Source organism: Manis pentadactyla, chromosome 1, assembly GCF_030020395.1.
Source record: "Manis pentadactyla isolate mManPen7 chromosome 1, mManPen7.hap1, whole genome shotgun sequence".
NCBI lineage: Eukaryota > Metazoa > Chordata > Mammalia > Pholidota > Manidae > Manis > Manis pentadactyla.
This window is the reverse complement of record NC_080019.1, coordinates 231,923,209-232,817,182: the sequence shown is the minus strand read 5'-3', so window position 1 is coordinate 232,817,182 and position 893,974 is coordinate 231,923,209. Positions and strand designations below refer to the sequence as shown.

The 893,974-nt window shown below is 46.8% G+C and overlaps 4 protein-coding genes and 1 long non-coding RNA gene across 5 annotated transcripts; 2 read left to right on the top strand and 3 right to left on the bottom strand.

The window, feature by feature from the left end:
- Nucleotides 1-1,175: 1,175 nt before the first annotated feature.
- Nucleotides 1,176-12,082, bottom strand: ACTR8 (actin related protein 8). Its single transcript, XM_036877952.2, has 13 exons — nucleotides 11,860-12,082; nucleotides 10,406-10,576; nucleotides 9,112-9,222; nucleotides 8,373-8,477; nucleotides 7,964-8,137; nucleotides 7,385-7,478; nucleotides 7,036-7,168; nucleotides 5,652-5,805; nucleotides 4,806-4,901; nucleotides 4,178-4,318; nucleotides 3,041-3,305; nucleotides 2,240-2,403; nucleotides 1,176-1,466 (listed from the first exon to the last, which is right to left on the bottom strand). Exons 1-13 carry the CDS (start codon nucleotides 11,980-11,982, stop codon nucleotides 1,323-1,325), a joined length of 1,875 nt encoding a protein of 624 aa, XP_036733847.1. The 5' UTR covers nucleotides 11,983-12,082; the 3' UTR covers nucleotides 1,176-1,322.
- A 2,499-nt stretch (nucleotides 12,083-14,581) lies between these two features.
- On the bottom strand, nucleotides 14,582-19,713 carry SELENOK (selenoprotein K). The gene is made up of 4 exons (XM_036878220.2): nucleotides 19,560-19,713; nucleotides 16,774-16,864; nucleotides 15,244-15,327; nucleotides 14,582-14,672 (listed from the first exon to the last, which is right to left on the bottom strand). Exons 1-4 carry the CDS (start codon nucleotides 19,576-19,578, stop codon nucleotides 14,582-14,584), a joined length of 285 nt encoding a protein of 94 aa, XP_036734115.1. The 5' UTR covers nucleotides 19,579-19,713.
- Nucleotides 19,714-19,855: 142 nt separating this feature from the next.
- On the top strand, nucleotides 19,856-22,801 carry LOC130678949 (uncharacterized). Its single transcript, XR_008991925.1, has 3 exons — nucleotides 19,856-20,045; nucleotides 20,485-20,589; nucleotides 22,485-22,801. It is a non-coding gene; the product is annotated as an uncharacterized LOC130678949 (long non-coding RNA).
- A 123,644-nt stretch (nucleotides 22,802-146,445) lies between these two features.
- On the top strand, nucleotides 146,446-863,797 carry CACNA2D3 (calcium voltage-gated channel auxiliary subunit alpha2delta 3). The gene is made up of 38 exons (XM_036878109.2): nucleotides 146,446-146,644; nucleotides 147,321-147,402; nucleotides 306,060-306,176; nucleotides 372,619-372,678; nucleotides 440,615-440,777; nucleotides 484,152-484,283; nucleotides 488,956-489,016; nucleotides 489,110-489,260; nucleotides 497,770-497,844; nucleotides 528,046-528,135; nucleotides 535,461-535,574; nucleotides 618,399-618,477; nucleotides 628,612-628,745; nucleotides 664,625-664,642; nucleotides 682,735-682,806; nucleotides 684,133-684,213; nucleotides 691,031-691,105; nucleotides 713,315-713,398; nucleotides 719,622-719,693; nucleotides 719,954-720,015; nucleotides 721,348-721,415; nucleotides 725,214-725,259; nucleotides 725,408-725,505; nucleotides 727,117-727,210; nucleotides 730,029-730,124; nucleotides 734,804-734,925; nucleotides 737,482-737,562; nucleotides 793,319-793,380; nucleotides 794,380-794,424; nucleotides 798,140-798,202; nucleotides 801,024-801,094; nucleotides 813,691-813,766; nucleotides 816,215-816,267; nucleotides 817,711-817,766; nucleotides 825,754-825,865; nucleotides 861,225-861,337; nucleotides 861,488-861,570; nucleotides 863,382-863,797. The coding sequence occupies exons 1-38, from the start codon at nucleotides 146,523-146,525 to the stop codon at nucleotides 863,472-863,474; spliced, it is 3,276 nt and encodes a 1,091-aa protein (XP_036734004.2). The 5' UTR covers nucleotides 146,446-146,522; the 3' UTR covers nucleotides 863,475-863,797.
- On the bottom strand, nucleotides 750,400-761,898 carry LRTM1 (leucine rich repeats and transmembrane domains 1). Its single transcript, XM_036878112.2, has 3 exons — nucleotides 761,036-761,898; nucleotides 758,703-759,299; nucleotides 750,400-755,288 (listed from the first exon to the last, which is right to left on the bottom strand). The coding sequence occupies exons 1-3, from the start codon at nucleotides 761,040-761,042 to the stop codon at nucleotides 754,855-754,857; spliced, it is 1,038 nt and encodes a 345-aa protein (XP_036734007.2). The 5' UTR covers nucleotides 761,043-761,898; the 3' UTR covers nucleotides 750,400-754,854.
- Nucleotides 863,798-893,974: the final 30,177 nt, after the last annotated feature.

The following is an 893,974-nucleotide window of genomic DNA, read 5'->3' as shown; positions in this document are numbered from 1 at the left end:
TGAATACTATGTATTTTGTTAAATTTAAAAACTAAAGAATTCTTTTCAAATTGAAGGCACACATCCCAAATAGTACTAGCCGGGTAAGATTTTGTTACACTGGTGGATCTTTTTTGTTCCTCACCTACTTAGCAAATGTGTAGGGTGGTCCTGTTTATGCAGAATGTTCCAGTACCAGCATTTCACGTCTGAAGGCTTCTGATCTTCCTTATTCTGTCTGTCTTCCACTCGGACCGCCATCTCTTATCCCTGCTTCTCCCTCTTCCCCAACCCCACTCCCATCTCCAGCCGCGCAGGTACCTGGCAGGGAATGGTGGGGCTCGGGCACTCTCCCAGTCCGCCCTGGGCCCTGGGCCCTGGGCCCCCAGGCCGGGCTCCCTGACTGGTTCTTGATTCCCGTCTGCAGACAATGCCTTCCCTTCAGGCCAGGGGCTCAGAAGGCTTCCCTGAGGCCTGGACCTCTGGTAGAATAGCTGTATTTAACTTTGCTTCAGAGCCCACAGACTAAGGCCGGATGATCTTACTGAACACGAAGAGCTCCAAAAGCTTCCGCCTGCTTCTTCGGGCGAGGGAACACTTGGGGGGGCTTGGTGCTTAAGTCAGTGGTGGTCACAGCAGTCACCGTGTTTATCTGTGCAACCCAAGTCAACTCTAAATCATGCCTAAACCATTTGTTTGACCTCAGGAAGAAAGTACGTTTTTTCATTTTGCTCTGTTTTTGACAAAAAAAAAAACAAACCCTCTTTCCCCAAGCCTACCCAAGAGCATATTGGATAACAAATGCCAGTCAGGCCTTAAATCTGCCTCTGGAAATCTAGGCCTGAATAGGCCCCCAATCTTTATTTTGCAATCCAACAGAAAATGAGTGCCCCCACCCCGCCCCTCATTTGGCTAAGAGCACGCACGGACCAGACGTGTGCTTGCAGTACCGGACGAGAGGGACAACGGCACGACCAAACGGTTCCCGCGGTTCAGGAACACAAGCCACGCGCACCCCTCGTGGCTGCGTGGAGAGTGCCTGACGACACTCAGAGGTCACCTTATGTGAAGGATTCGCCGCTGGAGAACCGCCTGGTAGCAGCATCTACCACTGGGGAGTGAACCACCGAGGGGGAAGTTCATATTCCTTCTCGAACATCCTGACTACAAAAACAGCTTATAATTTCGCGTCAGTCTCATGTCCTTAACATAAGTTAAAATTCATTTATTTGCCATGAAACTTGAGCATCTACATCAACAAGTTAAGATACATATATTCTGTAAGAGTCTTTTATACCAAGAGGCTTGTTCCGGGTCTTCGGCAGTGCCGCTCTCGGCCCCCGTCACCACACAAAAGCGGCCCGCTCCCGCAACATGCGGACACCGAAGCGCTGCCACTCTCTCTGGTAGACCCACAGCTCCTGGGTCGTGTCCAGACAAGCCAGCACCGCCCCGCCTTTCCACGCAATCAGCCGAGGATCCATGTCCTAGGGGAGTGGTAAAGGCATTCTGGCTAAAGCAGACAAGACATACAATCCTTCATTTGAATCTGGGGGTACGAAAAGCCTGGCTGAGTCAGTACCTAAGAAGCCAGATTTCCAACCTTCATTTAAGACCCATCCTGCCCGACCATGAACTACAGCCATCTTTGTGCTCCAGCTGACAAGAAAACTTTAGTTTCTGTGGCTGAAAATGCCACTATTCACTATTATTCTACAAATAGGCCCTACAGGCAGGAACATAAGGGAGTAACTTATTTTGAAGATAGGGTGCAAAAAATATATCCCATAATGCCTCCCTCAGGATTAAATTTAAATAAACACATTCCCAGGAACTGTAACATGAAATAGACATTCTGTTTCTGAATTCCAGGGCTGATGCTTCAAGCTAGTAGTTCAAACCCAAAACACCCTTACACATCATCTGGTCCAGGGACCAGCAGCAGATTCTTAACGAGGCAAAAATGGAGCTGTTCTGGCTCCTTGCCCACCCTCTGCCCCCACAGACAGAGGTCAGGGTGCTAGTTCGGTGAGCACAGCAGGGAATACAAGGCAGAATTCCACACCCCTGGTCCACAGCTTCTTTAGCCACATCCGAGACCTGCTGAAAAGTAAGTTCTCCACCTGCCCCAAGTCCTCAAGAACCCCCCAGACAAAAGCCCGTGCCTCCCAGTATTTTATCTGTCCAAATAATTACAATTAGAAATAATCATTGCTGATTTCATTTACATACAGTCCAGCCAGCACCACGAGCAACCCACCTTGGGCCTTGTGATCACATCTACGTTTTCAATAATTCGCCTGAACGAAGGTGGCATTTTGTTGAGAATTCTGTGCTGCAGAAATTCTTGAGCTTTATGAAACATCAGACCGCCTCCCACCACCAGAATGGAGCTGTACATCTTCTTTTTGGTATCATCAGATGCTGAAAAGACAAGGCTATCCCTTCCACACGCTTTCCCCTGACCACCACCTGGGGCCAAGCCCCTCGAGCTCCCCCCAGCCCATCCCTAACAACACAGCCTGAGGAACCCTGCAAGGCTCAAGTGTGGGCGTGCTGCCGTCCTGGCCCCTGAGCCTGCTGCTCCCAGAACTAGGCCCGCCATTCACACCCCGCCTCCCAGCCGCACCGGCCTTCACACAGGCTCCATCCTCTGCTTGGAATGTCACTCCATCTGTGACAGGCTGATCCCCACTCACCCCCCAGATCCTTCTCAAGTGGCTCGTCCTCAAGAAAGCCTTCTCTGCCCCTGCCCTCCATACCTCTTCCTCTTTAGTAAACACCCCTAGGCAAATCCCTCAATGACAAGCGCTGTCAGCAGCACTCTACAGCATCTGCCACAGTCGTGGTGTCACGTTTGTGTGATGATTTAACCTACTGTGGTCTCCTCCACTGGGCTGTGTGCCCAACCAGGCCGGGAACCCACTCTCAGCTCCTGACAATGCCGGCACAACACAGGTGCCTGACAGTTTCTGACTGAATATGCCACGCTGCACAACTGCACCCTAAACCTGACCCAACGCATTTACTTGCTAACCCCCAGCTGCCCTAATGTGCTTACAACAGCAGTCTATGCTGTGCAGGATGGCTTTATCCAGGCCCAGAGCTTTCCCTTCAAACAGTGAGATGGCCGTCTTCCTGGACATCAGGGCAGTGAGGGCCTCCTCAGAATCATTGCCAGCCATCAGACAGTCGCCCTGGGAGGATCCCAAATCCACTTCCTGGGCATGGAGTCTTTCTGGAAGGTCAGAGGACTGGCCACGAAGATCCCCTTCAAATCCAGTGGGTTTAGATGCAGACTTCCGGTCAGCAGTAGCTTTTGCGGACTGTCAGTCAATCAAAAGAACGATCAGGTGGGTGGGTGGCTACAACGGGATCCGCCGACGGTCTCCAGCTAGATCTCACCCCTCCCCACCCCACCCTACAACCAAGCCCTGGCACCCACTCGCGGATAACCTGGGACGGAAAGCTAGGAGACAGGTGAGGGCGCGCTGGCGACTCCCACGCAGACGCTGGCAGGCAGCCGGCCTCAGAGCCTTAGTATTACTGCCCGGAGTTTAGAAACGGTATCACGGCAGTACGGACGGCCGCTCCCTGCTGAACTGTTTTTAAAGTGGAGCATTTCAGCGGGATTCTTGAGTCAGTGGCTGCTATGGAATCCTCATTTTCAGACCTTATCTAACTACTTCATGCTCACCTTTGGGACAGGAGCAAAGACTAGAAAAGGTTTGCAACCCTCTGTTTCTCTCCTGCATGAATTCCTGCTGTTTCATTACCAGGTTAAGAGCTTTATTTTGTGCCATCAGACATACTGGGATGAGCTTTGGACAAAGGAATTCAGCTCTTTGCTTATGCCATACTTTTCACATTATAATTAAAAAACAAGTGAGATTTTACTACAAATACTTACTATGGGGTAAATATTCAAAAGCAGGTAATATCAGTAAACAACATATACCAAAAGGGAAGTATCTTTACTGAATTAAGTTTAAAATACTCTGAAAACTGGATTAATGCCTACTGAATAAATTTATGTCTGTCCAGATTTTAAATTTAGGCTTCATTTCATCTCCAATTCTAAAAACAGTATCAGCTCTAGCATGGTATCAGATTGCAGTGATTGCAATGCTCCATTAATTATGGGCAAACTTCTCTTACAGGGACAAAACCATCTCCTCTCACACCGATTACTGCAGACCTGTTCCTGCTTGCTCTGCGTGGCCAGCAGGTAATGTTCATCGTGAGGATCTTCAGGGTCACCCTGAGATCTGTGCTGCAAAGTTGTCATTTTCTGTCCAACGATTCCAAATGTTGCAGGGTAAAACAAAGCCATTGGAGCCTGTGCATGGAAGAAGAATCAACAGCCCAAGTTACTGCCTCCTGAAAAAAACCTGATCCATTACGTTCTGTTCTTTCAAAAATAAAACTGCAAGCTAGACTGTGCAAGCAGTGTCTTTTGGGAGTAGCACTATTTCTTCAGTGCACAAGAGGCCAGAAAGCTCACTTGTCAGCCAACTGAACAGGTGAGATGATACCAGAGAAAAGATCTCAAAGCAAATGTACAGTCAGTGCCTATTAACCTACTTTATTACTCCTAAAAAAATGGTGCCTCTCTCCTTAAGTAACAGCCACAGAGTGGCTAATCAAAAAGACGGTTCTCCAATTTGTTTTAATTTGTACTCAGAGGCTTATATGTTGGGACAGTGCGTATCTATGACCGGCTGACTTTCTGACCCCACGAGGCTTCCAGAAAGTACATATTCTCTCAGTCTGACTGCACCTGGCTGGCTTTCTTTCTACCCAGGAAATATACACCCATTTGTTACCTGCAGTTTTTCATCTCCTAATCGAAACTGGTAAAGTAGGGCCGGGGAATCTGGATGTCGAATCTGAAACTCATGGTCCTGAAGCCCAGAGATGTCCTGATTCCAGGAAAAGACGCTGTCAGTGAATCAGTAAAAGTACATGTAAACTCTTCAAATTACAGTTAAGCCTCTCAACCACCTACATCTCACCTATTGAAAGGCTGTCCTATAGCTTCTACCAGTCTCCCTGGAACTTCGTAAAACAAGAGTTCAACCATACCTTGCTTCCCTTTTAACAATTCTGAAATTTCCTGCATTTTGTATTTTCTTCATTATTGATAAACACAAATGCAAGGACCCAAATCAATCAACAAATTCCCTCAATACAAATGGGAAATGTTATCCAGTCTTGTTTCTCAAACTTTTTATTTAGAATTTTACTACTCGAAAAAGGTACAAAAACAAAAAGCATAAAGTAGCAGTAAGCCATGTACAATAATTAAATGTTCACAATACTGAGAAAGTGTTTCAAAAGATGCCATGTCATTAAATGTCTGTACCTATATATTTGCCTGCTGCTATTCATCACAGCTGAACATTTACCTTCATCCTTTATCAGAACGATCACAGATCCTAAAGAGAGAGATTTGCTGAAAACACTAACCATGTCTTCTAGAGCCTAAGACACATCCTCACAGCTCTGACCTTCCTAAAAACTCGCACTCCTTAAGAGCTTCGGCTTCCAGGCCCTATCAGCATGGGTTGAAAGGGTACCATACCATGATGTAGTTAATTCAATTGCCTTTTAAATACCTTAAATTTTTCCTGAAAACAAAAATAACCAGCAATTTTGGTTTTGCTCCCCACCTGATCTAAATGACAAAAAGTCTCTTTAAGGTGCTGCAGAAGAAGGCAGTCCATTTTATTTGTTAACTGGCATTCTCTGTAAGGGAACCCAGCGCGCTGCATCAGCCAGTAAAAGCACCGTGACACGTCAGAGCCTCCATACGCCAGACAAAGCCTAGAGGAGAAGAGGGCAGATGGGCATAATCTGTTGGTGAAGAAGGTGCAGAGGTCTTTCAAAAACGCAGTTAGGCAAAGTGAAACACGGCAAGTTTCCAGAAATGTCTGTTGCAGGAGTCAATTAAAGAGTGAAAGAATGGAATGGATGGATGGGAGGGAGAAAGGGAACTAACTCTAGCAAATCCAGTGGCATGTACTAGAAGCAATCACGCCATTTGCATAGTCTCCAAGAGACAGGATGCACAGTAATAAATCCAGCTCATTTCTGGGTCAGTGTGTTTCCCACATGGTAGCTATTTGACTACGTTCACCAGTGTACAGAGATGGCAGGCAGTGATGCAGGACACAAACTTATGGGTGAAAAATCTTAGAGAATACTATCCACTAAATGAATAGCTCTGGTTCGGGAAAACCACTGCTGTTATTTGAGTGGCGGGAGACCTGGCTCCGGTGTTGTCTCCCCGCTTTGGTAATAATGGCAGTAGAACACACAGATAATGGATGAGCCCGAATACCCGATCGCGGGCTCAGCGTGCACTGTAACTTGTGGCGGGAGGCTAGGGATCTCCCTTTCCAACGGACTGCTTGGGCTCTCTTTTATATTTGTTTCCACACCTTGAGACTGAAACTACCTACTGAGGGACAGGAAGAGTTAAAACGTCCTGAAAAAGCCACCCTGGGAGCAGAGAATGTGCACTACCTGAGCGCGCTTACCCGTGCTGGGCCTGTCTCGGGAAGTACAGGCAGCAGACCGCCTCCTGACAGTCACCGTACTAACTCTTGTAGTGAAGGGACGCGGCCACCATGAACTGGCTTATCACTCACTGTGACGGGAAATTATGACGAGACAAGCAAATACCCCAAAGGCTAGCTAGCTGGAGAATTCGGGCCTGAAAACCTATTTGCTCCAACATGACCTGTCTACACAAAGCTTGGTACTCTACTGCAGGAGGCCGCAGAAGACACAGAGCTAATGAGCGTGGGAAGCACACGGCACAGCCCAGGGCCACCTGCTGCTGGGAACGCACACCAGAGTCCCAGCAGCAAGAGTCAAATCAGCTGTTTCACAGCCCTGCTAAACTGGCACTTGCACGATCTTCCTGGTTCCTTACACAAACTCTGACTATATAATTCCTTACCAAAAAAAAGGCCTTCTACCTGGTACACTTTAGAGCTGAATAGACTGAGGGAAGGACAGGCAGGGAATGCCTCCTCCCAAGTCCCATACCGCGTGTTCCGATGAGAGACCCCATCCTCCACACAGCACACGCTGGTCTTCTGGTCTCCAACGTCCACCACACACGTGCTGCTTAAACCGCTCCCAAAGGTGGCGCACACAGACTCCTGATGGACCACAATCCCTGAGATACAAAAGGCAGAGGCGCGCTCAGCTGGGGAACAGTAAGGATCCTAAGACAAATAATCAGTTAAAGCCCAAGAGCCTCTGGGCAAGCGTCCAAGCATCACTGGTCCTCTCAGAATAAGCATTTCACTGAAGTACTGAATTAGATTGACTTTGTCAGTGAAAAAGAAAACTATCTCAATTCAAGTGGATTTCACTGGAATATCAGACATACCTGAAAAGCCCATCTTCATTAGGATCATATTCACTAGTTCCTTCACATGCTGCTTATTATAGATATCAGGAATTAACAAGATGCATCTATAATACTAAAAAGAACAAAAAAAAAGGTAAGACAGTGAGCAGTGAAGCCAGGACAAAATAAACTTCACACTTGTGTTCAGAGGATTTTCTCAAAAAGAGGTCAGCAATCGTTAGATGCTCAGAATAAAAAGCTCAAACCTCTCTATCTTTTGAGTTTTACAAAAAAAACACAACACAATGTTGAAATTCTGTGGGCTTTTTTCTCCCTGAATTATTTAAAAGTGTGAAGTGAAAAATAAGACAACTGATGTGTGTGAAAAAGGTCCAGAGAGAAGACATAAACATGTGCAAACCTGCTGATGGCCAAGCAGTAAAGAGGCACCGAAGAGACAAACAAAATGAGGAAAAGAGAAATCATGAGAGGGGAATTCAGTGCAGAAAAGATACTGGGAACATCCTAGGGCCAAGAACACGAGGGACACTCTACTAGAAACAACTCAGTAATGTGTACATTTACTGACTAAGAATCTTAAAGACAATCCAAGCTCACCTTTAAATCTTTCAGTGGGATTTCTAAGTATTTTTGTATTGCATGAGACCATATGACTTCAATATCTGCCAGAACAGCTGTGAGGGAACCCCCAGGTCCTGGGTGAATATTTAACTGACCTCTTCTGATAGGCCAGTGAATACTATAACAGTCCAGTGGATTAACATACAAGGCCTAGAAAAGATGGAGAGATGAATACATTATTAAAACTCTTCTCTCAGGGTTTTCTGGGTTCACATTTGAAAATCTACGGCCCGACATTACCTTTAACATTTGCTAACTGTATTAAATGTTGAGAGGAGAATATCTAACGTCTCAGGGGCCAGTGTGACTATCTGGTCCTGTAAGTAGGATTGTGGCTGCTAGGAAACAACCAGAAGCAGAATGGTGCTGTGAAGAAGTCCCCTACCTCTTCTCCCACCAGAAACTCAGGGTGATGAGACGTGCTTGTCCACTTATTTCCAGAACAATGATCCAAAATTGCAGGTCGCATCTGCTTATTGTAGGAGCGTGCCTGAAACCAGAGAGTATGAGAGGATTCTCTATTTATTTAAGGAAAAAAGGAGGTGGGAGGATGTAGTATGAGTCCTCCTTTTTCCTCTCTCAGAGACCAGATCCAGTTTAAACTTTAAACACAAATCCAAGGTATTTTGCAAGACACTGCCTAGCCACAAAAGGATTCTCTTGTCCTTTTCCAATCTTGATTTCTCCCATGATTTTAACACCTAGGCTGTGATTCAGTTAATCCAAAATTAATAATGCCCTCTGCTTAAAGCCGATTACACATTTAGGTCATACCAACTCATGTCCACTCCTAATAGTGTTGGTTTATGTTATCGAAATGACAAATGTAGTTAAAAATACGGCTCCCCTCAGAGATTCTGGAATTGACACTTAAGACCCTCAGGTAAACTGTAAATTTTCATAAGCTTGCCACAATAAACACCACCTTTTCAATTATTTGGCTTGCCTAATCATTTGTGACGCTGATTTGTATATTCCGCAGGTGGTTATGAATGGTGTTTCTTCTTTTTTTAAGGAAATCCCGTCTTTAATTTGCATAATGAAATCGAGAGAGCACATGAATGGCATCATGATATAAGAGTTGTGGTAAGTCACTAAATCTAAAGAAAGAGTTGGGACTGAACCTGTTCAGGGGATACGGGAATCCGTCTTGTACCATTAGACATCTTTTTAGACCATATTGCTTGATCCACCATTTTAAGGCCATTTTGTCTTTGCTCGTTACTTTCAGGTTTCTGGGAAAAAAGGAATGAAAGATGAGCAGTACAAATGATTTAGTGAAAAAAGAATGCAATTTGGTAAACTACTAACTTAATCCATCAAGAGGAAATGCTCCCTTATCAACAAGTCGCAGCATTTCCTTACTCTGTCATTATGTATTAACCTTGAGAATTCAAAGTAATCTTTTTATTACTTATAAACAAAAAATTCATAAAGGAACCCTCACCATAAACCAACTATTTGCAAAAATCTGTAATCTAAAGTGACTTTTGATTGATAAAATTTTTCATAAAACTAATCAGCACATAGCTATTTCATAATTACACAGTACTTTAGAAACTTCTAATCATCCAGGTATTTCTCAGTATTTACAATTTTGTAACAATATCAAATTCTTTCAGGTGTTATTTTGCTTAATCAGCAATTATTCAAGTTATTATTACTTGTAAAGACCATATCCATAAATATCTTTGCAGAAATGTTTTTTTCTTGGTTTCCTATCAGTTTTTATTCCTGAGATTTATACCCTAAAGTAGAGCTATAAGATCCAAAGATATAAATGGATTTTAGAGTGTTATAAAGTTTTATTTAAGATTAGAAACAGATGTAAGCAGTCTGCTAGTAATGCTGAAAAATGGAACCCTAATGCTTACTATCAAAATTACAGAGATGGATTTAAAACTTAAGTAGAGTATGATGTAATATACATATTTTAACACCTCTCATGAAAAATTTTCCTGATAATCACCATCTGCAAAATCGGATAAAGTAAATGCTAACTGAAGGGAAATACACTTTTTTGCCTTTAAATTATGATGTGATCTATAACGGCAGTAAGTGCTTATTATAGCAATTCAATTTGCTTATGAAGATATGAGCTCATTTTAAACTGCAAATAGGGAAGAAAAAATATGGCAGTTAATAGAGACCTTAATGCATCATTTTAAGTGAGTTAACAATTGTGTATCTTCCACGAAAGATCACCATCGATATTTAATGCATACTGATGAATTAGAAAAGAATTTGATTTACTTGTCGTATTTCTTTATAATCTAAAATCACTCATTGTTACCCTGAATAATATGTTTAGACACTAAATCTATGCAGGTATTTATTAAAGATTCCTGTGTATACTTGATGTCTAAGCCCTCCCAAGGAAACGATGTTGGGCTCCCAGGTCCTCCGCTTCTGACTTACATTCAGCCCCTCCCTCAGGAGCCAGTTATCCTTGTACAGGGGCTGCCCTTGTTGCTTGTGTCTTCGTGCGATGACATGAGGAATGCTGGCAGGGAGTGTGTCTGTGGCGCGACCAATCCTTAAGGTTGTTGAACCTGGATGTATGACAACGATGAAGTTGCTCTGGATTTGCTGCAAATATAAAACATGGGAGAGTGACCTTAATAAATAATATGCAGGTCACAAGTTAAATAACATATAGGTAATAGGCTAGACTAAGAAGTTAGTTTCCCATAATGATTATTAGACTCAAAGGTTATCAAAATAATTCACTAAAAGGAGTTCTTTGAGAAGCATTCCATCACTGTTGCCTAATTGCAAACTCATTTTGTGTATCTGCATTCCCAGGATCTGTCTCCTAGTACGCAGCTCAACCCATGTTGGTTTAAATGAATGAAACCATGTAATTAACTTTTAATTATCGGGCATTTTTGTGTCAGGGGCACTGAGTACATGGTGACAAGGACAAAGTCCCAGCCAGAAGAGAACTTTCTGTCCACTAAAAAAACAGAAATGTCTGTCTTTATGTGGTTTGTCCAGAACCTCCAAGATCAAGACCCTGCCTACTTGTGTCTTAACTCTAGAACCACTTCCTTGTCAGTCTCTTTATTCCTAACCAATCTAGATGTCTCTTGACTTAACTCACCATGCTGACCTCCAGGCCTTCTCACAGGCAATGAATGCCCTTTGCCTGCCACATTCTTTCTCCATTAAATCTTACTCCTTCCTTCAGGTCTGAGGTTACATGTCATCAGACTAGGTTAGCCTGTCCCCCTGCAATATAATCTTCTATCACCCTTCCTATACATGCTATTTGTAACCCCTGTAATTATTTACTGTCTGCCCTTCCAACCAACACCTTCATGTAAGAAGGAACCACTTCTGTCATATTCACTACTCTATGCCCAGCGCATGGCACACTGGATAGTAGTTACCTGCCGAATGCACCACTCTCACATGGCACAGCGTTAAACAGTACTTCTCCAAGCCTTTCGGTGTTACGGCAGACATTCGTCCAGCAGACTGGGGTGAAGGGACAGGCTGCTTCCCATCAGGGATACCTGTACCTCACTGAAGGCACACAGGCCGCACACTGACCTGGAAGCTCTGGGGGTAGTCAATGCAGGTTTCCAAAATGTGGACGAATATTTTTTAACAATTACATATTGAATAAAATCTAGCCAGTCTATCCCACACATCATTTCTTGGATATTATTAAGATAAGCTTGACTACAGGTGCTAGAGTGGACAGGGAACGACCAAAGGATGTCTCCTTGCCTTTACATTCAAAACGACCTCCATCTCCTTAAAGAAGGAAAAGGCCCGACCCTCCCGGCGGAAAGGGGGGGCCCGGCAGGCCGTGGGCCCTGCGTCCCCGGGCACCGGCGGCGACCCACCCCGGCCGGGGCCCGCACCTCCTGCAGCGACTCCGGCACCAGCGCCGGCACGATGGGCCGCTTCACGCCGCGCTGCTCCTTCTCCTTCTCGCCGCCCTTCTCCTTCCCGTTCTCCGCGTCTCCTTTCTCCGCCTGGGTCATCGCGGCGCCGGGCACACGGCAGCCTCCCGCCTCCGGGCCCCGCAGCGCGCCCAGCCGGGGGTCCCGCGCAGGCGCAGTCCCCACCCACCCGCGCAGGCCGGGACGGCGGCGGCGGCCGCCGCGGGGCCTGCCGGGAGGACGGGAGGGCGGCGCCCAAGTGGGGCGCGGCGGGAGGGGACGGTTTCCGCGGGGGTCGCTGACGCTGGGCCCGCCGGCGGCTGGAGCCTCTTTGCGGCCTCGCCTGGGCCCCGGACACCAGCCTACTCCCGCTGTCATGCTGCACGGCCGTGCGCAGTCGAGCCCCAGCGTCAGGGTTTTCTGGAGTCGGGCTCCTCTCTACATCTGTGCGGTGGCTTTATCCAGCTTCATGGCTGTAAATGTGAACGTTAACTCCCAGATACATATTCCCAGTCCGGAGCTCTTCCGGAGCTGCCTACTCGGAATGTCCACCTGGATGTCCTCCAAGCATCGTAAATTTGTGAATATGTTCAAAACCCAACCCTTGATCTCCACTCCACCCCACTCCACAAAACCTACTCCCACTTCCTTCTTGGTGAACATCACTGCTCAGTCCTTCTGCATCAGCCAATCCTGCAGTCTCTGAAATTTAGCCTGAATGCATCCACTTCTTCATTCCGACTGCCACCGCCTAGTCCAAGCTATCATCTCAGGGGGAAGACAGCAGCCTCTTCGCCCAGTGCCCTCCTTCCAGTCTTGTCCTCCTGCAATGTCCTGCATACATGCCCAAGTGTCGAGGTTTAAAATATGAAGTAGTTAAGACAGTCCCACACTAGAAAGTTTCCCACACTAGATAGTAAGCTCCATGAGAAGAGGGTCTTTGTCTTATTTGCCGCTGGTTTCTTCTGCATATGGTAGGTGCCCAGAAAGCACTTGTTGATTAAATACTGTCGAGTGACACGTCCCTTAGGTAGGAAATTAATCCCCATTACAGATGACTAAACTGGGGTAGAATGACATGATTCACTCAAAAGCTACTGAGCAGCAAAAACGAGATTCAAACACAAGCTAGTGGAGGGGCTACCTCTGCACTACAGTGGCCTACGTCACGAGCAGAGCAGGACACCTCCATGTCCAGTGTGGCAAGGGCTCTAGAACAAGCCCTAAGGAAGAGTCTGTAACAGACGTCCTGAATCACATGCACACAGAAGCCAGCTCTACTGCGACTCTGCCCCAGCAACCCCACTACAGCCCGAGGAGGTTTGACAGGAGCCTGCCATTCACCAGCCATATGTACAATCATACATTACTTCACCGAGCCCTTGCATGTATCTGATAATGCAATTATCTACCTTCCTCAGCTTGTCAGAATTAATATGTAAAAGATAAAACGTCAAACACAGACTCGAGTGCTCAAAAAATCTATTTTCCTTATCCCTTATCCTTAAAATTTTGAGTTAGGATTGCCTCTTATCTTTGAAGACAGTATCTTACGCCACTACATACCCATTTTCCTGGCCAATAGGGTTGAATACATACTTATTAAATGGATATAAAAATGCTTAAATACTTTGGCTACTAAACATCAAGTAGAATTACCTGTATTTTTCCTTTTTCTAACAAGTATTTCAATGCCAATTACATGTAGTCACTGTCCAAAGCACGACGACAGAAGTCCGTGGCCTCAGGGTGCTTCCATCCTGGTGAAAGAGTGTGAGCGCGTTCAGATGGGTGTTGAAGCCAATAGGCAGGATCGTCAGCGACGGTTTAGAATTCACATTTGTCAAGACAGCATGGAGGTCTAAGATTTTAAAACTACCTAGCGGATCTTCATTTTGTAGCTCAGGTTTGTTGGTTACAGCTTTATAAAAATCCCGATAATTCTATTTGGTAAGCAAATCAGTCACTTTGTATTAAAAATTCACAGGACAATTTGTTTCAAGGTGGAAATTCAAGAGCAGAGATATTGTATGTGAACTACTGAAATAAGTATGATTTATTTATAAATAAGAACAAATTAACAGTGAACCTGTATTTCATGTTTAAAAAGGGGACAGTAATAGTGCTGAGTACGTAAGCTTTTATTTTTCTTTGTATTTGGAGTTTTTGTGTTTTAATTATATAAAGATGGGAAGTCCAGTTTTGTAACCTAAAAATATTTACTTATTAAAACTATATGAACACTTTCATCAACTATACAAAAAGGATAATGAAGACAAGCGTGCATTTATAGAACTGCATGTCAGTCCTGCCAGATCCCTGTGGGGGGAATTCCCAGCACGACCTCATTCATCTGTGAGGACACAGAGCAATCCGTTTGACACACACATTCATCGACTTGTCTGGCACGGTCAGCCCTCCATTTCTTGATGGTTCCCTTCTACCGTGAATGTGTATGTCCAGTTGTCTGCTTCTTAGAGCAGACATTTACCTGGAAGAAATCATTACAATAATTAGTTAGCAGCCATTAATTTGTATCAATATGAAAAATCCAACAATCATGACATGTTATAAAACCCTTTCTCAAAAAACATTTTGATAATAAACGCAATGACTTTTTTTTAAAGGCAAAAATTCTAAAGAAAACCCTCCTCAGGAAGTATTACAAAATTAAATTCACAGAGTAATTTCAGATTTTAAATTACCTTCCTCATCCACCAGCCATAGGAGGAGGACTAGGGCCTCTCAGATGATTAATTCGACCCATTCTTCTCGGGGGGTTTCCTGGTGGCCTAATAAATGAAAAAATTGATTTCTACAGCTTAGTAGACATTACTTCAACTGTTTTTTTTTTTAACCACTCAAATAGATCCTTTTATTTAAAATAGGAACTACCATTTAGGCCAGGAATCAAAAATTCAAATTTTTACATGCATCAGACACACAGTGTACCTGAACAAAGTAAATCGAGCAAGGATTGTGATGAAGTGAACAGTAGCACCTGTAAATGCCCAACTGAAACCCGGCTCCCCTGATTTGTGCTGCAGGGAGACACAAGCCAGTGATGCTTGATTTTTGAGAGTTTCACTATCAGCTGGAAATATTGAGATTTAACATTGGCCACCAGCTTTCATCTTCTCATTTACTTTTCCCATAGGGTACTTGGTGTACATTTTAGCTTTGCCAGATTAACTCTGATTATTAAATCAGAGGCAACTTGATTAATTTATAGTAATGCACTAATTTTGTGAAATAGAATTTAAACGTTTAATTTTCATGAGCCTAACTATGTCTGTCTGTCTATCGTATCTAATTAAAATACACAGGGGTAAAATAATCTACTATCAATTTAAAATGCTATACCCTCTTCCATCATCATATCTGGAATCAGAGGAGCTTCCGTAGCCTCTTCTCTTTTTCACATCTTGCTGAAGCAGAGTTTTGAAACTGAAACGAGCAGAGAACAACAGAAGTACCGCTTTCAACATCATACAAAGTGTCCGTGGTTTGATCTATCATCTCTGTGAGAGGACAACCAAAACCGCATGTCCTGAAGGCAGCTGGCCACCACCATCCGATGCAAGCACACGTCTAAACAGAGTGTGCTATGTTCCATGCCAAAGCCACCACTCCTTGTCTTTCACATTTGCTAATAACTCTCCTAAACTAGGAATGACTCTGAAACCAGAGCCACCCCCAACTTCCATCCTCCACTCTACATCAATTGTCAGGTCCCACGGTCTGTGTTCCCAGTATCCCACATCCACTGCCCCCCCATTTCCCCTGCCAACAGAATACGTAATGTTCCCTTGGCAGGGAGGGGCTGAGGTATGCTAGAGGCACAGGACTTTTAGTAGTCTATTTAAATGGAATTTTCTTCATTTGTGGAGGGATAAATATTTGCAGAGGATTTAACTAAGTTAAAACAATACTCAATAAATAATATGGAGTAGATACATTTTCTGAGACTTTAAAGAACTTTTGCACTGGATAACTTATGGTGTGTCCCATTGTACTTTTTAATGGTACTGCCTCTTCCATTTTACCCTAATATATGCTACATGTGGCCATCAGCTTAATATTTGTAAACCACAGGTACAATAAAATTAACATAAAGATCACAGCCTGATACTCAAACTTCTCTGCTGTCTTCTCTGTTTCTGCACCTGGAATAACTTCCTCTCATGTCTTTCCACAATCATGCACAGCCCCTCTTGTGACAGGAAGACATTTACTGATATTAAAGTCAGTGGAGGAGGGCCTGTTTCCCACATCTTTGCATCCCTGGAGTCCTCTGCCTGGGAGGCACTCAAATATATATTCAAACTTAAGATGAGTTAAGACTTAGTAGTTGATGAACAGTTTCATAAAACAAACAACAGTGAAAGACCAAAGACACATTTACAAATAACTGTTTGAAATTATGGTCAAGTTTAAATTTTGGTCACTGTGTCAATTCTAACCCTTCATTTAAAAAAATGTTGACTACTTTTTAAAAATCAAGACCTAATTCTCCTTGTTTACTTGTATCATATGGAATAAAAGCCGCACATACACACCAAATTCAGGAATAGTACAGGGAAAGTGAGGCACTGCCATTTGGCATCAGAACGGGCAGGCCTGGCCCCATGGCTGCAGGTTGAAATGATCACTACCAAGGCGAAGGCACGGTGAAGCTTACTACCTCAACTGACATATCCACTCAAACGAGGTGTTTGGGGCAGTTTTACCGCTATGAGTCTCATTTCTCCTAGTCAGGCTATTAAAAAAAACATTTTCAAATTAAGAATTGCTTCCGAAAAGCTCACCTTGTTTAAGACACTCAACATAATGAACCTAACGTACTTCTGCTAACTTAAGGATCAGGGCTGTTACGGGCACTATTATACTTACAACAGAACCAGGAACTCAGCTATTCCCCAAAAGAAATCTGTTATTAAAGATAATCTCCATGGGGATTGACTCCGGCTGTCCAACACTTGTCCTACAGGCAGAATAAGGGAACTTTGGTTAGTACTACAAATCCCTCACGCAAGATGCTTGACATTTAATCAGGTAACAATCATACTCAGTTTTCAACTTCTCTTGTTGCAAACGGTCCACACCAGGCAAGGTCTGCTGTGCCCACATCACCCCTGGGAAGGGCCCAGGGAAGTACAGCAGTATGATCTGAAGGCCATTCCCATTACATGTCAAACGCCTTTGTTTGTAATTTGGGTGGGGACACTTCATGTGAGAATTTTTTCCTTTTTTTAATTGTGGTGAAATATACATAAAAAATTAGCTATTTAACCATTTTTAACTATACACTTCTATGGCATTACGTACATTGTTGAGCAACAATCACCACCATCCTTCTCCAGAACTTCATCTTCCCCAACTGAAACTCTGCACCCTTTAAATATTAACTCCTCACCTCTCCCCTCCCCCAGCTTCTGGCAACTACCTCGACTTTCTCTCTCTATGAATTTGACTTTTCTAAGTACCTCATACAGTATTTGTACTTTGGTGACTGGCTTATTTCACTTAGCATGTCTTTAAGGTTCATCCGTGTTGTAGTATGTGTCAAAATTTCCTTTTGTTTACAGCAGATCAATATTCCACTGTATGCATATTCTACATTTTGTTAATGTATCTGTGTATCTGTTTTTGTATCTGTTAGTGGACACCTGGGTCGCTTCCACCTTTCGGCTATGTGAAAATGCTGCTATGAACATGGGTGTACGCTGACTTTATTTAAACTTTTTATTCAAGTATTTTGAGAAAATAAATGGAATAGGTGAATATAATAGAATGCTCTCACCACTTCCATTTTCCTAAGTGTGTTCAGAGTAATTCTTCTCACTTGCAAAATTTCTTTCCTATATAAAATGAATGTTTATACACACTCTTACAAATCTTTAGAATCAGTTGTTACATTAAAATTTTTATAAATCAAAGAATCTGTGTGCTCTAAGTACTGAAGAGAACTTGGTTTTTACATTAAAATGACCACTATTTTTCTATAATGGGATGTTGTTTCTATGACTGCAGCTTTACCTTACACAAAAATAGAACTATTTCTCAAACCATTTTAAGTAACAGAAGCAGGACATGAAAAATTAGTGCTCTAGTTTCAGCCTTGCAAATCAAGAGGTGAGAATATTTTGGGAGAAGAGGAGCCATCAACTACCTTCCCTCTGTTTTTCTCAAGGTTTACTTCTCTTTCCTTGATCAACTTACTTTCAGGTATCCACTTGGACCAGAGTTCTCTCAGAACTATTGAGAAAAATGGGCTCCACTGAGTGTGGGTAATGGGCTTGGTCCTGTCTCTTAACTGTCTCTGCTTCACTGGCTGACATGACATTTTTCTTCTCTGAGCAAAGTATTCCAAGACCAGTCATCAAATAGGATTGTAGGGAAAAAGCAGAGTCACGAAGTAGGAGAAATGTTTTGTCAAGTATGAAGTGGTGATAAATACAATCCTTCTAAGAAAATAGATGTAACTGGAGTCCGTCAATTCCTCCTTTGTGATTGTGAAGAACCTATTGCATGTACTTACATCATTCTATCTTGCTTTTTGCACTTATTTCCCCCAAGTTTCTAAAGGTAGGCAGCACCTCCCCCACCCCCCCCAATATCCTCAAGAGAGAAATAAGTTAGTGGAACGCCAACTGACATTTCTCAAATATGAAAGTGAGATTAAAGGTCCTAATAGGAACTTTACGTTATTTATGCAGATCAAATACGATAATGCATAAGCAGTCAGACACACTACAAAGAATCACTCCATGATGCATAAATAGAAGCTGCCAGCCTTAACCACAAAGGACCTAAAACAAAGGCTACAAATGCCCAAAACAAAGATGAAACTTCATGTTTTCCTTTAGTGTCCATCAACCTACTTGATTCGAAGGATTTTGTGGGAGAAGAGAGTGAGACTTTAAAGAGCAAATAGACGCAAAGTGCACTCCGTCGCCGGACTTTCGCTGACTGCACCTTAATCAGCTCTGAAGATAAACACATGATTCACACAGAACCAGGCCCTCGTTCCAGTGACCGTGCACCAAGGCATTTATGTCACCTGCGTCAAACAGGTGGGCACACAGTCCTGGCATTGCTCTGACCCAGTAGAATGTGTCCTTCCTTCCCAGCCACTCCGTGGAGTGCTGGAATTAAGTTTCTCTCAGATTCTCTATTCCGGGAATAATTAACTTCTTACAAGGAGTATTGTTTCTTTCCGTGCCCCTTGAAATCTGGGACAAAAATCACCGGCGCGACTCACGCCCCCTCTCCCGGGGGCTGACGTCACCCGCCTCCGAGGACGCCGAGCGGGCACTGCCTACCTCTGCGACGCTGAAATTAAATTAAAGCGATTTAACTTCCTGCGCCTCAGTCTTCATCCGCGCACCTGCCGGCACGGGGATGTTGCGGAGACTGCGAACAGCGCCAGAATGGAGCCCGAGACATCGAGCATCACGCCGACGTGGTCGCAGCGTTGCCTTAACTAGTTACGGACGCGGACGGCCGAGCGCAGGCACCACAAGCAGGGGCTCTACGAGGGCGAGGACGCCGGGCGCGGTCCTCACCGAGGGACCCCGTCCATAGCAAAGACGCTTCGCCAAGCCCAGGGCCGCCAGAGGCGCGGGGCCGGCGGGTGAGGATGGGAGAAGCCCGCCCCCGTGGCCCCGCCAACTCACCGTTCGAGATGTAAACCATCCTGCCGCCCCTCCAGTTCCCCGCCTGCGGAGCGAATGAGGGGCCGGGCCCCTCTCGGTTTCCGTATCGCCCTCCGCGCCCCGCCCCTTGGGCGTCACAGGCCGCGATTAGACTCCGCGGAGACTGGAGAGGTGGTCAGAGTCCATTGGTTGCTAGGAGGGACCTGCCCCCAACGGGCGTTTTTGCTTCGTCACGTCCGGCAACTTCCGTTAAACGTAGTCGGAAGGGCAGGTGACCGGAAATGACGTTTGAGATTTAGCCTGTAAGCGCGCGCTCTCCTGTTGTCTTTTCGAAATTCAGCCTGGGAGGTTAGTTTTCGTCACCCAGAGAAGAGAAGCTATTTTCTAGTGGTTTCATAGGCCCAGAGTCGGGCGAGCCGCGGGCGAGTCAAGTGTGCAGTGGCTTGAAGGGTCTTTTTTCCCAAGTGAATGTGTTATTAAATGCATACTAATATCTTCCTATAGTGTGTGAGTATACGTAATAAATTGAGGTATATATTTATTAAATGTAGATAAAATACACAAACATTTCATATGAGAAATCAAAGTAAACCCGTTTTAAGAATCTTTTTGGTCCTTATGAATTGATACGGCTCATTAAAAAATACACGAGTTTTTTTGGAAAAAATACTGCAGCAATGTAGTTGAGGGACATGTTTTAGTTCATAGCTTTCTGTCAGCGAAATTATATTATACAAAATGAGTTCAATGATACTCATGGAAGGTAGTTCCTCAGAATTTTCTAGAAGCACAGATACTTGAGGGCGCGGAGGGAGGTGCCTTCTGGGCTGATGCGGTGACCAAACCCTGAAGAGCCTGATTGTCACTGCGCCGTAGGGGGCACACAGGCACCCTCTCGATGTCTTCATTCTGTTTAAAACCAGTGTTTCTATTCTTGGTTCCCCAGAAGTGAATGGAGTTTTATCAGCTCTTGCCTGGCAGCTGAGAAAAATAAATAGCCCTTTCCCTGCTTGCTCCTTATTGATGGTTACTGCGTGCCATCGTTGTGGAGGTAAGAAGATAACTCACGGTCATTGATTATGGGACACCTACTATATGCTGATGGGTGTCCACTCTGCTGGCTGTGGGCTCCTTTCTGTTCCTGGGACGTGGCAGTCTCATTCCTGTCTCAAGGCCTTTGTACTTGGCTGTCAGTTCTGTGTGGAGTCCTAAGGGCTGCTTTCTCCTCCCCCACACCCCATGGGTCGTCTCCTAATCACCCTTCCTAAAAGTAAACTGAAAACTTCATTTTGGAAATAATTACATTTTGCATTTAACAGTGATGGTTAAGATTGCAAGTATATTCTAATATCTAGAATAAACAAATATTTAATTTCATGTTGACTTTTTGGGAAGCATCTCCCCCCCCCCTCCACTCCCCACAAAAAAATTGCCTGGTAGGACAAGACGGCAACATCCTTCACTTTTGGGATTCTTGCAACACGATCATAGATGATCATTTTTGCAAAAATATCAGAGGGGTGTCAATTTTTCCAAGGACCTTTCATAACCTGGACCAAGCCACCCTCACCCCTTACCTGATCTGCTCTAGTTGCCTTGGAACTGAAATCCCAGCCCCCAGCTTTTACCAGCCTTAGGCAGTTTTCACACTGCAGCAAGAGTAATCTCAAAATGGAAGTCATCTCTTTCCCTTGCCTACAACCTGTAGGCACTAAAATTTAGTGATTTCCTATTGCTCTTGAGGTAAAATCCAGTTACTTGTCATGGTCTACAGGCCCATCATGACCTGTCCACTAGCTGGTCCCTTCCTTTACACCTCCTGCTGCAATCCCCAACCAAATTGCACTCCAGCAATATTGTTCTTTTAGTTTCTTGAACACTACAAGTTCTTTCCTGCCTCCAGGACTCTACTCTCATCCCTTCAGCTGAACTGATGGTTGTATGACTCTACAAGTCACTTTATTAAACTACTTGAACTCGTTTTCTGCATCAAAATGGGAAAATGTTCACAGAAATTGAAAATGCTATCTTCCTTGGAGAATCTGGTTGATTTAAAAGGCTGGGAGTTCATTGGTGGTCTCTAAATTATGTGATCAGTTTAGTTATGAGCCTGTGTGGTTCTGTTTAAACAGTCTGTCTTTAAATACACAAGGCATGCCTTGATTTAATGTTGTGGTTCCATTACAGGAAGATAAATACTATTCCAATTATAATTTTCAACCTTTTAAACTTGTGATCTGGTTTTAGCAACTTTGATAACTGTAATGGAAACTGTTAGTGTGGTGAATGGGCAGGAATACTGGTCCAGATTTGTATCAGTAAACCTATCAGAGATTTAGGTATTGGTTGCCTTCTATTCTTGGAGCACTGACTGATCATTAAAAGCAGATTTTTAATATTTTTAGAATTGTATTCTCTAGTACAAAAAAGGTATTGCATTCTAAGCCTTACCCTAAAGTTGGAGTAAAGAAATATAACAGAAATGTACCTTCTGTGAATGTGTTTATAAGTCTCACGATAACATTGAATTTTATATTTTGAAAAATTAGAGTATAGCTGTATGCTCATTGATTTTAAAGAGCGTATGATTTATTATTCTTAGTCACTAAATGATTGGAGCAGAGCGTTTAATAGTCCTTAGACCTGTTTTTGTTTTAATGTGATACCAGTACGTGATACCAAAATCAAAAGATACAAATGGATATTCCATGAAGAACAATCCTCCTTTCCCTCTCTGTAATCCACGATGCTACATTTTGATCCTCTAGCTTAGTCTTATACATTTGCTTGGTGAGTTCCTCTTGGGCAATAGAACCTTAATGACGGACTCATCTCAAGTTCCACCTTCACTTAGATCTTGGACAAGCAATTCTTCACTCACTGATTAGTTTTTTAATGTTTTTAAAATGCTTTTTCCCATTATTTTGCCTGGATTTTTTTTTTCAGTTGTCTTCAGAAGGAGACTTACTACAAATTACCTAATCCTGTGTAACAGAAGTGGAAGTTGATGCGTTTACATAACCGAGTCCACGTGAAACTTCAGTTAGGTCTTAGATTAAGCACTACTTTGCCTTTTAGAATTCTGTAATGTATATATAAGTATATTTTCCAGAACAACGGTTTTCCTTATACAGTCAAAATACATTATTTCTTATGAACAGAAAGATTCATTGTAAGTAGTACATTAAAATGTGTGGGTGATTTAAAAATATTTATTTTGCCTGTAAACATTTCGCTTTTAATCTTTCTACAACTGAAGAGGTGAATGAAACCTTATTTTGGTTTGGCACTTTTGGTCCTTTTCATGATAGGTTCAATGAAAATAGGTTTATTTTATAGTCTTAGAGAAAAGTTCCCTAAGGCTCAGTGATGAGTGTTCCTTGGAAAGATTGCCAGCTAGGCTGGAAAGGGAACTTATGTTAGGGAGGCTGCTGTTGCCTCAACTAGGTGGTTATTAGATAAGCTGCTGCTGGTAACTCAACTTCACTGTATTTTTTCTTACTAATTGAGTAAGAAACAACTTGGTTAATATCACCCAAGGTCAAATAGGTTCTCAACTTCGAAGAAATCATCTTTCACAATGACCACTAATACACCTCTTTTGCCGTGTAATTCTGACTTGTTTTTGATGTGACGTATGAAACAGAGACTCTGAAAATGGAGTCTGGCAGCTGAAGAGGTGTTGCTTGATGTTATTTTCTCGTTCATTTTGAATGCATTTGGCTTCTCCTTAATGGTACCCAGTCTTTCACGTTCAGACTGAGACATTTCGCAAGTGTGTCAGAGACCATCTGGAAAGAAAAGTGGAAAAGCAAGTGGAAATGCATACAGTCGCCTTGGGTTGCTGACCAGCCTGGTCTCTCTGGACTTGGTGCCACAGCCAGCCCTGGCATGGGAGAGGAGCAGGTGCAGAGGCTTGGCAACAGGGCTGGCATGCCAGACAGAGAGCTGTCACTCAGGCTTGCTGTTTCAGCGGTACCGTGGGAGAATAAATAGTTCACACTGACATTTAATAGGCTAACCAGTACTGGGAGCTCAGTCTTGGGACTGTTCCAGCATGAGGAGGCAACCCAGAATATGACCTAGCCATTTCATTGGAGTCACCATTTTTAGAAATGTAAAATTCCAAAGAAAACCCACTAAATTACACTTTTCCATCATAAGACTTGAAAATGTTTATATCCTATACCCATCATTTCCGTTTCTAGAATTTATTTTAAATAAAGAATGAGACGTGTTGAAACATTTATGTGCAAGGATATTTACCCCAGTGTTATTTGGAATAAAAAAATGGAAGCCATATACCTCTGCAACAGTAGGAGATTGGCTAAATTTTGGATTACAGTAGTACACTGTGCATTAAAATAGTGGGAAATCATTCATGATATATTAAACGAAAAAAGCAGATGACAAAACAGCATGTACATTATATCAATGCAAAAACAGAGAAGAAATGTATGCATATGAAAATATACTAGAATTGGGGTATGAGAGCTGTAATTTTCCTCTCTGTGCATTTCTATAGTTCCCAAACATGTATTCCTTTTATACTTAGAAATATCAGTAGTACCAAATATCAATCAAAATACCAGTAATTTTTTTAAGTTACATTTGTTAGAAACTGAGGGTTCATCTCTAGTTTCATTTTAATCGTTTGGACAAATCTTAAAAATATTTCTTTCTAGCCCACCTAGTTGAGGTGACAGCAGCCTCCCTGACAGTAAGTTTCCTTTCCAGCCTAGCTATCTTTCCAAGGAACACTCATTACTGAGCCTTAGAGAACTTTTCTCTAAGACTATAAAATAAACCTATTTTTATTGAACCTACCGTTAAAAGGACTAAGAGTGCCAAACCGCTATCTAGCAGAAGTGATAGAAAATTAATAGCCAAAGGATTTTCTCAGGTAGTTAACTTTTTGGAGTACATTTGAAAGGTCATTGTGTTCAATAAGGTTGTGTTGCTTTGTCTGATTGCCCTGGTACACACAAGTATACAAATGGGCAACCAACCCAGGTGAGTTAGTTGATGTTTTTTGGCTTTGCCTACAAGTGAATAGAGTCTAGTAAGACTCAAGTAAGCATATTTCAAACTCCTGGCTAGTGAGCTCAGAACAATCCTGACTGCTGATCAAGATAACACATATGTTCAAATTCTGTGAATGATCTATTGGCAAGGTTACTGATTTAAAGCATTCATTTCAAACGTGCATTTTCTGAGAGTCCTATCATAGTGCTAAATGAAAAAAATTTAAAGGACCTTTATAAACCTTTAGTTCTCTTCTGGGCAGCTGGCTGATTGTTAATAGACAGTAGAGTCATCTTACCATTATTTGGACAATGCTGGAAAAATGGCCCGTGAGTCAAGGAAATTATGGAATTTGATGTGATGGAAAATAACTTGAAACAAGCAAATCCTCAAAATAAACGAGTGAAACAAACCCAAAAGGTTGCTGTGTGACCCTTTGATCTTCCTTTAATGGAATTTAAAGATTATAATAAATACATTGTGGCAACTGAGTCTTATTTTCAGAATAGAAAATTTCCAACTCAGTGATTTTGCTTCCTAGTTGGAAGTCACTCTGGAAGTAGCATGCAGGGAATCAATGCTGAAAAATAAGTAATTTCATTTAAGTATGTATACAGCAAAATACAAGACTTGAGCTGCTTTCTGAAATAGAGTGAAGAAGGGCTGCAGAGACCCTGGGTCATGACTGGGTTCCCAATGGCCAAGGAAATTAGAGGCAATCTGTCCACGTAGTGCCCACCAAGTGTGCTCTGGAATGTCCTCGATGGGCAATTTGTTTTCTTTGGTCCTTACTCCCAAATATTGAAAAAAAAAGGCAGTATTTCAGCTTTAAGTCTAACACCAGCGAAGGGATTGGTCTCCTTTAATCCTCTGGATGATGTGATGTCTACTTAAGAGCTTGTCTGGATTTTATGATATGAGCCAGAAAAAAAAAAGACTTATAGATGCTGTAGGTTTTCTGCTTCCCATCCTTTTTACTGCAGATTTCAGGAGAGAGCTTCAGCAAAGTCCTGGGCACTTTACTTTTTGCCCTAGATCTTAAAGGTCCATTAAAGTATTCAGTCACCGCCACTGTGAATTCAGTTTAATGTGACCAACATTTATTAGGCTTTTACTGTGTACAAGCTGTCATGCTAGGCAATGGCAGAGATAATAATAATAATAGCTAATACTTGTTTAGCACTTACTGTGCGTCAGGTGCTGTTCTAAGCACTTTCCATATATAGGCATTATATCAAACAAACAAGACTTACAGGTTGGGATTAATTATCTTATTTTTGTCTCCCACCACTCCTTTACATTTTGTTCAGCGTGGCTAGTTCTTCTGTGCCCTAAATGAAAACTTGGGCAAGTCCTACAACTTCTCTAGTGTTTCAGGTCACACACTCTTATCTAAATTTAACTGTAAGAACGTCCAGTCCTAAGTAATAGTAAAACTCCTGATCTTGATTGAAAAGTAAGGCTCTTCCCTTTCCGGGGTGAGGCTTGCTGTAGACAGGAAGTGCCTAGGAGCGGATGGTTTCCACTTCTCACCCCGACCCGGGGTTTTTACTCCACTCCTGGAGCTGGCTTACTATGGTTGCTGACCTCTCCAGGGATGGACGGGGGAGCTGAGGGGCTAGAACACTTCTTACCTATAGTTCTTCATTATATGGGTTGGTGCTTTCTGGACCCAGTTTTTGTGGGTCCTTTGGAAATTCTCTCAATTGCTGGGGATTTATCCCAAGTAATGTACCCCTGATACAGCCCAAAGCATCTCTTCCTGCTCTCGGCTTGCTTGCGGCTCATCTCTCTGTTCCTGGTAATCCGTGGTTCACACCGGGCTTTTCTGCTGTTGCCTCTCCACCCTGCCCAACCGTCTAGACAGGACCAGGTCAGCCAACGCCAGATCCCTCCCACATCCTTTGCCTGGCAAATTCTGGGAATGCCAGCCAGGTCCGACATAGCAGCATCTTCACTTCTGCCTCTAAGGCAGCCATCTAAACTACCCCCTCGCCTTCTAGATTTTCCAGGCAGGAACCAGAAACCAGCTTACTATGTCTCTGTCATGTGGGAAGTTCCCTTCATGCAGAGGTAGCTTCTAGTACACTGTCAAGCGAGGCATCCCAGGGGCCGCAAAAGAGTCACCCAGACCAAATAGGACGCTCAAATGACACGATTTAGCCCATTGATTTAAAACACAACAAAAAGCAAAGGAAAAGAGATGTGTAGGTTCTCACACCTTTGCATAGGCCTCAAGCAGGGTGGAAGGACCACACTACCTGAGTCCTTTCATACTGTTCATGTGTCTTCTCCGCCCCTGGCCCCCCACCACATCAGTCTCCACATTCATGGTATGGTTATGGGAACCAGATTGAACAGCAGTGGATTTTCTTTTTTACTTTTTAAAAAATTTTGTTATCATTAATCTACAATTACATGAAGAACATTATGTTTACTAGGGTCCACTCCTTCACCAAGTCCCCCCCCATAAACCCCATTACAGTCACACAGCGGTGGATTTTATGTGCATCTCTTGGGATGAGCACAGTGGGTTCATAATTGGACCATAATGGTTCTCAGAGGTGGATGGACAATTTAGGGATAACATAGTTGTCCTTCTGGAGGTGGCATGGTCAGTTACCTACCTTACAACATGGTCTTTCCATCCTTTTCTATCCTAAGACACTGTTATTTGTTCCATGAAAAAATAACCATACAATTCACTTATTCCCTCTACGTAAACATGACTAAGATGTTACTAATATACTAAATTTTCAACATCCATTGTATTTGTTTTTCTTGTCTTATAAAACAGAATTTCCAAGTCCTTCCAAAACTTAGGGGAGTACATTTTCATCTCTCTAGGCAGTTCCTGAAATCTCTCTCATGACTGAGATGAAAGCAGTGAAGCTCTCTGCCCATTCTGGGAATTGTAGCATGACTATCTCCAAAGAAATCCTCTTTTAACAATCCTTAATTTCTATTGAACCATTTTGCATCCACCTGTGGAGAAGGGCTTCAGAGTTAAGGAACTGTTTTCAAATGGCTACTTTTTAATTAATTAATTAATTTTTATTTTGGTATCATTAATCTACAATTACATGAATGACATTATGGTTACTGGACTCCCCCCATCATCAAGTCCCCCCCCACATACCCCATTACAGTCACTGTCCATCAGCGTAGTTAGTAAGATGCTGTAGAATCGCTACTTGTCTTCTCTGTGTTGCACAGCCCTCCCCATGCCCCCCACCCTCTACATTATATCTGCTAATCGTAGTGCCCCTTTCACCACCTTGTCCCCACCTTCCCACGCATCCTCCCCAGTCCCTTTCCCTTTGGTAACCATTAGTCCATTCTTGGGTTCTGTGAGTCTGCTGCTGTTTTGTTCCTTTAGTTTTTTTCTTTGTTCTTATACTCCGCAGATGAGTGAAATCATTTGATACTTGTCTTTTTCCGCCTGGCTTATTTCACTGAGCATAATACCCTCTAGCTCCATCCATGTTGTTGCAAATGGTAGGATTTGTTTTCTTCTTATGGCTGAGTAATATTCCATTGTGTATATGTACCACATCTTCTTTATCCATTCATCTACTCAAATGGCTACTTTTAAAAGATACGGTTTGCTCAATTTCCTCTTACAAAATGTTGTATCTCTTTTGTGTGGGTGCCTCAGCCAAAACTTCCATCTTAACATCTTGTTACATCTGTACTCATTGAATCCTCAGAACCATGCTATGAAGTTGGTGTGATTATCATCTGCATTTTATAGATGAAGAAACTGAGGCTTAGAGAGATTAAGTAACTTGATCACAGCCAGCAGTGGTAGAGCTGGGATTGAAAAACAGGTGGCTGGCTTCAGGGTCCCTGCGGTGAAGGAACTTTGGTTCACCACTGGAAAGAGGGGATTGATGAAAGGACAGATGACTAATGCAAGACTGAAGAAGGTCAAGTGCCAAAAAAGAATTACACAGGTGCCCATGGCTTGTAGGGGAGTGAGAGCTCATGTCACCAGAGGGAGTCAGAAGGGCTCCTGAGAGGTGGTGGTTGAAGTGAATCTTGTAAGGTAGAGTATATTGGCAGGAACAGTAAGAAGCTAAAAGTGAAAAAATGAAGGATATATAATGAGACGGCATCATTCATCAATGCTTTCACTTCAGCCAAATCTCCAAGTGACCCATAACTGAAACCTAAGAAGACTTACGATGACATTAACTTGAATTAACTGATTTTTAAAGCATCCTATTTCCAGAGTTTATCTTGTTTTGTCATTGACTTAGATTTTTTCCCTGCCTACCTGAGGAAATTTCCAGTTGGCATAAAGTCTCATGTAGGATATTTTCCTTTCTCTTTCGAATACTCTCTGTAGAGGAGTGAAATGTTATATCTTAAATCACTTTCGTTCTTCAGAAAATGTGCAGCTGCACTATACATTGTCTAAACTCAAGTAAATTACTGACAGTTGTCATTGTCATTTGTTGTCAATAAGCCTTTGAAGCACGGTAAGGCAGGAGTGACACAGTTGGGTGCCTGCAGAGGACAGGAAAGCAGGGACTGAGGCGAATGGAGGGTGCCTTTCCTCTCCAGCTGGGACAAGTTTTTCTGCTTCAGCTGCTTGTCACCATGTAGGATGGTGGTCCATCTTAGCCAGAGCTTCTAATAGTTCTAAGAGAAGCTTGAAATCTGGATGGTCATATGAAATTTCTGTGTTTTAAATGTTAAAATGTTGGTAACTAATTCATATTTTTAAAAACATAGTGCTGGCCAAACAAAACATGCCTATGGAACAAATACAGGCCAGGGACCACACGTTTGCAACCTCTGCTTTAAGATATACCCACTAGAAATGTCTAAATTCCTCACAGGCCTAGGCTTGAAGAAACATACCATTTTTAAAAAAGCAAAAAAAAAAAAAAAACCAGACAAAAATCCACCAAACCTTTTATTATGGGAAATTTTAAGCATTGAGAAGCAGAAAATATAATGAACTCTTGGTACCCATTCTCCTGGCTAGCTAGTTATCAACATATAACCAGTCTCATTTCACCCATACTTTTACCCACTTTTCCCTGTTTCCTCAGATTTTTTTGAAGCAAATCCTAAACACCATATAGTTTCACCTGTAAATATTTCCGCATATATCCTAGAACACAGGGATTCTTTAAAAATATATAACTGCAATGTCATTTTTCTACAAACAAAAAATTAATAATGCCTTGCTATCACTAATATCCAGTGTTCCAAAATCCACTCCTAATTGTCACTTTTCTATTAGTTTTCATTTTTCAAATCAGGTTTGAAATATATTTACTGTTGGTTGATATGTCTTGATTCATATCTTTTAATGTGTAGATGAATGTAACATTTTAATAAAAATAAAAAATTTTTACAAAGAGAAAACCAGCAAAATGTGTATCCATGGGAGAAGAATTCCATTGTTTTGGTGATTTGATGAGTGAAAATATGATAAGTTTTCTGGGAACTAGGAAAGTACCACAAACCATATTGATACACTCACCATTATCTTATTATCACAGTGCTTTTTAGGAAATAACATTTTTTAAGTAAAAAAAAAAAATCGTAAAAATAATATATTGGGAAGACATTAGCAAAAATGATGAACTAAGGATCTACCAAAATTCTTTCCTCCATAAAAGCGATGATGAAACTGGCAAAAATGGTTAGAATCAACTTTTTCAGAACTGTGGCAATTAACCAGACTTGCAGCAATCTGGAGAGCATTTATGGAAGAAAAATGATTGAAGCTCAGTAAGAATAGTGATCTTTCTAGCATGTGAACTTGCCCTATTCCCATTCCCTCCTCCCAGCTCTGCAGTCCTCTTGAGAACCAACATACCTATGTATTTATGGTCAATCGATTTTGACAAGAGTGCCAAAACAATTCAGTGAAGGGGAAAGAACAGGCTTTTCAATGATGCTTGTTATTCACATGTAAAACAATGAAGTTGGACTGCTAACTTATGCCATATACAAAATAAACTCAAAATGACTCAAAAAATCTAACAATCTAGGAACTAAACCATAAAACTGTTAGGAGAAAACAGGTGTAAATCTTTGTGATGTTGGCTTTGGCAGTGGTTTCTTCAGCTATGACACTTAAAACACAGGCAACAAAAAAACAGGTAAATCAGACTTCAACAAAATTACAAACTTTTGTGCCTCAAAGGGCACTATCAAGAAAATGGGAAGACAACTCATGGAATGGGAGAAAATTTTTGTAAGTCATTCATCTGATAAAAGTATGCAGGATGTATAAAGAATTTAACAATAAAAAGACAAAACCACAATTAAAAAGTGGGCAAATGATCTGAATAGACATTTCTTCAAAGACTAAATATAAATGGGCAATAAGCACATGAAAAGATACACTTGCGTCACTTCTTCCCATTATTTAAAGAGTCCTTTGACATGGTGCTGTCAGCTAAGTTTTCACTTCCCTGTATCTTGCTCAAAGGGAAGTTCACTTCTGATGTTGTTCTCTTAGGATTCATCAGAGGCTTCAGAACATCTGTACTTTGTGGTTCTCAGCAGAAGCGCCGGCATCATAGCTGAGGTTTGAAAGCCGTCTCCTCACAGGGCCTGGCACACTGGTTCGTAGGATGCTGAAGGTGTAGCTAAATTGAAAACTGCCCTATTTGAAAGGAAATGGATGTCATCAATCCTTCCAGAATATGAAAAGCTACAGAACAGATTGCTCACAAAATATAACGACTGCCTAGAAAGCCACCTGTGGAATGGCAGCAACTGTAACCTGCTGAATTTTTATCATCTACTTGCCATATTTGTTACGGAATCATTTAATTTTGAGAGCCTCTTTCTACATTTCATGGCCTGCCGGCCTTCTGGAATTCTCTCTGTGATACTTCTATTAAATTGTGGCCCATGTGTATTATATTCCTCAGACCAAAGTAGACGGACAGCAGGCCTGGAAGAAATAAGCCAGCTCCAACTGACAACATGGCTCGCCCAGGCGCTGTGGTAGGGAGCTTTTGGGTCTCCTGTTTCCAGGCTCTTTGATGGAAGCGGGCCCCCGAAATCTTGTGGTATACCCGAGTCTTCTGAATTCCTGAATTAAACCAGAGATTTGTGTATTTGTGAGGATGGGAGTGGGTGGGCTTGTTAGATCCTTTCAAATGTATCAAGATTATTATCAAAGCTGCAGAGGGAACTTTACTTGTGGGAGGACTTGAAATTTTTGATGCAGTGACTAAGAGAATATAATCTTAAATTGAAATGCCCAGGAGGGGGCCATGGAGTGTGAATTCTGTTGCATATTATAGCTCCTGGCTGAAGGGGGTTTCAGCTCCAGGCAGGTTCACTCTGGATTCGGTGAGACTGGAAAATGACAACGGAACGTTGTGGGTGTAAAGGGGCTTACACCAAGCTTTATTCTCACAGTGGCAGGTCAAGCGCTAGAATCCTGTCAACCTCTGGGGCAGTCTGCAAATAGCAAGTCCGTCTCAGGTTCTGCTTCTGCTCCTGTCTCTGCTCCCCTCTGCCCTTAGCATGCAGAGCTGTTTTTATAGGAACATGGACAATAAGGGCTAATCACCACCAGGTATGCAAGCATGCACCTGTGCGGTAGGCTGAGTATTACCCATGGCACATACACAGTGAGTAGATTAGGGTCAGGTGAGGATCCTGGCTGGGGTCATGGAACTTCCATATTCCCTGGACATATGTAGGTGAAAGACTGGAGAGACACAGATACAGGCTGACATCTCTTGGGGGTACACGGAGCAGGACTGGGAGGCTGATGGGGAGCTTTCACATTTTATCTTACATGATCCACTTTGATATGAGAATATTTGTATTATGTCATTTAATATTACTAAAGAAACATATATAAATCTTGAGCTAAAATGAAAACAAAACCCCAAATACTTGGGTAATTAACACCAAATGTTTTGAATGCTTTTTTGGAAAAGAATAATTGGGAGTGGACTGATTAACAGAAACACAATTTCCTTGTTTTCTCCTTCCTGACTCTCATGTTACACTCTTAAAAATGGCGTCCCACAGTCCATAAAAAAATAACAGCCCATACTTGCTGTACATTTGCCTACTGTGTTGGGCGCTGTGGTAAGTCACAAATGCTTTCACGTGTGGTCCTCCTGGAATCCTAGAGAGGGGATAAAGGTGACTGTTAGAGAATTGACTATGTAGGTCTCATCTACAGCTACTGCATCAGATGCATTACACTTAGGAATATGTTGGAAATGACAAACTCCGCAGAACCCCATTTGGAGATACTGAATTTTCATTGGATTAACTATCAGTTTGATGGACTGTTCAAACAGAAATAAACATGATTGTCCTCTTCTAAAACCTTTGGAACCTCAGGAGTGGTAAGTGTGCCTTTTGTGTGCTAATGAGATGACTGGTGGCTGGGGGCTTCTAATAGCTTCAGAATAAGGGAAGGTCACCACACCCAAAATATCACAGCATTGTTAGAGGGTTGGGGAGGTCTCTCTGCCTGACCTCTGGGGAAGAGAGGGGCTGGAAATTGAGTTCCATCAGATAACCAATATTGAATCAATCCCATCTACCTAATGGAACCGACACAAAATTACCTAATAATGGGGTTCAGAGAGCCTCTGGATTGGTGAACGCGTCCATGTGCTGGGAGGGTGGCATGCTCTAAGTAGACGAGACAGAAGGTCCTGTGCTCCAGACCTTTCCAGACTTGGCCCTATGTACATGGCTGTTCATTTATATCCTTTATACTATCCGTTATAATAAACTGGTCATAGTAAGTGTCCCCCTGAGTTCGGTACCTTGCTCTGGTGAATCACTGCACCTGAGGAGGGGCCATGGGAGCCCCTGGCTGTACAGCTGGCTGGTCAGAAGTTGCACCCTAGGACTTGTGACTAGCATCTGACGTAGGGGGTGGGCTGAGCCCTTACGCTGTGGGACCTGATGCTAACCCCAGGTGGGTAGTGTTAGAATTGAATTGAGTGATAGGACACTTAGCTGGCTTTGGAGAGCTGGAGAAGAGGTGTTGGTATTAGAAAAGAAAAACCAAGCCCCCTATAGAGTCATTTGCCCCATGACAGCAAACCAAGATTCATGGACTGTTTCGATCGTCCCAGGAATAAAACCTTTTAACAGCCAATCGGAAACGTCCAGCTCTAGTGAGGTCATCTACATGATGAGACCCCAGCCGTTTCTGGGGAAAGTGACCTGCCCTGACACAGCCCTTTTTCTCTTACTAATGACTTCCTTGCCCACCGTCCTTCCTGTGAAAACCCTCCATTTTGTACCACTCCCCAGAGCACCTCTCTACTTGCCAGGTGGTACCAGCCTCATAAATTGCTTAATAAAAACAATTAGATCTTCAAATTTACCTGGTTGAATTTTGTATTTCAACATTAAAAAAGAGACCATTTGGTGTCAGAAGTGTTGTGAAACACTTGGTTTGGAGGGTGACAAAAGGGTCTTGGTTGCGCCCACTTTCCTTCTCATTGCACCTCCCGCCTCTCCCCCTGGGCTCTGTGCTTCACCCACGGCTGTGCTCACTGCATTCCCATCAAGCTCCAGATCTCACTGGTTGCTGTACCCATACAAGGAACTTTCAAAGTCATCTAGTTTGATCCAATGTATAATTACTCTTCTAGCATCTTTAATAAATAGGCAGTTGGTCTCAGCCTTATATCTTCCTGCCTCAGGAGGTTATCAAGGTTTAAACTGTACGGGTTATGTGCACTTAGTGTGTATCACTAAGGACCACAGAAACTTTTCCAGTCCAAAGAATGAGCTACAGAGTGGTGGAAATCCAGGCAGTGATACAGGCGAGGAAGGAAACATTTGGTAGGCGGAAAAGTCCCTTCAGCTCCCCTAGGAGGACAGTAAATAGACTGTTTTCTGGTCCGCCCTGTCTTAAACTATCCTGGCCAGCAATGGGCTGCTTGCTTTAAGTGGCATGGTCATTCCAGTCTTTGAAAAGCCATCTTGAGGCTTCTCTCAGGCCTATAGCAAGTGTCACTGCTGTGGGAGAAGCATTTGACAGAACAGCATTTACTAAATTCTTAGCCCTCTGTCTTATTCTGGTCACAAGGGTTTTAAAAGGTGGTAAGACTACACTTGTTATCAGCAACAGGGGAAACACACAAGACCTTCTAAATTGGAACCGGGGGCCTTGCCCACCCTGAAGTGCAGTTTCTATAGCCTTCATGGAAATAGTCATCAAAAATAAAAAATTTTAAGGCTCCTGTGTGGGTGCCCCCTTCTTTCTCCCACTAGGTGTCACCACACTACACAGTAATGAGGGAAAATGACCTATAAGCAGACTGGGACAGGCTTCTAGACTTGAGAGAAATGGGTGCATTTAGGTTAGCAGCAAATTGGGCATAATTCTTTTATTTAATAAACTCTCTTTAAGATATGAAAATCACATATAATCAGGCTGGAAAGTAAGTTACCTCATTCATTCGCTGTCTTAAAATGCTATCAGTCCTGGAAACCCAAGAAGAGAGGAGCTGATCGTCACTCTAGCTATAAAAAACCTGGCTGGCTTAAATCAGCTGATCTCACCCCTCAGGGTATGAAATCTCTTCGTTGAGAGGTTGGATTACTGCTGGATCCCTTTATCACCAGAGCTGAGCTCCTGCTGCTGCTGGGGATTAGCCTTGATCCCTCTCCATCCTCAGGGCTGTGACACCCTTCCTCCTCCTGGCCTCCTTTATGGTCAGTCCTCTGTGAAAGTGGAGATAAGATGCCAGAGATAAGGGGGGAGTGAACATGGCAGCCCGTGCAGCATTTCATTTCCGACACCCCGGTTGCCAAGCTGTCCTGCTGGTAGTAAAAGGCTCCTCCCCAGTCCCTGTGCACCCAGCCTCTGCAGGCCAGGCCCGTGACTGTCAGCTTGATCTCATGTCTAACTTAGGACCTCAGGATGCTTGGCGGGAAGCAGAACCCAGCTAATTCTTTGTATCTCACAGGATGAGTGATGAACCCTTGTGAATGTACTAAATCTAATGAAGCTTAGCTCCTCTGGGTGAGCCCTTCCGTCTCTAAGACAGATCTCTCTGCATACCACCATCCAACTTCCCATGGATGATCATTTAACATCCAGGAGTCAGATAGCTGGCGGGTCAGTGACTACTCCATGTTCTGTTCTTTGACAAGGACAGAATGCCACTGACATCTGGTCTTCCTTTTGGTGCAACGTTTGAAGTTTCATTTCAGTTAGGTCATCTGAGATTGCTGTAAAAATATCCCAGGAGTTTGCAAGCTCTCAGGAGGAGAACTGAGATTCAGCCACCATCTTTAGCATCAAAACCACATTTGTAAAATAACTATCTATGCCTAATTGGTGAGGGGTGGTGTCTCAACTGTGTTTTACCCTAAATAGAACACCTCCCCTTACACACTTCCAGATGAAATCTTAGATTTCACATACATATACATTTGTGCACAACTCTGGAGGCGCTTTTTGCAGTGTTGTCTACATAACCAGTGGTGGTACCTGGACAGCACCCCAACGTATAAAGCAGATAAAAACTGTATTTTATTGATAGAAACATTGTACATCCAATTTTGAACCTTCATTTATTGTTCAATTAGTGGGAAATACCCTTTTGATGAAAATAAAAATCTGAAACTGTGATTTATGGTTGAAAGTTCCCATTTTATCAACATCATCTCACATCATACAGATAAACAGTTGAAATCCTAGGAACACTTTAAACATATCCAGACACTCATACATAAGGGTGGCAGGGATCGCACATTTTAATGTTTGGATAATCTTGGTCGAGGGGAAGAAGGAAATATCTACCATATGCACAAATTGTTTAACCCAGCAATTTCACTTCTAGGATGTTATCAGATGTATTCCCCAAATATGAAAAATGATCTATAGGCAGAGTTATTCATTGCTACATTGTTGGTAACAGCAAGACTGGAAACAATCTAAATGTCCAGTAGAGGACAAATCGTACAATGGGATATTCGGCAGCCCTCACAAGGCATGAGGAACTCTCTGTGTAAGGAAGGGTCTCTGGTGCCGGGTCTCAGGAAAGGAGTGAGGTGCAGAAACGTGTGAAGAGTATGTCACCTTGAAAGAGAGAGAGAGAGTGTATGTATTTGTCAGCTAGTATATATATGCAAGAAATTCTTGGGTAGGAAACTGATAGCACTGTTTGCCTCCAGGGCAAGATAATGACTGTGTGAGCTGCGTCAGAGGACACTTACTGGATGTATTTTGTGCTTTCTGAATTTTGAACTACACTGATGTATTTACCTAAACAAATAATAATAGTAAGATTAGTAATAGCCAGATTTCCCTACTCCCTTTCCAAAAAATATTCCACCCCAAATGTATGATAATCACTGTAGCAGTCCTAAGATAGAATATTGTCACGGTAGAGTCAACCCATTGCTAATTCACACAGAATCAGCTCACTGCTAACACACCAGTGTAATTTAGGGCTGGGGTTTAAATTCTGCCTTTATTTCTTATTAGCTGTGTGACCTAGGGCAGATCTACTTAACTTCTCTGTGCCTCAGCGCCCTTTTTAATAAATGATGATTAAGCCAACTTTGAAGGGTTACTGAGTTAGCATCTGTTAAGTGTTCAATGAACTGTTTAGAAAGAACAGTGAAGAACACAGGGCCACGCTGTGCATGTTGCAGTGATATGTCTAAGTGAGACATGTAGGTGTGACCTCTGACACATGGTAGTCGTTACTTTACAAACATTATTCCCCCCTCACCCACCCTTAATTGGGCTGCCAGGAGCTTTATAGACTCCCTTTCTGAGCATACTGAGTAGTAATTTCCTACTGGGCGTATTTGTGACCTTTCCATTTCGGTCTGCAGATGGACCCTGTGAGCTGCCTTAGGCTGGGTCAGGAGAAATTGTTAGCTCTAGTTCTGTATTTCCATGTCAGTTTCTTACATTTATCAAAGTAAATATTTCCATATTTTATTTGTCCAAGTTTTACATGGGGATTAAATTGTTGCAGTGGAAATGCACAGTGTTGTGAAAGGCAAAATCTTGGCTATGACTTCAGGCATAAATTGAAGGAAAGGTACAAGGCAATTACATGAACAAATCTTAGAAGAATAGCAATAAAACCCCAAATAAATAGCCAGCATTGTTGGACTGTTAGGGGTCGTGCCACGTGTTTTACAAGCTTTATCCTTAACCCCTTCGGTTTAGTTACTGTGATCACTTCCAGTGTACACTTGAAGAAATCGAGGCAGTCTGTTCCAGGTTATAAAGGTAGTGAATGGCAGAGACAGGATTTAAACAGAAGTCTGAATAAGTTCAGGTTCCAAGTTTTGTGTATATTCCTTTTCCTCTGAGGCAAATTTCCATGAAACTCAATTTATAAGCCTTAAACAGAAATTGCTAATTGACTTGAGAATGTAGTTTTCTAAGGAAGGAAGAGACTATCATATATGCATTGTCTTTCATAATTCTTACATTTACCCTGTGAGTTAGGTTTCAGGAAATCAAGACTCAAAGATGTTCAGTAACTCGTCGAAGGTTAAATGGCAGGTGGAGAAGAAGGCATTTAAAGCAAAGTCTGTCTGCTTCCATATCACTTAGACTTACTGCTCTTAAACACTGCTGGTCACCTTCAGTCTAGTTTTCTCTCAAATGCCTTGCTGGGCACAAGTTCAAAGGGAGTTCTATGCAAGGTCCCTGAAATTGGTCTCATGGAGTTCTTTGTCTGTTGGTCAGATACCCACGTGACTCAGATATTGAGCAGACTTCCACACCGAAGTAAGTCTCTGTATCCAGATTCCACATACCTTCTCTGTATCTGATATAGTATTTCTCCTTCCAATATACATTTGTGACATCTTTTGTGTAGCAGTGCAGTAGTTTCTGCAGTTCTTTATAGTCAGATTATCAGCATCTTAAATTAGGTGGGACACAGAATTTCTTTCAGAATTGGAGAATCTGACAGGGTTTGTTTGGAATGTCCCGGCACAGCTGTGTACAGCCAGATTGTCCCTGTCTGCGTGCACAGAACCTGAGGGGACTGACCAGGTATAAGGGAGACCCTCTGAGGGGCCCTCACGCAGAGGGCGCTCTGGGGAGGAGTCCCTAAAGGGGTGGAGAGAGATGGCATGGTGGTGGAGCCCTGGGCTCTATACTGAGCTGTACCATTGCTGCTGTGGCATCCCATTTCTGCAGGAGGTAAAGCCAGGTGGTCTGCAAACAGGTGTGTAACTAGGACTCTGGATTATGGCCTCTGGCAGAAAGTGGAGGAATTCTTCCCGTATGATAACTGAGTGCTTGCCCTGTGCCAAACGATCTGCTGAGCCCAGCTCAGGGACAATTGGATTGAATCTTCACAATGGCTCTGCAGTCTGCTCCGACCCTTGCTTCACAGATGAAAAATCTGAGAGGGGGAGGTTCAGTGTCTTCATGCAAGGTCCTTCAGCCAGTAAGAGCCAGTGGGGATCAGACCCAGGCCACCTCATGAACTTGCACCGTAACCGCTGAGCCCCATGGCCCTGAAGCTACCAGAATTACCTGCCACTGTGTGGCCCAGACAAAGTGTGTGCAGTGCATTCACATGCATGTAGTAGACAAAACTGGGTCCTGCATGCACGATTTGGTATTTCTTTCTCTTAAGAATGTACTCAAAAGTTATCTTCCTCTTAAGGTATACCCCTCGCTTCCTGCTTGCTCGGTTCTCCCTGTACAGCTAGGCAGACCTAGGGGTGGGGTGGTGAGGAGGACAGGGCGGTGCAGGACACCGACGATGTTCCAGGGCCTTTAACTGACCCCACAAACAGCCAGATCCTATTCAGCAAAGGGAGAAAAAAAGGATTTTCTTGGCTGCGTTTTGCAGCTTCCATTAGCTTAACTGCCATAGAGAACAATGCTGAGTCAGGGCCTGAATTGTCTGTTTCTCTGCTTGGGTTCTTGCTGTTGGCTTGCTGCCATTCTCTGCGTGCAACAAGGCATGAAGATGGGTCTCCATCTCGTCCGTCTGTCAGGAAGGGTGAGAGATATCATATATAAGTTAATGGGGAGCAATATAGCGTGAGTTAGAAGGATGCATTCAAGTCCTGGCTCTAACACTGTGGGTCTGTGTGTCCTTGAGCATGTTATTAATCCAGAACCTGGTTTCTTCACCTATAAAGTACAGCTCCTGAGACTGCCTCCCCGCTGTGGCTGTCTGTGGGATGGGGGTGGGGGGATAAGATTGGCGTAGAAGATGCTCAGCACAGTCAGACTGGGGACATTCATTTCTGTGCACTTCAGGGCCAGCCGGGATCATGTTGCTGTTCTCAGGCCACTTGGTGAGACTACCTGGGACTGCTCTGCCACCACCTAGGGCCTGGGGATGCCTGCATCTTGCTGACTCCTGGGCTTCCTGGGGACAGGGGCATTGCTCTCCCTTTCTCAAATGTCCACAATTTTCTGGGGGGCGATCTGTCTTCCTCTTCACCAGGAATTTGGCCCAGAGAGACAGTGTGCAGTGCCCTTCTCATCAGCAGCTGTGATTGTGCTTTTTTTCTCTCTTGCCCTTTTTCCCACACTGAGCCAGGGGAATTTTGTCTAGCCTTGGGTTGGGGAGGGGAGCTGTTGGACTAGATGAGCAATCTCCTACCACGCATCCTTGCAAATCTTTAAGCTAATTTAAGGAGAGGCTTTTGAAACTCAAAAGCCAAGCAGTGAACCCTGTGTTTTGTTATGTTCTACTCTTTCAAAATAGTATCCTGACATAGTAGCATGACTTTATTTTATGTAGGATACTAAGCAACTTAATACCTTTGGTTGCATGGCTAACACCTGTACAGGTTGACTGTTTTAGCATCTTCATGAGGAGCCCGTGAGTTCCTGAGTCTTTGGCACATAGAGTCTGGGATACAGTGGGTACTTCATGCTTCTTGGATGACAGCCTATCTTTCCCAAGAGATAGTCTGCTCCAACTTACTAACTGTGATTTTTAAGGTTCTCAATGGTAGTTTTTTTGCACAAAAGAGATTATTCATAAGTAACATTGACTTTTAAATTACTCTTTATTAAAGTTAGACTAAAAAAACACAAATCTTGTATTTCTTAAGCTTTTAAATTTAGATTACAAATATTATTATTTTGTTTATAAGCCCAGCAAATTCTAACACTCACTTTTAAAAGGTCCTTTGATTAATATTTGGTTCCATTTACAAACTTGGTTAAACTCCTTTCAAGCTGCTTTTATAAATTTAACATATTCAATTTCCTTTCAAGTATATTATAACTGAATGACTTAACAAACCTTCCTGAATATTTAAATAACTCTTATAAATCTAACACATTCAATTTATAAATATGTTAAGCCTTCAGTTCTATTAAATTATTCAGTTCTGTAATAAACCTATTACGATTTGAACTTACAATCACAAGTTTCAACCAAGTATGCATTTAAAATTAGAATCACAAGATAGACTTCTTCCTCTATTAGGCCAAATTCTTTTAAACATAAGTACATAAAAGGCCAATACACAGATTCCTACCTGGAAATATTAATACTATGCATTTGAGATGCTAAAATATTTCTATGCTTATTTTTAAGTTATGCCAGAGTTAAAAGATGCTGACACCAATAAAAGACCCATGCCGCCCTGAAGGATCTTTCTTCTCTTTTATTTTTCTCCTCTGTGCATTCACTCCCTAACCAACCTGACTATATCTCAATGAAAGCTTTGCCATCAATTGCTTCAGTGACTTTGGCAAAAGCTATACTGTCCTCTTAGAGTTGCTGTTTTCTTTACTTATAAGAAAATGGATAGGGTTACGTTAGATGATCTCTAAGGTTTTAACCATAAGATTCTTTAGCCAAAGGAAATTCATATTTTTCTGTTTATTTACAAGTATGGTTTTCCATATAGGCTAATAGGAACAGACGAAATTATTAGAGCACCTACTGCTCATGAAAACATCACAGAGAATGCTCACTGTTATGCAGTCTGCTCCTCCTCAATGTCACCCATTTCAAAACAATTTTGAAGAAGACAAATGAAATTGAAGGATTTCACTTCCCACTTTCCAAACTTACTATTAAGATACACTTATCAATACAGTGTGATATTGGTGCTAGATATAGGTATGAATCGAAGAAACAGAATTGAGAGGGGAGAAAGAAATCCTTATATCTATAGTCAATTGATCTTTTACAAGATGCCAAGGTGATTTACTGGGGAATGGATAGTCTGTTTAATAAATATTGTAGAATAATCAGGTATCCATATGCAAAAAGATAAACTTAGACTGCCACTCATACCATACACAAAAATTAACTTAAATGCAAGACTTAAACGTAAGAGTTAAAACAATAAAACTCTTAGAAAAAAACATACAAGAGAATCTTTAAGACCATGAGTTACACAATGATTTCTTAGGTACAGTACATAAAAAGCATACTGAGTGAAGAGAAAAATTGATAATATAGATCTCATTAAAATTCAAAACTCTTGTACTTCAAAAGACACCACTAAGAAAAGGACAAGACAAAAAACAGTTTGGGAGAGAAAATTTGTAAAACACATATCCTTGTTTGTAAAATGCAATCAAGGACTTGTATTAAGAATTTACAAGCATATAAGTACAATCGAATTATAAGGTAAATGACCCAATCAAAAAATTGGCAAAAGATGTAAAAATATATCATACCAAAAAAAAATTAAAATAAAAAGAATGGCTAAGAAGTACATGAAAAGATGTTCAGCATCCTTAGTCATTAGAGAAATGCAAATTAAAACCACAATGAGATACCATTTCACACTTACTAGAATGGCTATGTGAAATAAGACTGACAATAACAAACGTTGGTGAGGAGGCAGAGAAAAGAGAACTCTCATACACTGCTGATGGGAATGCAAAATGATACAGCCACTTAGGAAACATTTTGTTTTTCAAAAAAATAAACATAAAACTACCATATAATATGCAAATCTACTCCTAGGTAGAAAGAAATGAAAGAAAAGTGAAAACGTAAGTCCAGATAAAGACTTTCTCACAAATGTTCATTACAGTGTTATTCATAATAACTCCAAACTAGGACAACATAGATGTCTCCCAAACAGTGAATGGGGAGGCAAATTATGGTCTATTCATATGGAATAGTATTCAGCACTAAAAATGAACTACTGACACATGCTAATCTTGGGGGAACCTCAAAAACATTATGCTAGTGAAAAAAGCCAGACACAAGAGATCATGTGTGATATGATTTCATTTATATGAAATGCCCAGAAATACAGAGACACAAAGTAGATTAGTGGTTGTGTGGGTATATGCAAGGGTTTACTATAAATAGACAAGAGGGATCTTATTGGTGGGATGAAAATATTCTGAAACTGATTTATGGTGATTGTTGTACCACTTGATATAATTACCAAAAATTATTGAATTGTATACTTGAGAGAATTTTATGATATGTGAAATATACCTTAATACAGTTACTAAAGAGAAAGCATGTGACTCTGGGCTGGTGACCTACCGTGCTCTAGTTTTCATCTGTCAGATGGGGCTAATGAGAGTGTTTACCTCATAGGTCATTGGACAGGTCAAGTGAGAAAATATATAGATAGTGTTTAAAGTTTGAGTGCCTCACATAAATACTCAGTTAAATATTAGTTTATGATTATTTTGAAACAGCAGAACAGAGGTCTGCAGGAATAAGAAAACTTGGGTCTTTCATGGAAGAATCTGATACATTAAAAATCACTTGAAAAGACATGAAGGAACCTTGGATGCATATTACTAAGTCACAGAAGCCACGTTTTGTATGATTCCAACCATATGACATTCTGGAAAAGGCAAAACAATGGGGTCAGTAGAAAGGTCAGTGGCTTCCAGGAGTGGGTGGGGAGGGGGTGTGGGGAGGGATGAATCAGGGGAGCACAGAGATCCTCAGGGGAGCAGTGAGAATACTCTGTATGATTCTAGAATGATGGATACATGCTATTCTATGTTTGTCCAAACCTGTTGCACATGCAACACCGAGAGTGAAATGTAGTGTAAACTGTGGACTTCAGGAAGTGATGGCATTGACATAGGTTCATCAAATGCCCCTCTCTGGTGGAGGATGTTGATTTCTGGGGGAGGCTGTGCATGTTTGGGGCTGGGAGTATGTGTAGCTTTCTCTCAATTTTGCTGTGAACCCCAAACTATTCTAATAGAGTAAAGTCTTAATAATAATAAAAAAACAATCCCCCCGAACCCACATCTCTTTCTAACCCTAAGCTCTCTCTATCTGTAGCATGCAAAAACTGGTAGGTTAGGCAAGGAAAAAAACTTATATGAAACAGAATTTGGCTTAACAGGTCAAATGGGCCAAAAATTCAGTTTAAGGAATAAAGAAACTGGAAAGATTTATCATTTCCGCTGGTGAAGCCCCAACTTAGTTGAGGTGACAGATTTTGCTAGCTTAAGTAAACTTCAATCAAAACAGTAAATGTTTTTCTCTTTTATTTAAAATGTTTATGTAAAACACGTGTAAGGTTGCTAGGTCAAAGCTCCACCGTAAAGCACATCAAGAAGTCTAGCTTTCCAGCCCCATTCCCTCTACAACTTGCACCCGCCTTCCCTCAATAGGTAGTCACTTTTTTAGTTTTTGGCTTATCCTTCCATTTCTCTATTTTTGAAAATGTAAGCAAGCACATATATTTTATTGTCTTTCTCCCTTCCCTCTTGCTTGTCAGAAGACACCATACCACCGACATTGTTCCCCGGCTCCTGTCTTTCACTCAGCAATGTGTCCTGGTGCTCGGGCCGTGGGGGTGGAGCGGGTGTCCCCCCTTTGTTTCACTGGCTCGGGGCTCCCTGGCGTAGGTGTAGCACATGGTTTATTCCTCTATTCCTTGGTGGTGATCAATTGGATCGTTCCCAGTCTTTTGCTCTCGTGCATAATGCTGCAATGCGTACCCTTGACGTGGCAGTAAATTTAAGGTGCAAGCTCTGAATATTCCTTGGCATCTGAGTGAGTCTGTCCTTTGGCAAGCCAAGCTAGCTATGGCTTACATAACCGATCCCGTACTGTTTGTGAAGAAATTCCATTTGGAGGACCTGTTGGTTTGAATCACTTTGATGTTAGTCATTTTTCTAAGCTCCTAAAATGTTTTGGTAACAAGTCCTTGACAGTAAATGCCCCTTCTTATTAACCATCTTATGTAAATATTGAGTTAATAGTGACAACCAAATTGACAATCTTTAATTAGTATTTTTGGGACTTTCTGTTTCACTCTATTAGGTATCAACTCTGTGAACAATCTTTCACTTGTAAAAGTGTGGGCATTTGGGGTGTAACAAAATTAATAAACTCCGGCATCAGGTATTTGGAGTTTGAGAGAGCCTTAGATATATTTTGCAAAAGCTTTTTAAAAGTCTTGAGTCTTTTACAAACATTTGTATCTTTCACTTACATTGATTTTTTTTTAAGACACAAGTTATGGGAATTCACTGGAGAAAAATTGGGAAGTTCAGACAAGCAGAATGAAAGAAACCGCCTGTAATCACAATGACCAGTACTCGTGTTTGGATGTATCTCCTTCTAGATTTCTCAGTGAACGTAATCAGCCTCCCTCCCACTACACATGCATATGTAATTTCTCCATCTTATATCCCATATACAAGGAAATGCCATCTTTTCTGTTTATTAGTTTTTATCCTTTAGCTTTGCTGTTTGCTTTGCACACCACATAGCTTTTTTTCTCCCCATCATTAGTTCTTTGTATTTCTCTATATAGTATTTACCTTAGAAATAGAAAATCAAGTTTTTATTTTTTTTCTGCATAAACAAATTGAAAGTCCCCGAGATTGGTTTTCCATCGTCCTCTAAGTCCTTGAACTGCCCTCTGTATCTGCCTAGAGGCAGCTGACTGACTCCTGATGGGAGATAAGTATGTGAGGCCAGGTGGAGGCCTGTCCCTGGAAAGATTGGTTCTGCAGAAATGAAAGTCAAGCAGATCATTATTCTGCTATTCAAAATATTTGTTGGAAAAAAAAATAATTCTTGCAAGTACTTTCTGTGATCATAATTGCCTGTATCTTATTCTAGTCAAACTACTAACACTGAATAATTAATGAACAAGCTTAAATATCTGTATGTTTCAGCATCATGTACCAAAAATAATTTCCTGATGACTGAATTTTTAATTTTCAATGTGAATGGATTTTGACATTTTTGTGCACTAGAGTTGTGTATCTGGGGTGGAGGTGGGGCATTTTTCCCTGCCAGGGGTCGTTGGATTCAGGGGTCACATGAAAGTAAACTTAATTATGTGCTCGATTACATTTTTTTTTTTTTTAGAGAAAGAGACATATGAAAGATAAAACTATATGATTATTTAACAAGTGGAAACAGAAAACTTTGTTCATAAGAAGTTAAAATTTCAAATATGCCGTGTCATATTTGGCATAGTGTAGTCACGTTACAGTCAGTGAAGCAGGGTGGTAAAATGATGGCGGGTTATAAGCAGACAGAAGTGGGGAGCAGGAAGGAGGGAAGGAGACACCTGGGAAGAAGAGGGCGAAGTGAGAAGACAGACAGGATGAGACGGTGGGGAGACAGTCTGAGCACCATTCCCCCAAAGCAGGACAGGAGCTTTTGAAGAGAAAAGAAGCTGGTTACGAAAGTCAGTCAGAGAGCAATCTGACACTATCTGTCAAACATTTAACGTTCCTAACTCTTCAACCCAGCAGTCATGCTTCTGGGTACCCGTACTGCAGAAGGACTTAGGTACGCATTCAAGGATTTTTACTGCAGCATGTTTATAATAGCAGAAAAATACAGACCAATGTTAAGACAGTAGCAATATGGCTAACTAGATCACATACATTCATCCAGTGAATTTTAGGAAGGCATTGCAAAGAATAAGGTAGAGTTATGTATACTTACATGGAAAGACATACACATATGATAAAGTGGAAAAAGCAGGTTGCAGAACATTATGTGTAGTGTGATTGCAATTTTGTAAAAGCAAGAAGTGTGTGCATATGTGTATATATCAAAAAACAGTCCGGATGGATATGCACTAAACTGTTGATAGTTTTGGGCAGAGAATTTTAATGTTTACAGTATTTATTAGTCTTTGAAAAGATGAAAGTGAGAGGATAACCCCTGTGCCTGAATATATTGGGAAGAGATTTTACAACTGGGACCGAGTTGTTTTCTGAGTTCCAGTAGGAGCCCAGGCAATTCAGTTTAGGGTTGAGCCAAACCTGTGGCTTTTTGTTTTCCATTTCTACTGGGCCCCATAGGGCCCCATGGCCATGACAGTCCAGACCTGTGTAATTCTGTTTTTGGATATTAATAGACAATTTTTGTTATATTTGTGAGATTTGGGGGTGAGTCTCTGAAGGAAAGGAGATAGATATCCTCATCTATAATTTGGGGATAATAATAATCCTTCCTTAAAGGATTATTTTGAGTGTTAATCAGTGCCTGGCACACGATCAGGGTTCAAAAATGGAAGCCACTATTGCTATTACTATTTTATTTTATTTTATTTTATTTTTTCCTATTACTATTTTAGATTCAAGATCAAATGCCATTTTTTAGAACTTCATGTTTTTAATTTATATTTCCAACTCTTGTAGCATTGAAAGCAATTTGACATACGGAATTGGAAGCAGACAAAATTACCTAAGATTTCATGCAAGGGCATCACAGCTTATGTTCTATGTCTGTATGCAGAAGAATCTTTTGTTCATTGTGACTTCTGTCTCATCACAGCTCAATTACTTACCTAACAATTTGTATTATTCATTAAGGCAGTCCCCCAGCAGTATCTGTTCATTTCCTGAGCATAGCCTTTTAATTTTAAATGCCTCGTATAATTTTTGGGCATGTTTATTATTTTTAAATGAAGCAACTTTGGACACATTAAAATTTATTCCAAGAGATGACATTAGGCCAAGTTCTTATGTCTGCTCTCTTGAGTGGATTTAATGTACTTCCACATTCTTAAAATGTTTTTATAATAGCTTCATAATTACAAGTGATGCTTTTTAAATGTGTTGTCTTATCAAAAACACAGTGACTCTGACTTGCCGATTTTATGAATTTTGGTAGTTCCTTAGAGCCTTCAGCTTCACCAGCTTGTGGGAAGGAAAAGATCAAGTTATACAAACAGCCAGTTCGGCTGTGGAAGTCACCAAAGCCAGGCAGCATTTACACGCGGTTGTCATGCATGGTGGGAATGAGGTGTGGCACTCCTAGACATGTTTAGTTACTAACGTAATGCTTGAGAAAACTATGCACTGAAAAAAAAATATTGCTCTTCAGTGGAGAAATGTAAATCGTACATTTGTATTTTTGAGACAAATTTCCTTCCAGTGTAATGATACCGTGTCCTTTCTTCAATGTTACGACCCTCAGATGCACTGCTGTTGGTTTGATGCCTGTAATGGGGCAACGTGACATTGTATATGACCCAAGGGCTGCTCCTCACCCCTCAAATCCTGGTCCTCCCACTCCCTCCTCCATCTCCCCTCCACCCCGCCACTCCTCTGCCTCACTTCCACCATGGGCATCACTGATCACCTAGAGAATGTTTTCCCCCTGAGCCAGAGCATGATCCCCACACCCCCGTACATGCCGAGCTCCCCGGGCCACTTCCAGTCTTCTGCTGCTGAGGAGGAAACCCGCTGAACTTCTAAGATTATCAACTACTGGCAACATTTAGCCCGTTTAGGCAATTCAGTTCCAAAAGCAGTTAGTTCATTTTTTAAAAGCCAGCCCAATTATTCTGGGGAATAATGTAAATAAAATAGTTAAATTTTGGCAAAGATTTTTGTTTTTCAAGCCACTATTTCAGGACAACATTGGCAAAGTTTGAACTAACTTTATAATTAAATACAATGTAAAGTATCTTTACATGAGGGAAAGTTAATTGTGAAACAGCTGACACTTAGGGTCTTAATCAGCTAAGTGTGAACATGTCCAAAACTCCTCTTGTTTTGAAAACAGATTTCTCACTGACCCTTCGTCCTTTGCTGTCCTTCCGGCATATAGCAGAGCTGTTGTTTTCTGTCCCATGAAAATTCATCACCACATCCTAGCACTGTGGCAGATGGAGAGATCTATGGCCCGGCATCTTTTTTGGAGACCTTCCCTGCCTATTCAGTACTGCTGAGTAGTTTTATAACTTGGGTTCATTTAGCATGGAAGAGGAAATAAGTCTGGCCCTCATGTCATATACCAATCACAGGCATAAAAACACCTTGGCTCCATCTCCAGTGCGTGGGCAAGGCGAATGGCACTTGGGAACTATGGAATGTTTTATCTCCTTTTCTCTCAACACCACTGAGATTGTACTAGAATTTCCAGCAACTGGCTATCCCCTAGATTGGACAGGGATACCGGAGCCCAGCTGTCTCCCCTCGCTGTGCCCTTCTCCGTCTCCTTTGAAAGGTACAGGACCTGAGCTGTGGAGCCCAGGGGGATCCTCTTCCCCCAGCACAGTCTCTCAAGACTTTAGACCCTGGGGAAAAGGCCTGAAAGAAAGAGTATGAAATCAACACATGAGCAGGAGAAATGTTCAAAAAGATCCATTTTTAGACACTTGCTTCTCTACCAAGGAGAGCCCTGTCCTCTTTCTTGTCCCTGGGGCCCTGCCCCAGGTGGAGTCACCTTGGTCGTAGCCCCCTCGCTAGGCCTCCAAGTGGTTTCTGGGGGAATGTGCTTGCCCTGCCTATTCATGAACTTGAGACTGAGGCAGGAGTAGACAGTGGCCCAGGAATTCGGGTATGGGTGCCCTCAGCATGCTGCCTTGGCCCCTCTGCACGAGCTGCCGGCTCCTTCTCTCTTGTACCTTGCCCTCTGAGGTGCCCTGGCAATCTGAGGCTTGAAGCAGGCACCCCAGTTTGCAGTTGCCAGGACAGCTGAATTCCTCAGGCAACTAAGGTCATGTAATGACTGATTAATTCATTTCATTTATTTTGAAAATTAGAGACAGTTTTATTAAAGTAAATTCCTTACAATAGAATGTTTGATCTAAACTGTCTCTTAATGTTGTGTTTGATAAATAAATAATGGCTCAATGATCACACTAGTCAGTGATTATTAATGCCTCATTTGCACATGAGATGAATATTCCATATGGTTGGTCTGATCATTTAAGCCCAGGCCAACAGGAAGAGGCATGTTGATTTCAGCACAAGTTTGAGTAGCAATGAAGTAAACTCTTGGGTCAGTATCAGTATTTTGATGCTTTCATGGCTGATGCTGGAGACATGCAATAAAGGCAAATTTGTCATTTGTGTGTGTGTGTGTGTGTGGTGCCTTTGCAGTAACAGACTTGTTCTGAATATCAGGTGCCATCAAGATGATCCTATCATTCAACAAATATTTATTAGATTCCTACCGTGTGTATACCACTGTACCTGAGCACCTGTGCACACAGCACCAAGCATTCTAATTGTTAGGAATGCAACAGAGAAAACAAAAATTTAACTCCACTTTTCTATGGAATTGACTTCTAGATCCCAAGTCCAGACCACTGTCAATGCTTTGAAACTCCTGGTTGCTTGACATTTGTCAGTGAGCCGCCTAACCCAAAGGGCTTTCCCCTGAAACTCTGGTTCATCATCAATTACAATTAAATTCATTATCAATATTCTTTTAACAAGCAAAGATTATTTTGTTATATAATGGACGTTCTAAAGCTCATTTTGATTAAGAATATAAAGATGAATATTCTATTCCTTACCATATTGCAATGGACTTTCATAAATATTTTAAGAGTAATGTCAGACAGCTAGGGGGTATGTCAGATGAACTCCAGGTTGAGTGTTATGCCAGCAATGTCCTTAAATGATAGTTAACATTTCCCTTCTTTTCATGGTGGTATTGAGGAGCACACTTGTAGTTCATAGATGGGCCATATGCCAGTCAAGTCAGGCAATATTACATTATGATAACTGTAGGAATAATTTTCCATCTAGCCTTCCAAGTTCTTGGCTGAGGCCTCTATAATGACAGAAAAATTAACAAGAGAAAAACACATTTATTAACATGTTTGCCTTATATATACATGGGAGATACCCAGGGAAAATGACTAACTCTCTGAGGTGGCTTAGAATTTAAGATTAAATACCATCTTAATAGGAAAAGAGGAAGGGGGAAATAATTGTTAGGGAAGACGAGGGGGCCCTTAGAAGAGGAGGAGGTGACTATGATTGTGACAAAGCACGTCTGTGTGTGGTGTTGACTCCGAGGCCCCTGTCCTGCGGTGAGAGTCGGTCCTCCCTGGGTGATGGGACTCCCAGGGAGGGGATCCATGACAGTTGGGTTCCTTTTGGAGGATCTGTGTGCTTAGGTAAGGGGAGATCAGAGGAAGTGGCTTCCTGCATATGCTCTTTTCACATGCTGACAGATCAAAATAACCAATATGCCCAAGTGGCATATTTTGGGGTGGCATATCCTAAACTCCTACAGTCATGTATTGGGGTGACATATTCTGCTACCCTCCTACCAAATAACCCCACATATCACTATCTGAGCACAATGGAAGTTTATTTCTCACTCATGCAAAGTCTACTGTGGATGAGAGCAGCTCTTCAAAGCAGCCACCCTCCTTGTGTTGACTTATCATTCCAGGGCGTGCCAGTCTCACGCCACATCCATGCTAACATGCTCTTCTGTGACCACTGGGTCAGGAAGGGAGGTCTGGAGAGTGGAGCAATGACAATTAGCACTTGCAGCAGTGAAACGTAGCAGAGGAGATGTATGCCAGTTGCAGGCTCAAGGAAGGATTGCAAGTTACTTGGCCGTGAACAACTTGAAGGGAGTTAAAATACCACTCTTCCATGAGCCTCAAAGTAGAGGGTATCTAGGCATTGATTTTCCATTTCACTCCTTTGGAAAGATTCCCCCAAAATGTAAAATACAACAAAGTTGTTATTTGAATAACCAGCAGCTGGAAGACATACAGAGACACAAGAATTTGGCTCAGAATAAAAAAACCATTGAAGATGGTTCATTGAGCAACCCCTAAGATCACCAATCGCAGTCACCCAAGTGGGCTGGTTTAGCAATCATTTATCTTTTACCAAAGCCCAGTAGACAAGCATCCTTTTCTGTTCTGTTTGCTCAAAGTCTGTACGAAGCAAAATTGGAGATATGCCTAAGCTCCTTTCTGTCTACGCTAACCAAGCCATTTATCATCCTTCTGCCTGCTTCCAGTCTTAATTACCAGGAGCTACGTTCTTCTTGGGAGTGTGATATTTTGGTCATTAGCAGCTGCTTTACAATAACAATGGCAAAATATAACTAATAGTTCTATTTCTTTTTTTCACTCGCACCTTGCTCCAAAAAGGATTTAAGGTGGGTTGCAAATACACATGCAATACAATAAGATGAAACAAAGATAAGCAAAGTGAAGAAATTAGGGCAATATAAGAAGATGAAGGGAGAAAATAAGAAACCAGTAGCACAAAACATGCTCCAGGAGGCTGTGAGCCCTCACCAGGGGTGGACCCCAGTGGGGCCCTGGCTCACTCGCAACCAGCTGGGAAGGGGGGAAACGATCAGTCCCAGTAGTCCCAGGTCAGTTGGTCAGAAGCAGCCTAGTAATTCTTGCAACTTGGACCAGAGGGAAGTTTCTCCCATGGGGCTTCACCGAGAGGACCCCTGTGGAATTCAGTGGGCAGCGTCCTCCGCAAGAAACCATAGAAACAACAAATTCCTTAAGGGCTCTGGCTTGTTAGAGCCGTCAGTGTCGGCCTGGGACATCATAGCCCAGCAGAATTCAGTAAAAACTCCCTGGAGGGGATCAAAGGCAGGTATTCCAGGTTCTCTGTGGGTTGCCGGCTTAACTGAGGTGAAGGATAAGAGCGTCTAGAGGAAGCGATGGGCGAGCAATCCTCCATAAATACTGTTTCCTGTCAGCGGAGCCCTGCAGAAGTTAACTGTGTGTGCTTGTGTTCTTCCCTGTGCCTTTGTGAAAGGGTGTGCAGCCAAAGGCATTTGCGGAGAGCTTCAGGCGGTGTGGCTCTGCATGCTGCTGCCTTCAAGGGTGCCTGGGTCTGTGGTTCAGTGGGTAGAACAAGGGCCCCTCTGCGTGCTGAGGAACCTGATGAGTGCTGCGTGAGCCTGTGGGCCATGACCCCTCTGCTGTCAGTGAGGACCCCACATCCTCACTGCAGGCTCCTTCCCACTGCAGGCCTCTTCTGATGCCCCGGGTGCTCCTCTGGTACCCTGACAGGCACTGTAAACAAATATCCCTGGTACTTGCCCCCAGCAGCCCAGCACCTGCCTCTCAAAAATTCCTGAGGCCTCAGTGGCGTTTGGGAACCCCTCCAGGTGCCACTCACGTTTTCCCAGCAACAGTGTCCTTGTACATTTTTGGCAGGAAGAGGAAGTAATGAACATGTGTTCTTCCAAGAATACTCCAGTTCATTCTGCGCGCTAGGGTCATCACGATCTTCCTAAAACATAGATCTCATCATGTCCCTTCCAGGGTAAAACGCGTCCATAGCTTCCCATGCTCCTCAGGATAAAGCTGCAGCTCTGAGCATGGTCCCCTGGCCCCTCGGCAGATTGCTCCGGCCTTGACCCTCCCGTTTGTCCCCCTGCTCTCCCCTCCCATGGGCTGCGATATAGTTGCCCACACTTTACAGTTCCTTGAGCCTCCCACGCTCTCTCTCTCTTCCTCCAGACGCAGGCACATGCTATTCCTCCCTCTTGGAAAGCTGTTTTTACCCTTTCATCCATTAGGCTGGCCTGTGCCCACTTCTATTTCTGGTTATAGCCCAGAAATTAACCCCTCTGCTGGGTGCTCTGTAGCATCCTTTACTTTCTCCACTGCAGCAGCATGTTAGGGAATGCCAGATATGCACACAAAACCCAGTGGCTTAGCACAACCTCCTCTAACCCCAGTGCAGGGGCTCCTGGCTGTCGGGCATTCTCCCCAGAGTGACTCCAGGACCCCAGCTCTTTCCCTGTTGCAGCTCAGCCATCTTCTAGGGTCTCCAAGTCCTCAGCATACGGCTGGGGCAGGAGGGGGTCTGCAAGGCACATCGGCCCCTTACTGCCTTGACAGGGAAGTGTCCTGCATCCCTTCCACTCCCAGTCCTTTGGCAGGAACATGGTTTTGCCTGGTTGCCAGGGCCAGCTGCTGGCCAGTGACAGTGTTATGATACAGAAGGAAGGGCATAGATTTTGGTGGGCACACAAGCTTCTGAAGAACCTTCTTCCAATTGCCTGTGACTTGACTAGGCTCCGAGCTCAGTGAGAGAAGGAAGGTGATGGTATTGCTCAGTTACGTCCCTTTGCCAGCACCGTGCCTGGCAGTATGGTACAGGGATTGCGCAGTGAGTACAGGCGGTCACTGCTTGGCAGGGAGAGGGAGCGGGCCAATAGACAAGCCGTCCTCTTGACGCTCTTCTCCCTTGGTGAGTGCTGGAGAGAAGCAGCAGGCGGACAGGCATTATTGCAGCTGCTGCCCAGCAACCCCCCCCGCCAGGCGCTGGTTCCCTTCGCAGACCTCACTGCGAGCAGAGGGCCTCGGTAATCGCAGGTGCCCACAGAGGTGTGCGCCTCCTCTCAGAGGCCGAGGCCTTCTGCTTACAGACTTGCTGCTGGTGCTTCACAGGGCAGAGAAGCCACCAGGCAGCTCCAGGGCACGTCGGCACCTGCCTCTGAGTCCAAGGGTACCCGTGGTGGAGGCTTTTTTCCATCTTTATACGCCAGCTACGTCCTTCAAGTGTCTCTCCGTAAGTCATTTTTTGTGTGTATGTTGGTGCAAGTGTGTAATACCAAGAAGGCAATCACCTGTCAGATTGTCTGGGTTAAAAAGAAAGAACGAATACACATGATGTCTAACTGACTTGTGAAATTGGAGAAATGTAACTCAGGATCTCAAGTGTGGTGGCTGAAAATCCTTAGAGAGGGCTCCAGCATCTTGACCTGTGAAACTGGGGCTTTCTGCCTCACAGTTTGAGGCCCCAAAAGTAACCCGAGGTAAGGACATAAAGGGAAGCGTTCAGAGCCCATCCCCACTGGGGAGAAATCTTGTATTTGGTTCCCCCCTCCCCAAGGTCCTCCTTTTCTAATAACTCCAAGAACCTGAGGGGTTCTTGGCTGACCCCGAAAGGGTCAGTATTGATTGCCTTTCATGCCACTGCAGAAAACAGAAAGTCCAGCGGTCCTGTTGGTAGAGTTCAGGACACGCCACCCCCAAAAATGGCACATTGGCATGTTGAATATTTAGAGCAAGAAGGTCCCTCTGACCTCCTCCCCTCTTTCCTTCTTCCCTGAAGCAGATCATAGAACCTTTGTGTGAGAGGTACCCTCCCTCCCCCATACCCAAGGAGAGGGGGATCCTTGTCTCTGAAGACAGAGGAGTGTCGAGAAGAATCGGTTTTACTATGTGCAGGCATTGTTTTAAGTCTTTTATACAGATCAGCTCATTTAATCTTCACACGTACTCCATAAAGTAGGGCTTAACTTCACCCTCATTTTATGTAGGAGGAAATGAAGGCAGAGAAAGTAATTGCCCCAAACAGTACAGTGTCCAGTAAGTGAACTCACATTCCACACCCTCCTTTCTTAGCCTGCTCCATTCTGCCTCGTTTACACAACAAAAGTTGATTCTTCTCAGAACACAGATGAGCTTCAAGGCCACTGGACTCTACTGCTGTCATTATTGAAAATGTAAGCAATGAAGTTTAAAAAGTATGGAGTTAATGCCCGCAGCCTAATCACCCCTCACCAGAGGGGACCCCTAATGACATCTTGGTATTAGGTTAGTAAGCCTTTCTCCAGCCTTACTAACATACGCCCATGTTTCTACAACATCGGAATTATTTCTGCAAATCAAAAAGTGGAATAGGTGGCGGTGTCTTTTGTCGCACCACCAAGTGATGGTCCTGGAGGTGGGGGCCTCTGGGCGGTGATCAGGTCATGAGTGTGGGGCCCTTATGAATGGGGTTAGTGCCCTGATGAAAGATGCCCCAGAGAGCTCCTTTGTTCCCGCTGCCATGTGAGGGCACAGGGAGGAGAGGGCCGTCTGTGGACCGGGAATCTGGCCTGCGGCAGACCTGAATTGGCTGGCACCTTGATCCTGGACTTGCCAGCTTCCAGAACTGTGAGGACTCGGGTGTTGTTTGAGCCACCCAGGCTGTGGTATTTTGTTACAGCCGCCTTCAGGAATTCCGACACACCTCCTCCACCTTTCCCCTCTCTCAGGACCCTCTGTGGTTTCCTCTGTTATATTGGGTTGGTCAGTGTTTGGCTTTGAAATGAATGGATCAGCAAATTAATTCCATTCAACACCCTGGGGGTGGCTAATTAGCATATGAAGAGTCCTCATCTGAACCAACTCTTTAGACCTGGATAATAAGCACAGGAATATTAGAAGTAATTTTTGACTGTGAAATGAATAGTGGTTAAGGTTTGCAAGGAGGGCTACATGATTTGCTGGTGTGGGTAAAATTGCTATATTTCCAGAATCTCTCGCCTGGTCTTAGTTCATCTCCATATCAATAGGGTTTCCAAGGGGTGGAGAGAAGTAGTCCATCTCCATATCAATAGGTGATTACAAGTGTGGGGGGAGTGAATGTATATATCTGGACTGGAGAGGTTTGGTGGGGTTGCTTTTTGCATCCCAGTCCCAAGACACACAGGCAAGCTAAAGTGGACAACTGCTTGTAAGCAATAAATGAGTTTCTACCACTTTATTTCTCCCTTTGATTGATTTTGGCTTCAAAGGTAATTTGACCCAGGCTGGGAACTTATTTTCCCCCTGGAGTTACAGCTGGGTTCAATGCAAAATGAAAATATTGGGTCCCTGGTTCAAAGGGCAGGAAAAAGTGCCATTAAAGATACTAAGACATAATGCTTTTTCCATTGTTCAGTGGTCTTTTTCTTGACCTATCATGGAGTTTTAAGAATTTCTATTTAATTCCATGCTCCCTCAAGCATAGGTATAGCATGTGAAGTGCAAACCTTCCCAAGCAACTGGGGCAGGGAGTGAGGGGTCCTCGTCTGTGACTTAGTTTGCTCAAGGACCTACCAACTTCCAGGTTCCCTTCTTGCCAACCTCTGGCCCAGTGCACTGGGCCCAGCTTGGAGCCAGGCATCTCCTCTTGCCAGGGGCCCATCTCCTGCCCATGGTGGGTGGGTGACCCCCTGGGAGTATTGCAGCCTCTGGCCAGCACATGCTAGGTACCTGACAGGGGCACTGTCACCTGGAGGGAGGGATGGCCACTGCTGTGTCCCACCTAGAAACACCGCAGGGTTCCTGTGCCAACTCTGAAGGTTCCCACACTCATGCCCTGGTCTCCAGTGGGGACAAAGGGTAGTGGCAGCTATGGGGTGGGGACATGGTGAGGAGGAGGCGATCAGGGGATGCCCGGGATTCCAGGGCTGAGAACCTGTCCTGGGGAGGCAGTGGGAGGTCCAGACCATGGCTTCAGGGCTCCAAGCCTCCAACAGGTGCTCCATGGTCCCTCCACACTGCACTTCTAAAACACAAATTCAAAGATAACATTATTAGGATCTTCAGTAGGAAGGCTGAGACTCAGAGCATTTGCTTTTCCGTCACTGGACCTTAAGGCCCTAGGAAGGTGTGTTGCTGCCTTTAGAGACAGCTGTCCAGATTTTAATTCTCCCTGGAAGTGTGAAGGGAGAACTCCCTTGTGCTCTTGGAGCACTTCGTGGTTGACAGAGCCCTCTCCTGGAGGGGCCCAGGGGTTCAAGGCAGCCCCAGGAGGAAGGGAGTCAGTATCGGGAGTGGCGTGTGCTTTGCTCAAGGTGACTGAGGCAAGTGAGGGCCAGAGCTGGCAGGAAAAGGGCAGGCACTGACCTTGAGACTGGGATCCATCTCTCTGCACATACATGCACCTCACACACATACACCCACAGTCTCTTCTCATGGGGGAGGTTTTAAATGCAGCAAAGGAAGCTCCCAAGGAAAATTTCCCTCTTGGAAGTTTACTCTGTTCCCACACGTGGTCCTCCTGGCGCTTTAGGGTGTGATCCAATTGTGATCTGCTTTGCAGGGAAAAAAGGATTATTCTATTTAAGTGTCAAATTTGCAGAAGAATTAAATTAGGAATTGAGAGAATCCAGACCTGAGTACCACCTTTAGAATAAGCCCACCCACCATCACAGAGAGACCTGGGTGTCATCTTCCCTAGGCTACAAGCATCCTCCCCAGGACACGTCAGCAGGCCACAAGCCCGCCTTTCCCCTGACCCCTCCCCTCAAAGAGCCCGCCAAAAACCCTGGCCATAAAAAGCCTCTTGACCTGTTAGAGACCCTCTTCCCTTTGTTCTGCTGCCCAGGACAGAGGGTCCCTCTCAGGTTTAGCAGTAAACCTGCTTGGCTTATTGAGTTTGTATCTCTTTCAGGAATAGATTTAAAAAAGACTCACCTCAAGCTTTCTTTAAACAGAAAGGTACCTTGGAGACGTTTCAAGTGATCTGATTTACAAACACTTGATTTGCACACAACCTTTCAGGAAAATATAGTATGTAGAAAGGAAGGTAGACAAGTATGATTTGCGTGGACATGACATATGTGCTGCTTCTAAACCTTGTACCTATTTTTATAATTCAGTCTTTAAGTCTGTACGTGGGATCACTTGTTTTCATGTATGTTATTGCCATGATAGCACGAGTCCCTTGCTGGCAGAGAGCATCTGAATCATCTGTGCATCTCCGCTACCGAGCAGGGCCGTTGGCAGCAGGATTCATATCCTATTTTCTTTCTCTCCTTGGCACCTGGTTTAGTGACTGGCATTTGGGGGCCGCTCAGAAAATGTTTGTTGAGTTGAAATAGCTACCTGTAAGTGTCCCTCTTTGGAAATAGTGTATATTTTTGGACTTATAAAAATCCTCCCATCAGGAAGCCCACTAAAACCATTATTTCATGTTCCCTGTCAGAGGCCATCTGTAGGAACCCTGGCTTACCACTGATGGGTTCATTTTCGAATGCCTGTCATGTGCCATGCACTGAGCACATAGCTGGGGATACAGCGAGCAAGGTTTCTGCCCCTGTGAACTTCTGCAGTCAAGTCGAGGCAGAGGAGTGAGGAATACCAGCAGTGCGGTAAGTGCCGGGCAGGAGCGGCACTGAGGTTTGAGCTAAGACCCAAAGGTCAGGGAGTTGGTAGTCAGGCAACGTGGATGGGAAAGGGGTTCTGGAAACTGTAATGTGGTAGAGCCAGAGCCTAGGAGGGAAGGCATTTCTTACAAATAAAATAAAACAAAATAGTAAGTGTCAACCTCCCCAGGAAGTCAAGTTAAGAGGCTGTCATGGCCAGAGGCAGAGGTGGTGGTAGCCTGCGTGAGGGGGATGGAGACAATTTCAGAGGTACCTAGGACCGAGGACAGGTAAGATTTTGGGACTGATTAGATGCTGGGGAAGAGGGTGCTAGGGGAGAGAAAGCAGTCAGAGATGCTGCCCAGATTTCCCGCTTGGACAACCGGGTAGGAATATGCTTTCCATAAAAAACACTGACTATTTATTGAAGATTAACTGCTTACGTATGACTGCTCTAGTCAGCTAAACAGGTGGTAATTTATAACAGGGGGATGCAGCGTGCCAAGGGCAACAGGATGGGGCAAAGAGACCCAGAACGGGCCGTCAGAAAACCAGGTTCTTTTCCCAACTCATCCCCGACTTCCTAGCTGCCTGCTGGACAGATCCCATGTTTCCCCCAGGCCTTTCTTCTTCTCTTTTAAGTAAAAAAAGTACTCTAAAAGTCTGAGTCCTGTTCGCTCTAAAATGCACAAATCTGCCAAATGAGAGAGTTGGATTATGGAAAGGTCCGTAAGCTTCAACAGTGTGATGAGTAACAAGGACCCTCCCGCAGGGATGGTGCAGGGAGCATTCCCATACCCTTTATGGGATTCACCTCTTCTTCCCCCACCTCAGCATCGGTGGCTTAGACGGTTTCTGCGGCTCTTTCATGCTTTCCTGTTCCTTGATTTTATGATTCTACGAACAAAGACATGCCCTCTTCAGCATTTTAAATCACCTTATCTTTTCCAGAGAAACAAGGATAAAAATGGTGCTGCCTTTCTTAGCTGCTGTGTTTTTCTTTTCCCTTTGAATTACCCTCGCCATCTATTTACAGCGGAGTGTCTGCGGCCAAGGCTGTCTGTGCCTTTGTATTTGTTTGTGGCTAGAATGTAGATGGGTGTGTAACAATGCCTAATTATAATAATATAGATTATGGTATAATGTCATTCTGTAAACCATGATAAATTTAGGACAGATTCAAAGTGTTCAAAAACCTGTACAAATTAATTAGACAGCATTTGAGGGAATATACAAGCAAACTAAATGTTTCCATCTTATAATACAGGGTTAATTAAATATCTCCATGAGTTCACCTCTAAGAACCTGTGTCTCACAGAATATCAGAATATATGTATATATATGTGTGTGTGTATGTGTGTATATATATATTCAAGAATTATATGTTATATGATATATATAATAACTGTTATATATATATATTACAGAATTAAGAATTATTTGAAGTTGTCAAGATTGATTGCTATATCCTTTAAAACCCTTTGTTCAAAATTGCAGCCTGATATTCAGGATTAGCTCTCTCTCTCTCTCTATATATATATAATTTATATATATTAGTATATATACTACCTGGAACCTTGGAAAGATGGCAAGATTTGGTTTAGATAGTGATGTTTTCTAGTTACCTGAGGATTTACACCTTGAAGTACTAAATCTTTTCTTTTTCTTTAACCATTTTGGAGAGATATCTTTCTGAAATGTGCTTATACTTAACTTCCTGCTTAAACAAATTCTCTGGAACATTCCTTATTTTAAGAAAAATATAGTGCCTGTCTGGCTTGCTTCATTCCCCTTCCCCACAGGGAACCACTTTTACATATTTTACCTGACGTAAAGGATTTCCTTCCAGATCTGTAAATAACATGACTGTGTTGCTACTTGTTTTTCTTTATTCGGCTTTATCTGTGGACTTCCCACTACAGAAGATGAGAATTTAACTCTTGCCTTTTCCTGTCCCTACCACACATACTCACTTACCATCCTTCAAGATAATTTATCATAATTTTAGTCAAATCAATATTCACTGTTTACATTAAGGTGACTGTATGTGCTATTCAGAGCTCAACCATGTGGAGAATGGAAATCACTTTTCCTTTCCTATAATTTTGTTTTCTCTCAAGTTAATTGTTTCTTAAAAAAATTTGCTTCACTTTTCTGTGTATTTATTCCTGATTCAACCCACAGATAGTTTCTTCTTAAACTGTGATGAAGGACCAGATTAAAAAAATTTTTTTAAATCTCTTATAGATAGTACTTTTATAAAATACAATAAAATGTGTTTCTAGGACTGTTCATGGATAGCAGTCCCCTCACCATCCTGAGTGAGGCACTGTCAAATCTCCTGTGAATACATCTGAACGCTTTGAATGTCCTGCCAGTCTTGCTCCTTGAAGAAGGCTCTCCGGAGCCGTATGATATGCCACCCTGGATCGGGTGCCTTTTGTGTACCAGGTACAAAGCTGTTTCACGGGCCTGGGCTCTCCTCAAGTCTCAGGCTGCTCTTTACCTCCCTGTCACTCTGGTTCCCATGCCTTCCTCATTTTTTATTTACTCCCTTGTTTTTATGGAGCATATCCTTCATCAGCTTCCTGGAAAAGGGTGTGTAGAAATAAATTTTTTGATCCCCCTCTCCCCCGACTTCAAATGTCAAAAAATGAAAACTTTTTTTCAATTTACTCTTTTGACTGTTTATTTGGCTGAGTACAGAATTCTTCAGAAAATTTCCTTGTCTTCTAGTTTCCAGGGTTGTTGTTGAGAAGTCTAAAACTGTTCTGGTTCCAGAAACTTTTTATACAATCTGTTTTTATTTCTTGTAGCTTGTAAGATATTTCACATGAGATGGATTTGTTTTTATTTATTTTCATTCATTATGTTGGGTACTAGGTGAGCCCTTTTAGTTCTAGGCAATGTTCTTGAATGATTTCTTTCATTCCCCACTTTTGTTTTCTCTTCCTGGAAATACTATTATTTGGATGTTGGACCTGCTCGACAAGTCTCATGTAAGGAGGCTCCCTGTAAATGGACTTGGTTCTCTGCTTTCTCCTCTGCTGGCTTAGGAATCAGCATTCCCCAGGCTGCTAAATCACCTGCCCTTCTAGCTTCCAAAACTATGTGCATTGCTTCCTCTCTCATTTGTTCTCCAAATGCTGGCTGTAATTCTTTATAGTAATATTTACTGGGGTCTCAGGATGGAGCAGAATCACATAGGTGTGTCCATCTGCCTTCTCTGCCCAGTACAGCACCTGACGTCTGCATCCCGTGTGCTCTGCTTGCCAGCTGCCCCGTCCCTACAGCTCAGTGACTCATTAGTTGAGGATGTAGTTGTTGGTTTCCAGGGGCCTTGGTGCCAGCGCCATTGACGTTGGACAAATCACGTCACCTCTCAGAAATTCAGTTTCTTCATCTGTCTAAAGGGAAGAGTATCATCTCCACCCCCTGTGCTTGTGGTGAGAAAGGGGGGGGCACTCAGTTCAAGGTTGCTGTTCCTGCCAAGGCTTGACCTTTCCCCTTTCCTCCTCTCCATCACAAATAGTCTGTAAAAAATGGATTTCTACGTACCTTAGGCTGAAGTAAAACTGCAGGGGGGCTCTCCCAAGGTGTAAGGGAAAATGTTATTTCATAGACTTAGTGGCACCTAGTTTGGCCGCCCAGACACTCAGATACTCATTTTGGCTGTTCTCCCCAGGCCAGCCAGGGTCCTCTCCCCAGGGCAGATCTCGTCATCGAACTTCCTGAGCCTCTCCTTGCAGGCCGAGTCTTTGCAGGCTATACAGGCATCTTCTTGTAACTCCGGCCTCATGCCCCCCTCTGCCTGTGGCTCCTGGCCCCTCTTGCTTACATCCATCCCCCTCAAATTCTGTGCTGCCATCCTTGCAGACCCCAGAGCCAGTCCTGTTCTTCCTGCAGTGATCAGTTCAGCTTCTCTCCTTTTCTGGAAGTTTTCCTGACTTCCCACTCCCTGAGCACTGTCTCTCAGACCCCACTCTGAGTCAGTGAGTCTTATGTGCCTTGGTACAGCCTGTGGATGCCCACCTTTTTCACAGCGCGTGTGACTCCACTGTAGTGGGTTACGTATCTTTCTCATCCATAAAGTTGTAAGTGCTCTGTGGATAGAGGACATGAACTTCTTTCTTGTTATTCTTAGCACCCAACATGTTGCCTGGTGCATCTTAAGTGTATACAGTTTTTGAAGTAAAATGATATTTGTTGAGTGAATGAATGAAAAGATCTCAAATAATAGTTTGGTTTGCACATACTTAAAGAATTCAGTCCTCAAATCAAGGAACTTAAAAATGTAATTCTCTGTGCAAATCTTGAGAGTTCAAAACCTCTCCTCAAATAACAATGTTTACTTGGCATTGCCCATGAAAGGCTGTTTGGGTGGGGAAGTTATGATTGAGGTGTTTTTCAATGCTCTGAGCCTCTTTTTCATGTGTACTAGCTGCCCAGTGCACGAGAGCCATCGCCATAATGTGACTGTCCAAATCAGACGCAGGCTGCTTTGTGCCTTCTCTGATCAGCCCAGAAGCAATATTTCAGTCACATTCCTGGGTGCTCATTGCTCTTGCTAAAGTACAGACTATCTGCGTGCTGTTTCCAGCCAAATTAAGATGGGACAAGCTTTACATGTCTAATGAAGGAACAGCTCAAAAGATTAGGAACAAAGCATTTCGGTCACACCTACATGCGCTGCAGACACGTGCGGGCAGGGACTCCTGTTCATCCACCGGTGGGTGCTGTCAGCCCTGGCTTTTGTCCTGGTCACTGCTCAAGGAATCTGGATTAACATAATAAGGGTGCTCATGAAGCAGCTCATCATTTTAGAGAACTTCAGGGCTGAATAAAACACCAGACTTTATGTTCAAGCTGTGCTACTGACAGACATTTATTTAATGGACTATTTTCTGCTTACAGATGGAGGTTGAGGTTGTATTCATATGCTCTAAATGTCAGCCTGCATCTTTAGACTTAGAGGAAGGCAGAAAAGACAAAACGCAACGCCCTGAGTCTTGTTGTGTCACCCCAGACGTGGGCATCCGGCTCCTGGTCGCTCACCTCCACTCCTCTCTTGGCCACAGTGATGGAGGAGTAGCCAAGAGAGAGATTCTGCAAACAGAGGAAGTCGCTGAAGCAGTTGGCCAATCAGAGCATCTGATTAGTGCTGTAATTTAAAATGTTAACAGTAACAGACAACTGGACCCTTTGAAGATGGTTTCTATCTGTGGCTATAATTAGTGAATTGGACAGTCCTGAACCAGTTTTATATCCTAACTATATATATGCATTCATGTTTCACTGAAAGCAAGCAAAGGCCCGTCCATAGCAGTCTTTTAGGGAGGTCAGAGGAAACTGACATAGATCAAAACTGCACAATTGATATTGAGGGAACAAGTGCTGGTGTTAAGCACCTTCGTCATTATTTAAGATTGGAATAAAAGTCGTTAAATGCATATGAACCCAAAGCAAAATTGATCAGAAGGGTTAATCACCCTCATCAAGTCACATTTCGGAAGGGCCCTCTGGGTGCAAGTTATCACTGCGCTTGGACTCTGGCTGTTCATCTCTTCAAGGGCAACAGACTTGCAGCTGGGAGCAGCCCCGGTCTTTAATTGGGGCGGAGGGGGGGAGGGGAGAGTAGAGGATCCTTGGCCATATGGATTCCACTTACGGTGCTCAAGACATCAGTGGTTCCACTGACTCCAACCAGTTTGGACCCACAGATATGTTAAAAACTAATCTCTGTATTTAAAGGCTTCTATTCTCATCTGTGGGGATGTAACATGTCTTTGTATTCCAGGTATATTGGATTTAGTTGTTTAGTGCTTTGAGCCACATGCAGTCAGGGAGCTTTATTGAATAACTGTGTTGATTGATTCACAAACCCTTGCTGAAGGAAAAGCATAAGAGAGGGCTAATAATGCCCAGCCAGGTGCATCCATCTGGCTTTGCTTTTGCTCCTGTAAATGGGACCTAAAGAGGCATTATGTTTTACACATCACAAATACAGGCTTCATGTTCTGTTTCATAAAACTGAGAAAATAGTTACTATTTATCCATTGTTCATTCTGTCCAGGCACATGCTAGTTATTTTGTCCCATTGAAATCAAATCTTCACATCCTCAAGATAGATTTTATTATTCCCATTTTACAGACAAGAAAACTAAAGCTCAGAGAGATGAAGTGACTTTCCCAGGATCTTGTGAGGGGTGCAGCCAGGACTTAAACCCAGGTCTGTCAGATTCAAAGGGCATTCTCTTCCACTCTGAGTCAACAAAAGATTGTGTGTGAGTGTGTTGTGTGTGTGTGCATGTGATGTGCCTATGTTTAGATCTACATGAAATTGGAACCATACTTTATATATGGAGAAAGTCTGGATTCCTCAAAAAGTTAAACACAGTATTACAATATGATCCAGCAATTCTGCTCCTCGTTATATACCCAGGGAACTAGAAACAGGAACTGAGATACTTGCATATCAATGTCTTTTGCAGCATTATTCACAGGGGCCAAAAGGTGGAAACAACCCAAATGTCCATCAGTGGACGAAGGGATAAACAAATGTGGTATATACATGCAAAGAAATATCATTCAGGCATGAAAAGGAGGTTCTGACATGTGTTCCTATATGCAAGAACCTTGCTGACATACTCAGCGAAAGAAGCCAGACACAAGAAGTACTCCTTGTACGATTCCTCTCTTATGAGGTACCCAGAATGGAAAAATTCATAGAGATAGGGAGTAAAGTAGATGTTACCAGGGGCTAGGGTATGAGGAAGAGGGCATTACTGGGTTACCGAGTGTCTGTTTTGAGTAACGCAGAAGTTTGGAACTAGATGGTGGTAGTGGTTATACAACTTTGTGACTATATACAATGACACTGAATTGTACACTTAAAAATGGCTAAAATGGTAAACTTCATGTTATGTATATTTTACCACAGTTTAAAAAAGAAATCTGGCACAATGAAAAGAGTCAGGCAGACACAGGTGTGAATCCCAGGGCTGCCTCTACCTGTTTGCATCGGGCAAGTGCCTTGTCGCCTGGGAATCCCGGTTTCCTCACTCTGAAAATGGAGATGATGATGCCTGACTCCTTAGGTAGCTAGCATGTAAATGATCTAGGCAGTACTTAGCACAAAGCACAAGAACCCATTCTGGGTGGGGGTGACAGCCACGTAGTGCGCAATCATTGCTGTCAGCTCTGAAGCTCTACCCCAGGGCCTCACCAAGTGCACGGACAGGAATTCTCACCCCACACACTGATGAACGGTTAGCCGTAACTGAGATTTTCTTATTTTGGAAGAACTTCTTTCAACAGAATGCTGAAGAAGAACCAGGTGTTTGAAAAATGTGGCTGTGTTAAGTGAAATGAGCCTTTTTTGGATGCCAGATGGGAACCGAAAGATGTTTGAAACCCCAACGGTCTTTTCTTGTTGATTTTCACATGACTGAGGCAAGATGTGACCACAGCACAGAGATGCTGCCATAGTGTCCTTGCTCCGCTGCTGTTATTGAGGAACAGAAGAGTTGTCAGAGCAAAAGCTCACGACCCTTGGAAACAGGAGGCTTGCAGCAGAAGCCTCCAAGGAGGCCTTTATTATGGCATTGCTGAAGTGACGTGCTGATTGCGGGGCTCTCGGACAAATCTTTGCTGCCGAGGGAGAGTCACCTGTTGCCTCACGTATCGGGAAATAGAGTTCCATGGTGAGAGAAGTGGAAGGTACCTACCAAGTTGGAAAAGCCCCACAGAAAGCATTTAATTATATCCATTAGGTGGTTTGATTTTTATTTTCTACAAAGGGCATGGTCAGTCCCTCCCCGTACATATTAAATCTTCTTTCCCTGCATGTTAACATTTTCCTGAGTAAGTTTGTGCCAAATTCTTATGAATATTGACTGTAGCAGCCTAATAAAGCGCAGCTTCAGACCTGGAAACTTGTCCTTTGAACATTTGAAGGCAACTTCGCAGGCTCCTTCCCTTGCTGAGACACATAAGGTCACCAAAATACAATGCGTCTTTGTGCTTAACCCTTCAGGTCTTTAAAGGAATGATTTACTGGATTGAGCTTTAATTTATTTGGTGGCTCGCTAACAATCTGCAGGAGTGAAAACACTTCTAAAAATGACCCTTAGCCCCCCATGTGCCATGTGGCCATACTGTCTTGAGTAATGGCTAAATATTCCTTTTTTTTCTTTCTGTCCATTGGGAGGTGAATAGGTTTGCAGGTGGTACTTAGTGTCTCACACAGATCAGATGCTTAATACTTGTTCATGATATGAAATTAATTAGTTATTTTATAAAAACACAAACTAATCACTATAGTACAATACTCGTAGATAAATATTGTTACATCTTGGTGTATAACTCTCCAGACTTTTTTCAGTACACGAGTATCAATTTTCATCTTCTACAAAAATGAGATGATACTGTACATACTGTTTTTAAACCTGTCTTTATCAAATACCAATATACTGTGAACATCTATCCATATAGTATCATTATAAATGGCCACTTAGGTTTTATCATGTGAATCCACATATTTTATTTAACTAGTTCTTACTGTTGTATTTTTAGATTGCTAATCTCAAATATAAGCTAGAATTAGGCTCAGTGTTATTTACAGAAAACTCCAAAGAATAATGGCTTGAACAAAATGGACAATTATTTCTCCTTAATGTAATGTAGTCCAGAGGTGGGCTGGTATGGCAGTCAGTCAGAGACTTAGGCTTCTTATATCCACTTTTGGGTCACTTCTTGACCCAAAGTGACTGCGGGAGCTCTAATATCACACTCAACCTCTAGGTAGTGCAGAGGAGAAAAGGAGGAAGGGTCCAAAGGGCTTTTCCCCAGCCAAGTCAGCTGCCTTTAAATAGCCACTGTGGAAGCCCCATGAACACTTCTGCGTTCCTGTAGTTGGGCATACTCAGCTGCAAGGAGGCTGGGAAGAGGAGGCAAAGGGTTCTGTTGCTAAGGAAGAAAGGGAACAATGACTATTTGTGTAGCAACTAGTGATTTCTGCCACACCAATTTTTGCCCTTATAATCAATGCTGTCATGAATCTCTCCTAGATAAATGTTTTCACACAACTATGATTATTTCCTTAGAATTTGTGCTGAGGAAATAATTGTGCCCAGGTCAAGAGTGAGCACATTTTAAAACATCTGGGTTTTATTGTTGTTGTTGTTATTGCAAAAGCAATGTATGCTTGTTTAAAAAAAACCCAAACATGGTAGAAACATAAACTGTTTAAATATGTATTACTACTCTGAAATGTTGTGCCAGTCCATGTTAATTAGCAGTATGCAAAGGGATCAGTTTCCCTATATTCTTATCAATTCTTACTTGTCCTGTTGTCTTATCAATCAATCTGATTTTTACTTTACAAAACTAAAAAATACACTTATTTGTATTTCTCCAGCTACTCAACAATTGTCTATCAGTGAGCTCCTTTGTCCATTTTTCTATTGTGGTGCTCATTTAAAAAATAATTTAGAAGGGTTCTTTATATGTTCAATATTTACTTAATGATTATCATATGTTCTAATATTTTTTCAAGCCGTCACTTTTCTCTAGCTTTGTTTACAGTGTTTTTGTCATGTAAAGAATTTAAACTTCATACACTCAAATCTATTTTTCTTTTTCTTTAAGGCTTCCCCTTTGGTGCAAGTGCTACCACTTAAAAGAAAACAAATACTGTTTATTTTCTCAGGGAAAATTAAGAAGTTCTGTGTTGGATTTGGAATTAAAGTCTAAGTGCTGAGAGCCAGGCATGGTAAAATAGAGGTCAGTGAAAGAGAAATTCCCTCCTTTTCTCCTAGCTCAGAGCCTTGTGCCCATTACCTGAGAGAACAAAACCCAGCTATGTTTCAACAATAAAGCAGTACACGTTGGGCTTCTATAGTGGGCAGGTTTCTGATGACTGAAAGGTAAATGATGTATTTCTTATCATTTAATAAAATGTAAATGATCCCGTTTTTCCCTTAGTTTACGTTATGCCTCATTTTAGGGAAGTGTTTCCCAAACTAGTCACCTAAATATTTATTAATTCAAATAGAGCCTCCCTATGCCTAAAAAGCAGAATGGGATCATGGGAAGGAGAATCAGCCTTGAAGTCAAACAACCTGAACTGGAATCCTACCAGCATTTTATTACCTGTGGAACTTTAGGCAGGTCATGTGACCTGGATGGGCCTCAGTTTATTGGGTGGTAAAAGAATTAGAGGGATTTCTTGGAGGTGTAAGAGCACCTACCCCTGTAATTCGTTCCCAGTGATGTTCCCCATTCTGCCCAGAAACTGCCGGAAGAGTGTAAATATATTGGTGCTTGATATTCCCTTTGGTATTACGAATTCCTTTACAGTGCAAATAATCATCTTTTACTTTTTCTGTTTGTGGTTCGTATTTCCAAATAATAGGGTAGCCAAAATATAATGGGACGTCCCTGGCCCTTCCCTGTGGCTATCCTTCTGCCATGAGGCCAGTCTTCTACATCCTGGAATACCCCTCTCTCCTCTCTCTGCCCCAAAATCAACCCCAGGTAATGGGAGGTGAGGGTGGGGTGGGGTAGATGGGTGGATAGGTGCTACCCAAGGCCACACAGCTAGCAAACCATTGAGCTATCACTCAGCCCCACATCTGAATCCTTCTCATCTTTTAAGAATTCAAATTGTTCAAATCTCTTAAACCAAATAGGATCTTAATAACCTCAGGGAGGGGAGGGCCAGGAATTTTTGTTTATGCTCTGGTTGGACCTGGAGAAGCTGAGGTCCAGAGGAAGAGAGGGCTTGTGAGAAATGCACAGCTCCCAGCACAGCTGAAACCAGGGCTGCAGCCCTCCAGGTCCGCCTGCGCTGATGACCTTGCGGTGGGTCGCTCGCAAGTTTGAGCATTAGAGGTCAAGACGTCCATTAGTTGCAGCCTGAAGTAGAGCCATTTCGTTTCCAAGGGGAATAATGTGCCAGATGAGCAGGAACATTAGTAATTTTCATTTGCTATGCACTAATTTCTCTTGAGAAAGGTGAGTGGACTTTTTAAAGCCACAAGCTGGCAGATTTCATTCTGTGCTATTTCTGAGGTCTTGGCAGCAGAACTAACTCTCCATCCCAGATCTCTGAGAACTCCAAAGAATCTGGTGCAGGGTGTTCCTGTGAAGTTAGATTTTGAGAAGCATCAACAGAATCTGGGTGATACGGAGTGGAAAGGAATGTGTGGTGAGCGGCTCAGGCCCCAGGGTCCACCCTGGCTTCCAGCAGGTGGGCTGATCAACAACCAGACGGCCCCGGGAAAACCGTTCAGAGGGCTCCTAAGCGGGGCTGGGCCGGGTGCAGAGGGGGTGTGGAAGCGAGGCCTAGGATGGGAGCCAGTGACCCATCACGGGCCAGCCAGGTTGCCTCGGCTGTGAAGAGGATTGTTCATAAATACCAATTACCAATTATTCATCGGGGCCTGGCAGGTTCCAGGAGTTTGCAAGCAAAATAGCTTTAATAATTTCATCTCTGAATTCACAGATCTGGAGTTTTTGTTTATTCTCTAGGAAGTTGGTATAATACACATTTGTGTGATGAGTGGGTGGGTTTTGGTGTGGTGCATGCTGGGAAACTGGTTTGACCCAAAAATTTGTTGGTAAATGTAGAATTGAAAATAATTACTCTGGTACTAGCAAATTTGCTCTGGCTCTTTCTCCTTCTTGGAATGTCTAAGCAGTTTGGTCAGCTCCATCTGCACCCACTCTGAGCCTCCCTCATCTCTCGCCCTTGCTGCCTGGGGGGGCATACAGGGTAAAAATCTCTTGGGAGCAATTCAGAGTTCTTGTTCACTTTCTGTGTTTCAGAGAAGGGCCTTCTAAACCACGCTCCCCTTTTGCCCCTGCCTCCCACCCCCATATTTTATCGAAATGCCTGGCTTCACAATGATGGTTGTTAACTGAGGAGCAGAAGTGTCAGACTAGTCCTGTGTGCGGGATCCTGACATTCAGGGTGTCTGATGGATTAGTGGGGCTGCCCTGTGTCCCTCTGCAGGCATGGGTTCACCTGGGCTCAGGCAGGACAGGACAGCGTGTCGTATGTGTCCAGCTGGAGTCCTCCCACCAGGCCACGGGCCCCATGCGGGCCCTCTGGAAAGGGTGCAGGAGCGAGCAGTTTTCATTTGGATGGTGGCTTGTGGCAGCACCAGGACGCCACCTCAGAGCCCAGGAGACCCAGGACAGCGCAGAGTGACACAGAGAGGGCCTCTGAGAGCTGCCCTGATGTAGTGAAAACCCCAGGGAGCCTGGGTCCGCCTTGGCACCCGGAGAGCCTCACGCTGGCACTGTCTTCAGCGAGCATGTGGGGCCTGGGCCTCAGCATTCCCATGGAGGGGCGTCAGCAGCAGCAGGAGGGACGAGTCTTTGTCGAGAGCTGGCATCAGCTAGGGGCTCAAGCAGAACACCTGAGGGCTGTTTGTGACTCAGGCAGGACACCTCAGGGTCCATCCGAATCAACTGACGAGGACTTTGTCTGGGACAAAGGCCAGCGAATTCGGGCCCCTGCTGATAAGACTTGCGGAGTGCTTGGGGAAGCTCAGGCTATTTTGAAGTCTCTCCCTTCCTCAAGAAGAGCAGCCGAGGGGTGTGGGGTACAGAAGCAATGACAGCCTCCGGCTTCGAGGCCCATCCACTGTCCTCTCTGAACCCAGCATCCTCCGGCCCTATCCTTCCTTCCTCTCTCAGGCTTCTGGAATTCCCGAGTTGTCCTTGCAGTTTTCCACCTGCCCTTTCATGGCTACTCCCTCCCTCTCACTGCTCGGCACCGGCTGCTGGGTGCTGCCGTGGAGGTTTCACTGAGTGCTGTCGCCCATCACGCTGACTTCCCTTCTGCTCATCCGTGTGGGTGTTTCTGCCACTGTAGGCCCCGAAGCCACGCCCATCCCTGCCAAGGTGGGAAACTTTCTGTCATCAGCGTTACGCTTTTATTTGGCTCCTCAAAATAGTATCTTTCACCACCTAATCTTGCAGCCTCCCCATTCAGTGAACTCAAGGACAAGTTCCTGCCAAGCGTGGTTGCACGACATGTGAACGGTTTTACAGTCTCACGCAAAAATGAATTCTCTGCCTGCTCACAGTCAGAGGGTCTTCTCAAACGCCCTCCGCTATAGAAGAATCCTCCACCCCAACCCCTTTGCTTGTTGTTCACTTTTTACATTCATTTTAAAATTTCACATCCCCGACTCTTTGGCATTTGTCCTCCCAGACTGGGATTCCATGAAGCAAATACTCTCTTACAGAAGATTTTCCTTATGAAATATCTGGCACTTGTTTCTGTTTGTTTAAACTTAGAAAAATCAATGATTTCAAATTGCAAATTTAGTTAAAATTTACTTTGCGATAATGTTGTAGGATAATATTGCCAGAGTTTGGAAGCAGGAGGCAAATGAGGCAGGAACACAAGATAATCGAGAAGATGATGGCACAATGTCTCTGATTAGTGAAGCACAATTACACAGAATAACTACAATATCGATTTTTGTGTAAAAAATCACCCACAGAAGGGGAAGAAAAAGAGGGTGCTTTGTCATCTTTTTCTTCTTTATTTATATTTTTCAGGTTCTCTGAACTGTATTTTTTTTAATGCAATTCTGATTTAGAATGCGTTTGGTATTTCCTCTTTGGAAATGTGTTTCGTCCCAGTCCCCACAGCTCTGTGCCAGGCCCATTAGCCATTGCTCACTTTCGACCTGGTGTTATAGGTATTTGTGTCCACGTCTTCATTCCCTTGCTAGATTGTGAATTTATTGTGAGTAGACACATACTTGTATGCTTTATCAACAGCGAATTCCCTAGCAGCATGAGTAGGTGGAGTTCTTATTTTAAGAATATAAGCTTAAAAATTGAGTTATAAAATAATTTTATAATGAGAATTTTTCACATGGAATGAATATTTTGGTGACTCTCAGATGGAGAATACATACTGCATTTATATCGTTAATAATTGGTGGGAGGAAAAGGTGGATATTTCAGCTATAAGCCAAATTTTTTTAGTTTCTTGTATTTGTTTAGGATTCCCAGGGAATATGTAAAATTTAAAGACACACACACACACACACACACACACACACACATACACACGTCCTTGAAAGGAGTGGGGATCCCGCTGGGCTCTGTGGGAGGGGAACAGATGTGTCCCCAGTTCCAGTACTGAGTAGGTTTGCTGTTCCCAGAGGGCTGGTGATCACAGCTCTCAAGGGATGAGTTTGGTGACAGGACTGCTGGTGCTTAGAGGCAGGAATCACCTGGGAAAAGAGAGGTCTGACTGAGGCCCTGGTTGACCAGCAAGCCCTCCCAGCTGCACTTCTCCAAGGGAGACCACAAGGGCATGCAGAGCTGGTTCTTATTTCTTTTCTCTTTTTTTTGTGTGTTTGATGAATTTTCATCTGTCTGAGGACTCTTCACTTGGTTTCTAGTTTAGCCCTTTTGACCTCAAGGATTCTGTGGAAATTTTATTGTGTGTGTGCCTTTACAGAAAGAATCCTGGATATTCCTTTGGCACCACGTGGAAGATGGTTGCTAGAGGAAGATGCCTAACTTATTTGGAGTTGTGTGGTTTGCTTTAATTTCTTGGCTTGGGCAGTATGTAGAGTAGTGGTCAGGTGCTCAGGGCCCGGAGCCAGATGAGTCTTGGAGTAGGGCTCCCCAGCACAGCAGGTGCGCAGAGGCCAGTTCACCGTGAGGCTGGTGGCAGTTCAGTTCCAGGACGCCTCCCTTCCCAGCGGGGCTCTAGTCACGTGGCAGCATAGTCAGCCAGACACAGCTACGGTCTCTGTCCACTCCAACTTCCTCTCGGTCTCCCTTTACCTTATAGGATGGCACTGGAGAGGCCAGAGGCATACTGGGGATCTAGCTGAGGGGAAGATGAGTGGAGAATATGCTGTTTTCACTGCAGTTTGGAAAGTGGTTTTGGAATATGTTAATAGAACAAGTGAGAAATTTCATCTCTTGAGTTTGAACATAGGGGAATGGTACTTTCTTTCAGTGGCCATTGTTAAAACTTACTAAAGAATTGTAAGAAAATTCATATAAAGATAAAAATGTGAAATAGGAATTACCAAGATGAGCAGCAAAATGAATAGACACTGAGAAGCAAACTATAAAAAAAGAAAAAATCTCAGATCATATCAAACTCACTCATTTGTTAAGAGAAAGAGAAATGTTATTCATTCAGCAAGAAAGAAATATTGACTGGAAATAATGAAGAAGCACTTGGAGTTTTGATAATCCAACTAATGAAGAGGAATAATCATAGAAGTCTATTGGGGAAAGATTTAAACTACTTGCTGATCTGACACAGAACTAAGATAATATGATATTTATAAGTCACTGTAGTGAGGATGTCTGTTGACAGCAAACAGGTTAAGGAGTGTTGTCAGCACAGTGCTGTTAATTCCAGATGAGTCATTGGCAAGAAAACTTCAGATGGCTTGAAATCTTATAACTCAGATATGTAAGAAACTTGATGAAATGTGTACCTAAATTTAACAACAACCCTAAAGACTTGCCTGCTATCATCCATAACGAGCTATGAACTGGAAAGATTATTTCCTCAATTATCAATAATAAAAGCAAATTTTGATCAACCACAGATACAGACTTTTCTGTATTATCTTTCTGATCTTTTTTTTTTCTGTCATTTAGTTGCTTTATTTCTTTTTTTGGGGGGGGAGGGCATCTCTCATATTTATTGATCAAATGGTTGTTAACAACAATTAAATTTTGTATAGGGGACTCAATGCACAATCATTCATCAACCCCAAGCCCAATTCTCAACAGTCTCCAATCTTCTGAAGCATAACGAACAAGTTCTTACATGGTGAACAAGTTCTTACATAGTGATAAGTTCTTACATGGTGAACAGTGCAAGGGCAGTCATATCACAGAAACTTTCAGTTTTGATCACGCATCATGAACTATAAACAATCAAGTCAGATATGATTATTCGTTTGATTTTTATACTTGATTTATATGTGGATCTCACATTTCTCCCTTATTTTATTTTATTTTTAATAAAATGCTGAAGTGGTAGGTAGATGCAAGATAAAGGTAGAAAACATAATTTAGTGCTGTAAGAGGGCAAATGTAGATGATCAGGTCATCTTTCTGATCTTTTTATAGAAAAAGTATATAGCCAACATATATGAGAAATAAATATGATAGAGACTTGTCAGGTAGACGATAAAAATTACTGTTCTTTTTCCAAATTTTATGATATTTTTAATATTTTTACATTGTAATTTATTGTAATTTCTTTCCTCATTCAAAGTGAATACTCATTTACACACCTCCATTTATATTTGGAGTTTTGTATTCTTTTCCTTAAAGCAGGCCTCCTCAACTGGCTTAAGTTTCAGGCTCTGCTCCACAGCTAGATGACCCTGAAGAAATGAGGTGCATGTTCTGAATCTCAGTTACCTCGTGACAGACTGGGGATTGTATAGGGTGCTGGTCTCTAGATCAAGAGGTTTAAGTGAGCTAATGCAGATGAACCGTTCAGCACAGAATCTGGGGCACGGTCATACTCCTTATTAGTACTCTCCATCCGTTCACTCAGTGGGCGCATATTAAGCACCTAAATGTTCATCCACCTGTGGACTCAGCAGGGAACAGATGGAAAAAGTCTCTGCTCTTAAGAAGCCTGTGTTCTAGTTTATTCTAATGATTCTTGTTTACTACTCTCACCCCTGGGTCTCTCTGTGATCCTGCTCCTCCTAAAAGGGTTTCTGGCTCCTTACCTTTTTCAAATTAAATAAATTAAAGTTAATGTGTTTTGAAAATTATGTGCTACCCTTTAAATATGTGGTTCCCCCAGTGATGTTGCAAATGACAACTCGCCATGCATTCTAACCCTGCAGTAGAGGGAGGCTGGCGTTCGGTTTGTGGTATTCGGAGTGGTCGATGATGGAGCTGGAGCAGCTCAGTAGGGAGTTCATCCTAGTATCTTCAATGAGACCTGTCTGGTGGCTCTCAGTCCCGACTTCCCTTGGAACCTCAGGGTAGAAGAGATCTCTCGAAACGAGGACACAGAGCTCACTCACATCCCTAAGGGGCTGCCTCTTTTCCTAGGGTTTCTGGGTAGCCCATCACTTTGGAAATACTGTTTTCTGCACTAAAGCTTCTCAAAGCACAGCTTCCTAAACCTGAAGAGGGCTCAGGAAAGGAGGCAGCACACATGGTTCTGATGATCAGGGGGTTGGTTTTCCACTTGCACTTTTTGAGTCCAAGCATCTGTTGAAGTTTATTTATAGGTTTACAGAAAGGGTCTTGGTTACTCTACAGTAAAAGCCCAGTGTACTGGCTTTGACCCAGTTCTGAAATGTTTGACTCGTTTGTTTTATTTTGGGAGTATACTGGTGGAGTCAAATGATGAAGCAGTGAGTTGTGAGCATGAGGGCTGTTTTTTTTTTTTCTTGCACCTGGATGACTTGGTCAGAGGTCTGATAATCATTTGGTCATTTTGTGACAGCTACATACAGTTATTAAGATCCCAGACTGAGTGAATCTACTTATTTATTCTTGTGCTGTGAATCTGTTTTTGACACTCAAAGCCCACTTACAGTCTGAGTTCTGGGTGCCTTACCTTGAACAGCCCAGGTACAGACTGTGGACCCCTTCAGGGCAGGAACCTTATCTGCTCAGTCCTAGGAATCAGTAGGGTGCCTGGTACTTAGTAGGTGCTCCGTAAGTATTCCCTGAGTGAGTGAATGAATGAATGAATGAATGAAAGCCATTTCCAAGATGGAGAAGAGGTTTCCTCTACCAAAAAGAGTTCATATGGTATTCATTTAAGGCAAGTTAAGGGAGGTTCTTTTAATACAAAGTTTACTTCAAAATAAATGTAGTGTTTTGAGAACAAACCGCTTTCCATGTTGGTACAGGATAAAGTGATTTCTAGCTCTAAGGCAATTCTCCAAGTGGGGAACATTTACACATGTGTCAAGGTAATATGAGCTGTTTGTTAGGAGTCACTATCGGCCTTTGACTGAGCCCAGGGGATTTAAATCAGGGAGCCTGGGCCCCAGACCTCACTCTGACAAACACCAGTTCAGTGGTCTTGCCTAAGTTACCTAAGCTCTCTGTTTTCTCATCTATGTAATGGGAATAATCATAATGGCTTCGTAGGGTTGTCAGGAAGATGGAATGAGATAATGTTTAGCACACAGTAAGTGCTCAATAAAAACCCCCCTTCTCCCTGACTCCTTGCCTTCCTCTTCCCCCTCCTCCCCTCCTGCTAACTAACCTGGGCATTAGCAGTTTCTGTTGCTTACTTCCTCAGCAGATCTGCCCCAGAAGCAAGTTAAGAGTCTGGGGAAACTTTCTGGAGGCTGCTGTTCAGCCTCGCACCCCCGCAGTAACATTTTTGCATAGGATGTCCAAAGAGGAAACACATAAACGTTCCTTATCCCTAGATTTGACAAGATTCCAGGACTTAACATTTTTGCTCATTTAATGAGTACAACCCCCGCCTACACCCACCCTCCCCCTCAGTTGGGTTTCACCAGCATTCCCAGGCCTCTGGGATTGCCTTGTGCTCCTTTTTCTTCTTGGAATGCAAGCCTGCTTTTCTTTGCCTTTTCAGAGATTTTACTGGGTGAGAAACTGATACTGAGAACAGGTTCCTAAGGTTTGGGCCTTGAAGGTGACTGACTCTTAGCGATACGGAGAAGCCAAGCAAAACTCACCCTTCTGGAGAAAGCCCTCCACTCTCTAAAGCAGCCCTGACTCCAGGCTCCACCATGACAGTCCAAGGTCAGGCTCTTCCATGGCAGTGGCTCGATTTTGCTCATTTTGTACATTATTTATATAACATGCGAGTTGTGAGGGAGTGTGGATGTAGATGATTCATAGGCACAAGCAGTTGGAAACAGATTGCGGAAGCCCAGTGCCTTCACTTGGGGGTCCCCCCTTCCCTGTCCCCAAGCTGCTTCATATGCTGCTTCCTGCATGCCCTGCAGTGGCCACTCAGGCTGAAGGCAGGCCTGGGCCCCCAAGCCCTGTGGCACAAGGGGCGCACTGGCCTTTTTGACACCCTAAACCTGCAACAGATTCTGGGGACATACCTACCTCTCAAAATGTAATTCTCATTAAAAAAGCCTGAGCCATAACACAGCATAAGGAATTCTGAAAAAGTTATGATGACTACTTCAATGCCTATTTTTTGAAATATCAACTTGTGCAAAAAAAAGTTTCTCATTTTTGTGTTGCTGCCCCTGCTTTTCTAGGCCATGCCTGGCACCTGTATTTAGCCTGCCTCACATGGCTAAACTGCAAGGGAACCTCTTCTCAGTTTTTTAAAAAGTTTTTTCCTGCCTGGGAGACCTGCCTTCAGGTTAACACCCAACACTGTCTGGTGCGTTGGGAGGAGCCCAGACGGTGGAGTTAAACAGTCTTGGTCAGGCAGCTCTGATGATCAGTTATCTGTTGTGCAGATAATGCCATGGAACAAAACCCAGCAGAGCCCTATGGCATACAAAGCATTCAGTGCTCACTCCTCAGGCATGGTCAGCTGGGCAGCTCTGTTGATCTTACAAGCTTATTCACACATCTCTAGGAGTGAGCACACAGCTGGTTTAGGAGGGCCTAACCTGGGGTCATGGGGTGTCTTGACTCTGTGCAATGTACCTGCCAGTCTCCAGCAGGCTAGCCATGCTCTCCTGGCAATGGCCGACCAAGAGAGGGATTAGGCTCAGTCATTGCATCAAGCCTCTCATTGCATCACATTTGCTAACATCCCATTGGCCAAAGCAAGTCACATGGCTGAACCCAGAGTTGGAGCAGATGGACACTACGAAGTTACACGGCAGAGGTTTGGAAACAGGGAGAGGTGAAGAATTTGTGTTGTTTTTTGCAATCTACTACACTCTGTGACCTTGGGAAAGTTAACTGACCTCTCTGAGCTCAACTTTCTCCTCCTTTTGAAATAGAACTCATAATCCTTATTCATCAAGCCTGTGTGAGGCTCAAATGAAACAATTGTGTTCAATGGGTGTGATTCATATGGCTACTTAAGCTCACAAAAGTGCTGTAAAACTGGTATTAAACGGGTTTCTAGTCTAAAGAGGGTAAATACATACCCCTGTGGCTGGCGTCTCCATTAGCAGATTAGGTGCTGTATTAGTCAGGGTTCTCCACAGAAATAGGACCAATAGGAAGGATCTGTACAGAGTGAGATTTTTTCCCAAAGGAATTAGCTCACATGTTTGTGGAGGCCTGGCAGGTCCAAAATCTGCAGGGTAGGCCAGCTGAAGACTCGGGCAAGAATTGCGTTTCAAGTCCAGAGGCAGTTTGCTGGAAGGTTCCTTCTTGCTCTGTGGAGACAGTCCTGGTTCTACCTGCTGATTGGACAAAGCCCACCCACGTTATTATGTAGGGTAATCTGCTTTCTCAGAGTCTACAGATTTCATTGTTTGACCAAATTTCAATGAGCCGGGCCAGTGGACACACAGAATTAACCATGACAGGTAAACAATGGGCATGGGTCTAAATTACCTCTGAATTTAACAAATATTTAATGAATGCCTACTGTGGGCCTGGAACTGTGTTTTTCCATTGGAATACAGCAGTTAATAAGCTGTTAGTCCTGCCTTCAAAGAACTGATGATATAGGAAGTGGCAATTAATCAGGCGAGACGCCAGGGCACGCCAAATGCTCTAAGAGCTCCCGTTTGTGGAGTGCGCCTACGTACCGAAGGAAGCTCTTGCGTTCATTGGCTCATTCAGTCCCCGCGACAAACCCGGCAGGCACGTGTTGTCATCCCTGTTGTACGATGAGAAAAATGGGGTTTGGAGGGGTCAGGGAGGTGAGCTGTGTGGAGGTCACATAGCTAGTAAGTGCAGAGCCCGGACTGAGTTCATCTCTGCCTGACGCCCAAGCCCAGGCTTTCCACAACTTCACCTTCTCACTCATGACCTTATACAGGGGCTTCTCCCAGATGGGGGTGCAGAGCAGGAACAGGATGGCCTGAATCTGCTGTCAGCCTGGAGGTCAGACATCAGGAGTTGGGGCCAGCCCTGCAGCCCTCTGTGGGCCACGGAGCCCTTCGGCCCTGCTGGCCGCTTTGTGTGGCCGCTTCCTGAGCCTCTGCGATGTGGGCGGCAAACAGGCCACCAGCATTTATCCTGGAGGCTGCAAGTCCATCTTGGGAAACAACTCTCTCAGTAGCTTCATATTTTAAAGACACATGAGCGTGTGTCTGTGTGTAGGTAGAGAGAGGGAAGATTTGAACTCTTTCCAGGAAAGCCACCTCTTCATCCATTCTGTTCAGGGACATGCTCTGGGTGAGTGTGTGTACAGACATACATATGTAATATTTTCAGACTTTATCTACTTCCAAACTGCTTGCAGCAGGGGTACAGATGGAACTATATGCTAACGGATATGGGGGAAACACTCTCCCCACGTAAGGATTGCTCCTATGTGTGTTTAGGGTGAGCCATCTGCTAAGGGGCTTTGGTCCCTATGTAACTGTGCATTCATTAGCCTTTGGCACGGTGCATACTGGCCGATAGCCTAACCTGGTCCCACAGATGAAGAACCTGTGGAGGCGAGGGAGAAGGGGCGCTTTATGTAAGTGGCTTTTAGACAGATGGAGGATTCATTTTAATTGCATAAGAAGCAATCTTTCTTGAGTAGCGATATGGGTCCCTTTGAAACCTGAAAGCTAGCCACTGCTGCTTTTCTAAATGCCTCTATTTCCATGATAATTGTTCATCAGTGTGTGTTGAGTAGTAACTGGGCCATTTGCTGCTTACACAGAGGCTCAGCAATTCTCAGCATACCCCCTGCCAGGGCAAGTGCACCCCAGTCCTGGCAAGGCCCTTTGAATAGTCTTGAGCCAGGCTGGAACTGAAACAGTGGTTTTGAGAATGGACAGGTGGATGTGGACAGTGGGCAGACTGAAAAAGCAAGTTCAGAGCAGCAGTTTTCAGGTTGTGGCCCATGGGTGGTCCAGCTCCAGGGAACCCACTGAGCTCTGAATCTTTGCCTCGTTGGAATGCACCACTTGCGAGAACCTCCTAGTTCTCCCTGACTGAGCACCCGTGCGAAGGGTGGGTTCCAGTGTGTGAAGAAATGGGTTCCAAGTGTTTCTGTCTTTTGGGCTTACACAGGAACCACCTTGTGTGCCCTCAGCTCAGGGACCTGGAGGGAGGAGAGACTGGCTTCTTGGATAAGCTTTGGGCTGAAGAATTCTGAATGTAATAAGAAAAACACCGTCTTGGATCATTGGGTCCCTGTGCAGCTATAATGAAGGTGAAATTGCTTATCCTGGCTGCTTATTTTATAAGTAAAACCTGATCTTCTTCAGCAGGAAGCAGCTTATGCAAGCTCACTGCTCTGTAGGATGAGATTTTCCGGAGAAAGAACAAAGAGGTTTGAGGTAACGCGGGGAGACAATTTGCCCAAGTTAGTGATGCGCTAGGCAGACGGAAGCTCACCTCAGGTGTGGGTTTCTGCTGGCACTGGGCCCGTTTTGTTCATCTGTGCATAACCAGTGCTCTTCGTTGAGAGGCACACAACATTTGATAGGTGGATGAATGACTGCACTGAGATCAGCAGAATGGAGGCAGCCTCAAGCAAAATAATCTTTAGGAACTACGAACAATACAATGTGGGAAACCAAGTTCCTGTGAGGGCTGCTGGGGCTGGCTCTCCCGGTGGCAAGGGGGGCACAGAGCTTCTTCGCCTTTGTGACTGGCCGCTCAGTGCTGCCCGTCACAGAGATGTGAAGAGTGGGGCTGTCCTTCTCGGGCCTGTCCGTCTTCCCTGGATCTCTTGCTGTCTCCCAGAAGTTCCACGTTGGTTTTCATCTCTGGGCCATTGCATGCGCCGTCACCTCTGCCTGGAATGCCTCCCCTGCCCAGCTGGTGGCCTCTCGCCTGGCCTCCATCACATGTCATGCTCCTGTGCAGGCAGTTTGGGCTGGAGGGGGCCTCAGGCTCCGGAGCCAGCCAGCTTGGATTCCCCATACTGGGGCTGCCACCGCCACTTACTACCTGTGACCCTGACAAAGTTGCCCAAGTCACCTAACAATTCTGGGCCTCCATTTTTCATCTGGAAAAGAGGACTTATAATAATAGTACCCAAATCAGAGGGCTGTTGCAAGACTGAAGTAGAGAGTACACACGCGAGTCCCCGGACCAGAGCCTGGAACACAGCGCTGAACCCTGTCAGCCCCCGTCTCTTGTGATTCCCTGTCTTCTGTTGCTGGCAGGTTGTCTCCTCTGTTCTCTTCTCTTTGCAACTCAGCACCTGGGCTGGTCTCTTCCTTACTCCACTGCTCTCAGGGGCTCCCCAGTACCCACCTAATTACATTCCAAAGCTCCTTAGCAGAATTCAAGGCTTTCCATTTTCCAGGACAACCAGTTCTGACAACATATTTTCCCCACATTGTCTGACCCATACATGATATTCCTGCCTTAATGTGCGTCATCTTTGTTCCCGAGCAAGCCTGCGCTCTCTCAGCATCCTGCTCTGGCTGGGCCTGCCCTTCCCGACCTGCGCCTCCCCAGACAGCTGCACTGGGTGAGGGAGGAGCCGCAGCCGTCAGACCAGGGCTGGCCTCCCTTGCTCGGCAGCCCTCACATACTCTTAGCTTGGTTCTGGAGGTCAGATTCTGCACTCACATTCAGAAAGGCAGTACATCCTCGATCATGTCCTGAGGTTCATTTGTCGCTTGTAGCACAGGGCAACCCATCAGCTTTAAAGCTTATAAAAAGTTAGTGCTCCCTCATCGAGTGCCCTGATTTGCTTGCCTCCTTGTGACATTGGTTTTATTATACTGGATTTGGTTACTTCAAGGGCCAGCATCGGTCATCTTGAGGGATTTTAATTTAGAAAATATGAAGGAGACTGTTTATGCTATAGGGAGGGTCACTGCATCTTATTGTCCCCGAATATGTATGGCTTTTAAAATCACCATTTAATGACTCACATGTAGCAGAAAATACTTGCATAATGTTAGCTGAAAAAAAAATCAGACTGCAAAATTGTATTTACGACATGATTATAACTATGTGGGAATCACTTGAGTCAGGACTAGAAGAGGCTGTGGACAAATGACAACAGCTTGATTTGTTTGGGAAATGGGATTACAGACAACTCCTTCATCTTTTTAGCATTGTTGTGTTAATGTTTTGCTATTATACAAAATAAAAATATCAGTTAATGTTAAAAGCTACCGTTTGTGATATTATGTTAATAATATAACGATAAGCACGTGCTCAGTCTGAGCCACTGCACTCTGCGTCACCTTGCTTACTCCCCCCCACGTCTGTGAGGTGGGGATGTTTATCTCTGGGCTTGGGGGGGAGAGTAGCCCCAGAGCAGCCCAGATGCTGAGGGCACAGGTCAGCGGCCTCCCGCACCCTGGCCCCTTTCACGTTCAACCTGTTCTCCCAGTCGCTGCTGCTTTCTTACTAAAACAAAAACGAACAGCTTTCTGTGAGTCGATAGTACAAGCTTATTATAAGACAGAGAACACTGAAAGGGGAAAATCTTTAAAATAAAAAGTAGTCTGTAATGTCAGCACCCAGGAAACCCGCCACTGACCTTTTGGACCTACCCTCCAGGGCATTTCCTCTCGCGGCCACCACTGTGATCCTGTTTTCCTTAGGATACGGATAGTATGTTTTCCTTATCTGGGAAGTGGAAAAGGAGGAAAATACTCGTACTTCCGCCTTAGTCTTAAAGATAGAGCCTAGAAAAATCTTGACACTACTATTGGGTGGCAGAATTTCCTTTCCTGAAACCTCAAATAAAGATGACTCTGAGGAATTAGAGTTCTGAATGGCATGAGTCGACTCTGCAGCAGAATCGGGCAGGGTAATGGCAACATTGTGCCCACGTGGCCATTCCAACTCTCAGACTTCCCGTAATGTGGTCCAGGAAGTAGACACCTTCCAGGAACTCTTGAAAATCTTTAGAAATTGAGCTTTAAACCACTCGAGCATATCTGGAATAAAGAATGGAGACCATTTCATCCTAAAAGCTCTATGAAACTACAAAGCAATTAGATAACACTCAAATACTCATGTTTTCCTGCATTGTTAGTGCTTTTAGGAGATAATCTAGACTTGTCTAATATTTTCATTTGATTAAAATAGTTAATATCTTCCATATAATTTAGGCTTATTTCAAAAGAACATATTAATTTAACAATGGTGCAGTCTTCATGGGGCATATGGTTCTGTTGTGCTGAGAAATTCACGACAGGATTGGGTGATGAGAATGCGACTGAGCGGACACTCATCTTCTCATCCATTCATCCATTTCCTTATTGATTCATCTAGTAAGTATTTATTGAAAGACAGCTATATGAAAATCCTGCCTCGTACATTTGTTACAAACTTATAGACAAGGGGATGCCTGTTATGTATATTAATTTTCTGTGTATGAAATACGTGTGAAAAGTTTCTTTTAGAATTAAGTTCCAGAGGAATACTTTAGTTCACTCGAGCTATACCAAGCTTTCTGCTTTATGATAATAGCATTTATCATTGTGTTTCACATGTCAAGAAGTTCAGGGGTTCCTGCAATGCCCAGTCACAAACATCATACTGATCTCCTGGTCCTTTTTATGGCCCCAACTTTCTGCTTTATTAACTTTAGTATATATCTGCACCTTGGGCAGCCCACCTCAATTCTTTTTGGAAAATGGTGGGGTTTGGGGTATAAATTCAAAGCACAGTGCTAGACATCCTCCTCCACCAGTGCCTGTGAGTTGGAACTAGATAGAGATGATGGTCGCACAACATTGTGAATGTACTAGGTGCCCCTGAATGGTACACTTTAAAATGGTTATTTTTTTGTTAGGTGAATTTTGCCGCAATTAAAAAAAATTTAAAAAAGAAAAGCATATCAGCGACCAGCTAACTTCGGTGATGATGATGATGGTGATGAGTAGGCTCTAGCTGAAGACAGTGTTTTCCATGGTGGCCACTGGCAACTGTGGAAAGTCATCCAGGGAATCTGCCTCATTGCTTCAAAAGAGCAACAGCTGACATTGGCCTGCGTACCAGACAGTCGCACAGCTGGCTTGAGAATGATAACTCTCCTTCCCATCTCCAGCCCTTCTCCAGCCATTCTAAAAAATTAAACAATCACAAAGCAGCTTTGTTACTTTAAATTTACATAAACAGAAATGTTCATTTTGGAAAAATCACAAGATAATACTAACAACACATTCCATAAAAGTCACCCATGTTTTTAATAGCCAGATCACTATACCGTCTAGCCTTCTGTATTGGTTCATTGGTTCATGCATTCAATCATGCATCTACCCACCTTTTTCAAAGTGTGGTCCCCAGGACACCAGTGTCATGATTAAATACGCTTAGAAAATGGGTCACCCTAGTACCTCCTCTTAGAGATTTGTGATGCACATGAGCATACTCAAAGATCTGAGACATTTAGTAGCAAAGAAGTTCATTTCGGTGTGTTCAACCTAGAGTTTTGTCAAAGCACTTGAGCATGGAAGCCTTATTTTCCACAACATAAGAAATGAATGCAATATTTTATGGAAATCAAGGAAGCTGGGAAGCACTTGATCTTTAGTCCTAGATCATATTTAGTTTATAGCAGTGCTAGGGAGATTGCCTGAATTGATTCTATGGTATAAGTATATCCTCATGCTGGTTACATACTTCTAAAATGTAATTTTTAATGGCTGCATAGAATTCTATTGTATGGGTGTCCCATGGCTCGCAATACCCTATTGTTGGGAATTTTGATTTTTCCCATTTTTGTCTCTTATAATGACCATTATAATTGCTAACTAAGGCCTATCCCCCTAACACCCCATCATATTAAGTTTGGCTTTCTTGGGGAGTAGTATCTGCACAGATTATCCATGAGTGGTTTTTTTTTTTTTTTAACTTCTAGTTTAAGGGAACTGTTAGGAATAGTCTGGAAAGAAAGAAAGGATAAACATGTGAAGAATAGGAGAGAATGAAGGGATGGTTTTACTGCTGATTTGGGTTTTTTTTAATTAAAAATTTTTTTTAATCTTGTGTGTCTGTGGCTAGAATTCTGGCGCCATTCCTGGGCGCTCCAGGAGAAACCTGACATTCTGGGATGGCTGAGCTTAGATATTCTAGGGCCTGTATTTCTAGAGCCCCAAGCAAGGGCGGGGAAACTCTGGGGATGTGGGAGTGATTACTGAGTAGGGTGGGACCAACCCCCCTACCCCCCCTGGGGGCACTTACTTCTTCCTGAAAGTGTGGGGCAGGCCCCACTGGGACACAGAGGGACTCCAGGGGGTGCAGATGATTTCTGCTGGTGTTCTTTTGGCGTGGATCACATGATGAGAAAGTTCTTCCCTTCTAAGTCCTTGCTCTGTCCTCTGGTCTATTGTAAGGAGCCAGTCTCAGCGTGGCACTGCGATGTCCTCAACATCTAATATTTTCTAACGTCCCTTTTCGACTGTGAGAGAGCAGATGTCAGGGTTGGAGTCCCAGAAGGCTAAAACTTTGTATCAAGTTTTTAAAAGTTTTCAAACTTTTAAAAAAGTTATCTAGTTACCTTCTGGTTGTGGAAAGAGATCCTGATAAGATTTCTCTAAGTAAAGAAAGTAGAGAAAGGAAGTAGATCTTAAGAAAAATTTTAAGTGAATAAGAGTGTCAGTGATACTCAGATATGGCAAAAAATCACGACATGATATACAAGTAACTGAAACTTGGGGTTAAAAGTGAGTTACCCTGGGGCTTATGGTCACCAGCCAGTATGAACTCCTTATAACTGTATCTTTGTATAATTGTCATTCATACATCCATTTTGGATCCTCAGTCTTTCTTCTTTCTCATCTGCTTTCAACCATCTGTGGGAACCAAGGCAGACTTCACACAGTAGGACGTTTAGTTGGGTCTTAAGAGGTGAAGGAGCATTTGCCGTGTAACAGAGAGTGTGCGGAGACCCCTCGCGGTGGCTGACTCCATCTCAGGTCGTAGTCAGCCTTTCTTTCAAGACAAGGGAAAGTGCTTATAGTGGGAAGAAATAACACTTGGAGTCAATAATACAGAAGTCATTGAAAAACAGTTTGGCCAGTGAAACTATCTGGGAATTGGGGAAATATTTCTCCTTTCCCCTCTGGTAGCTGGGACAGCAAATAGCCGTAACAGACCAGCAAATAACGGCAATAAAACTAAAGCCCGTGCACAAGATGGAGGGGAGATGTCAGTTTCGAGAAGGGAAAGAGAAAGGACTGGAGGTGGAACAGAGCCAAGCAATGCAGGTTTAGGCCCACAAGGTACAGGTGGGATTTTTATATTAAGCAAGGCAAAGACTTCAGGGGGAAAGCAGGCTGCCTTTATTTTTTTTTTTATGACAGAATCAATAGGACCTAATCAAGTTTTGAATGCAATCAGAGTAAGATGAAAATACCAAATAGGTCCGTGTAGGCAGTAACCAGAATTTAATCGTGTCTGGAAGGGATTACTGGAGTGATGGCCCACATTTCTCTCCGAGCCGCGCTGGGGAGGGTGGCGTGGTTTCAGGTTCATGTCCCCAGACTTCTGATGTCCTGTTTCGTGTTGATTTTTTTCTACTCTGTAGAGCTCCCCTAGGACCAGGCTTTCAGCTAAGAAAGGAACTGAAAGAGAGGTGTCTGTTTGGAGGAAGTAGTGAGGACTGTCACAGGTCACTGTGGGATGTACAGACCGAGATAATAGACACCTGGCTGGAAGGGGATGAGATCTGGGGTCTCCAAAAGTGGCTGGAGGCCAAGCTCCTTCATAACCTCCATTTGCACCCTGCCCAGGTCACCCCACATGCAAATAATTCTGGCAAAAACAGCCTGTGTATATGTTAATGGGGTCGTGCCAGTGCAGTCTGCCTAACCAAGTGCTGTGGGCACACGTTGCGCTAACTTCCAACCAGGTGCCCCTCTGAAGCACCTCCATATAAGAATTCTGAAGTCACCCCTGGAAGGTGATTATGATTTGAATCCGTTGATTATTTGAGGAATATGAGAAAAAGTGCCGACTGCTTCCTGACCCTGGCTCTCACCATGCCTTTAATTGTACAGGATCTGGCCTATGACTTGGTGCCAGGTCCTGGGGAGAGAGGCCCCCCGAAGCTGACCCCCACCCTTTATGAGCCCTCTCAGATTCTTTGTGGGGAGCACACATGCAGTCAACAGTGGAACCCCATCAAATTGGGCTGTGATGGGGGCCCTGGCCTGGTGTTATGGGAGTCACAGGAGGCTGTTACCAACTTTGGTTGGGGTTTGGGTTGGGGAAGGGAGTGGTCATGATTTCTACAATGATTTCAGCCCCTTATGGGGTTCAGGCCTGACGAGATCCCAAGGGAGGTGTTATTACTCCAGGCAGATAGTAACGCTCAAGCAACATTTGTGAACACGAATGAATAAGCGATGTTTGCAGCGAAGAAACTGGGCCTCCGAGAAGAAATAACTTGCCTGAGATCCCACAGCTTAAAAACAGAAAAGCTGGAATTCAGACCTAAGAACCTCATTCTCTTTCTGGCACACACAGCGTTTGCTGGGCGGAGGAGAGGAAAGAGCTGGAGAGCCCAGGGAGCAGGAACTTGGTAGGAACCAAGACCGGGCTCTCCGGAAGAGAGAGGACCGGTTCCGGCTCGGAGGTGTCTGGCCCGTTCTCACACGGGCAAGGTCACTTGTAATGCTGTTTGTCTTTAAAACAACAAAAACAGAAAACGATGATACTTTATCCTTACCGTCCAGTCTCTCAGCAGACAGCTCTGATGCCACAGCCTGAATCAGCCCTTGAGAAATACTCTCTTTGCAGCCCACCTTGTTGGGCTATTTCATTTAGCAACAACTAATGAAGTCCGTGTGCCATACGGGTGAATGAACTTTTTAAAAGTAGCTGCTTTGTATCCCCGCAGCTCCAGGAACTGTTGTCATAGTAACATTTCCCCCTAGACTGGCAGGAAGCACATCCACGGGACTAGTGGCAACGTAGGTCATGAGTGAAGAGGGGTTTGGCGGCTGTGCCTCCGTGGCCAGTTGGCAGAGCCCGGGGTTTCTCATGTTCCTTAGAATGTTCTGCACTAGGACTGAAGGGGGCACAGGAGGCGGGAAGACACGAGGGGAGGCTGCTGGGAGCTGTGCCCCTGCCTGGAGATCCAGAACATCTGGAGCGCGGGACAACCTGGGAAGGGTCTCAGTGGAGGGAGGTGCCAGGGCTCACGGTCACTGCTGCCTGGCGGGAATTGGTGCCCCCTGCGGTCCAGAAGCCACTCAGACTTGGTTCATGAGGGCCTATGTCTATTACAAATGTTCTAACTGTAGGGGCTGTTAGCTGCCTATACAGGTTGGAAGTGTGTTCAAGGAGCTTGTATTTATTCATCCACTTGTGTAGCAAACATTTACTGGGCCCTTCTGCTGTTGCAGGCCCTGTGCTCTTGAACACGGCCTATGCCTAGAAGGACCTTCTACTTCGTTTCATGCTCTACTGTTGGAGTCTTCAAATCCTTAATATTATTACACATTTTCATTTTGTACTGGGCCTCCCACTGAGCGTACAGTGATCGGCAAATCCAGACACAATCCCTACCTTTCTGAAGCTTGCGGTGTAGTGGGAGAGACAGATACGACCCCAGCCATGACACAGATCAGTATAGAATTACAACTGTGAGCTGTGCCATCGGAGATGGGTGTGTAATGCCAGGAGAGAAGAGCATTTTCCAGCTCTATGGCTTTACCTGATTATATTCAGAACAGTGGAGAATAGAGTAAAGAGGACTTAAGTTAGTGTTATGGAAAATGAGTGCCTTGGGGGGCCACAGGCCTCTGAGAGAAGAGGGCGTTTCCCTCTCAAGGGTATAAAGATTAGGAGGATATCCAGGTGTTTGCACCACAAACCTTTCTCTTTTACTTTTTAAACATTTTTCTTTTAACTTTTAACTTTGCCAGAATTTCAGACTAAAGAAAAGTTGAAACAGCACAAAGTACTTCCATATGTGCTTCATCCAGATTCCTTAGATGTTATATTTGGCCATGTTATTTGTCCATCCTTCCATCCACCCATCCATTGTCAAAAGGAAATCCAGAGAGCTTTACTAGGTATGAATATTTTATTGAATGAGAAACAAGATGTGCATGAACAGGGAGATGTCAAACCCAAAGTGGTGCGAAGCTCGGAGACATGACATCACAGGATGGCTTATCGAGTGAAAAAGAGGAAGCGGTGAACCTTTGCGATGATGGGTTATTTCAGTGGGGTCTTCCAGACGGCAGGGGATGGGTTAGCGGCGACTACTTCGTCACATTTTAGGAAGATGACTTAAATTTTGTTAATGATTAACAGAGGCATTTCTAAGAAATAACTTGTTACATTTTGCTTACACTCATGAAATAAGCTAGAATAAGCTTTGTTATGTGGCTTGACTGGTTTTTGTCTGCAAGGGGCATCTGCAAGGCTGGTCTACAATGTGTTTTGTTTTAACACCATCTGTCCGTCTGTGTGTGCGTCTGCCTCTCCATCCATCCATCCATCCATCCATCCTCCATCATCCATCCATCCACCATCCATCCATCATCCATCACCCATCCATCCATCCATCCATCCATCCATCCATCCATCCATCATCCATCCATCATCCATCCATCCATCCATCCATCCATCCATCCATCCATCCACCATCCATCCATCATCCATCACCCATCCATCCATCCATCCATCCATCCATCATCCATCCATCCATGCATCATCCATCCATTCATCCATCCATCCATCCATCCAATCAGTCTATCTACTGTTTGATCTGAAGTTGTAGACATGATATAATGCCCCTTTGCTGCTGAATACTCAAGAGTCTTATCTCCTAAACACAAGACCATTCTGTTAAACAAGCATAGTGCAGTTATCAGAATTGGAAATTAACATCTATATAATATTATTGTCTACATACAAATCTGACTTCTGTTGCACTCATTATCCCAGCGGTGCTCTTTAAAACGGAAGACCGCCACGTGCTGCACAACCATTCACTTGTCTTGTCCAGTCTGACCCCTGTCATCGGGAGTGGTCCCGTGTCTGTTTTCCCTGCCCTTAGTCTTTTGGAGGGCCAGGACCCTTCAGCACACGTGGGCTTTTGTCCTGTGTGTGCCCAGTTCAACCCCATTTCTGTTCTCTGAGTGCCTGGCTCCCACCCCAACGCAAAACCTCTTAGGAAATAGAGCAAAGAACTGCTTCTGTGCCTTTGTCTTTGACATATGTTTTGAACCATTTGCCCTTCTTTAGTAGGTGGGTTTTTGGTGTTTTGTCTACTCTCTACTTCCTGTCATGAAAGTCTTCAAAAATTCATTTCAGGGCCGCAAAGACAAAGTCAGTTTGGCAGAGAATCCTCAGCCCCGCTGTGCACCTTCCCCACCAGAAAACCTCAACCGCAGAAAGCCTCCCTCCCCAAATCTGAAAACCCAGCCCCTGCCCTCTCCCAGGCTCTGGGAGGAAGAACTGAAGAATTACTCTAGGCTCTGCAGGACTTCAGATCCTTTTTGTTTTCTTCTTTGCCAGTCAAAGCTTAATAATTCTTGAGATCCAAATTTAGAAGCTTGGTGGAGAGCCCTGAGAAATCAGGAATAAGACAGAAGACAGCCAGCCTTTCTAACTTTCTCCCCAAGCAATCTAATAAAATGATTGCACAGTGATTTCCCAAGGCCAACTTTTAGCTTTCCATAGTTTTAATGAGCTGTTTAAGAGGCCCCTCAACCTGTGCTCATCCAAGCTGCTCGTGTTTGGCTGTAGGGAGGAGAGGACAGGAAAAAGCAGTGGGACGAGGAGGGTCCAGGCCCTCTGACTTGGGCGCAGGAAGGGGCCAAGCTCCTGGTCAGCACCTCTCCAGGACGCCCCAGGGATGCTCATGGCATGCTGCTTCGCCCTTGTCATCAGAGCTAAATGACTCAAGGACTGAGAGTCATCACCACTCCCACCTGCAGGCAGGGCCCCTGACTGCCCCCCAGACCCTGGACACGGGCAGGAGATGGAGGAGAAACGGGGCTAGAGGGTGATGGTGAAGGCGGGAGAGGAGCAGGCTGAATGGGCACCTGAATGGGCTGGGGAGGAGGGAGACAGAGGAGAGGGCAGCGGCTGGGGAGGGATGCTCCAGACACACCTGGGGCCCGTGTCAGGGGAAGCCCACCAGCACCGGCGCGGCTCACCCCCCGGCCCCGTGCGCCAGGCCCACGCAGCCCGTGCCCACGCCCTCTCTTCTCGCCCATCCGTGTCTTGTGCTCTGACCTGCAAGGCCCAGGAATCCCACTTCTCTCACTGGGGGCCTTCCATCAGTGCTATGCTAATTAGGGCCTGCTGTTTCTGTTTTATGGGTTAGGACACTGAGGTTCTGAGAGAATCTGTGTTTCCTGGGCCCTACACCCGGTCAAGGATCCACCTGTGGCCAAGGGCGGACTGTAAGCACCAGAACTTACATTCAACTCCTTTGATTCCCAAACTAGAACCTTTTACAAAACATTTAAATTTCTTCTTACATTTTCAAAAGTAATTTTTGTTCTTTGTACATACTATCTCAACACAGCCGTCAGAATAAGCCTTTTAAAACATGACTCATATAAAAGACAAACAACCTAATTTTTAAAACTGGTACGGATTTGAATAGACATTTCTTCAAAGAAGATACACAAATGGCTAATGAGCACATGAGAAGAATGCTTAACATCATTAGTCTTTAGAGAAATGCAAATCAAAGCCACAATGAATTACCACTTCATACGCAAGAAGACAGGCGATAAGCTTTGGTGGGGATGTGGAGAGTCCGGACCCCTCACCCACTGCTGGTGCATGAGGAAAACGGGGCAGCCACCCTGGAAACCAGTTTGGCAGTTCCTCAGAAGGAAATGAAGACACGTGACTCACAAAATCTTGTACAAGGATGTTCATAGCAGCATTTCTCCTAATAGCCAAAAAATGGAAACACCCAAATATCCATCAAGTGGTGAATAGGTAAACAAAATGTGGTATATCTATTTTAACGAAATATTATTTAATAATAGAAAGAAATGAAGTACTAATAGATACTACAATATGGATGAATCTTGAAAATATTGTGGTCAGTGAAAGAAACCAGCCCCCAAGGCCGCATATCCTATGATGCCAACTGTATGAAGTGCCCAGAATGTGCGAATCCACAGAGACAGAAAGGAGATCCGCGCTGGGAGCCGGAGGCAGGCAACGGGGAGTGACTGCCAACGGTACAAGCTTTTTGAAGCGGTGCATAGAGATGTTCTGAAATTAGATAATGGTGGTGGATTAACAACCTTGTTAATCTACTAAAAATCATCAGATTGCACACCTTAAGTGGGTGGATTATATCATATATGAGTTATATCTCAATAAAGCTGTTTGAAAAGGCGTAAGTTAAATCCTGTCACTCCTTTGCTCTGGTCCACCGGAGGCTCCCCGCTTTCCTCAGTGTGAGACCCACACCCCATGACCCCTGCCACCTCTACCAGGCCCAGGGCGCTGGGCCTCCAGGTTCCCCTCTGACTGCCTCCTCCCTTTTCTCTGCCACAGTGCCTCACAGAACCGCTCCGCACAGGCACCTGTTCCTCTGCACCCCGGGCACCCTCCTGGCGAGCTCCCGTGTGCCTGGCATGTCACCTTGTTCTGGAGGCTTCCTGGCCACTCTGTTTAGAATCATGGTCCCACCCTTCCTGGCACTCCTGACCAACCATGTTTTCTTGTTTCTCTTTTATCTCACGTGCTGTATGATTTATTATTACGGTATACTTGTCTGGCGCTCTCTGCTAGATTGTAAGCCCCATGAGACCCAGGAGGTTGTGTCTCGATCATCGCCGTAGCCTGTCAGCCTGCACCATGCCTGGCACCCAGCAGGTACTCAGGGAATATTTGTTGAAGGCATGACTGGGAATGTGGTCAAACCATGTTGGTTATTCCCTTCGCCCTTCTTCCTTGCCCCAGTGTCCTCTGTGCTTCCTTTGACCTGAGGCCCAGGGACCCAGGCCCTGGCTTCCCAGGGTGCCTCCGGCTGTGGGGCACACAGGGCCAGCTCTGGAGAAGGCTGCCAGGATGTGTCTTCTGAAATGTTTCCTCCCCAATAAAAGGAAAGAGGCTTGTTAGGAGAGTGAACCTCTCCGGGTTTTGTCTGCATCTACCCTCTGCTTCTCACCTTTGAATGTTGATGTCCAGAATTTTTTCTTTTCATCACACACCTTTTTATAAAACTAAAAATGGGTTGCCCTCTCTCCACAGCCTTGGAAAATCTGCTTTTTCCACATAACGTGTCACCTGTGCACTTCGCCTGGGCTCCTTCGCACGCCCTGCTGCCCTGCGGTGTGTACCTGCCGCAGGGATGGCAGGTGGCCCAGACCCGGGACAGTCGCGTGTTCTGGGCCCAGACGGGCTGGGGAGGAACTGCAGGGCCTGGCATCAGGGAGGCTTGGAATCTGAGGGGGCAGCTTGGCAGGATGGGGTTTCAGGGACCGGCCCCAGGAAGCTGCAGAGGCCACAGGGGCCCTTTCTGATCAAACTCTGGCTGTTCTGGGTGCAGGCGCCACTTGGGGGCTGGCCTCCTCTGGGCAGCAGTACAGAGGAACAAGCCGTGGTGCTTTCTTGTGCCTTGTGCATAATGTAAATGTAATTAATCATGTCTATGGAGGCTTATAATTTAGGATTTTTTCTTTCATTTTTAGCAGTCTAATTAAATTCATTTGAGCTTTATAAGTAGTTATTTTAGAGTTCTTCTTTGTACTCCCACTGGTGGAGTGCTGAAAACATAGATCCATAGATGTGTCTCAAGGTGGTTACTGCTGTTTGCTAAATGAATCTGAAAGGCTATTTAAGTGAAAAATATTATTGTGTTACTACAGCTTAAATTTACCATAAAACACAATGGAGAACTGTTTCTTGTTTCTTAAAAACTTTACTGTCTTTTACCAAATTAGGACGGGAACTCCTGTGAGCTAGGGAAGAGCTAGGCGAGGTCTTTCCCTGGGGTGGGTGGGGTCGTGGAGGTGGAAAGTGCTTCTAGGCTCCTGCTCTGCCTGGGCTTCGGCGTCTGATCTGGAAAAGAAACCACACACGCTCTTCTCTGTTCCCCAGATAAAAGCCCGTTTCTGGATCTGTTGTGCAAAGCTCATTGTAATGAAGTGGTAATTAAGTTAGACATATGTGGCGCTTATCCTTTATGAATGGTCTACTCACCAAGTTTACAATTTCTCTCCTAAAATCCGAGGAAAATTAAAGTAAGGATTAAAAAAACTATTAATAATTAAATAAATGCAAAGGACAGAAACAACATGCTGCCAATTTTCTCCCACTGAACTGTCAGATGTGTATCAGTGATTGATGCTCTGATGTTGACAGTGGTGCTGGCAGAAGTCTGCATAGGTACAATATTTGTGGGAATAATTTAACAGTTAGTAACAAGAAATCTGTGTTTTGGATAACTATTTTTAGGGCTATTTTTGTATGACTTTTGAATCAGAAATCCCACCCATCAGACTGCATCTTAAGGAAGCACAAAATTTAAGCAAATATGTAGGTAAGATTCTCATTCATTCAGTTGTTGTATATTTTAAAAAGCAAACCTTTTTATAGGTTCTTCTTTTCTACATTGTCTTGTATGTAATGGTTTACTTTAGCTCCCCCAAAGCAGTCATGTTGGAGAGGCCAGGTCAGGTCTCTTTGAGCAGAACGTTCTGGGTGCCCAGATGTTGGCCCTGGGAGTCGGGCAGCCGGGGTCCAGGCCCAGCCGCATCACTTAACCAGCTTTGTGTGACCTTGGGCAAGACGGACTGGTCTCCGTTTGTATTCTTCACCAACGTTAGCTGTTCTTGAATGTATCTTATTGGTGTTCTTGCTCATTTTCCGACTCCACACTCTGGAAATGCCGGTTTCTCCGGGTAGGGACCACTGGGGGCTGGTGGCCAGTGTGCTTGTGTTGCTGACCCCTGATCCTGACTCCCTGACCTCACCAGGCCTCAGGCTTCTCAACCACAGACAGGAATCATAATACCTAAAAACCTATCCTGCATTATACAAATAATACGCGGAAGGTGCTCGAAGCAGTGTCTGTAAACGCTCCGTGAACAGTGAGTAAGGATGGGATTTTGCTGTCTCCCAAATCACTGAGAATCACTGCTAGGGAATCGGGTTAGGGAAGACAAGACAAAGGGATGAACCACCTCTAGGGAGGCTGTCATTTCTGCACACTTGGACATAAAGTCCTAGTTGTTGTCTGGCTCCCTGACGGGATAGTCTCGTTTTGGTGGGAGTCAGTGAGGCGGGTGGCTTCCTCCCCCAGCAGCCCATGGGTGACTCAGGTCTTCTAGGAACCTGGCCCACCAACATTTTGACTTCATGTAGAATTAATACCTTAGGTAAAGGCTGTGTAAGGTCACTGTGTCCAATGTGGGAGCACTGCAGCCTTCACCAGACTAGCTTAGAAGGAGTTTTTCCACTGTAAATCTGTTTTGGTGCGTGAATAAGGAAAGTCAGTGCACAAAGCAAACTGGCTTTTTGACCTGGCTTCCTTGATTCAAGTGGTAAAGTGCCTCCTGACGAAACCCACCGAGTTAGACCTTGGCATCGATGCCCAGTGGAGGAAGGAGAGGAAGGCACTTGGCGGCTCATTCGGACGCACAGGATGTCGGTGCTGGACAGGAGCTTAGAGGTCTCGTGAGCCCTGCATTAGCAGAGCAAGACATCAGGCTACAAAGTGGTGGCTGTCAAGAAGGGCGCCCAGTTGGTTTGGGACTGAATAGGGTGGCAGCCCCAAGTCCTCAGACCCAGGCTAGCCCTCTTCCCACCCAGTCCAGCTGCCCCGTTTTTCCAATGAGAGAATGAAAGCAGGTGAAGCAGTGGCCAGAGAGGAAGAGCTGGATTTGGGAGTGTTCACTGGGCAAATACCTCGGCGGCTGGCTTCACACCCCTGGGTCCCTGAGGAAGGGAAAGTGCTCGGTACCGGCACTCAGTTACCCAAACACCTGCTTGTCATGCTCAGGCTGCACTCACTTTTATCCCTTTACAACTTAAATTTCTAGTTGTGTCTAAGAATAATAAAAATCATTTTGATTTTAGGCTCAAATGGTGTCAAAAGTTAACACCAGAATTCAGTATTGCACATGATGTTAAAGTTGATTCATATTTACTATGATTCCATTTTCTTTTGTGAGGAAAAAAAATCGTGCCTGTATGAATTCATTCATTCATTCCTTCAACAAATACTTTTCAAACTTAAAAATGTTCCCTTTTCCACTCCCAGATTTTCTGTTCTCTGCTCTCAACCATTCTCATTGATACATCTATTTGTTCATTTTTTTCATTCAGTAAAATCGAGAGACTCCTGTATGCCAGGAACTGTGTGAGGTCCTGGTGGTGCCAGAGTGCAGAAAACACTCCTCAATAGGCCTTGCCTACAAGGAGCCTCGTTTTAAGGGGGGATGACAGACATCAACCAAGAACAACAACACAAAAGACTCCGAAATAACAAGATTCCGTGTAGGAAATGAGTACATTTGACTATCTTTGAGACAAGTTCTCCTAGATGACCCTCTGCAACCTCACATCCGTCAGTCAAAAATAAAACTCATGGCTTTCTCCCAGTCTGATATTCCTCCCCAACTTTTAGGTCTCTATTCACAATGTTAGCATGTAAGAGTGTTCTTAAAGTCTTTCGAACAGGGACCACTTTGAGAACATACTGAAGGCTGCGATGCTCTCGGTCGGGACACACCCTTTTCTGCTTACAGTTTCCGGATGCTTCCTGCTTCCTGGTTAGGAATAAAGAGACCTGGGGAAATGGGGGCCAGCACAGGAGGACCCTCTGTTCCATGGGGGTGAATTTTTATGGGAGACAAAACTTACTCACTTGCTTCTCTAACACAAGATTTCTTGAACTTCTAATATTTAAAGAGTTTTTTTTATACATCCCATAGATTTCTTCATTTTTAAAATCTATTTCACATACTCAAAGGATTATTAACTGGATGCAAAGAGAAAAAAGTAACTTTATGATGGAGAAATCTGGCAAATAGCACTTATACCATATAATCAAACCTGCCATAGCCGAAAGTGGGACAAAATGATAGGTGCCTTCTGATGTCATGCACTGAGAAGAACACGCCAGTCATGCCATATTCCTACCAAAATGTTTACCCTAAATCTAACCTAATACGGAATAACTCAGTTTAATGCAAATGGAAGGATATTATGTAAAACAACTAGCTTGGGCTCTTTTAAAATACTGATGTCATGTAAAGCAATGCAAAGCAAAGATGGGAGCCTATTTCAGACTAGAGAGGCAGATAAGTAACCACCAAATGTGATTAGATCCTGGATCAAAACAAGAACAGCAGCCAAAGTCCACCCCAACATACAGGACACTGAGGGGAATAATGCCTCGTAGTCTCTTTCTGAGTAGTACTTAATGATACCATGTGCATAAATTCACTTTGCAAACCTTAAGCACTAGAAAATACGAACTATTAGCATAACTTGTGTTGTAAGACACAAAATAGGTCCCAGTAATATGAATTATTTCTTTTCTTCACTCAACATTTGTTTATTGATCTGAGGTGCATAGAAGGAAGGTGACTTGCCCAGGGTCCCCAGTAGAGCCGCAGCTATAACCGAGGTTTCCCTGTCCTCTGGAGAACCTGGGTAAAGTATCAGGGGAGATCATAGATTTTGTCCATGGGGACAGTGGTAAGTGAAGTGCTGGTGCTGATGGTGGCGGGGCAGTCCTGGTGGTGCTGGAGGTGATGGATGTAGAGTGATGGTGGGTGGGGGGCTCCCTGGAAACAGTGGCTGCTGGCGATGAGCCTGAATGTGATAGATGAGAGCAGACATCAGAGTTTAGGAGATGCAAAAGCAGTTTATTTTGGTGCTTTTCCAGAATTTATTTGTCTTTTCCTTGTTTTTCTTTTTTCCCCTTTCTTTATCCCCCCGATTCTGGGTGTCCTGGATACCTGCTTTCATCTAGAAGTTCTCTTTACTTTGGATCTGCTTATTATGAATAGAATAAAACTATATGCTACTATATGGCAGCCCATATTTCTTTGCTTTGCTTTATAAATCATGACCATGTTCCATTGTTACGGAACAAATGCGTGTGCTCTATAAAATGCAGTCTTTTCAGAGCAAACCTCTTAAATCTCCAGGACTTCTTTTCAACCAGTGCCTTGTTGTTCATGACCTAACAAGCTGCAATTGTAGGAAGCCCAGAATGAAGCGTCTGGTAACCACCATAATAATGACGCAGGGGGTACGTTGGCCTCCCTTCACCATTCCATCCTCAGAACTTTTAGCTCCTGTGCCATGAGTCTGCCTTCTTCTCCTGCAGGCATTAATACCAGAAAAGGTTCAGTTTGAATGGGTATCAAGTTGGTGTATTTTTGGAGATGCTGGTAGGTCTGTCATCATTGTTGACCAACTGCTAGTATTGTATTTGCGTTTTGTCTCTGGTTGCTGGTTTATTCAGTGGGTTTTTTTGTTTGTTTGGTGTTTTTTTTTTTTTCTTTCTTAGAGCTGTGTGGGTGAGTACATCGGTGGCATGCTGGTCACATTTCCAGGCTGCCATGTGGCTGTGAGTAGAGGCGATAGACTGGATGAGAGAATAATGAGCCAGAGCAATGCTGGCAGTCTGGGACCCCAGCAGGTGCCCGTGCAAGTCCAGCACTTGGGTCCAAAGGACAACATGCAGCAGGATGGTGGGTCAGGAGCTCAGCGGAGCATGTGGGAAAGAGCCATGCGTTGTAGTAAACGGCAACCTCAAGGTGTGAGTTGGCTGCCCAGAAAGTGAAATTCGGGTTGTTAGAATGGAGAAGAGACTTTTCTGTTCTGGGCAGCTGTCCTTGGGGGCTTGTGTTGACTTTTCTTTACTCCCTACAGTCAGAGAGTGTTTTGAGGAGACAGGTTAGGGTGCGGGGTCTGGGTCGAGACTTGAGATGTCATCTGGATCTCGGAGCCTAGAGTTCTGAAGCTCTGGGGAGCGGTTGCTGGTTAAAACATGTTCCATGAGCACTTACAGAAAGCTCAGCTAGAAGAGGTTAGGTGACAAAAACACCATTATCTCCTAGAAGGAGGCATCTGGGGGTAGACCACGCCAGGTGGCAATCAGTGGCTTCCTGATTGGTTGAGTCACGACTTCCTGATGACGGCAGTTATCCAGAAATGGAAGGTGCTTCTCCCACGGGGACATGAAGAGGAATTAGCACCTACCTGGTGGGGACATGGTGCAGGGGATTCCTGGGGAGGCTGGGGAAGACTGGGGGAGAGGGTGGACATTTCTATTGGCCTGAGAGTCTCCAGGCCAGAAAGCCTACATTCTAGTAATTAGTTTTTCCCCCTTGAATGTTTGTCAGATAACCATGCTAATTGGAGATAATGTTTCTGCTAAGTGAGGTATAATTTCAAGTTGAATGGTATTTTTTACCTTCAGCATCATCGTATGAGATACAGAGTTGGCTTTGGACTTGGGCCTGTATTTTGTCTGTAACTGTTACTTCTGCAAGGACAAAGCAAGGAGGGGTGCGTCTCTGAGTTAGGCTAGCATACCGCGCAGCCTGGCCCACTGACTGGCGTCCTGAGCACCAGTTCACACGGCCCTGTGAATCTGGTGAGACCTGCCACACTGAGGCAGAGTTTATCAACTAAACAGCTGCCCTCTTACATCTCTGATGCTTTGTGCCCAGTAGGACAGCAGCATCCCTGTACAGGTCAGGTCGTCAGAGAGAAAAGGGTGAATCCAGCCAACTAAGGGCTTGAGAGATTTGTAGTGGCCACTAGGCTTCTAGGGTTCTTGGCAAACATGATCGCTTGTCTAAAGCCTCTGAAAGCTTCTTGGACATTATTCTCATTTTCCCTGCTGTCCTTTAGTGGAAAGAGAGATGGATTTGGAATAGATAGCCTTTGGGCATCCCTTGTCCCCCTTCTTTGCAACCTGTCCTGCCGCTCTGTGGTATAGCCCTAACTGTCCAGTTTATATTACTGGACTCTGTTCGCCAACTCAATGCTGTCATCGCTAGATGACAAAACCACCTCATAGGTCTGTCTGGGGTGAAGCTTCAAGGAGCTTTCTTCTACAAAGCATTTAGCACAGGGCCTGGTGCACACTAATACCCAGTAAATAATGACTATTATTTCCTAACAATCCTTTTTTGGTGGCTGCTTAATCTTCCATTGTGTAGGTGGACTGATGCAATGGGACCTCCAGGTTTTTGGAGGAGCATGATTTCTGGAGGGCCCTGGGTGGGCTGCTTGTAAGGTATGATCATGGAGGTGTGTGCAGTAAATATAAGCCTCTTCAAAATAGCCTTTCTAAGTTTGGTGCATGCACATGCCCCAAGGACTCCTGCAGCCAGGTGAGGCCCCTGAGGCCTTGCATTAGCAAGGATGGCTCCCTGAGTGTCTCTGTGGAGGTCCTGGGGCCACTGAAAGGACACCAGCCCAGCCTCATCATGACATTGTTTTGCATTGAAAAGGCAGTTGTGGGGAACCCTGGTTGACATGTATCAGCTCAACTTCCACCAAAGGCAAGGGGCTGTTACTTCCTTTCAGGCAGCTCCCCTCGCCCCCCTCCCCACTTTCTTCTCTTGTTATGTTCAGCCTGCTCCTTCACTGTGAACAGTACAGTTAGTCATGGCTGTTTCATGAGTGCCACTCCAATAAGAAGGTGTGCATGTTCTATCTTTCCCCCTTTGCTTTATTCAGAGTTGTAATAAATAACTTTTCCCTCACCTACCTTTTCCCCCTGTATACCCAAAATCATATAATGTGACTTCTCTGTGCAGCTCGGTTCCCTCTTGCGGCTCTCCTGTTTATTTCAAGTGGCTATGGTTTTAGCTTAATTATTAGGAATAGTAGTCGTTATTTACTGGGGTATGAGTGTGCACCAGGCCCTGTGCTATATACTTTGTAGGAAAGAGCTCCTTGAAGCTTCACACCAGACAGCCCTGTGAGATGTTTTTGTCATCCCCATTTTACAGAGGGAGAAACCATGGCTAAGGGGGCTTCCGAGGTCACCTAGCTAGGAAGTGGCTGGACCAGAGACTACACCTGCCGAGAACACCCAGACTCCTAAGGCATCTGCCATGTTAAATCATTGCCTGAACAGCTCCATAAGTTCACAGTGGGTCCTGCTAAGAACAAGGTTATTCAGCTTCTCAGGAGTACAAGGAGAAATTGGAGAGCCTCCGGGGAAGGTCCTGGAAAGTGATTAAGAGGATGAGCATAAGAGTGGTGAGGAGGCTCAGAGGGATAAGAGTGATTTAATCTGGAGAAATAAATTCTAGGGGCTAAATAAATTAATGACATTCCACTGATGTCTTCATGAGAGTCAATTCAGATATTTTAGAAACAGGAGCCCGTCTGCTAGTTTTATTATACAATATCAGAGCAATGGTTTAACTATTATTTTTTTTTAGTGGATACAATAAATATATGCTAAGCAGCCACCATGGCTGAGATTCAGAGTGGACAGACAGGCAAGGACCCCTGTAAGCAAGGGCTCACGCTTTGGTTGTGGGATGGCGGCTGCGATGGGAGGGTCATTCTTGTCACTGAAAAACTCTGGGAAGACACCACATCAGGAGGACAGGGGAGCAAGTGTTGCACGTGGGCTTCTCTGGGAAGGGGACATTTGAGCTGGGATTATAAAGCTGGTGAAGATCCTAGGACAGAGCAGTCCAGGCAGAGGGCACCGTGAGGTGGGGACGAGTTTGGCGGATACAAGGAACATAAAGCAGGGGTTAAGGCTAGTGGTTGGAGTGGCCCGCCACCTGCTGGGACAGCCGCATCCCTCAGGGACATGTGGCAGAGCAGTCACGTGCCTAAGGAGTCCTCCCCGGTGCTGGAAGGCCTGGCCCGCAGGAGCTCATTGAAGCGGGGTCGTGAGATGCTGCGGCAAAGGGACTTGGAGCGGGGGAGGCGGGGTGAAGTGGGCCTTTGGGATCTGGAGGGTGTCATTATGACAGGAAGTGACATGGAGGAGATGACAGGGGTGGGACGGGGAGAGGAGGAGCTTCAAGCACAACCATCAGATGTTTGGGAAGAAGAATCAACTCTTTCTTTTGTTGTCATTTTACTAAGGGAAGGACATTTTGAGGGCACCTTGCTTAGAAGTTTTAGGCCCATAGTCGGGACATCAATCCTAGGTGACACTTCGGATCTGTGTGTTTTCTAGGGAGTCAGTCCATGCCTCTCACCTGTTTCTTGGAAGGGAAAGCCCCCCACCTTCCCACCTCCTAGCAATGCAAAGGTGGAGTCTGCTATAGGCCAAGCTCTTCCTGCCCCGACTCGTTCTACAAGCAGGGAAACTGAGGTTAGGGAACAGTCCGCAGGAGATCACACCTCATTGGGTTCTTAGCTGAGTCTGGGGTCTCCTAGTGGCTCAGCCACGGCTCTCTCCACCGTCCAAGCCACCTCACAGCACAGAGAGGCAGAGGTCTGGACAAACAATGATTCCACCCCTCCTTCCTGGACAAAAAAGGAGGGTCCTTGCTACTGAGAGATCAGGTCTCACAACGGGCGGCCTCAGCTCCGGCCACACGGGGCCTCCTCTGGCCAGCCTGACAGGCTGTTCTCAATATTCAAGTGCCTACGAAATGCGAACAGGATCCAGGTGTGACTGGAACTGAAATTAGGTGGCAGTGAGGTATGTGTGCTGATCTATTTTGGGGTACAGATCACCAAGGTATGGGGCCCGTGGGAAGGTGGTAAGCTCCTCTGGAAGATGTTCCCTAAACATTTTTTCAGTAAGCCCTGAATTATGCTCTATCAGACCAATCTGAACAGAAATCTCTGTTTTGGTAATTCCTCCATGTCCGTTTTAAAGCAGGCATCGGAGTATGAGAGTGACCCAGAGTGAAACAAATATGTCTTTTCTGTTCTGGCTCTCTGCACTTCAGGCACACTTTGATGGGTCAGCCTCTGAAGGTTAGCTAGAGGAGACAAGAGAAAAAGGAAGTCCCTAAAAAAAGCTTGTTAGGAAGACAGAACCTTGATGTTTCTAAAAGTGTGGATTGATAAAACGGAGACTTCCTTTCAGACATTTTCAAACGAAATAAAAAAACTTTATAATGACCTTTTATGCAGCCTGGTGAGCAGATGCAGAAAATGGTGAGACGCTGCAATGATGATGCCCCCACCCAGGAGCTCAATGCCTTGTGGCGGGAGCTTCGACAGCATTTGCAGCCATGGTCCTGGGGGAATCTTTACTTGTGTGCTATGCTGTACTTTCAGCCAAACCTGAACTGGTAGAACTGGGATGGAGAAATGTCTTCTCAACTGAACTTATGCCACCAGAGTTTTTAGATGTACTTTTTTGTGTTGAGGCAGTAGTTTGTCTCAAAGAGGCCTCTGCTTAAAGAAATACATGTTATTTGGGAAATGTGATTATAGGCCACCAAGAATCACACTATCAAGTTGGTTGGCTGATTGTTTGGCAAAGATATGAGGGAATGGGCCATATGACAAATAAGTTTTGATAAGTTAAGGAAGGGAAGGAAAATCCAGAGGTTGGGCAGCTCCCTGGGATAGGTGCTTCTGCAGTGAGGAGCCCAGAGGGTGGCCACCGGGGTGTTGGACACCAAGCTGGTCTCCTGGTCTAGCCCTCCTGGGATGGGTCAAGGTGCTGTCTCTGCACACAGCTTAGTTCCCTGTGAAAGGACATGGGAGCTTGGAGGTAGACAGGGTGATTAAAGCTTCCGGAATGTTGTCTGAGCCCTAAGGAGTGTGGCTTTAGGTCTTACATGTTCAGGTGGCAGAGTTCAGGTCTCCTGCTATGTGGCTCTCCATCAGGCATGGGCTTGCAAAACACTGAGAATTCAGTCACCTTCAAAATGGAACCCCTTCCTCCCCGGAAGAGACTGTGATCCTCAAGTGAGTCTTGGAGAGGAGCTATCCCAGCTTCTCCATTCTTAGCCTTGCCACACAAGCCGTAGAACTGGGACGATTGAATGAGCAAAGCACATTCTGGGAGTCAATGTTTACAACTTGAGGGTGAATTCACCTCTTGGAAGGGATAGTTTCTCTCACTGTCAGAGCTTATGTGGTTTTCACTGGTTGCATATTTAGTTTTAGTGCCCTGGCCACAAAGTGTGGGGAAAATATATTAGTCTTGCGAATCAGTCACTCCTGGAAAACTCCAGGTGTCACTGGTGTTGTAATAAGAATAATGAGAAGACAATAGAAACCAGATTCTTGTTGAGTGTTTACTGTAGCCTGAACAGGTGAGTAAACTGTTGCTCAGAGCTTTACTGTTTGCCCAATATAGAGACAGACAGAACTGAGGCTTGAACTCAGGTCCATCTGGCAATAAAACCAAACCACAGTGCTGCTACCCCACGCCTGATAGGAGCAGACTTCAGCGAGTTGGTAGCTATGGTGGGGGTGAAACATACAGTGCTTGGTTTAGAAACGGGCATCTGAGCTTTTGGGGAAGGCTCTTTCTTGCTAGATTTGAAGCTGCGATCAGAGTACAAGATGCTGAGGGCTGCCACACGTGGCGAGAGTGGCCCTCGAGGGGGCGGAGCCCAGAGACAGGGAGAGTGAGGTGGCCCAGGCGCTGTGCCTAGGGCCCTGGGCTCAGTCACACCTGATTGTCCCAGGATATTCAGTTGCCTAAGCCAGTACATTCTCTCCCTCTTTTGATTACATTATTTTGGGTTGGGTTTTCTGTCACTTGTCATCCAAAGGATATTGACTTATATGGGCAGTAAAGGTGAGGAAGGATTGGATGACAATAGCTTGATAGCATATGTTCCTTTTGCAGTCAATTTTCTACATTTTCTAAGTCATCAATCCTTATCGACGCAACTTCAGAATGAGTGACGGAATGAATGGCCATGGAGGCAGAGTACTGGGGAGAGTGAAGTACGATTCAGCCGGAACATAAGAGCAGCCGGTGAAAGGCCCCATAGGTGCACCACCACCCGGGCCAGAGCTGTGTTTTCTATCTCAATGTTTGGAAATGCGACGGAGTAGAACAAATCATTATAACTTTAACTCACATGATGAGGATGCACTACAATACAGGATGAGCAAATAAGTGCAATGCCTGTAAGTTATTTGATGGGTTCCTTTGATAATCAGCAGTGGTCTAGCTTGAATTCTTTCTGAATGTTTAGGCTCAATTATCATTGCGGGAGTGATTTTACCATTATAATTGGACTTGGTTTGGTTTGGAAGCTTTAGTAATTGTGAGAGAACAAAAAAACTGGTCTTCAGAAGGCAGAAAACAATATGCACATTTCAATAAGTATTTTCAGTATATGAGTTTTCCTTGGTCCATTTTCAAATTCAAATGAATTGTTATACTTCCTTGCTCAGCCAAATTTGGAATGAATGAATGAGTGACTGAATGAATGAATAGCAAAGTTACAAAATTAGGACGGAAAACTCAACTCAAATTGGTTAAACTACGGGAGTAGTAGCCCTTGTAAAACAGAAATCCAGAAGCCCGGATGTGAGGTTAGTATTGTTCCAGAGGGTAGAAGAGTCCCCCAAGACCGTTGCTCCCACAGCTCCGCAGGTTTTCTTCCCAGAGCAGCACCTTCATCTGCAGCCTTCACACGGCAGTCCCAGAAGGCCAGCTGCTCTTGGGCAGCGGAGAATCTACAGTCACCTCACCAAGGCAGATACAGAGATGTCCGCCAAGCAGACAGACAGAGGCTCCACATCCGGTGACATCAGGGAAATGCAAATCAGTGCACGGGACACCTCTGCACACCTGCTGGAGTGGCCAACATCCAGAACACTGATGGCACCAAATCCTGGTGAGGATGTGGAGCAACAGGAACGTTCACTCACTGCTGGTGGGAACACAAAATGACGCAGCCACTCTGACAGGTGGTTTGATGTTTTCTTATAAAACTAAACATACTTTTACCATGGGATTCAGCAGTCAGGCTCCTTGGTATTTATCCCAAAGAGTTGAATACTTACGTCCACACAATAACCTGCACTCAGATGTTGATAGCTGCTTTATTCATAACTGCCAAAATTTGGAAGCAACCGAGATGCCCTTCAGTGGTGAATGGAGAACAAACTGTGGTACATCCGACAATGGAATATTTTTCTGCACTAAAAAGAAGAGCTGTCAAGCCATATGAAAAGACAGTGGAGGAAGTTTGAATGCATATTACTAAGTGAAAGAAGCCAATCGGAAAAGGCCACATACTCTAAGATTCCAACAAATGACCTAGAAAAGGTGAAACTATGGAGACAATGAAAAGAACATTGATTGCCAGGGGTTAGCTCGGAGGAGAGATAATGCGAGGGGTACAAGGAATTTTTAGGGCAGTGAAACTCCTTGGTAAGGTAATAGTGGATCCATGCTGTTATACATTTGTCCAAACCCATTGAGTGTACAACACCCAGGGTGACCCTTAGTGTGAGCTGCGGACTTTGTGTGATAATGATCTGTCAGTGTGGGTTCATTGATTGTAATACAGGTACCCTGGTGGAGGAGGTGGGGCACGTATAGGGGCAAAAGGTATACGGCAAATAAATATATGTTATCTTCCTTTCAAATTTGGTGTGACCCTAGAGCTGTTCTAAAACATAGTCTTTAAAAAAAAGATAGCTGCAAAGTGCCAGGCTTTACCATCATTGCAGGGCGCTTTCCAGGCTGAGAGAGGGTCTCTGGCACTAGCTTTTGCAGATCTTGGGTTTTGGTGTCAAACAGATCTGGAGTTGAGTTCTGGCTGTGCCACTTTCAGTCCACATTGATGGTGGAGATTCTGAGCCTCAGTTTTCTGTTCTGCAAAATGGGACTAAAAACATCACCCACTTCATAGGGTTAATGTAAAGATTGGAAAAGGTAAAGCACTTAATATAATGACTGGTACCTAGTAAGCACTCAATTCGTATTGGCTGCTTTATTCTTTTTGTTCCCTAGAGAAATACCCAATCTTGGAGAATCTTTGGTTTTATTCAGTGTACACCACTGAACAGCTTCTAAAGATTCATACTCAACTTCTGCATCTTTTTTTTATTCACCATCCCTTTACTTTTTATAGGATATTTTGAATTCCCTGTGGAAGCAAGGGCCATAGTAACGAGCTTTCAGCTTCATTTTGCTTCTGAGATGATCATTAATGGAGTTATTTTGATACTTTTTCTTTTACAAGACTGCCTTAAGCTGTAACTGCAAATGCTTTTTCAGAATTCCCTGATTTATTTTTCTGTTCAGTTGAACTCTTGTCTCTTTGTCTTCATATGTTTTTGATGAAGGGATGATGTTGCCTTTAGATGTTCTCAGCCATCCTGGGCACATTAAAATCCACCCGATGGCTCTCATCAAGTGGAACACAAGAAGGGAAAATCCAAGCAAAAGACAGCCAGGCTCTGCTTGCTGAGACACATGTGCACCTGCTAAGGGACTGGCATTAGGAAACTTACAAAGTCAGCCTCTGATTATAAAGAGTCTTCCTTTAGGAGAAAAGAAAAAAGTGCAAAAGAAAAAAACCACATTTACTTCAAAGAACTCCTGTTTTGATTGAGTGGAGAAAAAGTAGCCTCATTGCTTTGATCCTTTCACTGCGAGAAACAATATGAAGAGAAAAGAGAAAACAAGGCTCACAATGTGGGCTTTCATTGAGAGCACCATCAGGAGTGTTTCCTGGCCGAGGCTGACCCCCATCACAGCTCTGGAGGTTTGGGGGGCCCTGCCAGCTGAAGGCCAGGCAGCTGACTCTGGGCCACACTCCTTTTCAAGTGAAGGCTCAGGGACCCTAAGTCTCAAATGCCCTTAACCTTTGATGAATTCAGGCTCTAGAAATAAACTTGGATTTTTTTTTTAAGGCTTTGGTTTGTTTACCTTTGGTAAACACTGTCTGATTACTTTTTCCCCTTGAAGAGAAAAGCTCTTAAAAAGGCTGATGAAAAGGCTTTCTGCACATTAGCTTCTTCAAAGCAACATTGTGATGAGTTAAGTGCAAACAAATCAGGATCAGATGAATTACATTTTCCCTTTAAAATTCAGAATCGTGTAAAGATTTAAGGTGGTGGGAAAAGTGTTTTGCAAAGAGCTCTTCAAATCTAGGATAATGAGTGGCAGTCTGTAAACTCAGAGTATGGACAGAACTTACCTTCCTGTATTTCTGGAACAATACATCTCAACTGGGGTGCACGGCCTCAGTCCTTTACAGGTAGACAGTCACATTTCAACGGGTGCATGAAGTCAAGCTGTTCTACCTGAGGAAATCCCCAGCACAACAACACTGACCAGATGGAATATGAAACTGTGTGGACAGCGACTGCTCACTACAAAGAGGTAGAAGGTACACTTTAACAGTAAACTGGCACCAAAGAAAGACTGTAATATGGTGAATGAGTGCGGTATTTGCTTCATATTGAAGTGTGTGCTAAGGGCAGGAAACAGTTCTATACAAACAGCTGTGCTATAGGTTCCAAGGTTTCATGGCTAGCTGGGTGCCCCTTGCCTAGTCCTAGATCAGCACAGGAACAAATTATTAACCATCACATGGAAGGAAGGAAGGAACGAGCAAAGGCATGACAGACCTGTCCCACGGGTGCAAAGGGTGATTATATATTAGGATCCTCCAGAGAAACAACCTATAGGACGTATATATATTATTTTGTATTTATATAATTATAAAATGAGGTTTATTATAGTAATTGGCTCATGCAATTATGGAAGCTGAGAAATCTCCCAGTCTGCCTTTCATAAGCTGAAGACCCAGGGAAGCTGGCGGTGTGATGCCGTCTGGGACCGAAGGCCTGGGAACCAGGGTAGCTGACCGTGTGGGTCCTAGCGCGAGGGGAGGATAAGGCCAGATGAGGGGCCTCAGCTCAAGCCGCGAGGCAGAATAAGAGGACCAATTCCTCCTTCCTCCGCCGCTGGTTCTACTCAGGGCCTCGACAGCTCGGAGGAGGAGGCCCACTCCATGGGGTGGGGGGGGATCTTCTGTGTCCTCCAGTAGGAATAGATGCTCATCTCACCTGGAAACACCCTCACAGACACACTTGGAAATAACGCTTTATCTGGACACTCCATGGCCAACTGGTTGACACATAAAATGAACCATCACAGTGACCAAGACTTGAGGCCCTGTTATCAGGCCTAGTCTCAAAATGAGGCCAGAAAACGGAACGGCTCAGAACGCTTACTTGGAGCAGGAGTAATCCTGTCTTTTCTAGTCTTTTCCTGTGATCCAGGCATTTCCTTGTTTTGCCCCTCCTCCTGGCCTGGAAGCTCACCGAGGGGTAGAGTGCATGTCTGCTTGGCTTTTCCACCTGGAGTGACAGGTACATGCTGTGTGACGCTAAATGATTCTGAACGCATGAGGGAGTGCAGGCTACCATTTACCTTCATCATCATTTTGCTCTGTCTTCACTGATTTGATTTCACGTCAGGGTAGTGTTGTGCCGATCGTCAGCTCCTTTCCTGGGCACGGTCCTGCTGATGGTGCGTATTCGTGCTCTCTGATGCGGTTAGGATTCACCGAGTGCTCTGAATTGGCCCCTTTTGTAGCACCACCACTGGTACTGTTGGCTTTCCAGGTACATGTAGGCATGGCCAGTGCTAGGTGTAGAGCGGAAATGTGTCAGAAAACAAAAGCTAATGTTTATTAGTTAAATTGTTTAGCAAAAATAAATATTTCAAACAGTATCTAATGAAAAAAAGGGGCTGAAGTTAGATTGGATCTGCTTTGACACTATTGTGGCCAGTTCTCCTATTTTTAAATATCCCATTAATTTCCTATTGCTCCTAATAAGATAACAAAGACCTGTCCATATAAAGACGGTGAGAGCAGCCTTCCCGGCCCACTGATGTCGGTGCAAAGAAAGGTGTCTTTTGCTGCAACAGATCCTGTCTTTGAAAAGAGCTACAACAGATGCCTTTATCTCATCATTTCTGATTCTTTCTCAGTTTTCAGAACCATGTCTCTCTATTCTCTCTGGTTTCTTCTGTCAGAAGCATAAAGTGGAGATTCATGGGCCCTGGGGTTAGCTCTTTATTTTCAGATAACTCTTATGGGTAAACTTTGGGTTAATAAATTCAAATATTTCAACGGCTCACTCAGAGAAGGAGCTGTTGTAAGCTTGGCCTGAAATGAGCAATGTTTTGGACCTTTTTAAAATTTGTTTTTAATTTAACCTTTTCATTTTCATTTTAAATCTGTGGTACTTTTTGAAGGAAAAATTGCCCTGGAACTACGCCCTCATCACCACAGAAGTGTGGACTTCTTCTATTTGTATTATTACTTAAACATGTATTGTAGAAAGGAGGTACAAACCTCGTATTCTTCCTGTTCTTACAAAATGATAAAAGAAGAAACAAATTTATGGGTTACATTAAAATCAAGCAAGGAAACCAATAAAATTCAAATCAGCATGAATGTGAAAGACAATGTGCTTTTTCAGATAAGATGTTGTCCGCCTTGACTTCTGGGAGCTCCTTTGGCACAAAGGCAGCACTTTGGTGTCTTGTGCATCTTGGTTCTTGACTCCCTAGCCCTCAGCAAAGTAGTGCCGCTGACTGCCAAGGGAAATATCAACACTCAAGCAGGCTTGGGCTTTGGCACCGCCTTGTGGAGTCTGGCCAACCAGGTGATACAGAAGTTGCTCATATTAACATTCTTTCATTGTCAACATGAAAACCCTGAATTTAAAGACTTCCCATTAGAAAGTTCATGGTATCCATAAATTCATCCCAGTAACCGCCAGTAGATATGGATTTAGTGTGAAACTACTTAACTCAAGCTTACACTGAAAAGATTTTGATTTTAACACAGTCAACTTAAGCATTTTTAGAATGATTTTTTACTTGTATAAGGAGATCATTGCGTTTACTTGTAGTTTACCAAATGGGGAATGAGTCAATAGGAACATAAAGACCCTCCGAAGGAATTCAAGGTCTCCTTTCCTAATTTTCCCCTTCTAAATAATCAGTATAGGGGTGGTTATGGTGCAGTCACAAGCAGCCCCCAAATTACAGTGGCTTCACTTAACAAAGTGCATTTCTCCAGTGCTGGTTGGGAGTGGGCCTGTGCTCATTGTGGTCACTTAAGGATTCAGGCTGATGGAGGTTGGACCTTGACACATGCTCTCACCATCTCCCTGGCTAGGGAAGAGGGTACTAATGCATGCTTGGCTCTCTAAATGTCAACTTAGAAGTGACATATGTTGACAGACTTTTGATCACAGAAAGTTCTGTGGCCGTCGTGATTTCAAAGAAGAGCAGTCCAACCGTGTGCTCACAGAGGGGAGGAGAGCTGGAATGTTTGTGACCAGCCCTAGTACCCACTACCTCTCCCTTTGCCATCCCTCATCCTTACAGACGCAGGGCCTGCAGGGAGAGGTACTGCCTCTGATGGATCGGCTTGGTTGTCTGGCTTTGTTAGCTGAAGGTGCCCCTGCCATCTTAGAGAGCAAATGAGTAATGCAGAATGAGAAGGGGTTGATTTGTTTGTTCTGTCCCTAAATCAAGCAACCCCGAAGCCTGAATTACCTTGGACTTCTTGTAATGGGCGATAATGAATCTCCTTGCTGTTCAAACCAATTTCAGCCAGGTTTTCTGACACTTGCTTCCACAAACATCCCACTGGATACATCCTTGTGTTTAAGGACTGTCGCCTTTATCCCAAGCAGGGCAACATTTTGGAATTTGGGTGCAGAGGGCGTAATTCTGAGAAAAAGATTAGGAATGAGAACTGCTACACTCCTCACCAACACCATCCAAAATATCCTAAAGTTGCTATTTTTAGAAAATGTATAAAATAAAATTCTTTATACATGATCCCAACGGAGTTAACACACAGAGAAGAAAAAACTGCTGAAGGATCCTGTGTTAAATTCTTGCTCTTAGGTAGAGAGATTATTGCCAGGATTTAACTGTTTGGTTTGGTTTGCTTTTTTGTTCTTCAGTACTGCCTGAATTTTCAGTAATGAATATACCTTACTTCTATAATTAGACATCGAAGGCATTAACTCTGTTTCACACCTAAATTTATACTACTTATTGCAAAAGAATCTACTTTTATTTTTAAAAATATAATGGTTGAAAGAAAACTGAAATGTAAGGAGTATATCTAACATGTCTATTAGAAAAGAGAAACATTTCTAGTCTTTATGCCCTGCATCCAGACAGTCAAGGATTTGTCATTGGTCATATAATAGAATAAAATATCTTGAGAGCATGAGTATGCCCCATTTTCATTCTAAATCCTCAATTCATATAATAGTTACTCTTGCTCATTTTGAAGTCCCATTATGTAAAATAGAGACACATGGAAACTTTGAGGCCCTCAGGAGATATCATTTAGCATCTTTGGAAAGCATAATATTTAATTATCATAGCATGAGGTACTTTTAATGGCACATTCCAGCATCGCGATTGAAAACTGATTTCTGAGAGGAAAATTAAGTGGTATTTCCACTCGCATGCCTGATTTAAATACAAACTACATGCATAATTGTCTTTGATCCTCACTGCCACTTAAAAATAAAATATAAAAGTTAAAATACTAAATACTCAAGAGGTTTTTTTTCTTCCATAACTAGAGTCACCCAAAAAGTAATGATTACCAAGTACCCCTAAAGGGCTCATGTACCCCGAAGGGGTTTGGCAACCCTGTTTTCTGACGAGTATCTACTTCAGGATACAAATTCCAAATCTAATCTTCCTGCTATCGGAGTGGTTTGCAATAAGCTTTATGCCAGGATGGAAGATGGTATCGTTTTTATTAGTTACCTTTAAACATAAAATTTGCATTTTTCAATCTTTGCTCAACTATGTACTATTTCCTTTTTCTTCTAAAAAGTAATACATTGACCTTATTCCTCTCCTTTCTAGCACTTGTTAGTGTCCAGTCTCCAGTGACTGGTGTTTTGATTTGACCAACATGAGTTTATTCCCACTAACTCGAGGCTCCCTTAGGGCAGAGATCACCTCATCGTTGGTTTCTGGGCCTAACACAGTGCCTGACATGTGTAAGGTGCTCAATAAATGATTTCAAAATAAGAAATGAGTGAGTGAAGCAAATTTTTAGACAGAGGTTAGATACCAGTACATCAGGGTGAAATTTAATGTTCAAAATATAAAGTCAGTGTTTACTCATGTTTATTCCAAGTATTTTCTTACAGAGAGTAGAGGTGGTATTTCACAGCTGACACCACTAGAGGAGGCACCCAGAATGGGGAGGGGTGCAGGTGGGGGGCAGGGAGAAGAGAACGCGGTAGCTGTTTGCAGTGCCGTGTGGTTAAATGAGAACTTACCGCACTATTGTGGCAGATTTCATGGGATTGTTTGTGTGGAAAATTGATAACACCAAACCCCGTTTTCCTTTCTTACTTTGTCACCTGATGAAGGCAAGTCTTTTTTCTGTGAGAAAAGAGATAACCATGGACATAGATTACAATGAGAAATGAGAATATAGTCAAGATATGGGGTGTCTTGTGGTAGTATTTTTGTTTCATTTAATGAAACAATACAGGCATTGGGTCAGGAAATTGAAAAGTCTGTGTGTTTTGAACCTTTAATATATGCAAAAAGTATTGTTATCTAAAATGCTAATCCATTTGTTTCAAAGAATATCACATTTGTATCAACAAAAATATGAATACAAATGGTCATATATAGAAGACATCCATTTTGTACAGAAAAAACATTGGTTAATATTTTCCTACATACTCACCTACTCTTTGTTTATATTATTTTAATGTCTGCCTACTGTCTCATGCCTGGACATACCATATCCAACCTTAAATTGTTATGACATTTCACTTTTTCCTTCTCTTGCTGTGAGAAGTAATGCTCAGATGACCGTCTCTCACATAAACCTCAGCATAAAGCCATCATGTTCCAGGGTATGTCCTCCAGACAGATTCCCAGAAATAGCATTACAGGGACCTCCACTTCCAACGTCCAGCTTTGCAGGCCTTCTGTGAACTCGATATTCTGCAAGGGTGTTGGCTTAGCACGGTTCTGAGACCGGAGAACAAGCAGAAGACATGAGGTGTCCAGCTCATGGCCCTGCCCTGAATCACTGGCGGGACTCAGCAAGGGTGACTGCAGATGTGTCCGAGGCCAGGGACATCGGCATCTGCCCAGACGTGCGGGTTGTCAGGGAGACGGCTGTGTTTGCAAAGACAGGGAGGGATTTCTTGCCCAGACCCCAGTGTGGGAGAACCCTGAGGGGAACCCAGGTGAAGCCCGCGTCAGCAGCTCACCTTTGAATATTGGACTTGGAAGGCAGTCAGTCTGCAAGCCACAAGGGAGGAAGTATAAATAAAACATGTCCCTTGCAAAGAGGGCAGAGCTGCCATTCGCCAAGTGCACTGTAATTGCTTCTGGTTAATTATTTCAGTGGCGAGCTGGGAGCACCGTAAGGCACACATTTACATCCACAGCGTGAATAAAAATAATGCCACTCCTTGGACGATCCTGATCTTGCTGTGGAGGTGTGGGCAGGGCATACCCAGTTTGCTTGGATGATAAGAGATGGGCGACTTCATGTAGCTCCAATTTTTGGGTTGTCAATTTTTTTATCATCATTGTAATTAGTTGTAATAATTATAGTAATTATTAACAATAAGTATTAATGATTACAGTAATACTAAGTGCAGTTGTTGGGTTAAGACTTCACATGCATTAGCTCACTGAAGGCTCACAACAACCCTAACAGGGAGGATCATTTTCCTAATTTTCAGATTTGGCAATTGAAGCTTAGAGAGGGTAAGTGACTTGCTCAAGGTCACCCAGCTGACTGAGAATCCCATTTGTTATGCTGAGGTCCAGAGAACTTTTTCCTAAAGCTGTAGGAGACCATTTAACAGCCCACCCTTGCCCTTCGGTCCCGGGAAGGCGGGCTTCCAGAGGCACATTATTGCAGAGCACGGAAGCCGTGCTCGGTTCCGCCAGCAAGTCAGTGCAGACCGCAGGCTGGATGCTGTTACATACTCAGCCCCCATTTGTTAATATGATTCCCCCACTGGCCTGTTTCTAAGAGGCAGAACCCTTGATTCATCCCAGGACTGTTATCATTGCTGCATTCCTGTTTGACTCTTTATAATTCAATTAATGCAGAGCAGCCAGGATCCTCCTCTCTGCCCCCACGCTGGCCTGAGGCCCTGTCTACGCAGAAACTAGAGAAGTCCTCAGTGCTTGGGCCCCTTGCTGCTAAGTGCAGATGGCATGCCGGTCAAACCGGGCTTTGTGGGAAATGATTCCACACTCCCTCTCCTCCCCTACCAAGATGATGGCGCCAAGACCCCTTCTCTGCCCTGCCAGCCGTGAACCGGAGGGATGCCAAGCCTTCCACCTGCTGGGGCCCTCTCCCCAGACGGATAGGATGGAATTACTTGCAATGTCATGGAGAATATTAATTAACTAGCCTATTTCAATTTCCGAAATCCACACCTGGGCTGTCAGAGTGGGTGGAGATAGCGAAGTACTGGGAGGCCTTAAAGACAGACCCTGGTCACCCCTGCAGAACAGTATCTTCCTCCCCCCATGCAATGAACGGGGGAGCTCGGGAATGCTGCTGTGGCCCGTCACCCCTGAGTGGGCTCATGTGGCCTGAGGAAGGCGCAGCCGTGGCTTGGGGCAAAGAGCGGGGAATGACAGGAGATGCACAGGGAACTTTGGTGCAATTTGCTTTTATTTCTGAAATAAACCCACAGGAGCTAAGTGACCTTGAGGCTTGGGAGTAGCGTTTGCAAAGAAAATCTGCAGTTGAAAAGTCCTGGCCCAAGTGGGAGGGGCCTCAGTGTGCAGACAAGGTGGAGGGGATGGGTTTCGGAGGCTAGAGGTTAGGGTTGGTGCGCCAGCGGCGTGCTCACCATCTTAGCCTAAAAATCACTGTAAATGGGGTGAGAATGCTATTTGCCCCATGGAGTTGTTTTGAAGATTAAATGCAGAATGTAAAAAAGCTTAGCAGAAGGCCTGGCCCCTTGCAGTATTCAATAAACATTGGGCTGAGGGCAGGGATGGGAGAGTAACATTTCACGCTAAATTCTTCTGTGCTGCTTGAATATTTAAGCTTATGTGTTCAGTTTTTTAAGGTGAAAAAAAATGTTACAAAAGCAGAGTTTTAATGGATTGGGAAAGGATGAGAAAGGCGCACGAATCTCCCTCCTCCCTAAGTATCGGTTTACCTCGTCTGTAAAATGGGATAGCAATAGCACCAACATCATGTGTGTTTGCAAGGTGAGGACGCAGCCCGGTCAGTGCCTGGCACACGGTCGTTGTTGCGTCATCGTGCCTGCTTTCATCAGTGGAAAGCTCAGGGCCTGAGAACCTGCCTCCAGCCTGTCGTCCAGCCTGGGGTCTGCCTTCCTCATGGCTAGTACTCAGAGGCATCTGTAAGGAAGGGGTCAGTCCTCAGCAGGGGCACCCCTGCAGCTGGTCCCAGCAGGAACCCTGGGGCTCAGCCCCGAGTCTGAGCCTCTCTGTCTTGGTGGATAAATACCATACCAGCAGTTCCCGGGAGCTGGCGGGTTCCAGAGGGGCAGACGGCTTGTCCTGACCCTGGTTACTCGCCTGCAAAGATGGAGAATTTAGGAAGACAGAGGGAGCTCTTGGACCTCTTAGGTCTGGAGGGATGAGAGGGCTGGCAGGAAAGTTAGGAGGCACAGGCTGAATGGGGGAGGGAAGGCTGAGACATTTGGAAGCTTTTCGTTCCAAGTTACAGCAAACCCACTGCAACCTGCCTGAGGTCCCTGAGGTTCCTGCAAAGTCCAGGGGTGTGTGGGGTTCAGACTCAGGTGGACCCCGGGCTTCAAACTATGTCAGCATTTCTCAGTTCTGTTCTCCGTGTTGGCTTCCTTCTCAGACAAGATGATGCCTGTGGGCCACGTCTGCACCCTCAAGACAGGAGGGCCCACTTCTCTTTCAGCCGCCGCAGAAGTCCCCCTGCATCTCTTTGGCTTGGGCAGGTGCTAAGCCCATTCCTGAGCCAGTTATTCTGCCAAGGGGTTGACTGAACTCCACACAAAACACTGGGCTGCATGGGAGGGGAGAGTTCACCCATGGGATACTGAGGCCCCATTAGCAGGAGGAGGGTGAGGAGGTGGACACACAGCAGCGTCCGCTGTATTGAGTCCTAGAGCCTCTGGGCCCCCCGCCTACGAGCGCTCTGATCAGCAGCTTCCGTCCGCTTCTCTACCGTCCCCCGGCCCTGGGGCAGCTGGAACCCGCTCCGGCTGCGTGGTGCTCCTGGAAGGCTGGGCCCTGCTCCAGCTGAGATCCCTGTGCCCAGACTGGACAGAGGGGCACAAGGGCCTCTGCCTTCCCTGGAGCACGCTGGCTCGGCCCTGAGCAGCAGCAGTGACCGGTGGTGACCGAAGGTCAGAAGTGTCCCCGATGCGGTCCAGAATGTTAGGATATGACCCGAACCTTCAAACGGCCCCGGTGGAGAGAGCGCAGTGCTGGGAGGAAGCCTCAGGCAGGACTGAGAGGGAATTTACTGGGTTTCACACTGGCGATAAGAAACTGGGAGTTAGATTTAATTTGATTGAGAAAAATAAAGTAATGTGATTCACCTTTCAGAGTGTTTGAGTGGAATGGTTCAGCCCCACCTGGCCAGCATTCACTGAGCACTTGCATTGTGCCCAGCCTGGGGTCAGGTGCTTTTACATAAAGGATCCTATTGAAGGGTCTTTAGAGATGGTGAGGCTGTCTCGTCTGTTGATGTCTTTCCTTGTTTCTCAGCCCTTCTAGAAAGGGAGCGTCCCGCACTGCTTGCTAACTGGAATCTTTCCCTTTTCCCTGAGTGTATTTCGGTGGGGATGGAGAACAATTCTTCACTCTCACTCACCCTGTTTCTATTCTGCACTTACCTTCCAGGCTATAGAAGCAGGATTCTATTACGGGTTGAACTGTGTTCCCCCCCTAAAAAAGGATATGCAGCAGTCCTAGGCCCTGTGTCAGTCTGGGTTCTCCACGAAGTCGATGGCAGGTGCGATTAAGCATTAGAACATTTGGGAGAGAAAACGGGGGTGGAGATGGGGAGGCTGGAGGTCCCCCAGCCCCCAGATCTTGAGCCCTTCAGACCTGGCGAGGAGGGAGGGAGGGAAGGCTGCCACCTGGAAGCCTTCCAGGCCTCATGGTAGCGGAGTCCTCCAGCCACAGCAGGCCAGCAGAGGCGCCCAGCGTTTCCCTGGCAGGGGAGGAAGCAGCCTGCGCTGGTGGGGGCGCCGATTCAGTGTAAACACCAGGATGGATTTCAGGGGCAGCAGCCTGGACCCTCTGCCTTTATTCCCTATGGCTGGAGATCTGTGCGGCTTATGCGCACAGCCCCATGGACCCCTGTGGATGGCCTGCCTCTTGCCCTGCTGTAACCCCAGGCTTCCGGTGTCTGCGGGTGAGCCAGGGATTCAGTCTGTAACCCGGATGGGGTGGCCAACAGCATTTAAGCTGGTTTCCTCCAAGGGGAGAGTGCCCCAAAGCATTCTTCTCAGGGCCCTTTCTTTCTAGAAATTAAGGAAATGACAACAGGGGCGCTCAGCCTGCTGGTCTGCATTTCCTCCTTTCCAGTGTAAACTGTCACAGGTCCCTTCCCAAGGTTGTTCCCCACCGACGACATCAGAGACTGTCCGCCCACACTCTCTTGCCAATATTGCCACCAAAACTATAACTGAAAATCAAAGACCGTGTTTAATGGAAAAGGCCTTTTGTATCCCTTTTCCTGCAAATCCCCTGCAATAATTTTGAGGCCGTTAGTGACATTTAAACCCTTCTAGATATTCCTCTGTTAGAGGAAGGTTTTCTTGCAACACAGTCTCAAATAGTAAAATCTCTTTACATTCCACCTGTGACCTTTCCTTTCACGTAATGTCAACACTATATAAAACAAATGTTTGAAGTTTCCTGGACAGATTTTGGTGCCTGAGTAACCACTGTTCTGGCCATTGCTCACAGTTATTATTCAGAGAGTGTCTTTGGAGCACCTTCTTTATAAGGTTAATTTGCATATGCATGTCTCTTCTGTACTTCATGCTATCTGAGCATAGCACACACTCACTTTTATTTTTTTAATTAAGGTATCATTGATATACAATCGAATGAACGTGAGCAGCATAGTGGTTTTAACATTCATCCATATTACCCTGTCCCCCAACCCCATTGCAGTCACTGTCCATCGGCGTAGTAAGATGCTATGAGAGTCACTATAGCACACACTCACTTAAAAAAAAATCCTTTAACGTTATGATTCTAATAAGAGGGATTTCTTAAATTATGCATCATTACAAACTACTCTTCTTTGGTGCAGCATGAAGGAGTGGCTGGCGTTTGAAAAACCAGTGTGGGGAACGAAGCCAGGTTTGCTCTGCATGGCTGAGTAATAGGTGCCCCTTGGCAGTCTTGTTGGGAACCTACATCTAAGCATATTAAGCACCTTCAAGTGCCAAAATTTTGTGTGCCTTATCTTATGTAATCCTCACAGCATCCCTGCAAACTAGGGGTTATCCTTCCCATTTTTCCCATTTTACAGATGAGATAAAATGAGGCCCAGAGAGATGGATTAACTTGAACAGTGTCTTTGGGTTAGTAAGTGGCAAGGCAGGACCTGCTTTGGTCCTGAGTGTGAAACCAGGGCTGTCTCTTGTTTGCTGCTCTACACTTCTCAGCAAAGGCAGTGACTCAGTGACATGAAAAGCCCAGCCCAGCCCCCCTGAATCAGAATGGGGGAGGGCTCACCCAGACATCTGCTTTCAAAGCCCTCCTCATCCCAGGGAATCCCCATGTACATCTGGGGGCTGGTAGGGAATGACCACCGAGAGGTGCAGACTCAAATCCACTTTGCTAGGGTGGTGGTGGGGAGGGTTCAGTCTGAGATTCTTAGGTCCTCCCCGCTTGGACTTGGTGTGGTTTTGTTCCTTAGGCAGGAAGAGAAAAAAGCTGTTTATGCTTAAAAGGGAATGGATTGGGTTTGGGCTCAAGAGGCAGGCGAGAAGTGCTTCCTGCCGGAAAGGAAGGCAAATAGACATTGTTCGTCTTGTTCTCCAAGTGCACCCTCCCTTCTTCTGGTAACGGCACATGGACTGTGTCTGGGGAGCTGGGCACCCTCCCTCGCGTGGTGCATGGACTGCTGTGGACACAGGCACCGGACCTGTGGCTGGCCACTCAGGACATGGCAGCCCTGGCCCAGTTGTTGGTTCGTGTGGGCACATGACCCAAGCCAGCTGATCAGATCTGGTCATTGGGCAACAGCTTCTCAACGAGGAAAACATAGTTCTTGGCCATGGTCAGTGCTCGGGAGGACTCCAGGTTCAGCTACTTCCGGGACCAGAAGAAGTTGAGCCTTCAGCTCCTGGACGCTGAGGTCCACAAACGCCTCTGCTCGCCTGTGTGGGGTCCGTGGGGAGCGCTCGGCTGCAGCGAGTGTCTGCAGCACCAGGACGGCAGCGAGGGCCCAGCCGAGGGCCAGCGTCTCTTGCCCCATGGCTCTGGAATGCAATAGAAGAGATGCACTTAGTTGTTTTATGGTGGAAGAGAATGGGTTTCCCCCAGGCCGGGGCCTTGGACTGCGGGGACCCTCAGGCCCTGCCGTTCTCCTACAGACTCAGCTTGGGGGAGAGAGAATGAGCAGGCGGAGCACAGAGGACTTTTAGGATGGTGACAATACTCGGGTGACGCTATAACCATGGACACATGACACTGTGCATGTGTCCAAACCTACAGAATGTTCAACAGCAAGCGGGAGCCCTCATGTGGACTGTGGACTGGGGTGATGACAGTGCAGCCAATCTGGGGACTTCTGCTTGGATTTCAAAAGAGAGACTCTTTCTTCCTGGTAGATTGGATCTGCTGGGGGCCGCCTTCCTTTCCTGGGGACGAGCCTCTCTGAGAATGGGATCGGTGTGGGTGAGCCGGGGCTGAGCAGTAGGAGCCCGAGTCCCGGGCCGCTGGAGCTCTGAGCTCAGCCGAAGCTGTGCTTCTGAACCTCGCAGTGATGGGAGACAACAGGTCCCCTCTCTGCTTACGGCAGTTGGGGCTGCATTCTTTTTTGTCACATATCTGAAAAGAGTTCCAGCTGACCCAGGATATCAGATATCAGACTCCCATAAATCTAAATAAAGGAGTAATATGCTTTTCTGGTAGTAATTACCTCTAGTCATTTGTTCCATAAATATTTATTGAGCTTTTTGCTATGTGCAATTCCTTCCCCTACTGCTGCAGGAGAGTCAAAAGCAGCCCTCAAGGGACAGGTGGCCTGATTCAAGGAGGATTTGAATCAGAAGACAAGGGTAAAACAAGGTGGGGAGAGAAGGGGTCCCCAGAGATGTAGCTCATGAGCCAGAGGGACCCTTGGGGACGCTCACACTGAGGGAGGGCTTCTCTTCTAATCACGAGACCAGGGCTTCCCGTCCTCTGAATCCCAGCTGCTCAGCTCAGCACCTGGCACAGGATGAGGGCTCAGTGAATCCTCAAAGGATGAATGGCTTCGTGGAGGACGTAACACTGAGAAACAGGAGAGCTGAACCTGGGAGCCAGGCCTGCAGGCAGAGAGGTGGGGAATCCCAGACCCCTGGCCATGATTCATGCTGACTGGACAGTCTGGTGGAAGAGGGGGTGCTTTACTGGTTCAGAGCAGAGGAACCAACTCATTTCCACCTGCGTGTCCAGCACACAACTGATTTCTATGCTTTAGGTTGTATGGGAACCTCTTAGGATTAGTCTTTGTCCTTGGGATTCTTGATAAATAGTCCTTTTTAAAGAAATGTAAATACCATTATTGATTCTTCTCCTGATTACAATTTTTCTATGCTTCCAAAATTTTCATGGAATACATAAAAGTATAAAGATGAAACAAACTCATAATCCCAGCACTAAAGCATAACCACTGCTGGTGCGAGCGTGTGTGCGTGCACACACCCACACACCCACACACCCACACATACAAATGGTACCATGCTGATTTAATCCACTTTAACATTATGTCATCTCTTGCCTTCTCAGCACGCAGAGCTGTACATTATTGTTTTAATGGCTGCTGAATATCCCATTGTAGGGATGAACCAAAAATTAATTGAACTAATTTTCTGTTGTTGGACATTTAGGTTGGTTCCAGTTTTATGCTATTATAAAAACACCGAATGAACATCCTTATAGCTAAAATATTGCACATTCTAAATAATTTCCTTTGGATAAATTCCTAGAAAAGGAATTGCCAGGTCGAATGAAATGCATGCTTTTAAAGCTCTGTGACTCACACTGCCAGTCTGACATCTGGTATTTACTCCCCAAAGGGCCCAGTCCTCCACATGCTCTCCACTACTGGGTGTTACTGTTTTTTCTTCTCTTGCCCATTTGAAGGGCAGGGAGGTGTAGCCTCACCAACAGTGTTGGGCAAGGGGCTGTGCCAGTCCCTCCTGTCCTTTCCCATAAAGCTCCCTGATGAGGAGACCTTTCTCCTGGACATGGGTCTGGCCAGAAGGGCATGTGCCCCGTCTAGGAACCCAGCGCTGAGGTTTAGAGAGGAAGAGACCTTTTTCCAGTTTCAGGAAGATTATCTCCTCCTGTTAGTACCAGCCCAGAGCTCCTGGCAGTGCGGGCACAGGAAGGGCAAAATGCAGGTCCTGTTAGCTGGCTGGGGATTCCCACTGCTCAGTGGCAGCAGGTGTCTCATCATGCCACAGTCCAGCCCACCTTAAAGGGGTCCGAGAAAAGGAGGTCTGGTTACAGCACAAGGAAGCTTTCCCCTTCTTAAAACAATTTTGCTTTGCACCATTTAAAAATTCTGTTTTTTCAGGGTTGCCAAATGATAACCAAGAAAAGACCCAGTGTGAGGAGTGAGCCCCCTTAAGCCCCCTTAAGCAGGACACGTGTTCTTGGGAGTCTCTGCAGACCTAACCCGGAACCGGCATCGCCTGGCTGTCCGGCAGTCACTGAAGGCCCGTGCGGGAGCTCAGAGCTGGGGCAGGAAGATCATTGCTCATGGGCTCCTCAAGAAAACTCAGGCTCACCGAAGCCCTGAGGCACAATGAAAAATAACGTGTCGCTGCACCTTGGCCTGCGGTCCTGTGCAGATGCCGCTAATGCCCATCGTTTCTCCAGTCTGAGCCTTGGTTTCCTCATCTGTGAAATGGGGATAGTAATCATCTCCCCTTTGTAGTTGTGAGGATTCCAGCAAGGCGATCCATGCAAAGTGCTTATCAACATGGAGCTTGATGCATAGTAGGCACTCTGCAAATCTCAGCCCTATTATGACTGTCATCTATAAAATGGAGAGAATGATGACAATCATATCAAGCCATTAAAAAGATGAAATACAACTTGTTAGCACCCAGTACCAAAAAGTTCTCATAAAACGGCAGCTCCAAGGCTGTTTCTCTCTGTTAAAAATATCATTCCCAAGGGGTGGGAGATCGGAGGGGCGGACAGGCACAGGTCCAAGTGAGCTGTTGAGATCTTGAAACAGAAGCTGTGGGTTTTGACTTTGAAAGGCAGGATCCTCTCCTTGAAGGCTCTCCAGTAAACATTGCAACAGGGTGGAAAGAACTGATGTTAGAGGACATGAAATGCCTCTAGTTGCTTTTCGAATGAAAGCTTAATAGTGGAGTTCATCTGGAGAAAAAGAGAGAGAGAAAAGCTCTTGGGAGATCAGAGAAAAAAGGCCAGTGACCCGAGGGCCCAAAATGACTTCCACCAGTAAGAGTCCTGGCCCGGGGAGGGTCCGCGGGTTTCCAGGGTTCAGGCTGAAGGTCCTGCCTGGGCTGTGATTACTTGCTGTTGACTCCAGACTTTAAACAGGTCTGTCGTATGCAGAGCCTTGGTGGGTTTCACGTGGGAAACCAACCTGGGAAATGAAAAGGAAGTGGCTTTGCTCAAGCTTGAGAAGAGGCTGGAGACGTGAGCTCTGAGCAGGAACTCAGAGCAAGGTGGGACAGGAGCAGGTGTCCTTGACCTCCTGGGGCAGTCTTTGGACCTGTGACCGACAGGGAGATGACCTATGAGCTGTCTTAGTGGGCTGTTAAAGCGAAGGGTGACTTTCCCAGAAGGCTAAGGAACTCAAGTAAACAAATTCACATAAACCTTCAGGATGAATTGCTTATTAAATAGGTTTCAGGAGAGTCTCCTGAACTCCAAAGTGCTTCAAAACAAAACAAACAGAATGCGGCAGATGCATCAGCGTCTGGAGAATGGGAGGTGCCAATTTTTTGAGAAGCCAAGATTATTGGCGATTTTTGCCACAGGAGGGAGATGAGCTTTGATGGCTCAAAATTGTGTGCATATCAGCCTTGAACATGGTTTCCAAATGTTTTTCCTGTTCCAGAGGGACCGATTTGGTACTTGGGGCACACAACACTTTCTGTGTGCCTCTGAAGTTTTGGCATCGTAATCAATGAAAAGCAGCTTAATGATGAATTAGAATGCTCTCTTTGGGTATAAATTACCTGTCACTTAAAGCAGAATTCCATGCTTGCCAGTTGGTTGTGTGATATCCACCAGTCCCACCCAGATCTGAGCCACCCTGGAGTGGATGGATATCTGTTTCAGAGGCAAGAGGGTCCTGGACTTTTTCCCCTTGGTAATATCACTGACTGATGTCCCCCTTCTGTTTGGTGGTGCATTGCATCATTGAGTACATGATACAGCAAAATGGGAAGAAGAAAGAGGGAAGAACAGAGAATAGAGAGCAGCTGCATGAATCCATGACCTTCAAATCAGGAAGGAGCAAATGGGAGAAACAGGAGCCACCTTTAGTTTGAAGGGGTAAGGAGATAGAAAGGGGGATGATCATGTGTGGGGCTTGTATACTAACGTAGGAACAGCTGAGTTATTCATGAGAACCTCCTATGTGCTGGGCTAGCAAGTGTGCCCAGGACAGGCAGGCTTGTCCCTGTTCGTGGAGCCCACCCTCTGTGGTCTGCAGTGTGGTGGAAGGTGCCTGTGGCAAGGTCATGTCCACCGAAAGGCTGGTACGTCTCCAGCCTCACCTGGCACCCCTTCCCTCCTTCCCCTTCAGTCATTCTGGGATCCTCTCGGTTCTGCAGCCCCAGCAGGCTCTCCCCTTCCTGCGTCTGGTGCTCACACGTCCTCTCCCGGCCGGGAGTTCTCTTCGCCTGGCCGTCTCCTTTCCGACTCCTCTGAGAGTCTCCCTTCCCTGGGGACACCTCCCTGACCCCAGACTGGGTTTGATCTTCCTGCCGTGTGTTCCCATCTTTCCCTGTGTGGTTTAATTAATAGCTAGTAACTATTGGTTCCACAACTCTGTAGGCCAATGGAGGCTGGGTCCGGCACATGATAGGTGCTCAGTTAACACAGGGAGGCCAAAGGTTTGTCCCTTACAGCCTAGAAGTTGTCAGTCTTAACTTAATTTTTAACCTGAGATTGTCGGTCCTTTCTTTCCTGCTTCTCTGACATCTTGGTATTTCTTTATTAGTACGTTTAGTTCTTACCCACATCATTAAGGCAAAACAAAGGAGAAATGCCACTAAAGAAAGAGGCGAATTTTGTCCTGATATCATAAATGGGTCTCAAGAAATGGAAAATTTTCTTCAAGGAGAAAAACAGAAGAATGGCTAAGGATGTTGCTCTAAATCTCAGACGCGGACAGACACACTCCATTTTAAACTCTATAGTATTAATCTATGATGATGGCGTTTCTCATTTCTCCCATTTGAAACACTGAAAAGGAAATACACATTGTCATTGTGACTTTAAATGACAGTGCTTTATGAAGGCTTTAAGCCCAGGGACTTTGAAAAAGAAAATCTGCACCAGAAAATGGAAGCAAGGAAAGACCCTTCATGATACTAAACTTTCTGTGGTGCTGGTATCAGTGTGGGCAGAGGCATTTCTGTCTCAAGTGCACACACTTGAGCACCAGATGACACCGAGATTTACTAGCCTGCAGGAGGACTGACCGGTGCCACAGCCTGTACCACCGAAAGCAAACGAAATGAAATACAGTCTTCATTCATGTGGCTTTCTGGAAACTGCACCTGCCTGCAAGTGGCCTACAAAGGGTGAATGTTAACACAGCCATCACCGAAAGTGAGAATCCCTCTCTGGTTGATTTCACTAAATTGCATGGTGGCTAAAATCACCGACAGCCCAGTGAAAATATTGTGGGGTTTGAGGAGAAGTTCCAGAGCATTTGAAGGCCCACAGACCAGGATTCCAGACCTGCCTCCCCAGCTTGCAAGGCAAGGCAGTTGTTGCTGAGCTGCACTTCCCTCCGTGTGAAGTGGGTTTAACAGCAGCTCTTAGGCAGAGGATGGCTCTCCACAGCACCCAGCCTGACCTGGCCCTGTAAGTCCATGGGAGGAAAGTGGGATGGCCCTCTGTCCCCTCAGTAGGAGTTGCTGGGGGCCACAGGTCCCAGGCCTGGAGGCACAGCTGTGAGCCAGAAGGCAGAAGCCCCTCTAGTTGAGTCTCAATTTTTCTCGCACTTTCAAGATCTGGTTTATTAGAGGCAGGGCCCTGAGGGGAGTTCCGAGGGCCATTGGGAAATTCAAATACTGTCTTGTGTACAATGCAAAGAGACTTCTGTGGGTCAGGTTTTCCTCCAAATAATGCACCTCAGAGAGCTTTCGGGTCAGGATTAAGGGTCACTGTGACGAGAAAACATTGAAAAGAAAAAGGTGTGTGGCTGGCTGACCAGCTATCACTAAAAAAAGAAAAGAAAAGCCTCATCCGCATTCTCTTTGCCTGCTGATGCCTGGCAGCTCAGAGGCAAGGTAAGGGTGTCTCTGCAGCCCAGAGTCAGGGCGGCCATAACCGCAGCTGCAAGTGCACAGGGGCACCCTGGCCGCGGGACCTGCACGCGTGGCCCCAGACCCGCAGTCGGGCCCCTTGAGGCTGGGCGTGTGGCTAACTGAACTGCTGTTTTTTTTTAATTCCCTGCTTAATGGCATTTCTTCCCCGTGACATCTGGGGCCCTGTGAGGGCGGACCTTCCCTTCCTGCCTGCCGGGGCACTGCCTGCCTCTCCGCCACTTCTTTATCTGAGACATGGTTTCTGAAACTTGACCTTCCGCCCTGAGAAACGCCAAAGCTTTCCAACAGGTGGCATCCCTGCCCCAGCCCCGTGGTTCTCGGAGGGTTGGAAGTGCCATCCTGCTTTCACTAAGTGAAGGAGGCAGAGCTGGGACCATTCCATGGAATGCAGAGGCGGGACGGCAAGGTGACTTCAGCCAGCCTTGGGCCATTCCTGCATTCTCAGGTGGACAGAATGTCCTTCCACGCCTACTGTGCGCCAGGCTCTGAGCAGCTCCGCAGCCCAGAGCTCTATGCTCCTGTGGTAGGAGTGTGACTGGCAAGCATCATGCAGTCCTCCTCACACATCCCCAGGGGTGCATCACCCCTGCAGCTGGAGCAGGAGGCCCAGGCTCAGGGAGGTCGGCAGTAACTCCTGGCTCCCCAAGAGGCCATTCAAAGGTTCTCCTGGGGAATTTTCTTCCCTTCCTCCCAGCAGGTGTCCTTGGGGTGACCTCATTCCGATGAAGTGGACAGGGGACTCGATTGGCCGAAGCCAACACATCCCAGCCCTGGCCCTGGGGACTGTGTCAGGGAAGGAGTGTGTCCTGGCATCGGCTGGTCAGCGCCAGACGCAGGGCAGTGGCCCCTCTGCTGGTGGAGAGAAGCTTTCTTTGACCCAACTAGGAGAGGTGATGGGAGATTGAGGCTGGGGACTGAGGGGGGTGAGGAGAAAGCCAGCCCAGGGTGACAGACCCAAGGCTTCATCATTTATTTAAAGCTACCCACCTTTTTAAATGGAAGGAAAGTTTACGTCCTTATCATAACGGACAAAACAGTATTGCTTGCCAGAAATGAGTATATATTGAAAAGAAAACCATATCTTTAAGTTCTGGTTTGATTCTGCAGCTAAGTACAGTCACCTAGACTAAGGCTTATTCTCTCATAAGGTAGGATTCTAGCAAGTTATTAGAGAAACGTCAAAGACTATTGTGTGGGCTGGACGGAGCTCATCGCACCTGCCTTGCAGCAAAGGAGCATTGGAGGGTTTGCACTGTTCTCTCCATGAGATGGCAGAGCACAGCCCTGGTTGGTGCATCTTTTGGCAGAAGACTCATTGCTGGCTGCCCAGCCAGACCCAGCCCTCTGGGGAGCTTGACTGGTCATTTCCTACCCCTAGTTGGGCCCTAGACATAGCTCGGGAGTCCAGCCTGGCTTCCACCCTGCCATCCCCCAGCATTTCAGGCTCATAGGATAAAGGGCTGGCCCTAGAGCCCAGAGCAGACGCCTTTGGCCTTCTGGGAAGCGGGCCATGCGGGTGGGGAGTGAGGGTGTGCTCAGTGAGGGTGTGCCCCTTGCTGTGGGTGGGTTATGACTTCCAGGTATGTAATCGTTTAGCATATGGGCTTCCATGTACACTCTGGGTCCATACCCATGAATAACGGCAGGCTGATCTACCACTACCCTCTTACATTCCCCACCTCCCCCCAATAATACCTAGTAGGCCTATTGGCCTGGCAGCAGATGGGTACAGTCTTAAGGCAGAAGGGGTAAAGAGGTGGCACTTCCTTTGTGTATCCTGAAAGTCCAGAGGCTCCATCCCCACCAGCCCCATACAGGCTGATGACTGTCTGGACAGTTGACTGGGTCAGCAGGTATTTTAGCATGGAGACCAGGTCATCCGGAATAACTGAGTTAGCTGCATTAGCCCAGGCATTTCAGTATGAATGTGTCTGTGGGAGAGATGCCCTGGATGAATTTATTGTTAGTGTAATAGTTATCTATTGCTGTGTAACAAATTACCCCAAAAATAAACCACTTATCATCTCATAGTTTCTGTGGGTCAGGAATCTGGGTGCAGCTTAGGTCTCTCATAGGCTGCAGGCAAGGTGTTGGTGGGACAGCAGTCATCTCAAGGCTGGGCTTCGGGAGGACCCACTTCCTAAGCTCACTCACACCGGGGACAGGAGGAGTCAGTGTCTTTATTAGAGCAAGTAAGAGAGAAGACGAGGAGTGTGAGTGAGTTGGAAGTTACTGGTTTGTGTAAACTAGTTTTGAAAGCGACATGCCCTTGCTCTGCCACATTCTGTGACTTAGAAGCCAGTCTCTGGGTCCAGCCCGTATCCACGGGGAGGTGAGCCACACACGAGGATGCACCCCGGCAGGCAGAGCTCACTGGAAGCAGTGTAAGAAGGCTGCCTGTCACAGTATTTGTTCATTCATTTAGTCATTCAACCTACAGCTTTCCAGGCACAGGCCTTCTGGCAATCATAACACTAAACTAGTTGATATAAGTTACTCACATCAAAATTTCATGTTACATGGGGAATTGTAGTATTATTGCTACTTCCCTAATTTATAAATTCCTGCTCTCTTTGAGGGAAATCACATTCATTTTCATTTTCATGTATATAAAAAATCCTCTTCCTGATTGAAAACAAAAATGTTTCTCTGATCCACTCATTGAAGCCAAGACATTCACGGAAGGATTAAAAGACAAAACTACATACATGACAGCCAGATAAGGAGAGAAATCTGTTTAAATAAATAAGCTGATACAGGTTGATTCACCTAACCAAATTATGCTGATTTCATTAAGTCTTCAATCGAATTCCGAATCCTCATTCTATTTGCTGAGGTAAATTTGTTTAACATGAAACCTTGACATCCTTTAAAATAATTGTGCTTCTAAATGAAAGTTTAATTTTTAATCATTTGCTTTGCTGAAATAGAAGCAAATGAGGGGATAATATGACAATTTAAAGGATTTGCAGTAGATCCCCTAGAGCTGGAGGAGACATGCCTTGTTCCTGACTGCTGCTGACTAGTGGAGGGATTTTAAATATGGTGATAGAACTGCTTCCTCTCAATATTTGCTTCTTTGCTGTTAAGAAAACCAGAGGGAATTAGAAGCCAACAGAGGTGAGGCGGATCAGTGCTCCCTGGTCAACCGCTGACCTTAATGGGAACTGGAATCTTCTCGCCACCAAGTCCTCTACCCTTGTGGGTTTCCAGACCTGAGATTCAGGGCACCACAGTGCCAGTCCCACTGGGAGAAGGGGCCAGTTTCCAGCAAAACAGAAAGACAGCAAACTTCTCCTTAGAATGAAAGAGGTCGACATTACTGTGTATTCACAAACAATGAAATCTCTCCAGGTTACTTGGGTTCAACTTTCGGCTAAATAGCATGACTTTTTTGGTTCGTTTGTTTTTAAATCACTTTCTGGCACTTTAATATATACCATCTGCCCAGTTTAGGTTAGGAATGTGGATCCCTTGAAGAGATGTTTTTAAGCAGAGTTACTAAATAATGAGTGAAAAAGCCTTCAGATTAATAACTCTTTAGATGATGGGTCTCACTGAGGAGGCGTTACTCTCTCTTCATTGTGAGGCAGGCTTGCAAATAACCAATTTTTTCCTCTCTCTCCAGGAATTGTGAATTGTATTGATTGTCTTTATCTCCTCACATTCCTCATTATTTCACATGAAAGAAGATGAAATTTTCAATGCCTCATGTGCTTATTTCCTTGAAATAAGATGAAAAAGACATAGAAGGGAATACACTTGTGATTACATTTTGTTGGGTTGTTTTGAGGCATTGAGTACAGAGGTGAGGGCTCATTTTGCAATGGTCCTGACTTGAAATCTGTAGTTTTGTTTGATTAACTGTCTCTTGTCCTTTTCAAACCAGTAAGGATGCAGTGACATTCACAGTAGTCAGGCTTTCAGGTCTCACATGAGCAGCATTATGGTTACTAGAATCCCCCCTATTATCAAGTCCCCACCACATACCCCGTAACAGTCACTGTCCATCAGCGTAGTAAGATGCTGTAGAGTCACCACCTGTCTTCTCTGTGCTGTACCCCCTTCCCCGGGCCACCCCCCCCCACCATATTATGTGTGTTAATCATAATGCCCCTTAATCCCCTTATTTTTTATCCTTTTTTAGCATAGTGCAAAGTTGTCTCCTTAATGAACTGTATTCATTTATACTGCAGTTTTTTACCATATGAGTTTTACTAGTTTGCGCTGGGAATTTTCATTTAAATTCTTTTCATCTTGAATGGCTGGGAAGTGGTTACATTTTGATATCCTTGTATCATTCCTTGTCAATAGACAGACAGACCCTGTCCCCAAGTCTTTGGGCTTGCTCTTGGAGATAGAACGTGATGACACTTCCTTAGGTTCTTGACACATCATTTCTTGAACTAATAATTAGGAAGCAACTCAAGGAAATGATACTTAGACATTTTAGCATAATTTAATTTCTCATGTTCCCTCACTTTTTTGTCTGTTTTTAGATGGGACATGAGAAAAAGAAGAGATTATAGCTGGGACTGAAGGGGTCACAGAGTTGCTATTCCCCAAGTGGTTCACTGGATGCCCTGTCATTCTCCTGTGGCTTTGCTTATGCTCTTCATGTAGCCTGGAACGTTCTTTCCTTCTTTCCCTCCACGTTTTTAGGCAGAATGCTGCAAAGGGCTCTGAGATTCCATTGCTCTGATTCCCAGACCCCATGGTGCTTTCTCACAGGGCACAGGTAAGTTTGATAGGGGTACCGGGCGGGCCTCACCCCATCACCGAGCCCTTTTAGAAGCAGAGGTTCTGTTCTGGTAGCAGCAGGGGAAGTAATGGAGTTGAAGCCCAGGAGGAATTTGATACACCGTTGCTGGCTTGGAGATGGAGCAGGCCACATGCTAAGGAATGTAGGAGCTGAGAGTAGTACCCAGGTGACACCGGGCAAGGAAATGGGGACCTTCGACCTACAGCCACAAAGAACTGCATCTGTCCAACAACCCAGATGAGCACGGAAGCAGATTCTTCTCTAGAGCTTCTGGCTCTGAGCCCAGCTGGCCAACACCTTGACTTTGACCTTGCGAGATCATAAGGAGAGAATGCAATTGAGCCCACCTAGACTTCTGACCTACCGAACTGTCAGGTAAATGTGGGTGGTGATTCAAGCTGCTGAGTTGTGGCAATCTGTTATAACAACAATAGAAAATGAATACAATGACATAGACAGAGGGTTGTCAGACGTAGCAGAAATCATTTTTAACCAACTTGCTGGGCTTGATAGAGTCCATGTGTAAGATCTGTTTACTGAAGCCCATGGCCACCCGAATGCTTTCGCTGCTCGTGACTTGAAGGCACTCCTGTCCTCCTCTGGCAAGTCGTTTGCTCCCAACCTGATGACAGCTAATTGTATTGGTGACTGTAATTACATATTCATATGTGTTTACGTATTATGTCAACTTGGCATGTAAGGGAGTGAACATGAAGAGGATCTGTCTTTCTGCAAAGATCAAGTTGAATGCTTTGAATTGACCAGGTAAATGGTTGCCACTAAAAATGCTGTGGAATTAGGTGGATGAGGCCACAGGAAGGCCAGAAAAGAACCGTAAGGATCTAGAAGGTCTTTGCACTCAGATTGCTCTGCAAGTACCTCTAAATTCTCCCCCCATAGTAAAGAATTTGAAAACAAAAATTGTACGTATTAGGAAGACAGAGCTTAGATAAGAATGCTGATGGGGTACTCCTCAGCAGTGTCACCCCCAAAGCAAAAGCCTTGCCCTGGACCAGAATGAAGGCGCATTGCTTTAAGTTAAAATAAGGTGGCATTGGTTTTTTACTTTATATGATGATTTGTCCAACTGGTTGTTTTTTTTATGGACCGACTATCTAGTACTTCTGATTAAGTCAGCAAGGACAGCTTCTGTTGTAATACTAGGTGTGTACATGCACACGCACATACACATGTGGGATTAAGCAGGTTGTAAGTCAAATTATGAAGTATGATCACATTTTTGTGAAACACATACTCCTAGAAAAAAGCCTGAGAATACCAATTACAGTTCAATTTGAGTGGTGGAATTATGGGGCTTTTGCTTATGTACATTTTCCACAATACAAACATATTACTTTTGGAATAAGGTAATAAAGGAGCATAATAATAATAAAATAACTCCTAGCTATCCTTTGAAGTCCGAGTCCAAAAATTCACCTCTCTGAAGTTTTTCTGGATTCACATAAATCATTTATTTCTTTATGATTCCACAGATCTTTATACTTCTGGTTTTGCACTTAATTAGTCCTGATATTTAAGCTTGGCCAATTGTGCCTTTCCTTGTCATTTAAGAGCAGGGACTGTGACTTACGAATATCCACATTCCATGACATCAAGCGTATAGGTCCCACCATTCCAGAGGTACTCATCAGATGAACAAATGAAAGAACTGTGTTCGTGTGGTCACAAATACATGAGAAATTTAAAGAAAAAAACCCCTCTCCCTGTGTCCTTTGGTAAGCAGTTCTAAAGTCCTACTCTGGCCTCTGTGATCCAGATCATATGTTTTAGCATTTTATATAATCTGAAAGCAAAGCTCATGCATCCAGGCGTTGAGTGGAGTCTTTCTGGGCAAAATAAGAACAGCTTCATGGAAAAGAAAGGCAAAACTCGGCACTGGTGTGCGGGCACCACACAGATGTTTGCCAGGCTCTGGAAGCTTTTATGTATCGGCTGTCCCCTTGAGATTCCCCTCCTGCTCTGCATCTAGCCTACCGGTGAGCAAGCCCCCCGTGTGTGGAGGAGAGGATTTGCGAAGTGTTTTTGCATATGCATCTCCTGCCAACAGACTGGGTGATGTCCTGATTTTGTTAGTGTGATTGCTGAAAACGGACCGGTCTATTAAAAAGCAATGGTTGCCGCTGCCTGACGGATATACTTCTTGCAACGTTAGTGTCATGGTAATGGATTAGCAGAGTCTCCAAAGTGGAAAGGCATGTTTCCACAAATATTTTGTGTAAACATAAATTCACTTACAAACGTTACTCATTTTCCTTTTATGCTTTTACTTCTTATCCTTTAATATCTGCCTTGTATCTTTCAGCATACATGTGGCCCTCACAGGAAGGCTCTGATAAGTGACTGCTGGGGCCAGAGAGACCTTGGAGTTGTCATATGCCCCTATTTAAAGAGGTTTTCCTCTGCATCTGAGTTGCTTATAGGAGGCGAAGAGAAGGGAAAACCCCAGTGCAGGACCAAGCAACCTTGTTGGGCTAAGAAATGACTGAGAGGGGTCTCCTTGTACTGGAAAGACAAGTCTGTTTAGTAATTTGAAGGCTCCCTGCCATGGATGGTTGGGGAAGGGTGATGGGGAGATGAATAGGCAGAGCACAGGGAATTTTTAGGGCAGTGAAAATACTCCGCGTGATATTATAATAATGGATGTGTGTCCCTACACTTCTGTGCAAATACGTAGGATGCACACCACCAAGAGTGAGCCCTCAGGTAAACTATGTACTTGGGGTGACTATGATGTGTCACTCTAGGTTCATTCTTGGTTAAAAATGAAAGTCCCACTCTGGTGAGGGATGTTGATCATGGGAGGGGCTGTGCAGGTGTGGGGGCAGGAGGTGTCCGGGAACTTCCCGTAACTTCCTCTCAATTTGTTGTAAGCCTAAAACTGCTCTTAAAAAATGAAGTCTTTAAGAAACACCTCCCTGCCTTTGTTTCATCTTTCATGGAAAAATTAAACAACTGCTTCTTATATTGCCTCCCAACACCTAGAAGAACTAAATCCAGAGATGAATGATTTCCCCCACTAAGGCTGGAGTCCACAGCCTAGACAGCTGAACTGTGATGTGTTCCCAGGGATTGGAACCAAAGCATTCTTTCCATTAAGGCCATTCCATTAAGGACTATTGAATGTATTAGCTGGAGACGGTTTATCTGCCTGGGAGAGGAGATACATTAGGATGCTTGCCTGAGAGGCCGACAAACCTGATGCGCCCAGAGTCCTAAGAGGGCAGAATGCCGGTGGGAGAAGGGCCCAGGCTGGTTAAGAAATATCAGAGACTGCAGCGTCTGAGTGGGGATGGGGGCACACACCAGTGACAACCCCTTCTCTGTGTCTGGAGCGCTCAGTTTTCATTGAGTCCGGGGCTGTGGACATCCATCTGTTGGTTTTGCCTGCTCAAGATCCACTCCCCCTTCTGCTGGTAGATGGCCTCTGATTTTCCTTAGGATAGGCTCTGTTCACCACTCCTGGATTGAGGTTTAGATGAAGCTGACTTCACCTCTGACCCTCAGGGGTGGGCACGTGACCCAGGTCTGGCAGGGAAAGCCACACCCTCTTCCAGGCCAGTGGAGAGATGGGCGCCTGAGCCCATAGCAGGTGTTCCCCACCTGTGTGTTGGTAGATTTGAGAATCCTTCCTTCTATACAGGGAGCACTTCTTGGCTGCATTATATAAAAATCTCCCTAGCAACATTCCTTTCATTATGCTTAATATTTGTCTCTTTTGTTGTTGCTTTTCAATATTAGAGAATTTGTAATGCAGTTGAATTAACACATGCAATACTGTAGCAGCTTGGGGGGTTAAAGAGAGTTAACCAGCTGGGAGAAGAATTCATTGTCTAGCTTAATATTCAGAGGCATGTGAAGGCAGGGTAGTTTTGCTGGTCGAGCACTCAAAGATAAATGAACCTTACAAGAAATGAGACTTGCAAACTGGAGGCTAATGGATTGTTTCAGCCAGATCTGGTTAGCTGCAAACATCATTAGCTTGAAATTTTTTCCCTTACCCCTGTTGTCTGTGGTAAGATGGGCCTCCTAACTTTTAACTCCTGTGGGTGTTAAACTTAGCTGAAATCAGGCTTCCTGCAAGCTACATTAAGCCTGTGTGCCTCTAAGCCAGACGAGAAATTGTGATATCTCTTCCAAGTTCAGAGTTTCCAAAGGCAGGGTAGCTTTCTTCCTAAAATCAGGGCTTTAATAACAAAAAATAAGGATGTCTATCTCAGTCTACATGGAGGCTGGTCTTAAGGCATTTTTCTAGTATTACATTCTTAATGTCCAAGATCAAGATTTGCAAGATGTAAATGCTTAAAAATGAATCTGATGATGCTTTTTACAGTGAATTCTTTGGTGGTTTTCTCAAATCATTCTTTAAATTGCCAAAAAAACAGCTGACCAAGTTTGTTTAAGTCAATAATATAAAAAAATAAAATAAAAAGAAGAAAGTGGTGGTGATGCTGGAAACTGCTCTAGATTTTAAAAAGACTTGATTTTATAAATTAATTGGTCAGTTGGACCTTATGTAGATTCTAGTTCAAACAGATAACTGCAGAAATAGATTTTCAGGATAAATAGGGGAAATCTGAATATGGCCTAAGTAGTAGATGGTATTAAGAAATTATAATTTTGGTAGGGGTGAAAATGGTTTGTGGTAATGTAAAAAGATGTCCCTATTTTTTAGAAATGCATGCTAAAGTATTTAGGGATGAAATGTCATAATGTCTAAGTTATTTTTAAAAAGATGAAACAAATATGGGAAAATATTTGTTAAATCTAGGTTATGGTTATACAAGGTTCACTAAACAATTCTCTATTTTTATGTGTGTTTGAAATATAATACAAAGACTTTTTTCTTTAAAGGACAAGTAAGTTGTCAGTGGATTCATTTTTTATATCTATTTTAAGAAACCAATACAGGCACCATCTCTGACGGACACTAGAGAAGAAAACTCCAAATATAAATCAGGTAGTTTTTAAATGACTTCAAAAAATATTCTCTGCTGGTGGAATATAAAATTGTGCAGCATTTATAAGTAAAAGTTCATGAAGCTCTCTTAATTCACCCATGTTCTGTGGGTGGGTGGGGATAAATGAATAATAAAAGCACTGCCTGTTGAAGGAATAAAATTTCAACTCAAAAATTGAACTCTCCTTGCAAATTTGAAGTACTTGTCAGTATAATAGGTTCACCAAAAATAGTTCTCATTTGCATGACAGCATTTCCTGTAATTGAGCAGAAAACAATATATGGTCATTGTAAAAAACACAGATAATCCATAAGAAGAAATCTCCTGTAATTTCCCTCCCTATTATTAATGTTAATATATCTTTATCCAGTACTTTTCCTGAGCATAGGTGCGCATCTGTCTTCTTTTTTTCCTGGTCTTTCTCCCCCGGACCATCGCTGAGTTCTTCCTCCCGCCCTCTTCCCAGACCCCCTTCAGTCAAGACATGGAAATGAAACCAGTAATGGGGACAGTGGCTACACTCAGGACTGAAGTTCACTGTGACAAACACACTTCACTCCTCAAATACCTTGACGACTTACAGTATTTTAAAGATAAGTCTTTAAGAATTCTTATATAAAAGGATGATGAGCCCTTTGAGAGATGAGTTGCAAATATTTCTCCAAGTCGGCTTTTTGTCATTTTTAAATGTCTCACCACTTTGTTGCTGTAACTGATCACATTTATGAAGGTTTTATAAAGTTACTAATAGTTGTAATTCAAAAAGACAGTGATCACAGTGCAAGGTGGTCCAACAGCATCCCTTGAAAACAGTATAATTACTGGGTAACACTACAGAGAAATCTAACACACAAGTTTTTTTAAATTAAGACATAGTTTACACACAATTAAATGTACAGATCTTAAGTGCTCACTTTTATGAGTTTTGGCAATAGTATTCACCTGTACAGATAAAATGTGGAATATCTTCGTCACCTCAGAAAGTGTCTTTGTGCTCTTTAGTCTAGACCATTACCCAGTACCTCCCAACTAGGGAAGCATTTTGTTTTGTCACCATACATTAGTTTTTGTGTGTTTTTGGACCTGACATCTTTTGGAATCATTATAGTATACACTCGTTTGTACTCAGCTTCTTTCACTCAAGCATAACATTGCTGATGCTCTTTCCTTTGTGTAATGCATGTATTAGTAGTTCATTTTTAGTGCTGAGTAGTATTCCATTATATGGACATTCTGTTTGTTTATCCAGTGACCTGTTAATGGGTACTTGGGTTGTTTAAGTTGGGGCTAGGAGCATTTGTGTATACTTTGTATTTAATTTCTTTTTTCTTGAGTCAATACCTAGGAGTTTCTGGGATATAGGGAAGGTCTATGTGTGTGATACATTGCCTGTGTGTTTTCCACAATGATTGCACTCCTACACGCCCATCAGTAACGCAGGAGAGTTGCAGCTGCCCCACACCCTTACCAACGCTTAGCGTTGTCTGACTTCTTTTAAATTTTAACTATTATAGTGGGGATGTAGTGGTATCTCATTTTGGTTCTACATTTGTATTTCCCTTTTGATAATGATGATGAACATCATTTCATGTGTTGTTGTTGTTTTTTGCCATCCATAAATCTTCATTTGTGAAGTGCCTGTTCAAATCTTTTGTCCCTTTATAAATTGTGTATCTTCTCCATATTGGGTTGTAGGAGTTCTTTACACATTCTAGATATAAGTCCTTTGTTAGATAGACTTTTCATTTTCTTACTCTTTATATCCAGTTTGTTTCCATACTTACTATTCTCTATGTCTCTTTGTTTTCTGCAGTGTTTATTCTTCCTCATGTCCGTCCCAATTCTATCTTTATTTCTTTGGTGGTTTTATCTTTTCCATCTCATTTTCTGCTGAATTTCTGCAAGCTAATTTCCACCCCCTCCTGTTGTTTTCATCATCTCTTCTCCCAGTTTTGTGTTTCTTGTTGTGACACTTTTGGTTACAACTTTTATCTGCTCTGTGGCAACATTTTTCTGGCGGGCATTCTTTCTTCCTTGATATATTTTGCTACTCTTTTTACATTTTGAAGAATGGACATTCTTTCTTCTTTTCACTTGTCATTGAGTCAGTTGACTTTCTAGATGAACAGCAGCTATTTGCAGGAGATTCACGTATGTGCGCACGGGTAGGAGGGCACGGGCACGAGCTGAGTCAGGCTTCCATCACAGTCCAGGGATTCTTCTCCTTTTCTGCTGCCCGTTCAGTTTCACAGGGCTGTGTGATTCCTGGTGCAGTGCCGTCTGCTTTGCTTCAAGGAGCGGGCTTGGGTCCTGCAGAGCTTCTGCCCCCGGTTCTGTGCAGCCCAAGTCCTTTACCATCGTTGCCACAGGGACAGAGCACCCACCTTAGAGGCGCTAGCCCGGGTCTGCCGGTGCTGGAAGCCCCCAACACGTCCTTCCCCTCTGCGCTCCGGTCCTCCCGTGCACCCCCTCTTGCTCTGGGCAAACTTTACTTGTACTTCCTGGTCAGCAGACTTTATCTGCCTTCAGGTTTTGATAGAAAAAGAGCTTGTGGATTAAAAAAAAAAAATCTTTGTTGCTCTCTAAATGATTTATCTGAGCAAGAAAAAGGCTGAATTGATAGTGAGAGCCACGTTCCTACCAGAAGTCTGTGTTTTCTCTGTGGGTCCAGACACCCTGCATGGTTCAGAGATTGATCATAATAAAGTCCAAAACCATCTGTTATTGTAAATGTGACTTTTGGGTTTCAGTTTTTATAGTTAATCTGTAAATAAAGCCTGGAAGAATGAATAAAATAAAATGTAGACATTATAAACCTTGATAAAGTAAAAAGTGATATATATTTACCAAATATTCATATTTGAAGAGGAGAGAGTGTAACAGGGAGGCTCGGGGCGGGAATTTGGGAGTCCTCCGTTGTGGTGTCCAGGGATGCTGGGCAGCGCAGCCTTGCACTGGAGAGCGAGCTCATGGACCCCCTGGCCGGTAAACGGCACGAGGGCACGGACCGCCTCACGCACCATCTCAGCCCTGAGAACCACACCTGCACGCGGCAGGGTTCTGTGACCATGGCTGGGCCCATGACGAAACCAATAAAAAAGTAGAAGTATGAATATCTCAAGTTACAATGATAATTACAAAATAACTAAAACCAGAAGTTGTTACCTTTTTTTCCCACCCTTTGGAGAGAAGGGAGACTTCACATCTCATTTCTTATTTTTTTGTACCGGTTGAAGTCTTTTAAGAATTATTTTCACTATTGGTTCTATAATTCAAAAGAAATGACTAAAATGTAGACAAAAAAACAATGCAATCTCACTGATAATAAATATGTTTGAGATCTTTTGTTGTTCACATTGTTTTCATTGGCAATAGCTGTTTTAAAGCATAGTTACATGAATGTGTATTAAGATTTTTTTAATCGTGTTTTTTTTTGTAGTTATCAGCATCATTTTTAATAGGAGTGTAATATCACAGGAATCAACCATGATTTATTTAATCAATACCCAAGTTTTAGGCATTTAAATGGTTTTTATTTTTTCTATTATATAATTCTAAGATAAATATAACTAAATGTTTTTGTGTTCATGATGATTCCTCCAAGATAGTCTTAATATTAACATTTGCAAAACACTTATGAAATTTTGATTAAATGATATTCTCACTTCAATTTACATCCTGAAGAACAACTTTCTTAAACAAATTTTGATTATTCAGGTTAGTTTGAGATTAAGCTCTATGTTCCTTAACTTCAAATCTTTCTCCTTAAATATATGATTAGTAAAGATCTACTATAGGAAAAATGAACTACTTTATCTGACCAAATATTGTATCAAATATTTGAATAATTAGGCTATTATCACATGTTGAGGTATCAACTCCTCACCAACCCATGTAATAGGAAATGTTAGAGGCAAAATCATGATTGAATAAAATAGGGGACCTTTTACTCCTTAAAGCTGAGGATTTAGAGTTCCGGCATTCACAAGAGGAAGTTATGTTCATTTCTTACTGATTTTTTATGCTCATTTCTAACTCCTCCATGTGAGAGACGGACAGAGAACTACTGACCAGGAACACTTAAAAACAGTGGCTGACTTCACGATGTTTCTGTTTGCCTTTGGAAAGTCAGTGTGTGTATGTGTGTGTTTAAATCATTTATCAACCCAACTGAACTTTATTTAACCTATTTAAAAATTAGTTAATTTTTAAAAATGTAGCCTTATTAAATAGTGGGAGGGGTTGCTGGCTGGCACTGGGGAAGCTGACCTAGATGGAGAAGTCGAGGGTGGGTCACCCAAAAATTGGCTTCAAACAGAGGGTCTCTACCATATATATTTGAAACTTCATTATTTCATGCAAGATGTTACATATTATATTTATCTTCATTATAAAAGTAATATGGAAGGAAACAATGTACTTTTTTGATTATTGATATTACTGTGATTTAAATATCTTATGCCCCCCAAACACAGTCATTAACACCAGGCTGTAACATGTCATAGATACTTGCATCATTGCAATTCAGCATTTCACAGACAGTTACAAACAACTTAATGAGGGGAAAGCCACACATGCACGTACTGATGGGAGTTGGGGACACCGCCCTGGCCACACTGCCATCTGGGCCTGCTGACGTGGCTATGTTTCACAGCGGTGGACACATGCATCACTTTCCCCTGGCAGGACTCTGCTCTGCAGAGCCATCTCTTCTCTCTATGTTCATTCATTAGCATTGATGGCCCTTCCATTCGTACCTTCTTATGACTTTAGAAACAGGGGATTACAACACATCTTTGGGAACATCTGTGCTGTTCTGATGCTTCCTGTGTTAATATCTCTAGACCTACTATTTTCTACCCTCTGTGCTTTTTGTAAAGATTCAAACAATATCAAAATGTCGAAAGTCAAAAGTGAAAGGTTTCTCTTCATAAAGGTTTCACAATTTCTCAACCTTGTTTTTTAGAGGTAACCAGCGCTAGGTTTAGCGTGTGCCTTTCCAGTTAGTTCCATACACACTCAGATGATCTATCGTGTATCTGTACCAATACTTAACACACCTATATCTGTGTTTTTAAAAGACAGAAATGCATTTATTCTACACATACTGTTCTACAACCTGTTTTTTCCATTGAACACTTCACTTATGGGCAGCTTGTCATGTGGGCACATTAGTTCACAGAAGTTACCTTGTCCTTTTTAACTTAACTGCCTTATGAAATTCCACTATGTGATAAACCGTGACCAATTTAACCTGTTCCCATTTTATGGACACTTAGAAACCTTGTATTTTCTTAACTTTCCCAAAGAAATGGATCTAATACCGGAAAGACACTTTCCTACATCTTTATCCTCCAGAAGGCAGTCTGCCCTCTGTGAATGCAGGCAACTTAAAGATTCAGATAATTAGAAGGTGTGTTATGCATGAACAGTTTTTCCTTCTTTTTCCACTTGGCTTGATGTTTCAAATGTAAAGCAAACCAGAATAGTAGCCACAGCATATGCTGCAACTGTTCATTTAAGGATTCCTCATTTCTCAAGAGCATTCTCTTGCCTGAAAAATAGTTGCTAAGACTCTATCGTTGTGCATGTGAGTGTGAGGCCATGGTTTTCCAGAGACAAATGTAGTTGGCTGAAAGGAATCCCCTCAATGGAATGTTAGGCCTGCTTCACCCTAGGTCAAATAGCCTTTTGCAGACAACTGTAAAGTCACGGTTATTGCACTCATACACACACTAATGCATATAGTCACATACATGCACAAAACATCACACTGATATAGTCACATATACTCACACAATCACATGCACATACAGGCACTCACACACTCATACTGAGACATTTTCTGTACATACAAACTTACATACATACATTATAAATTTATAAATATATATGATCTTTTAACCAACCATGTACTGATAGCCAGTTGGGCTGTTTCTAGTCTTCTGCTCTTAGAGATAATTTGTTAATGAATAACCGTCTATGTACATCACTTAGTGACTGTAAGATAAATTCCCAGAAGAGGAATTGCTGGGTCAAAGATGAAAGCATTTGTCATTTCACTCCTTGGAGGCGAATCGTTTTGTATCCTTACCAACAGCATCACAGCCTTCTAGCTGGTTACTCTGAATCATCTGGAGCAGTAGATCTTCACTGAGTTAGCCCAACACCCATTTACCATCTTGATGTGGAATTCTGAGTCAATATAACCTACTCAAAGTCAGAATTAAAAAAAAATCAATATGATGCCTTATCTAGTCATATAAAAGAGAAATAAAAACAAGTAATTTATAATACAATAAGAGGTACTTCACTATGTGAAGTGCTCATTACACTGCAAGATGCAACGAAGTCATCAGGGGCTTGCGCCTGAATGCAGCCTGTGAATGCCGCACCCCAAACGGACGCTGATACAGATGTGCTCTGTCGGCAACTCATGACCTGTGAGCGCAGGTGCCTTGGAGAAGTGATATTCCAAAACAGTAAAACAGCCATCCAAAAACCTCTTGGTAAGGTTTAAGACAAAACAGATGACATCCTTTCCTGTATTTATACAGTAGTTGCATTCCTGGAAAATTCAGTGCTGATTAAAACCATGCAAAAACGCCTTTATATAAAATAGTTTTAAGTTCTAGATTCAGGTTATTATAGGTTATAGGTTCAGAGTTTTCTCCTACCTGAATGTCCAGTGGTCATTTCAAAGTCCTGTGGGACAGAGGACAATTCTTCCTTGTGTGGGACTTCCCAGTCCTCATCCACAAAATGCCAGTAGGATTCCAAGTCATTGCGACAAACAGTAAAGTCCCAAATGTTCAATATGTCTCTGGGGGCAATGTCCTCTCCTGCCCTGAGAACTGCCATTTTGGGGTCTCTTCTGGAATCTATTCCATAGCCCAGAACCAGGTGAACCTTTCTAGAACATTCACTTCTGTTCAGACTGCTGTAGCACTGCTTCATTGCTGCAGGACAAAAGCAGTGTCCTTGGTTGATGGGACAGAACATGCAGGTCTGCCAGGGAAAGGTTCATTTGCTTGGATTCAGTGGGTGTTGAAATATGGGCCTTTGGGTGAAAATGGCAAGTAGAACCCAGTGCCTAAGGCTGCACTTGGTATATGGGAAGGTGCTCCTGGTCCCTTGTCCTGATGGGGCTGCACATATCCCAGATTTTTGTGACTCCTTGGGCTCTGAATTAATATCAGTTTAAATATTTTTATTTTTGAAAGAGCAGATATTTGGTAGGACCCATCTTAAATGGATCGTCTGTCATGCTCTGTTTAAGTTACACATTCTCAAGATACCAGTGTCAGGGCTCCTCTCTAACTGCCCGGAAATGCCTATGAAGTTTACCTATTTCAGGCCGGCAGAGCATTGATGACTTCACAGAACGTGGTCAGGACCTTGGTGCCCAGGTGGTCTCAGTACAGTCCCGTCATTGAGTGGTTGTTTATATATGACTAAGCTGCATTATTTTGCTGTGCCTCAACTTCCCCACCAGTTAACAGGGATCACAGTAGTATGGATGCTACAGGTTATTTTTCTTCATACAGATTATAGTTGACCTCTTGTCCAAGTTCATAATTATGTATTTATCATTATGGCTTTTAGAGTCAATCCTGTCTCGCTGGTGTATACACTCCGTGAGGGCAGATGTCTGACTGCTCACCGCTGGGTCTCCAGCGCATCTTTCCATCCCATGACACATGCGTGACAATTATTCACTGGAGGAATGAGGGAATGCATGAGGGCTATTACATAGATACCATACAGGAACGGATTGGAGCTTACTAATTAGGGCTGGCAAGCTATCACTCCCTCACTCGCTCATGTAGAAAGAAGGATGCTGGTGTCTGACAGGAAAATTAATTTTCTCCCAGTGCCCAATTTGAGCGGCAAAGCCGTCCCGATTACTTGCCCCAGGGTCAGGGTGTGCTCGGCCCCGTGTGGAACTGCTAGCACACTTCCACTGGCGGGAGGCGTGCACAGAGCCGGCGAATTCATTATAACCGGTTAGTCATCCGTGGAGATGGTAGACGCTGCCCGTGGGCGGGACGCACCTGGCGTTTCCCGATGGGTCTGTTCCCCGCGCTGCGCCCCGGGGGTGGGAGTGCCACCGGCCCACGGGGCCCGGGGGGTCTCCCCGCACTTGGAGAAAGCACCGATGGTCCCCAGGTTAAATGGTCTCTTGAAATAAAAACCACTTAAATTCCCTTCTCCCTGTGTGGCCAACTCGGAGGTTAAGCCCAGCACCTACTGGGGTAACTTTCCCAGGGGCTGCTGGGCCGAGACCCGGCCCTGCCCCTGCCCGAGCCCACCCTCGGACCGTGCGGGGCTGCAGGCGGGTGACACGCAAGGACGCAGAGCCCCGGTGCAGAGGCTGCACTTAAGGCGACCCCAGGCGGCGAGCGCCAGGGGAGACCCCGCGGCGTCAGGACGGGCGGCTTGCCGGGGCCCCCAGGTCGCGCCCCGCCGGGGGAGGATGACTCAGCCTCCCTCGGGCCGGTGTTTCACCGCCGGCCGGCGCGAGGGCTCCGCAAAGTTCCCAGTCACGCCCCAGACCTCGCCCGGGGCTCGGCGGAGTGGCGGCGGGAGAGGCCGCGAGGGAGCCCGGTTCTGCGGGCCGAAGGCGCCCCGACTTCCCTCCGCGCCGGCCCTGCTCCAGCCCGCAGCCCGGACGCGCCGCCGCCGCGCTCGGTAGCTTTCTGCAGTGGGTGCGGGTCGGGGCGGGCAGCGGGGCACCTCCCGAGCCCAGAGGAACCTTCCATACCCGAAACCCACGGAGTCCGCCCGGCAGGGTGGGCGCGGCGCCGCCGTCGCCTCCCCTCCCGCCCTGGCCCCGCGGCCGCCGCCACTCCTGCAGTCGCGCGGAGCCGGCTGGGGCCCCGCCGGGGCGGCAGCAGCTCCGCAGCCGGCCCGGGAGCCCCGCGCTCGTGCGTCCGCGCCGCCGCGGCAGCCGTGGCCCGGGGAGCGGTGCAGGCAGCCGCGCAGCGGAGCCCTCGCCGGACCCACCCGCCGCCCCCAGCCCGGCTCCGTCCCCAGACTTCTGCCCCCTCCCCGGACACCCCTCCCTGGAAAGCCGCGCGGCGGGTGCGGGGCGCGTCGCCCCTCGGCGCCGCAGCGCTGGTCGCGGCCCCCCGACCTAGCCTGGCCCGGGGCAGAGCGGGGGCGCGGCGGCGGCCTGCGGAGTTGCGGGGAAGTCGGCGGCCGCAGTGGGCCGGGCCGTGCAGGGCGCGCCCCGCCGCGGCCAAGGACGCCGGAGTCCCCGAGCCCCGCCCGCGCGGCGCCCCCGCCGGGCTCCTCGGGCCGCCGCCGCGAGAGGCGCGCCTCCCCCCGCCCGCGCGGCGCCCCCGCCCCCTCCCGCCCTCCTCCCCGCCTCTGCCCCCGCCCCGCTCCTTTTCTGCTCCCCAAGTGAGCCCGGCGCGCGAGAGCAAGCGGGCGGGCGCAGCAGCAGAGCCCCGCGCGCTCGCCCGCCGCCCGCCCCGCGCAGCCCTCCGCCGCCTCTCCGTCGCCGCCGCCCGCGCGCCGGAGGGAGCCCAGCATGGCCGGGCCGGGCTCGCCGCGCCGCGCGCCCCGGGGGGCCCCGGCGCTCCTGGCCGCCGCGCTCCTCTACGCAGCGCTGGGGGCCGCGGTGCGCTCCGAGCAGCAGATCCCGCTCTCCGTGTAAGTGCCGGGTCCCGCGCGCCCGGGGAGGGGACCTGCCGCCCGCCACCCGCCACCCGCGGGGCCAAGTTTGGGCGCCCGCAGGTGCGGCTCGTCGGGACCTGCCGCGGACCTTGGCCTCGCCCCTCGCCCCTGCCTGCTCGGAGCGGCGTGCGGCGGCGAGGCAGGGGTGGGACCCTCTGCCCCCTCCCTCGGGCTGGCGGTGAGACCTGGAGAGGCTCCCCTCAAGTGGCAGCACCAACTTTGACGCCTGTTTACCGAATCCAACTTCCGTGGGCCGTTTATTTATCCCCCTCTTTGCTATCTTGCCATCTGACTTCTTTTTTGGGGGAGGGGGAGGGGTGGGCTTTTTCTGACCAGTGCTTGCCAGGTGATGCCCACTTGGGGTGGTCAAGTCTTCAGGCAGTTATTCAAATAAAACCCAGTGGTCTTTTTGGAGAGCCCGGGAGACTTTGCGCATTCTGAACTATGTGAGCCCCCCCTCGGGCCCCCTCCCGCGCTGAGCTCTGCAGTTCGGTGCTGGCACTTTCTGCTAAGGCGCGTTTTCTATCTCTTTCTTTCTCTCTCGGATGCTCCATCGCTCAGCTCCTTCAGCCACAGCCCCGTGTGTGCGTGTGCATGCGTGCTGACCGTGGCACGGGCGTTATATTTGTTCCTGTGCCCTTTCTCTCTGTAGGGTGAAGCTCTGGGCCTCGGCTTTTGGTGGGGAGATAAAATCCATTGCTGCTAAGTACTCCGGCTCCCAGCTTCTGCAAAAGGTAAGGTTTCTGTGGTAGCAGGAAGCGATGATTTTTTTTCCGGCACAGAAAATGGAGGCAGATTTAGTTTTCCAAACAAACGTGAACCCTGAGCAGCATCAGTTATCAGAGGTGTCTCTGATCCTCCCGTTTCTCGGCGATGTACTGTGCAGTGACTTCTCTCTACCAACCGGTTATTTTTAGATGACACTTGATTCTAAACACAAAGAAAAGCAGGATACTCACTGGCACTGTCCTGGCTGGAGCTTGGAAACAGTGTATTTGCACGGCTCTCCTCTTAGGGTCGGTGTTGCTGTTCCGTGTGAGAGCAGATGCTCTTCTGGCCAAAAGACGCTAACTCCTTCCAAGGGGTAGAATCTGTGCCTATTTTATGATGCCTTTCGCCTTGCCTGCGTTACAGGCTGGGTTCAGTGTACGAGAGGAAGAGAGAGAGAGAGACGCTGCACCATTGTTTGTCATCCCTGCAGTTGTACAATCCCATTATTCCCCAATCATCTAGACCCAGGGCCGGGATGCATTACATCATTACAGATAAGGAGAATGAATGTGGTTATCTTTCCGCTCAGCTGCACGGCTCGGTAATAACCTATGAGACTAGTGCACAAACTTAAGAAACTGGTCTGTGTCCATATAATTCTGGAAAGTAATGAGAATGGAGAATTGATTATTAGGCTTTTATCAGAAGCTGCATCAATTTTAATTCAAACAGGCAGCCCTGTGCTTAAAATTACACTGTGAGATGTGTGGTCTTTCCCCCTCCTCTCCAAGATAAAAAATAGTCTAGGGAGGAGAGATGAGAGGGTTTGTTAAAAGCCCTTCAAATTGACAGATCAACAGGATTAATCCAAGTATTCTCTCAAGGATAGAAAATAAAATTGGCCTTTAGTGGATGATACTTTGAAAATGGGTACAAACAGCTTAAATTGTTAAGTTAACTTTTAAGCATTTTAAAATGTGCTTTTTGGGCCAATGTAACATATGTGTCAGGCATGCTGCCTGGTAACCGAGTACGTATTTTATTTATGGCATTCTGCTTCAGAGAGCAGCATTTTTGGGGACATTATATGAAACAGTTTGTCACATAAAATCCAAATATCATAATGAGGCATCAGACCACAATGGAATGAAGTTATTCTGCCTTGAAATTTGCCATTAGCCATATTCTTTCAAACTGTGGAAAGACTGTTTGCTCAACTCCGTTATTTGGGGAAGGAGTTCATTGCATAATAGGCACTTGTTAAAAACTTGAGGTTACGACGTGATGTGCCTTTATGGAAGATGATAATTTACATACCTGTGATCCCCCTCTCAGTTTATAGGAATTGCCTCTCCTGCTAGTGTTCTTTTAATCTGGTCCAGTCTGTACCCTGCTTTGGCGTTTTGCCTGTATGTCAGATGTTCTCTGTGAAGAGTTCTGGACTACTGCGTTGCCTGTGTGTTCTCTTTATGCTGTTCAAGAAGAGAACATTTTGTATAACTTTAAAGAAATATTTTTCATCTGCATGTTGTAGTTTCGTTGTAGCAACTTTGAAAGGATCCCTTCAGAGCCTATGAATGTTTCTTTGGTTGTGCTTACATATCTTCTATCTCACATTTTCCTTTTCTCTGAAGTTACACACACTGCACAAAACCCCATCAGCCGTATTATTGGCTACTCTATAGTAGCAAATTGGAAATAGCTACAAGGCTTCTCTTACCTTCTCATCAACATCCTTTATGAAACTGAATTCACAAGCCTCGCTTGCTTTTGTCATGTTTGCAGCTTGACAATTGAATAATGATTTCCAGCTGTTTATGGCTTTGTTGTCATTTCTTGCTGTCGCCTGGCATTTAGTAATCTGATGCGAGGGGAAGGTGAGGTGTTGCCTGGTGCTGGGCTCCGAGGTGGGTTTCTGTTCTGGCATTCGGATGGCAGTCCTCTGCCGTGGAGTCCTGACATACCCCTGGCTTTGGCTTACTAGGCAAGGACTTCTACGCAGGGCATGCTAGAGGACTTGGGGGGCATTTTGCACTTAGCTTTTGGCCATCTTGGACCCTTGCCCCACGATATGACTGTATTTTAAAAATTAGCAGAGAACATGGATTTAGAGAGTCCAGACTGTGAATAAGAAAAGATGTGATGTGCTTGGAGTGTGGGAGGCATAACATCATTTGGAAAAGCAGAGAAACAGTGGCCTTTCTCATGCTTATTTTCAAGTTTCTGGCCATTTGCGTGAGAAATTACTCCTTTAAGTCAGAACTCTGCATCCTTCCCTCACAGCACTGCATCCTTAACAATTACCATACTCTCAAAATGAACTGGAAAATTTGGTTGAAAAATGCATTAACACTGCATTAAGGGGACTCAAAGGTGACAATGACAATCCTATGTTGTATAATAGACTGCAATTACACTTCTCAGGCATGGACATTTAAACCTGATTTTCAGTTAAGTAAGGTGTACTGAATACCACTGTAGCTTCTCTAATGGACCCTTCATGTTGTGAATTAATGTAGCATGTTCATTTTTAGAATGGGAATTTAGTAATTTTTTGCACTAAGGCGAAAACTTTACACAGGAATTATTGTGAACTGAAGTTAAATAATAATTGACTGCCTATTTTCAGGTGTTTGGAGGCTGGAAAAACTGCCGTTTTGGTAGCAGGGTTTTTATTAGGTAATAGGATTTGAAGTAGCGATATAACCACTGACTTCATCAACGTCAGTAAAAACATTTAACCACGTACCTTGTCAAAAAGGAGATATATTTCATCAGTTGTTTCTATGTAATACTATGGCTTTTACTACTTTAGCTTAAGATAATGTATTAGGTATTCACTGCCTTTTTTTTTTCTTTTTGTCTTTACTGAGCACAGAAATAGCAGTTTATTAGTTCCTTATAAAGAGGATATTTTTGATACTATAACATGCAGTAATCTGTGTTCTAGCCAAGCTGTGTTCTCAGTGCAGAATGGAAGAACGTGGGGCTTGTACGCTGGAGTGGTTAATCTCGAGAGCTTTTACAGTTGCTCTAGGATGGCGGGCGATACTGCGTGCCTGTGCACTGCCTTCCCTAGCTGGCAGATACTGCAGGGGTTTCGATTCACTTCAACTTTTAATTAGCTTTCCTTTCCAACATAGTCATGCCTGTATTCAGCTGCCTGTCTCTTTTCCCCAGGCATGTGCTTTGTTTGGTTTCTTTTGGGGAGGCATAGTTTCCTTACCCCTCTATATTCAGTGAGAAGCATTCTGGTAGGTCTGGTAACCTAAGCTATTAGGCTCATGGGCTGCACACCCCAAACATTCACAAGAAAAGGTCTGATTCTCATTCCTTCCTCCCTAGAGAGAATTTGGTAGGAGCTGGGTTTTTCATTCTCTTTAGTTCTGCATTCAGGGAATGCATGTCCGTGGGAACGAAGGGTTCCAATGATGTTTCCCAGAATTGTGATGATAAATGCACAGCAGATATACAGGTCCTGTGCTGTGTATCTCTGCCATCCACGCCAGAAGAGGATTGACATTTACCTTGAATGCCTCGTGTAGCACTTACTAAACATGTACCTCTTGAAATGCAGAACCAGGTTTCTGTACTACCAACTATTTATCGGGAGGGTGCCTTTAGTACAGAAACGTGATGTCTCTTTCCACAGGACAGAGTCAGCAATGTGAAAGGATGCTTCTTTAAGGCATTTTGATAATTATGACTTTTCATCAATGTGGAAATTGATGGACTTTTGAATGATTTAAAGTTTTCAGTTATCAGGAATTGGGTAGCCGTGCTCTGCTGCCTTTAGGAAGCTGGACTCTACAGATGGCTTCTGCAAGGGAGGTGCTAGCTAATGCGCTCAACATTTTTGTTGAATAAACACACTTATTTGTCATCTTGCAAGATTAATGCATTCATTCAGCCTATTCTGCCAATGCTTTAATTCATGGTATCACTTCAGTACTGGAGTTTTCCCCAGAAGATTATTTTTAAAAGTCTTGGAATCTCATAAATGACAGTTTTCAGTCTTTCAGGGCAGTTTATTGATCTCATTAGCCCAATCACCAGGACATTAGCAGAGCAGGGTAAACCAGTTGGAATTCAGTTCATGCATCTTACCCACACATATATTTCATTGCATTTGCAAACTTGTACACGGTCACTTGCTGACTAGATAAGTTCCTTTTGTGTGGCTTTGCTAAGTTTTTGTCTGAGCTTCTTTTGTTCATTTCTTTTTTCTTCTTTCTCCTTTTGCTCAAAATTTATTTTCTGGCAGATACACTTGTTCTTTGCTTTCTGTCTCATTAGAAACTGCTGCAGCCTGTGTTCAGATTTACAGATGCTAGTCAAAACGAAGGGAAATGCAATTAAAGTCATAGTTTTCTTTTTGGAGGAAAACTTCAGATTTTTATTCCAATGTGGTTATTAGTTTTGAGCAATTACTATAGTGATCATATATTGGTTTTGTCTTCTATTTGATTTTATCTTATTTACTCTAGTACCTGTGTATGTTTAGGCAAACACATGAGTACCAAACCACCTAATAACCATGAAATCTGATGGGCACTGGCAAGCACAATTAATGTTTCCATTTTGTAATGAAGACATAGCCATGTGTCAGGATGAACAAAAGTAAAAGAAATGTGAAACCATTACCCTAAGCACGTGTAGCCCTGCCAGGCATGCAATCATCCTGCAGTTTGAAGCGCATATACACAGAAGTGCAGATTTAGGATTTTAGCCCTTTCAGTCTTTGATTGATCCCCACTTGGTGCTTAGTGCCCCCACTTACACTGATCAATCAGTGACTTGGTGTGCTCGCCTTACTTAAAGAAGCATTTATTCTCATAGGGGGACTTTGTTTCAGGCCTGCCATCAATGCAGATTTATCATCATAAATGCCAACAAATGGGCTTTTTCTTTATCCATGATACATCCTCTGTCACCAGTGAGTGGCGTGTATTTCAGGGGGCCCCCCGTTTTTTGCAGTCACAGTGCTTGTTGAGATAGCCTCCTGAGTTGAGACCCACAATGTCTTCCCGAGAGAGAGACGCTTAGAAGATTGTGTGTTTCCTGGGTTTGGTTTGACTTAGAGATTTGCCGTGGATGAGACTGGACAAAAATGAAATAGATGTTGTAAATGCCAGTCTATGAATTACCTTATGAGGTCCTCCCCCCTATTAATGTAATTTTCATAATAGAGACATAATGGCTTACGTTTCATCTTGAGGGGCTACAGTGACTCTTCTGTGTGTTGTTTAGTGGGAGGGAAAGTTCCTCATGTCAGGCTGCTGGCAACACTGACAGGATCTTTATCAGTCCTCTTTGGTCCACTAAACAAAAGTGATCTCCTTCAAGGAGAAAAACCATGCAGAGGAAGAGGAGGGTGATCGCTATCCTTTGATTCTCCTGAGCACTGGGGACCAGCAGACTGAGGTGGTTGTTCCTGAAATGTAAAGGGGGCCTCAGTGACCCCTCTGCGACACAGTTCTCTGCCTGGGCCACAGCCCACCCTGGGTGGATTAGGCATCTGCATAGCTGGTGTTTTGTAGGGGATTTCTACGTGTGTAGCCAGCACATCTGCTTTTCACAGGAAAGTTATTTGACAAACACAACTTTGAAAAGGGTCCAGTATGTTTTCAAAAAATGGTAAACATTTCAATTACCACTAGCTTTGAACAACACTCCTTGGGTGCTGATTTCAAAGCTGTTTAAATTAGACATTAAATTTGGAAGGTGTATCAAATTTCTATGTTACATAGCTTCTCCATCACCCCAAATTAAGATTAAGAAAATAAACATCTCGGAAGTCTGACTATTCATGAGCATTTCAAGGCCATCTTAGAGAGTATTATCTCTTGACAAGAAATGGATGGCTATTTCTTTATTTTGTGCACTCCAGAGTATTTATCTTGCAGATGTTGTGAATACCAGTATCCTCCCTAAGTTCAAGGAGCCATTGCCCACGTATGTGATCTGGAGAGGCAAGGTGGGAAGGACCGTGAATGACTGTAGGTCCCCAGGACAGACTTTGGGTCACCCCTTTTGGGTACAGCACCTGCCACTCACCATTTGGGGTATGCACATGTTATTACCATTATACTTATTAAGTCTGTGCAGGCATGCGTGGTGTGCCAATAAAAATGGTCGCTGCTCATCACAGAATGTGCCAGATGCTGCCTGCTGACTGGGAGACTGTTCTCGCCCTTTTTGGCTGCTAGACAGACCGGCTTGAGGGAGCAAACCAGGGTGCGAGGACTGGACCAAGTAACCCAGTCCACAAACACGGATTTGTGTGGCATCTGAGACTTTGTAGGCATAGGAAAGCTGAGGATCTGCTGAAAACAGGAACAGCTATATAATTTGCAGGACCAGCTATATAACCTGCATTTAGCAGGGTGCAGCATGTAAGGAAAATAGGGGACCCTTTGTTAAAAATTATGAAGAATTTCAAGATGATGACCATAGAGCATTATGCAAGCCGAGGGCCCGCTGGGCCTGGGTCAGGTCCCTTCCAGACAGCCCGTCATCACTTTGGCCGCCTCTTTGCCCTGCTGGGTCACTTGTCCTCTCAGCCTCGTTTAACATTCTGGCCACGGTCAGTCTGGGAGACCTCCTTTGCTCATTATCATAATAGGTGGAGTGCTTGGCTCATTTCCAGAGCCACTCATCTCTGGAGATGTGATGGGGTTTAAGGAAAGGTCCCGGGCCTAGGGGCTGGCCTCTGCCTCCTCATCTTTGCTGTGGCATTCCTGGCGGCCTTGGGCACATTGCTCAACCTAATGGTGCAATCAGGCAGCGTTCACAGACTAGTTACTATGATACGTACTTTACATATCATCCCATTAAATTCTCCCAACATCTAATACTCAGGGGCAGCCATTTGCCCATTCACAGATTTGGAAGTTGAGGATCGCGGACATTAAACCGCCTCCCAAGGTGACTGAACTAGGTTTCCAGAGTCTGCTCACCTGGCCGCAGTGCTGTATTTCCTTGTTTTTGTATGACCTTTCCTGCCCTCAGTTCCTGTCTGAGAACCGTGTGAATCATACCTGCATTTCCCCAACTCAGTGTTTGGGAGGATTAGGTGAGATAACATCTGGGAAATTGCTTCAGCAACAATTAAAGCCTGGGGGTAACAGCTGGAAGGACACAGTGTGGAGTCAGACAGGCTTGGATTTGGGTCCCAGGTCTGCCGTTTCCTGGCTGGGTCACCTTGTAGTTTAACATTTCTGAACCTGTGCCCTCAGATGTGAGGGAGACCCATGCCTCCCACTTCATAGGCTGTGATGGGGATTACGTGAGGTAAGATATGCAGGCACTGAGCATTGTGCCCGGCGCAGAACAGCTGCTCGGCGGGAGTTTCTGAGGTCATTCCTGGTTGCAGGAGACACGTGCGAGCTCCTCAGATGCCCTCAGTGAGCACCCGTGGGGCCTGGCTCCGGCATGCACGTGGGCCCAGTCAGTGAGCAAGTGCGTGGATGGGCACTGGCACCGGGAAGGCCATTCCACCTGGCGCCTGGCCAGGCTCTTGTCCTTCAGGCAGGAGGAGGCTGAGAGCCGGCACATCCCCTTCTCCCCAAGGATTGCGAGATGCCCCGAGGAACCCCCGCACGAGGCACCAGGACTTGCAGAAGCGCCTCAGGGTCTTCCCGTCCCCGATCCCCGGCTCCCCTGCTCTGTCGGCACTAGGTCGGCCTGGGGCCCGGCCATAACCGCCCTACTGCTCGGCGTGAGATCCTAAGTCGCAGGAGAACGCGGTGCTCCCAGCAGTGTCCGCTGCCGTGGGAGCGCATCCAGCAGGCGGCTGCAGACACTCATTAATCCAGACGCCCTCAGGACAGCACTGCAGCGTCTCATGTGAGATTCTCCCTGCCAGGCCTTGGCGACGCTAGGCTTCTCCCCACGGCTTCCTGGGGGTGCGGTAGCTCACTAGGCAGGTGGTCTGTCTGCCAGTCGGGGGGCAGGGAGGGGCAGCCATTCGTGGGGACTGCCTGCCGTGAGCCACCAGCTGCAGGAGGCACTGAGGGGCCCCCTACCCCAGGCGCTGCTCATCTCCTTTTCAGCTTCCTTGGTAAGTCTGTCCTTGTGTTTTGGCCTTTGGGCGTCTGTAGTCCTCTGCTCATCTCCTTAAAGATGTTGAGTGCATGACACATGGCACTCCTCTTTGTCTTTGTGTAAACGTAGGTACCGACCCTGGAAGTGCAGGGGGGATGCTGTTGGAGATGCATAACTTTTAAACGTCGTCGGGTATGTAGAAAGCCATTACAATTACCCGTGAATGCCTATTAACAAGTGAGCAACAAGAGTAAACGTGCAGAAGCTTCGGTGGTTTCCCTTGGGTCAGAAGGTTCAGGAAAGCGCCCAAGAGCCATTTGTGTCCTGGAGTGTCACAGAACCCCAGAGTCTGTGCTGGTGGCTTCTGGAGCCCCCAGGATTGTCACCAGCTCAGGCAAGCAAGTCGCTGATTGGGGCTGGAGAGGAAGGAAGTGAACGTGGCTTTCATGAGTGTGGAGTGTGAACCCAGCTCCCCTCCTACTAAAGGACACAACTCCGTATCCAGCGAGGCCCGTGGCTCCGTGTGGAGGGGACTCTTGTCACCTGCCCACCTCTCCCAGGCAGGGCTTGCAGCTTGGGAGGTGGGGCCCCATACCACATGCTGGGGCTGGGCCTCCAGCTGGGGTTTGTTTTGATCTCCCAGCCTTTGTTTTTTCTCTGCAGCCATGCCACCTGTGTGGGCCGATCGCCCAGCGCATGGGCCTCAGCCAGGTCTGTGGGGCACAGCAGAGGGAGAAGGGAGAAGGGCTGGCAGGGTGGGTAGGGGATGCCCCCACATTGCCATCCTCAGGTGGGCTTGAAGACATGGGCTCTGCTGGCAGTGGGGGCTGACTGTGGGGCCCTCAGGCCCCCACGAGGGTAGCAAGGACTCCCCCACCTCCAGCGTGGGCCGTGCCCACCTCGGGACAAGAATGGTTCCTAAGGGGGAGTGACCAGAGCTGACGGGTGGTCCTGGTGGCAGGGGAGCAGAGGGGACGCTGGGACCTCTTTTCAGCCTGGAAGGCAGAGCTGCCGAGCAGGGGAGCAACCCTGCGGAATTCCTGAGCAGCCAGGACGCAAGGCCTTGGCTGTTCTGCCAAGACCAGGAGCATTTCCGCTTGTGTTTTCCTTGAAAAGCTGAACCCGCTCCTCGTCGGTTTGCTCAGATCCCTAAGTATGGCAGGTGCCCCGTCATTCACTTGGTGCTTGATGCATTTTCCTAAGACTTCGATGTTTTGCATTAAATGGAATGAAAGGCATCGTTGGCTTATGGAACTCCCCTGAGTCTAGACCCTCCAGTGCTGTAAACCCGACCCTGCCTTTCCTTCTCAACTTTTTGACAGCTGCTAACTCTTGACTCCCTCCCAGGAGGGAGCCACGTGTCTGGTTTAGAAGGATCCAGGCTTCTAGTAGAGTGAGCCATGCACAGCTGAAAAGGGATCTTTAGAAAGCACATGGGTTTGGAGTTGTCAATCACTAGTTTTACCTCCGTGGGCCTTGATTTGCTTATTGACAATATAGAACTAATAAGGGCACCTGTGTCGTAGGGCTGTGGGGAGGATTAGATGGTATAACACATACAAAGTAGTTTAGGACAACACGTGGCCCATGGAAGCCCTCTGTGGATAAAATGAGAGTTTCTGTGGCCAGGATCTCACCTGGCCCTGGCTGACTAGCTCCCTGCACACCTGTGGGCTGTACATGGCTGTTGACTCTATATAAAGAGCTCCACCCAGTGCTCTGGGCGCAACATGGTGGCAGGGCTGCAAGGCTGCAGGAGAGCAGAGGACAGAGGCCCAGAGGACGGCTGTGTGGGACGACTGTGCAGAGAGGCCCAGAGGCAGAGACTGGCTTGCTGCCTGCAGACTCGCTCTGAGTGAATGGGATTTAAGTGACTGACCTGCCACCTGGAAATAAAGTTGGGTATAACCCTTTAACCCCAAGAACGTTTTGCTGTCAATTTCTTTGGTCACATTGAATCCATAGTGAACTAGCCCGGGGTTGAAACCCATTGGCAAGACACCCTTCTTCTCTGGCTACCCTCTCATTTATAGTTTCCCACTTCATTACTGATGAAGAGCAAGACAGACTCATGGAATTTCACCTGCTTTGACCCCATGGTCAGGCTCATAAGACCCAGGCAGTGTCATCACACACATTTCATGCAGACCAAAGCATTTATTATATCCCCAGGGAGGTTTTTTTTGTTTTTTTGTTTTACTTTCTTTCCCAAATTCTAATGGTGCCCCTTGTGCAGGAAAGGCAGGCAGGTGTGGGGTTCAGGTTTGCTGCTCTAACGTGCTGTGATTTGCAAAGCAAAGGGAGAAAGACGCCGAGCAGGCCTTCAGCTCTTTGTACCTGCACTGTCCACAGTACCTTTTCTGTTGTGCTTTGTTGAGGCAGAGGAGGAAAATACTGTGAGAAGAACAGCCGCTGTGGGAGGCAGCCCTCCACTGGAAGAGGGGGTCTTTGGCCGCAAGTTGCGACGTTCATCCTTACTCTTAACCTCCCACCAGGTCCCCTTAGCAGTGCAATTGCTGTTCACACAGTATGACCGTGTTGCGTACAGACAGCTCGATGGGCATAGGTTTTTGCCCCACTGACATGAATGCTCGTTGTTTAGCTTCTGGGATGGTCGCGCTGAAGCTTGAAATCTTCTTTCTTCTCGGTTTTGGCCCGGGGCCCTGTCAGAACACTATGCCTTTGAACAGCAGCACAGAGAATACACTTCAAGGGACTCACTGTCAGTTCACGGAGCGTGTGTAAATATACATAAGCTGTTTCCCTTTGTCAATATAAACTGGTAAGTACTTCAAAATGCTGGGGTGTGTGGCCAAGTCTGAGCATGCCCGAACATCAGGAGTCATCTGGGCTTCCTGAAACGAGATGTAATCCTCTCAAGAAAGGGCTACAGCTCACTAATCTTTTGAAAAAAGCCAAGGATACATGTTTTTGAGAACAGGAATTTCAAAATCAGCAGAGCCACGGGTGAAATTCCTACTTAGACAGCAAGATTTTCAGTTTTTTTTTTTTGCATAGATCAAATTCCCTGTGAATGATAGGAAAAATGTATAGACTTAGAAAGAAATCAGAGGATTATTGACTTTTTTGAACTTTTAAGAGAGGCGGTTGGTCTCGGGAAGGAAGAACTGTGCAGAGGTGTGAGTGTGAATCCGAGTCAGGCTCATGCAGGTTTGAGTCCGGCGCTGCCCCCGACTAGTCCTATGGCCCCGACCAGGCAGCCTCGGACCGGCAGTGTCAGCTGTCACGTGGTCACAGGGCGTCAGGGTGCAGCCGGGAGGCTGAAATGAAATGCCTAGGAATCGGCGGCCCCTTGGACGTGCTCCGGAGGGGGGCTGCTCTTCTGTTACTATCCCCCAGTACCGGCTCCATGCACCAGGGTGCAGGGCTGCTGAGGACGGCGATCTGTCCCCTGGGGAGAGTCACTGTCAGGCCACCCGGAGGCCTTATCTGGAGCCCTGCACTAAAGCTGACCACTGGACCCCCAGAGGCTCCTTGCACTTTATTTCTATGTTGTGCTATGTGCTTTGTGTGGTGTTTCGTTTAATGTCCCACGGCCACTCCTGGGGTCAGTTCTGTCCTCATCTCCGCCTTAGGCAGAACCAAGACTGAAATTGTCACCTGGCCCAGGAATCCTCAGCTGCAAGTGGCAAAGGCAGGCCGGGGCCTGGGTCTCTGGAACCTGCTCAGGGCCCTGGGCCGGGCATCCGGGTATTTCCCAGGCGAGCACGTCCCTGGGCTGTCGTCGTCATCCGGGGGGCTCATCGGGATGGTTGGTGGAAGCATCTTCCTCGCCCTTAGTCCCTCCCAGTGCGACTCTTAGTCCTGTGTGGGTGTCTTGTCACCTGCTTTCATAATACAGAATTTTAATTTCATACGAAGGGGCAAAAACTGGAATTTGGAGAAGCCCTCAGCTTCCTGTATTTTTCCCTTTTATTACAATAAAATGATGGTGCTTGTCTTTGATTTCCTTTGAGGGTCAGCCAGCCTCTTTCCTCAAAGGTCTGACTTTTAAGGAGCCTTTCTGAGAATCCCATTGAATTTGGTTGAATTTCCCTTTGAGTGTTTCCCATTACGGTGAAGGATGATCGCTTGCAAGAGTCCGCGTGGACCCTGGGGCCCTGGTGCAGGACAGATCTGGCTTCAAAGTCCAGCCTGCCTTTTTAGTTTCACTTCCGGGCCTCAGGTGCCTCATCTGTAAAGTGGGGTCGTGGTGGGGATTAGCACTGCCTGTATGTTAACAGCCTTTGCTCTGAACTGGGTGCCTGGGAAGTGCCCAGGGAATTTCAGCTGCTCGATTTTTTGACATCCCTATTCTTTGTCTTTCCTGGATGTTCATTGGTGCTTGTTTGTTACCCCTTGGGGCGGCCACTGGATTTGTTTTGCCTGACTGACAGCTAGCTGGTAGGCCACAGCTCTGGGACCCACTAGGGTCAGTTTTATTTTGTGTGGAATGAGTGTGGCAGATCTGTCTGTGCCCCTGGCACTTCTGGGGATCTGCAGTGCCAGGAGTGCCCCCTAGCTCTGTTGCCTAGGGCGTCAAGGAGGAAGCGGACCTTCAGTTCCCCGGGAGCGTGCTTGCTCTTCCTGATGGGAGAGGGTCCCTTTGCCACTAAGTGCCGAGCTGTCTTTGGGGTGGTCTCCAGGAGTTGTTTGTGGGATGCCTGAGCACACGAGAAACAAAGGAGGTAGTGAGAAGAGGCTCTTCCGGGCGCTCACACGTCGGGGACAGGGATAAGGACGGCTGAGCACAGGTCAAGGACTAGGGCCTTCACATCCTTTTCCCACTTACTCTGCAATGCAGGGGATTAGGAGCCCCCAGTGGCGGGCGTGGGTGCCAAAAAAAGTGGGGGACTGCCTCCCGGCTACAGTAAGCCGTCTCTGAAGCCCCGCAGGTGGGTCCCCGGCGCACCACCCTTTCGGTGCCGGCAGAGGCTGCCAGACCTCCAAGCCTGCTGGTCCTCAGTTCTCCCAGCCTTCGGCCCTGGGGAGTATCCCAGCAGCATCCTGAAAAGATGAGCTGGACGAGCTGCGCTGAGGGGTCCTGGCACCTCCACAGTGCCAAGCAAAGCAGCCGCCGTGGGAGCCCCGCAGTGCCGGGCGGGTGCACGCGGAGCACCAAGCGAGACTGATGGGGCCGCCGCCGCCACCATCAACCTGGGGGAGGCAACTCGGCAACGGCAATTAGGAAGCTGCTGCGGCTAATTCCACGAAGTGCTTGAGCGCCACATTCCCGGTGACATCAGGGAGAAGTGCGAATTTTAATTTCTGTCCCTTTCACCTTCTCTGAGGCCATGCCTGCCTCAAGATGCTGCACGGTGTCTGCTGAGCAGGATTTCACCTCAGTGCAGCTTCCTTTCATTTCACACTTGTTTGTCTATTGTTTCCCTTTCTGGGGTTGGGTTTCTGAGCCTGTGCATTGCAGGCAGGGGCGAGCTGCTGCTGCATGTGCTGCATGTACCTGCCGCAACCACAGAGCAGCGCTACCCGGTCCTGGGTAACCCCGTGGCCGCACCTTCCACTGGCTGTTTCCAGCACCTTTGCATAGGAGGAAACCTTTCAGGGGTTATTTGCATTTGCATTATTGTCCCGCAGGTGCAATTGTCTGCTCCCTTCTCCAGGCCTGGCCCACAGATATGCTGAGTGCCTGCACCAAACATAGCCCCTGAGATGAGGGGGAGCAGCTGGCTGGGAAGTAGGGATTAAATTATATGGATTTAGTTGGGGGTACTTCTGCCAAAAGGCATTGAGCTCCAGCCCCCATTTCCCCAGAATCAGGTCCAGCAGAGTACTGTATTTTGAGGTTTCAGAGGAGTCTCAAGCCCAGCTTTCCCCCGGGGACATTACTCTATGGAGGATGCGAGGCTTTCTGGGTGATTTTTGCTCTATGCAGCACTCCATGTCACAGCACACCTGGCATTTGCTGCGTGGCCCCGCAGTGCCCAGAGTCTTATGCCCACTCTGCCTTCTTGCTGAGCCTGACTACTCCGAAGGTAATGAGAGCCCCTCCGGGCTGCAGCAGGTCTCAGGAACCACCCCTTGCAGCTGTGGGTGCTCAGGGTCCGTTGCAAGCCCCAGCTGTTACTGTGAACCAGGAACGGGCCAGGCCTGGAGCTCTGGCATTTTCTCTCCCAGCCCCAGGCCCATGTGTGATCAGGGCACTGAGGCCACGAAAGGAAGGAGACTCCCTGTCCCACAGCTGGCTTCCTGGAGGACTGAGAGAGGCAGCCTCAAGTCCCATGTCCCTCTGCCCCCTGTCCCATGCCTTTCAAAGCTGCCCTGCTGGACTCACCATGCAAAAACACTTTTGCAGACTTTCCTCAGATTAATCTGAACTTAAGCCTGAATTACACCTAGAGAAAATGTTACCCTGATGTTTCTCTTTTTGAGCCAAAATATTTTGTCCCAGTATGTTATCGGGGAGTATTCTCCTTTGGCACATGGTCTCCGTAAGTGAAGCCAACAGGAGACCAGAATTCGTCAAGTGTTTATTCAGAGCTGATAAACCCATCTGGAAACCTGAGGCTCAGCCTTCTCCTTTTCTACAGTGGAGGTTCAAATGAAATGCTTCATTTGTGGTATAATATCATTGTTTGGGAAAATCTTTCGCTGTTTAAGCAGACTTCCAAGACATATTGGTTTTGACCAAATGCTGGAATTGTTTTCTTCCCTCACGCCCACCCTTCCTACTTGAGCAAACTCTCAGAGAATACTCAGTGAGGTGTAGGGCTGTGTTGGTTACCCAGGTCCCTTTGCTGCTGTGGCCGCCTTTCACATGCTCACCCCGAAAGCCTCAGTGACAGCACACTGCTCACATTCCCCCGCACATCGGGCTGTGTCACGCCTCCGTGCCTCAGCTGATGCCACTGTGGCCGTCTATACCACTGACCCCATTGTCCTTGTCTGGCTGCTAAGGGCTCCAGGGGGTGTCAGACTTTAGCATGCAGAAATATCACTGGGGGAGCTGTTAAAATGCATTCTTCCAGGGTTCTGCCCCAAGAGATTTGGACTCAGTTTAGCCCTGGGGATTTGCATGTTAACAAATGTCTGAAGTAACTCTGATGTTGGTGGTCCAGATAGCATGCTCGGAGAAGTGCTCTATGTATCCCACCTCTGGGAAGACTTCTGGTTTCCCCAAAAAAAAGACCCAGTCATTTGCTCTCTTTCCTGCTGAGAGGAAACATGCATAACTTCCCTCTGTGCTCTGCGTAAGTATCTGTGTGCAGGAAGTCTGCGCTGACCTGGGCCACAGGCTCTGGCTGTTCAGCCCCTGAACCCGGCCTGAAGGTGGCACTGGGTGCAGCCTCACGGTGCAGTAGGCAGGGTGTGGGTGCGGACTTTCTCTGCAGTAGGCATGGGGGCTTTGGAACAAGTCAGGCATTTTATCTTTTAAGTCAGGAGCTACCCAGGAGCACATCTGACTGTGGAAGCTGTTCATTTAGAAATCCCTCAGTGGAGTTGAAGCGGCCATTTTTCAATTTGTAAGATGGAGAAAAATTTGTTGACCTGTCACCGATGGCTTTCTTCTTACCAAATAGGTTACTGGGACCTGTGGTTACCAGCGCTTTAACAGAAAGTTGTTTGGTGAACATCAATATGAAAGACACCATCTGCTTCCCATAAAAGGCTGCTCCTAATCTCCCCGGTACAAGAGTTGCTCCCCAGGGGCCTGTTGGGCACAAAACTGCATTTTTTCCCAAGTCAGTGGCTTTCAAACTTTTTTTTGACTCTGGCCCACAGTAAGAACACATGGTTCAGTGCATCCCAGTGCACACGACTTCACATGTCAAACACTGGTTTCATGAAACATTACTTAGCCTTATTCTCTGCAGTGCAATCTGGAAAATTCTATTCAACTGGATTCTGTTCTACTCTCTTTTGCTCATTTTAGAAGGCTGACTGTGACAATTAAGTTGATTTCACAACCTAATAAATGTGTTAAGGATAAAACAGTGTTCTAAATGTTATGGGGTAAAGCACAGGCTAGTGTAGCTTTATTCTGGGAGGTACAACACTGACCTTCGAGACTGAGGCTGTGTTTTCCCCAATCACCCTGATAGATGGTGAGCCTTGACGCTTCTCAGCCAGACTCAATGATAAGCTCCCTGTATAAATTTCATTCCCCCTTCTCAGCATCCCATGAGATTGGTACTCTGACGGCCCCATTTTCCAGATTAGGACACTTACATTCAGGGAGGTGATGTGACTTATCCAAGGTCACATAGCTTGTAGGTGGTGGCTTTGGTTCTGAACTCAGGACCATCCGACCATCATGCCTGTAGTCTTAGCTATGTTCGCATTTGCCTCTTCCTTTTGCTAACAGCCACTTTAGATGGTTCCACGTTTACCTCTGGGCTGCTCTGTGGGAAGCCCAGCTAGAGGCAATGAGAGGATGGCATGACGGAGGCATGGGGGAAATGTGAGGGGAAGTGGGGGAGTGGAAGGGAGAAGTTTGGCAAGCCCAGGGTGGGCAATGGCCTTCCAAACACCTGCGATTTTCCTTAGAGCTTACAGGATTTGCCGCGAGCTTTTGTATCTGTTACACTGACCTCCTCCTCTTAGAGCACCCACTGACCTGCTGTTCATTACTGGTACCTGCGGGGCTGTTCCTTGCTTTCTCATCTCCTCTGGCCAGGGCCATCTTCCCGCGGCCAGGAACGATGGCTTGTCCTTGTCGGCTTGTGCGTGTTTGTTGAATAAGCGACTGCATGACGAGGTTCTTAATTCAGTCCTCACGGGGGGTCCATGGCTAGTGTTCGGTCCTCAGATTGCATTTGCAGAACTGGGCCCGCGATTCGGAAGCTAGCAGTGGAAGAACTAGGTGGAAGACCCCACCCCAACCCAGTGACTGTTCATGTTTGTTCAATATTGTATATTTTTTGAAGATTGATTTGGATATCCCACCTCCTCCCAAGAATTTGTCTTCTATCATCTGGATCTAGGTTTTCTGAGTTTGGTTTCCCTTTTTCTTTTTCGGTGGTTTGGGCATGATGTGGCTGGACTGGAAGGCCGCAGGGCTAGAGAGGGCGGGTCCTGCCTGGGAGTCTGACGTCCAGGTTCTAACTCCGGCTGGCACATTGCTAAGCTTATGGACCTGGGGCAGCTTGCTGCTTTCCCTGGGCCTGCGCTCGACAGAGCTTGAGGGTCCCTTAGGGCTGGGACACAGCTCGGTCCTGGGGAGGGCAGATCCCACCTCATTTCCCATGTGCTCCACCGTGACATGGCTGGCATTCTGCCTTTTGTGTCCGTATCCAGCCCTCCTACCAGCGTCTGCTGCCCCGCCTGCGTGTGCATCAGGGACCTGCTGGCGTACGGGCAGATCTGGAGAGGAGCCTGGCCCTACCTCAGGGTGCTTGGAGTCTAGCTGGGCAGCGACTCACAGTGCAGACCGCGCAGACGGTCAGCTAAGCAGGCCTAGCTGAAGGGCCAGGAGGACAGCATAGTGTTAGTGTTGGAGAAAGAAGCAGACATGACATCCCATCTTGGTAAATGCTCCTCTACATCTTTGCTCATGTTATTTCCCAGGAGTCTTTGTACCACGGAGTTGTTCTTAGGGTTGTGTCAGGGAATAGAATCATCTTTGAATATAAAAGGCAAAAATAAAAGGGACTAAAATATTTGACATATGATGAAGTTCTGTGATATTTTAGATAGTGAGTAAATTGGTATTTATATAACCTGGTATATTCATTTCCCCTGATTCCCCCTCCCTTGAATGTTGACTTAATAACATGCCTGACTAAATGACGTTAATTGCTTTAAGCTGCCAAATTGGAAAAAAAAAAAAAAGCCAGCATTCATTCGAAAAGTGTGCTGGGTTCTTCTCCGGCTGGAGCTGGAAATGAAGAGCTGCCGTCTCCTGGGGGAGGAGAGGCTAAGGTGTAACCTCAGCAGCTCAGGCAAGGGGACCAGTACATCCCTGAACACCAGCAGCCTGGGCCAGACATAAGCGGTGAGGCAGAGGGTTAAACTCACAGTTCTGGGTTCACCTCCTGGCTCCCCTTGAGTAGTATATGGTCTTGAGCAGCTACCCAGCCTCTTCATTTAACACTTTTACTTCTTTAAGTGATCCCCATCTCACCGGACTGTTGTGAAGATGAGATTAAATCACGAATGTGACTTCAGCTCAGTGTCTGGCAATGAGTGGCAGCAACCACTGTTTTAATGCCTGCCGTCTTTGAGTCATTCCCCCTCCCTCTGAGGTCAGTGGCTCTGCCTCACCCGGAGGACACCAGCTCCCCAGAGCAAGCCCTTGGGCTCGTCCATTGCTCTATTTCTGGGTCCTACAATGGTCTCCCATCAGTCAACATTTGTGGAATAAATGAATGCATGCAGAGAATGAATGAACTTTGCAGGTTCAGAGAGGTGAGCCAGGTCATAAAGGACAGAACAGGCTTCATACCAGTAGACAGAGAACCTCAGCCAGTGGAGGCCGACTGCTGCTTCTCTTTAGTGTCCCCTAAATTCCTGAGAGAAACACCACTTGTGCCCGTGATCTGAAAGTGAAATGTGTGTGTGTGTGTGTGTGTGTGTGTGTACTTCCCCATGGTGGCCTTCTGAGAAGATGGTCATGTCAGATGTAACCTCCTGGTTGTTTAGAAACTGATAATTTGGTCAGTTTCATTCTGGGGTGTAATAACAGACCAGAACCGTTCTCTTTTGGAAAAAAGCTCCCTAAAAGCTCTTGCATTCAGAGTTTACTGCAAAGTCCCACCAGGATGTTGAAATAGCCCACATCCATTCATGCCCCATTGAGGTACTTTTCCTGGGTCCCGGTAAGGAGATAAGGAGACACTTCTCCCACTGAGCTACACGTGTGCGTGCCCTCTTCCTCGTGGGTACTGCCTTGGTGCTTAGCTGCCAGCTCGCTCAGCCCCTCGGTCTCGCCTTGCGATGGGCTGTGAAGCTTTGGTGTTTCTTGCTCTCTCAGAGCTGCTTTGTGGGCCAGACTGCTGGGTTAAGGGAGGAAGAGAAGAGGAGCAAAAGGGCCGGAAGGTGAAGAGGAGCACTTTTTGTTCTTGAAAAAGTCCTTGAGTTCAGCCCTTGAATAGTATGGTATAAACTTGAGAGATGATGGCTATTAATATAGCAGCTTTTAGTCCAAGATGTCAAAATACATCAATAACACATTCTTTCTCCCTTTCCCCATTCCTCAGGCAGGGAGGAGGTGGACAGCATCTCCAGAGAGCACGCTGCTGTCTCGGACCATGGCTGGTCCCTGGCAGGATTGCAAGGAAACCGTCTGGATTTGACAGTTCCATTCATTCATTCATTCACTCATTCATTCATTCACTCACCATTCAACAAACATTTTGACATCTCGCTACACTCTGTCCAGGTATTGTGCTGGCTTTGGGGTACAGGGCAAGGAAAGTAAGACAGTCTGCTCCCTCATGAGATTCCGACCTAGGGTGGGAATCAGGCGCTTCTCAAAGAAGTAGACTAATGTGTGCAAATCTCCCCACCTGCCTCGTAGGCACACCAACCAAAGGGCACAGGCCCCGAGGCCCTGCTCTGGTCTGGGGTCAGGGGAGACTTTGCTGGGGGATGAGCTTCAGCCGAAGCCCAAGGGCTGGCAGGGGCTGTGTGACGCGTAGGTGGGGGACAGCCTGGGGTCCTCTGTGGCACTTGCTCACTGCTCCTACCCGGCCTCACCCTCACCTCCCCAGCTGGGCCTGGGCTTCAGCTCCTGGCATGAGTTCTGGGTCTTCTCCTTTCTTCTCAGCCCTTGATTCTCTTGTTCCCAGTGCCCTGAACCCCCGCCCTTGTCCCCAGAGCTGGCTGTTGGGTTCTTAGCCTTCCAGGCCTAGTTCTTAGGTCAGCAGGCACCTTTGAGCTCCGACTGGGCCAGGGCCACAGTGCTGGGCCTCAGTTGCCGCCTGTGGGAAGTCTTTTCCAGTCTCTGCTCTCTTCTGCCTTTGGTACCTAACTTGTGGTCATCGTGGGTGACCTTGGGTTCTAATCACTGTTGTACCATCACCGGGCTCTTCCCCTGAGGTCCACAAACTTTCCATCTTTGTTTTCCTTGTGGCCTCTTGGGGCAAAGCTTTGTGATGGTGACGGTGATGTTGACCACACACTGACGCTTGTGGGACGTCCACCACGACCAGACAGCATTCAGAATACCTCCTGCATATTAACCCCTTTAATCCCCACAGCGACCCTGCAAGCTAGCCACTCGGTTATTATCCATACTTAACCCATGAAGAAACTGAGGCATACAGACTGTTAATTAACTTTCTTGAACCTACTTGACTGGGAAGCGATCAAGCCAGGTTTCGACTCTAGTATCTGTATCCGTAACCATGGTGCCCACTTCCTCCCTATCACGGCCTGCGTTTGTCAAACGACACACGTGAATTGGTGGCGCTAGTAGGTGACAGGTACACCGTTCCTCTCCGGGTGTGCTTTTCTCCCCAGGACTGCAGAAGTCCCTAGACCTGTCCCAGTTGTCTTGTAGGTAACTTCTCCCCAACAGGAATGCCGAGCTCATTATTACAGGTGCCGATTCTTAGTGTGACCACACAGGCTTCAAAAGGTGCATAGGCAAGAATTTCCTTTCACTGCAGTGTTCACACATAGATGCCGACCACCTGGGAAGCCATAATGACTATGGTAAATTTTAACATTTAAAATTACCAACTATTCTCTATTTATTGTAGAAATTTTTGGAACTAAAGATAAATGAAGGGAGAATGAGGATGACTGCTATTCTAGCCTGATCACGGTTAATATTTTGGTGGGTTTCTTCCAGTCTTTCTTCCTTTGAATATGTGCATGTATATATACACATATGTGTACCTACATCTATGCGTTCAGGTTGTGTCAACTGTTTTATAACAGCAAGACATTTTAGAGTGGATTCAGGCAGAGTAAGGCCGCTTAAGATAATTTGTTTTCCTATGAAAAATAAAGTTCCTCCTCTAGTACCAAATGATACAGTAAGAAAAAAAATTGTGGTCTTATTATGCAAGAATAATCATATTAAATTGTTTATAACATTTCTTCAGGGCTGCTTAAAATTGGAATTAGATCATAGATGCAAAGTTATTTTGTTTCTTTCCCCTAACTTTATGGCATGCACATGTTTCCTTATCATTTAGTTTTCACAGTGATTCATTTTCTGGCTGCCAAACATTTCACCATGTGGATGTGGGGTAATGTATGTCGCCTTCCCCAAAGTCGGGTGTGAAGGCCGATGCCCAGCTTTCCCCCCAGTGTAAACAGGGCTCTGATGAACATCCCCGTCTATCTGTGGTGGTTCCACTCCTGATGGTGCCCCTCAGAGCCGAGCTTACAAGGGGAGTCACTGCCACGGACCGCGACCTGTGCCGGCCTTCTCCATTCTTGCTGCGGTGCCTGTGTCTGAGCTCAGTTGCCTCTGTTTCTTCTGTAGCACCTGGCTTTGTGCCATGGCTCAGGCTTGCCTGGGGCGTCAGACATTGTTGGCTGGACCGCATGACCTTTGCTTGTCCTTACACAGACAAGACAGTCAGCACAGGGCTGAAAGAAAGGCTCTGGGGTCAGGCATCCCTGGGCTCCAATATGGCTCTGCCACTCACCGGATGGGTGGATTTGAGCAAGTTATTCAACCTCCCTGAGTTTGAGTTTATTAAGAGAAGAATAATATCTACTTACTGGAGTTATTGTGAGGATTAAATGAAATATCTGTCAAGAGCTTTGCATAGAATCAAACACATAGTAAGGGCTCAATAATGGCAAATGTTATTTTTATTATTCTTACTATTTATCCTGACCTTCAGGCTTTCAGACTACAGGAATTTGTTTCATGTGTAAAACCACTACTGTTCATACAAACAGAGCTTTCAAATATCCCAGACATTGGTTGTGTGTTTGTTTTAGCTACTGTCTGTGTGGTTTTGAGAGAGGTCTTAGGGTGTCACTTTAAATATCTATTTATAGGATCTCCAAAATAATGAGATTTTGGATTGGCTTCTACCCTAAAAGACACACCAGGACTGAAGCGTTGGCTGGGGGGGTGCAAGCTACCCCCTTAACCTCCCAAATGCAGTTGTTTTTGCCATCAAGTAAATTAAGGGTAACAATAATAATAGGAATTAATGCTGACTAATTATAAAGCGAGGTACATTGCCAAGTATGTAGCAGTATATAAACCCCAGAGTAAATGGAGATATTTGCAGACGTGCACTCTCACAGTGTCAGGAGGCCTGGGGGTTGCCTTTTGATAACAAAAGCCCCCGGATGCCTGCACGTGGTCTTCTGGGACCCGTATGCCAAGCTGGAAGCTGTTTACCACTAGCTTGAAAAACTAGGTTTCCAGATGCTGTAAGGAATTGGGATATTCCTTTCAGGGAAGGGCCCCCTTATCCACATAATGCCACTAAAATACGTGAGAGAGAAGAGGAACAATTTTAGGTACTTGGTGAGTGCGGGTGGTCGTGAGCGGCAGAGCCTAGTGCTGCCACCAAATGCCCCCGTATCCCAGGGGCTCCCCAGGGAGCAGACTGACACGGGGGGGCAGCAGAATGGCAGGGCACGAAGGGCGAGGCCAGAGGGCACCGTGACTGGTGCGTGTTCCGGATCTGCGGGCAGACGCAGCTGTAGCACGGGGAGGGTGGCCCCGTGTGCTCAGCCGAAGACAGCGTTCCTCCAGATGGCCCCTCTCCGTGAGTGAGCCCCACCGCTGGGTATCTCCGAGCCTTGCTGTCCTTAGCTCAAGAAATAAGGTGCTGGTTGTCCCTGTCTGGAAGGGACACTCTGTGAGGACGAGACCCGGTGGCACTTTGTAAGCTGCCCCGGGGGCTGAGGCCTCAGCGGTGGGCATCCGGATGTGCAGCCCTGTTGTCTCTTTGAGACTTGTGTGGTCACTTTGTCCTGTGGGGAGGCTTGGGGGTGGTTCCAGGACACCCCATAACATGCTCAGAGCCTGTGCCTTTCCTGCAGGCTGGACCCGGCAAGGCCTGTCATTCACAGTGCCTGGCTGCTTTTCAAGCCGGTGCCAAGGACCAAGCAGCAGAAATCAGGCGAGCAGGAGACGGGCTGTGCAAAGCCAGACTGAGCCCTTTCTTCTGGTTCCTGCCCCTGGGTCCCCTCCAGGTGACGGGTGCCCTTTGCTGCTTGGATCAGCATTTGACTAAGTCTCTCTTCCCACTGAGGTTCCGCTGATCTGTTACGTAAATCCCTCCCCTCCTTGAAGGAGAAATCAGGCTGAGACAGGTCACAGCTTGGCCTGGACGCTGTTGTCCATTCTCCCGCTGAGGACGCGTCCGGACTCCATCATCAGCTCCGTCCCTTTGGGGCCTTGCGTTCTGCTCACGTGGAGGGTTTGAGGAGGCCTGGCCGAGACTCTCCCCCCACTGTTGGCGGGGGCTGTGGCTGCATCCCTGGGCCCCTCTCCAGGGCTCTGCATGTCTTCTGGGGGGCAGCATTCTCCTTCAGAGTGGACATTTATTGCTAAAGTTTTCTCTGGGCAGGGCAGTGCGCTGGACCCTGACCTTACATTGTTTGATCTACTCCTCACTCCCTCCCTTGAAGTTAGCTGTGCTCCTATTTTACCTGTCTTACAGATAGGGAAACCGAGGCATAAGCAGCCAGGTCACTCCCTCAAGGTCCCTCGGGCAGTGGCTCTGGAGAGGTGGAAACAGGAGGGCAGTGTGCTTAGCTCAAACCTCGAGCGTGAGGAGGTTGCGGGAGGCGGCGGGCACGGTGGCAGCAGCTGAGGCGGAAGCCTGTGGCCGCTCACCCCGGGCCTCCTGTGGAGAAGGGCACGCACGCTTCTCCTGCACCCCCCACCCAGGGGCCCTGGGGAGCAGGCGCCGCGATCCCTGTCACACAGACCAAGAGCCGTGCTCAGGGGGAGCAGTGGCTGGCTCGGGCCACACAGGGACTGATCCAGGGGGCGACCTGTACCCGGATCTGTCCAGCCCCTGCTGTTTTGTGCGGGGTCCACACCTGAGGTGTTTCCTTGAGGGCTCTGGGCTCCCCCATGGCTCCAAAATAAAGTCTGATTGATCTCCCTGGGAGAAACACATCCAGGTCACAGAGTACGTTTAGGCGAGAGAGTGTGGCCGGAGAACGGAGCTTCCAAAAGGCACGGGCCCACCCAGAGGTGCATCCTCGGAGCCCCCACCTCCCCTGCCAGGGCATGCGAGCTGCTCAGTCCGCCGTGGGATCGGGGCAGGGGGGTCACGGGTCTCCAAGGTCTTGGTGATGGCGGCTGGCTGCACCTGGAGCTAGGATGCCACTCGTCAGAGGCCACGGGAGGCGGGTGCTCCACCGAAGGTGGTGAGGGCTCCCGTGGGGTCTGCCACCCTCTCGCCTTCCTCAGTCCACACACCTGGCTGGCCACACGGCTTTCCCACCGGTGCCTGGGAACCGCAGGGGGAGCTGCCGAGGGATTCTCTGGGTGAGCCGGTGTCCCGGCCCACGGTCCCCTGCTCCCCGCCTGCGATGACCGCTGTTGGTCACAGGGTGGCAGCAAGAGGCAGGTGCCGAGCCCGCAGCCGGAGCGTTGCCAGGGCAGGGCTGCCCTCCCTGGGCTCCTCGTGGGGGGACCTGTCCGGCCTCCGGGGGGGCCAAAGCTCGGTGCCGCTCAGGACCTTTTCCTGCTGCCCTGCAGGTTCAGGGAAGAATGAAAATTCCCCTTTTTAGGATATATTGCTAATAATAGCCTTTAATTTCTAATTAGTCCTTTCTACATCCCAAGCCCATATTTTCCCCAGAGAACCAGTGCACGGCTACCAGAAAAGATGAAAAGAAATGTCAGGGTGAGAGCCGGTGATGAGGCACCCAGACTTGGCAGCTGGAACGGGCTTGCCAAGTGGAGGCTGGTGGCAGGCTGGGCACTGCCACGGTGGAGGTGGGGGGACAGGGGGTCTGCTGAGGTCCGAGCCCTGTGTATAGGTGCAGAGATAAAGGGGACGGAGCTGATGAGGGGGGCAGGAGCCAGGCTAAGTAGGAGGCTCTGACTGTGGGTTGACCAGAGGGTGAGGGCGGGACCTGGTCAATTTTATGCTTTTAGCCAGCTTAAGCACCAACCAGTACAGGTCACAGGGAGACAGCAGGGGCCTGGGGGGAGCCGAGGAGTCCGCTATGAAGGCTTTATGCTAGGGCTGCGAGAAATGGGAGGGTGGGCGCCTGACAGATGCGTCAGAGGCAGAGTTTCAGGTCTGTCCCTAACATTTTTGGGCTCAGGGAGAAACAAAAGTCAAGACCAGCCCCTTCCCCAGCCTATGGCCTGACTCCTTCCTCTCCCACCCACTCCTGGCCCTAGTTAGCAATCCCAACTGTGTGGACACCCCAACACCCCAGCCTGAATGACTGTGCTACCTCTCGACCTCCTTTCTGCCACCAGCCACCTCTTGGCTATGCAGAGCCTAGGCTGCATGCGCCTGCCCTCCGGAGGACCACCTGGGGACAGGGCCCATGAAGGCCCAGGAGGCAGGCTCAGGGCAGGGAACCTGAGCAGCCCAGGGACCCGGAGCCGAGGGTAGAGGGTGAAGAGAGTTGGTTCTGGGTGGGCACGTGCCCCTGGGCCTGTAGACTCTTCTCCCCTTTGTGTGGGACGTGGCTAGAGCAGGGCTGGACGGGAAGCCCCTGATGCTCGGGGCCCAGGCCAGGGCCTTCAGCGACTGGGGGAGCCTCCTGAGCCGACCACGGAACACGGGAGGAGGGGCCGTCTGGAGGGAGAGGTTTGGGCGTGCTGAATTTCAGGTGCCCACGGACACTTGCTGCTCTGGGGCTTCCTGGAAGTCTGATTAAGGGGAAAGTAGATTTGGCATCTGCCTCTTGGATGCACGCTGCACTTTGCATTTTAATAACAGAGGGGCTTTCCTGGAAGAACCTCTCTCTCTCCCTCTGTCTCATGGAGAGCCGTACAAACATACGTAAGGAACAGAAACAGGTCTGACCTTCTCTGAGGAAGTTCAGTTTTGAGGATCTGCTTCTCTCTGTAGGAATGGAAAAGACCTCTGGGGGTCCCTGGGGAGAAAAAACAAAAACAACATAAAAAAAACACCCTTACAACTCCAGTGACTCAAGATGCAGTTTTCCTGCTGGGAACTGTGTTTGTCATTTTCTTGTTTTTCCCCTTTCAGTTTTTACTTTAGGTGTTAAACATCTAAGATTTCGGGAAGGCTTTGAGGATTTGAAAGGAAAAACATAATGACAATGAAAGGCAGATGGGATAGTCCGACTGCAGGGGCAGGAGGAGGATGGGTGTGAATGAAGCCTGGGCATCCCTCCCCAGCCCCCTTCCCTCTCCTGAGAACGTGGGCAAGGTCTGGGCGGGCCCAAGCCTACCACTGGGGCCCATGGGGCCTAAGCTGTGATGATTCTAGCGCTTCAGGGAGCCATTTTGGGGGTTCACACGATAAATTGTCAGTCAATGGTAACATCACTATTGCTTCTATTATAATTACTGTAACAATTCCCTTATATTGTAGAGTCACGGTCACATTACTCTGTAAGAGTCATGAATCATATGTTAAAATTAAAGTATAACAGAGTTGAATAAGTAAATTGGTAATTATAATTCAGCCAGGATTGGGGAGTGTTCTAAGAGGAGATAGTTCTTGAAGCTGTACAGAATTGGTACCTGATACATGACGCGTGGATGGATAAGTGATGGAAGGAAGGTGGGAGAGAGAGAGGGATTAATGGATGATGGAAGAATGAATGGATTGGGTGGATGGATGGGTGAATGGATGGAAAGAGGCAGGAAGGGGGGCATTTGGGTGAAAGACTGGGAGGATGGGGCGTAAATGATGACTGGGTAGGTAGGCAGGAGGGAAGAATGGTGAATGGATGGGTGGATGGATGATTGGAAGGAGGGGTGGATAGATGGATGGTTGAGTATATAAGTGGACTGACGGATGAGTGAGTAGACGGGTGAAAGGAGGGAGGGAGGGGGGAGGGAGAGAGATGGATGGAGGATAGATGAATGGGTAGATGACTGGATGAATGGATGGATGAGTTGATGGATGATTGGAAGGATGGGTGGACAGATGGATGGGTGAGTGTATTAAGTGGGCTGATGGATGAGTGAGTGGACAGGTGAAAAGGAGGGAGAGGGAGGGAGAGAGATGGATGGAGGATAGGTGAATGGGTAGATGACTGGATGAATGGATGGATGAGTTGATGGACAAGTGGATGGGTGGATGGAGGGGAGAGAGTGATAGGTGAATGAACTTTTGATCACAAGTAGCTCCTTCGAACAACTTTGTGTTCTCTTCTTTTCGGGACCTAGGAATTCTTGGCCCTTCTCCTGGGCAATTATTCTGTCCTCTTACCTGCACTGATGTATCCACTTAGTTTGTCAGTGCCGACCAAGGTCACCAGCGGCAGTGTGGCCCCCATTAAGGGGCATGTTTGTTGAGGTCATGCTGAGAGGACAGCCTGTCATTGGGCCAGGAACATGCTTGGCCTCAGCCTTGCATATGTGTTCCGTTCCTCTGTGACATGCTTCCTGCTCCTTCACCATCTGGTGTGCTCAGGGTGTCATATGCAAAGCTATCTTTCTAGGCTCTATTCCATGCTTCTGCCTTGACCTCCTGTCCCCACCCTCCATCCAGGAAGGAACCCTGTTCCCCCAAAAGGTCATATGCTCTCCATTCTCATCGTCACTGGTCCTGTTCCCTGCAAACTCGCAGAGCGGTTACTGTTTCTGGCATCTTTGCAGGTCCTGCCCAAGCGTCTCCTCTTCTATGAAACCCTCACTAAACTTGAAGGGGTTGGCGTTAGAAATGTGTTTTTATTACTGTGCTTCCACAGGCTTGTTTTCCGTGCTCTCCCAGGGTCTGTAGACCTTGACTTGTGTGTGGTTATTTATGCCCTTGGCATTTCTCTCCGGACACTCTACCTCCTGGATGGCAGGAACCCTCTGCTTCACCACTGCTCACACAGCTTGGCACCAAGATGTGGTGGTGGAGACACAGCCTCACTCAGGGGAGGGGACCTTGTTCTGAGGCCGAGCTTTGCTGAATGCCACACCCAGGATGTTTTGGCCATTGAACTTGGTCCTGTTTTGTTAAAAGCTTTATTTCTGTCAACAGCGCCTCTTATTTGGTAGGACTTTAAAATGGTGCACTTAAAAGTATCCATTAGACACTTCTTCCCCAAACCTCCTCTGATTAAATGCACATGAACCATGTCTCACACAGTCCAGCACCCAGTAGGTGCCTTGAATATCTTTAAGGAATAAATAAGTTTTTCTTATAAGTTAGTCGTTTGTCCCCACTGCAGCCCGGGCAGCCACTGGCTCGGAGATGGGCCGGCTGGGGAGGAGGTGGGTCACTGGGGGTGCAGAGGCAGAGGGGAGGCAAAATGGGACCTCAGGATGTAACTGCCTTCCCTTCTTAATTTTTAATAATGTTTATAGAACAAAGCACATGGGAAAATATTTTAAAGAGACATTTATAGATATTTTTAAGGGTAAGTTATGATTGATCATTTTAACACTATAAGACTTTTTATCTAAGTGTCAGAAAAAGATGTGTAGTTGTCTGACTGGGTGCTTATCTATTATGGGCATGTTGTTGAGGGAGTCTCTCCAGTTTCACACACTGCTGGACAAGAAGTGAGGTCCCACGTGAAAGAGCGTTAAGTTGAACCCATATAGGTGACACTAGTGATGGAGCCAGGAATCCAGGGTCTTGGGAGGGCTTCAGCTTGGTCAGTGTGCTCTTGAGCTCATTGCAGGGTGGGTGGACCATAGGTCCACTGAGACCCCAGTCTCCTTTTGGAGGAGAATGCAGGCAGGTTTCTCTGTGTTGAACACCCATAGACCATGCAGGGCATAGGGTATTGGGTTATAGAACACGGGGGAGCTCTGGGACCTTGAGCAGGTTAAGTGACTACTCTGAGCCTCAGTGTCCACATCTGGAAAGAGAGGACACTTTCTCTCGGGGAAGGTTATGGATATTGGAGTCAAAATAAGTGTGCTAACTGAGTAATGGATGGACTCAAGGTTTGTAGGCCTTCTGGGATAATGTAAATCTCACTCACTTAGCAACTGAGCATCTGCTCTGGGTCAGGCACTGTGCTCGCGCTATTGTTTATGAATGATGAACAGGACACACGTGGCTTCAAGGAATTGAGTTGGGAGGGGTGCAGGCTGGCTGGATGCAAAATAAAGGAGTAAGTATATAATGACTAATGAAGAGAAACCTTAAGGGGCTATACAGTCTATCTTACGAGCTTTTTAACATGAGTCACAGTAAGCAATATATTTACATGACAAACTGGTTGTGTGTGTGTGTGTAGTGATTGTTTTTCCTTATATGTGCATTGTATTGATATTTTTATTCTATTTAAAAAATGGTAGTTCCAACCCACTAAATTAATTTTATTACCTATTATTGGGTTGCCACTTGTAGTCTGAAAACTTCTGTACAATAATGCTTAACCTTTTCTGCTGGGATTCAGCCGGTGCACAGCTCACAGTAAACTGAAATGCAATCTCGGACCCTTTCAGAGCCCCTGCGACGTGTGGGGGGGCATTCAGCCAATAAGAACTTGAGGCTCAATAATGTGATAGATGCCAATCAACTACTGAAATCTAGACCTAGTTCCGGCTTTTTAGCTGCAAAATTTGTGGATTTGTATTGGTATATGATTGCTAGTGTGTGTGTGTGTGTGTGTGTGTGTGTGTGTGTGTGTGTGTGTGTGTGTGTGTGTGTATATATATATATGGCTTTTTAAATCCACATTGCTATTTTGAATGCTATTTCCTATCCAAATCATTATTTTCTTTCAGTCAAATTAAAATTTTACTAAGGTCCTGCTATGTACCAGGTTTAAAAAAAAAAAAATTCGGCTAATACTTTTCTAGCATTTGTTATGAGCAAGGCACGAGTCTAAGCACTTCCCTGTTGTGACTCCTCTGACGCTCCTGATAAACCTGATCAGCGGCGGCTCTTATGATCCCCACTGTACAGACGAGGCCCAAGCTCAGGGAGGTGAATCACGTGCCCATGAGCAAGCGGTGCAGTCAGCTTGGAATCTAGAGTTTCTGCACTCAGCAACCTGTATTTTTAACTTTGTGTTATTTGCTAACACATTTGTTAAAGCAGCACATTCTATGTATGTTTTGAATGCCCCATATTATACATACAGTTTCAGTATATGTCTTTAATTTTTCCTTTTTGAGATGCCTGTCCCAAGGGCAGGCGTCACCCTTCAAGCCCTCTGCTCTGACGCCCACTCTGGGCGTATCACCCATTCTGTCCAGAAATGCCCGGCCAGGTGAGATTCTGTCCAACCTGGTTCTGAGATGCTGTGGGCTTATGTCATGCAGCTATATTAGAAAAGTCCACGATCTTTTCGCAGATGTACAAGTCAGTCCTACCAACCAGACAACATGCACTGGGATTCCTTCTCTGTGCGGTCGATGCGTTGTTCCCTACATTTCAGCCGTTCAGTTTTATCTTCATGATGTTACTTGATATTTACTGTTTTTCGATAAATTGACTTGTTTTTCCCTTCAGTAAAATTATTTAAATAGACACCTTGTCCCAGTACTATAAATAAATAGCAAACCATGATCACCTGCCATATTGGAAGTAACTGCTATGAAAACAAAACGATGATACTAAAATTCGAGCGGAATATTTTTTTGCCTGCTTAAGGCTCTCTGCTTGAGGCCTGTTCTTCCTCTTAGAACGGGACTTTGGAGAGGTGGTTTTACTGGGCAGGCTAGCTGAGGCTATGCTGCAGCAACAAATACAGCTTGGACCCTCCTGGCTTATGCCAACAAAGCTTTATGTGTGATGCACACACAGGCTGCTGAGGGCAGATGACCCCGCGGGGCAGCGTCCATCCTGAGTCCCCACTCAGGGCTGCAGGCCCTTCCGTCCTGACTCTGCCATCACACCGCATGGCCTGTGTGATTGCGGCGGGGGGGAAGGGAGGGTGGGGATGCGCTCCGGCTTTACCTGCTGTGGCTTGGAAGGGAGCATATAACTTCTGCTCCATTGGCCAGAGCCAGTCACAGTGGCCTTAGCCCAGTGGTAAAGGATGTTGGGACATAAATAGGAATGCACGGGTGTTTTGTTTTGTTAAAGATAACCTTGAGCACAACATTGAGGTTCCTTTTTTTTTAAACAAAAGCAAAAGAATTAAAAGCAAGCTATAAAGCGGAATAGTGTGGATGGCTGTTATTTAATGGGAGGTTACCGCTCACGCCCAGTCTGCAGGTATACCTGTGTCTGCAGGTCCCAGAACCAGAGGCAGGGGACTGTGGGGCAGTTGAGGAAGGTCAACCTCTCAGTAGGGCTGCTTTATGGGGCAAATATTCAACCTGAACAAATTTTGTTTGTTTTGGAAATAGATACCTTTCCAGAACTTTATTTCCTGTGGCTAAAAAATACCTAGAATGTCACTTTTATTGTTACCCCAGAAATCCTCTGTTTTTCATGTTATCTTGCCAACTGAGGTTTTGCCAAATGTAGTATTCTCTTTAGCAACATAATTGCTAATATTAGCTTGCAGCTTGTTTTTTTTTTTTGAGGTTATGCAGCCTGATTTATGTGCATATGTCACCGCCTCCACAGTTAAAAGAAGGCTCCACGAATGCAGGAAACTTTTAGACCTCTCACCACCTTGCACTGGGTCCCAGCGGCAGATCCTGAGTTGGTGAGCTGAGTTCAGATAGTTTTTCAGCTGAACCTGGGAACCAGTCGGGGAGTCGGGAAGTGGGAAAGGGGTAGGAAGGCAGACGGCACAGGGAGCTTTATCCAGCCAGTCAGTGTTGTGGGCAACTGGAGGGTCATTTGCTGGGGGATTCTGGGGGCCGGGGAAGCACACTCACTGTGGGATTGCCCCGCTCAAGGGGTGAGGGAACTGGGGCATTCATACACCGATGCCTGTCTGCCGTGGCATGAGAGCTGCTGTGGGAGGAGGCCGGCCCTCGGAACTGTGCCCGGTTGGTAGGCGGGGGATGCGGTAGGGCTTCGGTCGCATTTCCTGCATGTGGGACCCTGAGGCTCAGTCTCTGTGACTTCCTGGTCCACCCTCCACGGGGGCCTCCGTTGCCTCTGGGTCTTCGTGCCCTCACGTGGTCCTTCCCCGCACTGAATCAGCCCTGGCCCTTCCGAGCACACACTTTGAAGTGTGGGACTTCCAAGACATGGTCTCTACCTTGGTCTCTCGGCTCTCTTGCTCTCCGGCAGCCGGGTGCCGTGCACGGGGGGCCCACGTAGAGGGCGGCTGGGGCCCCGGCCAGCAGCTAGTTCTGACTTGCTGGCCTGTGGGCCACTTTGAAAGTAGATCCTCTAACGCCATGTAGCCTACAAGTGATGGCACCGCTAGTGGAGCTCTAACGGCACCTGCTGGAGGGCCCCACGGGAGAGCTGCTCAGCAGAGCCTTCCTCCGGTTCCTGACCCACAGAAACAGAGATAAGTTATCATCACTGTTTTAATATGCTAGGTTTGGGGGTGACTCATTATACGGCCATAGATAACTGACACTCTCACTGAAGTCTCTGGGCGCTGTGCAGGCCAGCAGGGGCCCCAGCGCCTGTGCTGGATGGAGTACCTTCTTCACCAAGTCAGGGGTGATGGGCGTGCTGAACAGAGATGGTGGCTCCAGTGGGAACAGAAAGAAGAAAGAGGTTTCTGTGCAGAGGCTCTTTTACCTAGCCACTTCCTTCCGATCTTTACACTCGGAAGTTCTGTGGGAAATAGGGAGACGCCAGATACAATTTTAAAAGGAGCTGCACTATTTCAGAAGGAAATTGCCAACCAGGGTGGGAGGCCCAGCAGCTCAGGGGCGTGGGAAGCACCAGACCTGGTCCCCTTTGCTGTGCTGTCTCTATAATCTCTGGATGCTGCAGCCTGGCTACTTGGAGCTTTGTGATTCTTTGGCAGTGGCTGGAATGCTATTAGGAGCCCCTGGCTTGCTCTTTCTGTGGCCTTTTTTCCCACCTCTCTAGGGGGTGCATTCTGCAGCGGTGGCCATGAGGCCACCCCAGGGGCAGCCACAGAGATCCCGCACCTGTTCATTCAGCTCCCATTGTGGGCTATGTTATTTCAGACGCCTTCTGTGGAAATTTTGTTCCAGACTAGCTTAGAGATGTTTTCAGCATCGATCCTGTCTTTGAACAATGTACCAGAGCTCCCCACTTGCCAGGAGAAAAGGAGCTCAGCCCAAGCTTCCAGAACGGTGTGCGGTGGGCTTCTGCATCCAGGCCTGCCCGGGCCCAGCCACGCCGTGTGTCTTCTCTCCAGCATAAACCGACGTGCCCTTCTTGCATAAATCTAATCTCTCTTAAACAACAAGCTGCACATGTCGACCGGGCTTCTCGGAATCAGACAGCCGTGTGCGGTTTTCCACGGGAGGTGGTGGTTTCTCCCATGGTTTCGAGGGTTTGCCCAAGGTCTCCCGCGGTATCCCCTGCTGTGCCCACTTCCGTGTTGTCTGAGGCAGTGGTGAGGGGCACTTCCTCTTGGGGAAATGATTTTCCTGTGTTCACCCAGCAGGAACTTGAGGAACTTGTGCCAGGAGCTCCGGCTCAGACTTGCTCAGGTGCATAAGGACAAAAGAACATGCTGTCTGGGTCCTGCCTTAGCGACGTCCACAGAGGCTCCATTTGCCCATCCTGTGGGAGGGCGTTAAATGGCACTTCCCACCCCGCCGAAGTTAAGTGTGGCCGTCTCACTTGCTTTTGGCCAGTGGGATGTGAGTGGGGGTAATGCGTGTCACTTCTAGGACGGAGCCTCTGAGAATCGCGTGGCTGACCCCCCTTCGCAGCGGCCGCAGCGTTTCCCATGCTAGAAGCACTGTCAGCCCCTCCCATTTCTCATCATCCCTCTTCACACCATCCCGGCCTGCCTGTGTCATTTATTTATTGATAGGATCCCAGCTGATTCAGTCATTTTAAACTCGTCCACGGTCATTCATGAAAATTTGGAAGATGGGGAACACAGAAAGCAGGGAGAGAATAAGCCACAATTCCATTCTCCACTAGACACTACTAACTGTCATTTTTGTTTCCCGACTTTTTTCTTGCTCAGTGCAGATTCTTTTTTAACTGGGCGGCAGTCATTTGGTGCGGAAAGCTCTGTGTCCTCTCTCGTGGACTCACGTCCTTCCTGGTGCTTCCACACGTTCTTCCTCAGAGTCCCTCAATGACTGTAGTAAGGGATGCAGTTTAAATGAAAAACTTCTAAACTTCAAGTTCATAGAAATGATATTTGGCATAGTTGTGATGTGTCCAGTAGTGGAGGAGAGGGTAAGTTAAAAAAAAAAAAGCAAGAACCATCAGATTTAAGAAATTTCTCACTCTTGCCTTCTAAGCACCAGGCTTGTGCTGGCGACGGAGGCAAATGAGACCGCATCGCACAGTTCTCACAGGGGTGGTGCTGGCGACTGTTGATTCTATATTTAATCCTCTGGGGCTAGTTTGGATTTTTTACCCACTAAGTTCTTTGGTCTTACTTGGCTAATGGAATCTACCTGTTTTGAAAAACGACACACACACACATTTTTCTTTTCCCAGGGGGGAGGACTCAAGCTTATTGCCATTTGGGGAGTACACTTTATGAAAAAGAACACAAAATAATGAACAGAAAAGAAGTGATAACACGGTATTCGGTTGAAAGGTTAACAGTGTCATTTATGTAACAGACATACTGCTGTCGGGCAATCCAGTCCGGGGAGATCTCTCTGCACGCTTGGTGAGAACTCAGCCCGGGAAAGGGTTCTTGACTCTGATTCAGAAAGAATTCACAAGCAAGTCAAGCAGGTACAAGCAAAGAGTAGTTTAATAAGACAGACGTGCTCAAGGAGTGGGTAGGGGCGTGCTCCCAAGGTGAGCAGCCCCGTGGTTTAGTGGACAGGTCCCCGCTGGAGCAGGGGGTGTGGCGTGCTCCTAGGTGAGCAGCATGGTGGGGCTCGGGGTGGGTGGTCTTGCAGCTGGAGTTGAAGCAGGGGGTGGAATATTCATCGGGATAGGTGGGTTTTGTTGGAATAGGGAGGGGGCTTCTGGGAAATAGGGTGACACCCTCCTTCTGTCCTTAGATGGTCTGCCTCGGAACTGTCATGGCTCCCAGGAGTGTGATATTTAGTACGCTAGCTAGCGTGTGATGTATTTGGAGCTGAAGTCAGGGTCAGCTTCCCCATGTTGGAACCAGACCGGCTTGACTGTTTTCTATATGCTGCCTCCTCACATCCCGCCAGGGTATCTTTAGAATATAAATAAGCATCTGAATGTAAACACTGGCCAAAGACCCCAGTCCCCTCTTTGCTCATGTCCGGCTATCTACCTACTATAACACATACCACAAATATTAAAAACCCAGAAAACCAAAAATATTATTTTTGTATTTTAATTGTCTGCCTGACATGCTCCATAATCTCTCTTTTCCTGCAGTTTTTGACTGAGTGCTTGTTGACCTGCTCTTCATGTGATGGTGGTTTTGTAATATCGTGTTCTGTGGCACGAGTAGATAGGTGACTCAGTCTCTTTTGGCAGCGTTTCTCTGCCACGGGGATGCCCGACAGAGTTATTTGGGAACTGCTGAGAACCCTAAGGCCCAGAATACTCCCTAGGCCAATTAAATCAGATTCGCTGGGACCCAGGCATAAATGCGCTGGGTAAGAACCACAGCTCAGGAATGGACGGTGGAAATCTGGCTTTTATCGATGGGTTAGAAAACTTTCAGCCTCACTCCTGGCTCCTGGAATTTCTATCTATATTTTCGGGCTTGTCAAATTTGGGAAAACCTCGAATTTCTTCCATGCGTGAGCTGTGAGACTTTAGGGCATTTTACATTTTTTGTGCAGTGACTAATCGCAAACGTCCTTTGAATTGAAGACACTCATTAACTAGTTTGTCATTGTTGGCTTCATTTCCCAGGCATTTTACGAGGCTTATGCTGTGTTTCGTTGAGATCAGTATTTTGTGTCAAAGAAGTAAGAAATTAAATGGCCTGAAGAAATGTGACTGGGGGACACTATTTCAGCCAGAAGAAGAATGTGAGCAAAGGCGGGTCCAGGGTGGACAGAAGGCCGTGGGCAGGTGGGGAGCTGTGGGTCCCGTGAATAGGAAGCCCGAGTGCAGGTGGGAACCCCCCGCCCCCGCACCATTCCCCTGCTGGCAGGTGCCGGACGGTGGACACTCCGAGAATAAGTTAAGAGATCAGTAGGCGTATGAAAGGCTCCGCGCTGCAGTGTTAGGATCATTCCATCCAGGGGCGTGCAGAACTTTGTGTGAATCCCACACTATTACTCATGACGTGCCAGCAATGACTGTCCATGGAAATAAGACATACATTTGGCTGTCTACACCCCACCTGAATGGATCTCTTAACTCCGCTTCCTTGCCACCACACCCCTACAAGCCCCAGGCCACACGAGGGCCACACCAGGGAGAGAAGTGTACCAGAGGGCAAGTTGGAGCAAGGAAACAGTAGCATTACCCAATTGAGGTTGAATCATCTCACTCTTGTTAATTTGGCAAAAACATAGGCACTGTGCGCACAGTGTTAGGTCCCCTGGGGGAGGTTCCTTGCTAGTGGAGGGGTCCCTAATTTTGAGTCTCTAACTCCAAAGCCCCTCCCCTGTATGAATCAGTTACTGACTCTGCAGGTCAAATTGAAGCTTACGAGGGAAGAGAAGAGCTACGGTGGACAGAGTTTCAGCCCTAGGACCTTAGAAACCAGTTCAGACCAATTCAGATGTCCATTATATAAGAGATGATCGTTGCTTTTGAGGCAACAGCCTCCTCACCTGCAGAATATCATGATATGAAAACCATCATTCTTAGGCTGCCATCCTGTCTCCGTTGAGTGCCTTGACAAGGGACTCCTTTAGGAAATCCAGCAAAGGCTGAACCAGAGGGGGCCTGGTTAGGATTTCTGAGACTTGTTGTTCCCCAACATTAGAGACGGCCATGATTGCTCCTGGGGGTGTAGCCAGGGCAAAGGTTCACTGGCTCATAATCTGGGTTCACATTCATGGTCATGGCCATTGCTGAGGTGAATGGAGCCCCAGGAACCCTGGAGGGGCTCAGGTCACAGACGGTGCTCTTCCGCAGGACTTACTGGAGACAGGCAGAAGGGGGAATCTAGCCTCAGTCTGAAAGCAAGGATGCTGGGCCGGAGCCAGTCTTTCACTCAGGGATATTTATTGAGTGCCTACTGTGTGCTGGGTTTGGGTCATGCCCTGGGCGTGGAGTTGTCTCAGTCACTATTGCTGAGTAACAACATCCCCCAAACTTCACGGTGAAGAGCAACCACTTTGTTGTACTTATGATGGATTCTGGCTCAGGAATTTGAACACAGCAGGTGGCTTGTTTCTGCTGGGACCTCACCTGGAAAGACTTGAAGACCTGGGATGATGTGGCAGCCAGGGGTTGGAACCGCCTGGAGGCTGCTTCACTTGTGCCTGTGTGTGTGTGTGCTGGGTGAGGAGCTGGCTTCTGGAAGGAGTCCTGCATGTGGTCGCCCGGATGGGGTACGTTGGTTTGGACTTCCTCCTAATGTGACAGTTGATTTCCAAGAGAACAAGGAAGAAGCAAATGGCACTTTGGGACCTAACCTGAAAAGTCTTGCCATCAGTTGGCTCCCCTTATGCCACACTGGCTGAATCAATAAAGGTCTGCTCACGTTCCAGATGAGGAGGCAAGATTTTAGAAAGAACACGTGGGATGGGAAATAACTGTGTGGCGTCTTTGGAAAATGCAGTCTGCCCTAGAGCACCCCAGGTGTCGTCCTCATGGTGCTTACAACCCAGGGGTGAGGCAGTCAGGCATTGACTTGTCTAACAAATATCTATCGAGCACCTGCAGTGTGCCAGGTTCCGTCCTAAGCTGCAGGGGTTGGGAGATAAATAAGATGATGTGCTCTCTGGCCGTGGAGCTTACCTGCTGGTGGTGACACTGACGAGAAATAGTTCGAATTAATATATCATGTAATATCATTTAATGAGGAGTGATACAAAGAGAACTAAACAGGGTAAAGGGATAGGGTGCAGTGGAGCTACTGTTTTAGACAAGGCTGCTGGAGGAGGCCTCACTGATGAGGTACCGTCTAGGCTGGGTGAAGAGCGAGGGTGAGGTCCAGAGGCAGAAATATGTTTGAGAAATGCCCAGAGGACCAGTGTGGGTGGAGCAGAACAAGAGAGGAGGGCAGCGACTGAATATGGGGTTGGAGAAGCAGTAAAGGGTCGGATGTTGCAGGCCAGGGCGTACTCACGACTTTGAGTTTGACACTGAGTGTAGCAGGAGCTTGTAATAGTCAGCTTTTGTTGGGTTGTGCTGCAGTAACAACCAAATCTCTCTGACCTGCAACAACTAATTGTGATGAGCGGTGTGAAGGAGAATCCTAGGGAAGCCTTAAGAATGGCCGCAGTCCACCCTTCAGACATTTTAGCAAGGCTCTGATGGTTGCTTGACCTCCGTGGGCTGACTGTTTCTCTGCTCTACATCCTCCCATCCCAGGCTCCAGGCTGAGGGAGTCACCCTTCTCAGGGAGAATGCTGTCCTGGTGGCAGACGGCGACCACGGAGTCCATGACAGCTTAGAAAGCTGCTGCTGGGAGCTGGGCGTGCCACCTCTCCCATTTCACTGGCCACAGTGTCATATGCACAGCCTGATGTCAGTGGGATGGCAGTGACCGTCCTCCTAGAGGGAGGGTAGAAAACAGTTGTGCACAAGCAACATACTCTGAGAGCCATTGCAGGTTTTTGAGTGAGTAATGACATTTAATTTGCTTTTTCAGAAGGTCTCCAGGAGAAATGAATGCAACACTGCCACTGAAATGAGGGTCAGGCAGGAGAGAGCCGTGCTGCTGCGTCCCCAGAGAGACCTGCAGGACACAGAAGTGTCAGTGCGTCTGTACACCCGGCCTGCTGGGCATGGTGCCAGGTGCCGTGGGAGGTGCTCAGCCCCTTCCCACACCGACTGCGTGGTCTGGTTGGAAAAGACTAGTGAACAGCCAGTTTCAGTACGGTGTGGTTGGTTCCTGGATAAAAATCAGCCCAAAGGGTTTTGTCAGCACCAGGTGGGGTGCTGAACCCAATCAGGAGGTCAGGGGAGGAGATGACCCTTGGGTGGAGACCCCACATTAGGCAGGAGGTAGCTGGGTGAGGGGGAGATGCTGGGAAGAGGGGAGCAGATACTCCTGGCAGAGGGGCCAGCGTCGGGCAAGGCTCCCAGGTGGGAAGGCTTTGTATTGGAGGAGGCTGCTGAGGCCCGGGGGTGCCCTGCCTCTTCCTTTGTCTGTGCAGGAGCTGTGTGTGTCTGTCCGTAGACATCCTGATTCCACATGCATTAAATCTGCAAGTCTCAACCTTAGGGTGCTCCGTCCACCGCTGACGTGTGGAGCAAACAGTTCCCTGTTGTCCCTCTGAGAGATTAAGGCACCGACCAGCAGACAGAGCTCATCCCGAGATGCGGCTTTCCACCTACATTCTCCTCCTGCGGATTCAGGTGGAATTCCCTGGGACATTTTCTTTCTCGAAGCTGCAGGTTTCTTTCAGATCCATCGCTGACTGTTCCAGACAGCTCCTCAGCCTCGGAAGGAACTTTTTCCTCCCCTGGGGTCAATTTTCAGGTCATTTGAAAGTCCTGGAAAGGGTAGGCATGGTGACCTTCCAGGCCTTGCTGCATTTCCCGGAGGACTTGGGAGGTGGGAGGAATGTTCATCTAATCCTCGCCCCTGTGTGCCCCTCCCTTGTGCGGTGTAGACGGCAGAGCCTGCTCCTGAGCGGGACAGGGCCCTCAGTGAGAGCCCCGGGCCTGCCGCCTCCAGGCTGCGTTTCCTCAGAACAGGTAGTTACCCTCCTTGCAGCTTAGACTCCTCTCAGGGTGCTCCTGCCGATTCGGGGAAGAAGGCATGCAGAGCCTGGGCCAAGGTCGGGGCCCCACAGACAGTGTGACGCACCCCGGGCTACTGCTGTTCGCACCCCGGCCCTGCCTCTTAGCTAGCCGGGTGAACCCGGGCATGCACTCGGCACCTCTGACGCTCATCTTTTCTGTCAGACAAGAGGAAGGAAATAGGAGAGTCTTTTTTGTTGTTGTTTTTTAACTGAAGTTTTCATGGCATTTGGGGAGGGCCGAGTCCGGGTTCTGCGGGACAGTTGCGAGTTGTGTGCGTCGTTCAAACCCAAACGGCACACTCCCCACCAAGTGTTCCTGACTGTCCCCGGGAGCTGGTGGTGGTGCTGCCCGCGCCTGACGTCCGCCGCTGACCCCGCTCATCCTGGGTTTCCATCCTGGCCGACGTCCGGCGGGGAGGCAGGGCGAGGGGCAAGTGGGGCCGTTAGACAGGGGCAGTACCCAGGCCCTCTGCCCCTGGGGATTCTGAGACTGCTTCATTTCCTCTGACTCAGAAGCTTCTTGGTCCCCAGGTAAGGAGGAAGGAAGGGGTTTCCAACAAATAAAACACAAACCTGAGTTTGTTCTAAGGATTCCTCCTCGTCTCCTAGACATAGTCTTGGCAATTGATGTTTGGTGGCCTTCTGGGGTGGTGGGGAGGTGACCATGTGATCACTGAAAGTACATTTGACCCCCCAGTAGTGTAACCTGAAGCATGCAATCCCGAAAAAGGACCCACAAAGAGAAGTGTCTTGAGCGTGCTGCTAAGAGAGGCCCCCAGGCGTGCAGTGACCACAGCTGAGCTCCTGAAATCCTTGTCGCCCTGTTTGCCCCCAACCCTGGAGATGGGCAGGGGCTTTGTTCAGACCCTTGAAGTTTGCAGTGCGGGTCCCTGTGGTGCCGGCTGCATTTTCTTTCAGATTGTCTCAACATTTCAAAGAGGAAGCCCTGGAGATCTGACCATGTTGGACTTGACTTTTCCAGCTGGTGCCTTGTGTCCCTGCAGACCGTTGGCAGCCCGAGTCCATCATGTCCCTTTGCTCATTTATTTCCCCGAGGTTGACAGCCCTAAATTATAATGCTCCTTCCTGAATACCATTAATCTTAAGCAAGCAACTTACTGCAAGTTATTAGCCACTCACCTTGAAATCCTGTGAATAGAGAAGAAAATTACCCTACTGTCCAGAGCCCCTTATTAATTGAGGCTGTGGCAGAAGAATACAGAAAGTGTCGTTAATTCCAAGAGATGGGACTTTGTTGCCCCTTTTTATTCTTATTTTATCCCTGGATATTCATCTAATTGAATTATTTAAATTTGGTAATTTGGGGGAAGGTTTTTCTTTTTTCCCTGGTACCTTTAATCACAAGCATCTTAGTTAAAAAGCTGTTAGTGATGCCTCCGGCTCTGCGGTGCTCAATTTATAGAAGATGGATTTTCAAGAGTTTGTTGGATTTATCCGATAATTTTATGAGCCTTTTGGAACATTTTTAATGAGTTTTTATGAGATTTTCTATGGCAATATTCTGCGCATCTCTTTAGTGTGAAGAAATGAAGATTGCTGACTTAATGGTTTGAAAAATTCTGACATCTTTATTTACTTTTGACTGATGACAGACTTTAGGTCATTTCTCCTATCAAAGATATCCTGATGGAAGCTAACGTTTTGGGCGAAGATTTTTATAAGTTATAATATCACCTGGATTGCAGTTTTCTTCAAAAAGTCTAGCAAGATTGTTTTGAGGGAAAAGATTGTGATTCAGTCTCTGGATCTAGCAGGAAGTTTCTCTCACTCACAATATGGAATGAGAATTTCTGCTCACATGGTGTGTGCAGGCCCCTGTCTGGATGCATTGATTCCCTCTGCCTTGTAAGCTCATTGAGTTATTCTGTTGGCCCTTTGAGTTTTTGAGAGTTATGTTCTCCACTGGGTCGTGAGCTCCCCAGCCGTGTTTAGATGTCCCCACACCAGGCACGTGGTTGGCCCACAATAGTCAAGTTGTGTCAAGTGGAGAGAGGTGTATGCAAGGCACCACTAGTCAGATGAGACCTGGTACCCTCCAGCTCTGCTTAGTCACCCCCAGCTTTCTGCCTGTCTCTCATTTAGGACACGATGTCTTCCAGTGGGTTCCCTATACCCTGGTACATCGTCATGCGTTGTCATGTAGCAGAGTGGGTGGGGATGCGCGGTGACGGCTCAGGCATGGGAGAAAGCGCACTCAGACTGCGGGGCTCCAACAGAGTCTTGGTGAGGTCAGACCACGCTCAGATCCGTGGGTTTTTGATCGAGTGCGGAGTCAGTTTTGAGAGTCGGGATGTGGGAAGCAGCGTACGGGACTTTGGGCAACCCTTGTTCCCCACTCTTGTTTGGTGGAGGGGAACGGAGGCCCAGCATGGCTGAGACGGACAGAGCTGCCTGCTGGCAGAGGGGGGTTTTCACCAGAGAGGCTCAGGCAGAAGCTGGGACGGAAGCCCACTTGGCTGTGTTTTGGATTCAAGTCCCGGGTCACCGCAGACGCCCTGAACGACTCCCTTTTAGATCCTGAGCAACCTGCTCCCGTGGCCTGATTAGGGGAGGGAGCCGGGTTAGTTCTTTGCCTGAATGTTCCCTACACAAACCAGAGCCTCTGCTTTGTCTTCCTCCCAGGACTCGCTTCTTTAGTCCATGTTCTTCTCTTTTTTGCCACAGGCCCGTTCTTTCCTTCCATCCTTCTCTGCTTTTTGTTACATTTCTCTTGCTTTTTCATATTTTGCATGTTAGCAAGCCTCCCAGGACCATTGTCTGACTGCTTAGATTGAAGGAATAGATCTTGAGAAGGGGGAGAGTTAGAGCCAGTGTTGAAAATGAGGTCAGCAGAGCCTCCAGCCCAGAATCTGGGCCACGTGGGCTCCCCATACATGCAGTGCGTCCCTTCACTGGTGCTGACATGACTTCACATTTGCGTAAAGGCAAGTAGGCTTTGTTAGTCATGCAAAAATGGCCCTCGAGTTTTCCTTCTCGTTGGGATGTTTATCTTTTAAAATGTGTAGATGAATGGACAATCTAGGGGTGGTGTTGAATGAGTGAGGCTGATTGTGGGCTAGGAGGGGTTTGCCGTTGGGGAGCCCAGATTTGGAATGCAGGGGCGCTCACCTCCCGAGATGCCGAGGGGCCGCTTATGAAGCCCTGCTTAATTCTGTTTACAACGAAATGAGATTCCAGGTATATTTGCCAAGGTCTCAGCCTTCTCAAACTCCTGCCAGTGTTACCGTGGCTGGCCCCGCAGTGCCTGGCCAAGGCCATGCTTTGGAGAATGAGTGTTGACACTCTGCAACTGCTTATGCAAATGAATTCATGTATTGATGCAAATCAGAGGCAAAAGAGGGGCCTCTTCTGGGGGCCTGGACCAGGACTCTGCAGAATCCAGAGGCTCAGCATAGCAGGCCTTGGGAACCTTACCTGCCTCAGTGTGTACTGCTGGGAAGTCTGATGTGAGTACTGCATCCCATGGGTTTAAGTCTGAACTCTCCGCTGTCCTGCCAGGAGGTCCTTCTGAGCACAGGCCTGAAATTCCCTCCACATTTTGGTATATGTTGCATCATGCCCAGGACTGTGAGACGGAAATAGACATTTGAGGATGATCAGGAATATGATCAGGAGCATGCTTCCAAACCATCAGAGGAGATGTTGCTTATCACAGGTGACTGTCCTGGAAAGACAGCCCCTGAGTGTTGCTAGACTTAAAAACACAAAACCGAAAAGCTAAAACACAAAATAAAAGCACAGTCCTTCAGCAAAAGTATCAAGGCTGAAAACTAGTGTCTGAGCCTGAGCTTGTGAAGACAGTAGTAGCCTGTGTGAGGAGAGGGGCAGTGCTCTGTGGAAGGCAAGGCTCAGACATGCCCGGCTCCCCTGGAGGGAGTTTATTTTTAGGATATAGTGCTTTTTCCTAGACCCCTAAGACTGAAACTAATGGTTTAGGCCCATGGAAGGGGCCTAGGGGCTGACTTACATTTTGCTTAGTGGGCATGTCTCTCATCTCTGATTCTCTCTTGGCATTTATTTTATAGTTTATAATTAATTACACATTTGCTATGTGCCAGACATTTGCCCTCAAAGAGCTTACAGTCTACTGGGAGAAACATAAAAAACAATTAAACAAATACAATTTAAAAATTAAATTGTGACAAATGCAATAAAGAGAACAAGGAACAGTAATGAAGAATAGGGAGAATAGTATATGTTTGTATGTGGCGGGGTTGTGGTGGTGATGGTGGTGGGGGGAGCGATCCTTCCATAAGGCAGAAAAGGAGGACTTTTCTCTGAGGAGGTGACATTCCAGCCAAGATCTGAATGACTGGAATGAACTATCCACATAGAACCAGGGGACAGGGGGCCTGGGAATAGGCCAGCCCAGCAGCACCCTTTGCTTGGAGACTCAGTGACAGGGGGACCAGGACAATTTGCCCTTCTGGTAGGGGTTCCACCTCAGACCTATTAGGAGCAGAAGTTTGCAGATCCCTAGTACAAAATGAACTATGAATAAAATTCAAGGCACAGTTAAACATTAATGTATGTGATAAAAAAATAGTTCTTATTCAGACAAGTCTTAATGGCCCAATTTGCGGGCTCTCTGAGGCACAGTTTGGCATTTCAAATATTGCCGTTGCATTGATAATTTTGCCCTAGGAGAGTCTTGGAAGGTCCAGCCCTTCCCTTCCTCTCCTCAGTCCACCAGATCATCGGAGGGCAGGAGAGTGAGTAAACCTTTCTTTTACTGGAATCAGTTTTGTACAGGAAAAGCTTTTTTAGGAAGTCTGGTAAGTGTACATTTTAAAGCACCTATTCTGTTTAAGAAACCAAATTTCTGTTAAACTTGAACTTAACTGGAAAGATGAGTAGATTTTATTATCTTTGCCATGTTGATAAATGTAAGTCTTTTGCTAGCTTTTGCCAGGTATTTTAAATTAAAAAAAAGTGTAGATGGAGTAATTTTTATAAAAACCTTAGACTCCATAATCGTAGCCTTACGTGTTGATGGAAGGACTTTGGACCAGTGGTCTGGCAGTGTGGTTGGGGGAGGGCCAGAAAGTTCCTAAAGGTCCTTACATTCTGGAACTTCAAGGATTTTAGGAGCATTTGTGTAACTGTTTGATGAGCTTTTTTGGTGTGCTTTTTAAAGATCATAACCATTTTGTAGGAATAGATAAGTTACTTTTCCAGAGTCCATTACTGGGTTGTAAGGTACATTTGACGTTTGTCATGAGCGATCAGTTTGACTGCTGTGCCGAAGGGATCTTGACCCGTTCCTGTGCGAGGAGTCCAAGAAGAGCTTGGCCCAGGGTTTGGCGATGCCCTGAGGCTCTAGGGCCTGCAGACTGGGGGGTGGCAACTTCTCTGGTGCAGAGCTGAACCCTGCCGGTGGGACGGTTCAGGCCAGGATGCTTTCCAAGCTGTTGCAGGTCATTCTGATCATGCACACAATGCTGTCAGGAAGGGCAGGTTGTTTATGATCCCCCACATTCCACATATGAAATGTTCTATGTCCAGTACTATGGAAGAAATGATCAACTATAATGAAGGGTAATTAAGGAAACTCAGACGTCCATTGATGCTTAAGAAGCACAAATGATCAGGGAAGGTGGGCTGCATAGACAGCTCGCAGGCTGAAAACGTGCACGCCGCCAGCCAGTGTTTGAGGAGCAGAGCTGTTTCTCTCCCGTTGAGAATGTGTAACGAACACGGCCAAGGCTGCTGGCTCTTGAGCAAATGGGCTGTTACTTGCAAGGGCTGTCTTTCCACTGAACTCTGAATGATTTCAGTCCCAAATCCTTGCTTGTGTCTCTCCCCAGGCCTCTGTCTGCTCCTCTTCTCTCTCTCTGTCCACCCCCCTCTCTCTTCCCTTTGTCTTGTCTGTTTGCCTAACATGCGTCTGTCTGTCCTTGGGGTGTCCTTCCTCCCTGAGCCAGGGTCCAGAGATGTGCTTCATCCTCCTCCACACCCTCTAAGTGGTCAATGAGAGAGCTCTCTCCCACCTGCACGAACGACTTTCTCTTTGCCAGAGTACCACCGGCCCATCAGACACACCTACGGCCCAGTGCCGAGGCGCAGCTGCGCAGCGCTCTCCTCGCCTCCCAGGGCCCTCCTCGGACATCTGCCGCCTCTGCTTGCACCTTCCGAAGCGGCGATGCTGTTAACTCTCCCTGCACTGCCAACATAAACCCACGTGGAAGGGTGTTCACTTGACTCGGCAGAACACATGCCATTCATTCCCAGGCCCTGGCCCTCGTTTTCTGCTGAGTCTCACGTGTGGCCTTTGGCGAGCCCTGGTCCTACACGGTGTCACTGTGTGCTGCTTGGATGGGGCAGAACTGTGGGGTTTTCCCTTGGGACTGTGGAGCTTCTCTCCACACTTTGTGCATTAGAGGGTGGTCTCCCCATCAGCATGGCCCTTTAAAGGCTGGTTGGGTGCTGTAAGCTGAGGGCTTGTGGCGCCTACTGTGGGCTTGGGGGGGTGGGTGGTGGCAGTTATGGCTGTGCAAAACAAAGTCTGCAACTAAAGAAATTTAGGACTGGAAATGAGGTCCACCCCTACATCTCGGGAGAGGCAAGTAGCACGCTGGCCAAATGAAGGCTTTGTGAAGGCTCTGTGGAGAAAGCTGTTTGATTTGTTTAACCAGGATTGCCCTAACTTATGTGACCTTGAAGCTCTTTTTACGCTTGACATCCTGTGAACATCTTTGCGTTCTCCCCTCTTTGTCCTTTGGCAAAAAATCGCATCTTTCTTTCTCCTAAAGTGCATTTTATTACCTTATATTGATAGTCTTATCCATGATTCTGGCAACAATTAGTGTTAAAATAGCCCATCACAAGAAAATTGAGTAATAATGTGATCTTGGGATTCAAAGGTTTTTCAGAAGGTTGCTAATGTGCTGCGGAGGGTCAGGAGTTACCGCAAGGTGATCTTCTCCCACTGACACTCACAGGACCGGGTGACTGCTCACGCTTTTCTCCCAGTGCACGCTTTTTTGCACCAAAGGCTGAACCGAGTTGTTATGGAAACGGAACCCGTTTCCCCTCCCCCGCTGGAGAGAAGCGCCTTGCTGCTAATTAGAGAGCATGGCTGAGCAAACTTTAGTGGAAATGATTAATTTTGTGCAGAACAGGTAAGCCTAAAAGATTGAACAGGTGTTTTTTTGGCCTTTGCACTTTCTAGCTCTAGAAAATTCTAATTTTGAGAAGAACTGAGCAAGCTCAGATTAGAGTCTTGCCAGGAAATCATCCTCTAATATTAAGGTAGTTGGCTTTTTATTTAAACTTAAATTTTTAAAGACCTCTCCCAAGTCTGCAGAGTTTCTCAAAATTTGTTTTGCCACCTTCGTGGAGCTCATTAAAATGCAGATTCTGGCCTCTGTCCAGACGCACCGAGTCGGACTACCTGGGGAGGCCTTGGACGTGATTCTCCGACAAGCTCTTCAGTTAGTTTGGACCTTCCTCTGGTGCTACCTTTGCTGGAGGGCAGGGCAAACTTTTCTATAAAGGGCCAGATAGTAAACAGTTGAGGCTTTGCGACTGTCTAGTCACAGTGCGAAAGCCACCATAAACGATACAAAAGTAATGGGCACGGTCGTGTTCTAATAACTCGATTTACAAAGACAGGCAGTGGCCGGGGTTTGGGCCTTGGACTGTAACTTGCTCCCTCTGACTCGAGGGTCTGCTGCCTGTTTAATGGGAGTCTGGCCTTCACATTTGTTTGTGCTGAAAGTCACTCATCAGCCAGATGCCCCTTCAGTCCACAGCCTGAAGCCCAGCAACAGGCAAAGTTGCTCATGCTAGTGGAGGGGGGGAGGGAGTTTGGAACGATTTGGTTCACATGTCTTCTCATGTTCATTTGTCAAATTGTCCTCCCCTAACCATGCTTGCCGAGGTGAGTTTTAAAGCGGGCTAGAATCTCTTTACCACCCACCTTGCTTGTGGACAAGGCCGGTTCCTGGTTTGGGGGCTGGGACAGAAGTGGATTGGGGAGCTTGAATCTGTTTTGAAGAAGAGCCTCAGTTTTTCTTACAGGAGGAGACGGAATTTTGGTGGTGGTGGAGAGCTGGTTTGAGAGGTACTTCTCCCTCTTTTTCTTGCCCTCTCTGTGCTTGGGCCTTTTTGCTGAGTCCCTGCTCTGCCCCTTGGGCCTGCACTTTGGAGCCAGAGGAACCCACCCCCACCTCAGAGCTGGATTTGGGTCTGTACTCTGACCTCCGGGGATGCTGAAATCTTTGGGAGTCCCAATAAATCCAGTGACTTGAGTTTTTCTTGCTGCTTTCAAATGCCACCATGGCACCTTCTGGGTTACAGTCATTGCAGCTACATTTTCATGCTTTTCAAAGGCTTTTGAAGTGTTAGTACTAAGCACCGGAGAATGTGCTCCTCCGGGCTTTGCTGTGTCTCACTAGGTGTGGGACTCGATGGTCCTAACTGCATACATCAGACCAGAGGATGAGCTTTTCGTTTTTTTTTTTCCTTTATCCCTATATTCTGTTTTTCCAAATGGTTTGCTTAGTTTCAAATTTTCTTCTTACGTGTTTAAGGAAGCAAGAGTTACCCTGGACCACAGCCACGGATGCATCGGCGCGGGCTGCTTTCAGAAAGTATTTCTGTTCATGTCCTTGAAGCTCTCCTTCTTTGTGTCACAGCGGCTCCTTGCTATTATTTTCTGATTTCTTCTGAAGGGATAATGATGGTGGCCAATTTGTGCCTTTTAGAATGTTTTAATTCGGTTACACTCATTCTGCTGCTTACCCTGGAAACATAATGGCAGCCACACCTGAGCTGTTCTCTCTGATTCAGCCTTGAAGTCTGTTTTCCACATGGTTCTGTATACTGTGGTATCATTAGCTTGTGTAGCTCTGTGACGCCAGTGTCATCTCGCTGTTATCAAATACAAGAACATTTTCTTTTGACATACTCATTTCTACTTCCCAAACTATTTTGCCTTCATTTATCACAAAGCAATTTAAAGCCTTCTCTTATTCATTGTTGTTTATGTTTTTATAAAACCTTGGCTTTTATATACTTCTTAAATATGAAAATTTATGTTTTGCTTTTCTCTTATGTGTCACTTCACTCTCTTGATTTTTTTAGATTTGTTCCTCCTCATATATTTTTTTACTTTTCATCTCGGAAACATTTAGCCACTGTTTTCTGTGGGCAACACATGCACCCCCCGCCACTCATTTACTCGGACTTCTGCCTAGTCTGCTGCCTAGATGCTGTGTTTTCTCCACTGGTGGAGGTGGCTGTTCAGGCAGCCGAGTGGGGGCTGGGAGGCATGGAGTCATGAGTCAGAAGGGCCCAGGTTTCTGGCAGAACCCTGACTCCCTGGCTGGGTGGGCCCTACTCTGCAACAGGCATGAAAATACCTCCCTGGGAGGGGCTGTATCACACGCATGTGCAGTGTCCAGTGTGTGCCTGTCAGAGAGCAGGTGCCCCCCAGCAGGAGCAATTACCATGATAACAAGCCCGTCTCTGCTCCACAGCATGAATACCCCCATCTACCCAAGAGGAAACACCACCCATCGGAATATGCCAATTCCTATGAGCCCTGTTTTTGACCTGAAACACTGTGGTTCGTTACACTTTTCAGCCTTCAAATTCAGGTTCTTTACGTGTGGCTTGCTCTTGTAGGTCCTGACCCACTGCTACTTTCCTAGAAGGCTTTGACAGGACGTCTGCATTCCCTGTTTCACTCCTCGTAACAGAAATGGTAGATGGGACAGTCGCATTTCACGCACAGGTTGCTGTCCGTCCAGGAGGTGTTGTTTTTTTAACATCTGGTTGAACAGTGGAGGCCCCGTGGGTTTTTTTTTATGGGATAGTTAGCTTCGGAGAACTGTTGGTTTCAGAAAATAATCACGTCCCCACGCTTGATCTTCTCCATGGTCAAGCTTCCATGAGAGTGTAGTTTTTAGGAAGCATCTGCCCTTTCTTTAGTGAGAGCCAGCACACCATGGGGGTGCTGGTGCTGTTACAGAAGTTGGTAACGGGCAGCCCCCGAGACAGGACTGCGTGGCGCGTGCGGCATGGCTTCGTCACTGCCGCCTGGAGCCTGCTGCCTGTTTCCCCGGTTTCCTCTGTGGTTGATTCTTGTTTCTTTGCCCCCAATGTTTATCTTTAACCTCAAGAGAATGTTGCATTGTTTGTTGCCCATGAGCCGCACAGACTCTCCAACTTCAGCTCTGCAGAATTGGTGGAAAATTAGGTAAGGAGAATTTTTTTGTTTGAAAGGATTACCTTATTTAAAAATATTACCTTCTTTCCACTGATCTGTCATCTGTTTCCATGGAAATAGAATTAGGAGACAGTTTCTGACGATCATTTTGAGAGCTGGCTCTTGATTCCCACTCTGGTTTCCATAGAGATGGAAGCAAACTGGTGAAGACAAGGGTGAAGAGGGATCCGTGCAGGAGTGAGCCGCCCCAGGGCTCTGGCCCAGAACCTTCCGTGGAGGTCGCTGTGTGGTCGCTGTGGTCAGGAGCCCTCTGGGATGCTCGAACCTGCTGGAAGCCCAGGAGTTAATACTCAGAAAATGGCCCTCACCCTAAGATGACAGGCTGTGCTGTTTTCCACGTGTCCCTTTGTCTTCCAGAACCAGCTTCAGAGGCTGCGTCGGCCCTCCTGGGTACTGCCCCTGCCTTCTCCTTAGAATTGTCTCTACAGGAGTTGAGACAGTCAGGTATCGATTGGCGATTTCAGGATCTCTGGTCCCCCAAGGGCTGTCTGGGTGGTTTGCCTGGAAATATGAAGTTGGCTTTATATGTTTACTTAAATCCAATCAGTCTGCAATTTTAACAGAGCAGTTGGTCAGGAGCCAACTGATGGACACCATTAACAGCTATAATCTGTCAAAACAAAAAATGTCCTCTGAAGGAAGTAGTTTTAAAATAAAAAAAGGATACAGTGGGATTTTTGAATGGGTTTCTCTTTTGGGCCCAGGGCTTTTGATTCTGGGCTACAAAAGGGAATCCTAAGGGTTGAGGCTGCCCAGTAAAGGGTTGGTTTCCAAAATCTTGAGATTCCTCTGCTTGGAAGGCACCCTGGGTGCCAGACTTGAAGCCTCATTGGCACAGCAAGCATGTTTCTCAGACCAGCACACATGCTGATCTGAGGTGGCGGCCGATGGCACATGCACTGTCCCTGTCTGCACTGTCAACCCTTTTTGGGAGAGGAGGGGAGAGGAGGGGCTTTCTCATGAGAGGCCGCACGTAACTCATCCACGTTGGAGGCCCAACACATTTTTGATTGTGGAAGAAGAAAGAGAGAATGAGAAAGAGCCATGAATCCACCGAGGTTTAAACTGACCCAGAGCAGCAGGGCCGCCACTCAGCTGTCTGCGCACCTCGGTAGTTGTGTGTGGATCCCCGATGTGTGGAAAGATCTGGAAACCCAGACCTTCAGGCAGGCTTGCTGTCTGTCATCTTGTTCCCCAAGGAAGCCCCTTCTGTGGGAATCCTTTGCTCTTGGGGCCCCTGTCCCCCGTTCTTCATCTCTGACCCAGGTTGACCTGGGCTCTCCGGAGTGCTTGGCCGACCCATCTGCCCCTCAACCCCTCCTGCCTGATGGCGGCGGAACCTCTCCTTGGTGGAACTTGGCTAGGATCCGCCAAAATTCTTTAGCTGGGTCTGCGGGCTGGACCCCTTCATGACCGGGGGATCTCTATCTGTGCCTTAGATTCTTCTTAGCTTTAGTTTCTGAGAGAGGTTTTCTCTTTTCTTTTTTCCCCCATTCTGTGTTTTAATAATCTTCCTTTCTGACCTTTTTTGTTAAACCTTATGGGGAAAGGAAAAGAAAAATCTTCCAGAAATGTGGGTGTAACACGAGGAGCAATCTGGCCTTGACATTGTGACTACCTTCCTGGGACCTTCGCCAGCGGTGCCAGGAGTGGGGCAGAGTGCCTGAGGCTCCGTCTACCAGGTGGCACCGTGCACAGGCCCCTTTGCTGTACACTTGCTTTGTGCCAGACGGGACGCCGAGTGTGTGCTGTGTGACCTTAGCACTCATGACCCTGAGCGGGTACATGAGCAGGATCTGTCTACGAGGGGGAAACCGAAGCTTGTGCCCGGCCACAGAGCTGGGATCACGGCCCAGGTGTCTGAGCACCAGCTGCCGCCCCTGCCCCTGGCGCCCCCTCCGTGACTGGTCGTAGCTCTCTGTGTCATTACTGTCTTGTCTTCCTTCGAGGCCCCGCTCGCGGTCGCTTTCTCTTGGGAGTCTTCATGAGCTGCTTCTGTCTTCTGTCTCAGCAGGCCTGGCCAGCCCCCTGTCATGTCCTGCGACGCGCCTGGTCAGAGCTGGGTGTCCTGCAGGCACTAAGCCTCTACGTGCCCATCCCACCCCCCCAGTCTGGGAGCCCTTGAGGCCAACGGCTGCATCTTCCACCCTAGAAGGAGCTCAGAAAATGTTGGTGGGAGGCAGGCCGCCCCTAGATGTTCACTCGGAGTAGATGCCGCGAGCTAGTAGGCTACGCGGCTGACTCTGTAGTGGTGAACGGCAGAAGTCCCTAGGGCCCCTGCTCCCAGCACGGGTAGCGGGAGTCGCCCCTCTTCTCTGGGACTAGCGGACGGGTCTAGCTTGAGTGAGGACAGCAGAGCAGCTGACACTCACCATAGTCCCCCTTCACTCACTATGTAAAAAGATTTGATTGTATGATCGTGATCAAACTGTCAGGTAGAACACGAAGGTCTTACTTATTAAATAAGGAGGCATTTTATAAAGAAATTGAGCTGTGGTGATGAATAGATACTGGACACCAATTATGTTGCTGCAATTAATCAAGGTAGTCATATTTAGCAGTAACAGCTACCGTGAGGGATTGTAAAAGTAAATAAACTTCCCAAGGATGAAGTACACCATTTGATGATTAACTTCCCATTAAGAACACTGGCTGTTTACAATTAGAGTTTTAAAAGAGTTAGTAATAACTCTGCATTTAAACAATAGTTATGGTTAGGGATACCAACAGAAGGAGACATTGCTAATTACTTTCAATTAATTCTGAATAAATTATTGGGTTTAAAATGTATGTGCCTATTAAAATCTGTCCTAATCTAGACCTCCATTAAATAAAGAATGCTTTAGGTCATGAGCTCAGGGAGTCATGTGACTTGTTCCAGTGTCACAGCTGATGGGGAGGATTAGGATTTCAGCTCACCGCCTATACTTCAAAGTGTTTTTCAAGTGCTTCGCAAAATGAACTGTCTCATCTACTTTTTAAACAGTTCTTATGAGCTGGCCCAAATGTCACACGCGTTTTATTGAAGAGGAGATGGTTTGTCTGTGACTACAGGCTTTGGAGTTGATGCTGTCCCAGGGTTCTTGTGCTGGGGGCACCTCATGGCATGATTGTGAACGTGGTGTCTGGGCACACAGTCTGGCACATACTAAGCTGTTAGATATGTGAGGCATTTTTTAAAAATGATATTTTTAGTAGTTTGAAGCAAAATACCTGAATCTGGAAACTGGTAATCCAGTGGGCTTAAAATGTCAACAAATACACCCTTCTGGAAATATATTTATAGCCAACGGTATTTATCAAAGTTAGTCTTTATTTTGCCCCAAAGCTGAGGTTATAAAATAATCTTAATGCAAATCTTGTATTTTGTATGCTAGGGCTGGTGATGAATGGGAGTGTTTTGGGTAAGCCACTTAGCGGGGTGCTTTTTCCCAGCACTCCCCAAGGACACCTCATCAGCGTTCAGGAGCCCCGGCAGAGCGGAAACATCTATTGGGTTTAGATGAGATTTTGCTTGATTGCTATTTTTATTTTGAAAATCCAATTTTAGCTTTTTGTCTCACATAATAATGAGTTTTTTGATAAGTATTGCCGTCCTTTATTGTAAGTGCAGAGGGGAGCTAACAAACAGCTTTCTGCAATGAGATAGTGTAATAAGTAAAATCAGATGCTAGGAGTTTGCCTGACATTGGCATAAATAAATGCATGCCTTCTTTTTGGACAGAGGGGAAGGGGATGTTGAAGGTAACTTTGGAGAAATTTTATGTCGCCTTTGAAAATCCGGTGACTGAAGTCTGAAGTGAGCGTCACTCCCTTATTTGATTTAGAGTGGCTGTAATTAGATGACTTTACCAGTTAATTCTGGTTGGGTTTTGCTTTGCTCTGGCTCAGTGCTGTACCCATGCCATGAATGATTCTTCAGAAAGTGGTCCCTTGGCCCTCACTTCCTCGCTGTGGGTTCCTTTGGGATGGCAGAAACTGCTGCTTGTGGTACAGGACAGAAAATCCTGGAAACGCCATTTAGCTCAAGTGACCACAGGAAAATGACAATCAGAGCAGTGAAGAGAAGCGGGGGCGCACATTCAGTTAACAAACAGAGTAACTCATCTGTCAGGCACTGGAGGGAAAGCCTATTTCTGAGTTTATTTCACAGCACATTATGGCACCATTTCTTTAAATCACAATTCTTTTCCATTTAAAAGATATCATCTACATGTTCCCCTGGGAAATAATCTGACACAAAGCTTGGTTATTTTTTTTTCTCCCTCCTGAAGTTGACCTTGTCCCTCCAAAAAACGTTTTTTCACGCTGTGCAATGCAATTTACTTGACCCCACCAAAACTGGAATAAAAACCACCACAGTTACCAGTGAGCAAAAAATGAAATTGGGTCTCAGAGAATCAGGGATACAAAATGAAATTTTTTTGGTAGTTATAAAGTGAATCTATGGAAGGAGATACAAGGACACCCCATAATTCTCTAGTAGTTTGCGCCCATTTCTGGCTCTGAGTGCAGAGTGTCCGTTGAGAGTGGGAGTTCTGGTGGCTTCTTCCTGGTCTGGCCGGGAGGGGCCCGGAGCCCAGGAAAGAGGCAGCCCGCCGAGTGCCACACAGCTGGTGGGGGGCAGGCTGGACCTGTGTCCTGGTCCGTCGGCTTGGGGCGGTACCTACCGAGGGACCCTTTTTCTCTTGAAACCTTTCCTCTCAGAAAGCCCATAGATTTTTTTTAAAATACCTCATTGTATTGTGTTCTCTCAGGGTCTAGCTTCACATTTGCCTGAGTTTAAGAGGACCCACAAAACCAGCCTTCAGCAGAGGCTTCAGTAGTGATTGATGGGGGAGCTCTCTTGTCTTGGGCTTTCTTCCTTTCAATTTAAGAAACATGGAATTGCCTCGACAGTGGGGTCACTTTTTCCAGAGCAGCGGTACCTGTGCATTTGTGATGGTCTTTTTAGATGAGACTCAGCCGTCAGAGGTCAAGTTCAAAGGTGGTGCAGTTGTGCCGAGCACAGGAACATGTAGATGTTGATCTCTTTGAGTGCAGGCAACAAGTGCTTTTGCAGAGCTGGAGAAGTAGTTGGTCAGAGATTAGGTTAGTTGGGGAAAGCGAGAGCCTTGCAAGGTTCTAGGTTGGCGTTTGTTGCCCACTTGGCAAGCCTGTGAGGCAGGCACTGCCTTGGGCTTTGCTCTCTGCCCAGGATGTGGTAGGCATTCATTGCCTGTTTGAGTGAATGCCGTCTGCTTCTGTGATTGTTCGCGTCTGCCAGGCTCCACTCTTACGACCTCACTCTCCAGTTTTAGAGGCGTAGAAATGAGGGTGAAGAGCTTGTGTCCCTTGCCCCGGCTCACTAGCCCCGAGTCCCTAAGTCTGGGTTCGGTTCCAGCCTGTGGTGTCCAGCGCTAGCAACGGGAGAACAGAGTATTGGCACCCCTAGTACAGCCCCCAGGCCTGCAGCCCGCCTCATCCTTCCCTTGCCCTCATGGCTGATTCCTGTGTGAAAGGAGCCAGTGTGTGTGGACGCCCTTTATAGTTAGCACAGGTCATTATTAACCCCGCTGGAAATGAGCCCATTTCAGGAGACGAGCTCTACTCGTAACCATGCTGCGTGTTCTCATCCCTGTTTGGCTCATGTTTCTATTTTTCCATTGATTCAGAGTAGTGAATGTGGGCAAAAACAGAGGGAGGTTGTCTCTGGAACTGGGGTCCTGGAGTTGGCCGGAGCTAATAGATGCCACGGCGTTTGTTTCTGTCAGCAGTGTTCTGTGGCGAGCATCTCAACCATTATCAGGTCTGGAGAGAATGACCTCTGAGGTGCCTGTGACTTAAGCAGAGAAGCCCCAGGTGGATAGGATTTGTCTGACAGTGTTGTTACCCCACGAGCCTGAGCCAGAGGTGTCCTTGCCTTGGAAGGAAGAGGGGTTTGCATGTTTCCTGTAGCTTCTACTCATAAATGTTGGGATTCTTCTTGACAGGGCAGTGATGAACCCATTGGTTTGGGAGGTGAAGTAATGGCAAAACCTAGTTCAGTACCACAAAGTTATGATTCTTATGCTTTTCGGGTTGTAATTCTAACTGACTGAGAGTCCAGAGGTGTCCAAGCTCTGCTTTGCCCTGATACACAGTCACTTTGGGGTTCAAAAATAAATAGTTAATTTAGAATTAAATGACTATTGCAGAAGAAAGGTTCTTCATGAGAAGAGCATTGTGGTCAAATAACTTTGGAAAATTCTACTCATTTCTTTTTCTCTTGGCAGTAGTGTATTTGCATATTAAAGGCTCTGAGAAGTCCTGACAAAGAAACCTGTTTAATTTTACTCTGGCATTTCCCAACCTTATTTAGCACCCCAAATTTGAACTTGCCTGAAGCATGCTTCCAGAGATGTGGTTTTAGATACTTAGACATCAGTCACATAACACCTCAGATTGTATTATTAATTCATATATTAATTTATGTATTAATATGTTCACTATTAAATATAATTAAATATTCGTGAATGTATTAGTCTGCAGATTTAAGGCCAAGTCCTTTAGGCCAGAGATCAACAAGCTGTTTTCTCTAAAAGGCCCAGGTAGTAAATATTTCAGGCTTTACAGGCCTCTGTTGCAACTCTGTTCCAACTACTAGATTCTTCTGTTGTAGTGTGAAAGCAGAGACAATACGTTAACTTATGGACGTGGTTGTATTCCAACAAAACTTTATTTACAAAAATAAAAAATAGCAGTATGTGGGTCACAGTTTGCTTATCCTGTGTAAGATCCCTGGTCCCCGGATTGCTCTGCTGTACATTCCATACTGTTCCTTCTGGCTGAAATGCATGTCTTGATTCAACACGTCCTGCTCAGCCTCCCCTAGAGGTCTTCCTGGATTCCCAGGACAGCTCGACCTCCTGCTCCTCTGTCCTCCCAGAGCTCTCCATGGCCTCCTCCATCACAGCCCCATGCAATGTGCTGTCATCGCAGTGTGCTGCCGTTGATCATTGCCTCCCTGGCCACTGCCCCGGCTGTGGGCTCTTGGGACAGAGACCTTATTGCTAGCGTGTGTCTCCAGGAGGCTCAGGCGGCGAAGGCAGCACACTGCAGGCACCCTCTGGGGGCTTGCTGGATGAACATGATGTTGTAGTGACTTGTTACAGTGTTTGGTTTAGTTTTGTTGGTCGAACTCTTAGAGTTAATAGTAAGTACAGCAGGAAGAAATGCTCTGTCCAAATAAAAATTTCAAGTATCCTTAAAAATGCAGATCATGTGGATGCATCTGGAGATGAATTCCAGATCCTCCTAGGATATATGCTTTCTCAGGCAAAGAAAGGAAGAAATGAGGCTGCTAAGCATTGTGGTAAATTATGCATGTAGGACAGAAAGCCAAGTGAAAATGATAATTTAGGGGGCAATGGAGAAGTGTTTGAAAGATCTGAAAGCATATTTTTCTCCTCCTTTCTCCATGTATTAGATATTAAATGATATAGATCCTTTTCTCTTCACCCAGGCCTTATAATATTTTTCTGGCAATTTCTCTTCATATTACATGACTGCTCTGATTATATCTCTAGTTTTAAGATAATAGAACTGCATTTTTAATGTGCTTGCTGAATCTGGATTTATGATATCTCTCCTTCCTTATGCCTTATGAAGATAATTTAACTGAGTTAATATTAAAATAAAGTAGGTGAATTAAAAGTGAATGAGCCTTTAAAATCTCAGATCCAACCCAAATGCTCATTCAGTAGCTGGCCTCTCCATCTCTGAGATAGCCCTGCTCTCATCAGCCTCCCTGTGGGAAGCCCTCCTGAGCTCTAGACATGACTGTGATCCTGAGCTGGCTTGGTTCGGAGGCAAAGGAAGCCTGGCCTGACGCCCTCTGGAGTCGGAACCACATTCATCTAGAAGGACTGTCCAAGCGTCCTGGGAGTCCGGTAACCTCTCTGCAGTTTGACCTCCTGCTGCTGCAGCAACTAGGAACACTGCAGAGTGTAGGGACTTTCACAGGCCTGCCAGGCAGTCAGGCCCTGTCTTGAGGCTGTTGCTGATGAATGGGGTGACCTTGGGAGAGTCACTTGACATCTTGGCCTTCAGCCTCCAGATGACTCCATCTGTGTTTGGAGTGATTGATCAGCCTCCCGGGTTGTCTTCAATGTTAGCAAATAAAACTCTGTGTACTCAGTTGAACATTAAGTACTGCCATGGCTGTCTCTCACTTTAGTCTTATAAGAACTGAGCAAAAGGAAAGTATAGTTTTTTTAAGCCTTGACAACTGAAATAATTGGATGCCACATTGGGGTTCTTACAGGCCCTTTCTTCAAGGAGCTCATATCTGAATAAAGGCAGTGGATGTGCAAGCCCCAAACTGTAGGACTAGGGGATAATGCATGTGTAAAGCACCATAGTGTGTAGAGGAAGGTGTCACTGGTGCCTCTGTCTGGAAGGAGGCTTGGCAGTCGGGAAGGGTTTCCCAGGTGAGGAGGTCATGATTGACTGAGGTGTTTAAGAATAAACTGGTATTCACCATGTAGAGGGGCAGGGTGCTAGGGATTCCACATAAAGAGAGTAGAACTTCCACATAACTCTCAGGTCCACAGCTACAACATCAGGGGGAGTAATGGGGGCCTGTGCTTCCCTAACCAGCCACTGAGAAGACCGCTTACAGCTGTGGAACAGGCCCCTGGCACTCGTTACATAGATCACTAAATGTAGGTCTTGAGTGCGCAAGTTCCACCTTTTCCATTGTTATACTCATTTTTGTCAAGTTTAAAAGATGAACTAAGAAAAACTGTGAGTAGCAAGAGAGGGAATTACCTTGCAGGGATGACAGTGCTGAAAACAGGGGCAGTTCAGCACCGCGGACAGCGACACACAGCCGTCCCTGGTAAATCGGCCGCTGTGACTCCTGGCTGACAGGGAGTGACATTCTTTGCAGAGCGTGTGTTCACCAAGCCCTCAGGATTACACCCATGCCAAGCATGACTGACCGTCAGGTTGCTGGAGGCCAAGTGCCTGGGGCCATGTTCCCCTGGTACAGACCGTTTGGAGTTGGGATCGGACCACAAGGGTTCTTCGGCTTACAGAACAAATGGGAGCCGCGCTTGCTGAGTCTGCTGCCAGACAGCTGGCTCAAGGCTATAGTTTTACTCTCAATTCCATTATATACAAGGAATTTTGTGCCTTTTCCAGGTCACGGATAATGAACACAGGGCCCCTTCTCTATTAGACCCACAGATTTCAAATTTCCAAAATGGCTAGTTTTTCTGTTAATTAGAGTGACATTAGTGGTGCCATTAGCTGCCAATTCTGTAGAATATAGTGTGTCACTCATTGAGTACTTGGCAGGCCACTCTGATATCGTTTGTGGTGCTTGTCCCTCTGCAACTCAGAAAATGGATTCTGCCTTTGACTGACTTTGACGAGTTGATAGAGTTTTCTCCACGCCTCCCCAAATTTGTTCAGCCTCAGCCAGAAGTAAAGCTGAGGTTTCTGAGGTGTCTGAAATATCCAGCCTAATTCTGTATATTTCACTGGAATCATTAGCTAAGGCAATCTCTTTACAGGTACTTTAGAAATGATGGCTCAAATCTGTTGAAGGAATTCTTGGATTTTGTGACTGTAAATCCTGGTTTTTCCATTACACTTGGCCAGGTTATTGACTGGGCAACATTAGTGTGTGGACCTGGTTTCCCAAAGAGACCCAGTCGAGAGTCATATTTGTTTGTGTAGCCATGGCTAGAAGGTTTAAGAAGAGGCTTTCCATGAAACCAGCCCATTGATCCTGTGTTTGTATCTCTGGTCTGGAAGTGCTTGTATCTTTAAAAAAAAAAATTCATCTGAATATTTCAAAACAAACTCACTTGAGTTAATTGTGCCCATGGACCTATGTGGTTTGTCATAATCAGAGCCAGCTTTGTGAGTGTGCAACCTGTGCAGGCACCCAGAGCCCCCTGTCCAGAAGGGCCTGCATCTGATTTAATGCTCTGCTGCCATCCTCTTGAAATTTTTTGATAATTTTCGAATAAGGGGCCCCACATTTTCATTTTGCATTCAGTTTTATAAATTACGTAGCTAGTCCTGAGCATAATCTAGTGTAGAAGAGAATAACAGCTAGAATATAGGACCTTGTAGAAACTCAAGGAGTTCTGAGCGCATAGAGGATAGGATGCAAGGGATTTCATAGATTCCTGTCCATTCATCAAGGTTGCACAACTGTGCTCCATGGTAGGTAGTTTAAGCATAAGGCCAGCGAGGAACAGAAACAAAATTAACTACAAAGAGAGTAAAATGGTCTGTGTTTCTCTAGGCAGTCTTGTCTCTTCCTCCCTAACCATCCTTTGAGATTGAGAGCCCAGGGCGACAACCAGGAGGGGTCATCGCCCTGCCAGGTGGTGCCCGATGAATGTCCTGCCGGAGGTGTGGCAGGCTGGCAGTCTGGGCGCAGGATTGGCGGGTTGCTGGGGTGAGGCTCGCTTCTGGCCCAGCCGCAGGAGGAATCGTCTGGAGCTGTGAGAGTTTGAAGAGGCCTGCTGGAAGCCCCTTCCACCCCAGGGGGGCCTGGAGGAGAGGCAGGGGTGGCCGAAGGTCTGGTCCCAGCAGCTGGAACCCAAGGGCAGGCCTGTCTTCCTTATCAGCTAAACTCAGGCCCTCTGCTCCTTTCCCTTAGGTGGTTTGTAAAGGGAAGTTTTTATTCTTTCGTCATTAAGGTTAACCAGCGCACATAATTTTGTATGTTTTCATCTCCCGTGTAAGAATCTGTCCTCCTAAATGCTGCTTCCCAGTGCCCCTCACTGCGGCTGGGGTCATCCCAAAGTGTTACTGGCAGGGAAGGCGAGGTACCCAGAAAGAAAGGGCAAACGCTTCGTAAAATCTCTTCCTTGTTGAGAGGGGCGGAAGATGGCGGCGTGAGTAGAGCAGTGGAAATCTCCTCCCAAAACCACATATATCTATGAAAATATAACAAAGACAACCCTTCCTAGAATAAAGACCAGAGGACACAGGACAATATTCAGACCACATCCGCACCTGAGAGAACCCAGCGCCTCGCGAAGGGGGTAAGATACAAGCCCCGGCCCCGCGGGAGCCGAGCGCCCCTCCCCCCAGCTCCCGGCGGGAGAAGAGCAGGCAGAGCGGGAGGGAGACGGAGCCCAGGACTGCCGAGCACCCAGCCCCCGCCATCCGGGCCAGAGTGCAGGGCGCTCGATACTAGGAAAACAGGGCAGCAAGAACAGTGAGCAGGCACTGGAGGCTGGGCGACAGAGGACATAAGAAAAGCGCGCGACCATTTTTTTTTGCTTTTTTGCTGTTTTGTTTTGGCGAGCACTTTTTGGAAGTCTTAAAGGGATAGGGACCCCAATACTAGGGAAACAGGGCAGCAAGACCGGTGAGCAGAGGCCTGAGGCTGGCACCGGAGAATAAAGAAAAACGAACGACCACCTTTTTTTTTAATTAAAAACTTTTTTTTTTTTTTAAATAAAAAAATTTTTTTTTCTTTTTTTTTGGTGGGCGTTGTTTTGTTTTGGCAGGTGCTTTTTGGAAGTCTTAAAGGGGCAGGGCGGGTCACTTAATCCAGAGGTAGGGAATCCGGGATCCCTAGGCACCCTAACCCCTGGGCTGCAGGGAGCAGGGAGGCCCCTTACGGAGATAAATAGCCTCCCAGCAGCTCCTGCTCCAACGCGACTCCACCATTTTGGAGCAGCTGCCCGAGCCAGGCCACGCCCACAGCAACAGCGGAGATTAACTCCATAGCAGCCGGGCAGGAAGCAGAAGCCCTGTCTGCGCGCAGCTGCGCAGCACAAGCCACTAGAGGCCGCTGTTCTCCCAGGAGAGGAGGGCCACAAACCAACAAGAAAGGAAGTCCTTCCAGCCGTCACTCGTCCCAGCTCTGCAGACTATTCCTATCACCATGAAAAGGCAAAGCTACAGGCGGACAAAGATCACAGAGACAACACCAGAGAAGGAGACAGACCTAACCAGTCTTCCTGACAAAGAATTCAAAATAAGAATCATAAACATGCTGACAGAGATGCAGAGAAATACGCAAGAGAAATGGGATGAAGTCCGGAGGGAGATCACAGATGCCAGAAAGGAAATCACAGAAATGAAACAAACTCTGGAAGGATTTTATAAGCAGAATGGATAGGATGCAAGAGGCCATTGATGGAATTGAAATCAGAGAACAGGAACGCATAGAAGCTGACACAGAGAGAGACAAAAGGATCTCCAGGAATGAAACAATATTAAGGGAACTGTGTGACCAATCCAAAAGGAACAATATCCGTATTATAGGGGTCCCAGAAGAAGAAGAGAGAGGCAAAGAGATGGAAAGTATCTTAGAAGAAATAATTGCTGAAAACTTCCCCACACTGGGGGAGGAAGTAATCAAACAGACCACGGAAATACACAGAACTCCCAACAGAAAGGACCCAAGGAGGACAACACCAAGACACATAATAATTAAAATGGCAAAGATCAAGGACAAGGAAAGAGTGTTAAAGGCAGCTAGAGAGAAAAAGGTCACCTATAAAGGGAAACCCATCAGGCTAACGTCAGATTTCTCAACAGAAACCCTACAGGCCAGAAGAGAATGGCATGATATATTTAATACAATGAAACAGAAGGGCCTTGAACCAAGGATACTGTATCCAGCACGACTATCATTCAAATATGACGGTGGGATTAAACAATTCCCAGACAAACAAAAGCTGAGGGAATTTGCTTTCCACAAACCACCTCTACAGAACATCTTACAGGGACTGCTCTAGATGGGAGCACTCCTAGAAAGAGCACAGCACAAAACACCCAACATATGAAGAATCGAGGAGGAGGAACAAGAAGGGAGAGAAGAAAAGAATCTCCAGATAGTGTATATAAAAGCTCAATAAGCGAGCTAAGTTAGGCAGTAAGATACTAAAGAGGCTAACCTTGAACCTTTGGTAACCACGAATTTAAAGCCTGCAATGGCAATAAGTACATATCTTTCAATAGTCACCCTAAATGTTAATGGGTTGAATGCACCAATCAAAAGACACAGAGTAACAGAATGGATAAAAAAGCAAGACCCATCTATATGCTGCTTACAAGAAACTCACCTCAAACCCAAAGACATGTACAGACTAAAAGTCAAGGGATGGAAAAACATATTTCAAGCAAACAACAGTGAGAAGAAAGCAGGGGTTGCAGTACTAATATCAGACAAAATAGACTTCAAAACAAAGAAAGTAACAAGAGATAAAGAAGGACACTACATAAGGATAAAGGGCTCAGTCAAACAAGAGGATATAACCATTCTAAATATATATGCACCCAACACAGGAGCACCAGCATATGTGAAACAAATACTAACAGAACTAAAGGGGGATATAGACTGCAATGCATTCATTCTAGGAGACTTCAACACACCACTCACCCCAAAGGACAGATCCACTGGGCAGAAAATAAGTAAAGACACGGAAGCACTGAACAACACAGTAGAGCAGATGGACCTAATAGACATCTATAGAACTCTACATCCAAAAGCAGCGGGATATACATTCTTCTCAAGTGCACATGGAACATTCTCCAGAATAGACCACATACTAGGCCACAAAAAGAGCCTCAGAAAATTCCAAAAGATTGAAATCCTACCAACCAACTTTTCAGACCACAAAGGCATAAAACTAGAAATAAACTGTACAAAGAAAGCAAAGAGGCTCACAAACACATGGAGGCTTAACAACACGCTCCTAAATAATCAATGGATCAATGACCAAATCAAAATGGAGATCCAGCAATATATGGAAACAAATGACAACAACAACACTAAGCCCCAACTTCTGTGGGACACAGCAAAAGCAGTCTTAAGAGGAAAGTATATAGCAATCCAAGCATATTTAAAAAAGGAAGAGCAATCCCAAATGAATGGTCTAATGTCACAATTATCGAAATTGGAAAAAGAAGAACAGATGAGGCCTAAGGTCAGCAGAAGGAGGGACATAATAAAGATCAGAGAAGAAATAAATAAAATTGAGAAGAATAAAACAATAGCAAAAATCAATGAAACCAAGAGCTGGTTCTTCGAGAAAATAAACCAAACAGATAAGCCTCTAGCCAGACTTATTAAGAAGAAAAGAGAGTCAACACAAATCAACAGTATCAGAAATGAGAAAGGAAAAATCACGACGGACCCCACGGAAATGCAAAGAATTATTGGAGAATACTATGAAAACCTATATGCTAACAAGCTGGGAAACCTAGGAGAAATGGACAACTTCCTAGAAAAATATAACCTTCCAAGATTGACCCAGGAAGAAACAGAAAATCTAAACAGACCAATTACCAGCAACGAAATTGGAGAGGTAATCAAAAAACTACCAAAGAACAAAACCCCCGGGCCAGATGGATTTACCTCGGAATTTTATCAGACATACAGGGAAGACATAATACCCATTCTCCTTAAAGTTTTCCAAAAAATAGAGGAGGAGGGGATACTCCCAAACTCATTCTATGAAGCTAACATCACCCTAATACCAAAACCAGGCAAAGACCCCACCAAAAAAGAAAACTACAGACCAATATCCCTGATGAACGTAGATGCAAAAATACTCAACAAAATATTAGCAAACCGAATTCAAAAATACATCAAAAGGATCATACACCATGACCAAGTGGGATTCATCCCAGGGATGCAAGGATGGTACAACATTCGAAAGTCCATCAACATCATCCACCACATCAACAAAAAGAAAGACAAAAACCACATGATCATCTCCATAGATGCTGAAAAAGCATTTGACAAAGTTCAACATCCATTCATGTTAAAAACTCTCAGCAAAATGGGAATAGAGGGCAAGTACCTCAACATAATAAAGGCCATCTATGATAAACCCACAGCCAACATTATATTGAACAGCGAGAAGCTGAAAGCATTTCCGCTGAGATCGGGAACTAGACAGGGATGCCCACTCTCCCCACTGTTATTTAACATAGTACTGGAGGTCCTAGCCATGGCAATCAGACAAAATAAAGAAATACAAGGAATCCAGATTGGTAAAGAAGAAGTTAAACTGTCACTATTTGCAGATGACATGATACTGTACATAAAAAACCCTAAAGACTCCACCCCAAAACTACTAGAACTGATATCGGAATACAGCAAAGTTGCAGGATACAAAATCAACACACAGAAATCTGTGGCTTTCCTATATACTAACAATGAACCAACAGAAAGAGAAATCAGGAAAACAACTCCATTCACAATTGCATCAAAAAAAATAAAATATCTAGGAATAAACCTAACCAAAGAAGTGAAAGACTTATACTCTGAAAACTACAAGTCACTCTTAAGAGAAATTAAAGGGGACACTAACAGATGGAAACTCATCCCATGCTGGTGGCTAGGAAGAATTAATATCGTGAAAATGGCCATCCTGCCCAAAGCAATATACAGATTTGATGCAATCCCTATGAAACTACCAGCAACATTCTTCAATGAACTGGAACAAATAATTCAAAAATTCATATGGAAACACCAAAGACCCCGAATAGCCAAAGCAATCCTGAGAAAGAAGAATAAAGTAGGGGGGATCTCACTCCCCAACTTCAAGCTCTACTATAAAGCCATAGTAATCAAGACAATTTGGTACTGGCACAAGAGAAGAGCCACAGACCAATGGAACAGACTAGAGAATCCAGACATTAACCCAGACATATATGGTCAATTAATATTTGATAAAGGAGCCATGGACATACAATGGCGAAATGACAGTCTCTTCAACAGGTGGTGCTGGCAAAACTGGACAGCTACATGTAGGAGAATGAAACTGGACCATTGTCTAACCCCATATACAAAAGTAAACTCAAAATGGATCAAAGACCTGAATGTAAGCCATGAAACCATTAAACTCTTGGAAGAAAACATAGGCACAAACCTCTTAGACATAAACATGAGTGACCTCTTCTTGAACATATCTCCCCGGGCAAGGAAAACAACAGCAAAAATGAGTAAGTGGGACTATATTAAGCTGAAAAGCTTCTGTACAGCAAAAGACACCATCAATAGAACAAGAAGGATCCCTACAGTATGGGAGAATATATTTGAAAATGACACATCCGATAAAGGCTTGACGTCCAGAATATATAAGGAGCTCTCACGCCTCAACAAACAAAAAACAAATAACCCAATTAAAAAATGGGCAGAGGAACTGAACAGACAGTTCTCCAAAAAAGAAATACAGATGGCCAACAGACACATGAAAAGATGCTCCACATCGCTAATTATCAGAGAAATGCAAATTAAAACTACAATGAGGTATCACCTCACACCAGTAAGGATGGCTGCCATCCAAAAGACAAACAACAACAAATGTTGGCGAGGCTGTGGAGAAAGGGGAACCCTCCTACACTGCTGGTGGGAATGTAAGTTAGTTCAACCATTGTGGAAAGCAGTATGGAGGTATATCAAAATGCTCAAAACAGACTTACCATTTGACCCAGGAATTCCACTCCTAGGAATTTACCCTAAGAACGCAGCAATCAAGTTTGAGAAAGACAGATACACCCCTATATTTATTGCAGCACTATTTACAATAGCCAAGAATTGGAAGCAACCTAAATGTCCATCAATAGATGAATGGATAAAGAAGATGTGGTACATATACACAATGGAATACTACTCAGCCATAAGAAAAGGGCAAATCCAATCATTTGCAGCAACATGGATGGAGCTGGAGGGTATTATGCTCAGTGAAACAAGCCAAGCGGAGAAAGAGAAATACCAAATGATTTCACTTATCTGTGGAATATAAGAACAAAGGAAAAACTGAAGGAACAAAACAGCACCAGAATCACAGAACTCAACAATGGACTAACAGGTACCAAAGGGAAAGGGACTGGGGAGGATGGGTGGGTAGGGAGGGATAAGGGGGGGAGAAGTAGGGGGGTATTAAGATTAACATGCATGGGGGGGTAGGAGAAAAGGGAGGGCTGTACAACACAGAGAAGGCAAGTAGTGATTCTACAACATTTTGCTATGCTGATGGACAGTGACTGTAAAGGGGTTTATAGGGGGGACCTGGTATAGGGGAGAGCCTAGTAAACATAATATTTGTCATGTAAGTGTAGATTAGTGATACCAAAAACAAAGCAAAAAAAAAAAAAAAGGGCAGTTACTGTGTGGTAACCTCCAACGAGTTCTACACAAGGGTGTAAAGGGCATATAAAAGTGTAGGCAAAGGGTCTGTTTGTGTTTATACAGAGGATCAAAGCCTAATTGGGCTACCCCGAAAATGAACTAAGATATGATATGAAAAAGAACTTCCAACATCTGCACTCTCTGGAAGACTCATGCCAGAAGATGATCATCAAAAAACCCCAACAAAGATCCACGCACTGCTACAGCTGTAGATGCACTCATCCCACCAGTTCCTGGACTTGCCATGGGAATGAGGAAGGAGATATCTAAGCTGGCCTGTGCATACAGTAAAACAACAAATTTGACTGGATCTATACTGTTGGAACTCAACCAAGAACTTGGAGAAGTGCAAATTGTAGCGCTCCAAACTCTTACAACTACAGACTATTTACTGTTAAAAGAACATATGGCATGTGAACAGTCCCCAGGAATGGGTTGTTTTAATTTGTCTGATTTCTCTCAGACTGTTCAAGTTCAGTTGGACAATATCCACCATATCATAGATAAGTTTTCACAAATGCCTAAGGTGCCTTAATGGTTTTCTTGGTTTCACTGGAGATGGCTGGTAATTACAGATATGCTTTGGTTTTGTAACTATACTCCTATTATGTTAATGTGTGTGCGCAATTGAAGTAGTAGCTTAAAACCTATACATGCTGAAGTTACTCTACAAGAAGATATGTCAAAGAAATAATCAATCTTCCCATGTTTTCTTCCGCCTGCTACTTCTATAGCTTTTCTTCTTCCTTCCTAATTACAACCCTTAAATAGAATTCGTGCCTCATATCAAATTTACCGAGTATCATAACTCCTCCAAGTGGTAAAGATACCTCAAGACAAATGCTGGGCATAGAAGCCACAGGGCATAAATATGCAAAGAAGTAAAAAGCTAACCTTTTCAAACAATAAGGCTTCCCTCTCACTTACCAACTTCACATTTCCCTGTATGGCCCCGGAAGATGACTGGTTAGCCAGAGACGGGTAAGATTCCTCAAGGGAGGAACAACCTAAGTCAGGCACAGTCGCAGGGGGGCCATCAGGTGAGAAATTGGGGATCAACAGAGGTGAGGCTTAGAACCTCACCCCCCCTGTTCTGAGAGAAATCTTCTGCATATGTGGATGTTTTATTGCCCTGGTCTAGCTTGGATTAACACATAGTCTACAGGCACACACCTGATCATCTACATTTGCTCTCTTACAACACTAAACTATGTTTTCTACCTTTATCTTGCATCTACCTACCACTTAAGCATTTTATTAAAAATAATAATAATAAAGAGAGAAATGTGGTATCCACATATAAATCAAGTATAAAAACCAAATGAGTATTCATATTTGAACTGACTGTTTAGAGTTCATAATGCATGAGCAAAACCGAAAGTTTCTGTGATGACTGCCCTTGTACTGTTCACCATGTAACTTATTCATTATGTAAGAATTTGTTCTCCATGTAAGAACTTGTTTGTTATGCCTCAGAAGATTGGAGACTGACGAAAATTAGGCTTGGGGTGGATTAATGATTGTGCATTGAGCACTGACTCCCCTATACAGAATTTTATTGTCGTTAACAACCATTTGATCAATAAATATGAGAGATGCCCTCACAAAAAAAAAAAAAAAAAAAAAAAAAAAAAGGACAGACTTCCAATGGTAAAATAAATAAGTAACCGGGATGTAATGTATAGCATAAGGAATATAGTCAAGATATTGTAACAGCTTGGTAGGGTGATAGCTGGAACCTAGAATTATGTATATAAATGTTCTACCACTGTGTTGTACACTTGAAACTCATGTAATGTAATACTGTGCGTCAACTACCCTTCAATAAAAAATAATTATTAAAAAAAAAAAAATCTCCTCCTTGTGCAGACGACAGGGAGGTGTTGGGAGAACACAAGGTTTAGGACTTGCTGCTGGTGGTTTAAAGGTTATGTTCTAGGGACGCCTCTCTCCTCCCTGCCTCCTGCACACACACCGCTTTCCTCCTTCCTGAAATTTTGGTGATCTAAAACCTCACATCCTTGTAACCTTTGATTTTTAGCTCTGGCTTAAATCTCTAAGCATGTCACTGTCAGAGTTCCTGTCTATAGAAACCTTTGAATGTGAACCTCAAAGCAGTCCACGTGGTGCGCTTGCCCATCTCCCCTTTCACAGTGGCTGCACTGGCAATAAGCCATTCTGCTTCCAAGGAAAGCAAATTTCTTTCTCCTGACTGTCCTTGTAAGATTATATAGGATTACAGGATCTAGAACTATTTTACCAGCAGCTGTTGCAACTGCAGAGGTGGTATGGTCAGTGGACAGAGTGCAGGCTCAGGATCTGTAGAGCTGGATTCGAATCCTGGCCCTGCCACTTGGTGGTTGTATCATCTTGTGCAAAACACTTAACCTCCCTGTGTCTCAGTTTTCTTATCTGTAAAATATATCTAAAATAAAAGGAGACCTCTGTCTAAAATAAAAGAAAACCCTCCGAGGACTGTCCCTGGGACCAAAGGGGATAATATCAGAACCTGGTGTGGTGTCTGGTGTGGATTTTTGCTTAATCAAAGTTGGTGGAAGTTGAAGAAAACATTCTCTTTATTGAGTTTGATTTGTCTTGATTGGTTACAGAGAAGTGACTCGAAGGCAGTTGTCAAGAACTCCCATGGAGTGAGACACCTCCTGTTCTGGTGAAATGGGGGTAACCCCAAAGCTCAGACCCAACCGCCAATTCCTCCACTGAAAGAGAAGCAGACAAGCAGGAGCGTGTTAGGGGACAGACATATCATCTCCAGTGTCTTTTTGCAATGAGAGATCACATCAGATGAATGATTTTTAAATGAGTATTTTTCTGCCTTCTGGCCATATCCAATGTTCTAATGCCCCCCCCCCCTTTTTTTTAGACATCATCAACAGCGACATCATCATAATAATAGTCAGTTGAGTAGTTTGGTTTTATAACTGTGCTGAGCCATCCAAACCATTAAGTGGACCTCCTAATCTAGTATCCAGGGAGCTCCTTGGAATATGAGTTGTTTTTTGTCTGTGTTTTCACATTGAGCTGACCAAGGGCATGAAACTTGGTGACACATCACCGCTCGTGTGGTGTGTAATGTGGGGGGTGGGGGCGGTGCCTTCAGCCCCTCTGTGGACAGTCCAGCTTTGAAGAGCTGGGTTTGGGTATCAGGGCCTTGCAATTGGGGCAAGTGAGGCAGTTTCTCTGGGCTTCTATTTTCTGATGTTTGGGGATACCGGTGGATAATGACACCTACTTCTGTCAGGATATGGTGAGGACTGAGAATGTGTGCATAGCGCACAGCCTCTGGCAATGAAGGGCTCCTTAAACTTCAGCTGCTGCTCCTCTGATACTATTATGCAGTAATACCTAACCTGCTGTTTCTAACCTAAATTTGAAAGTGGAGGGTCCTAGGATGCGTCAACATTGAGGGGGTTTGTTTGTAGGAGGTTTGGATCGTTTGGGACCTGCCAGCTGCCTTCTGGGGCATTCATGCTCTCCCTGCAAGTTCTCTTTAGAATGTCTTGTGCCATCGATAATGGCAAAACCTGGGATGCATGGATTTTTATTCCCCGTCAGTCAGCAAGCAGTTCTAAGTGATTCAAGAGTGGGTGGCCTTTCATCCTCCCACTTCCAGAAACTTCTTTTAAAGACTGCTTGGGGGTGGAGGGGAAGACTTTTCTTTTTAACACAAATGATGTATTTTGACAAAAATATATCCCTGTGGTGAATTTATGCTAAAGGAGACATGCTTGCTATTCCAAACCGGGCTCATTTTTCCTAATGCCAGCAGCCATTGGCTTGAGTTTCCCCAGTGCTGCACGTGGGCATGACTCCTGACCAAGGCAGGGTAGTGCCATGTGTACATTAGTTTTTGGTAAAAACAGAAACCCCAGCAATGCCAGGACATATTCCGGCATTTTAAAGGAGGATGCAGGGGTCCACAGAAAACGCATGCTTCTGAGTGTTGGAGCTTCAGGTCCCAGCACTGCCACCGCTGTGTGGCTTTGAGCAAATGACTCATCCCCGAGGGTTTCTTCCCCAGTGAAGTGGGAAATGAGCACAAGAGATGGGAGGCTGCCTCAGCTCCCCAGTTCTTGTCCCTACACCTAAGGGCTGTGCGTGTGTGTACAGGCGCACATGCAACGTGCTGGCTACGAGTTGTTCTCTGGGGACAATGGATGTTGGCCTCCAGGTGACTGGGGTGGGAGTAGATTGTGACAAAGGCCCTGCATGGCTCTGCAGCTGATGTGTGGGAAAGCGGCTTCTAATTGAGTAGCTGAGTTGCTAACCCCTTAGCTCCATTGAAGAGGAGCCCCGCCGCAGGGAGGCAGGGCCTGAGCACTGAGTGAGATGATGTGCGATGTGGCCTGTCGGGCTGTGCAGATTCTCCTTCAAATGTCCTTCCTCCTGTGATGACTATGGTGAGGAGGCAATTCATGGTTACAGTTAAGGTTTATTCAGCACAGAACTTTGGCAGGTTTGCACTAAATGGTTCGTGTGTATTTCCTACAACAACCCTCTGAGCAAGGAGCTACTACTGTTGAACCCATTTTTCAGGTAAGGGCATGAACTTGGAAAGGCGAAGTGGTGTTCCCTGGTGACATAGTAAGTTGGGGAGGCTGGTTTCAGACCTGCTGGTGGGACCATGTGTCCCTGTCCTTGGCCTCGATGGCTGTGCTATAGGATAGGCCGGGTTGCTCCTGACCCATCATGCCATGCCCCATTCATTGTACTTGGGAGAAAGCTGCAGAAGGGCTTTTTGCACATCTTGAAAATTGAGTATTGCAGCCAGTGCCTTTTCCAGGGCCTGGTTTTTCTCCAGTTAGTTAGGACTTCTCTGTCTCCAAGGGTGGCATCAGATAACATGATGATGAAAGACACTTGAACCCTAACTGCTATGCCTTGATAAGAATTTGCAAACATCATCTCAGGTGATCCTCCTAACAGTCCTGTTAGGTAGGTGTATTATTATTCCCACCTTCTGGCTGGGGAGACTCAGTCTCTTCCCTGAGCCTCAGGACCAGAGGTGACATCTAAGCGGGACGGCCTGTCTGTAGAGTTCCTCCCCCTCCCCCATGACTACCAGGCTCTGCGCTCTCAGGAGGGACCCCAACCTGGAGGAGCTCATTGCAGGAAGAATGTTCTCCTTCAGGGCTGATTCAGTGTGTTGCTGGGAGCATCAGCTCTATGGCCCAAGAGACGTGGGTTCAAATCTGGATTCCTCTACTTACAGACAAGGGCAAGTCATTGCTTTTCTGCGCCTTGATTTCCTCCACGTAAGACGGAAGATGAGTACCTGCCTCCCATCTGCATTGGTAGCTGTTGAATTTTCAGTGATTCTCTGTAGAGGTACAAGCATTTGACTGTTTATGTTTTTTAGTGTAGTTGTGCCTACGTGTTTACCTACCGATATACTTATTATTTTATGATAGACCACTCGCTTTTGATTCTCTTTGGTATGATAGGTCAGGCTACTACTTATTAAAAAAAATGTGAGTTTCATTTCAGGGTGGGAAAGGAGACATCACAAAATAATTGTTTAAGGAGGAGGTCTTTGGTCTTATCAGATTAAGAACAACTGCTCTACAAGATCAGACCTCTGTGGGTGTGGGAGGGCAGTGATTTCTCAACGGGGACACCTAATGAATGGCTCCTCTGCAGAAAGTTATTAACAAACTTGAGTCTGGAATGCCTTTGCTAGACCTCCGCTTGCAGCCTGCCCACACATCAGTCTTCTCAGCTCTCTTTTGAGATGTTAATTTGTTGCTATGAAAATTATCTTGTCACTGACAAACGGAATCTGGAAGAATCAGCTCTTCTTATAAAGTGGTTCCTATGGTATCTGCAGGGCTTTGTCGGTTTGCAAGTTATGAATATTAATGTCTCAGAAAAAAAAATTCCTCATTTAAATTGCATTTTCGTTAATTTCCTACTTAATTTCACATAGAAATAATGACACTTCCAGCCTTTGCCTAGGTGAATGTCTTCACATGGCAATTTTTGCACACGGGCTCAAGGGGCATCAGAATTTGCCAGATTCCAAACACAGATGCCATCCTGCTGCCCTGCAATTGCTTCAATATGAAATAATGCCTGTACCCGATACATTATCGATGGAAGATAAAATGCCAGACATGATTATGGTAAATTAGACCTTTTGCATTATTGATGGGATCCAATGTTAAACCCGTTTCACTCTTCCCCACTAATGTTTATATAAAGGCCAGTGGAGGACTTTTTAGTAAACTAGTTTAAATTTTATGGCACAAAGGACCAGGTCTCAAAGTCAGCTGTAGCCGAGGTTTCATCTCCATACATAAGCTGTTCAGGCGGAAATGAGGTCCTGTTAAATATGGCATCGCACCTGCGCCAGGTGGGCCCGAATGAGGTCCTGGAGGGGGCTGCCTTGGGGGCGGCAGGAAACGTCTTCCTGTTGGCCTGGCCGGCTGGCCCTGGCTGTGGTTATTTGAGCATCTGCGGGAAGATGTCGCCTTGTGCACAAAGTCACACAGTTCCCAGGAAAATCTGTAATGTCTGACCCGAGTGTGGGTCCACCTTGAGCATTTTTTCCCATATCAAAACTTATCAGAAGTGTTTTTTTTTTTTTTCCTGGTATCAGATTTCCCCCTGTGGTCTTACACAGATCTCTTGCGGAAAGCCGGAAGAATGAGCTCACAGATAAAGTTTCTTCTCGTGTGTCAAGTCATCGTGACAACATGTCAGTCTTGTTTAGTATCTTATCATTCTAGAGCTGCTTCTGGGTGGGCGTCTTGGGGCTGCAGGCTGCTGGGAAGAGCTGCCCTAGGAGCGGGTGCAGGCCATGGAGGGCACGGGGCTGAAGGGATGCAGGGTGCCGAGCCCATCCTTTCAAATTCATGTCTTTTTCTGCACATTCTTTGGTGGGTCTGAAATTCCTGCTTCCCCATTTCTCGCTATATCCGACCTGAAGTTACAAGTTTCTAGCCTTTGTGGGGGTTCAAGACACGCTTGGGAGCGGCTTTCTCCATGAGGGGAGTAATCTCGGGTTTGGGCTTTGATTAGTGAAGTGATGGTACGTGTGTTTGGACGCACTTCCGATCACAGTCAGAACAGCATGTTTGAAGTTCAGGGAGGGAGAGATGTCAGCAGCTAAACCGATGCCTCTTTCTTATCAGACTTGATTTTAACCTAAAGGATCTAAGAGGCTGCTTCTGTCTTTACCTGTGATAACCAGGAAGGGGTGAGCTGCTGTGCTCGGGTCTCACTGTGCATCTTGGTCTCTGTAGAACCTGAAAGGGTCCCCATCCTAACGGGCTCCTCGTGGCCCAGGTGGTGTGGCCACCAGAGGGCTGGTGCAGTGGGCTCAGCATGGCTGGAAAGGTCTGACTCCTCTTGCTGGCTTAGCTTGGCCTGGGCATTTTGATGTGCTTTGACCCTCTCTGGGTGAGCCAGCGAGGGCCAGCAGCCTGGTGTGAGGTCAGAGCCTCTGGCTCCCCGTGGCCCAGCGTACTTCTGTAAACCAGCTGGGGGCTGCTGGCCAGCCTCCCTCAACAGAGTATTGATGGGCCAGCCGCTCTGTGGGGCTCTGTTTGCTCATTTATACCATTTGCTCACTTTTTATGCCTCAGTTCCATTACATTTGGACAATGAAATTAAACTGGCCCATTTCTAGCACGTTCAGTGGCTTTGTTCTCCGGCTCTGGCACCGTGCCTCCCCGGGAATTGTTGGAAAGGAAGACTGTCAGCGTGGGAGCGGTGGAAGCCCAGGTGTTGCACCTGTCAGTTCACGGCCGTGGCTCTGCCCTTCAGGCCCAGTGGTGGTGGGGGGCCCTTCGGGCTGGCCTGGTGACGTCACCTGCACATCCCCCTGCAGCTCAGCCCTGAGTCCTGCGGTCCCAAGGCAGAGCCTTTGATTTTGCTCCACAGGCCGGTGGCCACCGTCATTAACAGGCAAAAGCCCAGCTCCCTACACGTGTTGTGGGATAGGAGGCCGTTGACTTTATGAAGTTCATACTATTTCTCTTACCTCCTCCTCCCCCACACCTTTTGCTTTCCCCTCTTCTTCCTTTTTAAGCCCTTATTCTAGTATTTTCTTCTTTTTCCGTTTTCACCTTCTCCTTGACTTTCTGCTCCTCAGGCCACTGATTATGTTCCCTGTTTGGGTGTACTCTAAAATTTTCCTTTCATTAGGGACATATTTAAATGTGCATAAAACACAGAATAATGAAGTCCTCCAAATGCACGGGTCGTCAACTCTTGGCCCAATCCGGTATCGTCTGGCTGCCTCTGTTCCCTCCCCGCCCCCCCGGACTGTTCAGACAGCTCCCTCCGTGGTAGCATCTTATCTCTCTGTAGTTCAATGTGCATCTCCTAGAGAAGGACTCTTTCTTGCTTTCTCTCTTTTTTTTTTGTTATTAGATGAAAGAGTCTTAAAGGAGAACATTACAGAAACTTAGTTCTTCAGAGGCTGCTAATGGTCATTCAAAGCAACATTTCCCAAAGTGCAGGGCACACGGTCATTGAGGTGGCATGCAGCAGTTGAAAAAATTTTTATGTATTTGTTTTCCTGAATGTGCTTTATTTTATGGTGGGTGATCCTACCATTCCATTTATGATACTAACATTAAGAAAGTAAATCATTTTTAAAGTAAAAATATTAAGGAAATAAGAGCATAGGTCAGGGGTCAAAGAACTATAACCTCGGGGCCAGATCCAGCTTATTGTTTGCTTTTTGTATATAAAGTTTTATTGGCCATAGTCTCTCTCATTTGTCTGCATACTGTTTATGGCTGCTGTCAGCAGCAGTGGCAGAACTGAGTAGTTGAGACAGGTTGTCTGGCCTGCAAAGTTGAAAGCATTTATTGTTTGCTGACGTGGCTTAGGAAGTATGTGGATGGAACATGTGTCATGACCGTGTCACAGAGATAACTGACATTTGGGAAATGCCAGTGAGAACCAACCTTTTGCTTTGTAGCTGAGATCCAGGGAGGGGAGGTTGGGTCTGGGTCACCGGTCTGGGGTAGGAAGTCCAGTCCGTCTACCCACTTCTCTCCACTCCCATTGCTGGGCTTTTCCCACCATAGCACGCTGCCCCAGGCTCCGCGCTAACATCCCGAAGCATTTCAGATTGGGTCTAGGCCTCATGTTGGGCAGTTGTTCATTCCAGGTAGAAATAATTTCTAGTTTTCAGTGATTTAGCACAAAATGCTTTGTATTACATTTATGTTGCTGCAGCCCCTCAAATTATTATAATGACTAGGAGCAAAGTAATTTCAAAGACGTAAGAAGGGTCCTTGTGAAGTCAAATAATTTACCACCAAATGAAATGCAGAGGGTCTCCTAGCAAGGAATGCTGAGCTGATTCTTCTCTGTGCTATCAATTCCATCTCCAGCTTCTGTGGCCGCCATCCAGCTGGGAGGGAGGCATCAGGTAAGATAAAACGTAAAAGCTTTCTAGCATATACTTGCGATTTTCTCATTTCAGTGCCCGCTCCTGCCGTAATTGTCAGAGTAGGAACAGGGCTGCAGACGGAACTGTTCGAGGGTGTTATGCTTCCTATCGTTCGGTTATGTAGGGTCAGGACCCATAAGACTGTATTAACCCCTAGGCTTTTCTGATGTTTCCCCATTTTGTCACATCTTAGGCAAGTGCTTTAAACAAAACAGGAAGAGTTTTTAGATTGAGATTTCAGGATTTTAATGGGAATATATTTTTCTTCATAGTTCATTTATTTATATTTTATTATAATATTTAGCGGAAGATACAGCTTGCAAAAATGATTCTGTGGTTTCCTTAGAACGGCGCTGTCCGATTTGACAGCCGTTGGGCCCCATATGGCTATTGAGTACTTGAAATATGGCTGGTGCCAACAGATGCTGTGTGAATGTGAAATAGACATTGGACTTTGAAAACATAGTATGACAGAAAGAATGCAAGATATCTCATGATTTAAAAATACCGATGACACTGAAATGATATTAGATTAAATATTTAATCTTGGACATATTGGATTAAACTAAATTTGACCTTTTTCTTTTTACTATTTAATGTGGTTATTACCAGAAAATTTTAAATTACTCACATGATTATTACATATTTATTTTGGAAAGCACTGAATATTAAAATGAGAATGATCAAGAAAATTCTGAACAATCAGAGCAATGATGAGAAGCTTAACTTATTTGATACTGAAGAATATTGCTATCATGTTTGAAGCTACAGTAATGAAAGGTATAGAATTGATGCTAGTTTGATGAAGTGAAACATTTAGCTTAGAAATAACTAGGAAAATGTAGGATTATTTAATAAATAAACAGTCTGCAACTGGTTAACTAGTTGGTAAAAGATTTGAGTTTGGGCCTCATGTTATAATATACCCCCAAATCAATTCTAGATAGATTAAGGAAATAAATGTAAGGAATGAAACTATTGAAAAGAACTAGAACATCATCTAGTCGAATGTATATTTGATCTCAGGATAAAAACAATAGAATAAATTTTGAAGGAAAAATTGAATTGATGATGGAGAAATCAGGCTTCATTCCTTAGAAAAAATCTGATAAAATTAAAAAGTCTAACAATTGAGGTATAAAAACAGGGAACTTGTCTCAGTTTCTCCTGACCCCCTGAAGACAGGAAGTTCAGAAGACCACATTTAATGGACATCAGAACTCTGAATTCAACTGGCTTTATGCTTGCCAGTCTTTTGTTTATTTTAGAGTTGTCAGATTGAACGAATAAAAATACAGCACTCCCAGTTCAATTTGAATTTGAGATAAACGACAAACAGTATTTAGGGTAAGCATGTCTCACAGTATTTGAGACGATGGTTTTACAAAAAAAATGTTGTTTATCTCAACTTCAAATTTAATCGGGCATACTGTGTTTTACTTGGCAACCCAAACCTGGGAGTCCAACCCCCAGAGTGCAGGAGAGGGGAGAGTAGGAGTTAAGCAGTCACATGGCTGGGCACGGTGGAGAAGGGGACTGGGCCCACCTGCCCTGCTAATAGGCTCTCCCCCAACTGCCCCTTGGAGCCCTGGACCTCATTTCTGGCTCCTGGAATACGGGCGCCTCTTGGTCCTTAGAATGTCCAGGATTCTGCAGGATCAGCTGGCCCCCTCCTGCTCCAGGCAGTTAGCAGAGTGGGGGAATCCTGCCTGAAGTCCCATTTGCCTTGCTGCCTTCTGACATGCATTGATCTTGTTTGCTATGTTCCCCTTCCCATCGCTTATCCTATGTGTTTATACACCCACTTTATTCGTTACTGTCTTTTGATGTGTTTTCAAGAAGAGGAGAAAAGTGCATGCGGTCTACGTAGTATGAATAGTAGAAAGGCAGCCTTACTTGGAACGCATATGTTAATTATCTAGCTAATACATGTGTTCATTTTTGTTGAAAGGAAAACAATATGTACAGAGTGAGAGTTCTGTTGGTGCCTCAGTTCCTAGTAGGCAACCAGGAAACTGGGGACAACAGGTGGAAGTAAGAAGACCATTTATCCCAGGATAGTCCCAGTAGTTATTAGTAGTTATTAATAATAGTTATTAATAGTGTCCCTCCTCTTCTCCCAGACTTTACTCTCTAAGGATAGGAAATACGGTCAAGCGAGGCCTTTGGGAGAGTAGATGTAAGTGCAGAGAGTTAGCTCACCAGTCAGGAGGTGGGAGGATTGTTCTCTGGAGGGAATGACTGTCCCTGAGAAAGCCCCGCAGCCAATACACACGTAGAGCTTCTGCTCGGCTTTGGTGCCCGCCCTGTGTGAACAGACATGCAAGGATAACCAGGCTGAAAAGTCACCAACATGAGCGAGAGAGGCCATGCAACCAGAGAAAGAGTCCCAGAGGCATGCAAAAATGGAAGACAAGAAAATTTTCAAAAAAGCCTATAGTCTCCTCAAAGATAAAAGAATATATTGAGGACAGAAAACAAGAGTAGGAAGCTATAAAAGAATATGGAGAAAAGGGGAAAAGTTCTTGAAATGAAAACTGATAGCCAAAATAAAAAAATGCAATAGAGAGTTTAGAAGATAAAATTAAGGATATTCCCCATAAATAGAATGAAATATAACAAAGATACAGAATCAGGTGAGGGAAGAATAGAAAGCCAAGAGATTGATCTACATGGTATAATATCTGACTAACCATAGCCCCATATGAGAAGATTCAAGGGGAGGAAATTGTCACAAATAAAACAGACAGTTTTCCAGAACTGAAGACAGGAATCTCAAGGCAGAAGAGTCGCACCAAGCACGGTGGGGAATGGCAATAGGCGGGGAGGCCATCCCTGGACACACTGGAGTGAGATTTCGAGCACCAGGGATAGAAGGACAATCCTAAAGCTTGTAGCGAAAGAATCAGGGATCTGATTGGCATCAAAGTTCACAACAGCAGCAGTGGCGGCTCGGGGGCAATTTAGCCAAGAATATGGCTTCCATTCTAGACTTCTGTGCCGCAGCAAAACTCACTGAAGAGCAAGGGTAGAGTAATGGTACCCAGAACCCCTGGAATGTGGGCTCCCCCTTATTCTTCATCAAGTGGAGTATGTCTGATCTAGGGCACAGGTAACCCAGTGTGGGCCCCAGGAAGCCCCCTCTTGACAGCTGAGAGGGGGACTGCCTTTTGGCTGGAGCAGGAGCAATGAGGGAACCAGCATGAGGTCTCTTGGAAGAAAGGAAATGGGGCTGGTAGATCATCTGATGTGACAAGAGCATAAACAATCAGCACATGAAAATAAAAGGCAGCTATGAACACTTGGAAAAGCTAAGTTCCACAGGAGAGGAAATGTGATGATGACCTATCCCTTGGCTTAGCAGCGAGCAGTATGGTCAGGGTTTACTTGTTGACTGTTTTAAAAATTGTAACTTTATCAGAAAGATGGAGGGAAAGCAGGGGATTGTGATGAGAGCTAAATTTTAATTTATCACAATACAATGCTAATTGATAATGTCTATAATTAATAATATGCTTATATTGCTACTTCATGATGTTTAGCAACATCGAGGCAAATGCCAGAGTAAAGGGCTGAGAGAGTTTAAAGTGGTTGCCTCTGGGGCTGGAATGGGGCAGAGAGTTGGCTGGGTGACAGAAATTGGGGGGAGGATGTCTTTTTGCTAAATGGTCAACATTATTATGTCAGGGTTCTCAGGTAAAATGCACGATATTCAATGGAACTTGAATTTCAGATCAACAGTGAGTATTTTTAAAGTATACGTATGCCCATATAATATTGGGATGAGCTTATTCCAAAAACTTATCCACTGTTTATCTGAAATTCAGATGTAACTAGACAACCTGTATTCTTTGTTGCTTAATCAGGCAGCCCTGTTATCCTGTTATGTTTATGTGTTGCCTTAAAAAAAAAAATCAGTAGAATCTATGGTTTTTTATAGATAACAAAGCTTTGAAGATGATACACCTACCTTAGTTGTGGGTCCCTCTGGGGTGTGTCATTAGGAAAGGGGAGTGGTCTCAATTTCTTCTTTTGCATTTCCGTATTTGAATTGTTTTTTTGCAAGTACATACTAATTTTGGGAGTTAAGAAAGAGTCATAGGAACAGGACAAGGACAGTGCTGAGCAGGGTATTGTGGCCGAGGCGCATTTTAATGGGCACCGAGAAGGGGCTGCTCTGCCTGTATACTGGGAGGTGAGGCCAAGCTGAGGGGGACATTTTGATCTGAGCTCAGGGTTACTAAGAGGTCACCCCAAGAAGAGGAAAACTACTGAGACTGTGTTTGGAAGGGTAGAGACAATGTCCTGGGAGGAAAATCTCATTGCTACTGACATTCCCCAATTGTGATGGTCCTCCTCTCCTCTTACCTACTCTTCTTTGGTCAGTTGGCTGTCCTCGATGAAACCCAACACTGAAGGAGCAGACCTAATGCTAAGCTACACAGCAACCACGTTGAGCTGAGCGGTGTCGGTTATGCATGGGTGTTTGGTTGTTTCTGATAAGGGATGATCCGTGTAATTGCTGCATCAGTCAGGGTGATTAACCCTGCTTGCTTGAAACAACCCCCAAATTCCAGAAGCTTAACATAATACACATGTATTTCTTACTCAAGACAGGTTTGCAGTTTGCTTCCAAGGAGTGACTTGGGACCTGGCCTCCTCTCATCTGGAGGCCGCACTGCTCGCTAAGGACTACTGGAACCCTCCTTGGCAGGGCACTCTGCCAGCCGGTCACGCACAACAGTGACTACACACAGGCTAGAGGAGCATGCCTTAGGGGCCAGGCCAGAATGTGATAAACATCATGTCTGCTCCCAAACGCTGGCCATTTCTGGTCACATGGCCCAAACTTCTCTGCAGGGGAGGCTGGGATATGTAGTCTTTTTGAATCCCCAGGAAGCACAGGCTTAGGTGAGCTCTAGGCAGTGTTTGCCACAGAGCGATTGTGTGCTGAGCTCTCTGTGCGTCATTAAGCCATTTACCCACCTGCACTGTCTCACTCATGCTGGGAGATGTGTTCTAAGGTCCCTGTCTTCCTCACCAGGAAAGTGAAGCACAGAGACACTGCCATTTGCTAAGGTTGCACAGCTAGCAAGTGGGACGGCTGGGCTTGCCTGTGACCTGGTACCATTGTGCCTGAATATCCCTCTGCTTGTGATTTAATCATTTATTTAAAAGAAAGAGCATCACGAGCAAATTTAAGACCATGTTTAAAATCTCTCTTGGATCCATTCTCATGCTCTTTTCCAGGCTTGAAACTATGCATTTCTTTCCCTGCATGAATCCGCTGCTAACTGTTCTGGATGAATGGAAGTTGGTGTAAGATTCCTGCCGGCAGCCTTCTAGGCCAGGAGAGAGGAGAAACCTGCATTTGTCTGAGTTACCTTGGGAGTGTCAGCAACCTGGCAGCGTGCATGTTGCATTATATGGGGAGTTGGCCCCTAGAGAGTGAGGAGAGGGCTGATGGCAGCAGGGGACAGTGACAATTCTCTTCCCACTGTAACTTGATTGTGGGAGCTGTGAGATGGAGCCTTTTGACAGCATTTCCACAGATTACTTAGGGTGAACTTGCCCAGGTGTATCTGTTCTCTGGACACTTATCCAAGACCCAGAGAGGTGTGGTCTACAGCCCCCGCCAGCTGAGGGGTCCTCCGTGGGAGTCCTGTCTGTGGAGTCCCGTGATTCACTGCTCCTTTTGGAGTCGGGGTAACTCAGTATCACTGACTTGTTTTGGTGATGCATTTCTTCTACGCTTTCCTGAAACGTCTGAGTAGGGAATGTGTTCTGGACTTCCTTCAGCTGTCGATCTTGCTCACTAACTGCCTCCCAAGATGTTGGCTGTGCGGACCACCCAGGGAGAGCGGGTTCCCCAGCCAGCCCACTGAATCCGTGTGGAGGAGGTGGTCCCCAGGGGGCCTCAGCCCTGGCCCTGGATTGCCTGCTGTTCTGGCCAGAGGCTTGGGTGCCACCTGTGCCTCCCCTCATCCCCACCTCACCCACTGCGGCCTTGCTGCTGCCAGGCCCCCTATTACTCACCGTGTCTCTGTTCGTGGTGGTGAGTGCCATTTGGGGCCTCTCCGGTGGGCTCCTCTCTGCTTCTTTCAGTTTGGACAGGCATATCCGGTTCTGGTCTTCAGATCATCACCATGTAGGTGGTAATTAAGATAATTTTGCATCCCAATTTTCTGGAATATTTGGTGTGGAGAATGAGGTGGGGAGGGACATTTCAGTATAGGTTAGGTTCACCGTCTGGAACCAAGGGCTCACCCAGTTTTTAGAGGATTTCAAGATACGCGTTGAAATGATTGGAGACTCTGAAGATGCAACAAAGTAAGACTGGAGATAATTTTGGTCACTTTAAAGGTAAGTTGTCCGTCCCGTCGTGCCCTCCCAGATCTCAGTCTGCACCTGGATCTTGCTGTGAACTAAAGCTTCCACAGGCCTTGCATCTCAAGGGGTGTGAGAGAACTTTTCATAGAACTACTTTTAACTAATGAAAATAGAGGTCAAAAGTAATTATTCCTGTATCCATTCTGTACTGAGTGAGGCTGAAAGGAGTTCACCCATTAAATTACATTTTCAGTGTTCTGTTCCAGTATGTGCTCCTTTACAACTTATTTAAAGAAAGCATAATGTGAAAGACTTTTAACTCTGATGGGAGAAAGACAGGAGCCTTAGTCAGTAATGGTAGAATCTCTCAGTTCATCATCTGCTCAAGAACAAAGATCTTTTTAAAACCTAGACTCAAGCAATCCTTGATTCTATTAATGGAACGTAACCTTCATAGACCCTTCTAGAGGATAATCTAAAGCATAGGTCAGCTCTCTCTACACATCTTTGATGTTGAAATTTTTATTTTTATTATTTTGCCGTGTAGATTGTCTGTGCTCTTTCTGCCTCTAACACTTCATCAACTACCTAAGCAGTTTGTTTAAAAAAATCCCGATCCCTTTAGAGATGAATCATGCCCATGTATCTCTTTTACTTAATGGGGATTTTTGATCATTGAAATTGAGCTGTGTTTAGCAAGTATTAAATGAGCATCTACCGTGCACCATGCACTGTGCTAGGCCCTTAGGATCCATTGGTGAACAGAAGGGAAGAATATCCATGGGCTGATGGGGCTCATATTCTAGTGAGGGAAGAAACGCAAAAACATAAGCATAATAAATAAGAAAGACACAAGGTCTGTTAGTAGGTGATAAATGATGGGGAGAAATGACAGAGAGGAAAGGGAGAATTACAGGTACCCCGGGAGTGTTGGGGATAGGAATTCCCTGACACCTGTGGCTCAGTTGTCAGCCTTTGACTTTCCATCCTGTAAAACCAAGATGTCGAGAAATGACCAAGTTTTTTGAACAACGAGGTTGTTACTTAGGGTGCAACCTCCAACCAGATGGCATTTCACACTGTGGGGTGCCTTTCCTTCAGAATAAATCCCTAGAAATGGGAATGTGGGGGAAAAGGCTGTGTATGTTGGTAATGGTTTGACTAAATGAACAATTTAAAAATTGTTCTGTAACCTTAACTAAATAGCTGTTGTTTCCCAGGTAATAAGACTTTCTAGTGTATTTTCTTTGTATGAAAAATTAACAAATATAGTTTAGTTTTTAAATTTTATATGTATATATGTATATATATTGCATGGTGTTAGATAGCTTATATTGGCCTAAGAAGAAAGATCCGTGTTTTTCATACGGGGTTTATATTAGTTTGGTGAGGATACTGGGCTTCTGCAGACCTGCTGTCAGATATGGATTGGGTGCTGGAAGAGTTAGTGAAGTCATGGGCATGAAAAGACTTTGTGAAATGCAGCTTATCAGTCATACCCTGGAGTGAGGCCACGTGGGAATCCCAGTGATTAACACAGCCTCCAGGGGAGGCTTCAGCAAACCCATCGGCTGCTGTCGCCAGGGCCTTCTGCTGCCCATTGTTCCATTATGTGCCCTCCTCCCAAGTCTGTCTGCCATCCAGGGTTACCCTCTGCCTTCCAACCTGTACTGAGGCTGTGAGTGAGGCAGAGGAGAGAGGTAACAAATTCTAGTTGTTCTTGATAGTGTGTAAATGACTAATAGGCTGCATCCTGAGCAATGGGACTGGGTACTGATGATTTAATGGAGGGATGTGTTAAGAGAACTAGACATACAATGATGGGGGGAATCATTGAATATTATTTAATGTCTGTTTATCCTTCTAGATATATGTTTATGCATATATGAGCCACTACGAATATATATTCTTGTTGCCCTCTTTTTTTTACATAAGTGATAACACATTAAATATTTTGCTGGAAGCCCTACTAATGTACTCAGTTAAGAGTACATTTTGGAAATCTTCCCATATTCGAGCACAAACACTTCCTTGATTCTTTTCACAGCCATACAGGAGGGCATTGTGTGAATGCGTCGTTATGATTTTAGCCCGGCCACTCTGAGACACCTATCTTTTGCTGTTATCCACACATGCCATCACTAATTCCTTGCACAGATGGCATTTCACACTGCGGGGTGCCTTTCCTTCAGAATAAATCCCTAGAAATGGAAATGTAGGGGAAAAGGCTGTGTATGTTGGTAATGATTTGGCTAAATGAACCCTTACAGGAGTCGTACTGGTTTACACCCACACCAGCCATGAATGATATGTGTCCCCACAGCCTTGCCAGGATGGTGTGTCAGTGAACTTTGGGACCTCTGCCCATCTGATAGGTAAAAAGGGATGCAGTTTTTGAGAAGGAGGGATTTCTTAGATCCCAATGTGCCCTCTGGACGGCCAGGTCCTCTCTGTTCCACATCCTCTCAGAAGAGCAGGTTACTAGCACCTCGGAACCTTGCCCCTGAACCCCATAACCTGCTCTGTATCGCAAGCATTCCTTACATTTGTATGCAAAACTCAGATGTGTTTATTTTTCACAAACTGAGTGCCTCCCTTCTGTCTAGCTGTTCCTAATTGCTGTCTTCATTGACAGTGGCTCTTTTCTTTAGTTTTAATTTTCTCTCTTTAGCTTCTTCATGACAGTAGATAGTCATCTATGAATTAATGCCTTAGTAATGAAAGAGAACCTGTTATTCAAAGAATCTTATGAATTATTTCATTAAAATATATTTATAAGATGTAAGTGATTTCATTCTTTTTCTATTCCTTTACATTTTAGGTTTTTAGGTATTAGACTTGTTAAAGGTGGGGGCCGGGGTGCATAACGGAGCCAGGCACTGTTGAAAGCAGATGCATGTATTTAGCTAGGACACCTGCAGGGAACACTGCAGGAATCTGAGGTCACTCACCTCTGTCTTGCCATGGCACCCCCCACACACCTGAGGGGCCCTGCTCTGTGAGGCTCCAGGAATGGGAAAAACCCTCAGGAATAGTCACAAGCGAGGCCAGCTCACAGCCGAAAAGTGGCTGCTCTGTAGACAGTAGGGGAGGAAGGCCTCAATCTTTGGCTCCGGGTTCTAGTCTCCTCATTGTGAATAGGGAATGAGGGTGAGTCCCCCCTCTGGGTTATTCTCAGGCTAGTGGGCTGGTGTGTGCTGTAGGTGTCTAGCCCTGGGGACAGGGGGCCTCCAGGGCTCCTGATGGCCCCTCCTTCCATGTTTATGCTTGTATTCTCAGTTTCCCACCAACAGCCTTTCATCTGTGCAGGTGCTGTGGGCTCCTGCGGATGATCCAAGGTCAGAACACCCACTGTCCCTTGTCCCTCGTGAAGCCTCCAGATGACCTGCTTTGTGGCTGGGAAGAGGGCCCAGAGTTAACAAATGCCTCCACAAATGGCTCTGGGTCTCTGAAACTGGGTCACATTTCCTTCCTTTAGGAAAATGCTCAGGTCATTTGCTTCCTGAAAAACCTTATTTTTCACACCTTTGAAAGGTTGTTAATGGATCGTTTAAATAGAAATAATGAAATCTCTTTTCTTCAGGACTTCTCTGGCTGTATTGATTGGTATATTTCTATAATGTTAAGGCAACTATTTACTGGCCTGGGTTTGGGCCATTCAAGCCCCCCATCCTGCCTTCTGATCCAGGGAACATCCATGTCACAGAAACAATTGCTCCTGGTCGTCTCCTGGGTTGCAGTCCACTGTTCCCTGACGGATGTCTCCATCAGACCAGAAGGTAACATCCCCTCTCTCTCAAGCGGCCCTCACCATGGTTGTTACCTGGCACTGCTCAGAGGATGTGGGCTGAACTAAGGAATTCTGTGACCCGCCGCTAAATCTAGGGGTAGGCCTGCTGCCTTCAGCTTGCTGGGTACAGGGACTGGGTGGGGAACTTCAGTCTGGTTTTATACCCACCGTGATAGAGCTAAATAGCATTGTCAGGTTTTTCTCTAATAACGGGGAAAGATAGACAGGGGGACATAAGATAATGGCAGCAGCCATCAGGATAAAGGAAGTGTGGAGTCCAGTGGTGCAGATTTATATATCTTGGTGCCCCCTGGATTGGTGGGGGATGAGGGGAGAGAAAGCTGAAGGCTTTGACTCCTCTGCCCTTGCGTCCTTCTCTAGCATCCACTGTTGACAGAGCCCATTCAGTAGGAGAAATGCCTGTAGAAGAGGGGACCCAAAAGTCAGGGGAGCAGTGGGTCTGCCGTTGGGCCGACCCTGGTCGTGCAGGGGACTCTGTGCGCCTTGGCGTTTCACATGGAAATACGGGCATGAAGCCATGTGCTGAAATCCCCTGGCCCCAGAGCTCAAGCCTCATTGGAATGAGGCCGTGGAGCATCTCGTGACAACCCAGAAAGGCTTGAGACACCTCCAGCAGGAATGAAACTGGCATTTCATAATTCCCATGGGGAAATTCTCATATTCCAGAACACTCTGGGGGAGTTAGTCAGTTCATTAGACCCATCGCTTGCAGTGCTCAAACATCAGTGTTAACATTTTGTCTCTTGAAAGTACTTCTAAGTGCCACCATATCAGTACTTTCCAGACCTTTCTTCAGGTGAGTAAGCAGGAGCTCTGAAATTCCTCTTTGTGTCACGGCTACCTGGAGCCACCGGCAGGGGCCCGCCTTCCCTGTGCTCAGAGGGGCACACCTGGACCCGCAGGGCTGGTCCTGGCGGTGCCCCACGCGCGGTCACTGCAGCTGAGCTGAGAAGTGAATGGCTTGCATTTGCTGTGGCTCTCATCGCCACGAGCCACGTTCCTGCCACAGATCCATGTGGAACTCCTCGAGGCGTTAGAGCAGGAGGTGAGTTGGTGCCCCTGTTATGAAAGAAAAACTCAGTTACGTGTTTGTGCAACATCCCAGGGCATGGAAAGGCCGCCGCAGTGCAGTCAGGGAGACGCAGCTCTCATGGATCCACATCCCGGCCACGGTCTCGAGGCGATGAGGCCAGACCAACACGGCACCTCTGCTGTTTTCTGTCTTATGACAGCTACTTACCAGTAGTAATGACGAGCGAGAAGTGGCCACCTCGGTTCTCGTCACTCGGTGCTCAGAGGCTGACACCAACAAGGGCCGGGGTGCAGGCCCCAGACCCTCTGAGCTAGGGCTGGAGTCTTGCCGACAAGCCTGATGGAAGCAGACGGTCCTGCGTGAAACACGGTGCCCTGGAGGAGAGACGGAGATGTGACCCCTGCTAGGCACCCATCAGCTGCGAAGTGGCTGCCAGCTCACGCATCCCTAGGCCCCCTCCCACGGGCCCTCCCTGGCCGCAGAGCAGCCGCAGAGGAGGAGCCCACCGCCTCCCTTTCCCGTATCCATATGTGCATGTGGCCTTGACCTTCTGATTTAGAAGCTGAAATTTATCTTGTCTTTGTTTGCTGGGGTTGCTGTACCCTCCCTCTTTTCCCGGAAGGCCAAGCTGGTGAAGATAGGAGAGGGGCCAGCACATTCTTTACTTTTTCATCCATCACTCAACCTTTCACATATAATTTCCAAACTTGGGTCCACATTCCAGGGCCTGTAGCTGTGCAGCTTAACTTCCTCTGGTCTCAGTTGACCAGAGAAATAAGAGTAATTCAGGGAGGCATTCATACGTGTATGTATGTCCCATTCAAAGGCTAAGCTTCTTAAATCTGAGCTTGTTTCTTCTGTTTTGGTTAAAAATGTCCTTTATGAAATGACTGTGATAACAGATGGGAGGGGTGTGTGTGTATGTGTGTGTTTGTGTTCCCTCTTTGATCTTCTTACTTTGTTAAATAACTCAGCAGTCCTGTGCTGGTCCCCCAAATTAGGTGGTCCTCACCTTTTTTGGGGGTGCTAAGAACCCCTTTGATTGCTGTGTACTCTCCTGTCCACCCATATTCGCTCCCTGCTTTTAGTTTTGGGGAGGTGCAGGTGGATGGTCTAAGACCCCCAACCCCACCCTTTGCAGAAGCCGTTTTATAATTGAGGAGGCAGAGGCCGTGAATGTGGGATGTGTGTGTCGTGAACCGAGAAGCTCTTAAATATCAACTTTGCCATAATACTTTCTTCACAGTCCGGTGATTTTTAAAAACATCATGTTTTTGGGATGTTTAAATATTCCAAATATATACAGACTTTATATAATAATAAACAAAAGCCAATATTTGTGCAATTGTTGAAATATCCTGCTTTCCTTTAAAATTTGCGCAGACAGGATGTTATGCACTCTCCTTGTGTGTGGGGGTGGGCCAGGCCTACAGTTCAACTTCTGGATTAATATCAGCATTTTAAAGTAATTAGGTAAGGAAAAAGCATTTCAAAGAGAACATAATGGCTTCTTGCACTCCAGCTGGAGGGCAGCATAGCATAATTGTCTGGTTAGAAAAGCCTTTCAGTGTCAGTGATTTCACTGAGCATGTTTGAAGGAAACCCAGGAATAATGCATTCACTATTTTGTTTTTGTCAAAAATATTCCTCAGGGGGAGGCAGCCGTACTCAGCTGGTGACTGAAGCCACCACGGTGGCGTGCAGTGGGGAGCCGTTCAGGTAGCGGGGATGCTCTGAGCACCTGCCCTCCCGGGCTCGGGGGCTGCTGTGGGGGCAGGCCCAGCAGGGTGGGCTGGTGTCCTGGAGCTTCTGTTTGGAGGACGGAGACCAACCAGGACAGAGCACGACAAGACGAGTCATTGCAGGTAGTGACGAGTGCCAGGAAGCAGGGAAGACGAGCAGGCAGTCAGGTGGGGGAGGGTTCCGTCCTGCTGGGGAGTGACAGGAGGCCCGAGGGTCTGACAGGGAGGCAGGTCTTATTTCCCTTTTTCCATGGAAAGTAGCATAGGCATGGGCCCTGGGGACTGGGCCAAGGACGTCTCTAGCGGCGTGGCAGTGCTTCCCACAGGGGTCGGCGACAAGTGTTTACCTGCGGTCTCCCCGCCGTGCACGTGGAGCACCCTGTGGCTGCCCTGTCTCCCTTTCGGCCCTTCCAGTTCATGCTGGGGCTGGTGGATACCAGCTCTCAAGAGCCCGCTGCAGTTATTGCTCCCAGTCTCAAGTTCAGTGACTCCTCGTTGGTAGCTTGAAATTGGCCGGGGTGGGTGTTAGGCTGGGAATCAGCAGTTGCTACAATTCGGGGCTTTTCCTGCCCGCTTCCCCTGTTCTTTGCCCTGGAGAGCTGGATGTTAGCCATCTGCCCGCACACCATCGCTTCTGGTTATTGCATTTGGGCTGGGACTCCTGGTTGCTGGGACGCCTCTCCGTTTTTCTGTGGATTTTCATCTCATGTACAGGGAGATGGATGTGTTTACTCCCGGAGCATTATGGAGGTCTTGGTATGGAGACCATTACTGACATCTGCTGGAACGCTATAGGTTTGGCTAATAAACCACATGCCCTTTGGGTTTTCCTGTCTTCAAAGGAATCTGGGGGATGTTTACTCATTGCTAGCAATCTTCTTTTTCTCACAAGCAAAACATTCAATATTTGTTGGCTTTAGACGAATGACCTCTCTCTATGAGCATTTTGGTCTTATTCCCTGTGTGCCCCATGTGAAGGGACCCTCAGTGGCCCTCCCGGTGTTGTGACTGGTAGACGTGTGAGTCCGGCTGAAAGCTTGGTGGACCTTCTCCGTAGTTACCCCAGAGCCTGACAGGACAGGGGACGCGTAGAGCTTGCTGACCAGGTGGGGGCACTTCAGGAGGGATTTTCTTTAATGCAACTATCTCCTTACTAACTTGCAGATTCTCGTAGAGCGAATATTCTGACAAAACCTCAAGCCTGTTCTTGCACTCGGCACTTTATCACGCTAACTGTGCCTTTGGACTCTCTAAAACTGCATTTGCTATTCTCTTTTCTAATGGGATTTCAGGCAACTTTTTGATCAAGAGCTTCCATGCAGTGGGGTATCTAACGTACTAAAAACTACAGTGTTCCTCTTTCATGTCAATATTTGGTTGTTTCTTGATCACTGATGAATGTTTCTTCCAACTCTGCGTCCGTTTGTCTGCTCTGATAGGACCAGTATTTTTGTGGCACAGATTACTAGCGTGTTTGACACCTAATTACTCTGATCAGATAGGTTTTCAGTAAAGCCTCATTAATTAGGTGTGTGATTATTATGTAATATTCCCTTTATAGAGCAAGTTTTTAAAGCATTTATGAAAACAGGCTTGACCAAAATATTGCTAAATTTACAAAAGCTCTGTACTCATGTAGCCTAAAAGAATGGGGAGATGATTAGCTTAGAAAATCAAGCCACCCTCAGATGTGACCACTGGGTCCAAAAGGTCTCTTTCACGGGAGGACAGGGCCCAGGGCCCAGGCATGAGGGTGCAGGTTCCCCCCAGAATTGCAGCCTCTTCCAGGCTGAGAGGCCTGGGGGCTCAGCAACTCCACGCGTGCCTGCCTTGGTGAGAGAGGCTTTGGGTGACAGTGAAGGAGGGCAGGGGGGAGGCGAGGAAAAGTCCGATTCGGAGCCAGCCCACCTTTATGCCATCTCTGTGCCGGGCACCTTGGCTGCATTTCTTCATTTCATTCCTACCCCCCACAGGAAGTGTTCTTTAGTTTGTCCTGTAATGGAAGTTGTTACCACGGAGCAAGCATTTTGCTGGGTGCAGGGGATATGGAGATCAAAATCAATGAATCCATGCCTTCATGAAGCAAACAGTCTGGAATATTAGAAGGTCAGACAGGAAAGGATAGCATCTTGATATGGTATACCTGTGATTAAAATTTCCATTAATCTGTTAGCTTCCATTTTTTATGACTGTACTTTATTCTCTTGTGTCTATTTAAAGTCAATGAATTTAACCTCTTTCACCATTTAGTATTTTCAGGAGGTACAGTTGTAATTTTGAGCTTCTCATTTGGTAGTTTAGTCAATGTGTTATTCAGGGTTGTTTGAAATGTGAAAAGTTAAACCTGTATTAGAGTTACTCTAAAGTGAAATCCACTGAAATACATTAATTGTTGAGTTAACTATTTATAGACTAGTTTCCTGTATTGGTGAGTTTTTGTCCTAGCAAGATTTTTGCAAAGTTATGCTATTGACATATTCGACACTTCTAGAAGGAAGTTTTTTCTTGCTGATTCATTTATTCACTTGTACATGCATTTTGTAATTCTGAGAGCAACCGCTTAACCTTTCACAGTTCACTTAGAGTGAATATTGTAGCATTTCATGTAAAATGTAGAAACCTTGCAATCATATCAATCCCTTTACTCTTAATCTTTATATTATTATTGTTTTATGCATTACATTTACATTCACCGAAAACCCAACAATGTTATCATTTTTGCTTTAAACAGTTACACATCTTTTAGAATATTTAAGTAGAAAAGGCAGCCTATTTCACCTAACCATCTTTTTACTATTTCTCTTGCTCCTCCGTCATGCCTGAAAATCTATTACCCTCTATTAATAGTTACCTTTGGCTTAAAGAACTTTCTAAACATTTCTTGTAGAGCACGTCTATTGGTTACAAATTTTTTTGTTTTCTTTATCTGTTTCGATTTTGTCTTCATCCTTGAAGGATATTTCACTAGGCACAGAATTTGGGGTGACAGTCTTTCAGCATTTAAAAGAAAAGATGTTCCATTGTCACTTGGTCTCCATAGTTTCTGCTGAGAAATTTTTCTTAACTCAGGTTGTTGTTTCTTTGTGTGTAATGTATTGTTTTTCTCTAGCTGCTTTTGAGATTTTTCTTTGTATTTTGTGTTCAGCCAAATAAATGATTATGTTTTGTCCAGGTGTGGTATTCTTTAAATTTATCTTGTGTCTGAATTGCTGAGCTTCTTGAACCTAAATTTATGTCTTTGAACAAATTTGGCAATTAAAAAAAAAAATTTTCCTGCACAAATCTGTTTCTCTAGCTTGTTGGTACTGTGGTGACCTTTTTATATTGTTCCAAAGGTTCCTGAAGCTCTGTTCATTTTTTCCTGATTTCTTCTCTTCTCTGTATTTCAGAAGAGGTAGTTTCTATTGATCGTCCTCAGAATTTCACTTAATCTTCCTTTGTCATCTCCAATCTGTTATTGAGCCAGTCTAGTGAGTTTTTATTTACGATTTTGTGTTTTTAAGTTTAAAATTTTTCATTTGAATCTTCATTGTAGTTTGTATTTCTCTGTGGAGTGTCCTTATTTTTTCATTTATATGTGTTTTCTTTTACTTTATAAACTGTAATTTAATAGCTCTTTTAATATCTATGATAGTTCCCACATCTGGAGCTTCTTGGGGTTGGCATCTGTTGATTCTATTTTTCCTCAAGTAATTTTGGATTGTATCCTAAACATTCTTAATGTTGTATTACATAAACTCTGGTCCTAGTTAGAATCCTCTGGAAAATGATGATGTTTTGTTTGGTTGTTTATCAGACAATCAATCTAGATTCAGGGTATAAATTCTGTCTCAGTTGCAGTGGTTGGTGATTCAGATCTCAGTCCAGCTCTATAAACTGTGGCATGCTGAGTTGGCTCTGGCCTTTACGCCTAGTTTAGGGATTATTCTGAAGCTTGTCTGGGTTGTTCAAATCTCAGTTAAGTTCTCTAAGCCTTTGCTCATAGGGTCTGGGTCTGTCTTATACGTGCATTATGTGGGATGGAGTTTCCAAGAGGATAAAGCAAAGCCGAGCAGTTTGGCTATTTCTCGTGACTCTTTCCGTCATCTCCTCTGCCCTCTGCTTGGGCCTGTCTGGAGAGAAGTTTTTCTGAGCCTGCAGAACTTGGATGAAGTGGAACTGACTTGTGTGGTCCTTGCCCACCTGTGTCCCAGGGGCTCTGTGTGGCTCCTTTTGTACTGCAATTTAAAATTTATGTGATTAGAGGATGTAATGTGACCTTTGCCAAGACCAAATTTCAACCTTGTAGCTCAAACACCAGGTATAGTAGAATGATGGACTTTCAGAGCTTCCGGGGTGCAGAGAGATTTGGTCCATTCTCCTGATCTTACAGATTAGAGAACAGAGACCTGCTGAAAGGTCTACATCTTGAGACTTAATAGGTCTCCAGTTTGGTTTCCTTAGCACGGGGGGAGCTGAAACCTGGGTTCAGAACTTATTTCTGTCACTTAGCTGGGTGTGATCTTATGGAGAGATCTGACCTCTTTGAATTTTGATTATAATCACCTGAACAATGGGAATAATACTTGCCCTGCACTGAGAATCAGATATAATGTTTATAAAAATCACCTAGCCCAGGACACCACTAAATGGTGTTAAAAAGATGGAGCAAATATTTATCGACTCTTGCCAGACTCCTTGGTGGAGATATCAGCCCTTCCTTTCAGGAGGTGGCTACCATCTAGCAGTGATCTCTTTAGCAAGTTCATAAGGATTCTAGTCTTTTATTTCAAGTGCTTTAATATCACACACGGAATTCAGACTTTGAAATCAGAACTCCAAGAGGAAGGACTCATGTCCTACTTTACCTGCAACTTTATCCTGTCCCTCATTACTGCTCTCAGCAGGTCCCTGCCAACCTTTGCAAAGGTGGTCACTGTGGCAACGAGATGATATCCTCAAGGTGTGAACTGAGAGATGACACACCACTGTTTTGCAGATAAGGTGCGGCGTGATTGCCTGGATTACCGTGAGTGCAGTTTGGGTTTTCACACGTGGGTTTCAGATGCACCCAAAGTTGCTGATACTGTGCCCTGGCGCTCTGCTGCTGTTCTGCCCACTAGGAGCTCATAATCATTTTTATGGAAGACCCTGAGATCGCTCCGGAAGTTCGCTGTGCCTGGAGTTGTGTGTCGGACTGCCAGGGCCCTGCCCTGCCCCAGTGCGTCCCAGCTGCCTGTGTGCTGTGGCGCGGCAGCGGGAATGAGCCCAACGTTTCCTAAACTAGCAATGCTGCTGGCGTCCAGTCTGGGGAGACTTGATTGTTTTTCCTGTTTGGCCCTTTTGTTCCATGACAAATGATTTTATTTCACCTGGTCTTTATAAGGCCTAGTGATTTCTAGGCAGGATTTAAAAGATATTGATAAGTTAAGGAAATGTGAAGCCTTTCTGGAATTTGCTAGATTTCATTTCTGCTTTTTTTCTTCTTAATTCTGTTTTGCTCACATGGCAGTTGCCCATTTATAAAAATGCCAGTTTTCCTCCCGAGGGTCAGTTGCCTTGGTAAGCTTTTCATATGCACTAAAATTACTGTTCTGGGATCCATTTTATTGGATGTTGTTCAGAGCACTCACTTCAGCAGAGAGGGACATTTTGATCACTGGGATGTCTGCAGATCACAGAGACTTCCCTTCTCATCTTGATGTGACATCTTGTCATCATGTCTTTGCCATTTCAAGACATGATGCTTCTCAGTAACCCAGGGTAGAAGCGCCACCAATCACGGCAAAGGGTCATGCAAGCTGGAAACTTTGCTGAACGTAAGTTTAATTTTAGGCAAAAATTTAAAAAAATGTAAAGTCTTCTCACAGTGCTGACTATACGATGACTGAATTGCTTCTTTTGCCCTTGGTTTAAAGTATTTTAAACCTGTTAGTGTTCCTCGCTTCTGGTCCTAAAAGCAACATGAGTTTAAACATTGGTATAGTTTTATTGTAAGGAAATTATGCCAGGTTTCATTTATTTCCTTCATTCTTGCCCGTGGAGTATTTCCTGGCTTCTTCTTTGGGCTCCCCAAAAAGGTAACATTAGAGAGTCTGTGAAATTCTCCTTCCTGACTCCTGTGGGCTGAAGTTCATGCCCGCAGCCCTGAATTCCCACCGAAGCCCCAGCCCCATGTGATGGCGTTTGGGGGTGGGGCCTTTGGGAGGCACTTGGGTTTAGATGAGCTCCTGAGGGTGCGTCCTGCTCATGGGATTAGCGCCCTTGTACAATGAGACTCAGGTCTCCCAGACTCCAGCACTGTGGGAAGTAAGTATCTGTTGCTTAAGCAGCCCAGCTCATGGTGGATTCTGTGACAGCAGCCCAGACTGACCCAGAAGCTGATTTACCTGAGCCATGTTCAGGAAGATGTTTCCCAGATCTCATAAGAATGATCTCAGCCAGTATATGTGTAAATTGGTAAATGGTGAGGGTCATTAATTTCCAAAAAGACATAATAATTTTTGTAGATAATTTTGAAGAGTATATTCTATGATCTGTGAATGAAAAGCTCATCTTAGCATGTAAATAGTTCCTGAGCCACAGTTAGACTTGGGAGCTTCTGAAGGCGAACTCAGCCGGACTCCATGGGAGACAGGCTGCAAATGTTGAGCTTCATTAAGCCTGTTATACTTACAGCTCAGGAAATGCAATGAATTCATATCAGAGATTATTCAGGCCACATGTCACCTCTACAGTCTCACAAAACTCTATCTTGCCAAAGAATCTGGATTTGACATTTCTATCTGAACATTATTTTATATAGATGGATGCAGATAAATAAATCCCTTTGCCAAAGGAAGACTAATAAATGCTAATTCATTCAATTGAGCTGTAAACATTTTCTCTGCCGCTTAATAGGACAAAATACATAAAGATTAATTTAATGATCTAAAATTTCCAAGCTTTTTTTTAATTGCGTAAATTGAATCTGCTGCCAAAAGATATCCTGCTCTGGTAAACATGGGAGATGGTGATGCGGACACATGGCGATTTGGATAGACTCCCACTTCTGGGTTCTGCCCGAGTGTGTTGGCCACAGGCTGTGGTTCACGATAAATGTCTGCTCTTCCAGCGGACGAGCCAGGGCTGATGGTCAGTGGTTTCATGTGATGTCTTTCGGGCGCCACACTGAGAAGACAAGAGGGGGATGTGCCCTGGTCAGGAGGTGGGTCTCTCGGAAATGGGTGGCTGAAATGCCATCGCTGCCAAATAAATATCTGGGTGTTTAGAAAGATTTCTGTTTGTTGAACTCCAATGCTGCACTCCGTTGTGCAGCAGATGTTGTGAAGTAGGAATTAGAAAGCCTACCTCCTGTTCCTTACCCTGAAAGCTGACCACCTGGACCCTGAGATCCACCACCTGTGAGAAAGGGCAGTGCCCCTACCCTGGCTTGCGGGGTAAATGTAAGGAGCCCCTTGAAACTTCTGACGCTATATATGCGCCAGTGTGGTGACTGATTCCGCAGACACTCTGAGCATCTGCTAGAGAGGCAGGGCCTGTGCAGGCCGGCCTGTGAGTGAGAGGGTCACACGTACATGGAACTAATGTGTAGTTGTGTTGTGACAATGCTTTTGCCTGCGGCTAGAATGCCATCTTAGAGCTGAAAGGGATTTTTGTCCAGTTTGCTCACCTGTGTATTTCCAGTATAGAACAAAGTACCTGGCATGTGCTAGTGGTTCCAGAAACCTTGTTGAATGAATGAATGATTGGCACAGGCATTTTAGTTAGTAGTACCTGGTTTGGTCAAGGCCGAGGTTACAGGTTTCATGGTTGTAGAGACATGTTTGTTATATTCCATTCTGTGGACACAGGCGGCTGCCTAATGTCAAGGATGAGTGGCAGGGGTGCCCCTGCATGGGGTGGGAGGCACAGTCACGAGAACTCGGGGCGCCGTGCCCAAACTGTCGTAGTGGATGTGACCCAGCCCTTGGCACGCCTGGAGTTGCTTGTTCCCGTGTGGCCCGTCTTGGCTCAGCCCCCAGCTCTTGGGCGTACTGCGTCATTATCCGAGGACAGACGTGTTTCACGGGAATGACCTCCTCTGTGCCGTGGTGGCGGTGGCTTCAGCTGGGTAAACACGCGTGCGTGTTTGTACGAGCCACATGTGTGTGTGTTGCACAGGTGTGCTCTGTGTGTCTGTCTGACATGAAGAGCTCAGCTACAGGGTCGGATAGCTGAGGGGTCCAACCCCGGGCCAGTCCTTTATGAGCTTCTGCTCTCAGGCAAGTCCTGAATCTCTCCGAGCTTGGATTTCAGCTACAGGGATGTGATGATGGCACCTGCTTCGTAGGGTTGACTGAGAGCGTTAGATGCATTAGTGCCCACGGGGCTTAGCGAATTGAGTGGCAGTATGTGTAAGAGTGTGTTCGTTGTCACCGTCTCCTGTCAATGCCACTTATTGTAGGATTACTGGGAGCCTGGTCCTGGGCTAAGAATCTTATGCACATAATCCCTCTTAATTTTCATAGCAATACCATGAAGTGAGTTTTTAGGCCCAGAAGGAAACATATCACACGTGGTAAGCTGCATGAGGATTTTTGTTCTTTATGTTGGCTCAAAGAGCTTCCTTTTTAGAAATATTATATTCAGACAGTCTCCAGCCCCACACAACGCTGAACGTACTGTCCGGCCCCACCACGCTTTCAAGGTCTGTTCCTTTCACATCAGTTATTTTGATTCTTCCCCTTGTGACTCTTCATAAGTTTTTTCCTAATACTGATTAGCTTACTCCTTGAAATGCAGCTCTAGAACACATGGACATTTTGATTTATGATAGCACAAGATGAAGACTTCAAATTATGTAATTAGGGTACAAAGCCATGTTGCGATCCGTGCCGCTATTGTTTGTGGAATCTCATGCCAGTCAGTCGCCTTGTCTGATGGGTCCTCCCTGGATGCTGGCTCTCTGCAAAGTACTGTGCTGATGAGATAACCCAGCCTGCTCCTGCTCCCAAAGAGTTGTCACGCCCCTGGGGAGGGGGACAGACGGACAGAGCAGTCGCACTCCACGTGGTGAATGCTCGGACAGTGCCAAGAAGACAGTATAGTGGGCCAAGGAGAGGGAGGATGCTGGGGGCTTATTCCAGAAGGTTCTCTGATGTGGAGGCATTTGAATAGAGATGGGGTGTCCCCCTCTTCATTCACTCTACTTTCATTCTTAGCACTCAGCACCACCTGGTGTGTTTTGCTTTCCCACAGCTCCTGGAGTATCAGCTCTGTGGGATCAGGGCCTTAGTCTGCTGGCACTCACTCTTCCACCCCAGGCCCCTTGCACGGTGCAGAACGAGTGAGTGATAGATGGGGAGTTACCTGGGAGCCGCAGAACCTTATCCACTGGCTGAGAGGTGATTGATGAGACAAGGGTAAGCCCCGCACAGGGGTGGGGAAGGGCAGCGCAGGCCACGGGCTCAGCTTCTCCAAAGGCACAGAGCCCGGAGGCCCCACAGACGGATGCATCCTGAGTACATATTTTTAAGGAGGCCGCCTTCCCTTTTTGGGTCTGTGGCCTTCTGTACCTTTGGAAACACATGTAATGACACAGTGCAGGTAAAGCAGGGTAGTGGCTTCTGGAAGAGTGTAGGAATGTTCATCCTTCGGGACAAAATTCCCAAAGCATTGGGAAAATGAGCCGTCTGGACATCATGGAATGGCGGACAGTCTGACCGAGGAGCTGTCTACCAGCAAGAGGTCGGACCCCTCCTTGGTGCAGAGGGGCCTGGGCGCCATTGGCATGGGGGACCTGAGTTCTCTGATTGCTGTACAGGTTGTGTTCTGCTGTCCTGCATGGCTTCATTAGGCAGAATCGACTCTGTTTAGAAGGCCAAGGATGGCTTGACCATCGGTGAAAATAAAACCAAGCAACTTTCCATGAACATTAAAAAGACACCGGTTTTTCCAGATCTTGGTTTCGATGCCATTTCCCAATAGGAAGCAGGGGCAGCTTCTAGCATATTGGGGCAGGGAATTTATAAGATGAGCCTGGGCATTTGTAGTATCAGAAAACAATGTGCAAGTGCTCAAAAAACCACGGAAACTCAACGGTGAGTGTGTGCCCAAGAGACACAGGAGTCCACGGACAGAGCTCCCAGGGGTCAGACTGGGATAATTCGAACAACCGAACGAGTGGCGTAGGAATGGATTATAATCCTAAGTATAAAATAACCGTCCACGGTGAGATTCAGTGGGGGAGAGAACACCGCTGCCGCATGCAGAAGAATTCAGAATGATGCTTGCAGTGGCTCTGCCCTCACGGCCCCCTGCTCCCACGTCGGCTGGCCCTGGCAACTTCCTTCCAGACAGTGCGGGACAGAAAGGGAGGCAGAAAGGAGAACATGACAGCAAAGAAAATTGACAGCCACCGCCTCCGGCAGGGGACCAAGGTTAGCATCGACGGTGGCGAGTCGTGTGATGTGCTAAGAGTGATACTCCTTCATCAAAACCGGTAAAAACCAGTCTAGTCCTAGGGAAAATATCAGAAAAATCCCATTTGAAGAACGTTCTTGAAAATACCCGACCACCACTCCAAACCTCCAAGATCATCGAAAAAGTCTAGCAGACGCCGTCACAGCCAAGAGGAACCCAGGGAGACATGCCTGCCTGTGATGGGATTTTCTGACTGATATCCTGGAACAGAAGGAGGACATTAGGTAAAAACAAGGACATCTGAATAAAGAACGGATTTTAGTTAATAATGATGTATCAGTTTTGGTTCATTAGTTTTGACAAATTGACCGTGCCAGTGTAGGAGAATAATAGGATAAACTGGGCAGGGGGTGTGTAGGAACTCTGCAATATCTTACCATCTGTTCTGTCAATCTAAAACTCTCCTAGGATAAAAAGACTTTAAAAATGCCTGTTGAGTAAGTTCTAGATTATTGTCGCTTCAGAGTGGACATCAGGATGCCAAGTCAGCATGCCAATATGTGTTCTGTGGATGAAGGTTGAGGGGTTGCTTAACATAGCCTAGCTCAGCAGATACAAACTGTGTGAAAGTTGTCAAGGATGCAGAGACTTCTTACCAGGGCCAGTTGAACAACTCTTAAGGCAAAGGCTTCTTTTCCAAGTGGGCCAAACCAAGTAGCCTGTGCAACACAGTGGCTTAGCCACCCTGTCCTGGGCGCAGCTCCAGCCTTGAGGCACACTAGCCAGCAGATGTTTGCACAAGTGGGTTGACACTAAGTCTTGGTCTCCTCCTCAGTGAGGGCAATAATGTCAGTGAAGCACTTAGCAGAGTACTTGGTACTCAGTAGCTGTTCCATAAATGACAGCTGTGGTTGTTTGCCTCTGACAATTTTTTTACTATACAAAAAATATTCCATTAATGCAGGTTTAGCGATCCTCTTCCTTAGTGGCCGTAGATGATTGCAGTGGCTACTTTCATCTGATTTCAAGGGTAAAACAAAGTAGTTCTGTAAACTATTTGTTATTAACACCTTTATTTCCCCCGGGAAGAATTAATTGTGTTAAATAATCTGTGTTAAACGTTACTATGCCTCTTTCAAGCCGCTCATGTCCCCAGGAGGAATAACACAGCTGGCGTGGAAGGGCTCACAGGGCTTGCTGTGCAGGAGAAGCAGTGCACTGGAGTTGGGAACACTTGGTGCAGAGCCTTAGATGGAGATGAGAAAAGGATTCAGAGAGCAGGGTGAAGTCACCCTATTGCTTCCCAAATCCAAGGCGTCTACCAAGGGTTGGCCCTGTTGCTGTCTATCTGAGAGGTCAGTATTTTATATTTCCTGCTAGCCTAAGTACCCACGCAGTTTGGAGTTGTCTACGTTGTACAAATGAAATGTAGGTCGCAAGCATTTTTACAGATTTTCATTGTAAAGATGAATCTTCACCCAAGCAGCTGGGTCTCTGGAACTAGACTTTTGTAAAGAGGAATGCTAGCTGACCCACCAGACTCCACTGAATGGGCTCAGCTTTTTAATTGGTTTTATTCTGTCCGTCAGGAATTTATTACATCAGCACCTGTTACCCCGACTGAAGACCCGAGCTTGTCTGTTGTGGACATGTCCTAAGAGCAAAGGATGTCAGCTTTGGCCTAATTCCCTGCTGGCTACATTTCCCAGTGGTTTTCCCCTTTCTGTTGCAAGATTTACCCAAAGCTTCATGAGTTCAGCAAGTTTTAGTAGATGCTAAGTAGGAACAAAAATGGTTTCGTGCATGAAGTTTAGGAAATAGAAGGGTAAGCCAAGGTAAGCAGGTTTCTTCCCTGCAGGACTTTTCAGAGCCTTGATTTTCCTCATGTGTGTTGTGAGTCTCTGTGAGTATGTGTGGTTTGGCTCATCTCCGGACTCCTTGCAGCTTCTCTCGAGGCTGATGCTGAGGGATCTGTGCTTGGAGGTGCACATTTGAAAAGCCCTGCTCCATACTATTTTTCAATTTCTTGACACTCATCAGACTTGTCTTTCTGACCACAAATCATCTGTAGCATAATTTACATGTTATTAAAATTTACCCCACATCCTCCTCCTCCAATATATATGTTTATAATTTTTAAAATAGCACAGTTGGACCTCTGTAGAACTTGGGGTTTTATTTTAGTCACATAATTGCCTGTGCTGGCATTAGTGGGCCGTCACTCACCTGTGCATATTGAGGAGACAGAAGCAAATTGCTGCTGAATCCAGAGGAAGAGCGAATCACCTCAAATGATTAAGCAAAAAAAATCCAATTTGGGTCTTATAATTGCTTTCTTCTGGCAGTCCCACTATGTGGACTTATTTTAACAGAGAAAAACCGGAAACGTTAATGCACTTGCTAAGATATTTTCTTTCTTTTGTCATAGAGCTTCTTATTGGGGAGGAAATGGTAAATCTCAAGTCATCTAGTTTTTATGGGGTCAGTTTTCATATGTGACAGACCCTGGTAGAGAAGGGGATGCAATTAAGCAAATACTTCCCTGTTTTTCCTCAGATGGGGAAGGACTAAAGATCATTCCCAATTAACGTCCAAACGAAAAGAGAAGTCTGCAGGGTGTTGCTGAGAAGACCCCGAAAGAAGAGGCAGTGAGCCTCTAATGCAGCCCAGCCTGCCCGCGGCGGCCCACACGGGGCCCGGGGCCGTGGCTCCAGGAGATGAACTTCTCTGTGCCCCCAAAGTATCGTTTACCAGAGATGTAAGCCAGTCACATCCCTAATAAGCTCAGCTGAGGTCTTTAGATCATTTTTAATATTTTATTTATGAGAAACATCTAAACCAACAGATGTGTTTATTTTTATAAACTGTAAACATACTGGGGACATGGTACTATAAATTCATTGCATTCTTCCTAGTGCTTGTCAAAATATTATTATATGATATGTAAAAAGAAGTGGGTGTCTGGCCCTGTGGCTAAAATATAGGACACAAGGCAGGAGTGGATGGTAATGATTGCGTCAGCTCAGTCCTAGCTCTGGGGTGAGGCTTGGCTGGGCGTGTGGTCAAGACCTTCTAAGGCTCTTGAAGAACAGGAAAAAGTAGGGATTGGATTTTTGAGAAGCTTTGCTTTCAACCTTATATGCAAGACTGCAGTTATGTATTAGTTACATGTTGAAATAAATCAGCAGGTATTTAGAGGGTCACCGCCATGCCACAGGAAGGGTGTAGAGTGCTAGACCAGACACTCTTAGCCTTTAGAGATTTTGTAACTCAGATGGAGAGATGAGACATAAGCTCACCGACAAAGGTCATGGCCAGTGTAAGAACCAAAGAGCGCCGAGGCAGCCCCAGGTTTTCAGCAACTGCATTTGAAATGCACTGTTACATCGGCTGTGATTCCAGTTGCTGAATGAGGAATCCAAACCACAAGGGCTGGGTCAGAAAATGAAGATCCCTGTACGTCGAAGAGGTCTGGGAAGGGCAGATGGGGTTCTTTCGGCTGCCACGGGTCAGTGTGCAGGAAGTCCTCTGAGAAGCAGAAAATCTGAGCCTTGCTCGGGATAGTGACATAGGAGGTAATAGAAACGGTGGGTACACATCAGGGCTTCAAGCCCAGCTCATGTGGAATTTGAGGCAGGTTATCTGCACCTCTAATCCTCACTCTATTCGTCATTAAAATAGGGTTAGTGAAAATGTAATACAACTAGAATAACTACCAACCTAGCTTCTATGAGAATAAAATCAGATAAGTCTTTTAAAGGAAAACCTCTTTACGCTGTGTTAGGCATTGGTAAAGTCACACTAAACATCAGTTACTGCAAGAATGAATCACTGTCCACAACATCTGTGGAATCTTATTTGGTGCCAGAGCTAAAGTTTACAGAATAGGGAAGAGAGTCGCAGAGTTAAGAATTTAATTTCTGATTTTTAAATATAAAATATCCTTTAGGCATTTATGCCAAGACTGTCTAAAGCGGTCCAAGATGCTGAAGGGGCTCTCCAAGAACAGAGATTTGGAATATTCAACCCATCAAGATGTAAGAATAGAACTGACCAAGGATGGTCATATTAGGTGAATCTTTTTTTTTTTTTCCTTTTGAGTGCAAACAAACCCCGTCACAGGCCCCAAAGGGGGTTGTTGCGTGTCAGAAGCCCAGCAGCTCAGGTTGAAAGATCAGCAACGATGAGCTGATGGGTTTTGTTCCCACCTACCCACGAGAACAGTAATTACCAGATGTAATAATGCTTGTCAGAGGCGGTTACTGAAAACCCTCTGCTGCTTCAGCATAATCAGAGTGACAGAAGTTGCAGGATGATTTTCCTTGTTGAGAGGCATCCACTCAGAATGCTAATTAGGGAAAGTAAAAGGAATACGGATCAGCAGCTGAGAGATGCCTTTCCCTCTAGCCGGTGAGGATGAGAAAGGGGCCAGGAGGAGGAAGAATTTGACCTGCCTGTTTTAGGGGTCATGATCGGATTCCCTACATTGATTGCAGGCTGTTAGTGCTTCTCATCTGCTGGGTTGGTAAAGAGATGCTTGGAGTAAGTGCAGCAGAGAGAACACTGCTTCTCCCTCGAAGGTGCTTTCATCCACGGAAATACCGTGGTGCAAAGTTGAAGGTCCCTTAGGACCCAGGGCCAGTTTTTATCATCCAACTTCCTGGGAAAAAAACCTATCTAAAAATGAAGTCTCGAGTCTAGTCTTTGGTCCACTTCTGCTTTTGTGGGGTGACCTCAAAATGGAACTTGAATCCAGTGGCAAATGGCCCTAATAGCAAAGAGCCAGTCCCCTGGGGTCACCCTGTATCTGCTTTTATTTGCTTCCAAACATTCAGTTTCTAAGGGAAACCTAAAGGTTTATCCAGAATATCTCAGTGTTGACTGGCACCCAGCTATTGTCTAGGGGACAGAGACTGAGGACTTCTTTTCTGTAGTTACTGTTGTGAGCGCTTCATGAGCACAACCTCCTAGAATCCTGCAGCACACTGAGAGGTGGGTCTGATGAACCAAGCATTTGCTTTGACGCTCTACACCTCCCGTTTGGTGTGGGGTTACCCTATAACCACCAGTAGTATGGATACTGTTAGAGAAGAGGAAGCACGGCTCAGTGAGGCTGTGCTGCCCGGGGCCACCCAGCAACTAAGTGGCGGGGCCAGGATTCAAACCCTGGCTGTCTGGCTCCAGAGTCCACAGTCTAAGAAAGCATATTGATCACAAATGGGCTTTTGGGCATCTTTGAGATGAAGGCATGGCCTGTAGCACTAGGCCTCAGGGAGACCAGGTTGGGCGTACCCTGCTCAGACTGCATGTGAGACACTGTAGGCTGGAGGCCGAGCTGCATGTCAGTCCAAGGCTGCTCGGGGGTAGGCGGTGGACGAGTGGGTGACTGCCTGGCGGATGCAGACGTTCCTATGGTGGGGCGCCCGTGCAGGGCAGTGGCTAAGAGCTTGGCCTCCGGGCACAGTGTATTGGTGGGTGTAGCCGATGAGGAGTTCTAACATTTGCCTCCCTGTGACCCACCTCCGGCGCCTCCATTTCTCCATCTATAAGATGATGACAAGAGCACTGTGAAGTGGGGTTGCCGCGAGGAGCAAATAAGAGAAAACATGCAAACACGTAAGGAAGTGAGCAGTGGGGGAGGGGTTGGCTTTGATCGGTTGCTGCTGGGACAGGAGGGCATTCTGAACATAGCTGACCAATTCATACCTTCCACCAATTGTCAAGATGCAGAAACGCTCTGTAGAAGACGCCCTTCCTAGCAACAGAGGTACCCGAGGAGTGAGGGTCCAGGTGGACGGCAGTCTGCTTCTGCAGTTAGCCTGAGTCCTGGTTCAGATCGTAAACGAAGGCAGCGTCTTGTTCCAGATCTGCTCCAGGGTTAGCGTCCAGCGCACAGAGCTTTCCCTTCACCCCGGGTTCTCGTGGGGTCCTGGAATCCCAAGGCTGCTGGGAGCTGGGGTTCACCCCCTGGAAGATGGGGTGGGGGTGGGAGCAGACCCCAGGCACAGGGAAACATCAAATGCTTGACAAACACCAGGTGATGCCAGGCGAATCTGGCCAGAGACAGAATGGCTGCCCTTGATTATATTCAGTGTGTTGTCTTCTATTATAAATTCACACAGTTCCAGCACCCCTTTTCCTTTTTTTGTCCTTAGTTCTTCATTGAGTTCCTGTTCTTAAAAGCTGAGTTGTTGACCCACCCCTACAGCTTGAAAACGTTGTATGGGTTAGAACAAAAACGTCAGGCTTGGTGATACTCATATTGTGCGAGGAACTGCATATCTTTTATGTTATAGCACAAATGACAGTGTTTTCTCCCCTAGCCTCATTCTCAAGGCCTGTGAAGCATTTAGTTCTGACTAAAAAAGATGATCAATTAGAATCAAAAGGGAAAAACACACAAAAAGAAAACATCCCCTCCTGCAGCAGAAGGGAGGCAGGCCCCCAGCCAGCCACCTGTGGCCTGGCTCCAGACTCAACACAGCCGAGCAGAAAGCTCCTGAGCTCTGACGCGGCTTTGTCACTTTTTAGCAGTGTGACCTTCGACAAGTCACAAAACCTTTGGGGCCTCGTTTTCCTTAGCTGTCCGGACAGGTAGCAATACCTGTGTTGCCTTCTGTACTGGATCTGTAGACACAGAAATGAGAATGTATCTGGAGGTCCTTTCTAAACTGTGACTACTAATTTTTTTTTATTAAGGTGTCATTGATATACAATCTTATGAAGGTTGCGCATGAGCAACACTGTGATTCCATCATTCACCCGTATTATCAAGTCCCCCCATTGCACTCACTGTCCATCAGCGTAGAAGATGCTGTAGAGTCACTACTTGTCTTCTCTGTGCTGTACAGCCCTCCCCGTGACCCCCTGTATTATGTGTGCTAATCATAATACTCCTCAATCCCCTTCTCCCTCCCTCCCCACCCACACTCCCCCACCCCTCCCCTTTGGTAACCTCTAGTCCCTTGGAGTCTGTGAGTCTGCTGCTGTTTTGTTCCTTCAGTTTTGCTTCGTTGTTATACTCCACAGATGAGGGAAATCATTTGGTACTTGTCTTTCTCCACCTGGCTTATTTCACTGAGCATAATACCCTCTAGCTCCATCCATGTTGTTGCAAATGGCAGGATTTGTTTTCTTCTTTTGGCTGAATAGTATTCCACTGTGTATATGCACCACATCTTCTTTATCCATTCATCTACTGATGGGCACTTAGGTTGCTTCCGTATCTTGACTATTGTAAATAGTGTGCAGTACTAATTTTGATCCATTCCATTTTCCCCCTTACTTTCTTCCTAAAGTCACAAAGATTGCACATGCATGATGTATACCCGTGTGGCACACGTAACATACGGTCAGCCAGCAAGAGTACGTGGGAAAGGCGCTTCTGATGCATAATGTGTGTGTCTTAGATACGCCACTTCCCTGAGTTGGGGATACAGATTCAGATGACGGTGCTCCCCCATCCTACCTGATTCATTACAGCTCCTTCGCCCGGTGTCCCTCCCCTCAACCAGGACACTGTTGGGAGGAACCGGAGAAACCATGGGGTCCACGCACCGCTGTAGTCAGTTCTCAGCTGCCGAGAGAAGTGGCCCCAGTGGCTACGCAGGAGCAAGACTGATTGGGGCGGGGGCTGGGAAAGCGCCCTGGGCCTGTGACCTGGCTGGGCAACTGCCGAGGGAGCTGGCATCAGAGGGGCTCTTGAAAACGAATTATTTCTTCAACTTTGAACTAATAGTTAATGAGATTGAGTATGTTCAACTGTCAACTAGGAAACACAGTATATGTTCATTGTTATTAAATCAAACTATCAAATGCCTCATTAGCTTTAAAAATAACATCATTTGTGCCAAAGACTCCCTGGCTGACAGTGTCTGAGCAGGGCCCAGAGTCGCCGCCGTGCCCTCAAGGTCTGGGTAATGCCCTGCTCTGAGCAAAGATTTGTTGATTGAATGGCTGGAGGGAAAAATGAAGCTTGTGTTGAGTATGCCCGTAATTTTCAAAAGTAGACACGTACATCTGACATCCGCAGTCCTGTGTGTGCAGTAGCTGATGTTGCTGGTGGAGGAGTTTACCAGCCATTTTTAATTTAAATCAGCAAGTATTTCAAAAGACTTCTGTTTCATTGTAAGCAACAGTCTATTTGGAATCATGTGTTTAAAGTGCTGTCTATACATTATTCAAGCCACATTTAAATATTAGGCTGGTAAGCAGCACATGGTTGTCCATGTACCTCCTAAAATGATTGCTCCTGCCCTTGGGGATCCATTGATAGTCTGGTGATTACATACTTTCACCTTCTGTGTGGAGACCAAAATGAAAATTCTGGATGGATTTAGGCGACATTTGAGCAGTCTACAATGTGCTGGGGGTGGGGGGTTATACCTAGGGCGATCTCTTGTCCTGATTTGCCTGGAATAGTGCCAGTTTATACCAGTTATCTGGCATAATTTTAATGACTTCATTCAGGCAGTAAATTATATGGAAATAGCCTATAAGTAACTGGATTGTCAAAGAATGCATAGGTTTTTGCTGGTTTTCTTGATGGTTGTGAATGAGTCTGTGTTTGTGAGAGAGAGAGAGAGAGAGAGAGAGAGAGAGAGAGAGAGAGAGAGAGAGAGAGGAAATGGTCATTCCCTTGGGGACTTCCAGGCTGAAACCATCAGAAGGTAGCTTGTGCTTCACAGAGAAAGCAGACCCCTGGCTCTGGGACCGGCTGTGTTTGAGGGCTCAGGCCAGGCGTGCCCCCCACCCTTCATGGAGAGCCTGGGATCGCGGAGTACCTCCTGCCCCACCGATGCGGCCGTTGCACCAGCATCTTGCCCTGGGGTGTGGTTTCCTTCAGCGACTTTTGATGCTGTGTGCAATGCAGTTGTTACTGTGTGTAACAGAGTTAAAGAAACAGCATCTATTTGGGAAGCCTGCCTTTGGGGTCTTCACACTGTTCCCTGCCAGACCCTCCCAGTGTCACTGTGAGTCAATGCTGATTACAGAAAATGGGCTCCTCTGAACATTAAAATGGTCCTGGGGCCCCCTCTCCCTTTGTTCTGCAAATGGAAATGCAACATGAGAACGGATACTTTGTAAAAGGAGTCTGTGGTCATGATTAGTTTGTTGTCATTGTCACCTGATAGCTCCTGACAGGGAATTTTTATAAATAAAGCTGATTGCTTTGTTGGGGGTGGGGGGGGGCTTGTGTGTTTTGAAATTTATTTTTACTTGCCTTCGTCTCCCTGCATCAGACCATAAGCTCTATAAGAGCAGAGAGAGCCTCTCCTTGGTTCTAATTGCCTCCTTGCATTTCTTAGCACCTTGTGCATTTGTGTGTATCCCAAACACTCAGGTTAGCCTCTCCTGTTTCCTTTTTATTTGATCTGTCTTATGCCTTTTTAAACCTGCAGATTCTTCCTCCAGTCCCTCTAATTCCGTTACAATTTGCCAGTTAAAAATATAAAAAGAAAAGAATTGATCTGTCGGGTTTCCCCACTATTTGCTCTCTGCCGATTGCTCAGTCGTGGCGGTGTTCACCTTGTCCTTCTGTCTTGGAATCTCCTGTAAGCGGATGGGCCGCTGGAAGCCACAGGTTGACCAGCCTCAGGTCTGCTTCCCTGGTGGGACCCTGGGCAGACGTAGAGTCCTCGCCCCTGGAGGCACGTGGCACCTGCTTTCCTCTGCGTGTCGTTGGCCTCTGTTGGTGCTCAGTGCCTAGATTCATTGATTCACTAGGATTGCAAAACAGGGATATTCTGAACGTATCATTTAGTTTTCGCTTTTTAGCTGGAATATTTCTATAAAGAAGTGTTTCTCTCATCTCCTTTCTCACTCAGTATGGTTCAGAAAAGACAGGCAGGCCACAGCCTTGATTGTACACCGTTGTTCACCAGGTTTAAGGTAGGGAATCTTCCCCTGTGATCCTTGGGAGGAAACCAGTGAGTTTTTCTTTCCCTGTGTCATTGTGAACTAATGGATTTAAACTTTTGTGGGTTTCAATGAATTGCAATTATCATCTTTATTGAAGCTCACATCTTTGCCCTGGGAGAGCGTCTTTGAGTTGGCTCCATTTGACATGGTCGTGAGAGTCTCTGACAGCTTCTCTGCTACATGGAACAGTATTTTCCAGGCTTATCTTGTACATTTCCTGCCCCAGATCTGGAATGAGCTGTTTCTCTAAGTTACACTCATTTCTTTAGTGAGAAATAGTGTATCAAGGACACAGTCTGGGGGCCAAAGTATTTCATATTTGTTGGTCAGTCATTGTTTCCACATCTTATTAGAAGACAAAGCTGGTTGCTGCTTAGGATATAGACATATAAATATATTTGTGTGTATGTGTGGAGGGGGTACATATGCTTTATGATTTCACAGTGATACTTCCAATTCAAATACAGAACCATAGAGTTATTGATCTTTTATATATTTATCTCTGTATCTCTTATCTTTCGCATCAAGAAACTTGGACACAGGGGTGAGAGAATTAGAGTATCTTCATAACTCATAAAAACTCATTGCTTGATCTCATATGTAAAACATCTCACAATAGTATTATCTCCATGAATGAGTTTACTCAAAATACTTAAAACATTTTTTTGGTGTTTGTTTCTCCCATTCTCCCAGTGTAAAAAATTAGTTGTAATATATCTCCATTTGGAAAGCAGATGGTCTTTGGCCTTGGTCTGCACCATCGGCTCTCCTGGGTCCCTGCCGGCTGGCCCTGGGACCGGAACCGCCTGCTGGTTTTCCTGGCTCTACGGGCCGCCAGGCCACACTGCAGATTTGGACTCGCCGGGCTCCATAATCGTGTGAGCCAACTCCTTATAACGAGTCTCTTTGTCTCTCTGTGCAGACGTGCTATTGGGTCTGTGCCTCTGGAGAACCCTGACTAACAACCAAGCATTCAACGTTTTGTACCTTTTGAGGGCTTTGTATGACCATTCTTGCTTTTGTCTTTTAGTAATATAAAAGTGGTCCACAGTAGCTACCAACAACTCTTTAAGTGACTTTCTGTTGTTTGAAAATATCATATTTGATGCTTTTGATACCATGGAGTCTGTGCCATACTCAGGACTTCTCTAAAAATGCAGTGGGAAATGCATCTGCTAGGGTTCTTCAGAGGAACCTGCTTTTCTCAACCATTCTGTGGTCTTGAAATGTGATATCTGTAAAGTCTAAAGTGTGATAGAAAGCAGCTATAATCAAAAGAGTCTTTCTAGCCCATGTGGTCTGTATCTCTTTTCTTACTTGGTTTTCATGACTAGTTATTTTGTCCTAATATACATATTGGGATCTGGCAGACTCCTGTTTTGTGGTCAGTGGTGACCATGTGGTCGATAAGCGACAAACAGAGAACTAACTGTAAATCTGTTTTGTTTACAAAGGTAATAAGGGTACTACTTCTATGAGGCTTACAGTCTCACAGGGGGAGGCAAGGAACAAACGGGCAAGACAATGTCAGACTCTGACAGGAACTGGATCGGAAACGGGCGACATGCCAGAGAGCAGCCGGGCAGTGACTTGGTCTGTGTGTGGGAAAGTATCATTTCATCTGCAGTGAAGGTGACGTTCAGTCTGAGACCTAGTGACAAGAGGGAGTGAAGATCCCAGAGGAGGGCCTTCCAGATAGAGAAACAGCTGGTGCAGAAGCCGCACGGCAGCACCAGCCCACAGACTGTGAGGCACCCATGCCTCTTAGCCATCGAATCTTGAGGGGACAGTGGTCAGACCTACCTGGTTCTGGTAGGTTAGGCAGGGCCAGATGAGGTAGAGAGAGGCAGGGACATGTGTGCCCAGAAAGGAGTCGAGCCAGGTGTGGTACCCACATGGCATCTATCCTGTGGCCCGGTTTTGAAGAGGGGAAGTGGGGCATGGATTTGGGGGCAGGAGGCAAGCAGTGAAAGCGGTGAGGAGGCGTCTGCATGGGATGGAAGTGAGGCAGGCTCAGGTCCCTCTGCAAGGGGCGGGGACGAGTCAGATCAGCCTCTGAAACACCGTCACAGGGCATATCAGTTCCTCTATGAAAGTCAGTGTGTTTGTATTTTGAAGACAAGTTTATCAAATAATAACTTCATTTGAAGCCAAAGATCATTGCGGATGGAATAAAGTGGCAAATCCAGGATTCTTTGTGGACATCATCACTACCACCTGCCACTGTTAGAACCCGTGGACCATGACGTGGTAGCGAGTAAGAATGCATCGACATCTCAAATGCCAACCTAGTTTGGGCAAAAAGGAGTCTTAGGGCCTTCCCCTCTGCACCGATCCCACCTCATCCAGCTCTGAATGGCGATTTCAGAAACGGAATAGCTTTATTGCCTCCCTAACCAATGTTCGCCTTGCGTCTGCTCTGGCCCTTGAAGTCCGTATCTCCTCTTGAATCTAATGAGCATCATTCCTTTCGAACATGAGCATGACCCTGATGTGGAGCAGACTCAGTATAAACTGCCCTGGTGCCAAGGGGCTAGTTAAATACATAGCAGAACGGCATTGCCATAAAAGGCTTCTGCTTACAAGGCAGAGCGATAGTGTGGAATGTGGGGCCCTGCCGTTTTATTCTTCTAGCCCTCCTGTTGAACTCTTCTTGGTTCCCATATTTATGCACCGTCTATTGGCAGCTTTTGAAATATTTTATTCATGCAGTAATCTCTCCAGAAATCCTCCTTAATTGGGATCCCAAAATACATCTACATAAAGTTCCCGGATGCTGGTGGTTCCGATCTCTGCTTTTGAAGAGCTGCCCTTTGAGTACAGTAATCTCATGTTTCAATGAATGTCCCTTATAAAGTTTCACTAAAGGACAAGCAGAACCTTGCAGGAAAAACCTCTGCTTTCTTTCAGGATGATTGGGTGATGAGATTGGCAGAAAGCTGGCCCTCGATTAGGCTGAGATGCTTGTCCTGCATTTCATGTCAAGAATTACTTGAGAATAACTTCATTTTACTGAGGCTGGACATAGACTTACTAGCAGAGAATGCCAACCCTTCCTATAAGACAGAAATGTGATAGGGTCATGGCATTGACATGGGCAGGGGGTTGTCTCATTTCTGTGGCCGGTGGCAGTGTGCTGGGGTCTTGACCTTCTCATCCCCATTAGGTTTTCTTTTTCTTTTTTCTTTTGTTTTAAAACTATGTTGGGGGCTTTGGTAAAGACTTAACTGGCTCTTGGCTATGTCACTAGGACTTGGCCAGAATTCTTTAACATTAGACTTTTATGCCCCCAGGAGTTTCTGAACACTTCACACCAGGAATTTGTTGTCTTTCTCTAGTTTCTCGGGTCTGCCCTGCGGGCTGCCCACCCTGGGACCCAGGGCCGATCACTCTGCTCTCTGCTCTGTTCTCACCTGGGACCAGGCACTTGCTCTTTGACCCCTGCCACTGGCCCCTGCTGCCTGTCTGTGCCCCCTGCTTGTTTGTGCTGGGGTATGAGGGACACTTCCCATGTCCCTCTGCTGGCATCCATGGACAGAGAGCTGTGGAGGTGGGGGAGTCCCGGCGGGCAGGGCGAGCAGAGCCAGTGGAGGGGTGATGCCCAGGGAAACAGTGGGTCTTGGCTGCCAGGCATCACGGTCCTTACCTACGTCATTTCCTGGCCTCAGCAACCTGTCCATATTCTCTGTGACTTTGCTGGACATCCTGGGGCCACACAACTTTTACCATTTCTATGACCCAGTGCTTTGGCTGGTCGTTTAAGATCAGCATCTGATTTAATATTCCCATGGAACCTTTCTGTGCCCGTGTTGTTTACATGTAACTCTTGAAACTGGACCTTTAGTATTAAAGATTCAAAACTGTCCTGAGTGAGACCAGCTCCCTTAGGCTGTTGCTCAGAGCATCTTCATGTCCGTATGACATTTAAAAATAACAACTCTGTGTGCATAAGGTATTTTCTTTGCTCAGCTCACTGAGCTTTGTGGTGTTAATTCTTCTGCAAATAAGAGGCTGTGAGTGGGTCTTTTGATTCCTGTCACACATGTTGTGTGCGTGTGTGTATGTATGCGTGTGTGCATGCATTCATGTGCACGCTCATGTGTTTGTGTACCTTTTGGAGGACCCTGTGGTAGCAGGATTGGGAAGACTGCGGTTTCCCAGGAATCGCCATGAAATCATGCAGGGAACTGGTTTAAAATGCAGTTCCTCATGTTTCTTCACTGTGAGGCACCAAGTGTAGGTGTGGGCTGGGCTCCGAAAAGCCGATTTTCCCATTTTCCTACGTGGCACTTGATGCTGGTGGTGACCGCATGAGAACTGCGTGTCTGGGGGGACGCACGCCATCCGAGGACAGGTCTGGGTCTGTCAGAGATGTGGCGAGTCTTCCAGGGCTCATTCTCTGCTTCCAGATAGGAAACTGGGGTTCCGTGGTGGCTCTTTCTCTCCACCTGCGGCTTCCCTCCTGTCCTTCCATCCCCCTTCTTGGGGCTGGCCTGCTGAGCACTGTCACAGAGCCTCTAATCAACTCTACTTGGTGTTTGGAACAACACAGTGTGTTTACTCTGTAGGACTGCAGTGATGCAGCCACAAAAGCAATCTTCCGGTAGCTTCTCTGTGGTTGCGTGACTGTGCCTGTGTGTGCTAATGGGAGAAGACACGGACTTGGGCAAGTTACTTATCCTTTCAGAGCTTCAGGTCCCTGTACGAAAATGTGGAGGATTATAGTGCCTACTGCACAGAGTTGTCAGAGCAGATGCTAAACAATAAGAATAGAGACTAGTGTGTAATACGTGTATGTAAGGGTTATTTGCTATTAGTGTTGTTACTACTGTTAGTGACTTATTTGAATTAAAGTATGGATCTTGTCAGAAATTCATAGGAATCAACTAGAAAGATATGGGAGAACCTATACCCAGTAGCTTGCTTGCTCTAATGATGTTGGTACCATTTCTGGGATGAACACAGTCCTTATCTGCGGTGTGGAGGCCTTATCAGCAAATCAGCTGTGCAGAGCATTAATAGGGCACTTTCCTGTCGTCCAGTCCCCGCTTAAAGGTGCTGCCAATCGCAGATAAAAGCCTCGGAGTAATCTAAGTTGACTATTGACGGCCTCCTTAATCTCCCATCAGTGAAATTAATATTTGGTTGCTGTGCGAAGACAAACATCTGTAACTCTTTCCCTGTGGGATGGCTGTTGGGCTTCTATTGCACACATTTGTCTCTCAGGTTAAAACTGTCTAAACCTCATTTCCCCCTTTTAAAAAGGAATCATGTTTGATTTAACGGTAATGTTTATAGTGCTAAGGAGAGTTAAGAGTCGTTCTAGTGTTAAAACCTCCGAAGCCTTTCAATAAATATATTGTTGTTATCTTGAAGCTTTCCAGATCGACCTCGGAATTCACTCAGGTGTCTTACAGAGCTCTGACGTGTGAGAGGAGGAGAACTAGTGATCCTGCAAATCGCTGGTAACGCCTCGGCCACTCTTGTAGCTTGCAAGTAACAAAACGGAATGCAGTGCGGGGACGTGTGCACTGGCAAATCTCCATGCGTGTATTAGCTTGCTGTTCGAAGTAATGTCCCAATTACAGAAGATTTATTCTAGAAGGATTTGGTGTCTCATCACCATCGCCCCTTCCTAACTGGGTCTGCAGGCTCCTTCTCCCTCGGTAACTCCAGCCCACCTTGCACAGCGACTCTGGGTGACCTTTTCTGAGTCAGTGCTCCCGTCCACTAGCGCCCTTGCCCACTGTAGCCCCCCAGTGCCTCTAGCAGAGTGTGGTCCTTGGAGCTCTGTCCGCCAGGCTCTTGTCTGTCTGCCTCCCAGCCTCCTTGGGCTGCCTCTATCCCACACTCCTGTGCTGGACACAAGCCGGGCTGACCCTGTGTTCACCCCTCCAGGCTTTGGGGATGTCGTCTTCTCTGCCTTAGGACCGCGCCCACCACCGCCAGGCACTCGGGTACTGTGGGAATCCCTTGAGTCATCCCCCAGTGTCTTTTAGTAAAGTCTTTTCTAAACACTCTCCCCTCAGAAGGAATCATTTCCTCCTCCTTTGCAGGTCTGGGGAGAGAATCAAGTCACTTACCCAAGGTCTCACATCTGAGCATCAGAGCTGGCTGGGCAACAAAATACTTAATGAAAAAAATGCAAATGCAAAAGCAGAGTTAGAAATTGGATGTCAGCATCAAATTTAGGAACAAAAAGTAGGCTCTGTGAGGACTCACCCTTGGACTGCGCCCCGAGAGAAGGCGTGTGGGCTGAGGCCTGTAGAGGGAATCTCCCAATCCCCGGGTGGGCAGCGGCTTCTCCATTGGATGCGGAAACTCAGCCCTCGGGAGGTGTGCATTCTCGGCTGCAGGAGGCAGGAGGTGCCATGCCAAGTGTTGCCAGGGCTGCAAAATAAGTCCTCAAGATTGAAAGGCTAGCCCTTCTCTGACTGCGCTGGTCAAGGAACCATCTGATGAGGAAGGTGTCGGCTCCTGGGGTCTTATTCCAGGAGCTGCCCTGATGCTGGCCGAGCCTGACTGCAAGTAGGCATTGGAGTGCGGGCAAAAGAAAGTGGGTCTCTTGGGCTTGCGTGCTGTTGTTGGTCTCCCTAAATGTATGGCTGCTTCCCAGAGACTGGGAAATGGCGAATGGCACATCCCCGAGAATTCCCGTTAATGACTTTGTGTGTGTGCTCTGTTTCTGATGCCATCAATATTGAACACAGAATTTTCTTCTCTTGTCAGGAACCCCTGTGAAGCTTTTGTACAGTAAGCTATTTTCTTCCCAGTGCACTTTCTCACCCAGAAAAGCAGAAAAAAATAACGAGCTTCTCTGATGAACAGGACACCGTCAACTTATTAAGGGTAGTTTAAAGCACATTATTTGTTCTCCTTTTTTGGTCCATGTTGGCACTTTATAAATCTGGGCTTGGCAGTTCCTTCATCCACTTGCACTGACTTTCAGGCAAGTTGATTACAGCTAGAGCAAGTTTCTTATCTGAAAAGCTTGTTTATAAAAAGAGGGGATTTTCTAGGCAACACAAAAGCAAGAAACCTCAGAGCAAGGTTTGGCTCTGACCACCGAAGCAGAAATGTAGCTTCAGTGAGTGATTATTAAGAACTTTCCAGAATATTAGCTGTTGGAGTTGCTGCAGTGACTAGTGATGGAATAGACCATTAGACATTTCTGTTCCCAGCAACTCCTGAGAATTGATTCCAGTCTGAAGCAGCCAACCGCTTTGATCAATACCATAATTACTCTTATTGATGGATTGTTTTACAGCGGTAGCCATCAAGGCAGTCCGTCAGCCCAGGAGGGACCAGAACCGTCCCCAGCAAGCTGTAACGTACCGCAAATATTTGATTCAAATCACCTTACTATTGAGGCCAGGATGACAAGCGTGAAATTAATCGTTCCACTCCATGTAAGACCTGTGTTCTTCCTTTGAAAGAGTAATTGGTCCCTGCATGTAGTGGGAGGGCTGGGGGAGCCGTGCTTCTCTGCTCTGCTTATGGACTTAGTTTTTTGCCCCACCAGCTATTTTTTTCCTCCTCTTTTAGATGTCAGCGTGTTATACAGCTGCTGTTCCTGGGTTGTTGTTTTTTTAGTGGGTTTTGTCACGTCGGAGACATTGGTTTCCTTCTAGAAAGGTTGATTACAGCTAGAGCAAGTTTCTTATCTGAAAACCTTGTTTATAAAAAGAGGGGCTTTTCTAGGCAACACAAAAGCAAGAAACCTCAGAGTGATTCCATGAAATTATATTAATCATCAGGCAAGTGGCAGTGGGTCCCATGTTCTTCCATAGTAGTGATAGGCACATCTAAGACATGTGGTCATTTTGCTCAGGATCTTTCGAATACAGTTGCCTTCAGAGGCTTGTAGGTGGAGAAATGACCAGGGCCCTCCAGGTAGGAAGCCAAGGACATGTGAGGAGGTTAGAAAATGGGGAGAGTCCCAACGGTGGCTGGTCATTCATCAACCAGCTGACTGTTATGTTGGATAAAATCGAGATCTCGGCTGAACAAAATTGCCAGTCCATTGAGTTAAAACAGAAGCCCATGAATGCATTTATGTAGCTGCTGAATAGGGACTTGTGCAAAGAGATGGAGTTTGCAGCTGCTTACGCAAAGCACTACCTTCCAGCCACGCAGCTTTTGCAACGCTCAGGGATTTTCAGTGGTGTTTACGGGCCAGCTGCTCTGCTAAGATTTGGTAACGTATGAGCAGAGGCATCTTGAATACACATGCTTCCTCCATCTCCTTCTTGGGGATCCAGGATCTTTAGCCTCAACTTCTTCCAAGAACTGAACCCACAGTGTTGGATGTTTGCAATGACGGCAGCAACTCACTGAGTTATTTGAGCCATTCCTTATGTGGAATGGGCACGCGACAAATCTGTCTGCTTTCTAATGGAAACTAGTGTATCCAGGCTGAGATGTCAGCCTCTGCAACCTCTCGTGTTGACCTCTTCTTGGCCTAGGGGAGCAGACCCCTAAATCTGAGTGCCTCAAGTACCGCCCTCGGTTTTCAAAGCCTCCCTGCCATTTCTCCTACTCACTCCACACAAGGTTCAGCCAGACACTGGCTCAGGACCTGGACCCTCGCACCTTCCCTAGACCTTGGACCCCTTTTTCCCCACTTCTCTTGGCACACGTGGCTCATCACTCAGGCGTCAGCTCACGTATCATCTCCGAGAAGAGCATTCATTGACCAGGCAGCCCAGTAACCAACTCCTGCCTCATTTTCCCCAAAATAGCTTAGTCTGAAACCTGAGCTCACTTCTTACCCGTGTTCCCTTTCTCCCTGCCAGAACAGAAGCATCATGGAAGTGAGGGCATAGTCTGTCTTGGTCACTGTTGCGGGTTTGGCACCCATGTCCTGGCACCTAGTACATGCTCGGTTATATTTCTAGAAAGATTAGCATCTCTGTCCAGCTTCCCTGATGTGGAGGGGGAGGCGTAATGCATACTCAAGGCTGAGACTCCATTTAAGTAAGGATCCCATTTGATCCTTACAAAAACCTTTGCAACTAGTGGTACTCAAGTCCTTCTCTCCATATTTGGAATCTGGATTCATTTGTTGGTACTTAGATTTCTTCCTGGCACTTGCTACTATGAGGAGTAACTGAATTTGTGACAATATGTATGCTAACCTCTTCCTTGCAGGGACCCTTAAGCAGGATCCTAGGACTGCTCTGTTCCCTGCTGAGCCCTCTGAACCTTGTGGAGGGCTTGGCACCTAGTGGGTGCTTAAGGTGTTGGGGTTAATGGTGAGGGCAGAGGGAGGTTCCTGGCTAGATTCCTTACTCTGCATGGTTACAGGACACAGGATCTTGTGACCCCTGAACAAATTTGTGTTTCCTTACGGCTAGAGGAACATTAAAAAAATTCCTTGCTCGTCTGTTCTTCTGCAGGGATTGAAAGAAATGCAAAGCCTTTCTCCCCAGGACAGGCAGCTTACGTTTGGGAAGACCCACAGTCTTGTGTGTGACTGAGTCTCAGATTCTACTCCATGCTATGGAGGGGGGCAGTCGGGGCAGGTCCAAAATGTACAAATGTGCATGAAGGTCCGCATGCTGGAACATTTGAAATGCCCTGCACGTCCGCATAGGAATTGCACAGATACACCCTGGTGCTTGAATATGACCTGCCCCAATGAGCCAGGTGAGGTGGGTGGCTCTTTGCAGCCCCCCATGGGTTTCCTTGGGGGCTATGACCTCAGTCCAGGAGGAAATGGAGGTGGGGTAAGAGAGCAGGAGTTGTGATTTTTTGCAACTACCTTCTAAGGAATTCTATATTTCACTTTCGTGGTCCCAGAACTCGTGACAGCCCGTGTAATTGCTGGACCGACATAAATCTATAGCCGCGATGGGTAGATTCTGCTGACGTGTTTGCTTCGGCCTGCAAGACTCGGCAGACCATGTCTGCAGATCATATCACAGTCTCGGGCTGCGGTGAGGGGGGGACGGGAGGCTATTTATCCTCTCTCCAAGGTCATGATGGTGCGGGGAGGGGGGGGCAGGGGGGCGGGGTGGAATAATAAAGGGGGCACTGTTTTAACAGGGAGAGTTCCCTAATATCCGATATAAACATACTGGCTCAAACCTCAACTGATCAGAAGTCTTTCCTCGTAGTTTGAGAGTTGAATAAATGTGTGTAGGCTTTCAAAAAAGATACTGAAAAATGAAAGACCTTATCAGATTGCTTAACGGTTTTGGGATTTTCTTTTTTCTTAAAGGCATCGATCTGATCTACAGATACATGCTGAGCTCTCACTGTGCACCCAGTGCTGTGGTCAGTGCTGGGGGCACACGAGTAATGGCCAGGCAGGTGGCTTCCTTGCCAGGCAGAGCCTGTGATCCAGCCAAGAAGAAGCTGTTATCCCAGTAATTACAGTTCCGTCCCCCAGCAACCACACAGAGAGCTCCCTCGGCACTGCCAGCACAGAAGGTTTTTCTTTTGTTTCACTTTTGTCTTTATTTTTTGTTTGTTTTAAAATGCTAAAGGTAATTGAAGAGAATAAGTCAGGGATCCACTTGCTTTATCATCAGAACATTACAGATAAAGCTCAGCTCCTTTAGCCTTTCTGCACCCCAGGTAACCACTCTGGGAGATTTGACTTTGCAGAGAACTATTGTTATTCCTCCGCACGTGTGTGCACATGTCCACTGAACGCTGCTGCTGTCGTTCTCACACGAATGCAACACGTGCTTGCATATTTCTTTGTGCAACTTGCTTCTTTTATTCTGCAGCACATGTTTCCATTAGTGTGTGTTGATACCTGCAAATATAGTCGGCTGATTTTAATTAATGAGGGAAGTTGTGCTTCCTCCTTGGAAGCTTGTGTGTTGGCAACTATGTACTGACGCAGAATAATGAAAGTAATAAAAATAGTTTGCATGTGTAGAGTGTTTAATGTTTGCCAGACTATTCTAAGTTTCTCACATGGATCATGTAACTTAATCATGAGAGCATCAGTGTGCTAAGTGCTGTTTTTATCATCACTTTAAAGGTGAGGGAATAGAGGCCAGGAGTGAAGGTAATTTGTCCAAGGTCACACTGCTAGGAAGTGATGCCAAGATTTGAAGCCAGGTAGTGCAACACCAGAGCCCAAGATTTCTTGGTTCTCTTAGGCGCCTGTGGCTTCTGAGACTTGAGATGTTAACTGCGCACAGTGGCGCAGTGTGTCATAGGGCGGTACACGACTCACTGAGGCGCCACTGAGGGGCTGTGTGGCTGGTGCCTGTCAGTCTGCTCATCGATTCAGCGGGCACTTGTTGAGCACCTTTGGCATGCTGGGTTCTGGCCAGCAACACAGCCGAGAGGTGACCCACAGCCCTGCCACACGAAGCTCAGTCATCTAGCAGAATGCTGAGTGGCCACCCCTGCAAGGCATGTGTGCTGTCTCTACCTAGTAGAGCAGAAATCTTGTCCCCTCTGGGGTCACATGGTCTGATCTGGTGTTGTGTTTTGTTTCATTTTCTTGTATGTTAGATGGCATTCATTGAACTACAGTATTACTGTGGGTCCATTACTATATTTAGGGACTAGCCTTTCTGTGGTGACCACGTTGCCTTCTGTGTTATGTTTGTACAGGCAGAAAAGAAAGGACCCAGCGGCATGTCTTGGACGCCAGTGTCCCCACCGGCTGCCCAGCCACAATATGACAGATTTGCTATTCATCCAGCTCAATCATAATTAGCATAATCGGCTCTGGTGCCCACCCAGATGTGGCGGTTGGTGTCCTCGGCTGATTACAAAGAATGCAGCCCAGGCGTTCCAGGAAACTGCTCTTACTTCCTGTCCTCGTATCACTTCTGGGAGTTGATTTTTTCTGCCCTTGTTTTGAAAAATGAAGTAAGTCAGAGGTTCTCTTACATTGAATGTGTCTTGTGTAATGATGAAAGATAATCACAAAGCCTGTGATTTTTGTCTTTGAAAATCAGAACAGTGAAGGACAGAGGAAGTGTAAGCCACTTGGCTTTGAACTCTAAGATGCATTAATTGTCCTGAGAGCTTAGATGAAGGGGACGTGCTCCTCTTTTCTCCTTTTTTGGGACCTAGAATAACCTTTCAGTATAGAACTGGAAAAGGTTTAATATCTCATCCGTTTCATTTTATTGGATTTTTTTCCCCCAGTGAAGTGGAAGGGGAACGTGCAGGTGATGTTGACCAGAGATTTTACCCAGGGCTTTAGTTTGTGATGGGCTTAATGTGCCAGTGGCCTCGTGCCAGGGGCTGTGAGAGGGGCTGGCAGGTACTTATTTGTTTGCTTGTTTAGCAACATTTGGGTAAATTAAATTAACCAAGGCTACCAAGCTTTCTTTCATTGCTCAAAGACCACACTCTTAAGAGTTACATCAACCCTCTTATAGCACCTTGCTCATTTTGGTACGCCTACAAAGGGGAAAGTGAAAAAAAAAATGCTTAAAAGAAGAAAGCTTAGTTTTCCTTCTGAGTTGGAACCCACTTGGACTTTGAGGAGGTTTAAATTCCAGACTGAGTTAAAGGATTTTAAGGTTCAGGTTTAGTTCAAAGAGGAGGAAACTTAAAGACTTATAAAATACTCAGAAGCCTTCTTGGATATCAAATAGCTCTCAGAGAAAACATTTCATGAATGAAGGACACAGGAATTAGAAAACTAGAGGCTGATTTTTCTTTATAATCATATTTAAAAGCAGTGGAGAAAGTGCTTATAAGGTCTAGAGAACCGGCACTTAAAAATCAGTGACTCTTGGAAAATTGTGGCTGTTGCCAAACCCAGAAAGCGGTCTGGTCTGGCCTGAGCCTCATAGACGTGAAAAGCCCTTTAGCCATCTCTTTGACGTGTGACATGAACGCGAGAGCTACGGGACCAAGAGGTCTGGGTAACACTTGGGATTGGAATTGATCAAGCTGCTGTCAATAACACATTTATGGATACTTTCCTGGCTGTCATTCCGGGTAACTGGAAGGGAGGACAAGGTTGAGAGAGAGGAGCTGAGACATGAGGGAGCCCCATAAACTTCCCCAGGGACTCCAATTTCCCAGGCTCACATGTTTTGGATTTTGGAGTTCAGTGAGGCCTGAAGTCCAACTACCCTCTTGGCTGACGGGGTTGAATGGCAGTTGTGGAGAACAGAGGGGGCTGTGTGGTTGTGCTGCCGGTTCAGAGCAGGCCATCTGTTCAGGAACACAAACACGGAGGCCCAATAAAACGTCTCACGCAAGCAGGTCACAGGGCGTCACGTCATGAGGGTCTCTGTTCTCACCCGCAGGCCTTTCATATTAATAGTAACTTTTGCTAAAGGAGTGAGTGGGTGTTGCCTAGTCCACGCGAGGAGAAGGAACGGAGACCCCTTCCCACCTTAGACTCCAATTTGGGAAGGGCCACTGCTGGCAAAGGCACGGTGATGACCTGGGATGATGTCCAGCCTGCTAGCTCACACTCACCGTGGGGCTGGGCCTGGCTTATGCCACTGCCCCTTCAGTGGCCCTCAGCCCCAGGTGACCCGGTCGGCAGAAACTTGGGTAGATTTCAGGGGCTTACGAGGGTGGTCAGAGCAGGCCTTGTCGGGAAAGCATGGAGAAAGTCCAGGGCCTTCTTTTTTAGCCATGCTGCTCGATCCTTTACACGTCATCTTAGCTTTGCCCAGAGTGTGGGCACAGAGGTTCCCAAGGAGAAAATATAACTTGTACAACTTTGATGTCACTGTCATTTGGGCTTATGGAGGAGGCTACAGTAGACTGTAAGAATACGTGAGTTTTCTCAAAAAACAAATATTGCACGTGATGCTCAGACATTCCAACTGTGCTTGTACAACCCAAATAACAGAAGTTTGGGAACCCTGCCTTTGCATATTCCACACTCAGTTGTGTATCTTTACCTTTTTTACCCCTTGCATTTTGCAATGACATTTTCAGAGCAGAATATGTGCTCAGCCTCCTTAAATAACCCTCCATAAATACACTTTAATGGCATTGACATGTCGGAGTTGCAGAACCTCCTGTTTTGGGCCACCTGGTCCCATGTGAGTAGACGGTTTAGAGGGTTCATGTCTCCATTGCAGGTGTGGGAAACCCTCTCGTCTAGTCACTGAGATGAGCGCTCATCACGTTTCCGAAACTTGGGCAGCATGTAGTACAAATGCAATATTTTCAAAAACAGAATTAAATGTATCCTTTCCAAACCAGGGAGAACTGAGTCACTGTTTCAGGAGCTCAAAGCTGGATGTGAGTATGAAGTCATTTGATGCTTTTTATACTGAAGACTGAGCTTTCAAACCCTGTTTCGAGCTTTTCTTTAACCTTAGAAAGTATATCCTAGTGGAGGGTAGAAGATGGGCACCCATAATGCTTTAGTGGCAATGGGGCAGAGTATTCTGTGTGATTATTCTAGAGCCCACTGCTCTGGGTTATTATTTCCACCCCACATGTGTATGATTTTCAGGTGTTTGCAATCCATTCGTATAATAATTTTGCATCTTAAGCTAATGGCACAAAAAGGTTTCAGCCTGGGAGCAAGGGATGTTTTGGGAGTATTTTTATAAGGTTGCTTCAAGTCAGAAATGATAGACTAAAAAGAAGGCAAAGGCAGGAAGTTAATGGTGTGCAAAGTATGGTTGGGATGGGCTTGTCTTCAGAATCAGAAGAGTGTGTGGACTTTGGCAGGCAGGAAATAGTCATATTCTGGGTTGTGGCATGGGGATTTGGAAAAGAGATTGAAAGGAAAAGCTCATGACAAATTTTTAATAGGAAAGAAGCTGTTGCTCATGTACAAGAAGTACTGCGTGTCTGTTCTGGGGGGACAGCCTTTCAGGGGGTCATTCCAGCTCTGCTGATGTCGTGGCCAGCAGCTGCCAGCCACTCAGCTGAGATGTGTGCCTGATCTCACTCTAACCTCACAGTGGCCCTGTGAATTCGCGACAGTCATTGTCCCCATTTTAGAGATGAGAAAACTGAGGTTTGGAGAAGAGGAAAAAGAATGCGTCTGAGGTCTGTCGGCTTGGCCAAGCTGGCCTTGAACTCAGGCCTCTCTGGGTAGTCTAACCATTGTGTAATAGGACAGACAAAGCTAAGCCCTTGGGAATGTAACCTGGAGGCAGGGCTCTGAAACCATTTACCTCTTGTTCCATGAATTTGATGCATATAAGACACTTAAAGCTTTGTCAGATACTTCGGAAAGTGCCTGGCGCACCAGGGGAAGACCTCGGTACATGGTATCCATTGCGTTGTCATTGTTTAGGAATAATAATGTTGGTATTGATCAGATTCTGTCCCTGGGAAATGCAAGCTCTCCTTGGCCCAGTGTACCAAAACTGGAAGCAGCCCGTGTGAGTCTGTGGGTACACAAAGTCAATGGTGGACACCATTTAATTCAGACCTTGGGAACTTGAGCTTGAACGTGCTTTTGAAATCACCTTATTCTGCCTGCGTTTGGCATTGTCCTCAGGGGTATTTTGGATTTAGTGGTTAAAGCAGCCTTTAGTGAACGTACCTAGGAGCTCAATTTGCAAGTAGGAAAGAGAAAAAGAGTTTCTTTTGTCTCTCTTGTTTGGCTTCCGCTGTGGAGAGGGCTTAGATTTTGTTGTTACCATACAAACCTTGCTTTATTTAAGTCTAAAATATAGAAATACTGTGCAGTGAGTGTCGCAGGAGCTGATTGACCTGGCCCAGCCATCCCCTTGACGCTTTTCTGGAGCTCACCACACAAGTTCCTTTCCTCCACGGCTGCCGCTGGGCACACTGTTGACAGTCCTCAGGGCGCCTGGGGAAGGCAGCACGAGACGGAACTGAGGACTGCCTCGGCCCTCAGACGTGGCTTTGCCGACCATCCGTAGGTGGCATGTTTCAGCTGCCAGCTACATTGGCGTTTTAGTCCTGCATGCCAGGTCACCAGAAGCCTGGTGGTTTGAGACAGCTCTCCCTCATTCTCTCACAGCTCCATAGGTCAGCAGTCCCGGTGGGCTCTGTGTGTCACAGGCCGAGGCATGGTGCCGTCTGTGAGGCCAAGGTTTGGATGCCCTGGGAAGCAATGCTCCCTCAGGTCGCTGGCTGGACTCAGTTCCTCAAGGTCGTGGGACTGAGGTCCCTGGGTCTTGGCCAGCTCTGAGTAGAGGCCATCTCTCAGCCCCCTGAGGCTGCTCTCAGTGCTTCTCATGTAGCCAGGACAGCCGTCATATGTCAGGACCCGCACAAGCTTCACATCTCTCTGGCTTCCCCTTCTGTCGCCGGTCAGAGAAAGTTCTCTGCTTTTAAGAGATCATTTAGTCTTCTGTATTATTTTAATATAAAATCAGGAACAGCGAGCTACCGAGAGACACCGCAGACGAGCAGGAGGGGCTGCGTCTCATTTGCATGTCAAGGAGTAATTATTTCTAAGCCACAGCTGGTGGGTACAGAACTGTAATAACTGGGAGTTGAGAGATGGGGTCAAGTCTTGGCGCTGGGACTGAGTGTGGAGCGCTTTGGGCATGTGCCCTGGGGCTTGATTTCACCACCTGCACGAGGAGATAGCTGCGCTCCTTCAGTCTGCTTGTTTTTCAGTCTGTTGCCTTTGCCGCCTTACTCTCTCTCCTCCATTCCGTCTCCCCCTGGCAGACCCTCTAGTCAACCACCCCACTCTCCCCCACTGAGCCTGGATGCCTTCCTAGATTCCTTTTGACGTGGCCCCCCGGGAAGTCACCAGCAGTCCGCTGGAGTTGGCCCTGGAGATGAAACCTGTGTGTCGTCCCAGCACTCGGAGGTCCCGTTCTCTGAAGTGAGAAATTACCGACTCCCTCGGCCAAATTGCAGACAGCCGGTGAAGAGCCAGTTGGCCCCCGCTTTGCTTGTCATGCAGACATCCTGGGACTGGGTTCAGTTTTCAGGCCGCAAATTGAGGTGTGCAGCAAAAGGCACTTTGTTTGCCTCTAACTGAACTTCATTTCTGCTTTGATCCCCTGTTCTGCCAAGTTCTTGAAATTGCATCCCAGTCGATCCACAGTCCTCCCCGTGGTTTTCCTCGGGGCTGTTCCAAGCTCCGAGGACTCGCGTGGAGGCCAGGCGTGGCGGTGGGGGGGCTTTGGGTGCCCAGCTGTCACCTGTCTGTGATGGCATCTGCGGAGATGCCCTTGCTTGCAGTTCGCTTTGACTTTCTTCAGCAGAGGCTAGGCTAACAAATCAACACCCCGCCCTCAGTAGCACATCCGTTGTTTTCTTGCTCAGGCAATGTCTGTCCTTCATGGCTTGGGCACCGATCCAAGGCATCTTTCATCCATAAGGGGATCAAGGAACTGGCTGTTTCTGTCTTGTTTCAGCATAAAGCCTCTAGTCCCTCAGGAGGAGAAGGCAGAGCTGAAAGGGCATTGGCTCTTAAATATGACCCATGCCTTCCCATAGCCACTGGCCAGGGCTGGACACACGGCCCGCCTGCCCCCAGGGAGGCTGGAGAACGCGTGTGTGGGCTGGTCCTCACATGTCAGGCGAGCATGCCCAGTAGCCACGACTGTCGTTGATTCATTTTGAGTCCCTCGTCCTGCCTGCGAGCCTTGAGCAGGTGGCCAGCTCCCCGTGCTCTGCTCAAGTCTCTTCCTCCTTTACCTCTCTGGGGCATGGGCAGGGGCTGGGATGTCTGTGCCCTTCATCCCACCTGTGCCACACATGTGTGCCTACTTTTTGACAGCAGGGGTGCTCAGTACTTTATGCCAAGCTAATTTTGAGGCCCACAACATTCTCTGGAAGTCTGGCTGTGCTGCACAAATCAGCCACTTGCTGGTGATTTTGACGCCATTATATTTTGATCAAGATGCACATCAGAAGCAGCCTTCATGCCAGAGACCTGTGGTTATTTGAGCCTTTATTGCTAGGAATATGACCAGTATACCTGTAGTACTTGACAAGGTAGTCCCTGTAGACATGATGCTAAGGATGGTCACTGAGATCAAGAGGATTTCTGGTTTATCTTGAATTATATGACTTTAGATAAAAGCTCCCAGAAATTACTGAGGCAGAGTAATAAACTTCCTGTTCTTTTGTTGTTGTTAAGGTGCTGGTTGTAAGAGCACTGTGGCACCTTGCTGGCTTCCTGCAGAGGGAGGTGCAGAATGTGATGTCAGGTTCCCTAAACCTGGCGGGAGCCTCTTTTGCTCTGTCTTCTGTCTCTGACTTGGACAACTTGGGGTAGTGAGGACTCGGGGCCACTTCCCACTCTTACTAGGGACACTCCTGGCTTCCCCAAGAGCCTTCCAGCATTTCCAGTTTGGGGAGCTGGCTCTCGCCAGGGGCGCTGGCATGCATGGTGAGTACGGGGCGGGACGGCAGAGGGCAGCGGGGGCCCTGCCTCTGACCCCATTCTGCCTGGGCTTAGTTTATCTGAGGTCTGCGCTTGAGCACGTTCAAAGCCGAGCCTCGGACGCCCTTGTTCGGAGGCCCCTGGTGTGGGCTTTGAGGAGAGCCAGCCTCTCCTGGTTAAGACATTAAAATCATTTTCTGCTTCATCATATTTTCCATTCCTGTCCTGTCTTGCTCATTGTAAACACTTGAGAAGGAAAAGCATATTTTTTGTGGCTCCAGCACAAGGACATTTTCTGGGGAGGAAACCTGTGGAATTTGGGGAGGTCTCGGGTTTGTTCTTTCCTCTTATCCAGCTGTGCTTATTGGCTTGAAAGGAGGGTTTCGATCCATGTCATTATGCTTGGTTGCTAGAGTCTTCTTCCGTTCACAACTGCTCAAAAATTGAAAAAGAGACTTCTCCCTCCCTCTCTCTCTTTCTCTCTCTCTCTCTCTCTTTGTTTTTTTAATCTCTGCCTGCCTCTCTGTCTCTTACCCACCTGCCCCTCCAACCCTCTGATCCCATTCTAGCTTCCCTGGTTTATTTCCCACTGCTTTTTTAACCTCCCAACCATCCAGATACATTCAACTGCTTCTGTGCCTTTATGGCCTTCTGACTTCGTATTATTTAGTCTACTAGAAACAACCTCCTCTTATGACATCTGAATCTAAGTCTTCCCCATTCTTTAAAAAACATCTTGTATAAAGCAATATGTATAAACTGTAGAAAATCTGCAAAACATACATGCATATTTTTATATTTACAGAATTATTTCTGTCTATATAGAAACATGTAGGATATATAGTTGACCCTTGAACAAGTGGAGGTTAGGGGTGCCAATTCCCTGCACATTCAGAAATCTGTATATAACTTTTGAGTCCCTAAAAACTTAACTATTAATAGCCTCCTATTGACCAGAAGCCTTACTGATAATATAAGTAGTAGATTAACACATATTTTTATGTTTCAAGTATTATACACTGTTTTCTTACAATAAAGCAAGCTAGACAAAATAAAATGTTTTTCAAATTGTTGCATGTCTCCAAATCTTTTTCTGATATGTTTATTGAAAAAAATCCATGTACAAGGGGACCCATGCAGTTCAAACCTGTGTTGTTTAAGGGTCAACTGTATAGAAAAGCATAAAAGGTAAAAAGCAACAATCTGTAACCTTATCACCTGCCTGTCACCATTTTGATTCATTTTGTCTTGACTTCTGTTTTGTTTTTTTGAAACTCTCTGATGACTTTGTGTTACAACCTTTTTTTTGGAGGCCCACCCTAAATGCAGGTGTGCTCAAAACCTTCCCATAGTCACTCCCAGCAAAAAAAAGGATGATGTCTCCCTCAGCATCCCTTCAGTGTTGGTGTTCCTGCTCAGCACAGTGTGCTCTGGGTCATTGTATAAGGTTAGCTCAAAACACAGTGGCCTAAAACAGCAAATGTTTGTTAACTCACAGTCTCTGTGGTCGGGAATCTGAACACAGCTAAAAGGTTCTCTTACAAGCTGCAATCAGAACATCATCTGGGCTGCTGTCTCATCTGAAGGCTCGACTGGAGGGTCTGTGCTCATGCTCATTGGCATGGCTGTCAGACTGAGGGCCTCCATTCCTGGCTGGCTGTTGTCTGGGGGCTTCCCTCAGGTCTTGGCTGGGTGAGCCTGTCTGTGGCAGCTCCTGACATGGTGGCTGGCTTCCGTCAGACTGAGCACGTGAGAGAGAGAGAGAGAGAGACAGAGAGAGAGACAGAAACAGGAGAGGAGCCAGGGGCTTTTTATAATCAAATTTTGGAAGTGGCATTACATTACTTTTGTCATAATCTGTTCATTAGAAGGAGGTCCACAGGTCCAGCCGCACTCACGGGAAGGGGATGGTGCAAAGGCACTCACACCAGATTCGGGCTGGGGCCACTGGTGCAGGCGGGCCTACTTAGGAGCCTGCTGCTCCCTGACAGCTGACTGTGGCATGGTGGGCAGAGCCCTGCTGACCTTATCACCACTGGCCACAGCTGGGTCAGATCACACATGTTGCACCTGAGGCAGGTGCTCAGAAGCCTTGCTGTGCCCCTTGGTATTTCCGCATGTGCCCTCTTAGTGACCTTTACCCTACCCCACCTCTGTGCCTGTGCCGGACAGCCCTTCTCAGTCCTCCAGGTCTGAGCTCCAGTGCCTGTCTCCCAGGAACCTCTTTTATGCCATCTGCCACTTTGACAGTCTAACTTTCTTTCAAATTCATCAAATAAAATGCATAGAATTAAAAGGAAGTCCAAAATGCAGTTATCAAAATATAAGCCCCTACGTGTACGATAGAGTGGTGTATGTGCTTATTTATAAACATCTTATGTAGCACGGTCCAGTGCCAGGTTTAATTTCAAAATAGCGATAAAAGTAAATGCTGTTTTGAGATACAGGCAACATGTAAAATGTGGCGGGAAAATGTCCGATTTCTATTGGTGATAACGTCTCAGGTTCTAATATGACTGTCATATGTTTCCATTCAGAATTTGAGGGAATGCTCATTTCCAGTGAGAGGTTGGTGAACATCAAGATATGACTCTTTTTGGGATGTTCAAGACCCCGATTAAGAACCATGCCCTGGGGAACGGGTCAGCAGCCCCCACGCACCCCTGACCCTCCTGCTCCGCTGCCCGCCGCCCACTGGTCAGGTGGGTGGGCCCAGCCTCTGGCTGTACAGTGCAATGGCCTCCAGGGTTCCCGCTGGAAACAGTGACCTGAGAGAAAAGGAAGAGCAGTTGGGTCAGAAGATGAGGGGGAAAACCAGGAAGGAGGGAGCCGGAGTTGGGTGTCTGAAGGCCGGGCAAGGGCGGGTTGGTGAGAGGGAGAGGCGAGGGCACAGGGCTTGTGTGAGAGAGCCCAGGACGTGGCGTGCAGGGGCAGGGGGGCATTTTCCTGTGGATTTCTGTCAGGCTGAGGCCAAGATGCAAATCGTGTTTCCTGGCTTCCTGTCTATAGGCTAGAGGTGGGCCTGGGCGGCTCTCCTGGGAGGGCTTGCTCACGCGTGGCCATGTACCGTGGTTAGTTATGTAGACCAGGGCTGTGTACTGTGGCCTGAAGGCCCGTGGCCCACTTCCTGTTCCTGTCTGGCCCCCGTTTCCCCATTTACGGCTCCATTCTTTCCCTGATGCCGTATGTCTGGGCTGCGCTCTATGGAGGTGCTTCCAGACGAAGGCCAGGAGTCTCCTTGGGAAACTTCCTGCACCCCCCTGCCCTTCAGGTCCTGCCCCTGCACATAGCCACCCTGCAAGGCTGTGTCACTGCCCTTTGCAGAAAACAAATGCTCTCTTCTTACTTCTTTAAAACACACTAGTATTGACAGCCCAGCTACAGAGCTGACAGAGTCAAATTAGCATTCTGTAATGTACACGGATCCCGGGAAGATATCTAATTCACTGTTCTAAACGGGTTCGTTTCCTCCCTCCCCACAGCCTCACCCTTCCCCCGTGAGGCTCCGGCGATGAAGAGATTGGTTGTGTCACTTTGATGACTTACTTAATTTCCAGTTACTTGAGTGGAATGCACAAGAAGAGGCCAGAAGGAGGCGCAGATTCCGACTAGGGAGCTGAAGCATCCCAGGTGATGGCAGGGCACCTCTCAGGCACGGCTGTGGGCAGATAGTTGTGACCTTCGCTGTGTGTGCATGAGTGTGGACCAAAGGACCCGCCTGTTACGCACACTCAAGTGGAGCTAAGTCATTTCCCCAGGGACAGTGAATTTATTAAATATTGGCATCCGACAAGCTCTCTGTCTCTCCGATAACGCATCCTGCCTGGAGATGACCTTGACTATACCAGGACCACACTTAGCTTGCACCTTGTAAGTGGGACTTTCACAAAGAGGCCTTGTATGCACGTGGCAAGAAGAGGTTTGATTTTCTAGAACTTTCCTTCTCCATTCTGCTGCCTTTGCCACTGTAGAGGGTGACCAATACCAGGTCAACAGACATGACCATCTGAGCAGAACTGTGGGTTGGTCCTAATAATTGAAACTCTTTTGAGTCACAGTGTCTTGTGCACAAAGCAATGTCTGCCCCGAAACCAAGGACTGAGGACCGTGATCTGGGGGCTTGTGCTCTGAATAGCTGCCTCAACTACTCAAGGTGGCCAGGAGGCTGTGGTCAGGGTATAACCCCAGTTGTTTGTTTAGTTTTTGGTTTTGGTGTGGCCTGAAGTGAAGGTTCCCCAAATTATATTTTTATCTTCTGGTTTTCAGTGGTAGAGATAATCCAGAGCTCCACTTGTAGAGGATTTCGACTGTGATTTATTTAAGAGAACTGGGCAAAAATGAAACCAACCAAGATGACTGGTTTGTTCATTTAACCCGTGTTTGCTGAGCAACTGTGCCCCTTGGTGCTGGTGCACAGTGGGGAGAAACACACAAAAACTTGTTGTGTTTGTGAAAGTGGAGGGGGTGCCAGACAGTGGGAAATAAGAAGTCCATGAACATTGTATCTACTAAGAGAGGGAAAAGAAGGGGTGGTCAGGGCAGGCCTCTGGGAGGGAGGGGCATGGAAGCTGAGACCTGAGTATGAGTCAAGGTCCAGGCCTTGCGTGCTTGCAGCCTGGTGCCCGGAGCCGGATGGTCACAGCCTGCCCAGATGCTTTGTTTCTGGCACCCTCCTGCCCATCAGCCTGGCACTGCTAACCCTTCTGCATCACGTCTCACTCCCTCTTGGTCTTTTCTTCCCTAGCCAACACCACTCATCCGTGGGTCTCAGTTTAGACACCCATCCTCCAGACAGCCCTTTGTGACCCTCAAGCCTGGAACGGCTGTCACTTCCAGAAGTTGTCTGCTCCTCCCGTATCTAGGGAGGGCACAGTGCTGGGCACATCGATTTCTTGTTTTCTTCCTTTAGGAGGCTGTGAACAGCAGAGGGCAGGGATTGTGGCTCTTGCTATTTCCTCTGTCTCCAAAACTCCCATAGTGGCTGCATCCGTGGACGGGTGCTGGATGAGACCGTGGCTCCTAGACAGCTTGGAGTCTAGAGGTGCCTACGGATGGTCCCCCAGTCTCACTTGGGTGTAGGGAAGGCAGTGTAGAACAGATCAGTGGCAATATCAGTGCCCCTCCCCTGGGCTCAAAGCTAGTAGGAATGTGTCATCAGTTCTGAAAAGAAAGTCAACACTATTTTTGTGTAGATTCTCACACACTTCGTGACTGCTTGTCTTTTCCACTGTGCATCCAGGTAGCCCCAAGCACACGGCCACCTAACCCTGTTAGACTAAGTGGGTGATGGGTTGGGAGGCCTGGTCAACCTACCTTTCTCCCTCCTGTACTGTGAGAGGCTGTGAGGGGAGGGGGTGCCCAGGCTCTTTGGAGGGAAGGCAGACCCCAGACCTCAGAGCTCCCCCAACCGCGACTGCTCTGTAATGAGGTGACTCTTTGTTCCTTGAGATGGGTGCCTGTGGCCGTCACGTGGAGTCCCACCTGCCTCCGAGAACCCACAGGCCATCCATTTCGTATGGTTATGCCTTATTGAGTCTCCCTTCCTCTGCAGGTTCTTGCTGGGAATAAGTGAATTATATTTTGTTGTATAGAATTTAAGCTCCAAATGAGGAGCTTAAGCTCTGTGTTTGTGCAGCATTAGGAGGTGAGGCGGATGTGAATCGGTAGAATTTCCAGGCCATTAGGAATGGAGGTGTGCTCCGGAGGACGTGCAGCCCAGCGGGTCGTCCGTGGCCGTTCGGCAGGGCATTCCTAGCAGGTTGCCCTGAGCCGCGTTCACACGGCGCGCCAGGGAGCAGGCGCAGGCTTGGCACCTCGTCCTTGCTGTCTCTCAGCACTTCCAGCGTTGAACAGAAAGGGTTTATTCAGCAAATCGAAGTACGACTCACAAAAGAAATGGTGACGAAAGCTTGACATAGAAAGCTTTTCATCACATGATATGTAAGAAAATAGTAAAATGGCATGTATGGCACAATTCCAATTTATTAAAATTTACATTCAATATAGAGAAGAAATGAAGGGCACACACCTATATATATATATATATTGGTGGAGGGTTGGAATCATCACCAGATTTTCTGTTTTGATTCCCTGTAGTTTTTTCAGCCCACATTTATTAGTTTTATGGTAACCTACCAAGGATATAGAGGATTATTAGACTTTGGAACTGAGTAAATAAAAGCTCTTTATGCCACCTTATAAGACTCGGTTGGCATGCTAATTGCCCTTCTGGATGGCAGCCATCGGTAAAGTGACAAACCTTCAGGGGTGAAGAAGAGATGTGCCCCTGTAGAGACACAGGGGTGCTGCATGGATCACTGGAGCTCTGACACCCTCCCTGTGAGTGTTCCTACATGCTGCAGAGCTCAGGCCTCCTGTAAATATCATGTACATGTCTAGACATCTAAAATGACCTAGGAAAAGAAGGGAACACGTCAAGGGTTGTACCATCCTGATCCTGAAGTCACCGGTCTGGGTGCTGGGTTCTGAGCATGCTCTGGGCACTTACCTTCACGAGCTTACACTGTAATGAGGTAAAACACACCAAACAAGTATTACACGCTGTGATAAGTGTGATGAGACAAAATAGGCTGCAAGGTGAGAGGGTGGAGACATCACTGTCTTTAGGAATTACCTTCTAAGATGAGCACAAACTTTCTGTTTTGGCTTTTTTGCAGTTGAATACAGTCATTATTAGCGGAGTCCCAGACCATATCATGGTACTGAGCATTGTCTGTCCTTATAGATTGAAGTCTATTAAATGGGAGCAGCGTACATGAGCAATAGCTCTTCAGTTCTGTGGCAAATTACCTTGTGATGAAGCTTGTTTGTGCTGAAGGATGTGGCTTTTCTTTTTTAACCTTAAAAAAAGAGATTGATTTAGGTTTTGAGCTAGCAGGACTAAGAAATGTGATTATAATTACAGGATACAAATTGCAAAATTTCAGTGAGGAGGAATATTGTCCAAACAGAATTAATAGGGAAGGTGGAGTCATATGGTGGAAAAGATGCCAGTCCGGCTGTCTCAAGTCCTGAGTTCCAATCCAGCCAGGAATACCAGCTGTTTACTGGTGTGGACCGAATCTCTCCCCTGTCTGGGTTGGGGACCTTCCTCTGAGCAGGAAAAGAGACACTTCATGGACATTCCATCCTCTGCAGCCCATGATGCTAGGCAGTGTTTACAATCACAAAAATATAATGTGCAGGTGGGGGCTTCTTGGTTATTTTATCTGAATATTAAATATGAGAATGAAACTCAGTGGATAAATGTCTTAAGAGCAGATTAAGTTTTTTAGGAAGTGTTCATAGCAAGGGAAGGAACGTGCTTTAGTGGTTCACCGTACTTACCTGGCTGTCACTGTGCAGAGTGGCGTTTAGGGGCGTGCGTTAATCATCTTATCAGCAAGTGTTATGTGTGAGTAGTTCCCTAGTGGGGATAAATTGCTGGTGAATCATGCTTCCTTTGTTCACTGTGAAAGCTGATGACAGTGTTCTTGAGCTCCTCACACCAGAGGGGCTTCTTTACATCCCCAGAGAAAGGGACTGCTGATTTCTTTGCTACTACTCTGAGGTATGTATGTACACAGATATCTGCTACATAAAAACTTTTCCTCTTTTTTTCCCTTTTAAATCCTTCAAAGGCTCTAATTGTAAGGATTTGAAAGAATTTTATCTATATATTTACATTGGTATCTGCTATATGAGCCATTTCCTCTTTTTTTCTTTTAAATCTAAAGATTTATTAAGTTTTATACCAACTTAATGTTTCAGTTTTGACAGACGTGCCACAATTAGGTATAAGGTGGGATACTGTTAGGTATGCCAACATTAGGGAAAGCTGGGGGAAGGGTATATGTGAACTCTGTCTCCTTTGCAACTTTTCTATAAATCCAGAATTACTTCAAAATAAATCTACTTAAGGAACACATTTTATTAAAATGACTTTCAGTTGTAAAGATGGTATCTAATATACTCTGAGCAGTAAACATGAACGACAACTTTAGTGTGGGAATAAAGTGTAAAAAATCAATTTGTTTGGAGAAAGTTCCTTAAATCCTAGAACTTCTTAATGGAAACAGTCAGATTGCCTGCCTCAGTAATTTTTCTGAAATCAGAACCAGGGGAGGATGTTCACTGCAGAATTGTTTACAGCAGCAGCAGATGTTCCCAAATAAGGGATTGGTTCAAGAGATAACAGCCCTTCAATATCCCGGAATGCTATACAACAATAACAATTATAGTATCAAGTAAATTTGACTTTAACGGTGTTCTTGATATTTGGAAACAGCAGGCCATAGAGGAGAATGTGAATCAAATATATACCCAAGTAGAGAGACAGATGGAGAGCAACCTGGCAGCCTGTGTAGCAAAACAAATTGTTGTTTATAACTAGCTATGGGTATGAGTGATGCTTCTTTATATTTTCTTATATCAATTTCTTACTTTACTTTCCAGTAACATGTATTACTTCTTCAATAAAGAAAAAAAAGCCATTGCCCCCACTATCAGCAGATTCTAAAGCGAATTTAAAAAGCAGTTATAGGAGTATTCTTTATATCAGACAGGCAGTAAAATTGAAATGTCCATATGTAAACAGTGCCTTAATTTTGTCCCTTAAAAATAACCCTTAAGGTTCCTTTTTCTTGAAACACGTCATGTGTTTTCACTTTGGCTTCTGTTCTTACTGCTGAAAGTTCAAACCACAGTTCACCTGAAACTCCTGTAATTTTAGTCATTAATGTTTTATGTCACTAAATGATTTGAATTTGTAATCTTTTCAAAGAAAGAGCGATCATTAATTTTCATGAACTAGAAAAAAGCGTGCTTCTCTCCATTGGCACAGAACAGAACCTTGGCAGGAGCCGTTGCTTCTCTATAACTTTTATTCACAGTGTACACTGTTCACCTGACATGAGGTTTCTGACATTTTCTGAAACCCGAATTATGATCTGTCCCTGGAACAGGGGATGCTTGGTGGATATAGTTAACACCAGGGATTGTGCTGGACAGATTCATAATGATGTCTGGGGAAGGAACATTGACATTCATTCACTTACTCAACTACTGAGTAGATTCATGCTTTGTGCAGCATTCTGTACTAGAAATGGCAGAACATACAATCTGGGAAAGGAGATAAACATGCAGATAATTAATGAAGGAGAGTGGGTATTAACAAAAAGAAAATGTTTTATAAAAGCACTAATTCAGTAGAGTGGCCATAATAAAACCCTTCACGTATATGGTCAATTGATTTTTAACAAGGGTGCCAAGATAATTCAATGAGTGAAAGAATAGTCTTTTCAACAAACAGGGCTGTGACAACAGGATAGCCACAGGCAGAAGAATAAAGGGGATCCTACCTCACACCAAATAAAAAAACTACCTCAAAACAGATCAGAGTTAAATATAAGAGCTCAAAGCACAAAACTCTTAGAAGAAAACAGGGATAAATCCTCATAATTTCAGATTTGGCAAGGGTTTCACTGAAAGGACAACAGAAGCATGAACAACAAAACAAAAAATACCTAAGTTGGACTTCATCAAAATTAAAACCTTTTGTGCTTCAAAGGGTATTTTCAAAACAGTGAAAAGACAAACCATAGAATAGGAGAAAATCTTTGCAAATCATGTATAAGAGATTCGTCTCTAGAATATATAGAGAACTCTGACAACTCAATAATATAAAATTAAAAAAAATTAAAAATGAGAATCTGAAGACATTTCTCCTGTAAATGTCTATAAACACAATAAAGTGTTATATGAAAACTTACTTGAGATCATTTATCATCAGGGAGACATAAATCAAAACCACAGTGAGATATCACTTCACACCCACTAAGATGACTATAACCAAAATGTCAGGTAATGAGAGTTGGTGAGGGCTGGAAAAATCAGAGCCCTTATACATTGCTGGTGGGAGAGTAAAATAGTGCAGCTGCTACAAGAAACAATTGGGCTGTTCCTTAAAAGTTAGACACAGAATTACTCTATGACCCAGTGATTCCACACTTAGATATAGACCCAAAAGAACAGTAGGAAGGGACTCAAACAGAAATGTGTACACCAGTGTTCATAGAAGGGTTATTCACAGTAGACAGAAGGTAGAAACCACTCAAATGTCTGTCAACATATTATTGGACAAACAAAATGTGGTCTATACACACTGTGAAATACTATTCAACCCCAAAAAGGAATGCAATTCTGATGTCTGCTACAATATGGATGAGCCTTGAAAACATTATGCTAAGTGAGCAAGCCAGATGCAGAAAGAAAGATTGCATGATTCCAGTTATATGAAGTACCTAGCCTAAGCACATTCACAGAGAAATTCTCAGGGGCTGGGGTGAGGTGGGAATGGGGCTTTGCTGTTGAATGGGCACAGAGTTCCAGTTTGAGATGATAAAAAAGTTCTGGAAATGGTGATGGTGATGGTTGCACAACATTGTGAATATACTTGATGTCACTGAATGGTGCACTTAAAAATGGCTAAAATAATACATTTTGTATGATTTATATTTTACCACACACACACACACACACACACACGATAATGTATAAGCTCCTCTCTCAAATAAGGGGACTGTGAGAGGAACCATGAGCTTTTCAAGACAAATTTTTGTCTCAAATTCTCTCCACTTTACATAATACATTGAATTTATTGGCAATTACAAGAATTTTTGTTATTTGTATCTTCTAACAAAAAATGAGCTGCTGATATTATTAATGTGTTAACAGTAAGTTTTTTAAAAAGCCATTCCTACCTCCTGCCAAAAAAAATGCATTAGTTTGTAACAGATGAGGCTTGGAACCATCAAATATCCATATGTAAAATGAATGAACCTCGACCTTCACATCTTTTACAAAAATTAAATTAAAATGGATCATAGACCTAAACATAAAATGTAAACCTATGAAACTTCTAAATGAAAACGTAGGAGAAAAATCTATGTGACGACGGATTAGGCACAAAAGTGTTTGACATGACAATAAAAACATGATCCATTAAAAAAGAATAGGCTAGAATTCATCAAAATGGAAAAGTTTTTCTCTGTGAGTGATACTTAAATGAGAAGATAAACCACAAACTGGGGGAAATATTTGTAGTTCACATCGATGACAGAAGACTTGAATGTCAAATATATGAAGAACTCTCAAAACTCAAGAATGAGAAAATAGCCCAATCAAACTGGGCAAGATTTGGACAGGCACTTCACCAAAAAAGTTATGTAGTTGGCAAATAAGCATAGGAAAAGGTACTGAACATCATGAGTCATTAGCGAAATGCAGGTTGTTAAGACAGTGCGATATGGCTACACATCCTTGAGAATAGCTCCTAACCCCCACCCGCAAAACCAGAACAGTGAACCCTGACAATACCGGATGCCGGTGAGGGTGCCGATCAAACAGGGGCTATCAGATGTTGCTGGTGGAACTGAAATGGTGCACACGCTTTGAAAACAGTTTGCCAGCTTCTTGTAGCTTAGTCACACACCTAGCACATGACCTAAACCTTTTCCTCCTAGAAATTGACCCAAGAGAAGTGAAAATTTAAGTTCATGAAAATACCTGTACTTGAGTAGCCATGGCAGTTTTATTCATTCATGGCCAAGAACACTGGAAGGGCCCCAAGGGCTGTGACGGGGAGAGTGGGGTCCCCAGGGGTGCATGGTCATGGTGCGCAGGTGCGTGGGGGCATCATCTGACGCAAGGAGGCCTCTGAAGGACGTGGTGCACAGGGTCATCCAACCTGTAGGAGACAGGCAGGCACAGGGACAGCATGTAACATGGAGACCATTGCAGATGAGGGGCATGTGGGGGCACCTCTCCAGGTTCAGGGGATTCCTGGGCTTTGACAGCAGAGGCAGGAGTTCAGTGGGGCTGGAGCGCAAGCACGGGACAGTGTGATGTGGGTGTGAGAGGTCAGCAGGGGTCAGGTGCAGGGTCCCGTGGCTGCGCTGGCCTTTGTGTCCCACAGACCCAGGTCTGCTGGGGTGCGGGGGAATCTCAGGAACAGAAGATGAATGGGTTTGGCCGCAGGGCGTTCTGCATTGCCCAGGAAAACATTTGTCTCTACTTTAAATCATCAAAACAGCAGTTATGCGAGAACAGGGATCTGTGCCTGCTTTCATTCACCCTGTTTTCCAGTTGCGGGCATTATCCTCTAATAACGGGATGTGTACAGGATGTGATACAGAGGCCGCTGGGCTGCAGAGCAGTCATTAGCTTTCCCTGAAAAATAAAGAGGCTGGCTTTGAATAATGATCCCTGGCTGTTTTCTTTGTACACGGGCCATTTCCTTAATTAGGTTTCAAGCTTCATCTCTCTTGTTTTTAACTAAAAAGCCAAGAGAGAGAGACAAATTGTATTGTGGGGGGAAAGGAGAGGAATGTGTTCCATGCAAAGTAAAGAGCAAACGAGTGAAACGGGAGAGCAGAGGACGCTCTGGTGATCAAGCCGGCTGGGGAGCGGGGGGTGGAGGAGGGGGGCGCTGTGTGTTGGGGCAGAATTCAGCATTTTTCAAGGTCAGGAGACCTTTGTGTGTACACCAGAGACTACCTCCCCTGCTTGCTGTCTAGAGGTTGGGACCCAGGTCTCCGAATTTGTCTCTAGGGTCACCTGTTCCTTTACTCTGCCTTGAAATGCTGTTGTCAGGGCATCTCTTGGACACACACACACCTGAGTCGGACAGCCTGCTGTGGGTTCGAATCTTGCCCTGCTGTGAACTAGCTCTGTGATCTTGGGCAAACCAGGGCCTTCTTTGGAGCCCCAGGTAAAATGGGGAGCTAACAGTGGCTCCTTCACAGGGCGGATGGGCATTAGACCACTTGGTTTTCACGTGAAGCCCTTAGAACAGCGCGTGGGCATGGGCGGGTGCCCGGTGGGGCTCAGGGTGCTAGGACTGCTGCGGTCACCGTTGTGACTGCTGGTCACCTCGGAAGGACAGTTCTGGGGGTGCAGGGCAGACGCAGTGTTGTCATTTCACAGCCCCGTCTGCAGTTCAGGGAAAGGCGTCGGCATGCTGCAGCCAGAAATTACAGGGAACGTTGACAACCTAGTTTAGTTTCCCCCCCAAGTGGTGTGTTTTCTCACCTGTCGTTTTTAACTTCTGAGATGCCAGAGGTGGTGTCATATTTTGAGTTCACTGAATGTGGTAGGAAATAACTTTGGTGTTATATGGGCTCCCTGGTTCATAAGTTGCGTCTTCTCAGTTCAGTTCTATCTTCTCATTAGTATTTGTGCATTAATGCCGACTGTCTCCAAAGCAGCCGGACAGTCGGCAGCACCCCGGCACAGCTTTCCTGGCTGACCTGGGGGGTGCTTAGTTGTTCCCTCAGCAAGCCTCTCTCTCCTCCCCTCCCTGCAGCTCCGTGGATGGTGGGTGTGCAGGTGAAACCCACGGTGCCTTTCTGTAGGCCTTGGACTGCTCTGCGGGCCCTGGCATCACGTCACCCAGGGGCCTGTTGGAAATGCAGAAGCCCAACCCACCCCAGAGCTGAACCAAACCTGCATTTTAACAAACCCCTCAGAGACTCATACGCACGTGAACATATGTCAAGGGTTGGACATCTCCCTCCCCCTGGGGAGGCTGGACCCTTAGTAAGCTAAAGCAGAGACCCCCGTGAGGTGAGCCACAACTTCCTCTGGGGCACGAGGGGACTTCCTGCAGGAGTGGACCCCTGGTCAGGGACAGCTGAGGAGCAGGACTTGGCTGGGGAGAGGGGTGAGGGAGGCGGGGGCTCTGTAATAACAGACATGTTCAAAGCCAAGGCCAGCAGGGTCGTCTCTCCTGGACTTGGGACTTACCATGTCCTGGATCCTTGTCGACGCTCACGCGGGGCCTGCGCGTGGATCATGCGTAAAAACTTTTGAACAATCCAGAGGTACCTGGCTTCCAAAACTCTGATATGTGAAATGTGGATTCACAGAACAGACAGATGGAGAGGTATTCCCACTTTGCAGTGAGTTGACCCCCACGTTCAGATTGATTTCTTGGGGAATAAGAAGGAAAGACTATGGGTGGGCTTTGAAGTCCAGTCTCGGCCTCTGTGGGAGGACGCCTGGCCCACTTACAGCCTCTGCGAGTCTCTCAGTCTTCACACGTTGGCTGCTTCACTGGCTTGTTGGGAAAACTTGGTTTGTAACGGGGGTCATGAAACGCATGCTTCGCGACCTTCAGATACGTGGTTTCTTATATGTTTCTACATCAGCGCTTTGCAGCCTCGCTGAACCTAAGGCGGGAGGGGTCTGGGGCTGTGGGATAGCTGCCTTCATGCGGTTTGCCCACATAAGCACCTTTTATCGGTGCTTCTTCATCAAATGTGTGCATCACATTTTTCAAGTTAACTTTCGCTTTCCGTTTTGGGTTGATGTTCTGATTTCTCCCCTTCGCTTTCCTTTCTCTGGTTAACCTTATGTAGCCCTGCGCCGTGTTGAATGAAGGATGAATGGATTAAAGGAAGCGTGATGATAACAAGGAAATAGGAACAGCTAAGAAAGTATTCAATTACTGGGAACTCCAGCACACAAAGTGAATGCAGGAAGAGGCAGATACATTCAGGGCTTGTTTACTAGGTACGATTCACCTTGAATTCAGAAGAAGGGAGCTTTTTCCGTAAAGGATAAGTGACAAGATTTGAAAGCAGTCCCCAGGGAAAGAGGATTAACAAAAGAAGACATTATAGAATGAAACAGAAGTGAATTAACATACCGATTTTCTGTAAGGGTTAGAAGACATGAGATTTATTTGGAAGATAAATGTTTGGTAATTGAAACCCGTACGTGTCTTGTCGCTGGTTTGCACCCAGTGAAGCCGTGCTCGCGGGGGACACCCTATGGCTGAGGACGTGGACGGCGTAGACCCTCTACAAAGGCCGCCAGGCCTCTGTCTTCCTCAGCGTTCATCTCTGTATATCGCAGATGCATTTCTTTCAGTTCTAGTAATTTGAAGGATTTCCCCTCTAATCAAAGGAGTTAGTTCAAAAACTTAGAATGATTTGGAACCAGAAGCTAAAAATCATTGTTTTTTTAAACAGACGAAGTTCTTCTCATAAGAACCTTGTATTAGATTTTTATGCATTTTCTCTCGCACTTCTCCTAAATTCCGTGAAAGGTCTTCTGTTGGTGGCAGAGGAGGGCCTGGGGCTCCGGAGTCTCGCCCGTTGACAACAGAACTTGGCAGTTTGCCTGCTGGAGGTGTTACGGGATGTGACGTCATGTCCCCAGGAGATGGACTTGATGTCGGAACCCCCATGGGCGGTCTTGCCAGTGGCCCTTGCCCATGTTCCCTATCCCACCCTTCCAGAGAATGTTCGCTTGGATTGTTTCCTCATTAATTCACAAAGGATTATCGATTTTTCTGATGATTGACCACTTCTTCACCTTCAGAGTACCTAGGCTGTGCTGCAGACAGAGAAGGGAGGTTGGTAGAAGAGATGAGTGCGCATCGACTCGGACCTAGTTCCAGTCTCCCAGTTATTGTGCCCTTCCCCCTCTTTCTTTCTATTAGTATAGGAAATGGATATCTGATTATATATTTGGCTTTTAACTGTGCTGTTTTCTGGGTACAAGTGTTACCAATAATGTCATTGTCATAACTTCTTATTTTTGATGCTCTTTTGGGTGAATGTTTTTCTTTATAGTATGTTGCAGTTAAGCTGACCCTTGAACAACACAGATTTGAACTGTATGTGTCCAGTTATATGCAGATTTTTTCAATAAGTACATAGGAAAATTTTTTGGAGATTTGAGACAATATGAAAAACATTTTCTTTTCTCTAGCTTACTTTATTGTAAGAATAACATGCATAATACATATAACATTAAAAATGTGTTCATGGACTCCTTATGTTGTCAGTGAGGCTTTCTGGTCAATAGTAGGCTATTAGTGGTTAAGTTTCTAGGGAGTCAAAAGTTTTATGTGGATTTTCGACTGCCTGGGAGTCAGTGCCTCTAACCCCTGCATTGCTCCAGGGTTAGCTGTGTTTATGTTCAAAGGTAGGAAAAAGGGCAAGGAAAACATTAAACAGATTATAATTGTAGCCATAATAACTGATACAAAGACTATGCAGATATAATAATTTTTATAGGAAATGATTTAATGATACAGTAGCTCCCCTAATCTGCGGTTTCACAGTCTGAGGTTTCAGTTACCTGTGTCAGCCATGGTCCATCAGCAGATGTTCTGAAGTATCATCAGAAGGCCAGTCACAGCCTAACCCTACGCACAACACCTGCTTCGTCCGCCCCACTTCATCTCATCACGTAGGCCTTTTATCATCTCACGTTCTCACGGGAAGGGTGAGTCGAGCACCATGAGGTGTTGAAAGGGACCACATTTACATAGTTTTTATTACAATATGTTGTTATGATCGGCCTATTTAATTACAGTTGTTAGTCTCTTACTGTGCCTGATTTGCAAATTAAACTTTATCATAAGTATGCATGTATAGGAAGAAACATAGTATCTAGAGGGTATGGTAGTGTCTGTGGTTTCAGGCATCAACTGAGGGTCTTAGAATGTATCCCCCAATTAAAATTGCAAAGATACTGCATTTATTAGTTAGGATTTTCCAAACGAGACCTGTCATTCTACCCATCAAAGTAGACCTTAATTTCCTGTACTTGTTCTGGTTGTCTTTGTTCTCTTGGCTTATCCCTCTACAACCCATGAAACAGCGTGCACATGTACACACATGGGCATGCACAGACACCTGCATTCCAGATTTGGGGGAGGAGGGGAGAGAGGGAAGATGCCCTTGGAACTATATTGCTTTGGGATCAGTCCATGTTTGGAAAAGACGAGTCATGACTCAAGCAGACATATGTCTCCCACCTGACCATTGTTCACGATTCCTTATGTAGATGTGATGTTCATTGTGGAATCCGCAATTTAAGGGAAGAAGAGAAAGTACTTTTCCTGAAATTGAACTGCAAAAGCCTGTGGAAGAAATATGCAGGCAACTGTAACCGTTCTGGTCTCACTTTGTTGCTTTTTTGATTCTCCATCTATGATGTACGAGCTAGCATCTGTGTCTCGCTCTAGCAAGCTTAGATTTGCCGAAAACCCTCGGTATTGTATTCAGTTTTACACCAAAGCCATGTTCTTGAACAGCACCCTCTCCTCTCATTGGTATAATCTTCATTCCAGTTTTCTAAATTTGTTATCAATGCTGCTTATCAAATGGGAAAAGTAATGTCTAGGATGGAAGAAAATAGAAAGTGGAGTGTGGGATTCCAGCCAAGCAGGTTGGCTCTGCAGCCGGTGTCCTGACTTCCCCTAAAACTCTCCTGAAATAGTGGAAGGTAAAACAAGACTCTTCCTTATTATAAAAGCAGTACGTTCTCCCTGTAGGAAGGTCAGTCAGAGTTCTGCCATGGTAACGCAGCCACGGTGAGAGTTTTGTTGAGTTCCCTCTCCCTGTTCTTTTCCTTTGTGCTTTTACGTGGCTGAATTATAAACTCAATGCACCTCACTCAGCATCACTTCAGGAGCTGGTTTCTGGGACAGTACAGTTGTGCATCCACTGGGTGAGCTATTTTTTGAGACCATGATCTTGTAGCTGTGGACAAAGGCCAGGCTTGTCTGGTGGGCCGTTTCCTGCACGTCCTGGGAGTAAACCGTCTGACTCAGTCACAGGGCTCTTTGCACCTTATGGGGCATTCATTATATTTTTATATCAATGACTACTAAATTTCTCTGAACTTGACACTTAATATATTTTTAATCACACAGATATACATGAACGTATGCTCTTTGTGAAGAAGTCTGGTAAATAACCCAGTGATATATAGGGAAAAGATTTATAGTTCCCACTAATTCTGTGCTAAGAGCATGGCCTGGATTAATTTTGTTTCCGGTTTAGTGTTTGCCCTTCCTTGGTGCATTTGCCAAATCCTCATTTATTGGCAGAGCATCCAGAGAAGCTCACAGGCTATATCTACACCTCCATAGACAGCAAAGCCATCTGGCAGAATTAATTGTTACAGGAAATCCCTACCTGTGTATGCTTAATATACAGAAATCTTAAATGGGATTGTAAATATATGCTAATGATCAGACAGTATCTGTGACACAGACCAGCAGTCATTAACAGTTGTCCATGCTGATACTGCCTGTAAACTGGGGGGCAGCTGGTGACCTTTCCCAGGACCTCTTGCTGTTCTTGGGTGGTGCAGAGAGTGGCTTAACCTGTGTCCATGCCTTGGAGAGAATTCTAGGGGCTGTGAACTTAGGTGGGAAAAAAGTGACGTTCTTATTTTCATTCACATCTAACCAAAATGTATTACTTTATCTTAGAAATGTGGGTGACAAACCAGAGCAGTGCCTGCGACTTTGTCACCCCTGGAAATGACAGGTGTTTTCCTATCATTTCACAGTTGGTGCAGGTATCTCCTTGCTGCGGCCACTCATCCTGGACATCAGGGACTGTGGCCGCTGTGCACGTGTTATTTAACGCCTGATGAAGAAACACCTACATTAGTGCAGCCCAGAGTTATGCTGTAAACATTTTGAAAGCTGAATTTCAATAGAATTGGTTTTCTCCCTATGTGTTTTCTTCTTTGCATTTAAAAATATTCTGAGAACGGTCCACGAGCTTCACCAGATGCCAGAGCAGCCATTCCCCCAAGCCCCCCAAACCCGCATCTTAAGGGCATAGCAGAGCATGGTAAGAATAAGGTGGATATATTGACTAATTTCCTTTTATTTTCCTAAAATCACTGTAGGAGAAAAAATATTGGTAGCATCATGATTGTGTGTGTGTTGGGGGTGGGGAGACACAGTCAGACATTAGTTAACATTTCCTAGGACTCTAGGATTCTTTGAACCACCATAGAAAAACCCCATGTTGAGAGTACCGTGCAGGCTTCTGCCAGCCTGCTGGGATCCCTCCGTTCCGTGGTCTTGTTTCCATGCCTAGGAACAAGCTCCTGAGGGGTCAAGTGCTTTTGGCTATACGTGGGGTCTCTGGGAAGGCAGTCTCAGGTGCTGCGTGCCTGCATGGCTGGGGAACCCAAGTGCTGAGGGGGACCCTGGCTCTGTCCCCATGTACCGCCTGGAAGCCTGGTAAGCCAGCTGCACTTCTGTCTCGTATTGGCCTAGGCAGGCCGCTGCCCTCTCCGTGCCTCGGACACTGCCTGGGTTGAGAGTTAGTGTGGCTACCAGGTAGTCTACAAACTGTGTGGTTCGTCTCTGCCTGTGGGAGGAGGAGCCCCTGGTGCCCCGTCTCAGGCTCTTCCTGTGAAGGGGGACAGGGAAGAAGGTGTCTAGAGGCAGTTTGGATCTAGGCCCCAGAGTACTCAAAAAATTGACTTACGTGGACCTGTAATCATCATTTTGGCTTTTAACGTTGTGAGGATGTATGTACAGCATAAATACTTGCATTTCAGAGCCTTAACTCCCCATGAGGTAATCCAGAAAATACCCAGGAATTGGATATTTTTATAAGCATTGAGACCGTTTGATTTTGTTCGCATGCAGATTTGACATAAAGACAGATTTTGGGCTTCTCTTAACAATGGAAGGAGACTGGGTGACCCTAGTATGCCCTGCATTTGACAGAGGTCAGCAGAAGTCCCAAACGTGGCCACCATTTCCGGATAGGACAGAAGCTTTGCAGAAAATCTTTGATTCTGACGTTGGTGACATCTAAATCCCAGATGACGTTTGGTATCTGAGCCAAGGGCGGCTCTGCCGGAACCCCGTCACATGTAGGTGCTGTCCGTGGAGGGCACAGCGGGAGGGGTCACCTGCCGTGAACTCCTGCAGGCAGATGTGAGGCGTACAGATGATATGTGAAGGCTGCTGCAGCTGTGGTTTATTTTTCTTAGCTTCCTACATCAGTAGGAGGAAACAGAATCTTCCCAACGTTTTTACAAAGGCAACTTTCCAACCCAAGAAAGGAGACTTCAGCTCTTCCTTTCAGTAGGAGGGCAGGCGGGTTCATAGCTACTGGCACCATCTCACCAAGGTTCTCGGCACTCCTCCAAAAAAGCCGGGGTCTGGCTGTGCTGTGCCAGGAATCGGTGTCTCTGTAGTTGGTAGACTCCATCCTGGAGTCGATGGAGTTAAAGGCTCATTCAGATGCAGGGTCCTAACACTCATTCCAGCTTTTGGCTGTGTAAGTACAGAAACCACTTGAGCAGCTGCAAATAGTATTAGCTCTAAGCTTGTTACGGATCTTGCAGACTCATTCATTGATTGCCTTCGATTTCCAGGACATCTTGGATATAGAATTTAAAAGACTTTAGTTAAGCCAATTAACTTTTGTGGCGCTTGGGCAACTAATATCGTATGCTAGAGAAGGTCATTGATGTTACTCAAATAGCAGTTTTATTTGAGCTGGGATTAAGGAAATCAGACAGAAGGTCTAAAAATTGTTTATAATGTGTTCCGGTATCTGGGCCTTTAACATCTGAGCCTGACCGTAATTACACACACAAGTGACTGGGTCATATTATCCTTTCCGTGGATTTTGACTTGATTGTACCAGCTCTAAAGTGTCCATGTTGCAGATGGTTCCCAGCCAAGTTTTAATCTGAGGTCTTATCTATCCATAGTTTAGCAAGCTTTTACACTAAAGTGTGGCCGCGAAGAGCAGACTGTGGGTGCTTGCTTCCTGGGTTCGAATCGTGGCTCTGGGATAGTGGTGCTGACAGCTAACAGACCCCTGATGGTTTAAGCATCCCTTTTCGTAGTGCCGCCGGTCCCATTCCCTGGGTTCTCTCCCCTTGCATTGGGCCTCGTGCCTGGATACTGCTAGTGGACTGGGAGCAGAGCTGATGCAGGTCACTTCCAGGCTCAGGAGTTCAAGAAGGAGAATGTGCCTTCCTCCCTTCATCCCCACCATCTGCTGGCTGAATGCAGAGGACTCCAGGGCCTGAGGGGAGAGCAGAGACACACAGCGGGAGAGCCCTGGGTCCCCGAGTCACTGTGTGGAAGGCTGTCTGATGACAGGGCTCTCCCTCGTGGGATGGTCACATGAGCAACAGATAAACCTCTGTTGTGTTAAGTCAGTGGGATTTTGGGTGTTTTGATTATAGTAGCTAGTGTCCCCCTAACTAATATAACCACTTACTAAAGCGGTGTAATCGTGGGTAAGTTACCTAATTCTCTCTGTGCCTCAGTTCCCTAAAATAGAAGTTTCCTGTAAAATGGGAAGAAATAATATCTATCTGACCCAAAGTAAGTGCTCAATAAATGCTAACAGGTATTATTAGTAATAAATTATTGTTGTTGCTGTTCTGGCTGCTCCTCGAGGAAGGGAAGGATGCATGAGTTTAAATGGGAACATCAGAAAAATGTATTTGCAAAAGGGGACTATTACAGAAAATAATCAATGTCAAGTAGTCCAGGCTCTGTAATATTTTATTATATGCAGTTTGGTATAGTTACAGTTGTTGGTATACATAAAAGAACCTCATAAATGCATACAATGAGATGTTTCTTCTGTGACGTACATGGACCTGTAATCATCCTTTTGGCTTTTCATGTTGTGAGGATATATATACAGCATAAATATTTGCATTTCAGAGCCGTAACTCCCCATGAGGTAATCCAGAAAATACCCAGGAATTGGATATTTTTCTAAGCATTGAGACCATTTGATTTTGTTCACAGGCAGATGAGTTTCCCCATTTTAAAGCAGTGTGTTCTCCCACGCTAGGACAAGGATGGTTGTATCAACAGCTAGCTTAGTACCTCGCATCTGACTTATTTCCCTCATATAAAACGGGAATCTAATGTGACATTCACACTCGGTTTTATCACCACAGATCTAAAATTTATCAGTGGCATTTGTCCAGTTGACTGTGTTGGGAAGTAAAAGCTTATGGGGACTTATCAAGATTCTTTTAAAAAAGAAGATAGACAGTAAACCAGGGAGAGGAGACATCTCCATCTTTAACTCAGGGCCCAACAACATGGAAGCCGGGGGACCTGTCAGAGGCTGCCTGCTGCAGAGCCAGATGCGTAGAAGGGCAGCCTCCCCTGAGTCCTGTGACTCACGGAGGCACTCTGAACAGCCAGCTGGGAGCAAGAGCTCCAGGGGACACTGAGGCCGGGGACCCTGCTACCTGTGATACTGTGACAGCCCTCTCTTTGGGGAGCACCCGGAGGCACCTTGAGACATAATTTGGGCTACACTCCCCTTTCCCCAAAGCTGTAAATTCTGAGTAACTCACTGAGGAAAATGCTGCCTTCCGTGGTCATCCGTGTCCACGCTTTCCCCCCCATAGAGCAAGAGCTCCTTCCCGTGGGTCTCCCAGATTCCCCCGGGGGTCCCCATTTGCCACAGTCCCACAGAGGGAGCCCAGCACCCCCTGCCTTCCCTCTGTTCTTTGGGTGGTAATTTACTGCCCCAGTTCCCCCTCTCTCCTGTCACCCCTGAAGATTCTTTTCTTATGCAGCAAAGTTGTGCTGATGGCTTAGACAGAGAAAAATGGTATTTTCAAGGATTTTCTTCAAACTTCATTAGTTTCTTCCAGAGCACTGCACTAATAATGGGTGTTTTTTGACCTTGAGGACACTTGATCAGAGTTCTGTGCTAAACAGAATTATTTGGACAAAAGCAGCACCTTCCGTTTTCAAACAGGAAAATATTCTTCTGTGACTGAGAATTCCATGAATTCAGTTAGGTTTGTCGCTGTTATGGTTAAAAAGAAGTGTTCCTAACACCAGCTTAAAGGGTTTGGAAATATGTTTACTTGTAAATATAATTGCTAAGGAGTGTTGTATTTTGAAGTGACACTTCTATGTCCTATAATTGAGTTGAGAGCAATGCAAAATCCATTTATGTCATGATAAGATGACACTGCCTGTAAGAAGACAATCCAAAAATGGTAGATGATTCGTTTTTATTACAACATCTTTAGTCACATATCTAAAAATTGTCTTCCCCTCCATGCAAACAGACTTCCAGCATCCAGTTCCTGCCAGAAGGGAGCCATCCCCCAGGAGGTATTACTGTGGCTCCCAGGGCCTTGTAAATGCATTTGAGAAATGCCATTGCCCAGACCAGCATTCAGAGCTAGTTCATGTGTTAGGTTGTGCAAGTTGGTTCACAGTTTCTTCCTATTGTGGAGACGATAGCATGGCGTTTTTCAGAAGGCAGGGGAAAGTGTCGGCATTTATTACCACCTCTGCGATCTCCATCACTGCTGTTTGAGTGCTTTACTCTCTGTCCAACGTTCTGCTTGGGTACTTGACACCCTGGACCTCTTTTGATCATCCCAGGACCAGAACAAAGTCTGGTGTCCTTCCCTCCACTGATGACGAAAAGCAGCTGCTGGGGCCTGAGCAACTTGTTGCGTGGTTAGTAAGTGGGGACATCAGTGCGTTGAACTTGGTAAATGTGGAGAGTCCCTGGCCTCAGCAACATGCCGGGCTGCCCGGCATGTGGCATGCATGTTGGTCTTCCTGGGACTTTAACCCTGGCCTGATTCTACGCCAGGCAGGATGCTGCTAGCAGGTCCCAAATCCATAGCGTTCTAGCCAAGTCCGTGTGGATTCTTTCCCACCCTTCCTGCTGTGGTCAGCCCTCTGCTAGAATGACAGAGGCAGAGCAGGACTGGGTCACTTTTGTCCCCCAGAGGGACATATGATGAGCTTACACGCAGTTTAAGGAAACCGTGCCCTGCCCCCTCCTTGTTCCCACTGCCCATCAGGCCTCTGTTTACCAGCCACCTTGTGATGGCTCCTGACTGCCTCGTGCATGAACAGGGTACTTCACAGGCTGTGTCTCCCTGAAGGCAGGAATCACACATGCTGCTCAGTCATCGCCTCTTCTGTGGCCATGGATGAGGTCATTGTTTGCACCTCTCCCTGGTGACTTGATGACCTGCCTGTTCGTGGCCAGGTTTTCTGTGCTCCAAGACTATTGGGCTGCCCACAGCTCCTGGTATTCACCTTTCCTGAGGGAGGAACGCGTCTGCTGCATTGCCTGCTGTGCACTCAGCGGAGGACCCACGCCACCCTCCCGGGTCTGGCAGGCCCGGTGCACCTGCGCTTCAGTCAGGCGTGGCCTTGAGAGGGGACGCACACGGCATGGCCGTGCGGGGCATCAGCGCTCAAGGCTCTATGGAAATGACCCATGCAGCTCAACTTAGTACTTGACAAAATGAACCCCAAACTAGCTTCCTTGAGCCCCAAGGGAACATATGTCTGTGCCAGTGGTCCCGCCACCCCCCTGCCAGCACGGGGCGGCCGTGGGTGAGTATTTGCCATGGGAATGAAAATGACAGCGGTGTCAGGATTTCACTTAGGCTCCGTTTTTGTGCTGGTGTGACCCTCGCTTCAATGGCTGGTCTAACGAGTCTGTCTCCTGTACTGCGCCTGTTTCAGAGCCTGGAGGAATGAGAGTAAGGCTGAACACTGAACCTTGAAGTAGGCACGTGAGGAGTCGTCTGCTCTTACGTTAACAAGCCACCTTTCCGGGTTCTGGGCTTACCTGTCTTTAGGGTATATCCAGGGACAGGTTTACCCGGGACCAGGTCAGGGCGCGGCAAGGGAAGTGCTGGGGGCTTTGGGGAGGGATGGAGAAGCACACCGCTTTCTCTCAAGTCATGGGCTTTGAGATGAGCTCCCCAGATTCTCACGCGGGGGTGGGCAGGTCCTGGCTTTGCGTCTCCTCCCCTGACCTTCTGTCTGCCCTCCCCTAGTGATTTAATTATGCTGACTCTAGAGATGTGCTTCTAGTTTTTGATGAGAAAATTGTGTCCAGAGACCAGGTGCAGATGCCCCAGCTTCTTGGCCAATAGTAACCGCCTGCAGGGGGCGCTGTGTGCTGGTGCCCAGCATGCCCAGAGCCCCGCCTCTTCCTTGTTTGGCTTCTGCCCCCGTTAATTGCCAACCGTCTGATGTCTCCTGACGGGAGCGCCCTCTCTGGGGGCTGTTCCAGGTGACTCACTTCTAGCTACGCAGTTACCGTGGAGGAAAAAAATGACCCCAATGTATGAACAACATTAAGTGTTCTGACAATGAAGTAGTGCTTTTCTCTTCCTGGTGTTTGTGTGAAATGATCTGGCAAAATAGATGCTGCAGAAATAATGCATTTCTGTGTCTCCCTTCTCAAATGATAAATGTTCTCGGCTCATCGTGAGATTTCTTGCCAAATGCTGATTCTGCCAACAGAAGGATTGGAAGCGTCAGATGTTCTCCTGTGACACAGGGCGTGAAAAGCTCTCAGGCTTGCCCCCCTCCTGTGTCTGAATGCTGAGAGGCACCCTTCTGAAGGGCTGTGTTCTGCTATGACCCTAGTCCTGGCTAAAGCTATGGGCACGGCCCCACGTCAAGGGCAGGCCCAGAGGATGGGCAGCAGAGCAAAGAGCATCAGAATCATCAACCACCACGGGGGAATTTGTCTCTTACATTAAGAGCTGCAGGTCAGGAAGGCATTCATATGAAAATACAACACTTATTAGAACCCCTAGCAGAACCACAGAGGGAAAGACAGGCGAGCCTGAGGGTTTGGGGTGGCCGGGTCTGAGCAGGCCCTGGGCTGCGACTTCCCAGACGTCTGCCTTTGTTTTGTGAGTTTACAGGGACCTGCTGATAACTTGCCGACTCCTTCTCCCCTTCGAAGGGCTGCTGCTTTCTCTGAAGCAAATGCGACAGCTAGTGCAGTCGCAGAAATAGTGTCATTGGCTGCACAGTGGGGCGGGGATGCAGACCGCGTAGGGAAGGGAGTGTGAGTGGACTGCCCCCAGGGCTCTGGTGGTGTGGAGCCAAAGCACAGCAGAGTAGTTTACAGCTGAGGCCCCGGGGCCACTCTCAGGGTGGTCTTCTCCCCTCCCTGAAGGTATAGCCAGAGCTATGGCTGCTGCTCTGGGGCCAGACCCCAAGCTCTCCCCCCCCACCCCCCTGTGGCCCTGTGGACTCCGGTGACAGCCAGTGTGCCCTGGCTGTGTGGCTTTCACTCATTCAGAGCAGCTGGGCCCCCATTTGACGATGTCTCTGGTTTTTCATATTTGACTTTCTTGGTGAATCCAAGCCACTGTTGGCTATGAAAGTGATGAAACAGGTTGTTATGGCAACGAAATGGGCCCTCTGAACATGTATACAAATATTCAGACTTACGGCCCTTTACGCCCTAGGGCAAAGGACCAGGCAGTTAGGAACTAGACCTCGCCAGGTCTAAAGCCCACTCTTCAGCCATTTGACTTCCCACGACTGACTGAACCTCTCTGTGCCTCGCTTCCCATCCACAACGTGGGGGGAATACCTGCCTCTCAGGGGGGTAGCCGTGAGGATCAGACAGATTCATATGCGAGAGCTTCCGGCCCGTGCTGGGCCCCAGATACGCAGAGGACTCCTTTTACTGACTTCCTTGGGCTCTGCTAATGAAGACATGTCGCTTAATCACACAGATTCTAATTGCCACCGCACTTCCTTAAAGAAATCTGTTTATTTCATGCCCATATGCTATTCTGCACATAACTACAACTTTCGTATTTTCTAATTTCCAAAATAGTTCATTCATTTTAAAAAGTAGAAAATACAGGTAAGCAAAAAAAGAAAGAAAAAGATAATTTGTAATTGCACAGCCAGCCGTGAACACTTGGCATTTGTCCTCCTAACAGTATGTTTGTGTGTGTGTCTGTGTGTGCAGATCAGTAGTTTAAAACAACGAAATGCTGATTACTGTCTGTAACTTATTGTAACATACTGCATGCATGTTTCTGACAGTCTTTTACACAATTTGGGATGGCTATATAGAATTCTGCCGCACTCCTGTAACTTTATCTAGTTGTTGGAGGTCAAATTGCTTGAATTTGTACTGGAGGAGCATTTTTAATGGTTTTGACATAGATCACCATTCTGAGCTGCTAAGAGCTTGTGATTGATGAATGACTATCACTGGGTTACCCTTTCTGTACTTCAAACTCCTTGGATTCCACCAAAGTATAACGTTTCCTGGTGAGAAAAAAGGCATTACGTTGTTCTGACCTGATTCCAACCTGCATTAACACATCTTGAATGGCAGAGTCTTTTTGCTTATGGGATAACTTCCCCAGGGTGGTGAGAAAGTAGTTCAGGCTCGGCTCATCGGCACAGAGGACTTGTTGTCATAGGTCCTGAGGGGAGGGGACAGGCTGGCAGGTAAATGGAACCAGTGAACTGCTACATTTGTTCCAAATCTGGAGCCCTTGGCTTGCAAAGCTTTATGTTGAGTGAGATTTGTCAGCTAGGTCACCAGGCACGAATTGTCTGGGAGCTTGACAACCCCTGTAAGTGGCTCCTTCTCATGGATGGGGCTCAGAAGAGAGGACGCAGGTAGATCTCCCTGGAAATGTGGGGGCTGGTAAGAGTTAATAAATTGATTCCCTTCTAGAAGTCTCTCCCAGTAGGGAAAGAAACATATCCAAGTAGCAGCTACGGCCAGAATAATGGGGCTCTATGTAAAACCCAAAAGATTCAGGTAAAGGCTAATTGTGAAATCCATTTTATTTTTCTTAATCTTAAGTGTCTAGATCACCTTTAGTTACAGAATTACTAAGACAGAGATTTGTTTTACTGACTGTGTAAATAGTAGACTGATATTCGTTTGGTTTGGTTTCACTCACTTCTGAACTTTGTATTTACACCCAGCAGCCTTGGGTATAAGCCGGCCTCAGCTGTTGGCTTTCGGAGCACATGTGACAGGCAGCAGAGGAACCTCGGATTTTTTTGCCCCAAAGACATTGACTTGCATTTGAACTTCAGGGAAAGTTTCTACTGGTTAGAGTTTTATGCATACACCGGAGGACTGTTAGCTTGAGCCAAGGTGGGGCTGGCTGGAGTCCCACACCCCAGGCCAATCTGGTCACCTCCCAAGGGATGAGGTGGTCGGCCAGCCTGCAGTACCACAGGACAGTGCAGCTGCGTGCTCGTCTGTGCCCCTTCAACTGTAACCCTGACCCTGCTCTCTAAGAAGCCTCATCTAAATGAGCCCTGTGAGCATCTGCTGCGGGCCGGGGGTGCCTGGGAAGGCCTGTCCTTACTTCCCAGGCCACATCAGTTATGGTGCCAGGAGACATAGGCACGGAGGGCTCTGGGGGCTCCCAGGGGGCGTACAGCCTCCCTGTCTTGGGGAACCTGGGCAGCTTGGTTGAGGAGGAGGGGAAGACAAGAAGCAGGAACTGGTTTTCCAGATGAGATATAAGAGGGAGACTCTCAAGATAGAAACCTACAATTTTTATGGGTATTTTCAGGGAATAGGGAGGAGCATGTCCCTTATAATTTATGGTCATGGTGGACCATGGAGAGCAGCTCAGAGCATCTTAGAAACACTGTCTTGGCCCAGACCCAGCTGATCCAGAAGAGGCACTTTGTTTATTTCCTGAGGATCACCTTAATTCCGAGAAATGCCAAGCCCTTGGGCTAACATGCAGGTCACAGGCCCCCATGTCCAGTCTGGGGGTCCCTTCCCGCCCTCCCCACCTCCTGCCCTGCTGGTGTCCCGTGGTGGGTACTGGGTTCTCTGTGTGACCAGATGCCCAAGGACTCCAGGGATTTCATTTTAGTTTTAGGGATCAGAGGAATTCTCTCTTACATTCGTTTCTGTAGAGTCAGTCCCTCTGTCCCCACACTGCAATCTTCTTCTTTTGGGACACCCAGTATTATTGCCACAAAGGATTCTGAAATCTAAGCTAGGAAGGGAAGTGTTTTGCGTCACACACACACACACACACACACACACACACACACACACACACACACACACACACCACACTCCTTTTCTTGGAGCAAGACAAGATGGAACTTCCTCCCAGTTTATATTTTTGAAGGTAAAAGCAGGGGAAAAGGGAGAAGATACAAATTTATCTCAAAAATTATCCTGCCATTAAAAAGTCATTAAATTTTCCACTTTCGAAATGACTCTCAAGGTGTTTTGAGCCCAGGTAAGATGTGGAACCCCTTTTTTTCCCTAAGTAGGAACCTAGGTTGAGGGGTAACTGATTGCAGTGTTCTCCACAAAGAAGGGTAAATAGAAATCCCTCAGTATTTTTAGTTACCCGACCTTCTGATAGCTACATAAATGTAAGGGATTCCTGTTGACATTATAAATCTTTCAGACTCCATTTTGGAGGTGTTTATTAAAAAACAGTATTTCTTTCCAGTGGGAACAAAATTAAATCCTGAGTTAAATGAAGCATTTTGGCCTTGGGACCCCTTTACGCTCTTACAAAATATTGAAGACCCCTAAGAATTTCTGCTTATGTGGGTTGTATCTGTGAATATTTGTCATATGTAAATTAAAACAAAGAAATTTAAAAATTAAAGGAAAAAATAAAAATTGAGGAATTCAAAACATAAAACCTCATTTTATAAAAACATAGTTCATAAAAAACAACTATTTCCTAAAATGAGAAAACAGAGGGGTGGCATTTTTTTCATTTTTGCGTATCTGTTTAATGTTTAGCTTAAGGGAAGACAGGTGGATTCTCAGGTCCGCTTTTGTGTAATGTCTGTTGGGATGTGTTGGACTCTGTGAAGAAGATCTGGCTTCCCTTAGAGATGCTGTTGGATAGAAGGACTTCATGGGCTCCTGAAAGGGGGTCAGGGACCCTGCAGGGATTCCTGGACCATTTTGAGAATTGCTGGTTTAACAGAAAAAGTTACCAGGGTGTGTGATGGGTTTGAATTTAAAAACTTTCTTTGATGATTTGAGTAAACTGGGGGTCACATCAATCCCTTGTCAGCAGACTGACAAATCACGGAATCTTATATAACGTTGTTTTCATGGATTTTTGTCCTTACTGTACTTTCTCCTTTCTGTGACCTGTGACCTCCTTAGGAAGTCCTCAATGAACATTTAGTGAATTGACGTGAAGTACTAGATTCCATGGCAAGGACTCTCCCATTATAAAATGGTTAAAAGACTTTCTGCCATGCTACTTTGCTTAGTTCCTGCTCCAGTTGGGTAAACTTCTTTAATAAAGGGTGAGAGAATAAATATTTTAGTCTTTGTGGGTCATCCAGTCTCTGTTGTGACTACTTAACTCTATTAAATATATAAACACAGTTTTTGTGTATGTTTTTGTCCCAATAAAACGTTATTTATAAAAATAGGTGATGAATTGGATTTGGTCCAAGGGTTACAGATGGCCAACTCCTGCTGTAGTTGTACATTAGAATCACAGCCTTGAAACTATTTTTCCTTAAGTCCTCAGTCTTTGGCCATGAGAAAATGAAATGAGTAATGTCCAAGGGGAAAAAAAACCCCACAAAAGTTGAATTTCATCATTTTTGCTTTATGACACATCTGGGATAGTGAGTTTCCAGTAGTGTTGGCTGTAGGATAAATAAGGAAGCCGGGCAGACTTCCCGAAGGAGGGCTGACTGTGGTCACATTGGAAGTACAGTGTTGGTTTCAAGAACTGAAGAGGACAGGGGATAAGGAGCTTGATCGCTGTAGGGCTTATTCCTTTCCTGGGTGCTAGTTAAGTTTCCAGAACAGCCAGAGCCAGTTTTCACATGTAACTTCACTCACATTCCTTGAGGGTGGACCTGCTCTGCCATCGCGTGCACGGCATTTGTGGTGTCCTGTGCCCTGACTGTCGCCCTCCCTCCTTACAGAAATACAAAGAGTACGAGAAAGACGTTGCCATAGAAGAAATTGATGGCCTCCAACTGGTGAAGAAGTTGGCTAAGAACATGGAGGAGATGTTCCACAAGAAGTCCGAGGCAGTGCGGGTAAGTGCCTTGGTCTCTGCTACCTGTGGACCGGAGGTGGGTTCAGCACGCTGGCATCTGGGAGCCCAGCTCTCAAAGATCGAAGTTAACTATTACTTAAAAACGTTCTGAAGTCCAGAAAGCCAGGAAAAGCAGTTACGAGGGGCCTGATACCTCTTTGCATGAAGGGTTCAGAGGCCAGTTTCTGTTGTGTTAATTTTGTGCCTTCAACAGAGGTGTCACTGATTGTACAGCCACAGAGAATGGCTTGTGATGGTGTCATACATTCATTAACGGCCAGAAATCATTCAAAGGTGCATTGAGGTTCAGTTCAGCCACTCTGAAACATGTATCCATCGCCCGCCAGAGTGTGGAGTTGAGCCTCCCATTGGAGTCAATGAGTAGATGAAGCCGGAGGGTCTCTTTACTGCTACTGGAATATTAGTGAAGTTACAATGTTTGGCTTGACCAGTAAGAGTGCCCTGGAATTTCACGTTGTCAGCAGGATGAACGGACAGCAGTGCACAGGGGTATTGTTTTGGATTTCCGAGACGGTTTCTGACTTGAATCCTTTTTGCCTGCTAAACAGGCCAACTTACGTCCTCACTTCCCACATTCTTGCTGTAGCACGTGTGAATGTTGCAGTGTATCCTGCGTTAATGTCCTATTGGCACAGGATTATGGGAAAGAACTGCAACCTGAAGAGTTCTTTATTTCTAATGTATAGTTTGCTTACCTTCTGTTTTAATGATCGTCTCCAGAATCACTTTGCTGTAAAAGACCACCTCCTACTTTAGCTTCTCTCACATTTAATTGACCAGTTGAAATTTCCGCAAGTATTTCTGCCTTAGACCTGATAATCCCATATATTTGCTAGTCTGTAAAAATTCTTGTACTATTTTGTTTTGGAGGAGGAGGGATTGTGGTTTATAGTAAGTACGAGCATGTGTCTGACCTGGGGTCAGTGCCCACCTTTGTCACTTATTAAGCTTTTGCCTTTGGTAAAACAGCCTCTGCAAATGGGAAAAACACACTGTGTGACGACTGAGACAGACCCTGGTGCATAAACAATGCTCAGGGGATGGAGGCTTCCTCTGCTACTATGATTATTAATTTCAAGAAGTTGAGACTTCTTGGTGGAAACTCTGAAATGCCCTGAAAGAAAAAACAAAAAAACAAAAAACAAAAAACTGTTGTCCTCCACAGAAATTCTGCTCTGCCTGCCTGCCCGGCTTGCTGCGTGGTGGCCTCTGGGGTGTTGCTTATTTCGCCACCTTGAAGCAGGCAGCATCTTTCCAGACACGCAGCATGTAGCCATTCAAATCTAACAGAACCTATAATAAAAAAAAAAAAGCCTCCACCCCAATTTACTGTTTTGTATTTATAAAATGAGTGCCCCATTGATGGAATTTGAAAAATATATGGAAAAGCATTAAACAGAAGGAAAAATCACCTACCAGACCCACCACGCGGTCTTTGTGAGTTTTCTTCCTTCCAGTCTTGTCTTTGCGTTTCTATGCAAGTTATTTTTTCTTTTTTTCAAGTTTGCAATTGTATTTGCCTGTTTGCTTTTGTTTCTAGCTTCTTCTCACTTCTTTATACCATTATAGTGTGGGCATTTTCTTGTGTCACTGTACTTTGTGGTTTTCTTAAATGGCTGCGTAACATTCCAGTCTGTGGGTGTATCGTGATCTATTTGATTGTCCCTCTAGATCTGGGTATTTAAGTTATTTGCAAGTTTTGCTCCAAGTAATGCTGCAGTGACTCTTCTTGTATATTAGACATAGTTCAACTGATTCAGCACCTGCTCCATGTTGGGGGTTCCTCTGCGGAGCTCATACGAACTCACTTATCCTTAGAACTTACCCTTCCTACAAGAGATGGGATTGTTGCTCTCCCTCTTTACGAAGGAGGAAACCGAGAGGCAGAGATTGAGTCTCTCCTCTGAGGTCTCACAGGGAGTGAGAGATGGGCTCCAGGCACACAGACCCCGAGTCCACATTCCTCACCCCTTCTGTGCCCTCAGCACCCCATAGTGCACTTTGATTTCCTTCAAATGAATTCCCGAACACTGAATAACTCAGAGCTTCCAAACCAATCCTCAGGGCACTTCTGCAAATGAAAGCATTGTGTCCGGATCAGGCTGTACCATCACCGTCCCTCCAGCAGGATGGTACACGAGTGCTCATTTTCCTAATTCCTCGCCAAAAAAAAAAGTTCTATTTTGTTTTAAATACGAGTAACAAGAACACCAATTTGAGAGAGGGAAATGCTATTACTGTGTCAACTTTGATTTCCTTGTGAATCACAGAGTTTTAGAGTAGAAAGGGACTGAATCTCCTTAGGTTCTGCCTGTGCAGTTGGCAGGCAAGGACGCTCGGAGGGCTTGCGCAGCAGGCTGTGTAATATGGGGCCAGCCAGCACCAGAACCTGGATCTGGTCGCCTGGAGGCAGGGGCTCCATGGGCGGGTGAGAAAAGCCGAGTCCCCAGGGCTCCTGTTCTCCTCACTCACCTTGCTGCAGATGTTAGGAGGAGGCCGTGACTTACTAATCTGTTCTTAGGTTTATTGGCTTCACTGTGTGCCAGGCCCCGCATTAAGCACTTTATGTATGTCATGTCATTTCATTCTGGCACCGACCCTGGCCGTGAGACCTTGTTACTGTATCTCTGGGGTACAGGTGCTCACACGGGCACGGCCGGGCAAAGGTCTCGCAGGCAGCTCGGGGGAGTTCCTTCTGACACAGGCGGTAGGACAACGGTGCCTCTGTGTGTGTCTGTGTACGGAGTCTAGCGCAGTGCCTGGCAAACACCACATTCAGTAAGTGTGTCTGCTGCTGGTTAAGGGACCCTCAGGATATAAGCATTTAATACTGGGAGTCTTGAAGCTTCCGGAGGCCCGTGGATGATGACAGGAGGGAAGCTAATTTTGAAACCTTTAGTGAAATTTGAAAAAAAGACAAATATGGCTGATGTGGTTCCATGGAGAAGTAAAAAAATCAGTTGCTTTATTCGAATTGAAACGTTCCCACACTAAAGATATCCATGATTCTCTGAACTGTGTATTTTTATGTATTTTTAAGTAGATGGGCAAAGCTCTTTGGAAGCATAATCTAGGTTAGATACGATGCTGTAAAATCTAGGTTGACTGGTTCAGTGATGTGTGACTCTGCCCCGCTCCCAGCCTTCCCACAGGAAACAGGGCTCATACGGCAAGTCGGGGTTTGGCCTGGCGTCGGTTTTGCCGTGGCAATGGGCCTGGCCAGGCTGTGAGCACGGCCGCTCACATGTAGCATTTGGAGTGAGAGGAGGTGGCTGCCAGGAGGCTCCTGGAGTTCACACTGAGGTTGGGCGAGCATCGCGCGTGACTGTTTTCATGTGAGGACCCCTCACTTCTCGAATAGGAAAGGCCGCTCTTTGCCCCTGGGCTTTGTGAGCATCCGATCAGCAGAGTCCACCAATCCAAATGCGCTGTGGCTCTGTGGTGGGGTTGTTCTTCACTATGTTGCCCCAGAACGCCCTCTGCATGGTGGGGCCCTCCCTGCCTGTCCGTGCCACCCACCAAGCAGCAACCCTTTCTCAAAGGGCCCAGGAAAAGAACAGCTCTTAGTGTGTGTGCCGTAGCTGCAGGTGCCAAGCCTAGGAACCTTGCATTTCCAAGTCCCCATCACCGCCTACCTTCGAGGCAGGTCAGAGGGCCTGACGCCTTCCTGCTCAGCAAAAGGTGGGCGGCCGGGAGGACATGAGAACAGATGCAAAACGGGCTCAGAAACAACACTGTGAAAATTTCCATGGATGTATATAAAATATTTATGAGACCGGCCATAACAATTTAGAAACACACACTGACACCGTTAGGGTGTGCGGTCGGGTAGGTAGTGCCAGGAAGAAACAGGACTGCTGGAGTCACCCAGTCTTTTAACATGCCTGTCATCGCCGGGCTGTTAAACAATGCTGATCTCTTTTTCTGTCTCTTCTGGCTTGATTCCATCATTTTCCCCCATCACTTTTCCCAGTGATTAGTTGAATCAGAGTGATTTTATCATACCAGTCCCCTATTTGAGTTACTCTCTGCTATGCAATTATCCTATCACAGAAAGTCCTATTTTCTCCCCGTCAGTTGTCTGAGTAAATGTGACACCTAAGGTGGCCTGCCCATCATATAACCTCTGTCAGCTGCTTGGTAATGGACTATATGTAAGCTTTTTTGTGCAGGTTAGCAAATTACAGCTAACCTCAGCTTCAATAATTGCCACTAACATAATGGTGCCGTCATTATGGTAGCATTTCTTAACTAATGTTTTCCAGCACTTTTTAATACCATTGGTGGTTTAAATAATTGTTCATGTCCACTCACAGGCGTGATGTAAATTATTTTAATTTAAAGCCAAATAGGGTTGATGCAGCCCTGTGGCTGCTGGCTTGTGGGTAATGACTGTGCCCAACATCACCTCCCAACTTCTTTGTTCAGCTATCTTGATGTCACCAACCCCTCAATCAGTGCTGCTGAGCAGTTTATCAAGTTGTAAGTCCCTATGAATGGACAAGAAATAGAACCAGTTTGCTTAGTTTATTAACATCTCAAGGGGGATCTGTCACGTGCCAGACGAGGAAGAAGTGGCAGGCCTCAATCCTTTGCCAACCGTAGACTCCTGTTGGGCCACTCCTAAGTGACATCTGGAATTGCTCGGCTGTGGCACAAGTCAGAGCTCCTCTGAAGTGTCGGTGGGGGGCACGTGTGACGTGGCTCCCCTCTCTCCCGAGTTTCTGGTGGTAACAGTCTTTTCCTTGATTTGAAAGGAGGGAGAAGGCAAAGGATGGCCCAGTGCATGGCTCTGGTTATGTGGACAGGCTGCCCCCGTCTTTCCTTTGTCTTTAAAATGTGACCCTCTACTCAGAGCAGCACAAACCATCGCAGCGGGAGGGAGCCACTGAGTCTTCGGGGACCTCCGAGCAACAGCTGACTTGCAGCTGGAGGAGGAGTAAAGGAGGTGACCCAGAGTCACTGCAGGCATCTCTGATTGCAGGGATATAGTTCCTGTTTTTAGGACAGGGTGCCGTACAGCCAGGGTAAGTAATGATCCTGTGACTTCAGAGTGGTCCACACAGTTGATATGCACAGCAGAGCCCGAACACAGTAGGTGAACCAGGGAACGACCAAAAGGAGGACTTTGGAGAATTTGTCCACTTGTCCTAGGATTCCCCAGCACGGCCACGGCCTTGGGTTGTGTGCTGCAGCTCCGGCGCAGGCGCTGCCTTCCCCCACTGATGTGGGCCGAGCTGTAACTCCCTTGTTCCTCGTGGGGCGCTGGGCGCGGGGCCAGGCGCCGACCCGCGTGGCCCTCTGCTGGGCTGTGCGGGGCAGGCCCCCATGGCCACGGACGTATTTCAGAGAGAGATGGAGAGGGAGCAAAACATGAAGCATTTAGTTTGCTGTTCAAATTCATTTTCTACCCAACACAATTGAAGTATCTAAAAGAACGAACTTGCTGGGAACTGTGAAGAGACATAAAAAGCAAGTTGTAACTAGGCTCACTGAGGGAAGAGCCTGTTGTTTCCAGACCTTGGGTCAGATATTTAATAAATTTTGAAAGCACTCTGAAGCCCACATCTGTAAATAAACTTAATCCTGTTTCACTTATTTTCTGATTTACGTTGATAAAATGATAAATCAGGCACTTGAAAAAGAGTGTTTGGCTTAAAAATAAACATCCTAGCTTCTTGGGAAAAGCTCAGAGAGACTAGATGATGTATTAATTTTTCCCCACTTCCTAGAGCTACCTGCTGTGCATCGTGGAACCGATTCCCATTATAGCTGTGCTGTGCAAGCCACTGCTGTTGTACAGTAATTCAATTTCAGCGCATTCACGCCTCAGTTCACTGATAGGGGCTTATCTGGAGAAACCTGGGACTTGAAAGCTTTTTATCAAGAAATTCCACAGGCAGCAAGACATTTTTCCTAGGTAACGAATATCAGTATTTGCATTTAATAAACATTTACCTTCTCAGGAAAATGGCTTTTTCCCCCCGAAGAAGAGATTTACACCAATCTTCCAAAAAGCTAGAGGGTACTGTTACAGTGACTTCCTCTAGCTGTTTTTTGACCGGTGTGTATCTATATATGTATGACTATAAAACACATCTATGTTTTTATGTTAATATATACACAGAGGCACATGGAGAGCAGGATGTACCCAAGGAGAGCATGATCTGCACCAAAAATATATGCTCTATAAGGGATTAGCACCTCTAGGGGTTATACAGACACTTCTGGTTTAAAAAGTCACCTGTGTCCGCAGGCATCGTGAAAATTGTCAGAAGTGATTTCAGAAGGATACCCATTAGGTTGCAAATAAAATCAACCATTTTGTTTCTAAATTAGGGGAAGGTTCCTAACCAGGAATCTTCCTGAATAAAATGACACTTAGATCATAAAGACTCTTCACACATTAAGGCCCAAATGAGCTGGGAGGTCCTAGGAGCTGCATGTAACTAACATTGCTAGGATGGCCTTGCATTCCGGGCCAGCACAGGTGGCTGCAAACATCTAAAGGACTGTTCTGCCCTGTGCTCATTCTTGACCTTATCTCAAAACTTCAAAACTTGTTCCTTGAAAGAGGAGTAAATTAATTCAGAAACAATTATCTGTCTTGAATCACAAAAGAAAGAGGAGGCGACTATTATTATTTCTTTTTTATTAAGGTATCACTGATATACACTCTTATGAAGGTTTCGCATGAAAAACATTGTGGTTACTACATTCATCCATATTATCAAGTCCCTCCCACATACCGCATTGCAGTCACTGTCCATCAGTGTAGTAAGATGCCGCAGAGTCACTACTTGTCTTCTCTGTGCTACGCTGTCTTCCTCATGACCCCAATCCACACCATGTGCACCAATCATAATGTCCCTCAATCGCCTTCTCCCTCCCTCCCCACCCACACTCCCCCACCCCTCCCCTTTAATAACCTCTAGTCCCTTCTTGGAATCTGTGAGTCTGCTGCTGTTTTGTTCCTTCAGTTTTGCTTCGTTGTTTTACTCCATAAATGAGGGAAATCATTTGGTACTTGTCTTTCTCTGCCTGGCTTATTTCACTGAGCATAATACCCTCTAGCTCCATTCATGTTGTTGCAAATGGTAGGATTTGTTTTCTTCTTATGGCTGATTAATATTCCATTGTGTATATGTACCACATCTTCTTTATCCATTCATCTACTGATGGGCACTTAGGTTGCTTCCATATCTTGGCTGCTGTAAATAGTGCTGCAATAAATATAGAGCTGCATGTGTCTTTTTGAATCTGGAATCTTGTTTTCTTTGAGTAAATTCCTAGGAGTGGAATTCCTGGGTCAAATGTATTTCTATTTTTAGTTTTTTGAGGAACTTCCGTATTGCTTTCCACAATGGTTAAACTAATTTACAATCCCACTAGCATTATAGGAGGGTTCCCCTTTCTCCCTATCCTTGCCAGCATTTGTTGTTCCTAGTCTTTTGGATGTTGGCCATCCTAACTGGTGTGAGGTGATATCTCATTGTGATTTTAATTTGCATTTCCCTGATGATTAGTGATGTGGAGCATCTTTTCATGTGCCTGTTGACCATCTCAACTTCTTCTTTGGAGAAGTGTCTGTTCAGATCCTCTGCCCATTTTTTAATCAGGTTATTTGTTTTTGGGTGTTGAAGTATGTGAGTTCTTTATATATTTTGGATGTTAACCCCTTGTCAGATATGTCATTTACGGATATGTTCTCCCATCCTGTAAGATGCCTTTTTGTTCTACTGATGGTGTCCTTTGCTGTACAGAAGCTTTTTAGTTTGATGTAGTCCCATTTCATTTTTGATTTTGTTTCCCTTGCCTGAGGAGATGTGTTCAGGAAAAAGTTGTTCAAGTTTATATTTAAGAGATTTTGCCTATGTTTTCTTCTAAGAGTTTTATGGTTTCATGACTTACATTCAGGTCTTTGATCCATTTTGAGTTTACTTTTGTGTATGGGGTTAGACAATAATCCAGTTTTATTCTCTCACATGTAGCTGTACAGTTTTGCCAACACCAGTTGTTGAAGAGGCTGTCATTTACTCATTGTATATCCAAGGCTCCTTTATCATATACATTAATTGATCATATATGCTTGGGTTTATATCTGGATTCTCATTCTGTTCCATTGATCTATGGGTCTGTTCTTGTGCCAGTACCAAATTGTCTTCATTACTGTGGCTTTGTAGTAGAACTTGAAGTCAGGGAGCTTGAACTCAAGGAGTAATCCCCCTGCTTTATTCTTCCTTTTCAGGATTGCTTTGGCTATTCAGGGTCTTTATTAGTTCCATATGAATTTTAGAACTATTTGCTCTAGTTCATTGAAGAATGCCATTGGTATTTTGATAGGGATTGCATTGAATCTGTAGATTGGTTTAGGCAGGATGGCCATTTTGACAATATTAATTCTTCCTAGCCAAGAGCATGGGGTCTATTTCCATTTATTGGTGTCTTCTTTACTTTCTCTCATGAGTGTCTTGTAGTTTTCAGGGTGTAGGTCTTTCATCTCCTTGGTTAGGTTTATTCCTAGGTATTTTATTCTTTTTGATGTAACTGTGAATGGAATTGTTTTCCTGATTTCTCTTTCTGCTAGTTCATCGTTAGTGTATAGGAATGCAACAGATTTCTGTGTATTAATTTAGTATCCTGCAACTTTGCTGAATTCAGATATTAGATCTAGTAGTTTTGGAGTGGAGTCTTTAGGGTTTTTTATGTACAATATGATGTCATCTGCAAACAGGGACAGTTTGACTTCTTCCTTGCCAATCTGGATGCCTTTTATTTCTTTGTGTTGTCTGATTGCCATGGCGAGGACCTCCAGTACTATGTTGAATAAAAGTGCGGAGAGTGGGCATCCCTGTCTTGTTCCCGATCTTAAAGGAAAAGCTTTCAGCTTCTCACTGTTAAGTATAATGTTGGCTGTGGATTTGTCATATATGGCCTTTATTATGTTGAGGTACTTGCCCTCTATGCCCATTTTGCTGAGAGTTTTTATCATGAATGGATGTTGAATTTTGTTGAATGCCTTTTCAGCATCTATGGAGATGATCATGTGGTTTTTGTTCTTTTTGTTGATGTGGTGGATGATGTTGGATTTTTGAATATTGTACTATCCTTGCATCCCTTGAATAAATCCTACTTGATCATAATGGATGATCTTTTTGATGTATTTTAAATTTAGTTTGCTAATATTTTATTGAGTATTTTTTCATCTATGTTCATCAAGGATATTGGTCTGTGATTTTCTTTTTTGTGTGGTGTCTTTGCCTAGTTTTGGTTAGAGTGATGCTGGCCTCAAAGAATAAGTTTAGAAGTATTTCCTCCCTTTCTACTTTTTGGAAAACTTTGAGGAGGATAGGTATTAGGTCTTCATTAACTGTTTGGTAAAATTCAGTGGTGAAGCCATTTGGTCGAGGGGTTTTGTTCTTAGGTAGTTTTTTGATACCAATTCAATTTCATTGCTGGTAATTGGTCTGTTCAGATTTTCTGTTTCTTCCTGGGTCGACTTTGGAAGGTTGCATTTTTCTAGAGAGTTGTCCATTTCCTCTAGGTTATCCAACTTGTTAGCATATAATTTTTCATAGTATTCTCTAATAATTCTTTGTATTTTTGTTTTGTCTCTCGTGATTTTTCCTTTCTCATTTTTGATTCTGTTTATGTGTGTGGACTCTTTTTTTCTTGACAAATCTGGCTAGGGGTTTATCTATTTTGTTTATTTTCTCAAAGAACCAGCTCCTGCTTTCATTGATATTTTTCTATTGTTTTATTCTTCTTGATTTTATTTATTTCTGCTCTGATCTTTATTATGTCCCTCCTTCTACTGACTTTAGGCCTCATTTGTTCTTCTTTTTCAAGTTTCATTTATTGTGAGTTTAGACTGTTCTTATGGGGTTGTTCTTTCCTGAGGTAGGCCTGTATTGCAGTATACGTCCTTCTTAGCATGACCTTTGCTGCGTCCCACAGATTTTTGTGGTGTTGAATTATTGTTTTCGTTTGTCTCCATATACTGCTTGATCTCTGTTTTTGTTTGGTCATTGATCCATTGATTATTTAGGAGCATGTTGTTAAGCCTCCATTGATTATTTAGGAGCATGTTGTTAAGCCTCCATGTGTTTGTTGCCTTTTCTTTTTCTTTGCATAATTTATTTCTAGTTTCATACCTTTGTGATCTGAGAAGCTGATTGGTACAATTTCATTCCTTCTGAATTTACTGAGGCTCTTTTTGTGGCCTAGTACATGATCTATTCTTGAAAATGTTCCATGTGCACTTGAGAAGAATGTGTATCCTGCTGCTTTTGGGTAGAGTGTTCTGTAGATGTCCATTAGGTCTGTCTGTTCTAATGTGTTGTTCAGTGCCTTTGTCTCCTTACTTATTTTCTGTCTGGTGGATCTGTCCTTTGGAGTGAGTGGTGTCTTGAAGTCTCCTAAAATGAATGCATTGCATTCTATTTCCTCCTTTAGTTCTGTTAGTATTTGTTTCACATATGCAGGTGCTCCTGCTTTGGGTGCATATATATTTATAATGGTTATATCCTCTTGTTGGACTGAGCCCTTTATCATTATGTAATGTCCTTCGTTGTCTCTTGTTGCTTTCTTTGTTTTGAGGTCTATTTTGTCTGATATAAGTACTGCTACTCCTGCTTTTTTCTCCCTATTTGTTGCAGGAAATATCTTTTTCCATCCCTTCACTTTTAGTCTGTGTATGTCTTTGGGTTTGAAGTGAGTCTCTTGTAGGCAGCATATAGATGGGTTTTGTTTTTTTATCCATTCAGTGACTCTGTATCTTTTGATTGGTGCATTCAGACCATTTACATTTAGGGTGTTATCGATAGATATGTACTTACTGCCATTGCAGGCTTTAGATTCATGGTTACCAAAGGTTCAAGGGTAGCTTCTTCACTATCTAACAGTCCAACTCAACTCACTTAGTATGCTATTATAAACACAATCTAAAGGTTCTTTTTTCCCCTATTTTCCTTCTGTTTCTTCCTCCTCCATTCTTTATATGCTAGGTATCACCTTCTGTACTCTTTATGTATCCCTTGAGTGACTTCGTGGGTAGTTGACTTAATTTTGCTTTTGCTTAGTAATTAATTGGTGTACTTCCTTTACTTTGCTTTTATTTTCTCTTGTGACAGCTATTTAGCCTTAGGAATACTTCCATCTATTGCAGTCCTTCCAAAATATACTGTAGAGATGGTTTGTGGGAGGTAAATTGTCTCAACTTTTGCTTATCTGGAAATTGTTTAATTGCTTCTTCAAATAGTATGTTTCATTTCAGATATTTTATTTTTCAAAGTTTCTATCTCTTTCTTGAATTCCTCCCTGAGGTCTTGAATATTATTCTGTAGCTCCATGAGCATGAATATGATTTTTATTTTGAAATCTTTTTCAAGAAGTTTGGTGAGTTCAGTTTCACTTGGCCTTTTTTTCTGGTGTTGTGGGATTTGGGTTTGTACCAGGTTCTTTTGACTTTTCATATTTGCAATAATAAGTTGGTGTAAGAGGCACTTTCTAGTGCCCAGTAGCACTACTCTCTGGAGCTGCTCAGCCTCTGGAGCAATGGCAGGGGTCACAGGTAGACAACACTGGTGCCTGCTGGGAGGAAAGAGCTCTTTCCTGCTTCCTCGCTCCAGTGCCTGCCTCCCAAGCCAGGACCAGTGGGCTGAGCACACAGGGAGGAGCCTCTGTGCTATGCCCTTGTAGCTGCCATAGGGGCCGCCCTCTGGCTGGCATGGCACAATGATTGGGGCAGCAGGTTTGTGAGCCAGTTCTGGCTGGGATGAAGGAGTGGCAGGCTGCTTATCATGGTGGTGGACCTCAGAGCTGTGCTGCCAGCCAGGGGGTGGAGTGCCTGAAGCCCCTGCTTCCCAACCTGCTGGGCTGAGTGTGCTGGGACAATTTTGTCCACTTGTCTTTTCTCCTGAGCAGCAAGCTCTGCAATCCTTGCCCCCTTAGCAGCTGTCTCCCTGCTGGGATATCTCTCAGAGTGCCTGCTTTTCTTTTGTCCCAGAGCAGCCAGTTGTGGATGTCTCTTCTCCACAAGCAGCTGGAATCTCGGTCTCTCCAAGTACTCTGCCTGTCTTAGCTTTCCAACCCCAGTGATCTCCAGAGCACCATGTAATGTAGGTTTGTGCTCCCAGAGCAGATCTCTTGGGCTGGGTGTTCAGCAGTTCTAGGCCTCCACCCCCTCCCCGCTCTGTTTCTCTTCCTCCTGCCAGTGAGCTGGGGTGGGGGAAGGGCTTGGGTCCCACCTGATCGTGGCTTTGGTACTTTACCCTTTTCCGTGAGGTCTGCTCTTTTCCCCAGATGTAGGCAGTCTGTTGCAGCCTTCTTTCCTGTTGCTCTTTCAGGATTAGTTGTATTTGCTGTATTTTCATATTATATGTGATTTTGGGAAGAGGTTTCTGTCTCACCTCTCACGCTTCCATCTTTAAGCCAATCTTGAGGAGATTATTATTTATGTTGCTGTACCTTCAAGTCTACTTTTTAGTTTTCTTTCTTCCCTTCTTTTTTCTTTCTTTTTTGGTGACAAACTGGGTTGCAAAATCCCACACATATGCATAAGAAAATTTAGAGCAGAAACCTCAAACCAGAAAAACTTCAAAAATAACAACAATCTGGATTCACCAGTTTTGATGAGGTCACTGAAGTGTCCTAGGTTAATGGTTGAGGGCAAAACTGCATGGAACCACGGGGTCCTCATGGCTTTCATGCCTAAGAGGGTTGGTGTTTCCTCTGGCATACCTCAGATTGTTAACAGCCTAAGCCTCACGGAGGGGCCCAGAAGGCAGTTCCCCCACCCACGGTGACAGTGAACCGCGTGCCTGCCTCCTACTGAGAGAAGTAAGGGCCATGTTCCCTTTTGTATGCGTCACTTCATCTCCTGTCTCCTCAGCTCTTGTTCCGTCAGCCCCATTTTGGAAGTTGGGTGGGGCTGGTAACGTGTATCCTCGCTGTCGTGCTTGTTCTGTGGATGTTATTAGCCTGTGGAATTCTTGCGGGTGTAACTGCTGCCCCAGCCCTCCCCAGCCTTGTGGGGGAAGTGCGCGTGTTTGGGAAGACCATCTGGTCGTCCGGACATGCGGCTGGGTAAGGTCCCGGGCATTTCCTGTGTGTCTGTGCCTCTGCCTTGACCTCTGCTCCCCACCAAATGAACCATTTCTCCTCTGTCTCACAGTGAAGTTTGGATTTGGTTTATATGGTGCAGTGATAAAGAAAAGAAAGAAAAATCCCTTTTCCATCCAATGTGAAATGTCTTTTAAAATCATATTTCCCACTTTCCTTGCCTGTTTTTGTTCCCCATTTGCAAAATCCAGTTTTGAAAGATTTCCTGTCACTTTGGTCCAACTGTGCGAACCAAACATCCTGGTGAAGAGAGGCTGGTGGCCATGGAGACCCCTGTGAAATTACAGTGCTGGTCCCTGCCTTTAGCACAAGTACCAATTATGTCCCCCCAGGGAGCCCAGGCAGAGCTGCCAACCTCACCCATGGGGCTCTGTGACTGCTTCGCCCTCTAGTCCTGGAAGAGCCAGGTGTCATCTGCAGGTGGAAGATAGGGCCTGGTCTGCCCCAGCATGGATGGGAGTGGGGCTCGACATAGCAGTGCCATACCAGATGCTGGGTCCTCTTCAATTTTTCCAAGCATTACCTTGTTTCAACACACCAGACCAGGTAGGAAATAATGCCACTTAATTTATACTCTGGTGAGGCAAAATAAATTTTAAAAGGTTTGTGGGTGGGAGGAAATTATGGTAGACCACTGAAGTGTTGCCATCAATAGATCAAAATGACAGAATAAAGCCATCATCATAATAACAACAACAATAATAAAAGACCACTGGCTATAATTGTATAAATTACTGGCAGCAAATGAAAGGTTTGGAGAACTATTTTGAGTGCATGTTTCTTAGGTTTAACGGAGGTATGGGTGGCCTGAGCCTTCTCTATGGTCTTTGCTCAGTTTCCCATATGGAGGTACGGAGCTGCTGGTCCCGCAAACACAGTGAGGTTATTTATGTTTCCTAAATTACATTATGAGGGGCAGACAAAGAAGTGGTTAGGAATTCATAGGCATTTCATTTTTGTTGCATTCAGTGGAGGGCTGACAGCCCTTTGGAGTAATCAGAGTCTTTGTTAGCAATCAGCTGGGTACCGTTGACTGTGTGCCTGAGCTGGGCTGGCTGTTTGCACAGACAACACAGAATGCTTTGTATGACTGGGGGCAAATGGGGACTTTTTCTTTCTCCTGTGTGCTTTTTAGCTGATTTTTTGTGTGTCAGCTGGGGTGGAAAATCCCATCCTTGGGAATATACTCCCTCGATGTATAGCTAGGGATTCCTGGCTGTTTGATGACTTCGCAGAGGGGAGCTTCTCCGGGGGCCCCCAGGAGGCCATGGTGGCCCTCACCCCTGTCCCAGGGGGACTAGCTTATCAGCATCTCAATGCCAGCCAGTGAGGAGTCTCCTGCCCTCAAGCAGGTGGCTCTGGAAGGACTTTGGGCCAGGCAAAGGTCCTGGCCCACAGAGCTCTTACTGAGTGGTGGGCCCATGGGCCCCAGCCATGCAGGACCCAGATGGGAGGCCACGAGGCCTGCAGCCAGCAGCGGTAGCCTCTATGAGGAGTCTTGTTGAGCCAGGTGGCCTGTCTCTAAGACGGCTTCCCCCAAAGGCTCTTGGGACCCCTCCCCTTGCTGGGCTGGGAGTCTCATTGTGTCCCCATGGCCGTATTCTGTGGACAGTGTGGGCCGTGCTGGGACTCACAGGCAGCCTCTGAGGCCAGATGGGGTGATGGTTTTACTCCAGGGAAGTGCGTGCTGTCATCTTCACTCAGCACAAAGTGGGGTCACTGGCTGTTCTTCTGAAGCTGTGTGTGTGTTTGTGTGTGCAGCACGGGTGTGCACACTTGAGTGCACAGGAGGGGGAGGGGCCTGACGCATGATCGCTCACTCTCATGGGAATGGCTTTAGGAGATGGGGAGGCCCCAAGAATCAATGGTGTCACGGTTGTCAACACTCGGTCCCCGGGCCAGTCCTGTCCATAGACTGGTTTTACTTGATCCACGTGGACTTTGAGAAAAGAAAGAAACGAATTTGCATATGAAAATATGATGCAATGTAAAAACATCTAGATTCAGAGCCTATGAAGTTGAGAGCTGTGGCCACCCTAGGCCCCCACTCCCCTACAGCAGCTATCAGCGTGAACTGCCCAGTCTGCGGGTCTCCATGCGGTCACCAGTGCTGCCAGCAAGGCCCCAAAGAGTGCGGAGTCTGCAGCCCCTGCATTGGTCAGATCAGGGCCGCAACCTCTGTTCGGGAACTTCGCAGAATGTTTGAAAGCTCGTAGGCAGGGACCCCACAGCTTTTATAATGCACTCTGTGCCGAGGAAGCCACTGTCCCTGTCCTTGTCTTCACCATAACCATCATCTTCACCACCACCACCGCCATGCTGTGGGAGCTCCTCATCGCCAGGCTGCTGTGCTATGCTTTACAAATACTGTTTACATGTTACAACCTGGGAAGTTGGGTTAAAAACATCTGTGGCTGGGGGTGGAGGGCAGACCGTTCATGGCATACAGGGTAAGAAAGCATTTTAAGGGAACATGGGATTTCTCTCTCTCTCTCTCCTTTAAGTTTGTGACCCTGTAATGCGATTGTTTCTGAGATTTTCTTCACCTTTAGCATTTTAGGATCTAGCCCTTGTTTTAGGCTCCTACCGATAAGAAGTCCTGTTAGTTTCCTTGTGTATGTTCTCCCATCTGATCTATGTAGATAATTGCCAGTCTGGTCTCATTCACAGAATCAGGAAAAACATCAGAGCGATACCTCTCAACCTCCCTGCCCCCAGCACACACTGCTTCCTAGAACGATGACCTCGGCAATCTCTCTCACAAGGAGAATGGGATGAAACACGCTCAAATTGGTTACATTGGAATATGTGGCACTTACCTCTCTGTGCAGGCACCTTACAGGAAAAATAATTCATCAAACTTCATTCAAGGAAAAAGAGCATTGCAACAGCATCAGGCACTCACCGTGGAAGGAGTAGTAGGACAGGAAAGGCGTTATTTTAGCGGGAAGGAATTAACCTCACGTACGTAGCCTTCCTTTTTATCACAGTATGGCGCATTTGCATATTTTGAAATTTTACATTTGCATAGTCAATGATTTTAAATTAGATTTTCACATCCCCTCTCTGATGTTTGTCATGTGTATAACACGTCTTAATAACTGCGTTGTTAGCATTTAAAAAACAGTTATGTAATCATTGGCCCAACCCCAAAAACACTGCACCCAGTTACCTTTGCAATTTTTTAACAGCTTTACCAAAGTTTGATTCACATACAGTAGTGTTCACTCATTTAAAGCGCATGATTCAATGTTTTTTAATATATCCACAGAATTGTATGATGATCACCCCAATCAACTGTAGAAGATTTTTATCACCTCCAAGAGAAAACCCTGCACCCACTAGCAGTCATGCGCCGTTTCCCCCAAAACCTCCTTCCTTCAAGGAGAGTGGTCAGATGCCTTTCTGCCTTCTGTTTCCATGAATTTACCTGGTCTGGACAGTTCATATAAATACAATCATACAGTGTGTGGTCTTTTGTGACTGATTTCTTTCACGGAGCATAATGTTTTTAAGGATTATCCATTTTATAATATGTATCAATGCTTCATTCTTGATTATGGCCAAATAATATTCCACTGTATGCATATACTGCATTTGGTTTATCCATTTTTTAGTTGATGATCACCGGGGTTGTTTGTAGTTTTGGGCTATGATGACTAATGGTGCTATGAACATTTGTGTGCAAGTTTCTATGTAGACATATGTTTTCATTTCTCTTGAATACATATGTGTATATTCCTATAGATATATAGGAAAGGGGTTCAGGGTCATCTGGTAACTCTGTCTTTAATCTTTTGAAGAACTGCCAGACCATTTTCTAAAGTGGTTGCGTGCACCATTTCACATTCCCACCAGCAGTGCATACTAATTCTGATTTCTCCGTATCCTTGCCGACCCTTGTTATCTTTTTGACTAATGTCATCCTAGTGAGTGTGCAGTGGTATCTCACTGTGGTTTTGACTTGCATTTCCTGATGACTAATAGCATCGATCATCTTTTCATTATTGGCCATTTGTATATCTTCCTAGGAGACATGCCTATTCAGATCCTTTGTCCATTTTTAAATGTCATTGTCTTTTTATTATCAGTTTGGAAGAGTTCTTTATCTATTCTAGAAACTAGCTGAAAGACAACTTTCTTAATGATGTCCTTTGTACCACCAACTATTTTTCCTTTTTTGTCGCCTGTACTTTTGGGGTCATATCTAAAGAAATCGTTGCCTGATCAAGGTCAGGAAGGTTTGCACCTATGTTCTTTTCTAAGAGTTTTATAGTTTTAGCTCTTACGTTTAGGCCTTTGGTCCATTCTGAGTTAATTTTCATCTATGGTGTGAGGTCTAAAACAGAGCTGTGGTTCCAGGCCAGTCCTGTCTGATTCCAAGTCCAGCCCCCACCTCTTGCGTGGTGCCCTGTGGTGGCCTCCTTCCTGGGGTGAGCAATGCCATGACCTAATGCCTGTTGGGAGTGGGGTGCGGTGCTCATTTCTTGGAGAATTCCTGCCCTTTCAAGGAGGTGAATATGAAAGCCTGCGAGTGGTGTGCCATTTATTTGTCTTCTCGTCCAGTCCGGAGCCACCTTCCTCCCTGTGAGGCCTGTGTGTGAGTGTGAATGTTCAGACAGACCCTGTCTGTCCTGGACTGCTTTTACCATTCTGTCCACTTTGGGGACTGTGTGACAGCCTGGAGACTTCGGGGTTGGCTGCTTTCAGAGCTAGGTTGACAGCTGCGAGGAAGACACACGGGCGCCGCCACCCATCTGTGCACGGAGTTTGTAGGCTCCTGGGGGAGACAGAGGCTGAGTCTGAAGCTGGAGCGATGGGGAAGGCGTGCAGGCAGGAGGCCCGGCTGCTCAGGTGGCGCCCCAGGGGCCTAAGCAGTGACGGGGATGTGCTCCCAGACCCAGAAGAAGAAGGGCCCTGGCAGGAGGAAGAGTGTGTTTGGAGCTGGGGAGGGAGCAGGAAGTGGGCCAGCAGGGAGGTGAAAGGAGGATGGAGTAGAGGGCTCGGGGCGGAGCGAGGCAGGCCAGGGCCTGTGAGGGCTGCAGGTGTGGGCGCTCTGTGCGGGGGGTACAGATGTCCATTCGTGTGGTGGTTTGAACGCTAGCAGATGGCGGTCAGGTCCGCGCTGTGCCTGCACACCTGGTGTGGCGGCAGTGGGTGCCCGGAGGAGTTTGGTGAAGGCTGAGGACACAGGGCGTGGGGTTCGCGTCTGTCTCGGCCACTGGCTGGCTGCCTCCCTTCGCCTCTGTGCCAAGGGCTGTGCTGCCATGTTCCCCACTTTGATCTGCCTGTTTGATGTGTAGTCGTCCGTCCCTCCCCGCAGAAAGTATATTGTCCTCTCAGTAATCAGAAGCTGGCTGCGAGGCCCCCTCCAAGTCAGCGGGAGGCTTGGCCCCTGTATCGCCCTCTCGTCCTCCGGCTGAGTGCAGATCCTCCGCACAGCCTGGGGGTGCGAATCCCCTCAGGGACATGCAGGAGGGGGGCTGCCCAGCCTCTGCAGCACTATTGTGCTGGAGATACCAGGAGGTCTGTTCTCAGAAGCGCAAGCCCTGCTTTTTCATTTTCAGCTATATTTAGCAGACGGATGGTTCTGCATTGTCCTATTTTGGGGAGTCTAACCCATAAGTGGGTGGGGATGCCTTCTAGGGACAGTCACCCCTAGTTCTCCAAGCTGACCTCCTGCTGGGTCTCCCCTCTCCGAAGGCAGTGCTATAGAGACAGTGTATGAGTTGCTTCCCTTCAGCAGCGGCTTCTGGAAGCGTGCTGCCTCGGTCTCCGTGGCCCTAGCAGCTGAGAAAGCCGGCTTTGGAATGACCTCGTGCAGGCGTGGGTGCACAAGCCCTTTGCCCACACCATTTGCTTTGCCCATAGGATTTCAATGCTCTGGATGTTCAGGTGGCTTTTGGGAGATGGATTCATGTCTCCTTTGGCAGGTGGGTTATCTGCCTGGGCTTTGGAGCCCTGGGACCTGGGCTAGCTGACATTTACTGGGTGTCATAGCTTTACTGCCCCAGCCCTGACTTCCTCATCGGTGATCAGACCTCCTAGGCGTGTCAGTACATGACTGCACGGTAGGGGCGGGGCTGGGTTTGAGGCTCCACAGCACCCTGGTTCTGAGCTCTGGCCTCCCCCTCCTTGAAATGGAGGCAATGATGACCATGACCTCAGAACCGCTGGGAGGGTCACGTGGGAAACAGGTGCAGCATCAGCCCAACATCAGGGACATGGCCGACACTTCATAAATAGTAACTTATTTCATTTGCATATGCACATATGTATCTGCTACAACCAGCATAGTGGGAACAGGCTTGTAAAGTTTCACATTTACATTTACATTTTACATAAGCATATGGCACCAACTCCCTCAGTGCAAATCCCGTCCCCATCATTTAATAGCAGACTAATCTTGCCTGATTTACTTAAACTCCCTAAACCTTAGTTTCTTTATCTGTAGAATATGGGTTATATTATCTACCTAATGCAGTTATTTTGAGGGTCAAATGAGAAAATTTACATGAAGCATTTTAGCCCCTTGACTGGCACATAGTTCTTCATGATCGGTTGCTGTTACTTTAGCTCTAATTATTAGTAAGTCAACTGGACAGAAGGATGGACGCGATGGAACACTTAATCATAACATTGGAGGAAGCTCTAAAAATTCAATTCTTGGCCAGCACTGATGTTTCAGGAGACTTCGTCAGAGTCCCAGGGGACCTGCCTGCGGGCCCATCACGGCAGCCTTGAGGGGGGGGTCCCGTCGCGCTGACTCTTGTGAAGCCTCCTGCCCCACCCGGCCAGCCTCCACAGGAGCCGTCAGCACGGGGCCCTGGGGTGCGGGACAGGCCCTCCACACCCGTGTGGGAGACAAGCCCGCGTGCATGCAGTGTTCTCCCCGGGCCCCAGGGCAGTGCTGCCAGGCTCCCCTGCCTCTCTTGCTGCCCGTGCTTGTCTGAGAGGCAGCAAAGCTGCAGATCAAACAGGACATTTGAACAAGAAAGACTGACACACTGAGCTCGTTAGCCCAGCATTTCAGCCAAGGGTAGGATGGGGTTCCGCATGGGCTGCGTCAGGCCAGCCTTTCATGGGCCATGCGCCTGGGGAAGCCCAGGGGTCACGCAGATGTGGCTGCCTGATGATTTTCATAGTTAGTTGTGCATTTTAGTCTATATCAGACCAAATGTTCCTACCCTTTAGAGAAGCATTGTGTTCTGTGAGTTGACTTAAAGAACTGTAATGAGGAGAAGTGAGATGCGGCCAGTTGCAGGGGGTGGTTTGAGACTCCCTGGGACCCCATCATGAGGGAGGGGGCAGCTCTCCTGTGCGGGATGTAGTAGTGAGAAATGATGAACTAGATGAATATAAAACAACCCATGTTGATCTTGAGTGAAACAATGCATAAGAAATGGAATCATATTTATGGCAAAATAGAACCTATGTAAGTTTAAAGTATATATAAAACAACATGTATTTTGCATAAGCATATGCACAATTAAGGATGTCTTTCAAATTCATCAGAGTGGGTGCCAAAGGTGGTGAGGAATAGTGTAGGTCAGGGCTGAAGGGGCAAATATAAACCAAGAGGGGCCCTGCATGGACCAGCAATGGTGATGTGCTGAGTGCAAATAACTCATCCTTCTGCTTGAGTGGTAGGCGTGCACACACATGCACGCACACCTTGTGGTGAGCTATAGACAGACGCATCTCTGTGCACCCGCACACAGGGTGGACGGGCTGAAACGACCACCGGCAATGGTGGGGTGCAAATGTGAAGTTGGAACAGAAGCACAAAGGTCAAGTGGCGACATTCGTGGTAGACTTTTCTTAGGTGAACTTCCTTGGCACCTGGCCCCCTACCTTGTGCTTGACGCACATTGCTGCATTCCATTTTCTCAACCGCCTGATGCAGTGCAGTAGTATCACCCCTTTTTCACAGCTAAGTGAGCTGGGGCGGGTCCGAGGCCATGGAAGGAAAGCAGGGCAGAGCAGGCGCAGACCCGGGCGCTGACGCCGCAGTGCAGGCCCTTCTTTTATGTTGTACCGAAGCCCCGTGCGCTTGAGGATTCCGTTCAGTGGGTGCACCCTGACGCCTGCTTAGCACTGGCAGCGCTTGAGTTCTGCTGGCCCCACGTTAGCTGGGCAGAGTGGTCCCAGCCTAGTAGGAGGCCCTGTTGGGAATGTCGGCCGGACCTGCTGCAGTGGAGGAAGGTGTGCTGCTGTGGCCCTTGTACCCCTCCTGCTGCTTGATTTTGCACCTCTGAGGTGCCTTGTCTTACCATCTTATCTCTCGCTTTCGTTCCCAGGGTCACACCCACCCCTTGCTCTTCCCTTCCCACACCCCCGTCCCTCCCCACCTTGGGCCAGCCAGGCAAGTGGCTTCATTCCAACAGCTACTTCATACTCGCTTCTTATAGCAGGCGCTTCTGTAGCACTGGGCTTCGTGTGTGTGTCTTCAGCGTGATTTACCAGGAAGATGCACGACTCTGCAGTGGGCACCTGAAACGCCGGAATGCTTTACAGCCTGTTTCACTGTGCACACGAGTGGATGGAGCCACGGAGCCCCTCCTGGTCATGACGATGTGGTCTGGCTCTGGAATCCAAAGCGTTTGGGTGCCTGAAGTGAGCACCTCATTTCCCCAATGGCTGTTGGCAGGCCTGTGCTAGTGTTCCCCGAGGGCAGACAACGCCAGTAAATCGTAATCACCATGGAGCACGATGGAAGAAGTAAACAGTTCTGAAACTCTGCTATAAATTGTCATCCAGGGATGATTCTGTTTTATTATGGAGGTTAAATTACAGCAATCACTGGCACACAAAGGCGCTGCAGTAAGAAAACATTTGGGAACAATGTTTTTCTCCTCCAGCGTGGGTGATGGGGGCGCCTGAATAAAACGCCGTAGCTTGTTTACCGTGTGCCAGAAAGGGAAATTGAACTGGAGTCCGTTGTGCGGAGTATGCTCTCTTTTTCCTTCGTGAACCAAGCTGGTTGTGAGTGGGTTGTGAGATGGCAAAGTTGGGTGGCAGACAACCGTCAGCTCTGTTTTCCTTCTTTCTGTATCTTTTCCCCACTGCTCTGGCCCTGCCATGTGGGTGCATGTGTGTGTGTGTCTGTCTGTCTGTGTCTACTAGGACTAGGAAGGGTGAGGATGACATGAGCCAGAGGACAGTGCCCGTCCCAGCCACCACCAGCTGACCAAGGCCTTTCTGAAGCTCTTCCTGCCTAGGAGGGCCCTCGGCTCGGGAGTGAAGGTGAGCTTTAGAGCGCCCTGCATCCGGGTTCAGATCCTGACTGCCTCTTGACAGCTGTGCGATGCAGGGAAGGTCCTTTCTCTCTCTCAGCCTCAGCTCATGAACTGAGAGCAAAGACTTATCTAACTCACGAGTCCCCATGAAACTGTGTGCCCCAATTCTAGAAACACAGGGCAACATTATTACAGTGTGGCTCCCACTGTTACTGTCCGTCAGCAGCAATGAGCAGCGCCACCCCAGGCACCCAGCATCCCGGTCGCCCTGTTATTTTCACTGGCTTTGGAATCCCTCTGCAGTCCACAGAATTTACACACAGAGCACCTGGGTCAACTCTGGAAGTCCATTTTATTATTGCAGAGAGCTTATCGCCCTCCATTATTTCTCAGTGCATTTACAATGGAATCAGAACTCACTGGCCAGCGGTCACCTGCTCCTGGCCCTGCGTCCTCTCCCAGCCGCCCTCCTGCTGAGTCCCCCCAGGGGCCCCACCTGTTCCGTGAACCAGCCGAGCCTGTCCTCTCTTCACTGCCCTTCCGTGTGTGTCTGCTCTCCGTGGCATCTTCTTTGCCAGAATTCCCCCTTGTTCAGGGTTCAGCCCAGATTCCCCTTCTTAAGACAGCTTTTCTTGGCTACCTGGCCTGGCACAGGCCCAGACATCCCCTCACCCCCACCCTTCTCCTGTCGCACTGTCATTTCCCCGCACCTGGCCTGGTTTCCGGGTCTTTTTCATGGAACTGTCTGAAATGACCTTTTTTGACATCTGACTTTGATTTCCTCTCCCACTGGAATTTAAGCCCCAGGAGGAGAAGGACAGAGTGTTCACCCCAGACAGTGCCTCCTGTAGTGCAGCTGCCCCAAAAGTGTTTGTTGAATGAAGGATTGAGGTGTTTTTCTGATGTGCAGGGAATAAGGTCAGCATATTTTGCCTGTGAAAATACTGGAAACTCAAGCCATCTGAATACATCGCCGTTAATTAATCGCCTCCTAAAGGATTAGGCAGCGCCACTGTTCTCTGGGAGTGAGTTGTAGGATGCTCTCTCCTGGGTGGGATTAAAGCCACCGACACCGCCAGTTCCTGGTAATTACAGGGTGGAGGGTAATAGCAGATTCAATCGTCAAATCTTGGTTTTCTCATGGCTTTAATTCGAGATGACCTGTAAATATTTATTGAGTAATTCAATATGAATTTTATATGCATTTATTTAATGATACTGTAGGATTGCTTCTTGGAGGAAAGAGTTCCCTTAAGTGATGAGTCCCAGTGGTTATCTTCCCCTTGAGCATGACAGAAGACAAAGAAAAGTGATAATATTGAGAGAAATGATTTTAGAACACTTAGGTTATAGGCAAGTCAATCCTACAGGTATTTAAAAAATACTGAAAAATCTCAACTTCCACCAATATTGTTCTTTAAGTTTGGGCTGATAATGTTCCCCTCCCCACCTCTGACACTTAATTGTGAAAATGTTCACTCATGTAGCAAAACTGAAGTCGTTTTACCAGGAGCACCCATAAACCATTCACCCATTTTCCAGCACTGATGTAATGTATACTTGTTCACCCCATCTCTGTCCCTCTCTCCATTCTTCTACCCATCCACTAATGCATGTTCTTTTTGATGCAAATTGCAGACTTTTTTATAGTATTTTTTTTTTAACACTTCATTTATCACTGAAAAAGAAACAGCTGTTTTGTAGAATTTGGGCTGATTTGCAGGTCTAATACATTTAATGTAAAACTTAGAGGTGGAGTTAGTGGAATATTTCAGCCTCATCAGACAGAACCCCGAAATCTCCCTGGGCTCGAGCCTTAGGCTTGGCATAACCTGTTATTATTGTGTGTCCTATTTTGGGCAAGTACATATTGATGAATTCTTTAAGTTTTCAGAGTGTGAGGGAAGACGCAGAAATTCCTCCAGGTATTTCGAACAGGAAGAGCTTTAACATCGAGAATTCAAGGCCTGCAAAGCAGTCAGAAAGGCTGAAGAAACAAACATCAGAGAAAGCCAACTCTAATTTTTAGGAAATCAGGAAGTGTGGGGATCCCAGGGGACATGCCATGCATGGTTTCAGCTGCCTGCCAGCACCGAAGTGGGCCATTTGCTGGAGTTGATGCTGGGAGCTGCTGGCAAAGTTCCCACTGCCCTCAGCTGTTGCCTACGCCTGCCCCCCCTGATGTAGGGGCAACACTGCTGCTCTTCTGGGTCTCCCTTGAGGGCCCCTCACTGGCTGAATCTCACCTGGACCCAGGATTCTGGGAAGTATACTTCCTGGGCTGCGAGCCTCGGGGGGACCAGGGCAAGCACACTAGCACAAGCAGAGGCAGAAACATGTTCACCAAATCTTGTATCAGAAACCATCAAGAAATCTTATACATAGAATTCTATACCAGGAATGTGAGAAAAGTAGGCAGTCACTTAAATAGTTTTTTTGTATTATATTTATGTGTTATGCTTTTAAATACAATTTTATGTATATGTGCAATTTCTGTGATGACAATGATTAATAGAATTTTGCTGCTGCAAATGTCCAGAATTAAAATTCATGACTTGTGTGCTGTCATGTTGGACTTTAATAAATCCACCCTGACCAAAACAAAAGTTTTTGGATGGTGGTGAATGGCTGGTGAGAAAGACCTTATTTAATGATGCCTCTCCAAAGTGCGCGTTTTCAAACGGTCTATTAAGGGGCCAGCATGGGGAGCCTGCCAAATGCAAAAGAATGAAGTGGAAATGATGACTGACAGCATGAGGTGTTTTTCCTGGGCTTGCCTGTCTGGCCTGGAGCCCTGTGAAGTCATTTATGTGCCTTTGACTTAAGTTCCCCCCGCCACAGTTTTCCACGACTCTGTGTTGTAGCTGCACAATCCGGTTAATGCATGCTTGTGAGCTCAGAGGGCACCTGACTGCTGGCATGGATGTGTGGCGTGTTCTGCTCCCAGGTATCCCTCCCCCCGATGCAGGCAGCTGCAGAGGGGCCTCGTGCAGGTGAGGGCCAGTGGGACCCCTGACTTTGTTTCCTTATTCTAGACTGTGGCTGGGAGTGGGGGTGGGGATTTGGGGCGACACATGACCCAGGCCTGGAGAGTCTGTCCCCTTTGTCTCTCTGGCTTAGTCTTTAGTCTCAGAATGGGTGCTTGACCTGGGCCAGCCCGAAGAAATCCCCTTCAGGGACTTGTTTGGAAAAATATGAACAGAGGCACTCTCTGACCCAGGGTGGAGAACTGCTAGAATAGAATGTGGATGTGCCACAGCTCTGTCCCTCAGCCCTGTAAGGGGAGTGCCCATCTGAGAACAAAGCCCACCACGGACACGGGCCATGTGTGCAGGAGCACACAGGCACACATGTAGGAACGTGGTAATACAGTTTGACACTGAATCTGGCTGCAGCTGAAACCAGCATTAGCCTGGACATTTTGCTTCTGTGAACCAATTATCCTCAGCCCCCTTCTTTAGTTGATTCAGTTTGCTGAATCTGTTATTTGCAACTAAATATGTCCTATAAACCACTCGTGAAAACACACACACACAAACCTGAGCCCATCCTATCATTTTCCCTTGGGACACCTCTTCTGGATGTGAATACGGTTTTTGCATTGAGACATTGCTCTCTCCCACTTTGCTATCAGCCTGGACTGTGGCCCCCCCCAGAGCAGGTTTGGTACTTTTGTCTTCAGTACCTTACAAAACTGTAAGCTCTATATGGCAGAAATTGAGTCTGCTTGAATGGGTGACTAACACCTTCCCCTCCACACCCCTCCGCTCAGGACTTACCAGTGAGCTGCAGCTCAGTGAAAAACAAGGGGCCCCACTGTCCCGGGTCTACATGGGGGGGCTCTGCACCGGCCACCCCGGCCTCAGGACTTGTCTGAGGTTCGTCCACCTCCTGGCTGTATCAGGAACACCAAGCTAACCATCCTCTTGACCAGCCTTTTTAATGCCCTTCACTCAGATCACACACACACACAGTCACTTTTTGTTTCCAGTATCTAGTGTAAAACCCCGCCATGTCATGTCATGCACTAACTTATGCCCAAATTGAAACAGACACAAATATGTGCTGCTTCCAGTCCCTTATAAGGGGTTGCAAAGTAATTACAAGCATGTGAGAACAAAGCCTGACAGAATCATCGTGTGCCCTTTCAATGTCTGCTTCACTAAGTCGTTTCTGTCAGGCTCTGTGTGTGTGTGCACGTGGGGTGTGTCCGTGTTTTCTGTCTTGGGCATTGGAGTTTGTTCAGATTTGCACACGCAGAGATCTGTGTTAGCCCTGTGATTCCAGACCCTCAAACTGTCACCGGCTGTGCCATTAATAAAATGTCACATGGTTAGAAAAATGGGGCTTGTTCCAGCCGAAGTTGGCTTTTGGATTTCTGGGTGTTTCTGTTCAAGGATGCTGTGGTTTCCCTAATCATTTTTTCTATACAACATCCATTACTTTACTTCCTGGTTTTCCATGGGAACCTGTCCCTTCCTGACCCACAGTCCGCAGATGTGGATGGGGCAGGTGTGGACGTGAGGGGAAGGTTTGTTCAATCAGTAGGTCGCCACAGTTCTTACTGAGGGACATGGGGTCCAGCAGCTCTGGCCTCGCCTCCTCCCTGACCTCACTTCTCGCTCCACCTGTCATCTCTGAGCCTCCGTGCTGGCTGGCTAACTGCTCTGCCTAGACTGCTCTTCCCGCAGAGAGCCACATGGCTTTCTGCACTTTATTCTGCTCTCTGTGCAAAGGTCAGTTCTCAGGGCCTTTCCCTGGTCGGCTGCACTGAGACAGCATCTCTGGCCCTCACGGTCGCATAAGCTGACGCAGTGCATGTGTTGTGTAAGCATCCCAGAGTGAGGGTTCTGTTCCTCACCATCAAGGGGGTCCCAGGAGGACGCTGCACTGGCTCATGCTCCCTCAGTATGTGCTCGAGCTGTCCTCTGAGGTCCCCAGCACCCTGAGGCCATTGGGGGTGGATCCCGCATCCCTTGGTACAGCACAGGCCAGATCCCTGACCTGGTGCCGGAGTCAGAGCTAGAGTCCTGTCTGCTCCCAGCCAGGTAACACTGTGGGGATTTAACAGAGGCTCTGCAGAGAGATGACGAGCCCTGGGTGAGTAACTAGGGCAGGATTCAGAGTGGTGACACCCGCCTGCCCTCTAACCTGAAGGCACCAGGAAGGCTGGTTCCCTGTCACCTAGCACGTACAGATGGGACGCATTACATGTGGGAAAGGGAGCCCAGTATTACTACTCCCAGCATCCCCTTCTCTAAGCTCCAAACCCTTATTGGCTGGCAGTGTCTAGGAGCAGCTCCTGGTTTAGCTCCTGGTGTGGCACTTGCATAGTGTATGTGATTATCTTCTGCTCTGTGTTGTTCAAGCTAGAGGGAGGTCATCTTCATTTTGTTTCTTATTTTTGCAGTCTAAGTGGATAGAACAGTGCCTTAGCCAATAATAGTCAATAATTGCCAGGTTAATTGAATAATAAATAACATTTATTTAGTGTTTACAATGTCCAGGCATGGTCTAATCCCATTACATGTATAAATTAATTTAATCTTCACAGCAGTTTGGAGGGGTTAGGTAGTGCTATTTCCTTGTCTTGGAGATGAAGAAACTGGCTCACCTAGCTGTTAAATTACTTGCCAAAGATCACACAACTGGTGAGTGGATAGACTTGGACTTAAGCCCCTCAATAGCTATATAATATTTATTTTAATGTGCAAAAATAATACAGGAGTCCTGTAATGTTATTCTGTCACCTAAGCACATATTGGAATGTTTATAACAGATTATCACAAGCCACTTATTCCCTGAACGTTTGTTGAACCATGCTTAGGTGTAAATGATAAGCATTAGAGGGATTTAAAGATGAATGAGGCAGGTTGGTGATCAGAGAAGTTTACAGTCTTGAGCCAGTGATGGAAGTCTACCTAGAAAGCTGTCCTGTCCTTTGGGGCAATGGAACTAAGTATTACAATAAAGACATAAAATTCTGTTGAAATGTGTAGGAGATGGGGATGGATGCTGGTCCGTGCGCCTGGGGAGGGCTCTGAGGCCAGGTGCCAGGCCTGCTGGCTGGGAACACTCCGGGACGGAGAGGTGGTGGCTGAGCAGGGGACCGTGTGCTCAGTGACTTAGAGCAAGATGTCTTCCCGCGGGAAGCTGACGCATCAGGACTTGGAGCTGTGGTCCCTCCAGACTGATGGATTAGACGACAAATCATTGCTAAGAGCAGCAGTGAATGAACTACAGACCAGTTTGGATTTCGAAAACACCCCCTGGGTCCCAGCAGATAAAACTGACATCAGTAAAGAGAGGGTTGGAGGCAGTGACCAGGACTCACTTGAAGTTGACAGGGTGGGTAACTGGCTACCGACTAAAGGAGAGAGGGACCTGAAGAAGCCTGGTCTTCCAGGCTGTGGCTCTCTGGTTGTCTGGGGCTTGGCAGGTGCCTTATCTCTGAGCAAGGGACCATGTAGCCCGGGCAGGCTCTCCTGCATAGCTGCGTGTGGACGGACAGCACCACACATCGGGACAGTTTGCCGTTCCTGCCCCTTGGGGTGATGGTTCTTGGATAGTGAGTGCTTGAAGCAGATTCATTGCATTAAAGAAATTTTCTTAAACTTTGTTGTTTTCCTGTGGGGAAAATGTATTTAATCCGGAGAGAAGTGCCTCCAGTCAGTGAATGGAACGCTCACCAGAGGAGCTTTTAAATGCAGATTCCTGGGCCCCACTCAGCCGGTTGATTCAGTAACGGGTTGGGGGGAGGGACTGCGGCCCTGGAGGTTCGAAACCACCCCCAGCCTAGCTCAGCCCCAGGCAGATTCCAGCCCTGGAGGTCTTGGGATCTCCTTTTGAGAAGCCTTGAGCCAGAGAGAAATTTCTAAAGGAGGGTGTATAAGATGCTCCTCTAGGTGCAGGAAGGAAATAATCAGGATGCTTCTTTTAAAATACCTATTTTTGGGTATCTTTTATGATGTACCTGGTAGAGTAATATTACATTACGTTACTGTGCACAACAGTGATATTTACATAATGTGTATATAAATGTACCTATTTGCAGGCATATGCTAGCTTTTTTTGCTGATAAGGATATGCATTTTAAAAACCTCAGACAGTTTAGAGCAAGTGTTTTGGATTTATCTTGCTGAAACAGGGCGGGCATGCCATGTCACCGGCAATTAGAGGATGTACTAGTAGGGTATTACGCTTCACTTATAATTAGTGAATAATAAGCATTGTTATTAAGGTGCACTGCTCAGCTAAGCTTGCATAGCCTCGCCCAGCTTCTCCACACCCCCACATTCCCCAACCCTGTCTCCAGGAGCAACCCGGGCCCTCCTCCCTGGACTCACAGCGGGGGGGTGGGGGGTAGTGCTTCGGGGCTCATATCTGGACCTCTGATTAGACTGGTGTCCCTCCGAGGCAGAGCCAGTGGGTCTTTATGTGCACCCACCACAGTGCCTGGCTCCCCAAATGTTTGGGGATGAGTGGGGAGCAGGGGAGAGAGGGTGTGATGGCAGGAGGCAAGAGAGAGGGAAGCATTCTGTTGCTTTCTGCCATTGTGCTTGGTATAGGGGAACTGTACACAAAAGCAAATTGTGTTTAGGCCGTGGTCAATCATTTGTACCTATACACCTCTTTTCTGCCCAACATGCCATCAGACCAGAAGGTTTCCATCCTCGGGGAATTTCTCCTTGGACGGAGACGGAGACTCACAGCACCTGGTTTGGGTTCGAGCTCAGCTGCTGGTTGGTTCTCTCTGTGACCTTCATATAAACTGCTGCTCCTCTGGGGGCTCAGTTTCCCCCACAGTGAAATAAAGGCCACGGAGTGACCCAGACTCTGTCCATTCCTGTCTTGCCTTCAGAACCTGTGCCTTCTCTGAGTAGCACATACAGAGCTGTTTAGTAGGACGTCTTTCTTTCCACTGGCTTCCTTTTGCCTTAGATTTATGTGAAAGAAGCTTTTAAATCACTGCTGTTGAAGGAAACCCAGCCGGCCTCAAGAAAGGATACTTAAGGAAGCTGCTTGGCCCCCAGCTGGGCTTGTTCAGTTCTAGCTCTTGTCCCTGGCCTGCAGGGCACCGAGCGGGAGGCCTGTGGAGAGAGGGGAGGGGGCCAGGCTGAGGGGCGCGGGCGGCCCGGGACGCCCTGCCCCTGGACACCCTCCTTGTTTCCGCCTGGGAGAGCGGCCCCTTCTCCCTGTGGTGTTGGTGCCACTGAATAGGGTGGCTAGTAACTACGTGCTGTCAGTCCCCAAAGCATCTTAAACCTCCTGCCATCCCCGTGGCCTGTGCCTCTGAACTGGAGGAGTGCGCGCCTTTCCTGCCTTATGTAGGTCATGGTTAGGCACTGGGTCTCTTTTGTTGCCATTAACTTTTTTTTTTTCAAAATTGCACATGCAGTATTTGAATCACAGCTTCCCAGGAAACCAGGTATCTCTTACAGCTGTTTTCATTTTAAACACATATAAACACATATGAAATGTGTGGGTCTGGAAGATGCCACATGGATCATGACATCCATTCCCCCATGCTGGGATTCATAGGACGCTGCCCCGCATCTATGGACTGAGCATCCTTCCTGCCTTGGACCCTTGCTGGGGGCTGGGGGTAAGGAGGAAGGCTTTAAAAAAGCTCCTGTCCTTGAGTTGGGGAAAGCCAAATCCTGGTTCAAGAGGTTTGACAATCTGCCTCAGAGGTGGGGTATTTTTGGTTCAGGTATGATTTACAGCAATCCACGTGTAAGTGTCATTTCTTGAGATGACCATAGAATACATGACAGTGGAGAGAGATGACACGGAAGGTGCCTGTGGAGCGACCTGCACGGGGTCTCATACAGTGTCTCTCGGGCTCAGCGCCAGGGAGGACCCTTCAGGCTGTCGGGACAGCCTGTGTCAAGGGCTCAGCTTAGGGGGATTTCTCTTCGAGAACCGCGGGTTCTGCTCCCCGTTCATAATGTTTACTGCACTTGGGACCTCTATGGATTGGCTCACATAGAATAATTGTTAACTCATGCATCTTCTAACATTAATAAACTTTATTTTTTAGAATAGTTTCAAGTTTACTGAAAAGCTGAGCAGAAAGGAAGGCTATACCTCTTCTGTCTCCCCATCCCACTCAGTTTCTCCTATGAGGGACATCTTGGCACGAGTGTGAGGCACTCATTACGATTGGTGAATGAGTATCCACACGTTATCACTAACTGAAGCCCATAGTTAGCCTCCAGGTTCAGTCTGTGCTGTGTAGCAGCGGTTGGGCTGCTATAGCAAAGGGCTGCAGGTTGGCGGTTTATAAGCAACACAAGTTAGTTTTTCTCCGTTCTGGAGGCTGAAGGGCAAGGTCAGGGCACCAGCGCGTCATTCCAGTGAGACAGCCCTTGTGGGTGGCAGGCGGCTGACCTCTCTGTGCATCCTCACATGGCGGACGGAGAGTGAGTTGCTCCGTGGCCTCTTCTCATGAGGGCGCTAATCCCATTCATGAAGGCCCCACCCTCATGACCCAGTCACTCCCCAAAGCCTTGCTTTCCCGACTTTGGGGATTGGATTTCAACATACGCATTTTGCAGAGACACAAACATCCAGTCTGTGGCATGTAGTTCGGTGGGTTTTAACCAATGTGAATATAATGTTGTGCCCTCACCATTTCCATCTCATGCAGAACAATTTCCTCACCCTGTGCTTGGCAACCAGTGACCTTTTTACTGTCTCTACAGATTTGCCTTTTCCTATCATTAAAAAAAAAATTGTGTTGAAGCATATATAACAAAATTTACTATTTTAACCATTTTTAAGCGTATAGTTTCTTCATAGGCATTTTTTATGAGCTTTCGATTTGGGCAGGTGGCTGACTTTGAAGGTCACACATGGGACAAGGGAAATGGCAGAGCCGCACTTCTGCCTGTGGTCACGTTGGATGTCGATGGAGCTTTGACGGTGCACAGAGCGCTGAGTCCCACACTTACCTGCAGGGCCACCGTGGCCCCTCATGCCAGCACTGGCAGCCAGGCGTTGTTACCACCTCCTGTCCCCTTATATATAAGGAAAGGAGGCCGGAAAGCTGGGAACTGAGCCCGAAAATGGCCACGCTGGGGTTAAATGCCCATGTGCCCAACTCCAGAGCCCTCTCTCTTCCCCAGTACGTGTTCCTGCTGGTGGGGGAGCCTGAGGAAGAAACCATGTAAATGCTCTTCTGAGGGTTGTGAGACCTCCAGCCTTTCGCTGGAGGCCAGCTGCGGTGGAGGCCCTTATTCTGCCTCGCCAGTGAGAGAGTCCAGTCCGTGATGACTCAGGAGGATGCCTCAGTCTTTCTGCCGCTTGTGTTACTGTTGGGTTTGGTAGATGCCTTTATACGAAGCACCCAGACCCAGAACCTGTGTATTTCCACATTAAGTATCAGAAGTTTGTGGGACACAGAGTAACCAATGTGATTAGGTTGTGTCGGGAACAAAAATAACTTGTTTGGGCTGAATTCTGAAATTCTCTGCTTTTTCTTAGCTCTCTTGGAGCCCGCTTGCCAGGGCACCTGGGTCTGGATGGAGGACTCAGGCCCGCCTTTGCCCTACCCCAGGTAGAACTGGCGCCTCCTCGCCCGGGCCCACTGGGCCTCAGGGCCCTTCATGCATGCGTGGTCTGTGGGCCCGCCTTCCTCCTCCAGGCTGTGGCCCTTAGAAAGCAGGAACCACGCATGCAGCCTGGCACCCTGCAGGCGCTTTGTACATGTTCATTTAATAAATGTATAGGGCTACATGCTCTTCAAAGTAGGCCCAGGTACAGAAAGCCACATCCTAAATTTATTTGACTCCCGCATATGAATGCAAAGAAGTTAATGTTTCTTGAAAGGAAATTCCTAGACTCTACTGCTGTTGGGCTCATTCGAGCCAGGAGTTGATGGCAGCATGTGGCTCCATCAAGAATGTCCAGCGGGCCAGCCAGGGATTAAACTTCCAAATCTTGACTGTCATCCAGTTCTGTAACCACACAACCTTTGCTGCCCAGTGAGTGTGTTCAAGATAGCCAGTTATTGTTCTTTTTGGAATTTGGTCCTCATTCTGAGCCTGAGTAAGTATAGATAGGTTTTCCTGGGCTGGCACTGTGGCTGAAATAACGGTGATCCATGATTCATCGAAGTATTTTAACTGCAAGATAAAATATTTTTTAATTGACAGAATCTTCATATTCAAGTCAAAATGGGTAATTTTCTGGTAATTTTATTGCTCATACGCTGGTGTCTACAATATTAGGTTTCAGTTAGAAAGCGTTTGATACTGTGAACTCACAGAAACATCTATTCCCTTTCAAATGGAAATTCAAAGCACATGATCAGGAGTCTCTTGTTCTCAGAAGAGATGCTGCTATTTCTTTACCCGTAACTCAGATTTTCCTCATTCTGTGGATTATTGCAAATGGCACTAAATTTAAATCATTTGCTCTTCTTTCTTTTCTTTTAAGAAGAGAGATTCTTATGTTAGAAACCCACCTACTTGTGACTGTGGCTTTTTCAATTAGCATCCTGCAGTTGGAAGTAAGAGGCTCATGGCTCTGTTCTGGGCAGGAAGAGAGGAAATGGGCCGGGTGGTGATGGGGATGGTGGGTGGGGGGCCCGAAGCAGAAAGGCATTTCGGGGAGTGGTCCGCTGCGCTTGTGAGCTCTCAACCACACAATTTCCCTGTGGGCCTCAATGAGAGGGACCCTAGGAGGGTGGCATGAAGCAAACCAGGGAGCTCCCACACAGCCGGCGCCCACCACTGGGCCTGTGGATTGAATCTGTCCTCGCCGGGCTTTCTGCAACTATTTGTTCTGAACGTTGCATTTTCTCATTAGGCGCCTCTCATTAGGAGGCATTCCTACGAGGCGGCTCCTTTGAGGAATCCAGAAGCAGAGGCTTCTTGGAGCCCATGAGCAGTGCCGGCCCATCTGTCACTCCTCTCGCCACGGTCCTTAATGGCTCCCCCCAGTCTGCGCCAAGCTGTTGGGTCCTTATCTTTTCAGAGCATTGCTGTGTGTATCTTTATTTCACTATGCTCCTTTAGTTTTTGTCTGTCTAACTTTTCATTATTTTGCTTCCTTATCTTCAAAATCACCAGTGCGCTGCTTTTCTCTTTTTAATTAGGTCTAAGCCTCTTTTGTCCACCAAGCCTGAAAAATAACACCACCCAGGGGCCCGCGGTGGCTGCCGGGAGCTCTGCGTTTCGGGGGATCGTCCGCCTGTCCTGGTGCCTCTGTGCTGGGACAGATGTCCTGCTCTGGTCGCTTCCTCCGTCCTGTTCGGTCGCGGGCCCTTTGCAGCTGGCGTTGTGAGGCACTAAGGAAAAGAGAGCTGGAAGGGAAGGGGGCCGCTCTCCTCTCCCCTTCCTCAGAGGTGTTCTGCCCTCTTGCTGGAAGCCCCAAAGGGGTTCCACTTGCAGTTTAACTTTAGCTATTTTATTTCTTTAAATGGATATTGCAGATGAGAGTAGTATTTTCCTATTTGACACTAATCATTTTTCTATTTATTTTTTATTAATCCAGCCCTTATTAAGCATCTTTTACACTTCAGGTGAACAAGATAGACTTTTTCCCTCGTGGGCCTAAGGTCTGGGTATCAGGAAAACCAGGTAATTGACCGCTTTAGGATTGCACGGAGGCTCTACTGAAAAGGTGTATTTTAGATTCTTCTAGGCCTACTGCAAAGTAATTCACACTTTCACATTTTGTGCATGCTTTACTGGAGCACAGAGAGAAACATCTAGACGTTTCAGGATGATTGGCTCAACACTGTTATCACCCAAGCCATACTGTAGCCTCTTGCTCACATCCCAGGTAAATGTTCTCCAGGAGAGAGCGTTCCAGGCACCCGAAGCATCAAACCTTATAAAATAGTGTGAATTTTGTGTTTTGAATATATTCTCTACCAGTCTGCCTAACTGAATGGTATTCTAATTTAATATTTCCTTTGTGGTGTCATTAATGACTTAACATCCTTTAATTGTGACACAGTCATTTAGTAAGGCAGGCAGAGGTCGTGTGCTTCTGGGGGCAGGTGTTTCCAGACCGCTATGGATTTTGAGTTCTGGAGTTTGATTTTACAGCATTTTCTGTCTCTCTTTTTCTTGGCCAGTAGCCATGGGGCAGCTTCTCGCTGCCATTTTCTATTTTGTTAGAGTGGTATTGAAACAGACAGTCGAAAGACCCTGACGTGTTTATGTCCCCCGCTTTCTATGACCCTTTAGTTCTTGGCTTCGTCTCCATGTTGCAGCGTTCTGGGTAACCAAGGATGGTTGGATGGCCGTAATAACCTTAGCGCGTGACTCATCTCTACAGTTTGTGTGCCTCTGCTTTGCATTACGAGGTGGACCTTCCACAGGCAGTTGGTAGCCTTCTTTTTAGACTCACTGTCACACTAAGTGCATGACTTTTTGGGGAGACAGCTCTTGGGATCTCAGCACTGACCCCCTGGCTGCTACTCCACATCCAAGGCTGGGCTCCGCTCCCAGACAGCTCTTCCAATGTGCTCCCAGTTGTACCATCCTGGGCACGGCTCAACTGAGAGCCGGTAGCTGTCTCCTTCCTCCCGGTCCTCGTGGCCCTTGGTGCTTCGCTCCTTATGCCCTGCGCTGCACGGATGCATGGATGCCTGTGCTGGTCACGCCCTTTGGGGCCGGGGCACTCTCCTCTGCTCTTGTGATCCCCTTGTGCTTGGCACAGAAGGCCATGCAACACAGGGGACAGCACACAGCAGGTGCACTGAGTTCTAGGTCTAGCTCTGACTCTTTGCCTCTCACCGTACAAGATACCTCACTCTTGAGCCATTTACAGGCACCTGCCTCACAGTGTCACTGGGAGGATGGAGTCCCAGGGGATGCGGTAGTGACGGTGTGCTCTCGTTACTACTCCGATCAGTAGTATTCCTGTTACTCCTCCAAGACAGTCAGTAACTACTTGTTAAAGTGATTTGGCCCTGAACGAATTGGTCCATGGCAATCATAGACACAAACCTGGGGAGAGTCCACTGTGACTTATGGGGTCACCAATGCATAAGCCAGTGTGTGAAAAGGTCACGAAGTGCTGAATACTCAGGTGTTTAAAGGCTCCTCCTAGTCAGATAAGGCATCTGGTCCCTGGGCAACAGTGCAGCCCATCCTGGCTGGCATACAGCTCCAGCAATTAAGGGTTATTCCAGAAACTGCCATACATTCCCTAAATCTATTGCTTTCAAATGTGAGTGGGTAGGAAGATGGTGGGTGGTGCTTTATTCTAAGGAATTGCCCATAGATGTTAGAAATACTCACTTCCGGAAGTTTAGAGATACAGCTCTGGTGGTAAATCCTGATAAGTCCTGGCCAATAAATCTGGTGGTTTTCTAGTCATCACATTTAAATCACGCAGTTAACTTACTGATATAACTGCTCCTCAGAGTCAGAAACAGCAGGACACTTAGGCAGCAGGATTCCCGGGTAGCTGGGAAAGAAACACCGAGACTGAAATTTACAGTTGCTGTGAAAGCTAGCTGTCTCCTCATGGCCCACGATCAGCAGCCAAGCACAGAGTCTGGGAGATGGACTGAGGTAGATCTGAACTCCAGCTCTGCCTGACACCAGGCACGGGGCCCTGGCCCAGAGGGTGTGGCGCTGTAGCCAGGAATGGTATTTTTATAAAGCCAGAGCCGGCCTCTGTGTCCCCGGTGGTTCTGATCAACCGCCAAGTTTGAGAACCGCAGCTCTAAACAAAGGTGGCACACATGGAAGGGCTTCATGGTGAATATTCTCACACCCCCTCCGCCCAGCAATGCAGGAGACCAGAGGAATGTGTGAGAATGCCAACCTCAAATGACTCCTGGGGAGCATTCCCCTGTTCCCTGGCAGCTTCGGGTGGGGTGGTAGAGTGGGGTGTGGGCTGCCGGGGCAATTGGCCAAGCCCCCTCTCTGCAGACCTGGGCGTCTTGCCATCCTGTCCTGCTCTGAGAGTCAGGCCGGCCTGCCTTGCTCCCAGCGCCGTGGGGGAGCCCTGACACCGGGTGCTGCTTGGTCCTGCACTGAGAGGAACTGTTCTTCCGTCTGGAAGGTCTTCCTGCCGGGATGCTTTTCATCAGGTTTCCCGTGATTCCCATGCCCCCCACGCGCCTCCTTGATCTTGCTTTGACTGTTATTTTCTTTCCCCTTTGGTGTTCACTCTGCCAGATATTTAGGGGCAGTTGTCATGTCTCCCTGGCCAAGGTACAGACATTCAGGGGCTTTTCATTTTAGCACGTAAATCTCAGCCTTCCATCCCCTCAACACCTGCCCAAATGTGCGTGTGGTGTTTGCTTTGGACTGCATCTCGGAAGTGGAGGGATTTTTCTCCTTAGAATTATTGGCATCGTGTGCACTTTATGTCTGTCACAAACACACCCACACAGGGAATTAAGGAGACCTGATCCTGTTTATTATTGTTTTAGGTATAGCACAGACCCTCTTAGCTCCCCTGACAGTATCTCTTTAAATTGAATTTGAAACATGGGCAAAAACCAACAATGACTAGTGTTTCCATTACTGTGGAGCTTATAAAGTATGAAGGATTCTTTTTTTAAGGCCTAAAACCAAAAAAAAGAGAAAAATATGCAAGCATAATAAAACGTGACAAACAGTGCTGTGGTGAGCTACAGGCAACTCTGTCCCAAAAAGACCATGCTCTGGAGTGTCTTTGAGTCTCTTTATTGTGCATTCAGGGTTTTCTGTCGATGCTTTTCCTTCTCAACAAAGCGAATTTAGCACATGCAAAATCAGTCAAAAGGAGGGCAGAGGGGAAAACTATTTAAATATTAAATTTAATTCCACTTGTCCTTCTAGTCATTGGTTGGAATGTGAGATCTAAGGCCCGTCTGCTGGACCCCTTAGGCGGCTCAGTTCTCACATGCCTCCCCCTGAGTTTGAGTGGGATTCCAGCATTTAATGATGCATCTCTTTTGTACCACATGGTCGGTCGGTGTAAGCCAATTACTTCATCTTCTACTCAACAGCAATAACAAAAACAAGAATCATTTGCAACAGCAGAGAGGAAAATGCCTGTGCTGGCTTCTCAGTTCACATCCCTTCTACAAAATGTTTGCTGAGGACCTTCTTTGTCCCATGAAGTTTTCTGGGGAGTGGAGACATTGTTATAAACAGACTTTGTAGTTGGCGAGTGTGTGTGTGTGTGTGTGTGTGTGTGTGTGTGTTTATCAAAAACGGTGATAAATATGCTTCAGAGAGTGAAAATGACAGGCTCAGAGAGTGATTGGGTGGTGGTCTCTTAGGGTGGGGCTCAGGGGCAGTCTGCAGATGTGACAATGTGATACAGGCATCTGAATGAAAGATGGGGTCGAGGAGATGGACGGGGTTGGGTTCCGTACAGATCTGGAGGCTAAGGCTGGGACTACGGATTTTACTTGAAGTACCACTGAGCCCATTGAAGGGTTTCAGGCTGTATGAGATGTGACTGATTTATGATTTCCGTGCTGATGGCCCCAGCTGCTGTGCGGACAGCCTGCAGGCGATGAGAGTGGAAACGTGGGCTAGTGGGACTCATCAGTTCTCAGGGAGTGAAGACTTTTGCCTGTATTCATCAGTGGAGAGAAGTGCGGATGTGGTTGTGTCAGGAGAGATGGACGGGGGCATGGGCAGGGTACATCTGAATTTAGAGCCATTGGGAATTGCTCATCCATTGGCCCAGGGGGCAGGTGGGCAGGAATTGGAGGGAAGGAGAGAAACAGGATAACTCGTGGACTTTGCTTTACAGCCTGAGTTCTGCTCCGGCTCCCTTTAGGTGTGAGGTGTCTGTCTGACATGGAAGAGGAGCCGCGAGGGTGCTGTTGGCTCCGTGAGGCGTAAGCCCAGGGCAGGCGTCCAGGCTGGGCTGCAGGCTCAGGGGGACTGGCATGTAGGCGGTATAGCCCTGTCTCCTTGGCAGCAACCTCCAGATGTGGGAGAGAGGAAGAGAGTGCTGCTGGGCTGCGTCCCCTTTCACCTGGTTTGCCCTGGCTAGACTGAAAACTGCATCGTGCGGGAACACGGCTGAAAACCACGCTCTCTGCCGCCCTGCTGTCACTGACTGCCCTGAGGCCGTGGCCCGGGACTGCGGAAAGGCCCGGTTCTCGGGCAGGAGGCCCACAGGGCTGGCCGGGCCATCCTGGCCTGACGTCCTGAGTAAGCGCGGAGGGCCCTCCCCATGCATCCTGTGAGGCCCGGCCCCGTGGTCCAGAGACCGCTTGGCAGCGGCCTGAGCTGAGCTGACATGATGGTGTTTCTTAAAATCACTTCAGCTTTCTGTTTGGTCATCTGTGTTTGTGTGGGCTGCTGTTCCCTATCTTTGTTGTGTTGTCTATAAATTAAACACTGTTTTTTAGTTTCACTTTTTCTCTTTGCCGAGAACTTGCAGAGCTCTGTGCCAACCCGAGTGCTCGGGTCACCACAAGACACTGCTGGTTCGGTTCTGTGAACCAGCGAATCTCCGTTGGCATTGAGGTCTGACCTCGACCCAGCTTGGCGAGCTGTGCCCTGGTGGCCGCTCAGGCCCTGCGCTCCGGTATCTGTGAAGCCCGCCGTGAATGGCGCGGGCTGGCTTGGAGATGTCGCCGGCTCAGGAAAGCCTATGAGCAGTCTTAAAGGTTAGGGGCAGATGCGATGGCAGCCCTAAAACACACGGCGTGTTCAGCATTAAATGTTGATGACTATCCCCCCAGGAATATTGAACAATTTCTGTGACTGCTCTTTGTTGAAAATGGACCATAGAAATCTAAGTCTGTAACAGTGGCATTCATTTTAAAAAATAATTCCTGTCGCTTTGGTGGTTGTCAAAGCACTTTCAAAGGGATCACCTGTACCCTTGATTCAGAAACCTCCGCCCGCGCTCTTCAGGTTAGCTTCTGTCACCTTTCTCCCTGGGTTTTCTGGCAGAGCAAATTCTTCCTGGCAACTTGGCAGAAACACAGTTGCAAGACAGGTAGGCCCTTTGTGTTGTCATCCTGGAAACACGTGTAGGATCCCCGGCTTGTGGGCTGCATGGCCAAGGGCTCTGCATGAAAGGCGACCACGAGGAGCGCCTCCCTTAGCTTCCATTTCCCAAGGTGTGGTCAGTGGGCACAATTAGCCCTGTAGAGACCTGGAATAAGCAAGTCGTTATTAGGGATTCAGGTATATTGAATATCAAATTTTGTCCCTCGGGACACAACAGGTAGAGTTGATGACCGCTGTTCTAAAGCGAGGTGATCACATACACATCTTTCATAAAAATGTCACATGCTCAGCACCAAATGATGGAGAGGATGTAGAGCAGCAGGAGAGCTTGCTGGCTCACTGCTGGTGGGATCTCACGATGGTGCAGCCGCTTTGGAAGATAGTTTGGTGGTTTCTTGCAAAACGAAACATACCCTTACTATAGAATCCAGAAATTGTGCTCCTTGGTATTTAGTCAGATGAGTTGAAAACTTACATCTACACAAACACCTGCACATGAATATTTATAAGAGCTTTCTTTGAAATTGCCCCACCTTGGAAGCAGCCAAGAAGTTCTTCAGTAGGTGAATGGACAAGCTGGTACATTCATATACTGGAATATTATTTAGTGATTAAAAAAGAGCTGTCAAGCTAAGTAAAGGCATGGATGAACTTTAAATGCATAAAAATACTAAGTGAAAGAAGCCAAAATGAAAAGGCTACATATTGCATGATGCCAGCTATATGACATTCTGGAACACCAAAACTATAGAGGCAGTATAGATTATTGGTTCTTAGGGGTTTGGAGAGAGAGAGAGGAATGAATACGTGAAGTAATAGGGAATTGTTGGTGCAGTAAAACTATTCTGTATGATACTCAACACAAAGAATGAACACTAATGTAAACCATGGACTTTACTTCATAATAAAGTATGGGTTCATCCATTGTAACACATGTACCTGATGTTAATAATGCCAGATATTAAAAATAAGGGAAACTCTGTGTGTGTGTGTGTGTGTGTGTGTGTAGGGTGTGAGGTGGTATATGTACTTCAGTTTTTCTGTAAAGCTAAAACTGCTCTAAAAACTAAACTCTATTTTAAGAGCATAAAATGCTACAGAAACATAAGGGGTTGCAAGGGGAAGGTTAATTGTGGCTTTTTGTCACTGGATTCACCAACAAAAGTATCACTCATATCTGAATCCAGAATCATCACATTGTTTTTTTGTGAAGAAGAATATGTGGTTTCATTCAAGTAATGGAAATATTCTACCTCTGAGGCCGTGGCTACAAGAAGGCCTGATCACGACGTTGTGGCATTAACATTCGGTGTTCAAATGAGTCGCTTGTGCAGGGCACTCAATTTCTCCTTGTCCTGGCTTCATTGTCTGTAAAATTAGGCAGATAATGCCTGAGGACACTTAAAATCAGAGGCCTGTGCAAGGATAGGAGAGGTGCCTCATGGTCCTTGAACAATCTCCTGAAATGGGAGGCACCCACCGGGAAGCTACTGGGTAAGGCGCCTCGCTGCAGGCCCTCGGTTTGTTTCTTTGTCTGAAAAACGATCTTGTTGCTCCCTCCAGCCCTGGCATTCAGTAATTATTCCTACTCTGGTACTTAGCATGTGAAATTGCCTCTGAATCAACAACATGGCAAATTGGGTATCAACCAGAAGCAAGTTAGCAGACCAGTATTCAGTATTAAACGCCAAAGGTAGAAGGCACAGCGTGAGTAGCAAATAAGAGAAGCCCTTTTACTAGTTTACACGTGTTATTTGTTGGACGTGTCTTGGGATAATTTTCTCCTCTCTTGTCCTCCTTTCTTTCCACCCGTGAACATTCCCCTTATCCTTCCACCCAGTTATCCCTTTTTGTTGTTTGGGGAGTCCTCAGTAAATATTATTGGAGTGGAGAGAGAGGTGAGGGAGCATATTTAGTATAGTCACAACATTGTATTAGGGGAGAGATCACCTCGTGTTAAGCTGAATGCATTGCACCAGATTTGAGAAACGAATGGAAAAAGATTCAGGATCTGTCCTCAAATTAGTCATCTAAGGTCATGAGTTCCCATGGGAAGTATTACTTCCTCCAGGACTATGTTGCTCACTATCAGGTTAACAATAAATGAAACTGAATGGGATAATTGAGTTAAGTATTTCCAATATTCTCTGGGCACAAAGGCCTGGGAGATACGCTTTGTGGGAGAGGCTGCTTAAACATGGAGCTGGTCCCCACAGTGTAGGACTCATCAGGCATGAGTTGTGGTGCGGAAATATGAACAACCTGGTGTTCTGATGACATGGCACACAGCTCAAATGGGTGGGGTAGAGGATATGGGGGGGGTGGGGGGTTCCTGACAGATGCAAAAGGGGAACTCTGTGTAGGTTAGGGCTAGATGATAAGGGATAACTTAAGTCACACTGAAGGATGAATCATGCGGAAATACTTCCCAAGCTCTATGTTGACCTGCAATGCAAGTTCCAAGTGATACTTGGATTCCACGGGAACGAAGGATTCCATGGTCAAACATGTTTGAGAAGTGATTCTTGCTCCTTTACACCTGCACGATGACATTAGTGTTTAGTCCTCAAATGTCTTGCACTAAAGGAGACTAGCTTTGTCAAAGCAGAAACTGGCCTTTCTCAAACACGTGGTGTTTTAGGATAAACACCGTTTTGTGTGTATCTTGCCCATGATTACTGTGGGCTAGCCCCAGAGTATCCCTGGCATAGATGTGGGGCACTGCCTGAGGTCAGGGGATGCACAGGGTTTGACCAGAGAGGACACACTCAGACGTCTGCTCTAGGGATTTGGTGGCGGTGGAGGAAGAAGTGGCAGGAAGGACATGCACTGGAACCGCTTTGAGAACCAGACTGTGCTGTTATAAAAATGGTGAGGGTCCTGGCGGTGTTTTCTGAGACCTAGGCCAAGAGTCGGCAAAGAACAGCTCATGAACCAAATCGGGTTGGTCCACCTCCTGCTTTTGTAAATAAAGTTTGATCGGAACACAGCCACACCCGTTCCATCACCTGTCGTCTTTGCAGTATAACAAAAGAGTTGAGTAGTTGCAGCTGAGACCATGTGGTCCACAAAGCCAAAAATATCCACCCTCTGGCCTTCTGCAGAAATATTTGTTATCTACTAATCAAGTGGCTGGTTTCAATTTTGCTGGGGTTAAGAGAATGATCTGGGTTCCAGTTTTTTTCCAAAGGATGAATGAAAGAAATATATACATGCAAGATCCTGCATACCAAATTCTAGGGGTCAGGCCTACACTTGAAATTTGAATGACAGTGGCAGAGACTGAGATAGAATCTGCCTTTCCAGCTTCAAAGAAGGTCCGAGGGAGCCACAGACCCGCCTTCATCTCCTGGGCTCTGTTACTCCTCCCACAGTACGGCCCAGGCTGCAGGGGCCACTTGTGTCCTGGGATTCTGAGCCCCGTGAGCTGTCCGTCATTACCTTCGGTGCTGCCGCAGACTGTATCCAGCCCCATAGGGATCCTGTATGGGTCCTGCTTCCTCTGAACCCAGTTTCCTCTGCACACACTGTTGATACTGGCAGACATCGTCTGCTCTCACCCTTGGAGAGCAACTTTCTATACATATTTCTTGGGCACATTTATTTATACACCATTTACAATGTAAAGTCTTGTGATGATAAAGTATGTGGTTGTCCCAAAAGGTAGTGGAGCTATTCAACTCCGTTTTCCCCACAAGACAGATTTATGTGGTCCGTTCAAGACCTGGGCTATCCGACAGCCAGTATATGCTATATTTTATTTTATTTTGTCTCATACATACAGCTATCCAAAAATTTGAAAATATATTGTTTCAGTGATGTTGATATGTTTGAAAGTCTATGAAAGTTAGCAAAAAAAAAAAAAAAAGAAAAGCATAAGAATTGCTGGTATTTGTCAGTTTATTTGTGGTAGCAAGGGTTTAAAAAAAAGCCCTGTATTTTCAGATAGCTGCACACAAAACATAAAAGCTGTTATGTTTTTTAGCTGCAAAACACGTCAGTGCAAATGTTCACCATCCAATCATGATTTGAATATTTGTTTTTATGGGAAGTTAAGTACCAGCAAGGAATTCCACAGCTTATAAAATAGGTGGTCATAAATGAAGTGTGAACGTTGGTGTGGAACCCTTGTCGGGATTGGAAACCTCGCATAGCTGCCCAGAAGCTCTGAAATCACGCCCGGGTCAAAAAGAGCAGGTTTGGTTGGTATATGCCACGAGTCTGCTCAGCCCCAGTGTGGCTGGCCTGGCTTTTCACTGCCATTATAAAAGGTGGTGTCTAACAATGATGAATTTTAGGCCCAGTTCCACTTGTGAAATTTTGCTTATGGGAATATCCACTAAATTTTTTTTTCATTTGAGAACCAGAAAATACAGTTTACTTGGTGATTTCAGGACAGAGACCGACATTATAATCAGTGACATCAATGATGTTGATAAAATTTATTTTTTGAAACCGTAGGAAGCAGCTTAGTGAAGCTAAAGAAATCTTTGCATTTAAAAATGAGGCTGCTGTGGACTATTTTTAAAAGACTAGGCTTGTGGTCTGGTTCTGCCAGGAGCCAACTGGCCATGTGGTGTTGGGTGGAGTCTGAGCCTCAGACTTTTCTCTGGTGCGATGCAAACGGTGGTATTTGCCTCGCTGACCTCCAAGGCATACGACGTCCTCGCATGGAGGGAGTGGCTGGCCCAACATAGTCCCAAGAGCTGCCCACACCCCAGAGGAGGGGATTATGCAGGGTGTATTGACCAGAGAATGGAGATCTTGGGGTTCTCCCTATCACACACCCCCATTTTACAGATGGGGAAAAATTCTGAGTGGTTACATTTCCAGCCTGGAGTCACAAAGCCAGTCATTACAACCATCAGCCTTGCAGGATGTGTAACGCAGATGCACCTCTGGGCTGTCCTCATGTCTTCAAGAAAGCGCCGGGGGTGGCAGGGGCGACAACAGCCGGGTCTGTTGAGCCTGAGGGAACTGCGGTATAGAGCAGACATCTCAGAGTGTGGACCCAGGGCTGCGGTGGCTCAGGAGCTGCGTATTAGTGCAGGGAGATAAGAACAGAAGTCAAGGGCAAGTGTTCAGAAATCCTAAGAAGCGGCCCCGCTGTGATGTCAAACACACTATACTGTTGTGCTTTACAGAAGTAGTGGACTCCCACGGATGGGGAAACACCCGCAGTAGAATAAAAGCGAAACCAGAAGACCAAAAGCTGGTCCTTTACCACATCAGGTATGAAGATCCCACGTGTAGATTTCTACGGTCATCACTCCTAAGGTCGCTGAATAGGGCCCCACTGCATCTTGCTGCAGAGCAGGGTCCGGCCCACCTGGAGCACAGGGCCACCTGGCCTCCGGGGCGCAGTGGTAGCTGAGATCTTTGGTCGGCGTTTCTGGCCAGTTGCACATTGTTTCTTGTTGAGCCAAGCCTAAAAAAATATTCTGGATTTCACCCAAGGATATTTGGGTGCCTTGTGAGTCACGGTACTCAGGAACCCCCAGTGGCCTTTACTCCGCCAGTGCTCTTAGAGTTTACGGAGAAGCCGTCTGGCTGGCCTGCTGAGCAGTCAGGCCGGGTTGACAAAGTTGTCACCTTTTGGTGACTAGTCACCAAAACCCACAGGAGACAGTGCCAGTGAAAACGAGGATCTGATGGTGAAGCAAGAGTGGCCTGACAGAGAGGTGGGGGCCAGGCCGTGGCCGGGGGCTGGGCAGCTGACCGCCACCGGGCCTCCCGCTCTGCGCATCTCTTAGTTCCCGGCCTTCGCTGTTGGCTGGCCTTCTCTGGTATCCGCACTGTTGCTGATGGTGGTGACAAGCCTTCTCCCAAGTCCCCACACTTTGTGCTCATGCATAGAGGCTGATGAACACCCGCAGGTCCAGGTTCTCAGGGGCGAGTTTCTGAGAAGCCCACTGGGTCAGAAGTCCACTCCTGAGACAAGGTTATAAGCACAGTGCAGTGTCTGGGCCCCCTCAGCTGGGTTTTCAGCCAGCGCTGAAGAGTTGGCGTGTGTGTGTGTGTGTGTGAGCTGAGCAGACACTTTAGCATGCCTCCTAAACTGACCCGTGTGTGAACCTCCAGAGGGCACATTAACATTCTCTGCACGTAGGGTACGCTGATTGGCTTCCTAAAAAAATAATCAGAGAAGACCCGTTTGACATTTTGTAGCTCCATCATTGTCTGAAACACGGCCCCTTTTTCATTAGGACCAAATATCAAAACAACAGGGACACACAATTTTATCTTCCTGAAAAATCTCTCCCTTCAGAATAGAAAGACCTCGGGCAACATCTAATTATTCCTGGTGCCTCTTCATTTGATAGCTTGAAAAATGTTTGTAGTCTTTAAGAATGTCTGTGGAAATTTCCTGTCCCTGCCACAGATCAAAACTGTTTAAATGATGGATGGCAATTCTATATTGAACTGTGATAATAGTACCTCATTTGCTGCTAGTTAAGTGATTTCTTTTCCTCTTAACATGTAGGTCAAGTTACTCCTTCATTGTAAAAAAAAAAAAGTGAATAAAACAGGATAGCAAATGGATGCAAGCCAATTATGCAACCATTTTAGACTTTTGAAGTAAGACCATCACAATTCCCAATATTGATTATTTTTCGCTTGATTACAGTGACTTCCCTCAACTGTTTATTACAATATAGATCATAATTTACAGACTGCATTTGTTCTGAACTAGAAGTAAGCGCAAGGAAGCGTAATGAAGAAGAGGATAAATCGAAAGCATCATTTTTGACATCAATAAATAACCGTCTAGTGAATAATCATGTTAGCTTTTTTAAGCATTCTATTTGGCTAATAACATACTGAATGCCTCTTGTCAGACATGGAATTTCTTAGTCTGCACCATCTCATGTGTTTTCCCTTTATGTTCAATAGCAGCTTGAAGACAAATGTTACGTTATTTCTGTCCAATAGGAGAGAAATGGGGAAGTGAGATGGCTGGCAGCAATTGCTGAGTTTTGTCATCCGGAATCAGATGGTAAAACTTGTGTTTCTCACACCTGAGCTCAACTCACCAACTCATGTTGCTGACCCTTTGGTGAGGCCCCCAAATTGGACCTTCTTCGAGCGAAGTGGGGCCACCTCCAGTATCCTGCAGTCCCACATAGTCTTTGCTGATATTTAGGCAACAGATATTTGAGTGACTTATGGGTTTAGCATGCCTCACACGTACACCGAACAATCAGCAAATTCTAGACCTCAAGGGGCTTCTGTTCCAGGAGGTAAGATGTGTCCATAAACCTCTAAAATGCAAGTAGAAAATGTGGCGTGGCAGGAGGGGTAAGCTGAGCTGGTTAGGAAGTTCTGAGCAGGGCGCTTCGATTCAACAAATGTGTTGAATGCTTGTTGGAGACTCAGCACTGTTTGTTTTTATATTTTTTCATGCACTCCTTCTGTTGGCCCAGAATTACTGAGTAATTATTGTGTGCCGGCGGTTGGAAAAACCCAGGTGGATAAGACCGTCTCCCATCCCCGAGGTCAGCATAATGGGAGAGGCATCGGCTGGGCAAGATGGGAAGGCACGTTCGTTGCTGAGCAGACTGGTGGAGCACCACCACGCAGGCAGTTCTCAGCTAAGCCCTGACACCCAGCGACGGACAAGCCCCCGGTAACCAGGTTTAGGAGTGCGGAAGGGTCAGCCCTGGCTGACTACAATATAGAGGAAGCATGCCTCGTACCTCAATCCAGATTTGTCAAATATTCCAGTGAAAGAGATCTGGGACCCCAGAGTAAGGAGCCACCCATTCTGTTTTGAGGTATTTAACGAAGGTGTCCCAGGATGGGATATTTGATGAGGGTGTTGCCAGAGGAATAGGAGCTTGCTGGGCAAGGATGAGATGAGTCCAGCCAGAAAGACATACCTGCTTGTCATTGGTTTGGAAAACATGTAGAGTTTAGTGATGATGGCGTGGGACTTACTCTTCCTCCCGCTCTGCACTTTATCTAGGAAACTCTCGAAAGTGAAAAAGTTAGTCTTCCCTTTTGAGAATTAATAACCCTAGAGCTAGAAACTTGTTGGTCTGAAACTTGGACAGCTAATGTAAAATACATTTTCTCCCTCATCAGAAAATGTTTAAATCCTTTAGGATGCAAAGATTACAGACTTAAATTGGATCCATAGGAGATATGCCAGCTCCACATATGCACTAGATTATTGTTTTTGAAATGATGTAGGCGCTTTGCCTGTGGACTGACACTTCCAGATACAAGTGAGAAGCCAGGACAAATCTTTGAGAAGGGCCTGTGCATTTCACCCTGGAAACCAGCTTAAATATTCAGTAGGCATGGTTCCTGGATTTTGGACTCTGCAAAGCCTTAACTTTCCTTCCCCTTTCTGCTTTTCCCAGATGCCTCTTGCTGAGAAAAAAGCAGCTGTTTAATGCCACCTGTATTTGCACTCTCCCAAAGGATCTGACAGTCAAAGTTTAGGCTCTTAGAAGAGTACCCTGCTAATAAAGAGAAAAGTAACCTCAAAATGGAAGGGTTCCTTTGAAACACATTTTTTAAAACAATTTTAAAGCAGAGAGCAGAGAAAACAGAGCAAACAAAGCTGATGCATTTTGCAAGTAAATGTTGTGGCGGGAATCCAGGCACCTGCCGGGTGGAAGTTGTTAGGAGTGATAAAATGGTTATTGATGTAGGATTTATCCACCCTCCCCATTCACATTTGATAAAGTGCCAAGTCTAATTCTCCTAGTACCAGCTTATCTCTTCTAATAATTTTCTACTCCAACAGTTGTCCAGTGAAATTGCTTTGAGGTTGTTTTGTTGTTGTTGTTGTTGTTTTAACTACAGGACTAACCAGTGTTGCTGTGCAATACATTTTATTCAATGGACTCACTTCGTCTTCCCCCAAGGAAGATGTTTCTTTAAAGCCAATTAAGTTACCAAAGGGCAGATCACCTCTGTGGATGTCAGCTCTGCTCCCCACCTGCAGGGGGTAGAGGGATTCCCTGGCCTTCAGTACTCAGGTGACCCAGTCTTGTTTGAGGTGCCCCTACCTTGTCTCCCGGGAAGTTGTTTCCAGCCTTGAGTGGCTTCCCTGGGAGTCAGCATTTACAGAAAGGGAAGCCAAAGAGTCTGGTTCTGACCTTGCATGACCATGACCCAAAGAAGCAGCTTTCAGACCCTCTAGTTCAAAGGCAGTGCAGGGATTATAGAGGACGCAGCCCATATGAGTGGCAACACCGCCATCCCAGGGGCTTAAGGCGAGAAAGAAGTACAAGCTCACAGAGAACAAAGAGCCCCAACCACAAACTGCCCCCTAATTTGGCATCTAGAAGGGCTCATCCCCATTTCCCAGTCCCTTTCTAAATCATGCCAATGTGCCTTCCCCGTAAACTTGCCTTCATAGGGCCAGGATCTTGCCCCAGCATCGTGTTTCCCCAGCATGTCCTGGGTCCTGTTCCTACTGGCCCTTTGGCTCTTTGAGACTTTGTAACATCTTTTGCTCCTTCCTTGCCCTTGACCCTGTCCGATGTCACCCACCAGCTTGGTGGGCTAGATGCTTGCCCACCTTGACCTCTGGTATTGGTCTGTCCTGTGATTCACCATCCACTGTCTGGCTGTTGCTTATTATGGTATTAGTTATCTGCAAAATGGGGTGCGCTGTAGACGGTTTTCAAAATGCATTGTTTGACACTATGTTCAGGTGCATATTCAAAATTATGATTTATTAAACAGCATAGATTAAGTGGTTTGCCTTAATGAAGTACTGGTAAATGAGGGAAATTGTATAAGAAGCAAGACTTTATTAGGCAGAATACATAGGCACAAATCAGTATTCTTGGCTTATTTGGTCAACAGCTATTACTATTTTAATGCTTATTTAAAGTTTCCACATCTGAGTTACCGATAACATTTCATCATATCAAATAGTAGTTCTTTGATTACATATTTGTCTCCTTTACAATTTTGTGCAATCTTCAAGAAGAGGGACTATATCTTACTAGTCTTTGCTTAATAAGTAATGGTTGATAAAAATGAGAAGCAGAACTCTGTAGTAAATTCCTGTATTTCTGTTCTATAAATAATTGTCTTCCAACAACAGTGAAAGCACAAGATCAATCACTGGAATTTGAAATATCTTGATTTCTTCATGTATTCAGCAGTCATGAGAAATAATATTGTGATACACAACAGGATGCATGGCTTCCTTTCCCAAAAGCATCTGTCCCCTAATACCATTCGCCTAATAAAGAATAGCTATTTTGAGACAAAAAAAAAAAAGTAAATCAAGAGTGTTTGTCTAGGAGGAGAGTGATATGAGGGAGGACTGCCTTGAGGGATGGGACAGGGACTCTAGAGAGGCCCAAGGAAACCTTCAGGATTGTGGATAGAAGTTCCTTGATTTGTGATTATTTCATATGTGAATGCATACGCCAAACCTTACTAAATGTCACAGTTTTGAAAGTGTACAGTTTGGTATATATAGATTTTACTTAATAAAGCTCTTTATAAAATATTAGATGGAAAGAATTCAAGATCAGAAGCTCCACTGCAATGAAAAAAAAAAAGTAATGGTTGAACTTCTTCTGAGAGAGAGACAGAAACGGAGAGAAGGAAAGAGAGAAGAGGAGAGAAAACTTTGGCAGTGGTCTCTTCTGACTCATATTAACTTTGATTTTCAGCATATAACTAGCATATATGATATAATCAACTTAATAATCAACCTATGTCTCCTGAAGCAAGCTAGTATTTGGCAGTGTGGCTCCCTTATAGCCTATCTTTCTTGCTGTGTTAATTACTCTGCTTATATTCTCCCCAAATAACAAAAGTTTAATTAGCATCTTAGGAATAATCACAGATATGTGTATGTATGTCAGTAGCTCAGGGCTGTAATTCTTCACTGAGAGGGGTGTCTTTCCTCTCGCCCCACCCACAGGCCTAAGACTTTACAAAGGAGCAGTATTCTTTTAAAAAACCTATAAAATAATTTAATGACAAAAACCTTTTTCTTTTTTAAATAGTAGCACAGGAAAGGACCTTGGTGGGTGTGACTGGACTTGACAGCGACAGGGAACCATGGCTGTCCCGGGGCCCCACCCGCAGGGCAATGGCACCGCACACAGCGCTCGGGCGCTGGTGGCAGGCCAAGCCTAACTGTCATGCTTCTTGTGATTTCTTTCCCTTTGTCCAGACAGCACCCCCAGTGGCCCCTGGCCCCCTCACCACTGAAATCACTTTCCCTCTAGCACCTCTTTGCACTCGTTTAGGATGGAGTCCTGCCGGTCTGCTGATAGGCCAGGCTCTTGCCCTCTGTTTCTGGAGGGCACCATGGCCTTTCCCACACAGGATGCCCACCTTCTTTCCTCTGCACCTGCCTAAGTCATGGGAACCTTTAAAGTTAGTTCAAAACCCACCTCGTCTGCCTTCCTAGTCTTGGTAGTGAGAAGCGATCACTCATTCAACTCTTAACGTCATATTAACTGGACCCCTTATTTGAAATCTGGCAAATGGCATGAGGGATAGATATTTATTATTAGATGTGACTGCCGCTTCCTAAGGGGCAGAGACTGTCATAGTTATTCTGTAGCTCCCTCAGTGCCCAGCCATATTCTTTGTATATATCAGATGCTTAGTAAATATTTGTTGACTAAATTATTTTTATGTCTCTTAAGATCAGATGCTCTTAATTAATTTAATAGAGGTTTTTTGTTTGTTTTCTTGATATAGCATACAAGCAATGGGAAAATCTTTTTGGAATGAGATAGGATATAAATAAGCTAATAAATGATTACAAGTCTTCCAAAATGTTGTTTCTAATCTATGATCTTTTCCTCCATTTGGTGTTTACTTTCCCAAGAAGCAAGAAAATGTTTAATTAGTGCTATTTGTATATTAGCTCTAGAATGAGCTAGAATTCTTAGACTCCAGTGGTCGAATGTTCACAATATCACACGCTTGTAAGGATCATTTTAATATACTTAACTTACTTTTATCTCAATATTTATTTAGTATTTCTTTTCACAGTTATTGCAAATGACAGCAGTTTAAGCTATTTAATCCGAAATAGGTTGTTTTGCTAAAAGTGCAGAAACGATGCTAAGAACCAAATAAACAAGTAAATCTTTAAAGGAGATTTAAATTTCCCCACAGACTTGCCCAGTGTCATAGCTGGGGATGAGAACTGTCCCTGTGTTGATGATGATTGGCAGTCACCAAGTCACACTGTGCGGGAACAAGACATGCTCACTAAGCTGGCAGACGCCAAGGAGTCATTGTATGCTTTGAGGAACATCGGGCAACCATACATATTTAATTCCATCCTGATATACTCAAACCACTTTTTCTGGTGACATTTTTATTGAAATACAATTCACATACCATACAGTCTACCCATTTAACGTGTACAGTTCAGTGGTTTTGAGTATATTTACAGTTCTACAACCATCACCACAATCAATTTTAGGGCACTTTCATCACCCCAAAAAGAAACCTAATACCTGTAGCCATCATTTGACAGTATCACTGCTCTTCTCAGCCCCCAGCATCCACTACTCTGCTTTCGGTTTCTGTGAATTTGTCTTTCTGGAGCATTTCCTATACATGGACTCATACATTATGTGGTCTTTTGTGGCTGACTTCTTTCCCTTCACCCCTTGTTTCCAAGCTCTGTCCATGTTGCAGGATGGATCAGTACTGCATTTCTTTTTATTGCCGAATAATATTCCACTGCATGCATCTACCTCATTTTGTTTACCTTTTCATCAGCTGATGGATATTGTTTTTTTTTTTCCATTTATTGGCTATTGTGAATAGCACAGCTATGAACATTTACATGTAAGTTTTTGTGTGGACATGGTTTTTAATTTTTCTTAGTATATACCTAGGACTGAATTACTGGGTCATAGGCTAAGTCTGTTTCTAACCTTTCAAGGAGCTGCCAGATTGTGTTGCAAAGTGTCTGCTGTATCACATCACATGACTAGAACACTTTTACTGTGGGAAGATAGCATCATCCCCGAGAGGACTGCTACGTTTGCAAGCGAGTGCATTCATTCGCATTTCTGAGCTTCTCACATTGATATTTTTTAATGACTTTATTGAGGCATAATGTACATCCAGTACAATTCACTTATTCTAAGCGCACCATTCAGTGGTTTTAGGAGATGACCAGATTGTACCAGTATCACCCTCATGGGGTGATGGGTGCGCGTCACTTCTGGGAGGTCTCTCTCCCCGTGCCCATGTATTTGGCCTGTGCCCACTCACTGAGTTGTGTGATTTGCTGGCCCAAGTGGTAGCTCGGTCAAAGGGCTGGGAAAACTTTATGACTAATAAACATAAAATTGAGGAATTTCTATCAACCTAATTTTTTTTCTCAAGTCTGAGTAGATTCATAATCCCATACTGTAATCTTGAAATCCAGAAAGCTCTGAAAATTGAACATTCTTTCACAACTCATTCGGTAGAAAAAATTGCACCGACATGCGGGTCTGTATGACCTATCACACTTACTTGTTCTACTTAATGTGAATGATCAGATGTCTCACTACAAAAATATCAGTATTTGGCTATGGGGCAGTGCCCCAGCCCTCCGGGGCTGCTCTTCTTCTCAGAACGCACTTCCTCCAGAGATTCTCTGGGGTCCTGACTGTTGATTGACTGAGGAGCCCCTCACGAGGCAGCGAGCGGTGCGACGGGACGAGCAGTCGCTGGCCGCTGCAGCATCTTTTCTGCTCTGTGTTCTGCCGCTACGGAGCCGATTCTGCTTGGCCCCCCATGGGGACGGAGCAGACTTGCCCTAAAGGACTCTGCTGGTGAGCTACCTATATCGGATGACATAAGGCTGCCAGTGCGCCCCAAAACAGAATGTCTGGTCTTGACTCTTGTCTGGCCCCCTCCTGCGTGACGGCGCGGACAGGAGGTTCTGTAAGCTGTCTGCAGGCCCAGAAGGGGGGGATGGCTCCGTGCTCAGAGGCATTAGACGGTCAGCCTTCAGATGCTCTTCAGAGACAGATTTTCTCCCATGCTTTTGGGACAGCAAGAAAGATGTGACCAGAACATCAGTCTCTACCTTTTCCCGCATCAGATAGACAGACGGCAGGCACGCTTTCTGATAGGACGTGACTGATGTGTATGTATGATTTCCTCCAGTCTGGATCTTGCACCCCTCTCTTGACACAGGGTCTTACAGTATAATACTCATGAGTCAGGCCCCAGTCAAGACATCATGGCACCTGTTTATGTGCTTGCTAGATTTAAGTGTCTTTGCTTAAGGACCAGTTGAGGCAGCTGCTGGTGGCCATGTTTCCAAGGGCCTGTGTCGCTGTGATGGACGTCCACGTCGGCGTGCATGGTCTGAGTCTTCTTAACAGTCTAACCAAGTGGAGTGTCGTGGAGCCATTCTTAACCCCATAACTCACTTGCTGGGTCACTTTGTGGTGGCTTCACCCTCTGAGACTGTCTCCCATCTGTGCAGTGGTGTGTGTGTGTGTGTGTGTGTGTGTGTGAGTGACAGCTCCCCAGGGGCTATCGTAAAGCTTAACTGCATAGGCATAAACGTTTGTACTGTTCCTGGCCCAGAGAAGGGCCTTCAGCATCTTTCTGGAACACTCTGGCCTTGCTCCAAAACATTGAGCTCCTTTGGAATTTTACTGGAATTTAAAAAGCATTAACCTCCAAATATATTTTACGAATTTGCTCAGACTATATGGAATTGCTAATACTCAGTCACTTTTGACTCACAAAGTAGAAGTTTTATAGGGTGATACTGACTACTTCTCTGTGGGTCTACTTAAGTAAAAGAAGGGGACAGGGCAGCAGAAAGGGGAGTGGGGCATGCCCTCATGCTGTGCTGAAATGAAGACTCTGTTTTGCCTGGTCCTGTAAGACACTGGGAAGCTGCAAGATTCCAAAGCACAGGGCATGTGTGATAATATCCAGAGCAGGCGTGGTGTCCACATGAGGCATCGCACAGACACTGGAGGGAATTCCAGTTTTGGGTATTAGTTTACTTTTATATAAAATGGATTTAGTCCTTTATTAGCTCTGTCTTTCTTCATTAAGAAAAGAAATCCTTAGATTTTTACTGTTAGCATGTATCCTCTATCTGCTTATTTCACTGTCATTTTGAAATAAAGTTATAATTAAGGGTTGACAGAATGGAGGGTTGAAGTTGAGAACGTAAATGAATAACTTCCCATAAAAATTCCAACCTTACATGCAATTTCAGTTCATTACCTGGGCATTAAAAAAGGGAGACCTGGCTTATCCTTTAAGCCAGCTTCTCCTCCTTGGGAGTTTGGAAATCTTAGGTCTGGTTCTGGAGGGTGAAAATGCCATTCCTTGAATGCAAGAGGAATAGATGAGAGTTAGATGGGAAAACTAACAGAAAGTGGGTTTAAGGCACACGTACTTCCTACAGAACCTGCCTCATGTGCTCAGCTCCCACGGGCTCCAAAGCTCGTGCGCACAGCAGCGTGCCAACAGGTGGGTTCCCTTGCCACCTGCATTTTGAGTTGACGCTGTCATGTTCTTGGTGGTACGGGGCCAGGTTTAGAGCACTGGCTTCAGGATTCTGTTTCTACATGGTTGGAGGGGGGCCTCTTCTGAGGGCAGTGAAGCAGTGGGGTGTAAAATATTTGGGGACCAAGGTCATAGGAGCAGTCTTATCTTTCATCATTCTGTCTTGATTTCATTTGGATTGAGCTTCACACGTAAGGTCGACTTTGCCTTAGGAAGGGAAACCAGCTTTGTTCTATTACCAAGGATGCTTTCAAGAGTGACCCAGGCCCTTTTTTTTCTTCCCCCAAGGCTCCCAGAATGCTATGAAATGAAGAGATGACAAAACATAGTTCAAAATTGTGGTCTATTTTTAATATTTACGTTTAACAAATTGCTGCTTTTTAACAAAGAGCACCTATAGAATGTAAGTGAGCTCTTCCCAAGGAAGAAAGGATATAATACAAAGAAGGGACAGTGCAGCATAGGCTGTGTGGTCTAAAGGCTTACATTTAACCTTTCCTTCCAGTGCTACTGTTCCTCTGTAATTGTACCTGTCATCTCTTTAGGAGACAGTAAAGGAAGTCTAAGTTTAAGGCCCTTCGAGCGAGAGGGCCGGGCCCAGTGGCTCTCTGGGCCATGGAAAGCATGCTGGGCCACCCTGAGCTGGGCGTCCAGGACAGAGCTCAGGACTGGCTTGTTACTCTGAGCTGCTCTTATCTCCAAGCCTGCCTCCCTTGGTGCCCCTCCTGCCCTGGCACAAGTCCATTTCTTCCTTCCTTCCTCCCCTCCTTCCTTCCTGTTTTTTTTTTTTTTTCATTAGAGGAGTCTGGATTTATTTCCCCAAACATCCCTCCCTCCCACGTTTCTGCTGTCTGCACTCGGCCCCTGCCTCTGCTCCAAACTGGTTCTTACCCAGTCACCCTCTGGTTCACCCAGTCAGGCTTGAACAGAGAAGCCAAAAACCCTTTGGGTATTCCAAATAAGGAGGGGTATAATATAGGGAATTTAAAGTTCCCTCCATAGTCGGAAGAACTTTTGGATGTGAAGTTCAGGGAACTTGCTACCCAAGTTCATAGTGTCAACACACCTTCTCTACAGCTTTTCTCTTTATTTCCTTGTACCTTCTGATAGTTTAAAAGATCTAGATAGCTTCAGTAACGTTTAGCTCTGTGAGACTCTGCAGCCTCCTTTCTTGCTGCCTGTCCCCCACCCCCGTGCGGTCCTGCCCCTACAAACCAAATACACTGAACCACTTGCGATTGCCTGATTGTGCTGCGTTCGCCTTTCCCTCAGGACCTTTGCACAGGCAGTCTGCTCCTCCCGGACGGTCCTTCCTCTGTTTTCTGGGTCGGCTCTTGTCCTCTTGGGGTGATGTGGATAAGAAGCCCCTTGTGCCCCGTAAGCTGGTCTAGTTCATCTCCCCACAGGCGTCCGTAGTGTCTCTCGCCTCCTCCTGCTGGGGCTATTGTCACCCTGAATTGCAGTTGCCTGGTGGTCTCTTTCCCTCCCTAGACTGTCCAGTTTTCAGGGAAAGGAGCCATCATCTTTTAGGCTTTATGTCCCCAGCCAAACCTGGATACTGCATTTGTGCAGCAGCCGTATGTCGAGCACTGGCCCTGCGCTCAGTGCTTCTTAAGCATGGAGCGCGTCACCGTTCCGTAGGAGGTGGGGATGGTGCTCCGAGGAGGGGTCATGGGAGCTGCAGAAGCAACGGTGATGGGGGGGACAGCCTCGGCCCAGAGGACAGGACAGGTGACAGAGGCAAGTCTGTGGGGGTCTGGGGCCAGCGAGGGAGGGGCAGGTGCTGGGGGCCAGGCTGTGATTGATGGGAAGCCATCAGGGTGTTTCGACAGGGGTTGGTGCCATCAGAATCACCCTTCAAGGTGCCTGTGTATAGACTGTGTATCCAGGGGAGAGATGGCAGTGGGGTTGGTGGGATTGTCACAGAGAGGTGATGACAGAAGTGGCGAGCGTGGAGCATGTTTTGCAGGAAGAGCCCGTGGGACTTGCTGGTAGATACGGTATTGCAATAAGCGGCATCTCTGCTCCCAGTTATTCCCTTTGCATTTGTTTTTCCAACATGGCTGCCAGATTAAGGTAAAGGCGACTTCAGGTTCAGAAGGGATCACACCGCTTTCACGCCCAGGTGCACGGGACACAGTATTCCTAAGCCTGCCGATGCCCTTGCTTGCCTGAACCCGCTGCCCGCTGTTTTGCACCTCGTCCCCCTGTTCCCCGCCCATCCCAAACCCCGTGCAGCCCTGCCGACGTGCTCAGCTCCTACCTGGGAGCCCCGGTGTCCGTCCTCTCCCTCAGGCTCCCTGTCCCGCCATTCATGAGCCTTCCCACTGGTGCCCGCGCCCTGAGCGTTCCCTGCTCCCTGCGCTGAGCTTGCAGACGCTTTAACCTCTCTGCTCTTTGGTGTCCCCGCATGTGAAGTTGGGAAGGTACCTGGGTTTCCTTTAGAAGAGGTCGCGAGGAGTGACTGGGTCAGCTGGCTAAAGCACTTGGGGGCAGCTTTGCACTAGGGTAGGAGGTGTGAGACCCGGTAACTGTCTGCTGTCGTCACCTCGTGTGGTCCTGCTGTCACAGCCCACCCCGCACTGCCCTACCACGTGCTTCTCCCCGACTGGACGGTGAATGTGCCTGTCAGCTCTTCGGTCTGAGCCCCTGATAGCTCCTCTCACGCGCTTCATCGTTGTCATCATCAATGATGCGAGCTAGCATCAGTGGGCATTATTCGCTAGGTGCCGAGACTGCCACCCAGGGTGCTCTCTGACGTAGCCGGAGCCAGTACCCAACGCCAGGCTGCCCAGCCCCTCAGTCTGCTCTCTGGACCAACACGGTCTGCTCCCCCTCAGCCCCCGACTGAAGTCGCCTGTAAACACTTGGATGGATGGATGGATGGGTGGGTGGGTGGATAGAAGGGTCAAAAGGGAGGTGGCGTAGCCTTTTCCCCTGCATCAGGTTTATATAAAAATCCATCTTGCGTGGGTTATCTTAATGCACATGGAAGTTCTTCCACATGTTCCACTTTCCAGGAGAAAGGGAATTTTCCTTTTCTGGCCATGGTCGGGGCCAGGGGCTGGAGCAGCCTGCCCACTGGCCGTCCTGTGCTGTGTCTCGCAGGTGCCCTCTGTCAAAGGAGCTTGTTTTGGCAAACAGCTGACTCGCTGTGCCTGTGCCATGCTGGGGACACCAGTCAAACTTTCAGTGAAGGCCCTTGCCTCATTCCATTTTCAGCCTCGCTGATCAGAGGTGGCGCTGCCGAAGCTGAGAAAAAGACTGGTGCTTTCCGAAAACGGGTCCTTGGGGGACAGGCGCAGCGCCTGTGTTGGAGAACACAAGGTCTGGAGCCCTTCCCTTGGCAGCAGATGCACTTCCACGTAACCTCCCTGTAGCTGTGAGCTTGAGCTGTTCCAGTTCCCCCGCTGAGAGCCACCGGTGGGGGGCACAGAGTCCGTGAGGTCCCCTTGTGCCATCGAGCTGTGTTAGGCCTGCAAATCTGGTGTCTTCCCTTACCTCATCTAAATAATTTCTTACACTTGTGTACAATCCTTAAAATGTTTTGTATCTATGTTCTCAACCACTTCACACGCTGAAATATAGAGTATGGGCGATACTATTTCAGTTCATCAGATGAGAAAACCAAGACTCAGGATTTCAGCCGAGTCAAGCAGCCAGTTCCCAGAGCAGGACAGCCTGGATTCAAACGCTTGTCCCTGGGCTCTGAGCCCCGTTTTCATGCCCCTGGACTGGTAATACTGAACAGACCCAGAGCTTCTTGAGGGCCAAGGCTAAGTCATCCATTTCTTGGCGTCTCACTCAGTTCTTGGTGCCATTCCAGTTCCTCAGTAGGTTCTTAACAAATACGTGTTACCTTGAATGGAAGCCATAGAAGTGCTCTTACATCCGGAAACAGACAGACGCTCTAAACCCCGTGGACCTCTCATGGGGACCCACCACCTTGCTAACATGACGCTCTGCCCCGTGGACCTCTCACGGGACCCACCACCTTGCTAAGATCGCTGCGCTCCATCCCATCTTACGCAGCTGTTCGCGTCTTCCTCAGCTGGCTGGGCAGAACCTTCAGGGCTCTGCTGCCCTGGGTTCCGTTCCAGACCTCTGGGTAAGCCCCGGAAAGGGGTAGTGAGGGCTGGGGAACAGAACTCTGTTCACCGCCGCCAGAGCCTTCAGTGACAGGTCATTTCCTTTCATTGTGGAATACAAACGTTCATCTTTGAACCCACACGGTCCCATTCATCCTGGACCGCCCCCCTCAGGAGGTTAATGGCGGTGCTATTGCCCACAGAGGAAATAGCTCAGTTACCATGGTAAACTGAAGAGTCCAGAGGGGACTTTTCAAGGTCTATGGTTAAGTAGCCTTGATTTTGATCATCAGCTCTAGACCGTTCCCAGAAGGGCTACATAAGCAGAAGACCATTCTTTAAAATGTTGGATCATTTGGAAAAATTCCTTGAGCTGTGATATAAAGTGGTGTCCTCACCCTACCTTCTCCCCAGCTGCCTTGGCCTTTGGGCAGCCCCTTCCGGAGCAAAGTTGGCCGTTTCCCTGTTCAATAACTTTGCAAATACTGCCGTTTGCCCAGGCCTCCTTAGCTGCAGAATGAAGTGGCTTTGGTTTGGAAATTGGCCGTTCATGTGGATAACAGGCATTAATTTAATCAGACTCAAATTGGTAACAGGCATCTCCTGTGGCAACAAAGATAATTTGTTATTGATTGTGATCGAATCTTCAGATGTACACTCTGGGTGTCTTTTATCTTGTAAAAGGCTGGTGTGGGCTTACACAATCTGACTGAGACAGGAGGGGTGTCGTGGGGGATGAGGAATGCGCCCCAGGTACATACAATATGTGTTTGCTCTGTTGTCCCATTACCTGCTTTCTCCGGGAACGTTATAGATTTGCTTTTATAATCCACTGTGAAATGTTTGCCATTTTTACAGCAGAAGAAATCTTTGCAGCTTGCAGGCAGAAGGTCATTTTATATAAAATGTTCGTTCGTGTGCAACAAAGCTTATTTCTTCTACAGGAACAAAGAAATAATGAAGACTCCTTAAAAGATGCTTTTCTCTAAACAGGCAATCATCTTGATTGTCGGTGACTTATGTGCCATTTCTGTTGGAATTGAAAAGGAGAAACAGTTGGATCGATAAGGGGTACTGAACATTAGGAAGCTCTCAGTCATGGGTCTAGCTGCAGTCCCAGCCTCTCAGGGTGGGAGGGAAAGATGCCTTGGCTCCTCTTGTCTTAGTGTGTCCATCTCGCCAGGTGATTTCTTTGGCCCCAGGTTTACTGCCTGATGGTCATCCATCGATGTGGTCGCTGGGTTGGCTCTGAGCTCTGTTTCTAGCATTTTCTTGCCTCTAAGCTTTGTTTGCAATGTTCCATGAGCTGAAGCACTTGGCACCTTTCCTTCTGGGACCCCTCTTCTCCATGAGGGGGCAGCTTTAAAGTCACTTGGGGGAAGCTTCCTAGCCTGCCGGCAGCATTCTCGGTCACTTGTCCCTTTATGTGGCTTTTCCTTGTGCCTGTCCCTGGTCCTCTGCAAACCACCTCCTGTTGTTTTGTGGCTCACTGGTGGTACCCGTTGGCAAATGGTCATCCGATTACTTTAGTTACAAAGGCGGCAAAGATTAATGTACACATTCCACAGTGCTAAGAACTCTATCATGAGAACAGAAGGGAAGGGATGAAAATGTAAATGCGAACATCTTACTTTTGTTCTTTCCAGCTTCATGGTTTTTAAATCGTTGGTTTCTGACCCTTCATGCAAGAGAAGAGGTGTTTAAAATTAGTCCTGGAACCAAATCAATTTCATTTTGTCCAGATTCCCAGAGACATCTTTTCATGTGCTGACAGCATTTAATGAGGATAGAGAGTTTTCATTTTATTTCTGGGGTCGGTTGAGTTTGAAATGTAGAGGGGACTTGGGTTTCCTCTATCCGCATGGCTGCAGCTGGTCAGCGTGTCAAGTTCAAGCCCCCCTAGGACACCAGGCCAGGATGGCATTAACCCTGGGTGCCCACCGATCGGCAGGAGGTGGCACTCCTCACCACAACTCCGGCCCCGAAAACAAGACCCGCTGAATCTAGTGTAAGTAAATGAGGAACTGTGTCATGTTGGTGAAGTTATGATCACTTCTTGGCCACCGAGGGTGGCCCCTTTTCTACACTAAGCTTAGCTGTTGCTTATTTGAAGGAAGATTCATGGTACCTCAACTCTGGTATTATTGACAATTCAATAATGGCTTGAAGTCAGTCGCCAGTGAAGCCGAAATCCATGTTAATGATTATGGATTTTTTTTCTTAGACTCCCCTCAGTTGAGCGTAAACCTTATGAAAGAATCATGTATTCATTGCAGAGAAAAATGGCAATAAAAATCCTGGTATGAGTATTAAATGTGTTGTTGCAAAATGTTAAATGAAAACCACTAAACATATTAAGTGCTTTGAAATCTTTGTTAAATTCCAAAGTCCTATTGTAACACCATTTACAAGGCAAAGCTTTTTAGCTTTAACATGAGAAATAAAAATAACTTCTTTCTTTGCTGCTCCATATGGTTTTCATATTTCTGTTTTGCTTTAAGGATTTCTGGCCATGATTGTTCCCTCCCCCACTGACCCATTTTAAGGATTTTTTATTTAAATGTTCTTTTCATTTGTACATAATTTGTTCACTCCAATAGAATCAGTAGGGGTCCAGTAGTAAGTTACTTTGGTTGTAGAATCACATTTTCCATTAACCTGCCCCTTTCGTGGTGCACATTTCTATCTTTTTTCCTGTGAAGCCAAAATGACCAGAAACAAACAAACAAAATGAAATACAGATAGAACAAAAAAGTCATTTTCTTCTTCTGATCCAATCTTTACTTTGACTTGTGTCCCATTTTCCCTTTCCTGGAGCATGACAGAAAGTTTGACCTCTGATGTCTTCAACCCTAGTCTTGATTTAAGTGCTTTGGGGAGGAGATGGGAGAGCGTGTGGTCGGCAGCATTGTGCAGATTGTATGTGGGGTCAGTGTAACAAGAAATAAGATGTGATTTTGAATGAAATGCTCCAACAGCCACTCTCCTGTTGGCAGTTCTCCTTTTACCACACCTGTGAATTTTACCCGTGGCCTATGGCTGCTAGCATTTCGTATTAATCAATATAGCTTTTGTTTGTATTTATTCCACTAAAAGAGAAGACTTATTTAGAAATATGAAAAGTCAGGGGAATGTGCATCAGTTCATGAGTTATAGCTTAACTTGTAGGCGCTTTGTTCCAAAGCCAGGATGTATATTCCAGTTGTTGTCATTTTTCTTGAGTAAGGGAATGCTTTGGCATTAAAAGGGGAGGAAATCTGTAGAGTCTATTTTCCCTTAACTCAAAGCTTTGTTTTGAATACTAGTCTTCAAAGCCATTTTTATTTCCAGTGTTCAGTTTTAATTAAAAACCACATTCACAATTCTGTAATCCCATCTGCAGATACAAAAGGGGAATTCATACAAGAGAAAATTAACTCATTATTATTAAAAGAACACTGCCTTTCTAATAGATACAATAGAGCAACAGTTTTCCTCAGGCTCAGAGGCAGTTCCTTATATAATAAGTAAAATATGAGCAAATTTAAATGGACTCTTCATACCTGCAAATGGTAATCAAACTTCTTTTTAAAGCCTACTTAATTTGACTTAGATGATAAGGATATTTGTTCAGGAAAGAGACATTATATAGGCTATTTTCTACTGGAAAGCATCAGAGTTGGAAGTTGAAGGGTCTTGAATTTGGTAAATGATGATTCAATTCATTTTTATTTTATTAACAGCAGGAACTCCTGTCCCCAGGACTATGTTTTAGGTAAATTTATGGCACGTGATTTCCCCCTGAACATTTCTCTTATCTCACTTACCTTTATAACAATGTTTCAGAAGAAAGATCAACTATCCTTTGTTCTTTCCAAAAGGTGCATGGTTCTGCATGTGCCCTTGCTCATCACTGTTGTGCATAATAGCTGAGCTTGTCCTTGAGGTACTCCCCCCTCCCTGCCTGGAGTCCTCCCGGGTAATGTAGGCCTGTCTTCCTTGGCATTGGGGAGCAGATTGGGATAACCGTGTGGCTGGCTGCATGAAGGGTGTGTCCTTTCAAAGAGTCCTGTTCCAAAGTTATATATTATTTGCTTCATATGAGACAACTAATATGTATAGCTACCAGTTGACTATTTTTTTTAAACCTGTTTCCTCAAGCTTTGTAGTGAGCATGAAGGGAACATATCTTCATGGAAACAAATGTGTGAGGTAAGCTAAAAAAAAAAAAAAAAAGGCATGCTGCCAATTTAATTTGAAAATGAACATGAAAACTCTCCAGCGGAGTCCTCGCTGCTCCACACAGAGAACAGTGTGTTACCTTCTATGTTCCGTGTCTTGTATTGCAGTGTTTGTGGTTAAAATGTTTCATGTCATGTTATATATGAATATATCGTGTGGTATGTAAGATATATACTTATATACGTACACAGAAAGGTAAATGAATACTTTTATATAAGAAATGCATTTCATGCTGTGCTCTTTCATAATTTCAAGTTGCCCACTATTTCCATCTTCTCTGAGTTGTTGGTGTTATCCTACTTTTTTGTTTTGTTTTTTCATTTTCAATTCTTCACTTTTTAAAATATTATCTGTCTTTGACCTTGTGGAATTTTATTTTGTTTTTACCTTTTGATCATTTGTACATTTCATGGACATTTCTCCTGTGGACTCTCAGTGCTTAGACATTATTGAAAAACAACTTCTATGTATTAAAGAAATAAAATGCATGGCTTTTTTAGATAATGTAAAGGGTTCACACATGCTTCATGTTTGTACACAATCTATAGAGCTCAATATGTAAATGATCTCACGAGACAAGTATCACAATTCCAAATCTGTTTCAAAGATTAAGAGAGTAAAACCCTCACAACACACCAATTTCTTGTGTCACTGCCTGTCACTCGTCTGTCAAGGTCCACATGGATATATTTGCAGATTGTGTCATGTGACCCCAGGAGGCAGGCAAGCTTCCTCGACCACGATGATTCCAAAAAGACCGTGATCTGATGAAAGCTTGGGGTGATCACATCCAATCTATATAGATAGTGTCTCTCTTTCTTTTTCTTTTTCTCTGATTCGGCCAGACGGGGGTGGGGCCTGCAAATGTGCATTTCTCACAAGTTCTCAGGTGACATGGGTGCTACACTTTGAGAACCGCCTCTTCCTGTGTTTGGGGTGAGGACAGGAAGGCCAGGGAGGGGAAGGCCCACCCAGCATCTCACAGCGTGGTGGATGACAGTTCAGTTAGGCCGCGTTAGAACTGGGTCTTCTGGCTTCCGCCCTGTAATTTCTCCTGGGACCTGTTCTTTGATTGACCAGAGAAGGAAAAACCCCTTCCTTTACCATCTGAAGGAAAAAGGGGAGCCAGGTTTGCCACCCCTCCCAGATTCCTGTCTGCGGGCAGCATTGTCTCTGCCTGGCCTGTCTCTTTCTCTGTATGTCCCGTGGAGTGAGAAAGGGTTTTGTGGGCAATACTGGTGCCCAGTGTAACCCGACTATTTTTCAGTCTCTTCATTTCCATGTCCAATTAAATAATTGTCCGTGGAACATTTTCCTGTTGATTTGTGATCATTTAGATATCAACACCAATGTCCTAAATTTTCAAACACAGCTTATTAAACTCAGGTCTGTATTATGTCAAGAAAAAGCAAGTTGCCGACAGCATAAGCTGCAAGAGTGACCAAAGGAAAAATAGAAATGGCTGAATTTTTACTTGTATCCTAAAGGTTTTCCTTTTGGTTTGGTGAAATTTCAGTGAAATGTTACCTCACTGGGTGAGTTTTCTCTAGTTACCTGTAGCCTACATTTTCATGGTGGTAAATAACTTATTGTTGGAAAATTCAAATTAAAGTAAAAATGATTTCTACAGTTGACCAATTGTCTTTAAATGGAATTTCATGAAGTCATTTTCATAAGAATATGATTGGTTGAATTTAATTGGCAAAGAATAACAATTGCTGTGTATTTATGGGTATTGCTCATTGACTTAATCTCAGTGATATTTTTTATTGGGATGCAGATTGTCAAGATGGCATAGGTGCACCATAAAATTCAAATAACTCACCTGATAATTACATACTAGAACTAGGTGCAGAAAGAATTGACCTTGAATGATTGAGGGAATTAAATAAGTCATCATTTCCAAACCATTGGGGAAGAAAGTATCCCACTTAGAGTTGGACTCAATTCGATTCAATAAATTTTGACTTAGGGCCTTCTATACCCAAGGAATATACTTTTCTAGGTAGGTTTTGGCATCCAAATATGGCCTCGGGGACCAGTATCTTTGAATTGTTATGAAAATGGATGCAGCACACGTGAGCATTTATACACGTCTAATGACAAATGTTTATTGGGGGAACTATAGGTGAATGTGAAGGCAAAAATCAGATCTTGACACTGATGTTGTTATTTTCAGTTTTGGGGAAAACACAGACGCCAGGTCTCCGTACACATGCCATTGTATAATCTGTCATTTTTGGGCAATGGAGTAGCGTCATTCTTTCTATATTCTTGAAAGATCACACTTCTGATCCTTGTGTTGCTTTCTGTCTTTTCAGCGTCTTGTAGAAGCTGCAGAGGAAGCCCACCTGAAACATGAATTTGATGCTGACTTGCAGGTAACCCATCATAGTTTGAGTTAAACTGTTTTATGTGTTTGCCGCCACAGGAGAAATCCTAGGTATAGCGGCGATACCAAGTCTCAGTGGTTGGGAGAGAAAGACTTTTGAGAGATTGGTACAGAGTTGAAGTAAATGTACCTATTTCTTGACAAGAAAGAGTAGGTATCCCCACCCATTGACCATTGTGACAAGTTACAGTAAGTGGTGACACACGCTCACAAGTGTGTAACTGGATTTCTGGAGTTAATCAGTCAACTGACAATAATCTCCATAACTCTTAATGGTAAACTGATAAGATAGCAGAATATATCCAAATCCCACTTTCCTGGCCGCATTTGAAGTGTCAGAAGCAATGTTGTGATGGATCTAACCTTGAATAATGGACTGTTAATTTTGTATTAAATTAAATCATTCACAGACATGGTATACAAATATCTGCTTACTAAGGTTCTTGTAGTGGATCTTATATCTGATCATGGCACACAAAGATTTGAATATGGACTGTGCATCAGGTAATACTATTGTATCAGTGTCGAATTTCTTGATTTTGACCCTTGTACTGTGCTTATGTAAGAGAATGTCCTTGGTCTCGAGTTCTTCTGGAGCAAACAAGCATTTGGACCTGTTAGGCCCACAGGAAGGAGCGACTTTGTAGAATGAAAAAGGAAGTCAGGGCTGTTTGGGAAAATCTGGTGTTTATGGCTCATGTAGTCAGTTTTATTCTGAGATCAGTTGTCTGGAAAAGGCAGGTGGGCAAGGGAGGGCATGACTTACTGGACTTCAGGGGATTATGTATCTTTGCACAGAGAAAGAATGTTCTGGGGTTCAGCTCAGCTAACCTAGAGCTGCTCTTTTTGTCCATCTGAAACTATTGCTATCTTCTAAGAGTGTTTCTACTTGCTTCCTATTATTGAAGCTTTACAATAAAGTCCTGGTGCAGCTGATTTCCTCGTCCGACATGGTGCCGTGAACAGGAACACAGCATCAGCATGTCTCTCCAAAGGGAACATGAGTCTCCAGACGGGTATAGTTTTTGTTCTCTTGGGAACAGAGAAGGGCAGCCCACATTTTCCTGCCCAGTCACGTTTGGTATGAGCAGAAGAGAAATAGCAGAGGCTATATAGTTGTGCTCTGAACACAAGAGTAGATGTTGAAATAATCGGTCAATGTTAGAGTGTCATTTTACTCTGTGGACCTCAGACTTGGGGGACATCTCTGGGTGTGCTTTTGTGGAAATCCGTAAGAGAGGGGGGACCCTTGAGAAAAGCAGAAGTGTACGCAGGAGCGTGTCTGCTCAGGGGAAGGTTTCCAAGCTGCAGATCTTCAGTGCTAGTGAGTGTGCAAGTCTGTGAACAGCTCGGGCGTCAGCCGCGGGACCGTTCCTGGCGTAGCAGGTCTGGGTGTGGGCTCAGCGTTTATTGCTACAACGGTCCATTAGAGCTGATCAATTGTTAATCTGGGTTTTCGCTGACCTCTCGGCAACCCCTGCCGGTGGATTGTTTTTATCAGAGAAATTTCAGACTACCATCTGTTCGCAGTGAAATAATGCCAGGGAGGTCCCCATGCTATTAGCTCAGAAGATGCGGGAAGCTGGGAGTCTGTTTTCTACAGAAAAAAGATGTTTTTTGAAACTTCCTTCACTGTGTGGCTTCAAGTTATATCGTCTTCGTGCCATGTTCCCAAATAGAGGACGGGTGACGGGTCTGCCTCCCGTTCACCTAAGGCTGGACTGTCAGTGTCATCGTCGCGTTCGCTGCTTTCAGAGCAAAGACTTGGCTTTTCACTGCTAGAATCATCAAAAGTTACCCAAAGAGAATCATGTTTCCTTTATTGCCAGGATTTTATTTTCCATTTCTATTTCCTCTTACAGTTGCTCAGAGGCTTTAACATTTTCCTCCTGGGCTTATGGCCTTGACACGGTGGTCCCCCTGTAAGGTCCTTAAATGTGGCATAAGATTGTTAGTTCTGTGTTGGGGTAAGAGGCAAAACACAGGCTGCGTAGGGCAGGCAGCCCGTGGAAGCATGCCCAGGGCCGCCTCCTGCAGTGGGGCCAGGGCCGCCCGGTCTGCATTGGCTGGAGGGTTTGCCTGTCAACACATGTCAGTTCGGCCCTGGGGCTTGTCCCCCTTATGGTGGCCTCTGGGCTCTAGACGGGCCTTCTCTGGGCTTTGTTCTTTATTCCCTGATACCTCTACTAGGGCCGTCTTCCATTTTAATTGATGTAAACAGAGGCCTTATTAAAATGGCATCTTCCATTTAAAAAATTTTCTGCTTTGAGTCAACATAGGTTTTTAATCTAAAGCACATAAGAAATTGCTAATTATCAAGAAAACAGTTTAATTGTGGTTAATGTGATTATTTTAGGGTTTCACCTTCATTATTTTGATGACCAAACCTAACTCGGGGTTGGGATGTGTAAGCTGGGGCGGCCCTAGCCCCATTGTCTTAGCCATTGGAGAATGGCCAGAACACTAGGTCTGCACGTGGAGCGAAGCTCATGGAGCGCCTTCCCTTACTTGGTCTTTCTTCTTGGGTTTCTCCACCGACAGCGAAGAAGAAGAAAAAAATATTTTTGACAGTTTACTAAAAACCTGCTTATCTTTGGAACACAAGCGTATTTTCTTTGAAAGCTCTTTCAAATAAGTGTCAATTGTACAGAGCTGGTGCATAATGGAAAAAAGAGAGAACTGTGCTTTTGAATGGTGCATCCTGTAAAAGGCTTTTCCATTACAAAGTTTTCTATAATAATTTTCTTTGTTGTTTTGTAAGTATAAGGGGAAAAAAAGCCTGGTTAAATTCAGAGGGATAACAAAAGTGTGAGACTGGAAAGGACTGGTGTGTATGTGGGGGTGCAGAGTGCCCTGAATGACCCCTCTTTGTTCTCACCAAGCTGCGGTTGCCTCTCTGGCAAACACAGGGCCCTGATTTCAGAGTTGGGGTGAAGGGTTTGGAATGGAAGGGTGCAAAGGCTGCTAATGGGGTGGCCTAGGATGCTGGCAGGAGCGGCCTCCCCTACCTCTTGGCCGCGGCCCATCACAGTGGCAGGTCTGTGTTGGAGACTCAGGGGAGGAGAGGAGACACTCCGGAGCCCTAGCATCAGTGTTAGGATGTCTATAACACCATCTACTGGGAGAAGCAAGCCTTTGACAGATTAGAAAGGATATGGAGGGGCAGAGAGCAGCTCGGAGCTGTCCTTACCCTGACATTTCCCTTCTGGCAAGTGAGGCTTTGCCTGGGGAAGAATGGTATATTGTGAGCAAGAACAAAGGACGCTGTTGGTAGAGACACTTCCTGAGTGGAGGAAATTGCTGAACACATGGGGTTTTCTTGTATTGCTGTCAATCCACCCGTCCTTGTCCCTTTGACTGAATCAAGTGTTGAGCTTCTTGCCAAGGGAGGGTGTTGGAGCACAGAAGACCCAAGCCCCAGAATTAGTGTTTTTCCAAAGAGGTAAAAAATTGACTTTTGTGCAGTAAACAAGAAAAATAAGGTCACACCTACGGGAGAAATAAATGAAAAGACAAGGACATTTTTACACTCGTTGTATTAAAATAAATCCCTTTTTTTCTGATGTAATTTATGAGAATAGGACTTATTATTTTCCTTTTTTTTCTTTTTATCAGCTTGGCAGGGATGTGACAATTAGTTTTCTTCACTTTAAGATCTTGTATTAGACATTACCTACTTAGGACTCACCACATATCATTTACTCACTAGACGGGTTTATACATAGTTTTCAAGGAATTGGTAAGTGTGAGCATTTTAATATCAGTCATTGCTCAGTTGTTACATGCACACACAAACTCTCTGCACATGAACTATCATTTTTGTTTGGCTAGAACAGTATAACTTTTCTAAAGGCCATTGCGATGTCATTGAACCTGTGTGAATCAGTTGTTTGGTGGTCACATGTTATTCTCACTAGCCTGACTTTTGGTCATGTGAGTGGAAGAAGGGGTGGCAGGGGAAGCCTCTGCTTGATCCAAGAGAGAGGGCTTACCCTGGAGGGCTGGACATTTAGGTCCTGATAGATCTAGTCCCAGCTGGATCATTAACAGGCTCAAAAATCTGCTGCTGTGGCATCTTTGCTCATCCGTGAGAAGATGCACTTGTAACATCTAGGTTATTTCTAAGCTCTCAGCCATCTCTCATGCACCATGATTCACTCAATAGTTATCAGTGGCTCCAGTGAGTCGGGCACTGTGCTGTGGACATGACCGTGCACCACACAAAGGCCGTCTTTGTTCTTATGGAGCTCACCATCTAACAGGGGTGACAGACATCAAAGGCATGATGACATAATTATTAAATTTCAATCATGGTCAATGAAGGAGAAGTGCAGGGTATTATCACAGTGCCTGACAAGGAGACCTCACCTAGTCTGGGGGTTCAAGGGGCCTTGGAGCAAATACCTGAAGGGTAAGTTTTGACTGAGTGGATATTCTAAGTGTATCTCCACTGCAGCTAGGAGAAACCTCCCCAAATGCAAGAAACCCACAATATCTTTATTTTTCTTAAGCGTGAAATTAAAATTATTTTATCTGCTTCCATAATCTTTCCTACCTCTGAACTCTAATGATACTTTAGTTTTGCCTCTTTTATGAAGCTTATAACTTCCTATCCTGTTAATTTTATTCATATGTGTCTACTTCTTGCTTAATTTAACATTTATCCAGAAGTCAGTACCTGTTAGGCTCTGTTCTAGGGACTTCCACAAACTGAAATGTGACCCTGATTTCCCAGGAAAGTTTTTAAACTATTTTTTTTGTAGTTGTTTCTTTAAAGAATACAAAAAGCATCCTTAATTTAGGTGTGAAGTGTATCTAGACTCAACTGAGTGTGTGAAGTACCATTTCACCTGAAATAAGAACCTTATAACAGTGGTTTCACCGTTTACCATTTCTGGCACTCTTTATGTCTTCCTACAGATTTGAGTTTCCATCTCTTATTTCAGTTCAACCTGAAGAACCTCTTACAGGTAGTATTTTTTTTTCATTCCAGGGCTGGTAGCAACAATTTTTCTCAGCTTTTGTTCATCTAAAAATATATTTCTTTCACCCACACTTTTGAAGGATAATTTTGCTGGATAAAGAATTTTTACTTGATAGTTTTTTTTTATCACTTTAAAGATACAGTCCCATTCTGTTCTGATCTTTAATGTTTCTGATGAAATGTCAACCATCATTGTTATCTTTGCTCCTGTGAATGCAATGAGTAATTTTTCTCTGCTACTTTCAAGACTTTTCTCCTTATCTTTGATTTTTGGTATACTATAAAGTCTGATAAACTAAGGGTGTTCCTAGATGTGATTTTCTTTGTGTTTATTCTGCTTGAAGTTTGCTGAGACTTTGCATAGTCTCACCATCTTTGAAAATGTTTTTAACATTTATTTATTCAAAATGTTACCTGTCCCATTCTCTCTACATTCCTTGATTGGTCTCTAAGTTCACTTACCCTTTCTTTTGTAGTCTAATCTGCTATTAAACTAACCAGTGAATATTTTATTTTATATATTGTAGTTTTAGTTCTAGCATTTTCATTAAATCTTTTTTATACTTTCTATTTCCTGCTGAAATTTCCTGTCTATGCACCAGTTATATTCATGTTTTCTTTTAGGTCATCAAACATACTATAATAGCTGTTTCAAATGCCTTCTCTGCTAATTCCAGCATCTGGGTCATTTCTGTTTCTGTCGACTCCTTTTTTCTTTTGAAGTCACTTTGTTTTTAGCTTCTTCACATGTCTAGTAATTTTTTGTTGTATGCCAGACATTATATCTTTGATTTTTATAAATTCCTCAGTGTAACTTAGTTTCACCCATGTAGCAGATGTTCTAAAATCACGAAATTTATTGAGTCTAGTTAAATTGGTAATTGGGAAGCAGTTATTAAAGAGACGAAGAGGTAAAAATGATACAACATACAGGGCAGCCTCCACTGATGTTATCTTTTGCCTTCTCACATCAAATAAGCAGTGAATACAACATTGACTTCTTTGCTCCCAAAGAACCACACAAGGCCATCTTTCATCTAAAAGAGAAAAATGCATTTTTGTTATATAATCTTGAATTATGAACACTGTTTCTTAAAATATTTTAATTTCTACAGCTTAATTATATTAGTATCATCCTCTGTTCTAAATTCAGATAAAGGTATTAGTATGAACAAATTTAAAGATAAAAAGTGCAACTTTATAGCAATGATGATTTGGTTTTGTTCAGTCATTTTATAGTACAGAAGGGAAAAATGGCAGTATTTGTTCCTTCCAGAATTATCTTTTATTTGCTTCAGCAATATTTTCATATTAATGACCCTCTCTTTGTGTTTAGAAACTCTGGGTCTTTTATCTTTAATTTTATTAATTACAAACTATCTGGTAAAACCCCATGTATTCCCCTTCTCCTAGTCTTTCTTGCTACAACATGCTTTTTTCTACCATGACTGTGTATATTTCAATTTGTAGGTAATAGTGGGTATAGAAGTCTGAATTATTGCTTTAGAAATCACTTTCTTTCTTACCAAAATCATTGGTTCTTTTGTGATTAACTCTTGGGCTTTCTCAAAGTTGGAAATATCTATTTTAAAGAAATATTTGTTTAAAACACATTTGTTTTAAACAATTTATTTTAAGCACAGTAAAACACAACCAATTCAAAATGCATTAAACATTCCAATTAACAAATACTTTTAAAGTTCAGTTTTATTGTTTTCATGTACACAATGTGATTGTGGTGATCAGCCAGTTTGGAAAGGGGATATTTTGGGATACCAGGTCTGTTGTCTTAAATCTACAATAGTGTTAGAATAACACTCAGTGGCTCTGTTAATTCTATATTCAGATCCCATAGTACATTTCCAGAAACCTCAGTGTCTCTCATTAAGATAGCTGACTGCAGAGGTCAGTGGCAGGCCCTAAGAATTACCTTGGGATCTTCCAGCAAATTCTTTGGCAGCACTAGGAATGTCCTTAGGTTGTTGGTTTGTTAACAAGGATCTTCTGGTCTAAGGATTTACCAACTGTTTCTAAAGTAAAACTTGAACCTACTGGCAATATAGAAAGTAGACAGTTCAACAGAAAATTTCTAATCTCATTTAAGCCTGTTGATAAAGCCCCTGATATGTACACAGATGAATAATTCTCATCCCTTCTACTTTAAGGTTAGTTTACAAAGCCTTTGGTATGGTAATCCTAATTCTTCAAATTAAAATGTCTTTCATGACTATTCATTACATGACTTTCATAATAATTTTAGGACATTTCTTTTGCTGGGTATTTAATATGAATAGAATATAGTAATAATGATAATAATAGACACCATTATCAAAAATATATTAAGTACAAGCAGTGGCTTAATTGCTTCACAGACAGTCTTTCATTAATTTTTCTCCTCACAATCCTGTGAGAAAGACACTATTATTATCTCTGTTTTACATACAGAGAAACTGAAGATGGAGAGGTCATGTGTTGGGCCTATAATTTTACCACAGTGGAGGTACTGTGCCCAAGTCTGTTGGCCTCAAAGACCAATAAGTGACATTGCTTTACAGAACCATAAGTTCCACTAACTTTAATTTGCATTGGGGAAAATATAGGGAAATACATTTATGATGAAAGTTTTCATGGGTTATTGAGAGGTCTATCAAAGTCTTTGAAAATAAATTTTCTACAATGGTAAATTCTGACCCAGAAACCTAAAAAACAAACAAAAAATCTCTTAAGATATAATGATTTATTAAGAATGATTAATCATTGCTTACTTGTATTAATAAAAATGTACACGTTGGGGAGCCCCTTCCTCATTTGGCAATTGGATCTATCGTCTGTGCAATAGCCCTTACGAATAATACAGAGGGACGTGTATGTGTGCATTTGTGTGACTTTAAGAACCTAACTCCGGAACTGAAATGACTTCTTTGTTCCTTAGTTTATTGTATAAAGAAATTCAGAACCAAATTGAACCTTTGTTTTGACTTCTGTAGAAGTGATTATGTTGTGCATATAAATGTATTCATAATTACCCTTCTTCCTAAAAGGTTTTAGATGGCAGAGAACATACAACCACCAAGAAAAAAAATTTTTTCTAGGTCGGCCAGCCTTTTGTAATCTCATTCTACGTGAGACTGGCTGAAATACAGATTAAAGGGAGCAGGACTGGAAAGCAGGAGAAGGATTTACAGCATCCTAGTAAGATTTCCTGAAACCCAGGTCAAGAGTACAATGGGCAGCAAACAGCTTTTATCCGGTCACAATGCTTTTTTGATTACAAGGAAATAAAGACGATTTATTACGGCCGCTTATGTTTGCTGATTAATGTTCTAGATGAGGTAGATGATTAGCTGTCAGAGAGTGTCTTTTGAGCACAGACACCGGTGTGAATCCTGACCTTCTTTCCTTCCGAGTGGTGAGCCCCTTGGCAGATTTCTTGAGGGGCAGATTTCTTGAGGGGCTACCAACTGCATAATCTGTGTAATCAGGGTGACGGTATCCTCCCCGTAAGGGTGTCAGGCTACCCTGGGCTCACTGATCTAGTAGTCAGCGCACTGTCTGGTGTAGAGGATGGTCCCAGCTCAGGAAAACCGTGATCATGATGTGATCACGCCTTTGACCACCACCCTTGACATACTCCCAAGTTTATTACATCTAGAATTGCGTATTTAGCCTCTGCCTCCCCTGAGGACAGGGAACCCTGAGAGGCAGGGGCGCGCCTGTTTGTCAGCATTGTGACTGGGGCACAGGTGCACAGCTGGTACTCTAACAGTTGAAGAAGGACAGAGTGACTGAAGGGAAAAAAGGAAAGATCATCTCAAGAGTGAGATGCCCCTTAGGAAGGGGGTTAAAAGCATCCTTTGCTGAAGAGGAAAAGGAAGGCAATGCTGCTGGCAGCTTGGCAGTGACTTTGCAGGGCCGCCCGGGCTCACAACCGGAGCCCCGTCAAGCCTCTCTGGGACTCTGGCTGGGCGCCAGGCATGGGTGTTTCGTGCCCACAGAGTGGCTGAATCCCAGCCGTCTGTACACGCCTGGGTGCTGGTAGCAGATAGCGAAGGCCCCTAACTGGGCAGGCAGAGGAAACAAAAATGGACAATGTCTCTCATGCTCGTCAGCTAATTTTGGAGGACGGGGCTAATTGCTCAGTTTAGTTTTGTTATTGTTTTAAACATGTTCCTTTATGTGTCAGAAGATAAACACAAACAAGGGACTACTGCTGCCAGGACATTTTTATATTTCTCCTCCAATTTCATTAGTGGCATTAGAGGAAATCTCCCTCTAATTGCCTTAAGCATTCTGTCTTCATTATTAAGTGCCAGCCATTTATTATATTCTATACCTCTTTTTAGCTCTGTGTGCCGAGTTTTCCTGGGACCTTTTGAATTAAAAATGACCTTGAACTGTAGGGCAGGTGGTTCTGGAAGCATGCCCTTCCGGTTTAGATTTCCAAGAGCACACTGGTGCTCTTAGATATGTCTTAGCAGAGACAGATGTCTGATGTCTGGGGCTGGTTTCCTTCTACTTGCAGGGAAAACATTAGCTATTAGGTTAAAATCAGCAAAACTCTCTGTGGAGCCACCTAAATCTGATTTTACAGGTGTGTGTGCGAACTTCTACCGTGACTCTCAGTCATTTCCCCACCCTGTCTCAGGATATCATTGGAGAGGAGTTCTGGGATATTGACTCAGATCAAGATCTTAAGCTTTATAGACTGTCGGGTGAGGTATTTTGGTGGCTATGACTCTGTAGTCCTCGCACCAACCTGTTGGGGTAGGTACTGTTATCGCCCCCACTTCATAAATGATAAAACTAACATTCAGAGAAGTTAAATAAATTATCCAAAGTCACATGGAAGGATATGGTGGATCTAGGATCAGAAGCTAACTGGCTTTAATTGCATGAACAGTGCTTAAGTTTTATGCTTTCTACACAGTGCAGCCTCTGTTTATGAATATTTATTTCCCTAGTCTTTGATCTGGTCCTGATGGGTGATTGGAATGTCATAACTTTGGAAAATAGACCATCAAAAGTACAGGTTGAATTCGATTGAGTCCGGTAGGTGTTGTGTTTATTCTCTCGCTCCACTGGGTCACAGCATTGCCTCTTGCGTCATTTGATACTATTGTTCCTATATTTTCTGAAGTTACCCTTTCCAGACCTCATGATGTTCTTCCTGGGGAGCTGGTGGCCCAGCTCTCAGGTGAAGCGAGAGGCACCTTTGGCGAGATGGTCGCGCAGTGAACTTGGTGGTGGTGTGTGCGAACATCTATTGTCTGCAGCATTTCCATACCAAGGCCCTAAGCATTCCGTCATTCACATGTTCATTATTTTCTTGAATCTACCTGTAAAGGAAAAGCTTCTAGAATGTTTCCCTGAAACTTGCAACAACAAGTGGACAGCCCTCAACGCAGTGGAGGTGGCTGATACAGGGAGTCAGACCCGCTGCTCTTCCTCTGCCTTTTACCCTCTTACCTTATTGTTGAATAGAGTAAAGGTGGGAAGAAGGTAGACCAGGTGACACCCACTCTTGAACAAGGAAGGCCTAAGGGGCCTCTTGGGAGTGTCTACTGATGGGAGTCATGTGACTGACATATATTCTTCCACTGTGGCCCTGGATTGGGAGAGTTCACCCAGGTGCACGGGGGGAGCCGTTGGTGCATCTGCTGTTCTGGGAGAGAGAACTGTTCCTTGCTGCCTGAGTATCGTGTCGTGAGGGTTGGCAACCGGGGCCGGTGAGTGATGAGGATTTAATGAATACATAAGAGAAGAGGAGATTCAAGCCACTGAGCAGCGTGCTGTCCTAGTCACTTCCCATTTTAGGATGGTGAGATATTTGGGGCAGTGAATTTCAGGTGATCACAGATGAGAGAACGTTCAAGGGGCACTGGGTAAGAGGTATGCCCTCACCCGCACTTCTAACAGTGGGTGGGTAGTCCACTGCACGGAAGGGCTACGAATCAGCTCTCAGTTTTATCCATTGTTTTTGTTTTTATAATTCAGTCGTAGCTTTAAAAAACCTGATTCAGCCTCTGTCCTTGTGCCCATTGTTCCACGAGGCAGAGAAGATGTGCTTCTAATTTATTCTGTGCTTCTAAATGCAGTGTCTGCACGTCAGGGTTCACTGGCTCGAGAGAGGATGAACCCTGCTTTTGTAAAGCAGTTAATTGAACCTGGTAACGATTACTGTCCCAAGTCCCCTGGGGTTGTGCTGGTCCCTGTGCATCATCAGCCAGTGTACTGAGCTGGGACATCAGCTGGGACACTGAGGATTTTCCAAAAGGAAGCAGCGAATTGGAGTTTGTGCTGCTGACCCCAGCTGCAGTCATGTCGGTAACCTTGTCTGGGTTTGTGCCAGTCTCTGGGGCTAGAGACTCGTGAAGCGAATGCTTCCAATTCTGAAATGTTTAAGAAAGTATTTGCAATACAGGCAGCAGACAAAGGACTAGGTCCTACAGTAGAGACAGAACTCTTCCATATCAGTCACAAAATATCCCAATAAAAATTCATGTCGAGATGCTCGAACAAGGAAAAGAAAAAGCAGGGAAAAACCATTTTTACTTTCCAGTTGGCAAAGTGATGATGGCGATAATGGTGGTGACGATGATGATGGTAGTGATGGTGGTGATGGTGATTGTGATGATGGTGATGGTGGTGATGGTGATGGTGACTATGATGACAATGGTGGTGACAGTGTTGATGACGATGATGGTGGTGACGATGGTGATGGTGGCAGTCATGGTGATGACGATGGTGACGATTATGGTGATGATAATGGCAGTGACATCACATGTTGGCGAGGCAATGGGGCTCTGTTGGTGCTACCACACCACAGGTCAGTTTTGCAGAATCTTGTCAGACTAAACTGCATGGACTAGGAACCATCCACACCTGCTCACAGAAACACTTGCACATGTGCGTTGGAATTCAGCACCGTTTGATTAGTGAAAATCCGCAAGTTGTCTATGTGTCTACCCGTGTAAGCAAATGAGCCCATGTTGTATCCAAGCAATGGGATTCTAGGTAGTGGCTCAAAGGAAGGAAGCAAATGCCCAGGTAACGACAAGGATCATACGCAGAGCATAGGCTGTTGACTTTAAAGAGCAGAGGCAGGATTTAGAATTATTTATACAATGTGATATACCTTAGGTTAAAAAGAACGTGGCCCTGCAGATACTGAGGGACTGTCTATATATGTTTGTTATTACGAAGGAAAAGGTCTGTTGGTAGCATCTCTGGGGAGCTGGTATTAGTGGGGTCAATAGGACATGAGTACATCTGGAATGCTTATTAGATTTTTACAAGCAAATTTTGGGATAATCAAAATTGAATTTTTGAAAGTTTATTTTTTTTTTAAGAAAAAGAGAAGAGATGAATTAGTGGGTAAATATCCATTAGGTCTGCTACCTGCCCTCAGAAGTCTCCAAGGGACGCTAGAAATCAAGAGCCCCAACAGTGGAAGATTTGCAGTCACTCCTTTTCATTTTCTTATTTGGTCTCTGGTGAAGATCAAGTGAGCGTGTGGGCATCTTGCTGTCCCCTGCACCCTTGGCCCAAATATGGTGCCTGGCATGAAGCTGGCACTGAATAAATATGCGTTGAATTGGTATTGAACTTGGAGGTCTGCTGTGGAATGTTTGGTTGGCGCTGCAGCCTTGTACCTGGTGATAGATTATTGTCATGCCTTCTAGTCTGAGGTGTCCTGGCTTCTGATTCTGGAGAGGGGACTGTGTGCACAGGCCCTGGGTTTACATAAGCCTCTGCTTTCCTGAGCAGAAAGTCCCTTTGCCTGAATAAGAGATGGGCGTCCAGCCCTCCAGCCCTGAGGCTTTTCTCTGGCCTGCCTCGAGTGTGCGAGCAAGGCCTGGCTTCATGGGTCTGCGGCATGTGTGGGCACATGGGGTCCCATGCTCAGAGAGGCCTGGTCTTGCTTTAATGTGCTGCTGTCTCCATCTTGGCATTCTTTTTTAAAAAATTAATTTATTTTTGAGCCCAGAGCCCATTCTTCCTTTTTGAATTGTACATTTATTTTATTATATGTCAGCTTACATAAAAAGAAGAGGGAAATAGGATGTGGTGACTTAAGTAGAAATATACTGAAGATATTAACATAATTTTTATGCTTTAGCAAATATGCTATAATTCTTCCAGTTTTATTGAAAAATAATTGACATACATCACTGTGTAAGCATAAGGCATACAGAGTGACTTACACACATTGTAATATGATGACTAAATAGGTTCAGCGAACATCCACCTGATTTTTCATGGTCTTTAATTCCTTACGTTGGAATGTGTGTAATTAAACACCTTTTCCAGACTTGGCAGGTTTGCTTTGACAGACAGCCCTTCACCAGTCAGCTTCGTTTGGGTTTCTGGGTGTGTCTGCTGGTAACACCCTTGGGCGGGCGAGGCCTGCTGTTGCCTATTTGGGGGCAGCTGCGTGCGCTCTGAGGACAGGGATGGGCACATGCCACTGGCCGGGAACCGTGGTATAGGGGTTCTGGCTTGGTTCCCTACCCTCGTGAGACCGCAGGATGAGCCCCGTGATTGGCTGGATTCCCAGCTCAGGCTCACTAGGTGGGTGGGATGGGTACTGCATTTGGTAATAGCCGGGGCTGAGAATTAGCTTCCCTGCCAGGGCAGGCAGCCGGCCAGGGCCCAGGGCCTGCGCCCCTCGTTCGGAGGCCCGAATCAGGCCTGAGTGTGCCCTGAGCTCCCTGGTCCGGTGGTACCCCTGGGGTTGCCCTGCATGTGGGGGAAGCCACGCTGTGCAATCTGCTCGGGCTGTTGAATGTGCAGGTTCCCTCCCGCTCTGGCTGGGGTCCCCGGCCGGACAGGCTGAGGGCTGTACCGAGTGACGCCTGGGGCTGCAGATCAGCCTCCCTGCCCAAGGAGAAAGAGAATCAGCTCTGAAGCCAGTAAAGCTCTTTGGTGCGTAACTGAAGCTGCCCCACAGCCCAAGCTCCCCGGCCTACGGGGCCACTGGCCTTTGCACACGACTGGCTCTGCCTCCCGCCTCAAGGGCTGCCCAGCTGCACAGCCTTCAGGACTGTTGCCAGCCCTTCCGTTCACATGGACCAGAAGACACTCCACATTGGGTGGGGTGGGGCTCAGCCCCTTGTCTGCGCGTGGACAGACTGGGCTCTAGGATTCAAATCTCCTCAAATGAGGCAGAGAGATCTGCACCCCACTGAGGTCCCAGGTCTGAGGGTGCCCAGACTAGGTTGGGCAGCTGAACAAAGCCTCTGTCTGGGACACTCCTGGGGCACTGCTTGTAGGAACTCTGCCCGCCCAGATCCCTGTGCTGGTCGCCGTAAGCCCCTCCCTGCCTCTCCATCCCAGTCAGGTTTCCGGTGGCTGAGCCTCCAGGTCCCCTGCCATCCCCATGGTGTGAGCTCAGCATAGGGGCCCCTGCAAAGCGAACCGTGGTGCTGGGGTGGCATCCCAGCTGGCTGTCCCCCCAGGTTCCCTTTCCCACTGGGGGAGTCAGGCCTCACCATGGGGGCTGCACCGGCCTTGGGGAGGGCCATGTGCTCACCACGGAGCCTCTTCTCTTCCCTTCTAATGAGGCTGTCTTGCTCTCTGACCTGCAGGGTACCTCAGCCTCACCCCATGTTCCAGAACTCTCAGCGGTGTCTTGCTCTTGAATAGATGTTAGTTTTTCTTCTTGTAAGGGGGAGAGTGAGGTTAGCAACAACTTTGGTCACCATCTTGGTGCCCTCACTACTGGAAATTCTAACTTTTGAACAGGGGGGGCCTGAATTTTCCTTTTGCACTGGACCCTACAAATCATGTAGCTGGGCATGGTTAGCAATTTATTGGGCTACCCTAGGTCAGGCAGTAAGGAGATGTAATGAGAATCCGGACCCCACGGAAGAAGACGCTTCTGGCTTATGACTCCATGAAATGCAGACAGCTCTGCTGCTCTTTATGATGTGGAAAGCGTGGACTTTCGTGATGCTCAAAGGAGGCAGGGAATCTGTTTGCATTTTTGCCTTGTGCAAAATGTGCTTGAAAGTATGTTAGATGACCACAGCTCCTGAGCACGGCAGCTCTGAAGGAGCCTTACTGCATGAGCACCAAAGATGGGGAGGCCTGCAGCCCACTGGGAGGTGACTGTTTCACACTCCAGGCAACTCCAGGACCCCAGGCGGCTCTGCACTCCGGATAGTGGGGCAAATAGCCAGGAGGCGGCCTCTGCCCCACTGCCAGTGGCTTCTGGCCTCATGTGGTCCATAGCACATGCATTGCTCCACACCGCCTCTGCGCACCCTTTCCAACCTCTCCCCGCATCCCTGCATCCCCACATCCCTGCATCTCCGTGTGCCATCTGCCTTGTTCACAGAGCTGGCTCTGGCGATGCAGGAGGAGGAGATGAGAAGTACCCACCACCATTTCTTTTCCTCCTTGAAGCAGCCTCAGCTAATACAGAAGCATGGATTGAAGACTCAGATCTCATTTCAAAGCCCAGTGTAGCCATTTAATAACTGGGTGGGTTCATGGGTGAGTCACTTAACTCCTCTGAGCCACAGAGTAGGGGCTAACGGAGAGGAGTCTAAGGCACCGGGTTCAGAGCTGTTTGAGCCTCCCCCCTTCCCCTTCTGCTGCTCTTCTCTGTTCCTGGAATCTTCCACTAGTATCCCTTTCATCCCCTCTCCTGTCCTCAGCTCTAGACCATCTGAACAGCGCTGGGGACACCAGAAATGGCCAGGGCACAGTGGGTTTGGGATTTCCTCTAAAATGTGGAAATAGCAATGTATTCACCTCACCTCTGTGATCACTGATGGGGCATCCAGCCTTCCTGGTGGTTTCATCGAACAGGTGCCGAGCTGCAAGACCCCAGGCCACAGGTCGGGCCTGGAGGATGAGGGGAGGGGCATCCCACAGCTCTGCCCTGTTAACCAGCAGCAGCAGCCGTGGGAGGCTGGGTCCAGGGAGTGGTTCGCTGCCCTTCCACAGGTCAGACTGGCGATGGACACCCATCAGAGCAGTTAAAACCAGCACATTCCCAGACTCGGAGACTTCAGCCACCTCAGGGCACATGGAGGTTGGTTGGTTTAAATGACTGAATTGTTTCTCCTTGTCAGACAGCTCTGTTTAATGACTACCACTGGTGCATTCTGGGTGACTTTTCAGGCAGAGTCATGGTCTCTGGCTTATAGTGGGTGAGAGAAGAGGGCAGGGTGAGGTCTGTGGCATAGCTTTGCTAGTTGAAGAGAGCTGGTAGATGGACACCTGTGTATTAATATTCTAAAGATGCAGGATATTTGCAAAGTTTACTTCAGGCACCAAACTCTTAAAATACAGTTATTTTTTCAAGAATGCCATATAATAGCAATAACTTTCAAAGCTCCCAATTATGTAGATCTTGCTCAGCCTTCCATCTTTGTTATAAACTGTACTTGACACGTGTGTCATAATATTTGCCTTTCCACTCCTTTTAAGGGGTTGGGTTATTTTGGAATCAGTTGCACAATGCTTTTGTTTATTACATTGTATAACCACCAATTCTTCCCTTAAACATGTTGAATATTGAAAATAATTTCTTAGATGGCATTAATTATGATGCACGTCCCTGCAGAGCAGTTCTTCCCTGGTGATATTAAGGATCATGTTTTGGCATCCCTGCCTGGCTGTCATTAACCCATCATAAGCCCCAGCCCCTGTTAATGTGCACAAGTGAAATCAGAGGGGGAATGAGGTGTGTGTACGGCAGATAGAGGATAGATGCAGTGTCTTTCCCTGAGGCACAGCTGAATCTGTCAACGTCAAATCTGGATTCTTTGTAGTTCTCTTTGTGTGAAAATGCATTCTTTGATTTCCCCCCCACCCACCCATTTTTCAAAGTAGTTTGTAACCACAATTGGCAGTGATGTCTGTTTGCAAAACATTATCTTTGATTGCTTTCCATTCCGTTAAATCAGAAAATCCTTTTTTGATTCAAAGATACTATGCTGTGCAGCTCCGTCTCTAGTTATGTGTCTTCCTCTACTTTTGATATTTTTCCTTTTCTTTTCTGTCTCTTCTCCATCCTTTCTTCCCCTCTCCCCCTCTCCCCTCCCTCCTTACCTCTTCTCTCCGTTCCCTTTTTTATGGTCTCTTGTTTCCTGTATTTTTTTTTTTTTTGAATGTGTTAATCAGAAGTCAGAACTGAGACTGTTTCCTTATGTGTCGGCTGTATTCAGCCCGGGACGAAATGGAAATGCTTCCTGCCTGGTTACTTGGCATCGTAGAGTGCCATCGTGTCCTGCCCGTGTGGATAATCAGTACGTACCTCTTGATTAATAACATTGGTCATAAAATAGGATTTTTAAAGTGTGTAACACAGAGCAGTTTTTAATTTAGCAGACAGCTCAGACATGTGTTTCTCTCAGGTGTCCCATCCAGAAAACAGCCATTCCTTTGGTTAAGATGCATATGAGAGGCTCTTACATGCATGGCATTGTGCTGGGCATGGGCTTGGAGTTTGGAATCCAAAAGCAGTTATCTTAAATCAGATACTTTTAATAAAAGTGAAAGAAGAGCGGAGCTATTGATAATCACTCTTGGGCAACACTGGTAAACCAGGACCACCCTAGGCAAATGGTAGGGTTGCCAGATAAAATATAGGACACTCCGTGAAATCTGAAATTCACCAGCGTCCTGTTTTTCAGTTGTCCTGGCAACTGCATTTGTAGTCATGAACACACGAGACAGGCTCCCTGCCCGCAGAGTTTATTGTCTAGTAATCCTAACTCCAGGTTAGTGACCTCAGGCAGTATGCCCATTACTTAACACGTCAGTCATGACAACCGTGGCCTGTGGGTGGCGCTTTCCCATGTCACAGGGGACGATTAGCAGGTTAATAACATCCCTAAGCTCAGACGCCTAGCACCTGGGGCCGAGGGACTGGGGAGTCGGGGCCAGGACCTCAGGTCTGGCTTACTTGCCAGTGCTTAGCCTTAACCCGCATATCTTCCTGCCTTCCGGCCATCACATGCCAGCAATGAGCTCCTTTGGCAGGTTTTTAAAGATCTTGCCCGGAAAGTGAAGAGCCTTCAGCATTTCTTCTCCACTGCTGGGTTTTCCAGGCAGCAGGAGGCAACCAGCTGTTTTCACTGTATCAAACCCAAAACATGTCACGCAGAAAAAATGTCAAGTCATTTTGAAAAAGGTCTGAAGTGTAATGTGCTTGACAGGGGTGAAATAGCATTGGCCATAGTCACGTAATTACTACCTCAGTGTTTGTTTACCGTGCAGCCCTTTCTTCTTCCACTTGAATTAAATCAATCTGAGCAATGTAGCTTCATAAAACCCAGGTCTCGGGGGCCAGCCACAGGCAGATTTTGTCAGGTTCTTCATGAGCATGATCCTTGCCAGGTTGACTAAGCAACTTAACAGTTTCTCCCATGTTCGTATCTTCAGACTAAACTCAGACAGACTTATTGAATTAAAGTAAATGGAGGTCACTTTTTTTTCCCCCCCCTGCAAACAAAAAACGTAACGTAGGGTGAAGCATTGAGGTCCAGGATCTGATTTGAGTTTCAGCGGCCACCAGGTCCTTTAACATGGATATCCACTAGATGGCGCTGATGATTCACCCCAGTGCCACTGCGAGCCCATTCACGGATGTTAAAAAAGTTCTTAAAAATGTCAAGCCAGGGTTAAAAATCTGGAACTTCCACGTATTTCTTTCTTTCTTTCTTTTTTTTCTTACCTTTTACGTTTTAATACCTTCTTTGTGTTCGTTTAGATGAGCCTCCTTTCTCCCTTCAATGATCTCCTTCTACCTTTATGAATTCAGCAAAAATAAGTTGAGAAGGGTAATAAAGTCTGTCTTCTTTAAATCCTCTTGCTCTTTGTGTATGCTGCTCTTTTTGAATTTTTGCGAGACGCCCCAGGCTTCATTTCCTTGATGAATTTTGCTTAGTGTGTATTCACGTGACTTATCTAGTTTCCCTTTTACACATCTACTCCTGACTGGCTTCCAGAAAGGAGAATTGCGGGGGTTTGCCCCCAGCAATAGGAGGGCACAGATGCCTCTTGCAGTCCCAGGAGTCAGTGAATCTTTGGTCAGCCATTCCTGCCGAGACGCAGGCCGGAGGGGTGCCCCCGGGAGGAAGGAGGCGGTTGGGTTTGCACGGAACCGGTCCCCGGGGTACGCGGGCTGCGCTCTAGGCTGTGGGCGCAGCAGCAAAGCAGGAAGCCCGGCAGCTGCTATGGATTTCCACCCCTAATGAGCTGCATGTTTTTCTCCCAGAGCATAGCTAATACGGGGTGGGATCCTCAAATTCTAAAAAAAGGAATGTTGAAAGGGAGTAAGGTTAGCTTTAATCAACCAAAAAAAAAAAAAATTCATTAAACTAATTTTCAGAAAAGCTTTCAGAGCCGTGGAAAGTTCTCCTGTGAGTATTATAATGGCAGGCAGTTTTTCCTGTTGTTAAAGGAGAAAAGTCCTCTGGTTTTTAAACAGCAAACTGCCTGGTGGGAGGCAAGTGGCAGAGCCCCGTGTTAGATGGGGAATCGGGTCTCGATCCGCCGGCACAGGGTCGCCAGTGTCGCAGTGCCCCCCAGAGCCGTCTCACACTTCTCTCGGCTGTGGCTGAGATTCACTGACAGCCGAAAGGGGCTGGTAGGCTTCCTGGTGGTACTTTACGGGCTCCGGCAGCGTGAACGGCCCTCCGCCAAACCCTCCTGCCCCGTCTCCGCTGCCTGCCTCGGTGTGCGGCCCTGAGAAGCCCCTGAAACGGGAAGCAGTTGTTTTTTTTTTGCCGTGGACTTTTCTTGGACGGTGAAATGAAGCATTTGCTTAATTTTTACATCGTCTTCTAAAGATTTCATTATATTGCAGAATATTTAACATCCATGGAGTAAGAATCATGTGATCGTAAGAGGGTTCGGTTTCCCGGTCCTTGGAAGTGCCCCGATTATAATCGGACATTCCGTTTGGAAGTTCAGGGGATGCACGCCCTGCACATGACTCCTTGTCCGCGTTGTGGACGGAGATCGGGGAGCAGGAAGCTGTATCAAAACACAAAACACTTCCTGAGTCTCCCCGCAGTATGAACGAGTCACATTTACTACTAATTATGTCCTTGCTGCCCAACAACTTCCTGTGTAAATGGCGGGACAATATGAAACCATTTCCAAGCCCCAAGCCAGTTTTACAATGAGCTTGGGGAATGTGAATTTGTTATTTGTTATGTGTCCCTTTTGATACAAATCATTCTCTACAGATTTACCAAGATGCAGTGTTGCTATGTTGCACTTGCAGAGAACTACTGGTATTTTCGCTCCCCTTCAGTCGAAGTGTTCAAAGTACTGAGGATGGGTCAACAATACAGCTTTGATCAAGTTGTTGGGCTCATTTAGAATTACTTGTGCACATGTGAAGATCCCCAGTGAACGGTTTGACTTTTGTAATTTATAACTCTTTGTGTCCAGAGCCAAGATACAGAATTTCAACTACCAAGTAACCATTTTTTATATCTGATTAAAACCCCTCTTCCAACTCAGCATACTCAGAAGTTGGCCTGGTCCAAAATCTGGTTCGGTTTCTTGGTGGATCTGGGGTGTTCTGGGTCCTTCAGAAATGTCTGGAGTCTCACTGCAGTAAGTTCCCAAACTAGCTACACCCTGGAGTTTCCTCCTTACCTGTAATAAGTTTTTCAAGGCCCGAACTTTCAGACTGCAGCAAATACCTTAACTCTATGAAGATATTGTTCGTGGAGGATTGCTCTACATTCATTTGATTATTGCAGAAATTTGCTGAAGAACAAATTATTTTGTATAATAACATATACATATATACACACACACATAGATAGATCGATAGATAGATGGGTGCAGATGCATTTCTGTAACAAAGTGACTTCTAGAATATAATGCCATTTTCCAAAATATTGTAATTAAAATATATGTCTTTAAAGTAAACCTAACCTTGGACCTTTATAAAAATACGTACTTACAAAATGTACTGATAAAGTTAGTAGTTCAAAGCTAATCGTCCACCCACAGGATACTCAGTCAGTGACAGCCGTAAGAACTGTGATGAAGGTCTGTGGTCATTAACGTGGCCAGGTGGCCAGGCTGCATTCTCAGGCAAAACAAAACACATACAAACCGAAACATGCCACGTCCTCTTGTCCCTTTTTATAAATGTGTGTATTCACAGAGATGCATCCAAAAGAGTATGTATCACTAGGGTCGGAGAATTACGTCTATTTAAAAATTTTTGGTCCTTTTGTGCCTCCTAACTATTGTGATAAAATTATATTACTTTTATTATCAGAAAACAAATGAGGAGGTTCATTCCTGTCACGGAATCAACAAAGGTCACATTTGATTAGAGCTGTCAGCTTCCTGTTGTGTTTTCAGGCTCTGGTGTCAGAATATAACTAGAGCACAAGACGCAGATGCATTTTCGTAACAAAGTGAGTTCTAGAATACATCATCCTCCAAAATGTTGTAATCATTTAAAGGAAGGACAAAGTAAAAACATGCTCTTTTCCTAACTGTAAGTTTTCCCCCAAAAACAGAAGCACTGAAATCACTTTCTCTGAATGTTCCATGCCAACTGATCCATTTCTTGTGTTTCTTTCCACCCAGGCTTGGTTAGGATTCTGTTAAGTTTTCACTGAAACATACGAATGTATTAGGCGTGTGGAGCTTTTGGCATACACACATATTGCTGTTGCTGTTTATTGTTGTCGTTGTTTTTTTTCTCCCTGAATCACTTCAGGCCTTAATTTTAAGAAAGCTTGCCTGGATTCAGTTTGTCTTAATTAAAATATAAAATGAGAACGGAGAAAAGGTTGCCACTCTGGGAAGTTCCTCTAGCGTGCTGTGTCCATCTTATCTTCTGAGTTCCAGTTGCACGTGAGGACTGAGGGATTACTGGGTCTTGCCTGATGTTATAGCCTTTTTCACCACTCCTTTTGCTTAAACCAAAATAATAAAGTGGCAGAATTCTTTAAAAAAAAAAATGCAAAGGTTTTAATTTGGGTAGGCTGAAACATTTTGATCAGAATATTATGGAGCTGATGTTCTGATTCAAAGCAAAAATATGAACACAAATCCACTTGTGACATGGATTATAAAATGACTTTGTTGAGCCCAGTTTAACGTGTGGGGTTGGGAAGGGGAGGAACAAATACAGCTTAGTAGGATGGTAGTGAGAGCTGAGTAGCTAGGGGTTCATGCCCTTGGTCGGTGTCCATCTCCCCAGGTGTGAGCTCTGTGCGAACGGAGACAGTGTCTGTTACTGTCCCTGTGGTAACTTTCCACTGGGACCAGCCAGTGCCTGCCACTTAGTAGACACTGATAAACAATCAGCCAGTGAGTGATTATCTTCTGGAAAGGGTAGAGTTGTCATATTTAGATATTTTTTCCCTGAGTTAGTTTCCTGTTTGACCAAATATTCTTCAGGCTTTTGTACAATTAAAATTTCAATTGTACAAAATAATACTTGATCTTACAATACAAAACACTTGAGTCCACTCTCAAGAAACACTGGAGCCTTACTGGTCCATCCGGTTCCAGCAAAGGTGGAGTAGCCTCACTACACTCGAGGCCTCCCTCTTACAACTAAAAGACTCCAGAAATCCCAGAACAAAGGGGCGTGGGAAAATTCTGACAGATAGATTGAAGATGGACAGCGTTAGGTCCTTCAGACATGAGGGGCGCGTGGCTTTGGGTCCCCTGTTTCCTCATCGCCTCTCCTACATCATGAACAACACACTCCAGAGGCCTCCCACCTGGACCTCCAGCGAGCACAGACTGCAGATGGGTCTGTTCCCCTAGACAGAGATGGGAAAAGGATCCTCTGACACAGAAACCCTTTTTGACAATACTCATGCTACCATATTCACCTGCCAAACACCTATGGAAAAAGTAATCCCCGAGCCCCCTATGGTTTCAGCAGGGCCGGAGAGCGGGCCTTGCAGCCCAGGCTCCCAGCCAGCACAGCCACACAGCAGTGCTTCAGTCCTCTGCCTGCCGGTGTCAGCAGACCTGAGCAAGGACCTGGTCCCCAGTCCTGCTGACTGAGGGGGGCAGTGTCAGCTTCCCCCATGGGGTGGTGTTTGTTCCGGGACTGATCGTCCATCCCCTGCTGGGTGGACGCAGGCCGGGTTCCTGTCTCCCTCCCTCCCAGGGCACGGGTCAGTGGGGTCCAGAGTGGGCTGAGCCTCCACCCCTACCCAGCATCAGAAAAACTGAACGAGCTGGTGCAGGTGGGAGCGGTCTGATTCTCCTTTCTCGCGCCCCGTGGGAAGCTGAACCTCTACACTCTGCGCCCCAGCCGCAGCACCAAGACTGGACAGGGTGGCGTGACGCCGAGTGGGCGGGCACTCTGGTTTCGGCCTATATCTGCCCCCACCAGGGCCAGCTGGATCCTACATGGCGTCAGTGAGACTGGTCAGTGTAGTGCAAGGTGTGGCTATCAGTACTCCAGCGTCTCCAGACCCAGTGCGAGTGGGGCCCAGCGGGGAGCGGAGCTTCTGTGTTCCTTCTGCGGCCACTGACCAGTCCCCCCTCACTCCCCCAGCAGCAGAGCCCAGCAGGGAGCGGCCTTCATACGCCTGCTCAGAGCTGGCAAGGTGATAGGGGCTGGCGCCGCGCGTTCCCCAGGAAGGTGCCAGCAGGGCTGAGGGGAGCGCTGAGCTGCGACCCCACCTCAGTGTCATGAGGGGATGTGACCCACTGCCCCACATTTGGGAAGGCAGCATTGACAGGGCCCAGCGGAAAGCTGACGCACACTCAGCCCTCCTGCTCCCCCCCAACAGGGGATGACTGCTAAGTAAAAAGATTACGTAGGATCCAGAGTCTCAGAATATAATATCCATAATGCCCAGGATCCGACTGAAAATCACTCATTATACGAGACCTAAGAAAAATCACAACTTGAATGAGAAAACACAGTCAACAAGAATCAAGAATGATCGAATGTTGGAACTATCAAATGAGGATTTTAAAGAAGCCATCATAAATACACTTCAGCAAGCAACTATGAGTTCTCTTGAAACAAATGAAAATTAACAAATATCAACCAATAGAAGTTATAAAAAAAAAAAGAACCAAATGGAAATTATTGAACTGAAAAGTATAATCACCAAAATAATGATTTAAAAAAAACACCTTGCAGGATAGGTTCAATAGTAGAATAGAGATGACAGAGGATAGAATCAGTGAACTTGAGAACAGACCAATAGAAATTATCCAGGAATTTACCCAGTCTGAGAAACAGAGAGGAATAGATTTAGGGGGAAAAAAAAAATAGAGCTGGTTGGGGTCATTTGTGGGCCAATAACAAAAGAACTAACATTAATATTATCAGAGACCAAGAAGAGGAGAGAGTAAAATTGAAAAAGTATTCAAAGAAATAATGGCTGAAAGCTTCTTAAATTTGGTAAAAGACATAAACCTGCATATCTGAGAAACTGAAGCTGAGGGAACTCCAAATAAGATAAACCCAAAGAAATTCACATGAAGACACATCAAAATTAAACTTCTGAAAACTAAAGGCAAAGAAATAAATTGATTCATTACTTACAGGGGAATTATCTGTTTGCATTACTGCAGATTTCTCATCTAAAACCATGAGGCCAGAGAATGGGGTCTAATGTTATCTAAGTACTGGAAGAACTATCAACTGAGGCAAAAATATCATTCAAGAATGAAGGGAAAGTTAAGAAATTCTCAGACTAATGCTAAGACAATTTTTGCTGTGAGATCTACCTTTAAAGAATGGGTGACAAACATTTTCTAAACACAAAGGAAATGTTTGCAGAAGGCCATCCTGTGATGGGCTTGAAACTTAGAAAGGAAAGAACATCAGGATGGATAAAAATAGGGGCGAATGTAATAGACTATCATTCATGAACTTCTTCAATCAGATTTTGTGGTTGAAGCAAAAAATTATAAAACCTAATGTGGTGCTCAGCACATAAAGGAAGCTGTTAGGACAATTTTATACAAAAAGTGATGAGATGAAGGGACCTAAATACAAGTTAAGTTTCCTACATTTCACTGCCGGCAGACTGTGATAAATCCTACATCCATGTTGTAGTATCCAGAATAACCAGTATTTCAAATTGGTGATTCTCTTCCCTGACCTTTTTCAGTACATGGTCACACACCTGCACATGTTCCTTACAAGATGCAGAGTATCTTACAAGATTGGCTTCTGAGGATTTTTCATAAATGGTTTCCTATTCTACATGGTACTCTGCGGTGTGCTTTTTTATTCAATAGGTTTTCTTTTGACAATGATTCCTCCTAACTACTGTTTTAGATATGAATGCACTTTAGTTTTCTGTTCCTTTATGAAGAGATGTTTTTTAAGAGATTTTTCCAGTTCAGCCAGTACAAGAAATGCATAATGGGCATGCATACTGGGGGCTCCTGAGTACATGTGTGTGTTTTTCTTTTTGAATTTTCCTAAGTGAAATAAAGCCCGTTGGGGACTTTCCCCTGTATTGTTCCCATGGCTCCGTCTGGCGCATGTGCTAAGCCAGGTTCTTGCAGATCCCACTTAGCAGGGCTAGCTTCCCTGGAGACACACGCTTGAGGAGAATCAGGACGTGTGCTCCTGCATCATAGCAGGCCTTCAGCCAAGGGTCACTCCTCTTAGACCACCAGGATGTTCAAGAAACCTTTCCATCTTGTCCCAGGATCCCTGGCTGCCTACAGACCCATGTCCTGGAGAATTCCTGGGGCACCTAGGAAACCTGCTCCTTTCCTTTCTTGATTCCTTCCAGTGTGAACGGACACGAACCCTTACACTTCTGTGGTCAGCCATGCTGGTTACACAGAGCAAGTCAGGAGGCTAAGCGCGTGGTGGTCAGAGGTGCCGTCTCTGCAGTCAGGTAGCAAGGGAGACAGGTGCACGGTGACCAAGAGTGTTTGCAGATGGGCACACTGTCCGTCACCGGCCTCAAGTGCACAGGCAGTCCGGATACTCCGCAGAGCGTTGGTGGGGTGGGGAGAGTATACCTAGATACAGGAGTATGGTGGGTATGTGAGTGCTTTGGGGATTGTCCTAAGGAAGATACTAAAGACAACAGAATTATAATAAATTAGTGATGATCAAATTGCCAACTAAAATTTCTCTGGGGACAAGAAGGGCTTCATTAACTCCATGGGAAGGGTCATTGGGAGGGGGCAGTGTCACTCCTTAATGTGACTCCTGACACTGTAATGCTTTTTTGCATGAGGAAAATTTATTGGTTTCTAAGTGAATTTTTTTTAACTTCCTTGTGGGTTCCTTCCCAAATACGATAGTAAAATGATTTGGAGACTTGCATGTGGGGGATTTTAGTTTCTAATTTGTGTTTGATGGTGTGTCTTGGGATGGGTGGTTCATCCTTACCAGCTCCCAAAAAAGAGACATAAAGACTTTGATAAATAATTTTCAGTTCTGGAAACCTTCCTAAAAAATTGTTGCTTTGGGAAATCAGGATGACCTCCTGTTGCAGGTTTTCAGAGCAACTCCCTGGGAGATGGGAAAACTCTTTGGGAAATTAATGCATAATTATTCCATATTTCTCTGTTTAAAGGAAAGACTGAATTGAATTATTATTAAAAGCATTTAAGGTGACCTGTCTTTTGCAGCAAGGGCATTCAGATGGCTAAATTATGATAAAGCGAGTCTTGTGCTCCTCAGCTATCATCGTTGTAAATTTGCATAAAGTAATCATAATAGTGAAAGACATTAAGTGCATTAATTATCCATTAAAGAGGTAATTTGACAATCATTAAGGGAGGCCCTAATAGATGGGTGATCATCTTTACAAATGATGTACTTGATCTAAGCCTTATATAGCACCAAAAAGATTAATCTGCCATTTCTACTTTGGTAAAAAGTACATTTTGTTTCGGTATTCTAGTAGGTTCTGTTAGGAATTGAATATTGGAATGAGTGAGCAAACATACATTTTGTTGCGTATCCTAGAACTCTGCGTAAGATGTGTGGGAATACTGCTATCCAGTCACTGACCAGGGTGGGTCACGCTGGCTGGCTGGCTGGGTCCGTGTTTCCACCTGCCGCCGGTGAGGAGCCTTGACCTTGTCTGAAGATGAGCAGCTGTAAGAGCAGGTCATCTTCCACTCTCGTCGCTGCCACCCCATTGATCCTGTGGCAGTTGCGGGACCCCCACCTCCCGTGGCGTCACACTGGCTTTGCAGCATCACCTTTGTCTAGTCCGCCTTGTAAATTATTTTGAAATATCCTTGCCCCCATTTGGGTTCCTGTTTGACATCACAGAAACCCACGCAAGCTCGCCTGCATAAAGGAGATAAATTTTTTTCTTAGCTCAGATAGTGAGGTAGTTTGTGGCACCCGAGGGCAGCAGGACAGCGAGGCATCTGGGGCAGAGGGGGTTCTTCAGCGCCCCGGCGGTCTGTCTCCCACCCATCAGTGTGTGCTGTTTCCCCTGGCAGCCTCTTTGCAGACCTGGTTGCTCGTCTTTGCCACGAGCACAGGCCCGGGCCCTAAATTTAAGCACCTTTCTGAGGCCAGGGCTGGCAGTTAACAGCCTAAAGGTTTGAGTCCTAACCCCAGATTCCATGGAGGCAGAAACCGTGGCTGTGTTTTCATTGTGCGCCTGCCCCTGCTCGGTAAGCCATGGCCAGGGGAGAGGTTCGTGTCGTAGATCATGCCTCAGGGGAGAGAGCTGCAGAGAAGGCTGGTGGCTGGCCAGTCCCTAGTGAGTCTCCCCTTGACCTCTGGCACGTAGGCTGCACCCACCTGGGAGACCGAGTCCTTCTCTTGTGTCAGGAAGAGGGGAACCAGCTCCTGCTGTTTCTTCCCTCCTGCCTGCCCCCTCCCCTCTTCCCTGCCGTTCGGCCGTCTGATGTGCTTCTCCAGTGTAGCACGCACGTCACGTCACTGTCACTTGGTAATTAGGGCCTTCCTGATACCTTAATGCCCACAAGTCCAGATCTGCCCTTGCGTTCAGATGGCCCCCTGACCCTGCCCATCCTCACTTCCCTGTGGACCTTCCCAGCAGGGCTGGCTCGTGTCCCCCCACTTTGCTTACTCACACTCCGCACCTGTGCTCCTGCTCCTTGTCTGGGGGTGTCTCAGACCTCCCGCCTCTCCCGTTCCAGAGATCCCAGGCAGACCTGGGTTTAAGCATCTGGAATGGGAAGGGCCATACCTTTCTTGAGGGATTGGTATGAAAAGAAGCCAGTGCTGAGCCTTCCTCTGGGGCTGACGGTGGCTGCAGGAGTGACCTAGGTGTTCTTCTTTAAGGCCCACATCAAGCGCCATCTGCCCCAGGAAGGCCACCCTAACCGCACTCCACCTTCCCGTCCTCAGGCTGCCCCCGCCTTGCTCCCAGTTGAGCAAGGAACCCTTCCGTGGCGTGCGCTGGTCTTCTTGAGCCCCTTGCTGGGTTACAGCTCCTTAGGGTGGGAATAGTGTCTTCTATTTCTTTTGAAACTCCACTCAGGAAATGCTTTTCTTCATTACTAGGCATACGTGATCTAGTTCAACTCAATAAACATTTCTAAGTGTCTTTTATGTGCCAGATATCATTCATTGAAAAAAATTATCCTTGACCCCACAAGGGCCCATGGGGGGAATAAATTATGAAGGATGATGTATTTGATTGGCATGGTAATGACACAGAAACTTTTACTGTCAAGTCTCTAATTATGCATGGCTTTATATTGGCTCCTGAACAAAGAAAACCACAAAGAACTGTTCCCTTTGCTTGAATCTGCTTAAATTACTGATATGGACTTAAGTAGATTCTATAGGGTGACTCACAGAGCCTGTTTCAATCCCATTCTCTCTTGCCTTCTTGATCTGTCAGCTTTCCACACATCTGTGAATGTCCGCGTGACCTCGTTCTGGCCAATGGAATATTGGTAGATGCTCCTAGAAAAGGTTTCTCCCATCATTTAAATGTATAGAGATTTGCCAGCAAAGGCTTTTTCTCCTCTTCCCTTCTTCCTGCCTGAAACACAGATGCTGTGCCTGGAGATGCAGCAGCCATTCTGCTGCCATGAAGATGAACATCATAGGCTACGGATGGTGGACTGGGAAGGTGGTACCTCGGTGGTGCTCTTGAGTGGGTTGCATCTGTTCTTAAGTGCCCACTTCTGGACAACATTATTCCTGAGGAGAACAAAGCCCTTGTTTAAGCTATTGTTGGGTGACTTTTCCATTCCTTGCAGTTGACCGCACTGTCCATAGACTGACATTCACCAGACAGCATCAAACCTTCAGAAGAAAGATAGGAATTATGTCCCTTGGTTGGTAGTTTAATTCAGCTGTTTCCTAAGTCAGCATTCATCCATGAACACATCATCCATTACTCCAATCAACCAACTTTATGTCCATTCAGTATCTATGGGCTGGACAAGGGCCTGGACCAGGTGCTCCAAGAAGCAGGATTCCCATCTTATGTGAACAGCCAGCCACATCATGAGTTGCTGCAAAGACCAAGTTCAGACACCCAGTGGGTGGTGAAGCCACCCCACTGTTTGCTAGCTGCGTGGGAACTTGAACACCATCCACACCTCCCGAATCTGCCTTGTCTGAAGAAATGGCTCTGAATACCTTCCTAAGGGAATATCTACCTACAGGGAAGGGCTATGTAGAACTGACAAAGGTATAATATTGTCCTGGCACACAGGTGTGGAAGGAAAGTCAGTGGACGGAAGGAAGTGGGAACAGTTGATGAAGAGAAGCACTTTGAACAAACTACTCCTGCTTACTGGTGGGAGAGACAGCATACCCTCAGGGGGGTGAGGGGGCAGCTTTATTCGCCAGAACCCGTCTCAGGGGGATTCAGGCTGGACTAGGAATTCTGCCATACCACCAGCCGCCTGCTTTTCCCAGGCTGTTTAGTTTTGTTGTCTACATGTGTGCATGTGTGTGTGGTGGGACTGGCGGACTGGCACGGTAATGGGGCACAGTTCATCTTAGGCAGTGTCTTAGGTCGGGGTGAATCTGTAGTAGACCTCACGTGCGGCAGGCCCCGCTTCCCGTCCATTGGATCGCCGTGTGAGGTGTCCATGGCTCGGGTGGCTAGTTCTTCAAGGCTTCTTCCCTAGGAAGAACTAGGAAGGTCCGCCCACATGGCGGCACACCCCTCACCCGACACACCCTCCACTGTGACTCTGGGAGTACGGCCAGGTCTTCCGCAGGCCACCTGGCACCAGCCCGGCTCCCCATCTGCAGCCAGCCGCTGGGATCTGGCATCCTTTCTGCCCAGGGTCGGCCCCGTTGTATCCAGCCTTCATGTTTGTCTCTTGCCATGGCTTGTCTTCAATACCAGCAGATAGAGAGACTGGGAAGGAAAATGACTTTCACTGTTTCTTTCTTTGATCTGAGTCACGGGTCACGGGTCAAAGGAGCCACAAGTCATCCTTGCTTTAGAGACGTCTTGCAAAACAGGCGGCTGTTTGTTCTGGGTGGGGAGCGGGCTGAAGATTTCGTCTGTATGAACCCTAATTCTCTTTGCTTCTGGACTTGCTCGCCATGGCGTTCAGCATGGGCAATGGACTTTAAACCACCAGGTGATGCCCACTTTATCCCAGCAAGACCAGGAGAGGTGGCGACCTGGCCACGTTTAGTGTAATAGAGACAAGGAGCATGGCACGGTGTTGCCCCCTTCCCACCTGTTCCCATCTTCCTTTGGATGCTCCCTCAGTGCATGTCCTGGGTTGAAAATACTAACCAAGTTGCCCAGCTTTTCCCTAGCCAGAGGGAAGCCCCGACCCCTTTAGTGTCTCCCAGGACTTCGGTTTGAGCAGAACATCCCAGGCACTGTCAGGTTCCTGCCATGATGATTGGTTCTTGCTACTTGGAAATCCATGGTGGTCCGACTTTCCTCTTTCTCAAGCCTTGTCCTCCGCACTTCTTGGGCATTCTGTGAGGGTCCCTGGGTGCTTTCAAAACATTCCCTCTTGGTTTAAATCACCGCAGTGAGGATCTTCTGCCTGCAAGCAAAGGACCCTGGGTAAGCGGTGGGCCGCTTCCTGGACTAGCCTCTTCCATTTCTTGTACTTTTTTGACCCATTTTGTCCATGGACAACTACCCCCTGACCCTGACAGCAAATCAAGGAGACCAAGCAACACGAGCGAGGGCCCTGCAGAGTGGAGCCCCTCCCCTCCAGGAGGCACCCAGAGCCGCTGCTGGCTGCAGCTCTTGTTTTTGTTGATTTTAATTGTTGAACTGAATTTCAGTTGCTGTTGCGGCCCTCAGAGGTATATATTTCTGAATGACATGGCTATGGGGGCTGGCAAGTTCTTCCTCAGGGCTTGGCTCTCTGCTCAATACTGCTTTTAGGATTTTCTTATTAGAGGTAACTGAGTTCCTTTTACTGTTGCTTTAGGGATCCATGTCCTCTTTTCTTGGGAAAAAGCCAACCTCTCCAAGTGTAGCTCGGATTCTGCATCCTGCAGGAAACGATCCTCTCCTCATTCCTCCCCTGCAGGGTGAGCCCCTGCCTGCCACGGATGAGTCAGAACCTAACGTGCCAGAGGATGCGAATCCAGAACCCACCCGAGCCGGGCAGGTAGCAGAGAGGAGTTGGGTCGGCCAGGTGTCACGTGGTAAACAGAAGTGAGTCTGAGCCTCAGGTCGGGGCCGGGCACGCAGAGCACCCACCCTCCCAGGTGGGCTGCTTTGGCTCTGCGGCAGTCAGTGCTGCCATGTGCAAAGGCAGGTCCACTGTTTTCAGAGCTGGAAATCCATACTTTGAAGTGAACCATCCCATTTTTTAAAAAAGAAATGTTGGCAACGAATTGAAATTGAAAACATTGTGCAGACTTCACTATTTGGGCCAAAGAAAACATGCCTGCAGACTGATGTGAAGGCTGGGGGTTCAAAAATTCTTGACCTCTGTAAACTTAGGAACCAAGCCTGAGTTATATTAATTCATAGAAAAAAGCAACTTGCAGAAGAGTGTGCAAGTTACCTGTATTTTGTCTATGTATCTGTTATCTATCTACCTATAGACATGCATGCATGGGATGTATCCATAGCTCAATCTATATAGAGGTACAGGTAGATATGCAGAAGTAGACATCTATACATGTGTGTTTGAATATGTATATACATACATGCATATAAATATACATGCATACATGCACACATTCATATATGAATGGGGAGAAAGTGGAGAACCAACATCATTATTGCCAGTGATTATATCTTGAAGGAGGTGGGAGTGTTGGGCACTTAAAATTTTCACATGTCCTTTCTATAAGGTCTACGTTTTTAGTAATAAACACATCTTACTTTGGTAGAGAAATAAAAAGTTTATGACTAAAATAGGAGGTGGGGAGGCAGGGCCTGATAGTCCGTACTTGTGCAGTCACTAGTCAGCTCCCTTGAATAGGGGCAGGTTCACGAGGCCTCATGCCTGCTTTTTGCTGAGCTCCCTGGAGGTGGGAGCCCCCTTATTTTCCCTGCATCTCTGTGCCTGTTGTAGAATCTGCCCCAGCATGTAGGTGGCCGCCGGTGTGCTCTGAAGGGGCTGAGTGAGTGGAAGGAATAGGCTGGTGGGAGCAGCTCTGATAATGAAGCGTGAGAGCAGATTGGCATTAATTGTGTAACGGCCCCAACACTGGGTTGCGTGTGCCTGTGCTCATACGAGAGGACACATTCCCTGTCTTGCCGGAAGATGCCTCTGCCAAGCTGCGGTGCTCAAGATGCTTCAAGCTTGACGCCCTCTGTGCCTCCTGATTGATCAGCCATCTGTCTTCCTCGGCCACCCACACACAGTCAGAATCGAGCCCTTGCCTGTTCAGGTTCTCAATTCCCAACTTTCGTCAGTTTGGTAAAGAACTCTCTTGGGGAAAAATCCACAGAGCATGAGAGAGGGTGGGAACAGTGAGGCTTCAAATGGTGGTGAGGGGAAGAGAGAAGGTGAGGGGTCAGGCAAGAAGTCTGGGTACTGTGCTGTTCTTTCCTTTGAACACTTATAGAAAAGGACAATGAGTAGCACAACAAACACCAAGATTACGGCCCAGAACTCCCGGATGTTCACCTTTTGTCACGTTCGCTTTTTTTGGCTGTCCTCTTGTTTCCTTAAGGAGCACTGCATCGTTCTGATCACACCATATTCGTAGGGCAGTCCTAATGATGGGGTTCCTAAATAATGATATCTGAGGGGGCATCCTGACAGTGCTGTTGAAGCCCTCTCAGAATCCAGGCTGCAGATGATGACTGTTCATCCCTCCCGCAGAGCTGGGCGCCTGCCATGTATGGCCTGGCACGCCCTCCCTGGCACGCCCTGGTCAGTGCCATGCAAGTGCTCTCTGCCCCTTGGGCTCCCCTGGAGCAGAGAGTCCTGGGGTGACCGATCTACAGGCAAAGCATGCACGTTCCAGATCCTTCAAGGTGGGATATGGAAGGAGGGTGCCCCAGGAGGAACATTTTTTAAGCTGAGCGTTGACATCTCGGTTAATTACACAATAGCCAATTTCTTAGCCAACCAGACTGTCCTTGTTTTCAAATATTATGAACCAGACGTTCCAAGCTCTTTCTCCTTTGATCAGCATTACACAACTTCTCTGAGTGCTGGTCTGTTCCGATTCAAAACAGATTAAAACCACCACATGAATGGCAGCTGCAGGTTTTGTTTTTCTTAAAAATGATCTATCTGGTGGGGGGCGGGGGGCAGGGAGTGAGTCTGAGAAATGTATTATGCTGGGTGAACGTATTAACCATGAGTTCTTTGCCAAGCTGATTAAAATTGGGAAAGCGTGAAAATAAGAGAAATCCCGGAAAAGTGAGTGGTCCAGGGAGAACATCAAATGTTTCAAAGGCTGTTTCAAGAAGGGATACCGACTGGTTCAAATCGAAGAACCTTCAATGGCTGTAAGAGGAAGTTTCCAGAAAATGAGCTATTTCCAATGTTTTGTTTTCATGTCAGTCAAAAGTAGAACATACAGGGCTAGTGAGCCAGACCGCAGAAGCGAAGGCTCTGCGTCGCCTGTGGTGCAGTGGGGCCCTGCGGCCCGGGAGCTGCAGTGAGCTCTTGTTTGTTTAGATCCTTCATGGCCTTGAATGATGACAGGAGGGCGTCCATCTCTCGCTCCTGCTGACACTCAGGTGAGGCTCTGCTTGCGTCACAGTTACACACCAGGGCAAATAGGGGCCAGAGAGCCTGACTTCCTTATACTTTTGAAAACTATGCTCTGTCAAAAGTGGATGAAAGCTATGAGGATTTGGTCTTTCTTTTTTTTTTTTTTATTTAATTTATTTAGTTTATTTTTTATTAAGGTATCATTGACATACACTCTTTTGAAGGTTTCACAAGAAGAACAATGTGGTTATTACATTCACCCTTATTATCGAGTTCCCCCCCATACCCCATTACAGTCGCTGTCCATCAGTGTAGTAGGATGCCACAGAGTCCCTGTTTGTCTTCTCTGAGCTGCACGGGTTTAGTCTTTCTTATAATGACACTTATTACTGTGAGCCAACCTTTGAGTTATTTCAGATGACATTTCTGGTCATTCCAGGGTAGGTCATTCTACTCTTGGCCTTGGAGGCCTTCGTAATACATCGAAGTCCTTCAATAAAACCTCTGAGAGAGAGTTCCAGGGAGAACTCTGAATTTAACAATAGAAAAGGCCTTGGTTATGGATTTTATCTCTTTAGGTTATGATAGAAAATTCACCCTAAAGTAGCATAGCAACAAAGCAATTGGCAAAAAGGTCCAAAGGGTGACCTGGCTTCCAGCGGGATGAACATGGGGCGCAGATGATGTCAGCACGGCCCCCGACACCCCTGCTCGCCTGTCTCCATCAGCCAGTCCCATGCTCCTGGTCGAGTCCTTTCTCAAGCCAGCCAGGGTGCCACAGCATGAGCCCCACTTCCCGGGCCCAAAGCCAGGTGGCAGAGGGGAGCTGCTTCCCTGGGAGCTCAACACAGGGGCCTCCAATCCGGGCTCCTCGCCTCCGACTGGCCTCACAGGCTTAGCCTAAGTCACATGCCCAGCTCTGAGCTGAGCGTGAGCACTGCCCGCTGAGGCCTGGGTCAGCAGCTCCCCCAGACCTGGGGAGGCCTGCCCCCTAGACCCTGCCCCACCCAGGGATTTGACCAGCATCATTAGGACCTGGATACTTTGGCTGCCTCTCAGTTTCTTCTTCCTGGGTGTTGTCTTTACTCTTAGATAAGCTGTGATCCCATCAGGCCCCCAACTGCAAGGAGTAGAGGTCTGGTTCCACTAAAAAACCGGAATTGAAACAGGAGGTTGACCAGGCACCCTGAGAGGCCCAAACCTGCAGCCGTCCCTTACAGAGACGGCTAGTGAGCCAGTGGGCGGAGAGCGAGTGAGCGGGGCCTGTGGTTCCAGCAGTGAGGTCTGTGTCCCCTTGCTGGTCCCCAGGGAGCTCTGTGTCAGGCCCCTGGCTTCCAGGGAGCGCGTGAGCCAGACGGATTCTGCTGTTTCTATTGCCCAGAGCTCAGGTTCTGCGCCAGGGCTGCGCTTCGGCATCATTTCACCAGTACAGGTCTCCGTTTTCCAGCTGCAAGGAGAACCGCGTTCTTTTATTTGTCAGGGCTGGGGCGGCGGCGGCCATACATCATCTCTGCCGAGGCTGTTCTTCTCCAGTTATTTTGTGTCTCTTCACGTGGCTCGAGGTGAATTTTGAAATCGGTGCTTCAGAACCGTAAGCTGCATTACTTATTTAGTTCACAGATAATGTTTTACATTATTTATTTATTTTCCACATCACTCAGTGAACCCTTTTGTGGAAAACCAGAAAACGCAAACTACTTTTTAGTGTCATGGTTTGCCTGTCGTTTTGCATCCTTAAGTTCTGCCTGCCTGTTGGAAAAACAGAGCGGAAGCACTACGTCCAAGAATCAGTACGTGTTCCGTTATTAATCACACTCGGTTAATACTTCCTATTGAGTGGATTGTGCAAAACACAGGAGCACGAGTTCTGGCTTTTGATATAAACAGTATAACAGGAAAAGAAGTGCTCTTGTTGGCTAGTATTAAAGAATTGGCTAAATACGGGCATTTGTCTCAACGTGTAGCTGAATAAATAGGGCGAGTCACTTGCACTCAGTTTAATGAACATAGGGTGTGCATGTTTTCAGTGAAAACGATTTGCTAATTTGGTGTTTTGGGTTTTGTTTCAAATTTGCTTTTCTTCCCTTTAAGCAAAGTAATGCCCTCAGTGCCAATTTTGTGTCACTCTGTAAATAAATATACACCCACAAGCTCTTCTGTTTGTCCCCTCTTGGGCAGCCTATCTATAAATGCAATCATTGGAACAACCAGTTTATGGAAGAAATAGTTGTTAAAATATTTACTATGTAATTTTAGGTTTTTTTTTTTTTTTGCCTTTGTAAGGTAAGTTGACCTATAAATCAGGTTCACAGTTCACAGGTTTGCTACTGACTGGCTGTGGGGATCTGGGTGAGTCTGTACGTGTGTTAGTTTCCTGGAACTGCCGTAACGAAGTCCCACAGACTGGCTTCACGCAACAGGCGGTTATTGTCCTATGGCTCCGGAGGATGGAAAGCCCACTCCCAGGTACCTGTGCTTAGGACTTCAACACTCCTCTTGAGGGGACACAATTCAGCCCACAGCAGTCTGCCCTCTGGCCCCTCAAAATTCACATCCTTCCCATATACAAAATATAAACATATTCAACTGCATCCCAACATCCCCCAAATCTTAACCTATCTCAGCATCAACTCTAAGTAAAAAAAAAAAATCTCACATAAATATAATCAACCCAAAAGGTTGTCCAGATCTCAACCTCTCAATCAGCTACATCAGGAGAGATGCCAGTACACCCTGTCCTGGGGCAATATTCCTCCCCATCTGCGGGCCAGTGAAACAAGTCATCTGCCTCCAGAGATGCCCTGGTGGGACAGGCACGGGGTGAATGTTCACAATCCGAAATGCACGGAACCGGGATGAATAACAGGGCCGTGAGGCCCAGGCACGTCTACAAACTGCAGACAAGTTCCGCCCGGTTGCAGGGCCTGAGACTAATATTCTCTGTGCTTCCAGCCTCACTTTCTGGGCCTGGTGGCAACCCTACTACCCTTTTTGGCCTCACCTTCTTTGACCTATGAATTGGTGGCTCTGTCCTGGCAGTGATTATTCCTCTATTCCATCCCATCTCCATCTCTTTCAGCCCAGGTTGGCTGTTTCTACTGACATAAGAGTCATAAAAGCCTTGCCAGTCTCCCAGGAATGTCCAAGGATCCGAGCCAATGAACAGGAAGGTCGTTCACAGATTCCTCCTGGATAATCTCTCGTCTGTTCCTCACTTCTGTTTAGATGGCTGATTGGGTCTGTGAGTCACACGCCTGATGTCTCCAGCTCATTTATTCAGCCATATTCTTGTCTTCTCTCCAGAGCCTCCTCTCTCATTTCTTGTCTATCTGGGTAGGCAAACATTTCCCAGATCACCGAGAGCTGGTTCCTTTTTGTTTAACAATTTTGTTCTCCATATGTCTCTTTCCTCTCAAATTTTACTGTGAGCAGCAGGGAGAAACCAGGCCACACCCTCCACACTTTGCTTTGAAGTCTCTGCAGCTCAATATACAAGTTCATCCTTTACAAATTGCACCTTCCACTGAGCGGTAGCACGTAACACAGCCAAGTTCTCTGCCACTTTGCAACAAGGGTTGACTTTCCTCCCGCATCCATTTTCTGTTCATCATTTCCTTTTAAGGACTCGCCACAAGTTCCTTCAACGTTAATGTATCTGGCAACATTCTGTGCATGATGACGTATGTATTGCCTAAGGTGGTGGGAGCTCTGCCCGCCGTCCTCTCCTCCTTCTGAGCCCCATGCAGAATCACCTTAATGTCCATATTTCTACCAACTGTCTCTTCAAGGCAAACTAGGCTTTTTCCGTCACACACCTCAGAATTCTTCCAGCCCCAGCCCATTACCCGATGCCAACACCATCCCCGCACTTCGACAGCACCCGTCTACTTCCTGGTGGCAGAGTCTGTGCTAGTGTCTGAGGGCTGCCGTAACGAAGGGCCCGGCTGCTGGCCTACAACCACAGGGACGTACTACCCTGGTTCTGGGGGCTAGACGTCTGAAACCGAGCTGCTGGCCGGGCCGTTCTCCTCCCGAAGGCTCCAGGGAAGGGCTCTTCTCTGCCTCTTCCTGGCTTCTGGTGGTAGCTAGGAATCCTCCGTCTCCTGGGCTTGCAGCTGCCCTGTTCCAATTTCAGCCTCTTTCTTCACGTGGTCATTTTCCCTCTGTGTTGGGCCATGTCTCTGTGTCTTCTCTTCCTAGGAGGACACAAGTCATATGGATTTAGGACCTAGTCCAGTAGGACCTCTTCTACTCACTATATCTGTGAAGACCCTATTTCTAAATAAGGCCACGTTCCCGGGTGCCTGGGTTTAGAACTTCAGCATATCTTTTTAGGGGACATAATTCAACTCACATTGCTATCCTGAGAGTTTTCAGTTTCCACATTTATGCAAACAGAACCTTTTCGTTTGCGTATGACAGAAAACACAAATCAAACTGGCATAGGCAAAACAAGCCTGTTTGTCTCTCATGACTTATATAGTCACGGGTAGTTCCAATCTCAGGCATGGCCCGACCCAGGGATTCAAGCAGCGTCATCAGGCCCTGGACTCTCTTGCTCTCTCTTAATTCCATATTACCATTTTAGCTTCATTCTTAGGTAAATTGTGCTGAGATTGTCTCCACTGGGTCCTCAGCTGCTTATATCCTCAAGGAAAGGGCATGTTTTACTGTAAGATTAGCACAAAAGTCCTAGGCATTGCCAATATTAGCTCCAGCTATGCAAATACCTGCCCCACATACTGGGGAGGTGGATCTTGTTGCATGGTTTACACATCAGCTCTCTCCTGAGTTGAGGTGTGATCACTGCTCCCCAGGCAACATGGGGAGACCCCAGAAACCAGGCTGCTCTTACCAAGAGGAGGCAGAGCCTGCCGGGCAGGCTGGCCCAGCTACGGGTCTGCCTCTGTCTACACCTGAAGGGGCCGAAGGTCCTGAGAGCCCTAACTTTACTGTGACCCATTGCCCACCCTTCAGTGATTCTTGTCCACTTATATATGGTAGCTGTAGATTCTTTGTAGGTAAAACATTACTTCATAAGGTGCTTTTTTAAATGTAATTTTTCAGAGGGTTGGTTTTGGTGAAGTCTAACTTACCTACAATAAAATCCACCAGTTTTAAGTGTGTGATTTGATGAATCGGCAGATGCATTCGCCTGGATAGCTGCCATCACAATCGTTGTGTAAGACCTTCCCTTTTTCCCCCAAATTGTTTTGTAATCCATTAAAGTACCTGGTATTAAATTTTTAGGACTGGTTTAAGTTCTAAAGGTCTGTACAAGTTCTCAATAAAGATTACCTTCTGTTAGTATGGATGGGCTTGGTGAAATTACGCAGAATCTATCATTTTAGGATGAGCCATATGAATTGCTGATATTCGATAGTTTTTAGCCTATGAAAAATGGCACATTTGTGGGGTTCAATCTGAGAAGAGTAGAATTTTTAAAAATCTTTCCAACTACTCCTAGTGGTTGCTGCACAGGGAATTCAGAGTGGTCCCTCTTTGTCCCTTGCCTTTCTCGTTCAGTACATCCGGCTTCATGCTTGGTGATGGGATTTTGGGTTGCCATCCAGGAAGGCAGTGAGGTGATAGAGTGGGCTGCCCTCTAAGAAGGACGCTGTCTCACTGAGGGTGGTGCGCCTGCCCAGTGCCCATTCCTCCGTCTTTCAGTCGCAACCCTGGCTGTTCTTTCAGGATCCACTGCCCCCACCCCAAGTCAGCCCATAGGATGTACACGCATTGACTCGGGTCTGGCCACTCAAACCATGATATTTTCCTGGCCACAGTGATTGGTTCAAGGATGAGCACGTGAGCCTGTTCGAGCCAATGAGAGCCCAATCCTGGGATGTTATTGGAGCTACAGGAAGACATGCTGACTCCCACTGCAAAGGTTTCAGCCCAGGGCCACGGGAGGCGTACTGGCTGAGAACAAAGCCTACAAAGAAGGAAGTAGGGCTGACAAACTCCAGGTGACATTTGAGGCTGTCCTATCCGGCTGTGCCTCGAGGTCAGGCGTATCTCCAGACACCTCAGTTACACGAGTCAGTGTGTCCCTGCTCTGCTCAAACCAGCTGCACTTGGTCCTCTCTGTCGCCTGGAACTGCAGGGTCCCTGTCAGTTACAGCGTGCCGTCCAAGGGAGGTAAGTGTATGATCCTGTCTTGGAGCTTAATTATTTCAAATAGGTACTCAACAGACATCAAAACCAAGAATGTTGTGCGAATGCATCCCTTTAAATCTAAACAAAAGAGGAAATCTTCTATCCTGGTTGAACTAGATAATGAAGAGCAACTCTAGCACTTCTTTTTCCCTAAGACACAAACATTGTAAAGAACAAAATCTTTTTCCTTCAGGGCATAGTTGAAGCTCTAAGAATGCTTTGAAGAAACATTAGAATATCTCTGGAAGAAAACATCTAGTGCTATGGGCCTTTGCATCTCCTGTTTTACAAGGACATGGTAGGATCGTGGAAGCAGTCTAAGGAAGCCCAGGGTTCTGCCTGGGGTGATCTGTGCCCACAGTTTTTTTCCTTTCAGTCTGTCCCGGTGCCCCCTCCCTCGATGTGGCTGGGTGTGTGGCAGGGGTCTGTCCAGTGTCCTGTTCCTGCTCGGTAGTAGTCCTCATCCTCACCCAGGTCTAGGTCAGTGTCGCCCAGCCTGGCTGAAAGAAGCTAGAAAAATTGACGCTAAACTCTTGAGGCTATAGTTTTCCAGCAGAGCAAACACTTTTTCTGAGTCATTTAACATCATCTGGATCCAGGTGTAAGTCCTGATTCGGCCACAGTGTTGGAGTTTCCTCGAAGACGGGTACCTCCGTCTCACTGACGCATGGCTTATTGATCTGTAATATCTTTAACAGCAACAACATGGACACTTCTCGTTTAGGGTCCCTTTGAGGATTAAGGGGATGAGGCGTGGATGATGAACATTACAGCTAACGTCCGAGTGCAGATACCGTGTGCCAGCCCCGTGCTGACTAACAGCTTCCCCACAAGATCGTGTTGGCTGCCCACCCCGCATCCTTACCTGCCTCTTCCATCCGAACAGAACTCCGATTTGGTCCAGGGGGCTCCTCCTCCAGGAAGCCCTGCATGTTTTGCCAGGGGTCCCATCCCTCTGGGGGAAGGTGCTCCTTTCTGTTTCTTTTAAGCATGATGGGTCAGGCTGGGGTCTGAGACCAAACCCTGGTCAATGAAATATGAGGGGAAATCTGCTAGTAAGCTTCTGGGAGAATGTTCCATCGATCCTAATATTCCTCCTCTGGACGGCATGGTTTCTGAATGCAAAGACCAAAGTACCCATAGCCATCTTAGACAAAAGAGGACAAAGTCATCGCAGACTGGCAGACCGGAAGGGTGGGGACAGTCTGGGCCTTCGAGGTCACTGCTAACTGAAGCAACCTTGGCCTGCCTTAGCTGGGGTGTGACTTCCCGTTACGTCATGGAATGCAAATATTTCCCCGTTGTGTAAGCCAGGCGAACCTAGGGGCTTTGACTCTAAATACTGAAGCCACGTTACTTAATTTATTTATTTTCCTGTGAGATTAATTCTTGGTCCAGTGCCTGGCTCATCCAGGTTGCTCCCTGCACGGTATTGCTCTCCCTTCCTCCAACTGGCTGAGTCCTCCAGGGCTTTTCATTTGCTGTTTGTCATCTGATTGTCACCTTCTCCTATTGTCCGTTGGCCTCTGGCCTTTCTCAGAACACTTCACTAAAGGGGCTCTATGCTGCACAGCTCTGTGGACCTGTGGAGGGAGGGGTGCAATTAGTTCATGTTCTGGGAGGACAACTGCTCAGTAACTGACCACCCCAAGGCGAGCACCCTTCGTCTTGCACACAGCCATGTCCACTGGAGGAGTACTCCTTTTCCATTGCTGCCTAACAAACTGCCACTAAGCTAGCAGCTTAAAATAATACCAACGTAGTATGTTACAATGCTGGTCTGAAATTTGGGTGGGCTTGGCTGGTTTTCTGGGTCTCTCAAGTCTGAAATCAAGGTGTTGACTGGCCTGGGTTCTTATCTAGAGGCTCTGAGAAGAAACCACTTTCCAGCTTGTTCAAGTTGCTGGGAGAATCCAGTTCTATGGGGTTGTAGGACTGTGGTGCCTCCTGTCTAGCTGGCTGTAGGCGAGGGGCTGCTAGGAGCTGCCTTCTGGCCTTTACATGTGGCCCCTCATCTTCAAAGTCTTCAAGGGCATGCTGACTCCTCCTGTGCTTCAAATCCATCTGACTTCCCTTTCTCTCAACAGCTGGAAAAACTCTCTGCTTCCAAAGCTCTCAGCTAAACGGGTTGGTTCCAAGTCTCATATTTTAAGGTCAACTGGCTTGAGATGTCAGTACATCTGCAGAGTACACCCAAGGTTAATGTCTGATTGGATAATCAGGGAATGGGAATTGTGAATGGGGACATCTCTAGACTTATGACGGCCACAGTAAGTGTTGGGTAAACCTATCATTTGGTATTGAATCAAGGACATAACAGGAGAAAATTTTAAAATATCAAATTAATTGAGCTTTACCTCGGCTAACTTGAGGACTCCTGTAATTTGATATCAGTGTTCTCTGGTTATACTGGCTATTGTTGTGACTAAGAAAACCACACCCTAACAGAGAAACAAAAAATGAACCAGCCAGTAATTAGGCTGATGCTGTCTTTTTTATTTTGGGAAGGAAGATAAATTTGCTGATCTGAGCCAACTTTTTCCCTTCAATTGCTGGCACCGCACAGTTATATTACAAGTGTTATTCATATATAGTGTTTATTTCTTTTGAGGCCTGGGGCAAAAAAAAAAGTTATTTTATTTTAAAAGACAAATGGTTTTAAACATGTGGAAAAGCTTAAATGGGGAAGGTTAGTACATCGATATAAAATACTTGTAAAAAGTGACCCACCTCATTATAACATTGTGATTTTTGAACTATGTTGAGTTTTGTTAGTTGCCCAATACTAATTCTAAGTATAAATAGAAAAACGGGTGCCCGTCAAGACTTTGGGACAGTTGGTTGTAGGCAATCCAGTGTTGAAAGTTTTGCTTCATCATTTTGTGGTGTTATCTTTGGGTTGAGAAACAAGGATCATCTAAAAAGAAAAGTTCAGAGATTGCTGGTGGATTTTTGCCATGCTGTGGCTTGTAGCCTATTTGCTGGAAGCACCAGAAAGTTCTCAGCACTAAAAAGTCAACTTTAATTAAGTTTTAAGTGGAAAAGCAACTGATTTTCATTTGTTGTCCCACAGTGTGAGGTCCAGGGCAAGATTTTTCCCCTTATCAAATAAATAACAATTAAAGTCCTGGCTAGCCAAAGGGTACAGACCTCTGCCTCAGTTGATCTGTCTCCAAGAAAAGAAGTTCAAAGCAAAGCAACAAATGGCGTCTGAACGGGGGTCTAACCAATTGAAACTGGCAGGAGGCACGGAGCCTGTGGCTGCCCTTGACAGCCCACGTGGGATCCCTTCTGTCTGTGAACTGTAAACCTGGGAAGGGTCTTGGAAATATATCAGTGCTGCCTGAACCCACATGGGCTTGTGGAATGGGAGAAGGCAGAAGCGAAGGAGGCAGGGCTCAGTGGTTAAGGAGTAATAGTTAGAGAGCCAGCCCTGCTGGGCTTTCATCTTAGCTTGAAGGAGACTTGGGCACATGCTCTGAGACTTCAGGCAAGTTGCCTTATCTCCGAAACTTCGTGTCCTGGTCTGTGAAATAGAGATGATGGTAGTAATACTAATAAAACCTGGTATGGACAGAATATGTGTGTCCTTCCCCAGACTTCTATGCTGAAGCCTAATCCCCTGTGTGCTGGTATTTGGAGGTAGGCCCTTGGGTAAAGTCCTCAGAAATAGGGTTGGCGCCCTTGTAAAAGAGGCCCCAGAGGGCTTCCTCACCCCTTCTGCCCTGAAGTTACAGCTTTGTTACAGCAAAAAGATAGTCACCTAGCTAGGTGGGCTCTCACCAAATGCTGAATCATCTTGGTTTTCCCAGACTCTTGAACCATGAAAAATAAATTTCTGTTGTTTGTAAGCCATCCCATGTTATAAAAGGTATTTTGTTATAGCAGCCCAAATGGATTAAGACAAGACCCCATCTCTTTGGAAGGTGATAACAAGTGATGCATAAAATCATGTAGCAGAGCACCTGGCATGCAGGTCCTTAGCAAATATTGGAAAGCAGAAAAAAAGAAAAGACAGAGAGAAAGAGGGAAGGAGGGAGGGAGTGGGACGGAAAGGGAGAGAGAGAGAGATAAGAAGAAGAAAGGGAAATGGGAAAATGAGATTCGGGCACAGACAGAAGAAGAGGTAGCCCAGGTCCCCAGGACTCGGTGCACTTACATAATTAAGATTCGAATTGAATTGTTTCGCTGCTTGAGTGAGGCCGAGTTCCAGGATGGACACTGTCTACTGCATACGTGCCTTTGAGACGCCGAGTCTCTCTGTCCTTGGGTTGAAGCTCTAAGGGACTGGCCAGTGTAGCCCACAGGGTGTCTCTGTAAGCCAGTGGTGATAGTGGGGCCCAGGAACTATTTTATAACCACTGGTCTTCTTGTTTGCAAATTTACTCTACATGAAGTTGTTGGCATCAGACTTTTCTCTCTGACTCTGGGCACAGGCTCTGACACTGAACTCGAAGAAAAACATTTCCTTGAATGGCACAGCAAGTCGGGCATGAGTCGGGCTCGGGCTAGAGATGGTCCCCATGGGGGCCGAGACCAAGGGGTTAGTGCGTGCCCCCCACCAGTGCCGAGCTTCGCCCCTGCGCTCCCTGTGCCACACCTGCCCCCTTTGGAAGGTGCAAAGGAAAGAAAACAAGCAGAGTCCTGATTTAATCCGGGGCTTTAAATGTGCAAGGTTTACCAGTGATTCTGCCTTTTGGAGAACAAAATAATTGAATCACCTCCCTCAGCAAAATTGCAAATGGCGTGAAAAGTCTCTTTCCAGCAAAGGGAAACACAGGAATAAAGGGCTTTTTGGCTTTGTTTTGCTTTGAGACTTGGTCCTGAGACCCTTTCACTTAGAACCAACGAAGAACTCTCCGTGTGGGAAAGTGAGCCGCCAGGCTTGGGAGGCCTGTTGGTCTCCCCGGGCTCTGTTGGGGCTCATGGGGGAGCTGCTGAGGCCCCAGCCTACGAAGATCAGCTCTCAACTCTACCTCTGACTGTCAGCAGGTCCACCCTGCTTTGAGAGTTAAACCAAAATAAAAGAGGGCTTTTTAGTTTGTAACTAAACACTCTGCCTGGATTGGAAGGCAGCCTCACAGATGTTTTAAGTGCCAGTGACTCCTCTTCTTTTTACTGTTGAAGATGTAAGTCAGAGGTAGAGGCGAACCCGAGCCACTCTCTGCAGCCTGGCTGTAAAGAAGCCCTAGACAGGAGGCATTTCAGGGGCTGGATGTCGCCATCAGAGGGGCACAGGGGGAGGCTGGAGACTGTTGGTGAAGGTCAGAGGACCAGCCAGAGTCTAACTCCCATCGGTTGCTCTGGCGGTATTTGTTGCTCAGCAGATATCATGAGGGCAAATTGGGCTTCTAGGAGGGACCCTGATGCTCATGGGGTACTGGCTCGTGCATATAGCGATATGTACCCGGCATAGAGTGCCTCACCCTATGAGGAGAGAACTGCCCTCGATCTTTTGAGATGAGGAAACTGAGACATAAAATGGATTAGCAGCTTGACCAAGGTCATCACATTAAGACCCAGAATGTGGCAGAGCCGGGACTTGAAGCCAGGCACCCCAGGTCGGGGGCCTGTGTGGTTCCCTGCCTGCCGGCCTGTCTCCCGTGAGGCTTCAGGCCACCCTTTCCCCACCCGAGCCCCTTCCCTTACTGCCTTTTCTCCCCCGAGCACAGCTCCACCACCCACTCACTCACGCAGACCAGAGACCTGAGGATCGGCCCCCACGCGCCGCCTTCCGGCCCCTCCTGGATGTCACCAAACGCTGTCAAGCTGCCTGGACCCCCCTCCCTCCACTGACCGTTTTTCCCTGCACCCAGGCCACTTCTTGGTTTCTGTCGTCATTGCCTCTTGTGGGTCTCTGCCTCAGTCTCCTTGCTTGACCTGCAGTCTCTCCTCCAGTCTAATGGCCACATGGTCGATTTCTCGACTTCACACCTGACCCCGTCTCAGGTGAGAGCTGCCCAGTGGCTCCGCCACCCCGAGGCGCAGAGCCGCCCTCCCTGCAGTGTGCCCTGGAGCATGGCCATCACTCGGTGGCTGGTGCTCAGGAGCGCCCAGGTGGGACTCCGCAGGGAGGGATGCGGAACCAACCGTGAGTTACTCCTTTGCACCGAAACCTCAGGAAGAGTCTCGAGTCAGTACTAATCTTCAGCAACTTTCGGATTCTTGACTATCTCCATTTTTAACCAAGAGAGGGCAAGAGGCTGTAGTGAGCTAGGATTTAATACCGCTGCTTGTTTTCATTGTCTTTTTGTGTTTTCTTTCTATATTTTAAGGCTTCTCATACAAATTCTTCTAGTTTCTGTAGTAATATAAAGTTACCTTTTAAAAGGGGAATATTTAATTTTTCAAATAACAGCATAATAAAAATTAATTAACTAACAGAAGAAGCAAAAACTGATCATGGCACAAGAAAGAGTAGAGTTTGGGAAGCCCTAACTATAGAACTTTCTGGAACCTGCTCCCTGCCTTTGTTGCCAGCCTCAACTCTCGCATATTTCCCCCATTTTGGATCGTTTCTTGAAAATGATGGCCTCTGAGCTGTGAAGTGGCTGCCACCTTTCTCTGTCTTCTTTCTTGGGAGGGGAGGAAAGAATTCTATTAGTCCATGTATCCTGCAGCCACAGAACCATCACTGACAGACATTATTTTACTAGATATGTTCATTAAAAGAAGAAATTCTTGAGCCATGTTTTTAAATGTGGGATCAAATACTTTAAAGCAAATGACCGAGTGATGTAGTTTACGATGTTATTGTGGCGGACGCCCTAGGGTGCTCATGGGCAGCTGTTGGCCAGGGTACTCTACTTACTCATTCCACCGAACATCACATCTTCAGAAGCTGGAAATCCAACTCTGCTCAGCAGGCTATCTTATCTTTTTTAGGGTTGATTCTATAAAAACCCAGGGAAATTTCCTTTCCCCTCAATCACTGCTCAGAATATGAGAATCATGGGAAACTTCTCATATCCAAACCTCACGTACCTGCCCAGGCTCATGCAGGTCTGGCCCGTAACAGGGCTTACATGTCCTCCTAACCCCCCACGTCCCACTGCAGGCCCTCACCCACTGCGCTGAGACCACTCACCCTGCAAATGCTTCTCATTGATTTCTCATCATGCCTCTTCTGGGGGTTTTGAAGATAAAATTCTTTTGCTGAGATTGTTGTTCGGTACTGAGCCTGCATCCCACTGAGCCTGCATCCCACAATCAAAAAGGTTTCTGCTCCTTGGATTTCCCTGCATTGAGTGTTCCCGTCTGATTTTACTGCCTTGGGCCACCACCAGCCTCTTTTCAGTTCCTGGGTAGTAGTCAGTACACGTTTCAGTTGCTGAAATGGGGGTCTTATAATAAGAAAAATCATAAAAGCAGGTTTGTAAACAAGTTGTAGAATTAAATGTGCATGCAAATTTTAAGCTTCACCATGGAACTTTCAGGAGGTTAACAATTACGGCTGGTCACTGTGCGCTGCCAGCTGATTTCCAAGGATACGTTAATTTCTTCTCCATTTGGGGCACTTTGGGTGGAAAACATGGACTCGTGCTTCAGTATACCAGCGTGATAGATGGTGTTAAATGCGTAAAAAGCCTGGGAATAGACTCCACAATCTGCAGTGTATGGAAGCCGGGAGGGAACCCCTCGGGTCCTTTGGTGGAGATGCTTTGTTGACAGATGGGGAGACAGAGGCTCAGAAAGTGGAAAAACAACCCGGAGCAGAAAATCTAAGCCTTCTGACTCAGGCCTGACATCGTTCTTCTCTGGGATGACCACAGAGTCCCCGGGTCCTGGGACACTTGCTGATCCTGTGTGTGGCTTCGCCCCCGTCAGGGAGAACCAGCAAGATCTGGAGGCGCTTTCCCGATGGCTTCCCGGAGTCCAGGTTCCCTGCAGACAGACAGCGCTTCTGCTCCTGCTTCCAGGAAGAGGAATGTCGAGGTCAAACATGAAAGCATGGCCCCTGGCTAGGCTGCCCTCGGTAGTGAAACAGGAAGGACATCTGATGAGATGCTGCACATGGGTTTTGTCTTCCAAAGCTTTGGGACAATCACCAGCTGTCCCCAGACCTCCACTCCCCTCTGGTGTTTCATTTACTCAGCCAAAGTGAGGCCGTGTTTTCGGTGCGTTCCCAGGATGCCTGCAGGATTCGGGAAACCTCAAGCAGATGGGTAAGCCGTGTGATCCCCACTACCACCCTCTGGAAAACCTATGGAATCTGGGGTGGCTTCTCAGTGACCTGGCTTCTGTGGCTTCTCTGGGAGAGATCAAAGACTTCAGAACAGCCCAAGCATGTGAGACGATCGGAACTGTGCTCAGTTCTGCCACAGCTATTTGTTCTCGAAAGCCCAGCCTTTACTTTTCCAAAAATTCTACCCGGTGTTCGTTCTGCAGAGCGGTTGGAAAGCTAATAGACAATTCTCATTTTATTTCACCCCCAGCAACAGGCAACTCCGTTGCTAGATGAGTTTATGTGAATCCCATTTGCCTGGACCTTATGGAGTGAATAAATTTGAATTAATGTGTAGCTCTCTGAGGAGAGGGAAGTTACACTTTGAGGGGGGGGAAGCAATGTCTGTTCGTTCATATAAATGGATCTTTATGGGTACAGAGTATGCAGACCACGCTACCATATCAGCTCTATTAGTTTATACAAAGTTTTCATTAAGTGATGCTAAAATATACACATGGGGATTTTTTAAATGATTTTTTTCCCTTTGAACAGCCAGACATTTATGATTCTTTGGGTCACAGTGGCAGATAAATTCATTTTCCCTTTTAAAGCCAAACACTTGGGGTAAAACAAGGATCAATAAGTATGTAAGCTGCAACTCCAGGTCCCCACAAACTACACCTGCTGTGTTTAGTGACTCTCTGATACTGTTTCTTCCCATGATAATTAGAGCAGAATTGAGATGTCGTCGAAGAAACTCATACTCCGGACTTCGTTGTCATTTGTTGTTGGGGTGGGGAAGTGGGGAGCATTGGGCTTCTTTATAAGATGAAATTTTTATTATTATATTTGTATTTCTAAATGACTGCGGATGGCACTGTGTTGGGTAAACTCATGAATGTTAATATGCTATAGCTTCCGCTGACATAACGCTTAGTTACCCTGTCCTTTATTACACTCCTGCAGGCGTTGATGGTTCAACAATTGGAGCTTTTAAACTAATGGAAGGCTTTCAACCAAACAGAATGCCTTCATTACTAGTGAGCAGGGAGTGCTGAATGTGAATTGAGGTGGCTTAAACTAATCAAAGGAAACATTTTTATGAAAGGCTAATACCCATAATTTATACGGTTTATTTTCAGTTTTGTTTGATTTAAATAAATTAGGCTAGGGATTTATATTATTTCTCTTCTTTTCACGTGGAGCCCCGTGCGCCACCGCCTTAGGCAGTATAACAAACCTGAGCTCTCGGGGGATGAACACACAGACATTTATTTCCTGCTTACGTGAATGCCACTGTGGGTCCAGGAGCTGTCCAGGGCCTGTCTCTTCCAAAGGGACTCAGGGGCCAGGCCCCTTCCACCCAGTAGCTCCTGGAATTGTTACGTGGGGTAGAGAGTGAGGGGTGCTCAGAGCCTGTTCTCAGATATGTTAGGTAGAAAGGGACCATATCTCATTTGCTGGCCACCCATTGACCAAACTAGTCACATGTGCCGCACCAGCAACAGGGATGCTGAAAATGAAGGAGGCTACGGGGTGACTCAGAACTACCATTTCGAACCACCTGGCACATCACAGGTGCCTAGCGAACATCAGTGGAGAGAACAAATGCATGAATCATGAACCCCATTAACTGGCTTGGCGGTTGGAAAACACTACTGCTGCTTTACAGTGAGAGAGGGCAGGCTGAAGATTGCGGGAGGGAGATGAACCTTACTGGGGTTTTTGGGAATAGTTGTGTCACCAGCAGCTATAAAAGCACATTGCTGGTTTAGGCCGAGAGATCTCCGCTATGCCACTTGATTTTTTTTTTCAAGGTCCTGACATATAGAGGCTGAAAAATTCAATTTTCTGATCCTAAAGGTCTCTAAAGCAAATAGCATCTTGCAGTTTATTAGGCGGAAGTGTTTCAGAGCCTTGTCGGGTCATGGTGGAAACGGACCTGTTAAAGTCACCCAGAAGGTTAACACCACTGACAACAAGAAATTGAAGTTGTTTCCTCTTGCCACAGAGCAGTTGCCAATCTGTGTTGTCAGCACAGAAGAGTTTATCCAGTTTCTCCAGAGCATTATCTCAAATGAGGTGTCAGGACCCAAAATGATTTACCATCTTGTATTATTTTTTATTTTGATGTTTAATATTTTTATCCCATTGTTATTTATTGTCCTAGGAAGTTAAAACAATAACACAAAAATCAATAGGGAAGGCTGAGAGAGAAAAAGATCACAGCCTCACCGTATTCCCCTTTTTCCTGAGTAGTTCTTGCAGAATCCTTAAGGAGCATGCTGGTAATAAAAACTGTGCAATTTCTAGTTTCTGTTTTCTTGACTTGGCGATGTCTTGTTTCCACAACTCATCGTAACTCAGAGAGTAAGTCGATTCACTCACACATGTTCAGAACACTCACTAAATACAAGACAATGTGTGATGAAGGTACGTTGTAATAGATGGCTGCTTTTCCACTGATATCTTTTTGAGCTGTGATCCTGGAAAAGTAGCCCAGGGCAACCAAAAATGGAGTAGGTGTCAGAGCTGGTCGCCTCAGGTTAGTGTAGATGCTGCCACCTCCGAGCTGTGCGACCTTCAGACTATTACTGAATCATGCTGAGCTGCAGTTTCCTCATGGGGTAAGATGGGTGTAGGAGAGTTCAAATAAGGCCTTAAGAGGTTCTAAGCAAGGAACTAGTTCAGGATCTGGACACATAACCTTCTGTGTAGCTCCAAATAACAGTGGAATTTTGTGAAATGACACAGAACTTACAGTGTGTTGAAAATGAAATAATGTTTTTCTAGATTTTGCAAAATTCTAGATATTCTAGATACCTCTAAAAAAGCTGTGTTTTCTCCCCATTCTATACTCTAGCCTGTCCTTCTCCAGGCTGTCTCCACCCCAAGTATGTAGTCAGCCAGCCTTTGGGAAATCCAGCACATTAGGCATGCTAGTGGTATCTAAACTTATTGAGTTAGATTTCTTTTCCTTTATCAGAGAAACAGTTCTGTGTTTTAGATGCTAGGTAGTGATGGGAAAGACAGTATAATCCATCACCTGGTGACCAGAGATGAATGTCCCCTCTTTTTGTGGTGTGAATGCCATGGTCTTGGGTATCTGTTCCCCTAATTCATGTCCTGTGAGAAATGCAGAAGTAAATCACCAGAGCAGCTGGACCACTGTGATATTAAGTGCTAGAACATTCTAAATGACAGTAATAATCACAGTAATGAGCCCACAGTTCTGTGTCTATCTTTTAATTGCTTCTTAACTCTTGTAAGTGAGAGTGGCAAAATTATTATGCTGTAGAAACTAGGGGGTGATTTATTTTTTACTTAAATTGGGTTTTGTGAAGAAATGTTTTTTGATCCATTGTGAATTGTGGTAGCCCCTTTGAAGAGCACTTTGGCAGATTATTTTAAATATATTTTAAATCTAATATGCAGCCGCACAAATAGCAAGTCCAGGATGTTGTCATGCACAAAGTATTTTGCCCAAAAAGCCAGTTGCCCCCGTTGAATCTTGATATGTCACATTTTGCTACTCAGTTATGGGTTCAAGTTTCATAGGCAAATTTTTTTCCTTGCACCAAATCTAGCTTTGGACACTAAAGGAGCTTGTTATAGGATGGTTAGTTTTATAAGCTGGTTTCTGATTTGGACCTAGAGACCACGTGTTCAGAGTCAATTTATAGTTGTTGAATGTGAGCCTGGTAACAATTGTTTCTTCGTATAATCAGGAGAGCATAGCATAGTAGATACCCTCTGAGGTCCCTGCCAGGCTAACAATAACCACACCTATTTGACCCTCCGTTCCTGATGGTGGGCCCCAAGAAACGTGTCTATACCACTTGACCCCATCTCCCTCCCCTCCCACCGCCATCCCAGTTACTGGACCATCGGTGTGGTCTTCTGACACACGGTGAACCAATTAGATTCTCTCTCCTAGGATTTGGGAATTGGATCAAAAATGTCCCTTTATCCTGGGCTAAACTCTAAAGAGAGAGTGGTAAATGTGGACTATGGGCATTTCTCATAAGGCTCTGTGAACCAGCGGGCCCAGAAAGCCAGTCTACATGTAGGGAGGCTGTTGATGCAGACACTTGCAAGGGCCAGAAGCAGCCACAGAACTTGGCCAGGTGCCCATTGACTTTCTCCACCCTGGTTCCAGGCCTTTCCCAAGATCTGGCTGCACTTAGTCCTTTGAATTCTGTCAGGCACTTCTGAATCTTTAGATCAAACTTTATCACACACCAAAAATAACACGAGTAGATGTTTTTGTCCCTTGTCTACGTGTGAAGAAAACAGGTCCAGGGAAACCAACCTCATTGTAAGTAAGCACCGACGGTAGTGTTTCTGAACTCCTGGTCGGGGCTCCAGCAGCCCAAGTCAAATTAGAACTAAAAACAAAAGGGAGATATTTGGACTAACTTAGCTGAGCTTTCCAAGGCGTGACTGGGCCTTTAAGCATGGCTGGAGTCAAGGATTGAACCAGAAGCATTTGATCAAACTTTAGTCTTCCTGGCCAGCTCTCGGCTCTGTTTGTTTCCATGTGGCTTTGTTCCCAGGAGAGTGACCTCTGTGTGGGGCAGGATGACCACTTCCAGCCCAAAGCTGCAGCACTGTAACCGGTGGCCCGCAATAGAAGGCGTGAGACCCTCTGTCCCCCAGCATTCATAGCATTGCCTGGAAAAGGACTCTGACTGGCTAGCCTGGGTCACACGCTGGGGCATGGCCGACAGGCCCGCTTAGATCCACACCTCGTGTATCAGGGAATCGAGGTTCCTGTTATTTAAACAAGGGAGGGGAGATGCTAAGCATATCGCAGCAGGCCTAGTCACCACATGTGATGATGCTCCCTACCTGAGCAGGAGTGACAGGTGCTGCCCATGTGTGGGACAGACTCCCATAGGCAGCTCTTCTCCAGCTGTCAGTCGCCTCTCCTCCCTCCCACCCGGGAAGTCAGTCTAACCACAGATGATCAGGTATGAGCTAATGACTCAGGTGACCTTAAATCTACTCTAATCAGAAAAGGCAGTCCTTTGCAAATGCAAACATTTCCACTGTTAGTAGTAACAAGTGTGACACGTCTTACAATTGCTTGGGGCACAAATCGTGGGGTGTAAACTCCTGCTCTTGGATGGATGCTATGAGAATAATCATATCAACCCTTTTTGGGCACAAGCCTACCTACTGAAAGCACATTTGAGAGCCTCCCAATTGCCAGGTACCGTTGTAGGCGCTGAGGTTCCAGCTGCGAACAAGACAGAAAAGGCCCTGTCTTCACATGGGTCTCAAGTTGCTAGTGGGATGAGATGGACATAAACCTATGAACAAATGAAGAGAACTTCAGATACTGAATGTAATAAATAGAGTAAAAGAGGGCAGGGGGCCTGTTGTTTGTCCAGTACAGGAGCCACTAGCCACACGTGGCTATTCCAAAATTAAGTTAAAATTTATTAAAGTGAAATGAAAGTAAAAAGTCAGTGTGACTGAAGAGTCACACCAGTGACCCTCCACAGGCTCAATAACCACAAGGGGCTGGTGGCAGATTTAGAGCAAATGCGCAGGTTCAGCACAGACACAGAACTTGTCCTCTGCACCCGACGTTCTGTTGCACTGGGCTTGACAGTGACTGGAAAGCTCAGCTGGGGTACTTGGGGAAGGCCTGGCTGGGAAGCTGGCACTTTTGCCCAGACCTAAAGCCACCCATGCAAAGGTCTCAGAGAACATTCCTAGCAGAGCAAATAGCACAAAGACCCCAAGACAGAAGTGAACCTGGCCTGTTGGAAGGTCAAGGGGATTAGCGTGTCTGATTGAGTTGGAGAGGCTGGAAAGATTTGGATCAAGTATGACCTTGGGTTTTATGCGATGCCAGTGGGAAGCCATTGCTTAAGGAACATAGTGAAATAGGTTTATTTACTTTCTGAAGCATCGTTCTGGCTGCTGGTGGGAAGGCGGGCAAGGTTACATGCAGCATACTGGAGTCCTTAGAAATCATCCAGTGAGTGAAAACACTGGTGGGAGGCCCAGCCAGGCTGGGGTATCCATTACTCTGACACCCCCTTGCTAGGGTTATTGGGCCCCGGTGGACTGCACAGAGGGGTGTGCAGATGCCTCAAGGTCTATCATGGTGTTAGACGGAGTGGTCAGTCAGGTGAGCCCCAGAAGAGACTGGGCCCTCAGACCTTGTGTGGGTCCCCCAACAGTCTCTCTAGGCCAGATCTTGGCTCCCAGTGGGCAGTCCTCAGCCCCTTGGAGCTCCTGCAGGGAATTACTGTGGCACGCATCCACCTGTCCATATTCTTTGTTAGTCTTTACTGAGCACCTGTTGTGTGCCAGGCATTGTATTAGGTGCTGGAACTCCAGTGGCACAAGAAGAAATAGCTGTGTTCCCTGTAAACAAACCTGTATCTCACACTGAAGCATGGAGGCTGTCTCCACCAAATACACTGAGGTAAGGGTGTGGTGACCCTGGCAATAAGTGCTAGACATGAGGCCCCCATGGGTTTGGCACCCACAGGCTGTCCCCAGGCAGGGAGGTCAGAGGCGGCAGCCCTGACTGGCATAATTGAGCTGGATTTACAGAAGAATGAGGATTATGCAACTGGCCAGTGGAGAAAGTTCCAGACAGAGGAAATGGCGTGGGCAGAGGCCTCATGGAACAGGTGGGGAACTAACAGGGGCCAGTGAGCTGGGAGAAGGAGCAGAGCTGAGGTGGTGCTGAGCTGTGGGTGCTAAGCTGTGGGTGCTGAAGCCCTCCCCTCTGCGAGCGGCTAATGGCGGGGTACTCACCTAGTCTTTTCACAGGGGCCCCCCACCTGCCCTTTAGCCCCTCTGCGGTAGTTAGAAAGAACCACACAAAGTTACCAATATGCAGCCATCTTTGACGTATGGAAAAAGCAGTTTATACAGTTCAACCTAGCATAGTGAGTCAGGCACTGAACTGAGTAGGTTTTTTTCTTTTACCCTGTATCTGTTTGTTTATTCCTCACAGTGACTCCATGATAATGTGGGTGGTTGTGATCCCATCATCCACGCGCAGTAGCTGAGAGACGGTGGCGGAGCCACAGAGCCGGCTGGGTTTGAGCCTGGCATGGCGGAGTCAAACCCTCCACTCAGGGCCCTGAGAAGTCCGTGCCAAGTGGCCAGCTGGACCAGCAGAAAGCTGCAGCCCAGGGCCCGCCTAAGTAGCTGTTAAGCAGGCTGTTTGTGCTCGGAGCTGAGCATCCTCAGAGGCCAGACATCCCAGACGGCTGGGACAGGGGTATTCATTACTGTTGTTTTAAAAGAACTGGCATGTTTGGGGAATTATAAATGAGCTAATGTAATGTTAACACCTAGAAATATTCTGGAACAGATCATTAAAAAATCAATTGTCACGCATGAGGGGGAGGTGAGATTATTGAGTCATAAGATGACAGTACTGGGCCTCCACGGAGGGGTGCGTTTGAGTACTGACGCGTGCCCCAAAGAGTCTGCGTGCACCCGGAGTTTAGTGTTGGCTTGGCTCATTTGGAACTAATCGTCCTACTAATTTTTATTTTTCAGCCTGTGTTATAAAAATCTGACTATCATCCTAGAGCTTGCAGGGAAGGGGAAAGAAATAAGGAAAAGAGGAGAGAACTAAGACATACCAAGAGCCTACTCTGGGCACCATGCCCTCTGCTTTTCTACATTCTATGCTGTTCAGCCCCCAGAAAGACCCAAAAGGGAGCTGTTGCTATTCCATCGTCATAGGAAGAAACTGAGTCAGAGATGTTAGAGGGCCCTTAGGCAGCAAGCACCCTCTCAACCCCAGGGATTGGGCTCCCAACCCCACCCTCCCTGTGGCTATACCCGCTCATTTCTTGCTTTATGAATGGAACCCAGGGTGAAATCCAGGCACCAGAGGGGGAATCAGGAGCCCCGCCCACATCCCTCCCCTGGCTGCGAACTGACTGCTGGGCAGGGAGAGGTGGGCTCTTGCAGCTGGGGGTGACGCATGGAAATGTGTGCCTACATGGTGCAGATGAGGAGGGTGGTGTCCATTCACCCATCCCACCACTTGACCCGGGACCTCCAGGCACTGTGCCTGGGGCCGGGGTGTGCAGGTGAGAAAGTCTGGGTATCTACCGAAATTCAGGGATGCAGGGTGCCTACCTGCCCACCCTTAAGGGGCTTAGCACAGAAAGAAAACCTCTGAGATCTCCAGGGTAGCAGATACCATTAGCAAAGGGTCAAAGAATCCACTGATTTCCTGTATGGGGAAAAGGGACCCAAGGAGGCAGCATTCCGGGAGGAGAAAGGTGGAGGCGGGGCAGCGAGCCCTGGGCCCTGCAGGTGGGCTTGAGATCCTCGCTGCCGCTGTCCTCCATGCGTTCTTACCAATGCTGGGTGCAGTGGGAGGAGCCTGACATACGCCCGTGAAGGTCAAAGTTGCTTCCCTTTACAGGTGAGAAAATGTGGTGCACGATGGTCAGGGAGAGAAGGCTGCGTGATGGCTGGGCTGCCAGGACTGGGTTCCGTGGGAATTGGGGCCAGTATTAGGGCCAGGCGGGCAGTGTGCACAAGGACAAGGGCCCACACGGACTGCAGGCACCCGGCAAGCCTTCCTGGGAGGCCTTTCAGCCTCAGGACGTGAGGAGCGCACTCGTCAGGGCTTAGTGCTTGCGAGTAACAGAAACCCGCTCCCACTAGCTTGGGCTGGCGGCAGGGCTTGTGGTACGGGCTGGGGCAGCGACTGCCTCGGGCCACCCGGGCTCTGCGGCTGCCTGCCCGGAAGGGTCAACGAGTGGAAATGAGTTTGTCCAAACTGTAGCAAGAGGGCAGTGAGGCGGGAGTGGCTGAGGGAGCTGGGCAGTGGAGGGGCCCCGTGGGCAAGGTGGGCAGCAGCTGGACGCAGAGCTCTGCAAAGCCTGGGGGAGGGTTTTTTCCAAGGGTGGCAAGAATCCACCGGAAGGTGACACAATCCACGTCATGGCTCTAAACGCCTACTCTGCTGCCTGGATGGATGGCAGGAGATGAGGGCTGTCACCCCTTTCTGTTGAGAGGGGACAGTTAGCGTTATGTGTCAACACAGCTAGGCCATGATGCCCAGCACTTTGCTGGGTCAAACACCATTTTCAATGTGGCCGGAAGGTATTTTTCAGAGGTGATTAATATTTACAGCCGGTAGACTGTGAGGAAAGCAGATCCCCCTCCATAATGGGGGCTGCCTTGTCCAATCAGCAGGAGGCCTTAGAGCCAAGACACGTTCCCTGAGGAAGAAGCAACTCTGCCTCAAGATTGCAACATGAAAACCCAGCCGTAGTTTCCAGTCTGCGGGGCCTGCCCTGTGGAATTTGGATTCAAGACTACAATGCCAACTCTCAACCTGGGCTTCCGGCCTGCCAGCTCCCATGCAGCTTTCAGACTTGCCAGTCCCTAAATTCCAATATGTCCCTTCCTTTAATAAACCTCTCTCCCTATGTTGGTTCTGTTTCTCTGGAGAACTGTGATCAGTCCACTCCCTTACAGAGCCGCTGTTGGCTTTGCTGACCACGGATTGTGGATCCAACCGTTGGGCTGCATTTTCAAGCTGGAGTTGCCCTCTGGGTCCGGGGCCGGGAGGTGAGGAGAGGAGCGCAGGGACCATCCTAGGGAGTCTGCAATAGGTTGGCTTGATGCACACACACCCAGGATGCAGTTAGAGAACTTTACAGGCAGGATTCAATTAAAGCCAAAATGTGCTGTGCAGATACTTCTCACCCGTGAAGCAGGGCCTCTGGGGGGACCTGGAGATCCGTTACGCAGCTTACCCGCGGGAAAGAGAAGCAGAAGTCACCCTGAGAAGCAGTGTGTCTCCTCCTGGGCTGCATGGCGAAATGACTGCCGGGAGGCTGACAAAGTGCTGCCTGAGGACTCGATCTCACTGTTCTGAGGGTTGGCTGGGGCATCTGGACATTGCCGAGCTCTCCGCTGGAGCCGGGGAGCACTGCCTTGGAAACCTTCATTCAGACGGCGGTGCCTCTCACCTGGAGACAGTGAAGAGGGAACCAAGTCAGGTGTAGGCAACTGTGGCTTGCGGGCCATTTCCTGCCAGCTGCCTATTTTTGTAAACAAAGTTTTATTGGAACACAGCCACGCCCATTTGCTTATGTATTCCATTCGGCTGCTTTTGCTAAAACAACAGAATCAAATGTTGGGACAGAGATAGTCTGTCTTGCAAAACCTAAAATATTTACTCTCTGGCTCTTTACAGAAACAGTTCCCCAGCCCCTAAACCAGGGAGGGATAGGTTTTCCAGGGTGTAGGTGGTGGGGGTGTGGCTGGGCCACCACTGTGGGGAGCGCATTCCCTCCAGTTGAGATACTGCCTCCGAAGCCTCCACACGTATAGGCAGTCACCACCAGAGACACCCAAACTGAGGCCTCTTCGCCATCAGGTGACACTTCCGGATGAACCGCACGTCTCTGGCGAGTCAACGAGCCAGCAGGACTGAGCTGGTGGGTTCTGCAGTTGGCAGAGGGAGGCATCAGTGGATTTTCCCTGACCTGAAATGGACACTCTGTGACAGTGGCACTGAAGGAGCGGGACTTCCTCTGCAGGGGGGCCCGGGCCGGCCTCGGGGACGCTGCGGGGTCACGGAGCTGTCCCAGAGCTCCTGCCCTCGGCTCTGCACCTCCGGTGATTAGCACAGTTCCGGCTGCTTCTGGAGTCACCTTGACCCCATTACTCTGGACGCACTCTTCTGTCTGAATTCGTGACAGAAACCATGCAGCACTGTGACCTTGGCCTCCTAGAGCTGCCCTTTGCCCAGGCCAGAGGAGACTCTGCTCTCGGCACCATCTTCCTAACCTGCTGAGAATGTCCCTTGGCCCCACGTGGTCCAGGAAACAGCTCTGTGGGATGCAGCTCCCCTGGGAGACCTGGTGACCACAGGGATTCCGACACTGGCCTCCCTCTGTTCTCCAAACTTTATTCACTATGGCACACATTGAACAAATTATTCCTTAAGCGCATCCATGGGCTGGCTTTCTGTCATGCAGAGCATGCTCTGGAAATGCTGTTTCAGGACTCTGCAGAGAAGAGCCGTACCCACGGGGCACAAAGCAGGCCCCTGGGATGCCCAGGGGGAGTAGGTCACTTTGGTTTCTCGTCACTTTAATTACAACTTTTGCAGCTGGTTTCATAATGTGTGTTTGTTAGTCTAACAGTTGGCAGGTAGTACACATGAGTTATAAATAAATATATAGGACAATGATACTAAAAACAACTTCTTTAAAACAGACTTTATTTATTTTTTTTTTTGAGAGGGCATCTCTCATATTTATTGATCAAATGGTTGTTAACAACAATAAAATTTTGTATAGGGGACTCAATGCACAATCATTCATCAACCCCAAGCCTAATTCTCAACAGTCTCCAATCTTCTGAAGCATAACGAACAAGTTCTTACATAGTGAATAAGTTCTTACATGGTGAACCGTGCAAGGGCAGTCATCACAGAAACTTTCGGTTTTGATTACACATCATGAACTATAAACAATCAAAACCAGACTTTATTTTTAATAGCAGTTTTAGGTTTACAACAAAACTGAGGGGAAGGTGCAGAGATTTCCCATAAGCTCCTCGCACACATAGCCTCTTCCCCTTTATCAACATCACCACCAGAACAGCACGCTTTTCTTAACAAGGCTGAACCTATATTGACACATAATCACCTGAAGTCCATAGTTTGCCTTAGGGCTCAGGCTCCATGTTTTACATTCTGTAGGTTCGTGCAAATGTGTAATGATGTGTATCCATCACTATAATATCATGCAGACTATTTCCACTGTCCTGGAGAACCTCTGGGCTCTGCCTATTTTGCCCTCTCTCCCCCACATCCTTGGCTACCACTGGTCTTTTCATTGTGTCCACAGTTTTGCCTTTCCCAGAATGTCTTATGGTTGGAATCACGGTCTGTCACCTTTACAGACTGGCTTCCTTTACTTTATAATATGTTCTTAGGTTTCTCCCTGTCCTTGTGTGGCTTTATTCCATTTTAGCTGAAAAATATGCCCTTCTCTGGATGTACCAGTGTTTATCCATTCACTGAAGGACATCTTGGTTGCCCCAATGTTTTGGCAGTTATGAGTAAAGCTGCTGTAAACATCTGTGTGCAGGTGTAGTGTGGGCACAAGTTTTCAACTCTTTTGGATAAATGCTAATTAGCATGATTGCTGGATCATATGATAAGAGTATAGTTAGTTTTATACGATGCCACCAAACTGTCTTCCCAAGTGGCTGTAACATTTTGCATTCCCACCGGCAATGAAGGGGAGTCCCTATTGCTCCACTTCCTCACTGACATTTGGTTGTGTTATAGATTTTGGCCATTTCAGTAGCTGTTTAGTGGTATCTTATTGTTATTCTACTTTGCATTTCCCTGGTGACCTATGATGTGGAGCATCTTTTCACACGCCTCCTTCCCATCTGTATATCTTCTTTCATGAGTTATCTGTTAAAATCTTTAGCACATTTTTAAATCAAATTGTTAGTTTTCATATCATTTGAGTTTTAAGAGTTCTTTGTGTATTTTGGATAACAGTCCTTTATCACATATATTTTGTTTCCTCCTGGTCTGTGGCTGTCTCATTGTCCTGACAGTGTCTTTCACACAGCAGAAGTTTTTAATTTTAATGACGCCCAGTTATCAATTGCTTCTTTCATGGATCGTGTCTTTGGTGCTGTATCTAAAAAGGCATTATCATTCCCATAGTCACACCTAGCTTTTCTCCTATGGTGTCTTCTAGCAGCTTTATAGTTTTCCATTTTATATTTAGGTCTGTGGTGCATTTTGAATTAATTTTTGTGAAGGGTGTAAAGTCTGTGTATTATGTTCTTTTTTTTTTTTTTCCATGTGGCTGTTCAGTTGTTCCAGCACCATTTGTTGAAGAGACTGTCTTTTCTTCTTTGTCAAAGATGACTTGACTGTATTTATGGGGGCCTCTTTCCGGGTTGTCTCTTTTATTCCATTGATCTGTTTGTCTATTCCTTTGCCAATACCACACTGCCCTGCTGACTGTAGCTTTATAAGGAGTCTTGAAGTCAGGGAGTGCAGTCCCCCAACTTTGTTCTTCTCCTTGAATATTGTGCTCAGAAACTTTTTAGTGAAAGAACTGCCTGATTCCCTCCAGCCGGAAGTTCTTTTACTTTTGTCTCTTGAAAACATCATAACCACCTGCTGCAGGGGTTGGCAAGTTGCAGCGCTCAGACCAAATCTTTTTTTGTAATTTTTTAGATTTTTGGTACATAAACTTTGACTAGAACACATCCAGGCCCATTCCTTCCTTTGTGTATTGTCTGTGGCCGCTGTCATGCTATAACAGCAGAGTGGAGAAGTTGTGATAAAGACTCTGGCCCACACAACCAGCAGCATTTACTACTGGCCTCTCTATTACCCTTGCTCTACTGACTCGCTTTCGGACACTTACTCATTGGGCCACTGAATTCTGAGCCCGTGTTGTGCCAGGTCCTGGCACTCAGCGCCCCCACCATTCTGTCCTTGGTATTTAATGTGCCACAGTTTGTCCACTAGTGTCCTTTGTACTTCATCACACACAGTAGGTTATCAGATATATCAGAAAAGAATTTATTTACTCTGACCTCATGGGTGACAGGGATTCAGAAATACTGAGGTGATTGGACTGTATATCTTTTCCTAGATCATATGGACAAAGCCACTAAGCCTTATACTTACAGCAGTAAATTCCAAGGACTGAGAAATCATTCTCTTTGTTTGCACTGAGTCAGCCTTTTCAAAATCAATACGGAATGGACAGGTGGATTGGGGAGGAGAAACAACACATAGCCGTCTGTGGTAAATGATGAGAGTCATTGAGCGAAATCTTGCTTATGTTTTCATCCTTCCTAATTTGCATTCCAGGCTGCGTGGATTATTCAATTTAATGGTAGCTTTGAAGCTGCCTCCAGAGAGCCTGTGTGTGGACCATGAGCACCCTGGCCCTTACCAGGCAGGCTGAAGTGGTTTTTGTAATTTACTGTCCAGTTATAGTGAGACAATCATGTTGAAGTCTTGGGTCTCCAACGGTGTTGGTAACACTCTGGGAAGTACTGGGGGAGGAATCTCAGCTGCCTTGTTGTTTGGAGGGCAGATCCCTTCTGCAGCAGGAGCCCCCCCTGCTGGACGGGCAGCGCCGGGGCAGTCCAGGTGTTTCTGCCTGGTAAGCCATGCCCTTGGTTGATGTTTCTGCAGATAGGTATGATTTCCTGTTTTGGGGTGTCCTATCACCATAGATTGTGCTTTAAAAGATGGCTGTGGGTGGAGTTTTTAAATTGTTTTATGTCTGTAAAGTTTTAGAATTAATAAGTTAAAAAATTGAGCCTTTTGTGACTTTAACTCAAGTGCAGATCTCTACATAGTAAAATAAGGAGTTCTTTAGCATACAATTCAGCCGCTACTAACAAGTGAACACATGGAGCAACCTGCACCCATCAAGGTGCAGAACGTTGCCAGCACCCCAGGATGTGCCCTGGTGTCTCTTTCCTTGGAGCCCCATCTCCCCTCCAGGAAGCAACCCCTGACTGCTTTCACTTTTGAATAATAACTTTGTTCTAGGACTTCATATAAACGGGGTCACACATATGCACTCTTCTCTTTCTGGCTTCTTATATTCCAAGTGTTTGTGAAATTCATCCATAATTTGAGTGCATAAGCAACTTCCTCCTGGGTAGTATTCCTCCGTCTGAATGTATCACAGGTTTGTTTATCCTTTCGTCTGTTGATGGACACGTGGGTTGTTTCCAGGGCTGTTGTGAGTGGGGCTTCCACATTCACACCAATGTTTGTGTGGCTCCATGTTTGCATTTCTCTTGGATAAATACCTAGGAGTGGGCTTGTTGGGTCATAGGGCAGATCATGTGTTTAATTTATAGGAAACTGCAGAATGGTTTTCCAAAGTGTTTGTAACATTTTATATTTCCATGAGCAACATACAGCATTTCTGGTTACTCCGCATTCTTGCTAACATTCAGTATTTTCAGGAATTTTTATGTCAGCTTTTCTGGTAGGTGTAAAATGGCATCTGGTTGGAGTTTTATTTTGCCCTTCCCTGATGGCTAATGATGTTGAACACTGGTTTTCATATTGGCCATTCACATACCTTTCTTTGTAAGGTGTCTGTTCAAATATTTTGTCTATATTTTCCCGGTTGTTTTAAGTTGACTTATAGAAGTGCTTTACGTAATCTGGGGGTAGGTCATTTGTCAGATGTGGATTACGAACACTTTTTTCCCTCAGTAATGGCTTTCATATTTGTTTTAATGGTAGTGAATTTGATGGTCAGAAGTTTTCAATTCTCATAAAATCCAAATGACCAGTTTTTAAAATTTTAAGTGCTTTCTGTGTCCTAAAAAATCATTGCCTACCTGAAGTCTACAAAGGTAGTCATTATTTTTTTTCTTTTTGTTTTTTAAAAAAGCATTATAGATTTAGCTTTTACATTTAAGCCTATCATCCGTCTTGAATTAACATGTGTGTGTTGAATTAGAGGTTGAAGATTTTGTTTTCATATGTTTATTTGTTCCAGCACAGTTTGTTGAAAATGCTTTCCCCACTGAACTATCGAGGCACCTGTATCGAAAATCAGTTGACTGTGTATGTGCAGCTTTATTTCTGGACTTTGTGTTCCACTGATCTGTTTGTCTATTCTAATGCCAATACCACACTGTTTTGATTAATTAAGTTTATAGTAAGACTTAAAACCAGGAAATGTGAGTCCTGGGACTTTCTTCTCCCTTTTCAAAATTGCTTTTAATATTCTAGATCCCTTTCATTTCTATATAAAATTTAAAATTAACTTTCCAATTCCTCAAAAAAGCTTTTTGAGATTTTCATTGGGATTTCATTGAATTTTTATATAAACTTGGGAAGAATTAACATCTTAGTGTTGAGTTTTCTAATCCTTAAGCAAGGTATCTCCCTCCATTTGTTTAAGCTTTCTTTACTTTGTCACAGAAATATTTTGTAGTTTTCAGTATACAGGTATTGCATGTAATTTTTAAGATGTTTACATGAATATTTCATGCTATTGTAAATGTTATTGTTCTTTTCAATTTCTGATTGTTCTTTGTTAGTATATTGAAATACAATTGATCTTTGTATATTGATCTTGTATCCTGTCACCTTGATAAACTTAGTAGTCACAGTAGATGATGTAGATTCCTTAGGGTTTTCTGCATAGACCATCATGTTGTCTGCAAATAAAGACAGTTTTTTCCTTTCCAATGTCTATGGGATTGATTGGATTGTTTGATTTGTGTTACCACATTTGCCAGGACCACCAGTACAATACTGAACAGAAATGGCAAAACATCCTTACCTTGTTCCTGATCTTAGAAAAAGTGTAAGCTATAGTTTTTTGAAGATGTTCTTTATCAGGTTGAGGGCATTTTATCCTATTCCAAATTTCCTCAAGAGTTTTTATGATCAACAAAATTTGAATTCTTTCAAATTATTTTTCTGGTCGTATTTGGTCGTATGTTTTTTTAATTCTGTTAATGTGGTGAGCTATGTTGATTAATTCTGCAAATATTAAACCAACCTTGAATTCCTGGAGTAAATATAATTTGGTCATGATGTACTATCTTTTTAATTATAGGCAGGTTTGAATCAATATTTTGGTAAGATTTTTATATCTAGGCTAATGAAAGATATTGGTGTATAATTTTTTCTTAAACGTACCTGTTTGGTTTTGGTGTCAGGGTAATGCTGCCCTCATTAAATAAGTCAGGATGTATTCTCTCTGATTTTCTGAAAGACTTTATATAAGATAGCTTGTACTTTTTCCTTATATATTTGATAAAGTTCATCATTTGAGGCATCTGACCCTGGAGCTGTTTGTTTTAGCATGTGTTATTTAGGAATATGTTGCTTAATTTCCATATATTTTAGTATTTGTCCAACTCTATTTCTGTTTTTGAGTTCTAGTTTAATTCCAGTAGAAGAGCAGACATGGTATGATTCCTATTGTTTTCAATTTGTTAAGGTGTGTTTTATGGCCCAGAATATGATATGTATCAGTGATTGTTCTATGTGAGCTTGAGAAGAATGCACAGGCTTCTGCTGTTGGATGAAATATCCTATGCTAATTAGATCTAATTCATAAGGCTGTTCAGATCAATTATGTCCTTGCCAGTTTTCTGCCTGCTGGAAATATCAATTACTGATAGAGGTGTATTGAAGTATTAAATATAATAGTGAATTAATTTATTTCTCTATGTAGTTCTATCAGTTTTTACCTCACCTTTTAACACTGTGCTAGGTGCATCCATGTTCAGGATTGTTGTGTCTTCTTGGAGAATTGGCCCTTTTATTAGTGTGTAATGCCCATCTTCTTTTCCTGATAGTTTTCTTTGCTCTGAAGTTGACTTTCTTTGAAATTAATATAGCTACTTTGTTTTTCTTTTGATTAATGTTAGCATGGTATATCTTTATCTCTTTACTTTTAATCTGTCCTTTATATTTAAAGTGGATTTCTTGCAGACAACACGTAGTTTGCTTTTGTTTTTCATTCTGACACTGTGTCTTTTAAATAATATATTTAGACCATTCACATTTAAAATTATTAGTGATATAGATGAATATGTGCCATATTTGTAACTGTTTTCTATTCATTAATCTTTTCATTCCTTCCTTTGCTTCTTTTTTTTTTTATGTCTTATACTTTTCTTCTGCCTTCTCTGGTTTTAACTGAGCGTATGACTTAATTTTTTCTCATTTCTTAGTGTAAAAATTATATTTTCTTTTAACATTATTTGAGAGGTTGCCTTATAGTTTGAAATATACATTTTCAACTAATTCAGTTCCACTTTCACATAACACTGCACCATGTTGTGAGTGGTAAAGGCACCTTTAACAGAGCATTCCCAGTCCCCCCCCTTATAACACCACTGCTATAATTTCACTTATCCATAAACTATAATCACCCAATAATTTGTTGCTATTATTGTTTTGAACAAACTGTTATCTTGTTAGGTAAGTTACGAATAAGAAAAATGAATTATTTTTCTTCACTTATTCCTACTCTTAACACTCTTCTTTATGTAGTTTCTGACTGATATCATTTTCCTTCTCTTAAAGAACTTTTAACATATTTCATAAGGCCTGCTTGTTACAAATTCCTTACATTTTTGTTTGTCTGTAAAGGTCTTTTTTACTCCTTCACTTTTGAAGGATAGTTTTGCTGGCTATAGAATTCTAGGTTGGTGGGATTTTTTTGGATATTTTAAGTATTTCACTCTACTCTTTTTGCTTGCATGGTTTCTAAAGAGAATTAATCCATCCTTTTTCCTCTATAGTAAGGTTCTTTCTTTTTTTCTCTCTCCAACTTCTTTCAAGATTTTCTCTTTGTCTTTGATTTTTTTGCCATTTAAAATGTGATATGCCTAGGTGTAGATTTTTTTATATTCATATGCTTGGTGTTCTGTGAGCTTCTTGGATCTGTGGCTTGGAGTTTGTCATTAATTTTGGAATATTCTCAGTCATTATTACTTTAAATATTTCTACTGTTCCTTTTTCTCTCTCCTTCTGGTGTTCCTATTACACATTTGCTATACTTTTTCAAATTGTCCCACTTGAATATTAAATGTTCTTGAATATTCTTTTCCTTTTTTTTTTTTATCTTTGCTTTTCAGTTTGGGAAGTTTCTATTGACGCATCTTCAGGTTTACTGATTTTTTTCCTCAGCTGTGTTTAGACTGCCTGTGTTTGAATTCTGGCTCTGCTTTTCAGCTGTGTAATCTTTGACCAGGTGCATAAATACTTTATACCTCAGTTTCCTCATTTGTGAGGTGGGAATACTCAGAAAACCTATTTCATAGAGTTGTTAGGAGAATTGCACGAGTTAACAGATGAAAAGCACTTAGAATGATTTCTGGCACAAAGTAAGCATTCGGTGTATGTTAGATGATGATGATGATGACAGCAATGGTAATGAAATAGCCGTGCGCAAATGTGCCAGCACCCTCTATCTGAGGGCATTTGCGGGTGCTGTCCCCTCTTCCTGGGATGCTTCTCTCCAGATGCCCACACAACTCACCTCCTCCTGCCTTCAGTCTCTGTATGTCATCCTAGCATTGAGACCTTTCCTGCACACTACATATAAAAACTCAGCCTGTCTCCTGCTGCCATCCCCCTGCCCTGTTTTATTATTTTTCCATAGCACGTATGACTATCTGACATAATATATATTGCTATTTTTGGTTAACTTCCAGTCTCCTTCAACTTAAATGTAGAGTGCATAAGGGCAGCATCTGTCTTCCAAATTTAAAGAATTGCAATGTTTTTAGGGCAGTTTTCTCTATATTCTCATAAGGAACTCTGTGTAGCTCCTTATATTTATGTTGTCCAAGAAAATTTAATGATGTAGGGAAATATGTATTGCTATCACACCTATGTAAAAGCAGGTGATAGGAAAGACTTAAAGAGATTATGTGACCACAGTAGGGTCCACACGTGTAGGGACTGCCTGCAGTTATGTGACCAGAGCAGGGTACATGCGTGCAGGGACTGCCTGCAACCTGTGGCCATGTCTGTCTGAGTTCACAACCACCAGTAATGGTTTTTACTTTCTTTTTCAGTATGAATATTTCAATGCTGTGCTGATAAATGAAAGGGACAAAGATGGGAATTTTTTGGAGCTGGGGAAGGAATTCATCTTAGCCCCAAATGACCATTTCAATAATTTGCCTGTGAACATCAGTCTGAGTGACGTCCAGGTGCCCACAAACATGTACAACAAAGGTAAGACTCGCTGCTGATGCTTCTTGGAGAGGGTGGAGAGTGAAGGGTTGGGCTGGCTGGTTTGGTGACTGTGCTTTTTTTTTTTAAAAAATCACAATTCCAAGCTGGGTGTGTCAGCACCAGCTGTCCAGGTGAGTTGCTGTGTGCACGTTCATCCTGGAAACGCTGGGCATGCGGTTTCCCCAGCTGATGTTCCGAGCTGTCTAACACCTAGTCAGGGGCTGGCACACTTTTCTGCACGGGCCAGATCGTAAATATCTTAGGCACTGTGGACCCTGCAGCCTCTGTTGCAGCTCCTCAGCGTGGCTGTTCTGGCGCAAAAATAGCTGTAGACAGTATGTAAATCAGCAGGTATGGCTGTGTTCCAGTGAAAGTTTTTATCTGCAAGAGCAGATGGTGGGTTTGACCTGCAGGCTGTAGTTTCCTGACCCTTGATGTGGCCCCTCTTTCCTTGTCCTGTGTGCCTTACAATCATATTTAAGGGCCTGGGGACTCCTGGGGTTGTTAGAATCGGTTGTCTTTTCTTAGAGTATCAGCTGTGTGCACCTTGCTGGGGCTGTTTTCAGGCTGGTTAACGTTTTGAGGAACTGACACAAGTTTTCCAAAATGACAGCACCATTTTCCATTCAACCATTGCTGGGTGTCTTAAAGGAGAATAGCTTTTTTCCATCAATGAATTTATGTAGGATGAGGCTTACAGCCTTTTTAAAGGGCAGTGTAAGGATTTTATAAATGCAGAAGGGGAGAGCTGTTAACAGGATCAAGTCCTCAACCATCTTCACAACAGAGAGCATAAACTTACTCATTTAAAGTTGACATTTGTTCTCTGGCTGTTTCATCCTGTACAGACAGTACAATTTAAAATGAAAGAACTGGGGCTATATGACAGCTTACCTTGCCCAAAGTTTTCAAGGTTAAATAGTACTTAAATGATACAGTCTTTAAACTTGAGTTTTCACCTGGTATTAGATAAAATCTCCCTTTACACCTTCCACAATTTTCTGCTTCTCTGGGCTATGAGTCAAAAGTTGGTAGTTTGCAGATGTCTGGCATGTAGACCTATTTTGATAAGCTAAATGTTGTTGTTTTCATTGAAATTGAATGAATTGAGGCAGGATATACATAGTAAATTCTACTCTGTTGTCTTAATTCCAGCTCCTTCAAAATCTTTGATATCTTTACCTGACTTCTGGAGGTATTTCAGTTTGTGACCAATTTTCTGGGCTTTAACTCAAATAGGATATTACCCTGTTGCAGATGACATAATTTCCTGAAACCACCTTTCTCTATATGACAAACTGAATTAAATTCCTAGGAAAATGACTAAACACAGAGAGCTAAAAATGTAGCTGAGTAAGTAGAGAAGATAGTATTAGGTTATTACTAGTTTACTGAGCTCTATTCCTCTTTGTAATGCCTCACCTCCCTCCATCTGCCCATCTGCCAGCAGTGTAAAGTCCAGGCTTATCCAGTGAAAATATCCAGGATAAAACCTGTTAATTATGGATGGGACAGTTATGGATAGGTTGTTTATTTTTCTCTTCATTTCCTAAAGAAAGATCGATCATCATCACAGGATAAGGATATGCCTTAAAGTATGCCAAAACTTCTATTTTTTAACCTAAAAACCTGGATTTCAGTTTGAAGTGGAGTGCTATTCTCAAACCATGGTTTCTCCCTATGCACTTCTTTTAGTGAAAACAGTACTTTTAAAAATTAAGTTAAGGAATGCTTCCCCAAAAGGCTCACTTCTCTCTCATACAGAGTCTAGAGTTTATTTCACCCCAGTTCCCATCTGCCCATCCGAGTTGGGACTGTGGCCAAGGAGTGGGCCCTGGCATCAGATGGCCTCTGGCTAGACCCCGTGTTCCCTCTCTTACTGCCGTGACCTTGGGTGAGCCACCTTGTCTCTTTAGATCTTAGTTTCGGTCTATCTAGGATGTTGACAATAATTGTGTCTCCTTCCCCTGGGGTGATGATGTTTAGGAAAGGTTTAAGTTAAGGATGTCACCCTCCCCCTCCTCACCATTACCAAGTAGGATTTTGCTCTGCTTTGTCCTAACTGGGAAGCTGTTAAACAAAGACCTTTCCTGTCAGAAGAATAAATCAGAAAGCCCTGGCATCATCAGAGTGAAAAATCTGCCCCGTTGTCTGCCACTGAGGTTTCAAGATTCCCATGGGCTGGTTTCCATCACCACCCAGTTCCATGGTCGTGTACTCACGGAGGTGCTCAGCAATACCTTAGCTGCCATTATTCTTATCAGGACATAACATGCATATCATTTGTATTTCTAAATCGTTCCAGAAGAAGAAGAACTAACAACTCAGTGTCTCTGAAATGTTCTTCTCGTGCCTGGCCTTTGAGCTGGGACCCTGTGTGTCCCTTTCCTGGTTTACCTGTTACCTGACCTTAATATTCAGCCGAGGCAGTGCCCCATCCTTTAATTGTTCTGATGGTTATCAGAGACCCTGTGGTGAGCCATACACAGTCCCTCCCTTATTTATGGTTTACTTGGGGAACAGGGAATGAGATCATGACACCATGTGTCACCTGCTGGACACAGTTCTAGAAAGCTGGGGGTGGGCGGAGGTCTCAAGGGGGTCCTGACCACTTGCTGGTGTGGGCAGCCATGTCTCTCTCTCTCTTGGAGAAAGTGATGTCAGTCTGACCTTCCCTGAGCTGGTCTGATCTGGACTGTATTTGGTGACCCAATCTTCACTTAGACGCCCCCTTAGGTGCAAGTCCCGAAGAACCTGAGCCTTAGGAGGCCGCACCCGTGTCTGGTAGAGTCTGGTTCACCAGGGTGAGCATGTCAGCTAAGGAACAAACCCCCTTCTGTGCAGTGTGGCTGGAAAAGAGCCATCCTCTCTGCATGAAATACATTCTCAACTGAAGATGAAAAATTAACAAGATTTCACAGAGCAATTTTGGACATAAAATAATTCAGAATGATCTTTTAAAATATGGCAGCTGCTTCAAGGTTGCTGAAGCCATTAGCACCATTACAGAGATTTAATTGTACCTTGAGCTTTAAAAGCATAATTGTACCTTTTAATGGGAACACGCAAGGGCTCAGCACTGCCCTCGGTCCCACAGGCTGCAGAATTGTAGCTGCGACTTGCTAGGCAGAGTCCTAAGAGGCCCTCCAAATGCTTGGGCCGTGGAGGTAGAGAATGGTATTTAAGGTCATCCTCCGCAGCCCTGGTGGGGTCGACCTGACTGCCCCTCTCCAGACTCGGTGGTCTCCCAGCTGGGCTGTGGGGTCATGGATCAAGGTCAGCCAGGTGCCGTATCTTGTCTCTGCCGGGCAGTGAGCAGCCACCCAAGGGAGAGAGGAGGGGACTTTGGGAAAATTCCTGTCCTCTTTCTACCTAATGCAAACCAGCCCCAAATGATCTTTTTTTTTTTCTTTCCAAGCTGCAGAAATGTATTTCATGTGTAGAGGGCCCTCCAGCTCAGATCCAGTTATTGATGACATGCACTCAGAACACATGCTCGGAGCTTGGTCACTAGCTGTGACATTCCTGGGTTTAAAATCTTGCCCACAGCAAAGGAAACCAGTAGAGGGTCGTGCTCTCCTGGAAGCTCAGGCCCCCAAGGGTACAGAGCAGAGGGGTGTGAACCGTGCCTAGGAGCTGCTGTGCGCTGTGCTCTTGGGCTTCCCTTCTGGGCCTGGGTGGGACTGGCTGCTGAGATGTCCCTGTGCCTGCCGTCTGCCTCCTCCTCCCTGGCTGGGCTTTGCAATGAGGCTCCCCAGCCAGGTCAGCACTTACCTCTGCACCTGAGTTCTCGCTAAAGCACCCTGTCCCGTGCTTTGCTCACGGAGGACGGGGAGTTGTTCATGGCTCCAAAGGCATTGGCAGCTGGTCCTTAAACAGGTCTCCAGGCAGTGACACTCGTGGGCTAGGGATGCCAGAGCAGCCACTCACCAGGTGTCGTTCAGGAAGCTGCTGCATTGGGCACCATGAGGGCCCTTAGACACATTTCTAAACACTCACGGAACATTGCCCTTTGAATTCCTGTGGCCAGGAGGACAGCTTGCCCACGTGTCCCTAGCTCTGAACCTGAAGTCCCTTTCCGTACTCACCGGAAAGGGATACGTGTACGTCTGACCATACGCACCTACACACAATTGTGTATTTGTGTGTGTGAAGAGTGATCTGTTCCCCACCTGCCCCTCCACTCCCACTTTTTGTCTCTCTCCACCTGGTGAAACCACCTTCTGTCCATGGGGTGGACCTTTCTCTTTCCTCCATTGTTTCTTGTTTCATTTCCATTCATTTTCATTCCTATTATCCCTGCCTCCCCCTTTCCTGTGTATCCAAACATTCATTCCTAACAACCAGCTCAGGGCAGCCTCTCTATCTCCTTCACTCTGGCTGTGTAAGTGACTTTGGTTTATTCCTTTGTTCTAGCCTGGTTGGGTTCCCGACGTGCATTGCATACATTTGTTCCTTCTACACTTGGAGTTCTCCCAGGGCAGGGGACCCTGCTGATCCGGCCCTGTGCCTGCCTTTGCCCCAAGTGCCATTCTCTTTACATAGTGGGTTTTCCACAGATGTGGGATAAGGTTAGGGATGCCAGTCACCCGGGGCTGTCGTGTCTCCATGCTGTTTGCAAGGGACAGAAATGTTCCCTGGCTGATTTCAAGGGGAAAGAAACTTTTTGAAAAGACATGGGCTGGTTCACAGACTCTCCAAGAAAGTTAGAGGATAAGGCTTAGAACATGGCAGGGAGGGAGGGTGGCAGGGGCCAGAGCCACACCCAGTTCTGGCTGGTGAGGACCCCCTGCCACCATGGCTTGCTCCACCAGTGCCTCTGTGACTGCATAAAACATGTGTGCCTCACGTTCTCCATCCATACATGGAGATGACAGCCCCTGGGACCTGTCTCAGGGCTGTAGCAAGGATTCAGTCTCAGAAGGAGTGGCACAGTGGCTGCCCAGTATGTGAGCCTCTGCCAGTCTCTCTTCCCTTTTCCCATCACCTCCTGGGGGAAAATAAGAGCCGTGTTGTGGGGCTGCAGTTGGGTAGCACAGGTAAAGCATGTGGCCCACAGAGGGCCTGGCACCTTGAGCAAGGCCTGTGCCTTCTGCTAGGATGATGACATTATTAGTGTGGCCTGCGCTCCCAGGCAGGGAGTGACAGGAAGCCATAGGCTCCCCAGCTGGTGGGGGCAGGATTAGAACTTGGCATTCTCATTCTTTACCTCCTCTCTGGACCACACATGCCCTGGGGGCCTGGGCTGCTGGTCTGTGAACCATTTTTCTCAAGGACATCTGTAAGGGCAAAGGCAACAATCTGTCTCCCAAATGTCTTTGTTTTAAGTGCTTGAAACCCAAGAACTAGAGAGAGACCAGAGTTTGTGCTGTAAGTCACTGCTTATATCTTCTTGTATGGCTGCTGAGAACACAAACGGGCAGTTATATGATTCTGTGTTGTTTGGGTTTTTGGCTGATAATCCGAGGGATTTGCCGTGTCCCATTTTGCTTCCCTCCTTCCTCCTCCCCATCACTGTGCAGTAAACATACTGCTGCAGAGACAGAGGAAAGAGATGGGTGGAGAAGAAGTGTGGTGCCTTAAAAATGTGCCCATAGATCGCATTAAACACAAAGGACCCTGTGATTTGGCTGGGGGGCAAGGGGAAAGAAAGGAAGCCTGTAGCGTGTGAGTCTTTTAGACCCAACAGGAGAGAGGCAAAAATATTAGCTGCCTTTGCATTAGTTTTAGGCTCGATAAAGGACAATATGAATTTTAGAAGTGCATTGGTTTGAACTTCATACCATTTTAGCCCTGTCACCTCTGCAGCCCCATTGGGGAAGTTAGGCAGTGGCACTCGCCATGCCAAGGTGGACCCCGGCCTCCTGATGAGACTGGAAATAACAGCGAGTCCACGAAGAGGGTGGCCCGTCCCCACCACTGCAGAGCCTGCCGGCTCAGTCTTTCCTTTGGAATCCAGTAGGTGTAAGCCCTGTTCCAGGGAAGGCAAAGGTCTGGTGACGCGGGCCTGGGTCCTCTGAAGCCGCATGTGTGCTGTCAGGGAGGCAGGATTGCTGGGTCTCGATTTGTCAGCATTTGTCAGGTGTCTTGACCTATTTTTCAAATGAAACACAAAATGCATCTTGCCAAGCACTTTTCTCCTGAATTGCATGTGTATATTTTGAGGGAAATTGAATCCATATGTTTCCGATTCATTTATCGGAAATCATTAAACTGTTTTCCAAGAGCCTTTTGATGTGTAAAAGGCTCGCAAACCTTTTTAAACACTGTTAAAGGTGACATCACCAAGATGGTGACACAGGTTGTTCCTGACTTTGCTCCCCCACCCCCACCCCCCAAGAAGAAAAACTAACATCTCTTCAGGAGCAGAATACCACTGGGAATCCTGGAATATGGGGTGAGGCTGAGGTACCCCCTGCAGGGCAGAAGCTAACACAGGCTCCTTAGAAGGAAGAGGCTCCGTGGTGAGCGCATTGCCCTCCCCAAGGCCGGTGCAGCCCCTGTAGTGAGGTCTTCCTGAGCTCTGGTTCCTCCAGTGGGAAAGGGAGCCTGGGGGGACAGCCAGCTGTCCCTGCATCATGGGTTCCTTTGCCGGAACCCCTCCGGTGTCGACTTGGCCATACAGAAGACAGAATCAGCGACCTGGTGAGCAGGGCACTGGAAGTTACCTGGTCAGAGGAGCAAAAAGACAGAATGAAAAAGAATGAAGAAAGAAAGCCTATGGGACTTATGAGATACAATGGAAAGAAATAATATTCTTATCATAGGAATTTTATAAGGAGATGAGAGAGACAGAAAGTATATTTAAAGCAATAATGGCTGTAAACCAAGGAAAAGAAGTAGACATCTAGATCCAAGAAGCCTTAGGTATGCCGAATAGGACGAACCCAGGCAGGGCGACACCGGGACACCTTGTCCTGTCCTGCAGGCCGCTGATTCTTCTGTCATTCCTACGATGTCCCTCCTGGCACTTTCTCTCTGATGTGTGTTTTGCCTGGGAGTAGGTGGAGCCATGTCTAGTACACACTCCAGAAATAGCAGCCGTGACTGTTGCAGCCTGGGCTGACAGCCAGTGTGTTCCAGTAAGGAAATGATTAAGAACCACTGTCCCTGGACTGACTCCATCAGCCACGACAGGCTGCAGGTCCCCGGGACTTTGTGGAGGAAATGCAGGCTGGGCCTCTGAAAACATGGGAAGAACATAGGGGACATGCGGACCGTCTCAGCAGCCCTCCCTGGGATGCGCTGGCTCAGCCGCCATGGGCTCGTTCAGGGGCATGGCGTCTGTCCGAGGGTGAATATGACATGGATTCACTGGCTTGATGCTGTCCCTGCCATCACGAAAGGCCCAGGCAGTGCGGCTCGCTTGCCTGCAAAGTGGGCGTCATCATAGCACCTGCCTCGTGGGCGTTTGTGAGGACTAACCAAAACAATATAAGCTAAGCCTTTAGCACTGTGGCTAGTATGTGGCAGAAGCCTCCTACACGTCACTTTTGTTAGTATTGTTATAGGAAGGATTGTGAAAAGCCCACAGCGCTGTGGCCTACGCCTGGGAATATCTATGACGCTGCTTAAGGAAACATTATTTTTTTTCCTGTACCTTGGAAACCCTTTTACCCCTGGAGCTGTGCGTCAGGAAGTTTAGTCAATAGTAAACTCTGGAGCTGGAGATGCGTGTGGCTGTCGGAGGCCAGTGGGCACCTTCTGCAAGCAGTCCCGTCCCCGACACTCACGACTGCCCTCCCCTTGCTGCTCGTGTCCAGACGTGGATATAGGGAGGCTCTCTGAGTTAAGGTCCTACTGCTGAGGCCATATGGCCGCCTGACAAGGACAGTTAAAGTCAGTAGGGCTTCAAATAACACTCTTTGCTTTGCTTTGGCCTGGGACCCAGGACTCTCAGGATGGCCTGGGGCCCCCACCTGTTTGGTGGGACTGGTCTTGGCAGGGGCATGAAGGACATCCTCCTCCTCCTCGCTTGTCACACTCTTCCCTCTGTCCCTAGCTCCAAGCTAATGGGATCCTCTGTCCAGAATACCCCCCACCCCACCTGTTGTCCCTGGAGATACTCACCTGTGTACCACTCCACTGACAGTTCCCTCTGTCTCTTTTCTTCCTCTGCGTAACATTTATGGGGTGTTTGCAGTGTGCAGGCAGGAGCGTGATCTAATGTAATACAGTCCTCCGCACAGCACGGTGATGTAGGAACAATTACCACTCCCATTTTACAGATGGGAAAACAGGCTTTGAGACTTGTTCAGAATGACTCAGCTCATGATGTGGGAGAGTCAGTCTGTGGCGCCGGCACTCTGAGTTCAGAACCCCCAGGACACACAGCCTCTTTATGCTGGGTCCTGCCCACCTGCACGTGCTGTGCTGTCACTCACGCTTCACCTGTGCCGCGAATGGAGGGCCCTTCTTGTCAAGTCCTACTATTTTCTTCTCAGCTTATGAAAATCCATCGCCAATGAAAACCAGCCTCATTTTACATAAATACTTCCAGTCTCTTTCCCTGATACCCAGCGGAAAGTCTTTTTTTTTTTTTTTTTAGGGTAAAGCAAACTGCATCAGAATATCAATGGGCACCAACTGCTCACATGTTGGGGATGTTTCTGTCAGAGGCAAGATGGTCCCAACATTTAACCCTGCAAACCTGCCATGTCAACATGCATACAAGCAAGCGAGCAATGAGGCAGTGGCTCATGAGGTGGGGGTGCTCTTCACCTCCCCAGAAGGCTCACTGCTGTGCCGAGGAGGGGCTCCTCCCAGGACTGCCTGGGGCGGCATTAGCAGGACTGGGTTCCAGGTTCCACCATCATCCGGTGCTTTCATGGACCCTCACAGAGCGCCTCTCGTGTGCCAGACCTCAGGCATCAGCGTGTGGGGGTGCAGAGATGGATGGGTGGACCCTGGTGCCTACAGGCCGTGGGAGGCCGCTGGGGAGCAGGCATGTGGCTGAACATTTGAGACACCAGAGGGCTGCAGTGGAGCAGGGGGCGCTGCAGGTCGGCAGGAGTGGGGCCAGAGCAACCCAGCCTGGGCCAGGGTGACCGTGGGCAAGGATGGCCATGATCGGAGGGCGTTTTCTGAATGGGACAAGCTCAACTAGCCTCTGGGGGACGGGTGGGAACCAATTTAGCCAAGGGCTGGCGTAGGGTGGGAGGCAGGGAGTACTGAAGGAGGAGACCACACTGCACAAGACGGTGGGAAAATACTCTGGGGTGAGATACATGCCACGTGAAAATCCATCCTGCTGGCCTGCTGTGTTGACAAGATATTCAAGGAATATGAATTGCTATCATAGAAAAGGCATTTAACTGTATGAGTCAACTTTCCCCAAATTCACTTTATTATGGTCTCCTTTCATGGAACAGCCATGAGCATCTCAGGAAGCACCGGCTACTCCCTGGGGTTAGAAGGCTCTGGTAAGCTGGTGCTCTGCGTGCACAGGGGAACAGCTCAAAGGTGCACCAGTAAGTAACCAAGATGCATAGGAAAGATATAGAAGAAAACGCACGTATGTGTTTGAAGGATATGCAATGATTGTACACATAGGACATTTCTGGAGGGATGTACAGGAAACTGAGGTGCATACTTTCTATTCCTCTGTTCAGTTTGAATGTTCTGCCATGAATGTGTGTTGCTTTTAAGCAAATTCCAAACAAAAGAACAAAAGCACTTGATATACAAGAGCTACTCAGCTCTGAGTAATTTTCAGGTGCACACTTCCCCTACAAAAGGGAACACACCTGCACACAAAGTGCTGATGGCTCTCCGTTTGCTGGTTCTTTCTGCTTGGTGGCAGCCGCGGGTGGCAATGGTTTTTTCCAAGGAAGAAGGAGCCACTGTGTAAGTCGTTGATGCACGGACGCTGCCTTCGCTGCAGGCGGCATTTAGTGCCAGAGTGTGTCCTTAGGGTGAAAGTTGTTATTTTCCTCTAAACAATGTTGGCCTGGGAGATGAAAGGGTTTCCCTCTGAAGAGATTCCATCATACTCCGGTCACATGCTAATGGGACTCACAGACATGGGGATGCCCGGCCTCCACTGTGGAGAATAATATGCATTTGGGAGAAACTGTATCAGAGCTTCTGAGGGGCAGACAGGAAACTGGGACCAGAAGTGAGGTTCTGCGGCCTTCAGCCCAAGGCCGGCGGCCGTGCACTTTGCTGTTTGCTGTCACAGCTGTGGTCCTGGGTTCCCTGCCCAGAGGGCTTCCTGAGGCCGCTGTGCCTGGGCCTGAGTGGCCCCTAAAGGACAAGGAGGCTCCTGACGGAGGCTGGGAGAAGGTGGGCAAGGGTGTGCCCAGCCAGTCCCTGCTGCTTGTCCCCAGGCCTGACCTGCATGGGTAGCATGTGTCGCAGGGGATGGGGGGTCAGAGGGCGTATCTTCCCTTCTTGGAGAATGCCTGACAACAAGGTAGGCCTTGGGCAGGGGGCATCCCCACTCAGGGGTGTTCTCTGCTCAGTGACACCAGTTCTTCCAAATACCTGCTTGCAAATGCTGTGACATCCTAAAGTTCCTGCCTCCGATATGTGGGAGGATCTCTAGTAAGAACGGCTTTGGTGACCTCCCTTATTTTTCAAGACTTCACTCTGCGCAGTGTGGGCGGCTCTGTTTATAATCTCCAAAGGGCCACCGTCTTGCATTCTCCTTCCGTGCTGAAGTGGAAGGGTCACTTCTGTAGGCTTATGGTCTTACTCTCTTTTCCCCTCCTCTATCCTGGGTGCTGCTGTGCTCTCGCACCCATACACATAGGTGTCTGCGTATCTCCAGATGCAGAGATGTGCAACACGCAGTAACTTTAGATTTCGGCACGTGAATTTATCAGTGTCTTAGAGATCCAAGGCATCTAACCCTGCCTGGTGGAACTCAGCCTGGAGGTGAAAGTCTTCTAGCCCTAAGTCTGTGGTTTCACCACTAGAGCTTTGAAGCAGAGGTGGTGCCACAGAATCCACAGGGACTTGTCTTCACTTGGCTCTGCTTTATTCAAGGCCCAGTGCTGGGCGCAGGGAATCTGGACCATCCTCATCCTTCAGACACTTTTCTGGGCTGGGTTTCACGTGCTCTCCTTATTGCCACCAAAGGATAGTGGAGAAGGGGAAATAGCAGGGCAAAGTGCAGTGGAAACCCAGACGAAGAGGTGAGGAGGGCTGCCGGTCTGTCGGGGCACAGGCTCAGGGCCGCTGGGGTGCCTGGGATGGGCCCGCATGGGGGCGCGGAGGGCCGACTCCTTGGCAGGGGCAGGAACCTGAAGGCTGTTTGCTCAGCAGGGCTGACCACGTCCCAGACTGACCTCGTGGATTTCAGGGACAGGGCGACGTGCCCTGTGTGCTTATCACAGAGATGACAGTGGAGAAATCCGTGTCGGGGCCTTCCTTGCCCCACACGCAGGGGCAGTGGAGTGACCCCCTTCCCGGAATACCTGCGGGTCTCAAGCAAATTAGTTCATAAGGGTTTTCTTCCTCTTTGCCAGTCCCTCTCCTCTCCAAGATTTGAGGCAGGTGGACTGGAAGTGTGCTGAGTGACTTGCTTCCTTGGGGCCAAATGGGCTTCCCTTCTTTCATCCTTGCCCTGCCCCAGGGGCAAGTCTGCGTCTTGCCGATGACTGAGTGATGACCACACGCTGCTGAAGGCGCTGGGCGGCTAAGGGCAGGTCGGGGCTCCGCTGCTGGATGAAAAGAAGGAAAATGACGGAACTGTCAGTTTCCTGCATAAGAGACACTGGAACTCACAGAGAAGCTTCATTCTGACCCTTCTTTTTGAGGGAAACCCCCGAGGATACCAACATAAGACCCTCTGAGATGCTGCTGTCTGCCGAGCAGTCGGAAGAGCCCACCGGGGCAGCGTTTGTCCTGTGTGCACAGGCTGCGCGGTCCGGGGCTGCACAGGTGCTCGCTGCACACCCGTGGCACCCCGAGAGCGGGAGATGGTCAAGCTGGCGGGTCAGGATGAGTTCGGAAGCCAAGTAGCCCGAGTTAGAATCGAGTGTCCACTGCTCGGCTGCTGAGATTTCAGCCAAAATGTTTCAGCACACTGAGCCTCGGGGGAGAATAATTGCACCCAACCCAGTGCATGAAGCTTGTGTGAGGACCACACAGGGGGCACCGACAGGCACTCTGGCTTATGAGAATGCCCATCACCCCGCTGCTCCCCCATCTTACAGATGGGAAGGCTGAGGCTGAGGGAGGTGAGCCCCCCTGTCCTCATCAGAATTCAGGTCCATTCTGGCAGACCCAATTCCAGTTGTCTCATCTGGCACGCTTTAATGAACAATGAGAGTCCCCCAAGAGCAGAGCCTTGGGGAAGCCCAGCCCCCAGCTGCTCCTCTCTGACGGTCAGGAAAGGTTTTCGTGGGTCCGCCTGGTCACAGACCCGTCAGAGTGCTGCCGTGGCTAGTTCTTAGGGACGGTTCCTGCAGCCAGGCTGACCTCCAGCTGGGGAGCATCAGGGGACTGGTCAGTCGTTCAGGCACTGAAACAGTGTGTGCAGCTGGGGAACACCCACTGCTGTAAGGCCCCCTCCCTCCCCAGGTCCCCTTGTCTACCCCTGTCTCTCCCACGGTTAAGGGGCCGGTGTCGGAGGTGAGCCCTAGTGCAGAGCCAGGGCTTGCACTCATTATAAATTGGTCTGCACCTGCCACACAGGCCGTGGACACCAGGGCTGGTGCGCTGAGTTCCACTGGCCCGATTTACGCGTGCTCACCTTCATTGGCCATGATTAAAGCGTGCCGACATTCCATTGGCCATGATCTAAGCACCCCCACTGGGGTCCTCGGCAGTGGGTGGATGTGTGTCCTTTCCCACAGGCTAGGGGCTCTGACTCTTCTCTGAGGGGAATCCTGGGACTTCGCGGGGGTCCAGGCCCTTAGCTGCATCCACCCTGATGCACCCGTGGCGCCGGGCCCTTGTCCCGCCTTCCAGCTGCTCTGCCCCGCGCTCAGCCCACACACCCTCTGAGCTGGCTGAGGGGGCCTCCTGGGATTTCTTGTAGCCGGTGGGCCAGGACCCTCTTCAGGGAGGAAGCAGCCTCGGGTTGCCCAGGGCATCCTAGTGGAGCGGAGGGCCCTCCGCATCCCTGGGGTCGCATCGGGGTGGGTCTTCCTGGCGTCCTTGTGAAGCGCAGTGGGCGTTTGGGATTGTCAAGGATTGAATCTTTTCAGGGAGTGGCCAGGGTTGCAGAAACTTCCATATTAAAGTGGGGCGTTTGGGCCAAGTGTAGAGGCAGCTGCAAGACTGCTGTGTACCCCGGTGGTGCGTGCAGGCCTGGGGTGCGGCCCCTGCTCGCCCACTTGCTGGCAGCCAGATTGGACACGTTCAGTGACCTCGTGGGAACTGGTTACCTTCGGTGAGGCTGGGGTTCCTGCGGTGTGATGGGCAGAAGCTGCCTGCGAGTGATCGAGTGATGTGGGGGGGCGGGGGGGGTGGAGAAGGAGAGAGGAGAGGGGGAGGGGAGGGGGAAGGGGAGGGAGGGGCCCCTCCTGCCCCAGCCACCCAGACTGGGTCTGTTCATGGCTGGTGTTACTGATAATTTAACTCCAGAAATGCTCTCTGCTTTTTCTGACACATTTCCTTCTGGAGTTTTAGATTTCTTTCCCTGTATTTCAGTCTAAGGAGTTTGCAGAGGAAGACACGAGCAGGCCTCGTTTCGGCTGTCAGACTATGAAATGCCTTTTGACACTTTTCTCCCCTGTTTTTCCTCCCAAGTCTCACTTGAGTTAATAAAAAAAGAGATGAGATCACGTTCGGTGGTTATGTTTTTACTTACACAGGAAAGCCATTTCATCCTTCAAAGTCAGAGTCGCATAAGATACTTGAAAATGACATTAATTAGCTAATGTTAGGAATTAACTAGTACATTGTCATTTGAGCAAAAGCAGGACTTGGGATGGGGGTGGACAACTATGGACCCTTCCTGGGTGCAGCCCACGAAGCCTCCGTGCATCTGCAGGAAGGGGCTTTCTGTGCTGACTTCCACCAGGGGACAGGTGGTGAGAAATGAAACGCCAGCACACACGTGCACTGGGCCTGCTGTGACGGTCGGTCATCTCATGCTCACCGAGTTTATCGCTCAAGAACGGTGCTCTGACCAATGGAACAGACTAGAGAATCCAGACATTAACCCAGACATATATGGTCAATTAATATTTGATAAAGGAGCCATGGACATACAATGGCGAAATGACAGTCTCTTCAACAGGTGGTGCTGGCAAAACTGGACAGCTACATGTAGGAGAATGAAACTGGACCATTGTCTAACCCCATATACAAAAGTAAATTCAAAATGGATCAAAGACCTGAATGTAAGCCATGAAACCATTAAACTCGTGGAAAAAAACATAGGCAAAAACCTCTTAGACATAAACATGAGCGACCTCTTCTTGAACATATCTCCCCGGGCAAGGAAAACAACAGCAAAAATGAGTAAGTGGAACTATATTAAGCTGAAAAGCTTCTGTACAGCAAAAGACACCATCAATAGAACAAGAAGGATCCCTACAGTATGGGAGAATATATTTGAAAATGACACATCCGATAAAGGCTTGACGTCCAGAATATATAAAGAGCTCACACGCCTCAACAAACAAAAAACAAATAACCCAACTAAAAAATGGGCAGAAGAACTGAACAGACAGTTCTCCAAAAAAGAAATACAGATGGCCAACAGACACATGAAAAGATGCTCCACATCGCTAATTATCAGAGAAACGCAAATTAAAACTACAATGAGGTATCACCTCACACCAGTAAGGATGGCTGCCATCCAAAAGACAAACAACAACAAATGTTGGCGAGGCTGTGGAGAAAGGGGAACCCTCCTACACTGTTGGTGGGAATGTAAGTTAGTTCAACCATTGTGGAAAGCAGTATGGAGGTACATCAAAATGCTCAAAACAGTCTTACCATTTGACCCAGGAATTGCACTCCTAGGAATTTACCCTAAGAATGCAGCAATCAAGTATGAGAAAGATCAGTGCACCCCTATGTTTATCGTAGCACTATTTACAATAGCCAAGAATTGGAAGCAACCTAAATGTCCATCGATAGACGAATGGATAAAGAAGATGTGGTACATATACACAATGGAATACTACTCAGCCATAAGAAAAGGGAAAATCCAACCATTTGCAGCAACATGGCTGGAGCTGGAGGGTATTATGCTCAGTGAAACAAGCCAAGCGGAGAAAGAGAAATACCAAATGATTTCACTTATCTGTGGAATATAAGAACAAAGGAAAAACTGAAGGAACAAAACAGCAGCAGAATCGCAGAACTCAAGAATGGACTAACAGGTACCAAAGGGAAAGGGACTGGGGAGGATGGGTGGGTAGGGAGGGATAAGGGGGGGGGAGAAGTAGGGGGGTATTAAGATTAGCATGCATGGGGGGGTAGGAGAAAAGGGAGGGCTGTACAACACAGAGAAGGCAAGTAGTGATTCTACAACATTTTGCTATGCTGATGGACAGTGACTGTAAAGGGGTTTATAGGGGAGACCTGGTATAGGGGAGAGCCTAGTAAACATAATATTCATCATGTAAGTGTAGATTAGTGATACCAAAAAAAAAAAAAAGGGCAGTTCCTGTGTGGTAACCTCCAATGAGTTCTACACAAGGGTATAAAGGGCATATAAAAGTGTAGGCAAAGGGTCTGTTTGTGTTTATACAGAGGATCAAAGCCTAATTGGGCTACCCCGAAAAGGAACTAAGATACGATATGAAAGAGAACTTCCAACATCAGCACTCTCTGGAAGACTCATGCCAGAAGATGATCATCAAAAAACCCCAACAAAGATCCACGCACTGCTACAGCTGTAGATGCACTCATCCCACCAGCTCCTGGACTTGCCATGGGAATGAAGAAGGAGATATCTAAGCTGGCCTGTGCATACAGTAAAACAACAAATTTGACTGGATCTATACTGTTGGAACTCAACCAAGAATTAGGAGAAGTGCAAATTGTAGCGCTCCAAAATCTTACAACTACAGACTATTTACTGTTAAAAGAACATAAAGGATGTGAACATTCCCCAGGAATGGGTTGTTTTAATTTGTCTGATTTCTCTCAGACTGTTCAAGTTCAGTTGGACAATATCCACCATATCATAGGTAAGTTTTCACAAATGCCTAAGGTGCCTAACTGGTTTTCTTGGTTTCACTGGAGATGGCTGGTAATTACAGATATGCTTTGGTTATGTAACTATACTCCTATTATGTTAATGTGTGTGCGCAATTTAAGTAGTAGCTTAAAACCTATATACGCTGAAGTTACTCTACAAGAAGATATGTCAAAGAAATAATCAATCTTCCCATGTTTTCTTCCGCCTGCTACTTCTATAGCTTTTCTTCTTCCTTCCTAATTACAACCCTTAAATAGAATTCGTGTCTCATATCAAATTTACCGAGTATCATAATTCTTCCAAGTGATAAAGATACCTCAAGACAAATGCTGGGCATAGAAGCCACAGGGCATAAATATGCAAAGAAATAAAAAGCTAACCATTTCAAACAATAAGGCTTCCCTCTCACTTACCAACTTTACATTTCCCTGTATGGCCCCGGAAGATAACTGGTTAGCCAGAGACGGGTAAGATTCCTCAAGGGAGGAACAACCTAAGACAGGCACAGTCGCAGGGGGGCCATCAGGTGAGAAATTGGGGATCAACAGAGGTGAGGCTTAGAACCTCACCCCCCCTGTTCTGAGAGAAATCTTCTGCATACGTGGATGTTTTATTGCCCTGGTCTAGCGTGGATTAACACATAGTCTACAGGCTCACACCTGATCGTCTATATTTGCTCTCTTACAACACTGAACTATGTTTTCTCCCTTTATCTTGTATCTACCTACCACTTCAGCATTTTATTAAAAATAATAATAAAGAGAGAAATGTGGTATCCACATATAAATCAAGTATAAAAACCAAATGAGTATTCATATTTGAACTGACTGTTTATAGTTCATAATGCATGAGCAAAACCAAAAGCTTCTGTGATGGCTGCCCTTGTACTGTTCACTATGTAACTTATTCACTATGTAAGAATTTGTTCTCCATGTAAGAACTTGTTTGTTATGCCTCAGAAGATTGGAGACTGATGAAAATTAGGCTTGGGGTGGATTAATGATTGTGCATTGAGCATTGACTCCCCTATACAGAATTTTATTGTTGTTAACAACCATTTGATCAATAAATATGAGATGCCCTCACAAAGAAAAAAAAAAAAGGACAGACTTCCAATGGTAAAATAAATAAGTAACTGGGATGTAATGTATAGCATAAGGAATATAGTCAAGATATTGTAACAGCTTGGTAGGGTGACAGCTGGAACCTAGAATTATGTATATAAATGTTTTATCACTGTGTTGTACACTTGAAACTAATGTAATGTAATACTGTGCATCAACTGCCCTTCAATAAAAAATAATTATCTAAAAAAAAAAAAACCTACAAAAAAAAAAAAAAAGAACGGTGCTCTGTGAGGACCTATTTAGGAACAAGAGGTCTGTCTCCAGGTGTTACCAGGAGCAACTCTTGCCCAGGAGGTGTGCTGAGGAAGTGGGCTTCATGGCATGTGACTGGCCTGGGCTGCTGTCCACCCAGATGTGATGGGGCAGCCACTCTCTTCCATCCCCCTGGGCCTCACCGTGCTCTTGGGCACACAAACTAGTGTGTGAAAGGCAGGGTTGGCCCTCTTCATGGAGTCAAAATCTACAGACCAGCGGACCTACACTGGAGTGAACTGGAGAGGAAGTCAGATCTTTGAACCTTATGGTATGGAGTCTTTGCTGAGCTGCCCCTTGTTTAGACAATGGGGCAACAAAGATAATACGCTTTTCCCATTTTTAAGGGGCCCCTTTTCTTAATAAATACCTTGGTCACAGTAGCCGCGAAATACACTTTCAGGTTGTGACAGAAAGAGCTTTATCTTACAGTTCCGGGCCTGTAGCATATATTTCTGTATAATTCATGTCCAGGTAGGAGGGACTGTTTGAGAGGTACAGTCTCTGGAAGGATGTGGCTTATATTAGCTCCACTGACAGAAATTGAAGTCAAACGTTCTGTTGAGAAAGGATGGAGATCAAGATCCGATGTGAAATGGGTAGTGATTTTTAACGTGTTTGGTGAGAAGTCCAACTGTGTGCCGGCACTGGCTCATCCTGGCACAGCCTCACGTGGTAGCGGGAAGTCCCCTGGGGCCAGGGCAGTGCCAGCCAAGAAGCACAGCAAGGAGTATGAACACGTACATTATGCTTTGGTGTGTCGGAGTTAAGAATATGAATACCAACATGAGGGATGGCAGTGGATGGCAGTGAGGAGGCTGGCTTCACGAATGCGCAAGTGAAATCGCTGGTGCATCAGTCACATGTGCATGGATATTCAGGGGGGGCTGAGTGATTGCATGTGCAACGCCTGGCATTTTGAGGTGCCTTAGTACAGCCTCCTCACGTAGTGACACAGCAGGCTACCAAGAAGAGGCCATTTTCCATCAGAGATGCTAGGCTGGCACCTGTTCCATCCTGAGAGTTGAGGGGTCTGTGTCTTGGCCCAGTAGCCAGAGGGCAGGCCTTAGGGTTTCTAAGAATTTGAGCCTTTCTTTCTCTTTTTCTTGTTCAATCTAGCTGAAGATTAGTCAGTTTTATTTACATTTTCAAAAAATTAGCTTTTGGTTTCATTGATTTTCTCAACTGTTTTTCTGTTTCATTAATTTGCATTCTGATCTTTATTATTTCATTTCTTCTGCTTTAGGTTTAGATTGCTTTTATTTTTGTACTCCCTTATGGTGCAACTTTAGCTTATTGATTTGAGATCTTCTTTCTTAATGTAAGCATCTGCAGCTATAAATTTCCCTCAAAGCACTGATTTAGCTGCACCCCATAAGTTTTGGTCTGTTATATATCCATTTTTCTTCATCTCAAAGCATCTTCATTTGCTAATGTCCTTATGCCATTTCTAGAAATGTTAAATGGTTGTTTTCAAGAAGAGTTTTCACTAGGTTCACTGTGGAGGAGGTTGAGGAGCTCCTCATGCTGTTGTGCCAAAAGTGCAACTTCTCAGGGTGCTTCTTAAACACCCAGACACTCATTCCCTCTCTGGAAAATGAGAACGTTTAAGATGTGGTTCAGGCTTAGAAAACCCCAGGTGATTTGTGTATACAGCCACAGGTTAGAGTCGCTAGTGTAATATGGGTTTAGGATATGAATCACAGCCCTGACATTCGATAGCTTGCAGTCTTGGGCTCTATGTCGCTTACTCATCAGTTCTTTGATTGGTGCAGTGGGGATGCAACGGTTCCTACCCCACAAGGTAGTTGTGAGGATTAAATGAGTAACATAGTAAAGCACACAAACAGAAAATAAAATATTATATAATGTAACAAAATTTCATATAACAATAATGAAACTGTTATTATTAATTATTTTCATTGGAAAACTGAACTTAAATAAAGAAAAGACAGTATTCTTTTAGTTGATTGTCATTATGTATAATTTTTATTTTTGTTTTTTCTTACCTAGTTTGAGATGTTCTCCGATGTAAGCTTCCAATTTCTTAACTTTGGATATTTTAGATTTCACAAACGGCCGTCGGGAGTATGGGGGTGTACGTTTGGGCAGGTGGGTTAGGTGATGGGCAGGGGACAGCGTCTGTGGCTGTGAGAATCTCTGTTGGAAATGGAGGCAGCTGGCTGCTGGGTCCCCTCCGATGCTGGGTGCACACTCTGCCCCTCCGCCTTGGGTGAGGTCCTGGATTCTAGGTGACCTTCAGGGAAGGGCTGACTGTGCCTGGGACAGAGCCCTGGGGATGAGATTTTAGGCTGAAGGTTCCTCCTGGAAGGCTTCACCACCTTGAGCACCTTTGCACAGCTCACTTCCTTTGTTCCTTCTTTCAGGAAGACCCTCCTGATTGCACAGATGAGACTAGGTGCCCCTCCTATGTGACCAGGGCCCTGATCTTGCCAGCACTGGGCTGTGTTGTCACTTTGGGGGCTGCTCTGTCACCCACTCTCCAGGGCAAGCTATCTAGCCCAGCTGTTGTGGGTGCTCTGGATGCAGCCACTTGTTGGTTGAAGGGTGCAGGTAGATTGGACGAGCCCCTTGAAGCTGGAAATGGCTGATGATCCATACATATGATAAGTAGGAAGAGAGTAAAAAAGGAGTGCTTTTCTCTACTCTGAAAGGCCCAGAACACACCCACATACAGCACAAAACAGAAGCAGTGCCTTCCTACCCTTCCTCAGCTCATTGAAGGAAGAGCCCGGACCAGGCTTCAGGTGTCTTCCAAGTTAAGATAGGAAATTTGGACACAACTAGTAATATTAACACTTTTGAAGCACTTAACCATGCTGAACAGGCCAGAGAATACTTCTTCCCTATGCTGCAATCCTGAGGAGATGTGTCTCCTTTTGGTTTAAACAACAGCAAGTTCAGGACACGAGAATGTAAGCCCTTTAAGCATGTGCAGAATCGTGGCCTGGCAGCTGTCACGGCTTTAGGACGCTCAAGGCCTTGTGCTCTGGCTGAGGGTGGATTATCAGAAGCTGTGGGAATAGAGGGCATGCTCTAGTGGTTGGTCTGCATTCTGTCCCTTCCAGAGGGGGATTTTTACATACCTGCTGGCACTAGATTATCATCTCTGCACACCTGTTGGGGATAAACTCAGGTTGGGAGTTCCAGTGCTTTAGAACTACCAGTTTTCTTGGGCCAACCACCTCTCAGACTAAGTTGGTGGGGTGTATGACAGAAGTATATTCAAAACTCCCTGTACGTGGCAAATTGAAAACCCTGCCTAATCAAAAAAATGGCTGTGCTTCATCACAATTCAATCTCATTTTGAGCTGCCTCTCTACCCTCAGAAGATTTTTTTCCCCTGTGCCAGCACAACTTGTGCTGACTGCCTGCATTCATCAGCTCTCCGTGCATAAGCATGTCCCCGAGATGGCGGTGGGAGCCGGGCTCTGGAAATGCCATCAGGGAGGGTGCCCGCGCCTGCTGTGCGCCAGAGCTCACAAGTAGCCAACGTACATGCGTTTCTGAGAAGTCTAAGTTGGGAATGTCAGATGTCATCATGAGAAGTCAGGAGGGTTGGTGAGTCACTGAGGAACCTGAATCACTTGAGTGGGACCCTGACCAAAAGGGCTTCAAAGCAGAGGAGGTAATAGTAGAAATTTGCAATATTGGCAGATACAGGAAAAGGGATTTTGGTCAACTGTTTGCCATGTTGTCATTGGACTAATCATGCCAGTTTTCCTGTTCAAAACCTACAATCCATTCACAGCTGATGAGAGCCTCTGGAACCAGCAGATGCAGAGCTGTGCCCTTTCCCAGCCTGCCTTGGGGCTGTCAGAGCCTTCTCTCTGACCTGCCCATCCTGCCTCCCTGACCTCATTTTCTACCCCTGCCATCAAGTCCCTTCCAGCACACGGTGGTCTGTCTGTCACCTGCAGAGAATATGTGTGCATGCAACATGTGTGTATCTCTATGGGGAGAGTGTGCAAATGTTAGAGCAAAAGGGATGAATTGCTAAAAGTGGGGGAACCTAGAAGGGTACTAGGGGTTCTTCTTGCTCTTTTTATTCTGGCAGCTGTTCTGTAGGCTTGGGAATGCAGTCAAGTAAGTGCTTTATTTCCTGAGTAAAGACCAGACAAGGCCCTGTGGTCATGCTCAAGCTCCTCTGCCATTCACACCCACATCCTGCCCCAGGGGAGGCCACCAGCTCTCCTGCAGGGTGCCTTCCGCTCCCACTGTCCTCAGCAGAGTGGCGGGCCACCACCCTGTCCAGGCCACCACGTTTGTTAGTGGCCTCCCAGCTGGCCGCCTTCAGCCCACTCTTTGTCTCCAGTCTTTTCTCCCCACCTCCAAGTAGCCGAGGGGCTGACACTCATGAGCTCATTACCACCTGGGACTTCCCATGGGCTGTGCTCCCTTTGTCTGGAATGCTCCCTTTGATTTCGCATGGCTTCCTCTCTCCGGTCACTTCATGTGCATGAATGGTACCTCCTCAGAGATGCCTTGTCTCACCATCTTCTTTTAAACACAATCCCTTCCTTGTCCATCATCCTCAATTCTCTTCTCACTCTATTCTTCCTAGTGGAAATAGGAAGTTGGCCACCGGTGAAGTTATTTTATGCTTAATGGCTATCGCTGCAGTAGAAGCTAAGCTCCAGGGGAGGAGGGCTTTGATCTGCTCTCTGCTGTGTTTTCACGGCCTGGAACCATGGTTCTCATACCTGCTTCTAGAACAGCAATAATACGGGAGCTTGTTAGAGGTGAAAATTCTTGGGTCTTTTCCAAACGTGTAGAATCAAGCTCTCTGGGAGGGCAGGGGTGGGGCAGCAGTCTATACTTTACAAGGCCTCCAACCATTCTGACTCTTTGAACTTGAGAATCACTGCTTTTAAATGGTGCCTCACAGAAGTTCTGAGAACTATTGAACTAAATAAATATTTAGCAGCTGTCTGTTATAATGTCCACTTTCTGTTACCTTCTTGATTCAGAGCCTTAAAATTCTATTCTATAAAAACATACTTCATTATTACAATGTTAATGTTTCAATTCCGGGCTTTGTGAGGATTCAAGGTTAAAAGAAGACTTCTGTCTTCATCTTGTCTATCCCTTCTGCCTCCTTTGTTTTATGCCAATGATAGGCTGTTATATCCTTGATTCACATTTCTGATAATGGTTATTTGCAGGGAAACAGAATATTGATAGCTCCAAATGATGAATAATTATAGAGGTATCACTGGGTGCTGTTGAATGTTTGTTGAAAGAATGTATGACGGCAGGTGTTGTCCTGAGCTGGTGAAGCAGCCCAAGCTGGGGTTCATATCGGGCTCCACGGCTCAGCTAAAAGTAGAAGCTTCGAGGTGGACAGGTCACCTGTCAGGAAGCTGAGTTAATATCTGGTGCAACCGGAGCCTCTGCTAGTCAATTTGTCTGTGTCAGCTTTGAACTCATTCTTGTCTGAAGAATAGATGAAGTGGCCACCAGGCCAAATAAAAGGAACTAAAAGGTTACTTGTTGGCAAATTAGAAGTTTCAACTTCTAGAGAATCTCTTGGAGATTTTATTGCAAAGAGCTATTTACGCATGAGTGTTTGCGGTTGTACTTTATGTATTCCATCTAAAAATGCGGCTTTCCCCTTGAATTACCCTAGAGCAGGGGAAAAAAAGTGACGAGAAACATCCAGTTTGCAGCCCGTACCTCTGATTCTATGGCATAGAGCTAATAAAAAAATTGCCAAGCTGCCGCTGGCATGTCACGCGCACGGACGGCACTGTTACGTCTAGTCGGGCGGGGGAAGGGACGGGATAGATGGCGTTTCCCGGCTACAGGTCCTCGTCCTGGGTCATAGGAGTGTGGACCGCTTTATGTTTTTCTCGGTCCTTTTCTGTACCCTCTGGATTTTGTACAGTGAACATTTTTTAAAGCTCTCGTGGGTGTGTTTGGAAAGTTATTTGGTTGGGCTGGGCGCCCTTCCACTTGTGTGAGATGAGATGTGGAGGGAGCGAGCAGGGTGCTCTCTGGGACAGTTTGGACCCACCCCACCCCTGATGAAACCCCCTCCGGGAGGCAGCGCACCAGCAGAGCAGCAATGGGCGAGCGCGTTCCCTGCAGTGTGGCTGTGTGTCCCCGTGTCATGCCTGTTTCCGGGGCTCCATTTGCTGCTGTTCGGTGGGCCAGCCTGGGGTTGCTGGCAGGTGCCCAGACTGTCCCTGGGCCAGCACAGAGCACCAGGGGCTGGGAGAGGGACTCTGGCTGATGACTGGACAGAGGAAGACTTGGGCACTGCTGAAGAGGATCTTGCCCATTTTTTTGTCCCTCATTCTCTTTTCTCTCACCGATAGAATCGCTAAAGGCTATTCTGTTGTTGTTATGATTACTCACCTGGAAATGGGGCTGGGGCCACCCCCCCTCAGTGAGAGAAACCAGGGCTGCCCGGAGGAGACTGGCCTTGCAGTTAAATGCTCAGGAAATGACTGGGACTCTTGTTAATAACACCATCTTCCGCCAAGCCTGTTAGCTCGGGGTTGCTATCCTCATTTTACAGAGGATTTTGGGACAGAGAGAGAGAGAGGTGGAAGGGGTGAGAGGCAGACAGGCATGGAGACTCGGGGACGCCAGGCACGGGTCAGCACACAGGAGGCTCCTGGGCTGGCCGTGCGCGTGAGCAGGGCGCCTGGTCCTGGCACACCGCTGCCCGGCTCCAAGGAGGGAAGGAGGTGGGCTGGGCTCCTGGCTGGGCCGTGCTTGAATCCTTGCTCTCTCATTCTCCTGTTGTGTGGCCGTGGGGAGAGTGCTTCACCCCTGCCCCACACCTCACCTGCCCTTCTCCAAAGCGGGTGTGTTATCAGCACCAGCTCACAGGATTCACGTAACATGTATTTATTGAACGCTTACCATGTGCCACACACTTGCAGGGTAACAGTCCTGCCAGGGTGACCTGGTGACCTTGTTGGCAACCAAACAGACCACATTAGCAAAGGCTTGAGCCACAGTGAAGCCGAGTCTGGGCCGGGAGCCCTGGGCTCCTCCTGGAGAGGACAGGAGGGGGCATGTGAGGAGCTCTGCAGGCCCTTACCTTCCCGGCAGGCCTCCCGAGGCCCAGCCCGCCCCGGTCCTGGTGGGCAGGGCTCTCTGCCCGCCTCCTCAAGGTGGGTCTGCGGAATGTGCAGCAGCGGCCTCGCTGCCGCCTGCGCCTGCGCCTGCCTCCTCAGCAGCCGGGCGTCCTGCACCTGCGTGGCAGTTATCTGTTCACCCTGCTTTATGCAGTGGAATCTTTATTTTGCGGGATGGGAGCCCAGGGACCCGGCTGTCTCTGTGGTTTGTCTTCTCTGTCCAGGAGGTAGACACTGCCTGGCTCTGCAGGCGCCTCTGTGTGCCTCTTGCCGTTGGGTCCCCTGAGCCCTGGCTTTGCTTTGCTCTCTCTGTAGGTGTGAGCTTGACAGTGCTGAGGGGCAGGCCCACATACACTGGACAATATGACCATGGTTCTCTGCTCTCATGGAATTTCTAGTTTCTTTCCTGAAAATACAGGAACAGAAAATAAGGAAGGGGGACAGAAAATAAGGAAGTAAACATACGCAAATGCACAAATCCAGATGAGGCAGGTGCTGGAGAAGGAATGAGCCGAAAGCACATTCCATCATGTGCAAGCACTCAGAAGGGGACCCTCTACTCCCCTCTCCTCCCCACTAGCCCTTCTGCCAGCCATGGCTCTGCAATTTCGAAACATATTCTAGAACCAGAGGTCATGTGAAGGTTTCTTGAGAATTGCCTCTGAGCATGTGAACCAGGGGTGCCTGACACCACACTGGCCTGGCTCCTGGACTGAGTCTCATCTTAGTGATTCCAAGAGGCTGGGCAGGGGGCACGTTGTGGCAATGACAGGAGCAGCTCCCAGGCAGCCAGGCCCCTGAGGATGGGCACTGCCCACGGTTAGGGCTTCCCCACAGCAGAACAAGAGCCCTTCAGGGGCCAACCCTCTACTGACTCGTGGAGGCAAATCTCCCAGGCTCTCCGCTCTTAAGACCGGACTTTTATTTGTACAACAGGATTTGAAGGGTTCACATTCATATGTATGAATTTTTTTTATTTTAATTTTGAACTCTGGGAAATACGACCCCAATAATTTACTTACCTCTTTGCACTGGACTCTGGCAATGAAATGTGGTCAAGGAGACCCACGTAGTGGCTCTGCTACTAACAGTGTGACCTTAGACACATCACTCAGCAACTTAAGCTCAGTTTCCCATCTTTAAAACAGGGATTGCATAAATACCCACCTAGATATGTTTTGAGAATCAAATGTATTACTTTACGTGGATGTCTTAGAATAATTCCCAGCATATCCCAAGTGCTCGGGACTTGCTGGCTGTGTTCATGTTCCACTACCTTTTAAAGCTGTTGCCTTGGGCAAATTACTTCCCCTCTTGATGGCCCCCATCTCCTCATTTGTAACTGTGCACAGAGGACTGTATCATAAAAGATGAAGTGAGCCGAGTGTGCAACGTCCTGAGGCAAAGGGAAAGTGTGCCTACGTGGCAGGGCCATTATTTTCACAGAGATGTATTTTTGAAATTGAACCCACTTTGCTCTTTTCCTGTGTTCATTCTTATTCCAGTAAAGCTTAGTTCATGGAGTCTTTCCCAAGGCATCAATATTACTTCTATGCTTTTGTGTTTTGAGTGTGTGTGTGTGTGTGTGTGTGATCTAATGTGTGTTAAATGGTTTCTTTTGCCACTTGGGCATTTGTGTGGCACACACACTGTTTCCATCTGAAGACTCACATCTCTTTGCCTTCCCAGACCAAAGGTGTCTCAGGCTGGATTGAACCTCCTGCAGACATGCGCGCGTAGCGTTCACATGGGTTCAGCATGTGTGCACTTGCTTTGAATTGTCACCTGTCTTTTCAAAGCTTTATTTTGCTGAAACGGGTAGCTTGAAGCTAGGGCAGGGGCAGGCAGCTCATGATGGTGAGCGTGAGGGGAGGGGTCTCCTCAGCTTAAGGAAATTGCAAAGAAAGACATATGTTCATGGTGCAACTGCTGGGTTGGCTGGGAGAGCATTCCCAGAGCTGACCCGTTTGCAGCCAGGCAGCCCAGGAGCAGCCCCGGGAACCCGCCCAGGAGCAGGCTTTGCTACTGCGCCTCAAGACTGCACCTCTGTGCATTTGACTCAGAAGGAGAGAAAGGGGTGAGCCTGGAAATCCTGCGGGTCACAGTGAAACCGCCACCACCTTGGAGTGCAGCTGTCGTGGGAGGACAAGCTGCTTCTCTCTCCCCTGGTGGATTTCTGCAGAGAACACATCCTGCCAAGCGAACCTCATCTTCTCTAATCAAGTATCTGCCAGGCCATTGAACATGGTGATTGTCCCAGTTGTCCTTCTCACTTGGCCTGTAAGGCAGAGCTGGAGGCTTGCAGTTCTTAGAAGTAATAACCTCTTGCAGGAACAGCCAATCTGGAAGCAGCTTCAAACTCCTGTTGTCTGTGTGGCCAGGAGTGTTTCCAGGTCTCCCCCAGTTGAAGGACCGCTGGCCGGTAGATCTTTACCTGGCTCGGGGAGCAGTAGTGAACCACGAGGCTGCTGCTGGCGTGTGTGTGTAATTGAAATACCAGGTGGAGAACTAAATATAAGTTGCCATTATCTTGCCCAAGAGACCCTGGGTTTTTGAGTTTGTTTGATGCTCTTCTAAGAAATAAAAGGATCCTTTTCTCTTGTTCATGCTGTCCATGTAAGTAATGTGAGAAATTGTCTAATGGGGCTCATAACCTAGTTATTGCCCAAAAATATACATTTTAAAACAACCAAATTGAAGGACATTAATAGCGGTCTGAATAATGCTCCCCTCAAAAGTTCATGGCCTTAAACCTCAGCATGTGCCCTTCTGTGGAAGTAAGTTCTTTGCAGATGTGATGAGTTCAGCATCAGGAGATGAGATCATGCTGGATTATAGGGCCGCCCTAACCCTGTGACAGGTGTCCTTTCAGAAGAGAGGAGGGTTCCAGACACATACAGAGGAAGGCCAAGTGGAGACAGAGGTGGAAATTGGAGTTGCACAGACAAGCCGAGGGATGCCAGCTGCCCCGGGAGGTGGGACAGAGGCATGGCACAGATGCCCTCTCAGAGCCCCAGGAGGGCCAGCCCTGCTCACACCTCTGCTGCAGATTTCTGGCCTGCAGAGCAGTGAGAGGACATTTCTGTTGTTTGAAAGCACCCAGTTAGTGGTAGTTTGTTATGGAAGCGCTAGGGAACCACTAGCCAGGAACTGTCAGAGTCTTTTAGACCATTTCTCACGTCCTGGCTGACTGTGTTGATGCCCCACTACCTGTTAGGGCTGTCATTTTGGGCAGGTTATGCTTTCTATGGCTCCGTCTCCCCACTTCCCACAGGACTGCATGGGGAAGTGAGAAGCATCAAGGCCAGGAGAAACAAAGCCAGCGGAGGGATGGTACTGAACTAGAGTCTAAGGAGGCAGAACAACCATGCCCTGCATGCGCCGGGGTGGCATCCAGCCCCGGACGAAGGGCACCGGGGGGACAGTGGGGAAATTTACGGGAGATCTATAGATAAGGCGTGGGTGGTGTGTCATTGTGAGGGTCGTGATTTTGATTTTTGGACTCTGGTTATGTAAGAGGTTAACTTTTGGGGAAGCTGGCTGAAAATATATGAGAATTATTATTTAAAAAAATTTTTGCAACTGTTTTAAAGTCTGAAGGTATTTCGTAACGAAAATTTAAAACAGCGGTACTGTTTTTAGGAGAAAGACGGGAGGGAAAGTGAATTGGGAGGATTATTTGGGACGTGTTGAGAACAGCAACCTGGCTCATGTGTCCGTTTTGTAGTGAAGACAGAGGCATCATTTCTCAGCTCCCCAACACGCCTCTCCCTCCACTTATGAGGAAGTCATACTTATTATTTTAAAGGAAATCCGTCCAAATTCTCTGAGTGCTAAGACTGTCACTCGTGTAAACAGACTTCTTTACCCTCGGCTCCTGAGATGGAATGCCGTGCGACCATCACAGATGAGGAGGGAGACGGCTGTGCGTCAGGAGGTTAGCAGTGGTTAGGGAGAGCATAGGGTGACTTTAATTTTCTTTCTGATCATTTGATTCTCTTCCAAATGTTGAGGATGCTTTTGTTAATTAAGCAAGAAGTTATTTTTTAAGGGAAAGAAGAAAACTATGTTTAGAGGGTGATTTCCTCTTGCCCCCTCCACCATCCCAAGAAAAGAACTTGATGTTTGCTCCAAGATAAAAAGCCCCGAGTGGAAACTAATTGTGGAGTTCATTTATTATCCCACTGCCTGGCCACGCCGGGCTGTGGTTCGTGCTCTGTCACTGTCTGCAGAAGTGGCTGCCTGTGACAGCATGGCCTGTTCGGGGGTCTTGTCAGAGTCTGAAAAACCCAACTGACGAAAAGACCTTGGCTCAAGAGTTCAGTTATTATTTATTTATTTTGGGGGGGAAATACCGTCTGCATTTTGTTTATTAAAAGGTCTTTTGTATGTTCTCTGTTTGGCACAATTAAATCGATTTTAGAATTTGCAGTTGTGGGTCCTTAATATATTCCTCCCAAGATGCCTTTGTGCATCTGTTATATATTTCCATATTGTTTTTGCTAATAGATTTGGAGAGATTTTAAGCATTTGAAACTTTTTTTCCCATCGCTTTAAAGACAATGTCTGGAGAAAGTTAAAGACCCAGAAAGTTACTCATTTTTGTAACCCTCCACGTACTATTCTCAAGACAAAAGGGCCCATTTTTTTCCCATGTCTTTCTTCCCTTTGTTTTTCTTCCTAACCAGACTGCATTATTCAAGGGGACTGGACAGATCCTCTGGTATGAATTTGTGCTGATCCCCTGTGCTAATTAACTGTGTCTTATCCCTAACTCAATTGTCAGAGATAAGATCTCCATAGATACATGGCACATACAAAATATATCTTAAAGAACAAATATTGAACAACTTAAAACTAAATTAAATATATGTTTTAAGTAACATGATTTCTCTGAAGTATTTCTACCTTTTATGATGGGCTGTGGTTTTGAAACAAGCCCTGCTATCCTCTCTGCACATCTCATGCCCTTGTTATAGGTGATTCCGCCCACCTTCCCACCTCACAATGACCAAGTTGGCCTTTTTTTTATTTTGAGTTTGTAAACGTTGATCTGGGGGCATGGGTGGTCCTTGCTTGGGCACATTCCATGAGTAACATAGCTTTCAGCTCTTGCACACGCTTTGTTATATTCTAGTCATGCAACTGTTATGGAAATGGTGCAACTGTGTATTTACATGTCCTTTAATTCATATACAAAATAGAACCACGCCATATAAAAATAACCAAATAGACTGAAGGGTAAAATCATGGCAGATTAAATAAGAAAACTGCACTGGATACTAACTGTGTACATGGCTCGTCTTATTTCTAGTTGGCTGATGGAGTAAAATTAGTCATCTAATGTGTTGGGACTCCGAATGTTACCGGGGTTTTTCTCTGTCCTTCTGGCAGTTAAAAGACACTCCAAAGTATTCCATCAAAGTGAGTAAATAGACCAGCATCATATAAAAGTTTTGGCATCTTTATTGCTTAGAAGATTGTTTTGAACAAATACAAAAATAATAAAGTTGGAACCACTAAAATGCTGAAGAAAAGACTTTTACAACCTTGACTTAGAAGCACACTCTTATTAAAATGATTCCAGCTTAAAATCTGTAAGGAGCTCTGTCCTTGAAGTCCAGCTTCCATTTCTGACGGCCTGTCCTTGTCATGTGTCATTTGTAACTTGTTCCTCTCTTGGTGCATTTCCTGTTAAGTATGTATGAGTGTGTTGTTTTTATTTTAGTAGCAATATTTTCTTCTTTTTTATTATTTGTATCATGCAATCTGCTGGACTTGAATGAAGCACGTTGGTCTCTCTTTGATTTTTTTTCTTTGCATGCCTTGAAGATGCAAGATCTATCTCTTGCCTTGAACTTCGTTGATAAAGCTCCTTCAATTTGCGGTGCTATTTTAGAGCCCTCAACAAACTTCCTGTACACCAGTATGGGATGGCAGTGCTTTGCCTGGGGAATGATCCTGCCAAATTTAAGTTCTTTTACTGAATTAGTGCTTAGTGAAATCCTGAGTCACATGGGTGTTGTGGCCTCTGAGATGATTCTTTGGTGTTTGTGACTGTCCTGGAAACTTGGAGGAGATGTGTAAGGCTTGGCATCCTTCCTTTCCTCTTCCCGCCAGTGGGGCCCTGAATTTCCTTCAGGAGCCCATCCTTTGTGGCCACTGCGCTTGAGATCAGACCCAGGGCTTAGCAGGTTTAAGCCCATCTATCAGCATGCCCCATCCCCCTCCTGGGCTACCAGTTCAGGGAGGGGTCTGCAGTGGTCAGAGTCAAAAAACAACGTAAGGAGACATAGGAAGATCTCACATTCCACCCCTGGAAAGTGGGGAAAAGACCCAATGGCTCTAAGTGCTGCAGCAGTTCTGTGGCCCCATAAGAGGTGAGGCTAGAGATGCCAGGGCGGGGCCAGGATGTGTGAGAGGTGGAGTCTGAGGGTGCAGCCAGCTCAGCAGGATGCAGAATAGAAGGAAGGGTAGAAGCCAGGTCCTCAGGGGAGCCACTGGCGATCTCTGCATCAGTCTACCCTTTATGCCATTCTTACCCCTCCTCTTTTTAGTTCTGGGGCTGGTATTTTTTTCACGGTATTTTGAGTAGGGTATTTGGTTCCTTAAATTGGAAAGATTCCCAACTTGAGAGAATAGAGGATGCATTGACATAATGACAGTACAAACACTGTTAAGTGGCCTCCGGTCAAGCAATGTAGTGGATTAATTAACGTGCTCCATTTCTTCTCCCATCAACAAAATGCGTTGGTGGGTGTCCAGAGCATGCAGAATGCCCACAGCCAGCAAAGTGCGACGGGCCCTCACACGATGACGGCTAAGTGTTAAAAGAAGGTGTTGGATATATTAATCTAAAATGATTCTTTGTGCTAATCTTTTTGGTCAACCAACCAAAATGAACATCATGATCTCATCCGAGATACACACACACATACACACACAGTCATTCCATTCCATTCTCTGTGGAATGGGGTGAGTTATAAATGGGGCACCTGTCCACTCTGATTTGCTGAGGATAGACCTACTTTACAGTGGTTATCTCCATATATTAGTAAAAAGACCCCTTCTCAAAAGTGATCTGGGTTGGATGATAAATTATAATGGTCATCCTAGTTATGAATCACATAATTGAATGAAATTTGTACCCTTTGATTCTTCATGAACCTTATAAGACAAGAGGAGGGGACCATTCCACACGAGTCCCTGCCTCAGGAACTGGCGCACACCAGCTACTGAAGGTTCATACACTCAATCATTTGGTTTCATTTAATTGGGGGCACCTGTTATTGTTCAATAACCCAAAAAAATAGTTGATAAAAGTATTTTTTCAGTGAATGAAGTCCAGTGGAAAAGCAGCTGGAAGCTCCTGGTTAACAGTTCTTGGCCAACATTTTTGGAAGCTGGCATCATGCCTAGTGCGTATCGTTTTCTTTGGGAGCAGTTTGAACTTCCAGTGGTTAAATCCAGGGGTGAGTTATGAACTGTAGACCTTCATGAAATTGGGCATCGAAAACAAATTCCTATAATGTTCTAGCATGCGAACCCAGTCCCCTGGTGCCATATCCATCAAAACCATCTTGGCGTGAAATTGGCTTCCTCCCCGGCGCTCTGTGGGGCGGACCTTCCCTGCAGTTTACTCGCAGGGAGCGTTGTCTGCTTCCTAGAGCGGCTCGCTGCGTGTTCTCCCGCTGCCTTCTGACGTCTGCTTACACGCTCCTGGGTGTAGAGCAAGAAACACCCTTTGTTATGTGACCACATCTTCATTGTTTATTCTTGGGTCTGAATGCCTTCAGGAGCTTGGCAGTTTCAGAGCAGAAAGACACGGAGAATGTATTTATTGTATTGAAGGGAAAAAAACCACTATTTTCTTTAGATAAGCATTTTGTTCCTATGTCCCCTGCTGTCCCCCACACGAGTCTCGATGCTGTTAAGATTTCGGTGTGAGTTACCTGGTCAGGAAGCTGGGAGACTGTGGTGAGCGCTGCTTGTCATCATTCATGGACCACACATGATTTCACCTGTTTCTGCCCAAAACCTGTCTGATACTTAATGGTTTGCTTTAAATGGACTCACTCTTTATTTCAACCTAAGTGAATATAGCCTCATTCTGAGCAATCATCTGAGTAGCCAGGGGTTTGATGTGTTGGTGAAATTTCTCAAACATTGTAACTACTAAAGTCTTTAAAAGTTTCTTTGCATTCTAACTGAAGTCACTTCCCTAGGATGGGTGTGGGGTGTGTGTGTGTGTTACTAGGGGGTGAGGTGCATTGCATAGACCCCTTGCCATCCATGGTTAAAGGAAGAGGAGGGTATGATTCCTCTATTCTATGACCTGGTTGTGTACTTGCAGCCCAGGTCTCTGGCAGCAGTGTTCCGTTTGAAAGGTGTGCTCCTCTTGTGGGGCCTTAAAATGTTTCCATTGCTACAGCTGGCCATTCTGGTGCCCAAACCCAGCCCGTCATTAGGCACCCCTCCCTTCCTCACCTCACCTCTGCCAGTCGCAGAACCCAGGCACCTGGGCCTCTCCAAGGACACGGAGCTCCCAGGAGGAGCTGGTGGCTGCTCCTCCATCAGGTGACTGCTGCGTCCCCACCACCACGTTAGGTCGGTGCAGGCTTAGGTGTGTGGCAGGGCTGCCCCCGGACATGGCAAAAGGCATTCTTCCAGCGTCCTCACGGCTGGCCACAGACACGCCTCCTGCCGGACCATGCCCTCCAGCTGATGCATCTCCCTCAACCTCACTCAGAACTCACCCTGTCCCTGAGCACCCCATCTGCCTCACCCACCAGCCAGTTCTGCAGGCCGGCACCCTGTGCCAGCTCTCAAAAGCAGTCCACACGAATTCCTTTCCATGCCCCTGGCCCGGGCCGCTTGCAAAAGCCGGTCTCAGGGCTGCATGCTGTCTCTCCAGCGTCAACCGCAGAGCAGAGGCAGGAGTCAGTGCTCGGCTGGCCTTCGTTTGCTGAAAACCAACAGCAAAGGCCAAAGCTGCACTTCCCCTTGAGTATCCGCGACCTGCCGCCCGCCCTGCACAGGATCTCCAGGTGCTGGGGGGTGGGGTGCTGTGCCAGCCGCCACCCCGTGGCCCCTGACCCGTGCCTCCAGCCCACCACCACCCTGCACCCAGCCCCAGCCCTCCATCTCCGCACCAGCCATGTTCCTGACGGCTCTTTAATTGCTACACGCATTTGTACGGTTCCCTGGCAATTATATTTCAGACCCTGTCAGGGTTCCTGCTAGCCTCAGGCTGTGTTTACATTAAATATCAATAAAAAGCTGATAGCATCGGCACAGATGGCAGGCTCCCGAAATCCTATTTTACCGGGAGCCAGGCCTGTCCAGGAGATGGCAGGAAGGACAGTTCAAATTTCTTTCTTCCTTCTTGAGAGGTTGAAATGAGGGAGGCTTTCCTAGTGAATTCGGGGAGCCGGCTTTTATGGAAGGAGGGCAGCTGCATTCTCTGACTGGGTGTCACCTTTTACTGTGTGTGACAGTCATGGCTTCGGTATTCTCCAGAATTATTTATTTGTGTGATCCCCACCCCCACCCCAGGAACGTAGGACGAGGCTTTGAAAACCCAGGATATTTCTAAGTGCTTATTGACTGAATGGGTAAGAGAGTATTTGGTGTACTCTCTGGGGAGTGCGTTTGGGACAGAAGCCCCGGGCTAAGTGACTCTGAGCTCCGCCCCTCCTCTGTCCCACATCCCCTGCACCGGCCCTCACTGGGGTCACCTCGGGTGAAAGGGCAACTGGTCCCTTCCTGGCCAAGGGGTCATCCCCTCTCTGGGCCCACGTCTCTCGGAAACAGCATGGGCCTTCCCAGAAGCTGCGAGCCGGATGGAGAGCGAGGGGTGGGGGGCAGCTGGCACCATGTGGGCACCCAGTGGCACCCAGAAAGAAGGCCTCCCTGCAGGCTCCCAAGGGAATCAAGCATTTCCTTTCCTTATGGTCTGCGTTCTTTTATGCTGCTTGAGAGTAAGCCCTGTCAACCAGAGATGCACCTTGAGAATGGCTGGCCGGGACCTGCGTTCTGGGGACGGTCGGGACAGAGAAGCCAGCGGGAGCCCATCTGTGACACTGGCTGTTGGGGGGACACACTCTTCCCTGCTGCCAGCAGTAGATTTCCCCATTTGTGTGTGGTTTGGGGAGCAGGCCAGCTCCCCTTGGGCCAGCTCTCAGGTGCCATACTCTGGGGGACTGTCACCCAGTTTCCTGCCACTGGGGACTCCCCACTTGGAGGCTGGGATGATGCAGAAGAGAGCCCCTCCCTCTGCTGTGAACGCCTGCCATCAGAATGCAAAACCCGGGCCAGCACGTGCTTGGTGAGCACATCCTCTCTGGACACCGCTGGCCCCTCTCTCTCCGCCTCCCCGACGTCGGCACCGTCGTGTGCCCCTTGACTGACAGCAGGAGCCTCTGATCCCTCCTCCCATCACCGCACGCCTGCCCCTGCCTGGAGTGGCTCTCCCACGGTAACGGTGCACGCCTGCCCTTTCCTCGGCCCCTCAGGGCTGTCCTTGAGATTGACAGCAGACTGCAGAGCAGGGTCTCCAAGGCCCTGCTAGGCGCTCCTCAACCCCACGCTTCTTTGGTCCTCTGCCTTCCAGGCATTTACATTTGCTGTTGGCTGTGCCAGGACGGCTGTGCTTGTTTCCTTCATGGAGCCATCCATTCTGCAGGTTCCTGCTCCTCGAGAGCCCTGTTGGGAAGGCCTCCCCTGGGAGCGTGGTCCCTGACATCGCCTTCTGCCCCTTGTTATACAAAGCACAGCTGTAAATTCAGTTTTTCATGTAATTAGATAATTACTGGGTATTCTGCCTCTGCCACTGGACTGCAGGCTCCATTGTGTTCAAGTCCAGGTGTGGTTTTGTCCTCAGGTCCCAGCACGATGCCCGGCACACAGTAGGCTCTCGGCAGGTATTTTCTGAGTGAGTGAATAAATAAATGCATACTCTTTGCAGTGCAGGTGCTCCATGCTTTGGGGTTTCAGAGAATGTGACATGATTCACACCCATTAAGCAGGTTGTTCGACAGTAGCAGGAACAACCATTGTAAATGAAACAGACAGGAAAGGGGGAAGGCCAGTGAGCTTGGCCAGCCTGTGGAGGGGCTGTGGTGCGGCTGCAGGGGACATGGATTTGAAAAGGATCAGGGCCAGGTGACAGCCTCTGGGAGCTCCCAGGGCGAGGTTAGCGGGGATTCTGATGCTTCCGGAGCAGCGGGCATCTGGTAGAGGTACCTGCACAGACTGTGGGCAGAATAAGCTGCTGCCAGGGTCTTGCAAGGCTGGGTGTCCTCAGACTGGCCGGTGGGAGGTGACTGTGCTCAGCCCATGTCTGATCCAGCCCAGGAGGGCTTTCCTTCCCTTTCCAGCCAGAGCAAAACCCCAGGGAAGAAGTGGGCTCTGGCCCTCCAGGTGTTTGTTAGAGACCCGCAGGGGACTCGGGTAGTGGGAGATACCACACAGCAGAAGGAGGGGTGTTAGATCAGTGAATGCCGGCGCCGCTACGACTCATCAAATGCCGGTTTAGAATCGGGAGCTCGTCTTCACTCTGGGGTGTCTTATCCAGTATTTTATGCCTTGTTAACATCCCCACTCCGAGCAGACCCTCAGTCCAGAACCTCGATGGGTAATAAAAGCTTCTGGGCGGCTCTGCAGCAGAGATTCAGGTGGACGTTCTGCGGTGCTTTTACAGGGGACTCTGAATTGGTCCCCAGCCCCGCCTTGGCCTCGTCCACCAGGTGCCCTTCCGTCACACGCGCGGCCTGGCATTAGACGCAAAGGTGCCGTGGCAGGGCCTGAAGAGGTCAATCCCAGCCCTTCCTCCAGGGCCACCACTTCATTCGTTAGCAGCCGTCTGAGTGATACGTTCCTGGGTCTAGACTGCACATCTCGTACCACCCCTTTCCACCACCCCCTGTGTAGTCTCTCCTAGGCAGTAAATAGAGTTCAAGACCTCAGCTGAAGTTTTCTTCCATCTAATAGTTTGGGCAAGGACCTTGGCTAAGCTCTGCCTCATGCAAAGTGGACTGAATGCTGAGGATCGGTGTGCTTGCCTGTAACATGGGGTGCAGAATGGTCTGTAACTGTCCTGAGTCGTGGGTGGCACATTGTCCCCGAGGAAGCCATCCCTGCTGGGGCCCCACCATCATCATCATTGCTGTTTTGACTTCTGTTCTATAACTTTCCTCTTCTTCTTTTCTCTGACAAAGATTTGGGAATGGTTTAATTCCAGAAGCATAAGGAGGGGAAAGAGATGCGAGTCTCTCCACAAAATTTAAAATATGTTAAGGGGGAAAAGACTATTAAAAGCTGATAGATTTAAGGGGAAAAGACCAAAGTGCATGAGTTAAATCATTGACATGGAGCCTCCCTGGGGAATTAACCCTGAAGTCTAGCGAATGAAGCAACAGAGAGATCATCTGGGGCACCTGCTAGGATTCACCAAACGGCCTGGCGTGTCTGCCATTCATTTGTCCAGTTTCCCGTTTCCGGAGTGGCCAGCATGGGGCTGTGAGTCCTCATCCCTGTGGTCTCAGGACTGCCTGAAATTGGCTCCACTTTGGGAAAAGCAACCTGCATTTAATATCTAGCCCATCACTAAGTTTAGCAGAAGAGTAAATGTTGGCAAATAAATCTATTTTATGATTCAACACACATTAAGGGCTATTTTCCAATACATATAAGTACTTGATAATTAGCATCAAAGCTATTCATTATTGGATCTACAATCTATTTAGAATGAATGAGAGGGGTGTCATTTACTTGCTGAAATGGGAGACATGAAAACCATCCAGCCATTTTCTTGAACCTGGTCCAACGTGTGACGTTGAGAAAAAGGGCTGCTCGGGCCCCGTCCCTCTAGCTCCCCCTGTGCCCGGTGTGATTTCATATCCAGGAGACACACATCTTCAAGGAGCTTTGGGGAAACCTGAGCTGCTTCTCCCTCCAGCTTGTTCAAGGCAGGGCGCACCTCCTTTACCAGGGCCACACTTCAGAGCCCACCGGAGCACGACCTCAGCCTCTCCCCTTCAGACAATGGCTTTAAGGTCACAGTAGTTTGTGATTCTGCATTAGCCTATGCTTGTTCATGTACACACAGATTCTTCAGAAATGGACCTGCATTTTGTGGTAGCAAGTGCCAAGTGTAAATTCATAGAGTGCTGCTAATTCACTGGAGAATAAATGATAGGGAAGTAAGGATGGAGTGGGTATCAGGCGTCTCTGGGGCCTGGAGAGGAAGCCCCGGCGGGAAGGCGTCTGCACAGATGCCAACAGCTCGGAGGGCGTGTCCTGGGAACAGCCGGCAGGCCATGCTGGCTGTGGATTTCAGAAGGCAAGAAATTTAATTTTGGAACTAGGAGCGGAAGTGGGATGGGCCTTGGCACTGGTGGGGCATATTGCGTCTGGTAGAAAACGTGGGCTTGGCAGAAAGCTTCGCCGATCTGCTCACATCCTCACCGTGGCCCGGCCCCCCTCCATCCCCGTCCCACCCCACCTTGCTTCCGGGGCCCCAGGAACACAAGCTGCCTTGCTGTTCCCCAAGACACAGGTTTCCACCCAGCCCAGGGCCTTGTGCTCGCCGCTCCCCCTGCCTGGAAGGCTTGTGCTGCTGAGGCGTGTTTGAGCGTATGCCCTCTCAGCATTCAGGTCTCTCCCCAAAGAGGTCGTCCCTGACCATCTTGTTTGAGGGACCCTCCTTCCCCCTTCCACACGTGGAAACTCTCAAGCCGACCGTCCCTTCTTATTTTCTTTGTCACACCCATTTCTACTTGCGATTCTTGTTTGCTGGTCCGTGTCTCCCATCATCAGAGCGAAACGTCCACAGCCTTGTCCGGTTCCCTGCTGAATCCTGATACAGCTGCTGCTCAGTAAACACCTGCTGAATGAACAATGAGGCAAAGCGCCATCAAGAGCACTTTGCCCTGATAATCTGCGGAAGGGAGGAAGAGACTTAGGTAAAGCGTCACCTGCCTAGTTGTAGGAGAGCTGAGTTGCCCTGGGTGGGGAGCTGGGGACTCACCACATAGCCACAACTAGCAGGGTGCCTGCCAACGGCCATGGAGCCCCACCGCTGCTGAGCACCTTTGCTCTCGTTTGCCTTCTCCCAGTGAAGACCAGGGGCTCAGGGAAGCTACGTCACAAGCCCGCGGCTGTTAGCTAAATGTGCAGAGGGAGGTCTCAACACCAGGCCTCTATCTGCAAAGCTGGGCTCACTGCCCTGTGAGGTGTGCCCAGGGACTCTGGCTGCAGAGGACGCAGATGGAAGTTGGAAACTCTGCTTAGGACCTTACTTATTTATTTGCTAACGCACGGAGTAAATAATGGCCAATAGTTATGGAGCATCTTGTATGTACTGACTGCTGGGTGAAGGGCTTTACTCCCATTAATCCGCTTGGACCCAATGGGCCAGGGGTCTCCAGCAGGAGCTCAGGGGCGCAATGGCAAGAGGCGCGGCTCATGCAAACATCAGAATTGGAACAAAAAGTATGCGGGTGGGGGTGGGGGTGCAGAGGGGCATCAGCCATCTAGCATCAGGTGACCCCCATGCAGCACAGTGCACTCCTGGGGGAGAGTGCAGGTGAGAGCAGTTATTTGGGTGGAAGTAAAAGAAGGAGACTACAAATGCAATTTTTGATGGGTTATAGGATAACCACAGAGCAGCTAAGTGTGAGCCGCTTTTCAGAGACAAATTGCAAATTGATCACAAAGGTGGTGTGGGACTCTGACTCTATAAACATCTGCCAGGAGTCTGTTTTACTCAAAGCTGAGCATCTGATAAATTTGTGACTGGCATGGGAGGTAATTTAATGTCCCAGCAGGGAGGGTAAGCAGGAAGCAGAAATGCTATGTCTGGACTTCACACTGACCAGTCTGATGATAAGGATGCAGAATGGATGAGGCATTGAGGCAGTGACCGTGTGGCCTGGAGGTCACCCAATGGGGCAGAGAAAGTGGGGCATCAACACGTACACGAGACATGAAGGCAATAGGTTTTAGCCCAGTTTGGTGCATTGCAGAGACCATTGACAGAGATCTGGAGGAATGGTGGCCCCTTAAAATTATAATGCAGACATGAACATCCCATAAAGAAGAAACGGGAGGAGCCCTTTAAAAGTCCTTCACTAGGACACAGGCCTGCACTTACTAAATTCGGGTTGTAAGATGAGTCCGTACAAAGCTGGACAGAAGAGTTGGTTGTATATGATAATTAGGGAAGCGTGAGTAGGTGCAGCATCTTGAATAGTGGCCTCCACAAGATAGGCCCACACGCGAACTTCTAGTGCATCCTGCTACTTGGCCTTATTTGGAAAATAGGGTGTTTGCAGATGTAATTAAGTAAAAGATTTTGAGATGAGATCACCTTGAATTTAGCAACTTAAATCTAGTGGCTGGATTTCCTTAAAGAACAAGGAGAGGGAGATTTGACGCAGAGATACACAGAGGGGAAGGCACACGAAGACGGAGGTGGAAACTGAAGTGCTGTGTCCATGAGGCAAGAAATGTCCAGGACGGAGGGTGACCGCCAGCAGCTCACAGGGCCATGGAGCGGATCTCTCCACGACCCTGCGGAAGGAACCAGGCCTGCCCACACCTTGATCTTGGATTCGTGGGCTCCTGAATAAACGGCTGTTGTTTTAAGCCGCTCAGTTTGTGGTATTTTGTTACAGAGCGACAGGAATCTAATCCAGCATATTAAACCCCTAAGAAGATTAGGGGTGAAGGTGGAGGCCAGAGTTCAGGGTGGCGTAAGACTCCTGGATGACCCTAAATGAAATCGAGGGGGCCTTTAAACAAATTTTGAAACTGCAAACAAGGGGAAGGATGCCACTTAGGAGTATGTGGTCATTTTCACAGTGACCCCGAGAAGGCAAATCTCAGCACCCGTAGGGGGCACGTGAGGCTGGGGACTGGTCCACACCCCAAAGCAATGCTCGCCTCATGCTCGGCAGACACTGCAGGGAGCAGGGACCTGGGACGCGGGGCGTGATGCGTGACATGGGCCCTCTAGGCTACCACTTCTGCTGCCTGTCAAGGATGCCAGGAAACCATTTTTAACTTGTCTTTTTTTTTTAATCTAAATATTTAGATGAAGGCCCCACTAAAAAATGTCACTGCTTTTCTGTCTTATTCTATCCCTTAGGTGACTGTCACAATGGACAACAATTCAAGATTTTCCCTTCTATTTAGTTGCTTGCTAAGCAAGCTTGTGAAATCAATACACTTCTGATTACTTAACAAGCCAGAGGACATGTTATTTCAAGTATTTGACGGTGTGGGCTTGTGTAATGTGGCCCCTGTTTCATCTGGACCGTAGGTTTTAGTGGTCCTGCTTCCCTATTCACTGTGCTCTGAGAAGACCAAAACCCCCTCTGCATAAAGAGGCTTCGTTTCAGAGCAATATTCAGTGTCCAACTGAAGTGGGCACAATGAGGCTCAGACCACCCCGATTCTTTCTGCATCTCCGAAGGGGCTCACGGTTCCCTGGGGGGAAATCTTAGGTTTCTAGGACCACCTGGAGGCAAGGGCCCCCTTTTCTTACCCCCAAAGAAACTGCGCTCAAGAAAAAAGAATTGTCAAACTGGAAACTGATTCCTGACATGTTGAGACAGCTAAGGAAGCGGAATTTTTGCTTCTAATTGTGGAACGTTTTTATATGACGCCGACATAACTGGAACTATTGATGGAGGAGGCAAAAACCATGGATTTTTCTAGTGTCATTATTGTATTTGCATCTTTGTGGATTAATTTAAGTGGCTTTTATAGCAAGGAGTGAGTCACAGTAATTATTGGCAAGCTTGGACAGGAACATTGAAGGGCTCCACTTTCCAGGATTGTGAGGATAAAGGCTTTCTTAAAGTTACTTTGCAGTAAAAGGTTGGATTGGTCATTTTCCCTCTGTAGCCTGTGACGTGGTTTATTATAGTTCCCAGGAGCTGGAGCCCTGCCCTTGAGAGGAGAGTCGGATTCCCGATTGCCTGGTGAATCTGGCTAAGCAAGCCGAGAGAGTACGGCAGCCGGAGGGCAGACAAGACAAGGCGGCGCATGTGCCTGCTGGGTCAGGCCCCCTTGCTCTGGGCTCTCCTCCTGTCCCTTCGGATGAACATCTTGGGTTCAGCCAGCAGGCCAACGAGGGCAGCTGTGCGCAAGGGGAGGGGCGCGCCGGTGCCAGCAGTGAGTGTACCTAGTCAGCACGGGGGTCGCTAAGGTTATTTTGCTCCTTGGCTTACCAGGCGACTGGAGAACTGGATGGCCGAGTCTGCCCTCGCCCCCATGTCTGTGTGCAATGGAGGCAACTTTGAAGTAGGACTCGGGGTAACTCGGGGTCCCACAGTTCTGGTCAGGGTGCTGGAGTCCAGGAGTAGCTCCGCTGGTGGCTTTGTGAATGCCTCTTGCCGTTTCTCCTTTTCTGGGGGTTTGTTTTACCTTCCAAAGAGGGCCTTTAAGGCGGGCATTATTATCCCGCTTTTACAGGTAAGGGAGCCGCAGATCAGAGGCTTTGCCGCTTACTTGTTGGCTGATTTGGGGAAAGAACGTGACCTCCTGGTGTCCACTTCTCTCTTGTGTGGCCTGGGGTATGGCGGTGGCTGCCGCCTGGGGAGCCGAGCTGGGTGGGTGGGAGATAAGCGTAGAGCCACAGGAAGGACTCAATAAAGGCTTCTCTTCCTCTTATTAATCGTTTCCTTCTTATCCTATTCATCACACTGGGGCTGGACAGTTACCTCCCTTCTTTGAACAGAATGTTGCTTAATGTGGCGTCATTCTGAAACAGGATCTTCAGAGGTTAAGAAAATGAACGTGGGTGGCCACAGCACCCTCAGGGACCCACCTGGCTTCACCCATCTGTAAGACAGACTTGATTTTCTGTCCTTCTCTTTGCCTTTAATTCTTATCTAGGGACAGAAGGCAAGGGGTTATCTTTGGGCTGCCCAGGGTGAGGAGAGAGGTTCCTTATGGGATTGCAGGGCAGAAAAGTAGAGTTACCTGGAGTCTGAAGAACGGCCTTCTTTTTATCTCCCCAGCCAGCCAGCCGGCCACCCGCTCATCCTTCCGTCCTCCGTGCCTCCATTCGCCCGCCCACCCGCCTACCTATCCATCTATCTCTTCATCCGTCCATCCATCCGTCCGTCCATCCATCCATCCATCCATCCATTTCTGGAGTTTCTGCCTTGTGCTGCTCAGGGGGTAACAGTAGAAGAGAGATGGTCCCTACCCTCTGGAGCTTACAATCAACTGAACAAAAGAAGTAGAGGGATTTAGTTACATAATTCCAATTCATTCATTTATTTACTTACTTAGTTACCCATTCATTGATTTTTAAAAAGCAACCTTCCTCTAGGTGAAGGGAACTGGGACAGGCCAGCGCTGGCTGAGGTGCTGGCAGGGACAGAGGGCACGCTTTTCCTGTCTTTACTGCGGAGTTCTGACCCAGGAGGGGAAAAGAAGAAGATAATGCCCGGGTCTCTCTGCTTTCGCAAGCACGGTGGGCTGTGCCAACCGGAAGGCTGCAAACAAAGGGATGTGCTTTTCAAGTGAGGAGCCATCAGTGGCGCTCCTGGGCGGCTTGAGTTTCAGGCAGGATGAAGAAGCCCTAACGTAGGGAATTCACAGGGGTTAAACATTTTGGGAGCTCTAATGTCCTTCCCGGCTTCCCGCAAGATGGGCCCCCCACTGCCAGCTGCCAGCCATGCAGGATGCCAGCCCGGGTCCCATCTCAGTTTGGTGGTAACATCCCTCTTCTCTCTTTATCTCTCCTTTTTTTCAGACCCAGCGATTGTCAATGGGGTTTATTGGTCCGAATCCCTAAACAAAGTTTTTGTAGACAACTTTGATCGTGACCCGTCTCTCATATGGCAGTACTTTGGAAGCGCAAAGGGCTTTTTTCGGCAGTATCCAGGTAAGTACCCCACAGGGAGCATTATAATTCTGATTAAAGAGCCTGTGATATTTTCCCATCAATTCAGGGCTCAAATGTTATATTCCCTTCTCTTAGGAGAAAGTGAAAGATTAAGTTCAAATCTATTACATCTGTTGTCAGGGTGAGAACAGAAATGGTAGTGTGGCATCTGTACACACACACGCACACACACACACACACGCACACACATGCACACAAGGCATTTGGACCTGCGCATGTTTTTGGCTGCTTTCTCAATAGAGTAATTCATAGAGATGCCATGGAAAGTGAGGGGCTGAGGGACTGTGCTGTGAAACATACCATATTTAGTCTTTCTGGGCAAGAGCTCACTTTTATTAACTACTCCCACCGCTATTGTTACTATTAATATTATTATAATTGTTATCATCACCGGGGAAAAGAATAAGCCGAAACTAGGCTGAGTTAAATTCTGGCTGAAATGGGTGAGAAGTGGGAACTCCGATTTTGGGTGTCCCCACCCTGGAGCCGACCGCCCTTGGAGGAAGAGGCTGAAATGGCCAGAGAGCCGTGGTTGTCAGGAAGCCATCCTTCCGGACCCCCGAAGCCCCTCTCACGGGTGTGTTTTTCAGTTTGCCCATCATGCTCTTGGAGCAGGTGTTCCTTCTGGGTCTTTCCCAGGCCTCTGCTTTACAATAGGAATGTAATTCTGGCTTGGTTTGAATTTTAATTAAAAAGGGAAGTTTTAATTTTGCTCACAAGTTGTGAAAATAGGACTCGGGGCTGCAATTGTGCCAACATCACAGCTGCAGAAATTAACAAGCCCAACCTAAAAGGAGGGAAAAACACCCTGCATAATCTTGCAACAATTAAGTAGAGTCTTTTATGTTTTCATTAAGTAAGACTAGGCACCTGATGTCTTCCCACTTTGAGGCACAGAGACTGCCAGCCTCTGCCCGGAGGAGCTGATTGCCCTGCGCACAGCATCTGTCCCTGGAGATGAGCCCGCTTTGCCAGATTAGTCAACATTTCCTGAGAGCTGTGTTCAGCAGGGCATGTATAGATCCTCCTGGAGCTCACGGAAATTTAAACAATAAGCATGCTATTAAAGATAACACTATAATAAACAGTGGTCTGTTAAAGTTCCAGCGTCACCAAATTGCAATCTGCTTTGAGACACTCAAGAGAGAGTAAATTTAAGGCAGATGTCACTGAAAATAGAGCATGGTAGGGCACTGAGCCACCGAAGAAGCCACAAGCCATCTCACCATCTTGCCACGTGGCATTTGGGGGAAGGTGGAGCAGGTAAGAAGCAGCCGCTGGTCATGTGTTGTCTCTACCAGCAAGTCCTCAAACTGGTCATAGGAAATTTTAAACAAAGGCATATTACTCATCTCAGGCTGCCATAAGAAGATACCACAGGTGGTGGTTTAAACAGCAGACGTTTATTTCTCATAGTCCTGGAGGCTGGAAGTCCCAGATCAAGGTGGCGGCCGTAAGAACGGTCTTGTGGACCTGCCGCACTGCCTTCTCCCTGTGTCCTCATGTGGTAGAGAGAGGAAGCTCTGGGTGTCTGTTATTCCTTGAAGGGCACTAATCCCACGTGGGCACTCCACCCTCATCATCTCATCTAAACCTAATTCCTCCCAAAGGCCCCACCTCTTAAAACCATCTCATAGGGGGTTAGGGCTGCAGCCTGTGAATTCTGGGGGTATGCAAACATTTGGCCCATAACGTAAGAGAATCCCCATAAAGGGTTTATATGATAGGGAAGACTAGTTTACATACGAGGTTTGGAAAATCAGTCGCAGCAGTTAACTCGGAAATACATTTCTTTTATGACATTTGAAGCAGAATTTTGACTTTGTAAAATTTCTGTATCTTTCCTATGTTACTAAGGCATGGGTCACAGCCCTCCAGAGGGTTTCACTGCCCTGATAAATGTCACGTGGTCACCCAGGGCTTGGTTCTGGACAGAGGGCGCACCTCTTGTCTCCTTTTTGCAAGGATGTTTTTCTTCCCAGGATGTTTAGGGTGGCAGGATAGGATGAGCTGGTGGTGGGTGCCCATGCCCCTCAGCAGAGGGATAGCTCTGCTTTCTTGCCCGAGTGTATCCAGAGTTCATACTCATTCCAGGCATGAGTGGGGCTCCTGGCCTCCGGTGTGGACATTCTGTGCACGGGGCCACACCAGCATTCCGTGGTCCCTTGAACTTGACATGCTCTTCCCAGCCTCAGGACCTTTGCAGATGCTGTTCACTCTGCTGGGTATTCTTCGCTCTGTGGCCACCCCTCACTTTCGTCTTAACGAGTCCTCCCCGTATGTAGTGGGTTAAAGCATGTCTGCCACCAAATTCCTGTCTACCCAGAGCCTCAGAATGAGACCTCACTGGGAAATAGCATCTTTGCGATGGAGTTAAGTTAAATTTGGGTGAGATAATACTGGGTAGGGGTGGACCCTAAATCCAGTCAGCCTGGTGTCCTTGAGAGAGGTGAGGACACACAGCACAGAGGAAGGTGGCCACACGGAGACAGGTAGAGATCGGAGTGATGCGGCTCCAGGCCAAGGGGCCCCAGCAGTGGCTGGAGCCGCCAGAAGCTCAGAGAGGCCAGGAAGGGCCCCTCCCTGGAGCCCGCAGAGGGAGCAGGGCCCTGCCAGCACCTGGAGTTTGGGCGTCTGTCATCCAGAAGTGGAGGGAACACCTGGTTTGTGAGCCATTGTTTCAGCAGCCCTAGAAAATGCCTCTACCACCATTCTGCTTGTGCCTGCAAGGAGATGCCTTCTGTAAGCAGGGACTGGAATTGCCTTTTGCATACCATGGCCACAGGCATTTCTCCTTCAGCCAGTCTGCTTGGGGTCAGCTTCCCTGCTGTGCTGGCCAGAAGGCTTCCCGAGGGCAAGCAGGGGCTACTCCATCTCTGCCAGCCCCTGCCGTGTGTCCACCAGCTGGCAGACAATTGTGCTCAGTATGCAGAAGGCTCTGCATCATCCCATTGGGTCGACTTTCCCTGTGGAATTGCATCCTTTGCAGGTTTTCCCAGCACACTAATTTCATGTCAACTTTTCAAACAGCAGTGTCTGGGAAGAGTTCAAGCCCCTTTGCACAGGGAAATGGTCTCAATCCAGCAGGAGAACATCGAGTGTCATTAATTCCTTCCCCCTGGCCCCTGGCCTAGAATGAGGACTGTAGAAGGGAACTGCACACTTTCTCCTCCGGGTGGAGGGGCAGTGATGGGCCGTAGTGTGATGGGGAGCAGGGCTGGGGCGGGGTGCTCAGCTAGGGCCGGGGTCGAAGAACACCCACCACAGTTCAGTTCAAGCAACCTCCACTGAACATTGATTACAGGTCAACACACAAAATCACATCATCTTTATTAGGACTCAAACCAGTTCCTTGTGGAATTACAGATCGGAACGTTACCCAGCCTCCCCTGGTTAGAGTGTCATTATGTGTCAAGACTGTGCCGTCCCAGCTGCATTTGGCCTCATGCAAAGCAGTGTGTCAGATGTTTTTAAAATAAAGTGCATTCTTGCCTCTCAGTGTACAGTATCATGTCAGTTTTATTTTATCTTCATTACCTAGTGAACTCCAATTGGCAGTGGCTTCTCATACTTCTGATTTCTGGTTTGTTACAGGGAGCTCTTTAAATTAAGCCCATTTGCAGGCCAGAATGTAGGGGCAAGGAGGATGGAACAGAATGACTCTCTGGGTGCACGCTGCCATCTCAGTTTTTTGCATCATAATTTGGGGATGTTATCTTAAGCACATGCCTGTTATTAGCCCAGTGTGGTCTAAAAAGCTAGCTATTATTAATTGGAAAGGAGAAACTCAATGCTATCATCTGAGTCAGATTTTCTCCTATGAAAATAAGGTTTGCTATCATCTTCTTAACTCCAGAATGTTTATGTTTCAAATCCTCCATCCCTGAGCAGCACTAGTAATTGAAAACAATGATGTTCTATCTTATTTTTAGGAGGCAAATATTTTTCTTTTCAAGTGAAATTTTATTCTTAAAAACTAAGTTGTAGCAAGACAATGTCAAGCGTAGGCACATCCCGGCCAGGCTGCAGACCACGCGAGTGAGGATGTGGGATCTCTTCTTACAAGTGGGCAATACTCTCCAGGCTTCAAAGCCTGAAATTCAAACTTTATTATACAGCATAACTAGGGCCTTTTATTCCATATCAGTGTGGAAAGCCAGGCCAAAATTCCTGATTTTAAAAGCTGGGTATATGTGGATGTGGAGGTGTATCCGAAGCTTTCTACTCGGTGTGCTATCCGGAGTGTACCTTAGTGAGGTTCAGGGACGGAGCCTGCCCCTACTTGAGGTCTATGAACGATGCCTCCAGGTCCAGCAACTTGCTGGCCAGTTAGAAATGGCCTTCTCCCACTTTATCATTAGCCATGGGAGGGGCCGGAGTCGTGTCCTTTTTTGATGGACAGCACGTTCCTAGAGATGTCACCACTCCCCAGCAGGTCGTGGTGCAACTAAGCCAAGGTCGTGTTCGCCATAGCATGACAGCCCTGAAGCGCCACCCCAGCTGATGATGGAGCGTGTGATGAGCCCCAGGGATGGTCTTTGCATGTGATTTTTCACCCTGTCCGTTCAGTCAGCAATGCAGAGCAGCCTTGAAATGCTGTGAATAACTATGTGAAGTTTCTGGGTTTCTTACAACTCCATCTCTCTTCTAGGGATTAAATGGGAGCCAGATGAGAACGGAGTCATCGCCTTCGACTGCAGGAACCGAAAATGGTAGGAAATGGTCAAACCTCTGAGCTGTTTTTTAGAGAGAAAACTTGCAGAGAGGTTCGGGGTTCATTTCCACTTAATTTTCCGCCGACCTAGGTATATCCAGGCAGCGACTTCTCCAAAAGACGTGGTCATATTGGTTGACGTCAGTGGCAGCATGAAGGGGCTCCGTCTGACTATCGCGAAGCAGACAGTCTCATCTATTCTGGATACGCTGGGGGACGACGACTTCTTCAACATCATTGCTGTGAGTGCAGCTGTTTGATGCTTTCTTTGCTTTGTGGGTTCATTTGCTCTCTTAGCAGCAGCTGGGTAGCGTTCTTACTGCCTTTGTGTGCACAGCACTGGCCGCCCCAGGATGGGGACCAGGGAGACCCGTGTGAGTCTAGAGTCAGGACATCAGAGGGGCTTTCTGGGGCTGTGAAAGCAGTGCCACCCATTCCTCTCCTCGCCCAGCAGGCAGGCACTGTCCTCTGCAAGAGTAGCCCCAGATTTGGTCCTTCTGGGGAGCCAGCCTTCCCAGAACCTGGGGGATTTCGACCCAGCAAGGGTTCCCTTAAACAGCTAGATTTTCTCACGGGGAATTTAACATGACACTGGATTAGTCTGATGACAAAGATAGGAATTGTAACCGTGATGCTCGGACAAGCAAAGGATGGAGAGCGGTTTAAGGCTCACAGAACACTTTTGCTCAGCTTCAGAAACAAAAGTGGCATAGGTTAAGTGCCTACTATGTGCCATTTTTTCACTCTTCAGGTGCGCATTATGTTCATTCCTTTCCCCGACTCTAGGTGGTAGGGGGTGGTTTTGGCTTTTTCTTGGATGAAGCTGCTGGGGCCAAAACTGTGACCTTCCTAAGGTCACCCAGGCCAAGCCCAGGCAGGGTACGCTGCTTGGAAAGGGGCACTGCTGCAGGTGTTCACTGCCACTTCTTTTCCTCTTCTGCCCAGGTCTCTGGTATGGTTCTCAGCCCCTTATGCCCCTCCCACTCTTTTCCCAAAGGCTGTAGAAACAGTGGGCCCGTTTCTCTCCCTTGAGTACGTACCCAGGTGCTCGTGCGTGGTGGTCCCAGGCTTGGCCGCATCCCCTTGGTCAGGGACAGGTGGGGCTGCAGCAGAGGCAGCCTGGTGAGGGGCACAGACTGTGAGCTTTGGAGCTGGGACTGCTCTGAATCCTGGATCTGCCAGTGGAGCATCTTGGGGCAAACCACTCGAATCTGAGCATCAGCCACTAGCTGTGAAATGGGTGCAGTCCCCTTGCCTACCAGGGTGCTGCCAGGATGACTGAGCCAGGGTGCAGGGGGCTGTGGCCAGTGATGGGAGGTGAGGGGAGGGGTGCTACGTGCAGGGCAGCATGGATGCGCTCCAGGAACATGGTCACTGTGGGCCACTTGGCTTCCAGGGTCCAGGGAAGAGTGTGTCACCATGCCACCCTAGTTCTGGGTGGCCTTCTGCAGGGGCACGACACCCATTTCTGTTTGCTTGGCAAGGGCACAGGTGTTTAAAGGGGACTGGACTTGCAGAGGAGTTGTTTGAATTAGTGTCCTGCCTGAGGGCTTCTGAAGAGACTTAGCAAGAAGCATAAGTGGGGGGCACCCTGACTTACAGGTTCAGATTTAGAAGCCCAAGAGACGAAGAGGGAAGGAAAGAGAATGATAAATTCCACGGGAGCAGGAGTTCGTCTTGTTCACTCACTGAGCTATTTCCTTGTCTAGGACAGTGCCCAGCAGTATCTGTTCCAATATCCGCTGACAGGCTGACGGCAGCAGCTGCCTTCCACAGAGCACCCACTGTGTGCAAGCCCCCTGCTAAGTGCTCCATGTGCACTGTCTCACTGGATCTTCCTCAGCTCTGTGCCAGTGCTTGGGGACCAAGAGGTAGAAGCCACTAGCCAGTGGGGACTCAAACTGTGCAGGTTTCCCTCACCCTGCTTCCTGCTGGAGTAGAAAACGTAGGTGAGCCCCTCAGGCACTTACTGTGAATCTGCCTGGCCCTGGGGTGCTGGGCTTTCCAAGGAGACTTTCACACAGAACCCTGGTTTCCAAATCAGGAAAAGTTACTGTAGTTACCAGTCTCATTGTGAATAGGCAGATATGGCCTGATCCCCACATATCCTGAAGCATTTGTAGATAAGAAGCAGCTAATTTGGAACTATCTTTCTTATTAATCTTTCATTACGCATTGCAGAAGCAACAGAAATTTGCATAATAAGAAGAGCTAACTAATTACATGGTGAATCCTTTATCAGTCAGGATTTATTGTTCTGTTAACAAAACCAATCGATTGAAATAATCTCTGTAAGTTCATTAAGACATACAAACAGTGTCAACTCCGTAATGAAGAGAGGCTGATTAAGATAATTAAAGTAGACATGCCAGTTACTATAGAACGGTTAAGGAAAAAAATTATTATTTTTTTTACCTAAAATTGCCCCCTTATTTAAAGAAATCAATTAGCCCTCACTGTACATCTGTTTGTTAGTTTCAATATAAACGATCAGCTTCAAGACTTTATACATAATTATTTCGACAACTAGAATGACACTGAACTTTTTTACTGGAAGCCTCTACAGTCAAATCATGAACTCTGTCCCCTAACGGGTAAGGGAATGGGGCAAATATGTTAGTGAATTTATACTAAAAGCCCGAGATCATAAAAGGAACCACTAATTTTTTTGTTTATGGACACACATAATTTTCTACAAAAGTAGAGTCAAATTTTACAAACTATTCAGCAAGTTTCTTCTCTACTTGTGTTGTAATCGGTGTATTTGAAGAGCAGGGCACCCCATCACCTAGAGTTGGCATGAATTTTTCAGCCAGTGCCCCTTGGCTGGATGATACGCTGTTGGCCATCTCCCTTCAAGCGCACCACAGTGGACTTGCGTGTATGTTTGCAGGGTTGAGGGCTTCCATGGAGTGCAATCTGGAAGTGAAATTCCTGCCCCAAAGAGGGTATGCATGGTTAGGTCTTATCAGAATGTCCACTAAGTGGGGCATGATGTTTACCTGCTTAGAAACCATGTTAGTCAGCTCCATCGGCTGTAATAAAATACAAGTAAACTACAAATGCTGTAATAAAATAGACTGGGGGTGCTTAAGCAACAGAAGTGTATTTTCTCTCAGTTCTAGAGGCTGGGAAGTCCAAGATCAAGGTCAGGCAGGATTTGGTTTCTGGTGGAGCTTCCTTTCCTGGCTTGGAGACAGCCACCTTCTCGCTGTGTGCTCACAGGCCTTTCTTAAGTGCTCATGGAGAAAGAACAAACTTTCTCCTGTCTCCTCTTAAGTGGGTACCAGTCTGTCATGGGGGGCCAGCCCCTCATGCCTTTAACCCTATCACCCCCCAAAGCCCCACCTCATAATACCATGACACTGGGGGTTAGGACTTCCACATAGGGATTTAATGGGGGGCACAAATGTCCAATCCATAGTAGCAACATGCAGAGGGTCCTAAACAGTAGATTTGTAATTGGCCAATCTTCATCTGCATGCGCTTGATTTATCCCCCAAGGCTCAGTGTGTCACTAGTTTTGCCTTGCGGAATTGTGCTGAGGTTTTCCTTTCTCCATCACTTTCTCCTGTTTCCACACTGGCGAAATCGCTCTAGTATTCTGGTGTAGGTGTCTCTTCAGTCGGCTTAGAATGGTCCTCCATCTAGAGGAGGATGCCCCCCGCCGGCTCTTGGCAGTGCAGGGAGATGGGAGAGGGGAAACTCCTCCCAGAATGCCCTGCAAATCTGTTTGAGTGCATCGTTCTTGTCGGCCAGATCCCATTCACGAGATGGGACATTATCATTCCACCCTTCATTACTCTGTCAGCCTTCTCTTGCTTGCTGGGTAGATGTTTTAGGAGGCATTGCAGTGTTTTAAAGAGAGAGTAAATAATACAATCTTTATTTGCAGTATTGGAAACCCTCATGCATTATAGATGTTTGTACAAATCTAATTCATCATTGCTTTTGATTTTTCAAATCAAATCATTTGATTTTCAGTGCCATAAGGGGGCAAGGAGGAAGGAGGCATAAATGGTGGGAAAGGAAGCCCCTCCTTGGCCATTCCAGTCATTTTTGTATGCTTGCATGTTTGTTTGAAGACCATCCCTTAGCACGTCTTGTATATTATTCTGAAAACCTTCCAATCCATGTCTTTCCAGAGAATAAACATGGGAAGATGATGCTCAAAGTTGTTTCAGCTTTCATGGGCAGGGGATTGAAAAATCTATCGAAGACTGATGAACTAAGTGATTGAATTATAAAAAGTACTTGAAATATGAGAGTAATTTTGAGCGGTTGAAGTTAAAATTTAAGGTCAAACCACTGGTGCATAAAGAGAGGTGTCACTGACAGGAGAATAGGCATATTTTTCTGATTCATTTTGAAGTCAAACTCCAAACCATGCATTAAATTAACAACATTATCATAAAAATGAGGGTGCTAATTCTGTCTGAGGCTGAAATTTGAAAAATCATTTTACAGAAGCCTAAGCCATGCATTAAATGAACATGGTATATTATCTGGGCTGTTAGTGTTAAATCAATTGAAATGCCTCCTGCAGCCCGTGTTTGTACAGAGTTGAGTAGGGGAGAGCATCATTTGTTAGTTCCACCCAGAACTTTCTGGCGCCCTGGTTTTAATTTGCAGAATTTTCTTTAGAACCATTCCTCCAGTGTTTGGCCTGCTGTGGATTTGCTTTTTAAAGTAATCGATTCCGCATTAAAAGTATGAGGATGGTATTTTCTTTCAGGGCTCATTTGTTCTGTACTACTAATTGCGTCCAGTCGTGTTTCAGATTACACAAGAGGCTTTTGTAATGCAAAAGAATCCCTGGGATTGCCCTGTGTTGGTGAAAATGCTGTGGGTTCATCTGCTTCATTACATAATCCCTCCACATTTTCATTCTGAAAGTTACTTAATCCGAAGTGCACCAACACAACCATAAAACTATTGAATGGATTTCCAGCGATTCTGTGTCAGTTTCTCGCCTTGTCTCAGCATGTCAGCATTTTAGTTCCATGGGGCTTTGGGGGAATTTAGGATTCTCCAAAAGGTACCACTTACTTCCTCTGCTTTTTGTTTATCTGTTTTTCAAGGAGGTAGAGATTCACATCTTGTTTGTTTTTTATTTGTTTTGTCTTTCTGTCCACTTTTTCCCCCCAATCTTTCTTCCTCTCCCTTTCTGTCAGTAATTTTCTCTGTGATTCTGCCTTTTTGTTTCTTTGTTCTGGTTATTTATTAATTTGACAAATACTATTGATTATGAAGGGGACAGTAGTGGGGCTGCCTCTGTGGCCGTAGACGTTTTGTGGGTGTGAGCGCTGGGTGCTGAGCACCCAGGAAGGAAGCAGGGTGGGGACAGTGCGGCCCTGGAGAGGTGTGCAGGGTCCTGGGAGAGCCGCCTGGGGGATCAGTGGTGGCTTTGTGACAAAGTGCTGAGCGGAGGCAGGCTCTGGCCAGGCACCCACAGGAGGAAGGCAGGAGGCAGGGGATCAACAGGCAAGGAGGAAAGTGCTGTGTGCAGGGGGGGCGGCAGCTCTCCCTGCCCCCAGGAAGCACAGGCCTGGCGGCCTGAGTAGCAGTTCAGTGTCTGCAGTCTGGGGAGAGGGGGGATGTCGGGGGGCCTGTTGGGGGTCGTGAGGAAGGAAAGGAGGACTGGACTGAGAGGCCAGATCACACATCCTCTGGGAGGCACTGGGCCTTGTGGAGACGATGGCGGAGATGGAAGGAGTCCCCGCTGTAGGGGGGCGAGCGGAGACGGGCCCCAGAGGCGCCTCCTCAGTCAGGGCCCCCCCATCCTCCCTTCCAGGCAACTCGTGACCTGCTGTCAGGCCTGGAGGCCCCATGGCTTTCGTCTATCATGCCCGGCGTCCAGCATTAAGCAGGGTTCAGGGTCCTCAGTGTCATCCAGAACCAGTAGGCTGTTCCCCGAGCTCTGGTCTCTGGGCTGTGAGTCGCCTGAGCCACTGTGTGACATGGTTCTGCGCCTGTTCATCCTGTTGGGCGAGTCCAGCCCTGGCCATTCATTCCATGAAACTTAAAACTTGCCTTTCCTGTTTTAGATCCTCATTGAAATTCCTGCTGAGGATTTCCTGTGTCTTTAAAACAGGAGATGGAGGGCATGCTTACAGGGGTTGGGCAAAAAGGAAGGCGGAGGCAGGTGGCCGTGTGGCGCTTGCTGTCTAGCACTGAGTCCAGGCTCCGCATGGGGGAAGTTGGGGCGGTGCCTGGGAGGAGACAGCAGAGGGGTGCCCTCTAACCTGAAAAAGACCAGGGGTGTTTCTCTGGCTTGTTTTTGGTTTTGGATGGACCAGTACAGCATCCCAGAAAAGCACTTTCTATCAGGAAAAGGAAAAGGAGACATTATCTTCAGACATAATAGGCATCTTCTTTTAGTAATAAAAGTAAGAAAAAGTGGTTCATGCACAAGGAAGATCATGTGCGAATGTAGCCAGTATTTATGTCCCTGGCACATAGCAGGTGCTTCCTTAATATGCAGAGAGCAGAGGGAACATGGCTCCATGTGGGGGGGCCTCCTGGAGGGGACGTGGCAAGAAAGCTGACTGTACTGTTTCAGCTCCCAGTTTGCCAAAATCCTGAAACCTGAGAGGTGCAGAGTGTGGCACAGAGCAGACCGTGGGCGGCCACACTCGGTGGTGGCTTCCGTCCTGCGCTTTCAGAGCCATGGGGGCCACCTGGCGCAGCTCTTTCCAACCGATGCGGTCGGTCCTCTCCGGAGAGCGCGGGTCCCGGGACAGGTCGCCGCCGTGCCCCCTCCTGCGGAGCGAGCACTCCCCGTGGAGGCGCGTCTGCCAAGCCCACTGCACACTCACGTACTGCGTTTCTTTTGGGTGCGGGCACACCCAGAGGCGCACTTTCCTTTTCTTCTGTGCCCAGTTTGGTGTTGACTCTTTACCGAATTATCTCATCCCACCTGCACAGGGAGCTCGTGAGCAAGGTGCCCGTTCAGCCTCCATGTCCATGGCACACAGGCTGAGGTTCCAAGAGTCAAGGCACCGTGGCCAAGGTCACCAGCTGCATTTGACAAACGGGGAAGCGGGGAAGGAGATGCAGAGGGATGCAGGCCAATCTCAGGGTGACCACAGAGGACTTCACGGGGTGGACATGCTGGCACATCTCCCCACCACGCGGTTGGCGGGCTGGTTGGACCCTCTGCAGGGCTGTCAGGGCCCTCTCCTGTGCTGCTAAGAGCCTTTCCCCGTTCCCCAGAAGTTTGCAGGCAGGACAAGCCGTGACAGCGGGGAGGGGCATGGCTGAGTGCCTCTCTAGGGTTCAGTCCTGGTGTGGGGGGCAAAAGCAAATGGCAGAAGGTAATTCCACGTGCCAGTGACGATGTGCGTTGCAGGCTTCCCTTCCTCAGACTGCAGGTATCTGATTGTGTAAGCAGGGATGGGTGAAGGAGAGCTGTTCATAAGGCCATCATATTTTAGGGCTGGAGGTCCCCTGATCTTCGGTAATTATTACGGCCATCCCACATCACTGTTGCGTGAAGTGGTAACCTAGGGAACATCCGTTAAAATGTGGAAACGGAAAGATTTCCAAATGGAGAGCTGCTGGAAGCCTGGAGGCAGTTCCCCATGGGGGGCGCCCTTGGGGTCCCCCTCAGGAAGAGTGCAGGGCCGCGTGGTGAGCGGCACAGCCGGTGGGCCTCCTGGGCCCAGCAGCCCAGCGTGCAGCGCTCCCTCACCCAGCCAGCTGAGCGCAGCTCCCTTCGGTCGGACCGACCTGATCGCTCAGCGTAGCTCCTTCTGGATTCAGTCAAGGGCACTCAGTCAGCTTCAAGCTCGGATGATCCCACTAACAAGCTGGCAGGGGGCCAGAGGGGCAGATTCCTCCCCTGTGGCCGTGGCTCACACAGTGCTGCTGCGCACGGTTTTGATTACTGCACATGTTCCTCCCGATGAGGGCAAGAGCATCTTGGTGTTCTTTCCTTGTACCCCCCTCTGTGGCCCCCAGCATGTACAGGCCTTGACATTAGCAAAGCAGTTTCAGGTCTAATGCCTCACTGCATCCTCACTGGGGCCTCTGCAGGGTAAACTGAGGAATTAGCACCTTCTTATGCATACGAGTCTGGGATCTAAGAGGGTTAGTGATTTCCCCCAGGCTGCACAATGAGTACACGGCAGAGGCAGGACCCGAATACAGGGTTCTGCCTCCCGCCTCAGACTGTACAACCCCAGGAATTAACTGGGAATGCGTTAAGGTAGAGTGTAAATGAGGTCTTAAAGTTCATCTAGGAAAATGGAGTTGGGAAGGTAGGGGCTGTGAATTGCAGAAAAACTCAGTAAAGATTGCTTCAGCCTATATGCATCTCCAGATCTCGTGGAAGGAGCCTGGGGGAGGGCAGCTGCAGTTTGATACAGTTGTTCAACAGTAGTGCCATCAAGGGACCCATACTAGATCCAGGGTGCTCTGTTTTCCTTGAGCCTTGCTCTCCGTTCTCAATCTTATAACCTCATGGTTGCAAAGTGGCTGCCACAGCTCCACAAGGCATCCCAAGTTGGAAGGAAGGCAGTGGTTATAGTATAGAAGTTTTCCTTTAATAGCAAAAAAAAAAAAAAAAAATTATTGAAACTGCCTGGAAAACTACCTTCAGTAGGACACCCACTGAGGAAGCTGCCTTAGGGAATGAGTTGGGCCTGTGGTCCTGCTGCTGTTCTGTTTACGGGGGTATGTGTCCTTAAACACTGGGTAGCCTGCAAACACGTAATCAGTATTCCTCTTGGCTGTCTCTTCCCTTTGCAGTACAATGAGGAGCTTCACTACGTGGAACCTTGCCTGAACGGAACGCTGGTGCAGGCCGACAGGACAAACAAGGAGGTAGGGCTGCCGCTGGGCAGGAGCACCTGGGCCACGGCCCACCCCCGCCTTACAGTGATCACCTACAGGAGCTCTGTCCTGGTTTGTAGAAACTCATCAAATGCCCTGCCCTTTCCCTGAGGGCTGTGGGACCCCAGTGTGTAAGCGTTCACGAAGAGGCACAGATAAAACCATAGCAGTGAAATAATCACATGGAGTTCAGACGCTCACTAGTTCTGAAATGAGTGCTCTGCCTTCCTTTCTCTCTTGGTCTGTGCCCATCCTACCTTATGCTTGGCACCTGTGTTGATGCCACTGACAGAATATGGTTCTTGCTGAGGTTTCAAAGAAAACAGAACCCCTTTGTTATATAGCTCTTATTGCACCTGATGCAATCAATTGAATAATTATTGGGGTAGCTAGTCTCCCACACTGAAAGGTAAGTTTTGTTAGGACAGGGACAATGTCTGCTAACTGCTGTATTCTCGATGCTCTGAGTATTGCCTGCTGCATAAATATTGTGGGACAAAAGGAAGATATATTAAAGAAGGACGTGAAGACATGGGACAGAAATTTCCCTTCCAGTTGGAAGATTCTAGGAAAATTCCCAAAAAGGATTTCTGTAAAGCAAATCTGTTTCCCTTTGGCCACCTTTAAATTTGTCAGTGCAGCCACCGTGCTACCACCCTGACAAAGCCAGGTGACAGTTTGGGTTGAAGGTGTAGCTGTGGCTACGACAGTGTCACACCTCCTGTGACCCCTGGCTGCCGTCACTCACGTCACTTTGTGGTACCTGCTGTGCAGGGCTGCTCCTCCCCTGGGTAGCAGCCCCCCCGAGGTGGCAGAGGGCAATGGCCAAGGGTCTCTGTGAGGCCTACGCTGTGTCTGGGCTGGGAGAAGCCCTGGCCCAGGTGGGAGGCATGGCTTTGCTGTGGCTGTGGACGCAGGCGGTGGAAGCACGTGGTTGGGCATGTCCGAGGGGGTGGACAGTAGAGGATTGGGAGAAGTGCATCCTAGGCGGAACGCAGGGTGAGACGGAATAATTATAGCAGCATTAATATCCAACCTTCAATGTGAGGGGGAAGAAACGCCATAAAAAGCTCTGTGTTTTGAGGGAGAAACAAGGACATGGTAGTTCAGAGAAAAAGCATATTTTGGGAATGTTTCTTCATGGTCATTTTCTAGGCTAAGAGAGGAAAGAATGATTTAAATGTACAGCAAATTTCTCCAGGAAACTTCCCCTTGTTTGGCCATTGCCTGGGTCTGAATTCCATCCCCTTCTCAATATTGTAGCATTGAAATATCTTCCAGAGCCTCAAACGGGTGTCCAGTGATGGTGGGTGCAGCATTAAATAGAAAAGATGCTTTTCAGGGCTCAGGGCCTTCCTTCATGTGTCCTCCCAGATGGACAAGGGGCAGTGTGGTACTTGGAGATACAAAGCCTAATGAATGAAACACTTGTTAGAGAAAGTGGGCTAAGGATTTGTTTAAAATCGCCTTTGAATTTGTGGGTATTGAAGAGCTGGAATAGCTTTGAGTATGAAAATGAATCTCTAGACCTCTGATTCTGCCAGTACAGAGTAGCCACATTCCAATCAGATCTCCCCCCTTAGAACTGAAAAGCCCTGGGCATAACCTGACAAGTATAGGAAGGTGCTGCAAGGTGGAAAGAAGATGAATTACCTAGACTTAAGGATGTGGAGTGAGTCTCTTGGGTTTCCGTACAGATTCCCCTATGTCCTGGATAGAGTACTCTAGAAGCTTCCCACCTGGACCAACAACAGGCACAGACCAGCCCCCTAAGGAAAAGTTCCAATGAAAACCTCTGTCCACACCACCAGGAAGAGGTGGCCTAATAGCAGAAAACCTTTGTGACAATGCCTGTCATACTCCAGCCAAACACCAAGGGAACAACCACAGACCTATGTTTCAGTGGAGTTGGGCAGGGAGGTGAATGACTACTCCAGGCACACCTACTAGGCCTTTGTGCCACATACCAGTAGACAGACTGACAGTTAAGATAAAAAGATCACATGGGATTCAGAGTCTCATATGATCCAAAGTGCACAGAATGCAATAAAAATTCCTTGTCACCCTCACAAGCCAGGAAAATCACGACGTGAATGAGAAAAGACAATCGACAGAAGCCAATACTGACATGAATCGGATGTTGAAATTATAAAATTGCTTCAACAAGTGATTACCAGTTCTCTTGAAACAAAGAAAAAATAGAAAATCTCAGCGAGAAAATGGGAGTTATAAATGGAAGAGCCAAATGGAAGTTAGAGAACTTTAAAACACAGTCACCAAAATAAAAGGCTGCTTGGATCAGCTCCGTAGTAGAGTTGAGATGATGACAGAATCAGTGAATTTCTGGACAGATCAATAGAAATTACCCAATTTGAACAACAGATAAAACATTGAAAAAAAAATGAACAGAGTCTTAGGGATATGCGGGACAATAACAAAAGAACTAACATTTATATTATAAGTCCAGGAGAGGAGAGAGAGGTACTGGATAGCTATTTGAAGATACATTGTCTGAAAACTTCCCCAAATTAATGAAAGGCTGAGCATACATATTCAAGAGGCTGAGCAATTCCAAATAGGATAAACCCAACGAAATCCATAGCAGGACACATCATAACTGAAATGATTAGACAAGGAAAAAAACCTTGATAGCACCAGAGAAAAACGACTCACTACTTAGATTACTAATTTGAATGGCAGCAGATTTCCTGTATGAAATCATGGACACCAGAAGGAAGTGGCACAGCCTTTTTCAAGTACTGAGAGAAAAGGAATGTCAATCCAGGATTCTATATTCAATGAAAATGTCCTACACGAGTGAAGGGGAAATAAGGACATTCTCAAATCAAAAAAACCACAAGAACTTGTTGCCAGCAAGCTTACCCTTAAAGAATGGCTGGAGAGATTCTCTAAACATGAAATAGCAGAAAGAGGTCTGAAACTTCAGAAAGGAAACTATAGTGGAATGAATAAAAATAGGAGTAAATATAACAGAGTATCCTAATTTTAAGAGATTGTACATTTCAATGAATTTGAATACAAATATGCCCAACCGATTTTTGACAAAGGTACAAAAACAATTCAATGGAGGAAGGAGATACAGCCTTTTTAATAAATGGTGCTGGGGCAATTGAACATCCATGAGCAAAAAACAGAAAAAAGAAAAAAAAAACTTAAACTTGATGCAAACCTCATAACTTAACATTTAACTCAGATGGATCAAAATCTTAAATGTAAAATGTACAGCTGTGACACCCTCTAAAGAAAAAAAAGTAGGAGAAAGTCTTCAGACTTTAGGGACTACAGAAAGCATTCTTAGGCTTGACACCAAAGGTACACCCCATCAAAGGAAAATTTGATAAAATGGATCTCATTACAATTAGGAAAAAAAAAAACTTTTGCTATGTGAAAGACCCTGAAGATATGTGCATTTCCCAAGCTGGAGACTGGGAAAAGATAGTTGCACACCATATATATAAAGAATATGGAGAATATATAAATATAAAAATAACAAAACTCAACAGTAAAAATGAATAACCCAATTAGAAAATGGGCAGAAGACAAGAGACATTTTACCAGATGATATACAGATGCCAAGTTAAGTACCTGAAAAGATATTCAACTTCGTTAACAAGGGAAATGCAAATTGAAGCTCCGATGAGATATCACTTCTCACCTATCAGAAAGGATAGAATTAAAAAATTTAAAAGAACAAAATAACACCAAATGCTGGTGAGGATGTGGAGAAACTAGATCACCTGTACCATACATTGCTGCTGGGGATGTAAAATGATACACTCTGGAAAGCATTTGGCAGTTTCTTATACAACTAAACATGCAATTATGATATGACCCAGCAATGGCACTCTTGGGTATTCATCTCAGAAAAATGGAAACTTATGTCCACACAAAACCCTCTACATAAATGTTCATAGCAGCTTTATTCATAATAGCCAAATACTGGAAACCACCTGAATATCCTTCAGTAGGTGAATCACTAAACAATCTGTGATATAACCATACCATGGAATAATACTTAACAATACAAAAGAACGATTGAGATATACAATTACTTAGATGAATCTTTGAATCTTTGAGGAATTATCCTGAGTGAAAAAAGCCAAGCCCAATCAATATAATACATACTGCATGATTCCATTCATAGAACATTTTTAATGTGTTTTAAATTGAAATATAGTTTATTTACAGTATTTTTGGTTTCAGATGAACAACTTGGTGATTCACCCATTATATACATTATAAATGTTCACCATGATAAGTGTAGTTACCATCTGTCACTATACAAAGATATTACAATATTATGAGCTCCAATCCCTACACTGTACTATGATCCCTGTGCCTAAATTATTTTATAATTTGCAGTTTGTACCTCTTATCCCCTTCACCTATTTCACCCATCCTCCCAACCCTTATGGTAACCAACCATCCATCCTCTGTGTTTGTGAGTGTGTTTTTATTTTGCTTATTTGTCTTGTTTTTCAGATTCCACAGATAAGTGAAACCATATATATTCTTCTTTCTCTAACTGACTTATTGCACTTAGCATAATACCCTCTAGGTCCATCTGTTATTGAAGATGGGAAAAATTTCTTTCTTTTTTATGGCTTAATAGTATTACATTGTATATATGTTCCACATCTTCTTGACCCATTCATCTATTGATGGGCACCTTGGCTGTTTCCATATCTTGGCTATTATAAGTAATGCTGCAGTGAACATAGTGGTTGTATCAATGTGCATCCCCTCTAACAGGATCAGAGGGGTCCCTTCTATCTACATTCTCGGCAACACTTGTTATTTCTTGTCTTGTTGTTACTAGCCATTCTGACTGGTGTGAGGTGATATCTCATTGGAGTTTTGATTTGCGCTTCTCTGATGATTAGTGATGTTGAGCATCTTTTCATGTGTCTGTTGTCCATCTGTATGTCCTCTTTGGAAAAATGTCTATTCAGGTCCTCTGCCCAATTTTTAATCAGATTATTTATATTTTTGGTGTTGAGTTGTATGGGTTCTTTTTATATTTTGGATACTAGCCCCTTATCAAATATATTGTTTGCAAATATATTCTCCCATATGGTAGGTTACCTTTTCATTTTGTTAATAGTTTCCTTTGCTGTGCAGAAGCTTTTTGGTTTAATATAGTGCCAGTTGTTTATTTGTGCTTTTGTTTCTCTTCTCTGGGGAGGACATATCCAGAAAAAGATTTCTAATGTTGATATTCAAGAGTTTACTGCCTATTTTTTCTCTAGGAGTTTTATGGTTTTAGGTCTTTAATATATTTTGAGTTTATTTTTGTGTTTCATTCTTGTACACATACTTGTCCAGTTTTCCCAACACCATTTATTTAAGAGACTGTCTTTTCCCCACTGAATATTCTTGCTTCTTTTGACATATATTAATTGAGCATATAAGCATGGGTTTATTTGCTGGGGTTTCTTTTCTGTTCCATTGGTCTATGTACCCATTCTTGTGCCAATACCATACTGTTTTGATTACTGTAGCTTTGTAGTATAGTTTGAAACCAGGGACAATAATTCCCCCAGCTTTGTTCTTTCTCAACATTTCTTGGATTGGTCAGGGTTTTTTGTGATTCCATACAAATTTTAGGATTATTTGCTCTCTAGATAAGTGGAAAATGCCATGGGTATTTTGATAGGGGTGCACTGAATCTGTAGATAGCTTTGGACAGTCATTCATGTAACATTCCTGAAATGACAAAATTATAGAAATATAGAACAGATTAGTGTTGGCCAGGGTATAGGACTGGAAGTGGGGAGAGAGATAAGTGTTTATAAAGGGCAGCATGAGGGATCCTTGTGGTGGTGGAATGTTCTGTATCTTGATGGCACCGCTTTCAGTATCCTGGGTGTGATATTGTACTATATAATTTTGCAATCTGTCATTAGAGAAGACTATGTGAAGGCTATACGGTATCTCTATATTATTTCTGACAACTGCATGTGGACCTATAATTACCTCAAAGTAAAAGTTTAATTAAAAAATAATCTGAAGTATATGAAGGAACTTAAAAAGGGGTTTTATCAAATTACTGTGTATAGTTGAACAATGTGTGTTAGGATGTTTTAGTTACCTAAAAAATTAATACTGATTGTAGTTCTAGTGGTAAAAGATTTCCATGTTCTTACCTTATGGGCCTTTTTATTTGGAGAAAATCTCAGATGACAAGACATTTATTTTTCCTCAGAATTTTGAGTTTTTTGTTTTTTAAAGTTGAGCTCCTTTGACCAATTTGAACTGATTTCCACTTTTATCATCAAATTGATGGTAGGCTATGTAGCTTCGGGACTCACTCAGTGATGTATGACAAAGACTAACAAATTCATAAAAATCAAAATGAGAATTTACGTGATCTAACCTAACTGCGAAGTCTTGGTATGGAAAAGTATACACCCAGTGCCTTACATATGATGTCAGGAGGTATCCCCCTTCTGCCCAGCTGTCTCCCCTATGTGCCTTCGGTGGATTCTGATGGATTCTTCTGGGTCAAACCCCTGTTCTGGGTCCATAATTGCATCTCCAGTGGGAAGAGCAGCCCAGCCAGCAGCCTTGTCCAGGTGTCTATAACTGACTGGGAGGCAGGTCTGTGTTGGACAGACCTGTTTGGTTTTCAAGAAGCAAAAGACTCTGGGCTCCCAGGCTGGTACCTACGAAGTGGATGCCTGTAGGAGCATGAATGGATTGATGGATGGATGGATGGATGATAGATGGATGGATGGATGGATGGATGGATGGATGATAGATGGATGGATGGATGGATGAATGAATGGATGGATGGATGGATGGGTGAATGATAGATGGATGGATGGATGGATGGATGGATGGATGATGGATGGATGGATGATGGATGGATGATGGATGGATGGATGGATGGATGGTGGATGGATGATAGATGGATGGATCGATCGATGGATGGATGATCGATAGATGGATGGATGGATGGATGGATGGATGGATGGAAGGTGGATGGATGGATGGATGATGGATGGATGGATGATGGATGGATAGATGGATGGATGAATGGATGGATGATGGATGGATGGATGATGGATGGATGGATAGATGGATGGATGGATGAATGGATAGAACAAGTCACCTGGAAGAGGATTCTGATTGAAATTTTTTTCATTTCAATAAAAGATCCACAAAACATTAAAAACATATGCTTGACAGAAGGATGGACATAATAAAGATCAGAGAAGAAATAAACAAAATTGAGAAGAATAAAACAATAGCAAAAATCAATGAAACCAAGAGCTGGTTCTTTGAGAAAATAAACAAAATAGATAAGCCTCTAGCCAAACTTATTAAAAGAAAAAGAGAGTCAACACAAATCAACAGAATCAGAAATGAGAATGGAAAAATCACAACAGACTCTACAGAAATAGAAAGAATTATTAAAGAATACTATGAAAACCTATATGCCAACAAGCTGGAAAACCTAGAAGAAATGGACAACTTCCTAGAAAAATACAACCTTCTAAGACTGACCAAGGAAGAAACACAAAAGTTAAACAAACCAATTATGAGCAAAGAAATTGAAATGGTAATCAAAAAACTACCCAAGAACAAAACCCCCGGGCTGGATGGATTTACCTCGGAATTTTATCAGACACACAGAGAAGACATAATACCCATTCTCCTTAAAGTTATCCAAAAAACAGAAGAGGACGGGATACTCCCAAACTCATTCTATGAAGCCAACATCACCCTAATACCAAAACCAGGCAAAGACACCACCAAAAAAGAAAATTACAGACCAATATCCCTGATGAATGTAGATGCAAAAATACTCAATAAAATATTAGCAAACTGAATTCAAAAGTATATCAAAAGGATCATACACCATGACCAAGTGGGATTCATCCCAGGGATGCAAGGATGGTACAACATTCGAAAATCCATCAACATCATCCACCACATCAACAAAAAGAAAGACAAAAACCATATGATCATCTCCATAGATGCTGAAAAAGCATTTGACAAAATTCAACATCCATTCATGATAAAAACTCTCAGCAAAATGGGAATAGAGGGCAAGTACCTCAACATAATAAAGGCCATCTATGATAAACCCACAGCCAACATTATAATGAACAGTGAGAAGCTGAAAGCTTTTCCTCTGAGATCGGGAACTAGACAGGGATGCCCACTCTCTCCACTGTTATTTAACATAGTACTGGAGGTCCTAGCCATGACAATCAGACAAAACAAAGAAATACAAGGAATCCAGATTGGTAAAGAAGAAGTTAAACTGTCACTATTTGCAGATGACATGATATTGTACATAAAAAACCCTAAAGACTCCACCCCAAAACTACTAGAACTGATATCGGAATACAGCAAAGTTGCAGGATACAAAATTAACAGACAGAAATCTGTAGCTTTCCTATACACTACCAATGAACCAATAGAAAGAGAAATCAGGAAAACAGTTCCATTCACAATTGTATCAAAAAGAATAAAATACCTAGGAATAAACCTAACCAAAGAAGTGAAAGACCTATACCCTGAAAACTACAAGTCACTCTTAAGAGAAATTAAAGGGGACACTAACAGATGGAAACTCATCCCATGCTCGTGGCTAGGAAGAATTAATATCATCAAAATGGCCATCCTGCCCAAAGCAATATACAGATTTGATGCAATCCCTATCAAATTACCAGCAACATTCTTCAATGAACTGGAACAAATAATTCAAAAATTCATATGGAAACACCAAAGACCCCGAATAGCCAAAGCAATCCTGAGAAAGAAGAATAAAGTAGGGGGGATCTCACTCCCCAACTTCAAGCTCTACTACAAAGCCATAGTAATCAAGACAATTTGGTACTGGCACAAGAACAGAGCCACAGACCAGTGGAACAGATTAGAGACTCCAGACATTAACCCAAACATATATGGTCAATTAATATTTGATAAAGGAGCCATGGACATACAATGGTGAAATGACAGTCTCTTCAACAGATGGTGTGGACAAAACTGGACAGCTACATGTAGGAGAATGAAACTGGACCACTGTCTAACCCCATACACAAAAGTAAATTCAAAATGGATCAAAGACCTGAATGTAAGTCATGAAACCATAAAACTCTTAGAAAAAAACATAGGCAAAAACCTATTAGACATAAACATGGGTGACCTCTTCTTGAACATATCTCCCCGGGCAAGGAAAATAACAGCAAAAATGAACAAGTGGGACTATATTAAGCTGAAAAGCTTCTGTACAGCAAAAGACACCATCAATAGAACAAAAACGAACCCTACAGTATGGGAGAATATATTTGAAAATGACAGATCCGATAAAGGCTTGAAGTCCAAAATATATAAAGAGCTCACCCACCTCAACAAACAAAAAACAAACAATCCACTTAAAAAATGGGCAGAGGAACTGAACAGACAGTTCTCCAAAAAAGAAATACAGATGGCCAACAGACACATGAAAAGATGCTCCACATCGCTAATTATCAGAGAAATGCAAATTAAAACTACAATGAGATACCACCTCACACCAGTAAGGATGGCCACCATCCAAAAGACAAACAACAACAAATGTTGGTGAGGTTGTGGAGAAAGGGGAACCCTCCTACACTGCTGGTGGGAATGTAAATTAGTTCAACCATTGTGGAAAGCAGTATGGAGGTTCCTCAAAATGCTCAAAATACACTTACCATTTGACCCAGGAATTCCACTCCTAGGAATTTACCCTAAGAACGCAGCACTCAAGTTTGAAAAAGACAGATGCACCCCTATGTTTATTGCAGCACTATTTACAATAGCCAAGAATTAGAAGCAACCTAAGTGTCCATCAGTAGATGATTGGATAAAGAAGATGTGGTACATATACACAGTGGAATATTACTCAGCCATAAGAAGAAAACAAATCCTACCATTTGCAACAACATGGATGGAGCTAGAGGGTATTATGCTCAGTGAAATAAGCCAAGCAGAGAAAGAGAAATACCAAATGATTTCACTCATCTGTGGAGTATAAGAACAAAGGAAAAACTGAAGGAACAAAACAGCAGCAGAATCACAGAACCCAATAATGGACTAACAGGTACCAAAGGGAAAGGGACTGGGGAGGATGGGTGGGTAGGGAGGGATAAGTGTGGGGAAGAAGAAAGGGGGTATTATGATTAGCATGCATAATGGGGGGGTGGGAGAAAGGGGAGGGCTGTACAACACAGAGAAGACAAATAGTGATTCTACAGCATTTAGCTATGCTGATGGACAGTGACTGTAAAGGGGTTTATAGGGGGGACCTGGTATAGGGGAGAGCCTAGTAAACATAATATTCTTCATGTAATTGTAGATTAATGATAACAAAAAAAAGAAAAGAAAGGGGGATTACTCCCTGATAGGATAAAACTAACTGTAAATCAACGATTAATGCATGGTTTAAATATCCTTAATTTTGATTATTTAAAGGGTGTCAGATGATCAGCTATGGAAGTACATTTTTCTGATAATATTCCTTTCTCTTAAAAAGAAAAAAAAAGCAGTTCCTGTGTGGTGAGCTCCAATAGGTTCTTCACAATGGTATAAAGGGCATATCAAAGTGTGGGCAAAGGGTCTGTTTGTGTTTATACAGAGGATCAAAGCCTAATTTGGCTACCCAGAAAACGAATTAAGATACGATATGAAGAAGAACTTCCAACATCAACATCCTCTGGAAGAGTCATTCCAGAAGATGATCATCAAAAAACTTCAACAAAGATCCTGGCGCTGTTGCAGTTGTAGCTGCACTCATCCCACCGGTTCCTGGACTTGCCGTTGGAATGAAGAAGGAGATATCTAAGCTGGCCTGTGCATACAGTAAAGCAACAAATTTGACTGGATCTATACTGTTGGAACTCAACCAAGAATTAGGAGAAGTGCAAGTTGTAGCGCTCCAAAATCTTACGACTACAGACTATCTACTATTAAAAGAACATATGGGATGTGAACAGTCCCCAGGAATGGGTTGTTTTAATTTGTCTGATTTCTCTTAGACTGTTCAAGTTCAGTTGGACAATATCCACCATATCATAGATAAGTTTTCACAAATGCCTAGGGTGCCAACTGGTTTTCTTGGCTTCACTGGAGATGGTTAGTAATTATAGGTCTGCTTTGGTTATATAACTATACTCCTATTATGTTAATGTGTGTGCGCAATTTAATTAGTAGTTTAAAACCTATACATGCTTATGTTACTCTACAAGAAGATATGTCAAAGAAATAATCAATCTTCTCATGTTTTCTTCCATCTGCTACTTCTGTAGCTTTTCTTCTTCCTTCCTAATTACAACCCTTAAATAGAATTCATGCCTCATATCGAATTTACCGAGTATCATAATTCTTCCAAGTGGTAAAGATACCTCAAGACAAATGCTGGGCATAAAAGTCACAGGGCATAAATCTGCAAAGAAGTAAAAAGCTAACCTTTTCAAACAATAAGGCTTCTCTCTCACTTACCAACTTCACATTTCCCTGTATGGCCCCGGAAGATGACTGGTTAGCCAGAGACGGGTAAGATTCCTCAAGGGAGGAACAACCTAAGACAGGCACAGTCGCAGGGGGGTCATCAGGTGAGAAATTGGGGATCAACAGAGGTGAGGCTTAGAACCTCTCCCCCCTGTTTTGAGAGAAATCTTCTGCATCTATGGATGTTTTGTTGCCCTTGTCTAGCTTGGATTAATACTTAGCCTATAGGCACACACCTGATCATCTACATTTGCCCTCTTACAGCACTAAACTATGTTTTCTACCTTTATTTTGCATCTACCTACCACTTCAGCATTTTATTAAAATAATAATAATAATAATAAGGGAGAAATGTGGGATTCACATATAAATCAAGTATAAAAATCAAACGAATATTCATATTTGACCTGATTGTTTATAGTTCATAATGCATGATCAAAACCGAAAGTTTCTGTGATGACTGCCCTTGCACTGTTCACCATGTAAGAACTTATTCACTATGTAAGAATTTGTTCACCATGTAAGAACTTGTTTGTTATGCTTCAGAAGATCGGAGACTGATGAGAATTAGGCTTGGGGTGGATTAATGACTGTGCATTGAGTCCCCTATACAGAATTTTATTGTTTTTAACAACCATTTGATCAATAAATATGGGAGATGCCCTCTAAAAAAAAACAAAAAAAAAACAAAAAAAAAAACATATGCTTGAAACTCATTATGTTTTAATATAACCAGGGCAACCTAAGTTAGATTGTGGGTGAAATTATCTGATTCCAGGCTTGACGATCCTCATTAGTTCAGGCTAAATCCCCTGGATGGCAACTTTGAAGCCATTTTCTCATGTCCTTTGTGAAGTGGGGACAGGGGTTGTGACCTTCTGTGTAAATCTGTGTAGAATTGGCAGTGTGCAGATGGATGGAACAGCGTTCCATGTTGTGAGTTCAGTAATTTTGACTTGAATGTGCCAGATCCTTTGGGATGTTTCATTCTTTGCTCCAAATATCCACGTGTGTCCTGACAAGTTCTCATGACAGACAAATAACAGATTCTTCCTGAGACCTTTCCCTCTTACCGACTTCCCTGGTGGCTACTGTACTGTTACTTCAGTTAATGATAGGGTATGAAAGGGCTTCTAGAAAGTGACATCTGGGATTATTCTGTCATGTACTTTTTTGTCTAGTGACAGCAAACTCTGGTTTTACAATATTCAGGTGGCCTCCTGAAAAATCAGAACTAGATCATTTTTATTAAAATGACATTTTATAAAATCCATTTAAAATTTTTGGAAGAGGAGCAAAAGAATCTTAATGAGTTTGGAAATCGAGGAAAAGGATAGGGTAAAAATGCCATCCGTGGTCAAAATAAATTGTCCTTTTTCACAGATTTCCTGTGAATTTCACTTGAAATAACCACATGGCATGGTGTCCCTGAAACAAGTGATCTTGAGGTTCTGTTAGGTTTTGGGTTTTGTCTTTCAAAGGTATTATTGTTCATTGTCTGGAGAGATTTACTTTGCTGCTTTACATACCAAACAATTGACATTATTTGTTTTGTCAAGGAAAAAGGAACCGTGCAAACTGTGTGAGCTTGAAGCTCAAATATAGAATTCAGATGAGTAAACTCTCACCCTAATGTACTTCAGACCTTCTGATCCATTCATCAGACCTTAAAATGAACTGCCTGTGGTCTCTGCAAGGTGCCGGAGGAAGGAGAATAACATGGCTTTTCTCTGGTTTTATAGTGAAGATGTCCTGAAATCCACTGAATTTCATGGCTCTGTTTAAGATTCATGTGCAAATATTTGTTGCAAAACTAACCCATCTCAGAGACCCATGTGACTCTCATCCTCCTTGGCAGTGTCAGCCTTTTCCCTTGGCATCGGGAGAGGCACTGACCTCCGTGAATTAGTGCAAGCATGTATCAGAGTTGCTGGATCTTCCCTAGTATCCGTTCCTCTAGCCTGAGCTCTGGCCAAAGAGGCCCCCTCAGTGTCCGTGCCAGTGTTATAGGCGTGCAGGGTATGTTATGAATGGTGAGCCAAAGGGGTCTTTGTCCACATCTGTGACTGTCGCCTGCCCAAACGCTGAGAGAGACAAAGTTTGCAGAGAGGACCAGGGTTAACCTACTTTTATTCAATTCAAAACCAATAAAATGCAGGAAGAATTGCATTGGTTTTAAAATGTCACAAGTACATTAAAAATAACTCACATAGAGAAAAATTGGAAAGAACTTACGTGTAAATAAATTCTCCTAGATTCAGTATAGCAGAACATGGTGCAGCCCTAAGTGTGAATAAAGTGGGTTGATTATATTACCAAGGATGAGTAACAGAGGTGTACAGTCAGGTGAACTAAAGGCATGAGGTTGTACAGCAGATCTCAGAAGTTAATCATCTTGCATAGCTGAAACTTTATCCCGAAAGATATAGTAAATGTCTTTATGTGGAGTCCCAAATACATTGTGATCAGAAATGAAATAATTTGTAATAATGAATACATTAATACAAATGCTTCTTTTAAAAAGCAATTTCTGTAGGTCTATATATGCTAACCCAGTTGTTCCCAATGATTGTAAGGATGTCCTCTCTGGTAATTTCCGGATAGGTTTTTCTCTTTGCAAATGGACTGATTTCTGCCTATCAAGGGCAAGAGATATAGCCACATTTTAAAACCATCTCACCCAATTGGCTTAAATGAACTAGAATCCTGCTACTAATTTCTTAATTCCTTGTGTAGTAGGTTTATAAAGTTGAATTTACTGAAATAACAATCTAGGAACCGTCTCTATGGCAGCTGTGCCCTGGAAACTATGCTCAATTATTTCCCCCTCTATATTTTATTGTATATTTTATTTATTGGATAAAATTCACTTGTTTGAAAAGAACCAAGCTACTCCTGAGCTAACAGATTAGCTAATATATGCTAAAGCATAATTTGGGTGCAAATCATCAAGAAAGTACAAAATTTTGTTAATCTTTACTTCAGTACAGTGTACTAATTGTGAATACCTTGTATGAGTCTAGATCAGGGGTCAGCAAACCTTTTTTGTTAAGGTAGATGGTAAGTATTTTAGAGTTCGTCGGCCTCTGCTGTAACTACTCACCTTTACCACTGTAACGGGGAAGTGACCATCAGCAGTGCATAAAAAAAAAACACAAGTGGGCAAGGCTGTGTTCCAATAAAACTTTATTTACAAAAGTGTGCACAGGCCCATATGGCCCACAGGCTGTGCATTGCTGATCCCTGGTCCAGACTGTGGGAAGACTAGGAGGAGAATTATGTTCTTCAATGAAGAACTTATATAGTGCACTCAGGTTAGAATCTTTCTGAAAGGGCTGCCTGGGAATCCATTGTTGAGAGCTGGAGCAGATGGGGTGATCCTCCACATTCCTTGTTTTAACTTACTATGTTGGAAATTGTGGTAGATAGAGAAATAATAACCTCGATTATAGAGTATTTTGCAATTTAGAAAATACTTCTCATTTGCTTCTCAGGATTATCACCCTTGTTCTTCTGGCCTTCTGCCTCTGGAGCCATTGCTCCAGATGCATGTGGCCAGGTGGGTGGGCAGAGGGATGGACATGCGGAGGACGTGTAAGGGATCCATCCTGCCAGAGTTCATAATGGGGTCTCCAGTCTCACAGGTAAAAGGAAAGGTGAGAGGTGGACAAAGTGACAGCTGCAAACTGGGAGCTGATGGCTTGATGTTTGTGGAGGAAATACCAAAAAACGTTTAGATAAAGCAGCCAGGGGTATGCAGGCAATGGCTGGGACGTCTAGCACTGGATAAAAGCTGCAGCAGCAAACATATGTCCCGTGGAGTCACCTTTCAGCATGACCATTTGCTTCACTGGGGTGCATTTAAATTCCTGGTCTGTATTTTGGAGAGAGGAGGTGAATAATTTCAGAGGTAGAAGTGCCAGACGGTTAAGAACTAAGTGAATATAGCCGAGTCCTGGCCACAGTGCCCAACTGTGGGGCTGTTTGTGTGTCTCCTTGCCTCTGAAACCTGCCCTTTCCATCCACAGAATGAGGCTTGCTAGGACCCTCCCTTCCTTCCTGTCCCTGTCACCTAGGGTTCAGGGACTATTTAATGAGATGATGGCCTTAGAGCGTTGTGTACTGCGCCCAGAATCCTAACAACATGAGTGATTATTTCCTTAGGTGGTTATGATTATTAATGCTTTTTGAAGAAGTGTTTCCACCCCAGATGCTCAACGTCTAGCAAGGTGGAGTGCATGAAGGATGCTGCAGTTTTCAGAACAAGCCACTGCCCAGAGCGTCTTGCCCAGAGAGACTAGCCTTCTGCATCCAGTCCTCATGGGCATCCGTTACCTCCAAGCCATCCTCGCTGGGACATTTTTAATGGACACATCCAGACCTCTCAGCTAGAGTGTGCTGTCCATCATCTCACCAATGTTGCATTAATGATGATGGGAATTGCACCTTAGAATGTGGCACCGAAGTAGGTCACCACTGGACACACATGTATGTCCTCGGCCATCAGCGAATATAACAATCTCCGAGTAAAATGTGACCAACTGACCCAGAGCACCTAGTCCGTGCTACAGAATGCACTAGAGACGTGTTAGAATAGTACTGTTTGTGCCCATTGTCATGAGGCTCTGCGGTCTTGTCCAGAAAAGGTCTGTCTGTCTATAAAATCCATGCTGTTTTTATGGCCGGTGCCACTGATAGGAAGATGTCAGTGCAACTGGCAAGAGGTCCCACCATGCATTTTAAATCCCGCCCTATTGATTGGCTTGCAAGGTGTAGCCCGCTTGGCACCCCCATTTACAGCTGACTCGAGCATTGTGCATTGTGACTGTGATCGAGGTAATGGGAATAGTCATGCCACCCACACGCTAGGGTCACCACTCCTTGCTTTCCAAGACCTCTTCGTATGTCCTTCATTTGCTAGTCACTGACTCCGGGGGAAAGGCAATCACACCCTGTGATCTCATATTTTATATTGGAGCAAATGAATCCAGGGCGACCTGCGCAGAATAAAAAGCTATGATGAGGAACCATATTAAACTGCTATTTCTGTAGATCAAAAAAAATGGTCAAATGTTAGCAGTTTCATCCGAGTGCAGCCCGATAGTTCCGTTTTTTGTAGCTATTGTTACAGCCAGTCCCTGGTAATTGGGAAGGGGCCTTGGGAGTAACCCATTAACCTGTGTGCCACCCATTTGGCTCTATTACAGATTCAATTAATATCAGTATTAATTGTAGTAATTAGCTCTATAGAAGCCTGCAAGTACATAAAGAAAGTAACTAATTAATACAAAAACAAAACAAAATCAACCTGGCATCCAACACACGGCTTTCATGTGTGGATGACCGGGTCAGTGGTGCAAAGCAGCCTTGAAATCTGTCTTCTGACTTCAGTTATTTCTGAGGGATAAAACCCATTTTTTTTGCCAAACCTGGTTAAAATGGGCTCTGCGAACTAACTGGAGGTTTTCGTGTCACGTGACTTCCCTCCATGCTTGCGGTCTGGGTCTGGATGCCAGGCAATCTGAGCATTAGTAGCCCGCGGCCACATGGACAGAGCCTGTGGAGGGGCAGGGTGCCAGGGCCTCTGCCTCAGCTGTGCTCGTGACTGCCCAGGGCCCTGGCGGTGTACGCCATCTAGCAGGGACTGTGCCCAGTGCCAGGGTTTGTGCCATGGAGTTGCTCCAGATACTGTAGGATCAGGAGTTGGAGCTGAAAGTACTCCGCAGGAAGGAGCTATTCTCTGGCCTGAACCTGGCCAGTTCTGCTTCCTTAAGCCGCGTGTGACGCAGCCTGTCCCCTCCCTGGCTGGGGGGAGCGGGTGGTAAAATGGTGCACTGGGAGAGAAGACCTGAAAAATACTGGATGGGACCTCCTGCACCCTTTCCCCTCATGTCTGAGCCCTCTGAGCTGACCTCACTCATGGTGTGGGTCGTGTTACTAATTCAGGAGATGTCTTCTCCCTTAAGCACGTCCGCTGTGCAAAACAGAAGGTGGGTGTTTCCGCTTGTGCCATTGCCTCTTGGCTTTAGAGAAGATCCTCTGCTGGTAACACTTAGAAGCTTTGCCTTAAACCTAGCAGCTCTTTCAGGTATTTGCCATGAGCTCTTGCTGATCCAGCTGCATTGACCTCGTTTAGCAGCTATCTGGGTCTTCATGAGGCACCCAGCACGGATCAGCATGCCCTGCTTGGGGCTCGTTTTTCACAATTGTTCCACTGGGGGGTCAGAAGCCCTGTGCCTGGCTTTTCCTCAAGGATAGATTTTGGGAACTGCAGGCAGCTGGGTAACCCAGATAGTGTGGCATACTGGGAGGCCCTAGCACAGTGCTCGCCCCCTAAATGGAGGGGGCTCCTGCTGAACTTGTTTCTGGCTTTCCTTCCCCACCAGCTGTGCGAGCTTCCCACACATAGTTCGTTGGTGTACACCTGCCGAGCCGCGCACGGAAGGAGCGGTCAGTTCACGGAGTGCAGCCAGCCTGATGTGGGGGGGCTCTCCCTGCCAGCACACTCCAGTGCACTGCGCTTGCCCCCCCACCCCGTGGGCTTCCTCACTTCGGACACACTGTCACTGAAAGTCTAGTGGGTTTTCTGTTTGTTTTTTGGTGATGCCCAGAGTCTCGTATTTGGAATCCTGTGATCCAGAGTAACTAGCCAAGCCCACAGGTCCCCTTCAGCCCCCATGTGGCATGGACACATCATGCCAGATAAGCTTGGTCATATTGGACTAAAAACATTTTGGCTTAAATACTTCCCTAAATTCCCTTCCTGGTCCCTGAGGTGGTAGTTAACCCAAACTTGACAGCTGGGCCTAAGAATCCCATGGATAACTTTTTAAAAAATGTGTAGATTCCTAAGCCCACCTGAACTCTATTGGATCGGAATCTCTCAGACTGGAGCCCCAGGATTTTTTTTTTTTTGACAAGTTTATGACTTGCCTTCTCAATCTCCTCATCTTTTTTTCTTGGTGTTTGACACCAGTTAGTTTTAATAACTAGCACATCAAACTAATAGTTGTGAAGGTCTCTGTGTGCAGTTCCCAGTAAAGGAAAAAAAAAAATGCTGAGTTCTTATTTTAGCCTTTCAGGACACTGGGAAATAAAACTAGGCACTGATGATTGTGAGGAGGAGTTTATGTAGACCCAGAAAGTCCGTGAGTGGAGACAGTCTTCTAATACAATGGCAGATTCCTGTCCTTCTGTCTGCTCCAAGCCACAGCTGCCATCCAAACGGGCTACCTAATTTTCAGGGCCTGATGCAAAATGAAAATGCAGGGCCCCTTGTTCAAAGTTTAAGAATTTCAGCGTGGCAGCAGTGCAGCATAAATCCAAGCACGGGGCCCTTCTAACCTTGGGTTTCTGTTTGAAACCAGCCCTGGAACTGAGCTCATATTTATTAGCTCTGAGAATAAATATCTCCTCTTTTCTACCTGTTCGTAAGATGTCTTCAGGCAAAAGAGCATTTAAGTAATATAGAGAGTCCAGAATCATTGTAGACATTTTTGAGGTTGGTAGACTGAGTTTTAGGGTTCCGTCTTTATTATTTTTAACCTATATTAAATTTGCTTCCTCTTCACCTGGGATGATGTGAACATTTATCTGACCACTAGAGGAGGCAGGCACCTCTTCACCCCCCACCCACCCAAGAAAGGACCTGGGTAGAGAGCCTCTAAAAAGCAGCAGCCCCTGCTCTGGGATTTCCCACTGGACTTGAAGCAGCTCAGAGTCTGCTGTTGTTTAGACATTCCTGTTGTCTGAAGTTGAAGGTTTTGTGGGTGGTCCCCTCTGTTCGGTGTCACTATCAACAAACATGTGTTAAGAAGAAATAACCAGAGATGCGGGCAAGCTTCAACAGCTCTGCCCTGATTGGTGAGTCGGCTGCATTTGCACACAGGCCGCAGTGGTTAGGGAGCTGAGCCCAGAGACAGTGCTGGCCCTGCCGCCCACCCCACCTGGGGAGCCCCTGTGGGCTGTCCCGGGCCCCCCTAAACAGGGCTCAGGGCTGCCGTGTTCGCCCAACTGTTCTCTGTTCTTTATTTTCCAAGCACTCCTCCGGCCCTCGTGGTGCCCTCCACACCATCGTTCCGTTCTCCCCTTCCCTTCACAGCCTGCCCCCTGCAGTATTGCTGGGGGTCCTCCCTGTGCCCTTGAAGGCAGGGGCCGCCTTCCCTTACAGCGTCCACACTGCTGCAGGCCCGGGTCAGGCACGGTCTTGATTCTAAGGCAGAGCAGTAGCAGAAGTCCAGGAGAAGAGGGTCTGTCAAGTGCTCTAGAATCAGGTGCTCTTCTCACCTGACCATGTCATGCAGATGCTCCTCTTTCTCCTTTATCTGTATCTTCCCGTCCATAGGTCACGTAGCAACCATAGACGCATTCCCCGCATGCGCTGGCAAGCAGCATGGCTCCGGCCGCAGGGCTTAGTTGCTATGAGGTGGTTGCAGTAGTTAATGGGGGAAGTGTCTGCCGGCTCCAGGACTAAGCACATGCAGAGACTTACATGCAGAGGCTTCCCTGCCCCATTCCCGCTGCATGGGCGGTGCTGTGGCCCTGCAGATGTGGCCCCACGCAGCCCAAACCCCTGGGTGTTGGGCCTGAAGAGGACACGGCCTGAACCCTTCTTCTCACCTTCTTCCCAATCCCTCTTTGCATCAACGCTGAGTATAAAAGACTAAAATGAACCGAGCTGCATGGTGTCTGCATTCTTTAAGGCAAAATGCACCCGCCCCCTTGTCCCTTGCGGCGGGGTCTGCCTTCTGCTGGCCCACGTCATTCCCATGCCATGCAGATCTTGGTTCCCTCAGGTGAGTTTTCAGAAAGGGTCCTTTTAGTTTGCCTTGGAAATGAACTTAAAAATCTTTCCCATGTGTGGTCCTTGGAACCAGAGGAGCAAAGTGGCCAAGAACGCACTTTGGAGGTTTTCACTAAAATAGTATTTTATTACTGGCACTGGGATTAAACGACATGGGCAAAATCCCGGGCAGTGGACCTGGGGCTGCGCAAAGGGGGAACGCGCTTTCCACACCTTTGGTGGGCGCGCTCCCTGTCTCACAGATCTGTCCCTTCCCCACCCTGCCGAGCGCCCCCAAATCCATCAGCACGCCAGACAGCTGTCCCCAGGGGGCAGCAGGCCATTCCTAGTGTGGAGTGGCTCTGGGCATGAGGCTGCTGCTCCCGGGACTCGGGCCTCCCAGCAGCCTTCCCCAGGTGGTTTAAAGCCCCCGTGGTGCCGCTGCACGTCTGTCAGTGGTCAAAGAGAGCAAGAGGCCAATTCCAAAAGTTCGTGGAGACGCAGGGCGCCCGGATCTCTCAAAGGCTGTGCATGGTGTTGCGATACATACTCTGGAGAAACGAAAACTTAATGTCCATACAAAAACCTGTGCGTGAGTTTCATAAGGGTTTCCACTGTAATCGTTCCAACTGGACGCAGCCCAAGGGCCCTTCAACAGCAAATGAAGAAACAAATGGTGGTGCATCCATACAGGGAAGTAAGGAGAAAGACCCATCGACACTGGTGACAACTCAGATGTTCAGTTGGTGGAAAAAAACATGTTAAAAGGTTGAATACTGAATGAGTCCATTTATATGACATTCTCAAAATACGGAGTAGTGGCCGAGAATGACCAGCTGTTGTCCGTGGCCGGGGGAGGGTGTGGACATTACACAGGCTGGAGGGAGTTTCTTAGTGGAGGCAGAAGGGCCCTGTATCCTGTTATACTCGTGGCTACATGAGTCTTTCCTTGTGATAGAATTCCCTAAAACTGTACACTCAGTAGAAATAACAGGTGAAAATTGGCGAACTGCAAGTAAGGTGTATAGTTTAGCGTAATGGTGCCCCTCCCACCGTCAGTTGCCTGGTTCCAGTAATTGCGCTGCGGTAAACATACTACCGCGGCGAGACACGGGGTGATAGGGGATCTCTCTGCTACTGTTTTTGTGATTTCTGTGTGAGTTTACAGTTACTTAAACATAAAAAGGTTTAACAATTTTTCTTAATATCAGCGAACAACTTCTGAGTACTTACTAGTTTCCGGCCGTACATCTGTAGACTCATCTGACCTTCCAGCCACCTGGCCGGTACTTCTGCTTCTCCAGTCACTGGTGAGGGGTCTGTGCCGGCATCATACACACAAGGGAGGGGAACAGGGTCCTGAGCGCCGCTGGCCTGGCTCCAGGACCTGTGCGTTTGGTCACTCCTAGGTTCTCCCTCCCTCTCTGAGCTCTGAGTTACCAGCACCGGTGTGGACCACAGTGTGTGCGGATCACATTGCTGAGGGTCTCATGGTGCTGCGGAAAGAGAGGCTTCCGCCCTTTGCTGAGATGAAAAGGGATCTTGCAGATTGCAGTGTCTCACTCAACTTTCTTTTCATGACAAAGTAGTAAGAATGCATAAGAACAGAACGCCTAACCTGTCACAGGTGTGTATGACGTGTGTTCCCCTGTCATGGAAGCAGCACGGAGAGGCAACAGGGACCCTTGACTTCGAGGCTGTTGGCTTGTGGGGACTTACTTGCTGGGGACTGTGGCACCTTCCCTCTTTGGTCCGTTTTCTCACTTGCAGAGCAGGGGTCTGTGCTCCTGACTGAGTACTCAGAGGGTTTTATGGACTGATTGTGTTCCTCCAAATCCATGCCTTAAAGCCCCAACCCCAGGCCAGCTGTATATGCAGATAAGGTCTTTGCAGAGGTGCTTAAGGTTAAATGAGGTCTGAGAGAAGTAACAGTAATTTGAAAAATTAACACACTGGAAACCTCACTTCATCAGTAGAAGAACTGGCCAAATAAATGTTGATACATCCTTAAGAAACAAATTCCAGTGGCATACAGGGTATTTGTTTTTGCACAGACTTTTATAGGAATGGAAAGAATTCAGATAATTAAGTTTTAATATCCATACGTAATTAATTTGGCCCAAAACAGAGTTCATTGAAACAAATGCATTTTAATTGAATACAAGTTTTATAAAACTATGCAAACCTTCCAAGTGATCATACAGAAAAAGTTCTAATTTTGTTGTTCCTTGGGGTCACACACCTCTGCCAAGCGGTCCCAGAAATGGACGTTGCTGCCACCGAATGGGTGAGCATGGGGTGGGTTGGAGCCCATCCGTCAGCAGCCCCTGGACCGTGACTCCAAGGGTGTGTCCTCAGCACCCTCCACCTTCCTCTCAGGCTGCTGCTCTGGTTTGATGGCGAGTCGTCGGCCTTCATGGGGCTGCGTCTGTACCACATCCTCTCGGGGTGCCGACATCTCTCCGGACTCAGTGCTTCCACAGCACGGGGCTCCGTGTTTGGAATTAACTGAATCTGTGACTTCTGTCTGCTTTTGCGCATTGAAACTGATGAAAGCATTCCTCCTCCAAGAAGCCAATTCGAATCAAAGCCAGGTTTTCATAAAGGTTATGAAGGGTGAACTTGGACCTTCAGAAATGTCAGAGACGTGAAGGGTGAGGCCGGCTGTTTACACACACGCCATCCCACGGTGCAGAGACACGAAGCAGACGCTCCTGTCCACATAGCCCTTGGGCTGTGGCTTTCCTCAGTCTGTCCATGGGGGGCAGACCTGATTCCCTGACAAAAAGGATGACAGCATCATGGGATAAGGCAGCACGTCCTCCTGGTCACAGCCTCGCCCTGACATGACAGCTTCCGTGGAGGCCCCAACTCTATGTGAGGAATTTTCCAAACGTAGAGAATTGCCCTTTCTGGGCCCATCCCCATCTCACCCGGCGTCATTAGCACTTCTGCTATCAAAATGAGGTTGTAGCTAATCTAACTACCTGGTATGAAATCAGATTCCTTGCTCACATCCGGGATACATCTATCTTGCCTCTAATTTGGCATTAGCATTAAACAGCTGCTACCTTAGGCACTTCAATTTGTTACAGACAACATTAAGGAGAAACGGGGACTGGCTCCGACAAGGTTTATCAGTGTCTGTACTTTTTCCTCCAAATTGCAAACATCTGGGCTGCCTCTTTATGCCGGCTTTGTTGGGCTGTTCTGTGCTCGTGTTTGAGAAACTCCATGTCACCGTCCACGTGTCCCCCCCACTGGAATCAGATGACGGTTTGATTCTCTGGGGCCAGACTTTGAGGTCACAATGTCCCCAGATGTGTACTTTCCTGTAAAACAGACTGAACTGGGCATGGCCCAAGGTCCCTGACATATGTGCCCAAAAGACGTGGTAAAAGTCGGCCATGGGATTTCTCAGGTTACCTGGATGCTGGGAGAATCACGCCATGGTTGGGGCGGGGATAGCATTACCATGAGGGATTCTGTCAGGATGAAGAGTCCATTTATATGAAGTCGTTGAGTGACAGGCCAGAGGACGGCTGTGAATGCCCTCTGGGTCTCTGACAAACAGGATCCTGCAGTGGGTCTGGAGCTCAGAGCAGTGGGACTGTAGAGATTTATGAAGACCTGCGGGGACGTTTCGGTGAGGAGTTTGGCGTCGGCATGAGGGGGGGGGCAGTCGCTGGGACACTGCTCATCCGTTCAGGCGGACGTAACTGACTCGAGCTGCCCCCCGACCTTAGGAGAAGGCAAGTGGCGCCATGTCTATTACTGACCGTGCTGAGAATTGGGGCACCTATCCAGGGTACTCTTAATGTTCTCACTGCTGCTGCCTGACTTTAGTTCGTCAATAAACTTGTACCTTAAGCCACAGGACAGCCCCAGTGCAAACTCAGCTAATGAGGTCAAACATGCTGGATGAGCACCTGCCCGTGGCGGCCCACCAGAACGCCGTGCTCCAGGCCGCTGCGAATGCTGGGTGCAATGAGGGTAGCAAGGAGCAGTGGGCGTGCGTGTTTCTCATGTATGCTTTGCTCATACATATGATCTTGTTCCATTGGCCTTCATTTGCAACTCACAAATTCACCAGTGAAAATTACTATGAATTTCAGGACAGTAACAGCAAAATGTTAAACCAAGCACAGGGCCCTACTTTGGGCATGGAGCCCTGTGCAACTGCCCAGCTCATGTGCCTGTGACACCGGCCCTGAAGGGGATCATGGCTTTGCATATGACCCTGCAGACCCCATCCTGCCCTGCATGCTGTGCTTTGTCAGAGAAGTGGAGACCTGTGCCCTGTGCGTTGGTAAGGGCTGCCTGGGCCAGGGGCTCAGATACGGGGCTCGGCACTTTGACACTCACCTTCCTCATACGTGCTTTGTCATCTTGGGCAAACATCTCATCCTTCTAAGTCTCCATTTGCCTGCATGTAAAATAGGGTCCTACTTGTACCTTTTAGGGGTGCTAGGGGGTGGAGCGAGCCAGTGCATGACGTGCACGCAGTGACGGTCATAGTGCTGTCATTCAGCCAGCGTTGGCTGCTGCTGGAAGGCTTGGGTGACGGGATTTCCGAAAGCCTTCCACGGCTGAGAGGCTGCATGACCCCTACCCAGCCCTAATGGAGACAAAAATCCCAGTCTGCCGAACTCGAGTGACCTGACGTGCATCACGGATAGGAGGCTGTTAGCCTTCCCTCTCGGCCCCCCTAGCCAAGACCACCGGCTCTAGGGGGTTCTGGGGTCGGGGGGTTGTTTTGTCTCCTGATGCCCCCTTTCCATATTAAGCCTCTGCTCTTAATTAGGAGAACACAAACATTCATTATAATTATATAAAGAGGAAAAAACATGATGGCTGTTATCACAGAGAGAGTTATCAACTAAATCAAGTGCTGGGGGAGGGAGAGGCCTAGTTCCCCAAGACCCTCGCTGGCCGGGCGCTGCAACTGTTTCTGGGAGATAAGCGGCCTCGCCTACCTGCTGGCACCCAGCTTGGGCAGCGTGGCGCTCTCCGTGGTTATCTCCCAGGCACTAAGCTGCACTAATTGCTTTGGAAGCCAGGCATTTTTCCTGGGCAGCAGCATATGCTCCCTGAGTGCCTGGAGCAAAGATAAAAGCCACCCTCCTCTTCCTTTGTTGAAGTTTAATAATAAAATGGAGCTGTCACCATTTCCAATAAATTATTTTTATTTAGAAAAAGAATGAAAACTGGCCACCTCCTGGCCCTCAGTGGCTGCGGGGTGTCCTCCTGACGCGGGCAGTCTGGAACCTTCTGTTCCCTGTTGCTGGCTCCGTGTCAGTGAAATCAACCACATGTCTTTCTCCGTTTAATAAAACCTGGCCCCTGAAGGGCAAAATGAGTCATTTTTCAAGATGTATTAGATTGTAAAGTTGCAGACCAGGAAGCTGGCATAGAAGGTGTTTGAGATATAAAGTCTTGTGGGCTTTTTTTGGACATCTTTTAGTGAATGAGCAATGGAAGTGGCCTCATATTTTTCTGTCATCCACGGTCTTTCAGATGGCCTCCTCTTTCCTGTCACACCAGGAGAGGTCAGCCCAATGCCCCTTGCATTCAGGGGGAAATGAAGGCACAGATGAAGTCATGTCCTACTGAGGCTAATGGAGAGGGTGAACATCGGAGCGGGAGCTGGAAATCAGGCCCCTGCCCTGCTGCTCCGAGGCACCCGTGTGCCCACTTCCCCACCCTCTGGGTGGGAGTGTGCCCATCTCCACTTCCCAGGGGGCAAGTTGAGGTCTGGGGGCCAAAGGTGCTTGCCTCCTGTAGCTGGTCAGTGGTGCCACCAGGATTCAGTCTGCTGGTTTTCTTTCTGTTTTGTTGTTTTTCCAGCATCTATGGGGTCTATATGCCACTTGCTTATATGCAATGATAATGGTATGTTTGCATAAATATAACATGTTTTGAGTCTTAGGGCAGACACACTCAGATACAAGAAAAGAAGCCTGTATTGATGAGGAGGCTGTAGGGCAGACAGCCAGGCCCCTTCATTGCCACCAGACTCTGCCCTACAGCGCGCGGGGTCAGGATGTGACTTGGGCTAATTGGGCCATGCCCTGGGTAGTGGGATCAGCGGCCATTCCACCCGTGCCGCTGCGTCTGGCTCGGGCATTGCCACGATGTATGGAAAACACGCAGCGCAGTGACGGCGGCTGGATAGGGAGTCCGGGGCATAAAGGGATGAGGAGGATCGTTGTGGCCCAGGGGGACTTTGGGCATGTGTCTCAGCCAGGGTCACTGTGACGGACTTGCTCATCAGGGTCCTTCCGATAAGTGGTCCCAATCCACCTGATTGTGGTCAGGCCTGGAAGCGCATTTGCCGGCTCACCTACCGGGAGGAGCTAGGCACCGCCTGGATCTAGGGCTCCGGCCACGTGGGCTGGTGCTGTCTTGCCCCTGTACTGTAGGCTCTGTGCTCGGCCTCACCAGCCCGCCTTCAGGTGTGCTCTGCTGGGCAGTCGCTAGGTGGCTGCCAGTGGCCCCGGGCTCCCTCTCTGGCCTCTCAGCAATCTCAGTGGGGAGAGACTCTCCTCTCCCACGTTTCAGCAGAGGCCCAGGGCCTGGGTCCAATGCATGCCCGACTGTGCAGGAAGGAATTCGGGATGGAATCCGCAGACTGGGAGGCCTGATAAGCGGGCTCACCCCTGGGTGTCTAAAGAGAGAGAGAGATGCTAGCCTCACCCTAACCATGGAAGTTATGGGGCAGTGAGGGACAAGGAAGACAGAAGGAGGGGCATGGATGCTGAATGGGCAGAAGTCGTGCATGCCCCCTGGGAACAAGGCCGCAGGTCTCCTGGCCCTGAGCTGGGCAGAGCCTGGCGAGGAGGGAGGACCACTGGCCAGCGCTGCCCAATAGGACTGTCTGCGGTGATGGGCGCCCTCTTATTCATCTCTGGCCAATGCAGCAGCCACTAGCCCCATGGGCTGCTGAGCACTTGAAATGTGGCCGTTGTGACGAAGGAAGTGAATTTTCGATTTTAGGTCATTATAATTAAATTGGATGTGGACAGCTGTGTGTAGTTCATCACTAGCATAGTGGACAGGGAAGCTCAGAGTAGGGCCACAGCGCTTCAGTGACAGCAGGACCTGTGTCACGTGGAAGGAGCATAGGGCTGAGGGCTGAGCGTGGCCTGGAAGAGCAGGGTGGTGCCCTGGCCGGGTTTCCCTGTGGGGTGGGAGGAAGGGGAGCTTGGCAGGAGGGAGAGGAGAGATGAGGAGACGCAGAGAGTCCTTCACCTGCGACCTCATTTGGGAACCCTGAAGCTGAGGAAAGGTTTTTTTCCCACCTAATACAGGAACCGGGTTTGTACCAGGGAGAAACAAAATCACAGCTGACCTTGCTACAAAAGCGAAGTGAGGGGACTCCAGGACGTGCTGTTGTCTCTTGCACTAAGTGTCCCATAACAAAAGCCAACATGTCCCCAAGCCTCTTTCTGCACATGATGCGCAGCTACCTGAAGATTAAAAGGAAAATTAAATGGGGTTGCTGTATTTATTAAGAAAGACAACGCTGTGTAAACTCGTGTGACTGAGCACAGTTAAATGCAGTGGAACAGAAATGCCAGACGGCTAGAACCGACTTGGCCAGGCAGGGTCCGTCCCTGCAGTGTGGACCTGGGGCTTGTTAAAGATCAGCCCCTCTGCAGGCTGCGTGCTGGGCATGTCGTGTCGTCATGCTCCCTGGCCTGGAGGGTCTCTGGGGACCACCCTGGGGTAACTCACTTTCTTTGCTGACTCAAAGTCCTCCGGTGGTCACCACCCGTCCCCAGGTCAGGTTTCCGAGGGCCGTAGTTCTCGGAAAAGGCAGACCGATCGGTTCTGGTACCACGCTGCTCACCTGCAGCCAGGATGCCTGGGCTTCCTCAGATTCAGTGGATGCCTTAATTTGTTCACCAAATACTCATGGAGGGCATGCCATGCCCACAGCTTCCTGCTGGGCCCTGGGCGTCAAGCAGGAAGGACACCTGGCTGTGTGCTTTGCCAGCTCCCCGGCCCTGAGCGCTCCTCTCCCGATCGCTTGTGCCACCTGATAACACCTGTAGGCTCAGCCCCAGCCCAGGCGTAGAGCTCGTGGCCAGTACCTGCATTACTCGCCCCGCCAAAAAGCAGCAGGTATATAATAGAAAGAAGAGGGGCATTTGCATGGGTGAAGCTGACCCAGGGTAGGCCCAGGGCCAGGCAGCTGGGAGGGGTGGGATTGTGGGTGCAGCGCTGGCCTCAGCCTTCCCATCTGCCCAGCAGGATCATGGGATCATGGAACCCCCAGGGCTGTTCCATGTTATTTGTTAAGGACCCAACACGGGGCAGGTTGCCATGACTGTGGCCACTCTGGCGAGCATGAGGCATGTGAGGAAAGGGGGGTGCCAGGCAGGGGGACTTGCGTGCTATGTGAGTATCCCCAGGGTGTGGGACCAACCTCAGTGCAGCCTTGATTCACGTTGGGCCTGGATGTTGTTGAAGCTCAGTCACCGTGAGGAGCCCACCAGAATATCCCCGTCCAGTTTGCCAGCGAACCTGCCCCCTTGCCCTTCTTCTGACTAGCAGGCCTGCTGCCTCCCGAGGGGCCCAGGCCGAACAGCATCTAGAAGCATCGGCCATGTCCTGGGATCAGTCACTGTGGTCTCCTCTGATTCTGGGACTGGTTTCGGGGTCCTCCAGCAGATGCATCCCGAGCGGGTGTCACCACCTGGATGCTGATGGCACACTTGCCACATGGCTGGGCCCCAGGGCACCATAAAGCGAAGCCTCTCCCCCGCGGGGAGATCACCAGCCAACCTCCCCCTGAGCCCACCCTTTCTGCCTCCTGGTGACTCCTTCAGCCGGTTCCCCCACAGACAAGGTTGTGAATGCCTTTGGGAAGAGAGCAGCCCATTTCAGTAGAAAATACATGGTTCTGGGATGGGTCAGTTGGAAAAGAATGCCAGGGATGATGCAAGCCTTGGCCTGTGGGCATCGAGTGCACACATGTTCCTGGGCACGCTCCTGGCTCACTCTTGACCCTTTGTTGAGAAGCACGAAATGCGTGGGCTCCACAGTCACTTCCTTTTGTCCCCTTCGCCCTCCAGCTCAGGAACCAACATAGCCAGGAGCGCCCTGGGGCTGCTTCGGGAAGAGGCCCCCTCCTGTTGATTCCTTCAAGCTCCTCTTTTCTCTACTGTTACTCCCTCGCTGTAATGACAGTTCTTGTGTTAGGGTCCCGGCTTCATCCTTGCCCCTTGGAGATGGTGATGGAGCACCGTCTGCGACGTGGGGGCCAAGCAGGCAACCAGGCATGCCCTGATTTAGGAAGTCAGTCTTGAGCAGGGGCAGAATCTAATCAGGCAGCTACGCACCTGGAATGCTGAGTGCTGGGTGGCGCTGGGCATGGAGTGCCCTCAAGGAATTCCAGAGGGAGCATTCCAAGCCAGGCACCCGCAGAGGCAGGTGGTCTGGGGACACTTGTGGGTAGAAAAGGGGTGATGTCCAAACTGGGGCCCCAAAAGCAGGGGAGCCGGGCAGTGGATGGGGAGTGGGTCCTCCGCAGAGAGCAGCATGCACAGAGTCCTGAAAGTGATGAGGAGCGACAAAGTAGAGGGTAGAAGGGTACAGAGTCATGGGAGGTGCAACTGGAGAAGAGCGCAGAAATTGTAGACGAATTAAGTACTTTTCATCAGAATTCAACCAACATTTTTTTCCTAAAATGTAACCAAAGCTAAAAAAAAAAAAATGCACACGGAAGGTAAATTTTACATTGAATAAGCTTGTACGGTTTGGATTTTAAAAAGAAAAAACAAATTCTGAGCATTGGGGCCTAAGACGGACTGGTCTCGCCCTAGCATACACCTGCTCATTCAGGACCGTGTTTCCGGGACGGGACGGACGCTAACGGATTTTCTGCTTTGTTGTTTCAGCACTTCCGGGAGCATCTGGACAAACTTTTTGCCAAAGGCATCGGGATGCTGGATATAGCTCTGAATGAGGCCTTCAACATTCTCAACGATGTAAGCTCCTCTTGAATTTGCCTTTCTCGTGTCCAGGAGAAGAGACAGTTTTTTGTGTTTCGTTTGCTTTGCTTGAGGTGTGGACCAGCATAATTGTTAGCCCCAGCCGCCAGTGAGCAGGGTCCAGGCGTGAGAAGAGAGGGCGAGGCTGGCCATTTGAATCGTCTGGGTCCAAGTCCAGCGAGGGAGGCTGGTCCGTGGGGTACAGTCTGGTCGGGGACTCGCCCGCTTGCGGGGTGGCCCCAAGGCCCACTGGTGTCTTAGCCACTTGATCACCTTCCAATGCAGATTTCTTTTCACTAGGGAGATGCCAGTTCTCCATAGAGTAGACTCACCTCTCCTTGTGTGTTGCACTGACTCCCTCCCTGTGGCAGTGCTCAAAGGCAGAAGGGCTTCTCTGTGCCCCAAGCTGGCCTCCCTCTTGTCTAGCACCTGGGACATTCCCAGTACACAGTAGCATGTGCAAGGCTCTGATAAGTGCTGCAGAGGGGATCATCCTGATTTGCCTACTGTTTCTCATACTTCTCTGAACAAAGAACCCTTTCTTCTAGCAGCATCTGTTAACATCCCATGAAATGCTTTGGGGGGTCCTGAGCTGGCGATTCTGCCCCTTGAATCCAATTGTGTTAACCTGGAACAACATGTGACTTCTGTGTTCTTGTTACTCTGGGAAGGTGGTAGGAAGTATTATGACTATATTCATCAATGCAGGTGCTGTGTTGTTTATTTAACTAGGACATGTCGAATGCTTTTTAATGTCAGACACAGGAACTACACCAGAAAACAGAATAGACGTAGTCTGAGGTCCTTAATGGGCCTTACGTTCCAGCGCAAAGGTTGGAAAGTTATGGCCCATGAGCCAAATCCAGCCTGCATCCTGTTTTCATAAACAAGGTTTTATTGGAATGCAGCCACGCCCCCCTGATTATACATCAGCACTGTAATAGCGGAGTTGATTAATGGCAATAGAGACCATATGGCCTGTAAAATCTAAAATATTTACTGCGTGGCCTTTTACAGAAGGCATTTACTGACCCCAGATCCCCTGGGAAGCGACAGATGGAGTGAGTCGTCTGGTAGAGAGCGATGGGGCCATTGTTCCCGCGTGAGAAGGACCTGCTGCTTCACACAGGGAGGTCAGGGAGCGTCCCTCTGATGCAGTGATGCTAGAGTAGAGGCCTGGGGGAAGAGAGGGCGCAGCCCCGTGGATGTCTTAAGGAGGAAGCTTCCAGCACGAGGAACAGAGAGTACAGAGGCCCCGACGTAGGGATGTTGGGCATGTTTACAGTGTAGCAAGGAGACCAGGGTGACAGTAGGTAAGCAGGGGGGAGAGCACTGGGAATGAGGTCATGGAGGTGGCAGGAGCCCGTCATGGGCGGCCTCAGAGACTCCAGTGAGGGCGTGGGCTCTTTCTCTGTGTGGGATGGGAAGTCACCGGAGTCCGAGCAGAGACCCACATGAACTGACTTGGTTTTTCACAGCATTCTCTGGGCTGCTGTTTTGAAAAGCAAGGGCAATAGCAGGAAGGCCATTAAATTTTCTGGGTGACACATAATGGCTTGTCCCAGTGAGATAGCAGCTCAGATGTTAAAAGCAGAAAAAGCACTCTAGGTATTTCAAGCAGCAGGAGTTTAATTCAGGGAACTGGCTACATGGGGGATGGAAAAGCTTAAAAGCCAAACAGAGAATGAAATAACGGGCAGATTAGCACGGGCAGGAGGCAGCTCCTCTGGAAGGCAGGGGGGGCCCCAGGAGGAGGGTGCCATCGTGCTGCCCCCCGGGGGAGAGGGGCCGTGGGGGCTGCCCTGCCAGAGCTCGGCTCAGGGAGGGAAGGGCCTGTCCTGCGGAAGCTTGACTCTTTTACCACTCATACCAGTTTTCACACAGAAGGCCATGTAGGCCTCAGTCCCGAGCCAGCGTCAGGACTGCAGAGGGGAGAAAAATGCAGAGCGGAGGTGCTGCATCAACTTCCTCCATATAAAGCCGAGGCCTTTTCCCCCACCTCTCTCCAAGGGGCTCTTAGCTACAGATAATTAACGTTTTCGTTACACTCAGTGTCTGGGAAGCACACCCCTGCTAACAGCTTATTCATAATTTATAAACATAAACTTGCCAGAGCCAAGGGCTAGGCTGTACCTTTAAACTCTGATTTGAACCCTGGATAGGCACCTTCTCAGGACTCAGAGACACTAAGCTCTCTATCCCAGCAGGCTCTTTTGAGGGGGTGTCACGAAAGGACTCATCACAGTGGGAAAACCGGCTCTTTGGTCTTAACGGCCTAGTGTCCAGAGCCGGGGGGTGGCCACTCTGACTGCAGAGCCCCTTGTCTGGAAATCCGCCCTGCAGTGAATTCTTGTTTTCCTGCTCTTTGGCAGAGGCAGTGTTAAAAGTGAGGGGTAGGAAGCGCCCGTCTTGCGGGGAAGTTCGCAGCCTTGGGAGTCTGGCAGGTGAGCCTGAGAAGCCCGACTCAGGCGGAGCTTGCTCTGCAGCCTGGAGAAACTGTGCTCCATCTTACTTTTATTTTCTTCATCCGTAAAATAGTGAAAAGAGTAGCCCCAGCACTGGCCCCATGATTTGTGAGGCCCGTGCAAAATGAAAATGCATACCCCCTGTTCAAAGTTATTAGAATTTTAAGAATGACAGCAGAGTATTCCACCAGGCCTGGGAGCCTGTCCGGTGGTGCGGCTCCCAAGTGTATGAGGCCAGCCTGGGGTGACCAGGGCGAGAATGCAGCACGGTGCACCGGCACCGGCCTCCGGGTTGGGTGGGAAATGCCACCTCCATGATCATGGAGGCACGAGGCAGCCTCAACTCCTGCAGGCCCTGCTCCCTGGCCGGCCAGCCGCAGGAGGACCTGCTTCCCTTCACCTGTCCTCTCTTCTTTTCCTAGCCCATCCCTTCCACTTACCAGTTTTGTCTGCAGACACTTCTCAGCCGGGGTTGCGCCCTGCGTGCCCAGTTTAAATACCAGTCTGCCAACCTCCTCCAGTGTGGGTGCTGGGGTCCAGGTGGGGCCCTCCGTCTCCCTCTCGGAGACCCGTAGTTCACTGCTGCCTGTCAGAGGCCTCAGAAGCTCTGCACTGAGCAGACCTCTTAAAATGTGTTTGTCCCAGTGCTTAGCTTATTGACCCCAAAACTCTTTGTGTCATATCATAAGCTCAGGATTAGACCAGTGGGTGTAATTGGCAGTCGGGGCTCACCAAGCACACCCTTAGGCTTCAAATGTTTGTATCCTCCAAGTAGGCATGTTTCTCTCCCAACACCTTCAAGGTGAACCAGGGAAATCTTCCTCATACCTACCTGCTCTTCCTTTACCTGTAAAACCCCCCTGGGGTCTGGCCAGTCAGAAAAATGTGCTGGACCGACATACAAATTCCAGAAAGCAAGAATTGGAAGGAACAAAAATGTTACCAAATGTCCCTGCTTCAGAGTGGTGGACAGTGGGTGCCACCTTTTTAAGTGCCCATTTATCCCATAGAGAGAAGCATTTCCATCTTTTGCCATTGGGCTTTTAAACAGCCAAACACTTTAAAAAACAGAGATGGTTAATCTCCCATGAAAATGAAGCTTTAGCTATTTTCCACTTCATCAACATGACCTTTAAGTGGTATAATTCTCATCCTGTGTATTCTGCCTGCCTTTGCAAGCCAATATGAAATAAAAAGCTGCCTCCCAAACACATAGACACTTCTCTCTCTCTCTCTCTCTGTCTCTCTCTCATGCATGTGCAGGCGCACACACACACACACACACACACACACACACACACACACTCACTCACTCACTCACTCACTCACTCACTCACTCACTCACTCACTCACTCACACACACACACAGTTGAAACTGTGACTGGAGCTTAGAACGGTTCAGAGGTCCCTGTAACTAAGCAAAGTTAATTCTGCATTGCAATTACCTGCATTTCAGTTTCAGTGTTTGCTCAGATGACTTAAAGGCTTGCGGTTGTTGTACCAATGGCTTTGAAAAGAACATTCAAATAAACTTCTAAGACCCTTCCAGCTATTGATCTCCGATGCATTCATTAGATTCTGTAAGAATACAGAGCCAGTTCGCCACAGTAGTTAGCATCCACCTTGTCATGTGACAACTGCAATTATCTTTTTTGGCGATGAATATGATCTTTGCAGTGATTACCTTTTAAAATTCTTCTTAGCCAATTAAATAAAATTTGGTGACATTTCAAAGACTGTTAATCACAACCAAATGCTCTAAATGTCAGGATGCATTGAAATTTCCGCTGCTAACTGATGGACCACCGAGCTAATTGCAGTTCATCATCAGGCCCTTGTCACTGTTATTATTATGGAAACCACTTTCATCACTCCTGCTATTCAAAAAAAAAAAGTTCTAGACAAATATGAAGAGAAGAGATATTACTCATCAAAGCATTTGAATTTAATTGCATTCTTCAAAATTCTCCAACTGCAGATTGCTGCAGAGAATACCGGTGACTCAGCCAGAGAGAGGAAAGTGATGTTTTTAAATAAACAGCTCAGGGCAGCCCCTTCTCCCAGCCTGCATTTTTCAGATATCTTCATTTCCCTCCCTTTCTTTCCCTTTGTTTGGAAGAGTTTCTCCAAGATGTTTTCCAGCGAGCTGCATGAACAACAGCCCCAAGACGTGCAGCTTATATTGCCTTGTGCAGCATCGGTGACCTGGGGCACTGATCACCTTTGTTCTGAGGTCTGCTGCTGGGTTGATTCAGTACATGAAGGCTGTGGGCAGTGCAGGCTCCCCAGACTATCCCCAGAACAGCCTGCTAATAAGACAAGGCTGCAGGGCTGGTTGTTCTTAAGAAAATGCCCTATAATAATAAAACCGTAGTGGTGTCTCAGTGTGGAAAGGACAGAGCCATTTATTGAGACTATGACGTCTGGTTGAAGGCAGGCCTTTCAGGTGGAGGGGAGGGAAGAGGCTTGGTTAAGAAACTAATATCATAGTTTAGGATGGGTGGATGTGAAAATGGGAAGATTTTTAGGACAGGGTCTCAAAGAGCCTTCATGTGTAAATTGTCCTTTGATGATTTATGGTGGAGAATTGGTGGGTCCTTCCAGGAAGTTCCTGGAATAAGTGATTGAGTTATTTGCAATTTTTATCCTCTTGAGCATGAGTTTTCCGGATGGTAAGCAATGTCGACAGCGACGGTAGAACGGGAGTCACGCGGACAGCTTTGCGGTGCGACGGCTTCAGTTCTCAGGTGTTTCTGCTCGTTAGCCCAAGGACTCTCGTCAAGGCTGAGCTGTGTGAGCGGCTGCCAGGACTAAGTGGGGCACGCGCCTAGAGCACACGATGCAAGAAGCACTCACTCTCAGGGTGGTGGCCTTGGTGACGGCCGTGTGTCCCCACAAGCCTGGAAAGGATGGAGGGAGGAAGAGGCAGAGGAAGGAACCGAACATCGTGGAGTCCTGCCATGTGTTGCCATCTGCTCGAGGACCGTCACGTCATCACTGGGAGGCCACAGAGTGCGCTGAATCTGGGAGTGGATTCTGGGGCCGGACTGCCAGGGTTCAAATCCCGGCTATGATAGACAGTAGCTGTGTGGCTTCAGGCAAGTTAGCTAGTCTCCCCGTGCCTCAGTTTTCCTACCTGTCACTGGGAATAGATAGTAGCTTCCTCAGAGGCTAGTAAAGATAACTACATTCATACTTGTAGCCCAGAACATAATGAACATTTAACCTGTGTTGTAACCACTACTAAATATGTTTTCCCCATCTTATAAATGTAAAAAAGAATGCTCTGGAAAAAGGAACTTATCCCAGACACACAGCTTGTGGGGTTGGGATGGGACTGAGCCTTCCACTCTGCTGTGCATGTTTCCGCTGTGGTGACCTGCACATGTTTTGAGTTGACTTTGCTCTGTCCCAGTGTGGCCACAGGGCAGTTCACTCCATCTGTCCATCTGTCCATCTGTCCATCCTCCTATTAAGTATAGTCTTCTCTCAAGTTGCAATGTCAAGCTCCACACCAGAATTCTAAGTGCACAGAGACTGAGCACTGAACCTCTGCTTGAATGTGTGATTGGCTCTCTGGTTAGGAGCCAGCGCCATATCCAAGAGCAGCCTCCATCCTTCCCCTTGTCGTGGTCAGCAGACGGGACGTGCCTGGCACTTCCCCACGCAGCACCTTTGCACGGCCGCTTGCCCTCTCGGAAGCCTGTCCCTGGACCTTACCTCCTGAGGCATTACTCACATGTCACCTCCTTCATGAGGTCTCCCTGGTTTTTTTCTAAACTTGCCCCCTCCCATTTCCTATCCCCCTTGTCTACTGTCTTTTTTTACCCCCTTAGCATCACTGTTATCAAACATACAATGTAATTTACTTATGTGTTTCATTTTTATATGCCTCTCCGGATAGATATAAAGTACACGAGGGAAGGGATTTTTGCATGTTTCATCCACAGCACTGTGCAGGCACTTAGTAAATAATTTTAGAATAAACGAACAAACATGGCCGATTATGATGGTGGGACTTGTCACCACTGAAGGTTAAAGACTTCGTGTATGCTTTCCATGCCCTACACGGCATTGCTGTGTAATTGTAGGGTTTTTAAAGGACATAGTGTTGCTCTGAATTGTAGCATTAATACCATTCATGAAGGGAACTCTTTACCCCGGATTCAAGGGAAGGACACGAAGCTCTAGCAACCACAGTCTGGCCACCACTCATAAAGGTGGGGAGACTTTCACATGCTAGGTACACCCGACAGTTGATGAAATTTGGGGTTTGGCACAGTTGGGGCACAATCTTGGAGTTTCAGCATGCTCTGCATACCAGCATCCAGAAACTAATACCTAATGGTACATGCTAACAAATACGTATCTAAAACAAACCCTAAAACAGGGTGCTTAGGCTTTTAGTCTAATTGGCATGTTCCTGACTTTCTTCTCTGAGCGTCCAAAATCTTGATTTTGCTAAGTAACACAGCCCGTAACCGTCAGACCCATGCAAACCAGACTCATCTAGATTTTGAAAATGTTTCCTGACATATTGTGATGCCCATTTTATGTGCTCCTAAAAGGCTGTTGTGTCAGTGCCTTTGGGTTTATATTCTCAAGCACTCTCCATGTTTATATGTCCTAGAATCTCACTCTCGACCCCATGTGTGTTTCCAGAAACCCCTTCTGTCGTCTGAATTCAGTTGCAATGTGTCAACATAAATGTGGTGACCTGGTTGCATAGGTTCTGTTTTGCTGATGCCCAGCGACCTCATTTTGAGAGGTTCCAAGCCCAAGGAGCTCTCAGGTCTCAAGGGTCTACAGACTCTCTGATGTGTTTTTTTTTTAGCTTGAGCTTCTTTCTTTCCACAGTTCAACCACACAGGACAAGGGAGCGTCTGCAGCCAGGCCATCATGCTCATCACCGATGGGGCCGTGGACACCTATGACACCATCTTCGCGAAATACAACTGGCCAGATCGCAAGGTAAGTTGATGCCAGTACCGGCCACACAGCGCGGCCCCCGTTGTGACCTCCAGATTATCCGTGGGTAAGTGCCCCGTGCAGATTTAATCTCATAATGACCTGTGGTTTCCCAGCCTGGTGTTTTTCGGTTGACCCAAACTGGATACTATGACTTTCCTTGTTTTCAAAATGAAACGTTCCTGGAGGAGAGAAGAAACCCATAGAAACACATTCAGCGCGTTCAGTGAAAGGGCTCATCGCGAAGTGTGCTCTGTCCGTCTGGTTTGATTTTATGGAGCCCGAGCTGATGGGCAGTCCAGCACCTGCAGAGTGGCGGGCGGCCGTGGGGCCCTGCGGCCACCTCCTTTAGGATTCCGTGTTCCTATAGGGCCCCCTGAGCCTTCACTACCACCCAGAAGCTCTCCATCCCTTGGTACATCCTCCAGCCTTGTCAAAGTTTGTTCTCTAATCAAATGCCTTCTTTGCTTTACAAGTTGACATTCATCTATCTGATAAACCCATGTGGTAGGATATCAGTGATGGATATCAGCATTTGGGGTGCCCTTTGAACACCTTAACCCAGAAGTTCATCACACTGTGGGCCAGTTTGAATTTCCTGGGGAGATGCTTTAGATGGTAGGTACCTAAACCCTTCTCCATACCCACAGAATCAAAAGCTCTGAGGATGTGGCCTGTAATCCATGCATTAGTAAGTTCCTAAAGGGGTACCAGTCAGCAGATTGGCAGCTGGTAACTGCTGTGTCATCCAAATGGTGGAATTTTAGCCAGGAGGAAATGCCTGTCAGGAAGGGTGCCCTCCCGGGGCATCGCAGAGGGACTTTCCTATCCCATGTTCTGATGGAATTATTCCAAATGCGCCCATAGGTGTGTGAGACCGGCCAAACCAAGGTCATCTTTCTCTTTCCACTTTGTGTATTTAGTGTCTGGAAACTCAGTTAACCGTACACACTTGGCAAGAAGCAGAGGACAGATGCTAGCTGTGCTCCAAACTATATCCAGAGAGCACGTACCCCTGAGGGGGTGCAAGATGCCATTGAGTATTCCCTGGGTCGTTCTAGGGCCCCAGTGTCTGAGGACACAGGCAGCTCAGCCCACCAAATGCAAGTCTGGGTCTTAAAGAAACATATAATGTGTACAATGTGGCCCCCAGGTGCATGCCGCCTGCTTGTCCTTCTGCTCGGCCTTGGACATGGCCATAGCATCTGCAGCCGAGGGGAAAGCCGGGTGTGCCGGGCCTACTGAGAACAGGGGCTCTGCCTCCGTGCCTGCCCAAGGGATGTCCAGGAGGAAAGCTGGCTGAAGGTACCCCCCACGAAAAGCACTGACTTTGGAGCCCAGCCTTTGAATAAGATGGCAGTGCACTGTTGGACAAGGTGGTGTTAGAGGCAGTTTTTCTGGAGGTGATTTCCAGGGTCAGGTAGAGACCAGAGCTAATTCCTGAGAGAGGTCTGTGATGTGCTTGGAGGATGTGTGGGGTGCTTGGGCACCCTGTGGCTCCATGCACAGTGCCAGCCCCTGACACACAGCCTGAGGGATGGCTGAGTGAAGAGGGGCCCAGGAGGACGGCCACAGCTCCATGAATCGGGGAAGGGCCATGGGCATTTTGCAGTGAAGTGAAATATTCCCCAATGCCAGGCCATCTCACAGCATGTCAAAGGGGTTTTTAATTATTTAAGACCATCTTAAATAAAAGAAGAAAGTGAAAGGGTCCTTTTAACAAGCAGCTCTGTTAACCCCAAATGCATTATCATGTCGAATCCCACAAATCCCTCCCGTTTGGTTGCCCAGGAATAGTGGTATTTAACTGTCCTGTCCTGGCTTGCAGGGAGAGACATGGAGGAGGGCTTCAGAGCCATAACTCCCCAGACCAAACACAAATTTCAACATATCTTTCAAAGGAACAATACTGAGTTGAGGACAGGTGCCTTCTTGGATCAATAGGAACCAGGGTTCTGGAAACATCCATGATACACAAAGCAGTTTCCTCTCCTTAAAACATATTATCAAGCAGATGCAAATTTTCTTTCCATAGTGAGACATTCTTCTTCTGTGATTAGAAATGAGTAAGAGGGGCCCTTCCTTCCGGCTCCCTTCTGGAGAGTTCCAGGACAGTCATATACACATCCATTCTCGATGACTTCTCTGTGAAGGTGCAGGTGGACACCCCAACGTGATTCAGTACTGCTTTAATGTGAGAGGATGTGGGGTGTCTACGCAGTCATCTTTATCGGCCATTTTGAACATTAGATATGTAGTGGGTCAGAGTGTCCTGCTGCCGTTGTCAAACCTCAACACTATAGAAACGGGATGGGTTCAGGAGAGCGAAAAATGGTCTTAACCCTGATTCCTATAAGCTGTGCTTCTCAAATGTGAGTGAGCCTCAGGGTCACGGAGGGCTGGCCGGCCAGGACGCAGAGCTGTTGACGGGAAGGGCAAAGCAGAGCCGCCGGTAGGTCCGAGAATGAGCTGTCCGTTCCGTGCACTGCACCCCGGCAATGAGCTCATTTCCGTGGCCTTCTCCTCCAGGTGCAGGGGTGTCTACAGAATGTCAGAGACTGGGGCTCTCAGAACCCCGGGGGCTGCAGCGGAGCATAAGGGAGGGGGAGTTGTGTGTCCTCAGGGCAGACAGTCTGCGTGTAACCAGACCTTCGTCTCCTCTAAAAGGACAGGGCTTTGGGGGTGGAGCCTGCTTCATGCTTCAGTCACACGTGCTGTGTTTATCATCAGTTACCTCCAGAACAAAAGCTAGGACCGTAGCTGTGAGGCCCTTAGGGACAACCGGGGCTGAGGGGCCCGGGATCCTCGGGGCCCTGGTGGAGGCTCCCGGGGTGGCGGGCCAAAGCCGCTCGGTTTTGGGATAAAAGGAGGCTCTCTTGGCCCTAGAATGGTTTGGGGGCTGGGCTTTGGGGCACTTTGGGAAGCACGGTGGGAAATCACTCCCCTTGGAGTTGATACCACGTAGATCTCCAGGAAGGGCTCTCGTGGCCTCTCCTTTCCTTGGCATGATTTGGAAGCAGATGCCCAAAGCCAGCCACGTGCCGGAGGCCTCGGAGGTGCCGGGGGCTTAGCTCTGCCTCTGTGGCTCTGCAGCGGCTCTGGAAGGTTCTGGAATCCCTCAGTATCTCTCCGTGGGACGGGCGCTGCCCCGGGGAGCAGGGTTCCTGAGCTGAGTCAGGCCTTATCCTTTTAAGAACTCAGCCCTTAAATAATCCCAAGCCATGTAGAAGGAATTTTTTGTTCTTTCCTATTTTTCCTGAACTATTTTCCCTTTTCTGACTTTCAAATGATTTTACTTCTTTGATTGCTTTGAGCTGGCTGAGAGGAGACAGGGTTTACCCAAGACCCCAGGCAACTGAGGAAGGAGCCAAGGTCACCCTGCGTAGTTGAGTGCCCTCCGACCCGCCAGTCCCTGCTCCTGGCTCTGCGTGCTTCTCATCCCGGAGAGTCAGATTACCCGGGAGTCTGAGGGTGGCAGGGGTTGCTGGCAGGGGAAGGCGACCGGAGGGAGTAGGTATGGAATGGGGAGGGGGTGTAACTCATTCATTCAGCACATTTTAGCGAGGGGACGTCTGTGTCCCAGGCCTTTGTACCAGAGCCCAGGAGGAGGGGGCTGATACAACAGCCCCAAGGAGACCCCAGACAACAGGTAACAGACCACCCACAGGGCAACAACCGATGGATGAGTTCCTAATAAGACAGACAAGGGCCTGGGGCAGAGAACGGGGCAGCTGGGGGGCGTCTCCCTGAGGGCGTGTGTGAGTGAAGCGACTGCTGGGAGGCCCAGCAAATGGTATTTCCAAAGGCCCGGAGCAGTTGGGCATGTCCGACAGGCAGGAGGAAGGGCAGGTGGCTGCAGTCTGGGGGTGCAGGGGCAGTGTTACCGGGGAGCTGGCAGGACAGGCAGGGGCCAGCTCCTCCAGGCGCGGGTGGGCTCCACTGGGCCTGTGGCCCAAGGGTAGCAGGGAGCCATGGAAGGCCTGAGCCAGGATGAGATGTGTGCTGGCTGTTTTCTGAAGTTCTGTCTCGGGAATCAGCCTCCAAGGTCCGGCCCTGGGCTATGCATGCGGTTTGGGTATTGGTTTCAGCGGGGGAGTCTGGGTCACAGACATCTCTTCACTTCCCAGAATGCCTGAGGATGCCCCGTTTCTCACGGCTGTTTCATTTCAGGGCTCAGTTGCGTTGTTACATTTCATTGTCCCCTGTGTCCTTCCTTCTCTTCCTCCCTCACTGACCAAAGTCCCGTTTGGGGTGAGTTTGTGTCATTGCTGTATTTTTTCAAGGGTGATAAATCCTGAAGCTGTCATAGGAAAATAGCAGGAACATTCATTTCTCGTGGTCAGTCAACGGCAAAGAGCACAACAGGAAGAGGGACTTCCAGTCCTTGCGGTGACAGCTCACGCAGGCCCTCTGCACCGCCGACAGGACCGTCGGAATGGTTTGCTGTCTCTTGGCTTATTTTTAATTACTTCTGCTGGTATTAGACATCTTGTGACTCCGGCAAGAAGAACACGATGTGACACGTTTGGCAGGAGGCCCTCTGACGTGTGGCTGCTGCCAGCTACTGAAAAGTCACTTCCCTTCAGGGGCTCAAGAGCCTTGGGGCACCTCCTTCCCTTTGAGGCTTGGCGATGGGGCCGGGTGGGGACAGTGTGCGCCCCCAAGTCCCCACCCCATGCTAGGCACAGATGTCCACACTTGGGGAACTTGCAAAAAATATTCCCTGCGTTCCATTCCGTGCAGGTGCAACCCAGAATCAGTGTTATGGTAGGTGGCTCATGGACTACACTTTGTGAGTTATGAGGGTTTTAGCGCCCCTCCATGGCGGGTGGACGGAGACTGCCCAAGCTGGGCAGCCCTGAGAGATGCCCTGTGGCGTGGCCGGTTCCTAGCAGCTCCAGTAGGGGCAGAAACCCACCACTTACTTCAACAGAGAGACTAATGTTAAGAATTGTTAACCAGAAAGGGTAGAAAGAGAAGTGTAGGTATCATGGAAATTACAGCTGCAGGGAACTGTGCCCCACCCCCACCCCCACGGCTGCAGGGCTGAGGGCTGAGGGCTGGGGATGGCGGGGCCAGGAGTGGGAAAGGAGAGGAGGAGATTATTAGACCCGGACGCTGGGGAGAGGACTCAGAGCTGGGAGCCGGGCCTCTGAGGAGGGCACGCTGGCTGGGTGGTGCTGGTCTGTGAGCCCGGAGCAGGGTCCTGTGGGGCTGAGACCCAGGCCTTTGGGGAGCGGGTGCTGGGGTTTTGAAGGGGTCGAGTGCTGGGAATACCACAAGCTGGATTCCTTCTGCCTTCTAGAATGACCCGTCCCTGCCAGGGGAGCATCCTTGAACCGGGCACAGGAAGCCCCCGGCAGCAAACAGCAGGGAGCCTGTCCTTCCCCTTCCTCCCTCCACGCCACCCCCAACCTGCCTCAGAAGGCGCAGCTGATGGGTGATGAGGCCTGTGAGCCTGTGAAGTGGCACCCCCAGAATGGCTGGAAGCATGCTGCGGAAGGTCAGCCTTATGTGCAGGCCGCGATGGCAAGCTCTCATCTGCCAGGTTCTTGTGACTCTTGGACTATCGACTTGGGCTCCCGTGGAGAGGGCAGGGCTAGGGAAGCCACGCCGTCCTGTGGGGAGGGTGGTGTCCGGATGCGGAGACAGCTGTCCCCTGCCACCAGTGAAAGGGGCTGGTTGTACACAGCCTGCAGGGCTGCTGAGAATTACCAAGATTATCTTCTGCCAGGCTCCATGCTGGGCACAGAGTGAACAGAGAGCACGCTGGGGCACCATCATCATTGTCGCCATGATCGCTGCTACTCGCCTTGTTAAAATCCCTCCGTTATAGTTAAAACGCAGTTACGGGATGAATTCAAGATGGTGCAGCAGTATTTTTTCAGATGTGGGAAATAGGAAGTATGTTTTTATCCCTGAATATGGATTAATCTTATGCAATGTCTTGGTTGATTTGCAAGAAGATTAAAGTATTCAGCTGCATTTTTCAAAACATTTCCAGGCCTTCCCTTTTACCTGTTCCATGAATAAATATGTATTCAGTGTCCTTTTTGCCTGAACTTCCAGCCCCTGGCAAAATACACTGAGATCTCTTTGACAATTGAGTGTCATTAATTAGTGATACACAAGAGCATATGTTCCCGCATGCAGACAAGCAGCCCGTCCGTATTAGTTAAACCTAACATAGGAGCTTGGAAAGTAGTGTTGCTTTTATATTAGCCCTTTTCTAGAGTGTGGTCAAGGCTCAGACTGCCTGGGCAGGTGTCCAGGCTTTACATTGCGGGGCCGGGTGACTTCGGGCAAGTGATTGAATCTCCTGGTGCTGACTTTCCTCACCTAGGAGATGGCTGAGGGTGGGGGGCATGCTGCCCCTGTGGGGTTCTTGTGGGGGACAGATGAGCCCAGCAAGTCCTCAGGGGCGGCAAATGCTCGGTGAGTTACTGATGGAGAGGAGACGGTGGCCTGTGGCATCCTGGACCGGGCAGTGCGGGTGCACAGAGAGAGCATCCTCAGGGGCGTGTACCAGGAGAGGGTCCAGCAGGGGTGGGAGTGCCCTTGGCTGGCTGAGCGGGACTGGAAGCACTCAGGTCTCATAGGCAGCCTCGTATTATTTCCTTATCTCATTTGCTCCCTTTGTAAAACTCCCCCCGTAGAGGGTTTGGCAGGAAGACCCACAGCAACCTGTTTGTGCGGGACTGTGGGCCATGTGAACTGGCCAGGCCGGGGACACAGAGGTCTCCTCCAACAGAGGCCCCATGCCTGTGACACTGCCTGGCTCCCGGGACAGCCCTGCCCAGGCGGGGCCAGTGTGTGTGTCCCTCACCTCTCCAGGTGAGCTGTTACCTGCTTCCCTGTGTTGCCCTTATAGGATGGGTGGTGCAGGATTGAGAAGGGGGCAGAACACACCCTTACTGCCCACAAATTGCAATCAAACCACATTTCTTCCCGATTTTCAGATGGATTTGTTTCATCAGACGTAGGCACTGCACAGCCTGATCCGTATACAACACCCAGGCTCTTGGGACATTGGAGGCAGGCTGCACCAGTGAGTCCCCCAAGCCTGCGCCGGACCCCACTCTGCGCTCAGTGGGAGCCCACACCCAAGAGAGGCCCCGCCGCCTGGCTCAATGGGCGCCCATGTGTGCCCACTCCCTGGCCACCCTCTCCGTGCCCTGGGCACACACACTGCACTCAGTGCCTGCACTTCCTCTTCCCTCTGCCTGGGACACTTGGGCCCCAGCCTTCCACACTGGCTCGGTCCTCACTTCCCCCACGGCCTTGCCGAGCCGCCACCTTCTCAGCACGGCCTCGCTCACCTGACTGCTGCCTCGGAGTCGCTGCTGGCCCTGACCCCAGCAGTCTCAGTTACTGCTTTCCTGCTGGTGGCAGCTTTTGCATCTTATAACATATTAATAACATGCCAAGGAAGGGACTGTGTTCACTGTCCCATCAGTCAGAAGCATGGCACCATGGGAGCTGGGTGCCATGTCTGTTTTGCCATCATTGTGCCACAAGGGACCAGAGCAGTGGCCAACACACGGCGTGCACTCCGGGAGCCTTCCCAGGAGGAAGGCGCCAACACTAAGCCAGCAGTTTGCCAAGTACTTTGCAAGCATCCTCTTGCTGGTCCTGTGCCTTCGTGGTGCAGATATAGAATGTGCCTGGTATCGGTGAGGTAACTAATTGAAAGCAGGTTAAGTAACTGACTCCACAGCCCTGCTTTAACCTGCTCCCCAGCACCCACCCCTGCCCTGAGGCCCTGGGGTGGGTGGAGCACAGAAGCCTGCCAGCGCTCCCTTAGGAAAGCAGATAGAGCCCAGGAGATCTTACAATCAGCTTCTAGGGGATGACCTCTCCCGCACCGTCTCTGTCTCAGCGGCTCTTGCTGCAGTGCCAGTCGTGTGCAGTGTTCATCTCTGCGGTGTCTTCTCCAGCAGATGCTAGATCAGATCCAGTTTGCTTCTCCCCCAAAATGCAGTGCTGGGTGCCTGGTAGGTACTCAGTAAATGTTTGTGGAAAGGAGCAAAGAACAAATCGATTTAGGTCAAGGCAAGATTTCTGTATCCCCATTGCGGATCCTCAGTACCTTGTGTTTTCAGTGCACAAAGGATCGACTTGTCCTTTGAACTTGATCCCAACAGCCAACAGGAAGGATCCCCGGCCCAAAACTTGACCCTGAGCCTTGCAGTGCCTGGTACTCCGTGCTTGTCTCATGTTGCCAGGGCTTCATCATGGAGGAGCCCGTTGCTTCTCCAGCTAACCTTATTGGTAGAGAAAGCACCTTTATGCCTCAAAAAGGAATTCCTTCTCCCAGTAGATTTTGGGAAATCCAGTATTCTGCATAGCTTGACCCTTGAAGTCCTTCTGCAAACATCTGGGGATAAAATCTGAGGCTCCCAATGACACATGATTTTGGCCATTGACCTGTCCACCTGATGACTCTTGGCTTAATCACCTCTGTAGAAAATACTATAGGAGGACATTTATGGAGTTAGTGGATATTTGCCTGCAGCCCAGCCCCAGGCCCTCCGTCAGCTCTGAGCCTCCTAGGAGCTTTCTGTTTCCTCCCCAAAAATCCACGTTCAAGCTGACTTTGGTTCGCTTTTGGCTGTTCGTAATGCAATAATAGATTTTGTCCTGTCTTCTTCACTCCTTGGGGATTCCTATCTAGAAAACGAAACAGCTGATGGTGGCGACTAATGGGGCCTCCTTTGGGGAGGCTCGTATGAGCTGCATGCTAACTGTCCAGCAGGAAGCCTGCCGCCTGACGTGTCATTAGAAAGCAAGAAGGCCGTGCAGAAATCGCTGGGGAGTGCCAACTGAAAGGGGGATGTACAGGGGGGATCAGCGAAACCACATCAGGCCCTGCTTTGCAGAGGATTAACCAGGCTGGGGGCGAGCGTCTGATGCCTTTGGGTCAGAAGCCTGAACTTTGGGCTCTTGTCATCTTTGGTTCTATGAATCCGATCCTCAGCATTCATGAGCTTTTAAGATTCAGATCATTTCAGTTTTGCTTTCCCATGAACTGTTTCTGTGCCTCTGTGGGATAAAGACAAGAAGTGATGGTTTTAGAATTTCAAAGGAGAATGTTCCAGTTCAGACTGCAACATGGAAGGGTCTCTCGTGAGCCAAAGAGATACTGAACCGAAATGTGTTTTCTCCCCCCAGAATCATTATCTCAACCCTCCTAAAAAACTGGTCCTTTCCCTTCCTCTGCCCTTAGTTCTAGGCTGCCTTCAAAAAAACTGTCAGTGAGAGTTGTCTTAAGCTGGGGACAGACAGCTGGCCCCCTGACATCAGGAGAGAGGGGTGGGGCTCTCTGGACTTCTACCTTGTGAAACAGCCTTGCTCATAGGGGCGCCTTCCCAGATTTCTTGCAAGAATCACGAGAAGCAGCACATGGCAGGGCTTCATGATCAGGGAACCAGCGGGTACGTGGGGCGTAACTGCTAAGGAAGAGCAGAGTGAACAGGAGCCCTGGACCCAGGTGGAACCGAGACTGGAGAATGCAAGGCCTCTGAGAGGGGTGCTGTGGACATCCCTTGAAGGACCTCTCTCTGCCCTTGCTGTGGCCAGTATTTTCATTGACTGAATTTCAAACTTTGCAGCTGCGATGTACTCCCTTCTGTTCTGTTCCTGCCATGACCTGACCCTAGCTGCCCTAGGGAATTCTGCAGGCCTCCAGTCCCCAAGCCAAGGGGGGTGTCGGCTTGCGTTTGGGGGCAGTGTGGGACCTGCAGTTGTCCTCAGGCCCACAGGGGCAAGTGTGGCTGAGTGTCCAGCCCTCACTTCGCGGGGCCCCCGGCTTTCTCCGTGCAGTGATGCGGCCTTCAAGGGCAGAGACTTTGATCAACCTGTGGCAGAAGGTTTGTGTGAGACCCTCCTGGTTTTCTTTTTTTTAAACACAAATGGGATCTGGAATTGATCCCGGATAATACATCTGCCTCTTAATTTTACTTCAGAAGGGCAGGATGACAAGGAAGGCGATGAAGACAACTAAATGCATTTATGATTTATGCCCCTGTGATAAATCAGTGGGTGATTTCTCCCCAGAATGTGGTCACTGCCTGGCTAACTCACACCAGCTGACACATCTGTGGGGTGCAGAGGGGGTGGGGCTGAGCCTCCTCCTCGCCATGTGCCCGCCAGGACTCAGAGCCTGCACCCAAGGATGGATTAGTGGCCACGAGAAGCGAAGGTGGCTGCTTCTCCTCCACCTTTGCCTCCCGGTGCCTGTGATTGCCTGACGGTGCGGCTACAGCTCAGCCTCAGGCCCTCTGCGGCTCACTTTTCTGTGCTTGAGTTGAATTTGTCCCTTCCCTAGAGGTGCTTTGACCAGGCCAGTTCTCACCAGAGTCCCTCAGAGCCCGCGGGAGAGTGGCAAGTGGCACTGAGTCTGTCATCAACTACGGCTGCTCTGCGCCGACTCCGAGGTGGCAAGGACGTTCTTGAGGGGGGGCCCCAGGCCTCTGCAGGTGGCTCTGGGCAGCGCCAGCCTGGGAAGGGTCTCCGGGCTCATCGGCCGGCCGGGGGGTGGGGTGGGCAGTGACCAGGAGGCAGTGTCTCTGTGCTGGGGGAGGCCAGCAGAGTCCCTGGGCCACGGGTTTGCCGTCCTTCCCCTCCCCGGTTTCTTCATGTCCTGAGGGCGTGGCCTTGCCCTCTGACCTTGGAGAGCCATATCTACATGTTCCAAAATACTCTGTCATCCAAGATTTGCAAAAATCTGTTAAGCCATTTTTTTGGTTGCCTAGCAGTCACAGAGCAGCTGATCGCTGACTTCTCCACCATTTTTTTTTAAAGCATCCTCTGAAGCTGATTTCTACAGGAGTAACTTGTGACTTGGGCTTTGGGGGACAAAGTTGCATTCATTTTATAAGTTCCCTGCAAAATGAAACTGCCTGGTTGTGCCTCTCATGTTCCTCTTGTTAGAAAATGTCTCTGTTACTCAGTTTTTGCCTTTCATTACCCAAACTTGAGAAACTCTCCGGGATGCAGTTAAAAGAACTATGCAACATAATTTTCCTCACCTTGTTTCTGGAGAACTGGTGCCGAAGGCATTTCCTGGGCCTCAGAGGGGAGGTGAGATCCCCTGTGGATGGGAAAAGGCAGGATGGGAGGGTCCAGAGACGGGCACTTTGTCCCGGAGGCCGGCGAGCTGGCTCAAGCCCCTTGTCAGAGCCAGAGCTCGGTGAGGAGGAAGGCAGAGGGACTGTCTGTGGCTGGGACACACGAGGCTCCAGCCAGACCCGCCGAAGCTGGGGCCAGCTCGACCCACTCTGCACAGACTCCTCTAGAAAGGCAAGAACGGGCCAGGTAGTAAAGGTTGTTCATTTGTTGTCTGCACTGACCCCTCCCATTGCAGTGTCCTGGCCAGAAATAATATACCTGCAGCTGTGTTTCTGTAGGACAATGGGGACATCTAATAATATATTGGGCGATCTAAGCGGCCTTTTCTCCTGCGCTCCCTCAAGGGGAAGATATATACTCTACCTTAATGTTCTCCGGTGGTACTAATCAGAAACCATTGCTGTGGAAACGGGTTGTCCTGTTTGGTCCCCTTCTAATAGGAAAACATAAATTAAACCGGAGTTTGATAGATTTTGCTTAATGCCAAAATGAAATCCTCACACATTTTGTTGGATATTACATAATTAGTCGACTTCTCAAAGGAGCTCTAATTATGCTTATGGAAAAAGCTCCAGATAATGAAATGCATTCATCTCTCTGGCAAGCCGTCTGTTGCTTAGCACTGAGCCCCGAGCCAGTCCTCTGGGGTCCGCCTTCTAGCTCAGCGAACAAAGCTGTATTTACAGCCGCAGAACTTGGAAGTGAAATACAAAGTTATTTGATGATGTACTTCTTTTTTATTCTCTATAAGAAAATCTGTTTCCCTTAGCTTCACATGCTGTATAAATGGCCATGTGTAAAGTAGCTATCCTAATCCCCGAAATAAAGATTCCCTGCCAGATGCATTACTCAGGCTCATAATAGCACAAAAAACTGCCAGAGATAGGAAGAGAGAAATGATAAGGCCACAGGGAATGAGTTCTTTGACTCTGAATTTCATTATCTGTAACATTAATACGTAGTAAAAGAGTTGGGTAGATGGGTGGGTGGATAAGCCAGTGCGTGGTTAGATGGAAGGGCAGATGTCTATTTGAACAGATGGATGGATATTCAATCAGGAAGAGATATGGAGGGAAAAGAACTAATTCAGAAAAAAAATCTACCTTTGAATATATTATTCTGCATTTATTAGAGAAAATTAGGAAAAAAAAATTTTTTTCCCAATAATTCCATATTGGTACGAGGGCAACTCAATTAATAGACAGCTTTGAAAGTTAACAGCAAAGATGTAGGGAAAGTTGACTCGGAGGCAAAGAGGAGGATGCTGCTGAGACAAACCAGGTAAGAAAGAGGCATACATTCCAATAGCGTAAAATGCAAGATAAAAATTTATTCTGTATAAATAAGTCACTGGTAACCAAACAAAGCCAGAACAAGGCGCTGCTTAAATTTCCCCGGCAGCTAGACTGTTCTGTGTCACATTCCTGAATGGAACCCAAGCCAGGAAAGAGCCATTCAGAGTGACATTTATGGAGTGCTTCTGCCTCAGTTTCTACATCTAATAATTAAGACGTCCCATGTGAAGAGGAGGTCTGTCCAGCCTTACTTCTGACACAGCCAGAGAGGGAACACAGGAGCGCCTACTCGTTTTCCTCCTCCAGTGTAAGCAATCTCGAATTTTCTAAGGGCCCCAGGCACCAAATGCATTTTTGCTCTTTGCTATATCGCCTTCTCTCCAAATTTGTCCCTTGAAATACATATAGAAAGAAAGGTCTGGAAAGGTGCCTAGCCAAGTGTCTAAGACAAAAGATAAGTCTCGTTTTATGACACGCTGCAGGTGGCGGGGGTACCTGGTGGTGGGAGGGGCCTGTGCTTGCATTATCTCTGCATGGCTGGAAATACTTTGCGCTATCAAACCCCTTCTGCCTCCTAGCACCCGGGGCAGAGGGCTTCTCTCAACATCCGGTCCCTGTGGTCAGTGGCTGGAGTCCAGTGGAATATCTCTGGCTCAAGGGCTGGCATCCCCCATCACAGTTGTTGGTGAACGCAGTTGAGTTGACCAAAGGGTTAGTTCTTCCATCCCTGCACTCTTAGGCTTAAATTACCAAAGCCAGGTCCCCTGTGTTAGTCCCTTATCTGTGTTCTGGCTGGTGCAGCCTAATGGCTGCATGAATGTTGCTCTGAATTATGAGCTGGACCCATTCCAAACGCTCCCATGAAAAGGACCCTTCCTTGAACTATTTTTTCAAACATGATGTTGGAATCCTAGAACCTCAGGAATCCTTCACTTTTAAGGAAACCTCAACTTCACTTGGAAGAGTGAGTTGGTTTTTAAGACTCACTTATGACCTCTGTAGGTCAGTGTGGCATTGTGCCAATCAGACACATACCCAGTAATGACGAGGAACCATCACAAACGGAGGCAGAGGCTGGAAGGAAGCCGGGACAGGAAGGGCGGAGGCACTGACTGCACGTGCTTGCGCCGGGTGGGGGAACATGTTTCCCCTTTGTTTCCGTTCCTTCGGAGACAGCACCCCTCCTTTCACTCCAGCCAGGGTGCTGAACCCTGGAAACTGGTGGCACTGCCTGTTATCAGCTCACCACCTTCTGTCAAGTTACCAGGAAAGACACAGTCTAGTTTGTTGAAATACTGTGTTAAGTATTCGGACCATGTATTAAAAAAGTCAAAATAGGCATTTTTATATTTGACTTTTATGGTCAACTTGGGATGGCAAAAAGAAAAAATGATTTGGCATGAAGAAAGAATTTTCTTACTCAAAATTCAAAGGGCCGTTGATGTATAACTATTTATTATGCAATATTTCAGGAAACTTCTATTTTAAGAACAAATACCTTCAGGGAGCCTCAAGATATAAGACCGAAAAAGCAACTCCTCTAAGCATGGGGGAGACTGCTTTAAATTTTAACAATAAATAAGGTCTAATTTTTAAAAAGCAGGTCAGTGAAATACACAAGGCCCTGGATTCTGACTCGATGGCCAGGCTGAGTCATCAGCATGTGGCTGAGAGGCAAGAGACTCGAGCTTCACTGTCCATCCGCGTAATCATGTTTAATAATGGGTGGGCAGCCCAGCGGAGTCCAGGAGCCTGTGCTTCTAAGGTGACTGGCCAACACTCTGCAGATGGGAAAGGTGAAGTCCAAGCAGGCATCGTCAGCCTTTTGCTGTGTGGCTTTACAGGGGCAAGGCCTCAGCCACTGTTTGCACAGGCTTATTGCTCAGGTGTAGAAATACGCTCCGAGCGCACTCTTAGCATTTTCTTTGCAGCGAGGCCAGTTCTTCATCCTTTAGATTAAAAACAAAACTCATTCTGTTCCTTCTGTTGTTACAAAAGAAAATCCCTCCACTCTACCTGCCCAGATCACTCTGGTGGTAAATCAGTTTGTCACTTCAGCCCCTGGATGCAGGGAACACAAACTGCACACATATAGTCGATGGGGAACCAAGGAACTGTGTGCTCGCTGTCCACACTCCCTCAAGACCGCAGCCCCGCGGGGCCCGCAAGGACCAGCGGATGGCAGATGGCTGATGTCCCTTCCCTCTTGGGCTGCACCTCAGACCCGGGCTGTCTCCACCCCCAGCACCAGGCTCCCTGCCCCAGAGGGCAATTGCATATGCTGCCCCATCCTTGAAATATTCCTGCTTTTTCACACACACACACACACACACACACACACACACACACACACACACACACTCACTCACTCACTCACTCACTCATTCACACACTCACACACACACACACACACACAGCATTCAGATCCCTACTCAGGCAGGTGTTTCCCGCACCCTGTGCCCAGCCTAGCTCATCTTCTTTTGTTACGCTTTCCCCCGGGACAATATTCCTTTCTTTCTGAGAATTCACGTCTGTTTCTGACATCCTCATCAGTGGTCTTGTCTCACTGTTTGCTCCTTCATTAAACTGCTTGCTCGCCACAGCAGAGCCAGGGCCGTCTGCGTGGAGGAGCCGCTGCCCCGCAGCTCAGGGCTGCACACTCAGAAAGGCTCCGCACTTGGCTTCATCCTTTGCTAGTGCCCTCTTGAAGTCCTTAATGCTTTCTGAACAAGGATCCCACAATTTTATTTTGCACTGCTCCCTCCACCCCAAATCGTGTAGGGAATCTTGGGTCACAGCCACGTCTGTCTCAAGAAGTGCTCTGTGAATACATGTCTCAGTGACAAAGGTGATCTTCTTCCATCAGTGCGTGAACTATGAAATGCCTACTGCCTAATATCAAGTCGGGATGTTGTATTTTCCTGGTAGCTCACTACCTAATCTCAGTTTTTGTTCATAAAGTTTGACAGATGCAACCAAAATGGAATCAAACAGACATGTATATTATGATCTAATTTTTAAAAAATATATTGCAAACTATATAGGAAGTATAAAAGTGGGCTGGTTTGTTGATCATTTTTGTTCTAAATTTAGAACTGGAAGTGATGTTTAGAGAGCAAAATGCTAATTGTCTCACAAAAAAAAAGCTTTGATAAGCTGGGGTGAACAGTGCCTTGGAGAAAGTATCCTTCAAATGAGAGAAAGAGACAGGACTGAGGCTCATCTGGAGGTAGAAATAAATAAATGCTCTCCCCCACATCCAGTCAGGCCAAGGCCACACTGCAGTATGAAAAGTCCGGTTTACTCTTCCCATCATACTTGGGGAAACCTGTTCTACACAGCAAGCTTGGCCAGACGTCTGCCCAGGAGCTCATGGAGAAAATGCAAGTCTTTATCATTCTGTACAGCACACCCATAAGTTTTCTGTCCCTTGTCTGAGCTGGACACATTTTCCCACTCTCCTTCGCCCAGCCCCAAGGCATAGACTGCGGGGTTAGCAGGATTTTCCATGCTGTGCCAGCACAGGGCTCTTAATAAATAAGGTGTACAGAAGTGTGATGGCAGGGTATTTCCTTCTGGAGTTCGTAGGCCTTCCAGAACATTTATGTCTCATCACAGCCTGTGCAGCGGTTTATGCCCTAATAAATCAGAGAAGCTTTGCAGAGATGGGCTGAACCGTAATGAATCTTTCTGTTGGCATTTTCCCTTTATAGGCGCAAATAATGGAACAAAACCGCCCCATCTGGCCACTCTGCAGGAGAACTCACAGTGGGGGCTGTTTTCCTCAAGCATGACAAAGGTCACTGCAGGTAGCAGTAGTGAGGTGTGCCCACGAGGGCTTTGAGTGACAAGGTGGAATGAAGCCATTTACAAGCCTTTATCCCCGTGATTAGAGGCATTAGCTGGACTGTCAGGGCCGGCTCTCCCTTCCCGTGGTGGGCCTCGGGTCTCCGCTAATTCTCCATGTTTAATTTCCAGACCTGCCTGCTGTCTTGCTGGCAGTGCAAGTGGGCACGTGTCCTCAGGATGGCACGAGGATGTATTCGCTTTGATTCATGTTCTGTTATCTCAATAAGGTACACTTCTGGCTCACCAGGAATGGTTGCTGAGCAGAGGGAAGGGGGTCCCCTTCTCCCTCTGACTCCCATCACGGGTGCAGAGATGAGTGATGAAAGCCGAATAAATATGGAAATTATTATTAATTATGTGGTGATGGACAGAGATGCATTTTTCTGGCTGGGAAATCAACTTGTCTCTGGTGGAGGTTTACCAGATGTAAAAAAAAAAAAAAATGCAAGGGTATGAATCATATTAAACACAGTGCCTAGAAATAAATGAGGAATTTGTTTTTGATGTTTGTGCATTTTCACAAGGGAGCCCATTACCCATTTTGGAAGTAAACAAATATTAATCATTTCCTTTGTCCCTCGTAACTGGGTCTCATCTCATTGGAAAAAAGTTTACATTTAGTTAAGTCAAAGAAGCCTCTTGCATTTTCCTCTTTTCCACCCTGGCTGCTCTGTGCCCCAGCAGATGGCCAGGTGAGGTTCACGACTCCGCATGGAAATACAGCTGTTCTGGGGCAGGCGCAGGGTGTGTTCTGGGTTCTCTCCCAGCAGCATTAGGCAATGGTCTGTGGAGCTGGGGGAGGCCACGTCACCCCCTAGCTGCAGAAGCCCAGAAAATGTAGACTCAAAGCCAAGGGCAGCTTGCAGTCTGGGGGGTTGCCAAGGCCCTGTACCCTAAGACTCAGGGAGGAGTCAAATCCTGGAGGAGACAGAACTGCCCATGAGTGGCTCTGCCCCTTGCCCTTGTGATGAGGCAGTTGGACACAGGACTGCGCCCTGCCCAAGGGTAAAGGCCTCCCTTCTACAGCATTTGCCCGTAAACCGGAAGTTCCCCCGTTCCACCTCCAAATGAGGCTCCACTCTGGGGCTGAGCACGTATCAGGAGACCTCATCTGGTGCAGGATGCTGAACACACACAGCTGCTTTTGTTAGGGTTTCTATTGGACACTGGCTGAGCCGGAGCAGGTCATTTGCCCCTTGGCTGTTGGAGCAGGAGGCCCTTTTATTGGTTGGACTCTTAATCAGGTGGCTTTGCAGTTCTTGATCAGAGAGTCTAGAGAGAGAGCCGGGGTTGGTGTGTGCACCAAGGGATGAGGCCAAGCTGAGAAAACAGCTGAAGGGTCTCTGAGCCATGTTCTAACCCACTTAGGCCTTTGTCTTCCTCTGAGATTCTGGGCAGACCCCAGAACTAGTTCATGTGTAATGTTTCTTTCCTTGAAAATCTGCTGATTTCTGACCTCATCTTAGGGGGTCATTTCCAGAATAAAAATTAAAGAGGGGTTTGGGGAATAATAGTCTGTGCTATTCCAGGCCTAACATGCCAGTTGTTTAACTCAGCATCCCATTTATGGTGTGGTCAGGACTGAGGACCTATCCTGCAGGTGACATGCCTGGTGTAGCCAGGATGCCAGCTAAGCCACTTCAAACTAGCGACCTGGTGCAAAATGCACACACATCTGTGCCTCGGCTCTCCTGGTGTGACTGGGGACTGCTGTGCTAACTGTCCCCTAGGGTTGTGGGGATAAAAGGAGGCGATGCAAATAGACCCACAGCACGATGTCTATGGCTGCATGAGTACAGGTGACAGTGCAGCAGATGACAGCCGTGCTGCTGAGGATGAGGACACTGTCACTTTGGGAACCTGGAGTCCAAAGCCCTGGCAGCTGGTCTACGGTGACAAAAAGATTTCATTTCACATGCTAACTTCTTTTGATGCACTGACCATGTGGAGCACGATTCTGAGACCGCATTTGGACTTAGTCAGAGAGCACTGAAATCAATTTGGGGTGTTTGCTTTTGGATGTAGCGTCAAGGGTGATGACACACGCCATGAATTTGTCACCTCTGTAATACCTCACTGCTGCCCTAACTAGCCGTATAATCTGGAGTAAATCCTCTTCTCTTAGGACCTGTTATTTTTCTAACCCATAAAGTGGGAAGGTTAGTTCCCAGTTCCAGTTCAGTTTTCTTGGAAGTGTTCAGCAGAATGTCCGAAGGTGTCAGGGTGGGGGTAGAAGATACTCTTTGGACAGGCCGTGCATAATTTAACAAGCAAAGGCAGGTCTCTTTATTGCAGGGCTTCTCAGGACCTTTAAGACGCCTGAAAATTCCAAGAGCAGATATCCTTCCAGACTCAACCTGATCGTGAACACATTTGTTTTCATGACAGTAGTTATCTTTGGGACTGGTGTTGCCTTGAGTGATTTGTGAGAAATTTGATAATCCCCAAGGTCCATTCTTTCTCTGCAGAGTGTTGAAATCTGTGAGTCTCCAAAATTCAGATAATTTAATGACTGCCTCTCCTTACCATGAACTTTCCACATCTGATCAAAAACACAGCTCTTTCTTAAAAGCCACATTTAAACGATGATAATTCATTGCTTAGAACGACTTTGAAAAACACCAAAGGTAGCATTTGGTAAAACACGAACCCTGAACATCTAGAAGCCCTTCGTTCTGAATCCCAGCTTCAGTTGCGAATCGTCCTGCTGGGTTCGGTGCCCTCTTTGGCTGACATGCTTCTTTCTCAATAACTGGCCTTCCTCTCTGAGCTGTTCTGCACTGAGGACCTCCTGGGTGAGATTCTGCCCTCTCTCTTCTCCACCTTAGACCCCTGTCGCCTGTCGGCCTGTCTAAGCTGCCAGAGAGGCACATGGAAGCCCCAGCCTCTCCATGCACCTGCCCGGGCCGGCATCTGTCTTCCACGGCAGGTGAAGAATAGCAAGGCAAGTGGCCTGTTGGCACTGGAGATCTGATGGTTTGTGTTGATTCCTCATTTGTCATCAATAACTAACTTTCTTTTCTGTGTCATCCCTAGAATTTGTTGAAGCTGTGTTTTGGTAGCAACAGGCCATACAGTGACTGTGTACATTTGATCTCTTTTAGCAAGCCAACATTTAGAATGCTCTTGGGACAAGGGTCGGGCCGCCATTGTTCCTTCCTTCTGCTGACCATTATTTCCCCATCGGCGTTCCCGGAGTGGCAGCCCCTCCATTCATCCATTCATTTATTCATGAGAAAACCGGAAGATGGGTGTGCTGGTGTGAGATGGGGAAGCTGGATGGGGGCCTGAGGAAAGAAACAGTTCAGTTATTGTTTCAGGATGTTGGGCAGAGAATAGATGATGGGAACCATAGAATGATGCCCAGCAATGGGGAAGCCACTGGAGAATTTCAATTCTCAGTTTACTGTGGGATGGCAATGCCGTCATGTGTGTTTCTCCAGCTGTATTTAGCTGCCCGGGCACAGGCACGGGTGAGGTGGGCCACTGGGTCTCAGCAGGGACGGGTGCAGGTCGGAATGAGAGTCTAGGGAATGGAGAGTGGATTCGAAGGGGATGGGCCAGGAGTCTGAGTGGGGAGGGACACACACAGGATCAGAGCAGGCGACAGACAGCGGAGGATCCGCTCTGCTGGGCCCAGTGGAGGGAAGCAAGCCAGCTATGGTCTGATAATTGAGTGCAGAAAATCGAGCTCTTGGAGGTGACATGGTATTGACACAACAGTAAAGGGTTGGCAATGACAGTGACATTCCGGCAGCAGGCCATCTTGTGCCTGCCAGTTGCTGCCATCTCCTGATCTCCTGATCACTCTTGAGTCCTTCACCATTGGGCTCACTGCCTCTCTCCCCACCATCTTCCTGTCATTATCCTCGGAGACACTAGCATCCACACAGATGGCTTCTCAGTTGCTAAACACCAGCCCTCCCAAAGGTGGTGTCCGCTACCCACTCAGCCGTCTGCACCCACGTTGTATCCTATACCTTGGGTCATTTTTTCTTTCTGCCAATGGAACCCCTGCTGACTTTCTGTAGAGACAGCCTCCTCTGGAACTTGCTTCTGGAAGTGCTGGGTTTGAGTCCGGGTACGATCACCAGATGCCCCTCTCTGACTTCTGAGCCTCCGGTCCCTCACCTGTGGTAACACAGACTGTGCAGGTGGCTGTGGGAATTGTGCATTCACACATGTAAAATCCCTGACCCAGTGCCGGACTGAGAGAGCCTCCTCAGTAAATGCCCGGCCCCTGCCTCACCACCCCCGGCCGGCAGCTTTGGGGATATCTTTACATTGAAACTGAAATCACAAACTCCATCTCTGAAGGAGCTGTGCTCTGTACACATGGAGCACCCATTGAAGGAATGGGAAGTAGGGGTTCAGAATGGATGCATTGATTTCCTTGCCAGCTTGTGCCTGAGTCTTGGGTAGATGCTGACTGTGTACCCGGCCACAGTGGGGCTGCTCAGTCCCTCTTGCCAAAGGGCATAACTATCGGGTGGTGACCAGGCGTGTGTGCTGGGCCCTGCGTGCTGGGCTCTTCGCAGGACAGAAGGGTTCCGATAAATGAGCCAGGTGGACAAAATCTGGGACGATGACTTTCTCCTGCATCCTGGCATCTCAGCCGTCAGGATTGCCCTTCCCATGGCTGGCAGGAATTCCAGTGAGCTGAGACCCAGCCACGTGTTCCACGGAGCGCTCCTTGTTCTGTTAGCTAACGATGGCCAGGGGAGCGCTGACAGTCCCCTGCGGACCAGGGGGCAGAGTGGATTGATCAGAACTAAGAATGAACCTCGACTGGAGCTATTCTTGCAGGGGAGGGGGCAGGATGGGTCATCTCCCTTGCATTTAACTTTGACCCCTAAAATGGCTGGGGTAGAGGAATTGTTTTTGGTCAGCCGACATCCATCCTGAGTTAGCTCAGGTTCGGCATATTTAGGGAGGTGATTGTTATGGCGTTTTTTCTTCTTTTTGAACTCAAATGATGTGCATCAGAAAGGAGTTGATACACACATGCCCCTGAGCACAGCCCCTCTGTTAAATAGATTCTATCGAAGCAACAATACCCAGTTTACTTGAGAAGCTTGGGTTTTCTTTTTTGTACTCCAACATATGTAGTTTCACATGCTAAATTTAAACCATTGTAATGTTGGATACTTTTGAATGAGAAACAATGACAAGATTTGGGACCATGCATCTCACTGTCACTTGAAGGTAAACTCAGCCAGCTTATTTTATACAAGGAAGCCTAATTTTGATATTTCTCTAGAAGGGTGAAAAATAAAAAGGAGAGAGACACCTGGGCATATGTGCTCTCTTCCAAGTTTCCTTTTCTCCTGGCCAAGAGCTATAAATAGAAAGATGGATTTGATATTTGAACTAAGGGAAAAATTAGCTCTCATCACCTGAGCTTATAGATGATAATCTTCAGTAAAAAGAACTGGCCTCTGTTTCAAGGCAAATATATTTAAATTCCCCTCGAATAAGCGTCAAGATCGAACCTACCTTCAAAAGCACTGCATTGATAGCGAATTATATGGAATGACTAGGAGAGATTTCAATTAATGTTTTCAAACAATTTGATGAATTTGAAGAATTATCTTTTGCAGCCAGAGTACTTTCTCTTTGACTCCTCTCTCCCAGGAATATGTAATAGATCATATTTTATTATTATGAAATAAGATTTTTTTCCCACTTGATTCATTATTCGGGTGGGAAAAAGTCAACTCTCTGAACCAGAGAGAACATTGGAATCATGTTGTTGTGGCCTAAAAGTAGAGTTTTGTGATTCAGCCACAGGAAAAGGGAGGGAGAGGAATTTTAGTTTTCAAATAGATGTTCATCAGAGACAGAGGAAGGGCAAAGAGGGAAAGATGAGTTACTTTAGGGTATTTAGTCATAAATGTGTGATGATAGAAGGAAGCAAGAGGTGAAAAACCATCAACAGTAATGCTGATTCTTTCTAAGAAGATGTGAGGAGCAGCTGCAGACAGCCCTCATTTTTGAAGACTGTTGAATATAACTGGAATATGAGAGATCTGAAGAAAGTTCTAGAGGCATAGATGAGTGGGGAAGGAGGGGCCTGGGGGAATCTTAGGATAATAGGTTTGCCTTCCATTTAAAGGTGTCTCTCTAATTTGGCTGAAAGTTTCCAAGAGTGAAGCACCCTGGCCACGGCAGGGGAGGACGTGCCTCTTGCTCTAAGACTCAGTGCCTGTATGGTTTCAAATAAGGTGGCAAGAGGGGTGACTGCAAATTGCAGAAGTCAAGAGAGAGCATTTGTTAGAAGAGGAGGGACATAAAGGAAATCCCAGAAATCTAAACATGCATGAGGAGAAAAAAAGCAAAATAAAGAGTTGGTGAACCAAGTTCTTTAGCTGTAAAAGCATTTGTGTATTCAGGAAAATTCGCTTTTTCTTCAGGTTTGAAAATATAAATGATGTTTCCTGCAGTGCCCAGAGAAGTCCAGGCACACATGGGCTTTACGATGAGATGGGGAAAACTGCAGTAGCAGCTCAAGGAAGGGGTGTAGTGGAATCTTGAAGAAACTGGTTCTTTAGAACACAAATATTCAAAGCTCCGGTGTCAGTGTCCCCTTAGCGGACAGCGCCATGAGCGTGGGCAGAGACCTTGCGTTTGGCCAGCCCAGAGCACCACTCGTGGAGAGGAGGGACCGAAACACTCCAGACCGACCTGGCAGCCACGCTCCACAGAGAACACCCCCGTCTTCACACTCAGCAGGCAGCTGAGTCCTCCTCCCCTGGGGTGCTTTGGGTCCCTCCCCCTGGCCACCCTGGAAGGGGAGGCGCCTTGGGGCCTCTGAATCCCATTGCTGTGACAACTGTAAAACGGCCACACCCCCAAGGCTGCCGAGACTGGTCTGCTCTGAACATGACAACATCGCTTCTAAGAGGCTCGGCTCTCCCTGCAGCTTCTGAAAGGATGCTGTCCGTGTCCTGCCTCCGGTAGATGCTAGGGAAAGAGGCTGAGTGCCCAGGAGGAGGTTCAGGGACTATAAAGGCAGAGGCTGAGGACGCCAGCTCCAGAATGAGGAGCCTCTCCATCTGCATCCTTCCCCCAAGAGAGCTGGAGCCTCAAGGGGAGGTCAAGTCCCCTGTGGCTGCCCGAAGTGTACCTGCATGTATGTGCTCACTCTCAAACCCTCTGCCCAGGATGACCCCTCATCCCTCTGTTTAACTCCTACTCATCCTTCAAGTCCCCACTCAGAAATGCCCTTGTTGGTGGCAGCTGCTGACTTAGAAATTGGACCCATAAGTCCCTGCAGACTGTTCCTTGAAATGTGCTTTGCAGTGACTTCAAGGTCAGTGAAATGAGAGACCTGGTCAGCATCAAGAAGGCAAGCTGGATGCAGAGGAGAGACCGTTTCTAATTTTTTAAAATAAAATGGCAAATCTTATCTAAATATTTCCTATAGTGAATAAAATTGCCTTTCTGACAATTTCCAAATTTTTGTGTTAATTCAAACTTGGAAACTTTTAAAATGCAGAATCAAGTCTTTTATTGTGCTTCTCTGACCCTAAGCCAGTGGATCTGAGTTAAATTATTTTTGTGGCTGAGTTAAATTTAAAACCTATACTTTATGAACACCGATAACAGTAGAAGGAGATACTGTGGTTCTTCATCTTTCCTGTAGGGAAAAGAAAGATAATTTTCTCATGCAAAATCACTTTTTTAAGGGTGGGTTTTAGGGCGTGACTAGGGGAGGCTGGAATTGTCTAACAGCCTCCAAATCCATGAAGAGGCTAAAATATTGTTTACCAAGAAAAAAGAAAATCACCAACTATGTCCCTGGATCAAATGTGTAGATACCTCCAAAGATATGCCTCCACATAATTGTGGAAAAGGGAGAAGCTGATAATCTTGCCCTGCTCAACGTTTCTTTTTTATTGCAAGGTTTTGTTCAGTTGGCTGCACAGATGTTTTTAATTTTTCTGGGTGTGTTTGTATGTTTGCAAGATTGGGAGGCTGTGCTGATGAATGGAGTTTTTATTGAATTTATGTGTAGCTTTCAGATAGTAAAACGGCCTCAGCTTCTTTAGTGAGCCCCTAACCCCTGTCTGGGCCTTGCCTGAGGAGCGCACGCTGCTGTCCAGGGTCTCAGGGCGCCCCTAGTCCGTGCCTCCGCCTGCTGCTCCAACTGCTAGAGTTGGAAAGGGGAACACGGCTCCTGCGAGTTTAGCAGCAGGACTGAGAGATGCTGGGTTCAGTCTGGATGGCACTTGGATGGCAGAAATTGACCCAGCAAGGTGGTCTTGGAGGAATATCCCACTGTGACATCTGCTCTACAGAAGAACACTTCCTTCCAAATTGCAGTTGGACCTTGGACTGCTTGAGAGGTTTTGGGATGTGAGGGCCATTTTGTTAGATTTAAAAAATGTTAGAATCAAAAGGGGGTAGAGGTGGGCACCCTCGTCCTCTGGGTGGGTCACTCCCCACGTGTGCTATGGGTGCTCACTCCCTGGGCGCCAAGTGCTGTGCTGGCCACAGGGCCGTGGGGCACCGGCCCAGGGGAGGTGCAGGTGCCTCGGTGCACGGAATGTTGGAGAGCTCTGTTGTCAAGAGAAAGAACGTATCTATTTTGTTTGTTGGATTATTATCTAATGGCTTCCCCCGAAAAACCTTTATAGATGCTAGTTGTGAAAATTTCCCTTTCTATCCTAGTGTATCAGACCGTCTGGAGAGAGAGGGGAGAAGCCGACAAATGCCCTGGCTTCTCCTGACTCTTACGTCTACAGCACTATGGCATCTTGTGCACAGACGGAAGGGACAGTAACATATCAAACAGAGGCAAATGTGGAATAAGGTAGAAGGTTGACTGGGCAGGTGAAAGGGAAGCAACATTTAAATGCCTCCTGCTCCACGTTTTTCATTTGAGCAACTTGGGCTCAGAATTTGAATCCACGTTGGCATGACTGCGGAGTGTTATGTTTCTACCATAACGTGCTGCCTCCGTCTTGCATCTCATTTATACAGAACAAAAGAGCACACCTCCCCCACAAAGCCCACAGAATGTATTGATAATAGAGAGAAGGGTTTTAGTATAAAGATGAGAAGAAAATGAAAAAGCCTAATTATGTGTGTGGAACAAAAAGTTCTTCTGTGTTTTCTATCATTGGAACTCTGGAAATGAAATCAATAAGAAATAGAATTAAAGAATGTTCAGTTAAAAAAGCAAATATCAGCACTCTGAGAATGGTTGTTGAACACACCACTTTTCACAGACAGCTTGATAGCGATTGGGCAGCAGCAGGCCTGGGGCGGATGCAGAGGTAACCAGCTAGGCTGTACACCACCTGGGAAGACCAACTTGGGATCCATATGTTCTTACCACCTGGAGACCCACTGTCTTCTGCACAGCTGGGTCAGCTCCGATGGCATCCTTGCAGCTGAGCTATTAATTTCAGCTTCTGGGTTGATTTGATTAAATTGCATGACAAAGCAGTGCAGTGAAAATATGCCAAGCAAAAATTGAATCCTGGTTATCTTGCAAAGGCAACTAGATAAAGATTCTTAAAAGCAAACCGATATAGATTATATCCTCTTCATCTGCACTCCCTCTAAAACTTTCTCACTGACAGGAATAAAAAGGAAAGAGAGAAAACTGCAAGTTCATTTCTGGGGTCCACCTGCAAATGACATCCACTCAGCCTCAGATTTCCCCGGGAGTTTCTCAGGGGCCTCCTTGCCTCCTCCAGCTTAGAACTTGCATGGGATGGTAGCCCCCATAACCGAGAGTGTGGGCCCTCTGCTCCTGGGGGAAGGGCCTTGCAGCCAGCATCTCTGTGGGGGCCGGCTCGCTCATTTCTGAAATAAATACACAGACAAAACCCACCGTGTAGGCGTGGCCAACAGTGTGAAGTACTTATGAGTGTGGACGTGGAGTCCTGTCGCCACATTCACATCCAGACCCTGGTACTCACTGGCCCTGAGACCCTGCCCAGGCTCTCCAGGAGTCTCTTCAACCGTCAGATGGAAATAACCAGTACTTACTCAAAAAAGGCCAGGATTAAACGAAGACACCACACCCAGCACGAGACATGGGAAGCTGCCCCACCGGGTTCTCCGCCGTTCTTCCCCCCCTCCCAGTGTTATGAGCACCACCACCATCGGTGCTGAGTAGTTCCTAGGCTGCCGTAACAAAATACCACAAGCCAGGCGGCTTAGCACACCCAAAAGGCACTCTCTCACAGATCTGGAGCTGGAAGCCCGGAATCAGGGGGTCGGCAGGACCCGGCTGCCTCTGAAGGCCCTAGAGAAGAGTCCTGCCCCCTGCCTGCCTCCCCCTTCTGGGGGTTACCAGCAGTCTTTGGTGTTCTTTGGCTTGTGACTCTGTCCCCAAGCTCCATCTCTGTACATGGCCTCTTTCCTCTGTGCTCAAATGTCCCTCTTCTTATAAGGACACCAGTCCCTGGAGGAGCCACCTTAACCCACTATGACCTCATCTTAACTTGGTCACACATGCAAAGACCTTGTTTCCAACTAAGGCCACAGTTGCATGTGCCAGGGCTCAGGACGTCAGCGTACCTTTCTGCATGCAGAATCCTGCCCATGGCCATCTTTAGCTTTGAAGGAGCTTTGCTTCATCCTGACCCAGCACATCCTCTAAAGTCGCCTGCTTGGCTGGCTGCCATATCTTCTCCTCTTTGCCCACGAAGGACCTTGCTGGCAGTGCTACCATATGCTTAACGGTTGCTTTGTGGGATTTATTCCGTCTTGTCTTTGCTTGGTGCACTCAGTGGTTTGAGTAGACATTGTAGATATTTGCTAAAATGGCAGAGATATTCTCACCTTCCTCATTTCCTATGAGGCCCAGGAGACAGCATATACAATTGAAAACCATTATTAAATGTTTGTCATGTTCAAAAATATCTCTGCCTTGAGAAGCTCTCAGCTGATCACAGAAATGGCAAGAGCAGTCTCGCGGGTCCAGTCTGATAAAGGTGCATATCAGCTGGACAGGATGAATCTCAGCCAGTCGGAGGAGGTCTGTGAAGGCGCCTCATCCTTCACCACCTCTGTTTGCTTGGTGCATGTATCCCACCAGCTTGGCGTACAGGAATCTGCAGAGACATCTGTTTGCCTTCACATTCAGTGGGACTGGAAAGCCCTGACTTTGAATGTCACCTTCCCGTCTGTCAACTCGTGCACGTGCATCTTGGCAGCTGGGCCACATGTGGGAAATGACAGTGTCCCAGAGAATGAAAAGCCTGGGGGGGGGGGTCATGTCTCAGAGGACCGCTCTGCAGCTGCACGTGCACAGGAAAGGACTCCAGGAGGCCGAGAGCTTGTGGGCTGGCTCTGACAAATGAGAGGGAAAAAGGGGGCCAGCAAGCAAACAAAAACCTGGATTTGAATGAATGAATCAGGGGCCTCAAACTTTTCCTGCCAAGAGACAGATAGTAGATGGTGACCAGTCAGCACAGTCACTGTTGCAGCTACTCAACACCACCGCTGTCACAGGGAAGCAGCCACAGACAATATGTAAACAAAAGGGCAGGGCGGCATTCTGATAAAACTTTATTTGCAAAAACAGGCAGTGGGCCAGACTTGACTCATGGACAGATTTTCCATTCCCTGGAATGAATCGGTCAATATGATTATTTTCCTTCTGATTTCTAGAAGCGATTTCCTATATTTCCTACTATATTCTAGAAACGGATTTCCTTACTTTTTCTGGAAACTTTACAGTGACAAAGAGCCAGATTCTAGAGAGATTCTAGAGAGAGTGTGCCTGGGCTGAAACCCTGCTATTGACTTGCAGCGCCATCTTAGCCTCTGTTTTCTCCTCTGGGAAATAACAATACGTGTAAAGAGGTGATCATGGTGGCTGAGTGATGGTAATGACAATAATTAGCAGTGGTTGGCTATTACTACAGACAGTTGCAGAAGGCCTCCTGCTCATAAAGACCGCTCCTGGAGGGGTCCTCTTGTGTTTTCTGGGTTTTCCCATTAGTCTCACCCAGTTCCTTCCTCTGCCTCATCAGATGAATGTCAGCACACTCTCTGTGCTCTCACACTGTGGTTACTAACTTAACCCTGTGCTTCCTTGTGGTCTGTGGGATGCTAGGAGGCCAGGGAGGTCCTCAGGTCTCTGCATCCCACTTCAGCGCCACCCCAAGTGGTGACCATAAGTGCTTGCTGCATGACCCGGCTGTTACAGAAATGTGTTTTAGTGTTTTGAATTATCCCGTTTCTCATAGCAGCGCTATATTAATTCAAGTCAATCTCCTTATCTAGCCAGACCAGGGTTTGGCAAAATGCAACCTATTGGCCAAATCTAGTCTGCTGCCTGTTCTTGTTAATAAAGTTTTATTGGAGCACAGCCATGCTCATTAATTTGCATGTTGTCTGTCGCTGCTTTGTCACTCAGTAGCTGAATTGAGAAGCTGTGACGTAGATCATGTGGCCCACAAAGCCTGAAATACTTACAGACAAGAGTTTGTTGACCCCTCAACTAACTGTTCACTAGTACTCCAACACTTATCATTAAACCAGAGCCCTTCAGACTGCAGGCTCAGAGACGGAGAGTTGTCTCCCTGTCAGGATTCCTGGCCATGCATTGAAATCATATTAAGATTGAATCTACAAAGTAAGGATAGAAGAACGTTTCAGTTACTGGGTTTAAGTTTAAATGTCTTCCCAATTTACATTGTCCTGTGTTTCAGACATGCTAAAACATAAGCTTAGTAATACACAGCTGTGGTTCCCAAACTGTGCACCAAGGCACCCCACCCAGGACATGACAGTCAAATCCCAGGAGCTCCACAGGCTATTTTAAATCTCCAAGGGATGCACAGTAACACTCCACCCGACATCACAGGAGCTACCACCTCAGTGGGTCTTGCTGCTTTCCTTGCAATGACATCCCATCTCTGTGAGGATGGATTTTTGGCACTTTTCTGATTGAAAAAAAGTGAAAATCAATGTGGAACAGGAGACGAGGGCATTCGTGTCCATAACTAGAACTTGGAGACAGTTTGGCCTGGCATTACTGTGCATCCAAAAGTTTTGGCACCTCTGGCCTATGACCCTTATAAGTCGCATATCTGAGTGCCAGGAAGTACTCGATATAGTCTGATATTCAAGTGGGACCTTTCGTTCTCTTGGGAAAACAGTTCCCATTTTTTTTTAAGGAAATAAAAATGCTAAGAGAATGGGAAACAGGAAATTGATCCTATCAAAACTAGTTGGTTAATTTTTCCAAAAGTTTCGGAATGAAGTATTTAAACCTAGAGAAACCACTAGGATTTAGCTTCTTCAGTTAGTGATAATGTAATGTTTATTTTGTGTTGGAGGCATGACCCTGAGCAGAAAGGTGTTTGCTGGGAATGATTCTTCTAGGACCAACGCCCTCCCTCTCCTCCCATCCCCAGCCCCTCAGACACCCTTTGTCTCAACAGCTTGCCCGACAGATATTTTTTTAACCATGAGGAAAACTCCATGACTTTTTTTGTCTTTGCATTGATTAAGCAGAATGTTCTCTTCAGTGATATGCATTGACTTCCCACTCATGGCTATATTATCTTTCATGTTACAGAAGCAATCTCCTATGTTCTGTATTTTCTTATTGTTTATAATTACACTGTTTTTTTTTTTAGATAATTATTTTTTATTGAAGGGTAGTTGACGCACAGTATTACATTACATTAGTTTCAAGTGTACAACACAGTGATAAAACATTTATATACATAATTCTAGGTTCCAGCTATCACCCTACCAAGCTGTTACAATATCTTGACTGTATTCCTTATGCTATACATTACATCCCGGTTACTTATTTATTTTACCATTGGAAGTCTGTCCTTTTTTTTTTTTTTTTTGGTGAGGGCATCTCTCATATTTATTGATCAAATGGTTGTTAACGACAATAAAATTATAGGGGAGTCAATGCTCAATGCACAATCATTAATCCACCCCAAGCCTAATTTTCGTCAGTCTCCAATCTTCTGAGGCATAACAAACAAGTTCTTACATGGAGAACAAATTCTTACATAATGAATAAGTTACATGGTGAACAGTACAAGGGCAGTCATCACAGAAACTTTTGGTTTTGCTCATGCATTATGAACTCTAAACAGTCAGTTCAAATATGAATACTCATTTGGTTTTTATACTTGATTTATATGTGGATACCACATTTCTCTCTTTATTATTATTATTTTTAATAAAATGCTGAAGTGGTAGGTAGATACAAGATAAAGGTAGAAAACATAGTTTAGTGTTGTAAGAGAGCAAATGTAGATGATCAGGTGTGTGCCTGTAGACTATGTGTTAATCCAAGCTAGACAAGGGCAATAAAACATCCACGTATGCAGAAGATTTCTCTCAGAACGGGGGGGTGAGGTTCTAAGCCTCACCTCTGTTGATCCCCAATTTCTCACCTGATGACCCCCCTGCGACTGTGCCTGTCTTAGGTTGTTCCTCCCTTGAGGAATCTTACCCGTCTCTGGCTAACCAGTCATCTTCCGGGGCCATACAGGGAAATGTGAAGTTGGTAAGTGAGAGGGAAGCCTTATTGTTTGAAAAGGTTAGCTTTTTATTTCCTTGCATATTTATGCCCTGTACCTTCTATGCCCAGCATTTGTCTTGAGGTGTCTTTACCACTTGGAAGAATTATGATACTCGGTAAATTTGATATGAGGCACGAATTCTATTTAAGGGTTGTAATTAGGAAGGAAGAAGAAAAGCTATAGAAGTGGCAGGCGGAAGAAAACATGGGAAGATTGATTATTTCTTTGACATATCTTCTTGTAGAGTAACTTCAGCATGTATAGGTTTTAAACTACTACTTAAATTGCGCACACACATTAACATAATAGGAGTATAGTTACATAACCAAAGCATACCTGTAATTACCAGCCATCTCCAGTGAAACCAAGAAAACCAGTTAGGCACCTTAGGCATTTGTGAAAACTTATCTATGATATGGTGGATATTGTTCAACTGAACTTGAACAGTCTGAGAGAAATCAGATAAATTAAAACAACCCATTCCTGGGGAATGTTCATATCCCTTATGTTCTTTTAACAGTAAATAGTCTGTAGTTGTAAGATTTTGGAGTGCTACAATTTGCACTTCTCCTAATTCTTGGTTGAGTTCCAACAGTATAGATCCAGTCAAATTTGTTGTTTTACTGTATGCACAGGCCAGCTTAGATATCTCCTTCATTCCCATGGCAAGTCCAGGAGCTGGTGGGATGAGTGCATCTACAGCTGTAGCAGTGCGTGGATCTTTGTTGGGGTTTTTTGATGATCATCTTCTGGCATGAGTCTTCCAGAGAGTGCTGATGTTGGAAGTTCTCTTTCATATCGTATCTTAGTTCATTTTCGGGGTAGCCCAATTAGGGTTTGATCTTCTGTATAAACACAAACAGACCCTTTGCCTACACTTTTATATGCCCTTTATACCCTTGTGTAGAACTCATTGGAGGTTACCACACAGGAACTGTCCTTTTGTTTTTGTTTTGTTTTGTTTTGTTTTTGGTATCACTAATCTACACTTACATGACGAATATTATGTTTACTAGGCTCTCCCCTATACCAGGTCTCCCCCATAAATCCATTTACAGTCACTGTCCATCAGCATAGCAAAATGTTGTAGAATCACTACTTCCCTTCTCTGTGTTGTACAGCCCTCCCTTTTCTCCTACCCCCCCATGCATGTTAATCTTAATTCCCCCCCACTTATCCCCCCCACTTATCCCTCCCCACCCACCCATCCTCCCCAGCCCCTTTCCCTTTGGTACCTGTTAGTCCATTCTTGAGTTCTGTGATTCTGGTGCTGTTTTGTTCCTTCAGTTTTTCCTTTGTTCTTATACTCCACAGATAAGTGAAATCATTTGGTATTTCTCTTTCTCCGCTTGGCTTGTTTCACTGAGCATAATACCCTCTAGCTCCATCCATGTTGTTGCAAATGGTAGGATTTGTTTTCTTCTTATGGCTGAGTAATATTCCACTGTGTATATGTACCACATCTTCTTTATCCAATCATCTACTGATGGACACTTAGGTTGCTTCTAATTCTTGGCTATTGTAAATAGTGCTGCAATAAACATAGGGGTGCATCTGTCTTTTTCAAACTTGAGTGCTGCGTTCTTAGGGTAAATTCCTAGGAGTGGAATTCCTGGGTCAAATGGTAGGTCTATTTTGAGCATTTTGATGTACCTCCATACTGCTTTCCACAATGGTTGAACTAACTTACATTCCCACCAGCAGTGTAGGAGGGTTCCCCTTTCTCCACAGCCTCGCCAACATTTGTTGTTGTTTGTCTTTTGGATGGCAGCCATCCTTACTGGTGTGAGGTGATACCTCATTGTAGTTTTAATTTGCATTTCTCTGATAATTAGCGATGTGGAGCATCTTTTCATGTGTCTGTTGGCCATCTGTATTTCTTTATTGGAGAACTGTCTGTTCAGTTCCTCTGCCCATTTTTTAATTGGGTTATTTGTTTTTTGTTTGTTGAGGCGTGTGAGCTCTTTATATATTCTGGATGTCAAGCCTTTATCGGATGTGTCATTTTCAAATATATTCTCCCATACTGTAGGGATCCTTCTTGTTCTATTGATGGTGTCTTTTGCTGTACAGAAGCTTTTCAGCTTAATATAGTCCCACTTACTCATTTTTGCTGTTGTTTTCCTTGCCCGGGGAGATATGTTCAAGAAGAGGTCACTCATGTTTATGTCTAAGAGGTTTTTGCCTATGTTTTTTCCTAAGAGTTTAATGTTTCATGACTTACATTCAGGTCTTTGATCCATTTTGAGTTTACTTTTGTATATGGGGTTAGACAATGGTCCAGTTTCATTCTCCTACATGTAGCTGTCCAGTTTTGCCAGCACCACCTGTTGAAGAGACTGTCATTTCGCCATTGTATGTCCATGGCTCCTTTATCAAATATTAATTGACCATATATGTCTGGGTTAATGTCTGGATTCTCTAGTCTGTTCCATTGGTCTGTGGCTCTGCTCTTGTGCCAGTACCAAATTGTCTTGATTACTATGGCTTTATAGTAGAGCTTGAAGTTGGGGAGTGAGATCCCCCCTACTTTATTCTTCTTTCTCAGGATTGCTTTGGCTATTCGGGGTCTTTGGTGTTTCCATATGAATTTTTGAATTATTTGTTCCAGTTCATTGAAGAATGTTGCTGGTAGTTTCATAGGGATTGCATCAAATCTGTATATTGCTTTGGGCAGGATGGCCTTTTTGACGATATTAATTCTTCCTAGCCACGAGCATGGGATGAGTTTCCATCTGTTAGTGTCCCCTTTAATTTCTCTTAAGAGTGACTTGTAGTTTTCAGAGTATAAGTCTTTCACTTCTTTGGTTAGGTTTATTCCTAGGTATTTTATTTTTTTTGATGCAGTTGTGAATGGAGTTGTTTTCCTGATTTCTCTTTCTGTTGGTTCGTTGTTAGTATATAGGAAAGCCACAGATTTCTGTGTGTTGATTTTGTATCCTGCAGCTTTGCTGTATTCCGATATCAGTTCTAGTAGTTTTGGGGTGGAGTCTTTAGGGTTTTTTATGTACAGTATCATGTCATCTGCAAATAGTAACAGTTTAACTTCTTCTTTACCAATCTGGATTCCTTGTATTTCTTTGTTTTGTCTGATTGTCGTGGCTAGGACCTCCAGTACTATGTTAAATAACAGTGGAGAGAGTGGGCATCCCTGTCTAGTTCCCGATCTCAGAGGAAATGCTTTCAACTTCTCGCTGTTCAATATAATGTTGGCTGTGGGTTTATCATAGATGGTCTTTATTATGTTGAGGTACTTGCCCTCTATTCCCATTTTGCTGAGAGTTTTTATCATGAATGGATGTTGAGCTTTGTCAAATGCTTTATCAGCATCTATGGAGATGATCATGTGGTTTTTGTCTTTCTTTTTGTTGATGTGGTGGATGATGTTGATGGACTTTCGAATGTTGTACCATCCTTGCATCCCTGGGATGAATCCCACTTGGTCATGGTGTATGATCCTTTTGATGTATTTTTGAATTCGGTTTGCTAATATTTTGTTGAGTATTTTTGCATCTACGTTCATCAGGGATATTGGTCTGTAGTTTTCTTTTTTGGTGGAGTCTTTGCCTGGTTTTGGTATTAGGGTGATGTTAGCTTCATAGAATGAGTTTGGGAGTATCCCCTCCTCCTCTATTTTTTGGAAAACTTTAAGGAGAATGGGTATTATGTCTTCCCTGTATGTCTGATAAAATTCCGAGGTAAATCCATCTGGCCCGGGGGTTTTGTTCTTTGGTAGTTTTTTGATTACCGCTTCAATTTCATTGCTGGTAATTGGTCTGTTTAGATTTTCTGTTTCTTCCTGGGTCAGTCTTGGAAGGTTGTATTTTTCTAGGAAGTTGTCCATTTCTCCTAGGTTTCCCAGCTTGTTAGCATATAGGTTTTCATAGTATTCTCTAATAATTCTTTGTATTTCTGTGGGGTCCATCGTGATTTTTCCTTTCTCATTTCTGATACTGTTGATTTGTGTTGACTCTCTTTTCTTCTTAATAAGTCTGGCTAGAGGCTTATCTATTTTGTTTATTTTCTCGAAGAACCAGCTCTTGGTTTCATTGACTTTTGCTATTGTTTTATTCATCTCAATTTTATTTATTTCTTCTCTGATCTTTATTATGTCCCTCCTTCTGCTGACCTTAGGCCTCATCTGTTCTTCTTTTTCCAATTCTGATAATTGTGACATTAGACCATTCATTTGGGATTGCTCTTCCTTTTTTAAATATGCTTGGATTGCTATATACTTTCCTCTTAAGACTGCTTTTGCTGTGTCCCACGAAAGTTGGGGCTTAGTGTTGTTGTTGTCATTTGTTTCCATATATTGCTGGATCTCCATTTTGATTTGGTCATTGATCCATTGATTATTTAGGAGCGTGTTGTTAAGCCTCCATGTTCTTGTGAGCCTCTTTGCTTTCTTTGTACAGTTTATTTCTAGTTTTATGCCTTTGTGGTCTGAAAAGTTGGTTGGTAGGATTTCAATCTTTTGGAATTTTCTGAGGCTCTTTTTGTGGCCTAGTATGTGGTCTATTCTGGAGAATGTTCCATGTGCACTTGAGAAGAATGTATATCCTGTTGCTTTTGGATGTAGAGTTCTATAGATGTCTATTAGGTCCATCTGCTCTACTGTGTTGTTCAGTGCTTCCGTGTCCTTACTTATTTTCTGCCCAGTGGATCTATCCTTTGGGGTGAGTGGTGTGTTGAAGTCTCCTAGAATGAATGCATTGCAGTCTATATCCCCCTTTAGTTCTGTTAGTATTTGTTTCACATATGCTGGGGCTCCTGTGTTGGGTGCATATATATTTAGAATGGTTATATCCTCTTGTTGGACTGAGCCCTTTATCATTATGTAGTGTCCTTCTTTATCTCTTGTTACTTTCTTTGTTTTGAAGTCTATTTTGTCTGATATTAGTACTGCAACCCCTGCTTTCTTCTCGCTGTTGTTTGCTTGAAATATGTTTTTCCATCCCTTGACTTTTAGTCTGTACATGTCTTTGGGTTTGAGGTGAGTTTCTTGTAAGCAGCATATAGATGGGTCTTGCTTTTTTATCCATTCTGTTACTCTGTGTCTTTTGATTGGTGCATTCAACCCATTAACATTTAGGGTGACTATTGAAAGATATGTACTTATTGCCATTGCAGGCTTTAAATTCGTGGTTACCAAAGGTTCAAGGTTAGCCTCTTTAGTATCTTACTGCCTAACTTAGCTCGCTTATTGAGCTGTTATATACACTGTCTGGAGATTCTTTTCTTCTCCCCCTTCTTGTTCCTCCTCCTCGATTCTTCATATGTTGGGTGTTTTGTGCTGTGCTCTTTCTAGGAGTGCTCCCATCTAGAGCAGTCCCTGTAAGATGTTCTGTAGAGGTGGTTTGTGGAAAGCAAATTCCCTCAGCTTTTGTTTGTCTGGGAATTGTTTAATCCCACCGTCATATTTGAATGATAGTCGTGCTGGATACAGTATCCTTGGTTCAAGGCCCTTCTGTTTCATTGCATTAAATATATCATGCCATTCTCTTCTGGCCTGTAGGGTTTCTGTTGAGAAATCTGATGTTAGCCTGATGGGTTTCCCTTTATAGGTGACCTTTTTCTCACTAGCTGCCTTTAACAGTCTTTCCTTGTCCTTGATCTTTGCCATTTTAATTATTATGTGTCTTGGTGTTGTCCTTCTTGGATCCTTTCTGTTGGGGGTTCTGTGTATTTCCGTGGTCTGTTCGATTATTTCCTCCCCCAGTTTGGGGAAGTTTTCAGCAATTATTTCTTCTAAGATACTTTCCATCTCTTTTCCTCTCTCTTCTTCTTCTGGGACCCCTATAATACGGATATTGTTCCTTTTGGATTGGCCACACAGTTCTCTTAGTATTGTTTCATTCCTGGAGATCCTTTTGTCTCTCTCTATGTCAGCTTCTATGCGTTCCTGTTCTCTGATTTCAGTTCCATCAATGGCCTCTTGCATCCTATCCATTCTGCTTATAAACCCTTCCAGAGTTTGTGTCATTTCTGCGATCTCCTTTCTGGCATCTGTGATCTCCTTCCGGACTTCATCCCATTTCTCTTGCGTATTTCTCTGCATCTCTGTCAGCATGTTTATGATTCTTATTTTGAATTCTTTGTCAGGGAGACTGGTTAGGTCTGTCTCCTTCTCTGGTGTTGTCTCTGTGATCTTTGTCTGCCTGTAGCTTTGCCTTTTCATGGTGATAGGAATAGTTTCCAGAACTGGGACGAGTGACGGCTGGAAGGACTTCCCTTCTTGTTGGTTTGTGGCCCTCCTCTCCTGGGAGAACAGCGACCTCTAGTGGCTTGTGCTGCGCAGCTGCGCGCAGACAGGGCTTCTGCTTCCTGCCCGGCTGCTATGGAGTTAATCTCCGCTCTTGCTGTGGGCGTGGCCTGGCTCGGGCAGCTGCTCCAAAATGGTGGAGTCGCGTTGGAGGGGGAGCTGCTGGGAGGCTATTTATCTCCGTAAGGGGCCTCCCTGCTCCCTGCAGCCCAGGGGTTAGGGTGCCCAGGGATCCCGGATTCCCTACCCCTGGATTAAGTGACCCGCCCTGCCCCTTTAAGACTTCCAAAAAGCACCCGCCAAAACAAAACAACAACCACCAAAAAAAAAAAAAAAAAATTTTAAATTAAAAAAAAAAAGGTAGTCGCTCGTTTTTCTTTATTCTCCGGTGCCAGCTTCAGGCCTCTGCTCACCGGTCTTTCTGCCCTGTTTCCCTAGTATTGGGGTCCCTATCCCTTTAAGACTTTCAAAAAGCGCTCGCCAAAACAAAACAGCAAAAAAGCAAAAAAAAAAATGGTCGTGCGCTTTTCTTATGTCCTCCGGCACCCGGCCTTCAGTGCCCGCTCACTGTTCTTGCTGCCCTGTTTTCCGAGTATCCAGGGCCCTGCACTCTGGCCCGGATGGCTGGGGCTGGGTGTTCGGCAGTCCTGGGCTCCGTCTCCCTCCCGCTCTGCCTGCTCTTCTCCCGCCGGGAGCTGGGGGGAGGGGCGCTCGGCTCCCGCAGGGCCGGGGCTTGTATCTTACCCCCTTCACGAGGCGCTGGGTTCTCTCAGGTGCGGATGTGGTCTGGATATTGTCCTGTGTCCTCTGGTCTTTATTCTAGGAAGGGTTGTCTTTGTTATATTTTCATAGATATATGTTGTTTTGGGAGGAGATTTCTGCTGCTCTACTCACGCCGCCATCTTCCGCCCCTCCTCAATTACACTGGTCTTTAAAAACAGAGGAAAAGGGTTAGCGGATAAATCCTCAGTTAATAGTAGCAATCATGGCTCTTTGTTCCCAGGAGCATGGAGCTTTTATTCCCGACTTTCTATTAATCGGTCAGATAGTCATTATAAATATCTTACATCTTCCCAGTCACCTGCCGACGTCAGCCAGTAGAGAAGCCGTTTGTGTCCGGTGACAGGCTCTGGCTGTATGTCCTGCCCTCCCCCTCTTCTCCATCCTCCTTTTCACTTGTAACCTTTCCCACAATCCGCTTGCCCCTCGACAGTCTGGAAGGGATGGAGGGAGCAGGAAGGCCGGCAGCACAGCTGTTCAGAGCTCCAGCCTTGGATTGCCTGAGCTTTCTGTTTGTATCGTTTCCCCCACCCTGCAGCCTGCACCTCTGCAGACCGCAGTGTCCGCTCTGCACTACGGAGACGGTACCGTGGGCTGTAAGGATGGCGGGAAGGACTGAAGGGGGTACTATATGTGAAGCGCTTGCCGTGGTTCCTGGCACAGAGCGGGCGCCCATAAGCCGTAGCTGTTCTTGGCAGTGCTCAGAACTGGAGCGCCGGCCGCTAAACCTGCAGCCTGTTTGTGCTTCTCTTGGCAGCAGCACCTGCTCCAGTTCATCTGTCCCCTTCCTTGAGGGGTTTTCTTCCTTTGGCTGCCGGGACACTCGGGTCTGTTGGTTCTTCTCCTCCTGGCAGCCTGTCCTCCCAACCACGACCTCCTATTTAAAGCTGCATGTCCCCACTGACTCTGGTGCGATGAACCCCAGTGCCTCCTAATTTGCTGTAGTATTTTTTTCTCCCCGTGTTTTCTTAACTTACCGCCTTCTCACATACTATACAATTTATTTACTCATTGGTAGGATTCGTTGTTTGTTCCTCTCCAATAGGATGTTAGCACCACAGAATGGGGGTCTTTGTAGCTTATTCACCGATGACCCCTAAGTGCTCAGAGCAGGGCCCAGCACACAGTGAATGCTCAGTACATATTTGTTGAATAAATGCATCATCATCGTCACCTTTACCACGTCATTTGCGCCCCTGGCTCGCTATGGCTGCACATTCCGTGGAGGGTGGTGTCTGGCTGGTGGTCGGGTGCTGAGTGGTCATCGGTGCACGGACAGCTGATGAGACTAGGCGTCCCCTTCCTTTGGGAAGGCTGTGAGGTTAGGGAGGAATTACATCTGACTGAGAACAAATAGGAATCGTTGGAAATCATATGGAAAATCGGAAAGGGTGACTTCACAGACAGAAGTTATTTATCAGCACGTGATGGATAGATTTGTGTTGTTTCCTTCTTTGGTTTTGCTTTTTCATGTCCACTGTGCCTAGAGTAAGAGTGGACGCCTTACACTGGCCCTAGAAGGGTTTACGCCCCTGGACGGCATTACCTTTTAGAGTAACACAAACACCCCAGTCAATTGAGCTGTTGTCCTTTTTTCCCCCCTGTGATTAATTATATTTCATGGTATTGTGTGGCCTGTGAATGGCAAGAAAGTATGAAGTTTGTCAACTAAGTTCTTCTCTATTTGTGAGTTTAAACATGGCTTTACGAATGCTGCAGCCCAGGAGCCTCATGAGTTGGGCCCTGTCGTGTCGGTTCTCAGGAAGGGAGACCTGGGCCCCAGTCCTCTAATGTGGTGGCTGACCCCCGAGTGAGACATGAACTGCCTCCCAGAGTTGCACATGAGTTTGAAATCCTCACGAGTACATGTCAGGCCACAAAAATAGCCTGGCCCCCCACTGGGCCGTCTCTTCCGCCCCCTCCCCACGGTGGCCTGCCCAGCTCTCAGCAGCAGCCGGGCACCTTGGGGACTGCCAGTCGGCCGTCAGACACCACGCAAACAGAGCGGTGTGTGCTCAGCGAAGGAGCATATTGCCCGGCTCGCCGGGTGGGCTGCCAGGCCCACTCAACCCGCGAGAAGGGGAGGGGGCGGGCGGCGGGGGCCCGGCTGGACTCAGCTTGCCTGCCAGGGGGAGGTTATCGGACCGGAAGGAAGGTGCTGAAAGCATATTCCCAGCAGAGAGTTTAGGAAGAAAAGTAATTATTGTAATCTCCAGCTCAAATCCTTAGCTTATTAACATGAAAATGAGCAAATGCTGAATTCCTTCAGACTCCAGTGGCACGGAGAGGGGCCAGCTCTCCGGGGGTGTGTGTGGGGGGGGGGGGGGCCACGGGGGTGGGGGTGGGGGTGCTGTCTTTGCCTGTAGGACATAGTTTTTAATTTATTTACTGTGTGCTTAGTAAGATGTTCACGTTAGCAGGGTTATTTTAAGCCCCGAGAGTTGATCTGGGGGGAGAATGCAGTGAAGGTCTCCATTAATCTTCCTGTCTTTTAATTTTGACTCTGTGAATAGGCCACTAGTTACCACAATGCCATTCATCGCAGACAGCTGATAACTAGTTAAATTAACAATATTAATTTCTACTGACCCTGTGGTCAGATTTTGTTTTTTCCTTGCCTGTCTAAGAACTTTGAAACTAAGCCCATCTAGTGAGGCAAAGGCCGCCTCCGATGTGCTCTTTCCCTGTCCTGCCCACTGCAGGCACCGCGCCCACGGAGGGCAGGGAGCCGGTGTGGCGATGCCAGGCGCAGGCCTGAGTGCCAAGCTGCAGGCGCACAGCCCCCTGATTGCTTTCCTGGTCAGTCACTCGACTCTCTAGACCGCGGTCAGCATGAGCTTCCATGTCAGCTCTGGGCCCCACTGAAATTTCTTAGAAAGTGCCACACACTCTCTGAAACAGCCCACCAACAGGCCAGGTGGAGCCAGCACCAGCCAAGGCAGGCGACGGCCCGGTGACCAGGTTCTTCCGCGCTGCAGGCAGATCTGTGTGTTTCTCACAGCCCTTTTCAAACAAGCTATTCTTATTCCTCAGGGGCCTCTGCCCGGCCAAGCCTGTTCACCTCCGAGGCAGGGGTCGTCCTCTGTGGAGAATCCACCCAGCGAGGGCCTGGAGAGAGAAGTCGCTCAGGTCTCGTCCCCACAATGACATTGCCAACTCTTTTTCACGAGGGCTTGTGCACTGCCAAGTTGGCTACCAGAGATCTGGATTGCACAGGCCAGTAAATGCCAAAAGAAAAAAAAAAACCACACACATGGGCATGAGGTTGGCAGGTTTTTATTTTGCTTGGTAGAATGTTAAGAAAAACAAAACACAACAACCATTGTCTGTTATCTGTCGTCTCAGAAGAAGGGACGTTTATAACACTAAAACGTAGGCAAGATATTATCCCAGAATAAAAGGCAGTCCTTTGTCACCATCCACAGATATTTTTATGAGTGTTTTTGTTTGCCTTCCGATTTTCATGGTGGCTTTTGCCATGTCAAAATTTAAAAATTTTGTGAAGTCGGATGATCAGTTATTTCCTTTATGGCTTCTGCTGTGGCTAATGTTTTGGAAAAGGACTTTGCTTTCTTATTTCCTCTTCTTTGTGCTTCTTTTCCTCTGTTCTCTCTTCACTTCTCCCCCCACTGTTATGCAGGAGGCTGTGCAGAGGTGGGAGGCATGGCTGAGGTGGGGGAGCGGGTGTGTCCTGTTGTGTTATTTTTCCCTCTGATTTGACTCCTCTGTGGCTTTAAGATTTGCCTCTCAAATCTCTGTGCTTCTGGCTTCTAGTAATCCCATCATTATCATCAGATAAACATCTCAGTAGCTTCAATTATAGCTGTTGACGGTTGTAACTCTATGAATAATTACTGGTGTTACCTATGCTTGGAGCCAGTGCCTCCCCAAACCAGCAGACTGGGGTGCACTCCTGCAGTCCCCCGTTCCTGTCCAAGCCTGAGCCCTCCAGATGACGTCACAAAGGATGCTGAGATGAACGTGGTCTCTTAGTTAGCCAAGAACATTATGTTAAAGCCCATCCTGCCTTGCTTCCTACTGCCCCCTGGCCTGTTTCCCACAGGTCCCAGAGTCCTGCTTGGGAAACCCCCTGGTGAGAAGCCATGTGTCTGAATCTGTGACTTGAGGGCTCGTAGCTTTGGAAATCTCCCCAAGTTTCTAACTGTGAGCCTGCCCCAGGTATCTGCATTTTAGCAGGCACCCAAGGTGACAATGCACCCAGAGACTGCCAGCCGGCCACCTACCTACCCCAGGCGACCACTGTGGGGTCAGCTAATCCAGCTCCAGAGCGGGGTTTCATCACTGGCATTTCACCAGGAGGAATGAGCCGGTGAGAACAGGGCCACGAGCCCCACCGCGGTCACCCCAGAGACCCAGGTCTGCATCCCTGCGAAGCTTACATGTGGCTCTGGTGCTTCGCCTTCGCAAAGCCCTCTCGGGAAGGGCGGGTGGGGGCGAGGTCTGGAGCTGTGGGAGCATACTGTGGGGGGGGCATGGGGCAGCATGGGGCAGCATGGTGCTTTTCGGGGCACATGGCTCTTCTCTCATGCTGCCATTCAGCATTTCTGGGAATGCGGAACCGTAAGAACGGTCAGGGTCCAATGTTGGGCACGGTGATGGCGCCGCTCAGCTTCGTCGGCCAGCGCCGTCCCCCTCCCGCTGGACCCAGCCCAGGCCGCTGGACTTGGGAAGAGGGGGCCTCTGAGTTCAGCAAGTGCTGCCGCCCTTCCCGTGGGAGCCGAATCCCCAGGCAGGAACCGGCCCTGCCTGAGACTCAGAATAAGACGTCTTTGTGCTTCCAGGGAGGCTCTGAACAGCCTCTGCCGAGGTTCCTCAAAGCAGGATTGAGAAGAACAGCCTTCTGTTCCGACGTGGGCTCCGGGTGCCGTTCACATCAGCCCTGCCCCATCCCACCAGTTCCAAGGGGCAAATAAAGCCTCGGAGCTGGTGGAGGAAGTCCCCGTCCCGACCAGTGTAGGGAACCTTTGCTCACAGTGTCCTTGTTCTAGCCTTCCTGGGCCTCTCTGTCCTGCTCCTTCCCTCCCTGGCTGCAAGGTAACCCCCACACCCGGCCTGGAAGGGAGCGCAGCCTTGCACACACTTAACTTATTTTTCATGCATTCCAGAGAGAGGGAGTTGGGAGTGAGAGCCTGTAGGCAAGATACTTCTGGTCCTTCCCTAACGACTTTCCATGAATTCAAATCACCCGTTTTAATGGATGCCAAAGCCCGCTGCTGGGCGGGGAAGGGGGAGAGCGAGGGAAGAAGGAAGGATGTTTGCTAAATGTCTGTAAGATGAAGCAGTTAATTTCTTTTCCCTTAGCCAGACTGAAGTTCTTTCTTCCAGAGCCTTGTTTCGCTGCTGGGCATGGCGATCTGCATGGCTGGCCTGTCCTTCATTCTTATTTTTTAAATTATGCACACTATGTTATCTTAGCAACACTTTGCACAAACAGAAAATAATGTTTATTGTCTCCTTTGACCTCTCCGCAGCCGTTGTTGCTGCTCTCTCCTTACCTGCATCTAAAACAATCAGCTGCCGACAGTCCAAATAACAATATTGTCAAGCGATTGTCAGATCATAGCGACAATTGATTACTCATGGTGCTTCCCAGGAAACTGCCTGGATATAGAATTAAACAGCCACAATAGCAGATTTGTAACCAAGGAAGGCTCAGGAATGTGTGTAGTGAGTCCGGGGAATAAGTTGGGACCTCAGGAGCCGGGGGAAGGTTCAGTTAGTGACATACCGGGATGGCGGTGTTTGTTTAGAAGATGAGTCACAATCCCGTTCTCCTTTGAACTCTTTCAAAAGAACTGGCTTCCAGACAAAGGGAAATAGAATACAGCGAGAGTTGTCTGTTTTCATAAACTTTCAACTTGCTTTGTTGCCGGTCCTGTTTCTAAAAGTTGCCTTAGGAAAGCATAAGACATGTTTAATATTCTGCTGTGGATGATCTGATAGTCATTTTGATATGTTCTTGGTCCCTATTGATTTTGAAAATGCTGAACACAAATACTTGACATTTGGGAGGGCAAGCAAAGGATTAAACCAGAATCTGCCTGCTGCTTGCAGTCATCTTTGAAGAGATGAAAACGTTCTAGTAAGCAGCAGTCGTACAGTCAGAATAAAACATGATTAGGACATTCAGGCATGGCGATCAGCGTGGCGAGGGGAGGTGTTAACAGCACAGAAATAACAAGTACACGTGCCCGACACTCTGCATCTCCTATGATGCATTTTATATATGGGTACGCGTCTGCACAGATTCTTCGCCCACCCTGGGTGTTTCCCCTCTAACATAACTGTTTACACTGTACAAGCAGGTACGGGAGAGAGGGCAAGTGCTTGCACGAACAGCCTTGTACATGCAGGGTTTTGGACCGGCATTGAAGGTTATTGAAACCACAGGAGCGTTTGGGTGGGAAAAATTAAGTATCGTGATTACTCCTCAATGACTGAGCTCTGACATTGGGCTCCACTGGAGATATAGGCCAAGACCCTGAACCTCTCCCAAAAGACTTAAAGTGAAGAGAAGACAAAGGCATCAAAGAATGACAACACCCAAGGGTGCAAAAAAAGGTGACCTGAACAAGTCACAGGCGGCGTCTGCTCTCCTTCCTTTTGACGCCGCGCCAGCCAGTGTCCGATAGAGCCCGGCAGGTGCAGCGTGGGCAGGACACGTGGTCACAACGGGCATGAGCTCCTCCCAGCAGGGGGCGCTGGGGGGTGCCCACTCTTGCCATTATGAAGGAAAGCTTCCTTTGGAAAACAGCCTGCTCTCTCTCTCACTGGCCACTCGCTCCACATCCGATTGCCCAGCAGCCAGCATTTCCTGTGGCCCCTTCTTCCCTGAAACCACGTATGCATCCCTTTCTCCTCTGTCTCGTGTTTGTCTTACCTTCTCTAGACTAGAAGCGTCCTGTTGTAAGGGCGTACTTGTTTACTGTTTCTTTTGAGTTGGACTTGATCAAGCTGGGTTGCAGTCCGTTCTCTGCTGCGTGTCTTGCAGCTGTGTAATCCGATATTCATTCAGATGACCCCCTCTTCCCCCATTTATAGTCTCCATTAAATGAAGGTTAGTGGTGACATCAGCCAGGTTGCCAGGAGTCTGAGAGGATGCATGCCAAGTGCTCAGCATGTACTACATAATGTTAGTTAAGCTTCTCTTCTAGCCCTTCAGCTCCCACGTGCCACTCAGCAAGGGGGCTGCATTAGCTTAGACCCTTGTTGAATGAATGACCAAAATTATGCCCACCCAAACCATCATATTAACCTTGATGTTAAAGCGTGTGTTTGTGTGGGTGCATTTGTGACACAGGCAGACACACCTTGTCACCGATGGGTTTCCTTAGGCAGCATTTCTGATCTAACTGCCTGTACCCCTAACCACCGCTAGGGGCCACCAAGGCTCGGAGACGCTAACACATTTCCCCTCATTCCCAACTTGTAAGTGATGAATCCAGTATTTGGACTCAGGATCAAATAACTCCAACCTTACCCTCACTTACCTAACCCCATGTGACCTTTCAGATGTTTGCTGGGTAAGTGCTAAATAATCATTCTCATACACATGTGGTTTTTCCCACTGGTATTTGTCTATTCATGTTCTTTATCCTGTTTCCCCTGACCCAGGGGCTGACTGCCCTGTCTACTACAGTGGCCACAAACCACATGTGGCTACTTAAATTCACATTCAGGCTAATTAAAATGAAATAAAATTAAAATTTTAGTTCCTCAATTGTACTAGCCACGTTTCAAGCATTCACTGGTTATGTTGAGTTCATGACATCATATTAGCACAGTATTTTCATCATTTCAGAAAGTTCTATTGGACAGAATGCCTCAAATAAATAACAGTCAAGATGCTGAGTTAATTTTTTTCTGACGTACCCTTTGTGTTTTACAATTTATGAGACATTGGATAACCAGTTAGTAGAAGAGTAAATAGCTATAAGATTAAATTTTGATTTAATTGACTTTATCCTACGTGAAGGGCTTTCTATGGCGAGTCGCCTCTTGTGATTCTTAGAGCAGACTGCTGAGGGAGGCACCGTGACCAGTCCCTTTCTGTAGGGTGGGGGAGTCGCTAATGCAAGGTCTCAGGCCTGTTGCCTGAGTGGAGGAATGTCCAGGGGCTCCAGAGCTCTAGCTCTTTGCCATTGCCTCGCACCAAAAGCCACAAAAGGTTGTGTGTGCAGAAGGCAGAGGAGCAGCCCTGCCTGTTCTCAATTGAAACAGAACTGGGTGAAGGAAGTCAAGTTCTCTTAATAGTGCTTAAGCGCCCTCTGATTCCTACAAGAAACCAATTTGCCAACAGACGTGAAACTTTCTTCTAGGCTTGACAAATCATTTCTAGTCTTATAAAATGTCTTGGTCTCTACCAGTGAAACGTGCAGCCCACGAGAAAAGATCATCTGATGGTCAAAAGTGGATCAGGAACAAGTTATATGAGAAACCGGTTATGTCGTCAAGGTTTTGAAAACCAGGGATCTTAATGCACATATAAAATAAGCCCTACTTTGTGCGAAAAGCCTAGGGCATTTTGCAAGAAATTGTGGGAATTCCACCAGGCTTCCCTCCCCATTCCCCCGAGACCCAGTGTATGTTGCTCCTGCTCACAGGGTGTGCTGAAAAGATTTGAATACATGTTGTCACTGTTCATTCTCATGTAAGAGTTTTTGGCTGGACAAGGTACCATGAGGTTTGCATGATTCAAAGTAACCTACAGAAGATTCATTTTAGCCCTTTGGGGCTAGGGTTTATCTTTAAGAATTTTGTAAGACTGTTCCAACAAAATGAATAGATAAGTAGTCTCCAGATTCTTGGATATTATTAAATTTTCTCTTCAAAATAACTATTGTCCCCACAATTGGAATGGGGTCCTGTTATTCAGATGTTTTGTTTTGGACAAAAATATTCCTGAAAGCATGTAGCTCAGTGCTGGGCATGTAGCAGGGATTTAATAAATATTCGTTATCCACCTACCAGACCTTTGATTGGTATTACCTAGAATCCTGTCCCAATTTTCCCGTCTTTGCACAATCCTTTTTTCCCATCAATATTTAGGAAGAAGCTGTCAGGTGAAAACAATACAGTTTGTACATTGTTCGTATTTCTACACTGAGGTTTTGTCATGAGCGTCCCTCCTATTCCAGGTTGGAAAACATTTGAGGCAGAGAACTCACAATAGAGCCCAAGGGGAAGTGATGGGTAGATAAAGAAACACGGGCTTTGGGATGCAGAGATATTAACCAAGAGCCATATTTGTTTGCAGTACTTTTAGCCACTCCAGAAGTCTTGCAGTGACTTAATCTGTAGTTCAAACCCCTACCTCAACCCTCAGGTAATCACAAGTGTGATGAAAAGCACTACCTTCTCTCTGTCTTTTCCTAAACTCACTTTAATCTTGATCTTTGAGAAGCAAGTGGTTTCCTTGGGCAAACAGCTTCATAGAAATGTCAGATCTGGCACCCACGGTCTGTGCTGAAGGGGGAGACTTGCTACAAAAGGCCCAGTGCTCGGGGCCTGGGCTTTGAAATGACTCCAGTTGTATTGCCAATGCAAATGCGGGAGGGGAAAAAAAATTACTGGAACAAATTGAAAGGTTATTCAGACTGGAATTTAGAATCTCAATAAAAAAGCCTTTTATAAGCCAAAGCCCTCGGAGTAACCGGATCGTTTAAAAATACATCTTTTCTGCATTAAATGTAGTGTGACAGCCGCATTAGAAATGCTACAGCCCAAGTATGTTCCTTAAACATTTTTTACTAACTTATAAGGACAGCTAAAATCTTCTCTTGGGGGGATGCTGGACCCCCACTCCATAAATAGTTCCCATTTCTTAATTTTTTCCTAATTTTGGATACCTGGCAAATGGGTTTTGCCCTCTCCCCTTGTTGCTTTCTGCAGCCCCAGTGATCTCCATGGGCTGTGTGTCTTGTTAAAAATGTGTTGAGATAGTCATTTTCTTTTTTGGCTTGGTAGAGAGCAGTCTTCCCGGCCATGCAGATGCTGGTGATCAGAAATAGCACACAGTTGTACTGGGGTGGAATCCCTTTAGCAAGAGGTGTTTGGTCCAAGAGACACAAATGACTCACCTAATGTAAGACAGTGGCCCAAATGCGAGACTCCCTTCCCACTGGTTAAAATCTCTTATTTCATTACCTTTGGGAAGAAATGACCCAAGTCCTGTTCTCGCTGATGTGCATGGCAGAGCTCCCGTGCGCCTGCCCCCACCAAACCCACCCTGGAAACTTCTACGTCCTTGAACCAAGTGCAACGGTTTGCTGAGGGGGAACATCCCTGTAGACGGTGGAGAGTAAATTGAAATCAAAGCAACAGACACTTCTGGTGGCTTTCAGCGTTCATGCCCTGCTGGGCACAGGGCTCCCAGGGACTCTCTGGAAGTGTAGCTGGCACACAGTGTCACCTGCACACGTCTTTCTACCTATTTATTTCTAAAAATGGCTTCTAAATTTGTTGCTTTTAATTTGTGAAATGTTTCAAATGTCCTCAATACCCACTATCTGGCATTAACACATATTCACATTTTGCCATTTTTATTTCAACTCTTCCGCTTTATCTTCCTTTCTCCTTCCCCAGGGTTTCACTTTATTTCCTTTCCCAGGCAAAGTTAGTTCTTGGTGCTGCCAAATTTCACTGTTTACATCAGGGTCTTGGGGATTATATTATTGAACTAGTTACAAGGTGACTTCCCTGTAGCTCCCCGTAGATTCCACACTCCCTGGGAACAGAAACTTGGCCTTTTCAGCTTGTCCCCCAGCCCCTGGTGACATAGTTGGCATTGCTGTTGGTTCTCATGAGTGTTTTATTTTTTATATTGTTTGTTTGTTTGTTTGTTTCAAGTGAGTGGATGATGCTGTCACTGAAAAATGAGCAAACTCAAGAGTGCCAGAGAACACATCGACAGTGTCTCTCCTTGTTGACCAATTTTTAACGGGTGTTTTAGCTCAGGATTGAACAGTTATTTAATTCAAAGCTTAGGTCTTCCAAATAGCATTTCTATAATCAAAACCTTTGAATTAACCCCGTTTAGATTAGTTAATATAATTATAAAACAATAGGGCATCTTCCTATTAAAAGGATATAAGTTGCTTCAAATAATATGCCAATCCTGACCTAATGAGGTTGCAATTCTTTATGAGGATTTGTGACTGAAGACTATTGCTTTGCTCATACCTGAATATGGACATTGTCCTCAAGAAGCACTTGGCAGTGATGCCCAAGTTCATCCTTATTAAAGTGGTCATGGAGATGACCACTGCCCCTTTCTCTACCATGCAGTTCTCAAAAAAAAAAAAAAATAGATGAATCTGTTCTGGTTTATCTGCCTCTTTCAAGATAGCATCCCTAGCTCATTCATATGTTTTAAGCACCAACCTGTTCACACACTGTAAAGTCAAATCAACGAAGAGACCCATTCCCACATTCAGGTCCAGTTCTTCCATGGACCCAGTGTTTCTCTAATAGCTTTTGCCTGTGAAGACCCAGCAATGCACCATCTCATTGTATCCAAGTACAGCTGTCTTTCAGCAGAGGAGATGGCTTCCTCCATTTCTTCAGCTAAAGTGGAGTTCGGGTAAAGCCATGTACTTGTTCTGGTCCCGAGACTGGCATTTCGATGGAAGGCTGGCATAGAGTGCTTCACTCCCTAAGAGGACATTTTCTCCTTGGAGTAGTGGCAGATCTCAACAGCGCTGCCCACCATGAATTAAATCCTGTGTGACATTTCCCCTCATTTTGATACATGCCACATGTTAGATACATGCCAGTGGTGCAGTCACCTCTTTCCCTTCCTTTCAGGAACATCCTTGAGAGTGCAGGTGGGTGGGGTGACATTATTTGTAGCATGATTAGAAATCGGTCTGTATTTACTTAAAATGTTATCTATTCTCAGAATTTGGTGCTGGGCCTTCCGTTAGTTACTGATCACCCACGACTCCTGCATGTTGCCATTGAGACCAGCTGCCCTTGAGTGACAGCGCCCCTGGAGACGGTGCCTTTCCCTGAAGTGCTGTGCATTGGGTGGCCTTAAAATCATCTTGCAGTGGATCGTCAGGGGCACTGTGAGAACCTAAGCTGTCCCAGCTTTAGGCCCTTATTCTCAGGGTGAGGAGCGCTGGGAGGCTGTGATAACTTTTAAAGCTCACAGAGGGAAGCAGTTTTGCGCTGACTGTGCCAGAATCCCATGCTCTGTAGGCAACGTAATGGATTTCCTTTGGAGCCGTGCACAGGCCAACTGTCATGATATGGTTGGGAAGCTTCCCCTCAGCTACCGTGAGCTCCGTCCCTCCGCCCCTGGCCTCCCCAATCCTGGTCACATTCTACAAAGCAGCCAACCATCCAGATTGGGATTTCATGCTCCACTGCACTGTTGCCTGAGTTATTTCTCTTACAAAGGCCCCCTTTACAAAGTCCTTAATCCAAGTAATGCATAGAAGGTGTATGGAGGGGTAGCAAGCGAAAGAAGGCCAAAGCCAGCGACTTCCTGAAAATCGTCGTTAGAGCGTTTCCGTGAAGGTCCAACGATTCCTTAGGGGGAGTCCAGGCAGGAGCCCCATCCCCCAAGACATATGCGATGAATTCAGACCTAATTGGCCATGCTCCAGTCCAGTTCTAAAGGGATATTCTCAGCATTTTGGAGGTCAGAGGAGAGATCTGATTCAAAGATTTTCATGTGTGCTTCCCACATGTTACACTGAAGTCTGTTTATTACATTCACTGGATGTGTCCATTGCCTTTTCATTTCTGGGCAAAGGTCAGAGAAACTGATCAACTCTGGCTCATGATGTCATCAGCCCAATGCCTCAATGCAAAAGATTATCTACATGTTTGTATTTAAATGGGTTTTTGAAAAGGTTTCATAGAGCAACTAAGGGTGTGAATGGCGAAGACACCCTGGATTATTGTTTAAGATTGACACTGGTTTTGTTAGCTGTAAAAAGACTTCAACTCTGTCTTTCAGTGTGGAATTTTCTTTGCAGTCCCAGTACCAGGGTGTGGCTAATGTTTCCAAAGCTTTACCTGGAACCTATATTGTGAAAAACCCTTTGAGTGAGGTCGGCTCTCCATAAGATTCTTGCTGAACCAGTGAACTTCCATGGTCTGCTCATGCTAGGATTTCACTATATGGGGTAGTGGGAGTGGGGGGGAAATCTGCAGCACAGTGTTGCCTCAGATTTTATTTGCCTGTCTCACTTCAGCCAGGAGGTGAGAAGCATGAGCGCATGTTCTCTTTGTCTATCAGAGGAACCATTCATCTTATGGAAAAGGCTCTTCCAAATCCTGTTTTCATTCCCCTTTTCCTGTTGGAGGCAGATCCCAGCTGTAATAATCAAGGCCTGGGTGTGTAACTTCAGATCCACCTGTATCCACACAGAGGCTATATATTTTCATTGTTTAAAGCTTTGAAGGGCTACCCCTGTTGAGCAATGGATAAGAGCTAAAGCCTGTAAAGGTAATTGTTTATTTGAAGCCAAAAGTCAGAGATGGGGGAGACATAATTCAAGGAGCCCAGGGGTCTTATATTCCTTGCCTTGATTTAATTGAAGAACATATAAAACCATCTAGTGAAATTTTTCTGGTTCTGCCACTGAGTAACACATTCCAACTCTCTGATCTATAATCCCTGAGACCGAGAAGTTGCTGGATCCATCACATTATAGATGAAGGTATTATTTAATTCAATAGCAGCCCACCACTGTTTTGCCTGCATATCCTAATAAAAAATGGAAATTTCAATTCAGTGAGATAAAGCTCCAGTGTAGATTACAAGCTCTTTGGCTCACTCTGTAGAGTTACCAAAGACGAAGCAAGAGAAAAGTAACTCAAATAAACACTTCTTCGAAAGGAGGGACTGGAATAAGACCCTTTTGACTGGAGACCTTGAGTTGTTTATAGTAAGTATGTGTTGATTGAGCAAAGACTCGTGAAAGCCGGGATCCCAGCACAAATGCTCCCAACCTTAGCCCAAGTATGTAGGAGGTGGAGGGCTGGGGCTATTTGGAAAAGAGACAGATAACTAAATCTTTTAGAGAAGAATGCTTTTAAATGTGCATTTGCAAGTTAAGCCATAATTTAAATGCCAGAATCCCAGGAGACCCTAGAATCCCCTCCGACACCTGAGTTCCTGGTAGAGGAGTGAGATCTCCTAACAAACCCTATGTAAGAGCTGACGTAGGCTTTTAGTTACTCATTTTACTTTCCATCAGCCCAGTTGGGTTTTGACTTAAATCTTGGGTCTTCAGTTTCCCTCTTTTTCTGTAACTCCAGCAATTGGAAAGAAATAGTGTTTTCTTTTAGTTTTCACTAATTCTGTTATGATGAGATGAGATCAATTTTAAGTAACTATTGTTAACATCTATTCATCCACCCTAAAATCTGATCCTACCCCATCCTTACTTTTAAGTGCTAGTTGGAGACTACTTAAAAATCTTATCATTAAAAAAATAAGAATTCCAATGCCTACCACCCTGTAGAGGCGCTGTCTTCCAAAAAGAAAATATACATTCAGTTTTCACAAAACATAGGCAGAGATGTGGAGGACAAAAGTCATAGAGCAAATTCATTAATTTGCTAAACATCCATTTTTTTCATGCATCGAACAAATATTTGTTGAGTGGGTATTGTGAGCCAGACACTGAGCTAGCACCCTGCCAGCGCACAGCACAGAAGAACAATGGTTAGTTACTGAGGAGTCAGGGAATAAACAAGCAAACTCCAAATGACGTATTTTGTGACAAGCTGTGGAAAGCATGATGAAGGAAAAGTCAATATTTCAATGAGAGATTTGTTAGGCTGGACCATGTTACAATAAAAATAAATAATAAACTTAAATGGCTTAACAAAAACAAAGGGTATATGTCTTCTCACATTCTAATAAGACTCAGATTGAGTGGAACTCTTGGGAGTTGATTGTCCAGCCTGCTTCCATCATCAGTACCCCAAGCTTCAATATGTGTTCTCCATAGTTGTGGCAGGAGGGAGAGGAGGATTAAAGAACATTATACAGGAATGTTTGGGGCTGGTCAGGAAGTGAGGTGGGTATGTCATTTCTTCTTATATTTGACTGGCTAGAACCTAGCCACATGGACCCAACTTACCTACCAGTGAGGCTGGGAAACAGTCTTCCTCAGAGCCCAGAAAGAGGAAATGGGAATGGTGAGCATCTTAATTTAAATGGAAGACCTCAGTTAGACTAGGGGCTCCAGGAGGATCTCTCTATACAAGGATTTTAACTAGTAATCAGAATATTAAATATGGTCCCATTAGTAGAACATATATTCTTCTCAAGTGCACATGGAACATTTTCCAGGATAGACCACATGCTAGGTCACAAAATAAGTCTTAATACATTTAAGAAGGTTGAAGTCATACCAAGCATCTTTTCTGACCACAGTGGAATGAAGCTAGAAATCAATAGCAGAAAGAAAACTGGAAAATTCACAAATATGAGGAAACTAAACAACGTACTTTTGAACAACCGAAGAGTCAAAGAAGCAATCAAAAGGGAAATTAGAAAAGCTTTTGAGAGAAATGAAATGAAAATACAACACACCAAAACATATGGGATGCAGCAAAACCAGTACTAAGAGGGAAGGTTACAATGATAAATGCCTACATTTAAAAAGAAGAAAGATCTAAAATAAACTAACATCCAAGGAACTAGGGAGAAGAAAAGAGCAAACTGAGCCCAAAGGTAGCAAAAGGGAGGGAAGAATAAAGATTAGACCAGAAATAAAAGAAATAGAGACTAGAAAAATATCAGTGAAACTAAGAGTTAAACGAAGTTGACTAACTTTTAGTTATACTAAGGAAAAAAGAAAATTTAGGTAAATAAAACCAGAAATGAATTAGGAGACATTAATACTGATGCCATGGTGGTGGTGGTGGGAAGATCATAGGAGATTGCTATGAACAATTATGTGCCATTAAACTGGATAACCTATAAGAAATGAATACATTCTGAGAAACAGACAACCTATCAAGATGGAGTCATGAATAAAAAGTCTGAACAGACCAAAAATTGTAAGGAGATTGGACTAGTAATCAAAAACTTTCCAACAAAGAAAATTCTAATACCAGATGGCTTCACTCATAAATTCTACCGAATATTTAAAGAAGAATTAATGTGCATCCTTCAGGAATCAGGAATAAAACAAGGATGCACATTCTCACCAATTCTGTTCAACACATTACTGGAAGCTCTAGCCAGAGCAATTCAACAAGAAAAAGAAATAAAAGGCATTCAAATTGGACAGGTTGGTAAAATTATCTCTGTTTGCAGATGACACGATCTTATATGTAGAAAACCCTAAAGCTTCCAAAGGAAAAAAAAGCACCCAAACTGTTGGAACTAATAAACAAATTAAATAAAATTATAGGATACAGAATCAATAAACAAAAATCAGTTCTATACATTAGGAATAAATTATGCAAAAAGGAAATAAAACAATCCCATTTATAATAGCACTTCCTGGGAATAAACATCACTAAGGAAGTCAAAGACGTGTATGCTGAAAATTAGGTGAAGATTGCTTCCTGTTCCTCCCATCCCTTTCACTTCTACGTAATGAATATTAAACTTGTTAAACAAAGCCTCTGTTTTAATGAAGGAAATAATAGGGACAACTTTGGTAGGAGGAGGAGTTGCCTTGGGAGGAAGATATAATATGAGTGAGAACTCTGGACAGCCTCATTCAAATTCTGACTCTATTACTTACTAGTTGGGTGACCACAGGCAAGATTCTTAAACCCCCAAAGCCTCTGTTTCTTCATCTGCAAAAAGACATATGCACCCCTGTTTATCACAGCACTATTTACAATAGCCAAGATATGGAAGCAACCTAAGTGTCCAATCGATAGATGAATGGATAAAGAAGAGGTGGTGCATATACACAGTGGGATATTATTCAGCCATAAGAAGAAAACAAATCCTACCATGTGCAACAACATGGATGGAGCTAGAGGGTATTATGCTCAGTGAAATAAGCCAGGTGGAGAAAGACAAATACCAAATGATTTCACTCATCTGTGGAGTATAACAACAAAGCAAAACTGAAGGAACAAAACAGCAGCAGACTCACAGACTCCAAGAAGGGACTAGCGGTTACCAAAGGGAAGGGATGGGGGAGGGTGGGTGTGGAGGGAGGGGGAAGGGGATTAAGGGGCACTATAATTAGAATCACAAAGAGGTAGATCACAGGGAAGGCAGTACAGCACAGAGAAGACAAGTAATGATTCTATAGCATCTTACTATGCTGATAGTGGGGGCGGGAGGGCTTAATAATATGGGTGAATGCTGAAACCACAATGTTGTTCATGTGAAACCCTCATAAGATTGTAAATCAATGATATTTGAATTTAAAAAAATAGAGATCATTATTACAGTAAAACCTACCTGTATTAATTTTCAATTTCTGTTGTAACAAATCATCACAAATGTAGTGGCTTAATACAACTCAAATTTATTATCCTACAGTTCTGTGAATCAGAAATTTGATGTGGGTCTCCCTGGCCTACATTCAGAGTGTCAGCAGGGCTGTATGCCTTTCTGGAGACTCTAAGAGATGATCTGTTGTCTTGCGTTTTCCAGTTTCCCCCGTTTCTTGGCTTATGGCCCCTTTGCATCTGCAAAGCCAGCAATGGCTAACTGAGTCTTGCTTACATTACAGTCCTGTGATTCTGATGCCCTCTCACACCTTAGAGGACCCTTGTGATTGTGTTGGCCCCGTGGGATAATTCAGAATAATCTATTTTAAAGACAGCAGATTAGCAATACTAACTCTATCTGCGACTTTAATTCCCCTTTGTCATCTAACATAACGTAATCACAAATTCCAGGGGATTTGGGCATAGACATCATGTTGGGGGGAGGCAGCCTTTTTCTGTCTACACGCTACCCTACAGGGATGTCGTATGATTAGACGAGATGCCTCCTACAATGACATAGAACAGTGCCAGTCACATAAAGGAATGCTCAGTAAGTATCAGACATGACCCGATTATGTCAGGCCATTTCACGAAGTTGTTTCCCAGAGAGGCAGGTGGCTGGCGGTTCTGTCCTGAGGAAAAGCTGATGCTACTTGACTGTAAGAAGTGATGATAAAAGGCTATGGTTAAGAGTAGGAGCCAGTTCCTCCCTGAGTCATGCACTTTGCTTTCTGGAGCCAAAGCTCAAAAGTCCAAAATCCCTTTGGAATTATGTAATTCTCCACAGAAAACATGTGGTTTGTGCAAAGCCAATTTTATGGGCGACAGGAAAGAAGAAAAAAAAAAAAAACCTGGGCAAGATCCAAGCAGATAACATGATCCTCACAGGAAAATAGCCGGTGGAAAGGTGAAGAGCTCTCCTTCCCAGAGTCACATTTTATTTGCCTGTGTAGGGGCTGGATTCGGGGCTGTAGGTAAGATCAGTGGGCTCCCTTCCCTTCTCACTGGTTGGGTGACCTCACTTTAGTTTCCCCATTTATCAGACGTGGATAACAAAAACATGTGCCTTCATAGGGGACAAGGACTAGGTGACATAACTCGGCCAAGGGCTTGGTACAGGGAGGGTCTGGCCACAAGTGCTAGATCAGGAAAAGGTCTGGGATGTTTCGTATGTACCCAGGACCCCACTGCAAATAATCAGAGTTGAAAGAACCCTTCTGCTTCTAGTCTGGGGCCAAAGTAACAGGATTCTGAGCATTATCTTCAAAATGCTGTTCTTGTGTAGTTAAATCCTAGAATGAATGTTTATTCCATTAAGCATCCCTCCCCAGATTGCATCCTATATAATTTTGAAATGAAAATGTTGTCTGGAGAATGAAAGTAGCCATTCTTCAAGCTTTAAGTGCATGATGATGGTTTTTGAATCTTCCTTGTGAGGAGGAGGCTAGATTTGTTTGATGCGGTGGATCATGACAGTTGGGCCAAAGGACAGACAGCAGAAAGCCTCACTTCCTTGGTTGGAAAGAAATATGTTACCAGACCTGGAACAGCATCAGTAGGAATGGTATCTTGTCTTGGGTTGTTTTCCTCCCAGAGCGGGAAATGCCTGCAGATAAAGACAAAGGTGATAAAAGGCAAAACTGACATTTCAGTGTCCCGGGCTGCAAACAGGAGTGCTGTTGTCTGCAGGCAATCTTTGTTCATCTGTGTGAGATTAGCCGTGGCGTTAATTTATTCAAGATTATAGTTCAGAAGGAAAGTCATCAAAGCTGGTGCCCGTTCACTCATGAAGGGCGTTGCATCGACTCCGGGATGTAGTGCTGGGCTGTGGCCCCGGCATCCTTCCCAGCAAGCTGGCTTCGCAGGGTGGCTTTCCCAGAGGACAAGCCTTTGGATCCAGCCTGCTCTGCCTCTTAGCCGCCTGCAGGATTCCTTCATAGGCTTGAGGTACCCCACGACTCTTCAGATTTCTAATGGTGAAAGTAGTGGGCATGCCCAGACAGCAGGCTTTGGTGAGACCACTGGGCTTCGCCAGGGCTGCTGTGGAGCAGCCCCTCCCTCCCAGGTTTCCCAGTGTGTGCTCCATTTTAGCACAAATATTGCAACTGTCGATTATGTCCTCACCAGGCCAACTCCTTAGCTCTGGAACATGTACGTTTATTGCCCTGAAGATGACTGTAATGCTAGATCATCACAAAGACTGCTACCTTTAAAAACAAAAGGCAAAACCTTTTATTTTGAAATAATTTTAGGCTCCCAAGAAGTGCAAAAATAATGTGGAGCATTGTCGTGCGTTCTTCCCTAACTCCCCTGACTGATAGGAACTTACATCAGCATAGTCAGTTCACTTTTTAAAGACATTCTGTGTTGAGGACTTGAAAAATGCATGTAATAACGTACAAAAACTTAAGGGGCTCTATGCCTGCTTACCAAGTCACCGGTCCCATGTAAGCACCACCATATCAAGACATCTGCCAGCGCCTCCAGAGGCTCCCCACCAATGACTTTTTGACTTCTATCACCATGGATTAGTTTTACCTATTACTGAACTTTATCTAAATAGAACCATCTGGTATAAACTCTGCTGTGTTTGGCTTCTGATCAGTGTTATGTCTGAGATTCATCCAGGTGGTTGGGTACCAGTGATTTGGTCTCATCATTGGTACGTTGTTCTCTGTGGTATAGATCCATTACCCTTTGTCTCTTCTACTCTAGATGGACAGTAGATTATTTCTAATATTGGCTAGTTCAGATTCTGCTGCTATGAAAGTCATTCCACATGTCTTGTCTTACACATTGTGTATGCTTTTCTGTTACTGGCTCATAAGGTATGCATATGTTAGGCATCAGGAGATAATGCTAAAGAGGTTTCCAAAGCGATTGCAGCAATGGGAATTCTAGTTCCTCTTTGCTAACACTTATTATCCTCAATGTTTTAAATTTTAATTTTAGCCATCCCAGGATGTATGTATCTGTGTATGTATTTCAGTATCTGAGTGTCATTTTAACTTGCATTTCATGATGACTAATATCTGTCAGCTTTCCATGTACTTATACACTATTTGAATATCCTCTTTTGTGAAGTGTTAGTTCCTTTTTGCCCAATTACAAAATTATTAGTCTTCATCATAGTTTAAAATAGTTCTTTGTATATTCTAATGACTAGTCCTTTCTTAGATACGTACTGCAAATATCTTCTCTGTGACTTCCTATGTTTCATTGTCACACTATCTTTTGATAAACAGAAGTTTTCAATTTTGATAGAGTTCAATGTGTCAGCCGTTTCCTTTATGGATAGTACATTTTTATGTATAATTTAAGACATATTTCTCTACCCCAAGGGTGGATGGTAGTCTCCATGTCATCTTCTAATAGTTTTATTATTAAGCTTCATTATTAAACTTGATTATTAAGATCCCTCTGGAATAAAATAATCTGTTTTTCCCCTCTGGATAGCCAGTTGATCCAGCATCAATCATGAAATAAGCCACCCTTTCCTCATTGCATTATGGCAGAACTTTTTTCGAAATAGAGTTTTTTCTAGATACTATGATTTTATGCTTTTAGTGTATTTGTCTATGTTGTACCAGTTCCACTCTGTTTCAATTACCTGAGCCTTATAAATCTTGAGATCTGGTAGTATAAGCCTTCTAATATTATTTTGGTTTTTCAAAATTGTCTTTGCCCTTGTTGGTTGTTTGCATTTCTAGACAAATTTTAGAATCAATCTTTTGATTTCTACAAAACAGCCTGCTAGGACTTCGATTGGGATTGAGGTGAGAGTGCAAATCAGCTGAAGGAGAATCGACACATCTTTACAATATTGAATCCCCCAATCTGTGAGCGGGCTCCATCTCCCCACTTAGTTCCTTTCTGTCATATTTTGTAACATTTTGTGTTGAAAGTCCTGCACATCTTTTTTCTTTTTTAGATTTATTACCAGGTATTTGAGATTTGCTAGTTACAAGTGATATAATTTAAATTTTTGCTTTCTAATATAGGAGAACACAACAGATATTTTATATTGACCCTCGCCCAGTGACTACTGAGTTCACCAACTCTAATTGTTAATAATCTATAGTCCTTTTGATTTTGTGTGTCCATAATCATCTTGCATTTGAATAATGCCTCTCTCATTTCCTCCTTTCCAATTTGATGCCTTCTTATTTCTTTTCTTTACCTTGTTGCCTGGCTAGTACCACCAGTACAATGTCACAAGGATAAGGATTAGCAGACGTTCTATCATCCGCAATCTTAGGGGAACACTTGTAATGTCTGTACCACTAAGTATCATGTTGCTGTGGATTTTTGTACATATGCTTTTCAAAGTTAAGGAAGTGCTTTTCTATCCCTAGCTTGGTAAGAATTCAGCTGAATGGGTCTTGAATTTTATCAAGCACTTCTTCTATATCTATTGAGATCATCGTATTTTTTCTTTATTGTTGTAATGCTGTGGATTACATTGTTTGATTATTCAGATGTTGAGCTAAGTTTGCATGGGTGATGTAAAACCAACTTTGTCAGAATATATTAAGCTTTTATGTTTCACTGAGTTTGTGTCTATGTTCAGGAAAGCTATCAGTCAGAAAAATGTTCTTTTATTGTAATTCCTTTTTTAAGTTTTTGATTGCAGTCTGCTGGCCTCAGATTGACTTGGGCAGTGTTACCTCCAAAAGGATTTGTGTAGGATTTTGCTCTTTCTTCCTTAATTGTGTGGAAGAGTCAGTGTTGAAGCCACAAGGGACTGTAGTTTACTTTGACTGTAGTTTCATTAGAGATTCAATCATTTTTATAGATGTAAGGCTACTCAATTTTTAACAATTTCTTCCTGAATCCATTTTGGTAAGCTGTGCTTTTCAAGAACTGTGTCCATGTCTCTCAGAATTCTCATAGTTATTGGCCTAAACATGTTTATAAAGTTCCCTCATTTTCTTTCTACTATAAAAAAGAGCTATAGGACTTTCTCTTTTCCATTCCTAATATGGTTAACTTGTGTTTTCACTCATTTATCCTTCATCTGCCTTTTTAAGGATTTATCAATTTCACTGGATTTTCAAGGAGCAATTTTTGCCATTGTGCATGTTTTCTCTGTCATTGATTTCTAGCCTTATTTTTTATTTCCTTCCTTCTACTTTCTTTAGGTGAAGTTTTACATGTTTATAGCTTGTTAAAGGGGAGCCTGAGATCTTTGTTTTTCAAACTCCTTTCCTTTTTATTATATGCATGTAGAGATGTCAATTTCTTCCAGTGTTCTTGTCATTATCCCACATGTCTTTAAATATCATATTTTCATTATCATTGAATTAAAACTATTTTCTAATTTTCATAGTGAACTCTTCTTTGTCCCATGCGTTATTTAATTTTGAAGCAATTTGGATTCCAAATTTTCTAGTTAATAGTTTATGATTTTTTGCTTATTCCCCTGAGATATCAAAGAGCTTCTGTATGATTTCAATACTTTCAAATGCTTTTACACTTGCTTTCTAGACACGTTCATGATGTATTTTGGTTAATGTTCTTTGAGAACGTAAAATAAATGCATTCTGCTGTTGATGAGTATCGTGTTCTATATGTGTCAGCTACGTTGAATGGATTAATTGTAATATTCATATCTTCTCTGTCTCTATTGCTTTTGCTTGCTTATTCTGTCCATTACAGAGAGGTGTGCTAAAATCCCCCACTATTATGTTGTATGTCTCTATTTCTCCATTTAGTTCACCCCGTTTTTGTTTTCTATACTGTTGTGGTTTTGTTACCAGTATGCAAATTTTAGGGTTGTCATGTTTTCCTGCTGAATCAGCCCTTTTATTATTAAATCTATATTTATTGTTGTTTATAGTTTACATTGTGCTTCAAAGATTAAAAGTGAAACAATGGACAAGATGTCCTAAAAATAGTCACTATTCAGTGTAATCATGAATGTGTTTGAGTTTATGTACCCTCTCGCAGTTTGTCCCACCTATTCTTTGTTTCTTTTTTCCCCTTAAGTTGATAAATTTGAAAGAAGGCAAAAACATTTTAGTCAGTTTTGTTCTCTCTTAGCTTGCTAGTATATACATTATTATGTTACTTATTTCACAGGTTACTCTAGATTATAAGATTTTTCCTTAATTTATTAGAATCTACCTTAAGTTATTTCTTCTTTTAACAAGTCTGTGTGGGCAGCTTAGAAAGTTCTAAGTTCTCACTTGAAAAAATGTCTACGCCATGGTATTAGTGCATTAAAGGCATAGATCTGCATCTTCCACATTTATGCATTCAACTTACTGTTCTACATGTTGAAAGTACAGTGGTGAGTAAGACAGACAGAGAGCATTTTTTGGGGGGGTCTGAAATTTCCTGTGGAACCCACTTAAGGATAATGCACCGAAGACATGTGTGAAATACAGTTAGATTGGTCTCTGTGGACAACTACTGGGCCTTATTTCTGTTTCCAGTAGTCCCCGGCTCTGCTTTCAAAGGAATAGCTAGAGCATGTGATGTGAAACATGTCTAATGGAAATGGTCATTTCGGAGTGTTTTGCCGGCTCTAGGGAATATATCCAACTGAAACCGAATATTTAACTTATCCCAGTGAGTCTGCCTCTTGGCTATGCATTGTCACACTTTTCAACAAGCCTTGCTACATGACTGAAACAAAATTCATTTTTAAATTCTTTTTAAACACATCTTTTGGTTTGATTTTCTAAATTGAAACTGCCAAGAGATCAAGGAACAGTGTCATTACACTGGCAGATGGGAGACTCTGCTTTGAAGACTATAAGCTCATTTGATTTACCATACAGAGCTAGGTGGGGAATTATCCTAAAACAGTCAACTTGGCAGAAAACAAAATAAAAGAATCTGAAGAGTCCGTCAGTGATCGCCTGTAATTCTGTCTTGAGATTTTATATGGTTATATATTTAAATGACTGCATTTACATACACCTATGTGTACATACTTTTTTTTTTTTACATTCCTAGACTGCCATCCCTCTTAGATAATCAGGAAACATACACTGCCTTCGTAAATGTCATACTGCCTTCTGAGACGGACACTGGAACCTGTGGTGTGTCATACTATCCGTGGCACTATTACTGTTAATCAGGGTGGATAATTGACACTTGACTCCATTTTTCACTTAACAGAGTCAGCCGACCCCATGTATCAGGACTATTTTTAAGACTCCGTGTAATCCCAAAACTTGTTGAAGCCCACTTTTGTGTTCATACTGTCAGGTGTCAAAGGCAAGGTGAATGCAAAGACGCCTTCCCAGGCCACAGTCATTTACGCCTTCTGCCCTTTCCTCAAGGTCCCCACCCTGTGTGTGCAGATTCTGGGTCGGACCCAGCACCTGTCTGAAGCTTGTAGTGGCCTTAGCAGAGTCAGCAGTGTCACAAGGAAAGTGACAGTGAAGCATCTGGGAGAATGCTGTCTTTCATAGGGGAGCATGATGCTCATCCTCAGAAAATAGTGCAAAGCGCACACCCCAGAATTTTTAATTTTTCACCAGGACCCAGGACTCTGTGACTTGTGTTTAAATGTCTGAGTCCTCAGGTTCTAATGGCGACAGGACTTCTCCAAGGCAGGTCGTGTCCCCTGGGGAAACACTCAGGTGTTCAGGCAGACAGCTCAGTGCACACAGCAGTACGCGCGGTGACGGCGTGGCTCGGAAGCAGCGCGATGTGATTGAAGCGGGCTTGGTATTGGGTTCCTTTAGTGGCAAGGGTCTTTCTCTTCTTGCTGAGGGCAGCGTTTCCCCTCTTATTCTCCTTTTATGTCTGTGCTTCCTTGATCGTCCCCAGATGTTTGTGGACTGGCGTTCCGTGTCCCCGATTCTGTGTTTTCAATCTCGCTTGTTGCCATTTTTCTCTTACGAAGGGAGGAAGTGCCCTGTTTAGGCTGAGTGTTTAAGGGTGAAAAGTGTTTATAGAATCTCCATCTGCTCCCCCTGAGCCTGACCTATTTGATGACATCACTCCATAATTTCACATGATTTGGACGATGCAGAGCGCGTGGAGCAGAAGGCTCAGAATGGCAAACAGAACATGTTTTTGTAATTAGCTGGAGAACCCAGGCTGTAACTTGTGATTCTTGGGGGAAAAAAAATCCACTTACAAATCACACAAGACAAGATAGTCCTCACTGATACGTTCTTAGGTGGCCCGAGTCCGATTCTGAGGAGCATCTGTGTGCTTGAACCTTGCATGCGGTTGAGATGTGGGTCCGGATGGGGGTTTGGTCTTTGAGCTCTAGGTTAAGAATTGTGACCTAGGCTAGGTCATGGATAATAGCAACGATGAGGGATTTTGGAGACATTGGATTAAATCCCTTCGTGTCTGGAATTGTGAGAGTCATGGAAGGGGTCCCATTTTCTCTGGGTTATTTAGGGGCCTCCTTAAGAACTTGCACCGAATGGCTGAGAACTTCCATATGAAATACAGTTTATTGAGGCATCATTTCTTAAGACCTCTGTGTCTTGGTTAGCTGACTTTTATTGGACTCTTCAAACTATCAAGAGGTCCCAGCACAGAAGAGAGAATCTGGTTGAAGATATGAAATGTCAAAATGTAACCACTGTAAAATCTATTTTTAATTTTATTAGGAGTAAAAGCTTTGCCCAGCTTGTATGGAAACATCAAAGGGAGAAAACTGACTAGAACTTTCAAAAGTGGACTTACCAGGGATCATCCCCACCGGTTCTCGCACTGTAATGTTTAGGGATCTGTCCCAAGAGGGAAACTCATTTGGTGAAAACCTCCTGTTTCCCTTGCCAACTGTGTGGGCCACTTGCACCCAGAGGGCCCTGGGCCAGTTAGAAGGGTTAACCCGAGTGCCAAACACTCTGTTTAGCGTCTTGGGACATTTGTTCTGTGTTCATGGACTTAGTAATTTTAAAATAAATAGGCACCCCGGCATCTGTGTCCCCTTAAGCATATTTTATGTAGCAGCTGAGTTATCCACGTCACTTGGCAGCCATAGATTTTCAATTTTTCCTTTTGCCAAGAGGGCAGCTGGAAAAATGTGAGTCCTCATTAATTTGGGAGAAATATGAGCTGTGTACGGCAGACACCATGAGCCTTCTGCATGGTGTTGTACCGGGATAAGCGGATCAGAGCAGAAACAATTTGCCCTATCCCAAAGGTGCCCTAGGATTTTAATAAGCTGGTTATGAAAATTCTATTTCTTTGCAATTTGAAGCATCTAATTAGAGCCTGTAATTTCTCTCCTATAATGAGAGTGGATGAAGGTGAACGTGAGGCCTCCTGGGTCCTTTCACATTCATTTATGGAGAGAAATCAGGTAACAGTGTAGCTAATTAGTACAGAGTATTAAATATTTAGTCCATCTTGATTTAACTTGGAGAACACATGCATGTTGTTGGAGTATGGAAAATGATAAAGGGAAGTTAAATTTAATTTTTAATCAAAGATAAACTTAAAGGCAGTATAATAATTTTGCACCGAAGTCTCCTGACTGGACAGCCAGAGCAGCAATTGCCTCCAGCCATCTGAACTGTCAAGATAAAGGAAGATGATGTTCATTTAATTTCATCGCTGAACATGTTTCCCAAGTTCAAACAGCTGGGATTCATGCAATCTGCGTAAAGTACAAAGAACTCGACGATTTTTATCATCACATGATATGAGAAGCCACCTTCTTGATGTTTCAGAATTGGGGTTTCGAGTTTGGATATGAGTGCGTTTTAGGGGACTCTCTGAAGGAGTGGAATGCCTGTACCATTCGCAGGCATCGCTTTTCAGGGAGGACTCATGTCTAACGGAACTGCTCCCTGAAAGGCAGTCCTCCCCAACAGGTGGGGCCTCCTCGGCAGTGGGGCAGCACCAGGTGGAGTAACATCCGCCTTTGCCACCAACGGATCCCAAACTCCCACATGCCGAGGACAGTCAGCCGTTCTTCTCTTGTCATAACCCAACCCAAATTACCTTCCTACAGTGCGATTCAGGTAAGCCAGGACATGCCTATCAGAAAGTAATCCCCAGCATCAGTGCCCTGACTGGTCTCCCCTCTGGGGCCGACACAAGGTAAAGCATCTTTAGAGTGAAATCGGTTCACGGGGAAGCTCTTAGGACTTCTGTCACTTCCCCAGGAACAGGCTGTTAGAATGCAGTTATTATAACAAGGCGAAGATGAGGGAACAAGGATGAAAAGCCATATAAAGATAGAAAGACTCCAAAGAGTGACTCTAAGGTATGCACGCCTCCAACTTCCCTAGTGATGTGACTTATTTTGGCCCATGGAACTCCATCAATATGCCAGTTATTGGGGGATGCTTGCAGTGTCTTTGCGGGTCTTTACAAAATAAATGGCAACTCCCAAAGACCATTTTACTGTGCTACACTGGCTTCCAGTTGCCAGTTATTACAAAACAGCTTCTGATGGCAACAGTCCTTTGAAAATCACCTGTTCTTGGGGATAATAGCTGCTTGTCAGAGCACTAACCACCCTTGACCTCACTTTGGGCTATTATGTAACAGAAGAATGAACAGGGGGCGAGTCTGCTATGTGTATTAAATTATAGTATGCATTCTAGAAGTTCTAAGATGGGGATTGGCATCCAGAAAAGACTATTGGAGATTGCAAAACTCATTATCCACTAAGGTTGGCGTCAGGCCTGCAGATGCAGGCTCGCTTTGTCTGTAACCCTTAAGTCACTACCATCCTTCTCTGTCTTAGCATGAGCTGGATGAGCCGTGTACCAGCATTTCTTCTCTGTTCTCCCACCTCTAAAGAAAATCACAGTATACTGCATTAATCATAGTCAAAGTGCAAAGCTGCGCTGACCACGGGCTTATTCATTTTCTGATTTCCTACTGTCAGACCCAGCTGTTGGGCAGCTCTGTAGCCATGCAATTTGAGGGTCCTCCCAACACTTTTTGGGAGTCTAGATTTTATACTCTGGTTCCCTTAGGACAATAAATGTGGATGGTGGACCTCCAAAAATCACAGCCTTCTGAAACATTGCAGGCACCAGTGTTTACTCTTAGCATGGACCTGTCCCGTTGGGCTCAGGACATTCTTGAGATCAGAAGTTTTCCAAAGCGGAGAAGCATGAACTGGAATGATGGTTGAATGCCCATAGAAATACGCTTTCAGCTGCAAACATGCAGACGAACCATGTCTGTGTGTGAGACGAATCTTGCCTATCCTCAGCTGCTCTGGGTGATCCTTCGTGTAGCTGTTGGCCCAGTCCACTTCCGACGACCTGCGCAATGGTGCGGCTTCTAATTTTCAGTGGAACGCCCTTAGGAGACCTGCTTAATAGCATAGCATGTCTGTAATGCTTAAGCCACAAATTGTCCATTGTCCTACCTGAATGAAATCTGCATGGAGTTGGGTATTGGGCCAACACTGTACTGCTGTGCCTCACACAGACTGTGACACATAGTAGATGCTCTATAAATACCAGATGAATGGACTTGAATGGAAATTTCTTGCTATCATTTTTCTGAAAAATATTTCCTTATCACAAAACTATTACATGTTCACTGTAGAAAACTTACTTTTAAAAAAGGCAGAAACAGGAAAGAAATATATATCACTTATTATCCAACCTCCAGAGACTGTGGCCTTCGACACTTTTTGTATATATCTTTCTATTGTTTTTCCACGCATCTGCATAGATTGGATAAGACTGTACATGGCACTTTGGAACTGATTTTATTCTTTCTGGGGTGTCTTTCCAAGTCATTAAGTGACCCCCCTTTGCCATTATTTGTAATGGTTTCAGGGAAGTCCATTGAATGGATGTACTGTAAGTTCATCTCCTTGCAGGGGTGCATGCAGGTTATCATAGTTTTTCTCTCGTGCAGACGGTGCTGCCACATGCATCTTTTAGGTCAAGTCTTGGTCTCACTGCTTGATGGTTTCCTTGGGCAACATGGAGAGGAAAGAAAAGAAAACATCTTTTTGAAAAGACAAGACTTCTGAAAAGACAAGTTAATTTTAGGTAGGAAAGGAAGGCTTTCAAAGAATATCAAACCCGTGAACTCTCTCTGAACTCTGGACGAAGGAAGCATCCTATGGAGATCATCAGTGGATCAATTCTTAAAAACCCTAGAATATGGACTGCTGCATAGATTCCATTTGTACAATTCAGCAAAATAAAAAATTTCAGCTTGGTGGTAAAAAAAAAAAAAAAGATCCTAGGAGTGATTTCCTAGATGTGGAATTGCTGTGTCAAAGGTTGTGCACATTGTAAATATTTGAAAGATATGGCCAAGTTATTTCCAGAGAGTTTCTGCCAGTTTATATTCCCGCCAGGAGGAAGGCTATTTCCCAGTGCCCTCGTCATCCACAAGACATTTTCAATTTGGTGGCCAAAAGCAAATAAAAGATACCCCCAAACTCTTATTTAAATTCTAATTTGTGTTTGTACTTTTAAGTGGGACTGACCCATTTATTCTCTGTGTTTTGTTTGTTTGTTTGTTTTTTGGTTACCTTGAGTCCTTGAGTATTTCTTCTGTTTTCTTTGTGGCTGTTCATGTCCTTTGCCCAATCATTACGTATTCATGACATAATGTTGCAGTTAAGAGCATGAGCGTTGGAGTCCCACATACCTTAAGAGGGTCTGACAGCTATCACTTACTCTGCTGTGTAAGTGGCTTTCTGGGCCCCAGGTAGCTCACCTGTTAGGTGAGAACAGGGACAGTGCCCACCTCATTGCAGTCCTAGTGCAGACGGGGACCTGGCAGTGTGCCAGTGCTCAACACCCTCCCTTTTAAGGCTTTAGTGCTTTGTGTATTTCTCTTAGCATGTTCTACCTCTATTGTGATGGATTCTCCCTGCTTAGCCTGTGCTTACACCTTTTAATTGCCAGCAGTAACCACATTAATTCATTTATTTGATAAATATTTGGGGGCATCTGCTGTGGGTCAGGTACTGGATTAGGAGTTCAGCAATAGTGAACGAATCTGATACTGTACCTTCGTCGTCACGACTACTTCCTCCCATGTGTGTGTGTGGTGGCCAAATGGTAGCCAAATAAAATAACTATAAATTGCACCAAATACTATACAGAAAACCAATAGGGGCTGAGACAGAGACTAAAAGGGGGGCTTATTTTAGATAATATGAAGAGAGAGAGACTTTGGGAGATCTAAAGGATGGGACACAGACAGCTGTGCTGAAACGTTTAAGTGTCAAGCAAGCAGCATGTGCAAAGGTCCTATGACAGGAAAAAGCTTCAGGTGCAGGAGGAATTTGAAGAAAGTCAGCCCAGGAGGAAGGGGGTGGGTAGGGATTTGGCAATGGTGAGGGTGGGGCAGCTTGAGATGGGGCTGTAGAACAGTGGTGGGGTTGGGGGGGCGCAGCATTTGATCCTTATTCTAAATTAAAAGCAAGGCCCCTGAAGAGCTTTCAGCAAAAGAGGGACACTCTCTGATTCTTGTTGTCTAACGCTCTCTGGGACTAAATAGAAATGGAAAAGCTGAGAGAAGAAGCCTACCTGGGCCATCCAGTTGAGAGGAATTGGTGTCTCAGGCTAAGGTATTGGTGGAGGAGCTAGAAATCACAAGAATTATATCTAGCAAGAAGTTTCCAAATGAGTTACTAATATTTCCCCATACCATGTCCTTGCTTAGATCCATTTTAATGCCTGCTGTCACCAGACGTCCTCTGTGCTTGGAAAGAGAGGGTTTCCGGGCTGCAGCAGACCCTCTCCAGTGCAATCTCATGTCCTCAAACTCACTCCTCCAGGAAAAGCTGCCGTCTCCCAGAAAGCAATGTGCACGATGGAAAATCATAGAACTTTCTGCCGCCACCAAAGCCAGCAGCTTTCTCCACTCTCGAGACTCCCAACTGGGAGACACATATTTTCCACAAGCCAACTCATTTCCAGCAACCACTATCTATTTTTGTCTTCCCTTTGGTCCCCATGAAAAATCCTGACCCCAGAAACAAATAAACAAAACATGAGGTTGAGGAAACAAAATAGATTCTAGCTTTCAGGACTGCCAACGTGATTCCAGTTTGTGTTTGTTGTTCTGTTAAAATACGTTGTCTTCTTGGTTCGCATCTCACTGGTCCGTATGCTTCCCACCCGACCCTGCTTCCTGCCATCCGTGCGTTCCCCATGCATGCTTCTTACGGGCTCAGCTTCTCTCCTCCACTGCGTGGAATCTCCCTGAGAACAGGGTCATCTGTTTTCCTGCAGGGACCACACCTTCCTCAGCGATTGTCACAATGAATTTTTCACCAACTCAGATGAATTGCATGACCAGCGCTCCTTAACTTCTGGCTGTTTTCCCTGACATGTAAGACTTAGTGGGAAAAAGAAAAGAGAATGTGGAGAGTGCCTAAGGGCTCATTTCCAGGAGCAAAAAGTTGAGGGAAGGGTCAGGAAGGATTCTTTTGGCTTCAAATGTTTTTCCTACCAGTGCACAAAGCTAAGAGAAGGAATATGACTTCATAAGTACAAGCATTTGAAAAAATTCAACAACACACTTCCTTGGTAAAAGCTCTAAATAAATTGGGTATAAAGAAACATACTTCAACATACTAAAGGCCATATCTGACGGACCTGTGGCTAAAACCGCACTCAGTGCTGAAAAGTAGAAAGTTTTTCCTCTAAGATCAGGAATAAGACAAGGGTGACCACACTCACCACTCTTCTTCAACATTTTACTGGAAGTCCGAGCCAGAGCAATTAGACAAGGAAAAGAAATAAAAATGGGAATAGGAGATCCAAATAGGAAAGGAAGAAGTAAAATTGTCTTTGTTTGCAAATGACATGATCTTACATAAAGAAAAGCCCTAAAGACACCACCAAAAAACTGTTAGAGTTAATAAAAGGAATTCTGAAAGGTTACAGGATACACAACCAACATACAAAAATCAGTTGAATTTCTATATGCTAACAAACTCTCTAAAAAAAAGAAATAAAGAAAACAATGCCATTCACAATAGCATAACAATAATAAAATACTTTTGGAATAATCTAATGAAGGAAGTGAAAGATCTGTCACTGAAAATTATAAGACACTGAAGAAAGAAATTGAAGAATACACAAAAAAATGGAAAGACATCTTGTGTTCATGGACTGGAAGAATTCATATTGTTAAAATGCCCCCAGTTCCCATGGCATTCTTTACAGATCTAGAAACAAAAATTCTAAAGTTTGTATGGAATCACAAAAGACCCAGAATAGCCCAAACAATCATGAGAAAGAAGAGCAAAGCTGGAGACCTTCCAATTATCAATTTCATATTATTATGTATATTACATACATTTTATATACCACACCACAAAGCAATAGTAATCCAAATGGTATGGCACAGGCGTAAAAACAGACACAGGGAATGGAAGAGAAGCAAGAGTCCAGAAATAAACCCATGGATATACAGTCAACTAATATTTGATAACGGAGACAAAGAATTCTCAGCAGGCAAAGGATTTTCAGTAAAATGAGCTGTGAAAACTGTATATCCACTTGTAAAATAATAAAATTTAACTCCTGTTTTACGCTACTCACAAAAATTAACATGACTTGGATTTAAAGGCTTAAATGTAAAATCTAAAACTATTAAAACTAGAGGAAAACATAGGGAAAAGCTCCTTGACATTGGTTTTGGCAACGGTTTTTTTTAGTTATAATACCCAAAGCACCATCAACAAAAGCAAAAATAAACAAGTAAGGCGTCATCAAACTAAAAGGCAGAGCAAAGGAAACCATCCACAAAATGAAGAGGAAACCTACGGAATAGGTGAAAATATTTGCAAACCATGTATCGAGTAAAGGATTAATATCCAAACTATATGAGACACTCATATAACCTACAACTCCAACAGCAAGAAGACCAGTAACCCAATTTAGAAAGGATTAGAGAACCTAAACGGTTATTTTTCCAAAGAAGACAGAAATGGCCAGTAGGTTCATGAAAAGATGTGCAACGTCGCCAATCATCAGGAAAATACAAATCAAAACCACAAAGATATACCACCTCATATCTGTCAGAATGGCTGTTATCAAAGAGATAAGCGATAACAAGTATTGGCGAGGAGGTGGAGAGAAGGCAGTCCTGTGCACTGTTGGTGGAAATGGAAATTGGAGCAGCCACAGTGGGAAAGAGTATGCAGAGTCCTCAAAAAATTAAAAATGAACTACCACATGATGTGGTAATTCCACCTCTGGGTGTGTGTCCAAAGGAAATGAAATCACTGACTCAGACACCTGCACCCCGACATTCACTGCAGTCCTCTTCACAATAGCCAAGACATAAGCAACCTTAAGTGGACAGATTGATGAAGAAAATGTTATATATGTATGTTTTTGTGTGTACATATACATATTATAATATAATGAAACAAAATATTAGTCGGCCATAAAAAAGGAAAACCTGCCATTTGTGACAACATGGACAGACCTTGAGGGCATTATGCTAAATGAAATAAATGAGACAGAAAAAGACAAATACTGTATGATTTCACTTACATGTGGAATCTAAAAACGCAAACAAGACTAGACAAATCTGAACTCATAGAAACAGAGTAGAATGGTGTTGCCAAGGACTGGGGAAGGCAGGGTGTGGGAATGCAGAGACGTTGGTTAAAGCTGTGAACTCCTAGCTCTGCTGTGAGTGAGTGCTGGGGATGTAGTGTACAGCGTGTCATCTAGAGTCAGCAACACTGTATCATATGCTTGAAAATTGCAAAGAAAGTCAGTCATTAGTGTCCTCATTACACGCACAGAAATAGCAGCTGTGCGAGGGGATGGTGGTGCTCACTGACCTTGCAGTGGTAAACGTTTTGCAGTGCGTCCATGGGTCAGATCATCAGGGTTGTAGACCTTCAGATTACACAATGGTATTTGTCAATTATATCACAGTAAAGGTGGGATAAACAATTTAATGTTTTTTAAATGGCTTCTTTTATCAGTTGAAATAATATTTACATGTACCTTTACTACCCATAAAGCAGTAGGTTACAGAGACAAAACCAAAAACCCAAATTTATTCTTACCACCTGGAGTCGGGTTTGTCGAGCTCCAGGTGGCTGGCGTCCTGTTCAGGATAAACCAGCTACTTTTGGGGGGCAAGGGAAGGAGGGACACAGCCCAGAAAGGAGACAATCCTCTTCACGACCCTTTAACTAGCAAGAGAGAACAAGTCTCTTTGTTTTTGTTTGAAATGCAGGGCACAGAGTTAGAAGAGAGATAATATAAAAACCGGAGGGGCCGCTTCGGAGAAGTCAGGAGCAATGACTAATGGGGGACAGGCCCCCCCGCCCTCCCTCAGCTTTTTTATTTTTTCATGTCTCCCTGCCTCCCTCATTCTATAAAAAGTATTTCCAAAACTTAACAACTTCCTGGACAGCAGAGAACATTCAAGTTTTTTCTCTCCATTGTGTCTCCAGCATTGAGCAGGGTGTTTAGCATCTAGTGGGCTCCAGTTAGTACTTGATGAATGAAAGACTAAGTAGGAGGGTGGTGTATGGGAAACGGAAAACGTAGCACAAATTAGAGGTCAGGAGGAGGCAAAAAGGGACCCCGAAGGCAAGGGGTATGAATGTAGAGCCCCAAACCACTTTCTCTCTCTTTGGGGCGTTTGCGCCCTCGGCTTAAGGGCAGCCAGTGCCTGGAGGGGACAACAGGCAGCTGTAAGCCTCACAGTCTGTAGGACTGGGACGTACGATTGCTTAGGACAAAATGCAGCTCTCGCTGATTTGAAGACAAGGAATACATTTTCCCCAGGATTTCTCCAAAGATAAATAATGGCCCGCCCCTCCCCAGGTACCCCAGAGCTTTCACTGGCTTTCCTGCCCCCTCCACCACCCACTGGTGTCAGAATAGCAGGTCTTCAGCCGGGGGCACGCTCTCCGAGTGGCAGTTTGGGCTCTCGGGAACCCTGGAACCCTGGAGGGGGAGAGGTCGGCACAGGTAACGAGCACATATCCTGGCTGCCAAACCCCACCGGTGATTCTGATACATCCCCACCCACCCAGGGGCCATGTCACTCCGTGTCTGCATCCTGGAAAATCACAGGTAAAACGGAATGAACACTGCCTTCAACAATATCCTCACAGCTGCCTGGTGAGTCCCGGACTCTTCTTACTGACAGTCAGCCTAGAGGTGGCAGGTGATGCGATAGCACAAATGGCTATTTTGGACAAATTCTTAGTGACAGGGAGGATTGGCTGGGAAAATAGAAGTGACAAGAACCCTGGGAGAAGGCAACTGTGCTAGCTTCGAATTCACAACAGCTGTTGGCTTTAGTGGGTTTGAGAATGGTTTGGGCAGAATTCCAAACTCCGAAATCCTCCACCTGTCCCCTGCGCCGTGCAGATGCACGAGGGTGGGATGGTAGGGAGCACTGTACTGAACGCGTTGGGGCTTTGGCCCCAAGTCCCCATGGGTACACACGAGGGGACCACATTTGTGTTCAAGGCCCGGCGAGTCTTAGTCCTGTGCCCTGACACGGGCTCTAGGCATCTCGCCAGTCTAGCGGTAGAGGAGGGCAGAGACAGACAAACTCAACAGGGAGGCACAGTAAGGAAATCAGAGCTCTTCTCTAGTGTCCAGGAGGGCAGACCCAGTCATGCATGCACACCTTGCACCCCGGGCCTTTTCCTGTACACCGCTGGAGGTCTCCTCTTGAACCCCCCACCCCCGCCATGCACAATCCTTTGTAGCACTAACCACCTCCAACCCCTATCATTTACTTCATTTGTTCTACTTAAGGGTAACCCTTCCGTGTGGGTGGTATTACGTTAACCATGGTACAAGTAGGGACCATGAGGCTTCCATCAAGCTCCTTTGGGGAAGACCTGGATTCTAAAACTAGGTGTGTCCAGTTCCCAGCCGTGTCCTGTACCCTCTGCATTCTGCTAACCTGTCCACCCAGCCAGCTCTGTTTTTTCATAAAATTTTGCCATCTGTACAAACTGTCACAGAGTGTGAGGGGAAAGGAGAGACTTCTGCTGAAAGTTGCTTGGAATATCAAGCACCACATCGCTATTTCAACATACAGTCTTCTCCCAGCTAGGTAATTCCTGAAGCAGTCAGATGCTTAAAATCCAATTGGCTGTAATCTTTGCATGGCTTCCTTCTAGAATCAAGGGGCAGCACCTTGGAAGAAACATTATAAAATTGGGCATCCACCCGTGGGAGGCCTCAGATAAGACACCTTTTTTTTTTTACCCTGAAGATGAGGCTGTAATAACAAAGACTGGAGATTTTCACTCTTTCATTTCTTCCTATTTTATTAGTGAGCTTCAGGGTAAAAAGAAATCAAGGGAATTTAGCACAGGAGGAAGTAAAGAGTCAGCTGATGGACAGCAGATCAGTCTGGAGACGAGGAAAGCGTTTAACATGAAGCTGGTGATGAGAGAAAGAGCTCTAACTGATAAATTGAACAATGTCCCGTGCTGACTTCTTCTGACTTCCAAAATTTGTGAAAAATGGAGAGAAAGTAGTAACAGGTTTTTAGATATTGCAAATCAACAAGTGTTTGGGCCCTGGTTCTGTGCCAAGCATTGTGCTGGATTCGGTGGGTGGGTTCATGAATGAAGGAGACGGGGGTCCTGTCATTCCTGCCCCTTTAACTGTCATTTGACGGCTCTATGATGTGATGAGTGAACCCAAGGTTTACAGAGATGCCTACGTTGTCCCGGGATTCATGATGAGCTCCCCGTTGTCCCCCAGTGTGAGGACTCACCCCTGACATCCCTGTTCTGGGACTGACCGTGGATGTCTGGCATCTGGTCCTCACTAAATCATTGGCGAATGGGCATGTAAATGAATGCGTGAACTTTCTCAATTGGTGAGCACATCAGATGAGAGAGCCCATCCTCACTGTCCAAAGAACAAGTTTTGTTTATTTTGAGGAATTTAAAGTGTAGGATACAAGAAGTATAGAGGACTGAGGTTCTTATCCTGGGGTCCAGAGGGTCCAGGGGTCCAGGTCTGGGCTTTGGTGAGATGTCCCAAACCTCTTGCATCTCTGCTGAGATGTGAATTGTATGCAGCCTTGGGCATTTTTCCTAGAGACAAAGCCTGTAGCCCCTGCCAAATTCTCTGTGGGCCTATGACTGTCCGCGGGTTGGTAGGAATGGTTGCTGTACCTCTAGTGTTACTCTGTGTCAGAAACTGTCCATCTCACCCTTGGTAATGACAGATGTCAGTGACGGCTCCTCGACACCATCCCCTAGGGAAAAACCATCTTCACCCGTGAAAGTCGATTTCTTCTTTAAGCAAATCCCTGGGCAGGGTGAAGGGAGTGCCTGTGGGTGGGGGTTCAGCTTTCCTCAGCTCCCCTTGTTTAGTTTTATGGGCAAAGTTGTCTGAAACAGTGGGGTGCAGCCTCACTGACTGGAATTCATTGCTGCTGAGCTGCCCATTCGTCCACTGTCTCATTCGCTCCTCATCCCAGTTGAGGGAAGGGCTGGATGACCCACGTGCTATACGTAGGGAATGACAGCTCAGATGGTTTCGCCTGCTCCAGGTCACCAGGCCAGTAAGTGTGGAGCTGGGCCCTCCTGGAACCCAGGTCTCCTGAGTTAAGGATACTCGGTATTCACTTGAGTCACATATGGTCAGGCACGCAGACACGGAAATGACCGTCATGAGGGAGGAGGCTTATTCTCATAGTCCCCTAGAAGCAAGAGGCACACAGGGCACACCGATGCCCCAGGGTGAGATGGGGAGGGGGCCTGGCGGGGGTGGGACTTGTGGGCTGCAGCCTTTTGCCACTTCCATGGGAAGAAAGGCAAAGCAGGTAAGCAGGCTTCCATTTGATAATGGGTGTAGGACCTGTCCCTAGTTGGCTGTTCCCAGGACCTGGGATGATTGGCGTGGGGGATGACGGTCCAGGGGTGAGCCCCTGACAAAGGGAGATGGTGGGGGCATGGGACCTGGAAGGGCTTGTCTGCACGTCAGACTGACAGGCACCTCGCTCACTGCTGCAGAATTCAGGCAGCCCCGGGAGGGGTCGTTCCTCCCAGGCAGCAAGGCTCCCGAGGGCAGGGCAGCACAGACACGGGAAACGAGAAGACACATTAACTGGCTGACTCTGCCCCTGAGTGACGTGGGTGGAGCTGGAGAATCTAGTGAACGGTACCACCACCTGCAAGGATGCTCGTGCCCAGACCCCTTCCTGCTCTCGGAGGTGGTGTGGAATGTCCTCTGCCCTACTGTGCGCACTCAGGCCGCAGTCTCCGGGTGACCCAGAGATGCCTTCTCCTTCCCCTCGACAGAACACATGGCCATAAAGCTGGACTTGCATCCCTCTGGCCAAAAGATTACAAATGGCGACTTTTTGTGAATCGGGACATTTTTACTACCATGCATGAGGTACCGGGCACCGTGTTTGAGAGGAAGGAGATTGTAGAGACTCAGGGCATCCCCTAAATGCCAGTTCATTCATCATAATGATCTATGATACTCATCTGTTGAAATGTTATTACTTTTGCAGTGTGATCCAGTTCACCCCATTTATCGCTGCTCAGGGCAGTGTTACCTTATTTGCCCCTCTCTCCCTTCTGCATCAGGATATTTGCCCTTTATTATAAGCATGGTGGCTTCTGGATTAAAGCAGCCTGCCCAGTATAGCTGTGTCCCTTGGCACCAGCCTTCTCCAAGGCCACCTCTACTCTGGCAGTGTTCTCAGGGGGACAGTGTCGGCGGTGACTTACGGAGCATTTTTGTGAACAGTCAAGTTCCAGCCCTCATCTTCTGCTTAGAGAATTCCCTGCGTCAGAAACCACAGAAATGAGCAAATAGCAGTACACTCTGGTGAGGCATAGCTTTTGTGAAGATACAGCTTAAGGCTACATTCAGGAACATCACGCTGACTTTATAAGGCATCAGGAGACTTCTTTCTAAAGCTCAAGTTGGGCGCTGTTTTTGAGAAATCCTGGAGATGTTTTAGGGAATAAGTGAGCTGGGCAGTGAGTCTGAAGGAACGCGAGCAGGTGAGAAGACGTGAAGAGGGGTCCACATGCCAGTCTGCAGAGGCTGCCACTTAGCTGAATGAAATTTAGAGCCCATGGGTGTGGGCACCCATAGGTACTAGATGGTTCTTGTAGCAAAGGTCACTTATACATATAATCCAATTAAGTTGCATTTATTATGAGATAGAAATAATGGATTTGTAGTTAAATGTTACTTAAAATAAAATATTGCCTTCTTTTTTCTATGAAAGTAGAGACTACATGTTTGGAGGCGTCTGGGTAAGCGCTCCATCCCCAGCCCTTTTCCTCTGGAGCAGGAGTGGGGTTATTGTAGGTTCAAGGGGCCATGTGTTGGCTGTGAACACCCAGCTTAGCCCTACATCCGGGTGCAGATCTGCCCTTTCTTGGGAGAAGAGCAAAGTGCAGTTGGCGGACACTGCTTGCCCAGTGTGGCTGATATCTGAAGGTCTTTGCTGGATTGATACAAGCTTTTTAAAAATGTCTTCTTGATGGCTACTCTGTGTTTATTAACCATGCACTGGATTTTAACCTCCAAGTTCAGCCTAATCCTTAACAATCTGTAGGAGCGCCTTTATTGGAAATGGCTCTGATGATTTCTTAATGCCCAGCCCCACTTCCCTGGGCTCAGGCCTCATCTCGGTGGTGTTTTTTTAAAGGGTTGACCTCAGTCTTTCTGTGTCAGCCCTGCATGGGCACTGTTTAAAAAGTGTAGCTTGGTGGGCATCCTTGATCCAGAGGGTGAGTGCCAGGGACTCTGCCTCCACATGGGGGTCAAGGCCGCTGAGGACCTCGGGGCCTGGATGTCTGAGGATTCGCGCCACCCTGGCCCAAGCCCCTGCTGTCTCCCACCTGGACTGTTGCCATGGCCTCTGCTCCTGTGCCATCTCCCTGTGGCCGTGCTCGGACCCTCTGTGGGGATTGAAAGCTGGGCCCTGTGACCAGAGGTTCTGATTCAACTGGTCTTTGATGGCACTTGGGCATTCAGCGCTGTAAGAACACCACAGGGAAATCACGTGGGCAGCCAGGCTGAGCCCAGCCGGCCCTGGCCCGTTCTCCCCAATGTAGACACAGCAGCCGTTTGACAGTGGTGTGTGTGGCACATGGCAGGCTCCTGCTCAGCCCCCTCGTGCTGCGGGGTAGCCCCCCTTTGGACATGGCGACAAGGGCCCTGTGTCTGACCCCCATTGATTGTCCAAGCCCACCCCCTACCACCTCTCCTTGCCAACAACTCTCCATCCATGCTGGTCTCCTCAGCATCCCCTGGGCATCTCTCTCGAGGACTTCGCACATTGTGTCCCCTTCGCCTGGGACGTTCTTCCGCAGTGACCACGACCACCCCCGTTTTGTCCCGACTCCTGCTCAGATATCACCTTCTTGGGGAGGCGTTGCCGTCCCCCTTCTAAAATAGCAGCCCTCAGCACTCTGCGTTCCCCGCCCTGCTGTGTTCCCTTCCTAGCCATTTACCCCAACAAATACGTGCTGCATGTGAATTTGCCACTAATTGTCTGGGTCACTCCCGTGAAAGTAGAAACGCTCTGACCACAGAGAGTTTGTTTTGTTTACCCGTCATATCCCCATCACTCGCAGCGGTCCTGGCACATAGTAGGTGCTCACAGGTGGGGCCACCTCCCAAGCATGGGCCTCGGTTCGTCACTGAATGGAGCCGGGCAGGAGGCAGCCGGGCTTCTTCTGGCTCTGCAGCCGCCCCCTTTAACTCCCCTGGCAGCCGCTCTCCTTCCCCTGCTTTAAAGGCTGTAAGAAGAGAGAATTCGATTCATTATCACTGTAAACTGGAACCACCTAGATTCACCAAAGGTGGTCAGGAATGGCGCCCCTCAGAGTGTCTGGTGGGAACTGCAGCAACACGAGTATGAAGCATAATCTGTTGTTGGGGAAAAACGGGATGGAGTTTTTTGTTTGTTTCGCTTGAGAAATGTTACACTAAGTAGATTGAAATGTTACGCTAAGTAGATTAAATTAAGCGACTTTGAAATGTCCACATCCTAACGTTTTATTAAGCTTAATTGGGTTTGTAGAACATTTAAAGACCATCCAAACTTAAACGGAAGATGCACATGAACTAAAGGGCCGGTCGGTGGCTTTGTGCCACGTTGGTAAAGGCAGAGCCCGTGTGCCTGCAGAGGGCCCGGCTCTCTGCGGCCCTCGGTGTGTGCGGGCCCCGCTCTGGCCTGTACGGTGCTGTGGCCCCTTCCCACGGTCTCTGCCCTTCAGGAACCACCCCAGTCCCCCTCTGCTAAGGCTCACGGCCGCATCAGAAAAGGCTGCTCAACGCGACCTGCGAAAGTTTGTTTGATGGCGCTTCTATCGCCAACTATGGGAAATAACATCCATCAGGTCAGAGAATCGGTTAGGGTTGGCAATGGGGAGCAGTTTGACTGGGTTACTCAGAAAGGTCTTGCCCTCCAGTAACTGGGCGGTGTGGTGAGAGGCAGCCCGTCCTGGGGGATGCGAGGCTGGGGCGTCGACCCCTCGTGTCTCCTCTTCTCGTGTTTGATCCTCGCTCTGGCCTGGTTCGCGCTGTCCTTACGGAATGGGTCAGGAAGCAGCAGCGAATGTCATTACTTTCTTCTCGTTTAAGACGGTCTTGAATTATTAAAGGACTATGTGTTCATTTGTAAAAATATTCAAATGATGTAGAACTCTATGAAGAAGTGTAAATGGTCTTTTTAAAAAAAAATGGGATTCGGTGCTGACAATATCCTACAACCTGCTCTTTTTGCCCTGCCACTTCCTAATGGACGTCTTTCGGCATGAGCACATAATTGCACCTGTATCCTGCTATGTGTAAGTTCTGTGACCTCTTAGCCAATCAGCTATCCAGAAACACGCAGGGTTGAATAGTTTTTGACCCTTACAAATAGTGAAGGTGAACATCTTTGTACTTTTACCATTTTTGTGTATTTATGAAAATGTGTAAAACTGAATTATAGGAAGACATGCACTCAGCAATTGCTCATACCCAACTGCTTCCTGTCATCTGTGGTCCCTGCTCAGCCCCCTGTGGCATTTGATCTGTTATCTTGGCTGTAAGATAGATGCCTAGAGGTAGACGTACTGTGTCTGAAAAAATTATGAATATAAAATGCCATGGATATTGTTAAATTGCTTTCCAAAAGATTTATTTTGGAGTCAAAAATCCCTTTATTCTGTTGCCAGTTGAAAGGTTTTATTGTGAGAAATCCAGGGCGTGAACCCAGGGTCCTTTGTTTATGTTTGTTTCATAGGCACAGATGCGACAAGTCATTTCCGTGCCATTTCTACTCAGATAAGGAGGCCCAGGCCCTGGGATGTCCAAGGACTGCACATACATGGAAGCACTGAACATGATTCTGATTTTCTTTCATAAGCAGTCAAAAAAAATACAAACCGACACAACACTGCATGGGTGCAGGAGTGCAGCCCTGGTGGCCACAGGGACGGCAGTCCCGCTGCAGGGGTCTCTCTGCTGGCTGTTGTCACTGGGGTGATCGTTGGCTCAGTTATTCTGAGCAGCATGTCGGGTTGGAAATTAGGTGCTATCCTGCTGCTTTTCCAAGTGGGTCGCTGTCTTCTTAAGTCAGGAATTACAGACGTTTTGCCAGAGAGAGCATTGTTCTGGAGTTTTGACTATGCCTCTGAGAGAGAACTCAGTTCACCTAAGGTTCCCCATCTGGATGGCAGAGGAGGTTGGTGCACGCAGGTATCTTGGCTGAAAAATAAACGGGCTGCTTTGTGTCAGGTCTTTTCCCCTTTGCTTACAAAGATAGACTCAGAGCCTCCTTTCCTAGGAGCTGATGCTCAGGCTTCTGCTTGTGAAGCACCAGTGGGGGTGCCTGTTGTTTATCAGTCTAATGCTTTCCCTCTAAATAGCTTAAATTTGAAATGGGAAGCAAAGACATGGGTCCAGGGGCAAAAGCCTGGATTCCAGCCCTGGTGGGATTTCCTGTACTGTCAGACCCAACTCCCCAGGTGATTGAGAGGCGGCCCCGGTGTTGGTCTGAGGTCTCAGAGGATCTCTGTCATTACAGCAGGACTTGAAATGAAGCAAGTCACTTTACTTAACCAGGCATCAGTTTCCCCCCAAATCAGACATCTTTAGCTAAATGCTGGGCAGGAAAAGGGCAACCAGGTCAACACCTCTGGCTATATGGGGTTGGCTCTTCCCCTTTTGTCCCCCAGGAGTAGCCAGACTTTCCCAGTTTAAGAATCCTTCCTCCCAATGTGACTGCCATGGGAACGGTGTGAGAAAGAGCTGGGGGCTTGGAGAGAGGCATAGGCCTGTCTGCCTGCCCACCTGCCAGGAGGCTTCTAGCAGGAGCCATATGGACAAGATGACTGCGTCGCTGAAGACAGATGAAAACAGCGAAGGCTACGTAATGATAATGTGTATTTAAGCATCTCTTTATGTGGGCAATAAACATCACCAGAAACTATCCTTCAAGTTAAAATTCCCAGATATGAGACTATTTACAATTAAAACAGAAGCTGAATTTCACAGCCTCTAGGCTCATTCATAGGTCTGTCCATTCCTGCATTAAGTTGTAACGTTCCAAGTGCCGTGCCGATGAGGACACAGCCAGGGAGAGAGATGCGTCTCTTCCTTTCCCTCCCCGAGTTGGGCATCCAGGGGAAATCTACCTCCGAGAGGTGACCACACGGGAAACCAGTTAACTACGATTGTCATGAGGCTCCGAGGGAGCAGCCGGGGTGCCAGGCCCGGTCAGGAGAGCTCAGGGGACCTCCGCTGGTAAAGCTTTGGCCGCATGGCCAGCATCATGCATCTTATACCGTGTCTCCATTTAACTCAGCCACAAAGAGGTGGCCAAAGGACGGTGCGTAACCCACCAGAAGAGCTTTGCTTAGACTGTGCAGTGTCGACCCACATACCATGTTAAATTGGAATGAAAATTAAGCTTCATTCTTTTAATTCCCAATCTTTCTTCCATCTAATCCTCAGATACTACTTTGGGAGGTGCGTCGTGCCTTACTTTTTTTTCAATTCTGGCTTCAGAGTTGAGAAAGCAATAGAAAATGAGAGAGCCAGCGTTTTGACATGTGCTCTTTGCTCTTCTGAGCCAAAACCTCAGGAAGGCGGGAGAGAGTCCCCACTGGCCTCCTGGCTCTAGGCGCTGCCTCTCGTCCCGGTTAGTTACCGTCTAAAAGCACACCAGACAGCACAGGTAGTAGGAGAGAGCGTGCAGCCTGTCCTCATCACTGGGGGGAAATGCTGAGGGTCTTTTGGTGGTGTTTCCATTCCCCAAAGAGCACATTCTGCACTTCCCGTGCAAATGAGGAAGGTGGTTGGGGATTTAGTCCAGCCCTGGTGGATCCTTACCCACAAGTGTGCAGCCCACCCAGGCCCCTGGTGCTGCCCGTCTACCATTTCAAGTTATACTCTTCTGCTGGGTGTTGCATGTTGAAAACAACCACCACCAGTGCCATATGGCTTAAAAGATCAAAGGCCCCCAGTTTTGAGTATATTTCCAGCTGACTGTACTTCAAATGTTTTAAATATGCGCCAACAGATGGGAGATCTGGAGCATTAAAGAGGTAAAGCACATGTGCGGGGGGCTGGTGTATGGTCTTTGCAGCAGGGGGACACTGACCCATGTGCTCGTCTTCCTCCAGGTCCGCATGTTCACGTACCTCATTGGACGCGAGGCTGCTTTTGCGGACAATCTCAAGTGGATGGCATGTGCCAACAAAGGTAGGCTCCCCCGTGTGCTCAGCTCTGAGTAACTTCCCCTTGGACGTTGCAGCAGAAATCGGGCGAGTCCTAAGTGGAGAAAGCCGAGGGAAGGTCGTGAGCACCAAGACAAGGTATGCGTGTTTCTGAAGGAGTCTTGGCAGACTTGTAACAGCTTCTCCAGAAATATGTTTACAGATTGTGAGGACAGAGTCAGGTGGGGCGGTTAAGTAGCTGAGCACCCTTGGGAGGTACGTATGGCAGGGCAATTTACTGCCCACCGGATATCCAGGTACTCACAGGCTGTTTCCAGCCCCCTCGCAGGTATGTGGGGGCCTCAAGGTGGGTTCTGGCCCATAGACTGTGAGCAAAACTGACCTGGGTCATTTCTGAGCTAAAGCCTTTTAGGAGCTGATGTGGGGTGGCATCCTACTCTCCCTTCCTGCTGTTGTGAACTCTCAAACTCCGTGTTCCAATGGAATAGTCATGAAATGGCGTGACCTTCATCAGCCTGGGTCCCTGAGTGACCACACGGAGCCAGGGGGATGCCCAGTTTGATATGTTCCCATGGCATGACTCAGCCTACATAACTAGTTATGTTAGTTCACTTTAATGTGCTTCAATATTCTAATTTTCAAAATGGGAATGTTGGTAATAGCCTTTCCTTTGATTCCTCTTAAATGTGAGGATTAATGAAATAATTACTGGTACCCAGAAGTGCTCAATAACAGTTGGCTTTTCTATATTCAGAGGTTAATTGATGAACGATCCCCTGTCGTGTGTCAGAAACAATGCTTTGGGAGAGGCACAGTGGGGAGTAACTGGGCCCCCCAGTCTATTTAGGGCTTCTTTTCATGCCATGCAACCAAGACACCAAGCATAGGAGGCAAACAGGGGGTGGAGTCAGATTCCTTGTGTGTTAACCCAGACTCCTCAAGTTCAAATCCAGCCTCCACTACCCAAGTTACCAAAGCGATCTAGGTTTCAGTCATGTCGCCTACAGAATAGGGATAGTGACAACATCTGCCCCTACAGGTGTTGTGAGCATGAAATGAGGCTGCACAGGTAAAACTAGTAGCTCAGTGCCTGGCACAAATGCCCCGTGCATTTCCTGGCGTCCCTCTGATCTGTGGGCACGCCGTATTTCCCCTCTGAGGCCACGTGCTCCATGAAAGCAGCCGTTGAGTCCAACGTCACCTGGATCAGTCTGACAGAGGCAGCCTGCTACCTCACTGAGAGTGAGCATTCCCCTAATGTTTGAGAAATGAGTGCATTGACTACACACACTTACAAAGGGAAGCATGTCCAGTTGCACAGTAAATTGGTAATGCTGGATTTAGGTGGTCTTTTCTATGTTGTTTCCTATGCCAGCCCTTAACAAAAGTTGCAGTGTGTACATTAGTGGAATGCAAACGACTCGGTGAAAGCTTGCACATCCCAGCTCTTAAGACAAAGTTATTTCAGTTGCAAGCAACAGAGTTGCTCCCTGAGATTGAAAAGATGGGTTTTTTTGGACAGAGACAGGACTGACTCAGAACCCAGAGCGGGAAGGCAAGCTCATGTGTCATGAGGAATCGGGCAGCTGTGTTTGGGTTTTCTTTCCCTTCTCGGTTTCTTTCCACACTCCCTGGGACTCTTCTCCTCCATACGTGGACCTTCCCTTCCGTGGCCTGCCCACACCTGGAAACGGCCACCCCACGCCCTGCACACTCATCTGTTCACACAGCAGTGTTGTGGGCAATGCGTGACATTAGGAAGAGGAGAGTCTGTCTTCTCCATTTGAGACTGGTCAGCAACTCTTAAGTTCTGATTTCAAGCCCCTTGCATTCCCCCAAAAAGATTCTGACAACCAGCGTGGGCCAGATCTCCCCACTACTGAATTGGGTTATGAGCACTGGATGCCCACAGGGAAAATCACAAGCACTGTTCAGGGTCTCTCCACTGCCATCAGTGGGGTGGGAGGCTAGAAAACAGGTACCCCGCCAGGCAAACCAATGCAACACCCACCTTTCCTTTGGCATTGTCTTTAATTATCCACTTCTCCTTGAACAATCTCTTAAGCAAGTCTCGATTTCCTCACCTAACATGTAGAGAACTTAGAAGCTTTTAACATTTCCTTGAGACTCTAAAATCACCCGTTCTACAATTATGTTAGTCTGGGGCTGGCTTGCCTCACAAAGAGGTGTCAGTATTCTGATTGCCCCTGAATAATGCGTTTGGCTTCATTTAAGGGGAAGGTACAGGAGGACAGGCATGAGGCGAGGCAGCCCAGGGCATCCCAGGTTGTCTCTGAGTTAAGAGGCCATTCTCGAAATAAGTTTTGAGACTTTGTTGACATTTGAAAACCTGGAGTGAGCTACACTTCTCCCATTTTTTTCCTTTGTTCTGTGGTCTCGAGAAAAAGAATTCCTTTCCATTTTTAAACTTTTAAAAATCTTACTGTTCCCCCTGTCACTTCAGATTACAATCCTTCCCTTGGCGAATATGCGTTTAGTCATGGGGTATTGTTTTTAACCACCGTCTGTGTCCAGCTGATGAAAATTACTCAAATTGAGGTCTTGTCTTCATCAACATTACACCATAATTTAGTTTTAGTCATTGTTTATAAGAATCTTTGAAGCATCCTTTGGAGGTCAATTCAGAGTATTTCAGGGCCTGGCTATCGAATATAGCCCTTTAGACTTGTCAGTTCTGAGTACAGCAGTTTGGAAAATCCACGGAGGAAATCGTAGATGTTCAGCTGGCTGGGCCGCTGGATTGCAAAGTGCTTCTCCCCATCCTCTTGCTCAGATCTGGTCTGTGCCCAGGCCTCTTGAGAGTCTCACCTACCTCACTTGGCTTTTCTTCTCAAGGACCTTGGGAATAAAATGTCATTGATTGACACCCTTCGGAGTAGCAGTCGCCATTGAGATGTTAGGTCTGGTCATCTGTCGCCACGTAAACACTGGCTTCGCGGTGTGCCCGTCATGAGGTTGCAGACCGCGTAAGATCGGTGAGCTAGTGTTCTTCTGTGGTCATTAATTAAGTCATTGTTCATAGTCTCAGGTTGTCACAGTATGGATGCAGCAGAGCATGTTCCATCTCAGGGCCTCTCTTACGTATTCTCACCCTGACTCAGCCAAGTTCTCCAGGGAAATGAAGCCTTGGTATCCTGGGACTAGAGCAGACCTAGGGGGAGGCCAGGAGGCGAGGCGGCCAAGGAGAAGCCTGTTGGCTGACTGGTCCTGAGGAGGGGCCGGGCTCAGCAGGGCCGGCACCTCATCCCTGGGGAGAAGGGGTCAAGGACCCTCTTTAGGTACTGACCTTCTTGTCTGGAAGTCTGGGGGCCGTGGAGACAGTTCAGCCAGTGGACCTCAGACACTGTCCCCTAGAAATGGATTCCGGGGGACATTCCTACCCCTTTGCAGGCATTGTCTGCCTCTTCCAATCTACTGGCAAAATCCAGAGAGGCTTGGAGCCCATTGGTTCATTTTATTTTCTGCATAACTAGGTCCTATCTTGAGGGAACCAGCCCTAATGAGGCAAAGCAGCAAATGATTTTAAAGACTTTAAAATAATCATTGCCACTGTCGAATGGCTTGTGGGATCTAAGGTTCTGCATTCCCACTGTTGGATAAACAAGTGACCTGGGAGAGCTGAAAAGAGGGGCTGATGCAGCCAGATACTCCGTAGGGCCCTGATGACCTTCTCTGATGTTCGGTGCGCCAAGATCGCAAGCAAGCACTGCCTGATTCTCCTTCAAAAATCACAGGGAAGGGAGCGTTTCCCAGCTGTGCAACAAGGACAGGCCTGCATGTCTGGGTTCTCAACCGATCAGTCATCGTCAGGTGGCATGGACGCTCCGCTGGAGTCTCTCTCGGCTGTCTGCCCAGCCCGTCCCCTTTCAATGGGTTGGTGGCCATTCTCTAATTACTTGAAAGAGAACTTGTGGCCTTAGCCCTTCTTGGAAGTTCAGACCCAGCCCTCTTCTCTTCCATGAAAAAATCCCTAACTTCCATCAACCTGTCTAAGTGACTCATCCCCTAAAAGAGAGTTTTAAATGTATGAGGCCATAGGGTTGTAGGTGGGGGCCAGAGAGAAGGGCAATGAAAACCTTTAGCTGTCTTGGAACAGGTGAAAGAAGGCAAAAATATCAGATGTTCGGATGCCTTTGCATAATTTTTTTAATACCTTTTGACCAATATCTTTGTAATTCCACCACCTCCCACCCCCTAGTCCCTGGTAACTACCATTTTAGTCTCTGTTTCTACCCATTCTGCGTTTTTAGAGTCCACATGTAGGTGACATCACACAGTATTGTCTTCCTCTGTCTAATTTCCCTCACTCGGCGTGATGCTCTCAGGGTCTGTCTGTGTCACCACAGCGGCAAGATTTCCTTCATTCTCGTGGCTGAATGACATTCCTGCATGTGTGTGTGTGTGTACACACATACATACAACAGGTTCTTTATGTTCCTCCACTGATGGGCACAGTTGTGTACACTCCCTGGAACATGAGAATTCCCATGGGAAGGATAATGGTGATGAGAATAAATATGGCCCCACTGTTATTAGCAGCAGCTAAGCATGACCAAATGCCCCCTCAGTGCCAAGTGGAATGTGTGGTACTTCTGCATGTTATCGCTTTTGACCCCCTTTAAAGCTCCGTGAGGTGTGGGAGAAGGAATCTGTGACTCGGACCGACCAGCGCCGCACCCAGGTTCCCAGTCAGCGGGTGGCACAGCCGGATCCAGGCCCTGCTGATGCAAAGCCCACGCCTAACCCTTCACCGAGAGCACAGGTTGCCTCTCTCTGGGGAGAGGAAAGTCTTGTTTCATAGAGCACTCTTGCGTGCTCCCATAGTGTGAAAGAATGTAGGAGAAGGAACGCAGAGGTTGAGAAAGATTAACATGCCGTAGCTATAAAAGACCAGACTGGGGTTCACACCCAGCCTGTGTGTTCCAGAAACAGCCCCACCTCTGCGTGTTTAGGCATATGGTCCAGTTCCTGACACTTTCCCAATGGGGACATTGAGGTTCTGAGAGGAGGTGAGGCAGGGTTGGGTGGGGAGACACAGCAATGGAGATGCACACAGACCCCCTTCCCAGCTCCATCCACTGCATGATCCTTTCAATGATTTCTAACATGGAATTTAACATAAAAAGCGGACCACTATTCACAAAGGACTTGTCCCTAAATCCGAGGTTCTGGCTGATTCTGACAGGTACACCCTTAGGAGCCCCCTTCCTCATGTGGGCACATGCCCACTGAGGCTGCTGGGCCCCTGCACTCATCATGTTCTCCTAATTGCCTCTCTCCACCTCGCTGAGCACATGCTTCTCAGCCCTCGGGCCCTTGCTTATTGTTTGTGAAGGTCCAAGGAGACGTGGAGGTAGAAAGCTGTCCGTTAACTGTATGTTTCTCTACAGAAAGAAGCACTTGTTCAGCTGTGAGTGGTGCTGACAGGGAGGAGGAAGATGCAACAGTATTTTGAGGGTGTTCTGAGGACACTGTTGTTCCCAGGCGGGCAAGGTCACAGCACCCACTTCTCTGCCCGCCTCACTGCCCTGAGAGGGCTACAATCTGAGCACTGGCTTTCTTGCTTGCAGCTGGGCTTATTTAAGAGGAGAAATGAGTGTGTGAAAAGAGCCAAAGGGAGCAGTTCCTGGCACCCCAGGGGTAGAAGGAGGACCACGCATGTCAGGTGCATTGCCAGGGTCTCCCCCAAGGGGCAGGCGGGTGAGTGGCAGGCTCAGTTTCGCTGCAAAGCAATGTGCTGCTGGCGCGTCTCGTGTAGAGGCATCTTCTAGACAAGGGACTCCTACGAAATCTGCACGTAAGGGTGGTGACATTTCAGAAATGCAGAAGAGCAGGCTGTGTGCGGTGTACCGCACTGAGCCGCCGTGACCTGGAGTTCACAGAAGACTCCACGAGGGAATAAGGTAAATAAACCGATGTTACATAGACGAACGAGCAGAGCATTTGTAATAGGTGGCTAATTTCAGCATTAATTACTCCTTGGTAATTACCGAATGATTGCTGATTCTGCTCTCTTACATGATAGATGAAGTCCAGCAAGGCACATTAGAGAAGAGAATAAACATTCGAGAGCTAGAATGTAAAAGAAATAAAAAGGGAGGTGGGGGAAAGTGGCCGGCTCAGAGAGTGCGGAGGGAAAACAAGCCAAGAGTCTGTGGTTTCAGCCAAGGTGCCTGGACCTCAGCGACTTCCTGTTATCCATCCAAAACTTACATGAAAACACTTAAAAACAAAAAAGATTCTTTCAGAAAGGTTTCAGGTTGTGATGGGCCGGGGTTGGGTGATCAAATTTGCATTAAGCTTCTCAGCGTACATTATGAGGATTTCTATCGTTGCAGCTTCTCTCACCTCTCATGCATGTGCATCCCTGGTCTGTATTTTGAAATATAAGCTAGCGGCGTGGCCTGGGGTTTGAGTAGACCTTTGGTGCTAATTGTTGAACATTTTCTGAGAGCCTCAGAGAACCATTTATTTCCCACGCCATCCTCAACCCCGCCAGCCACAGACACACCAGCAGTGCGTGAGGGGTGCCCTCCTGGAGGGGGGGCCTCTGGACAGCCGGGCCTGTCCTTCCCCAATCCAGGTAGAGGCAGTGTCTGCGATGGTTAAGAGCAAAGGTTGTGGAATCAGATGAGCATGGATTCAGATTGCTTCAGGGCTAGTTGCTGACCTCTGTGCTTCTGTGTCCTCCTCGAAGAGTGAGCACATACTGGGGGCCGCCGGGTTGCCCACACGCAGAGAGGTGAGGTGAATCACAGGAAGACCGTGCCTAATGTCCCCGAGTTCCTAATGGCTCCTGTAGATGCCCGTGCCCGTTTTAGGAACACCACTCTGGGCAAGAGGGGTCCAGCTTTTGGTGACATTTCATGGAGCCGAAAGTCCAGTGAAAGAGAATGCAGCAAACAAGTCAGAATTCAGCAGCGATGACTCTTCTGAAGAAAGTGAAGGCTGGTGGGGGGAGAGGAAATGAGTCTAGATAGCTGAACCCTTAGTGACACGCAGGACCTGCCATGGAAAGCTGGGTGAAAGGTGCACCAGGCAGAAGCGCCACACATGCAAAGGCCTGGGGGTGCTGAGTCGGGGAGGGGGCTATGAGCCCCACACAGGAGAGGAGGGGAAGGGTCAGCCCGCTGGAGCGGCAACAAGGGGCCTCAGGCAGGCTAGGGCCACTGAGGGAGAGTCTTGGGGTCCGAGCAAGAGCTCTGTATTTCAAGCTGTTTCAGGATTTTAAGCAGGGGGCTCATGGTCTGCTGCCTAGATGGCCCCTCCAAGTGCCGTGCTGAGCCCAGATAGCAGGGAGCAGATGTGGGGAGGCGGTGGCTCTGCCCTGGGAGGTGCTGGAGGCTCGGGATGGGGCTGTGGATCTAAGTATTTTTTAGAGGAAGGACGGAAGGAACATGCCATGGCTTAGCTATGGGGTGGGGACAGTAAACGATGGCTACCAAAGGTACTCCTGATGTTCTTGGCCTAACCGGGCAGTGGCGCCGAGTGCTGGGATGGGAGAGACCCGCCCAGGGAGGAACTGGTTGGAGAGGGGATTCAGGAGTGGGCCTTGTCCACGGTCGGTGACAATCCTCTTGGTCATCCCCACGGGGGTGCCGGGCTCCCACTGGCGGCGGGTCTGCAGCTCCGGGGAGAATGCTGTTCTAAGCCGAGCGCCCTGAGGGTGCCCGCTCAGCTCAGCCCTCCCAGGGTGCCCGGGCTTCTCCTGCCACTGCCCCTCTACACTAACGATCCATCCCTCCCATCCTCCTCACATGCATATGCCCTTCCTCCTCTTGGGCCTGTTTTGAAAAACCTCAAGATTGTGGATTTTCACTGTGACTTTGAGGATCAGAATGAAAATACAGACAACTAAGAAAATCTCCTCCAAGGGATGTGCTTCAACATCTTCACCACACCCTCAGCACAGAAACCCCAGATAGGATTTACTGCCCGCTGCCCGCTGCTCCCCCGTGTGCCTGGATGTGCCAGGGCCATAGAGCGCTCTCTCCGTATTTTATCAACATGGCCTTTGTCTTAGCTTGTCCACTGGGTCTGTTTGTCTCTGGAAGGCCCTCCCCTCAGAGGGACCCCAGGGTTTGCCTACTAGAGATGAGGAGGCATGTTTTCTTCCTCATTCAAACACTGATTGCAGCTGTCATGCATGGAGAGAGACCTACGGGCTCCCGGTCATCCGCCAACCCTCTTCAGAACCGGGCATTCCCACCGCGCCCGCCGCCGGGCGGGGACACCTGGGAGCCTTGCAAGAATGGTGTCCCAGATGGGCATCCCTGCCCGCGGCGCCGACCTCTGGGGGGGTGCCAGTGTGCTCACGGGCCCCACGCCCGGGCCGCAGGCTGCAGGGGTGCTCCCAGGCTGCTCCTTTGAGGCCCATTTCTCCAGGGTGGGTGGGGCTCTGACCCTGGCCCTGGCTGGAGGGTGGGGCCGACAAGACCAACAGAACATTTTTTCTTAACCAATGAGCACCAGGCGGAGCTGTCCTCAGGAAGCCAGAACCACATACCCCCAACCTGGTTTGGGGTTGGCACACCAAATTCAAAGCAGCGGGCCTTTGTTTGGAAATGCCCTGGAAGGGTCCCAGCCCCTTCTGGACAACAGGAGGGCCTGTGTTTCCTTACCCTGAGCCCGGTTTTAGACACTGGGGGTTCCATAAACACTGTAGCAAGAGCTGTGACAGGCCTGGCTTCTGAAGCCCACGTACCCCCTCGGATTTGTTTGGCTAGTGGGCACTGGCATGAGCTAAGCTGTGAGGGTCTTTATTTAGAGGCAGGGGAGGGAATGTGGATCTGTGCCCATCCAGTGTCTGCAGCTTCAAATCTCCCTGACACCTGCCTGTAGGATAAAGTCCAAACTCCTTCCCACGGTCCTGTGTGACGATCCCCTGCTTGCTTGTCCCTCAGATCATCCAGCCCCTGGTGTCTGCCCTCTCCACCAGCTCCTTCCTCCTGCCATTCTGTGATTATCAGTTCCTGGAAGGTACCAGACTCTGACCCTGGCCTTCACTTACCCTCCTTGCTTTGCTGGCACACCCTGCAGCCCCTCTTCCACTGGCTGAGTGGCCCCATCCTGCAGGGTTCAGGGGCTCCGCTCTGCGCTTTAGTGTAACACTGGCTGTGCCATTCTGTGGTTGTCTGTTTCTCAGACCTCCTGGGGCCCAGGAGGCAGGGGCTGAGCTCATCTGGACAATCCCTGCTTTTCCGGGGCCCTCCCGAGGCACCCGGAGAGCCTCCCTCGGTGTTTGAATGAAGGGCCCCTCCTGGGGACCCCAGCTGCACTCGGCTCACCCCCTCCCTTCTGACAGACCTAGAGCAAAGCCAGCTGGCCCCCGGCTGCAGAGGAGAACTGCAGTACCCTGGACTCGAGATGTAAGTGGGGTCCCCGTCCCCAGGACGAGAAACCACGTCTACCCGGCATGTTCAGAAGGCAGGTCTCATAACCACAGGAGGCTAGAAGCTGGGTTTAGCCTCAGACACATGAAGGGCAAAATTCTGAAGAAGCAAAAGGCACAGGTTAGGAGACTCCACCTGCCACCTGGGAGAACATAAGCGAAACCCGTACCCTCAGTGAACCCACATGATCTGTCTTTAAAGTGGGCACACGCACTGCCACTTCTCACTCTCAAGAATAAATGTGACTGAGCCGAGCAATGTTGAGCAAATTTTGTGTCCCTTAGTAAGCACTCAAAAATTAATCATGAATATTGTTGCTACAATTATAAAAATGGGACAGCTTTGAAATTTTGTGGTTTATAGTTTTCCCTTTAGAAATAAACTCACTGAAGTGAAAAAAAAAAAGGCACAAAATGGCATGCACCCCTACAGAGGAGCCCCGTTTCCCTCAGGGAAGGTGCATATGTGCGTGTGCACAAAAAGTCTGGGACCACATTCTCTAGAGGGCTGACAGAGGTTACCTCTGCAAGGTGGGTTAATGGTTGATCTTCATTTTATCCCGTTTGCTTGTCTGTTCTGTAGCATGAATGCATTACTCATAAAGTGGGTGATGGTAGCAAGGAGACAGAATGTGTAGAAGGAGAAAAAAAGGAAAGCAATTAGCTGGAGGCCAGGAGGGCACGGCACACGCATGCCCCTGGCTGTGGTCACCCCATCTGTCACTAAGCTGGGCTCTCCCTTGGCAGGATTTTTCACCCAGATCTCCACGTTGGCTGACGTGCAGGAAAACGTCATGGAATACCTCCATGTCCTCAGCCGGCCCAAAGTCATCGACCAAGAGCACGACGTGGTGTGGACGGAAGCGTACATCGACAGCACCGTGAGTCGGCTGGGCCCTGGGGGGGGTGCGACCCTGGAAGGTGTTCCTTCCAGAAGATGCCATTTGTGTCACTCTTCCTCAGGAATGGGGTTCGTTTCCCTTTGCTGTACAGTTTGTGTCGCTCCGTGGGCAAGCGAGGCCCATGAAAATCCTAGGAGGAGAGAATATAACCAGCATGTCTGGAAGGTGTCCGGTCAGCACAGAAAACTCACTTTGGGGTCACATCTTCTCCAGTCGCTTTTCTTTCCTTCCCACATGTGCACAAATTCAGTCGTAGCCACAGTGATGGGCATGTTGGATCCGGTCCTCGCCGTCTGAGAGGCCCAGTCCTGGTGGTGAATCCTTGGGTCTCACCTCGGGAAGGAAACCAGGGCTGAGCTCTATCAGTGACCGGACATCCCCGGAGAGGCCGCAGGGGCCTTTCTTCCCGTAGACAAGTGGGTTGTTGGAACTGCGGCCGTGGGCACGTCCTAAAGCCGGATTCCAAGCCAAAGGTTTTGATGCTGAATTAGCTTAAAAGGAGGAGCTTTGCCAATCATCAAGGATTGGCCCAAAGGCCGGGTTTCTTGTGTCATTGCAGGGTGATTTTTCATAGTGAGAATGAGTCTGGTGGGAGTGGCGTCTTTCACGTATTGACTGTAAGTGTTCTCCCAGGGCCTCCCTCCCCTCGTTTTTGTTGGGATTAACATCACATTAATCACTGTGACCCAGACACAGCTGGCCTCCGGAGTGATCTCAGTGGCTGCTGTGGGCTGGCTTGCTCCCCACGTGCTCTCTCATTCCTGCCACATTCCTGGCAGCTGCAGGGCAGGAACGGCGTGTGGGGGCCCATCTGGGGTTACACCACAGCGGCCCCCCACCTGAAGTGCACAGGGGACTGTGGAAATGTGGTCTGGTCACGAGGTCCCCCACCCCCAGGAGGTGTCCCAAATGGAGATGGGTGGTGAGCTGCAAGACCCTCTCCAGTTGGCAGGGAGTGTCGGGCCCCAGCTTGGTTTAGAATTACGGAAATGAAATAACTAAGCCGCCCCATCGACACCTGCACCAACTGACAGTAACAGCCGCAGCGATAATGGCAACGGTCTCATCGCTGCTTCCCGCACACTGTGGTTGAGTCGGGCAGGCAGAGGGCAGTGGGTCCGGCCAGGCCTGGAGTGATCGCCCCACCCCGTGGTTCTGTGCACCAGCTCTCAACAGCAAGGCCAATCAGGTGTTTTATTTGTTTCATCAATTTAAAAAATACATAAAACAGAGTTTCTAGGATTAAAACTTTATGGTACCAGCACCTAGACAGACAGATCAGTAGAATAGAAGGTCCAAAAAAAGACCTACTACGTATGGAAATTTAGTATATGATAAAGGTGCCGTCTTAGATCCGCAGGGCTAGGGTGGGCTTGAAATAAATGCTTTTGAGAAAACGAGATGGCCATTTTGGGAAAGATGAAAGTAGTTCCAGTCTTCACACCATGTCCAAGAAAAAGTTAAGGTGGATCAGAGATCTCAACTGTAAAAATTCAAGCACTAGAACAAAACCTGGGGGAGTTCTTCTATAACCTGGGTGCAGAGAAAGGTTTTCCAACAAGGACTCCCAAATCCAGATGCGATAAAAAGAAAGATAAATAAGTTTGACTACTCAAAATAAAAACAAAACAGAAAACCAACTTTTATAAGCCCAAAATCACTGTAAGCAAAGTCAAAAGCCAAATGAGAGAAAACATTGGCAAACCACAGCACACATAAATAATCATCTTAACATATGAAGAATTTATAAAATTTGAGGGGAAACTCCCAAAATTCCTATGGGAAAAAAAAAGTGAGCAAAAGACCTGAGTGGACAATTCACAACAAAGAAAAATGGGTCTTAAACATATGAAAGATGTACAACTTTACTCACGGTAAGAAAAATGCAAACTTGTGAGAGACCGTTCCTCAGCTATTAGGGTGGCAAAAGTTAAGAACTGTATCCTCTGTTGGTGAGGCTGTGGGAGAAGAGACATTCATGCATTGCTTGTGGGGAGACAGAATGAGGGAATCTCTGTGAAGGGGGCTTCACACTTACCCTTTGGCCCTGCCACCCCAATTCTAGGCATGAACCCTGAAGACGAACTACCAACAACATGAAAATATGCCCAAGTTTGTTCACGCAAAATTGCTTGTAATTTAAGAATATTGGGAGTTACCTAAATACCCAAACATAAGAGATGGATTGGATAAACTGTGGTACGTATGTGATGATGGAGCTTTAGAGTTAAAAACAAGAATGGAGGCAGTTGCTATTGGTTTATACAGAATGATCTCCCAGGTACTATTGTTAAGATGAGCAAAATGCAAAACTCCAAATAGTGTTCTAAGTTTTACGTGAGAAAGAAGAGGAAATAAGATATTGTGGATCTGCTTACTTTTGCAGAAAAAAAAAAAAAAACACAGATTGGGTAAATTAGAAACCAATAGTATCAGTTACCTGCAGGAAATCGGGGGTGGGGAGGGAATGCAGAGGAGAAGAGGTCTGGAGGGGAGCCGTCTCTGATGGTTTTGTATAGTTTTGACTTTCGAAAGCTGGCTGGTGTTCTATGCGTGCAAAAACTAAAATCAACAAGAATAGGGTAAAGAAAGCTAGCAGTGAATGCAACCAGAACTAAATGAACTACGTTTCAGATGAACAAAAAATTATCCAGAAAGGGTGGGGGAAAAGGAAGAAGCCTTTTGAATGTAGTGTGTACACAGTGTTGCATTTCGAGCCCAGTACTTTGACTGCCCTCGGCTTAGTGGGAGGTGGAGAGATTACAGCAAATGAATCTTAAATTTCCTTTTGTGTTCTTTGCGGTAGCATGAGAGTAGTGATTCTGAATCTATTTTGTGAGTATGGTAGGACGGAGCAAATGTGTAAAAGGGGGGAAGACAAGGCAGACAGACACCTGTGGGAAGAGACTGGTTGGAAGGCGTCCGAAAGAGACTCCACCTCTGTCCATAGAAGGGGCCCGAAGCAGGGCGTCCGGGTAGCAATGAGCACATCTAGAACCCAGATCCCAGCTTCCACAAACCACTCCTCACTAACAGGGGCCAGGGTTCCTTAGAGAACTGCTAATTTCGGGACTTGGGCAGGGAAGATACCCCCCGCCGTTCTACAAAAATGCCTGGAGTATTTTGTGCCAGAAACTAAGGGAGCGCTCAGACTAAGAGCAAGGCCATGCCAGCAGGACAGTGACGGTGTGAAAGAGCTCCAGCTGGTTACCTCTGGGCAGCTTAAGCCTCAAAATAAGAAAGGACGGGAATGGATTATTGCCTGTTGAAGGAAACAGAAATCCACGTGTCCTTACTGACAGGAAAAAGGATGAACTGATATCACAGAGATGAACTAACTACACAGGTAACGGCAGGTGGGAAGGAGTGCAGTGCACCCTGGGATGCCGACGGGTGAATGTGGGGATGGGAAATTCACCGCTGGGCAACTGTGTTGGCCGAGACTGACTAGGGCAGAGGTGGTCAGTGTTTGCTAAACCTAAGGGGAGTTTTTGAGCAGAATATTCTCATGGTCTCAAAGAGCTTCCCCAGAGATTTTTGACTCCTTATACATGTGGGGGGAATGGTATCTATTTAGTGAGGAAATCCAGGCAAAATCTCACGTGGATCATCAAAACTAGTGTCCCCAGTGAGAGGCCAACGGACCTGGTGTCTTTGTAGAAGGACACATCCCCTTATGGAGTGTTCCGGCTGAGGGTACGTGACCTGAAGGTCGTGGCACGGCAGAGGATAAAACTTGGTATTAAAGTGATGTATTGCTTTAGATAATGCTAATCAGTCAGATCAGTTGTTTAGATTTACTAATTACACACATGCACACATATGTACACAGGCACATCCATGCACGTGTTTATGTATGGATGGCAGAACCCATCGCTACTCCAGCTTTTCCACTAAAGCACAGGTGAAGTAAGTGATCTGGACAAGGAGTTGCACAGGGAGTGTCTTTGAAGTCTTATGCTCCATCTTAAACATTTCCTTGAAATTTGCATTCTGTGTCATAATCCTCTTTCCCTACTTTAAAATAAATGAATGCTTTCAGTGGCTGATCATTGAGTGAAGTGGATGTGCCCGGATAGCAGAGCTCACTCACCCCACTTCTTCCAGATCCCTTGGATGTACGTAAAACTAACCCCTCAAAATATGCTTGTCCCAGAAGTGATAGCTCAGCATTGCCACCTGCTTTCCAAGCTTCTGCTGTATCTTTGCAAATAGCCCTGATAAATGAACCCCCTACTAGAATGTTCTGAGGGTTCCTTCTCTTCACACTGTGGTGTGTTGAGAAATCTGTTGGATTGGTGAGGACAGAGGATTCCATCTTCCTCTTTCCTCAGTCTGTCCAGTGAGGAGGAGCCAGTGGCTGCTCCAGGGTGCTTCGCTGGCCAGGGAGCGACCATCTCTTCAAACTCCTTAATCCGGGCCTGGATTCTGCAGGGCGAGAACAGAGGGCTCCTGTCACGCACGTGGGGTCAAAATAGGATTTTGTCCTGAGAGGGAAAGATAATGCCAGGAGGAAATACAAGCATGGCCTCCTGCAAACTGTCAAGCGGGAGTCTCAGGGCTTCCACTTCTGCTCTTCCTCATAGCATCTCTGCTCAGCACTGATGGCTCCAGGAACCTGGTTTTCTTTGAGACACTGTAGCCCAGAAATGGCTTTGCTTCCTTTAAGAATCAGAAGATTTGTAACCCTTCTGATTTATGTGATTTCTAGCAAATGCTAAGGAAATAGCTATTCATTGATCATCTAGTAAATCTGGACACTTGAGCCCACAAGTTTGCTTTAAATATGGGTTTAAAAGTCTTCCTTCTCCTTAATTGTCTGATGGTCAAAGAACAAGGAATTCCTCTTTCCTTGACTCACCAACGGCTGAAAACCCAGCAGCACTGACTGTAATTATTTAACTGATTTACTACTTAAATGAATAGCTTAAAATGACCCCCAAGTATAGTACTTGCCCTTTTTATTAATTATGTATTGATATATACAGTTCTGGGTCTGGACAAGCTCAAGTTAAAAGTTTGTGAACCGAAGCTGAGTTTGGAGTCTTACACATGTGAGTCGAGGATTGTGTTGAACCAAGACTCATCTAGAATCGAGAATGACAAACCTTTCTTTTCAGAGCCTGTCCACCCTGCCTGTTAGAACCAGTCTGATGAAATGTTCTGTTTCCTGTCTGGCTGTTCCATTCAATTTGCTTTCCTGGTGAAGCCCAAATAAATGAATGAATGTTAACAACATTAATTATGTTAACTCTAATAAGATCTCATGTATTAACTGACAAAACAGCAAATGCCAGAATTCTGAAATTCCAGGGCTCCCTGCCTGAATGCAAGTCACACACAATCATTATCTCTTGGGTGCAGAGCAAAATGCCATCAACAGTGGAATTCGTTCTGTTTTGTAAGCAAATGACTGTGTTTTCCAGTTGGGTCCTGATCATCTCCGGGATGTTACCCAGCCTGCTCTGCAGGGTAGGACCTGCCCCAATCTGAGGACCGTCAGCCTCCCTGATCAACCCCCCCCAGGGGAGTTTGCACAGACCACAATGGACCGTAGAAGGGAAGCAAAGAAATCTTTTAGAAACAGTGGGAATGTGACCATTTAAAATAATGAGAATTCATTACCAAGCCCTGCTGCCCCTCCCTTTTGCCGGTAATGCAATCCAGTACGCAATTTGCAGGGACTTGAAACCAATTTCGTTACATTTGCAGATTGGACGTGTATCCCTCCTCCTCACCCCCCACCAAGTCCAACTTGGAGAAAATGCTTTGCACTTGATAAATGGCACATTTATTTTGGTTTCCCATCTAAGAATGGCACCTAGGCCATTTAGGAGTCGTTTGGGTGATTGCTTTAAGCTACAACATCTTACTGCCTAAAGCAATTACTCAGGGGGTCAAAGCCATCATAAGGAAGTTGTTGGGGCTTGGAACTGAATTTACTGTATTTTCCCAAGACACCGCTGCATATCAGAGAAGTTCAAATCATCAAAACAAAAAGATGCACGTATGGAAAAACATAAACCAGCCTGCCGGGTTGTGGAAGACAATGCCATCTGCATTACAGGGCATGGAGGAAACTGATTATGTTGGGACCTCTATTTCATAGCAGATGGGTTCATTAAATTTAATAGCCTCCAGAGCCTTTAGAAGCCGTGTTAAAAACATGTGGAGCATGCTGTGACACTTCACTTCTGGTCCTGCAGTCATTATAACTCTGGCACAGACTATAAATATCACAGTACTTTATTTCCATTGAAAAAGATTACTATTATAATTATTTTTCTTTTTTGTGTGTGTGCCAGGAGATGGTAATGTTAAAAAGGAGTGTATTCATGATTTCTGGTACATCCAAATAATTTCCTCTTCCATTTGATTCTACAGTTTATTAGTTTTTTTCTTGTTTAGCTCAACATTTTTTTTCCTTGGCATTGGTGTTACTGACCTATGAATTGAAGGTATAGGATCATTATCTTCGGAAAAGATGGTCTAACAACCTGTATGGATCGCTGCCGACTAGTAGAAAAGCTCAGGACTGAAAGTAAAACACAAAACCTGGATTTCAAATGTGTTTTCCTATTTTTAAGATTCATTGTTGTTTCTGCTATTATGGTATAATAATTTGCAACTGTCTATAATGGAAGGACAGCTTCTAGAACTAGATAAGATCTTTTAGAAACGGATAAGATCATGAAGCCTGAATAATCATTTAGCATGATAGATTTTTCAGCTTTCTTTGCTTACCAGTGCCAGCACCGGACTCCAAGTGAAGGTCCAAAAGGGAGTTTGTCACCTCGTGGAGCAGAGAGGCATGACCAGATTTAGGGGTCAACCCTGTGCAATTTCAGCTTGTTCCTGGGCTCTTGGTTGAATCCCCAGCCGCTGTGTCTGCAGGGTGGCAAAGGGGGCCTCTGCTGTCCGCTGGTTTTCGTTACCTTTCTAGTCCTTGATTTCCCCTTTCTCTTCCAGCATCTATAGCAAGCCTATGATTATGATAGGCCTGTTTGGGTCTCAACCCCATACTGGGAACTTCTATTTGGTGGCCTAAATCGCCGAGTGGGGAGAAACCAGTCGCAAAGGAAATTGGTGTTGGGAGGACTGGGTCACAGAGCTCTGCCTGCAGCTTGTCTGTGGAACCCCAACCCACTCCCATGCCCGAATCATGTGTCCCACTGTATGGTGTTCAGTATGGTGCTGTATTTTTAAGCTATGGATCCCTTTACCTAGTCAGAGGTTTCCGTGGACTCTGATATGTAAGACATAGAGAGGCCGAGCTACTCTGGTAGACACTGGCGGGGCGCCTAGAGCCCCAGGTGCCTGGCAACCTCCTAAATGCCTCTGGAGGCTCTAAAGCACCGTCTGGCTGTTCCCCAGCACTGCAGAGCCCGGGTGGTATTCCAAGTAATGGCTGCGTTGGCCTCTGAGAATGGCCAGTGGGATTCTCCGCTGTGCCCCTAAGTTTATGACAGCGCCCTGGGCTGGGTCTAGTCAGGAAAGATGGTTGTGTGGGTTGGGGGATGGCGTGTGAGGCTGTAGGAACAAACCAAACAGCCTGTGCTTCCTTTCTCGAATACCTGTTGTGGTTTTATATCCTGAAACCAGCCCTCTGGGGCCCCCCTCATGCGTGGGTGTCACATGGTCTCCTCCAGGTCCCACTTTACGTGATGTCCCTGTTCAAACAGAGAGGAACTCAAGTGTTTGTGTATCTGAGTTCACATCTGAGCAAGTGACGTAAGTTACTGTAGCCCGCAGCTCCATGCAGGTTAGGCGTCCACCCTTTGTCCGGTCAGCTGTGGCTGGAGAGGGCCATGTGTCAGACACGGATCAGGGCCAAGCGGAGCAGGTTCCCTAACAAAGAGGTCCGAGTGGGAGGAAAGGAGTCCGAGGGAGCCGGCGTTTCTGGACCGTGTCTTTCTGTGGGTTGCGTCCCCAGCTGGTTTCTGGGCTTCACTCCCAGGCCCCGTCTCCTTTCCTCGGCTTTGAGTCCCAGCTGTGCCTACCTTTCTGCCCCAGTTGCCCCAGCAGGCACCCCCCCCCGCAGCCCGGCATCCCCCCTGCCCCCCACCCCTGTGCCCCTGCCCTTCTGGCATCCGTCATCCTGTGGTGTGGGTTGGGGGAAGCCCTCTCCCTGAGCCTTCTGAGAGCCGAGGCAGGTCTTTTGTCCACCGCAACCAAATCCGTCCTGCTTCTTCGCCCTCATGGCCCAGATGTTCGGGTGACTCAGATTCTCAGAGCTGATTCCCACGCTTTGACATGGTTTAAAGGAAAATGAACACATTCCTCTTGTTACCAGCATGAAGAACAATTGAAATAATCCTGGAGAATCAGCCTGCGGTTTGATATGAGCTGCCAGTTTCTCTTCTCTTGTTGGACACAGGATTCTCTCCACGTAGAAGCTGTAATTCTCTTATTCTGTAAGGATTGCCGTGCCAAATATAAATACATTTGTCTACGAGGCCGTGGCTCAGAGATACCCTAGATAAGAATATTCCACCTGACCTGGGCTCTTACGCTGTTTCTGTTGGAAAATGGCAGAGCACCAGTCTTTTGCCTTCTCTTGCCATGCAGACAATCCTATGGCAACCACGGGCTCCTTCAACCTCCCTCTGCTGCTGACATGTTCTCCCACTATACGTCCAGGCCAGTGGGACACTCAGTGCGAGTTCCTCGGGGGAAGTTCTCTCTTGTTCTGAACACAGAAAGGAAAAGCAGAGATCATAGTGGATGCAGGCAAAAGAAACAAATTCTCAAATAAGTTTCCATTGTGTTTACTCAGAAGATCTGGAACATTGGCATCTTTGCTGGTTGACGGAAAGAACTATCAAACCATCTTGCAATTGATTTCTCTCAAGTGATCAAATTAAAGGCGGCCAGAGATAAAGCAGAGTGACTGTCCCTCCCAGGACTGTGTCTCTCCCACTCAGCCTGCTGCTATGGGGGATCGGTTCCCACAGGAAGGCCCTGCCCTGGAGAAGGACAGGATTTGGGGGCACTGCTTGGTCATCAGTTGTCCTCCTGTGATTTTCCAGGGGAAGGGGCTACCAGCAGGGGTGTCCTCAACATCCTACAGGCCAGGGCCACCACGGGACCAAACTAGATGACTTTTTCTGTCTGCCTCTGGAATATATTTCAAGGCCCAGTTTGAAACGGCTTCACAAATGCTTGAGCCATTTCAACTGTCAGCCAGTAAGTCAGAGGGTCCAACAGGCAGGTAGGCCCCCTCCAGCTCAGAGCCCTCGTGGAGAACCGACGTCCCCCGCAGGCGAGCCACCCGACAACCTGGCTCCTGTCCTCCCCTTAGTCTTGTCGTCCTGCATGGCCCTCCTCCATTCCACACTGCCCCCCAGCCTCACCTGCTCACAGATTTGGAGCCGGAAGTCCCGCCCTGACGTTGCCTCACACCTGGGCACTGCACGTGTTCTCTCTGCAAGTGGCAGCCTCTGCCTTCCCGCCAGTGGGAAGCCTCTGGGTGGATCCTTTGTGCTCAGGTTCACTACTGCCCTGGGAAGCCCTCCTTGACCTCCTGGGACCCACCCACCCAGTCTAGAGTGGGGCCCTCATGATATACTTCTAAAGCATTTATCACCATCCCAGAACTCCTCATCCTGTATGAAAAGTTCTGTATTTATTCCTTATCTCACTGAACTACAGACACCTTGAGGAGAGGATGGTCTGGTTCCATGTGGTACCCTCAGCACATGGTCAGGCACACAGTAGGTGCCCAAGAAATACTTGGCTGAATGGATCTCGTAGAATCAACATCTCAGGATTGGAAAATATCTATGTCTCATAGACATTAGGTAAGAGGGACCTCAACTCTAACATTTGATTGAGCGTGCTGCATACTTGCTCATGGCCACATTGGTACACACGTGATCAGTGCGTTCATCTTCACCACGTGACAGGGATTCTCCCACAGGTACTCGGCACCCCCCCAAGGAAGCATCTGCCACATATGTCAAGGAGTTATGAGTTCACATGCCTGTGGTTGGAGGAGCTAAGTAATAGCATCCTGAGTGACAAAGGTGGTTCAAAGTCAGCCATGTCATTGTTAAGATAAAATTACGGTACATTTGCTCTATACAGTTCCATGCCATAAAAATTACCCCCTGTTAAAATACAACAGGGTTTTTAAAAAAGATTTTGGCTCTGCTAGACTCCTGTCTGGTTGTTGGGTATATAACGGGCACACAGGAAATCCTTAAATACAATCCCTTCCGTTTGTGTTGCATTTCCTGGCTTTCAAAGGGCTTTCCTGCATATCGCCTCCAAGTGCCTTCCCATAGACAGCAGATCCGCACCATTGCCAGCCGACCACACTCCCTCATACTCACAACTTCTGACCTTACTGGGCAAGAGATTCTTCCCCATCTTCATCTCAGCTAAAACGTCATCCCTCATGTGCCCATGGACTTTGCATCTCAGCCCCCTGTCACTTTCCTTCGTACAAATCATGATCACTTATAACTATTGCAATTATTTCAATTAAGTCCTTTGACTTTTTTCCCCTCTTAAAAAATTATTTTGGGTCTATCTTCCCAGGAGTAAAAAGCACTGGGGACAAAGTGTGTCTTGTATCCCTACAAACTAGTACTGTGCCTGGAACATAGTGCCTCACACTCAGTATTAACTCAGGGGAGCTCAGTGGGCTTATTCTTAGGCATACCACCAATCTGCTTTTCCACTCCTCTATACCTGTCCTAAAAAGGTATAACAAGACACCAAGAATTTGGGAAGAAATCATAAAGAACATCGGCAACAAAGTGGATGGTGGTTCCAAGATTGAGCTTAAAATATTTTCCTCGAAAGGCAACTGTCACAGTTGTTTTCCCATTTGAAAACGTAGAAGAATGGTCAAGTTCAGGTCTGAAGCAATTGGTTTTTATGAATGCCAACTTCATCTACTCAGTGGCAGTCACTCATTTTAGATAGAACAGGGAACTTTGGGAAATGAACCAGATTTCTGCAATGTGCCCTTTCTATGCATATTGTTAAAAGCAATAGGTTGGGAAAAGGGTTGATTGCTCAAGGCACGTTGTTTATACAACATTACTTAGGCCTGATGGAAAAGTTCCTAATGGTGGTTTTCTGGCTAAAGATACGGTTTATGGATGAAGAGTGGAATGTGATTTTTGGGGGGGATAGGGCATTATCATAATTTAGGTGGACTCCGAAGATACTTGATACTGGGAGAGGCCAGGAAAAATATTCAGGACCATGCCACTTCTTTAGCATTAGCATTCAGTTCTGCATCAAAATGTAAATGCCGTCTGCTTTTAATTACCATCCTTATTCAGGCCAAGCTAATTACTCTGGGCCAGACTGGAAAGGAAAATTCCCAGAAAGTCTGATGTGATAGAATGGTAGTGTGTTTGCTGAAGAGGATGCTGAGAAATCCTTAATGAATTAGTGTTTCAGTATAACTTTTGCAAGAGAATACCGAGAGAATCAGAGGGGGAAAAAAAAATCCTAGACTTTTGGCAGCTGTCCAGCATCATAGCAGTTGACAATCTGCTTCTTATTTAGTGTTCTGTTATGTAAAAGCGTGGAACTCTCAAGAAATATTGATCACTGCATGGTAATACATATGTAACAAAACTGTGCTGTGTTGAAAAAGCTCTCCTTTTAAAGTGAGATTACTGACTCTATTTTGTTATTAAAATGTGTGGATCTTTTTACTTAGCAAATAATGTGGTTTTGTTAAACATAAGTTATTTAAAGGTTAAAATAATCTTAATTTTAACTATTAATATTATGAAGAACAGATTTTCAGCCAAGTACAACAGAATGCAAACAAGAACAAACTTGGGGGAAAAAAAAATTGGTGGCTGGGAACACAGAAACGCATTAAGAGCTGTGTCTTGGCCATAATACATAGGTTTGCAGCAGCCCTTTGCTTTATTGGCAGAACCACACATTTTTGTAAGGTCTGTTGATTTCCCCAGACTTCGTGGAATCGAGATCAACTTTGTCAATTACCCATTTCTCTTGCAATGATAATCCAGTTTAGGGCTGAATTAGCAGCACTTTGAGTGTTTGGACTTTGTGGCCCCCTTATCCAGCTAGATTGCTCCTCTTCTTTAGTTGTCTGCAAATAGGAGAATCTACTTTATGTCCACCATTGTTCTAGGGACACTTGGGGAACCCCATGTACGGTTATCTAGTTCATTGACCAGACATCTACTAAGCTGTGGGTCAGTCCCTGTGCTGAGCACTAGGATGCCGTAGCTTTCAGTTTTAGGAAATAATAGCTTATGTCCCTGCACTAAACAATCCAGGCTGGTTAGGTAATTTAAAATTATTGAATTCGTTTTGGTAGCTATTGGTAGTCTCCCATATTTAGTGGGGAGGGCTATGCTTCCTCTCCCTTACCGTCTTATTACCCGGAGAACAAGGCTCAGACAGACGCGGCTGTGACACAGACATTTATGAGCAGCATACACCAAAGCCAGCAGGCTGTTCTGAAAGCTTAAGAAGCCCCAGCTCTCTGTTCTTTGAGATGTTCTGGAGGCATCTTGCATCAAAACAAATGCATTATTTATAGGAGTCAGTTAACCTTTTATTTGGAGTCGGAAGACTGAGAAACCTGAGTCAGCAGCTGAAGGCCAGACTGTTTAATGATCAGGCCTGGGACACTGTTCCTAACGATGCAGGCCACTGGGCTCCCCAAGTCCTGTGGGTTCATGCAGAAGAAAGCACGGCCTCTGTCTATCGAACCAACCCATGCAGAGGGGACACCTGCAATTCACCAATAAAAAGTCATTGCTTGTGTCCATTAAGGTAATTGACAAGACCTCTGGTGTTGGTCAGAGAGAACTAGCTTTATTTAGCACCTGCTATCCTTTGCTTAAATACTAGCCAGAGTATGTATTCCTGACTAGGGCAATTGACTTAGCTCTGAGATAGAGATTAAAATCAGCACATATATTTATGTCACACTGTCTATACTGAAGTATTTACAGTAAATTACCTACCGCATGACAGCGTCATATACAATCAAGCGTTCTTCTTTGTCAAATGGGAATAATAATGGTGTTGATCTGAATGGAGTTGTGAAGATTAAAAAATGGAATGTTGCTTAGCACCCAGCCAGGCAAGTTAAAATGCTTCATAAATTCTAATCATTATTTTCTAGACATTCAGAGTAATATTTATTTTTCTACACATTGAGTCTTGTAGAATGAATTCTGCCTTCTTTTTAATTTAACCTTGCCAAATTTTCACTCTCTGCAAAAGAAGAGAGAGTGGGTCGTGCATGTATGATTTCCCTTCCCAGAAGGCATCTCTGAGAAGCCTTGATGCTTTGCAGCCATGCTCATAATCAGAGTGGGTGTTCAGCCATTCCTGCCTGGAATTCGGCTCTATTCCTTGCTCGGGAATGAGAAAGAAAAGAAATTAGTCTATCGATTCCACTGACCCTCATTGTCTGAGAAGTCGGCTGTACCTTTTAGAAACACCCAGAGTAAGAGGAAAGACAGTGCCGGATTCTGCCTGGTGCCCCTGGCCAGCAGGTGTGAAGCAGGCAGCTTGGGAGGGAAGGCTGAGCTGTGAACATCAATGGCAAAATCTTTGGAAACATTTTCCGTGCAGCCACCAGGTGAGACGTCACTTGAGCAGCACAGCAGAAATGACTGGGGCTCCAGACCCACCAGTATGGGGCGGTAAAGGTGCACCCCGACCCTGTGCTAAATGCTTTCTTGCCCCTGTTGGGGGTGGGTGGGTGGGGCTGTGATCTCCATTCTCCAGGGGAGGAAGACAAGGCTGTGAGAATCTGAAGCATTGCCCTAGGAGATGGGAATGAATAGGATTCAACCCTGGGTTCCTGGCCTGGTGTGAGGCCTGTGCTCTCCTTGCAGCGCAGGAAGGTATCACGTGCAGTGTGTGCTCTGATAAGCAAGCCCAACGGGCTGTCTTGCGGCATGCCCAAGTCATTAAAAATACCTGATAGGAGTTTGGAAATGTCCTTCCCATTTCCACAAGGCTGAGTTACATTGTTCCTCCTGACTTCAGAAAAACTCATGGTGCCTGCTTTGAGATATGAAGACACGGGTGCCTGACCTGTCCTGAATTATATTCCTCATAGCATTGGCAACCCAAGATAGGAAACTTTAAATTTGGCAACGTGTATCTCTCACACGACGAGCTCTCTGCGCTCTACCACTTGACAGAGGGAAAGCTCTGCTCGTGGGCCTTGTAAAAGAAGCCACAGCATTCCTGGGGTTCAGTCTTGAGTCATAACAATTCTGTGTGATGGGCTTTTAAATATCCCAGAATTTGCATTTTGACTGCGTTATACATCACAGGAGGGTTTTGATGGTATTACCACGGCAAAATGCTGTAATCACATCGTATAATTTATGTAACTCCAGCTGCTGTCCCTGTGTCAAGAAGCACGATATTCTATTCCTGATATAGACACACACAGCTCCTCTCTGGAAGAAAATTGAGGGTCCTCAGTCCAGCTCCTGGGGGGCATTTTAAAATAACTTTGAAGGGAAAGTCTGACCACCTTGATGGTTAGTCAGACAAGTTAAGCAATGAGTTAATAAGTAGATCAAAGCTTCAAATATGAAAGTGGGCATGCCAGGGCGTCCCAAAGGTGGCCATGCCAGGGTGTCCACATCTTAGAGCTCAAGGCAGAGAGCAGTATGGGAGGCCCTGCATTGCCCACAGCAGCAAGACCTTTGGCTCCAGCTGGTGGTCTTCCAAGAGGCTGTTCGATTGACCTTGATGCTTAGAGTGTGTGTCTTCCTGAAACCTTGCCTCTGGTCTGAACCTTTGCTGGCAGACCCTTCGGATGGGACCAGGAGGGGAGGCATCTCATTACCAAACTCTGCTTTCTCCTCCCCCAAATAGTCAACTTTCAGTTATTTTTCTTTTTTAAGAGTAGATGATCAGATTCAACCTCTCCCCTCCTTGCCCAGTCATGGCCCAATGGTCACTTCCACAACAGAATTCCTCAGGGAGGATTCAGGCACACTAGGATGTGAGAGAGGGGCCCCAGGGCCTTGCCTGGCATGAAATAGAGGTGGAGAAAAAGGACTGTGTAGAAGAAAATAGGACAAATGAGAAGTCAGGCCTGCCTCCTGAGAGAAGAGAGGGGACAGCAGGCTTTGCAAGAGGGCTGAGGGCCGGACGGCAGGAGCTCACGGCAGACAGAGGCCTTTCCAAAGGCAGGCGTCACTCTTGTTTAATATTATAGTATTTTCTGTGCTGCATCTGAGCAAAAGCCCATCGCGTTTTCTGAAAGGCCTCAGACTCATTTGGGGGTGAATCTGTAGTAAATCCAGCTCTTGACAGCTCTACACATTTGGAACAGGGACGAGGGTGGTGAGGTAGTCCGCAAACGGGTGAGTCCCGGAGGGTGGCTGGAGACCTGAGAGCACCGTCCTTCCCAGCGTCCTCGCAGGCACCGTCAGAACCAAGGTGCTTCCCCCCGACACTGGATTGACCGCCCCAGAAACCCAGACTCACTGTCCTTTGTCTTGTCCCTCCGTATCTCTGTGCCTCTGCATTAAAATGGAATTCAAGTCCCATCTTCCTCTCGGCTGTGAGCTTTACTCGCTGATTTCATTGAACAAAAAGAAAGACAAAAACAACCAAATCAGACCATTCCCACGTGACCTTCTCTCTCCTCGTGCGTGTTTCCTGTGCACCCACATTTGAGTGAGTGTGAAGAGCTCACACCACAGGTCGTGACCATTGCCTTGAATTTCAGAGCAATTGAATTCTGAAAAGCTCATTCGATGAGTTGTGGGTAACAAGCTATCAAGGTAACAATATGATCTCAGTCTCTTCGGTTAAACCACCTGATCAGCCCAAATCCATTGCTTTGTAAGATTTTCCAACCCCTATCGTTAATTAACTTAGGGCACCACTAGGGTTTTTAAAGAAATCTTAAATCACCATGAATCTTTGGTTTTTCTCTTAAAAACTTGGGCCAAAAACACAATTTATGTCTATCCATTGAAACAGGAAGGTTGCTGTTTATAGGCTTCCTTTTCCTTGGCGACCCCCTACGTCTTCCTGTAGCCCTCTGACAACGACCACTTTACGCTGCTGTCTCCCCAACACTGGCACTACTGTTGCCATGCACTTCCCTGTGGGCACCCTGCTGCATTCTGGGATTCCATATTGTCTCTAATCTTTCCGTCTTGTGATCTCATGTGTCAATAGTGACGTAGCTGAGGTCAGTCATAGGGCTTTGTAATCCGTTTATTTTTGTACGAGTGTTGGCCATTCCTGATCGTCAGGAAAGTTGCTGCTCAGCGTAGTGGATCACTGTCTGCCCTTCTCTTTCTCGGTCTGTTGAGGTGAGCAAGGACACCCCTTGCCTGACTGTTCAGGAAGTTCCATCTCCACTCAGGTACTCAGTGTCTAAGTGTGGGGGAACAGGTGTCAGGGTGCCCAGCCGCCCGACTGCCCTCGAAACTTCTGATGTCCCTGTCGTGAATGTAGAGTATCCATTGGGGGAACCAGACAGAGATGCTCAAAATATCACCTTTGAAATTCCCCAAATGAGCAGGTAATGGGAAGTCTGGGGATACTGAGGAACTGACCTGCGTTCCCCTGAACACTGTGCGGCAGTGCACACTCCCTAGCATTTCTGAGGCTCTTGACAGCTGAATGGACAGTGGGAAAACAATCACTGAACTTGGAGTTTGAAGACTGAGGCTTAAGTCCTTGCTGTGCCCTTCATGGGCCATGTACCCTTATGCAAATCCTGTCCCTTTCTTGGGCCTCAGTGTCCCTGCTTCATAGGATCAGACACTACATAAACTATAATGTGTAATGCAAAGTTAAGGCGATGATACTATGGATAATAAAAATATTCGTATTATGATAGCCATTACGGTAAAGACGCAGTGGAGGGAATTTGTCCCCAATGCAAGTATTCTGAGATATTTAATTCTAAAAGTTTTCTCCATCAATTCTCAGTATGTGGTATATAGGAGACATTTAATAACCTTTATTTAGCAAAAAATTACCATTCCCTAGAACTACAGAATATTGATTGGGCAGCCAAAAATAATTTTAATAATTGCACATACATTTATTAAATACATACTATTGGCCAGACACAACTCAAAAAGCTCGACACATCACATAACTATATGTCAAATTATCTCTAAAGGATGTAACATTGATATTTAAATATAAAATTAAATGTCTTTAAGTATAAATGGGTAACAGTCTTATAAGATAGGTGCTATTGTTATTTCCGTTTGCAGATGATGAAATTGGGGATTTAAAAGTTTGAATAACTTTCCCAAATATCCATTAAGGGCATTTGTTTTAAAAATTGTAAGTGTCAATTCTGCAGTAGAGTGTAAATGTTTTAAAATAAAACTGGTGAGTTATTTGAGCTAGAAAACACTTGTGTCTGAACACCCCTGATTGCTCCCTGCATAAACACTGAGTGGTGTGATGTTGGAATTCCTTTATGATAGCAAAGGGGCATGCCTGACACTGTGAAGTCATCATCACATGTCTCGTTCTGAATAAAGTGTGTGAGCACACCCCAGACCTGAGATCCCCCGGATCTGTGTGCACTGCCGTATTCAGTAAGTAGGCAGGGTAAATCCACGAGGCTAAGGCCCAAATCAGACTGTTTTGCCAAACATGTTCTCTCCCTTCTTAATTGAGAAACCTATGGTTATTTGGATGGAAATTTAATCTGTGCCTCTGATTCATTTACTCATTACTCACTAAATTGCTATTTAGTTCTAGCTACATGAGCTGTTTGAGCTTTCTCTAAAGCTCCTCTAAACTACAAGTAAATTATGGCCGCAGTCCGTGTGGCCAGTTTGGGTCCCCTCTGAAGTGAGCCTGGCGTAATCCCATAGGCTGAGGAGCAGAGGCCACCCTGCTTTGTTCTCCCAAAGAATTGCAGCATGGTGTTTTAGAAGAGTTGCATGAGCTTCTTGTATAAGTATTTGTGTCACCGGTGGAGGAGGCAGGGATGGACCATGCTGGTTAGGAGCACAGCCTTTGCGCCGGAGGGCCTGGGGTCACAGGCTCTGGGCCACTTAGCAGTGTGTCACCTGGGACTGTTTGTGCAACCCCCTGTGCCTCTGGCTTCGCCCTGGATTAAAGGGGGACAACTGAGGAAGCGTTGTCTCCCAGGGATCTGCCTTCTCCCCTCTCACCGACTAGTCCTGTGGCAGCCAAAGCAGGGTTATCTGCTGCAAGTGCCAGCCAGCAGTGTAACATCCATGTGCTGTTTATCGTCCATGTCGGGGGCACCAATGCACATGTCCCGGGGGCCCTGGTAAGGTGAGTGTGCAGAGCGCTCTGAGAATGAACGCCCAGTGGTGGGGGTGCGGGGCGCTGTGCTGTCCTAGCTCATGCATGCACCATCTCAAGGTATTCATTTCAGAAACTTTAAAACCAGCCAATGGCCAAAGGAAACTCCACAGGCATAATCTGCCAGGGGCTGGAAGGTCTTTATGCATGACCGTGCCATTTACAACTTTGACCCCCCTCCCCTCCCACCCTCCAGAATGCATTTCTGTCTTCTGCAGACCGTCAGTGCCCCAGCCCCTCCTTTCCTGTGCACAAGGGCTCTGGCAGCTGGAATAGTGGCAGAACACCCCTCAGTCTCTGTGCACTGAGCGCTCAGCACTCTGTTCCCACTGCCACGCTGAGCTGGCCCTGTGCCCAGTGTCCTGCAGTCTGGGGGCAGGAGCCCATCACCCCGACAGGGATTCTCTTCGTTGGCGTTGCTCAAGGCTGTCTCTGTTGCCAGGCAGTGCCAGACACGGTGAAAGGGGTTGTGGAATCTCAGGTTGGTTAACCCGGAAACCCCTGCCCGAAACTCAGAACCCTGGCTTTTCCGGTGTCTCCTGCTGTGCAGTTAACCGGCCACAGCCCCTGGACACATGAAGATTTTACTGTCCAGTCTTTGTCCTTGTATTTTTCTTTAAATTTCTGTTACGGATAGCTTATGAAGTTCCTCAAAGAGGAGTCAATTCCTCTGCGCCCTACCCACCCAGCAGAACGCCTGCCCAGGGTAGGTGCTTTGGAAACACGTGCCTGACCGATTCATCTGTTTCCCTCCATCACCAACAGCTTGGTGACATTCACGTATGCGTGGCATAATTTGGGCATGCCCCAAAGCTGCTCACACCCATTTCTTGGTCTCATTCAGTGTTCAACAGGAATAAAAGGAACTGGCCGAGGGTGTAAGAACCCCCCTAGACCCCGGTGGGGGAGGGCAGCCGCTGTTTGTATTCCGAGAAGGTGCAAACGCAGACGCGGGGATGAAGCAGCCAGGAAGAGAAACCCGAGTTCAATTCACTTGGGATTCGACACTTGCCATGTTTAGCCTCGTGGCTTAAATTTGCATAATCCTTGTAAAAAGAAAAATTAATTATTTATGACTGTAGCTTTTAACCAAACGGTGCATTTAAAGTAATCACTCTGGGTGATTTAAATAAAATCTTTTCTGTAAGCAGTTTATGCTCATTAGAATGAGAAAACTGTTGGTTTATTCAATTAAAAGGACATTATTGCCACTTTAGAGTCTCTTTTTTTTTCTATTTCAGAATAGAGGGCAGCCACATTGAGACAGATGGGACTTAATTAACTTGTCTCAAAAGTGACCAGATTTTGCTCTTTTTTTTTTTTAGTTTTAAACATGATAGATTCCAAAAGTCTTTTCAAAAACCAAACCATTATTTTAGAACACTCAGGAAGTTCTGTCCTTTACTCTGACAGACAGCAGTGGGGACAGAAATAAGTTTGTTTCCTGGCAAACACGAGAACTTCTTCTCCAGCCCAGCAGGAATGGAAGAAGATGGTTCTAACCAAAGCTCTCCCATATCAGGATCTTTAAAAACACACCCATTTCACCTGCTGCAGGCCACACCATTCACAGAAAGAGGCTCTTCCAGTGACGCCTACCGTGGTTTCAGGGTGGTATTGTATTTTATGCACTACTTAGTTCCCTGGATGTCTGGGGTCCATGATACATGCTGGAAAGCTTGACACTGGGGGTGTTCATCCAGAGCAAAGCAGGTGTGGGCCCTCCTGCATTTTGGGGTAAAGTGCCTGGAAGCCATAGACGTGCTTCCATCCCAGGAGCAGGACCCAAAGCTGACATGGGCAGCCCTGGCAGCCTTAGTTTTAGGGGGTAACGAACGGGGGGCCTGCGGGATGGATTGGTGGAGGCCCGCTTGCTTTGTGAAAGCCACTTGGGTTCTCTGGGCCTCTAAAATAAGGTGCTTGAGCCGCATCACCATCTTTTTTTTTTTTTCTTCTTAATTAGCTAATCTCTTTCATCCACATGAAAATACGACGGCCGCCTTAAGTAAAATAAATTTAAACAGCGCTGATTAAATTGTAGCCAGGGTGCTCAGTCTGTGTGGTTCACCCAGGGCTCCCAGAGTTCGGGGGCTCCTCAGAGAATTCGTGAACCAGTGGTATGGAGAGCTGGCAGTGTGCTGCCTCCGTGGCTCAGATCTCTGTGGTTGTGACGGAAGCCCAGCTCAGCCAGACCCGTGGCACTAAGGGGAATTTGTGGAATCATAAGACTGGAGTGGCAAAGTATAGATCCCTTTAGGCTGGGTCTAGGTGCTCAAATGCTGTCAGGAACGTGCCTCTTGCCATCTCTGCGTGGCTTTATTCTCAGCTGAGACTTTTCCTCCCCATGCGGTGTCAAGACTGTCACCAGCAGCTCCGGGTTTGCATCCTATAAAGGAGCCCGTCGTCTCCTTATGGCTCTAGTGGGAGGCCTGTGCTACCACTCATGGCTTCACACAGGTGCTCGTCCAGTCCCAGGGGCCAAGGGAAGGTGGGTTCCGGTTGGCCAGGTGTGAGTCACCTTGGATCTGGGGGAGGATAGAGGCAGCCCCCGTCCAACCACAAGAGCCGAGAGGAGGGGGTGGGTTTTGTCTCCCAGGCCAATCAAAGTGCTGGTCCCCAAAGGGATGGGTGCTGTTCAGGCATAAAGTAGCTGCTCTGTTCAGCTCCCCTCCAGATCTACCAGCATCTGAGTCTAAGCAAACCCTGCTACTTTTCTTCTGCATTTGTAGAGATTGTATTCAAGTCCGGGTGATAAAGGACTTGTACCTCCATGGAGAATAAACTGATATTTGTATAATAGGAAAAAGGACTGAGGGGTCGGGGGATGGGGTGGAGTGAACAGCGATGACAGAAAATGGAAAATGCCCCCATCTCTCTAGGCAGTGAAGGAATCACTTATTTTTGTCCTGTTACTCGACTAAGAACTTGTTAGGTCACCCCGACGTCTCCTGAGCTGTACTGAAGTGGGAGCCAGGAGTGTAACGGGTCTTACTCCTCTGCCTCCTGTGCTCTCCACAGCTGTCTGGGAAGAGTTCCTTCAGCTCATGTTTCCACCAGCTCTTGTATAAATGCCCAGAGTTCATGGCCGGTGGAGCTACTTGAGCTTTATAAATGTAGACATTGGAGATATATCTTTGCTGAAGGCTTAATAGTGAGCGCGTTTTGGCCGTGTGACTCATGCACACCAAACCCTGACCTCAAGTGTCTTCCTGAGAGAAGCAGTTCCCAGGGCCAGACCATCCGTGCATTGCAGATGGGGCCAACGCGCTGAGCTGGGGCCCTGGTGAGCACGGTGGCCCATGCTCAGGACGCCTTTGGTCTCCATCAGCGTGTGCGGCGGTTTTGCAGAGAAGGCTGGGTTGACACCCCAGCTCTGCCACTTGCCACCCACACTAAGTGGTTCCAGTCACTCAGGAAGTATAGCTTCCTCCTTTCTTAATCAGGGACCATGGTATTACCTCCTGTCACCATTGCTTGCTGAACACCCCTAAACACAGGGGTGTGAAACAGCCATTTTCGTATGCTCACAAATGCTGGGGTAGCAATCTGGACAGGGGACACTGAGACTGGCTTACCTCTCCTCCACAACAGCTGGGGTTCTAGCTGAGGCAAGGGTGACTCCGTGGCTGGAGACTAGACTGTCTGGAGGCATCTTTACTCATTGTCAGGTGGTTGACGAGGACCTCAGCAGGATGCCTGCACTGGCCACGCCTACACCGTCTTTTCACTTCTCGCGGGCTGGTTGAGTTTCCTTGTAGTATGGCTGTTGGGTTCCCAGAACTAGCAGAGGCACATGACGTGTGTATTATCTGTCCCTGGATTCACATGGTGCTGTTTCCCCTATATTCTCTAGCTTGACACAATCACAAAGGTCTTCCCAGTTCCCAGGGGTGGGGACATAGACCTCAGTACCTTATAGGACAAGTGTCAACATTATATTATAAATGGAGCATAGCATGGGAGATAGTGTTAAGGCCCACTTTGGAAAGTGCAGCCTTCCATATGTAGTAAATTATATTATCAATTATAAGAATATCATAACTGTATTCCTATGATAAACACCTTTTGGTCATGATGGGTGTCTGTTTAATTGCTGGGTTCAGTTTGCTAACATTTTATTAAGGAGTTTTGCTTCTGTGTTCACCATAACCACCAGTCTATGTTTTGTTTTTTTCTTGTGATTTGTTTGCCAAGTTTTGATAATGACCATCTAGTAAAATGAGTTGAGATGTATTTCTTTCTTTCTTTATCTTATGAAAAAGATTGTGTAAGATTGCTGTATTTCCATGGATACTGTTCGAATTCACTAAGGAAACCATTTGAGCCCAGAGCTTTCTTTGTGGATAAGTTTTACATTCCAAATTCATTTTATTTTGTAGATGTAGGGCTTTTAGATTCCATATTTCTTATATCAAGTTTTAAGGAATTTGTCCACTTCACCTAAATTGTTTAATTTATTAGTGTAAGGATATTCCTATTGTTACTGTTTTTTTATGTATTTAGGATCTATTGTGATATACCCTCTTTCATTCCTGGTACTGCAATTTTTTATCAGTCTAGCTGTACTTATAAAAAATTTTCCTGTTGTTTCCAGGGACCAGCCTTTGGTAGTACCAGTTTTCCTCTTTTGTTTGTCCATTTTCTGTTGCATTGATTTTCACTCTTATTTTTATTTTATTTTCCTCTGATTACATTGTGTTTAATTTGGTCTTTTTTTCTACTTACTTAAAATGAAGCTTCAACCATTGAAATTAAACCTTTCTCCTCTTCTAAGTATTTAAAACTACATTTCTAAGAACAATATTAAAGCCACATCTCTCAACTTTTGATATATTGTGTTTTCATTTTCATTCAGTTCAGAATATTTTCTAATGTCACTGTGATTTGGGGATTTTGTGACTCGTAGGTTATTAAGAAGTGTGTTAATTTCAAAGTACCTCCAGGTTATGCTAGATAAGTAAGAAATCAGTCACAGTAATATGATTCTCTTGTAAGAGAATATATCCTGTGCTTTTAATAATTTTTTCTCCTGACACTTACTTGTCTTATGGCCCGAAATATGGACTTTGTTAGTGAGTATTTCATATGTATGTGAGAAGAATGTGTATTCTGCAGTTACTGTGCATATTGTTCTAGAAATAACAATTGGGTGAAGTTGGTTGATAATGTTCAAGTCTTTTACAAATTTGCTGATTTTCTCTCTAGTTGTTTTATCAATTACTAAGAGAGGACTGTTGCAATCACCAAGGAAAATTCTAAATGTATCTTTCATTTTTTATTCTGCCAATTTTTGCATCATGTATTTTGAAGCTCTCTTATTAAAATCATACATTGTCTTCTTGATGAATTAATCATTTTATTATTATGAGATATTTTGTTTATCTCTCATAATATTCCTTACCCTGAAGTTCTTTTTGTTCAATATCAATATAGCCACCCCAATTTCCTCATGAGTATTGCTTTGTGGTTATAGATTTTCCATTCTTTTCCCTGTAACCTACATATTTGTTTATTTAAAGTGTACTTGTTGTAGACAAAATACAGTTGGATCATTTTTCTTTTTATCCCGCCTGACAATCTCTATTTCTTAATTGGTGTATTTAGTCCATTTACATGTAATGTAATTGTCTCTATGGCTTGGTCTTACTTCTACTGTATTGTTATAAATATCTGTCTATTCTGTTCATGCTGCCTCAGTCTCTGTAAACTCTGATTCCCTCCTCCTTAATTCAGCACAACTACCAGACTCTGCTTGGTCTCAACCTTCCTGCTCTGAGGTTTATAAATACCTCCAAGTAGAGATTTACAGTGATTATAAATCTCTCCTCATTTTTTTGCCTTCTTTCAGGAAGCAAAGTCTATGCTGATGTTGACCAATATCAAAGGACATTTGTTTTTGATATTCTGTTCACTTACCTAATTGTTTGTATCAGGAGGGCTAATCTAGTACTAGTTGTTCCATTGTAACCCACAGTAGAAATTTAGAAATAAAAGATGATGATAATAATTAGCTTGTTTTACGTTTAAGGTTATTTAATTAAATTGTTCTACTTGTTCATTCATATTTAAGATTAAAAAATGTACTGGGTTTAGATTAATTTTATCAGAGAATAATACATGTCTTTTTTTTTAACTTTTTAAGGCAGTGATTTATTAGATATGACATTGAGGTAATTTTCATTTAAATATGATCCTATACTAAGTCAATTTAATTGTGAGATAGCCCCTTTTTTAATTCTTTTCTAAAAAATTCCTTGACAATGTTACCTAACCTGTGTATCCAATATACATGGTAACATTTTGTAGCTCAGGTCTTAGCATTTGGAACCCTCTAGTTCTTAAGTGTGAATTGTAGGAGCATATTGGCCTTTTTTGAGATTTGGGCCCAAGTATCACTGATCAGACCAAACTTCTTTAACTAAGGGAAAAAAAGCCCTATAAAATCACACACACACACACACAGTCACTAGGAAATGAAGATATTTGATAAGAGTTACTCTGTTTTATGATTTCATTGTAAATTAATCAAGACCATAAGAAAAATTCCGTTGGAAATGCACTTAGACTTCCAAATTATAGGAACATGTGTTTGGCAAAATGTGCGTAAGGATTGCCAAGCCCCAGATTCGGGGAAAGCACGGAGCAAAGCATATTTTGAGAAATCAGGCGCAGCATATTATTAGAGCCCCTGCTTTCCGAACGTGACCAGAGGAAGCCTGAGGTGGCCCAGCAGTCAGTACCGTCCAGCTCGCACAGAGGACAAAGCGCTTTTCCAGTCTGCTGGCAGGCAGACCTCTTCATTTTATTTTTACTTTATATTCCCTTGATTATCCATTAATAGATGATTATAAGTTTTCAGGAAAAGACTAACTGGATTACTTGAGTTGTTTATCCTATCGGGTCAAGAAACAGAGCTTGTAGTCAGTCCCAGTTCTTCCATGTACAGGATGTAAATGATTCTGTTTGGTCCCTAGAGTTGTCACGAGAATTTCTCATGAGGCTCCATTCAAAGCCCTTAGCTCCTGACCTGCCTTGGTGTAAGCGCTCAGCACCAGCCTGTGTGAGTTCTCATTGCTGGTAGGTAGGATCCAGCCTTGACTCGAGAAGTACTTAGATACACAAAGAGAACTAGCATCATTCAACACAGCATGGCTGTGGCAGTTTCTTCTCCTTCCGGGTGAACACAAAACATATTCCCTGACAGGCCAAGGTGAAAACAGTATGTAAGAGAAGGAAATGTTTATCAGTTTTCATAGAAAAGAACTTCTCATAGACTAGGATCACGGCTTCTCACATACCAGGATCGTAGAGCTGGGGACTGCCTGGAGGGTCCCCTGGCTGAGAACATCAACAGAGGATGGTCTGTCGCTGACAGCTCACACCTTTACCCTCAAGTGTGCACTTAATGTGTTCACTCTGTAAGATACAGGCTTGATGGATGGAAGAACCACATAGTCTTATGCCTTTACTTAACAGCCCACGATTTTCCTTAGTGGCAGGAAATGCAAGGACCGAGTGAACCACTGGTTAGAGATGGAGATAGAAATGATGAAGATGGTAGAGAGATAAACAGAGATTGACATTGCAGTTGAGACACAGATAAGCTGTTAGTGAAATGTGTAATTTTTCAGGTTGGCCACTAGAAATTATAGCACTGATGTTAGGGTCCATCCTCTGAGTATACAAAATGTGTGTTTACCTTCATTTCTGGTCCCTTTTTTTTTCTATGTCAAATACTGCCTAACACTCTTTCCACTGCAGACGTAGACGACAACTGGAGATTCATTCACTTTACAATTAACAAAGGATGTGTGTTGAGGAGAGGGTCTTTCCTTAGGGGCCCAATATTCCTAGTTAAGTTGCTGTACAGATTTCCTTGTGGTTCAACAGTTTGGCAGATCCCTGCACGTTCTCTCTTGAAGACATCTGTTGAGTGAAGTAATGATTTCATGGCAGATTCTTGAGTTTCCCTTAATTTTCCTCTGAGGGTTTTTTATGTCTCCTTTTGTGGGACGGGTGGGAACCCATTCATCTGTTTGTGAGGGTTTCAAGGTCTTTGGCTCACCATCTCCCCTGACACGGCCTTCCTAGGAAAGCCATTCTGGTCTTTGCTGGCAACTTTGGTTCTCTGAGCCTGTGACCTGCCACATCGGCACTCTGCTTCCAGACGCCAAGGCCCATGTCTCTTCCCCCCGGTGGCTGCAGATCCGGGTTGGGAGGCTGAAAGAAACCATCAGCGCCTTCCTCTGTTGAACCCCTGTTGGTACTTCTCTTCCGACGTCCCTTTCCTCCCCCAACTTTCTCAGCACAGTGTCTCCTTTTACGGTCCTGAGTTGGCTCCGAGTTCATTGCCTCAGAGGACTTCCATGACATGCATAAATTATGAAACATTTTTGCAAATTAAGTTTTAATTAAAACCAGCAGCTTAGAGCATTCAACTGGAAGCAGTCACAATGTTGGAAAGTGACACTGGTTAGAGTGGGAGTTCAGGAGAAGGTCTGAGTGGGTTTGCATCCTGCTCAGATCTTTCCAGAATGAATCCTGCAGAAAGGTGCTTCCTTCCCTATCAGATCCTCCTTAATCTGCACCGATCCCCGGACTGCCACGCGGACCAATGTGGCTTTCAAGCAGGAAATACAAATGCATCACGGCAGTGGTTTTATCTGGACTTGGCCAAATTCCCTTTTGAGCCTACCAACCCATGTTCTCCTGGGGCCCCGGCAAGTTCTGGTGCCAGAAATGCAGATACTTTTTCAGCAAAATGACCACCCAAAATAAGGCTGAAGAATGACCATCTTAATTGGAAAGTTGTTTTTCCAGTACAATGCAGAGTTGAAGCCTGATGAGAAATGACTTCTAATTGTGAGAATTTTCAGAACATTATAACAAGCAGAATGTCTGGGGCTTTCCCCACGCCGATAGTCCTTAGCTATATGTAATGTGAGAATCGTTCTGGTTTGCCCATTAATAATCCACATTTTCCAATGTCCCAAAAGCTGTCTCCCATCAAGTGAATAATTTACACGGGCTTGCTTTTCATCTGGGTAGGGCTGTACCACTCCAACAAACACATCAGATTTTTTTCATCTGAGATGAGGTTTGAAAAGCCTGACCTTTAGTGATCAGTCCACTATTTTTTTGCTTAATGCCCTGGGGGCGCCAGTCTGCAGTGGGCAGCAAAATGCTCTCTGGGGACCCACATCTGAGCGAGGCCCTGTTGGCCACTCAGGGGTTTTGGAGTTGAGTGGTCTTCCTGTCTTGAACTCATCTGGAGCATGAAAAAGCTCATCTGTATACTATATTTTTTAAAATGACTGGAAGATTTTTTTAAGATGCGAATATATAGTGTTGGCTTAGGGATGGTGAAATAAACATGGGAAAGAGAGAATCCTGGTCGGAGTGTAAATTAGGACAGCATCTCTTGAGAGCATCTGGACTGAGATATGCAATGCGCTTTTAGTAACTCAACTTCTTAAAAAGTTGAAAACGTTTGCAACAGTTTCACTCAAGGATTTACACCACAGGGATGTTTATTACAGTGTCATTCATGTTAGCAGGGAGGTGAATGCAGCCTACATAACTAATAGTAAGGGATTCAATAAGGAATGTATCATTTATTCAGATGATTGTATACTGTTTGCTCACTTAACATAATGTTACCTGAGATCTGCGATGGATGTCAGCATCACAGGTGGCTTTACATGTCCCCTTTGCCCATCTCCCATCTCTAGTATTCTACAAATGATGTGCATTCTTTGCATGCTTTTTTTTAAAAGGAACATTTAAAAAATATGTGTGTTACAAAGAAGGGTCTTTCTGTCTGTATTTTTCTTGCTTTTAAGCATACTATTGGAAAAATAAGTTCAAATTCCATCTGTACCCCTAATTAGAGGTTGAGAACTAACTAGTAAATTGTATGTGGTCAGGTGTAACACCCAAACTGGAAAGAGCAAGAGAATTTGGGACACTTAAATGCCATGGTCCCCAGGAGTGTTTCTAACAGGGTTTGAAGGACTTGCAGGATACAAAACAAACACTGCACAGCGACTTGAATAATTTTAAAATAGAAAAATTCATCGTACTGTGTTCCTTTTACTGATCCTGCTTTTGCTCTCATCTCCCCCCCGTGGGGTTGTCCCCTCCACCGCTGCCCCCTCGTTCCTCCCCTGCCTCCCTCACCACCACTGTGAGAAAGGGGCGGCTGGAGCCGGGGACTCGGGGGCTCGCCTCGGCTGGGGGTGGTAGATGAGCAGCAAGGTGCCCACATTCAAGGAGGAGAGGGAGGCAGTTGGGGCAGAGGATGCCGCCGGACACTCATGTGGAGGCCAGGGGAGGATGGCGACAGAGGCACCCGCGGGTCCCCTGGCGGGTCTGGCTTATCATAAGGACCGAAATAGCTCTCAGACTTTGGAGGCAGATAGTGCCCTGTGTGCTTCTAAGTTAACCCCTAGCACTGGACGCAGTCTCAGGAAATTGCTCCTGAGTATTTTTGAAGCTGAGCAAACAGTATGGAAATATTTTGATGACTCCTTTGATGTGTGCAAGTAGAGTCTAGTCGTGAGCATCTCCAGAACGTACCTAGAGACGACCAGCTGCGAGTATTTACAGGAATAATGAGAAGAACTTGGTTCTCTCAGGATGCCCTCAGGGGTCCTGCTAAGCTGGAAGCCACTAGACACTGAGTCCCCAGGAGAGACACGGACCTCAGATGGCACCAGGGGCGCTGAGTTCTCTCCGTACCGCTGCCCCACCTCCCGTGGTGTTGGCCTCGCTGTCAGGCCCCGTTTGGTGGTCTGTGCCCTGCAGTGCGTGCACCCTGTCAGGCTCTAGCTGAGTGGGGACAGGGAAGAGGAGCAGAAGGGAAAAGGATGTCATTTGGGGTTACGCTGTTAGGAGACCTCATCACATGGGTTGGGCCATATGGGCACCCTGAGCTTGTCACCGTGGCCAGGGCACGGTGATGAGTTGGTTGGCCTAGTCTGGGCCTTGCTGACATCACAGAGCTCAGAGCAGAACCTCTCTCCGAAAGTGGGGGCGACTCAGAGAGAAAGGGTGGAGGGTGAGAGCAGACACACACACACCCCTCCCCACCCAGGATGAGTTGCACAGCCCAAGGCCCCTTATTCAGGCTTCATGACCTCCTCACATAACCCACTGGGAAGAAGTGCTGGATCCTGATGGGGACTTGTGACCCCATGTCCTTGGAACCCCTGGGGACCGGGAGCTGGTTGGTTATTAGTATGACCCCTCACACACCATGAAGTTGGGGCCAACCCAGGAGGGGTTATGAGGTCAAAGGGTAAAAACAGCAACTATACAGACCAGCAGCTTCTGTAGGTTCTCAGCAGGTATTTATTTCATTCAGCCCTCATGTGAATCCCATGACGTAGTGTTACAACTGCAAGATGACAAATGAGGAATCCGGGGCACAGACTGGCACACTGCGGCCCCGGGCCTCAGCTAGTGGGTGGGCGAGGTGGGACTTGGAACCTGGTCCTCCAGACGCTAAGACTCTCCCTCCAACCCCCCCTTCTTTCCTCTCACTCTCCCTCTATCCTTCCAACAAAGTTATGCAGAGTTCTTACCGAGGGCCAGCAACGGCACAGGTCTAGTCCCCTGCCATAAAACATGGAATAAGGCAGATACGGCTCCTAGATGGACCTTAAATTCATATGTGGAGCGGTAATAAGAAAGCAGATTGCAAGACTACAGACTGCAGTGAATGCTAAGATGGGAATAAACAAGATGATGCCACAGTAGGGCACCTAAGGTTGACACATCGAGGAGGTGCCACCAGGGCTGGCATCTGAGATAGGGTGGGGGGGTCCCAGGGAATTGACACTTGGGGGTCTAGCACCAGCCCATCAGGGAAAACAGCCACCCAAAGACTTTGAGGCAAAGGAAGCTCGGCTAACAGGGCTGGCCAAGTACCAGGCTTGTGCCCTGAGATCATCCTGGAAGCAGTAGAGACACAGGACTCGGGGGAGGCGTGGACGTGGGAAGGATGAGCGTCAGGGGTGGGCTGGCATGTGGTGGCGGAGCAGACAGACGGGGACTGACCTCCACCACTGACTCAGACGTGCCAGACCCTCCTCTCCTGGGCGTCGGTGTTGGAGTTTGAGCCAATTAACAGAACGCCCTCTGATATATAGAGGAGTAAGGGCCTTTATCCACATTGCTTAATGAAGAAGAATGGAAGGTTATAAATGTTAACGTGCACCAGAAAAAAATGCGCCCGAGGAACGTGTGCAGCAGGCAAGGACTCACCGCTCATTCCTGAGGCCCGAGGCGGAGGGCCAACTTTACAAATGGGATAAACACATGTAGGCCAGGCTTTTCTTGTTTCACACAGTGGGCAGGAAAACACTTTGTTTCCCGTGTTTGGTCTTTACGTATTTCATAGTGAAATGTGTTGTTTTGAGCAACAGATCTTTAATGGGAGTTTCATTTTTGAGAAAAAGTCTGCTCACCTGTGGGAGTTCCATGAAGGACAGCAGTGGACTGCTTGTCGGCGGCCCCTGAGGCTGTGTGTGAACCGCTGGGGTGGAAGTGAAGAACAGGAGGAGACCAAACACAAGAACACTCCCTGCCCTCGGAGGGGAGCGGGCCCCTTTATTTATCGTCAGGGACCCAGAGTGTGCCTGGACGTCTTTTGGCCTCACTCGTGGCCCCCCCAGCTCTTTCCCGGCCCAGGCCCACCTCTTCACATGGCATCTAAATTGGGGGGTATCCTATGATGCAGTCCCCGGGCTCAAGCCCTCTCTGCCTGCGCTCCCTCCCTAAGCGGCCTTGTCTGTCTACTGGCAGTGACCAGGCCACCTACCTTATTACATGTGTACCTGAAAGCCGAGGGGACATCCTACAATTGTCGGCTTCGGGTAAAAGTAAACTCCGGATATTTGTCCTCAAATATTCTTCTCCCATTGTCTCAGTTAATGGCTGTCCCTTGCTTGCATTTACCTGGCCCAAAACCTTGGATGCAGCTTCGATGTATCTTCTGGCTATGTGACCTTGTAATTTCATCGTCTTCAAAACAAGTAATAATAGAGCTTACCTAAATAAGGTTCCTGTCAGTTTTTAAAAAGTGAATATAATAAAGCATTTGGAATGGTGGATAGCACGTCACAGTGTTATACTTGCCCATCATTACTGTTGTTCTCAGCATCCTGGTGTGTGCTTTCCATTCCCAAGGTACCCTCATAGTCCAGAATGGCTGCTAAAGCCCCAGCCATCACATCTACCTTCCTGGCAACAGGATGGAGGAAACCCTTTCCAGGACACTATCTGGAAAACCATGCCTATCTCATTGATCATGACTGAGTCACTTAGCCGCACCAAGCTCGAATAGGGTCATTTAGCTGAGCCTGGCTAAAAGTTGCATCTCTATTACCAGAAAGGGTGCAGAATGATAGTTACTATAGCTGGCAACAGCTATGCTACGAGTAGGAGGTCTGTGGTATTATGAAAGGTGTGTGATGAGGGGTATGATACCAGAGGTCAGACAAGCCAGTGACAGCTGGCCAAAGAGGGAGGCGTTTGCTGGGTGAGGGGTGGGGTTAAGAGGCAGAGCTCCAGGCTGGCTGAGGGCAGAGTAAGTAAATGTCTGTGACAGGGGAGGGGGTGGCACGTATTTATGCCACACCGTACATCATACCCGACATGCCGAGAGATGTGTCAGGCTGGATTCTTTGTCCTCTATCCACCCTCTCCCACAGGGTGGGGGTGCCAGGATTCCCATTCCCCTTTCTCATGTGGGAGATGCCCACACAGAGTGGGCTGAGAGGCACCCAGATCCTCCTGGAGCTTGGGGTGGTGCTTGCACCCCCCGCTCCACAGGAGGAGCACCGGGCCCAGTGGTCGAGCAGAGGTGGGGCTGCAGAGAGACTTGACGACCACCCGTGGCTGCGCCTTTCCTGGCTGGGTGACCTGGGTGCGGTATTAACCACTGTGAATGCCGTCTGTTTCTTCATCTATGACCCGAAAATGATACCAGCATCTAACCCAGAGGTCCGCTGTGAGGACAACCTTGCCCACATTGGCCCTCCGCCAAGCCCCTGGTCCGTCGGGAGTGTCCACGGAAGAGTGGCTGCGTCTGTTACTACTGCCGTGCCCACCTTCCCCTCGCTCTTCCCCTTCTTTCTTTCTTGAATGCCAGCCTCAGCCTGTCCATGGGCACATGGGGGCGCCACACAGATGCACCCCTCGTGCAGCTTCCCCCTGGGAGTGGGCAAGCCCGCAGCCCTCCACGGCCGCTCTCCTTACCCTTCCTTTAAAGAAGCAACTGGGTGGGGTGTACTGGGCTTGGAATCGCGCAGTCTGGGGGCGCTTGGCCTGGAGGGAACCCGAAGCTGCCCGTGCGGACCCTCTTGTTAGTGAGCGAGAGAACAGACCAGGCAGGTGCGGCCTGGCTGGCGGTGCCCGATGGGGCTGAGAGAAGAAAAGGTCTTTGTGGAAGAGACCTTGCCTCTCCAGCTGCACCGTCAGGGGCAGTTCCCAGGCTGCTTGGAGCCCATCCTTGGGTGGGGGAGACAGTCTGTGCACATACAGAAATCTGTGCCAGGCGTGCGGGAATCCAAGAGATTCATGTCTACCTTCTGGCAGAAGTGTTTCTTTCTCTCTTGAAAGCCATCAGCTTGGGTCATTGACATGGTGTGTCGGGGGTGTGGATTCAAGGCGGCCACCTCAGTTCTCTTCGCCTGGCATCCACCCTCGGGATGCCCTGTAACAAGGTGCCTTCTTTATCACAGTGAGTGCCAGCCCAGGCCCAGCTTGAGAACTAAGAGAGACTTACATGCGGGGCAGAAATGCTCAAGCCCTCAGAGCACTAGGGACCTAGTGGAGGAAAGACATTAAACAAACAAATCGCAGATGCGCTCAGAGCTATGAAGAAAAAGCACAACAAGACCTTTGGAGGTCATCCTGTCCAGGGATACTGTTTGTCATTCCTTATTTTTTACGCCACAGCAGACATGGCTGGTGGTTTATTACATTCTTTCCAAAAAACTCAGACATAACTTCAGAATCCTTCTCAACGTGACCCTCCAGACAGCCATCGCTAATCAGGCAGAGTTGGCTCCCAAGGCAAAACCCGTTGGCTGTCCAAAATCTGGCCCAGTCCTCAGCCTTCCCTCCACCATCCCCTTCTGCAGACAGGCACCCTGGCCAAAGGCTGGAAGACACGTGCCTCAAGACTCCAGCCAGAGGCCACGGCAGGTCCTGTGTGCAGGCAGTCCGCCTCCCTTCCCGGGTAGGGCCTACCAGCAGCCTCCTCTCAGTTTGTTGTGTTCTATTCTGAGGCTCCTTCTCAGAGGTCTGACCTGTTTAGGGCATAGCAAGCTGTAATTTATGTTACTGCACGGCTCCAATGGGGAAGTTGCTCTTTGTTCTTGTGAGTTAGAGGGAAACACATGTTTTGCAGAGACTCTGAGCGCAGCCTTAAACTGGAGGCCGTCACCGCGAAGGCCAGTCTCTCATTTTTCACCCCCAGGATTTTTTCTCATGTGCTCAGGTGGGGGTGTCAAAAAGAGATGTTTGCTGCTCAGCTGGGGTAAAGCTTCCAGGCAGAGAGAGAGAGAAAGGGCAGAGCCCATAGGGTCCGGCAGCCGGTAGAGGACTTTGCTTTGGTCTTTATTCACCCATTTGTAATTCTCACCACCCCCCATGCATTTCATATGGTGTAAGCTCTGATTCAACACAAATGCCTTCCTGAGGAACTACACATTTATTATTCTCTTAATGTTTGTGTCTCTGAGGTTTCTTTTCCATTGTACGAAAATATATTTAATATTTAGGAGACTTTTCTTTAAGTGATTCCTCACTTTAGGCTCATTTCTCACCTCCTGATACATTTTTTCCAGGGCTCCTGAGAAGCACCGAAGGAACCTGTGAGCTTCCTTTTTGTTAGTGGCAATCCTAAGTAGTAGGAAAGATCCGAAAAGCATGTTTGTATTTCTGTCTTAACTTTGGAGAACTTTCAGAATAAAATAGCTTAACAAATGATCACGGGAGAGTCTAGGGTCTGCTCTTCATGGACATCCTTCAGACCGTTCTGGAGAAGTCCCCCAGATCCCAGACATCTTTTGTTCGGGGTTTATGCCTTCTACCCTTTGCTTAGCTCCATCCACAGGGCCTTAGGATGGGTTCAGAAAGCTCTGGTCTTACACATTTGAAGAGAGGTTTCTTTCCAAGGTAAAAAGCCTGGGGAAGGCAGAAGATTCAGGCGGAGACCCTAGGATGTCTGGTTTAGATGTCCCACATCTCCTACACTTCAGATGTTATAAACTAAAGAGGCAGAAAGTCTGCAGTCCAGCTCCCAAGCGGGGTGTTTGTGGCCTTTATGAATTTGCATGGCCTAAAGTCAGGCAGCCCAGCTGCACAATTTATCATCTGTGGGACTTTGTGTGGTTATTGAACCTCTAAATTCCATTTTATTTCTCATCCGCAAAATGGCATAATAAAGGTACCTAGTATTGGGTTGGTGTGATTTAGTGGTGAGATGCAAAGAAACGGCTTAACCTAGTGCCTGGTCACAAGTTCACACTCAATCAATCAACGTTGGTCTCTATGTTGAGAAGCAAATTTTAAAAATGATATAATTCTTAGATTTGGTATTTAATACATAGGTAATGTTCATTCCATTCCAGATCAGAAGAACGCTTTTTGAAACACCATAGCGGCAGTCACAGACTCTGTGGCATTAAGCCACCACTGATTCATGGCTCTTTAGAAGAAGAGGCAAATGTGTCTCGTAAATGTTCATCTTCTTGCACATCCCTATAATTTCAGTTCCTTTCCTGTGCCATTGGGAAAGCTATTATGTCTTCTTTTATGGAATGACTGACTGCCTTTTCATTGTTCTTAGAATATCAGCTTTACCTCAAATGCACAAATCCTCATGTGTGTCTCCTTAACCAATAAAGGAACTGTTAAAGTGCTACAAAGCAAGAAAAATTGACTTTAAAAGCAGAGCATTCTTCCGTGTACAGCAGGGGTTCTCCACTTTGGCACAGAAGACATATGGGTGGATAATCATTTGTTGTGGCGTGGGGGGTCATGGTGTGCGTTGTTAAGATGTTTAGCAGCAGCCCTGGTCTCTACCCGCTAGAGGTCAGCAGCTCTCACACCCTCCTCTGCCTGCTGTGTGGACAACCCCAAATGTCTCCGGACAGCCCTCCTCTGGTGGGGAACTTCTGGCTACAGGAAGAAGAAACTGGGTCTTGGAAGAGTGTGCATTGGGCCACTCGACAGAAGAACCTCAGGTCCAGGATTCCAGGAAGTTACTCAACTGCCCGGCCAGTTCCTGTGTGATTCTCAAAACACGAGCTCAGATTACCTGTCCACGCTACAGATTCAGACAGGAGGTCAAGCACCCAGCACTGTAACTTTATTTTGGGAAATGACTTGGCTTTCATTTTATTTCCTTCTTTTTCTCTCCATTTTGGTCTTCCCATTTGCCAGTGGTAGCCGAATGATGTTTTATAATTAATCCTAACTTCTTGTATAATGATTGTTTTTTTCTTTTCTTCTTTTTTTCTTCCCCCTTTATCTTTCAGCTCCCTCAGGCACAAAAGGTAAACTCTTTTCCATCGCGTTGCAGTCATTGCCAGAGCTCGCGGGCTGTGCATGTGTGCATGACCTCCTGCCGTCAGCCCTGTCCCTGACCAGTGCAATGGTTCCCCTCTTACAGCTTTGGAAGCCCCAAGTGGGGCAGGAGCGGACAGGCCCACAGACGCAGCTGTCCCCTGTCTCCCTGCCAAGCTGGTTCCACTGAGGAACCCACTGGAGCCAGTGGTTTGGGGGTGACTGTGCCCAACCATTTTGCTAAAAATGCTCCAGTAATAGGTAAGAGTAAGTGGCACATTCCTTCAAATAGAGCATTCCTTACAGGACTTCCTTGAGATACTTTCTAGGGAGATACATCATGTGAACAATTTGAAAGGCCCAGTGAGCAACTTTAGATTCTGGGCTCTTAAGTCGAATCTCTGACCCCCGACCCCACACCCCACTGTGGGTTTCACTAATTGCAAAATCAGTTGCCCCTTTGCTTGCTCGTGTTCTGTTCCACCCAGAGAGCATGAAAGCAGAGTTCTTGCCAGTAGTCACACCCTTTCACTGGTCTCATTGTCTGCCTGAGATGATCTGGTTCCACCATCTAGAATGTTCTCTGTCGAGATCTTCCACGTGGTTGCAGCGCTGGCTTTGCTGGGCCATCCCCATGGCTTGCTATTGTGTCCTAAGGACAGTTGTGGCTGAAAACATGTTACACGATGCCCGCTACGTTATTCTTGTCTTCACAAACAGAAGTGAGACTTCCAGAAGACACAGTGATTTCTGGGGGCTCTATCTGGGTTGGTTTTGTTTCAAGAGTTGAGGCTCTGACATTTAAATTTAATAATTTACCTCCTAAGCGCTCCAGTTTAGAGCAGAAGTGATTTGGTTCCTTCTCGCCAAGATAGCACAACTGTGCTACAAAAGGCAGTCTGTTCAGACCAGATGGACAACCAGAGCTGTAAACTCATCACACAGTTACTAACATATATTCGAGATATTTAAACAAGGCAACACATTATAGTACATGACCTGGCTTGTGGTAATGTTGATTACACTCCAGTGCCATCTCAAAAGAACTGAACGCTTTATTAAATGTTCAAATATTTGAATAGAGCAACAGCTTCCAGGGTAAATATATGGTCAGAATTCCATATTTATCTTATATATCTTCTTTATCTTCCACAATTATCTTCCAGAATTATCTGGAAAGCTTGGCATCTATAATAGGCCACGCTTTCTTCATTTGCCCACACTTGAAATTTCTTTGTAAAGTGACTTAACAAATTCAATGCCTAATAGATGGGCCTCAACTTACTGGCATTTATCCGTCAAATTTCTGCTGATCCAGACACAGAAACAATCTGTTGCAGAAGGTTCCTCATGAACTGAAAGTGCCTTTGGCCATGGGATGTTTTAAACAAAGTTCAGAACAAACCAACACAGAGCATGATAAGAACGACTGCTGCTGGGACATCTGATTCGTTCAGTAGTACTTAGCTCACCCCACGCCTTCCTTCTGCCATCATGTTATCAGCTGACATCACGTGCCCTGCAAAGTGAAGCATGTTATTGTAATCACAGGAAGTTCAGCACTGAGGAGTCCGGGTGCTTTCTGGGCTGGAATGTGAGGGCATTGAGAGGCACCTGCAGATGGAAGGCTTCTCCCTTGGGACGGCAAGTCTCCCATGGGTGCTGTACGCTCGGCCTGCCCACCCCTTCCTCCCTGCATCTTTAATAGGCCACACTTTCTTCATTCCCCTCCCCGAGGCTATTTCAGTGACAGTGCGGAGGAATGTTCTAGAACAGTGAGCTTCTCACCAGCATCAGTTCCCCTCAAATACTGTCTTGCTGCTTAACCAGCAGAGGCCTGTGGTGGGCTCCACTCCAGCCTTCATCCACGTGACCATGAGCAAGTCGATTCACTTCTGTCCACCTTAGGTGTCTTGTTTATTTAGCAAGAATGACAGCCTATCTTTCCAGTTTGTTATGAGAGTCATTTCTCTTACTTACATCTAGCACAGAGCCTGCCGTACGCTGGACACTCACAAAATTTAGAGTTCGTATTACCACTTGCTTGTCTTGGCCCCTGATGGCTCTAGAGCAGACCGAGAGAACAGTCAGGTACGGTGCAGTGGCCTGGGACCTCTGCCACTAATGAATAATCAGCAGAGGCCAAAAGAGCCCAGAAGGTACACGGTGTTCCCCCTGCGTCATTAGAAAGGCTGCACCTTTTACCTGGTATCAGACAGAACAGCCTTGAAACCCCAATAAAGTAAGGCTTCCAGGAATCATTTTTTTGAGAGATTTGTCCCCAAAACCTTTGACATTCACCACAGATTTCACCCATTCACAGACATGATTATAATGAGCCCCCCTCCAAATCCAAGTCTGTTCTGGGGTGAAACAGAGGCATCTCCCGCTGTTATGTCTGTAGCTGCTTTTCTCATGAGGTCACGAGTGCATACACTGGACCATAGGTGTCGGCATTTGCGCCGTGTTTTTGTTCGAGTGTCTCTTTGTGTCATCTGCAACTGTTTTCTCTACAAATATTTTAAATAGTTATGTCTCTGTAAACATGATTATTTTAATCTCTTGGCTGATCGACAACTAAACATGTCCCGCCTGGGTGTCCCTTTTATGTGTATCAGTCATTAATGGTGGTTGTCGGTAAGTTACGGTTTTCATGATTCTAATGTTTTTTGAGGGTCTTCCAGAGGTTCTAGCTTTTTATGACTAGAATAATGGTTTGGAAAAAAATTTGTTTCATTTTGTTTCCCCTGTGATCCTTCAGCACCCCTTTGAGATCATTTCCAGCCCCTCTAAATTTCACCCCTTGATGTAAAATTGGGGAGGGGTCGTTTATTAACTGGTGGTAACACCTTATCAGTGTTAAATATTTTCACCAAATATATAGGCAATATCCTGAATTTTTGGTTAAAAACCATGTAGCATACAGACCTGATGCCTTCAAGTCATCTCAGATCTGTTCATTGGAGAAATTGAACCACTTTCTCCAGTGAATTGGTGTCCTTGAATTCAACAATGAAGAGAGGCCCAGATGTAAGGAAAGTTTTCCCTTTATCCCTTCTGTGGTATTTCTTCACTTCTACAAAACTATCTGGGAAATCCCATTTTTTAGTAATATCATAGCAGAATTACCCAAAGCCATTTGCAAATGTATATTCAGTAGTCATACATGGCAAGAATAGTCCATTTTTCAAGCTGCATATTTTCAAGTAGGTTCTGTCTATAGGAACTAAGCATCAGTTGTTCACTGTGTGATTAATCACTGTACAGTGGAGACTTGAATCCTTAAGGACAAAAGCACTCTTGGGGAATTCCAAATTTGGCTGGTTGCAGGAGCTAATGTTTCTGCTCCCTGGTACCCGCTTCCCTTCATTTTGTGCTACTGTTCACACAAGTTTAGAGTTTGTCAAAGTTGGTTTCTTGAAGGTTCCAATGTGCTCTGCGTCTCGCCTGGTATTGTGTTAGTTAATATCAGCCTGAGACTTCTGAGGAGGCATACGCATTTTTCTCAAAACCAGTTAAAGAAAATCACATCTCTAATCCTGTTTGGAGCAGCAATTGCATCAAGGGCTGCCCGGTATGGCAAACACAGTTCCTGTTTAATAGCCTGACTGCGTGCTTTGTTTCCTGTTAGGAGTAGTTTAACTTGCCTTCTTGAACAAACACAGCGGGGTTCAAGATCTGTTGTTCTATGCCTGCTGTGGTATTCTGGGCTGCTTAACTTGTATGAGGACTCAGGAGTGCATAAATTGGCTGCTTAAATGGAGGTCGATTTTTGGCTTTTCTTTCAGGTTGGAACTGTTTTATTAATTTCCCCCCAGAGTGTAAATGGGATCCTGAATCCATTTGCATTTTCTTTGTTTCCTTGTTTATATTATATTTTGGTGGAATAAATGGAAGCATTCATTTATCTTAAGTCAGTCTTTCTCTTTCTCTTCTTTCTTTCTTTCTTTGTCTTATTCTTTAGACATAAACATGTGCAAGTAGAATTTGGCCTGCTCTTATCTCAGTGTAATCAGATTTCAGCAATTGTGGGGCATCATTTATCATTCTTCGCCTCATTTAACTTCTGTAGTTTGAAATGTTGAATTTTAACCGTCATTGAAAATAGAAAATTGAAAGTTTGCAAAGCTGCTGTTTTCATACAACTGTAGGCCTAGTGATTTTAGGGTTTCATTACAGTTAGGTAATCGTTGTATCAATGCAGAGGAAGTGCAAAACTGAGAGGCGGTAACTATGGACATTTAGTTCTGGTTTATGACTCATTCGCTTTTACCTTTATTTGCTTTGTGTGTAAATCATCGTATCTCGTTTTGATAACCCTGCTTTCCTTCTTATCATTTGTTGTTCTATAGTAACATCTAGAGGCTTCTTTTAAATGCACCCCCAAGCTGGGGTTGGTGAAATGGGCTCTCCTGCGTCCGAAAGGCGATAGCAGTACAGTGGGCTGAAGCTTCCATCAGCAGATAGATCTATGTCATGAATAAGGCAAGGGAAGTAGAGGCCAGAGCAGAACGAGCATTTCAGCTCTCCCGCAGCCAGTGTGGGGGGCTCTGGGAATCAGAGTACGGTGTACTACCCAGCCATAATGAGCTCACAGAGCCGAGTATTTTGTTCTCCGCTCTTGTTCTGAATGAGCAAACCGGTGGCAGTCCGGGCAGGCTGCCCTGCTACGGAGGCAGGAGGTGAGCTTTGCAAATTTCATACCCATATGCGTCTTGGCCAACCCCTTTCCCACGGCCTCGTCCAACTCTGGGTTTGAGAACATAAAGGAATGCGAGTCCCCCGGATTCCAAGTGCACGGCTTCCCCGTGGCAGGATGGCCGGCAGAGTAACCACGGAGGCCAGAGGGAGCCTTGCAGGCTGATGGGGGACCACAGCCCCACTTGGAAGCAGGATGTCATTTTTCATTTCCTGCTTAAAAGAAATAATTTGTTAATTTTAAACAACCTCACAATGTATATCTACTTGTGTATATGGGAAAAATTGGTTTTACCCCATCTTCACATATATTTGACCTTTCGTAGGATTTATGTACTATTTTATAATAAGGAAAAAAGCAAGGTAAGAATAGGGATTCAATTTCATTATGCAAACATGGAATTTTTCTGGTTTTGTTTTTTAGCTTTTATACTGTCAGGCATGGAAATGGGCAAAAGTTTCCAAGAAAACATTGCTAACACATCATAAGAACTTTCACAGTGGCGTGCCTTGACCCCATCATCCCCTTTTGTAGAATCCAGCTTAAATTGGTTAGTGACTTACAGTTTTATTTATAATGATGAGAAGGGCCAAATAGGCACCGATGGAATATGATGGCGAAAGTTACCGAAGTTTCCAAAGGTAGACTATTAGGAAGCCATTACAGAATCATGAGTCAAAAGAAGATTTAATAATACAAGAAAATATATTAGTTTTATATCAGAGTATTTTATGTACAATATGCTCTTCGTGTGTATGTCTGTGTGTGTGTGTGTGTGTGTGTGTAAACGTGCAGATGTGTTAAGACAATATTAAAAAGAAATGCGTAGATATGCTTAATAGTGGATATTCCCTAGCGGGAGGAGAACATGTATTTTGTTCTATTCTTAATACATTTCTGTACTTTTCAGATCCTATACAATCAACATATGTTATTTTATGAGTGATTATGTATATATATATATATATAAAATAATGGGCTGAGTGTATTACTCATAAATACGTTAAGTGGGATGGACAATTGTTTGCTGCACCCAAATCTTCCCCGAAGCCAGTGACAAATGGGAAGCCCGAAGTCAGTTGTGGAAACACATATCTAGTTACCTTGATTCTCTGTACACACAGCTCTAACCGAAAAGCTGGTGGTTTATACATGATGGGTGGTTTCACATGGGACAAATCTAAGAAAAAAAACCTACTTTTGTCTATCAGTGTCTTTATTTCCTCCCAGAAGAGAGGTCATTTTTGATCTTCACGCAAACACCCAGCCCCTGTCAGATACCTAGGATGACACTGACCTGAGTATGGGAAATCCATGGGTGCCTGGTTAGACTCTGGGCTCACCTGCCCCACCTGCATTTCACTCGGAGGTGTTGCCTGTCTTATACCTCAGTGCCAGGCTGGTTGGAAGGAAAGGCCAGCTTGGCTTAGAAATGGAGAGATGGAGCTGGTGTGAATAGCACCTGCCAGGCTGCAGTACAGCACAGGACTGTCTGGAGGACGGGCAGCACTTGCCCCAGCCATCCACACCAGGTGCCCCGAAGGTGGTGTCCACAGGGACAGGAACGCTGTCAAGAAAGCTGGTTATAGAGACACACTGGATGCAGAAAAGCAGAAATGGTTTTGAGACAAAGAAAGGACTAGCGGTTCATGACCATAAAGCAAGAATTGATTTTCAAATTCCTACTACTGCAATGCTTTCTAGTCCCAGACTCCCTGGTTAGTGTCTTAGGGTATCAGTCTTCTTTCAAAAATTCTCATTTATTTCAGATATGTAAGTGTTTTCTACTATTTACTTAAATCAAGCACAACTATAAAATACGGCTCTCTTGAGATGTTAAAACAATACAAAGCCTACCGTGACATTGCTAAAAGGAAACTGCCTTTTCTTTTGAAAGTCAGAGAAACATCTGAGTAAAAACAGTGGGACTTTAAAAATTGTTTTCATTACAATCATTCTTATGTCCCCAAAGAAATATACACTGTTATTCCTTCTATATTGAACGGATGCTAGAGGACTGTGAACATTTCTTTTAAAAAGTCCAATGAATTGGGATGTCAGGACATTAAGGTGAGCAGAACACACATTAGCCTGGGGCGGTCTTGGAGGAGATCTCAGGACACCCTGTGTTCTGATTGCCTCATTTATAGATGCACTTTGGTAGCTAATTGTTACGGACCCAAAGGCGATCTTGGACTTAAGAGTTGGGTTGCCCTCTGGGACTCTCCTCTGTTTTTATTGACAGGTTTAGACCACTCAGATCCATCGCTTGACATGCCATGTATGTTCCCTGAAAAGGCAGTGTATATGAGTTTAGACTGTATTAGTCAAGACCCTGGAAGAGACTATTACTTTAAGGACTGCTGCACGGCGTACCTTAAAGAAGTACAGAACTAGGCAGCCCAGAAAGCGTGGACCCGAGTCAGAAATGCTTTTGCTTTCCTGATGGCGTTACTACATTGCCGTTAGTTGAGGGGAATGATGGAGAGAGAGAATGCAGACTAGCAAAACACTGTTCCAGCTCAGGGGAGTCCAAACAAATGCAATTCAATGACTGATTTGAAAACCAAATCTATGCCAAAATGTAAATCTAAGCCAATCTGCAGAAAATCAATACCAAACCATTATCAGTGATTTTAACCTGATTTCGATCGCCTGTGAAGATCTATAAAAGAGCTTCCCGGTGTGGCAGACGTGATGGGTAACTGGCACGAGTTAGCTACTCAGGAGGAAACCCACACGTACTCTCTACACTCCCGGGCACAACCTTTCCCTGCTTTACTTTTTTGGCATAAGTTTTTTATACCAGCGATCCTGATCGTCATGGACAGAACTTGTCTACCTGCATTGTTTCTGCACATGAAAATTGGAAAATCAGTCATTTTAGTGAAGCAACTGCCTTTTCAGTTTTTTGTTTTTATTTTATTTTTTTATGCTAAACTGAGTCATGTATTTGTTGGTCTGGTTATAGTTCAGTTGCCTGATCCTTTTTCCCATGATGTGATTCACTGGTCAGACCGGCATGGATATATACTCATTACAAACCCAAACGTAGTCCGGTTCCATGAGAACTGCAGGGATGGCTCTGTGTGAGCGTCCAGACCTCTCGCGCCAAAGGATCCGACTGAAATGACCCTCTGGGGCAGACTGGAGCCGCTGTGCAAGCACGCACAGCAGCCCGACTACAAGGTTCAAAAGCAGAAAGTTAGATGTTTATCCATCCCTTCCAATGAACTGGAAGGATTTTGGAAAATCCAGCTAAGTTTCCTGAGGTGGAAGATGTCAGGCAAAGGACTGATGCTGTGGTCTGGGTTTTCTTTTTCCAGAGGTGACTCCCAGAATTGAACCACTTGCTGTATCATGAGACCCTGTGGGCTTGGATTGGCCCCACCCCTTGTTGCCCAGGCCTGGGACACAGTCGATGATTTAGAGGCTGGGTGCTTCTGGAGCATCTGTCTCTTCTTTCCCGACCTCCTTCCTCTGGGTGTGTGTTACAGGTCCTTTCCAAGGTGCTTCCTCCCAATCTCCTTTAAGGTCACAGTGTTATGATTACCAACACCTCCTACTGCTTTCTAAAAAAGCCTGTTGTTTAACAACTAATGCCATGATGTTGCATCATGTGATAAAGGAGAAATGCTCCTCTGTTCTGTTTGTGTAACTCATATGGAGAAACAGAGGAAGTTCTAATTTGTAGTGCAGGGGGCAGATTTCAGAGCTTTTGAACTTCCCTCCCCTAGCCTAGAATGCTGCTTCTTAGATCCGTCATCCTTGTTAGACGTGCCAGGCACTGTGCTCGGTGGGTGACATTTGTAATTCTACTTCATCCTCCCAAGGACCCTGGTGGCGAGGAGGTATTCCTGTTTCAGGGATGCTGTGTTTAGTTGCCTCTCTCCCTGCCCTCCAAGGTCCAGGGGGGAACATGGCGGTTGTCTTTGTACCCCAAACAGGAGGCTCAGGGCAGTGATTAGGACAGGGGCTGCCAAAGCTCCGTCCCCACTCTGACGCTTTCTGGGACCTGTGCAAGGTACTCTCCCCCTTTATCTTCAGTTTCTCCACGTGTGCTATGGGCATAAGGTGACACTTGGCAAGGTCTGTGTTAGCATTAACTTTAAGGCTCTATAAATATAAAACATTTAAGGTGACCTTTTGTAATAGCAAGCCTTGTTTGGGAATAGACTTGGATAGGTGGGTGGCTAGATGGACACACAAATGGGCAGAGGGATGCATGGATGGCCGGAAGGAAGGATGGGTGAGTGGAAGGATGTGCAAACAGCAATGACTCAGCAAGCTTGGGATGCCTGCTCTGGGATGTTGTTTACAGATGATTCACTATCTCATTTCCCTCTATGCTGTTTTCCAAGGAAGGTATGCGTTCAACTAAGCTGTTAAAAACAGGTCCTTTTCCTTTATCTCTGTGACATCAGCTGGACATGATGAGCCTCCTGCCCCTGTCCACAGCAGCAGTGTGTAGGCACCAGCTTTTGAGAACCCCCTATGGCCCAAGCCGGCCACATCAATGTGGGGGCTGCACACGGAAATACTGTGTGAAGGGATCAGGAGAGAGAAGAGGGTGTACAACATAAAGGGGGCAGGCGGGCTCCGGTGTCTTGTCCGAATTCTGGTACTGATTCCCTGTGACTCCTTTTCCTTCCTCTCCGAGGAAAATACAGTTTATTTGTTATATTTATAAAATAAATAAAAGGACAGGATTGGAACGAATTCACTCCAGGACCATGTGCTGAGCGCCGCTTATGTACCAGCTCTGTGCCACATGGTACAGACAGAAGGCGGAATCGCGTGTGGCTTCTGCCCTCGGAGGCCGTGGGCCCTGCAGGATCCCCCCTGTCCTTCCAGCCGCAGCGTTCGGTGACTCCGCCGTACTAACGGTTTGCACACGTTTGGTCTTAGATGGTATCTTAGGTTGTAGAGTAAATACGATGATCTTTGTAGTGAAGCTGGAGAACATCTGGTTCCCATTTTTCCACTTCATTAGGGAAGGTTTTATGGAGGAAACGGTGTTTCAGGGGGTCTTTAAACAAGGGGAAGGTTTTGTCCCAGGGCTCTGAAGCTCCGACAGTTGGCTGTGTTTTCAGGCATCTCTTTGGGAGGCGTCTAAACCACGTTTGTGAGGATATAGTTGTTCAGCCATGATGTAGGGGTCACTTACGTGTCAAAAATCATTGTAAATATTAGCTCAAATCCAATGCCCCATGATAATTCTCATTGCAATTGTTCTGGGGCATTCTTGAAATAAGTATGTTGTACCCTAATAAACAAACAGAGCGGTTTCCTGAAACAGCTTTCAGAATCAGATACATGGATCTGCAGTAACCTCTTGCCCATGGCTTTACTTACATGTGTGTCTTGGTCAGAGGCCACATCCTCCTCTATCTAGATATTTACTCATAAAACATGTTCTCTGCCTAAGGACTTAGATCTTAGAAACACTGGGAAAAAGCAAACAATAGAAACATTTTCCTGAATAATAGTAACTTCATTAGAAGAAAGTTATTTTGAGATTCTCACATAGATGTTTCAACCTTATCCAACGTCATCAATCACAAATTTGTCTTCAGGTTGTTAGAAAGAACAAATTCAACAATTTAGCTCATTGAAGAGGGAATCGTTACTTTGTATTTAGACAACTTAATATACAGTGAATCTTGTAAGAATTCAGGATCTCCAAATCTCAGATGCAAGTAAAAATGATTCAGTTAGAATGTCTTGGCTAAAAGAAAATGTCATTTATGTAGCATTCTTGAGAACTGAGTGACTACACTTTACCAATACAATAAAATACAAAGCAAGGAAAATGTTACTTGGAAGGTTTACCTATTTCTTATTTTTATTTTCATTCTGTTCTCCATTGCTACTTTGTTTATGCATTATGTTATTTAGGATTCAGGCACCTTGCAAAAATGTTGAAAAGTTCCAGGCAAAATGAGAAACTAAATAATGGTTGGTGTTCTTCATTTGTCTAGATTTTATAAAGGAAGCATTTCATCTGAGTAGCATCACAAAACTCACAAAAGTCAGGCAATTCACATTGCTTATATTGAAAGATCTGCTCTTCAGTTAAAAATAACAATGTCTGCTTTTTCTAAATCTCTTGCTACAAAGAATATCTAAAATACTGATGATCACATATAATATGTTTAGCCCAAAGTATAAAAACTTTATTCTAATAACATTTTCATGTCAAAGTGTTGCCATGATTCATATAAGGAACTGTTTTCATCTGTGCAAAGAGGGATTTTTAAAAAAGGATTATTATCAATATTATTATTTCTGGACATAACATTACAAGCATCTGCTCTTAGGAGTCTTATTTACAAAATACTTTCTGTAGAAGAGAATTTATGAGGATGTTCTTATTAAGAGTTTCAATCATACAGAAAAGAGATAAATTTAAAAAAACACTCAAAGATACACAGAACCAACAGCAATTTAGAAATCTTTTGGTTTTATCACTGAAACAAGCTAATCTTTCTTTCCCTTCTCATGTCAATGGCTTCTTAGGCCAATGAGGAAATGAGTTTTTAAATATGCAGACATGTGAAAAGCCTCTCATTTAAAACTGGCCACTATTGAAACAGCCAGCCAAATTCATGATTGTCACAAACAGCTGTGGAAAAGCACAAGTAAAATTCAGAGTCAGGTAATGTTAACACAAGCCACACAGACACTGCCAATACTATGCTTCCTTGCCAGGCATCAGATGCACCCTTAGTATTTAGTTTCCACATTTCAGTGGGTTTCACCTGTGCTCTTCCTCTGAAGGGTGGCTGTTTCTCCACCAGGGATGTGTCTCCAGAGAAAATGTCCTTTTGCTTATACCCAGCATAAAAAGTTGACACAGATTAATGAATATGGTTCTTAATAGATCTTTTTCCCTTGTTATCTCTGCCCAGGATTGAGCATAAGAGATACTATGATGGTAGAAGAGATGGGATATTTGGGGGCAAGGAAGTAGGCAGGCATTAGGAGGGATAAATACAGGGGACTTTTTGGTCTGGGAATAGAAGGAAGGATCCAGGGAGTTTTTTAGTGGAGGGTCTCCATATAGCCACATATTTGGCTCCTGTCCTGTTTTCCAGGACATTTCTATGTTCGCCCAGCACTCTCACCAACTCTTTTTCACAGAATGCTGTTCGGATGGCATTCTCCCATCGGTTCTCCACTTGCCATGGACTGTAGAACCTGGAAGACATGGGTGCCGTCTGTTCCCACCCTGATCCCATAGCCCATTGTCATGTGCTACCCATAGGATGGCCCTTGGGAGTCTTAAGTCACTGGTAAACTTAAGTTTGTGAAGAGAAGTGGAAATGCCAAAGAGCTGGCTTCCCTCCTGTTGGAGCCGCATTTGAGAAAGTGGGTGTGAAAGCATCTCCCCTTTCCCATCACATCCTCAGATCCTACACCCAAGAATCCATGTTCTCCTTTCAGAATGTTTCATCTGCTATATAAAAATGCACACAGCTGTGCTATTCCACTTCTTAGTACTATTGTTTTCCTGTCAAGGCAAATGCTATTGACAGAACTAAGAGTTCACACAGCCTATCTTTGCTTCTACTGGGTAGAGAAATAAGTGACACGGGCTGCCACTCAAATACATTTTTATTGGTAAGGGCTTTCTCTGGAAATGCTCACCTCCTAGGTCCTTGTGCCTGCAATTTTCCCTGACTGCCACTAGATGGTGGCAGTGTCTTTTCTTAGCATGCAAGTTGGGGTTCATCCCAGGTGTTGGAAGGGAGACACGTCAGAAATACAGCTGTGTACTCACAGATCATATACACACATATACAATATTTATGTATTTTTATATTCATAGGATATACTGTATACTAACAATCAATACACTGACCAAGTTTTATAAGAAAAGAAAAACATGTAAACATAAGAGGAGCAAATTACAGAGATATGTCTAAGGAGAGCTAGTTGGCCTTTGTTCTTGACTTAGAGCCAGTCTCTCCCCAGGCTGAGTTCCCCATTCATGCGCAACCTTCTCTTCTCACAAGCCTGCAGGGCTGAGCAGAACCCGGAGGGGTCTCTGCTGAAACCCACCTAGCAAGCCTCCTGTAGGGCTCCAGTGACTTCTCGGGACCAGGCGGCCAGCTCGCCTCCTTTCTCTGGGGCCTGGCACTCACTGCCAGGGGCTTCCAACTGCTGCAGAAACAGAGGGTCCTGCCACTGGCCCCGGCAGGCTTCTTCTGAGTGAAGATGTGAAGAAGGCAGTATTACACACTCTTGCAAAGGTGAGACTGCCCAGGCAGCACCGTGGCCACTGTGGGTCCCGGTGTACAGGGGCTGACTGATGCACAGGCAGCCCCTGCAGCCACCGCCTCCCTGTCCTCTTCTCCCGCATGGTCTTGCATCTCTTACCCGGTGCCCGAAGCAGTGTCTAGTTCTGTGACTTCTTGCTCAGGCAAACTTCTGCTTGTGACAAAGGTTTTTCCACAAAATCCTACTGACCACAGGTTTTTATAGCACTATAAGGAGTCATCATTTCCCCAAATCACCATCTATTCCCAGTGTTTGGGTATCTTTGAGTATCTAAATTTCCTCCCTTGTAGGAGGGACACACAACCACTTATTTTAGGAATGTTGCCACCATTTTCCCTTGGGCCTTCCTGGCCCCAGAAAGGCCTCCCCTGTGTGGCTTGTAGGTGGCACTCGGTCCCCCTCAATAGGAATCTGGAGCTACCTATGTCATTTTTGGCCAATATTGACTTGTACAAGTCAGACTCTTCTGTTATAAAAGTCGCCAACCCAATCCATGCTCATTTGGGCAAAAAGAAAAAAAATCTTTCTGCCTTTAGTAACTCAATAATGGAAAAAAGTCTGGGTGCAGTTGACCTTAGGGTTGAAAGCCTGCAGGGACTCATCACCTCCCTCCCTCTGCCCCTTCTGACCTCCTCTTCCCTCACCCCTTTGCCCCTTCTTCTCCCCCATTTCACACACACACACACACACACACACACACACGCTCCTCTCTCCTTCTCTCTCTGGGTTGACTTTATTCATTCAGCCCTTCTCTGTGGGGTGGGGGCATGGCTGTCAGGCTTACAGCACTATAACTATCCACCCAGAGTAGAGAGTTTTTCCCATTACCAGCAGAAGGGAAGAAAGGAAAACACAGACAAACTCGGGCAGCCTATCTTGAATCGTGTGCCTAATTAATAAAACGATCAGTGTGGCCTGGGCAGGGGGTGTGTGTCTGTGTGTGTGTGCCTGGCTCAGCCTGGGTTCCTTGGCCAGCCACATGCGCAACAGAAGAGGTGCACTGCCAAGGGAACCTTGGGGTGGGGGAAGGATGAAGAGAATCCCCTAAAGGACGGGGGAGATACTTGCAGAAAAAGGAGAGAGCAGTGCTGAGCAATTTTAAAAAAATATTTCCCTTGCATTGTTCAAATAAGTATTAAGTATAAAGCAAACGGATGAAAAGGCTGTGCATCAGGGACCCCGTTCCTGTAAACTGGTTTCAGGAGGCAAATCTGCCGCCCAGTCCCTGATGGATGTCAGTAAATGCTGGACATGTTTACCAGTTCCAACTAGTCCAGAAGAAGACAGCCCCTCTGCTCGTGTAATGGGACACAGTGTGCCCCCCACTACCCGCCAGCTCTTCTTCCCCCTACCCATCTGGTCTCCTCTCGTGGGCTCAGGGTCTTTGGGGTACAACCAATGTCTGTTCCTGCTTGTCTTCCAGCACATGGCATGGAACTTGGCACACAGCAGAGGCTCACGGGAATCGAGCGGACCAGCCGCTGGTCTGGCAGACCACAGCTCTGGTGCCCATCCTCTCGGGGGCCACAGCTGAGAGCCGTCGGTGTTGCCGACTGGTGCTAGTGGAAGCGAATTAAGTGCCAGGAGCAGGGCCTGGCGTCGCTCACGTTGCTCACGCTTGAGTCCAAGTGCACACCTCTGGGAGCCCCCATGTGTGGTTAACTGGGGAAGTTCACAGGAAGCAGTCAGTCTGTTGAGCAAGTTTGTGTTTTATAAACCAGATGTTCGGTATTATTATTCGTCATTTCCTTTGATACCGAACAGTCCCCACTATGTAGCATAGGAAATGAAGGATATGGAACAATATGCACTTATTACACAACAGGGCACCACACCCAAGCACTTCCAAGGCCTGTTCAAAACCTGTGCAAGCACAGCCGAAGGGCAGTTCATTTTAGGATTCCCACTTGGGACCTCAGTGAATGGGATTTTGCCCAGCGGATCATGGCGGCCCCGTCTCCCATTCCCACCTCTTGGAAAATGAATGTTGACTCTACGTCTGCATTTTTCTTGGAAGCCACATGAATGAATCATGAGCAGCTCTTGCCTCAGCAGCTGCCGCAGGTCAGGGGGGCCACAGAAAAGCAGGGCCCCTTAGTGTGTGGACACAAAGAGTGTTGGCCATGGTCGGCTGCCTAACTTCTGCTTGGTGGTCTGGAAAAAAAAAAAACCTTTGCCCCTGGCTGCTGTTTACTACGGCGGGAGTACGGAGGCCTTCCCATCACAAGTGCTCCCAGGGCAAGTCAACTCCTGGTGGACATGTTTGCGACTCACAGAACCCAGAGCTGTGGCCCTGGGAGCCACGGGGCTGGTGGATACAGAAGGGCATCTTAATGTTGTGCAAGCAGTATGTCCAGGGTCTGCCAGCCCTCGTGGCTGTACTGACAAGCTGGTACGCCTCAGGAAGGCTGCAGGATAGGGTTCCCGCCAAGCCAATCCAGATAGAGCCAGAACTGCCCCCAGGCGAGGAGCTCGTGAGCCCCCAGCACAGCGGCCACACTGAAGTCGCTGCATTTCCTTCGTTTACCAGGGGTGGTTGCAAGTGAGGGGTTTCAGCACTAATACATTATTACCAGGTTTTTTTTTTTTTTAAAGGTAATGATGCTTTAATCACATTTGGAATTAGCCCCTGAGTGAAGCTGATACTATATTCTGGCTTAATATTTGGAAGTTAGTTTCCCACGGTCTTGTGTTTGCGCCAGGACAATTACCAGTGATTTATAACTGATTTTTATGGGTTGCAGGAAAAAAAGCTTCATTTCTTATTATTGTCAATGGTGTGTTTTGATTTCATCCGTGACACATGTTGGCATTGCTTGAAATTTTGATTTGAGTTGCAAAGTGGGAGTTGCCCAGGGTTAAGGATCAGCTCAAATCAGTTTTCTTTACAGCATTAAGGATTAATCAAGGCGTCAGAACACAGGAAGATTCCTGATTCTAAGAGAAATGTTTACTGTGGGTTGGTCCTGCCTTTGAAAGCGGCCTTGCAGGCCCCCAGTGGTGACCACAGTATACTTTAAGTATTTTTAGCAAGATGTTGGAATCGTGTTCTCACAAACTCTTATATACTGGTTGTTTTGGTTCTTGACAACAGTAACTGTTAACATCATCTCATGATTAATATTATTTAGTTATTCATATTTTAGTAAAGTGAGTGTGTTCATGTTTTCTGACACCCGCATGAGTGCCCCAAATAATAGAGTCCTTCGTCCTTGGGGGACCTGTTTTTTTCTTTGAACTGATTGGATGAGACACACCCACATTATGGAGAGTAACCTGTTTTATCCCAGTCCACTGATTTAAATGTTAATCACGTCTCAGAAACCACATCCACAGCAACATGTGGACGTGTGTGATCAAATGCCTGCACACCGTGGCGGAGCCAAGCCGACACATGAATGAACCATCACACTGTGGAATCCCAGCCCGTGACGGACATGAGATTCTGAGCTCATCTTGTTTGTCATGGGGGAATGTAGGCCCATCTTGATATTAGAGGTAAAACTAATAAAAACATGGTCCCTTCTATCCCTCTGTGGAGTTTTTCCCAACTCCTACAAGGTTGCCTTTAGCTAGCATGCTTATTGATGGCGGAAAGGATTGCCCTGTAACAGTGCTTCTTGAATTTTAATATGCACACTAATTATTAAATGAACACATTCAGAGGGTCTGGAGTGGGGCTTGGGGTAATGCATTTTAATGCCCCCGAGTGCGCCAACTACTGCTCTGTGTACCGCATCCAAGTCGTGAGGCCCCGTGGCTCAAAGAATCTACTGGAAGAACAAGGCTGGTAGGAAATGGACTGAGTTTGAGTGACTTCTTCTCAAGAAGCAGCCAATCCTTGGAGACGTCAGTCCCTGAGAGCCTCAGGGCTCTAGGGTCTTCTCTTTATAATGCCTCTTCTCCAATGTTAAGAGAGTGACACCTGACTCTTCTGCGGAACTAAAGCTGCAGAGAAGTGCCCAGGCGTCAGAAAGCCCTCTGCGCCGCACAGGGTAGATTCTCCCTTGCATGGCTCCATTTGAGGCTTGGGTTATGCCTCTCCCAGACTTGCCAGGCCACTTTTGGTCCCTATCACCAGGGCCACATGCTTTGGGCTTACGTTGGACTCTGTTGCTTCCTAGCCGTGTGACCTTGAAGGCAGGAAAGGGCGCTGGCATCCTCCGAGCTCTCCGTATGCCCAGTACTGTGCCGGGCGTGCTCCCATTGTGTCCTCATGGCAACAGTGCTGGGGACTAATTGGCATTATTGCACATGAGGACATGGAGGCTTAGCTCATGCAGGTAATAAAGATTCAAAGAGGAGAATTAGAGCCAGGTTTGTCTTGGACGAAAGCCTACGGTGCTCCAGGACTCCGCTTTCCCGTTTGTTACTGGGGCAGAGCTGGGGCTGCTGTCTCCCACACTGAAAATCAGATGTGCTGGTGAGTCTCGGTGCTTCCAGACGCAATCCCAAGGGTGCAGAAGTGTATCACGTGCCACATTTCAAGGGTTGTTCTTCCAGGAGAAACGGTTCACTTCTTAGCAGTGATTATTGGGGTCAAATGATCAAGTTTTTTTTTTTTTTTTAACTTTGCTCATGATTTGTTTGTTTTCCATCTGGGACTGGCATGCAGAGATCCATGCAGGTCCCAAGGGCCCTGACTCCCGTGAGGGCCGTAGAGGCTTCCAGCAGGGGCAACTTGAAACACCCCTTGTGCTCATGCTTTCTGACCCTCAATTTTTCAGATTAAGGAGGAGCATTAATACTGCACATACCAAACATAAATGTCTGCAAAGAAAAATAGTAAAATCAATCCGTGGTAATAAAATGAATCACTAAGGTCCAGACAAGGCTGCATTTGAACCCAAATACCAAATGCACTGAACAGATCGGCTGGGGTGACTGACGGAAACTGACTTTGTCACCCCAGCAGGGCTTGGGGTCCTCATCTGCACATCAGAATACAGGGGACATTGCCTTCTTCTGAGGCTAAAGGCTCGAGCAGGCACTGGTCCATTCCCAGGGGCCAGGAAAGGATGCGATGGTCAAGGGGGCCGGCCTCCAGCACCATGGCTTCCAGAGCATTCTTGGCTCACTGGCTTCTCTCTGTCCCTGCAGCTTGCCGACGATCAGGGCCTCATCCTGATGACCACGGTCGCCATGCCTGTGTTCAGTAAGCAGAACGAAACCGTGAGTACAGCGGCTTCCCGCCTGACGCTAGGAGGGCTGTCATCTCAGACCCCCTCTGACGCACACTCCGGTGACCTTTGTTTATTTATTTGAATGATAGAGGATATATAAATTTTCCTTACTTTTAACCTCGCTGTTAGAATCACGAAATCAAGAACAGATGAGAGGAATTCAGGAAGCCATCATTTTACAGTAGGTACCACGTTTCCAAAATCTGTGTTGAATGGCCAGAGGAAGGAAAAACCCAGAGAGAATTCTTGATGATGGCGGGATGACTGCTCTCTGGTTGACGGTCACCAGCCTCAACGTTAGTTTCCCAGGGCTCAGTAACAAAGTGCCGCAGAAGGCGTGGCTGAAAAAACAATAGACATTTATTCTCATCAGTCCAGAGACTGACCCCCAAAAATCCAGGGGTCATCAGGGCCCCGCCTCCTCCGAAGGCTGCAAGGAAGGATCTCCCTGCCTCCTCCAGGGCCCCAGATGTGCCTCGGCTTGCGGCACCCTAGTTCTAGTTTCTGCCTCTGTCTTCAGGTCGCCTTCACCTCCCATGGGGCCCTGTCCTCTCCTTTCCTCCTAAAGACCCCAGCCACCGGATATAGGGCCCGTCCTGATGCCAGGATGGTCTCACCTCAAAGTGACAGCCCCCGTGGAGACTCTATGTCTCTATAGGATCCATTCTGAGGTTCTGGTTGGCCTTGAATTTGGGGGAGACAACGGACAGGAGCAATCTGTGTCTTCTTCCGGAAGATTGTCCTAACACCAGAAAGTTTCAGCACGTCGCATTGGCCTTGGAAACAGGCCTATTTCTTCCACTTAGTCCTTGGTTCCAACTCACTGCTAAAAATATTATTAGCATTCCTACATCTTTCTTGGGCTATTTTGTCTCTCTCTCCTGAGCACCCATGGCAGTGTAAATTCAGAAAGTAGTTAACATGCTAAATCTTTCCTGCAGAGAGCGTCCATAAGGTAAACTGATGAATGATCAGTTCTTAGCTGCTGACACATTTGTGCTGCTTCACACTACATCTTAATTTGCAGCAGAGCAGAGAGAATGGCTATCAGGGCGTCCTGGTGTGGGTGGCGTGTTGGGAGCTGCAGGAGGTCATGTTTGGCCTCAGAGGCTAACAGTCTTGTCTAGGAATATTTTGGGCAGGGGTGGAGGAGAGAGGAGGGTCCCTCTTGGAGATCTGGGTGGATCCTCAATCTCTGTAAAACACAGGGAAGGCTCCGGGCCGTGTTCTGCAGTGTGTGGCTTCTCAGGAGGTTCTGTTTTTTCTGCCACATTAACTTACTGAGTGGTTACTGCTTAATGTTTGCTTTCAACAGAGGTCAAAGGGCGTCCTCCTGGGCGTGGTCGGCACGGATGTCCCGGTGAGAGAACTCCTGAAGACCATCCCCAAATACAAGGTAATGCAGCACCTGTGGCGCCTGGTAGCCCAGAGCCCAGGGGCCCAGGTGACGCCACAGCGCATCGGGGCGATGGAGGGAACAGAGCCACAGAGACCCTTCCCTCTCCCAGCATCCTGAGTGGTGCAGTAACGTGCGGGCAGACCTGCTCGGAATCCGCACGCCTCCCCAGGCTGCTGAGCTGCAGGTGTGCAGGGCACAGCGGGAGAAAGCCAAGAAACGAAGGAAGTGTTTCTTTCTCTCGAAGAAACACCTTGTAAAGATGAGTCATTGGCTCTTGGGGTTTTCCCAGAAGATAGAATTCTTTCTTTTCCCTTAGCTTCATAGAGGCAGATATATCTGGGGTCCTGGGTCCATCCCTGCAGAGCTGGACGTGGACCAATCTCTCAGAACTTCTATTCCCCTTCTGACCCGGGGTGCTGACAGACTGACACCCACTGGCAGACTCGCGCCAAGCATTGACCAGTATCATTGATCAGGAGCAGGGGTCACACGCTGGTTCAGGAGACTGGTGTGACCTGAAGCCTCCTGGTCCCCATGGGGTGCTTCCGCACTGGGGTGCTCCCTGTGTAGAGCTTCTGACGCCCCTTTGCATCCCAGGTTCAGCAGCTGTGGGCTCCATGCTCTCTGGGCCTTTCCTGACCTTGAATGCCCAACAGAACGATGTGTCACCTGAATGGCTGGCATGGTGGCTGCAGGCTGGGACCCTCCCACTTGTTAGCAGGTTTTCCAAGAATTTTGAAGGACACGGGGAAAGGCTTAGGACCCAACGTCATGTGTGTTAGGCAGGATTCTTAAGACGATAAGGACAGGCCTGCTTTTGACAGAGGGTCAGAACACAAGCAAGAGCAACTACCAGCCAGTCAGCAGGCATCTCAGCAAAAAAACTCCTGTCCAGGCAAGTTGGCTGAACAGACAGCTGCAGCCAAGGTGACCAGGTTGCCCTCAGAGGGTGGGAGGGGCAGGAGGTGCAGAAAACGGCTGTTTAAAAAGGTACCATGTTGTACAAGACAGGGCATAAATGTCATAGCAGTGTCTGCCTATTACTATGTGAGTAAAATGCATGATATGCTCAGGGTATGTATGACATGAGTAGATGACACTGGCCAGGTCCTCTGCACTGTGCAGAGGGCGCTACTGACACCACATTACCAAATCCTCCTCAGAAAGGGCAGTGCCAGTGCATCCATTTGACCCAGAAGACACTCAGGTTCACAGGGCACATGTTCAGGGGCTCAGACCCATGTATGTAGGAAGAGATGAGTGTGACATGAGCCAGGTCTGGGTAACTCCTCAGCCCACGTGCTCGGAACAGATCTAAGCCCCTCACCTACCATGGCATGACTTGCTGTCACCTTCATGTGCCATCTGTACCCTTATTTATTTAACACTTCATTTGTAAACCGACCCAGAACTTTCTTCACTTAACTAGGTTTTAATAGAGAACACCGCATCACCGTTTTAAAATAAAAGCCAGCGTCACTTGCCATTATAGAAGACAGTTGTAAGAAAAATCATAAACACAAAAGAGAAGTATTAAATGATTTCTTGATAATCTCAAGTTCTGAATCTGAGATCCGTTTGCTCTTTTTTAATGTCTTAGTAAGGCCAGGGTTAAAGATATGCTAAATGGAAGCTTTCTTGGTGATGTAATTGGGAGGATGGAAGGGATTTTAAAAGGGCTCTTACTAGCTGTTCTGCCTGATAAGTATAATACAGGGCCCATGTGCCCCCCCAAAATCACCTTGCTCTGTACCCTGATTTTCCTAAGAGAGCAGAACAGTCCACGGATGGTGAGGGAGGGCTGAGAAGCGAAGAGCAGCCATGAGGGATCGTCTAGCCCAGGGGGTGGGTTCCCCTGCCTGCCTTCTGGGGCTCGCATCGCCACTGCCCGTAAGCCTGTGCTGCACCCCACCTGTCGGCTTGGCCTCTTGGAGCCCCCAGAGGCTCAGACTCTTTTCAGCACGTGCAGACAGACCCTCGGCACCTGCCCCACTCCCAGCAGAGGAAACTCCTTTGACAGGCAAGGCTTAAGCCTTTTATTTCCTATGAGAACATATAGAAACCCAAGTTCAGGGCCACTTCTTGACCTATGCTGAATAAATCACGGAAGTGCGAAATACTATGGAATTGACACTGATTACCCTGTGAGTCTATTTCCTTAACTTGCTCTACGGGGCACTGTGCTGAGCTCTCTGCAGCATCACCTCACTTTGTAACAGGTAGACACAGCTGTTGCCCGGATGCTCTCTGGCAGCTGAAGAAATCGAGGTGCAGAAAGGTTAGATATCTCACGATCTGCAAGCCATGATTTTAGTCGCTGTTACCCTGAAGCTGTTAGGAATAATAAATGACAATAGCAAGAGTTGAAATAATAGTTAAAATGCTGAAAACAATATAATAGTTCAAGTAAAATAAAACAAGCATTTGTCAGACATTCTACTGTGTGTTTAGGTGGGGGGAAAGTGCTTTCTATGCGCTATTCCCATTGAATCCTAGTAAGCTCCCATGATGTGGGTACCACTTGGCCCCATTTTTAGTTGAGGATCCTTGAAATAACTTTCTTAGTATAACTCAGCTTATAAACGGTGAATAAAACAAAGTGGAACCAAGAACAGAAGAAGGGCAGCTACAGAAAATTAACGGAAATACGGGCAGTTCTGTTTTACGCTCTCGCAAGGGTCATGCTGGCAGTCAGAAGCACAGGTGTGATGTGCCTCGACTGAAGGCATCCCTCCTCTGGGGAAAGGTGTGCCTGTCAGCGGGGGGCAGCCACAGCCGAGGGGCTCCTGTCCTTGGGGAAGCAGGGTTCCTGGTGGCAGAGCACACACCTTGCCCTCTGGGTTAACACCTTGTAAAGATGAGTCAGCTCTCGGCTCTTGAGGTTTTTCCAGAAGATAGAATTCTTTCTTTTCCCTTAGCTTCATAGATTTTTCCCACAAGCAATCAGACTTCCTGCAATTTTTATTAAGAATGCCAGACACTCCAATAATACCTCGCAGACACCAAAGCATCTGCTAACACAGCGAGCCATTTTATAACTGAATGCGCCTCAGTAGCCCAGCGTCCCTGCGCTAGGGAGGGTCGCCCACTGCCCCAGGCTCCGGGCCCTCAGGAGAGCCTGTGTCAGGACGAGGGTCCCTTCAGCAGCCCCTGGGCTGGATGGCTTTGTGTCCAATTTGTTCTCAATTACTCCACAGGACTGCATGTTAGGATGAACAGGAAGACTGGTTCTATATCAGATAAAACAAAAATTTGAGTTTCCTTAAGCATATTGCTTCGTGGCCAAAAACAAATGTTGGACTTTGCCTTACAAGCTTTTGGTTTTCTGAGTGACTCAGCCACAGAACAGGTTTTGAGATTTGCCCAGAGTCCCTCTTCTTACGTCTACGTTAGGTCGTATCCATGTGCTGCCAACCAGCCACCAGAACATTCCCATGTCATTTCCCCAGACTGACTATTCATCTGGGAGGATTTTAACCAGATGGTTTCCCAGGTACGGCCTCCGGAGGATGGCCTAAGTACCTGCCATAGCCAATCACCTTCCTTTCAGCTCATTTGAAATATTTAAGTCCAAACTTTGAAGATGAACTAGATAACATTGGGGTGATGTGATGAGTGTGTTAGGCACATGCAAAGCGTAACCACAATGCCTGCCGTGTGCAAGACGTTATGCAAGAGGCTGTACGGGTCCAAGAGGAGCAAGAGGCTCCTTCCCTGCAAACAGCTTGTGCTAATGGGGGTCCTGCTTTAATTAGCACAAGAGAGAGAGAGTCAAGGGAACCAGCCAGGGTGGGGAGGCAGGAACGCAGGTGTAGCGTGAAATCCAGCCCATGATTGCATGCGTTAGAATGAAAGTCGCAATGGAAAAATTCCCAGGGTTGTATGGAGACGTGGTATGGAAAGGAGGGGGCAACAGGAGGGTCAGGAGATGGTCCTGAGGCTTACAGCATGGGTGGGCATTCGCGGGGTGGCGGGAAGGGGCAGCGCTCTGTGTCCGGCGATGCCTGAGCAAAGGTCCGGGCGGGAGACAACTGCCCTGTGCCCCGAGAGGCCACGAGTGGTAACAGCGAGGGTCGGATGCTTGGGGCCAGAACCCAGGGGGAGCCGGTAGGCAGGCGCTTGGGGGAGGTCTGCACTGGTCTTACGCAGAGGAGCAGCAGCATCGGTTGCCTGCGACTTTCATCGGTTTGGAGGACGACTTCGTTGGAGCCAAGCTTTGAGGTTAGGACCCTTGTGGCAATCCATCCCATGAAATCCGCAGGGATGGTAGGGTGGGGACGCATCGCTGAATGTGAGGAATTTCTGGAAAAAGCGATTGCTTAGACTGAGAAGTTGGAGATGAAAGAGAAAGAGAGAAGTCTAAGGATGGGGCTCAGGTTTCTAACCGGGGAATCTGGGTGGGTGGTGGTGCCCCAGACGGAGCAGGGAGGGTGGTGGTACTAAGGGAAGGGCTGCCACAGTTGGCTGGGCCTGGCTAGGCACCTGCGCCAGCCCAGGGAGAGACAGCCACGTGCAGCCAGAGGCGTGGCTCTGCCTGAGGAGAGAGGCCCCCGGGCTGGAGTGCAGACCTGGGACTCAACCCCTGAAGCTTATTGGGAGAATGAGCTAACGCAGACGGGGGGCACTGGGGACCGAACCTTAGGGAAATGAGTTCTTATGGGGCCTGGAAGCTCAGGGAATAGAGAGTGTCAGGGAGGAGAAAGCGGTGCTGGTAAGACCAGAAGGATTCAAGAGAGAGCTTTCTATAGGAGTTGGCACTTATGAGGCCACCAGTGCCTGGAGAAATGCGTTCCAGTGGCATCTGGTGGCAGGGGGTCATGGCCGCGGCAGATCCTAGTAGGCTGAGGTGTGGATGGATCACGGGGAAGCAGAGATGGCAGGTGAGCAATGAGGGGAGGGCTTTCGGCGGGAAGGTGAGCTCAGCCTCTGCAGTCCAGGAGAGGAGGCAGGCGCTCAGGCTGGCCTGGCAGAACCCGTGCCTGATGCAACTTCTTTCCCAGTTCTCTGCTTCCTCCTTATCCTATTTCTCCTCTCTCGCATCTCTTCCATTCATCCCACGTGGTATGACCTTGGCCATCGTGAAACTTACATCCCGTGGGGAGGCGGGCATTAAATTATCAAAGGCCCTGACTAATGCCTTCATTACTTATAGTCAACCTCACAAATAATTAACATTTTTTTGTTAGATGCTATACAAGAAAGATAGCAGGCATTAAAAAGGGCAGCTACAAGGAGTTCTACTTTTTGAGTATGACTTCTACGTGCAAACCGTGGTCTGAGTAACGTACCTTAGAAGGCACTGAGTGTTTCAGCTGACCAAAATTTCATGGGGTTGGTCTAATTTTGAGTTTGAATTTCTGATCCAATACCACTTTTGCCTTAATGGAAAATGTCAAACTGAGTCCTTTTTGACCCCCTCACGCCGTATTAAACTGGGACCTGAAAATGGTAATTAATGCAGTGTTGACTGTGTCTGACATTTTTCCAAGGGACAAAATAAAAGAGATGATATGCATCTCAAAGGATAGGAAATCTCTGGTTTATCTTCCACAGCATAATGAAATATACTTCTGTTGTTACAGTCAGGTAGAATCTTATTGAGACTTTCTGTGCAAGGTAACACCCAGAGAGGACGTCTCTAGCCCCTGACTGCCACGGGCCTGTTTGCTTTGGGTAACATAGGGAAAACTTTTAATTGCCGGTGTTCAGTTCTCCGAAGTTAATATCACATCACCGTGACGTTAAGCTAACAAGCAGACAGGGTCATTCTTGGTTTGTAAACTCTTGTCTGGATCACTTAATCGTATCATATTCAAGAATGTGAGTGGCAGGGAATTTTAGAGAAAAGTAACAGGGAGGGCTCAGAACTGAAGGAACTTGTCAGAAAAAAAAACAAAAAACAGCGGGTATTTTTACCTTCTCTCCTCTCACTCCTCTGGCATAAGTGGATCACATTTTCTTCCCTCAGAGAGAAATCAGTATGGGTTTCATGCCAGAGGCCATTTTAATACACGAATGATTTGTAGGTAAATTTATTGTAGCCAATGGGTGCAGTCAACTGTGTAATAGAAATATTGTCCAAAAGCCGGGATTATTATTTAAATAAGTGCAGTGTTAAATTTGATTACATACTTTTTAAAGCTAATAAAACATTTCATTGCTCTCAAACTATTATTTCCCATAGTCCCATTTAGTCAGAAAGCATAAATTAAGAGAGCTCTGCATAGAAAATTACCCAGGCTTTGTGTCGATGGGAGTAGGCATGGCAAAGCTTGGCAGCCTCACAGTTTAAAGACGAAAGGATATAAAAGGGGTTGGCAGGTTCCTATATAGGCAGGTGCAGATACTCTTCTCCTTGAAGAATCATGGAAAATGACAACTTCGAAGACTGCGTGCTTGTGATGGACGCTGTGTGTGTGGAACTGGAGGAGGCCGAGGTGTGGATCGCAGTGAGGTCCCCTCTTCCCTTATCACAGGTGAAGAGGAGGAGCCGCCGTTCGCCTCGACATAGGGTCCTTCCAGAAACATCGGCCACTTTCTTTTTCAAAGAATGGAATTGTTTTTGTTTTAAAAAGTCAGAATAAGGCCCTTGGATGCCAACCTGGGGATGTGACATTTTAAACTATGTTATTTGCTGAGCTTATCCACCAAATGTCGAGGATCAGCGCCTTGCATTCATTTTAATGAAATATTGTGCTGATAAGGGTTATGAATGCCAAGTTTAAGCTGTAAATTACTAAATGTCGGGCTGCTTTATGCTTTGTGAATTCATCAGGGAGCGAGCTAATGAAGGTTTCTTTCTGGCTTCTTACAGCTAGGGATTCACGGTTATGCCTTTGCGATCACAAATAATGGATATATCCTCACGCATCCAGAACTCAGACCACTGGTAAGAAATACTTCCGTGTTTTCTCCTTTTCTCCTTTTCAAGGATTTTCTTCAGTTCTACAGTGATGACCCTGTGCGACAGCTTTAGCTTGGGAAGCTCAATGCATAGTATTCAGCTTGTAAGAGCTGACATGTTCTGGCACGTGATGTATAATGTAGGGTAAATATATTTGCTATCGTTTCCTTATGTATAAATCCATACATTCCTATATGCATTTATTTACTGATTCCACATCTGCCAGTGTCTGGAAAATGTTTTCACTCTGCGTAAGCCATCACAATGGGTGTCTTTATAGAACTCCAGCCCAAGGCCCATTTATTGAAAGTTATATTTGATACAACGAATTAGACCCAGGATCCCTGGAAATTCATTACGATCGGATTTGCCCCCAAATTACATTGCTAAGCTCAGGGCCTCCTGCGTCGAATGTGTTCAACAATGCCTTTTTGTTAATTAAAGCAGCTGAGATTTTTCTCTGCTTGCTGCCTAAGCTGTGTCCAGCAACACTGTTTGGTGACTAGGTGTAGAAGCCATTTTCTTTCAGCGTTGCTTTCACCCTCTGAAGTGAGCGGGGTCAGACGGGACAGCCCGTGGTGTCCCTGCCCTCCCACCCCCCCTGCGGGAGGGGCTGCCTGGAGCACTGTGTGTGGGAGGATTCTGACCGGTGGCAGGGCTGGTCCATAGGAGGCGCGGGCCCGTCGACAGCATCCCTGCGGGCTCCGGCGGGGCATGTGCAGTGAAGCCTAGTGGCTCCTGTCCTTGGACTAGTTGCAGTGTGTTGACAAAAAGGGAACCCTTTGGTTTTGTGAATGTGTTAGCTAATTTTAAAGGAAGTATAAACATTGAAGAGTAATATAGTAAAGTCTGTTTTTCATAGTTAAGAAAGTGTAGGTGGTTTGTCTATGCACACACACACTCTCACACACCCACACACACGCTCACAGCTCACTCTCACACACATTCATACATGCTCATGCACTCATACACATACCCAGCCACCCCACATGTTTCTCCCTTTTGTCAAAATTAGAAATAGCGACAGGGCCTGCTGTGCAAATGTTTATTGGCAGGGCATCGTGGGGGCCCGTTTGCTTCTCACTTGGGTCATTGTTTAGAAAGAGCTCATGTCTGAGCTCCGTCATCAACCAACTTTACCCCAGTTGCCCTGGTATTAATGTCAGCACGTGGATCCCATATGCATGCTTCAAGATGGGATGTATGGCAACATTTGATTTCGATGATCTTTTTATCAGAAAAGGATTGAGTAGCTGGTTAGTTAATTCCACATGCAACTCAGAATTATTGAAAAGTCTGATTGAAAGAGCTCCTACTCAAGTCTAAAAACCTACTTAGAAGTCTGAAAATCTCAGCACATTGCCCATTTGCAAGCCTCCCAGATGGGGCCGTCTGGTGGGGGTGGCAGGCATTCCACGTCTGGTGTGTCTGAGTGTAGAATTCTAGTGCTTATTTAATCCAGGTTGGGTGGAGCAGACTGCATGGAACCATCAGGCCTGGATGGAACCCCTGCTAGCAGATGCCTGGGCTCCCTCCTTTTCAGCTTTCAAAAAGGAATGGTGTCCAGAAGTCACCGGGTGCCTGTGCCCTCTCACCAGCTGCCATCAGTACTGTTGACTTACAGCGTCTTTGCAGACTTTTCTATCTCCTTGTCATGCAGCAGATGGTCTGTTTGCAGGTAGTCCACCCGACGCACTTTGCAGAGCCGAGGCCACTGACAGGGCAGGGAAAGGCCCTGATAGGCAGGCGGCCCCGTCACACCGGTCACCCAAGACAGGGCAGATGCTCACAGGCAGGCCTCTCCTCCTCACTGTGGGGACACTGCGCTCAGCAGTGATGGCCTGGACCCGTTCCCGCAGGTGGGGGTGCCCAGGCAAGCGCCCCGGCGTCTCGTGCGCAAGAATGCATCCCAGATGAGCCACTCAGCAGTTTCTCCATAAGAAGAACGTAAGGAAAGGCCAGGCCGTGGAGCCATCTGTCCCGTGTGTCTGTCTCTCACCCTGAAGCCGTGAGATATTCAGAAGAGGTTTGGAGTGATGCCAGATATTGATAATTATATGAACTGACCCTTCTGAATCTGATCGATACACGGATGTTCACTTTGCGTTGAGTCTCGCATTTTCCTCCTGGAAAGAAGCAGCAACGTAGAAGGAATCCATGTCAGCCGCAAGCGGTTTCCCCTGGCTCTGGACGAATCTCACAGCCTCTCTGAGCAGCATTTTCTCTCGTAATCCTGCCATAACCGTAGTGTATAGACTACAGTAAATGAGAGAGTGCAAGCAAAGAGCCTGGGGACAAAGCGGTCCCCAGGATATCGGGGGACAGTGGTGGTTACACCGGCACCCTGTTTGTGTCTTACGGGCTCTGTCTGTGGTCAGCTGTTGTGAAGGTTGGGGGGTGCATGGCGGTTGTGAGAGCTTAGGTGGGCCTAAAGAACACTTCGATTATTCAGTTGGTTATCATTTTTAATGATGATCTTTGGCGAAGGACTGTGCGCGCGCGCGCACACACACACACACACACACACACACACACACACCCTCTGTTTCTCGACTAACTCTAGTCTAGAGGACAGGCAGACAGCAGTTACAGAAGCAGAAAGCTCATCCCCTCCTCATCCTCACCACCAGTCCATTCAGCGCATAGTAGGGACTCAGGAATGAGTGAATGAAGGGCTCCTCCCAAGCCGCTGTCTTCATTTGCACGGATTTTGGATCTTTCTGGAAAATGTAGCTTCTGAGTTTCCCCTGGAGCCCCGGGTCTGCCCCAGACACTGATGCGCGCCCCTGGTGGGGAAACCCTCATGCACGGCTTGGGACAGCAGGCCGCTAGCAGCTTCCCTGGCAAACTCAGGCCGCGAGTCCTTGTTCAGACCCGACTCGCCTCCCCCTCAGCCCCGCTGTACGATCGAACCCTTATTACAAATGGACGCGCCGCTCAGTTCTGGCCAAGGATGCCAGGTTAGCACGGTGGGTGTGAGCATGGGGCTGTGGCCAGCGCGGGGGGATGGAGCAAGCTCACTTAAAGTAGCTCGGAACACCTGCATCTGCCGCTGGGCCTGCGTCTGCCCCTGCAGCCGGAGGAAAGGAGTGGGTTTCTCTGAAGCACAATACCAATATTTTTCTAATTTGCCCAATAAAATCTTTCCCCCAAACTTAATGTTTGGCTTGATTTTATCCAGTATTTTCTTTAATCTTGTATGATTTGAGTGTGAATCACGAAGGGTCTCCAAACGCAGCTCAGAGGTAGGAGTGTTACTCAGCAGACTCACTTTGGTGTAATTGGCCCAACTGCGAATGTGATCCTTCCCCGTGATAACGGGCGCTCCCTGGTCTTTCTCCAAGTGCTCTTGACCCACTGCATCCTCGTGACTTCCGGGGGACCAGGTGATGCCCAGTCAGCATCTCCCTGGCGCTGGGTGGGCTGGGCGTGCTGGGTCCTGGGTGCCATGTGGCTGTCTTCCAGGCTGAGGTGGGGCCCCGCCTGGGCTCTGCATGAAGGATGGGGCAACACAGCAGGAGGGATTCAAGTTAGACCTTGAGGAGTACTTCTGAAGTGGTTCTTAGACATCCGAGAATTTTTTCTTGATCTTTACCACTCCCTGGCATTCAGGTTAAAAATACTTCCAACTATAGTCACTGTTTAGATTTAGTTTCCTTGGGTTCTGTTTTTCCCACGTCTTTGAGCTTTGTGGATTTTTCCTTAAAGTGTGGAGCCCTGAATATATCTCTTTTCTATCATGCCCGACGGAGACTGAGCAATGAGACTGGGGGCGGGGCCGCCCTGGACACAGTCTGATTCGTGTTGAGGCTTTGGTGACCCATCTGCCTCTCTGTTTTTAGAAGAAAGGGCCGTCTGAGTTGGTTCGCCTCCCCGAGGAGGCCTGGAATGTGGGCCTGGTCGAACCACCAGCGAAGTGCAAACAAGGCCCCCTTCCAGCAGCCCAGCACAGGCAGACCCCGCAGAGGGCCCGGGGCAGGCCACATCTGGGCTCGTTGCCACGAGGACCACGCTGGCCTCCCCCAAAGCTGTCTCACAAAGCTTTGTATCTGCAGGCCCCGGAGATGGGGAAGGATGCTGGGGGGGTCCTCTTCTGGATGAAAATATGCCAGTCGCACGGGCCCCTGTGTGGGTGGTGGGTGAGATGGGAGGTGGGAATGATGGAGAGAAACCTTCATTCCTTCCTTCCACGTTTGCTGGCCTCACAGCTCCAGCTATTTCCACAGTGCGGGTGCATTCCCAAACCATGCAGATATCTTAAACCAAACTATGTACCTCAGGCCCCTGGGTGGGAGCGTCCACCACGTGCGGCAGGCCCAAGCTGTCAGGTTACCTGGCACCAAGATGCTTCCTGTGGTGCCATCCAACTCAGGTTAACTCTTTAACAAGCCCAAGCTTTGAAGGTGACTATCGCCTTCCTAAGCTATTACAGAACCTTCCCGCTCCCTCTGGAATTGTTGCCTCTCCGGTCTGGTTTCTGTCTGATGTCACCAGTCCTTCCCTTGTGTCACTCCTGGACTGTCCCCATCCCACACTGGACATTGATCCTGCCTCACTGTTCTCACGCACACCTGGGCAGTCAGTCTTTCTGCGCCATTTGGTGTTGCACGTGGGCTGTCGTGACCTTGCAGAAGGCCATTGAGTACATGGATTGCTGGGGAAACATGCTAATAAATGTCAATATTTTTATACCGCAGTCCTCTGCTGTGGAATTAAGTAGACGTTCCTATGAACACATGTAAATATAGGTTAAATGGTAGTAGACAGTATATATCAAACACCACTTTAAATAGGGGCTTTAAAGGTGGGGGCAAGGTTAAAATCCTTGTCAAAGTCCAACTGACTTAGCTCAAGCAGTGGGCCATGTGAAGAGGGTGACTAATTCCAAAATATGTGGATGTGAAATTTAGCTGTGATCTTTATGTCATTATGCAGATCCTCAATTATGCTTGCTTCCATCCCAACACAGCTAATAGTGTCTTTTCCATATAATCATTGAACCAGGAATGCCCCAATTCAGGCTCCTTCATTTCTTCCTATCCACACCTATTTGAGGCAAATGCTAAGAATCCTTTTTAGGTCAACAGGTAGGGCCTCCACTGGTGGCTTTTCCATGCCCCACACTCATGCCGCCCACCCTCATGTCCTATGGACCTGGCCTTAAAACATGCCCCAAACCCTCCCGCCTCTCTCCATCACTATCCCCAGTCAGGCCACTGTCCTGTCTCTCCTGGGGGCCTGCAGCCCCTTTCAGCTCCTCCCCAGCACCCCGGTCCCAGCACTATTCCCTGGACGCATCAGATGTCACTCAGATCATGTGGCTTCTCATGGCATTTAGAATAAAGCCTGAGCTCGTGGCAGTGACCCCAGCACCGGCTCTTCCTGGCCCCTCCTTGCCCCCCTGCAGAGCCTGTGGGCCACCTTGGGTACCCTCGTGCTCTCCCACCCTCTGTCCAGTCCTCAGAAACCACAGGCTCTGTGTTACTCCAGTTCCTCCCCATCCCTGGGATCTCGTCCCAGGCGCTCCCAGATACAGACGGCTTGTTCTTACCCTCCCTGCCTCGATCGAGGTCACCCCTGCCCCCAGAGCAGAGCCATGCTCCTCTCCATCTCCCCCCCACCGATCGCATCCCCTGCTGTTTCCTTGGGTCATGGACCACGTCAGGGACACACAGATGTGTTCCGCTTCGACCCCACCGTCACTGGGATCTTGCTGCTGCACAGAGCGGCTAGTCAGTAAATACTGATCGAATGACTGAGGATATTTGAACAATGCTGACGACCCCAGGCCTGGGTACCACTTCCTACCACAAGGAGCCACACATTAGCTCATCAAGCGTTTATTGAGCCCTTCCCATGCCAGGGACAGACATTAAAGCACATGCGGCTGGTCAGTCCCTCCTCTTTCTTCGCTCCCTCTGGCCTGCCTGCCAGCACTCAGCAGGTGACCCTTAGCCCTGTGCTAGCTCACACACACACACACACACACACGCACGCACGCACGCACACATGCAGGTAGCAGGAGCTCTCTGCCCACAGGAAGCTCACCACACGGAGCAAGGGTTCCTGACAGCCAGAGGTGCCAAGAAGAGCTATGGGCTCACCGGGAAGCGCCGGCTTCTCTAGGTGAGGTGTGCCTTGAGATGCCGGGGGAGGTGACGTGTACACTGCCTGTATCCACAGTCTGCTCTAGGGGACATTTCTTCCGGTGGTGCCACACACTGCCGTGCTCAGGCCTAACCAGGCACCTGGCGTCCCTGTCGCTGGTCTCAGAACCATGCATTCTTCTGGCCCCAGCCTGTCTGGGGGTATGGACTGGAGGCCTAGCATCATTTACAAACCTTCCTCTGGTTCCCAAATGCTGGAATCCCGTGCCTGCCTGCCCGCCCTCCACTCAGGCTGCTGCTGAACTGAACGAGACTGTCCAGTAGGTGGCGCCCGGGCACCGCCGTGCGCCGGTCCCCACTGGGTGGCGTCCCTGCCATCCTCAGAACAGAGCCCAGGCGACAGCGGGCCTGGTCTGAATCCATCCCATTTGGTTTAGAAGAATTAGCGGATGCTTAGTAAGTGTATCTGCTCAGAGGAGTGTGTTCCTCAGAGAAAAAATAAGCAAGAGTATGTGACCCCCACGTAGGGAGCCTGTTCTTTTTGAAATACATCATTTGGCAAAAGTGGAAACAGAGCCTTGCGTGCTTTCCTCTTGGTGGAATTGTTGAGGGCGCTGTAAGGGTCCTGGTGTGGGCCCTTGGGGGGAGCACCGCAGCCCTCCGCGGGGAATGCTGACACTTCATGCTTAAGCCAGTGACCGGGTGCCTGGATTCCTGCCGGCTGGGAGCTCGCTCTGGTCTGCAAACCTCAAGAACTCAGCAGCCTGCGGGTCCCCAAGTTCTGTGGTCGGGTGTGTGTGCTCGGACACGTAGGGCTCAGGTGGGGCTTAGCAGGTAGGGACAGGCAGTAATGATGCCACTGCCACTTAGGGTGTTAGGAAGCAGGCTCTGTTGAATGGCTGAGCCCCGAGGGAGGGGGGCCTTCCCCGGGCGGTGATTGTGGAGACTGGTCCAGGCGGAGAGAACAGAAGCGGGGTCAGAGTGTACGTTCTGCCCCAGGTCCTCTGGGCTGGTTGCCCCCAGTCTAAAGCCGCATCAGCGTCCATCCCTCCGTGGCTTTCTCTCTGGGTTCCTGTAACTGCTTCTTCCTCTGTCTGTCCTTTCATGCTGAGTGGCAGAAGAGGTCCCCACTGCTCCTAGCTTGAGGGTAGCACCCCATTTCTGGTGATTTCCTCCACCCTGCCCACACTGTTACAGTAGCCTCTTTATTAAACCTTCCTTAATTAGCCGGCTTGACGATGCCATGTGCTTCCTGCTGGGTCCCTGACGGACACCAGGGTAGGTATAGATGGAGAGTTTGTTTCCTAAGTCAGGACTGTACCAAAAAAGAACGAGAAACAAGAAAGGAAAGAAAGAAGAATGGAAGGAAAGGGAAGGGAAGGTGGGAGGGAGAAAAGGAAAGAACAAGAGATTCTCTGTCAGATCATTCATTCATTCATTCATATCAATTCATTTATTTATTTATCTCCCAGTGTAGTTGGAGCAGAGAGCCTGCATATACCCTTCCAGTAAATTCCTCTTTTGCTCAAGTGATTAAGATGTGGTGTCCGTTGCTTACGACCAGGGCAGCCTGGCCGTGAACTCCCTGCTGCTGTGGCCCTGACCTGTGCTCTCAGGGGGTTCCCGGTCTGCCTACTCTGCCCTGCACACCCAGAACGTCCCTCAGCCCTGCTTCAGCCCCGCACCCGAAGAGGTCTCCCCCCCCGTCCCACCAGGCTTCCTGCGCAGGCCTTCGAGTCTGTGCTCTGTGCTACATTAAAGAAGCATCTTGAAACCTCTGCCCCTCACTGTGCTGCTAGCCACCTGGAGACACTGAGCAGATGGTATTCTGTTCACCCTTGATATACAGGGTGTGGTGAGGTCCTGGCTCAGGCTGTGGAGTGACAAATAAATGGGGAGAGGAGACCCATGAATAGGAAACTGATGACATGGTACAGGACTAGGCACCAGGGTGAAAATACTGACAAACAGCAGAATGTATAGAAGGACTTGGTGTCTAGTTGTGGAAGGGGAGGCTGGAGAAGACTGCACGAGCTGGTTTGCCGCCCGCGACCTTGAGTCCACGGTTTGTTTTCCAGTCCAGTGCAGTTGGGAGCAGCAGAGGGCCCTTCAGACACCTGGATTCCAAACTGCTCATTCTTGTGCTGCTGGGGCCCCCGCGCCACCCCTGCTCCTCCAGCTCCCGCCCCCTCCATCCCTCCACCCTTCCTTGCATCATCTCTCACGTGCGAGGGCCCCTAGGAGATGCTGGGATCTAGTGATAAAACAACACAGGCCTAATTCCCCATTCATTGAGTGTTTGCAGCCTCACAGAGAAGATACTCTTTTAAAGTTCACAAGTAAGCAAATAAAGAAAAAGTATACACGTTTTTGGATAGAGTCTCCAAAGGACACAGGGATCTGAGGAAAGAAAGAGCGGGGGAGGCACCCCCCCCCCCTGGCTGGGTGGTCAGGGAGAGCCTGTCTCTGGGATAGTGTTGCCAGCTGAGCCCCGAGGGAGGGGGGCCATCCCCGGGCGGTGATTGTCGAGACTGGTCCAGGCAGAGAGAACAGCGTTTGCAAAGCCCCTGCGGCCTGGGGAGTTCCGTTCATCATGTCTGGCATATTTGGCGGGTGTAGGGCAGACTTCCGAAGGACAAGGGTGGGTGACTGGAGTTGTACCGATAGATTCCCACTGGGATGGGCTTCAAGAAGCACTTGCTGTGGAAGCCTTTCCCGGGCCCCTCAGCGCTCGCCGTTTGTACAGTGCCAGCCTGGCCCGCGGCTGCTGCCCCTGCGTGAAGACCTTGTCTGCCTCTGGAGCGCCCCCCCTCCTGGGGCCTGCAGCAGGCCAGGCGAGCTGGGACTCAGCCCCGCTCCCCGAAACCCGGTGAGCGCTCCTGCCTTGAGGTGGGGTATGGCGGGTGCCTGCTCATCACCGGCTCCTAGGGCCCCCGGGGCACGCAGCTCCGGATGCGCACAGGGCTAGCGTGCTTCACGATGCACCTCGTGTTGGCTGCCTGCCGCCTCTGGGTCCCTTTGCCACATCCCTGCAGGTATTTCCTGGGAACCCCTCCCAAGTAAAAACCTTGCCCTTGAATCCTGGTCTCAGGGTCGGCTTGAGAGAAAGGTCAGGCCAAGACACCAGCGGACTGATATTTCTCTTCAATATCAGTGAATTTCTCTATGTGCCCAGACTAGACCTTCCAGTGCAGATTTACGTGTACTGCCCAGCCCTGTATGTTAACCTGAGGACACCAGGCATGTGTTCTCCTCTATCTCAGTTCCCTGCATGTGCCTTTACCTCATGCCAGCCTGCTTGGAGAATCCACGTTTGCACTTAGAAGTACCAGGGAGTGTGGGCCTTATGCTGCTAGTGATCAAGCGTAGGCACTTGCAGGCAATTTCGTGTACAGGTAGCCTTCTCTGCTGCTTTTTTGTTTGGCAAAAGGGTTTGATGAGAACAAAGCTTTCGTTTTCACTGGACACTGTCTGACCTTTGTTTCACTAGATTAATTTCATATCTGGAGTGCCTCATCTTGGATGATGAATTAGCAATAAAAAGCCCATCAAAATGTAATTACATGCAATGTGTTGAATAATGATCTCTTAAAAATTCCTATAGATTTGTCTGCACCTCCTTCCCCCCGTGGGGGAGGGAGCGTCAGCCGCTAGCTACTAGCCTGACTCAGGAATGCAAACCCCAGTCATACTGTGAGTCTGAGATGGGAAAGCTGGCTTCTATCATTGCCCAGTGTCATCTCATTGATCAATTGCTTTCTTCCATGTGATGCACATCTTTATATAATTTAAAGGACCATCTCAATGGGGGTAGAAATGCACAGGAAGTGGAAGCTCAAGGCAGAGTGAAACCCTCCCCTCCTCCATCTGCAGCAGCTGCCTGGGGAAGAGAGTTATTAATTAAAATGTTAACCGCCCAGACCAGAGCAGGCAGACGGGCCTGGAGAACACCGGGAAGCAAGCATGAAAGGTTTCGTAAGTGTAAATTCCAGCAAACTTTGTTCCCCCTTAAAATAGGAGAGAAGAGCCATCTGCATCTAAGAGGAGACTCGGGTCTGCTAGAGTGAGGTCACCTTCTCCAGGCAGCAGGCTTGCTCCTCTCCGGAGGGGTGGACGCGGGCTGGGAGAAAACCCCCAAGGCTGGGCTTCCATCTTCCCAGGAGGCCTGTAAAGCTTACAGCTGGGGTGACAGCACAATATTCAAATGATTCCAACAGTGTCGATGCCCACGCTCATTTGAATAACTAAAGAATTCAATCATGAATGCCAGTGATTATTGCTCTGGGGAGTTTACGTTTTAGAAAGACAGTGCATCTGAATCCCCACGAGAGCATTAAATTGCTATCTAATTAGCAGTCCCAAATTATATATATTTAAAAGATAATTAAAGGTTTGAAGGCTGTTGGAATCACTGGTGTTACATTTAAATGAATCACTAGAAATTGGTTAGTAATGTATGGCGTTTTCTTTTATTTCTTGCTTCCCTCTTTGAAGTTCAGTAGACCCAGCCTCACGGGGTTAAGTCTGGTAGCGGCTGTAAGATAAAGGCAGATGTTTTTAGTTATTGCAGCCCAAGCCTCCAAATAATTATAAGCAGCTGTCATTTTTACATAATCCTAAATGATAAGACCCAAAGAATGCAAATAAAAAGGTTGAGACCATGGGCTTTTTGGCACAATAGTTTAATCCCCGCCACACCCCCTGCACTGACCATTGCATGCACTTCACTGAGGCGGTGCCTGAACCTATACCCCTGGCTCAACTTTCACGACTATGTGACAGGCGCATTTGTGAACATGCCCCCCAGGTGCCGTTTCCACGCTCAGTAAACTCGGGATGTGGAAGCAAGGGAGCAGCGTGGCCGAGCCGGGGAGGGCTTTTGTCACAAGTTCTTCTCCTCCTCGTTTGCCCCTCTCTGCTCAGGGCAGGGAATGCCCTTGTCCTTGCCCCAGTGACCCTCTCCAGTAGGTGGCACGATAGAAAGCCAGCCAATGGCTGGTGTTTCTCTGGCCTATTGCATTTCACAGGATTGAGTATTTGTATGCAGCCGCTGGCCAGGGCCAGAAATCCCAGATGACATGCTGGCCTGCCGGCCTCACCCCAGGAAGCTCTGGGTTTGAGTCTGAAATTGATGCTCTCTGTGCCCGTGTTTCTCTCAACTGGCAGGACCACCTGGGGACCAAGTGGAGGGGGCAGTTAGCAGAGCCATGATGGCTTCTCCCATTTGGACTCAATGACAATAAAACCAAAACCTAACCGACGAAGGCACATAATTCATTCCAGTTAGAGCCGAGGTCAGACGCTGTCAGAGGCAAGTTCGGAACATCACCTAGAATGAAGGTGCATGTGCACACACTCATACACACACATACACATACATGTGCACACACTCATACACACATATATACACATACACTCATATGCATGTACACATACATGCATGTACTCACACTCATACATACATATATACACATACACTCATACACATGTCCACATACATGCATGTACTCACACTCATGCACACATATATATGCATACACTCATACACATGTACACATACATGCATGTACTCACACTCATACACACATATATACACATACACTCATATACATGTCCACATACATGCATGTACTCACACTCATACACATATATGCATACACTCATATACATACACATATACTCATACACATGTATACACCCATACACACATACACTCACACACATGTATACACACTTATACATACACTCATAAACACACATATACACTCATATATGCACACACACACACACTTCCTCCAAAGCAATTCAAAATCCCAAAGACCCCTCTCCTAAGGAATGTTCAAGGAAGATTTAAATTACAACAGGGACCCTGTGTAGCAGAAATGTTCCCAAAGAGAAAGCATTGCCCGGTGAACTGAGCTTAATTTCTGGGGATGGAAAGGATGAACAGCTGAAAGAGGAGAAAAATACAATGGAGAGTTTATCTGGACCATTTAGAAATTGGCAGGCACCAAGGTACCATTACCTCTCCTCTGTGCAGAAACACAGGGAGTTCAGAAATGTGTCCTGGGTATTAGAATCAGCAACATATCCCATTTCCCCAGATGCCTGTCCTTCCACAAAGCCTCCGCTGGGGTTCCTAAGTTTCTAGCCTCACTGCAGGAGGAGAGCGGGGTGGCTGGGACGGGTGGAGGCAGTTACCTGACCCCCAGCTCTGCAGCAGGTTTGAGGGTAATACAGGTCAGACAGCCCTTAAATGAAGCCTATTTCATCTAGGTTCAAATTCAAGTGTGAATAGTACATTTGCATGTGTTTGATGGAACAATTCCTTTGAGAGTTATTCATTTGAAACCTAAGTGTGGTCAGTGTGGAATTAAAGGCCCCCTTGCTGCCAGCCCCTTCCTGTGCCCTCGCAGGACGTGTCTCAGGCAGGCAGCCTCAGTCCCGCTGATAGCTTTCTGCACGGGGCAGAGCAGCCTCTGAGGCCAGATGTCTGGGGTTGGCCTCAGCTGCATGACCTTAGACAGATTACTCAACCTGTCTGGCCTCAGCTTCCAGTCCTGAAAAAGGAGGACACAAATAGTGCCTACTGCATGCCACTGTCTGAGGGTGAAACAAGTGCATGTTCACGAAATGCCTAGAACAGACCCGGCACATGGTCAGTGCTGTCCAGGTGCTTATGAGTGAATATACATCCCAGCGGGTCATTTGTTCTGTTCACTCATTCGTCAGCTATTCACGGAGAACCTGTTCATTGCCAGGCAATCTCGGGGGCACTGCAGGTTCAATCTGGACAAGAAGTAGCCTCTTTCCCCAAACCACCTGGGACCCAGTGAGGGAGGCAGGTGCATGAAGGTGTAGTGAGTGTGGGTGCAAACCGGCACAGGAGGGAGAGGAGAGCCCTGCACAGGCCTCCGGGGTGGGGGTTGGGGGGCTGATGTCTGCACCCAGTCCGTAGGGGTTACTTGACTCTGAGTTGGGGTTGGAAACAGCTGGAGTGGTGTGTGCAGAGGCCTGAAGGCAAGAACGACAATGACATTTGTAGCAAGCCGGCTTAGTCTGGCCGGAACGTACAGTGAGACGCAGGAAATGGCGAGAGAGGCCGGAGCAGTGAGCAGAGGCAGCCATGGGGCCTTGTGGCTCCTGGGACTTCAGGCATCCTCCTGCAGGGCACGCAGTGGGGTGACCCGATTGTGGGCAGGAGTCCCCACCCGCCCGCTGGGCCCTGGGCAGTGGATTAGAGGCACAGAGTCCACACAGGGGGGCTGAGGAGACACCCACCCTCACCAAGGGGAGAAGATCGCAGTGGCTGACGCCAAGTTGTTGGCTAGAGGAAGGAGAGATGTGATTCGATTTCAAGGGACACTCAGAGGGTAGAAGTCGGGTGAGCACTGGCTGCCCGGCCTGGCCCACGGGCCTCTCTCTGCCTTTATTGACTGTTGTGGCCTCTGCCCACATCTCCATGATCACACACACGGCCCGGAAGACCCAGTCAGCCTTGCAGGGGCCTGTGGTTTTCCTCTGAGTCACGAGTGACATTCAGAAGTCTCCCGGGCTTCTTCGGACCAGCCTGCCTCCAGAAACAGTCTTTAAAAGATACATCAGTATATGTGAGAATCACACATTCACACACACACAAAAATTCAAGATGAAACGTTTTACTGGGTCACCAGTCCAGTGGAGCTGGGTGGACCGACGGTGGAGGAGAAGATCCCGTCCGGTTTGGCGGTCAGGACGCGGTTAGAGCAGAGAGCTGATGAAAACAGTCATGTGCATGTTTACGCCGCAAAGCCCGTGAGCTCGGAGAGATCCGAGGGTGGACAACCTGCTGTTCTCAGATGTCCCTGAGGCAGAACAGCTCCCCCCGCCCCTCCCCCCAGGGAGAAGGGAGAGGCTCCAACTGGGAGGATCAGAGAAACTTTTACACACTGCAAAGGTGGATCCCTTTGTGTTGAATTCTCCTTCCTAAGTATCTCTGAAAATTTTAGCAGAAAGAGAGAAACAAAGCCTCCGCTGGGGTTCCTAAGTTTAAGCCATCATGCCAAGCATCTCCCTAAATAAAATCACACGCGCAGAGACACACTCACATACACATGCGTGATGAAGGCTCGGCTGCTGGATGTAGGTTGATGCTCTTTCACGCATCACCCAGAGTCAAAGGTAATCACAGGCAGCTTGGAAGGGAGGAAGATTCCTTTTGCTCGTTTCTGCGTCCCTCGTTTACTTCACTCACAGATCCATTGCCAGCTCTCTGCCCTTTGTGTCATTTAGCACAAAAACCTTGATGTTGAGAGATCTCTCTGTTCTGACCACCACCCCTCCGAGCTGTGATGCTGAGACGAGAATCCTCTCCCCAGTGGCCGAGGCGGGAGAGGCGCCGGGAACGGAGGAGACAGGCTGGGACGGGGCTGTGTTAACCGCAGCAGGAAGGCCACGGCACAGGGAGGTGCCTTGCGGTAAGGGGCCCCCGCCAAGCAGCCTCTGTAGACTGTCTCGGGTACACGGGCAGCACCGGGTGATGCTGTTTGCTTACTTCACTTGAGCGAATGAGAAAATACACTGTCCCCACAGTTCTAAAGCAGATCCATTTGCGGTGCCTCACCGTGCCACGTGTTCGAAACTGCCTGATGGGTTTCACATACCTGAGTCTTTGAATGTCACTAACTGCTCACAGGAATAATGCAAATAATGCACCGTACGTGCAAACAAAAAGAGTCACTTGTCAACTGTAGGACATACTCTCAAATCACAGAGGCGTCCTTTGTACGCTGGATGTCCTCTCCTAATGACTCAGGACCCGGTGGCATCTGAAACCTCCAAATGAAATCGGCTTTGGAGTATGGCGCATGTCTGTGCTCCAGAACGGGTGCGACTCTGCTTGAGACTTTGATTCTGAAGGCTGCCATCAGGGCGGGTGTGTCCAGTGCGCTAACCTAGAGTAGCTGTCTCCCAGGGCATCCTTCTGCACGCAGGGCCCTGTACTTCCTTCTCTGCGGACAGGCAACCTTCCCTCAGCATCGCAGCGCCCCACAAGTGGGCAGCCTGGAGACACGACTCCCGCCCTGAGCTAGCGCCCCTGTCCGTGTCCCTCTGCTGGCCCCAAAAGTTCCTCCTGCCCCAACCACTCAGCACAATTTTCATTTTTATGACTGGCTTGCTATTACAAGGCACCCTGGCTCTTGGAGGATGAGAATGTAAATCCCACTGTGGTGTAGTAAGCCACAATTGACCTACAAACACGGTGGCGGGGCCGGACCACCTCCTGCCCACACAGGGCATGTGACTCACAGTGACTCAGAGGACACTGGCTAAGATAGAGGTCATGTGCGTTTTCAAAGCAGCCTGTTAATGGTTGTTTTTAAAAAAAAAAAAAAATACCAAAGGTGTTTTAGTTTTCCAGTGATCAAAAGGATTTTGTGATCACACTAAGAGCACAGTAGGACTTTTCATCTTTGAGAGCTTATTCATTAATAAGAACACAGTACCGTTTAGAAAAAGGTAGAGGTTTGCTATCTCAACATGCCCTTCTGCCTCTCGCCCACCTCCAGGCTGCGCCCCATGCCCTCTGGAATATCTGGGCTTCTCATCTTGCCGTGAGCACGAAGGTTTCCATCTCCAAATCAGGCTCCTCAGAATTTCCCTCCTGGCATAACGTCTATGTCATGTGGTCACAGGTCTTCTCTAGAAATGCCTGGGATGCTGTGGGGGTCACACAACCCAAGGGGCCAGCACAGTTTTGACAGAAATGCTGGCGGTGATGGCATCATCAGGCGCTGCAAGGCCTCTCCGAAGCCGAGTTGGATGGTGGTTCCTGCGCTTTGCACGCGTCCGGTATTGTATACGGGGCACGCAGCTTGATAATTGGCAGTTGTTCCTAATTCAAACCAGATTCTTGTGTCCCTGGCCATCCAGGGCAAGTTTCACAGTGGCCTGAATGGAACTGGCCATTAACAGAGGTATGAATGACTGGTGGGATTTGACTTCCAAAGTGGTTCTACAGCCACTAATACGCCTACTACAAGCAGTCTGATGAGTAGTTACCGTCTGAGCTGAGGGCCTGAGCTGCAAGCAGACCACCTCCAGGGAGGCTGGGCAGCGGACAGCAAGCGCCGGAGGCTCAGCAACCAGGCACCGTGGGTTGAATCTCAATTCCATGCCCAGTAGCCGAGTCACCGAGGGACCTACACCCCTCAAGCTCTGCATTCCCCCATCTGTGGAGCCAGGAGTCTTCCTCCCTCGGGGTCTAGGGTTGTGAGAATTCAAGGAGATAGGGACCTCGCTCAGCACGGCGCCTGGCACAGGAGCGCTGACTTCCTGAAGCGTGGTAGGAGGTGAGGGGCAGCTGCCCGTGGAAAAAAATTGCCTTTTTTTTTTTTTTTTTTTGGCTCAAGGCTGTCACTTGGAAAGCAGAACAGATTGGTTGCTACGTTTTATAAATTCCTTGCTGGAGAAACAATGAATTTAGAAAACTGAAAACAGTAACTGCTTTAAAGTACCTTTGCAACTCTTTTCTGTGGGAAAGATAGGAGAATATGGGCGGTAACCCCGGCCTTGTGGGAGGGAGGCAACATTGTTTTCATGCACTTCTCATTATTTTTCTAATTTCCTACACTGAGTAGCTGTTACTTGGTTACTCGGGGGGAGACCCTATAGCCAGGAGACTGGTGGCTGATGTGGCCACTGGCATTCCCTGTCCCACCCTCCTCTGAGGCTGGGCTGCTGCGTTAGAGATCTTGGTTTGCACCTGGTAGGGGAAGAGGCCGTCACTGTCCCACAGGCCCACCCGGCCACGGGACCGGGGCCTTGTCTGAGGCCCTTCCCTTTGCCTGGGGAGGAGTGGGCCGCCAAGCCAGGCTGATCTGCCTGTTTAAAGGGATAGAGGTATTAATAAACTGTCTTACTGGTAAGAACCATTTTATCCTGTGAACATACTCTTGAGGGATGAGCTCGGTGAGGTGGGGGTTGCTACATCTCAAAAGTCAGGGACGGCATCGGCAGTTATTCTTTCTGGCATCTTCTCAAGACCTGTTCATCAGGACCTTGTCTGTGCTCAACCAGGTTTGTCCCCATTTGCTTCTCGCTGCAGCCCTGTGAGCTGAATGCTATTACCTCCGTCCTACAGATAGATGAGCAATTCCGGGCTCAGAAAAGGGCACGCCGGCCCTGGAGCACGCGGCCTGCAGGTGGAGACCTGGTCAGGGCCTGCATCTGGCTCTTGGGCCGGCGTTTAATGCTCTCCTAGCGGGTCTGACTGAACCATGATCTGCAAGTGGAGGGCGGGGGTGTCCGCAGACAATTTTTCCATGCTGTCCCACGGCTCACTTGGGCCTGGCTCAGGGCCTGATAAATATTCAGTGTCCAACAGCATTTTAGGATATGTGCAGAACAAACGAGCGAATCGGAATGAACAGACGGGGGAATGAAGGAATGGGGTGCCCAGTAGCTGTTAGGCCCTCCTCTCTTCCCACGGAGGAGATATGTGCCTCCTTTCCTTCTGGAATGGCCACATCGGCCTCCATGATAGAAGGCGACTCAGGGCCTCTCGAGGTGGGGATGGTGTTCACCAGCTGAGGACTGGGGCTGCCTCTAGAGAGAAACATCTGCCAGACAATGACTGGCTCGCAGACCGTGGCCACACCCTGCTCCAGATGGCATGGGCTTTGGACAAGGTTTCTTCCTCTGCAGCCGCGGGCCTCCCAGCCCCATCTCCTTCCTTCCTGCTGGTGATGTGGAGCGGCACGTACCGTTTATCAATTATTAGCACACACAGTATTTGTTTCACAGAAGCTGCATGGATGTATGTGGCCGATTTCCTCTGGCCATTTCCAAGAGAACAGAAAAACCAAAGGCAATTTTGTTCTTGTCAAACCAACATGGACGTGGGTGGCCATCGCCTTAGCCCATCCCGTTATCCTTCCAAGGTCAGTATAAGGTGATGCAAAAGGCACTCACATCCCGGCAATTTCAAATGCTGCCAGGAAGGTCCCAGCACTTAGGGCATGCCCCCGGATGGTCCCAGCTTGCTGCTCAGATGGGTGCCCTCTGTGTCCTCTCCTCCCCTGGCCACAGGCTGGTTTGTGTGTTCACCACATCTGGCCTTTATTTGAGACTCCACCTCAAAGTATTTCATAGCACAGAATATCTTTCCTTATTAAATTCTCCCCCACATATTTTTTTCATAAAGCAGGCACCAAAAACTACAAACCTACCCGTGGCTCTCAAAGTATCTGTTTATAAACCTTTGGAAACCGTTTGCAATTCGTTAATCACATTTTCAAAGGAAGTTACAGTTTATAGATACACTAACAAATGCCATATCCGATGCCTCAGCCCCAGTAACGAGATCCGCACGCAGGGGAAGAGGGAGTGGGGCTGGTGGACCTGGGATTTGTCCCTGGCCACATCCCCAAGAGAGGGGAGATCCGGCCTGGCAGTCGGAGCTCCGAGGGGGTACTTTTTTCGGTCACTCTCTTACACTGTGGCCACAAAGATGTCCTCCTGGGTGAAAGCAGGCGTGGGGACCAGTTGTGCCCAAACACAGCAGTCTATCCTGATGAGCAGCAAGCTATTTTGCAAATCACATGTTCCTGAATAATCATTAAAGGACCAAAGTTTGTGAATCTTTCTCTTAAATAGTACTTTAAAAGTGGTTCATTCAAAAAGAAAAAAAATAAAATAAGGCACGAAATATGTACAAGTTGGAATTCAGATGCGTACTTAAGCTTGAAACCCAAGCCAGCTTTAAAACTTCTTTAAAAAAGGGAAGGAGGGTCATGTGGAGAGAATGTGTTGGTAAACAAGCATCCCTAGGTAAGAAGATTTCAGGCACAGCTTGATCCAGGCATGCAACTATGTTTTCAGGACTCTCTTCACATCTTTGCTTTCTCTGCTGGCTTCATTCTCAGGAAGGCTGTGTCCAAGTCAAGGCAGAGATGCCCATGAGGAGCTCAAGCTCACATTCTACCACCTCGGTGACAGTACTAGATGGAGCATTTCTGTTTCTGGATAAATCCAGGAAAGCACCCCAGATAGAGGCTCATTTGGGTTGGCTTGAGTTACGCCCCCAGCCCTGAACCAGTCACTGTGCCCTGGATGTGGGCCTCCCTCGCACACCCAGGTCACCTGCCCACCTCTGAATCGGGCTCGCCTTGCCTTCCCTAGAATGATATTTACCGAGAGCGGGGTCCAGGGGATGCCCTAAAGGAAAACCAAGGTGATTTCCCCGGAACATGTGGGGGGTGGGGGTGGAAGTCCACAGAACAGGTGTCCTTCTAATGGACATCTAATCTCTGGCCTCCTAATATGATCTCTTAATGGGAGAAAAGGTAAGAGTGGATTCGAGGTCATCGTGTTGGCATTTACTCATTGCCCTCAACCTGTTTGATCCATGCAGCAGCCTACTGGCTTCCTTTTCTCAAAAGAAGTCACTCTGCTTCCCTACTGTTTATATTCTGAAGATCTCACCCATTGCTAAGACCCAGATAGAAAGCATTCCGGACCTGTCTCACGTACCTGGTTAGCAGACACTGAGGACAGGCACCCTGAATGGCGTTTCCAGAGGGCGTGTGTGACTTCTGACACCATCATCTTCAACAAACACGCGCTGCCTGCGGTTTGCAGAACAGAGACCTGCAGAATTACTGAGTGGGTCTCCTTCATCTCAGGGGAACGACGTGTCAGCCAGTTGTACAGAGGGAGCCTGGGCCTTCACCAAGAGGGTCACGCCTCTCAGGCATCAAGCTAGCCAGGCATTAAAGGTTAACTCCGTGCTGGGAATGTGCTTGCCATTTTACATACACTGTCTAGCAAATCCCCTCCACCTACCTTTGCTATGGTGCGTCTGTTGTTTTTCTCATTTTGCGACTGAGAAAAAGGAAGTGTGGAGCCTCTGGGCACCTTGCCTGGGGTCATGTGCCCAGGAAGTGGCAGAGTCACCCCTCTGTTAGCAAAGACCAGTGGATGCCCTTTCTGAGGATGAAGGACCATTTGGTGCCCTGGACGTTGGGAGTCTTTGTGAATTTCTTTGGCAGTGATTGAAATAACATGAGGCTTAGCCATGAAAATTTGGTCAGGGGTGCTGGGAGGTGAGGGTTTCCTCCCCATGCTGGCTGTGTGATCTTATTTGCCTTGTTATTTAATTTGTTGTAGCCCCAGTTGCATACATCTGCATGCTGGGCAATAAGCCGACCTTAGGTGGAATTAAGGGCAATAAACTGCAAGCAGGACCTTGGGAAAGAATGAGACTGTTCAGCTTTACATCCTTACTACCTTGTCCTTATGAGGTTTGCCTGATAAATATACATTGAACAAATGAATAAAGGAGCATTTTGAAGTGATGAAAGGAAGAACTTTTGCCCAAAATGACCGTTCAGACCTTGTTAGGCTACCCAAGAAATTGACAGTTCTGCCTCTAACGGTCAGAAGCTGGGCCGCATGAACTTCTGGGACACCTGTGGCCCTCAGCAATGGTTCTTACTAACATGGGACTTGGGGGCCATTTGCACAGGTCACAAAGGTCCAAGAATGTCAGCCCCAGCTCCTCGGGGACCATCATGAGGCTTAGCATTGTGCCGCATCCCCCGTCACAGCCCCCGCAGTGAGACACGGGCGACCTCACGCTCCTGTCACTCAGCGCAGCCTGGCTTTCTAAGGGCCAGAGCTTCCAGGCACCTGAACGTTCCGTAAGGGCATCGAACTGCAGGCCTGCTCTCCTTTACAGTGCTTCTGGGGGACCATTCCCCCCTCATCTGGAGTGGACCCGACGTCAAAAACTGACCATGAATGTTTGTTAACTGGAAACCTGAGAGAAGGGAGTGGAGGGGCAGTTGACCAGGGGGTCAGAACCTACTGCCCTCTCAGGGAAGAGGCAGCCCCTTGGGCAGTAGGGGTGGGCTCACTCTCCAGAGACGTCTCATGTCACTGGGCAGAAACAAAGGCTGGGAAACCCAGGGTCCTCTTTGGCCCTCGGCAACTGGAGACCCACCCTGTCTGGCCTCGCTCCCCTAGGCTTCTGGGGGGCCAGCTTAGACCCAGTCGGTTCAGCAGTGATTTTCACCTTCAAGCCAAGGGCATCAGTGCCTGTCTTCATGGTAGCCAAGCAGGGTCCAAAATGGTAACCTGCGGTTTGGGGGACTTAAAACATGAACTGATGCTGGGTCTCACTCTTACCAGTTATAGCAAAGGATGACCAACATAGAGTTGATAGCAAAACAGAAAACAACCTATACATACAGGTGTGCTTTCTCCAATATGTCATTAGCCACGTCGTAGGAACTGGGGCAAGGTTACTTGTCCTTAGCCTGCAGCAGAGGGCAGACCTTCCTGCATCATAAACACCCCCACAACCAGCATCCAAGACCCCAAGACACACAAACATCCAGTTGCTAACAGGGCAGGCTCGCAGGCTAACACAAGGGATTCAGGGGGATAAGCTAAGATCACTTGCCCGGGCGGGTGTCAGCGCTCTCATGAGCTGGTCCAGAGGCGTGCCCTACAGCCACAGACCTGGCGGTGACTCCCCACACCCACGCCTGCTCCAGCGACGGCAGCCGGGCTCAGCTCAGTACTGCTGTGGCCAGTGTGATGGCGAGGAGGAGGTTCTGTGTGTCTGCGCGATGTTCCTGGGCTGTTGGAGCCCAGCTGCAGGAACAGAGCTTTTGACTCCTAGGCCAGGTCTGAGACAGGAGGCCGGCGGAGGGGAACTATGAAATGAGACTTACGACTAGAGTTTTGGTCAACTCTGTAGGAAGCTCTTTCCTGTGTCACAAAGTGGTGGATTTCAAAAGCCTTGGAGCAGAGACGGGTCTCCCCTTCCCACGCCATGCCATCCAAGGAGGGGAAAGCTCTGCTTGGCATCTGGCATGTTTAGGGCCAGGAGGCCACTAGGTGGGTCACACAGAGGGAGAGGTGACTTGAATATCCCCCGACTTGGGGCAGCTGGCATCCTTTTCCTGCCATTGGAACCCTGAGAAGTGCCACCCTGCTGGCTTCTGACAGTCCCCACCCCTGAAGTGGGACTTGGGGGGATGACAGTTACCATGGCTGTGACCTCATGGAAGTGCCTCTCCCCCCCGACTCTCCCCAACAGTACGAAGAAGGGAAAAAGCGAAGGAGCCCCAACTACAGCAGCGTGGACCTCTCTGAGGTGGAGTGGGAAGACCGAGACGACGTGGTGAGTGGTCTGCGTCCTGTGGTGTGGCAGGTGCACTGCACCCGCTCCCGGGCCTGCAGACGACCCCGGGAGCCAGTGGGGGGAACCCGGCCACCAGAGGGACACGGAGGCCATGGCTCCTGTACATGCCTGCAGCTTTATGACTCCCCTCCCTGCCTGCTCTGTGCCGTCTGCTGGCACCGTCCCCTCTGTGGCCTGGTCCCCCCCCCACAGCAGGTCAACCCTGCTCCTCCTCAGGGCAGGCCTGGGCCCTGCCGCCCTCGGGGACCCAGGTCTAACCTTGCTGGGCAGCAGGAGGCTCTGCCCACTGCAGTCAGGGCCAGAACCCGCCTGCGAGCATGTCCCGGGTGCAGCCTGTGCTTGCAGCGAGCAGCCCAGGGCCCCACAACGCCCTTCCTCCCGCCCCGTGGGCCACCCCTCCAGCCAGGCCGCAGAGCGTCTGCACCTCTCCGCACACAGACAGGCCTCCGGCACTGCAGCCAAGCTCTCCTCATGCCCATGGCTGAGCCCTGCCAGTCTTCTGGCTCCTTCCCCAGTAAATCAGATCTGTCAGATGCCACTGCCTGTGTGTGAATCCAGGCGTGCTGTCCTGGACTAGAGCGCGCCTCCCCAGGTGTTCCTGCCGGGACCCCGGCTCTCCGCTCTCCGAGGTCTCTCGCCTTCCCTCACCTGCCCCGGGCCCTCTGTGAGGTTTCAGCACCCAGCCAGCTTCGCTCGCATCCTCCCTGTCCTGCTCTCCAGAGGAAGTGGAAGGGGCCCACTTGCAGTCCCAGGCTGGGCTGGCATCCTTTCAGAAATGCGGCCCCATCACAGTTCTTGTGCAGTCTCTCCTCTCGCCAGGTGCTCTGCCCCCTGCATGTCTCAGCTAGCAGAAATCCCTGGTGTTCTGCCTCACCTGTAAAACGCAAGAGCCTATCTCTGTCTTATAAATTTAACCTATTTCCTTCTCCATCTGTACTAAGTCTTTTTAAACCCAAGTTCAGGCAAAATGACTTTGCCGTTTGACAGAAAGCTACTTTGTCATTTGCCCCCTTCGCCCAGGCACTGGCGTCCAGATGTCGGGTCAGCTCCATGACCTGGTAGAGTTTTATATCTTCCTGTTCTTTAAACATTATCATATCAGGATTCATGTCAGATTCTTTTTTTTTTTTTGTAAGAATATTTGTTGATTTGCAATGAAACTAATAGTCGTAGATCCAAAGCAGACTCGTCTCTCCCAGTGAAGCGAATCAGTCATTGGGAAATTCCCATGTAAATGTGGAATCAAAGCAAAAGGGAATTCATTAGATCAAACATCCTAACATCATCATGCTAAGAAAGCACTGAAACACATCCCATCTCACAGTAGAGATGACATTAATAGTATTAGTAGTAGCTAGTACTATGGAACACTTATGTGCCAAGCACTCTTCTAACACTTCATCAATTAGCTCATTTCTTTTTTTCTCACCTGTTTCATTTTACTTTTATATATTTATTTTTTATTGATGTATAGTAGATATACTATAGTATATTGGTTTCAGGTATACAACAGTGATTCCACAGTGACCCACATTATTAGTTGCTCAGCCCCACTAGTGTAGTTACTACCTGACAACACAGAAAGATGTTGCAGAACCATCGACTATCTTCTCTGTGCTCTACTTTTATCCCCATGACTAATTTGTTATGATTGAGATTTGGTGCTCATGTCAGGCTCTGTTGATTGTATTGTACCTAATGCACATGACCTCTTCAACCTGCTCCTACCAAGACGCAGGCTCACCCTGTTGTGAGGCACACAGCTCAGGCATTTGCCTGCCGGGGTCCAAATCTGACCTCTGCCCTGTGCTGCTAAGCATCTCTCCTCTCTCCAACTCAGTCGTGGTTTTGTTCTTTTTCTCCCAGGAAAATGAGCATGATGGTATAGTACCTACCTCCTAGAGCTGTCATGAACATTAAGTGAGTTAAATTAAAAGGGTTAGACCGTGGGCAGGGGAGCGTCCTGTTTGGGAGGCTCCTCGGTGCTCTCCTGGCCACCACAGAAGCTCAGGCGGCCGTCTCACTAAGCAGCGCTGTGCAGACTGGGCGCCAAGCGCCCTCCTGCATCTTTGCAGGGAGCATCCTGTTGTCTTCCTACTCTGCTACCTTTACTAGACCAGTTTCTTTATTTTGACTTCAGTGGGGCTTCTTGTTCTCTTTCCCAGAAGGCTTGACCCTCATGGGCACCATGCTTCTCCCCGTCATTGTCTTTCCCAGTGTGATCCATACGCATGGCACAGGGCTGTGCTTGGGGCTGCTCAGTCCTGGCGTCTGGGAAGCCTGCCCTCTGCTGGTGCCACCAGGTGGGCCTCACTCTCCTTCACAGTTTAATGGAGAGAGTCCTGGCTCCCTGTGCTTCCTTGCCCAGCCTTGCCTTCTCGTTGGAGCCACAGAGCCCTGGGTTCCCAGCCTTGGGTGCCTGCTCCTCACCTCCGTCCACCATACAGGACTGGGTTCTGAGGGCCGCCTTCAGGGCTCCCACACCTGTGGCAGGTTGGCACTCCTACTCTTTACAGATGGGCCTCCGCTGTCTTGAGTCCTTGGGAACGTGATACACGTGAAACGTGAATTCTTTCATCACCAACGTGGTTGGGAAAAACTACCATTTCTATCCTAGTGATTTGCACTCCACTGATTGGAGGATTCTGGAATCCAAACAAAGTGTCTTTGGGAGAGCTGCACAAGATCACATGTGCCCATATGTCTGCCACGGGGGTCTGCATGTAAGTGGCAGGGGCAGGCTTTAGGTCCAAGTCTGGGGGACACCATGCAGGCAGAGTCCACTGGGAAGGAAGAGTGGGAGTCTACCCAACTTCAGAGAACTTCCTGGAAGGGGCTCCTCACTCTCCGAGCAACTTGGCTTGTCATGTGCTTGTTAGGAATATGGGTGCTTTGAATGGTCAACAGCTTCCAGACACATATGGCAGAGACAGAGCCCCTGGGGGCTCTGGGGACACACATCTGCCCTGGATAACGTGGGCCCCAAGGAGGGGGTGTGGTTCTCAGAGGCCAGGAGCCTGATCACTGTCACCAGGTTACTATTTTCAGCTTGAAGAGGTTTGACCTTTATTTTATCAACAACTCTGCGGTGAGAGCTACTCAGTGTCTACCGCGTGATCACACTAGCAGATGTTTGACATCTGATAGGGAAAATAAAGGGATACCATTGATGATTTAATTTGCCTTCCCCTGACTCTGTCATGTTCAACATGTGCACGTGTGATCTTTTAATGACTACACAATATTCTAACAGCGGCACACCTGTTTTCTTTCCTCTGGTCCTCATTGCTGTCACCCAGGCAGTGGCAAGTTCAGGGGGTATTTGGAGGGCTCCAGGCAGCACCGTTGATCTCACCCTTCCCGTCTGGGTGGGGCTCGATAGCACTGTTACGTCCCCCACTGTCGTCCCCCATCTGGTTCCTCTGCCACCTGGGGTCCTAACCCCTGGGGCCATGGTATCCCTGAGTTGCCACAGGATTTGGGGAAGGTTCCTTCCCTTCTCAAAACTCAGTCTCCTCAGATGGAAAGGTGAATGAATGCTAGCTGGAGGGTTAGTGAAAAAGCACCAAGCCCCCTTCCCTCCTCTGGCAATTAGGTTAGAAAACTATTTTCCCAGCGGCCCCAAACCTAACGCTTGTGGGAGAGCCTGCTGGAATTTTAACCCTCAGACCATTGCATAGTCAAGGGTAAAACTTATTCTTTGATTTTTTAAAAAAAAATCTAGTAATAACAATATATTATTTTTATATTAATGTTATTCAGTTTTTATATCAATGCCTTAAATCTGCCTAAATGCTTTCTCTCCTGATTTGGGAAGCAGAAGAGCAGCGTGAACCTGAGGGGTGGAAATCGTGCATGACCCTAAGCAAGTTTCCTGCCATTGTGCCTCAGTTTCCCATTCTGAAAATCTGGGGTAAATAGTGGTATCTTACGAGATGATTCTGAGGGTTTTAAAACCTGTGTCAGGCACATGGGAAGAGCTCAGTAAATAGTATCTATCAGTATTACCTGAGCTTCCTGAGAATCTGATCAACACAGATTGCACAGCACCTGACAGCATCCCGGGGGTCTGGGAGTCCTCACTCAGGAACGCTTTTGACAGGGTGAGTAAAAGATGACATTGAGCCACGGAGAGGTCACAGGGCGGTGGGCTGTGTCATTGGTAAACGTGAGCCTTGCTCTCGTGGCGGACTTCTCTGTCCTTTGGGCCTCCCTTCTGCCATCTGCAGAACCATCAAGCAGCTTTGAACCCAGGAGTTCGGGGGACATCACAAAATCCTCTTAGTTGTTCATGAGTACCAATAAAAAGCAGCGAAATCTGTTAAAAATAGGAGGCCTCAGAGGGCATCACCACAGTGAGCTGTAGTTCTTCTGTGGCTCACAGTCCAAAGAGTTTGAGAAACATTGATTCAGAGAGTGTCCGTGCCAAGCAAGCGCAAGTTTGAATCCTGATTCCTTAAGCTGACGAGAGGGGTCTGATGGTAAAGACGAGGGCCAAGGGCGATGATGACGATGGCGACGGGTGGCTTGCATGAACGGAGGTCCGGAGTGTGCCTGGCATTCTTCCAGACTAGCTCGTCCCCTTCTCTCTACGACTCTGTGAGACGGGTGCTGTTCTTAGCTCCATTTTGCAGAAAGGGACATTGAGGCACAGAGAGGGTGAGTGATTTGTTCGGGATTACAAAGCTGTGCCTCCAAAGTCCACTTCGAAGTATGGGGTGCTCCTGCTCACGTGGAGGTCTTCCGTAAGAGTGATCTGTTTCCATCCACACTGATGGCAAGGAGGAGACCGGGGCAGCCCTCCAAGCATATGCCCCCACAAGGCCTCAGTGACCCTGGCCTCAGACCCTCCTAGGGCCGGGCGGTGACTGCTCGGCGCTGCTGGGAGCTGGGGGTGGGGGCGGCACGGAGGCATGGAGCGGCCTGCCCAATCTCTGCCTTGCCTGGGGAATGTGAGAGGGGACGGTCCCAAATGGCTTTAGGCAGGCACCAGAAAGAGGAAAAATGAAAACCATGTTGAAGATAAATCGAGCCGTTCTTAAAAGTTAGAAAGTAGACTTAATTAGGACCAGCTCTCCCCATCCAAAACCACAAAAGTTAAAATGGGAAAATATTTCCAGAAATGCCCATTATGTGTTGTTAAAAAATATCTAGAGTAAAATATATGTTTTATTTTATACATGCCTCCAGCTAAAAATTAGGCTTTTTTGCTCTCTCTCACAGAAGATGGGAATGTGAACCCAAATCTAGACAGCCACGAATCAAATTTAGGTTGCTTGCAAGCGTTGCAGTTTTCTATCAGCCAGATCTTATTCAAGCTCCTCAAAAGAGAAAAGAAGGGAAGGGATATAAAAAAACAAGGCCCGGGGCTGGGGGAGGGCCTCTCCGGAAAGGCGGTGGCGTGTCATCCTGTGCTCCTATTCCAGTAAGTGGCCTGCCTGCTGTCCCCCCTTGGTGCCCACAAGGGCATATCTTTCATCACCAGGTCTGCTGTCCTCCTCTGAACTCGCAGAAGGGCCACACGTAATTAGGGGAGGTCAGCCAGTGGTCGGGGAGGGAGTGGGGCTCACTGTTCCTAAATGGGACCTCCAGACATCAGATACCCGGTCGCCCTGCTCCCTGCCCGTCCGCGTCAGCAAGGCCATTAATTGGCCCAGATTTCTCAGAGAACGTTTGAAGATGATTCATGCTATGGAAAACTAATTCCAGTCTTCCAAATGGTTGGCCTTAAAAGAAAAAAAAAGAAAAATGTACCATGTAGAAAAACATCGTTAACTTGATTATGTTTTAAAAAATGATTTCTCCAGGACAAACTGATACCCTTTTTGTAAATGGACCCTGTCCCTGGAGATGTTCTTGCTTTGTGAGCATTTTAGCGGCTGCTGTGACTCTCAGGATTCCTCCACATTCGTGGGCTTTTTGGTTTCTGTTGCCCTGGGGCCTAATGAGCACCCCAAATTAAGGCTGAAAGTCATTTATTTATTGATGTTAGCCTCTCTCCCCTTGCACAACAGCAGTTGGGTGTTTATTCTTCAGAAGCCCTGTTTTAGGGGCCTGAGTGAAGTGTGCAGGTCAAGACTCAGGGAAACAGCCCAGCCCTGTTGCACCTCCACTTTGCACGCATCACCAGACATGCGCCCAAGCTGGGGGGTACGTTGTAACCCAGGGAAGAGCCAACACCTATTTCCTTTTATCATTTTAGCTGAGGAATGCCATGGTGAATCGCAAGACTGGGAAGTTTTCCATGGAGGTGAAGAAGACAGTGGACAAAGGGGTACATTTTTTTCAAACATTCTTGCCGCTTAATTTAAAACAAACCACTGTGAAAAATTAGCCTCGAAAGCTCTATCTGGAATAAATATCTTTCGCTGAGATCATTTTTCTCTTGTCTTTACTTATCTCAAAAAGATTCATGTAGTACTGTTAACCTGATCATAGTGTGTCCATTTATTTTTATTTATTTCTGAAAACTTCACCTTGCAGACTAACTGTGTTTTCTTTTCTCTACGACTTTTTTTTTTTTTTTCAATCTAGAAACGGGTTTTGGTGATGACCAATGACTACTATTATACAGACATCAAGGGTACCCCTTTCAGGTAGAGCCGACCATAATACATGGACATTCCATCAGACCCATCAGTTGTGTTTGTACAAAACCTGCTGACGCTCTCAGAGCTCTTCATCTGAAGATAAGCCAAACACCCTGCCCAAAGGCTGGAAAGAGTGAGGAAGGGGCTTTTCCCAGGCTGCTTTTGTGTTTGTTTTCCAGAAGGGGGTAGATGGTTCAGGCTCAACTAGGAGAACTCACTCTATCTGTCGTTGGCTTTGCATCTCACGATCAGGCAAATAAGCCTCGGGGGGGTTCCAGCTGAGGGTGGAGAGATGCTTTCAGAGGGGCATGAGGGTCCTTAACCATCTAACTTGCTGCTAGTCAATTCCATTTCACCTCTTATTTCCATGATCAAAAGACAGTCCTGCAAACGTGGAGGGAGCATATCTATTCCTACATGTTGTGCTTCCGTTTTGATTTCTCTGAACTGTCCTTCCGTGCCTGTCCACCTTTCAATCCTGTTATTCTCCTGGTCACCATCCTGGGAGCTGCCCTTCCCCCATTGTCTGCTCTCAGTGGCTTAGGCAGCCTTCTGTCTCCTGCTACAGTAACGGAATGCTGCCACACTTTTTGGAAAAGTTGGTTCAGGGGCGCTGCTTCATGTCCCTCCCCTGGTGCGCTGCAGAGCTAAGGAGAGGAAGAATTTACTGACTGTGGGTTAATCTGAAAAATACATGATGGCATGTCGTCATAGACTGTCAGAGATCATGGGTGGGTTCCATTTGGAACCAGCCCAGTGCAGGGCACCAGGACCGCCAAATCGGTTTGCCAAGTGAAGAGACTATGTTTTCACAACATATCATCTTACTTTAGGCAGAAACAGAAGCTCACAGAAGCCAGTGAGAGTGTAAAAACTCTGTGCATCTAGGGTGAGGGTTTATCAAAGAAGCCCGCAACACAATCATGTGGCTACACTCATGTGGTTGTGTAACTTTTTGCTTTTTCCCTTGAGAAGGGGTCACGATTCCCTCCTCTAACGCAGGGAAGTGTGGCTCAGTGGAGGGCGGAGACGGGTGAGGTGGCCGCGGCCGTGGCTCAGGGTGTCTGAGAGAAGGCTTGCTGGAGGGGCAAGCAGCCCGCCACGCCTCTTAAAAACATACGACAGCAGCCTGTCGCGGCTGGCACTTGCACTCAGACATTCCTCTGAAGCAGCTGATTGAACCTCAGAAAACCCAACACCAGCTATAATCAGTGGGGTTTTGAAAGTAAACTGTTGGGAAAATTGTTTACAGAACAGGAACGGAAATGTGAACAGTAAGCTCACAAGTCTCCTCCGGGGGACGGCACGGGTCTCAGGGTCTGCTGTGTCTCCCTGCAGCCTGGGCGTGGCGCTCTCCAGGGGCCATGGGAAGTACTTCTTCCGGGGGAACGTGACCATCGAGGAAGGTAAGACGCTGCCTTGATCCATCTTATCCTTTCATGTGGGGAGAAAGCCCCATGCCCGCCGTTGGGTGACTGGTGAACTTGCCCCTCTCGCCAGCCCTCTGACGAGTCCCCTGGCATTTCACTCAGTGGGCCGCCCACTTGGCGTGACTTGCACTCCTGGGCTGTCTCCAAAGGGTGGGAGCCCCAATGAGTGGCCTGCCTTATGATTTCATTTATTTATGATCTGCCCTAATCCCCAGAGTTGTGGAGGCAACGCGTGGGAATCATCCATCAACTATGTCCTTCTCATTCATGAAAATCAGTCCCAAGAAAAATATAAAATAGTATTAAAAACTCAAGCCCAGGGAATGAAAACTGAAAACACAGATATGCCGGCCTTAGCCTCCTATACTGTTGAGCCACAAATCTCATTTGTGTTTCATGGCAGCCCGGGTGTACAGGAAAATGTGTTCATTTTAAGGGCTTTACATGGGTCAGCAAGAATAAGGACACCTTGCGGTCTTTATAAAGCACGGGCGCACTGTCAACCCCCTGTAAACGGGAGCAGTTGTTACAGCCCTTTGCACTTCAGAACTGCTGTCATGCCTGCACTGTCCCTTCAATGACCCAGCAGCTCAGAGGAGGTACCTTTCCCAGCATCACCAGCTCAGAGGGAGAGGACGGGCCAACCTTTACCCGCTTTCCCAACACCATCAGCTCACAGGGACAGGTAGGGCTGATCTCTGAAAGGCTCCACCCCCTTTCCCAGCATCACCAGCTCACAGCGAGAGGTAGAGCTGACCTCTACCCCCTTCCCCAACACCGTCAGCTCACAGGGACAGGTAGGGCTGATCTCTGAAAGGCTCCACCCCCTTTCCCAGCATCACTACCTCACAGCGAGAGGTAGAGCTGACCTCTACCCCCTTCCCCAACACCGTCAGCTCACAGGGACAGGTAGGGCTGACCTCTGAAAGGCTCCACCCCCTGAGTGGCCCTGCTAAGTCACTTGCCCCCTGGGAGTGTTCGATTTTGCACCTCCCCGGAGGAGGAGCTGGACCAGAGCAGCACCCCTTCTGGGTGTCCCTGGGGAGTCAGGCTGCGAGCAGGCTCACTGTGGCTCACTGCCGACTGCCTGCACACCACCTCCCAGCTCCTGGTCATTGTCCCCCAGGCTGTGGGATCTTTGGCGCTCGGAAAGAGAGTGAGGGCACCACCACCACCTGGGCAAGCCCAGGGTGTGCCCACCGCAGAGCTAACCAACCGCGAGGTCTCTCTTCCCAGAGACACTCAAAACAGGGAGCCTTGGGACTTGGGCACATCACTCAACAGGAAGTGTGCTCCCAGATTTTTTTTTTTTTTGACTTCTAGAATTTTCTGGCTCTATGAACCATATGTGGCTCTGTGGATATCAGTGCCCATGAAACCATAAAATTCATGTCCAAGCCATTTGAGATCAACTGAGGAAATAGCTCAACAGAGGAGAGATTATAAATTGATTGTTTGCCTCTCCTGCATCCATTGCTATAGTTAATCCTCAGTACAGGGGCCTGCCCCTCCCTCCACTCTTTCTGTCACACACACACACACACACACACACACACACGCACACGCATTATCTTTTGCATCATTTTTTTAGCCACTGTCTTCTGTACGTTCCACAGCTGTTAGGCTCGGAGGTCACACACAATTTTCAGAGCTAACTAACCACCGTGCAAGAAATCAGTCTGAATCCTCAGCAAGAGGGATCCTGCAGACAAGAGAGAGAGTGACTGGTTTATCCTCATGAATTAGGACGTCTTCCTCTCTCTGTTGGTCCTCTGTAAATACGAGGGCTTCAGTCCGCCAACCTGGCTAATGAATGGAGCTGAGAAAGCTGCTGCTCCTTGAACTAAGGAGCAGAGGGTCTTGCCACCCACAGGGGCCACAGGACCGTCACTGTGCTGCTCTGCTCCTGGAGAAGGAGTGGGTTTCCTGGGGGTGACCACTGGCCTTGTGTAGGACCCTCCATAAAGAACGCCACCCCGTAGAGTGTGGGCCTGGCTGGCATGCTTTTCTGGGGTCAGAGTTGGGTGGCACAGGGCTTTGCACGAGTGTAAGGAGTGGCTACTGAGGATGAAGGCAGGGGCCGTGGTTCTCTCTGCTGAAATCATTTCTCTTCTGAATCTCCGTAACACTTTATAGGTATCTTGTATATATGTATATTTTACAGTAATTGTTCGGTCAGTTGGAGCTGTGTCGTGATTGTAAGCATTATCAGTCATCAGCAGACTTGACCTTGTCAGGAAGAACAAAATTAGAGGGGAGAGAATTAGGGAGCAGTTAAATTCCCCTGGTGCCCCAGGAACTTAGACAGCAGTCAAGAAGAGCTGCTCTCAGGGTCTCATCTACAGGTGCTATGAAATGTGACCAGAGAAGGCTCTGTGGATGGAGGTTGATGAGAACTGAAATGATAAAAATAGAATTGATGTCGTTAACCCCATAGCCCACCTTAGGGCCTGCGCACTGCCATCCCCTCTGCCGGGAGCACCCTTTCCACAGTTCCCTACAGGGCTGTCTCCCTCACCTCCTTCAGGTCTTTCTCACAAGTCACTCCCTCCGGGAAGCCTCCCCTGACTACCATAGTTAAAATGGAAGCTGTCCTTCATCCCTTACTATCTCTTGGCTCTCCCTTCCCTTTATCCAGCTTCTCTCTTCCTTCCTGGCCCCCACCACTATGTACTTAACTTTTATTTACTTATCTCTTTTCTACCACTAGAAAATAAATACAATGAGGACAGTGATTGGTATTTGTTTTCTGCTATATTCTCACGCCCTAGAATAGTACTTGGCCCATATTGGATGCTCAGTAAATATATGAAAGGAAGAAAGTTGGGAGGGAGAAAGAGGGAGAAAGAGAAAAAAGTATAGATAGATGAATGGATGGATTGTTCTAGGGACTAATCCTATGTCCCTTAACTTACGGAGCCCGTGAGTCAGGCATCATCACCTGCACTTTCAGATGTGTGGTAGGTCCAGTGTTTTGCTATATATGCCCTACCTTTGTATTTAAGAAGGACATAGAGTGCAGTAAGGTAGTGCTGCTTATTTGGGAAACTGACATCCTAAAATAGGCTGTACGCATCGCCAGAATGCCTGAGGATGTCACAGGTGAATGTCTCAGCATTCACCAAGGTGCTCACATGAAGGCACATGCACAGAGTGGCTTCACGGAGCGAGGGTGCTCTAGAGCATTCTGTGAAGACCTCCAAATTCCCTGCAGGCCTCCATGCGCCTCACTACCTTTCCAGATTGGTGACGTGTCGTTACAACTAGCAATTCTTGCTGGTCAAATACAGTTGACTATCGGCAATTTCAGAGCATTCAACCTATAATTTCAGCCTCACAACCACCCATCAGTTAGGGACTATTATTATTCCTGCTTTGCACATGAAGAAAGTGACATTTGGAAAAGTGCATTAACCCGCTGATGTCCCACGTGGGTTAGGTGGCCCTGCCGGCTTCCCATGCAGGCTGTACGGGGCTCCCAGTCAGGGCTGCTGGCTGTGTGGTGGCCTCTCCCAGGACTCACTGGTGCACCGTTACTGTCAAGGAGTTGAGGCTTTCCTAGGATGCTTAGGCAGGGAAGGTGCACATGACAGCTGAGTGAGGTGGAAGGTCGGAGAGGGTCCCTTTCCCCAGGGAGCTGTCTTTGGGGTTGATGTCAGCCCTGAACCTGCCCCAGGGCTCTTCCCCTGGACATGAGGGGCACATGGGAGGTGAAGGGGTCAGTGCCCCACATGGGCATTCCCTGCTCATTCACCCCTTCTCTTTGACTCCCAGGCCTGCATGACTTAGAACACCCTGATGTGTCCTTGGCTGACGAATGGTAAGCTCTCGTCAGCATCGTTGTCTGTGGTCCTCTTTGATTTCCAGTTGTCCACACTCCCTTGCCTCATTCTCCTGGTTCAAAGGCAAAGGGAGGTGATGCTGTAAAAATTCACATGCTCTTGTTTGGGGCCCTGTCATGTTCTCAGGTCCTATTGCAACACTGACCTGCACCCGGAGCACCGTCATCTGTCTCAGTTGGAAGCTATTAAGCTCTATCTCAAAGGCAAAGAGCCCCTGCTGCAGTGTGAGTATACCTGCCCCCACCACCTCCTGTGCACAGGTGGGGGCTGCAGTGTGAGTGTGCCCGTCTGCCCCGTGCCACCTGTGCCGTCTGCAGGGGAAGCCTCGCTCTGGTGGGGACTACCAGACACAGAAATCCAACCGGGTGTCAGTTTCCTGTGGGAACAGGCCACTGGAGGTCACGCTCGCCACAGCAACGTGTGGCCCGTGTGCTGTATGGCCTGTGGCTGGCGCAGGGCGGGCACGGTTGGGAGCAGGGTGATGCTCACCAGTGCAGGGCCATCCCCGGACCAGCGGGTGGGAGCTGCAGGAGCCAGTTGGGCAGGGGGAGCAGGGCCCTGGCCCTCCCAGGGGTCAGCCAGCCAGTGCGGTGGATCTCATAGAACGACCGCGGCAGCCCCGTGGGAGCTGCCAGGAGGCTCTCCGTCTCCTAAACCAGATCTTCACCAAATGATTTCCTTTTCGGGATGTGCTCTGGTGGAGGAAGGCTCAGGTGGGCATCGCGTGAGCCGGACTCTTCATTTTCTTTAACGTCTGGGATGACATATTTAAAAAGCATTGACACTTACCATCCGGTTTTAATCACATCTTAAAGTTTTGCCATATTTGCTTCAGGAATGAGGCATTAGCAGATAATATGGATGTCCCTGAGCCCTCCGTACACACTCCCGTTTCCCTCCCAGCAATCACGGTCCTGTATGTGTTCATTCCTGCACATTGTATGCTATGACCACATCCATATAGTATGTACTATGATTTTCATTATTTTGTATATTAAAATGTATGTGTGTTGTGTAAATATTTACTATATGTTATATGCACTGTATTATATGTATTATTCTACAACTTGTGTTTTACTCATTATATTGAGATTTATTTGTGTTGATCATTCAGTGCTAATGCGTTCGTGTGAACCACTACATAGTGTTCCACTACATAACTACAGATTAATTCATCTGTTGTCTCTTTGATCATGACTTATCTCGAGTTTTCACTTTCACTGCAAAGCTCCCTCAGCTTCTCGGCCACCCGCTAGGTGAGGACTGGCCCGATGTGGGTGACCCTGCATCGCCGTCCTCTGGGGAAGGGTGGCAGGGGTCAAGGATGCCCCTGCTGGACTCATGCTTCCCTGGTGATTCCTTAGCCTCTTGCACAGAGCTCTATCAACGGTCCCTTTGGGTAGCAGGTATCCCTTTAGAATGGGGGGGAGAAAACCTCTTAAATGGGAGGAATCACAAAATAAGAGTCCCAGGAGTTATTAAGTTATCATAACCCTTCCTTCCCCTTACAACCGGCTGAGATCAGAGCCCTGAACTGCAGATTTTCAAAGGCAGGAAAGGGATGAAGGGGGCAGACAGTCTCAGGGGCTGCCCTCCGGTCTGCAAAGCCCCGCGTTGGCATGCTGGTCCGTGGCACGGACAGGGGTGGGGCAGCAGAGGACGGAAGTATGGGACCCCCGTGGCTCTCCCTTCACCATGGCCGCATCCGAGAACTCTTTCCAATTCCCAGTGGGTGGGAATGAGAAGGCAGTGGGCAGATACTGCAAAACGAGCCCCTTGTGCCCCAATGTGGGGCCCAGCCAAAGCCATCTTCTCAAGCCTGCCCCTCCCCACAGGTGATAAAGAGCTGATACAGGAGGTGCTGTTCGACGCCGTGGTGAGTGCCCCCATTGAGGCCTACTGGACCAGCCTGGCTCTCAACAAATCTGAGTAAGTAGTTGCACGTGTCCCCCCTTTCCTGGCAGTTTCCCCACAAGCCGTCCGAAATATGGTTATGGTTTAAAAACTGAACGGTTTTAGGAACCCGGTGTTAAAGTGCTTTAATTTTCCCCAAAGCGCCAAACCACAAGAGCTAGAGCACATCAGCGGCTTGGGCTGAGTTGGCAAGCTTCCGGGTTTGACATACAATTTGAGTTCTAACATCACATGGAATCTGGTGTGCCGAGGCAGGGCGACACCTCCAGGCAGAGGGCGGCGACAGGATCGGCCTGCTCGTGCCCTGCGCCAGCTCCCACCACAGCCCTCCCGGAACCGGGGCTCTGGGCCAGCTCAGCTTGAAGTATTTCACCGGGGTGCAGACTGAACCCCAGGGTTTTATTTCTCAAGTGCAGGATGGGGGTGGCAAGCAATGGAATGATCAAAGACTAGGGCGAGAACTGCTTCCACAGCTGACTCGTATTATTTTATTATTATTATTATTATTATTACTACTACTTTACTATTTTAAGTAGGCTGTTGGAGATTAGAAATTTGAAAAATCATTCCTTTTTCCTCATACCTTCAGCAGTCTTTCCTCTGTTGTTTATTAGTCCCTTACATCCTGGTATCCTCCCTTTTGTACATTGTCTTCTGTCCTGCCATTCATCCTGGTACCATTTCCACTTGTTCGTGCACGCATGCATCATCGACGGCATGTTTGTATGTGCTGGCACTGGGTGAGAGGTTGGTGAAATGGGGCACAGTTCTCGCCATGGCACCTGTACTATCTAGGGTGCTATCTTATTACCAACTGTGGTAACTACTTGGAAGGACATGTAAAGGGGTGTAGACTGTCCCAACACCTAGAAATGGACATGGGTGATGGAGGCTTTTCTGAGCAAGAATTAGTGTGAGGGCTGGGGAGCATTCCAGGGAAATGGAAGAGTCTGTGCAAAGGCCCTGAGGTGAATAAGTATTTGGCACATTTGAGGAATTTACAGAAGGCCAAGAGAGCTGGAACAGCGAGGGCAGGCTGGAAGGTGTCGGGAGATGAGGCTGCAGGGGGCCAGGTGGTGCAGGACCCTGGGAGTCAGGGTAAGGATTTGGGATTTTATACACACAGTGTTGGGAAGTCATTGTAGGTCTTCAGAAGGACGTGATCAGATGAGCATTTTAAAGGAGACTCCCTCTACTGTGGAGAGTAGAGCGTGATGGGGTAAGAACAACAGTAAGGCCCCTCCAACATTCTAGGGATTTCCACACGGACCCAGGCAGTGGTAGTGCAGCCGGGAGAGGCGCTTGTGGCCTCTTTGGAAGGAGGGCCCCAGGACTGGATGGTGGAGTCGCTGCATGGGGGGAGGGAGGCTGAACTGCCAAGGTCATTCCCAGATTGATGACATGGATACGTGGGTAGATAGTGCTGCCAACTCCCGGGACAGGAGACAGTGAAGGAAGGGCAGGTTCAGGACAGGGCCAAGTTCTTTATTAGACATTTTAAGCTTAAAATGACTCTAAGTCTCCGCAGTGGAGATGTAGGCCAGGCAGTCTCACACATGAGACTAGAGCCCCGGAGAGAGACTGCTGTTCTTCTATTTGGGGATGTCCTCGGGCCACTTGCCCATGTGGATCTTATTCCCAGGGAGGTGGGGAAAGGGTCAAAACCTTTTCTGGGATTACATTCTCTGGAGGGTGTGGAAATGTTTCTTTTAAGCTTCCATGGAACTCAAAATCCCGTGCAAAGATTGCTGATCTGCTCCTAACACGTGCTAAAGATCCCCAGAATGGTAGCCTACTTCGTAGTAGCATCTGTAACTGACGGGGCAGCCTGACTCTCCTGACGGTGTGGGCTGCAGGCCCAGGAAAATGCTCACTGTTCGTTCTTATTCACCCCTTACACACTTAAAGGTAGGTTGGCCACTTTGACTGCCATCAGAGATCGAGTAAACCAAGTGATCTCATACTGAAGATGACATGGGTAATGGTTGGCATCGAATTGCTACTAGCGTCTAAGGAAGAGAAACAAACTTGAATCAGTGTTCTCTTCACACTTTTATTGTAGAATAAGATTGTGTATTTGTGGAGAAAGACCATTTACCTTTTTTGAAGACGTATGCATTGCAAATATCCTGAAGGATATCCTCAAACATATACAAGTTCCCTTAGTTGAAAAAAAAATCTATAGTGAATCTTGAAGAGTTGTCTTGGCTAAGGCCATTGTAGGCATGGCATCCTGCCGAGCTGCTGGGGAAGCCATTTCTTCCCTCATCTCTGTGGTGCTGGTGGTGAGATTGGGCCTGTGCTCTGGTAGAAGTTAAAAGTTGGTGCTCCCCAAATAGTGTAGCGTTTAAGTCGCAGACATTTTCAGGCTGCAGGACCCTGCAGACTTGATGGTGTGGCTCAGTCCCTTCTTTTCACTCATGACAGATTCTGCTCATGGGGTCTCAGAACCAAGCAGAGACTTGGTAACATCAACGCAAAAAGCTAGCTCTAAGGACTTCCGCCCTCTCCTGACAGTCATTCCCGCTCCGGGCCTGATCTCTCTGAACTTGCACCCGGACCCTTGAGATGAAGGTGTATTTAGTTAGTGTTGGGGACACACCTGTCCTAGAGTTCCTCCTGTGAGGATTTCCTGACACCTTTGTAAGGGAGAAGAGTTTTCATTCTTTCATTCTGTGCTTGGCGCCTGCCTGTGCATGCGTGTGTGTTTCTATCACTTCTTTTAACATTTCAGTTCTCAAACTACTGTTTCATAAAATATTCTTTGAGTCTTAAAATGCTCATCTACTGGCTGTCTGGATGAGTCCCCTTGGGGTCTGCTGCTCTGTTTCAGGAATTCCGACAAGGGCGTGGAGGTCGCCTTCCTCGGCACCCGCACGGGCCTCTCGAGAACCAACCTGTTTGTAGGGGCCGAGCAGCTCACCAATCAGTAAGTAGAAGGGGCCCGGTAGCTTCTGGAATGGGAAATGCAAAGGGAAGCTTGCATCACTGCTTGATCCCACCACCGAGAAACAGAATTCAGGCGCCCCCACCCTGGCCAGGTGGTATTTCCCTTCTGTGTTCCACGGCGGGGATCCTGGCGTGTGTGTTCACCTTTGTGTGTTGGCCTTTCCACAACCCTGCTCTCTCCTTGCTTGTCGGCTTCTGGCCACCCTCCTGGAGGCCCCTCCCGCCCTGGTGAGTCATTCCGGAGCTCTGGAGATGGCGCAGCTGTGGGGGGCACAGTCAGACGGTGGACTCACGCATCTCCTGACAACCGGCTTCAGGGTGTTCAGCTCCTCCACAGCTCTGCTGAGGAATTGCTGCCTGTCTGAGAACCAGCGTCCCAAGTCTGCTGTTTATTTGTTTGTGCATGTTTTAATTAATGGCAGTACCTGTGCGCTGAGCCTCAGGGGCTGCAGGGCCCCACCCCCAGAAGTGGGCAGGCAGGTGGCCCTTGGGATCGGTAGTGTGTCCTTGAGCTTCCAGAGGGACCCAGGTGGACAGTGCACAGGGCATCTCCAAGTCCAGGACCCAGACTCCGTTAAACCACTGCTTAGACCCTGCGTCTTCAGAGAGCTACCTGGTCTTAGCTCTTCAGCTTGGTGCTTGAGCCCAGCTAGTAGGAGCCGGGGAAGTTCTTCCTGAGCTCAGTAATGGGTTTTCTCAATTTCTTTGTCTCTGATGTGGAGGCATTTTGGGGCCAGGGACAAATGGAGCTTGGACTCAGCAAGTTGGCAAAACGAGTGTAGGGAGTTCAGAGGTTACCATGCAACCTTTGCATCCTGACCTTCAGGAAACCTTGGGATGAGTAACCAGGCGAGGCGTGGCTGCCAGTTGGAGGGGGTTGGCCCAGCAGGAGCCCAGTGAGCAAATGCTCCTGTCCCATCGAGCCCAGCATTCTTGCCTCTGTTAGATGAGGCCCAGCCCTATGTTGTATAAAACCAAGTGTGGCAAATGGCAGATCGACAGATTTTTGTAGATGTTTTGTGAACTGGCTTTTAATTCCCATTCAAGGACTCTCTTTCTCAGCATCTCACATTCATCGTTTATGAAATTGACCGTGGTTGTGACTTGGTTTTTCTTCAAGCCCTCTTAGCTCTGCAGTCCCGAACGATTATTTTTCCAGAGGTCAGTTTCCTAGGAAGAGCAGGAAGGGTGGAGACCACACCGCCTTCTCCTTTTAGGCCCCAGAGAGGCCAAGGGAGACACAGGCGTGGACTCTAGTGCACAGAGAGGAACGCTGTGGCTCGTTCTGAGATTAAGGCATCAAGCCCGCAATGTGGCCCATCGCTAGTGTGATATCTGGATTATTGTGTTGGCCTTGGAAGATGACTGGACCATGCTCAGGACTGCTGGGGGGTGTGTCTGGCTCACCTCCACTCTGTGCATCTGGAAGATGGGGGGAACGGCCTCCCTGGGTTATTGGGAGGGTCACAAAGACTATGGAATGTAAAACTGCTTTGAGAAGCTAAACATTCCTGCAGCTATGAGTTCTACTCCTGTGGCATTACTGAGACCCCACGTGCCTACTCTTCGGGTATCTGGATGGATGAACTATTTCTTCTATCTTCAAGAAACTCCTGTCATTGATGCATATAGAGGCACTTTAAGTCCTGTTTTCTTAGGGTCTTTTATCTGCCTACCCCCTCCAAGCAAATGGCATTTGTTGAGAGCCAGCTATTTGGATACACGCTATTAGGCAGGACTAGAAAGTGCTTAGAATTTTTCTTTTTTTTTAAAGAGGGCTCATGAGGAAGAGCTCCAAGTATCGAGGAGTATACTACAGAGAGAACGTCCCCAGCCCAGAGCTATCTTGTTCTGTCCTCAGCCTCTGACTCTGAGGTCCCATCTCCTGTCCCCATTGCCTGCTTTTGGAGGTAGACCGATCATAGCTCATGGCCTCTGTAATCTGCATCTTCCCCAGTATTCCCAGTATTTTCTGTGCCTTCAGTATGGCCCCGTGGAGCACAAGAGGCACACACCAGCATCCAGCAGCGTCAGCCTCCGCGACTGGCTGCAGCCCCTCCCCACAGTCCTGGCTGGGGGGTGTCCACTCTGCAGCTCCCGCCTGAACCACAGGATGGGAAAGGACCCCCGCAGCCTTCAGGATCTCGGATATTCGTTGGAGCCCAACCCAGTTTGTGCAGCCCCTTCCCGTGCAGTGGGACTGCAATCATGATAGTATTGTGGGCACCTTAGTGTTATTATTCCCACTTGTAAAGGAGTCAGGGGGCTCAGAGACTCCTAACTGACCCATGTAGCTCCCCCAGGGTCATTCAGCTCTGCTTGAAGCCCAGACCTGCCTCACACGAGTCCTCAGCACCCCAAGCACCCAGAGTAGGCTTTCTTCTTCCCCACAAGGCCCTGTCTTCCTGAAGAATGTTTTCCGAGATTCTGTGGATTGCGCTCTCTCCTTCCTGCTTCCTTGTGACCCACCCCTTGGTACCTTTGGAATTTCCTGGCAAGCTGGCCTCCTCACATCAACACCAGTGCTAAGGCAGAGCAAGCAGTGCGGGCACCTCTCCCCCCACTGCCCGAGGGCCACAGGCACCAGGCACCCAGCTATGCAGGACTCCGGACCTGTGGCCTGAATGTCCCCCCCAGTCTCAGTGAGGGTGACCTCACACCTTCCAAGCAAGCTGTTAACCTCACCACTGAACACCAGTGGCAGGGAAGAGGCCGTGCCTGGCCCGTGGCCACATAGGCTCACTTTTCCCTCTGTTATACCTTTGCTAAGAAGAGTGAGGTCTACTGAAGAAATTGATCTGCCCAAGGGTAGGTCCTGTGCATGGATTTTAAGATAAGGCTGAACCTTCTGATAACCCTTTGGCCTTTTGATAAGATTTCTGGAGGCTCTGTTTGCCTGCTTTCAGTACTAATTAGTTGAGTACATATGATGGAAAACTCATTCCACCCATGGGGAGCCTGGCTGCCAGGGTTCTACAAGCTATTTCTGAGTAATGTGGGGTGCGTGGTGTTAATCCGGGGCTTGCTGTACCGACAAAGGCAGCACCAGTTTACCCAGTAGAGGCTGTTGGGATGGGCTGTGCCCCGCTTTTCCTCACTGAATGGTGCCAGTCTCCCCTTTTCTCCCCCTACTTCCATTGAGAAATAATTGACATACACCACTGTGTATGTTGAAGGTGTATAGCATGAGGGTTTGATTCAGGTATATTGTGAAGTGATTCCCATGATAGGTTAGGTGACACCCATCACCTCACATGTAGTGGTCCCCCTTATCTGAGGGGATACCATCCAGGATCCCCAGTGGATGCCCGAAACCACATACAGTACCAAACACTATATATACTGTGTCTTTTCTATGCCTACTAATGATAAAGTTTAATTGATAAATCAGGCACAGTAAGAGATTAACAATAGCTAGTAACAAAACAGAACACTTATAACAATATGCAGTAATAAAAGTTATGTGGTTGTGGCCCCTAAACTACCTAATTGTGCTGCACACACCCTTTTCGTGTGATGATGCAAGAGGATGAAATGCCCACGTGAGGGGATGAAGTGGGTGGATGACGTAGGTGTAGCGACTTAGCGTTAGGCCACTGCTGACCCTCTGTCCAAATATCGGAAGGAGGGTCACCCACTTCCAGGCCACGGTTGACCGCAGGTAACTGGCACTGTGGGACGCAGAACCGCAGATAAGAGGGGATTGCTGTGGGCACAATAAAAAGAAAATAAATTTTCTCCTCGTGATGAACTTCCTCAGGACCTACCCTCTCCACAGCTCTCCTATAGCTCACACAGCAGCGTCTCCTGTGGTAATAACCATGCTGTGCACCATCCCTAGGCTTACCTGCCTTCTCGCTGGAAGTTGGTACCTCTGACCCTCTTCCTCAAGTCCCCCCCACCCACCTACCTCTGCAACCACAAGTCTGACTCTTTCTATTCTATGAGTTTGGTATTTGTTCTTGTTTTTAGATTGCACATATACGTGACATCACACAGGATTTGTCTTTCTCCACTTACTTCACTGAGCATAATGCCCTCAAGGTCACTCCATGCCGTCACACATGGCAGGATTTCCCCCTTTTTTGTGGCTGAGTAATGTTCCATTGTGTATGTGTGTATGTGTGTGTGTGTGTATAAATATACACAACAAATTCTTCATCCATTCATCTTATGATGGACACTTTGGTTGTTTTGCCATCTTGGCTATTGTGAATAATGCTGCTATGGATGGAGGGGTGCAGATATCTTTTTGAGTTAACATTGTTGTTCCCTTTGGATCTACTCCCAGAAGTGGGATTGCTGGATCCTATGGTGGTTCTATTTTTAACTTTTTGAGGAACCTCCATGCTGTTTTCCACAGTGACTGCAAAAATTTATATTCTTACCAACGGTGCACAAGGGTTCCCTTTTCTCCACATCCTCGCCAAAACTTATTATTTGTCTTTTGATAATGGCCATTCTAACGAGTGTGAGGTGATTCTCTCAGTGTGGTTTTAATTCACACTTTCACGATAATTAGTGAAGTTGAACACCTCTTCATGTACCTGTAGGACATTCATAAATCTTCTTTGGAAAAAATGGCTGATCAGGCCCCTCCCCCACTGTTTAATTGGATTACTGGTTGGTTTTGCTCTTCTTATTTCTTCCCATTTCAAGGGACTTCCTAAAAGCTGGAGACAAGGAGAACATCTTTAACGCAGACCATTTCCCCCTCTGGTACCGAAGAGCTGCTGAGCAGCTTCCTGGGAGCTTCGTCTACTCGATCCCGTTCAGCACAGGTGGGTGTCCTTGCAGCGGGGAGGGGGTCTTGCTGGCCTGGGCATTTCCTGCAGCATGTGGGAGCTGCCTGAAAGCTGATGGGAACCAAGTTCAGCCTTCAGAGTCGATACTAAATAGTGGTACTTCCCAGGACCAACCACCTGCACCAAAGGGGTAATGGCTCCAAATAAAGGGAAGCTTTTGCTTAACCCAAGTGGGGAAAGAGCATTTCAGGAAGCAGGACTGGCATTCAGAACAGTGTGGAAGGTGAATACGAACTTCTCAGTAGACTTTTTTTTTTAGCATTGTCCTGGCCCTACTGAGAGAAAGTTCAGACAGGCATAAGGTCCTTTGCTAGACCTTTGGTGAGTTGCATCCCTTTGAAGGCTCATAATTTAGAACTGAATTAATTTAAATCAGCACGTGGGGTGAGGACTCGGACTTTGTGTGGCCCTGTGCTCTCCTGATGGGAGCCTGCAGTGAGCAAGGGGAAGCACACAGCCAGTGGTTTTCCAGTCCTAAGATTTTCCATTATGAAAAATGAAGGGCGTCCCCCTCCAAAAATAGAACTGAACACCATCTTATTTCAGCCAGTTTTAGAACAAGACAAACTGAAAATATTTTTGAATGGTCCTTGGCCTTTTCTGAACTCATGCACATGACGTTTTTGGTGGTCATTCTGTGTAAAGCTCTGTACACTTGGATTGCTCTGGACAGTTCAAGCTATGCTTAAATTTTACATTAGAGCCTTTTGCACTGATCTCTGTGAAGCATTCCTAGGGACCCTAACGGAGGCTCTCTGGTGCTTAGTGTCAAAGCCCCTCCCTGACGGGGAGGCCCTTGCTCATTTCCATGAATGAAGACATCTTCAGAAAGAGTACTTCTGAAATTTGCAGAAGACATGTCAACAAGAGTCATCTAATTAGTTGACTCATTACAAAGTAACTCATTAGGAAGAGGGTCCCTCATTAATCAGGATATTTAAGAAAAGGCCAGATGCTATTTTAGAAATTCCCTCTCCAGGTGGGAGATTAGAGGTTACTGTTAGGTTCCTTCCAGGACTGGGGTTCTCAGAATCTGTCCTTTGCTGACGGGCCCACGTGTCCCCATGCCCCTGCCCACGTGTCTGCTCTCACGCAGAAATTTCCACATGACCCAGCTCGCTGTTCGTGTTTATCACCCTTATTGATGGAAATATCAACTAAGAGACATTAGACTTCGTCATTCTGCTCAAACCTGTCAATAATAATGGCTTATTTTGTCATGCAACCTCATACTTTCTTCTTCATAGTCCTCTAAAGAAAAAAAATAGAAGTCAGCTTGCTGAACTTGGACTGGAAGCATCAAGTGACCCTTCTCTGGCTTTCACCCCAAGCTGGGCAGGGAGAAGGAGCTGAGGCAGACGGGGACAACCCCGAACGCGCTCTGTGGGTGCGCAGCCTGTCTGTGGCAGCCCCTCGTGTCAGTGTGCTGTGTTACTTATCCACCATTTTTCCTACCAAGAATTCTGGGAAAAATGAACTGATTAAGGCTGTTGCAGAATTGAGTTTTGGCAAGTGGCATTTGCATTGAATGTTCACTGAAATCATATAATGAGAAGGAATTTACCTTGTTCATGGTAAAGGCATGGATGACATAACCTCTTAGGAGATTCCATGGCCCCTCTATATTCTGGGAAGATGTTAAAAAATCTCCAAATACCCATGTTGGGGTGGCGCATGCTCTCATTTTTTCAACTGTGTGCTGAATACCTGTATACATTGGAAAAGATGCCGGCTTTTATTACTGCTTAGACTTGAGCCAGGAGAAAATGCTTAATTGCTTCAGTCGTAAGTGTATTCAAATTCAGGTCTGCCGTCTCCCTGCTTTCCGATTCAATTGGATTCCATTCAACTAGCATTCCTGGACACCTTTTATAAGGCAGGCACGGTCCTAACAATTAATAACTCTGGGCATTTGAAATTTGTGTTCAGCCTCTTTTAATTCATGGATATTGAATTCATTATTTGTAACTGAAAATCTCTTAATACTAACACCATACTGTTACCACATTTTAAGAATCTTTAAGCAAGGATTACATTCCAGCTCTATTCCTGTTTAGAATGGTTTTGCTGAGAAAAAGTGGATTTGAAATGAGAACTTTATAAGTCAGTGAAGTTTTCACCAATGAGAGCTAAAGTTCCCAATGTATAAAATAATTTGTAAACTTTATCTCATGCAGCTCTCTGTGCTATAGTTAGAGAGGCAATATAAATATGGCCCCTAACCCAAGTAAACACTATAATGAGTAACCATAAATTACAAAAAATAAATAATGTTACCACTCCATGGTGGTCAATAACTTTGATGTGAGGCGGCTGGATGCAGATGGTCATAACTCGGTGCATTGATTCCTTCAACTGAGAGGACTGGCCACACAGCACCTGTGACCTGACAGCACAGACCAACCCCGGGCTCCAGGCGGTGAGCCCAGCACAGCCTCCAGAATTGGTGACCATGGGCCGATACGATTTACTCTCCTAACATGTGGACTGTAACTCTCTCCATTTTTGTCATGATAGTTTTTCTTCTTACAGGAATAGTCAACAAAAGCAACGTGGTGACAGCGAGCACCTCCATCCAGCTCCTAGATGAACGGAAATCTCCCGTGGTGGCAGGTAAACGACAGATGTCACTCAATGAATGTAAAGTAGGCACAGCATCCATTCATCTGGCCTGTCACCTACTTCTGTGTAGCACATTTATTCTCCAGAGCGTAGGATTTGAAAGGCAGTAATTTTAAAAGTACTTGCTCCCTAGCTCGGTGTCACCTCTGCCAATCCGAGGCTCTGACAGCTGGTCATGTTTGATGTTAAGACAGAAATCTTTCCCGGGACTTTTATTCTTAAATTCTGAGGCAGTAAGAAATTGTTGGTACTTGCAGAGAATGTCCTGAGAGTGGGTAGCATGGTCATTGAATGCAAGCTCCAGATCTCTCTCTCCTGCACCGCTGGGGTAACAACAGGCATATGAGGAAATTGTGGGTTTTGTGCATGCACACACAAGCTGAAATGTACCCTGCTCTGGAGACCCTGAGATTTTCATCCCCCTCTTCCCCCCTGAGGAACGAGGGTTAGATGTGACTGCAGGTGCTGGGTTTGGACCAGGAGAAAGCAGAACATTTTATGATTGAGAGTCTTGAGTTGTCAAAGTCCTGTCTCTGGCTTCTCCCATCTCTCTCAGTCTCAGCAGTATCAAGAGATGTCTGTGGCTGGCTGGGGGCTTTCACTGGGGGGTATTTGGCCTACAGAGCCAGAAACAGCCCCACGCACTCCTTTCAGGACAGCTGCTGACAAAAATGGAGCCTAAGAGCTTGGCTGGCATATCATCCATTTCTCCTAAATAATTGTTGGGCCTGTTGGCTGATGGGAAGGTGAGGCCCTGCAACGCCATCCTGATACTGGCTGCGTTTACACAGGGAGTCATTCTGTTTTCAGGCAGCCTCCGTCAATAAGCTGTACTGTGGGGGCACTTGGAACAGCCACTAGCCTGCCTTTGCTCCCTGCGAACGTTAAGAAGGAGCTGTGGGTAGAGCAGATGTGTTTGAAGTGGTGGCTCCTTGGCTGGAAACTATAGGGATTTTTTTTTTCCCCATTTTGTTTTTCACTTAACCTCTGTGTCATAATTGCATACGCAGGTATGGACAGATCTGGGAGTTAGTTGGCCTGGTTATTCCTGCATTATTGGGTATGGTCAGGAAGACCGTCTTGTGCCCCTGGCCTGGGGCTCAACTTGAATTGGCCGCCCTGTACCTGTAACTGATCAGCCAGGAGACAAAGACCCTGAGGATTCACAGTGGCTGTCTTCAAATTTTGTCACTTAGCATCTCATGTTCCTTGAAGAAAGTAGGAGACAGGATCATTTAACTCAGCAAGATTTATTTTTGCTTGGAAGAGATCAGCTCGCTTGCCTGCAGGCTGCTCCCGCCGGCTGGTTAGGCGTGGAGGCCTGCTGCCTCCCTGGAGCAGGGGTGCAGGCTGCAGCTGTCAGATGCGGTCTAACCAATGCTGCCTGTCCATCTGCTTGACATTTCTTTGTAAAACCTTTTCCTCGGGTTTCTTGTTCAGTTGTCAGGAAGGATGCTATGTATCGGCCCTATATCACCGGGCCCATCCCAAGTTTACAAACTATTGCAGATGTTTCCAAATGCCTTAATTTTACAAATGTCTATGTGGCTGAGTATGGGCAAAATGCGGCCCCAGCCTGGGTACTGCGTGTCCGGTCTGAAGATGAATGTGGATTTTCCACGTGGTGTGCTGGTCTTCCTTTGAGTTGTGCAGCTGGCTGGGGACCACAGGCAGGTTGCGGGACACTGTTTGCACACCCTGCGTGGGTGGAAGAGGCATTCTTCTGTTTGCTGCTACTCAGTGTGTCTCAACTGGTCCCCACTTTCTGAAGGTAACTGAAGAGCAAGCCGAAGAAGCAAGATTATGTGAGAACCCGTATGTAGTACTTATTTAAAATGGATGACGATTAGCTTTCCGTTGTAAAGTGCGTTTTGTAGACATTAGACAAAGCAGATTGGCTCCGTTTGATCTCAAAGGCTGCCAGGGAGGCCGTCCGTGGAGGCACTGACCTCAGAAGGGCCTCACTTTCTCCAAGAACCTCTCCCAGGCCTCCCTGACTAACCCGAGACGTCACTGCGCAATTAGGTCCGGCAACTTGCCTCTGTGTGCTTTTCTCCAGTGAAGTAGACATTGTTTACCACTCTAAAATAAAAAAGGCCATTTTAAATGAGGAAGAAGCCTTGTTTTGGCAGGGGAAGATGAATATGTGAGCAGGCGTGGCATCCACCAGTGTGTCTCCAACAGCAGATGGGACCCAGCCAACTGGCGGTGATTTGGGGTTTCAATGAAATCCTTGTGTTACATTGAAATTTATCTGCAAGGAAAGGTGTGCCACTTTGCAAGTAATCGCCGTGGACTCCCTGGAAGGCCAGAGTGGCTCCCAGGCCTGAGCCGGTCTTCTCATGGTCATCGACTACATGTGGCTGTTTGGAATAGAAAGAGTTTCTTGTTGTTTTTTTTTCTTTATTCTTTCTTTCTTTTCTTGTGTTTTCTTTTTTAAGCAAAAACATTTAGAAACTCATCTGTCAATGACATCTTTGAAGAAAGGGCAGTCAGACTGGGCAGGATTCCATTTAGACGTCAGCCTCGGCGCATAAATGGGACCCATCCGTCTTCCTGGCCTACAACGTTGCTCTCAGTCCTTCTCTTGCGGAACCTGCCAGCTCCCCAGCTGCCGCCAGTGTGCTGGGTTTTCTTAACCGCTTTCCTTCTGCAACGGGAAAGTGGCAGGACTTTCTCTTTGGCCTACCAAGTCTCTCCAGAGCCCTGGAACCTTCCATGTGTGTCAGGCCCCAATCCGCTTTTCTGTTGTTATTGGAAACACAAACTTTGGACTGTCAGGACCACATAGGTTTGTCACTCACCCTATTACTTGCTAAGTGTGTGGTCTTGGGTCTCTGAAGGTCTGTTTAAACCAGGGTTGGGGTTTTTACCTCCCTCACCTTACCCTGGGTTGATTCAGGGATAGAATGAGAAAAATCAACAAGAAAAAAGGATAAAAATGCTAGGATTTGGGGTGACCCATGTTCATCTTCCAGTTGGCAGCATACTTATCTGTTCACTTATTTTTCAATAAATATTTCCTGGCCTCCTGCTCTTACCAGGCACCCTAGATACAAATGAGTAACGGCCAGGTCCTCCCTTCCCCGAAAGGCCTGTAAAATATCAGTGGTTTTTGCAGCTGTGACTCCACAGGGCGAGGGAATTGAAAAGCTGACCAATTACCTAGAAGGTCCCAGAGGCCAAAGATTGTGTTCTGTCCTTCCCAGCGTAACTTAGTGGATGGCCTGAAACAGAGTGGATCGGTTCTCCGTAAGAATTCCACACATTGGATTGAGCTTGTAGGGACCTCTGCCCACGTACTTCGTCATTATTGACTTGAGTGCCATGAATGAGCAGGACCACGGTGTAACCCACTCCGCTGTCAATTGACAGGCCCTACTGACATCCGTCCTAGGCTTTGCTTCCCCCGTACCTGGAAAATGACCTGGAAAAGAAAGGACATGAATGAGCCAAGGAAGCGGGCCACGCGGCGGGGCATAGCTGTACAGGGGGCTCCTGCCCCGTGGTGCGCTTGTCTGACCTCCTTAATCTCCCCCCAGACACTCTTACCAAGACAAAAATACCTAAATTCAATTTTTGTCAAGTCCGTGTTTCTGTGATTTTAAAAATCAGAGGTAATCCATTGCAGATCGACACATCAGAATCTAATATCGCTCCTAAAAATGTTACGGTTTGATTTCTTAAGTTGTAAGCTCTCCAAAGGCAAGGACTGACCCAATTATCTTTTTGCTCCCAGTGTCAAGAATAAAGGTTGACATGTGATAAATGTGTCAAAAATACTGGCTGGATAACGGACTCACGAAGATGGTTTCATTTTCACCTGCTCTCTGTAGGAACAGAAGCTTGCAAAATGTCCCGTCCAGACGGTGGAACCACAGTCCTGGACCACAACCCCGAGAAAGGCACTCAGTGGCTAAAACTGCAACCCACCCCTTAGTAACACGATACAGACCGATGCACGTATTTTAAGGAATAGAAAAACTGTTCAGTGTCCCATCCTAATGGCAGCTGTGTTGGCCCAGTGGTTCTCTCCGCATCAGCAAGTGTCTCTTCTGAGCCCAAGAATCTGACATGATGATTGGAACGCGTAATCTGATCATCAGCAGGAAAAAAAAATGGGTTATAGACATTAGAGGCACTGGTGCTTTACAGAAACCATTTTTTAAAAATAGATTTATTGAGATGTGCTTTATATACCCCAGATCCACCTGTTCTAAATGTAAAATTCAATTACTTTTAGTAAATTTGGTTGTTGGGGGCGGGAGGCGCTCTGCTCCTTTCACAAGGAGGACAGACCAGATTAAGTCCATTCATTGGGGGAAATTTGAAAATGTGGGTTATGTGGTCTGGCTCGCAGAATTCTAGGCAGTGTAATGGAGGACAATGCTGGCGTTAGGACAGGGGATGCCATTTTAGCCAGCTAATTACAAAAGAGATTAATATCACTGACCATTAGCTATTGTCAGACAGGTGCTGTTTAAACTGAGTGTACTGTTTAATATGGACTCTTCTTTAGAATTGGGTGAATAATGTTGGCAAAATGTTATCAGCTTAACAACATTCGTTTGGGGGGATTTCACACATTTGGGGTGTGTGAGTTAACTAGTGTGTCAGGAATCGTGTGTCAAGCCCACATGGAGAAAGCTCTAGTCTTTTGTGCCTGACCAAAGGCTATATTTTTATCTTGGCAGAATTAATAGTTGTTGGCTGAACCAGTAGTCTCCACCAGGCACAGTTTTGTCCCCCAGGGGACACATGATAGCATATAGAGGACATTTTTGAGGGGGTCACAGCTGGTTGAGAGCAGTAAACATCGTATGAGGCCCAGGACAGCCCCTCAGAGCAGCGGGGAAGTCTGGTCTGCAACAGTAGAGGTGGCAGGAAGAAATGCCACGTGAACTGACTGGCAAACTTCAACTCCTGGTGCTTCCAAATTCAGTGTTCTCCCTTCTTAGCTCATTAAGAAAAAAAGGTCATATTTAATGTCTTCACTTTTTCATTAAATCATTCAGTAAATATGTATCTGGCATCTGCTGTGTACCTGGGGTTGGGGAGACAGCTGTGAACAGCACCCCAGACAGCATGGTGGAGTGTGTCTGGGGATTGGGGCTGTCACAGGGAGGGCACTGTCCGTCCCCATGCCCAGAGGCTGGGCTGGCAGCTGCCCAGTGCAGAACCCTCCCCCCCAAATCCCTGAGAATGCTGAGCTGAGCAACACCAAGTTCTTCCCAGTGGAGAACTTCCGCTGTGTGGGAAATACGGACAACAGACAAGTATTGCATGAACAGGAGGAAGGTGGCGGGACTGGTTAGTGGTAAATGCTCTCTAGAAATAGATCAGGGTAAAGAGATGAAGTGTGGTTGGTTGTGGTGGAGGCAGGGTGCACACCCAAGTTCATATATATGTGCGCATGGTTGTATGGCCGAGGCAGTCTTCACATTGGGGGTGGGGGCATCAGGGAAGGTCCCCCAAGGAGGTGACCGGGGCAGAATCCCGAATGATGAGAGGTAGCCGTCATTCAAAGATCTGTGGGAAGAGCATTCCAGGCAGGGGGAGGAAACTTCTCCCAGAATCTGGAATGGGATCCCTCACACATGCTGTTTCCATATTCCAGGTGAACGCTCCGAGACACAAATGGGTCTCTCAGCTTTGGGGGTATTTATGAAGGCCTAAAAGTACAACTGATGGGCAGATGACTCAGGGGGTGGGAGGGAACCCAAGGAAAATCTTTGCTCTAAATGTTGACTCTGAGGGGGCTTTTTATGCACAAGGGGGCATTTGTTTTCTAAGCTATCAAATGGGTAGAGTGCAGGGGCCAAGGAGGTCTAAGTCAGTGGGACCGCCAACAGCAAACTGGATAGAATGGGTCACGGGTGTAGCTACTGACTGTGCTGTATCTCAAGTCTGCAACAGAATTTGAGTTAGAGTTGGCCACGTAAAGAGCTGCTCTGCCTGCCCAGGAGCCAGGGACGGGGGCACCCTGCCCACCCCAGGAATAAAAATAGCCCAGAGCTTTGAGAAACCGGATCCTCTGTGCTAATTCTCCAGGACGCACGCTCCCAGGAGTCACAGTCCTTTTATAAACCTTACCCAAAGCTCCAGCACATTCTCCAACGATCAACAGCAGAATTTTCTGGTCCCTGGCTTGCACATTCTGAGTTAGCAAGTTAAGACCCCTCTTTCTGAGGTCCTGGTGTGATTTACACATTAAAGCCAGTGTGAACTAAGGGTTTAGGAGGGGGCACAGGGAGCCCCTCTTGCTCAGGGCCTGAATTTTTACAGTTTTAAAATGAGGTTGATTGGTTATTTTGTTACATTTCTAACAGCTTTGTCTTTAAAGATGGAGATTTGTTTCATTATCACAGAAAAGGAAAGGAATTAACTAATAATGGAGTATTTTTTACACCCAGATTCTCTCTGTCTTTGGGGGACCCCTCTGGTTCCAGCTGAGAGAAATGAATTAGTTTGCATGTATAAGGTGCTTGGCGAATGCTTGGAGTTGATGCTCACTGATGGTTAGTTAGCTGCTAAATGAACATTGCTGTTGTTACCCTTAAGAATGACTCTTCATAACACCCACCAGCACTCACTAGCCCCTGCTTTTTGCCGTGCTATTCTCTGTGAAGACTTGCATAGGGAATATCATTATAGTATACTGACGGGTTTCATAGTACAGCTTTGGAACTCACACTTCCGTGTACCCATGCGTCTTAGAACAGAGCTTGGCAAGCTAAAGCCCATGGGACCAAATCTAGATTTAATCTGGTTTTGCTTTCTTATGGTTTTCTTGAGATACATTTCACTTACTTATAAAATTCACCCATTTAAAATGTACAGTTCATTGGGTTTTGGTATATTGACAGAGTTGTGCAACCATCACCACGATCTAATTTTATAATTTCAATTATTATAAACCCCCACTTCGCATACTCTTTCGTGCTTGAGATCCTAGCCCCAGGAAACCACCATCTTCCTTCTGTCCCTACGGATCTGCCTACTCTGGACGTCGCAGACAAATGGAATCACAAACACATGGTCTTTTGTCCCTGGCTTCTTTCACTTGGCCTAATGTTTTCGAGGTCCATCCATGTTGCAGGATGTGTCAACACTGTTTTTTTTATTGCCAAATGATTCTCTACTGCATGTCTGTGCCCCATTTTGTTTATCCATTCACCAACTGATAGACATTTGGGTTGTTCCCACTTTTTACCTATTATCAATAATGTTGATATGAACATTCATGTACAAGTTTTTGTGCACACATGTGTTTTCACTTGTCTTGGCAGAGACCTACAAGAGGAATTGCTGGGTCATACAGTAACTCTCTGGTTGATATTTTGAAGAAATGCAAAGCTGTTTTCCAAAGTGGCTACACTATTTGCAATCCTACCAGTGATCTATGAAGGTTCTGATTTTCCCACATCCTTGTCAACACTTGCTATTGTCTTTTTGATTTTAGCCATCCTAGTAGGGTGAAGGGATTTGTGTTTCCCTAATAACTAACTATGCTGAGCATCTTTTCATGCGCTCATTTGCTACTTGCTTATCTTCACTGGAGAAATGTCTATTTAGATCCCTTGCCCATATTTAAGTTACATTATGTTTCTTCTTATTGTTGAGATATGATAGTTCTTTGTATGTTCTAGATACAAGTACCTTGTCATACATCTACCAGCAGTGTTTATAAACAACAATTTCTAAATACAGCCATGCTGCGTTGTCTATGGACACCTCTTCCTGCTAAAATGGCAGAGCCAAATAGTTGGATAGAGACCTTATAGACAAAGCCAAAAATATTTACTTCCTGACCCTTTGTGGAAAAAAGTTTGCCAATCTCTGCTTTACATAAAAAATATGTCACAGTCTATTAAAAAAAACCATAAAATGCTTATTTGTTCACTTACTTCCTCATCTTCTTATCTTATAAAGCTGAAGTAGATATTTAAATCAGAAGCCACATAAAGAAATGTTGAAGACTTAGCTTAATGTTCAGAAGTTGTCCATCGATTGTGCCTAATGTTTTTGCATATGTGTTTACACAGAAATAGCAGAGACCCTATGCTTTTTAGAAATATATGTGCTCATTGTCAGTCAAGATAGTGAGTCACTTAATCTTTGCTCTAGTTTATAAGCCTCTGAGCAGTATAATCAGCATGATGCTTGGTAGAGCATTAGAAATGCCCTCACAATGCTCTGGGGAAAGCAGTTTATGGGATTTTTTTTTTCCCCCAACATGGCTCATGAGAGATTTGGGTTTTATTTAGCTGCCTTTATCCAGGAAAATCTCTGAGTGACCTTGTTTGGATTTGGGTCTTGGTTGAGACTAGAATATATATGACTCATGCTAAGGGAGGACCCACAGAGCATAACCGAGCTGGCATGAATTTCCCCTCCCTGGAAGGAGGGGCATAGGAAGGGGCGGAGTCTGCAGCAGGAGCATAAGCACGTTGGCACTCAGTCTGGGGCTTGGCCAGTCCTCGATGGGAGAAGGACAGTAGAAACCACAGGCTGTTTGCTCCTGTGGCCTCCCAAAGTTTGCACTCACCAAGAGCACCTGGGTTCTGTTCTGGATGAAGAGATTCCCCCGTGTGGTCAGCATCAGGCTCTGAGTGATTTCTACCTTAAGGCCAGATTGTATGTGATCGGGCTCAGGCAGGTGGGAGTATTCAATTCTCTTTAAATGCAAAAAGGCATTTCAGAATGACACTTTAGTACGTGGTCATTTTATAGGTTGTTACTTGACTAGCCTTCTTCAACCAATTCTCAGATGTTTGCTGATATAGTCTGGCTTTTAAGCCCAAATTATTCTTGTTATTCCATTATTTTACTTGCATCATGTGATTCTTACTTGTTTATGCTGCATGCTCTCCCTACCCCCTCTCTTCTGTTCTCCCTGGGACCCACTCCCATCAGCTTCCTCGGCAGGCAGGCATTTCTCACCCAGGGTACAGATAACCTCCAGATGAGCGAAGCCAACCTTGGGCTTCAGATGTTCATTCTCGCGATCGTCCGATCGTTCAGCAGTGTTTGACCATGTCAGTCACTTTCACCTTAAAATATATCTTTGCCTACCTAATAACACTAATTTCTCAGCCCTATTACTTGGTCAGTGTTTATGTTCCTAGTTGTCTCAAAAATGTGATTTTTTTACTCTTTGTTCAAATCAAGGTCTTGAAGCCATTCTTGACTCTCCCCTTTCATTCCTGCCCACAACCAGTCTGTCTGTGAATCCTGTCGGTTCTTCTTTCAAATTATGGTCCAAATCTGACCACTTCTCAGCACCTCTGCTGTTACCCCACTGGGCCAGTCCACCTGGACTATTGCAGTGATGTTCAAACCGGTTCCCTCATCCTCTCCTTTGTCAGTCTGCTCTTCACAGGAACCTCGGCAATCAGGTTACGAGATAAGTCCTATCACATCATTCTTCTGTTCAGAACTACTGGCCTCCTAACTTGCTCCATTAAAAGCCAAAATTATAATAGCCCATGTATCAGCTTGTTTGCTGTTGCATAACAAATTATGCCAAAATTTAGCAGCTCAAAACTACAAATACTTATTATCTTAGCATTTCTGGGAGTCAGGGACCTGGGTGAGGCTTAGCTGGGTGCGCTGGCTGGAGCTCTCTCACACAGGCTGCAATGTTGTTGAGGCTGTGGTCTCATCTGGAGGTTCAACAAACAGAGGAAGTGCTTCTACATCTACTCACAGGGTCCTTTGCAGAATTCAGGCCTCCTAGGTGGCTGGCCAGAGGTCTGTCTCACTTCCTTGTCCTGAGGGCATCTCTCTAGGTCGCCTACGATGTGTTAGTCGACTTGCATCAGAACAAGAGAGGGTAAGCAAGATGGAAGCTGGAATGCTTTTTGGAACTTAAATTTGGAAGTGCTCTCCTACCACGTTCCCCATATATTCTGCGTGTTAGGAGCAAGTCACTAGCTCCGGCCTGCACTCTAGGAGAAGCAGTTCAGGCCATGCGTACCAGGACTGCAGAGTCACTGAAAGTCAGCCTGCCCCAACCTAGGGTCCCACATGATCTGACCCTCTAACCTCAGCTCCTCCTATTCCCACAGTTGCCCCTCAACCTCAGCCACACTGATGTTTTGTTGTTCCATCAACACACTAAGCTCGCTCCTTTCACAGGGTCTTTGCACCTGCTCTGCCTTCTCTTTGGGCAAGTTTCATTCAGGTATCCTCACCACAGGCTCCATCATCTCTCTCAGGTCTGTGTCCAAATATTTTCTCAGAGAGACTTTCCTAGTCACCTTATAGAAAATAGAAAATCTTCCTCTCCCACATGCCCAGCACTCTCTATCCCTCACACCTGCTTTCTCACCAGCAGACATAGTTTTTCTTTGTCTTCTCCCTCTGCCAGATGTTAGGTTCCATGGGGCATTTCTGTTTCTTATTCTCTCCTTCATCTCTGATACTAGAAAATTGCCTGGCATGCAGCAGGTACTTGGGACTCTGTCACATTATGAACTTTGCATTGTTTTGTAACCATATTAGCAAAACCACTGAGACTTTGACTTGACCTTAATTTATTGTTTATCACTGGCACCTTAGTGGAATGATTTCTGCATTTCTAAGCCCTTCTCACACTCTTATTCCTCCTTCCCTTTCCTCTTGCTTCCTATAATTCATTTATTGATCAATTAAATAGTATCTTGAGGGTTTTTTGAGTTGTTATCTTCAAAATCAGTGTGTAGATACACTTCCAGAGCCCTTGCCTATCTGAGAATATCTGAGAATTGCAGTCTCACTGTGCTTCCTTGTATAGTTTTGTTTTTGTTTGTTTGGTTTCTAGATTTTAGAATTTCTAATTCTTCAAATCTGAAAATGTTACCAGAATCTATTTCTATCATTTACTCATTCTTCTCTAATTTATGCTGATTTAGACTTATATGTGCCAGGTAGTAAGCTAGATTAAATTTTGATTTGTTTTTCATTAATCTCTTACCATAAGTCTTCATTGATCTCTAGAACTTGCGCTTTTCTTTAGCTCAGAAAAGACACCTTCTCAGACATTTTTTTCCTTCTGTTCTATATGTTCTATTCTTTCTACTGAGAAAGCCAGTTATCCATAGGTTGGTTCTTTATTATTGCTCCTTCATTTTATATCATCTTCCATTGTTTCCATCTTCTTTTTTCCTTTTATTCTGTATCCTGGAGTGACTCTTCCCTATCATACTTCCGTATGACTGATTCAATCTGCTACAGTGTTTCTTTTGTACCTCTGATGAGGACCGTGGTAGATCATATTTGCTCTCACTTATTTACATTAGCTAGTATTATTGGTCAGTATTGTCTGTTATTATTTTGTGATTGTCTTCAGTGGCACACTCCTGCCTTCCCTATGAGGATTGCATGTCCCTGCCCTTTGCCATGCCCTTCCTACTGGAGTGGTGTGCATCTGTGCCTCCTGAACTCTGAACTTTACCATATGACATGCGTTTGCCAACGGAATGTGAGTGGGGACTGTGTACTCCAGATCCAGCCAGAGACTAGGATAGGTATGAAAACAGATCTTTCAAGCTTCTGCATCTTGAGGGCAGGACTGCCTTTCTCCTTTTCTTTTTCAAGTATCATTTAGGTGGCTTCAGGCTAGGTTTCCTTAATTTTAATCACTGTTAAAATATGGGGTGTTTGCCAGCAAACAGGTAAACGGCTTCTCTTTGAGTTCTGCTTACCGTTGACTTAACGTATTCCTTGGAGAGTAAGACGGAAGGCTGGTTGGTAAACTCTGCCCCCAAACAGATGCCCAGGGTCTGGATGTCATCCATTGAGGGTGGCATAGCAGGACTGGTAAGGATTGCCACCTCCTGCTGCTGGCCTGACTACTTAAACTACAAAAAAAAAAAAAATGTCTGCCGTTTTCATTCTTCAGAAACAGTAGATAAAAAGTCTGGCCCCTAGATTGTGCTTATCTTACTGTTCTCCCTTCCTTTCATGCCCCTGTCATATGGGCTACATTGTTGAGACTCTTCATTGCTAGTGGATGGAGACAGCAGGGTCTTAATGGCAGGTGTTGTAGGAGTTCAGTGACCTCAGACACCCACACAGGAGGTTTTCCTCTGGATTCTGAAGCTCACTGCTTCAGAGGAAGGAACACCAGCGTGACACTGGGGGTCAGGTAGGCTATTACTCTATCCTCCTCGTCCGTCTGATGGATTGTGGACATTCCTCCTGGAGACTTGGATATCATTGACCAGTATTCCCCATTTCCAGGAGCCTCATAACTTTTATCTTACGTGTACTCATGAGTATTTCAACAGGAAATGCTACTTATTAGCCAGCATCTAGTTTTATCATGTTCTCAAGTAGCTGCAAGAGAGAGTGGCTGAGTTCCCACCCCTCCCATTCTACAACCACCTTTTCCAGCCTAGCAGAGTCATGGGTGATAGAAGGAGCTCATTTCCCCATTTTTCCAGTGGCATCTTCACTTGGCTTCCTGGATGTTGGTGGGACTGCAGCTCTGGCAGTGATATGCTAGTTAGTGATTGGGTTTCTTGTCTCTGCCATGTTTTTGAGTGCTGGTAGTGCCAGGAAAGGATCCCAGCTCTGGCTTCTTCAAACCTGTTGTATCCCAAAAAGTACCCAGGTTTTGGCCTTCGGAAGACCTGCTTCCAGATTCCAACTCCCTGTTTTCTATGGATGTAACCCAAATGCTGATCGTTTCTTTATCTGCAATATGGCAGTAAAATGCCCACATGTTTTGGTCAACGTGAGGATTAGAGAAAATGAAGATACTGTTTTTAGAAAACAGCTGGCACAAAATTGGGCACTCAATAAATGTTCGTGGTGATGCTATTTTTGTCTTTCTCCAGATAATTAATATAATGATACTGTAATCTTGATATCATGGTTCACACAGAATGAGTGAAGAATGGTGGAGGCTGGGTTGTGTTTTCCAGGCTAAACCTATGGTCCTGCAGCTCCATTCACCAGGCCTGCAATTAATTACCTGTGTGACTTTGGAAAAGTTCCTTCCCTTTTCCATGCTTCTATTTCCCATTTGTAAAATGAAGACATGGAACTATATCAGAGTAGCAAATAGGTTTAATCTCATATGTCAACTCCAGTTGATCAGTATTGAGTATTTAAACAGATTTAAAAGGATTCTGAGGGCTTGGCTGGGTTCAGTGGCTAGGTTCGCCATGATCGATTAGCAGTGTCTAAAGTGGATAGGTATGTAGCCACAGCTATGCTGAAATCTGCCAGGCCTCCCCCAGATACTCTCCTAGGACCTTCCCAGCACCCCCCGGTCCTTTGGTTCTTCTCTGGGACTTCTGGACGGGCCTTTGTAACTGGGTGACATCCTGTCTATCCGAGTGAAGATTCAGTACCATCAGGGTGAAAAGTAGATGTGGACATTCCAGCCAAGGCTCTGAAGGGACAGGGGTGAATCACAAAGGTCCTTCTACAGATAGGGTGAGGATTTCTCTGGGACCTCATTGTCATTTGAAAACTGAAAGAAATAAATCATTTTCATCAAAAGGGAGCTAGGATAGCTCCCCGAACTTGCGCACAGAAACCACAGCCTGGTGATGCCACGAGGGGTCTGAATATCATTTCTGGTAGGTATCTGTCTAATATAATTTAGCAATTGACACACTGGTGGGTTTGGCCAAACTGGAAGCAGCTATTTCCCAATCTGCTATAGAAAGTTATAGGTTTCTAAAATTGTATAATTATAGTAAGGTGCGCTACAGATAGATTATTTTAGAAATTGATTTGGCTACTTCCTTTGATATTTCGGATCTGAGACAAGAGTGTCTTGTTTCTGCAACAACTTGGTTTACCTGCATAACGAGATTTGATTTTTATGAGCCTTCAGGAGGAAGTGGTGTGAATCACTTCTCAATCTTTCATTTTTGTAAGGAAAAACAAAACACCCAGTTGTCTATTGGTACCTTATCATCTTAAGCACAAGATTTTTCTGGGTCAGGGATGTTTGCCTTAATTTTAAAAGCTTTGCAGGTAAACTTCTGACACTAGGTCCTCTTTCACTACAATCCCTGTGGCCAGCGCCTTCTTCATTCTTTATACACCTCACTTCAGACGGGGTGGCACATGTTAGGTCCTGCTATTGTGAATGTGTGATCTCTGGCAAAGTAAAAATCATCAGTCTAAAGTGACACTGTTCCACTAAATGTGATGAAAAAGCTCTATTTCAGATGGTTTTCTCAGAAACAATCAATACTAAGTGTGATTTTTGTTCACAGTGTACCCTCGGCCAGGCTCTATGATCGAAGGACATTTTTAGGGGGGAATCTATGAATAGGAGAGCAGAAGTAAACAGCTGAAAATAATCTATGAGGCATCTGCAAATTACCCCTCATGAGCTATAATGGTTGCGCAAGATAATTTGTGGTTCTCACAGAATACCCTGCAAATTGGGTCTTTCATCTGCGATGTTTTTTTACAGTTAAAACATTTCATTTCTCTTATTAACAAATGATAACTCCGCATCTGTTAATCTAAACAATTTGATTTATATTTTTATGTTCCGAGAGGCTGTTGACATTTCAGGGTAATTATTTTCATTGCCAACTGCTGTTGGTGGTAACTGTAGGCAAAAGATAGAAATGTGAATATACGGATGCCTTACTTTAATCATTTCCCCTAAGGATTTCCTAAAGCAGGAATCTATTTGCCTGAGTTACCATCTACTCTTAGAAATCTAATAGGACATGGGGGTGGACAGGTTAGGATGCTAGCCAAGTTCAGGGTTTTTGTGGTGTGTTGGATGCTCAGTCATGTTGTCACTGTGGGTGGGAGTGCAGGGGTGACCTGCTGTGTCACCGACCTCTGGCAGAGAGCACGGTGCATTACGGTCTCAAATCATGGCAGTGAGAGAGGCATGCGTTATTGGCCCATAGTTCCCAGCTTATGTAATATCTGTTCGAGTATCTCCCGAGGTGGTTGCCCAGATTACATGAAGAGCGCTCACGAGAACACCTCTCACCATGCCTGGTACATAGCCCAAGCTTTGGAAACACTTGGTGCGGTGGGGACAACGCATAAAAACATCTTCTAAATTTCCTTCCCCGTATGGCTTTCTTGGCTGAGGATTCACAGTCCAGGACAAGGGAAAGAAAGACTTTCTCACCTGGAAAGTAGTTATTACATCTTCAGACCAGATGCTCAGCTTCTCCTGCTGAGGGAGAATAGGAGGCGAAGCAGAAAGGAGACTGGGGTGTTAGCATGGAGCTGATATCACAGCCAGCTTTCTCTAGCATCTCCTTCTGCTCTTAAAATTCATGCTGATTTTTCATTCTGCTCTTTAGCTTATCCAGGTGTATTTAAATATTCAGGAAAAAATTAACATCAAAACTTACATTTTTTTCCTCCAGAAAAACCATTTGGCAAAATTGCTGCTCCAAAAAGATGGCCCGTCTTGTTTAGCTTGTGGAGGTGCAGAGGGCTCTTGCTAGTTGTGAAGACCGTGGGCAGGTGTAGCCGGCCTCTGGGGTGACAAGGAGCACACCAGTGTGTGTCCTGCGAGGTGGGCTGTGGCAGGCTCATCAGTCCACTTCCCGCAGCCTCTGTACACCCTGGGCCACTTGAGACAGGGAGGCAGTACTCCTGCATGTGTGGACCCCATTCACATTCCAGGTTAGGGAATGGACTACTGACTCAGGATACAAACCAAGTTTTACATGGCCTGAAGGAGTGAACGTAGAGCCAGTATCCTGAATGGCAAATGTGTTTTATCCTTTGAACCAATTCCAATTGATTAGTTCTGGTTGCCGACAGTGCTGTCTTAAGAAGCCATCTGTGTTGCATTAGGGCTCAGCTGGGAGGGTGCTGGGATTGATTAGCGATGTCTGTCAAGGCCTCTGGAGGGGCAGCTTGCCCTATATTTGCCATTCTCTGCTTTTGACATATCCTTAACTTCTCTTTGTGAAATAATTTTAATACTAACAGGTGTGTCTAGGTACGAGATGAGGCATCATGGGAGATAGCAGGTAGATTCAACTTTAAGAAAGCCTAGCATGAGAAAAATGCAAATTTCCAAAATGCACAAATCTGGAGCCAATTATTGCCATTACAGAAAGATTCCATGAAAGGTTCCTTTAAATAGCGGGCTCCCCTGCTGCATTCAAATGATGATTCAATTTACAAAAATTCACTTTGCATGCAACTCCTCAGGACCATGTCTGTGGAGTAAAGCAAGCCACACCTGATTTTTTTAAACCATGGCCTAAATAATGTTCAGGTTGGCTGCCGCCACGTATCTCGAGTCTCTTGACAATTCCCACTCTCTTCAGACTTCCTCCTTACTTCCTATCCCAGAGTGTTGAGTAGACAGTCTGGGTGGTGGTCAACAGCTGTTGGCTTCCATTCTGCTATGGCTGCATTTCATTAGTGGGTAAACTGATTGCTCCGCACATGTTTATGTGTGGGTGTGGTTGTACAAGTCTGTGCCCTCTTGTATGTAGATACATTATGTATGTAGATACAGATACACACAAGCCATTATCTCACTCTCAGCCCACCCTAAATTCATTCCTGCTGTGAGAGTTATAAATGGAAGGTTCCAGTCGCTTGGTGGATACAGCCTTTTGGCCCCGGATTCCAGCTTCCCTTCCTCTTTGTGTTTGTTTATATGTTATTTACCTTTGCATCAGAAAACTTCCCCAGACCCTGGGCCTGTGTCCCATTATTCAGACACGGAACCTCCCTTTTCCTCTGTGGCCTAGAAAGCCCCAAATGGTTTTTCTGATTTAGAAAATTAAATGTAATCTGACTCTTGTGGGCAAGCTACACAATTCCCAACCAACAGACACTCCCATTAAATATATAATCTACAGAACTTCTAAAAGTCTCGGAGATCTAGCATGAACTTGAATTATAGAGGCATCCAGTGCCCCTCGGGTGGGATCGCCGGTTTCTTCCCAGGCACTCACGATCGGGCAGTTTTCCAATGGACCGTAAAGCTCCCAGGAATGCTGACTGGCACACGCATTCGGATCTCTGTTGCCCTGTAAAGCAGCTTAGTGCAGAGAGGAGTACCTGAAAGAGATGCTCTCTGCCCTTGGTCCTGCAGCCTTCCCCCATGTGGGGTAATTAACTCCTCAGGCAGAGCACAGGTATCCTCTCTATTTCATGTACGGCATTTTTTAAATCGCAACATAAATTTGTTCCCAGAAATATATTTCTGCAGACATATTTTTTTCTTTCTTTGAGAAGCAAAATGAGGCAGTAAGAGTGAGTGCATCAGTCTTACTCAGGTGCGTTCTTCTGGCCTAAAACGATTGTTTCTTTTTGAGACGAAAGCCCTCAGGCTGCTGAGCTGTCGCACAGATCTTTCCCTTCTGTCTTCTCAGGCTCACTGGTTTGGGCCGTGTGCCTTCCGTGCCACTGGGCTGTAACAGCTGCATAGGTGCAGCCGTAGATGGCAGCCACCACCATCATGAGACACACGACCCCGCACACGACCCCGGTGATGATGACGGTGGCCACGGCGTGCCGCAGATTGGCCGGCCTGGGCTTGGGCTTGGGCTCACACTGTGCGTGGTCTCGGTCCCCTGCCCCGTGGTTCTCAGGAGGCCTGGGGACAGCCGGGCGGGCGGAACCTAGCCCCCCCCTCTGCGAGGACTCCAGGTCCGCAGAAGGAAGTGGGCAGGGCTGGTAGAGCTCATGAGGGATTTTCAGGAGGTCCTCTCCCTTCCAGGCATCCGGAGATGCACAGATGACGCTGTCCACTATTCCCCCTTTAAAACACAAAAGCAAAGGGTGATAACAGAGCCTGATACAACTGAATTGCAAAATCCTCAGCCTGCAAAACTTAGGCAGATGGAACTTATAACAGCACTTTTTTTTTTAACCCCTGGAGTCAAAGCACTTAACTGTGTTTTATGATTTTAGGATTTGTAAATTGGCTGAAAGCTAAAAAAGCCCTACACAAAATTGGCGATTATGTGCGATTGAGAATTCATCAGAAGCCAAGTCACCTTTCCCTTATAAATGCTAAGGGAAAAGCAATGCATATGCCCACAGGAAGGGCCGCCAGAGGCTAATCTAAGGACACTGCCACTGACAACATTCCTGCCACTCATGCCCCTAGGAACCCCACACGCAGGTATCTACTGTACCAAATCCCCAGAGGAAGTCTACGTGAATACATAAATCACATGTCCTTTCTTTCAGGGGTACATGTTCATTTCAAAGACCCTATGCGTCCCCTATACTCTTCAGTGCAGCCAAATAGGGATGTCAGTGTGCTTTTGAGAGTTCTGTGTATCTGAAGATTCAACAGTAATACTAGTTTACTTCATGGAATAAAGTACAATTAGTGTGTCTCCTCAGGCCTCAAAACGTTTAGCACTTTGAGTATCAAACAGGGTTATTAGATCCTGTTTCCATTCTCTGTAAGGTGATTGGTATCCTCAGGTATGTAGACTTGGGGCTCAGGGGGATACAGGTACCTAGGAATTATTTTCTAGAAGCACTGAGGCAACAGATTGAATTCTGGCCATATTTGACCACTGGTGTGCTCTTCGATCTCAGACAAGTAAATGTCTCTGATTCAATGCTTTTGCCATAAAAACATAGTATTTGTATTGAACTTGATAGTTTGCAAACCGTCATTAGATAAGTCCTTTCCACTCCATGTAATGGGTCATTCTTGTCCAAGGCCCCCAGGTCCCAAGCGGGCAGATCAGCACCCAGACCCGTGGTGACCTGTGACCTGGTCCCCATCGCTCCCACTACACACACCGCCTCTCTCTGCCTCCTCCTCCCGGGAGCACCCTGCAATCAGTGCAGTGAACACAGTGACCCTCAGCAGCACCCTTTGACTGGGCAGGGCCTACTCCTGGGACCTGTGCCTCAGTTTCCCCTAGCTGCCAGGGACTCTTCCCCCAGGATGGCTGTGAAGCTGGCACCACTCTTAGCCAAGTTAGAGTGGAGATCCTTTGTCCACACCATGGGTAAATAATGAAACTACATTAAAAAGTCACTTAGGGGAGGTCATCACTTCAGTGTTATTAGAACCTGCCATTGCACGCACTTCAGCGTTTGGGGAGGAATGCCTTCACATCCTCTCCGTCTGAGCCATGTAAGCCCTACATGACCCTGGTGGCAGGGGGCATTTTGTGGTACAAGAGTTACGATCACCTACCTCCTGCCGAGGTCAGTGGCTGTGCGCAAAATTCAGCCCACATCTTTCTTGCTGCCACTGCTTGAAACTGAATCTCCTGTGGCCGGAGCCTCTTGGGGACCCCCTGGCTTCCTCAGTGGTCCCCTGGGGCTGAGGCACAATGTTAAAGCAAAAGGTAATGGAGGAATTTCCTTCTTCCCTGCACTGCCATGCAGGAGGCCAGAGGTGCCTGGTGGGGACTCCTGTGGAGCCCAAGGTGCCGCTGGGCTGGGCTGTGCTCGAGGATTCATGACCTGCGGGCCATTTTGTGCCTCTGCTCAGGAGGTCGTTATAAGGTAAAGGCCAGAGAGACAGAAAATGAAGCATGGGCTTTGAGAAGATGTAATTATAGTTCTCACCTGGCCAAAGAGCCCTGAGACCTCCCCAGGGGAAGAGTGCCCGCCTGCCCTGCCATGGGACCAGCATTTCCATCAGCCGACTTACACCAAGACCGAGGTTGGCTCACCCCAGCACTCCAGGCTTGAGCACTGTCTTCCTCCAGTTCCAGGCTTTCTGATGTTCAGTGTTAGGGTGGGAGGCATGGCCTTGGGACCCAGAGCTGAGAAAATGCACAGGCTAGAGCCTGGGACACAGCTGAGAGGCCGGGGCTGTGGCCACAGGAGCCCATGGCCTCCTGTGCAGCTGTGTCCTCAGCCAGATTCACCTCCCATCCTTCTACCATCACCTCCTCAGCATGACCTCAGGAATCAAATCGTCGTGAGGGCCCCTTCCCTTCTAGGCTCATGGAAGCCAGCAATGCCGGAAGCTCCAACTCGCCAAGCACACATTATCCCCCATCTGGCCACTGGCAGCTCTTAGCCACCATCTTGGAAGAAACTAGACTCAAATCTTGAGTCTGTCCATTACTTATTTAAATTATGTTTCTACTACCAGAATATAACCTCCATGATGTAGGAGTTTTCTTGTTCACTGACCTTTTCTCAGTGCCTGGAAAAGTGCCTGGCACATAAGAGCCACTTGAGTACAGAAATGAACGAATGAATGAATGAATGATGAATGAAAATCAGGAGGAAAGAAGCACTGTGATGTAGAGGGATGAATATAGGGCCAATATGAAAAGCTGCTCATCCTATTCTTGTTGGTGCTTCTACTCTGTGACCTTGGGTAAATCACTGACCATCTCTGGGCCTCTGTTTCCCATTGATAATAGGCTAGCATTGAGTTAAATGGGGTTGGCAAACATTTCCATAAAAAGACAGATAGTTAATATATGAGGCTTTACCACATTGTCTGTTGCAACTATTCAACTCTGTACTCACAGTGCCAAAGAGCCACAGACAGTGGGCATGGATGTCTTCCAATAAAACTTTATTTACAAAAACAGGAGGTGGGCTCCATCTGGCCCTTGGGCTGTGGGTTGCTAACCTGTGGGTGATTTCCAGAGCACCTTATCTTTAATATTCTAGGATCCCTTGGTTCGCTTTTGACATCTGGTTAAAGAAATAGCAACTTTACAAAGGGGCCCTACAGTATCCAATTTCAGGCCCAGTGCTCTTTGCTGCAGCAGAAGGGATAATCTTAGGGAAGATTTACAGCTGTCGAGTGAGTAGAAGCAGACAAAGAGGGGGAACTGTCCCAAGTAGGATGCCGTGCCCCTGGACAGATCATGCTTGAGAATCAGAATTTGGTGCTGCTTCGGAGTTTAGAAGTTATTCCAGTGGTGATTGAATTTCCCTCCTTCTTAAGGGCCTTCTTACATTTCACAGATAAATAACTTGATATTACGATAAATCAGAAAGTGGAAAATTATCTCCATGAATCATACATGCAGGTGAATTTAAATGCCTGAATGTAAACACCCTCCAGTGACCCCCTTGCCTCTTTGCCATACTGAGAAGCATCCCTGTGTAAAAGCTACACCAGCCGCGTGCACACTCCTCAGCCTTCCTCCTAATGCAGACAACAGATGAGGTCCCCCCGAGGCTGGTAACACACATATGGGGGGTTCCAAGCAGACGCTACTGACCTTTGTAGATAAATTTCTCCAGCCAGAGTTTAAGACTGAGCAACTGGCAATTGCAATTCCAGAGGTTGTCCTTGAGAAATAAAAGCCTCACGCTGGGCATGGCTTCTAGGAGCCCTCGATTGAGCTGCTGAAGCCGGTTTTGCTGAACGGCAAATACAGTCAGATTCTGCCACGGCTCACCCAGGGGTGTGGGAAGGTGGCTCAGGTGGTTTGATGACAGGTCAAGTTCCCTCAGCTCTGGGAGGGGCTGGAAAAGCCTGCTTTCCAGGGAACGCAGGGAGTTCTGGGTTAGGTTTAAGACCTGCAAGTGCTGAAGTCCATCGAAAACTCCAGGGACTAGGTCTGAAAGGGAGTTGTTGCGTAAGTTCAAGGTCGTGAGCTGTGGCACCGAAGTAAATGCAGACGCCGGAAGCCGGTGTATCTGGTTATCTTGCAAGTGCAGCGTTAGAGTCTGAGGAGGCAGATCAGGAGGGACTGCATCCAGGCCCTGCTGACGGCAGTCTACAGAATTGGACGCTGCGTGACAGTGGCACTTTTCTGGACAGCCGCATGCCACCTGGAGCAGGCAAATCACACTGGCAAGCAGGAGCAGGTCCCCTGTGACAGACAGAAAGAAATGGGGTAGGAGCGGGTTTGTCCCAGATGCCAGCATGCGTCCCCCCTTTGAGTCACAGGTAATAGAATCTGAGCCAGCGAACACTTCCCACAACCTGAAAGAGAGGTGCTAACGTTTACCACCTTTAGGAAAGTCGGCCCAGCCTGGGCTCATCCCCTGCGCCATCAACTGTTGCAAACTCTGAGCAACTGTCAGAAGCCCGGAAAGAGAACCTTTCCTAAGTGGCCCAGTGATCAGAAGATGGAAGATCTAAGAATATCAAATGCAACGGTGGAAAGAGATCTCCTTGGGGATATATGCCCTTTGTAGGGTACAGCAGAATGACCTGGGGCTGGACATTTAGAAGAATGTTAGGGAGGTCAGTTTTTCACCTTTCTAAGGAGTGTGTTCCAGATGGGTGCTGCCCCGTAGAGTTTTCTGTAGTGATGAGCATGATCTCTGTCTGCTGTCCGACATGGTAGCCATTAGCTACTGCGGCTCCTCAGCTCTTGAACTGTGTGGCTACTGCAGCCAAGGAACTGAATGCTTATTTGCACAATCTAAGTTAATCTAGATTTAAATAGCCACATGGTGCTAGTGGCTACCATATTAGATAGACGGGTCTAAAGCAGGGTGCACACCAATGCCCATCTTTCCAGGTGTAATAACTCCATGAATGATGGCTGCCTTGATTCCTTCTTTACTCACGAGATCTTAAAAAATACAGAGAAGCATCAAGAATATCATAAACCCCCATGTTCCTGTAACAGAGTTCTGTCAATCGTTAATAGCTTGTCCTACCTCATCTCTCATTTTCTTTTAACTCAGAGAAACAGTGCATTACTGATAGAGCAGGATGCCCTTTGATTAGTACCCATCATGTTCCCCAAATGGAATCCCCCACTCCTACTATTACTGATTCATCATCCCTCCAGGCCGTTTAGAAACAGTGCTTATTAACAACAGTAGCAGAAAATAACCACATTGTACCTGTTTTGAGTCGGGGACCACTGTCAGTGCCTCATATTAATGAAATGAATCCTCTTAAGCTGTACATCTGGTTCTGTATTATCCCCATTTTGAAGGTCAGGAAACTGAGGCACAGAAAAGCTAAACCACTGGCCCAAGGTCACACAGATAGTAAGTGGTAGCATCCTGATTTGAACCCAGGAGGTCTGTTCCCAGAGTCTTCCAGGGTCCTTACCTGCTGAACTTTCCTGCTGGTCATGTACCTTTACACACACACACAGCACACGCAGGCATATGCTGCATAAGGTTTAGTATAGTAGTTTTTTTAAATCTACATAAGTATCGTTGGCTTGTTTCATTCTGCATTTACTATATTCACTCAAAACTGAGCCCTCCATGTGAATATAGAGAACCCATTAATGAAAGGCTTGTCTTTCTGAGTCTGTGGCCAGTTTATTCACTCTGACTTCCGTCCCCCTCCCCACCCTGAAGGGGAGCACATATGAGCTCCAGCCTGAAGCTCTGTGTCTCCTAGGAGGCAGCCCCTGACGTGCCAACTGTATATCCAGTCATGACTGGGTGCATCTGTCCCCAGTACCTTCCCCCGACCCTGCTTGAAACAAACATAAACCCTCCTCTCAGAGACATTGTTTTTATTAGATCTGTTTGGTCTGTTGAGAAAGACAACTTGAAAATATGTCTCCCCCAGACCTCTTTCTGGGGGGGCCCTCACGCCCCTCTCAGACAGAGGGGGTTCATCTCAGCTCACCTGTCATGATGGCGTCTGCAGGCTTCCTCGCTGAGCCCGTAGCCCACCTTGATTAATTTCCGGATCAGCAACCCCGGGGCATGGCACACCCAGGGTCCAGCTTCCCATTCACTTTTTCTAAATCCCGCCTGTGTTTTTCTTCATGCCTAAAACACTTGCTGTTTTCAGGAGGCCCCTTATCTAAGCAAGTCTTCCGCGTCTCCATCTGGCCGGATTGTTTGCCATACAAGGATCATTTGATGGTGTCCCCTCTCCTTTCTTAAAAGTCTTGCCCTCCCCAAGATGGTCCCTGCCTTCTCCATTCAGACGCTGAGCCACAGGAAGAATGTTTGTCCAACCTCGGTGGACAGCTGTGGCATTCAAACGTGACCCCGGTGGCTGAGGCTTTTTGATGATTTAATCGGCTCGAAGTCCAGGGGCACCAAAATAAAACTGCCTTCTTAATCCGATCATGGTTCCTGAATTCTGTTGACTTTTTAACCCTGGTGTGTCGGCCCTCACCGGGCTGGGGACACTTGCTGTGGATCCTCGATCCGGGGGTCTAGCAACAGAGCCAGCAGAGGGTGTAATATGAGGACAGATTGGCCCGCTGGAGGCTGACAAGGTTTCCACTGGGCACTTGTTCGCTCATCGGAGGCTTATTCAGCCAGCATCCGTGGGGATTAGCTGTGTTGACAGGGCCTTGATGCCCTGAAATTCATAGCCATGGTTTCCTTTAGCGGACATCTCACTGCTCCCCTGGGGCCTCAGATGATCCTCAGCTGCTTTTCTGCTGGCCCCCCCTTCACCTCCCACTCCCGTTGAACTGACCTTCCGGTTCACGTGACTGTGGAAATACTTGTCGATCTTTCACCGTTTCCCTGATGCTGACTTCGGGCCCTGTCCTCATTTTTCAAATATAAAACAATAAAGCCACCCCCGTGAGTGTCAGGCAGCAGTGACCTGTGACTGCTCTGTCACTGAGGCTGGTGGGAACCTTTCCCCCCGCCCAGGGTCCGGAGCATTTCTTTGTGCAGATCCCCTGCCATCTGCCGGGCAGGGTGTCTTGCAGGGCCCTGCACTGTCCTGCAGCTCTGCCTTCTGGAGGGTGGGACTGGGAATCGCATAAGCCTGAGCTTGCATTTGGCTTCGACATTCACCAGCTTGATGTCTGTGGGCAAGTGTTTGGCCTGCTGGGAGCCCGGTGGCCTCATCTCTAGCATGGGGATAGCGATCATCTTTGCCTCACGAGGTTGTCCCCAGGCTGAAATAAAACAGACATGTCATAGCTCAGGATGCTTTAATAAATGTTCCTTCCGGGACTCTCTGCTGCTAGCATTCCAGGGGCAAACTTGACCCGTCAGATGGGGTGGAGGTCCTGGCGGGAAACCAGCAGGCTGGCGCCTCGAGCCTCTCTGGCGGTACAGAGCAGAGAGACCCCTGTGAGTGTAGTCAGAAAACCCCAGTGTGCCCTTCCTCAGTAGCCTGCTGTCTGCGACCCCTTCCCTTCTCGGCCCCCAGGACCCCCGTACTCCTCCTGCCCCTTCCTGACAAAACCGCTTCACCCGCCTGCCCACGTGTCTTTCGTCCCGCCCTCTGGCATTCTTCAAGCATTGCAGATACAGGGCAGAAAAGTCAGGTGCAGCTGACAAAGCACCATCGAAACCTTAATAAGGACCAACTGGTTCTTTCCTTTCTCCTTCCTGTCAATATCCAAAATTTAATAACAGTCATTCCTTAATGACACATGACAGCCCATATTTGGCATTCTGTCATTAACACATCTTAATATAACATCTGTGAACCTAACATGCACACTGAGAACTAGAACACTGCTAATAACATATACCGACCTGTGTGCCTGTCTTTCTCAGAGGCCGGCAAGTATCTTTTTATAAAGGGCCAGAGAGTAAATATTTCAGACATTGAAGGCCATACAATCTGTTGCAGGTACTGAACGCTGATGCTGTAGCACAGAGCCAGCCATAGATAGTCTGTGAACTAGTGGACATGCCTGGGCTCGAATAAAACTTTATTTGCAAAAAAACGGGCAGAGGACTGGATTGGCCCAGAGGCCCTAGTTTGCAAACACCGCTCTGTCCCCTTCTCTGGCCACTGCTACTTCACCACCTTGTCACCCAGCCCGACTCCCACCACCCAGCCAGACGTATCCACCACCCTGTCACCTCATCAGAAAATGACAGGCCTGGGGAGGGTGATCTGTAGGGCTCTGTCATGTCTCAGACCTGGTCATTCTGGCCGGAATGCTTAAGGGGGGCTTAAAAGACTCTGTACCTGCAGACTTCAGGGGGCTTGGACAGACAGAATTGCAGAGTATTTTAGGGTTACAGCAGAGCTTTTTAGCTGTACCCTGCAGGGCCCACCTAAGGTCCAAGTCTTGTGGACTCAAACTCCTGAAAAAGATGAACCGGCTGGCAGCCCCGCTGGGGTAGGAGGCCCGGACACCTACGGTTACAGCTGACTGTGTGCCTCAGTGGACAGCACATTCCCGTGCTGCTTATACCTTGGAGCTTCCTGGTCTTGGGCAAACCCCAGCATTTCTCGGAGCCTCAGGGTCCTCACATATAGAATGCAGACAATACCTGCATCACAGAATACAGGAAGATTGAACGGTGTCTGTGAAGTACACAGCACAGGTCTGGCAGAGCAAATGAGCAAAGTGGCGTGTCCTATCAGCAGTGTGTTTTCTCAGATCTCAGTGAGTTTGTGCACGCTGCTCCCACCTAAAATGTGAATACACTGGGACATGCAGAGAACCCCACAGATTACAGGTGCCTGGGAGCAGCAGCTTGCTGCCCAAAGGGATTCTTTGGTTCTGTTTTGCTCTTACTGACTAACTGGCAATTCAACGATGGGCAACACACACTTGCGAGTCTCCAGGCATTGAAGGGCTCTGGATGTGGAGACTGGTTGATTTTTTCCACCTGACCTCAGCCCAGAGGTCAGAGGGAGGCTGTGATCCGCATGCTAATGCAGGCAGCGCCTTCTCTCCAGCCCTCCCTCCCTCCCTCCCATGGTGAGCCAGATCTGGGAGGTGGCAAGACAAATGTGCTTGGAGGAGAGGTGCCAAATGTCAGGTCAGACCAAGGCACCCCAGGAGGGGAGGGGCTCCTGGAACCAAGACCTAATCAGGAGCCCAGCATACCACTTGGGAACTTGCTTCAGACACACCCTCCGTGTCCTATGTGGTTGTCACACAGATTCAAGAACTTTCTAGCTTCACTACGTTTCATATATTTTATATGTGTACATATGTATATTTGTTATATGCTTTTGCCCATTTTAAGTCAGAATGTTTCCTAATATAAATTGGTCTATTTAACATTTCTCCTCCCTCCAAAAAATATCAACAATTATTAACATTTAAAAGTGATGACATCCTGAAATCCAGCAAATACGTAATAGCTCTTACTCCTGGCTAATATTATACAGCTACTTTTAGAGAATAAGTTAGAGTGAAATATACCCACCTGGGAAGATATTCATAATAACGTCTTAGGTTAGAGAAAACAGTTTGAAAAGGTCTGCACATTGTATAATCCCATTTACGTTTGAAAAAAGAAAAGCCAGAGGTGGAGAGATTGACCTTAAAAATGTGCATTAGTTTGTCTGAAGGTGGAATAAGTGGAATAAGATGGAACAGATGGAATAAGACACCAACATGGTAACAATGATGACCCAGGGAATGGGCTCATGTAAGAAGAGGGGGAAATTCACCTTTTTGGTTTATACCATTGCGTATTCAACTTGTTGCTTCAAGAAATATGGCCTCTGTAATTTTAAAATACAAAGAAGAAGAGCTGACTTTTGTTCAGTAGCAACTGGAGATGCCTGGTGTTTACTGGAATATCTAGGATGGCTTATCCTCGTGGGACTAGCTGAGTTATATGTGTAAATATGGTGTCCCTAGACCTCACCTCTTCTTACGCTATTAGCCCCAAAAGTGACATTTGTCTTTCCCTGCCAGGTGTTTGCCGCATGTGACCAGACCATACAACCCATGCAAGCATTTCTCTCAGTTTTAATATCTGCTTTGGTAAAGTCATGGCCAATTGCCCCCCACCTGGGCCCCCTGCTCACAGCTTTGGTGCTTTGGTGTTGTGACATTGGGGGTGTGGGGGGGGGCAGGCAGCCAGGCTGAGTGACAGCTGCACACAGGATGGCCCCTGGAGGACCCTGAAGCCACAGGTCCACACAGGAACTTCATTTGGTTACAGACGAAATTTGGCATTCGGAAAATATTTTCCTGCATTCGTGGATGATCAAATTTTACCCAGGTATAAAATTTGTACAGAGCTATTTGAAAGACCTCAGTCTAATTTCCTTCCTACCTTCCTTCATTCTTATTTTTTGTTTCTTTTTCTTCTTTTTCTCTATGGCCTCATAAAGCATAGCAAGAGAACTAGGCATATATTTTAAGCAGCTATCATACCATTTATTTAGTGCTTACCATAGACCAGCTATTGCTAAGGGTTTATATTAGTTAAATATAAATCTGTAACATAGTATAACTGCAGTAACAAGTAAGCCACAGTCTCTGTGGTTTAACATGACACAAATAAATAACACGACTTACCGCTCTTATCATGGTCTAGTTCAGGTTGACTGGGGCCGGGTTCAATGCCGTCCTTCGGGCTGCAGGCATTTCCGTCGGATCCCTTGCCTTCCTTTCCATCGCTGGCCGATAGTGGGCGGCAAAGAGGAGGCGCGGGCCGGGCCTGGGAGTGGTACTTATCACCACGCTTACATTCCATTGGCCAGAACGAGTCACATGACCATATTTAACAGCAGGGGAGCCTGGGAAATTTAATCACCTGGAGTTCTAACTCGGAGGTTACGAACAGCTTCCTTTAGGCAGTAGAAAGTTAAACTGTTCTTACTGCCGGGTTAGAACCCCAGGTGATTAAATTTGTAGCTTGGTGTCAAAAACAATGGGTTATATACAAAAAGACCTTAAGATAGAAAATACATAAAGCTGTAGGTTCTTTAAGTAGTTTACCTAAGAAGGATGCTCACAACCCCCATGTTTGTAATAAGTATGCTGGAGACCTTGGGCATTTTACTGACTTTTCTGTGCCTCAGTTTTGTCATTCATTCATTCCACACTGAACATTTATTGAGTGAATCTACTACATGGTATTGTAGAAACTGTGGGAAGAAATAAAAGGCACCATCTTAAGCTTATAGGCGAACAGGTTGTTGTCACCTGTAAGTGTGACACTGTAAGTTGTGAGGCAGAGGTTGCTGGTGCTCTGCGGCATCCTTGACTCCTCTTCCAAGACACACAGCTAGGCTGCATTTCCCAGACTGCCACGTGGCATCTCTAGTGCCAAGGTGAGGAGGATACGTACCACCCCGCCTCCTTTCTTGCTTTTCTGATAAGGTGAAAAATTCAGGGTGGAGGGCTATCTAGGGTCATTCCGTTTACTTGATATGACCCTGTAGACTTTCACCTCCCTTTACCTGGCCCTGAGATGTCTGCCTGACGTGGTGGAGTGGTGGACAGGAAACGCATGCCTCCAGCCTCCTGCAGCGACCAGGCGTAGAAGCTGCTTCTCAGCTTCCACTGTGCAGGAGCCCAGGTCTGAGTGAGGTGCCGTAGGAAGTAGGAAGGACAGAGCATGCTGGCTCTTGGCCCCTAAGGACTTAGCCGTTGGCAGGGTGCTGTTTAGCAGTCCCTCCTTATCCCTATCTATCCCAGAGTCAGTGCCCATCAGCTCACCACCTTGAGGTCACTCCCCGCGACAGGACTGTCCGTGACTTCACTGGACACTGACACGGGCCAGCTCTCTGCAACCAAGTCTCTGAAGTCCTCTGGCTGGTCGCAGAGGCAGCCCTAGATGCTTTTACCTTTTCACCCACCCACTGTGCACTGTCAGGGTTAGAGAAAGTACAGACTTCTCATGCCAGTGTCTTCCCCACTGAGCCTTCCAGCACTTGTTTGCATATAGGACGTATGGGAAGATAAAGATGCATTTCAGATAAGTATGATTAAAGGTAATTAGTGAACTCATGCGGCTGGTGGAGTAAACATAGACAGATGCTGGCTGATCGAAAGCTAATGAGAGAAACAAAGGGATCAAGAAACATGGCAGCTCCGGAAGCCTGGCCAGGGCCTCACACAGACACGTTGTTTCACTTACATCTTCTGATTGGCTACTTTTGTCTCTGCCCCAAGACTGTAAAATGGGAATCAAACTCATGTTCATGTTTGATTGTTTGCTCATGTGACACATAAAATGAGTACTTTGTGCAGCTCTTCTTGGTGAAGGTTTATGTGCTTTTGTATTTTTATTATAACATGATAGTTCAGTTCCTGAAATACATGACAATGTGTTTTTCATATTTTCGAGTTACAGCTTAGTGTGTGTATATTGTGATGCAGCCACGAATGCGGATTTTGCCTTGTTCTCCGTAAGGCTGCTCTGCGTTAGCTCTTGGACACGTGTAGCTGAAAACTGTTCTGGAAAACACAATAGTCTTGGGCAAGACTTACACTGTAACCGCCAGGTAGAGATCCTGAACTTTACGAACCCTCTTCGTTATTCCAGCCTTTTCCTGTCCCACCGTTTGATTTTAGAACAGCGTCCCTGTTCAAAGCATGGAATCTAGAGGGAAACCATCTGGGTTCAAAGGCTGCCTTCGACGTTTACTGGTTGTGTGTGACCTTGAATAAGTGATTTAACCTCTCTGACCTTCACTTTCATCATCTGTACAAAGCAATCTAACTGGCAGATTTTCAGGGAGGGTTAAATAATATTTTTATGTTTGAAGCTTAGCAAAAAATGCCTTGGGCATAACTATATACATTAGTATCTTCTCTATTCTGTCTGTATGGTATGTATCAACTAGGCACGTAGGCTGTAGCCATTTACACTAATTCTGTTTGGAACAAAAACAGTTAAATGCAAAGGGGTCTGGGGCATGTGGAACAGAGAGAGTGAACCATCTTTTTGGGTTAGAAAGCACGAATGTGCATTTGCCTGGAATCAGTTGCAATCTAAGTGAATCTGTACCATGCACAGCTTTGTCATCAAAATAGTTCCACCAACAAAAGAAAGTTGGCTGCTGGTGGCCTGTGACTGCAGGCTTCGTGAGGGACTTTTGTAGCAAAATAAAGGTCTTGGGTTGACACAGACACAACTTCCATCCGGCTTTGGGAACCTCCCAACCTGGTGCCCTGTAAACGCTCTCATCCCTTCGTTCATCCCAGAAGCCCAGACTGGGCCACTACTCTGTCCGTGCTTCTTTTGTCATTCTGCTGAGGCTTCCCTACCCATCGCCCCTCTAGTCCATCTGTCGTTGGTAGGAGGCCCTTCTCCCCATCCTTGAATAATTACAGAAAACATGTCATATCCCCAGGGCTGCTTAGCTTTCATCATGAAGCATGACTATCAGCGTTTCAAGGTTGATAGGAGTGGAAACATTTGTGTGCAACAAGCCAGCGCGTCATATGTTGTCAACATTTCATTTGTGATTCTAATGAGGGCCCAGGAGAGAATCAAAGCGGTGCCGGGCTCTCTGCTGCTACAGCTGATGCTTCCAAGTTTTATCCGTGGCCCCAAGTCACTCTTACCAGGAAGGCATTTAGCAGGGCGGCGGTGCGCTCCTGCCGGGGGAGCAGGGTGCGGGGGCTGTGACGGATGTCACCGAGACGTCCCTGAGAGTGGACGACGTAAGTGGTCACTTCTTAGAGGTTGAGTTGCTTGCAAGTCAGCACGGAAGTAGCAGAGCTGGGACCTGAACCAGGGCTGCCCCCCTCCCAAGCCTTTTAACTCCTGTGTTATCATCCCACCCCTTCCCAGCTCCTCTTCTTCATCACTTCTCCACCTACTGGGGCTTTAGATTTCCCCTGGGGGTTAAAACACCCTTACATAAAAATGTACTGTATTAGAGGGACTGTCACTCTTGACCCCGTCTCATCTCATGTCCTCTGAGTCTGCTATCGATTTCATTGCGTAGTATTTCTCTATTAAAGTGGCATCTGCTGAGTGCCTCTTACCTGGAAGCTCAGTAAGATAAGATACTGCAAAATAAATGGACCTACAATCAAATGGCCCCGACGGTCTAGCAAGGAGACAGACATTCATGATACAGTCACATGGAAAGTGCTAGGAAGAGAAAGCACGTGGCAGCATAAGAGAAGACAGTCCGGGAGGCTGCCTTGGGGGCTGGGCAGCCATCCCTGTGGGCGTGACTACCAGTCTGCAATCGGAAGGATGGGCGAGAGCTCACTGTAGACAGGGGACGGGACAAGGGCCACTCCTGGTGAAGACATGGAGTGGATAAGGCTGAGAGGCTGTGGAAGAGGGAGAGAGAATTGCAATTATTCAGGCATTATGAAATCTCAGTACGTTGATCAAATCCTGAGCTTTTACTTCTGGTGTGTGGCCTTGGGCAAACCCATGCCACACATGCCTGAGGGCAGCAGCATGGAGCTATCATCCCCATAGCCAGGCATGTGGGTCCAGCGTCGAGGAGAGTCAGGCCTGCCAGGCCTGAGGCTGTGCTGTAGAAGTGGGCTTTCCCTCTGAGCCTTCAGGTACATGCCAGAGCAGACGCAGCACCCAGCACGCTGGAGTGGTAGAGAAGTGCTTGCATGCCAGTCACCTGCTCTGCAGGTCCAGACAGCCCCGCCCAGCAGCCCAAAGAGTCATGGGTTAGAACTGCTCAGCCCTACACACAAAGCAGACAGCTGGTTGCATGACGCTAATGTAGTCCTAGTTGTTCCTGCTCCTTGCCATTTGCAGGTCTGCCCAGTGAGTGTGCAGTGCAAAGCCAAGTGCCATCTTGCCAAGGGGAGAATTTGAATCATAGCCTGGGAAGCTGATGGTGCCTCCTTACCCCCCAGCTTCGTCTTAATGTAAACCCGATGTTTTCTCTTTGTCCTTGTAAACATGGTAATTTTTCCTACAGTGATATAATAACAAGTTAATTCTTTATTTTTAATAAACGGCCTGCAGAAAAGAGCAACAAAATTTTAGGGCCTGTTGAGAAAAGAGTTCTGTCATGGTCTGTACATTTGTACAGGACCCAGGGCTTGCACTAGAGAGATGATTCCGGAAGAGCCAGGGATGGCATGGGCATTTCGTGTTTCTCTGGGCACACGGGCGGCCTCCCCAGGAAGCCCCCTGGGGTTGCCTAGGGTCTGCTGGCCACGGCAGGTCTGCAGGTAGCCTTTGGAGGCAGAGCATGCACACACCTGAAGGACATCACATGCCAGGTCCAGAAGACGCCGGTCTGAAAGGGTAAGAAATGCTGGACAGCAAACCGGGACCAAGCGGCAAGCGTGACTGTGGGTCCCTGTTTTTCCTCCATGCTCCCGTCACATGCAGGGTGATGGGACACTTTCATTAGCAGCTTCTTCATCCAGGTCGTCCTCTGCAGGGAAGTCCAGCTGCTCCGGCTGACAGTCAGTCCTTGGATCCTCAGGGCTGAAGGGAATCATCTAAACCTCTGACCACTCAGCAAGTCTCAGATGCGGGGCGCTGCCCCAGGAGACAGTCCTGGGTGGCTCGGCCCTGCCAGGAGTGGGCTGCCCTTCTCCACATCTTGCTGAAGAAGAAAGGGAGCCTCAGCAGGCTTGAGTTGCTTGCAAATCAGCATGAAAGTAGTGGAGCTGGGACCGGAACCGGGGCTGCCCGGCTCCCAAGCCTTTTAACTCCTGTGTTATTGATCTCAGGTCATCCCGTCCCAGCCCCTCCTCTTCAGGGGTAAAGCAAAGGAAGGGCCCTAGGAGGGACTTAGCCCCCGCGAAACAGACTTGGGGGAAATAAGCCGCCACCCCTACCCAGGCAGGCGGCTGCCCTGTAGGTCACCTTCACCCCATGGGCCACTGAGAGCAGGAGGGGCTGCCGCCGGTCACCATGTCTGCAGGTGAGATGAGCATTCCGGGGTCAGAGGTGAGGGAAGTGGGGTGCTCTGGGCAGCACTATTGTGGCCTATCCCCAGAAGGCGCTATCTGTCCCATCTTGGACACATTTGTCACGGCTGCTGCCCTTTCAGAAGCCGCCCCCCACAGGCCCAGCCCCTCTCCCCTGCTGGCGGGAAGGGGGGCCCTCCCTTTGGTCTGGAGGCTGGTAGCAGGAGAAGCTTGGCCCTCGTGGACCTGCTCCTGCCGCTCCACCCAGGCGAGGGTTTGGACAGCCACAGAGCAGAGCCCGTTGGCCACACTGGCTTCTAAAGACAAGAGCCCTGGAAGGAAGTGGCCGCAGGGTGGCCACTCCCTCCGCGCTGAGGAGGTCTTAACACAGAGAGCGGATGCCAGGACTCGGCTCTGAGCGTATCAGCGACCCAAAAAGAGGGCAGGAAAATGGGGCAGATGGAGCCAGCTGACAGCCGTCCCAGGGGAGAGCGGGGCCCTGTGGTCAGGAGGGAGCCACGGCCTCACCACGTGGTTCCAGTCCCCGTCTGCAGCTCCACGGCCCACGTAAACACCCTGAGCCTGGGAACAGATGAGCTGACTTCTGAGACACGTCCACAGTTGAAAAAGGAAGACAGGTAGCTCTTGGGAGACTGAACCTGTTTTCCTCCTTCAGAAAGGAACTTTCCTGAATCAAGTAATTCTGGATAGAGAATGTACGTCTTTAAAAAATATATTCGGCTTCCCTGCAGTATAGTATACGTTGATGTATTAAAATACAGCGCTCTCCACACAAATGGCTGCCTCGGTGCCTTAATGCTGTAAAATTAAACTATTCCTCGCTGGTATTTTATTAAGCTCCACCAGCATTTCAGAATCAGACATCTCACAGAGCTTCAGGCCATGTGTTTTATATGCTGTCGGGGTGAACTCTGACTGCAGTCTGCAGAGCTCCCCCCGTGTCTTTATATAGTGCAGCCTTTTCAAAACCTTTGCTGCAGGCGACTCCCAAATTGTGGACTTGTTGGAAGTAAACATCTCTGGTACTGTCAGTGTAAATGTCCAAGGAGACCAAAAAGGAGGTTGTTTTATCAAATATTCTTTTCTGGACATCACTTTTACATTTATTCAGTGCTTAATATTATCAGGCTTTTCTCACCCTTTTTTGGGGGGTGGGGCCTGCGTTTATGGGGGTGGCATTTTTCTGAAACCCATCTGCATCTAGGCTGTGCGTTTATACCCAGTGAGCTCCCCTTGGCAGCGGGTACCAGAGGTACCTGTATGTTTGCATTTCGAGAAATAAATGGATATAGCCCGTCGTTGCCGATCCTCTTAACAAGACTAACTTTTATTTAATAAGGGAGATTATTTCATAGATTTAAAACCAGTTAACACATTTAAAACTTGATAAGACAAGGCAATCCTGGTATGTCTCCTGTTCTCCAGTGATTAAAGCAAACGGAGCCCTGGACCAGGGGAGTTTTCCATGGTACCGGTAATGCCCTGAATGTTTCTCCTGGTAATGCAATTAGGAAATATTGGCCCCAGTTAATGTAACTTAAACAAAACATGTTGTCCTCGTCAAACTTGTTCAAGTTGTTAAACAGGCAAAGCCTTGTCCAAAACGTTAAAAAACAGGGGCATATAGTGTTTCCATGGAAACTCTGTTAAAATACTGATTTGTGGATATGATCATAATCAGCCCCATAATCTAATATGACTGAATTAAATGAAAAAGAATCTCAGTTATGAAGTAAGCCCCCTGTGCAAGAGTGTTCTTACACATGCAGAAAACATATGGATCCTGACGGACACTATTTTCAAACTACTTACTGGCGCGGGCATCGAGCTTTCAGACTTCAGTCTGGTCTGTCGGGTTTTTCCGCCCTCCATTCACTGTTCGCCGTTTTTATAACGCTGGGATTATGTGGGTGAGCAATAAATAAAGTCTTGAAGACGTTTGAATTTTTCAGTCTGTATCATTGCTCCCCATATTGTTTTCATTCTCTTTTGTGACAAGGGAGGATAACCCATAATATTTAACGGTTTGTGGGACATTACAAGATTAAGTTTTATTAAGGTAATAATTTCTTCCTGCTAATGGGATCTTGGTAGAACTCTAACTATGTGGTTTCAACTGGATGCCTTTGACCCCTAGAGGAAAGGGCACAGAGCCAAGGACTGGGGTCAATGTCTCTGGGACCCTGGGTAGAGGCTTCAAGGACGTGGACTGACATACCCCCTTCCCCTGTTCTCTGGCTCAACTTGCACCTGTCTGGACTGTAGTATAAATGGAAACTACTCACCATCGGATAAACCTCAGCCTAGTGGAATGGCAAAGACAGCTGTCTTTCAGCAAACCTACTTGATTTATTTGGAAACCGTTCCACCCAGAGAAGAGGACAGGTGGTATAGAACCAGTTTGTTTCTCCCAAAAATATGTCTTCAGTCATGTGCAAACTTCAAATAGGGGTTCACCACGTGATTACTAGTAATAGCTTGGCAATCATTTGTACCTTGGCCATGGCAGCCTCTGAGTATTTGTAGAAAGACTTCTGTGACAGAGGAGTGACATGAACGAGAAGGCACCCCTACACGGGTGTGCCACCCATCTCACACCAGCAGAGTCCCCAGGTGTGGGGGGCGTGGGCCCTAAGGCCCCGGCATGTCTGAGGCTCGCTTTTAGGACAGATGTGCTAAGGAGAGTCAGACAAAGCTCAAAGATTCAGGCCAGCATCTCCCTAAGATCACCCACCTCTTCCCCGTGTGCACGGCCTCTTACTTGGGCACACAGGAATGAGCAATGAGAGAAGGGGTTCAGGCCTGGGTCTCGTTCCAGGAGCCTGAAGCTGCTGCTGATTTGCTCCCATACATGCTTCACTTTCTATTTCTGATAAACTTGGTTTAATAGCAAAATAATAGAGGGACACTATTATAAAAAATTAAATGCTACTACAAAGCTTGTAAAGAAACAAAGCAGGCTCCCCTGCACTCCCACCCCTAGTCCCACTTCCTACAGGCCACAGCTTCCAACCCTCTTAGCATCTCTATTTCTCGTTAGCAAGTTGAGATGGCTGGACTTTGTTTAATTTCAGACATACTTGTTTATTTCCTTCAATAACGGTTCTCTGGACTTCTTACATCAGCTCCTCTCGCCCTCTTTGTGTTCCGCCGACACAGCTGCATACCTACCTCACAATTCTGATCAACCAGACAGTGATCATATTATTAGGACCATCTATGTACATTCCCTACCATGTTAAATACCATGCTATTGTGTGTTGTCTTTCGTATATTTTCCCTGGACTGAAAAAGCCCCGTGTCCTTTTATGCCCTTAGTTTTCCCTCTATGCATCACTGTTGCTCACCCATGTGTTTTACCAGCTCTCTCAAATGCCTGTGGGGACCGCTCTCCAGGCGTTCGGTACTTCCGTGCCACCGTTCTTTGGAGACACCTCACTGCCTGGCCCTTCCCCACCCTGCTCCTGTCTGCACAGTTGCCCTGCAGGCTGCGCAGCTGGGCTCCTAACTCTGTCCCCTCACCCCTCACCATGTTCCTCTACGATGGCCCTCTTTTTCCTAGACCTGTCCTTCCTTTTTCCTGCCTTACTCCCTCATTTCCTCATTCCCCATTATTTTCTAAGAAAGGGAAGTAAAATTAAGATTTCTTTAGACCTTATAATTCAAAGATCCTGTAATTCTGCTCCTACCCAGACTGATCATTTGCCTGGGTATAGATATCTGGGTTGGAGATTGTTTTTTCTCCCAGCTGTGAAGGCATTGCTCCATTTTCTTTTGACTCCTGGTATTATTATTTGAAATATAATCTGATGCCATTCTTTCCAGATCTTTCTGTGGGACCGTGTTTGCCAGTAGCCATCCCAGAAGCTTCCAGAATGTCCTTTTTGTCTCTGGTGTCCTGAAATTCCTTGCAGCTGTGGACCCGCCTCACTTATTGTGCTGGGCATTTTGCAAGCTCTTTTGATTTAGAAATGTATACCCTTCCATTTGAGGATATTTTCTTATGTTATTTTCTTAAGAGTTTTTGTTTTATTTTCTGGGAGATATTCTCTTTCCAACTTGTTTCAACTCTTCACTTTATTTGTTTATTTCGTACTTTTATTTTAAATTTCCAAGAGTTATTTTTTACAGCAGGCTCTTCTCATTCCAAGGACACAATACTTTCTTTGATGCCTCTGATATATGGGCTATAGTTAAAGTTATTGTTCTGTCCTTGCTCTCCATGCTGTTAACTCTAACTCATTTATTCTTCTGTTAGTTTTTGCCTTTCTTTTTCATGCTGAAGGTTCCTCAAAAATATGTGTGGTATTAGTTCTTATATAAGAAGGAATCACTAAAATGCTGATCCAAAATTTCCCCGCCAATGGGCTTTACTGTTGGGTGCATGATTGGAAAGCCAGACAGTTTTGAGGGGGCAGGTTGGATGTTAGTAACTCTAACGCTTGCTTAGGGGGATACAAACCTGGCTGCTGGTACCTGGGAGTGGGGCAGGGAAGAGAAACTAGGAAGCCTCAGTAGGGAGCTGCAAGTCCTCCTTTTCCCAGCTCAGTCCCTCACCCTGACCTCATCTGGACATCAGCATTTTCCAGGACTGTGGAAGAGGAGGCTTGTGGCATGGGCTGCAGGACACATGTGTTCGTAATTCTAGTTCTGTGCCCTCCAGCCTATCTGTGGCAGTGGTTAGAATTGTCAGGGGGTCTGGCTCTCTAAGCATTACTTTGTAGAGTTTGGGCCTTGAATGTGGCCAAGTGGGACCAGGTATCATTGTCCTTAGATGCCATCTTTTATTGGATCCCTTTTTCTGTTCCCAGTTCAGACATGGGTCTCTCTCACCCAGGAGCTGCAGAAGTCTGCAGAGCATGGACAGTATCCTACTCGTGTATAGTGACAGAGAACAGCATCTTTGAGAGGCTTGGAGTCCACTCCATGCTCTCCCTCATGTTAATACAGTGACCTGGGACACGTTGCATGAAATCTCCAAACTTCAGTGACGCCGACTCTCAATCTCCGGCTTGTCCAGTTCAGTCGCCCCTTATGCCACAAGTGTGGATGTGAAATGCTTCCTGTCACCACTCCATTCCATGTCTAGAGCCACCCTCCCTTCTCCTGAGATCATAGGTGTCCTGCTGCATAAAGACAGTAAGGGCGATGAGACAGGGACCAGCCAGGGTTTGAATCATGTGGAAAAGTCCCTCCTGGGCAGTCCGTGGTTAATGCAGTAGATCTATTAACGCTTACCCCCTACTACAGCTGCAGATTAAAAGTGGTTTCCCCAAGGACTTGGGTGGGTGCCCCCTCTTACACCCATATCATCCTGTGCATGTCTTTCAGATCACTCATGTGGCCCTTGGCTGTGTACTCTCTGCGTACTTTTGGTGATTGTAAGCCTTGGGGACACATGGTGTACGACTCATATCCTTCCCTGTGTCCCCAGCATAGGAGATGCTCATTTATCGAATACAGACAAGTTTAGAAAGGGAGAGAGAGAGACTCTATGGGGAGCCGTTAGCAGCAGGAAGGAAGATGAAGCCTCTTACAAATAACCCTTCCAGTGGACAAGAAGACTGAGAAGTCTGATTTAATGCAGACAAAAGCAGGTTCACCTGCCCCAGGAATGCCAAATAGTGACAGGGCCACGTGCCTGCACAGGGGTCTGGATCAGGACCTCAGAGGCACAAGTGTGCCATGTGACACCTGAGAGCACATTGCTTTGCTCTCTCCTCCGCTGAATGGAAAGAATCCAGTCCTTTCTTCAACACAGAGAACAAAGGAAGAGATAAAAGGTAAGAAATGCAACTTTGGAAGCAGATGTGGTTTATAAAAAACAAATCCCTAGGACCATTTAGTGCCCCAAATAAGAGTACTCTGCAGGCACAGAGCTCTAGTGTGAACGATTTTTAGGGGTAACTGTAATACTCCATTGATAAACATAGTTTGGAATTGTGAGAAATGCATCTGCCTGTGACCGTGGTGCATTCGAGATGCTCAGACGTACCTGGAGAGGCCAGGCAGGGTGGGCAGCTGTCGGTCTTGCCTACTCCAAGCGGCCACAGTTCGAGGAGGATTTCAGCGTCTTGTTATAGGAGCAGTTGGTGGGAGACGGAGATCTTACTTTGTCATCACAGCTTGTATGACTGAACGGCGTGAGCTTACCTGCTGCGTTCTAGTCCTGAGCACAGCCATCACACTCGGCTTTCTCAGCAGACTCAAGAGCAGCAGGCAGAGTACTGTTCAAGTGCTGCTAAGGCAAATGTACGAGCCACAGGAAGGACGCGAGGTTGAGGCTAGGACCTGCTGGACAGGGGTCAGGCGTGGAGTCCCAGAGTCAGGCTGGGGTCCCAGTGCAGGGGAGGACTTCACAGGAGTCAATGGGGCGTTCCCCTAAAGCCCTGCAGGAGAGAATTGTGTCCATGGATAGCAGCACCGTCCACAGCATCCTGAGTGCCAGGCAGCCCCGCAGCCCCCCGGGAAGGACCCTATTTCTGGGAGATGGCAGACACATAGCCGTGTGTAGAGGGAACCTCTGCTTTGGCTGTACCCCGTGAAAATAGGAGGTGCTGACTATGAGCCAGGACTCAGTCCTGGGAACGGAAACTACTCTAGGCATCCCACATGCTCAGACCTTCACAGAGGGAGCCTGAAGCCTCTGTGGTCCTGAAGGGCGAGCAGAGGCGGTCCTCAAGAGCTCACGTGGGAGCTGGTCCACCTTCGCGTCTGCCCACAGCCAGCTCGGGAGCCCCACGGCCTCTGTCTCCTCGGTGCCCTTCTTCATCTGGGGCTAGCTCTCTCAAGGGCAGGCTCCCAGCCGGAACCCCAAAGGGGAGATTCTGAGAATGCAGCCCTAGTTTCTCCTCTTTAACACAAGACAGGCCTCCTGAGCAGGAGATGTGGCTGAGTATCACCTGTCTGCAGCCGGAAACTTCCTACGACCTCACACTATACTGGTGTTCTTGTCTTGGAGAGGGGCTGAGCTGAGAAACTTCTGTACTGGTAAAGTGTAGGTGTGGTGTGAGCCCCAGGCCCATTCCAGACAGCTTCCTGGGAGCCCCTAAGCTAACTGCCTCTCTCACTACACCAGCTTCTAGCTGCCTCCGTGAAACTGCAGGATGCCCCATAATCACCGTGGGAGGGAAGAAAGGAAACTGCTCCCACAAGTTAAGCAGCCAGCCTCTCCATGGGGACACGAGGGCTTGCTTCCTTATTATCCGGGGTGCTTCCTAAGAGCCGTGAAAGGACCTGTGTGTGTTCAGCTGGACTGGGAGAAGGTACCGTGCTTCCTGCAAGGGCTCAGCCATAAGTACCAGTGTGGTCAGGCTGATCCGGCACTGCTGGGCATGGCCAGGGTCGCACCGGGTGGACGGAGGCTCCCTAGGAAGGGGAACAGAATTCACGAGTGCTGCCGGACAGGAAGTCCAGCAGGGCCGGCTGCAGGCCATAGCTTCGCATCTGTACTGGTCCTGTCCTCGGCTGTAGCTGCACGGAAGGGCGTAGGTGAAGGCGCTCTGTGCTGGAAGGGAAGTCGCCCACCTCCTATGGAAAGGAGCCGCCAGCCTAGACCACATTTGCGTTTGCCAGGACTCTATCCACTGTAAGCCGCTACACCCAACCTCAGCGTGGCTTCAGGAAAATCAGTAAGTTAGAGAAGTTAGTTATTTGACTGGCTGGATGGGTGGAAACTCATTGTTTTGTAACTGAAAAGTCCCAAGCTGTGCTGGCTTAGGCACAGTTGGATCCAGGGGTCAGCTGAAGCCTCAGGGTCTCAGTCTCTTGTTACTTGTCTTTGTGTTGGTCCTGCTGATAAGCAAGCCCTCTGCACATAGTGCCCCCAGCACTCATCTGCCCAGCTCGGCAAACTCCGTGGGAGGAAGCCTGCTCTTTCCTGGAAGTGTCCGTTCAAAGGCCCGGGGCGGCTCTCACTGGCAAAGCCTGGGCTGGTGTCCATCACTACGGCCGAGGAAGACAGCATGCATTCTTCTGCCCGCGACGTGCGGGGCAAACCCTTCCCAAACCTTGTGCACTGAAACTGGAGGCAGGAAGGCTCCCTAAAGGGGACGGAGTGGGTGCGGGTGCGGGACCTGGGGCTCTGCCACCCGACAGAGGGCGTGCCCCACTGGCCAAACCAGCCGCTCTCTGTCACTCCAGCCCAGCTGCAGAGGAAGGCAGCCTGGCCATCTCTGAGTCATCTCAGGCAAGCGGCTTGCTTCTTTGGACCTCTGGTTACTCATTTGTGTAATAAGTACGTTGGACTCAAGGTCTGTTCCACCATCCCAGCTCAAAGCCTCTGTAAGTCTACCCACCCATGGCACGGCCACCGGGCTCCACGGGGACCAGGGTCCATCTCAACATCCCGACTGGGGGATTGGCTGCTGATTTCAGACCTAACTGTGTTGTAAAGCAACAAAGAGCAGGCCGAGAATTCTCCCAACACTGTGGGTCAGGGGCTCAGAAAAATTAAGAGCTGGCTTGGAAGGGACCCAGTCCACAGGAGCAGCCACGCCGTCGGCCACAGGCAGTCACATCCCGTCAGATCCTAGATGGAGGATTTCTTCTGCCTGCCATTCTCTTGGAAACGGGCCCCCGCTCAGCGCATCTGGTGTCGTCCGCTCTACGTAGTGGTAATTATTTTTACGAGGCATTGTTCACATCTAGTCTACCCGAGGGCCACCCCAAATCCTGTTGCTCTGGCTATTAAAGGCTTTATCAGGCCCACAGCGTCTCCAGTAGTTCCCTTGAGGGGGAAAGAAAAAGATTCCTCTTGAAGTTTGCCACCTCCCGGCGCAGTTTGCCGCCCATTTCAGGGCCATGTTAAGTGGTTGGCACCTGAAGAAAGGGCGGTCTTTTTCTTTTAAGTGCAGCCGGAAAAATGGGAGTCATCAGTGAAAGTTGGGAGGGAGCAGGAGTATTTCCATGCTGCCGAGGTAGCTTTCTCGTTTTGTTGTGAGCTGGCAAACCTCAACGTGCTCAAGCAACGTTTTGTCAGGTTTCTCCAATGCTGAATGTGGCGCGGGCCCAAATGAATGTAGATGTTATTCTAGTGCTGGGAGAGATTTATTTTAATGCACAGATGTAGCCACTACAAAGGCCCCTTTTAACCGACTGGGGGCTCCGCTGCCTGGTCCTTTCGCTCTCCGCAACTGGCCCCCTCGTCCTAGGACCTGGCGTGTGCTGTGACATCGCAAAGTCGTCCCTTCTTTCCTCTCGAGCTCCCAAGGCACTGACACCAATGCTGACCGTAATTATAATGAAGATGCTTTTAGCAAGAAAAGTGGTGTGCAAGGCTCCATGCCTTCTCACCATCTGCCTGGGAGTCAAAGACAGGGCTGCTCGATGAAAGGAAAGGAGCAGACGGGGCTGCCTCGCCCAGCGCAGGCCCCTGCAGACCAGCCCCAGGGCAGCGCATGCTCACTTGGGGTCCCGATTCCCCAGCACAGTCGGAGCTGCGCCTTCACTGCGCACCTCTGCAACGGGAAACCCATCAGTGGAGCTGAGCCTTGGATACCAGTATCTTGCACCTCGATCGGGGCCAAAATAAACGGGAAGGGCAACACAGAGGAAGCCATGGCGACATGTGAGGTTTGGCCCGGCCAGATCTATGCTTTCAAGGCAAGATAAAGGGAGGGGGCAGGGGGGTGATCATCAGACAGATGCACAGGGGGACCTGATGCTAGGACAGAGCTCAGTCCTATCCCACCCATGGTCCCCTTTGTATAGTAGTTTGTAATATCTCCTGTACTACCCCCAAAATGAAATGCATAGAAAATAAAACCTGTTCCCACACATGCTGCAAAAAAAAAAAAATCTATGGAATGCTCCAATTATAATATCAGGAAATAAAAGGAGAGTAGTTCATAATACATCACGTTTTTTCATATGATAATTCGTAGCACACCTACAAGAGGAGACAGAATGAAATCTGCATGGAAAAGCCCCGGGTGCTGTATGGACCCCTTTCCCACAAACTGTGCCTCCTTGGTGATAAGAGAGTCTCTGAAATAGCAGTAAAGCTTCAGGCAAAACAAAGTACATTCCTCTCTGTCTCTGTCTGTCTGTCTGTCTGTCTGTCTCTCTCTCTCTCTCTCTCTCTCTCTCACTGGACGGTAGTTGCATTTCTAGAAAATTCCGCATGCAAGACACACTCTGTATGTAGATGTGGAACAGTTCAATTCCATTCAAGGCCCAGAATGGCAGGCCTTCCAGCTCTTGTGACAAACTACAGACTTCCAAAACAGGCCCCTAGGGGGTGGTGCAGCCCCACCGAGAACCACAGGGGATGTGGGCGGCTAGTCGAGGCTTCTGAGTCAGGGGCACAGGCTCAAATCCCAGCTCCACAAGTCCTCGTGGCAGCGTGGCCCTGGTTAGGTCACTTGGTTAGGTCACTTACCTGCCTGCGTCTTATCTTTAAAATGAGCAGAACATTCTCTCCCTTCTGAGGTCGCTGAAAGAATCAGATGATGCTCATTGGGTACCTGGCCCATTGTGCACCTGTGGGTCTGTCCTCTCTGATGTGGACCAGCTCCTGTAGCCACTTGGCTATGTAACTTGCCTCCCTAGAGGCAAAGGATGCCATCTCTGTGCTCTGCAGTAACCCACGGCCTGGGTGTCCTATGTGCTGCTTTCTTCAGAGGGGCAGCCAGCAGAAAGGCCTGGAGGCTTGGAGCCCTAAGCAACTTAGCAGCTCTTTTTGGCCTCCAGAAAACTGATCAGTTCACAGAAGCTGGAAAGAAAAGCTAAAACAGAGAGAAAAGCATGTGAGAAAATGCATGGGTTTACCGATCTCATAGTAAGCAGATGTTAATCTTTTCAACAGGTATAGGTGTATTTAAAAAATTAATCTTTTTAAGTAGTTATAGGTGATTCTCTTTGCTCACTCACTTTAAATATTTCTTTTCTGTTTCTCCTCTGAAGTCAGAAAGATCTGAGTTGAAATCCTAGTTCCCCCAGCGACATCCCAGCTTCCAAATTGGAAACTTCTATCCTGAGTCCTCTGTCTTGGCTTCTCAGCTGTAAAACAGAGGTCACAATGGCAATATCGACCTGGGAGGATTTTATCAAATCTTTAGATTTTACAAACTCTCAGCAGAGTTGGGAATATTCTAGATACTTGTGATTATGCCGGCCTGGCTTGCTGACCTTTCAGGAAACTTTATGGGACTGGGCCCGGATCACAGGCGCCCCTCAGGCCCCGGCAGAGGGCGGGCAGTGGCCCACACCCTGCGTGGAGAAGAGGTGCGGGTTGTCACAGCGGGGTCCTCAGAGGACCCTGTTCTCCTGAAGCATTTAACCATCTAACTGCGTAGGCATCTCCCGGGTCGCCTGATCCCCTCTGGTCCTCTGCGGTCAGTCCACATGAGGTCAGGACTCGGCGGGCAGCTCCCTGGGCCCCACTCTGATGGGCCTGCTGGAGCCTCGGGCTGGTGGTGTCTGCGGCCCCTGCCAGGTGGCTTCTCCCCCAGCAGTAAGGGCTGGAGGAGGCCAAGCGCCGATGTCCTGCCACTTCCAAGGCGTGCGCAGGAGCGCGGTGAGCACTGGGAGTACTCCCCTCTGCAGTGCCAGCCCCCAGCCCAGCTTCAGGCCCAGAGTGGGTGCAGGGAAGGCGGGCGGACACCCGCTGGGCCAGCAGGGCGCAGGCCTTCACCTCGGCCGTCTGCACCTCAGCTCCCCTTGGATCCCCTCCCCTTTCCACCCAGCTCCTCCTTCCTGCGAGGTATTGAGGTGCTGGAGGCAGGGCGGGGAGGGGCGAGCCTGGCCGGGGCAGTTCCCAAGTCGTTCTTCCAGCCCTGAACTTCCTTGGGGCCTCAGCTTTTGAGACTCCAAAATCCAGAACTTTCTTCTTTGTTCCCTGAGTTCTAACCCTCCCACCCCCGTGGCCCCCGGCGTGGAATGCTTTAGCGGAGGGCATGGAGAAGAGCCAAGGGGTGCCAGGGAACTCTGGGAGAATGCTGGTTACAGCTGTGTTTCAAACTGTTCTCCTTCAAAGAATGCTTGTTGGTGCATTCATTCGCTTTCTCTGAATGCCAGTGGGGCTGAGGGGCATGCCTTGGGGGGACGGATGAAGATCTGGGTTGAGGCACCCTGAGGCCAGGCAGCCTAGCGCACCACTGAGGGACATGTCTGCCTGGCCACCCTCGCCACACACAGGGACCCGGGCACTGTAGCCTGTCCTGCAAGACCGTTCAGGAACCCCGATGAGAGACTCAGGGGCTGCCACGCACGAGGTCAGGGGCAATCATTTAATGACAGCAGATGACTTTTCCATAGTCAGCATCCACCTGATTAAACTATGGGACAAAACTGGTGTCCTTCACTCCGAGGCTGATTTGCAAATATCCCAAGTTCCTGATATTCTAAGAGGTCAGAGAAAAAAAAGTGCTTCATTACTCCAAAATGCTGTCGGGCTTCTCATTCATGCTTCCACGGTCCTGCTCCCTCCCAACTCGTGACTGCCTCGCATGCAGGTGTTCCAGGAGGATCTGCCTTGGGCCAGGTCTTCCACAGCCGGACACATGTGCCACCCAGGTGTTCCGCTGTGCAGCGGGTGTCTAGATGGCCAGAGGGAAGCAGGCCCTATGCAGGCTGGTCTTGCTTTCCCAGCTGAGCATGGGGGCTTCCCTGGCCTGTCGTGGTGTTGTCCTTTCTGTGTCGAGTAAAACGAGACTCCACAGAGATTGGGAACGATGGTCTTGCTGAGCCATCATCAGGAGGGCAGGTCTGCTTGTGATGAGCTGTCCCCAGCATGAGCGCCTCCGCATGAGGTCCTGGCCATTGCCTTATGAAGGCTAGGGAGGTTCAGCTCTGCCACTTGTGTTGGCCCTGTGGGGGGTCTTGGAGTTCTCAGACCGTCAAGGTCATTCCCAGCTTGGGATTTTTGCAGGTGGCCTAACGTGCTCTCTCCACCCTCCCTTTTTACCTGGTCCTCATGAATTCCTACTCACCCTGAAGGTCCCACCTCTTTATTGAATCCTTCCCTCTCTCTCTCCCTCCAGAGAAGGCAGTGTGTTCTCAGAGTTCTCTTAAGGCCACAGCCCGATCACCTAAGCAAATCCATCATCAGTGTCTTGGACAGACAGAACCAAATTTGAATATCCCAGCAACCACGTCAGGCTTATCCCCTGGTAGTGAGGGTGACACCACCCTGGCAGACCGTAGGAGGGTCCCAGCAGGGAAGGCCAGGCAGGCATTGGTGGGAGTCAACAGTCTGGGTGGGGTTTCTCTGTGTGGGGATCTGATTGGGGTCGGGCCACTCTAAGAATGGCGACCTCTCAAGTCTTGATACATCACTAGTTGTGTGATAAGTGAGCAGTTTTCCTACGTGAGTCACCGAATGTCCTGATCAGTTTATTGTTCAGATTTACTGATTTGGGGGGAAGTGTCTCAAGTAAATCATCAAGTATGTTTACTAATTTAGAGCCTTATCTTTCCAGGCAAGAATTTTCTGAAGCAAAATGTAGTCATGAAAGTCATGCCTGATGGCCTTGGGTCCCAGTCCCAGTATTTGGCTGTAGGACACAGACTGTCTCAGGGCTAAATGCATGTGACAGAGGTCACCTCAGGTCCTAGCCTAGGATGGGCCTTGTGACCCTCCCTGTAGGCTTGCCAAGATTCAGCAAATCAGAAATATTTTATCTGGCAATGTTCTCGAAGTGCTGTGAATTTTTTAATGAAATGTGCACATATTAAATGTAGATTTTCAGCTTCTGAGAATTCTCAGCTTCTGCAGCATCGCAGTAATTTTCAGCATTAGGACCATGTTCCTACGAGGCGTCAGTTGAACTGAGCAGCAGCCCTGTGTCAGCCAGGGGTTCTCTCATTCCTCAGCCACAGTTCCCACCCAGCCCTGCAGGGATCTGAGTTTGGGAGCTCTGGAATGGACTTCCTCTGGAAGGAGCTGGGTGTGCTGGGACAAGCCCCTTTCCTTCTCCATCCCCTGGGCCGTGAGCTGCAGAATCAGTGGACCCGGAGGCGTCCCTCCCAGGCCATGAGCCACCCGTGTGGCTGTCTTCATGCTGCTCCACATGAAATAGTCACAGACATCCACTCAGAGGTGTCTGGCAAATGTATGTGACCATTTTATTATGGGTTTGGAAATGTTTGGAAATCCGATCCCTGATTTTGTTATAATCTCTTTGGTAACTGTTATTAGGCAGTGACCTAATAAGTTATTATTAACTGGGGAGCTACACTTTAGAAGCTTATAATTTTCTTAATGGACATTGATTTGCATGACCCTGATTAAAATACAATGAAGTCAGAGGCTTAAACAATTTTTTTCTGGAAGGTTGAAAGGATGGGAATTGACTCTCGAAATGTATTGGCTTGAAAGCTTTATTGAAATAATATTATTTGAAGAGTTCTGTGAGCATAAAATGATCTGACAAAAACGATCTGGTGCCAGCTCCAGTGGCCTCAGAAAGCTGAGGGAATATAGGGTCCTTCCAATAAAGTCTGGAAAAATGCTTCCAGATTAACCTCAGGGGTAAAAAGGAAATTATTATTCCATTCCACAACCCTGTTAATTCTTTTCACCATTGATCCTGTCAAGTAATTAGGACCCAAACGGAGGAAACATTCATAATTGTCATTTATTATACGGTGCCAAAGGTGACTGCCCCCAAGAAGCCCTGACAGAACAGAATAGAGTAGTCATGAAAGAAGCATGTAGGCTAATAGATCGGGCCTTCCTACACGCATTCCCATAAGCTGTCATAGACTGTGGGTGGGGGTGGTTCCAGATCAACACAGACTTCCTGCAGCTATGCGTCTTCAAAGAAATCTTCTGCTATCGCATTGTCAATCATGTGATAATGAGACCTGTTTCCCCTCCCATTGTCTCACCACAGACATATATCATGTAGCTCTTTGTTACCTAAGCACATGCATAAGGAAGATTACGCACCCCCATACCACAGGGAATACGTCACAAGTGAAGCATGCAATCGGGTAGGGGTGATGGTCACCTTACCACCTCCCCTTTTATCATTGTTTCTTCAGTCAGCATAAGCTAAAATATGAGGTGTGTCTGCTGCTGTGGGAATGTTGCTTTTCTTCCCCTAATTTATGAAATAACACTATACCTTGGAGATTAATGTTGGGGCTTTAGCAAGATTACAATAAACGAATATTTCTCTGATCTACATAGTTTTCAAAAGGTTGTGGCTGATCATTCTCCCTCCCCTATAATCTTTTAAGGAAGCCTTTAGACTCGCCAGGCTGACACACAGAGGGACATGAATACAACTGCCATTTCTTCCCCCCACCCTCATTGTCCTGAGGATACTCTGTTCTCAGTTTCACCCAAATGAGTCCCAGGATTTCAGTTGTCTTTTCTGTCCAACATTCCATCATGCAATTCATTAAAATCTTCACATGAAATACTTAACAGATGAGTTATGTCATAATTCACATTACGGCTTTAAATTGCTATTCATGTGGTAAGCCCTTTATCCTGGACATTAGCAGGCCTCTGGGATGGGCTCGCATTTGAAGTACGAGACGGTAGAGTTCTTATCCTCAGCACTCCAGCACAGTGGCCTTATTCCAAACCCGAGTTCATGGTGAAATATTCCAAAAAAGTGACACTCGGACTCATTGTTAGTTCTACTTGCAATTAACTGTTTTGAAAACAAAAAGAAGAAAACATTTAAACAAATGTGGCTTGGTGAACAGCGATTACCATTGACCATTAATTAGGGTAAGTTGGAATCCAAACGTGCCAGGCCTTGTTACTATCATTGCTAGCTGACATTGCCGTTGTGCATGAAGGAATGAAAATTCGGTGACTGTGAGGGGCTGTGCGTGGGAGGGGAGATTACAACCAGCCACTACCCTGCTCCCAAATATAACCAGTGGGGAGCCCATTTTCTGGATGGGATAGTATATGGCCAGCAGTTACTTGTAGAATTTGGGTTTTAAGAAAACTTGTTCTGCTCCTAAGTGATGAAAGACATGGGAAATCCTGAGCAGGTGTTTCATTGATTAACTTATTTTAGTTTTATTCACTCTAAGAAAGATACAGTTTTCTCCCATTTCCCTACCCAGGGAGAGGAATCTGTTAGAAGATACTCCAGAGGGGGGTGCTGAGCCAGCCCAGGGCAGCTCCGGGACCTGTCTTCCTGCCTGTGCAGAGGAATGAAATAATAGCTGCCAGTGGGAACCAGTAGCGCAACGTTGTGGCCAGGTAGCCTGGCCGATGAGCCCGTGTTGCTAACGCTGCCAGTATTGGAGACAGTAATCCTCACGGATCCTGAATGCTGGCCTGTCTGTCCTTGTCCTGAATGTGTGTGAACGCTCACAGCTCTGGAAGGGGCATGTGACAGAGCTTGAATGGGGGAGTACTCCTCTCATTAATCCTGAAGGGGAAAAAAAATCCATTCTCGATGCTTGCTCCACTGCTAGAGAATCATTGGCTTGTTTTCTGCTTCATTTTGCCAGTGTCCCCACAGGTTTTTTTTTTCCCCTCTTCAATATCATCATTTTGTAGAATGCATTTATCCAGCAATATTATACCCTAAAGCATGTGGCTAGCCACTTGCCAGTATGGCTTTATCAGAAGTGAGTTTTCTGTTCAGTCTCAGTGTATTGGCGTGAAAGGTGGACTTGGTGGTGAAATGCAAGACTGAAGGATAAAAGCTTTAGGAACGATCACAACATGAATGTTGACAACCCTGTCAAGCCTTTTGAGTGTGCCAGTATGCATCATTTTCTTTTGTAGCATTTACCTGCACCCTGTGAAGTTCTGTTCAAAAGCAAGAGCCGGTGTGTGCCTCTCTCTGTAGAGATAAAGAGGTGATGTTAATGTATCCATGGGTACATGGCAGTCTTGGGAATAGGGTGCACAACCAGTTCTCTTGGTATGATTGTCCCTGGCTATAATTCGCTGATGGCAGCAGGGTTGTTTTTCTGTCTCCTGGGTGAGCTCTCCACCTGCATGTGAGCATGTCGTACGCATGGAGGATGGGGCCAATGGTAGTGGGGGTGTTTGTGTGAGCTTGCATGCCAGGCATGGTGAGCACTATTTTACAAACCGGATTTGTGCTCCTAGGGGTACGTTGTAAGTTGAGGACAAGCCCACAGAAAATGATTTCTAAATGAGTACAATATGAAAAAGTTATTTTATTTCTAATTTTACATGTAACACTGTTCTTTGGGCGGGTCTTGGATTATACTTGAAAAGATGTCTATTAACCTGATCTGAGATGCATGCGTGATTTCATCTTGAATGCATTTGAATATAATAGTACTGGAAATGTAATTTGTATTCTCAAATTTTATAAAGCAAAATAAATCAATCTTGGGGGTGGCAGCCACACTGAGCATACTGCATTGATTTCTTTGGGTTTCTCTGAAACGAGTGACCAGCTTCCCCTTGCAAATCCAGGTCTTCTGCCCTGGCACTTCTATCTGATCTAAATCCTCAACACCTAAGCTGTCCTCATTTCTGCCACCTCCAGGGAGTGGGCAGCATGGACAGGTCTTTGGAGAACTTTACCTTCAGTCCTTAAAGAGCCCCAGTGTCCACTCTGTGACCCCTCCTATGTTACGGATCACCGTCCGGTAGAACTCTCTGTGTGATGGAAATGTTCAAGATCTGCGTGGTCCAGTCCCATAGCCACCAGCCCCATGGAGCTACTGAGCCCTTAAAATGTCACTAGTGCCACTGAGGAACTAATTACTGATTTCACTTAATTTTAATTTAAATAGCCACATGTAGCTCATGGCCATTTAAATGGACAGCTTGCAGGACAGAGCCCTTGAGGTCAGCTGTGTGTCCTGATTCAAGTGCACTAGCCACTAACATTCTGCACATGAATGGCTGTATGTTCAGGTGCTCAGATGACGCTCTGTGCTCATTGCCATCAGCTCTGAGAATGTGTGACCCTCTCTTTGGTGATCTGTCCCCCCAGGTCCCCGCACCCCCGGCTGTTGCATCCTTCATGTCTTCATGTCAGCACACCAACCACCTAGTATATACTGGCTTTCTGATAAACATGTGAGGATGAGGAGGAGGGAAGAAGTAGGTAGGAAGGAAGTTAGGAAGCTGGGGAACAGGGAAGTCAGGAAGGCAGATGTTTCAGCAGAAGGGCTGTGGTCTGTGTGGCTGAGCTGATCATCTGTACTCAGGCCCTCTTAGAGTGCTGAGGTGACTCACAGGAAGAGGAACCTGAATAATTGAAACCAAAGGTCATATCAGTGTTCCAGATGCCTGAGCACTTCATGTGAGAGGCTCTGGGGTGTTCGGGATGAAAATTCTCGTAACAATGGTCTTTCTGTTTTGCTGGTTTCCAAAGACCATCCCAGTATCCTGGGGTCACTGTCCTAGGAAGCTCACACGATATTGGCACACTGAGAAGGGTCCCAAGGGATAGCATTTATGGGTCCCTTCTGCCCCTGGGAAGTGAGTAGGCTACCGCCAGATGCTGTCATGGAAGGGGGACTCTCTTTCCATCCTTGCAGTGGAAGTTCCTGGCAGGGAGCCTGGGAGCATCCGTACTCGAACGGAAGTGAGGAGCACCATGACCTCTGGGTGAAATATGTTGATGACTTTCTGGACTGTCTAAAAAATGTCAACGTCCAGGAATGGTATTTTTATTTTCTGCCTTCTCTTTGGGACTTGGGTTTCACTAAAGCATTTTTTTGTCCACGTTTCCTTTATTAAATTCGCAAGATAGACTAGAATCAGAATATACGGTTTTGGCTTGAAATGCTCCTGAAAGGACCAAAGAAATGGGCATGAAAGTACCTCGGGTTCCATCTGGGCTGTGTGCTGGGTGGGGAGAGTGGGGCTCACTGAAACAATAGTGATTTTTTTCCAATGAAAGTTGAAAAAAAGAAAAAAAATATTGAACAAAACAAAGAAAAATAGAGGAAGCTCATATTTGTACTTTCTGAAGAGAGCTGGCCTTAGGATTCTCTTAAGCATTTCTGTTGGGGAAGAATTTTTATTCTGGTTTTGTGTGTGTGTGTGTGTGTGTGTGTGTTTTCTTTACTTTAAATCATTTTCACCCTTAAGAGATAATTAGCCAAATGCACTAAACAGCTAAGGCTGCGTAAGTCATGTCGCTATTTCCCACTGTCCGGGCCCTTTCCCGAGCACTTCCTCTCCAAAGCTTCCGTCGTGGACTTCCTACCATCCTGATCTGACATTGATGACCTTTTGCCATTTACCATTGGCCTGCACACCACATCCCCCACCCCCGCTCTTTGAAACCTCAGAACACTGTGGTCTTTTCAAAGGCCCCATCCTGTGGCCGGACTGGTTCTGCGCTTGGCTTGCCATCTTAGCTGCACCCTCACTTGCCCTGTGAGTCGGATCTCTGTGCCTTACCTCACGCAAAGCCCGCGCCACAACCCCAGGCCAAGTCTGCGCCATCCTCTTCAAGCCCATTCAAGCTTCTGGTGTTGCTTCTATCACATGGCTGCCGCCCGCTAGATGGGGGCCTGTGATCTCATCCCCCTTTGTCCCCAGCTGAGAGCTTGGCACAGAGAAGGCCACCGAACACACAGTCATGAAGCCGACTTGCCGATGGGCTTGGGACTCAGGATCAGAGAGTAGTGCACCAACTTGCAGGTGAAAATGCTCTAAGTGCAGACATGCTAATGGGAAGCCAAGGGTGCTGGTGGGGTGGTCAGCCAGCAAACACACACAGCCAGAACAAAAGCCAGCAGGCCAGCTGCAGCCAGGCTGTGGGGCATGGAGCTCACTGCCCAGACGGGAAGTGGGTGAGGAGCGGGGAAAGTCGCGTGTAGTTCAGGGCATCGGGACCAGGGAGAGGATGCAGCCTGCTGGAGGGAGATCAGAGAGAAGCAGCCGCGTGATTAATGGGACGGAGGGACTGACTCATGCGGAAAGATTAAAGCGCTCTGCGGAGCTGGGGTACAGACCGAGAGGGGCAGATGATAGCAGACTGCAAGAATGTGCGATGCCTAAACACCCAGGAGGGAGCAGCTAGCTGCACCAGGGAGGTGAGAATGGGGCTGGCTGCGTCAGAGAATGGGGGGCACTCAGAAAGGGCACAGGGGGCACTGCCAGGCACTCAGCAAATGGTGGTGGGCCGGGGCGGCTCGGAGCTGTCGAATGAGAAACACCATGGAAAGGTCTTTGTGGGTGCCTCTCGGGAAACCTCTGCTTCTATCCTGGAGGGTCCCGAAGCCTGCCGTAGCTCTTGACCTTGGCCCTCAGAGGTGGCCTTAGAATTACTCTGTCAGCTCGGGAAGTTGCAGAGAGAGGCATGCGGAGGAAGAAACTCATTGCCTCCCTCCGCTCAATACCAGTGACTGGATGTCACATTGAGTTCGAGGTCCCTCTGCCCTGAAGTCCATCTTCTGCCTCCCCTCCCGTTGGTAGAACCAGACACACTCATTCCAGGCCCCTTCCTCAGCCCAGGGCAGGCCCTCACTGCTTGCTGGTGGGTCCAGGAGGATCCCAGCCCGCAGCCTGGTTCACAGCTTCCAGGCCTGGCTCATCCCCAACAGGCACACGCCGGCAGGCATTTGGGAAGACAAGATTTATTCGAAACAGCAGAAAACAGCCTCCTACTCCTAAATCGGCGTCTCCCGGGCTTTCTCTGAAACTTTCTGCAGGGCCAGGAAGGACCAGCCGTGCCGCAGTGACGAAGCGGTCCACGTGGCAGTAGGTTGAGAGCCACTTCGCTAAGGCTCCGGAGCGGCCGCGTTCCGCCCTGGCTGCACATTCCAGGCACCTGCGTGCTTCTTTCACACTGCTCACGCCTAGGTGCCTCCCCCAGAACTTCTGAGGTAAACGGTCTTGGCACGCGGAGGGAAGGCTCCCAGCAGCAGTCCTCTCCCTTTCAGCTCCCCAGCGTTCTGCTGTGCCGAGCGCGGCCACTGGAAAGCCTTGGTTGGGGTGTGATGACAGCCCCTCCTCCGCCACCCTCTGGAACTCTGACTGCAGTATCGCCTAAAAGGTTTTTAAGAAGCAACACTTCCTGATGCATCCCCTGTGTGCTCTGCATCTTGCTGGGGGACCGGGATCCAGTGCGGAGCATGAATAGGTCCCTCTTGGGGGGCACCTTATGGTCCTGAGGGCAGAAGACACTTGGGGCAAAGTAGGACAGGCCCAGGGCCTGAAATGGCACCTTGCAGACACTCCCCATTCTGCATGTTGCAACCAGGCTTGGTTGTCGCCTTGTCCTCCCTGGTCTGAAGTCCAAAGACCACAGGGGGTGCCAAGGACATGCCCCCGTCAACGTGTCTCCCAGGACTTCCTTCAACCATTCCTTTAGGAAATGAGAATACACTTGATCGCTCAGCCCAAGACCTTCCTGAATCATCAGGTTCCTAAAACCAGCCAAGCAATGATCAGGGTATTCCACTGGGTGGTGACGTGCAAGTTTTGAAGAGTACTGAATAAATGTTTATTTTTTTATAATTGTGTATTTCTTTTGATGGACATTAATCCTTAGTTTGAAGATACTTTAGGTGTTTAAGTACGAGGAAAAAGCATGGAAATATACAGAACAATACTGGTGGTGTGTACATATAGCGAAAATTGGAAAGGTCACGTGCAATGGGTTGAGCTTTGCAGAACCGTGCTGGGGCAAAGAGCGTCCCACATGAGCTCAGTGATTCGTGCACAGTCTCGTTCCTTCTTTCCAAGCTCCTCTGAAGTTATCTCACCATCTGATGAGCAGTTTGCCCCAACTTGAGCACTTCCTGAGATGGTTTCAAGAGTTGCATCATCTTGCTTCATGGAGAGAAATAGCGCGAGCTTGTTCCTATCACAATTCTGAGGTTGTACCAAATGCCGCTCTCTAAAGTTCTGAGTCACTATCTTAGCTTGTTCCCTTTCTGTGTGTTTCTCTCACAGTGTGTCACAGACAAACAGAATGGTATCATGCCTTCAGGGTGAGGAGAGAAGATCGTTGAGACATGGGTACTGGGAGCCAGTTCAACGAAGTCACATCATAGCAAAGTGACTCACTGCTGAATACTGGCCTCCTGACGACTGCTTTTCTAACTTTCTATCTCAAGAACACATGCATATTCTACATTTTAGATGGCAATACCTGCAACAAATCTCAAAAGAAAGTGATCTGCTGAATGTCCTTTTTCCCCCCATTCTTGTTTTTAGCTTGTGTTGGGAATGAGGATGATCACAAGTGTATGAATTTTAGACACTGCAAGTAATGGCCCTCCAAAGAGCCATCTGCATTGCGCTCAGCCTGTTCTAGCTCAGGAGTTCTGTGAGGACAGGTGGCCTTGAGAATTCCTTACCTGAAAGGTAGCACGTCCTATGTATGCTTCACTGTAAATTTAGTTTTTAAGTGTTCTTATCTTCTGTGTTCACATTAGCTTCTTGCCAGGATGGATAATTTTCAATGGGAATCTTCAATAATTGTGTAAAGGGATCTCTAACACCTTGTTTAATTTATAATTTGTCCCAGCTGTAGGCATTCAGATGAAACTTGAATTTTTCCAAAGGAAGTTCTGGACTGCCAGCAGACAGGTAAGTTATAATCAGCCCATGGAGGCATTAGCCACGCTGTTATTATACAGGTGTGCACACCGGGTACCCGGGGCCTGCAAGGGCCAGATTTCCCATGAGTGTTTGTAAAGTGAGCTGCCGGCTGCTCAGATTACCTTTCAGTTCACTGCAGAATAAAGGGCTGTCAGCACGTCAGACACCACATGCTGGGGAAGCAGGGGATTTGCTCCTCCAAACAATTTTAATTGTGAGATCAAGATAGTGCCTTCCAGAGGAGAAGTCCTTTTTTGTTTTGTTTTGTTTTAAATATTGAAGACTTTTAAGAACATCCCTCGTGACTTTTTTTTCTAATCTCGTGAGGCCCAGTTATTTATTTGTTAGTCTCTTTTTTTTGCACCTTTGAAGGCCTTTGCAGAGCTAAATTTGACCAAGCATGCATCTGCCTTCTTTGGCCAGAGGGCTTCTCCGTCTTGGAGAATCTGGGTTCTGTTCTCTGGACTAAGTCATCTCAGGGGTATTGTTTAGTAATTCAGCACAAATGGCGACACATAAATCGCCTTTGTCTGCCCAATTCTGAATATTGGAATGTCACATCATTTCTTAAATGAAGATACTGTGGGATGTGATTTGCAAGAACACAGCAGTTGGAAGTCCCTGGAGATTAAGGGAGTTAAAATTAAATAATTACATAATTTCATATCTTGCCCCTTGAAGCTTTGAGCTCTTAGGAATATTAATTTTATTGACATGTCAATTTTAAATGACAACACAAAACAGATAAGTCAAAATGAAAAAGAGCCGGGTTCCGGAAGAATTGTCTTTTACGTCACCATTTGGGGTTGGCATTGCTCCTAGAGAGGGCGGGTGAGACCCCCACGGAGCCCGCGATCCGGGTGAGATTTGGAGTTGGCAGCACAGGCGAGGACTTTGATAGCTTGCCCTTGGGTGGCTAAGCGGCGGTCAGAAGGCGCTGGGACGGATGTCGAGTAATGGGTCTTCCCTGCTTGCCCCGCCCCGCAGTGCGCCTCTCTGGATGGCCGGTGCCCCATCAGCTGCGAGGACGAGGTAGGACGGCCCCGGGGCCCCGGTTCTGTCCTGGCCCCTCTGCCGGAGGGACTGTGGCTGTAAACCCAGAGCTGGTCAGCCACATTGCTCCCCACCAGGCTCCAAATCCCAGGAGCACCTGCTTTGTCTCTTTCTTTGATTTGCTCCCCCGAGTCCGACAGTTCATGAAAGCTGGTGAAATGCCCTTTAAATGCTCCGTGGACAGCAGTTTGGGGATTTGGGCATTTTATAGGAATCACTGCTATTTGAAGCACACATTACAATCCTCAAAGCCTTTTCTCCACAAGTTATCTCCCCGTCCTGGTGAACAAACCAGTGAAATGGCCAAGCAAGGCATGACTGTCCCAGTTTACGGAGGGGGAAACTGAGCACCAGAGAAATTAAATGGCTTGCTCGATCTCAGATAATAAATGAGCTGAAAATCTAGGGGCTGAAAACTCAGAATTCTTCATTCTAGCTTCACATTTCCCTCCTACATCTCCCTATCTCTCTCTCCCTTCCTTTCTCTTTATCTCTCTGTCTCTCTCTGTCTCTCTCTCTCTCTCTCACACACACACACACACACACACACACACACTTTTTGGGAGCAGGAATTTGAATCCCACTCTTGAGTAACAGAAGAAAAGAACTGCCCCATTGCCATGCACCTTCCCATGAGGCTCACGTCTGCACAGCCTTCAGTCCTGCATGCCTCTGCCCCGCGTGTACGAGCAGGCAGGTGTGGGGGGACCATGCCTCTCGCCTCTCATAGCCTTTCCCCACGTGAGCTAAAACATTAGTCAACACATAAACTGGAACTTGCAAATAATCATATATTTATATGCCTTCTGGTCACCACAGGGATTAAAGAAATCCTGATCAAACAGTTTCAACACAGGAAACCTATTAGAAGTATATTTCAAAAAAGTGGGCAAAGGAAAAACGTGCAGAGAGCTAGAAAAGGGAGTGCAAGATGAAGAAGTTAAAATACAAAATGCTCAATCGTTAGAGGCCTGGCTACCATTTCAAAAAAAAATCATAATTATTGTATGAGTCAGTATCCAAAAAGTAAGAGATGATCAAGCAGCTTTTCAGCAGAAGCCCAGCTTTTTCTGATCATTAGATCAGAAATCATTTTCCCTCAGGAAAGAGCATCGTGTGCTGCCTCAGGACTAACGCCCCTCCAGCCGGTGTGGGATGGCGCTCATAGGATAGTCAGTGGCCCCACACCTCTCCTCTGGCTCGGAGACACCTATTAGCACATTGGGGTGCTCAGCCACAGACACCACAGCTCCCTGACAATGTGGATTAATCAGCATCACTAGGTCCTCCGCTCGCAGAGTCAGTTCAGGTACTGCCAATAGGTGGTAAGAGAACCGAGGGCCCTGGGTGGTTAGCTGGGGGGCTGGCTGTGAGGATAGTTGGTTGATTGGTAGCTGCATGTTTGGTTGGATGGACAGATGAGTAGTTGGGGTAAACAGTCTGATGAATAAAGCCAGAGGCAGTCATCTTCCGGCAAGCCCCTGCCTGGGTGCATCCTCACGTATAAAACAAGGGAGAAATGGATCCCACGTAGAGTCAGAAACATCCAGTACCTGGTTCTTGTTCCAGCACTGGTTTCACGGGTAGTGTAGCCCGGTGGTTCGAGGCACAGGCTATGGAGTTAGAATAACTAGCTTCAAACTGTGACTCTGACAGTAGCAGGCCACTCGTCCCTGGGCACGCTTCTGAGCCATTCCATGCCTCGGTTTTCTCTATAATGGGGATGGAAATCTCCACCTTGCAGGGCAATGGAATGATCGAGATAACCTGAAAAGCACATGTACAGCTCCTGGCAGATGGGAGGCCCTCATGTTAGCTGTACCCCAAAAATGTCTGCAGACTTTTTCTTTTCCCTAGGGTAATGGTTCGCCTAACACCTCAGACAGCAATGGCCCAGGCAGGTTAGGCAGCTGACGATATCCCCTGAGCACTGTAGGCACAAGGCTTATGCTCAAGGTCTCCTTCGGCAGTCACCTGGATAAGCCCCTTCTCAACTGTCATGGAAAAAGGCTCACAGACTTTGGAAATGAAGCACTGAATTTGCTCTGACTTCTGCACTTGATCTGGTGCTCAAAGGTTCTCCTTGGGCGCTTTGAAATTGTCATCCATTTCCCATTTTGACTCTAAGTTTTGACTTCAGACAACCAGTTGGCACAGTTTTGAATGGAAAAGCCAGCCCTGCCTCCCCACCCACACCCCTCCACCCTTGCAACAGACTCTTTCCATGTGTCATCTCCTTTCGTGGCTTTTAATTAAGCCTTGGGGACCATGCCCCACCCTGCTCCCCTAACTGCCCTCAGCTGGCCAGGTCCCCACCAAGAGCAGCCATGGGGGCCCGTTTCATTCACATGCTTCTCCTCTGCACTCAGGACCCAGCCTGACCCCTTCAGGCTTATGGGACACGCTGTGCTCGGGACCCGCTCCAGCACCCATCCCCCCTTCATTGGATTCTCTCTTTGTTTCAGTGTCTATATCTACAAAATGAGGGTCATAACATTCAAATAAACAAAGATAGGGATCTGACTAATATTGCCCATGGTAGGCTGGCTAAAATACACTGGAGTACACTGCAGTCCAAAGAAATCTGTACAGTGCTGGAAACTTCCAAAAGCCTAATAGCTAGCCACAGGTATGCACAAGAGCGCTGGCAATGTGACTAGGGTGACCGACGAACTGGATTTTTTATTTTATTTAACTCAGATCTGCACGTAGCTAGTGGCTGCCTAGTCATAAAGGATCTACCTTAATAACGGGTGTATCCTTCTGACCAATTCACTGCCAGACTTTCATGCCCACCTAAAACAACACCAGGGACTGCAGTCCCTGCCTGCCCTGCCCTGGTCTGACACTAGGCAGACTTTTTAGCTCAGGGTAAAGATATGTTACAAATTAAATGCTGCAATAGGTAGGTAAAGCTGCAATAAATAGAAACTGAGTTACATCAAGGACGGAATGAAACCTTAGGTTTAAACGCCACAGCACTATAATTAAAACTTAGCCTGTAGCAAATCATTGACTTGAGATTAAAGTAGTGTGGGGGAAGCAGAGGTTGGGGTTTGCCCTGCTTTCTACAGTTTATAAGGCTGAGCTACCAAAAGCTAACAGCCCTGCCCCTAAATCCAGCTCCCAATTAAAAACACAGTTTGAAAACCTTTAGGAGGCCTAAGGGTCCCTTTTAACAGAAGTCTGCCCCTTCCCCCGACCTAAGTCTATGAACAAATTAAAAAATATTACCTGGTCCCCTGATGGTCTTCTGAGCTGACACAGTGATTTCATTAATACATCATTAAGGTAATGACATTGTGCTGGCATTTTGCTTTCAAAACAAGCTGCGCTTCAGCCTCTGTGAATACAGGCCTGGGGGCCTCTGAATACTGTGTTCCTGGAAAATATTATTCAGGCCATAGAAAGAGCAAAAAGGAAGGCAAACTGCAATTAATAATTTTGTGAATTATATTCTCTTTATCCTAATCTGGGGCATTCAAAGCTTGCTTGGTGCTTTATTTATTTTTGTTTGGTGGTTTTGTAAAGTAAACACAAGGGTTAGCTTAACCATGGCCTCAACTCGCAGAGCTAGAAGGCGTTTCCCATCCCCCACAAACAACCTAAAATGGGTTTCTCTCGGCCTGGCAGAACATCATGTCAAAGAAGTCTGAGAATCCAGGGTTGAAACGGTGGCATTTTTGTTTTCTAGACTGTGAACTGTTACCTCATAGACAATAATGGATTTATTCTGGTGTCTGAAGACTACACGCAGGTGAGTGAGACATTTTTGCTGCCTCAAAGTAAGGAGCTCAGAACGTGCTGGGCTCTGGAGGTGGGGGACAGACCTGGGTGTGAGAACTTTGAGACAATGATCTTTATATGTAAGAGGTAATAGCAGGACATTATAAAACCTTATTTCCCTCCTTCTAAACATGCTCCAGGCCCCTTCTCCACAGGTCCCAAAGCATTTTTACCTCCCAGCTGGGGGGTGTGGGGTATAGGCAGAGCCCGGGTTTGCTCCACCCCTCATTCAAAGTTCACTTTATACAACTCTTCGCCTCAAGGGTAGAGGTGCCTTAGAGAGTTTGGACAATTTAAAGGAGGTTTCCTCCTTTTGAAATTTCGATTTTCTTTTATCTTCTTATAAATATATGTGTGTGTCTATATATTATATATAACATTATATATAATATATATATTCCAATATAATTATTCTTCATGCTTTTCTTTCTGGTTTCTGCCTTTTCAAAATTAGTCATCTGAGTCCAGGGATTAACTTCAGCCCTAAACCACAGGGATCTAGAGGTGGTTGAAGAATGTGCGTCCTTTGAAGGAGCCGTGTGCGGGGTGGGGACAGGAGGGAACGAGACCGAAAGAGACCAGGCTCCAGGGCTGGGCACAGAAACCTCCACTGTGTTTGGAAATCAGAATAAGAGTTCAGGTCCACAGCATCGTGACACAAAAACAGAGATTGTTCCTTTAAAGCTGAAAATCAGAATTTTTCCTGCAATCTGCAATTAGCCTGCTAACCGAAGGTAACATGCAGGCGAGTGTAGCTGTACGGGGTCCCTGAGGAGCACCCCGTGAGGGCAGATGGTGTCTGGTGTGAGCTCTCTTCAGTAACTGGCTCTGGGGTCCTGAGCACATCGCCCATTGAGCCTCCTGGCGGGCTCTCTGCAAGGAGGTGATCGACCCCAGGAGGCTTCTTGCGACCCCACTAGTGGAGGACTCTAATGTTTTCCAATGAAGTCTCATCAAATCATTTGAAATTCCTTAGTAGTCAACAGTATGACAGGCCTATTAATGCCTAATAAATTAGTTCATTGTCTATAAGTGTGGCCCACTGGGGCCTGAACTTAATGGCTGGTGAATTCATAAGCACAGGCTCCAGGCAGCAGGTGGGATTGTGCTTCAGTTTCCCCTTATCTGAGAATTTATGGGGCTTTTAAGTGCATGTTTCCTGGGTGACCAGTGGAGATGTGAGCTGCCCATATGCGGAGTGGACGCTGCCCAGCGGAGGGGCGTTAGATGGGGGTGGACATGAGAAGCAAGGCTGGGCTCTGGGGGGGCAGGAAGTCTGTAGGCTGCCTGGCTGGGAGGAGAGGCTCCAAGACCTTCAGGAACCGAGCCCAGGAACCCGGACCGATCACCTGTGAGAGCTCTGTCCTCCCACCTTCCTCGTGGGGAGCTGCGATGGGGCCGGTCATGGGGGAGGAAGGGCCCCTCTTACCTAGCGGTTCCTGCTCTTGCCCTGCCAGGAATGGGCCTGCAGCGCCCCCGGGGCCTGTGGCCCACTCACCTGGGCTTCTTTGTCCTTGTCTGGCTTCCTGTGCCACAATCAGGCTGATTCGTCTGCCTCTGACGACGGACCGGCCGCACAGACACGCCTGCAACACAATGTCCCCTCGCCCCTGGTGGCAGCACACGCCCACGGCTTGTGCCAGGCACCAGGGGTCCCTGGAGTGAAGAAGGCAGTGCTTGACAGTCAACGAAATGTCATCCCCTCTTCCCCACCCTCTGTTTCTCGGCCTTTTGGCAAGGCTGGGTATGCCTTTCTGCCTAAAAACTCCCAGGAGCACAGGGAGGTGGCTCCATTGTAATGGAACCAGAGCTCGCTACTACAGAGCCTGCGGACGTGTTAGTCGGGCTCTTACGTAGGGCCCTCCCCCTGCGCTCAGGCAAGCTGTAAGTCCTCGGACACCTGCAGCAGGGATGGGTCTGGTCCTCGCTGCCTGATGCCAGGGTGTTGGCAGGGGGAGGCTGGTGCCCCATGCACCCCAGGGGGGCCCTGATGACAGCGGTTCCAGGAGCTTGGAGGGAAGCTCGAGGAGCGAATCCTTCCTTCCACCACTCAGAGCTGGCAGATCTCAGCCAGTGCCAAGAACCAGACTTGAAAAGGCACCAGCCCATGGGTGCGGAAGGGCCGCTCAGCCTTACGGTCTCTGAGGGCAGCTGGGTAGAAGTCCGACTGGCCACACTCCCTCCTCCCGGAACTGGACTGTCCTGTTCTTGTTCAGCCTATGAACTGCCTGTGGCCAAAATGAGGGTGTTCCTCAGAAAGGGATTTTGAGAAAGGATGCATTTTCCACAGTAGGAAACTTACAGGGCCCGTGGAGAGGACTGCTCTGTTCCTCTAAATAGGTCACCCAGGAATCATAAACCATGCCTTTTGTTACTGCTTGGGGAGCGCTTCCCCAGCCAGTTTCTGTCTGCATGAAGTAGTGTTTTAGCCACACGGGATTGCGTGCAGATTAATGCTCACTCCACTGAGCACACTGCACTGGCGTGGTGTGCATGCATGCGTGTGCAGCCCGCATGTGCTCACGGTTTGAATTCCAGCTCTGAGAGTGTCACGCAATGCCACCCCTCCGCCCCTGCCATGTGCTGTGGATCATTCACACCCACTCGCTTGTTTGCTCTGTAATCCCTCACTTCTGAGGACCAACCAGTAAGACCTTTCCCACTTTTATGTAACAGTAGTCCTAAAATCCTGCCCTTGCCCCGTTAGCTCCAGGACCCAGGCTGCATCCGCTTTTACACTTGTCAGGTGTCCGGGCCCATCATTCATCCACACTTCCTCTCCTTCTCCGCAGACTGGAGACTTCTTTGGTGAGATCGAGGGAGCTGTGATGAACAAACTGCTAACAATGGGCTCCTTCAAAAGGTAAGGGTCTGACGGTCCCCTGCGGCCCCCCAAAAAAGCTGGCCTAAATAAAATAAAACGAACCAAGGTCGAGTAAAGTGAGCCCAGACCCGACCCCTGGGCTGGTTTGCGCTTGTGTTCCTGCCCCTGAAGATCTCGCTGAAATCCGACGCCTCTTGCATGAGTGCCAGTCTTGGAAACTCAGCCCACAAAGAGTTTCCTGTTCGCCCAGCGTGGAGTTTATTGGAGGCCAGTATTGCCGTCGGAGTCTGCACAGGGGCACGATCCTATCAGTCTCAAGCAAAGAGCTGCAAAGAATCAGAAACATTTTCAGCGGCCAAAAGGAGTGTATTTTGTCTCACATTGACAACCTGGGAAGCTTCTAGAAATCTGCAGCCCGGGGATGGCATGTGAGACTTAGAGACTTGGTGCTATTCTTTTAGAAAATCACCTGCAGGGTCTCAAAATCTGCTCTGGCATGGTGGTAAGTTGAAATCTGTTGCTGGAAGGAAACCCAGATGGTGCCAACGCCCACTGGTGACAAGCCGGAGCCAACCGGTTCGTGACAGTTCTCGTGACCTCCAGGGAAGCCTGGGCGTGACAGCATCCTCAGGGCCACGCCCCTTCCGGGCAGGCGCAGCCTATGGGGGAAGCCGTCACCCCACAAGAGCAGGGTGCCGGGAAGGTCCCCCGGGGACCACCAACCTGCTCCCTTCCCTTGGCCTCCGAGGAAATGGCAATCTGGAAGTGGTGCTTTCCTGGGCACCATGGCTGCTGTTAAACTCATAATAGCAAGAAATCCAAGGATGGCCCTCAGCCCACCTGTGAGAACCATTGCACGTGGCTGCCAGTGGGAAAGGCAAGTCTCTAATTTATGACTCCCCTGCAGCTGAATGGCCAGGAAGTGTTAGCTCAGGAAATCTTGGACTTTTAAACCAGTCAACAAGACCAACTGAGCGCCGTGCTGAAAGCAGGGAATTCAAAAATGATGACCCAATTTTTGAGATTCCAAAGCTTGTTTGTGCCAGAAGAGGGGAAAAAAATGATATTAGGAATTGGCGTGACTCCAGCCCTTCTGCAGCCCCTGACACGCTCCCCTGCTCCCCGCCTGCCTGCAGTAGAGGGCTCACTCCTACTTAGTCCCCTTTTGAAAAGTCAAGTGCAGCTTTTCCCCTTCTTACTGAGGCGTCCCTGTGCACATGCGTGAGCACCCTGGAGCCGGGCTTGGGTGGCTGCGGGGTTTTCTATGACTTGTTACAGCTTCCCAGGGATTTGCCTGCCATCCAGGGCACTGTGAATTCTTCGTATCTTTATGTGGATGTGTGCATTTGTATCGTGTTAGCTTGTTTTCAACTTGGTGCGGTGGGGAGATGAAAATGAGAATAATCTCACACGTGTTTCTCATTTGAAAGCATATTTTTCAACCTCTTCAACTGAACCATTTTTTTCCTTTTCTCTCTGGGATATTTCTTCCCAACAGTTGGGTGGGGGAAAGAGAATGGTGGTAGTGGAATTTTAAATTCCTAGTCTTCTCCTTGATGTGGGTGAAGTAGGGTGAGCATGAATCTAGAACTTTCTCTTACTATGAGAGGAGCTGAGGTATTTGAGAACCAGGCAGGGCTGGGGCCTTTGCTCAGTTTTCACCGTGACTGTTGTCATCTGGGAGTGAGTCGACAACCCTCTGGGCCTTGAAGGGGCCCCTCACCAGGGTCAGCAGTGCAATGAGGGCTTGGGTTGCAGAATCAGATGGACCGGGTTCAGATCCGGGCTCTGACAGTCACTAGCTGCATGACTTAGACTCAGTCAGGTTACCTCTCCAGCTTTGGTTTCCTTCCATGGAAAATGAAGAGGATCATAATAATTACTTCCATGGGTTGCTGTCAGAGTTAATGAGACAATGAAGCATAAAGTGCCCCCACGGTGCCTGGCATATATTAAGGAGTCAGTAATTGCTGCTGCTGTGAGCTTTGTTGCCAGGGACCCTGCTCAGCCTTGGCATTTCCTGTGCCCGGCAGCAGGTGACGCTTCTCCTGCGTGCACACATCTCACAATGCCTGGTGAGGGGGTCTCTGGGGCTGGGGACCTGCAGTCCTTAGGACAGACATCTGCTGCCTTTGCCCTTCCTGGCATGCAGTGTTCCCTCGGACTATAATGAGGACAGTCCTTTCATTCAGAGAAGATGTGTGTTTCAGAAGCCCTGAACAGATGTGGCCGAAACTGACCCACAGCGCTCTGAGACAGAGACCGTGCCTTGTGCTACGTTGAACCTACCCCCAAAAACAGTGAAGCATGGTTGGCATGAACCTAGAATCCACAGTTCTGCACGCAGGCTGAGTTGCTTTGGCGACATGATTGAGCCCAGGTGAAGCTCAGGATCGCCTCTGTGAGCTGACCTCTTATTTTTGGCATCTTGAACAGAGCCAGGATGGCATAGAGTTTCTTGATTTGATCTGTTTATACCCAGTTGTAAAGAAGTGGCTTTCATATACAAGAACACTACAGACCGTCTTCTCCAGGAAGACAGAGCTCCATAAAGAACATCATCGACCTCTATCAGCCTCCCTTTCATCTCTCTCCCGGTCCACATTTGCTGCCTCTGTCTCTAAAGCAACATATCTGAGTATCTCTGGACTCCCCAAGGCAGTGGACCGTCTCCAGGGTTGTTTGGTTATTGACCTGGTGACCTGATGGCCTTTCTATGTAGCAGTGCCATCGGAGGGAAAAAGCATCTACTTCTGCATTTACAATGCCTTGTGGAAGAAAGGGAAGCCGTTGGCTTATGCAAACTAATTACCGACTTAAGGGAGCACCTGGTACGTCTAACCTCCTGCACCCTTTCCGACAGCTCTGTGAGGACCAGCTGCATAATTTGCAGGGCCCAGTGCAAAATGAAAACCTGGGGCCCCGTGTTCACAAAGTATTAAGAATTTCAAGACAGTGACAGCAGAGCATTAAGCAAACATGGGGCCCTCCCAAGGGGAGTGTTCTGTGTAATTACCTGGGCTACATGCTCATGAAGCAGCCCTGAGTATAAATATACCCATTTTACAGGTGGAAATAATGAAGCAAGGTTAAGAACTTACCCTAAGTCTCTGTGTAACAGAGCTGGATTCAAACATCCTGCAGTCTGAGCCCAGAGAGAATTTTCTGGCTTCCGCCCTCTACCCGGTTCTGTGTGCGAGAGCTTCGTGTGTGCACGGGGCTGCCTCTAGTTTTGTTAGAGAGGTGAAGGATCCCTGAGGAAGTTGTGGGCAAGGAGAGCTTTCAGGACGGGAGGGCGGCTGGGTGAGGAGATGGCCCCGATTTCTTTTCGCTGAAGGCGATGATCGTGAAGCCAGGCCATGGTCCCAGGCTCATCGTGTGTTCTCACTGGAACACCACGCGCCTGCTCAGCTTTTTGTGTTTCGAACAGAAAACTTCCAACACTTCTTTACTCATACCGTGGAAAGTCAGGGAACTCTCTGAGAAGGGCCTCCCTTAGGGCTTTGCATTTTAGCTGCTTCTCTTCTTCCCTTAAGGCCACGTCTGGGGAAGGGCCTTGCAGGCGTGTCTCCCAGCACCCACTCTCTGTGGCTTTTCTCATGGGTGGGGGCATTGCCCCTCTTACAACTACTAACAGAAAATCTGGTTTCGAAACTTTTTTTTAGAATTCACTTATACATCCCCTCCCCAACTTTGTTGCCCCCAGTGATACAAATTCAATGTCAAATACCCGGGAGAAGGAGAAACAGTAGGGAGCCAGTCGTGGGAAGGTCCTGGAGGTTCCTTCCGGAGCCCCTCTGGGACACCGGCGTGCTGCGACGGGCAGACCCCAGGCTGAGCACCGCCGTCACCGCTGTGAGGCCTTGCACGGCCTCCGTTTCTTCCTCACTGACTTACAGAGCTCAGGGGGTTGTGTGAGCATCCCTAAGACAAGATACGTGAACAGGCTTTGCAACTTGCAAAGCTCTTGCAAACAGGGGGCAATATTAGCTCTCTGATAAGAGCTCCAAGTGTCTGAGCTTGTTTGTTTGTTTGTTTTCTCCTTGAAAAAAAAAAAACCACTAATAGAGCCCAGAAGATGATTGCCACCCAGCAGTTACCTTCACGGCACAGCCTTGGGTTGGCTGGTGGGCCTGGAGAGCTATGAATGCACGCTTACGCTTGGGCTGTACCCCGAGAGATCTGTATTAAATTCCCCTGGGGATGGAACCCAGGCATTCGTGCTCTTTAAAAGCACCCCCCGCCATTCCCTCGTGCAGCTGGGGTCAAGGAATACCAAGTGAAAAGCCCCAAGCTGCCGGTCTGGGTGCTGTCCATGTCAGGCTGTCTGACCCTGGGCAACTTTAACTCACTGAATTTCAGTTTTCTCTGCAGGAAAATAGAACTCGAGGACTTATTCATATACCTGCAAGGGGGGGCTCCGTGGAATAATGCATGCTTTCACCAGACATCGTTGTGCTCTCAGCCAAGGGGTCTTCTCTTGTTCTTTGAGTATCAAATTAAGCTCGGGCAAGGAAAAAGCAGTGGGGCACACCTAGCCTTAGGCTCATGGAGAACTGGGGCTGCCTGCTAATAATTTGTTTCTGCTTTGGGAGCTCCTGGTAGTTCCTGTCTCTCTTGGCTGGGTCTTTTCTGTTTTGTTGCATTTGTTTTATGTGCTTGGGGCCACATGCCTGAGCTTTCACCCCTCCGAGGCCATTCATATTTTCCCCATGGAGCCTGGCAAATATCCTCCACACCTCGCCCCACACACAATCATTAACATAGTTGACTTGTGCAGAATTCCCAATGGCAGCTCTTTGTGCTCTTTAAATTGCCCTTCTAAAAAGGTGACATATCAAGGCTGGATTCAAGGTAGAATCCAAGGCTTGGACCATTTCTACTCCTGTGTCTATATGATGGAAATGCATTGGCTTGGTGGCGGGGACTGGAGCGCCCCTTGTCCTTGGAAATCATGTTACATTTCAGCGAATGCCCTGGCGCTGGAGTCTAGAGCATGTTAAAGGACAAGTGTGTTATGTCTGGATGGCTGCTCTCTACTGCGGACTGCCCCGCCGATGTCTAATACTCAACAATTCATGAAATGATTGTAATCCTGCTGGCCTGACCATTGCCACAGAGGTGTGCTCCGTCAGAGGTGGTGTGGTAGGGAACCAGAAGACGGATTCGCTCGGACAAGTGTGTTTCTGAGTCAAACTTTCTGGAATGCAGAGACGTGGAGATGGCAGTGGACCGCTGTTTAAAATCCTAAAGCCGCTGCTTGAGCATCCCCAATTCCAGCAATAGCTACTCTCACCTCCGTCATATCGGCAGCGTGTCTCAATGCCTGAATACCGGCTACAGACCGAGCATTATGCCAGGCAGTTCACCTGCACTGCCTTCACTGATCACCATAAAAACTCCACGAATAACCGCTATCAGGACTTCCATTTCACAAAAGAGGAACTGAAAGTGGAGGCTGCCGGCAGTTGAATAACTTGTCCAAGTTCACCCATAGTGGTGAGCGGGGGAGATGGGATTGGAACTCATGTCTCTTGGATTCCAAATCGCACACCATGTTTACCGAATCACTCTTCATCTTTTCCCAGAGCTGGAGCAGAGATATTTGTTCACAGCAGTGCTCATTTTGCTTTAAGTAATAGGAAAAGAAATTTTCTCAGTCAAACTTGGGAGTCCAGGGTATCAGTTAGTAATTGGTTCTCTTAGGAATAAAAGGAAATTCCAAAAGAACAAGGGATAAAGAACACAGGAGTGTTTTTATCTTTTGTGTGAAGGAAGTCTGAAAATACTACTTTGAGGGGCCTCATGCTGTCCTCACGGACCTACGACCATATCCTTTTTTCTCGACTTCCTCCAGGCTGGTTTTGGAACTCAAGGTCACTTCATGGCCCAAGATAGCCGCTGAGCTGTTGCTGTCATATCTGCAGCCTAGGCTGGTAGAAGGGACGATTCAGGGAGAGTCAAAAGGCCAAGTAAAAATTCTTTATGAAAATTTAATTTAATGAATACATTTTATTTATTGAAGTATTTACTCCCATATAATACTTCAGCTTAATCACATGGTCTCACCTAGCTGCAAAGGCATCTGGGAAATTTGCAAACCAAGAAGTCAGGGCTCCACTCAGCAGAAGAGGAGAATGGCCACTGAGAGACTGTGGTGGTCTCTGCCGCATCCAGCATGCGCCACCTGGCTTCAGACACCCCAAGTCCCCAAATACTGAATCTGGCTTCTTGTGATACTCACTTTGAAAATCCAGAGATGAGACTGGGGGAATCTCAACTCCTAGATTCCCCCACAGCCTCCAGGCCCAGGGCAGTCCTGAACACAAACAGAGCCACATCTAATCACCTGTCTGTGATGCCTGACCCCAGACAGCGAAAGTGGAAACACTCAGTAATACCCACTGGCATTAACCAGTAACAATAATACCAGCCAAGCCACCACACGTACGGACTGACCTGCGGAGCCTCAGTTACGTGTCTGCACAGCGCTGAGTGCATATCGTGGTGAAGCTGTTGTGGATGTAGATATGGATTCCTGAGCTTGGCAGAGCCCGAAGAGGCTCCCCCATCGTCCAAGGATCTTGCCCCAAATGGCTTTTGCTCTAACTCAATCCCCAAGCAAAAATCAGCTGTTTCCTTCTATTTTTATACTCAACGAGGCAAAGAAATGTAATCTTTTCTCTATGGGATTAATCGTGATTCCCCTTTTCTCTCTCAGTTAAACAAGTAAGGCTAACTTTCACGAAGGGGCAGGTGAATGGGCAGAGCAGCGGCCGGCCAGGTGCACGTCTGGGCACCCACGGATGCTGTCCTCTGCCCCAGGATTGAGGCAGATGCGGCCGGGAGAGCGGTCCTCTGCTAGCAGGGGGCACCCTGGTGATTCTAATGCTGGACGCCGCTTGGGCCGCCAAGGACCACGTTTGGAGGGCTCTCTGTTTCTGGGTCAGGAACTCGTTCATTCATCAAATCCCTGCTGCCTTCCAGGATGACTGGAAATTCCATTCATCCTTGAGGTTTGCAGATGACATCATCTCTCTAGTAGGTGAGTGAAGGAGGCACTCGCATTCATGGGCTAAAACTGCCAGGGACAGTCCTGCAGACCGGGAGCTTGAACGGAAATGTATTTCCGCCCAGTGCTGGAGGCAGGAAGTCCGAGATCAAGGTGTCAGGAGATGGGGCTTCCCCGGAGGCCTATCACCATGGCTTTCAGATGGACCCTCCTCCCTGCCTCTACTTCTCTTCTTGTGTCCAAATCGCCTCTACAAGGACTCAGCCACTTTGGATTGGAGCCCATGCAAAGGGCCTCACTTTACCTTAATCACTGCTTTAAAGGTCGAATTTCCAAATATAGCCACATTCTGGAACTTCACAGCATATGGGTTTTGAGGGACATGATTCATCTCCTAACATGCCCCAAATGGGCCCAGGCTGGTACTGGGCTCTGGGAGGACAAGCTGGCTTGGGAATCCCAGTTCCTCCCTGCAGGGCACAAGGCCAAGCCGAGAGGAGAAATGGGCCTGGAAGAAATAATTAGAAGTGGGCTGAATCGCACTCTAAGATTCATGGCTCTCCATGCTGGCTGCATATTAGATTTCTCCAGGGAGCTTAAAAAAATAACGGATACCAGGCGCCCCCTGCCCTCCAACCAATGAAATCTTGGGGTCAAGGGGTTGATGCCCAGCATGTATATAAATTTTTTGGAGTTCCCCAGCTGGTTCTAAGGAGCAGGTGGGGCTGAGAGTCACTGTTTTCAGCAAATGCCAACCTCCGTGCTCACAAGCGGCCTCAGGAATTAAATGTAAGTGTCCATCGCATTTTCCAGGTTGTCCTTCTGAGACCCATCCCCATGAGACCTTTGAGGAGCAGGCCAACCCTCAGGAATCCATGCTTGGGAAGGAGTTTAAATGCATAGCTTCAAAGAACAGGAGACCTAGACTGAAATCCCAGCCTCTCCACTTAGTAGAGGCAGGGAGGAGGGCACCTTGGAGCAGGTGTCACCTTCAGAGCCTTAGTTTCTTGGCTTGGAAAATGTATGCCCCTGGCACCAAAGACCATGCCTACATGGCTGGCAGAGGCTGACTGATGCTTCTTACTGTTACTGCTTCTATTACCTGGTGAGATGCCCACATGCTCGGGGGCTACAACTTTGCTCCTTTTTATGTTCCATTGTCAGCACCTGTTGATGAAAAGCACCTGGTGCTAATAGACCCTCTGCTTCATCTATAGAATGAGGGAGGCTCCTTCTTCAAGGCTCCCCGCTCAGGGTTCTGCCTACCCTGTGTGCTGGGCACCTGCCGCTGCAGCCACCTGGTGCTTGTTCTCTGCTAATGACGCACGTTCACCAATTAGATGCACTTTAGAGATCACGGGCAGAGGTCGCAAAGGCAGCAGGGCCAGCCCACGTGAACTACCTCTGCTAGGTTTATGCTGAGATCTTTAAGACCAGGGTAGTTTCTCTGAGAAGCTGCCGTGGGACGGTGTGGTGACTGACGCAGAGAGGAGAAAGCACACCTTTTGGACCTTCTCTTAGCAGTCGGATCAGCAGACAGAGCTTTTCACCCTCCTGGCTTTCTGCAGTGGACACACAAGTAAGGCTTCCCGGGACAAGCCCTTTGTTAAAATGTCCTTCGTTCCTGCTCCAGGCCCCGTGCAAGTTGCAAGTCGCCCCAGGGAACACATTTTACAGCTCAACAAAGAATACGTATTTTTACATGCTACCCTAGTAAGTCACTTTGCTTCTCATACTTCTAGATTCAAAATTGCTTAAATACATCCCACGGTGGGTCTCGATGTCAGATGCCTCCCTGTCCTGTTTTTAGGGCTGTGTTTGTGAACATTAAGCTGTTCCGAGATTGCTCTCAAGGCAAATCAGGCAGCCAAGGTGAGCTAATTCAATGAGGCATTGCAGGTAAAGGGCCTGGCCTCCTGGGCACACAGAGGTGTTTAATAAACGCTGGTCTCCCTGCTTACGAACACGCCTAATGTAGCTGGACTCATGCCTTTGAACTTCTGATTCTTAGAAGAAATACTTTCCTTGGCTGTGATTTTTATGCAGTTGGAAAGCAAAATGGCTTTAAAGTCAGAATGTCCTGGGCCTCTCCCCAGTGTGGATCACAGAGGGGTGTCCAGGCTTATTTGGCTCACTTTGAGGTTATTCTTCAGAGACCCCCATCTGCCTTCTGTCAAAGTTTCAGAGACCCGTTTGGGTGGCACAGAGATGCTGATGATAAAGTCCTGGGGCAAGTGGCTTGGCAGTGATGTCACCAGGATTTGGGCATGTTATCTGTAATAATAACCAGTCTTGGGCTGGCCACAAAGCTTGGGGCTTATCTTAGAGTCAAATAAAAGCAAGGCAATTATCATATTCCTCAACTATCATCAGCTAAGCAGTATAGGTAGCCACAAAATGGAGTTATTTAAAACAGTAACAAAATCACTTGAAAAGGGGTGATAATCTGGAAGTCTCTCTGCAACATCTAGTTAAAGCTGTCTAAGTGTGGAGAAGACAGGGCAGGCTTGGTTCGTAACCTCTTGAATGGCAATCAGATCGGAAAGCTTCCTTGTGAAATTAAAGGCAGGGGCCCTGGTCTGGAGGCTGCCCCAGAGGGGCTGAGTTTGACCCCAGCATGTAACCTAGAGCCTTCGGGAAGGATCCCAGGAGAATCCTGCACTTCCTGCCCCCTGTCCGTCGAGCACTTACCCTGGCAAGGGGCACCTACCAGCCCCACCAGCCAGTCCTGCCTGGCCCGGTGACCCCACCCCTCCGTGGAAGCCCCTCAGTGTAGGCTGAAAGTTGGTTCTGGTTATGTGACTTTATGTGGGCAGCATTTTCTGTGTCAGTCCAGTAAGACTCTGGGATGGGGCCTGGGGCTCAATCTAGACATTTCCTAGACTCCACCAGAGCCTGGGACTGAGCCCGAGGCAGGGGAGATGAATTCAACTTGACCCCCATCTAATTTGGGCTCTGCCTCTTCCTGCATGTGTGAATTGGGCACTTACTCAGGCTGGCTGAGGCTTGGTTTGGCCCTCTGTGAAGTGGGGATAGATAGAATCTATCTAGTAGGAACATAACTAAAAGAACACCTTGCCCACAGTTGCTCAGTAGAGCTCAGGGGACACCAGCTATCGTCATCCTGGCTGTGGGCTATGAAGCCCATGGAGAGAGGTCCCCATCTCCTCTTGACACCCCGGCACGGCTTCTTAGGCTGTCTTGCACTGCAGTGACCAGTGTGCATTTTATGCTGCATCATGTGGGCCTGTGAGCTGCGAAAACCAGGAGGCCTGCTCATCCCCCAGCCGATTGGGGAAGGGTTGAGTCAATTCCCACTGCATTAACCACCACCCCCATTAATAATGGCCGTGAAAGCCAGACTAATAAATTAAACCAGCAGCTACAGGCCTGCCTTCCGCTGAATGCTTCCTCTGTAGGAGACGCCGTGCTAAATGCAACCCACAGATGACCTCACCGACTCCTCACGACCACCCTATAAAGTAGCCGGTCCTCTCACCACCTTACAGGTGAAGAAACTGAGGCAGCAAGAGGATTAAACAAAAAAATTGCTTTAAGAGCCCAAAGCCCAAAAAGCACAACATTAGGCCTTCTGGTGTAAGGATCTTGCTAGCGTACTATGCAGTGTAGTCAGCGGACCTCCCCATGCCTGATTATTTACATTCAGGACATGTCTGAGTCCTTTCTTAAGTGAGAAAATGAAGCCTCAGAAGAGGGTAGACAGTCTTCTCAAGATTGCACTCCACCTGTGCCTCCCCCACCCTCTGCCCCCGGGGTCTGGTCCAAGTGCCGGGAATGACGGAGCTGTCTTCTACACAGTTGTCCTGTCTGCAGAGACAGAGCTGGGCACTCGGAGAAGGACGAAGCCAGTAACAGTTCTTGCCAAATCCTGGAAAGCCCTTCTGGGGGCACCTGCAGAAATCCCCTGGCCACGGAGGAGACTGCGGTGGGGTGGGCCGGCCGGGCACCAGCGGGAGTTGCCCACCGTGGTCTGCGCTTGGTCCCGCGGCTGGGAGAGCCAGCTGTGAACGGGAGGTTCCCGGGAGGAGCTCGCCCCGGGGCTCCCCTGAGCCAGGTGCTCGGACGCGTCACAGGCTTCACGTCTGTCTCAATAAACTCAGCTCTACTGTATCTGCTCTAAGGGGACAAGCCGGAGGACTAGGACCAGAAGCAGCATTCTGAGGGGGAGGAGGCCTGTGTGACTCGCTGGGAGAATGTGTGGCCCCTGGTTCCTGCGTGGGCTTCGCTGCCAAGGATGCCTTTGTGCTGCTGGGCAGGAGCTGGTTTCCACCTTGGTTTGGACGAGTGGCCGGCTTCCTACCTGGTGCAGAGAGATCGCTCTCGGCTTGATCCTCGTGTGTTAGAACTAACTCACCGCACTGTCGGGGGGGGGCGGGGGGAGGCACCCTGTGCCCACTGTGCAGTTGACCTGTTCACACTCAGCTGTGCCATCAGCTATTCAAGACCGAGGCAACCCGGCAAGGCGTCATGCACCCCACTTTGTCAGACAAGCGCCTGGCCCGGGCAGGGTGCTGTGCTAGCAGCTGGGGAGGCATGAAACCTCTACCAGTGGATCTGCCATGAACTGCTGTCCGGGACTCAGGCCCAGCCCAGCTCCACACGAAGCACCATCCTGCTCTAGAAAGGATCTCCTGTGGGGAGAATCCCTTTCAGTCATTTGCAAATTCGTGTGCCACAGCATGTAACCCATCCAACAGTAGCTGTTAGGACACTCCGGCTGGACTGGACGTCTGTCCCTGGGGCGGCGGGAGCAGCGGGTAGTGGCCCGGAGGGTAGGGCGGGATGCAATCCTCTCCAGGATGCTGGGTTGACTTGCTGTCAGAAACCACCATTCTCTTTTACTTTGTAACATTGATGGGGAATTAAAATACCTGGAACAATTATAAAGGAAAACACCTTGGCGTCTGAGTAAAGGTCATGGAATGAGAGCTTTATTTTCATCACCGATGGGGAAAGAATGCTCCTGTTCCATCACCTGCACTGTCTTCAGAGGTAGGAACACGCTCAGCATTGCGGTGGGAGTGGGGGGGCGTGGAAATCACAAGCACTGAGCCAGCAGACGCCCAGCACATTGGCCAAGGGCCGGTTTGTCTAGGTCACTAGGTCGCTGGGAAAGCACTAGCGCTTCACTGAGGCCGGGTCCGGCCTCCTCGGAACCCGAGGTGGCCCTTCCTAGCTCTCCTCAGCCTTTGAGATGCGACCCACACGGATTCCATCCAGTGCCCTGAGCCCAGTTCAGAGCAGCAAGTGTCCTGTGGCACATCCTGGCCCATGCACACCATCCTTGTCCAAACCAAAATGAGGGTTGCATCAAGTCGGGGGTGTTGTGGGGGAGGTCTCATCCCCGTCTCCTCATCCCAGTGCCTTTATTCCCTTGCTCTTCATGTTCCAAGCGTGGCATGATGGTGTCCCCTCCCGGACTGTGCCATGCCCCTTGTCTGTTGCCCCTGTCCCCTGCATTTCTGTGGGCTGTCTCTTCTCCACCTGATGGTGGTTTTAGTGCTATTGGTAGCCGTTCACCTGCTGCCCACATGTGGTTCCAGCATCCCATGGTCCTGTGTTTCCCCATTTAACTGAAGCTCCTCTCCATTCCTTCCTGTAGAATTACCCTTTATGACTATCAGGCCATGTGCAGGGCCAACAAGGAGAGCAGTGACAGGGCCCACGGCCTCCTGGACGTAAGTACCGCCATCACCCAGGATGGAGGTGATGCTTCTGCCTGTCTCTTTGGAGTAATCAAGTTTGTCTTTTTCCAAACAATGACTGTTCAAAAATATTTCCTGATTTTCACTGGCTAAGAAAAACCACTTCTATTTAACCCCCAAATCCAGTGATTCTATCAATGACGAACAGATCTAAAGTCTTTGATGGATTCATGCAGCAGCCCTGCTTCTGATGGATAGAAAAGGGGAGAGGTTTTGTCTCACTCTCATAAAAAATAATTTGATTGATTTCAACAGAAATCTCCCTTTTGGTTTGTTATTGAGCTGTTAGGTCATGTGTCATAGGGTCTCTACCTTAATCTTGCTGCTATTGGGTCTCCGTATCATTTTCCCCGATCTGGTTTCATTAATAATGTCACAGCTGAGGATCAATCAACATAGCTCTGGTAGCATTAGAAACTGGCTTTCAGACTGCCAGAAATTAATTGTTGTAATTTGCTCCCAGTTAAAAATATTCCCAATGTTCAAGCAATAAAAGTTTGCCCACCACAACCTGTAAACAAGGGAGAAACGGATACAGTACATTTCGGTAAAGTCCAGCTTATGCGTACAGATAGAATCCTTGAGTGTTACTGTTTTGTAAATTCCGAAAATGAACCTCAGATTTGGTTTGAAACACAGAATTTGAGAGCCATTCTGTTCTGCCTGAGGGGGCAAGAAATGATTGGGAGCCGGAAATTCCTGAGAAGCAATTAGACTCGAAAAGTTGGACATTTAAAAAAAAAACAAACACTGCTTTTCAGTGATCATCAACTTGTCTCTCCAAGCCCAATTTCCCTAGCTTTGGCACGAATATTTGCAGGCTTAAAATGTTCCCAAGATATGTTTTCATCATTAGGCTTAACAGCTCAATGTCCTTACCCTTCTGAATGATAACGTGCATTCACATAATCCCTTTGTTTACCCACACACTGAGCCAGGGTCTGGCTGGGATGCTTGAGTGCCCTCCCCCTGGTCCCAGGGCACGCTGTCCCAGCGCCTGTCCCTTCCCACCTCCAAAGCCTCCTTAATCCCTTTACTCTTTTTCTCTTCCCTGTACCCACACTACCAAGGGTGGCTGAAATATCACCACTCATCCCAGCAGGTACAAAGACACAGATCTGTCCCAGTGTCTGACCTCCAGGGGTCTTTTTGAAAGAAAGATGATTATTTTCAAGCCACAAGAAATGTAATGGCAAAACCACAGGACTGCGCGTTTGCCTTTGGTTTTAGAAAAGAGCGGTTTCACGTCCTTCTCTGACCCTGCTCCTGAAGCCCTGTGAGGCAGGGGTTGATGCAGACACACTCAGCCCAGAGCGAGGAGCCGGTCTGCAATCTGGGTGGGCTGAGAGGTACCCCAGCAGATTTTGGTGGTGGCTCTGTTCATTTACCTACTGGCTTGACATAGAGAAGTTTCAAGAATGGTTAGGAGTATATGGGTTCTTATTTTATCAAAAGCTGGCTAATCCTCCCATCCTAGCTCTAATCCTTCTCAAAATGCTGAGAAGGTAGGATTAAGCAGCCATCACTTCAGGAACTGGGCTGGCATCTCAATCCTCTGATACCTACGCACAGCCACAAAAGGCTCCGAGGTCTTTCTGAACCTGCCGTCTGGGGCCAGGGCTTCACCAGCGCCACTGGCTTTCTCTGGGCCGCCCACCAGCCGCACACCCGGCACACGTAGGAATGGCGAGCCGACTGAGGGGGAGACTTGGTATTTTCCAGAATTCAGGAAATTGAATTATCCACAGAGAAAGTATCACAGGGTAAACAATCCAACCGCTTTTTTAAATTCAAATACTCTGAAATAAAGGTTAGGCCGTCAATGCCTGCCCTGATATAAGAGTGAAGAGGATTTTCCGCAAGGATAAAATCACATGTTTATGTGGTTACCATTTTGTCAGGTCTGGAGAAAAGGCACGTGGGAGAAAAGGCACCTTAAATCCTACACAATTCATGAGCACCATTAAAATCAAGTATATACAACTTTTGCATATTTCCGTGAATGACATACAGTGATGGAGAGGAGAGAATCGCCTGAGAGGCAGCCCTGTGAATTACCATTTGAAATTAGTTATATGCTTCCAGCCCCTCAACATCAGGCTGTGAAATATTAGCCCCTGAGGGTAAAGGTTTAAGCATCGTTTGCTGAACTTCCTTTTTCCTCCCAGAGATAACCCCTGTATTAGATCATGTTTATTTTACTTATAAATCACATCTCACTACAGGGGAGTTCAAAGTTTTAAAATGTTAGTTTTGGGATACAGTATCCAGGCATTTTCTTCTTTTAGCTCAGAGAGTCACTGTTTTTTAACATGATATCAATCTCTCTAAAAGAATAACATTGTCTTTATGGAAAGCCTTAAGTTCAATTACAAATTTGGAATGTGATACCTTGTTAATGAACTGAATTCTTCCTTTCAGCCTTATAATGCCTTCCTTGCTGCAGCAAAATGGATAATGACAGAACTTGTCTTGTAAGTATAATTTGCTGCATTTTTTAAAAGTCTTATTGCTTTTCTTCTGTATTACAAAGTGAAACAGAAGACCGCACTTCATGTTTCAATACCCATTAGTTTCAGAAAACTCTGAGATAACCTCACCGAACATCTTGAAATATTGAACGCAGAAGCCAAAAAATTATCTGAAGTTATTCATGGCCGCTGTTACGCCCTTATGTCATTGTTTAGCAGACTAACAGCTTGCAATATACAGACCAAATTTATTTATTGTGGTTGCCATTCAATTCAACATAGATGTCTGGCTGTTTTTAATGCAGCCTGGGTGGGCTGTGGTCAGAAGAGCAAATTGCCAGGGCTGTTCACTGTGCTACTCCGGATGCCTTGGCTTGCGAATGGGTGGGTGGGCGGGGTTGCTGTTGTGGGTGGGGGGCTCGGGGCCTTTTCTCAGGTGTGATATAATTGTTCACCCTGTCGAATTACGGTCCTGCTTGGAGGGTGCTGGATGCATCTGTGACTTAGGTCAGATGTGAAACAGCACAAAGATGAAAGACTTGACTTCCAGACGAGAGATCGGACACATGACAGAAACACTGTGTCACACAAAAGAGAGGTATTCCACGGACGAGCACGCAAACCAGACGGTTAAAGCTGCACCCAACTTTACCATCCCTATTAAGGCTCCAGTTCTGTGGCTTTAAGGCAGATTTCTTACCATTTAATGAACAGTCATCTCTCCACCGCTTGAATGTAACATATTAATTTAACAAAGTTACAAATTCAAGTGGAGAGGAAGTTCTGCCCATAATCTAAAGAGATGGAAAATATGGGAACAGTACCAGATAATGGGATTTTGAGGGAGAGGGAGCTGCTAGAGACAGCAGTCATGCATTTTGAGGATGATTTATTCTTTTTGCATTCTTCACTAGCAATTAATAAATCTTGATATTTTTGAGGTGGCATTGTGTCATCATTTCATGAAGAGAAGTTTGTCCCATCTGTCCTACATACACACACACACAGTTGAACAAATTTGCATTGCAGTATATGAATTTTGAAAGCATCCTCTATTACTGCAGATCATAGTCTAGGTAGAGAATATTCTATTTGTGTTTCTGGACCGAGGCAGAGAAACCATTAAGCAATTGCATTCTTACAATGGACTCAGACGGTAACTGGAAAAGCATCCCTGACTGTGAAGCAGGGTGCTTTTCAGTAGTGGCCTTGAGACTAGGTAAACCTGATTGGAGAGTTTGGCTGGCACTGATGATGAAATAGCCTTTCACAAGGAAGTTAAAGCCCAGGGAAAAATTCAGTGGTAAGGGAATGAATCATGCTGGTACCTGCAGGTTGGGATGTCGATCTCCAGGGGAGGTACTCAGGGCGTAAGAGCACAGAATGTCACTGTCCTGATCAGGGTGCAATGACCAGGTGACGCTGGATTTTCCATCACCCGTTTAGGTTCCTGGTGGAGTTTAACCTCTGCAGCTGGTGGCACTCAGATATGACAGCTAAAGGTAAGCAGACCTCGGTTTCTATTTCTTAGCTCAGAGCTACAGTCCCTGGTTCACGGGCTTCTTTTCACCAGGGATGTGCACACATAAAACTATCACGACAAAGCGATGAGTCTGCAGCTCTGTCAGCAGAAGGCGCCCTTTGTGCACGTGTAGAATCATCCAGGTCAGCAGAAGTTCACAGGCGTCACTCAGCCATGTCGATTGTGCACTTTGACCTGTTTCCTTAACTAACAGGTGGATCCTTCAGAAAGCTCGTGGGCAGTGCTAAAATCTACAGGAGACACACTGCCGCCTTCAGGCTGAATGAATGGATGACCACTCTATTGTTGTTTGCTTTTTGTTTACACTTAATCCTTCTAAAAATATTAATCTAATCATAGTACTTTCCCTGCCCAAAAGCCTTCAGTGAGTTGAGTGGTGACTAGTAGAACTCCTGGAGGCAAGTGTTGTGGAGTTAGATTGGTTTTGGTTTGAGTCCTGGCTCTGAGGTTGGCCTTGGGCAAGTCAGCTGATCTCTTCAAGGCCCAGTTTCCTTAGAGTAAGTAAAATGGAGAAATTAGTAATTTTACTGCCTTTCATGTGTGTATGTGTGCGTGTGCGTGCGTTTAACGGTAAACCATGCTATCTGCTGAGCTGGCGCTGGTGTATAGTAAGCCCTCACAAGATGCCCTCTGCAATTTGTCCCTCATGAGGGTGGTGACAGTGTTGACGATGATGAAATGTCAGCTCCCCACAGCCTAAAATATCAGGGCTCCTCACGGAGGCCGCCTCCCAGCCACCTGCCCCCCTGCCGGGCCACTTGCTCCTTCTCAGGTACACTCTGCGCTTCTCCACTTCACATACTCGTTTGTGTTGTCTTCTTACCCAGGACTAACAGAGTGCTGCCACTATTATTATTTTTTAAGTGTCTGTTGTTTGCAAAGAGGTAGATTTGTCATGTACCACAATTCCCAGGTGCTGCCTACACTTCAGCCTGACATCCCCTCCCTCCCCGTACCGTCGGTCAGCAAGGATCCCCTGCTCGGCAGCGCTCCTTCCCACTCCACCCAGGCAGCTCACCCATCCCCCTAGCAAGTACGCCCCATTAGTGCCTCTGTTTGCGTGTCTCACACCAAACTAGAATTTCCTGATGGCAGGAGCTGTGTCTCAGCCATGCTATCCCTCAGCACCTCACAGGTGCTCAGAGCATACTGGGTGCTAACAGAATACCCTAAGAAATATTTCCTTTGCTGGGTAGGACCCTTATAATCACTGTCAGCAGAGCTTTGTAACTTACAAATGGGCCTATTTTGCCTAAAGCCTGGAACTCACTAGTTTCTCGTTAGCATATGTGATGGAACAACAGCTCCAGAGAGGTCGACGCATGTGTGCACTGCATGAAGGGGCCTCTGGTAACAGTGAACCTAACCCAGGTGGGTTTGGGGTTGGCCCTGTCCTAGGAATCTGACAGCCCTGTAGACAGGCCCTGTGTGCTTGTCTTTCACACACACACACACACACACACACTCTCTCTCTCTCTCTCTCTCTCTCTCTCTCTCTCCCTCTCTCTCTCTCTCTCTCTCTGTCCCTGTGACCCTCAGGGCACAGGCTTGATCCTTACCCCTTCTGGCTGGGTTCCTACCAGCTTGGAATGCCAGTGGGTGTCCATAATCCTACTTCTAAAAATCAGCCTAAGGGAAATATGCTGGGATGGGAGCAAAGGATGCCAGGACAGGATGCTTATCACTGGGGAATTTATGGCTGCAAGTAACTCTTTAAATGATGAACAAGGATATTAAAAAATATATGACTGCCCATCCACAGAAGGCATGGAAAACTTTTTAATGAGATTCTGTTTCTGAACACTTTTTAACAAGATCAAAAATGCTCATGAAATCAGGTGATACAGCAAGAAAAACAAGATACAAACCTGCCTTGCAGTGAGGGGAGGAGAGACCGTGGTGTTTAAATAGGACCAGCAATCGGGACGGCCAGCAGGCGGGTCAATCAGCAGAGACCACAGTATGAACTGGGAAGACAAGACTACCGCGTCCCTGCGAGAGGACCTCACCTGGGACATGAACCTGCATCTGCTTGAACTTGCCCACGATCTGAGAAAGAGAAGAGCAGAAACCTACCTGCTGAGTGGGCGCTTGTTATCTTCTATTTATTTTTCTTACTCTGTGAGCTTTTCATAGTTTTCCTAGTAGGAGGGAACACAGATCAGTGAGATTAAAAGAGAAAAGGAAGGCGGAAGATCAGTAGAGGCCAAGAGAATGGACTGCAAGGGGGCAGAGAGCGGCCATCTCTGAGCCCCTCCTTGCAACCCCCTCCTGGGCTGGGAGTCAGGAACCTTCCTCGGCTGCTTGTCCGCCGCCTGGTTCTGGGCAAGTCACCAGGTCTCTGGCCTTTGGTGTCCTTGTCCATCACCAGCTAACAACAGGCATAATGTGGTCGTGGGTGCAAAGCCCGTGTGCCAGGCAGGGCACAGCAGGGGTTTCCCATGTGGTGGGTGGCACTCACGCTTTGGGTGCTACACGTTGGTGGCTTTTCCTGTTGACATCTGACTCTCAGGAGCGTCCTCAGCACCGAGGGCAGTATCTCCAGGCTTTACTTTGTGGGCTTCCTCTTCACATCGAGTGCCAGCCAACTCCTGGCCAGGGTGCTTCAGCGGTGAGCAGAGGGCACCGCCTTCCTCATGTCCATGTCCATCCTCACTCCCCCACTCCTGCCCTGGCCTGCCTCCCTTGCCCACCACCTGCTACCTGCCACCACGGGCTCTTTCCGCACACGGGTTCTGGCCTGCCGAGCTAACAGTTTGCTTTTGAGTCTCTGCTGAGTGTCAGTTGCTGTAATATTTGCTTAGACCAGAGTTTTTCATCCTGGGGGTGACTTGGCCTCCCAGGGGTCACTGCAATGTTTGGTGATAATTCTGTTGTCAGCGCTGCACTGGAGAAGCTGCTGTCATCCGGGGGTTGAGGCCGGAAGGCTGCTTGGCATCACAAGCACGCTGCCCCTCATGACGAGCTGCCCAGCTCCCAGGGTCCACACACGGTGCCGCTGGTGAGAGGCCCTGGTGTAGACAGGACAGGGAGGGAAGGTGACGAGGAGGTCTTGCACTCGTGATGGTGTCAGAGACCTAGGAAGGGTCCTGTTCTGAAATTTCACACCCCATTACCACCCCCAACACTCCCCCCACCAGGCCAACAGCAGGCAGGACGTTAGCCAAGAGGAATCAGCAGGGCTTCGGTTCTGTTTTCTGTGTTTGGAAGACCCTACGTGATCATTCCAAACCACTTATTCCATTGCCACGCTTGAAACCCGCTGCCCGCAGATAAGGCTAGACCTTGTCAGATAATCACATCGTCAACACGCAAGTGTGCCAATATATCGTGCTTTTCCATTCCCAGAGTGCCGGCGTCAGGTTACCTTGAGACTCCTTTAACATACCTGAGAGGTGGGCACTGCTAGAACGGGTCCCTAAGCCACTCTGCGCACCTACGTCAGCCAGCGGATAGAGAATGGCTCAGAGCAACCTGAGAGCTCAGCCGAGAGAGGCAGCTGTTGGCCTTCGCAACGCCCTGAGCTGGGCGCTGCACACGGATGGTCGCGTCCAGCCCTACAGCCCTCTGCTGGGCACGGCCATGCCTTTTTCCACTTTATAGATGAAGAAACTGAAGCAGGTGGAGGTGACTGGCCTTGTCCGCAGGCCTGCTATCTGGACAGCTCTGTTCCACGACCCAGGCTCAGGAGAGAAAAGTTTCAAGCACCATCACGATATTGACTGGCGAAGTTTCTTCTTTCTCAATTTACCATTCCCTCACTAGATAAAGACCCTGAGCTGAGACTTCTTCGTTTGGCTAAAAATGGAATCCATAATTACACTGTGTATCTGCCTCATTTCCTTAATGAAGGGGAGGGAGGAAGCCCATTTCAGCTTGATTACCACAAAGGTATCATTTTGGCGAAGTTGCACAAAGAGAATGGAGCTCGCTGACACCGGGTTGTGGATGGGGGTGCGCTCACGGAGACAAAAGGAGAGGAAAGCTTTTCAAATGGAAACTATTCATTCCCAGTTGTCTGCACATAATTGCTGTGAACCCGAGTCAGTTATTCTCATCAGGGACATTTTTTGCTGAGGGAAAATTAAAGAAATCCCATTGTGAGGCTCTGCTGGTGCTTTGCCGTGGCTGAGTGATGGGTCACGGAGGCTCCAGCTTGAGACACTCAGCGTCCCGGGGCGGGCTGACGACCAAGAGCAGAGGCTCCGGCGTAGCCGGGCTCCCTGACTAGCAGCCCTGCGGCTCTGGGCCAGCTGGCTGACTCAGTTCCTCCACGCTTTGGTTTCCTCGTCTGTAACCCGTGGTGCTGAGGATTATGGCCTGGCGTGCGTGTGGCACGCAGTAACTGCCCGGAAAGGTGGTGGGTTTGCTGTGTGAGTAAATGCGATCATGACGAGCCACATTCTGTGGCACTCAAGGCATGCTGTGTCTGCGTTCTGAACCCCGGCTTTCCATTCTGGGAAGATAAGGAATCAGGGTAGCTGAGCTCCGTGATCCTTATGTACTTACATCCTTGTTAAGATAATGAGTTTTAAAAGCCTAAGAGTTAAAAACTATACCCATTGGATGCCTGGCAGCGGTAGTTACTGGTCCCAAATTCACAGATAGACAGTAATGACTGGCAAACGTCTATGGCGTTTTCCATAGCACTACAGATACAAAGAAAGGTCTTTGTCCTGAACTGTGCTATTTGGAATCTGTGTGGTCATGGTTTTATATGATAATCCGTGTGTTTTTCAAAAGCACACCAAGCAACTTGCAGCCAGTGTACAATTGGGCTGCACATAGACCCAATGGTTTATCACCACATGAGCCTGGGTGTCCCACAACTGTCAGCGGCGCAATTTCCTCTCTAGAAAGGATCAGAACCAAATGAGTCTCCCCAGTGAGAGTGCTGGATCCCTTCTGTGGTAACTGAGTCCGGACAATTAGAATTAGAGATGGTGCAGTTACCAGGTGCATTTAAACCATGTATGCTGCCATCAGCCTGCCCCAAAGACCTTCCCTTCTTCTGTCCACTTGCTGGCCAACTTCACAGAGCAGTTACATACATGTGTGCTGGAACCAGAAGGCCTGAGTTCAAATTCTGGCCCTGCCGCGTGCCCACTGGATGGATTTGGGCAATTTATCTGGTCCTCTCCTCTGTTCACTAATCTGCAAAACAGATAACAATTGTTTCTACCTCATGGTTTATGTTTTTCTTGTGTTTTACTATTAAATTAATACATGTAAAGAGGAACGGCATCTGGCAAAAGTAATTTCTTAATAAATTTAGCTGTGGCCATCATTTGGTTATAAACCATATACCTGCTTGTGCCATAGGCACTTACAAGCTATGCTTTTGTTAACCTCATCTTGATGTCATTTTAACTGACTCACTTTCGGAAATCGCAATCATTGAAATATGAAGAGAAAGCTCCCCAAACTGAAAGTCAGTATCCTTTGCCGCACAGAGAAATCAGTTGTACAAATGAGAAACATGAAAATAAAAATGTGTTACCAAATTGTGGACAGATACTGTAAGTTTTAGGTATAGCCTCCCAGGTAAACAAGAACACAGAGCACATAAAAGGAAAATGCAGGGAAGACGGTAAAAACTCCCTGCATCAAACTGAGATGTCCTCCTGGGAAATCAGAGGCTCCGGAGAGGAACTGGGAGCAGGGAACCCACCGGTTCCCACAGGGTGCTGCCCCCAACCTGACCTCGCCTCTCACCTGAAACAGGCAGTTCTTCCTCAGGGACTGAGCTCTGAAAACCACCAGTCGGGAGGATTAGTTGTTTGTTCAGCCAGCTTGGAATGCCACCTCCTATGAGCTGGCCCCACAGGGCACAGGGGACGGACAGTGTGTGGGCCCGGGCCCTCTGGGGGTGGGACAGCAGCTGCCCTGTACCTCCCTGCTCAGGAGCCAGGAGCCACCCTGCCGGCCTTTTCTAACCCAAAGGCAATGGCTCACAAAGGCCGGCAGCCTGAGGAGTCAACGGAACGACAGGCAGCAGAAGTCCTGGTGACAGTGAACACACACGTCAGTGGCCCTCGCAATGTGCTGGACGCCTTCCACGTAGTAATCCATGTGATCCTCAAATGCATGTGAGGCAGGTCCTGTCACTCCCGTTTTGCAGATGAGGACACTAAGAGGAGGGAATAAACCCCACCTGAAGACGCACAACAGCGGCAGGAGTCATACCCTTGGAGCTCGTGACCTCCGCTCCCGTGCAGTCAGCCCTCTCCGGGCACGCAGAGCAGCCCCGTGGCAGCGCTCCCCGGCAGCTGGCGTCTCAGGGCGGCTGTGCGTGTGCATGGCCGTCAAACTCTGTTCAGAGCTGCGTGTCCCGTCATTCCTCAGAGTCACCTGCGCTTACAGCATCTCACCTTCATGTCAGGGCCAGTTCCTGGAAATCGCATGTCCTGCATAAAAAAGCTGGTTAAAAGTCTACTTCCTTTTGTTTAAAATTTTTAAAAATCACAGTACATTATACTTCAACTCCAAACCCCCAATCAATTTCTTAAAAAAAAATAATAAAGCTCAGTGAAAAGCCTACATATAAAAAGTGATTACGTTTGTCGAGATGCTTTAGACTCTGGCTTCCTGGTCACCCAGCGATTATCTGGTTGTTACCAGACAGCTACTCAGCCTGCCGTGGCCCTGTGACGGCTCACCTAGTGCCAACGGCCTCCCTGACTGGCAGCCCATGAAACATGAGCCCACAGTCCTGACATCCAAACACCTGTGTTGGAATATAACTTGAGATTTTGTCCACACATCATTCTATTAAAATCCTATTGTGTTGTGGAGTTGTAAATGTAAACTATAAATATAAAACATGTGGATTTACATGTATGTAGTATACATCACATAGAATGCACATTTATAAATGTGTGTTTACGTTTCTCTATACACATCAGGCAAAAACTCTGTAGAAATTTGGGGCCTTAGAAACCTGTAATCATTCTGCTGGGAAATGTTAATGAGTGGATCTCTCATGAAGAGTACTGCCCCACTGGCCTGTCTATTTTACACATGAGAATACTGAGGATTAGTTGGAAGTAATGGAACAGGGGTTTGTGGCCCAGACTCATCTGACTGCACAGCCTTCACTTAACCACTGCGTCATAGGACCATTTTCAGTGTCATGATGGCTTCATTAGAATGCTAGCTCTGTTTTTGCTGTTGTTACTATTATTATTAACTGACATTCCCTTGGACCTCATTATGTTCCTAGAACTGTGCCAAGTACTCATCATGTGTTGTTTCATTCACTTCTCATATTTGTTTGTTATAATATAGAAGATCTGTATTATCCACAATTTACAAATTTAAAATACTGAGACATAAAGAGGTTTTGGAGCTCGCCCACTAGGCAGACCTTGTTTATTTAATCAACCACCCAGCTTTTACCAAGTGCCTACTACGAACTCGTCCACATACCAGGGTTATTTAGTGCTAAACTGCCAGACAGGGAACTTCATAATAGTAGGATCACACATTCATGGCTGTGGTTAAAGACGTTATGTATTTTACCATTTGTATCTCAATTTCGTTTCTGGAATAAAACCATATCGTATCATGACCTCTGTCTCACCCTAAATAATATGGTGTAACTTCTATTTTATACATTTATTCTGACAAACGTACATGTCATTGCTAAGTTCATGTGAGTCTGAGGTCAGATACCGGTGCTTGGTGTTGCCCCAGAAAGTAGGATTCCTGTGATGCAGAAATGACACTTGATCAAGCCAACACAATGGCCTGACGAATGAGAGTTGCTCGGCCAGTGAACTGACTGGCTAATTAGAAAATTATGCATTATGCTGCGCCCAGGACAATCACGGAACAGCGAGAGAGCTGGGCGTGGAGCCCTGGGTCACTGCGGGCTGCCAGTCCCATTAAGCCTGCGTTGTGTGTCCTCCTCTTCACCCATTTTTTCTTTTTCTTTATGCCAACAGCCCAGAAGTTGAAACAGGCCCTGGAGCCTTGTGATACCGAGTACCCAGCATTTGTCTCCGAGCGCACCATCAAGGAGACGGCCGGGAACGTGGCCTGCGAGGACTGCTCCAAGTAAGCCCCTTGCCCAGGAGGCATTGCCCTTGGCCTGGAGGAAACCCCCTGGCTCTGTGGGAGGGATCGTTCAGGCAGGGAGGCGTCCAAGTGTGTGAGAAGGCGCCCTAGAAAAGGCCATTATAGTCCAGTTTGCTGTTGGTTAGAACAGGTCCTAACCGGTGTTTCCCTAGGGGTCAGCTCCCTGCCAAAGAACGTCCCTTAGGTGTCCATACTGATGGCCTCAAATCCTCAGGATTCACTGGAATTCTGAGCATTGAGAATGATGCTTGGTGGCTGGACATGCATTTCCCTGGTGGCGGGGGAAGCTGGGCCTCTCGGAGCGGCTCTGCTGGTCATTTGGGGGTTCTGGCCTCTCCGTCCTCATGGGCGGCCCTCTGTCAGGTGGTGAATGTGTGCTGATTTGGGCATTCTTGCTATGTTTGGGATACAATTTCTTTGCAGTCCTATGCTTTGTATAAGCGTCGTCCTGTGACTTGCTGCGTCTCTTTCCTATTTATAGATATCTCTGGAGAAATAGAAATTTTCTTTTGCTGTTATTTTAAAGTAGTCTGATTTATTCTTTTCTTCCATGATTTGTGTGGTCTGTGCCTTAAGAAATTAGTCTCTACCCAGATGTCAGGATGATATTCTCATATATTTTTATTCTGAACACTCTAAAATGTTCACTTTCACATTTAGGACTCTAATCCTTCTAGAATTGGGGTGTGCGGCATAAGGCAAGGTCTAATTCTATCCTTTCCCGTATAGTTGGCCTGTTAACCAGCACTTTTTATTGAAAAGAGTTTTTTTCCCCCCCAATATATTTATTATGACACATGTGATGGGCTGAGTGCCCATCTATCTGCAGGTCTGTTTCCTGTGAGTTCGCCGATACCTTGTGTCAGCACCGTATTGCTTCATTATTGCAACTTTATGATATGACTTGATATTTAGAAGAACAAATATCCTTTCCTTGTTCTTCTAAGCTGTCTTGGCTATTCTTGCCATTTTATTCTTGCATATTAATTTTGGAATAGGCTTCTTAATGACTATGAGTTATGCTAGGGTTTTGATTCAAATTTCTATGAGTTATTGGTTAATTTGAAGATAATTGCTATCTTTTATGATATTGATGCTTTCCACTTATGAACTAAGTATATCTCTTCATTTATAGGCCTTTCAGTACAGTTTTATAATTCTTTGTTAGAGTTGTACCTAGACTGGTTACAGTTTTTCTTACTATCAGAAATGGCATGTACGTAAAACTGCATCTTCTAATCGGTGATTGCTGATACACGGGAACATCACTGATTTCGGTTCGAGTATCTTGTATACAATTGCTCAATGCCCTTTTAGAACTGATTGTGTATGGATTCTCTTGGACTTTTTCATGCACAGTAATATTTGTGAAAATTTGCCTTTCTAATCTCCATACTTATTATTTTGTTGGGCTGGACTTCTGATACACTGTTGAATAGAAGCGGTGAGCGTAGGCAACTGTGTCTTGATCTTAATTTAAAGGAATTTCTTCTAATTCCATGTTAAGTATGATGTTTGCTACAGGACTTTTTTATTGAGGTGTGACATACAATATTATATTAGTTCCAGATGTATAGCACAGTGATTCAACATTTATATATGTGGCAGAATGGCCACAATAAATCTAGTTACCATCTCTCACCTTACAAAGTTAATACCATATTATTGACTATATTCCCCATGCTGTACATTGTATCCCCTTGATTTATCTATTTTTTAGCTGGGAGTCTGTACTTTTTCATCTCTTTCATCCATTTCAAACCCCACCCCTCCACCCACACACACACTCTCCCCCGAAGCTGGTCTCTGTATCTGGGATTCTGGGCTTGGTTTTGTTTTGTTTATTTGTTTTGTTTTTTCAGAGTACACATACAGGTGAAGTCACGTGGGTGTTTTCACATGTAGTAAAATATCACTAATAGAAAATGTACCATTGTAACTGTTTTTAGGTGTACAATTCAAGGGTATTAAGTACATTCGCTGTTGTACGATCATAGTTATTATCCATTTCCTGCGTTGCTATAGGTGTTTGGTAGTTAACCACTTATTAGTGTGAAGAAAACCTTTTCAAGAGTGTTCATTGCTATTGTTGCCATTGTTTGAAACTGGAATGGATGTTGAATTTTATCCAAAATGTTTCTTCCACATCCATTACCAAAATAATTTAAATTTGCTACTATGTGGAGTTACATTGATTGATATAATTTTTTAAAATTTATAATCATAAAAAATATACATATTTTTAATAGTAGACAGGCTGTGTAATGTAAAAACACACTTACCTTCCTAGGATGGCTTTTCATTTTCATGATTACAAACAACAAAAACCATGTTGTTAGATTCATTTGTTCACATTGTGCTCAAAAAGAAGCTTAGGCTCGATTTTTCCTTCCTCACACTGTCTTTTGGCTTTGCTATTAAGGGCATTTTATTGTCGCAAAATTACTTGGAGAGTCTTCCCTCTGTCTCTCATCTCCTTTACGTTTGGCATAAGGTTACATCATCTGTTCCTTACAGGTTTGGTGAAATGTACCCTTAAGACTATCAGTGACTGATGGGTTTCCTGTTTGTTTTTGCACGTGAGTAAATTTCCAACTACGGGTTAGTTTCCTTCAGTGAAACCTTTTCAGAAATCTCTTTGGAATTTCTATTTTTGAAATGATTGTGGAGATTCTGTTTCTTAGAAAATTGCCTATTTCATTTCACTTTTCAAGTTTATTGCTTGCATTTGCTAATAGTTGTCTTTTGATTAAAAATGCTCCCATATTTGTGATTTTGCCCTCTTTTAAGCTAATCTCTCTCCCTCCCCTCTCAGGGGTTCCCTCCTTCCCTGTCTTCCTATCTGTACTGACAGAGATATGTTTATTTTGTTTTTCTTTTTGAGGAGCCACCGTTTAATTTGTCTGATTCTCTTTGTCATTTCTTTGACTTTCTATTTTGTTTATTTTGCCTCCTATCTGTATTACCTGTCTTCTGTGTTTTGGGGGTTTACTGTTTTATTTTCTGCTCTTTTGTGTTTGATCTTGAGCTTTTCAGCTCCATCCATAATATTTATTGATATATATAATTTTTTTTACATTCCAGTTTATCTCCATAAATTTAATATACAGGGCTTTCATTACTATTCAGTTCTCACAATTTTCTAATTTTCACAATCATTTTGATCTATGCATTTTTAACTAGTGTTGGAAGATGTCCTAATATCTGGGTTTTGCAGCTGTTTTGTCTTCAATCTCCAATTCCGGGACTGCGTCTGTATGATACCTTTGCAGTATGTGCCTCACTGGCTTTGCATTCTACTGCTTGTCCACAGAAGGCACATCTCATTCTCTAATTGCTGAGCACAGGGATTAATTTGCAGCCACTGGATCCAGTGTGTTAATTGGATTTCAGGCTTTCCTTTTTTGGGCCTATTTTATATCAAGCTCTCAGGAGGTTTGTGGGTTTTTCCTCCCCTTCATGTCATTCACTTCATTTTGCTTTCTGTATTTGGAGGCTATATTGCCCTGGGTATCCCTGTCCAAGCCTGGGACAGCTTCCTAATAAACCATTCCTTTTATCACTCTAATAACCCTTTTTACACAAACGTGCCTTAGGCTTGAATGCCTGTTTCGTTTGCTAATAGCATACGCACAGTAGCTCATCTTTTGATATTTTCTAGGCTGATTTTCCCCCTTCCCTCCATTCTCAATTATTGTTTTGTCATTTGGGGTTAGGTAGATGATTGCTGGAGCAAGCAGTGTTTTTTCTTATTGACTCATAATTAGAAAGCAAAGGTATGATACAGTTTGATTAAAATAGGTGGCCTCAAGTTTTCAAGCTAAAGAAGGGACTACCCTTCATTCCGTGAGAGGTCATGGCATCTGCTGTGACCCAGGAACTGTGGTGCTTTGGGGAATCCAGGGTGAATAAGATACCGAATTGATGGGAAACTATTTACACCCACCGTGGCTGGCCTGGAATTGCACGCCAGGCCTCAGGCACCCAGGGGGTTGGGAAGTTGAGTGAGACCTGGTACAATTTGCTGGCGGCTGAGGAGAGGCACTGCAGGCTTGGCTGGATTCCCGTGTCAAAACTTTATTTCAGAACCACCACCCAGATGCTCAGAGGCAAACCATACAGGCCCAGGGGCCAGAGGGCAGCGAGGAACAGGGGCTTCTGCTCTTCCTTTCTGTTTAGCAGACTTTTTAGTGACATACAGCACATGCAGAAAAGTGTACAAGCCACACGTTTGCAGCTTGGTTAGTTTCCACCAAGTGAACCTATCTATATAATCAGCACTCGGGTTAAGAAGAAAGTGTCACAAGCCCCTCAGAAGCCCCCCACCTCCCCCGTTCTAGGCATAACCCCCACTCACCATATGATAACCACTCTTGATTTCTAGCATCAGTGGTTGGCCTCACCTGTTTCCCATGTCTAGCTTGGGAGATAGCAGTTTAGTTCCTATATGAAGACTGATATATTCATCACCTTGGGGAAGTTTCTGAAGAATTAACTTAGAAAACAAAACAGGGCCTTGGGAGAAAAATTAAAGCCAGCTCAGAACTGCAGTGACCATTTCTCAGTTGTCTGTTAAATCCCAGACACTGGCTTACACTGTGGGAAATGGGTCAGTGTGGCACACAGGAGTCCTGCCCTCATGGAGTTCACAGGCGGGTAGCCAGGCGGTGTCAACACTCCATGCTCAGGGCTGGCACCGGGGAGTCGGTGGTGTGCAGAAGCACCGAAGTGAGGCTTGGCGTGGTCAAGGAAGGCTTCCTGGAAGAAGAGGTATCTAACATTGGACCACTGGGATGCAAAGGGGTGGACAAGTGAGAACATCCAGGCCTTGTGTAGGCAACAGAATGGTGTTAGAAGTTCAGGGAAGCTGGAACACAGACTCGGGGGGAGGAGATGAGGAATGTGTAAGGGCCGGATCGTGGTGTCCCCGGGAGCCCGTCAAAGAGAACTGGTTCTTTGAAGGACTTCGGGTGTTGCCCTGACAGTGAGGAACAACAGACATGTTTTAAAGAGGGGAGAAAAAAATAATCAGATTCCAGATGATAGGAGAAATGACAGTGGTCCCAGTGACAGTGGTGGCCTCCTGAAGCAAAACCTGATGGCTCAGACGTTGGCCTTTGCTGCCCTCTGCCCCCCTCATCCCAGCACGTACACTCTCTGGTCCTAACGGAGCAAAAACCTCATCTTCTTCTGCTTTCTTCTCCTCCTCCTCCTCTTTTTAGAGATTAGACATTGTCAGATCAGCCAGGGTGACGAGTTGAATGAGAAATCCATTCACGGCAATTATTTTTCTAATCCTGAAATCTTTGTGAGGCTTTGTCATAAAACTATGATTATACTGCTCAAGTCACAATAAAAACAGGCTCCTAAAAATAGTCTCGTTGGATACTTTTGAAAGATTAAGCCCTATTATTCTTGTGTTTGGCATATCCCTTTCTTTCTTTGCTCCATTTTATGAAATAAAGTTTATTAGGAGACATGCCTGCATATTTATCAAAGTTGTTAGGAAGATAACATTCTACAGGCTGGATGATCTTGGTGTCCTTGAAATGCAGTATGTTATGGAGGAAAAATAATGTTACTTGACAAAAAAATCTTTCCCTTCCTGAGGGCCAGTTGAATTTTCAGTATAATGGCCAGCGTATCTGGTGGCCACTGGGAGGCCAGATCTGCACATCTGCTTTATATCTAAGTCGTGTAGAAGAGATGTCAGCCTTTGCCTGGAAGGAATGAGATTATGCAGGACTAGTTCTTGAAGATAATTACTAATTTTTGACCAACTTCTTAGGTAACTTCAGGTCAGGGGCAGTGACATTCAAAAATAACACAATTCTGCAGCCTGTGGCCAGGAAAGAGTTGGAAACTGAGTTGGGTGAAAATTACAGTATTTCAGAAGTTATGCACTGAGATCTTTTTCAAAGAAAAACATCTCGCCTCCCGCAATGGAACATACAAAGCTGTGTCCGTGACAAACCCTTCCCAAGGCAGAGATTACATTGGTCCACAAGCAATGGCAAACTGGAGAGGAGCGATCTCAAAGAACTGTCTGCTTCCTAGGGGACGTGCTACCTGCTGCAGCTCGTTCCTGGACTGTCGCTAACCATTGTCCCATCTCTTTGGAGAAATCAGGTGTCCTTGGTGCACAAGCATTTCGCTAGAACTCAGGAAACCATGTCAGGTGGTTCTGGCCACGCAGTAAGTCTTTTTGGCTTCCAGTGATCTTTGAGGGCTGGCTGCTTCCAACTCTGTTTCCATGTCCTGTTTCCCAGGATCACTTGACGGTTTTATATGGAAAATACTTCAAGAGGTGACTCGGTTGCTTTAAATAGAAACCTTCCAGTTGGCACCTCCAAAAGTGGACATTTATCTGTTTCATAGACAGATATATTATAACTGAGGGGCAGTATACAGTGTTTAAAAAAGGCTTTTCAAAAATAGAGGGGTTTATGGAGAACACAAGAGCTTAAAAGAAGAGAAGAATTTACATAAGAATGTCATTAGGGCTGGTGGTTTGGCCGCTTCAACCAATAATTTTCATCATTCAGTATCCCACTGATTATTACATTAATCTGTTATTTGAACAGCGATTGAAAACAACTCAGCCCATATTTTCTGGGCATTTGTGACTGTCAACAAGTTGAACCAAATGGGATATCTAAAAAGAACGTAATGTTTTACTATTTTTTAGGGCGCTGCTTTCCATTTTGACACCCTTTACGGAGAATGGGAACCCATAAAGCTTCCCTTGCCTGAGAATCAGTTGCAAAGCCAAATACTTGTAACCATAAAAAAAAAAAAAAGAACTAATCAAGAATAAAATTAAACTTGTGTTGCATTTGCAATGCCAGCACTTTAAAAATCTTGTCACATTTCAAGGCTGACAAGATAGTAATTTCTAGGGCAAATTAGGTTTCTTGTTGTTTTTGTGCAGGCATCATTTTTGGTGGTATCGCTCATCGCCTTCCATAAAAAATGATGTGGCCATCAGTTTCGCTTTGGGATGGGAACACCAGCTTTGCTCATCTTCCTGGAAGCCCCAGAGCTGTGGCTACACTTTTCCTCTCTATCACTTACCCCCACGCGCCTTTTATTTATCCGCGAAACTGAAAGAAAATAATTGGTCCCGAAGCTGTGTTGACGTGTCCCGTGGGCTACAGTTCAGGGAACCACAGTTCAGGATTCCATTTTCCGACAAACGACTCCAGTTTCCCACTGAGGTCTCGGGCTGGGTGGGCAATTTACCACAAGTCTTCAGACTGTTTGTGGCAAATGCCGGGCAGGTGTTCTTACCAAGTGGGTGCTCTGAAAACGACCTGTAAGATGGACCCATTGAAAGATGGGGATGGGGCGTCGTCTTCGGGTAATGGCTGAGAGGCTGGGCTCTGGGAGGCACCCCAGTCTGCGCTGCCACGCTTCATCGTGCCAAGACTTTAACCCGTTACTTTAAGTGCTCTGGGTTTCTTCGTGCTCCTCTCTGCCAGGGGCATGATACCTGCCCGCACGGGGTCTGTGTGGGCCTTAGAAAAAAGTACAACCCCGCTGGTTAGCACAGTGCCCAGCCCAGAGTAAATGCTTCATAAAATGGGCGATGTTTTTACAGAGCACAGTTGACAAATGCATCCGTGTTGACAGGGATGGAGGAAGGCCACAGGGCTCCAGGGAAGCTCCTCTTCCAGACTTCTTAGCCTGGAAGGTAAAACGAATAGTTTCAGTCAGGAAGCGCAGTTGGTGAGGTGTTTGCTCCAACGAGACTGTCTTAGAAAAAGTCAGCACTGGATTTCTGTCACTTCCTGGATCTACTTAAGCTCTTGGTTCACAGGAAATTTGGACTTCTGAACGAGGGACTACGCAGATTCAATAGTGATCAGATACTTCATTGCGCAAATTAGATACAGACTTCGCCAGAGGGAGTACATTAGTGTCATGATTAATATAATTTGTAGGCGTTAAAATGTAACAGTTTTTAACCACTCAGTTTGCAAGCATACACTGATTTGTTGAAATATTTTTGTTATCTCCCACTCCATAGATTCTTGCCAAACTACTGTACTCAATCTTGTTTGCAATGTGTAAATACATGGGATTCAATTTCCCATGAAATAATCATTGGCCCTTTCCAACAGGCTTGGTTCACTTCTAAACAAGACAACTTTCCACTGTACAGTTTGATTAACACCAAAGGTCAGATTCTTCCCTTTGGACTTACAGAGCTGCACATCTTATTTTTCTCCAAGTTTCCCCTTATACCTTCTTTACTCACATTTACATTTATTCACTTGCACCTTGGCATGTAGGCTGGTCATGTGCAGAGCTGTGGATTGTCCGGATCAAACTTGCTCCCGTCCCTTTGAATTTTCAGTGTCGCACCCGTGCCGTGATGGGGAGGGAAGCATATTCTTGCTTCCCGTTCTGCGTCTCTGGGCGGCTGTAGGATTGACTTCTGCCTCCAGAAGATTTAAAGCATGACTCTATCACATCTAAAAGCTTCTCAACAAGTTGTCATATAATGTTGAGAACAGGCCACGCATCCCTCAATAAAGGGGCTACTTTCTTTTTATATTATGGGTATGGTGCCAGGTTTGAATAATTCAGTGCCAGCTCTTGCAACGTACCTAGTTGGTGCCGTATCTGTATGGTTGCTACAAACATCTTTGGCTTTAAACCTTAGAGGAGGAGATGGGGGTGGGGGAGTAAATGCTTATCTCGGGAGCTATGCTATGAATTGCTGAAATGGTGCCAGAAGATGAAAATATGGTCCAAAGGTATTAGAATAATTGGGTTTAAAGCCGCTGGTTTGTTTTTCTACCAATTCTTGTGCATCTCAATTCAGTGACGCCCTTTACTGGACCCAGGACTGCACTGAATCTCTTGTGTAGACACTCAAAGGAAAAAAGTGCCGTATTTCCAGACGCAATGGCGGTCTCAGTTTTGGGGTTCTAGGTGGAATGGACCATGTTGTGGAGGTGTCACTCTCTTGCCCTTTGAAAAGAAGGTCTGGAGAGGTCTTAGTACAGGAAATGTTGTGAATCACCGTCTCCCCTCGCCAGCCTGTGATGCGGAGCGAGATGGGCACGAGTCTGAAAGGACTGGGCAGGTCTCTCTGATGGGAATTAGTCTTGCAAACAGTTCCCCATTTGTACCTTTCTTACTCTGGGGGAAAGCGAGCTGGGGGCACATGTAAGTCTGGCTGGGCTCACAATGCAGCGAGGCCTCCCCCTTCTGTGCCCGAGGGTTGGGGACCAGCAGAGCCATTGAGTATTTTTAGAATGTTTATTTACATGCAGAACGGAGGAACGCAGGGCTGTGTCCACACCGCGGATGTTGGGTGCATCTCTGCCATGCATTGTCTCTGTCCCCACAGCTGTCTGTGCTGTGACGCCTGCCGCCCCCACCTCACAGCACAGTCTGTGTCCTCCCTCGGGCTGCCCAGCGTTGCACCTGAAGTGGCTTAGCAGGTTGCCAAGGCCCTAAAGATGTGTGTTTATTAACTCTCCAGCTTGCCCTCCATCTGTTTAGCTTGGAAAGAGTTTATATATTCCTGTGGGTATTAAAAACCCATCTGATGTATTAAAAGAGCTCAAAGGATCAAAGGAGCAATGCTGCTTGAAATGCAGCGTGCTGAATATAGTCATAAAATTTCTGGACACAAACCGCTTTTTCAGGGGACATTTTGAAACTCAAGACGTACATTCATTTCTTAATGATCAGCTTTTCTTTGAGACTTGGATTTCTCCCTTTTTTTTTTTTTCAAGTGACCTCCACTCCCACCTTTTTGAGGCTCAGTCATGGCTTTGACAAGAGGGCCCATTGGCAACCCCTGTGTGGACGCAGGTATTAATGTCAGTACCATTTTCAAGCCTAGGAAGAAGTAACCCCAGAACCTCAGGGAACCCAGCAGCCACCGGCTTGTGACCAAGGTTCTTCACATCTGGCAGAAAAATGGGTGCAGAGGCTAAAAGGCGAGGCTCCGAATCCCCATGGTCCGCATACATTAAAGGGGTAAATGGTCAAAGTCAGGATGTGGGAGATCGTGTCACATGCTTCTCAAACAAAACACTGCTTCCCCGACTTTCAGGAAACCAGTCGGCTATTTCATGAATGATGCTGCTCCTGTCGAAGCAGATTGCCCCTGCAATCCTGGATTATTTTAGAAGATGCTGGCCTATAGGAGGATTCATCTGGGACTAGTACTTATTGTCAAGAGCTTCATGTCCATTTCCACATATATTTTTCTTTCCATTTTTTCATTTCATCTGTACTTCACTGAGGCTCAGAGGAGTTAAGTCTTGGACCCAGGGTTACACGGCTAGTAAGCGACGCTTGAGTTAGTCACACGCTGCCAGACTGCAGCTCGACAGAGAACCTCTGGGGTGTGGGTGAATGCCTCTGCGTCGTGATACCAAGTCATCTTTGCAGCCCTACGTCAGACTGAGTTCATGTCACCATCAGGGTTTGCTTTGGAAACTGGCAATCCCACCATCCACTTGATCTGTGGGAGGAAATTACAACATCCAATTTGACAAGAGCCATGCATTCCTGGTGCTAGTTTCGTGCGCATCTCCATCAGTCTGATGCGGTTTTCCTCACGGCGCCTACTGCATTACTGGGTGCCGTGATGTAATGCAAATAAACCTTTGCATTCATTTGTCTTCCTCCCCCATCAAATCAGGTGAGACAGGCTGGAACATGGTCAAGAGTAGTTCAGGCTTTGGCATCAGACAAACCTGAGTTTGAGTTTTTAATGCCATCACTTCCTAATTGGGCACCCTTTACCAGTTAAGCGGCGACCTTTGCAAGCGAAGTACCCGTCCTGACTGCCACCTGCTTGTCTGTAAGGAGAAGATGCTAACAGTGCCTACAGAGGGCTGGGCTGCTGTGAACATTACAAGGGACGCATAAAAAAGGCTTCACTGTAGATGGGAATGTCGTATTAATTCCTGGATTCCTAGCACTTAACACAGGACTTTGTGCATAAAATAATGCTCAGAACATTGTTGATTGAGACCAAGTTTCCCAAGAGAATAAGCTTGTAAAGTGTGAGCAACAAGGGAAGGGCTGTGCGTAATTCTAGTAGCTGAGACACCCGTTACTATGTGTGATTTGAAAACAAGTATGTGTTTTGAAAACAACTGGATGCTCAGATTCCCAAAAGCAAAGAGAGAACATTGTGATTTTCTTTAGGAAAAGAGAAGGTGGTCCAGAGAAGGGAAGGGACTTGCCTGGGGTCCCACAGAAAAGGAGCAGCGGATCCCAGGTCCAAAGGCCAGTCAGCAGCCCACTGGGGAGGAGTCTTTCTCTACATCACTGCTTCTTCTCTGTAGCTGATAATTTTTAAATAACTGTTAACTAACTAAATGCATAAATGATTATAGAGACTGTGATGCACCAACAGGGTACATAATTCAAGCTGTACATAAGGGACATGCAATGAGAATTAAGTCTCCCCCCCACCAGGGAGCCCGGCAGCCTCTCTAGAGGGCCGGCATTGTTCCAGGACCTAGTGTGTATGTCCAGGGATGTTCTGTGAATGACCAGTACACAGATGTATTAAGTATCTCCCCACTCATTTTTTACAGAAATGATAGCATATTATACACACTGTACTTTACTTTCTTTTTTCACTGGTATATCTGAAACTATCTTCACATCATCATGTAGGTAGTCTTTTTTTGTGTTTAACGATTATCTGAGATTGCATTTGGGGGGATATTTTCATTTAACCCAAATTGGGCTTTTGGATTATTCCAAAATGTTGACACTTGAAACAAAGTAGAAAGGAATATCCTTGTGTACTATGTACTTTATTTATCTGTATGATACATTACTAGAAGAAGTGATTGGTCAAAGGGTGCACCTATTTGTAATATTGGTAGATCATGCAAAAATGTACTCTAGAGATATTAAACCAATTTGCACTTCTACTGTCTTAAGAAAATATATGTTAGTTGCATTCTTATTGTTATCCATTCAATTATTTATTGATATCAGAGTAGACTCATGAATATTTTATTCTATGGCTTATAATCCATTACAGATTTTTTCAAATTTTTTTCTATTGAGGTACATACAATAACATGCACAAATCTTAGTGTACAGCTTAATGAATTTGACATGTATAAATACTCATGTAACCACCACCTACATCAAGATATCAAACATTCTTACTAACTTTTTGCCCCTTCATGTATTTCACCCATCCCCCATGTACCTCTACTATGGCAACCGCCAGTCTGTTCTCTGCATTTACGAGTCTTTTTCAGTTTTGTTCATTCATTCATTTCCTCTTTGAGTCCACATTTAAGTAAAATCATATAATATTTCTCTAACTTATTTCACTTAGCATAATGCCCTCTAGGTCCATGTCATCACAAATGGTAAGATTTCATTCTTTTCATGGCTGAGTAATATTTCATTATATATGTGTATCACATATATATATGTATGTATGTTTTATATATGTATGCATATGTTTTATATATGTGTGTATAACATATATATCACATCTTTATGCATTCATCTATCAATGGACGTTTAAGTTGTTTTCATATTTTGACTGTTGTCAAGAATGCTGTAATAAATACAGACGTGCACATATCTTTTCAGAATAGTGCCTTTGTTTTCTTTATGTAAAGTCCCAGAGATGGAATTGCTGGGTCATAGGGTTTTTCTCTTTTTAGTTTTTTGAGAAACCTCCATACTTCCTTCCAGAGTGGCTGCACCAGTCTACAATCCCACCAGCAGTGATGAGGCTTCCTGTTTCTCCACATCTTTGTCAACACTTATTTCCTGTTTTATTGGTATAAGTCATTCTGACTGCTGTGAGGCGATATCTCATTGTGGTTTTGATTTGCATTTCCCTGATGATTGGTGATGTGGAACATCTCTTTATGTGTCTGTTGGCCCTTTTTTTATCCTTTTTGTAGAGATACCTATTTAATTCTGCCCAGTTTTTAATCATGTTTTTGTTTATTTTTGAGGTGTATGAGTTCTTTATGTATTTTGGATCTTAGCCCATTATCAGATAATCATTTGCAAATATCTTCTCCCACACAGTAGGTTGCTTTTTCATTTTGTTGATGGTGTCCTTTGCTGTTCAGAAGCTTTCTAGTTTGATATAGTCAACTTGTTTATTTTTGCTTTTGTTTCCTTTGCCTGGGGAAATATGGCCAGAAAGAAATATTATTGCTTTAAAGAGTTTACTGCCCATGTTTGCATCAAGGATTTTTATGGTTTCAGGTCTTACATTTAGGTCTCTAATCCATTTTGAGTTTACTTTTGTGTATGGTGAAAGACAGTGATCCAGTTTAATTCTTTTACATGTAGTTGTTTAGTTTTCCCAGCACCATATATTGATGAGACTTGTCTTTCCCTCCATGTATATTCTTGCCTCCTTTGTCACTGATTAATTGACTATACATGCATGGGTTTACTTTTGGGCTTTCTATTCTGTTCCACTGATCTATGTATCTGTTCTGTGGTGGTACATACTGCTTTGATTACTATAGCTTTGTAATGTAGTTTGAAATCAGGGAGTGTGATACCTCCAGCTTTGTTCTTCTTTCTCAAGATTGCTTGGGCTTTTCAGGGTATTTTTTTCTGTGATTCCATACAAATCTGAGGATTATTTGCTCTAGTTCAGTGAAAAACACCACTAGTATTTTGATAGGATTTGCCCTGAATTTGTAGGTTGCTTTGTGCAGTGTGGCCATTTTAACAATATTAATTCTTCCTATCCATGAACACAGAATATCTTTCCATTTATTTGAGTCTTTTTCAGTTTCTTTCATCAATGTCTTATAGTTTTCAGAGTACAGTTCTCTCACCTCCTTAGTTAAACATATTCCTAGATATTTTATTCTTTTTGATGCAATTGTAAATGGGATTAATTTCTTAATTTCTCTGTTCATTATTTATATACAGAAACACAACAGATTTCTGTAGGCTGATGTTATACCATGTGACATTAGTTACACTCTTACAAACACAATTTGTTATTAAAAGGTTTTCTCTTCCCAGCCTGAGATAGCAACTGGAATATCATTGTTGCCTTAACTTTTCTTTTAACGACTGAGTTTGAGCATATGCTTTCATCTATTTTAAGGCCATTTGTATTTATTGCACTAATTATGTCCTTACCTGTTTTTCTTGAGTCTTATGTTGCTAGTCTCTTCTTTTAAGGTATTAGACTTTAATACTGAGCTTATATAGTAAGAAAATTAACTATTTGTCCTATATTGTGTTAAAAACATAGCTTATCATAATTATTTTCTCATTATCCAGAAGTAAAACTATAGATCAAAATTTTGGTGTATTTGCTTTTATTCATTTTTTTCTGTAATTTGTTTTTTTTCCTAAAATAGATCAATATGGTAAACACTGTTTTATAACATGCCCTTATTTTTGCTTGAAATATCATAAGCATATTTCCTTCCCCTTAAATATTTTCCTGCAAAGTCATTTTAAAAAACAGCTACAGGGTATGTAGATTTACTAGTTTCTTTAACCAGCGCCATGTAGGCTGTTTGTAATAGTTGCTCTATAAGCAATGCCATCAGAGTCTTTACTCCTAAAACATAAAATAGCTGGGAACCATGCTTGGTTAAGATGAATCTTGATAAGACTTAGTTACATAGTATAGATACAAGTGTTTATTTTTCATTTGATTCGTTTTTCTGTTGCTTGTTTTGGGGGATGGGACCTATTAAATCTTTTATAAAGACTAGATAATAGGTAGAACTTAAATCCAAAACACCTTTGTCCAGGAAGATATGGTGTCAACTGAGAGTGGAAACGTAATTGGCGTAAGCTTTGACTTATTTTATTAAGGTGACAGGAGAAGCCTGTTTATAATTTAGCCTACGATGTAAGAAAAACAGAAAATTCAGTAGTGACAGACAGGTTTATACATTTAATGCTTTTGTTAGTAATTATTTAGAAACCTCCTTATGTTATTTGTTTCATGTCCAGGTTTGACAAACGGTATTGACTTCCAGCAAGGTGCCAAGTTAATTATTTCAACTTAATAATAAGCAACACTGAAATGACATTACGCAGGCTTGTTGAGGGGTCACAGAAAAATGAGTTTCAGAAACACTTTCTGAATGTGTGAGCATGGTTTTAAGTACAACTAATCAGGAAAATTAAAGCAATATGAAAAACTGTTGAGATTAATGAATCCTGATTAAAACAGGATAAGGTGCTCAGGGTGAATAAAGTCACACAGTTCCCCGGGAAAGACTACGTGTTCCAGATTGCTTATTTCTGTCTACAGTAAATCTCCCAAATGAATTATGCTAATGCTATTGATTCCAAGCATTTCCTGGCTGGCCTATTCATCTCTTCAGATGTCATTTCTCCATTGTAAAGGCCTCGAGCTTCACACGCATGCCCATCAAGCTCTGAAAATGGGGTTGGCTTTTAAGAAAGGAGGCCAAACAAATAATATCCAACCTTGTTTTCTGTGTTTGGGAACTGCGTGCTAGGAAAGAGTTGAATGGTCAGAGTACTTAGGATCATTCTAAACATTCTGTCAAGTTATGACTGTGTATTGCGTGAGGCATATCACAGTCTGGAAAGTCATGGGCTGGGACAGAGGTTGACATTTGTTAGCCCAGTGATGGAGCCGACGCAAAGGAAAGGTCCTGAAAGCACATGAGTTGGAATTTCCCACTTAACTCTGCTCTGTAGCCACCCCGATCCCATCAGGTGTTCCCCAAAGAGCGGTCTGAAGTTGTTTTAAAAAGTAAAATGGCTCAGGATAGTAGTAGCTATTCTTCAGGGGACGCCTGAACTTGTGAGCAGTTTCATTACATCATCAGACTCTTTACCACACAATAGCCGTATTATGATTATTGCCCATCTTGCATGATTAGAACATCCTTTGTTCTAATCCATTTATGCTTAAGAGAGTCACTATGAGCAAAGGAATTTTATTTTTCACTTTTTAATGTGTCATTTTTCTACTCTGTCCTCCAGACTAGTTAATACTAGTTCTCAAACACAGGGTCAGACTCAGCACATCACCAGGAGGCACACCCGGAAACGGATGTTGTTGGGCCTCACGCTGAACCTGCTGATTCCTCGTCTCCAGGAGGTGGGGCCGGGAATCTCTGCTTTGGCTCAGCTCTCCAGGTGATCCTGAGGCGCAGCCAGGCTGGGGGGACTTCCAGAGCACCTCCTAGGAGTCATGCAGTAGGACGTGACAGTGTTCTCCTGGACTTGATGGTCAGAAGCTTGCTTCTCTCTCTCTTTCTTACTGGCATAAACTAGGAGGATACCAAAAATAACTAAGGGAACAAAAGGAAGAAGGAGACACCAAGGGTGAAGTTCTGCCCAAAGTTTTGTTTGTACCTCACCCTCCCCAGAGATTCAGAAGTTGCTTGTAGTGACGCCCCACCATCGCATGCTCAGGGACATAGCTTAGAGGTGTTGTCACACAGCCAGGCTCAGAAAATGATGGCCAACCTAGTGCTGAGCATTGAGTGCGTGGGAAATGAGTGGCAGCTGAGAAGGGATGAATAATCACAAACGATCTGGAGCCTTGGGGAAACTTGAAAAGAACCTACTCAGACACCATTGGCACTTTTGGGAAAAGCAACTTCAGAACTTGGGTCTTAGGATCTTGGGGAAGGCAGGTGATACCTCTCTGCAAGAGGGTGAGCCCAGCTAGAACCCAAGCCCAGGGTATAGGAGGTCATTCACTGGCATCATTTGGAAAGGGAGAAAGGGTACAGGAGCGGCTCCTCCAGATCACCACCACAGTGAGCTCTGCAGGCTGGGACACATGGACTGAGTATCGTGGCAGACATTTCCCCTCTCCTTTTGGTGCACATTCTGTTTCTTTTATAAATTGTCTTCTGTGATGGCACCTTTCCCCTCTGAAGTAGTCCTTTGGTTTCTTTCTAGCATTAAACATATATTTTTAAAGCAGAAAACCTATAAAGTACAACCCTTCTGTGTTTAGATGAATGTAAATACATTGTTCTGAATGCATGCATTTATGAAATCTGTTGCCTGGGCACGCGCATGATGACAGACACCGGGGTAAGCAGGAGGGATTAAAAATCAGGTACACTGGGCTCTTGCCCTTGAGCCTGTAATCTAGGTGTGTGACCTTGCAGAGAAGTCACTGCATCCCTATAACAATGTAGTTGGCCTTATTTCAAAGACTCTGCTTCTCATTTACTGACGTCTGTGGTAAAGTAGTTGCTTCTAAAAGTTGGGCTTTTTTGTCCAAATAGACACGAAAACTGCAAGCAACCAGATTCTGTTAAGGTTTGACAATTTGGCTGTGGCACTTAGAAGAACCAGAGTCAAATCTATACTGAGATCCACGAGCGTGTCCACTTTTAAACCTTTAATTTTTTCCCCTCACATTATTGAGGTGAACACATCAGCGACCACCTTTCACCCTACAATTCTTATTCTGGAGACATAGCTTGGGTTTCTTGAGGCTGTGTCTGTCCAGTGGGTTTGAGAAGTGCTGTGTGTCCTTACATGAACGTGTATTCATAGTTGTCATGGGAGATGCTGTATATGCACATGTGAATATTCACCCACAAGCAGTCAATAAAATGTTGCATGTGGATATATGAACGTGCATCTACAGGCATGAAGTTAAGGGCTGTACATGCACATAAGAAAACTCAGCGATATATGCATATATTGATACTCATTCTCAGGTATGAAATGCTGTTACTACTTCCTCCTCTTAGAAAGTTAGAATTCATGTTAGTTTGCTAAAGGCTCTGAGAAGTTCTGCAGTGAACAAACCTCTGAGCTCTTTTTAACCAGGAATTCACCAAACATTCATCAAATTTGGCAGGAGAGTCCCATAATAAAACCCATCTTTGGTATCACTCTTTAGGTTAATAATTTCTGCTACAGACTGGATGAGGTGGACATCAGTCATGACTCTTGAGGTATTTATAAGATATTAAGTGCCTGGATATAATGTTAAGATTAACAAAGTAGCCAGAATGCTGAATATATATACAAGATATGTAAATATTAATCTGTAGACACAGTTATTGTCTAGATTTAATATATTTTATTCCTACTTCAATTCTATTGCAGTTTGAGATCATATTCTGTATGATTTCAGTCCTTTTAAATTTATTAAGACTTATGGCCCAGCATGTGCCATCACAGTGAGTATTCGGTGTGCCCTCCAAGGTGCCTGGGGCAGTATCCAGTTAGAGTGTTCTGTGAATGTCCATCAGGCCAAGATGTTGAGCATTGTTGAAGACACCTACAACCTAACTGCTTTAGGACCTAATTGTTTTATCAAGTAATGAGAGAATGGTGCTGAAGTCTCCACATGTGATCAGCCATTTATGTATTTCCCTCTTTATTCTGTATATTTTTATTGCATTATTTTGAGATTCCATTATCAGCTGCATACATTTGGGACTTTATATCTTTTTGAGTAACTCTCTTATTTTCACTATTGGGAGATGGCCATCTTTATCCCTGGGGATATTAATATAGCCAAGCCAGCTTTCCACTGCTTAGCATTTGCCTGTTAATGTCTTTTAGCATCTTTTCACGCCCAGCTTGTCTGTGTCTTGAAGTGTGCCTCTTAGAAACAGCAAGCGCTTTGGTCTTGCTTTTTAATTCTTTTGTTGATGTCTGTGGTATTATTGTATTTTTATTCACATTTCTTACGTACATATGATAAAATTTGCTGTTTTTGCTGTGGGGTTCTATGAGTTTTGACTAATACTTATATTTTGATTTTGATATTAGACATACAACTATAAATGGTTCCATCACCCTAGAAAATTCTCCTGAGGTTCCCCAAGCAGAGCTCCCAGCAAACAGTGAGCTGTCCGGAGAGCTCTGTGTTACTGGTCCACGGTCCACGGTCCGATGGTTCTTGGTCCATATGAAAGTACAATTCCTAACCATTTTAGAAAACTGAACAATAGAGAATAAAGTAAAAATCCACACATGATCTCTCCACTCAGAATGGAGGCAGAGGTTTATTTACACGCTTAGGCTCTGAGGCCAGGCGGCCTGGATGTGAATCCCAGCTCCACATCTTATTGGCACAGTAATTTCGGGCAAGTTACCTAGTATCCTCTGTAATCTGGGGATAAGTACAAGTATTTACATGGTGCCATATTTCCTTCCAGTCTTTTTTTGCCACATACTTAGCCTATTGTTGCCCTTGGCATACTGTTCTGGACGAAAGGCTTTTTTCACATAATGCGAGATGTCCAGTCTTTTAGAAAGTCATTATTGATAGGAACTGACACTTCCAGGAGGCTAAAAATCAAATATTTAATTCCCCAGTGAATTCTTCCTATTTCTGAGTCTGTTCCGGTCCCCTGACGGTCCATTACGATGCTGTTCTACTTTGCTAAACAAACCTGACAATTCACTTGGGGACCGTGGGAGACAGCGTGAAGCCAGAAAGTGGGAGACTGTGGCTGTGAGTCCCATGTGACGTCGGTCTGGCCCCTACCTTCTGGGGAGCGAGTCTCTGGTCTCAGGATGCCTGGGAATTGTTATATTGCTATTGCCAAACACTTTGCCAGTGAGATTTTGTCATTTAACAGATACAACAGCAGGCTGCAAAGTCTGGTAGCTCGCAGCCAGACCATGGTCTCATTTCTAGGACCTGTGATTTTATGACCAACATGGGACCAGTCACTGAATGTTCTGTAAGCTTCAAGTGCCTCTTGGGTAACAGGGAAACATTGCCTGCCTCACTGAGTTGTGAAAGGCGTCAGTTTTAGGAAAAAGGCCTTCACACCAGGATGCAAGTGTTTAGTGCACCGTTAAGTGGTACGTGGTGACCACCATAATGGCGGGGATGCCAATGGGGGTGATGAGTTAGAGGGTAATGGTTAAAGCAAAGGCTCATGACTGGTTTTGTAGCATTTCGATACTTTGATACTTGCTGGGTTTTAGGATTTGTATAAGTTATTTCACTTCTCAAAGCCTGAGCGAATGAAGATGGTAATTCTTTGAGCTGGTGTGAAGATTAAAGGGAGTTGCGCGGAAAAGTGCTGGGCATTAGGTAAACACTCCATACACACTAGCTCTTATTCTCATCATTTACGAGAAAAGACACTAATAGTTCCAGCGAAACTATTTAACAAATTCCTTACCCTTCTTAAGGGATTAGAAGAAAATGGTTCATGTCATAATTAAGAGGATTTACTGAAGACCCTCGTACAAAAAAAGAGAAAAGGACTGAAGAGCTAAAATAATAGCCAAGTTTGGAAAATATCTTTTGTGTCAGCTCTTTTGAGATTCTCTTCTTCTGGGATGGGAAAGGAAGACCGAGTCCCTCTGGCTTTTCATTTTGCGGGGCTCTCTCCCCCAGATTTCAAACACAAGGTTCCATTCCTCACCGCCTGCCTTGGGCTAATAATGCCAAAGAACTTGCTGTGCGCATCATTCTCAAGCTCTGGGGTGGCACCCTGAATCCCAGCAAATCCTCGGGGTTGGGGGGGGTGCTGAGGATGTACGCAAGTCATTATGGTGGTTCTCTCTGACTCATTCTGTCTGCACTGCAATAAATACCCCCCTGGGGCAGTGCCCTGCAGACAAAGCCCCGTTTGGGCTTTATGTGGGTCTTCCCCATCAGCAAGTCGCAAATGGAGTGCCACAATGCGGTCACCCTATATGTTTTTGAATAAGTAAGGGTAACAAAGACAATATGTTTGTCCCATTTAATCTCAGCTCTTAACCGTTGCAAGGAGGCACATTTCCCACGCTATGGAAATGGAGCGGGAGAGGCCTGCCTGCCCCAGCCCGGTTCCCGGCAGGCCACCCGGGCTATGCCAACCTGCCTGGGGCTGTGTTGGGGGCTTGGAGGGCTCAGCTGCAAACAGCTTGCATTTTCCAGCCGCAATTAGATCAGGCAATGTGATGGCCATTGCAAGGAATTCAGGAGCATGTCCCCTAGTATCCTCCCATTATTCAGAAGGCCCAACTCAAGTGAGCTTAGGCTATGGTGGTGCTGAGGTACAAGCTTCAAGTAAGGCTTCCTCCAGTTTTCTAAAGGTTAGGACCAACACCTGGGTTTTCTCTTTATGTTTTCCAACGGGCATTTCCACTCACGAGCACAGGAAGGCTGCCAGTGGCTCCTGAGGCCAACACGTTCCTTGTTCTCATGGGTCAGGAGCAGAGATGTGAGCCTAACTAAGGTCCAGGTCCAGTGCCCATCTCTGAACCAGTTGCTTTCTTCAGTGGGGGGAATTGTACCAAGCATTTAGGCCTGTGGCACGCCTGGGCCGGGCTGGCGCTTCAGAAGCCCTATCTAAGAAAACTGCTGTAGAGCGCTGGGCAGGGCCCTCTTTTATTCTGAACTCATCCAGAAGCAAGGAGGTGTGGGTCCTGAAGACTTGTTAGAATAGACAATTCTGGGCTGCTTGAATTTCGTTTGTCCTGTATTCTGTGTGACTCATTTGCCAGGGAGCTTGTGCTGCTTTGAATCACATTTTTATCTTTTACTTTTTTCCCATCATTTTTCAATAAGCTTTGCTACTGAGCTGGTGCACAGAAAACAAAAATAAAGGTGTTGCATTAAAGAGCTCGTGGGGCAGGTGCAGACCCGCATGGGCTCCCGGCCCTGTCCGTTGCTCAGCGGGGTTGCTGAGTTCTCCCTCCCACTAGCCACTGGACTGCACGGCCAGGCCACCCTTGGAAAAGGGAGCTCAGTCTCCCCTCCCCTCAGGCCCACCAGCCCAACTCACGGCGGACAGCCAGTCACCAGGGGAAGTGGGCTTAGCCCCAGGACATACCTGTTCCTGGATCAGGGTGGGCAAGAGGCTCACCCCTGCTACGTCACAGGCGGACCACCTCCCCTTGGCGCCCCTCACTCCAGCAGCCAGGCCTCGGCCAGGCTGGAGGGTGATGAGGTTGCTGGGCTGGGGCGAGAGCCAGGCAGCTGAGAACCCCCACCTCCTCCATCCCCACCCACTATGCACCCTAAGCTGTTCCTTGGACTTCACTTACAAAACACAAATTCAAAGATAAAATTTTGTATGTCAAGACAGCCGCCTGCAGAACAGGCACTAATTGAGGGGCACTCTCCCTACCCCTCCCCAAGCTTATCTGAGGATAAGAAACTGGCCCCCTTTAGGGCCACATGACTGCTGGTGAGGGGCCTAAGGAGATTGGGGTCAGGGAGAGAGCCGCGTCCCTGCAGGAGGTGTGCGTCCCACTGGGAGCCAGGTGGGCAGTGCAGTGATGCTCCAACAGTCTCTCGTCTGTATTTGGGGGTACCTGCAAGAGGGCCAGCCCAGGCCTGGCTGAGCAGGGGTAAGAGACCCGTAGGGCGGGGCAAGGCTTGGGGGAGGGGCAGCAACGAGGCATTTTCCCAGGGCTCAGGTGGAGGACCATACAGACGGTGGCTGTCACCTTGCTTACACCCAGCCAGATGGCTGCTCTTCAGGCAGGGCCGGAGGTTGAGGGTCACTGCTGCTGCCAGGAGGGCCACCACGGGTGGTGGAGTTGGGGCCACATCCAGGAGCTCTGCGTCCTCTGAGGACTGCGTGATAGCCCCCAGGACAGCCAGCGTTTGGGCGCCGGGCCTGACGCAGGGCACCAAGGGCAGGCTGTGCTGGAGAAAACAAGCTAGGGGAGAGAACCACACTGAGGCCTGGGGTGCAGAAACCACTGCCTCTCTGCTGCCCCGCTGTCCCCCCCACCACCCAAGACTACTGGGGACGCCAGGACCAGAGGCCCCATGGAAGCACTGCGGGGGCTCAGAACTAGGTATGAAATCAGAGGATTTCCCATCTCAGCTGGACCGAAGTTATTAACCTGAAGCTGTCAGAAAGTTATGAAATCTCTACAAGATATCATTAGGTGGTGAGAGCCAGGAATTCAGTGGTGTGGTGGGAAAAAAGACTTAAAAAAAAGAATTGTCTCATGCTTGTATTTCTATGAAGTCAAGACGACGCAGTAAGCGTGTTGATTTGCACCCCCAGGGCACCCATCCCTGGGCCCAGGGTCTGGCTGTGCCCATGTCCTGTAGAAGTCCGGCTGCTGTGCTTCATTTAAGATCTTGGCATCAATATTCACAGAGAGATTATTCCACAGCTTTTGTTTCCTTTGTGATATAATCTTGGTCAGGTGTGACATCAGGGTCCTTAGAAAGAGGATTCTGAAATATTTCCTTCCCTGTGGTCTGAGTTTAAATATTCTGGAACTGCATGTTCCAATGTCCACATGCCAACCTGATTTCTCTGTGAGATTCCCCACGCCGCCCCCATGCCATTTGGTAGCAGGACTACAGTGTTATGCTAGAACATATCTTCAATATTTCATTTCTAGGTTGCATTTACATAGTCACAAAGTCCTTGTTACGGGCCTGGGTCGGCATAGCGCGTGGCAGGCACGTCGGGGCAGCTCAGGCATCTTCCTACCTGCGGGGAGGATAGGGTGCTGCTGGGGGTCCACTGTCGCGTGCCCACCCTCCCCAGCTGCGCAAGGGCACAGTGTGGGACAGGACCAGCACCACTGAGTTCAGATAAACCCCCTGTGGCTTGCTCAGTGTCCTTTATTTTATCTTTGGATAGAATCTGGAAAACTTATAAATGGTGAAAATCTGTAAAGGTGAACCAGCTCAAAATGCTCTAAGCGTCTATCCTGCCCCAGTTTTTCAAGCCACAGCTTTGTACACAGCTTAAAGAAAGGCAAGCCGACCAAGTGCTCCAAGTGTGCCCGTCTCCTCCGGGGGCCCTCCGGGTGCATGTGGGTTTGGGGCAAGCATTCTGGAGGTGGCGGGATTGCTCCCCCCGGGCCGCCAGGCAGCCCCTCTCAGCAGGCGGTGCACCGCGAGGAGTCTCTCCTGCTGGGGACATGCTCTTGAAATCATGTGGCTTTTGTCACAACTAGCCTAGGGAAGACTGGGCTGTCTCAGTCCCTGCAACAGACACATCAAAATTGCCTCCCTCTTACTGCTCTCTTTCCCTGGTGGACCTAAATTTATTTCATGCATTTTGGCCGGTCCCGTGGCGATTCTCTGTTGAGGCGTCTGCCCCGCTGCCTTTTGTGGCCCCACAGCAAACCCACTAGGCCGCAGTTCCTCTGCACAGTGATGTCAGTCTGGCTGCTGGGCCCAGCTGGATGGAGGTGTGTTTTATGAAGTTCAACCCCACACCCCAGGCCATAAATCCACATTGTGCACATAAATGTACAGCTAACATTGCCCAGACCCTCGGAGGCACCATGTTAATAAGCAGACAGTAAGTCCTTAAAATATGGAAAAGCAGTTAATCTTTCCGCTGGCAAATCCTTTGTAGGGGGTTGTTTTCCTCCAGCGTGGCTGCACGCAGGGCTTTTCATCTCCTAGGATTTGGGGAAAAAAAGAGAAGTCTGCTGTGGGGCTTGAGAATACTTGAGCAGCCCTTGACTAAGAGGGTAAATGTGTTAAAAATGATCATCTCTTGTGTACTAGCCGTGCCTAAGCATCCGAATCAGGTAATCATGCCGGGCCCCTCCCGGAGCTCAGCCACCAGTGATTCCAGCACAGGCACCTGCTCAGGCGGCTGGTGGCTCTGCCCCTGCTATGCTGGGAAGTTCCTCAGCCTCTTGTTTTGCCAGCTCTAAAATGGGCACAATTATATCTTCTTTGTGTAGCTTCTGCATGCATTTACCTCTCTCTCTGGGTCCCAGTTCTCTCTTTTGTAAAATCAGAAAATCAGTGCTCTTGGCCCTCAGCATGACATTCCATTTCATAAACGTGTAACGATCACATGAGCACGTTCTCCTCATCCGGAGCTCCTGTGTCAGGTCACGTCCACTGCCGTGACGGTCACCCCCAGGGTGCTCGCTCCTGCCTTGCTCTCTCTCTCTCCCTCTGAGGATGGGGTGGAAGGAACAGACTGGGGTTAGGGCTGAGGGCTCAGCAGACACGTGCGTGCTTCACGGCAGAGGTGCAAAGGCACGTCCTCGGCCTGCCTCTCACCTGCTGAGCAGCCATGACCTTGCCCTGCGTGGCTCAGGTGGAGAACGGGAGTTGCATGGGTTGATTTCAAGATGACATTGGTGATTTGGAACAATCATCCCATCTTATATCTTGGAAGACACTTTATACGAAAGGCTGTCCTTTTTTATTTGTGTCCAGCTCACGTATGGTGTCCTTGCTTAGTCCATTTATTCTTTCTGTGTCTAATGGTAGTTATGAATCACTCACTGATCTGTCTATTCCTAGTATATCTGGTAGGTCTTCTCCATCCCATCGATTTTTCTTGTTCTCTCTAGCAGCATTAAATACTCTGAAATAAATATTTCTAAATATTCCTGACTACTCGTATGTTATGTATAGTTTCACAGCATTATTTTCCCACTTAGAATGTATGGGATATCCTTTCCCAGCAGGAAACTGAGGTCTCCCGTCCCTTTCACCTGGCGCCCAGGGAGGCCATGGGGCGGACCCGCGGTCGCCTATTTAATCATCCCTCCACAGGGGCCTTGTGGGATCTGCCTCCCAGTGAGCGATGCTACCAGAGCATCTTCATACCTGACTCCCTGGCTTCCTGAACAAGAGCCTCCCTTACTGAGACATAAAACTGCTGAAATAATAGGATCTAAATGATTCTGTAATAAAAACCACCTGTTCGCAGAGTGGCTGCACAAGCGCACTTCCGGGCAGCAGTGCAGAATCCCCGCCGCTGTCAGGGCTGCATCGCGTGGCTTTACCACAGGCTGAGATGTTTGCTTATCTGCTGCACAAGCGTGCATTTCATTATTATGATTTCATGTCAGTTTACACATCTAATTGTAGTGAGATTGCACCTCTTTCTGCAGGCCAGTCGTGCTCCCGTGTCCTCTCTTCTGTAAATCACCTCGTGGGTTTTGATCCTGGTTGGGGCACCCACCTTCCCGTCCCTTCTTAAACAGCTGCACTGTCCCCCACGGTCCCCTCTGCTCCTGGTTGCCCCTGGGAATGACTCAAGCTTACCACCTCAAACCCCATCAGAAACACTCGGGTTTTGCAGCAGGTTGCTTGGAAGTGAAGGACTACTTGAAGGAGAAACAGCAGCTGTGTGCTGTGTTCCCTTCTTACAGCCAGGAACCCCCCTCCCTCCGATGTTTAGTTTGTCTTTTATGTTCAGTGACATCTGGTCATTTTCTTCATAAAGGCATGTCTTTTACTAGATTTGTTCTGGGGCCCTTCACTGCGACTATTGATGCTACCGATGGTTCTTTATCTCGTGAGTGTTTTTCATTGGTTCTTGCCAGTGACAGGGAAAGGCCGTGGTCTGTATATGCCGGTTATGTAACCCGCCGGTGCTGAGGTGTTATTAGCTCTGACAGCTGGTCAGCGGGCTCTGTGGCCTCTTCCCGGGCACAGTGCGGGCTGTGTGGGTGATGTGGCAGTGTGCACTCCTGGGGCAGATTCGCAGTGAGCATTTCCGTTTGTTCATGGCAAGTGGCCTGGTGTTTTTATAAGCTTGGCCAAATGTTGGTAATTTATACTTTATTCCAAAGGTGTGTTTGCTCTGAGCTTTCAAATCGTTTGCAATGTTACATGCCTAATTGTCACTTAAAATGTTTGAATGCCTGTGTATCCTTCAGACTTTCACGTGACTGTGTGACTTCTTTCTGGAGCAGGGGTGCCAAGTGTTGATGTGTGTCCATGTTCTTTCGGCCCAGAGCTTGCTGCTTGCCATTATCTTCACATTTCCACTTGCCTTTTATCTTTCTCAATTCCTGTCCTTGAGTCAGCAAACACTTAGGGTGGATCTGCTCAGTCCCAGGCCTGCTCCCAGGTGCGGGGCCGACGGGAAGGCAGGGCCGACAGCCACTGCCCTGTCCCAACCACACCTGCTGGAAGGGGGCAGCAGAGGTGAAGGAGAGGAAAGGGGCTGAGGTTATTGGGGTCCCAGCAAGAACCGAGGCCATAGTGTGCAGTCCAGCCTCCCCCAGGTGCACTTGTGCACGAAGGTCCTAGTTGACCCTGCAGGAGGCGGGGACAGGGAAGTAGGGTGGGAGCTGGAGGTAGGTCCACAGATGCCCCAGGTTCTCCTGATGGGGGACATGGCAGCCGTATGTGAGCTGAGGGGCACGGTGGCCGATGAGGGGACTGGGCAGCCATCACCTCTCTCCTCCCTCAGCCCTGGAGCAGAAGCCGTGGGCAGGGCTTGGGGGAGAGGCCTCATCTCCCTGCACCCCACCATGTGCCGGCAGACCAAGGGGGGCCCCGGGCGCGGGTTTACGTTCCTTGCGTCCAGCTGCTAGGTTCAAAAACTTAAGCCCCTTTTTGGCAAAACTTTTATTTCCAATAAAAGTGTTTCAGTCCTATTGCCAGATTTGAATCTGGCCTGTTCCTAATCTCTCAAGGTTTAGCCAAATGTGGTTCTTAACCTTGAATTTCCACTGTTTATGTCTTTTTGCTATTAATTTCTGATTGCAGCCTACCATGGAAGGGAACACATAACTGCTGCTTTCTGCTCTTCAGAATGCACTACAGTTCCCTGTGTTTGAAAATAACGTACATTCTGTGTGGTTTGGATATGCAGAATTTTCACTCCATTTATTAATAGATGATGCCTTCATCAATCTCTTAGCGTTTCTTTCAGTTTGTACACTATGATCGTAAGAGTTCATGTCATGGCTTGGTGTAGTATATACTAGTTTTCAGTATAAAAAGTATTCAGATTATGCACTATTCCTCATTATGAACTATTTTCTTTATTAGATCTTAATGGTTTTTCATTTGGAACACTTCATGATTATCTCTCCTACTGGCATTCTTCTGGTATATCTGTTCTTCCTATCATGTCATACTGTTTTAGGAGTATCTGTTGCAAAACACATAAATCTGATTTTTTTGTAAACCCAGTTTCAGTACCTATGCCTTTTAATATGTGAGTCTAACCACCAGACGTTTATAGTGATTGGTAATAATTTTAGGCTTATACTGGCAGTGTGTGTGTGTGTATGTGTGTGAGTCACCATATCTTGGATTAATCAGATTTTTCATTTTTTTGCTTTTTTATTCATAATTATCCTTAACTTATAAAACAAATGTCTATCCGAAATCAATAGTTACTTAGATTTATTTTTTCTTAAACAATTTTTATATTGAAGTACATAGAATAAAGTGCACAAATCTTCATAGCCAGCTTGATGAATTTTGAATGTATATATACACTCATGTATTCATTGCCCAGATCAACATATCAAATTTCTTGTTAATTTTCTCCCTCTTCACCTATTTCACCCATGCCATGCCCCCACCTCCCTCCTCTATGGCAACCACCAGTCTGTTCACTATGTTTATGAGTCTATTTCAGTTTGTTGGTTTGTTTTTCAGAGTCTACATATAAGTGAAATCATAGAGTATTTGTCTTTCTCTGACTCATTTCACTTAGCATAAGAATCCTCTAGGTCCATGCATGTCATTACAAATGGTAAGGTTACGTCCTTTTTCGTGGCTGCGTAATATTCCATTGTGTATATGTACCACTTCTTCCCTGTCCAGTCATCTATCAGTAGTCGTTTGTTTCCATATTTTGACTGTTGTATATAATGATGGATAAACATAGGGGTGTGTCTGTCTTTTCAGATTAGTGATTTTGTTTTCTTCAGGTAAATTCCCAGAAGTAGAATTGCTGGGTCACTGTATTTCTCTTTTTAGTTTTTTGAGAAACCTCCATGCTGCTCTCCACAGTGGCGGCACAAATTTACATTCCCACCAACAGTGTAGGAGGTCTCCCCTTTCTCCACACCCTCGACAACACTTGTTATTTCTTGTATTTTGGATGGTGGCCATTCTAACTGGTTTAAGGTGATATCTCACTTTGGTTTGGATTTGCATTTCCCTGATGATTGGTGATGTAGAATGTCTTTTCATGTGTCTGTCGGCCATCTGTATGTCATCTTGGGAAAAATGTCTATTCAAGTCCTCTGCCTATTTTTTAATCAGATTGTTTTTGCAGGTGTTGAGTTGTATAAGTTCTTTACATATTTTGGATTCTAGCTCCTTATCAGATATATCATTTACAAATGTTTTCTCCTATACAGTAGGATGCTTCTTCCTTTTGTGATGGTGTCCTTTGCTGTGCAGAATCTTTTTGCTTTGACATAGTCCCACTGGTTTATTTTTGCTTTTGTTTTCCTTGTCTGGGGAGACATATCCAGAAAACAAAAAATCACTAATACTAATGTTCACAAGTGTACTGTCCGTGTTTACTTCTAGGAGTTTTATAGTTTCAGGTCTTATATTTAGGTCTTTAATCCATTTTTAGTTTACTTATATATATGGTATAAGACAGTGATCCAGTTTCACGATTTTGCATCTAGCTGTCCAGTTTTCCCCGGCATCATTTATTGAAGAGACTGTCTTTTCCCCACTGAATATTCTTGCTGCCTTTGTCACAGACTAATAGGTGTAGGTTTATGTATGGACAGTCCATTCTGTTCCATTGGTTGATTTATCTGCTCTTGTGCCTGTACCATACTATTTTGATTACTATAGCTTTGCAGTATAGTTTGAAACCAGGGACCATGATATCCCCATGTTTCTTCTTTCTCAGGGTTGCTTGGGCTATTCAGGGCTTTTTGTGATTCCATACAAATTTTAGGATTGTCCTAGTTCAGTGAAAAAATGCCATTGGTATTTTGACAGGAATTGCACTGAAACTGTAGATTGCTTTGTGCAGTCTGGCCATTTAAAAAAAATATTAATTCTTCCTATCCATGAGCATGGAATAGCTTTTCATTTATTTGTGCCACCTTCAATTTCTTTTGTCAGTGTCTGATTAGAGTTTTCAAAGTACAGGTCTTTCACCTCCTTGGTTAGATTTATTCATAGATATTTTATTCTTTTTGATGCACTGTAAATGGGATTAATTTCTTGATTTCTTTCCTGTTTGTTATCTGTATATAGAAATACAACAGATTTCTGTATATTGATTTTGTATCCTGTGATTTTACTGAATTCACTTATTAGCTCTTCTGGTCGTTTGGTAGTCTTTAGGGTTTCCTATGTACAGTATCATGTCATCTGCAAATAGTGACAATTGTCCTTCTTCCTTACCAAGTTAGAGGCCTTCTATCTCTTTTTCTTGCATGATTTCTATGGCTAGGACGTCCAGGACTATTTTGATTAAAAGTGGTGAGTGGGCATCTTTGCTTACTCCTGACCTTAGAGGGCTGGCTTTCAGTTTTTTTGCCATTGAGGATGATGCTAGCAGTGGGTTTGTTGTATATGGCCTTTATTATGTTGAGGTATATTCCCCTTTGTCTACTTTTTGTTGAAACTTTTTAGCATGAATGGATGCAGAATTTTGTCAAATATTTTTCTAGTATCTATTGAAATGACCACATGGTTTTCATCCTTCCTTTTGTTACTCTGGTGCATAACATTGATTTTTGGATACTGAAACATTCTTGCATTCCTGGAATAAACTCCACCTGGTGGTGGTGAGTGATCCTTTTAATGTATTTTGAATTCAGTTTGCTAATATTTTTTTGAGGACTTTTGTGTCTAGGTTCATCAGGGGAGTTGGTCTGTAATTTTCTTCTTTTGTAGTCAGTTTGATTTCGGTATCAAAATGATGCTGGCCTCATACAGAATGAATATGGAAGCTTTCCTTCCTCTACAATTTTTTTTTTGAATAGTTTGAGAAGGAGAGGTGTTAATTCTTTAAATGTTTTGTGGAATTCCTCTGTGAAGTCACCTGGTCCTGGCCTTTTATTTGTTGGGAGATTTTTGACTATCATCACTTCAGTTTTGTTACTAGTAATCAGTCAGTTTGGATTTTCCATTTCTTCCTGGTTTAGTCTTGGGAGACTGGATGTTTCTAGAACTTTATCCATTTCTTCTAGGTTGTCCAATTTGTTGGCATATAGTTTTTCATAGTAATCTCATATAATTGTATTTCTGTGGTATCAACTGTCATTTCTAATTTTATTTATTTGAATACTTTCTCTTTATTAATCTAACTAAAGGTTTACCAATTTTATCTTTCCAAAGCAGCAGCTCTCTTTGATCCTGTGTATTTCTTTTAATCTCTATTTCATTTATTTCTGCTCTGATCTTTTTAATTTCCTTCCTACTATTAATATTGGCTTAGTTTGCTGTTCCTTTAGGTGTAGGGTTAGGTTATTAAGATATTTTTCTTGTTTCTTGAGGTAGGCCTATCATGCTATAAACTTCCCTCTTAGAACTGCATTTGCTGCTTCCCAAAGATGTTGCATTGTTGTGTTTTTATTTTCAGTATTCTCCAAGAATTGTTTTATTTCCCCCATAAATTCTTTGCTGTCCCATTGGTTGTTTGGTATCATGCTGTTTAGCCTCCATGTGCTTGTGTCTTTTCCAATTGCTTCCCTTAGATGATTTCTAGTTTTATAGTATCACAGTCAGAAAAGACACTTGGTATAATTTCAGTCTTAAGACTTTTCTTATGCCCTAACATATGATCTCTTCTGGAGAATGTCCCATGTGTACTTGAACTGAATGAGTGTTCTACTGTCTGGGAATGTAATATTCTGCTTATATCTATTAGGTCCATTGAGGCTAATGTGTCTTTCAAAACCACCATTTCCTTACTGATGGGATGACCTATCACTGATGTAAATGGGGTGTTAAAGTCCTCTGATGGAAGCATCGATAGTCCAGGTTTTTTTTTCATTCCTCTTTGCATGGAATACCTTTTCCATCCCTTTACTTTCAGTCTATGTGTTTCTTCATATCTGAAGTGAGTCTCTTCTAGGCAGCATATAGACAAGTTGTGTTTTTTATCCATTCAGTCACCCTCTGTCTTTTGACTGGAGCATTGAGTCCATTTACATTTAAAGTACTTATTGACAGGTATGTACTTCTTGCCATTTTGTTAAATGTTTTCTGGCTGTTTGCATTGTTCTCATCTGGTCCTTTCTCTCTTGCTCTCTTCTCTTGTGTGTGGTGACTTCCTTATTTGTGTATCTACTGTAGGGTTTTGATTTGTGGTTATACCATGTGGTTTATATATATCTTACACACATAGTAGTCTATGTTAAATTGATGGTCACTTAAGTTTGAATGCATGCTGACAGCATTACATTTATAACTCCCCCACCTCCATATTTTATGCATGTGATGCCCTCTTTTATTCCTGTATTTAGTGATTCCCTCAACTAATTTTTACAACTAGCTAATTTAACTACTTTTGTCTTTTAACCTTTCTATGAAGTGACTGGTCTACTACCTTTGCTGTTTGCTTTTACCTGTGTTCTTTTCATAATTTTCTTGCTTCTAGTTATAGCCCTTCCTGTTCCTTTTAATTTACCATTTCTTGTAAGGCTTGTGACTTGTCTTTATCTGTGAAGCTCTCTCTCCCCCTCTGTTCTGAAGGATAACCTTGCTGGGTAGAGTAGCCTTGATTGGAGGTCTTTCTCTTTCAGCACTTTGAATAGATCATGCCACTTCCTTCCATAGAATTTTGGCAAAAAAAAAAAAAAATCAACTGACTCCTTATGGGGCTCCCCTTATAGGTAACTTGTTGCTTTTCTCTCACTCCTCTTATGATTCTCTTTGTCTTTGATCTTTGACATTTTAATTATGATGTGTTTTGGTGTGGACCTCCTTGGCACTCTCTGCTTCCTGGACATGGGAATCTCTTTCTTTCCCTAGGTTAGAGAAGTTTTCAGCTATTATTTAAGTAAATTTCTACCCCTTTCTCTCTGCTCCTTCTGGACCTCCTGTAATGAAAACATTAGCTTGCTGAATGTTATCCCAAAGCTCCCTTTACTTACCCTCATTTCTTTCTATTGTTTAGCCTGAATGCTCTGCCTTCTTCTGCATTCTATAATCTGCTGTGAATTCCAACTCATGTATTTTTCATTTATCATATTCCTCCTCCCTGACAGGTTCTGTATTCTGTTTTCTAGCTCTGTAGAAGTCCTCCCTGAGCTCACCCACTCTTCTGTCAAGTCTGGTGAGCATCTTTATAGTCATTACTTTTAGCTCTTTGTCAGGCAGATTGCCCAACTCTTTCATTTAGTTTTTTCCTTGAGGTTTTGTCATGTCCTTTTCTTTCAAGCTTTCCTGTGTCTCCTCATGTTGCTTTACTTTCTGTGTTTGTTTCTGTGGGTTAGGTGAAAGGGCTACCTACCTCTCCCAGTCTTCGAGGCATGACCTTGTATAGGAACGTCCTCTGGTAGATGGTGTATACCTGGTGGTTGGGCTGGAGGCTTGGTGGGCGTGGGCAGGGGAGGGGCTGGTGTCAAAGGAGTACAGTTGTGGAGCTTCCAGGTGGGCCCCAGTCCAGGTCACACTAATGGGGTGACTGGGGGTGTATGGGTGCAGACAAGAGGTCTCATGGGTTGGCACCAGGCTGGGGTTGTGTAAGCGGGGTGTCTGAGGAAGGGGTGCACATAGAGCTAGACAGCCAGCTCTATCACAGCTGGAGCTGACGCGTTCACCCGGCCCCTGCTCCTGTCTGCACCAGCAGTGTTTAAATCATGGCACTTACCAGCACCTCTGGTCCTGGACGAAGTTCCCACATTTCCCCTACTGTTTGGTGGGTGCTTGAGGTTTGAAAATCAGCTTCCTTCTATTCCAGCTGCAGTGGGGTTTAAACCCTCCCGTCGGTGGCTCTTTTCCTGTGCCCCAGGGCAGGTGAGGCTGCTCTCCTGCAGCCTGGAGATGACCCCCCCCCCACTGCAGGCTGCACTCGGGGGTGGTGTGCCCTCATCACTGGGTCTCCATCTCTCTGGCCTTCCTGTATGTGCCTTTTCTTCCCCTGTGTGCAGGCGCACATGCAGGCCTCTGTCCTTCCTGGGCATGACCTGCTCTGTGCACTGCTGCAGACTCGGTGTGTCTGGGACCCACCTCTCAGGGGTGCCCTGGCACAGAGGCAGAGTCCTTGCCAGGGCCCCAGGTTTCCACCCAGAGGCAGAGGTGCTGACTTCCTGTAATTGACTTAGAGTCTATTATCCTCTGGACTCTGACATAACCTTTTATCTCCTTTTTCCATTCCCTCAAAACTTCAAGCATATTGCTGCTTTCCTCATCTTAAGTTCTCCCATTGACAAGTTGGTGTCCTTCTCATTCCCTTTAATTTGTTTCCAGAGATGCTTTGAGAATTGGTCTGTATCTTTGAGGATCTCAAGTTTCACTCATAGTGGGCCTTTTTTGTGAGAAAAAAAAAAATGTCTTCAGTTGTAAAATATCCTCTACCCTTGGAACGTCTATTTCATATTTTAATCTCTACTGTTCATCGGACAGATTCATTTGGCTGATGACCCAGTCAAACTTGTTTCCAAAGGGCTGTGTGATCGTGGTTTTTACGTGGACACCGGTGGGTGGTGTCTCCAGCAGATGGCTGTGGTCTCTGGGGGAGCAGAAGCAGAGACTAGCAAAGCTCTAGTGAGACGGCAAGGCTGAATCTTCTCGAGCCCCGTGTGCCTGTGGAGGAAGGTGGGAAGAGCCCCAGGGTGTGGTAGTGGCTTAGGCACGGAGGCCCCCCTGGAGGAGCACCCTGCCCCGTGCCTGCCCTGGAAAACACACTGAACCTGCTGATAGGGCAGGAGATGCAGGGGCCTCGGGCATCTGTAGACAGGAAGTCAGAGGCGGTCCTGGGTGGCTCAGCATGTGGTGGAAAACAGGTGAAAGCAAAAAGGACCCGTTTCCCCTCTGTAACTCCCTGCAGCCTGTTTCACCCGGCTAAGCTGAATTTAGTGAAATAGCACCAAAAAACGGTGTGATGCCTTTAGGCCTGGGGCTCACTATTTGGGGAATCTGTTGACTCTGGAAGAATACAGGGCTTTGTTCTTTAACTTGCTCCCCCGGGGGGTCAGTAGTGTTTCTTGTTCAAGGAGTTTTACGGCATCACTTTGTCATCTCGCCGTGCTGGGCGATGGGAGACGGCTGTGTCCTCGCGCTTCCTTCATTGGGACGGGCTGTCCTGACAGACCCTGCCTGGCACTGTGCCTCCATTACGGGCGGCCCATTACGTGCTGAGGGCGTGGCCTGGGGTGTCCATGCCATCTTGTGTCATCACTGTGACAAAGCTCGAGTCTACCCTGGAGGAGGGAGTAGAGAAAATCAGCTGATATCACATGCACCCTGGGACAACATTTAGGCCCTGGGAGAAGGCAAGGGGGCTTGGAAAAACCTGACCTCCCGGCCCGGGGAAAGTGAGGTGGTTTCACTGAGTCTGACATTCCTGTTTTGTACATATGAAAATCCCAGTCTTTCCAAGGTGAATTTTGTGGACTGTGTATGGCCAGAGGTATAGGTTAGGCTGTTGTCTTCCGTCTCAGTGCAGAGCCTCAGGGAAGGAGGCCACCTTAGCGGTGCCGCAGTCCCCCCTGGGGCAGAGTTTTCCGGTGCTGCTCCGCTCGAGTGGCTCACCGTCTCTGCGCCCCCGTGTCCCCGCAGGTCCTTTGTCATCCAGCAGATCCCGAGCAGCAATCTGTTCATGGTGGTGGTGGACAGTGGCTGCCTCTGTGAGGCCGTGGCGCCCATCACCATGGCACCCATTGAAATCAGGTATATCCTTTGGTGTGGCCGCCCAGCCACCACGGCCCACGCCGGTAAGGGGGTCAGCAGGTGGGAAACCTGGGGGCAGGGGTGTGTGAGGGGAGAGAGAAGGTGAGTAAGGGAGAGCAGCATCGTGGAAATATGCCTTAACTACGGTCAACATAACGAATCCCTCAAGTGTGAACGTCTAAAGGCCCAGAAGATCAGGCGACGTCCGGAATCCTGTCACGGCTTCCACCCCGAGGTGAGTCCGAGAACCGCTCATGTTCTTTTTTCCCCGGTGCTTCGCCCCAAGAATCTCGTACTGGTCAAGGAACTAGAACTAAAAAGTTTACTTGTGAAAAAACAGTCTCTTTCTGGAAAATCGAAGAAGAATATACAGGGAGGCTCATGCTACTGCCCCTTGAGCCCCTCCATGCCCTCCTATTTTGTCTGTGCACAATGTAGACTACGTACTGTATGCATAATATAACAGAGAGAGAAAGCCTCTTTACTAGTTTTATCACTTTCCATCATTACACACAACGTGGCTCTGACCACGTTGGTTTACTCATTTCAAAGTGTTGTCCAAATCATTCTCCCCTGCTTACCTTTAACAGCCTTGTATTTATTAGGAATTCATGTAAAGCAAAATCAGCCATCTTAAAAGTCACGACTCTAAATTTGCAAGTTCCCTCAGCACATGAAGGCACAGTGCTCAAGGTGCTCCGTTTATGCCCAAGGTTTAGTACTAGGAACAGTGAACTTACACAGATGTAGAGGAATTAGAACTGCATTATCCCCCAAATGCTGCAGGCAAAACATTTACTTTACTAAAATTACCTTCCCCTCCCCGAAAAAATGGAAAGCTTGCCTAGACCAGTTTTATTATAGTAAGACTGGCAAGATACCAATTTTTTTTAAACGCCACCAGACTGTTAATGTTCTTTAAACTATCCAAAAGTCCTAGAGAAGATGCACCAGTAAGAACTTGTAATTTATTGAGAGTGTTTGCTTCTGTATACAAAGGAGAGTTCTATAAGAGCAACATCTTATACAACTATATGCTGAAAGGCCTTTGATAAAATGCAAAAACTAGTCCAAAAACACTAAAATCATTTCAGCTAAAACCAGAACTGCCTACCTACCTAACTGAAGTCACTAGAGTAAAAATCTTCTAGTGTAAGATAATTTGCTTTGATAACTAGAAACGATAACCATTCCAAAAACATTTTTTTTCTGTAAGTTCTTGACCTCGTATGATGAGATCAGTGGAACAGAATAGAAATTCTTCTGTGTCTCACAAGAAACTTTAGAGATTTGAGAGAGCTTCCTAAGATCAGAAAGCCATGGGAGAAAAACAGATTGACTTTTCTATGGAAAAAAAGTCAATAGCCAGTTTCTAGGACTCTAAGCCAACCAACCACATACTAAAATAAACAAAGGGCATCAAAGATACAAGTTGCTGGGTGACCAGGATCCACAGGTGAGGATGAAATATCTACCTACAGCTACCAAAGGCAAAATTTGTGCTTCCGGTCCGGGGCGTCTGCACCCTAAGCAGGGGCATATTGCACTGACTGGTGATCACATTCTGCACTTACCATTCACGACTGCTACAGTAAGAAAAGAGCTGATGACTCACAGATGGAGGAAGTTCCATCAGCCAGCACACTGCAGAAAGGAATAAATAATATTTCATTTTTGTAAAACAGAGCCCCCTCTGGCCTCCAGATGAAGAGGAGGACACATCCCATCCTCCCACAAGCTCTGGTGTAGATCTGTGCGAGCATCTCTTACTTGCATTCTGCAGACACAGAGTAGGCGGCCGGACTTTTGCTTTGATAATTTGGTCACAATAGGGCATCTGTGCCAAGAACCCTTTACCCTTCCTGCTCTGTGTAATGTTATGTGCAGTAACCGTGACTGCCTTATGGGCAAGTGAAATCAGAGAGTCTTACCACTAACTTGATGAAGTTGTCCCTGCAGTGGCGAGGGGAGAGGGCCTCACCGTATCTTGGGAGGGTGGGTGCCCTGGCACAGCACTGCTCTGACCGGCCTGCCTTTTCCCCACAGGAGAATGCACGGGAGTGCGGCGGTGCCCGTGGCCTGCAGGCCGGGATGGCCCTCGCCATGCTGCCTCTGCTGCTGCTGCTCTTCTCAAGGTGACACCCACCGAGACGTCTTCTTGGCATGCTAAATTATGGGGAAACTGTGAACCACACTATGGTGCGAGGCAGGAGACAAATATAGTCCAACCATCAGCATCTCATGATTTTAAACTGTGCGTGATATAAACTCAAAGATATGTTGACAAAAAAAAGTTATCTTTTTACTTTTTGCCAGTCATGCAAATGTGAGTCTGCTACATGACCATCATCACCGTCCGAATCGAGGCGGCCCGTGGGCACTGTCCCTTCTGCTTGAAACCCATTGAAACCACTTTAAAACTGCATACTTTTTAAATAAAAAGAAGTATATTAAAATCATAATCTCCTTGTTTGGGTTTTATCCTCACATTATGACTAACTAACTAACTACAGACTGCACAGGGCATGAAAAAGTCACCCATGCCAGACTCCAGGGAAGGAAGGTTGGCACAGACTTGGCTCTAAAGGAGATTCTAGACAAATATTTAACAATTGTTTAGGTGTTCCACTCTCTGTTATAGAAATATTTACAGAAGTAAATCAAAGTATTGTCTGCATGGGAAGAGTTTTTATGACATAGAACCCTGAATGCTGTTGAATTCAAAACTTCAACAGAAATAATGATAAGTTGGCTGAAGCACGCGGTCCCATAATACACAAAAGTGTTGAACTATTGGGAATAGGAGTCACAAATCCTAGGGGCTCCTTCTAAGACCAAAAGGAGGAAAACAACAGTGACTCCCAGGGACTCGGGCTTCCCCATAAACGAGATGAAATTAGATCTCAGCTATTACAAGAAGCGAAGCTTCCCAGAACTCTGAGCATTCCTGAGACACTAGCTCCTGAACCAAAGAAAACAGATTCCATCGGATCACCGTTACCAAATAAAGTGGAATCATTTGCCTGCCCAGGCAGAATCAAGAATGCCTCACAGTCATGTGAAGAATGCTGCTTTAGGCTATCAGTATTCTAGAAAAACTGATTATCACCGCACCGCCGTTACTAAAAGGCAGCCAGAACTTGTGGGAGTAACAGTGCTACACTCTCACAGTCCTTCAAAGTCTGTGCGTCCACTGCTGTTAAAATAACAGTCCTCTAAGATGCTAGCTGTCAAAATTTCAACAGGGGGGCTATTCCTACATGGAGGGGAGCAGGGTGAGACCCCTGTTTACATCCCCTGCATGTTACTAGTACAGACAGGAGCGGGGTGAATGCACCACCTCCAGGTGTGAGAAAGGCGGTCCCCCCGCCCCCACCGGCCCCCACCTGCACCTCAACAGGCCCTGCAGGGAGGTCCCAGCACGGGGGTCACGCACAGGGAACTGGAGCTCTGACTGCACACACAAGAGGGGACTCAGTGGGGATTAAAGACCTAAAGGTAAGACCTGAAGCCATAAAATTCCTAGAAGAAAACATAGGCAGTAAACTCGTGAACAGCAACATTAGCACTTTTTTCTCTGGATCCCTCTCCCCAGGTAAGGGAAACAAAAGCTGAAACAAACCAGAGAAATGGAAACTAACAAGCTGCTGCCCAGCACAGGGCGCCTTCAGCAAGAGGAAGGGGCAGCCTACTGTGTGTGGGAAGGTGTTTGCATAGGATGATGCCTCTGGTAAGGGGCTAATATCCAAAATATGTAAGGAACTCATGCAACTCAACACCAAAAGAAAAGAATCCAATTAAAAACGGGCAGAGGACCTGAACAGACCTTTCTCCAAAGACGTGCAGATGACCAACAGGCCTATGAAATCACTAATCCTCAGGGTTTCGCACCTCAAAGCCACAGTGAGACATCACCTCACACCAGTCAGAATGGCCACCATCCAAAAGACAAGAAATAGCAAGTGTTGATGAGGATGTGGAGAAAGGAAACCTCCTACACTGCTGGTGGGAAATGTCAATTGGTATGAAAATTGGAATGTCAGTCACTACGAAAAGCAGTATGGAGGGTCCTCAAAAACCTGAGAATAGAAATACCATTATGACCCAGGAATTCCACTTCAGGGAATTTATCTGAAGAGAACAAAATCACTAAATCAAAAAGACATATGCACCCCTATGTTTATCACAGCAGTGTTTGCAATAGCCAAGATACAGAAGCAACCTAAGTGCCCACTCATAGATGACTGGATAGAGAAGAACCGGTACGTGTACACAGTGGGATATTACTCAGTCACAAAAAAGAAATCCTGCCACTGTGACAACATGGATGGAGCTACAAGGTATTATGCTCAGTGACATAAGACAGGGAAGGATAAATACCGTGTGATTTCACTTATTTGTAGCATCTAAAAAATAAAACAGATGAACAAGACTAAAACATACTCATAAATGCAGAGAACAGATGTGGTTGCCATAGGGGGAGGTAGGTAGGAGGATGGATGAAATGGGTCAAGAAAAAAAAATTAGAATGTTTGGTATCTTGATCTGGGTGATGGCTACATGAGTGCACACGTGTCAAAAGTAATCAAGCTGGACACTGAGCCTTGTGCATTTTAATGCAAGTACCACAATATAAAAATTTTAAAACAATGGGGTTCTGGTACTGTGACCCTTGTGGTCACTGATTCTGTTCACTTCTGTGTACTAAGTGAATGAACTCATTCGTTGCTCACACAAATATCAACATGCACTATTACACTAAATAATAGAAGGCAATTTTTTACAGTAATAATATCACATGAGCTACCATTCTCCATTACAATTCTAGACAACTGGCAACAATAGATCAATTGTGCTACAATGCCCACAATTTAATACTTAATGGTGCAAAATATGTGTAATATACATATATCATATTTGCCCCTCTCTATCCACTATTCACTATGTCTTAATTCACTTCTAAGTGATTTTCTAAACAGCAGCATGGCATCATTTCAGTGCACTGCAGCCAGAAGATAGCGTGGCGGAGTCGCGCTGGTGACTTGGCCCTGTCAGGCGTCACCTTCATGTGCTGACCCACCCGCCTAGCACCTCAGACTCTCTGGCCCCTTAATGACCCCAACCAATGAGCCACCCCATTTATCTACTGAGATATCTAATGATTTCCTCCAATATAAGGTGTCCAAAGCAGACATCTCGATCCCCAGCCAGCAAACTTGTTCCCAGCTGTTCGTATTCCAACGTGGTCAGAGGCCAGGCTGGCCCACGCTCACCGCATCCCCCCCCCAGCCTCCTCTCGCTGAAATCCAGGCCTTGGCTCTTCTGGGCCGCCTGCCTGGAGGGTTCTGGGTCCCTGTGTACACTGGCTGCCCTCTCCTGCCTCCGGTCAGCTCAGCCCCCCTCCCCTACAGCCTCCCGCCCTGCTTGTCCGTCCGCTTGCTCAGCACCTGGCGTGCTTGCATTGAGCTTCCCCTCCACAGCTGCAGCTCTGAGGGCCAGGCCTTCTCTGCCCCTGTTCGTGGACTTGTCTCCAGCTCCTAGAACAGTGTCCGGCACGCAATCAGGATCACCCCCAGCCCCACCCCCAGCACTCCCCAAAAGCGGTGAATGTCTGCTGAGCCCTGGCTCTCCCCCTGGGGCTCCCTGAAACCCCTTCTGCTTCCAGGCCCCTGTATGAGCCTCTACAAGGCCAGGGGCAAGTGGGACCACACTGGCCATTTCACAGTTGCAGAAACAAGGCACAAGGAGGGAAGGTGACTTTCTCAAGGTCACAGGCCTGAAAAGTGGCAGAACTGGAATCAGAACCCAGGCAGTCTGGATACTCAGCCAGTGAGGTGCTCAATGCATGAATGAATGGACAGTACCATCGTGCTGCTCCATCTCTGCATGTCCCACCCACCGACATTACTGCCACCTCCCCAAAGGCGGGCGCGCACTCCCTGCGGGCCAGTACACGCCTCCAGCCCGCATGCCTACCCGCTGCTCCTCTTCCCCACCGCCCGCCTCCAGGCTGCACCCTGCTGTCCGCTGGAGCTGGCTGGCGCCCTGTCTCCCCTCCTCTAGCTTAGGACTCACCACCCACAAACGCACGCTTACGGGCATCCGTCACTGGTCCCCATGGGCCACCAGCCCAATCCAGGAACACGCACTCCTGAGTCAGCCCCCACCCACTCTCTCCAACCAACATATCAGACTTCATTCACCATCCTCGCAGCAACTGGGACCATCCTGAACCCTTCCTGACAGAAGAGAAGTCATTAAATGCAGGCGGTCATGGCAGAAATCTTTGGAAAGCATTTTACATAGTACTGAGTGGACCGCTGGATGGGAATATTATTACTGATGTAGACCGCGTGGACTGATAGAATATAGCATATATCATGTCCACACATTTATAAAAATAATTGCAGTATATGTAATTACTAAAATGACAGCTTATGGCAGAGGGTAAGAGATGAGTATTCTAAGTAGGATTTTTGTTGTCAGTATGGAAATGATGTCATACTTGTCAGAACGGCTAAGGTGCAGGAGAGTGAAATGGTACGGCCTGCTGCAGGGTTCACCACTGGAGAGAATCACATGGGGCTTCTCGGCCAGCTGCCCCTGGGGCCTTTCTGCCCCCACTGTAGACAGCACCCCATGGACTAGAAGAGCAGGCCGTGTCTGTGCACCAGAGCCAGCGGTGTCAGCATGGCTGCTGTGCAACCCCGTGGCTCCCTGACCGGGTCATGCGTGGGCTGCGCACCTGCCTTGGGGTCCCCGCACTCGCCGTCCCCTCTGCCTGGGGCTGTCCTGCCCTGATGCCCGTGTGCCGTGCTGTCCCCTGCTTCCGCGGCAGCCCTCCCAGACCTCCCTGTTTACCCCGGGGCTTCCACGCCCCTCCGCCCGCCCTCTTTCTTGCCCTGTGTCCCCCCACAGTGCTCACTACCACTGCACATGATTGTCTGACTCCCACAGGTAAATATAAACACCAGACTTTGGAGCCAGACTGCCTGGGCTCAAATGCTGCTGACACAGGGGTGATGGAGTGTCTGCCCTGTGGTGTGGTGCCATGTTGGAGCAGGAGAGAAGGGGAAGAGAACCTCTCGCCACCCAATCGTCACAAAATCCACAGGATTGGTACAACCAGGACCCATCACATTCCAGAGGTACCCTATCTGAGAGCTCTGTATTAAAAAGATGCCTCTAACCAGTGCACGTAGGCGGGGGCACCCGGAGGGGACATCTGCACCAGGGTGACTGGCACATACCCGGCTTGCAGCAGCCACAGTGTCCGCTGGGCCCTGTGCAGGCCTCATGTCCCACAAGCCAGTGATTACAAACCCTGGGCTGTTTTGCCTCTCAGGGGATGTTTGGCAATGCCTGGAGGCATTTTCTGGTTGTCACAGTTCACGGCACGGCAGGGTGCAATGGCACCTGTAGGGAAGGGGATGGGGATGCTGGGAAAGAGTCTACAAAGCCCAGGACGGCCCCACTGCAAAGAATTGTTTAACTGCACATTCCAGTACTGCTCAAGCTGAGAATCCGCGCTCTCATCATCTAGCAATCACGCTAAAGACGCCACGCCTTCCGGCTCCCTGCTCACGTGTTCACTCTGCCGATGCTAGGAGCCCCCTACACGGTCTAGGATGCTATGCTACAGGCGTGGCTCGGTGGCAGTCCAGTCATGTCTGAAGACAGCCGGATGGTGGGTCCTCCCCATCAGCCAGGCCCCAGGCCCCCACTGCGCCCCCAGGAGCACCCCTCACCACCCGCTCTTTCACAGCACATGACTCCCGAGACCTGCCATTCCCTTGTCCTGTCAGTCCCCTCAACACAGCCCTATTCACACCAGCATTCCCAGTGCTTGGAACTGCTCAACCTCAGTGACACCCAGGAAGAGTGTGCTGGAAGAAGCAGGCCTCCCCGCCAACACCATGTGCCAGATCCGTGTACAAGGGACGGCACACAGCAGCCTGCCGCCCTTCACACGCCTCTATTCCCATTTCACGGGGGAGGAGACTGAGGCTCAACCCGCAAGCTACCCACCCAGAGGCGCCAGAGCCAAGGAGAGGCGGGCCTGCCCCCAGCTTCGCCCTCAGCCCTGCCACCCGCCTACCGCAGTCACAGCAACAGCGGCCTCCGTCCCCGGCCAGTCGGCAGTACTTCCTGGTCTAGGAGAGCGTGACTCAGTGGCATGGTGACACATGCAGGGCCGTATGCCGTGGTGAATCACACGCCCTCTTTTACTGGCCACGATGAGGAAGCACCTATTGTGACAAGACACCCTGCCTGTACTTGTACCAGTCAACAAACAGGACTTTCTGCTCACAGACTGCTGGTAATGCACGATGGTTTAAGCCAGGGGTCAGCAAACTTTTTAGGCAAGGGCCAGAGTACACTTCTGAGGCTTCGTGGGCCATGTGGTCTCCGGTACAACTATTCAGCTCTGCTGTGGTAGCCCAGAAGCCCCCGCATTCCAGTGGGACGCTCTAAGAACACTGGAATTTGAATTTCATACATTTCCGCACGTTATGGAGTATTACTGTTTAACACTTTATAAATATTCTAGTATTTTAAAATATTCTTTTGCATTTTTTCCAAACACTTGACACTGTGAACACCGCTCTGAGCCTGCAAACCATGCAAACAGACGTGGCAGGCCAGATCTGACACATGGGCCATGGTTTATTGGCCCCTGACTTACGATATTGCTGCAGCCCATTTCTGAAGCCCTCTAACAGGATGAATTAGAAATCTCTGCAACAGACAGCCGTGTGCACTGGAAGAGTACTGGAGCTCTTATGGTGTAAAGGTAACTCTGCGAGTGTCTCTTCCACAGACAGGCCAGCTCCCTGCAGATGCTAAAGTACCCCAGTAGGAGCAAACATCTTTATAGTCAGGTAACTGCAAACAGAAAGAGCATCTCTCACTGTAGCATGCTGGCGTGGCTGCTGCCTAGGTTGTAGGATGGGGTCCAGGCTGGCACGATGCCGCTCAGCCTGGTGCGCTATGTCTGTTCCCACAATCGATGCAAAAAAGCAAAGCAGGAATCCCCTCCCTGCTGCAGCAAGGGCTGCCATCAGCAGGTGCTTCCCTCTGCCGCACTGAGCCTCGTGGCCATGCTGTCACACTGTGTGTCCTCTTGCTGCTATATCCTGCAGTGTTAGGCTGCCACGGATCTTGTTAACAAAAATCCTACCACAAAATCCCATGCCAGAAGCACCTGCCAGAATCATCCTCGCTCCAAATGGTTAACAATTATCTAGGGATGAGAGACATATCTGAGTGGCATCTTCTCAATAGATGGCACCATGATACGGTTTGTCCCCACTAAGTGTAGCATCAAAAAGGACTAAATTATAGCCATCCTGTGCTTGTGCTTATAAGTAATTCTACATTGTCCTCGAATGTGCTTGCCCATCAGGCTGCCACGTCCTCACCATGCCCTCGCAGTGAGCTTGGGGCGGGGTGGCATCCGTGGACTGCTGACAGTCCAGTCCTGGCTCCACTCCGCGCCTCACCCTGAGAGCGGGCGGAAACCTCGAGAAGGCACACGGCGCAGACGGGGGACCTAAGGCCCAGAGGGGCCACACCACCTGCCAAGCCACACAGGCAGCGGGGTACAAAGCTGAAACGTGAGGTGGCTTAATGGACCCGACGGCCTGCATCCGCTCTCCTCACGCCACATGCCATCCTCGAGACCCAGGCAGGGAACCCCGTCGGCCATGGCACCGTGCGGTGTGTGATGCTTGCACCGACCTTACTGTATCTCTCCACCCACTGGTTTACTAGGACGGTGGGCATGATACGGGGCACCTGCTCCTGGTATTTTGTCCGACAATGAAGCAGCCCTCCTCATGCGCAGCTCTGCCTTACATTGAGCTATGTGAACCCCACGGCCGCTAAGCCAACCGGCCTGTGGTTGTGGGATCAACAACAGAGGTGCCGACCCGGAGCCCACCTGTCTACACTCAGTACCCCCTGAGTCTGGTAACCCACCATGGCAGCCGCAGTCGCAGTGAAACAGCTGACGAGGCACTGCTGCCCCGAGGCAGGACCGCGACCGTGCCTCCCCCTGTGTGTCACTAACACCCGACATGCTCAGCCATCTTAGGTTCTCCATCACCCGGGACACAGAGAGCCGCACCTGCTGCGCTCCTCTGCACGGCGGTCCCCAGTTTCAGCACCTGTGATCATACTGCAGCTAAGCCACGTCATCCTTGCTTCCATGCTGGTGGCAATTCCGTCACTATGATAACACATGTGTGACAGTTTCAGTTTCAGCAAAAACACGAGCGCAACCATTCTAACACTAAACATCAGGAAGAGATGCACTATTCAGATACTCAGGGAATGGATATGCCGTGATGCATTTGGGTTTAGCACAGTGATAAAACAGTATTCTCACTGACCCCACATGTTAGGAGAGTCCCAGTGTTTTAATTTACAGTTTTCTATAAGAACCATACACTAGGCTGCCTAGACTTACCGTCCATCATGCTGTTATTCTTTACAGTAAGAGGGAGAGTGCATGTAACCATATAGGGCAGTGGGACACGGTGCGTCTAAGCAGAGCACACGGCCACAGCCTCAGCAAACTCATCCGGCCCCCATCCCATGAAGAGTGAGGGGCAGGCCCTGAGGAAATGCTCTGTATCAGTTTGCTGGGGCTGCAAAAACAAAACACCACAGACAGAGGGGCCTTGAAAAACGGAAATGCACTTACTCACAGAAGCCCCAGCTCAGGGTCCAGAAAGGTCAGTGTCTGGCGAGGGCTCTCTTCCTGGCTGGCGGATGGCCCACTTCCAGCTACGTCCTATCCGACCAGGGGCTGCAGCCGAATGATGCCATTTAACCTGAATCATGTTAAGCAGGGAGGGCTATGTGACGGGGGTGGTTTTAACTGGTATTTCTATGCAGTGTGTTTCCTTCTTTATGCAAACGCAGAATTTGGGCACCTCTAGGGATGCAAATTTCCTTTACTGGCTTTTCAAATGTCTGATGAAAAGATCCACTCTGGACTCAGGTTACCTCGAGGGCTTTACTATTACCTGGAGTTTGCTGAAATCCAGACACGTTTGTGTGGCCAGCAAGGCCCTGCTGGGGCTCATCGGGACCCCGCCATTCTGCTTGTCCCCCTTGTTTACTTGGCTGTAGACACATGGGGATTCTTCCCTCCCTGCCAAGCCCTTCCAGGCCTCTGGACTCCATCCCGTCCTTTCTGTTCTTTTACCTTAGATGCTTTTCCATGGCTCATCCTTCCGGTGTCAGTACAAGAGATTCTTCCAAGACCTCCACAGACCATCCACCTCAAGAGGCAACTTTCCCTTTATTCCCCCCTTTGTCTCCTACATTGCAGTTAATAGAGGAAACGGAGACCTTAGTTGTTGACGCTCTTATTTCAGAATCTACAGTCAGGACAGAGTTTCAGGAGAAGCAGGACTCTGATGCATTTTCCTTTACACAAGCAAACCCTCTCTCAAGCGCGAAGCTGGAGTTTACAATTTGCCAAGAGGAAAGTGGAGAGAGTTTGGACGCAGAGGGCTCCATTTCCCTGATTTGAAGAACCTAGTCAAATCCCTTTCTGGGGGTGCCTTCAAAGAGTCCTCCCTTCTTTGCAAGACACAGAAGTCAACTGAGACACTAGAGATTCAGCTGGTCAGGGCATCAGAGGGGCTGTCCAGGAGGAGGGATTAGATACAAAGGAAGCTACTCATTTATGTACGTTCTTCCCACGTAAGGATTTTTGGGCCTCATTATCGAATTAATCACCTCATGTTCCCATCGCAGGGGAAGAGGGACATGGGATGCCTGATAACAATTCATTTGGTTGGGGATCTGATCAGTTTCTGCTCCCAGGGCTCTGAGGCTTACTTAAAGGGCAATTTCCCTGACTTGGTAAAAAGGTTGAATAAAATGGGGAATATCATGGGGAAAATGCTTCATTGTAACTTATGGGCTGTAACCGAGTGACCCAGGTCAGATTCTGGCTGCTGCCAAAGGGACAGAGTCCCCAGATCTTTGGAACACAGGAATGATAAAGTGAAATGAGATACAGAAAGATCAGAAATCCATGCTTCCCATCGCTAAGACCTCAGGAACCTATAAAAGTGGTTGTTTTATGGGGACATTCAGCAAAGGACTGCCCACGTCCGCCGTAAAGGCTGCAAATCGTGACATGTGGCAGTCATTACGTGTGCTCAGCTGTCTATCTTGCACAGCACTTTCCTCTTTCCACCCCCAAGGAAAGCATTTCTAGGGCCCCTACGTTTACCATATTTTACAAGACGCACTTAGTGGCAAGAAGGCCCGGAGGCAGCCTCAGGAAGGAGAGGCCTGGCTAAGCGCGCCGGGGCCACCAAAGCCGTCTGTGCCAAGACGGAAGGCTTGAGGCAAAGCCGTTTCTGATTAGAAGGGGGCCTAGGTCCCTACTCGGCGTTTTCCTTTAGGAACACGTTTAGTGACGCAGACGTCCCAAGTAACAAAGTGGGAAACATCTTGGTCTTTACCAAACACGGGAGAATATGCGGGTCTCGCTGGCCTGCTGGGATGCGGGGGGTTTCCCAACAGGCAGGCAGTGGAAGTGACAGAGCCACTCCCGGTGCCCTCTCCGCATGCCCGCGTGGTTCCCTCTGCTTCAGACGACGTGCCGTGCCCTCAGCACTGGCGCACTCAGGCCGGGGTGCCCCCGAGCTCCAGGGGAGCGGGGCCACCGTCCCCACAACTGCCCCCCGCATCCCTACTATGGGAACCACTGGCAGAACATATGCATCCAGGCCGTGCTCTTGGAGAACGCCGGCCACGGCTGCTGTGGGGTGGCTGCTCCTGGGTGGCTACTCCTGGGAAGACCATCCAAAATGCACCTCGGACATAAAACGAGGTGCACAAGTCGCCCAAGTGCATGAGGCAGAGCCCTCAGGCTCAGCGGCACTCGGAGGCCACAATGTTCTCCGTGCTGCTGCCTGGCCTCGGCCCCGACCAGGATGGAAAGACCCACAAGAAGCGTGCGACACCCCACTTCCAATCTGCCTTCTGTCAGCAAAATCCACCCCCACCAAAGGCCCGCAGAGGAATCCACACGGACGTCTGAGTCCCCCAAACCTAAGGGCTTCTGCAGATGGGGCGCCCAGCGCCCTTCCCTCCTCTGCTGGCGGGAGACTGGCTCCCCGCCCTCCTGCCATCTCCCTAAGGAGAGCTCCCTACAAAAAGGGGGCAGCAGGGGCACCATGCTCATCTCTCGTCAAGTTCAGGCCTCCAAAGGGAAAATAAGTTGGAGCTCAGAAACCCGAATTCTGACGCATTGCTCCTCTGAAGGCCCTGGGGGAGCCGGCACAGCGGGAGCCCCACGGTGCAGGGCGCAGCATGCTGAACCCCCCGACCTTCCCCGGCAGGTCCCCAGCTTCCAGCCTCTCCAGAGTGGGGGTCTCCATTCGTGCCTCAGCCGGCTCCTCCCAGCTCGCCCTTGTTTTCTCGTGGGCAGCCACTTAATCTTTTCTTAAGTTATTTTTACCAAAGTTAAACGTAAAAAAAATCTATAATTTATCTCATTCTCCTCTTACAGTTCTTCTTCCTCTCTCCGATCCTTCGCATCCCAGTAAATCAGACAGCAAAACTCTTGGAATGAGGTGTGGGGGGCAGGCTGTGAGGCTCACAGGACAGCGCACCCACCCCTCGCAACGTCTTAACGAAGATTTGGTCGGCCCGGGCTCTTCCAGAATTCTTTGTAATAGTGAAAAACTGGAAATGAACTAAATGCCTCTTCGTCAAGGAATATCTGAATAAATCACTCTGAATGCCTGTGATCCACTGACACTTTAAAAACTGTTTTCAAGGGATTTTCATGACTTGGGATATTTATGTGGTATAATATTAAGTGGAAAAACCGAAGTAAAAGGTAAAAAAGTTAAATTCTGAGTGAACATTATATTATTGCCAATATGCGTCTTTACACAGATAGAAGAAAAAGGAAGCAATTACCCCAACATTTTGAATGACCGTCTTTGGACTGTGGGATTATTAAATATTTTTTTATTTTCCTAGTGTTCTAAATTTTCCCCATCATTTTTATGGAAGGTCTTCCATGGGCCGGTACCATTCTAGAAGCTGGAGACAAAACTTAACAAGCTGGACACATCCATACTCTGTTGCATGACAGCAACAGCATTATTTTAAATGCAGCAAACTCCTGAGACGGGCGGCTCTAAGCTAGTGTGGTATATGCCGATGTGTATCTTTTTGTCTGGGTTTCATCCCCCTTTTGCATCCTGATTTCTCCTTGGGAAACTGCTTCTCGCCTGTTGTTGGTGGGGCAGCTTACAGGGGGCTGCCTCAGCTTTACACTCCAGGAGCAAGCCCTTAACTGGCAGTATTAAAAATCACTAACTTTCTGCAGTTCCTTCCCATTTAAACTGTTGAATTGTCTCTCACCCATGAAAACCTAAGGTCTGGAGATGACTACCTGGACACCCCTTCAAGGGAACGTTCAGCATCGCACAGTCCATAAAGTCCCTAGTTTATAGGAATCTGCAGTCAACAAATGTAAGCCATTTAACACGGGACACAATTTTAAAAGTATAAAATGCTTGAACTGGCACTAGTTCTCAGGATGAAGATGAAAATGTCCTCATCTCGGAAATGGGGCTGGGAGGGCCCCTGGGTGGCACCGTGAAGAACAGGGGTGCACATGGCATGCCTGGCACATAGTAGGCAGCTGTAAAGCCCTCCCCAGCCAGGGCTTTACAGGTTCATGGGTAGTGAGCTTTACTGGGGGTTCTGAAAAGGGGGCCACCAGAGGCTCCGTGGCTGATCAAATCCTTTTGATCAAATCCTGTGTTTTCATCTGAGAATCTGGAACAGCCCCATCAGTGAAAGAAAAGCCTCCTGGGACATGTGCCACCTGAAAAACGACATTTCAGAGTGAGTTACAAAGGAAAATGTGCCCCCTGGTCCGCACGGGGGAAGAACATTTCAGGGCCGAGAGAGGGGCCTCCGTTTGAGGCTTAAGGGTCTCACCAGCCCAGCCTAAGCACAGATCATGACACAAGAGAACAGAACAGGGAAAAGGCCAAGGGACCCACAGCTGGCCTGTCACTCCCAGACGAAAGGCTGTTTCCCCGCTAAGGCAGCCTGCAGGGAGAGCCCTGGGCAGCTAGGTCTCAGAGGTGCGGACAGGGAGGACGACCTCACAGCAGGAGGGCATGGCGACCCTCCCTTGGATTCAGGAATATGCGCACCAGACAAATGATGGCGATTCAGCTAAGCTGTGAATGATATGAGCCCAATCAATCCCCCGTTTTTCATGCTAATAGATGTAATAGATGCAGGGTCTGCCTGGGGAGGGGAGACAGATGACGGTGGCCACTGGCCAAGTTCCTTTCAGAAGACCCCATTCGCCAACAGACTCTCCCTGCAAAGATTCTCTGGCCCAGAGAGGACAGCATATTGCGGCCTGAGCCACAGTCATGGCCACAGAGCTCTGGGTCACTCAGCAAGACGTGTGGTCCTAGGAATTCGCTGCTTTGGAAAGTGACCAAGCCGGGTGGGACCTGGGTTTACAACACATTCAGGGACACGTCTGGAGGGCTCCCAGCTTCCGATCTGAGCATCTCTGGGACTCATTCACAACCACGCTTCCTGTTCCTGGCGGCTTAAGAAACTGGCAAAACCAGACTTGGCATTACAGTCAAGATGTGTAACTTTCTGCAGTTCACACAGTGTTTCTATGTTCATGCTGTGAAGCAGGTGGACCAAAATGGAGGCTCAGAGAGGCTAAGCAACTTGCCCCAAAATGCACAGCTAGGCAATGGGAGTACTGGGGTTTGAACCCCGGGCCTAGCTCCAAAGCCCATGCCCTATACCACAAGGGGCCGACTGATTCACTGGCTGGCAAGGTTTACACCATCCAATTTTTCTTCCTACGGATTGAATCCTTACTATCATCTGAGCTCTTAGGTGTGGCTGAAGAACAAGATTAAGCACGTTGTCCTGGCTTGAGAGTCAAATGTCAGGTGCCTGGAACACGCTATCTGGGAGGCTGCGGACCATCAGGTACCCTATAGTTGGACTCCCCAGAAGCGGCCTGAGCATGACCACTGCCGGAAAGGCACGAGAAGGATGAGGAGCCCTCCTAGTAGCCCAGAAACCCAGCAGGAGACCCCAACCAGTGCATCCCCCCCCAGGTCCCCGCAGTGCCAGAACCACCCGCCCACCCTGTGCCAAGACCCCCCAGGCAGCTGGCCCAGCACTCCCGTCATCCTCTGGGGAAGATGCCTGCTTGTTTGAAAAGTCAGGTTCTTTAACATCGAGGACTCTTACAACTTCCTAAAGACCCCCAGGCCCTCTGTCGAGCTCAAGAACCAAATTAGGCTTAATATGATCTAACGTAAAGGTCTGAATCATGCCAGGAGTGTACTTTCTGGGGGATGAAAGGACCAATATGCTTATAAAGTTCTATGACTCTTTAAAAAAGACTTTTAAAACGTTGGCAGTCCCTCCTGCCTAGGGAGAGGATTAGGCGCCGTGCTTTCAGTTCATTACTCCTAATATAAACACCCGGAATCCCCACGTTCAGCATCGGCTGACTGTCTTTACACAAATGGAGCAGATGGAAGGCCTTGGGCCTTTGCCTCTGAAGTCGGTTTAATGACTGGGGCAAAGTGAGATGTTTTGTGTGATTAAAGGCTCCGCTCTTCAAAGCCATACCTTCCTCCATTTGGGAAATGACAATGTTTATGGTGCCTGCGCCCAGTTGGTGGATGGATGGGGTAGGGAGCGAGCAAATCTCTCTTTGTGCCTGAAAATACCAGTCCTGGAAAAAGAGGAGGCCCAAGTGGTCCACATACTGGCCTATGATGTGAGCCCAGTGGTGTATAAATCCCTCCCGGATGCTGGCAATCAGACGCAGGCATTAGATGCACCAAAGTCTGCATAAAGGTGTGCAGCTCACATTTTAAAAATATTTCTAATTTTAAAAAGTAACACATTCATTATAGAAATTTGGAAAATACACAAAAGCAAAAACAAGAAAAAAAATCACCCATGATCTTGTTCTCTAGAGATCAACACTATTATCACTTTGTTTCCATTATTCTCCAAGTATTTAATACAAGCACTTTTAAAAAATTTGAGATCCTTTAGATTTTGTGGGGTTTTTATTTTTCACTCATCAATATATACTGAACATCTTTCTAAGTCAATCTATTGCATTACCTTTGGTGATAATTGCATCTACTATGTGGATGCACCAGTTGTCTTAACAATTAACCAATGTGCAATTGGTGGACTTCTAAGTTTTTTTTAGTTTTTCAGTATTATAAAGGGCCGAGCTAAAAAAAAAATCCCTTGCTGGCACCTTTTCTGATTATTTTCTCAGGATAAATTCCTCCAGGATTACAGAATCAAAGGGCCTGCACATTTCTGTTTGTGACATTCCCTGTCAAATCACCCTTCACAGTTTGTCCCAGGATCATAGGCGGCTGCCCATTCCCAGTTTACATCTCACCATGTGCTTGGACGCATGGTACTATTTCTCATCTCTAAACCTCAGTCTCCTCACCTGTGAAATGGGGGGATGATATGAAGAGTTTCTTTTAAAAAGGTCCAACCAGCACTGCCTCATTGAAAAAGGGCATTTATTGTCTTAAATACTAGGAAAGTCCAGGTATAGCCTTCAGGCATGGCTTGATCCAGGAACTTAAACAATGTCCACAGGACCTCCCCACCTTTAGGTACTCTGTCATTGCTACTGGTTTGGTGTCCAGTTCTTTGTGATGGCAGATGGCGACTGCCCACCCATCTTTTGGGGGTTCAAGGATTTACTGTGATCATATTGGTCACGTGCCTGTCTATGAAGCAATCACTTTGGAGTGTGGTCAGGGTGGGAGAATTTCCTGACTGGCCAGACCTGAATCATACATTCTATCTCTGGAGCCAAAAATGGAGGCCAACCTGGAACCCTCCACCTAAGTATCAAGGAACAGTACCTACAAAGGAAATGTGGGGTACTTCCTCTGGAGAAGAGGGACTCACTGGTCCTTTAGACCAAGAACCTCAATATTTTATGATTCAGTAAATTAACCCTCAGAGTTGACAGTGCAGGAGTTGTTTATCCCTCTATTGCAGATGATAAAATAGAGGTTCAGAGGGATTAAGTAGCTTCCCACAGGGTCTCCCAGCCAGGGTCTCCAACCACATTGGGTCTGTGGAGTCCAAAGCCAAACCTCCAAGGAAGAGTATTTCAGTCTAGGCTACTTTCCCTAACAGGTTTCTTCAGGGTCAAACCTGGGCCAGGCAGCTGTTCTGTCAACCGCTGCCTAGCCAACCAGGCCACACGGTGGCCGTCTCCACCTTGCCCCCCACTGACTTTATCTTGAGAACAGACTGAAGGGCCAGCCTGCTCAGAGGCTGCCATGGGTCAATGGGGATTAATGATCCTGAGAAACTGACCTGACAGGTGTGAAAGGGAAATTTCTGCATATGAACTGCCTTCTGTCACACGCAATCACTCGTGAGTCAAAAAGAAGAAAGAGATGACAAATTGGCCACTTTCTGCCCCCGTGCCACAAAGGTAATAAATCTGCTTTATCTCTCCACTGGTGCTGCCCACTGAAAACAAAATGAAGCATTTAAATGGCTTTTGTAATGGCTGTTAGGCCAGCAGCAGTTCAAATTTCTTATCTTTCATAAAGATCCAATTCAAACCCACAAGTGAGCCTTATATGGAAATGCCTGCTCTGGACTGTGGGGTTTTCTGGTTAACATGCACAAACCCACAAGATGCTGCCCCAGGAACAGGGGGCAGTGGCCTGGTTTTACAATCAGACAGATGGCCGAGCTATCACTGACCAGCTCTGTAATTTCCCTGGGTCTCAGTTTTAGCATCTGAAAAATTGGAAAATACAGTGGCATTTCTCACATGATTGGCTGTACACGCATTTTTATTTCTCACTCCTTTGGCATATATTAGGCAACTGGCACATGTCATGCACTGATTTATAAGGGGACGGAGCAGGCAACATAGTCTAGGGGCTGCCTTCATACACCTGGCTTACTAAAAATTCTATTAATGCATAAAGGCCATGTTGACCATGCATATTAATCTATGCAATGCCCACAGAAATCTAAAATTTATAACAATGTTAAGTGTTACAAAGAAGGGATACATGGAAATATGAGGGTGGATAATAGGGAAATGGAAACCAATCCTGAGGTGAGTGGGGATTAAACAGCAAGATTAATTCCCATCCATTTAGGAATTAGGAATTAATCTATCAAAATGTAGGCAGGATGTACCTTTCCTGATCCCTGTCCTTGGTAATGAGACCACACCTCATCCCATCAAGCAGTAGAATATGTTTTTGCCCATCATGCATCTGGGCAGGTCTTGTGATTTGGTCGGATTCCCAGGCAAGAGACAAGACAATGAAACAAAAAAAAAAATCAAGAGAAGTAACAGATAATAAAAATAAACCCAGAGAGCCTCAGATAATGCAGTTTTCAAAGATGTGCTTTTGTTCAAAAAGATAATACTGAAAATTTCAGTAGGCAGCAGGATTTATGAAATAAAATCAGCGGAAGCTAAAATTGAACTGTAGAGTAACTGAAGCAGTTTTAACAGCATATTAGACACAACTGAAAAGTGAAGTAGAAGATGACTAGCGAGGCCCAACGAGATGGCCAGAATGATTCTCAGAGACCCAGAAAAATGGCCTGAAAGCTCCTCCAGAGGAGAGAAGAAAGGAATGCTTCCTAACTCATTTTAGGGAGCCAGAATAACCTGCCCTCAGCACCTAACAAGGACAAAACAGAAAGAAAAATACAGGCTAGTCTCTCTTGTGAACACAGATGCAAAAATCCTAAGCAAAATTCTGGCAACCCAGACCCCTGATGACGAAAGGATAATGCAGCTCGGCCAACCTGGACTTGTTCCAGGAATTCAAGCGTGTTTTACATTTGAAAATCGGTGTGAGCCATTGTGTTCACAGAATTAATGGGGAAAAAATGACCTCGATATATGCAGAAAAATTGTTTAATACAATTCAGCAGCCATTTGTGATTCACAACTCTTTGCAGACTGTAAACAGGATGTAACTTGTGTCACCTAAGGAAATTATCTACAAAAGGCATATAAGATATATTGTCAATGGTAGCAACATTTTAAAAGTTTTTCTTCTATGATGGGGACAGGGACAGTAATGCCTTTTAGGACCGCTCTGTCCCATGTTGTCCTGCACATCTCAGTCAGTGCAAAGAAGCAGGGTAAGTAATTGAAATGCATAATGAGTGAAGGAGAAAAGCTACTATTATTTCCAGCTAAAAGAAATTTACATATGCAGAACCCAAAAGAATCTACGAACTATTAGACCGAACTTATCAAGACGGCTAGACATAAGGGCCATATGAAAGAAATATGTTGTTTTTCTATCTCAAAGTATTGAAACACTGAAAAATAATTGAAAACAGTTTGTGAAAAATGATTAAAACCTTACAAAATTGACACAAGACTTCACAGAAGATCACTTTTAAAATTACAAAAAATAAACTTTACAAAAAAATAATTTAAGGCTTACCATTTCTAATACCATTAAGGAACATCTGATACTCAGAGGAAAGATGTCAAAACAAATGTGCAAGCCATCCACGTGGAAAATCATAAAAAACAGTTGAAGTTCAAGGACATAACTTGAGGAAGACATGTGTTTTAGAGATCAGGAGGCTCAATATCCACAGAGGTTAATTCTAATCTATATATTCTAGTCTATATAGCACCACCCTGCTTAAAAATCCCAGTCATTTTTCTGGAAGTTGGCATGCCGACTCTAAAATATATGTGGAAATACAGAGGGCAAAATTAAGCTATGCCGATCCTGATGAAGGACACCATGGTTCGGCTTATTCTGCAGGCATGGGTGTATGGTCTATGAGAAGGCGGAAATGATGCAACGATAGCCAAATTGAATGGAGCAGAAGAGAGAGCCCAGAAACAGACCTCTACCCATGTGGACACCCGGTTCATGACAAACTGGCACGGCCACTCAGCAGGGAAAGGACATTTTCTCTCAGTGGTGCTGGATCACCTTGCTTTCCATATTAAAAGAGAGAGAGAGAGAGACCTTTCCTTCTACATCAGACCATACACAAAGCTCAGTATTAGGTGGATCGTACAAGTGAAAGTGCTAAGTAAAACAATAAAACGCCAAAAAAAAGTAAGGTTCTAGACATGATGTGCAAGAATTATCTTCATGACCTTGTTGTAGGAAAAAGCTAGCTAACCAGGGCACCAAAAGCCATAACCCTCACAGCAGAGGGATAAACTTCAAAGGTATCAAAATAATACCCTCCCAAGAATGAACATGCAGCATAGAGAATAGGAGACGGTATTGGACAACATATAATTGACAAAGTCTGTACTGAGAAAATAGAAAGAAATCTTAAATATGATCACCTAACAGAAAAACGGGCAAGAGGATCTTACTTCATTGAAGAGGATATCCAGATGGCTGATAAAGACACACCTCTTTCCATCCATAGGAAAATATAAACTAAAACCACAATAAGATCCCAAGCACATCCATCAGAACAGCTAAAATTAAGAAGTTGCTTAACAGCCTAGTATTAGGATGAATGGGAACTAACAGCAACTATCCAAGCTGTGATACGGGAGTGCAAATTAATACAATTTTGAAAAGCCTTTTGACACTGGTTACTGAACCTGAACATACACTGACCAGTGACTCAAGAATCCCGGGCCCGGGCATACACTCAACAGAGGTGTAAGCAAGTGTGTACCCAGGACACACACCAGAATGCTCACTGGAGTGTGGCTCATCAAGGCCTAGAGATGGAAACAAGTCAAGGAGATCGTGGGTGTTGAGATGGATAAATAAATGGCGGTATTTGTAAGATGGAATACCTGGATGAGAACAATGGCAACAAATCAGCTATAACAATGGAAATGAATCAATACGGCTGCATATCCCAAACAGTTAGTGAGAGAAGCTACACCCAAAAGGCCATACACTGCGTAGGTCCGCTTATACAGAGCTCCGGGGAAACGGGCAGAACTCTGCTGAGCAATGCGTCCTAGCCGCTCAAACCCTGAAAGAAGGCGAAGATGTGGTTTCCTTAAAGGTTAAGATGGGAATGTCTCCTGGCCTGGGGAGAAGATCTGGCGAGAGCTGTGCCTATGGGACCTTGGAATCTTGCTTCTGGATGTGGTGGTTGTGATGTGGGGTTTTGGTCAGTGGTACATCTCCCACCTGTGCATCAGTCTATGCACTGTTCTGTATGCATCACATTTCGGCATTCAAGGGTACACGTGGGCCACCACTGTAGAATGTGTGACAACCAATAGCCTAAATGGGGACAAAGAAGGAAAAAAGTATTCTAGACCAGATTCTAAACTTCATTACTACGTAATTAGCGGTAGATTCAGAGGAAAAGGGTCTAAAATGTTAGATTTCATTTGTGTGTGAAGGGGGTGTGAGAGTGTTCATATTGATTCCCCCCACCTCAATTTAAAAGCAAACACTCATGAAGGCATGTGGGAAACAGTGGTGGGGCCACTGGTGGGCCGGGGAGCACCTGTGTGCTGATGTTTGCTCTCTGCAGTGGTCTGATGTCTCAGCAGTGAGCACGTGCTCTTTGTGAACTAAACACTGAATGACATGGTGGTAGGGCCTGGCCCGTTTGTCTAAGGGAGCTGTGGGATGTCTGCCCAGAGAGGACAGGGGTCTTTCCTCCACAGTAACATCCCCATCTCTGGGACGACATCGGAAAGGGTGTGTCTCTCCTTCCACCCGGGTCTGCTGGGCCCCTATAGCAGTGGCCACTGGAGCCACAGGCCGTGGCTCTGAATATCACAGCTCACGCTGGGCCTCAGCTGCCGGACCAGAGACAGGGGAGGCCCAGGGCGCCCTCGGGATTCACAGGGGTGAAAGGCAAGCCTGGGCCCAGGTCCCCTTTCTGACCTGGCACTGCTGGCTTCCCATTTAATTCATGCTGCTCATGTCCTCGCCCATCACTGGGGCAGAACTTCCTTCAACAAAGTTGGGGCAGAGGAGCAAGTGGGAGAGAATCTCTGGGGCGTTAACTATATCCCCCCAGAATGCGGTGTCCTGTGAGCGCTGAGACCTGGGGACGGGGTTGGACGTCAGCAGGCTGGCTGTTTGCCTTCCTGGGCGCTTACTGCCTCCATGATGGTGCTCCAAGTGAGAACAAAGTACAGAAGCTTAGTTCATTTATGTCCACTTCCTACACTCTGTTGAATACATTAGCTGTTTCCTTAACTTAATGGGTGATTTTTGAAGACCAGCCAAAGAGTTTCCTGTTTGGAAGACGTGTCAGCTTTTTATTACCAGTTTTACTTTGGTAAAAAAAAAAAGGGAGAAAAATCACTATTAAAACTGATCACAGATGAAAACTCTTATTACTGGCAAAGGGCTAAAGGAACTCACACGAGTGTTGTATTCCTGACTTTCTGGCACTTGCAACCTGATGCTCATCTCCAGTGCTCACTGTGTATGAATGGTTGGATCCAAGCTGCTCTAAATAGGCCTTGAAGCGCATTACACGGTGTGGAATTCTGAGTCCTGAGAAACAGTTGGGCACAAATTCTCTGGCCAGTGCAATAGATGGGATTTTGTGAGCAGATGGCTCAGGGTCAGCTGGCTTACTACCTTTAGCTGAGACGGGTGATGGCCATCAAGACTACAGGGAGAAAGAAAAGGCATTTCTCTGAGTCTCAGAAAGGAGGGAGGTGGGGCTCAGGAAGGTGTAAGAACAAGATGAGGGTCTGACTCACTCAGGTTGGTCCATGGCAGGTCCAGGTTCAGCTGTAAGTGCCCCGGGAACTGCTCTTGTTTCAGTGACACCTCAGCAACAGCTCTGCATCCTGTGGCCTTAAGCACGTCACTTTACCTCTGCGTTACTTTCACTTCATCTGCAGAATGGGCGCGCATAGCACACACACCTCGTAGGACTGTTGTGAAGCGCAGAGAAAGAGGCGAATGTAGCCTGTGCATGAATAGATAGGGCAAGTTGCTAGCCCTCCGTAAAAGGGGCTTGTTTTTATTCTTATTAACGGAAATAACAGAATTGGTCTAAAAGCTAAGAAGACCTAAAGTCTAAGCACACATGACACACAGACACACACCCTAATTCCGACCCAGGTCACAGCAGCGTTAGTGGTCTGCCCAGGGCCTGACCTGGCTGAGGGTGCCTCATTCGTTCACTGAAAGCGTGCTCCTTCTGTATCACGTGGCCAGGAAAGACGTGTTCAGATTAGAGTCAGGCCCAGAGCAGACGGCGAGGGTCCTCGCTGAGCGGGAGCGGTCAGTCTGTCCTGTGGAAATAGGTGGGCCGGGCCCAGTGATGCTGCACAGTGCATTGGCTCAGCTGGTGACTGGTGACCAGAGACCATGCAGAGGCCCACGATCAATCCCCATTGCTTTCACTGGCGGTCAGAATGCTGCCAACGCAGCTGGATAGGATTACTACGAAGGGGTGTGAAGCCTGACACGCAGAGAAATGCTGCACTCCCAGAAGCCTGGTCCTCCGGCAAAGGGAGGGTACTCATCACAGGATTACAGGCACCCGAAGACAAAGCCTCCAGAATAGAGGTGAAGGGGAAAGGCTCTTTCTCCCAGGTCTGTAAAGCCATGACAAAGGGACAAGGTGGGGGGACACTGCTCTCTGGAAAGGGGCCCAGAATCGGTGGGAGACTCAGCTGGGCTGGGGGGGGTCAAGAATGACACGGGACCATGGCAGTTAATCGCCATTAAGCATGCCTGCTGCAGCAGCCCCGGGGGGGCCAGGGAGCAAGCCAGGAGGAGACCTCACCCAGAGAGCCCTGCTCACGTCCAGGTCTGGGGGCATCACAGAAACTGCGCAGATGCGAGAATATGACCTTATTTCCTGTGCTAAGGACAAGAGTCAGGGTCGATCTAGATTTCCAATCTAGCAAATGAATATACATGAGAGCTAATGATTGAGCAGCTGCCTAGAGGAAAAAGATGAACTTAGGGCCACACATTTCTTCCCAGGTGGAGAAGACCAAAGCCTACCTGCCCCTTGCTCGAGACGTGACTCAGAGACAGGGACCAGGTTGTACTGGGCTCTGGGTACCAGCTCTGAGGAAGGGTAACCCATTTCTATTCATCCACGGAATAAATAGGCACTAAGCTGTATCTTGCAGCTACAGAAAGAACAGGGCAAATGTAGAAATAAAAGACCAGAAATGTGGCGGTAGTTGCACTGGGGCCTTAATTCACCCTGAAATGTTCGCTCCAATTGTGTCTGCCTAGTGCACGTTACTGGCATTCCACGTGGTATGCAGGATTGTTTGCACCCTAACGCGTTCACTCACCATCTCTGGAGAAGCCCCGGGTCTGACCCAGTGCCTGCGCATCTGAGGGAGCATGCACCCTTTGAGTCAGCTCAATAAATCACTTAGGTTTTCTTAAAGATCTTTGCTGAAGACTGGGCTCCAGGCAACATCTTAAACGCTGAAAACAGTTCCAGCTGCCCCAGGCGAAGGCTGGGAGATCTGAGTGTCAGCGCAACTCCGACGTCGTTGTCTGACAAAAAATAACTGGGCTAGTTCTCCAAGGACGTTAGGTGAAAACTCCACCAGAATTCAACCAAACAAATCAACCAAAACATCAGAATTCCGAAATGGACAAACATCTAGATTACCCTCCTAATCAAGTCATGGATTCCTGGGAAGAACAATCCCTACTCTAGGGATACATTCAGGTAGGAATGCATTCAGAATGGAATATTCAGGTAGGATTTAGGACCGCACAGGTTTCCATGGTCGGCAGACAAAAATGTCTTCAAAGTCACAGGGATATAATTAAGCATTTTCTTTTGTGGAAGACCTAGGCAATGTAGATCCTCATTAACAAACAAGAATTTCAGTAAAAAAAAAAAAAAAAAAAAAAACTGCATTGATGAAAGAATCTATATGTAGTTTATCTATCCCTTCTCCATGACTTTTTATTTGGCTTTGAGATGAGAAAAATCGCCACATATGTGGAAGATCTTGGAAACATCTACTGCCAAATTGAACATGTATACATAGCAAAGGACACCAAATTGTAAGTTTGCAATTCAATTATAAAAATCTGGGTCCTTAAAATCATACCCAGTATTCCTTACAAACTTCTATTGCTGATTTGTCTGAGATGAATTGTAAAGCACAAACTCAAGGCAATTAAACAGTCTGTTTAACTTTGCTGGGTTACAGATGAAATACATATAAAACGGGCTGCAAATAGAGAACTCAAAGCCCAGATCAGTGGGGCGGCTTCCCCAGTGGGTGGCTGGACAGAGAGGCTGGAATGGAGTGTTTTTCTAGTCTCACCTGCCCTAGTGCCGGCTAACTCCTTTTCCAGCAGCGCCCGTCAGAATGGCTTAGTGAGGTTTCTTCACATTTTCTTTATTAACTTCAAAGACATTTTCTTGGAAAAACAGGGAAAAGAAATTTCAGGGAGTATGATTGCCTTAAAGAAATAAGTTTGGTTTTCATCCCTGATGAAGTTTCTGCAAGCAGAAAGGTTCGGAGTTACTATGACAACGGAGGTACTTTCATTCTCTTTGCTTTTTTCATGCTGAACTGCACATATTTACTTCCAAACGTCTTTAAGCTGGTCATCATTTCCCTAGAGCTTCACAGCAACCTGCTCCAGAGCCCAGCTCAAACACTGTCACGGGTGCTTCGTGGGGGAGGAAACAGGCCATGTCAAGGACCAGTGGCTTGCTAGGTCTCAAGCTAGAGGGATCGACGACTGGTAAAAGCCCCAGGGCTCCTGGTGAGTAGTTGATGATACTGAACCAGCAATAACCTGACAAGATTCTGGGGAGATCATCAACACAGAGACAGAGAGAAACACAGGGAGCCCGGGAGCTCCTTGTTTTCTGGCTGTGGTCTTTGAGCGTCACCATGGATGCTCTGAGGTACCTCACCCAAGCGTGATCTGATAGATGCAGCCCCAGACTCTAAATATGAAAGCTTTTTAATGAACTGCTTTGAATAGATAGCGTGCATCCTGTCAATCTGGATTCACACAGAAATTTCTAGAAAGCTTCTGATGTGGTCATTGGTTCATTCTTTCAGTCAACAGGGTTTTCGTTCTGGGGGTGAAGGGTCATCAGATATGTATCAGGCCCTGTGCTCAGAACTTCTTTGTGAAGATGAAGACAGTTGTTCAAGTTTGAAATCACTGGAATGGCCGATATTACTCATTTTAGTTTTCCAACATGTAGACGGAGCATCCCGTTTAGTCCAGCCAAACACGTGGGCCACCAGGACCCTCAGATGCACTGCCTGTGAGGTGGGAAACATTCAGTTTTGACTCCAACAAAACAATTCCAGTTCCCTTTGGACTCCCTGGGGTCAGAGAAGGAAAGTGGGGCTAACTCACCAATGCACTTTGCTGCCAAGTGACACAGGAGGACTTTTCTGTGAAGGCTTGTCTGCGGGTGGTCTCAGCGGGTGGGAAACTCGAGTCCATGCCCACCAGGAGCCACTAAGCCTGGTGCCCTGAGGGCCTTGGGTCAGAGGGTGACCACCTCCCACTTCTCGCCCTGTTCCTGGTCCGCTCCTGACGCTCGCTAGAAGCAGCTGAGATTTGGCCCCTTCACTGCAGACCAAGTATCTCAAACAATAACAGAAAACCGATGATGTTGGAGTGGATTTGGTGACCACCATGTCTAGTCACCTTCATTATTTAGATAAAATGCCCAAGAAGCACCAAAGCCTCAGAGTTAGAGACAGTGTATTTTTGCATTTAATTCATCCCTTCCTCCTCTGGCCTGTGGCTTTATCATGATCTTCCCATTGGAGGACAGAGGATTGTTAAGGAGGAAATAAAAATACTCAGAAATTTCACAGAGAGAGGAACACCTAATTCCTCAAGTACACGTTTTATGTTAATATTACACGGTTTTACGGCTCAGGAGGTTTCTGAGAGAGAAATACAGTGAAAACTTCTCACAAAACCTTTGTTTTTCTATTTCTCATATTTGAAATGGTGAGGTGCTAACAACTATGTTAAAATGTCTTAAAACTCAAAGATGTTAAAATTCGATTAATTGCCTCAACTGTGAGGACTTCCCCTTCCGTGTTCTGAGACTAAATCTTATTCCAGGAAAGCAGGATGCTCATAAATGAGTCACCATTTAAGCTACAGTCTCACGACTCACGCTACGGCGGTATGTTTTCCCACAGTGCAGGCTCAGTTCTCTGCGTGCAGAGCCATTCACAGGGGTGCCCATTCACCCGCCAGTGAGTCAGCGTTGAGTGTCCCCTCTGTGTCACATGACGTCCTGATCAGTGAGGGGGTGGCAGTGAGCCAGGCAGCCCGGTCTAGACTCTGGGAAGGGAGAGTATGTCACACGGAGTCACACAGAGAGATGCCTGAAAACAAGCGGCACTGAAAACCGAGGAGGGAAGTCACGGGCGGCGAGGAGAGCCGCGGGGCAGACAGTAGGTGGGAGGCGGGTCCACGCGGGTCATACCGAGGCCAGACCTGATGGAGTCTGGTGAAGAGAGGGTGGAAAAGCCTACAAAGCAGAGGGACTAGAGTGAGCAGAGGCCTGAGGCAGAGGAGAATTCTGAGAGTGCGAGGTGTGACAGGAACAGTGGCCCCAGGACGGTGGGAGGGGCAGCAGGGTGACAGACAAGGGGGTCAGGGCCTGAGTCATCCAGGCCCTCAAGGGCACAAGAGGCTTACATGCCACGTGAATATAGTGGGAAGCCACCGAGGCTTAATTCCACTAATGTTTTAAAAAGATAGCCTTGGGTCAAGCCACATCAGAGGCTCATAAATCAAGGGAGATTTTTTTTTTTTTTTAATGCTGATGCCTGGGCCCTACCCTAGACCGATTAAATCAGGATCTCTGTGATAGGGGCAGTGTTTTCTAAGCACTCTGCCGGCGATTCCCACGTGTGGCCAGGGCCGGGATCACCTAGAAAAATGGGCCTCTCACCGCATGGGGCCTGGCTGGGCTTCCTTCCCTGCTGGCTGGGCTGCATTTAATACAAAGAGAAACGGCGCCCTTTAACCTCTCACACTGATGCAGATGTTCAGTTTACTCTCAGCTGTAACTTGAGCACAAAAACATCCCAATCAATAGCCTAAAATACTCTCACCTGAGTTTTCTTGCCATCAATAGGGAAAAAAAGCGTAAGTTAGCACAGACAGCTTTTGAAATTAATTATGTACCAGCGAAGACTAGCACGGTTCAGCACACCACACCTCCACCGTGTACTCCTGGCTGGAAACATGTCATTTGCTGGGTACGCGTCAGAATATTCCCGCTAGGGCCCTATTAGGGAAGCATTTGGGGCCATGTGGAATGAGTTAAGTCCTCAGAGCTATGACCTACTGGACTGCTGAGCTGTTCTCCAGCTAATGAACCATGTCATTAATTACAGACACCTCAAATAAAAACGCCTAAAAGGCAAGCATGATATACACAATAAATAAAAAGGTCGTGATTTGCAAAGGGGCCAGCTCATTCTGAACCAATTGTCTCTCGTTTTCCTGGGCTGTAATTGGAGACATTAATCTGATTTATCACCCTGGGCTGGGAAAGATCTCGCAGTTCGCCAAGATGACAAGAGTCGTGAAATCTGTGACCCCTCGGCATGCTTTCACCAAGTGCACACAACACATTGCAGATCGGGTGTATTATTGAAGGGACTATTTCCAAAGAGAAAGATAAATTGCAGAGAATAACACTCTCTGAAACGTTTTGCAGCCATTTTTCAAAATGACACTTCTGGTTTTAAAGGCAAGGGTTCATTAGGCAGCCCCCGTTACAACTAACAAAATCAATGAAAATCCTTGAATTACTTTATTTGATGACAGTAATTGTTCTCTAAGAAAAAGCAGCCTCCATTGTGAATATTCCTTAGGAAAAACAAAACGTGTGCCTGTCTTTTCTAGTGTTTTAGATGTATGTTTGCCACTATTTTCTATGTGAATATATAGGACAATATATCCTATTGTGTATACATGGGGTTTCTAGGTAACTGACTTTTGGGAGATATTATATCTACTGAAAGAAATTTCCTAATTCCTAGTTTATCTAAACAGTCACAGGATGAAAATTAGCCTATTAAATGTATCATTGTAGCTATAGCAAAAGCAATTCTTTGTTAATTCTCTGATGATTCTCATTTTGTAAGTTGGACATCAGCAATTAATACCAATTATTTACTGGTCATAAAAAATTTTCAAAAATATTAACCTGTTAGTTCCAAGAGCCAGTCTGTGCTAATTCCAGAAATGGGTGACATTAATAAGGAGCATTTGTTGAATGCCTGTGATGTGCTGGGGGCTTGGCACCTGGCAGCGCCTCTAAAATGTCTCTTTCCACCCCATACAGGTAAAAGCTGTGAGTTCTGGGAGGGCAGGGACTCAAGCTGCTTGGGCACAAGGACCTCCCCATGCCTGGCATACCGTAAGTGCTTAATATTTGTTGAAAGAATGAGTGAATAAATATATCTTGGGTCTAGAAACTGACAGTGACCTGGAAGGTTTTCACCTTTTTCAGATCCTTGTACATAGAAAATGTTGGAAAAATGTGTCTTGGTACCTAAGAACTTTTCTTACTGTCTCCTGCATCCCTCCCCACTCCAAAGTAGTGTTGGGTACACGGCCACAGTCTAACTGGGTACCCTCGGGGACTAGGAGGCCTCATGTCTCTCTGTTTTCGCCCTGCCCTTCACCAGCCCCATGGAAGGCCTGACCTGCACCTCCCCACCCCCGTACCCTGCAGGATTTTATGATCTGACCGTCTGGAGCATAACCACCATCTCTAGGACAGGTTTAGCCAAAAAGACACCATCTGTGTTGAGCAGAAAGTCCCAGTAAGCAGATGTACTGGGCAAAGGATGGTGTTGGCGACATGCAGCCGGGAGGGGGAGCTTTACGCCCACAGGGCGGGGACCAGGGTTATAAATAGGGAGACCATCTAAAGCAGATCTCTTCTGAGAGCCAGAGGAGGTGCGATTCGTTGCCCCGGGACAGCAGGCTAACCCGTGCTCCCCAGGAAAGTGTAGAAGTGCGAAGACCCCCAAAATGAGGCCCATGCTGTCTAGGCGTCGCTGAGCCATCTGACTCCCACTCGTGGTTCTGACGTCAAAGACCTCCTGAACCCTGACGTATCTTTAATGATTTTCAAAACAGGTATTTTACACCATACTGTGGCATTCCACTTCCCCTGTGTTTTTTTCCCTTCCCTTCACTAAACCGCAGCATTACCTTACCAGACAGAATAAGAGACCAACATGCCGAGCCAATGGATGCCAAGCCAGTGGTTCTCCAGAGAAAAGTGGCACATGTGAGTCTCCTGAGCTGCATCTCTGTGTTTGTAACTGTTCAGGAGTTGGGGCCCTGGAGGAAATAACGGCCAACAGGTATCCGATCTAAATTTACGGCAGGGGTAAAAGCAGCCAAACGATAACATGTCTCTGCTTTTGGAAATGAACGAATACTTGAAGCCATGGAGGAACCCAGTGATTTTCATTTCGGTCTCATCAGAGGATTGCATAATTTCCAAATGTTCGAGGAAGGTTTAAAAAACTAGTAAAAAGTCAAAAAAAGACTGGGGGAAAGGTTACCATCCCAGGGAGGTCTCCCAAGAATGTGGGGAACATTTCCACTGGGCTGAAGTGGAATCTGTAATTGCCAGGAGAGTGTCTCCCGGAAGCACAGGGGTCTTTAATTAACAGAGTCTCCATTCATAGGGACAGCCCTGGCCACGCGCCTGCGTGGTGAGGAGAAGGCAGGGACGCTGGGCAAGGGGTCCGTCAGGAAGAGGAACGAGCTGTCCGCTCGGCTTTCTCTGCCTTCCACTGGAAATATTTCTAGTTGTCATGAGAAATCTCTGGGGTCCCAAATCAGGACCTCCTTTCTTGTTTGTTGTAAGCTTAGGGCTGGATGAATCTCTGACCCCCCATTCCTCCTCGGCTGGGTGACCCCCATAAAACAAACAGGAGATGGGCCATTGACTGCCCCCGTGACAGGGCCATGCATGTGAGGGGCCTGCCTCCCACCACCTCTGCTCTTGCAAGCTGGCAGGCAGCCCCTCTGTCAATGATTGAAAGGCAACCTCGGCTGCTGACCAGGCATGTGTGCATCCACATGGGCTGCAGGAGGGACATGAGGCCTGACGACCTTGAGTTTGTCCCTTCCAGAGGACACCCAGAGAGGCAGAACCTCAAAAAAGCAAAGTGGGGGGTGGGGAGGGCTGGAGGTCTTCCACATCAGCTGGTCCTCCGAACAAATACATCTGATCACACTCACGGTTGAGCCCATCCCTGAATCAAATGCATATGACTATTTTGCAACCCCTTTGAAATAACCCTATTCAAATGAAAGTGAAGAATAGCTACAGAAATCTTTAGGCAAATCCTTGGTGGAGAGGGGATATGCACGCCACGCCAGCGTATCATCCCACAGATACTTGCAGCTCATCGGGGGAAGCCCTGTCCTCTCTTTACCTTCAGTAGAGAATGATCCTGACACAGTGCCCAGCGGGGGGCACCAGACAGGACGTGCCCCTAACGGAAGGCAGCAGGAAGTACTGAGCCCCTCTCACAAGGAACTCATGCCCAAAGGGCTAAAGGATTCTGAAATGGGGAAGTG

What these genes read in the sequence shown, in the direction of transcription:
- CACNA2D3 (XM_036878109.2), top strand. Translation starts at nt 146,523, where the DNA reads ATGGCCGGGCCGGGCTCGCCGCGCCGCGCGCCCCGGGGGGCCCCGGCG. An exon ending in ATCAAGGGTACCCCTTTCAG is followed by an intron (nt 720,016 to 721,347) that starts GTAGAGCCGACC and finishes GTCTCCCTGCAG; the next exon opens with CCTGGGCGTGGCGCTCTCCA. An exon ending in CTCGATCCCGTTCAGCACAG is followed by an intron (nt 734,926 to 737,481) that starts GTGGGTGTCCTT and finishes TTCTTCTTACAG; the next exon opens with GAATAGTCAACAAAAGCAAC.
- LRTM1 (XM_036878112.2), bottom strand. An exon ending in GGAGAAATTTATCTACAAAG is followed by an intron (nt 755,289 to 758,702) that starts GTCAGTAGCGTC and finishes TGTGTTTTAAAG; the next exon opens with GGGGAATAGTGGACAGCGTC.
- ACTR8 (XM_036877952.2), bottom strand. Translation starts at nt 11,982, where the DNA reads ATGACCCAGGCGGAGAAAGGAGACGCGGAGAACGGGAAGGAGAAGGGC. An exon ending in TTCCCGTATCCCCTGAACAG is followed by an intron (nt 8,478 to 9,111) that starts GTTCAGTCCCAA and finishes CTCTGGTTTCAG; the next exon opens with GCACGCTCCTACAATAAGCA. An exon ending in AATGAAGATGGGCTTTTCAG is followed by an intron (nt 7,169 to 7,384) that starts GTATGTCTGATA and finishes TTTGTATCTCAG; the next exon opens with GGATTGTGGTCCATCAGGAG.